This window comes from Lissotriton vulgaris, chromosome 2_1 (genome assembly GCF_964263255.1).
Source record: "Lissotriton vulgaris chromosome 2_1, aLisVul1.2, whole genome shotgun sequence".
Classification (NCBI taxonomy): Eukaryota; Metazoa; Chordata; class Amphibia; order Caudata; family Salamandridae; genus Lissotriton; species Lissotriton vulgaris.
In genome coordinates, this window is record NC_141687.1 from 1,262,876,560 (window position 1) to 1,264,029,992 (window position 1,153,433).

General features: G+C 45.4%; 1 protein-coding gene across 1 annotated transcript; it reads right to left on the reverse strand.

Moving 5' to 3' along the window:
- Positions 1-131,283: 131,283 nt before the first annotated feature.
- ETS1 (ETS proto-oncogene 1, transcription factor) lies at positions 131,284-942,862 on the reverse strand. Its single transcript, XM_086956985.1, has 8 exons — positions 942,454-942,862; positions 459,872-459,991; positions 424,446-424,646; positions 410,627-410,704; positions 409,732-409,980; positions 388,149-388,409; positions 167,414-167,532; positions 131,284-134,893 (listed from the first exon to the last, which is right to left on the reverse strand). The coding sequence occupies exons 1-8, from the start codon at positions 942,536-942,538 to the stop codon at positions 134,678-134,680; spliced, it is 1,329 nt and encodes a 442-aa protein (XP_086813111.1). The 5' UTR covers positions 942,539-942,862; the 3' UTR covers positions 131,284-134,677.
- Positions 942,863-1,153,433: the final 210,571 nt, after the last annotated feature.

Below are 1,153,433 nucleotides of genomic sequence, written 5' to 3' on the forward strand. Positions count from 1 at the left end.
GGTGCGGCCGCCATCTTGTCTGTCGGTAGGATCGAGAGACAAGAGGAGGAGAAAAACGAAGGGGGAATTTAATGAAAGGGGGCTAGGTAGACCTGTCTTGACCCCCTAGGAATGATGTTGGGGTTATTAAAGGGTCCTGTGGGGCAAATAATAAAAATTTGATTTTTCGAGGTAGAAGCGCTTCTCGGTTCGCAAACTGGTAGCGAAACGTGAATTCGCCATTTTGTGTTTCAATTTCATTAAATTACTAGGTATAAGGGGGTATGGGAGACATATCCAGACCCCTTTTGTTTTCTGAGGGTGGCTGAGGAGGCTCATATATGTTGATACATGTCTTCCAGCGGCTGTGCGTGAGCGTTTTTTGTTGTTGTTGCGTGACGTCTGTTAACTTTCGATTCGATGGAAATCAGGAAGTGTTGACCGCCATTTTGTCACTGTGAGTAAATATTTTGTTTAAAATAATTGTTATAAATTAATCCTTATTGATAAACATTGTCTGTGCCATCTTGTCTTTTTTGCAATGCCACACTTTTGTTGAGCACGGCAGCCATTTTAGATGCCTTGACCAGACCCACTCTCTGCACGCCGCCGATCCTCAGCATGGCTCCTCACCCTCGCAAGCATCTCCCCCACGCACTGGTCACCCCCGCTCTCTGTCTCATGCATGGGCCAGAAACCTCCTCCCATGTGCGCTGCTCTTCCTTTAGAATCACACCCTGTGCCCGCCCGACACCACCCTTTCACCCTATTCACTACCGCACCCTCTGACACTCTTCTTCCTCTGTGTCCGATTGTTCAGGCCGGTCCCAGGCTATCACCTAGCCCTGCAGATGTAGTTTATGGCCCCAGCTGTAGAGAATCACCCCTCTTCAAAGGAGTTACAGTAGATCTGTCACACCACACGCGTTCCTACTATCTGATAACCATCCTGTATTGTGCTTGGGGAGGGGATTCTCACTGTCAGGGTGTGTGGGACAGAGCCTGAAGCGGAAGATTCCAGGGATGCCTCTTTGTACATCAAAGTTTTTACAATTATGTGTCACATTATAAATATATAGTACTCCAACAAAGTAGGATTATAACACTTTAATAACTTTTAAATATATAGAACGCAACAAAAACAGTAAATACATTTAAACATTTTTTTGAAAAAAGAAGCAACAATGGTCAGTAGCTGTGTTTTGTACGAATAGTCCCAAGGCAGCACAACGTTCTGGAGGGCACCCAGGTGATGTTACCTGGGTGCCGCACTGGTTTTTGGTATCCTACAATGCAGCTCCGAAAAACGGCGTGGGGCGTCCCGGGGGGTGCGCGGGGAGGCCTCGTCAGTAGCGGTCTGTTGTGCGAATAGTCCCAAGGCAGCAGAACGCGCTGAGATGTGGATGGCATCCAGGTGATGTCCAGTAAGTTGTCGCACTGGTTTTGGCATCCTACAATGCTGCTCCGAAAAACGGTGTGGGGCGCCCCGGGGGGGGGGGGGGGGCTTCGTGAACGGGTCTCGTCGGCTGTACTGGGGCGCCCCTTTACCGTTTCAGTTGCCATTCCGCCCGCTTTTGCTACACTGTGCCTCATCCGCCATTCAGCTGTTTCTCGCCCGCTCTTGCGGCTTCAGCGTCTCGCTCACCATGTAGTTGAGTTGCGCCCACTCTTGCGGTGCAGCGATAGGCGGCTGCCACAGGAGTCTTAAAATGGCGGACGGCTCTTCGGATTTGGGCCTGGTCCACTAACATGGCCCTGGGACACCTTGGAACTCGGACGTCCCCTGAGCCTTGAAGATTTTACAAAAGTCTTGGGGGCTCCCGACTCCTGCAGGCTTCCGGTGGGGAGCGGCTGCCATGATTGCTCGCGGAATGACTACGACGGAGCCACGAGATGGTGGTGCTCTCAGGCTGACGCCAGCTTTAGTCTGAAACATCTAGAAACAAGGTGGGGCTTTCATCGTTTGGGAAAAAAAAATGTTTTAATCCAATGAAAAGTGATATTTTTAGGTCATATGATCAAGCCTTCCATCATCAGGAAACCAAAAGTAAAATGAACCAATGAAAAGTTTTATAAAGAAGTCACATGACCTGCTATGCTTACGTTACGCGCTGCTATAAAAAGCGTAGAAAATCCGTTGGCACGTGAGGCGGCGTCAGTAGCGGACCGATGTGCGAATAGGCCGAAGGCAGCACAACGCGCCGAGATCCGGATGGCACCGAGGTGGTGTCCAGCAAATTGCCGCACTGGTGTGGCCATCCTACAATGCTGCACTGAAAGTCGGCGTGGGTGCCTGGGGGGGGAGGTGGCGCAAACTGGCCTCTCTCGCCTCCCCAGGTGGAGGCACCTGATGTGCAGTGCGGCGCCCCTTATCTTTTCACTCGCCGTCCAGCAGAGTTGCGCCCGCACTTGCTGCTACAGTAGGCCGAAGGCAGCACAACGCGCCAAGATCCGGATGGCACCGAGGTGGTGTCCAGCAAATTGCCGCACTGGTGTGGCCATCCTACAATGCTGCGCCGAAAATTCGGCGTGGGGCGCCCCGTTGGCCTGTGAGGTCGCGTCAGTCAGTGGGGGCTGTTTGAGAAAGGAATGTGATGCTGTGCGTCGCCCCCAAGATGGAGGCTCCTCGGCTGCAGTGGGGCGCCCCTTGGTGTTTCACTCGCTATCCAGCTGAGTTGCGTCCGCACTTGCGGCTACAGTAGGCCGAAGGAAGCACAACGCGCCAAGATAGCACCGAGGTGGTGTCTAGCAAGTTGCCGCACTGGTGTGGCCATCCTACAATGCCGCGCCGAAAGTTCCATGGTCCGGCGGAACTTTTTTCCTTTTCCTTTCTGCATCTTGTCCCACAATCCGTTTAACCTTTAGACACGACCAGGTCCCTGAATGTGTGCAGGGGGACGCTATTGTTTGAATCAAAATGGCGGATTCACACAAAGCTGACTCAAGCATTGCTGGTGATGCTATACAGACAAAAAATGGTTTTCAGTTTGTACATTCTTCAGGATTTTTCCATCCAAGTCTGCTTGAGAGTTTGTAGAACAATGGCTTTAGATCTTGCCCTCCCCTCTTTTGACTGTTGGTCTTGTTGCCTATGTCTTCTGTTGTCATTTAACGGAACCTTTTTTGACTGCCGAAAGGGGTTCTGGTCTGACCGCTGGTTGGTGGAGATATTTTGACTATATCCTGGACCTGCCCGGCCTCGCCCAAAATGGCGCCGGTATAAATGGGACTCGTACCTCCTTGTTGTGTACTGGTTGCACAACCTTGATATCACGAGATACGTATGCAGTTTTGAAGCACATGGCGGGCGGGAATGAGAATTGATTGAATATTTTGACATCCCCCTATTGATATTAAGTTCTGATGTGTTATTGATTACTGTACTATTGAAAGTTCGAATTAACGTCACCCATGGTACTTGCCCGCAAATGTATATCTAGATAATTTTATTTCAAGTGGCCCTGTCGTATTTTAATTACAAAATGTACGTCCACCGATTCCGCAACTGTTAGACACCTTAGTTCCTGCAACCTAATGGCCCGCTCGTTGCGTTCCTCTACAGTGTAAATGTCTCCTCATCATATACGATTCCAGTTTGCTCCGTGGCCGGCCCACGTGGTTATAGGCCCGTATTTGTATACTGACATTTTCACAATAAAGGTTTTTAAAACAAAACATGGTAGTAGTATTTACACTGGTAAAGTTTTTAATTTTAGTCACTGTTTTCGAATCAGTAAAAGGCAAGTGAAATAAAGCAGTCCAATTACATGACGGATAAAAGGTATAATACGCAGGAACGCAGTAAAGATAAATGGTCAAGGGCTGTTGTGTTTTTTACTCCTGCAACATAAAGTGATCGATAAGAATCTGATATTCGGGCGTATCGGCGACTAAGACAGCAGGCCGAGCATCTTTTGCTCAACGGCTCCGTCATGGGACGAAGAAACGCCCTTTTGCTAGAAAAAGGAATATATTTTACTTGCAGGACAGTTGTAAATTTTCCGGGAAAATACATTAGCCTGGAACATTATAACATATATGTTTAAGAAAAAATAATGTTCGAAAGCAATAAAAAGCGTAATTTTTAGGTCATATGACCAAGCCTTCCATCATTAGGAAACCAAAAGTAAAATGAACCAATGAAAAGTTTTATTAACAAGGCATATGACCTGTTATGCTTACGTTAGGCGCTGCGCGCCGCGCCCCGGATCCCTTCCGGGAAGCTGCGTTTCGCGCACTGGAGTACTTCCGGGTGCGCTAACGCGGCGTGTCATATAACGCATTACGCGACAACGTAGGTCCAGAATATAGTCAAAATGTCTCCACCAACCAGCGGTCGGAACACAACCCCTTTCAGCAGTCTAAAAAGTTCTGTTAAATGACAACAGAAGGGACAGGCAACAAGAACCATCAGTCAAAGAGGGGAGGGCAAGTTCTTCCCTACCGGGTCACGTTGGGGCGCTACCGGAACTGATCGAATTGGTAGTCTACAGTGTTTCTGGATGTTTCAGACTGAAGCTGGCGTTAGCATGAGAGCACCACCATCTCGTATCTCAGTCGTGGCCATTCCACGAGCAATCATGGCAGCCGCTCCCCACCAGAAGCCTGCGGGAGTCGGGGGCCCCCAAGACTTTTGTCGAATCTTCAAGGCTCAGTGGACGCTTTCGAGAATGGGGCCCAAGCACTAGCAGACAAGCGTCCGAGTTCGAAGGTGTCCCATGGCCATTTTAGTGGATCACGCCCAAATCTGAAGAGGCGGTCGCCATTTTGAGAGTCCTGTGGCAGCCGCCTATAGTTGCATCGCAAGAGCGGGAGCAACTCAACTACATGGTGAGCGAGACGCTGTAGTCGCAAGAGCGGGCAGTAAACAGCTGAATGGCGGAAGAGGCACAGTGTAGCAAAAGCGGGCGGAATGGCAACTGAAACGGTAAAGGGGCGCCCCACTACAGCGTGTCTTCATGTCAAACGTATTGTGGGATAAGGTCCAGAATGGAAGAGTCATCAAAAGGCAAAAAGTTCCGCCGGACCCCGGGAGCCGGCCGCCTATGTCAGGGGCGATCTTAGGCCACGCCAGGGCAACACGACTTGGGGAGGGGGCAGAAGTCAAGCGCACCCTCCCAGTCCGCGCCACCACACCCTATGTTAAAAATCTGAAGCCATCGTTCTACAAACTCTCAACCAGCCTTGGATGAAAAATCTTGAAGAATGTACAAACTGAAAACCAGTTTTTGTTTGCATAGCATCAGCAGCAACGCTTGCTATCAGAATGCATGAGTTTCCTGCTCGATCGATTGAGCTAGCCGGATCAGGCAACAAAAAGTATAAAATAGTTATGTAAATAGTTATTTAATAAAATGTTTTACCCTGTTACTTTGCTGGTGTGTTGTATATATTTATAATATTTGCATAGAGTTTATCGTTATTTCGGGCGGGGTGGGTGGCGGAGCCGAGCTGTCTTGCAGCCATCATGGTGTGGAGCTCAGTTCATCTCACTAGTTTCGTATTTCTCATGAAGGGTTGTTCCTAACGTTTCTATTTTAGCGAGGTCAAAAAGAGATCCCATTAGTGGCCTACTGATTTTGCTCGATTTTTTTTTTTTTAAACACGATTTTTCACTATCTGCAAAGACTAAACAGAGTATTGCGGCTTTGTGCTTGTTAGTAAATAGAGAATGAACCAAAGAGAATAAATTCTAAAATAGTAAATGCTTGAATAACAATCAATCAAATGGAGAGACAAGCAGGCACGACGGATTACAACGGGGGCAAAGGCCTGCGTTAACTACCCTTCACTATCTGCAAAGAGAGAGTACTTCTAAGAGAAAAGAGGGGGGGGGGCAGCGTTTAAAGCACATCAGCGTGCATAAACACGAAAATGTTTTTACCTATCACGTACTTGACATTTGACAGCTTTTGATATTTGTTATTAAAAAACCATTGAAATTCAATGAAAAAACCATAGGTTTTAGCCCATATATAGTTAGGGATTAGCATTTTCAAAACCTTATTTTACTCGCATAAAACCATTGAAATTCGCATATATAGTTAGATGCGCTAACTATATATCGCGCACCTGCAATCCATTGCTGATGATGTCACATATTACATCATTCATGACATGGTCAGTGACATCACTGATGACTTCACTGATGACATCTCAAATGACATCACTGATGACATCATCCAGTGACTGTATGTTTCTGTAAAGTAAAATGATGTCTTACATATTGAAGAATGAGTGGATGTATAAGTGTCTGGATGAAGGATTTAGTAGGTGCATGACTGACTGTATGAGAGAATGATTAAATGTGTCTCACTGAGTGCATGGGTTAGTGACTAAACTGTCTTAATTTGTGCATTATTATGTCTGTTGTTATGTAAACTGCTGCATGTGTTGATCAGTAGCTATATGAGTAACTATATGGGTTATTGATTGGTTGCCCAGGTATTTGTATGGGAGACTGAGTATGTGTGTGGGTGGCTGGGAGGTGTATGACTCTGTGCATAGATGTCAGAGCAGTTGATTCACTAGATGTATGGGTTCAAAAGTGCAAGTGGAAACAGCTGTATGGGCAGTTGACTGTGTGCATGAGTGTATTGGTGAATGAATGGATATCTCAGTGCTACATGTCAAAGTAAGTACATATGTAAAACACAGTCCATGTGAGAGTTGACATATATAAATAACTGTGCATAAGAGCCAGTGAATGTGTGAGTGGCTGTATGGATCATTGTGAACTTGTATCAGGGATTGTATAAGAGAGTAAATATGTGTTAGTATATGTTTTAATAAGTAAGGTATGTATAACTGTATAGTTGAGGGAATGGAGGTGTGATTGATTCTTTGCATGACTGACTAGGTGTGTGAGTAACTCCATGAATGAGTGACAGTCTGTGAGTGTCTGTTTACACTTATTGTATCTAAGGTTATATTAGAGTCTGAAGAGATTCATCGTTTTATCACATGAATGATATCATCAATGATGTGATGAGTAATGTCAAATGAGGTGTTATCAGTGATGTCATCAATGATGTCATTTGAGATGTCATCAGTGATGTTATCAGTGATGTCATTTGAGTTGTCATCAGTGAAGTCATTTGAGATGACATCAGTGATGACATCAGTGATGTCAACAGTGATGTCATCAGTGATGTCATTTGAGTTGTCATCAGTGATGACATCAGTGATGTCATCAGTGATGTCATCAGTGATGTCATTTGAGTTGTCATCAGTGATGTCATCAGTGATGTCATTTGAGATGTCATCAGTGAAGTCATCAGTGATGTCACTGACCATGTCATGAATGATGTAATATGTGACATCATCAGCAGTGGATTGCGGGTGCGCGATATATAGTTAGCGCATCTAACTATATATGCGAATTTCAATGGTTTTATGCGAGTAAAATAAGGTTTTGAAAATGCTAATCCCTAACTATATATGGGCTAAAACCTATGGTTTTTTCATTGAATATATATATATATATATATATTCAATGAAAAAACCATTGGTTTTAGGCCATATATAGTCAGGGATTTGCATTTAGAAAACCTTATTTTACTCGCATAAAACCATTGAAATTCCATATATAGTTATAAGCGCTAACTATATATCGCGCACCCGCAATCCACTGCTGATGATGTCACATATTACATCATTCATGACATGGTTAGTGACATCACTGATGACATCACTGATGACATCTCAAATGACATCACTGATGACATCACTGATTACAACATACAGTGACTGTATGTTTCTGTAAAGTTAAAATATGTTTTACATATTGAAGAATGAGTGGATATATAAGTGTCTGGATGAAGGATTTACTAGGTGCATGACTGACTGATTGAGTGAGTGATTAAATGTGTCTCACTGAGTGCATGGGTTAGTGACTAAACTGTTTTAATTTGTGCATCATTATATCTGTTGTTCTACAAACTGCTGCATATGTTGATCAGTAGCTATATGAGTAACTGTATGGGTTATTGATTGGTTGTCCAAGTATTTGTATGGGAAACTGAGTGTGTGTGTATGGGTGGCTGGGAGGTGTGTGACTCTGTACATAGATGTGTGAGTAGTTGATTCACTATATGTATAGATTCAAAAGTGCATGTGGAAACAGCTGTATGGGCGGTTGACTGTGCATGAGTGTATTAGTGAGTAAATGGATATCTCAGTGCTACATGTCAAATTAAGTACATATGTAAAACACAGTACATGTGAGAGTTGACATCTATAAATAACTGTGCATAAGAGCCAGTGAATGTGTGAGTGGCTGTATGGATCATTGTGAACATGTATCAGAGATTGTATAAGAGAGTAAAGTAAATATGTGTTAGTATATGTTTGAATAAGTAAAGTTTGTATACCTGTATAGTTGAGGAAATGGAGGTGTGATTGATTTTTGGCATAACTGACTAGGTGTGTGAGTAACTCCATGGATGAGTGACTGTCTGTTTACACTGATTGTATCTAAGGTTATATTAGAGTCTGAAGAGGTTCATGGTATTATCACATGAATGATATCATCAGTGATGTGATCAGTCATGTCAAATGAGATGTTATCAGTGATGTCATCAGTGATGTCATTTGAGATGTCATCAGTGATGTCATCAGTGATGTCACTAACCATGTCATGAATGATGTAATATGTGACATCATCAGCAGTGGATTGCGGGTGCGCGATATATAGTTAGCGCTTATAACTATATATGGAATTTCAATGGTTTTATGCGAGTAAAATAAGGTTTTCTAAATGCAAATCCCTAACTATATATGGCCTAAAACCAATGGTTTTTTCATTGAATTTTCAAGGTTTTGTAAATGCAAATTCCTAACTATATATGGACTATAACCTATGGTTTTTTCTGTGAATTTCAATGGTTTTTTAATAGCAAATATCAAAAGCTGTCAAATGTCAAGTACGTGATAGGTAAAAACGTTTTCGTGTTTATGCACGCTGATGTGCTTTGAACGCTGCCCCCACCCCACTCCCCTCTTTTCTCTTAGTAGTACTCTCTCTTTGCAGATAGTGAACGGTAGTTAACGCAGACCTTTACCCCTGTTGTAATCCGTCGTACCTGCTTGTCTCTCCATTTGATTGATTATTATCCAAGCATTTACTGTTTTACAATTGGTTTTCTTTGGATCATTCTCTATTTACAAACAAGCACAAATTCGCAATACTCTGTTTAGTCTTTGCAGATAGTGAAAAATCGTGTAAAAAAATAAAAGTAATCGAGCAAAATCAGTAGACCACTAATTCGATCTCTTTTTGACCTCGGTAAAATACAAACATTAGGAATAACCCTTCATGAGAAATACGAAAATAGTGAAATGAACTGAGCTCCACACCATGAGGGCTGCAAAACAGCTCGACTCCGCCACCCACACCGCCCAAAATAACGACAAACCCTATGCAAATATTATAAATATACACAACACACCAGCAAAGAAACAGAGTAAAACATTTTATTAAATAACTATTTACATAACTATTTTATACTTTTTATTGCCCGATCCGGCTAGCTCAATCGATCGAGCATGAAACTCATGCACTGATAACAAGCGTTGAGAGTTTGTAGAATGATGGCTTCAGATTTTCCACATACGGTGTAGTGGCGCGAACTGGCAGGGGGCGTTTGGATTCTACCCCTTCTCCAAATAAGATTTTCATACGTGAATGTTCGTTCATGCTTTTTGTCCCTGAGTTGCTTCCATGTCACTGCCTTACATAAATGGCATAAGTCCTGGTTGTTGAGTGCCATACTTCAGAGTTCAAAGCAGCTCTTGTAACACTGTTTAAACCTTATTTGCACCTGCTGCAGCTTCACTATTCAAAGTAAGTGGAGTCCATTTGTGGACCTGACTGCATTAGAAAACAATGTGATACAGTGCCTCCCTAAACCGCTTGTTGGAGGCCCCCGAGGGGCGGTGAGATGGCGCGGACTGAGAGGGGGCGCTTGGCTCCTGCCCCCTCCCCAAGTCGTGTTGCCCTGGTGAGGCCTGAGATCGCCCCTGGCATAGGCGGCCGGCTCCCGGGGTCCGGCGGAATTTTTTCCCTTTTGAAGAATCTTCCATTCTGGACCTTGTCCCACAATCCGTTTGACCTGAAGACACGCTGTCGTGGGACGCCCCTTTACCGTTTTAGTTGCCATTCCGCCCGCTTTTGGTACTCTGTGCCTCTTCCGCCATTCAGCTGTTTACCGCCCGCTCTTGCGACTACAACGTCTCGCTCACCATGTAGTTGAGTTGCTCCCGCTCTTAAGATTTAACCGAACTTTTTGGACTGCTGAAAGCGGTTGTATTCCGACCGCTGGTTGGTGGAGACATTTTGACTATATTCTGGACCTGCATTGTCGCGTAATGCGTCATATGACGCGACGCGTTAGCGCACCCGGAAGTGCTCCGCTGCGCAAGGTGCAGCTTCCCGGAAACGATCCAGAGCGCGCCGCGCAGCGCGTAACGTAAGCATAACAGGTCATGTGACTTGTTAATAAAACTTTTCATTGGTTCATTTTACTTTTCTTTTCCTAATTATGTAAGACTAGGTCATGTGACCTAAAAATAACACTTTTCATTGGATTAAAACATTTTTTTCCCAAACGATGAAAGCCCCACCTTGTTTCTGGATGTTTCAGACTGAAGCTGGCGTCACCATGAGAGCACCACCATCTCGTAGCTCCGTCGTGGCCATTCCGCAAGCAATCATGGCAGCCGCTCCCCACCGGAAGCCTGCGGGAGTCGACGGCCCCCAAGACTTTTGTACAATCTTCAAGGCTGAGGGGACGCTTTCGAGAATGGAACCCAAGCCCTGGCAGACAAGCGTCCGAGTTCCAAGGTGTCCCAGGGCCATTTTACTGGACCAGGCCCAAATCCGAAGAGCCGACCGCCATTTTAAGAGTCCTGTGGAAGCCGCCTATCGCTGCACCGCAAGAGTGGGAGCAACTCAACTACATGGTGAGCGAGACGCTGTAGCCGTAAGAGCGGGCGCTAAACAGCTGAATGGCGGAAAAGGCACAGTGTAGCAAAAGCGGGCGGAATGGCGACTGAAACGATAAAGGGGCGCCCCACTACAGCAGACAAGCCTCCGCCATGTGCTTCAAAACTGCATATGTATCTCGTGATATCAAGGTTGGGCAACCAGTACACAACAAGCAGTTACGAGTCCCATTTACACCGGCGCCATTTTGGGCGCGGCCTGGCAGGTCCAGGATCTACTGAAACATAACAAATGAGGCTGACGTCTCTGAAGCAGTTGACGAACAGCAGGACATAGCAAATAAACATGAACTCTCTAAAGCTGTTAACTCACTGCAGAACAAAACAAGTGAACCTGAAACCTCTGGAATAATTGTCGCTGAAAAGAACAACACACAAAACTCTGTAGAGCCTGAAGAAAAAAAAACAGAAGGACACTGTAGTTTCAGACACACTTAACACTAATGACTAAACAAAGATATCGTCTGTTTATGAAGCAGTTATCATCTTGACAGAATTGACAAAGAAGTGTACAGACACCAATGCTATTAAGAAACACAAGGAAATCCTAACGCATCAGCATTCTCGGAAGAAGTTGACACAGATAACATCTTAAGGAACAAAGAAAGACCTGTTCACTCTTGACACCCCAGGTGCTGTGTATGTTGCACTATAGTGCTGCATCGAGAAAACGGGCAACCCTATTGATGTGGATTTTTCATTATTGATTATTGTAAAGAAATGGCGACTCCCCCCTTTAGCAGATTAGCTAAATGTTTGCGTAATTTAGGCATAAAAGTTATATTATTGTTGTTGTTGTTGTTATCGTTATAGTTCTGGTTAATTTCAAAAAATGGTTAAATATATTTTCAGTTTTTGTTGCGTTCGTTATATTTAAATGTTAATAAAGTTTTAAAATCTAACTTTGTTGGAGTGCTATATATGTTTAAAAAATCGGGTGAATGGGGCCTTGAATCGGGTTATTGTCATGTGTGGGCTTTGCAAGTGTACTGCTACAAGATCGGACATTTCAAACTCAAATGCACGTTCTTTTTCTTACCTTTCCGAAGCATGGAGCGCAATAGCAGGCAGAGAAAGGGTGATGCACGTGTTGAACACTGCCTGGCCTGCAAATTGCTGGCAGTGCCCCCCCGCCCGCTCCTGAAAGAGGGCACGCACACACACCGCCGCCCCGAGTACTTCACAAATCTTTAAAAGACCATGCGCTTGTTCATGAGGCTTAAATGGTTTATCACCCCTTCTAGAACCCCTGCATCGACCCTCTGACGTTTCCTGGAAGAATTAGCACGTAACACAATACCAAGCCCTGTCAGCTGAAACCCCCGAGAAATCATGGGGCATATTATCAAGGGGGTTTATTTCCGCTTTTTTGGCTTTAAAAGCCAAAAAGAAAGAGAGAAAATTATCTCCCTATTACCAAGCTGTCGCTAACACCAGTTAGTGACAGCTAAAAGGAGATAGCGACCATCTTGGGCCCCGCTTTGCATATCAGTGATATTTATCACTAATGACATGCAAAGTGGGCGTGCCAAGATTTTAGCGACTGGAAACAGTCCCTAACCATCGCTATCTCCTATTACCAACTTTTGGAGATATTCGCGCTAAGCGCGAATATCTCCAAAACCTAACACCTGCCCTGAGCAGTTTTAGCCATGTTATCCAATGGGAAGTGGATAACATGGCTAAAAGCATTTGCTGGGTAATGCATGAATATCGCTGACTTTTCAACGATATTCATGCATTGCGGCCGTTTTTTATCGCATTTGCGATAAACCTTGCTAATAGCAAGGTTTATGTGCGATTAAATTCGCCGAAGTGCGGCGATAATTTTTGTCTCTAAATCAGTTAGAGACAAAAATTACCGCTAGTTGTTGGTAATATGCCCCCGGGTTTTTCCTTGCAGGAATCGGGAAGCGAAAGACTAGCACTGAAATGAGTAGTCTCACGCCTGAATCGGGAGGGTTGGCATGTCTGGATACTCTACAGCTGGGGCCATAAACTACATCCGCAGGGCTAGGTGATAGCCTAGGTCCGGCCTGGACAATCGGACACAGAGGAAGAGGAGTGTCAGAGGGTGCGGTAGTGAATAGGGTGAAAGGGAGGTGTCGGGCGGGCACAGGGTGTGATTCTCAGAGAAGAGCAGCGCAGATGGGGGGAAGTATATGTCCCATGCATGAGAGAGAGAGCGGGGGTGACCAGTGCGTGGGGGAGATGCTTGCGAGGGTTAGGAGCCATGCTGAGGATCGGCGGCGTGCAGGGAGTGGCCCTGGTCAAGGCATCTAAAATGGCTGCCGTGCACGACAAAATTGTGGCATTGGACAAAAACGCAAGATGGCGCAGACAATGTTTATCAATAAGGATTCATTTATAACAAAATATTTACTCGCAGTGACAAAATGGTGGTCAACACTTCCTGATTTCCATCGAATCGAACGTTAACAAACGTCACGCAGCAAAAAAAAAAAAAAAAAGCTCACGCACAGAGCAGTTTTTAGCCATGTTATCCAATGGAAGGTGGATAACATGGCTAAGAGCATTTGCTGGATAATGCATGAATATCGCTGACTTTTCAGCGATATTCATGCATTGTGGCCGATGTGCGGCGATAATTTTTGTCTCTAAACAATTAAAACGAAGCACAAAATGGCGAATTCCCGTTTCGCTACCAGTTTGCGGCCCAGTTCGCGGCCCGTGAAGCGCTTCTACCGTGAAAAATCATTTTTTTTTATTTTCCCCACGGGACCCTTTAATAACCCCAACAACATTCCTAGGGGGTCAAGAGGGGTATACCTTGCCCCCTTTCAATAAATTCCCCCTTCGTTTTTCACCTCTTCTTCTCTCTCGATCCTACCGAGAGATAAGATGGCGGCCGCTCCGGACTGTTTAGAATGTTGACAGACACCGGAGAGCCAATCAGCTTTCTGCGCGCAAAGTTCCGTTTCGCGAAAAGTAAGCGGACCGGATCGCTGCCCGGAGCGCTGTTACAGATATATATCTTGTTTTGAACGTTAATTTCTCAAAAACTACTGGAGCACATATATTGAGACCTAGCAAAGGCACATCGGGCTAACAGTCCCTACAATTTTGCCAAGTTTCGTGCAAATCCATTCAGCCGTTCGAGCTAAAAGTGAGTCCAACCGCCCTATGGAAAAATGAATGGGAAAAACGCGTTTTGGGACCCCCCTTTTTTCTCAGCCCCCCCCTTGACAAAACCCCACCAAATTTTCAGGGGCTGCTCAGAAACAAAACGTGCCATTTTCCTGAAACTTTCAGCCGATTCCGTCCTCAAACGCCAAAGTTATTAGACATAGAATTTTCAAAAATCCCATAGGGAATTAATCCTAACTATATATACCTACTGGCGATAGCCAGTAGGTAATATATATATATATATATATTCACTGAAAAAACCATAGGTTATAGACCATATATAGTTAGGAATTCGCATTTACAAAACCTTATTTTACTCACACAAAACCATTGAAATTCCATATATAGTTAGTTGCACTAACTATATATCGCGCACCCGCAATCCACTGCTGATGATGTCACATATTACATCATTCATGACATGGTCAGTGACATCACTGATGACATCACTGATGACATCTCAAATGACATCACTGATGACATCTCAAATGACATCACTGATGACATCACTGATGACATCTCATTTGACATTACTGATCACATCACTGATGATATCATTCATGTGATAATACGATGAACCTCTTCAGACTCTAATATAACCTTAGATACAATCAGTGTAAACAGACACTTACAGACTGTCACTCATCCATGGAGTTACTCACACACCTAGTCAGTCATGCAAAGAATCAATCACACCTCCATTTCCTCAACTATACAGGTATACAAACTTTACTTATTCAAACATATACTAACACATATTTACTCTCTTATACAATCCCTGATACAAGTTCACAATGATCCATACAGCCACTCACACATTCACTGGCTCTTATGCACAGTTATTTATATATGTCAACTCTCACATGTACTGTGTTTTACATATGTACTTACTTTGACATGTAGCACTGAGATATCCATTCACTCACCAATACACTCATGCACACAGTCAACCGCCCATACAGCTGTTTCCACATGCACTTTTGAAACCATACATCTAGTGAATCAACTGCTCACACATCTATGCACAGAGTCATACACCTCCCAGCCACCCACACACACACTCAGTCTCCCATACAAATACTTGGGCAACCAATCAATAACCCATATAGTTACTCATATAGCTACTTATCAACACATGCAACAGTTTACAGAACAACAGACATAATGATGCACAAATTAAGACAGTTTAGTCACTAACCCATGCACTCAGTGAGACACATTTAATCACTCACTCATACAGTCAGTCATGCACCTACTAAATCCTTCATTCAGACACTTATACATCCACTCATTCTTCAATATGTAAGACATATTTTAACTTTACAGAAACATACAGTCACTGGATGTTGTCATCAGTGATGTCATCAGTGATGTCATTTGAGATGTCATCAGTGATGTCATCAGTGATGTCACTGACCATGTCATGAATGATGTAATATGTGACATCATCAGCAGTGGATTGCGGGTGCGCGATATATAGTTAGTGCAACTAACTATATATGGAATTTCAATGGTTTTGTGTGAGTAAAATAAGGTTTTGTAAATGCGAATTCCTAACTATATATGGTCTATAACCTATGGTTTTTTCAGTGAATTTTCAAGGTTTTGTAAATGCTAATTCCTAACTATATATGGTCTATAACCTATGGTTTTTTCAGTGAATTTTCAAGGTTTTGTAAATGCTAATTCCTAACTATATATGGTCTATAGCCTACGGTTTTTTCAGTGAATATATATATATACATACATATATAAACATATATCATCTGTATATCTATATAAATACAAACATAAATGCATGCATACATATACTTATATGCATACAGATGCATGTTATTTACATGAAAGTTGAAAAAACACTAATAAAAGCAAAGCTAAAAAGCCACCTCATTACAAACAGAATGGCTTTAACTTAAACGAGGGCGAGATCTATTGCATTTTCAATGCTTGTTTACTTTGGTTCCATCAAGAAGGCATTCAGATGTATCACACATTTGCCATAAATTCTGAATGTTAGCACTCTAGTTGCACATTAGATCACTGTAGTAAAGCTACTTCTCACCAGGGACGTCTGCTGCTGGTATTCAAAGTGCATGTTTCAGTCTGCATGTCAGAATTTTTTTAATGAAATACAAGAGGATTTGAGAAGTCACTCAAAATGATCCCTAATTTTTCTTTCTGAAGCACTAATCATACTTTCTATGGCAAAATTAACCCCCTCATGTTGTTCCTTTTTAAATTGAGTGTTTTCAGACTTACCACTTCATTCCAATCAAGATGGCTTCTGGTGTGCCATACTTTTGTCATAAGTAAGACTGTTAGCGCTCTAGTTGTTCTTTAGAACACTCTGGGACATTCTGTCATTGGGCTATACTTGGGGTACATCTGGGTGATATTTGGGCTACATTTAGGCTCTTTTGTCTCTGGTGGCCATCTTGAGAGACTGTATGTCAGAATTTTTTAATGAAATTGAAGAGGGTTTGAGAAGTCACTCAAAATGTGCCCTAATTTTTCTTTCTGCAGCACTAATCATAATTCATATGGCAAAATATACCCCCTCATTTTGTTCCTTTTTAAATTAAATTTTTTAAGAGTTACCACTTTATTCCAATCAAGATGGCTTCAGGTGTGCCATACCTTTGTAATAAGTAGGACTGTTAGCGCTCTAGTTGTTCTTTAGAACACTCTGGGACATTCTGTCATTGGGCTATACTTGGGCTACATCTGGGTGATATTTGGGCTACATTTGGGCTCTTTTGTCTCTGGTGGCCATTTTGGGAGACTGCATGTCAGAATTTTTTAATGAAATAGAAAAGGATTTGAGAAGTCACTCAAAATGTGCCCTAATTTTTCATTCTGCAGCACTAATCATACTTTCTATGGCAAAATATACCCCCTCATGTTGTTTCTTTTTAAATTAAATGTTTTAAGAGTTACCACTTTATTCCAATCAAGATGGCTTCAGGTGTGCCATACCTTTGTAATAAGTAGGACTGTTAGCGCTCTAGTTGTTCTTTAGAACACTCTAGGAGGCTGCAGTAGAACACAAAGGAATCAACTGACAGTCTCTGTCCTTGTTGGATGTACATGTTTTACTGAGAATGTCAGACTTCATTTTCACATGACTGAGAAAGATAATGTGAATTTACAGAAAATATGCTTTCAGTTTAGCTTATAGATCCCCTTCCAAACCACTGTGGGAAAATCATGAGATATTAGTTTTCTTTCAAACAATATTCATGATATCACAGCAGAAGGTTTTTCCACATGGTAAAATCACCTTAGAACCCACCACAATTCCTAAAACGAGTATGGTACCATCAACAAATGATTTATAATGTAACTAAAGTCCTAAAACCCTCTATTAACTACAATGCTTTTTAATGAAGTGCTATCATGTATATTGGTCCCAAGATGGCTGCCAACACTTCTTGGATGAAGTGCTGAAAGCCAATCAGATCAGATGTGTGGTTAGGCTCCGCCCAGATATATATCTTTTTTTGAACCTAAATTACTCAAAATCCACTGGAGCACATATATTGAGACCTAGCAAAGGCACATCGGGCTAACAGTCCCTACAATTTTGCCAAGTTTCGTGCAAATCCATTCAGCCGTTTGAGCTAAAAGTGAGGCCAACCGTCCTATGGAAATTAACATGGGAAAAACGCGTTTTGGGACCCCCCTTTTTTTCTCGGCCCCCCCTTGATGAAACCCCCCCAAATTGTCAGGGGCTGCTCAGAAACAAAATGTTCCATTTTCCTGAAAATTTCAGCCAATTCCGTCCACAAACGCCAAAGTTATTAGACATAGAATTTTCAAAAATCCCATAGAGAAAAAATCCTAACTATATATACCTACTGGCGACCGCCAGTAGGTTATATATATATATATATATATATATATATATATATATATTCAATGAAAAAACCATAGGTTATAGACCATATATAGTTAGGAATTCGCATTTACAAAACCTTATTTTACTCGCACAAAACCATTGAAATTCCATATATAGTTAGTTGCACTAACTATATATCGCGCACCCGCAATCCACTGCTGATGATGTCACATATTACATCATTCATGACATGGTCAGTGACATCACTGATGACATCACTGATGACATCTCAAATGACATCACTGATGACATCTCAAATGACATCACTGATGACATCACTGATGACATCTCATTTGACATTACTGATCACATCACTGATGATATCATTCATGTGATAATACGATGAACCTCTTCAGACTCTAATATAACATTAGATACAATCAGTGTAAACAGACACTCACAGACTGTCACTCATCCATGGAGTTACTCACACACCTAGTCAGTCATGCAAAGAATCAATCACACCTCCATTTCCTCAACTATACAGTTATACAAACTTTACTTATTCAAACATATACTAACACATATTTACTCTCTTATACAATCCCTGGTACAAGTTCACAATGATCCATACAGCCACTCACACATTCACTGGCTCTTATGCACAGTTATTTATATATGTCAACTCTCACATGTACTGTGTTTTACATATGTACTTACTTTGACATGTAGCACTGAGATATCCATTCACTCACCAATACGCTCATGCACACAGTCAACCGCCCATACATCTGTTTCCACATGCACTTTTGAAACCATACATCTAGTGAATCACTGCTCACACATCTATGCACAGAGTCATACACCTCCCAGCCACCCACACACACACACACTCAGTCTCCCATACAAATACTTGGGCAACCGATCAATAACCCATATAGTTACTCATATAGCTACTTATCAACACATACAACAGTTTACAGAACAACAGACATAATGATGCACAAATTAAGACAGTTTAGTCACTAACCCATGCACTCAGTGAGACACATTTAATCACTCACTCGTACAGTCAGTCATACACCTAATAAATCCTTCATCCAGACACTTATACATCCACTCATTCTTCAATATGTAAGACATATTTTAACTTTACAGAAACATACAGTCACTGGATGTTGTCATCAGTGATGTCATCAGTGATGTCATTTGAGATGTCATCAGTGATGTCATCAGTGATGTCACTGACCATGTCATGAATGATGTAATATGTGACATCATCAGCAGTGGATTGCGGGTGCGCGATATATAGTTAGTGCAACTAACTATATATGGAATTTCAATGGTTTTGTGCGAGTAAAATAAGGTTTTGTAAATGCGAATTCCTAACTATATATGGTCTATAACCTATGGTTTTTTCATTGAATTTCAATGGTTTTTTAAAAGCAAATTTCTAACTATATATGGTCTATAACCTATGGTTTTTTCAGTGAATTTCATTGGTTTTTTAAAAGCTAACATCTGTAGCTGTAAAATGTATTATTCTTTAAATCCCAAAATATATATAGATATTTATTGATAATTTTTTTTAAATATTTTTTTCTTCGCTTCTAGTTCGCGAACCGGGAAGCTTTCCGTTAGCTCATGTTGATGCCGCGATCTAGTCCGCGAACCGGTCAACGTTACGTTAGCGGAACAGTGACGCGTCGCGGAAGCGCGACATATCACGTTATCGCGTAATGCGTCTAATGACGCGTCGCGTTAACGCAACCGGAAGTGCTCCGGACCGCGAACCGGAAGCGATGTGGGACGCGGCGCGCGCCGCGTAACGTAAGCGGAACAGGTCATGTGACTTGTTTATCAAACTTCTCATTGGTTCATTTCACTTTTGGTTTCCAAATGATGTATGACTAGGTCATGTGACCTAAAAATAACACTTTTCATTGGCTCAGAACTTTTGTTTTCCCCAAATCATGTAAACCCCTCCTTATTTCCTCACTCTGACTTTCATCTTGGTGAGAGAAAGACCATTTATCTGAAGATCCACAATGGCTTCCATTCTTGCTGCAGCTGGTGGACCCCCACCACCACCTCCACCTCCTCATAAGAAGAGAGGACCACCTAGTCAAATTCTGACTAACAGAGAGGAGGAAGATGAGGAAGAAGAAGAAGAGGAGAGAGAGGGACAACAATTTGTTGATGAGTTGCCCCGGGTTTCTAAACGAAAATCCAGTTTTATCTGGCAGTTTTTCACCATCCCTCCTGGAACCAAGAAAGTGAATGCAAAATATGCCACCTGCCTCATCTGTGACTACAGATTGTCGAGAGGCACAGAAAAGAAGTACAGTATGGGGAACTATACAATGCATCGTCACATGAGCAGGTGGCATCCCAATAACTACAGCCGGGCTGAATTAAGGGATCTTGTAGACAATCCGACGGCAACTCCTGTGGCAAGATCTACATCCACATTGTCTTTGACGGGAAGAGAGGCACAAGAGACTGTGCCAAACATCCAACCTAACTTTCAGCACATAAAGTTAACTTGTGTTTACTGTGGTGAAATGCTGTCCTATGGCAACATGAGCATCAACCTCATGAACATTGCATATGAAAATCATGACTGCCCTAATGCACCCAAAAAGTAATTTTCGTTTTTTTGCTCCAGTTGAGCCGTTTTGAAAGCCTGTTTTTTGTTGTCTCCCCTCCATAAAAAAAACAAAAAAAACATAAAACAGTTCTAAAAATACAAAAAAATCAAAAAATGTTCAAAAAATAAAAAAAAAATATAAAACAACAAAAACAAAAAAAAACAGTTCTTTTCAGAACTACCCCCCCTTTCAAACAAAATTGCTAGAATGTTTATCACTCTGGCAAGCTCTATTTCTTTTGGTTCGCTTCAAGTTCGCTGACCGGTTCGCGAACTTTAAGCGAACTAAAAAAATATTTTTTTAAAAAAAAGAAGAGTTAGTATAAGGGAAGTAAACAGAGAATAATGTAAAAAGAAAGACAGCTAGAGAGAGTAAATGAGAGATAGTGTCAATGACATCATCAGCAGTGCATTGCGGGTAAAAAGAGTGGAAAACATTTACCTTATAATTCTTGTTACCTTTTTAAAATATTTTTTCATACTTTCAATCTGTAAAACAAAGAACAAACATTTCAAAAAATATTAAAACATGTATTTAAAAATTAGAAAAGACAAGGGAAAAGGTTCAAAAACAAACAGTTTTTCAACAACTTTAACATTTACAGAAGTCTCTGCTTTTCTACGTCCCCTACACAATCCTAAAGATATATATTCGAAAGAAACTGTATCTTGATGTTGCTGAACTGAGGCCTATTTTGCAACATGATGTTTTTCTTGCACTGCTAATGTCTCACAATAGTGATCCAATAGCAGCGCAAAAAAGGTGTAAAGCCATCATAAAATTGTGTCTAACATTGTAAATGATTGTTTTAGGATGCAAATAAGATGTGTGCTTTCAAGAGCTTTCTTTGTGGTGAGGCCTCTTTTTTTTAAAAAAAAAAAAACACTACCCAGAAGTACAGCACTCTAAGCATTAAAATTGATATTTACAGAACTCAGCTTACCCATATGTACCACACATTTCTAAATGTATATCATAAGGACAAAAAGCATAACATTAATTATACATGTTAAATGGTTTATTTTTGCTGTTCTCAGAATGTATCAAATTTCACTTAAATCAGTGACTTGAAGGTATTCATCATGTAACAGCGGGGAAAAAAAAACACAATCAAAATGACTGTGTTTAAAAAACCCATACAACCTAATAAATCTGATTTCAAAACTTCTTAAAATTAACTTACTTTCAATGACGTCAAACGATCTCCTATAAACAGCATCCACTCTGTTGTGCTTTAAATATTTTCAGCCCACCACTTTCTGAAAGAAAACCTCCATCGATACGTGAAATATGTTACATAGAAAAAAAACTTCTCTCATTATATCACATGTTTCCACTAGGCCAAATCATGTTGCCGCGATTCGCAAGTCTTGTAATTTTTCCAATGAAATCCCGACATTTTCTATTTTCGCAACTTTCAAAAATAAAATATTTGAGATTATTTTCACAATCCTGGACTACTAATATCTTACTCTTCTTTGTCACTCATGTTCTTCTTTTCCTATGACACTGATACTGCTTACTATGAAGCAGACTTACTTGCATCAGGTTTATATAGTTGGATTTTTAATCGAGACAGCATTGCAGACTTACATTCCCTCTACTTAAAATTTTGGTTTTAAAAACACCAGGTAAGAATTTTTAAGGTCAAACGGCAATTTTTTTTTGAAAGTTACAACAGAATCATTACAGAATGACCAGCCGTTTCCAGACTTTAAGTAAGCTGTATAATGTCCTGATGTTGTTGATGGACCATCGTGATAGATAATTGCTACAGTAACAAAAGTCCTCCCTGATATTGACAGCTGAGAAGCCACAAAATGTTTTATTAAAGTTGACAATTTTGATCCATCAGGCCTACATCGTTGCATCATTAAAATGACATACTGGCCATATCTACGTATAAATAATGTTGACATCATATCACATTTACATTGGCTACACTCCATGTTGTGATCCGCTGCATTTACTAGCTTATTAAAGGACACTGATTTACTGTCTGGCAAAGTTAAATATATAAATCTTTCTGAGTCTACACTAGTAGTACTTGATACCATACAGTTCTCGCAGTCATGCTGCCATTGATAAGAAAGCCCAAACAGGTGATCTACATCTACACCCTCATCTTGCAATATATCAAGCATATACATTAAAAACTCCTGACAATCTTGCTGATTATTTTCAGAGAAGTCTGTTTGACCTGAACATTCATCTAACAGATAACGTACTTCAGACACACTTTCTACTTTTGTTCGATCAGTGCTACATTTCTCTAACACAGAATTCAACAAGCAGCATAAACTTTGTTCTGAATTGAACACAATCTGTTCTTTTAAACTCTCTAGTGAAAAGAGAACATTAACAACGACATTTGCATAGCAGTTGACACCAGAACTGTTTTCAAATTGAAAACCAACAATCTCTTCAACAGTATCCACTTTCTTTCTGCTAACAACTTTCGGTTCATTGACTTTTAGTCTTTTTGCAACAACCTCCCTACTATTACTGCTATTTCTACGTTTCCGGCCTACCACACGTTTCTCAAACAAAGGATATTGAGGCAAATGTGGCGCATACTCTCTTCTTAACCTATTGTATTCCTTAACACAATCTAGATCCGCACAAATGTTTGTGACATCACAGTCAATCAAGTACAATCCCGATAAAGTTCTAACTCGAGACAATGCCACATATGCCATACCCTCCTTGAACACTGAACTGCCAATATTCACCAATGCACAGTCTACACTTAAACCTTGCGATTTATGGATTGTCACCGCATATGCCAAGCAAACAGGAAACTGTTTACGGCGAACATATAAGTCTTTAACAAGCAAAAACCTAGCAGAACAACGAGCAATTACCTGTACTTCCTCAATGCCATCAAATTTAATTCTTAAAAATTCAATTCCATCTCTATTTCTGTATTTCTCAAAATCAACAACATTACCCATTGATCCATTTACCAGACCTCTTTCTACATGTAAATTCCGTCTCAAAATGATTCGGCAATTTAAACACACATTCAGAGTCTTTTCAAAACCCGCTGTCTTAGATATAGTCTTCTCTAATGAATCCAATTTTGATTTCAAATTGTCTGACAAAATAATTGTTGATCCCATATGCTCTAATTTGTCGATAGCTTCCAGTTTCACAATCTCTTGCTTTTCTAAATACAACATTTTGTTGTTGAAGATGGCACATTCTGCAAGAGTTGGCATGAGACATATCCCGGATTTCTTCTCAGTAATTTTCTGAAAAATATTCTCAGGCACAATCTCTTGTTTGGGATATAAATTTGACAGTAATCGTGCATTTAAAGCTTCTTTCCCATGCTCGGTCACTTTTCCAATTCTAATATCTTGTAGAATATTCTTGTAATCTTCATCCTTTGCCTGACGCATATTTTGATGCAGTTCTGCATAATTGAAGTTTAACCATATATTGACGTTGCCAATGCTCCCTAGGCACTTCCTGGTATCTTCATGCGTGAGTATTTTGAACACAGGTTGACCTTTTACTGGTGTCAGCTGTAGAAGATCTCCGAAAACAATGATGTGTTTCCCACCAAATAAGACATCATATTCAGTTTTAAGTACTTCTTGCATTCTCAAATGCACAAAGGCAAGCATGACATTGGAAACCATGCTTACTTCGTCAATGATAAGTAGTTTCATTTTCCTCAAAACTCTTGAAACTTCACAGCAAGCATCTCCAGATAACTTGTTGTATTGTAATTTGTTGTCATGCTCCACCGGCAGCATCAGTAGACGATGCAAAGTAATACCTTTAATATTATGTGCTGCCAGTCCAGTAGGAGCGGTGACAACACAAGACAGCGATGACTCAGTCCTTTCCTTCAAATAACAAGAGATTGCTTTAATGAGGAAACTTTTTCCAGTTCCCGCTTCTCCACTCACGTACAGTCGGACAGGCTTCAACGACGTACATGAGCACTCTTTCTTCTCATGACTTAATCCGTGCTCAATTTCCTTGGTAACTTCATCATATATTTTCCTCTGCTCAACGTTGAGTTGTTTTTCCAAGTCTTGTAAGTTAACTGAATCCTCCTGAGCATGTGCCATGGCTCTTTCTACTTCATTCATAGCAGTGGCAGCTTCATTTTCGATAATAGGTCCTCCAAGTGGATCTTGACTCAATGAAACAGAACTCTGACTGTCCTGAGAACTGTCTCTGGCAATCTCGGCTGCAATCGTTGCTTCCTGCTCAATTTCCAAAGTTAGCATTTCTTGATATTTAGAAAAAGCAGGACATTCTATGGACTCCTTGGCTGCATTGAAAGAGTCTTCGTAACAGAGGAAATCTCCAAGCAGTTCCTCTTCTGCACGCCAAGGCTTGAAAAGTTGCAAAAGTGCTAAATAGAAAAACTCCTTTTTTTCTGGAGATTCGCCACTCAATTTTCGATGGTTTACTAATTGGCATTTTCTTTGCTTGACCAGGCATCCCTCACTTCCAATTACAGCATACACTCCTTTCTCAATATCTTCTTTGATGTTCCTCTTGAATATATAATTTTGGAGAACCTCATATAGACAAACATTCTCAAGGTGACTGCTTCGATTTGGATAATATGTATCCAACATGTTGGTCTTCAAAATGTCGGTACTGTTTGGTTCCTTTTCTGCCAAATACTCAATTTCCCGAACAGGTTTTAGAACTCGATTTCGCGTTGCAGCAAGACCAAGACTCGCCCAAACGAGACACCTGGATTTGGCATAGAGACTTGCTGAAGACAATCGATCAGAACATTCGTAAGCTCCGATTTCTCGATGCGACAACATCTTCAGACTGAAACTGTACAACTTCTTGCTGAGGCTCTTTTCATGGGAAATGTCCTCCCACATATCCTTCAGTTCGGTCTTTTCTTTTTTGGTGATGTAAGATGTCACATACCGAGCCACAGCCATACAGTTGTCAGCCACAAACTGTATATCCATGTTGGCATTCCACATGGACAAAATCACTGGGTTGTAGTCATTGATGTACTTGGACTCTTCGTTCCTTTTCAAATTGTATGTATTCTTGGGTGATTTCCTCGTCACATTATGTCGCAGCGAAGACATCAAACTGTTCACTCTTCCTTTAGAAATCACCGGTCGTGGAAAGTTGAAACGACATTTGGTGTAGAACTTGTCCTTGTTTCTGAATTTACGACGACAGTACTTTCCACAACGATGGCTTTGGAAACGTAGAACTTGTTCTCTTAGACTTTTCTTCTCCGTTGCGTTTGGAACAGCACACGTAGAATACTGTTCGATGAAATTCATCACTAAGTCATCCGGATCTGTTCCAAATTTAGGTGCATCCTTGATCCACAGCAACATATGTATATGAGGGGCACCTCTTGCTTGATACTCCTTTCTCCAGAAGAAATCCAACACCTCTCCAAGAGGTGGATTCTTTTTATTTGTGATGAAAGACATCATAGCTTCAAATCTATGATTGAAGTACCTGCATACATTCACAGGATCCAAAGAACACAGTTCTCCAGGTGTCTTGAATTCAATGTTTTCAATATTTCCATTTGCCTCTCGTAGAAATTCAAGTAAGTCATCCCAGCCATACTCAGCACAGCTCAGAGTGAGGAACCATGTCGGAGTTCCTAAGTTCCTCAGCATACATTTTAAATCACCATGACGACGGTACCAGTACTCATTAGTACCACGCTGACACGCCATGAGATTAATTAAGTGAGAATCCAAAATACTGTCTTGGACATTGACTTTATGCATAAAGTCACTTGCCGAGATGTTTCGCATCTGTATACCACTTTTTAAGATGTGGTTCACTGCATATGAAAGTCCAGACAGATCGCTTTCAAACAGGAGATGAAACAAATAGGGAATGCATTGCCGAAACCTAGGATCTTCTGCATACAATCGTAAAGTCCGGTATTCAGACGCAGGAATTTCACGAGGTCGCTCATCATATCTTCCTCCTTGACCTGTGGGAAATAGCTGTGGGAAACACCGAGCTTCCAAACTTTCCTCCCAAACACTAATGGGACTCCCTTTGGCTTGTTTCATTTGAAACAACTCAATAGCATTCCCCATGACTTCCTTGGAATGCAAAGGATGAACACTATAATGTTCATATATTTCTTCACTTTTAGAGGCCTCTACTTTCTCAATTTGGCCAGCACACAAATCGCTATCCTCTTCATCACTTACTTCCTCTTCTGCAACATATACATTCTTATAGTACTTATTATTTTTCTTCAAATACACTGTTGCCTTTTTGACTTTCCTAACATCCACTAAATCTTGCCATATTTTCTTATTCTTTGTCGGAACCCCATTAACCAAGATAACCAGAGGTTCCTCTTCCACTTTTTCTATTCCAATTGTGTTAATGTTTTTATTCAAATCTAGAGGCAAATAAACAACTCTTCCCTTTAATCCTCTCTGTAAATCTGCTGGAGGCAACTTCCCTGTCTTTGGCTCCATTCTTACAATAGCCTGAAAGGGATGGATACTTTGAATCAAAATAGATTCATAAGTATTTAAATCCTTCAATTCAGAAGGAATCTCAACCAATTCCAGATTATTATGAACTGCCCTAGCAGGCATCTGGTTTTGGTTTAATTTATTACAACAATAAGTACACACACGTTGATCCGATCCCAAATCAAAATAATTTTCTACCATCAAGTATGTGGCTAAATCCTTCCATTCACTATTATTTTCCCTTTCACTTTTTGCATATAAATCCACTACCTTAGTCTGATTCTTATAATAAGTGCGTCGACAACATACACAAGTGAAATTAGGCCTCTCACTTGATTTCATCTGAAACGTGGCAATTTCCTTCTGAAAATTATCTGTACTGGAAACCTGTACATTATCTTCCACATTACCCTCTACTTCAGGGTCAATTTGAACATTCTCATCTTTACTACCAAAGTAACAAAACTCAATTTCTTCACAAAGATTCTTCACATCTATTTCAGAACCATGCAAAAGAGCAGCACATAACTGTTTAAGCATAATTGCTGGACTCTTAGCATAATACAACATTCTCACTAATTTTCTCACTTTATTATGATGCACTGCTAGCATCCTGAAATGATGAAAAACACTCTGGCATACTCTCCTGGAAAGACAAGCCAGTGAATGACCACGCAAACCTGTCATTTGTCTCACTCTGCAAGGATCTAAATCTTGCAACAACTTCATTTTCTGCTTCAAACTTTTCTTATTAAATGTCCGTATAAAATCACAAAGCAAATTGATGGAAACCTGTCGCACACTGCAAATAGAACTACACTTCCAAATGTACACAGGACCCTTAGGACGTCTTCCTAAAACCTCATCACTTAGCGCCTCTTCTGTCTCTGTTGTCACAAGTTGTTCTTTTTCAACTGGACAACCATCCTTCACTTCATAAGCTCGACCACTGATGTCAACTGCATGCACCAAATCATTATCCTGAAAATAACTCTCCTCATTAAAAAATGCCTCAGAGCTTGAACTATGCATCCATTCTCCGGAAAAAACTTCACAAAAGTTAGTACGATTTACTACTCTCTTCCATCTACTTTTTGTTTTGAAATCAGAAATTACCTTGCTTAGTTTCCTAATTCTATTGATTACCAAAATAAACAACTTTCGCTTGATTTCAAAAGCATGATCAATAATTTTCTCTACATTTTTCTTCTTCCTATAAAATGCGGCTTTCTGTTGGCCTTTCTTTTTAATATTTTTCAATAAATTAACTAATATCCTATTACGGAACATTCGTTGTCGAATGTCCCTAAACTGCTGTTTCCTTCTACTATCATGCACAGAGTTATCTCTTCCTCTACCAGTAACATTTGTGATGTGTCTCTCCTTTCCATTTAAATAACTTTTGTTTTTGTGAACAGACACATTTTTTTGAGCAAAATTTTTTTTACTACAAATATTTCTTAAGAATGATTTCGTGCTCTTACCCGGACCTTTCTTGGTGTTTTGACAAGTATTTGGGGAAGAGGACTGCTGCAATAAAACATCATCCTGCTGTCTTTGACGTTTTCTAGCCTTTCGTATTCGACTTCTGGAAGGCATTTTCCAAACTATGAAAGAATCTGCAGTTGAATCTGTGAAAAAATATAATATAAAATGTTATTAACCACTATTACCAAACAGTAAATAAATAACAGTCATCTAAAACTTAATGCCGTACTAATTATTTAACATAGCAAATATTTTCCACCAGCACTGCATCACAAAAATGACACTCAATGGTACAAAACAGGCATACAACACTCATAAATCACTCCCAAATATTTTAAATCATTAATTCAGGATGACGATAAGATGTAGCCTATCTAAAGGTTTGTTTAGGCCCAGATCTTTGGACTGTGGTAAATGTGTGTCATTGATCCACATTCAGTCCATCACCTGTTTTGTTTATTTGAGGTGAGGCCAACACATCGTTGCAGATAAGATTTTCACTGAAAAAAAACCAAGGTAAAAAAACATGTGAAGGCCTACCAATGAAGTAAATCATTAAATGAAAACCAATACATTTCTGGAAATATGCACTACTAATGCTTCATAAGATGTTTTGGGTCATATTTATAAGTTATTTGAGTATCTAGTATGCTATTTTACATTCTTCATGGTGCAAATTTATTGTAAATACGCTCCCACCTACGGTTGGCAAATTTAGATTTTGATTATGGGAGTTAGATAGGCATGTGAATAATTTCCCAAAAATGGTATATAACCCCAAACAACCTTTGTAGCAAATGCTCTTAGCCATGTTATCCACCTCCCATTGGATAACATGGCTAAGAAGTGCTTGCAAATGTGATAAAAAAAGGCCTGCAATGCATGAATATCGCAGAAAAATCAGCGATATTCATGCATTTTCCAGCAAATGCTCTTAGCCATGTTATCCACTTCCTATTAAATAACATGGCTAAGAACTGCTCAGGGCCCCATGAGGAACGCTTTCCATTTAAAAAGGGAAAAATAACATCAAAGACACTAAAATGCCTTCTAAATATGAACCCAAACAACCTATGAAGCAATGTGAAAAAAAACGGCCACAATGCATGAATATAGCAGAAAAATCAGCGATATTCATGCATTTTCCAGCAAATGCTCTTAGCCATGTTATCCACTTCCTATTAAATAACATGGCTAAGAACTACTCAGGGCCCCATGAGGAACGCTTTCCATTTAAAAAGGGAAAAATAACATCAAAGACACTAAAATGCCTTCTAAATATGAACCCAAACAACCTATGAAGCAATGTGAAAAAAAACGGCCACAATCCATGAATATAGCAGAAAAATCAGCGATATTCATGCATTTTCCAGCAAATGCTCTTAGCCATGTTATCCACTTCCTATTAAATAACATGGCTAAGAACTGCTCAGGGCCCCATGAGGAACGCTTTCCATTTAAAAAGGGAAAAATAACATCAAAGACACTAAAATGCCTTCTAAATATGAACCCAAACAACCTATGAAGCAATGTGAAAAAAAACGGCCACAATGCATGAATATAGCAGAAAAATCAGCGATATTCATGCATTTTCCAGCAAATGCTCTTAGCCATGTTATCCACTTCCTATTAAATAACATGGCTAAGAACTGCTCAGGGCCCCATGAGGAACGCTTTCCATTTAAAAAGGGAAAAATAACATCAAAGACACTAAAATGCCTTCTAAATATGAACCCAAACAACCTATGAAGCAATGTGAAAAAAAACGGCCACAATCCATGAATATAGCAGAAAAATCAGCGATATTCATGCATTTTCCAGCAAATGCTCTTAGCCATGTTATCCACTTCCTATTAAATAACATGGCTAAGAACTGCTCAGGGCCCCATGAGGAACGCTTTCCATTTAAAAAGGGAAAAATAACATCAAAGACACTAAAATGCCTTCTAAATATGAACCCAAACAACCTATGAAGCAATGTGAAAAAAAACGGCCACAATCCATGAATATAGCAGAAAAATCAGCGATATTCATGCATTTTCCAGCAAATGCTCTTAGCCATGTTATCCACTTCCTATTAAATAACATGGCTAAGAACTGCTCAGGGCCCCATGAGGAACGCTTTCCATTTAAAAAGGGAAAAATAACATCAAAGACACTAAAATGCCTTCTAAATATGACCCCAAACAACCTATGAAGCTCTAACAGTACATATCCTGAAATTTAATTCATTTCAAAATTCGTTTTTAAACACAGCATATAAATCAATTGTATACCTGCATTCATGAAGAAATAACTAAAAATGTCCTTGAGACACATGAAAGTGTTTTCTGGAATGCCCTAGCACCATTTTTGGGACACTATTAACATGGCTAGGTAACTCCCATAATCAAAATCTAAATTTGCCAAGCACAAGTGGGAGCGTATTTACAAGACACTTGCCCCATGAGGAACACTTTACATTTTAAAAGGCGAACATAACATCTTAGACACTCAAATAACTTATAAATATGGCCCAAAACAACCTATGAAGCTCTAGCAGTAAATATCCAGAAATGTAATTGATTTCTGAAATCGTTTTTAAAAGCAACATATCTGTTTCAGCTTACATAACAGACCATGAAATGGCCTCCATGTATTACAATATCTTGTGTTACTGCATGCCAGAATGTTACACCAAATATGCCATTATAATTTCTCTATGAAACTAATTCTATTAGTATATAACTAGAGACAAAACCACATTTTAAAAACACAGCTTTCTTCATCATTTTCTCCTTAAATCATACTATTCTCTATCTAAATTAAATAAATCTTTTCTCACCTTAGCAAATATTTTTTGAGTTTTGAAAACAGTCTCAGAAATACACCAAATTGTCTTCAGCAGAAGAAAAAGGATGCACTCCAAAGGCTGCAGCTATTGAAAGCACAGAAATACAGATATTCTTTTCACATATCTATCATATTAGCCAATCATACCTCTTCCCTCACTTTTTTCAAATCAAAACCCTTCCCCCCTCTGCCCTGTCTGCCTTGTTTCCATAGCAACCACCTCCTGGAAGACCTCTCATGTTTGCAAATTCACACAACAATGTTTCAATTGAACTCTGAACTCTCAGTGCACCTGCGTATCCAGTGCAATCTTTCATTAATTGTTTCTTCCTTGACCATTCAAATTACATCTTTCAAAGAACACATCCATGCACCCTAACTTTCTGTTTTCAGAAATGGAAATGCACCAATCACTGCTAATGAATCATTAGCATTGTAAATCCGCAGTTTTTTTTCTTTAGAAACTCCTACTGTTTCAACTGCCCTTTCATTACCACACTTCATCTGACTGCAGAACAACCTTCTTCCACCATGTTTAACGTCTGGATTGTTGGACATAGTTACATCCACTGGGCTCAAAGGTATGCTGAGAGCAGAAATTTACACAACCTCAATTTACAAGATGTGGAAATTAAGTGGTTGGGCCAAAGAGGATTAAAATGTCACCAATTGATACCATTGGTGAAAACCTTTATGCATTTGCCAAAACCTGACCTGTTAATAGTGCACTGTGGAGGTAATGATTTGGGTACTTTGACAGGGGTAGGTCTGGAAATGCTTTTAAAGGACACCTTTGAGCAATTAATGGCACTTTTTCCTCAAACTGCCTTGGTATATTCCAATATATGCCAAAGACAGAAATGGAGGTGGTCCAACCAATTTTGTCCACAAATTGAGAAAGCGAGGAAGCATGTAAACAAATCTGTTTCAGCTTTCATGAGAGACCATGGAATGGGCTCTCTGTACAACAATAACTTGCGTTACTACATGCAAGATATCTACAGAGGAGATGGAGTTCACTTCTCAGATGAGGGCAACAGAATTTTCATTCTGAATTTAAGACTGTGCATTGGTACCTACTTATAAGTACCTAAATGTACCATAAACCCAAAAGCTCTTCTCAGAGCTACCCTACATCTGATCACTCACAATTATTATTTTTCTCTAACTTTTTTCACTAATTTTCCACAAAATTCGCTCCCCGGAGCGCTACCCGGTTCGCTAACCGAAAGCTAACCTCGCGGAATTTTTTTAAAAAAAGTTTTTTTTTCCGCACATATAAGCCTCCTCAGCCACGCTCAGAAAACCTAGGGGGTCAATATAAGTCTAACATGACCCCTTCTACCCATTCTAAACATTATTTGCCCTCCATCTTGTATCTTAATGCGAACGAAACACAAAATGGTGGACTCCCGTAACGCTTAAGGTTCGCTAACCGGGCAGCTTCCCGGAAAGCGGTCCTAAAAAAAGGCGGGAAAGTAATTTACAGAAAAACGACTAGAGACACTCTCACCAAATATAAATTAGCTCATACTACATAACATTCCCTTCCATTCTCACAAATTTCATTGAAATTCCATTTAGCCATTTAGCCTGTAGACCTCTCCAAATACCGTGAGGTAAATTACTTCACAAAACACATCTGAATTGTTGGAATTGACAACCAATGAAAATGTTACTTTCATTTTCTACTTTTATTACCTGACATTTGATTGGTTATATACCTGTATATATATAAAGGGAGAGAAGGAAACACAGCCATTTTGACTACTACTTGTTGTTGTACATTACAATTGAATTATCACTAAACTCTTCAACTTGTTTGTAAAGGTAAGTTAATATATTAGACTTTTTCTGCTAGATATACACTATCCCTCTGTAGTAGTAATGTATTTAGATAGACTTCTCTGTTATAGTTATCAATGGAGTAAGGCTTGTCTTGGTTAAATCACATACACTTTTTTATAGTCCTATTTCCACTCTCATACTATACACTGCCAAAAGATAAATCCACTGATAAAAAATGCCTATCTAAAATTAATCCCAACAGTGCCCTATCTCTACTAATATATATTTTTTTAATCCAAATTTCAGGCAAAATGGAAGGCGAGCAGCAAGTTTCTTTTGAGATGGACCTGGAAGAGAGCAGCCAGGAATTAATAGAACCAATTGACATGGAATTTATGGATGAAAGCTTGGATAACGAACTGCTGCAATGTGTCCAAGCAGTAGATGCCCTCCTTGCAAATGAGGACATTTTACAACCTCACAGATTGCAAAGAATATTTCAAGAAAATAATGACATTTCAGACACTGAAATGTTAGAAAGTTTAATAAATTATGAAAAAGAATCAAAATAAAAAAAACACTTTAAAAAAAAGAAAACAAAAAAAAACAAGAAAAACAACAAACAATTAACATACAGTACTAGAAAAGTCTTTCATTCTTTTATCCATAAAGTTCGCTGCCCAGAAAGCTATCCGGTTCGCGAACTTGGCGCTTACCACGCAAAAAAAAATTTTTTTTTTGGGACCCTCCTAGGCCCTTTTAAAACCTCCACATAAAACCTAGGGGGTCAACGAGGATCTACTATGCCCCCTTATGGTAATTTCCCCCTTTGTTTTGGCCTCCTCTTGTCTCTCGATCCTACCGAGAGACAAGATGGCGGCCGCTCCGGACTGTTTAGAATGTTGACAGACACCGGAGGGCCAATCAGCTTCTCATCGCAAAGTTCCGTTACGCGAAAGGTTCGCTAACCGGATAGCTGCCCGGAGCGCTGTTACAGATATATATCTTGATTTAAACGTTAATTTCTCAAAATCCACTGAAGCACATATATTGAGACCTAGCAAAGGCACATCGGGCTAACAGTCCCTACAATTTTGCCAAGTTTCGTGAAAATCCATTCAGCCGTTCGGGCTAAAAGTGAGTCCAACCGCCCTATGGAAATTAACATGGGAAAAAGGTGTTTTGGGACCCCCCTTTTTTCTCGGCCCCCCCTCCACAAACCCCCCCCAAATTTTCAAGGGCTGCTCAGAAACAAAATGTGCCATTTTCCTGAAAATTTCAGCCAATTCCGTCCACAAACGCCAAAGTTATTAGGCATAGAATTTTCAGAAATCCCATAGGGAAAAAATCCTAACTATATATACCTACTGGCGACCGCCAGTAGGTAATATTCACTGAAAAAAACCATAGGTTTCACACCAGTTATAGTTAGGAATTAGCATTAAAAAACCTATTAAATTCACTGAAAAAACCATAGGTTTCACACCAGTTATAGTTAGCTGGAAATTTTACTGATATAAAACCATTGAAATTCCCACGTTATAGTTAGTCGGACTCACTATAACTTGCGCGTGCAATGCACTGCTGATGACATCACATATTACATCACTCATGACATGGTCAGTGACATCACTCATGACATCACTGATGACACCATCCTTGTGACACAGTCACAGACCTCCTCTCAGTGTAAAGTAACCCTTAAGACACATATTCAAAAATAGAAACTGAAATTTTTAAAAAATGGACATACCTATATCAGTTACAACAAGCAATTCTGTACTTACACTATCTATATACACATCCACTCATTCACCAACAGTTCTATATAGTCACTCATACATATACTCACTCATCATATGAAGAGATACACCTATACATCCTGTTACACACCGACATTCATCCAAAAGTTACTCACACACATATTCACACGTGCAAATAAACTATTGAACAACCATTTATTTGAATATAGAGTTATACACACACTTCCACCTTACTTCTACTGAAAATTACACATATTTATTCTCTTAAACAATCACTTATAGAAACACATACTTATTTAAACAGGAAATCTTACAATCTCTTACTCTCACATATACTCACTTATATACATCAATATTCATATATACTAGATTAAAACATATGTAGTTACTGATAAAGACACTAGTGAGACAGTCATTCACTCACTAACAAACACATATAGACACTCATCCACCCATACAGTCCTGTACATATGCTGTCTTCAAAACACATACAAACAAAGAGTCAGTCACTCATGCATCTATGTGCTAAGTAATACCTCCACCAAACCATATAGACACTCATACTGATACTACTAAAAATATCAAATAACCCATATACATACGCATGTAGCTACTTATCAACACATGTAGCCACTTATACACAAAGTGAAACACTAATATATGTATTTAAATATTTAAACATAACTCACTAATATTTATTTTTCAGAAAGACACATATTCACTGGATGGTGTCATCAGTGATGTCATGAGTGATGTCACTGACCATGTCATGAGTGATGTAATATGTGATGTCATCAGCAGTGCATTGCACGCGCAAGTTATAGTGAGTCCGACTAACTATAACGTGGGAATTTCAATGGTTTTATATCAGTAAAATTTCCAGCTAACTATAACTGGTGTGAAACCTATGGTTTTTTCAGTAAATTTAATAGGTTTTTTAAATGCTAATTCCTAACTATAACTGGTGTGAAACCTATGGTTTTTTTCAGTGAATTTCAAAGGTTTTTTTAATGCTAATTCCTAACTATAAGTTTCACTTTATAAATGAGACTGTTAGCACTCTAGTTGTTCTTTTTAACACTCTGGTACATTCTGTCAATGGGCTACAGTTGGGCTACATCTAGTTGAATTTTGGGCTACATTTACAATTTTTGATCTCTGGTGGCCATCTTTGGGCTACATTGGGCTACTTTGGGCTACATTTGGGCTACATTTTGGCTCTAACATATATTAAGCCCAATGTAGCACAATACATATTTTTATAAAGTTAATTTTTTTACAAACCACTTCAGAAAAGGGCTACCTGTCTCTACAATTATCCCATTTTTTTTTTTAATTTTTGGGGGGAGCGCTCCCAGAGCGCGCCCCGGAGTGCGCCCCGAAAAGTGTATTTCTGAAAAGCGCCCCCGGGCGCGCTCCGGGGAGCGTCCCGTGAGCGCCAATATCGCAAACGAAAACATGATCGTGACGTATCGCGTAGCCGCGACCGCGTGATACGCACGGCGTAAGCGCACCCGGAAGTACTCGAGCGAATACGATCGCACAACGTAAACTTCCGACGCGCTTACGCTGTGCGCCCCCGGGCGCGCCCCGGGCGCGTAGCGTAAGCGCGTTGGGTCATGTGAGCAGAAAATAACACTTTTCATTGGTTCATAACAGTTTTAGTTTCATAATGATTGAGCCCCTGGTCTTGTGACCTGAAAATAACACTTCTCATTGGTTCAGGACAGTTTTTTTTTCTAAATGATGAAAGACCCCACCTTTTTTCCTTATTCTGACTTTGTCCTTTGACTGAGGAAGACCTGTTTGTTGCTCTCTCTACTTTTTTGCTCCAAATAATGGCTTCAGTAGTAGCATCAGCTGGTGCATCTGCCCCACCACCACCACCACCACCACCAAGAGGACCAGCTCCAAATTATATTGGTGGTCAAGAACAGGAGGAGGAGGAAGAGGAAGAGGAGGAGGGGAGAAGAAGATGGCTGCCAGAAGAAAATACACCTTACAAACCCAAACCACACATTGTTTGGCAGTTTTTTTCAATTCCAGAGGGGAAAAAAAAGGTGAATGCTCCCAAGGTGACTTGCCTCATCTGCAATGATGAACTTTCACGGGGCAACCCAAACAAGAAATATTCTTTTGGTAACTATACCATGATTCGGCACATGACAAGAAAGCATCCAAACAACTACTCTCGCGCAGAGTTCCGGGAACTGGCCAGTAACCTCCCCCAGTCATCAAGGACCCCCTCCCAAAGAAACCAACCCACTTCCTCGCAACCAGAAACATCTGAGGTGATGCCTTGCATTCAGCCGAGATTTGCTGATTTTAAAATTACTTGCACTGCTTGTGGCAAGCTTATCTCCTATGGGGAACAAAGTATTAAGCTCATCGTCCTTGCAGGTGATAATCACAAGTGCCCCAAAAAGAAATAATTTTTGGGGTTTTTTGTTTTTTTGCTCCAGTTGAGCCAGTTTCAATTCCCTTTTTTTGTTTCTCCCCCTAAAAAATACAAAAAAAATATAAAACTGTTTTGAAAAGCCAAAAAAAGTTCAAAAAGTTCCAAAAACACAAAAAAAATATAAAACAACAAAAAGAAGAAAAAAAAAGTTCTTTTAAGAACTACCTCCAATTTCTAAATGAAAACTTCATTTTTTTAAAACTCTGTCATCTTTTTCCCTCATTTTACGCTCCCCGGTGCGCTACCTGGTGCGCGCACCAGGCGCTTCCCCCGCGCAAAACGAAAAAAAAAAATTTTTTTTTGAGGCCCCGCGGGGCCCTTTAATGGCCCCCATATCAAACCTAGGGGGTCAGGGGGGGTCTACCCTGCCCCCTTATGGTCAATTCCACCCTTTGTTTTTGCCACCTCTTATGACTAGATTTTACCGATAGACAAGATGGCGGCCGCTCCGGACTGTTTAGAATGTTTACAGACAACTGAGAGCCAATCAGCTTTCTGCGCGCAAGTCGCGTGTCGCGCCTGGAGCGCTCACTGGTGCGCGTACCGGAGCGCGGCTACAGATATATATATTTTTTGGGACGTTAATTTCTCAAAATCCACTGAAGCACATATCTTGAGACATAGCAAAGGCACATCGGGCTACCAGTCCCTACAATTTTGCCAAGTTTGGTGGAAATCCATTCAGCCGTTCGGGCTATATGGCTGAGATACCCGCCACCCCCTCTCAACACAATCCCCAAAGGAGGGAAACCGGAAACAGTTCTTGAAGTTTTTGGAAGAGGGAAGGAGTGACCCTCCCGGCCGTATTTATTAAAACAAAATTAAAACATTATATTAATGTACAATTTCATTACCACATTGCGATGTTTGGCTAACCTTAACAGATTCTCTAATACAGAGGTTCTCCTAGCCGAACTAACATCCTACAAAACATTGACTTGAAATTTTGAAATTGTACATCCTAACGTTTAAGGGCCAACGGCAAGGTCGTAACCGGTGTCAAGATCCCTAACCAGAAATACCCCCCCCCACTTGGGAGGGGCGACAGGACTGAGGCGTACCTCAAGTGCAACTACCAATTTCCCTTGACTTGACGGGGGCACCAATAAACTCGACGCCATTTAAAGGTCGTTCGAGGACTCGTGTGAGGTATCTAGAAGGTAGCGTAGACCTCCCCCCAACCCCACACAACTTACCACATCTGCCGTCGCAGACGTCACTGGCCCCGGGAAATTCCCCAGGAGGGGGCTGTAACCCCTCCTACACAGGAAGGGGCCTTGACCGCCTTTCCTTTTCTTTCGGCGACCCATCCTTAGAAGGGACCGCCTCCCCGTTGAGGGGCCAATGGCCACCTCTCCCGAGCGCTCCCATCCGTGTTGGGTGACGCCCACTCATAGGGATCTTCTAATTAGTGCTCACCGATCATGACCTTACCGCCCGACCAAAATAAATACGACAATGCTAACTAAATTATTAATTGACTAACTATAAAAGACAGTAGCAACAACCACTTTATTAAACGCATGCTTACTGATAAACACTAAAGCAGAAATACTTTATTTGCAAAACATAACACAAATTGACCAGACTTTATTGCATACTCAAAGTCATCACGATAATCACCATAACCTGTAAACGAAAAATCAGAGTTATCCATCAAACTTTTATTCAGACATTATTAAAAACCACTTGCTGTCTTCAGGGGCTGGTGGGTGGGTCAAAATTGGCTCTTCGTTCCGTCTCGAGCTCACGTGCAGCGAGGAGGTGCAGCTTCAGAGCACAGGAACAAGAGGATGCCTTCGGGTCTTGCGTCCCCTTTTATCCGTCTTCAGGGTGGGCGTAAACCCGCCCCTGCCTGCCCCGAGGGCGTGGCCAGCCGCGTCAGTGTCTAGGCCAGCCCACTCTAGGGCGGGAAAAAGCGCGCCCCGGCTACGCCGCTTCGGGCATACCAGCCGAGACACGCCTCCCGCCCAAGATGGCTTCCCGGGGGGATCGTGGTACTCCGCCATACGTGCGGGGGGACCGACTGGTCGCCCCTTTCCATATGGCTGAGATACCCGCCACCCCCTCTCAACACAATCCCCAAAGGAGGGAAACCGGAAACAGTTCTTGAAGTTTTTGGAAGAGGGAGGGAGTGACCCCCCCGGCCGTATTTATTAAAACAAAATTAAAACATTATATTAATGTACAATTTCATTACCACATTGCGATGTTTGGCTAACCTTAACAGATTCTCTAATACAGAGGTTCTCCTAGCCGAACTAACATCCTACAAAACATTGACTTGAAATTTTGAAATTGTACATCCTAACGTTTAAGGGCCAACGGCAAGGTCGTAACCGGTGTCAAGATCCCTAACCAGAAATACCCCCCCCCACTTGGGAGGGGCGACAGGACTGAGGCGTACCTCAAGTGCAACTACCAATTTCCCTTGACTTGACGGGGGCACCAATAAACTCGACGCCATTTAAAGGTCGTTCGAGGACTCGTGTGAGGTATCTAGAAGGTAGCGTAGACCTCCCCCCAACCCCACACAACTTACCACATCTGCCGTCGCAGACGTCACTGGCCCCGGGAAATACCCCAGGAGGGGGCTGTAACCCCTCCTACACAGGAAGGGGCCTTGACCGCCTTTCCTTTTCTTTCGGCGACCCATCCTTAGAAGGGACCGCCTCCCCGTTGAGGGGCCAATGGCCACCTCTCCCGAGCGCTCCCATCCGTGTTGGGTGACGCCCACTCATAGGGATCTTCTAATTAGTGCTCACCGATCATGACCTTACCGCCCGACCAAAATAAATACGACAATGCTAACTAAATTATTAATTGACTAACTATAAAAGACAGTAGCAACAACCACTTTATTAAACGCATGCTTACTGATAAACACTAAAGCAGAAATACTTTATTTGCAAAACATAACACAAATTGACCAGACTTTATTGCATACTCAAAGTCATCACGATAATCACCATAACCTGTAAACGAAAAATCAGAGTTATCCATCAAACTTTTATTCAGACATTATTAAAAACCACTTGCTGTCTTCAGGGGCTGGTGGGTGGGTCAAAATTGGCTCTTCGTTCCGTCTCGAGCTCACGTGCAGCGAGGAGGTGCAGCTTCAGAGCACAGGAACAAGAGGATGCCTTCGGGTCTTGCGTCCCCTTTTATCCGTCTTCAGGGCGGGCGTAAACCCGCCCCTGCCTGCCCCGAGGGCGTGGCCAGCCGCGTCAGTGTCTAGGCCAGCCCACTCTAGGGCGGGAAAAGGCGCGCCCCGGCTACGCCGCTTCGGGCATACCAGCCGAGACACGCCTCCCGCCCAAGATGGCTTCCCGGGGGGATCGTGGTACTCCGCCATACGTGCGGGGGGACCGAGTGGTCGCCCCTTTCCATATGGCTGAGATACCCGCCACCCCCTCTCAACACAATCCCCAAAGGAGGGAAACCGGAAACAGTTCTTGAAGTTTTTGGAAGAGGGAGGGAGTGACCCTCCCGGCCGTATTTATTAAAACAAAATTAAAACATTATATTAATGTACAATTTCATTACCACATTGCGATGTTTGGCTAACCTTAACAGATTCTCTAATACAGAGGTTCTCCTAGCCGAACTAACATCCTACAAAACATTGACTTGAAATTTTGAAATTGTACATCCTAACGTTTAAGGGCCAACGGCAAGGTCGTAACCGGTGTCAAGATCCCTAACCAGAAATACCCCCCCCACTTGGGAGGGGCGACAGGACTGAGGCGTACCTCAAGTGCAACTACCAATTTCCCTTGACTTGACGGGGGCACCAATAAACTCGACGCCATTTAAAGGTCGTTCGAGGACTCGTGTGAGGTATCTAGAAGGTAGCGTAGACCTCCCCCCAACCCCACACAACTTACCACATCTGCCGTCGCAGACGTCACTGGCCCCGGGAAATTCCCCAGGAGGGGGCTGTAACCCCTCCTACACAGGAAGGGGCCTTGACCGCCTTTCCTTTTCTTTCGGCGACCCATCCTTAGAAGGGACCGCCTCCCCGTTGAGGGGCCAATGGCCACCTCTCCCGAGCGCTCCCATCCGTGTTGGGTGACGCCCACTCATAGGGATCTTCTAATTAGTGCTCACCGATCATGACCTTACCGCCACAGGCCGGATAGTTGACCGGCTATCCGGACCCCCCACAAAGCTCCTACCTAAAGGTCATGTTTTAACGTTTTTAACCATGCTAAGAAGTCTCCTATGAGTAACTCATTCCCCACCCGAGACAAATGCACACCATCCCCCAAATACATACTGTCATCACTAATACAGCCATGCGAAATAGAATGCAATGTCCTGGAACGGAACAACCTACTCACTTTGTTATTAAGCTTTCTAACAGAATGATTCAAAGCAGGAATAGAAATAGCCCCCCGCCACACTTTTCGTGGGATCATATGGGACCACGCAATTATGCACCCCGGAACTCTCCTCGCCAACCAACTTACAGTGGAAAGCATTGCCTCCAGGAGAAGTCGTCTACCGGTGGTGACCAAATCATTGCCCCCTAGATGTACTATGACTATAGACGGCGGTGACCTCGTCCGCCCTAACAAACCCTCGAAAAATGCTTGAAACTGGTCAATACAGAGACCGCCTCTTCCGTAGAAGGACACCCTGTACCCGTATTCCCCAGCTACGTGAATCATGTCACCTGCTTTGAATACGTCCGCGGCACGCCTCACGTGTGAGTGGCCCACGACCCACACCTCCTTTTTCACAGCCGGTGATGTCTGACCGCTGGCCTGGTGTTGGGTCGACTGCATAGTCCGCCCCGCCTCGTAGGCTTGCGCAACTGAAAACCAAACAAAAACAAGAGGCGTGAGTACATCATTACAGCTTCACAACATGTGCAACCGCACGTACCTCTTATAACAATTGGAGGACCAACGCCCCACTCGTTTCACTTGTTCAACATTAAGACCCCTAGCTGTAGCTTCTGTAGCAGCCCCTATCCGAAAGGAATGGGTCCCAAACTCGCCCGGGTTCAAGCCCGCAGCGGCAATTGACATCGCAAGCACCCGCTGAAACTGAAATTTCGTCAGTGGGGTGGCGTCCGCGTGTCTCAACAAGGTCCCCCCCCATGATGCCACCCTTCGTGCTAGGTATTCTTCTAAACACTTTACCGGACACATGGAGGACCCGGGAATCCTGCGTATGATTATGCAGTCACCCATCCCACCTTGATCGGTCTTGGACCTGACAAAGGAGACAATCATTGTCTCACCTCTGATCTGAATATGTTCCTGGCACAAACCCCCTGTCACATCCTGTTTGTTCCTTGCCACCAGTTCGCTTACCCGCATCGCCCCATGAAATGCCAGCGTAAAAGCGGCTCGGAACAACACTGTCTCAAACTGAGATGAACATGTGGCAGAGAGTGTGGCCAACAACTGGGCCAACCTATCCAAACCTATCTGGCGCCTCTCATCTACTCTGCGACCTTCAAGGCGTTGCCACCCACGCAGCGCTTTCTGTACAGCGAAAGACGCTGTCGGGTCCTGGATACCATGAGCCCTGGCAACAAAGGATATGGCAGCACGATGCCTCTGGGCCGTAGCCACCGATTTCCCAGCCCTACGTAAGGACATCAGAAAATTCACTACCCATTCCTCGTGGCCCCACAGCCCCTCTCTATCGGGCCCCAGAAAGGCTAAATAGGACCGAAACGCCCCTTCATATGCCTTCCTCGTCCTTGGTGCTAGACTCTCTCCCACGAGGTGACGAAGTTCGGGGCACCGAGAGACCAGAGAGCTTCGGGAAAGGGTGCCGGCTCTGGGTCCGCTGTGGGAAGGAAACCCGAGAAAGCCTGCATATGAAAACAAGACAGTGCATCAGCCGCCTGATTCATCACCCCCGGGACATGTTTTGCTCTGAATAGCACATTCAGTTGCATACACAGTAAAACAATTTCTTTGAGCAATCTTAAAATCAGTTTACATCGTGCAGCCTGGCTATTGATGCACTCGACCACGGTCATGTTGTCAGACCAAAAGATCACAGAGTGATCTTTGAACCCTTCGGGCCAGGTTCTCAGGGCCACCAAAATGGGGACAAGTTCAAGGAAAGCAATATTACTTGTCAGACCATTGTCATGCCACCATGTCGGCCACCTTTGTGCCGACCATTTTGTGCCGAAGATGGCACCAAAGCCTATGCTACCTGCTGAATCGGTCCATAGCCCCAGCTCTTCCGAGGACACGGCTGGTTTGTTCCAGACGACTCGACCATTAAAGTCCGCCAGGAATGCTAACCAAATGCGCATGTCCTGGCGGACCTCAGCCGATAGTCTCGTGCGATGATGGCCCTCCTTTAGGCCGACCATAGCTTGGGCAATTGAACGGGAGAAGGGGCGGGCCATTGGTATAACTCTCAGGGCAAAATTCAACTGTCCCACCAACTGCTGTAATTGATGCAGCATAACTTTAGATCCATTTATACACACTCGCAGAGCTGCCCTGAACCTCAACACTTTGTCAGCTGGCAAACGAAAACAGCCCTCACTGGAGTCTAACTCGATCCCCAGAAACTCGAGGCAAGTCGTAGGACCCACCGTCTTACCTGGTGCCAATGGCACACCAAACTGCTTCATTAACATACAAAATTCGGCCAAGGCCCGGCCACATTCGGGATCCCCGGCTGCCCCAAGTAAAAGAAAATCATCAAGGTAATGCATTACATGGTGGAAACCCGTCTTCTTTGTGAAGACCCATTGTAGAAAACTACTGAATTTCTCGAAATAGGCACAAGATATAGAGCACCCCATCGGCATACACTTATCCATGTAATAACAACCCTGAAACATGAAACCCAGGAGACGCTGGTCGTCTGGGTGTACCGGGAGCAATCGGAACGCTGACTCGATATCTGACTTCGCCATCAGCGCCCCGGGCCCCAGGCGATTCAAAATGGCTACGGCCTCATCGAAGGATGCGTACCGCACCGAACATACTTCCGGATCTATTGCATCGTTAACAGAAAGACCACGTGGAGCTGATAAATTATGAATCAATCGGAACTCACCCGGGTCCTTCTTGGGGACCACCCCTAAAGGAGAACAAACAAAATCCTGCACCGGGGGTACACTAAACGGGCCGGCGACCCGACCTCGGGTAACCTCTTTCCGGATCTTATCCTGTACCACGGTCGTATGTTGCAGGACCGAAAGTTGATTTTTACACTTCTCCACACCCTGAAAGTCCCCTACCGGGATGCGGAAACCATACGAAAATCCGTTCCGCAGCACCCCAGCAGAAGTACGATCCGGGTATTCACTGAGCCAGGGAATCATCGCCAAGGTATCAATCGGGGTAGGTAAAGGCGCCCCTCGGACTATGTTAGACCTGTTTGGCGCCTCCTCTCCCCCCGTTATCACCCGTTTTGGCTCTGCACATGGACTCAGGATGGGGCGACCCGCACCCACTACATTCATGTTTAAATTTACACGATCCCTGGGGCCTAGTACATTTACCTCTGTTGAAATTAAAGCACAACCCCCTTTTACCTGTATTGCCGGCAGGTCTCGACTGATCGTCGGTACCCGTACCTGAACGAAAGGGCGTCCCCCCATATTGGCGGGAGGATTCGCCAACATTACTTCCAACCAATGGCATTTTCAACATACCTGTCTCCTTCATTTTATCCCATGTCAAAGAATCATAACAATCACAGGTTAAGCTTTTATTATGCTCTTTAGCTTTTCTAAAAAGATTATCGTAGCAAAACCAATGGTTACCCTGGTATGATGTCGAGTACCCCATGATTCGCGACTGATAGGTCGGCAACTCGGAAAGCAACTCGGGCCTACGTTCCCCCAATATCGACGTAAAGATTCCCCATGCATTGCCCCAATTGCCAATATTTTCATTCACTTTAAAGGCGGCCATTTTTGCGCGCCAAACACTCGGATGCATGAGGTCTTTCTGACCCTTAACATGCTCCACTTCATAATGATCAACAAGCAACGAGAAGATGTTCACATATTCCCCCGCCCAAATCTTCTCCTTAATTGCCAAAGGCACATGTTGACCCAACCTTTCTCTACGAGAGGGTGCTGACTCATCCCTCGCAATCGGCAATGGCCGCTTACCTGCACCGGAAGCTGCCTCTGCGGTCGCAATCGTCCCTTGTGGCTTGTCAACTACTGCAACCGGCGCGGACACCTTGGCTGCTTCCCGTTTCTCGCGCAATTGCTTCATCAGCGCCTGCGCCTCGGCAGCCGTGGCACCCTCACTACTTTCGCCCAACCACGCTGCAAGTTGTGCTGCCAGCTCGGGCGGCATATCTTCATTGGACACCGGGGTGACCACCACGGGAATCGGATTCCCCTCCGCCGGTACTGGGGTTGGCGCTTCGAGCGGGGTACAGGGAACCGGGACGTCTCCCCCAGCTGGTCCCCTCCTCGGCCTCTTGGCTCTCCCTCCTGGAGCTGCTCCAGCCGACGGACGTTCCGGCCCCCCTTCCCCGTCTCTCTCCGCCACCCGCTTCTTTAGTTCGGTCATCTCCTTCATGAGGACCCGAACCATCTGTTCGGTCGTCATTCTCTTCCCGCCTTTTTTGGGCATTTCTCCGACAGAGTATCTGTAAGACAAAAGAAAGATTACAACGCTCAAAATTGGCTCTTCGTTCCGTCTCGAGCTCACGTGCAGCGAGGAGGTGCAGCTTCAGAGCACAGGAACAAGAGGATGCCTTCGGGTCTTGCGTCCCCTTTTATCCATCTTCAGGGCGGGCGTAAACCCGCCCCTGCCTGCCCCGAGGGCGTGGCCAGCCGCGTCAGTGTCTAGGCCAGCCCACTCTAGGGCGGGAAAAAGCGCGCCCCGGCTACGCCGCTTCGGGCATACCAGCCGAGACACGCCTCCCGCCCAAGATGGCTTCCCGGGGGGATCGTGGTACTCCGCCATACGTGCGGGGGGACCGAGTGGTCGCCCCTTTCCAAAAGTGAAATCGACCGCCCTATGGAAATTAACATAGGGAAAACGCGTTTTGGGACCCCCCTTTTATCTCGGCCCCCGCTTAACGTATCCCCCCCAAACTTTCAGGGAAGGACCAGAACCCCGCGAGGCCATTTTCAGGAAATTTTCAGGCAGATTCGTCAACCGGCGCCAAAGTTATTCCAAATAGAATTTTCAGATTTAACATTGAAAAAAATCCTAACTATAACTACCTACTGGCGACCGCCAGTAGGTAATATATATATATATATATATATATATATATATATATATATATATATATATATTACCTACTGGCGGTCGCCAATAGGTAGTTATAGTTAGGATTTTTTTCAATGTTAAATCTCAAAATTCTATTTGGAATAACTTTGGCACCGGTTGACGAATCTGCCTGAAAATTTCCTGAAAATGGCCTCGTCGAGCTCCGGCCCTTCCTTGAAAGTTTGGGGGGGGATACGTCAAGCGGGGGCCGAGATAAAAGGGGGGTCCCAAAACGCGTTTTCCCCATGTTAATTTCCATAGGGCGGTCGATTTCACTTTTAGCCCGAACGGCTGAATGGATTTCCACCAAACTTGGCAAAATTGTAGGGACTGGTAGCCCGATGTGCCTTTGCTATGTCTCAAGATATGTGCTGCAGTGGATTTTGAGTAATTTAGGTTCCAAAAAATATATATATCTATAGGCGCTTTCCGGTGCGCGCACTGGAGTGCGCTCCCGGCGCGACACGCGACTTGCGCGCAGAAAGCGGATTGGCTTTCGGGTGTCTGTAAACATTCGAAACAGTCTGGAGCGGCCGCCATCTTGTGTCTCGGTAGGATCGAGACACGAGAGGTGGCCAAAACAAAGAGGGAAATGACCATAAAGGGGCAGAGTAGACCCCCCCTTGACCCCCTAGGTTTGATGTGGGAGCTATAAAAGGGCCCCGCGGGGCATTTAAAATGTTTTTTTTTTTTCGTTTTGCGCGGGGGAAGCGCCCGGTACGCGCACCAGGTAGCGCACCGCAGAGCGTAAAATGAGGGAAAAAGATGACAGAGTTTTTAAAAAATGAAGTTTTTATTTAGAAATTGGAGGTAGTTCTAAAAAGAACTTTTTTTTTTCTTCTTTTTGTTGTTTTATATTTTTTTGTGTTTTTTGAACTTTTTGAACTTTTTTTGGCTTTTCTAAACAGTTTTATATTTTCTTTGTATTTTTTTAGGGGGAGAAACAAAAAAAGGGAATTGAAACTGGCTCAACTGGAGCAAAAAAACAAAAAACCCAAAAAATTACTTCTTTTTGGGGCACTTGTGATTATCACCTGCAAGGACGATGAGCTTAACGCTTTTTTCACCATAGGCGATAAGCTTGCCACATGCAGAACAAGTGATTTTAAAATCAGCAAATCTTGGCTGAATGCAAGGCATCATCTCTGATGTTTCTGGTGTTGATGAAGTGGGTTGGGTTCTTTGGGAGGTGGTCCTTGACGACTGGGGGAGGTTACTGGCCAGTTCCCTGAACTCTGCACGAGAGTAGTTGTTTGGGTGCTTTCGGGTCATATGACGAATCATGGTATGGTTACCAAATGAATATTTTTTGTTTGGGTTGCCCCGTGAAAGTTCTTCATTGCAGATTAGGCAAGTTACCTTGGCCGCATTCACTTTTTTTTTGCCCTCTGGGATTGAAAAAAACTCCCATACAATGTGTGGCTTGGGTTTGTATGGGGTATTTTCTTCAGGCAGCCATCTTCTCCTCCCCTCCTCCTCTTCCTCTTCCTCCTCCTCCTGTTCTTGACCACCAATATAATTTGGAGCTGGTCCTCTTGGTGGTTGTGGTGGTGGTGGTGGGGCAGATGCACCAGCTGCTGCTGCTACTGAAGCCATTATTAAGATCAAAAAGGTACAGAGATGTACAAACAGGTCTTCCTCAGTCAAAGGACAAAGTCAGAATAAGGAAAAAAGGTGGGGTCTTTCATCATTTTGAAAAAAAACTGTCCTGAACCAATGAGAAGTGTTATTTTCAGGTCACAAGACCAGGGGCTTCATCATTATGAAACTAAAACTGTTATGAACCAATGAAAAGTGTTATTTTCAGGTCACATGACCCGACGCGCTTATGCTACGCGCCCCCGGGCGCGCCGGGGGCACTTCGGGTCGCGCAGCGTAAGCGCGTCGGATGTTTACGTTGCGCGATCGTATTCGCTCGAGTACTTCCGGGTGCGCTTACGCCGTGCGTATCACGCGGACGCGGCTACGCGATACGTCATGATCATGTTTTCGTTCGCGATATCGGCGCTTACGAGACGCTCCCCGGAGCGCGCCCGGGGGCGCTTTATAAAAGTACGCTTTTCGGGGCGCTCCCCGGAAAGCGCACCGGAAGCGCTCCAAAGCAAAAAATAAAAAAAAAATTGGGAAAAATTGTAGGGAGTGGTAGCCCTATTCTAAAGTGGTTTTTACGAAAATTAACTTTGATAAAATATATATTGTGCTACATTGGGCTATATATATGCCAAAATGTAGCCCAAATGTAGCCCAATGTAGCCCAATGTAGCCCAAAGATGGCCACCAGAGACCAAAAAATCCAAATGTAGCCCAAATATCAGCTAGATGTAGCCCAACTGTAGCCCAATGACAGAATGTACCAGAGTGTTCTAAAGAACAACTAGAGTGCTAACAGTCTTACATATAAACTGAGACTTATAGTTAGGAATTAGCATTTAAAAAACCTATGAAATTCACTGAAAAAACCATAGGTTTCACACCAGTTATAGTTAGGAATTAGCATTTAAAAAACCTATTAAATTCACTGAAAAAACCATAGGTTTCACACCAGTTATAGTTAGCTGGAAATTTTACTGATATAAAACCATTGAAATTCCCACGTTATAGTTAGTCGGACTCACTATAACTTGCGCGTGCAATGCACTGCTGATGACATCACATATTACATCACTCATGACATGGTCAGTGACATCACTCATGACATCACTGATGACACCATCCTTGTAACACAGTGACAGACCTCCTTTCACTGTAAAGTAACCTTTGAAACACATATTCAAAAATAGAAACTAACATTAACAAAAAAGTGGATATACCCATACCAGTTACAACAACCAATTCAGTAATTTCACCTTCTATATACAAATTCACACATTCACCAACAGTTTTATGTATTCACTCATACATATACTCACTCATCATATGTAGTGATACTCCTATTCATTCTGTTACACACCTACAGTCATCAAAAACTTACTCATACATATACTCACACATGCAAATAAACTAAAAAACATCCATTTATTTGCATATACAACTATACACACATTAGCACATTACTTCTAAGGAAACTTACACATACTTACTCTCTTAAACAATCACTTATTGAAACACATACTTATTTAAACAGGAACTCTTTCAATGTCTCACTCTCACATATACTTACTTATATACATCAATTCTCATATATACAAGATTAAAACATATGTAGTTACTCATAAAGACACTAGTGAGAGAGGCATTCACTCTCTAACACACACATATACACACTCATCCACCCATACAATCCTACATAAATGCTGTCTTCAAAACACATACAAACAGTGAGTCAGTCATTGATGCATCTATGTGCTAAGTAACAGCCCCACCAAACCATACAGACACTCATACTGATACTAAAAAAACATCTAATAACCCATATACACACACATGTAGCTACTCACCAACCCATGCAGCCACTTATACATAAAATAAAACACTGATACATATATTTAAATATTTAATCATTACTCGCTAATATATGTATTCACTAAGATACACTTAATAAGCCAGTTAAACAATTAATTTTTTTTAAAAAACAAACAATTAGACACTTATTTAAACATTTATTCTTCCATCGACCTTAACATATACATGTATAAAACATATTTATTTTTCAGAAAGGCACATATTCATTGGATGGTGTCATCAGTGATGTCATGAGTGATGTCACTGACCATGTCATGAGTGATGTAATATGTGATGTCATCAGCAGTGCATTGCACGCGCAAGTTATAGTGAGTCCGACTAACTATAACGTGGGAATATCAATGGTTTTATATCAGTAACATTTCCAGCTAACTATAACTGGTGTGAAACCTATGGTTTTTTCAGTGAATTTAATAGGTTTTTTAAATGCTAATTCCTAACTATAACTGGTGTGAAACCTATGGTTTTTTCAGTGAATATATATATATATATATATATATATATATTACCTACTGGCAATAGCCAGTAGGTATATATAGTTAGGATTAATTCCCTATGGGATTTCTGAAAATTCTATGCCTAATAACTTTGGCGTTTGAGGACGAAATTTGGTGGAGTTTCGTCAAGGGGGGGCTGAGAAAAAAGGGGGGTCCCAAAACGCGTTTTTTCCATTCATTTTTCCATAGGGCGGTTGGACTCACTTTTAGCTCGAACGGCTGAATGGATTTGCACGAAACTTGGCAAAATTGTAGGGACTGTTAGCCCGATGTGCCTTTGCTAGGTCTCAATATATGTGCTCCAGTAGTTTTTGAGAAATTAACGTTCAAACCAAGATATATATCTGTAACAGCGCTCCGGGCAGCGATCCGGTCCGCTTACTTTTCGCGAAACGGAACTTTGCGCGCAGAAAGCTGATTGGCTCTCCGGTGTCTGTCAACATTCTAAACAGTCCGGAGCGGCCGCCATCTTATCTCTCGGTAGGATCGAGAGAGAAGAGGTGAAAAACGAAGGGGGAATTTATTGAAAGGGTGCAAGGTATACCCCTCTTGACCCCCTAGGATTGTTGTTGGGGTTATTAAAGGGTCCCGTGGGGAAAATAAAAAAGAATGATTTTTCACGGTAGAAGCGTTTCCCGGGCCGCGAACTGGGCCGCAAACTGGTAGCGAAACGGGAATTCGCCATTTTGTGCTTCGTTTTAATTGTTTAGAGACAAAAATTATCGCCGCACATCGGCCACAATGCATGAATATCGTTGAAAAGTCAGCGATATTCATGCATTATCGAGCAAATGCTCTTAGCCATGTTATCCACCTTCCATTGGATAACAGAAAGCTGATTGGCTCTCCGGTGTCTGTCAACATTCTAAATAGTCCGGAGCGGCCGCCATCTTATCTCTCGGTAGGATCGAGAGAGAAGAAGAGGTGAAAAACGAAGGGGGAATTTATTGAAAGGGGGCAAGGTATACCCCTCTTGACCCCCTAGGAATGTTGTTGAGGTTATTAAAGGGTCCCGTGGGGAAAATAAAAAAAAAATTATTTTTCACGGTAGAAGCGCTTCTCGGGCCGCGAACTGGGCCGCAAACTAGTAGCGAAACGGGAATTCGCCATTTTGTGCTTCGTTTTAATTGTTTAGAGTCAAAAATTATCGCCGCACATCGGCCACAATGCATGAATATCGCTGAAAAGTCAGCGATATTCATGCATTATCCAGCAAATGCTCTTAGCCATGTTATCCACCTTCCATTGGATAACATGGCTAAAAACCGCTCTGTGCGTGTTTTTTTTTTTTTTTTTTTTTTTTTTTGCTGCGTGACGTTTGTTAACGTTCGATTCGATGGAAATCAGGAAGTGTTGAACACCATTTTGTCACTGCGAGTAAATATTTTGTTATAAATGAATCCTTATTGATAAACATTGTCTGCGCCATCTTGCGTTTTTGTCCAATGCCACAATTTTGTCGTGCACGGCAGCTATTTTAGATGCCTTGACCAGACCCACTCTCTGCACGCCGTCGATTCTCAGCATGGCTCCCCACCCTCGCACGCATCTCCCCCACGCAATGGTCACCCCCGCTCTCTCTCTCTCATGCATGGGCCATATACTTCCCCCATCTGCGCTGCTCTTCTCTGAGAATCACACCCTGTGCCCGTTCGACACCTCCCTTTCACCCTATTCACTACCGCACCCTCTGACACTTCTCTTCCTCTGTGTCCGATTGTCCAGGCCGGACCTAGGCTATCACCTAGCCCTGCGGATGTAGTGTATGGCTCCAGCTGTAGAGTATCCAGACATGCCAACCCTCCCGATTCAGGTGTGAGACTACTGATTTCAGTGCTAGTCTTTCGCTTCTCGATTCCTGCAAGGAAAAATGCGGGGGCATATTACCAACAACTAGCGGTAATTTTTGTCTCTAACTTGTTTAGAGACAATAATTATCGCCGCACTTCGGCGAATTTTATCGCACATAAACCTTGCTATTAGCAAGGTTTATCGCAAATGCGATAAAAAACGGCCGCAATGCATGAATATCGCTGAGAAGTCAGCGATATTCATGCATTAGACAGCAAATGCTCTTAGCCATGTTATCCACTTCCCATTGAAGAAGCGCATGGTCTTTTAAAGATTTGTGAAGTACTCGGGGCGGGGGGGGCACTGGCACAATTTGCAGGCCAGGCAGTGTTCAACACGTGCATCACCCTTTCTCTGCCTGCTATTGCGCTCCATGTTTCGGAAAGGTAAGAAAATGAACGTGCATTTGAGTTTGAAATGTCCGATCTTGTAGCAGTACACTTGCAAAGCCCACACATGACAATAACCCGATTCAAGGCCCCATTCACCCGATTTTTTAAAAAAATATAGTACTCCAAGACAGTTACATTTTAAAACTTTATTAATATTTAAATATAACGAACGCAACAAAAACTGTAAATATATTTAACCATTTTTTTAAATTAACCAGAACTATAACGATAACAACAACAACAACAATAATATAACTTTTATGTCTAAATTACGCAAACATTTAGCTAATCTGCTAAAGGGGGGAGTCGCCATTTCTTTACAATAATCAATAATGAAAAATCCACATCAATAGGGTTGCCCGTTTTGTCGATGCAGCACTATAGTGCAATATACACAGCACCTGGGGTGTCAAGAGTGAACAGGTCTTTCTTTGTTCCTTAAGATGTTATCTCCGAGAATGCTGATGCATTGGTGTCTGTACACTTCTTTGTCAATTCTGTCAAGATGATAACTGCTTTATAAACAGACGATATCTTTGTTTCGTCATTAGTGTTAAGTGTGTCTGAAACTACAGTGCCCTTCTGGTTTTTTTTCTTCAGGCTCTACAGAGTTTTGTGTGTTGTTCTTTTGAGCGACAATTATTCCAGAGGTTTCAGGTTCACTTGTTTTGTTCTGCAGTGAGTTAACAGCTTTAGAGAGTTCATGTTTATTTGCTATGTCCTGCTGTTCGTGAACTGCTTCAGAGACGTCAGCCTTATTTTTTATGTTTCAGTAGATCCTGGACCTGCCCGGCCGCGCCCAAAATGGCGCCGGTGTAAATGGGACTCGTAACTGCTTGTTCTGTACTGGTTGCCCAACCTTGATATCACGAGATACATATGCAGTTTTGAAGCACATGGCGGAGGCTTGTCTGCTGTAGTGGGGCGCCCCTTTATCGTTTCAGTCGCCATTCCGCCCGCTTTTGCTACACTGTGCCTCATCCGCCATTCAGCTGTTTACCGCCCGCTCTTACGGCTACAGCGTCTCGCTCACCATGTAGTTGAGTTGCTCCCACTCTTGCGGTGCAGCGGTAGGCGGCTTCCACAGGACTCTTAAAATGGCGGCCGGCTCTTCGGATTTGGGCCTGGTCCAGTAAAATGGCCCTGGGACACCTTGGAACTCGGACGCTTGTCTGCCAGGGCTTGGGTTCCATTCTCGAAAGCGTCCCCTCAGCCTTGAAGATTGTACAAAAGTCTTGGGGGCCCTCGACTCCCGCAGGCTTCCGGTGGGGAGCGGCTGCCATGATTGCTTGCGGAATGGCCACGACGGAGCTACGAGATGGTGGTGCTCTCATGGTGACGCCAGCTTCAGTCTGAAACATCCAGAAACAAGGTGGGGCTTTTATCGTTTGGGGAAAAAAAATGTTTTAATCCAATGAAAAGTGTTATTTTTAGGTCACATGACCTAGTCTTACATAATTAGGAAAAGAAAAGTAAAATGAACCAATGAAAAGTTTTATTAACAAGTCACATGACCTGTTATGCTTACGTTACGCGCTGCGCGGCGCGCTCTGGATCGTTTCCGGGAAGCTGCGCCTTGCGCACCGGAGCACATCCGGGTGCGCTAACGCGTCGCGTCATATGACGCATTACGCGACAATGCAGGTGCAGAATATAGTCAAAATGTCTCCACCAACCAGCGGTCGGAATTCCACCGCTTTCAGCAGTCCAAAAAGTTCGGTCAAATCTTAAGAGCGGGAGCACCTCAACTACATGGTGAGCGAGACGTTGTAGTCGCAAGAGCGAGCGGTAAAGAGCTGAATGGCGGAAGAGGCACAGAGTACCAAAAGCGGGCGGAATGGCAACTAAAACGGTAAAGGGGCGCCCTGCGACAGCGTGTCTTCAGGTGAAACGGATTGTGGGACAAGGTCCAGAATGAAAGATTCTTCAAAAGGGAAAAAATTCCGCCGGACCCCGGGAGCCGGCCACCTATGCCGGGGGCGATCTCAGGCCTCACCAGGGCAACACGACTTGGGGAGGGGGCAGGAGCCAAGCGCCCCCTCTCAGTCCGCGCCATCTCACCGCCCCTCGGGAGCCTCCGTCAAGCGGTTTAGGGAGGCACCGTATCACATTGTTTTCCAATGCAGTCAGGTCCACAAATGGACCCCACTACTTTGAATAGTGAAGCTGCAGCAGGTGCAAATAAGGTTTAAACAGTGTTACAAGAACTGCTTAGAACTCTGAAGTATGGCACTCAATAACCAGGACTTATGCCATTTATGTAAGGCAGTGACATGGAAGCAACTCTGGGACAAAAAGCATGAACGAACATTCACGTATGAAAATCTTATTTGGAGAAGGGGTAGAATCCAAACGCCCCCTGCCAGTTCGCGCCACTACACTGTATGTGGAAAATCTGAAGACATCATTCTACAAACTCTCAACGCTTGTTATCAGTGCATGACTTTCATGCTCGATCGATTGAGCTAGCCGGATCGGGCAATAAAAAGTATAAAATAGTTATGTAAATAGTTATTTAATAAAATGTTTTATTCTGTTTCTTTGGTGGTGTGTTGTGTATATTTATAATATTTGCATAGGGTTTGCCGTTATTTTTGGCGGTGTGGGTGGCGGAGTCGAGCTGTTTTGCAGCCCTCATGGTGTGGAGCTCAATTCATTTCACTATTTTCGTATTTCTCATGAAGGGTTATTCCTAATGTTTGTATTTTACCGAGGTTAAAAAGAGATCGAATTAGTGGTCTACTGATTTTGCTCGATTACTTTTATTTTTTTACACGATTTTTCACTATCTGCAAAGACTAAACAGAGTATTGCGACTTTGTGCTTGTTTGTAAATAGAGAATGATCCAAAGAGAACCAATTGTAAAACAGTAAATGCTTGGATAATAATCAATCAAATGGAGAGACAAGCAGGTACGACGGATTACAACAGGGGTAAAGGTCTGCGTTAACTACCGTTCACTATCTGCAAAGAGAGAGTACTACTAAGAGAAAAGAGGGGAGTGGGGGGGGGGCAGCGTTCAAAGCACATCAGCGTGCATAAACACGAAAACGTTTTTACCTATCACGTACTTGACATTTGACAGCTTTTGATGTTTGCTATTAAAAAACCATTGAAATTCACAGAAAAAACCATAGGTTATACTCGATATATAGTTAGGAATTTGCATTTACAAAACCTTGAATATTCAATGAAAAAACCATTGGTTTTAGGCCATATATAGTTAGGGATTTGCATTTAGAAAACCTTATTTTACTCGCATAAAACCATTGAAATTCCATATATAGTTATAAGCGCTAACTATATATCGCGCACCCGCAATCCACTGCTGATGATGTCACATATTACATCATTCATGACATGGTTAGTGACATCACTGATGACATCACTGATGACATCTCAAATGACATCACTGATGACATCACTGATAACATCTCATTTGACATGACTGATCACATCACTGATGATATCATTCATGTGATAATACCATGAACCTCTTCAGACTCTAATATAACCTTAGATACAATCAGTGTAAACAGACAGTCACTCATCCATGGAGTTACTCACACACCTAGTCAGTTATGCCAAAAATCAATCACACCTCCATTTTCTCAACTATACAGTTATACACACCTTACTTATTCAAACATATACTAACACATATTTACTTTACTCTCTTATACAATCTCTGATACATGTTCACAATGATCCATACAGCCACTCACACATTCACTAGCTCTTATGCACAGTTATTTATAGATGTCAACTCTCACATGTACTGTGTTTTACATATGTACTTAATTTGACATGTAGCACTGAGATATCCATTCACTCACTAATACACTCATGCACAGTCAACCGCCCATACAGCTGTTTCCACATGCAGTTTTGAATCTATACATATAGTGAATCAACTACTCACACATCTATGTACAGAGTCACACACCTTCCAGCCACCCATACACACACACTCAGTTTCCCATACAAATACTTGGGCAACCAATCAACCCATACAGTTACTCATATAGCTACTGATCAACATATGCAGCAGTTTGTAGAACAACAGATATAATGATGCACAAATTAAAACAGTTTAGTCACTAACCCATGCACTCAGTGAGACACATTTAATCACTCACTCAATCAGTCAGTCATGCACCTAGTAAATCCTTCATCCAGACACTTATATATCCACACATTCATCAATATGTAAAACATATTTTAACTTTACAGAAACATACAGTCACTGGATGTTGTAATCAGTGATGTCATCAGTGATGTCATTTGAGATGTCATCAGTGATGTCATCAGTGATGTCACTAACCATGTCATGAATGATGTAATATGTGACATCATCAGCAGTGGATTGCGGGTGCGCGATATATAGTTAGCGCTTATAACTATATATGGAATTTCAATGGTTTATGCGAGTAAAATAAGGTTTTCTAAATGCAAATCCCTAACTATATATGGCCTAAAACCAATGGTTTTTTCATTGAATATTCAAGGTTTTGTAAATGCAAATTCCTAACTATATATCGAGTCTAACCTATGGTTTTTTCTGTGAATATATATATATTTACATATTATTAACAAAACATATACAATATTTTTTCCGTAGGACAGTGAGAGGGTTAAATTTACTATTCCCACTCCAGAGAGTGCAACAGTAGGGAAAGCGTCGGATAGCGTAGGGGTAAAAATTACTATTCCCACTCCAGAGAGCCCAACAGTAGGGAAAGCATTGGATAGCGTAGGGGTAAAAATTAGTATTCCCACTCCAGTGAGTGCAACAGTAGGTAAAGCGTTGGATAGCGTAGGGGTAAAAATAACTATTCCTACTCCAGAGAGTGCAACAGTAGAGAAAGAGTTGGATAGAGTAGGGGTAAAAATTACTATTCCCACTCCAGTGAGTGCAACAGTAGGGAAAGCGTTGGATAGCGTAGGGATAAAAATTACTATTCCTTCTCCAGAGAGTGCAACAGTAGGCAAAGTGTTGGATAGCGTAGGGATTAAAGTTACTAGTCCCACTCCAGTGAGTGCAATAGTAGGGAAAGCATTGGATAGCGTACAAGGGTAAAAATTACCATTCCAACTCCAGAGAGTGCAACAGTAGGGAAAGCGTTGGATAGCGTAGGGATAACAATTACTATTCCCACTCCAGAGAGTGCAACAGTAGGGAACGCGTTGGATAGCGTAGGTGTAAAAATTACTATTCCCACTCCAGTGAGTGCAACAGTAGGAAAAGCGTTGGATAGCGTAGGGGTAAAAATGACTATTCCTACTCCAGAGAGTGCAACAGTAGGGAAAGCGTTGGATAGCGTACGGTTAAAAATTACTATTCCCACTCCAGTGAGTGCAATAGTAGGGAAAGTAAATACTTCATATATAAATATAAATAACAAATATTAATACCAGTTACAAATTAATTAAAATATTTTACAATTTTATAAAATATATTAATTAATCAATTAAAATTACAAATAAAAATTTACTAATAATAAAAATTACCTATTAATACTAATTATTTACCAATTACCAATAAATATTTTACAATATAAATATAATAAAAGATTAGACACAAATAAAAATATTTAAAAAATGTAATTACTTACAATTAAATTACTTCCCAAGCTATTCCCCTATAAACACACAGCCCACTACAGAAAATAATGTAATAAAAAAAACATATTTATCAATTAATCAATTACAATAAATTACTAATTATATTTTACTTAATTACCAATTATTAATTAACAATTAATTCTAAATAAATACCAATGAATAAAATAACATATTTAATTAATTATAATTAAATTACTTCCCACCCTATTCCCCTATAAACCCACAACCCGCTACAGAAAACAAATTACTACAATTAACTTATTTATCAATTAATCAATTAAAATTAATTACTAATTATATTTTAATTATTTACAAAGTAATAATTAATTCACAATTATTTCCAAAAAATACCAATAAATAAAATAACATATTTAATTAAATATAATTAAATTACTTCCCACCCTATTCCCCTATAAACCCACAACCCGCTACAGAAAATGAATTACTAAAATTAACATATGTATCAATTAATCAATTAAAATTCATTACCAATTATATTTTAATTAATTACCAATTATGAATTAATTGACAATTAATTTTAAATAAATACCAATAAAAAATTAACATATTTAATTAATTATAATTAAATTACTTCCCACCCTATTCCCCTATAAACCCACAACCTGCTACAGAATTATATTACAAAAAAATGTTAAATTAATATTAACTTACCTTAAATTCGATATTTTTGTTTTCTATATTCTGTCTAGTCGATATTATGTCCATTCTATATTTTTGATTTGATATTATGTCCATTTTATTCGATATTAAAATGTTCTAATCAATATTTTGGTGGTCTACATTCTGTCTAGTCGATATTACGTCTATTCTATATTTTTTACTCGCTATTATGTCTAGTCGATAAAAAAAACTCAATATTTTGACTCTATACCGTATGCATTAATACTATTTAGAGCATTGTAAAACTGTAAAGATATATAGTTTAGCTGTGGAGTGGAGTTTGATTCTACTTTGGGCTGGCTGTAGTTTTGACGAACCACATTGTATGTAGCGCCCATTATTGCGCTGAGTGGTCGACGGCGTTTCGATCCTCATTAATCGGGATCTTCATCAGGACTGGGTCGGGTTGATGACAGTGCTGTACATGGGGGGTAAAAGAAAGAGGTGAGGGGGGCAAGGTGTGGAGTAAGTGGATGCTGGGCGGTGTGAGTGGGACCTGGTGACTGGGAGCTAGCATTGCAGAGAAAGTAGTGTAGTGTTCACGTTAATCAGTGAAAGGAAGGTTACATGACTATAGTACTGGGAAGGTACTAAGGATCTAAAGCAGTGGTTCCCAAACTTTTGATTCCTGAGGACCCCTATTGAGTCACTATTGGAAGTCAAGGACCCCCAAACAATTTGTACGATTTAAATTTCAAACATTAAAACAGAAGTTTGAAAAAAGTAAACACACTTGTGCACACCAAACAAATACTCGAATCACTAAATATTTTATATAGAAAGAATTATCAAAATCAAAATCTTTTAATGGGATGGTTAGTGCTGCATCTCGGCAACTAACTTTTCAATATTTGGCTCTAATTCGCAGTATGAGGCTCCTGTCAGGGCCAGACTGGAAACCCAAAGCCACCCTGGCAAATGTTGTCAGACCAGTACAGGTACTAAGTGCAGTGAGTGAGCCGGGCCACTTCAAAGCAAAGTTTGGGGGTCTCTCCCATCTAGGAAATTTGGTAAAAAATGGTGCATTCTGCAACACATTTGTCATTATATATTGAATTGAATTTGCTTTTCAAGCATAGTAAATGATGACCTTACTATGCACCAATACAACAATCTTTTTGGGGCTCTTTTGTGAATATCACTCTCCAACAGTGCCTCTATTCTCTCAATAACCCCTCTGTCACATGTATTTCATTTGTTTTATAGCATCTCTCATAGTCAAGTCAAGTCAGAGAATGTATATAGCGCACTACATACCCAGAGGGTCTCAAGGCGCTAAGGAAGGGGAGGAGGATTACTTGTCAAATATCCACGTTTTAAGTTGCTTTCTGAATGCTAGGTGGTTCTGGGTAAGGCAAAGGTAAGTGGGGAGTGAGTTCCATGTTTTAGCAGCCAGGTATGAGAAGGATCTGCCTCCCATGGTGGTCTTGTTGATGCGAGGTACAGTGGCGAGGGCTTGGCTGGAAGAACGTAGTTGGCGGGAGGGGGTGTAGAAGGACAGTCGTGAGTTGAGGCATTCTGGTCCGATGTCGTAGAGTGATTTGTGTGCGTGGGTTAGCAGTCGGAAAGTGATTCTCTTGTTGACGGGTAGCCAGTGGATGTCTTTCAGGTGGCCAGAGATGTGTTCGTTGCGTGGGATGTCTAATATGATTCTGGCTGAGGCGTTTTGGATTCGTTGGAGTTTCTTCTGGAGTTTAGCGGTAGTACCTGCGTAGAGGGTGTTTCCGTAGTCCAGTCGGCTCGTGACCAGAGCATGGGTGACTGTTTTCCTGGTTTCGGTGGGGATCCAGCGAAATGTTTTTTTGAGCATGCGAAGAATGTTGAAGCAGGATGAGGAAACGGCGCTGACTTGTCTGTTCATTGAAAGTGAAGAATCCAGGATAACGCCTAGGTTCCGTGCGTGGTCTGTCGGGATGGGTGCTTTTCCAAGGGCTTCCGGCCACCAGGAGTCGTCCCATGCAGAGGGGGATGTACCTAGGATGAGGACTTCTGTTTTATCTGAGTTCAGTTTCAGACGGCTGTGTTTCATCCATTCAGCAACTTCTTTCATTCCTTCGTGTAGGTTAGTTTTGGCGGTGCTGGGGTCCTTGGTGAGAGAAAGGATTAGTTGAGCATCATCCGCGTAAGAGATGATGTTGAGGTTGTGTTGGCGGGCGATGGCCGCGAGGGGGCTCATGTATACGTTGAAGAGGGTGGGGCTGAGTGAGGATCCTTGTGGTACGCCACAGATGACTTCGGTGGCCTCGGACTTGAATGGTGGAAGGCGGACTCTCTGTCTCTGTATGTATCACACACATACAGAGACAATGAATCGTATGTGTGTAAATCGGTGTATAGAAAAAGGCAAAGGGGACTTCAAGATGTAGGATTCACATGTCATCCATACTGGTGAGCATTTTTAAGAGTGATTGGTCTGGAGAAGCACAAAATCTTGACACAGGATGTAATATACGGATTAGCTTTGACTTTAATTATAACAGTTCAATTCTACTTAAAACAAACCTTTTTGGCAAAATTAGGATTATGAAAGACTGGGAAAAAAGATAGCATACTAACTTGTACCATGCAGTTTGCATGCAGCTGTTTGATAGCAGGTCATATCTTCAGGTGCTATATTATGATTGTAACTCATAAACTGCACAATAACAAATCAATCTCTTTGACAAAAGCAGTAACCCTCTGAGCTATGCATTTAAAGTAGTTTTTTTTTTAATGCATGGTACACATTCTTTGCAGCAGGCATATTAACCCTTTGTGCTAACTTAGATGAGTCAAACCTGCTGCTGAACAAAACACGCATCCCTCTCCAGCAGGTACATTAATCACTGGATGTTATCTTGACACTTTTATAATTGCCAGAAAACTACAGATTATCCAAGGAACTTTGAAGTGCTTTTAAAACTGTTGCTTGCGGACCCCCTGGGAATGTGTCACGGACCCCTGGGGGTCCGCGGACCACAGTTTGGGAAACACTGATCTAAAGGATTGATAGATTCAATGCGCTGGTAAAAGGAGGAAACTAGCTGGTGGCACGGATGGGGTGCGGCGCGGGGTGCTAATCCGTCTGGTGGCGCGTAATAAAGGCGATGAGTTAGCACTTAAAACTGTGGTATAAGGGAAGTACTGGGAGTCTCTTCGAAGGAATATTTCCTATGTACTGAATGGGAGGGCAATTGGCGATGGTCGAGAGTGGCGCCTAGTGGGAGGCTACGAGGGGACTGCCAGAAACATCTGAAGCAGCCGGTAATGCGGTGTGGACAGGTGTGAGTGATCGAGGCGCTATGGTCGCAGGGTCATTGGACAGAAGGGTCCCTAGGGAAGGTGGGAAGGTATGAATGATCTGTGTGCTAGAAGCACGGGTATAGGAGGAGGACAGAATTAATACCTGGCAGAGACCTCAGACGTGCTAAAGTCGTGAATCCATTAATTCCTTATGGTCGCGTGTGGCCTGGGGAGGGGAAAGGAGGCATAAGTACTGTTTGCGAAAGGGGGCAGAGTAGCGGCAAGAATGAACTGGAGACTCACCTGAGGTACGGGTGAATCTGGATGGCAAGGAAAGCCCCGGTAGGAAGGATCCGTCATAAGATCCAACAGTGATCGGTGCAGGGAGAATTAATCTGGAAAAACAACAATTGAGCAGAAATTACAAAAAGGCGACCATCGCTAGGGGCGGTGTAATTCGGATAGATGGGGGCAGGGGGGGAGAGGGAAGGCTAGCACTGGGAGCTGGAGTGAGGGTGATGAACATACCTCTAGCATTCGAAGTTGGCAGAGCAGTGTTCAAGCGAATCGAGCGTTGCCTGGGAACCGCTGGAGAAACAGGAAGACTAAGGCGGATTGGACGGGGGAGTAGCAGGGTCACGTGTCGACATGGAGAGGAGTTGAAACAAGAGAGGGTGCATGCTATTGGGCAGCGTGAATCTGGGGAGTGGCCAGTGACAGTGATACGCGGCTCTCATGTAGTAGCCTACGGATGGATGCGCGTGGTTATGTGATAACCAGCGGGCCGAAGGGGGGAAAAAATGGAAAACTAACTGGCAGAATAAACAAAGTGTTGTAATGGCCTTACTTGTACAGTACAAAAATAGGAACAATGAGCGGACTGCTTATACAGCAAATGCACATCGATTAAAATAGACTTGTGATAATTTATGGCAAATAGAATTATGTACTGTTATCATAAACTGTCCGGTATAGGAGAGGACCTGGTACGGTATGAGGCTGCATGATTGTGGTTGGAATCATGAAGGGTGAATTGGTTGAATTGGTGACAGATCAAGATGTGACATAGCGTAATACCATCTACATATGGACACAGACGTGCAGTCTGGCAGTATACATTTAGGACTGATGCAACATGTTTAGTCAGAATAGGAAACAATAGGTGACCTAGTTCTAGGACACCCCCGTGCCGCAAGGCCACCAGCTGCTGCGTGTGCCTCCCCGCCTTACTGCCTCGCTGCCCGGCTGCCGCCGCGTGACCACGCCCCCTCCTTCGAGCGGCGTGGTCCGCTTCTCCCCCTGTGCCCCTGTTGTCACTATTGTTTAGAATTGTGTGAATTGTTGTGTTTTTGACTTCTGTATTTCCTGTTTTTGCTGCCTGTTACTGCCCTTCGCCTTCCCTCCCCGCTCCCCGCTTCCCGCCACCGCCGCTAACCCCGCCCCTTTTTTCATTCTGTACCCTCCCCGCTCCCGCCTCCCAGCTGCTCCGACCCCCCCGTGCACTTGGCCATATATGGCGACCGTGCGACGCAGGTGAGTGTGACCTAGTTCTAGGACACCCCCGCGCCGCACGGCCACCAGCTGCTGCGTGTGCCTCCCCGCCTTACTGCCTCGCTGCCCGGCTGCCGCCGCGTGACCACGCCCCCTCCTTCGAGCGGCGTGGTCCGCTTCTCCTCCTGTGCCCCTGTTGTCACTATTGTTTAGAATTGTGTGAATTGTTGTGTTTTTGACTTCTGTATTTCCTGTTTTTGCTGCCTGTTACTGCCCTTTGCCTTTCCTCCCCGCTCCCCGCTTCCTGCCACCGACGCTAACCCCGCCCCTTTTTTCATTTTGTACCCTCCCCGCTCCCGCCTCCCAGCTGCTCCGCCCCCGCGCACTTAGCCATATATGGCGACCGTGCGAACACGCAGCGGTCACGCGTAGTGGGCGCGCCGATTGTGCGCCGAAGGCGCGCCAAAGGTAAGCCCATCTGCGCCCGTCCGCGCCTGGACCGCGCCCAGTGCCACGACCCCTGGCCCACAAGGACCCCGGTCGATCCGCCTGACGTACACCGCCGCCACCCTCATCGCACTCAACACCGGCCGAACCCCAGGATGCTACCGAGCTACCCCACGACACTCCCACGGACCCTTCAGCTGCCACGCCTGCAAGTTCACCTGCATCCGGACCTGCCAGCCACCAGCACCTGCCAAGCCGAACACCAGCAGCAACCACCTCATGTGCATCCTCCTCAACACCTGCTCCGTCCACAGACACGCCATCGAACTCTGGAACCTCATCGACACCACAGCTCCTGACGTTGCCTTCCTCACGGAGACCTGGCTGAACGCCTCTTCAGCGCCCGACATCGCCATCGCCATCCCTGAGGGCTACAAGATCACCCAGAGGGACCGCACCGCCAACCAGATGGGAGGAGGCATCGCCATCATCCACAGGAACACCATCCGTATCACGACCTGCACCGACAACACCCTTACCACCGCCGAACACCTGCATTTCCAGATCCACACTGACCCGAAGACCACCCTCAGAGGCACCCTGATCTACCGACCTCCCTGACCACGCACTCAATTCAGCTAGGACATCGCCGACTTCGTCAGCCCGCATGCCCTCCCCTCCGCTGACTACATCCTCCTGGGGGACCTCAACTTCCACCTGGAGAACAACAACGACCGCAACACCAGCACCCTGCTCGACAACCTCGCCAATCTTGGACTCAAGCAGCTGGTGTCCACCCCCACCCATCTCGCCAGACACACACTCGACGCCGTCTTCTCTTCCAGCACAGACATCGCCTTCAGCCACGCCACAGAACTTCAATGGACGGACCACAGCTGTGTCCACTTCACCTTCAAAAGAACAACGATCCACCACCACAAGCAACAGGTTGCCCGCAGAAGCTGGAACAAGATCACAGCCGACCAGCTCGCCACCTCCCTGAGCCAGCACCCTCCTGCCAGCTCAGCGAACCCCAGCCAGGCCGCCGACAACCTCACGAAGTGTCAGCAACTGCGCGGATGAACTCGCCCCGCTGAGGACCCCGCCCAGCAGACCCGGCAGCAAGAAAGCCCCATGGTTCACCGACGAACTCAAGAGCTCCAAGAAGAACTGTCGAGCCCTCGAGAAAGTTCGGAGAAGGGAACCAACACCGGACAACATGACCACCCTCAAGCTTGCCACCCGGAAGCACCACCAGCTGATCCGTGCCGCCAAGAAAACTGCATTCAAGGACCGGCTGGACAACAACGCACACAACTGCAAGGAACTCTTCAACATCGTGAAAGAGCTATCCAACCCCAGCGCAGGAAACAACGACATCACCCCATCGCAAGACCTCTGCAACTCCCTCGCCTCCTACTTCCACAACAAGATCGCGGACATACACAACAGCTTCAGCACCCAACCAACGCACACCACGACCGAACCACCGCCCCCCACCACCACCCTCCGCGCCTGGACTCCGATCAGCACCGAAGACACCGTCCGCATGATGAACTCCGTCCACTCCGGATCCCCGACCGACCCCTGCCCCCACCACGTCTTCAACAAGGCCGACGCTGTCATCGCACCCCACCTGCGGGACATTATCAACACCTCCTTCGACACCGCCACCTTCCCTGAGAGCTGGAAGCACGCCGAACTCAGCGCTCTACTCAAGAAACCCACAGCGACCCCACCGAACTCAAAAATTACCGCCCCATCTCGCTCCTCCCGTTTCCAGCCAAAGTCATCGAGAAGACCGTCAACAAGCAGCTGGCCGCCTTCCTCGAGATGAATGGATCCCTCGACCCCTCACAGTCTGGCTTCCGAGCCAACCACAGCACCGAGACCGCCCTCATCGCTGCCACCGACGACATCCGAGCCCCGATGGACAACGGAGACACAGCGGCCCTCATCCTCCTAGACCTCTCCGCGGCATACGACACTGTCTGCCACCGCACCCTAGTACAGCGCCTCAGCAACATCGGAATCCAGGAGAAGGCTCTGGAATGGATCATCTGCTTCCTCGACGGAAGAACACAGAGAGTCCGCCTACCACCGTACAAGTCAGAGGCCACCGAAGTCACCTGCGGCGTCCCTCAAGGATCCTCGCTGAGCCCCACCCTCTGCAACGTCTACATGAGCCCCCTCGCGGCCATCGCACGCCAACACAACCTCAACATAATCTCCTACGCCGACGACACCCAGCTGATCCTCTCCCTGACCAACGACCCCGCCGCCGCCAGAGCCAATCTGCACGAAGGGTTGAAAGATGTAGCCGAGTGGATGACGACCAGCCGCCTGAAACTGAACTCAGACAAGATGGAGGTCCTCATCCTGGGCTCTTCGCCCTCCGCCTGGGACGACTCCTGGTGGCCTCCCGCCCTGGGCACCGCACCCAAACCGACAGACCACGCACGCAACCTGGGCTTCATCCTGGACTCCTCCCTCTCCATGACCAGGCAAGTCAACGCCGTCTCCTCGGCGTGCTTCAACATCCTACGCATGCTACGGAAGATCTTCTGGTGGATCCCCACCGAGACCAGGAGACCGTCACCCAGGCCCTCGTCACCAGCCGACTGGACTACGGCAACGCCCTCTACGCCGGTACCACCGCCAAGCTACAGAAGAGACTCCAGCGGATCCAGAACACCTCAGCCAGACTCATCCTCGACATCCCACGAGCCAGCCACATCTCCGGACATCTGAGAGACCTCCATTGGCTCCCCGTCAACAAAAGAATCACCTTCCGCCTCCTCACCCACGCACACAAAGCACTACACGGCCAAGGCCCGAGCTACCTCAACAACCGAATCAACTTCTACGCTCCCAAACGCCACCTCCGATCAGCCAACCACGCCCTCGCCGCCGTCCCCCGCATCCGAAGAGCGACAACAGGAGGAAGGTCCTTCTTCTACCTGGCCGCCAAGACCTGGAACTCCCTCCCGACCGACCTGCGCATGACCCAAGACCACCTCTACTTCAGGAAGAAGCTGAAGACCTGGCTGTTCGAGCAGTAACGGCACCCCCCTCCCCCCAGCGCCTTGAGACCCTACGGGTAAGTAGTGCGCTCTATAAATGTCTTTGATTGATTGATGGAACAATTTAACACCAACATATTTACATGTATGGCAACAGAGGTGCAGTTAGGCGGTATACATTTAAGACAGTGTGTCAATCACGAAGGGTGAAATGGTTGTATTGGTGACAGATCAAGAAGTATATTTAGTGTCAAGGTAACAATAAACATGGGTATATGTGTGTAATCAGACCAGGAAACAATTGTGACGTAACGTAATACCACCTACATATGCACATAGATGTGCAGTCAGGCAGTCTACATTTAGGACTGATGCAGCATGTTTAGTCAGAATGGGAAACAGTTGTGACGAGACAACTTAGCACCAACATATTTACACGTATAGCAACAGAGGTACAGCCTGACAGTATACATTTAATCAGTGTATCAATGCAGAAGGGGAGAACAGTGTTAGGAGGGGTAGAAGAGAAATCATCTATGGAAGTAAGGGAGAATGACAGGAAAGGGAGAGCAATGTTAGAAGGAGTATAAGAGAAATCTTCTCGGGAAGTGAGGGAGAACGGCAGGACTGAGTTTAGATGACAATGGTACTATTCCATTCATCTATGGTACTTAGTCCATTGTTGACCGAGTCACATAATGTCATCCATTTGCACTCACATCTGTTCAGGAGAGTTTTAATATCACCACCTCTCGGGGGTAACGTTACCTTTTCTATCACCTGCCAAGTAATGTCAGTGTCTAGATGGTTCTTCTCCAGGTAGTGAGAGACCAAAGGGGCAGTGGTAACTTTGCAGTTAATTCGGCTCTTGTGTTGGATGATTCTGTTTTTTATTGTCTGGGTCGTCTGGCCGACGTAGAGGAGGGCACAGGGACATTGGATAGCGTAAACAACATGTTGAGATCTACAGTTCGTGTGATTTTCCAATTTGTGAGTTCTGTTTTTGTAGAGAAAGACTATGGTGCTGGTTGTCAGGTCGCAAACGGAGCAGTTCTGGCATTTAAAATGTCCAACTACTGGTGGGAGCCCCCAAGCAGCAGTGTTAGTATGCTTATCCGTAGCTTTTTCGGGCCATGTGATGGAATGCACAAGGTGCGATGCTAAGTTATCTTCACGGTGGTAGGAAAAAAGTGGTTCCTATTTGAATGGTTCGAAGGGGCTAAAATCGTTATTCTTGAGGGCAATTCATAAAAGATCCATGATAAAATCGGTAGGATCCTGGTTGGCATGGGTCTAGCAAGGAGAAGGGATTTGATCACCTGTAATCCTTCAGAATGCGGAATGTTCGTGTACAGGGATTCGATGTCCAACCCGACCATTAGGTCGGTCTCAATGTTGAAAGGTCGGTCTTCAACTGTGTTGATTAAGTCTGTAGTGTCCCGGATGAAGGTATCAGTTATGGGTACATACTCCTTAAGGATGGCATCAATTTATTTGCCAATGGGTTCCAAAATGGAACCACATCCTGACAAGATGGGGCGGCCAGGAGGGTTGATGACATCCTTATAGATCTTTGGGAGGACATAAAGAACTGGTGTCTGGGGATGTGAATTGTTCAAGAAAAGTAATTCCTTGTGTGTTATGATATCTCTGGCTCTTGCTTGTTCTGTGACATTTTGTATTTTTACACGACTTTGCCCCAGCTGAGTGATCAGCCATTTGTGTCAATGTGCATGGCCAGCCAGGGGTGGCATAATACATGCTGCAGCCCCTGGTAGGACTTGGATGCACCTATTGTACATGGTATGAATTTAGAGATAAAACAGCTGGGCTGTGGGTCTGATTAGCAGGCCCACAGCCACACTAAAGTCGAGAAACGAGTATATCAGAGCAAAAAGTGGGGGTTACCATAGGAAGCAAACCCTACTCTCCTACACCCCCCCCCCCCCCAAACGCAGGGACATTAAACTAACCTTGACCAGTTGAGTCTTCATGTTTTAAGTGGAAATATCTGGAGAGTCCATCTGCATTGCCATGGTCAGTTCCAGGTCTATGTTCCACTGTAAAGTCCATACCCTGTATGGAAACGGACCACCTGAGTAGTTTGGGATTTTCACCATTCATCTGATTTAGCCACAGGAGGGGCATATGGTCTGTCTGAATCTTGAAGTGAGTACCAAACAAGTATGGCCTCAGCTTCTTCAGGGCCCAAACCACAGCAAAAGCCTCCCTCTCAATAGCTGACCAACGTTTCTCTCTAGGGGTCAACCTTCTGCTGATAAAAGCAATGGGCTGGTCTTGACCATCTTTATTCAATTGTGAAAGAACAGCTCCAACACCCAACTCAGAAGCATCTGTTTGGACAATGAATTCCTTGGAGTAATCTGGACTTTTCAGGATAGGTGCAGAGCACATGGCCTGCTTCAGGTCATCAAATGCCTTTTGAGAGCTTACTGTCCACTGAACCTTTTTTGGCATATTCTTTGAGGTTAAGTCATTAAGTGGTGTCACAATGGACCCATAGTTCTTACCAAACTTTCTGTAATAACCAGACAGTCCCAAGAAAGCTCTGACCTGTGTCTGGGTGGTTGGAGGAGCCCAGTCCTTGATGGTCTGGATCTTGCTCTCCAGTGGTTGAACCTGACCCCCACCTACAAGGTGGCCCAGGTACACAACCTTACTCTGCTCTATCTGGCACTTAGTAGCCTTGATAGTTAGGCCTGCCTTTTACAGGGCCTCCAAATCCTTCTTCAGGTGGATCAGGTGATCCTCCCAGGTGGAGCTAAAGACAGCAATATCATCTAGATAAGCTGCACAAAAGTCATCCAGCCCAGAAAGGACTTGGTTCACCAACCTTTGGAAAGTAGCAGGTGCATTTTTCTAGCCAAAGGGCATCACCACCAATGGGTAATGACCTCCTGGGGTTGAAAAGGCTGTTTTTGCTTTTGCATCATCAGCTAGTCTGATTTGCCAGTAGCCTGCTGTCAGGTCAAATGTGCTCAAAACTTGGCAGAAGCCAATCTGTCAATGAGTTCATCTGCCCTGGGTAGTTGATGGGCATCCGTCCTAGTGATAGCATTGAGACCTCTGTAGTCCACACAAAACATCATCTCTCTCTTACCATCTTGGGTGTGAGGCTTTGGCATCAGGATTACTGGACTGGCCCAGGGGCTCTCTGAGGGCTCAATAACTCCCAGTTCCAACATCTTTTGGACCTCTGTCCTTATACAGTCCCTGACATGGTCAGGTTGCCTGTAGATTTTACTCTTTACAGGCAGACTGTCACCAGTGTCCACCTCATGGGTGCACCAATTTGTCTGACTTGGGGTCAGGGAAAACATATATCTAAAGGGCTGTAGAACTTGTCTGCAGTCCTGTTGCTGCTGATCAGTGAGGCTCCCTGCCAAGGCCACTCCATCAACTGAACCATCATCAGGGTTCTGAGAAAGCAGGTCTGGGAGAGGGTCACTCTCCTCCTCCTATCCATCATCTGTAGCCATGAGCAAGCCCATGTCTGCCCTGTCAACATATGCTCTCAGTCTGTTGACATGAAGCCACCTGTGGGGGCTTCTGGGAGTCCCAAGATCAAGCAAGTAGGTTACCTCTCCCTTTTGCTCAACAATAATGTGGGGTCCAGACCATTTGTCTTGGAGTACTGCTGGGGCCACTGGCTCTCACACCCACACTTTCTGTCCTGGCTGGTACACAGTCAGCACAGTCTGTTGGTCATGCCGGGCTTTTTAAAGTTCCTGGCTAGCCTCAAGGATTTTAGTAGCCTTCTTCATGTATTCGGCCATCCTGGAGCGGAGACCAAGTACATAGTCCACTATGTCTTGTTTAGGCTTTTTGAGAGGTAACTCCCATCCTTCCTTCACCAGACATAGGGGTCCCCTTACAGGATGCCCAAACAAAAGTTCAAAAGGGTTGTAGCCAACCCCCTTTTGTGGGACCTCTCTGTAAGCAAACAGAAGGCAGGGCAGAAAGATGTCCCATCTTCGCCTAAGCTTTTCAGCTAAACCCTTGATCATGCCCCTCAAGGTCTTGTTGAATCTTTCCACAAGTCCATTGCACTGTGGATGATAGGGAGTGGTGAACTTGTAGTTCCAATATCATGGGCTAAGGTAAGAAGGAAGCACCTGAATGCCAAAGGTATGACCAGCCTCCTTGAAGCACCAGGCTTGGGGTCTCTAGCCTCTGAATAAAGGAGTCCTTCATCCCACTACACTCTGTGGGTACCTGTAGCATTCCCAGAAGCCTCAGCAGCAGCTTGCTGTCTGAAGGGTTCAAGAGAGGAGCAAACCAATTGTGCATGCCCCAGGTCTGCCCTTGAGGGTCCCCCTGCCCCAAGAAACTCAACCTGATCAGGCTCAAGTTCTTCTAGGACAGTTCCCTCTTGGGTCTCACACTCAGCTTCCTGTGAAGTCTGATTCTCATCCTGAGGCAAGGGGGAAGACACTGCCTTAACCCTTTTGCTCTTTCTCTTGGAAGGCAACTGGTCCATAGTTTCGGGATCCAGTGCCTGTTCAGTTTGGTACTTTTTGGCCTGTGACCTGGTCACAGCAAGGACATGTGCTGATATGCGCAGCATATCTGCATGAGTCCTATACTCCACTTCAGACCAGACTGAAGTCTCTAAATCATTGCCCAACAAACATTCTACAGGGAGGTCTGAACCTAGAACAACTCTTTTGAGGCAAGTTACCCCTCCCCAGGAGAAGTTAACAATTGCCATACTATGGGTGATAGTGGCATTGCTCGCATTGGTCACTAGGTAATTCTCACCTAGTATGATCTGTCCAGGGTTCACAAAGTTAGGCGTCACCATGGTGACACTGGCACATGTGTCCCTGTAGACCTGAGCCACTTTATTGTTAATTAAAGGTGTCTGTCTGTACTTGCCCAAGTTCTTGGGACTCACAGTAGAGGACATAGCCATGTCCACATCACAGACAAGAACAGCTTGAGTTGGTACTCTGACTAGGCCAGAGTCCATCTCAGTTCCCAGGGTTAACCTTACTACACCCTTCAGTTGAGAACCCCAACTATTAGCTGCACTAGGGGGAACAGTTGCCTTAGGGGCAATGGTGGTTGGAGCTGTCTCCTTTTTGGTGCAATCACTGCTCCAGTGAGTATTACTTTTACAGATATTGCACCAGAGTTTTCTTTGGCCATCTTTCTTTTTGGATTTCTTGTAACCCCCTTCTGTAGAAGCTTTTTGGGGACCTGTTGAAGACTTCTGGTCTTTTACTTTCTGTTCCCCACCCTTTTGGTATGGCTTCTTCTGATCACCACCTTGGTTCTGGTTTTCTCTGCTTCACCCTGGTTCTGACCCATTTGTCTGCCTTCTTTCCCAATTCTTGGGGAGTCTATCAGGTGCTGATGTAGTAACTGGTTCTGACAATTACTAAGTATTTGTTCTCTCATGATAACATTATACAATCCTGTATAGTCCTTAACTTTACTGCCCAGCAACTAGCCTTCCAGAGCCTTAGTGGCACAATCTACAAGATCAATCCAGTCCTGAGTCTGTGTCTTCCGGGTATCTCTTAACAGCAACCTATACTGTTCAGTGCTTAGGCCAAACCCATCAATCAGAGCACTCTTCAGGACTGTGTAGTTGTTAGCATCCTCATCACTGACTGTGAAGAGTTTATCTCTACCTTTTTCTGAAAAGGAGAGGCATAAGATTGCTGCCCACTGACTTTGGGGTACCTGCTGTACTTTGCAAGCCCTCTCGAAAGCAGTTATCCATTTGTGGATGTCATCCCCAACTTTGTAGGGTGGGACAATCTTGCTTAGGTTTCTATTACCATAGGACCTATCCTTATCCTTAGGGATATTGCTGCCACCAGTGGGTTCTAACCCACTTAATTTCTGCTCTCTTGCAAGAGCAAGTCTCTCTTTGGCTAGGGCAAGTTCTTGCCTCTCAATCCTCAGATTGACTTCTCTCATTCTGGCCAGATGTTCCCTTCCCTCAGGGGAAGACATTCTCCTAACAACACCTGACCCTAATGAGGCACCAGAGTGGTGAGAGTCCCTGGATAGGAATCTCCTCCTTCTGGGCTCAGTGTTTAACCTGCTTGGGGGTCTAGAAGGTACTAGGCCCTCTCCAATCCCATGTAGGATTAGGTTGGTCTGGCTAAGTACTCCTACTTGGACCAGGCTATTAGCATCATCCTCAGAATCCTCCTCGTCTACCTCATCTTCATCAATTAGATTCTGATCAGGGGAATCTTCTGTTGAGCGCTGTCCCTCTTCTGCACTACCTGACAGACCTGTATTAGAGGCTTTCTGAGCATCATATTCTTCCATGAGCTCAATCAGGTGCTTGAGGGTAGGGTTGGAACCCTGTTTTAACTTTCTTGAAGTGCACAAGTGCCTTAAATCATGGAAAGTTAGGGTATCATATCTGGACGGTATCCTTAAAGGATCTACCTCCACTGGGAGAGAACTACTGGGTTCTGCTCTCAGAGACATCATCTAGTGAGGTGTGGTGTGTGCACCTACCTACACTAAGTTTTACCTACTAAACCTCTCTAGGAGTTGAAAGCAGGGTGTGCTAGGCCCTTTGCTCCACAACAACTAAGTTCAGTTGAACTTAAGTATTTTAAGACTTGTATTATATGTACCTCAAGGTACCTTAATGTGATCTTTCAAATGATATCTCAAGATATTATGGTAAACCAATCAGCAAGCTCCTATCCCAACAGCTGCACACCAATGTGAGAAGTTGGCTTGAGTGGGCACCCTGTATCAGTCCAAACAACCCTTATGGTGATGGTTGTAAAGTCAACCTTATAGACCAGCTATCCTAGTGGTAGCATGGACAAAGCAGTCTTAGGCTAATACTTCAGAGAGCACGTGAAGCCAAGTGTTTTACCAATAATAACCCCTTGAATATCAAATGAAAGGACACCACACAAGGTATATATCAAATATATATGTATTTATTACTAACACAGCCCCTCTGCACTCTTTATGAGGTCAGAGTTTGAGATACAGCACAAGTGACTCAATAAGCATACTATAAGTTGCGCAAATACAATTCTGCCCTAGGGGCCTCACGAACCATATACTAAGTAAGTGGTATAAGAACCACTTCAGAACAGGTGAATAGGCCTAGGGAATCGCTGGAACTACACTGAACAACCACAGGTTAGGAAGTAGGAGTCTCACAGGATGCGTGTGCAATGTCTACACACACACGCGGGTTCTCATAGACTTTCAATGGGAACTTAAAGTTAACAAAGTAGTTGATTTCGAACACTTCCGGATGGACTACAGGAAAACCAAGTTAAAGTAGGACACTTGGATAGTTATTACCCACAGGAGCACCGAAGCACTCGAGTTACCTCACCCAGGGAAGCCGGGTGCATAGATGGTCTTTCGTGTCGGGTTTCGTCGTCGAATCCTATGGAGAACTGCACAAAGATGCTGCAGGCGACAAGGAGGAAGATGTCCGGGTGGATCCAAGGGTGGATCGAAGCAGTGAAGAACCTGAAAGCAGAGGGGACAGAGTCTGGGTCACTAGCCAGTGACCAGTAAGGAACCAGGCGATGTCGAGCTGCAAACAGGTGAAGAAGTGAAGCTTGTCTCTGCAGCCACGTGGACCAGGAGGCGTCGACGATGACCAGAAGCTGGATAGGACTGTCCCAAGAAGGATCTCGCTGTTGGCGGTGCCGGCTTTCGGATTGGAGTCAACAAACCTTGGCAAAGGCAACCCACGCAGGAAGATCGGCTTCTGTTCAGACCAGCAAGGTCTGGGGAGCTTCCCTTTTACAAGAAAGCAGGAGCAAGCCTGGAGCAACCAGGCAAGTGGTGTTGTTTCATAAAGATGTCTTCAGGAGGGCTACTAGCCAGCGGGCTAGCACCCGCGAAGACGCATCAAGAAGAAATGCAAGAGCAGGCCCCGCACGGCACTCGTGGATTGTGGAGGGTTGAGCTTCAGTGCACTTACGGCTCGGGGTTTGGACTTCTCAGGGTCCAATGCACAACTTCGAGGACACCTCAGAAGCTGCACAGTTAGCAAAAAACAGGTACTGCAGGTTGTCTGGTTCCACATCTCTTGAGTCCGCCACGGGTCTCAGCTTTGCTGTGGATGTGGGTCGGGGTCAGAGAAGTCTGGAAGTCCAAAGGCTGCATCGCTAAGTCTTCGGGCTCCGTCAGGAGCGTCGACAAATCAAACCAGCAAGTCACTGATGGTGCCTGTTTGCACAGGGTGGTCACTCCTTGACCACAAGGGAGATTCTTCAGGCTTCTAGTTGCAGTAGAATGTCGAAGGTCCAGAGTTTCGTTTCAGAGTTTCAGTTCGGGATAATCTAAAGTCTCTAGACTCAGCTCCTAGCTTTATACCAGCTCCTAGCTTTATACCAATCTAAGGGGCTGCATTACCTGCTAGGTCCCTCCTATGGGTGGAACCTGGGGAGGGGGTGGTTACACCCATTTCCCTTTGTCCAGTTTCGCGCCAGAGCTAGGGCTGGAGTGCCCCAGCAACTGGTTTGAACCGGGCTATGCATGGAGCACCTTGTGTGCCCCAGGCAGTGTCTCATTTCATTCAACCCACCCTGCCCCAATACACTATAGCCTGTCTGGGGAGGTGCTAGCACCTCCCAAGGCAGGAAACCTATTGTCCAGGCCTCCCTCGCTGGAAGGGCTCCCAGCTGCAGGAGGTCAGACTTGTGTCTGTGACAGCAGCATCCATTTTGTGATGCTGAGGCTCTGTTTAACTTTAACCGGGTAAAGCTACAACTACATGTCTTCTCCCTCTAGAAGGGTGGAATGCTACCCCCATCGCCAGAACTGGCGAGGGGGTAGCATTCCAAAGTGTATGACACCTTACACGACATGTTTTGATAAAGCCAATCCAAAGTTAGCATTAACCCTGAGGATTATAATGCACTTAAGAGTATATGGTATGGCTATATATTAGAACAGCTATAAGGACATGGTTCCGAAAGCTGCAGACAGGCTCAGCTCATGCTAGAGCATCATTGTGAGAAGTTGGCCTGATATATGATGCTCACTAGTTCTAGTGATCACCTTGTACCATGCCAAGCAACCCTTATGATGATTGGTTGTAAGTCAACCTTATAGACCAGCTATCCTAGTAGCGTGGACAAAGCAGTCTTAGGCTAAACTCTGTAAAGGCATGTGAAGCAAGTTCTTTTACCATACACAATCCCCTTGAATACCAAATGAAAGGACACCACACAGATATATATTGAAAATATATATATATATTTATTTACTACAATTATCCCCTATACTCTTTATGAGCACAGAAGCAAATGCACAAGTTGCACAATATGGATAAGCCCTAGGGGTCACCTAAATCATATAATAAAATAGTGGTATAAGAACCACCTATCGGAAAGGAAGTAGGCCTAGGGCCTAGGGCCTGGGGAATCGCTGGAGCTGTTCGGGACTAACAGTGAAGAAGTCGGGAAAGGCCCGCGGGACTCGGGTGCGGCGCTTAAAGCACACGCATGCACCAATGCAATGTCAATGGTGCGTAAAAGTTATAAAGTTACTGTTTAAGGAACCTTCCGACTGACCTAGAAGGATGAAACTTTAGATATATACTCTAGAGGTGTGTACCAGTGCAGGAGCACCGGCGTTGCTGAGTTACCTCACCCACAGGAAGCGGGTGCACTAGTGCAAAGTAGTGTCGGGTTTCGTCACGCAGGTCGATGGTGCCTGAGGATGAAGATGCTGCAGGCGGGTCGTCGAGGAGAGTTCCGGTGGATCCAAGGGTGGATCTGAAGAGGTGAAGACCTGATAGCAGAGGGGACAATGTTCAAAGTCACTAGCCAGTGACTACCGTGGAACCAGGATGGAACCAGGCGATGTCGGGTGCAAACAGGCGAAGAGGTGAAGATTGTCTCTGCAGCCACGTGGACACGAAGAGGTCAAGGATGTCCAGGCGTTGGTCACGAGCTGTCCCACAAAGGCTCTAGCTGATGACGGTGTCGGCTTCTTGATCGGAGCAAACAGGCCTTGACTAATGCAAGCCACGCAGGAATCGATGCAAGCTTCTCACTCGGACCAGCAAGGTCAGAGTGGGTGCTCCTTTACAGGGGAGCAAGGGCCAGTCTGGAGCAACCAGACCAGCGGTGTTGTTTGTAGGTTTTGTTGCCAAGATGGCCGCTAGCCACGTGGCAAGTGGCCGGGAAGGCGCATCAAGTGGCAAAGAGCTAAAGGGCCCCACGCAGATCGTGGAGATGCTGGGGGGCTGATCTTCGATGCAAATGCTGCTCGGTGGTGAGGCTTCTCAAACCCCAAAGCACAGCATCGAGGGTGCCTCGGGTGCTGCACAGTCAGCTTCTCAGGGGTCTTTCGAGATGGCCCGTCCTACGTCTCTCGGTGCCTCCACGGGTCTCTTCTTTTCAGGGACTGTGGATCGGGCTCTGAGATAGGTGGGAGTCTGGGTCTCATTGGGCTCTGGGCTTGGGCTCTGGCAGGAGGCAGCGACAAAGCAGACATCGAGTTGCTGGATGGTGCCTGTATTCACAGAGTGGTCACTCCTTGGCCACAAGGGAGATGCTCTTCAGTCTTCTGTGCAGCAGAATGTTGAAGTCCAGTTTTCTTCTTAGTTTCAAGTCGAGTTCAGGATGATCTGAAGTCTTGGGACACAGCTCCTACTCTTATTCCAAATCTGGGGGCCGGATCACCTGCTAGGTCCCTCCTCTGGGTGGGACCAGGAACGGGGGCGGTTACGCCCCCTTTCCTTTGTCCAGCTCCGCGCCAGGACTGGGGCTGGCAAGCCCCAGCACCGGTTTGGACTGGCTTATGCACGGGGACACCTTGTGTGCCCCAGGCATGTCTCATTCTATTCAGCCCTGTCCTACCCAATACACAAAATCCTGTCTGGGGTGGTGCTCACACCTCCCAAGGCAGGAAATCCTTTGTCCAAGCCTCCCTCCCTGGAAGGACTCCCAGGAGCAGGAGGTCAGACTTGTGTCTGTGGTGGCAGCATCCATTTTGTGATGCTGAGGCTCGAGTTTAACTTTAACCGGGGTTCAGATTATGTGCATGTCGTGTCCCTCTAGAAGGGTGGAATGCTACCCCCGTCACCAGAATTGGCGAGGGGGTAGTGTCCCAATTCGTATGACACCTTACTCGACATGTTTTGATAAAGCAAAACCAAAGTTAGCAAGTAACCGTGAGGATTATAATGCACTTAAGAGTATATGGAATGGCAATATCCCGGAACAGCTAAGGGAGTTGTTCCCGACAGCTGCAGACGGGCTCAGCTCGTGCCAGAGCACCATCTCACATGAAAGCACGCACTCTGCCTCCAGGATTGTCGAGGCCTTCCATAGGAGTGGCTTATAGCTTAACATGTGTCCAGTTAGGTTAGATATAGGTATACTATATCTAAGTAAGAGGTGATTACACCATTTTACCCCAGCTGATTGATCAGCCAGTTGTGTCAAATGTGGAGGCCAGGCCAGGGGTGGCACAATACATGCTGCAGCCCCTGGTAGGCCTTGGATACACCTATGCCCTGGGTACCTGGAGTACACTGTTACAGGGGCCTATAAGGTGAACCAGTTCCAATTGTGTATGTACCTAAGGTAGATGGAGTCCATTTTAAGGAGAGAGCAATTAGCCTGGGCCCTGAATAGGAGGATCCCAGGCGAAATAAGTCAAAAACCAGCTAAACACCAGGCAAAAAGTTTGGGGGTAACCATAGTCAGATATCCACCTTCCTACACAACCCCCCCCCCAAACGAAAGGAGATAAGGCTATCCTTGACCAGGTAAGCCTATATTGCCTAAGTGGCCATATAAGGAAGTACCAGCTCTGGCTTGGCTACCCCCTGTTTCATGGTCCACTAAGCAATCCCTCGCCCTAAGGGTATCTGAGGGTCTCCACCATAGGGAATCTCTACCTGTGGTGTGTCTTGGCAAAGTTAAAGGCTGATGTTGAGATGGAGTACTGAAGTGAGATTCCTCTGTAGGACTCAGCTCCCTCCAATCACTCGCCACCATGTAGGCCTTTCTTTCTTTGACTGAGTTGCACTGTGCTCTCAGGGTCAACCTCTGGCTACCTAAAGCTGGAGGCTGGGTCCCTTCTGTTGGCTTACTGGAGGGACAGTTCAGGTTTGGGCCCTTTGGGTCCCAGGTTTGGCTGTGCCCAACAGCATTCATCCGTGGGAGGTCCCTAACTACTTTTAAGGGGGATCCCTCAGGAGTTTTTAAAGTTTTCACCTGGCTAGGGCTGCTAGTTTCGGTGCTCCTAATCTGCTGATGGGGGTGCTTTATTTGACAGGGGGCCCTTTGGGGCTCACTGTCCTTCTTGTCCTCTGCAGCCCTGGGCTGACTAAGGCAAGGTAGAGAGGGGCAGGTTACCTGCTCCAGACTGGGTCCCACCTGAGAAGGGTCCACTGCCAAAAGGGGCTCTGTCAGGCTAGGCCTAACAACCTCTGGGACAGTTCCTTCATCAGGGGTAAGATCAGTTCTGTGAGGAGGCTGATCCTTTCCTAAAGTCTGGTGGGAGGGAGATTTCTCTTCCTCCTCAGTGCTCTCTGTTTGTGTGGAGTGATCCATCATTTCAGGCTTCACAACACATGAATCAGTTTGAGTTTGGGCTGTGGCCTTCACAGCCCCACCAACCTTTTCAGGAGGAGATTCAGTTTGGGTATGGGCTGTTATCATAACAGCTCTGCTAACTTGTTCAGGAAAAGAATCTGTTGAAGATGGGTCTGAGACTTGCACAGCCCTACCAACCTTTTCAGGAAGGACATCTTGAATTGGGGCTGTGGCCAACACAGCCCCACTAACCTTTCCATGGGCATTTACCATTCTAGAATGGGTTTTCTCTTAAACCTCAGCCCAGGCTAAGATTTCCAAATCATTCCCCAGTAGACAATCTACAGGCAAGTTTGGGGACACTGCCACTCTCTTTGGGCCAGTGACTCCTCCCCAGCTGAGATTTACCACTGCTATGGGATGATTTTTCTGAACTCCATCAATGTTTATCACCTGGTATGTGTCACCAGGTACAAGTTGCCTTGAGGGGACTAGGCTCTCAGACACCATGGTGATGCTAGCCCCTTTGTCTCTAAAGGCCTCAACTTTTAAACCATTGATGAGGGGTTCCTGTCTATACTTGCTCAAAGTGTTTGGGCAATCAGTGAAGGTTATATACATGTCGTGTCCCTCTAGAAAGGTGGAATGATACCCCTGTCGCAAGAATTGGCGAGGGGGTAGTATCCCAATTCGTATGACACCTTACTCGACATGTTTTGATAAAGCCAAACCAAAGTTAGCAAGTATCCGCGAGGATTATAATGCACTTAAGAGTATATGGTATGGCAATATCCCGGAACAGCTAAGGGAGTTGTTCCCGACAGCTGCAGACGGGCTCAGCTCGTGCCAGAGCACCATCTCACATGAAACCACGCACTCTGCCTCCAGGATTGTCGAGGCCTTCCATAGGAGTGGCTTATAGGTTAACATGTGTCCAGTTAGGTTAGATATAGGTATACTGTATCTAAGTAAGAGGTGATTACACCAACTTACCCCAGCTGATTGATCAGCCAGTTGTGTCAAATATGGAGGCCTGGTCAGGGGTGGCACAATATATGCTGCACCCCCTGGTAGGCCTTGGATACACCTATGTCCTGGGTACCTGGAGTACACTGTTACAGGGGCCTATAAGGTGAACCAGTTCCAATTGTGTATGTACCTAAGGTACATGGAGTCCATTTTAAGGAGAGAGCAATTAGCCTGGGACCCTGAAGAGCAGGATCCTATGCCAACTAAGTCAAAAACCAGCTAAACACCAGGCAAAAAGTTTGGGGATAACCATAGTCAGATATCAACCTTCCTACAATCATCTCACATAAAACCAAGCACTCTGCCTTCAGGATTTTCAAGGCCTGCCATAGGAGTGACTTATAGGTATATATGTGTCTGTATGTAATGGTAGGTATCGGGATACTATACCTAAGCAAGGGGTGATTACACAACCTTGCCCCAGCTGAGTGATCAGCCAGTTGTGTCAATGTGGATGGCCAGCCAGGGGTGGCATAATACATGCTGCTGCCCCTGGTAGGCCTTAGATGCACCTATGCCCTGGGTACCTATGGTACACTATACAAGAGCTTACAAAAGGTGACCCAATACCCAATTAGGTATGTACCTAAAGTACATGGTATGAATTTAGAGAGAGAACAGCTGGGCTGTGGGTCTGATTAGCAGGCCCAAAGCCACACTAATGTCGAGAAACCAGTATATCAGAGCAAAAAGTGGGGGTGACCATAGGAAGCAAACCCTACTCTCCTACAGGAGTCAATGAATGTGATTTCAGTAACACCTGACAATTACAGCAAATAGAACGGCCAGATGTGCTGTTGAAAACATAAAGTATTATTTGTACTACAAATTAAAATAGCGCACGGAGAATTTCAGAATTCAAAAATGCAACTTTGACAATTACGTGTTTAAAAGTGAAACTTGCCGCGATCCCCCGTTTCCTTCTGTTGCTGTAAATAATAAAAATAATACACTTTCCCTATCTCGCCTCCTTACAAACCCATCTTCCCCCAGACACACAGCCCTTCCAATATATGACGCCTTAATTAATCCATCTTTCCTTGTACACATTTTATACTGACCCAGCCCACCTTCACTGATGCCTAACTTTGGCCCCGAGTTGGAGCTTTAGGGTTTAATTGAGCAGCCACCACTCCACTTCACAGGGCCTCACTCAGAGGTGTGGCAGGCTTCTCTGGGTGGGAAAGGTGTCACGTTCTCTCTCTCACCTGTACACAATCTCTAGCGGAATCATTCCTTCAAAATTACTTCCTCTTGTGAAAACTGTTTGCTGCTCTAGGTTAGCGTGACTGCCTGCTCCCTTGGGTAAATGTGCCGCCCCCCTTCCCTCTTATGACAGCTCAAGGCACACAAGCCCGGGAGCAGAGACTCAGGTCCCGTGACATATTCAGCAACATTATATCTTCAACAAAGTAAAATACGTCCAAGTAGGCAGACATTTTCGAGTCCGGCACTACTCATTTAGGCATAAAAAGAACGAATGTGAGCTTCTTTAGTATGGCGCGCACAACGCATCTCTCTAACACCTTGCACATTTAGCCAACCAAAAACAGTGCTGTGCGCTCAATGGCCTTTAAAAGACCTGTGAAGCACTTGGGGGCACAACAAAGGAAGTGATGTTCCGTAGGTCCTGCTGCCCCAACCCTCTCAGTCACTCAGCTCTCAGGGAAAAGGCACTCAACGTACACGCAGCGCTCCAGGCCCGACCTCCGGTCTACAGAGTCATTCTTCTTGCTCAGGCAGGGACAGCAGCAGAGCAGTGCGGCCAGGATGCAGAGGAGGCGCCGGCGGCAGAATCTTTACGAAGAAACGAAGGGGAGCGCATACAGATGGGGAGCCGGGAAGGACAGAGCATACGGGGAGCACATACAGACGGGGAGCTGGGAAGGACAGAGCATGCAGAGAGCCGGGAAGGACAGAACACCGGCTGAACCATATATGTGTGGCTGGAGCAGGAAGACAGCATACGTGCCGAGGGGCAGACAAGTCAGCAGGACACAGCAGAGCCTGAATTAAATATCTGATGCGACCGTTTGTTTGCAAGTGTCACAGCAGCATTGAAAGTGAATGCGTGAATAGCGCGTCGAATATAAACAAAGCACGTTGCACGTAAAAAAAAAGCACGTCACAATTCACCATTTGTGCGATGCCGTACATAGTACGCAAGCATGTTAAAAGTCGGGACAAACAGGAAGTGTTGTGTTTATCGTGAGCGCACTTTCGCTTTCAATGCTGCCAGGCAGCTGCAGTAAAATGTATATTTAAACAAACGTATGGGCTCCCGGGAGGCTCGAGCACGACCACTATAGTGTATACTGCATGCCTCGCAAAGCGAAGGCAGTGCTTTCTCACTGCAGCGCTAGGCGAGACCTAAAAAACGGGGGGAAGCGAGTGACACAGAGGGACAAAGGTCACAGGAAAGGGCAGAAAGTCCGAAAAGAAACGGGGGTAAACTAGTGGCACAGAGGGCAGAAAGGTCCCAAGAGAGGGCAGAAAGGTCAGAAAAAACGGGGGGAAACAAGTGGCACAGAGGCACAAAGGTCACGATAAAGGGCAGAAAGTTCAGAAAAAACGGGGGAAATGAGTGGCACAGAGGGCAGTAAGGTCCCAAGAAAGGGCAGGAAGTTAAAAAAAAACAGGGGGAAACGAGTGGCGCAGAGGCACAGAGTTCCCAAGAAAGGGCACAAAGGTCACAAAAAACGGGGGGAAACGAGTGGCACAGAGGCACAAAGGTCACAAGAAAGGGCAGAAAGGTCACAAAAAACGGAGGGAAACGAGTGGCCAATGCCATCCTGGATTAATAAAGACTCTGACTTCTCATGGCTAAACTTGTGTCCACCATTAACTGAAAAAGAAGACCGAATCAACAGTAACTCCAAGGTAAATTCGGAGGGGGAGTCAAATGAGGGGTCCATAAGGGAATACAAGGATGACCTGCATTGTAATCAAAATCAAAATAAACTGTAAAGCACAAAAACAACGCTGTATCAAAAAGTTGACACCAGCTCTACCCTCACTCTGGGACTACTGAAATCTGTCCATAAAGCAAATATCTCGTTAAAAACGAACAAAAAGGACGGGTTTACTGGTCCACAAGCCAACAGGCTTGAGGTACAGGAAAAGGACAGATTTACTAGTCCATGAGGGAATTTTACAGTTGAAAAGACCTTGCCCAAACTTAAGGAAAGGGTGAGGACCCTCGGTCCAGCAGTTAATGGGGCTAGCGACAGTACCATGCCTCAGGCGGAACTTATTGCCCCTTTGCTAACTGCATTTCAAAGAATCAACAAATACGCTGAATCTGCAGTCATGTATCTGCATGTGCTTGTGGCCCTATATTAGACAAACTAAGGGGCATATGTATAAAAGTTTGGTTTTGCGATTCTCAAATAGCGAATTTTAGAGAATCGCTATTTGAGTATCACAAAACGAGATGTATATATGCTTATGCTTATGTTTATGTTTTTGGAAATTTTTATAGCGCACAACTACCCGGGGGTGTCTCGGCGCTCAGTAAACAGAACAATAGCAATGGCAGATTTTAATGTGGGAAAAGCCAGGTTTTCAATTTCTTCCTGAAGCTAATAGGCGTTGGGGCAGTTTTAATGTGGAGGGGGAGTGTGTTCCAAAGTTTGGCTGTGGAAATCACGAAGCATCTGTCTCCCCAGTTGGCCTTTTTAGTTTGTTGGACTTTAAGCAGATGAGCTGAGGAGGAACGAAGCATTCTTAGATTTTCTAGTGGTCAGAGGGCGTTTTTGAGAAATTGTGGGCCTAAGTTGTTGATGGCTTTATAGGCGATGCACAATGCCTTAAATTTTGTCCGGCTCCTTACGGGGAGCCAATAAAGCTGCTGAATATACGGGGAGCTGGAGGTGAACTTAGGAATGCCCAGTAGGATTCTGGCTGAGGCATTCTGCACTAACTGAAGCCTGTTAAGAACTTTTTCCTGGGCGTTAAGAAGGAGGGCGTTACAGTAGTCTGTTTTGGAGAAAACCAAAGTGCTGATTAGGGTTTTACCAGCTGAAATGGGAAGGTAGGGAAGAAGTTTTTTTATTTTTTTCAGGGTGAGGAAGGAAGTGGAAACTACGGAGTTGACATGATGGTGGAAGGTCAGTCTATTGTCAAAAATAACTCCAAGGTTACGAACCTTGGTGACAGGTTCTGGTGGAGGTCCCATCTCAGTTGGCCACCATCGAGGGCACCAGGTAGGTTCCAGTTTCCCGAATGTCATCACCTCTGTCTTGTCAGAGTTTAATTTGAGACAGTTTGATGACATCCAGGAACTAATTGCAAGCATTCCTTTTTGAAAGTTTGCAGCAACTGTCATTCCGTCATTATGTACGGATAGGACCAATTGGGTATCGTCGGCATAGGTCGTGAGGGCAATGCCGTAGGACTTAATCAACATCGCGAAGTCCGAAACATATATATTAAATAGGGTCGGACTTAGCGAGGAGCCCGGTAGTACTCCGCAAGGAAGGGAGAAGGTATGGGAAGTTTACTGCATGTGAGCGGTTGGCAAAAAAGGAGGCGAGGAGTTCTTTGGCCTTGTTCTGAATGCCTATTGCTGAGACACGGTCAATCAGGGTGGCATGAGCGACCGTGTCGAAGGCTGCAGAAAGATCTAGCAGTATTAATACTGCCGCTCCTCCTTTGTCCAGTGTCATTCTTATTTCATCTGCCGCTTTTATTAAAGCAGTTTCGGTTCCATGTCCCTGCCTAAACCCAAATTGGGTTTCGTCCAGTAAATTGTTTTCATCTATGAATTTAGAAAGTTGTATATTCATAGCTTTTTCAAATAGTTTTGCTGGGAAGGGGAGACATGCAATAGGTCTGTAACTAGATGGAAAAAAGGGATCAAGGGTAGTTTTTTTCAGAAGTGGCTTGATGATAGTCTCTTTCCACACTGAGGGATATGAGCCAGTAGTGAACATAGCGTTGCAAATGTTCGTCAAAGCGGGGGAAATGGCTTCTGGAATAAGGTTGAGAATAGCCGGAGGGCAAGGATCTAGGGGGATCCTGATTTAGTGCTGGAAATTAAGCGGAGGACTTGTTCCTCAGTGACTGCTTTAAAGACAGAGAAGGAAGGAGCGTTTGTAGGTGGTGGTTGATTCGTTGTGGTAGTGGAGGAAGATTTATGGGTGAAGGCTGAAAAGATTAAGGTGACTTTGTCTTTAAAGAAATTTGCAAGGGAGTTACAGAGGGATTGAGATAGATCAGAGCGGGGGCAGGGGGGTTTGAGAGTTGATTAACCACTTGAAACAATTTTCCTGCGGAATTTTTTGCATGATTAATTTGGGAGGTGTAATATGTGGTTTTTTCAGAAGTGATGAGGTCTTTATATTTGGAGAGGGCGCTTTTGTATGAGATTTTGTCAGTGGGATTGTAATAACGGCGCCAGTGTCTTTCCAAATTTCTGCAATGTTGTCTCTGAAGACGTAGGGATTCCGAAAACCAAGGGGCAGAAGGAGACTTTCTATTACGTTGGGAAGTTTTTAAAGGTGCTAATTTAGAACAAGCCATATGTAAGCTGTTGAGGTAGTTACTGGAGGCTAGTGACGGATTAGGTTCAGTGGGGATGATGCTCTCGATCAGCATAGAGGCAAGATGAGAGGTATTGATGTTTTTCCAATCTCTAAAGGAGATAGGAGGAGATAATCCGATTGAAGGTAGAGGAGATTTGATTTTTATGGAGAAGCAGACTGCTGAGTGGTCAGTCCAGATAAGGGGGATCATATCTGAAATCAGAATGTAAGGGTTATTGGTGAATATCTCATCTAGGGTATGGCCTGCCTCGTGTGTGGGCTGATGAACAGTTTGCTGAAATCCAGCTGCTGCTAGATCGTTAATTAGAGCGATGGTATCTGTATCGCATGGGGATTAAAGGTGGAAATTGAAGTCTCCTAATATGGTGTATTGTGGAGCTCCAGCTGTGACCTCGATTAAGTTGTTAGGATTGTTGAGGAATTTAGATCTGGACCCAGGCGGGTGGTAGAGTAGCATGCCTGCAAATGACTGGTTGCCAGAGAGGCTGATGGAAAAGGAAAAGGCCTCACAATCTTTGTATTTAAGATCGATAATTTTGACTGTGAAGCAATTCCTATAAATGATGGCTAGACCGCCACCCTTTCTTTTAACTCTGTCTAGTCTGTGCACGCAATAGTCTTCGGGGGTGGCTGCCTTAAAATCCGGACCGGAGGAGTCGTCACCCCAAGTCTCGGTGATGAATTAGAGATCAAGATAATGTGACACAATGAACTCTAAGATTTCAGTTTTATGTTTAGGGAGGGAACGTACATTGATGAGTGCTACTAAGACCTGTGAAGGGGTGTTAGCAGGGGGGGTATGAGAGGTGCATGTAGGACATTTGTGAGGACCTACCATGGGGTCCATATATAACAGATGTGGTACATGATGTGAAAGGTTCGCCGGAGGATTAAGATTTCGGAGTTGATAGGAAGTGTATTTGATCAATGTGGGGGTTGAAGGAGTTCGTGGTGAAGTAGGGCTAGGGAGGGTGGCCCTAGGCCCGGTCTCGGCGCGGACGAGCGCAGACGAGCTTGCCTTAAGCGCGCCTTTGGCGCGCATTAGTCGCGCCCACTGCGCTCGTCCGCTGCGCTTCCGGTAGGTGTACATACTTTATGGAAGTGGGGAGGGTGTTGGATGGGGGCGTGGCCAGCACAAGTGGGCGTGTCCTTTGGGACCAGGAAATGGCGGCAAGCAAGAAAAACAAACACTCACCCATCCGCTGTACGGGGATGCCTGTAACTGACTAGTCAAGTGCCCAGGGAATCAGTGAGTTAAAAACACAATATTTCACACTAGATTAAAAAAATTGTCAAGCTATTGTTGTTCCCGGCTTACGCCTCAGGAGGTTGCTGTTAGAGTGCAGCGCTAGAACTCAGCGCGCGTTTATATAGCCTGGTGATGGGGGCGTGGCCAGCACAAGTGGGCGTGTCCTTTGGGCCAAGGAGATGGCGGCAAGCAAGAAAAACAAACACTCACCCGCGGCAGCGATAGATCCTCTGTACGGGGATGCCTGTAACTGACGAGTCAAGTGTCCAGGGAATCAGTGAGTTAAAAACACAATATTTCACACTAGATTAAAAAAATTGTCAAGCTATCGTTGCTCCTGGCTTCCGCCTCAGGAGGTTGCTGTTAGAGTGCAGCGCTAGAACTCAGCGCGCGTTTATATAGCCTGGTGATGGGGGCGTGGCCAGCACAAGTGGGCGTGTCCTTTGGGACCCGGAAATGGCGGCAAGCAAGAAAAACAAACACTCACCCGCGGCAGCGATAGATCCGCTGTACGGCGATGCCTGTAACTGACGAGTCAAGTGCCCAGGGAATCAGTGAGTTAAAAACACAATATTTCACACTAGATAAAAAAAATTGTCAAGCTATTGTTGCTCCCGGCTTCCGCCTCAGGAGGTTGCTGTTAGAGTGCAGCGCTAGAACTCAGCGCGCGTTTATATAGCCTGGTGATGGGGGCTATAGTGTTAGATGGTGCTCTAGCATGAGCTGAGCCTCTCTGCAGCTTTCGGAACCATGTCCTTATAGCTGTTCTATGATATAGCCATACCATATACTCTTAAGTGCATTATCATCCTCGCGGTTGAATGCTAACTTTGGTTTGGCTTTATCAAAACATGTTGTGTAAGGTGTCATACGCTTTGGAATACTACCCCCTCACCTGTTCTGGTGACGGGGGTAGCATTCCACCCTTCTAGAGGGAGAAGACATGTTGTTCCTGTTAATCCCGGTTAGTTAACCAGAGCCTCAGCATCACAAAATGGATGCTGCTGCCACAGACACAAGTCTGACCTCCTGCTGTTGGGAGTCCTTCGAGCGAGGGAGGCTTGGACAATAGGTTTCCTGTCTTGGGAGGTGCTAGCACCACCCCAGACAGACCATAGTGTATTGGGGCAGGGAGGGCTGAATGAAATGAGACAATTCCTGGGGCACACAAGGTGTCCCATGCATAGTCCGGTTGAAACCAGTTGCTGGGGCACTCCAGCCCTAGCTCTGGCGTAAAACTGGACAAAGGGAAAGGGGTGTAACCACCCCCTTCCCTGGTCCCACCCATAGGAGGGACCTAGCAGGTAATCCAGCCCCTCAGATTGGTATATAGGTAGGAGCTGAGTCAAGAGACTTTAGATTTATCCTGAACTGAAACTTGAAACGAAACTCTGGACCTTCGACATTCTACTGAACATAGAAGACTGAAGAATCTCCCTTGTGGTCAAGGAGTGACCACCCTGTGCAAGCAGGCACCATACAGCGATCTGCGGTTTCCTTTGTCGATGCTCCCGCTGGAGCCTGACCACAGAGCCTGACAAGAATCAGACTTACAGACTTCGCTGAGCCTGATGCACAGCCACAGCAAAGCTGAGACCCGTGGAGGCGATGAGAGACGTGGGACTGGCCATCTTGGAAAATCTGCACTTGGCTACCTGTGCAGCTCCTGAGGCACCCTCGAAGCTGTGCATTGGGGATTCAAAAGCCCCAGCCCCCAGCACCTTCTGTACCAACGCACAGCCCTCCACACTCCACGAGTGCTACATGGGGCCTGCTAGTGTTTTTGTGCTCAACATTTCTGTCCGGTCACTTGCCGGTTGGCTAGTGGCCTCTGTGACGACATACCTACAAATTTCCACTGCTGGCCTGGTTCCTCCAGGCTGGCCCTTACTTCCCTGAAAGGAAGAAGCCCATCAGACCTTGCTGGTCTGATCAAGAAGCCATCTTTGATTCCTGCATGGGTTGCCTTTGCCAAGGCTTGTTGACTCCAATCTGGAAGCCGACACCGCCGACAGCGAGATCCTTTGTGGGACAGTCCGTGCCTAGCTCTTGGTTGTCGTTGACACCTCCTGGTTCATGTGGCTGCAGAGACAAGCCCCATAACTTCACCTGATTGCTTCACAACATCGCCTTGTTCCTTCCTGGTTCCTTCCTGGTCACTGGCTAGTGGCCCAGACTCTATCCCTTCTGCTTTCAGGTACTCTTCATCCTTGATCCGCCCTTTGATTCACCCGGACACTACTCTCCTGGTCGCCTGCAGCATCTTTCTTCAAGGCTCCACAGGATTCAGCGATGAAAGCCGACACACTTTGACACCTATGCACCCGCTTCCTGTGGATGAGGTAACGCAAGTACTCAGGTGCTCCTGTGGGTATTAACTATTCTAGTGTCCTAGTTTTCAGTAGCTTTCTCCTAGTCAATCCGGAAGTGCACTAAAAGAACTAGTTTCCATTTATTTTGTTCTCATTCTAACTCTATGGTAACTTGCGTGTCTGTAGAGACACTGCACACGCCTCCTGTGGGCCTCCTGCTTCCTATCCTGTGGTAGTACAGCGTAGTCCCAGCGATTCCCTAGGCCCTAGGCCTATCCCTTGTTCGTGACGTGGTTCTTATACCACTATTTTAGTATATGGTTTTACGTGCCCCTAGGGCTCTACTGTATATTGTGCAACTTATTGTATGATAATTGAGTATCTGGTTATGTGCTTGTGCCTCTGACCTCAAATAGTTCAGAGGGGTTGTGTTAGTAATAAATACATATATATTTTATATATAACCTGTGTGGTGTCCTTTCATTTGGTATTAAAGGGGTTACATAAGGTAAACCAGCTGGCTTCACATGCCCTCTTGAGTTTAGCCTAAGACTGCTTTGTCCATGCTACCACTAGGATATCTGGCCTATAAGGTTGACTTTACAACCATAAGGGTTGTTTGGACTGATACAGGGTGCCCACTAGAATAGTGGACATCACATATCAGGCCAACTTGTCACATTGGTGTGCAGCGGTTGGGATAAGAGCTTGCTGTTGTTTTACCAATTGTAATCTTTAAGATATCATTTGAAAGATCACATTAGGTACCTATAGGTACATATACCAAGACTTATAATACTTAAGTTCTACTGAACATAGTTGTTGCAGACCAAAGGGCCTAGCACACCCTGACTACCACTTCTAGAGAGGTTTAGTAGGAAACACTTAGTGTAGGTAGGTGCACACACCACACCTCACTAGATCATGTATGCCACAGGAGAGACCACTGTGCCTCTCCCTGTGGGAACTGACCCGCCAAGGGCAGCTTATAGATATGATGCACTCAACTTCCATGAGCTGAGACACTTGTGTACCACAAGGAGGTTGAAACATGGTTCCAACCCTACCCTTCAGCACCTGATAGAACTCCTATAAGGATTTGATGTTCAGAAGACCTCTAACCCAGGCCCTTCAGGTAATGCAGATGAGGTCCTACCCTCTACAGATGATGCCCCTGACCCGACTGTCATAGAAGAGGAAGTAGAGGAAGATTCTGAGGAAGAGGTAGACAGCCAGGTGCTAGTTAGAAGACTTAGCCAGGCTAACCTAAGCCTACATTGGGCTGCAGATGGGCTAGCCCCATCCAGACCTATAAGTAGACTTAACCAGAGGTATAGGAGGGACAGATCCCACTCAGGGGAATCTCTCCACTCCAATGCTTCAAGGGTTTCTCAGAGGGGAATGACTTCTCCTCAGAGAAGAGAGCACCAGGCTAGGATGAGGGAAGTCAATCTCAGGATTGGGGGAGAGGAACTTGCCCTAGCCAAAGAGAAACTTGCTCTTGCAAGAGAGCAAACGCTAAGTGGATTAGATTCCACTGGTGGCAGCAATATCCCTAAGGATAAAGATAGGTCCTATGATAATAGAAACCCAAGTAAGATTGTGCCCCCCTACAAAAATGGGGATGACATCCAAAAATGGATAACTGCTTTGGAGAGGGCCTGCAAAGTACAGCAGGTACCCTAAAGTCAGTGGGCAGCAATCTTGTGGCTCTCCTTTTCAGAAAAAGGTAGAGATAAGCTCCTCACAGTTAGTGATGAGGATGCTAAAAACTACTCAGCCCTGAAGAGTGCTCTAATTGATGGGTTTGGCTTAACCACTGAGCAATATAGGTTGTTGTTCAGAGATACCCAAAAGACACAGACTCAGGACTGGACTGATTTTGTAGATTGTGCTACTAAGGTTCTGGAGGGCTGGTTATTGGGCAGCAAAGTACAGGACTTTACAGGATTGTATACTTTGATTATGAGGGAGCAGATCCTTAATAATTGTCAAAACCAGCTTCTACACCAGCACCTGGTGGACTCAGATCTGACCTCTCCACAAGAATTGGGTAAGAGGGCAGACAAATGGGTCAGAACCAGGATTAGGCCTAAAAATCAGGGAGGTGACCAGAAGAAAGATTCTACCAAGCCTCAAGAGAAATGTGGGAATAAATCAAAAGACAAGTCCTCTACAGGGCCCCAAAACTCCAATGGTGGGGGTGGGTCCCAAAACACTTCCTCTAACCAAAATAAACCTTATTGCCATGTATGTAAACAGCCTGGCCACTGGAAGACTGACAGCAGTTGCACAAGGGCCAACAATAAGGAAAACATTCCCCCATGTAATACTCCCAGACCTCCTGTTACTATTAGTAGTAATCACCCAGGTGGTGGGGGTGCCCCCAAGAATTTGGCTGGGTTTACTTTGGGTACTCATGTGGATTCTGGCCTAACCAGGTCCCCTACCATAGCTACTCTTGTCTGTGAAAATGGCATGGGGTTTGCCAACTTCACTGCTTGTCCCAACACTTTGGGCAAGTACAAACAGTAGCCTCTCATCAATGGCCAGAACGTTGAAGCCTATAGAGACACAGGGGCTAGCATCACTATGGTGACTAACAGTCTAGTCCCCTCAGGACAACTTTTACCTGTGTTCACCTATCAGGTGACCAACATTGATGGAGTGCAGAAAGATCATCCCATGGCAGTAGTAAATCTCAGCTGAGGAGTTGTCACTGGCCCCAAGAGAGTGGCAGTGTCTACAAACTTGCCTGTAGATTGTCTACTGGGAAATGATCTAGAGATCTCAGCCTGGCTGGGGTAGAACAAGAAACCCATTCCAAAATGGTAGGCCTTCCAGAAAAGGTTTGTGGGGCTGTGATGGTCACAGCCCACACCCAAACAGAGTTCCTACCTGAAAAGGTTGGTGGGGCTGTGATGGTCACAGCCCAAACTCAAACAGATTTTAGTGTTGTGAAGCCTGAAACTATGGATCACTCCACTCAGACAGAGAGTATTGGGGAGGAAGAAAAGTCTCCCTCCCACCAGACATTAGGTGAGAGTCAGCCTCCTCAGGGAACTGACCCTACCCTTGTGAAGGAACTGCCCCAGAGATAGTCAGGCCTAGCCTGTAAGCATGGGTGGAAAATCTGTTCCGCTCGCGGATTTTCGGTAAATTCGAAATCCGCGAACTCTCGCGAATTTACCGAAAATCCGCAAATTTGCACGCAGCTGATTTTTTTTTTTGGTGATACAATATTGCGGCGTGCGGTGTTGACTTACCGTCATTCAGCGTTTGCCGAGTTGTTTTTCTCTATATTTTGCGAGTGCTGCGCCATTTTGGATCTTGCTGCAGGATCCCGCGGGAGTTTGGCGACCGCGATTACGTAATCGCGGCTTGCCACCTTGCACAGCACGCATCGCGAGAGTTCGCAATTGCGAACACGTAGATGCGGCGGGCAGCAATAATCTCACACTCGCGAAATGCAGAATTTGCAATTCTGCACAAGAAATCCACCAGCAAGCAGCATAACCCTTCTGAAAATGATGATTATTATCAGAATAACTCCTCAGGTTGACATTTGCCTGCACTTTTTTTTGCAAGGAGTCCATTTTGGGGGGGGGGGGCGGTGGGAGGAAGGAAGTGCCCCACAGTCTCCAACTTCCTGTTCCTGCCCAGCAGGCTCCTCCCAGTGCTTTCTTCATGTGCTGATCACTTTCATTCGGATCTTGACCTGGAAGGATTACTTTTTGTGGATGCTGCTGGATATTTGGATTTGAGGCCTTTTTGACTTTCTTTGGATCACTTTTGGATTAGAAATTTCACAAGTAAGTTTGTTTGGGGCATTACAGTTGCTGCAACTACAATTTTGGAATTTTCGATTTGTGGGCTGTTGTTGGGACCTTTTGACCAGGGGTAGTGAGTGGTGCATGGGCCTAGTCTTTCTGTGGGGTGTCTTGAATTTAAACATCATGGAGGGCATGGATGGCATGGGATTGTGCTGATTTTTCTGTGTTTTTCGATTTTTGGCCTGTTGTTGGGGCCTTTTGACCAGGGGTAGTGAGTGGTGCATGGGCCTAGTCTTTCTGTGGGGTGTCTTGAATTTAAACATCATGGAGGGCATGGATGGTATGGGATTGTGCTGATTTTTCAGTGTTTTTCGATTTTTGGGCTGTTGGGGCCTTTTGACCAGGGGTAGTGAGTGGTGCATGGGCCTAGTCTTTCTGTGGGGTGTCTTGAATTTAAACATCATGGAGGGCATGGATGGCATGGGATTGTGCAGATTTTTCAGTGTTTTTCGATTTTTGGGCTGTTGTTGGGGCCTTTTGACCAGGGGTAGTGAGTGGTGCATGGGCCTAGTCTTTCTGTGGGGTGTCTTGAATTTAAACATCATGGAGGGCATGGATGGTATGGGATTGTGCTGATTTTTCTGTGTTTTTCGATTTTTGGGCTGTTGGGACCTTTTGACCAGGGGTAGTGAGTGGTGCATGGGCCTAGTCTTTCTGTGGGGTGTCTTGAATTTAAACATCATGGAGGGCATGGATGGCATGGGATTGTGCTGATTTTTCAGTGTTTTTCGATTTTTTGGGATGTTCATGGGGACAGGCCATGTTGGTGGGGGCCATTTTGAGTGCTGGTACAGGCAGGCCCTGGGCATGTGCTGGGAGGCAAGGGGCCATTTTGAATGCAGGCAGTGTTCTCAGGCCTGCACCCATTTTGCCTAGCTTTCATACATTAGGCCCAGGGGTAGTGAGTGGTGCATGGGCCTAGTCTTTCTGTGGGGTGTCTTGAATTTAAACATCAAGGAGGGCTTGGATGGCATGGGATTGTGCTGATTTTTATGTGGTTTTTTGGGGTGTATAACTGAACTGATGTTCCTCTGTCTTCCATTGCTTTTAGGTGCACAAGACTCAAGAGAACCACCAGTGCCAGGAAGAAGTCCTGCAGCGGTGTGTGTGTGCAGCATAACGTCACGCGACGTCACGTCTGGCCACAGACAACTCTACAACTCGTGCAACTGCGGCCTGCTGTTCTGACCTCTGAAGAAGATGGCCCCCAAAAAAGTTCCCCGGAGCTCCTCTAGCAAGAAAGTTGCCAGTAAGGAGCAGAAGAAGCAAGTTACCAAGGAGACTGGTGTGCCGCCCGCCACATTTTTTTGGAGTAAAAAAATAAGTACGCCTGCAGCAGCAGCGGGATCTGCTGGGGACCAAGCTAGGAGCAGTACCCCCGCACCATTGGGCTCAGTGCCACCACCACCACGCCAACTTAAGTCCAAGCCCTTGAGTGCTGCAGAGGCACTTACTCTAGTTGTTCAATCACCATCGACCAGTGATGTTGGCTCATCGCAAGAAAGTAGCAATAATGTCCCTCAATCAACACAGGTTGTTGTAACTCATCTGACGAGTGTTGAACAACCACAGCCGCAACAACAACCACATGTGCAAGTACAAGCCCAAGTACATGTGGAAGGAGAGGCAGCGCAAGGAGATGCGCAAGCAGAGGTGCATGGAGGGTCACAAGTGCCCACAATAGTTGTTCCTGCCGAAGTAGGGGCACATCAGGAAATCGACAATCAAGCCGAGGTATCATTTGAGGAAGCCACTCCTCCTGATGATCATTCATTGTCTTCCACATCCCTAGCAAGGAAAAGATCAAGGGTGGTGTCCACATCTTCTTCAAGCCCACCTCCTTCTGATGATATGGATCAAAATTGGCAACCACCAGCACTGCCGTCTGAGAGTGAGGCACACCATGATCTGACAAAAGTAGCTAAGCGTAAAAGGAAGGTCCCCGAAAGTCTTGTACTTATGGAGTGTGATGATGACGCTCAACAAGAAGTGGCGTATACTCCTGCTGATGAAGACTCTCACGACGACGACGCAGTCATCATACACATCACTCCAGGCTCAGCGGGCATGCAGCAAACAGACATTTTGACCCTAGCCCGAAAAGCTGCTGAGCGTTATGATGTTGTCGACGAGGAGGCAATGGCAACAGCACAATCATTGGAGTTAACTAGTACACCACCACCTACCGCTTCCATATTTCTTCCTCGCCAGAAGGGACCTCCATCCACCTCGACCTCAATTAGTGGTGGTGAAAGTGCACAACGTGGTAAAGTTCGGCAATACACATCCTCCACTTCATCTGGCATTAGCAGCATGACCACCACCAGTATCGCCTCCTCCGGCCCCTACAGACATTTCAAGTCTGCAGTTTGGGACTTCTTTAGTGTTTGCCCAAAAAAGGAAAACTTCGCCATTTGTAGCATTTGTAAGCTTGCAGTTAGTCATGGTAAGTTTGGGACCAACTATGCTACCGGAGGCCAGAGAGGTCATCTTAAGAGACAGCACGCTGTCCAATGGTTTGCGCACCTAAAGGAGATCAAGGAAACCAGAATCGCAAGTAAAGAAAACGTTGATGTTTCATCTGATGATGACGAGGAGGAAGAAGTGTCAAACACTTCACTTACACCCAGTACCCCTGTCAGCAGCACACCCCCTGTGAGCCCCACTAAGAGTGTGGGAGAGAGTGAGACACCAATGGGAAAAAGTTCATCAGCGAGCGTAACTGGGTCGAAGAAGTCATCATCATCATCATCCCGAAAAAGCATGGTCCAGGCCAACATTAGAACCATGTTGTTTTCAGAAGCGCCATATGATCGCAACCACCCACTGACGCGTCTGTATAACACTAAGCTGGCTAAAATGCTAGCTCTGGACTTTCTCCCTTTTTCTTTTGTAGAAGGGGTTGGTTTTCTAGAATTAGTGGCAGCGCTCAACCCTAAATGGAAGGTTCGTAGCCGGTTCTATTTTGCCAGAGTTGCGGTTCCAGCACTACATGAAGATGTGCTGGAGGTGATTGGGGCAGCTTTGCAGAAGAGTGCTGTTCACACTATACATCTGACAACAGACATGTGGACCAGTGGCGCAGGCGCTGATTACATGTGCATCACTGCACACTGGGTCTCTTTTTCAGGGGTTAAAGCAAAGCTAAACGCAGGTGTTGACCCGGACCAAGGTTTTAAAGCTGCTCGGAAACATACAACACTAGCCATGTTTGGCTTGGAGAAACGTCATACAGCAGAAAACATTTTGAATGAGTTTAACACAAAGGTCTTTCACTGGCTGTCCCCAAAAAAACGCCAGATTGGTTATGTTCCATGGACAATGGCGCCAATGTAGTTAAGGCCATGGATCTGGGTCACTATTTCAGAGTGCCGTGTTTGGCGCACTGTATAAACCTGGTTGTTAAAAAACTCTTGAGTGAAGACAGTCCAGCGTGCGAGTTAGTGGCCACCTGCCGAAGAATATGCAACCATTTCAGCCATTCTTTTAAGGCCCGGAAGCATCTGAGGAGCCTGCTACATGAACGTTGAATGCCAGTGAAAGCACTCATCCAGGAGGTGCCAACACGTTGGAACTCAACCTTCTACATGCTTGAGCGTCTGTATTAGCAGTATACGGTACTCGATTACTATTTCTTAACACTGGGTACAGCTCAGAAGGACCTGAGGCTAGATGCGGCGCAATGGAAGCTAGTTAAAAGCCTGACAGACATGCTTCGTCCTTTTGAGGTCTTCAAGCGTGCAGTCGGCAGGGAGGACTGGCATTTGGGAAAAGCTATCCCATTGTTGCGCATGCTGGAGCACCAACTGAAGGCGTTGCCTTCTATGTTTCAAAAAGATAAAGAAAAGAATGACGCTTTTGTTTTGGCGGAGAAATTATTAGAGCGTCTACTTGGCGATGAACGTCTTTAAATGATCCACTCAGAACAGCATTACATTTGTGCTACTATTCTAGATCCACGCTACAAAAAGGCGCTGGCAGGCCGAGCATTCTTTCCTTTTGATGATGAAGATGTTACAAAGTACAAACGTTGGCTAGCCTTGTCAGCCATGAGGTTTGAAAGAAAACGGCAGAAAATTGAAGGAAAAGGCAGTACATCAGCATCAGCAGGCCATCCCCAGTCAAAAGAATCCACTTTTGCACCTGTAGCTGTGGCAGAAGTGACCTCTCAGCCGTTAAAAACACCGGCAACCGGATCATCTGCACCAGACACAACAGTAACATTGGGTGAAGAAGAGGATTGGCTAACTCGGCTTGGGTTTGGTTCTCAAAAGTCCCAGCAAGAAGTAAGCAAAGCGGAGGAACCTTGGAGAACCTTGAGTCGATGGTGCAGGACTATCTGAATGACTCAACAGAGGTCTATGTTAACGCTGACCCATTGGCGAATTGGCATGGGAACAAAGAATTGTGGGCACAGATCTCCAACCTGGCTATAAACTAGTTGTCTTGCCCACTCGCAAACGTGTCTTCTGAATGTGTTTTCAGTGCTGCTGGTGGAATTGTAACTTCCAAACGGACCCGCCTCTCGCCCAAAAATGTGGAGAGGTTAACAATGATCAAGATGAATCAGCACCTCATACCACCAGATTACAAAGTACGAGAACACATGCCGGATGAAGATGAGGAGGACAGCAACTTAGATGAGGGAATTTCTTCTCTGTTAGGTGACACTGACCTACTCCTGCCTGAATTCGCAGAGTATGAGGACGAACTCTTATTCTTATTCCCTGACACCGAGCCCTGAAAATGAGCCAATGAATCAATAACTTTCTTTTTCATCCTTATTCACTTTTATTCCTGTGTGTCTGTCTTTCTTTGTTTAGCACAGTTAATATAATTAAAACTTTAATCACCTAATCACAAAAACAAGCCCATCAGCAGAACTGTCTTCACTTGTTTGCTTATTGATTTGAAGGTGCCGCAGTCTGCATTCCTCAGGTTCACAAGTTCACAAGAACATGCTCCTCTATCCTCCTCCTCCAGACTCCTATTTCCTCAAAGCAGAGGGCTGGATTACGCCCAATGAAGAAAGACTCTGCACTTGTGGGGGTGTTCTACTTCTTTGCGGGTGAGTTGGCGGGGCTTGGGGCATTACTGGGAAGCTCTAATACCAGATAAAAGTGGTTTGGACCAAATCGGAGGCGAAATTTTCTTTGCGTTTTTGCTGACTTGCTTGCCTTTGAGGTGCTCTTTGGGGAGGTTCCGGGTGTTTGTGGGTGGGTTTTGGGGTCTGGAGCACTGCTGGGACAGTCTAATTTTGATTGCATTTGTTTTTCAGGAAATCCGTGGTGGAAAACGGGAGTTATGACCTAGCTACACAGCGCGTTTGGACCGAAGGCCGATAAATATTGTAAGTATGAGATTTTCCTTTTTGGCTGTTTGGTGGTGTTGTGCTTTTTTGCGGGTGGGTTGGCGGGTCTTGGGGCATTGCTGGGAAGGTCTAATACTGGATAGAAGTGGTTTGGACAAAATCCATGAGGAAAAAGTTTTTGCTATTTCTGACATTTCACTCAATGTAGCGTTTTCGGGGGCCTGTTTGGGGGGCTTCCTGGTGTTTGTGGGTGGGTTTCGGGGTCTGGGAGCACTGCTGGCTATTGATACTTTTGATTGCAAGAGGTTTGAAGCAAATCCATGGTGGCAGAGGGGGGTTAGGGCCTAGCTGCAGAGCGCGTGCGGAGTGATTTTGGAAATTGCCATGAAAATGACTAAGTCCCCATTTTTGTACTTTTGCTTTTTGGCTGTTTGGGGGTCTTCTACTAGTTTTTGCCTGGGTTGACAGCTCTGGGGCCATTGCTGGGAAGTTCTAATACCGGATAAAAGTGGTTTGGACCAAATCGGAGGCAAACATTTTTTTGCGTTTTTGCTGACTTGCTTGCCTTTGAGGTGCTCTTTGGGGGTTTCCGGGTGTTTGTGGGTGGGTTTTGGGGTCTGGGAGCACTGCTGGGACAGTCTAATTTTGATTGCATTTGCTTTTCAGGAAATCCGTGGTGGAAAACGGGAGTTATGACCTAGCTGCACAGCGCGTTTGGACCGAAGGCCGATAAATATTGTAAGTATGAGATTTTCCTTTTTGGCTGTTTGGGGGTGTTGTGCTTTTTTGCGGGTGGGTTGGCGGGTCTTGGGTCATTGCTGGGAAGGTCTAATACTGGATAGAAGTGGTATGGACAAAATCCATGAGGAAAAAGTTTTTGCTATTTCTGACATTTCGCTCAATGTAGTGTTTTCGGGGGCCTGTTTGGGGGGCTTCCTGGTGTTTGTGGGTGGGTTTCGGGGTCTGGGAGCACTGCTGGCTATTGATACTTTTGATTGCAAGAGGTTTGAAGCAAATCCATGGTGGCAGAGGGGAGATAGGGCCTAGCTGCAGAGCGCATGTGGAGTGATTTTGGAAATTGCCATGAAAATGACAAAGTCCCCATTTTTGTACTTTTGCTTTTTGGCTGTTTGGGGGTCTTCTACTAGTTTTTGCCTGGGTTGACGGCTCTGGGGCCATTGCTGGGAAGTTCTAATACCGGATAAAAGTGGTTTGGACCAAATCGGAAGCAAACATTTTTTTGCGTTTTTGCTGACTAGCTTGCCTTTGAGGTGCTCTTTGGGGAGGTTCCAGGTGTTTGTGGGTGGGTTTTGGGGTCTGGGAGCACTGCTGGGACAGTCTAATTTTGATTGCATTTGCTTTTCAGGAAATCCGTGGTGGAAAACGGGAGTTATGACCTAGCTGCACAGCGCGTTTGGACCGAAGGCCAATACATATTGTAAGTATGAGATTTTCCTTTTTGGCTGTTTGGGGGTGTTGTGCTTTTTTGCGGGTGGGTTGGCAGGTCTTGTGGCATTGCTGGGAAGATCTAATACCGGATAAAACTGGTTTGGAGAAAATCCATGCGGAAAAGCCTTTTGGCACTTTTTGTAACTTAGGGTTCGTTAGGGTTAGCCCCAGCAGCAGGATTGCATGTGATTCGGGGTGTTCTAGATTTTTGCACATGAGTTCTGCGGTCTTAGAGCACTCGTGGGAATGTGTAATTTTGGTTGCAAGTGATTTGAAGAAAATCCATGGTGGGAAAGGGGGGATTTGGCATAGTTAAAGAAAGCGTTTGCCACTATTCTTAACTTAGGGCTCGTTAGGGTTAGCAGTATTTGTATTGCATGTGTTTGGGTGGGGGGCTGTTTGTGGGGGGGTTTGAGAGTCTTGGAGCGATGCTGGGTATGGATACTTTTGCTTGCTTGCAAGTGGTTTGAATACAATCCACGGTGGGTAAGGGGGGATTTGGGCCTACTTTTACTTTCAAAGTACGTTTTGTCACCAGTTTTCTACTAGGCCTCGTTTTATGAGATCTGATTGAGGGTCTTATATATTTTTGCGACTGGCTTTAGTAAGGGTCTGGGTGGGATCACTGCTGGGAAGGTCTAATTTTGTTCTAAAACACAGTTTACAGTACACCTAGCTTGAGGGGAAAGATCAGCTAAATTAATTTGCCCATACTTATTTATCCTTCAAAAGGAGACTCAGACAGAGTACGCACTTTCAAAAATATTGTACTGTCTATTAGGAAACTCAAAGTGTGACTTTTTGCACTACACAGCGTACATACCTTATATTTATTTATCAGTGGTGTTCTAATATCACTTCCTGTTTTTCCATCAATAATTACAGGCCGGGTTTCAGTCTGTGCAATGGGAAAAAAAGGATGAAGTCAGGCTTCACATTAGCGAGCCGCAATTCAGCATCCGCCAGGCAGGCAGTGGACAGGGTGTCTTCTGGTCACCAACATTGATGGAAGAAGCGTCAGCTGGAATGGAGGAGTGCCGCTAATAAGAGGAATGGTTTGATGCGTGCAACTTACTTACCAAATTCAACAGGATCCATTCTTTTCAAATTATTTTTTAAGTAATGTTATTGCTGTGAACTTCTATGAGTGTGACTCTGCATTTCTTGGATCTCTCTAAGCTTCTAAATTGATCCCTATAGCCATTCTATAGGTTTTACTTCGGCTATTTTTTAAACCTAATTTAATGTAAGAAGTGTTTCTCTGAGTGCAGAGATAGGCAAGTGAAAACGCTGCAGCCCTGTACTGTCGCATTCTGTCATTCACGGTTGTCGAAAGTACTACTTACTTTTCAGTAACAATGCATGCAGTAGTGCATGCACTTCCTTTATGTCACTTAAAAGATTTATGGTTAGCTTTGTACCCAAAGATTTGTTTATCTTCAATTATTGTTTGTCCATGCTGTGCTTTTTTTTTCTTCTCTCAACAAAACTTACCCAAAAAAAAAAAACATTCCCATCCATTTTCCAAACCCTAACCCTCTTACCCCGGGCAGTGTGGTTTTGATTGATGTGTGACTAAATGACAGCAATAATTCCACACACTTGCTGGGGAGGATAAGGTCATAGCAACAGGCTGGTGAAGGAATCCGAGGATATATTCTAGACTTACTCAGCTTCAGTACTATTTCTTGTAGTAGTAGCCAATGTCAAAGAAATTCAACGCAAGTACTAGTTATACTTTCAATACTTTACCATTTGTTAGGCTACATTGTGGCACTGTTCTAGTGTACTGTCACCTGCTATATTCTCTATCGTACCGTTCTAATGCTACGGTAAGGACAAACAAGGTTTAATTTTCTTTTTTTTCAGATGCTGCAACTGCCACTGTGTAACACCACTAGTACCAACGCAATGATGACATTTCATCCGCCCAGGATTGCCATATCGCCATTTGACGTGCAGCCAGCCCTGTGCCTAGCCCTATTTCCAAACAAAAATTACAGGTAAGATAAGCGTTTGGGGAGAGGAAGTATAATGGAGTATTAGGAGAGACGAGAGACTGACGCTAGTACTAGTAAAGTCTGAGGATTATTGAATTCACTTACTCTGTGAGAGGCACTTAGTTTTGAAAACATTTGGGCAATTAATTACACAACTTGAATCAAGATGCCACTTAAGTGTCACCAAAACAAAGTTACTGTTAAACCCCCACCCACCAGCCTCAAAAGCAGTAAAAAAGACACGTATGCTAAGATAAAGTTTAAAGTCTATTTATATCCCTGACAAAAATAATCTCCCACAAGACCCAACCCACCCCCACTCCCTAACCCCAAGGAATGTCCGTGAAAAGTCCAAAAAAGTGAAAAAACCCAACTCCCAATTCCCACCCCTCAGAAGTCTTTAAAAAAGGGGCAAGGGACAGTCTCCTCCTACTGCTGGCTGCTGCTGTTGAATTTCCGGGCCAGGTCGGAATGCTCCTTACAGAGGGTCTCGAGCAGGGTTTTGGTGTTGAGCAGCTCCTGCTCGAGCTAGGAAACCCTCAGGGAAAGGCGGTGCATATGTTTCTTGCAACTGCTGTGGGGGGCAGCTGATTTCTTTGCTCGGCGGTAGCGGGTGGCTGCGGTACCCCGGCTTCGTATCGCTGGAGACCTGCGCAGTCTGGGTGACCCAGGGAGCGCGGAGGAGGATGCAGCTGTCCCAGTAGATGTTGTGGTAGACTGCATGTCCCCCTCCTCCTAGGCCACCAGCCGCCGATATTCAGCGACAGTGGCCACCAGCCTCCGTTGCCGGGCCCGTCTAGCCAGCTCCTTCCGGGTTGGTTTGGAAGGAGCATCTATATGAAGAAAGAAAGACATAGTCTGTAACCAATGCTCTTTAAGATTAACAAAAAATTATTCAGCAGAACGTTGTGTCACAGTAGAACTAGCAACTTGCAAGTGCAGTCCATAACTATTGTGGCCAGTATCTATCTAACCTCCCACTTCTTCACCCTTGCTCTAACATTAGTGGGAGTTTAAGGAGCCAATTCTACGAGCATTATGGACTCACTCCATTAGAGTCGACTATGACAGTACACCAGTCTTATTCTTCTTCTTCTCTCTTGTTTAGAAAAATTGGTACGTTAACTTCTACAAGCCGGCATAATGCCAGCGCAGTCAACTTGCACCCGAGGAAAGAAGACGCCCGCCATGATGAGTGAGACAGACTTGCGTTACTGTACCAGTCCAGTACATACAGGTGGTGATGCTCTTACTTTTCTATTACCGGTGGCACTGAGAATACACTGTTACAAGGGCTACTGCTTAATTAATTTAAGTTTCACCCTACAGTGCCAATGAATACTAGAAAAGGAAAATGAAGAAGATAAATAATCTGCTTATCTATCACTGCACATGGTATGTATTTACTTACATATGGGATGACTTTAGGTGCTTTGCTTTTTATTGAGTGAACAGCGATACATCCACACATGAATGACCGAGTTCTACTAAACTTATTAACAGAGGTAGTGAGTGGCCATCGTAATAGCCGGATATATGCTGTGCTTGCAATAAAAACTACTGCTACTATGCATGGTAGTATTCAGACAAAATTACAACTTCTTTTCCTTGCCTTTCCTACACTGGGATGGACGTGCGGGTGCGGTGTTACATGCTCTTCAAAGTAACACTTAGTTCATCCAGTGACCGTCTACTCTCTCTAGATACACATATGCTACCTAAGAGTCAGATAGTACCATGACCCAGGCATCCATCCATTCAAACTATGGGGCAGATTAGGATTGCGGATTTCCCGCATCCTCCGGGCCGGCGGAATCCACCGCCGGCCCAGAGGATGCGGGAAATCCGCAGCGGACTGAAAAAGACCCCCCGCCAGATTAGGATGGCTGGGGGATCGTTTTTCAGTCTGCAGCTTTTCCGCTGCGGTCGCCTCCCGTCCGCGGCGGAAAAGCACTAACATGGCTGGCGGTGTCTATCAGACATCGCCAGCCATATTAGGATTTCTGGAGGAACACATGCCTTTACATGGCGGCATTTCCGACGTGCAAAGGGATATGGATTTTTGTTTGGGGGCCCGTTGTGGGCCCCCAGAGGTGAAGGGGGGGTGGGGGGTGCACATGGGGGGTACCTATGGTACCCCCCTGCATTTGCCTGCACAAAGCGGCAGGCACCACGCGGTGCCTGCCGCTTTGTTCATGCAAATGCACAACTTACATTTTTATCATTGCGGTGGGTGCTGCTTCAAGCAGCACCCGCCGCAATGATAACAATACAGGATGTGACCGCCAGGGTGGCGGTCACATCCTAATTACCACGGAGGGACCGCCACTGCCCCTGCGGACGGTCCCTCCTACTCTATGGTGGCGGACGGACTCAGGTCCGTCCGCCATCATAATAGGCCCCTAAATGTCAATCATTCTTCTTCATGTCTCTCATCAGGACAAACCTTACGTTTTCTCACGGGGAGCAGCACACTATGCAGTCTGCAATCTCAATAAGTAAGGAATATAAGAGCTTACCACTGCCCGCCACTACCGTGGAACCCGAACAGCAGTTTGGTCCGGCACTTGCACCGCCTCCTCCCCAGAGCATTCCTCCTCCAACTCCGCGCTGGGCCCAGCACCAGATGTTCCACCTACAAAGTACATTTAAGAATGTTAGATTTCATAGACATACACCACTCACTAGAATTTTGTCTAGGAATGAATAAATGTGAATACAGAAACCAATCTAATAATTTGTGACTGTCTACTCTAAAGTAAAATTTTCCAGTGAAGGGTCTTGTCTTGCTGCACTTTTTGGCACAACTGATGAATGCTTGCTTTTTAACACGCACCATTTTTCTCATAATAGACAGAAGCTTCACTTCTAAGAAAAAATCATCATCATCACCACTAGGACAGAGGGACCAACGATTCATCACTAAAAAGAAAAATTAAAGTTCAAACCAGGTGAGGGCTCGGCTCGCCCACAATAAATGTGTGAAATAAATCACTATTAGCACTTTTCGATTTTTAATCAACCGTTTCTGTTTTATGACAAGCTTGATTTTAATAAATATTTTTACTTTTAATAAAGCTTTAAAACTTAAATAGACTCTGTGGTTTTTGGTCATGAGTGAATGAGCAAAAGGTTTTGCAATTTGCAAGCATGAGCCCGTGCCTCTGACACTTCTGGACTCTGACTCCGTACTCTTGTCCTGCGTTGGATAATCATCATTGGGGATCAATCATCGATGAATTTGGGAGCTAAATGACTCTGCCACACTATCTAGTCAGTAAGGAGATTGGGGGTTCTTCAAAGTCTGATATCACTGAGGTATGTGGAAAGTCTACCTACGCCTATTATAATTGATAAACAATGCACTATTTAGTGTCCATAGTTCTGTTTGTGCAGATCTGTCCCTGCAACAGTAGTAGAATGGATTGTCCTCCTATCCAAACCAAAAGTAAAGTAGTATCTTATTCTTTATTGGTGGTCATTCACCTTTTTATTGTTGGCAATTGTCAAAGCATAAACATTAAGAAGACTTGAAAAGACATTATGGACAATCCCAGAGGACTGCACTCAGTGCATAGAGCTATTGCTGACTAGAATGGGAGTTTCGTTTTACACCTTTTGCCAAATGTGCAATCTTAGTTAGCTACACAGACAGACTAATAAGAATAGTAATACCACAGGGAGTCATAGTCGAGGCAGGATAAGAATTTAGATACAGTCTACAAGAAAATCAAGGACGATTTAGAAAAAATCGAATGAGGAACGCTAGGAAAAAATAGGTACTCTATATTAAAATTAAAACTTACCGGGCCAGCAAAGGAGCCCTCGCCTGACCGATCCTGTTCAGCAGCAGCAGCAGCCTCCTCCAATGGCCTCTTGCCCCTGGGGGGAGCTGATGTACAACATGAAAGAAAGAAAGACCAGAAAACATGGATGATATTTGTCAATCAAATCAAACATTTCAAAAGAACAATAACAAAATATTTTGGCGAAATAGCAAATAGACAACTATTCCACGGGATATATTGACTGATCTCATGTGGTCTACTGCGTTATTAGTATTGCTTGATTTGCGGACCGTCGACTTGGAAAGTTCTTATGTAACTCACTAAACAAACTCCTAAAAAGGTTCTCCTAGGACTGGCAGGCAGCAGTCCGCAGCACGGGAAGTGACAGACAAAGTCCATCGTGATTGCAGATTAGTGACAACACTAAAAAGTTTCCTACTACATTAACCAGTCATTAAAATACTCAAACTATCAATCCACCACCACTATTTCTTCTTATCGCCATGTGTACAAAGGAAGGACTGGACTTGAGTCTGTAGGGGCTGATTTAGAAGCCCCTTGCGGCTCTTTTGCTCCATTGCTGCGTGACTTTTGTGACGCAGCGGCAGAACAAAAGAGGCGCCATGGTGCGGCGTATATTAACAACGTGACGCATATGGGATATGCATCATGTTGTAAAGCCCTGCGCCATCAGGGGGCGTTCCGACGCAAGGAACGCATCCTAAAAGTGGCTGAGGGAAATCTACAAGATTTCAATCAGTCACTTTGAGGACAATGATGCGTGACTCAAGCCCTGCGCCTGCTTGAAGCAGACGTAGGGCTTGACGCAGCATTGGGGAGATAGGGCACCCCAGAGCATTGCTGGAACTGCGCCATCGTTGCGACGCAACTCCAGCATTGCGCCGCCTTTACGGCACAGATGCGTAACGCTTTGGTGACGTTTTGGGCCCATGGTGCGCCGCGTTGTAAATACGGCGCACCATGGGTGGTGGTGGCATGGCGCAAAAAAACTGGAGCATCCCTGCTACTTTGCAGGGATGCGCCGGTAATTAAAAATCTGACCCTTAGTGTCAAGAATTACGCAGTTCTTTAAACTACACTCATACATAATTTCACAGGCCAATGAAATGAACACAAAATCGAAAACAAATAAGCATAGTAGCAACGCTACTGAGAAGGAGAGCAGTGCACCTGAAATGCACAGAAGATTTTGAAATATAATTTACCTACAATGTAATCAGCAGCATTAATGCTCTTGGTAAAAAACAAAAATTTGCAATATAATAACACACAGAGCAGGAGAAAACAAAGTAGTAAAGAAATAGCTACTACTACTCACCAAGCCCGGGGATCTCAAGGCCGAGCAGGTCGAGCAGATCGCGTTCCCGGTCCAGGAGATCCGCCCAACGGTGGGTGGCCTGGTTGTAGGTGCACCGGACCCGAGAGTGTTGGTACATGGCCCGGCACACCTTCTCCCACCGCTTCAGGCGCTCCTGGATCCCGTACCCGCTAGCGATCTTGCCGCCTGTCATTATGGTCCTGGGGAGGCGGCGCTGAACATAAAAAATTAGTGCGGCCACCTCCTCCGCGCTGAAGATCTCCCGGGCTGCGACCTGCTCCCCCCTCAAACGCCTGCACGGGAGCCGGGCACGGGGTGCAGGACCCTTCCCCTTCTCAGGATGCTTCCTGGCTCCCTTTACCATGGTCTGGGCAGAAAGGAAGCTAAATAATAAAGAAGAAATAGAATAGGGAAGAAGAAAAGAAAAGAGTTTAAAAAAGTAGTTTAAAATTAGCCAAAAGTAGCAGAAAACACAAAAATATAGAGCTAGAAAAATAGTGGGATAGATAATAAGTAAAATAGATAAAAAAAACTTCAAACAAGCAAAGGATGCCCAGAACCATAGCAATGAATGAGAAACAAGATGGCCGCGCCCGTTCACGACCGCGTGGGTAAATTTGCGCAAGATTTTCCTTGCGATCACACGCGAAATTGTACCAGCGAGCCACACACTTTGCGAGATTACACATCGCGCCCGGAAACGGAAATAGGTCATGTAAACAAGATGGCCGCGCCCGTGAACGACCGTGAGGGTAACTTCACGCTGTTGCGCTACAAGCGGCTCGCTAAAATGCACAAAACCTTGCGAACTAACACGCCGCAAAAAAACAAATCACATATTCGCACAAATTCGCGGCTTCCGAATTCGATCTCGCGCAAGTTCGCGCCCCGCGAATCCTGCGAAATTGCAGAAAAACAAGTTTTGCAAAACTGAAAGCACTCAGCAGGTGCAAAAGTTCAAACTCATCATTAGTAACCATTCCCTGTAGTGCTTCCTGAGGGGCCCCTCCAGAGTTCAGTTGCCTACTTGCAACTATTCTATGACCCTGCTCTGACCCTCACAGCAGGCTCATAGAATAGCTACAAGTAGGCCACAAAGGTCCTGGAAAAAAAATTGCACTGCAACAGAAAGCAAATTACAGATAAGGAAGCAGGTGCCAGACTGGAATTTTAAAACAGTGACACATTAATAAATCAACCCCAAATTAATTCATGTCAGTTGAAGCAGGGCAGGTGTGCTTGCTTTTCCCCCCCATAATCTACAGTGATGAACCAGAGGGTGGCATTGATGTACCAGAGGGTGGCATGGGTGAAACAGAGGGTGGCAGTGGTGAAACAGAGGGTGCTGTGAACCTGTGATGATGAACCAGACGTAGAAACAACATAGTCGCGACCGTTGCGAGCCGACAAGTAAGTTCGCTATTGCGAACTGGTTCAAAACACTCGCAAACTGGCAGAAACCCTTGCAAACACAAAAAAAAAGAAAAATCTGCAAATTCGCGAGAATTCGCAGATTTTGTGGATTGCCAGTTCGCAAATATGCAAATTCGCGAACGCCAGATTCGCAAAATTCGCCCATGCTTACTAGCCTGGCAGAACCTCTGATGTCAGTGGACCCTTCCAAGGTGGGACTAAGTCTGGAGCAGGTAACCTGCCCCTCTCTACCCAGACTCAGTCAGCCCAGGGCTGTAGAGGTAAGGGAGCCCAGTGGACCCCAAAGTGCCCCCAGTCCACAAGTACCCCCCCATCAGCTGATTAGAGGCACCAAAGCTAGCAGCCCTAGCAAGGGGAACATTTCAAAAACTCCTGAGGGATCTCCCTTACACTTAGTTAGGAACCTTCCCCAGATGGACTCTGTTGGGCACAGCCAAACCTGGGACCTAAGGGCCCCAAACCTGACCTGTTCCTCCAGTGAACCAAAACAAGGGACCCAGCCTCCAGCTGTAGGTAACCAGAGGTTGACCCTGGGAGCACAGTGCAACTCAGTCAAGGAAAGACAGGCCTACATGGTGGAAGATGATTGGAGGAAGCTGAGCCCTACATTAGAGGAGCCTCACTTTAGTACTCCATCTCAACACCAGCCTTTTACTTTTCCAAAACACACCACAGGTAGAGATTCCCTATGGTGGAGACCCTTTGATACCCTTAGGGTAAGGGATTGCTTAGTGGACCATCAGACAGGGTGTAACCATGCTAGTGCAGGTACTTCCTTATATGGCCACTTAGGCAATATAGGCTTATCTGGTCAAGGATAGCCTTATCTCCTTTCATTTGGGGGGGGGGGGTTGTGTAGGAAGGTAGATACTTGACTATGGTTACCCCAGATTATTTGCCTAGTTTTTAGCTGGTTTTCAAATTAGTTGGCCTGGGATCCTGCTAATCAGGGCCCCAGGCTATCTGCTCTCACTGTAAAATAGACTCCATGTACTTTAGGTACATCTCCAATTGGATGTTGGGTCACCTTATGAGCCCCTGTACAGTGTACTATAGGTACCCAGGGCATAGGTGCATCCAAGGCCTACCAGGGGCTGCAGCATGTATTATGCCACCCCTGGCTGGCCATCCAAATTGACCCAACTGGCGGATCACTCAGCTGGGGCAAGGTCGTGTCATCACCCCTCGCTTAGATATAGTATTCCTATATCTAACATTATACATGGACACATATGCACCTATAAGTCACTCCTATGGCAGGCCTTAACATTCCTAGAGGTAGAGTGCTTGGTTTTATGTGAGATGGTGCTTTGCCTGATGCCTTGGAGTGGATATTTGGTGAGGGGGCGGTAGTGGTCAGTGTTGTTAAGTTGCCGTTCCATTTCCTGATCGTACTTATCTGATCCCATCACCACTATTCCGCCACCCTTGTCCTCTGGTTTTATTATGATGTCTGCGTTGTTTTTTAGAGTTACAGTGCTTGTTTTTCCATGCGGGAGATGTTGTAGGGAATGTACTGGAATTGGGTTTGTAGTTCAGCAATGTCTTGTAGTACCAAGCGCTCAAAGAACAGGATTTTCCGAGGCATGGTGGAAGAAGAAGGGTTGAAGGTCGAGGCCGGGTGAAATCGTTTTCTGACAGGTTCGCTGGATTCGGGTTCATTTATAAAAAATTGTTTCACTCGTATTCTGCAGAAAAACCTCACTATACTTGATTGTAGTTCCAGGAAGTTAGTCAATTCTGTGGGAACAAAACTGAGACCACGGGAGAGAATACGTGTTTCATCGTGGGTCAGAATTTGATCTGAAAGGTTGAAGATGGGTATAATGTCTGTATCGAGAGTGGCGCGCATCATGGTGTTTGGGGGTGTAGGATCAATCTCTTCCACATTTATTGTTGCGGACCCCACTGGTAAAATTGGTTGCGTGTCTGCCTTTAAGCCGCAAATTGAGGTTGGTATTGGCGATTTCTGGTTGGGCGTGTAGGTGGTTGACCGCGTCGGCGGCCTCATCCTAAAAAACCTTGTGGAAGTAGAGGTGTTGGTCTGTTGGTCAATCGTGAGGAACTGGGGCCTTCACATAGGTCCAAATCTTCAACCGAGGTGTTTGATGAGTCTGAGAAGGTAATTCTCTGGTTATTGCGGTATCTGCCCCAATTTCTTGATCTGGGTGAAACATATGGGGTGTTGTAGAACTCGTCGTTGAGGTACGGGTAAGTCTGTTCAACTTTGTAGAATCAAATGTCTTTTTGTATTTTGGTTGCTTTCTTATTTAGTTCAAAGGTGTTGAATATGGAGATGGTGGCGTCGACTTTTTCTTAAAGGTTTTTTGCATCTGGAATGGTTGAATCAGCCAAAATAAGTTTCTCTAGTTCTGCAATTTCTTTTAGTTCTTGGCGGTTGTGTTCTATAGCCGTATTGATGCCGAGCACCATCCAATGGCGGGAGCTGGTTGTGGCTAGGTGACTGAAACTGGTTCGGAATTTCAGATCCTGAGTGAAGATGGCTGGGGTGTTGCGGATTTGAAGGCCAACAGGGATGACGCCAGATCTTAAATAGTCCGTCAGCATGCAGGCGTGTAGTTCTGTGCAAATTTGCTTTTTATTCAATTTCTCAAGTTTATCTAGAAGTACACAGGAATTATTGGGAGTGGGAGTGGTGGCAGGAGTAATGGGTGGTCTGGAAGGAAGAGAAGGACCACCCATAAGGTTTTGAATATATTCCTCAGAATAGGATAGAGTCTCCTTAGACATTCTAGGTGACCAGAGAGTGTCACTCAGAGAAAGGGATCACAAAGTTGATCTGAAAGTGAAGTCCAGAAGGACTGACTCTCGCAGCCCAACAGCTGCTTACAATCTTGTATAAACCACAGGAGCAAAAACCCATCAACCGTGTTGAGATTGGGGTAGAGAATATGGTACAAACATATGATATCCCAACTGGTCTTATTTCAAGGCAATTAGAGAGGATATGTATACAACATTATCAGAAAGGAAACAAGGAGACCGTCAAATTATTACATATGCTCATGGCATCATTTATATATAGAAATAAGAACGGGCAAATGGTAGTTGTAGCAGCACTGCAGTAAACAAATAAAACAACCCTAATTGTACGTGGTGCTCAGATTGCGTGAGTGAAATACACGGTGGCGACGCAAGTGAAAATGTGATCAGCATAAACGGCGCATGGTGACTAGTGCATATATATATATATACAGTGAATAGACGAAAAAATATGGTTGCAGCTGAATTGTGGAGTTTGATTCTACTTTGGGCTGGCTGTAGTTTTGCCAAACCACATTGTATGTAGCGCCTATGATTGCGCTGTGTGGTTGATGGCGTTTCGATTCTCATTAATTGGGATCTTCTTCAGGACTGGGTTGGGTTGACGACAGTGCTGTACATGGGGGGTAAAAGAAAGGTGAGGGGGGGCAAGGTGTGGAATAAGTGGAGGCTGGGCCGAGTGAGTGGGACCTGGGGACTGGGAGCTAGCATTGCAGAGAAAGTACTGTAGTGTTCACGTTAATCAGTGAAAGGAAGGTAACATGACTATAGTACTGGGAAGGTACTAAGGATCTAAAGGATTGATAGATTCAATGCACTGGGAAAAGGAGGAAACTAGCAGTGGCACTGTTGGGGTGCGGCGCGTGGTGCTAGGCCATCTGGTGGCGCGTAATAAAGGTGATGAGTTAGCACTTAAAACTGTGGTATAAGGGAAGTACCGCCCAGATCAAGACATTGGGGCAGATACCGCAATAACCAGAGAATTACCTTCTCAGTCTCATCAAACACCTCGGTTGAAGATTCGGACCCTGGTGAAGGCTCCAGTTCCTCACGATTGACCAACAAACCACCACATCTACTTCTACAAGTTATTTTAGGATGAGGCTGCCGACGCGGCCAACCACCTACACGCCTAACCAGAAATCGCCAATACCAGCCTCAATTTGCGGGCGAAAGGCAAACACACAACCAAATTTACCAGTTGGGTCCTCAACAAAAATGTGGAAGAGATTGATCCTACACCCCCAAACACCATGATGCGCGCCACTGTCGATGCAGACACTATACCCATTCAACCTTTCAGATCAAATTCTGACCCACAATGAAGCACGTATTCTCTCCCGTGGTCTCAGTTTTGTTCCCACAGAACATACTAACTTCCTGGAACTACAATCAAGTATACTGAGGTTTTTCCGCAGAATACGACTGAAACAAATTTTTATAAATGAACCCGAAGCCAGCGAACCTGTCACACAACGATTTCACCCGGCCTCGACGCTCAACCCTCCTTCTTCCACCATGCCGCCGGAAATCCTGGCCTTTGAGCGCTTGGTACTACGAGACATTGCTGAACTACAAACCCAATTCTAGTACATTCCCTACAACATCTCCCGCATGGAAAAACAAGCACTGTTAACTCTAAAAAACAACGCAGACATCATAAAAAAACCAGCGGACAAGGATGGCGGAATAGTGGTGATGGGGTCAGATAAGTACGATCAGGAAATCAAACGGCAACTTAACAACACTGACCACTACCACCCCCACACTAAAGAACCACTCCAAGGCATCAGGCAAAAAATAAAAATGTCACAGAACAAGCAAGAGCCAGAGATATAATAACAAACAAGGAATTCCTTTTCTTGAACAATCCACATCCACGGACACCAGTTCTTTATGTCCTCCCAAAGATCCGTAAGGATGACATCAACCCTCCTGGCCGCCCCATCGTGTCAGGGTGTGGCTCCATTTTGGAACCCATTGGCAAATATATTGATGCCCTCCTTAAGGAGTTTGTACCCATAGCTGATACCTTCATCCGAGACACTACAGACTTAATCAACTCCATTGAAGACCGACCTTTCAATATTGAGACCGACCTAATGGTCGGGGTTGGACATCGAATCCCTGTACACGAACATTCTGCATTCTGAAGGATTACATGTGATCAAATCCCTTCTCCTTGCTAGACCCATGCCAACCAGGATCCCTACGGATTTCATCATGGATCTTCTACGAATTGCCCTCCAGAATAACTATTTTCTATACCGAGACACTTTTTATTTAAAGGGTCAAAGGAGTCTCTATGGGCGCTTGCTTTGCCCCAAATTTTGCGATTCTCTTTGTACATCACATGGAGAAAATACACATTTTGCATACTAACAAACCGTTCTTCAACAACATCAATTTATGGAGTCGCTACACAGACAAAATCCTTGTTCTTTGGAACGGAACAAGAGAGTCTTTAACCTCCTTTTTTGATTGGCTCAATCTTTCCCAACAACATCTACGCTTCACCTGTGATTGCAGAAACAATTACTTAACCTTCTTAGATGTCACCATACACGCAGAGGAAAGCAAATTGGGTACTTACCTCTTCCGGAGATGAACATGCTCTTGCAATATTCAAGCTACAATCCACGAGGACTAAGGGATGGACTCCCATATGGCCAATTTCTCCGGATTAGAAGAAATTGTAAGTGGTGTAAGGACTACTTTCGAGAATCAGATGTTTGGCCAAAAAACTGACCACGAGAGGGCACCCCAAACGCCTCATATCAAGAGCCCGAAAAAGAACCTGATACTGCCACAGAGAACACCTTCTGACTACCCAAACTAAGAAAGCCATGAAAAGAATTTCCTTTGTATCTAGATTTAGCCCGAGCAGCAACCAAGTGGCGAAAATCATAAAGAAGAATTGGTCGATACTTCAAAACATTCAAAGAGGAACCACTTTCTTTCAACCAACGTGGAGATAACTTAGCATCGCACCTTGTGCATGCCATCACATGGCCCGAAAAAACTACGGATAAGCATATACCATCACTGCTGCATGGGGGCTCCCACCAATAGTTGGACATTTTAAATTGAAGAACTGCTCCGTTTGCAACCTGACAACCAACACCAAAGTCTTTCTTTACAAAAACAGAACTCACAAATTGAAAAATCACACGAACTTTAGATCTCAGAATGGTGTTTACGCTATCCAATGCCCCTGTGCCCTGCTCTACGTCGGCCAGACGACCCAGACAATAAAAAACAGAATTATCCAACACAAGAGCCGTATTAACTGCAAAGTTACCACTGCCCCCTTGGTCTCTCACTACCTAGAGTAGAACCATGTAGACACTGACATAACTTGGCAGGTGATAGAACAGGCAACGCTATCCCCGAGAGGTGGTGATATTAAAACTCTCCTGAATAGATTGAGTTCAAATGGATGACATTTTGTGACTCGGTCAACAATGGACTAAATACCATAGATGAATGGAATAGTACCATTGCCATCTAAACCCAGCCCTGCCGTTCTCCCTCACTTCCCAAGATGATTTCTCTTATACTCCTTCTAATATTGCTCTCCCTTTCCTGTCGTTCTCCCTTACTTCCATAGATGATTTCTCTTCTACCCCTCCTAACACTGTTCTCCCCTTCTGCATTGACACACTGTCTTAAATGTATACTGCCAGGATGTACCTCTGTTGCCATACGTGTAAATATGTTGGTGCTAAATTGTCTCGTCACAACTGTTTCCCATTCTGATTTAAAATGCTGCATCAGTCCTGTGTATACTGCCAGACTGCACATCTATGTCCATATGTAGGTGGTATTACGTTATGTCACAATTGTTTCCTGGTCTGATTACACACATATACCCATGTTCAATGTTACCTTTACACTAAATATACTTCTTGATCTGTCACCAATATAACCATTTTACCCTTCGTGATTGACACACTGTCTTAAATGTATACCACCTAACTGCACCTCTGTTGCCATACGTGTAAATATGTTGGTGTTAAATTGTTCCGTCACAATTGTTTCCTATTCTGACTAAACATGTTGCATCAGTCCTAAATGTATACTGCCACACTGCACTTCTGTGTCCATATGTAGGTGGTATTACGTTATGTCACATCTTGATCTGTCACCAATTCAACCAATTCACCCTTCGTGATTCCAACCCCAATCATGCAGCCTCGTACCCAACTAGGTCCTCTCCTATACTGGACAGTTTATGATAACAGTACATAATTCTATTTGCCATAAATTATCACAAGTCTATTTTAACCGATGTGCATTTGCTGTATAAGCAGTCCGCTCACTGTTCCTATTTTTGTATCGTACAAGTAAGACCATTTACAACACTTTGTTTATTCCGTAAGGCACTGCCAGTTAGTTTTCCTTTTTTTTCCCCCTTCGGCCCCCTGGTTATCACATAACCACGTGCCTCCACCCGTAGGCTACTATATGAGAGCCGCGTATAACTGACAATGGCCACTCCCCGGATTCACGCCGCCCAATAGCATGCACCCTCTCTTGTCTCGACTACTCTCCATGTCGACACGTGACCCTGCCACTCCCCCGTCCAATCCGCCTTAGTCTTCCTGTTTCTCTGGCGGTTCCCAGGCAACGCTCGATTTGCTCGAACACTGCTCTGCCAACTTCAAACGCTAGAGGTATGTTCATCGCCCTCTCTCTGGCTCCCAGTGCTAGCCTTCCCTCTCCCCCCCGCCCCCATCTCTCCCGATTACACCGCCCGTAGCAATGGTGGCATTTTCGTAATTTCGGCCCAATTGTTTTTCCAGATTAATTCTCCCTGCACCGATCACTGTTGGATCGGATGACGGATCCTTCCTACCGGGGCCCCCCTTGCCATCCAGATTTACCCGTGCCCTCAGGTAAGTCTCTGGTTCATTCTTGCCGCTACTCTGCCCCCTTTCGCAAACAGTACTTATGCCTCCTTTCTCCTCCCCAGGCCACATGTGACCATAAGGAATTACTGTATTCATGACTTTAGCATGTCTGAAGTCTCTGCTAGGTATTAATTCTGTCCTCCTCCTATACCCGTGCTCCTAGCACACATACCATTCATACCTTCCCAACTTCCCTAGGGACCCTTCTGTCCAATGACCCTGCAATCATAGCACCTCAATCACGCACACTTGTCCACACCGCGTTATCGGCTGCCTCAGATGTTTCAGGCAGTCCCTGCGCGGCCTCCCACTAGGCGCCACTCTCGACCATCGCTAACGGCCCACCCAATCGGTACATAAGAACTTTTCCTTTGAAGAGACCCCCAGTACTTCCCTTATACCACAGTTTTAAGTGATAACTCATCGCCTTTATTACGCGCCACCAGACGGCCTAGAACCCTGCGTCACACCCCAACCGTGCCACCAGCTAGTTTCCTCCTTTTACCAGCGCATTGAATCTATCAATCCTTTAGATCCTTAGTACCTTCCCAGTACTATAGGCATGTTACATTCCTTTCACTGATTAACGTGGACACTACAGTGCTTTCTCTGAAATGCTAGCTCTCAGTCCCCAGGTCCCACTCACGCCGCCTAGCCTCCACTTACTCCACACATTGCCCCCTCTCACCTCTTTCTTTTACCCCCATGTACAGCACTGTCGCCAACCCGACCCAGTCCTGATGAAGATCCCGATAAATGAGGATCGATATTTTGAGAGAAAACAACTTCAAATAAGTATTTGAAAATGATTATGCTCTGGCTACGTGATAGTACTCCTACTAACCTTTTTAAATTCACATATATTTACAGTAGTAGTCCAGGAATGGTGTGCCACTTGCTGGCTTTTCATTGTGCTACAACCAATGTAATTTAAAAAAAATCTTCATTTTTTCTCAATTCAGAATTTATTTCAGCATACAGTTATGCATTAGGGAAAGGCACATTTTTCAATTGTTCTTGCAACAGGGAAAACATCCCAGTAATGAAAGTAATTTCCATACCCCCAGTGTTTTCTATTTCTCTGTCTACTATGAAAGAAAATCTATAACTATTTCCAGGATGAGAAAGGGCTTTTGAAAAGGTTATTTCAACTCCCAAAGAAAAAGCTGCCTTTGATCCACCCACTTACCTGCCTTGATCTCCATCGCTTGAGTGGGGTTTACTACTGTGCAACGGTATGCAATTCTCTTGTGCATTAACACTGTAGTAAATTCATTTACACTCACTAGGTATTCTTTTATGGATACAGGATAGGTTTAAATTGAGGCATTTACTCTTAAAAGTACAAGATTACGACCAAAATGGCTATGTTAATCTGAACCCAAAAGTTTAACATATGTTTCTCATTTTTCATTTAACCTGGATATTTTATTAAAGCATAGTAAGCGACTTCTGTCTGCCAAGAATGTTACTCCCTTCTCAAAGATCCTTAGGAACTTCATTTTAAAAATAGTACATTTCTCCACCAAATGTCACACAGCTAAAAAAGAAGGTCAGCATTTGTGACATTGTCCTTTTTAGAATAACATACTGTATGACCCTCGCACTATAGCTTATCCTGGTTTCACTTAGAAATCAAGTCAAGCATTTAGATTAACTAGAACTTCTGAGAGCTCTACTCCAAAGTGCATTTCCATTCACCATGTATGTTAATCTTGGAAGTTACAGAAAGTATTTATATTGTCATGTTTCGAGGGATGGCAAGGAATCCTGAGTTCCACACACCTACTCCACTACTGATACAACCTGCATCTTTCCTTGAGCCCCAGGACAGACACAGGCTGCCACATAGACCCTCTATCTGACCTAGATGACCTTTCCTTCATTCTCTAATCATCTGTCTCCAACAGTAACTCTCCCCATGAACCTTTAAAATCGATAACTTGCCTTCACCACATGGGATTCTAGAAAACTCCTTCCCCATCTTCATTTCTAATGCTATTGTAATGACAAGTAAGATATTGGCTGGCTATCTCCATTCCCTTGTTATATCTCTACTTCTACGAGGAATATACAGGGCCCATTCATAGGATTGCTGTTCACTATCAGACTACTATAAAGTGCACAACTCAGAATATTTCAATTACTTTCCAATTATTTTGACGCAATCACTCACTATGTTTGTCTTCACCTAAAATCACTTCTCAAACACAGGAAACGTTTCCATCTTGCTCAATTGCAAATGGTTTTATTGTTTTTTACCAAGGAGATGAAAATTACTTTTCCAAGGTGCCATGTGTCATGTCCAAATTGCAAATGCAGATGCTGGATGCAGGGCAAGTGCCTCAAACTTAACACTCACAAAACTGAGGTACTTAGCTTTTGAAACCCCGCCTCCCAAGGAACAACACCTGGTGGCCTGCCGAACTTGGCCCTCCACCTGAGCCCACGGAACATACTAAAAACCTCGGCATTCTTGATAGCAAAGTATCAATGAAAAAACATGTAAACACCATTTCCTCACCATGCTTCCACATCTTCCACATGCTGATGAAAATCTTATGTTTATGTTTATGTTTATGTCTATGCGATTTTTATAGCGCGCAACTACCCGGGGGTGTCTCGGCGCTCAGGATACAGAACCATCACTGTGGCAGAAAATTATACTGAAAAAAAACAAGTTTTTAGTTTTTTTCTGAAGCTGATGAGAGTGGGGGCGGTTTTGATGTGAAGGGGTAATGAGTTCCAAAGTTTGGCTGTGGAAATAGTGAAGTATCTGTCACCCCAAGTGGCCCTTTTTGTACGCTGGACTTTCAGCAGATGAGCTGAGGATGAGCATAGTGTTCTTGAATGTTCAAGCGGGCAGAGTGCATTTTTAAGAAACTGCGGGCCTGAGTTATTAATGGCTTTGTATGCAATGCACAGTGCCTTAAATTTTGTCCGGCTCCTAATTGGGAGCCAATGCAGCTGTCGAATGTAAGGGGAGATGGAGGTGAACTTAGGAATGCTCAGTAAGATTCTGGCTGAGGCATTCTGGACTAGCTGCAATCTGTTAAGGACTTTTTCCTGGGTAATCAGAAGAAGGGCATTGCAATAATCTGTTTTTGAAAAAACCAAAGTGCTGATTAGGGTTTTGCCAGCTGACGAGGAAAGGTATGGCATCAGTTTCTTTATTTTTCTCAGGATGTAGAAAGATGAGGAGACCACGGAATTGACATGTTGATTGAAAGTCATTTTATTATCGAATATGACTCCAAGGTTACGAACCTTGGTGACAGGTTGAGGTGGGGCTCCCATCTCGGGTGGCCACCATAGGGGGGACCCGATTGGTTCCAGTTTCCCGAATGTCATCACCTCTGTTTTGTCAGAGTTTAATTTGAGACAGTTTGATGACATCCAGGAACTGATTGCCCGCATTCCCTCTTGGAAATTTGCCGCAACTGATGTACCATTGTTGTGTACAGATAACACCAGTTGAGTGTCATCAGCGTATGTTGTAAGGGCAATTCCATGAGATTTTATTACCCTCGCTAAGTCCGAAACATAAATGTTAAACAGTGTCGGACTTAGCGAGGAGCCCTGTGGAACTCCACAGGGAAGGGTAAAGGTGTGGGAGGTGTACTGATCCATTTTTACTGTTTGTGGGCGGTCAGCCAGGAATGAAGCGAGAAGTTCTTTAGCCTTATTCTGGATTCCTATTGATGAGACACGGTCGATCAAGGTGACATGATCGACCGTGTCAAAAGCTGCAGAGAGATCTAGCAGTATTAATACTGCCGCTCCTCCCCTGTCCAATGTCATCCTTATTTCGTCTGCTGCTTTTAGTAACGCAGTCTCGGTCCCGTGACCCTGTCTGAACCCAAATTGGGTGTCGTCCAGTAGGTTGTTATTGTCTATAAATTTAGATAGCTGTGTGTTCATTATTTTTTCGAAGATTTTTGCTGGAAATGGAAGACATGCAATGGGTCGATAACTGGCGGGTAGAAGGGGATCGAGAGTAGGTTTTTTTAGAAGGGGTTTGATGATAGCTTCCTTCCAAACTGATGGATATATGCCCGTTGTGAAGATAGCATTGCAGATGGTAGTGAGAGCAGGGGAAATAGCTTCTGGAATGAGGTTAAGGATGGTGGGAGGACAGGGGTCTAGAGGTGATCCTGATTTTGTGCCGGAGACAAGTCGCTGGGCTTGTTCCTCCGTGGCAGTTTCGAAGGCTGAAAAGCTAGGTGCATTATTAGGAGGTGGTGGAATGGTGGTAGCAGCAGAGTGAGAGTGGGTGAAGGCTGAGAAGATAGTGGTAACTTTGTCTTCAAAGAACTTGGCAAGAGAGTTGCAGAGGTCCTGTGATCCGTCAGAGCGAGGGATGGGAGGGTTGGAAAGATGGGTAACCACCTGAAACAATTCTGTTGCGGAATTCTTTGCCTGATTGATTTGGGCGGTGTAGTAACGTGTCTTTTCCAAGGTGATGAGTATTTTATACTTAGAAAGGGCACTTTTATAAGTGATTTTGTCTGTGGAATTGTAGTAGCGGCGCCAGTGCCTTTCCAAATTCCTGCAGTGTTGTCTCTGCAGTCATAAGGATTCTGTAAACCACGGGGCCGAGGGAAGTTTTCTGGTGCGATGGGAGATTTTAAGAGGAGCTAGGTTGTGACAAGCTCTGTCTAAACAGTTGAGGTAGTTAGTGGATGCTAAAGAAGGATCCTGTTCATTAGTGGTCAAGCTGTCGAGCAGTTTAGCCGCTAATTGAGGGGGGTTGATATTTTTCCAGTCTCTGAAGGAGATAGGAGAAGATAATGTGGAGGAGAGTGGAAGGGGGTTACGATTTATTGAGAAACAAACGGCAGAGTGATCAGTCCAGATAAGAGGGATTACAGTCGTAACCAAGATACGAGGATTGCTGGTAAATAACCCATCTAATGTGTGTCCCGCTTTGTGGGTAGGCTGTTTGACGATTTGCTGGAGACCGGCAGCTGCTAGGTCGTTTATAAACGCCGAGGTATCGGGATCGTGAGTTGCTTCGAGATGGAAATTGAAGTCTCCTAGAATGGTGAAATGTGGCGTTCCTGCTGATACCTCGATTAGATTGTTAAGGTTGTTAAGGAATTTCAATCTGGACCCGGGGGGGCGATAGAGCAACATGCCTGTAACTGATTGATTACCAGAGAGGCTGATGGTAAAGGAGAAAGCCTCACAGTCACTGTATTTGGAGTCCATAATTTTGACTTTGAGCTGGTCCTTATATATAATGGCTAACCCTCCTCCCTTTCTCTTTATTCTGTCCAGTCTGCAAACGCAGTAGTTAGGCGGAGTTGCTATTTTGAAATCTGGGCCAGAGGAGTCATCACCCCAGGTTTCAGTGATGAATAGTAAATCTAGATTATGTGATTCTATGAATTCTGAGATTTCAATTTTATGTTTGGGGACAGAGCGCACATTGATAAGTGCTGCTAGGGTCTGGTGAGTAGAGATATTAGGGGGGATAGGGGTCATGCACAATGCGCATTTATGAGGACCTATGGTGGGATTGGTATACAGCAGATGTGGTAAGGAATGTGGTAAGTCCGCTGAGGTCTTGATTTCTCGGAGTTGCTCGGAGGTGTATTTGAATGTGCTCGCTTTGGGAGAGGTGTGTGGCAATGCAGGATCAGGGGGGGTAGCCCTAGGCCCGGCCTCGGCGCAGACGAGCTTGCCTTAAGCATGCCTTCGCTCCCCACGGACATAAGAAGCACTCATCACCCAAGCACTCATCACCAGCTGCCTTGACTACAGCAACACCCTCTATGTAGGATCACTACCCATCTGCTAAACAGGCTCCAAACCATACAGACAGCAGCATCTGGGCTTGTCCTCAAACTCCTGTGACGGACCCACATGATCCCTCCTCAAAGCACTGCACGGGCTCCCCATGAACAAATACTGCCATTTCAAACTCCTTATCCACACCTACAAAGCCCTTCACAACGTGCGCCCAGCGTACCTCAACCAGAGATTACATTTCCACCAGCCCACCAGACATCTATGCTCCTTCTTCCTCACCCTTGCCTGCATCCCTTCCACCCTCAGAAGCAGCAGCCGTGCTTTCTCCCACCCAGCCCCCAAACACTGCAACAAACTACCTCTGCGATTATCACCAACCCACCAGGAGTCCAAAAAGAAACTGTAAACTTGGCTGTTCAACAAGCAGTGGAGCAGCAGCCCCCCTCCCCCCCCATGCCGAGCTCTCATAAAGATATATGAAGCCACGCAAAGCAACCGTGCATGGCCTTGAGTGACCTCATAAATCATGAGTAAGTTGACACAGCACAAATCGCTGCTTCGCATCACTTTGCTCCTGCAAGGCGTTGCATTGGGTTTTCCCATGCAATACCCATTAACTTTGATGCTACCTCAGATTTACAAAAACATGTAAACCTGGAGAAGCGCCAAATCTGTACACCTCCCGGGGAGAGGCATAAGGTGGAGAAATAACTTAATTTCTCTGTATTTTTTCCACTTTCCATATGTCATGCATTCTACAGCACACATAGAAAGAGCAAAACGCCTCTTAGGATTGTGTTTGCTCTTTCCTGCACAAAAACAATCCTGCCTGCAACTGAGGCACCCATGCACCATGGAGCAGGGGGCCTAAATTGGCGCTAGGCTGCCGAAATGGCACCAGTGCAGGCAGAAAGGACAGGAATACACCATATTGCTTAAATAAGTGGCATTCTTGCCCTTTCACTTTGGCGGGCAGCACAGCAGACTGCCTTGCTGAACTGCCCTACGCCAAAATGCCATAAATAAGGCCCTTAGTTTCCAGCGTAAAACTTGTTTTGCACTGGAAAGTTGCTTAAAAGTGATGCACAGCAGCAAGAAGCACTGCTTTGCATTGCTTAGCATCAAGAGGGTGTTACATAGGCATTCCCATGCAGTCACCCCTGCTTTGTGATGCATAACCCTGTCTACTAACAATAGTGGACTGGGTTTCATGTAAAAAATGAATGCCTCTTGAAAGTAGGTTTTAAAAGGAGAAATGTTTCATTTTTCCTTTCTTTCTTGAGTTTGCGTGTGTGCTGCACTGTACCTTACACTTCAAAGTTGGAAAAGTTTTAACAGTTGTCTAGGCATGGTATTTTGTACTGGAAGGAAACCCTTCCAGTACAAAACCTATTATATGGTCGCGCACACACTCTGGCACTGTTGTGCTAAGATGTGTGCAGTGCGCTTGGCAGGAAAACTCTGCGCTGACACTAGGAAGAGGGGATTAGAGTGCCATATCTCTGTATATACAGGGCTCTTCTGCTCCCTCCCTGTCACACAACGCAGCACAAACATTTTGGCTGCTGCGCTGAGTTAGGTGACACTTTCGTAATTCTGGTCCCAAGTTGGGCATTTTACCACCCAAGTAAAATGTGTTTGCCACTTGCGAATACGTAACTTTTATTGTCTCTTTGATCCCCCATATGACTGCCTACAATTCCTGAATCCTAAAGCTGGCCTTCAGGACAACAAGCTCTGTGCTAAGACACATTTCTGGAAAGTTTTCATAAAGCAAAACGAAAATAGGGGTGTGCTTTTAGGTTCCTAGAGTATTAACACAGGTGTGGAAAGGACAGTATAACTTATTTGCACAGGTCCACTTAATATTTTCTGTCATCACATGCAACACATTGTATTGGAGGGACAAGACAAAAAAATCAAAATCTTCGTACAGGCCAAACTATTACTTTTGTAAATCAATCAGCATCCTGATCTACTTTCCACCACTTCTTTTCTTCTTCGGATGAGTTTGAGAACCTCTTTTTAGTGTACATGCATTGCTATTAGTCATTTGGCTTGGTAAATATTGATGATGAGAAGGAGTCTTACACTTTGATTTATATGTATCTCTTCAGGACCTAATTTTCATCCTGTAGATTCCAGACATTAATAATAGGTTTGAGGATATTGACAGCCAGGTACATTTTTCTCCGGTGTCTGCATCTGTGTAAGTTCTGCCAAGACCTACATAGAATCTTGGTGTCTGATTTTTCTTGTGTGGTGTTTTCCCTTTATTACTGTTTGAAGTGCTGCATAAATACTTTACACATTGCCTCTAAGATAATCCAGGCTTCTTTTTGCGAAGCTACCTGAGGGTTAAGCACAGTTTAATCTGTGGTTTGCTTGTGATTTCACCCTGACAGAAACTGGGGTTGTTGCTAGAGTAGGGTTTCACACCACTCAACCAGTAACCCAACTTCCTACAACACTCCTCTTTCAAGGGCTCATAGTTACGCCTCTTTGGTCCTATCAGATCCCCAACCATTTGGGCCCCCTTAAAACACTGAATATAACATAAAATACTGAGATAATCAATAAGAAAGTCTCACCATAAACAACACACATTAATGATAAATGTATAATTTTTTTAATTGAGTAAAAAATACAGTAAAAAATAAGGATACAGTATTTAAAGACATTTATATATAAAAACTCTCCTAAAAAATGATGTGCCAGCATCAGCTATGAAATTAACCGAAAAAAGAAAATATTTGCAAACCATTGCTTTTTGTTTCATTTGTTTACAACTTACAAACATGCAAATGAATGTCGCTACATCTCAAGCTACCACTGTCTTGAAGCACCAGCTTGTTTAAAGACTTCTCTCATTGTTTTAGACTTTTATTACTTTGACCTCTTTACAAATATAGATTTATATATATATATATATATATATATATATATATATATACATACATTATTTTAATGTGGATGTCCAAACAGAAAACCATTTGACTAAGAATAGATCGTCGGCATTTCATTTTAAACAGTATTAACTGCATACAAATCTAACATAGTATCTAACTGAGGCATTGTTGTAATCGAAAACATAAAATTATCCGATATTTCTTTGCTTTTAATACTCTATTGAAATATCTTTGGAATGTTTAAAGTATTTTCCACACTTACTGGTCATGCAATTAGGCAGCCATGGTACCTGAAGGAAAGGCTAATCTCTAGTAATTGAATGCTAATTTCAACAGTCTTACTACATTCATTATATCCTATGCTAGGAAAGGAAGTATAATTACACTTTATTGACATATGATGCATGTCTTTAGGACCAACATTTGAGGAGCAATTCCTGAGATGGTGATACAATTATATATTTTGGTATATTATAGAAATTGTCTCTAATTTCTAATGACCAAAATAGAGTTGTTATTGTAACTTAGAAAGCTAACTTTAATTGTTATTGAGTCGAGAGCTTATGTGGCTCAAGGATATAAATCTGGTACTGGTGCCGGCAGCTAGTATTCTGGTGAAGTAATAGAATAGCAAGCTCAGTCTTGTGAGATGGTTACATTTCATTGGAAAGGAACAAGGGAAATGTACATAGCAAGAACTGTAGTCTCTATTAGCTAAAAATGTCTAAAGAATTCCCATACAAATGCTCTCTAGGACACATTAACACTTCAATATATGTAGGATTGAAAGGGAAAGCAGGTTCTTTTTATCCAATATTTATCTCTCGTCAGGCTTGTGTGCCTATACCATAAAATAAGACCTATTCATTTCAGTAGATAGTTGAAAACTATTCATCAGTAGGGTATGCACAAATACTATTCAGGGCATTTGAAAGCTGTAAAGGTTTATAGTTTAGTTGGGTTCATGAAAGTCCTAAATTATCCAGTGCTACATCTTTTGCATTGACTATAAAATACCATTTCCAAACATGACAATTTAAGCAATTTTTTTTAGCATATTGTGTCTGCCAACTCCTAAATTTTATCTTGGCCTTGGTGCAATGTAACTTTATTTCCTTTTCTAAAATTCCTATGGGTGGACGCTGTTTAATGAACTATCATTTATCTTTCAGATACTCGGAAATTAGTAAATGCACATACCTATATGTTTAAAAAAATGCCACTGATGCGAGTAGAAGAATTTAGACATTTTCACTATGGGATCTTTTATTTTAGTGAATTGAAATATCCTTCCTACAAAATGTCTTGAACACTGAATTCCTACTTTTCTTTAATCTAGACCTGAACTCATTAGGGTAGCCCCGGTTTTACATTGTGTTTTACATTGTGTGTCACATAAGATTTCACATTGGAATAGAGTGTCGATCTGGAAACTAAGGGCCATATGCATCAACACGTTTTCCCATAGTCACAGAATGGGCAAAACCCTTTGATGCATAAGGCCCTAAGGGCCTTATTCATTGTTTTCCAGACAAGAGATTCTGTTACATAAGTAGCGGATGTCCCGTCCACCATATTTCACGTGCTGTACAGTGTAGGGCACTTGTAGTACAACGGAAAGGATATCCACTGCATTTTGATGGATTATCTTATCCACCAAACTGCAGCCCTAACTCTGCTGATCAATCAGGAGTTTCAGACCAAGGACTAAATATTAGAGAGTGCTACGTAACCTACCTTGTCTCCACTTCGCAAATTATTCTGAGGCTAATACATTGCTTGAGGTCGGGACTCATCACTTATATCTCTGAAATGCTCTTTCCTTCCATGTTCCCTTTATCTACCTTTTCCCCCATAGCACTCAAACTGTTATTTAAAATTGCCTTGCCCTTGGTTTTACATATGAGTAATTGAAAAAGTTTCAAACAAGACTGCACAGAAAATGTTTGTACATGTTGCTATGGTTTCGTCTGCAGTATATTCAGTGAACTACAAATAGATGATTTATTGAATATCTATCATTTTAGATGTATACTTGTAGAGAAACAACTTCAAATAAGTATTTAAAAATATTTATAGTCTGGAAACAGTATCAATTAATATATTCTTTAATTTAAAGCTATATCATGCATGTAGATATTTCTTTCCTGAGCATGATATCTTTAAATGATGTAAGTTACATTTCTGCTCTTACCAGTTGTCCAGAATTTATATTTTCTTTTACAGCATACCTGTGATAATCTGGCCAAAAACTACAACCTAAAACGTATTTTCACTTCTTAAAATTCGAGCAAGTCCATCAACCATGCTTTTCTGTTGTATTACTCAACAACATCTGTTTGCCCGGTTCCCAATCTGTATAGCGTTTTATATGTTAAGAATTGTAGCTATTTTAAACCACTTGTGCATTGCATAGAGACCTTCCTGTACAAAATCTCAACAGAAACTATACCATGGTATCAGGCAGACTTTAGGTAAATTGAATTTAGTTGGACTAATTTGCATACGTCTTGTGGATGCAAGCAATGTGAAACTGTAATGCTGTCATATGAATAGTTTAGAAGTTAATATTCATTTTATACACCATGGGCTAATTCACATACAAGGCAGTAAATATTCATCAGTAAAAGTAGTCCTACTCACTTTTTGAAATTCACAAATATTGGCAGTAGTATTCCAGGAATGGTGTGCCAGTTGTTTGCTTTTCAGTGTGCTACTGGCAATGTCATTTGATATTTGTCCTCAACACAGATCTGCTGTTACCATACAGTAGTGCATTGGGGAAAGGCAGATTTTCCACACAAAAAAATCACCACAGGGAAACATTCCGGTGGTGAAGACTATTTCCCTACACCCAAAAAAATGTGGGAGTGTTCCATTTCCCTGCAATCACGGAAGCAAATCTACAACTACTTCCCGGATGAGAGAGGGCTTGGGAACAGATTATTTCAACTCCCAAAGCAAAAAGTGCCTTGATCCACCCACTTGCCTGCCTTGATCTCCATCTATTGAGTGGGTTTACTACAGTGCAAAGGTATGCAGTTCTCTTGTACAATTGCAAGGTAGTAAATTCATTTACACTTTCTAGGTATTTTTTTAAGGATATGTGATAGGTTTAAATTGAGCTGTTTACATCTGGACCCAATAGTTTACTGAGTGTTTCAAAATTTTCATTTAACCTGGATATTTTTATGAAAGTATAGTGGGAGGCTTCTGTCTAACAAGCATTCTGCTCCCTTCTTAATAATCCTTAGGAACTTCATTTTGATAATAGTCAATTTCTCCACCAAACATCACACAGCTAGAAAATAGGGTCAACATTTGCAACATTGTCTTTTCAGAATCATTGAAGTCTATGACTGCATGTTCATACTGTATGATTTGTATGTGTTGGTTTTGGTACAGTTGTGGGCGGAGGGGGAATAGTCTATATTTGTATGGTGGTGTATCTGGGCTCAAAGTAGTTTAAAATAGTTTTTCATTGTTGCACGTAAGGTCCTCACATTGTAGCTTATCCTGGTTCACTTTGGAAATTAATTCATAAGTCAAGATTTTGATTGACTAGAATTTCTTGGGGCTCTACACCAAGGTGTATTACCATGCACTGTGTGTGTTAATTTTGGATGTTACAGAAACTGTCAAAATAATCATGTTGCGAGGGGTGGCAAAGATTCCTGAGATCCACACCTCTACTCCACTACTGATACAACCTGCATCTTTTCCTGAGCCCCAGGACAGTCACAGGCTGTCACAAAGACCCTCTATCTGACCTAGATTAACTTTCCTCCATTCTCTAAACATCTGTCTGCAACACTAACTCTACCCATGAACTTTTAAAGTCAATGAACTTACCTTTACCACGTGGGATTCGAGAAAACCCCTTCCCCTTCTTCTTCTCTAATCTATTGTGATGACAAGTAAGAGATTGGCTGGCTATCTCTATTCCCTTTTTATGTTGCTACTTCTACGAGGCACATTCAAGGCCAATTCATAGGATTGCTGATCAGTGTCAGACTACTATAAAGTGCACAACTCAGAACTTTTACATTACTTTCTGATCATTCTGACCCAATCACTCACTATTCGTTTGTCGTCACCTAAAAACACTTCTCAAACGAAGGAAACATTTCCATCTTGCTCAATTGCAAATATTTTTATTGTTTCTTACCATGGACATGAAAACTACTTTTCTAATGTGCCACCTGTCATGTCCAAGGAACACATATTCCCTGTGTACAACAGAGAACTGGAGTTCTCCATATGATTTCTGTATGTTTGAATTCAAACCCACATCAAGGCACCCCTTAGATGAAATGGGAAATTGTACGATGATGTTGTCATGTGTTCAGTGACTTTACAATGAAATTTCAATAGAAGCCTTGGGAACAGACAGCAATGTCTGTCCATCACTTTCAGGCTCAAATCACAGCACTACCTGCCTCAGTCTCATTCAATTATATGAAACTGAGTTATTTTTGTTTAATTTGATTGTATTAAAGCAATCGCTACCACTATCTCACATCCTTTTTGACAGAATTAAATACATTATACACACCATCTTCCTGCACTCTCTGCCTTTCTGTCCTCACGAAACAGAGGGCATGGGGACTGAGCATCATGACACTCTGTGTGAGTTTCTATTCTGCCGGGGAATGCTCTAATTATCCACTAGCTGTATATAAACAAGCATGCTTCTTGTTTGATAATCGATTTTAAACTATGTAAGGCAAGGGAGGCAGATGTGCTAACTGTCAGTGCACCCCAATGAGAGAACCCGAATGTACAGGGATCATAAAATACTTCACTTAAAAAAACTGTTGCATAGCAGTAATACCAAGGGCCAGATTTACAAACATTTTGTGCAGTGTTTTTGTCACAAAAGTGATGCAAACCTGCACAAAATGCTTTATTGTTATTTACGAGCTTCTGTTTGAGAGCCCTACATCACATTTACACAGTGTAAAGTGGTACATGCGTGATTCAGGGTTTTCAAAAAGAAGATTTGTGAAGCCACACAAAGCCACCCCACTACCTTGAGCTGCATCATAAATCATTAAATCCCTGCGTCACCTTCCTCTGCCCAAGGGAGGCGTTCCATGGGTGTTGTGGTGGGTTATCCCTTGCAACACCCATGGAATCTGATGCTGCCCAGATTTACAAAACCATGTTAACCTTTGGAAGCACCAAATCTGTACACCTCCGGAGGTAAGGTGTAACAAGGAGAAATAACTTCCTTTCTCCTAGTTTTTCCTCTTTGAAGAATGAGGAAAACACCTCTTAGGATTGTGTTTGTGCAGGAAGGTGCCTTTTCCTGCAAAAAACACAATCTGCATTGGAGGCATCCTTGAACTATGATGCCAGGGTGCCTACATTGGCACTAGGCTGCCAAACCTGAGAAAGCGCAGGAAGAGAGGACAGGTTGCACTGTATTGTTTAAATACGGTGCATTCTCTCCCTTTCACTTTGGCGTAGGGCAGCACAGCAAGCTGCCTTGCTGCGGTGCCCTATGCCAAAATGGCATAAATTAGGTCCTGTGTTTCCAGTGCAGATCTTGTTTTGCACTAAAAAGTTGCCTAAAAATGACACAAAGCAGTGGGAAGCACTGGTTTGCATTACTTAGCATCAAGAGGGCAGCACATAGACGTTCCATGCAGCCAACCATGCTTTTTTACGCATAACCCTATCTACTAACAATAGTAGACAGGGCATTTTGTCAAAAAATAACACCAGTTGAAAGTATGCGTTAAAAGGAGATTTTTTTTTATTTTTCCTTTCTTTTGAAACTTTGCATGTGTGCTGCAAATGCAAAGTAGGAAAAGTTTTAAAAGTTGTCTAGGTTTAGTTTTTGGTACTGGAAGGGAAACCTTCCAGTACAAAACCTAATATAGAATCACACACACACCCTGCATTGTTGCACAAAGATGTGTGAGGGGCGCTTGCCAGCAAAATTCTGCGCTGCCGCTGGTAGAGAGCAGTGGAGTGTCATATATCTGTAGTTAAGGAGCTCTCCTGCTCCCTCCCTGTCACATAACAGAGCACAGCACAGTTAGGCGACACTTTAGTAAATCTAGCCCCAGGTCTGGCACCCTAAGTAAAATGTGTTTGTTGCTTGTGAATATGTGACCTTTGTTGTCTCCTTGGTCCCCTAGGTGCCTGCCTACAATCCCTGTATCCTAAAACTGGCCTTCAGGACGACACAATTTGTGCCAAGAAACATTTCTAGGTGGCTTCATAAACCAAATAGTAATGTCGCACTAAGCCTTTAGGTTGCTAGAGTATTAGAACAGGGGTGGAAAGGACAGTATATCTTATATGAATAGGTCCACTTAATATTTTCTGTATCATATGCTCCAAATTGTATTGGAGAAACAAGGCAAAAAAACACATCCTCACGTAACAGTGTGTCAAAAGGATATCCAAATGTTGTGACAGGGCAAACTATTAATTTTGAAAATTGATCAGCAGTGCTTTCTGATCTATTTTCCACCCCCATTTTTCTTCTTCGCATGAGCTAGAGAATACATTTTTAGTGTACATGCACTGCTGTTAGTCATTTGGCTTGGTCATTATTGATGCAGGATAGATGAGCAGGGGTCTGACATCTGGATTTATATGTGTCTCTTTAAGACCTAATCCTGTAGATTGCAGGAGATTGACAACCAGATAACGTTTTTCTCTGGTGTCTACATCTGTGTCATTTCTTCCAAGACCTACATTCTATCACAGAGACATATCCATATTTCCAACTCACTCCACCTTACACCAATATTTTTACCCATCCATATTAAAGAAATGTTATTACAAATGTCAGTTTCTTAAATGTATATGTCCTTCCTAACCTGAGGTAGTGATAAAGATGTGGGGAGATTTGTATGTGAACTTGGACAAAACACCCACATTTAAACCGTATGTTCTACTTAAGGAAATTTCCACCTATCTCATTTGTTATCATGGAGTAACCCACAAAACAGAACCTTAGATTCATCCAGTCAATTAATTTGTTTGTATTGTAACTTCGGAAACATTTTTCCAACTTTAGTTTGGAAGTGAACACCTGGTGCAATCATCCTTCGTCCTTGCTTTTCTATGATTCATTTAAAGTGGAAAACAGGCCGATGTTGCATTGCTACTTTATGTAGGTGCTCCGGGATAGGTGATCCAAATATAGAATAAAGTATCATGTGCCTGTTTTGTACTCCTATGTTTTAGGAAATAAGAAAGACTGATTAGGATGGAAACTGCCAAGTGTTGGCTTGAAACTGGAAAAATCAATGGATGATTCAGCGATTTCTTATTGTAGGCCAATCGATGCACTAAAATAAATTGGGTGCAACATCCCCTTTAAGCCTAGAGAAAACAACACAAATGAAAACCTAACATTCTTTTAAACCAAAAATATACAGATGTAGGTAGCTGTGGTTTTGTAAAATGCACTGTTCGAAGCGAAAAACAGAGGTAACAAGTCTGATATGTTATTTACACCAATCCATTGATGGCTGCCAATATTTCAACATATAATATTCAAAATGATCAAGTTTAAAAAATGTTCGATGAGAACTAAGTTAATTATTCAAAGTTAAGGTCCAGTTTATGATTCAGGTTTCGTGAGCTCAAAAACAGCATTGCTGCTCTAAATTAGGACAATTCAGTTTTTTTTCCTTTTCGGTTATTAAACCAACAAAACACTTTACTCAATTTTCGTTTATGAAAAAATATCTATGATAAGCAGCAGTACAAACAATGATGTTTGAGAAGAAAGCAGCCAGTCTACCTAGATCAAGGCAATACGTTTAAAAAAGTGTTGCTAGTTTTCTTTTACTCTGATCACATTTCTAACAGCAATATTACTACTTGGATTTGGATTTTTTTTAACATCTGTTGCATTCACCCTAGAGAAACTCTTAATATTCTTACACACGTTACAATTTATTTGCAGTTATTGTAATAGTATCTAATGGAGCTAGCCACGTTTGTTGAGAACAGACGTTTTTGGGGCAAGTGGTCATGATCCTACAATTGAGTGTCTGCAGCCACTGGTCTTGCAACCGTTTACTCTTGCCACTGACTACTTATCTAGAGCCCTCGGTGGGTCACTTAGACTACTGCCCTTTAAAAATGATCTCAGAGTTCTAAAATTGTGTGGGTCAAAACCAGATGCTGCTGTAGCAGTGACTCTTAAAATATCAAAAAAATTATAAGAAACTTTACACCGGCAGCTGAATGTACCAAACATCGTATTTCCTTGCAAAATAGATGGATGCTTCCGGAAAAAGTATTTATTCAAAACAGAAAGATGAACTCGAGTACCATCTCTATTAGATGGAGTGTTTTTTCAAATGAAATGCAACAATCCACCAGTACCACAAAAGCACATGTTTCCATGATGGTTGTAATACTGTTTTACGTTGTTTAAATATAGATGTTTACTTTAAAAAAATACAAAAAACGTCAAGTATATCCACAAAAAAGTGAGGAATTTAGGAAATATTATGTTGGTGCAATCCTAGCGATTTTGATGCAGCCCATAAATATTCGGAACCAATAATTTCACATTTTTTCACTGTTTTTTTTTTTCTTTGACCATTTAAGCATTTAACCACATGCTCTATGGCCAGGACTCCAAAAGGCCCTTTTCATTTTTGGTATAACATTTTACAGGGATTTACGGTACAAGGAATAGGTAAGAAAAATATTGCTGTTCTCCCTGGCGGTAACAAATATTAGAGAACAGGCAAATACAATAAGCCACTTCTGGGACCTTCCTGTAGCACAAGATAAATAAACCAAGAAATACTGGCAACAAAATGTATAAAATAACACACCCCAATAATTCATTTGGTCGCGCAATCTGTGTCTTTCCTTTTGCTTGCTTTTATGTAATTCAAAGGCAGGGTCAAAGCATCAGGAACCACAGATTGATTTTGCAACATCTCTTTCCTGTCCCAAATTGGGTGGCAGGGGTGGGGGCGGAGTTGGCACCTTTCTGCACTTTAAACAGTGTCATCATTGCAATTGCATCCTCTGCTGTCAGCACAATGTGCTAAAGTAAGGCCATTTTAAAAGTGCAGGATACTTTAAAAAAACATTTTCATGGTAAAAAAATGATTGTAGGCACTCATGTTTCTTTTGAAGCTTTCATCTTGTGGGTTTACTCATCATTGTCAGGCTTGACGTCCAGCATGGCATGCAACTCCTCTGCTGTATATCCCAGCAGGCTTTGCAGGTCACATACAAAACGGTACACGTAACGCTTGCCAGCTGTCTTGTGGATGATATTTTTGTCATAGTAGTAACGTAGGCCGCGGCTCAATTTCTCATAGTTCATTTTCGGCTTATTTTTCCTTTTACCCCACCTTCTTGCAACCTAGGAAATGAGACACCAGCATTACAATTTGTAAGAAGTTTCAAGAGATGGTGACACACAAACACTAACACACACACACACACACACACACACACACTGAGAGTTAATTGTCAAACATGCTAGGATGAACTGTGTGAAACAATTAAACATTGTTTTCAATTCATTGAGGATATCAAAGTCATTTTTGTGCAAAGTTGTTATATCCTCATGCTTGCACTTATTATGTAAGTACCTCCATGTTGCATCTTTCAATTCTAATAATTGCCTAGCACTGAAGAATGTTCATAGAAGCTCCAGTGATCAGTTAACTTGCTGGAGGCTGGAGGCTGATGATGGGAGACGCTTTGTGAGGGTCCTTGGTGCTGTGCTCTTTAACTGGAATAAATCTACCTTTAACCCTACCATTGAACTGGACTACCTCATTCAAGAACATAACATAAATTGGTGACAAGCGGGCAGAGTCAGCACCCAATAACCCATGTATGTGTGCATTTCTTCTGAAGTCTTCAACTACTAGACCTTAACTTCAGGACCTCACAAAAATATCAGCGATTCCTCTCCTACTCATTTCACTATTAACTGATCCCTTTATCTTCCATTTGGCATGGGGCTCCACTATACCATACTTTGAACTTAACTGGCATATCGTTTTACGACTTGGCTGGCTCATCTATTTTTATACCTGGAACCGACCCTGCCTTTTATACTTGGAATGGACCTAGAGTTCAACTGGATATTTACTTTCATCGTGGAGGGGTCCTCATTCTTTGTTTTACTTCAATTTCATTGCTATTATCGAGGACTTTGGTCAAGCTGCAACTTATTTGTGAGCATTTGACTGCATTTGCTGTCACGTTTGTGCTCCTTCACACTGTCTTTGTAGTATTTTTCCAAAAACAATTTGACTCGACGATTTTCAGTCCCGATTCATTTCGTAGTTGTATTGCGAATCTTCACGAACGCATTCAGCATTTTTTTGAATCTACTCTGCATTCGACATTTCCTTACTATGATTTCCTGGAACTTTGAGGACCAGATCTTCGACTTTCTCTTCTCTTGGATTCTTGATTCGAATATTCTACGCTACTTGTTTGTGCACGTCAGTAAAGCTACACGTCATGCATTCCGCAAGGTCATGTTGCATAGGTGCTGCGATTTTTAGCAACGCCACACTCTCATATGTCCATTCCAATTCCATGTTTTGTGCAGTGATGCGCACACCCTTCAAAGCTTCCTAGCAACACTACATTTTAAAATAAAGGAAAAACTTTTCGTTTCTTTTCTGCATTTTGCCCAATGATGCACACACCTCTTCAAGATTGGTTTTCTTCTGCCTTTCATTGATCCTGCATGTGAGGAGACTTCTTGTGTTGAACAACTTCATTTTGTGAGTACTTTCAGCGCGTTGACAAACACACCTCATTTTACTTTTTAGACTTCATCCACAAGTACAAGTACTTTAAGCGCGGTGATGCGCACACCCTATCTTTAGTGCAATATTTTTATCAGAAATTATTATTTTCATTGCAGCACTATTATTTTTCATAATTATAGTGTGTTCATATGTATTTTTAAGAACAACTCATTCATTTGCAAATCTGTGCATTATCATTACCTTACACTATTTTACTATACTGTGTGTTTCACCATTCTTTTTCAGATATGGCTCTTCAAACGGCTATTCTTCCGGCTCCCTTCCTTTCTGAGCATGGAATTCGAAAAATTAAATGGAGTCAGTGGTAACAGTACTTTAATAGTTACTTAACAGCTGTTGATGGAGTAAAATTCCCAGCTGTCAGAAAAAATGCTATGTTATACCATTGCTTAGGAACTGAATGTCAAAGAATTTTTGATCATCAACCCCCCCATTGTTCGTCCTCCTTCAGATGATTTGAATGAATTTACTGAAGCTGTTAGTAGTTTAGAAAAACATTTCATGGACGAACCCAGCAGTATTGTAGAAGGACATTCATTTTAAACTCGTAAACAACATGAACACAAGAACATTGACAATTTTGTAGCTGTACTAAGAGTACTAGCTTTTTCTTGTGAATTTGAAGGTCCCTTAGAACAATACCTAAGGGATCAAATTGTTGTAAACTGTTTCAACTCCAAAGTTCAAGAAAGAATTCTGAGTGGCAGAAATATATCCTTAGCAGGAACTTTAGAAATAGCCAGAAGGATTGAATGTTCAGTGTTAGCTTCTAAGGAACTAGGTAAAACTAAAAATATTGTCACTAAAGCAGTAACCAAAATCTCAAAAACCTACCATAAATTATTTTCAGTATAACAAACCTTCTTTTTATAAGTCTGATATAAAGAAATCAGACAGAATCACTCAGTGTTTTAGATGTGGTTCTAAATCTCATTTAGCCAATCCGCCTAATTGTCCAGTCATTGGGAAAATGTGTACTAATTGTAAAAGTCTGGACATTTTGCGAAGGTTTGCAAAAATAAATCCAAGGTAATAAGTTTAGACACTCAAGATTTGAATATCTCTTCAGCTATACATACTAACAATTTTCAGGTTAACAAAATGCTGTTGTCTGTTGAGATGTTACACTCTTCTACACATTCTGAGAAAGGTGATCCTGTTTGTGATATTAAAATTGCAATGTTCTCACCAAAGTCACAGTTGATTCTGGTTCCCCAGTAACCATCCTTTCAGATACATTCTTTTTAAAAGAATGGAAAGACATTAAATTACTTCCTCCTGACATTCACACAGTAGCCTTTGGAGGTCAGGAAATTGACATGAAGGGTTATTTTACTGATGATCTCATGTTCAAGGATAGGTTAATTCATTCTAAAATGTATATAGCAAAGAAGGGATACAATATCCTTGGTTGGTGAGATCATGGCAAATTTGGAATGGTTTTGAGACCTGGTACGGATTTCTATTTCTTTCTTCGATGCCATACATGTTGAAGCTACTTTTTTAGATCAAATTATTAATAATCATCAAACTGTTTTTGAAGATAATCTTGGTTCAGTCAAAGGATTTTAACATAAAATAATTCTCCTACCTGATGCTATTCCAGTAATACACAAAGTAAGACATGTTCCCTTAAGCATCAGAAAAAAGGTTGAAAGACCACCTGCAAAAATTGTGTTCTGATGGAGTTATAGAACACAAATGTATATAGCAAAGAAGGGATACAATATCCTTGGTTGGTGAGATCATGGCAAATTTAGAATGGTTTTGAGACCTGGTACGGATATTTCTATTTCTTTCTTCGATGCCATACATGTTGAAGCTACTTTTTTAGATCAAGTTATTAATAATCATCAAACTGTTTTTGAAGATAATCTTGGTTCAGTCAAAGGATTTTAACATAAAATAATTCTCCTACCTGATGCTATTCCAGTAATACACAAAGTAAGACATGTTCCCTTAAGCCTCAGAAAAAAGGTTGAAAGACCACCTGCAAAAATTGTGTTCTGATGGAGTTATAGAACACATTGATTCTTCATTATGGAGTTCTCCCATTGTTGTAGCCTTAAAAAAACATATATTGTGATGAACTTAGGCTCTGCATTGATTTGAGATCCTTAAATAAGAATATTCAAGTTGATTGCTTTCCATTTCAACATATTCAAGACACGTTAGATCAATTAAAGGGCACTAACATTTTCTCTACTATTAATTTAAGGGTGGCGTATCATCAAATAGAATTACACAAGGATTCTAGAGATTTGACTGCTTTTAATACTCCATTTGGTGGTTTTCGTTTCCATAGAATGCCCTTTGGACTGGCCAGTCGTGGTGAGGCAAGATGGCCGCTGACTGACTGCAGTGAGAGGTCGCAGTTCTCTCTCACTCTTCCCAAGCCCTGAATATGCTATAAGGAATATTGGCATGCTGGATTGCTGGTGAACCCTTATCAAAAAAATTACTGGATAGCTGCCTAGGTTTGGGATTTTTGTTCACCCCGGTGGTTGCCGCAGATAACAGCAACTTTGGTGTACTATCAGCCTGATCGGCTTTCTAAGTGGTTGCAGCGGCTTAGAGTCAAGTTCAGCATTGCACCTAGGGGGTGGTGGATCCGCGGTGACCAGCGGCGGGAAAGATCTTAACGGAGCTACCCGTAGATCAGCATTGGTAAAGGCTGGCATGGATGGGGTAAATCTAAGGACCCCAAGGAACTGGTACTACGGCAGCCTACCTTGCAGGAGTCTTTTTTTACGAAGGCAGCAGAGACAGCAGAGAACGAGGCTGGAGCTGTGTCATCGGAGGATGCTGGAGGTGCGGTTGCTGGGCAACAAGCGGAAACAGTGTTGCAGGTACTTTCCGGCGAAATGCAAGGCAATTCGAGCGCCCTCTCTGCGGGGCCATTTTCCGATGTTCAGGACATGCAGATCGCGGAAGAAGGCAAGTCTGCCGGTGGGGGCACGAGTTTGACTGAAATTGGGGTGAATGATGGTATTTGTTTTAAAACCGACCAAGCCGCAAGCGCTGCCGGGGGGGAGAGAATTTATTGAGCAATCAATTAAGTAGACTGGAAAAATCTCCCTTGTGGTCTCTGCTGCATCTGGCGATATGGGGGCTGCGGGACAGGTTTACGCGCTAATACAAGATAAGGGGACTCCAGGCACCCCGGGCGGGGAATGTTTTTTCTCCCTCAACGATGAAACAGACTCCCTTTTATCCAGCGAAGGAATTCTGATTAGCAGCTCCGACTCAGACCCAGCAGTAAGCTCATCAGTGCAGAAGGCACCTGCGACTCATAAGGGCTTTCAGCAGAAGAGAAGGACAAAGTGAAAACCGAAACCCCCTCTCAGCCCATTAGATGCTGGGGCGAACAGGAAACTTTGCTGGGACTACTCTGCCACTTCGCATCTTTACCAGGAGGGGGCTGCAGTTGATTCACAGCTGGTCCAGGACAATCGAAGAAGCCTGCCTCAAGCCCCCTCACTTGATCTTCTGTACACTACCCTGAAGCAAATGCAAAGCGAGGCCAGATCAGAGAGCTAAGCAGGCGGAGAAGAAAATCCAGAGCTCTATGAGGAAGATGAATAAATTGTATGATGATATGGCAGAGAGGGATAATCATGTTGAGGAAAGAATGGGAAGGCTGGAAGACGATGTCAGTAGATGGCACTCATTCAAGGAGGCACAGGAGAAGGTGGCAGAGAATGTCCAATGGAAATTGGAGGATTTTGAGAATCGCCAGAGGCGAAATAACATAAGACTTTTGGGAGTTGCGGAGGGGGCTGAAGGGCAGGATGTAGTTTGTTTGTTATTAATCTGTTTAAGGGGGCCTTTCCCGTCCTGGAGGTGGGAGAGTGAAGACAGAGAGCGCACCGCTTCCCATTGACTCAAACAAAATCTTATGGGGCATCTCAAGTTGCAAGACACCGGGCAATCCTTGTTTATGTTGGCAATTTTCTCTTTAGGCAGGAGATTATTGATAAGGCAAAATCAGAGGCTAGACATATGTTTGACCGGGCTACTTTTTTTGCTTGTCCGTACATCTGCCACACCACTGTGGAAAGAGGGTGGAGGCTGAGGCACTTGATTGCTCCCCTCCAGAGCCTCGGACATGAGGCTTATCTATTGTATCCGCAAGGCTCAAAATTATTGTTAAAGGGCATGTTAGAATGTTTTTCTCTGAAATCAAGGCCCAACAGTACCTGGAAGAATTAAAGGAGCCGAAGGGAGGATAGGGGGGGGGGCTTTGTCTTATCAGGAGATACGTTTCAGATAGAGGGGATCTCCTCTAGGAATAAGTGGTATTAAGGGACACAAAGTGGGGTGGGGGTTCACACGGTATAGCACGACGCCTGAGATGGTTGAGCAGTCACATGAAGTGTATTAGTAAAACAAATATTATTTTTTTTCAAGAGATGAGGAAATCATGTAGTGACGTACTGGTTATCTGGATCGGACAGGTGTACGATGTGTTTTAACGAGTATAAGGATTGCTTCTCTCAATGTGTGTGGGCTGAATGACCATCTGAAATGGCAGAGCGTCGCGGCTGCCCTGAGAATAATGCGGCCGGATTTTGTTTGTCTCTAGGAGACACATGTAGATGGGACAAGGGGTTACTTAATGGAACAGCTGTTTTTTTCTTACTTGCACACTTGAAACAGGGGACAAAGACCAGAGGGGTGGCTATTCTGTCTAAAAGAAGGGATGTTAATGTCAAAAGAAAAAAGGAAGATCAATGGGGTAGATGGGTTTTGGTGGCATGTATAATAAACGATCAAGTAGTTACTATAGGGTCGGTATACAGATATACCGAGGAAAACCTGGATGTTTTTGAATTTTTAGACTCAGATTTGGCTTCCTGGCCCAGACCGGTCAGCTTGGGCAGCACTATAGTGGTCGGAAGAAAAAAAGAAGAAAACAAATGTCAAGCGATACTTAATCTGGCACGTCATAATTCCTTAATCGAATCCATTAGATGATGGAATTACCTATTATTCTGCTCCACATAAGGTCTGTGTCAGATTGGATTATTTTTTTATATCAAACTCTTTATTGTCAAAAAGTCAGATAGAGAAGTTACCTCGTATGGTCTCTCACCATAATCAACTAGTCTTAATATTAAAATTGACAGGTGGGGATATGCGGGTGCGAACATGGACTTTTGAAAGGAGGTTGCTCAAGGATGATGGTTATCTCAAGCATATGAATTATTGGATAGCAACTTTCTGGGAGAATATTTGCGGTAGCACTTCCTCAGGAGTAATTTGGGACACTTTCAGAGTTGGCATTCGTGGCAAGACATTAAATTATAGTCTGCATAGACAAAAACAAGAGAAGACCAGAGTTAATAAGCTAGTTAAAGCAGTTTCGGTTGCAGAGGAAGAATTTACTCTGGCAATCCGGTCCGGTGCCTCTCCGGATCAGGCACTTCTTAAAATTATATGTACTAATCAGAGGTGACCGAAGGTATTGCTATCAATTCAGCTGTGACCTACTTAACAAAAAGGGAGCAATGTCATGAATTGAGCGAGCATGTGGGACATATACTTGCGGTCCGCACAAGACAGAGATCGGCTTCGGGAGAAATTAAAGAAATATCAGATGGCAAAGTAGGTACAGTGGTTGACTCTGAGGGGGTTAGGGAGATTTTCAGACAGTTTTATGCCAAACTATATAGCGCGGATCAGCCAGGGGACCCCTTAGATTTTCAACAGTATGTCAGGGATGTTTTTGCTCCTCTGCTCTGGGAAGGAGACAGGGAGGCACTAGACGTACCTATGAACTCTGAGGAAATTTCTGCGGCTCTTAATAGTCTCCCTTCGGGCAAGGCTGCGGGACCTGATCAGATCCTCACTGAATTTTATAAAACATTCCAAGCTTTAATCCACCTCGACCTGTTTGATACAATCTTACAGGCCCAGCTAGGAAACTCTGTGCCAGATTCTTGGGCAGGTGCGGATATTGTTGTGATACCAAAAAAAGGTAAATCGCCCTTGGAACCAGGGTCATATAGACCTATAACCCTTATGAACTTGGATGCCAAGATCTTTTCTGAAGGCAATAGCTCTTAGGTTGTGTAAGATTATAGGGCAATTGGTTAGTCCTACCCAACATGGTTTTATCCCAGGAAGGGGTACTGCACAGCACGTCCACAAGGTTATCACCCTCTTCGATGCCATGGAAGTCTCGGGAGACCCTATAGTGGTTATGTTTCTGGATGCAGAAAAAGCATTCAACCGGGATTCCTGGGACTTTCTCTGGACAGCTCTAACTTGGTGTGGCATTGGGGAGGGACTCATCAAGGTGATTCAGGCACTTTATCATTCCCCTACAGCTCGGGTTAAAATCAATGGAGGGTATACCTCGGTAGTGCAGATTAATCGGGGTACTCGCCAAGGGTGTCCATGCTCGCCTTTGTTGTTTGCGGTATATATGGACCCGTTGATCCGCAAGCTGGAAGCAAATGACCAGAGCCTTTCGATTAGGGTGCAGGGCCAAGTTTTTAAAACCCTGGTCTATACGGACGATGTCGCGATAGTGACTCCCTCCCCTACTAGCGCTATCCTGGAAGTGGAAAAGGAGGCTGCGATATTCGTCCGGATCTCAGGCTATGCATTAAATGGTCCTAAGACAAAGATTATTAAGAATAATCAGGTGGTCTGTGACGATGTACGTGTGGTTAACTCTGCTGTGTATTTGGGGATTAACATTTCAGCAGACTTGGATAAGATCGTGGATCAAAACATTGAACCTATATTGGCAAAAAGTAAGAAAGATCTTGATAGAATACACAACCTTCATCTTTCCTTGGTAAGGCGCTCCAATGTTGTGAAAATGATAATTCTGAACCAATTCCTTTATTTATTTAGGACAATCCCATTGATTTTTAAAGAAAATGGTTTGTTGCAATTGAGCACTTAATTAACAGATTTATTTGGGCGCAAGGGAAGACCAGGAGAGCCCTTCATTTTATGACTCTCCCTAGGGACATGGGAGGAAGGGCGGTTCCCGATTTTAAGTTGTATTATTGTGCAGCAGCCATCCAATACATGTGGGGGCTGCTGCAGGGAGACATCTTAGATCCACAGGTCAAGTTAGGCTTGACTGATATGTACGCAATACTTATTGGCGAGAACGCAGAAAATTGTTTTCTGAAATATACTGATCCCAGCTATTTTAAAAGAACTAGATTTAAGACACTGATGACAGCTTATAAAATCTGGGCGTCATTTTGTAGAAAACTGGGGCTGGGCAGGTTCAATGCCTATACTCGGATTGAAAGGCATGTTTCTCTCCCGGGAGAAATATTTGCAGACTCTGTTATATCTGACCGGGGGCGACACTGGATTCGGAAATTGGGTGATCTGATGGGGGCTAACAGAGTCCTTCAGTTCACTGATATCCAGGGGAGGTATGGTATTGACAGTAATACTTTTTTGAAGTTTCTACAAGTCCAGAGTTATCTAGCAAACAAACACGGTGGCTCTGCCGGATTCTGTAAGAATAGGTTATTGGATGTAATTGAGGTTGGGGCGGAGTGCTCTATTAGAAGGTTCTACTCAGAGCTGTCTGCCTTTAAAAGTGATGACTTGGGAAAATATGGGAGGAAATGGGCAGATAAGCTTCAGGTGGACCAGGATTGTTTTCAAGACTCTCTCGAGTTGGGGTGGACCATACTATAAAATGAGTTACTCTTTGTACCACACAACTGCTTGGATAGCTCAGTGGGGGGGGGACGACAGGAATTACGTGTCCCTGGTAGGATAGCGTAGAGGCTGATATTATTCACGTCTATGCATCCTGTTCTCAACTTTACTCACTACACAGGGCCATTGCATCCTTTCTGTGTAAAACTTTAGGAATTAACGTTACCCTTAAGCCAGCATGGATCATTCTTGGGATATGTGGGGGCACTGAGCAACGCACTCTACATTATTTTTTATTTATGGCCATGTCAGTTTTACGAATTTGTGTGGCAACAGCAGGCTGGATACGGCAGCCCCAACCTTTTATCAATGGTTGGCTAGATTGCTCTCGGTGTAAAATCTGGAAAAAGGGATATATGATAGGAAGGGGAAAAAAGGTAGAATTCTCGGGGAAAGCATTTGGGAACCTATTATGAGGTGGAAGGAGAATGTTTGAAAAATTTCTTTTGAATTTATGTTAATCCCTTCTTATGGTTTCTATTGACTGTTCTTCTTTCTTTTTTTCTTTTGTGCATCTCGGACAACTGACTGTGCTATATTTAAATTTATTTGATTTATTGTTGGCAGGAAACAGAAAAACGTAATAAAAATATATTCTTTTAAAAGAATGCCCTTTGGACTTGCAGCCGCAGAATCAGTTTTTCAAAAACGTTTGTTCCAATTTCTAGGTAACATCAAAGATATACATGCCTTTCAAGATGACATTTTAATATCTACCAACAATGTTCAAGAGCATCTTGTTAAATTAAATAAAGAAATGGAGATTTTTGAAAAACATGGGATGGTAGCCAAAAAACAAAAATGCGAATTTTTCTTGAATGAATTTGAATATTTAGGTCATGTAATTTCTGCTACTGGCATAAGACCCAAACAAGATCTACTTAAAGCGATTTGTAACTGTGCCCAGTAATCTGGTAAAGATCAATTAAGATCTTTCTCAGGTCTAAGTGAATACTAATTTCTTTTTGTTCTGAATTTTACATTTGCTAGTGAACCCTTTAGGAAAACAGTCAAAAGTAATATGAAATTCATTTTGGGAGATGAACAACAAGATTCTTTTAAAAATGTAACAGATTTAATTATAAATGCTGAGAATGTTATTTCTTATGTCACAGTAGATGCAAGCAATTTAGGTCTTGGTGCTTTTCTTAGTCAAATGGTTGACGGTGTTGGGAATACAGTTGCATTTGCTTCTGGAAGAAACTCTACAGCGGAGAAAAATTATAGCACCATTGAAAAGGAAGCACTTGCTTGTGTATGGGGTGTGAAACATTTTGCTACATATTTGTGGGGAAGAGAGTTTGTTCTTGTTTCTGATAACAAACCTTTAGTTTTCATTTGGAATGACAAAGAATTAAGAAATACTAGTCCTAGGTTGATACGTTTATTTTCCAAACTGTATGATTACAATTTCTCTATGAGACATGTTCCAGGAGTGAAAGATTTTAAAGCAGATTTTCTTTCCAGATGCCCTACTAACACTAGTAATGATGATTTACTTGCTGATGAAAAGGAAGATGTTGTAGGTTTATTTAATGGTCTCATTTTGGCCAAAGAGGTTATTTCTCACTTTGACTGGGAACAAGCATCTACTTCTAACATATGCCAAGTCACTCTTAAAATATGTATTTGAGTGGTTGGCCCAGAGAAGATCAAATTGGAAAGGAGTTCATTTCTTACTTTAAGGTTAAAGATGAATTAAGTGTAGAAGTCAATTTCATCATGAGAGGTGCTTCACTTGTTTTCCCTGCTAATTTGAGAAATAAACCCATTACTTTGGCACATAAAGGACATGTAGGCATCAGAGGAACAAAAAAAAGATTAAGTCTATTTTGTTGGTGTTTTGGAATGGATATTTTGGTTGAAATCATTTTAAGTAATTGCAGTGAGTGCGGACATACAGAGAAAACCCTTCGTACTCATATCTCTCCTTTATGCCCGGTCAATCTTCCCCAGAGACCCCGGGAGTAACTAGGACTTGACTTTGTTAGTGCAATTAGAGGACTGAATTATGATTTAGATATATTTTGACACTTGTAGATTATTTTTCAAAGTGGGGCTCATATAAGTTTCTGAAATAACCCAACACTGAAAATGTGATTACATTTTTGAGACAGCTATTTCGTTCTGAAGGTATACCTGCATTTTTAGTGTCAGATTACGGGGTACAATTTGTTTCACACAATATGAAAAGTTTTTTAAACAACCTCGGGTTTAAACTTTTCACTACTGCACTCTATAATCCACAAGAAAATGGTTTAGTGGAGAGGGTAAACCGTATTTTTAAAGATTCTAATCAACTTGCTTCTTCTTCTAGACTACATGTACAAGATGTGGTCAGTGATTGAGTTTAGTCCTACAACAATACCCCGCACACCACTACAGGCGTTACTCCCTTTGCTATGTTGAGGAGTAGACAATCCTTCAATGAACTTTCTCCTGAATGGGTCAATGCTAATGCTGGTATTCATGACCACATTCCTGATCATGATCATGTAAGATTAAGAGTGAAAGAGAGTCACGCCAAATCTAAAATCAGGTATGACAAAGCCAAACGTGTTAAGGAGGAATGTTTCACAGTGGATGAACCTGTCCGGGTAAAGAGACCATTCAAAAAAAGGGGTTCAAAATTTTATCCTGAGACTGAAATTGTTCAAATTAGTAAACATGTAGTCATGATCTCGGGTGGAAAGTGGTGGAGTAAAAGGAGCATTGCTAATGTAAAATACAGCCTTTTCAAATCTACTGAATCTCTCTGTAGGAAGGTGGATGCCTGACTATGGTTACCCCAGATTTTTTGCGTTGTGTTTAGCTGCTTTTTGACTTAGTTGGCCTGGTTCCCTGCTAATCAGGGCCCCAGGCTATCTGCTCTCTCTTAAAATGGACTCCATGTACTATAGGTACATAACCAATTTGGTACTGGACCCCTTGTCAGCCCCTATACAGTGCACTATAGGTGCCTAGGGCATAGGTCCATTCAAGGCCTACCAGGGGCTGCAGCATATCTTTTGCCACCCCTGGCTGGTCCTTAAATTGACACAACTGGCTGATCACTCAGTTGGGGCAAGGTGGTGTAATTACCCCTTGCTTGGATATAGTATACCTATATCTAAACCTATAACTGGACACATATATACCTATAAGTCACTCCTATGGCAGGCCTTAACAATCCTGGAGGCAGAGTGCTTGGTTTTATGTGAGATGGTGCTCTAGCATGAGCTGAGCCTGTCTGCAGCGGTCGGGACCAACTCCCTTAGCTGTTCCATGATATTGCCATACCATAAACTCTTAAGTGCATTATAATCCATCACGGTTAGGTGCTAACTTTGGTTTGGCTTTATCAAAACATGTTGTGTAAGGTGTCATACAATTTGGAATACTACCCCCTCGCCAGTCCTGGCGGAAGACATGTTACTTTACTGAAACGCGGTTAATTCTAACCAGAGCCTCAGCATCACAAAATGGATGCTGCTGCCACCGACACAAGTCTGACCTCCTGCTGCTGACAGAAACTTGGCAGAGGAGGCCTGGACAAAGGGTTTCCTGTCGCAGGGAGGTGCTAGTCCTCCCCAGGCAGGAGATAGTGTATTGGGGCAGGGAGGGCTGAAAGAAACTAGACACTTCCTGGGGAGCACAAGGCTTCCCCTTGCATAATCCGGTCAAATCGGTCCTGGGGCACTCCAGCCACAGTCCCAGCGCGACCCTGGACAAAGAGAAAGGGGTGTAACCACCCCCTTCCTGGGTCCCACCCATAGGAGGGACCAAGCAGGTAATCCAGCCCACTAGTTTGGAATAAATGTGGGAGCAGTGCCAGCGCACCTCAGATTATCCTGACTGAAACTTATGAAATGAAACTCTGGACCCTTCGACATCCTACTCGATGTAGTCGACTGAAGAATCTCCCTTGTGGTCAAGGAGTGACCACTCTGTGCAAACAGGCACCATCCAGCGCCTTTTGCTTTGTTGCAGGTCTCGCCAGAACTCAAGCAACAGATATCGACAAGACCCAGTGTTCCTGCCTTCCAACAGGCTGATCCACAGTCCCAGCGAATCTGAGACCCGTGGAGGTGACCTGAAGCGTGGGGCCGGCCATCTTGGAAAAACCACAAAGTGCTGACCTTGCAGCTCCCGAGGCTCCCTCGATGCTGTGCATTGGGGTCTGAGAAGCCCCAGCCCTGAGCAGCTTTTGCACCAACGCTACCCCCTCAACACTCTCCGAGTGCTGCGTGGGCCATTCTGCATTTTGCTGCTCAACGCGTTGGTCCAGTCGCTTTCCCGTTAGCTAGCGGCCCCAGTACCGACGAACCTTTGAATTTGCTCTGCCAGTCTGGTTGCTCTGGACTGGCCCTCGCTCCCGCGAAAAGGAGCACCCGCTCTGACCCTCCTGGTCCGAGTAAGAAGCGATCTTCGAATCCTGCGTGGGTTGCGCTTGCCAAGGTTTGTTTGCTCCAATCCGGAAGCCGACACCGCCGACAGAATATTCGTGGGACAGCTCGTGGTCCACTCTTGGGCATCCTCGGTTCCCCAGAGTCCACGTGGCATCAGAGACAAGCTTCTCGACAACCACCTGATTGCGCCCGACATTGCCTGGTTCCTTCCTGGTTCCACCCTGGTCACTGCTGAGTGACCCAGACTCTGTCCCCTCTGCTTTCAGGTACCCTTCAGCCTCGATCCGCCCTTGGATCGCACTGGACACTTCTCTTCTGGCCGCCTGCGTCATCATCATCTCCAGGCTCCATAGATCCACACAACGAAAGCCGACACGACTTTGCACCTGTGCACCTGCTTCCTGTGGGTGAGGTAACTCTTGAACGCCGGTGCTCCTGTAAAGGTGTACACCTCTAGTGTCTAGGTCTAAAGTTTTGTCCTTCTTGGTCAGTCAGAAGACTCTTAAAACAGTAACTCGATAACTTTTACGCACCATTGACTTTGCATTGGTGCATGTGTGTGCTTTCAGCGCTGTACCCGAATCCCGCAGGCTTTTCCCGACTTCAGTATTGCTAGTCCCGATTGCTCCCAGCGATTCTCCGGGCCCTAGGCCTGACCACTGTTCGATTAGGGATACTTATACCATTTTTTTAATATATGGTTTGAGTGGCCCCTGGGCCTCATCCATAATTGTGCAACTTTTATATGGTTAACTGTGCTTTTGTTTAAACGCTTGTGCCTCTGCACTCATAAAGAGTACAGAGGATTATTCTAGTAATAAATACATATATTTTTATAATATATAACTTGTATGGTGTCCTTTCATTTGATATTACAGGATTGTGATTGGTAAAACAGCTGGCTTCACATGGCCTCTTGAGTTAAGCCTTTTAGGCTGCTTAGTCCATGCTACCCTTAGGATAGCTTGTCTATAAGGTTGACTTACAACCATCACCATAAGCGATTGTTTGGACTGATACAAGGTGCCCCCAGAATTGGAGACATCATATATCAGGCCAACTTCTCACATAGGTGTGCAGCGGTGCGGATTTGAGCTTGCTGTTCTTTTACCATTGCAATCTTTTTATCAAATTGAAAGATCACATCAAGTACCTTAGGTACTCATAAACACAGCTTACATATTTAGGTTCTACTGAACTTAGTTGTAGATCAAGGGGCTTAGCACACCCTGCCTACAACTCACTAGCAAGGTACAGTAGGAAAACACTTAGTGTAGGTAAGTGCACCACTTACACCTCACTAGCAGTCATGTCTGGCACAGGTGAAGCTTCCAGCTCTCTCCCTGTGAGGTTTGACCTTACCAAGGCACCCTCCAGCTATGACAACCTCAGCCATAGAGACTTGAGTGCCTTGTGGACTTCAAGGGGGCTGAAAGAGGGTCAAACCCCTACCATTCCCATCCTGATAGCCATCCTGGAGATGGATGATCTTGAGAAAGCTAGTGTAGCTCCCTTAGGGTCAGGAGATGGAGTGAATCCCCCAGAGAATGAGAACACCCCCACAGATGTAGAAGATGTGGAGGTGGAGCCTGAATCAAATGGCGAAGATTCAGATCAAGATCAAGGGGATATCCATGTACAAGTGGGGAGGCTTAGCAAAGCCAACTTGGACCTATATGGAAATGGAGAGGGCCAGCACCTCCCCAGAGTACATACCAGAATAGTTCTAGGCAATAGAAGATTGAGATCTTCCACAAGGGATTCTCACATTTCTAGTGCCCCAAGAGAATCTCAAAGGGGAATGACTTCCCCCCAGAGAAGAAAGCATAGGGCCAGAATGAGGGCTGTCCAACTCCAGATAGAGAGGGAAGAGGTACCTTGGCCCAAGCTAAACTTGCTTTAGCAAGGGAACAAAAATTAAGTGGATTAGATTCCACTGGTGGCAGCAACATATATCCTAGAGAGAAAGACAGGTCCTATGATACTAGAAACCTGACAAATATTGTGCCCCCCTACAAGGAAGGGGATGACATCTACAAATGGATGACTGCTCTGGAGAGAGCCTGCATGGCACAGCAGGTTCCTGAAGAACAGTGGGCAGCAATCTTATGGTACTCCTTTTCTGAGAAAGGGAGAGATTAGCTCCTCACAGTTAGACCTGAGGATGCTAAAAATTACACTGTCCTGAAGAGTGAGCTGATAGATGGGTTTGGCCTAACCACTGAACAATACAGGTTAAAGTTCAGAGATACCCAGAAGACACAGACACAGGACTGGACTGATGTTGTAGATTGTGCTACTAAGGCTCTGGAAGGTTGGCTACATGGCAACAAAGTAGATGACTATACAGGATTGTATTATTTGATTATGAGGGAGCAGATCCTAGGTAATTTTCAGAACCAGCTTTTACACCAGTACCTGGTGGACTCAGATCTGACCTCTCCACAAGAATTGGGTAAGAGGGCAGACAAATGGGTCAGAGCCAGGATTAGGCCTAGAAATCAGGGTAATGACCAGAAGAAGGAGTCTACCAAACCTCAAGAAAAGGGTGGGGATAAATCAAAAGAGAAGACTTCCCCAGGGCCCGAAAACTCCAAGGATGGGGGTGGGTCCCAAGACACTTCCTCTACACAGAAAAAGCCTTACTGCCATGCCTGTAAACAGGTTGGCCATTGGAAAACAGACAGCTGTTGTCCAAAGAATAGTAATAAGGAACATATACCTCCAAGTAAAGCTTCAACACCTCCTGCTACTGTCAGCAGTAGTCCCCGGGTGGTGGAAGCACCCCCAAGAATTTGGCTGGGTTTACTTTTGGAACACAGGTAGACTCTGGCCTAACCAGGTCCCCTAACTTAGATACTCTTGTCTGTGATAATGGCATGGGGTTTGCCAATTTCACTGCTTGCCTAAACACTTTGAGCAAGTACAGACAGGAGCCCATCATCAATGGTCTAAAAGTTGAGGCCTTTAGAGACACAGGGGCAAGCATCACCATGGTGGCTGAATGTCTAGTCCCCTCAAGGCAACTTACACCTGGTGCCACATACCAGGTGACCAATATTGATGGAATAGAAAGCAATCATCCCATGGTAGTTGTAAACCTCAGCTGGGGAGGTGTCATTGGCCCAAAGAGAGTGTCCGAGTCACCAAACTTGCCTGTAGATTGCCTACTGGGGAATGATTTGGAAATCTCAGCCTGGGCTGAGGTTGAACAGGAAATTCATTCTAGAATGGTAAACGCCCATGGAAAGGTTAGTGGGGCTGTGTTGGCCACAGCCCCAATCCAAGATGTCCTTCCTGAAAAGGTTGGTAGGGCTGTACAAAGCTCAGCCCCATCTTTAGCAGAAGCCCTTCCTGAACAAGTTAGCAGAGCTGTTATGATAACAGCCCATACCCAAACTGAGTCTCCTCCTGAAAAGGTTGGGGGGGCTGTGATGGCCACAGCCCAAACTCAAACTGATTCATGTGTTGTGAAGCCTGAAACTATGGATCACTCCACACAAACAGAGAGCATTGAGGAGGAAGAAAAATCTCCCTCCCACCAGACATTAGGACAGGATCAGCCTCCTCAGGGAACTGATCTTACCCCTGATGAAGGAACTGTCCCAGAGGTTGTAGGCCTAGCCTGACAGAGAACCTGATGGCAGTGGACCCTTCTCAGGTAGGATCCAGTCTGAAGCAGGTAACCTGCCCCTCTCTACCTTGCCTTAGTCAGCCCAGGGCTGCAGAGGACAAGAAGGATAGTGAGACCCAGAGGGCCCCCTGTCAACAAAAGCACCCCCATCAGCAGATTAGGGGTACCAAAGCTATCAGCCCTAGCCAGGTGAAAACTTTAAAAACTCCTGAGGGATCCCCCTTAAAAATTAGTTAGGGACCTCCCACAGATGGATTCTGTTGAGCACAGCCAAACCTGGGACCCAAAGGGCCCAAACCTGAACTGCCCATCCAGTAAGCCAACGAAAGGGACCCAGCCTCCAGCTTTAGGTAGCCAGAGGTTGACCCTGAGAGCACAGTGCAACTCAGTTGATGAAAGAAAGGCACACATGGTGGAAGATAATTGGATGAAGCTGAGCCCTACATTAGTGGAGTCTCACTTCAGTACTCCATATCAACACCAGCCTTTTACTTTGCAAAAACACACCCAAGGTAGTGATTCCCTATGGTGGAGACCCTCTAATACCCCAAGGGTGAAGGAATGCTTAGTGGACCATGAGACAAGTGCAGGTACTTCCTTATATGGCCACTCAGGCAATATAGGCTTACCTGGTCAAGGGTAGCCTTGTCTCCTTTCGTTTGGGGTGGGGGTTGTGTAGGAAGATGGATACCTGACTATGGTTACCCCAGATTTTTTGCCTTGTGCTTAGCTGGTTTTCGACTTAGTTGGCCTGGTTCTCTGCTAACCAGGGCCCCAGGCTATCTGCTCTCTCTTACAATGGACTCCATGTACTATAGGTACATAACCAATTTGGTACTGGACACCTTGTCAGCCCCTATACAGTGCACTATAGGTGCCTAGGGCATAGGTGCGTCCAAGGCCTACCATGGGCTGCAGCATATCTTTTGCCACCCCTGGCTGGTCCTTAAATTGACACAACTGGCTGATCACTCAGCGCAAGGTGGTGTAATCACCCCTTGCTTGGATATAGTTAGGCTGTCCGGTTTTAGGTTTAAACCTATAATAACTGATAAAACCCCACCAAAAGGGAAATTTGCCCTCACCAGTGTAAACATATAAACACTGAAAAAACACCTGCACAACCACAACCTAAATACCATTCAAAGAAAGGAAAAGGAGAGAGAAAGAGTCCATTTTTTTCTTCCTGAAAGGGCCAATACAATGCAACTTTGTTATACCAACTAGCAGCAAGAAAGACTGGGCTAACATTATTCGGATTGAGTTTTTTTTGTTTATGGATGTCACTAAAATATTGTTATTTCTTCCTTTTGCGTTTTACAGTTTTAGGGTCTTTGGTATAAAGATGCAGGGTTTAGAAGCATTTTTGGGTCTTGTTTAATTATTTTATAAACTGTAAAATAAAGTTGAAGAAATGTAAAAAATTCCAAACTGAAGAGAAATCTGAGCAGAGCTCAGTGGAGACTCCCTTAGCACAACGTGCGGTAGAAAATCTGAGGCTCTGAGGCTCTTTCAGGAGGGTTCTATGGGGTGAGGCTATTCTGCCTGGTTGTTGCAAAAATGTTGGTCTCTTTTACAAAAAGAGGCAGATAGGCTACAAAATGAGATGAGGCCTAGGCCTATCTTTTCTCTTTTGTGCTTACTGCTATGGTATTTTTCTATTACCGAGGCTCCCATTCCTACGACGGGGGAATGATACAAAGCATGGGAATCTATGAAAGTCCAATACTGGGGCAATCAGGAAATATCAAAATCATATTTGATAATTTGGCTGTGTTTGATTCTTTCACTGATAGGTAAAATGGCTGGTTTCATGTTCAATGTCAGAGTGCCTGCCACTTCGTAAGCAAAGTAATGTTGGAGAGCAATTCGGGAACTTTTATTTTACAATGTATGAGAAATGGCTTGCAATGATGCATAGAAATGTCCCTTTACCAACCATCATATTTGAAGTCAATAAAACCTCACTGGTACTCTGTACAAGTACTAGATCCCTTCCATAAAGGCTAATTTTCTCTTTAGTTTCAAAAGTGCTGCTTCACTTTTGACCGCTTCAATAACTCTGAGGGCATAAACGCCTAGTTCAATGCAAGTGGTGCAGAACCTGCCCAGAGAATCGCATTCTTCAAGTTCACCAGTATTGTCAGTGGCCAAAGTTAGCAAATTGTGTACTGGCTGTTTTGGCAATGCCCATCCCAAGTGCCAATGTTGAGTGGGCCTTTTCACAGGAAAAAAATTGCATGGGAAGGATGGGACGAGCTCACATGACCAAAGACTCACTGAAGAAGTATTTTATGGAATACTAAAATAAGTTTGATTTTCAAAAAAGTATTTGGACCTCATATACACTGTACGTACACTGGCTATATACCATGTACTATCAGTGCAGAAAGCAACCAATTATAAAAGAAAAATTATCCATAAACACTGAAAAACAGTGTTTCTGTTGTTTCAAATGGCGCGAAAATGTGTAACCAGTGATAACCACTGTTTTTTTAAGGTATTGAAACCATTTCAAAACACTGAAAAAACCCCACCAGAATTTACCAAAAATAGAAACTGAAAACAGGAAAGCCTAGATATAGTATACCTATATCTAAACATATATCTGGACACATATACACCTATAAGTCACTCCAATGGCAGGCCTTAACAATCCTGGAGGCAGAGTGCTTGGTTTTATGTGAGATGGTGCTCTAGCATGAGCTGAGCCTGTCTGCAGCAGTCGGGACCAACTCCCTTAGCTGTCCCGGGATATTGCCATACCATATACTCTTAAGTGCATTATAATCCATCACGGTTAGGTGCTAACTTTGGTTTGGCTTTATCAAAACATGTCGTGTAAGGTGTCATACGATTTGGAATACTACCCCCTCGCCAGTCCTGGCGAGGGGGTAGCATTCCACCCTTCTAGAGGGAGAAGACATGTTACTTTACTGAAATGCGGTTAATTCTAACCAGAGCCTCAGCATCACAAAACGGATGCTGCTGCCACCGACACGAGTCTGACCTCCTGCTGCTGACCGAAACTTGGCAGAGGAGGCCTGGACAAACGGTTTCCTGTTGCAGGGAGGTGCTACACCTCCCCAGACAGGAGATAGTGTATTGGGGCAGGGAGGGCTGAAAAAAACTAGACACTGCCTGGGGAGCACAAGGCTTCCCCTTGCATAATCCGGTCAAACCGGTTCTGGGGCACTCCAGACACAGTCCCAGCGTGACCCTGAACAAAGGGAAAGGGGTGTAACCACCCCCTTCCTGGGTCCCACCCATAGGAGGGACCTAGCAGGTAATCCAGCCCACTAGTTTGGAATAAATGTGGGAGCAGTGCCAGCGCACATCAGAATATCCTGACTGAAACTTATGAAATGAAACTCTGGACCCTTCGACATCCTACTCGACGTAGAAGACTGAAGAATCTCCCTTGTGGTCAAGGAGTTACCACCCTGTGCAAATAGGCACCATCCAGCGCTTCACCAGTTGCTTTGTTGTAGTTCCCGCCAGGACTCAAGCAACAGAGATCGACAAGATCCAGCGTTCCTGCCTTCCAAGAGCCCGATCCACAGTCCCAGGGAATCTGAGACCCATGGAGGCAACCTGAAGCGTGGGGCCGGCCATCTTGGAAAAACCACGAAGTGCTGACCGGGCAGCTCCCAAGGCTCCCTCGATGCTGTGCATTGGGGTCTGAGAAGCCCCAGCCCTGAGCAGCTTTTTCACCAAAGCTACCCCCTCCACACTCTCCGAGTGCTGCATGGAGCCCTTCTGCATTTTGCTGCTCAACGCATTGGTCTGGTCGCTTGCCCGTTGGCTAGCGGCCCCAGTACCGACGAACCTTTGAATTTGCTCTGCCAGTCCGGTTGCTCTGGGCTGGCCCTCGCTCCACCAAAAAGGAGCACCCGCTCTGACCCTCCTGGTCCGAGTAAGAAGCGATCTTTGAATCCTGCGTGGGTTGCGCTTGCCAAGGTTTGTTTGCTCCAATCCAGAAGCCGACACCGCCGACAGCGAGAGCCTACGTGGGACAGCTCATGGTCCACTCCTGGACATCCTCGGTGCCCCAGAGTCCACGTGGCAGCGGAGACAAGCTTCTGAACAACCACCTGATTGCGCCCAACATTGCCTGGTTCCTTCCTCGTTCCACCTTGGTCACTGCTGAGTGACCCAGACTCTGTCCCCTTTGTTTTCAGGCACCCTTCAGCCTCGATCCACCCTTGGATCGCACCGGACACTTCTCTTCTGGCCGCTTGCAGCATCATCATCTCCAGGCTCCATAGATCCACACAACGAAAGCCGACACGACTTTGCACCTGTGCACCCGCTTCCTGTGGGTGAGGTAACTCTTGAACGCCGGTGCTCCTGTAAAGGTATACACCTCTAGTGTCTAGGTCTAAAGTTTTGTCCTTCTAGGTCATTCGGAAGACTCTTAAAACAGTAACTCAATAACTTTTACGCACCTTTGACTTTGCATTGGTGCATGTGTGTGCTTTCAGCGCTGCACCCGAATCCCGCGGGCTTTTCCCCGACTTCAGCATTGCTAGTCCCGATTGCTCCCAGCGATTCCCCAGGCCCTAGGTCTGACCACTGTTCGATTAGTGATACTTATACCATTTTTTTTAAATATGGTTTGAGTGGCCCCTGGGCCTCATCCATAATTGTGCAACTTTTATATGGTTAACTGTACTTTTGTTTAAACACTTGTGCCTCTGCACTCATAAAGAGTACAGAGGATTATTCTAGTAATAAATACATATATTTTTATAATATACTGGCAGCCCGCCCCAGCGTTGCCTGGGGCAGAAAGGGGCTGGGGGGCAGTACACCCGCTCCCGCCCCGACCCCCTCCCGCACTGACTCCCTCCCGCCCCGACTCACTCGCGCCCCACTCCCGCCCCGACTCACTCGCGCCCCCCTCCCGTTCCGACTCACTCACGCCCCCCTCCCACCCCGACTCACTCGGGCTCCGACATTTTCATTTACTGCTGCCTCCTTCTTGCCTCCTCCTGTATCACACAGTCTCACTTTCCCTTTCCTTACCTGTGCCGCCGCTCCTCACTGCACAGCTGCTCATCACTGCACCGCCCTCCTCCTTCGTCATCACACACATCGCGTAGCGGCCAGCGCTAGGTCCCGGCAGGCGCTACTTTCAGGGGACCACTTTGTTTACAAACTTAATTTTTTGTATTTACTTTTTTTTTTATTTATATAGCCTATGTCCATCTACACACCCTGACATTTTCATAGATGTATCGGGTGTGTAGATTGGCACTGTGGTTCCCGAGTTTACCTGGCCAAAAGGTGCAAGTCCTCTCTTTATAATAGTAGTATAGATAACTTGTGTGGTGTCCTTTCATTTGATATTACAGGATTGTGATTGGTAAAACAGCTGGCTTCACATGCCCTCTTGAGTTAAGCCTTTAAGGCTGCTTAGTCCATGCTACCCTTAGGATAGCTTGTCTATAAGGTTGACTTACAACCATCACCATAAGGGATTGTTTGGACTGATACAAGGTGCCCCCAGAATTGGAGACATCATATATCAGGCCAACTTCTCACACTCTCCATAATGAGAATTCCACATACGGTGTCAAAGGAAAGACGAATTTTCCTTTTAATGTGAATGTAACAGTAGATTCTGAGTTTGAACAAAACAATGATTGTTCACAAATGGATGTTCAGAATAACTACGATTTTTCTAAGTCTATGGACGAATTGTCTGCTGTCTCTGAGCAGGTGAATGTGCAAGGAAATGTTTTGCAAGAAAGATTTTCAAAGTCAGGATTAACTAAAGAAACATTAACTGAAGAAACTACAAGTAGGTTTGAAGATTCTTCTGTACCTGGTTGTTCAAATATTACGGCAATGCCACGCGCAAGACAAAAGTTCAAGACCAAGTATCTTCAAGTTTATATCACTTAATTTTCCTCTGTATTGCAATTGTTATATTTTAATTTTAGGTTATGTTTTTTCTCCACAGTCCTTTTGTTTTTTGTTTGACGGGGAAGGTGTGTTATCTCCTTATGCTGCACTTATTATGTAAGTACCTCCATGTTGCATCTTTCAATTTTAATAGTTGCCTATCACTGTAAAATGTTACTCTCTTGGAAGCTCGAGGGATCAGTTAACCTCCTGGAGGCTGATGATGAGAGACGCTTTGTGAGGCTCCTTGGTGCTGCACTCCTTTACTGGAATACATCTACCTTTAACACTACCATTGGACTGGACTACCTTATTCAAGAAAGGTTGTGGGGGGTGCACAACTGGATTGAGTTAGAAGTTGATACAAAGTTGTTGGAGTTTAGGGTGCTCTCATAGGGTGGTGTTGTCCGTCTTACACCACTGGATAATGCTATAGAGTTGTGTTTGCGGGAACCGCAGGTACATCCCCAATGAGGCACACCAAGAATGATCATCAAAAGTGCTTCATAAAGTTTTCGAAAGTATAACGTTTATTTTCTTTAAAGTTATTCCATTTGTAATTTGTTTGTAAATTTGCTGATATTCAAAGCATATCAGAGGACAACATCGTTGGACACCTGAACGGTTAAATCCAATGCATTTCGGGCTGTATAGCCCTTGATCACGGATAGGCTGAGGAGGAAGAATACATAAAAAAAATGTAAGGGGTACTACAGTGACATGGCATGGGTTCATTCTACAAGGTGCTCATGGTGCAGATTAAAAAACTACCAACTATTAGTGGCGTGAGGGGATTGTGGCGAAATTAATAAATTTTTACAAAACTGTACAAGCAGGGTCGACTAGCGAGGTCGGGTAATAGGACACAGGTTACTCAGTAGCGTACATGTTTAAGCCGGCGAGGGCGTGCTCCGAAGAAAAGTCGGTTGCGTGATTGTTAGAGCGAACCAAACGCGTGTTTGCATGCACTTACTTCTAGGTGAATAACATAGCGGCGTGAAGACGCGTGCTCATTCAGGTAACAGCCGGTTGTCTGTCGTGCAAGGAGAAACACGAGAAAATAAACTAAAAGAAAAGTGAAGATGGACTAACACATGTGGGATATGGTAAAAAAGTGTGGCGGCCATATTGGAATGGTCAAGTAGTGACGGATATAGAAACAAGGTGAAACGAATGTGTGATCCATACCAGTTATGTACATTTCAGAATTATACAAAACATTTCAGAATTATAAAAAACAACTGAATTCAGTACGGTCATTAAGCCCATTCGGCTTGAGAGTCTATAACATATAAATCCATTCTAGTTCTCTTTTTAATAGGAACTTAGTGTTGTCTGTTCCTTCTTTTTTGGAGACAGTTTCTAGAATGATAAATTTCATTTGGGCGATGGTGTGGCAAGCGTCAATAAAGTGCATGGCAATATTTGATTTCTCTGATCTCAGTCTGATATTGGACTTATGCTCGTTGAGGCGTACTTTCATTTTCCGTTCTGTCTTTCCTATGTAAAGTTTGCCACAAGGGCATTTTAATGCATAGATCACATTGGCTGTATCACATGTTGCGTCCACCTTAAGTTTCACATTATGACCTTTCATAGGGTGCTGTATGGTGTTCCCTTTTATTACACTGTTGCAATGACTGCAATTCTGGCACGGTTGGGTTCCCCGATGGTGTTTTGGTGGCTCTGTAGATTTTGCCAAAATTTCTTTCAAGTTGTTGCTTCTTGTATGTGCGAATATTGGCGGTTTCTCGAAAATTCCCTGGAAATCGGGTTCATTTTTTAGTACAGGCCAATGTTTGCAGATGATTTTTTTGTATTTATGGCTGACAGTTGAATACTTGGAAACAAGCACCATACGCTGATCTGAGTTGTTTTGAGTTTTAGTCATGCTTTCTGCTCTTGATATGGTTGTGATACGGTCACGTGCTTGTTGCAGAACAATGTCTGGGTAACCTCGTTCAAGGAACCTGTTTTGCATTTCTGTGATGCGGTCTTCTACCAACAGTTCATCAGACACTATGCGTTTGACGCGTAGCATCTGAGAAAATGGGAGATGTTTTTTAAGGGAACCTTGATGAAAACTCGCATAATGTAAAGAGTTATTGCGATCAGTACTTTTTCTATAGAGGTCGGTGACCAGTCCTTGTGGAGTGTTTTTTATATGTACATCCAAAAATGCAATATCTGTATCGCTGATTAGCCATGTCAATTTGATGCGTGGGTCTTTCTCATTAATTTCAGTCATGAGGTCATGTAGAGTTTCCTTCGTATCTGACCACAGGAAGAAAAGGTCATCAATGTACCGTGTGTACAATTTGGCATAATTCTGAAAGTTCGTGTTGGTGTATATGTAATTCTTTTCGAAATTTTCCATGTATGTGTTTGCGTATGACGGGGCAGCACAATTCCCCATGGCCATTCCTGAGAGTTGTAGAAACCAACGATCATCAACTGTGAAATAAGAATGGTATAGTGTGAAAATCATTAATTCGATTAAAAATTTTTGCATTTTCACATCGATTCCTCTGTTCAATAGGACTTGTTCAATTGCTTCGATCCCTCCTAGGTGCGGTATGGAGGTGTATAGTGCACTCACATCTGCTGTACATAATATATAGGATTCATTGTTGAGATTTGGTATTTTGGAAAGTTTGAGCAAAAACTCAGTGGTGTCTTTGATGTAACTGTGAGATTGGATCACTAAGGGTTGCAAATATTTGTCAATGAATTTGCCAGTCCTCTCGTGTATAGACTTCTTGGTAGATACTATGGACCTGAATGGCGGATCCATCAAATTTTTGTGGATTTTTGGGCTCATGTGTATCGTTGGACTTTTTGGACAGTCAATAAGCAAGTATTTTTTGGTGCGTTCTTCGATGACCCCGTCTTGGAAGGCTTTAAGAATGATGACTTTCAGCAAATCATGGTATTCATTAGTGGGGTTACAGTTCAGTACCATATAGGTTGAGGTGTCTTCAATGTGTTCTTTAAGTTTGTTTTTGTACATCTCACTGTCGAGTATAACTAACGCACCTCCTTTGTCGGCTTTGGTGATTTTGATGGCAGGATTGTTGGCCAACGATTTGAGTGTGTCTCGATCTTTGGTGGTTAAGTTCTGGATCTTCCTGGGTGTTTTGAAGTTGATATTGCAGAGATCCTGGCGAACTAGAGTCTCAAACAAATCTATACATTTGTGACTGGTTGGTGGTAGGTATGTACTTGGTGGTCTTAATCCTTTAAGTTCATCTTCTTTGGTGATAGTAACAGGAGGTAACACGTTGTCGAAGAAGTGTCTAAGTCTGAGTTTGCGAGTAAATTTAAAGGTGCTTACTTCAAGTTCCAACAAGTTAGTCGAAGTGGTTGGGATGAATGAAGTACCCTTCTCCAATAGTTTCATTTGATAATCACTGATTTCTGTTTTCGAGATGTTAATTACGAGACTTGTTTCTTTTTGGCGATCGTGCTTCTCGTGGCTGGTGGACTTTTTTCTCTGTCTTTTGTTTTTGCTCCGCCTGGGTCGTCGGGTGGAGTTTGGCTTACCTCTAAAAAAGACTGCGAGGATGCAGGTACGTCTGGTGGTTGGTTAGCACTTGATGTGCTGGCTTGTTCTTTGTTGGTTGGTTGCCTGAAAGGTTGAGGACGTTTGGATGGAATTCTGGTTGAATCTGAGTCAGATGATGACGTATCCGTGTTCATGGTAGGTGGTTTATTACGACGTCTTTGGGCGTAGACATCAGCCCATCTACGCATTAAAATGCCCTTGTGGCAAACTTTACATAGGAAAGACAGAACGGAAAATGAAAGTACGCCTCAACGAGCATAAGTCCAATATCAGACTGAGATCAGAGAAATCAAATATTGCCATGCACTTTATTGACGCTTGCCACACCATCGCCCAAATGAAATTTATCATTCTAGAAACTGTCTCCAAAAAAGAAGGAACAGACAACACTAAGTTCCTATTAAAAAGAGAACTAGAATGGATTTATATGTTACAGACTCTCAAGCCGAATGGGCTTAATGACCGTACTGAATTCAGTTGTTTTTTATAATTCTGAAATGTTTTGTATAATTCTGAAATGTACATAACTGGTATGGATCACACATTCGTTTCACCTTGTTTCTATATCCGTCACTACTTGACCATTCCAATATGGCCGCCACACTTTTTCACCATATCCCACATGTGTTAGTCCATCTTCACTTTTCTTTTAGTTTATTTTCTCGTGTTTCTCCTTGCACGACAGACAACCGGCTGTTACCTGAATGAGCACGCGTCTTCACGCCGCTATGTTATTCACCTAGAAGTAAGTGCATGCAAACACGCGTTTGGTTCGCTCTAACAATCACGCAACCGACTTTTCTTCGGAGCACGCCCTCGCCGGCTTAAACATGTACGCTACTGAGTAACCTGTGTCCTATTACCCGACCTCGCTAGTCGACCCTGCTTGTACAGTTTTGTAAAAATTTATTAATTTCGCCACAATCCCCCCACGCCACTAATAGTTGGTAGTTTTTTAATCTGCACCATGAGCACCTTGTAGAATGAACCCATGCCATGTCACTGTAGTACCCCTTACATTTTTTTTATGTATTCTTCCTCCTCAGCCTATCCGTGATCAAGGGCTATACAGCCCGAAATGCATTGGATTTAACCGTTCAGGTGTCCAACGATGTTGTCCTCTGATATGCTTTCAATATCAGCAAATTTACAAACAAATTACAAATGGAATAACTTTAAAGAAAATAAACGTTATACTTTCGAAAACTTTATGAAGCACTTTTGATGATCATTCTTGGTGTGCCTCATTAGGGATGTACCTGCGGTTCCCGCAAACACAACTCTATAGCATTATCCAGTGGTGTAAGACGGACAACACCACCCTATGAGAGCACCCTAAACTCCAACAACTTTGTATCAACTTCTAACTCAATCCAGTTGTGCACCCCCCACAACCTTTCTTGATATATCTCACTATCCGCCCACGGCGGGGTAGCACACTTTCAAAATGCAATTTGAAGATATTAGCAGAAGCACGGAAGCCAGAGCACACACATTGGCATTCGACGAAACAGAAAAAGATAGAATCTACGCGCTGATTGAGGAAGATATAAGTCCAACCACTAACATTAGAAACAAGGAACAATGTGTGAAGCAATTAATCTATTTATCAAAAAGACACATCAATCAGAAGCTCCATGCGAGCACATTACTGCGGTATCACCGGGCACTCAGGATCCCACGCGGCCTACGCATCGCATTAAAACCTTCACTATGCAAAAATTCCAAAAGCTTTCTCGAAAAATGGAATGGAATACTGAATAAATGTAGCCTTGACCTGATATTATTGATTGTTGAGGAGTTGGCAGGCATCCTCAAAGAATTGGAGACGGAAATGAAAGAAATACAGGAAGAAGTCAAAAATCTACTAACACCTGAGGAACTAACATCCATACTTGAAGATACTAAAACCATCCTGGACAAATACCAGAAAGAAATACTTGAACGCAAAGTCAGAAAATTTCGTCGGGATACGCTTGACTACAAGCTGGATGAAGTTTACTCATGGGCTGATGTCTACGCCCAAAGACGTCGTAATAAACCACCTACCATGAACACGGATACGTCATCATCTGACTCAGATTCAACCAGAATTCCATCCAAACGTCCTCAACCTTTCAGGCAACCAACCAACAAAGAACAAGCCAGCACATCAAGTGCTAACCAACCACCAGACGTACCTGCATCCTCGCAGTCTTTTTTAGAGGTAAGCCAAACTCCACCCGACGACCCAGGCGGAGCAAAAACAAAAGACAGAGAAAAAAGTCCACCAGCCACGAGAAGCACGATCGCCAAAAAGAAACAAGTCTCGTAATTAACATCTCGAAAACAGAAATCAGTGATTATCAAATGAAACTATTGGAGAAGGGTACTTCATTCATCCCAACCACTTCGACTAACTTGTTGGAACTTGAAGTAAGCACCTTTAAATTTACTCGCAAACTCAGACTTAGACACTTCTTCGACAACGTGTTACCTCCTGTTACTATCACCAAAGAAGATGAACTTAAAGGATTAAGACCACCAAGTACATACCTACCACCAACCAGTCACAAATGTATAGATTTGTTTGAGACTCTAGTTCGCCAGGATCTCTGCAATATCAACTTCAAAACACCCAGGAAGATCCAGAACTTAACCACCAAAGATCGAGACACACTCAAATCGTTGGCCAACAATCCTGCCATCAAAATCACCAAAGCCGACAAAGGAGGTGCGTTAGTTATACTCGACAGTGAGATGTACAAAAACAAACTTAAAGAACACATTGAAGACACCTCAACCTATATGGTACTGAACTGTAACCCCACTAATGAATACCATGATTTGCTGAAAGTCATCATTCTTAAAGCCTTCCAAGACGGGGTCATCGAAGAACGCACCAAAAAATACTTGCTTATTGACTGTCCAAAAAGTCCAACGATACACATGAGCCCAAAAATCCACAAAAATTTGATGGATCCGCCATTCAGGCCCATAGTATCTACCAAGAAGTCTATACACGAGAGGACTGGCAAATTCATTGACAAATATTTGCAACCCTTAGTGATCCAATCTCACAGTTACATCAAAGACACCACTGAGTTTTTGCTCAAACTTTCCAAAATACCAAATCTCAACAATGAATCCTATATATTATGTACAGCAGATGTGAGTGCACTATACACCTCCATACCGCACCTAGGAGGGATCGAAGCAATTGAACAAGTCCTATTGAACAGCGGAATCGATGTGAAAATGCAAACATTTTTAATCGAATTAATGATTTTCACACTATACCTTTCTTATTTCACAGTTGATGATCGTTGGTTTCTACAACTCTCAGGGATGGCCATGGGGAATTGTGCTGCCCCGTCATACGCAAACACATACATGGAAAATTTCGAAAAGAATTACATATACACCAACACGAACTTTCAGAATTATGCCAAATTGTACACACGGTACATTGATGACCTTTTCTTCCTGTGGTCAGATACGAAGGAAACTCTACATGACCTCATGACTGAAATTAATGAGAAAGACCCACGCATCAAATTGACATGGCTAATCAGCGATACAGATATTGCATTTTTGGATGTACATATAAAAAACACTCCACAAGGACTGGTCACCGACCTCTATAGAAAAAGTACTGATCGCAATAACTCTTTACATTATGCGAGTTTTCATCAAGGTTCCCTTAAAAAACATCTCCCATTTTCTCAGATGCTACGCGTCAAACGCATAGTGTCTGATGAACTGTTGGTAGAAGACCGCATCACAGAAATGCAAAACAGGTTCCTTGAACGAGGTTACCCAGACATTGTTCTGCTACAAGCACGTGACCGTATCACAACCATATCAAGAGCAGAAAGCATGACTAAAACTCAAAACAACTCAGATCAGCGTATGGTGCTTGTTTCCAAGTATTCAACTGTCAGCCATAAATACAAAAAAATCATCTGCAAACATTGGCCTGTACTAAAAAATGAACCCGATTTCCAGGGAATTTTCGAGAAACCGCCAATATTCGCACATACAAGAAGCAACAACTTGAAAGAAATTTTGGCAAAATCTACAGAGCCACCAAAACACCATCGGGGAACCCAACCGTGCCAGAATTGCAGTCATTGCAACAGTGTAATAAAAGGGAACACCATACAGCACCCTATGAAAGGTCATAATGTGAAACTTAAGGTGGACGCAACATGTGATACAGCCAATGTGATCTATGCATTAAAATGCCCTTGTGGCAAACTTTACATAGGAAAGACAGAACGGAAAATGAAAGTACGCCTCAACGAGCATAAGTCCAATATCAGACTGAGATCAGAGAAATCAAATATTGCCATGCACTTTATTGACGCTTGCCACACCATCGCCCAAATGAAATTTATCATTCTAGAAACTGTCTCCAAAAAAGAAGGAACAGACAACACTAAGTTCCTATTAAAAAGAGAACTAGAATGGATTTATATGTTACAGACTCTCAAGCCGAATGGGCTTAATGACCGTACTGAATTCAGTTGTTTTTTATAATTCTGAAATGTTTTGTATAATTCTGAAATGTACATAACTGGTATGGATCACACATTCGTTTCACCTTGTTTCTATATCCGTCACTACTTGACCATTCCAATATGGCCGCCACACTTTTTCACCATATCCCACATGTGTTAGTCCATCTTCACTTTTCTTTTAGTTTATTTTCTCGTGTTTCTCCTTGCACGACAGACAACCGGCTGTTACCTGAATGAGCACGCGTCTTCACGCCGCTATGTTATTCACCTAGAAGTAAGTGCATGCAAACACGCGTTTGGTTCGCTCTAACAATCACGCAACCGACTTTTCTTCGGAGCACGCCCTCGCCGGCTTAAACATGTACGCTACTGAGTAACCTGTGTCCTATTACCCGACCTCGCTAGTCGACCCTGCTTGTACAGTTTTGTAAAAATTTATTAATTTCGCCACAATCCCCTCACGCCACTAATAGTTGGTAGTTTTTTAATCTGCACCATGAGCACCTTGTAGAATGAACCCATGCCATGTCACTGTAGTACCCCTTAAATTTTTTTTATGTATTCTTCCTCCTCAGCCTATCCGTGATCAAGGGCTATACAGCCCGAAATGCATTGGATTTAACCGTTCAGGTGTCCAACGATGTTGTCCTCTGATATGCTTTGAATATCAGCAAATTTACAAACAAATTACAAATGGAATAACTTTAAAGAAAATAAACGTTATACTTTCGAAAACTTTATGAAGCACTTTTGATGATCATTCTTGGTGTGCCTCATTGGGGATGTACCTGCGGTTCCCGCAAACTACCTTATTCAAGAACATAACAAAAGTCTTGACTGATCTGAACCTTTCTTACATCTTTTAAGTAGCCTTAGCCAGGGTAATCATGTGTTGGGTCTTACAAACGAGACAGTATTGAAACTCACATTAGATGTGACTGAGGTTCACATAAATGCATCTGGGAGTCCCAACATTTGCTTTGAGACTCACTTAACATAGTGTAATCCCCAAAATCTATAAGATTAGAGAAAAAAAGATCCCTACCCTTTTTTAATTATAAAGCTCATCGTATCTGGTATTGTGACATTAAGTCGAAGTACAACTATAGCTTACATCGCTGTTTGATATTCCAGCATATTCTTCTATCCAGGACTACTGTATGCCACTTGTGAGACTGAGGACTTCAGGCTGTCATTATATATATAAGATGGGCGACATTGTGGCCCAATATAAATCAATCATAACCTCTACGTAAAATATTTGACTGTCACTGCAGCAATTTTTCATGTATTCCTATTATGTCAAGATCTCTCTCATCACAATGATATTTGAAGTTCACACAATTAAACGAGAATAACGTGTAAGGTTTAGTCTCACTTACCTCATCAGGGTCTGAGAGCTTGAATTCCCAGCCATCACCTGTCCAGCTGATGAAGGACTGGCATGATTTGTCAGTGAGCAACTCGAGCAGAAATTGCCACAGCTGGATAGGGCCACTACCTGTGAACACATACACCAACACAATTCTTAATAAATGGTCACCTGAGGATCCTTTATCCCAAACAAAACAAGTGCAGGACCCCAATATCTTACAGGTCACCCTCAAAGACCACATCTCACTTGCTTATTAATGGGATCATTCCACCATAAGCAATCCCATCCCTATGTCACCGAACTCACTGATGAGTCTGCTTTCATCCGAAGAATAAGTACCACCACTGCTACACATAGTGATATTGATTGTCCAATTACCATAGACTCTCAAAATCATGCAACAAATCAGTTAGTGTTAACTTTTTTTACCCGCTCTGTCAATTTACCATAATAGAAACGCCCCTGTAAATCCAGTGACAAAAGAAGAATGTTGGGTAGGACAGAGTGATATGATGTAGAGAAGTGAGACAGTACTCATATAGTCCATACCTTTTACTACTATATATAACTCTAGAAATGATTTTGGTCTGTGCTGTTCACTTTTCCTATACTCCTTTTCTAACGGAGATAGGTGTGAAGAAGCTTAATGGTTGCATTGACTTTCCTGAATTATCCCTTCCAGCAGACCACAGGCGGTCTGTCCACTAGGTCTCATGATGCAGAAAGATTGCACACACACTTTCCTTAAAAAAATGCTAACTGTTGTTAAATGCAGTACTAGCCAATTACTCAATACCAGTGTTGTGGGAAAATGCTGCTAGAAGTAGATGGTTGTATGCCATTATGTTGTGAGCTACAACATGGGAAAGGTGCTCCATCATTACCTGCCATTACATCGCAGGAATTCTATCTTTGCAGATACACTCTTAATAGTCATTTTGTATGTGGGGATAAACAACGAAACCAAACACCCCCTGCCTCTTTATATTTTTCCATGTCATTTATGAAGTTTATGTATGAAGGTATATATACATATATTGCAGTCACCGGTAGGTAGTTGTAGTTAGGACCATGTTTACATAGAAAAAGCGATTTTTGACTTGCCTATGTCTCTGGTGCTGTTTGACGAATCTTCGCAAAAGTTCCCCGAAAAAGTGTGCTGCTGATTCTTGTTACACATGGAAAGTTCCAGGGTGATCTGTCAAATGGGGACCGAGAAAAAGGTGCTAATAAAAACTGTGTTATCCCATGTTAATTCCCATGGGACCTGTCAACAAGCCTACAAGTTGAACTGCTGGATGGAATTACACAAAATTTTGCAGAAAGGAAGATTTGGTTACGCAGATTACACTTTTTCTTATTTGGTGTAAATCCGTTCAGTAGTTGTTGAGAAATTTAATAAAATACAATAAGTGATATCTGTGACTGTGTGGACTTTGCGAATAATAACAAGTTCGTGCAGGGAAATGCTGAGTTCTGATTGGCTGTCAACACTTCACCCAGGAAATGTTGGCAGCCATCTTGGGACTCAGCTTGTGCAAAGTCCCCCATAAAAGTTTTAAAAAATAAAGAAATTGGGGCAGGGTAGGAATACCCAGACCACATTAAATTGGACAGGCCAAAAAAGCATTAAAAAAAGATAATGAAATTGTGATATTCGCGGTAAAAAAAAACAAGGGTGTCCCGCATTTGTTTTAAATCAACTGGTCCACAGCCCTGGTGATCCCACCTACCTGTGGCTATGTAATGCAATTGAGGGGGCCACATGCCTCCCCCTCATGGAGCCATAGGTGGTCCTGTAGACTGCCACCCCCCAGGGACAGTTCCTGCTATGTCCTAGGCTACCCACCCCAGGAACATAGCTGTTTGCGGTGGCTTGGCAGGAGTTTTAACCACTCCCTTGAAGCCACAGCAAACACTCCATTTCAGCAAGTAAGATCAGTGAAAATGTTCTTGCTTACTGACAGCGGAGCATTTGTCTGTCTCACTGCCTCCTGTCAAGCGAGCAGGGAAACAGATAAATTGCTTTCATAGACAAGGAGCTGCATGTTCAGAAGCTCCCTATGCGTGAAAGCAAAGCCAGCTCCAGCAAGAGCGGGGAGGCAGCAGGGACCATGGGGGCCTTGAGGCTCTCCCTGTGGTCCCATTGCAAACTGAATGCCCTGGGGGCACCCAAAGAACCATGGTCTGTCCCGGGGGATGGGGTCCCCGTGGGCCAAAATTGGCCCAAGCGAAGGGGTCCTAGGGCTGAAATCCAATTGGTGAATGTATCAGAGACAACATTAATGTTTTGAACTAAACAAAAGACAGAAAATCTCCAGTTATAGTTAGCACAGCTAACTATGACTTTCCCCTGGCCATGCACTGCTTATGACCTCACATATTACGTTATTCATGACATGTTCTATGATATCATTTATGACACCACTCCTGAAATTTCAAATAACATAATTGATGACATCACTCATGACATTATATGAGATTCTTCTGTACACATTGCTCCACAATTGAGTAAGTACAAAATAGCACAGAATAACAAGAAGCATCATTAATGCCATCACACATACAACCCCCTAAGGTGAACCAATCCTGTGATATGTGTAACAGTCAGCCTACACCATACAGTTTATGGGTAGCCAAGTTCATATTAACAATCAACCACAGATAGATGGGTAACCCCAACTGCAGACCTTGTTCAATCTGTATGCAGCTGTTCAGAGAAAACTAATTTCCTTCAGATACTCAACTTCTGTTACATGACTAATGCCCTACTTCGAATATTTGATACAGGCCTTTTGCTGTATCAAACCCTTCACAGTCAATGAACCTATAGTGAGAAATGAAGTGACTATAAGTAGAAAAGTGGGTACTGTAAACAGAGCTTACTCCATGGAGAGAGTTTTCTCTGTAGCACACTGCTAGCAGTCATGAAAAATACATCACAGAGCATTAGAAAGAATCTACTAAGAAAAGTATTCCCTCTATGCTAAACTAGTCCAAGGAGACACTCTTCAATAACAATACCCAAGGTATGAAGTTGCAAAAGGTCATACTACTGCAGCCTTCATTCTGTGGTGCACACTTTACAGGTAACCCATTTTCTGAAGCTAAACAAGCACATGCACATAGGTTAGCACTTGGCGCACACAGTCTTCTATATTATCTTGAAACTGTCATGCTGTAATGATTCTGTCTAAAGACTCCAAACCTGCTTACAATACTGAGTGTCGACTAAGTATAATATTTTCCCTGTTGGATCTTTTTCTGCAGAACCAAAAAAAGTGTGTGGAACATACTGTACACAAGTCGTCAACAGTAGGCCTGGGCGGAGTTCACAGAGTTCAGAACTCCACGAAGTGACCCAAAAACTCTGCCACGTTAAGCGGAGTTCCACGCTAGGTCAGTTCGTTTGCGCTGGTTTTTAAAGCCTGGTGTTAGTAGCACGCTGGAAAATCAGTGGAAACTGCACCATATGCAGCACAAAAGGGCGCTGCTTCTTTCTGCCACTCGAGTAGATGTTCTACTCGAGCGGCAGCTTCTTCAATGCGGACAGATGGTTTCTCAATGTGAGTGGTAGTGGCCATCTGTGACCATAAGCATAGAGAAATCTCACCAGAAGGTGGTCTGGAGTAAGATTTGCCTCAAGAGCGAGGAAAAAACTCCAGTTCGATGACTATAATTCCACAAAGCTTGGAGCCATATTTATTTATGCTGCCAGAATTACCGCATTTTTAGTAAATGGCTCTTAAGACACTGACTTGAATAGTCCCGGATTATGAAATTTGAGGAATTATGGTCATCGGACCAGACTCCCGTGCTTATGGGCCAAAGTAATTACTATATGATGTCAATGATGGCAGGCGAGGGGCAATTGTCATGCTTTCAAATCCATTGTGTGAGGAGGTACATCATTTGAATAAAAGCGTGCAGGCTTGTAGTTGCAACTGTATAATAACCCAAACCTGCTCCCATGAGAATGTAAGGCAACCCTTACAGGGTGAGATTGCATGAGGGGGACAGATTGCTGAAATTGAGCGTGCATAAGATATGATTATAGACATTGTTATTTCACTGGTAAATGTCAACAAAAGGAAAGACAACTTATAAAGCATAAACTATGACCATTACCCCGGGAATACAACGTTTGCCATTTGGGACTTACGTACATGAATTTGAAATTATGCGGAGATGCACTCCCTTTAGTAAATAGATTAAATTCTAATTTAAAATTTTTAATTCGAATATTAGCCTTTTAATCCGCGTGCTGCAGAGGTAGCACGGTTGCCTTTCCTGTGCCTCTTAAGTTAACCTTCCTATCTTGAGTCCTGAGGACTCGACCTCTACGCACAATGGCTTTTAGTAATTCAACCCAAATAAACACACTTTAGCAAATATTAGACTGTAACTTGTCATATTCATTTTGATTTAATTCGACACCAAAATGTAAACTTTTGTTGAGATCTTCATGAAAATTCATAAACATACGTTGTTTACTTGCGAACAAAATGAAAAAAGTTTCACAATATATAAACATAAAAAGTTTTTTCAACAACTTCTTCTGTGCTTCTTCTTTAGCTCAATGCATTTCGGGCCATACTTGACCCTTCATCAGGAGCGTGCTAATCTATAACAACAATATACACACAGTCAACAGTAACTTATTTCAGCTGAGGAGTAAATTGCTTAATACAAAATCTGGAAGAAGTTCTTCATTAAACATCAATAACTCTCATTTCGGGGTAAATGCGTGTTTGTTACTCAAACCACCGGCACCACACCCACGTGTGAATCGTGAAGCGAAAAAAGAAAAAACCAAAGTAAAACATGCTTACATGTTCAGGCTTCCAGCAGGACAACATAAACCTAAAAATATAACACCTCGGTCATTATGATATCTACGCTCTGAGTTCTGAAGACAAATGAATTCCATAAGTGAAGAGCTCTCGTGCCACTCAAATAAACAAAAATATCAAATGTAATGGACAAAATATCGAATGGACAGAATATAGACTACAAAAGTATCGATTTTGAGGTAAGTAAGTTAATATCGATTTACATAAATTTAGAAATTCAACATATAATATAGATGTTAAATATATCGATGTTTTAATAATATCGAATTTTTTACTCTATATTTTGAGTGTATACCCTTCCAAGCTTTCAGAATGGTTGTGTGTGACATTTTCAATATTTCAGTGTACTTATAAGGGACATTCAACAATTATGAGTGACACATTTTTTGCAAGCAAAATCCAGCAATAAAGGTGAGGGAAACCTTATAAATATTAGAAATTATACCCATTTAAGCAACATGCATCTGATGTCTTTGAAAACTGTTTTTAGGTCACTTTGTAGATTAGGATCTCTGTGACAAAAGCAGTATCCCCTGAGCTACCCACATAAAATACTGTTCTGTGATATACAGAATACACTTGCTTTGCTACAGCCATGTGTTAACCATCTGAGCTACTGGTGAGTCAAAAGTAATTTCTCTACAGCAGGAACATGATTGATCATTATATTATCTTTCACTTACGGACGGAGTCACTGAGTGCTGGATAAATTCTGTCTGCTCAGCCTGGTCGCTGCAGCTGGGGTCAGTGGAGTCACTCACTGCAGACAGGTGCTCTGACAGTGTGATGTGCTGGAGACGGGAGTCAGTCACCATTGTGGTATGGGTTGGCTGGCACAGTGACAGAGATGTTGCTGACCAGTCTGCAGCTGTAGATTGTGGTTAGGGTGAGAAGGCATGGCATGGCATGGCACGCTGTGTTCAGAACGCCTTTAGAGACACAGCGCCTGTTGTCAGTGTCACCGTGACTGGCACAGGCACTAGCAATAGGAGGTCGAATAATTATGGCTTCTGACAGTGGCAGAAGCAATTTCTGGCAGTGGCATGCATTTGAAATGAAAAGGTCCTGCTGCTGCACAGCCTGCACTGACCTGAAGCCTTTCGTTAAGTGTTTAGAGATGAAGCAGCTGCCGAAGATCATTGATGGCTGAGGGAGTTGACAGGAGTAGCCGTCCTGTTGAGTGCACTTCATTCTCGCACAAGCTGCCAGCTGACAGGAGAGCCCCTGCATAAACCTGGGGCTGGTGCCATGCTTAACAAACTCTGCTCAGCACGCGCTGGACTCAGGGCACTGAGTTTCAGAGGCTGAGGCGGACCCTTGCCACAGCAGACAACTAGTTGGTGTTAGCCAGCAGAGCGGGTCCGACGTCCGGCCAGCCCACCCCTACACAACCACTGCCCCTCAAGCTGTGGCCGGTGAATGGAAGTCACATTTTATATTATTATTTAGGCATTTTTATTTAAGGCAAACTTTATATGGACACGCATAGCAGACAGGTATGATTACACTGTCAGAAGAGACCGGACCAAATCTTAAATGATGGTTTGGAGAAATGAACACAGAACCAGGAGGCCAGAAAGCCGGCTACAATCCCAACCTCGAAGCGCTTGGGAAACGTGTGTGCACCCACCGGAGAAGTGAGGCCTTAGAGCCTAAGCAAGTGAGAGAACGGTTGTCACTGGGTGTCTTGTGTGACCTCTTTTGGCCATGTGAGGTACTAAGCCCTACTACAAGTCTAGGAAAAGTATATGGCAATGATGAGAGCTGCCGACTTGTAAACTGGGGATCCCGGTTCGAGTCCGGTGTCCGCTCAACATCTTATGATAAATGAAAGCTATTAATTTAAAATAAGGGCAAAGAATCAAAATCAGCACTGACACAACTTTTGCATTAAGAGAAAATGGGAGGGAGGAATGCTTTAGTATAATCTAAGCAGCTATGGCACCAAAGCTGAACACAGGCAGACAGTAACAGAGCCGGAAACCAAGAATGTTATAGTCCCCCAAAGCACGGATGAAGAACCATAGTGTAATGAGACAGTACTTACTTAGTCCCTGTTGCCTGGAAGGAACAAACCCGAAATGGAGGGACAAAGAGGCAAGTCTGACAACTAGCCATCAAGGATTTTTAAAGGATAGTGAAACAAACAAAATCAAAAGCAGGGGGATGACTTTCAGCCCACAAGAGAAGTTACAACAGGTCTTGAATGCGCAACTTAAAAATGGGGTTCCCGATTGAGTGTTTTTCGAAGTACGCAATAAACATACAGGTTTTCACAGTGAGCATTACTCTTCTGTCTCCCTTCCATCCCTCGTTCCCCTGTGCTGTGCATTGCATGAGCATGTGCATTGCATGAGCATGCACATAGCATCCACACCTAACTTCCATAAAAAATATAAGTAACTCTTTACACCACACATTCTAGGGATACAGATATGATAATTATCAGTCCAGTCCTAGAATTTTAGATGAAACCTAATCATTCTACATTTCGCATTAGTATGCCTTCAGAAGATCGTGCCACCCAATAATGAAAGTCTTGAACAGGAAACTGAAATGGTTGAATCATCGGCAGAGACGGAATCTTCAATCTCTGATCAGCAACACTCTGAGGAGGACCACGAGTTTCCTGCGCATTTTTCCTACTTGCCTCAAGGACTGCCATTGAGCACCAAGCATCCATCCCAGCAGTTTATTTGATGTTATTTCTATGGTGTTGGAGGCACCACAGCAGAGCACATTTTAAGTTAGCCTCTTAAGTCACAATGGGCTTCACTCGATGGCCTGGAATTTGATGGACTGTATGCTCAATTGGCGCTGACCGTTAACCTAAACAACACAAACAGCAATGGGTAAAAGATGGTGTCATGTCCTCCTTCTCTTCTGCTTTATGTCATCAACCAGTTCTGTCATGAATGTTAACATGAGTTAACTCTCTTAGACAAGGGCTACTTGAAGCATGTATATTGTGAGAGTTGCCTGAAATAGGCTTTCCTCAGCCCTACTAGCAGAGACACTATACTTCATCATAAGAGGCTTAGTCATTTGGATGATGTTGGCCACTGTTGGAAAGGTGCTTTCTCAAATCAGTAATAGAACATTTGGTTGACTGCACATGAAATGTCAGTGGAGTTTTTGATGTTGTTAATGAGTCCTCTTGTTTAGCTGTGATACATATGTTCTTAGTAGTGGAGATCTCTGTAAGGAGCCTGTTGAAAAACGGCACGAAGGTGCTAATTCCTCTACTTTGCCACTGATTTTAAGAAGATTATCAATGAGCATTTCTGTTTTTATTACTGATTTGTAAAGCTTTTTGTCCAATAAAATGGAGGAGTACTGAGAGCAGGGGAAAAAATATCTACTTATTTGTGATTTTGTAAATTGCTGCATTAACCTTGCCACAGGTTCTTAGCACTTTGAGGAGCGGAGGCAGACAGTGAGACAACACACAGAGCAGTTGAGCCTAGGGTTCATAGATGTCTGAGCTGTATGCCAGGCAGGTGTAGTAAGCAGGCAGCTAATAGCCTGAAAGGCCATCCTTGTGCGGGCTAGTTTGACGTGGTAGCATTGGTGTAAGTGAATCCATAGAATGATGGTACTTACAGGGTAAATGTAGACCTTTCATGGACGAGCTATGGTTCTTACTTAAGAGTTTATGTGTTCACCTGCTCTCTAGTAAATGTCTCAACCTAGGGGTTACTGATTATTATCAGCGCCCAATATTAAAGGGAGCTACTTCACCGCCTCTATGGTATAGGTCATAGTCGACTCTTAAAACAGAGATTAGTTCCTCTTGAATACAGCTGAGCTCTTTTACAGAGAAAATGTTCCAGGCCTTCCTACCTTGGAACAATTTCCACCATGCGGAGAGATTGGGATCTTTGAGAAGGCACAGCCCAGAACAGAGTGGCAGAACTTAAGAGTATGAGCACTGGTTGAACAGCCACTCCTACATTCCCCAAAAACATAGCCACATCTTAGGTTGCTGCACACCTTTGGGAAGCTGCAAAACCAGTAGGGGGCTCAAGCGCTGTTGCAACTCCACAAAAGAGCAGGAGATCTCACTGCATAAGAGTTTTCAGCTCAACTTAGTTCTCATCTCTTGATAACGTCACCTCACTAGGACGCTATGTTAAGAGTGCAACAATTCAATTTTGCAGGTTAAATACTGTGGAGTTGGAAATAGCATGAATTCCTCACCCTTTTTATGCTACGTCAAAATTATGTTGAGCATCACCCTATCAGTTCCCCTTATCCTGAAATTGGCCAGACCACTGCACCCAGTTTGACAGATTGAAAAATCCCCTGGGATCCAATTACACTCCAGCCTTCGCTATAATCGAGCGGCTCACAGTGGACGTCCTTGCACATCAAATCTATTACTACTATTGCTGCCAGACATGGGCTCGCCAGGATGAACTGACATCTGGATACTGGAAGTACACTAACTGATTACATTGGATGCCTTATAGTGCCATTTGTTTTACTTCTTCACCTTTTGGAGGCAACAGAGCTTGAAATTGGACCAAGGGTTTAAGGGTACACGCTACTGGCATAAGGCCTTCATTCCTGGAGACATTGTCCATCAATAAGGACGCTTCACATGTACGTGTACAGCTGGATTCATAATATTGAGATCCGCATTTTCATTAGCAAATTTTTGCCCTGAAGACGGGTGAAAAGTGTTGGCTGGTTCCACATTTTTGCAAAGGATTTCGAAAAATAAAAAGACTTGCAACAGAAATCAACAATAAATGAACTTTCCTTTTTGTGTACTATACTATTGATTATCTTGTGTAGTTCCTCTCATCAGCTTTTTCTTCTGTATTCATTTGCGGTCATGTGGCAGCTAGCCATATGAGAGGGGCAATACGAGTCTAAATCACTCTTGTGACAAGCCTAGGTAGTGCAGTTGCCGTTTACACTGCCGCCTTTTGCTTTTGTTGATGCACATCAAAAATCCAACAAAATCGTTTCTTCCATTACCCAGCAGTGCAATCAATTCTCCTTCTGCTCACAGAATAAAAACCTTCTTTTTTCCCAGAGCACATAGCAGATCCAAGAGCAGACGACACGGACTGTATAACGTGCTCCTTTTGAAATATTCACGGAAGCTACAATTTCACCTCTTGCAGCCTTTATTATATCTCCAGCTTAGAAGCACCTCACTGTGACCTATTGTGGGGCGTCTTGTGCAAAAATTGTCTTTGATCCTCTATCATTCGTAGTGTAGAATGCTTATAATTGCTTCCAGTTAGTCATTGGTTACAAACAATAGCGAGAGTTCGGTTTCACTTACTCAGTTCCATCACTTTAAATGTAAATGTGTGTATACTTGTAAAGCGCACTGTCGCCCCATCTCGGGGCATCCTGGCGCTGTATACCGCTGTGGAACCCTTCCTGGCTTTCCCTGTGAGATGCCCCCTCCTGGGCACCCCCAAGGTGAAGCCAGGAATCCCAGCGATGTTGGGGCCATTGTGGAGATTAAGCAAGCTATTGCCCAGAGTTGTACCTATGATTAGAGTAGGCACGAGGCGAGAATTATCGAGTCCGTGGACATTGAGCCCAACACTTCTCCACTTTAGAAGCAGTGAACATACTAATTTCTCCGTGAGTGACACTGTGTTTTCTGGCCAATACGGATTCATTTTTAATAAGGTACAACTAACAGTGTATGAACCTTGAACCAGTGCACAGTATTTTCATTCACAGTATGCCCGCAGACTCTGAGACACGTGTTAATGCACTGCAGAAAGAAAGCGGGACAGGAAACAGAGGAAGTAGGACTCTACAATAAATGTGCTGCAAGGGGTGATTACATAGATTGCATTGGTATTGGAAATGTGCTTAAATGTGCCAGTTTCGTTTGGTTATGTGTAACAATTGCAAATGTAATAATCTCTTCACTGATTAGTTCGTGTAAATACGTTTTTTGTTTTCTTCCCCTCTGTTCGTTGCTACAAATGCGCCGTGCCAACTTTATTTCAGATTTTTGGAAGGTTTGTGAAGTTCGAGAAGAAGGACTGAAAAAAAAACTGTAGGAAACTTCCTGTCCCCCTGAAAAAAAAAAACCTAAAGCTTTGCTGGTCAATTCATAATCTTACACACCCCTGTGCAAATAATGCTGCTAAACCGTTCTGGCACCAAGTTGGCACACACTACAATGGACGCTCCTCTGTGGAACTTTGATCTGCACCCGTACTCGAGAAAGCAACGCATCATCAGATGACACTGTAAAAACTAGCCAGCGAAAATCAATTTCAAGCTGCCTGAAATGCATTTCGCCCCCCTGAAGAGTCCATTGAATCCATATTGAGATGTTTTCCCTGAAAGACCAGCCACCGTGTCCTCCGTAACGTGTGACGCACTGGCACAACCACATGAAAGAAACATGCTATTTTACTGGCACATACCTCCAGAAGTAGAAAATGCAGCTCAAATTCCCCTTTTACCCAGCAACCCTGTAACCTCAATTGAGACTTTGCAGCTAGCTGCCAGCCCCATTGTAGAAGTAGCAGCTCTTTATCGAGCTGGCAAGATCTCTGTTTACGAGGGTGATAAGGAAGGACAACAAGCATTGGCATAGCCAATAGGTCTCGCCTTTGGGATCTTATAAGTATTTAGTTATCCAGCACAATATCCTTAATGCAACAACTTCAAGTGTTGCATGGCTAAACACTTATAAGGTTCCAAAGGCGAGACATATTGGCTATGCCAATGCTTGTTGTAAGTAACCCTGGCCCAACAACCAGTGCCACCTTTGCAAACATACCAAAGGAATCCTGCTCCACATACTATGTGTGTGTCTGGCCTTGCTAAATTACAGTCAAAAACTCTTACGACCAACTTTTAGATCTCTGAAAGTTAGTTCATGTCGCCCAGCAGTAATAGCCCTACTAATCGGGAATCCAGGTCAATCATCATGCAAAGCTGTGATAATTATTAACTATGCTTCCAAGATGCTGGAAAAACACAGTATCTGAATCGCAGGGTTTCTCAAAACTGACCTGTTATCAGAGGGATTCCTTTCATTAGCGTTTCAACATTGCTTTGGCAGAAATTCCGATCAGTTTCTCTCTGATCCTGAGATGGTGCTGTTAGATTAACTCATTAAGCACTTTATCTCTAGACGTTATCTCTTAACGTTTTGAGGAAACTGGCTATATTAAATGTGGATTATTAGGAAACATGAATTTTGTCATATTTAACAAAGAAAAGAATAGGCTTCCCATTGATGGAAAACGTGCATATTAAAAGAATAACGTCACACTGGTGAATTACCAATTGTAAATAATCAGTATTATAGATTTTGGTGAAAAAAACACTGCTGTGGGGGTAAGAAGAAACTATTCCAGCTAACCAACACCTACATTAACCCCAAAAATAAGAGACAGGAGGGAAAACTCCTAACGGACCACTTACATTGTGTTATGACTACTCGAACGGCACCAAATCTAATTCTATCTGGAGGGTAAACAGTCAAAATATCGAGTTTTTAATTTCGACCTACACTTATATCGAGTTGCTAATATCGATGGGACAGAATATCGATGTCCAGAATATCGATGGCCAGAATATCGACCCTAAGGTAAGTAATATCGAAATTACTAATATCGATAGCATATATATCGATGTAAGTAATTTCGATTTACTAATATGTGTTAGAAATATAAGTTAAGTATTTAAATTAATAGTTATAATATGTGTTTAATATGTTTTTATAATTTAAAAATATATAAGAGTAAATAATATGTTTTACTACCACAGCGGGTTGTGGGTTTATAGGGGAATAGGGTGGGAAGTAATTTATTTGTAATTAAATAATTAATTTTTCAATGATTAATTTATTTTGCAATTAAATATTAATTGGCAATTATTTATTTAAATTGATTAATTGAATAATTAATTGATAATTTATGTATATTTTTAACTAAATTATGTTTTACTACCACAGCGGGTTGTGGGTTTATAGGGGAATAGGGTGGGAAGTAATTTATTTGTAATTAAATAATTATTTTTCAATTATTAATTTATTTTGCAATTAAATATTAATTGGCAATGATTTATTTTAATTGATTAATTGATTAATTAATTGATAATTTATGTGTATTTTTAACTAAATTATATGTTTTACTACTGGAGCGGGTTGTGGGTTTATAGGGGAATAGGGTGGGAAGTAATTTATTTGTAATATTAATTAATTTTGGGTAAAGGGGTATTTTTAGGGTTCAGGGTCAGTTTTCAGTTTTTGGGTAAAGGGGTATTTTTTGGGTTCAGGGTCAGTTTTCAGTTTTTGTGTAAAGGGGAATTTTTAGGGTTCAGGGTCAGTTTTCAGTTTTTGTGTAAAGGGGTATTTTTTGGGTTCAGGGTCAGTTTTCAGTTCTTTGGTAAAGGGGTATTTTTAGGGTTCAGGGTCAGTTTTCAGTTCTTTGGTAAAGGGGTATTTTTAGGGTTCAGGGTCAGTTTTCAGTTTATGGGTAAAGGGGTATTTTTAGGGTTCAGGGTCAGTTTTCAGTTTTTGGGTAAAGGGGTATTTTTAGGGTTCAGGGTCAGTTTTCAGTTTTTGGGTAAAGGGGTATTTTTAGGGTTCAGGGTCAGTTTTCAGTTTTTGGGTAAAGGGGTTTTTTTAGGGTTCAGGGTCAGTTTTCAGTTTTTGGGTAAAGGGGTATTTTTTGGGTTCAGGGTCAGTTTTCAGTTCTTTGGTAAAGGGGTATTTTTAGGGTTCAGGGTCAGTTTTCAGTTTATGGGTAAAGGGGTATTTTTAGGGTTCAGGGTCAGTTTTAGGTTTTTGGGTAAAGGGGTATTTTTAGTGTTCAGGGTCAGTTTTCCCTACTGTTGCACCCACTGGAGTGGGAATAGTAATTATTGTTAAGTAATTATATATTATATATGATTTATTATTTTTTTTTATTAAATATGTATTATTATTTTTTTAACAAATATTACATATATTTAAATATGTTTAAGTAATTATTATGTATTATTTACAGTTTTTTTATGTTATTTTAAATTTAAAAAAAATCGATATATTTAACAACGATATTTTTTACATCGATATTAAATTTTCGATATTTTGGTACTTACCATGTTGTACATAGGGCGTCGATATTTTTGCTATCGATATAATTACGCCGATATTTGTGTAGGTCGAAATTCTGTCTGTCGAAATTTTGTCATAGATCCTATCTGGAGACCTCAATCAATGCATCTTAGGCTCTTCCACCAACAGTGACATTCAGGCCCAGTCGTACCACTTGAACATACCAACCCAATTATTCAGCAGTCAATACAAGGCTTCTAAGTCTGCAAATGCACTACTGGAAGATCTGGAACACATGGGCCTGTGGGTCTTAAACAGAAGATTCCCAGACGACTCACCATCTGTGGCCTCATTTACCTCAGGTGCGTCCACTTCTTCAATTGACTATACGTTGGTCTCCCTCACGTTATTTCATCACGTTCTGGGTTTCAACTTAGGAGATAAGGGTGACAGCGATCATCGCCCTCAAGAAATCAGACTGGGAGCTCTTCCGGATGATGTTCCTTTAAATGCAATAGGGCCGCAGGACAGTTACACCATCAATCTTAAGCGTATTAAAACTTAACTAGCAAATACCGTGGAGGTACTTCAAGCTGCAAAAACTCAATTGAACTCCTTAAATTATCCTTCTGGCAACATAGTAGCAGGCTGGGAAAAATTTACAATGGAGTTTGTAAATAACTATTCAACAACTGTACGGCATTTTCCACCACGAGCTCCCGCTAGCACAAGGAAGATCTCGGGCACTCAGAAATCAGCCATGAGTTCCCATAAAAAAGCGATTAATAAATCTTTAAGACTGCTGAAGAAAAGCCCGGGGGAGGGGAATCTCCTAGCACAACTTCACAATCATCGTGTGGATCTTAAAAAGTTGAAATGGGCAATCGAGTTTGAAAAATCTTTATTTCGATCACATGATCATAAAAGATATACATAACATCATAACATAATTCATTTACAATTTAAGAACGTATTAAATAACAGTAGTGATCAAAGTTAATTAATATTGATTGAGGTATGCCGGAAATCAAATCTATACTAAATCACCAAGTCTCTTAATGTAGCGGTTACGGGCATACCACATTGAAGTTAAAAATTTAGATAGTGCAAATACGGTAGTTGGGGCCAAGACTGTCTTTAAAACTCTATAGGCGGGTAAAAAAGTTCTGAATCCCATGTTTTTGAGTAAAGGAACGAGCCAGTATTTCCTACTCCTCTCATAGGCTCGGCAGAAAAAAATCACATGTACATCATTCTCCTTTATGTGGGCACATGCGGGACAATTTTCTGTAGGGGAGCGGGAAGACCATGCTGCTGTAAAAGATGCCAGGGGGAGGGTCCCATATCTCAATTGAAGGAATAGTTTCCTTGTTATTACCGGAGTCATGGCATCTAGGACACTTTCCAATTGGTAGGAGTCTTTGATTTTTATGAACTGGTTGGTTAGAGATCCATCTCGGATGCCATCAACAGATTGTAAGAGCATTTGGTCGTAATAGGCTCTCGATAGTGCCTTTCTGGAGGTCCTATTACTTGTATTTACTGAATCTAACCAAAGTTCAGGAAGTCCAATTACCTCAGAAGTTCTCTTAATGTAGTTTAGCCAAGGTGTTCTTGTGGCATTCGGCAACGTTAGGAATTCCTGTAGCTCCGCTCTGTAAGTACAGAGATCTGGGCTGCTCCATAGGCGTCTCCAGAATGCTAGGGGTTTGAGCCCCAGCTCCTCCGTTATGGGCCGGAGGCCCAAATCCAACCTTAAAGGGAGAGTTAAAGGGAGAAACCCAACGGAAGAGCGGTAATCTGCCTCAGGAACTTATTCTCAGTTGTCAGTAGTTTTGGTGATGGGATATGACCCCAAAGTTCGCCCCCATAAATGACACCCCCTGGGCCTGTGCCTTGTAGATTTGGATAACTGGGGTGAGTGGCCGGTAGGGTGATTTATTCGCTACTCTCATAATACCACCCGCCAACTGTGCCAGTTTGATATTTGCTTTTAACTGGTGGGCTGACCACGTTAGATTTTCGTTAAGCGTAATCCCCAGGTATTCGATTGTGTGGACCCGTTCCAGTTGGACTGTACCTAGGGTGGGGGTTGAGGGGTTTGGGGTTGAGAATCATGAATTTGGTTTTCTGAGGGTTGATTTCGAGTCCCCTATCTGTGCAGAACTCCAGAAAACCGTTCAAGACTCGTTGTATGCCCATCGGGGATTTAGACAGCAGCAGGGTGTCGTCTGCAAACATAATTGCAGGCACCCTGCTGCCAGTCAATTTTGGGGCATCAATGTTGGGAATCTTGTCCAGATGAGTGATTACCCTGTTCACAAAGAGGCAGAACAGGGTGGGTGCAAGCACACAACCCTGTCTTACCCCTCTGCGAACGGGGAACCTTCCGGTTAATTTGCCACCTCTACCGCACCTGACGCACGCGTAGTTGTTGTGGTGTAGTCTCATAAGGATTGCCAAAATATCTCCTGGGACATTCATCTCCTCCATAACCTGCCATAATTTTGCTCTTGGAACCAAATCGAAGGCGGCACGCAAGTCCACAAACACTGTGTACAAGGTGCCGCCCTCGATTAATGCTGTTTTTTCAGTATAATAGGTTCAGCCTAAAGATTTGGTCAGTTGTGGACACCCCTTGCCTAAATCCCGCCTGGTAGGGAGTCAAGATATCCATCTCCTCCATCCTGTTCTGTAACCTATCCAAGATCAGTCTCCCAAAAAGCTTTTGGGATACGTCAATAAGACTGATCGGGCGATAATTGGATGGTAGCAGAGGGGATCCCTTTTTAAAGATAGGAACCACCTCTGCCCCCAGCCAAGTATCTGGGACCTCCATTCCCCCCCAAGACAGCATTAAATATCAGCCTGAGATAGGGTGCCCATATCCCTGGTTCTTGCTTAAATAGGTCACCGGGTACCCCATCAAGGCCTGGGGCTTTCCCTGTTGACAACCCAGCTATGGCTACCCTCACCTCTTTTTCTGTAAATGGTTCTCCTTTGGAGTCTGGTACTATCTATCATGTTCGGTGATATATTCAGAGCCCCCTCCTCTATTGAGTACAGCGACTGGAAGTGGTTCTGCCATATGCTAGGAGCTATGTTAGGCTCGATAGCCGTGGATAGATCCTCCGTTCCATTGGCCACTATATGCCAGAATTTACTAGAATCTCTGATGGCAAGTGATCTTGCTAGTTCCTCCCAATATTGTTGGTCCCACTCAGCCCTGGCATTCACCAGGAGTTTCCTATAGGCCCTTCTCCAGGATTGAATTTCTTCCCTGCCTTTACGCGCCTTTATTGCAAATAGCAATTTAGTTTTGGCGGCCCTACATATAGCATTGTACCACGTTCTCTTAGTTGTTGGGCCGGTTTTTCCCCCTTGTTTTGAAAAAAGGTCCAGCTCCAAGGTACTAATTAAATCTACATGAATCTGGCCCAGCTTTTCTCTGTTATCCTCTTCTCCTGTTTTCACCCCAATGGAGAATGCGCTCTCTAAAAGTGGGGTAATTCTGGCATACAATTTTGGTAGCTTATCGCTACTAGTAGCCAGTTTCTCCCACCTTACTCTTCTCCGATTATTTTCCAAGAGCAGGCCTGACTTATTATTACTAGGACCGGCGGCTATATCCTCTTTGCCTGGTAGAACATATTCAAGCTCTAGGGCATTGTGGTCACTATGCCATCTCTCAGTAACCTTAAAGTCAATGATTTGTGACCACAGCGGTAATTTAACAAGAATATAGTCGAGTCGCGATTCGCTGCCAGATTTGTTATAGGTGTGTTTACTGGGCATGTCTGATTTATGGCGCCCATTGCAGGCCCTTAAACCTTGGTTTAAAGTAAGGGCAGTTATCTGCAGGGCGAGGGGAGTCCAAGCTCTAGGTGGGGGCGCCACCGTGACCGGGACTAGCCATCGTGAATCTTCTTCAAAGGAGGATCCATCACGAAGGCCTGGTAATGGCTCAAAGTGTGAGTTTAAATCAGCACCCACTATGTAGTGGAGTTCCCCTGGGATACCAACTAGGAAAGCCGAGAGCTGGTCTATAGTGGTGGATTCTTGTGACGTGGGTACAGGTCTCGAATACACATTTACTACCACCAATTTCGTAGAGTTTGGCCACTCTAGGATGACAGCTAAGATATCATCAGAATCTGTCGCCATACAACTGGCCTGGCAGCCCAGATCTGAAGCTACCCAAGTTGCCAACCCTCCTGATGGTCTGCCCCGTCCCCCCCACTTAGCTGGTTTAGAGAATACTGCATAACCTTGAGGTATGAGTTCTTCTCAAGCCCAGGTCTCCTGGAAGAGGCATACGCTCTTTGAATTAATAAAGGAAACCCACTCCAGATTATCAATTTTATTGGCCAACCCAGCAACATTCCATGAAATCATGGTCATAGATGGTGGTTTGATAGGAGGTGACCCTGTATTTGGGGCATTGGAACCGTTGGTCTCATGGTTGACCATCGGGAGAGGGGACAATTGCCCCTGGACCGAGCCATTATTGGGATTAGTCTCGGATATGTCCACTGGGGAAGGCTCTGGTACATGGTGAGATGTTAGTTCACTTTGTGCCCCTGTGGGTTGCGGTCGTTCTAGGGATGTGCTATTCCCTGTCCAAGTAGATGGAAATGACTCTCTCCCCTGTGGGTTAAATTGTCAGTCAACCATTTCGAGACTGCTATATCTTGAAATGGGCAATCAAAAGAACTAATGAAGAAGACTTCTGGGCAAAACTTCACCACGCTTCCAAGGACAGCAACAGCGCCCAATTCTGGTCGATTATAAATAAACTGTTAAATCCGAAAAATACTGGAATAACATCTTACATAACAAAATTGTCTTGGGAATCATTTCTCGAAGAACATTTCAATCATCAGGTTGGCAAAACAAGCGAGCCCCATACTCTTTTGGAGAGTCGAATTCCTCTAACAAGCTTACAAAGTGAAGACAAAACTATGGTACCCTCTGCGGCCCAAATCAGGAAATTAATTTCCAAAGGTAGGAAAGATGGCGCAGCTGGACCTAACGGTATTCCGCTGGCACTTTTCAATGCGAACCAGAATACTGGGCCGACATGTTGATCCCACTCTACTCATCCGTCAACAACTCTGGGCGCCTCCCTGCCTCACGGAGGGGCTCAACCATCTCACCAATTTACAAGGCAGGGGACAGACTCCTTCCAAAAAACTATCGCCTGATTGCACTCCTTGATATTGAGGCCAAATACTTCGCCGGCCTCCTATTGACTCAGTTGCGAGAATGGGCTACAAATCAAAGCTTAATACCATGTAGCCAAATGGGTTTTTGCAAATACATGGGAACAACAACTAACCTGGTAGCCATCTCGTTACTCATTGATAAGGCTAGGGCGACCAAGCAGGCTCTCCACCTCTGCTTTGTGGACTTCAAGGCGGCCTTTGACAATGTCAACCGGGAAATTCTGTGGCGAAAACTGGCTGCCTGGGGGATTCCCTCACCTTTATTAAGCCTCTTGATTGAATTGCACACAAACACGTGGGTTCAGGTAAAGCTTGGGGACGGCTCGCACCTCTCTAGGCGTATTCCAACCACAAAGGGCCTAAAACAGGGGTGCGTGCTAGCTCCAACTCTTTTTAATCTATTCACAGCTGACCTGCCACCCGCCTTAGAGGCTTGTAACTCCCACGCCCCCCGGTTAGGGGGCAAAGGGCTGCCCAGCATTTCATATGCAGATGACGTGGTCCTGGTCAGCCACACAAAAGTTGGCCTACAAAACCTTACTAACACGCTTTATGGTTACGCCACTGAAAACCTACTAGAAGTGAACATCAGTAAGACAAAAGTTCTGTCTATAACAGGGAACAAAAAGTCGCACACCTGGTCCCTTGGCACAAAAGAAATATCAAATTGTTCCGAATACAAATACCTGGAGAACCTAGTCGACAAAGGTGGCCACTATCTAAACCAACTAGCGACCATCAAGAGGAAAGGCATGTTAATAGCCACGACGCTGAAACAGCTAAAGCCCAACTTGAGATGCGAAACTCTATTGCCACTACTTCGAGTAGCCAAAATCAAAATAGAGTCTTCAATTACGTATGCAGAGAGGCCTTAAGAGGAACTGACGCAAAACTTCTGGATACAACCATTTCCAAGGCCAATAGACTTCTCTTTAACCTGCCATCGTATACTTCGCAAACCCAGATTCGGTTGGAATTTGGGCTGACGAGCCAAACTTTTGCACGAAGAGGGTCTTACATCAAATGCTGGCACAAATGAAAGAACTCTCCAGAAAATACCCTGAATCGACAGCTCTGGCAAGACATTAACAGCTCATCCAGAATGCCAGCAAAAAAATACTTAGAGGAGTCCTTGACCGTAACAGAACTGAAAGAGTTATGGGAGTCTCCTCTATCACATGCACAATTCAAGCTCACAGTGAACAAGAGCTTAAAGAGACACTCGCATGTGGAGGATAAAGCCACGTTTTCTCACAGACACCATGCCTGGATGACCCTGTTTACTTATAAAACACCGGGCCTCCAAGCATATTTTGGTCTGGGGTATGGCTGGAAAACTAAGGAAGCCTTTTTAAAACACGGGCTAGGGATCCTACCCGCCATTCCTCACTTACCACCGTGGCTGAGACAGAACTATGGGACTAAATGCCGGCTTTGCGGAATGGGGACTGAAGACCTAGAACATCTACTATGCACATGCTCGAGGCTGAACAAGGAAAGGGCAGCTCTGTTGAAAACAGCCTTTAACGAACTAGGAGTCCGCTCACGCAGACAAGCCGTCCTCGCCTGCTTCGACCCTGGTCTCTTGCCACTGAACGGGAAGCTGGTGAAATTTTTGAAACTAGCGGAATGGAAAAAAACAACCCAGGCAGTTGGCTAAGAGGGAATCTTGGGCCAGGGTCAGGTGGCCATGAACAATATATCCTACCTGCACTTTTTACTGTCTTTTATCTTGCCTTTTATTCAAAACCCTTGCTTTTAAAGGTCTCTTTTAATTTCTCTCGTGAGACTTGTTTTTTAATGTATTCTTCTTTTTTGTAATGGTTTTTATTAACCTAAAAACAATAAATTACTTACACTGCTGTTTGTGAAAGTAAAATCAATCGAATGTAAAATATACTGAAAATATATTCTAGCTAATCATAAAGATATGACCAATAGGCAGCCGTTCTACTACTTGTGCCCAATTTAGAGATCAGTGAGTGAGTTACAGAGGGAGGAAGTACATTTCTAGAGGACAGACTGTGCCATGACTTGAAGGTACAACCTCTGATTCAAAGTCCAGATCTTAAGCACTTGAAAATGCCTGATCCCACCCCTGGAATGCAAAGAACATGTGCTAACCATTTGCTTAAAACAATACTGTCAACAGTCTTCGAAGTATGCATTTACAGACCTTTCAAAAAACTTCTCTAAGCAGGGAAGAGAGAGAGGGTGGATGACAACACAAAGGTGAGGACAAGACATGTAACGAAAGACAAAAACAGTGGAATGATTTTGCAACTATAAGCAAAGTGACTTTTCGCTGTTCCCCCAACCTTGCATTTTCTCTGTGTAAAGCAGCAAGGGCCAGAAGCTGTGTAGAATCTCAGGACTGCCACCAAAAATAAATTTACACATAATGACTGTATATGATACCCATTTACCAAGTCTACAGTTATGCTGAAAGTCTGGCACTACTGGGCCTAAGCTGGACATTTCCATTTTAGAGGGTAAATGCTGGAGGAACACAATATGGCAACATAAATATTTTAAACGATAGGACTGGTCCTGGAGCAAAAAATAAATATGGCATATCCAAGCAAGAATCTTAACAGAGAGAAAAATGACAAACTAGCACAGAGGAGAGACAAATGAGGAAATACAGGTGAAAGGATGGAGAAAGAAAGGCAAGGGAGGTGGTGGGGGGTGTAAGGAGGGGCAGTCAAATCCCAGGAATGAATGAAGATGTCGGGCACAAAAGTCTTTGGGCAGACAGAGACAGAGACAGAGTTTCCTGTGCTCGCAAAGATAAACCACTCGAACGATAGATAGGTAGCACGCAGCGAAGAAAGAAAATATCACCCCTCTGAGCGGGGGAAGAGCGAGAAATCCGTAATGGTTACCAGTGGGGGAAATTCCAGCGAAGGGAAGGGAGTCCCTGTGGCGGCAGAGCTGCGCTTCCAGTCTCTTGGAAGGTTCTCGAAGGACAGGTGAATCGGTGACTGGGAGCGCCCTTTCCGTTCGTTGGTCGCGTCCCATATAGTTCACCCATGCAGGCCTTGCACAGGTCCAGGATCACACGAGAGCTCAGCAGTGGGAAAAGACATACTGCATTGGTAAGTGAACCGACAACCAGTACAAGGAGGTGTACGTTTGCGCGAGGGCCGCAGATGCTGCACTGAGCTCTCAGGAGACTACCGGCCGCATCCTCAGATTTCACGAACCTCCGGCTGGGAAGGGTGGAAAAGAGATGAGCTCAGGTCGTGCGGGCGCATTACAGCCTATGTAATATTTATGTCCATCAGGACTGTGATGCAAGATTTCTCAACAACGTCTCTTCCACTCCTCCAAATCAGTGCGCTCTCTCTCCCAGGTGGACTGTAATTGTACTTAGAATAATTGTCTGCCTGCAGGAAACCCTCTTGGAAAGAGTTACTTACGAGGAATGAAAAATTGATTCCTCAGCAGTGCGAGGGGCACTTCCTGCTCCATGACTGGAAAGGTGCTGCACCCCGGGACAGGGAGGGCAAACTGGGAGGGAGCCATGAGGTACAAATGCAGCGCAGACAATTGTGACTCCCCACGACCCCTCCTCCTTCGACAATTCAAAAGTGGCTTCATGCAAAGGGATCCTGCGCGTCTGAGAACAAGCCAGAGGGAGAAGCCGAGGGTGGGAGGAGAGGAGGACTGCACTGAACAGCCAATAGGGATAGTTATGGGGGAAATGCTCAGAAAACAAGAACAAGCATTGGCGGCCGCAAGTGCTACCGTGCCGGCGATCAGCTTGCTATAACGCGCATGTGCGTGCGCGCTCTTTTGCGCGTTCCTGCAAGCTGATTGCCGGCAAAGTAGCATTCCCCAGAGTCCTACTAAAGTCTCGACCAAGACCAGCGCATGCGCTGGATAATGCTGAGACCTAAAAAACGGAACAGATGGAGGAGGAGGTTCAGGTTGGCCTCAGAGCTAGTAGCTGCTACCAGACCTGGGTGGTTAGGTGGGGGCGGGGGGTTGTTGGCTGTGGGATGAAAAAAGTAAGAAGAAAAAAAAAAACTACCTGTGACGGCCGGCCGCCGCCTCTCCTCTGTCCGTCTATTGCAGACTCAGGTCCCGCAGCACATGCTACATGGGTGGAAACAGTAGGAAGCACCCGGCTCCCAGCCTCCCAATAGCCAATCACAACCCTGCAATGCAGTGTTGTGATTGGTCTGAGCGCAGTGGATTGCCGCTCAGCAAGGCAATCAGGGCCTGGGCATTTTCTCCCTGCTGGCTGAATGTAGCCTGAATGGAGAAGATGCGAAGGGGCTGGCAAAACAGTAATGTGCAATCAGAGGTGGGCAAACCACTCCTTCCCTGCTCCTCAGTCATCAGAGCAGCCCCGCCCCAAATGCAAAGCTGCAGGAGAAGGAAATATAAAATCATAATAACTCAAGTTATTATCATTTTATATTTCCTTTACTTCACTGCTACGAAGCAGTGTGGCAACACTCTTCTGCCTTAGCAGAGGAGCAGCCACTGCTCAGACCTACTTCATCCCAGAAAGGGAAGGGATATGCTAAGCCGGTGCCTTAACAGACTATGAATAAATTATTTAAATGCAAATGCAAAATCTCAAACAGATTTCCTGAGGGCAGTATGTTTTGGTGGAGATCTAGAATCAAAGTGGGAAGGGCCAATAGGTGCTACAGAAGAATGTGCAAGCTAGAGTAGTCGAAGAGTCTTTTTAGGTCAGACAGCACATATTCTATCTGTTGCGAGGCATTTTCTTAGCATTCACTGGGCTGGCTGCCTGTACATTTCTTACCATTGGTTGACTTTATTGTCACTCTCATTTGCTAGGTTCTTATTCATCAGCTTCTGTAGTCTTTCCTTCCTCTTCTTGTATGTGTCCCTTCCCTGCAGCATGAACTCATTACTTGTGTCCTTCGACAACTTATCTTTCAGGCGCAACTTTCTTCTTTTTTTTAAGCACCCTATGAGAGTTCATGTGTTTTCCAGCGGTCTCACTTGAGTACTTCTTCAATCTCCATGTTCCTCTTTCTCACCCTCTTTCAGTTGCTGTTTTTGATTCCTCCCCACCTACCTTCCATGTCGTTCTTGCTTCTCCGCCATCCTCATGAACGTGAACGTTTGCTCCTCCAGTTCCGCCTGCCCACCCTCCACTGTCAACCTGCTTTCCCAGCCTCTCCAGTCAGCCCTGTTGCCTAATTGCTGCCCCAGACCCTCCCATCAATCCTCTGTTGTCAGCTTGCAGCAACAGCCCCTCCTGCCCTGTTTTACCAACCTGCTACCCCATCCCTTCCTGCCCACTCTCCATTGTCAGTTTGCTGGCCCAGACCCTTCAGTCCACCGCCTGTTGTCAGCTTGCTTCCCCAGCCCCTACTGCCTTTTATTGTCAGCCTGCTTCCCTAGTCCATCCGCCTGCTCTACAATGTCAGCTTGCTGACACAGCCCCTCACACCCACTATCTCTTATCAACTTGCTCCCCTGGCCTCTCTTGGCTGTGTTAGCTTGTTGTACGCATTCTGCATATTGAAAAGAAATAACTGGTTTTACATCTACGATTTTCATCAACTTCCAAAGAGTTAACCTTAAATCTTGTTGTGTTCAGGGGAGGATGTTTAGATGAAACTGCATGAATGTTTCGTTTTTAGTTACCTGCCTGCCAGTCTTTACCTAACTTTACAGACTTTGAGCCCTCTGAGTTAAATTATTTCTTTGGAGTTACCTTGCTGGTTGCCATCCTCTGCTGGCCAGGCGTACCCCAAAGTATTTCCCACTGAAGAACAGGATATCCCTGCCCCCTTGACTTGCCAGGGGTTCTTAGCAGTTGAATCAAATTCTTCAAGACCATTTGTTTAGTTCTAACAATGTTTGGTAATTGGCCTACTACCCTTTTGCACTGCAGTCACATTTTCTCAGTTCTCCATAGATGCATTTATTAACTCTGCATGCATATATATATATATAATGAATGGTACGCGAAGTAACTTAATTCTGTGCAACTTCTTTAGGCTCATATGTGGTGTGTAGTGATACAGGATGTAGTGTATTGTATGATTGGGGCCCCCCATGGAGACATATTGCACACAGCATTGAGTGCTGATCCCATGCACAGGGAAAGGTAATTTTGACTCCTCTTTCTAGGGACAGACTGACCAACACCTGTTTAGCTGCTTAGCAGATCTGCTTGTAGATGTTTAGGAAGAGAAGCTGACCTCCTGCTCAGGGTTTCTGGTCAGTTAGGTCACAGTCTTCCTCGTGTCTATTTTTGGCCTTTCTTGTAACATCTCTGCAAATGACTAACTGGAAAACTGAGACAATCTATAAGAGCCTGTCTCGCTTTCATGAAAAACCACCTTTTCATAACCTGCCATCCCAGCTTTCGTGCAGGTCTAGAGGAAAGCCAGTGAATATGCCTATACTTTGGTTGGCTAGAGTTATAGCTTTTATTAAATGCAACACGATTGACCCTTGCTTCTTGCCAGAGACTTGTTTGCTATTCATTTATTGGCTCACTCGAGCCAGTAGGATGCACTTTTCTCAGTGTTACCCTCTGAAGAAGAGAGCTACTCAAACAGGACAAAGCTGCTGCAAGTTATTTAATCCCAGCCGAGAACCAAGCAGGGGGTTCTGTAGGAAATCATGGTGCTATGACCTGCTAACAAAAACAAGCATTGACAAAGCCATTGTGTTTCGCCGTTGACAATTATTGGCTTTGACAATGTTTTGCAGCCATTCAGTATAGCAGTGTGGATCCTTTGCAATGTGGCAAACATGAATTTTAAAAAGTACTATGACGCAGCCAGGGCTAATGCACTTAAAGAAAAAAAAGAAATATATTAGCGCTGGATGCATCAGAGTCTTTTTTGATTACTATGTGCAGACATGCTGCCCAGCAACCCCACTGCTATAAATAATTGTGAAAGTCAGCAATGTCCATGCTGTAGAGAATGAGCAAAAGGTGGGGGGGTGGATTCTGTGCCATGCAAGATGGTGGCGGTCCCCTGAGGTCCGTCATGTTACGAAGATAAAAGCTTATTTGTTGCTGTCATTTACCTACGCCTTCCCTGTCGCAACCTTTCTTTTAGCTCCCGGATGGCTCCGCTGCAGTTTAAATTGGTGTGGTATCTTTTGTATGCCCGGGAGCCGCAACGGTGAGTTCCTGTCAAACGCAAGTGCCCGCCATTTTGTGACAGCGCCGCTCAAGTTATAAGCCTTCCTCATATACCTGCTACATTTGCCTTTATTACAGATGTGCTTTCATAAATCATTTCATTGATGGCCTAAGAAGTACTACTCCTCCCTTTGAGTGTGCTTCTCCATTATTTAGTCATATTACTCTATTTTGTAATCTCTTTTGAATTGCCACAACGTTTTGGCATTTTTTTTTGCTCATGCCTGTTGTACACTGTATGGGCAGAGCTAGCCTTTATCAGAGATCTCCTCATTATTCTACGCACTATGCCAAAACGGCCAGTGACCAGCTGGCCATGTCAAAGTCTTCTCCCCAGGCATTAAACCTAAAATGACTCTCCCTCGCGTGTCATGTCCTTGCATACCACAGTTCTGGACACTATTCTTGAAAAGATATGAGGTCTAAAGCCTTTTATGTGTGCCCCCAATGATAAACTCCAACAAATTTAAGACCGGTGGATTGCGATGGAAAATAAATAGCAGCATGTTAATGCTTTCCAAGAGGTAGCCGCTAAGGTTCATTTTCTTGAGCATGAAATTCTCAAACTTAAACTTCACTTTGAAGACCTTGAAAACAGGAACAGACATATTAATCTCCACTTACACGGTCTGCCAGGGAACTTTGAGGGTCCTGACCTTCTTCTCTTCCTGAAAAAGTTTCTACTTGATCTTCTTGGTCTTGCCAATACTCCACATCTTAATATAGAGCGAGCTCATCATCTTCATCGACCTCAACCTCATTCGTCTTGTCCAAGAGGTATTATTATGCTGTTTTTGGAATTTACAGATCTTTTAAGAGTCCTCAAAGCTGCCAACGGGAAGCATAGCCTCACTTGGTCTGGTCACAACATTTACATTTTGCAGAATCTTTCAACCACTGCCAATGCCAGAAAGAAAGAATGTCTTGCCCTGCGCCCTCAACTAAGACTATTGAATATTCATTATGGTGATCCTTGTATTGAAGCTACGCTCAATGTCCTGCAGCGAACACAAAATGCCGCTGCACGGATACTCACTGGCACCCCCCGCAGAGTTTCAGCCAAACCTGCCCTTAAGATATTGCACTGGTTGCCGATCCGCGAAAGGGTCAAATTCAAGTCTCTATGTACCACTCATAGAGCCATGCAAAACCAAGGAACCCCAATGCTGAAATCTATGCTCTACCCATACACACCGAACAGACCCTTACGATCAGGGCAAGGCAACCTGGCCAAGGTCCACAGAACTAAAAGAGCTCGCACTGGTGGACGCCGTTTCTCCGTGGTCGCCGCAACCCTCTGGAACTCTCTCCCAACCCAACTCCGGTTTGAACCTAATCACATGAAATTCCGAAAGCTTCTCAAAACTCACCTCTTTCCACAATAACCTTTTCCCTTCCCCCGCAACCCCTATCCTCAGTTGTTTGTCTGCAATCAAAGCGCTCGGACGCTTCCGGGCAGCCATGCGCTATACAAATCCCAAATTCATTCATTTATTCATTCATTCATTCATTCATTCATTCATTCTGTAAAACCACCTACAAAGGCACTACAAGCTCTTTCAATGACCTTGTTAACTAAAAAATATTTCTTCAGAATATTTCCACTACTAACATGGACACTAATGTTCAGTGTTCTTAAATATTAGATTTTTGTGCATTACTGATTAGTTTCTTCTACATTTCTTAATTGTATGGCTTCTTTTTTATATCTTATTTCTCTCTTTATGCCTCTGTTGTTCTTGCTTTGGTGCTAACTCATTTTATGCTCATTTTCAATGCTCTTTCTTCCAGATCTGGATTCCTATTCTTCATCCGTCTCTTTACTCCTCTATCCATATTCACGGCAAGAACTTGGCATTTTCCGGGCAGAGCACCAACCTTGATGAAAGTTTGACCACAGGGGGTCTCACCCATTTACTTGCCAGTTTTAGCATTATCTTGATGAAACTCGATTATTGAGTATGTGTTACTTAGGGGCACACTTGGAAATAACAGATTCCAAGGAAACCTAACCCAGGTACAGAGGGTAACACGTTTATGGGATCAGAAGGGTCCTGAGGAATGCCAGTGTGACCCAACACAGTGGGCACTTGAAACACGGCAGAAACATGTTGACACTTTGGCAGTAAGGAGGGGTGAAGGAACTTTTACATTTCTCCTATCACCACTAACCCTCACGTTTTTAGACCTAGCCGGTGGGTCCAGAAATAAATTGTTGAGCAGAGACACCACCAAGCTAGTTTTAACCTTCACTGCACTTTTCTTTCGGTGATCCCAATGTATATTTGTATATATATTTTTCATGTTTGTATTGTCTTCCCCTCCCTTTGCTCCACCCCAGGCATTGGTCTGTGCAGGGGTATATTGAAGAAAGCCCAATGATGACGCATGTCACCATTTTGTGAGTGAGGGCAGTATTTTTTTCCAGAGCATGTGCCACCTTTGGATTACTATTCACTACTCTTCTCAGTGTGTTACAGTTATGTGATTGGGGAGGTCGGAGTGCACAAATGTTGCCTCTCCCACCTTCTGAGTGTGAAAGCAAAATTATTTCTACGTCACATTATTATTATATATGACGTCTCTCTGTTTCCCTCTTATTTTTTGCAGCTCATCATCCATGATCCTGTATCCCTATTTCTACCCACCAACATGTTCAATGTAATCTAGTGGAACATTCGTGGTATGGGACATCCTGTCAGGCATCAAAAGCTACTTTCTTATTTGTTGAAACTTAACTCACATATTGCTTTTTTACAGAAAAACCATTATAATGATGTTGAATCACAAAATTTGAAGCGTCAATGGGGTGTCCAAGTTGTTATTTCACCTACTATTAATCACAATGGTGGTATTGTCATTCTGTGTCATAAGTCATTAAATATACAAATTCTATCAACTGAATGAATGTGACACTAGTGGGCAATGGTTATTGCTTAATACCATTATATACAAAAACACAAATTATTTTTTCAATATTTATGGTCCTGTATAATCTGACCCTGAATTCTGGCATTGTATTAAAACTGGCTTCCATTGATAATGCCAATATTATTGTTGCTGGTGATTTTAATGAATAGTTAGACCCCTTAACAAATAAGACATCCAAGTGTAAATTTAAACCTAATATATCCCATGAGCATTACAATCTGCTATTACCAGTTGTCCATTTTTCAATTTTTTGAAAACTTGTAACCCTGATATTTATGACTTTACGTTCTATTCTAATGTTCACCATACTATGCCCAGAATGTAATATATTTTAGTTTCTAAATCCATACTCACTCCAATTCAATCATTAGAAATTGGTCTATTTTTATTTCTGACCATACCCCTGTTTTATCCTCTTTTGATCTATCTTTCAATAACTCCAAACATGAACGTTGGAGTTTTAATAACTCGCTGTTGTTAGATTAAAAATGTTCTTATGTTCTTATGGAAGCTACTTCATTTATTAAAGATGATTTCATTTTAACCATTCTACTGACACTTTCATTCATAACAAGTGTTATGAATGGTGGTTTGTAACTCTAGAGCACACTAACTTCACTTTTAAATTTTTCTCTTATTGCAGGAATTGATTGAAGCCAAGTCTACCCCAATAAACTTGCTACTAATGATTCATGTATTATCCTTCTCAAAATCAAATCTAAATTTCATGGAGGACAAAATAAAGCAGGTAAAATGTTGGCCAATTATTTGAAAATTACATCGGAATGGAAAAATATTGGTTCTATCCAAAATGAACTTCCTGATAATACTATAACCTCTAACCTAGATATTACCAATGCCTTTCAGACTTATTATATTATGAATCATTATATACAGATAACCACTCCTTAAGAACATGACAAAATCTTTTTTCGATGGGGTCCCCAACCTCTCCCCCTCTATTCCTGATACTTTGAATGCTCTTTAGAGGTTATTGACACTATAAGGTTTCTAAAGAAAGCTGAAGCTCTGGGTCCAGATGGTTCCTCTATTGAACTAATAACTTACTTTTCCTCTTTTTTTGCCCCTAAGTTATAAAAGCGTTTTAACTCCTTTTTTATTAAACTCTAAGGCCAATGGTTCCCTTTTAGAAGCCCTTATTGTGCTTATCCCTAAACCTGACAAGGATCATACCCTTTGCAAAAATGATCATCCAATTTCATGAATTAAGTATGATGGTAAAATATTTGCTAAACTTCTAGCATCCCGATTGGAAGATGTGATTCCACTTCTTGTTATACCTGACCAATCTAGTTTTGTTATGGGCAGACTTGCTGCGGATAATGCCACAGTGTTCTCAAAAATTCTTGCATTCGGAAATAAATACCACACTCCCCTTGCAGCCTTATCCATTGATGCCGAAATTTGTATTTGACCGTATTAATTGGCAATTTATGTTCACTACTCTCAACTGGTTTTGCTTTTGGCTCTAAATTTATTTAATTCATAAAACTATTATACTCTTAACCTTGTACAAGTGTTTTCATTAATGGACATGTTTCCCTTTTTCTTAATTTACAGGGAGGTACTAGACAAGTTTCTCCTCTTTCTCCCTTGCTCTTAATTCTTTGTTTACTACCTTGATTACATGTTCTGTAACCCCCCTTTTATGTGGTTTTAAACACGACTTTCTTGAAATTAAACTTTAGGCTTATATTTTGATTTAAATGTCTAATCCCCTCACCTCTTTTGATCCCTTGTTGTTAGAGATCAATTTATTCTCCAGTATTTCTGGTTATAAATTAAATTTCTCCAAAATTGAGATTATACCATTATATTCTGGATGCTATCACTACATGTTTGCTAATACTAATTTTGCATGGTAGCCTTCCAAAATTAAATACCTAGGTATTAAGAATTTACTTTCTTCCTGGTCTCATCTTCACTTACCCTGTTGGGGCAAATTGGATACCATCAAAATGATGAATGTACCACATTTTCTTTTACTTTCTATGTTACCTTTTGAAATTCCCAATTATTATTTTTCTGAACTTAATTCCATTTACATTTTTGGGGAATAATAAATGTGCCTGCACTGCCTTATCTAAATTGATTCATCCTGAGAATGAAGGTGGTGTACAACCTTCAGACAGTCTAGTAATATATGTAAAATGTCACAAGTTGTTCCAAAAAAACAGCGATGCATACCCTTATTATCACTCATCAATATTTTTACTCCACTATTAGCATAGCAGGGGTTAACCCCAATTCTTAATTTTCGTTATTCCCTTCTTAGCCAGCAGCAGGGTAACCTATCAATGTAGGGGAACTGTTGTTCATTTTGCAACACAGTGGCCATAAAACATACAGAACTTTCCTGTAAGAGATAATCCTGGTCCTGTGCTCTGGAAATCTAATTTCCCTGAGCCCTAAATACTTTCTTATCTACCTCAATTTGGAGGGTCTGGAGACACAGCTTAACCCTCAACATGCAACACGCTTTACTAATGATAGCTCCTATGCCTTTTGCCCATGTTAACTCACTCTTTAAGATATTGTTTCTGCACCATTGTGAGATTTTAAACTCTTCTCCCATTCCTTGGCGCTTCCAGAAACATACTAAGGTCATACAGGCTAATATGCTCCATGAGGTGGTTCCCGAATCCAATCTCACCGCCTGGACCATTGAAGACTTGGGCAATAAGAATACATTTTTTTAAGGTTTTACCTTCCTGACTGTCCCAACAGTTTTTACCACTCAAATAGATCAGTTCAGCACCATATAGGAATTGTGGTGGAACAATTGCTATGTAGGCTTTTAGGACCGTTCTATCCGACATTTCACCATAACACCAATTCATTTTTTTCAATCCACTAACCGATGCTGATGTCCTGAGCTTTAAAGTGTCAAGGTGGGTGTGCCAATGCAGACTTTTCTTGAACCACATTGCCAGGTACCTCTATTCCACTACCTTTTCGAACTTTTCAGAACCCAAAAACCGTGTAAATCCTATTTTCCTCCTACCAAAGCATAGAATCCTTGTCTTGTCCATATTGACCACAAGTATTTTTACACCACAATATTGATTAAACCTATTTAGTTTTCTTTGTAAGCAAATCTCTGTTTGGTCAATTATAACAAGATTGTCCGCATATAACAGACATGAGATATGTTTCCCATCCAGCTTCAGGTTTGCCCCCTTTCATTACCTAGGAAACGGGGGTAGGTCTGCAGGGGGGCCAATACGCACCCCTGCCTCAACCCATTGCCAATCTGAATTTCTGGGATAAACTCCCCTCTACATCTGAAATTATCTGGGCCCAGTTATCAGCATGAAGAACTTGGATCATCCCCAACAGATCCATAGGGATGATGTTCCCGATCAAAGTCTCCCACAGCAACTCACGGTCCACTAGGTCAAATGCTGCGCGGAAGTCCACGAAGCAGCAGAACAAGCTTCCCCTCTGCTCTATCGACTTCCGCGCGATGGACCAGAGTGCAAAAAAGTGGTCAACCGTTGAATGACAATCTTTAAACTCCCCTTGTTCCAGGGGTACAATTTGATTTATTTCAGCCCAGTCCTTAAGCCTTTCCAAAATTACTTTGGCAAAGACCTTTTCACCTATATCAAGCAGGTTTATTATTTATAATTTTTCCGGGCTTTTAAATCACCTTTTTTTATGGATTGGACTTATTATTGCTCCTCTTTAATTACCTGGAATAATGCCGGTATTAAGAATCTCCAAGAACATTTTTGGAAAAAACTCAGCCCACCACTCAGGCTTAGATTTTATAATCACTGCAGGCAAATTGTCAGGGCCTGCTGCACGGGTTAGCTTTTAGCTTGATATGACTTTTCTAACAGAACAGGGGGTAAAAAAACTCCTTTATTTTGTCCCTCACTCCTGGCCAAGATATTTTCCTCCCTGTTAGAATCGGGGTAGTTTGGCACGATATTCTGGCCGCCATTCCTAATGGTTACTATATTATGCAAGCTAACCGCCCAGGGGGACAAGCTGGTGGTGGGGTTGCAGCCATCATTCGCAAAGAGCATATCTTTTCCACCTTGGCTTGCACTCCTATCCCCAACACCCAAACCCTTGTCAATAAACTTTGTTCCACCAGGTCCTCCCTTATTTGCGTTCTTATGTATAGACCCCCTACTTACATGCCCTCCTTCCCACAACAAGTCGGGGATCTTATCTCTCAAATAATTATTAATCATGCTAAAGTCATCGTCATAGGTGACTTTAATTATTGGCCCTCTGACCCTCGGGAAAGGCGACTTTCCGAGCAGTTCTCAGAAATCTTAATCAGCATGAACTGTCGACAATTGATCTCTACGCCTACTCACTGTAAGGGCCACATATTAGACCAGGTCTGGACGGCAAATCTAGACATTTTGCCCCCACTGGTAACCCCCTGTTCATGGTCAGACCATTATTTTATTTCCTTTTCAGTAGACCTTTCCATCCCCTACCGCCCCCCTCTCCCTACCAACATCTCAGCCCGTAATTGGAAGAAAGCCAATTTAACTGAACTACACTCTCTTTTGGCAGCTTCAGTCCCTCCGCCCTCCGGCTCAGCTACCCATCAAGCCTCCATCCTCGAACAATGGCTGACGGCGGCCTCTAATTCAGTAGCCCCTCTAAAAACCATAAAAGCTGTGCGCCCCCATGACGCCCAGCGGTGGTTCACTGACCAGCTAAAACTGGATAAACTGGCTCTCCGCCAAGCTGAACGCCGATGGCGCCACAACTATGATCCCCTTCTCAAAATCGAATTCACGACCCTCTTAAAAAATTATAAATCCTCTATCCTAGAGGCTAAAACATCTTACTTCTCCCGTAAAATCTTGGAGTCGGCCTCCAAAGCAAAAGACATCTTCTCGATTGTCAATGATCTCTCCCTCCCCGATCGTGTCACTCTTCCCTCCATGCCTACTCAGGCTCTGTGTGATGAGCTTAATGCTTTCTTTCAGGATAAAATCTCCACTATTAAAAATAATATTTCTCCACCCACTTCGTCCCATTCATTTTCATTACCCCCCAAAAATTCCCAGCAACTCGACGAATTTCCTCCTATCTCCATTACTGAGTTCCAGAGCCTCCTGCACAAAGTCAGTTCTGGGTCTCCCAACGATTGCTGCCCCCCCACATCCTCAAAGAAATTTTTTGGGCCTGCCCTGACCCTGCTTTGGCTCTTCTTAACACCTCTTTAGCCACAGGAGTAGTCCCAGACTCCTTCAAACAGGCAGTGGTGCTACCAATTCTAAAAAAAAGCCAACGCAGACCCCTTAGTTCTGAGTAACTATAGACCCATTTCTCTTCTTCCCTACCTGGGAAAGATCTTAGAGACCTATGTGACTCGGTGTCTGAGTACCTTCATCGAGAGCTCATCTTTTTTGGACCCTCAACAAGCTGGCTTCCGCCCCCTCCATTCCATTGAGGCGGTCATTGCGGCCGTCATGGATACTTTAAGAACGGGGGCGGACAATAACATCTCTCAAGCCCTTGTTCTGTTAGACCTGTTGGCGGCTTTTGACACGGCCGATCACTCTATATTGATCGACCGTGTCACTAATGCCGGCATTCAGGGCGTTGCCCTTGATTGGGTCCGATCTTTCCTCGACGGGCGCTCTCAAGCAGTTCACCTCTCCACCTTTTCTGCTCCCCTTTCTTCCCTCTCCTGCGGAGTCCCTCAGGGCTCGGCTCTATCCCCCCTTCTTTTTAATTTATATATGCAACCCCTTATGGTCTCTCTTCGCCATTCCCCTGCTACGATCTATAATTATGCAGATGATCTGCAGTTGATTTTCCCTCTTGATACCTCTTCCTCTTCTCGCACCAATTTTCAAACCACCATGCTTTACATTTCTGATTGGATGGCCCACAGCCAGCTCAAGTTAAATCCTTCTAAGACGGAACTTGTCCTGGTGGGCGGACCTGCCAATCCGTGGAATGACAACTACTGGCCCCTCTCTCTCGGCGCCCCCCCCTGTCCTGTCAGCTCTGTGAAAAGCCTTGAAGTAGTCATCTCTGGTGATCTGATGAAATCGCAGATCTCAGCAGTTACATCATCCTGCTTCTTCCATCTGCGCAGGATTCGCAAGATCTGTCGATTCCTCACCAGAGAGGCACTCATTTTAGTCATCCTGGCTCTAGTCATCTCCAGGGTTGACTTTGCAAACATCCTATACCTGGGGATTCCCGCTTACCAGCTCCAGAGGCTCCAACTGATACAAAATCAGGCCGCCCGCTTGGTGTTCCACCAGCCCAAACACCCGCACGTCTCCCCACTGCTGAAGAGCCTCCACAGGCTTCCAGTGGCCAAACGGTGCACCTTTAAACTCGGATGCACTATTTTTAAGGCACTTTACAATTTGGCACCCGCTTTTATCTCCTCCAATTTAAAGCGGTATCTATCAACACGTAACTTACGCTCCTCCGCCGACAATCTTTTGTGCATCCCCCAAATCCACCGCAAGAAACATGGTGGTCTACGTTTCTCCTTTTTAGGCCCTTCCTTTTGGAATTCCCTTCCCCCCTCCTTTCGTTACTGCCCTTCCTATGAGACTTTTCGCAAGACATTAAAGACGTTTCTTTTTAAAGCTGCCTTCTAGTAACCATTGACCTTGTCCGCTGTGTTTGTTATGAGCGCCAAGAAACCGTATCGGTGAGCGTGCGCGGTATAAGAATTTTTAACATAACATAACATAACATAACATAACATAACGGAGCGGGTAGGCTAAACTCAGAAGTAATGTGTAAAGCATCTGCGCAGTCCACACTCACAGGCGACACATTAGGCACACTACAGAAGAGACAAAACAATTCACCTATGCACACTCATATATACATTGGTTGTGTCAAGTGGACTCAGAAAGGAGCAAAGGACACAAAGCCTATTAAACAAATGATAAGAAAAGCAAAATCATGTCATTGGAGTGGGTTCCTCCAATCATCGTATCTTTAATGTTCAAACGAAGCCAGCCGACACGTGTTTCGTCGCACAAGGGAAGTATCCCGTGACTCCTCAGGGCTCAAAAACACACGGGTGTTATAGCTGAAGTCGCTCTGTCGGTGATAATTCCATCCAGACAGGGCCCAGGACTTGTAGGTAGGTTAAAACAACGTTTTGAAAATCTCAATCCTCCAGGATCGGAAATGTAGAAGACAGGATGATGGATGGATAATCCAGGATGTTCAGGGATGAAGTATGGCAAATCGGAATGTTCAAAGATACAAAAGTTTTCGAAGTCCGTATTGTACAAGTGCTATTAGATTACAGCGCGAGATCTAGTAGATCTTGCAGAAGCAGACGGGTCCATCTGCAGCCGTAAATTCGTGTGTGACTAAACACGTGTCGGCTGGCTTCGTTTGAACATTAAAGATACGATAATTGGAGGAACCCACTCCAATGACACGATTTAGCTTTTCTTATCATTTTTTTATTAGGCTTTGTGTCCTTTGCTCCTTTCTGTGTCCACTTGACACAACCAATGTATATATGAGTGTGCATAGATGAATTGTTTTGTTTGTACTTTACAGTGGTGGCTGCTGCTATTACTGGACCTGGGGGGTTATAGGGCTTACCCCCTCCACCTCTTTTCACCTCACACTACCTTTGAATTCAATCACACTTAGCGCAAATTATTAGCTGTGCGCCCTTTCTTTGCCTGACTTAAAAACCCTTTCTAGACTCACAAAAAACAAAAAAAACAATACAGAAGAGACTCCACACCAGGTTATATAAAAATAACTTGTGTATTAGGTAAAACACATTATAGAACCATCACAGATACATATACACTATGTCAACAGCAATTTACAGGAGTCAGTTCGCTGCCAGAACTAACACGACATATCACCACTAAATGCAAAACAGCCAGTACTTACTGGCAAGAACAGAAACTGAGCATCATCATATTAGCATAAGGTATAAACACATCAGATTAGGCATAAACCTCTTAATCAGGCGTTAGACCTATACAAAGCAACCAGTGACTACTGGCAAAATAATGAGGTCAGCAATATTGTCGTAAGCATAAACCACATTAGCTCAGGCATAAAATGCAAGCATCAAAACATGACAGTTATGGGAAATCACATGAGCATGAATACAACATCTTTAGACATACCTTACATTACGGATACCCTTATTAGAAGGGGGCATAACATATCAACATGAAGGCCTCCTCAGCAGGCAGAAAGCACATTATGTAACAAATATGGGGCATAAAACACATTTGGAAAGCATCAGCCTAAATACATTAAGCATCCTTACTGAGGCCTCAAATTATAGCATTAGCAGGTCCCAATAACCCATGTAAACTCTATAACTGCATTGGGCATAACCCTATAATGACATTAGGCATAACACAGGACATCTCAGTGGAGGACATTAGGCCCACTCCTAAGTGTAACTACATCATGCCACAATAAACAGCGTAAGCTTTGGAGGAAAAAGCGTTAGGCATCATCATTAGCGGCCATCAAAATACTTTATACCACAATCATGGGGCATGGAATTCAAGCATCATAGCAGGACCTTTAGGAGAGATCACAGGGGCATGAATGGTAACAGCTTTGAGCATAAAAGTATACCAAGCAAACCCCTATTTTAGCTTGGGGCATAACATAATCAGCATTGCTCACAGTTTATTGTCATTTTACGGTAGGGTCCTCCTTGGCAGTGACGCAACCATGCCCCTCGTTGGAGCTGCCCGTGCTCTTGTGGTGCAGCTTTGGACACAGACTCAGGAGGTACTGGCACCTCTGAACCCTCTTGAGCCAACACTGGGGCCCTACGACAAATGTGTGCCACGTTGCAGCTGCCAGCTCTTTCCCGCGGTGCAGCTGGGGACTTAGGGCCTACAAAGCACCGGTCCGTTGAAGCCGCCCCTTACGGGGCTCAGGATTCAAAGAGGCCCCACGTTGCAGCAGCCCACACTTGCAGCACCGCTGGTGGCCCACCAGAACACTGGCCAAGTTAGAGCCACTCTCTAGGACTTTGGAGTTAAAAGGAATGCCCCAAATGTCCTCCTTCCCAAAAAGATTGCGGCTGCCCTCCACCACGCGGTGGTATCGCGAGTCAGGGAGGACAGGCGAGCTGATCCGGCCTTCAAGGAAATGGACCCTGGCACCCTCGACACTTCCGAGAGCCCCTCACTCACCGGGACTTCTCTGGTTGTAGTTGTCGGGGTCCGCGAGGTTCCAGTTTTCTCCCTGGGTCTCCCGGCAGCAGGCTCAGCACCCGGGGCTCCCCTCAGCTCATGGGAGCTCCACCAACGGCAGGACCTCTCCTGGGTTCACCCAGGCCCTGTCCTGGGACCCGGGACTTGGATGGGGAGGGCGCGAGGCTTCGGATGGCTTCTTGACGACGCTCCCGGCGGCGCCAATCCTAGCGCGGCTTCCCTGATATCACGGGGTAAGCCCTTGTTGTCCTAATTACGGATCTTCTCTCCCTCGTCCCCGGGCCTGCAGCGTTGCAATTGAGCCACACAATGCTTCCCTCTGGACATGGGTAGGTGGTGGTGACTTTGGGTGATTCCTTCGTGCGGGGACAATACGGTGTAGGCTCCCGTTTTTGAATAAATACAAAAGTGGGGTGGGCACCCGCTGGTTAAGGTCACAAGCGGGGTGGGCTCCTGCTCTTCCAGCAAAACATGGGGTAGGCTCCCGCTGCTGAATGAAATATAAAGACGGGGTGGCCTTCCGCTTTCAGGCAAGCAGGCAGGGGAATCCCCCATGCCGGAATTCCCTCGTAGCGCTTTGGCAACACAGCGCTGCAGGCGTCAGCTCCTCTTCTCCTGCGCAGGTGCTAGATGCAGCACTCACACGGCGCTAGGTAGCTGGCAAAGATTCAGGGTCCCACACAATGAATTTAGCGCCCATGAGGTGCTAGGGGGCCAGGGGGAGCAGACAGGCAATGTTGGGCAAGATCAGCCGGAAGTGGCCAGCTCATCAGGACAGCAGTTCCTTGGAACAGTCAACCCCCATAATGTGGCACTCCTCCTGGCACAGCAGTCTTCACTCCAGCAAAGTTCTCTCACTGGCCCTGTAGACAGCAGAGGGGTACAGATGGGAACAGGGGACACCACGCCGGCCCTTGCAGTGGTACCTCCTGGCAGAGTGTCCCCTCCAAATCAGAGTCCAAGTACACCCACATGGAGTCCCAGCTGCTCTATATATATACCCCTCACCTACCAAAAAGGGATAGAAGCTTCTGGATGGGTCTATGGGGAAACCTGTCCCAACTGGTTTTGGGGGAGGTGTAGTGCACCCTGTCTGCCAGACTTCCCTCCTCTCTTCATGAGCTGGGGTCTGGGAGACAGACACATCCCAGGGGGCAGAGCCAGCATTCCACAAGGCAGGCACACAGCACACCGAAATGCCAAGGTTTAAAAGTGACATTTCCACAATGGTAAAAATAAATATGTGCACACCATTTAACATTTCCATCTCACACATACCAAACATGGCCTACATATTTTCTACCATTGGGGAGATATCCCATAAGGGGGGGAGGGGGGCGTTCCTAATGTAAGCCTATGGAAGGCAGAAAGCACACGCACTTTGCACTGCTATCCAGCGCTAAAGCGCCCAGAGTCCTGAAACCACCAACCTTATGTCAAGAAAAAGACTAGGGGGAAGGGCAAAAAGTTTAGGGATGACCCTGCAAGCAGGGCCAAGTCCAAAACTCCATCCCTCTACCAACGGCCACTTTCCATAGATTTCACCAGATAGCTCACCCAATCGTCCTCAGGGACAGCACAAAGCAAAGGTTTTGCCGGAGCTTTCTTGGACCAATTTCCAAAAGCCTTTCACATCTTTGTACTCAATGACAGTTAACATGTTTGCCCAGTAACTATCTCTCTACTTTCTTTTTTTATCCCTAATGATCAATTTTATATTTTCTCATTAATTTCAGGAGAGTACGAGCCAAATCAGTATTATATTTCACTCTTAGTCTTCTTTCCCTTTGCCTAATACTTGCTTTTACTTTGCGACATTCATCGTCAAACCAGGGTCGTTCTTTGCTATGGGTTTTGTTTTTACTACCTACCCCAGGTTTACCAAATTTCATTTCCACCCTTAAACATTCCACAAGTTGTCTTATAGTCCACCCTTAAACATTCCACCAGTTGTCTTATTGTGTATTCAAACCAGTCAATTCCATTATTAGTCTGGATGTTTTCTAGTGGAAGGGTCTCCTGAACGGCTATTAATTTTCCAATAAATCCCTCCGATATACGCGTTGTAAGCTGCCTTGGATAGTCCACATGTACCTGACAAGCGGTATCTCTTTGTTTACCCCTTGCTTTGTATAATTCCATTTTAAGAGGATAGTGGTCACTGCTTTCTGCACTTACCACCTCAAAGCACTTAATTAATCTGAAATTCCAGGCATGTGTTAACACATAATCAATTGGGCAGGCTTGCTGGCCTATCATAAATGTGCACTTTGCCGGTTGATCAGTCACCATTCTTCCATTCATGCAAACCAAACCTATAGAGCCCAATAGTTGACCAAAAGCCTTATCTTGGGCCAAAATATCTCCCCCAGGAAAAATGGCATCCTCTATGTTATATGAAGATAACAGCCCCTGACACCAAGGATCAATTCCATGGGGATCTACTTTGTGATTAAAGCCACCCAGCACAAAGTGAACATCAAACCTTCTTTAAAATTTTCCATTTCTACTTTATATTCATCCTCCTTCCCCTTCTGTATGTATACATTTACAATGACTATACCTTCGTAGCGAGGAACAGGGACCGAAAATAACACTCTACACCCTAATGCCCATTTACATTTTAATTCCAAAAAAACAACCTTCCTGGCAATTTTAGTAGAAGTCAATTGCCCCACAGAGGTTCTACCAAGGGGTTTCTTCTTTGCCACTGTTGACTGTTGAGCAAACCCTGCGGTTGCAGGGGTTTTGTCGCACAGCCAAGTCTCCTGTAAGCACACAATATTGTTACTCTCAATGATCTTTTTAAAATTTTCCTGATTTGATATCCTCTTATAACCATTTATATTCCAGGATAGTATAGACAGGCTGTGCGACGACCCTTGTTCCTAATCATTCTCGTTCAAGCACCCTTCTTCCTCGTAATCATGAGATGCTGGAGATGCTAGGGCTCTGTTTCTATTTCCAGCCAATATATCTATTTCACTGCCCCTTATGGTGATTTCAAGTTCTTCCTTGTTGTTCCAGCAGGTATCCTTCAATCTTACCTGACGATCTCCCAACTCCGAATGATTCATGAGGAATGGCTTCCCCTGCATGTTATAATCCCACATATTTTGATCCAGGAGTTCTTCCCTTTTTACTAATCTAAAGCCTTCCTTTTGTAACTCATATTCCGCATTTACTAGCGCTGTTTTTTTCAAGGGCTGAGTAGAGGAGGACAATAATTACTTCACCCCTTTTACTATTTTCCAAACCCCCCACTTCCCTAAAATCCTCTGTGCGGATATTTCATAAACTTGCACGTTTAGATAGGGAGAAAAGGAGTTCAGATGTATTTAGTGGGGTTAATTTCCTCACTTTTTTCCCACCTTTACCCTGGCTTATTGGCTCTAAAAAAACACTGATCCTGTCTGCATTCTGCAGCTAACCCCTAATATCTTATTGTTCAACATCGAAACCTCTAACAGGCCTTGCAATTTTCTTTTGAAGAATAGGCATTACTTCCAGCATTGAGACACTTGATGTTCCCGTAACTTTCAGACTATGCATGGATGGGCCCTAATGTTCATTTCATGGGCCTTGGGGGCTTTCAGCACCTTCCTTCCTTGAGAATACCTCTTCATCCTCCCCCTCAAATTCCTGATCGTATGAGGGTGGAAAAAGTCATGGTTATGAGGACAACCTTGGTTCCAGGAGAGTCCCTGAGATATTAAAATTGGTAACGTTTTGGGAGTCTAAATCCTGGACTGTCATATTAAGCGGGGTTGGATGAATCTCGACCAGACTCAATTCATTATCTACCAGATTTCTCCCCTTAAAATGTTGCCCCAGAAAGTGTTTTATTGAAGTTGAAACAGATGGAACAGATGCTCCTCCCTTTGCCGCCCCTTGTTTGCCTATCTGCGGGGTTCATTGAATGACTAATCCTCTGTATGGTTTTATTTACATCATGTGGGGCCTCCTTGGTCTCCTTCACCATTTCCTTTTTCTTTCTGATTTGCATTCATAACCTCAATTCCCAATTCGCTATTGTCAGTCTTTTAGCATTTTTGGGGCTTTCCGGACTTATGCTTTTCCCAGTGCCATCCTTTTTAAAAATCCTTTCCTTCCCTTGGCCCCAGGTAGTCTTCTACTTTATACTTCAACTATCCTTTCTACAGTATTAAAAAAAGAATTATTTTGCTCCTTAAATTACTTTAAGAAAACTTAACATCCAACTTCCACTTACCTCTGCTGTACCTTTGCCTACGTGCCTGTGCGCCTGAAAGTTTTTGTCCTCTCGTCTCCTGTCGCTGCCTCCACCCAATTCTCTTCAATCTTCTTGGTCTCCTCCAGACCTTTACTACAGTATTTGGGTGTTGATTTTTATAAACACACTCACCATGCTTTCGCTGACTTTACTTGCTTTTACTGACAGTACTAGTTCTCATTAGAGTCCAGGACTCTAATACGTGCCGTTAATGCAGCTCTACATGCTGACCTCCCCCTATGGGGGAGCCGGGGACTGCCCTACCCAGCTACAGCATTTACCTCGTCCCTTTTCTAGGCCTTAGCCTTTACCACTGGGTCAGGAGGTGTGCTGAGCTGGTAATCGTGGCCCTAGTTGCAGCTGAGTAATGCGGGGTTTCCTGCAAGTTTTCCTGCTTTTATAATAACTCTGAGTAACTCCGGTACCTCTTCCCAAGTATTTCAGGGCCTTTCCGCGTCTTCCGCATCTTCCTCCTAGGGGTCTTCCTCCCGAAGTTATGTGAGCATTTGGGTGGGCTGGCACGAGCATGACAGGATGTTGAAAGATTTTTCAATGTAATATTCCATTATCAATTCAGGATAATTTTGACACTCTCTCACCCAAGTCTGTATTATTTTATCTTTTTATTGCACTTACTTTTAAGGTTATACTTCCTTGTTGGAAATATATTTCTAAACTATGTATGTAAACTTGGTGGAATCTTATTTGTAATGGGCATAGACTATCTACTTTGTTAACTCAAAAAATAAAATCTTATTTATATTGGCTACTTTTCACTACTTTTCTGTCTTCATACTCACCTATGTCCTAACTCTCATATTTCCGCTTAAAAGTTTGTTTCCTTCTCCTTTCTTCCCTATTTTCTATTCCTATTTCTTTTCCCCATTTCTTCTTCTTTTACGCTTCATTTTCCCTCTTTTATTTTTCCTCCCCTTTACCTTTATTATATTAAAACACAAATGTAAGCTGTTAATTCCTTATATTTTAATATTACATTGAAATTAATAATTTTTATTTTAATGTTATGGCTTGACTAACAGCTATACTGCTGTGTAATATATACCATTGTCTTATAGTTTTTGCCAAGTATACTACTACTGCTCTCTAAAGCTTAATAAAAAATATTTAACAAAAAAAAACAATAAACGAAAGGCAATGGCAGAGCCAATATTCTCAAAGGCGAAACCTATTGACTTTGCCAATGCTTGTTCGGTCTCGGCACAACACCCCTGTGATTCTAAGTAAATTAGTTACCCTGCAGATGTATGGAAAAGATAAAAATATGACACTTGACAAAAAATTCTAGGACATAAAGAGGGAAATTGCAGTCATGTCTTAGTGAAACTACATTCTAAAGCAAATAATTTCGGATGTCACAATAAACATCTATTTCAAAGGAGAAAACAGCTTCTTTGATCTGCATTTGGTTTTGTAACACATAGCTACATATTGCAGGAGGTCAGGAAAGAGGAAAATATCAAAGAAATACCTCATCACTGCGCAATCAGCAGAAGGAAAGCAGTCAAGCAATCAGTACTTGGTCCAACTTTCAACCAAAAGAAGAGAAGTGAAACCTGCTCGTGCTAGCCAATTAGAAGGCAGCAAATAGTAGTGGCTAAGAAGCCAATGAATGGTATGCAATGGGCAGGCTCAAGACCCTTGTTGTTTACATTATCTCTTGCAGGTGAAACCTAAAGGGTAAGCTATACTTTCTGGTTCACCCAGATGAGTGGGCTCATTGATAAGGGAACAAGGATGAAGGCCCAGCTGACTGAAACCGATGCAGGCATTTTTTCCAGTATACATTTACTTTCCAAAGTTTTAATGTATCCAGAAGACACATTCTAGGACATCAAGTGTGGAGAGTTTACATAGTAATTACCTGCCCTTTTCCATTCTCTGATTTTGTAGGAATATTTTCACCTCCCAAGCACAAAACGTACACAACAGAATTTGCCTTTCACCATTTGTGAGAAGTTGGCTTGATATATGATGTTTCCAATTCTGGTACCACCTTGTATCAGTCCAAACAATCCTTTATGTTGTCTGGTTGTAAGTCAACCTTATAGACAAGCTAACCTAGTGGTAGCATGCACTAAGCAGCCTTAAAGGCTAAACTCAAGAGGTCGTGTTAAGCGAGCTGTTTTACCAATCACAATCCTGTAATATCAAATGAAAGGAAACCACACAAGTATATAGTATAAAAATATATGTATTTATTACTAAAATAATCCCCAGTACTCTTTATGAGCAAAGGGGCACAAGCGTTAAATCAAAAGCACAGTATAACATATGAAAGTTGCACAATTATGGATGACGGCGGGTGGCCACTCAAACCATATATTAAGAAAGTGGTATAAGAGATACCAATCGAAGAGTGGTTAGGCCTAGGGCCTAGAGAATCGCTGGGAGCAGTCGGGACTAGCAATGCTGAAGTCGGGAAAAGCCCGCAGGATTCGGGTGCAGCGCTTGAAGCACACGCATGCACCAATGCAAAGTCAATGGTGCGTAAAAGTTACACAAATAGAGTTTAAGGATCATTCCGCTGAACCTAGAAGGACAACACTTTAGACCCAGACCCTAGAGGTGCCTACCAGTGTGGGAACACCGGCGTTGCTGAGTTACCTCACCCACAGGAAGCGGGTGCATAGGGTCGAAGTGGCTTCGGGTTTCGTCACGCAGGTTGTTGGTGCTTGAAGCTGAAGATGCTGCAGGCGATGTGAAGGAGAAATGTCTGGTGTGATCCAAGGGTGGATCAGAGTCGTAAAGTACCTGAAAGCAGAGGGGACAGAGTCTGGGTCGCTCAGCAGTGACCAGGGTGGAACCAGGACGGAACCAGGCAATGTCGGGTGCAATCAGGTGGTTGTCGAGGAGCTTCTCTCCGCTGCCACGTGGGCTCTGGGGCATCTGCGACATCCAGGAGCGGGCCACGACCTGTCTAACGCAGGCTCTCACCGTCGGCGCTGTCGGCTTCAAGATTGGAGCAAACAACACTTGGCAAGAGCAATCCACGCGGGATTAGAAGATTGCTTCTCACTCAGACCAGGAGGGTCAGAGCGGGTGCTCCTTTTCAGAGGAGCGGGTGCAAATCTGGAGCAACCAGTATCACAAGTCGTATTTTGGTTTTCATCGGCACAGGGGCCACAAGCCAGCTGGCAAGTGGCCGGTCCAACGCGTTGAGCCAAAGAAAGCAGAAGGGCCCCACGCAGCACTTGTCGAGTGTAGAGGGGTGAGTTTCGGTGCAAAAGTGGCTCAGGGCTGGGGCTTCTCAAACCCCGGTGTACAGCTTTGAGGGTCACTCGTGGGCTGCACGGTCAGTGTCTTGTGGCCTTTTCAAGATGGCGTGACCCACGCTTCCGGTCGCCTCCACGGGTCTCAGCTCTGCAGGGACTGTGGATCGGGCTGTAAGAAAGCAGGCAAGCTTGATCTCGTCGATCTCTGTTGCTCAAGTTCTGGCAGGTTGCTGGATGGTGCCTGTTTGCACAGGGTGGTCACTCCTTGACCACAAGGGAGATTCTTCAGTCTTCTACGCCAAGTAGGATGTCGAAGGGTCCAGAGTTTCGTTTCAAATGTTTCACCAGGATAATCTGAGTGCGTTGGCACTGCTCCCATTCTAATACCAATCTAGGGGGCTGGATTACCTGCTAGGTCCCCTCCAATGGGTGGGACCCAGGAAGGGGTGGATACACCCCTTTCCCTTTGATCCAGGCCGCGCTGGGACTGGGGCTGGTGTGCCCCAGAACCGGTTTGGCTGGATTATGCAAGGGGCAGCCTTGTGCTCATTAGGCAGTGTCTGGTTTCTTTAAAACCTCCCTGCTACAATCCACTATCTACTGTCTGGGGTGGTGTAACACCTCCCTGCGACAGGAAAGCCTTTGTCCAGGCCTCCTCTGCTAAGTTTCGGTCAGCAGCAGGAGGTCAGACTTGTGTCTGAGGCAGAAGCATCCATTTTGTGGATCTGAGGCTCTTTTAAAATCAACCGCTTTTTTGCAAAAGAGGGGTGGAATGCTACCCCCGTCGCCAGGACTGGCGAGGGGGTAGTATTCCAAATTGTATGACACCTTACACGACATGTTTTGATAAAGCTAAACCAAAGTTAACATATAACCGCGAGGATAATGCACTTAATAGTGTATGGTATGGCATTATCCCGGAACAGCTTAGGGAATTTGTCCCAACAGCTGTAGACAGGCTCAGCTCATGCTAGAGCACCATCTCACATAAAACCAAGCACTCTGCCTCTAGGATTGTTAAGGCCTGCCATAGGAGTGACTGATAGTTATATATGTGTCCAGATAGGTTTAGATATAGGCATACTATATCTAAGCAAGGGGTGATTACACCACCTTGCCCCAGCTGAGTGATCAGCCAGTTGTGTCAATTTTAGATAGCCAGCCAGGGGTGGCAAAAGTTATGCTGCAGCCCTGGTAGACCTTGGAGGCATCTATGCCCTGGGCACCTATAGTGCTCTGTACCGGGGCTGATAAGGTGACCCAAGCCAATCTAGTTATGCACCTAGGGTACATGGAATCCATTTTACAGAGAGAGCAGATATCCTGGGGCCCCGATTAGCAGGGAACCAGGCCAACTAAGTCGAAAACCAGCTAAACACAAGGCAAAAAATCTGGGGTAACCATAGTCAGGTAGCCACCTCCCTACACAACCCCCCCCCCAAACGAAAGGAGATAAGTCTATCCTTGTCCAGGTAAGCCTATATTGCCTGATTGGCCATATAAGGAAGTACCTGCACTAGCATGGGTACCCCCTGTCTCATGGTCCACTAAGCAGTTTCCTAGCGCTTGGACGCCTCCGGGCAGCAATTTGCGCTCTATAAATTCACATCCTATCACCCTTGGGGTATTAGAGGGTCTCCACCATAGGGAATCACTACCTTGGGTGTGTTTATACGGGGAAAAAGGCTGGTTTTGATATGGAGTATTGAAGTGAGGCTCCACTAATTTAGGGCTCAGCTTCCTCCAATTATCTTCCACCATGAATGCCTTTCTTTCTTCAACTGAGTTGCACTGTGCTCTCAGGGTCAGCCTCTGGCTACCTAAAGCTGGAGGCTGGGTCCCTTGTTTTGGCTTACTGGAGGGACAGTTCAGGTTTGGGCCCTTTGGGTCCCAGGTTTCGCTGTGCCCAACAGAATCCATCTGTGGGAGGTCCCTAACTACTTTTAAGGGGGCTCCCTCAGGAGTTTTTAAAGTTTTCACCTTACTAGGGCTACTAGTTTCGGTGCCCCTAATCTGTTGATGGGGGTGCTTTATTTGACAGGGGGCCCTCTGGGTCTCACTGTCCTTCTTGTCCTCTGCAGCCCTGGGCTGACTAAGGCAAGGTAGAGAGGGGCAGATTACCTGCTCCAGACTGGGTCCTACCTGAGAAGGGTCCACTGCCATCAGAGGCTCTGTCAGGCCAGGCCTAACAACCTCTGGGGCAGTTCCTTCATCAGGGGTAAGAACAGTTCCCTGAGGAGGCTGATCCTGTCCTAATGCCTGGCGAGGGGGATATTTCTCTTCCTCCTCCATGCTCTCAGTTTGGGTGGGGTGATTCATCATTTCAGGCTTCACAACACACATATCTGTTTGAGTTTGGGCTGTGGCCATCACAGCCCCACCAACCTTTTCAGGAGGAGACTCAGTTTGGGTATCTGCTGTTATCATAACAGCTTTGCTATTCTGTTTAGGAAGAGCTTCTGCTAAAGATGTGGCTGAGTCCTGCACAGCCCTACCAACCTTTTCAGAAAGGGCATCTTGGGTTGGGGCTGTAGCCATTACAGCCCCACTAACCTTTCCATTGGCATTTACCATTCTAGAATGGATATTCTGTTCAACCTCAGCCCAGGCTGAGATTTCCAAATCCTTACCTAGTAGACAGTCTACAGGCAAGTTTGGTGACACTGCCACTCTCTTTGGGCCAGTGACACCTCCCCAGCTGAGACTTACTACTGCCATGAGATGATTGGTTTGTATTCCATCAATGATTGTCACCTGGTATGTGGCACCAGGTAAAAGTTGCTTAGAGGGGACTATACAGTCAGCCACCATGGTGATGCTAGCCCCTGTGTCTCTAAAGGCCTCAACTTTCAAACCGTTGATGATGGGTTCCTGTCTATATTTGCTCAAGGTATTTGGGCAATCAGAGAAGTTGGCAAACCCCATGCCAGTCTCATAGACAAGATTATTTGGTGATTGGGACCTGGATAGTCCAGGGTCTACATGTGCTCCAAAAGTAAACCCACCCAGATTCCTGGGTGTGCTCCCACTTCCTGGGGGATTACTGCTGACAGTAACAGGAGGTGTTGGAGCTGGCTTTGTAGGTATATTTTCTTTATTGCCATTTTTTGGACAGCAGCTGTCTGATTTCCAATGGCCAGTCGGTTTACAGACATGACAGTATGGCTTTATCTGGGTAGATGAAGTGTCTTGGGACCCACCCCCATCCTTGGAGTTTTGGGGCCCTGGGGAAGTCTTTTCTTTACTTTTATCCCCACTCTTATCTTGAGGCTTGGTAGACTCCTTCTTCTGGTTATTGTCCTGATTCTTAGGCCTAATCCTGGTTCTGACCCATTTATCTGCCATCTTTCCCAATTCTTGAGAGAGGTCAAATCTGAGTCCACCAGGTGCTGGTGTAAGAGCTGGTTCTGGCAATTACTTAGGATCCGCTCCCTCATAATCAAATTATACAATCCTGTGAAGTCATGTACTTTGCTGCCATGTAGCCAACCCTTCAGAGCCTTAGTAGCACAATCTACAAAATCAGTCCAGTCCTGGGTCTGTGTCTTCTGGGTATCTCTGCACCTTAACCTGTATTGTTCAGTGGTTAAGCCAAACCCATCTATTAGAGCACTCTTCAGGACTTTGTAGTTTTTAGCATCCTCATGTCTGACAGTTAGGAACTTATCTCTCCCTTTCTCTGAAAAAGAGTACCATAAGATTGCTGCCCACTGTTCCTCAGGAACCTGCTGTACCATGCAGGCTCTCACAAGAGCAGTTATCCACTTGTGGATGTCATCCCCTTCTGTGTAGGGGGGCACAATCTTTGTCAGGTTTCTAGTATTATAGGACCTGTCTTTCTCTCTAGGAATATTGTTGCTGCCACCAGTGGCATCTAAGCCACACATTTTCTGTTCCCCTGCTAAAGCAAGTTTAGCTTGGGCCAGGGCTAACTCTATCCCTCTCTATCTGGAGTTCTACAGCTCTCATCCTGGCCTTATGCTCTCTTCTCTGGGGGGAAGTCATTCCCCTTAGAGAGTTTCTGGAGACACTAGAAATGTGAGAATCCCCTGAGGGAGATCTCACCCTTCTATTGCCTGGAACAGTTCTGCTTTGTACTTTGGGGAGGTGCTGGCCCTCTCCATTTCCAAGTAGGTCCAAGTTGCTTTGGCTAAGCCTCCCTACATGTACCTGGATATCCCCTTGATCTGAATCTTCATCATTATGTGGGTCAGGGTCCACCTCATTCTCTGGGGTGCTATTCTCATTCTCTTGGGGTTTCACTCTATCTCCTGATCTTAAGGGACCTATGCCAGCTTGCTCAAGGTGATCCTTCTCCAGGATGGCTATCAGGATATGAATGGTAGGGTTGTGACCCTTTTTCAGCCCCCTTACAGTACACAAGGTACTCAGGTCTCTGTGGCTGAGGGTGTCATATCTGGAAGTTTCCTTGGTCTGGTCAACTGTCACAGGCTGAGAGCCAGAGGCTACACCTGTGTCAGACATGATTGCTAGTGAGGTGCAAGTGGTGCACTTACCTACACTAAGTGTTTTCCTATCGGACCTTGCTAGTGAGTTGTAGGCAGGGTGTGCTAATCCCTTTGATCTACAACTACTAAGTTAAGTAGAACTTAAATATGGTAAGCTTTTGTTTATATGTACCTAAGGTACTTTATGTGATCTTTCAATTTGATAAAAAGATTGCAATGGTAAAACAACAGCAAGCTCAAATCCGCACTGCTGCACACCAATGTGAGAAGTTGGCCTGATATATGATGTTTCCAATTCTGGAACCACCTTGTATCAGTCCAAACAATCCCTTATGGTGTCTGGTTGTAAGTCAACCTTATAGACAAGCTATCCTAGTGGTAGCATGGACTAAGCAGCCTTAAAGGCTAAACGCAAGAGGTTGTGTTAAGCGAGCTGTTTTACCAATCACAATCCTGTAATATCAAATTAAAGGACACCACACAAGTATATATTATAAAAAACATATGTATTTATTACTAAAATAATCCCCAGTACTCTTTATGAGCAAAGGGGCACAAGCGTTAAATCAAAAGCACAGTATAACATATGAAAGTTGCACAATTATGGATGAGGGCGGGTGGCCACTCAAACCATATATTAAGAAAGTGGTATAAGAGATACCAATCGAACAGTGGTTAGGCCTAGGGCCTAGGGAATGGCTGGGAGCAGTCGGGACTAGCAATGCTGAAGTCGGGAAAAGCCCGCGGGATTCGGGTGCAGCGCTTGAAGCACACGCATGCACCAATGCAAAGTCAATGGTGCGTAAAAGTTACACAAATAGAGTTTAAGGATACTTCCCCTGAACCTAGAAGGACAAAACTTTAGACACAGACCCTAGAGGTGTTTACCAGTGTGGGAACACCGGCGTTGCTGAGTTACCTCACCCACAGGAAGCGGGTGCATAGGGTCGAAGTGGCGTCAGGTTTTGTCACGCAGGTTGTTGGTTCTTGAAGCTGGAGATGCTGCAGGCGATGTGAAGGAGAAGTGTCCGGTGTGATCCAAGGGTGGATTAGAGTCGTAAAGTACCTGAAAGCAGAGGGGACCGAGTCTGGGTCACTCAGCAGTGACCAGTGTGGAACCAGGACGGAACCAGGCAATGTTGGGCGCAATCAGGTGGTTGTCGAGGAGCTTCTCTCCGCTGCCACGTGGGCTCTGGGGCAACTGCGACGTCCAGGAGTGGGTCACAAGCTGTCCCACAAAGGTTCTCACCATCGGTGCTGTCAGCTTCAAGATCAGAGCAAACAACACTTGGCAAGAGCAATCCATGCAGGACTGGAAGATTGCTCCTTACTCGAACCAGGAGGGTCAGAGCGGGTGCTCCTTTTCAGAGGAGTGGGTGCAAGTCTGGAGCAACCAGAATCACAAGTCATATTTCAAGTTTCGTCGCCACAGGGGCCACAAGCCAGCTGGCAAGTGACCGGGCCAACACGTTGAGCCAAAGGAAGCAGAAGGGCCCCACGCAGCACTCGTCGAGTGTAGAGGGGTGAGCTTCAGTGCAAAAGGGGCTCAGGACTAGGGCTTCTCAAACCCCGGTGTACAGCTTCGAGGGTCACTCGTGGGCTGCACGGTCAGCGTCTCGTGGTCTTTTCAAGATGGCGTGCCCCATGCTTCCGGTCGCCTCCACGGGTCTCAGCTCTGCAGGGACTGTGGATCGGGCTGTAAGAAGGCAGGCAAGCTTGATCTCGTCAATCTCTGTCGCTCGAGTTCTGGCGGGAACTGCAACAAAGCAGACATCGAGGTGCTGGATGGTGCCGGTTTGCACAGGGTGGTCACTCCTTGACCACAAGGGAGATTCTTCAGTCTTCTACGTTGAGTAGGATGTCGAAGGGTCCAGAGTTTCATTTCAAATGTTTCATCAGCATAATCTGAGTGCGTTGGCACTGCTCTCATTCTTATACCAATCTGGGGGGCTGGATTACCTGCTAGGTCCCCTCCTATGGGTGGGACCCAGGAAGGGGGTGGTTACACCCCTTTCCCTTTGATCCAGGCTGCGCTGGGACTGGGGCTGGTGTGCCCCAGAACCAGTTTGGCCGGATTATGCAAGGGGCAGCCTTGTGCTCCCCAGGCAGTGTCTGGTTTCTTTCAAACCTCCCTGCTACAATCCACCATCTCCTGTCTGGGGTGGTGTAACACCTCCCTGTGACAGGAAAGCCTTTGTCCAGGCCTCCTCTACTGAGTTTCGGTCAGCAGCAGGAGGTCAGACTTGTGTCTGTGGCAGAAGCATCCATTTTGTGGATCTGAGGCTCTTTTAAAAATCAACCGCGTTTCAGTAAAGTAACATGTCTTCTCCCTCTAGAGGGGTGGAATGCTATCCCCGTCGACAGGACTGTTGAGGGGATAGTATTCCAAATCGTATGACACCTTACACGACATGTTTTGATAAAGCCAAACCAAAGTTGCTATATAACCGCGAGGATTATAATGCACTTAATAGTATATGGTTTGGCATTATCCTGGAACAGCTTAGGGAGTTTTTTTCTGGTTGAAAGCTTTTATTCGATATGCAAGATATCTTGAAAGCATACATACAAGTAAAACACATTTTTAAAACAGTGATATGTAAGTCAACATTTAAGTACTAAGACAGATAAAATGGGAATGACCAAAAATAAATTAACTAAAAGTGAATTAAATTGAAACTGACAGTCTCTTGCAGCGAATCAACCATGAATGTTTTAAAAATTTAGAAACACCACAAACTACTAAAGGAGCGGTATCAGTCAATAAGATACGTAGTGCATTATCCCGGAACAGCTTAGGGAGTTGTTCCCGACAGCTGCAGACAGGCTCAGCTCATGCTAGAGCTCCATCTCACATTAAACCACACACTCTGCCTTCAGGATTGATAAGGCCTTCCATAGGAGTGGCTCACAGGTTTTTATGTGTCCAGATATAGGTTTAGATATAGGTATACAATATCTAAGCAAGGGGTGATTACACCCACTTGCCCCAGCTGAGTGATCAGCCAGTTGTGTCAATTTAAGAACCAGCCAGGGGTGGCAAAAGCTATGCTGCAGCCCCTGGTAGGCCTTGGTGGCCCCTATGCCCTGAGCACCTATAGTGCATGGTACAGGGGCTGACAAGGAGTCCATTTCCAATTGGGTTATGTACCTATAGTACATGTATGTGAATTTAGAGAGAGAACAGCAGGCTGGGGGTCTGATTAGCAGGTCCACAGCCTCAGTAAGTCGAAAACCAGTGAAGCAAAAAGCAAAAATTTGGGGTGACCATAGGATAGCAGACCCTACTCTCCTAGAGCGAGGGTAAAGTCTGCCCCTCTTCTCGATTGGCTGGCCTCCTAAACGGCAGCCAGCCATTGGAGAAGAGGGCTCCATGATGTCATTTTGTTGCTCTAAGCCCCGTCTTTTTCGGATTGAGGGGCGTGTTTTTTTCGTTTCTTTCTTCCTCTTTCTATTGGCTGGAATGTAAACAACAAGTCTAAAACATGCCCGTTGTTTGCCAATCGCAAAACGACTGGGCTTACAGACACGGCAAGCGCTTGTTTCTCTTTCTTGTCTCCTGTTCCCTCAACCTTTTGAGCGTCTTCATTTCCCCACCACCTCCCGTCTAGGCATGAGCGGGAAATCCGTTACGCCCGCGGATTTTGCGGATTTTTGGGAAATCCGCAATCCGCGAATTTTGCGGATTTCCCGCAAAATCCGCAAAAAAAAATCCGCGGACGTAACGGGTTCAAAAGTTGAACCCCCACTCATGTAACTATTTTACAATGGTGCCAGCAAGCTGCCAGCGCCGTTGTAAAATAGTTACAAAGTTAGCTTGCACATGAACCACTAGATAAAACGAAGCAGGTGCTGCTTTATTTTATCTAAGTGCTTCCTGTGCAAGCTAACTTTGTAACTATTTTACAAAGGCGCTGGCAGCTTGCTGGCGCCATTGTAAAATAGTTACAGGAGTAGGCTGGCACAGGTCTGCTTTCTTCCCAAATCTACAGTGGAAAATCAGCTGTGATGCTGGATAGAGACCTTTGCATCCTTGACTTTCACGAGCGCAGTACCCGTGCTGTTCCTGTGACCAGGAGCTTCTTTCTCTTCATCTGCTGCACTGATCTTTCTCTGACCTTTTATACACACAAGAGGCATGTGAACTCGCATGGAAGCCCCCCCCCACCACAAAATCCGCGAATCCGCGGATTCGCAAAATCGGCGGATTTTGTGAATTCGCAAATCCGCAAATTCGCAAATCCGCGGATTGCGAATCCGCAAAATCCGCCCATGCCTACTCCCGTCTCCCTCCTTAAACCGCATACACATCCTTACCGAGCTCTCCATATTCTAAAACATTCCCAAGTTGCAATACTCATCCCGATGTTTTTGATCCATAATGTTGTACGTGCGCACGTTTTTTGATCGCACATAGCACATGCCAACTGTAGAAAGCATTGTTTGACTTATTAAAGGTTCCCGCTTACATCAGGCTGTTTGTAGTGCTTGCTGTAGCGCCCCACGCATAGTCTAGTCGCTATTTAAAATGCGCCTTGCAGTCCAGAACTCACACTCGTGTAACTGCAATTCAATTCAATTTTATTAAATATGTTTTGGAACTCCGTGGAGATCCACATATTATACAATTACAAAAACACAGTATAACATTTTGACCATATAAAACAACTCATACTGACAGTAAATTATACAAAAGCAATTTACCATTCTACTAATAGAGTTCTAAGAAACATTTTAAAAAATTAAAAATTTTGTTGCAAAAAATTCCATTTGGGGGACTAAGAATAGCATCCAACAAAGCTGTTGCAGAAGAGATACCGAACTGAATACAAGCCGGTTTTATCCAGAGGCGCCGGTAAGTCAATAATGCAGGGCAAACTAGCAGGGCATGTTTGGAGTCTTGAATTGCAAGATTACAGTAATTACATACATTGGATATTCCGTACCATTTGGCTAACAACTTGTTCAGGGGGAGCAAGTCCTGCCTGAGAAGTAGCCAAAAACGGCGTAAGCCGTGCGGGATGTTCCATGACAGGTAGGGTTGTATTTGTCTGATTGAATAGGAATCAACAACTTGTATGGCCCCTTTTTTTTGTATTATTAAATTCCTATCCCTCTCGTAACTTAGCTTCCATGTAGCTTGTTTTAGTTTTAATTTCAATTGGTACATGGAAAGCTCTAAGATGGATGCTTCCTCTAACTCCAAGAGAGTGATAGCTCTCCTATAGTTCTTTATTAGGATAGAGTATACATTTAGGGGGCCCATCAACTCTTTTGTAATAAGGGATCTGAGGGTAGATGGCTTTCCTTTAATCAGACTAATGACCCAGCGAATCACTCCTGCAAGTCCCTGAGCCCAGCTACTCCTAAGACCGAGTTCTAAACGCAGGGTTGCAGCACTACAACTATTATTAACCGAGGTTAAATTTCTCAGTAGGGAGCCCTCCACTGTATCTAAAAAGCCCCATTCCGCTAGGTCAATTAATTCTACCCCGTAAAGCCCATCAACTCTTTTGTAATAAGGGATCTGAGGGTAGATGGCTTTCCTTTAATCAGACTAATGACCCAGCGAATCACTCCTGCAAGTCCCTGAGCCCAGCTACTCCTAAGACCGAGTTCTAAACGCAGGGTTGCAGCACTACAACTATTATTAACCGAGGTTAAATTTCTCAGTAGGGAGCCCTCCACTGTATCTAAAAAGCCCCATTCCGCTAGGTCAATTAATTCTACCCCGTAAAGCAAAGTCGGGGGAACTTTTGCCCGAAAGGCCTCCAACAAATGAACAAAGTGTCTCTGGCCTGTTGATTTATACAGTGTTCTTAGGCCTTTACCCTGTGACTTTGCTTTTCGAGAACTGCTTTCAATGTGTAATTTATTACCTAAATTACTAGAGACTACCATACCTAGAAAGACATACGATTTTACTCTTTCTAATTTCTGACCTCCCAATTCCCAACTAATGTGGTCCAGTTTTAGTTTGTTTCGTCCCTCAAAAGCACATTATCTTACTTTTAGAAATGTTTATTTTCAAAAAGTGCTCTTCAGAGAAGGTGTGTAGTGCATGTAGACGGTTATTAAGACCCTTAGGGGAGAGGTCTAATATTAAAATGTTGTCCGCATACATTAGGCAGGGGATATGTCTTTCGCCTAAGCGTGGGGCAATTCATACACATGTTGATAAGGTGAGGGGAAGATCACTAACATAAAGGGAAAATAGGAGGGGAGCTAGTAGGCAGCCCTGTTTGAGGCCATTTGCAGATGGAATGAGCCGGGAGAGACCTTTCTCCTCCCAACAGAAGCTTACACCATGTATCATCATGCAGATCCTGGACCAGGCGTAAGAGGCTATGTGGCATTCCTAAAATGTGTAGCTTTCTCCACAATACCTGACGGTCAACCTTATCAAAGGCCGTGGAGAAATCTATGAAAGCCACATAGACTCTCCCCTTCCTTGCTCTTATGTACTTATCAACTATTACCTGGAGGGCGGTTAGATTATCCAAGGTCCCGTGGTTTTTTCTAAAGCCTGTCTGTTCAAGTGGAAGGATATTTGCAGAATCAACCCATGCATTTATCCGTTTGAGCAGGCATCTAGTAAAAACTTTGCCGATTGCATCCAACAATGCAATCTGGCGATAGTTCTGGGGGAGGAGACGATCACCCTTTTTGTACAGTGGGACCAGGATGCTACCCTTCCAGGAAGGTAGGACCTTTCCGCTTAATATGCAGCAATTAAAGATAGGGCATAAGAGCTTGCTCCATTTGACCCTGTTCTGCTTTAACACATTAATTGGGACTTCATCGGGGCCCATAGCCCCTGAACGTCTCATTTCCCCAATGGCGAGTTCTATGTCTTTTTCTGAAAAAGACTCTATCGGCGGGCTTGTGTCTGTAAACCGTACCTGGGGTAAAACTGAGTGGTTGCTGGCATAGAGGTTTGAGACAAAATCCCTCCATATATGTTCCTCGATAGGGATGGGAAGCGGACTGGTTCCCGTTCCGCACCCTTCACCTATAAGGGACCAAAATTGTCTCAATTCTCCATTAGTTGCTGCTTCCCTTATTTTTACCCAGATGGTATCCTCTTTTTCTTTTCGAAGAGCATATAAGAGTCGCCTCCTTCTCCTTTTTAGTGTTGTTATTTGTCGGGATTTATCCTCAGTTCTATTTAAATATTGGGCCCTTATAAGTTTATTCAGGTCTACGTTAAGCGATTTCAGGGGACAATGGATTGTTTTGGTGGGTTTTTTCTTTGTTCTGTTTTTGAGCCCCTGATATTATCGAATTCAGAAATAGGGAAAAAAGCTCGTTTTCGCGGCCATACCAAGAGGGGAGCTCAGAGATTGCTATATCTAGCATATCCTCCAGGTAACGATGAGCCCTTGCATTCCAATAACATCTTCCAGAACTGTTACCAAAATTTATTTGGTTACTGTTCAAGGACCATTGGTCACATTTAGGGGGATGTACGTTCATTGAGATGGAAATGATTTTATGATCGCTGAATATGGTATCAATTACAGCGATATCCTTTAGTAACTCAAATGAATGAGACCCTATTATAACATAGTCAAGAATCGATACCCCTTGATACGATCTGTGGGTAAAGTTTGCTGGAGAGTCCGAGGGGAGACGCCCGTTTGCAATTATCCCATCGATTTCTGCCAACTCATTTAATAATAGTTTACCCCGTTTATTTGTTAATATACTTTCAGGGAACACTGCCCGAGGAATATGGAGTGTTTCTTCTCTTATTTTGTCAGAAAATAGATTTAGGCTAAAGTTGGAGATTTTACAGTTCAAGTCCCCGGTTAGGATGATAGCCGTTCCGGGTTCTTTCTCCTTAATGCTCTGTATATGGAGGAAGATTTTATTTAAAATTGTATTAAAACCCGTTTCAGGAGGGATGTAAGCATTTATCAAGGCCAGACGGGTTCCAGCTAATAGGTTGCCTGACCCAAACAAGGTTACTACCTGGAAAAGTTTACTCGGGTCCAGGAAGTGGTCGTAGTCCCAGTTTATACGGTTGGATAGTAGGCAGGCTATACCCCCACTGGCGTGGCCTTTTTTATTCGCATTGGCGCTGCCTTCTAGTACAATATAGTCCTTCCCTATTTGGATATTTCCATTGCACCATGTCTCCTGGAGGCATATGATATTTGCCTCTAGGGACAAGAGAAATTGTATTTTCTCCGTATTGTTTTTTAGGCCTGCTGAATTCCACGATAATATGGATAGATCCGTGCTAAAGGAACTGATTAGATAACGGTTTTCCCGAAGATTTGTCAGCTAATACTTTGGGAAGCCAATTCCAATGATCCTTTTCCTCTCTGGGGGAAGTTTGGTAAGTTAAAATAGGAGATTGAGCATAGGATACCACACGAGAGTTATTAGACTTGCTTATTTTTAATTCTTTGATTTCACCCAAATTATTTATATTGCCTGTTGCGGCTAGCAGCAGGGAAGAGGGTGGATTCTGTTGGTTTAGCGTTTTAACAGCATTATTCCGACTGGAGGGCATTAATACAGGAATTACATCTATTCCCCTACTCTGGAGGTCTTCAGCCCGTTGTAGGATGAGGTTAGCTACTAGTTTAGAGTGAAACTTCACCCTCGTAACCGTCCCCACTTCAGACTTTTGTTGCAGAACTATGTCTAGGTCGGCTGATTGGATAAGTTTCAGATTGGCAGATTCTTGAAAGTATTTCAACAAGAGGGATCTGTTCAAAATACAGTCAGCTTCAAAAAGGGGAAAGAAATCTACCCATACAGTATCTATATTATTTTCCATGTATTCTTTACCCGTGGTAACCTTTGCGGGAGCTTCCATGGGTGCAATTACAAAGGGATTAAATGAAGAGATTTTTTGGGCGGGATGATTATGCTCTTGCCCTAATGGAGTTGGTTTATCTGCTTCTTGGTTCATAGAGCCTTGGGGAGGAGCACCCTGAGCTGTTACTCCCTGGAAGACAGATGCGAAGGGATTAAGTACCGTTGTTGCTTGGGTAAGTGGCTTTTGAACCTGACCTGGGGAGGTCGATTTGTGTTCCATTTTTATATCCCTAGTATTATTGTTTTGTTGGCCAAAGGTGAATATGTTAGTAATTGCAGACAAGGGGGATGTGTGGGTAGGTAAAAAGGATGATATTGCCTTGGATGTTAAGGGAATGTTTTCTTTGGCTGACATATTGACAGGGTTTTTGTTATTTCCCACTGCCATCTGTACTTGGGGTGTCGCTTCCAGTAGGGGAGAGTTTAAGTGTTTCTTGAATAAAATTTTCCTCCGCCTATTTTTATCTATCCGTCTTAACAGTTTCCTCTTGTGCTTTCCGTTCTTTTTTATTGACACAATTTTCCCTCTATTTTCAGTTTCCCCCTGAATAGCTTCCTCCTCTGTGTCCCCGTCCCCCTTCTGTTTCTTAAAAATTGGGAATAAATCATTTCCAGTTTTTAGCGGGGTTTCCCCATCAGGTTTTATTACAAAATCGTGATTTGCTGAGCCATTTAAATTGGATAATGGCTGGGGAGCACCTGTTTTCTCTTGTGCTATTTTTGAAGTAATTATGACTACTGGGGGATGACCATTTATATATCTGATCTAAGGCCGTGGGAGGGGAGGGGGGCCCCTTCCCGTCCACTTCCTTCTCTTTTTGGGTCCTCAGCAGGACTTTTAGAATTTGGGTCACTGTATCAAGCACACAATCAGATCCCCCCACAAATGTTTCCAATAGATGTAAGATAGAAGCCAATAAATGTTCTAAGATGTGGAGGGAGTCAGAAAGCGGTTTGTCGAGCCCCTTACATTGGAAGGAATTTATTCCGGTCAAATTTAAATTAGGGCTAGAGGAAAAGTGAGAGTGTGAGGTTTTGGAAGGGGTACTGCTGTAAAGTTGTAGGCCGGCAGGGTTTGACATTAGCAGGGTGTTCTGGGGTAACTCAGCTTTTGTGGGATCAGATTCTAAATACCGTTGACATAGGACTTCATCTAGAATCATTGGGGACAAACCGTTGTGAAATGACGTTTTGATTAGTGAACTGTTTGCTGGCTGAGTAGCTTCATCGAGGGGAATTGCCATGATATTTAAATTATCTTGCTCTATGTCTTTTTTTGTTTTTATGATTACCTCTGGTGCTAGGTCAATATTATTTTTCAAAGTGGAAAACAAGGGGGGTGAGAACTCGCTCTTGGGGGGAGATTGTAGCGTCCTAGCTGGACTTGAGACTGCCATTACTTTTTTAATTTCAGGGCTCTCTCGAACGTCATTTGGGGCAGAATCTAAGTGGAGAACTCTGGGGTCTTTTGGGTCCGTTGCTTTATTGTCTACCCCTGAGGCTTTGTTTTTACCCTTTTCCCAGAAGTTGAAAAGCTGACACGTGCTTTTCATGTTGGTAGATTGGCTATGTTTGTTTCGAAGGGGATTTGATTTTGTTTTAGTGCTAGATCTTCCTACTATTATTTTACCAGATCTTAGTTTCTTAGTCATCGTGACTGGGGGACACTATTGTAGATGCGCTGTAAAGGAACGTGGTCTAAGTCGATAGGGGACTCTGAGATTACACTGCAGGTAAATGTTTCTAGAGAAGGGAGCTTAAACGCCTACCCGGCTGCAGACTAGCTTTAGATGCTGTCTCACGGGTAGTTTAAGGTAAGGTATGGTTTACCAGGCCTCAGGGGGTGGGCCTAGCCTGGCCTTCTCGTGCCTCTGAGGGCCTCAGAGGGCCCGCCCTTGTCCCGGGCTTCTCCCGGGCGCTACCCGCGCGCTCCCGCGTAGCGGGGTACAAAGACTCTATTTATTGACTGACCTTAGGAGGGGGCGTGGCCTTGAGGGAGAGCGTCACCAGGTGGGATTGGTGAGGCAGCTGCTGGGACTCTTGGGAGTTGGAGTCCAGCAGTCTGCTCGCTCGCAGCCCTGAGTGCCTCAAGCCCTTAATGCAGAGATGACAATTTCAGCAAGGAGCTGCTCCAGTGAAGCGGGACCCGCGGAGCGGGTCCGGCGAAAAGTAGCGCTTTCAAGTGCGCTTCGTCAGGAACACAGAGCGCTATGTCAGTCCTCTAGCGCTTGGCACAGGTACAGTTCGGCAGGCAAAAGGATGCAGAAAGGTATCCGCTGTTGTTGGAAATACGGCGCCTTTTGCAGGAAAGAAGGGGGCGTGGCCTTGAGGGAGAGCGTCACCAGGTGGGATCAGTGAGGCAGCTGCTGGGACTCTTGGGAGTTGGAGTCCAGCAGTCTGCTCGCTCGCAGCCCTGAGTGCCTCAAGCCCTTAATGCAGAGATGACAATTTCAGCAAGGAGCTGCTCCAGTGAAGCGGGACCCGCGGAGCGGGTCCGGCGAAAAGTAGCGCTTTCAAGTGCGCTTCGTCAGGAACACAGAGCGCTATGTCAGTCCTCTAGCGCTTGGCACAGGTACAGTTCGGCAGGCAAAAGGATGCAGAAAGGTATCTGCAATGCAATAGGCAAAGAATAAAAGTGAAGTCAATTACAGCTGGGGGCTGAGATCATCAGAATTTGAAGCTCCATAAACAAGCAAGCCAAAGCATGGTTGAGCTCCCTAAATCCCGTGCAGAGGCTGCGCTCATAAATTGCTTCCATTGCTCTGATTGCAAAAGATGAGGTGACGCTGGACCCCTGAGGACGCCGGCACCTGCTGCTTCCTCCCCAGGCTTGACAAAGCCTTCGGCAGCAGCTGCCCGCAGCCTGGCGCCTTCCTGCAAGGGGTAGATTGATCCTCCGTGCTTGCCAGGCAGGGCTCCAACAACTGAACTCCATCCTCTCTCGCCCTCACCCGCTGTGGTCAAGGAGGCTGCGCCCCCCTCGCCCAGGCAGCTCTCCGGCCCCTCTTTGCAGCCCACAGGTGGCTCTCAGGACATCATGCGAGAAAGCTTCCACTGTGCCACCTGCTTCCCGTCCTCTTTTCCCCAGAATACATGGTGGGTGCTGGTGGGAGTCATGCGTCTGAGCCTGCTGGCAGCAGGAGGGCGGCGATGCACACAGAGGTGACCCTGTCTGTCAGACCAGAAACACTCCCATGCAGGCTCTTACACACACCCCGGGGAGGAGAGCGCTCCAGACAGTACATTGCATTCTGGGGCATGTAGTTCCGCTTTAAACACTGTAAGTGCGGACTCAAAGCTACCACTATGCATTGTGTTGTCTAAAAAGTCATAAATGTCTGAAGGTTTCTGACATCACAGGGATCATTTGCTACCAGCAGTCGAGGTGCATAAAGGAAAGTATGGGAGCTGTGGGGTCGTGGCCTGAGAGAGTGTGGGCGGGGTGAGAGAACTGGCTAAAAGAAGACAATATTCTGTAAAGATTTTATTAGCCTTTGACCTACAGGTAAGCACGCATAAGATACAATGTGCACACCACAAATGAAAAATACTAGGAACTTTTAAAGAATTTGTGGAAATTTCATTTTTCTGGTAAGAAAGGTCAGTGGGTTAATGCATCACTTCTGATATATATGGGTGTCCCAAACACAGTCACTGATTTGAATCCTGTGGGTGCCCTGGCTAACTATTGATGTGCATTTATAGTGCAAAGGTATCCAAACGGGTGACGGAAAGCACAGCGAAGTATGTAAGGTAGTAGTTTGAACATGTATAACACATAGTAAGAAAAGTTGCACAAAGGTTGTCGCAATAAGTGAAAAAGATTTTGTTTAAATGTTTAGAGTGCATTCAAGTATTTTTAGTGATGCACTGAGTGTATGTATTGCAAATGTTTTTATAGGTTTCATATAAAAAGGCGAATTCTAGTTTCTATCAAACAATTAAAATCTGTACTGACTCCTAAGCAGTCTTCAGGTTTGCCAATAAACCAACTGCACACATTTACATTTCTTTTAGGTACCCTACAGCAAAGGCTTGTTTCATCTTTAGCTGGCTTTCCCTCACCTTTAGCGGTCTCTCCCCATCTATAGCTGTCTCTCCTCCACCTTTAGTTGTCCCTCTTCTCTCTCACTTCATGGGAGAGGAGACCCTTCTCCCTTTTTATCTTGCAGCAACAATCTACAGGCCCTAAAATGCAAAAAAGTGGACTGAATGAGCTCCTCGAAACAAGGGCAGTGGAAAGTTTAGCCTAACGCTTAGGGGGGGCTCGACCTGGAGAACTGGGCTCGAGTCTCAGGAAGGACTCTGCGAAAGTGGATAGCGCTGTATCTACAATAGTCTTAATACAAGGAGCAGAGTTACTAGAACACTTGTGTCACCGTTTTTTAATTCCTAGGCTTTCGCTGGGTTGGTTCGTCTAAATTAAGACTACAACTCCCAGAACATAGCCCACAACTGGAAATATGGTGTCCCGGAGACATGGGTTCAGAAACTCTGTCCATCACCTTTTCCAAAATTGATTTTTATCCACACTATGTGTGGGAGGGTATACTCAAAATCAGAAACTCTGTCCATCACCTTTTCCAAAATTGATTTTTATCCACACTATGTGTGGGAGGGTATACTCAGACTCCCAGTATAAGAATTGGCTTGGTAGTTTGGTTTGCCCTGTTCCCATCATGCACTGGGACAGGAACAGACTAATTTGCATATGGCCAGGTTCTGAAGCTGGGATGGTGCAGTGAGCTAAAAAACGGTGATGGATCAAGCCCTGATCTCTTGACTGGGTAGGAGTATTCTGCATCATTCAGAAACTCTGTCCATCACCTTTTCCAAAATTGTCCCGGAGACATGGGGTCATGTGGTGCTTCCTTTGCACCACTAGTTAAATAGGTAACTAACAACATCCCTGCCGCACAAGTAACCCATCACCAACCAGAAAGGGGCAGTAACATTTCGCTTTAACTGAGGCGCCAAACCCCATTTAGGCAGCTTTTCTACCTTTAGTTATATACATTATTTTTAAGAGTTTTGATACTTTCGTTTTCAAACATAACTGGAACATGACCCAATAATGATTCTTTTAGCCCAGTTCTATATTTATAAACAGCCTTTATCATCTTCACAGATGCGTCACCTGCCATTTGTGAGCACCAGCGTTGGGCCCTTTAAAAGATTGAGGCTGTTACCTTCCCGCTGTTACAAAAAAAAGGGCTATTGATTTTTTTTCCTATACATTAGTTACTAACTATCACAGGTTTGCAAGTTCTGCAAATACTGTGTGTTCCTAATTCGCAAATTAAAGAAAGCTCAGTTTATCGACTTTAGAAGGTTGAATGGGTTAGTTGGCTCTGCTGACCTTTGTGTGTTTTCCAGATGACGCAAATGTCCACCGCAGCAAGTATGAACCTTGTCCTGTTTTCACAGAGGTCTTCCATTGAAGAACGGGACCACCGGGACTGAATTAACTAACTACATGTCCGAGGGGTCCTAGCGGCTGCACGTTGACTTCTGCGGAAAACGGAAGAGAGATAAAATCACTTCCGCTCCCCTCGATGTGGCCATTTGTTCCTTGTGTCTTCTTTGGAGCCGCCGGACTGCGCTGTTTAGGTCCGGGAAGGGTGCGGTTGCACCGCCTGTTAGTTCTTGTGTCGGATAAACTATTTGGGAGCCGACATATTGGGAAGGTCACGCATCGGCTTTCTCTCTGCTGTGGTGGAGAGATATTTGGCAAGCCCCACAACTTGGAGTTCCATTTGGTGATATCTTCGCGGTAAGCAGAGGGTAGGAGAGTGTGTAGTGTTGACCAGGAGAGGAGATGGAAGGAGGGACTAAACTATGGACCCCTTAAAAGACAATGCTTAGGAAAGAGAATTAGAGATGTCAAAAGCTAGAAAGTGAGAAGAGTATATATATATACATAATTTTTATAAACAAACTGTATTGCATTTCAACCCAACCGGGCTCATGAGATAAAACATTAAACACACACAGTTACAGAATTGAAGGAGGAAAGCAGTATGCACTTGGTAAGGCATAATGGGGAAAGCGATCGCGTTCACGTCTTGTCATCCAGGGCTTAATTTGTGCCGGTGGTAGGCACCGCACTCATTTTTAGAGAATGTGACTTATTTATCATCATCATGCTTTTGGTGTTTAAAGAAAAAGGCATGAGTGAGAATCAAGATGGGAGCCAGACCCCTGGTGTTTGGCAACCTTGGCATTTGCGTCTGTGACACTGTGTCTGTGAGACTGTGTGAGACACTGTGTTCTGTGTGACTGTGTGTGAGTGAGACACTATGTGTGAGTGAGACACTGTGTGTGAGAGACACTGTGTGTGTGTGAGACACTGTGTGCGTGTGTGAGAAACACTGTGTGTGTGACACTGTGTGTGTGTGTGAGACTTTGTGTGTGAGAATGTGTGTGTGTGAGAGAGACTGTGTGTGAGAGAGAGAGACTTTGTGTGTGTAAGAGAGAGACTGTGTGTGTGTGAGAGACTGTGTGTGAGAGACGGTGTGTGTGTGTGAGAGACTGTGTGTGTGTCTGAGAGGCTGTGTGTGTGAGACTGTCACTCTCTACTACTCTCTACTACTCGCTATCCTACACACCATCTCCTACTCACTCTATACTACTCTCTACTACTCTATACTACTCACTCTCTATTACTGCCTACAACTCACTACTACTCTACTCTCAACAACTCTACTCTCTATTAGTCTACTACTCACTCTCTACTAACTACTTCTCCCTACTACTACTCTCTACTACACTCTGCTGCTCACTTTCTACTACTCACTCTACTAACCACACTCCTAACTCTCTAGTCGGTTCAGACGCCGGCTTCGAAGTACCCGCGGACAGAGCGGTGCTTCACTCTACTCCTGAGCCACTGCCAGGTGGGGTGAGGTCGTCACTTCTTACAAGTTGTGTGAATTACATGACCTGTAAGAAACAAGACAAGACTCTTCACCTAGAGACTGCAGGTGACCTCAGTACTTGTCTTTGAATTTGGTTTCTTATTGTCACTTATTATTTCTTTTATAACTTCAGTAGCATATATTTGTTGTAAGGTCCTGAAGAAAGCAAGGACAATCTTGTCCACAAATTGCTGAAACATGTCGACTGGTTCCACCTCTAGACAGCTAATTCCTTAAACTGTCTTAACACATTTTTTTAATGTTGTCAGAGTGAGTACCACCCGAATAAAATTTGTTCTGTACTCCCTCATCCAATTTTAAACACACTCTTCTATTTTGTTATTTTGTCACGTAGTTTTTTGCACTGCACTCCACCAGTCATCTTACACTTTACCACTCATTAATCTAGAGAAGTGGTGTGCCATACTACCTGTTGTTTCAGTCGAAGGGATCTATTAATATTCTGGTCTCCTTCTTTCTGAGAATAACACATCTAAGTAGATGGTTTTGGAGGAATCCCAAATGATGAAGGGCGGTTCCGAATGGTGACTGATGGGTATCTCTGACCATCTGCCAGGGTTTCATTGATTACCATCCTCTATAGTTCAGGTGGAAAGGTTTTGTTGAATGGCTTCACACACTGTTAACCCACTTTCTTCTTTGTAGACCCTCTGGTACTCTTTTGTTGTTACGTATCTGTTGGGAATGTTCCCAGAGCTTGGTCTTTAAATATTCCCTTGGGTCCCACTTTATCGTTGTGTTGTTGTTATATATGTATATATACATACATATATAAACATATGCATATCTATATCAATACCAATATTAATGCATACCTACTTATACATAGACGCACACATATGTACATGGGACTTTAAAAAACACTATTAAAAGCAAAACTAAAGAGCCACCTAATTACAAACAGAATTGCTTAAACTTTACTAAAGACGAGACCAAATGCAATAAGTCTCACATTTGCGAGAGATTAAGCTATTGGCATCGTAAATGACAATGCCATTTATTTATCTGTTTTCAACACCAACACATAAATGAAAAGTTTGTCATTTACAATGCCAATAGCTCTAACTTTTGCAAAGGCGAGACCGTTGCATTGTAAATGCTTGTTGTGTGTTTCTCCTGAGTTTAGATTCCCAGCTCTATCCTAGCATCCTGCTCATTCTTAGTGACTGAGCCTGTGACCAGACCAGTCTGAGTGGAATATGCAAAAGGGGAAGAACTCTCCAGAACCTAACTCAAAAGTGACAATTGAAATACACAATTGGCCAGAGTACTTTGGTAGAAAGATGAGACAGAAACTTTCCTTCAGGGTACCAAGAATACTCTACCATATTCTGGGATCTCTGCACCAGTTGAGATGAGAAAACCTTTGTAGTCCAGGGTTGGGGTGTCTACCTCCAGCTCCCCTTCCCAGGTTTAGCTTTACAAACCTAGGAAGATTGCTTGGATCTACCAAGAAAGTATGCATAAACTTTACTTTGATAGAAAGAGCTGAGTAAGTCTCAAACTCTCGAGGTGTCTGTACATGAGGCAGTTGCCGCACAGAAGTTGAAATCATGAAGGAGCCGAGAGTACCAAAGAAGGATCTGCACTAGTTTCTGAGGGTGAGGTCAAGTGTTCCCCGAAGTGCCGTAGCTATGTGACCAGAGTCTTTATTCAAGTGGACGAAGGTGGCAGTGGAACTGAAGCCTGTCTGAGTTTAAATGTTACAGTCATGCCCCAAGAAGCTTCAGGGCACACAAAAAACAGTATTGCTTCCTCAAACATTTTGCCAAAGCATAGACACTAGAGGCCATATTTATTATCCGGTGTGTTCTGCTCTCACACCACGCAATGTGGTGCAAGAGTGACACAAACCTTGTCACATTTTTTAAGCCACGCAAAGTGTGGCTCCAAATATATGGAGTAACACAATGCAGTGCAAATCGCTGTGTTATGTTACTCTGCCCTGTTTAGAAGTTCTTTGTGCATTGCATTGGTGTTCCCACGAAACTTCCATGATATTTGACGCATTTACAGATTTTCAAGGCCTTACGAATCTGGGAAAGTGCTAAAAATATAACTAGGAGAAATATGTTATTTCTCCTAGTTTTTACCTCTTTCTATGTGTGCTGCATTCTACAGCACAAACGGAAAGAGCAAAAAGCCTCCCAAGGTTATTTTTATGCGGGAAGGTCCCCTTTCCTGCACAAAAACAATACTGCCCACAGCACAGGCACCCTTGCACCATGGTGCAAGGTTGCCTGCATTGGTGCTAGGCTGTCAAAACAGAGCCAGAGCAAGGTGAAAGGACTGTTATGTACATGCCTGCCCTTTCCCCGTGACGCAGGGCAGTGCAGTAAAGTGACTTGCTGCACTGTCCCGTGCCACAAAATTCATGAATATGCCCCTAGTGCCATGTGTGCCCTACAGTGGTTGCACATTGCCTGACTACCACACGCAGGTCGCAGACATTCTTTCCTTTTTAAAGCTGTTCAACAGAGCTTAATTCTTGTCCATGGTTGAAGGTGGCGCTTACCAACGCTCATTTTTTGGATTAGAACATATTTTTCATCATCAGATTTTGACCAAGAGAAAAACGAAGATTGAGGGGAGAGAAAGATAGAAAAATTGTGAAAATGTAGATAGTATGGATGAAGAAGAACCTGCTAGTGTGAAATCAAAAGACAGGAAGTGTAGGGTGAGGAAGAACAAGGCATGAGTTGAAATCGAGGAACAGTACTACCTTAAGTATTTACAACTCAGGATTTCAGAAGTTCCAGCATTAGGCATTTAATACAAACTTTGCACTGAAACTAAAATAAACAAAAATACTAAAATAAAAACTGTGCTTAATTTTTTATTTTATTTAAATTTTTACAAATTAAGCACTGCTTTGTGCGAAAATCTACTCAGACCACTATGTCAGTTGTAAGGATCAATAATGTTAGTTCACCAAGCATCACATTGCCAGGGATTGTCATCCGATACCTACTTGGCAAGAGGCAAAGGGCATGAAGTTCTGGGTCATATGAAATACTTTTCATATGCACTGTAATGGTAATGCAAAGTTCGCCATTTCCATGAGCTCTTGGGCCCTCATTATAGGTGGTCCGGAAAACGGACCCGATTTTCTGTTCCCCGGAGTTACTGATACCAGGGGTTCCGTTAATTCCAGAGGAGGGAAAAATCTAGCCCGTTGGATGCTGAGGGGCCCACTAAAAAATAAGGAATTAATTGGGAACACTGCCAATTTTGAGTCGATCCCCCTGTGATTCCTCATTTACCCCTACATTTTTACACGGAGAGTTTTGGCAGTTTTCACCAGTCGAAAAATGTTTCCTTAGCTCGTAACATCGTTCCATCTAATAAACAAATATGAACAAAACCGATTCCACATAGGTTATCGATGCGTTGGCAGACCTGTGAAAGAATAGAACACCTATGCATAGGTTAAACTTAAGTATAGCAAAACAGTGACCCATAGGAAGATCCAAAAACACACGGCCTGTCCAGAATGGAATATGATTGAAACAAAGTGATCGTTGCGCACCTATTACAAAGTGGAGCCAAGCAAAGTGCTGGGAAGTTTTGTTGCGGAACTTAGCAGTATGTGGCTCTATGGACTAGCGCAGCCTGCGCGTCACGTCACGCGGCGGGAGCATCTGTTGCTTCAGGGACCGTGCCTGGGATAATAAAGGGCACTCTTGTTAAACTTACTCACCCCATTCCTCCCTCGGTCCCAGACGGTGACCTCACTCACATTAAGGCGCCCAGATAGTAACACCCTTTCGGGCTAATATTGGGAGTCACAAGTTGCCTTGGTGTAACGCCGGCATCTGACAGATTTTTTTCTTAGATACAGAGAGGCAACATAACAGTTATTAAAGGCATGAATGCACAATGTGGTAATTAAATCCAAATTCTTTCTTCGTTTTTAATACTGAATCTTTTAATCTTGTCTTCTCGTCACATAGAATGCCAAAAGGTATTTCAAAACCAGCATCACAGCCAGCATCCCTTACTGCCATTCTCTTCTGTTGATCTGCCAGATTTTATAGTGTGGCGAATGTCTTTAGGAGAGATTGGGCAGCGTAAAACGCTGAAAGTTGGGAGTCTGAGCTCCAGAAACGTCAGGAAGCACGGTTAGGCGAATGCCGTCACCATGACAGTGCTCAAGCCACTGCCCATAGGGCATAAAGAACAAGGGACAAGGGGCAGCCGGGTCGGGGATGGGGCGGAATGAAGCTAAGAACTGGGATAGTCAGAGACGATCACATGCTGATTCTGATTCACAATCCCAACTCTGTTTGGTCTGTAGCAGCCCTGTGATTCTTCGGCGATGACATAATACACGGCGCATGATAGGAATGCAGCAGCATCCGTGGAATTAAATGCTTTATTGTCACATTCTTCACGCATTGAACGAAGGCCGCCAATCAGAATAAGCAGAGTCCGTCGCCCAATCCACAACATAAACTGCACGTTGCTCACAATTTGCGACACAGAAGTTTTTGTCAATAATTCGATAACAAGAGTGCATTTGGCCATTTTGAATGTAATAATTTCAAATGTCTACTTGACTTCCACAAGATAGTGACAATGTCCACAACTACGGATCCAATACTGCAAGCAGTGGCCCGGGATTCTCCTCTTACAATCTCCCATGCTAGCTACCAAGCATGCACTTAAGTATGAAGGCTGATGGAGAGCGTGAGGATGAATGGTCCCTGAAGATGATGGACTCTTGCTAAGAATATCACAGGGTCTTGTTTATGGCTTGTGCTTCGTTCTGCCGCCTATACTAGGATTAGGAGCTGGCGCCTACCTTCTTTTTCTAAATCTATACTTTCCTTCAACACCTGTGTCTTCCACAACACTGCTAGGTGCACAAGCTGCATTTTTCGATAAACGTTTGTCCAAAGTGATTTGATATAGGTGATTTGAATCATTTTCAGTTGAACAGCCCTTCTAGTGCCTTAAAACGTATATTCAAAATCTTACATTTAGTGCAGAACGGGAAATCAGGGGGGAAAACTTGTTTTACTCACCATAAAACTATACATCTGTTTAGTTGAATGGTCCATGCAAGAGCGAGTTCGTCCTTAACCCAACGTTGTCCTGGTCCTTAATAGAGGGAGTTTTTGAGAGGGTAAGTTATGGCCACATTCTATTGCTAAATTCCAAGTTGAGAGAAATAATTTCAAGTATTTTCATTAAAATAAAGCATGTTTCTTCTTGTAGTCACGAAGTGGCATAGATGTAGTACTGTCATATTTCGTTTTGCATTATGAGACATAAGCTGTATTAGGATATCAAGATCCAGCATTTGCTAACTATGGGGGACAGCGATGTGTTTCTTATTTCCTTTCCTGGACTGAAATGAGTGGCTATCCAGATCTCAGACGCCTGGCTCTAATGGAGCTTAAAGTTTGAAAATTGCACCTATGCCACTTTTCAAAGTCAGGATTTGAAGAACTAAACCTGGACCTGCCAGACGTCTGCTACAATGTTCATGAAATAGACTTTTCCAAATCTGTGATGAATGTCTCTGTCAATGGCTTTAACACACACAAAGGGGCAGATTTACGAGTTCTGGCGCATCTCTGCAAATCAGCAGGGATGCGCCAGAAAAGATGTGAAATGCAATTCCCTCCCTGCGTCACCATGAATGCGGCGCACCGTGGCGCAAGGATAGGGTGATGCGTGTCGCATCCTGTGGCGTAAGGGCGGCGCATTGCTGGAGTCGTGTCGCCAGCACGACGCGGCTCCAGCAATGCTCAGGGGAGGCCTAATCCTAACATGCTGCGTCACTCCTTACGCCTGCTTCAAGCAGGCGCAGGGTTTTGATGTGGCATGGACATAAAAGTGACTCAGTGAAATCTGCAAGATTTCACTGCCTCACTTTTACAAGGCGTTCCTGCAACGGTACTCCTGTGGTACTGTAAATCCGGACCCTGCTGTTCCACAGATATCGAGGTCCAACACCCTTACACAAAATATTGTCGTACCATGACGAATTTGGTATCTACGGACCGGTAATGATTAGGACATTATCCCTATGCATTTGCGTCATGATTGAGTGATGCTAACACCCTTAAATCGTGGTTTCCATCCCTTAATCCTCAGACTCCATTTTGTAAATGGCATCCATCTTATGACTTGCCCTCATATAGTCAATTGATTAAGACCGAGTTTGATCTGAAAGGACACGTCCACCGTAGCTGACTTCCCCATGACCTGGCAGAGCTGACTCCATTGCCTCCAGCCAAGCTTGTTTGGGCAGCTCCTCGCCCAGTGGCAGAGCAAGATATCATCAAGGCACAACATGTCATAAACCATTCACTACATACAGACCCTGTTTTCCATACACATACACCTGTCCACGATTCTTGTTTATGACCCGTTTTATGATGGGAGGGTGCCCAACCTTATTGGTGTTTCATCAATATCTGATGGGAATTCTGGATCTGGCGGGGTAATCCATCACAAACTGGACATCTAAAATATGTGCTGACCAGCATGACTTCGCTCTTTGTATTATTGTAGAAATATGTGTATAGCCATATCATAAACTCAAGAATTCTTGCCTGCAGCTGTTATTTATGTATATAAGGAGAAGGCTGGTTCTGTAAAAACGAACAGTCTCCTGAGAACTTACGGCCCGTGCTGTCGTACTTCTAGGACACATGTTACTTGGTTGCAGCCAATAAAACTCGATCTCTGACTTCACCTAGAAGACTTCGTGTTTCTGTAAGTCCAGAACAGGGAGAACTCAGAGGTCTTCGGGTGTGGTTCCCTGGCACCACCGGGTCCCTAAAAACCCGGCACCTCAGTTGGCGCCCAACTCGAGGCGATATCAAGCGGTGACGGTCCAAGCCAGATGTTCGTGAGGAGCTTTGTGTGAAAATTCCAGAGGACGGCCAGCCACTTCAGCAACCCCTGTATGTCGACGAGGTTCCGAAGGTCTTTGCTGCGAGGTTCCCCGCGTCCCGACGGCTACGAAGGACTGCTGCCCTGACTATCGCCCTGTTTTGGACCCAGTGATCCTTGGTAGAGCGAAACGATAGACGAGTCTTCTAGTGACGTCACCGATCTTCAATATTCAGTTAAGTATGAGTGGAGCGTCTCCCAGTCCTTAGTTTGGTTCTTAGTTTTGGTATCCCAGAGATACGGTTTGTATTGGTTCTTGCAAGCACCAAAACCAAGGGATTCGTGTATTCACGATAATATCGTAATTAGATAATCCCTTGAAGTTTGAAGCTAGACTAGTGAGCGAAGATGCCTGGTCTTAGCAGACTTGGAAACTTGTTTTGTCTTGGTTGTAGTAAGGACTCCCGATTAGAGGATTCGTGTCCAGTTCCTCCGATTGGAACTCCAACATATGAGTTATATATAAAGCACGGAGTAGGTCCTATCACGTATAATGAAGTGTGGATAAAATACACCCGCAAGGATGGTGTTTTAAAATGGCCCCAATATGGTAGTTTTGACGCAGAAATATTAGACAACCTCGAGGTCAAATTGTTCAAGAAGAAAGCCCGGCCGGCGATGTTTGACTCTTTTCGCTTATGGCGCAAAGAAGCCAAACAGAAAGAAATAAAATTAGCAAAGAAAAATAAAAGAGGTATGTCGATGGTGCAAGCCGCCATCGCATACAGGGATGATGAGGAAGAGCAAGAAAGTGAACTAATGCTCAGAAGCAAGAAACTAGCGATAGATAAATGCTACCCGATGTTGCCCCATGAAGGACGAGATTCAAAGGGAACATCCGAGAAAGATCCATTAATGTCCCATTTATTGAACTCACCACCCCCATATACATAGAGTATTGTTGGACCACCGAGGCGTATTGTTATACCGCGCCCCGGCGCACGAAAAGCAGCTCTTGCACAAACACCAGCTCCTCTTCAGCTAGTTCCTACTTCTCCGGCGCAGCCTTCTCAAGGGCCGCCGCCTTTGCTACATACTCCATCTACTTCTACAACTTTGCCTACTGCTCCAACTATTCACTATGACACTACGTCTGCTACTGCCTCGACTTCCTCTGCTGTTGCTTCGACTTCATCTTTACATCAGCCTGTCTTTTCTGGCGCATCTGCCTCGCCGCAAGCTTCTCCTTCTGTCAGACAGAGAGTGGCAAGTACTGTCAATGGTCTATTCTCACCCTTCTTTGGGTCCCCTAAAACGACCCCTAAAACAGAACGTACACAGTTGCGTAGTCAACTACCCGACTACGAGGAAAGAGAAGTGCTGAATGAGTTAGCGCGCAAATGGGTTACCGATACTGTAAGATATGATGTTCAGTCTGTTATGGAAGTCTTCCATCAGTGGGATTCATCCACTCAAAGATATGTATTTGAAGAGATGTGTGTGTACCTCTGGGAAGATTTACAAGACAATGACCCAAAACGCAGAATGCAGGAACTAGCCCGCATGCGATTCAAATTTCACGAAGGCATGATTATAGGTGCAGATGTTTAACGAGCAATGGATCTGTCGTTATCTTATAGGAGTAAGGGAAACAGCTCTAGATCGTTTAATGAGGATGATGTGTCTGGTAGAAAAAAGGTGCGACAGTACCCCATGAGAGAGGTTCCTCCAGTATGGAGGGAAGGTGATGCGAATGCACAACCACCTGTTCCACCACATTTCCAGCGTGTATGGGTACATGTCCCCTGGAAAAGATCTGAAGTTTTAGCACTCAAACAGACACTGCCTGATCCACGTAAAAACCCAGGAGGATATTACAAGGAATTATCACAGACTGCCAGCTCATGTGTAATGAATTTAGCAGATGTAGACATGTTGTTTGGGAATGTTGTTCCGCATCCTCTATGGAGTAAAATTCGTCATGCAGATCATGATCAAGAACTAGGTGACTCATGGGCTAATATTACTGCTACTGATGCTAGACAAATTGGTGGTTCTAAACCCGAGCCTTTAATAGCAGACCTTCCCGGTAGGATTATCGCGTACATGAAAACTTTAATGCCTGAATTGCGCGTAAATTGGGACAAGCTATCTGCATGCAAGCAGAAGAAAGATGAGAATGTGTCTGGCTTTTTCACGAGATTTGAGGAGACTTTCACTGATCATAGTGGTCAGGACATGGCTACCGAGGGTGGCCAAAGATTATTTGTAGACAAATTTGTACATAATCTGCTTCCTGAACTGTGCAATAAATTGAAAGATTCAGAGAGTGCTTGGGCTGTTTCCAAGTCAGCTCAGATTTTAGCCACAGCCCAGTACTATGAAAATAGACGCAAAGACGAGCTAGACAAGACAGACAAGAAGACTAAAGAACTAAAAACTAAAGTTCTTCTCCAGCAAGCCTATCCGCCTCGCACTCCTAGTCAGCCCAATTATCAGCAACCACAGCAGTATTCGAGAAACGCGCAAGGAAACGAGTTTTCCCATCAGCGTTCTCCGTATGGCCCGAATCAATGTTCATATTGCAAAGTAGAGGGTCATTTCAAAAGTAATTGTCAAGCTCTTGCGCGACGCTTAAACGGTGTTTACGGCGCAAGAGGTAGAGGTGTTCAACAGGCTCCTAGAGGGAGGGGCCGTGGAAATTTCTCCCAGAATACCATTTCTTTTCCGCCTCAGAATTCCATGAATAGCTTTGACCAACAGAACAATACGTCTTCCAGGTCAGCTCAGTACTATGCAGATGACTATTACGCAGAAAACGAGAATGAGGGTAATAATTGCTAGGACAGCCATGGACAAAGAGAGGGAGTTGTTTCAGTTCCAGTAGATCAAAATGGACCTTATGTCGAGGTGATTACATCCGGAGTGTCGGAGCCATTTCTGCTGGAAACTGGTGCTACAAAAAGTTCTATTTTGCACTCAAAACTTCCTGGCACACCTTTGTCCGGCGAAATGAATGTTTCAGTAGGTTTTTCTGGCGCCCCTGTTAGAAACCCGATCTCCAGTCCCATGCCCCTTTCTGTTGGCCCATGCGAATTAGAAGCACCCCTCATTCTTACAACAGGTTGTGGCGAAAATCTGTTAGGTTTGGATTTGTTGAAGAGATTATATGCGACTTTGTACTGTTCTCCTTCAGGAGTACAACTCACCCTTGGTAAGAAAGTGATTTCCCAGATGTATTTGTCAAAGGAAAGAATTCCAACTGAGTTGTCATCTCTTCCAGATGTACTTTGGGCGAATGGTTCTAATGATGTGGGTCATTTGGAGATAGCACCGTATGTCATAACATTAAAAACTAATGTTAGGTTGCCACGTATTCCCCAATATAGAATATCAAACGAATGTGAAAAGGCTTTGTTAGCGATCGTCTACGATCTGATTACGAAAGATGTCATCGAAGAGACTTCAGGCAACATTTGTAACAGTCCTGTTTTGGCTGTGTTAAAGCGTACCGATCCTTCACAGCCCCCTGTGTACCGATTTGTGATCGATCTAAGGGTAGTGAATAAGATCGTTGTACCACAGTTTCCAGTCGTCCCCGACATTACTGCCTTGTTGACAATGGTTCCAGCCTCAGCAAATTGGTTTTCAGTGATTGACCTGAAGAATGCCTTCTTCAGCATCCCGATTGCCGAGGAGAGCAGAGATGTCTTTGGCTTCAATTTAGGAGGACGAAGCTTCCACTTTAAACGAGCTCCTCAGGGCTACTGTGAGAGTCCATCAATATTCAGTCAGGCTCTGAAAACACAACTCGATACGATTGTTCTACCTGGTGGCGCGACTCTGACTCAGTATGTAGACGATCCACTGATCGCTGCAGATACTGAAGAGATTTGCAAGCGAGCCACATTGTCATTGCTGCGTCATTTATGCGACATGAAGCACAAAGTCTCGCTTTCCAAACTGCACTTTTGCCGACAAGAAGTAACCTACTTAGGTCACATCTTATCGAAGGAGGGAAGGAGACTGACCCCAGAAAGAATACAGGCAATTGCAGAATTGAATGTCCCGAGGACACAAAGAGAAGTGCGTGCCTTCTTGGGCATTACATCGTACTGTAGACAATGGATACCGAACTTCTCACTGTTGGCCAAACCCTTGCTGGCATTAATGCGTAAAGACACACCCAATCCTTTGCCTTGGTCTGAAGATTGTCAGGCCAGTTTCCATGAGTTGCGTGAGGCATTATGTTCGGCTCCTGTGTTGGGCAACCCCGACTACAGCAAGCCGTTTACATTATATGTCCATGAGAAGGAAGGTTGCGCATTATCAGTCTTGACACAACACTTTGGGGACAAACAACGCCCATGTGCATATTTCTACGCGACTCTAGATCCTGTAGCCAAGGCATTACCAAGTTGCTTGAGGGCCACTGCCGCAGCGGCTGTCTGTATTCGACAGTCTGCTGGGTTAGTCATGAATAATACTCTGACCGTTATGGTCCCACATGCAGTAGATATCCTAACAGGACGAAAACGCAACATCTAACTAGTGCTCGACTATCCAGCTATGAATTGGCCCTGTTAGCAAGTCACATTCACATAAAGAGGTGTGATACACTCAACCCTGCTACATTATTACCCATTCCAGCAGAGACAGATGAGGTCGACAAACATGATTGCTGTTTTAGGACAGAGGAAGAGACAAAAGGGAGAGTAGATTTACAGGACACTCCCCTCTCTGAATGTAATGATAACTTATGGGTTGATGGTTCATGTTTCAAGTTGCCGAATGGTGATACGACTGCAGCATATGCCGTGACAACATTACACACGATTGTAGAGACAGCTCGCATCCCCCAGAATTCTGCACAAGCAGCAGAGTTAGTCGCACTCACAAGAGCATGTGTTTTGGCGAAAGGAAAACGAGTGAATGTGTACACTGATAGTCAGTACGCATTTGGCATAGCCCACAGTTTTGGAAGATTGTGGCGTGAACGTGGGTTCCTGACGTCACATGGTGCGAAAATTCAACACGGCCAGCTAGTACACGACCTTCTCGAGTCACTGACCTTGCCCCTACAGGTTGCGATTGTGAAGTGCAGCGCGCATAGAAAGATCCGAGATGATGTTGGTCGAGGGAATGCATTTGCCGATGAGGTCGCGAAAGAGACTGCAAGGAACACAATGAGTCGGATGTATGTCGTAGGTCCTGCTAGATGGACCCCTGATGTGGGTATGTGTGAGGACACCATCGAAAGCGTGAAGTCTATACAAGCTGATGCTACTGAGAAAGAGGTGAATGAATGGAGAGAAAGCAAGGGTAGGTTAGACGCGAATGGGTGTTGGGTCGAACTGTCAGAACATCAGCGATGGTTGTTACCTAACGCCTATGTGCTCGCAGTGGTGACGATGGCCCATGGAATGGCACACATCAGTGTGAAAGGAATATGTAAACTGTTGGCCCCAGTATGGCAGAATGGTGGTATCCCAAAATGTGCAGAGAATCTGGTCAGAAATTGTATGGTGTGTTTGAAGCACAATCCCGGTAGGGGAACCCCAACCCCAGCTGGTCATTTTGCGCCTCCAACGTACCCGTTCGAGGTCTTGCAGCTCGATTTCATCCACATGGAGAGGTGCAATAACCTGAAATATGTCCTCGTTGTCGTTTGCGCCTTCTCCAGGTGGGTAGAAGCGTACCCCCTTAAGAACAACACTGCATTGTCAACTGCCAAAGCCCTTGTCAAGGAATTCTTCGCTAGATTTGGCATGCCTAGAATTGTCTGGAGTGATAATGGAAGTGAATTCGTGGGACGAGTGATGAAGAGAGTGTGTGAGTGTCTAGGCATCCACCAGAAGTTTCATGCTGCGAATCATCCCCAATCGGCAGGATTGGTAGAGTGCTATAATGGCACGCTGAAATTGAAACTGGCCAAGATCCAAGCCAGCACAGGTCTCAAGTGGCCAGACGCCCTGCCTTTAGCACTCCTGTCTACCAGGATGATTGTCCATTCCAGATTAGGACTTAGCCCACACGAGATCGTGTTTGGGAGCCCAGCAAATATATGGGGAGTACCAAGGCCCAGAAAGCTCAAGGAGATAGAGTACCCTGCACTGTTTGACTATTTGCACGAACTGACAACTAAATGCATGCTTTACATCAACAGGTCCACAGCTCCTCTCCACCGGTGTCTGACGATCCAGGCCACGCCATCGAACCTGGCTCCTGGATCCAGGTTCGGAACTTCAGACGAACAAAGAACGAGGAGCCTCGCTGGACCGGACCTTTCCAGGTTTTGCTGTCCACCCGCTCTGCAGTACGTGTCCACGGGAAGAAACACTGGGTGCACGGCGCCCATTGCAAAAGGGTCCCGCTCCCCCTTCCATATGACCGATGGGTGTAGCAAGGAGTCGCTGACTCCGAAACTGAGTTTATACCTCGTTTTGTCCCCTTCAGCGATGCACGACTAAAAGGAACTGGTACCGACAAAGAGAGCGATTGTATTTTGCAAGGATCTGTTCCACCGTCGATACAGTTGGACACTACAGAGCCTGAAACGTTGTTTGAAGATCACACCATGCCTGGAAAGGAACGATATAATCTGAGGTCAAGACCAAGGAACTGACATAATCGAATTAGTACGATTTTCCCTTTTTCCCCATGAACTATTTTTGAATTCACAGCTCTCTCGCCCAGGGAACTAGCTCATTTTTGAATTTTCGAACCGCCATCCGGTTCTGCTGCTAAGGCCGCGGTTGAAGTCTGAGGAGTGCAGCCGGGGACGCTTAGGTCAACGGTTCTGGTCAGTCTGAGGGAATTACCCCGGACTGGACAGAGCGCACATCTTGGCAGAAGCAACCTCCCACCGCGGACAGCAACCAGAGGATGGAGTTTCCGAGGGTAGAGAGACCTGCTAGACGCATGAACTTTAAAACAAGAATATGCACTGTGATGGACAGGAAGAAATTCCTGATAATATGTATTTTGATGATATGTAGCATAATGATGTTCTTGATTGGTTACACCTTATCCACGTTTCAAATCACCTTTGTAAACAACACCCAGCCCACGCCTTCTCCGACTGCTTCTTTACACTCCTTTCACCCTCTTCCTGAACACGAGTCTGCCAGAAGACTAGAGTTCGTAAATAACTCCTTTATCCAGCTCCTACACCAGCACCAGTCCATAATGAACACATCGAATTGTTGGATCTGCGGACTCATGCCGCACACGACAGATAAGGGCATTCCATACTTCATCCTACCATTCAGTTATTACGGTTCTCTGTGGGCTTTCCAGACCATGTTCCTGTTCGCCCTAGAACCATACCCGCCCCGCTCCACAGAGAGCGATTCCAGCAACAAGGCACTAGTGGTAGGAATAAGAAATATGAGTAGGGATGTTGACACGTATCAAACGATTCCTAAAGACGAACTCACTCCCTACAGTCGTTGGAATGTAACTAAATACGGGATCTCTTTGAATAAAAGCCAGAAAACGAAGAAATCCTCCCCAGTCTGGATTGTGCCCCACCGAGGTCACTTGTGTCTGCAAGGTATTGGCAGGGATCCCAAAGCACAGTTGGGGAAGAGCGTATGCACGGAAACCTACGTGTTTTCCTCCCGAACTTCCCCTCCATTCTTGGCGGCTAAAGGCACCTACTTCGTCTGCCATGACAAAGCCTATACATGGTTGCCCCCTGACTTCTCGGGCACATGCTTTATCTCATTTCTGCTGCCACCCACCTACACGGCCGGGGCAGATTACCATCGGATAAGGACAGTTAGGGGTGTCGTGAGTCAAGACGACACTGCGGGTCAGGAGTTTGGAGACTTCGCAAAGGGTTTTCTGCCATTTTGGGGGCCCATGGTGAACAGCAGGAACATTCGACAATTGACGAGGATAGTTGAGTCCGCCGTGACGGAAACGGCCGGTACCCTTAGCAATTTGACAGCTGAGCTTCAGTCGGATCGACTTATGACCCTTCAGAACAGGGTTGCCCTAGATGTCATACTTGCAGACCGTGGTGGTGTATGTAGAGTGATCCAATCTAGTTGCTGCATTTTCATCCCCGATAATGCTCCGACAGTGTACCAGGCCATCTACAAATTACACAAAATCTCTGATTCCCTTCACATGGAGAAAGGGGATTGGTCTCTGCTAGGGTGGGTCTGGGAACTGATCTCTGCTTGGGGATGGAAAACTCTGATCTTCATCGGGATGATCTTAGCCGTTCTGTTTATGTTCTGCCTGTTTGTGCAGTGCGCTCCTGCAATATGTGGCCTCTGCGCTACTTCATGTGTAAGGAAGCCTGTATCAAGGGACGAATTGAGCAACAGAATGATGCTACAGCAGCATCTCCATGAATTCATCAATACAGATTTGGACTCAGATTAGCGTGAGTTATTGCCTAATATGAGGGCAAAAGGAGGGTCTGTGGTACTGTAAATCCGGACCCTGCTGTTCCACAGATATCGAGGTCCAACACCCTTACACAAAATATCGTCGTACCATGACGAATTTGGTATCTACGGACCGGTAATGATTAGGACATTATCCCTATGCATTTGCGTCATGATTGAGTGATGCTAACACCCTTAAATCGTGGTTTCCGTCCAGAACCCTCAGACTCCATTTTGTAAATGGCATCCATCTTATGACTTGCCCTCATTATAGTCAATTGATTAAGACCGAGTTTGATCTGAAAGGACACGTCCACCGTAGCTGACTTCCCCATGACCTGGCCGAGCTGACTCCATTGCCTCCAGCCAAGCTTGTTTGGGCAGCTCCTCGCCCAGTAGCCGAGCAAGATATCATCAAGGCACAACATGTCATAAACCATTCACTACATACAGACCCTGTTTTTCATACACATACACCTGTCCACGATTCTTGTTTATGACCCGTTTTATGATGGGAGGGTGCCCGACCTTATTGGTGTTTCATCAATATCTGATGGGAATTCTGGATCTGGCGGGGTAATCCATCACAAACTGGACATCTAAAATATGTGCTGACCAGCATGACTTCGCTCTTTGTATTATTGTAGAAATATGTGTATAGCCATATCATAAACTCAAGAATTCTTGCCTGCAGCTGGTATTTATGTATATAAGGAGAAGGCTGGTTCTGTAAAAACGAACAGTCTCCTGAGAACTTACGGCCCGTGCTGTCGTACTTCTAGGACACATGTTACTTGGTTGCAGCCAATAAAACTCGATCTCTGACTTCACCTAGAAGACTCCGTGTTTCTGTAAGTCCAGAACAGGGAGAACTCAGAGGTCTTCAGGTGTGGTCCCCTGGCACCACCGGGTCCCTAAAAACCCGGCACCTCACTCCCACCCTGCGCCGGAACGCCCACATGACACCTAACGCTGGTTTCATGTGGCGCAGGGCTTTTCAACATGACGCATCTCCCTAGATGCGTCACGTTGTAAATAAGGTGCAACGTGGCACATGGTTTATGCCGCACCTGCGTCACAGAAGTGACGCAATGGCGGCGTAAATGCAGAACAATGTCATACATTCACCCCAGTACAGAGATCTGGGCCTAAATCCATCGTTTTTTTGCACTCCACACCACCCCAGTTCAGACATGGCCATATGCAAATCAGCCTTGACCCTGTGCCTCATGCGAACAGTCCAGCCCGAACTGCCAAGCTATGTCTTTACTTGACCAGAATCAAGCATCCTAGGACCGGTTTCTGGCTATCAGCCGTCTTCAGCCAGGATAGCTTGACTCCAGTGGTCTGGAGAGCATGGGACTCACGTCTGAGCATACATGTAGTGTAGTTCCTATATTCCCAATAGGCTCTGCGCATTGGAATAACATAAACAGCAGTGTAGACGTAGGACTGAGGTCATCTAGACCTATACTGACTATGTTAGACTTAATTTGTTTTGCCAGCTAGCTCAGAGGTCACTAGAAACTTTCTCGAGTGAATAGGGAGGGGTTAACTTCCCTGATTCGGACAAGAAGGGATTAGCTTCTGACAACCATATAACATGACAACTTTGCTCCCTCAGAATAAAGAGTGTATCTCTGGAGTCGTGTGAAAACAATAGACAACTATTTCACTCAGTCAATCGTGCATGCTTAATTTCACTAGAGTGCAGAGAAATAGAGAGACTGGCTTTTTCAATAAAAGGTGGTTTTTATTGAGCAGTCTTCTTTCTCATGCAAGAGAAATGAATTGCCACAATTGCAATACTTATCATAAAGTAAAGTGCGTACAGTAAAAGTAGTATTATGAAATAATACTGCAAAAGCATTGATATGATTTCTTAGCCATATGATACTTTAAAATGGATAAAATATATACATACATAAAAACATTGACTAACAAACTCAACTGGTGCTTCTAAGATACGCCAACCCCGGTGTACCTGACCTAAGCCTAATACGTGGGAAGGAGTAAGTAAGTTGCAGTTCTAAGTTAAGTTAGGTTTTTGCCAAGTATTGGAATCATGAATTCTCTCTAAGGTTTTAATCAGCTCCGTACCATGGTTATAGAATGAAGGAGGTCTTGTATCTCGTTTCTCAGGACTCGATCTCCCAGTAACCCGTGAGGGTGACTTGGGAACACCGGAGCTAGATTTTCTCAGATGGAGAAAAAGAAAGCGTCTCTCTCAGTGCGTCAAACCGAGGGGCGGTTTCCTTCGGCTCTCCGCAACAGCTGGGCTCTCGGGCAAGTAGAACGTCGCTCTGCTCCCAACCACCGTGTGTTTGTTTAAGGCAACATTGGTATATTTATACCTGAAAGGTGCCGGGTTTGACGTAAGGTTGGACATAAGATGTCACTGATGAAGCGGGCTTCAGAAAATATTTTATTCTGACTCGTGGATTTAATTCCCCAAAACATGAATTAATCAATTAATGAGCTGTTTCATGATTTGTTTAATTAACACAACCTAGATTAAGTTTGCACCACACATAAATACGCGGGAAACTAATAATATGTGCTCTTGTTGCATTTGCAAGTCTGTTTTGTAACATGTGATTAATATTGTTTTGTTTGTCATGTCTGTCCTATTGTCTTTGTCACTATTAATATGCGGCTGATCATTCATGGCATGTGCTTTTATATGTGCTTACATGTTTGTCCTATGTTGTGTTTGTCTGTCTGTGTATCATTTAATCATCTTTTTACTCTTTCAGAAACATAAAGCTGGATTACATGAAGAAAGGTAGATATTTTATGTGCTGCTTATTTGTTTGCTTTTGCTAAATGTCTTTTATTAGTGGGTTAATTAATGATTAGCAAGGGATTGGGTGGTACAGAAGGGTTTGCTTTACCTGAATTAATCACTCTTTTTGTATTTGTTTAAACATTAGCTCAAGAGTGGTTTGAGGCCTAGCCTCTGTTTCTGAAGAAAAGTTGGTCGGACTGAACTGAGCAGAGTTGGAGCCAAGTGTACACGTCTTGGAAATCTTCCATGGAGAGTTTTGTTTTACCTTCTTCTTGAAAGGACTGTGGCTCTGACATTTGAAAAAAAACTGTGGCTCTGACAATGGAGCTTGTTTTCACGGACTGCTCTGGATGTTCTTTTCTCAAGGCCGAGGAAATGACAAGGCTGTCTTTTGCCGAGCTTGGGTGGAAGTTAGAGATGTAACTTTTTAAACTGTTTCCAAAGACGCTCGGAAGCTGATGTCACTCTATGTCAATGAACAATGGCATGGTGACGCTCATTCCCTGGACGTGGTAGTTGTGGTGGTCTGACAGCCATCAACCAATCACAGTGCTGAACTTTTAGAAAATATTACATTTAGTTAAATTTGAGAGCAAAAATGATATAAAATTGGCTCTCTTGAAGGGTTTGGGGCTGTCTGTTCCTGAGGGAGACGTGCTGTCCGATTTCCTATGGATTGTAAGCATTCTACTGTTTATTATTTGTTTCCCTTTCAGGTCAGAAAGCTAACTTAGAGAATAAGATTTATGTTTTCTTTAATTCATTATTTTGAACAATGCTGAATTGACAGTTAACTTTGTGCCAATGTTTAATGCATTTAATTGAATTAATAAAACTAAATGTTTGATTTTAATAAAGAGAGTTAATAAAGATTATTCAATTATGAATTTTAAAATAAACTTTTAAAATGACAAGCTGGTCTTGTTTATTTTAGCTAATATCATAACAACATAATTGATCCATTCACCTCATGATTCCGCTGCTCTATTGTTTCCTATGGGCCTGGTATTGATTGGTAAGTGTGATAGTGGATTATGACATCATTTATAAAGTATTTTAGTTGCAGCGCTTGATCAATTTTGGTAGCTTCAGACGGTTATATGTTGTTTTTGACATGCATGTTACATATATGTTGGTATAGTCATAGGATTGATGTTTAACAAATGTTAAGTTTTTTGATTTTGTCAGATTGTTATATGTAGTCTTAAGGATTTTTTCCAGCAGAGTGAAAAATTCCTAGTTAATTGCCGGCAAGGTAGTGTGACCAGAAGAGTTTCACAGTGCATTTGTCTGTTTCAAAATTGTGGTATAGAATATATCACGTGTTGTGGACGTACAACACATGTTTAGGGACCTTAGATGTGCATGGTTGAATGTATAGTGAGGATTGCCTATAAAATTGTAGCATTAAGCAGAGGGACCTGGTGAGCCTGTTTTAAAACTTTCTGTGAAGAGAGTAGTAGGATTTATCCAAGCTTGAGAGAAGGGTGAGATAGTGTTGTCTATTCTTATCAACGCCTGACGTTTTCTGTGGTTGGTTCAAGTCCTGCCAAAAATTCCTGTGTGTATGATCAGGGTTTTCTTGTTTGAAAGTGTGTGAATGTTTTGGTAACCTGAAGGGTAGGGTAAGAATTACTCTATTGGTAATTGAAACTATTCTGTGAGAATAGCGTCGTCTATTCCACGCTGAGAATACTTGAATGAATGTGTAAAACTATCTCTTTGTTAGAGAAACAGGCAAATGGTTTGTTTTCATGTAGTTATTAATTGCGTTATTATAAGATAATTGGAAAGCGTTTTTGAGCCTTCATGGTAAAGAATATGCTATTTTAGAGTATTGCAAAGTGTTGCGCGTTATTTTAATCATCCTAAAGGCATTGCGCGCTATTTAAATCCATTGAAAAGTGCCCCGATCGAAAATTGTAAGGGAGGGGCTGATTTAGGAGTGAGAGCGTGTGGGGAGAGCCTGCAGCTGCAGCTGCTGTATAGGTCAGAGCCCGCCGCGCTCTGATTGGTTGATGTGCCTGGAGTGTTAGAGCAAAGCAGCGCACTCATTGGCTAAGGTGTGATTAATAGTTTAAGGTGATTCCTGGCTTTTGCGGATGTTCCCCTGTTCTGGGTTCTGTTTTTGTCACAGATTGTGCTAGCTGATTATTTGCATATTGTGCGTGGCGAGCGTTGTGTTGCTTGGAGCGCGAGGAGAGATTACAGCAGCAGCAGTGATAAAATAGCTACAGCCGTGTTGTGATTGGCTGAGCTTACAGGGACAGCGCGCTGATTGGCTGAAGCGCTGTGCAGTGCACTGGTTTGGACACGTTGTTGGTATTCTGTATTCTATGAGCAGAATATAATGAGCAGTGGATCAGTTTCCGTTGAAATTGCGCTGTCCTATGCGAGTGTCCCGAGTATTTTGTGAAGGAGGGGGGCTGTGGGAGCGAGTGGGAGAGCTGTCAGCTGCAGCGACTGACTACGTCAGCCGCCGCGCTCCCATTTGTGGAAAGGCTGTCGCGCCATAAGAAGAGCCGCGCTCTGATTGGGCGAGGCTCCGTGAGCCACGCTCTGGTTGGGCGAGGCTCCGTGACTACTGTGTGTTGGTTCTGAGAAGGAGCTGCGCACTGATTGGCTGTGACGTGTGCTGTCACGAGAGGAGCCGCGACCTGATTGGTCAGAGCTTCGTGTTGTTGGACTTCTTCTTTTTCTTTAAAGGAGTGCTGAGCGCTGGCTTTGGAGAGCGATAGTGGAATCGCGCTATACTTGCTGAATACTATTTCTAATTAGGGGTCTTAGTTGAGGTTGATTTGTTTGTTGCTCGAGAAGAGCTGTGTCCTGATTGGCTGAGGACGCTGCAGCATCATAGAAAGGCCGCGACCGGATTGGTTAAGGCTCGGGTGCACTGTGGTTGGCTGAAGCGTTGTGGCAAATGCACGCTGATTGGCTCAGACACTCGTTGTGCTGATGCACATTGTTTACTTTTAACGAGTGTTTATTTTTACGCTAGTAGTGCCCAGAGCTTTGTGTTTGATATTTAATTTGTTTTAATATTTAGCCACAACATTGGGAAGGTGGAATTTCCTGTAAAGTATTAAACATCACAGCAAGCGGCTATCCTGATTAGACAACAATAGCAAAGGTGACTAGAGCAAGGACACTAATTATTATAATATTAAATAAAAAGCAGATAACTAACAGCTGTCATTAGAATTGCAAATAAAATAAAAGTTATAGCAGCAACATAGTTAGAACATCCTCAACAGTATAGCATTGTGTTACAAACATGAGTTATTGGGATGATTATAAGAAAAAGCCTTCATGGTTTCAAAAGGTGAAAAATTATTTTAAACCTGACAAGAAAATTGAAACGCGTGGTGGTAAATTACTTCATAAGTACAAAACACCTGCAGCCTATATGGAAGGCGAATATCGCTATCATACTGTAATTTGGTTTGATAACTGGATGCATTATACCAGAAATGATGGTGTACTAGCCTGGCCAGAAGATGGGTCATTTAATTTAAAAGTTTTACAAAATCTGAGAGGAAAATGATGGATCTTGTGCCAAAGCCAAGACCTACACAATTTGAAGCTTTAGTTGAATGGGAGGTTGAGATGATGGAAATTGAACGCGAAAGTAAGTGTTCAGCACCTAAATATTCAAAATATGTTGTAAATAAGGAAACACATGAGGATAAAGTGAGACGCTGGAGAAAGGCAGACATGTATGATGGTCTGTATCCAGTAAGAATAATGATTACTGAAGATTTAGAACAAAAGACAGCTGGAAGAAGAATTGATGAGGAATTAGATGATGCGGTTTTAGAAGACATTTATGCTACTAAACCTAAACCGCCACCTTATCAAGCAGGTTCTCAATCTACCCCGAGAGTTTCTACAGAAACTTCTCCAAGTGCACCTCCTAGAGAAGTTGAGGAAGGTTCTCCCAGATTTTTAAAATTACCTGAAAGGGTAGGCTCAGTAAATAATTGTAGTACACCTAGAGAAAGCAGAGTTCCTCAACAAGAAAATAATTTTGTGAGAAATCAAGAAAGATTACCTGCTGATCAAGAAATTTCTAGTTACAATAAAGCAAAGCAAGATTTAATTCAACAATTGACAAAAGGCATGGAAGCAGTTACAGTACCAGTAACTATTGGTCCTGTTGTACCAGTTTTTGATCAAGGAGATAATAGACAAACAGCCTTAACAGCTCCATTAAATGCAGAAATTCAAAAGGTTGCTGAAAATTTTTATTCAGAACTTTCAGAGATTCATAGAGAAAAATCTATGATGCCAAATTTAACATTACATGGAAGTTTGTCAAGTTCGCAAACACCAACTGTGGCAGATTCAGATTCAGGTTTGTCAGAGAAAAGCTTAAACAGAACAGAATTATCTCAAAATGGTATGTCCCTAGAAGCTCCTGATTATAAAAAGCTTGATGTAGCTAAATTAAAAGCTGACCTGGAGGAATTAATCATTGGCACAATTGGTACTGATAATTTGAAATTGTATCAGGATGATGAACTATTGTTTATTTGTAAAAGTATTCAGTGGAAAACTAAAAACAGGTATGAACAACTGGAAGAAATGGCTGCTGAGTTAGAAATTGATTTGAGCAAATAGAAACATTTACAGAAACATTACAGGGTGGATTTCTCTGAGAGAGACATTGACAATTTAAATGCTGCTGGAAGAATAACTCACATAAGAGAATTAATACGTTTTCTCAGAAAATTTGGTGAATTAGGTAAATGGAGAATAAAATGGTCAAAGAAAGAACAAGATAAAAGACTAAGAAATTATGAAATTTCTGAATTTCCAATGAGAGAAATAGCTGGAGGAGGGTATGTGCATATTCCTTGGTCCAGACAGGATATTCTCCTGTTTACCAATGATTTTCCACGTTTGAGGGAAAAACCAGTTGAGTGGTATCGACAGGTAGACAGATTTATAAAGGTGTCAAAAGTTCTGTGGATTGATCTGGATGGATTCTTTGACATTGTTCTCCCATCAGATCTTTGGACAGAATGCAAGATTTCTGTGGATTGGCCAAAAGAAGAACCTGCCAGAGACAAAATTACTGGTGCCCCATCACAAGATGTCATGGATCTTTATAATAAAGTAATTTATTGGCTGAAAGGAAAAATTCCCCCAAAAGAAGTGGATTGGGTTAAAATAGACAGAACAAATCAGGAACCAAAAGAATCAGTTCATTCATTTTATGAAAGGTTACTGTTAGTCTTTAAACAGTACAGTGGCTATGAAAAATTAAGTGAAAAGGACATGAGCCATTTTATCTACAGATTTGTATATGGCCTGAGACCTGAAATTGGTGACATGATTAGAAATGGAATTGTTTGTTGGCAAGCACTTTCAGTTGATGACATCCTGAGAAAAGCAAAATATTGCAGTGATGAGATAGATGCAAGGCAAAAGAATCTTAAGGAGAAGGCGATGTGGGCACAAGTGAAGGTAGCTGAGCAGCAACAACAACAACAGTTAGGCTCTATGCAACAGGGAAAATTCAAGGGTAATTTTAATAATAATAAGCCAAAATTTAATGTAAATGTTGAAGAGCTGAAACAAAAGCTCCCATGTTTTAATTGTGGCGAAATTGGACACTGGAAACAAGAGTGTAAAAACCCGTCCAGAAATTTAAAAAATAATAATTGAATCCACAGGTGCAGTGTGAGTTAAATCCGCAGCAACAGCAACAGCTACAACAGCAGCTGAATGAGTTAAGTCAGCAGCGACAGCTACAGCGACAAATAGTGAATCAGCAGAGCCAGACTCAGCAAAGCCAGTTTCAACAGCAGAATCAGGTACAGCAGAATCAAATTCAGCAGAGTCAGTTACCTCAAGCACCATTCCCTGGTAGTGCTAACACACAGAGATTTTCTCCTGAAACAGGTTTCTGTGGAAGTAATTCGGTTAAAAATGTGTCAAAAGTTAACATGTCAAGGGCTTCTCAATTTTGGTTAAAAGACAAAGAGGGGAGTGATTCATCAGAGGATTACTCATGACGGTGCCTGAGAGAGGAAGAAGAGTGTGTGCTTGGACCCACTCTTGAGGATGATCAGTCTGGTCCATTTGTTAATGGTAAAGTGAATGATAAAGATATCACTTTTCTTGTGGACACAGGTGCTACCCGTTCTACTGTTAGATCAGCAGAAATAGAAAACCTTCCACTCTCGGGTGAGTCCATTCAAGTTGTAGGTGTAGCTAATCAGCAAATAAAAACAAGTTTGACAGATCCAGTAAAGGTAGAAATTGGCAACTACAAAGATAAACACAGATTTCTAGTTTGTGACAGCAGTCCTGTGAATCTGTTGGGTCGTGGTATATTATGCAAAATGAATTGCAGAATATATTGCTCACCAGATGGCATTGAAATGAAAACAGCAGAAGAAGATGGGCTTTATAAATGGACTATGCTAATGGTTGAAGAGGAGAAAACACCAATATTTCCTGTATTTGATAAAAATGATTTGCCAGAAGAGCTCAAAAAGCCAGTTAATCCAGCAATTTGGGACCTAACAGGAAATGATATGGGTCTTATGAAAAATATTGATCCAGTAAAAATCACTGTTAAACAGGGAATTGATTTTCCAAACGTTCCTCAATACAAAATGAAAGCAGAGACAATTGAGGGTGTCATTCCTGTGATTGAAAAATTCATAAGTCAAGGTGTGTTAAAAGAAATTGAAAGCAGCCCATGTAATTCACCAATTATGGGTATTAAAAAGCCAAATGGAACATAGAGAATTGTTCAAGATTTAAGAAAAATTAACCAGATTGTTGTTCCATGTTGTCCCATTGTTCCAAACCCTGCAGTAATTCTTTACCAGATTCCACATGATGCAGAATGGTACATGGTCATTGACCTGTGTAATGCCTTCTTTACAGTTCCATTACATCCAGAAAGCCAGCAAATTTTTGCTTTTAGGTTCCAAAATAGGATCCTAGCATGGTGTCGTATCCCTCAAGGGTATACTGAGAGTCAATCTATCTTTAATCAATTGTTAAAGAAATCCCTGGAAGATCTAGTGTTGCCTGGTAATTCCACATTGGTGCAGTACATTGATGATTTGCTTGTGGCAGCCAAAACACGAGAAAATTGTGTTACTGATACCATTACCCTGTTAAATCGTTTGGCAGATGAGGGACATAAAGTGTCACCAGCAAAATTGCAGTTTTGTAAACAAGAAGTGAAATATCTTGGTCACAGAATTGCAAAGGGAACCAGAAAAGTGACAGTTGAGAGAATCAAAATGATTCGAGCAATACAACCACCGACAACACAAAGACAGGTGAGAATGTTTCTGGGAATGGTTGGTTACTGTCGACAATGGATTAGTGGATTTTCAGTAATTGCAAAACCACTTCAGAGACTAACAAAAGAAGATATAAAAGATCCAATTAATCTGTCAAAAATTGAACTGGAAGCTTTTGAGCAGTTAAAAAAGAGCTTATGTGAAGCTCCTGCTCTGGGAATGCCAGATTATGAAAAATAATTTGAACTCTACTGTAGTGAAAGAGAAGGTTGTGCATTGTCAGTGCTAATTCAGAGGCATGGAAAGTTGAGAAAACCAATTGCATATTTCTCAGCTGTTCTGGATCCTGTTGCAAAAGCTTTGCCAGGTTGCTTAAAAGCAGTGGCCGCAACAAGTGTAAGTCTTGAGCAAAGTGAGGGTATCATTATGGGATTTCCTGTAAAAGTATATGTACCTCATTCAGTTGAGATTCTCCTTACCAGAAGTAGGGCTCAACATTTGACAAGTAGCAGACTGACAAAATATGAAAAAACAATTTTGGGTTCAGACAACGTATCAATTGTAAGGTGTGTGAACCTAAACCCTTCCACATCATTACCTGATGGAGTTATTACTGAGGTAAGTAACGAAGATGACATTGATCATGAATGCCTGGATGTTGTAGATTACTGCACAAAACCAAGACAGGACATAAAAGATGTTCCATTACCTGAATCAGACATAATATATTTTGTAGATGGATCTTGTTTGAGAAATGATGAAGGGATTCTGAGAGCAGCATACTCAGTGTGCACAGTCTCAGATGTTGTTGAAGGTTCACCTTTGGATGGAATTCGTTCCGCGCAAGTTGCAGAATTAATTGGTTTAATTCAAGCTTGTGAAAATGCAGTTGGCAAAAGAGTAACCATAGTGACTGATAGTCAATATGGTTATGGTGTTGTACATGATTATGGACAAACTGTGGTCCAATAGAGGTTATTTAACTTCTGCAGGAACACCGATAAGAAATGCGAAATTGATTAAGAGATTGATTGATGGCATTCAGTTACCAGAACAAATTGCTGTAGTAAAATGTTCAGCTCATAAAAAGGGTGATGATTACATCACCAAAGGAAACGCTTTCGCGGATGAGATGGCAAAATACTGTGCTAGAAACAATTATGCAATCAATCGGGAAAAAGATGAAAGTCAAACAATGAATTCTCTTATGCTAATTTCTGTAGTTGAAACATGGCAGGAAGTAAAAGACTTGCAAGATGAGGCAAGTGAGGAAGAGAAAAACACATGGTTAACAAGTGATTGCAGACCAAGAGAGGAAGATGGAATTTGGGTGCACAAAGATGGAAGGCCTGTAATGCCGGACAGCATGATTGCTGATATGGCACGGATGTGTCATGGTCCAGGACATGTAGGAAGAGATTCTATGGTCAGATTATTTAGAGAAACATGGTTCAATACCAAGTTTAGAACAATTGCAGTCACTTTGTCAGAGATGCTTGACCTGCCAACAGATGAATCCCAACAGAAAAATTGTTGTAAGCATGGGAATCATAGGACGGGTGGGTGGTCCTTTTACTAGATTACAAATGGATTTCATTGAGATGCCGAGGCATAATGTTCTAAGTTATGTTTTGGTATTTGTTTGTCTGTTTTCAAGATGGGTGGAAGCTTTCCCAACTCGTCACTCTGACTCAGTTACTGTGGCAAAATTACTTCTTAGGGAGATCATACCTAGGTATGGATTTCCAGTCACTATTGTAAGTGATCGTGGAACTCATTTTGGAGACAGATTGATGAAATTGGTTTGTGAAGCCTTGAATATTAACAGAAATTGCATTGTGCTTACAGACCAGAAGCATCAGGTGTTATTGAACAGATTAACGGAACAATAAAGAATAGGATTTTAAAAATGTGTGATGCTACAGGAGTAAAGTGGACAGATGCACTTCCACGTGTTCTAATGTCAATGAGAAGCATCCCAGATAAAAAGACAGGTCTTAGCCCACACGACATAGTGATGGGTAGAGTAATGAGACAAGCATTTGTTCCAGTTGGCAAACTAATGAGTATTAATGATAGTGCAATCATTGAATATTGCCAAAACCTGTCTGATGTAGTACATTCTGTGTTTCATCAGGTGGGAACTGATATAATATCAAAAGAAAAGATACAAGCTCATGATTTACTACCTGGTGATTGGGTGAGGACAAAGGTTCATCGAAGAAGGAACTGTTTAACCCCAAGATGGCAGAAACCACAACAGGTTATCTTAGTAACAACAAATGCAATTAAATGCAGAGGACTAAAAAGGTGGATTCATCCAAGTCACACAATTCGTGTGCCACCTCCTGAAAATTCTGATGAAGAAAGTGATACAACAGCTGATTCAGATTCAGAAAGAGACCCAGAAGATCCTGATTCTGATGATCAACAAGAAAATCAACATCAAGAGAATCTAGATGACAGTCAGAAATTGAATAAAGATGAGAATATCAAAACTGGAATTCGAGGTGTTGATAATGATGGTCTGCTTGAAGAAGAGTCTCTAAAGGAAAAGAGAGATTCAGAAGAAGCAGAAAATTCTGAGCGAGACGGAAATCTGAGCCATAGTATTGAAAGGCAAAAAAGTAACTCTGTGAACAAGAAGCTTGAAGCTGGGAAGCTGAAGGTGATTCCTGAAGAAGAAGAAGAATTACCAAGTACCAGTAAAGGTATTGTTTCAAATGGAGTGAAGCTGCTGAGTAAAGAAGTTCCTAGGTGCAGATTTGAAGTCTCTGATACAGACACTGACGAAAGTGATGAAGAATCTGAAATAAGAAAATACAGAAAAAGAGCTTGGAAATCTGAATGTAATGAATGTGTGCCAAAGAAAAAAGTCTTGAGAAAAGGAGACATTTGGCCTGAAGACAATTTGAAATTCAAACTAGTGAAGAAATCAAAAGAACAAATCAACGAGATTTCTAGTCAGGGAAGTGAACTTGAAAAGAAAAACGAGAACGAAAACAAGAAAATAGAGGTTATCTCTCGTAAGACAAAAAGAGTAATTAGGCCAAATCAGAAATATAAGTCCCCAGAATGGACCTATATTATTATTCCACCAATTGTTGAGGTGGGAAGTAGCAATCAAGAATTTTTAGAAAATGACAAGGATTGAAATATTTAGAAATTAGTTGAGGATTTATTTCCTGGCATAAGGCTGAAGAAAACATGTTAGGTGACTTTAGGTCGAAGAAATTCTGTTTAGTTGAAGAGCACATATTTATGTGACACAAGGTCGAAAAAAAGCTGTTTAGGGTTGTATTCTAAAAAAAAAAAAAAAAAATTAAAAGGGGGGATATAATTTTTGTTAGTTAGTTACTTACATTCATTTGAATTTAAAATTGTTGTTTTTGAATTTAGAAATGCCTAGATCAGATACTTCTAGGTGTTCAATTTTTAAGAGATGCTGTAAAATGACTTCAATTTGTGTGATATTATTAATTTTACTTTGGTTAATTTTAGCTGTGGTCTATCCTTTTGATGTTAATAAGCAAAAATTCAAGACTAATATAACAAGTAAAGTAGAGTCTAAACATGAGAAACATGCTGGCAAGTCCAGCAGAGCTATTAATCATGATCCAGAGTCTCATCAAGATATATCTATTGGAGATTTTTCAAGTAATTCATTTTCAAGGCTTTTGTCTGAATATGTCAAAGTAATGAATGTTAAGGATTGCTAAGTGTGTGTAAAATTACCTGCTTCTCTTTCAGAGGGGGTGACTTATAATATGTTACCTCTCACTTATGGCATTACCTGTAGTGTGATTGCTAGCCGGTTTTATCAAACTGGTCGTCTGGAGTATTATTACTCAGACTTTGATGAGGTTTTTGCAAATCTCAAAGTTGTAAATAGCTTAAATAAAGTTAGGCCTGCGAAGCAGATGAGGGAATTCTTTTTAGTTAGTAATGAACTCAATTACGAATATGCCTATAGAAATAATTTAACATGCAAAATGAGAGCTGAAGAAAAGACTTTCCTAAACATGGTTGAGGAAAGAAGGGCTGTTTATAAAAGAAATGAAATGCTAAAACATGCTAAATCTAAATACTGGCAGTTAGAGGACGCAAAATTAAATGGTGTTAATACTAATGCAGCTATACATATAGACGAACCAGTTAGTGGTAAATTTTGCATTAGAAGAGATAATACTCTTTATGATAATCTTTTTGTGGGTGCTAGTCAATGTGAAGATACTTATCATATTGTAGGGGAATGGGGATTTAAAGGTGGGAAAGATCCAATTTTCCCTGGAATTTATTTTATCTGTGGTAATAAAGCATATTTTAGCCTTCCAGACCACTGGTACGGGACATGTTATCTTGGCCTGGTCTTTCCAAAAATATTTCATGTTGACAGAAATGAAAGGGGTACCTTTGAATTTGGTGAACACTTGAATCTGAATAGGTACAAAAGAAAAAGTTTTACAGAAATCCTGGGAGACATCTTTGGTGCTGTTATTCCTATGGTGGGGATTACTATGAATTCAATTAAAATCAGAAAAGTTTCCACAATTGTAGATAGGTTGTCAACTGATACTGCAAGTGGTTTTCAATTGGTTAGCACAGAACTTGTTGCTACCAGAAGTATGGTTATGCAGAAACGTCTTGCCTTAGACACTCAGCTTGCAAAAGAAGGTGGAGTCTTGCATGTCCAACATTGCTGTACTTATATACCTGACAAAAGTCGGGATATAGAGTTACTTGTTAAAATATAACACGTTTCCATGAAGAAATAGAACCTATGGAGGAAGAGACATTTACAGAAAAAATTGGGAAGGGAATGGAGGCTATTAAAGATTGGTTTTCTGAACTTGGCAATTCAATCATAGGCAAAGTGCTCTATCCAGTAATTGTCATTATTATAGTGATAATGCTACTAAAAATTAGTTGTTTGATCCACAAGAGGAGGAAGCATCAGAAAGAAAAGAGAAGGATTTATAACTCAGAAAGGAACAAGAAAAGGAATAGGAGTTAGAAGAAATGCGAAGGGTTCCGTTTGAAAGAGATGATCAGACAGCTGAAACAGGGGTTTAGGGAAACTAATATCGAGAGAATCCAATGTGTGTTGTCTCCAAAATGGGTGAACATTTTCTAAAATTTTTGGGTGTTGTTTGGTGATTTTAAAATCACCAGATGAGGGAGTTGATGAAGCGGGCTTCAGAAAATATTTTATTCTGACTTGTGGATTTAATTCCCCATAACATGAATTAATCAATTAATGAGCTGTTGCATGATTTGTTTAATTAACACAACCTAGATTAAGTTTGCACCACACATAAACATGCGGGAAACTAATAATATGTGCTCTTGTTGCATTTGCAAGTCTGTTTTGTAACATGTGATTAATATTGTTTTGTTTGTCATGTCTGTCCTATTGTCTTTGTCACTATTAATATGCGGCTGATCATTCATGGCATGTGCTTTTATATGTGCTTACATGTTTGTCCTATGTTGTGTTTGTCTGTCTGTGTATCATTTAATCATCTTTTTACTCTTTCAGAAACATAAAGCTGGATTACATGAAGAATGGTAGATATTTTATGAGCTGCTTATTTGTTTGCTTTTTGCTAAATGTCTTTTATTAGTGGGTTAATTAATAATTAGCAAGGGATTGGGTGGTACAGAAGGGTTTGCTTTACCTGAATTAATCACTCTTTTTGTATTTGTTTAAATATTAGCTCAAGAGTGGTTTGAGGCCTAGCCTCTGTTTCTGAAGATAAGTTGGTTGGCCTGAACTGAGCAGAGTTGGAGCCAAGTGTACACGTCTTGGAAATCTTCCATGGAGAGTTTTGTTTTACCTTCTTCTTGAAAAGACTGTGGCTCTGACATTTGAAAAAAAAAACGGTGGCTCTGACAATGGAGCTTGTTTTCACGGACTGCTCTGGATGTTCTTTTCTCAAGGCCAAGGAAATGACAAGGCTGACTTTTGCCGAGCTTGGGTGGAAGTTAGAGATGTAACTTTTTAAACTGTTTCCAAAGACGCTTGGAAGCTGATGTCACTCTATGTCAATGAACAATGGCATGGTGACGCTCATTCCCTGGACGTGGTAGTTGTGGTGGTCTGACAACCATCAACCAATCACAGTGCTGAACTTTTAGAAAATATTACATTTAGTTAAATTTGAGAGCAAAAATGATATAAAATTGGCTCTCTTGAAGGGTTTGGTGCTGTCTGTTCCTGAGGGCGAAGTGCTGTCCGATTTCCTTTGGATTGTAAGCATTCTACTGTTTATTATTTGTTTCCTTTTCAGGTCAGAAAGCTAACTAGAGAATAAGATTTATGTTTTCTTTAATTCATTATTTTGAACAATGCTGAATTGACAGTTAACTTTGTGCCAATGTTTAATGCATTTAATTCAATTAATAAAACTAAATGTTTGATTTTAATAAAGAGAGTTAATAAAGATTATTCAATTATGAATTTTAAAATAAACTTTTAAAATGACAAGCTGGTCTTGTTTATTTTAGCTAATATCATAACAACATAATTGATCCATTTACCTCATGATTCAGCTGCTCTATTGTTTCTTATGGGCCTGGTATTGATTGGTAAGTGTGATAGTGGATTGTGACATCATTTATAAAGTATTTTAGTTGCAGCGCTGGATCATCACTAAGAACTAACAGTTCTTTCTGGACTACCGGAGTTCTTGTGCAAATCAAAACAAAAGCAGGGGGTTTTCCCGGGCTGCTGGTGGCTTGGTTTGTTTAAAGAACACGTTGTGCTTTCTAGGAGTCTATGGGAGTAGCCTTGCCGTATTTGGACTGCATGGGCTGTTACTAAATATGGATATGATTCCTATGCCTTTATAAGGATATTATTTGTTATAACCACATAAAGGCATGAATCGTGAATATCGAATTAGGGTCCTAGATAGAAATACAACACCCACTCCACGTATTAATGTCCCTCATTACTAAAAACTAAGCAATTTTAAACATATAATGATGCATGTGTGTTTTCCAACCCACCCCAAAATATATAAATTGCATTTGAAATGGTGTGTGGTGTATACACGAAAAATGAGTATTGGTACTGTACGTTTTTCAAGCAGTGCTATCATTCAGTTAAATGCACATATATATCAGCTGAATGGATTGCGAAAATTACACATGAACTGGCTCTATATACAGAAAAGAAGGTCAAGACCATTTCATCACATATTTTAAAAAAATGCTGTACATCTACTAGAGGCTGAGGTAAAAGATTGTCTCAAGTGTCTCTAAAAATAGAAGTTCTGTTCTCTAGGAATAGTTCTACTTTAAGCAGAGTACCATGTGCCAGAAAAAAGGTAAATATTTTTGAATTGAAAGGAAAATAATTTCGCTTTCAGGGGAAGAAAAAAATAGTTCCAAATGTTTTCAGTAGTTTTGTTTAACAAAATTGAAGGCCAAATTTCGAGTTCAGGGAACGCTGTGTGATGTTTTTAAAAGTTATTCTCGTTGTTCAGGGGAGAACATCATATCAGACAGACTCGCAAAACATTGGTCTACAACATCAGGTGAAAGTTCAACCAAGTTTGAAAATGCTGTAACTATGCAGTTCTGTGCGTGATTGCTATCATCGATGTTCGGATCAGCAATGCTCACAGAAGGTTGTACCTGATTGGTGCTGCTTTCCTCTTGTACTTCACCACCACCTACTCGTAATGGTGAAGTCTCAATGAATGCCATCATCAGAATAGGTAGCCGCTGGGGACAACACGTTGCATGAGTCGTTACCGGACAAAGCAAAGCCTCGATATCCATTGGTACTGTTGATGGTAGTGTAAGACAGATGTCCAACACGCATTTTTCTCCGCATAGCAGACATCGAAGCACAGGTAAGACACAATCCTGCCAGTTTGGTCTGAATGAAAGAAACCAAGTTGCACTCAGATCTCTTAGCCGGGCCAATCCGAGGACCTTAGTGATACGGTCTCGGTATCGTATTGCTAGGATCGTTTCTTCCATCGTTGCTTGAGTCTTGTCTGTGGATTGGCTTGCCATATCGGAGCAGAAGGAACAAAAATAAAATTCCTGCTACAAGTCCCAAAATTAAAGGTAGGCCGCCAAAGACAGAATGGACAAAATTCGGGAAGATGCCCAGAACTGTTTCAAAGGGTGCTAACAGTCCCGAAAAAATTGTCCTAAATACATGTGCGCCTTGCAACTTGCAGATCATACGTTTCTTTGGACGAGGTCAAAGGCACAGTAGTCTGTAAAAGAATAGACTTCATTCTGCTTAAAGTATCAATTCGAATGGAAGAGATATTCACATGAGGCCATATTGCCGCCTACATGTCTGGATTGCTGTTTGGATACAACACTTGCATACAGCAAACGACCCTGGAAGTAACGGTTACGAGATAGCATTCTCCTGGCACCATTCCACAACAGCTGTGGTCATTTATTAGAACGTAGCTGCCGTTGGATAGCTGTATGAAAAATGGTTCTATCTGTGTTGCAGGAGTGCCTTGCAGATGACATGAAAGGTTATTTGAAGACCCTTCGCAGGCTCCATGCAAGTTAATACCTTGACACAGAAGTGTACCGCTTAGTGATTTTTTACAGTTATTACCACTAAGGAATACCTCCTTCTTCCCTTCACTATAACATTTGTGTGTATAAGGTAAATCCCAGGTTGATTTGATGTATCCTTTACCCAACCTTTCATACCAGCCTGCTGGTATATATTTTTGGCAATATTTAAACTAGAAAGTTGTTATCGGTATTGTAATTGTTCTGTGTATTATCCATTCAATGACAGGTCTCTCTGACATTGTCAATGGTAATCTCTCAAGTTTTTCAATGCTCAGAATCGTATAGTCTGCTCCTTTTTGTGCCAAACTGATTTGTTTATCAGTAAGGTTAAAGATAGAAAATAATGACGTTATTTTGATTAGACGCCATGGTACGTAGCCTGAACGCAGGTTTTGCAACGTCCAGCCAAGCTGTACAATGGAACGCAATTGGGACTGACCATGTTGTAACATCAGCAAGTCTTGCTCTATTATATCAAAGGCAGATGATAGAATACTGTCCAGTGAATATATTCTGGAGGACAGAGTCGTTAACCCATTGTCCACTACGTAAAGTGATTTTTCCAAATTTATACGATCAATTTCTCGTATTTTTTCCCCTGTTTCAATTTGCATTACTTTCCATGCTTCGTTGTATGCAGCGTATATACCGGTCACTATGAAACGTTTTTGACGCTGTTTGCGAGGTCCCAGTATGAAATCTCGCAAGTCAGCACCTTCTTTAAGTAAAGTCAAGTGTTGCTTAATTTCAGCCAGTGTGGATTTCTGTAGCCACTCAAGGCATAGTTTCCCTACACTGTATGTTGTAACTATCCCTGGATGTTGTCTCTGAGAATATCTTGGGTCTGGCCTGGTCAGTTTGAACCCCTGTCTTTTGTTCAGGAATCTATCTTGACAGTTATTTGTGTCTGTGGGCCAGGTCAACCATTTTTTCCAATCAGGATTTGTTCTGTTTTGGTGAAAAATATGGGATACGTCTATTTCCACATCCGTAGTGCTGTTACTATCAGGTATGGGCTTCGGAATAGACGGTTAGTTTAAGTCTTTTATCTTAGCTAAGCCAAGACAAGTGGTTTGTTGAATGGTATCATTCAGGAATATTATTTGTTCTGGGATCATGCAGGCTCTAAATAATGATTCTAGACCTTGTACCTGCCAGTCTTTTGTATCCCAGGTGGTTTTTGTTTCAATGTTATTTTTCCAAAATTCGAAACCCAATGTAGACATTTTGTCATAACATTTTTCAGAATAAATCAGTTTAGCATTTGTCAACATTATTTTCATTCCTGTCTTATTTAACATTTTAAAATAAAACGTTTCACTATTGTTAAACCCTGAGAAGTATGGACATTTCTCATAAAATGTCTTCGAGCTGCCTTTGGCGGAGTTGGACAATGTTCCCATTGATTATAAGTAAAAACATTTCTAGGTTGAGCAGATTTATGCAAATAGTGATGACCACAGTGATTGTAACAGTATAATTCTTCATAATTTGATGAACCCTGTAAATAATCATGTTCTGTAAATTTAGCTGACATTACTAAATCTGACATCATATTATTAATATTTTCAAGTCCCAATCATCAGAAAAAGAACTTGGTATCACAAAGTCACTTAAGGAAACCTTTAACTGGTGTGGATACTTCAAGAGTTCAATCGGGCCATAGATTTCATAATCAGTTCTCTCCCATGCTATACCACCAGGTATAGGCTCTGCTGTGATTTTACTGATGATAGTTCTCTTTTGTCGATGTGAGAGGATCTGTGAGACTTTAGGACCAAGTTGATGTTCTGACTTGCTGTGTCCATTGTACTGTATTTTCCCTCAATGAATATACCCAAGCATAAAACCATGATGAGCCAAAGCAGGAGAAAAAGTACACCTAACACAATCCATAGTTCAATCCATGGTGAAATCAGATATGTTTCTTTTAGTTGGTGAAAAAGTTTGGTTATTTTTTCTTTGAAAGTTTTTGTTGCTGGCTTGTCTCCATGTTCACTTGGATCGTCGGAAAAATCATCGAAGTTGATAAAATAGCCAGATGCTGTTCTGTCAATTGGTCCAGGGAAGACATGGCTTGGCAGTTCGGGCTGGACTGTTCCCATGAGGCACAGGGTCAGACTGATTTGCATATAGCCATGTCTGAACTGGGGTGGCAGAGTGGGCTAAAGAACGGTGATGGATTAAACCCAGATCTTTTGACTGGGTGTGAGTGTTTGATTGATTCATATCTCCGTCCATCACCACCCCATTTTGTACCGCTTTTGGCCGCCATAAGTGTGGCAGGGTATGCTCAGACGTGAGTCCCTTGCTCACTTTGCCACTGGATTCGAGCAAGCCGGGCTGAAGAAGGCTGGAATTCCAGAAACCGGTCCTCGGAAGCTTGTTTCCGGTCCAGGGAAGACATGGCTTGGCAGTTCGGGCTGGACTGTTCCCATGAGGCACAGGGTCAGACTGATTTGCATATAGCCATGTCTGAACTGGGGTGGCAGAGTGGGCTAAAGAACGGTGATGGATTAAACCCAGATCTTTTGACTGGGTGTGAGTGTTTGATTGATTCATATCTCCGTCCATCACCACCCCCTTTTGTACCGGTTATGTCAATTGGTGTGATTGCTTCCGGGTTTGCATTGATTTTTGCATTTTCTTTTGTTACATTTGTACATTCTGAGGCTACAACATTGTAAATTGGTGTATCTTCATGAACTGTTGCAATTTGGGTTCCAAGAGGCACAAGTTCCATGGTTTTGTTGCATAGTCCCTTGTTATTTACTGCAGGTTTATCGAATGTGATTAGTCTCTCAGTTTGAACCTCTTGGATTGTAGCAAAGTTTGGTCTTCTGCTTATTCTTGGTAGTCCACTGGGCCTGCTATTTATTATCGGCCACATGGTTGTGGTTTCACCAGGTCGATGGAAACAATTCTGTTTTCCTTTTTACCAGCAAGTGGCGGTAGTACTACTTATCTTGTTCCGCTGACAGCTAAGACAGGTACTGCTTTTTCGTAAGAAGGCCCAAATTCCTTCTTCACCGCGATCTTTTCTCTGACCAGATCCCTAATCTTTGGAATCAAGACAGGTCTTGCTGGGACAGGTGGTTCTTCAGTGGTTGTTGGCTTAATATTTATGGTACTTGGACTCTTTCTTGTTTCATTGAAGTCCTGTAAAACAGCCAAACGATCTTTGATATCAAAAGTTTTTTCTTCAACCACTGAAGTTTGACGATCAAGATCCTGGATAATCATTCTAGTACCAAAAAAAAGTTCATACGGACTGATACCTCCTAGAGAATTTCTTGGCATGTTATTAAGACTACGTTGGACACTTATTACATGTTTGACCCTCCCATCACCCGAACCTAATACCCTCGCCGTTATAGATTGCTTTATGTCACGGTTTTTTCTTTCCACTACTGCATTTCCCTCAGGATGGAAGGGAGAAGAGTACCGCAATGCAATGCCCATGCTGGCAATGGCCTCCTTGTAAGCCCTAGAGCTAAACGCAGGACCCTGGTCAGAATGTAGCATGCCACTTGCGTATGTGCCGATAAAGACTCGCAAATCTTTTAGAACAGTTCTGGCGTCAGTCGAGCGCTGGGGCCACATCCAAATGAATCTCGTGCAGGAATCCACTGCGACCATGACATATTTATAGTTGCCGTCCCTTTGTAAGGGACCGCAGTGGTCCAGGTAAACACACGCTAATGGTTTATCAGAGATTAGAAGGGGCGTCTGCGCTGGTCGTTTCACTGTTGATACTTTCATTCTTTGGCATATTTCACATTCTAGAACATAGTTCCTAGTTTGTTTTCTCATGCGTGGGCACCAATATCTCTGTTTTAATAATGATGCTGTGGCGGAAACACCAGCATGTGCAGAATGGAGTCCTTCGTGCGCCACTAAAATTAGACCTAACCTGTGTTCCATGTTTAGAATTGCCCTATCCCCCACTCCAGGGATTAGAGCAAATTGAACATTATTTGCATCAGTTATGTATAAATATTTCACCGGAAAGCCTTTCGGGAGTGTTTTTCTATAATTTTTTACTGAAGCACTGACAGCTTGCATTGTATCGTTGTCTATTTTTGTTTTTGACCGGGTGATAGCAGCTACGGAAGCCGTTTGCACAGCTGCCTTCGCGGCTTCATCAGCCAATGAATTCCCCGCAACATGAACGCCATCACGTTGATGACTCAGTGTATGTATCACGTGAGTCTTTCGTAGTTCTTTCTGTAAAAGAATTACTTGTTCCCAAAGTGTTTTATGCTTGATTGTGCCACCCTTTGCATCTTTGAAGCCGTTTTCAACCCAGTTCTGCAAGTATTCATTGTAAGACTGAACGCAGTAATATGAATCGCACACTATTAGTGTGGGGAATTCGGGATCAGTATTTTCAAGCGCCATCTTAAAAGCCAGTAGTTCAGCTCGCCGAGCTGTACAATCTCCTAGAGATTGAGTTTTAGTGACCAGTGGTCTAAATTTTCCTTCCTGCCAACGACCTTTAACAATCGCGCACGCAGCACTATATGCTTGTTTACCCCCAACTGCGGGTTGTGCTGATCCGTCCGTATATATTATACAGCCGTAATGTTCCAGAGGCAGAATCTCGGTCGGTAGAGGACATTCATATTCATATTGGAGAAATTCTTGTGTCTTTAAATTAGGATCAAATTTGTATACTACGTCTGGTGCAGCAAGAGAATTAACCCACTGTATCCATCTTGGATGTAGTGCCTTAGCATTTGGAATGCTTGCTCTTGTTACTGCTCCTAAAGCAGGTACAGGTGTAACAATTATTATACGTTTACCTCGTGCGAGGGCTCTTTCTTTTGCTTCAGCAGTTTGAACCTCAGTTAGAATTTTTTCTGTAGAGCTGAACTTCATTTCAGCTTGTGCGTACAAATGTGATTTGTAAGCTATAGGTACCGTTTCTCCCTCATTAGAGGTCAGGTATGTGAATCCGCATCTTCCTGGGATGACTCGGATTACAAGGTTGCGTACGTTCTCGTGAGTTTGTAATTTCATTTTAGCTAGCATGTCTGTTTGTAATAATCTTAAAATTTCTGTGTGTTTCTGAGTCCAATTTATTGGTTTGAAATCAAGTTTTATCAATTCATAGTTAGATTTAACCCTCTCTACATAATTTAGAATGTATGTTCTACCGAAATTCAGGAAGCCTAGTATTGATTGTAAATTTTTCAGCATCTTTGGTGCTTGGAGTACTGCACACTTCTCTAAGAAGTTGTCTGCCAGGCTTTTGCCTTCACTTGATAATTCATATCCTAAAAATAGGACGGTTAGATGGGCAATTCTTGACTTTTTAATGTTGAATTTGTAACCCTCTGATGCGAACCCAAGTATTATGGTGTTCACTCTTTTTAAGTGAGTCTCTAGGTCATCGTCTGTAAGATAGATGTCATCGACATAGGATAATGCCTCATCATCATATATTTGTAGTAACTCTGTTACCCTTGCTGAAAATAATCCTGGGCTATTCTTGAATCCCTGTGGGAGTCGACAGATGTGTTTTTGTGACCCCATTATTGAGAAAGTGGTCTAATACCTGCTTTCAGGTGCAATGTTTTGACAGAAGAATCCATTACAGATATCTAATGTTGTTTTATATTTTTTGCACACGATGTTGTTCATTAGTACTGCACTGTGTGAGTTTTGAACTACAAAAGTTTTGCAGCAGGAGTTTAAATGTCTGTAGTCCAAAACTAGGCAATATGAATCGTCTGGCTTGGAGACAGGAAATAAAGGATTTTTCATTTGTGAGGTGGATGTTTCAATCTCCCCTTGATATTCAAGTTGATCTAAGATTTCCCTGACTTGCTTTTTAGCTTCTTGTTTAACTGGGTACTGCCTTTGTGCAGTGGGTTGATTTTTTAACTGGATTTTGTGGGGAGGAGAATCCTCATCCCATCCTACATGATTTTTGTATAATGCAGGGGCTTGGGCCACTGCCCATTTTCTTGCAAATGTGTATTTTTTATGAATAGGGATATGATTTGAGAAGGCAGGCATAATCATTTCTTCGCCATGAGGGCACTCCCTGACAAACTCTGGTGGCCAGTCTTTTTCAGCTAACAGGATGTCATAGCCTTTAGAAAGTTTCTCCCAAAAGAGACCTTTTATTTTCCTAGTTTTATCTCCCTCTATACGTAATGTTATTTCATATAGTTTATGGGGCACGCTCACTCGGGTGTCTGCAGTTTCCACTTGAATGTATTAATTCGTGTCCACTGTCTCCAGAAGATTCATCAGGATCTTGCGAGCTATGGTCACTTCTGCTGCGCTGTCTAGCATTGTCTGGGCCCACTCTCCGTTTTTCAGCTGTGTCCTCAAAATCCTTGGCATGTTTAATTTTAATACTTGCTACCTTCTTTCTGGGAAATTGTGATTTTTTACTTTGATGAGCAGGTTCTTTGTCTTTGTACTTGACATGCTCTTCCTTGTGTTCAGACCGTCCTCTTCTTTCCGATTTCTGTGAGGAAGTCTGAAAAGATCGAGAGGGACGTGTATCAATATCTTGATATCTGTCAGGTTTTCTCAATTTATCCCTATCTCTAAGGTTGTATCTTTTCTCAGAGGCTTCCCTTTGGGGAGACTTGCCTCCTCGGCCAGGAGATCTTTCTCTCCACTGAGGTGACCGTCCTATGGACTGGAATCGTTTTTCCTTGGGAGTGGATTGCTTATTACCATCCCAACTCTTTTTTGGAGTGTTTATATTATTTTTAATAAATGTTTTTTCAGGATTTTCAGTTAATTAGGGTTTTACTGGTTTCCCACCCAAACTATCTCTTCCTAGCTCTTCATAGGATTTTTCTATGATTCTGGCAAGTTCAAATGGTTGGTCTGTTATATCTGTCTCCTTCAATTTCTGGAGGTTCTCTATATCGTCTCTTGCCAATTGAACTAATTCTCTATATGCCTTTGTTAATTCTTTTAGTTTAACTAGGAGTTCTTCGCTTGACATTGTTTCAATGTCTGGGTGTGTTGTGTAGCTGGCTAGAACCGGCCGCGTGGCTCCTGGTCTACCTAGTGGACCGTGCCTGGTGATGTGATTTTGATGTTTTAGGGCGCCATTAAACCAGAGCACGTGCTCTTGATAAGTTAGTGGGATTTCAACGTCCTCGAAAGGAGTGTATGTATCCGACGTTCCTCTATTTTGTAATAGTGGAAATCTTTTGTCACAGCGTGTGCTGCTGGAAAATGTATCCATGAATAGAATACCTCTGTCTGCATACACCCATGTGCCTCTATCACGAATATGACCATACCACCCCTTGGTGATAGTCCATTCTCTATAAGTTTAAGAGTTATAGTTCTTCTTATATTGACCGGAATGAGTATAACAGTCGGGTCATTTTCTTGGATGGTTGTGTCATCCGCTAGGAGTTGAGCTGCTAATGCTTCTCTATCTTTTTCTTCTTCACTTTCCCCCATTTTACTGAAAGAAAGTTCTTTTGTTGCAGATCAAGTTTCTAGGAAACAAAGATTAGGTGTACAATATTTTGGAACACTGTATCCTTCAACGTTGACTATACCGTAAACTAATACATAGGATTCTCATCCTACTAAGTTTCGGCGGATATTAACCTTTCACCCACTCCAGACGTCTATTGGAGTTTTTTACGGGAGAAAGGGGTCTGTGTGAAAAGCACGACTGAGTTACTCTAGTGTCTTGCGTTAGATTATCGCCTTACCAAAAGTTGGGCGCCATGTAGTGTAGTTCCTATATTCCCAATAGGCTCTGCGCATTGGAATAACATAAACAGAAGTGTAGACATAGGACTGAGGTCATCTAGGTCTCTACTGACTATGTTAGACTTAATTAGTTTTGCCAGCTAGCTCAGAGGTCACTAGAAACTTTCTCGAGTGAATAGGGAGGGGTTAACTTCCCTGATTTGGATAAGAAGGGATTAGCTTCTGACAACCATATAACATGACAACTTTGCTCCCTCAGAATAAAGAGTGTATGTCTAGAGTTGTGTGAAAACAATAGACCACTATTTCACTCAGTCAATCGTGCATGCTTAATTTCACTAGAGTGCAGAGAAATAGAGAGACGGGCGTTTTCAATAAAAGGTGTGTTTTTTTATTGAGCAGTCTTCTTTCTCATGCAAGAGAAATGAATTGCCACAATTGCAATACTTATCATAAAGTAAAGTGCGTACAGTAAAAGTAGTATTATGAAATAATACTGTAAAAGTATTGATATGGTTTCTTAGCTATATGATACTTTAAAATGGATAAAATATATACATACATAAAAACATTGACTAACGAACTCAACTGGTGCTTCTAAGATGCGCCTACCCCGGTGTACCTGACCTAAGCCTAATACGTGGGAAGCAGTAAGTAAGTTGCAGTTCTAAGTTAAGTTAGGTTTTTGCCAAGTATCGGAATCAAGAATTCTCTCTAAGGTTTTAATCAGCTCCGTACCTTGGTTATAGAATGAAGGAGGTCTTGTATCTCGTTTCTCAGGACTCGATTTCACAGTAACCCGCGAGGGTGACTTGGGAACACCGGAGCTGGATTTTCTCAGCTGGAGAAAAAGACAGCGTCTCTCTCAGTGTGTCAAAGGGAGAGGCGGTTTCCTTCGGCTCTCCGCAACAGCTGGGCTCTCAGACAAGTAGAACGTCGCTCTGCTCCCAACCACAGTGTGTTTGTTTAAGGCAACGTTGGTATATTTATACCTGAAAGGTGCCGGATTTGACGTAAGGTTGGACATAAGACGTCACTAAGAACTAACAGTTCTTTCTGGACTACAGGAGTTCTTGTGCAAATCAAAACAAAAGCAGGGGGTTTTCCCGGGCGGCTGGTGGCTTGGTTTGTTTAAAGAACGCGTTGTGCTTTCTAGGAGTCTATGGGAGTAGCCTTGCTGTATTTGGACTTCATGGGCTATTACTAAATATGGATATGATTCCTATGCCTTTATAAGGTTATTATTTGTTATAACCACATAAGGACATGAATCGGGAATATCGAATTAGGGTCCTAGATAGAAATACAACATACCCATCCTACTCTGGGTGACAGATGTAAAAACGACAGTTGATGGACAGAATGCAGAACAATGTCATACATTCACCCCATTACAGAGATCTGGGCCTACATCCATCGTTTTTTTGCACTCCACACCACCCCAGTTCAGACATGGCCAAATGCAAATCAGTCTTGACCCTGTGCCTCATGGGAACAGTCCAGCTCGAACTGCCAAGCCATGTCTTTACTGGACCGGAATAAAGCATCCTAGGACCGGTTTCTGGCTATCAGCCGTCTTCAGCCAGGATAACTTGACTCCAGTGGTGTGGAGAGCATGGGACTCACGTCTGAGCATACCCATCCCACTCGGGCTAACAAATGCAAAAACAACAGATGATGGACAGACATGGCTTTGCAGTTCGGGCTGGACTGTTCCCATGAGGCACAGGGTCAGACTGATTTGCATATAGCCATGTCTGAACTGAGGTGGCAGATTGGGCTAAAGAATGGTGATGGATTAAACCCAGATCTTTTGACTGGGTGTGATTGTTTGATTTATTCAGATGCTCCGTCCATCACCATCCCCTTTTGTACCGCTTTTGGCCGCTGTAAGTGTGGCAGGGTATGCTCAGACGTGAGTCCCTTGCTCACTTTGCCACTGGATTCAAGCAAGCCGGGCTGAAGACGGCTGGAATGCCAGAAACCGGTCCTCGGAAGCTTGTTTCCGGTCCAGAGAAGTCATGGCTTGGCAGTTCGGGCTGGACTGTTCCCATGAGGCACATGGTCAGACTGATTTGCATACAGCCATGTCTTAACTGGGGAGGCAGAGTGGGCTAAAGAACGGTGATGGATTAAACCCAGATCTTTTGACTGGGTGTGAGTGTTTGATTGATTCAGATGCTCCGTCCATCCCTTTTGTACCACTTTTAGAAGTTGGCATTTCTGTGTGCTATGTGCCTGCCGGCCTGATGTGAATTGTATGTCTGGCTTGTGAGTGACAGGGTCTGGGAGGTGTGTGTGTGGCTCCAGGAGGACAGGGTGAGTCAACGCTGGGCTGAATATGACATCTGTACTGGGAGTAGTGGGAGGAGTAATCCCCTGACCCTGACTAGGAGTGTGCCTGCCCTGTACAATGCTGGCTCCGCCCCCTGTGGTGTGTCTGATCAACTAGCCCCCACCTGACTAGGGGAAGAGGAGTTTGAAAAACAAAGTGCTCCAAATCCCCCCTAAACCAGTTGCATCTGGTTCCCCAAGCCCTGCACTGCAGACAAAGAGATTATGGGATATAAATATAGGGGCTGGGACCCCATGTGTGTGCTATGCTGGTGCTATTCCTGACTCCCGGGGGGCTTGCTGCTGCTGGGGCCAAGGAGGAACGGCCATGGAGGCTGGCCTCCCTGCTGGAGGGCCCTGTGTGCTGGCCTCCCTGCGCCCAGCTATGCCCCTGGCCCCTGGGAGATTTCTGCGCCCTGTGAGCGATTTTCTTTCATAGTCAGATTCTCCAGGACTTTTGCTGCCTCTGACGCCCTGAGAGCACTGAAATTTGGCTCCTGGAGGAGCACTGGAGCTTCTCAGCGCCGAGTTGCACATTGCCCTGAGTGAATCCCCAGCGTAGGGATTCCCCCGAAATTGCTGGGATCGCGCGGGTGCCCATCCTGCATTCACCTGCTGCTTCGCAGGTGCCCACCCTGCTTTTATGCTGCAAAATAATCTTTACAGTAATAGAGGGTGCCCACCCCATGTCTGGAGTTGGTAGCAGGTGCCCACCCGCATGGCCGTTTTATGTATTTTGATTACACCGTTGGTGCCCACCCCGTACTCAGTGAATTATATGACGAGCGGGGGCCCACCTCGACTCGCTGCAAAGAACGAGCCAGCCAGCGCGACCCGGAAGACAGGCAGAGTCCGCCTGACTCTCGGCAGGCCAAACCTGGAAGAGGCTGTCGGGTCGCAGATGGCAGCACGGAAGGCCGGAACAATGGGTGACGAGGGAGACGCTGTAGGCAGACGGGAGCCCACCCCACCTGTGTGGATGCTGCCAGATGCAGCACGGGGCTCCCCTGAGAACGAGGGAGCCCTGCGTACTGCAAACAGTGGAGCCAGCGGTCTGGAGCCTTGTGGGCACCACATCAAAGCCCCGGGTCCCAGGAAGGGGCCTGGGTGAAGCGAGGAGACCAGAGGAGGCCAAGAATCCAGCCTCCAAAGAGAGCCCAGTGAGTAGGGGCTATCTCCAGTGTGGTGGTGCTGTTCGAGGCACATTACCGGTGCTTGGGGGATTCAGAGCGGCCTGCCTCCAATGCAGGCTACAGGGGTTTAGAGGGCCCAGGGCTGCCCGTGCCTCCCCACATGGATATTTTTGTACAGCTGCCCCGCTTACTAGAGGGCAGCTGCATAAAGGGGGCACTTTCATTTTCTAAGAGTCCCCGAGCGGGGCTCAGAGGGCACGTGTAGTGCCAGTGCAATGTCTGCAACATTTTGGGGGCAATTTGATTTAGAGAAGCCCAGTGGGGCTGAAGAGGCACAGATGTGCCAGGGCCCCTTCATGTTGTTTATTCCCAGCTGCGCCGCAGCAGCGCGGGTGGCTTCAAATTTCTGTGCATAATGTTCAGAGGGCACAGTGAGTGCCTTATTGGATTCACAGCTGCACGGCAATTAGCATCAGCTGCATTGTTTAGGCCACAGTTCTTTGGGAGCATTTTGAAGGAGACATGGGTGAGATATACTACTACGCCCCAGCGCAATGGCGCACTTTGGATTCTGCTGCATTGGCAGCCACCCTGACGTTCTGGGACATAGGGCATTTGAGCCCCTTTGAGAAGGCCAGTTGGCCAGGAGGACTGTGAATTATGTAGGGCGCCAGGCCCTAATGTGATTTATGTGGTGCTAGGAAATGTGATTCATGTACTGTGTTTTAAGCACAGTGATGTATGCCTCTAAAGTGATTTATGTTATGACGTTTTGCATATTATGGTTTATGCTTGTGAGGTTATCCTCTACTGCGAGTTATGCCCCTAATGTGAGTTTTACTTAGGAGGTTATGATCTAATATGTTTAGGCTTATGAGGTTGGCGCAGAATATATTTCATGCCTAATGTGATACTGTGCATAATATGGGTTGTGTTACGGAACAATGCTGAGTACAGTGTTTACCAGTGCTGACTGGTTGTGTTCTACATTTATGATATGTCCTACAGTTACTATGTTCACTGAATGATGGTTCTGACAGTGGTCCAAGTGGCCCTGTTAGGTGTACATAATCCCTTGTAGATATTACCTAGTGCCAGGTGGCACCATATATATCATGTGATTACTATTCTAATGTGTTATGAGAATTCAAAGGCTATTTTTGATATAACCTTGTGTTCAGTTCCTTTTGTGGTGTGCATGGTATGTTGTTTCTGTGTCTGTGTTTCGCTAACGCTTTACACATTGCATCCGGGATAGGCCTGACTGCGTGTGCCAAGCTACCAAGGGGGTGAGCCTGGATTGTCTTTTGCGTGTAATTCCCTTGCCCTGACTAGAGTGGTGGTCTCTGACTGGCTTTGGCGCAAACCTTAGCTAACTAGAGGTCCCATTTCTAACAGAATACCATACAGCACAAAAGGAATCACACGGGGAAGTAAAGGAATTGCATCACATTGAAAGAATCACTTCCGTCGGTGATGTGCAACCGCAGTAGGAAATGGTGAAAACACACACAGTACTGTTGAAACCATGTCCAGCAATGCTTGGATCACACCAAGTCTTTGTAGGAACACACCCAGCACTGGTGCAGTAGACTAAAATCCAGCACTGCTGGATTCATATACAGAACAGGTAGCAATAGATTCAAACACAATATGAATAGTCTCATACCTAGCACAGAGGAAACATAGCAAAGACTGAAACATATCCTGCATTGCCACTAATGGAATTAGATAGTTAGCTTGTGAAGCCTGCACTGCACAGCCCAATTGCTTCCAGGTGCTCTTTAATAGGGCACATTGTAGAATGCAAATTAGCTGACTGCCATTGGCCTAGGTTACAAGGCAATGGCAAGCAGATAGCGTAGTCACAAATAAAATAAGAGTCACACTGCATCTTAGTGTATTCAAGTTGGTTCCTTTAGAAGGGGGGCATGTATTTTTGTCTGCAAGTCAACTGAGTGTCAGTTTACTGGCAATGCCTGTGATCTAGGATGGGTCTTAATTCATTGAGAGATGGTTCATTGCTCATTCCCAGAAATATTTTGGGCTTTAACTTGTGTTCTGGGCATCTGGCTGATGCCAGTAAAAATTGGTGTTTTTCGATTCCTTTACATCTTCAAGGGATGGCTGGGATGGACTGAAGAGGTCAATTTTTAGCTTTGATATGGAGCTCATGAGGTTGAGGGCATTGCAGATGCTGCGAGAAGATTGTTTTATTGTCAGGCCTCCTAGGTTGGGAACTGTCTGTTTTTTACCCTCTATTTACTTTTGGGTTGGACAATGTTTACGAGGCGGTCAGAATGATTGGTTTATGGTTGGCTGGTGGAACAATTTTCTTTCTAGCTGATGGGTGGGCACTGAGGTGCCCAGACATTTTTAAAGTGGGGAAAAGTAGTTTGAAATTAATTCTGGAAGGCCAGCCAACACATTTCAAAGAGGCAATGTGACTAAATAGAGTTTTTTTTTTGTGTCCTCATTTTGCTCTTGGAAAACCACATAGGAACACTAGGAGAGGGAGATGAACTATACTGTCACAGGTAAACTGGTAGTGCCATCAACCAACCGGAATTGACACTCAGTGTTGTTCAAGCGCTCCAAAAAGTGCGCCGCGGGATGTTAACCGTGAGGGAGAAATATTGCTACTACTCAGTACCCATTGCGAGCCGGGGAAGGCCATGACTTTGGGTAAGTCGAGGAGAGTAGACCAAGCAGCGTTAATCATCGGACAGTGTGAAAAAAAAAAAAAAAAACACAGGCCAAATAAACAATTACTTAAGCCCAATTCAAAAGGTGCCAAAAACCACGTTTTTCTGGGTTACCTGATCTCAATAGATCGATTTTAGAAGTTTGCAGGACTGATATACGCCAATCTAACAGAGTGGGAGGCAGTGGTTCTTTCCATTTCCTGCATAGTTCTCTCATTGCCAACAGGATACAATAAAACCAAAGTTTTTTAACAGGACCGTGGATTTCAAATGAGGTTCCATAAATTGCAAGCATTGCGTTAATTGAGATTTGATACCCCAGAGATGTTGACAACAGAGTGCTGATAGAGTCCCAGTAGGATGACAACAATGGCCATTCGAAAAACATATGTAATTCTGAGGCTGCTGGCACCCCACACTTAGGGCACACCACAGTGGAGTCTGTAGAAAACTTTGATAACCTCTGTGGAGAATAGTACGCCCTATGTAGCGTGAATAGATGGTTCCTACGCAATGACGCTGGCTTAACTGTATCCCAAAGGATCTTAAAGGAGGAATACCAGATATTCTCCAGATCTTTTCCAATAAATGAGGAACTCCACAATGTTTCGGGTAGAATGAAATCTCCGTCGACCTCTTCTAGTAACAGGTTGTACCAAAATGAGATCTCTTTAGTTACAGGAGGTTTGTCCATCATCAGGAAAAGTATTCTGCTCTCCCCTCCCATTTGTAATCTGCCCCTGACAGTACTTTGTGCCTGGGTCCAGCTCACTATCTGTAGATATTTGAATCTAGAGAGACCCATCCCCACTCTATCTGATAGATAGCCCCAAGATAGCAAGACACCGTCTTGGTAAAGGTTCCCCTCAGACTTCTATGCCAGCCTCTCTCATAGGTGTTGCCAGGCTGTCAAGAAGCCACGCTGGACAACCTGGAGAGTCCAACAGTGGAGACCTACTAGCAAAGTATCCCACTTTTATGGCTCCTCTTAATTTAACCCATGTCCGTGTAAAGCCCAACAAAATCTTCAACTTAACTTTTTTTTAAAACTTAGGATCCCCAAATTTAAGCAAAAAACCCTGCTGGCCTACTCCCTCTCCTCTAAGTAGTGCGGCAAACATACTGCCTACTCCCTCGTTATTCGGCATTTTAAGCAGCATCCTGGCATGGGAAAATTGAAAAGCCCAGCCGTAGAGTTGTAGATCAGGTGCTGCCAGTCCCCCTTTCTCTCTTCGGCGCCTGATCTTTTTCCATGCTATCCGTGGTATGTGGTCATTCCAAATAAAAGAACTAATAAGGCCTTGAAATTTTGTTAAAATGGAGGGTTCAAAATGTAACGGAACAGTATTAAACAAAAAAGTGATTTTGGGTAAAATAGACATTTTAACCAGGTTAGCTCTACCCAAGATTGAAAGAGGGAGCGAAGACCAAGATCTCATAAGCTTTCTACGAACGTCTGACTAAATATCGAAATCAAAAATATCGAAATACAAAAATATTGGGACAAAAATATCGAAGTCAAAAATATAGGAATCCTATCCCTAACAAGGTAAGTACAAAAATATCGAAAAAATAATATTGTAGTACAAAAATATCGTAATTAAAAATATCGTTTTTTTAAATGTATTATTAATAATGTAAAAATAATTATAAAATACATATAATATTACAAATATTAAATCAAAATATTAAAACATAATTAAAAAATTAAAACTAATACATATACATTTAAAATAAATTAAAATCTTAATAATTAAATGTAATTTTATATTTTTTTATTTCATTTAATTGATTTAATTTAAATTTATTTTATTTTTACCCTGTACGACTGTACCCCAAAAACACAAAACTGACCCTGAACCCTAAAAATACCCCTTTACCCAAAAACCCAAAACTGACCCTGAACCCAAAAAATATCCCTGTACCCCAAAAACCCAAAACTGACCCTAAACCCTAAAAATACCCCTTTACCCAAAAACTGAAAACTGACCCTGACCCCTAAAAATACCCCTTTACCCAAAAACTGAAAACTGACCCTGAACCCTAAAAATACCCCTTTACCCATGAACTGAAAACTGACCCTGAACACTAAAAATATCCCTTTACCCAAAAACTGAAAACTGACCCTGAACCCTAAAAATACCCCTTTACCCATGAACTGAAAACTGACCCTGAACCCTAAAAATACCCCTGTACCCATGAACTGAAAACTGACCCTGAACCCTAAAAATACCTCCTACCCATGAACTGAAAACTGACCCTGAACCCTAAAAATACCCCTGTACCCATGAACTGAAAACTGACCCTGAACCCTAAAAATACCCCTTTACCCAAAAACTGAAAACTGACCCTGAACCCTAAAAATACCCCGGTACCCATGAACTGAAAACTGACCCTGAACCTTAAAAATACCCCTGTACCCAAAATTAATTAATATTATTTAATTACCAATTAATTATTAATTAACAATAACAATAAAGTAAATATATTAGCACATTTGCTGTAATTAATTTAATTTAATAATTATTATTTTGCACAATTAATTAATTAAGAATAACAATAAATTATATATATAAAAAATTACTATAATTAATGTAATTAAATAATTAATAATACTTAATTACAAACTAATTAATAATTATAAATATGTTAAAAAATTATAATAATTAATTAACTAATTAATAGAAATTAATTACCAATTAATTATTAATTAAAATATGTACAAACATATCAATTAATTAATTATTATTAAATTACTTCCCACCCTATTCCCCTATAAACCCATAACCCGCTACAGAACATATTATCAATTAATAAATTAATTAAAAATAATTAAAAATTAATTCTCAATTAATTAATTAATAATTCCTACTAATTAATAATTAATTTAACATAATTAAATTACTTCCCACCCTATTCCCCTATAAACCCACAACCCGCTACAGTAGTAAAAGACAATATTTAATAAAATAACATTAAAAATAAATAATAAAACATAATAAATACAATATAATATACACTAAATTTATTTAAAAATTGATATTAGTAACATCAAAGTTATTAATTTTGATATTATTAACATCGATATTTACAACTTCGATATTACTGATATCATACCAATATCGATATTTAGACTGTCGATATTACTTACCTTCGATATTTTTGTATTTCGATATTTAAACTTCGATATTTTTGCATATCGATATCTAAAAATCGATATTTTGTCTGTGTACCCTTTCTACAGTCCCTCGCACCAATGTCACAATTCAGCGGTACAATCTTATCAATGTCCTTTACAATGGTGAGTCCCAGATAACGCATGGAATGGCTTAACTGAGCCCCTGCCACTGGCTCAGCCTCATTCCACAGCATCATCTCCGTTTTGGGTGCATTGATTTGATATCCAGATATCTCACCATAGTTATGTGCCAGTGCAATGACTGCGGGTAGACACGGTTACCTCGCTGGAAACCAAATTGGCTAGGGTGCAGGAAAATATCCTGTCTCATCCAACAGCTGAAAAGTATAAAGACTGGCAGAATGAGCTAACATTAAAAGGGGAACTGGGTTCAACCTTGAATGCACGAGTTCTCCAGAGATGGGAGGCCAGTAAGATGGCCCACTTTGAATATGGATAATGTGCAGGCAAGCTCCTGGCGTGGAAGGTAAAAACAGATCATGCTAGAAACAACATAGACCATATTAAAGTTGAAGGAGTGGTCCATTCGGTAGACAGCGACATCAGAAATGTCTTTCATGATTTCTTTAAAGATATCTATCACGAAGATAAAACTATCGAGGTGAGACAAGTGGAGGATTGGCTGACTGGAATATCTCTCCCTTCTCTTACGCCCGACCAGAAAACTACCTTAGATAGACCCATTACAAATGAAGAGGTCAATACTGCTATCACAGATAGTAAGAAGGGCAAGGCTTCAGGTCCTGATGGCCTCCCCTCTGAGGTCTATCTCGCTTTATTACCAACAATAGTCCCCTCTTTAACACAGTTGTTCAACCAGATCCTCCAGGAGGGGTTGTCCCCACCTGATCCTGGAATGAAGCTTCAATCACTTTGATCTTGAAGCCTCGTAAACCAGCTGATAGCTGCGGTTCATATAGACCGATCTCCATTCTAAATTCAGATTACAAACTTTTCACATCTGTTCTTGCCAGAAGACTGGGGGAGGTGGCACCCTGTATTCTACATCGGGACCAACGAGGCTTTGTGAAGGGTCGTCAGCTCTTTGAGCTGACTTACGATCTACTGGGAGCCATTGATATGCTGTGATCACGTTGGATGCTACCAAGGCCTTCGACAGGGTGAATTGGGCATTCCTGTCGGGGGTCTTGGTGAAGCTCAACATTGGGGAGGGTTTCCGCAGAGCAGTGAGTCTACTGTATCGGAACCCCATAGCTTCTGTATTGGTGAACGGGGAATTGTCAGCCCCTTTTAACATCTCTCGGGGAACCAGGCAGGGCTGCCCCCTCTCCTATTTGATTTATATATCGAACCCTTTGCCCAACGGCTGAGGGACGAGGTTAACATCAAGCCTTTTATCTATGGGGGATGGGAGAGGAAAGTAGCCCTGTACGCAGACGATATCCTTATTTTTTCCTCAGATCTGCGTACAGCACTACCCCCAGTCATTGCACTGGCACATAACTATGGTGAGATATCTGGATATCAAATCAATGTGACTAAATAGTGTTTTTGTTGCCCTCAATAAAAGCTTTCTAATGTGTTTTGCTCTTTTTTAGTCTTCCTTTTCTACGTAGATGCCAATGTGCATGCTGAGTCATAGTAGTCTAGGTGTGATTTGACTAACATGCCTATTTCCATGAGGTGATGATATGTTGGAAATGAAGGACAGGGTTCTTTTGGCCATGGCTGCTCTCTCATGCTGAAATGCAATTCAAAAACTCAAACGCAGAGTTGATACATTTTTTTGGCTGAGGATCCCAGGCTTTCTTAAAAAGTCCATATATGTCCAATTGTAGAAATATAATTATCACTAAATAAAGCAGCTTGCAACAGTGTACGCACATGCACATCTCAGTTACATGTTACATTTTGATTTGTCATTCTCCAGGAATCTTATGTTTGACCTGATAAATATATGTACAATTTTGTAGGAAATGTAGAAAATATGAAACATAAAAATGTAGCGCAACATCAACCCAAGCAGAAACCACACAGCTGTTCGTGGTTAAAAAACAGTTTAGGCCCAAATCCTGCACTGACATAAACAAGGTGAAGCATTTACTTGAGGATTTAGTGGAATAGGAAACTTAAAAGGGTTTTAATTACTCTCCTCATGTCACCGTCATCTTTCATAATAACTTATTGATATGGAATTTCAAACCTGTATACCCCTGTAGCCCAAAACCCAAACCTAGCCCTGAACCCTAAAAATACCCCTGTACCCCATAACCCAAACCTAGCCCTGAACCCTAAAAATACCCCTCTACCCCATAATCCAAACCTAGCCCTGAACCCTAAAAATACCCCTGTACCCCATAATCCAAACCTAGCACTGAACCCTAAAAATACCCCTGTACCCCAAAACACAAACCTAGCCCTGAACCCTAAAAATACCCCTGTACCCCAAAACCCAAACCTACCCCTGTACCCCAAAACCCAAACCTAGCCCTGAACCCTAAAAATACCCCTGTACCCCAAAACCCAAACCTAGCCCTGAACCCTAAAAATACCCCTGTACCCCATAACCCAAACCTAGCCCTGAAACCTAAAAATACCCCTGTACCCCATAACCCAAACCTAGCCATGAACCCTAAAAATACCCAAACACCCCAAAACATATACCTCAGTACCCCAAAACATATACTCCTATACTCATACTTATTTTTAAAAATTACTTAAATTAATATATTTAAATTAATTTAAAAAAAACATAAATTAATATACTTATTTATTTTTAATATTAATAAAATTAAATAAATAATGTTAAATAAAATAAAAAAAATTATATACTTACCTATACTTACGTTGTAATGGCATGCGTTGTAATAGCATCTGCTATGTAATGACATGCGTTGTAAAGGCATGCATTGTAACGGATCCTGCGTTGTAAAAGTTGCGATGTAATGGTAGTGCGTTGTAAAGGTTGCGTTGTAACGGGTGTTTCCCGCTTGCGTGGCTTTACTCTACTTGATCCATTGTCTGAGTTTTCCTATTGAAGACTCTGATTGCTGACACCTTTCTTCTTTCCTTATTTGATTATGTCCTTACTCAAATGCTTTAGTTAGGGTTGCCCTGATTAAAGTAATGTAGGGAAAGTAAGTTTCCTCATGCTCATTAAGGAGAATCATCTGATAAAGATTAACATAAGTATCTTCTTTCTGATTACCGTAGTAACTATTTCAGAGTCAGTTATTTGCTGTGTACTATATATGGTACATCTCTTGAGGAGATTTGGACTTACTTTGATCTTTTTTAGGTCGAGCCTACGGCAGCGTGCATGTGCTGCCTAGGAAATCGACCTCTTGGAATCACTTCAGCTTCAGGAGAAGCTCGTGCATGCGGTGCAAACAAAGCTCAGGTTTTCCTCCCTCTGTTTTCAACTAGTAAAACAAGCACTGGCATAGCTAATAGGTCTTGCCTTTGGAACCTTATAAGTGTTTAGCCATGCAACTGTTAATGTTTTTGCACCAAGCATATTGTGCTGGATGACTAAACATTTATAAGGTCCCAAAGGCGAGACCTATTGGCTATGCCAATGCTTGTGTATTGTTATATGATTAATCTGAAACTAATCTCTATTGATTAGTTTCTGAACTTATAATGAAACCTACTAAACTCAGATCAAGAAGTCGGTTGTATTAACGTGTAGCCACATTGGTTACACTGGTTTGAAAGGATAACCAGTGATTTGATTCCTTTCACCCCTCACTCGATTAGAAAGGCCTGTCCCCTTTAGAGAGAATAGTGTAAATGGGCCTAAACTTTAACACTTGGTAGTATTATTGGATGGTTAGTTAGTGAAGTGCAGGGAATTAGAACTTGTCATAGAAAATCTGGATTCCAACATTAATGTCTCTAGTTCAGAATCCAGGATCAAAGCGTGGAGAACAGACGGAGTTGCAGTAGTGTGAACTGAAACGGCAGCGAAGGACGAGAGAGTATTAGTAGAGATGCATGTGTGAAATTTATGCATAACTTGCAGTGCAGTATGGATTGAATATTGTCTGGCGGAGATGTTGTGCGAATTGTGTGAATGTGGTACTAAGCTGAAGTTTTTATCGGGTCGGAAGTGACCTAAGATCGCAGGATATATATTAAAGGTGCAGATCATCCCATGTTGTGATTGTTTGCCACGGTTTTGTGGTTATTTTTCATGAGGCGTCATCCACGGCCCAATTGAGATAGGGAACTTTCATATGCAAGACAGAGTTGTAATTGGTGTAGTCGACCTTTTGTGCGCAGGAGGGAAACAATACTGATTTGGGTGATTCTCTGTGTGTCGAGGTTTCAATTGTGGATTTGTGTTCTTTGGGAGAGTGATTCTATCAATTCTTTTAGAGGAGCAAACAATTGTTGCTGTTTGAGAAATCAAAGTGAATGAGCAGGAGTGTGGGAAAGACTGTGAAAGAGGGTTTACCGCTACAAGGAGTGAAAGTGAAGTCAAGGTGTGACTCGCTGGGATAGGTCGGTTAGTGAAACGCCACACTGGGATTGGTTAAAAAATTTCAGTTGATGCTGTGCTGTTATTAGTGATTGTATTGTTGTGGAACTTACATTTAATTTAATTTGGAATCAAGCTAAAATTGTTAAAATAAAAGTTTGGAAAATGAGATGTTTTAAAGCAACGAGATCTGATACGAGGAGGTGTAGGGGTTCCTACTACAATTGGTGAGGAATTGCCACCAGTGGATAGGCCAGCGCATTATATGGCGACAAAAGTCGGGCTACATAGTACTGTTTGGCTTAAACATTGGCACAAGATCACAGAGAAAGAAGGTACATTGATGTTTCCCAGCTACGGTACTTTCAATTTGAGAATAATTGATCATTTGAGGGGATATTATTTGCAATTAAACTATTACCTCAACCCACACAATTTGAAGCTCTTAAGGCATGGGAACAAGAGGAACATGTAAAGCAGAGAGACAAATATCAAGTGAGGATGATAAAAGTGATGCATGCATATGCAGATGCGAAATGAAATGACCAGCAAAAGAGAAGGAGAGTAGACGTGATTGAGAGAGCGACATTGTACCCTGCTATTGTAAGTGAAGAAAATGAGGTTGAGAGAAAGAGAAAGGAAAGGAAGAAGGAGGGAAATGCAGACAGTGATAGTAAAGCAAGTGTTCGCTTACTCAATGGATTGCTAGTCCACCTCCATATAATCAGACGTAAATGGAAAGTGGGGGAAATGTGAATCTTACTAATAGCTCTGGAGGGGCTTCAGCACCAGCTGCTCCTGATGTTGTAGGGTCATATTGACTGGGGGACGCAAACATTAACCTTGGAAATTTGGTTTCACAGCTTCTGGATGCTCTTACAGTACTAGTAACATTTGCCCAATTGTTCCTGTATATCATCCTAACTCTCCTGGAAATGGAGTTCATGGAATGCCTGCTCCTACAGAAGTATAGGCAGTAGCGAGTCAGAGAATGCAATTTGTACCATTCGTTCCGATGAATGCGAGTACACCTTGCGCAACAAGTGCAGATCCATCTGCATTGCTTAATGGATGTGGACCCATAAGGTCCTTTCTGGGATAAGTAGGTTTTGAATCGCCTGTATGGGAAACACTCTCAAATGTGCGTAACAGCACGCCTTGAAAGAATGCTACTCCAGAGAAGGGGATGTCAGAGGGTCAACTTGTATTTGATGTCCTAGATTTAGAGAAGTGGTTGAAAGACCATAATGATAAATCACTGGAAGGCCAAAGTACGGAAACTAATTCTGGAACTAATAAATCAGCTGGAAAGGAAGATTTGATTGATGTGCTCAAACTAAAGACTGAATTGGATGCAATGATAAATGGAAGCTTGGAACTCCATTGAATGGATACTTATCAACCAGATGAATTATTGTTCATGAGTAAAGATGCCACTAGGAGAGCAAGACAGGCACATGAAAAACGTTCTGAATTGGCTGATAGAAATGAGGTTGATATGGAACGAACTAAGGCATTGCAGAAAAACCACAGACTTGAATTTGGTGATCAGGATATAGATAATCTGAGTATACCAGGATTAAAAACAGAAATTTGAGAGCTCATGCTGTGCATTCGAGTTTGGAGTACAATGGATAGATGGGAAGAGAGATGGGCTAAGAGGAAGGCTTCTAAAATAATAATGGGAGAACCTCATCCTGGGGGAGGAAAGGGAGTGGGTGTTCAAGCTTTCACTTTCTGAGACGTACTGTTTGGAGGGTATGTTCATGTACCTTGGAGTAGAGGTGTTCTTGCAGCATTCACCAACGATTTTCTGAGATTGAGAGTGAAACTTGTAGAGTGGTACAAGTAGGTTGATCAGTTTGAGAATATTTTGAAGGTGCTGTGGATTGACCTAAATAAGTTTTTGAAATTGTGGTCCCTAGTGATGTATGGTCAGCTTGTAAGATAGCTATATATTGGCCTGTAGATTAGCCTGACGGGTGACACATGGTCAGGCACCGGTAGTAATGAAGAAGTGTGAACAGGTGATTACTTGACTGAAGGCCACAACAGGATATTGATTGGGTAAAAACTGACAGGACGACTCAGGATTCTGAGAGACGATTCATGCTTTTTATGAAAGATTATTGCAGGCTTCTAAGCAATACAGTGGAATGGATACTCTGGAGCCCAGGGATATGTTACAATTTGTTGCTAGATTTGTGACTAGATTGAGACCTGAGATTAGTATGATGACACAGCAGCAGCTAATCTGTTGGCAGAACATGTCCGTCAACGAGATTCTGTGATATGCAAAGTATTGCTGTGATGAAATTGAAATGAAGCACAAAAGGTTGAAAGAGAAACTGACAGTAGCAGAGATGAAGGCAGCTTATAGTGTAGTAACTGGCTTCTACGTTTTTTAGCAGACAGCCACGAGCCTCGACCCCTAATGCAAACTCATATATAGAAGGAGCATGTGATTCTAAAATTTGGGCCTTAGCCCCTATTATTAAGGGGGTAATAAACTGCAGTACAGACGCAAGATAATAAAACATGAAGTGTGGAATACCCCAGCCCCCCCTTGCCTTTTTGAAGAATCATCTTTTTATATGCTCTGCGCTGCCGTTTATATCCCCACAAAAATCTCGCAGCCATCCTTCCCAATTGTTAAAAAAATATAGGAGGGAATTTGAGGGGTATAGTTCTGAATAGATATAATAGTTTCGGCAGTATCAACATTTTAAGCACATTATTCCTCCCATATAAAGACAAATGCAGGTGGTCGATATGTTCCAGTGTGGAATCAGCTTTTTTAAGAACTGGATTGACGTTAAGTTCTAGAATAGCAGACACTGGAGTTGTAATCTTAATGCCCAGGTATGTCGCAACAGATACTGTGTTAAAATGTGCAGGGGGGTTCTGGCCAACAAATAATGTTTGGGTCTTAGACACGTTCAATTTATACCCTGAAAAAGCACCGAACTGAGTTGGAAGGTCTACGATCTTTGGCATTGCCTTTGCTATGTCTGAGGAGGTGGCCACCGCATCATCCGCATAGGCAAGTGCTCTATATCTTTTACCCGCAACGTCTACTGGAGTTATATCATCCGCTTGATTCAATTCATTAAGAAAGATATCGATACAGATGGCAAAAAGGAGCGGTGAAGACGGGCAACCTTGTCTTGTGCCTCTATAGACAGGAAGCACAGCAGATTTATTTACTCCAAATTTAATAGTAGACATTGGTGAGTCATGCAGAGCTTTCAATGCCACAATCATGCAAGGTCCAAACCCTTTCAAAGAGAGCAGATCCCAAAGGTAGGGTCAGGCCACCGTGTCGAATGCCTTCTCGGCATCCAACAGGGTGACCGCTATGGCTGTATTAGTGCACTGTGCCCAGTCCATTAGGGCAATAATCCTCCGGACATGATCCATGGTATCCTGATTGGGAATAAACCCGTGTTGCCAGCGTGACACTATACCAGAGATTGCCCCTGAAATTCGGGGAGGCTAGGATTTTTGAAAAGACTTTGCTGTCGGCGTTTATTAACGAAATCGGCCTGTAAGAGGCCGGATTGAGGGGAGTTTTATCTTTTTTAAGAAACGCCATTATTATTGAGTGTCTCCAAGAAGCTGGAGCCGCCCCTTTCTGTGCTTCCAAAAAAGAAGCCAATTGATCTTGATTTAATATATGTCTAAATAATCTAAAAAACTCCAAAGGGATACCATCAGGTCCCATGGCTTTGCAAACGACAAGAGAGAGCAAAGCCGTCTCAATTTCCTCCCATGTTATATCGGCATCCATGATCTGTGCCTGGGCAGTGGTTAGTTTCGAGATGTTATCTAGAGTAGTAAAATTCAACATAGAATCACTGGAATACATTAAGGTATCCTGCTCATAAAGCTTAGAACAGAACTGCCGCAATACCTCAAGGATTTCCTCAGGTTTATTGTGGATCTGGCCCGCCTCATCCTGTATTTCAATAATGATATTAAGGACCTTTTTTTGACTTATTTTTTTCGCCAAGATCCTACCCGAGTTTTCCCCCATTTAGTAGATCTGTGATCTAAACATAGCCACCTGCTCTGCCAATTTAGTCGCATATACATCATATAGCCTTGCTTTGTGTATGGCTAGGGTGGTTTTAATATGCTCTGCGTCTTGTGATAGACTAATGGCAGTAACTAGCTATTCCTCCAATTCCTGTACCGCCTTATAGAGAGTATCAAGTTTATTCCGAATATTTTTTTGCTTCTTGATCGAATAAGCTAATGTCTCCCCGCACACCCCAGCTTTAAAAGCTTCCCAGACATTTTGAACAGAAGCACTTCCTCTAAACTTAAAAAAATTGCTAATCCAGTTCCCCATATATTCTATATACAATGGGTCTGCCAGCAGTTTCCGCTCAAATGACCAAGGTCTTATCTCTGCTGAGCATCTAGCCACTGTTTTGATCTCTATCAGCACCGGATTATGGTCTGAGATTATTCGGGGAAATATCTCAAATGCAATATTATTAACAAGCCCAGCAGTAGCAAAAAAATAATCCAGCCGAACAAGCTTCTGGTGCGGGGCAGAAAACAATGTAAAACCCGGTGTCAAAAGATTTTTTACATACTCCACCTCACACAGACCAAAATCCATTACTAGACCTCTTAATGCCTTGTATGTCTTTTTTTTTAAGCCTGAATATATTGAGTCACCCCGGATATCCAACCCGTTTTCCAAATGAATATTTAAATCTCCACAGAATATTAGAGGAGCTGGCCAGTCAGCTAGTTCTAAGCTTAAAAAGTTTAACATATCGGGATCATCCAAGTTTGGGGCATAGATTGAACAAATCGTCCATACTTTGCTGTCAATACTGATCTCAAGAATTATCCATCTACCTTACTGATCTACTTTGGTACGTTAGAGACAACCCAGTCCTTTTCTCATAAGGATCGCCACCCCTTTTGTGGTGGTACCTTGGCGGGTACATCCCAATAAATGTAGACCCAGATTGTTAAATAGATGCCTGTCATTCCAGGTGAGATGCGTTTCCTGAAGACAAAATAAGTCTATCCTCATACTCTGAATTATTTGTGCGCAAACCCCCCTTTTTTTCTTATTGTTGAGACCACATATATTCCAGGAACAGATCCTCAACTTTCCCATCTTGATAATTTATTCAACCAAAACAAAATTATTCTCCCTAATATATCTATATTAGGTTTTGCCTTAAGAAAAACAAAGTTTTTGTAGTTCATGGTCATATTCATATTCAGATCCGAATTCATCTTCATATTCACATTACTCAACAGATTGCTCTCGGTTCCAGCATTACTGAACATGCTTGCCCCCTCCTCATCCCTCCCCCCAACCACCCAGTGCCTTCCCCTAAACCCTCCCTCTCCCCCCCTTGACCCCAACCCAAAGAGGGCAAAGGGACTGAGAAGTCCCTGACATTGATGATGTGAGAAGCATCTTGTGCATCGTGACTCGCTTCCCATCATGTTTACACTTTTAGGTTATCACACTGTAAAATAATTTATAAGAAACAAGAGAAGAAAGAATATAAGTTTGGTTAATTTTTACTACAGGAAAAAGAAACCGCACAGAGCACACAGCTACTACCCCACCAGAGATAACATGAAAAAAAATCAGAATGAGGCTAGTAGCTCTTTGGCCGCCCCCTCAGATGTTAGAAAATATGCTCTCTCTTTTTAGATTATTTTCAGTTTTGAGGGGTTAAGGAGAAAGGCCTGGGCGCCCTTGGCCTGAAAAGATGGAATTAATTGGCAAAATTGCCAGCGCTGTTGGACAGTGGCGTGGCAATAATCCGGGTGAACAAAAAACTCCAGGCCTTTCCCCATACGTTTACAATCTTGTCTGGCCAGGCCATAAAGAGCTTCTCTAGCCAAAAAATTGTTCAAACATATCAATATAGCTCTTGGTTTGGCATTTGTATCCGGTCTTATATTTTTTTGAAAGGGAAATCTATGAGCCCTTTGGAGTTCCACGTCCCATTTCCAGTGGGATAATACCGGAAAGGCCTCCAAGAAAAGCTCACTGACAAATTGCCTTACATTCCCCCCCCTCACTCCCCTCCGGTATGCCCAAAATTCGTAAGTTATTACATCTAGATCTGTTTTCCAGATCGACTAGCTTCCAGTTAATTTTATACCTTAGACCTTCCAAATATGATATCTGTGATTTTTGCTGGATCATAGTGAATTTGATCGCCGAAATCCTGCCTTCAGCCTCCACAACTGTAGCAGTCATTTCATTGTAAGACTTGGCCACGCGCCTTAGGTTGTTTTGCGGACTGCACCTTGAGTATGCAGATTCTCTGCTCTTGTCTCCTCTCGAAGCTGAAGCATCAGCTGATATAATGTGCCCAAAAGCGGTACAAAAGGGGGTGGTGATGGACGGAGCATCTGAATCAATCAAACACTCACACCCAGTCAAAAGATCTGGGTTTAATCCATCCCCGTTCTTTAGCCCACTCTGCCACCCCAGTTCAGACATGGCTATATGCAAATCAGTCTGACCCTGTGCCTCATGGCAACAGTCCACCGTGAGCTGCCAAGCCATGTCTTCTCTGGACCGGAAACAAGCTTCCGAGGACTGGTTTCTGGCATTCCAGCCGTCTTCAGCCCGGCTTACTTGAATCCAGTGGCAAAGTGAGCAAGGGACTCATGTCTGAGCATACCCTGCCACACTTATAGCAGCCAAAAGCGGTACAAAAGGGGGTGGTGATGGACGGAGCATCTGAATCAATCAAACACTCACACCCAGTGAAAAGATCTGGGTTTAATCCATCACCGTTCTTTAGCCCACTCTGCCACCCCAGTTCAGACATGGCTATATGCAAATCAGTCTGACGATGTGCCTCATGGGAACAGTCCAGCCCGAACTGCCAAGCCATGTCTTCTCTGGACCGGAAACAAGCTTTGAGGACCGGTTTCTGGCATTCCAGCCGTCTTCATCCCGGCCTGCTTGAATCCAGTGGCAAAGTGAGCAAGGGTCTGACGTCTGGGCATACCCTGCCACACTTATGGCGGCCAAAAGCGGTACAAAAGGGGGGTGGTGATGGACGGAGCATCTGAATCAATCAAACACTCACACCCAGTCAAAAGATCTGGGTTTAATCGATCACCGTTCTTTAGCCCACTCTGCCACCCCAGTTTAGACATGGATATATGCAAATCAGTCTGACCCTGTGCCTCATGGGAACAGTCCAGCCCGAACTGCCAAGCCATGTCTTCTCTGGACCGGAAACAAGCTTCCGAGGACCGGTTTCTGGCATTCCAGCCGTCTTCAGCCCGGCTTGCTTGAATCCAGAGGCAAAGTGAGCAAGGGACTCACGTCTGAGCATACCCTGCCACACTTATGGCGGCCAAAAGCGGTACAAAAGGGGGTGCTGATGGACGGAGCATCTGAATCAATCAAACACTCACACCCAGTCAAAGGATCTTGGTTTAATCCATCACCGTTCTTTAGCCCACTCTGCCACCCGAGTTCAGACATGCCTATATGCAAATCAGTCTGACCCTGTGCCTCATGGGAACAGTCCAGCCCAAACTGCCAAGCCATGTCTTCTCTGGACCGGAAACAAGCTTCCGAGGACCAGTTTCTGGCATTCGAGCCATCTTCAGCCTGGCTTGCTTGAATCCAGTGGCAAAGTGAGCAAGGGACTCACGTCTGAGCATACCCTGCCACACTTATGGCGGCCAAAAGCGGTACAAAAGGGGGTGGTGATGGACGGAGCATCTGAATCAATCAAACACTCACACCCAGTCAAACGATCTGGGTTTAATCCATCACTGTTCTTTATCCCACTCTGCTACCCCAGTTCAGACATGGCTATATGCAAATCAGTCTGACCCTGTGCCTCATGGGAACAGTCCAGCCCGAACTGCCAAGCCATGTCTTCTCTGGACCGGAAACAAGCTTCAGAGGAATGGTTTCTGGCATTCCAGCCGTCTTCAGCCCGGCTTGCTTGAATCCAGTGGCAAAGTGAGCAAGGGACTCACGTCTGAGCATACCCTGCCACACTTATGGCGGCCAAAAGCGGTACAAAAGGGGGTGGTGATGGACGGAGCATCTGAATCAATCAAACACTCACACTCAGTCAGAAGATCTGGGTTTAATCCATCACCGTTCTTTAGACCACTCTGCCACCCCACTTCACACATGGCTATATGCAAATCAGTCTGACCCTGTGCCTCATGGGAACAGTCTAGCCCGAACTGCCAAGCCATGTCTTCTCTGCACCGGAAACAAGCTTCCGAGGACCGGTTTCTGGCATTCCAGCCGTCTTCAGCCCGGCTTGCTTGAATCCAGCGGTAAAGTGAGCAAGGGACTCACGTCTGAGCATACCCTGCCACACTTATGGCGGCCAAAAGCGGTACAAAAGGGGGTGGTGATGGGCGGAGCATGTGAATCAATCAAACACTCACACCCAGTCAAATAGCCATGTCTGAACTGGGGTAGCAGACTGGGCTAAAAAACGGTGATGGATTTAACCCAGATCTTTTGACTTGGTGTGAGTGTTTGATTGATTCAGATGCTCCGTCCATCACCACCCCCTTTTGTAACGCTTTTGGCTGCCATAAGTGTGGCAGGGTATGCTCAGACGTGAGTCCCTTGCTCACTTTGCCACTGGATTCAAGCAAGCCGGGCTGAAGACGGCTGGAATGCCAGAAACCGGTGCTCAGAAGCTTGTTTCCGGTCCAGGGAAGACATGGCTTGGCAGTTCGGGCTAGACTGTTCCCATGAGGCACAGGGTCAGACTGATTTGCATATAGCCATGTCTGAACTGGGGTGGCAGAGTGGGCTAAAGAACGGTGATGGATTTACCCAGATCTTTTGACTGGGAGTGAGTGTTTGATTCAGATGCTCCGTCCATCACCACCCCCTTTTTTACCGATATAATGTGCCCAGCGTGACTTCAGGAATCTGAGGGCCATCTATAATGACTATAGGCGTGAGTAGTGGAGAGCCATCATTATCACCTTGTGCTGTGATAACTGTGTTTTCCTCTGCCCCCCACTCTGGTCTACCGGAGGGTGATCTCTCCAAATCGCCAACCTCCTCCTCTTCCATTGAACTCCGTACTTCATGTGTTGAGCTATTCATACTGTTTGCACTTGCATCGTCCTTCCATTCCCCATCTAGACTCTCTGACTCCAAGGCATTGGATAAGTCAGACATGGAATAGAAGTTCCCAGCCGAATCAATAGAATCAGTATCCCCCAAGGGGATTGGTGCCTCATGTGTGTTAGTTCCAGCAAGTAATTTCTCTGGATGCACTTGCGCGGTGGTGGAAGGAGAGATAAGAGCAGTTGAAGATAAAGCCGGTTCTAATATAACACTTCCTAGAACCGGGTTTGATTTTTCTTTTGATAAAGCTACATTACCCCGCTTGCCAGCAATGTCTGCTTTCAGAGAGTGAGAGAGCTGAGTGGATGCAATAATCTGGGGGGTATTTACAACATCATCATCATTTATTAGATTATCACCAGTCGCTTGGCTACCTTTCCCTGAAATTGTTTTTTTTTCTTAAACATCCCTGGTATTTTGGGGATTGCACCAGACCTACAAATCCCAGAATCCACCATTGTTGCCTGTGCAGGAGCAGATTCAATCACGGATTTGTTAGCTTTGACTGAGATAGGATTTACGCTTGGGTGTACAGCTGAATTTTGCATTTGATAGCTCGGAATGTCACCTGTATTAGGATTGATAGTGCCTCCATTCTGCTCAGCTCCCACCGCTGCCGCTGTGACCGCTCTGGTTTTCGGCTTCTTGGTCTTAGAGACTAGACCAGAGGTAGGATTCTTCGGAGCCATCCTATCTTGAGCACTCCTTCCCTGATGAGGCCGAGGCCGAGACCGCCAGCCCCTGGAAGCCGCTTGGAAAGAATCTGCAGACCGTGTTTCGCCGCCCCGTTCCGCTGTATGTCGTTCCGCACTCCAGGTCCGGGTCGAATCAGCGGCTGGGAAACGCCACGCTAACTGGAGTGTTCACCGAAAACTACACCATAAATCCAGCCGCATCCCAAGTTAGGAAAAATACACCAAAATAAAAGTATTAACGGGTTAAAGATTGCTCCAGAAGTGCTCTGAGAAAACTCTGCATGCCCCCAGGTAACTCCGCTTTGGAACTCCTCATCTAGGCTGTAGTGGGAAGCGAGCACAACAAGAGCACCTCAGCTGCTGCTCACTCCGACGCCGCTGCGTCCGCCATCTTGCCCTCCTTCTATATTCAATCAGATCCTGAAAAGTAATCTGGAGTCTCAGGTCATGCCCTGTAATTCTGTACTAGTCCAGTATATTGATTTTTTTTTTTTTAACATCATTTTTATTGCATCACAAATATAAATGTACAGACATTAGATCCAAAATCATAAATCCACCTAAAACAAGAAATGACATTGTCTATTGTTCTCCATTCCGGGGGGCCCGCTCCCTCTTTAGGCGCGGCTCGGCCTCCGTCCATTATTAGTCCTTGTAATACCTTACATTGTCTGACACTAGTAGTACCAAGAAAAATGCTGGGTTGCTTTTGTGATTTTCACCCCTCCCCCACCCCACAATTTCGATCCCCAACAGCCCGCCAATTCCAGCTTCCCTCCCCCCCCCCGTGGTCGCGCTGTGCTAAATCACTGCCGAAAGAACGTCTGTTGTGGCGTAGGAAGTACATACTTTCACTAAGGTGTGTCCCCCGGTAAGGTGACAGGGTTAGCCGTATCCAGTTCCTCGACGTCCTCCCGCTCCTCGTCAGCTGTTTCTCGGAGCGCCTGCACCATCATTTCCCACGCAGTCGCCCTCTCCATAGCCTTCTCATCATCGTTGTCCAGGCCACCTGGTACCTCAAGGTGCTCTCACACGCCGCCCACCGCAGGCATTCCCCATACCATCTTTTATAAGTGGGCCCTGTTCTCGATTTCCAATTTCTTGTTATCTCCCTCTTAGCCAGAATTAGCCCTAAGTCTATAAATTTGCTGGTAGTCTTATTTCTAGGCGTGTGTGGAAACCAATGGAGGACCCCCACTGCTTTCGTGTACTGAATGTCCCTGTCTGTTGCACTGTTGAGGGTTCTCCCAATGTCCTGCCAGTAGTCCCCCAGGGATGGGCAGTCCCACAACATGTGACCCAAGTCTGCCCCAACCGTATTGCACCTGGGGCAAGCAGCTTGTTCCACCCCAAAATATTGTCGTATTTTCCCCGGCGTGAGGTATGCCCTGTGAATGATGTAAAAATGGATTAACTGAAACCTGGCGTTTCTCGAGCTTTTCCGTACTCGCCTCAGCAACTGGCTCCAGGTCGTATCAGGGATCTCCAATTGGAGGTCCAGCTCCCATTTGGCCTTCAGAGCCGCTAGAGGATGCAGGGTCTCCCGCAGCATCCTGGAGTACAAGCAGGTGACGGCCTTAAAGGTCCCTGCTGCCATCATCGTGTATTGACATGCCATAGAGGCGCCCGGTTCCTGCAGTCCTTCCCCCCAGTGAGCCTGCATGGCGCCCGTGACTGCCGCGTGCAACAAGTAGTCGCCCCTCGGTAGGTCGAACCGCTCCTGCAATTCCTGAAACGGCAGCAGTACCCCATCCTCATATAAGTCGCCCAGTATGTGTATCCCCGCCTCCTCCCACCCCAGTAAGCGCGACCAGTCCCCTCCGTGAGGGAGGGCCGTAACCATCCCCAACGGGATTTCAGGAGCGTACATAAGGCGGACCCCCGCTCGCTTGCGTGCCCGGTTCCAGCAGAGTCGGAACGTCTGCTCCTCAACCGTCAGGTCCCCAACCAGGAGCTTCTGGTGCAGTGTGATGTATGCCAGCACGTGTCGTGGGGTACCTTCTGCTCTCGCTTCCTCAGGGCCCCTATACACTCTCGCGACCTCCTGGGTGAAGATCTGCAGCTGCACCGACAGATAATACCCTTCAAAATCAGGCACCGTCAAACCTCCTTCATCCTTGGGGCGTAGCAGAGTGTCTAGCGCTATGCGCCTCCTCCCCGTGCCCCATAAGAACGCTATGACCAGAGATCTCAGGCGCCGAAAAATAGAGCTCGGGATCCACACCGGGAGCGTCCTAAAATAATACAACAGCCTGGGCAGGGCCACCATCTTAAGCAGGGAGATCCGACCAGCCAGGGATAGCGGCAGTGTAGACCTGAAATCCATGCTCCCACGCAGAGCATTAATACAACGGGTGATGTTACCTTCCAGCAGATCCGCCGGAGTGTGATAGATATAAACTCCCAGATAATGCAGACAGTGCGGTTCCCAACGGAGTTCCTGCGCCGTGAGTGGGCACGGTTCTCCTGATCGCAGGGGGAATAAGCAGGACTTAGGCCAGTTGACCCTCAGGCCTGATAACCGGCCGAACCGCACCAACAGCCGTCTTGCCCCCGAAAGCTCTGGGCCCGTGTTAGCCAAAAACATCAGCAGATCATCTGCGTATAAAGAAATGAGATGTGGCCTGCCCCTATACGATAATCCGGCATAGTGGCGGCCCGACCTGGCCTCCACAGCGAAGGGTTCCATCGCCAGGGCAAACAAGAGAGGAGACAGGGAGCACCCCTGCCTAGTGCCTCGCCGGACAGGGTATTGCCTCGAGATCAGAGTGCCCACCCGGACTCTCGCAACCGCGTCAGTGTACAGGACCTTGGTCTAGTTTATGTATCCGTCCCCCAGCCCGAAGCGCCGCATCACCTCATACAAGTACCCCCATTCAAGACTGTCGAAGGCCTTCTCTATGTCAATAGAGAGAACAAATGGAGAGACGGCGCCCGGCCAGTCGGCCCCCATCAATCTCGTAAGCCTTCGGATATTGTGGGCAGTGTTGCGCGTCGGGATAAAACCGCACTGGTCCTTATTAACAAGGCCAGTCATGTGCACTAGCAGCCTGTTGGCAAGAATTTTACTCAGGATCTTGTAGTCCGTTGTCAGCATGGACAACGGACGGTAGGAGGATAGAGCCGCCCCCTCTCTGCCCGGTTTTAAGAGCGGGATCATGATGGCTTCACACATGGAGCCCGGGAGCCGACCCCTCGATTGTGCCTCGTTGTAGACCTCTCGCAGCCGGGGAGCAAGGTACTCCAGGTATTTACTATAAAACTCGATCGGGAGTCCGTCGAGACCCGGGGTCTTATTTCTGGCCATTTGTTTTACTTCACACCCTATCTCCCCGATCGTAATGGGCCGTCCCAGCTCCTCTGCCTCTGTGTCTTCCACCCTCGGCAGTTGTAGACCGTCCAAGAAATCGCCCAGCTCATCCATCCCCCCTGTTTCTCCACTCTCATAGAGACTCTCATAATACGCCCGAAACTTATTCAGTATCCCGGGTTGGGTATGGCAGGGCTCCTCCCCTGCCTCCTGGATCATCATGTACGGCATACCCCTCCTGACTGGGTTGGCAAGCCACGCCAGCATAGACCCCGCCTTATCGCCTTCCGCATGCGCCCTCGTCATGTATGCTTTATGATCAAAGCTGCGCAGCCGTTCCAGTTCCACTGCCAGCCCCTCCCTGGCTCCACTAAGCCACTCCTGCAACTCAGGGTGATGCGGGCGACCCTTCTCCAGTTCCCTCAACCGCGTCTCAGCCTTATCCAAATCATCCAACAAAGTCTTGCGAGCCCCAGCCGTGTGTCCAATACAGTGTCCTCGCACCACCACCTTAAACGCATCCCACTCCACCGCCCTCGTGGAGGCCGAGCCACTGTTCTCCTCAAAATAACACTCTATACAGTCTCCAAGGGCCTCCCTGAACACCAAGTCATCCAGGGTATCGGGTTGCAGGCGCCATGTTGGTACGCAATTAACGGCCACCATCCAGTTCAGGGTTAACAACAAAGGGTTGTGGTCCGACATCGTCCGGGCCAAATATTCCGCCCCCCCCACCGCAGAAAGTACATATGATGAACACAAAAACGCGTCCAGTCGAACATGTAGATCATGCAACTGCGAGTGAAAGGAGTAGTCCCTAGTAGTGGGGTGGAACGCCCTCCATGCATCCGTGAGGGCCCAACTCTCCTGCCACTCCCGCCTGCGCTTGGCCACCCTATGCACTGGGGACGCGCGCAGTGGGGGATGGGACCTATCCAAAACTACATCCTCCACCGAATTGAAATCCCCCCCAGGAGCACCGGCCCCGCCAAATAGCCCGCCAGTTTACCCGACAGTACGGACAAAAATGCGGGCAGATCCACATTGGGAGCGTACACACTGCAGAGAGACACTACCCTGCCTCTTAGCCTCCCCTCCACCGCCACATATCTGCCCTCAGGGTCCACCAATGTTTTAGTAACCTGGAAGGGAACCCCTGCTCATATCCAAATTAGCGCCCCCCTTGCAAAAGCTGAGAACGTCGTATTGAACAACTGCCCCCTCCATCGCCTCTGTAGCGCAATCCCTTCCTGCTTGTTAAGATGTGTTTCTTGCAGGAACGCAATGTGCACCCCCCTACGCTTGAGGTATGCCTGAACTTTATGCCTACGTGTCATGGACTGCATACTCCGCACATTCCAGGACACACATTTCAATGCCCCGGTACTAGCCATTCCCCTTCGCCCATTCAGACCGAACAATAGAAATCATTGACCTTGCACGCTCCTCGACCACGGACTGACCCCCCCACCCTCTCCAAACAGGAAACCAAACCCCCCCTCCAACAACAACACCCAGAGCAACCCCAACTGCTCTCAATTCCCACCCCCCCAGGACAGGCCCCCCCGCAATTGGAAGTACCCCCATCCAAACCAACACTCCCAACCACCCCTCAAAGAAAGGCAGTAATGTTCGCAGTCTCCACTGCGATGACCTTAAGGGCCAGTAGGGCGCGGCTCGATGCGAAAGGTTCGTGAAAGCAAATCAGTCCCGCATACTCCACCCCACAATCCCCACATCATAGCGCCCCGAAGCCTCATGTAACAGTGTTCCGCTGCCTCGGGCCCAACGCCCCGGTGTCCAACCAGCGAGTCCGCTCCACTAGTCCAAGTTAACACGCCTCAAGGATCTCCTCCGAAGTCTGCGGCGTCACGATAGGGCCTCGGGCTCCACCAAATTCCGAAAGTCCCGTCTCCGAGCCCGTGCCCGGGTCCTCCGATTCCGTACCCTTTCCGGACTGGCTCCTGGTATTTTTGGATAAGTTCGCCACTGCCTGTAGGGCCGCCAGCCTCTCCGTCTCCGTCTGCGACACCGAAGGCCTGCCGGTCCTCCTGCGGTTCTTCCTGATCCGTTGAGATTTCCTGATCGGTTGTGCCACCTTAGCCTCCTCCTCCCTGGCCTTGGCGCCATCTGTTCCCGCTTTGTAAGTGTCCCACCAGGCCCAGGCGTCCGCCGAGGACGCAAAGAAGAGTGTCTGTTCATCCACCACCACTCTCAGCTTCGCCGGGAAGAGCAGGGAGTACTTGATGCCTTCATCACGGAGCTCCCGCTTAAGGGACAAGAAATTAGCCCTGAGCCTCTGCGTCTCAAACGTATAGTCTGGGAACATAGTGACCCTGTTGTTGTCCACTTGAAAGGGTCCTGCCTCCCTGGCTCGCTGCAATAACCAGTCTCTGTCCCTATAATGGAGCAACTTGAACACCACTGGGCGAGGCGGGAGGCCCGGGGCCGGCGGACGCGCCGGAACCCTATGTGCTCGCTCAAGGGAGAAGAAGGGGGACAATCCCTCTGGTGCCACCTCAGTTCGTAACCAGTTGTCGAGATAGCCCACCATATCGTCTCCTTCGATTTTTTCCGGCAGGCCTACGAGGCGTACGTTGTTGCGCCTATTCCGGTTTTCCGCGTCCTCGGCCCTCCGTTCCAGCACCTTCAATCGATCCATCACATCCGCCATCTGCGCCTTCACCGCTGCATGGGCCGGGGCCAATTCCTGAACCGTGATTTCCACGGATTTCACCCTGTCCTTGAGCTTATCGTGGTCAGCTTTCAGGAGTCCCAAGCCCGTCGCCACCTGGGCTATATCCTGCTGCAAGGCGTCCTTTGTGGTGGCGATGGCCTCCAGGATACGTTCCTGCATACGCTGCAGCGCCGACTGGTCTCGATCCGCTCCTTCTGTGGCTTCGGTGTCGGTCGCTCCATCCCCCTTCCCTTTCGGCTTCCCCATCTGGGCTGGCACGAGTGGTGGCCTCCAAAGCTGCCTCTGCACCCGCTCCGCACTTCGCAGGGCCTCGCCCCTAGGAAAGTCCCCCTGTAACAGTAGTGGGAAAGGCCCGCTGTGTTCCACTCCTTGAGCACCACTCTAGACTCTGGTGCCAAAGCCGCCAGTCGGGATCAGGGTTTCCGACAGACCGTCGAGCCGTCTGGCGCCAGTCGTACTCAAAGAGCCGGGGTCATCGTCACTGGGTTGTCGCCACGTTGTCGCCGCCACTACCAAGGGTCCGGATCTCATCCACAGCCGGCGGCGCGCGAAAGGTCCGCCCCAGAACCCCGAGAGGGATCAGATGCGTCCGCCTACACCTCTTATCGGAGAAGAGTAGCAGCCTTTAAAGTGGCTCCGGGCCTGCGACTCCGTCGTCTCCGTGCCTCATGCCACCGCCGCCATCTTAGCTCGATGACTTCACGCCTGAGTCCAACTTTCAGAATCGAATACCGGGCTGGGAACGGTCCCGAGTCGACCGCCGTCGGCGCCGGACCCTCTGTGGCACCTTCCAGTATCGGATTATATCATTTTCGTCGGGGTCCGACCAGATATTCAGGATATTTTTCAGGATCGGGCACGGAGCTCCGAGCTCACGCTGCCTACCTCCTCGGCATCCAAGCCACGCCCCCACCCTAGTCCAGTATATTGATGACCTGCTGGTTGTATAAAATGCTGAAGAGGCCCGTAAGACTGATAGAATAGCCCTGATGAACCATCTGGCTAAGAATGGACATAAAGTAACCCCAAGTAAGTTGTAATGTTGCATGACGGAAGTTCTTTATTCTGGACATCATATTGTGAAGGGTGCAAGAAAGGTGTCACAGGAAAGAATTTCAGTGATCATGCAAATAAATCTGCTTTGTATGCATAAGAAAGTCAGAATGCTTCTGGGAATGGCTGGCTACTGTCGCCAGTGGATACTCAACTTTTCCTTGATGGCCATGCCTTTGCAAAGGCTAACACACAAAGACTGTGTCTGATCCAGTTTCTGAAAATGGTGGGGTACAGTCACCAATGGATACCTAACTTTTTCTTGATGGCCAAGCCTTTGCAGGGCTAACACAAAAAAGGCCATTCCTTATCCAGTCCCTTAGGATTGGGACGACGATTGCATGAACGCCTTCATAGAGATGAGAGAAAGCCTCTGTCATGCCCCTGTACTAGGAAGCCAGTTTTAGCTCTTTTGCAATGAACATGAAGGTTGTGCACTCTCATTATTGACACAGACTCATTGAAGTGCCGTAGAATGGAGGCTTATTTTTGCACTACTTTAGATCAAGTAGCATCAGTTGTAGTGTGGGCTAGGCCTGGTTTGCACGCATTGCTATGTTAGCATGGCTTATTAGAAGTCCAAATGCCATTTTACCTTTTGCTGCTTTTGCACACAACACTGCATATAGCTGATTTTGTAAGTTAGGCTGCGTGAATATCTTCACATGAGATAGGCTTGTTTTCGGCATCCCTAGATTTACATCGCGACCCTAGTCTGCACAGTGAGTGCTAAAGCCTCCAAGGTTATCATAACAAGGTAGCTGTTGTTCGGACTGATCGGCTCACGTTTTCAGACACAACACGGAGGCAGCTTCAAGCCAACTGAGATTCTGGCGCCTTTAATATTGCACCATGGATATGATATGATTGCACAGACTTGGAAGATATTTCCAGAGAGACAGAGAGCTTTCGCAGATCCTAATGTGATTCACTCCTGCTGATCTTAGAGGTATGGGGTCCCCTGCACAAGCCTAAGAGACCTTCTATATTTTATAACACATAGGGCCAGATGTAGGTAATTTCCATTTACCGATTCATAAATACTGACTCATACCGAATCGGTATTCCTGAATCGGTAAATGGTATGTAGGTAAAAATTCGGTAAAAGTTACCGAATCGGTGTGACTGTAACCCAAATCGGTAATTACTGAATCAGAAAATTCTGAGTCGGTAAATTCCGAGTCGGTGAAACCCAAGCATCCCTATGGGTCTCCTGGCCCATAGGAATGAATGGGATTCACCGAATCGGATAAATCCGAATTGGAATTTACCGATTCGGTAAATACCGAATCGGGAGTTTGAAAAACGCCATGTGAGCCTGCCAACCAATCAGGGACAGCCTACACACCCCACAACCAAGGTCCTGTGAATCCAACCAATCAGATTGAAGCACCCACACCCACCCCAGTACCTGGGAGTGGCCACACCCATGCAGGTGCAAACCAACAGAACAAACAATTTAGCAGAGGTGAGAGGAACAGAGCATCCACAAGCAAGCAGTGCGACAGAATGGAGACACATGAAGGTCAAAAGGATGGTGGGGAGAGAAAAAGGAAGATCAAGTTTAGCCCAGAGGAACTACAGGTGGCTGTAGATGAAATTGTAAGCCACTACAGCCACTTTTTCAGGAGACCGTCTCTGCATGTTGCAGAGACTGTGAAGCGGAACATTTGGATTTCAATACAGGCCAAAGTGAATGCCATTGGTGTGACCCACCGGTAGATTGAGGACATAAAAAAGAGGTGGTATGACCTGCGCATCATGACAAAAAAAAGATTGCTGCCCAGAAAAAGGATGCTGGTGTGACTGGTGGTGGCAGGAGCAAAGCACCAAAGCTTACTGCGATTGAGGAGCAATTGGAAACCACCATGGAGCCAGAATGCATCCATGGGATAGGAGACCTGGATAGCACAGCAAAAGCTACAAAGAAACAAGGTAAGAGTCATGTACCCTTATCCACACCCATCAACCTGACCCCTTACCCCACTGTGTAGAAACATCACACTGCATAACAGCTCATACTTGGTGGCAGCAATGCATCATGGTAGACGTAGTCATGAATACATAGATGCAAAGTATACAACACATGACTCTGCAAGGCATGCCACACACATCACCAAACACACAATGTGCACTGTGCAAAGGTGTGTAGACTATTTATTTAAGAACTACACACACATGAACAACAACATTGACCCTATGTCAATTTCATCCCACAGGAGAGTCGTCAAGCAGTTCAGCACCACCAAGGGAGGAGAGGGCACCAGCAACTAAGAGAGGGGAGAAAGAGAAGAGAAAATCTGGTCACGGTGCGGTAGAAGGAGGCAACGACACCATCCAGGAAGCCTCATCTCCAGACCGACCCACAACACCTGTCCCACTTTCCCCTCTGTTGTTTGGATCTCCTGACCTGTCAAACACACCCATTGCAATGTCCAGGGTGTCCATGCCGGGAGGGGCAGGTAGGCATGCAGAGCCCCCTCAGAGGATCCTGCAAACCTCTGATTCTGAGGATGAGGATGAAGTCCCCCAAAAGAGTGCACCTGTGGCTGACATGCCAAGACCACCGATTGCAGCAGGCGCTGCGCGCACCAGTGTTCTTGGCAGGAGGGCACCTGAGGGTGGGGAGGGGCAGGAAGGGGAGAGCGTCTTCTGTGGCCTGGAGGGCACAATGGTAAAGGTACAGCACCAGCAGGCCAAAGCACTGTTAGCCATGCATAGGTGGTTAGCTGCATGAACAACAAAATGTCCAACATGGACAAGGGCATAGGCCACATTGCATCGAGTCTGGAGCAAATTTCAAAGGGGATTACAGACATCTCCACATACATGGGAGTACTGTCGGATAAGTTGGACAGGGATCATCTACAGCGTGGCAGGGAACGACAGTATATGCGCCAACAAACAAAGGCTACGAATAGGTTTGCAACTAATATATTACTACTGTGCAGACGCTCTATTTCCATGCAGGATGCAATAGTGCACTGCTGCACATACTTGACACGGGGCATGGGAAGAGTGACTGACCTCCGCGATGGAGCAGATACTAAACACCAACACAGGCAATGCTGGTGACACGGGTGTGGAGGAGACAGAGGGGTCAACCAGCAGGAGTGGCTCCAGCACACCTGTACCGGAGGAGCGCTGGAGCGGCAGGCGCAGCCATGCTGAGTCAGGCACCAGCAGGGAATGTGAAGGCCAGGCACAACAATCCCGCGATGTAGTGCGTGGACGCAAGCACTGACCTATGCAGCAGATTGACTCAACTGCACACAGGGACGGCAACTGAGCAGGAGCAGCCAGAGACATTGACTTAGATTAATGGATCGTCTTTAGATGTGACAATGATGATGTAGTGAAGATTAAACTACACTTGTCAAACACTACACCTGTCTATGTGGCATACATGACCTAGAAATATCGTCGTGTAATTTCTGTCCGTCTCAATCTACTATCTAGTGCTGCTGGTCCAGTTGCCTGGGGCTCCTCATGTTCTTGGTCATCATCGATGTTCTCGTGATGTGTCAACTCCACCTCTGTGCCTTCCTTGGTAGCAAGATTGTGCAAAATGGCACAGGTCACTATTATCTTGCAACACAGGATGGGGGTGTACTGTCGGGCACCTCCACCTCCACTCTTGTGTAGGCTGCGGAACCTGCTCTTGAGGAGTCCAAATGTTTGCTCTACTACCTGCGAGTAAACCTGTGTGCCACATTGTATTGCCTTTCTGCTCTGTTGGTTGGGTTGAGGTACGGTGTGAGCACAAAGGAACGCAGGGCATATGCACTATCACCTGGGAGGGAATGACGGGTACATGAGTTACATTCACATTGCACATTCAGCTGAAATTCATTTCAGGGTGTGTTACACTTATTTACCTAGCAGATATCCATCTACAAAATCTCCAGCAACAAGCCGTATGTATATTCCGCTGTTCTGGAAAATGTAGGAGTTGTGCGTGCTCCCAGGAAATTTGGCAACTATGTCGGTGATGATGTTCCCTGCATTGCATATCACCTGCACATTGATGGATTGCGTAGACTTACGGTTTCTGTATATGTGTTCGGTGGCTGCAGGTGGGCATAGGGGAATGTGGGTGCCATCAATGCAGCCTATCACATGCAGGAAGTGTGCCAGTCCATAAAAGTCAGTTTTTGTTTTTGCAAGTTCCGCAGGTGTGTCAGGGAACTGGATGTAATGTCCCATTCTCTGCGTCATGGCATCCAGGAACTTCCTGAAAAAACGGGACAGACAGCTCTGGGATACACCTCCTACTGCAGCTATCACACTCTGGTAGCTCCCAGAGGCCAGCAGGTGTAAGCTACACAGCACCTGGACATGGGGTGGGATGGCGTGGGCCCTGGGTGTTGGGTGATCCAGGTATGGGTGGAGGTCCCTTATTAGGTCCAAAATGGTTGTGGGGTGAAGCCTGTACCTCTGGAGTATCTCAGGCTCAGTCAATTGGAACAGAGTGATCCTCTGCCTGTACACCTGCTCCTCCCTTTGCCATACCCTCAGACCTGCAGCCTGTAGCCTTCGCCTCCTCGCAATCACATAGAGTGCCGCCATTTTTCCAACACTGTTGCGTTTTGGGCCCTTTTTTTATAGCATGCACATGGGTACCACCTGCTTTCAGTCCATGGTAAATACCGACTCTTAAATACCAAATTTCATTGAATTCGGTATTTTTGGGCTTTCCTACATCTCGATGGGCATTTTTTCCGATTTCTTATTTACCGATTCGGTGAATAAGGACTCGGTAAATAAGGTATCGGTAAATAACGATTCGGTAAATATGTATTCGGAAAATACAGAATCTGTATTTTTCCAATTCATATTTACCTATTCGGTATATTTTTGATACCTACATCTCTTTTTCTCAATACCGGTCGGTAACAGCAGATTTTACCGATTTTGGGCCATTACCGACCGGAATTTGGCTACCTACATCTGGCCCATAGTTCCTAGGTAGGGAGGGTGATATAACTAGGCGCTATAAGACCTGCTTTCAGCATCATTATAATATGATTTCTCCTTTTGTGTTTTATGGAATTGTAACAATGTGATCATATTATTTCTAATCATATGTCTGCTTATGTTAGCAAAAATACTGCATCTGAGAGCACGTTGTTAAAATAAATATTTTAACCTTTCTCGTGTCTGCCGCATCAGGAGCAGTGCCATGACTCTGGTCCGGGAGACTGGGTCGTAGTGAAGAAACACGTGAGGAAGAGTAGCCTTCAGCCTCGTTGGTGTGGTCCGTACCAGGTGATTTGGGCACTACGACAGCCGTGAAGTGTGGTGGTCCTCCAATCTGGATGCATGCATCCCACACTTGTCTAATCCACTGTACCCTGGAACGAGAAGGATCACCTCTCCCAGACAAGACACCAGCTCTGGTTAAAAGGTCACAGAAAGAGGTCAAACATGATGTCCGGGAGCAGACAGAACCTGAGACAGCAATTGAGCAATCCGAGAGAGGTCACGACGAATCTGAAGTTAAGCCTGAGTTTGATGAAGCTGATTCAATGCTGGTGAACAAAGCAGATCCAGACCCTAAAAAAAGAAACTAGTGCTGTGGAATCACGAGTGGCGGAAGAAAGCTAGCTTATTTACAAGAAGAGGAGAAGAATGAAGTTTTCCTCTGAGAGAACTCTTGCACCCATATTAAAAGCCTCTGGTGAGTCGGAGTAGAGTGAAGATGAAGGTGAAGGAGCCTTTGAAAATCTAAAAGACTGAAGGTGCCTTGTCGAAGGTACTCTTCTCCTGAGTTCCAACACTGTTGCGTTTTGGGCCCTTTTTTATAGCATGCACATGGGTACCACCTGCTTTCAGTCCATGGTAAATACCGACTCTTAAATACCAAATTTCATTGAATTCGGTATTTTTGGGCTTTCCTACATCTCGATGGGCATTTTTTCCGATTTCTTATTTACCGATTCGGTGAATAAGGACTCGGTAAATAAGGTATCGGTAAATAACGATTCGGTAAATATGTATTCGGAAAATACAGAATCTGTATTTTTCCAATTCATATTTACCTATTCGGTATATTTTTGATACCTACATCTCTTTTTCTCAATACCGGTCGGTAACAGCAGATTTTACCGATTTTGGGCCATTACCGACCGGAATTTGGCTACCTACATCTGGCCCATAGTTCCTAGGTAGGGAGGGTGATATAACTAGGCGCTATAAGACCTGCTTTCAGCATCATTATAATATGATTTCTCCTTTTGTGTTTTATGGAATTGTAACAATGTGATCATATTATTTCTAATCATATGTCTGCTTATGTTAGCAAAAATACTGCATCTGAGAGCACGTTGTTAAAATAAATATTTTAACCTTTCTCGTGTCTGCCGCATCAGGAGCAGTGCCATGACTCTGGTCCGGGAGACTGGGTCGTAGTGAAGAAACACGTGAGGAAGAGTAGCCTTCAGCCTCGTTGGTGTGGTCCGTACCAGGTGATTTGGGCACTACGACAGCCGTGAAGTGTGGTGGTCCTCCAATCTGGATGCATGCATCCCACACTTGTCTAATCCACTGTACCCTGGAACGAGAAGGATCACCTCTCCCAGACAAGACACCAGCTCTGGTTAAAAGGTCACAGAAAGAGGTCAAACATGATGTCCGGGAGCAGACAGAACCTGAGACAGCAATTGAGCAATCCGAGAGAGGTCACGACGAATCTGAAGTTAAGCCTGAATTTGATGAAGCTGATTCAATGCTGGTGAACAAAGCAGATCCAGACCCTAAAAAAAGAAACTAGTGCTGTGGAATCACGAGTGGCGGAAGAAAGCTAGCTTATTTACAAGAAGAGGAGAAGAATGAAGTTTTCCTCTGAGAGAACTCTTGCACCCATATTAAAAGCCTCTGGTGAGTCGGAGTAGAGTGAAGATGAAGGTGAAGGAGCCTTTGAAAATCTAAAAGACTGAAGGTGCCTTGTCGAAGGTACTCTTCTCCTGAGTGGACCTATATGATTACTAATGACAGTGTGGGAAAAGAATAGGAGTTCTGGACTAATAGTAGAAGTTCAGCTGAGACTTCCGGAGACTAGTCTGAACATTTTTCTTGCATTTGCCCTTCCGTACCCAGCAAGACTGAGTGGTTTAAGGAGCCTGATGTTGAATGAAAATGAATTTCCTTATTTGAATTCGCAGGAGTTTCCTGAGAGGGTTGATGAGCTTAGAATTTGTTTATTGGAAATGCTCATGAGTTGGTCCTCACCTTATTAGAGATCATAAAGAGTTTCTTATTGTTGCTCAAAGAAGAATGAATAAGTCTGAATGGAAGTAGAAAAAAAATAGGGATTACAACTAGAAGAACACAGAGTAGGGTTTGGGAAGCTTCACGAAGATTACACATAGTGTGAATGAAATTGAAATAAAAAGGACTGTTTCACAAAGAAAATAAAGACTGTTTGCACAGGTGGAGATCAACAGAGAACAATCTGTTTCTACAGTTTTTCTACCCACTTGGTCTGAATCTAAATAGCATGGAACACAATAATAAAAGTCATAGATGTAGGTACATCATAGTTGCATTACTGACCATATTTGTTATAGGCCTAATAGAACTAATTGTACAGTTGAGCTTGAGTTCAACTAAGGTTGAAGAAGAAAAACATACAGTTGCACAGAAACCAAAACATAAACAAGGTGGAGAATTATACTCACGAGAGAAGGCGAAAATTACATACTGATTTGTAAAGAGAATGTTATATATCTAATGCATACACTCTTAATATGAAAGCCAGAGATTGTTATGTTTGCATGCAATTGCCTTCTTCAGTGGCTAAGGGAATTACCTACCATCACCTGCTGCTGACATATGGCATCACAAGTAGTATGATGTTGAGCATGTTTTATGGTCAGGAGTTTTCCAGTATTATTTTTGAAATTATGATCTAATTTTTTCAGAAGTACTGCTGTTTAAATACATGAACAAACATTCTTATGGTCAGAACGCAGAAACAGTTAGCAGATATTTTGCACTGACTGAAACACTAGATACAGCTTATGTAGACAGATATAATTTGACCTGCAATCTTCCTGATATAGAAAAAAAAATTCTGGAACAAGTAGAAGATGGATATAGAGCAGTAGAGGCAAAGGAAGCTATAGAAATTAAGATAGTCTGTTGGTCACAAGAAGAAGTGAAACACAAGACAGCGGGAAATACAGGAGCTTTGACATTAGACTGGCAACATCAAGGGAAATTAGGCATAAATAATGAGAAAATTACACAACGTCATTACTGTAGGAGAGAGTGAATGTGATCATACCTTTGAGGTTAATATTGGAGGTTATCTTTGGATTGTCAGGCGCGGCCGGCTTAGGCGCCTACCTCATTTACCTCGGACCAAGAAATACTACAATTCCCATGATGCCCGGCCGGGCACATGGGTATTTCTGCCGGAGTGAGCATGCAACCGGCATGCGTAATTCCTTCCGGTTCAGGATTCCGGTATCAGACTCAGCAGCGACGGAGGTTATGGTCATTCTTGCGGGTTGCTGAGAGTGCGATCTTACGCTAACCCCCTCCAGGTATTCCATCTGCTGTTCAGCGTGTGTATAGGGCTCTACACACACGAACTGTGAGAAGACAATAGTCTTCAAGTCTGTGCTTCGTTATGATTACCTCTTAGAATTGGAGTCGAGGTAATCGTTTTTTGGTTCTCAGTGACTGTTCTGCAGACTGCTTACTGCAGATGTTTAATGAATTACTTTCTGGTGCATTTAGTATTTGGAACTCATGAAAGAAGGATTCTTGTTTATGATTTTTCCATAGGGTGACGTAACCTTATTGGGGAAGAGTTATTATTTCCGATTGGGATTTGTGGTTTTCATTCTTTCCCTTTGACATTTCATTTGTACTACCCAAGTTGGATTAGCGTTCAGGTGAACGCGAAGAGTTCTTGGTTCACCTGGGATTAATGTTCAGTGGCTCGAGACTTGAGAATTATGAGTACTAACCTCCCTAGAATCTTGTTCTTTCCAGTTGATTCCATTGATGTTGGTGCCTAGCCAGCTACCGAAAAGTGTGTAGTGTTACCCACAAACACAATCTTATTTGCTTTTCCTTCTGAAAGAATTGTACGGAAGGATACAGTTCCTCTTTTTGCCGTCTCTGATTGCTAACAGTGGCATCAGAGGACTGTTTGGGACCCCAGATGATGACACTGGGCACATGATTGTGTATTGATCGGATACCAACTATACTGGGACAATTCTGTGTGGTTGTCTCTTTGCAGCCTTCCCTGTCATTTCTCAGTACACATTATATGTTATAGAGAGTAGTGATAACCTCTATTCCTGTAGCTATATTTTTGAATGTCTACAGTTTTGGTCCTTAAGATTCTATTTGTTTTGAGTATTATGGTAAGGGGGATTGAATCTTTTAAGGACTATAAACTTCCTTTGGACCTCCCTTTTGGTGTATATATTTTTTTTACAAACTCTGTTTGCCAAACAGGTTGAGGATCCATCCAGTGTTCCACTGCAGCCTTCTAAAACCAGTGAAAGGGGCTTGTAGAAAGGCGGTTCCCCCTGTGTTGCGTGATGGACATTTGGAGTACAAGGTGCGTCGCATCCTTGACTCCAAATATCAGAACGGCAGGCTATGGTATCTGGTCTCATGGAAAGGCTATTCCTCAGAGGATGGTTCATGGGAGCCGGTACAGAACATACCCACCCCTACTGCTGTTCGTGCTTTTCATGCTGCACATCTGACTAAGCCAGGTGCAAAGAGGCGCCCGGGAGGGGGGCGGGGGTGTACTGTCAGGTGTGGCGGGCTTAGGTGCCTGCCCGCATTTCCCACAGACGAAGAAATACTACAATTCCCATAATGCCCGGCCGGGCGCATGGGTATTTCTGCCGGAGTGAGCACGCAACCGGTGTGTGTAATTCCTTCCGGTTCAGGATTCAGGCACCGGACTCTGCAGCGACAGAGGTTATGGTCATTCTTGCGGGTTGCTGAGAGTGCGATCCTACGCTACCCCCTCCAGGTATTACATCTGCTGTTCAGCGTGTGTTTGGGACTCTACACACACGCAGTGTGAGAAGACAGGAGTCTTTAAGTCTGTGCTCCGTTAAGACTACCTCTTAGAATTGGAGTCGAGGTAATCGGTTTTTAGTTCTCAGTGACTGTTCTGCAGACTGCCTACTGCGGATGTTTAATTAATGACTTTCTGGTGCATTTAGTATTTGGAACTCACGAAAGAAGGATTCTTGTTATGAATTTTCCATAGGGTGACGTAACCTTATTGGGGAAGAGTTATTATTTCCGATTGGAACTTGTGGTTTTGATTCTTTCCTTCCGACATTGCATTTGTACTACCAAAGTTGGATTAGCGTTCAGGTGAAAGCAAAGAGTTCTTGTTTTCACCTAGGATTGAGGTTCAGTGGCTCGAGACTTGAGAATTATCAGTACTAACTCCCTAGGATCTTGTTCTTTCCAGGTGATTCCATTGATGTTTGTGATATGTTAAGAGGTGATTTACAATTGATGTATTTGGGACACGAATGCATGAAACAGACTATTGAAGTATCCTTTTGTGTTTTGTTTCAGCAGTAAAAAACAAGGAAGATAACGTTTGGATGGTTTTTAGTCAAGATGGAAGTACGTTTATATAGATGGTGTTTATGCATTTGAAGGTAAACTGCATTCCTGGCGTTTAGCGAGATTAATGAGGATAGAAAGCTCGATATTGAAGTACTAATGTGTTGTTTTCTTTCACTGCTTCCTAACCCCTGCAGTTCCCTTCCCTATTCCCTATCCCTCGCTTGACCACTTCACTACTCTCTACGTATATATATACAAATCCATAGAGTTGGAGATGTCAGCAGGAGGACCATTTTGAGCAGCATTCCTGGTCTGAGGTGTTCACATTTGCTGGAACTGACATGGATGGCACAAACCCTGTGATCCTGGTGTTCATTTTGTCTGTGGAAAGAATGCTTATTTTAAATTGCTGAGTAAATGGTATGGCACATGTTATGTAGGCGTTGTTTTCCTGAAGATTCATCATGTTGAGAATTTTATTGACCATGGGTGGGAGGAAAGATCCAGATCTAAAGGTAATTTGGCTGGAAAAGTAATAGGAGACATTTTTGGAGCTATAATCCTAAGTGTAGGAGTGATGTTGAATGATATTATGATTAGAAAACATTCTACTGAAGTTGATAGATTGCCGAATAATACTGCTGGGTCCTTGTTACTTGTAAATACTGGGATGATGCAATCAGAGCTATGTTTTTACAAAATATGCTTGCATTAAACATATTGCTTGCAAAAGAGGGTGGAGTCTGCGAATGTTGAAGGTCCAACAGTGTTGCACTTATATCCCAGATAAGAGTAAGGATTTGCCCACGTTTATAAAGAATCTTACGGACTTGCATGATGAAGGGAGTAGATTGATAGAAGAGGGTGTTTAGGAAAATTTTGGACATGAATTTAATTTGTTAGCAAGATGGTTCGCAAATTTGGGAAGTGGTACAGTGGGCACGGATTTGAGACCACTATTCATTATTGCTCTTTGCGCAGTATTCTTGGTTGTGGAAGTGAAGGCGTACCAGATGAGCATGAAGCAGAAATCGATTTGCCGAAAAAGAGAGGATTTGTGGCTGGAAAGGAAACAGGATGATTACTATAATGAAATTAAACAATTGGAGTAGTCCAAAAGATCAGTAATTGCCACAATGCGGGTTTAACTTGGTGTAGGAGAGTAGGGTCTGCTTTCCTATGGTCACCCCACTTTTTGCTTTGTGCTTCACTGGTTTTTGACTTAATGTGGCTGTGGGCCTGCTAATCAGACCCACAGCCCAACTGCTCTCTCTCTAAATTCACTACAATGTACTTTAGGTACATTACCAATTGGATACTGGGTCACCTTATGAGCCCCTGTACAGTGTACTATAGGTACCCAGGGCATTGCTGCATCCAAGGCCTACCAGGGGTTGCAACATGTATTATGCCACCCCTGGCTGGCCACTCACATTGACACAACTGGCTGATCACTCAGCTGGGGCCAGGTCATGTAATCACCCCTTGCTTAGATATAGTATACCTATATCTAACCTTATAGCTAGACACATATACACCTATAAGTCACTCCTATGGCAGGCCTTAACAATCCTGGAGGCAGAGTGTTTGGTTTTATGTGAGATGGTGCTCTAGCATGAGCTTAGCCTGTCTGCAGCTTTCGGAACCATGTCCTTATAGCTGTTCTAGGATATTGCCATACCATATACTCTTAAGTGCATTATGAACCTTGCAGTTAAATGCTAACTCTGGTTTGGCTTTATCAAAACATTTGGAGTAAGGTGTCATACGTTTTGGAATACTACCCCCTCGCCAGTTATGGTGACGGGGGTCGCATTCCACCCTTCTAGAGGGAGACGACATGTTGTTCCTACTAATCCCGGTTAAAATTAACCAGAGCCTCAGCATCACAAAATGGATGCTGCTGCCACAGACACAAGTCTGACCTCCTGCTGCTGGGAGTCCTTCCAGCGAGTGAGGCTTGGACAATAGGTTTCCTGTCTTGGGAGGCGCTATCACCACCCAAGACAGGCTCTTGTGTATTAGGGCAGAGAGGGCTGAAAGAAATGAGACACTGCCTGGGGCACACAAGCTGTCCTATGCATAGTCCAGTTCAAACCGGTGCTGGGGCTTTCCAGCCCCAGCTCTGGTGCGAAACTACACAAAGGGAAAGGGGTGTAAGCACCCCCTTCCCTGGTCCCACCCATAGGAGGGACCTAGCAGGTAATCCAGCCCCTAGATTTGGTATATAGGCAGGAGCTGAGTCCCAAGATATTAGATTTATCCTGACTGAAACTTGAAATGAAACTCTGGACCTTCGACATTCTACCTGAAGATAGAAGACTGAAGAATCTCCCTTGTGGTCAAGGAGTGACCACCCTGCACAAGCAGGCACCATCCAGCGATCAACGGCTTGCTTTGTCGATTCTCCCGCCAGAGCCCGAGCACAGAGCCTGACAAGAACCGGACTTCCAGACTTCCAACAGCCAGATCTACAGTCCCAGCAAAGCTGAGACCCGTGGAGGCGACGCAAGACGTTGGACCGGTCATCTTGAAAAGTCAGCGACTTGCTTTCCGTGCAGCTTCTGAGGCATCCTCGAAGCTGTGCATTGGGGATTGAGAAGCCTCAGCCCGAGCATCATCTTCACCGAAGATCAGCCCTGCACACTCCACGAGTTCTGCGTGGGGCCCGTCTGCAATTTCCCCCTTGACGTGTCTGCCCGGTCAATTGCCCGTTGGCTAGTGGCCATCTTGGCAACGAAACCTTGATTTTACAACACTGGTCTGGTTGCTCCGTAGGCCTCCTGCTTCCTATCCCTTGGTAGTACAGCGCAGCCCCAGCGATTCCCTAGGCCCTAGGCCAATTCATTTTCCGAGCAGTGGTACTTATACCACTATTTTAGTATATCGTTTAGCATGCCCTCAGGGCCCTAATGTATTTTGTGCAACTTATTGTATTTTAATTAAGTATCTTGATATGTGCTTGTGCCTCTGACCTCATAAAGAGTTCAGAGGGTTTGTCTAGAAATAAATACATATATATTTGATATATATCCTGTGTGGTGTCCTTTCATTTGGTATTAAAGGGGTTACATATGGTAAAACAGCTGGCTTCACATGCCCTCTTGGGTTTACCCTAAGACTGCTTTGTCCATGCTACCACTAGGATAGCTGGTCTTTAAGGTTGACTTTACAACCATCACCATGAGGGTTGTTTGGACTGATGCAAGGTGCTCACTAGAATAGTTAACATCATATACCAGGCCAACCTCTCACATTGGTGTGCAGGGGTTGGGATTTGAGCTTGCTGTTGTTTTACCAATTGTAATCTTTGCAATATAATTTGCAAAGGGCCTAGCACACCCTGAATACAACTCCTAGAGAGGTTTAGTAAGAAAACATTTAGTGTAGGTAGGTGCACACACCCACACCTCACTAGAGCAATGTCTGGCACAGGTGAGTCCAGTGGACCTCTACCTGTTTTGGGTGACCCTCCCAGGGCACCCTCCAAATTTGCTGTCCTCAGTTTTAAGGAACTGAGTCACTTGTGTACCACAAGAAAGCTGAAACAAGGGGCTAACCCTACCCTTCAGCAACTCCTAGAGCTCTTAGATGAATCTGAAGCTCTAAAAGCCCCTGGCTCAGGCCCTACAGGGAATGCAGATGAGGTCCTACCATCTTCAGATGTTACAACTGACCTCCTTGTCATAGATGATGAGGAGGATGAGGTGGAGGAAGAATCTGGGGATGAGGCAGGTAGCCAGGTCCAAGTTATGAGACTTAGCCAGGCTAACCTAAGCCTGAATGGAGCTGCCGATGGGCTAGCCCCATACAGACCTATTAGTAGACTTAACCAGAGGTATAGGAGGGATAGATCTCTCTCAGGAGACTCTATTCACTCCAATGCTTCTAAGGGTTCTCAGAGGGGAATGACTTCTCCTAAGAGAAGAGAACACCATGCCAGGATGAGGGAAGTCAATCTCAGAATTGAGAGAGAAGAACTTGCCCTAGCCAAGGAAGACTTGCTTTTGATAGAAAAAGGAAGTTAGGTGGGCAAGAGCCCACTGGAGGCAGCAATATTCCTAAGGATAAAGACAGGTCCTATGACAATAGACACCTGAGTAAGATGGTGCCCCCCCCCACCCTACATAGTTGGATATGACATCCACAAATGGATATCTGCTTTGGAGAGGGCCTACAAAGTACAGCAGGTACCCCAGAGTCAGTGGGCAGCAATCTTGTGGCTCTCCTTTTCAGAAAAAGGTAGAGATAAGCTCCTCACAGTTAGTGATGAGGATGCTAACAACTACACTGTCCTGAAGAGTGCTCTGATTGATGGGGTTGGCTTAACCACTTAACAGTACAGGTTGATGTTCAGAGATACCCAAAAGACACAGACTCAGGACTGATTTTGTTGATTGTGCCACTTAGACTCTGGCAGGATGGTTGTTGGGAAGTAAGGTTAAGGACTATACAGGATTGTATAATTTGATCATGACAGAGCAAATACTTAACAATTTTCAGAACCAGCTTTTCCATCAACACCTGATTGACTCAGATCTGACCTCTCCCCAAGAATTGGGAAAGAGGGCAGATATGTGGGTCAGAACCAGGGTTAAGCAGAAAACCCAGAACCAAGGTGGTGATCAGAAAAAGGCAGACCAGAAGGGTGGAGATCAGAAACAAAAAGACCAGAAGTCTTCTACAGGGCCCTAAAAGTCCAATGGGGGGGGGGGGGGTCCCAAACTTCCAAGAAGAAAGATGGCCATAGAAAACCTTGGTGTAATTTGTGTAAATCCACAAGTCACTGGACCAGTGACTGCACCAAGAAAGATTCAGCCCCTACCACTGCTGCCCCTAAGGCAACTGCACCCCCTAGTTCAGCTGGCAGTGGTAGTTCTCAACCCAAGGCTATAGTAGGGTTAACCCTGGGAACTGAGATGGATTCTGGCCTAGTCAGAATACCAACTCAGGCTGTTCTTGTCTGTGATGGGACATGTCCTCTACTGTGAGTCCCAGTACTCTGGGCAAGTACAGGCAAACACCTTTGATAAATGACAAAGGGGCTCAAGCATACAGGGACACATGTGCCAGTGTCACAATAGCGGTACAAAAGGGGGTGGTGATGGACGGAGCATCTGAATCAATCAAACACTCACACACAGTCAAAAGATCTGGGCTTAATCCATCACCGTTCTTTAGCCCACTCTGCCACCCCAGTTCAGACATGGGTATATGCAAATCAGTCTGCCCCTGTGCCTCATGGGAACAGTCCAGCCCGAACAGCCAAGCCATGTCTTCCCTGGACCGGAAACAAGCTTCCGAGGACCGGTTTCTGGCATTCCAGCCGTCTTCAGCCCGGCTTGCTTTAATCTGGTGGCAAAGTGAGCAAGGGACTCATGTCTGAGCATACCCTGCCACACTTATGGCGGCCAAAAGCGGTACAAAAGGGGGTGGTGATGGACGGAGCATCTGAATCAATCAAACACTCACACCCAGTGAAAAGATCTGGGCTTAATCCATCACCGTTCTTCAGCCCACTCTGCCACCCCAGTTCAGACATGGGTATATGCAAATCAGTCTGACCCTGTGCCTCATGGGAACAGTCCAGCCCGAACTGCCAAGCCATGTCTTCCCTGGACCGGAAACAAGCTTCTGAGGACCGGTTTCTGGCATTCCAGCCATCTTCAGCCCAGCTTGCTTGAATCCAGTGGCAAAGTGAGCAAGGGACTCATGTCTGAGCATACCCTGCCACACTTATGGCGGCCAAAAGCGGTACAAAAGGGGGTGGTGATGGACGGCGGTGGAGAAGTGTGGCTCAGGGGTTAGAGGCGGCAGACCTGGAGCTTGAGTTCGGCCCTGGACCAGGGTTCAATTCCCCGCCTCGGCAGGTCTTGGGCTCAAAATTCCACGGACTCGTTAATTCTCGCTCCGGTGCCTTCTCGACTCACAGGTTCACACTCTGCGACTCTGGGCAATAGCTTGCTTAATCTCCACAACGGCCCCTCACGGTGGGATGCCTGGCTTTCACCTTGTGGCTACCCTGCCAGGGTTATCTCACAGGGGAATACCAGGACGGGTTCCCTAAGCAAGCGCTGAGATGCCCCAGGGTAAGTCGTGCGCTATAGAAGTTTCATTCATTTCATTTCATTTCATCTTTTGACTGGGTACGAGTGTTCTGTTTAATTCAGATACTTGGCCATCACCACCCCCTTTTCTAAATCGTTTTGTCCACCATAAGCGTGGAAGGGTATACTCAGATGTGAGTCCCTTGCTCACTGCACCACCAGGATTCAAGCAAGCCGGGCCGAAGACGGCTGTAACGCCAGAAACCGGTCCCCGGAAGCTTGTTTCCTTTCCAGTATAAGAATTGGCTTGGGAGTTTGGCCTGCCCTGTTCCCATGATGCACTGGGCCAGGGACAGACTAATTTGCATATAGCCAGGTTCTGAGCTGGGATGGTGCAGTGAGCTAAAAAACGGTGATGGATCAAGCCCTGATCTGTTGATTGGGTACGAGTGTTCTGTTTAATTCAGATACCCTGTCCATCACCACCCCCTTTTCTGAATCATTTTGTCCACCATAAGCGTGGAAGGGTATACTCAGATGTGAGTCCCTTGCTCACTGCACCATCAGGATTCATGCAAGCCGGGCCGAAGACGGCTGTAATGCCAGAAACCGGTCCCCGGAAGCTTGTTTCCTTTCCAGTATAAGAATTGGCTTGGTAGTTTGGTCTGCCCTGTTCCCATGATGCACTGGGCCAGGGACAGACTCATTTGCATGTAGCCAGGTCTGAGCTGGGATGGTGCAGTGAGCTAAAAAACGGTGATGGATCAAGCCCTGATCTGTTGACTGGGTACGAGTGTTCTGTTTAATTCAGATACTCTGTCCATCACCACCCCCTTTTCTGAATCGTTTTCTCCACCATAAGCGTGGAAGGGTATACTCAGATGTGAGTCCCTTGCTCACTGCACCATCAAAATTCAAGCAAGCCGGCCGAAGACGGCTGTAATGCCAGAAACCGGTCCCCGGAAGCTTGTTTCCTTTCCAGTATAAGAATTGGCTTGGTAGTTTGGTCTGCCCTGTTCCCATGATGCACTGGGCCAGGGACAGACTAATTTGCATGTAGCCAGGTTCTGAGCTGGGATGGTGCAGTGAGCTAAAAAACGGTGATGGATCAAGCCCTGATCTGTTGACTGGGTACGAGTGTTCTGTTTAATTCAGATACTCTGTCCATCACCACCCCTTTTCTGAATCGTTTTGTCCACCATAAGCGTGGAAGGGTATACTTAGATGTGAGTCCCTTGCTCACTGCACCATCAAAATTCAAGCAAGCCGGCCGAAGACGGCTGTAATGCCAGAAACCGGTCCCCGGAAGCTTGTTTCCTTTCCAGTATAAGAATTGGCTTGGTAGTTTGGTCTGCCCTGTTCCCATGATGCACTGGGCCAGGGACAGACTAATTTGCATGTAGCCAGGTTCTGAGCTGGGATGGTGCAGTGAGCTAAAAAACGGTGATGGATCAAGCCCTGATCTGTTGACTGGGTACGAGTGTTCTGTTTATTTCAGATACTCTGTCCATCACCACCCTCTTTTCAGAATCGTTTTGTCCACCATAAGCGTGGAAGGGTATACTCAGATGTGAGTCCCTTGCTCACTGCACCATCAAGATTCAAGCAAGCCGGGCCGAAGACGGCTGTAATGCCAGAAATTGGTCCCCGGAAGGTTGTTTCCTTTCCAGTATAAGAATTGGCTTGGTAGTTTGGTCTGCCCTGTTCCCATGATGCACTGGGCCAGGGACAGACTAATTTGCATGTAGCCAGGTTCTGAGCTGGGATGGTGCAGTGAGCTAAAAAACAGTGATGGATCAAGCCCTGATCTGTAGACTGGATACGAGTGTTCTGTTTAATTCAGATACTCTGTCCATCACCACCCCCTTTTCTGAATCGTTTTGTCCACCATAAGCGTGGAAGGGTATACTCAGATGTGAGTCCCTTGCTCACTGCACCATCAGGATTCAAGCAAGCCGGGTCGAAGACGGCTGTAAAGCCAGAAACCGGTCCCCGGAAGCTTGTTTCCTTTCCAGTATAAGAATTGGCTTGGTAGTTTGGTCTGCCCTGTTCTCATGATACACTGGGCCAGGGACAGACTAATTTGCATGTAGCCAGGTTCTGAGCTGGGATGGTGCAGTGAGCTAAAAAACGGTGATGGATCAAGCCCTGATCTGTTGACTGGGTACGAGTGTTCTGTTTAATTCAGATACTCTGTCCATCACCACCCCCTTTTCTGAAGTGTCACAATGGTGACACCTAACTTTCTGAACCCTGGACAGATTGTACTGGGTGATAATTACCTGGTGACCAATGCTAGCAATGTCACTACTACACATAGTGTGGCAATTGTTAATTTCTCCTGGGGAGGGAAAACTGGCCTCAAAAGAGTTGTGGTAAGTGCAGATCTCCCCGTTGAATGTCTGTTGGGCAATGACCTTGAATCCTCACTATGGTCAGAAGTGGAGTATAGGACTCATGCTGAGATGTTAGGTATATCATCAAATGTCCTTGCTGTGACCAGGTCACAGGCCAAAAAGTGCCTCACTGAACAGGCCTTGGATCCTGAAACTATGGACCAAGTGCCACCCAAGAGAAAGAGCAGTAGGGTAAAGGCAGTGCATTTCCCCCTGCCTACAAGTGAAGATCAGCCTTCAAATGAAGCTGATTTTGAGACCTCTGAGGGAACTGTCCCAGAAGAGCTTTAACCTGACCAGGTTGAGTTTCTTGGGACATGGGGACCTTCAAGGGCAGACTTGAGGCAGGCACAGTTAGACTGTTCCTCTCTTGAACCCCTCAGACAGCAAGCTGCTTCTGAGGCTGCTGGGAATGTTACAGGTACCCACAAAGGGTACTGGGATGAAGGACTCCTTTATTCTGAGGCTGGAGACCCCAAGCCTGGTGCTTCCAGGAGGTTGGTCATACCTCAGGCCTTTAGGGGTTTCCTTCTTACCTTAGCCCATGATATTCCTTTAGCAGGACACTTGGGCCAGAACAAGACTTGGGACAGGGTTGTCCCTCGCTTTCACTGGCCCCATATGTCAGAAGATACCAAGGAGGTTTGTGAATCCTGTGTAACCTGCCAAACCAGTGGCAAAGCAGGTGGCACCACAAAGGCCCCACTGATACCACTACCTGTGGTGGGGGTACCCTTTGAAAGAGTTGGAATAGACATTGTGGGTCCCATGGATCCACAAATAGCATCTTGGCACAGATTTATACTGGTGGTAGTCGATCATGCCACCAGGTATTCAGAAGCTATTCCCCTAAGGACCACAACAGCTCCTGTTGTGGCAAGAGCCCTCATGGGAGTTTTCTCAAGAGTGGGCTTTCCGAAAGAGGTAGTATCAGACAGAGGTGCAAACTTTATGTCCGGGTACTTGACTGCAATGTGGAAAGAGTGTGGTGTAAATTATAAATTCACCACTCCCTACCATCCACAGTGCAATGGACTTGTTGAAAGATTCAACAAGACCTTGAAGGGTATGATCAAGGGTTTATCTGAAAAGCTTAGGCGAAGATGGGACATCCTTCTACCCTGCCTTCTGTTTGCTTACAGAGAGGTCCCACAGAAGGGGGTTGACTACAGCCCTTTTGAGCATTTGTTTGGACATCCTGTAAGAGGACCCCTATGTATGGTGAAGGAAGGATGGGAGTTACCTCTCAAAAAGCCTAAACAAGACATAGTTGTAGGAGAGTAGGGTCTGCTATCCTATGGTCACCCCAAATTTTGCTTTTTGCTTCACTGGTTTTCGACTTAATGAGGCTGTGGGCCTGCTAATCAGACCCCCAGCCTGCTGCTCTCTCTCTAAATTCACATACATGTACTATAGGTACATAACCCAATTGGAACTGGACTCCTTGTCAACCCCTGTACCATGCACTATAGGTGCTCAGGGCATAGGTGCCACCAAGGCCTACCAGGGGCTGCAGCATAGCTTTTGCCACCCCTGGCTGGTTCTTAAATTGACACAACTGGCTGATCCCTCAGCTGGGGCAAGTTGGTGTAATCACCTATTGCTTAGATATAGTATACCTATATCTAAACCTATATCTGGACACATATAAACCTGTGAGTCACTCCTATGGAAGGCCTTATCAATCCTGGAGGCAGAGTGCGTGGTTTAACATAAGATGGTGCTCTAGCATGAGCTGAGCATGTCTGCAGCTGTCGGGAACAACTCCCTACGCTGTTCCGGGATAATGCCATGCCATATACTATTAAGTGCTTTATAATCCATTGCGGTTATATGTTAACTTTGGTTTGGCTTTATCAAAACATGTTGTGTAAGGTGTCATACGATTTGGAATACTATCCCCTCGACAGCCCTGTCGACAGGGATAACATTCCACCCCTCTAGAGGGAGAAGACATGTTACTTTACTGAAACACGGTTGATTTTAAAAGAGCTTCAGCATCACAAAATGGACGCTTCTGCCACAGAAACGAGTCTGACCTCCTGCTGCTGACCGAAACTCAGCCAAGGAGGCCTGGACAGAGGCTTTCCTGTCGCGGGGAGGTGTCACACCACCCCAGACAGGAGATAGTGGATTGTAGCAGGGAGGTTTGAAAGAAACTAGACAGTGCCTGGGGCGCACAAGTCTTCCCCTAGCATAATCTGGTCAAACCGGTTCTGGGGCACACCAGCCCCAGTCCCAGCGCGACCCTGGACAAAGGGAAAGGAGTGTAACCAGCCCCTTCCTGGGTCCCACCCATAGGAGGGACCTAGCAGGTAATCCAGCCCCCAAGATTGGTATAAGAATGGGAGCAGTGCCAAAGCACTCAGATTATCCTGACTGAAACTTATGAAACAAAACTCTGGACCCTTCGACATCCTACTCGACGTAGAAGACTTAAAAATCTCCCTTGTGATCAAGGAGTGACCACCCTGTGCAAACAGGCACCATCCAGCACCTCAATGTTTGCTTTGTTGCAGTTCCCGCCGGAACTCGAGCGACAGAGTTCGACAAGACCAAGCGTGCCTTCCTTCTAACAGCCCGATCCACAGCCCCTGCAGAGCTGAGACCCGTGGAGGCGACCTGAAGCGTGGGGCCCGCCATCTTGGAAAGCCCATGAGACGCTGACCGTGCAGACCCCGAGTGATCCTCGAAGCTGTGCATTGGGGTTTGAGAAGCCCAAGCCCTGAGCCTCTTTTGCACCGAAGTTCACCCCTCCACACTCACCGAGTGCTGCGTGGGGCCCTTCTGCATCTTTTGGCTCAACGCGTTGGCCCGGTCACTTGCCCGTTGGCTTGTGGCCCCTGTGCCAATGAACCTTGAAAACGAACTTATGATTCTGGTTCCTCCAGACTTGCCCTCGCTCCCCTGAAAAGGAGCACTCGCTCTGACCCTCCTGGTCCGAGTGCAATGCCATCTTTGAATCCTGAGCGGGTTGCCCTTGCCAAGGGTTGTTTGCTCCAATCCGGAAGCCGACACGGCCGACAGCGAGAGCCTGCATGGGTCAGCTCGTGATCCACTCCTGGACATCCCCGGTGACCCAGAGTCCACGTGGCAGCGGAGAGAAGCGACCTGTCAGCAACCTAAAAGCGCCCAACATTTTATGGTTCCTTCCTGGTTCCACCCTGGTCACTGCTGAGTGAACCAGACTCTGTCCCCTCTGCTTTCAGATCATCTCTAACTTCGATCCACCCTTGGATCACGCCGGACACTTCTCGTCTCGACGCCTGCAGCATCTTCAGCTCCAAGCATCAGCAACCTGCGTGACAAAACCCAACACTACTTCGCACCTGTGCACCCGCTTCCTGTGGGTGAGGTAACTCAGCAACGCCAGTGTTCTCACACTGGTACACACCTCTAGTGTATGTGTCTTAAGTTTCGTCCTTCTAGGTTGAGCGGAAGTATCGTTAAACTATAACTTTATAACTTTTACGCACCATTGACTTTACATTGGTGCATGCCTGTGCTTTAAGCGCTGCACCCGAATCCCGCTGGCTTTTCCCGACTTCAGCATTGCTAGTCCCGACTGCTCCCAGCGATTCCCTAGGCCCTAGGCCTAACCACTGTTCGATTGGTATCTCTTATACCACTTTCTTAATATATGGTTTGAGTAGCCACCCGCCCTAATCTATAATTGTGCAACTTTCATATGTTTTACTCTGCTTTTGTTTAAACGCTTGTGCCTCTGCACTCATACAGAGTACAGAGGATTATTCTAGGAATAAATACATATATTTTTATAATATATAACTTGTGTGGTGTCCTTTCATTTGATATTACAGGATTGTGATTGGTAAAACAGCTCGCTTAACACGACCTCTTAAGTTAAGCCTTTAAGGCTGCTTAGTCCATGCTACCCTTAGGATAGCTTGTCTATAAGGTTGACTTACAACCAGACACCATAAGGGTTGTTTGGACTGATACAAGGTGCCCCCAGAATTGGAGACATCATATATCAGGCCAACTTCTCACATTGGTGTGCAGCGGTGCGGATTTGAGCTTGCTGTTATTTTACCATTGCAATCTTTTTATCAAATTGAAAGATCACATTAAGTACCTTAGGTACATATAAACAAAAGCTTAGCATATTTAAGTTCTACTGAACTTAGTAGTTGTAGATCAAAGGGATTAGCACACCCTGCCTACCACTCACTAGCAAGGTACAGTAGGAAAACACTTAGTGTAGGTAAGTGCACCACTTGCACCTCATTAGCAGTCATGTCTGGCACAGGTGAAGCTTCCAGCTCTCTACCTGTGGTGGTTGACCTTACCAGGACACCCTCCAGCTATGACAAACTTAGCCATAAAGACTTGAGTGCCTTATGCATTGCAAGAGGGCTAAAAAGGGGTCACAACCCCACCATTCCTTCCCTGATAGCCATCCTGGACAAGGATGACTTAGCTAAGGCGAGTGCAGTTCCCTTAGATGCAGGAGATGGAGTGAACTCCTCTGATAATGAGGACACCCCAGAGGTGGACGAGGAGGAAGAAGAGGAAGAAGCTGACTCAGAAGAGGATGAGTCAGATCAGAATCAGAGGGGTAACCAGGTACTAGTTGGCAGGCTTAACCAGACCAACTTGGACCTACATGGGAATGGAGAGGGCCAGCACCTCCCCAGACCCTATACCATCATTCCCTTGGGTAATAGAAGAGTGAGGTCACCTTCCAGGGAATCTCACCTTGCTAGTGCCTCCAGGGAATCTCAAAGGGGAATGACTTCCCCCCCCAGAGGAAAGAGCATAGGGCCAGAATGAGGGCTGTCCAACTCCAGATAGAGAGGGAAGAGATAGCCTTGGCTCAAGCTAAACTTGCTTTAGCAAGAGAACAAAAGTTGTGTGGATCAGATTCCACTGGTGGCAGCAATATTCCTAAAGAGAAAGACAGGGCCTATGATAATAGAAACCTGACAAAAATTGTGCCCCCCCCCCCCTACAAGGAAGGGGATGACATCCACAAATGGATGACTGCTCTAGAGAGAGCCTGCATGGTACAGCAGGTTCCTCAGGAACAGTGGGCTGCAATTTTATGGTACTCCTTTTCTGAGAAAGGGAGGGGTAGGCTCCTCACAGTTAGACCTGAGGATGCCAAAAACTACTATGTCCTGAAGAGTGCTCTTATTGAAGGGTTTGGCCTAACCACTGAGCAATACAGGTTGTTGTTCAGAGATACCCAAAAAGTTCAGACTCAGGACTGGACTGATTTTGTTGATTGTGCCACTAAGGCTCTGGAGGGTTGGCTGCAGTGAAGTAAAGCCTCAGACTATACAGGATTGTACAATCTTATAATGAGAGAGCAGATCCTTAATAACTGTCAGAACCAGCTGTTGCATGAACACCTTATTGACTCTGATCTGACCTCTCCCCAAGAATTGGGAAAGAAGGCGGACAAATGGGTCAGAACAAGGATTAAGCAGAAACCCCTGGACCAAGGTAGTGACCAGAAGAAAACAGACCAGAAGGGTGGGGATAAGAAAGATAAAGAAAAAGACCAGAAGTCTTCTTCAGGCCCACAAAATTCTAATAAGGAGGGTGGTTCCCAAAATGGTAACAAGAACAAGAAGAAGAAGAATGATGGCCCAAAGAAACTTTGGTGCAATACCTGTAAGTCCATTTCCCATTGGGGGAGTGAATGCACCAAGAAAAATCCAGTCCCTACCACTGCAGCTCCTAAAGCACCTGCACCCCCTAGTACAGTCAGCAGTGGTAGTACACAACCTAAGGGTCTAGTAGGGTTAACCCTGGGTACTGAGATGGAGTCTGGCCTAATCAGAATCCCAACTCAGGCAGTTCTGCTCTATGATGTGGACATATGCATGCCCACTATTGTGAGTCCCAGTAACTTGGGCAAGTATAGGCAGACACCTTTGATTAATGAGAAACTGGCTCAGGCCTACAGGGACACTTGTGCCAGTGTCACTATGGTGACACCTAACTTTGTGGACCCTGGACTGATTGTACTAGGTGAAAGTTACCTAGTGACCAATGCAAGCAATGCCACTACTACACATAGTGTGGCTGTTGTGAACTTCTCCTGGGGAGGGGTAAATGGCCTAAAGAATGTTGTTGTGAGTACAGACGTCCCAGAAGACTGTCTGTTAGGAAATGATCTGGAAAACTCAGTTTGGTCAGAAGTGGAGTACAGGACTAATGCAGAAATGCTAGGGATTTCAGCACAAGTCCTTGCAGTGACAAGGACTCAGGCTAAGAAGTGCCTCCTGAACCTGTGGTGGATATTGGAACAATAGACCAACCACAACCCAAGAAGAAGAGCAAGAGGGTTAAGGCTGTGCCTTCCCACTTGCCCCCGGTTGAGGATCAGACTTCACAGGAGGCTGATTCTGCAGTCCAAGAGGAGACTGTCTCTGAGGAACTTGAACCTGATCAGGTTGAGTTTCTGGGGACAGGGGGACCCTCAAGGGGAGACCTGGGGCAGGCCCAATTAGATTGCCCTTCCCTTGAACCCCTCAGACAGCAAGCTGCTGCTGAGGCTGCAGGGAATGCTCAAGGTACCCATAGAGTGTATTGGGATGATGGGTTTCTTTATTCAGAAGCTAGAGACCCCAAGCCTGGTGCTACCAGGAGGTTGGTCATACCTTTGAAATTTAGGGGCTTCCTTCTTACCTTGCCCCATGATATTCCCCTTGCAGGACACTTAGGCCAGAATAAGACTTGGGACAGGCTTGTTCCTCACTTTCACTGGCCTCATATGTCAGAAAATGTCAAGGAGTTTTGTCGCTCCTGTGTCACTTGCCAAGCCAGTGGTAAGTCAGGTGGCACAACAAAGGCCCTCCTGATACCACTACCTGTGGTGGGGGTACCCTTTGAAAGAGTTGGAATAGATATTGTGGGTCCCATGGATCCTCAAACAGCATCTGGGCACAGATTTATACTGGTGGTAGTGGATCATGTCACCAAGTATCCAGAGGCAATTCCCCTGAGGACCACAGCAGCACCTGTTGTGGCAAAGGCCCTTCTTGCAGTTTTCTCAACAGTGGGTTTTCCAAAGGAGGTTCTTTCAGACAGAGGTACCAACTTCATGTCTGAATACTTAAAGGCAATGTGGAAGGAGTGTGGACTAAACTACAAGTTTACCACACCCTATCACCCACAGTGCAATGGGCTTGTTGAAAGGTTCAACAAGACCCTCAAGGGAATGATAGGAGGATTACCAGAGAAGCTTAGGCGGAAATGGTACACCCTCTTACTCTGCTTGCTCTTTTCTTACAGAGAGGTCCCGCAGAAGGGGGTTGGCTACAGCCCTTTTGAACTTTTGTTTTGCCACCCTGTGAGGGGTACACTATGTTTGGCGAAGGAAGGATGGGAGTTACCTCTCAAAAAGCCTAAGCTAGATGTTGTGGACTATGTACTTGGTCTCCGCTCCAGGATGGCTGAATACATGGAGAAAGCATCCAAAAACCTGGGGGCCAGTCAAGAATTACAGAAAGCTTGGCATGACCAAAAGGCTGTTCTGGTTGAGTTCCAGCCAGGGCAGAAGGTGTGGGTTTTGGAGCCAGTGGCCCCAGCAGCACTCCAGGACAAATGGACTGGACCCTACCCTATTGTTAAGAAAAAGGGAGAAGTCACCTATGTGGTTGACTTTGGAACCCCTAGGAGCCCCCACAGGGTGCTCCATGTAAATCGTTTGAAAGCATTTGTTGACAGGGAGGACATGAGCCTACTCATGGCCACAGATGGGGAACAGGAGGAAGAGAGTGACCCTCTGCCAGACCTGCTTTCCCAGAGCAGATGAGCTCATTGATAAATTGGCTTCTGCCAAGTTTCTGAGCACATTTGATTTGACAGCTGGCTATTGGCAGATCAGGTTAGCTGAAGAGTCAATAGCCAAAACAGCATTCTCTACCCTTATCAGTTTGTGGTAATGCTCTTTGGCTTGAAGAAAGCACCTGCCACTTTCCAAAGGTTGGTGAACCAAGTCCTCACTGGGTTGGATGACTTTTGTGCAGCTTATCTAGATGATATTGCTGTCTTCAGCTCTACCTGGGAGGATCACCTGATCCACCTGAAAAAGGTTTTGGAGGCCCTGCAAAAGGCAGGCCTAACTATCAAGGCAACAAAGTGCCAGATAGGGCAGAGTAAGGTTGTGTGCCTGGGCCACCTTGTAGGTGGGGGTCAGTTTCAACCACTGGAGAGTAAGATCCAGACCATCAAGGACTGGGCTCCTCCAACCACCCAGACACAGGTCAGAGCTTTCTTGGGCCTGTCTGGTTATTACAGAAATGTTGTTAAGAATTATGGGTCCATTGTGACACCACTTAATAACTTGACTTCTAAGAAGATGCCAAAGAAGGTTCAGTGGACAGTAAGCTCTCAAAAGGCATTTGATGACCTGAAGAAGGCCATGTGCTCTGCACCTATCTTAAAGAGCCCTGACTACTCCAAAGAGTTCATTGTCCAAACAGATGCTTCTGAGTTGGGGGTGGGAGCTGTGCTTTCACAACTTAATGTAGATGGTCAAGACCAGCCCATTGCTTTTATTAGCAGAAGGCTGACCTCTAGAGAGAAACGTTGGTCGGCCATTGGGAGGGAGGCCTTTGCTGTGGTTTGGGCCCTGAAGAAGTTGAGACCACACTTGTTTGGCACTCACTTTAAGATTCTGACCGACCATAAGCCCCTCTTGTGGCTAAATCAGATGAGGGGTGAAAACCCCAAACTGCTTATGTGGTCCATTTCCCTACAGGGGGTGTACTTTACAGTGGAACGCAGACCAGGGACTGACCATGGCAATGCAGATGGTCTCTCCAGGTATTTCCACTTAGAACATGTAGACACAACTGGTCAAGGTTAGTCTAATGTCCCTACGTTGGGGGGGGGGGTTGTGTAGGAGAGTAGGGTCTGCTTTCCTATGGTCACCCCACATTTTGCTTTTTGCTTCACTGGTTTTCGACTTAATGTGGCTGTGGGCCTGCTAATCAGACCCACAGCCCAATGGCTCTCTCTCTAAATTCACTACAATGTACTTTAGGTACATTACCAATTGGATACTGGGTCACCTTATGAGCTCCTGTACAGTGTACTATAGGTACCCAGGGCATAGGTGCATCCGAGGCCTACCAGGGGCTGCAGCATGTATTATGCCACCCCTGGCTGGCCACTCACATTGACACAACTGGCTGATCACACAGCTGGGGCCAGGACGTGTAATCACCCCTTGCTTAGATATAGTATACCTATATCCAACCTTATATCTAGACACATATACACCTATAAGTCACTCCAATGGCAAGCCTTAACAATCCTGGAGGCAGAGTGCTTGGTTTTATGTGAGATGGTGCTCTAGCATGAGCTGAGCCTGTCTTCAGCTTTCGGAACCATGTCCATATAGCTATTCTAGGATATTGCCATACCATATACTCTTAAGTGCATTATGAACCTCGCGGTTAAATGCTAACTCTGGTTTGGCTTTATCAAACCATGTGGAGTAAGGTGTCATATGGTTTGGAATACTACCCCCTCGCCAGTTCTGGCGACGGGGGTAGAATTCCACCCTTCTAGAGGGAGAAGACATATTTTTCCTACTAATCCCGGTTAAAGTTAACCAGAGCCTCAGCATCACAAAATGAATGCTGCTGCCACAGACACAAGTCTGACCTCCTGCTGCTGGGAGTCCTTCCAGCGAGGGAGGCTTGGACAATAGGTTTCCTATCTTGGGAGGTGCTAGCACCACCCCAGACAGGCTCTTGTGTATTGGGGCAGGGAGGCTGAAAGAAATGAGACACTGCCTGGGGCACACAAGGTGTCCCATGCATAGTCCAGTTCAAACCGGTGCAGGGGCTTCCCAGCCCCAGCTCTGGCAAAAAAAACTGGACAAGGGGAAAGGGGTGTAAGCACCCCCTTCCCTGGTCCCACTCATAGGAGGGACCTAGCAGGTAATCCAGCCCCTAGATTTGGTATATAGGTAGGAGCTGAGTCCCAAGACTTTAGATTTATCCTGACTGAAACTTGAAACAAAACTCTTGTCCTTCGACATTCTACCTGAAGATAGAAGAGTGAAGAATTTCCCTTATGGTCAAGGAGAGACCACCCTGCACAAGCAGGCACCATCCAGCGATCAACGGCTTGCTTTGTCGACACTCCCACCGGAGCCTGAGCACAGAGCCTGACAAGAACCGGACTTCCAGACTTCCAACAGACTGATCCACAGTCCGAGCAAAGCTGAGACCCGTGGAGGCGACGCGAGACGTGTGACCGGCCATCTTGAAAAGTCAGCTACTTGCTTTCTGTGCAGCTTCTGAGGCATCCTCGAAGCTGTGCATTGGGAATTGAGAAGCCCCAGCCCCTAGCATCATCGGCACTGAAGATCAGCCCTGCACACTCCACAAGTTCTGCGTGGGGCCCTTCTGCATTTTCCTGCTCGATGTGTCTGCCCGGTCACTTGCCCGTTGGCTAGTGGCCATCTTGGCGACGAAACCTTGAATTTACACTGCTGGTCTGGTTGCTCCAGACTGACCCTTGCTTCTCTGAAAAGAAGCAGCCCATCAGACCTTGCTGGTCTGATTCAGAAGCCAACTTCAATTCCTTGCTGGGTTGCCTTTGCCAAGGCTTGTTGACTCAAATCCGGAGGCCGACACTGCCGACAGGGAGAGCCTTTGTGGGACAGTCTGTGCCTGACTCCTGGTTGTCGTCGACGCCTCCTGGTCCACGTTGCTGCAGAGACAAGCTTCACGACATCACCTGATTGCTTCGTGACATCGCCTGGTTCCTTCCTGGTCACTGGCTAGTGACCCAGACTCTGTCCCCTCTGCTTTCAGGTACTCTTCATCCTCGAACTGCCCTTGGATCCAACCATACACTTCTCTCCTGGTCGCCTGCAGCATCTTTCTTCACGGCTCGATAGGATTCAGCGACGAAACCCGACACACTTTGACACCTATGCACCCGCTTCCTGTGGGTGAGGTAACGCGAGTACTGCGGTGCTCCTGTGGGTATTGACTATCCAGCCGTCTAGGTTTCAAGTAACTTTCATCAAGTCCAGTCAGAAGTGCCCTAAAAGAACTAGTTTCTAACTCTTTCGTTCCCATTCATTCTCTATGGTAACTTGCGTGTGAGTAAAGACTCTGCACACGCCTCCCGTGGGCTTCCTGCTTCCTATCCCTTGGTAGTACAGCACAGCCCCAGCGATTCCCTAGGCCCTAGGCTTATTCATTTTCCGAGCAGTGGTACTTATACCACAATTTTAGTATATGATTTAGCGTGCCCCTAGGGCCATACTGTATTTTGTGCAACTTATTGTATTTTTTATTAAGTATCTTGATATGTGATTGTGCCTCTGACCTCATAAAGAGTGCAGAGGGTTTGTCTAGAAATAAATAAATATATATTTTATATATATCCTGTGTGGTGTCCTTTCATTTGGTTTTAAAGGGGTTACATATGGTAAAACAGCTGGCTTCACATGCCCTCTTGAGTTTAGCATAAGACTGCTTTGTCCATGCTATCACTAGGATAGCTTGTCTATAAGGTTGACTTTACAACCATCACCATAAGGGTTGTTTGAACTGGTGCAAGGTGCTCACTAGAATAGTGAACATCATATACCAGGCCAACTTCTCACACTTGGCTAATCTGATAAGATCAGGAGATACGAGATTTGTGATGGCTTAATTCACCCATCATAGGGGGTATTGAAGAAGTGTAATCATGATCCCATCTGAAGACAATGTAGAAGTGCATCATATTCACACACAGTCAGCACTTAATTTTACTCTTTTGTGACTAATGTGCGAAATGGAGGAGAGTATTACATGCTAAAAGCTGTTTTGTTTGAAATACTTGTATTTAGAATGAAATTAGTAATGTTGTGTGACAAGTTATGTATTAACACGACAGGAGAAAATAACATGAAATGTCGAATTGTGTGATACTTCATTAGGATGCATGCAACTAATGTTGTTTATATGCATAATTTGTATAAATCAAGTACAGATGCATTTACACTGGACATTTATAATTCACTGCAATTATTCATGCTTTTAGCAGTATAATTAATGTTTTTGTAGGAAGATGCACATATTCTGTACCCCAGGTGAAAAATGTTAATTTAGCAAAACTAGGCCTTGAGAAGAATTTAGTTCAGTTGCTGCTCTCATTAAGCTTTGAAATGTAATTCAAGTTTAGCCTTAATTATGGAATGTATGTTACTGAGTTGTTTCTATTGCAGGTGTGGATAAGCCTCATAATTTACACCAAAGGGGTTTTGTGCAAAGAGATAGTTAAACATAAGAAGGAGGAGTCGGACGAGGAATCACAATAATGAGCGAGAAGAGTAGCTCTCATGGGAGAGGAATGGCCATCGATGAGAAGAGATAATGGCTATCTGGCTAGGAAAGGTACTGAAAGTATTCAATTGTGTCGGAGCTGTGGAAATTTCCCAAGGAGGAGCCACATGAGAAAGTTACATTGAGAACAAACTATATTATGTGCTGTGTTTAGTTAGGGAGAGAGTCCATCGTGGGTGTCCTTAGGGAGCAGACCTATGCTACTATTTGCGTGGCTTTAAGCTACTTGACCCGTTGTAGGTGTTTTCCCATTGAAGACTCTGATGGCTGACACCTTTCTTCTTCCCTTATTTGATTATGTCCTTCCTCAAATGCTTTAGTTAGGGTTGCCTTTATTAAAGTAGTGTACGGAAAGTTAGATTACTCATGCTTGTTAAAGAGAATGATCTGGAAGGGGCAATCTCTCACCACGCCTCTACCTGCAGCTGAAAGCTGTACTAGTCAGCTACGAATTTCACCTGCAGCGACACGCCTCAGCGCTGCCGCTGAAACGAGACGGGGCGGCCAACAAATGACCTTTACCCGAGCTGAACCATGATCATATTTGGCAAATAAATCGTGCAGCAAACATCATATGAAACTGGGACATTAAAATACTGATGGTGCCAGTAGAAGACTGGTCTCACTATTTTGTTTGGGGATTCGCACTGGATCCTCGCCCCTTGCTCTTTGCCCTCTGACTGCTGATACAGCCACCGCCTGTCTCCCTCCTGCCGCCGCAGCATCCATCACATCGCGGCCGCAGTGCGGAGGGGGACTACAGTTCCCAGCTTCCCCAGCAGTGGAAGACGACACCGGCATCTACGCGCCTGGAGGTGTATTTAAACAAGCCCAGCCCCGCGTCGCGGGACCGCGCGCGGGTCAGGCCAGTCTAAGCCCGGGACAAGGGCGGGACCGTCCTAGGCCGTCAAGGGCCGGGTCGGGCTACCCCCGAACATTTGTTGTTTCAGTGCCTACTTTGATGTAGGTGAGCGGGACTGTCCTTTTAACTGTTATTTTTCCTGTTTGTATAAGACTTCTGTGGTATCTGACGTAATCAGCAAAGGATCTCATTAAGAAATCATGGTGTTTCAACCCAGGAAAGGGGGGAAGCTAGCGCAAAGTATTACAGGAGGTAGTGTGACAGGGACAGTAGACAACTTTATCGAAAGAGCTGCAATAGTACTAGAGCGGGAGATAGCCATTACGGAAAAACGCGTATCCCTGGAACTCCTGGACCCAAAGCGGTCTTTGGGTAACATTAAACATGCCATAACACCTGAAAGAGTAAATTCTAATAGAAACTTTGGGCCGGGTCCGAGGAGCATTAACAGTGAGTCAGATGAGTGTAGTCTCATCAATTTTGAAAACAAGACACTTGATAGTGAATCCTCCGTTGATGAATATCGACCCATCATAATAACCTCTAAGAAGGCTGCAGTTGATGATAGCTCAATAATATCTCATCAAAGCCCCGCACAAGCAGGGAAAAGGAAAAGGAAAAGGGGAGGAGGTTGTCAAGCGGGTAGAAAATCTAAAGTTCCTAAGGAGTCAAATAAATCAACCAAATCTCTTCCCTTGCAAGACAAAATGATTAACGACACATTACCCACCGTCAGGAAAGAGTCAGCACACAACCCCGCGAAATTAACATTCCATCCACCGGTTTGCGCCACACCTGGTCCTAGCGATGTAGCAAGTCTTATTCCCCAATTGGAGCAGTTGTTTAAGTCCTTTATGTTGCCTATTGTAGAGAGATTGAAGATAATTAATCAGAACCTAGGTATGTTACAAGAGGTAACGTTGGCAAATACTCAAACTTGGTAGCCTCTCAATCAGCCCCCAAATGGGAGGCCCAATGCCGCACCCTGTTCTCAGTCCATAAATCCAATCCTACCAGCCCTTAATGCTCTTGAACTCGAGCGACAAATTATACCCATTAAGGAGCATGTGGTAACTGAAGGGAGATCCAAATCATCGGGGGCCACCGGTAAACCGGGTGTAACAGGCAAGATAGCCGAACACCTTATGGATAAAATGACCTTTGCCTCTGTGGGAACGGGTAAACCAGAAGAAAGGCCCAGTTACATGGATAAACTTCAGGTTATCGATCTACCGCCAGAATCGACTCCGCTAGTACTGGTCTTAGAAAAAAGTAGGAACAAAAGAGGACTTTAACCAATTAAAAAACAAGGTAACCCATTGGTTGCACTTTAACACTAGGGAGGGCCACTTGATAAAACACAATATCCTTATGGTTCGACGTGTGTCCTGGATAGGCAGCTCACAAAAATCATGGAAAGGTGACTGCATAGTGGTGAATTTTAACAATCCATACATAGCTGAAAGCATACTTCGGGACGTGGAGTTAAGGGGGGGCCCAAGGGAGCAGGGAGTGGAGAAATTGCCCCTAGGCTTTTTCTACAGAGTTAGCACCCAACCCCAACTCGAAATTAGGAATGGGGGATATCATGATAGGACACCCTATTTTAGACGGCAACAGAGAGTAGGCCTGCATCAATTAAGACCATTAAGGGTGCCCAACTGGGGTGCTTATGGACCTTCGCCATCATTCGAGAGCCCGAATCATTTCACAGCTCTCTCTGGCCTAAATGAGTGTGACTGACTGTGTGGGGAACGTCAACCCCAGAAACTCTATCCCTCTGATTCCTTAACTTTAAACAGCAGCCCATGGGTTGATTCAGTGCTTGATCCTGTATTCTCTGTGACCATACAGGATAAATGCATAAATACTTTATCTGAGGAGGTAAGGGAGGATAACCTTCCGAAACATTTCAGCGCGGCCAACCAGGCGAGGTCATGCAGGGAACTATTGCGTACTCCCAACCCCACAATGTTATATCATGGATCATTGCGGGGTTGGCAGGCAAAGTTACAGACCCCCTATGGATACAGTTTATTAGCAAGTTCACGATAATCTGTCTTCAGGAAACATGGCTGGTGAACTGTGATATGGCGCTGCCAGGTTATAGGGCGTTCTTTGTCCCCGCAACCAGAGTAGCCAGTGGCAGAGCCAAGGGAGGGCTCGCAATTTTTGTATCACAGGCCCTCATCTGTCAAATTAAGGTTATCTCTATGGCCAACAAAAATATCCAGGCGATCTCTTTAGGGCAGAAGGGCAGGCCCTTACTGGTGATACATTTTTACAATGCAACCAATAAAGGTAAAGGTTGGGGGATTGCTGAGTTAAATAGATTTGTCAAGCACGAAGGTGGTTCTCATAAAAATAATCTTCTTATACTTGGAGATTTCAATGTGCACCCATGAGGGGACCCTATACTGAGTCCCCGGGGGACACTGGGGTGTCCACAGATATTGGACCTTCACTTTGAACATACAGTTGAGGGTGACGCATTGAATGATATGCTCAATGAGCAGGATCTATCCTCTGCAATGGGGTTTGCCTCTCCACAAAGTAAACAAAGGAACCTCACATCAAGGGTAGAGGCTGCGACACCTTTATTGATTATATATTATTATCAACATCTATCCAACACCTTCTCCAGGGTTTTTCTATTGTCCCCAGCTTATATAGCGACCATAATCCTGTATGTGTTACTATGGGTGGGAGCTTAATGAGGACAAAAGATATAGCACAGGGCAGTAACAACTTGCAACCCACTAACGGAGGACGGCGGATCAAATGAAGTAAGATAATTCCGACCACCTTCCATGATGCCCTTACAGCGCCCTGTGAGGCCGAGTTTTCATGTAGTCGTAATTATAATTCCTCTTATTCTGGCATCTTAAATTCCTTTGAGGTAATTGCATCCAAAGTAGGTGGTATGTTACTTGCCCATGGAAAAATCAGTATCACAAGCGTACCGAAATGGTTCTGCCGTGAATGTTGTAAAGCAGCGAGAGAACTTAAGGCGGGGCTGAAAATAACACCTAGGAATAAAGTGTTGATTGCAACCCTAAGGAAAAATTATAAAAAGGTTGTGGCCAATCGCAAGGCAGAGGTAAAAGAAGCACTATGGAGAGAACTTTTAGACCCTGTTACCCTCTCAAGTAGCTCTAGATTTTGGAGTACCATCAATCGATCACCTTTTATGCGGGAGGGGTCAGAGAAGTGGGCTCCAAAATCACTGAGGATGAATGGGTGTCCCACTTTGAAGGTATGTTTAAAAACACGTGCCATCAACCAGACTCACTGGTAAGGGTAGCAAATAAAGAGGTAGTGGTGTTTACAGAGCACGAAATTAACTAGGGTATTGCCAATTTGACTAACAAAAAAGCACCAGGTCCGGATGGTATCCCTCCGGACCTTTTTAAATCAAACCCAACATTCTGGGTCGAAATTTTGACCGCTGTGGGTAATGCTACGGCCATTGGTGGATGCCCAGCATCCTGGGGCATTTCTACGGTAGTCCCAGTTTATAAAAAGGGAGATCGAAATTGCACATTGAACTATAGGCCAATTTCCTTAATCAACTCTGTTGTTAAGGTCATTCGGTAGTGTCATATTAAAAAGATTGTGTACCTGGGCAGAGGAAAATAAAATCTTGGCGGATGCTCAGTATGGGTTCCGTCCAGGTCACTCAACCATGACACAGTGTCTAAACCTTTATGTGATCATAGGGAAGTACACCATGGCCCGATCCGGAACCATCTACATGGCCTTCATGGACCTCTCGTCCGACTTCAATTGTGTTAATCGTGGGGGGTTGAGGAGGTCCATGGAGGACATGGGAGTGGATCGTAGCCTGGTTGACTTCCTGAGGGACCTACACAGGGATACTAAGGCCAACGTCAGATACTCTAGGGATCTGAAGGTGTCGAGGAACTTTCACATCGAGAGGGGTGTAAGGCAGGGGTGCATATTGGCCGCCTTCCTATTCAACCTATACATTAACGACCTAGAAGGTTACCTGTTAGAAACAAAGGCAGATTATCCGTATGTGGGCAGGAGAGGACTGCCCGTCCTGCTTTATGCGGATGACGAAGTACTCCTGGCACAAACTCCAAAGGGGCTACAAACTCTACTTGATTCCTTTCACAGTTTTATGGACAAACGAGATTTGTCCATAAATAATACAAAATCATATGTGATGCAGGTGGGGTTGTGCCCTAGAACTCCATACAATTTTACGGTCAACGGTGTGAGGGTCCCAAAATGCACAACGTTCTCTTAACTAGGTGTCTTGATGGACCATCGACTTAACCGGGCTGCACTTTTACAGAAATAAAGGGGTGAGGTCAAGAGGGCAATCGCGGCCCTTCTTGGCTTTGCATCTAAAATGGGCAATCGTCCAGTGGCAGCAATGGTAAAAATCTATCAGGCCAAGTGTATAGCCATAGCCAGCTATGGAAGCGACCTGTGGGGATATTGGGACCTATAGGGCCTACAGGTAATAGAGAACAACTTTCTAAAGTGGCTATTGAGCGTACCAAAGGGGACCGCAAATCTGTCTGTCCGTGAAGAAATGGGCATGCCATTTATATGTGACACTTTAGCCCTACGTCCCCTTACCTTTTGGCTGCATCCTGGTTTAAGTACTTAAAAACTTGTTTTAGGATGTTGGGGCGACCTGATTTGTTTTTAAAGCCCGAAGGAATAACAAGAATGGACATTAAGCACATAAAGTACTCCTTCTCACAAAGAAAACAAATGGAAAGAGAGGAGAGAGAATTGTTGAAATCCAGTATGAGGACACATTTGCTGCTTAAAACTTCCTTGAATATGGAGCCGTACTTGTCTTGGCCGCTTCCAGCCTACGAGCGATTTCTTTTAATTAGGTTTAGGTTTAACCTTTTTCATTTTTTATTAGGAGTTCCTAGGGGTAGTCATAGGGGAACGGTGTTAGCATCCTGTGGCTGCGACAATAAGTCTCCACAGGATTTGCTTCACTTTGTCTTCTTTTGTAAATATTATAAATTTCCAAGGATGTTTTATCTTAAATCGCTCTTAAGACAGTTAAATTTTGTGCAAGTACGCCCAGCACTATTGTTTCTGCAACTTCTTAAACCAGATTGTATCCCTTTTGTGGCCGGTTTTTTGAAATGTGCAATGAACCTCAGGAAAAGGTGGGACTTTTAACAAGTTATTGTATTTTATTGCTTTTACTTGTGGCTTTTATTTATTCCCTCTCTTAAGTGCTAATGATGTTGGTATTAACCTACCATTGCTTTTATACATTTCATTTTTAAACATGTAACTAGCTGTACTGTAACTTTTATTGTTTCTACAATTGAATACCGATTAAAGTATTATGAATGAATGTATGAATGATCTGATACAGTTTAACCTTCATTTCTTCCTTATGATTACCTGTGTTATTATTTTAGAGTTAGTTATTTTCTTTGTACTGTATAGGGTACATCTCTTTAGGAGATTTGGACTTACTCTGATCTTTTTGTATTGTTATGCAATTACACAGAAACTAATTTATATTGATTTGTTTCTGAACTTATATTTAAACCTACTAAACTCAAGGAGCGAGTGGATTAATGTGTAGTCACATAGGTTGCACTATGTTAAAATGATAGCAAGTGATTTGTTTCCTTTCACCGCTCACTTTACTAGAAAGGTCTGCCAACACTGGAGAGTATAGTGTTAATGGGTTTAGACTTATACACACTTCACCGACATATTGATGCCCCTTATAAGTGTTTTGGAACCAATATGGTTTGAGTGAAAAGAAGTAGAAGTTGTGTGCTTGTTTTAACTAGAAAAGAGGAGAGTCGCATCAACATACCGCTGAAGAAAAAAAAGTTTTGTTTTTAGTCATCTCAACACAGTCCATTCCCTTTTGTTGCTTGTTTCAGTTTCACGTGTGTAGGAGGCTGAGAAGAGGAGGAAACAATCGCACCCCAAATGGCTTTGTTGATAGTGCGCCGAAGCTCGGGCAACTGATTGGACTTCTGTGAAAACTCCATTCATATTTCCTTAAAATGCCTCCAATATGCTCCAGTGAATTAAACATTATTGTTAAAATAAAATGTTTAAAGGGCACTCTAAATATCAAGAGATACATGAAATCAAAGCCCTTTTTAAGCATTCACAGCATCACAATCTACTAAAAGGAAGTATACATCAGAATCAGGAAGCTGAGACCCAGAGAAAAACAAAGGGTGCTTTTGCTTACTTTAGTGTTCCAAATGGCCCACATAAGTATAAGGGCCAACACAAAGAACAGCCCGAGATGGTAGCACTTTGCAGCTGCCGAACCTTAAAAACAAAGCAATACTGAGTATTAGCAAAGCCAATAGTCAGAACTTGCTGGTACTGGCAAGGCTGTATGGCTTTTCCAGTGATTTGTTTTTTAATACCGTTCATATAATGTTACACTCATTGCCACATCCACTTTCAGGTGTCCTCCAGTTTGGAATCACTTACTTGTGTGGTAGATCATAAAACTATTTGGCTGATGGAAGAGACCTTTATTAAAGATGGTGGAGGGCATAAAAGAAAGAATCCTGAACTCTTAATATGTGTTTCATTTTTAAAATATTCAAAAGTGACTTACCCACTTCCTACTGTTAAATACAAGTTATCAATGACCTATTGACGACTGCTTCCACTGACTTGCCGGCATGGAGGGGAGTAACAACTCATGGCTGGGCAGGATTGCTGCTGTTAAAATGGCCCTCCTTCTCCAAGATCCATTATGGGTTCTGGGAAAGGTACAGAATGTGCTAGAAGCCTGCATCTGGGACAGCAGGAAGCCGCGAACGGCTAAGAAGAGATCCTCCACATCGCTAGCGGATGGTGGGCTGGGGATCCCACACATACAACACTACTAACTCAACTTCGCTACATGGTGGAATGGAATAGTCCTGTTACAGAAAAAACACTGGTGCTTTATCAATCAAACAAAAGCTGGAAGATCCCCTGGCTATCAAAGAAACACCACTCCCCATGAGCCTGCATTTCCTCATCACCCAAACCACACTGTGTGAATGGGACGGGGTCAAGCTTCCTCGATGACTGTCCACCCACATTCACGCATACAAGCCCATTATAGGCAATCCTACCGCAACCCCCTGCCATGCAGTTCAACACATTCCTCTCCTGGCACTAGGCAAACTGTAATGGGTTGGTGATCTCTTCGACCACTTAGGTCTCTTGGATTTCCCACAACTCCAGGCTAGCTTTGGTATGATATTATTATTAGTCATTTGTAAAACGCAATGTTCACCTGACAGGTATCATGGCGCTATAATACCACCTGAAACGCAAAAGAAACCTTTCATAGTATTGCAACAGAAGTCACGGTCGGCTACATCCTCTATATGGGGAAGAGCCAAGTGTTTAGGTTCTTCCCAAAACTCATCAGATTGCCATTAGTTTGGAAGACTGTTCCATCACTAAGCTGCCTAGACTTAGAAAGATTTCCTGCCCATTCTTGTTTTCCTAAAGTTTGGCACCCAAACAAGGTTAGCTGATGAAGATCGTAAGAGCCTTAAAGGTCTATAATAGCAGAATGTTCTTTGTAGTGGACACGGTCACGTTCCATTTATAGCTTTATGAACTATGCACATGGCATTAAAAATACTTCTTTTTGTGGCTGGTACCCATTGAAGCTCCTTCAGGGTACCTGAAGCAGAGTCGTATCTGGATTTGTTCAGTGCCAATTTGGCAGCCGTCACTCATTTAACCTTTCAATTAAATAATCTGGAGCTTCTAACAGAAGTGCATTACAGTAAACGATTCTACTTAACAAGGTACACTGCACAACCAGCTTACTTACTACCCTTGGAAATAGTTTTTTCTTATATTTATCATTAGTTCATGGCAAGTAGCTCCTGTTTTATTGGAGTGGATTTCCATTGGAGAGCTTTTCATCAATGTGGACCCCTATATTTTGGACTGACTGGGCTGTTATCAGATCTTCATCACTAGTCCAGGGCCAAAAATTGCTCGGGTGAGGATACAGCATTCTAGAAGGGGAGCAGCACAAAATCTCTGTCTTAATTCCATTAAATTGTAATGTATTACTCCTGAGCCAGTTTGTGTAATTTTTCTATTTGAGTCAGTCAGTTATTGTCACGGGACAGTATTAATTGGGTGTCATCTTCATAGTTTATAAATGACAACCCAAATGATTTAATCAGGGTAAGCAGTGTGCGTAAATAGACATTAAAAAGGATAGGGCATAAGGTTGATCCCTAAGGTACCCCATGTGTAATTTCTCAATACTCTGAACAAAAGGGGAAAGAGAAATTGCTTGATATCTGTACAACAGGTATGATGTGACAGAGTTCCGGAAAGTCCCTTCCACCCATATCTCTTTTAGTCTGCTAAGTAGGATCTGATGGTTGACAGTGTCAAATGCAGGTGATAGGTCTAGTAGTATCAGAACTGCAACCTGCCCTCTGTCAGCCATCATTCTTAGCTACTCCATTGCTTGGATTAATGCTGTTTCCGTAACAAGGGCTGGTCTTAAGCCCATTTTCTCTGCTTCTAGCAGTGCAATGTGTTCTAAAAGCCTGCTAGTATTTTACTGACATATTTTTCAACAAGGCAGCTGTGAGATTGGGCGATAGTTACTAGGGTCCCTACTATCCATCAGTGGCTTTTTCAATTAAGGGTGACTAACGCTTACTTCCACGCGAATGGTACCTTGCTCGTAGACAGGGATTGGTAACAAATCTTTAATAGGTCTGAGTATGAATGAATGAAATAAAATGTATAATGCGCAACTAAAACCCAAAGGCATCAAGGCGCCTAACAAAAACAAATCAAAACAAAAAAGGCAGAACACAACTACAAGTATGACTTCGCGAAAAGCCGAGTTTTCAGAGCCTTTCTAAATGACTGCATGGTGGGAAGGGACTTAAGTTCCACCGGAAGAATATTACACCACTTAGGTGCCAGAGTGGAGAAGGCTTTGCCACCCCATTTAGCTCTACGGGTGCGGGGGACTGATAACAAAAATTTGTTGGCAGAGCGCAAGCTCCTGGAGGGGCTATAGGGAGACAAGATGGATCCGGTCCCAGTAGAACTGCCTCTGGCCAGGGCCCCGTAGGTCATGCACATAGTTTTAAAGAGGATCCGATCTTCGATGGGGAGCCAGTGTAGCGATTTTCTGGCGGAGGTGGCCGAGGCACATCTGGGCAGATCTAATACAAATTTGGCCGCTGCGTTCTGGACCATTTGCAAGCGCTGCAGCAGACCCTTGTTTAGTCCCGCATACAGCGCATTGCAATAGTCCAGACGGGAGCCAATGAGTGCAACCACATCTTGTTTTCTTGCCTGCTGAGAGAGATAGTGTCTAATCTTCCTCAGTACATATATTGTGCCCCAGCAGGTTGAAACTGTTCTATTGACCTGTTGACGCATGCTGAGAGTAGGATCAATCAGGACTCCTAGGTTTTTAGCTAATGTAGCAGGGACAGGACAAGCTCCCAGTGAGTCCGGCCACCAGTTCGCCGACCATATCTCTTCTTTTCCTCCGAACACCATGACCTCCGTCTTCTCCCCATTTAATTTCAATGAATTGTGGATCATCCATTGAGCGACTGCCTCCATGCAAGATCTAAAATTGGAGGCAGCCGAGCTGGCCGGCTGGGAGAGAGAGACGAGGATCTGGGTGTCGTCGGCGTAGGAGACTTCCTCCATCCCGAAAGATCTAATCAGTCTGGCAAGAGGGGTCACATAGATGTTGAAAAGGGTCGGACTTAATGCCGACCCCTGAGGGACCCCACAATGCACAGACAGGGATGGAGATAGAAAATCCCCCAGCTTCACCCTCTGCTCTCTCTGGTCGAGGAAAGAGGTCAGCAAACACAGGGCAGACCCCTCAACCCCAATCTCCCTCAGGCGAGATGTTAAGACCGAGGGAGAAAGGGTGTCGAAGGCAGCCGTGAGGTCTAGCAGGATCAGCAGGGTGGTCTGGGCCCCATCAACTCGTGTGCGGATTTTATCCAGCACTATGGTGAGGGCCGACTCGGTGCTATGTTCCCTCCTGAAGCCATGCTGCGAGTAATCCAGCTGAACAGAGCTTTCCACGAAGGCTGCGAGATGCTTATTCATATGGATTTCCAGCATCTTCGCAGGAGCAGGGAGCAGTGAAATAGGGCGGAAGTTCTTTAATACCCCAGGGTCGAGAGATGGTTTCTTGAGCAACAGCTTTACCACTGCCCTCTTCCATTGCTGAGGAAAGATGCCGTCCCTCATAGCCCTGTTCATGATCTCAACAAGAGGGGTCAGGAGAGATTCCCTGCACTGCTTGAGGATCTTAAGCGGACAGGCATCTAATGGGGAGCCAGACCTAGTTGTATTCAGGAGGTTCTCTAATTCCTGAAGAGAGAGAGGAGGAAAGGAGGCCAGGTGCCCCAAGGAGGGTAGAGTTTGGTCGCTCAATCTTTCCAAAGCCTTGGGGTATCCCCGCCGATGTGCGAAGGCATTACATAGCTCTCAAGCACTAGGTCACCCGCCCCTCAATCCACCTGCACACAGCTCGGACCCCTCACCCCATTTAAAAAGTGGTTCATCACATGCCAAAATGATTAGGGTATCCTCTTGGACATCTATGCCTTTTTGAATGCTACACTTGACCCCGGCAAGTCACCTGCTCAGAGGTGTTTTGGAGAACAAGCTTGAACGTCCCTACACTCTGAGAGAATGATCTGACCTTTTACACAGGGACCTCTCTTCCAGTTAAGTTCAAGTTCAAGATAAGCTTTATTCGATTTTAGTCGTATAAAATCACAAAAGCAGACAATTTAAAAAACAATTCATATATACATTAAGTTTAAAAAGCACATTGACTCTGCAGCTTACTCAAAATAGGTTATTCCAAACAGCATAATCTCTGTAAGGTACATTTAAGAAAAGCAAGTTGACCTGCAGGATTAATACATTCTATTCTGGTTTCAGAATGAGTTTAACAATTTTAAGCCAGATGTAGGTGGCTAAATACCGGTCTGTAACGCCGAAATTCTGTAAATTTCAGTGGTACCGACCGGTATTTAGCCATTCCTAATGTAGGTCAGGTATCGGCAAATAAGGAATTGGTAAATACTGATTCCTTAATACCGATTCCTTATTACTCTTACATTTAAGGAATCAGTAATACCGATTCCATAAATGCAATGTAGGAAGCACATTAAAGAGTGCTTTTGGGCCTTAAGAAATTGGTAATTACCACCAACTTCAAGTTGGTGGTAATTACCGATTTACTTTAAAAAAGCAAATTTTTGCTTTTTTTAAAGTGCAATGTGGCACACATCCATGCCCTTAGGGCATGTATGTGCGCCACATGTGCACACATGCACATTTCAGGGGTGCAACAGGGTGTCCTTTGGACACTCTGGCACCCTTGAAATACCTCCCGGAATTACAGATTCAGTATATTCTGAATGTCTTCACATTCATTCCTATGGGCCTCCAAGCCCATAGAAATGAACGGGTAGGTATTCCTTATTACCAAATCTCAATTACCGATTTGGTAATAAGGAATATTAAGGATTCAGTATTTTTTACCGAATCTTTACCTACATAGGAAATACCGATTTCTTAATAGCGAATCGGTAAAATTTGCTATTAAGAAATCGGTATTTCCAATTTACCTACATCTGGCCCTTAAACTTTTCCTTACTCTCAATATGTTTTTCAAAAAAACAGTCATGGCACAACAGATAAGGCACTATCTAAAAATTGTAAATATAAAAAAGCAGATCTACATTGCCACCATCCCCCCAGCTTTAACAATGGTAGGATCCATCTAGCTCTTTCCTTTGCATAAAATTTACAAAATAAGATCACATGAATAGTAGATTGTGGTGACACGTTGTCGCATGGGCTAAGGCAGAGTTCTTAAAACCAGTCATTAAGCTCTGGATAACTAACCAATTGATGGAGGCTACCAAACCTCAACTGTGTTAAAACATATCTGTTGTACCCCTCTGTACAGCATAAAAGATATGGTTGAATGTCATTAGTTATTAGGGTCAATTGATGCTGGGCTACAGTCCCTTTGCTCATCTCCAGGGCAGCTCTTAGGGACTCTAAGTGGGTCATGCAGATTAATTTAAACTCCACCTAGAGATGGAATTCATTTTCTCCGGAGAAGTATAATAATCTAAATGCCCAAGATATATCAAACATTTTTTGACATAATTCAGCCATGTGATCTTACTTGCGTGGTCCAGGTTAATCGAGTCCTTAATTATCTCTCTATTTAGGCCTGTACTATTAGAGTTCCAAATTCTGTGCCAAGGTAGTACATGTTGCACATTAATACCATCGGAGCTGTAGGGAGTACCTAACTTGCTGTGACAATTAAAAACTGGGGAACTGGCTGGTACTGCTAAAATAAACCTTAAAAATGCGTTTTCCATGCGTTGAATTGGGGATACATCATAAAAAACCCAAACTCCTGCCCCAAATATTGCAATACTTATACATTTTGCTTGGTATATCTTAAGGAGAATACCCATTTTTCTGGAAAAATTAACAACAGCTGCAGTTGACTTCATAAAAAGTAGGCTCCTACTCTTAACCGCTGGACCCCATGAACCTGTATGTGCAAATAAAACGCCCAGATAAGTAAACATATTTGTAGAATCTACCCTACTATCCCCTAATGGGAAGCTACTACATTTGTTTCTCCCCCTCCCGCAGGTCATGACAAATGTTTTTCTCGCATTTAGTTTCAATCCTAAATTATCCATGAAACTAGTGTATGTGGCAAGGGCTTTCTGCAGGCCCAACTGCGTTCAGGCCATAAGTACTGCGTCGTCTGCGTAGAGAAGGGAGACTATTGGCCGTTTGTTAACATATGGTGGATCTCTCGCCTTTCCTTCAAGTTCCTGTTCCAAAGCGTTGGTGTATAAAGTGAACAGGAACGACGCCAAGACGCGCCTTTGTCTCAAACCCCTCTCCACGCTAAGCGGCATGGTTCATTCCCCCATTGGATCTATACTTAGCATTAGCCCCGGAATATAGTTGTGTTAAAAACTGAGCCAATACCGGATTGATCTCAGATTTGTCAAGATATTCCACAGTTTGTTGTGTATAACACAATCACATGCGGGTGTAAGATCTATGAATGCCACATAAAATTTCCCAGCCTTTGCCTGAGTGTACTTTCCGATTAAAATACTAAGATTTAAAACCTGCTCATTTGTCCCTAACCCCTGTCTTAAACGATGCACATCACTTATAATGTTATTCTTCTCTACCCAATCGTGCAATTTATCCAGAACAACCCTTCCCCTTACCTTCGTCAGGGAGTCTTTTAGGGATATTGGGCGATAACATGCCGGATTTTCCAGTTCACCTTTTTAGGGCTCGCTGCAAAAAGCGCGTGAAAGCGCGCTCTCGCTGAGAGAACTATAGCTGTCGGCTCAGCCAACAACGAGGGGAGACAAGAGCTGGCCACGCGCGCAGCATTGTCTTTGGCAGAGTCGGATTCCGACGCGCACCTTGGAAATGGGTCGCGCGCGTCGGAATGCGACTCTGCCATGCGCCGTAAATTTTAGTTTTGTTAGGGCTCGCTGGATTCCTGTTCAGCGAGTGTGTCTCATCGCCGGAGCTGGGAGGTGTGCGGGGGATTTCAGGAGCCACGGCCATGGGCTGGGAGCTGCGGTGTGAGGAGTGCCACAAACACCCAGAGCTTCACCGGAGACCGTTGGCTGCGCACCTGGGACTCGGCGGAGGCAAGGGTGAGTGAGTGCGGGGCCGGACGGCGGGGGAAGAGAGGTGGGACAGCGCATGTGGAAGAGACGGGTTGAGGAACGGGAAGTGAGTGGGATCTGTTGTTTTCTTTCCGTTTCACGATGGGGCTCTGGTGCACTGTCCGCCCTTCCTTCTCTCTTGTAATGCTTGTTAAAAGATGCCTTCCCCTTCGCTGATTCTCGAATGGACCATAAAAGCGATTGCCTGGAATTTTAACTCCAGGGCTCTTTACACCGCCCTAAAGTGTCTTGTTTTCTTTGAATACACTGAGGAATCACATTTTGAAAACAACTACTTTTCTTGCCGGTAGCTGCAGCCTTGCAGCGGCCGCAGTCAGTCCTGATTTATTTTTCAGTTGATGAACATATATTTCACAGGCAGCGTTCCCTTAAAAATAGCATTCCATTATTTATGTCAGAACTCTCTGAGCAACGTTTTACACTTTGCAAAACAAAGTTTGTGTGAGAATTGAGCTTCCACTCCAATATCCTTCCGACTGAATATGTCTGCAGGGCACCTCGGCAGACTGACCAAGGATCTAAGCGAATGTGGGCAGCTCGAAATGTGCACAGGGAACAAACGAGCAGCCGCGCTGACTTCTTTTCCCCCATGGAGACAAAGTGTATCTTGATTCGATTTTCAAACATTGCAATGCTGTTGCTTGTTCAATGTGTGGCTGCTACCTGGGCATAAATGAATTTGTTTGTTTATGTTTAGAGCTAAATAGATTAGTTGTCAGAGAACGTGCGTGGGTTGTTATTTTGCCTGTTTTACATAGGTTATCTGTGTATGTATGTGGGCATTTTCACTAGTCGGCAGGGCTTTGTTTTCTGAGGCATATTGGCCAGTAGAGCCCTTTGTCCCTATTAGGGGCTATTATCAGATCTCCAACACAGTTTATGATAGCTGCATGTTCACATGCCTGGCAGGCAATTTTATTTTCTAATACAATCTCCTGTGGTACCACAGTCATTTGTTTTGACACCCTTCTCCAGTGTCTTCTTGCGCATTTCATTCAAGCCACTGTGGTACTGAAAATTCTGGACCCTGCTATTGTGTGGTACCGAAGCCCTACACTTGTGTCAGAAATATAATCGTATCATGACGATTTTGGTATCGGCAGACCGGTAATGATTGGGATACTATACATATCCATTTGCGTCATGATCGAGTGACGAAATCACCCTTAAATATAGGTTTTTGTCTTGAACCCTCGGGTTCCATTTTGTGAGCGGCATCCATTTTGTGATTGCCCTTACATAGTTCAAATGACCAAGGCCGAATTCGATCTAAAAGGACACGTACACCTTTGCTGACTCCTCTGTGACCTGGGCGAGCTGACTCCACTGCCTCAAGCCAAACCTGTTCGGGCAGTCCCTCTCCCAGTGGCCGAATGAGATTAGCATCAAGGCACAACATGTCATAAACCGTTCATCGCATACAAGCCATGTTTTATCACACACACACCTGTCCCTGTTTCTTCTTTATGGTCTGTTTTACAAGGAGGAGGTGCCCGATTTTATTGGGGGTTCGTCGATATCTGATGGAAGTTCTGGGCCTTGCTGGGTAATCTATCACGAACTGGACAAGCTGAAATGTGGGATTGTCATCATGACTCTGCTTTTTCTTTGTAATAGAAATATTTATATGACCGAACTGTAAAGCAAGGAATGTTTTTCCTGAAGCCCAAAATTCAGTATAAAGAGAAGGGGCTGGTTCTGTAAAAACGAGCCGTCTCCTGAGAACATACATGCGCTATATGCTGTTGTACTTCTAGGATACCTGTTACTGGTTGCAGCCAATAAACTCGATCCTTGACATCACCTAGAAGACTCTGTGTTTCTGTGGTCCAGAACAGGAAGGACTCAAGAGGTCTTTGGGTGTTCCCCTGGCACCGCCGGGTCCATAAAACCCTGGTACCTCACCAGCTGAAGGCTGTGTGGGACTTTCACACAGGGAACTACTCTATTTCAAAACACCTGTCCCACACTCTTTGAAATCTGTATGTGAACATTGGCTCATCATGCAATAAATACTGCTCTCTAGTGAACATTCTTGCCAATGAGACTGCTGCTTTTGCAGTAAAAGGGGCCCATGTTGTAGAAATGCATAATTTAGAAAACTACAGCAGAGTTACTTGTACTTCCTGCAGTTTGTAAACATTTTTCAAAGTGCTAACATATCTGTATTATTTCATTTACCTGCTAAAAAAAACCTAAAAATTGTGATTTGGCAGTTATAATTGACATAAGGTAGCGCAGAGGGTTAATATACCTTCAGCTAACAAAGTGTACTATGCATTTCACAGAAAATGACCAAACATAAGAAACTGGGAAAAACAGTAATAAATGAACCATACAGAAAAGTAATTATTGCCCTTTTTCTGTAGTTTTGTCTCTGCTCACCGTGGTAATTCCTCATTCTTAGCCTTCTAGGCAGTACTGCTACCTGCTTCTCTGGTCCCAGTGGTAAATCTTCATTCCAAGTCCTCTAGCCAGTGCTGCGGTTGCTTCTTTGGTCCAGTCAGTAATTTCTCATTTTAAGTCCTTTGGAGCCTAGCTACTTCTCCGGTCCCGTTAATAATTCCTCCTTCTAAGTCTCCTAAACAGCGCCGCTACCTTCTTCTCTGGTCTCATCTGTTATTCCTCATTCTAAGTCCTATGGACAGTGCTGCAGCTGCTTCTCTGGTCCCAGTGGTATTTCTTCATTCTAGGTCCTCTAGGCAGTGCTGCAGCTGTGTCTCTGTTCAAGTGGTAATTCCTCATTTGAAGTCCTCTAGACAATGCTGCTCTCTGTTCTCATTGGAAATTCCCCCATTGCAAGTCCTTTAGGCAGTGTTGTTGCTGTCTCTGTTCCCAGTGGCAGTTCTTCATTCTTAGTCCTCTAGACAGTGCTGCTAGCTGCTTCTGTGGTCCCGTCACTTACTCCCCCACTCAAAGTCCTCTAGGCAGTGCTGCAGCTGTGTCTCTGGTCCCAGTGGTAATTCCCCATTATTTGTCCTCCAGACGACGCTGCAGCTGTGTCTCTCCTCCCAGTGGTAATACCTCATTCTTAGTCCTCTAGATAGTGTTGCAGCTGTTTCTCTGTTCATACATCCATTACACTGCAAACCAAACACATATGTAATAGGCATTGTCATTTACAATGCCAATAGCTCTAACTCTAAAAGATGCGAGACCTGTTGCATTGCAAATGCTTGTTTAAGGATTGGTATTATTACCAACTCTGAACAGGTCTTAATAAAGCCTTTCGCACAACAGACTTGGAGGACCTGTGTTATCAGCGGTGACCATAATAATGGGATTGACTTGAACAGATCAATTGGTAGACTGTCGGGACCTGGGGCCTTACCGCCCTTGCTTGCGTTTATTGCCCCGATTACTTCGTCATGAGTAATTTGAAGATCAATGGGTGAAAAAATAATAGGACTCCCCCCTGTTAGTTTGAAGAATCTGAAATGTTTTCCATGTTCCCCTGCGTACTATAGACCCTCGAGAAAAAGTCTACCCAAGTTTTCTCGTCTATTGCAAACACTTTTGTCGCAACATCCTTTTTACTAAAAAAGATGCATTCACTGCCATCCAAAATAAGGAACAATCCTCACTCAGTGATGCTTCATGGAGAGAAACCCATGCTTGATCTTTTAACTCTTTCTTTTGGGTTTTTCTGGCCAGATTATAAGACTTTCTGCATTCTCTAATCTCTCCCTAATCTCTCTCTGTCCTATGAAGGGCCCCTTTTAATCGGGTATATGTTTTTGTGCACTTTGAGTCAACCACCCATTATTGCAATCACGAATACCCTTGTTTTCTACTCTCAACAGGTTTTGAATGGTCTGAGTGATCTGGGAAAATGCACTCAAAATCTTTTCGTGAGAAGTACTTTCCTGCAAACACACTAGGATTGATTTGTTAGCCTTAGATATAATTTGCTTATTCAACTAGACTGGGTTATGACTAGCCCATCGCAGAGTATATCCATTTTGGCGGTACAGAGATATGCTTTGGGTCCAGACCAACCTATTACTTATTTGCTGATCAATAGCATTTGGCACGGCTATGTCAATGCTTAGAGGCAGATGATCACTCATAACATTTGAGTGGATTTTATAATTTGCAATCTAAACAGCATAGAAGTTTGGGACGATTATAAAATCTATTATAGATTGAAGTCCCCTGCCTATAAAGGTATAATCAAAATCCACTCTGGGGGAACACAACTGGTTAGCAAAACCATAATCATGAGAAAACAAAATTTCATTAAACTTCTCTCCCCTTTCCGAAAGCTAAAAATGAGTCAGAGGATCATCCTCTTCCGTTTTTAAGCCACAGACATCGAGCCCGGCTAATGGGCACAAACTAACATTAAAATCACCTCCCCCATTAGTTATATCTGTACCTTTAAGCGCCCTTAGCTTACCAAGCTCATCGCTAAGCTGTTTTAAGATATCCCTCATCCGTCCCTTTTCTATGTTATTATAAAAATGAATTACAATCAAGATACAATTTGGGTACAAGTAAATTGATACTATTTGGTAATATATTGCAGATTTTATCAATTCAATCGTTTTATCCCCAACACATTTTAACTATAGACACAAATCCCCCCTTGTGTCTCCCATGTGTTGACTGTATTGCTGGCATATGATAAGTTTTCTATCCATCTATATTGACTTCGTCTAGCAACCAAGTCTCCTGGAAACACAGAATGTCAAAATTATCAATAAAATTAAACCAAACAAAATCATTCACTTTGTTTCGGAGGCAGCTATATTCCAAAAGAGCACGCTAAAAAGTATCCCAGCAATAGCAAAAACAACTAAGGTTGGGCCTACATTAAGATTTCTTGGCTGAACACCCTGCCCGCCCCTGACAGTAAATGATTTATAAACAGATCAGTGGTGTTACGCAAAATGACGAGGCCCTTCTACAAGACGTTGTAAGAGGCCTCGAAAAGCGTCATATCTCACAGATTCTATTAGGCCTTCTGTAGGGGGGAGGGGGGCTGGAGACTGCCTCCCTCAGTCCAACCACAGGGGCTGTACGGTTTGGTGCGTTTAACAGTGGTCCCACAACCCATTGTTTTAATTTGCTAAGGCACAAAAGCCTATTTTTTTGCGGAAGGGTGTGCGGAGGGGAACAAAATTAACTCCTTTCCATATTGCTCAAACAGTATAATGGGTTGTCCAGGTGTGCACCGGTACAAAGGTTCGGTGATGCTTTCTATATGTTTGTGTTTTTATTTTTGCTATTTACGTGTGTGAGGGGTGGGTGGGGTGATTGGTTAAGAAATCTTAGTGCGTGCCCAATCTGCATTGTCTTTGCTGTTTATTTAGTAAAAACTGGACATTCTGAGAATGCATCAAACAGAGACTCATCGCAAAAATTTAAATCAGTTTGTCACTGGCTCACCTGGTAAGTCTAGCCAGACAATAATCTAGAACAAACTAAATCAAGTGGATGTGTAGACTACTGGTTTGGGATGTGGTCAGGAGATTTGAGTCTGGTTCAAATCCAGTCTTCCCGACCTCACTGAAGTTTGCTTTACTGAGCAAGTCTCTACCCCCAAACACACACAAAAAATGTCTCTGTTCACGTTATATCAAATATTTAAAGCACTTAAGATGTGGTACAGATTGCAGTTCGTGGTGCGGAAAAAAAGAATTTCATTAGCCCATATGAAAGAGACACACATACAAACTTTTTTATACTACAATTTTACATATTGTCTTAAAAAATTCATCAGGAGGCACGTTAGTGGGCACAGGGTCCGGTGCGCCAATTCATTATTACTGCTCCAATAAGATAAAGTACCTACAACAGTGCTCAGTGATTGGGCTTTGGAGGTCCGAGAAGAAAAAAAAAGCTTCCACGGCTTCATGGTGGACTTTGAAGGAGCAGGAAAGGAAAAACAGATGGCAACCAGCGCCTAAACAATGCCACAACACACAAAACCACAGAATGTATACATGCACTGTGCAGATGAAGTGAAGAGCGGTTTAACGCTGTTTAAGTCTGTTTGAAGCACATCAAGTACTATTTAGTGCTGAAAGGGAAATGTGTATGCCTTAGAACCACCCCAGGTAAGCTATTGAGACTACAAAGTATGTGTAAAGCAGCATCACAGAATACATACATTTCAAGGATTGTCCAATAAGAGGCCTGAAGAAAGGCTAGCGTCGGGCCCATGTAGCTAAACCAGCTCTAAGGGTGAGCTTTGCTTGTATGAGTTGTAAAAAGTTAGAAATAGAGACTGCTCAGGTTTGTGTGTTACAGACAATCTCAAGACAAGGTGGTCAGTCACACTGCATTGTGTTTGTTTGTTATTTGTAAAAAAAAAATTGTATCATGGGAACAAGAGTGGGCTGCTAGTTCCTGATCTTCGAAAGATGTGATCACCCGAGCAGACCCACGTGCACTTAGGCGTAGTGTGTAACTTCCTACAGCTGGCTTCAATAGGCAAGTCATACCACGCACCCCTATTGCGTAAATGAAAGCCACCCTGCTCATGAGGCAGAAATAAATATCAACATGCAGCTATATACAGGTACCGGAATTGCAAATCACTTATGAATTTTGCCAGGAAAAAAACCGAAGGAACAGAATCGTAGGAATTTTGAAGCAAAAAGTAAGTCCCCCTGGAGTACTTTCACGTGCTCTTACATGCCTTTGTGAATTGGCCTAAAAACATCTAAAATGGAAAAAATTGTATATTCATATACGCCAATTGCAAATCGAAAGGAGTCTGTCCTCGTTGCACTTTTGACAGTAGGGAGTTGGACATTCTGGCGTGGGTGTAAGAGTATGTAATCGAGTACTGCTGAAAGACTAGTTTATGTATTTATAAATGTGTGTGTCAGTCTTAAAGCGCCCAAAAACAGCAAAAGCAGAAATCAGGAGCAAACGCGGACTACAGGACAATGAAGGGGAAAAAACAGAGAGTGCACTCGAGTGCCCCTTCTCCTTGGTTGAGAAAAGGGGGAGACAACGTCCCCTCCACTCTGCCAGCAAGCTGTCTGACATTTTTCACTGTCAACGGTGCTTTTTCAGTGTGCCCTGAAACCTTCCAAAGAAGCAGATTATGAACTTACAAAGATAAAGAAAATAATTGGCAAGATAGCCTTCCAGAAGTGAGCCTGCAGGCTGCAGCACACCAACGGAAGGGGAGCTTGGAGCAAGAGGCACGGAGAAGGAAGAAAGAAAAGGGAACTTGCTCTCCAGGTATGGAGCACTGCCAAGAGCGTGCATCTTCGAAGCGCTGTGAATTAAAAGCGCCTTTGTTTCCCCAAGAGAAGTAATCTGATCGACTCCTGAAGGATGAACAGGTACGTAGGCCAGCTTTTAGCAGGACCCAGTTACTCATGCATGACAGGGGCATACTTAGATAGCTGCCTAGAATTGGGGTGCAATATGCAGGGTACGGCTCCACTTTCTTTTAGCTTACATTCTATTTCTTACAGTGCTGGGAAAAGGGAAATACTTCAAGTATATCAATAAAACCTTGAATGGATGCAGGACCGGATAAGTACTCAATCCATGCATTGGAAATCTTGAGGCTCCTGTCCTTACCCACCAAGCTTACCATACCTTTTTTAATTTTTTCAGCAACTCCTGCAAGCTGAAGTTCATGCCAATCATTATGACGCATCCATTGCCAGCTACATCTTTCTTGTGGAGGTGCAGCAAACCAACTCCTGCAGCAAAGCGTCGCACCCCCAGCTATAGGAGGCTCTTTAAAATCCGAGGCATCTCCTGGGCTCACAGGTCCCACGTAATGCAGACCATCTTCAGGAGTGCACAATTCAGCATGGCAGTGGCCCTCCCTACCGGCTTTTCCAAGGCGCTGCATGCGGATGCCCGGACAGTGTGCTCAGGATCACAGGTGCGCTCTCGGCGGGCCGGATCCCTTCTGTTCACCTCACCAATGACCTGCAGGGCCCAGCCCTTCTCTCTTGGTGCCCAAGGCCCAGCGTTTGGTCTCAATTACACACAGGAAGAAAAGTCTACTCGCTGGGGAGGGGCAAAGTGCCCCGGACGAGCTCAATTCACAGCAACTTTAGTCTGAAAAAGAAGAAACGTTCTCGGCATAAAAAAGGCCAGTCCATAAAAGTTGACAGAAATGCTGGTGCACAAAATTCAGAGTTAACCAAAACTAGGAGGTAGGGAGTCCACGCCCCTGCTTCCATCACAGCCTTAACTCGTCCCTAAGCCCTGAAACATGCCCAGCGTTGTGTCACCACACTGACATCCCCACACACACCCATCTCCCTCCCTCACCAGCACTTGTTTATTATTTTAAATAACGCGCCCCGCCCCCGGCCCCCTCCCAACCAACCCTGCTCCGAAAGCAAGCACACTCCCACTTCCTGAGGCCCCTCGCCCTGCAGAACTTTAGTACCTTTAAAAAAACAGTCTGGATAGCATATTTCCCCCTCTCGCAGCCCCCTCCCCAAGCACATCATGGCGCCCGAAAAGCACTGTTAGGAACAGCGTGTTGAGACGGCCTGCCGGAGCGCGGGTTCCCCAGGCTGTGCCAGGTTTGCTCTGCCAGGGAAGGCTGATGTTTTACTCGACACGAGCATCACTCGCGGTACGACATTAGAAGTTTCCACTTAAACACAGATGCCAAAAAGGAAAATGCAGACTCATACCACGTTGTTTCGAAAATTTAACAAGCGATCGCTTTCGCGATTCTCTTGTAAAAAAAAAAAAGCTCGCGAGTGGCGTGCGCCACTGCGAGCATATGTCTTGAATTACCGCGGGCGTCACAGCGCGATAATTCAAGATATATGGCCTTGAGTGCGCGTAACAGAAAGCAATAGGCCATGGGCGGAGCTATGCGTCCGCCCATGGCCTATTGCGTGTTCTGTTTTAAAACTAAACGCACGCAAAGGCCAATGAGAATGGACCTTGGGAATCCACACGCACGAGCGTTGTGGAATCCAAGGTCCATTTTCAAAAGCCCTGAGAAAAGGACTCTAGCTATGCCCACACTGCTTACGTAGTGTAGGCTATACCTGAGACCTAAAAAGGGGCTTAGTGCTGCCTGATAAATATCACGCAGGCTTCTGCGCCACGGAACGTCACAAAAAGTGACGTTCCGATGGCGCAAGGGTCCTCATAAATGAGGCCCTTAGTTTCACCTACTTTGGTCTACCTAATTTCAGGAAAACTATTAAATATCATTAAAAGCATGTATCGTTAAAGCCAATGGGACTGGCTTGTATTGTGAGTTCATAATAAAATATTAAAGCATGTTAAAATGAAAGAAAAATGAACACCATTGCTGTCTGTAATCGTGCATCTATGAAATAAAGAATTTAAAGTGTCATGATTCGGTGTACTTCGAGATGCAAAATATTGCCTCGTGTTTTGCATGCTGGAACTCAATTGGAGACAGAACGATAAACCATTCAGCCAATAGCATGAAGGATGACAGAAATACTCGTCAGCCCAGTCTAGGTATATTTAAAAAAACAATTACACATATCTTTCAGACACATGTGCTGTCAAGTCAGACCTGTAAATTGCAGCGAAAATTATTCTTGCCATTTAGTTGAAATTTCCCTTCTGCAACATATGGCCCTGCTGTAGGCACCCAACTTTTTTGTCGTTGGCACTGCCCTTTGTCTCTTTACCTCAGAAGTTCACAAGGAGAGCTTGAAAGGAGCTGATACAGCTAGTGGCTGTCATTACATGTTGCACTTCCATCAAGAGGACACAAATGCTAAAGTAGGTGCAATAGTAGGATGTATACTTTGATGAATGTGCGACTAAAATGCTACTTTCGCTGTATACCTCCATGACGCCATCCCTACCTAGTTCAGTTTAGGGACCATTTAAAGGAATGTGAAGAAGCATTTTTTTTCAGCAGGATGAAGAAATATAGAATTGGGTATAATATGTATATATATCATGTTTGTAATAATAGTATGTGGAAATAGGATCCCTTGTCCTGACCAAAGCCACGGACCACGAATGGGGCCGTCGGCTGCAACATGCTGACCTGATGCAAGAGCAATAATTTCTCGAAGGCCCTGTTTTTAATCATCCCATTTCCTCCTATCCTATATAGAATATAGGTTGGTTCCCTAGGAGGTCACCTAGATTTTTATTATTCCCTAATTCTTAGATCCCATCCCTCATCCTCAAGTGCTTTCTGTGAGTTCATGGGAAGCCTGCCAGGCAGGCATTAGAATATTATTTGGCGCACAAGGATGGTCGATGATGAAGCATGACACCATTCCTTTAAGTTTTTTTAATTGCCGCCTAAAGCTTGGTAGATGCTCAGATGCAATGTGCTCCTATGCAGAGTACAAAAACAGCCTGGGATTTTAGGGTTGCCAGGATCTTAAAACGTTTCTCTAGTGCTGGCCCTAGTCTACCTACAATGTCTCATTTGCTCATTGTGATGCGTGTTGTTGTATTACAATTTTGCCACTCACGTGACAGCAGCAAAAAAACTCAGCTGTTAACCAGGCAGAATTACAGAACAGTGTGTCCATGTGCAGTATATTAGCTGAGAAAGCACGCGGCCTAGCCAAACCCACTTCTACCTGTCTAGTTACGGGGGCTTGATGGAGGAGAGGTCTTACCAGTGGCAGCCCACGAACAAACAGATGAAACGCTCTTTCTCGGCGGAAACCGAGGGCGGTGGCTCATGTCTCGGTGGCTTCATCTTCACAGGCACCTATTTGATCTTGTTATCATCCCCTCAGATCTTGACCTCGATCTGTTGGTTGCCATGGGAGTCGTGCGAGACTGAGGCATTCGGGTTACCTCTGCAGGCGTTGGCAAGCACGAGTCCGTAAAAGTAAAAAATGATGTCTTCTGCATTCTTTGCTCTACTTTATGAACTGTAAATGCACACTGAAACGTCAGCCATTGGCACTAGAATGGTGCATCATCGGAAAACAAATTCTCATTCTGCCCCAAGCCTGTGATGCATTTAATTTACCCCCTCCCCCTTTTCTTAAATCAGGAGAAAGTCCATTTTATTGAAGGAGATCCCACAGAGCCTTGTTCGTGATGAATTGCAGTGAATCAACCTTTGCCATTTAAAACAAAGGCAATTTCACTCATGGTGGCTGGTATACCTAAATCCAGTCTAGAAGGACCCCATAACATGCATTGGCAAAGCCAATAGGTCTGGCCTTGCCAAGCCTGTTTGTTAACCTTTTTTCCCAAACACTTGCATTATGCAAAATGGTAAAGGTTGGTCCAGCAGCCCGGACAGACCAGCCCTAGCACGGAAATGTTCTTCTTTCAGAGGCTCTGCACATGGGATCAGGCAAAATGCCGCCACTCACAGTTCAAGATAGCCAATGGATGAAGTGGGTTCAACAACTACCCCAATGCTCTAGGCTGCAGTAGGGGGGAAAAAGGGAGTCATACCTCAACAGTTAAATGGATGAAGAGTGTAGGAGAGTAGGGCCTGCTTCCTATGGCCAACCCCACTTTTTGCTGTGATACTCTGGTTTTTCGACTTTAGTGTGGCTGTGGGCCTGCTAATCATACCCACAGCCCAGCTGATCTCTCTCAAAATTCATACCATGTACTTTAGGTACATACCTAATTGTGTACTGGGTCACCTTTGTGAGTACCTGTATAGTGTACCATAGGTACCCAGGGCATAGGTGCATCCAAGGCCTACCAGGGACTGCAGTATGAATTATGCCACCCCTGGCTGGCCATCCAAACTGACACCACAGGCTGAACACTCAGCTTGGGCAAGGTGGTGTAATCACCCTTTGCTTGGATATAGTATTCATATATCTACCCTTATATATAGACACATATATACCTATAAGTCACTCCTATGGCAGGACTGACAATCCTGAAGGCAGAGTGCAGGGTTTTATGTGAGATGGTGCTCTAGCATGAGCTGAGCCTGTCTGCAGCTTTCGGAACCATGTCCTTATAGCTTTTCTATGATATAGCCATACCATATACTCTTAAGTGCATTATAATCCTTGCGGTTAATGCTAACTTTGGTTTGGCTTTATCAAAACTTGTTGTGTAAGGTGTCAAACACTTTGGAATACTACCCCCGCCAGTCCTGGCGGCGGGGGTAGCATTCCACCCTTCTAGAGGGAGAAGACATGTAGTTACTGCCTTACCCGGTTAAAGTTAAACAGAGCCTCAGCATCACAAAATGGATGCTGCTGCCACAGACACGAGTCTGACCTCCTGTTGCTGGAGGTTCTGGCACCTTCCCAGACAGCCTGTAGTGGATTGGGGCAGGGTGGGTTCAATGGAAAGATACTTTTCCAGACACTGCCTGGGGCACACAAGGTGCTCCATGCATAGCCCGGTTCAAACTAGTTGCTGGGTCACTCCAGCCCCAGCTCTGGCGTGAAACTGGACAAAGAGAAAGGGGTGTAACCACCACCTTCTCAGGTTCCACCCACAGGAAGGACCTAGCAGGTAATCCAGCCCCTTAGTTTGGTATAAAGTTAGGAGCTATGTCTAGAGACATAAGATTATCCTGGAAAGAAACTCTGAAACAAAACTCTTGGACCGTCGACGTTCCATATCGACTGGAAGACTGAAGACATCTCCCTTGTGGTCAAGGAGTGGCCACCCTGTGCAAGCAGGCACCAACAGTAACTTGCCAGTTTGCTTTGTCGATGCTCCCGCCGGAATCTGAAAACTCAGCGACTCAGGAACTGGACTTTCAGACTTCTCGGACTCCGATCCACATCCACAGCAAAGCTGAGACCCGTGGCGGACACGAGAGATGTGGGACCGGACACCCTGAACTACTTGCTCTTTGCTAACCGTGCAGCTTCAGAGGTACCCTCGAAATTGTGCATTGGGGTTTGAAAAGCCCCCAACCCGAGCAGCATTTGCACTGAAGCTCAGCCCTCCACTCTACGAGTGCCGCGTGGGGCCCGCTCCTGCATTTCAGCTCGACAAGTCTTCCCGGTTGCTAGCCCGTAGGTTAGTGAGTCCTACGGAGATGAATCTTTGAATCAACACCACTTTCCTGGTTGCTCCAGTCTTGCTCCAGCTTCCCTGCAAAGGAGAAGCTCCCCAGACCTTGCTGGTCTGAACAGAAGCCAATCTTCCAATCCTGTGTGGATTGCATTTGCCAAGGTTTGTTGGGTCCAATCCGTAGACCGACACCGCCAACAGCTAGATCTGTCATGGGACAGCTAGACTCCAGCTCCTGGTCATCGTTGACACCTCCTGGACCTCGTGGCTGCGGAGACAAGCTTCACCTCTTACCTGATTGTTTCTCGACATCGCCTGGTTCCTTCCTGGTTCTTTCCTGGTTCCTTCCTGGTCACTGGCTAGTGACCTAGACTCTGTCCACTCTGCTTTCAGGTTCTTCTCGGCTCCGATCCACCCTTGGATCCATCCGGACACATTCCTCCTGGTCGCCTGGAGCTTTTTCTTGCAGCTCTTCATAGAATTCAGCGACGAAACCCGACACGAAAAGACACCTATGCACCCGGCTTCCCTGGGTGAGGTAACTCGAGTACTCCGGTGCTCCCGTGGGTATTAACTATCCAAGTGTCCTAGTTTAACAGGGTTTTCCCGTAATCCACCCGGAAGTGTCTGAAATCTACTACTTTGAAACTTTTACGTTCCCATTCAATCTCTATGGTAAATCGCGTGTGTGTTTAGACACTGCACACACATCCTGTTGGACTCCTACTTCCTAACCTTTGGTTGTCCAGTGTAGCCCCAGCGATTCTCTAGGCCCCAGGCCTATTCACCTTTCCTGAAGTGGTTCTTATACCACTTACTTACGGTAAGGAGGAAACTCTTCTCGCTTGGGAGCCTTACACTGAGGCTGCATTTAGCGCGCTGCGCTTTTTAAAAACAGCATTTCACTGTATTTTACTCGTGTCTGTATTTTTAGCATAATTTTCTTTTCTTACTTGTTTCGTTTGCTGCGCGGTAGTGCCCTCATTCTTGCACCATAATTGGGCCCCCCACCGCTTGCAGAAGCGGAGCGCTGTCACCTGGTAGGATTGTTTGGGGCAAGAAGTTTGGCCGCCATATTGGGGCTGCTGCCTTGCAGCGCGCCACCTTACTCAGCGCTCTAGTTCTCCGGTGGGGAGAATGAGGAGGCTGTATTTAAGGCGAGCTGGTGGGAGCTGCTCGTCCTTACGGTAAGGAGGAAACTCTTCTCGCTTGGGAGCCTTACACTGAGGCTGCATTTAGCGCGCTGCGCTTTTTAAAAACAGCATTTCACTGTATTTTACTCGTGTCTGTATTTTTAGCATAATTTTCTTTTCCTACTTGTTTCGTTTGCTGCGCGGTAGTGCCCTCATTCTTGCACCATAATTGGGCCCCCCATCGCTTGCAGAAGCGGAGCGCTGTCACCTGGTAGGATTGTTTGGGGCAGGAAGTTTGGCCGCCATATTGGGGCTGCTGCCTTGCAGCGCGCCACCTTACTCAGCGCTCTAGTTCTCCGGTGGGGAGAACGAGGAGGCTGTATTTAAGGCGAGCTGGTGGGAGCTGCTCGTCCTTACGGTAAGGAGGAAACTCTTCTCGCTTGGGAGCCTTACACTGAGGCTGCATTTAGCGCGCTGCGCTTTTTAAAAACAGCATTTCACTGTATTTTACTTGTGTCTGTATTTTTAGCATAATTTTCTTTTCTTACTTGTTTCGTTTGCTGCGCGGTAGTGCCCTCATTCTTGCACCATAATTGGGCCCCCCACCGCTTGCAGAAGCGGAGCGCTGTCACCTGGTAGGATTGTTTGGGGCAGGAAGTTTGGCCGCCATATTGGGGCTGCTGCCTTGCAGCGCGCCACCTTACTCAGCGCTCTAGTTCTCCGGTGGGGAGAACGAGGAGGCTGTATTTAAAGCTCGCTCCTCCCGCGCAGCGGTGACGCGCAGCGGAGGCGCCTGACTTCTCGCCTGAGTCAAGCCAGAGTCCTTCCCGTCTGCGCCCGTCAGCGTCCCGGAGGCGTCTTGGCGGCGGGCGGGGCTCTGTTCACCGAGAATGAGTAATCTGGGCGCTCATTTGGTGCGGTACTCTTCTACGGAGTTGCGCTCTTTGAATCATAGGGAGAGCTGCTGTTGTACTGTCTTTCCGGGCCGCCATAGGGGTAAGTCGCGATGTCCGGGTTGTGGCTGGCATCCTACCCGGGTTCTGTCTTCAGCCCCGCCTATTGACATAGCTGGTGCAGAGTATGCCTGCATGCTGTTAAACACCAGATCAGCTCGCAGCCATGCGCAACACATCTTTGAGCTCCTCGAGACAGAGAAGCCACTCTGTCTAATATTGACGGAGACTTGGTGGGGTGAAGCTTCTAATCCCGATGTGGCTATGGCCATTCCGCCGGATTTTGACATCTTCAGGAAGGACAGAGCAAAGGGCAGGGGTGGCGGGGTCGCATTGGTGGTAAAGAAGGGCACGCCCTGCACCATCTTGCCTACTGAGGACATCCGCGGCTCGGAATCGCTGGCTTTTTCAATCGTGCTAGCGCCGCATCAATCAGTAAAGGGACTGTTAGTCTACCGCCCCCCTGGTCCGCTTGGGACGTTTTTTGCTGACCTTGATTCGGTGCTGGTGGGTCTAGCCCTGAGAGCAGAACACTGCTTAGTGACGGGGGACTTTAACATCCGGATGGATGATCCGTCGGACCCCGCTGCTATTAAGCTTTTGGAGGCTATGACTCCGCTGGGTCTCACCCCGCATTTGCAGGGCCCGACCCACGACAAGGGGCACACTCTAGACCAGGTCTTCTCGACCTCTCCTTTGGTGGTGAAAGAGATTCTCCCGGTCTTGTGGTCGGATCAGTGGCTTGCCAAATTTGTAATCAGCGGCAATGTCAGGGCGCCTAACCCTGTCTCACAGCAGCGGGGACGAGCCTTTAGAGCATTTAGCAGGGTGACCCCGGAGATGCTGGCTCAGGCTGCTGCGACTCACCCTTGCCCTCTGTCTGGCGAGCTAGAGAGAGACTTGGAGTCCCTGCAAAAATGGCTGACGGAGAGGCTGAATGATCTGGCCCCAGTTCTGCCCCCCCGCCCGACATCTAAGCGGGTCTCGGCCCCTTGGTTTACCCCTGCTCTGTGGGCTACGCGGCAGCAGTGCAAGGTAGCCGAAAGGGCCTGGCGGGCACATTATGACAGCAAGGACAGGTCTGCCTACAAGGCTGTGGTTAAAGCTTACCACCGAGACATCCGCCTCGAAAAGAAAGCTTATCTTGCGGGGAGAATCGAAGCAGCTTCGAACTCCAGTAAGGAGATCTTTACCATTGTTCGAGAATTCATCTCACCTCGGACTACCGCTTCGGAAGAGGGGCCCGTAGAATCCTGGGCGGCGGATCTTGCGTGTTTTTTTACAGGCAAGATCAAACTCATCCAGGACTCCTTTCTATCGAGTGGACCGGCTACATTGCCGATGCCCGAGGCGGGCACGCCTCCCCCAGTTATGCAGGGCGCCATATTGGCTGAGTTTCCATCTCTGCCAGCCTCCGCTTCCCTAGCGCTTATGGGCAATTTAAAATCTGGGTCTCCGCTTGACCCCTGCCCTGCTAAGCTCCTGGGTAAATTGGCGGAGGTGGTTGATCCGCTGGCGCACCCTCTTCTCAACCTTTCGTTGAGTCTGGGAGAGGTGCCGCCAGTGTGGAAGCAGGCAATGGTCATCCCGTTGCTTAAAAAGCCGGGACTTGACCCGAAAGCCCCAGCCAATTACAGGCCAATTTCGTTGCTGCCGGCTCTTGTAAAAATTCTGGAGAAGCACGTTCAGTCGGTGCTCTCCAATTTTCTGGAGTCCCATGAGATCTTACATGACTCCCAGTCGGGCTTCCGTTCAAATCGCAGCACCGAGACCGCGCTCCTTGAGGTTTCTGAAACCATTAAAGGGGTGTTGGATACCGGGGGCAAAGTCATGCTGGTGTTGTTGGACTTGTCGGCGGCTTTTGACACCGTCCCCCATGAGGGCCTGCTCGCAAGACTCTTTGAGATTGGTCTGCGGGGGACGGTGCTCAAATGGTTTTCTTCCTTTTTGGCCGGCCGCCGGCAAACGATCTGGAAATCATCTGACACCGCTGTAATGCCGCCTTTGGGAGTCGGGGTCCCTCAGGGCTCTATATTGAGCCCGACCCTTTTTAACATCTTTATGACCCCTTTGGCGGCGGTGGCGGAGTCATTTGGTGCCCGGATCGTGTCGTATGCCGACGACACCCAGCTCCTCTTCTCTTGCGAGAGAGGGGCTGACTTTGACGGGGAGAGTATCCAGAATTGCCTTGGGGCTGTGTTCGCATGGTTCCAACTGAACAGCCTCAAGTGCAATTCCGACAAATCGGAGGTACTCTTCTTCGGGTGCGATACGGAGCCTAGCTGGCAGGCCTGGTGGCCCATCGACATGATCCCTCCGTCCGGCTCTTCTCCCATGGCTAAAAACTTGGGGGTTAAGATGGACAAGGGGCTGACGATGAAAGCCCAGATCCTGGGGGTAACCGGCACCTGCTTCGGCCTGTTAAAAATGTTGCAGAGGTTTCTGCCTCTCTTGTCCGAGGAGCACAGGAGGCTGACGGTGCAGGCTCTGATAGGCTCCAGGTTGGATTATGCCAACATTCTTTACCTGGGCCTGCCAGAGTATCTGCTGCAGAGGCTTCAAGTTGCACAGAACGCGGCGGCCAGGGCCATCTTTGGCCTAAGTAGACGCACCAGCGCCTCTGGGTTGTTGGTGACGTTACACTGGCTACCCATCCGCAAACGGATCGCCTTTAAGGCTCTGACCTTGGCCTACAAAGCGCTCCATGCTGTGGGAGCTAAACATCTCCAAAAGAGACTGACCTTTTACCACCCGACTCGCTCGTTGAGGTCGGAATCTCTACTTTTGGCGGCTGTTCCGCGTGTGAAGAGGGCTCGCCTCGGGGGCCGCTCTTTCAGTCTGTTGGCCCCACAGATGTGGAATTCATTACTGCTCCCTTTGCGGGGGGCGTCTACTCTCCTTGATTTTAGAAGAGGTCTCAAAACCTGGCTGTTTTCCCAATAGGTCTGCCAGTAGTTCCGCTTTTTTTCTGTTTGCTTTTTAACCTCTTTTATCTGTGTTGTGTTATTCTGAAATCTGTTCTCCTTACCTAAAGCGCCGGGACACTCTTTTTGAGTAACCGTTGCGCTATACAAAAGAATAAATAACATAACATAACATAACATAACATATGGTTTGTGAGGCCCCTAGGGAAGAGTTGTATTTGTGTAACTTATGGTATGCTTATTGAGTAACTTGTGCTGTATCTCGAACTCTGACCTCATAAAGAGTGCAGAGGGGTTGTGTTAGTAATAAATACATTTATATTTGATATATACCTTGTGTGGTGTCCTTTCATTTGATATTCAAGGGACTATTATTGGTAAAACAGCTGGCTTCACATGCTCTCTGAAGTTTTAGCCTAAGACTGCTTTGTCCATGCTACCACTAGGATAGCTGGTCTATAAGGTTGACTTTACAACCATCACCATAAGGGTTGTTCGGACTGGTGCAAGGTGCCCACTAGAATAGTGGACATCATATACCAGGCCAACTTCTCACATTGGCGTGCAGCAGTTGGGATAAGAGCTTGCTGATTGTTTTTACAATAATATCTTGAGATATCATTTGAAAGATCACATTAAGGTACCTAGAGGTACATATAAATCCAGTCAAATACTTAAGTTCTACTGAACTTAGTAGTTGTAGAGCAAAGGGCCTAGCACACCCTGACTGCAACTCCTAGAGAGGTTTAGTAGGTAACACTTAGTGTAGGTAGGTGCACACACCACACCCCACTAGATCATGCTCTGAGAGCAGAACCTAGTGGATCTCTCCCAGTAGCACCTTCTAGATATGATACCTTTACCTTCCATGAGCTGAGACGCTTATGAAGGACTAGAAAGTTGAACCAAGGCTCAAACCCTACCCTTAAGCACCTGAAAGAAATCCTAGAGGAGTATGATGCTAAGAGGGCAGCTAACCCAGGTAATACAGGTGGTACAGGGGAGGGCCATCCTTCAACAGAAGATCTCCCTGATGAAAATCAAGGGGATGATGATGATGATGATGATGATGATGATGACACTGATCAGGTCCAAGTAGCAGAACTTAGCCAGGTCAACCTAAGCCTTCATGGGGCTGGAGGGGGCATAGCCCCATACGGACCCCCAAGCAGGCTTAACTCTGAGCACAGAAGAGGAGATCCCTTTCCAGGGAATCTCACCACTCTGGTGACTCAATGGGGTCAGATACCTCTGTTCTCAGGAGAATGACTTCCCCTCAGAGAAGAGAGCATGAAGCAAGGATGAGAGAAGTCAAGCTTAGGATCCAGAGGCAAGAACTTGCCCTGTCCAAAGAGACCCTGGCTTTCGCAACAGAGCAAAAGTTAAGTGGGTTAGAACCCACTGGTGGCAGCAGCACCCCGAGAAATAGGGAAGGGTCATATGACCATAGAAACCTAAGTAAGTTTGTCCCTCCTTACAAGAGTGGAGATGACATCCACAAGCGGATAACTGCTTTGGAGAGGGCCTGCAAAGTACAGCAGGTACCCCAAAGTCAGTGGGCAGCAATCTTATGGCTCTCCTTTTCAGAAAAATGAAGAGACAAACTCCTCACAGTTAGTGATGAGGATGCTAACAACTACAAAAGCCCTTAAGAGTGCTCTGATAGATGGGTTTGGCTTAAGCACTGAGCAATATAGGTTGTTGTTCAGAGACACCCAGAAGGCACAGACTCAGGACTGGACTGACTTTGTTGATTGTGCCACTAAGGCTCTGGAAGGCTGGTTGCTGGGCATTAAAGTTAATGACTATACAGGATTGTATAATTTCATCATGAGAGAGCAAATACTTAACAACTGTCAGAACCAGTTATTGCATCAGCAACTGGTTGACTCTGATCTGACCACTCCCCAAGAATTGAGAAAGAAGGCAGACAAATGGGTCAGAACCAGGGTGAGGCAGAAGGTCCAGAACCAAGGTGGTGATCAGAAGAAGCAAGACCAAAAAGGTGGGGATCAGAAAGCAAAAGACCAGAAGTCTTCGCCAGGTCCCCAAAAAGCTTCTAATGAGGGGGGTTCCAAGAAATCCAAGATGAAAGAAGGTCAAAGAAAACCATGGTGCAATTTTTGTAAAAGTAATACTCACTGGACCAGTGATTGCACCAAAAAGGAGACGGCTCCAGCCACCATTGCCCCTAAGGCAACTGTTCCCCCTAGTGCAGCTAATAGTGGTGGTTCTCAACAGAAGGGTGTAGTAGGGTTAACCCTGGGAACTGAGATCGACTCTGGCCTAGCCAGAGTGCCAACTCAAGCTGTCCTTGTCTGTGATGTGGACATGGCTATGTCCTCTACTGTGAGCCCCAGTAACCTGGGCAAGTACAGACAGACACCTTTGATTAATAATAAAGTGGCTCAGGCCTACAGGGACTCATGTGCCAGTGTCACCATGGTGACGCCTAACTTTGTGGACCCTGGACAGATCATACTAGGTGATAATTACCTAGTGACCAATGCTAGCAATGTCACTACCACCCATAGTATGGCAATTGTTAATTTCTCCTGGCGAGGGGTAACTGGCCTCCAAAGAGTTGTTATAAGTTCGGACCTCTCTGTAGAATGTCTGTTGGGCAATGATCTAGAAACTTCAGTCTGGTCTGAAGTGGAGTATAGGACTCATGCAGAGATGCTAGGCATATCAGCATATGTCCTTGCTGTGACCATGTCACAAGCCAAAAAGTGCCAAACTGAACAGGCCCTGGATCCTGAAACTATGGACCAGTTGCCTCCCAAGAAAAAGAGCAGAAGGGTTAAGGCAGTGCCTTCCCCCTTGCCACAGGTTTAGGATCAGACTTCCCAGGAAGCTGAGTGTGATACCCAAGAGGGAACTGTCCGAGAAGAACTTGAGCCTGATCAGGTTGAGTTTCTTGGGACAGGGGGACCTTCAAGGGCAGACCTGAGTCAGGCGCAATTGGACTGCTCCTCTCTTGAACCCCTCAGATAGCAAGTTGCTGCAGAGGCTGCTGGGAATGCTACAGGTACCCATAGAGTGTATTGGGATGAAGAGCTCCTTTATTCAGAGGCTAGAGACCACACGCCTTGTGCTTCCAGGAGGTTGGTCATACCTTTGGCATTCAGGGGCTTCCTTCTTACCTTAGCCCATGATATTCCCTTAGCAGGACATCTTGGCCAGAATAAGACTTGGGACAGGCTTGTCCCTCACTTTCACTAGCCCCACATGTCAGAAGATACCAAGGAGTTTTGTCGCTCCTGTGTCACCTGGAAAGCCAGTGGCAAATCAGGTGGTACCACAAAGGCCCCCCTTATACCACTACCTGTGGCGGAGGTTTCTTTGAAGGAGTTGGGATAGACATTGTTGGACCAATAGATACCCAAACAGCACCTGGGCACAGGTTTATTGTGGTGGTAGTGGATCATGCCACCAGATACCCAGAAGCTATTCCCCTAAGGACCACAACAACACCTGTTGTGGTAAGAGACCTATTGGGAGTTTTCTCAAGAGTGGGTTTTCCGAAGGAGGTTGGCTCAGATAGAGGTGCAAACCTCATGTTTGGGGACCTAACTGCTATGTGGAAAGAGTGTGGAGTGAACTATAAGTTCACCACACCCTACCATCCACAGTGCAATGGTCTGGTTGAAAGATCTAACAAGACCTTAAAGGGCATGATCAAGGATTTACCTGAAAAGCTTAGGCGAAGATGGGACATCCTTCTGCCCTACCTTCTGTTTGCTTACAGAGAGGTCCCACAGAAGGGGGTTGGCTACAGCCCTTTTGAACTTCTGTTTGGACATCCCGTAGGAGGACCCCTCCGTCTGGTGAAGGAAGGATGGGAGTTACCTCTCAAAAAGCCTAAACAAGACGTAGTGGACTATGTACTTGGTCTCCGCTCCAGGATGGCCGAATATATGAGGAAGGCTTCTAAAAACCTTGACGCTTGCCAGGAACTTCAAAAAGCCTGGCATGACCAAAAGGCTGTGCTGACTGTGTACCAGCCAGGACAGAAAGTGTGGGTGTTGGAGCCAGTGGCCCCAGCAGCACATATAATATTCCTGCGATAGAAAGAGAAAAGGTGGTAAAGTGCACAGTTGATGTCAGCCAATTATTTAGAATTACAATGGGCTACAGTCTGAGAGCATGTAACGGACGCTTGCCATCTGATAGACCAAATGCATACACTTTTGGGAGAGGCAAATCCCGCTCAAACATAGATTACATACTAGTGACGCTTAGACTTTGGAGCCATTTGGTTGACCTAGTAATCGACTCTAGGACAGAGAGTGACCATCAACCTTTGAGGCTCATGATATGTTTGGGCGCTTTCCTTCCCGCCCAAACTGGCGCTAAGGAAATTGGTATATTGGAAGATGGCATCATTTTAAAGAATAACAACCGAGCTGTCAAATGGGCCTATATATTAGCGAATACTAAAGCAATCACTAGCATTTATTCTACCTTTTTAGATATCATGACTCCATTTGTAGAGCAAGTAACTGATCCAATTAGGATGACAGGCCTACATGGTAGGCTGGTAAATGCCTTAGGTCCAGTGTTAAGCAAAATACCTAAAGTGAGAAAAGCTGGAATATCAGAGGGGTTAAATTGTGGCATCTCCTGGTATAACAAGAATTGTTGAGATGCCAAGACTGACTTAGTGCAGGCACATTCACTCCGCCCTCACCTCTTTTTCTGAAGACAACAATCTTCTTCACCCCTCCCAGTCAGGCTTCAGAGCAGGCTACTCCACGGAGACCGCTCTACTAGGTGTGACAGAAAAAATTCGCCAACTCCTGGATGGAGGTCAAACAGTCGCACTCATTCTTCTGGACTTGAGTGCGGTGTTTGACACCATATCACACAAAACCCTTTTATCTACCCTAGAGGAAAATGGCATTCGTAACAATGCCCTCAAATGGATCAAGTCCTTTCTATCCGGAAGAACTTTCCAGATCAAATCCAACATCGCTAGTTCAGACATCTTCCCCCTGCCACATGGAGTTCCACAAGGCTCCATCCTAAGCCCACTGTTTTTCAATCTTTACCTCAGACCACTGGCAGACCTGGCCGACCGCGTAGGCCTGACCTTGATGACCTACGCTGACGACTCACAAATTATCTTTTCTCTTTCTGAAGCAAACACGTTAACCCCTTCCCTGCTGAAATATGGCCTCCAAGAGATTTTCAACTGGATGACCACCAACCAGTTGAAACTAAATGGAGACAAAACGGAGGTTCTTCTACTGGGAATAAATAAGGAGCTCTGGACCCCTCTCCACTGGCCGCATGAGCTGGGCAACATTCCCCCGCCAGCCTCCCAGGTAAGAAACCTAGGGGTCATCTTGGACAATACCCTGTCTATGAAACAGCAGGCAAGCAAAGTCACTGGACTCTGTTTCACCATAATCAAGTGGCTAAAAAAAATCATCTGGATGCTGCCCCTAGACACGCAAAAAACCGTGGTCAACGCTTTAATAACTTCACGTATTGACTACGGAAATGTCCTCTACCTTGGTTCCAACTTAGCTGTAATCAAGCGACTCCAACTAATTCAAAACGCTGCTGCAAGACTCCTGTGTAGGATTAAAAAGTCCGAAAGCGTTTCAAAACATCTGAACGAATTGCACTGGCTCAGGGTTGAACATCGGATAAACTTCAAAACATTGAGTTACATGTTTAAAATAAAAAACAAAACAGCACCCTCCTACCTACAAGCCTTAGCCTCTCCCTACCTGCCACAAAGAAGTCTTCGCTCTCGAATTTTGTCGTCCCCCGTTTCAAACTACAAAGATCCGGTGGAAAATCCTTTTCTGTTAGAGGACCGGTATTATGGAACTCACTCCCCCTTCATATCCGGAAAGAGGACAGCTACACAAAATTCCGGAAACACGTAAAAACCTGTTGTTTCAGAAACAACTGTGTTAAACTATTAATACAGTATTTTCCTTGACCATCCATATGTCATAGGCGCCGGGAAACCCTTGTTGGGTAGCTGAGCGCCATACAAATACATAAAATAAATAAATAAAATAAATCAAAAGTGGAGACATAGCTACAATAAGGACGAAGAGAAAAAACTACAAACAGTCCTTAGCAGATGCAAAGAGATTGTGGGATGAAGAGATTTGGTCAGGTTTAATTAGTGCGGCCAAAGCCAAGGACCAGGCCGGGTTTTGGAACTTGATAGCCAAAGGGAACAGGTCGGGAAGAACGCAAAGAGACTTATTTCTCGATGAGGATACATGGGTGAAACATTTCTCTGATCTCTACTCCGAAACTGATGGTGCTGCCTTTGTGGTAACAGAAGAGATGATGAATAACGCCAAGGCAGCTAAATTATGTTTCAGTATTAAGGAAACATTATTAGTCTTGGAGTCAGTTAAATCTGGCAAGGCTCCAGGGCCGATTAAAATAACGGTAACCTTTTAAAACACAATATGAATATATGGGCACCTTATATTAATTGTCTCTGTAATGCGATAGCTGACTTTGAGCCAATACTTAACACATGGAAGGGTGCGGAAATAGTGACAATTTTGAAAAAGGGTGAGCGGCATGACCCGGCCAATTACCGCCCCATTAGTTTAATCGATATACCACAGAAGATATTTGCAAGACATATTTTATTCAGGTTAACAGCATGGCTTGAGGAGGTTGGCCTACTCTTAAAGTACCAAGCTGGGTTCAGGAAAAAGATTAGTACTATAGACCAAGTTTTTAGGTGTATGTGCATCTCCTGGAAATATATAAATCTAAGGAAAGGCAGTCTATATACAACCTTTGTAGACTTAAAAGCTGCGTTCAATTTGGTACCCAGGAACTTACTATGGGGATGTTTGAAGGACCTGGGGGTGCCAACCGAACAGCTTGTACAAATAGTTAGGCTTCATGAGGGAAATGATGCTAAGGTTAGATGGGGACCGGGAGGCGAGCTCACCAAAGAAATATTGGTGAGTCGGGGGTACGCCAAGGTTGCGTACTAGCGCCCACCCTTTTTAGCCTTTACGTAAACGATATCCCTCAATATCTGGAAGGTTGCAAAAATGATTGACCCAGATTGGGTGGCGAAGTAATACCTGCATTACTTTTTGCAGATTATACTATCTTAATTTCGCAAACCCCAAGTGGACTTCAAAACCTGATGAATTCCTTTCAGTTGTATTGTACTGACAAAGGCCTCCAGATAAATTCCAGTTAGACCAAATACATGTCAATTAATCCACATAGATCATTAAAAAAAAAACTTGAGTTAAATCATCAAAAGCTAGAGTATGTAAATCATTTTAATTATCTTGGTATCACATTGGACAAAAAATTGTCTTGGAAGCACCATCTTAATAAAAATAAAGTAATCTTGCTTCAAAATTGCACCCCTATTATCAAACAACACGGGGGGAGTACCTCTATGGCAGTATCGCTTGTTATTGAGGTTTTTAAATTTAAGGCACAGGCAGCTGCTTTGTACGGAGCAGAGATATGGGGCCCTCAATGTAAACAAAACGTTGAAATTGGAAAAAAACAAGTTTGTTTGGAAACTGCTTGCTCTCCCAATTAGGACCCCTTTGATCCCAGTAATAATTAATTTACATCTGAAGCGCACTGACAATTATACTGCATTACGCCCCCTTCTATTCTGGGTAAGAATTTGGTCTACATAGGGCCTACAAGAGATAATGACCATTGGACCCTTTAAAGCCATAACTTGCTTTCAACATTTGCCATCTTGGTTTGAGAAAATAGGGTTATCGCATTATTGGGCGGAGCCCATGGAATTAACCATGGCATGTAGCAAGATAGTAAAGACAGCTTTTTGGGCTTATGTTAATGACAAATTGCTACATGATTCTAATCAAAGCTCGCTAACAGCTTCATTTCTCATATTCAAAGACATAGCCCGCTTTGAACCATTTTTATATGAAGTCTGCCCACAAATTGTGAAATCCCTATACCTGAAATATAGATATGGGGTATTACAGAAGAATAAAAACAAATCCAAATGGGGCAATAACAGTGCTGAAAAAGATTACAAGTGTACGTTTTGTATAGATGCGACCAAGGCTAAAGAAGATGATGCTCATATTTTATTCTTTTGTCCCTTATACGTTACCTCAAGGAAAAAATAAATCAAACCTCTCTGCAATAACTTGAATATTAGGCATTGCAGAGAGGCGGAGCATATACTGAGGACTGATACAACACCACTTGTGGTTTTTTGTGTAGCTAAATTTTTGTTCAATGTGATGATTATTAGAAATAAAATAGGGTTGAAATTGTGACAGTGGTTTTAATAGCTTTGCACATTATGAATATATTCCTGCACCAGCACTTTAAAATTGAAAGTATCGTCTAACGAACCCTCTCCGATGCTGCATTTAATAATGGTGGCGATGCTAGATACTTACCTTTTTCATTTCTTTTTAAAATGTATATAGGTTGAGGGTTATCGAGATCCTTTTTAACGATTGTTAACCCGTTTAACTGTCTTTTATATATTCTATATTTTAACATTCATTTATTGTATAATCTCCTTTTTTAAATTTATACTAGGACTATGGAATTGTTACTAGAAACACCCGATTCATGTGTTAAAGTCGACTGTTGATTACGTGTAATTGGTATGTTTTTATATATGTGCTTTTTGGGTCTAAAAGACCCAAATAAAGTAAGTAAATTGATATTTGATATATACCTTGTGTGGTGTCCTTTCATTTGATATTCAAGGGACTAATATTGGTAAAACAGCTGGCTTCACATGCTCTCTGAAGTTTTAGCCTAAGACTGCTTTGCCCATGCTACCACTAGGATAGCTGGTCTATAAGGTTGACTTTACAACCATCACAGTAGAATAGTGGACATCATATACCAGGCCAACTTCTCACAAAGAGGATAAAAACCCCATTTATCCTTGTATGTATGTATGTATATTTATCATGATGTTTTTATCATGATTTAAAAAAACAAAAAAACACGAAGCTTGCGAAACAGCTTAAACTACCACTAGGCCAGACCCAAAAATGAGACTAGAAACACAGTGCTGCGAATACACTTCAATTCATACCTGAAGCACCACCTAATTTACAAAAATTAGGAACCAACACACATCTTATTCTAAATTTGAAGGGACTTCCTATTCCTATACTGGGGCATTAGACGTAGGTCCGGAAGTGCACTCCCATTAAGACCTTACTTACCACTCTTTAGCACAAAACTACTACCTAGGACATTGTAATGCGAGCCTACCTTAACCAGTACTTGAGGATTTCGGCTACTTTTCATGAGAGAGTTTGCAGTCGTACTACGTATACCTGGAAACTGCTTACTAGTCGGAAAATATGATGTAACACACAGTTCCGACGATCTTCTTCAATCCAAACATAAACGATCCCCTTCTGTTACTAAGCTGGGATCTCAGAGAAAATTTAACTTATGGGAATTAATCCAACCTAGAAAAATCTACGTATTTGAATTAAAAAAACTTGATCTGCAGCACTGCCTTCCCATATGATAACTAAACAATATTCAACTCTTCCGATGCAGCTCAACTATAATCTGTTCCATGGACTGTGTTAAAAAAATATGAATTCTATGGCAGGACAGGAGGCTTCAGATTATGCTTTCTCTATTTCTTTACTACCAACAGCAGCCAATAGGAACATAGTAAAGAAAACAAAAAACTACAACTCCCATGAGCCCTTAGGCAACCATAGAGAGTATATGCTATATAAGTCACCATAGAGGACAACACTTCCTCTTTCTTTGCTGCTTCGCAGCCAGTTAAGTGCTTTTCTATGTTACATGCTTTATTGACTGTTTCATTGCACTGTTACCTTATTGTCCTGTTGTATTGCCTGTGCGCCGCCTTCGCTTTGTGATTTGCTTGCAGCCGCTTTGCGCGTTGTGTTGCCGCTGGCGTTTTTTCTCCTAGTTTACACAGGACGTTGTGGTGTGATTGTGAGAGCGCGTGTTCGCCTCTCTGGCCTTGCGGGCGCCTTGTCCCCGCGTTGGTGTCTCTGTGGAGTGGGTCCGGAGCTCGGGGACTTGTGCGCGCGTGTCGCGCGTCGCTCTCCTCCTGGGAAACAGACTAGTCACCGCGCATGCGCATTGGTGGCTTTTGACGCTCCGTGTGACAGGAGCTTGGAAACGCTACGAGGCGGCGTGTTTTCCTCATTGCCTCTGCCCACTTTGTCTGCCGGAGAGCTCCTCTGACGCCCTTTACCTCTCGGAAGGTTTTGGGCTGCATAATTTTTAGAGGCGGTGCCTAGGGTGTCTTTTACACGCAAGCTGGTCCCTCCACCTTTAATTCTGTTTATTTTGGTCAAGTTATTGCTCTGCCTTCTTGGCTTGCGTGGGGCTGTCACCCCCCCTGTCAGTGTCGCTTGATTGTGACCTATTGTTTACAATTTAATTTGTTGTGGGCTTATAAATTTACTTCGGTATATTTATATTTATACTACTATTCCATTTTTTCTGCCTGTTTTCCTCAGTGGTGTGCAGTGTTTTTTCTGACACCATGGCAGACTACGTCGACGCTGAGGAATATTTTTATGAGGAGGAGCAGGAGGAATCATTTGAGTATGATTTGGTCGATGCCCTTGACCAGGGCGTTCAACATTCCGTCAATACTGCATTGGTCCGTGCCATTGGGCCACTGAAACGTCATTTGACTGACTATGCCCAGCAACAGGGTTGGATTCCATCCTCTGCTTCCAGGTCTTCCTCTAAGTCGCCCAGTAACCCTCACAGGTCTGATTTTGTACGTTTGGCCAGGTCTTTGTCTGCTCCTGCGCCGGACACTGAGGATACCTCTTCTTCATCTTCTTCTGGTCCCTCTGGTCCCCCTCCGGCAAAAAAGTCCCGAAAAGAACATTTTGTTGACGCTTCTCCACATCCCCCAGTTTTGACCTTTGAGCCTACGGATATCATACACCCTAATTCCAAGGTTTGGTCCCCTGCTCAAGAAGTTGCAGACTATATCCAAGACCATATACGTGATTCTTTTGATCAGGAGGTGCGTGCTCGATTACGTTCCGAGTGCCCTCGTCCGGAGTTGGCGAACAAATTGGCTGACACTCCAGAGGTCGACCCAACAATTTTGACTTATCTTAAAAAATTTAATAAGGATCCCAAGAAGGGTATTGACCGCTCTTGGCGCCTGTGCCAAGACAAGTTACTAGATCTACTTGGTCCACTGACAAAAATCTTGGATCTGGGGTATCAAGCCCAAGGGGAGGCATCTGGCATTGACCCAGATGTCCTGATTGGCTGGGCCCAAAGGGCTATCTGTCTCCTGGGGAACGCAAACTGTGCCCTTTCAACGGAACGTAGGCGTTCCATCTTGCTGAAAATGGATCCGCGCTTGTCGGAGCTGGCTACATCCGAATCGGGTGCTCTGGCTCAAGGTCTGTTATTCGGTCAGCCATTTTTGAAAGAGCTGGCTAAATTTGTGGCGACCTTTAGTGGCCTGGACAAGGCGCAATCCTCCTTGCGCAGGGCGTTCCTCCCGGTTTTTGCCAAGGCCGGACGTTCTGGGGGACGTTCGTTCGGCCGAGGTTCTGGTCAACAACGTGGCCAACAGTCCCACCAGGGTGGAGGCGGACAGCGTCAGCAGCAGCAACAGTCCTATTCCGGATCAAAAACCACCTTCTACCCCTCCCGAAAAGGTCGAGGCCAAGGCAACAAGGGAGGCTACGGTGGTAACCAAGGAGGACGACAGGATTACTCCTCTGCAGGTGAGCCTGATTCCTTTCGACAGTGTTGTTTTGGGGGGCAGGATTCAGTATATTCTAGAGAATTGGCGCTCGATCTCCAGCGATGCTTGGATATTGCAAACAGTGCAGGGGTACCACATCGAGTTCTACCATCCTCCTCTTCAGGGTCCCGTCCCTTCTCCCCTTGTTTTTTCCCAACGAGATCGCGAGGTGATTTCCAAGGAAATCGGTTCTCTTCTTCTCAAAGGGGCCATTGTGCGAACGACCCTCCATCCACAGGGGTTCGTCAGCAATGTGTTTCTGGTGGAGAAGAAAGGGGGAGGGTCTCGCCTTGTACTCAACCTCATAGAATTCAACAACGGGGTGATTTATCGTCACTTCAAGATGGAGGGCATCCATCTTCTCAGGGATCTTCTTCGCAAGGGCGACTGGATGGTTCGCCTGGATTTGAAGGACGCATACTTGTCCATTCCCATCTTTCCGCCTCATCGCCGTTTTCTGTAGTTCCAATGGCTGGGGGACTGGTTCGAATACACGGTTCTCCCGTTCGGTCTCTCGTCCGCCCCATGGTGCTTCACGAAGCTCCTGCGTCCAGTCATGGAATCACTACGTGCACGGGGGGTGCGACTTATAGTGTATCTGGACGACATTCTTTTGATGGCTCAGTGCCCTCTACAACTGCACTCCCATTTATCTTGGACAATCGATCTACTTCAGTCTCTCGGATTTCTAGTGAATCCGCAGGAGTCTCATTTACTGCCCACTCGATCGATAGAGTTTCTGGGTTTCCTTGTGGATTCGGTCTCTTGCCAACTTCTTTTACCTGCCCAGAAAGTCAGGTCTATCAAGAGGGAGTTGAAGTCACTGTTGTCTGCACCGAACGTATCGTTGCGGTCGATCGCTCGGATTGTCGGGCTGTTGGCTTCTTCCATTCAAGCGATATTTCCGGGTCCCCTGCATTATCGGGCCTTGCAACGCCTCAAAATCAGGCACTTGCAGAAGGGTCTTCGGTATTCCGACCTGGTTCCTCTGTCCCAGGATGCGAGATCGGAAATGATGTGGTGGCTCCATCACATGGAGGCTTGGAACGGGAAAGCTCTGTTCGGCTCGACTCCGGACTTGGTTTTGGAATCGGATGCGAGTCTCTGGGGCTGGGGAGCCCGTTGCGGAGACTTGTCGACGGGCGGCCGTTGGTCTCAGGACGAATTAGCCCTTCATATCAACTGCCTGGAACTTCTGGCGGGATCGTTTGCGATCCGCAGTCTTGCTCCACAAGCCACCAGCTGTTGCATTTTGCTCCGCATGGACAACATCTCAGCGGTGCGATATGTGAACAAATTGGGGGGAACTCGGTTGAAGTTGCTAGCGGAGATTGCGAAGGATTTTTGGCACTTCTGCCTACAAAGGAAGATCACTCTTATTGCAGAATATCTCCCAGGTCGCCAGAATCAAGTGGCCGACTGGAATTCTCGCCATCTGCTGGACTTCAGCGACTAGCGTCTTCACCCTCGGGTCTTTCGATCCCTGTCTCGCCTTTGGGGTCGGCCCTGGATCGATCTCTTCGCCTCTCGCCTCAATGCTCAACTGCCCAGGTTTTACAGCTGGCGTCCGGATCCGGAGGCCATCGCCACGGATGCCTTTCTCCAGACTTGGCCTCCTCAGCTTTGCTATGCCTTTCCCCCATTCGCGATGATTCCGCGAGTCTTGGCCAGGACGAAGCAGTTTCTATCGGAGATCGTTCTGATCACTCCTCTTTGGAGAGCTCAAGCGTGGTTTCCGGACCTTCTGGAAATGAGTTGCTCGACTCCATTTCTGCTTCCAACGAGGTGGAACTTGCTGTTGGATCCTCTGCTCCAACCGCATCCTCTAGTTCTGTCGGGCCAGCTCCGTCTGGTGGCGTGGCGTCTCTCGGGGAACACTGGAAAGTCCCTGGCTTATCTGGAGACGCTGAAAGATTTATCAGTGAGGCTTGGGCCCCCAACACGCGCAAACGTTATGCGTCAGCTTGGCGTCGGTGGTGTGATTGGTGTTCTGAACGGAATCTGGATCCCGCTTCTGCAGATATCTCTCTAGTGGTTCATTTTCTTGCTTCCATCGCTTCTGCTGGTTCTGCTTACAGGACCGTCAATTCTTTCCGCTCCGCTCTCTCTGCGGGCCATGATCTGGTCGATGGAAAGCCTGTTGGGGAACATCCTCTCATCTCTGCATTGTTACGTGGTGTGCGAATGGCTAAACCACCATGTCCGAAGTATGTTGCTCTATGGGATGTCTCCATTGTGTTGCGTTTTCTAGAGTCTTGGCCTCCCAACGCTTCTCTGTCTCGTAAGCAGTTGTCTGCGAAATTGACAATGCTTTTGTGCTTAGTCTCTTGTAAGCGTGTTTCGGATGTACGCGCGTTGGACCTCGCGGGTCGTTCCTTTTCCCCAGAGGGTGTTACTTTTACGGTTTCCAGACGTACCAAGACTAATCTGTCTACTGTCACTTATCCAGCGTTTCCCCACAATCCACAATTGTGTGTGGTACGCTGCATTAAGGATTATGAGGTGAGTACTGCTCCTTTTCGTCAGGATATGTCTGGACAGTTATTGATTGCTTTGTTAAAACCTTTTAAACCTGTGGCGTCAGCTACTCTAGCTCGGTGGGTACGCTGGCTTATGTCTGAGGCAGGAATTGATACCTCCATCTTTGGGGCACACTCCGCGAGGGGTGCCATGGCCTCTAAGGCTTTTCGTGTTGGTGTGAGTTTGCATGACATTGTGAAGACGGCTGATTGGTCTTCTGATACTGTGTTTAAGACATTTTATTTCAAACCCATTGTAGATATTGCCTCTGTTGTGGTGGAACAGCTTTGAACAAGCATAATCTGAAGCCTCCTGTCCTGCCATAGAATTAAAAATTTGCAAACATTCGTGACAAGAATTTTCAATTCTATTAAGGACACGGAGGCGAGGATTATCCCACCCATTGGTATTCTACTGCATTGTTTATGTTGCATCTTGGCTTTGCTATGATCTGCATTGTTTTGCATTGACTTTTTTCCCCACCCTTTGTGATGCGACCTTCAAAGGTTTTGGGGATATATGTTACGGCTCTGTTTTTCTTGCAGGTTCGGACCAGAAGTAAGCTATCATCTTGGTCTTTCCGGCCCCGTTTTCCACGCCTGGGAGCTTGGATTTGCTGTGTTTCCTGATGCCCCTTCGGCGCTTTTGGAGTGGTTGCCTGGTTTTCCTGTTGGATTTTCTTTGCGGTTCTGCCTTCGGATTTTCCTTTCTGGATGATTTGGCGGTACTTTTCTTCAAATGACTTTAGACTGTTTATGGTTCCTGGACAAAGAAAGAGGAAGTGTTGTCCTCTATGGTGACTTATATAGCATATACTCTCTATGGTTGCCTAAGGGCTCATGGGAGTTGTAGTTTTTTGTTTTCTTTACTATGTTCCTATTGGCTGCTGTTGGTAGTAAAGAAATAGAGAAAGCATAATCCTCGCCTCCGTGTCCTTAATAGAATTGAAAATTCTTGTCACGAATGTTTGCAAATTTTTAATTATCGTGTAACAGTTGTAGCAATGGTATTGGCTACAGAACTATGACCGCCCCTTAGTGGACACTCTTTCACTGAACAGTTCCTGTACTTTGGCATACCAACACTTGCAAAAGTATTTACTGTCTTTTTCAAAGAGTCTCAACGTACACTAAACTTAGACAAAGTTATCATCGCTCATAATGTTTTCTAGTGATTAAATCGAGGTCTCAACGTAAGAGATATATTTGAGATAGGATGGGATGAGGTATCTTTTGAGAATGATGAATTGTAACGTTGTCTACGCATTTAGATTGTTTTATGCTCGTTGTGTTTACTGTCATTTTTACAATTTTGCAGTATATTGTTAGTTATTAGGGTCACTGGAATTATGCAAAGTTGTGGATGCAGGTTTTTTTGAAAAGTTATGGATCTTCTGCATTTGGTACATATTATACCATCTGCTGCATATTCCGCAGATTTAAAAAACTGTTTCTAGCTCATAAAGATCAAAAGTTGTAAAAACTTTGCGACATATGTTCGCAATCTGTCGAAGGCCTATGCAAAGGCTAACTGGTGATGTTACGGTTGCCTATTTCTGCAATTGGTTATTAAACTGGTACTAAAGAGGTGGCATTTTTGTCCCAGACAGTATTACTTTGTGTAAAATGTACAAAATAATAATGTAATACTATTCCAATAGGTGCCACATTACACTGTACAATATGGCTTTTCATTCAGCATAATTTAATCAAGTCTGCTGCATAATTTGATGTTCTGTTGCAGCATAATTCCAGTGGCTCTGCTTAATATAACTGTTTAGTTGGTTCAATGCCTTCAAGGTGTTTTAATGATATAGCTGATCGTAACAAACAAATAAATAAATAAACTAAAGTCTAATGGTCTGTGCCAAATAGACCAGTGCTGCCGACAGTGTATGCCTTTACCCCAGATCATGAGGTTGTAGGGACACCTAAAGGCAAACGTGAGAGCTCCTAAGGGTTTATATTTATCAGGAATACTAATACTTGGCAAATTGTCCGAGATGGAAAGACTCCAAAGTAACCTGCATCAATCAAACGTAGTCCCATCTTAAATAATCCACTGTGACAAAAATCTTTTCACATTTCAGACAGAGATAACAGCCTTCTCTGTTATTTATAATATAAGTACCAAAACCTGAAGCAACAGCTTTCTATAGGTATTTACTGGGTACAGTTTGCATACACGGCATAGCTGTAACATCTGTAAATGCTTTTTTTCTGAAAGTTTGCTTGAATGTGGTTCAGCAGATGTGTTTTGCTCTTTGGTCTCGCCTTTGTTGGTGTGACCTTATCTGCCGTACTAGAGAGATATGCTCGGGTGCACAGTTGAGACACACCTTCTCCTTCTTCCTCTGCAAACCACAGGACATGAAAAGGTGAAGAGAAACCATCCGCAGACGGGTTACCACCCTAATGTTATTGCGCTGTTCTGGGCTTGCTTGTGCTTAGCTCAACCCCTACAGAATATGTAAGTCACACATATAGTGAATGGGGTCATTACATGCCCTCATCACAGTTGACAAAATTAGTTTAGAGACAGTTTCTGTATTGGGCCTAAAACATTTTTGGCACTCCCTGCTAATCACCTTCATTACTTCAGAAGCAAATACATTCCTCTTCATTAAAAACAAATACACTCCTCTCCAGTCTTCCATTTTTCTGTAGTGGTTTCTCACACCTGTGTTCAATAAATAAATGCTTTGTATGTCAATCATTGACCACTCCATCCGACTACTTGTCTTCCCATTACCTTCCTTCCCACACCTCTGAAACAAGCACCTCATGCGCAAATGCACTTCTTCAGCCAATCCACCGCTTTGATCATGCTATGATATTGATACTCCCACAGCCTCCATCCTAGTCGCCGTTCTACAGCTCCTACCATGAACCGCTTATCTGACACTAACCTGTCCCAGGTACTGCATACACCTGAAAGCTAGTGTGCTCACTCTGCCCTCATCGCCACAAATTCTACCCTTCCCCATTGGTCTTGGTTTTACCTACTCCAAGGCTCCAGTTTACTCTTGTTCTACAGCTCCCGCACCTCACTTTTTGGTGACTCCCATTGCCTCAACCCCTAAGTCTCCAACTGTGCAGCAATATTTACATCTCTCACATCATATCTCACTAATTCCATCACATCCCTACTTGTACAGTTGTCATGATGCCCTTGCTTAATATGTAAAAACGTGTTGCAGCCAGGTGATACTTCAAGAATGTCTAAGCATTTGGTGGAATAGATCTTGACTGTCCCCACCGTGCTTCTTCTCTGGGTCTTTCTAATGAGCTGTGTGAGTTGTTATGTTATGTTGCTACTTTGGTGCACTTGATCTAGACAATTCTAACAGTTGTTTTGGAGTGACACACATACTACCCAGAATCTGGAGTAAAACGGCTTCAAATCTGCATTGTGCATCACCAGCATCCTGGAGAAGCAGTTACAACTCCCCACTGGAGCAGTAACTCATCATTCCTGTGTATCTGTCCGACTAGGTAGAAGGAAGTGGGGGCATGGTAACCAAAATCTGTAATAGGATCTTTGTGATGGGAAGTATACAAAGCAGTGCTGCATAAACTACCAAACATGGAGGAAAGTGCCTCATTGATTACTATGAAGTCAAAGTTGAAGTGTAGTGTCACAGATTGTACGGTAACTTCAGAGGAAGAACCACAGCATTGCAGGGTGAAATGTAGTGCTGGACTGTGCTGGGTTAACCCCGGAGTCAAAGGGGGAAACATATTGTTCTGTGTTAGCCAAGCTGCACCATAGCGATGTATGATGTCATTTTTGAATAATGGTGTAACTGAGTCAAGTACTGTGTTTCAAGAATCACCATGGCCTAGGAGAGTTATACATTGCATGATCTAAGGAAAAACAGATTTTCTTGATAAGCAGTTTAACTATTGTTTTGAACATTGAATATATGTCAATCAGGAGTCCAAATTTTACAAAATAACCAACTTCTAAGGCAAAATCCGAGAGTTCTTAATAGAAACCTGTACTACCATGAATCACTTTCCTAAGTAGACCCAGCATGGTAAAGCAGCTTTCAGGACTCCGATCTAAGACATTAGCTATCTATGAGCACCAGTAGCCATTATCTTCAGAATGTAATTGATTTAGTTAAGTGACCCTTACCCGTGTATCCAGCAAGGACTGCGGCGGGGATGACTGGCTTGTCCTTGTTGAGGTCTGCTCGGTCTCGTACATAGTCTTTAAAGGTACCTTTGGGCTTGTGGCTGGGAAGGGTTACAGGGTAGTCTTCAGAGTCAAAGCTGTCGTAGGAGGGGACACGCTGGAGGCTGTGGAAGGATGACTGACTGCCCCAGGACTGGGTAAGACGGTCACAGCTGTCGTAACTCTCAGTGCTTTCGAACGAGTCCTGTCCAACCAGCATACCTAAAGTCGAAAAGAGAAGATTAATGAATAACTCACTTCACTCCAACTCCCTCTCTATATAAGACCAGTGCTGGCCTGAGATCAGCGAAAACAAACTCCATAACACAATAACGTTGCCAGTAATTTACAAAATTCTCTATACTCCGATCTCTTGAAATGCATAATAGTGTCACTCATTCCACTCTCATTTACTATTTATCCTTACACTTTATTCAAACAAATTTACTCTACGACACTTCCTAATCCATCAGTACATATGTAATCTCACAAGTTGATGGGGGCCCTTCTCTTTAGTCTCATTCTGTGGTAACCCTATGTTTTTTCATGGTTTCCTGCTATCTTTGAACCCCACTTTAGCGCTTACATAATTTTTCCTGATATTTTACTTTCACATGTATAGCCATGTCAACGACACACTTTTTTGCAATTGCAAAGCCTGGGATTTTTTAAATTAGGCTTAACAGCCACAAAACTGTGTTGTACATCATCTCCACACCGACCCCAAGACCACCCTCAGGGGCACCCTGATCTACCGACCCCCGGGACCACGCACTCAATTCAGCAAAGACATCGCTGACTTCATCAGCCCACACGCCCTCCCCTCCACTGACTACATCCTCCTCGGGGACATCAACTTCCACCTGGAGAACAACAACGACCGCAACACCACCACCCTGCTTGACAACCTTGTCACCCTCGGACTCAAGCAGCTGGTGACCACCCCCACCCACCTCGCCGGACACACACTCAACGCCGTCTTCTCGTCCAGCAAAGACATCGCCTTCAGCCACGCCACTGGACGGACCACAGCTGCATCCACTTCACCTTCAGAAGGACCACGGTCCACCACCACCAGCAAACAGGCTGCACGAAGAAGCTGGAACAAGATCACAGCCGACCAACTAGCCGCATCCCTAAGCCAGCACCCTCCCGCCAGCTCAGCGAACCCCAGCCAAGCCGCCGACAACCTCACGAAATGGATCTGCACCTGCGCGGACGAACTCGCCCCTCTGAGGACCCCGCCCAGCAGACCCGGAAGCAAGAAGGCCCCGTGGTTCACCGACGAACTCAAGAGCTCCAAGAAGAACTGCCGTGCCCTCGAGAAAGCCTGGAGAAAAGACCCTACACCGGACAACATGACTACCCTCAAGCTCGCCACCCGAAAGCACCACCAACTGATCCACGCCACCAAGAAAACAGCATTCAAGGACCGGCCGAACAACAACGCACACAACAGCAAGGAACTCTTCAACATCGTGAGAGAGCTCTCCAACCCCAACGCCGGAACCAACGACATCACCCCATCGCAAGACCTCTGCAACTCCCTTGCCTCCTACTTCCACAACAAGATCGCTGACATACACAACAGCTTCAGCACACAAACAACGCTCCCCACGACCACACCAACGCCCCCCACCACCACCCTCAACGCCTGGACACCGATCAACCTCGAAGACACCATCAGCACGATGAACTCCATCCACTCCGGATCTCCAACCGACCCCTGCCCTCACCACGTCTTCAACAAGGCCGACGCTGTCATTGCACCCCACCTGCGGGACATCATCAACACCTCCTTCGACACCGCCACCTTCCCTGAGAGCTGGAAGCATGCCGAACTCAGACTCTACTAAAGAAACCAACGGCGGACCCCACCGAACTCAAGAACTACCGCCCCATCTCGCTCCTCCCGTTTCCAGCCAAAGTCATATAGAAGACCGTCAACAAGCAACTGGCAGCCTTCCTCGAGACGACTGGATCCCTCGACCCATCTCAGTCAGGCTTCCGGCCAACCACAGCACGAGACCGCCCTCATCGCTGCCACTGACGACATCCGAACCCTGCTGGACAATGGAGAAACAGCGGCCCTCATCCTCCTGGACCTCTCCGCGGCATTCGACACTGTCTGCCACCGCACCCTAGTGCAGCGCCTCAGCAACGTCGGAATCAAGGAGAAGGCACTGGAATGGATCATCTCCTTCCTCGCCGGAAGGACACGGAGAGTCCGCCTCCCCCGTTCAGATCAGAAGCCACGAAAGTCATCTGCGGCGTCCCTCAGGGCTCCTCGCTCAGCCCCACCCTCTTCAATGTCTACATGAGCCCCCTTGCGGCCATCGCACGCCAACACAACCTGAACATCATCTCCTACGCCGATGACACCCAGCTGATCCTCTCCCTGACCAACGACCCCACCACCGCCAGAGCCAACCTACACGAAGGGATGAAAGACGTGGCCGAGTGGATGACGACCAGCCGCCTGAAACTGAACACAGACAAGACGGAAGTCCTCATCCTGGGCTCCTCACCCTCCGCCTGGGACGACTCCTGGTGGCCCCCCGCCCTGGGCAACGCACCCAAACCGACAGACCACGCACGCAACCTGGGCTTCATCCTGGACTCCTCCCTCTCCATGACCAGACAAGTCAACGCTGTCTCCTCGTCCTGTTTTAACATCCTGCGCATGCTACGTAAGATCTTCCGGTGGATCCCCACCGAGACCAGGAAGACGGTCACCCAGGCCCTCGTCACCAGCCGTCTGGACTACGGCAACGCCCTCTACGCCGGAACCACCGCCAAGCTCCAGAAGAGACTCCAGCGTATCCCGAACGCCTCGGCGAGACTCATCCTCTACGTCCCCAGACGAAACCACACCTCCAGACACCTGAGAGACCTGCACTGGCTCCCAATCAACAAAAGAATCACCTTCCGGCTCCTCACCCACGCACACAAAGCCCTACACAACCAAGGCCCGACCTACCTCAACAGCCGCCTCAACTTCTACGCTCCCAAACGCCATCTCCGCTCGACCAGTCACGCCCTCGCCGCCGTCCCCCGCATCCGCAGAGCGACAACAGGAGGAAGGTCCTTCTCCCACCTGGCCGCCAAGACTTGGAACTCCCTCCCGACCGACCTACGCCTGACCCAAGACCACCTCTCCTTCAGGAAGAAGCTCAAGACCTGGCTGTTCGAGCAGTGCGGACCCCCCCCACCCCCCAAGCGCCTTGAGACCCTCCGGGTGAGTAGTGCGCGGTATAAATGCCCATGATTGATTGATTGATTGAGTGAGTTATCCAGATGTGGTTAAAATAGGCAGTTTTGGCACGGCTACAAATGTAAAGTACATGAGAATCATTGTGCAGGATAGAAACACTTGTTCACTCCTTTTTTTAAACTTTAAATGGTAAAACTTGTTTGCAGGTTAATTTAATGCCCACCATACCTTCTCAAAATATACTTGATTCATGCACTCATAACAAAGATTCCCAAGATAATTTTCAAACTGTAGACCTTCAGAGCTGATAGTTTTATTTTTAGCATTTTAAGTATGTTCCAAACTATTACCAAACTCCACATACAATAGTAGTAGTATCGAGGGAGCTATTCTGCTTGTGGTCCTGCACATTGTGCACATGTCTGGGGCCGTAGTTGATTGCTGATATCCACATGTGATCAGTGCTTTAAATGGAAAAAAATTAATGCAGGTACTCATCAAATTGAGATGTGGGCGGGGCTAGGGGCGGGCAGGGCTATGGGGGTGGAGCCATGGTGTCGGGGCTAAGGATTGTGCTAAGGGGCCATTAATTAAAATCATTGCTAAAACCTCACGACCATATGCAATCTTCATGTAAGATTTCGTTTAATTGGCGCTTTATGTTAGAAATTGTTTCAAAGGCACGAAGAAAAAAGTTCACTAACAATTATTTTCTATAGTAGCTCCGGTCTCGATCTCACTCAGACTCATTGAATCAAATCAGTGTCGGTCCAAGATGGCGGATTGACACCGCCAGAGCGGAGGAACGCTGAACGGGTCTGGGCTGCGAGCATGATTCACTGTGTGTGTTACATCTAACCTTGTACTCTACTCCTAAATGAAAAGCGGACATTTCTTGGATTTCTGTCTGCCTACCTTATACCGACATCGCGGTCATGCTGCTGGCGTTTGTGACTTCTTGTGAGGTTTGAGCAGGAGACCCCGTCTCATCGTATAGCGGATTGTGCGGCTTTGCTGCGGCTCGCTGCGGCTTGTTACGGACCAAACCCCAGACGGATGCTGCAACTTTGGCTGATTGGGAGCCGAGTGCGGAGCTTGCTTCGCTTCGCTCGATTACCACGTCTGACCCCTGAGGCTACGAGGGGTTGGTCGGCGGTTAGCTGGTTTGGCCTGAAGGTCTATCGGCGGTTTTCCCCATCTACAACAACAGCAGGTCACTTCGAGATGGCGCCGAAACTTCAAGCGTGAAACACCCGGACTACGGCTACAACGGTAAAGCAAACGTCGACGCTGTTATTGACTGGCACTCTTATCGACCCGGCTCCTGTGGGAAAGGCTGCCAGCACTACATCGGGATCGGTTTTGGACACAAACAAACAACTCACGGGTAGGCAAGTAGAACTGGGGGAAAGAGTGGGCGGCTTTAAGACTAATGTTGGTGATACTTTGTTACAAAATATGGGAGCTCATTCAATATTGCCCGAGACAATGAGCAACATTTTAACTTTAGAGAGCCAGAGCATTGCTGCAGCTACAGCTACAGGGGATAAAGTGGCCAACGATATAACTAATGTTGAGATTACATTAAACAGCTGTCCCTCTTCAAATGTAAATGAAATTGAACTTGAGGTCAATATTGGTTCAGCTACAGGTTATCTTGCCCTGATTAACCAAGCTGCAATTTCGGTAATTAATCTCAGTATAACCCCATCTCAATCTGAGACTCATCTTGCGGAAAATACATCAACTAACCAAGTGCTATCTGTTATCTCAGCCGAAAACGCAGCTGAAGCGGGAGTGGTAGGGGCTGAGGGATTTGATAATGTTGACGGTGATGAGACAGATGAGGAGTATTGTGACATTAATGATCTGGGTAATAACACACCATCAGGATTAATCAAAGACAATGATAAAACTATCAGCATTAAAAAGCTCAAAGGCAAATCTAAGAATAAAGCCAAGAAGACTATAAGCAAACCTAAGCCTAGTACTATGTAAGCAATAGCAGAAAATAGTCCTATCAGACAATGGGTGCAAGCCAAGGGAGGCGTTAAATCAATGGCTATGAGACTTTCAGGAAACAGTCCTACTGAACTGGGCGTTCCAGCAGGCAATGCAAGTGCTTCTAATAATGTGATGGATGCACCTGGAATAGTGGCGTCCAACCAACGGTCACTTGAAGTACTTATTGTAGCTCAGAATGCTCTTAGCGCTGGGATACTCACGGGTGACTACGCGCTTTATAAAATTTAATAATAATAATAATAATAATGCAGAATCTACTTTGGCTTTAATGGAAGGACAAGATTTATCTGGCTCTGGTATGGAATCTTTAGTGGAAACCTCCTCTTCTTCATTAACAACTCTGCAATCGTCTACTCTATTACCAATAACATCTGCGGGTGACTCCCCTACACTCTCTTCTAATATTACTACTACGGTACAAAGTACAGTCAGTAATGTAAAATTAGCAATGGGTGGTACTGAGCTGGCTTCAAACGCAGTGCCAACAAAAGAAGTTGCTTCAGAGGGGCTGAAGCATTCCTCTCTCTTATCAGCGGATTGGACCCTTCAAGGGGAGGTGTCTGCATCATTTCAGACGATATTACAGCTACTAAATGAACAGAAACAAGAAGCCAAGATTCATTATCAGCAGATGAGGGAAGACAGTAGTAAGACTCAAGCTTCTCTGCAAGAGATGTCGTGCAAACTGGGGGCTGTCTCCCAAGATATGGAGGAACTACAGCAAAGAGTAGTTTTAACAGAGGAAAAGTCACATCGCTCTGAAATTGCTGTGGATAAACATGCTGCTCAATTACTGCAGATGCAAGCTAAACTTGAAGACTTAGAAAACAGACAACGTAGACAGAATCTACGTGTTTTTGGCATTTCGGAGGGAGCCGAGGGAGCTGACCCTAGGGCATTTATTGCCCAATTGTTTCAAAAGGCTTTTCCTGACTTATCAGATTGGGATTGGGACTCGCAGCTACAACGTGCCCATCGGCTACCCCTATTTCAAAGAAATAAGGGTGGTAAATATCCTCGTCCAATCTTGATATGTATAGGTAACTATCTGCTCCGCCAAGCTATTTCAATAAAAGCACGGCCAAATACTCCAGTTACCATTGATTCAGTTATATTTTTCGTTAGATCTGATTTAAGTAAACTTTCTCTGGAATGGCGCTGGAAATTGAAACAATTTATTGATCCAATTAAGGAATTGGGTTGTCAAGCTTTCTTACAAGAACCAGCTAAACTAAAAGTAATTAAAAATGGCGGGTCTTATTTTTTCTTGGAAGAGAATGAGGTGGAATCTGCTATGGCTACTTGGAGAATGGAAAAATGAACTGGATATTAACTAATGATTTGTTTGCATACTCCATTTTTTGGATCATGAGACTTTCATTTATGGATCTATTGCTATTTCCTTCTATCTTTCTCTAGATTGACTTGTTTTTGTTTCTCGTGGGTGGTAATATGTCACATTAGATATTGACGACGGTTTAGCACGTTTTTTTTTTTGATAATTCTGAATGCCCGGATCCTATAAGCGGCTAACTCCGATTGTTGGCTGCCAGTATAGCGGCAGCCGGTCTAAGGGGGGGACCAGCAGGCAACTATTGGGAAGGGAGGGGGTGGGATAGTGTGTGGGGTGGGGAAGAGAGAGATATGCTTTGGGGTAAAAAATGCATCAGAGGACGTAAAATCTATAAAAATGAGAGGAATTATAAAGCTGATATGATTTATTACAGAGGTCATAGAGATAGGGATGTTTATTTTATTAAATGTATCAAATAAAATGCTTAGTTTGGAACGTGGCGGGCTTAAATAATAGAACAAAGAGGAGTCTTGTATATGAGGAGCTCAAGATGTATAACCCTCAAATCGCGGTCATTACTGAAACTCACATAGCTTATAAAGATAAACACTTGCTTAAACAATTAGGATACGATATTATGGTTTGTACTGAGTTTAATGCTTCAATTCGGGGGGTGGCGATTCTAAAGCATAAAAACATAAAAGTTGAAATACTTAAGACATTAACTGATAAAGCGGGCAGATGGGCTATTGCACAGATAAAGCTGGAAGGTCGAAAATACACAATATGTGGGGTTTACGCGTCAAATCAAGATGAGCCAACAATTATTGATCAGATCAATATGGAACTGCTTGCATGGGATGGGGAATATATTGTGTTGGGTGATTTTAATTGTATTATGAATTATAATTTAGACACTACTAGGAAAAATTCCTTTCAGAGAATGAGGAAAACTAGAGCTGCAATTTTGGATCTGGCAGCTATTCATTTCCTTAAAGATGCCTGGAGATGTCTATACCCTAAATTGGCCGGCTATACATATTATTCTGCAGCACATAAACTATGCTCACGCATAGATATGGTTTGGGTCTCAGACCTTATCCTTGGAACTTGCTCAATGGCTATATACACGAGGGTAACCTCGGACCACAACCCGATCTCTTTAACTTTTGAGGTTACAACTGAGGAGTCGTCTCCTCGCCCTTTCTTATTTCCAAGATATTTGTACATCGATCTCGGGTTTGTAAATCAACTTAAAGAACACATAAAAGAATTCATTGACATAAACATACATTCTACTCAACCTTTGATAGTTTGGGATGCTTGCAAAGCTAGCATACGTGGATTCACACAACAATATATTTGGCGACAAAATAAAGAACGTTGATGTTTAAATGAGAAAAGGCTCGGAGAAATTCTCGATATTGAGCATCAAATGGCAGAAGCTCTTTCTAGTGGTGTAACGAACTTGGATGTATTAAGCTTTAAACTAATTTAACTCAAAGCTGCATTAAAAGATCTTCTTAGGGCTAAGAGTATTAGTGAATTAAAGAAATATCAACTTGATCATTATGAAAGTGGTGATAAGATCGGTAAACTTCTGGCCTATAAAGTTGCTGAAGATCGTTCACAGAATATGGTTAAAGAAATTAAAGGGGATAATAACCAACTATTCTGTGACTCTAAATCAATTTTACAACAATTTGCATCATTTTATCAAGCTCTCTATACACCAGAAACTGCAACCTCGGATGACAATATTAAAAATTATATAGAGTTAAACATGGTCAAAATTTTAGAGCCGGAACAATCTGAACAACTAGCGGTAGACATTACAGCAATAGAAATTAGGGGTGCCATCAACTCCCTAGCAACGGGCAAAGCTGTAGGGGAGGATTCTATTCCTTTGGAACTATTTAAATGCTGCACAGAGGAATTGATAAGATTATTAACAGATGTGATCCGCGCTATAGGCAATGGGCAACAAGCGCCCAAATCTTGGAATCTAACCCAAATTATTTTCTTTTAAAAAAAGGGTAAAATACCTCAAGAGAGAGGTTCGTACAGACCAATTTCACTTATTAATAGTGATGCCAATTTTTTTGCTAAAATATTAGCTACTAGGCTCGCAGCAGTAATGTCTCAGCTCGTTTCTTCCCAGCAACACGCATTTATTCCAAAGCGAGACACTACAGCGCATATTAACATGGCCATCTCTGCTTTTGATGCCGCTCGGACCCAGTCCGACCCACTCGGTATGATCTTATTAGATGCAGAATGCAGAAAAAGCATTCGACCGAGTGGGGTGGGGCTTTTTATGGGCGGCTCTACAGGCATTTGGCGTTAAAGGCCAGCTCTTGAGATGGATTCAATCGCTTTATGATAACCCTATGGGCAAGGTATCGTATATGGGGAAATGCTCTTCTATGTTCCCAATTAAGAGAGGGACAAGGCAGGGGTGTCCTTTATCACCCCTGCTTTTCGCTTTAGGTATGGAACCTTTCTTAGTTGCACTTCAACGTCAGGCTTTAATTAATCCTTTTTTTAATGGCTCAAATAAACTTGACATCACTGTGTATGCGGATGACGTTGCAGTTTTTTCTTCTGATGTGCCCCAAGCGTTGAAGGGTATTATAACAGAAGCGGGTATATATGGCTCAGTTTCTGGCTATAGACTTAAAACCACTAAAACCCAAATTGTTATGAATTATCAATCGTCTGCCCCCGTTCCAGGAATTTGTAGTGTTGCAACTTATTTGGGGGTTAAAATCTCTTCGGATATTGATTTAATTGTGGCATTAAATTATGAATCATCACTAAAAGAGACTGCTATGCAATTTAAGAAATGGCATAAATTGCCGCTTAGTATTATTGGCCGAATAAACTTAGTTAAAATGAAAATTTTACCCAAATATTTATATCTATTTCAAGCAATTCCCCTATGGGTAAATAATTCGTACTTTCTCAGATTAGAGGGAAATATTAGTAGCTTTATATGGGGATATAAAAAAGCCCGGTGGGCTGTCTCCTCACTTAAACTTCCTTTCAATCAAGGCGGACTGGCCTTCCCGGATTTTAAACTCTATTATTGGTCGGCTTTTTTGACTCGTTTTCGTAGCCTAATGGTCTCCGATAAATGTTTGTACTTCCATAAATTCTTACTTGGACAGGATGCTAATATGTTCCTTTACAGGCTAAACGACCCTAACTACTTCAAAAGGGTTAAATTTAAGACGGTAAGAGATACAGTTAATATGGCTAAGTGTAACGTTTCTCTTCTACATTGTAAAACACCTTTGTGGGGTAATCCGGGCTTTCCTGTAATTTTTCATGATTCAGCTTGCCGCTTACTTTTAGATTCCGGTATTAGATTTTTGGGTGATTTTTATGATCACAAGGGATTTATGGCATATGAACAACTGAAGCTGTGCTATAATTTACCGGAATTGGCTAGGTTCAAATGCTATCAGGGATGTACCATGTTACAACGCATACTATTACAACTACCTACCGTTACAACGCGACCATTACAACGCATACCATTACAACGCATAGCGCTTTGAGGTGCTGGATAGTGGTAAGTATAATTTACTATTCTAACTCCAGTCCCCGTGGACCCTAGGGAAGGTGTTGGATAGTAAATTATACTTAGTCCCTATCCTAGAGCGCCCCCCAGCGCAATGCGTTGTAATGGTATGCGTTGTAAAAGTCGCGTTGTAATGGTAGTGCGGAGTAAAAGATGCGTTGTAACGGGTGTATACCGCTATCAGATCAAAGATTATCTAGTGAGGAAATTACAGCTTACCATGGTATTAGATTCTGAGGTCTGGGATTACATCTATAGAGAAGCAGATAAAGCCATGATTAGCATAGGATATAAGATCTTTTCTGGCTTTAACACTAGTGAGATTACAAAATTGACTGAGAAATGGAATAGAAAATTGGCATTGAATGTACCATCTGATTTAATTACTCTATCTCTGGAAGTCTAAATGTATCAGCTCAATCTTCTAGTCTTAAATTGCAAATGTTTAAAACTGTATGTGAATTATATCATACCCTCGAGAGAATTCTTAAATGGGCAACGAATAATAATTATAGTGAACCTACGAAATGCCCAAAATGCGATCTAATTGGTGGTGATATTGTCCACATGTTTTTTTCTTGCCCTCATCTTAGTGAATTATGGGATGGAATAACTAAGGTTGTTTCTGATAGACTTGCTCATCCTATTTCATTTTCATCAATTGATGTTGTGGTGGGTATATGCGAGGGTACTAGTGTATTTAGTGATTTGTTGAATATTTTAGTTACTTGTGCAAGACTTGTTATCGCTAGAGCTTGGATTAAAAAAAACCCACCAACGGTTATGGAATGGTGGAGCCTGGTTAAAGAAACATACAATATGGAGTTTGCCCTTGCTGCTACAAGGGGCCTGCAGGCTAAACAAAAAATTGACAGAATCTGGGGGTTAATCATGTCTCAATAACAGTATATTTTCCTTTCTTGTTTTTTTTTCACTCTGTATGACCTCTACATTGTCTATGATTTACAGAATATACAATGTTAATTTACTGCTCTTGCTGAAACCTCTGCAGACTAATCTTGTTTACTATGGTTTTCTCTAGTTTGTCCTCCTTGATGCAAATAAAAAAAAATTAAATAAAAAAAAAGTAGCTCCGGTCTCACTCTCCCGGTAGACGCCGCGTCACTGCACTCTTCTTAACTCCGGCCGCAATCGGAGATCCAAATTTGCATTTTTTGCCCTTTGGGAGCCTCTTCCCCGTCCAAGAGTCAGCCCTCCCTATGAGCCATGGTTACGATCTTTGGATCCGTCGTCAGGTTCAAAATTGAACTGGTGCAAGGGTTTCCAAATCCGCATACAGTTTGTCACCACGGGAGGAGAGACGCTCTACGCCGCCATTTCTCCCAGCGTCCAAATCACGCCCCCAATATTTTACTTTTAATTGATTGTAAACCCCTTCCTAAATTGTTTCCAGTGTAATAGCGCCTTGGGTCTCACAAGCACTTGGAAAGTGCTATAGAAATCAAACATCCATAACACAATATCACAAACTTTCTTGTTCAATTACATTTTAAAGGAAAGGCATGTATATTATTTCTCCTTTTTATAAGTTAAGCTCTGACAAGCTACGGCTGCAGTGTGTCAGTAGGGAGAGGGGTGAGATGCAAATTGGGCCTTTCATCTGTCCCGCACCAAGTCCTTTACGTCTTGCAAATGGGTTGAAGGGAGCTGGACTGCAGGGGGCACGTGAAGAAATGAGCTGGACTGCAGGGGGCACATGAAGAAATGAGCTGGACTGCAGGGGGCACATGAAGAAATGTTAAAAAAAAACAGAGCTTCCTCCACTTTTCGAAGGTGTTTGGATGGCCAACAGAGCACAATGGACCAGCGTGCAGGTCTGCTGAAAGAATCTCGTGTGTCCAGGAGGCTTCAGCAGCCCCGGCTAGAGAGCACAACAGGAGGAGGGGCATTGCTCAATTAGGAGATGTTAAGGGAAGATTAGCACTCGAGTGCTTCAAAAAAGCGGAAAGACTTGTTAGCAGTGTGTCGTGCTTCTTTTTTTAGATTCCAAATTAAGTTGGGCTGCTGCCCCATGAGTACCGGTACTCTCGTTGGATAAGAAGAAGTTCCGGTACTCAAGTACAGAAAATTTAGAAGTGTCGGTACTCAGTACTGGTGAGTACCGGCCCATTTAAAGCACTGCATGTGATCATGCCGGAGATTAGGCGTGCAACGACCATTGGGCTAAAAAGAGCTTCAGCCCTCTCCATCATGTGTCTTAGCGCAGGCTGCTGCAGCTTCCAGGCCACACACATTTCTTTAGCTGATGCGTGCTTGGCTGCACTGGAGATGGGGCCTCAGTGACAGCCTTGTACAAAGTATGTTGCAGTTCATCCACAGGCTGAAGTGAGAATTATTGGAAGTGTATTAAAGTAATGAATGGGAAATGCATGTTTTATGTTATTCACGCTCAGTTGGTTAAATGAGATCATTGCAGACGTCTGTTTGTGTAACCAGTGACGGAAATTATTCGGGCTGGAACACTGGGCCCAATCCTGTAAAGCGTAAAAACAGTGAATATTACAGTCATTATTTAAAACTGGTATTACAGTATACGATAGGCTGCTGTGAAATGCACAAAGAGATATGGAGGCCAACATTTTCTAAAAATGTGTGCAGGAGTTGCATCACAAAAGTGACATACACTCAAAAAGTGTTCTAGTGGTATTTACTAGCTCGCTTATTCAATCAGAGAAGGTGATAAAACTGCCTACTGATTGGCATTCACGCTCACGTATTCAATCTCAGGAGGTATGGAAGATGCATTAGGAATCACGCCCATGACTTGCCAGCCAGACATCCCGAAATCATTTGTGATAACCCACTAACCTGACTTTTCTAGGACATGTACATGTGTGCAGCTTCAAACAAGAATATCTTGCAATATCCTGATGAAAAGACTTAAGGGCATATTAGCAATAACCTCGTTAAAATTATCGTTGCTTTAGCGGCAGGAAACTGCCGCTAAAACGGCGATAATGGGCTTGCCAATATGCGTTATAGAATTCCAATAGAAGCGCAGGCTAGATGTGCAGGACATCTAACCTGAGCTTCTATTGGAATTCTATAACGCATATTAGCAAGCCCATTATCACCGTTTTAGCGGCAGTTTCCTGCCGCTAAAACAACGATAATTTTAACGAGGCGTTGCTAATATGCCCCTTAGACCGTACATTTGGTCAACAGTCAGGCACCAGTGTCTTTCTGAAGAAGGAATAAAAAATATTTGATGACCTTATTATCATTTATCAGAAGCAATTTTTGGAGCATTGGCAAAAATTATGCTGGTGTCTTGAAAAAATTTTGCGTAAACAAGTTCTAAAGTCCATTGTTTTAAAATCTGTAGAATCTGCTTATTAGTCATTAAATCACACCTTTGCCTTTTTAAAGATGTCTGTCAGTAGCCCATTAAATATTGTCAAATCCACTAAAACATATCAGTAGCCTATAAACATTGCCAAGTTTGACCTATATTCTTTTTTTTTTAACACTTTATTTATAACATTTTCAGTATAAGAAAACAGTCATAATGGGGCATTACATCAGCTGCTTCATCAAAGATCACAAAGAATACATAGCAAGGCGAGATATTTTCTCAAGTACATGCAGGTATCAAAGTGTACGGAAAGAAACATAACGTGCCCTGGCCTATAGCAGACCTGCCAGAGAGACATATATCTTATGACTAAGCACATAGCATGCCCCGGACTCACCAAAGGGGCCAGACGTACACCCCGTATACAGTCACAACGGGGGCAGGGGGGTATCCAAAATATAGATAAAGGTGATGTAAGACAACAGCACAACAACAAAAATCAATAACCGTAATGTATTAGTGCAGTCAGGTTTCCAAAACCCCATTACCAGTGCTACGTACCTCCTCTCAAGCTGATTCTCCATCCTCACCCCCCGGTGAGAGCAAATAGGTGGTCAATGGTCCCCATGTGTCCCTAGGCCTACTAGACATTGGCTGCGTCTCAGCAAAAATCGCAGACTGTTCCTGATAGTAAATCACATCAGTAAGCCAGTCCTTAAATTTCCGGGCTCTGGCACGTCCCCAGCGGCACGCCACCCTACGTTTGGCAAGCAGGAGGGCGAAATCAAGGAATTTCCTATAAGTCTAAGGAGCAGGCAATATGTACCCAATCAGCATCAATAGAGGGTTAGAATCTACAGTCTCCCCAACCATGGCCTCAAGGGCCTCATGTACTTGCTGCCAGTATCCCTGAACAACGGGGCATTCCCAGGACAAGTGAAGGAAACCAGCACGCTCTGCGTGACAGCGCTCACATTTATCATCATCAGATAAATGAAATCTATATTTTTTCACAGGAGTGTAGTATAAGCGCTGTAAGAACTTATAATGAATCATCTTGAGTCTGCAGCTGGCTGAGATTCTAGCCGTAATGTTACAGCAGTAGAACCACTGCTCATCAGTGATCTCCAGCGCCAAGTCATCACTCCAATGTGAACGGGCAGACCCCACATTGCCCTGTCGTGCCGCCCTAACTTGGCCATACATGCCTGATACCAGGTGCGAGCCATCTTGTGAGCATAGCATACATTGTAGGGGAGTCAAGACTTCAGGTTCCTTGGGGAATTCCGGCAAAATCTCTTTCATCCCCTGGCGTAGCCGTATATAATAAAAAAAATGTCAAGTGGAGTGGGCCTATGAGCTTTAAAAAACAAATCCATGGCATTAAATTGACCATCAGTAAACAGATCGCCCCATGTATTCACTTTCAGTCGTTGACACAACAGCTGAAAACCCTTTTCCTGTAAGAGCGCCAATCTGGGGTGATAGGTCAGAGGCATACGAGCCGAATATAACAGGTCACAGCACAGCATATTGGCTATGTGCCGCCACGCGTCAATCGTACACATGACCGTCATGAATGGCGTCTCTATGTCCGCCACAGGGCAGTGTATAAGGCCACTCAGAGGAAGAGGATTTGCCACCCAGTCCTTGGCCGCTAGCTGAGGCATAAAGGGCTTGGGTATCATCCAGTGATAAGCATAGTGGCGCCTGGGCACACACGTAGTAAACTTCAAAATTCAGGAGGTCGAAACCTCATTTGTCATATGGCTGCACCAGTATAGACCATCAAAGCCTCGGTTGTTTACCCCCCAGAACAAGCGACACAACTCGGTTCTCAATGGTTTGGGAAAAAAAAGCACCCGGACAATAGGGGATATATAAAAACAGATATAAGAACCGGGGCAGCACCACTTTTTTGATAAGTGAGGCTCTGCCCGCCATAGACAAAGGAAGGGAGAGCCAACGATCAACAGAGGTGGTCAATTTGGTGATAGCCACACCATAGTTAAGCCGAATTGTCTCATCCTTGTCTCTATAGATCTGTATACCCAAATATTGTAGATCTGAGCAACACTATTCTAAAGGGAAATCTAAAGAAAACTCGGTAACTGCATCAGTGAGGGGACAGAATTGCTATTTGGTCCAATTAATCTGCACCCCAGACAGTCTACCAAATACCACAAACTCCCGCAGCAAGGGATTTAAGTTGTTTATTGGGTCTGTGACAAAGAGCGTTATGTCATCTGCATAGAGTGACACATCGATCTGACGCTGGAAGCATCGAAATGCCCCTTCTGGGTGCAGTTGACGCAGATGGCAGGCAAGCGGCTCCAAGGCTATAGCGAAGAGGAGGGGGGACAGTGGACACCCCTGTCTAGTACCTCGCGTAATAGCTATCGAGGGGGACAGACGACCATTAATAAGCACTTTCGCAGTCGGCTGTGTATAGAGCAGCTGAACCCAGGATATGAACAACTTAGGGAATCCCATGCGGTTCAACACATTAAAGAGGTAATTCCATTCGACCGAGTCGAACGCTTTAGAGGCGTCTAAAAATACAGCTGCGACGGGGAAATCAGGAGCCACCGTCCGAACCAAGGAGAACAGCGTTCGGAGATTGTGAGAAGTGGAGCGACCAGGGACAAATCCAGACTGATCAGGCAATATGATTTTAGTCATCAATAGGGACAATCTAGTGGCCAGTACTTTGGCGAGTATTTTCGCATCACAATTTATCAGTGAAAGTGGGCGATATGAATCACAGGATCTGGGGTTTTTACCAGGCTTTAATAGAGATGTTATCATGACCTCCCGCATAGAGCAGGGGAGAATCCCGTCGCCCAAGGATTCTTTGAAGACTTTACGCAGAACGGGGGACATTGTGTCTATACATGCCTTGAAGAACTCGGCAGGGAGCCGATCCAGGCCCGGAGCTTTACCGTTTTTTAATGACATCATGGCTTCCCTTATTTTGTCCAGCTCGAAGGGAGCGCCCGGGAAGGTCCTATGAACGTTGCTAAGCCAACAGAGAGCTACATCCCCAAGGAAGTCATCATACTGCATATCACCTGAAGTGGCAGTGGTATATAAGGTAATATAATGTTATGTAAATACTTTTAAGATGCCCTCAGCGCCCCTGACGACATAACCTTCCCCATCAGTAATTTCGAGAATCATATAATTAAGATGTGGATTACGAGTTAAAAACGCTAGGGCTTTTCCAGGCCTGTCACCCTCACAGTACTTCCTCGCCGTCCAGTATTTCTCCTTGAATTTTGCTTCTTTCACAGCCTCTTCATCATATTTAATCAATTTGTCCCTAAACTCAGCATGCGCTTGTGTCATTCGCCCACCACCATCCGATTCTCGAGTCCCTTCATTTCACGGTCATGGGTGCGCAATGTTCTTTGTATATCACGTAAGATGCCAAAACTCTTTGATATGCAATATCCCCTGATCGTGACCTTGAAAGCCCCGAAGATAGCCTCAACAGTGTTCACTGTACCCTTATTTTGAGGAAAAAAGTCAGCAATTTGCTCCCCAAGTTCCGTACGGAATACTTCATCTAACAGGGCCGTGGGTTGCAGTCGCCATTGTGGCCTGGGGTTGTCCCATCCTGGCACACACAAGTGGACCAGGACCGGGCTGTGGTCAGAGTATGTTCTGGGTAAATGTGCTGCACTCGCCAGCCCAGCAACCAGACCCCTGGTCAACAAAAAGTAATCCAGTTGAGCCCATGTGCCTGTCAAAGATGTAAAGTGGGTGCCTTCCTGTCGGTGAGGGTAGTGATGTCGCCAACTATCCATTATATCCCCTTCCTCCATTATCCCCATCAAGGCCTCCCTAGATATAGGCTTGTATAGCGCAACCCCATCCGCCCTATCTTGTGCAGGTATCAGTGCTACATTGAAGTCACCTCCCCATATAATGTGCTGGGAACCTATATCCATAATCCTGCCCCATAACATTGTGAAGAAGGTTGGTGTATCAACATTGGGGGCATAACAATTCACCAATGTAACAGTGTCCCTCCCAAGGCGACCCCATATTATGACATATCGACCAGCTGTATCAAGGATCTCGCCGATCACCTAGAATGGCACAGTACGCTTAAACAAAATGGCAACCCCCCTAGCACATGTGGAATAAGAAGAGAAGAATCGAGCATTAGCCCATTTGCTGCCAAATTTCGCGCGTGATTGTGGTGCCAAGTGCGTTTCTTGCAGCATAGCAATATGTACCTGATGGCGCTCTAAATATGCCAGTACATTTCGACCCTTCCGTGCATCATTAAGTCCTCTGATATTCCAGGACATACATCTCAGTTGTGAATCCGTCACTATCCCTTTCATATCCCGAAGAACAATGTATAATTGTAATGTGCCATGGATGCGTTCTCAGCACTGTCTCTCCTCCAATGAAGCAGATCCCCATATGGAACAAGCAGCTGCCCGCCCCCCTGTGAAGATAATACCCCCAACAGAATTACATCTCCCCCCTCCCACTACTGCATCCCAATCATGCCAGCAGCAACTCATCCCTCCCCCCACCCTTCCCATCCACTGAAGCAACCCAAACATGCCAGAAGAAACCACCCGCCCCCCTCCCTCCTGCCCTCCCTTAAGGTTCAACAGTCCCTGAAGTGCAAGTTCCATGGTAGGGGTACACCCATCTGGGAAATCACATAAAGAGCGCACAACCACTTCTCCCTCCCCTAGCCGTAGTACCTGTACCGCCCTCGTATTCGGCTGAGGTAGGATAGTGGTCCCTGGAATACATTACCACTGGAATGGGCTTAAGAATCCCAACTCTTTAAGTGCATCATGTTCGCAGATCTTAGTCCCTCTCAGAGTCTATGAGCAGAGTGCACCACCGGTGCTCAATGTATTGCAGCCTTAGATGAGTTCAAGCGTCCTCATCAATATCCGACTGATTATTTCCGTGCTCAGCGCCTCGACCATGGTCTCCCCTCTGCGCTTTCTTGACAGCTTTAAAATATTCCTCCACCTTTTGCGGGTTTGTAAAGAAGCGTTGCTTTCCCTGGTGTGTTACCCGAAGCTTCGCCGAGTATAGCAATGCATAGTCTATCAAGGAACTTGCGCCTTTCCTCCTGCACAAGTGGGATGAAATCTGGGTAAATTGAAAAGGTAATGCCATTGTATGTCAAATTTTGCTTAGTGCGGGCTGCCCTCAGGGCCACATCGCGATCGCGATAGTTTAACCGGCGTGCTATAATGGGCTGCGGCGGAGTACCAGGCCTGGGCTTGGGACCCAGGGATCTGTGCGCCCTTTCTACAATGAACTGCGTTGAGAAGGCGTCCTCACCAATAGAAGTCTGGAGGACTGGAGGACACGGGCTCCATCCTGCCCGTGTCTGTGGACTCCGAAATTCCCGTGACACAAATGTTATTACGTCTGCTGTGGGCCTCCAAATCCTCATTCTTCGCCGCTATGACCCGCAGCAGGTTGTCCATCCGGGCAAGCTGGGTCGTGTGGGAGGCAGTAGCATCATCATTGTCTGATATGCGTTGTTTGGTTGCCTTTATCCGCTCCTCGTGTTGGTCCACCTTGTGTACCAGGGCATCCATCCTGTCAACTTTGTCCACCACCGTGGCAAACCCCTGACGCATCTCCTGTAAAATTTGTTGTATGTATGATCCTGCAGTGGGGGAATAACTACTCGCTGTGCTTGCTCCACTCATGTTTGGTCCCACCACAGATGTCTTTGGCCCTTTCTTGGCAGTATCAAAGTTGAGTTTTGGTTGACGACTATCTTGTCTCACCATTATGTCTCTTTACAGCTAGTGCTGCACTACCCTCTGAATTACTGCGCACCTCTCACACCACTGATGTCGTGCAGTGTAGCCAAGGCCTGTGGTGCAGACTCGTCTCTCCGCAGTCAACCGATAGTGCTGCAATGCCCACTTTCTCCTAGCCTCAGGCAAGATCTCCAGGAAAAGTAGTCTAGTGCACAGGTCAGACTTAAATCTTCGCTCAAGTCGATTGTGTCCCACTCTCATTGCGCAGTACTCAATAAAGCAGCTATGCCACTTTGCGCAGCGGCATCCAGCGTCTGCATACACCGTATTGTCGTCCTGCAGCACAATTTCAAGAACATGGAGCACTGCGCTCTTGGATAGTCTGCCACGCCTCGCCCTCTGGGACAGCAAGCCGTGGCTTTATTTCATTCGCCTCACCATGCAGCACGATGTAACGCGCTTAGCAGGGAACACAATAAATCACACGTTCCATTCGGATGAGTCCGCAATGCACCTCAGGTGATAGTGCAAACCGGCGCAAGTGTCCTTCTAGTGCATGGGATGCCGCAGATTAGTGCCTCCGCTGCCAGGTAGCAGATGCCGCTATTCCCGACTTCGCTGCGTGGGGCCACAGAAAGGATGTATTACCTCCTCCAGTGCCTCACGGTATTTATGCAGGCCCGTCCTCGCCACCTGCTCTATTCTGTTGCATCGCAGACCGCTATGCCTGGACACCCGCAGCGCAGTGCTCGATAAACGCTGGTTATGCAATGGCGCCCACCGTTCCTCTGGCGCGCTGCGGGTCTCCCGCCAACCTTTCTCGGGCCTCCGCAGCTGCTGGCACAGCGATAGTAGTGGCAACCCCGGTCTTTAGCTGTCTGCACACAGCAGGGGTTCTTAGTACTGTGTATTGCGGCCGAGGGGGGGGGATGCGGCGATCTCCTCAGGTCCGCAGGGTCGGGCTTCCCAGCATCGGTGGCTTAGGCCGGCAGCTTGGGCCTACCGCCTCGTGGTGTTCCCCGGGCTATCCCAGCATCAGCGGCCGCACTCCCTCACCTCTGCAGCTCCGATGCCAGCCTCGGGGAAATCTATCTCAGTCTCTCACTCGGGCACCGAGTGTTGCAGCCTTACCAAAGTCGGACCGAGTCTGAGGGGTCACATAAGCTACACAAAGAATAGCGTTTGGGTCCGATAGCCCTCCAATTAGCAAGGATTATGGCAGGATAATTGCTCCAGGGTACAAGAGCCTCACCGTAAGGCGGCCATTCTGTTTGCGCGCCCTCTAGTACCCCCCTTGACCTATATTCTTAAAATGCTAAATGTATCACTGTTTTCTTGTATATTTTCTAAGGATCGCTCCGACCTATTGTTTAAAATGTCAGCCTGGCCACCATTGGTTGACCTGTAAGCCTTAACCGACCCCCCCACTTTGGGCCTAATTGCACCCCTGCCCAAAAAGGAGGTGTCTGCATGGGGCCCTTGATTCCATTTATAGAAACTAGTTTAATGCCCAATGAAAGTGCGACATTGTGTTCCTCAGGTATATTTGGTGGTGTGGAAGAGACAATTGGGCACTGTTCAGTCTTTTTAGCTGCATGAGAGAATGTTTGTAAGTATCTGATTGGAGCACAGCTTGCTTACATCACCCAATTACCTCCATATGTAAAGATAATGGTGCTCGATTGGGCAGGCAGGGGAACAGCTTGCATTGTTGAGTGTTTTTATAAGCATAAACTGATTTGTTGCCTTTTCCATTTATTGTCCCCTCTGTTTGATTGATATTCTAGAAAAGAAAAAGCTGGTTAATATTCTCTACTGCGAAATTTAAATAGTTGCGTAAGGACTTGGGATTTAGACGCGTAAAGTGGCTGTTTATTTTGTCTCTCTTTGACATTAACATTAGGAATCCACATTGTATCTCTTCGTCTTATTTTGGTTGCAGCCCCTATCCTACCTGTTTCACTTTTCTGAATACTCCCATGCTGATTGGAGGTTGGTGGACACCCCCCCTCATTTTTGGGACCCACAACTTAATTTTCTTGATAGGACTTTGAAATAGAGCGAGAGAGAAAAATGCGGAAATCGAGAAAGATAGGAAAACAGTAACAAAGGAGGAAGGGTAGAAAAAGAACTTTCGAGGGAGAGATAAATGGACAGGAGGTTTTGAGTGGTGGAAGAAAGTGGCCTGGGGTGGAATCAAGAAGAGGCAACCTTGGTATTGGTGGTCGGCTCCTAAAAACGTGGGGCCCCTGCACATATTTGCTTCACAAATTAAGCGCTGCATATCCCCAAATACAAAGAAACATTGAAAACTGGTTCTACTAGTTAGATATAAAACTTGACAAACCTCTGCTGATACGCCCTACACACATGCTGTCCTGTGACACCACTTCTTGCTTGATTGTAAAGTAGTTAGTCTGGAGAGAGTCTGTCTGCAGAGGGTCGCGCTGGAGAACAGAAGGGTAATCGGTCTCATACTTCAGGGTGAGGAGTTCTTCCGAGCTGATTGGGTGGAGAGTCTGATAGGACTCCGTGATGAAGCTCGGCTCCGAGAACTCAGAAGGGGGTACACACTGTGCATGCTCGATGCCATAACCTACAGACATGAAGGTTTTGGATACAGTTAGGCAGTTTTACAAGATTAGTGTCACAATCTGATTTGAACACAGGTGTGATCCATGCAAGATGGTGATGATGGATAGACAGATCCGAGGACGTTTGAGAGCTAATGTCCTCTTTGAACGGTGTGTGAATGTGTGCCTACATGTAAGGATAGAATGATTCCAGATGGAAGGATCAATTATGTATTTAGAATATTGTTTGTGGATGGACAGATGGATATTGGAAATAGCAATGGATGCATAAATGGATAAAACCAGGATGAATGTATGGAGCACGATTTTGATGTTGAGCGAATTGGTGCACGTTTGACATTAAAAGAACGTGGGATGAAGTAGATTTCTATACAGTAGGAAAGATGATGAAGTGATGGAGAGATGTATGGGGTGGAAGACAGATACAAGAATAAACAGAATTGAGGGATGTTCGAAACTGATGGCTGAATGGCTATAGGTATAGTTTAGATGTGACAGATAAAGGGAATGCATGGATGGGATAACACACAAATGGACACGGTTTATAGATGGAAAACGAGAACATAAGGAGGCTGGGAAGACACAGTAAAGAATACCAATAAAATAAATGAACAGCAGAAGGTTAAACCAGTAATGACTCGAACTTACTTATGAAGTAGTCGGAGGTATATCGGGATTCAGGGTAAGAAGCATTTGCACTGTTGATCAAGTATGGTTTTACATCTTCTGTGTACGGGAGAGATAAAAAAAGTTCCGAACATCTGAATCTTATTTTCTTTACTTAGATGACGGTTAATAAACATGTTATTTGTATCAAAGTGGTTGACATTTGTAGACAAAGTGAAGGCAGGAAATGCGCTCTATGAGGTTTGTGACAATAATACTGAAGGGCTTGTAATTTTACTATCAGTACTGAGTGGTAGGCGTCGCAGTTCAGAGACACAAGCAGAGACCCAAAGACTCATTTGTAAAACAATACTGCTTTAGCTATGATATTGCAAGGCTGTGGAAGTACTTTTAAGCCATAAGGACCAGCCAACAAATCATTATTGAACATTACTAAAGAACGGTGTGGGTGCTCACAGGGATACTCATATGGAACTTTAAGAGTTCAGACACATATGTATAGGAGTGAGCCAGAGTGGTCTTCGGACTAAGAAAGGGCACAAAGTGTTGGTGCACGCAGACCATCTTTGTTAATAACCTTAAGAGAAGAAATACTATTTTAAACTAAGCCACAAATTCTGTAAACTGTGGAATCAAATCAAAACAAGGGCTCGCCCTTTTTTACTCCCACATCTTAGTGCACTTCTAATAAATAACCATTTGCAATAAAATAGATCTCGCATGTACAAGAGTTTGAGCTACTGGCCTGTAAAGGCCAATACCTTTTATTTATGTGTTGTTTTTAAAACAGATAAATAAAAGCATTGTCATTTACAATGCCAATAGCTTAAAGTCTAGATAATGCGAGACCTATTGCATTGCAAATGTGTTCTCATTGGCCTGTGCTATAATGTTTTTTTAAAGCATTAGGAGAGAGCGTGCCTTGCCTGCAACAGCAGGGAGAACAAAGCTATTTGATGAAATTGCACTCTGAGTCTGTAATTAAAGCCTACCGAGTAACAACACAGGTAACTGGGGTTGTCCACACGAGAGGTTACAAAATGAGAAAAGGCGATACTAAGGAGGGACTACTAAGCCTATTGACCAATAAACAGCTGTAGGAAGGTGGATACCTGACTGTGGTTACCCCAGATTTTTTGCCTAGTGTTTAGCTGGTTTTCGACTTAGTTGACCGGGGATCCTGCTAATCAGGGCCCCAGGCTATCTGCTCTCTCTTTAAAATGGACTCCATGAACCCTAGGTACATTACCAATTGGATACTGGATCACCCTGTGAGGCCCTGTACAGTGTACCATAGTGTCGTGTCCTACAATAATGACACACGGACACGACGGGTATATCTCTAAGTTCTTTATTCTTACATCTGCACAGGTCCCCGTCCCTACTCTAACTGGTCCCTTCCTGTACTGTCCCCACCTCTTCCCCTCTGCCCACCTAGCTCCGCCCACCCCAACTACTGGACTGTCAACCCCATTACATCTCCCCCTTTCTTAACAAAATAGCAGTGAAAGTGGACATTAATCCATTTCTTCAATTAGTCTCTTTGGAGGCTGCACTTGACGTCTGGGTCGAGCAGGTGTAGACACAATGTTCTCCACTACTGGTTCCCGCACCATGGAGGGTGCAGAGTCGGGTGCGCCAGCCTCCGGGTCATCGTGATCCTCAAGTGTGGAAGCTGCTGGTATGCGGTCATGTTTTCCAGGAGGGCATTTCTTAAAGTGGGATGCATTGCGGGTGACTCGCCGATTTTCTGATTCTGCCGTCACCATGGTGCCCTTTTGTTGCACAATTGTGAGAGGCTCGTCCTTGAAACGACAGTCGGTCTTCTGGCGCTGTTCTTGCTTGACGAAGACCTTGTCGCCTTCCTTGAGGGAGGGTGACCTCGCCCTCCGTTTGTGGTCAGCATGTCCCTTCATCTTCTCTTTGCGATACTGATCCGTTGCAGCCATGTCTTTGAGCTGCTGATCTGAGAGGGGTTTCTTCAGTGCTCCTTCCCATGTTGGGATCCGGTTTCTCATTGTCCTCCCAAGCATGAGAGTGGCAGGGCATAGTCCCATCGTGGAGTGAGGAGTGGTCCTGTAGGCACAGAGGACTTCGTTCAGTGCCGACTGTAGATCCTTCTTCTCGGCCGTGGCCTGTTGGAAAGTTCTCTTGATGGTCGACATGAACCTTTCAACGGTGCCGTTGGCTTGCGGCCAAAGTGGGGTGACTTTGCGGTGCTGGAAATCCATTTGTTTCGCGAAGTCGCTGAATTCGTGCCCGTTGAATGGGGGCCCATTGTCCGTTTTGATGATTTTGGGGACACCCCAGGTTGCGAAGACTTCTTTAAGTACCTTGAGGGTGCAGGTGGCACTAGTGGAAGAGATAAACTGGGCTACCGGGAACCGGGAGTACTCATCCATGATGACAACTATGTATTTCCCTGATTGTAGGGGCCCATAAAAGTCCATTGCAACTTCTTGCCACACCCCGTCGGGTAATGGGGTCATCTGTAGTGGTGCAGGCGGATTGTTGTGGCTGGTCAGTTGACAGGGGTGACAGTCTTTCAAAGTGTCCTCGACCATCTGGTCTAGAGCTGGAAACCAAACACGCTCTCTCAGTGCTCTCTTAGTGGACACGACCCCTCGATGACCCTCATGCGCTAGGTCGACTACTCCTTGTCTCAGGGTGGCTGGGATGACTATTCTGTGATCTCTTAGAAGGAGGCCGTCTTCAGTTATTGAGAGTTCGTCAGAGACGTGTCGGAAGGCCTGGAGTTCTTTCTTGGTGTCAGGATTCTCTTCTTCGTCTTGTGGGTGATATCTCCACCTGTTGGATTGTATGCGCTTCAGTACAATCTGTAGAGTGGTGTCTTGGTTGGTTGCTTCCCTGATGGTGTGCATGGGTATGGCTGGTGGGCGAGCGTGACTGGTCACGAAATGAATGTATTCCTCCGCAATGGAAGGTGTTGTCTCTGCGGAATCCCGGGGGTGGCGGGACATGTAATCAGCTGGGTTCTCCCCCTTCCCCGGTTGGTGGACAATGGTAAACGTGTACTCCTTCAGACGGAGGCCCCACCGCTCGATCCTGGGGGGCATCTTGCACTTCGGATTGCCATAGATCGTGACGAGCGCTTGGTGGTCAGTTATGAGTGTGAAGTGTTTCCCATAGATGAAGATGTGGAAGTGCTCGCACGCCCACACGACGGCCAGGCTCTCTTTCTCGGGCTGGGAATACTTCCTTTCTGGATCAGTGAGGCTTCGACTGGCGTAGGCGATGATTCTCCGTTGTTCCGAGTCATCGTCATACTGAGCCAGGATTGCCCCCAAACCCACTGGGCTGGCGTCTACAGTGATCTCAGTTTTTCTCCTGGGATTGAAGTACGAAAGGCAATCAGACGATTCCACAGCATGCTTGATCTCTCTGAAGGCGCGCTCGCATTCCGGGGTCCAGTCGAAAGGCTGGCTAGTCTTCGTGAGGAGTCTCAGTGGGTGGCTTATCGTGGCATAGTCACAAATGTAACGAGCGCAATAACTCGCCATTCCGAGAAAGGAGCGCAGATCGTTCACGTCGGCCGGGCTCTTAGTGTTGTTAAGCACAGCTACCTTGTCGGGGTCTGGTTTCATGCCACTCGATGAGAAGATGTGACCGAAGAATTTCAGTGATGACTGATGAAATTCGCATTTGTTTTTGTTGAGAGTTAAGTTTGCGTCCATTAGAGCATGGCAAACACGGTCAAGGGCGATGTCGTGCTCCCGGAGGTCCGTACCATATACCAGGATGTCATCACTGTAGTTAAGGGAATTCGGTATGTGGTGGATGATCAAACGTATCGCCTCTTGGAAGATTTCGGCGGCTGAGGAGACGCCAAAACTGAGCCGTTTGTAGCGGAAGAGACTAAGGTGCGTGGCAAAGGTGGTGATGGAACGAGAGCTGTCAGCCAGTTCGAGCTGATGGTAGCCCTTGTTGAGGTCCAGTTTGGAAAATACCGTAGCTCCATTGAGTGCCGTAATCATGTTGCTCAGGTGTGGACCGGGGTGTCTCTCCCTTTCGATAGCCGTGTTCGGCAGGCGCATGTCCATACAGAGACGGACCTTGTCGGGAGTCCCTTTTTTGGGGACAATAACCACCGGGGACACCCAGGGAGTGGGCCCTTCGGTGCGTTCGATGATGTCAGCGTCCAAGAGGTCCTGCAGTTCTTGGGCCACAGCGGATTGCAGATGAAAAGGCACTCGTCGCGGATGTTGAGCAACCGGCTTGACTCGTTCATTGATGTGCAGATGCACTTGCCGGCCTTTCAGTTTGCCCAGGCCCTGGAACAGTGATGGAAATTTCAAGGCATAGTTGGAACTGTCATTCACGTTGAATAGGATATGCACCAGGCGCAGGCGTTCAGCAGTGGGGAGGCTCAGTAGGCAGTCAGCATCAGGCCCTTTGATGACATGGATGACTGCAGGGACAGTGATGCCGCCATGCGTGAGGGTGGTGTCGAACTTGCCCAGGCACGGGAGTGGTTTTCTTGACATCCAGGTATACACCCGGACGGGTGCAAAGCGCAAGTGAGGCTTGGGAACCATTCGATCGTGTTCGGCAACGGAGATGTAGTTGAGTGATGCGCCACTGTCCATTACGAATTTTGCTGCATGGTTACCCACCATGATATCGAGCCGTGGGTAGCGTTTGAGCTGATCGTTGTCAGCGATATTGATGTATTCCGTAGTGTAGGAAGATCGCCTGGATGATGAAGATCTGGAGTCTCTTGAGGGAGAGCGACGATCCCATTTGGAGCGTCTAGATTCGTGACTGGAGTGAGAAGACGCAGGGGACCGAGCAGGTTCATCCTGAACGGCTCTGACATGGTGCCGTTTGGTTTCAGGTCTCGAGGATCTCTGTTGGCTGACACGCCGGTCATTGCTGCCGCGTTTCTCTCTGTAGTAATCACTGCACATAGCCTCAAAATCATTGGATCGTCCACATTTTCGGCAGCGTTGGCCCATAGCAGGGCAAGAGTCAATGTGAGGGTAGTCGTACCCGCATCTGAAGCACCGCCTCGTGCGTTCAGGCCGTCGATCTCTCCTCTCCGAATCCTTTGGTCTGTGGTCCGGTCGACGTCTGGGTGAGAATCTGGATCTGCGTGACCTGTCACGCGGGTTGCCTCTATATTCCTGTCTTCCATGTCGTCGGTCAGAGACATGGTTGGCATGTTCGCGGCTAGTGCTGGGCTTGACCTCGATGTCCGCCGCATTTTCTTCGGCCTGGTCATACAGCCGGGAATTCTCTTCAATTTCCGCGAGCTCTTGCAGTTTCCTCAACAGTCGTCGTCTCAGCGACTCCGAGTGACACCCAGAGATTATTTGGGACTTGATGGCTGCATCCGGTGAGAAATTTGTAAAGTCACAGTATTGGGACTGACGTCGCAGTCGATGTATAAAGGAGGTTAGTGGCTCATCTTTGTCCTGGCGCTGTTGGTGGAACTTGTGTCGCTCGTAATCAACATTTCTTTTGTGCAAGAAACGGTTGTTCAATACTTCTCTCACTTTGGCATAGGTGTCGCCGTCATCAGTTGGGATTTCTCGCACTATCTTGCTGATCTCACGCCCTCCTAGATTGCGAAGGGTTATTATCTTGTCTTTGTCTGTCTCGATTCTGGATCCTTCAATATAGTCCTCAAAGTCCTCTAGCCATTCTTGCCATTTTAGGCCCATGCTACTTCCTGTTGTGATCGTTAAGGGTTCCGGCGCTCGCAGGTGTGTGCCTCCTTTGACTTCCTTTTGCGCGGGAGGGTTTTGTGCGTTTTGCGCGGGAGGGTTGGACATCTTGGCGGTGGGCCTTCAGGGCTTGCGCTTGACTCTGGCCGTCGTTACTGACGTTTACTTCTACCGCTGTTCACTGCAGCCACCAATGCTTGTTTGTTTCCTGTTGCTAGCGCTCACTTGACAAGGTTTGCTTGGTTATCAGGTCACAGTACATCAGTTTTTTGTGTTTCCAGTGCTTGTTTTGGGTTTTCGCCTGACCCAAAGATGGCCGCCTTTCAATCAGATAGGACTTGTCTTTCGGGCTGCCTGACCTTAAGATGGCCGCCCCCTCCACAGCACACGAGGTTTGCTCTATCCCCAGGCATACACACACTCAGTGCTGCTGGACTCACAGTTGTGCCGTGGCGGGTCTCCACTCTTCCGGCGGGGTTTGGGTGAGTTTAGTCCGCTATGTGTGGCTTGCTGGCCTCGCGCGCCGCGTATCAGGCAGTTGGGCTTCACTTCGGCCGGCAGTTGCAGCGCTGGCTCCGGACACTCTGCCACGCGCACTTGGGGCACTTCTCCCGCCCTCGTGGCACTGCAGGCGTGCTGGGGCAGTGTCGGAGTGAGCTTCCGACCCTCACTCGGGCCCGATGCACTCCTGGTTCTCGCGCGTCCAGCGCGACCGGCGCTTTCACTTGGCGCCTTTTCCTGTGGCTCTCCAGCGCTCTCACTCAGCGCTCCTTCATGTGGCGCTTCGGCGCTTGCACACTTCGCTGCCTTCTTTTCTCGACCCTCTTCCGCTGTCGAGGGGAGATCAGGCCACTCCTGGGGGGGCTCGCTATCAGCGCAGCAGGGTCTCGGTTGCAGCGGAGCACTGGACGCTCCACGCTGCGGGACGGGGCACTCTCGGGTGGGTTTCTGCTTCCTATCCCACCCTCGTCGCCAGCTGTCGTGTCCTACAATAATGACACACGGACACGACGGGTATATCTCTAAGCTCTTTATTCTTACATCTGCACAGGTCCCCGTCCCTACTCTAACTGGTCCCTTCCTGTCCTGTCCCCACCTCTTCCCCTCTGCCCACCTAGCTCCGCCCACCCCAACTACTGGACTGTCAACCCCAATACACATAGGTACCCTCGACACAGGTGCATCCAAGGCCTTCCAGGGGCTGCAGCATATCTTTTGCCACCCCTGGGTGGCCATTCAAATTGACACAACTGGCTGATCACTCAGCTGGGGCAAGGTGGTATAATCACCCCTTGCTTAGATATAGTATACCTATATCTAAACTTATATCTAGACACATATACGCCTATAAGTCAGTCCTATTGCAGGCCTTAACAATCCTGGAGGCAAAGTGCTTGGTTTTATGTAAGATGGTGCTCTAGCATGAGCTGAGCCTGTCTGCAGCTTTCGGAACCATGTCCTTTAGCTGTTCTGGGATATTGCCATACGATATACTCTGAAGTGCATTATAATCCTTGCGGTTACATGCTAACTATGGTTTGGCTTTATCAAAACATGTCGAGTAAGGTGCCATACGATTTGGAATACTACCCCCTCGCTAGTCCTGGTGACGGGGGTAGCATTCCACCCTTGTGGAGGGAGAAGACATGTTGTTCTTACTATTCCCGGTTAAAGTTAACCAGTGCCTCAGCATCACAAAATGGATGCTGCTGCCACAGACACAAGTCTGACCTCCTGCTGCGGGGAGTTCTTCCAGCGAAGGAGGCTTGGACAATAGGTTTCCTACCTTGGGAGGTGCTAGCACCACCCCAGACAGGATTTTGTGTATGGGGACAGGGAGGGCTGAAAGGATTGAGACACTCCCTGGGGCACACAAGGTGTCCCATGCATAGGCCAGTTCAAAACGGTGCTGGGGCTTCCCTGCCCCAGCTCTGGCACAAAACTGGACAAAGGGAAAGGGAAAGGGGTGTAACCACCCCATTCCCTTGTCCCACCCATAGGAAGGACCTAGCAGGTAATCCAGCCCCTAAGATTAGTATATAGGTAGGAGCTAAGTCAATAGGACTTTAGATTATCCTGACTGAAACTCTGAAATGAAACTCTGGACCTTCATCACTCTACTTTGGAAGAAGACGACTGAAGAATCTCCCTTGTGGTTAAGGAGTGACCACCCTGCACAAGTAGGCACCATCCAGAGATCGACGACTTGCTTTGCTGCAGCCTCTCGCTGGAGCCCGAGCCCAAAGCCTGACGAGAACTAGATTCCCAGACATCCAACAGCCCGATCCACAGTCCTACAAAGCTGAGACCCGTGGAGGCGACGTGAGATGCGGGACCGGCTATCTTGAAAAGTCTGTGACCTGCTAACTGTGCAGCCCTCGAGGTCCCCTTGAAGCTGTGCATTGTGGATTGAGCAGCCCCAGCTGAGAGCAGCATCTGCACCAAAGATCAGCCCTACACACTCCACGAGTTCTGCGTGGGGCCCTTTTGCATTTTCCTGCTCGACGCGCCTTCCCGGTCACTTGCCCGTTGGCTAGTGGCCATCTTGGCGAGGAATCTTTGAATCTCCACCACTGGTCTGGTTGCTCCAGACTGGCCCTTGCTTCCCTCAAAAGAAGCAGCCCCTCAGACCTTGCTGGTCTGAGTAAGAAGCCGACATCGTATCCTACGTGGGTTGCCCTTGCCAAGGCTTGTTGCCTTCAATCTTGAAGCCGACACCGCCAACAGCGAGAGCCTTTGTGGGACAGTCCGTGCCTGACTCCTGGTCATCGTCGATGACTCCAGGTCTACGTGGCTGAAGAGACAAGCTTCCCATCAGCACCTGATCGCATCCCGACATCGCCTGTTTCCATCCTGGTTCCATCCTGGTCACTGGCTAGTGACCCAGACTCTGTCCCCTCTGCTTTCAGGTCTTCTACATCTTCGATCCACCCTTGGATCCAGCCGGACTCTTCTCTTCTGGCCACCTGCAGCATCTTCACTCCAAGGCTCCATAGATCTCTACGACGAAACCCGGCACTCTGCAAGATCTTCCGTTGGATCCCCATTGACACCAGGAAGACAGTCACCCAGGCCCTGGTCACCAGCCGACTGGACTACGGAAACACCCTCTACGCTGGCACCACTGCCAAACTACAAAAAAACCTCCAGCGCATATAGAACGCCTCAGCACGACTTATCCTAGACCCCCCCAGCTTCAGCCACATCTCCCCCAGCTGAGAGACCTGCACTGGCTCCCCATCAGCAAGAGGATAACGTTAAGACTCCTCACCCACGCACACAAGGCTCTCCACGACATGGGACCCACATACCTCAACAACCGCCTCACATTCTATATGCCCACCCACCAGCTCCGCTCCGCAAGCCTCGCCCTCGCCGCCGTCCCACACATCCGCAAGACTACCGCTGGAGGCAGATCCTTCTCCTACATAGGGGCCAAGACATGGAACTCCCTCCCCACCCACCTACGACTGACTCAGAACCATCTCTCCTTCAGGAAACAGCTCAAGACCTGGCTCTTCGAGCAGTAGGGGTCCCCCCCGGCCCCCCCCCCCAGAACCTTGAGACCCTACGGGTGAGTGGCGCGCTTTACAGATTCCGTGACTGATTGATTGATTGACCTATCCACCCGCTTCCTGTGGGTTAGGTAACGCGAGTACTATGGTGCTCCTGTAGAGGTTTACACCCCTAGTGTCCTAGTTTCCAGTGGTTAAGTTCTAGTCCAGTCGGAAGACTCCTAAACCTTTAACTTTGAAACTTTTACGCACCCATTGACTTCAATGTATGCACACGTGTGACTTTAGACTCTGCACACGCATCCCATGGGCCTCCAGCTCCCTAACTGTTGTTAGTCCAGTGTAGCCCCAGCGATTCCCAAGGCCCTCGGCCTCACCATTGTTTGTGACGTGGTACTTATACCACTTTCCTAGTATATGGTTTAGCGGTCCACCTGGCCTATCCATATTTGTGCAACTTTTGTCTATTCTATTAAGTAACTTGTTTTGTGCTTGTGCTTCTGTGCTCATAAAGAGTTCATCGGTTTGTTTAGAAATAAAATACATATATATTTTCAATATATATCCTGTGTGGTGTCCTTCCATTGGGTATTAAAGGGATTGCATATGGTAAAACAGCTGGCTTCACATGCCCTCTTGAGTTTAGCCTAAGACTGCTTTGTCCATGCTACCTCTAGGATAGCTGGTCTATAAGTTTGACTTTACAACCATCACCATAAGGCTTGTTTGGACTGGTGCAAGGTGCTCACTAGAATAGTGAACATCGTATACCAGGCCAACTTCTCACGGAAAACACAAGCATTCTGATCCAATGCTTAAACAAAAAGAACAAGTAGTTCCCTAAATGTGAGCAGAGAAAACATACAAGCCAGCCAATCAAACCGATTTTAAAGAGGCCATGCTGCATTGGCATGGAAAAATTAAAGATTGACAAAAAAGTAATCGGTTAAGAAGCAGCCACATGAGAGTGACAGGAAAACTAACCAATGGTACGCGATGGGTGGGATTCAAGCCCTTATATGTTCTTGGTACACACACAATATGTCTTGTGCAACCATCCAGCTTGTGCTGTCATTTACACTCGACTTAAAAAGCGATTGCAATGTATTCCATGTATATGTACATAACATACATACAGATCCATGTGGCAAATAAAGAAGAAATGGGCAGACACCTGCCAAGTACTGCAAGTTACAAAACATATACTATTTCATTATTGTTCTTTGACAAGTAATGCTGCTTTGACTGATCAAAAAATGCAGACATTTTGTTGAGGGCAAAAAAAGAAAATTCATACTTGCTTGCTGTTGGACCTGTTAGCGTTAGAGCAGTCTCCCCCTACCTTTTTGCCCTTTTGCCTCCCTCTTCAACTGTATATTTTTGTTGAACTTACGACTCTAGGCACTTTATCACTGCTGGTCAGTGCTAAGGTGCGGCTGCTCACCCCTAAAAACATGGTGACATTGGCATACCTGCCGCAGGTCTTTGCCATCGCAGTGAGGCCTAACCCCTCCAAAGGCCAGCATTGGGAATTTCCTTATATCTCTTTAAGTGATAACTCCTGAATGGGAAGTAGTGGATATATCATGTTTAGTATGGTTGGAATAGTAGTGAGGAACCCTCTCTAGTGGTGAATTTTGACATTGCTGTCTCAGAAATGCCACTTTTAGAAAGTGGTTGAACTAAGGGTTATTATTTTTTCGTTTCTTTAGGTATTGGGCAGGATACATTTTAGAGTGGTTGTCTAAATGCATCTTTCTAAATCTGTTACAGCAACCTCTCATGAAGAACCAGACAGGTTCAAAATGCATTGGGTTATATTGAAAGTCCTGTACTGAAATATGATTGACTGCACACTCTCATGTTAAAGCTTGGATTGGCTACAGAAAGCGTTTTAAAAAATGCATGAATAAAGTATTCAGTGCTATCTATCTGTCTCCAGATTCATTCTACAAAAATACAGAGATTATGATAATTAACATGACAAGTTGACTGGTTTAACATGGGTTACTTGTTTACAGCGAAGGCTTGGTTTACTTGGAAAATGTTCTCTTTAAAGCAGTGCAGCAGATGGGGCCGCTAAACGTGCAACCTTTTTGTAGTGACTTTTAGAAAGTGAACATTTCTATGCCCTTCGATTAGCTCTGTGTACCTGTAGCTTGCCCAATCCACGTCTGGCCCAGGGTAGCAGCCTCACACTTGCAGACTCCTCCAAACACAGGAAGAGCTGCCTTCATCTGCATACTGAGGTCCTTTCTGGAGGGAGTGGTGATTCACACTTAAATTTTAATAGGCTGGGCCTTGCTGCCACACAATAGGCTTAACAACCCTGCTTTGTCACTTCAGATAGCCAGGAGCCAGGTCAGATGAGACAAGGAACACCCCAATCCCCCAAAAACCCTTCCAGAAGCTTCTGCCCCTTTCTAGTAGCCAGGCACCAGTGTATATAAATAGTGCCCTGGCCACACATCTTTGTTATACTACTGGACCAAGAAGAAACTCTGCATGAGTAAATACTGCTGCGCCAGGAATATTGCCACTGCTCTGAGTTTGACTGTCCCCAGGAACTGATACCCTGCCGTGCTGAGCTGCCTTACTGGCTGCTGATCTTTGCCCTGCCAGGGAGAACTGAAGAACATCTCCAGAATGACCCAGGGTGGCTGGCTTTCCCCCTGCCCTACCCTTCCCTGAGGTCCTAGATCGTAGAAGACCTCTGCACGATCCCTCCTAACAGTGTGCGGTGACAGGGAGTCATCACCCGCCCGTGTTCTGCCAGTTCTATGACCAGAGCGCTTCATGACTGTAAGCGGAACTGTGCCTCAGTGCGTGGTTACATGCTTTAAAGGACCGGCAGCTGTGTCTCACAGTAGGAGGTGGGGATTGCACCTCACAAGTCACGCTCAAGTTGATTCATCATCCTGCTTCACCCCAGGCAGCAATACTCCATCAGTGCCACAACATCGGACATCGCCTGGCGGGACCACAACACCCTCAATGGAGGGGACCAACTCGCAAGTGAGTCTCTGCAGTCCCGGTGTGACAGCTGGTGGTATCTTCGCTGTCCTCCTAGATAGAGGGAGGATACCTCCCCGTGTGGTTCCAGAAGCTATTCACTACTCTCCCGGCAGGTAAAAGGCCTGCGCTCTGGCTACAACTGTCCCCGAGCAGGCCGGCGTTGGCCCCTTTCCCGAATGACACAATAATACGGTAAAGGCCCTAAAGCGGACCCTCCGAGATTCTAGACATTGCCAGACTCTGTCTCCTCTAACTGAATAGTACTTTAGCTAAAACTGCTTATAAGAATTATTTAAGCCAAGGATTGGATCTGTATTGCTTTAAGCATACTCTCCCTAGATAAAGGTGACTTATTTTTCTAAACCTGTGTAGAGCCTTTTTTATTGTGGTGTTTTTACTGTGTTGCTGGGGGTGTGTGGTACACAACTACTTTACACATTGCCTCTCAGGATAAGCCATTCTGCTCTGCGGCAAGTTACCAGAGGGCGAGTACAGGGCCCATGAGGACGGTCTACGCCTCACCCTAAATAGAGTGGTGGTCCCTGCTTGGTCAAGGGTGCATACCCCTCCAATCAGAGACTCCCATGTCTAACACTTAAACAAAAAGAAGATCTTTCATGCCAATAAAAAGGATTCTGTGGCTACATGAATTGATGCATATTGTGTTAAGAAACCGACTTATATGTTACGAGCATGCCTTAAATTTCAGTGAGGAGAATCTAAGAAGCTGTGGTAGCCCAAAATGATTGCAGAAAATGGGCCTCTTAACTAGATCAACTCAGTCTCCCTACAAAGGCTTAGTCCAGGTCTCATTCCTGCTTGGGTATTTCCTAAATACAAATGTTAATTGAAAAATGGTGTGCACCTTATATTCCACAACAAACCTACTTCTGATGAACTTCCTGGGGCATTACAGAGGTGTTCTTGCATTGCAAATGTACTTCGGAGATGAATTACATTTGGAAGGAATACTAAAAGATATTGTAAAATAAAAGCGAATATAATACGTGTTCCTCTTATGATTTTAATGACCAGTGTATGATAGCATAGCTCAAATCTGCCCTAAACAGCAGCAGGATCTGTTAGGATTATAAATGGTCTTCTGCAATATACTAACTTATGTTTCAACCAGGTACTCAACTTCCTGAACTATCTCACTTGCTCAATGAGTCTTGTAATGGAGGTGAGATAAAATCGGAGAACCACTTTTGAAACACGTTTAAAACTTCTCTGAAAAGGATGATGTGGCTTTTATTTGGCGAATAAACTTTGATTTTTGAGAAATAGTTTGTTTCCACTCGGTTTGCCTGTACTGCCCAGATTAGCCAAGAGTTAGAACTTCTGATAACTTTCAACATAACAAACTTCATTTCGCTAGACATATCCGAAGAACTTACTATAAGTTCACTGAAAAAAATAAAAATCTTTCTGTTTAATGTGAATATAATGACCAGGGAAGATGCATTTTTTAGGATGGATAGTGTGTTGGTGCCTGTTAGGATGTTAGAACACTGAAAACAATACAAATACAAACATACATAATTCTGAGCCCATTTCCTTATTTACAACACATTGTCTGAGGTCTTTCATTTAGTGGACAGCAGGAGAGCATAGCATCATTACCTTTCTGCAAGATTTCCAAGTGCTCCCATAGAATGTCCCCGACGAAATCTGGAGCAAGCTCCAAAAAGCATTCTTTGCCCAGGGCACAGAGCGATGCACCATTCATGCGGAACTTCTGGAAATCCACACCTTTTAGGGTAAACTCATTGACAGCCCACATGACCCAGTCCCTGACGTGGGCGTCTGTCCACTCACGTGGGTCTGAGAATGGAAGAGGAAAGGTTCAAATGGTTATTACAGATTTCACGTGAAACTGATCTCTGCACAAATTCGGAAGGTGGGGAACTGCCTTCTAAAGTGGTTGATCCACTTCTGCAATCACCCACAGGGTATGGTACTAGAATATTGTTCTACATAAATATTGTGTCCTAAATATTGTTTTAAAAAATCTACGTCCATTGGAGTTAAAGAAAGAGGATCTAAATCCTTTCAGATTATATTTTTGTAAACAATATATAGGACACAATATGTCAGTGGATATTTTTGACAGCGATATTCTGACATACAATACCAGAAAAACCAAGGGACTGATTTAAATGTTGGTGGAGAGGAAGCTCCGTCACAACAACAATGGAGTTCCCTCTCGGCCAAAATTATGATCCGCACGCCCTATTTAGATTCAGGTGAACCATAGTTTGCGCCGTCTGGTCAAAATTGTCTGATGGACCGACGGAGTAAGGGCCGATGGAATTTGGGCTGCATGTCCACCACCCTAATTTAGATGGACAGAAATACAGCTGAAATTCAATGCCCATAACTGCCAGGAAAAGCCTGGAGTTAATAGGTAAGGAACAGAGCTCAATGCCCCCCTCGTCATGGGAGCAAAACTCCCACAGCGAGGGGGGCATTGGTTTTGCTTCTTTTCAAAAGAAAATTCTACTTTGGGATTTTGTTTGAAAATTAAAAAAATGTAGGTTTGATGTGTGGCTCTGGCATGTCGACAGAGGTATCCGTTGAACTTACAGTTCATTGACAGCAACCGCTGTGATGGTCACTGCCAATACTAAGAATGTCTGCTGGGACTACATACATTTCTCAGTTTGGCAGGTGAGGACTCCATCAGAGCGATGGAGTAATTTACTCCGTCACCCTGACGGAGTTACTAGGTCTGACAAAATATAAATTAGGCTCCAAATTTGGTCACTGATGTAGGCGATGGTAGAGAAATGGTTGGATCGTCTCATTTTTAAACGTAAGGTGTCGGCACTGGCCCCACTGTTATTTAACATCTAACTCCAACCTTTAGTGGAGGAACTTACGCAGAGGAACTGCCAAATTTGTAACTACGCGGACGACACTCAACTGCTACTCCAGCTCGAGAACACCAGCCAGGCACAAGACTCTGTAAAGAATCTGCTTAGATTCACCGTTAACTGGATGACAAATAATCTTCTGAAAGTTAACGCAGAGAAAACAGAGGTGCTGGTCATCATCAAACACGAAAGTCCCTGGTGCAAGCTTTTCTGGCCCCCATAATTAGGGGAGGTGCCAAACCCAGGAAGAGTGGTCAAAAGCTTATGATTAAAAATTGACGTAGACCTATCTCTGGCCCCTCAAGTTTCGGCGGTGGTAGGTTCCTGCATAGGCCTGCTCAGGCAACTCCGGAAATTGGTGCCCATCCTCTCTGTCCCGACATTGCAATCTATAGTGTCCGCCACACTTATCTCTCGGCTGGACTACGGCTATGCTTTGTATTTAGGTCTCCCGCAGAAACTCTTGAAGAAACTGCAGGTGGTGCCGAATGATGCGTCCAGGCTGATTTTTTCCCTACCAAGGAGAACTCGTGCGACCCCCCTTCTCTTGAAGCTGCACTGGCTGCCTATCGAATATGGAGTGCAATTTAAATGTCTTTGTATAGCCCATAAAGCCATCTATGGAGAGGCCCCCAAGTACATTAAAGATTGTTTGAGAAAGTACATCCCGGGTAGAGCTCTGCGTTCTGGCAAAGCCTGTAAATTAACTCAAGGGTGGCAGAGCTTTGTCGGTACTCCTTCCGCAAATCTGGAACGAGCTACATGCAACTTTGCAAGGGGACTCAGCGCTATTCTCTTTCAGAAAGAAGTTAAAGACCTACCTATTTAAAAAGAGAACATCAACACCCAATTGTCTGTTTGATGGCGGAGGGCATTCAGGTTGGCAGTGTGGTGTGTACTTTTTTCTGTGAAAGCGCTTAGAGACCAGTGGTGATTTGCGCTATACAAAAACATAGTAACATAACTGTCATATGGTTACTACGTTTCTATATATTGTGTTAAGTTAGCATGAGCTTATTAAATGTTTAAACGCAATATTTTCTTTCAGCTTGAGTTTGCACACGACACCTAATTGTTATTGTAGCTTTCAACCTAGACGAAAGATGTGATTTATTTGAGAATAATATGTTATTGCTCTAGTATCAGTCGTGCTTGGTACACTTGGTACAACTGTCTGCACACCGAGAACTGCACACTCTAAGAATAACCTAACACAAGGTTGCTGAAGGCCTGATCCTCGCACCACGTTAGACATAACACAAATAATGTTGCTGCCAACATTGGGCTCTACGCGGGTTTAAGATAGAGTTACAGGGAATGAATTGACACACTTGATGCTTCGCATGCAGAGAGCTGGTAGCTGTTGATGTGATCTACTCCTACTGAGAATTAGAGGTATGAGCCCGCCCAGCTAGAACCCAAACGAGACCTTCTTAGATATAATATAATATACTGAATATGGTGCGCGAAATATAGGTGATACAGAATTCTATAGATTTTTGCATCATAACATGCTATCACCTTTTGCTTATTATGGATTAGTGACTATGCTGCTAACTCTGATTTTTATAATATGTATGTTGGTATTATACAAGATACTGCGTTTGAGAACTTTGCATTGAAAAATAAACATTTCAAACTTGCACGTGTGTTCTTTGCCTCCCAGTTTCGGTTTGTAATGATTATATAACGAAAGAGTGTTCATGTGTTCCACGATACCTGAGGTACCCTACGTTCATGTTCTGGATTGTCTAAGTCATTGGGAAGTAATTACTACCGATGAGACACTGTAGCTAGCTTGGTAAGGTGATTTCTGAAACAAAGATGAGTTTTGGGTCACCCTAACTCACCCAGGTTCTAGATCTCTGTGCACAGTTCTGTGGGAGAACGGAAACCCTGCTACATGGCACCCAACGTTGTTGGCCTTATATCATGACACTCGAGAAGTATATCATTCAAACCTTAACCCCTTCATTCCCGTTTCCGGAAAACGGCAGTGTCGGAAAAACCTAGCTATTTTTGAAATAGGTCTTTTTTCAAGCTTGAATCTATCTAAAAACGGTTTCATTGAATTACTACCCAGTTGTGCTACAAAGTAATCTTTGTTTTTTCACTTTCCAGTGCTGACATGGCACAAGCCGTGGACATCCCGCAGCATAGTCGCATTGCGGTGCGTGACCATTTGCGGGCTTATAATGTCCCTATGGAAGGCTTGGCTGTTGTTCTAGTAGTGAGTGCGTAACATGCTTACCCGTATGAACTATTTTATTCGTGGGTGACGTTTCCGGCGGTAAACGCTAATTCTGGTGTTTTCCACACCTACACTGCTACGGCTGTACCGGCTGCATATGCTCCGTACAGGGCACTGGAGGTTCCTATTGACGCTTGGCAGCATGGAGTTTGGTTTGGTGGCGCCCTACCACACGCTTTAACCGCTCCGAGGTTGGGTCCTTTATCCATACCGGGCACACCTTGGCCCGCTTTGGCTGGATTCACTCCTCACCCTAATCGCGCCACTTGTGGCATAGCTGATCTGCGGCAACTTCATGAAGTCGCAGTGGAAGTGATTAGAGCGCTTGTTCATTACACTAGCCGTAATGTTCAAGACGTAGCCCCTAGGGGTGCGCAGCTTCATGCAGAACAGGCTGGTTTGAAAATCAATCCTGTCATGGTGAATTCCGTGATGGGCAAAAAGCCGCAGGACAAGGATGATTTTCCGTTCTGGCTTGCAGAGAAATTCGGCCAGCTGGAAGCTGTGTTTCCTAATACGAATCCCGGTGATAAGCACCGGATTCTTACACTTAGTTTACCGAAAGATTTGGCACCTGAGCTTGTTGACTGTGAGACCTGGGGTAAGACTTTTGCAGCGGTCTATTCGAGGTGCTACGGCACCCCGCCTGTGACCAATCTGGGTGCGGTCCTTAAACGTGTTCAGGATGAACACGGACCGGAGTCGGCGGTCGAATTGGGTATGCGCCTGTGTGGCTCCTTTGATGTAGTTTGCAATCTAATCCTTGCAAATGTCAAGGGAGATGCAGTGAACTTTCAGGTTGCTAACGCTTTAGCGTTAATTCCCGAGGCCGAGAGACCCCGTCAGTTGGCAAGGATCATTGTGGCTGCTTATAAAACGGTTGGCCGCAATGCGAAGGGGCTTAAGGCTTTTCCTGATAAAGAGAAAAAGCAGCCCCAGGGTCAGACATCGGAAACTGGTGGTCAACAAAAGTCCAAGAAACAAAATTGGCCTAAAAAGCAGAATCAGGGTAAGCAACAACAACAACAAACACAGGTTTCTGCTCCTGCGTCTCCGTTGCCTGCGCAGTCGGATCGTGTTTATGATTTGCGCGACCGCGCGATGATTAAATCGCCTGAAAGGTTTCAGGCTTCTGACCAACGCTCTCCTCGTTTCTTTCAGGACTCATCGGCTCCGTCAACCGGTGGTGGAGGGGGCGGCAGGGGCCGGGGTTGCCAGCAAGGACGTGGTCAGCCCCGCCCGCGTACCGGTGGAGATCAGCAGGAAGGCTCTACGCCCAAGAGACCACAGTTTGCTATGAAGAAAGTTGCCGCCCTGACAGCGCATCGTTATGCCCCAGATAGTGAGAACGCGGCTTCGGAATCTCGTGGGCTCTGACCTTGCTGGACAGCGCGGCGGAGATTACCATAGTGAGAGAGGCCCTCCGTCCACTGTTGAAGGTGACAGCGACTGACACTTATGTTGTGATTGAAACTGCTGATACGCATGTTGCTCCCCCTGAACGTCTTTTTGAAATTGTCCTGTTAATTGAAGGTGACATGCAGCGAACTGTAAAAGGGGTATTTTGGGAAAATCTCTCGTCTACGTATGACATTTTGCTTTCGGAGGCTGACTGGCCCCCACCTTTTGTTCTCGCAGCTCCGCGAGGGGAGGAGGTAATCCTGCCCAGTTTCGCGCACACTGTACCGAGAGTGGAAGCGCTGCATTTTGCAGAAGAGTGGGCTCTGGCGCTTGCGCCGGCTGTGTACCGCAATCAGTGTGGCTGGGATAAATTGTCACCAAGCCACGAGATTCCTTTACGGTCTCAACCGCAGCCTCAACCTCAATATCCCATACGGCGTGAAGCCAAAGCTTCAGTCGCGGCTATCCTTGAACAATTGGAATATCAAGGTGTAATTGAAACGTGTGTGTCACCGATGAATAACCCTCTTTTTACTGTAAACAAGCCGGACGGCTCATATCGTTTGGTTTTGGATTATAGGCATTTAAACTCGCATTGCCGTAACTGCGCAGTACAGAATACTCATGGCTCTGCTTTAGTGAATAGTCTTGAGCGTAAACGGTTCAAAACCACGCTCGACATTTCAAATGGTTTTTATGCACATAGATTAGACGATCTAAGTTCCCAATGGACCAGTTTTACATGCGGCGGTGTGCAAAAAATGTTTCGGCGTCTCCCAATGGGCTATAAGAACAGTCCAGGAGTATTCTCCGCCCGCATTGTCTCTCTTCTAGAGGGCATCGACCCGGTTGCTTGTTCGTATGTGGATGACATTTATCTCACAGACGACGATCTTTGGGAGCATCTGTGTCAAGTAAATAGCATAATTTGTAACTTTGCTGACATTGGTTACAAATTTAACTTTGCAAAGTCGCACATTGCAGAGTACACAGTGTTGTTCCTCGGTTACGAGCTTAACAATGAGGGAAAAGGGTTAGCCCCTCACTTCCTGGAGAAATGCGCACAATTGCGCTCTCCGACAACACTGAAAAAATTACAGTCTTTGCTGGGATTTTTGAATTTCGGGAGAACTTACATTCCGGAATATGCCCAGAGTATCAAGCCTTTGTATGCTTTGATACAACCATCTTTCTCCAAATCATGCTGGCTGCCTGAGCATTCAGCCATTCTGCAGTCTTTGCAGGCTGATTTGCTCGCTTCTGAATACTTACAGACTCGTGATAACCAGACCAACCTGGTGATAAGATTTATCCCTGGGGCGGTGGGTTTCACGTACCTGACCTTTAATGAAGGAGACACAGTACCTATTGCTTACAAGTCACACTTGTACACTTCGGCTGAATTGCGTTTTTCCACTGTGGAGAAAGTTTTAACGGCTGTACAGATGGCAATTCTTAAGGAACGTGCCCTGTCACAAAGAAAACGCATGCTGGTTGTTACCCCGTGTCCTGCATTGGAGGCGGTTATGAAGGCCAGTGTACCTAATTCCAAAGCTTTGCACCCTCGGTGGATTCAATGGGCTGCATCCTTGACGTCACAAGATGTCACGTTTATTTTTGACGCCACTTTAGGGTCGCAGGAGTATTTACAGTATGAATTTGTTCATCCTGCTCCTTTATCAATGCGGCCATTGGAGGATTTCCATTGCATCATTTACACTGATGGTTCGGCGCAGGTTGCGCATGGCTCTAAACATGCCTACGTTTCCGCTTGCGCCATTGTGGTCGGTGCCTTGGTGAACGATGAGTTCAAGTCCAGTGTCGTGCACACGCAGACGCTTGGGGACTGCAACGCACAATTAGCAGAGCTTCGTGCTCTGATGCTTGCATTGGAGTACGCTGATCCTAGTGTGACGACTTTGATCGTAAGTGACTCTTACTACTGTGTCCAGTCTTACAATGAAAACTTGTTCTTTTGGATTCAGAATGAATTTTGTGATTCCAAAGGTAGCACAATAAAACATAAAATGATCTGGGTCCGAGTGGCGGAACTTAAAGAGAAGTTGCCACTCGTGTTTGTGATTCATACTCTCGGTCATCAGCGCGTGGCGGTCCACGGTGTTGGCAATTCGCTTGCTGATGAAGCAGCGAAGTCAGCGGTATCAAAATACTTAGTTGCAGCGGTCACGAGGTCCAAAAGCAAGATAGATGATGACATCTTGGCAGCAGTTGCTGCAACAGAGAAGGGAAGTAAATATCCTGCGGGGTTCCCTTCTAAATACACATACCACTTAAGTCCCGATAAGATTCCTTATGTGAAAATCCCTGATGTTGGCGAACGTCTAGTTCCCAACTCGGATCGCAGGGCTACTTTGATTACAGCGGCTCATGAAGGTGTGGCGTCTGCGCATGCGGGCGTCTCAGCCACTGTAACTCAGCTACAACAAAGGTTCTGGTGGCGGGGACTGTACAAACATACGCGCGATTATGTCCTTCAATGTGACATTTGCCAGCAGATTAAGCCTTCAACTGCTGCGCGTCCGCCTCAGACACAGTTGTACATCTCGAATAAACCGCTTGGATGCGTTTATTTAGATCACTGCGTTCCCTTTTCTTCTGATACTGCGTACAAGTACATCTTAGTAGCAGTTGATTCATGCACACGCTTTGTGTGGGTATGGCCACATCGGAGCGCTGATTCACGTACTGTCATTAAGGATTTGCGAGTCTTTGTGGGAATTTTTGCCTGTGGTACCTTCCATTCGGATCAGGGTCCGGCTTTCGCCTCTAAGGCGTATAAGGATGCTATGGTTTCGTTGGGGGTCCAAGTCAAGTTTTTGAGTCCCTACAGGCTCGAGGGCAATAGTGTAGTTGAACGAATGAACCGCGACTTAAAGCAATCTTTGACAGCTTGAGTTATAGGCACTGGCAGAAGCTGGTTAGCCCACCTCATAGGCATGCAGCGTGCGCTTAATAATCTCCCTAGAAGGTCTCTGGGTGGGCGGACCCCGAACGAAATGCTCTTTGGTATCAAGATATATGTCCCTGACCTCGATGGGCTAGACTGCAAGGCCCAGGCCACGGCCTTTGACGTAGATGAACATTGCAATGTTTTACAGAATATACAAAAGACCAGAGACAGTCTTGCAAAGGAAGATTTGCCCTCCACATTGGATGATGCGCTGCAGATCCCGGTAGTTGGCTGGCTACCCCAAGTTGGAGAACTGGTTCGAGAGAAGATCGATAACAAGAAAGAGTTCGGTCCCTCATATCGAGCACCGGTTTGAGTTCTTGGAGTGAAGGGCACAAGAACAGTCATTTTACCACCACTTCCAGGTCGTAAGGAAAACAGATTTATTTCTATTGACAATGTCAAGACACACAGGGTGGCCGATTCTTCATAGCATGACACCGGCTGTCTCCTGTCTTTCCATGGTGAGGCACTCTGTGCTGGCTATTACATCTGGTGCAGAACAGGAGGTGTCCCTCGAGATGCCTGCCATATCCAGTCCTTTATTAAATACTGTTCCTGTTACTTACATTGATGAGCTGACCTACACCTATCCTGCTGATTTATCAATGCCTGATTTACAGACTCGTTTGGCCGACCAGTCCAGATTCTCTTTTGACTCTGTTTCGGAACCTTCAAAGAAACCCTCAACTATTGCAAGATATGCCACGTTGTTTAAAAAACATTTTTTAATTCCCCCTTGGACATACATTTGGTTGATCCTATTTTCATTTTATCTTTTTATGTCAATTGGTTTTGTGTTTTATTTTTTCCGCCTGATCGATGGTCACTACGTTAAAGAAAGAACAGGAATTCGGTACCTTAATGGAACATTGGCCCCTCTTTCCTCTTCACATTCAGCGCACAGACTGAAACAAAACTTAAATACAGTTAACATTACTGCTTGGCCTGTCCTTGATGGGATTGTGTGGGATGCGGTTAGGTTTCAGATACATGGGCCCACTGAAGTGATTAATGTTCCAAATGTGCTTAGAGTAAACATGGGAGATGTGATTAAACAAAATATACGTTCTGATGATTGGGATATTCAGGCCGTAGAAGCATTATTCTCTGATTTGAAGTATTATGCTGCCTTCGATGCTGAGGATCTGTATTTAGATTCTATTAATTATGGTGATTTGTTTTGTTTTCAACACTATGGTAATCATTTTTTGCATAAGACAAATTCAAGGAGGGTTGCTGTAAATTATACACAATGGGAACATTGCCCTGCTCCATTAGGAGGCAGCTCCAATACATTTCTGAAAAAATACACTTATTTCACAGACTTTAATCAATCGAATCCTGAGTCATTTTATTTTAAAATGGCACAAAAGTCCATGTCCAAAGTTAGACTTACCAATACAAAATTACTGTATTCGAAGTCCTTTCTAGACAGGTTGGCTGTAGATGGCTACGAGTTTTGGAAAGGAACAATTGACCTTAAATCGGTTTGGGGTACCAAGGATTGGCAGGTACAAGGCACTGAGGCTTTGCACCGTGCATGTCTCATCCCGAATCACATGTTGTTTTTAAATTCATCCATTTTCCAAACAACATGCTTTGGATTGGCTACTTCTAAAAAATTAAATACACCGACCATCCCCGATTTAGAGGAATATTCAGGTTGGGGTAACTTTACTGAATTGTCCATTCATGAGTTGCAAGCTCAATTGCACAATTCATCCTTTAACGTTTCCAGTTTGGATTCCAAGGGTTGGCTGATGTGGCATAGGAGTGCTGATTCTTGCCAACGTCGTTTTCTGGGTTTGGCTGAAGGGTTCACAGAAGTCAGACCCGATCCCTGTTTTGAAGAAGATTATACTGTCACAACTTATTCTGTGGGGAAGCTGTGTCAGAATTGGTTGCAACATTCCACATTAGCTGCAGTTAAACTACATCTGTCTCAATTAAATGATAATGTGGATTTGAACGATTTTATAAAAGGCCCAGCTAAAGGTAGATCTAAACGGTGGCTTTATGCGATTTACAATGAAATTTGGAAAGTTTCCCAAATTGAGGCTGCTAAGCGCCTGAGAGCTATTGATCAAGCAAATTTAGAAAAAGTGCTTGCAGTTGTCGATAACAGTATTAACACGCTTTTCTTCCCGAATTTACACGTTGAACAATATTGTGTCTTCTGTTGTTGACATTGTACATGATGAAGTGTCCGTGTTATATCATGGTCAAAATCAATTGCGTTCTGTGATGCAGTTTGCTTGGACACTACAGACTCTGAAGTCTGGTCGAGTGCCTTGGAATTTTATGAACGTCTCATCACTATTTGCCCCATTTAATTTGACTGAAAAACAGCGCATGCTTTCAATGAGAGATGCATCATTTTCTATGTTACACATTGAAAAATTAGAATCCTTGCCCTTTTCTGTGGCTGAGGTGACTGCTGCTACATGGCTTATCCATGGTGTTATTACCTTACCTTTTGCTCTGTATAAATTTACAAATTGTATGAAATATATGGCAATAGGGCGATATGAACCATTAGGTAGTGCTTTTCTCCATGAGACATGGTCTTTACCATACACTTACAGATGCCTAAAGGAGCGGAATGAAGTGAATCTGAATGGTTAAGAATGTACACAGTCGCCTGACCGCTCACTAATATGCAGACACATCCAGTTGCATGGTTCTTGTAATCAGGACAAGCCTAATTTGGCCTGTGTTTTGAAGGGAACACCGGTTCCTGCAATAGTTCCCACGTTCACTTTATTGTCCAACAGTAGTTATTTGCTTTTGAATAACGAACTGTGTTGTGGGTTACAGGTCGGTATCGCTTATGTGGTAACTGTTTCAGAGAGGGTGGTTTGTTGCAAGAATGTGTTATATCCACCCACGCATGGGAATTCAGATGTTTCAATTTGGCCACGAATACCAACCTTGAAAGCCGAGTTCAATGGTTTAAGCCATATAAGAGCCCTATTGTCTCAGAAGCAAGTGGCCCTGAGCTCTGCCCGCGAAACTTATGTCCTTCACATAGCTAACACAAGCACAGAGGTGCAGGCACTTTTAAATACTGATTTGCCGTTTCATTTCTCCGAGCTGGTTCATCAAATCTTCAATGCCTCCTCCACAACAGGCCTGGCACATTTTTTTAAATTGGTTAGCAGTGGTCTCGTGACTACATTTGAAAAAGTATTTGGTATTATCCCTGCGTTCTTTCATTCTATATTCGCAAGCCTGTTTGGCGGATTTCCTGTTTTGCTGGCTTTGGCTGCAGGCGTTCTGGTGATATTTTGCTTTCTAAAACATGGAGGCCCATCCTGTGCAAGGAAACGCGCAGCCCCTACTGATGCAGTTTCGCAACCGGATGCTTGATTACTATGGCTCCTTGCCGCTTGCGACTTTAAGCACGGCTTTTGGATTATCGTTCAGATTTTCCTATTTCACATGTGTCCAGCCCGTGTTTCATTGCCTGAGCCGTGATTTCGACTGGGCCATTGATTTGTGTCTCTGCTTACCGACTTCTCCTGACGTCAGTTTTGATTAGCTGATGAGCCCCGTAGTTGCTCACGAGTTGGTTTGTTCTGGCGAAGGGGTTATGGCTGTGGCAGCGATGCATGGACTAATGGGTCAGTGGGACATATTCGCAGCGGCGCATGACTTTCTGGTAAAATAGCGTTCTCGAGAACCCACTGAGTTGTTCTCTGATGTTGCTAGAGGAATCGGTGTTGGAGGAGCACGTATGTTCTTTCCCATTGCTTAATTGGATGGCTGAACTGTTTTCGGATGATGACAGTGATTTCGTGTTGGAAGCTGTAGCTACCTATTTTGCATATTCATTCAACCCATGAGTGACTTTGAAGACTTTCATTATTATGGCACGTGACTTTTTAGTAATTCTGAATGGTGCCTTTTTTAATACGAACATTGGACTTTCATATGTTCTGGGCCTATGAACTGGGAGTAGGCCTTAAGTTCGACTTTTATATTTTGTGTGGCCACTATAGGCATTCATACATATTTTTGTTTTTAATTTTTTATATACATTTGCATACATTTAGCTTGGCTCAATATCATTGAACTCTGCTTTCATGTTTTACCTCTCATATGGTATTAGCTTATGTTTTCTCTTTTTTAACCGTCCTCGGATCATTGGGGGGTGTCATATGGTTACTGCGTTTCTATATATTGTGTTAAGTTAGCATGAGCTTATTAAATGTTTAAACGCAATATTTTCTTTCAGCTTGAGTTTGCACACGACACCTAATTGTTATTGTAGCTTTCAACCTAGACGAAAGATGTGATTTATTTGAGAATAATATGTTATTGCTCTAGTATCAGTCGTGCTTGGTACACTTGGTACAACTGTCTGCACACCGAGAACTGCACACTCTAAGAATAACCTAACACAAGGTTGCTGAAGGCCTGATCCTCGCACCACGTTAGACATAACACAAATAATGTTGCTGCCAACATTGGGCTCTACGCGGGTTTAAGATAGAGTTACAGGGAATGAATTGACACACTTGATGCTTCGCATGCAGAGAGCTGGTAGCTGTTGATGTGATCTACTCCTACTGAGAATTAGAGGTATGAGCCCGCCCAGCTAGAACCCAAACGAGACCTTCTTAGATATAATATAATATACTGAATATGGTGCGCGAAATATAGGTGATACAGAATTCTATAGATTTTTGCATCATAACATGCTATCACCTTTTGCTTATTATGGATTAGTGACTATGCTGCTAACTCTGATTTTTATAATATGTATGTTGGTATTATACAAGATACTGCGTTTGAGAACCTTGCATTGAAAAATAAACATTTCAAACTTGCATGTGTGTTCTTTGCCTCCCAGTTTCGGTTTGTAATGATTATATAACGAAAGAGTGTTCATGTGTTCCACGATACCTGAGGTACCCTAAGTTCATGTTCTGGATTGTCTAAGTCATTGGGAAGTAATTACTACCGATGAGACACTGTAGCTAGCTTGGTAAGGGGATTTCTGAAACAAAGATGAGTTTTGGGTCACCCTAACTCACCCAGGTTCTAGATCTCTGTGCACAGTTCTGTGGGAGAACGGAAACCCTGCTACATAACATAACATAACATGAGTACCCAGGCACCTTTCTGGCTCTCTAACCAAAGCTAAACATTCAGGTTGTGTTCATAGAAGCATGCAAATCTAAAAATAAAATGAAAACCGCACCCATCTCCAGGTCGTATGACCTGGTACCTGTAATTTTTCAAGGAAAATATTTGGCTTTGATGGGCCAGTGGGCTTTGAAGTACCAGTGAGCAATGCAGTGTTCCTTCTGAAGACCTTTCACCTGTAGCTAGAGGTGATATGTTTGCAGTCAAGCAGCAAGCTCCATGAACTCAGGGATGAGGGTTTATTAGCGAAAACCTGAAATAAACTCATACTATGCTGCTCCCATATAAAACCAATATTTCATAACCATGAACCTTGGTGTTGACAGCCATGGGCAGCTCAATACTAAACAGTAGTAATAAGCTGTTAAGCAGTGGCATTTGACCACCATTTTCAACTGCACATTTCTCAGAGCCCTAGAAAATGGAAAGTAGTTTCATAGAATTTGGCGGGATGGATAGAAATGCTGTCTCACCATTTGGAGACCCTCTTTATAGGTCTTGTTTGTCAGTGAGCTATGAGGTGGAACCTGGGTTGACAATATATAACCAGTTTGGAATCTGGGCAAACACCCACCACCACTCATGATCCGTCAATCCCACCCATTCCAGTTTGGATTGTACCTAACCCTCAGTTCTTTGATCACACGCCCTTTACAAATGCTCCAACCTCACCATTAAAAGGACATGGAACCCCCCTAGTCCCAAATTATCAACTTCCTCCCCAAGAACTAGTCACCTCCAAAGCGGACCCCGCAGGCTTACACCGAGATCTCCCTTCTCCACTCGCTTTTCCCTCACTCCATCCACCCCTTGCCCAACACTCAGGCTTGGCTACACGCCTGGATGATAGATCTCTCGAGTTGCACCTTCTCACTTCTGAGCTACATGACCTGAAAGCCCTCTATAATTATCTTTTCCCTGTAATCAGCTCTCTCCTCACCTCTGCGAATGTTCCCAGAGCTTCCACTAATGATAGTGATTGCAAGGGTTAGCCTTTAACCCCCTCCATCCCGAAATCCATTCTCCTACCTAACCCTCTCACCTGCCCCAGAAGACACGAGATCCACCTGCCGTCCATTGACCTCCATGACCTTCACAACTCTTATTCTACCTGGTCCAACCCCAGCATGATCCAGCCAAGACAGATGCAATCCATCCATTCAAACCCGTACAGAGAACCTCCTCGCAATCTTAGAGGCAGCAATAATGACATCCTCACTCATGTGACAGTCACCCAGACCCCTTCCCCCACTAATCCGTTATGACTTAAATGTGTATTACTTAATTGGCGATCAGCCAATAAACATGCCTCAGACATCTTTGACCTCATCCAGCACAATGACTTAGACATTATCATTCTCACTGAAACTTGGTTAAATCCCTCTCCCACTTCGATCTTAGACCTCCTAGTACCTCCCACTCACCACATAACTAGGCTAGACTGAGCTCTGAAGTTGGGTGGTGGCGTACTCTGTATTTATAGAAACACACTCTTGATCTCTCACTTGGAGCCCTCTAAGCCTTCCTCCTGTTAATACCTCTGTCTCAGCATCTCAAGTATGAACCTACCGGTTTGTAAACTTCACATCTTCTACGAACCCCCGGGAGACAATCTCCCCTTCATTGAGCAACTAGTGGAAATCATCTCTGTCAATGTTGATTCAACCGTGTCCCAAATCTTCCTTGCTGATTTCAACCTTCACTGGTCTAACCCCAAAGACCTCTCTGTATCTTGCCTTAAATCATTCTTAAATGATCAAGAACTGACTCAACACTTTGACCAACCAACTCATATCAAAGGAGAAACTCTAGACCTCATCTCGAAAGGGCAGTCCATATCCTTAGACTCCATTACCCTGTGTGACTGGTCCGACCACCACTGCATCCTTTTTTATATTAACAGGGAGGTGTCGATGACGAAAGCTCAACCAACAAAATCAAAGATATGGAAAAGGGACCTCAGATCAATAAACTGATGAATTAGCTGCCCACTGTAAATCAGCCCTCACCTCCCAAGCTGACTTGGTTGAGGTTCAGTCACTCACCGACTCGTTCAATTCAACCATCTCCAACATCATGGATGCCATTGTTCCAATCCAACAAAAAAATGCCTCAACAAAAATATCCAAACCCTGGTATAATGACAACTTAAACACAGAACACCGCAACCTTAGGGCAGTTGAACGGTCCTGGCGATCCAATCCCTCGTCGAACCAACTAAAACTCCTTAGAGAGGTTAGGAACCTCTACAACAAACCAATTAAGTTCGCTAAGGCTGACTACTTCGGACACCAACTGGATCAAGCAAAAAACTACCACAAGAAACTTTTTCAATTGATCAAACAGCAATCAGGTGTAGGTCCAAACCACTCTGACCCATGTGGCAGCCCACCGTCCTGCGACAAGCTTCCTGCTTTCTTCACCAAGAAAGCAAGCCTCATCTCCATTGTCCGCGACTCCAAGTAGGCTCTACTACCTTCCTCCTGGGCCGTATAATCCCTTGACCTCTTAGAAAAGTGCAGTACTACCAGACTGAACACCAAGAACAATGAGTCATGGGGCACCTTTACCACATTCAGTGAAAAAGACATCAACAAGATGCTTCAGATTATCAACCAATCCAACCACTTCAGTGGCCCGTTGTGAGAAGTTGGTCTGATATGTGATGTCCACTGTTCTAGTGGGCACCCTGTATTAGTCCAAACAACCCTTATGGAGATGGTTGTAAAGTCAACCTTATAGACCAGCTATCCTAGTGGTAGCATGGGCAAAGCAGTCTTAGGCTAATACTTCAGAGAGCATGTGAAGCCAATTGTTTTACCAATAATAACCCCTTGAAACCAAATGAAAGGACACCACACAAGGTATATATCAAATATATATGTATTTATTACTAACACAACCCCTTTGCACTCTTTATGAGGTCAGAGTTCGAGAAACAGCACAAGTGACTCAATAAGCATACTATAAGTTGCACAAATACAATTCTGCCCTAGGGGCCTCACGAACAATATACTAAGTAAGTGGTATAAGAACCACTTCAGGAAAAGTGAATAGGCCTAGGGCCTAGGGAATCGCTGGGGCTACACTAAGTAACCCAAGGTTAGGAAGCAGGAGCCCCACAGGATGCGTGTGAAGTGTCTAAACACAAACGAGGGTTCTCATAGACTTTCAATGGGAATGTAAAGTTAACAAAGTAGTTGATTTCGGACACTTCCGGGTGGACTACGGGAAAACCCAGTTAAAGTAGGACACTTGGATAGTTATTACCCACGGGAGCACCGGAGTACTCGAGTTACCTCACCCAGGGAAGCCGGGTGCATAGGTGTTCTTTAGTGTCGGGTTTCGTCGTCTAATCCTATGGAGAGCTGCACAAAGATGCTGCAGGCGATCAGGAGGAATATGTACGGTTGGATCCAAGGGTGGATCGGAGCAGTGAAGAAGTCTGGATCACTAGCCAGTGACCAGGAAGGAACCAGGCGATGTCGAGCTGCAAACAGGTGAAGAAGTGAAGCTTGTCTCTACAGCCACGTGGACCAGGAGCTGTTGACGACAACCAGGAGCTGGATACGGACTGTCTCATGAAGGATCTCACTGTTGGCGTGTCAGCTGCTGGATTGGAGTCAACAAGCCCTGGCAAAGGCAACCCATGCAGGAAGGGAAGATCGGCTTCTGTTCAGACCAGCAAGGTCTGGTGAGCTTCTCCTTTACAGGAAAGCAGGAGCGAGCCCGGAGCAACCAGGCAAATGGTGTTGATTCACAAGCATGTCTTCAGGAGGGTCACTAGCCAGCGGGCTAGCAACCGCGAAGACGCGTCGAGGAGAAATGCAGGTGCAGGCCCCACGCGGCACTTGTAGAGTGTGAAGTGCTGACCTTCGGTGCACTTATGGATCGGGGTTGGGGGTCTTAAGTCCCAAAGCAAGTTTGAGGATGCCTCAGAAGCTGCACAGTTAGCAAAAAGCAGGTACTGAAGGTAGTCCAGTCCCACGTCTCTTGTGTCCGCCACGGGTCTCAGCTTTGCTGTGGATGTGGGTCGGAGTCAGAGAAGTATGGAAGTCTAGAGGCTGCGTCGCTAAGTCTTCGGGTTCCGGCGGGAGCATCGACAAAGCAAACCGGCAAGTCACTGATGGTGCCTGTTTGCACAGGGTGGTCCCTCCTTAACCACAAGGGAGATTCTTCAGTCTTCTAGTTGCTGTAGAATGTCGAAGGTCCCGAATTTCGTTTCAGAGTTTCAGTTCAGGATAATCTAATGTCTCTAGACACAGCTCCTAGCTTTATACCAATCTAAGGGGCTGGATTACCTGCTAGGTCCCTCCTATGGGTGGAACCTGGGAAGGGGGTGGTTACATCCCTTTCCCTTTGTCCAGTTTCGCGCCAGAGCTGGGGCTGGAGTGCCCCAGCAACTGGTTTGAACCGGGCTATGCATGGAGCACCTTGTGTGCCCCAGGCAGTGTCTCGTTTCATTCAACCTACCCTGCCCCAATACACTATAGCCTGTCTGGGGAGGTGCTAGCACCTCACAAGGCAGGAAACCTATTGTACAGGCCTCCCCTGCCGGAGTTTCGTCCAGCAGCAGGAGGTCAGACTCGTGTCTGTGGCAGCAGCATCCATTTTGTAATGCTGAGTCTCTGTTTAACTTTAACCGGGTAAAGCTACAACTACATGTCTTCTCCCTCTAGAAGGGTGGAATGCTACCCCCGCTGCCAGGACTGGCAGGCGGGGGAGGTAGTATTCCAAAGTGTAGGATACCTTACACAACATGTTTTGGTAAAGCCAAACCAAAGTTAGCATTAACCGCGAGGATTATAATACACATAAGAGTATATGGCATGGCTATATCATAGAACAGCTATAAGGACATGGTTCCAAAAGCTGCAGACAGGCTCAGCTCATGCTAGAGCACCATCTCACATAAAACCAAGCACTCTGCCTTCAGGATTGTCAAGGCCTGCCATAGGAGTGACTTATAGGTATATATGTGTCTATATGTAATGGTAGGTATAGGGATAATATACCTAAGCAAGGGGTGATTACACGACCTTGTCCCAGCTGAGTGATCAGCCAGTTGTGTCAATGTGGATGGCCATCCAGGGGTGGCATAATACATGCTGCAGCCCCTGGTAGGCCTTGGATGCACCGATGCCCTGGTTACCTATGGTACACTATACAGGGGCTCACAAAGGTGACCCAATACCCAATTAGGTATGTACCTAAAGTATATGATATGTATTTAGAGAGAGAACAGCTGGGCTGTGGGCCCTTGTACACATTGAATTGACAAGACTGCAAGAATCCTAATTTTTAAAAAAGGATTTATCTTTGAACGTAGTAGTTCAATCCAGGGAGAGAATAAGCTCAACTGGAATAACAAGGTACGCACCTTATTATAGGAGGTACTTCCTCTCTTTTTTTTAGTGAGGGAACTAAGGGGGGTCTCTGCAACATATGGAGCATATACATCCATGAGAAAGGCAAACAGTGGGGTAGACTTATACAAGGTTTTTTTAAAAAATGTAATTGAATATATAGTACAGGGGTAAGAATGTCAAGTACAGCTGCAAAGTCGATAAAATAAAAGAAATCTCCAATAAAGGGTTTAGACTACAACAATGGACAGAAAAATGATGTAAAAAGATGATATTGATGTGTCTGGTAACTATGTGTTTTATTATTTTAATTGTCTAGAATCAGTCCTGATGAAGGCATACTAGAAAAAAAGCCGAAACGCCGCGTCGACCTTTTTGATTCTGTGACCTTTTATTGTATATTTTTTAAAAAAGTTATTCTGATGAAGATGTATATTTGCATAATGGTTTTAATGAATTGTTTTTTATAACATTGTATTGTGGAATAAAACTTGTATTCTTTACCAGACTGAAGTAGTGATATGTTCTTAATCAAATGTTGACTTACCTAATCTATTGTGTCAAAGATGTTGTCCATTTGTTGATTATTGTTGGTTGTATGAAACAAAAATCTTAGTATAGATAATCAAACCGACTCCCTGTTTTTCATGTCTTCCCAACCAATAACTCTGTGTTGATAGTATCAAAAAATATTTTATATTTTTTATTTTTTATTCTTTACATGATCTCTGCCTTTATGATTATATGGTTAGTACTTTTGCCTTTTTCATGAGAAACATGCCCCTCTAAGATAGAGTATAATAATCTAAGAGGGTGGGTAAGTGAGACACCCGTTAGTCCCACACTAAAACAAGACACTACTTGATCTGTCCAACGAACTGGGACGTTTGTTTTCTTTTTACCTAATGTTTCCCCACCGTCCTCTAAAAAGTTAGAGTGGGGTCCTCCTAATTTCTTTACACCTGATTAGCAGGCCCACAGCCATACTAAAGTCGAGAAACCAGTATATCAGAGCAAAAAGTCGGGGTGACCATAGGAAGCAGACCCTGCTCTCCTACACAACCATCCCCCCCAAACGTAGGGACATTAAACTAACCTTGACCAGTTGAGTCTTCATGTTCTAAGTGGAAATATCTGGAGAGTCCATCTGCATTGCCATGGTCATGTCCAGGTCAATGTTCCACTGTAAAGTCCATACCCTTTGGGAAATGGACCACCTGAGTAGTTTGGGATTTTCACCCTTCATCTGATTGAGCCACAAGAGGGGCTTATGGTCTGTCTGAATCTTGAAGTGAGTACCAAACAAGTATGGCCTGAGCTTCTTCAGGGCCCAAACCACAGCAAAGGCCTCCCTCTCAATAGCTGACCAACGTTTCTCTCTAGGGGTCAGCCTTCTGCTAATAAAAGCAATGGGCTGGTCTTGACCATCTTTATTCAATTGTGAAAGAACAGCTCCCACGCCCAACTCAGAAGCATCTGTTTGGACAATGAATTCCTTGGAGTAATCTGGACTTTTCAGAATAGGTGCAGAGCACTTGGCCTGCTTCATGTCATCAAATGCCTTTTGACAGCTTACTGTCCACTGAACATTTTTTGGCATTTTCTTTGAAGTTAAACCATTAAGTGGTATCACAATGGACCCATAGTCCTTAACAAACTTTCTGTAATAAGCAGACAATCCCAAGAAAGCTCTGACCTGTGTCTGGGTGGTTGGAGGAGCCCAGTCTGTGATGGTCTTAATCTTGCTCTCCAGTGGTTGAACCTGACCCACACCTACAAAGTGGCCCAGGTACACAACCTTACTCTGCCCTATCTGGCACTTAGTAGACTTGTAGTTAGGCCTGCCTTTTGCAGGGCCTCCAAAACCTTCTTCAGGTGGATCAGGTGACCCACCCAGGTGGAGCTAAACACAGCAATATCATCTAGATAAGTTGCACAAAAGTCATCCAGCCCAGAGAGGACTTGGTTCACCAACCTTTGGAAAGTGGCAGGTGCATTCTTCAAGCCAAAGGGCATCACCACAAATTGGTAATGACCTCCTGGGGTTGAAAATGCGATTTTGGATTTTGCATCATCAGTTAGTCTGATTTGCCAGTAGCCTGCTGTCAGGTCAAATGTGCTCAAAAACTTGGCAGAAGCCAATCTGTCAATGAGCTCATCTGCCCAGGGTATTGGATGATTATTAATAACAGGGGGTACCCGGTAAACCAAAAGGCATCTGGGTGAAAATAATGAATTACGAAAAAAGTGATGCCAAGGTGTTTTCTTCAAGAAAATTAATTATGAGAACAACAAATATTAATTATCTGTCTGGTCACAACATCAGTTGTATGATATATATCTGTCATCTATTATAACGTTCATCCGATGGTTATTACCAACAATTAAAAAAATACAAATAACTAAGAAAAAAAACACAACAAAACAGTAATTCGGTTTGTGAATTATTTTAAAGATCCTTTTTCATTTTATACATTCTTAATATAAATCAGTCAACTAAACAATATTCAATCTTGTAAGGAATTACATGTTCGAGTCCAAAAACCAAATATTTAATTGTAAATCCAGGTGGTCCAAGTGTCCTATTATTGTGGACCCTTAATCCAAGGTTTGTGTAAGAAGCCCGATGATTTATTCACAAGGAAAACATGGCAATGTGTTTTCTTAGCCTTATTTCCGTTTCGAACACCAAACTAGCAAGAAGCAAAAGAAGCCAAACAGAATTTTTATGGCTTCAGAACCAAATGATGCTCCTGGGGAATATATCCACACAGTTTCCAAATCAAAACAGGTGCCAAAATTAATGATAACTGTCGACACGTTTCGGCCTTTCAAATAGTTTTAGGCCTCATCAGGACAAAGGGCAACAATTCATTTAAATGATCCAAAATGTTATTATCCAAATAACATAACCAATTAGGGGTAAGGTCGTCCAATGTTGCGGATAAAGTTCAAAAATGTCACTCAAATCAGGGCGAACTTCCTATATTAGGCACACCTGTGCTTATCCAGGTTTCATTAGAGTCTCATACATATGATGCAATCACCGGCATCTGCACGGCATCCAAACCTACATCACATACGGGAAACGAGCCAGAGTATCCTATCACTCGGCGTATATCTCAGCCGGGTATTGGATGGGCATCTGTCCTAGTGACAGCATTGAGACCTATGTAGTCCACACAAAACCTCATCTCTCTCTTACCGTCTTGGGTGTGAGGCTTTGTCACCAGGACTACTGGACTGGCCCAGGGGCTCTCGAGGGCTCCTTAACTCCCAGTTCCAACATCTTTTGGACCTCTGTCCTTATACAGTCCCTGACATGATCAGGTTGCCTGTGGATTTTACTCTTCACAGGCAGACTGCCACCAGTGTCCACCTCATGGGTGCACCAGTTTGTCTGACTTGGGGTCAGGGAAAACATATGTCTATAGGCCTGTAGAACTTGTCAGCAGTCCTGTTGCTGCTGGTCAATGAGGCTGACTGCCAAGGCCACTCCATCAACTGAACCATCATCAGGGTTCTGAGAAAGCAGGTCTGGGAGAGGGTCACTCTCCTACTCCTGTCCCTCATCTGTAGCCATGAGCAAGCCCATGTCTGCCCTGTCAACAAATGCCTTCAGGCTGTTGACCTGAAGCACCATGTGGGGGCTTCTGGGAGTCCCAAGATCAACCAAGTAGGTTACCTCTCCCTTTTGCTCAACAATAGTGTGGGGTCCAGACCATTTATCTTGGAGTGCTGCTGGGGCCACTGGCTCCAACACCCACACTTTCTGTCCTGGCTGGTACACAGTCAGCACAGCCTTTTGGTCATGCCAGGCTTTTTAAATTCCTGGCTAGCCTCAAGGTTTTAGAAGCCTTCTTCAGGTATTCGGCCATCCTTGAGCGGAGACCACGTACATAGTCCACTATGTCTTGTTTAGGCTTTTTGAGAGGTAACTCTCATCCTTTCTTCACCAGACATAGGGGTCCTCTTACAGGATGCCCAAACACAAGTTCAAAAGGGCTGTAGTCAACCCCCTTTTGTGGGACCTCTCTGTAAGCAAACAGAAGGCAGGGCAGAAGGATGACCCATCTTCACCTAAGCTTTTCAGGTAAACCCTTGATCGTGCCCTTCAAGGTCTTGTTGAATGTTTCCACAAGACCATTGCATTATGGATGATAGGGTGTGGTGAACTTGTAGTTCACATTACATACCTTCCACATGGCAGTTAGGAACCCAGACATGAAGTTTGCACCTCTATCTGAGACAACCTCCTTCGGAAAGCCCACTCTTGAGAAAACTCCCAGGAGGGCTCTTGCCACAACAGGTGCTGTTGTGGTCCTTAGCGGAATAGCTTCTGGCTATCTGGTGGAATGATCCACTACCACCAGAATAAATCTGTGCCCAGAGGCTGTTTGGGGATCCATTGGTCCAAAAATGTCTATCCCAACTCTCTCAAAGGGAACCCCCACCACAGGTAGTGGTATAAGGGGGGCCTTTGTTGTTCCACCTGATTTGCCACTGGCTTGGCAGGTTTCACAGGAGCGTCAAAACTCCTTGGTATCTTCTGACATATGGGGCCAGTAAAAGTGAGGGACAAGCCTGTCCCAAGTCTTGTTCTGGCCAAGATATCCTGCTAAGGGAATATCATGGGCTAAGGTACGAAGGAAGCCCCTGAATGCCAAAGGTATGACCAACCTCCTGGAAGCACCAGGCTTGGGGTGTCTAGCCTCTGAAGAAAGGAGCCTTCATCCCAATACACTCTGTGGGTACCTGTAGTATTCCCAGCAGCCTCAGCAGCAGCTTGATGTCTGAGGGGTTCAAGAGAGGAGCAATTCAATTGTGCCTGCCTCAGATCTGCCCTTGAGGGTCCCCCTGGCCCAAGAAACTCAACCTGATCAGGCTCAAGTTCTTCTAGGACAGTTCCCTCTTGGGTCTCACACTCAGCTTCCTGTGAAGTCTGATCCTCATCCTGAGGCAAGGGGGAAGACACTGCCTTAACCCTTTTGCTATTTCTCTTGGAAGGCAACTGGTTCATAGTTTCAGGTTCCAGTGCCTGTTCAGTTTAGTACTTTTTGGCTTGTGACCTGGTCACAGCAAGGACATGTGCTGATATGCCCAGCATGTCTGCATGAGCCCTATACTCCATTTCAGACCAGACTGAAGTCTCTAAATCATTGCCCAACAAACACTCTACAGGGAGGTCTGAACTTACCACAACTCTTTTGAGGCCAGTTACCCCTCTCAAGGAGAAGTTAACAATTGCCATACTATTGGTGGTAGTGGCATTGCTAGCATTGGTCACTAGGTAATTCTCACCTAGTATGATCTGTCCAGGGTCCACAAACTTAGGAGTCACCATGATGACACTGGCACATGTGTCCCTGTAGGCCTGAGCCACTTTATTGTTAATTAAAGGTGTCTGTCTGTACTTGCCCAAGTTATTGGGACTCACAGTAGAGGACATAGCCATGTCTACATCACAGACAAAAACAGCTTGAGTTGGTACTCTGACTAGCCCAGAGTCCATCTCAGTTCCCTGGGTTAACCCTAATGTTATGTTATGTTATGTTATGTTATGTTATGTTATGTTATGTTATGTTATGTTATGTTATGTTATGTTATGTTATGTTATGTTATGTTATGTTATGTTATGTTATGTTATGTTATGTTATGTTATTAAACATTTATTTAGTGCACGGATACTCAAGAGTGTCTCGGCGCGGAGGTGAACCATAACAACAAGCAGCATATTTAGATGGATTGATTAAAAAGGAAGGTTTTCAGCTTTTTCTTAAATAGCATAGTGTCCTGGATATTGCGCAGCTCCAGTGGAAGGGAATTCCATGCCACTGCAGCCTTAAAAGAGAGGAAGCTACCCCCTAACCGAACCCTGCGGAAGCGGGGAACAGTGGTCAGGCGCAGAGTGGTAGAGCGAAGGTTTCTAGAAGACGTGTAGAAGGAAAAGCGCCTCTGGAGATAGACCGGGCCAAGACCATGCAAGGCTCTATGAGCCAGCGTAAGGGCCTGGAACTGAATGCGGTGGACAGCATGCAGCCAATGCAAGTCGCGTAAATGCTGTTTCATGCTTGTGCGCCCAGGGATTTGCAGCAGAACCCTGGCCGTCGCATTCTGAATCACTTGCAATTTCTTTGACTGGTATCCCGGGAGTCTGACGTATAAGCCATTGGCGTAGTCAATACGGGATAAGATCAATGCCCGAGTGACCATTTCCTTAGCAGAACGAGGTAGCAAAGGGAAGAACTTCTTAAGAGATTTTAGGATACCAAAACATACCCCTGCCAATCGCTTTATTTGAGTGGAAAAACGAAGATCCTCCTCAAACCAGATCCCTAGGTTTTTTGCAGGATTGCCAGATGACAACAGCTGGGGATACTCAGGGGGCCACAAAGTCTCCTTAAAGGACGATGGAAAAGGGCGATAGAGGAGAACCTCTGATTTACCCTCATTACATTTCAGCTGAGCCCGGGCCAGCCAACCAAAGACCGCCCCAAGGCAGCGCTGGGCAGCTGAAGGAGCTGTATCCCCCTCCTTCCAGGTAAAAAGGAGCTGAGTGTCATCCGCATATGCGATGACTTTAGCACCCAGCTACTCCGCTAGATAGATCAGGGGGGTAACGTAAATGTTAAAAAGCAGGGGGCTCAAAGTCGAGCCCTGAGGGACTCCGGTGGCCACAGTGCAGGGGGTGGAAGAGAAAGGGGGCATCCAGACCTCCTGTGTGCGATCTGCAAGAAAAGATTCAAGCCATTTCCAGGCCTGCCCAGACACGCCAATGTTGGAGAGCCTAGAGAGGAGTAGTTGATGGGGGACCGTATCGAAGGTGGCAGAGAGGTCCAATAAAATCAGCGCCGCTCTGCCGCCCCCGTCTAAACACTCCCTTATGGCTTCCGATATTTCCACAAGAGCTGTCTCGGTGCTATAGGAGGCTCTGAATCCGGATTGAGCAGGATGGAGGGCACCTGATGACTCAACAAAAGTGGATAGTTGCCTAAAAACTGCTTTCTCACAAATCTTAGCCACCGCCGGAAGTAAAGAAATAGGGCGATAGCTGGCAGGGATGTTAGGATCTAAGGAGGGCTTTTTCAAGAGTGGTATAAGTTTGGCCTCCTTCCACATCTTGGGAACAACGCCGGTCTGAAGTGATAGGTTTATGATTGAATTCACCTCCGGATTAACTACCTCAGCCACCTCAGGAAGCAGTCTAGCAAAGAACGGATCGGAGGGAGATCCGGATTTGAGAGATGAAAGAATAGATAGAGAGTCTTTCGGAGTAATCGGCTGAAAAACCGTTAGTGAGGAGGCAGGCAGAGAGGGAACTGGTGAACTTGAGGTATGGGCGTCAGTCTGCTCAATGCAGGCTGACCCTAGAGAATCCTGTATGGCCTGGATTTTGTCAATAAAATAATCAGACAGTTCCTCACACCATTCTGCCGAAACAGGTAGATCAATCCGCTCTGCAACAGGATTGAGAAAGCTCTGTACAATGGAAAATATTTCCTTTGAGTTATTTCTAGAGCTGGCAATGCGCTCAGTAAAGAAAAGGCTTTTAGCCTCCTTAATAGCTCCATAATACTCCCTCTGGGCTTTTCTGAGTATAGTTTTTGCCAAAGGACAATAATTTAGTCTCCAGCCACATTCAAGTTTTTTACAAGAGTGCTTTAATGCTCTAAGATTGCTGGAGTACCAGGGTTTAGATGGTGCATTTCTAACGCGCTTATCGGGGAGGAGAGGAGTGACAGACTCCACCGCCTGGGTAATCCAGTTAGTAAAATTCATTATAGCACCCTCCAGTGTCACATTGGCAGAAGGCCGGGAGTTAGACAGAACCCTGCCGAAGACGGAAGCATCAATCCTCTGAGAAGGTTTACTTAAAGGGGACTTTAAAAGAACCACAGGCTTAGCAATAGACCAGGAAAATTGAATCAGGGAGTGATCGGACCAGGGTATTTGAAGAGGATGGATACCAGACAGGGGAAAGTTAGAGCACACCAAATCAAGGATATGTCCTCCGATGTGTGTGGGGGAGTTAGTCCATTGAGTAAGTTGTGCCAATTTCAGGGAGTCCGAGAGTTCAATCGTATCGGCCCCGGACGGGCAGTCGAAATGTATGTTAAAGTCTCCCAGTAGTAGAAAGCTGGAGAAGCGTAAAGCCCTCGGGACAATGATCTCATCAAGGGCTTTCAAGAACGCTCCAGAAGAACCCGGGGGCCTATAGACAAGTGTCCCCCGAGCGTAAAGTGAGGGGTGAGGGGGATAGAAAAGTACAAAAATTCACCCCCGTCAATTCCTAGGAAGACTTCATGGACCAGAGTCCAGGAATCTCTATACACCACTGCTAAACCTCCACCCCTGCCCACCTTCCTATCTACCCTGATAATCTTAAACCCCCTGGGGATAGCCAACTCAACGATAGGGGCAGAGGATTCGTTAACCAAGTCTCAGTCAAAAACAAGAGATCATATTGGTCCTCCGAAAGGAGTTCATAAACCTCTAGGGCGTGCTTAACCAGGGAGCGAGAGTTGACAAGAGCCGCCCGAATACGAGCTCCCTCCCCAGCTGTAACCGGGGGAGTAGTTTGAAAAACCGAGGCTACTGAGGAGGTGTTAAAATTAAATTGGCACTCACTACACTTCCGGGTCAAACTATCAAGGACTTTCCTCCTTGAGTTTATTAAGGCCTAATAGAACGTCCCGATTATAGCGTCTAGGTGCTTTGAGGGTCTCTGGGGGGTGGGGACGAGCATAGTGTCTGGCGCTGGTCGCGTACTTGTCGCGGACGGGCGCAGACGGGCTAGCCTTGGGCGCGCCTTCGGCCCTCGTAGGAATGCGTTTTAAATAGGCAGTCCCCTCCCCCAGCTAGAGCGCCAACTCCAGCCTAGGACCAGTAACCGAAAGTGAGGAAAAGGGGCCCTGCCCTCTGCACAAACGGCACAACAAAGCCGCGGCAGAACGGGGCAAGCAGGTGAGCACACAGATAAAACAGAACAGGATTACAATATTTAAAACACGATTTTCCTTTTTAAAATAAACTGGCTGACCAGAGCACCAAATGGACAGCAAGAGCTGCCACTATCCTGCTATGTCCGCCCTGCGCCCTCGTAGGAATGCGTCTTAAATAGGCAGTCCCCTCCCCCAGCTAGAGCGCCAACTCCAGTCTAGGACCGGTAACCGGAAGTGAGGAAAAGGGGCCCTGCCCTCTGCACAAACGGCACAACAAAGCCGCGGCAGAACGGGGCAAGCAGGTGAGCACACAGATAAAACAGAACCGAATTACAATATTTAAAACATGATTTTCTTTTTTTAAATAAACTGGCTGACCGGAGCACCAAACGGACAGCAGGAGCTGCCACTATCCTGCTATGTCCGCCCTGCGCCCTCGTAGGAATGCGTCTTAAATAGGCAGTCCCCTCCCCCAGCTAGAGCGCCAACTCCCGTCTAGGACCGGTAACCGGAAGTGAGGAAAAGGTGCACTGCCCTCTGTACAAACGGCACAACAAAGCCGCGGCAGAACGGGGCAAGCAGGTGAGCACACAGATAAAACAGAACAGGATTATAATATTTAAAACACGATTTTCCTTTTTAAAATAAACTGGCTGACCGGAGCACCAAACGGACAGCAGGAGCTGACACTATCCTGCTACACCCTTCTGCTGGGAACCACCACTATTAGCTGCACTAGGGGGAACAGTTGCCTTAGGGGCAATGGTGGTTGGAGCTGTCTCCTTTTTGGTGCAATCACTCGTCCAGTGAGTATTACTTTTACAGATATTGCACCAGGGTTTTCTTTGGCCATCTTTCTTTTTGGATTTCTTGGAACCCCCTCAGTAGAAGCTTTTTGGGGGCCTGTTGAAGACTTCTGGTCTTTTACTTTCTGATCACCACCTTGGTCCTGGTTTTTTTGCTTCACCCTGGTTCTGACCCATTTGTCTGCCTTCTTTCCCAATTCTTGGGGAGAGGTCAGATCAGAGTCAATCAGGTGCTGATGTAGTAACTGGTTCTGACAATTATTAAGTATTTTTTCTCTTGTGATCAAATTATACAATCATGTATAGTCCTTAACTTTACTGCCCAGCAACCAGCCTTCCAGAGCCTTAGTGGCACAATCTACAAAATCAGTCCAGTCCTGAATCTGTGTCTTCTGGGTATCCCTGAACAGCAACCTATACTGTTCAGTGGTTAGGCCAAACCCATCAATCAGAGCACTCTTCAGGACTGTGTAGTTGTTAGCATCCTCATCACTGACTGTGAGGCGCTTATCTCTACCTTTTTCTGAAAAGGAGAGCCATACAATTGCTGCCCACTGACTTTGGGGTACCTGTTGTACTTTGCAAGCCCTCTCCAAAGCAGTTATCCATTTGTGGATGTCATCCCCAACTTTGTAGGGTGGGACAATCTTGCTTAGGTTTCTAGTATCATAGAACCTATCTTTATCCTTAGGGATATTGCTGCCACCAGTGGGTTCTAACCCACTTAACATTTTCTCTCTTGCAAGATCAAGTCTCTCTTTGGCTAGGGCAAGTGAGACACCAGAGTGCTGAGATTCCCTGGACAGGGATCTCCTCCTCCTGTGCTCAGTGTTAAGCCTGCTTGGGGGTCTGTAAGGTACTAGGCCCTCTCCAGTCCCATGTGGGTTTAGGTTGGCCTGGCTAAGTACTCCCACTTGGACCTGGCCATTGTCATCCTCCTCTTCTTCCTCACTCTCATTTCATAGATTGTGATCAGGGGAGTCTTCTGTGGAGGGCTGTCCCTCTTCTGCACCTCCTGCAGGACCTGTGCTAGAGGCCTTCTTAGCATCATATTCTTCCATGAGCTCTATCAGGTGCTTGAGGGTAGGGTTGGAACCCTGTTTTAACCTCCTAGATGTGCACAAGTGACTCAAATCATGGAAGGTTAGGGTATCATATCTGGAAGGTATCCTTAAAGGATCTACCTCTACTGGGAGAGATCCAGTTGGTTCTGCTCAGAAGACATGATCTAGTGAGGTGTGGTGTGTGCACCTACCTACACGAAGTGTTACCTACTAAATCTCTCTAGGAGTTGTAGTCAGGGTGTGCTAGGCCATTTACTCTACAATAACTAAGTTCAGTAGAACGTAAGTCCTTAAGACTTGAATTATATGTACCTCTAGGTACCTTAATGTGATCTTTCAAATGATGTCTCAAGATGTTATGGTAAAACAATCAGCAAGCTCTTATCCCAACCGCTGCACACCAATGTGAGAAGTTGCCCTGATATGTGATGTCCACTATTCAAGTGGGCACCCTGTATCAGTCCAAACAACCCTTATGGGGATGGTTGTAAAGTCAACCTTATAGACCAGCTATCCTAGTGGTAGCATGGACAATGCAGTCCAATGCTAATACTTCAGAGAGCATGTGAAGCCAATTGTTTTACCAATAATAACCCCTTGAATACCAAATGAAAGGACACCACACAAGGTATATATCAAATATATATGTATTTATTACTAACACAACCCCTCTGCACTCTTCATGAGGTCAGAGTTTGAGACACAGCACAAGTGACTCAATAAGTATACTATAAGTTGCACAAATACAATTCTGTCCTAGGGGCCTCACAAACCATATACTAAGTAAGTGGTATAAGAACCACTTCAGGAAAAGTGAATAGGCCTGGGGCCTAGGGAATCACTGGGGCTACACTGAGTAACCAAAGGTTAGGAAGCAGGTGCCCAACAGGATGCGTGTGCAGTGTCTAAACACATACGCGGGTTCTCAAACTTTCAATGGGAACGTAAAGTTAACAAAGTAGTTGATTTCAAACACTTCCGGGTGGACTACGGGAAAACCCTGTTAGAGTAGGACACTTGGATAGTTATTACCCACGGGAGCACCAGAGTACTCGAGTTACCTCACCCAGGGAACCCGGGTGCATAGGTGTTCTTTCGTGTCGGGTTTCGTCGTCAAATCCTATGGAGAGCTGCTCAAAGATGCTGCAGGCGACCAGGAGGAACATGTCCGGTTGGATCCAAGGGTGGATCGGAGCAGTGAAGAACCTAAAACCAGAAGGGACAGAGTCTGGGTCACTAGCTAGTGACCAGGAAGACACCAGGAAGGAACCAGGCGATGCCGAGCTGCAAACAGGTGAAGAAGTGAAGCTTGTCTCTGCAGCCATGTGGACCAGGAGGTGTCGACGACAACCAGGAGCTGGATACAGACTGTCCCACAAAGGATCTCGCTGTTGGTAGTGTCGGCTTCCAGATTGGAGTCAACAAGCATTGGCAAAGGCAACCCATGCAGGAAGGGAAGATCGGCTTCTGTTCAGACCAGCAAGGTCTGGAGAGCTTCCCCTTTACAGGAAAGCAGCAGCAAGCCATGAGCAACCAGGCAAGCAGTGTTGATTCCCAAGGATGTCTTCAGGAGGGCCCCTAGCTAGCGGGCTAGCAACCGCAAAGACACATCAAGGAGAAATGCAGGCGCAGACCCCACGCGGCACTCGTGGAGTGTGGTGGGCTGAGCTTCGGTGCACTTACGGCTCGAGGTTGGGGACTCTCAAGTCACAATGCACAACTTCAAGGACGCCTCAGAAGCTGCACAGTTAGCAAAAAGCAGGTACTGCAGGTAGTCCGGTCCCACGTTTCTCGTGTCCGCCGCGGGTCTCAGCTTTGCTGTGAATATGGGTCGGAGTCAGAGAAGTCTAGAAGTCCAGAGGTTGCTTCTCTAAGTCTTCAGGTTCCGGCGGGAGCGTCGACAAAGCAAACCAGCAAGTCACTGATGGGGCCTGTTTGCACATGGTGGTCACTCCTTGACCACAAGGGAGATTCTTCAGTCTTCTAGTTGCAGTAGAATGTCGAAGGTCCAGAGTTTCATTTCAGTTCAGGATAATCTAATATCTCCAGACACAGCTCCTAGCTTTATACCAATCTAAGGGGTTGGATTACCTGCTAGGTCCCTCCTATGGGTGGAACCTGGGAAGGGGGTGGTTACACCCCTTTCCCTCTGTCCAGTTTCGCAAAAGAGCTGAGGCTGGAGTGCCCCTGAGGCAGGAAACCTATTTTCCAGGCCTCCCCTGCCGGAGTTTCGTCCAGCAGCAGGAGGTTAGACTCGTGTCTGTGGCAGCAGCATCCATTTTGTGATGCTGAGGCTCAGTTTAACTTTAACCGGGTAAAGCTACAACGACATGCCTTCTCCCTCTAGAAGGGTGGAATGCTACCCCCACCACCATGACTGTCGGGGGGGGGGGTAGTATTCCAAAGCGTATGACACCTTACACAACATGTTTTGATAGTGCCAAGTTAGCATTAACCCCGAGGATTATAATGCACTTAAGAGTATATGGTATAGCTATATGGTTCCGAAAGCTGCAGACAGCTCAGCTCATGCTAGAGCACCATCCCACATAAAACCAAGCACTCTGCCTTCAGGATTGTCAAGGCCTGCCATAGGAGTGACTTATAGGTATATATGTGTCTATATGTAATGGAAGGTATAGGGATACTATACCTAAGCAAGGGGTGATTACACAACCTTGCCCCAGCTGAGTGATCAGCCAGTTGTGTCAATGTGGATGGCCAGCCAGGGGTGGCATAATACACCATCTCACATGAAACCACGCACTCTGCGCCCAGTATTGCAGGGGCCTTCCATAGGAATGGCTTATAGGTTAACATGTGTCCAGTTAAGGTTAGATATAGGGATCCTAGATTTAAGCAAGAGGTGATTACACCAACTTACCCCAGCTGAGTGATCAGCCAGTTGTGTCAAAATATGGAGGCCAGGCCAGGGGTGGCACAATACATGCTGCAGCCCCTGGTAGGCATTGGATGCACCTATGCCCTGGGTACCTATGGTACAGTATACAGGGGCTCACAAAGGTGACCCAATACCCAATTAGTTATGTCCCTAAAGTATATGGTATGAATTTAGAGAGACAACAGCTTGGATGTAGGTCTAATTAGCAGGCCCACAGCCATACTAAGGTCGGGAAACCAGTATTTCAGAGCAAAAAGTGGGGGTGACCATAGGAAGCAGACCCTACTCTCCTACACCCGTTGCCCCCAGCCATCTTCAAAAAAATCAAGAATGTGCTCATCCCCTCCTGGACAAGGATTGTAAACGCTTCTCTTTCACTAGGCATGATCGGCAATTGCCCAAAACCAGCCCAGGTTTTGCCTATAATTTAAAAAACAAACGCAGACAAAGCTGATCTAAATAATTTCCACCCTATATCCAACATCCCCACCCTAGCGAAACTCATAGAAAAAATGCATACAATCTCAACTTTGTGATCACATAGAGAATTACCAACTCCTTGACCAGCATCAATCTGGCTTTCGGAAGGGGAACAGCACTGTATCAGCGCTCACTCACGTTATGGACAACATTTTAAAAATGCTTGACCAAAACAAATCCTGCCTTTTGATCCTCCTTGCCCTTTCCTCCGCTTTCGACACAGTTAATCATGACAATTTCCTTGCCATTTTGAAAAACAGGATGGGCTTCTCTGGTCAGGTGCTTCAATGGTACTTGTCCTTCCTTCACCACAGATCTCAAACAGTCAAGGCAAATCACTCTCTCTCCTAGCCCTCTCCAGTTCTCATGGCGGTTCGCCAAGGGTCCGCCCTCTCTGATATCCTCTTCAATCTGTTCTTGGTGCCCTTAGCTTACTCATTAAAGCCCACTAACATTCTCTTCCATATTTACGCGAATGATGCGCAACTCTATTTGAAAATCTCTTCCCCAGATAACATAATCTTACTCAACACTACCCTAACGTCGACTCAAGACTGGTTAACTGAGAACCATCTCCTGCTCAACACCGCCAAAACGGAATTTCTGCTCATCTCCCCTCCCAACCACATCCCCAAGCTAGACCTGTGGCTGAGTCACCTCATGCCTTTAACTGCACTCCTCTCATCATAGACTCAGCCAAATCACCCGGAGTCACCATGGACAAGCACCTAAATATGAAAAATCATATCAGTAAGGTGTGTACGGGAGCAAACCACTTGACACTCAGAAATATCAAAGCTTTCCTTCCAAAAAATGATTTCAAGCAGGTGGTCCAAGTGATTGTCTTGCCGAGGCTTGACTACAAAAGCGCGACCCTATGTGGCCTTCACAAATACACCCTGGCTCCACTAAGGGCATGAAGGAACACAGCGGCTAGACTGGTTACTGGCACCAAACGAAATGAGCACATATCCCCAGTCCTAAAATCTCTTAAATGGTTGCCCTACGAAGCACAAATTCAGTTAAAGATTGCTGTTCTGGCGCACAAAGCCCTTCACTTCAATATTCCCAGGTACCTTGCGCAATAAACTTGAGCTATCTTGTGGTGCAAGAGCTTCAAGAAGCGCCAATTCTTTTCTCTTGAAACCACTCATCCTTAGCAAAAAGAGAACTTCTCACAGAGCCTTCTCCGGCGCTGCCCCAAAGATATGAAACTCTCTTCAACCGGAAGTATGCAGAATCTTCTCAACTACGGCGTTCAAATTGGAAGCCAAAAGATTCCTTATGAATAAATTCTTACCCTAATTGAGATAGGCTCATCTGGTCGAAGACACCGTTTCCTACGTCCATTGTACTATCATTTGTTATGCTCCTCTTTACCGCATACTGTGACCCCCTTCATGGCCCGCTTATACCTGTTTTACTGTATTACCCTCCATGGTGCAATTGTCCTGGATTCTGCTATTAATCCTGTTTTAAAAATTTTTTTTTGCTTCTACTTGATGGCAATTTTGCATTTATGTCCTTCCTTCCATCCTATTGTAAAGTGCTCTGATATCCTACAGGATCTTGTTCGCGCTATATGAAACTTTATAAATAAATATACCAAAAAGCGACGACTGGAAGTGAATAAAGGGCTAGAAATCATGATTACTTGGGCCATAGGTAGGAAGCAAATCTAGGGTACTGTAAATGTCATATCAGTTCTATGTTTGTAAACTCTTTAGCAATAGTATCAGGAGGAGCTACCAGCTGATTGTGTTTTTGTAAGGCACCTAAAAGCACAATGTTCTTTACACAATCAGGATTGTTTTAATTGGTGAATAACAACTGTGCAAACATAAATGTGTGTTGCATGTGCTGCACTCATTAGTGCTGTTCTGATTTATCACCATGACACCATCCTATGACACTGATGCTGCTGCTCTCCAAGGGCTAGATGTAGGTAGGAACGATTTACCGATTTTAAATTACCGAATTTTACCGATTCGGTAATTTAAAATCGGTAAATCAATGGGTCCGACATGTAGGTATTCCAGATGTGGTGGAATACCGAATCAGATGAATTCGGTATTTACCGATTCGGTAAATACCGAATCGGTAATGCCAATTCATTCCTATGGGCTTTGAAGCCCATAGGAATGAATGGGCATTACCGATTCGGTATTTACCGAATCAGTAAATACCGATTTTCACAAGGGTGCAGAGGGTGTCACTTTGACACCCTCTGGCACCCCCAAAACAGGCAAGGGTGCCATGTGGCAGGCATACCTGCCCTAAGGGCAGGTCTGCCTGTCACATGGCATAGGTGTGCATGCACACATGTGCATGCACACCGGAATCGGTATTTTACCATCAAATTGGATTTGATGGTAAAATACCGATTCGTTAAGGCTCCTGGGACTCTGAAGAGTCCCACCTACATATGGGTGGTTCCGAATCGGTAAATTTACTGATTTTTTATTTGACCGAATCGGTAAAATTACCGAATCGGTAAATTTACCGATTTTTTATTTTACCGAATCGGTAAAATTACCGAATCGGTAATTTCACCGATTCGGTAAAATAATGCCCCCTACATGCCATTCACCTGTTTACCGATCGGTAACGGCCGAAAATACCGATTTTCGGCCGTTACCGACCGACCTACTTCGGGCCCATAATGCCGTACTGATTTTTCTCCAGCTCATAATACGAAATCAATGCACAGCGAGGCCGTGTTGATCTATCTTTGTCCTGATGACACTGAACGAATACAAAGACCATAAATAATGTTGCTGTTACCATTCCTGGAGTTGTTTTGGAACATGGGGTCCCTCATGGTGCTGCTGCTTACCTATGGGTATTCCGAGCCGCTCCTGCTCTTTTGTGAACCCACTGAAGGTGGCTTTCAATGCCTGAGACATCATCTCTTTGCTACTTGGTGTCAGAAGAGGCACATCTGCACATTCCATGTCTGAAATGAGAAATAATTAAAAATGTAAAAGACTCAAAATTGAACAGCACAACTCAGACCATTTTTATTGTCACAGTTGAAGAAAATCTGTTTGAACGTCCTGACACTATCGGATTCTTGGCTTCTCAGACTGTTGTGTAGTATGCAAAGAGAGAACAACATACAATTGACAAGGAGTGTGCACAAAGCCCTGGATTCTCATGAATCTTCCATCTTTTTGTTTTCTAAGGTGACAAAAAACAAAAGGAGATACCCTCAAATCCAATTGGGACAGAGTGCGATATAACAAAGCAATAATGGTCCCTACTACAAATATACAATATCACTCTGACCACCTATGTGGATGTGTAATCAAAACTTTACTAACCCCACAACGTGCCAAACGATTTCCAAAAAAGACCTTAAAGCTCGCTGTTTAGGCTTACTTACAGACAGACGTTCCTATCTTGAAGGTAACAAACAATCGATTGCTAACCACAACCTCTTACTACATGATGACGGCATCCCATCCTATCTTTCTCCCTTCATTACCCCCTATACGAGAATGCTGCTGACAAGGATGAGGACAGACTGCTTCTTCCGCCTACTAACATTTCCCACTGTAAACGATTGGTCGGTTACACCGGCGGTCTGTCCTTGTGACAATGTCTCTAAACAATCCAACATTCACGTTATTTTATTCTGTAAATTCTATGACTGGGGTAGAAGGAAACATCTTCTTCCGCTCCTCAAATTGTGGGGCTTAAGACAGTGCCGGCCAGCCTTACTTAAGCTATATATGCTTGAAGATGAACTTACAATCAATGCAGCTAGTAGCTTTTTGAAATTTGCAGTAAGGTGCAGAGCATCAATGAATTAACTGTCTTGTGTTCCCCACCAGTCAAAAAAAAAAAAAAAAACTTTACATGATTCTATATAAACCTAAACTTTTAACTTGTTTTTAATACGTAGCATGTCTTTTGATCGCATTTCATAGTCATTTTATATTGTATTATATGTGCTTTTATGGTTTTCTCTGTAAAAATCGAATAAAGCTTTATTTGACTTGACTTGACTTGTGTAATCAAAACAAGATATATATCAAAGCAAAGACACAATTCAAAGTACGTCAGGAGAGCACTGTATTATATATCAACAAGACAAAACATTACTTTAAAAACATCAAATTTTATTATAAAAAGGAGGGATTAGCCTCCATAGTTATTTTTAAAAACACAATGTACATTTCAGAAACAGAAAAGAACCAAACAGTCGACCCGACGTTTCGGTGCTTTAGTGATGACATCTTCTTCAGAACTGTTTTCTATAGAAATACATACATTATTTACAGGCTCCATAAAATAGTGACGTACATATCCATACACTTACAATTTGTAAATAATATTACATTAAAAACAAATCGGCAGTTAATTACGCTAAACACCTACCCTATACATATCTCTATGTTAGAGAGTTGTGTACTATAACAAAAGGCCAGAGTTACATGCATATTCTCAAATCCTGCAATCTTTTATCAAAGAAGGATCATTGTTCATGTTTTCTAAGGTGAACAGGGTGTGCTTAGAACTTGAAACTAAACTGTTTGATTTTTGCACGCTAACGAGAGGTAAGTGGTGGTGGGTGGGTTGGTTGGTTATGGAGAAAGGGTGAGGCTGGAAGAGAAAAAGTGGTTGAGAAAGAGAAAGAATGTATCCGAATAAAGGAATCAATATTGCAGTTCACATATTATTTAGTCCTTTGTACAGGGGGCATATTTATGTGATTTGCAATAGTAGTGAGGAAGGCTTTTCTGTTGAATGTAAGCAAGCACCATGCATCGAAATCAATTTCCTCGTCCACATAATTTCCATTGTAGGCTGATCCTATGATGTGTTGCCTTTGAATCATGAAAACAAGACGTCCTGCTTCAGCAACATGGCCTCACCTAGTGGGCAGAATAAGTTACGTTCCACCAATGCATTCTCTCTTCAAAATCCTCACACAAAATGCAAAGGACCTGAAGATGCACCAAGAGGGGGAAGAGATGGTTGGATGGAGTGTTAATTCACTGCAGTGAGCTTTCAACAGAACAACTCTGAGTGCCTTGGGTTAGCAGCGTAGATGTCTGATAGGTCGTAGCTAGGGATAGCAGTGCTTGCCTTTTGATACCTCACCTACAACACTGCTCTTGCTACCTCTGATTTCAGGGCACAGTGATCAGCAATGCCTCAAGAGCACTCTTTACTTTTTAGGTCTCGCCTACAGCATTGCTTTAGCAATGCTTGTTTCGCGAGATTATAGTAAGGCTTCAAAAGTCTACCCAAACTGCGGATTAGGTACTGTGCAAGTGAGCCAGGCGTGTGCACATCTCCAGCCACATCGCACATCGCACACCATTTGTCTGAGCATCGGCATCAGACTTCAAAGGAAGCCGCTCCCCCGCCACGCGATGCTGCTCCCCGCCCCCACCACGCAATGCCAAGAGCTTGTTGTAGAACATATGGCTTACTTTTGAGAGCTTATTACACAATTGTATCGACTAAACATTTAGCCCCGAGTTTCTCCGAGTAAACACTACTGGTAAACAGTGGGTAGGAGTTGGCTCTCTGTTTTCAAGTTGTGCTGTCAGCAACTCATTTCTCTGTGAGTCGCGTGAGCGTGCTTTAGAGAGCAATCACTAAAGCACAACTGTGTCCGATACTACCCTGACTTCAAAGGAAGCCGTTCCTTCGCCCCCACCACGCAATGCCGAGAGCTTGTTGTTAGTAACGCTCTTCCTTCCATGGAAGTTGCTTTGTTTTTCCCACGGAAGGTACAAGGACTCTGTAATGTTTCCCGCCCATTTCTCCTGTACTGAGCAGTGCCCAGTCCGTCCAGACCAGCATTGCCCGCCTGCGGAACACGCTGCCCATTGCTGAGCACATCCTGGCCTTCAAAGGTAAACGGGAAAGCCACAGCCCTCTCTCACCCTGGCTTACCTCATGAGGCCAATCAATCCCCACAGCGGGAAACGAGCTCTAGCACAGCAGAACTGAACTGCATTTAGCATTCATGGTCCAACAGCTTCCGATATGTTTTTCGTCAACTGAACTCAAACACGAGCTTAGAAAAGTCACCGTCCTTTGTTTGGCCAATTTGTTTAGTGTCAGTTCAGATAGCTGCTGTGCCCGTTACGTTACGGGTTGCTGGGCATCTTGAAACAGTTAGTTTCGACTGGATAGCCCCAGACTACTCACCGTTCGAAGAAAGAATAATTTAGTAAAAGTCGCCTTCACTTTTGCTCCGCATCCAGTGAAGTGGATCTTACGGTTTCTTCTGCCTATTATGGCTGGCACAACCAGCTTGTGGCCCCGTAAAATAATGTGTTTTATGTATGCGGGGTTCCAAAAGTAAAAAAAACTGTTGTTTTTTTTGTTTTGTTTTTTAAAATAATGTTGTGATCCTTGAACTGACACTCGTTGAAAACTGCTTGCTGGCACTAAGAACTTAACAGCGAACATGGCGACAGAGCACAACCTTTAAATTTCCAGAGGCTGAGTTTATTTAATTTGTACCTTAACAGAAGGAATGGCAAACTGGTCATTCCTCCTCCCACCCTGTTATCCTTATCCAAAACATTCCTTCCCATGGACGGCCTCCTCCCCCCAACCCAGCCCCTCCCTCCTTTGCCCTACCATCCGCCCCGTTGCTGCCTCTTCCATAGCTATCTAATTGGTGCCCCTGGCATGCTTTTGGCGCCTTCTCCCTCTAGTCAGTGTGTCTGTGTTTGTGCTCGAAATATCCAGCCCTGCCCCCAAGGCTCTTTCCCCCCCTGAGGAACCGCCCACCGTAAATCCCTTCCCTCACTACGCACTCCCGACCCCCCCAGCCTTCCTTCACTTCCATTGAACCCCCCGTAGCCCGGGATACAATCCCCCTCACTTTTGCCTCCTGCAACTTTTTCTTCATGTAATGCACCGTTTGCTACCTCTTGAATTTTGTTGCTCACCATTGTCACTTTTGCCTCTTGTAACTTAACGTTATAGTGGTCTATAACTTAACGTTATAGACCACCGGGAGATAAATCAAAATTCGTCAATACCCTTTTAGATCTGTTAGCACCGCATGTACTGGCGACTGATAATTTTATTCTGCTTGGTGATTTTAATCATCACGCAGAACAATTGCATAACACAGATTCCTGTAACCTCATAGCTTCTCTGGACACATTGGGTCTTACACAAAGGGTAACCAACCCAACTCACCAAGCTGGCCACTCCTTAGATTTAATTTTTACTAACTTTGCCAATTTTACTTGTGAATTACCCATGCCTATGACCTGGACCGATCACTTTTTAATAAACTTTAAATTTCCTATACCTCTAGGGTCAAGGACAACCATTCAGAAAGAAATAGTAGTTATCCGTCCTTGGCATAAACTAACTCCTGAGGCATTTTCGTCTCACTTCATACCTCCCAGCAACAACCATGAGAATATCGAACTTATGGTAACCCAAATGGAAACATCTATAAAAAACACTCTAGATGAAATCATCCCAGAAACCTCTGTTAAGGCTAAGAGCACTGCTTCACCTTGGTTTACTGAGGACCTGAAGTGTGAGAAAGCGACCTGTAGAACAGCTGAAAGACGCTGGCGGAAGAACCGAACGCAAGAAGACCGCGATAAATACAAACTCCTTCATTCTAAATATCTAAAAAACATAAAGAAAGCAAAAACACACTACCTTTCTCAAAGAATAAATAAAGCGACCAAGTCAAACAAAGAACTGTATAAAATCTTGAAAGAGTTCACTTCCCCCCTAGTGGAGCGCTCCACCTTTAGTCCCACCTCAGAGTGGGTAAACTCACTTTTTGTTATTTTGACAACAAAATCAAGTCAATCTACTCCTCTTTCCCAGTAGATAATCAGGATAGGCCCATATTAGGCACAGTATCTCAAGAGAATATGGCTTTCACTGACATTACTCACTCTCCGTCCCTAACTGAACTTGAGCCTACCACTTCGGACGAAGTATTAGAAGCCCTAAAAAGAATTAAATCAGGTTCTCCTACCGATTTATTGCCTCCTCTTAGATGTAGTGGGATATTCCCGGTTTTGGCCGGCACGTTGTCTGACATCTATAACCGCTCCTTTGAAAGTGCCTCAATTCCTAGTAGATGGAAGTTAGCCCAGGTCAAGCCTATTCTCAAGAAGTCCAACAGTGACCCTTCCACCCTATCCAATTATAGGCCTATATCCCTGTTACCTTTCTTTGGGAAAGTACTGGAACATCTGGTGAATAAACAACTTACCACCTATATTGAGACACATGCTCTGTTTGATCCTTCACAGTCAGGGTTTCGCGCCGCACATGGTACAGAGACCGCAGTCATTGAGATAGTTGACAACATTCGGCTCTCCCTGGATAGAGGTGAGTCAGCAATTCTGATCCTGTTGGATCTTTCGGCAGCCTTTGACACCATCTCCCACAGCATTCTGAAACATCGTCTGTGGGAGATTGGTGTCAGGGGCAATGCCTTAGCCTGGTTCGAAGACTATCTCACCGGCCGCTATACCTATCTCAAAATGGACACCCATGTGTCTGGAAATAGGCCTCTCACTGTGGGGGTACCGCAGGGGTCGATTCTTAACCCCCTTCTGTTCAACCTATATGTGACCCCACTGGCCAATATCATAAAATCCTATGGCTTCTCCACAGTTTCCTACGCCGAAGATACGCAGGTATTAATTACCTGCAATTCTCGGTGTCCGGACACATGTCTAAGGTTCAAGCAGTGCATGGTCCATATTACCAGATGGATGAGTGATAACAAGCTCCAGCTTAATTATAGCAAAACCGAAACCCTGCTATTTGGCTCAGCCAAAACCATTTGGTCCCAGGAGTGGTGGCCTCACGAACTTGGTCCTTGCCCAGAGCCAAAAGAAGTGGTACGTGACTTGGGCATTATGCTAGACAGCACTCTTTCAATGAAAGCACATGTGAACCAAATATCAGGCATGTGTTATGGTATAATTAAACAACTGCGTAAAATCTTTAAATGGCTACCTCTAGAGGCAAGAAAACCTCTGGTTCAGGGGCTTATTATCAGCCGTCTAGATTACGGTAACGCCATGTTTATGTCAATCAATGAAGGTGTGCTTACTAAACTCCAAATATTACAGAATGCGGCAGCCCAGTTGGTACTGGGATTACCTCCAAGGTCTGCCTCTGTACTTAGCCTAAAAAAACTACACTGGCTCCCAGTGCGGCAAAGATGTCAGTTTAAAATCCTAAGTCTCACCCACAAACTCCTCTATGGTATAGGCCCCTCCTATCTGGCAAAGAAATTAGCGTGGTATAAACCGTCTAGAACTTTACGTTCAAGTACGAAATCCTTTCTTGTTCAACCTAAGGCGCGTACCTCCAGAAACGGGTGTAGGGCTTTCTCCTATCTGGCTCCGCAGCTATGGAACAAACTGCCTTCCCATTTGCTGTCTCTCTCTAACCATCTAGATTTTCGTAGGAGCCTGAAAACTTGGCTCTTTCCCAAGTAATCTCCCTCTCACCCACTTTTTGTCCCCTGCAACGGTTAATTGCCGTTCCCTGCCAAGCGCCCTGAGACCTTTTTGGTGAATTGTTGCGCTATATAAAAGCTTTTGACATTTGACATTTGACAACGTTTTGCTTTTGTAATTTGTTCACTTGTAATTGTCTCCTGTGTATCATTACTGTTCCTATTGCGAAGCGCTATGACACCTTTGGGTAAAGTCTGCGCTACATAAACACGCATTAATAAGTAAATAAACAAATTCAATCTTACCACTCACACAACCAGCCCCCGCCCGCACTCTGGCATATTGCAGGGCATCTAGTAGGGTACCGTGCAACACATAGCAGGCAATCCCATGCAATGAAGCTGGGCGCCCGTGGAACCCCCAGCTGACCCTCTCATCGGCCATGCCTAATAGCCGTCCTAGAACCAGACATGCTGCTCAACTGCCGCCCTTCGCTTCCAGTCCCGGCCTGCCTCACCCAAAGGCGGCTATCCACAAGCCCGCTGTGCAATGCCGAACCAGTTTCCCAAGCGGCCTCTATTGCCATAAATGACAATCCCCACCCTCCACTCCAGGCCACCTGGCCACCCCCCTCCGTGCCTCCCCCGAGGGCACTTCTCCGCGCGGCACCCCAGGACCCATCCCCGAATCCTCCACTGCAATCTCCCTTCCAAATAGTGCCCGACGTCCGCCATGTCTCCCCAGCGCCAGCAGAACTAAACCCCAGTCCAAACTGGCCCCAGAAGGATGAAAGGCCCCTGCCTGCCCCCCACCCAATCCTGTACAGACCCCCTCCCACTACCACTGCTCCTGCGCACCGCCACCTGCCAACCATGTTGGCAGCTACCCACATAAGCCCTCCCCACCCTGCCCCCACACTGACCGGCCAGGCCACAGCCTGTGTTCTGAAGTATTGGGTTTTAAGAACCCAGCGGTGCCAGGGTACACACCCGAAGACTTCGAGTTCTTCCTGTTTCAGACTACAGAAACACAGAGTCTTCTAGGTGAAGTCAAAGATCGTATTTATTGGCTGCAGCCAGTAACAGAAATCCTAGAAGTACAACACAGTGTATATTCTCAGGAGACTGCTCAATCTTACAAAGCCAGCCTTCTCTTTTATACAAAATATTATGCTTTAGGCAAACATTCCTTATTTTACAGTTGACCATTCACATATTTCCACTACAAAGAAAAAGCAGAGTCATGATGACAAGCCCATATTTCAGTTTGTTCAGCCCACAATCAACTATCCGGCAAGACCCAGTATTTCCATCAGATATCGACGGACCCCTAATAAAAACGGGCACCTCCTCATCGTAAAGCAAGTCATAAAGAAAGAAACAGAGACAGGTGTGTGAGATTAGACACAGTTTGTATGCGATGAAATGGTTTACGACATGTGCACCTGGATGCTAATCTCATTCGGCCACTGGGAAAGGTACTGGCCGAACAGGTTTTGCTTCAGGCAGTGGACTCAGCTCGCCCAGGTCACAGAGGAGTCAGAAAAGGTATACGTGTCCTTCTGACTTGATCTCGGCTTCAGTCATATAGCCTAAATGAGGGCAATCACAAAATGGCTGCCGCTCACAAAATGGAACCCGAGGGTTCAAGACGGAAACTCCGATTTCAGGGTGATTTCGTCACTCGAACATGACGGAAATGCTTGTACATAGTATCTCAATCATTACCGGTCTGCTGATACCAAAATCGTCATGATACGATGATGTGTATAACACGGGTCCAGAATCTTCAGTACTACACACCCTCCTTTTGCCCTTACATAGGCAATAACCTATACTCACGCTAATCTGAGTCCAGGTCTATATTCATAAAGTCATTGAGATGCTGCTGTAGCATCATCCTATTACTTAGCTCATTTCTTGATACAGGCTTCCTTACACACGATGTAGCACAGAGGCCACATATTGCAGGAGCACATTGTACACACAGACAAAACAGAAAAAGAATGGCTAAGATCATCCCAATGACTATCAGAATCTTCCATCCCCAGGCGGATATCAGTTCCCAGAACCACCCCATCAATGACCAATCCCTTTTATCCATGTGGATAGATTCGGAGATTTTATGCAGTTTGGAAATGGCCTGGTAAACTGTCGGAGCGTTATCGGGGATGAAAATACAGCAACTTGATTGGATCACTTTACATACCCCACCTCGGTCTGCAAGTATGACGTCTAACGCGACCCTATTCTGAAGAGTCATAAGGCGATCCGACTGGAGCTCAGCCGTCAAATTACTAAGGGCACCGGCAGTTTCAACTATAGTGGATTCAACCACCCTTGTCAATTGCCTTATGTTCCTACTGTTAAGCACAAACAATACACAGTGTCCAAGCAAGACAGCTGGTATACCCATGAGTTGAGGGTAGCTAAGCAGAATTGTAGACGGGCTGAGAAAGCTTGGAGGAAAGGGAAGACCGAGAGCAGTAGAGTAGCCTTCCAAGATACTCAATCTAAGTACTACAAAAATATAAAGCAAGCCAGGAAGCAACACCTAACACAGCAGATTGCACAGGCCGGCAACTACTCTAAGGAGCTTTTCAACATCCTGCAGAATTTCATTAAGCCAACTGCCTGTGACAGCTCAGAGGAATTTTCACAAGACCTATGTGATGAAGTCTCGAGATACTTTGAGGATAAAATAAATAACATCTACGAAAAAATAGTGGTTGCCAATGCTGCTATAAAATCCTCCAACACTGGCCACCCTTATCCTCAAACATCTGTATCTGGTAACAAATCCACCCTTTCATCCTTTCCACCGATCACTAACACAGAGCTCCTCTCACTCTGCAGCCACATTAAATCCGGGTCGCCTAATGACCTTATTCCAACCAAAATGGTCGGCCCCATGATCCCTATTTTGGGTCCGCACATGTTGGATGTGATTAACATCTCCCTAACTAAAGGCCAGGTCCCTGCAGATTGGAAAAGGGCAGTGGTGAACCCGATCAGAAAAAAGGCATCCTCTCCTTGGACTGACCTCTCCAATTTACGACGGATCTCCCTCCTGCCTCACCTGGGTAAGGTTACAGAGAGACATGTGAACACCTTTCTTTCTCAACATCTGGAAGCGACGGAAGGCCTGGACCACTCACAATCTGGTTTCAGGCCTAACCACAGCACAGAATCAGCCCTTCAGACAGTGACCAACAACATCAGAATGGCACTGGATGAGGGCAGCTCCCTGATTCTGGTGCTGTTGGATCTTTCCGCCGCTTTCGATACGGTGTCTCACACGGTGCTCCTTGACCGCCTAGGTGAGGTGGGTGTGGAGGGAGAGGCTCTGACCTGGATGAAGAGCTTTCTGACTGGTCGTGTCCAAGAAGTTAGGCTGGGCTCCCACAAATCCACACTAAGGGAGCTCAATAAGGGAGTGCCACAAGGCTCATGCCTTAGTCCTACACTCTTCAACGTGTATGTGGCACCCCTAGCCAACTTGGCTAGATCTTTCGGGTTCACCCCGGTGTCGTACGCTGACGACACCCAACTCCTTTTCCCGTTTAAAACTCTCACAGCTGCAATAAAAAGAACTTTTGCAGATGGTATGAGAGCCATTGCAGACTGGATGTCAACTAACTGTCTGCAGTGCAACGTGGGGAAAACGGAGGTAATGTGTTTCGGGCAAGCAGCGACATATTGGTCATCTGACTGGTGGCCCGCGGAGCTTGGCCCTGTCCCCACCCCCAAGAGTTCCGTCAGGAACCTGGGAGTACTTTTTGACCAGCAACTTACCTTCAAGGGACATGTCAATCAGGTGGCTGGTACCTGTTTCCGGGCTATCGGGATGCTGAGACGAGTCTTCCCCTATATACCAGACCATCATAGAAAAACGCTCGTGCAGGCTCTGGTTATCAGCAGGGTGGATTACTGCAATGGGCTGCTCCTCGGAGCAAACGAGGAGCAGCTCAGTAAATTGCAAGTAATCCAAAACACAGCAGCAAGGATTGTCCTGAATGTTCCAGCTAGGACTCCTTCAAACCCCCTGCTGAAGAGACTCCACTGGCTTCCAGTGAGGAAGCGAGTCCAATTTAAGACTCTATGCACAATCCATAAGAGCAGGATAGGAGAGGGCCCGAAGTACATGACAAAGATCTTTCAGCCCTACATCCCGGGGCGTTCTTTGCGCTCTACTCATCAGCAGCTCTTACAGACACCAAGAATAAAAAAAACCAGACAAGGTGGCCGTGCATTAGCTTATGCCGGCCCAATACTCTGGAATTCTTTGCCCCCAGAACTCAGATCAATCTCCAGTCATCTGTGTTTCCGGAAGAATTTAAAGACTTACCTATATCCCGATAAATAAATTACCTTCAGTTTCGGCACTCCTTAACTATCATGCTCTCGTAACCTGCACAATCTCGTGGCACAGCAATAGCGCAGAGATACCCCTTCGGGAGTCTAGTCTGGCGCTTTATAAGAATATAAAATAAATAAATAAATTAACCATAGGTCCCCAAAACGGCAGAAAACCCTTCACGAAATCTCCAAATTCTTGTCCTGCAGTGTCTTCTTCACTCACGACACATCTAACTATCCTTGTCCTGTGGTAATCTGCTGTAGACGTGTAGGTGGGAAGCAACCAGAACGAAACAAAACATGTGCCCGAGAAGTCAGGGGGCAACCATGTATAGGCTCTATCATGGCAGATGAAATAGGTACCCTTAGCTGCTAGAAACAGAGGGGGAAGTCTGGGACGCAAAAACATACGTTTCCGTGCAGATACTTCTCCCTAACTGAGCTCCGGGATTCTTGCCATTACCTTGCAGACATAGGTGACCCTGATGGGGTATGATCCAAATCGAGGAGGATTTCTTTGCTCGCTGGTTCTCACTCAAAGCAACTCCATATTTTGTTACATTCCATCTAACAAAAGCTTGCAACTCATCTCTAGGAATCATTCTATACGAGTCAATTGTTCTGCTCATATTTGCAATTCCTACTACTAATGCTTTGTTGCTCGAGTTACTTCTCGTGGAACGCGGAGGATATGGTTCAATAGCATATATGAACATCGTCTGAAACGCCCACAAAGAACCATTGTAGCTAAATGGTAATACCAAGTATAGGATACCTTTATCTGTTGTATGTGGCATAAGACCGCACACCCAACAATTAGTTGTGTTCACTACTAATTGGTGTTGGTGCAAAAGCTGGATGAAAGAGTTATTGATAAACTCTAATCTTCTAGTGGACTCATGCTCAGGCAGAGGGTGAAAAGAATGCGAAGAAACAGTAGGAGGAGGTATGGGCTGTGTAGTGGGTGCAAAGGTCACTTGAAAAGAGAATAAAACATAACCTATTAAAAACATCATTACACTAAGCAACATAAAAATGCATAATATCAAAAATCGTTTTCTTGTCATTAATATACACATTCTGGCTTTAAAGTTCATCTGTTTGACAGGTCTCTCCATCTTGAAAAACTCCATCCTCTCTAAGTAGCTGTCCGCGGCGGTAGGGTGTTTCTGATAAGGAATGCTTCTGTCAGTCCAGGGCAACTCCCTTAGACCAACCAGAACTGTTGACCTAACGTCTTCAGCTGCACTCCAAAGACTTAAGCAACCGCGACCCTAGCAGCTGAACCAGATGGCAGTTCAAAAAACAAAAATAAGCAAGTTTCTAAGATGAGAGAGCTGCACATTCAAAAATAGAAAAAGAATTTTTATTTGTCCATAGTTCTCAGCCTCAGATTATAACGGCTTCTTCGATGTACTGTCTGGTTCTGAAACAAGAAATCAGGCTCTGTAGTGTTCAATCGACTTGACGGTGGCACAGCTTCTTGCAAGATATTGTCGCTCTCTTGTTCAGAAATTGTTCCTTTTACACGTGCATCGCTAAAAGGCAGAAAACGAGGCACAGTCTCAGTTTCAGAGTCAGCGATACTCTCCTAGATCCTACAGTCGTACAGGAGAGGCAGTGGGACCCTCTTACAGTGTACGCCGTGGATCCAGTGCTTTTTGCCTTCTACTCGAACAGCTGATCTCGTTGAGAGAAGAACAAGGTGAGGTCCGGTCCAACGGGGCTGGTTATTCTTTGTCCTCTGGAAGTTCCGGATCAGCACCCACGATCCAGGATCAATAGGATGTCCTGGAGCTTCAGAGACCGGAGGCAGAGTTTTATGCACCTGTTGGTGTAAAACACGCAATTTAGCCATCAATTCGTACAGATAATCAAGCAGTACAGGATGTTCGAGTTCACTGTATTTTTTTGGCCTTGGCACTCCCCATATATTGGCCGGACGGCCAAACACAATCTCGTAGGGACTAAGTCCCGCTCGCAAGTGAATAGTCATTCTCGTTGATAGGAGTGCTAAAGGCAGAGCGTCAGGCCATTTAAGACCAGAACTCGCTTGAATCTTTGCTAGTTTCAACTTCAATGTGCCATTATAGCATTCTACTAAACCAGCTGATTGGGGGTGATTTGCAGCGTGGAACTTCTGTTAGATGCCTAGCCCCTCACATACTTTCCTCATCACTCGACCCACAAACTCACTTCCATTGTCACTCCAGAACATTCTCGGCATTCCAAATCTAGGGAAGAATTCCTTGACAAGGACTTTAGCTGTGGATATGGCAGTATTGTCCTTTAGGGGGTATGTTCTACCCATCTCGAAAAGGCACAAACAACAATGAGTACGTATTTCAAATTGTTGCACCTTTCCATGTGAATGAAATCTAGCTGCAAAACCTCGAACGGATACGTAGGAGGCGCAAAATGACCAGCTGGAGTTGGAGTTTCCCTACCAGGATTGTATCTCAGACACACCATGCAATTCTTCACCAAGTTCTCTGCACATTTTGGAATTCTCGCATTTTGCCAAACCAAAGCCAACAACTTACAAATCCCTTTCACACTAATATGTGCCATTCCATGAGCCATTGTCACCACTGCAAGCACATATGCATCGGGTAACAACCATCTCTGATGTTCTGACAAATCAATCCAACAACCATTCGAATCCAATCTACCCTTACTTTCTCTCCATTCATTCAACTCTTTCTCTGTAGCTTCAGCTTGAATGGATTTCACACTCTCAATCGTATCTTCACACATTCCAACATCACCAACCCATCTTGCAGGACCTGCTACATACAATCGATTAATTACATCTTTTGCTGTTTCTTTTGCGATTTCATCAGCAAATACATTACCACGACAAACATCATCAGTAACCTTTTTGTGTGCACTGCATTTCACAATCGCAACTTGTAACGGTAAGGTCAGTGACTCAAGAAGTTCATTCACCAACTGTCCATGCTGGATCTTTGTCCCATGCGAAGTTAAGAACCCACGTTCACGCCACAAACGTCCAAAGCTATGAGCCACGCCAAAAGCGTATTGGCTGTCAGTATATATGGTCACTCTCATACCTTTCGACAACACACACGCTCTCGTAAGTGCAATCAATTCTGCTGCTTGTGCTGAATTATGTGGAATACGTGCAGTTTCAACAATCGTATGCAAAGTCGTAACAGCATAAGCTGCAGTCGTATCACCATTTGACAACTTAAAGCACGAACCATCAACCCATAAAGTACCATCACATTCAGAAAGAGGAGTATCCCTCAAATCTATTCTCCCTTTCGTTTCTTCTTCAGTTCTAAGAAAACAGTCATGCTGTTCTTCATTATCATCATCTGTCTCAACTGAAATCGGCAACAATGTGGCTGGATGCAACGTGTTGCATCGTTTAATGTGCACATGACTCGCTAACAACGTTAACTCATAACCCGACAACTGAGCACTAGTTAAATGCTGTGTCTTCGTACGGTTCAACAAGGTATCCACTGCATGTGGAACCATAACAACTAACGTGTTATCCATAACCAAACCAGCAGACTGTCGAATTGAAACAGCCGCTGCCGCCGTAGCTCTCAAGCAACTCGGCAATGCTCTAGCTACCGGATCTAAAGTCGATGAAAAATACGCACATGGACGTTGCTTATCGCCAAACTGCTGAGTCAAGACTGACAATGCACATCCCTCTCTCTCATGAACATACAATGTGAAAGGCTTACTGTAGTCGGGAGTACCCAACACAGGAGCCGAACACAACGCATTGCGTAATTCTGAAAAGCTCGTTTGACATTCGTCAGTCCAAGGAATAGGATTTGGAGTATCCTTAAAAGTAAGGGCTATCAAAGGCTTCGCTAACAAAGAAAAATTAGGAATCCACTGTCTACAATACGACGTAATACCCAAAAACGCACGTACTTCTCTCTGTGTCGTAGGCACACTCATTTTCGCAATAGCTTGAATTCTTTCTGTGATCAGTTTCCTTCCCTCCTTCGATAAGAGGTGACCTAAGTAGGTTACTTCTTGTCGACAAAATTGCAACTTCAAGAGAGAAACTTTGTGATGACAATCAGACAAGTGACATAGTAACGACAAAGTAGCTTCCCTGCAAATCTCCTCAGTGTCAGCAGCGACTAGTAAATCATCTACGTATTGAATAAGGGCTGCCCATCACGTAAGATCAACAGATCAAGTTGTGTCTTCAAAGCTTGACTATAGATCGATGGACTCTCGCAATAGCCTTGAGGAGCGCGTTTAAAGCGAAAACTGCGACCTCCTAAATAGAATCCAAAAATGTCCCTACTCTCCATGGCAATCTGGATGCTGAAGAAAGCATTCTTCAAGTCAATCACCGAAAACCATGTGGCAGAAGCTGGAATCAGAGTCAAAAAGGCTGTAATGTCGGGCACAACTGGAAATTGTGGAAAGACAATTTTGTTCACTTCGCGAAGATCGATGACAAACCTATATACAGGAGGCTGTGAAGGATCAGTTCTCTTCAGAACAGGCTAAACAGGACTATTGCACACATTACCTCTCGTTTCCTCAATGACACCCTTTTCGTTCACACCATAAATAATCGCTAAAAGTGCGCGCTTACCATCACTCGAGATGCGATATTGTGGAATGCGCGGTAACTTAGCATTCGCCTTCAGTGTCACGACATATGGAGGAATGTCCAATAGACCCACATCATTTGGACCCATAGCCCACAATGAATCTGGTAAGAGAGACAATTCAGATGGAAGACAATCTTTCGACATGTACATCGGAGAGATCACTCTCTTACCTAAAGTAAGATGTACTCCTGATGGAGAACAATACAATGTCGCATACAATCTCTTTAACAAATCGAATCCCAACAAATTCTCATTACAACCTGTAGTCAAAAGAAGGGGTGCTTCGATCTTACGCGGACCAACAGAAAGAGACAATGGAGCAGAAATCGGATTCGTAACGGGGGCGCCAGAAAAACCTACAGAAACATTATCGAAGCCAGACAAAGGTGCACCAGGGAGTTTAGAATGCATAATAGAACTCTTTGTAGCACCAGTATCCAACAGAAAAGGCTCTGACACACCTGATGTAATCACGTCAACATAAGGTCCACTCTGATCTACTGGAACTGAAACAACTCCCTCTCTTTGTCCATGGCTGTCCTAACAATCATTACCATTTGCTTCTTCATCTTCAACATAGTAATCATCCACATAGTACTGTGTTGTCCTACCAGACGAACTTTGCTGTTGATCAAAACTATTCATCGAGTTCTGCGGAGGCAAAGGACGTACATTCTGTCCGCGACCTCTACCTCTAGGCACTTATTGAGCACCTCTACCTCTCACACCAGAAGCACCATTCGTGCTTTGTAACAGAACCGGACAACTATTCTTGTAATGGCCCTCTTCTTTACAATATGCACACTGATTAGGCCCATACGGAAAACGCTGCTGAGAAAACTCGTTTCTTTGCGAGTTTCTCAAATACTGCTGAGGCTGCTGTTAATCGCGCTGACTAGTAATACGGGGTGGATAAGCTTGCTGTAGAAGAACTTTAGTCTTCAATTCCTTAGTCTTCTTATCCACTTTCTCTAACTCATCTTTGCGCCTATTTTCATAGTACTGGGCAGTAGCCAAAATTTGGGCTGACGTGGAAACAGCCCAAGCGCTTTCAGAATCCTTCAACTTATTGCACAATTCAGGAGGCAAATTATGTACAAACTTGTCAACAAACAATCTCTGACCACCCTCGGTAGCCATATCCTGACCACTATGATCTACGAAGGTCTCTTCGTAGATCATAGTCAGACACGTTTCGTCTTTCTTCTGCTTACATGCAGACAACTTGTCCCAATTGACACGCAATTCGGGCATTAGGTCTTCATATACGTAATCATTTTCTCAGGAAGTTCAGTAATCAAATCCTCAGGCTTAGCACCGCCTACTTGTCTATTGTCGGCGTCTCTAAGATTAACCCATGTATCACCTGATTCATCCGCATGATCCGTATGACGAATCTTACTCCAAATCTGTTGTGGAACAACATTGCCAAACAACATGTCGATGTCCGCCAAATTCATAATACATAAACTCACAGTTTGAGTCAACTCTTTATAGTACCCTGCTGGATTTTTGCGTGGATCAGGCAAAGACTGCTTAGTAGCTAAAACTTCAGCACGTTTCCACGGAACATGTACCCAACACTCTGAAAATGAGCCGGTACAGCTGGCGGACTATTACCTGGACCAGCAGCCACTTCCTCCTTCCACACCGGAGGAACTTCTCTCATCGGATATTGTCGTGCCATTCTCCCAACTGAAGAATCAGACTCAAACAATTGTCGAGAAGGAGACGCTTTCCTAAATGACAACAACGTCGCAACCGCTTTCTCAACATCAGATGGACTCACAATCGTTCCCTTCGCAAACTCGGAACGTATGCTATACAACTTGTCAGGAGCTTGTCCTACTTCCTCTTCCCATTTCTCAACAAGAAAAGCACACATCGTATCAAAAATGTACCGCTGCTTCGGTGCTTCCCATTGAAGGAGGACATGCATAACACCCTCAAGATCATACCTCATATCGTACGTAATCCATTTACGCGCCATATGGTCCAAAATCGCACACTCATCCATATTCGGCAACTGACTACGTGACTGTCTACGCTCAATAACAGGGGACATCTGTCCCAACAAAGGAGAAAAGAAACCAGTAACTGCAGTAGTCATTCGTTGTCTAACAGAAGGAGAAGGTGAAAGAATAAGAGATGACGGAACAGTAGCAGAAGAAGAAGTCAAAGTCGGAATGGAGGAAACATTAAGAACAGGCGTAGAAGTAGCAGACGAAGAAGGAGACAAAGGTGGCAGCCCCTGAGGAGGCTGCGCCAAAGGAAGAGTAGCCAACGGAAAAGGAGTTGGCTGTGGTGGAATCACAGGTGGCACAACAACTGGGGGTTGTGCAATCACAACTGGTGGCGGTGGTGCCGTAGCATTCTGTGCATAAGGGGGTGGTGAACTCAAGAGATGTGACATTAAAGGATCTTTCTCAAGATGTTCCCTTCCTTCCTGTTCTTTATGCGGCAAAACTGGGTAGCATCTGTCTACCGCTAACTTCTTCACCCTAAGCATTTGTTCGTTTTCTTGCTTTTCCTCATTATCCCTAAACGCAACCGCTGCTTGTACCATAGACATACCTCGTTCTCGTTTATTTTTCTTTGCTAACTTCATTTCTCTCTGTTTGGCTTCTTTGCGCCACATGCGAAAAGAGTCAAACATTGCCGGCCGGGCTTCCTTCTTAAAAAGTTTAACCTCTAAATTATCCAAAATCTCTGTGTCAAAACTACCATATTGAGGCCATTTTAAAACACCATCTTTTCTGGTGTATCGGATCCATACTTCATTATATGCGATAGGGCCTACGCCATGCTTCACATAGAGTTCATAGGTTGGGGTCCCAATCGGAGGAACCGGACACGAGTCCTCCAATCAGGAATCCTTACTACAGCCAAAACAAAACATATTTCCAAATCTGCTAAGACCAGGCATCTACGCTCTCTAGTCTAGCTTCAAACTTCAAAGGATTATCGAATACGATAGTCTCGTGAATACACGAGTCCTTCGGCTTTGGGATTTGCAAATTCCAAATCAAAGCGATCCAAAAAGGATACCAAAACTAAGAACCAAACTAAGGACTGGGAGACGCTCCACTCATACTTAACTGAAGATATCGATGACATCACCAGAAGACTCGTCTATCGTTTCGCTCTACCAATCATCAAGGGTCCAAAACAGGGCGATAGTCAGGGCAGCAGACCTTCGTAGCCGTCGGGAAGCGGGGAACCTCGCAGCAAAGACTTTCGGACCACATCGACATACAGGGGTCGATGAAGTGGCGGCCCTCCTCCAGAATTTTCACACGAAGCTCCTCACGAACCTCTGGCTTGGACCGGTTCCGCTGAAATCGCCCAACGTTGGGCGCCAACTGAAGTACTGGGTTTTAAGAACCCAGCGGTGCCAGGGTACACACCCGAAGACTTCGAGTTCTTCCTGTTTCAGACTACAGAACCACAGAGTCTTCTAGGTGAAGTCAACGATCGTATATATTGGCTGCAGCCAGTAGCAGAAATCCTAGAAGTACAACACAGTGTATATTCTCAGGAGACTGCTCAATCTTACAAAGCCAGACTTCTCTTTTATACAAAATATTATGCTTTAGAAAAACATTCCTTATTTTACAGTTGACCATTCACATATTTCCACTACAAAGAAAAAGCAGAGTCATGATGACAAGCCCATATTTTAGTTTGTTCAGCTCACAATCAACTATCCGGCAAGACCCAGTAGTTCCATCAGATATCGACGGACCCTTAATAAAAACGGGCACCTCCTCATCGTAAAGCAAGTCATAAAGAAAGAAACAGAGACAGGTGTGTGTGAGATTAGACACAGTTTGTATGCGATGAAAAGTGTTGGACTTGGCCTTTTTTCCCCCAAAATTTTTCGCTTTTGACCCCCTTATCTGGATTGTCTCCCCCATGGGATTAAACCTGTATAGGCCATGAGTGGTGTGAGACACCTTGTGAAAATGTAATTACCTGACATAATGTGAGCACTTGTAAATATCCCCCATTTTGAAAACGCACCTGACTGAAATGTATTGCTTTTAAAATGGATGCCATGGCCATGGGTTTTGCCACTGGACTGACATAGGTCAGCTGTCTAGATAACATTACCCAGCTACCCCTAGTTTTGGAGGGAAAGCCTGGCACCCAGGGTGCTCACCCCCTCCCCTAGAACCAGTTTAGGCTAGATGTGCCAACATTCTAGAAGGTCCTGGCACTGCCTGGGAGGAGGATATAAATAGGGGGAAGTGTCACCAGAGGGTCAGTCAGCGCTGGGACAAGGAAGGGAGGGGGACCTGCTGTGAGGTGCGACCGCCACATGGGCCTGTGAGCTGGGCCCTGCACCCCTATAAACCCCCCCCGCTGCTGTCCCCATGGGCCTCTGACAAGGGAGGGCCCTACCCAGGTCCCTGTCACAGTTGGGATCTTGAACCATGCCAGCGCCGCGCTGAAAGAGCACTGGGAAGGGAAGGAGTTAATTGGATTCCCCCCAGGAGGTGAGGAGTTTGCCCCTGAGGAACTGCAGTGGGACTGTCTACCCCCTCTGGAGGAGCTGTGGCCCCCCTTGGAAGTGCTGGGCCGGGTGGAGCCGCCTGGGGAGGATTGAGCCCCTGTGAGGTGTGCCTACCGGACGCTGTGTTGTGGAAGCGCTGTTTTGGGGAGGTTGGTGCCCCCAAGGAAGCTGTGGCCCCTTTGCCAGCTGTGTGAGGAGAACTGCGACCACGGTGAAGCGCCGAAGTACTGTGTAGCCTGACTGAACTGTCTCTATTCTGGCTGCGTGCAGAGGGAGGAGCAGTGCGCTGTAAATAGCGCCATCTGCTGAGGAGAATCGCGCTGTGCGAGCGCTGAGGAAACTGTGAGGAGGACTAGCGCTGAGGAGCCTACCCTCGGTTCGGCGCGCTGTCCGCTATATAATTAATTAATTACAAGGGAGCCTACCCCTTATCGCCGCTGGGATTCACCGCTGCGGTCCGGCGTGTGTGGGACCCCCCCACTGCTGAGGGCCTCGTTGCGGCGGCCCCCGGTGCCAGGAGAGGGCCGCCGAAGTGGAGTGAGGGCCGCGCTGGGCCCTGAAGCCGCCGTCTACCTCGTCACGTGACGGGGGCCTGACCGCGTCATCGGCCCGCCCCCGCCACGCACTGATTGGCCTGCGCGGCCGTGACCCCGGAAGGCCGCGCAGGGATTGGTTATCGGCCGAGAAGGCCGGGAGAAGGGAAATCGAAGCCCCGGGTCCCCGTGAGGTAGGAGGGGGACCCGGGTGAAGCTCCGTTGCGGGGCCCCCGTGACGAGGAGGGAACCCCGAGTGAAGCGACCGTCGCGGGAGGCCACCCCGCCGGTCTGTGCCCCACGCGAGGGGCCGGGAAGGTAGGCGGGGCCGGGGTACACTGCCGGTACCAGGCCGCCCCCCGATCTGGAAGGGACCAGAAAAGGAAGCCCCGTTAGGGCCGCACAGACGTTCAGTGACCCCCCCCCCTGGGCCCCGGAGAGGAGATGCCCGAGTGATGCCACAGGGAGGGAGGGGCCTCGAGGCGCATTGCCGGTGCCTGCCCCCCCCCCCCGGGAAAGGAGCCCTGCGTCTTGGTGAGCAGAGCCCTGGGTCCCTGAGTGGGGAGTGGAGCCTCGAGTAGGCCCGAAGCCCGGCTGACATTGTGAGAGAGAGGAGGGGGCATCGAGGCACATTGCCGGTGCCTGCCCCCCTCCCTGGAAAAGAGCGCCAGAGCTGCGCAGGCCTCCCCCTGATCGCCCCCCAGGGCATTGCATATAGTGGCCCCCCAGGCCCCCGAGAGGAGGAGGGGCCCGAGTGACCGGCGCAGAACACCGGGGAGTCCTGCAACTCGAGGCACATTGTCGGTGCCTGGTTTTCCCCCCTGCAGAGGGAACCCCGCAGGAGCCATCGAGGAGAGCCCGGTGAGTGGGGACTTGGTTAACCTGTGTGGAAGTCGGGGCACAGGGTCGGTGCTCACCCCAGGACTAGTGCTCGCCCCTGGGAACTGTTTCTGAGCCTCGCTGGCTCTATGGGGCCCCGTTTAGGCCCCTAAACCAGACCGGGACATTACTGAAACCCCCCCTTTTGGGATTGGTACAGGGACAAGTTAACCCCTGGCTAGGTGTAGGCCCTGTGGAGTGAAGGGTTGGGGTAATTTAGCCTGGTTGTTAGTGGCTTGTTTATCCCTGGGTCCTGCAAGGGTTAATTGCCATGGTTAATCCTAGTTAGGATATTGGTTGCCCTAAAGTAATGCAGCATGTCCATGTTACCTGCCAAAGTGTGGTGCGCTTCCGTGCCTAGTTTGAATTGTAGGCTGATTACCTTGCTGATGTGGTTATGCTAATGTTATGCCTACACTAATGTTATTGAGGCCCAGGTATACTGTGATTTCACACTTGATGGGTGTTGGTATGCTTTTGTGCCTTTTATTACAGGTGTGCCCCTATGCTGGCCTGACGAGTTATTCCAGGCCCCTGGCTGCGCCCCAAGTTTGTGAGCTGTAGTACTGATTTCTTACAGGTGCTCCTGTCTAATATGTACTATGATGCCCTGATGTTTTCTTTTACAGGGGTTGGGTTGGCGTGATTGTGCATGATATATATATCTATGCTAATGTGGTATTTTACAATTACAGCCTACCCCTAAGGATGAGACCCTGAGTTGGCCCCGCCAGGTTGGCCCCAGGTCTAATGTTCATTTAACCAACCATTTTTATTACAGCATGGACTTTGGACTCAACCCTTTTTGTCCCATGTAAATAATTCCCCAGGATGTACTTGGCTCTGGCGCCAGTTGGCGCCTTGTTGTGATTACCAGTGTATTCTTCCTTTTTGCCTTGCAGGTTGGAGATACTAAACTGCTTAATTTTCCAACTCAAATTGGTGTCCTGCCTCTTTTGTAGTGTGCCTGGTGTGTTGACTGAGGGTACTGCGTGAGTGCTTCACATGTCCTCCAAGTTTGGCCTGCCCGCTTGATGCCATGCTACCCCCTTTGAGTCTTGGGCAACCCCCAATTCCAACATTTGGTGGCAGAGCGGTGGGATAGGACTTGTGTTTGCGCAGTACCACAGCGGCCACAGGTTACACTGCAAATAGAGCTTTGGATGTAATCCGAGCCTTGTTGTGGGGATTATTGTGTCCTTTATTGCTTCCTCCTGAAGAGTGTTGTGAATTGTCCCCTTGTTCCACTGGGAGGGTGTGTCCCGGGTGTACCTCGCCACGATGGGGTTGATTTACCAGGAAGTGGAACTGATGGAATACACCGAACAGGAGGTGATAGACTTCCTCCTGGAGAGAGGGATACCCCCAGTAGGGAACATTAGGAGGAACCTGTTTCTCTATGAGGCCCTCAAGAGGGGAGAGCCCTTAGAGATTGATGGGGACTTATCTGACTACCCCCCCGAGGTGTTGAAGGGTCAGTGGGTTAGAGACCAGAAAGAGGGATCCCCATCCAGAACCCTGGGAGGTAGTTATTCCGAGGAGGAGGAAGAATTGGAGAGGGCAGAGATGCCAGTAGCTGTGGAGGACACCGAAGATAGGGAGTCTCGCACTGGGTCCAGTCCCGGGGGCACTGCCCCATCCCTTTCCCTGTCCCCAGAAGAGTGGGTAGATAGGCGAGAAGAGAGGGAGTATCAGCTGGCGCTGGCAAAGCTCAGGCATGCCGAGGGCTTAGCGCAGCTGAGGGTAGAAGAGCAGCGACTAGAGACTGAAAGAGTCCTAGCGCTGGAGAGGATGGCGGAGGCGGAGAGGGCCTTCGCCAGAGAGAGATCAGCTCAGGTGGGTAGTTTGACCCCTGAGAGTGGTTTCAGGAGTCTGGATTCACCGAGGTGGGTGGGATCCAGTGGTGGCAGCGAGTGTAGGTCCAGTGCAAGGTGTCCCACTCCCGAAGCCCAGGAGACTGTGCCTGATTCCCTGGAAGAGGAGGACGGGTTAGTGTTTAGGGGCAGGGGAAAGCTGTCCCATCAGTCCTGGGGAGAGTTTGAGGAGGAGTGTTGGACTGTACTGGAGGATTGGGTGGTGAGGAGAGCAGTGGAGGATTGGGAAGGGCTGTGCCATGCCGTTATCCGGGAGCACATGCTAAGGAGTTGTTTCCCAACACTGCGTCACCATCTGTTGCAGTGCGGGTTCTCAGACCCCAGGGAACTTGCACGGGAGGCAGACCTCTGGGTAAGTGCCAGAGCGTCTGGGAAGGCTGAGGGGAGTGATCCTGAAGGGAGTGAGGCGGGGAGGTGTCCCAAGGTACCCCAGCTGCGGCCACCAGGCCTGGAGTGTTCTTTAAGAGAACCCCAGCTTGGGAGGCTAGGCTGCCCCGATGTGTCATCCCGAGGGAGGGATCCCCTTATGTCAGGAGAACCCGGAGCATCATTAATCAGAGCTCCAGTGGTTCGGGGGACTGACCAGTCACAGGGTCTAGATCTTGGACTGGGGTTCCGGGTTCAGGAGTTGCCTGGCCTGGAGGGTGGGGTTCCTGTAAAGCAGGTCCCTACCAAATTGACTCCCAGGGGTACCACTTCCAGTGGGAGGGTGCGGAACTCTGGGAGGGGGTGCAGAGGGAGGAAGGTCTCTTCTCTGTCACCGGCTCAGCCACAGGGCATAGATCCCGGGTTGGGTGGCCAGGGACAGGAGTTGCCTGCCCTGGTGGGAGGGACATCTGAAACCAGAGTCCCCCCGGAAGTGACTCCCAGGGGTACTTCTCCGGGTAGGAGGGTGCAGAATTCTGGGAGGGGGCGCAGGGAGAGGGAGGACTCGCCCCTGTCACCGGTTCAGCCTGTGAGTTTCGACTCCAGGTTGGGGAGAGAGTTGTGTGAGGGTGTCCCCAGGCGTAGGAGATGGAGGAACCCAAGGAGGAGAAGTAGGGGGAGGGGAGCCTCGCCCCTAAGGGCTGGTCATTCTGAGGGTGTAGACCCCAGGTGGGTGGACCAGTGGAAATTTGGAGAGAAGAGAGTGGTTCCAGAGTATCACAAGCCTGAGGCTAGAGCCTCCCACTCTAGGAAGGAGAGACATCCCACTAGGGAACACCAGTGGGGTGGTTCTGTTGGTGAAGGGAGGGTTGCGAAAGAGAACCATTGGGTTCCAGAGTGGAGGAGAGACTGCAGGTGCTCCTGTAGTTGCAGGCCTGCGTCCACCTTTTTCCGCCCCAAGCAGGGAAGCCCATCAAGGCATTGATCGGTCTACCCTGGCTTTTGGCTGGGGGGGAGTCGTGTTGGACTTGGCCTTTTTTCCCCCAAAATTTTTCGCTTTTGACCCCCTTATCTGGATTGTCTCCCCCATGGGATTAAACCTGTATAGGCCATGAGTGGTGTGAGACACCTTGTGAAAATGTAATTACCTGACATAATGTGAGCACTTGTAAATATCCCCCATTTTGAAAACGCACCTGACTGAAATGTATTGCTTTTAAAATGGATGCCATGGCCATGGGTTTTGCCACTGGACTGACATAGGTCAGCTGTCTAGATAACATTACCCAGCTACCCCTAGTTTTGGAGGGAAAGCCTGGCACCCAGGGTGCTCACCCCCTCCCCTAGAACCAGTTTAGGCTAGATGTGCCAACATTCTAGAAGGTCCTGGCACTGCCTGGGAGGAGGATATAAATAGGGGGAAGTGTCACCAGAGGGTCAGTCAGCGCTGGGACAAGGAAGGGAGGGGGACCTGCTGTGAGGTGCGACCGCCACATGGGCCTGTGAGCTGGGCCCTGCACCCCTATAAACCCCCCCCGCTGCTGTCCCCATGGGCCTCTGACAAGGGAGGGCCCTACCCAGGTCCCTGTCACAGTTGGGATCTTGAACCATGCCAGCGCCGCGCTGAAAGAGCACTGGGAAGGGAAGGAGTTAATTGGATTCCCCCCAGGAGGTGAGGAGTTTGCCCCTGAGGAACTGCAGTGGGACTGTCTACCCCCTCTGGAGGAGCTGTGGCCCCCCTTGGAAGTGCTGGGCCGGGTGGAGCCGCCTGGGGAGGATTGAGCCCCTGTGAGGTGTGCCTACCGGACGCTGTGTTGTGGAAGCGCTGTTTTGGGGAGGTTGGTGCCCCCAAGGAAGCTGTGGCCCCTTTGCCAGCTGTGTGAGGAGAACTGCGACCACGGTGAAGCGCCGAAGTACTGTGTAGCCTGACTGAACTGTCTCTATTCTGGCTGCGTGCAGAGGGAGGAGCAGTGCGCTGTAAATAGCGCCATCTGCTGAGGAGAATCGCGCTGTGCGAGCGCTGAGGAAACTGTGAGGAGGACTAGCGCTGAGGAGCCTACCCTCGGTTCGGCGCGCTGTCCGCTATATAATTAATTAATTACAAGGGAGCCTACCCCTTATCGCCGCTGGGATTCACCGCTGCGGTCCGGCGTGTGTGGGACCCCCCCACTGCTGAGGGCCTCGTTGCGGCGGCCCCCGGTGCCAGGAGAGGGCCGCCGAAGTGGAGTGAGGGCCGCGCTGGGCCCTGAAGCCGCCGTCTACCTCGTCACGTGACGGGGGCCTGACCGCGTCATCGGCCCGCCCCCGCCACGCACTGATTGGCCTGCGCGGCCGTGACCCCGGAAGGCCGCGCAGGGATTGGTTATCGGCCGAGAAGGCCGGGAGAAGGGAAATCGAAGCCCCGGGTCCCCGTGAGGTAGGAGGGGGACCCGGGTGAAGCTCCGTTGCGGGGCCCCCGTGACGAGGAGGGAACCCCGAGTGAAGCGACCGTCGCGGGAGGCCACCCCGCCGGTCTGTGCCCCACGCGAGGGGCCGGGAAGGTAGGCGGGGCCGGGGTACACTGCCGGTACCAGGCCGCCCCCCGATCTGGAAGGGACCAGAAAAGGAAGCCCCGTTAGGGCCGCACAGACGTTCAGTGACCCCCCCCCCTGGGCCCCGGAGAGGAGATGCCCGAGTGATGCCACAGGGAGGGAGGGGCCTCGAGGCGCATTGCCGGTGCCTGCCCCCCCCCCCCGGGAAAGGAGCCCTGCGTCTTGGTGAGCAGAGCCCTGGGTCCCTGAGTGGGGAGTGGAGCCTCGAGTAGGCCCGAAGCCCGGCTGACATTGTGAGAGAGAGGAGGGGGCATCGAGGCACATTGCCGATGCCTGCCCCCCTCCCTGGAAAAGAGCGCCAGAGCTGCGCAGGCCTCCCCCTGATCGCCCCCCAGGGCATTGCATATAGTGGCCCCCCAGGCCCCCGAGAGGAGGAGGGGCCCGAGTGACCGGCGCAGAACACCGGGGAGTCCTGCAACTCGAGGCACATTGTCGGTGCCTGGTTTTCCCCCCTGCAGAGGGAACCCCGCAGGAGCCATCGAGGAGAGCCCGGTGAGTGGGGACTTGGTTAACCTGTGTGGAAGTCGGGGCACAGGGTCGGTGCTCACCCCAGGACTAGTGCTCGCCCCTGGGAACTGTTTCTGAGCCTCGCTGGCTCTATGGGGCCCCGTTTAGGCCCCTAAACCAGACCGGGACATTACTGAAACCCCCCCTTTTGGGATTGGTACAGGGACAAGTTAACCCCTGGCTAGGTGTAGGCCCTGTGGAGTGAAGGGTTGGGGTAATTTAGCCTGGTTGTTAGTGGCTTGTTTATCCCTGGGTCCTGCAAGGGTTAATTGCCATGGTTAATCCTAGTTAGGATATTGGTTGCCCTAAAGTAATGCAGCATGTCCATGTTACCTGCCAAAGTGTGGTGCGCTTCCGTGCCTAGTTTGAATTGTAGGCTGATTACCTTGCTGATGTGGTTATGCTAATGTTATGCCTACACTAATGTTATTGAGGCCCAGGTATACTGTGATTTCACACTTGATGGGTGTTGGTATGCTTTTGTGCCTTTTATTACAGGTGTGCCCCTATGCTGGCCTGACGAGTTATTCCAGGCCCCTGGCTGCGCCCCAAGTTTGTGAGCTGTAGTACTGATTTCTTACAGGTGCTCCTGTCTAATATGTACTATGATGCCCTGATGTTTTCTTTTACAGGGGTTGGGTTGGCGTGATTGTGCATGATATATATATCTATGCTAATGTGGTATTTTACAATTACAGCCTACCCCTAAGGATGAGACCCTGAGTTGGCCCCGCCAGGTTGGCCCCAGGTCTAATGTTCATTTAACCAACCATTTTTATTACAGCATGGACTTTGGACTCAACCCTTTTTGTCCCATGTAAATAATTCCCCAGGATGTACTTGGCTCTGGCGCCAGTTGGCGCCTTGTTGTGATTACCAGTGTATTCTTCCTTTTTGCCTTGCAGGTTGGAGATACTAAACTGCTTAATTTTCCAACTCAAATTGGTGTCCTGCCTCTTTTGTAGTGTGCCTGGTGTGTTGACTGAGGGTACTGCGTGAGTGCTTCACATGTCCTCCAAGTTTGGCCTGCCCGCTTGATGCCATGCTACCCCCTTTGAGTCTTGGGCAACCCCCAATTCCAACAAAAAGGTTTACGACATGTGCACCTGGATGCTAATCTCATTCGGCCACTGGGAAAGGAACTGGCCGAACAGGTTTGGCTTCAGGCAGTTGACTCAGCTTGCCCAGGTCACAGAGGAATCAGCAAAGGTATACATGTCCTTCTGACTCAATCTCGGCTTCAGTCATATAGCCTAGGTGAGGGCAATCACAAAATGGCTGCCGCTCACAAAATGGAACCCGAGGGTTCAAGACGGAAACTCCGATTTCAGGGTGATCTCGTCACTCGAACATGACGGAAATGCTTGTACATAGTATCTCAATCATTACCGGTCTGCTGATACCAAAATCGTCATGATACGACGATGTGTATAACACGGGTCCAGAATCTTCAGTACTACAGTTCCCGAGCCTCCCATCCGCAACCCTCCACTGGCCCACCAACCACTCGAAACCGACCCCCCTCCCCAAGTGCCCTTCCCCGCATCCAAGTCTTCCCGTGTACCCAACCATCCAAAACTTCGCACCCACCCTCCCTGTTATCGCTCTCATCCCCTCCGCCGCTATTTATGCTGCGCTAAGTACCCTGGCAGCCCTGATCCATCTCGCAAGACGCCGCCTGCACCAGTCACTCTTTTACGAAAACCTTTGTCACCATCCACTGCAAGCCCACCCGGTGGCATCCGGGGGGAAGCTTTGGGCCGAGCACCATTCTGCATTTTGCGATGCCCGACAGCTCTTACCCCTGGTCCCCGGTCCTTGCCTGTGTGCGACCGAGACCCCCTGCACCTCCGACTGCATCGCGACCCATGGTGTGTCCTCCCTGTCCGCCTGGTCCAACCATTTGCCCTGCAGCTGCCCGCATATCCCCAACCCCCCATCACCTCGACCACCCCCAGTAATGCCATGCCTGACCCCCACGTCCGGCTCAAGCCCAGGCACTCCAAGACCACGCCACACCTCCATCAACCACCCGCAAATAGGCAGTGCCCCGCAACCACCTCTATCATCTATAAACAGCACCTAAGACGCCATCTCTTAGCACTCCTGCATGGCCATGCCCGACCAGCCTAGACAATCCCCAACCCAGCCAACTCTGCCCATCCGAGGTCCCGCAGGCACCACGCCCGACCCTGCACTGCCCCTGATACCCCCTGGCTTCAGTCGGCCGAAAGCCCGAGGGCACGAAACTGGGCCTCCAACCGCAACCTAGTACCGAGATGGCGTGACAGCGCCCAAGGGCAACATGAAAGAGTAGGGAAAATGTGTGTGGGAGGGGGGGGTTAAGTGGGCACGAGGCACATTGCGAGACTTGCTTATGCGCACTGCACCAGGTACTTCCAGGTGCACTTTCAAGTGACAGGTGTTTAGTGTGGGCATTCAGGAGCCTGACACTATGTCAGTGCCCACTCAGGGCGCGGGGGCACAGCCCCACACGTTCAGCAGGTGACAGCGGGGTACCTCTCCCGGGGCTTTGCAGAGCTGTCCCTTCCTGCCTATCTGTCCTCTGCTTCTCTTCTATGCCTCCTGTCTCTGACACCTGCTGCTCTTCTCTCTCTGCCCTGCAGATGGCGCCCCTCTGAGTGAGCTCTCTTGGTCCTACTCCTTAGCCGTGGTGGCGATTTCCTTCTCTGGCCTCTCCACCTTTTTTTTTGCGGAGTTTTATATAGCGCGAACTTGACCCAAATCGGGTATCAGAGCGCTTTACATAGCACCATTACGTTACATGAGAACACATTCATTTTTGTTAGGCAGGGGGAGATTAAGTGATTTGGCCAGAATCACAGGAGGTTTAGCGTCATTACCGAAACTCGAACCCAGTTCCCCAGGTCCGAGGTCCGAGGTAAAGCACCCTAGCCGTTATCTTCCTCATGTTGGCCTGCCTGTGCTGCAAGAAGGGCAACGGCGGATTCAAGGTAAGACAGACCTGTGGATAATCACCCCCTGCCAGGGCCCATCTGTGTGGGATTATAGGCAGAGCCACTGGGATAATGCGGCAGGGAAGAGACAAACTCTGCAGTAGGGTTAACTAAACTATACGCCAAGAGATGGCAAATTAAGTGCTACTTTGTTTGGCAGTGTTTTGTCACCATTTTGTCATTTTAACACATGTAGATAGGAAAAAAAAGATTCCAAACAGCTTGGAGAATGCAACAGCTTTTTAGAAAAGAGAAATATACGCATTCCCCAGGCCCTATTTAACTGTTATAACCAACAAGGAATATTAATGTGGTAAAATAGTGTGTTTTCTGAAAACAAACCTACGGAGGCATACTTCTAGAAATAAAAGGGGAGCCTCCTCGTGTACCAATTTTCCTTAAGATTTTTTCAGTTTTGGGTTTAGTCTGTTTCCACACTAGGGCTTTACAAGCACCACTTTCTATTAAGAGGCCAATAGAACAGTGTTGTACATTACTAGGTACAATGTCAGCGTCTTCCTAGATGGCACTCTCACATCAAGGCATCAAACCTTAAAAAGAGAAGTCAAATGTTTGGCATCTTGCTGTACTCCGAGCCTCCTCTTGAAGTACCGGATGACGTGTCTCCGGTGTAACATGACTTTGCACGAATAACGAAGTACATTTAACCAGTGAGGCTCCAAAGTATAATTTTCTTCCCTCACTCTGCTGTCACTCTCACTCTGCTGTCATTCTCACTCTGCAGTCACTCTCACTCTGCAGTCACTCTCACTCTGCAGTCACTCTCACTCTGCTGTCACTCATGCTGTCACTCTCACTCTGCAATCACTCTCACTCCGCAGTTACTCTCACTCTACAGTCACTCATGCTGTCACTCTCACTCAGTCAGTCAGTCATTAAAACTTTATTTGAGTTATTACAACCATAAAAGTATACACTATACATTTATAAAACTTTATAAAAACACAAATTAAAATGTATAAAATTGCGATTCAGTCTTTTCCCGGAGGATAACCCCGACAACATTATTTCTAACAGTATCCTCCTGAGATGTTAAAAGCACATGAGAAAACATATCTGACTAGGCCTTCCAAACACAATACATACATTAAAGTACAATCTCGATAATATACGCCTATACCTCTGTATTCTGGAGGAACCCCCTAACTCGAATCATGTATTTCCCCAAAGCGCAGGCTACATCCAGGTTTCCCATCCCCACCAGGAGCTCTGCAGCTTACTTCCTATTCGTAATCCTGTATTTTTGAATAACGGGCCTAAGATCTCCTTACGTATATCAAGGGTCCTCCTACAGTCTAATAAAACATGAGTAATGTCACAGGTGGAGCCTAACGTACATGTGCAATTGCCATTACTATTAATCATGAGGTTTTTAACCCTGGTATTTACATAACAGGGGTTTACACCCATTCTCAGTTTTAAAACCTCTCTTCTTAGTTTCTGATTCGGCAACCTATCCAAGTACGGGTAGGGATGATCTTCTGAAGTCCATACTTGGATCATATGGGACACTGATATTTTTTGCCGAAGGTACTCGTGATCACATGTACGGGACACATCCGCTCCCATGACCGTAGTTCTTTTTTGCCTATATTGGTGTGTCCTAACTGGGCATCTAGTTCTATTCCTAACTTCCCATAAGCTTCCTTCAATGAGAGTCTAACTTCTTTAGCCCATGACAACTCACTGGAGGTAATTTCCTCTCTACAACACTGTGATATTTTTCTGGGCGCCTCTCCTATCTCCAGACGCTGCCAAAACCGTATTAGTGCCATCCTGGTTGTAATTGCCCAGGAAGTGACTCCCATCTCCAATCTTGCTGCCTGTACCACAGCTGATTTAGGTAACGAGAATAAGCTTTTCAGGATCATACCCTCCTCTTTATCCCAACCTCTGATCCATATAGGAATTGCGCGGGGACCATTGCCAGATAGGCCTTAATAACCGACCCGTCTGACAAGTCTCCGTAAAAGCTATTAAACCTTTTTAAACCCTTTCACTCTCACTCTGCAGTCACTCTCACTCTCACTCTGCAGTCACTCTCACTCTGCAGTCACTCTAACTCTGCTGTCACTCTCACTCTGCGGTCCCTCATGCTGTCACTCTCACTCTGCTTTCACTCATGCTGTCACTCTCACTCTGCTGTCACTCTCACTCTGCAGTCACTCTCACTCTGCTGTCACTCTCATTCTGCTGTCACTCATGCTGTCACTCTCACTCTGCTGTCACTCATGCTGTCACTCTCACTCTGCTGGTGAATTACTGCAGACCCTGTATCCAGTATCCCAGGTGGGGCTGGTGAATTACTGTGGACCGTGTATCCTGTATTCCCGTGCTATTCCGATTCTGGCATTGCTGGGTGTTTTAACCATCTGATCTGGTTAAAAAATAAATGAAAAAAAACCCCCAACAGAATATATGGAAACCATAGCATGTGTAAAGAACACACAGCGAGTTCTACAGAGGAGACGGCTTGTGATGTACCAGGGGCGAGGGTACAGAGGCATTCATCGAGCACGACTCTTAGTGAGTACTACAAGAGGCCCTGGGTGAAGAGAGAGTTCTGAAGTAAGAAACAACAGGTGAAACGGCCCTAAACGCTCTCCGCTCCTGTGCCATCTCTGCCACCCCTCTCCGCCTCACCCCGACGCAGCCGATAACGGGACGGGCGAGAGGGGAGGGAGTCGGTCCCTGTGCGTGGAGATAAGAGACCGCCGGTGTGAGGAGCTCTTTATATGCGGAAATCAGAGCACGAAACAAAGGGTGGAAAGGGTGGGCTGGGCAGAGGAGCAGAGGAGGGCGGAGAGGAGCAGAGGAGGGCGGTCGCCGGGAGGGCAGGGAGTGCAGAGAGCGTAGAGTAGAGTCCGGCCGCACAGAGGAAGAGTGGGGGAGAGTGTGGAGAAAGATAAGACGAGGTGGAGAAAACAAAGGGGGAAGAGAGAGTGAGTGTGTGTGTGTGTGTGTGTGTGGGTGTGTGTGTGTGTGTGGGTGTGTGTGTGTGCGTGTGTGTGTGTGTGTGTGCAGTCGAAGTGCAAGTGAGGCAAAGGGAATACGAAGGCACAGGATGTTTAGGGCAATTTGGGACACAAACCCAGATCTGCGAGGGGCACAGAGACAAAAGCAACACACCAGATAAACACAATTGCTTATCCTGCTTATCCAAATCAGTGATCGTTGCTGCCCGCCAAGCAAAGGTCTTCAAAAGGACAATCTTCAAGTTCAGTATGCCAAAGCCTGTCATCAGGTTTAACAGCCCAGCCACGCCCCTGCTCCCATCAGGACTCCTGCAACAGCGCCTTGAGTACGGCACAGACCGCAGAGGCTAGAGCCGCCAGCAATCTCCAGAACCAACGAGTGAGGTTTCCAGCTTAAGTAACTCTCCTAAAAAAAAAAAAAATGCCGGCATATGGCCTATGGTGCGCGTAACAGACACCAATAGGCCATGGAGAGAGCTACGCGACCGCCCATGGCCTATTGCGTGTTCTGTTTTAAAACTACACGCACGCAAAGGCCAATGAAAATGGGCCTAGGAAATAACAAGCACGAGCTACGTGAAATTTCCAGGTACATTTTCAAAACCCCAGGAAAATGACTCTGGCTGCGGGACACTGCTTGCGCAGTGTACGCTAGGCCCGAGACCTCAAAAGGAGATCCGTGAGGAGGCCTGGGAGAAATTAAACCAGGCAGTAGAGCTGGAAAATTCAGCCCTCTTTTGGAAGATAATAAATCATTCATATTTTAAATATATTAATGTGGTGAGGATCCATACTGTAGTACCACCAGGAGACTGGTGCAACACTTTAAGAGTATTTTTTTTACCCAGAAGGAACAGATATGATTGATTTGAAAAAAGAAAAATGTATAGAGGTAAACCCAGTGAAAACATCACCAATCACACCAGAGGAAATAAAATCAGCACTCTAAAAAAGTGCAAATGGGAAAGCAGCAGGCTCAGATGGGGTGCCAATAGATATTTTTAAGTATGATTTGGAATTCTGGATACCAATATTAATGAAAGTTTTTAATGCTGCTTTGGGAGGAGTATTACCAGCCACATGGGTTGAAAGTATTATTGTACCCATATTTAAAAAAGGGGACAGGGAAAAGGCAAATTGCTACCGCCCAATATCCCTTCTTGATTCCTCTTCCAAGATTATGGGCCGAATTATGCTGGAGAGGCTTGAAGCTTGGGCCAGTGAAAAAAATATACTAACAGAGGCGCAGTATGGTTTCAGAAGGGGTATTGGGACAGTAGAGCAATGTTTAAAACTAGAGTTGTCAATTGGGAAGTACACAATTGCTAAGGAGTAGATACTTCAATTATGTTTTGTAGACCTCACCAGTGCCTTCGACTTAGTCAATCATCAAAAATTATGGCAGATTTTAAAAGGGCTTGGTGCTCCCACAGAAATAATCTTATTTTTATCACAAATGTATGCATATTTAAACTCAAGGGTACGCTATGGAAAATCAGGGAAATGTACGCCTGACTTTAAGTATAGTGTGGTATCAGATAGGGATGCGTATTAGCTACCCTTTTATTTTCATTGTACATAAATAACGTGGACTCGTTTTTACAAAAATTGGTTGTAGACTCCCTGAAAGTTGGAACACACCCACCCCAGTTTTATTATATGCAGACGAAGCTGCCCTAATGTCTAGAACTGCAAATGACCTGCAATGTCTAATAGAAAATGTTGCTGAATATATAAATGACATAGACTTGCAGCTGAATCTAAAGAAAACATTTGTAATGTCGTGCAGGGGGAAGAGACAAAAGTGTAGAAAACATCATGTGGGAGGTTTTTTTTTAAATAGAGTCCCAACGTTTCACACTTGGGGATGTTATTTTGTAATAACGGTACATGGAAATCACATATTAAATTATGCAAAATGAAATTCTTAAAAACAACTGAGGATATATTTAGATTTGCGGCTAAATTAGGGAACAAACCAAAACGAGAAATGTTAACCTTGTATAGTAGTAAGTGTATCCCAGCAGTTCATTATGGAGCCGCAATATGGGGGAGAGCAAATACGGCAATCCTACAAACTAATGAAAACAAGTTTTTAAAAAGATTATTGGCTGTTCCCAGTGCAACTACAAACATCATTGTTCATAAAGAACTGTCCGTCCTATATATAAATGATGCTATTAATATGGCTAGTCTTACCCTCTGGCATGGCATATGGACGAAGGAAGAAACACAATTTTCTAAGGATTTAATTATTGACTGTCTAGCTTTAGAACATAGTATGAAAATACCATGGCTAGGGCACATTTTTTATCTCTTGGTGAAATGCAAAGTAAAAACAGATAACGTCCTATGTATACAGGAATACGGTAAAAGCAAACTGAAATGTATATAACCACTGCAGACTACGAAAGGGAAAGGGTGGCTAACAAAAAACAGACTGTGGTACCTTATTGTGAACATCCATACATGAGCGGATGTTTCTACTGGAATTGCTATGATACTTGAACTTGTAGTCAATGAATTTTGATCTTGATGAAAATGATCTCTGAGGCAGGTTGCCTGAACTTCTTCCGACATGTTAGATGATATTCCCTCATTTGTGGGGCGAGTAAGTCGGTTTATTGTTCCCCAGAATCTTGCCCTGTTGTTCTGTTTGATGTTGTTGTGCAGTTTTGCCCAGGCAACTCCCTCCGAGGCTCTCTTGGCCGCCCATGTTTCTCCCTTTAGTTTGACTTTCGGCTGCAATAGTGGGGCTGAGTGCGTTATGACTGTTGGGTTATGGCAAAGGTATCTCAGCGTGCGGTGATTTTTTGTGAGCTTTATCTGATTTTCATGCGCTGAAATATTGTTCACGCTACTGTGATTGAGGTGTGCTCTTGGTTTGATCGGGGAGGCGAAGGTCTCTGCCATTGTGGTTGTCAAGTTCACCCATTTCTCCATTTCGTTCCTCCCTACCCATGCTTCAAAAATGAATTTTGCAGTTTGCAGAAAGCTCCCCCTTGATGCTTGTACAAATTTGATTTTCCTGTAGTTAATTGTGAGATTCACTACCTGTAGTGACTGAGCCTGATCGAACTTGGGCATGTTCGTTCGGAGTGTGATTTCCTGTGGGTGATGATCGCTGTCCACTTTGTCATCCATATAAAATGAAACAATTTGATTAAACAAAGCTAGAGAGTATAGTCCAGTATAACATTTTTGGTTGAAGAATAATGGATAAATGAAGGACTGTTGTCACCCGCAGTTCTGCCACTAACTACTCTAAAATTAAGATGTTCAAGGTCCTCTAAAAAACACTGGCCAGTTTTTATTGGGCGACCCAAAGGACTGTTCCCCTGCAATGGGATGTTCCAAACCGAGTTTGGAGAAGTCACTTCATTGGCAGTCGAGGAGCCTATTAGATGTAAGTTGAGATCCCCGGTGAGGATCATGTCTGTTGTGTTTACCTCGCTTATGCAGGACTCCAAGAAGTCTGTCAGCTGTTTTGCATCCTTGGTTTTCCTTGTATCCGTTTCTTGGTGATGCGGTTGGTGCAGCTATTTTTATTACAATAGTTTTTTTTTGTTTTTTTTTATTGAGATTTTTTCCCCAATTTTTTCAGGGTAAAGGGCACAGCAATAGCAAAGAAGACATTACTTATTCATACATCACCAGGAAAAAAAGAACAAATACAGTGACATTTACATCCAGGAAAAAAAAATTTAAACAATACATGGCAGATTTTGATATATATTCTGCTTCACTTATTATAGTACAAACACTGCTACCTTCTCCTCAAAAAAAAGAAAGAAAAAAGATAAAAGGGAGAAAAAGGATAAAAAACGAAATAACATTATCATCATTATCATCATTCTCATCCTTCCACCTGGTTATTGGCTCCCAAATTTGTAATCCAAGCCTCCTCCCCCTCCTTCCCTTTCTAGCGTAAATTGCTTTTTCCACACTATATATTCTAAGTATCCTGGCTAACCACTGCTGATACGTCGGTGGCGCTGGGTCGAGCCACGCTGTAGCTATACACAATCTTAGTACTGCCATACCCACAAAGACAAAGTACCCATCTTCACTCAGGGTACCGTCAGAATTCACGCCCAACATAATTATTGAAGGCGTTAAGTTAAGTGGTATGGCTAGTGCCCTCTGCAAGAATGTCTCAATCCCTTTCAAGATCGTACAGAGATGTGGACATGTTGAAAACATATGGATAATATCCGCCTGCAAGCTTCCACATCTAGGGCAGTTAATCCCCAATACTCCCCCCCCATTGCGCTATCTTCGCTGGAGTGTAGTATAGCCGATACAGTGTTTTGTAATGCTGCGCCTGAAGGGCTGCAGAGCACAAAACATGCATAGCCGTTTCTAATGAGGCCTTAAAATATTCCTTTTCTACCTCCAGCTTGCACGCGCAGCTATCTGCCCATTTCTCCAAATAATCCTTCTTAGTTTCAATTAACTCATAATAAAAACGCTTAATAGTACAGCTTATTCCACCCTGTGCCACCTCCATTACAGCATTTTTTGCAAACCCCATAGACCCCCCTATTTTATTGGCCAAAAAACTTCTTACTTGCAGATACTTAAAGAACTGCCTTGTGTCCACCCCATAATTTAGCTGGATCTCAGAGAACTGAAAAAAACCCTGTGTCCCCATAACATCCCCAATCTTTGTAATTCCTTTTCTAGCCCATTCTTTAAATATTGCATTTGAAAAAATATCTTGAGGGAATGCTGGATTATCAATCATTCTAGTATATCTATTATATCTGCCTAAGCCATAATTCTTGCTAAAAGCCTTCCAGACACTATACGCAGCCATTATCGTCTTGAAACGCGTCACCTTAAAGTAGCTTGAGTCAAATTGTCTCAACATTACATTTTCGCCTCTCCTCCCATCAGCAGGGCATAAATTGCCACAGTTCCTAGATCATCCTCCCCTTCTGCCTCCGCCCCACCTATCAGACCAACCATATACTGCAGAGCAGCTGCCCAAAAATAAAGTTTCAGATCTGGTACTGCCCAGCCCCCTCGTTCTCTTGGTAGTGCCATATATCGCATTGCCCTCCTAGTTTTCCCTTTGGACCATATAAATCTATTAATCATACCCTCTATATTCTTAAACCAGATATTTTTAAATAACAATGGGATTGCCCTAAATATATACAAAAACTTTGGTAGAACCAACATCTTTATTATATTTGTTCGCTCAAATAATGATAAGTGCAGATTATGGAGCCTATCCAGATCTCTTCTTACTTTGTTTATAATAGGGGTGATGTTCAATTCTACTATCTTATCTAACTCTGATGTAACTATAATCCCTAAGTACGTACCTTCCCGGACCACCTGATGATCCTGACACACCATATTCTTATTCTTAATCATTTGCGTTTTGGAGGTATTTAAGGTGTATCCTGACACTTTGCCAAATCTTTTTGCCTCCAATTCAACCTGTACGATAGCCTCCGTGGGGTTTGATGTTAGAACCGCCACATCATCGGCATATGCAAGTATCTTGCACTCCCCTCTATATGTTCTTAACAGAGGTATGCTTACATTCATTGCCATCCTACGAATAAATGGATCCAAATACATTGCGAAAAGCAAAGGGGAGCATGGGCACCCCTGCCTTGTTTCCCTTTTAACCTGGACTGGTGAAGTCAAACCTACATTTACCCTACCGGCTGCAACCGGGTCCCTATATAGTGCTCTTATTGCCTTAACAAAACGCTCACCAAACCCTGCCCTAGTTAAAACACACCATAGATAATCCCAGGAAACCCGATCGAACACTTTCTCGGCGTCTAGAAACATTGCCGCCATCGGGTCCCCTGTTACTTCCATGGTGTCAAGTAACGTAATAAGCTTTCGGGTGTGGTGAGTAGTTCCACGCCCTGGAATAAAGCCATGCTGCTTACCGCTAACTAACGCTCCTATAACACTTGCAAATCTTATTGCAAAAGCCTTTGAATAAATCTTTGTGTCGGCATTCATGAGGGTTATGGGCCTATAGGCTTCCTGTCTGGGCCCGTGTCCAGTTTAAGCTTGCATCTATCACCTTTCAGGCACGACTGGGCACGGCGCCAGCTTTCATCTCCTCGGAGATCATTCCCTATGTTCCATCTAGGGAACTGAGGTCATCTTCCCAATCCCTTCTTACTGTCCCACGGTTTCGAAGAAAGAAATGGGGAGGCTCGAAGTTTGCGACCCTCGCCCCGACTTTTTGGAACTCTTTGCCTGCAGAGCTCAGAGCTTCAACCTCATACCTGCTATTCCGGAAACAACTCAAGGCATACCTTTTCGCCAAATCCTTTAATTAAAATTTGAGTGTCTCATTCTTCTCCTACCCCGGGTTTTCTGCTCTGACCTCTTTCAGTTTTTTAGCGCCAAGAAACCGCTGGTGTACGTGCGCTGTATAAATAATTTTAAATAGAAATAGAAATATAGGAGCCCGGTTCATTAGATGGCTTCCCCTTCTTTAAGATAATGACAATTTCTTCCCCGGCCCTGGAACTTGGCACAGCCTCCCCCAGCTGTGCTTTTCGTACTGCATTTATCAAATCTTCGCCCAAAACTCTCCAAAAAACCTTGTAAAACTCCAGTGGTATCTGGTCCGGACCCGCTGCCTTCCCAGATGGGAGACTCATCATTGCCACTTTTATCTCCTCTGAATCTAGTGGGGTATCCAGCCTCTGCCGTTCATGCTCTTCCAAGCCCACCACAAGTATATTATTCAAGTAGACTGCAATTTCCCCAGGGTCCTTCGCTTGCTGTTCATCATATAGCTCTATATAGAATTGTCTAAACACTTCCCTAACCCCATGTACATCCGTGATTAAATTCCCTGCCCTATCCTTGATCTCCCTTACCTCTCCGGCCTTTTGTCTTGCCCAAACCGCTAGAGTACGGCCCACCGTTTCGCTAACCTCATGACACTTTTCTCTATTTGCTGTGTAGATTTTAGCTGCTCTAATTGCTAAGTCCTCTTCTATTTCCATTCTTAGCTTAGCTAATCTAATAAGTGCAGACTCCACTGATCTACCTGGCGCTGCGGCATCACTTAGCTCACCCTCAGCCAGAATGATCTCCCTTTGTAATGCCAAATTTCTCTGATGTTCTGTCTTCCATCTGTTTGCGCTATAACTCAAAGTTTCCCCCCGTACCCCTGCCTTAAAGCTGTCCCATACAATCCCTACTGCTGCGGTACCCCTATTAATCTCCAAGAATCCCTCAATCCACTGGGTCACGTGTTGTATATATTTCTCATCCTCCATATGTCCTCTCTCAAAATTCCATACTCTACTCTCGCCATTGGTGGGTGATATATCCAAGGTTAAGACTAGGGGATTGTGATCCGATAGCAAGCGTGGTAGTCTCTCTATATGATGCTGCAGGCAGGGAACGCATTAGTAACCAAAAAGTAATCTAGTCTTACACTCACCCTATGGGGTGCAGAGAAATATGTCTATCCCTTTTCTCCTGGCTTAAATCTATCCCAGACATCTATTAGGGCATTATTCCTGACTAGATTATCCAGTGCTCGAAAACCCTCCTTTTCCTCCCTTGATAAAAAGAATGAGCTCCTGGCCCTAATCCCAACCCCCCTGCTCCATCAATATTGAAATCCCCTGCAAGCACTATTCGAGGGGCCCAAGTAGCCAGCTCAACATCAAGGAACTCAAAAATCTCTGGGTCATCCCCGTAGATCCATACACTGATCCAAAAGTTATCCATTCTTCCCCAACCAAACATTCTACCAAAGCCCACCTCCCCATATATCTTCCATTTTTTTCCTTATCTGAATATCCCTACGTCTTGATAGTATGGCCACCCCCTATTTCTCGAGCCCTGCTAAGAAAAGGCTAAGACTGAAAACCATAGCTGCTCTAGCAAATATATTTCAGTTATCATAATGTGCGTTTCCTGTAACAGTAGAAAATCCACCCTCATTTTTTTTAATAAGATGGAGACTTTTTGTCTTTTCTGCCTGTCATTTAGCCCGCATACATTCCAAGATAATATCCGGGTACCCATTAAAAAACGTCCAGTGGCTGTTCTAACCACTTACACCTGCAAGTTTCATTCATAGAAGATTCATTCTGAGGCTGTTTAGTGCAAACATCCACTTCCCCCTTTATTCTTTTTGATTTTATGTATTGTATTGTATTGTATTGTATTGTATTGTGTATTGTATTGTGTCTCTGTTCTGTGCCCTGTGCCCACCCCTAATCCCCTCCCCCTCCCCTGAAAGCCCTCCCTGATGTGCCCTCCCCCCCTACAGGCAAGTAGGTCCATGAGACCTATGCGTGACAGCTGTGCCCCCAGATTACTCGCCCCCCCTCTCTCTCCCACATAATATTACTGGCACACCATGTGTCCTTATCAACTTTACTTAGATCAACATCTAACCATATCTTACATCTAGTGCTAAGACTTTCGAGTACCTTGAACCACTAAATCCATCGTGTCTGGCCGTACTCCATTTTCTTTTAACCACGCAAGATATTCTCGAGCCTTGATCTCGGAATAAAATATCTTAAACTGCCCATTCCTGATAATTTTAAGTCGGCTGGGGAACATTAGGTATGCCTCACACCCTAGATTACGAAATGGAGCTATGAACTCCCTCATCCGCCATCTCCTTTCCACTGTGGTGTGTCAGAAATCGGGTCTTGCGAAGAATTCTACACCCTTATAGTGACATTTGGCCTGTGGTTTTGCTTTTGCCATAATTTCCTCTCTCAAAAGATAATTACCTACATAAATCAGTATTGCTCTTGGTTTGCCTGAGGTATTACCCTTGGTCTGAGCAAACGGAAATCTGTGTGCCCGCTGAACTTACACTTCCCAATTCCACTCTGTTATGTCGGGTAATGCCCCTCTCAGTAATTCAATTACAAAGGCCCTCACATCCTGCCCTTCCTTCCCCTCTGCCACGCCAAGGAGTCTTATATTGTTCCTTTGTTGTCTGTTGTCGAAATCCTCGAGTTTCCATAGTACATCTGATGTTGTCTTCTCCTGATCCTTATTAAACTCTTGCCATTTTCCAACCTCGTCCTCCAGATTCCCAGTTCTTTCTTCCACCTCTGTGACCCTGCCCAACAAGTCCGAATACAACTTATTCATCTTCCGCAGGGATCCCTGTATCTTCTTGCTCTCCTGCCTTGCTCTTCGACTCTCCGATCTGGCCTCCCCCTGCATCTGTTTTAATGTAGAAAAGAGCAAGTCAAACCTCGAGGCCTGACTTTGAGCTTGATCTTCACCGTGTGAGCGCTCTTGGGGTGGAATAGACCCCCTCCCTTCCTGGTATAGCTGAGAGGTAGCAGAGTAATCCCAATCTAACCTCTTTACCACTTCCGCCTGCGGGGGACTTATGGCCACTTTTGATCTACGCCTACGTATTAGAACCTTTGACTTACAGCGGGGGGAGGGTTTATGAACTGTATCCCATTCAAACTCTGAAGTATCCGAGTCCCGTCTGGAAGATGCCAGTTCACTTTCGACATCTGTAGATATTAAGCCTGTTCCTGAATTGGTCTCAGAACCCGTGTCGGACCCCTCCTCTTCCCCCTCACCCTCGTTCAAGGAGTAGAAGCAGTCATCGCTGGGTGACCCAGGAGGCAAAGCAATATCTCCGATTTGTGTGCTAAAGTCTGGCAAAGTCCCATTGATCTGAAAGTCCTTAATCAAATCCACCTCCTCTCCCCCTACAGCTTGCTCCTCTAAATGCAGGGTATTAACTGGGTCCCCAATATTTTCCTGGGTTGGCATTTCTGCCCCCGACCCCCTCCGGAGCTATCTGGTCAACCCCCACATCAGTTACTGGCTTACTTGATACAGCCTTCTCCATGTTTACCATGTTCCCCACGTTCCACACGTTCCCTCTTTCTGGAAGGTGTGTTCCACTACAACTAGGCTGCCCTTGCGTTGCCTGAAGTGAAAGCTGTAGGTGCGGGGGTTCAATAATGTCAAATAAATCAACCTGTTGATTTCCCTTTGGTGACTGCGCATTGCTTGCCTCAGTACTTGCCTCGGCAGCCGCCAAACTTTCCACGGCGTTTCCTCTGTGTTCTCCGTAAGAGCCTGCTCACTCCGTTGCTCCCGGCCCGATTCATTCCCCTGTGTTTCCGAAGTCCGTACAGTATCACCTCGTGGATCAGGTGATTCCGGTGTCAAGGGGGCGGCAGACGGGGGAAGAGAGCTCACATTCGCGCTAGCCTTCGCTGCGTTCACAGGTGAGAACACCTCCAGCAAGGTAGGCTGCCTCAAAGCTGACTGCTCACCATTCTTTGCAATCATGTGGGTTTTCCTGGCGGTCGCCCCTTTTTCCTTTTGTTTATCTTTCTTTTCCTTTTCTTCCGTCTTAGCGATGCTGCTCGTAACTTTAGCAGCCTCAGTATCCCGCAAAACGTCTTTCAAGGCTGTTCTCTCCTCCAGCCTCCGGGAATGTATTTTCGTCCGCAAATTAGCTGCTGGAGCCCCTATATCACTTAATGCCGCTTTCACCATTTCTTTTCTCTGATTTTTAATTTCTTTAGTCACTTTCTGAGCTTACGGGGCCATCGGGGCCATCACACTCCTCGACCCGTTCAGCTTGCACCAGCAGACTCTGCCCCTGTCAGCAATTAATCCGAGGAGCTGTGAGATGTGAATCAGTCTTTTTTTAGCTGTAGTGGAGACCCAAGCAATAGCTGATGTAGAGCCCACAGCGTTTTCGAAGAGTAGATACGGTTCGAAGCTCCAGAGCATACTTCTCGTGTCACGATGATATCTCGGCTCTCAGATCTTCATTCTTACTTTATTCAATAATTTGTTACTCTGTCTCCTTAGACAAGCATGTCTTTAAGCCACAGTGTGCCACAGTTGCGCGTTGTAAAAAAAAACGCCAGTATCCTCGAGGGAGAGAAGGGAGTGTGACTTCTCCTTACGGGCTGTCAGCGGCCATCTTGCCTCCCTGTCTCCAACCTTATTACAATAGTTTCTGATGTTGTCGGGCCAACTGTGCAAGCTGAGGTGATACTTGTGTTGGAGACATAGATTGCAAGGCCTCCTTTCAAATGCCTGTATCTTGCCCCCCTAACGGCTGAGGTGAAGGAGCACAGGAATCCTTGGAAGTGCGATGAATCAATCAGCCAAGTTTCCTGCAATGTGATGATGTGAAATGACCTTTGATAGTTGATGAAGTCCGGATCTGACATCTTGCTGGACAGTCAGTTGATGTTCCAAGACAATATCCGCAATAGACTGATTTCTCCTGTTTGCAGGGGTTGATGACTGCATTGTCAATTATCCCTTTTTAGGTCTCGCCTGTCAATGCGCATGCGCATTGAGCTTGCGAGACTACGGGGGCTTAAACAGACTTTAACCAACTTGCGATTCCATGGCGATTCCTTGCAGTGCCAGTCAAATTGAAGCTTAATGCGCATGCGCATTGACATTAAAAGCGCGTGCACATGAAAGCAACAAGGCTCCCTCCCACGGCAATCCCCAACCCCATCAGCCAGCACCTCCCCTCTCTCTCGCACATGAAAGCTACAAGGCTCCCTCCCACGGCAATCCCCACCCCCAGCCGCCAGCACCTCCCCTCTCTCTCCCCGCACACAGACAGGCTCGCATTCCTCCACAGCCAGGCTGGCATTTCTCCTCCCCCTCCCCAGCCACCAGCTCCTCCCCTCTCTCTCCCTGCAGTTTCACGGCCGTGTCTCATCTTAAACCCTTAAACATGCACAACTCACACACTGAAACACACTATTTTTTAAACAAAATTTGGCAGCCTTCGACATCTGTTCCCCAGCCCCCAGCGGCCAGAACCTCCCCTCTCTCTCCCCGGACACAGCCAGGCTCACAATTCTCCTCCCCCTCCCCAGACGCCAGCACCTCCCCTCTCTCTCCCTGCACACAGCCAGGCTCGCATTTCTCCTCCCCCTCCCCATCCGCCAGCACCTCCCCTCTCTCTCCCTGCAGTATCTCGTCTTAAACCCACATTTCACATCTTCGCATTGAATACTAAAACATGTTGGAGCATCATGTTCTTAAAAGAATTTGAATTAACTAACACACATTAATTTGCCTTGTACCGAAAACAAAAAATACACTATCTAGATGTGTGGTAGTGAACGGCAGCGTTCAAATGCTGGTTGCAAGTTGCAGCCCGTTCCTTTCTGCTGCTACTCCGTTTGTATCGAGTGCCGAGGCTGCATACTTAAGGCCAGGGCTTCAAATTGAGCCTGCAAAGGGAAGCCGCATTGAAAGCCCCCTCAGCCCCCCCACCCCATCAAGCCACACGAAACAGATAGAGGGCTGCCATTGTATTTTGATTTTGTTGGGCTCACCAGCATTTGAACGCTGGCTATTGGCATTGTAATTAATTGTTAATTATCTAAACAGATAAATGAAAGGCATTGTCATTTACAATGGCAATAGCTTTAACTCTTTCCAATACAAGACCTATTACCCCCATCCGCCAGCACCTCCCCTCTATCTCCCTGCAGTATCACGGCTTTCTCTCGTCTTAAACCCTTAAACCTTGTCTCGTCTTAAACCCTTAAACCTGCACAACTCATTTTTTGACCACTGAAACAGACTATTTTTGAAAAAAAAATTCACCAGCCTTCGACATCTGTTCCCCAGCCCCCAAACGCCAGCACCTCCCCTCTTTCTCCCCAGACACAGCCAGGCTCGCAATTCTCCTCCCCCTACCCATACGCCAGCACCTCCCCTCTCTCTCCCTGCACACAGCCAGGCTCGCACAACACAATAAACAAAAGACTTGAAACTGAAATCGCCGCCAAAAAACAAACGACTTCACAGACGAATTACAAATGAAATCGCCGCAGGGCCGTCTATACCCTCATGGCCACCTCTCAGCATCCATTTTATACATTCATACTCTAGGCTCGCATCACAACTTCGAGTCACTCTAGGGGGGTATAACTTTCAGTACAAAAAACTTGTGTACAAACAGGCAATGCAATACAGCCGTGCTCACATTCAGCTGCATACCGTCCAAGTCCACCCTCACAACCCTCACTCATACTCACACCGTCACCCTCACTCACCCTCACACACCATCACACACCCTCACACCCCCTGACCCTCACATCCACTCACCCTCACACTCACACCGTCCAAGTCCACCCTCAAAATCCACCCTACAACACCACCCTACAACTCCACCCTCCAAAATGACTGCGCATCTATGGTAATGCAAGCAAAGCTTTTGCAGTGCGGCTTGATGTGTACATTACAAAATAAATGAAAACATTTCACATGTATAATATTAAAATAATTACTGATGTCTTTGATTTTGGATTCAGCGCTAACAACAGCATCAATCAACATTACATAGGTCTCTTAGCTTCAGAAACAACGCTTCACAACATTAATACATTTGAAGTGTACAATATTCACGGAGAAAAAAAAACACTTATTGGCATCATCACAACAACTCTCACTCACACCCACTCACACCCTCACACACCCTCACCCTCAGCCTCACACACCCTCACTCATCCTCAAACTCCCTCCCACCCTCACACACCATCAATCACCAACACACCCTCACCCTCAACACACTCACCCTCACCCACTCACCCTCACACACCATCACTCAACATCACCCACTCACCCTCACACCCCCTCACACCCCCTCACCCACCCTCACCCACAGTCACACACTCAACCTTAAAACTTGCACACCCTCACTCACCTTCACACACTCACACCCTCACAACACTCGCCCTCACTCACCCACACCTAGCATCACACACACTCACACCCCATTACCCTCAACCCCTCATCTTCAGACACCCTCACCCCCTCACCCTCACAAACCTCACACCCTCACTCATACTCACACAGTCACCGTCACTCGCCCTTACACAACATCACACACCCTCACACCCCCTGACCCTCACATCCACTCACCCTCACACTCACACCGTCCAAGTCCACCCTCCAACTCCACCCTACAACACCACCCTACAACTCCACCCTACAACTACTACTCCACCCTCCAACTACTAATGCACCCTCCAAATACTAATCCACCCTCCAACTCCAAATGTAAATAGCATTAGGCAACATTTAATTCAATAACAAAACATCGGATTACACACTTGTAGGTATTCAAAAATGAAAACTTAAGGCATCGCGAGGACAGTGCACCAATTAATACATTAAAACGCAGAAAAGGATTGTTAAATATAAAAAAATTTACAGAAAAAAATAAATCCAAAGAAAAAAGGGAAACATCTGAATACACAGCGAGTAATACACCAATTTAAAAGGGGACAAAGACATCTAAAGGACACAAATTCACAACATAAAGCAGTTACTAAAGTAAGGGAAACTAAATAAACCATTAAACAATGGTGGAAAAAATCTACAAAACAAAGAAAGTTCGTAATCACAAGAGCACGAGACCTCACATCCTAATTGCAATTCTTCCATAAGTACAATAAAGTATTGCACTCAAACTACACAACTAAAACAATACAATTTTTAAAGGTGGCTTCATACTTATACTTTACCACAATTAATGCGCATCTGTAGTCGGAAATTTAAAAGGAGGTAAACATTGTCTCTAATGAGCAAACACAGACAAAATCACTGCGCATCTATGTTAATGCAAGCCAAGCTTTTGCAGTGCGAATTGATGTGTACCTTACAAAAAAAATATAACTTTTTACATGCATTATATAAAATACGTTACTCATGTGTTTGTTTTTTGATTCAGCGTTAACAACAGCATCAATCAACATTACATAGGTCTTGATTAGCTTCTAAAACAACGCTTCACAACATTAATACATTTGAAGTGTACAATATTCACGGAGAAAAAATGATCACTTATAGGCATCATCACAACCACTCACACCCTCACCCACCCTCACCCTCAGCCTCACACACCCTCACTCATCCTCACCCTACATCACACCCTCACACTCTCCCAACCTCACACCCTCAATCACACTCATACCCTCACACACCATCACTCACCAACACACGCTCAGCCTCACTCACAACATCAATCGCCCAGACACTCACATCCACTCACACTCACACCGTCCAAGTCCACCCTCCAACTACATCCTAAAACACATAAATAGCGTTAGGCAACATTTACCCTCACCCCCTCATCCTCACACACACACTCACAACACTCACAACACTCACGCCCTCACTCATACTAAAACAGTCACCCTCAATCACTCTCACACACCATCACACACCCTCAAACACCCAAACACTCACATCCACTCACCCTCACACTCACACCGTCCAAGTCCACCCTCCAGCTACACCCTATAACTACTATACCACCCTACAACTCTACCCGCCAACTACAACTCCACCCTCCAACTCCACACATAAATAACGTTAGGCAGCATTTATTTTAATACGTAAAAATCGGATGACACACTTGTAGCTATTCAAAAATTAAAACTTAATGCAACGCAAGGACAGTGCAGCAATTAATACACAAAAATGAATAAAGGGATTGTAAAATAAAACATTTCTTTCAGAAAGATCATAAATGCACACGAAAAAGGCAAACATCTGAATACACAGCAAATAATACAACAATTTAAAAGTGGACAAAGCGAGCTAAAGGAAACAAATTCACAACATAAAGCACTTACTAAAGTAAGGGAAAATAAACCATTAAACAATGCCAGAAAAAATCAAAAACGCAAACAAAGTGCGTAATCACAAAAGCACGAGACTCTGGTGTTGCTCTAACTCATGCTGCTGTTGCACGAAGTGTTTTGGTGGTGCTAAGTGCACAACAACAGGAACACCGTACACCAAAACAGCATCAAACAGCATCAAAAGAGCACAACTCAACAACACAACAACACTACTAACAACCACCCCACACCACGAATCAACACAACATTATCACTCAGCAACAACACATTAACACAATGCACCAACACAAAAACACTCAGCACATTAACATTGTCACACTGCAGCACTACCACATCGCTCAGCAACACCAGAACAACACCCAATAACACCACAACATCACTCTCAAGGACCACATCATCACTCGCAAACACCACATTAACACTACACAGCACCACACCAACACTCCAAAATACAACAGTACTCAGCACCATCACAACACCACTCTGCATCACCACATGGACAAAACAACAACACCACAATGATACTATTGTTTAATAATTAATGCGGCTGTGTTGGTAAGTGTTGCTAGGCTGCTGGAAAGTGATGCTGCATGTGTTGTTAGCTATCGCCCTCAATATACCTATCTAACTATCTATGTAGATCACAAATTAACAACAACATCTATACAATAATAGTATTACACCACATTTAAATAAATAATAAACAATACAATGTATTCATGTAATGATGGACTAAATAACACGCCAGAAAAAACACCTACACAATAAGATCTTGCTAACACATAAAAAACTCTTGTAAATTACAATTAAAAGACCATTCACGTACATACGCCAAAAAACCAAATCAATTTACACCAGAAAAATGCACATCGAAAAAGGGACGGAAGTAATACACTCATATTATTAAAAATACAAGACCAATACTGTACATACGATACCTGAAATAATAACCCAACACCTACTTAATATATACCGATTCTATCGAAGCATGACAATACTTTAATACATTACATTATTAATAATTAACAACTCGGAAACAAAGGGAAATACTATTAGCAGAAACAGAAAAGTACACAAAATCAATAAATGCATACAATACACACTTTGACTATACCTTAAAATCAATACATTGCTATACATTACATAAAATTACATTACAACATTTCACATTCACAATTTAGAAAGTTCAATACATATTTAATAATATACTAAGTACATACGATAACGTAAAAAAAGTTGTGATACACAAAAGTCTAAAATTAATATTAAACTGTAAAAATTAATCAAATACATCTCTACATAGTCTATAATACATTCACATCATACATTAAATAGTTGTAAAAAAAAACCTACATGTCAAACGACGCCGGAAGAAGACAGGAACAACAGCACGCCTTTCCCCCACGAAAGTTCCCGAACATCTGGGGATTTCCCAATTAACGCACGTCAAACGCAACGCTACGTCACCAAACGTAGCGCTGCGATTGGCTAAGGATTACGTCATACATCAAACACATTCAGAAAACACAAAAAGACTAGAACGCTAAACACTTAACGTAAATCACGCAAAGGAAACACATAGCGCCCGCCATTTTTATTTCAATAAAACTTTATACACAACGTTAAAACAAAAAACATTACTACACATAACACATACTTAAAAATAAATACATACAAGGACATGTTAGAATAAAATACATACATGCAACACAATAACACTCACACATCACATCTGACAATTGCTATAAAACAACAAACACAAAGCATAACGCAACAACATATAATACACTACATAACAAACATATACAAAACTATTAATACACACCATCACAAGAACACAACAACTCAACTATGCAAAACTCAAACAACACTCAGCACCAACACATCAACATGTCAGCAACAGGACAGCACCACTCACAAATAATCCAGCATTACTCCCCATCTAAAACACATAAGTCAGCACAACGACACCAACACTCAGTTACAACAGAAAAAGACTCAGCAAAAAACATGCATCCTTTAACAAAACACCAACATCACTGTACAACACCACAGCAACACTCAGCACCAGCCCAGCATCACTCAGGGGCACCACACATAACTATGCGCAACAACAGCATATTTCAAACACCACAGCATCACTTGTACACAAAACAACATCACTCAGAGCAACAACATCATCAATCTGTCCAAAAATATATATATCTATATATTCAAATATATACTACCATTGTTTCAAACTTTATTACAAATGTCAAAATAATATGTTAAATGTTTTCACTTTAAAAAATGTTAACACTTTAAAATTTGTGAAGGCAACACATGTAAGACAGGGGGGAAATAGATATTGTAACTTTACAAATGCTATACATGTCACATGTGCAAAAAAAAAAAAAATTGGCATTTCAAATATATTAAATAAGAGTTTTATTTTTAGCAAATAATAAACAAAAATGTTCAACACTAAAAACTCAAACTTTCCTATTGCGAGACCTATTGCATTTCCAATGCTTGTTGATTTTCTGGTTGTCCTTAAGAGCCATCTCAGGTTCCATGCCTGTCTGCTCGGTGTACAGATTCCGGGTGAATTCTGTTTGTTTCCCAAGAATGCTCCTTTGTGGTTGGTGAGTGACCTCTTGCTCCTATTAATACTGATCTTGCTGTGTGTTTTAGGACCATCAGTGCGCCATAAGTGTGCTCCCAAGTCAGCGGAATAGGATAGCCAGGTTCGATAACAGAGATGATGTTTATCATCCAGCTCTTGAATAAGGGGCTTTCTGAGAATATTTTTTGTGCAACAGGCGGCTTTCTCCACATGGTCTTTGTGTCCTCTCCCCCTGGGGGTCTTTGCGGTGAATGAATTCTACTGTGTCCAAATCTATGGTGGTTAGGTCTGTCAGAGTTGGTGTGTGTGACATCAGGCGAAGTATGTTTCCTTGACTCAATATATCAAGTGGGCCTCTAGAATTATATTCTGGTATAGACATATGGATGTTTTCACCCCTACTTCAGTTGCCAGCTGGTGGGGTCGAGTGCTTTTTTAGAATCGAGTGGTGATCTTTGTTGCCTAGTATGTCCAGGGTTATCAGGGGCCTGGTGACAGCCTCATGCCCTCCCCTGTGATTTTTGTTTTCATTGAGACAATGTTGATTAATTGATCCTTTTTTTCCATTGGGAGTGACTTGTGACTTTGCTGGCTTAGCCTTGGTGGAATAACGTCTTCCATCCTCTCATCCGTACTTGATAATGTCAGTAAGTCAGCTGAGAGTTTGGTTGCCGTTGTGGGATGTAACTCCCTATGATCTGAGTGGAGAGTAGAGTGGTTGATAGATGCGGCCGTAGAGGTTTGGGTGGCCCTAACTGCTTGGTGGTCTGATGATGCTATTGTTTGAGTAAATGGTGGACAGCGCAATGAGTTTATTGCAACCAGTGTTCTGTTGAAGGATTGGCCTGAGGATTCTGCATGTGTTGAAAATTATTATGGTTGGGTGGGTTTTTGTCTTCGTACTCAGTTTGCCTTAGTTTGTGCAGCGTCCCTGGAGTGATGGTTTGTTTCTTGCAGTTTTGATATATTGCCTTTATCGGCAGCATGGGATATTTGGTCCTCACGTCCACTGTAGGGGTGGTTTGTTGTTTAGTGTGTGCTTGCGTCTCGAGTGGTGTCAGCCTAAATAGGCATGAGAAGTCTTTCTGAATTCTGCTGTGCTTTTGGTTTCAACCTTTCATCCTTCGAGCTCGTCTTTGTTTTGCATTTGTTTTTGTTCACTGAGAGTCAGGTTCTGTCCCAGGACTTAGTGGTGGCCCCAGGTCATTGTTTTACCACATCCGTCTTTAGTAAGTTCAGGTTTAAGTCCTGTTTTAGAAGGGGTGAGGTTTTGTGCCCAGCTCTGTGCATGATATGTTCTCATGCTTTCTTGTGTTACTGTAAGGAATTGCTCCTCTGGCTGAGACGTGGTTGATCTCTGGGGTGCACTTTTAAGTTGCGTGCACAAGTTGCACAAGTTGCTCAGCATTGAGGGAAGGGAGGCTAATTTGTCGATGATTGGGCTGCACCTGCAGCTTGATTTGTTATCTTGAGGGGTTTTCCTTTGTGTTTTGAAGGTATGTGTTTAGAGCTCCTAGCTTCCCGTTGATTGCTACCACAAAGACTGGCAGGGTGTTCAATAAAGTAAGCTGAGTGTCCATTTTATCTGATTGGTACTGGAGGGCTTCCACCAGTAGTTGCACTGTTAAGAGCAAGCTTGCCCAGGCACTTTCTGAATTTGATTTTTGCACGTCCTCAGTGAGACTTCTGGGCCTTGTCCCTAATGTTGGATTTGCCGTCTCCTGGTTCCCTCTTGCTTCATGGTACTCCTGTGCTTTGGATTTTGGCCGAGAGTCGCTCGAGGGCTTTGCTGGCGAGCCCTGTGTGTAGGTTCCCAGCACTTCCTCCCATTCCTTTGTGTAGAGGTTTGAGAGCTGTTCTGGGACTCCAGACTCATGTCAGGATGCTCGTTTTGATCTTATCAGTGTTGGTGGTATTTAGGGTTCTATGTTGGGTCCGTTTGGCATTACGATGGATTTGAACCTTGCTTCATTACAGGAAGTCTGGGTTTGCTTGTGCGGCTCTGGGCTTTCCAGCTGTTATTATTAAGTCCTTGTTTCCGATGCAATTTCTCCTCCGTCTGCTGTCATGGGGCGCCCTTCCGGAAGCTCCCTTTCCCTACCATGACCCTCTCTGGGGGTGAAGTCCTTCCCAGTTCTGGTCCTTGTTCTCGAAATGCTATTACTTCTGCCATGACCAGTTGAACAGGGTGCTGGGGATTTTGCAGCTAGGGTGTGGCTGTTAGGGGTGGTCGGATCTGACCACATAAATGAGTGTTCAACGTAGATTCCCCAGGGCTAAATCGGAGTTATCCTTTCCGCATTATCTATTGAACTCCATGAGGTCTTTTGTGACATTCCCTAAGTAACATGCTGCATTGTGTTTCCGAATTTTTAGACGCTCCCTAACTAACTGAAAAGGGAGTCTCACCCGCGAATCATTGCTTGGCTTACTGCTTGGTTAGTGACCACGCCCCCTTTACTCAGCGTCCTGCTTTGTGAGGTTCCCGTAGCGTTCTCGGTTCCTGTCTGCCTTCGTGTTCCCGTTTGTTCCTCTGATTCGTGAGCCCGTGGTACTTGTCCTTGATTCCCCGTAGGATTCCCGGTATCCCTTCCCTTTACCCGACTTTCCCGATCTATCCTGTTCTCGATACTCAGTCTCCCTACTCCCGTCCCGCTTCTCCTTTTGCCCCGGTGCCTTACACTCTTTTCCGCATTTTCGACTTCCTGTCCCTCATGCCCCGTTTTTGTTGTTTGGTTCGTATTCGAGCCATTCTTTCCGCTCCGTTCCACTCGGGCTTTTGTTATTGAGTGGACGGAGACTTTCCTTGTGCATTAGAGTTGTTGTGTTTGTAATTGTCTATGCGCTCCACTCCGTCTTCAGCTTACGAGTTGGACGCGGTGTACGTAAGCCGTGGATTGTCTCGTTGTGTGTACACCCGCTCCGCTCCGTCATAAGTTTCAAGAGTCGGCTGTGGTGTGTGTATTCGTGTGTGTTGTGTGTTCTATGTTACTCACTCCGCTCTGTCTTTAGTTTATGAGTCGGAAGTGGGAGTTATTGCCGTGTCACTTTGTCCTTAGCTCCATAAGTGATACGAGCTTGTCATCTGCTACTCTGGTGGCCCAGTCTTGCTCTGTCTTCAGTTTAAGAGCAGGGCTGGAATTGTGTACCTTCTTACTTGGAGGTATCCTTTGCTGAGTAGTCATCCAGGTTCCCTTCATTACCTCCTGGTTCATGACTTGACTGCTCGCTTAAAGCCCTGACGTTCACCTGGTGAGGTAAGTGGAATTCTATGTTGAACACTTGTGTATTAGTCCTGTAAACTACTAGTGAGTTTAGTACTGTTGTATGTTTGATTCCAGCCATCTCCTGCCATCAAGACTGCAGCTACATCGTCCCTGCTGGGGGAGAGTGGTATACTCCCTGGGAAATTCCCCCCACATTTTTTAGGAGCAACTGACTTTGAGTGAGTTATCTCTTCTCACTTGGGTCGTTGCTGTTTGGAAGTGTGTGGGACATTCATCTTTGCTCCTGTGGACATCCATCCTCCTCTACAGGGGAGGACCCTTGACAGAAAGCCAAGCCCACGTATATATTCCACCTGAGCAAAGATGAATACAGACCCGAGTACGGGTATCTCTGAACACACCCCTTCAATGGAAGAGATCAGTGCAGTAGTAACAGGATTACAACAGGAAGTGGCCATGTTAGGAACAGAAAATATGAAGTTACAGGCAGAAGTAACCCACTTACAAGCACAAGAGACAGGGGCTGTGGGTGGGACAGGTGCAGTTCCCAAGAGAAATTATATTCAACCAGCTTGTTTTTTCGCCCAAACAACCATGGTCAATCCCCCTGTTGATGCATCAAACATAGTCCCTCCTGTCCAAGTCACCGTCCATACACCTAGTCCCGTTCCCTTGGCTATGCCAGAAAGATTCACAGAAGACAGTGCAAAGTTCAATAGTTTTATGACCCAGTGTCATCTCCAGTTTAAGTGTAAGCTGGCTGCCTTCCCAGACGATGCCTCAAAAGTAGCATTTATTATTTCTTATCTAGGAGGAAACACTTCAGAATGGGCAGTCCCTCTGGTGGAAACTGACGATCCCTTGTTATACAATTACAATGATTTTCAGCTCAAGTTTAGAAGTCTTTTTTCCAAACACGCATATATGCAAGCCAGTGACAATGCCCTGCTTACTCTAAAACAGGGGTCCAAAGATCTCCTCACATATATAACACAGTTTAACCGGTTATTGCCTGAAAGATATTGGCCTGAAGAAAAAAGAACATCGTTATTTTACAGAGGATTATCTGATGAATTGAAAGACATACTGGCGCAAATAGTAAATCCGCCTGAAGATTGTCCCTCATTTATTGAGCTTACGGTGAAGCTGAATTATAGAGTACAAGAGAGAAGAGGAGAAAAAACTCGTATCGGATTTCCCAAGTTGGTGATACAGAGACGAGACAAGAAGGAGATTAAGGACATGCCTGAACCCATGCAATTTGGTGGGGTGAGAGGTCCTATCTCAGAGGAAGAAAAATCCAGAAGAAGGAAGAACAACTTGTGTTGATACTGTGGCAAGAGTGGCCATTACGCTAGAGACTGTCCCAATCGTCCTTCTATTACTTCCAAGAAGATAGCCAGAGTTCAGGAAAACTACCAAGCTTGAAGAATGAGGGGATCGATTCTTCAAGTACATCCCTTTTTCAGATCTCTCAAAACCAAAAGACATTGATTAGACCAGTGAAACATTTCTTATTGATTATTACCCTTGTGATCAGCAATCAAGATAGACATAACATGTCTATACTCCTAGACTCAGGAGCGACTGGAAATTTCCTCGACATACAGCTAGCCCATAAGATGAACATACCCTTTGTGACAAAAAATAGGCCCGAACCCGTTAAGTCAGTGGTTGGTTCTGAACTATCATCGGGGTTGATCAGTCACCAGACACCTCCCCTTCTCTTGGTATGTGGTAATGGGCATTCAGAAAAGATAACCTTTGACTTGATAGACACTCGTAATTTTGGAGCGATATTAGGAGTGCCGTGGTTGCAAACCCATAATCCCAAGATTGATTGGATAGAAAGAATAGTGACGCTGAAGTCGCCCTACTTCTTGACTCATTGCTATCAAGAAGCCAGTGACAGTTTACACCCTTTGTGTTGCACCGTCCAGTCCTTAGCGGTGGCATCGGTGATACCAGAAATCTATGCAGAATTCAATGCAGTGTTCAATGAGGAAGAAGCCACTAAATTACCCCCACATCGTACGTACGATTGTCGTATTGACTTGATACCTGGGGCAGAACTTCCTAACAGTAGGATAAACGCTCTGACCCCACCCGAAACTGAATACTTGAAAAACTATCTGGATGACATGTTACAAAAAGGGTTCATCAGACATTCAACATCCCCGGTGTCCTCGCCTTTGTTTTTCATCCCGAAAAGGGAGGGCGGCTTGAGAGCATGCCTTGATTACCGGGCTTTAAACCATAAAGAATAAATATCCATTGCCACTCATCCCTGTCCTGTTGGACCAAGTGCGAGGAGCAAAAATTTTCACAAAGATAGACTTAAGAGGAGCCTATCATTTAATTCGGAATAAATTGGGCGACGAATGGAAAACTGCGTTTCGCACTAAATTTGGATTATATGAGTACTGTGTCATGCCCTTCGGATTATGTAACGCGCCAGCAGGGTTCAATACTTCATCAACGAAGTACTACGAGAATGTCTTGATGTCTTCATCATCGTGTACATTGATGATATTTTAATATATTCACAAACTGAAGAAGAACATGTGGTACACGTCAAAAGAGTGCTGAGAAAACTGCAAGAGAATTCCTTGTTCGCCAAGTTGGACAAAACCACTTTTCACACTGATACCTATAGATTTTTTGGGTTATGTAATATCGCCCCAAGGGATTCATATGGATCCTAAGAAGACGAAGGTGTTGATGGATTGGCCCAGTCCAACCACAATCAAGGAAGTGCAGTCCTTTCTTGGATTCTACAACTTCTATAGAAGATTCATAGATCACTTCTCGGACACCATCGTCCCTATAACTAAATTACTCAGGAAGGGTACCAAGTTCTCTTGGAATGAAGAAGCGGAACAGGCATTTCGCAACCTCAAAACTAAATTCATGTCTTCCCAGCTATCCGCCCATTTCTCCAAATCATCCTGCTTAGTTTCAATTAACTCATAATAAAAGCGCTTAATAGTACAGCTTATTCCACCCTGTGCCACCTCCACTACAGCATTTTTTGAGAACCCCATAGGCCCCCCTATTTTATTGGCCAAAAAACTTCTTACTTGCAGATACTTAAAGAACTGCCTTGTGTCCACCCCATACTTTAGTTGGATCTCAGAGAACTGAAAAAAACCCTGTGTCCCCATAACATCCCCAATCTTTGTAATTCCTTTTCTAGCCCATTCTTTAAATATTGCATCTGAAAAAATATCTCAAGGGAATGCTGGATTATCAATCATTCTAGTATATCTATTATATCTGCCTAGGCCATATTTCTTGCTAAAAGCCTTCCAGACACTATACGCAGCCATTATCGACTTGAAACGCGTCCTCTTAAAGTAGCTTGAGTCAAATTGTCTCAACATCACATTTTCGCCTCTCCTCCCATCAGCAGGGCATAAATTGCTACAGTTCCTAGATCATCCTCCCGTTCTGCCTCCGCCCCACCTATCAGACCAACCATATACTGCAGAGCAGCTGCCCAATAATAAAGTTTCAGATCTGGTACTGCCCAGCCCCCTCGTTCTCTTGGTAGTGCCATATATCGCATTGCCCTCCTAGTTTTCCCTTTGGACCATATAAATCTATTAATCATACCTTCTATATTCTTAAACCAGATATTTTTAAATAACAATGGGATTGCCCTAAATATATACAAAAACTTTGGTAGAACCAACATCTTTATTATATTTGTTCGCTCAAATAATGATAAGTGCAGATTATGGAGCCTATCCAGATCTCTTCTTACTTTGTTTATAATAGGGGTGATGTTCAATTCTACTATCTTATCTAACTCTGATGTAACTATAATCCCTAAGTACGTACCTTCCCGAACCACCCAATGATCCTGACACTCCATATTCTTATTCTTAATTATTTGCGTTTTGGAGGTATTTAAGGAGTATCCTGACACTTTGCCAAATCTTTTTGCCTCAGTTCAACCTGTACGATAGCCTCCGTGGGGTTTGATGTTAGAACCGCCACATCATCGGCATATGCAAGTATCTTGCACTCCCCTCTATATGTTCTTAACGGAGGTATGCTTACATTCATTGCCATCCTACAAATAAATGGATCCAAATACATTGCGAAAAGCAAAGGGGAGCATGGGCACCCCTGCCTTGTTTCCCTTTTAACCTGGACTGGTGAAGTCAAACCTGCATTTACCCTAACAGCTGCAACCGGGTCCCTATATAGTGCTCTTATTGCCTTAACAAAATCCTCACCAAACCCTGCCCTAGTTAAAACACACCATAGATAATCCCAGGAGACCCGATCGAACGCTTTCTCAGCGTCTAAAAACATTGCCGCCATGGGGTCCCCTGTTACTTCCATGGTGTCAAGTAACGTAATAAGCTTTCGGGTGTGGTGAGTAGTTCCACGCCCTGGAATAAAGCCATGATGATTACCGCTAACTAACGCTCCTATAACACTTGCAAATCTTATTGCAAAAGCCTTTGAATAAATCTTTGTGTCGGCATTCAAGAGGGTTATGGGCCTATAGGAGCCCGGTTCATTAGATGGCTTCCCCTTCTTTAAGATAATCACAATTTCCTCCCCGGCCCAGGAACTTGGCACAGCCTCCCCCAGCTGTGCTTTTCGTACTACATTTATCAAATCTTCGCCCAAAACTCTCCAAAAAACCTTGTAAAACTCCAGTGGTATCTGGTCCAGACCCGCTGCCTTCCCAGATGGGAGACTCATCATTGCCACTTTTATCTCCTCTGAATCTAGTGGGGTATCCAGCCTCTGCCGTTCATGCTCTTCCAAGCCCACCACAGGTATATTATTCAAGTAGACTGCCATTTCCCCAGGGTCCTTCGCTTGCTGTTCATCATATAGCTCTATATAGAATTGTCTAAACACTTCCCTAACCCCATGTACATCCGTGATTAAATTCCCTGCACTATCCTTGATCTCCCTTACCTCTCCTGCCGCGGCCCTTTGTCTTGCCCGAACCGCTAGAGTACGGCCCACCGTTTCGCTGACCTCATGACACTTTTCTCTATTTGCTGTGTAGATTTTAGCTGCTCTAATTGCTAAGTCCTCTTCTATTTCCATTCTTAGCTTAGCTAATCTAATAAGTGCCGACTCCACTGATCTACCTGCCGCTGCAGCATCACTTAGCTCACCCTCAGCCAGAATGATCTCCCTTTGTAATGCCAAATTTCTCTGATGTTCTGTCTTCCATCTGTTTGCGCTATAACTCAAAGTTTCCCCCCGTACCCCTGCCTTAAAGCTGCCCCATACAATCCATACTGCTGCGGTACCCCTATTAATCTCCAAGAATCCCTCAATCCACTGGGTCATGTGTTGTATATATTTCTCATCCTCCATAAGTCCTCTCTCAAAAGTCCATACTCTACTCTCGCCATTGGTGGGTGATATATCCAAGGTTAAGACTAGGGGATTGTGATCCGATAGCAAGCGTGGTAGTCTCTCTATATGATGCTGCAGGCAGGGACGCGTTAGTAACCAAAAAGTAATCTAGTCTTACACTCACCCTATGGGGTGCAGAGAAATACGTATATCCCTTTTCTCCTGGCTTAAATCTATCCCAGACATCTATTAGGGCATTATTCCTGACTAGAATATCCAGTGCTCAAAAGACCCTCCTTTTCCTCCCTTGATAAAAAGAATGAGCTCCTGACCCCAATCCCAACCCCCCCCGCTCCATCAATATTGAAATCCCCTGCAAGCACTATTCGAGGGGCCCAAGTAGCCAGCTCAACATCAAGGAACTCAAAAATCTCTGGGTCATCCCCGTAGATCCATACACTGATCCAAAAGTTATCCATTCTCCCCCAACCAAACATTCTACCAAAGCCCACCTCCCCCATATATCTTCCATTTTTTTCCTTATCTGAATATCCCTATGTCTTGATAGTATGGCCACCCCCCTATTCCTCGAGCCCTGCTTTGAAAAGGCTAAGACTGAAAACCCTAGCTGCTCTAGCAAATATATTTCAGTTATCATAATGTGCGTTTCCTGTAACAGTAGAAAATCCACCCTCATTTTTTAAAATAAAATTGAGACTTTTTGTCTTTCTGCCTGTCATTTAGCCTGCATACATTCCAAGATAATATCCGGGTACCCATTAAAAAACGTCCGGTGGCTGTCCTAACCACTTACACCTGCAAGTTTCATTCATAGAAGATTCATTCTGAGGCTGTTTAGTGCGCACATCCACTTCCCCCTTTATTCTTTTTGATTTTATGCATTGTATTGTATTGTGTATTGTATTGTGTCTCTGTGCTGTGCCCTGTGCCCACCCCTAATCCCCTCCCCCTCCCCTGAAAGCCCTCCCTGATGTACCCTCCCCCCCTACAGGCAAGTAGGTCCATGAGACCTATGCGTGACAGCTGTGCCCCCAGATTACTCGCCCCCCCTCTCTCGCCCACATGATATTACTGCCACACCATGTGTCCTTATCAACTTTACTTAGATCAACATCTAACCCTATCTTACATCTAGTGCTGAGACTTTCGAGTACCTTGAACCACTAAATCCATCGTGTCTGGCTGTACTCCATTTTCTTTTAACCACGCAAGATATTCTCGAGCCTTGATCTCGGAATAAAATATCTTAAACTGCCCATTCCTGATAATTTTAAGTCGGCTGGGGAAAATTAGGTATGCCTCACACCCTAGATTACGAAATGGAGCTTTCAACTCCCTCATCCGCCATCTCCTTTCCACTGTGGTGTGGCAGAAATCGGGTCTTGCGAAGAATTCTACACCCTTATAGTGACATTTGGCCTGTGGTTTTGCTTTTGCCATAATTTCCTCTCTCAAAAGATTATTACCTACATAAATCAGTATTGCTCTTGGTTTGCCTGAGGTATTACCCTTGGTCTGAGCAAATGGAAATCTGTGTGCCCGCTGAACTTACACTTCCCAATTCCACCCTGTTATGTCGGGTAATGCCCCTCTCAGTAATTCAATTACAAAGGCCCTCACATCCTGCCCTTCCTTCCCCTCTGCCATGCCAAGGAGTCTTATATTGTTCCTTTGTTGTCTGTTCTCGAAATCCTCGAGTTTCCATAGTACATCTGATGTTGTCTTCTCCTGATCCTGCTTAAACTCTTGCCATTTGCCAACCTTCTCCTCCGGATTCCCAGTTCTTTCTTCCACCTCTGTGACCCTGCCCAACAAGTCCGAATACAACTTATTCATCTTCCGCAGGGATCCCTGTATCTTCTTGCTCTCCTGACTTGCTCTTCGACTCACCGATCTGGCCTCCCCCTGCATCTGTTTTAATGTAGAAAAGAGCAAGTCAAACCCCGAGGCCTGACTTTGAGCTTGATCTTCACCGTGTGAGCGCTCTTGGGGTGGTATAGACCCCCTCCCTTCCTGGTATAGCTGAGAGGTAGCAGAGTAATCCCAATCTAACCTCTTTACCACTTCCGCCTGCGAGGTACTTATGGCCACTTTTGATCTACTCCTACGTACTAGAACCTTTGACTTACGGCGGGGGGAGGGTTTATGAACTGTATCCCCTTCAAACTCTGAAGTATCCGAGTCCCGTCTGGAAGATGCCAGTTCACTTTCGACATCTGTAGATATTAAGCCTGTTCCTGAATTGGTCTCAGAACCCGTGTCGGACCCCTCCTCTTCCCCCTCGCCCAAGGAGTAGAAGCAGTCATCGCTGGGTGACCCAGGAGGCAAAGCAATATCTCTGATTTGTGTGCTAAAGTCTGGCAAAGTCCCATTGATCTGAAAGTCCTTAAACAAATCCACCTCCTCTCCCCCTACAGCTTGCTCCTCTAAATGCAGGGTATTAACTGGGTCCCCAATATTTTCCTGGGTTGGCATTTCTGCCCCCGACCCCCTCCGGAGCTATCTGGTCAACCCCCACATCAGTTACTGGCTTACTTGATACAGCCTTCACCATGTTTTCCATGTTCCCCACGTTCCCCACGTTCCCTCTTTCTGGAAGCTGTGTTCCGCTACAACTAGGCTGCCCTTGCGTTGCCTGAAGTGAAAGCTGGAGGTGCGGGGGTTCAATAATGTCAAATAAATCAACCTGTTGATTTCCCTTTGGTGACTGCGCATTGCTTGCCTCAGTACTTGCCTCGGCAGCCGCCAAACTTTCCACGGTGTTCTCCGGGGTTTCCTCTGTGTTCTCCGTAAGAGCCTGCTCACTCCGTTGCTCCCTGCGCGATTCATTCCCCTGTGTTTCCGAAGTCCGTACAGTATCACCTCGTGGATCAGCTGATTCCGGTGTTAAGGGGGCGGCAGACGGGGGAAGAGAGCTCACATTCGCGCTAGCCTTCGCTGCGTTCACAGGTGAGAACGCTTCCAGCAAGGTAGGCTGCCTCAAAGCTGACTGCTCACCATTCTTTGCAATCATGTGGGTTTTCCTGGCGGTCGCCCCTTTTTTCTTTTGTTTATCTTTCTTTTCCTTTTCTTTCGTCTTAGCGATACTGCTCGTAACTTTAGCAGCCTCAGTATCCCACAAAACGTCTTTCAAGGCTGTTCTCTCCTCCAGCCTCCGGGAATGTATTTTTGTCCGCAAATTAGCTGCTGGAGCCCCTATATCACTTAATGCCGCTTTCACCATTTCTTTTCTCTGATTTTTAATTTCTTTAGTCACTTTCTGAGCTTTCGGGGCCATCACACTCCTCGACCCGTTCAGCTTGCACCAGCAGACTCTGCCCCTGTCAGCAATTAATCCGAGGAGCTGTGAGATGTGAATCAGTCTTTTTTTAGCTGTAGTGGAGACCCAAGCAATAGGTGATGTAGAGCCCACAGTGTGTTGGAAGAGTAGATACGGTTCGAAGCTCCAGAGCATACTTCTCAGGGCACGATGATATCTCGGCTCTCAGACCTTCATTCTTACTTTATTCAATAATTTGTTACTCTGTCTCCTTAGACAAGCATGTCTTTAAGCCACAGTGTGCCACAGTTACGCGTTGTAAAAAAAAAACGCCAGTATCCTCGAGGGAGAGAAGGGAGTGTGACTTCTCCTTACGGGCTGTCAGCGGCCATCTTGCCTCCCTGTCTCCAACCTTATTACAATAGTTTCTGATGTTGTCGGGCCAACTGTGCAAGCTGAGGTGATACTTGTGTTGGAGACATAAATTGCAAGGCCTCCTTTCAAACGCCTGTATCTTGCCCCCCTAACGGCTGAGGTGAAGGAGCACAGGAATCCTTGGAAGTGTGATGAATCAATCAGCCAAGTTTCCTGCAATGTGATGATGTGATGATGTGAAATGACCTTTCATAGTCGATGAAGTCCGGATCTGACATCTTGCTGGACAGTCCGTTGATGTTGCAAGAGCATATCCGCAATAGTCTGATTTCTCCTGTTTGCAGGGGTTGATGACTGCATTGTCAATGATCCCTTTTTGATTTTCTGATTGTCCTTAAAAGCCATCTCAGGTTCCATGCCTGTCTGCTCGGTGTACAGATTCCGGGTGAATTCTGTTTGTTTCCCAAGAATGCTCCTTTGTGGTTGGTGAGTGACCTCTTGCTCCTATTAATACTGATCTTGCTGTGTGTTTTAGGACCATCAGTGCGCCATAAGTGTGCTCCCAAGTCAGCGGAATAGGATAGCCAGGTTCGATAACAGAGATGATGTTTATCATCCAGCTCTTGAATAAGGGGCTTTCTGAGAATATTTTTTGTGCAACAGGCGGCTTTCTCCACATGGTCTTTGTGTCCTCTCCCCCTGGGGTCTTTGCAGTGAATGAATTCTACTGTGTCCAAATCTATGGTGGTTAGGTCTGTCAGAGTTGGTGTGTGTGACATCAGGCGAAGTATGTTTCCTTGACTCAATATATCAAGTGGGCCTCTAGAATTATATTCTGGTATAGACATATGGATTTTTTCACCCCTACTTGAGTTGCCAGCTGGTGGGGTTGAGGGCTTTTTTAGAATAGAGTGGTGATCTTTGTTGCCTAGTATGTCCAGGGTTATCGGCGGCCTGGTGACAGCCTCATGCCCTCCCCTGTGATTTTTGTTTTCATTGAGTACGATGTTGATCAATTGCTCCTTTTTTCCATTGGGAGTGACTTGTGACTTTGCTGGCTTAGCCTTGGTGGAATAAGGTCTTCCATCCTCTCATCCGTACTTGATAATGGCAGTAAGTCAGCTGAGAGTTTGGTTGCCGTTGTGGGATGTAACTCCCTATGATCTGAGTGGAGAGTAGAGTGGTTGATAGATGCGGCCGTAGAGGTTTGGGTGGCCCTAACTGCTTGGTGGTCTGATGATGCTATTGTTTGAGTAAATGGTGGACAGCGCAATGAGTTTATTGCAACCAGTGTTCTGTTGAAGGATTGGCCTGAGGATTCTGCATGTGTTGAAAATTATTATGGTTGGGTGGGTTTTTGTCTTCGTACTCAGTTTGCCTTAGTTTGTGCAGCGTCCCTGGAGTGATGGTTTGTTTCTTGCAGTTTTGATATATTGCCTTTATCGGCAGCATGGGATATTTGGTCCTCACGTCCACTGTAGGGGTGGTTTGTTGTTTAGTGTGTGCTTGCGTCTCGAGTGGTGTCAGCCTAAATAGGCATGAGAAGTCTTTCTGAATTCTGCTGTGCTTTTGGTTTCAACCTTTCATCCTTCGAGCTCGTCTTTGTTTTGCATTTGTTTTTGTTCACTGAGAGTCAGGTTCTGTCCCAGGACTTAGTGGTGGCCCCAGGTCATTGTTTTACCACATCCGTCTTTAGTAAGTTCAGGTTTAAGTCCTGTTTTAGAAGGGGTGAAGTTTTGTGCCCAGCTCTGTGCATGATATGTTCTCATGCTTTCTTGTGTTACTGTAAGGAATTGCTCCTCTGGCTGAGACGTGGTTGATCTCTGGGGTGCACTTTTAAGTTGCGTGCACAAGTTGCTCAGCATTGAGGGAAGGGAGGCTAATTTGTCGATGATTGGGCCGCACCTGCAGCTTGATTTGTTATCTTGAGGGTTTTCCTTTGTGTTTTGAAGGTATGTGTTTAGAACTCCTAGCTTACCGTTGATTGCTACCACAAAGACTGCCAGGGTGATCAATAAAGTAAGCTGAGTGTCCATTTTATCTGATTGGTACTGGAGGGTTTCCACCAGTAGTTGCACTGTTATGAACAAGCTTGCCCAGGCACTTTCTGAATTTGATTTTTGCGCCTCCTCAGTGAGACTTCTGGGCCTTGTCCCTAATGTTGGATTTGCCGTCTCCTGGTTCCCCCTTGCTTCCTGGTACTCCTGTGCTTTGGACTTTGGCCGAGAGTCGCTCGAAGGCTTTGCTGGCGAGCCCTGTGTGTAGGTTCCCAGCAATTCCTCCCATTCCTTTGTGTAGAGGTTTGAGAGCTGTTCTGGGTCTCCAGACTCATGTCAGGATGCTCTTTTTGATCTGATCAGTGTTGGTGGTATTTGGTGTTCTATGTTGGGTCCGTTTGGCATTAAGATGGATTTGAACCTTGCTTCATTACAGGAAGTCTGGGTTTGCTTGCGCGGCTCTGGGCTTTCCAGCTGTTATTATTAAGTCTTTGTTTCCGATGCAATTTCTCCTCCGTCTGCTGTCATGGGGCACCCTTCCGGAAGCTCCCTTTCCCTACCACCGACCCCCTCTGGGGGTGAAGTCCTTCCCAGTTCCGGTCCTTGTTCTCGAGATGCTATTACTTCTGCCATGACCAGTTGAACAGGGTGCTGGGGGTTTTGCAGCTAGGGTCTGGCTGTTAGGGGTGGTCGGATCTGACCACATAAATGAGTGTTCAACGTAGATTCCCTAGGGCTAAATCAGAGTTCTCCTTTCCGCATTATCTATTGAACTCCATGAGGTCTTTTGTGACATTCCCTAAGTAGCATGCTGCATTGTGTTTCCGAATTTTGAGACGCTCCCTAACTAACTGAAAAGGGAGTCTCACCCGAGAATCATTGCTTGGCTTACTGCTTGGTTAGTGACCACGCCCCCTTTACTCAGCGTCCTGCTTTGTGAGGCTCCCGTAGCGTTCTTGGTTCCTGTCTGCCTTCGTGTTCCCGTTTGTTCCTCTGATTCGTGAGCCCGTGGTACTTGTCCTTGATTCCCCGTAGGATTCCCGGTATGCCTTCCCTTTACCCGACTTTCCCGATCTATGCTGTTCTCGATACTCAGTCTCCCTACTCCCGTCCCGCTTCTCCTTTTGCCCCGGTGCCTTACACTCTTTTCTGCATTTTCGACTTCCTGTCCCTCACGCCCTGTTTTCGTTGTTTGGTTCGTATTCGAGCCATTCTTTCCGCTCCGTTCCACTCGGGCTTTTGTTATTGAGTGGACGGAGACTTTCCTTGTGCATTAGAGTTGTTGTGTTTGTAATTGTCTATGCGCTCCACTCCGTCTTCAGCTTATGAGTTGGACGCGGTGCGCGTAAGCCATGGATTGTCTCGTTGTGTGTACACCCGCTCCGTTCCGTCATAAGTTTTAAGAGTCGGACGTGGTGTGTGTATTCGTGTGTGTTGTGTGTTCTATGTTACTCACTCGCTCTGTCTTTAGTTTATGAGTCGGAAGTGGGAGTTATTGCTGTGTCACTTTGTCCTTAGCTCCATAAGTGATACGAGCTTGTCATCTGCTGCTCTGGTGGCCCAGTCTTGCTCTGTCTTCAGTTTAGGAGCAGGACTGGAATTGTGTACCTTCTTACTTGGAGGTATCCTTTGCTGAGTAGTCATCCAGGTTACCTTCATTACCTCCTGGTTCATGACTTGACTGCTCGCTTAAAGCCCTGACGCTCACCTGGTGAGGTAAGTGGAATTCTATGTTGAACACTTGTGTATTAGTCCTGTAAACTACTAGTGAGTTTAGTACTGTTGTATGTTTGATTCCAGCCATCTCCTGCCATCAAGACTGCAGCTACATCGTCCCTGCTGGGGGAGAGTGATATACTCCCTGGGAAATTCCCCCCACATTTTTTAGGAGCAACTGACTTTGAGTGAGTTATCTCTTCTCACTTGGGTCGTTGCTGTTTGAAGTGTGTGGGACATTCATCTTTGCTCCTGTGGACATCCATCCTCCTCTACAGGGGAGGACCCTTGACAGAAAGCCAAGCCCACGTATATATTCCACCTGAGCAAAGATGAATACAGACCAGAGTACGGGTATCTCTGAACACACCCCTTCAATGGAAGAGATCAGTGCAGTAGTAACAGGATTACAACAGGAAGTGGCCATGTTAGGAACAGAAAATATGAAGTTACAGGCAGAAGTAACCCACTTACAAGCACAAGAGACAGGGGCTGTGGGTGGGACAGGTGCAGTTCCCAAGAGAAATTATATTCAACCAGCCTGTTTTTCTGCGCAAACAACCATGGTCAGTCCCCCTGTTGATGCATCAAACATAGTCCCTCCTGTCCAAGTCACCGTCCATACACCTAGTCCCGTTCCCTTGGCTATGCCAGAAAGATTCACAGGAGACAGTGCAAAGTTCAATAGTTTTATGACCCAGTGTCATCTCCAGTTTAAGTGTAAGCCGGCTGCCTTCCCAGACGATGCCTCAAAAGAAGCATTTATTATTTCTTATCTAGGAAGAAACGCTTCAGAATGGGCAGTCCCTCTGGTGGAAACTGACGATCCTTTGTTATACAATTACAATGATTTTCAGCTCAAGTTTAGAAGTCTTTTTTCCAAACACGCATATATGCAAGCCAGTGACAATGCCCTGCTTACTCTAAAACAGGGGTCCAAAGATCTCCTCACATATATAACACAGTTTAACCGGTTATTGGCCGAAACATATTGGCCTGAAGAAAAAAGAACATCGTTATTTTACAGAGGATTATCTGATGAATTGAAAGACATACTGGCGCAAATAGTAAATCCGCCTGAAGATTGTCCCTCATTTATTGTGCTTACGGTGAAGCTGAATTATAGACTACAAGAGAGAAGAGGAGAAAAAACTTGTATCGGATTTCCCAAGTTGGTGATACAGAGACCCGACAAGAAGGAGATTAAGGACATGCCTGAACCCATGCAATTTGGTTGGGTGAGAGGTCCTATCTCAGAGGAAGAAAAATCCAGAAGAAGGAAGAACAACTTGTGTTGATACTGTGGCAAGAGTGGCCATTACGCTAGAGACTGTCCCAATCGTCCTTCTATTACTTCCAAGAAGATAGCCAGTGTTCAGGAAAACTACCAAGCTTGAAGAATGAGGGGATCAATTCTTCAAGTACATCCCTTTTTCAGATCTCTCAAAACCAAAAGACATTGATTAGACCAGTGAAACATTTCTTATTGAATATTACCCTTGTGATCAGCAATCAAGACAGACATAACATGTCTATACTCCTAGACTCAGGAGCGACTGGAAATTTCCTCGACATACAGCTAGCCCATAAGATGAACATACCCTTTGTGACAAAAAATAGGCCCGAACCCGTTAAGTCAGTGGATGGTTCTGAACTATCATCAGGGTTGATCAGTCACCAGACACCTCCCCTTCTCTTGGTATGTGGTAATGGGCATTCAGAACAGATAACCTTTGACTTGATAGACACTCCTAATTTTGGAGCGATATTAGGAGTGCCGTGGTTGCAAACCCATAATCCCACGATTGATTGGATAGAAAGAATAGTGACGCTGAAGTCGCCCTACTGTTTGACTCATTGCTATCAAGAAGCCAGTGACAGTTTACACCCTTTGTGTTGCACCGTCCAGTCCTTAGCGGTGGCATCGGTGATACCAAAAATCTATGCAGAATTCAATGCAGTGTTCAATGAGGAAGAAGCCACTAAATTACCCCCACATCGTACGCACGATTGTCGTATTGACTTGATACCTGGGGCAGAACTTCCTGACAGTAGGATATACGCTCTGATCTCAGCCGAAACTGAATACTTGAAAAACTATCTGGATGACATGTTACAAAAAGGGTTCATCAGACATTCAATATCCCCGGTGTCCTCGCCTTTGTTTTTCATCCCGAAACGGGAGGGCGGCTTGAGAGCATGCCTTGATTACCGGGCTTTAAACAAGATTACCATAAAGAATACATATCCATTGCCACTCATTCCTGTCCTGTTGGGCCAAGTGCGAGGAGCAAAAATTTTCACAAAGATAGACTTAAGAGGAGTCTATCATTTAATTCGGATTAAATCGGGCGACGAATGGAAAACTGTGTTTCGCACTAAATTTAGATTATATGAGTACTGTGTCATGCCCTTCGGATTATGTAACGCACCAGCAGCGTTTCAAAACTTCATCAACGAAGTACTACGAGAATGTCTTGATGTCTTCGTCATCGTGTACATTGATGATATTTTGATATATTCACACACTGAAGAAGAACATGTGGTACACGTCAAAAGAGTGCTGAGAAAACTGCAAGAGAATTTCTTGTTCGCCTAGTTGGACAAAACCACTTTTCACACTGATACCATCGATTTTTTGGGTTATGTAATATCGCCCCAAGGGATTCATATGGATCCTAAGAAGACGAAGGCGTTGATGGATTGGCCCAGTCCAACCACAATCAAGGAAGTGCAGTCCTTTCTTGGATTCTCCAACTTCTATAGAAGATCCATAGATCACTTCTCGACACTACCGTCCCTATAACTAAATTACTCAGGAAGGGTACCAAGTTCTCTTGGAATGAAGAAGCGGAACAGGCATTTCGCAACCTCAAAACTAAATTCATGTCTGCCCCCATTATTCGACATGCCGACAACACTTTACCGTTTTTCCTGGAAGCTGATGCTTCACAATCAGCCGTTGGAGCTGTCTTATCACAAAGAGACCCGGGAACTGGGCAACTACATCCTGTGGCGTACTTCTCTAAGACTCTGCTTCCTGCCGAGCAAAATTATACCATAGGCGAAAGAGAACTCCTTGCCATCAAGCTATCCTTTCAGGAATGGAGACATTACCTGTTTGGATCTCCACACGTCATCACTATTTTTTCTGACCATCGGAATTTACAGTTCTTCAAATCTGCCAAAGCCCTTACACCAAGACAGATGCGTTGGGTGTCCTTCTTTAGTGAATATGATTTATAATCACTTATAGACCTGCAGCCCAACATGGCAAGGCCGATGCTCTCTCAAGAATAAACAGCCCTAGCATAGAGCACACAAACAATGCACCTCCTAATATTTTAGAACATAAAATCATTGGAGCAGAAGAACATCATTCCAAGTCCTTTTTGGACATCATAAGAGAACAATACGCATTGATCAATGAACAAGACTGGATGAAGAATTCACTGAATACCGTCAAAGAAGGATTATATTTCCATGACAACCGATTGTACATACCCTTTCCCCCCTTACAAGCACAAGTCCTAGAATGGTGTCACAACAGTGTGCTTGCAGGACATCCAGGAACAGCCAAGACGGTTAGTTTATGTCAGAGATGGTTCTGGTGGGATCACATAATCAAAGACACAACGGCTTATGTTAAAGCTTGTTCAGTGTGTGCTAGGCAAAAGGCTTCCCATTGCGCCCCCACAGGACTGCTAAAGGTCATACCAGCTCCTCCTAAACCTTGGCATACAATAAGTATGGATTTCATAACCGAACTGCCCAGTAGTAAGGGATACAATACCATACTGGTAGTAGTTGGCATGTTGTCCAAGATGGCCCATTTCGTCCCTTTAAAAAAGATACCATCGTCACAAAAATTGGTACATATCTTCCTAGCTCAGGTAATCCGCTTCCATGGTACTCCAGCAGTTATTTTTTCGGACAGGGGCCCTCAATTTGTTTCTAAATTCTGGAGAGGAGTGTGTTCAGTGTTGCAAATGGATCACAGATTGTCCACAGCCTATCATCCCCAGACTGATGGACAAACTGAGAGGACCAATCAGACACTGGAGCAATATTTACGTTGCCTCCTGACCAGTTTACCTTCCACTTGGTTGGAAGCCCTACCATTGGCAGAATTTGCGTACAACTACGCAACACCTTCATCTATAGGAGTGTCCCCTTTTTATTTCAACAAAGGACAACATCCAGGGTTCCTCCCTATCCCTTTCCCAAATGTTCTTGACAAGATCCCTGCATTAAAAGAACATCATCAACACATAAAAATGGATTGGGAAAACGCCATTCAAGAATTGAACAAGGCCAAAGAAAACATGAAACATCAGGCAGACAAACATTGTAGAGAGTAACCACACTATGATGTAGGTGAAAAAGTATGGTTATCCACCAAAAACCTCAGACTTCCTGGATCAAAGAAATTACAGCCTCGCTTCATAGGTCCCTATCCAATTAACAAAGTCATAACCCCAGTTACTCTCAAATTGCAGTTGCCCTCACACATTAAGATTCATCCTGTTTTCCATTGTTCCCTATTTAAGAAATACATTCCCCCGCTGAAACCCGAACAACCCCCTCCTCCTGTAGTGATAGAAGGTGAGGAAGAATTTGAAGTACAACAGATCCTAGATTCTAGAAGACAGAGCGGAAAACTCCAATATCTGGTAGACTGGGTTGGGTATCCCCCAGAAGACAGAACTTGGGAACCTGCTGAGGATGTACATGCCCCTAGATTGATAAGGAGGTTCCACAGATCGCATCCTCTGAAACCCGGCCCGGGGGGCGGGGGGTTTTGAGGGGGAGAACTGTTAGGGGTGGTCAGATCTGACCACATAAATGAGTGTTCAACGTAGATTCCCCAGGGCTAAATCGGAGTTCTCCTTTCCGCATTATCTATTGAACTCCATGAGGTCTTTTGTGACATTCCCTAAGTAGCATGCTGCATTGTGTTTCCGAATTTTGAGACGCTCCCTAACTAACTGACTGAAAAGGGAGTCTCACCCGCGAATCATTGCTTGGCTTTCTGCTTGGTTAGTGACCATGCCCCCTTTACTCAGCGTCCTGCTTTGTGAGGTTCCCGTAGCGTTCTTGGTTCCTGTCTGCCTTCGTGTTCCCGTTTGTTTGTCCTGAGCCCGTGGTACTTGTCCTTGATTCCCCATAGGATTCCCGGTCTCCCTTCCCTTTACCCGACTTTCCCGATCTATCCTGTTCTCGATACTCAGTCGATACTCAGTCTCCCTACTCCCGTCCCGCTTCTCCTTTTGCCCCGGTGCCTTAAGCTCTTTTCCGCATTTTCGACTTCCTGTCCCTCAGGCCCCGTTTTGGTTGTTTGGTTCGTATTCGAGCCATTCTTTCCGCTCCGTTCCACTCGGGCTTTTGTTATTGAGTGGACGGAGACTTTCCTTGTGCATTAGAGTTGTTGTGTTTGTAATTGTCTATGCGCTCCACTCCGTCTTCAGCTTACGAGTTGGACGTGTTGTGCGTAAGCCGTGGATTGTCTCGTTGTGTGTACACCCGCTCCGCTCCGTCATAAGTTTCAAGAGTCGGACGTGGTGTGTGTATTCGTGTGTGTTGTGTGTTCTATGTTACTCACTCGCTCTGTCTTTAGTTTATGAGTCGGAAGTGGGAGTTATTGCTGTGTCACTTTGTCCTTAGCTCCATAAGTGATACGAGCTTGTCATCTGCTGCTCTGGTGGCCCAGTCTTGCTCTGTCTTCAGTTTAGGAGCAGGACTGGAATTGTGTACCTTCTTACTTGGAGGTATCCTTTGCTGAGTAGTCATCCAGGTTCCCTTCATTACCTCCTGGTTCATGACTTGACTGCTCACTTAAAGCCCTGACGCTCACCTGGTGAGGTAAGTGGAATTCTATGTTGAACACTTGTGTATTAGTCCTGTAAACTACTAGTGAGTTTAGTACTGTTGTATGTTTGATTCCAGCCATCTCCTGCCATCGAGACTGCAGCTACATCGTCCTGCTGGGGGAGAGTGGTATACTCCCTGGGAAATTCCCCCCACACTTTTTGGGAGCAACTGACTTTGAGTGAGTTATCTCTTCTCACTTAGGTCGTTGCTGTTTGGAAGTGTGTGGGACATTCATCTTTGCTCCTGTGGACATCCATCCTCCTCTACAGGGGAGGACCCTTGACAGTGGCTTGAAGCTGTGGGCTTGATCCTGAAACTATTGGAGCAAGTTGATTGTCGCACGCCCGCTGCTGCCATCACCTTACAACTGGAGTGGTTTGAGCGCTGTTTGAAGAACCTAGACTGCAGTTGTACTTGAGAGGAGAGTACTTCCTGTATTTTTCAGAAACCGCAATTTGGTGTAGATCTTTGGTTGTGTGAATGTGGGATGGCTATTGAAAGCATTTTCCCCCTTTTGTAGATCCCCGGTGGCAGAGCCTATTTCTATTATAGAGCAGTCTGACTCAGGGGCCGGTCTGATTTTGGGCTGAAATTCTGCCATTTTGCCCTGGGGTGACTGAGATTTCATTTTACGGTTGTTTGTTTTTTGTTCTGAGCAAGGGTCCTCCTCTTGCCCTGCCCGATCTCATAATTTTGGGCTTCCCCTTGGTTCTTGGTTCCTTGGCCTCTTGGCCCCTGCACTTCCTGCGCCGATCTCTGCTTTGGCTGCGGGGTTAGTAATTCTGGCCTTGTGTGGTATGTGAAAGCTAGCTAGGCGAGATAGTGACCAGGTGGATGACTAGCTATGAGCCACCTGCATATCCTCCCCGTCTCTCTTTGCTGTCCGGGCTTCCTTTTCCCTTCTGCCTGGTCTACCAATCTATCAGTCCCAAGCCTCGGGACCCCTCACGATCTCTCTCTCCGTTGGGTGCTGACTAGTGGCTGCTAAATCAGAGGCCAATGCATCCGTCAGCTCCTTAGAATAGAAGTCGGAGCAGCAGCTGTTAAGACGGGCTGAAACTGGTTATGGCAGGTTGGAGCAGCAGACCAGGGCTTGTCGTCTGGGGTTTGTAGTTTGGCTTGAGGTTAGGCCCCCTGGCTCTTCTGGCTCACGCTCACAGGGGTACCAGCGCTGGATATGAGCCTCCTGGTGCGGTTACTAGTGTTGCATCCAAACAGGCTGGGGATGTGGTTCTGCTCCAGACACTCAGGCTCCTTGGCCAATTTTTGTCAGACCTGGTTGCTCACAGGCAGTGAGGGGGGCTGTCTGTGGGGTTGTTGGTAACCCAGCATTCTGATTAGATGGAGGCAGATGGGGCACGGAGGGGAGGTGCCGCAGCTCTGGGGCAGAGGTAACGGTGTAGATAGGGGTAGAGCTGCCCTGCTTTCTCTATGGAACCCATACTTCCTCTCCCCCTCTGTAGCACCCACTATTCACACAGCAATGCACTGCACCCACTATTGATGTAACTGATATTGCTGCTACCCAAGCTGATTTCTGCGCTGCTGTCTCAACACAGCCCTGAGGGGACTGGACGTGAGGGTCAGGCCAGCGGGACACTCAGGTGGCTCCGCAAGCTTCACCCAACCTAGTTGGGCACCTTTCGCGGATGCGCCCTGGCTCACACTCAGCAGCCACCCACTAATGTCGGCTGCGCTTGCCGCCCTCCAAACCCTCCAAGCAGCCGACCTAGCCTAGTCGCGTGGTCACGAAATCTGTCTCAAAATCGCGGGCTGGTTGCGGCAGAGGCTGTCGTGTTTTGCGGAGATCATGGTGGTGCTGGGAGAATCCATTGCAGTACCCCCCCTTGGTGGAGGCGCGGATCTGCAGGGAGCAGCGGCAGCCTCTTCTCCTCCTTAAGGATTGCAGAACAGTGCTTGACAAGTGGAGGTGCATCGGGTGCTGGGGCATTGATCCACTCATATTTAGGCCCCCTGCCCCCCATAAATAAAGGTGAGTACTATTGCAAAAACAAAGTCTTTGCCAAGGAAGAGCGCTAGAGGCAGGTCCCCGAGAAACCAGTGCGGCCAGGGCATAGGGGGTGGGGGTTATATTGACACAGACTAGACAGACAGTATTACTGATGTACAGCGATAGCGCGTTGTGCTCACCTGGCCCCAACTGCTCATGTCATGTTGGTTGTCTGCCTTTCTCTGGCCAACCCAACAAGCGTACTAGAGGCATCTTCACCTGTGCAATAGTGAGTCGGGGTGAATCGAAGTCACTTCCCCCGGTCTCAGTAATAAGTGGTGAGGCCACCTGCCCGAGTCAATCCTGGTGCTGCTGTAACAGCAGGAACAGTGCCTGGTTTGGCTCAGAGAGAGATGCAGTGGCTTGATTAGGGGCCTCCTGGAAGTGTGTGCTCGTCAGCGTCACTTAAGGCAGCATGGGGGAAAAGGAGGGGCTGTCTCTCTCTCTCTCTCTCTCCTCTCTCCCATTTTGCTGTGACATGATTACGACTGCGCTGAGTCAGCTGAGCTTAGGGTGACCAACTGGCATGGGTGCAAATCCAGGACAGTGAGTGTAAAAATTCAGGAAAAAGGGTCAAAATTCAGGAGAAAAATTCAGGACAGGTCAGAATTCAGGACACAAATTTGGGACAAAAGGTACATTTTACAGACACATCAAAGGAGATCGCACAATATTACATAAGTAAACAGACAACCAACACAAGCACAAGTCAAAATAAGTTTATATTAGGTTCAGAGAACCTTGCACTGCATCTGCAGTGTGCCGGAGTGAAACTTAAATACCTGCGTTTGCATATTGGAGGCACCTGGGTAACATTATCCAAAATGAATCCTCCACCCCCCCAGAGCTTTGCCCCTGGTGAGGTGACAGGAGCTTGTAAACTAAAACAGTTTGCCATGCAGTGGGCTCCGCAGGAGCAGTGGCCGCTGGTGATATTTTAAAGTAGTGGGTGTAAAAGTTTGTGATGAGTGCCCAGTGGCGAGTGCAGCGAGCGAGCCTGAACCTCATTAGGTGGGGTGTGTGTGTGTGGGGGGGGGGGGGGGGGTTCTTCCCTGAAAAAAGTTTGAAAAAAGAGTGGGCAAATAGTGCCTTTCCAAGAATATTTGAGAAAGCAAGAAGGTTAATAAAGCAATTGTGAAAGTGTATAGTTATTACATCTATAAAGAAATTTCATATGATAATGACGTAAGAAACTGCTTATTCAGTATAACCACATAGCTGTTAGTCTGTCTGACATGGCTGCCCATCTCTCTCTGCCCCGGCTCCATCTAGAGCCCCAGCCTCTATCTTCGGACCTGCCAGGCCCTGCTGTTTTTGTGCTCTCCCTTATCTCCACCTAGTTCCCGGACAGTCAACGCCTTGTGCTGCCTGTGTTCTCTCGGTTCCAGCACATTGTTTGTGTGCTAGACGTTTTCTGTCCTATCATTCAACACCTTTGCATTGCTCGTATGCTCCCTCGCCTCCTGATGCTCTCGGTCTCTGGACCATTCAATCTCCTGTGGTATCCTTCAACTCCAATGCTTTAGTCCTGCAATCCCTCCTCCCTTTGCTCTCTCCTTCACTGCACCCCCGGCGTCCTGAAATCTCAAATCTCAGGTCCAGAACATTATGGTTAAGTGAATTCTCCAGTTCATTCTAAAATACTCTGTTCACAACAAACGCACACTAACTCTTGTACATGCAAAGAACTATCCAGAGAACTGTCAATCCAAGAAACCTACAGAACCATTCCTACAGCGACATCATTGAGCCACATTATCTTTAAAATTCTCTGTTCACATCTCCCTTACTCCACAAATGCATTCAATTTTGGGATTGGCAGGGTTTGCCATCGCAAATATTCTGCCTACGTGAGGCCTTTACACACCTTTTGCAAGTGGAATATGCAAGTGGAACATCGTGGGATAGAGTACCATACATCATTCCTTATGTTAGTCTGTCTTTATATAGCCACACAAAAGAAGGCAAGAGAATGATAGACAACAACAACATCAAAATATAACGAAGAGTAAAATAAGTAAAAGCAATATAACTAAGGAAACCGGGAAGTGAGTACTCAGGCTTCTCATTACGCATGCCAACTTAAGCATTCTACAGTGTTACTTCTATTCGGTAAGATAGCTGAGTACATGCTGCAGTGATTTACATAATAACCTGCAAGAAATACTTCAGACACTTTGCTGGTGCCTTTCAGTGTTTCACCCTTTCATGGATCATAAAATGATGATCAGTGGGGTAATATAAGCTATATTGCGCAAAGCTCATGACACAGTTCCATATGTGGTGCAAGCTATATAACACCAGGGCGCATGTCTGGGGTACATGGCTTCCACCTACTATTTTAACAGGGTGGACTCCAACCCCCCTGCTGGTGTGTTGGTCTGTCTCAGTGCTATTGAAATTGTTTGTGTAAATACTATTTTATTTATTTTATAGCGCTATGCAACACAATGCAGGGTGTCAGAGCTCTTTACTTAACATACACATTATACATGGACAATAAATCATGTGCATGTGTAAATCAATGTACACGCTGAGTTACATGAGACAGGGTTACAAGGTGTAGGAGTCACATGTCCTTCATAGCTCACTGTGCGATATATCAAGGATAACAATGTATGAGCTGCAGGTAACAAAAGGATCTCTGCGTTAAACGTTGTAACCCAATTTACTATCTACATAAAATAAAAATCAGTCTCCTGCTAGAAAATATGTGTTTGGACCTCGGAGATTGAGAGGGTAAGGTTGCATTGGAAGGAGCCTCTTCCAGAATAGCATCAGATTGCTCTTTTCATATCTCCTTGCTCCTCAGATATTCTACTTTACCTCCACGGCAGATGTCATCTCTGTCGTTAAGAGTTTCCTTTAATATTTTCAGGCAAAATTCTCAGTCCTCATGGTGCTTGAGTGGCAGACACATGGCAATACAAATGTAATTTGCAGATTTTCCACAGTAGACATGGCATGGCACTTCAAAAATATTGAAGGAATTATGAAATTATTGTCATGTAATAAGTAGCCAAAAGTGGGACAAAAATAATGCGCTGAAATGTTCTAACACAGAATACATTTAGAATACAGGCAAACAGCGTATAAAAATTTACAAAATAGGGTGGCAAAAACCCTACAGCATTCTGGGAAGCCTTCTCATGCAAGCAGCAACAAAGAACTGAGGTTGTGCAGCAATAACCAATACAGGAGATAATGGCATATGGAAGCTGCTGATCGTTCATTAAAAAGCTAGTCTATGCTGTTCAGCTTAAAATGATCACTGCATATCTGGCTTCAATTTATTTCATTTTCTTCATGTTTTTCACCCCCACCCCCCGCAGTAAAGTTAAAAGTAAAAGTTAACCTTTGTGCTGCAAGGTTGGTCAAGTATTGCTCTTTTTAATTGGAATAAACAACATTTTTAAAAAGAGAATCAGTCAATGTAGCCTTCAGGTAGACTATTCAGAAAAGAGGGTGGTGATGAACAGAGTGTCTGAATTAGGCAGACCACTCTTACCCAGTCCAAAGATCAGGGTTGATCCATCACCTTTATTTAGCTCACTGCACCATCCCAGCTCAGAACCTGGCTATATGCAAATTAGTCTGTCCCTGGCCCAGTGCATCATGGGAACAGAGCAGACCAAACTACCAAGCCAATTCTTCACCGGAAAGGAGACAAGCTTCCGGGGTCCGGTTCCTGGCATTTCAGGTGTCGTCGGCCCGGCTTGCTTGAAGCAAGGGACTCATGTCTGAGTATACCCTGCCACACCTATAGTGGCCAAAAACGATTCAGAAAAGGGGGTGGTGATGAACAGAGTGTCTGAAATAAGCAGACCACTCTTACCCAGTCCAAAGATCAGGGCTTGATCCATCACCGTTATTTAGCTCACTGCACCATCCCAGCTCAGAACCTGGCTATATGCAAATTAGTCTGTCCCTGACCCAGTGCATCATGGGAACAGGGCAGACCAAACTACCAAGCCAATTCTTCACCGGAAAGGAGACAAGCTCATTTTCTTCATGTTTTTCACCCCCCCCCCCCCCGCAGTAAAGTTAAAAGTAAAAGTTAACCTTTGTGCTGCAAGGTTGGTTAAGTATTGCTCTTTTTAATTGGAATAAACAACATTTTTAAAAAGAGCATCAGTCAATGTAGCCTTCAGGTAGACTAGCCTGTGTAGATTTCCATTTACAAATGTCAAATTGTTACGATCGATTTGGCGCAATAGCAATTACCATGAACAAAAAGATAATTTAAACTGTTGGGTAAAATAGTTTATCACTCACGTTTGAGAACTGAGCATTTAAGTACCTCCGCACATAAAAATCCTCCGATCCAAAAGATGATGGGGAAATCTCGGTTTCCAACGTGTTTCCAAAGTGAGTGCAAGAGGAGGCGCAGCAAATGCTGTCACTGACCCATTATCATTCTGTATGCGATAATTAGGCCGACATACAGAATGATAATGGGCCTGATAGCAGTCTGCGCCAGGGAGGGGAGGGGCTGCTGCAGGCCACAGATCACAGCAGGAGCGTGAGCTGGCCCTGCAGTGAGAGTTACAGGACTCTCAGACTGCTTGCAGGGGGCAGCAGAAATTACGGACAAAAGGCGTCCGTGAAAGAAGTCTTCACGGACAACGGACAAGAGGCCCAAATTACGGGCAGTCCGTGAAATTTACGGATGGTTGGTCACCCTAGCTGAGCTACCTTAAGTTCCACAGGACACAGGTAAGTAAAAAGAAGTTTAATTACTAATTAGTGAGCTTGTTGTTAGTGACTATGGATTCATCCAGCTATACGTTTTTTTAATTACCGCATTGTTGTTGGAGTGAGTTGCTGGGGGGCGGGGCAGCCTGTGGATGCCTTCCACAGGATGGAGTCTACTTAAGTTACACACGTAGATGGTGGATACAATGAACATGTTGCTTGAGAAGAGTTGCAAGAACTTGGCAAATAGGTCGATATAAAACATTGCAGGACCAGAATCTACTTAGAATGCGTTTTGCTGCCTGTTTGGGACTCATAGCGACAGGGGGTTGCAGAGAGAAAGAGTTCAAGTGTCCCCACTACATACACAAACACACATTTCTCCTAGTGTCAGGGAGGAGGCTGGGCCTGTGAGGGCACATAACAGAGAGATTGTCATCCGGTTATGCCTGACTTTCTGGCCGTCACAGTAACTTTGAGGGAAATTGGAGGGGGTGGGGCTTTAAGTCATCATAAATGGAATGGGACCTTGAGAAGCGATGGCTACTTCTACCCAGGTCAAAAAACACAAGTGCTACCTAAAACCACCTCCCACAGATGGCCCGGCAGGGTTGTGAAACCTGTAATGCATTTTGATCATGCCAATAATGCTGAGGCTTCACACGTGCTGGAAATGTCCACCTCATCTGTTACTGACTGTGATCTTGGCTTGTCAAGAGTTGACGCGTGAAATTTCTGGATTTCGTGTGACACAGCAAGTCTGCAGCTTAACGAAAGCAACGTCAGCATTGGAGGAGGAAATGGAAACTTGACTGTGGTACTGTGCTTGTTGGGGGGCATCAATGACCACACGTTGGAGCACACATCAACAACTATAGAAACTGACACAAAGGACAGCCATGCAATGTACTTAAAGAACACTTGTCTTCCTCAAGGCAACCAGAATATCCACGTAGCAATTACAGCGTTTCCTTCTCGAGATAAAATTAATTTATTTAAGGATTGGTTTAATTATTTACAGATTTGTCATAAAATAAAAAATAAATAAGCAGCCATAGTCCCTGACTTGGGCTGTAGTGTGCTTTCAATAACTCATGAGAAGGCCAGTATCAGGAGCGTGCTGGCTGCCATGTTTTCAGTTATCCTGCTACCCAAGACAATTGTCAATTTTAGAAATTCTTAGTTTTTGTACAAGGTAGAAAGATATTTCAATACGTTGTATGGTGACTACAATGGTAGTTTTTATGGCAAGGAATGGACCATGGTACATTGAATAACTAATTCAGTTCGCCTTTTCATGTTGTCTCTTAAGCTGGCCCGTTGTCTTGAGAGGGAAGAGCTTTTCGCTCTAGTACTGGTTATATTGCACTTCTCAGGGAAGTCTCCACTACGAAGTACTGCACACTGTTGTAAGTCTGCTCTAATCACTCGCTCACAAGATAGTTGGCATAATGAACCCCCATATAGCAAATCTGCCCTTAATTAAAGTCTTTCTTATAACGTATGTTCACGTAGGGTTGCCATGATGGCAGTAGAATTGCCATTTTCCCTCATATGTCGCAAGCAGCACAATTCACTAATTAACTGTGAGCATACTGGTTCAAAATTAGCTGCTTTGTTATTTTGAATGCGTTTTACTTTTGCCCTCTAATATTTGTGTACTAATTGGTGCTATTGAGCGCCTCTCTTTTGATTACTTTGCTAGGTAATATTTCATGTTGACCCCCACGAGGGCACTACAACACAATGAAATAATGCACTCAGGACACTTGCAAGAGGACACGCATACTTCTCTAGTGCTCTATACTCAGGACCAGAGACAAGCACGTTCCAATCTGACAATCATGATTGTGCACTAGACCAGCACCAGGGAATCCAGACACGAATTAGCGCCAAGGCCATGACTGGCCGTACCTGGCATCAGGTGTTTCCCCAGGAGGCAGGAAGGCTGGGAGACCACTTTTGTTACTGAAGGTGGGGGGTGCTTTTGCAGCAGTGCAGCAGTTTTGAAAGCACAGCAGAGTTCCTTGTATATCCAAAAGTGCACAAATAACTCTGGTGATTAATGTACTGGCTGGCGATAGATCAGAGTTTTGCCTAGTGACAGTTTTGACTCATCTAAGGTAGTGCAGAGGGTTAATATTCCTGCTACAAAGAATGTGTACGATGCAGATAACAGAACAGTATTTTATTGCACAGCTCTGTGGGATACTGCTTTTGTCAACCAATCAATCAATCAGAGATTCTTGTAGAGTGCATCTTGTCACCCTGGGGTCTAAAGGCACTGGGTTGTTGTAAATAAAACAGCGATAATGTTAAGCATTAGCTAAATACATGATATCGTGATTTATTTGTGCGTTTTCCCACTCAAACTCTTGATACGGCCAGACTCCATTTTGTTTTCTGTCCTCCATTTTGTCTGCTACATATTGCCATGTGCCCGTCATGTGGCGAGTCCTACCTCTCCACTAGTCACCCTTGAAGTTTGCCCAGCAACAAGCTATAAATAGCCCTTTGTGCGTCTAGCGCATGCTCAGTAGAAGTCACATCTGTCTTTGATTAGCGTAGATAGGAATGTGCATTTCCGCGGGCCTCAAGAACCGTTAACTCCACCCATGTATTGATCAAGTTCAGAAATGTCCATATATGGTTGTAAATCATATCTTGAGTTGTACCCGCCTACTTATGAGCCCCTTCTTTGTGTATAAAAGGGGACTGTGTACACGAGTTCTTTGTGCTACCTTGTACAATACTATAGAGTGTTGTGTGGGCTGTAGTACCACCTTCAAAAGTTTATTAAACTATGTTTTTTGTATTTTCAGTTTCCATGCCAAATTCTTTGTATAGTCTGAGGACTTCGTGCACAGAAGGGCGAACCCTTTGCACTTGCAGGCCTTGCTGAGGCCTATACTCATCAGGGTGGAGGTGCTGGATGTGGTGGTCGAAGAGCCAAGTCTTGCGCTGTTTCCTGTAGTACTTAAGGGATATGCGATGCGGAGGTTAAGGGGGAGGCCGTTCCAGGATTTTGCGGTGAGGTAGGAAAAGGAACGACCTCCGCAGCGGCTGCGACAGATTTAGGTGATACGAGGGTGGAGGAGCGGAGCTCTCTGATCAGTTGGTGGAAAGTTAGGCGGCTGTTGATATAGGCAGGTCCTGTTCTGTGGAGGACTTTGTAGGCATGTGGGAGGAGCTTGAACAGACATCTCTTTTAGACTGGGAGCCAGTGGAGGGCTCTGAGGTGCGGGGTGATGCTGGATCTTTTGGGGAGGTTGAGGATCAGTCTAGCTACTGAGTTCTGGGTGGTTTGGAGGCAGTTCAGGAGCTGTTTGCTGGTTTCTGCGTACAGTGCATTGCAGTCGAGTCTGCTGGAGATGAGAGCTTGGGTGGCTATCTTGCTGGTTGAGATGTGTGTTCATTGGAGGACCTTGTGGAGCAAGCAGAGGGTGTGGAAGCAGGCAGAGATGACAGCACTGATCTGTTTCTTCATGGTGAGATGGGAGTCTAGTGGTGTGTGTGCTCAGTAGGGGTGTGTGCGGGCAGAATACAGAGGACCAACATGTGTTGTCCCAGGGGGAGTGCTTGTTTCCGATGATGATGATGACCTGTGTTTTGTCCTAGTAGAGTTTCAGGCAGTTGGTCTTCATCCAGGTGCCGTTGTCACTCATGGTGGTTTGGAACTTATTTTTTGTGGTATCTGCATCTTCTGTGAGGGATACGGCAAGCTGGGTGTTGGCATAGGAGAAAATGTAGGTGTCATGTCGGGTTTAAGAGAGTGAAGCTGAGGGAGAAGCATTGGGGACGCTGCATATGATGTCCTTGGGTGTGGAGGAGAAAGTTGAAAGGCGGATCCTCTGAGTTCGGCTGAGAGGAAGTAGGAGATCCAGTCGAGAGCCTTGCCCTGGAGTGGTGGAGTCTGTTGATGAGGATGTGGTAGGAGATCGCGTCAAAGCTGCCAAAAGGTCAAGGAGGATGAGGGAGGCAGATCCGCCTCATTCGAGGAGGTGTCCTATGTCGTCCATTGCTGCGATTAGGGTGGTCTCTGTGCTGTAGGTGGGCGAGAAGTCTGATTGGGAGGGGTCGAGCTGGTGGTTTCCTTTGAGCTATTCTATTAGCTGGTGGTTGATGGCTTTCTTCAGGTCCTTGGTGGGGAAGGGGAGGAGAGAGATGGGTCAATAATTTTTGAGGAACGTTGGAGTTGGCTGAGAGTTTCTTCAGTAGAGGTTTACTCCCAACGTGCTTCAAGCATCTGGAATGGTGGCTGTGGTGATGGAGGTGTCGAGGAGTACTGTGAGGGGGCATCCTATCACTTCTATTCCTAGGTTGTAGATGTGGTAGGGGCAAGGGCTCGAGGGAGGTCCGGAGTGAATGGAGTTCAGAATGGAGGCGGTGTGTTTGACTGAGAACTGCTTCCAGTCGATGTTTCTGTGGGAGTGGGAGGCGTTTGTACAGTGTGGAGGTGGTTGACGGCTGTTGGTTGGGGTAGAAGTTGCTGCAGATGTCAGAGATGTTGTGGAGAAAGTAGTGTGCTAGAGTGTCGCAGAGGGCTTGGGAGGGGCGGATTTTGTTCTCAGTAGCAAAGGAGCAGGAGAATTCTCAGACGATGATGAAAAGTTCCTTAGTTTGGTTGGCGCTCGCTTTAATGCGAGTGTTAAGAGCTTCTTTCTTGGTTTCTCTTAGCCGGAGGTGGTAGCTGTTGAGGGCGCCTCTGTAGGAGTCAAGGTGGATGGAGGTCTTGTTAGAGCATCAGTGTCTCTCCAGTTTCTTACAGCGGCATTTGAGGGTCAGACGTTCTAGGGTGTTCCAGCTTGCTTGAATGCTGGGTCTTCTGCTGGTGTTGGTTTTCCAGGGGACGATGGTGACGGCATCTGAAGAGATCCAATTAGAGAATTCAAGTTCAAGGGAATCCATCAGGGTTGGTCTCGCTTTCTTGAGGGAGGCTGTCCAGGGGGGTTCAGTGACTTTTCTCCAGTTGCGTTGGGGGTTGTATCTTCAGGGCTTCCAGCGGGCCGTTGATGGAGAAGTGAATGATACAGTGGTCTGTCCAGGTAAGCTCTGTGGATTTAGGAAAAGTTGGAGTGGTTGCAGGTGGAGAATATGGGGTCCAGCGTGTGTCTTGGATTGTGCAAAGGGGGTGGTGACCAGTTAAGAGAAGCCGTTGAATCTCATATTTTCGAGTAGCATGGAGTAGTTGATGTTGTTGGGGTCCTCAAGGTGGAGGTTCAGGTCTACCAGGAAGATATAGTGGGTAGAGTCTATAACTAGGGGGAGTATGGTACTACAAAAGCTGAAGAGGGGGCCTGGCAGTCTCTAGGCAAGGGTACCTCTGATGGTTGTTTTGGCATTAGGTTTGTCACAGAGATCCTTTTGTTACTGTGCAATTCATAAGTTACAATCATAATCTAGCACTGTGAGCTATGAACTCCCAGCAAAGTGCTGCATGCAAACCTTTTTATTGATGTCTTGGCTACACTTTCACAATTGCTTTATTCACCTTGTTGCGTTCTCAAATATGCTTGAAAATGCACAATGTACTTACTCTTTATTTAAAATTTTCTTTGGGGGAGAACCCCCTGATCCCCTCTTATGACAGTTGGGCTCACAAGCTATGCTTGATCGCCACAGGACATTCATCCCAAACTTTAAGGCGCACCATTTTCAAATATCACCAGCCGCCACTGCGCTTGGGGATTGAAGAACCGGGCCTAGAAGGGCCTGGCGGCATAGGGCACGCCTGAAATCTCCGAGTTCACCTGCCTTGTTGTACAGAGACACAGAATACTCTGTTCGTGTAGAAAACCAAATTTATTAGCTGCAGCTATGCACAGTTGTCCCAGAAGTACACCAATAGTAGGTTCTCAGGAGACTGCCCCTCCACTCCGTGGCTCACAGTCTTTTATAACCATATACACCCACAAAAAATACTCCCCATGCACCAAATATTAGCCAATAGGAAAACATTTAAAACAAGGCACCATGTAACCAGAACGTCCCCCTTGAGTCGTGTTCTTGCCCAACCCCATAAGTCAATTAATGACAGCACCTATAGGTCAATCAGTAATGGCTGGACGTGTTTGTGTGCTTCAAAGGACCACTTGAGAAATAGGATAATGTAGGGAAAGAATACCGAAGGCCAACAAATAAGATAAGGCAGGGAAATAATACTGAAGGCCAACAGATAGTTGGGACAAGGATTAGTCAGTCTAGACAAGGATTAGTTACTTTGGCTAGTTCCTGGAATTGGCTTCACAACAAGGTTATTTGACACGTAGCAGTACAAAGGGAAAAAACACTGGGTTTGCCAAGCTGCCTGAGTGAGGGCAACACAAAAAGGCGACCGAATACAAAATGGAGTAGAAACTGAATTACCTCAGACCCTCCTTTTGCCATTACGCAGGCAAAACACAGACTCACGTTAATCTGAGTCAATGTCAATAGCCATGAGGTCGTCAAGCTGTTGCTGCAACATCATTTTCATATATTCTGCTTTCTGTGAGACAGGTCTTGGGACACACATGGTGGCACAAAGGCCGCAGATAGCGGGACCACATTGTAGACAGAGACAACATGAAAAGATAATGGCCAAAGTCACTCCAATGAAAGTCAGTACCTTCCATCCCCATGTGGACAGTAATCCCCAGAACCATCCTGTCAAAGACCAGTTTCCTTCCTCCTGGTGGATGGACTTAGCGATCAGGTGCAATTTAGAGATGGCCTGGTATACTGTAGGGGCGTTGTCAGGTATGTAAATACAACAGCTGGATACAATCAATTTACATACTCCTCCACGGTCCGCAAGAATGATATCCAAAACCATCCTGTTTTGTAATGTCATAAGGCGGTCCGCCTGAAGCTCGGCTGTGAGGTTGCTCAGTGCCCCTACAGTTTCATCTATTGTTGCCTCAACAACTCAAATGAGGTGCCTTATGTTTCTGCTATTGGCCATAGGGCCCCAGAATGGGAGGAATCCTTTGAAAAAGTCGCCTTCCTCCTGTCCTGCTGTATTTTCTGAATCAATGACGCCTCTACTGTACCTATTTCTGTGATGTCCCGAAGGAGAGGTATATATCAGAGGAAGTAGAAAAGCCATGTAACATGACCCTGAGAAATTAGTTGGTAACCATGTAAACAAAATATTTTCCCTGAGATGGCACTAACGGTGGAGAAGTCTGAGATGCATAGGTATATGTATGTGCACAAGAGCTCGTTCCCAATTGGGCCTTAGCATTCTGACCATTTCCTTGGAGACACAGGTGGCCTCGGTGGGGTACAGTCCATATGGGCGGGGATCTCTTTCGTCTGGCCCTATCTGTAAGGCTAGTAACATAACGGGTCACGTTCCAGCCAATGTATGCCCGTCGTTCGTCGGCGGGAAACTCATTAATTTTACTATAATATTTGGATATAGCCCATATTCCCTTCACCAGAGGGTCATGATTGACATCAACCCCACCCCCATATGGACCAATAGGGCGCCGGGGTTAGTTCTCGTAAGCATTAGAGAACATAGATGTATAAGCCAAAGCAGACCCCTTCAGGGAAAAAGGGAAAACTAAATATGGCATCCCTTTATCCGAACTATGGGGCAAGAGTCCACAAACCTAACAATCGGTGGTGTTGACCACCAATTGATGTTGGTGCAACAATTGAATGTATGAATTATTGAAATATTCCATTCTCCTACTTTGCTCATGTTCTGGTAGTGTATGTAACTGGTGCGGGGAGGCAGTGGTGCGAAAAGGCACGTGATGGGAGGAAGGTGTAGGTGTCTGCTGCATAGTATAAGTAACCCAACCCACACAGGCTAATATAATACATAAAAAGATTAAAATACACAATGTTATACCACATCTATTATGCAATAATTTGCAATATTTCTTCTTCATTTTATCCTTCTTATCATTTCTCTTTAGTATAGCAGAATCCATCCTCTAAATGTTGCTTGTGGCAGTCTTCCTTCTACACTCAGCTGTGATGATCAGCCGTCCTATGACACTGCAAGTCCCGCAGGCCTATTGGCACTACTCGGGTCACAAACTAAGACTCTTACCACGACCCTGCAACCTAATTGGATGGTCAGTGTCACTGAAAAGTGCAATCAAAAGAAAAAGTATCAATTGTCTCTAGCCACTCTAGGCCTCAAATTGTATCTCGTCTTATTTGGCACAGTCTGGTCCTGAAAAAGTGTCTCTGGATTGGTCGTGTTCAACCTGAGATGTGGTGACGAATTCGGTGACAAATTCGGATTTGAAGTGCCGCAGCCGCGATCACTTGAGGAGCATGACAGCAGACGTCTGTATCTCTCTCGCGTTCACCCATTTGACTCGTGAACGGGAGAGAGATACAGACGTCTGCTGTCATGCTCCTCAAGTGATCGCGGCTGCGGCACTTCAAACCCGAATTCGTCACCGGACGGTGATAAATTCTTTTACGAAGATACCACGCTTCGATAAAAGAGAGAGCAATCATCCCACAGAGGTTATGAATAAGACACCTCAGTCTCCTTCTTTAAGGTTGTCCCCCCCTTTGTCCTGATGAAGACCCGAAACGGTTGCTAATAAACCGGCACCATACCACTGGGTCGAAACGTCGACGCTAATCCACCAATTGATCCTCACTACATCTCAACAGAAAAATATGATTTACACTACTGTTTGAGTAAATTGAAGTTATTGCTGGACCAGTGTATCTAATTGCATTTTTCACGAAACTGTATCACTATAACAGTCACCATTAGTCACAGATCACGTTTATTCACTGCAGCACTTATTTATTGTCATTATATTTTCAATGTATATGGACAACCGGTTTTTAAATATCTAAAAAAAACAAATCTTTTGCAAAGTGATTGAATAATTACAACTTTGCGTACAAGAAAAATAATGTTTGGTGTGTGCATTTTTCTTTAAAGTATTTCTATGTTTTTCATGAAAAAGTACATATGAGAAAATAGTGAGCCAAGTAATTGTTTAAATCAAAGAGATTGAGTACAATCCGACAGAACCACTATTTGCATATTAGGTCAACCATTTAACAACTCCCTCAACCCCGCAGAACCCAAGCCATCCAGAACTTAGAATAAATTGGATTTAAACAAATTCAACACCTGCCTCGAAAATACTAGACCTCTCATGGAAGATACTAGCACGCAACGTCTGCTGCCATAAACATCTGGCTTACACAGGCTGCCGATACATGCCTACCTCTACGCACGCTATCGCACAATTATCATAATCCACCTGCACCCTGGTTCACTGAAGCTTTAAAAAAAGAAAAAACTATTTGCAAAAATCTCGAGCGCAAATGGCGCATAAAATATGACTCCTGTTCTAAACAAAACTACAAAGCCGCTCTAAAAAAATACCACTCCCTATGCAAAGATGCCAAAGCTGAACATGTTAACTACACTATCCTTGAAGCAAAAAATCGCCCTAAGACACTCTTCAAGGTAGTGCAAAAACTCTCGGGAGCACTCTGCCAGCCCAAAGCTCCCTGTCTTAATACATCTCAATGCAATTTATTAGCTGAATTCTTCATTGCCAAAATTGACACAATCTACTTTAATTTTGGCATCTTATCCCACCGTCCTACTTTACCTAACTCACTGGCCCCAACTCCATCCCTCGAGCAAGAGATACCAGATGACAATAGTCCCAGTCACTCCTCGCCAACTCCCTCCTCTCCACTTATGCCTTCCCGTGACCCTATGCTCACATCTGTTACCTGTCCTCCGATCGCTCCGTTGATCGACACATGGGATCCACTGAACATTGAGACCCTCTCTGATATCATAAATAAAATTAAATCCGGCTCCCCACTAGACCATATTCCTCCTCAAATCCTAAAAAAACTGGACAACGCCTCCCTTGAACTCATCATGGAGCTTCGAAACTCCTCTCTAAAAGAAGCTACGGTACCCCCCGCATGGAAACATGCGATGATAATGCCTCTATTAAAAAAGGCTAATGCTGATCCCAGCATTCTAGCCAACTTCCGCCCCATCTCACTTATCCCAGTATTTTCTAAAATTTTAGAAAAACATATTAACTCTCAACTTTCCACCCATGTTGAGCTAAACAGAATCCTACATCCATCACAGTCAGGCTTCAGAGCCGGCTTCCCAACGGAATCTACCTTGTTGGGAGTCTCAGAAAACATCCGCTACCGAGTCGACAGGGGGGAAACCGTGGCACTCATCCTGCTGGATTTGAGTGCCGCATTTGATACGGTTTCCCATCCCTTCCTCGTTAACGCCCTTCGATCATCGGACATCACTGGCTCTGCTATCAACTGGCTTATTAGCTTCTTATCTAACCGCACTTTCCAAGTTTTCTCTTCCTCTGCTGCTTCCCAAACCTTCACATCTGCGTATGGAGTACCACAGGGTTCCATCCTGAGCCCCTTGCTCTTCAACTTATACGTCAGACCTCTGGCGTCTATTGCGGAGCAAGCTGGGCTCACAATTTACTCCTACGCAGATGACACTCAGATCATCTACTCCCTCTCCTCAGACCCTTATGCCCCCTCATCTGCCCTCTGTTCAGGACTGAGTAATATTGCAGCCTGGATGTTGGACAACAAAACTCCAACTGAATGGAGGAAAAACAGAACTTCTTCTGTTTGGACATAATACCACTCTATGGGGACCCCAACACTGGCCCGCCCAAATGGGCACTCCACCCGCTCCCTCTCAATCAGCTCGAAACCTAGGAGTGCTCTTTGATGATCAGCTATCCATGAAAAGCCATGTGATCAAAACTTCTTCCACCTGCATCACAATCATTAAATGGCTGCGCAAAATCATATGGATGCTGCCTGTGGATACCCAGAAAACTGTTGTCCAAGCCCTAATTACTTCCAGACTGGACTACAGTAACATCCTTCTTTTGGGCGCCAGCAAAGAGATAACCCGAAAACTTCAAACCATTCAGAACATGGCAGCACGACTACTCTGCAAACTACCCAATACCGCCCCCACCTCTAACTCTCTCCGCACACTTCACTGGCTACGCATTGAAAATCGCTCAAAATTCAAAGCACTCTGCATTATGCACAAAATAAACAACGGTTTAGCCCCACCATATCTCACATCTTTGGTCCATCAACACTGTCCCCCCCGCACTTTGCGTTCATCCAACCAACACCTTTTCTCAGTGCCTAGAATCAGAAAAAACAGAATGGGAGGTCGTTCCTTTGCCTGGCTTGCCCCTTCACTCTGGAACTCTCTCCCCCTTCAATCAAGAAAAGAACCCAATTATCTTGAATTTCGCAAACAAGTGAAACAATGGCTATTCAACATGTAAGCTTCCTCCCCTCTACCCTTCCCTCTTGCTTGCTGAGTTAGCGCCGGGAAACCTACGGGTAGCTGAGCGCTTTACAAATTTAAATATAATAATTATAATAATAGTGTGGCTGAAAAATAGGCACATGGGCGTTGCTTGTTCCCAAATTGTTGCGTTAAAACTGACAATGCGCAACCTTCTCTCTCATGAATATAGAGTGTGAAAGGCTTACTGTAATCAGGAGTACCTAAAACAGGAGTAGAGCACAAGGAAGTACGTAAATCAGTAAAACTTTTCTGACATTCCGCAGTCCAAGGAAGAGGTTGGGGTGTATCTTTAAGAGTGAGTGCCAACAGAGGTTTCGCTAGCAAAGAAACATTTGGAATCCACTGCCTACAATAAGAGGTAATGCCCAAAAAGGCACGCACCTCCCTTTGTGTAGATGGTACAGACATTTGAGCAATTGCTTGGATACGCTCTGGGGTCAATCACCGTCCCTCCTGCAACAAGAGATGACCTAGATAGGTAACCTCTTGGCGACAATATTGCAATTTAGAGGGTGAAACCTTGTGATGAAGGTCAGACAAGTGACGTAACAGTGAAATAGTAACCTGTTTACAAATGTCCTCAGAATCAGCAGCAACCAACAGGTAATCTACGTATTGAATAAGGGTGGCACCTGGGGGCAAAGAGAAAGCATCAAGCTGAGTTTTCAAAGCTTGACTATAAATGGAGGGACTCTCGCAATAGCCTTGAGGAGCACGTTTGAACAGGAAGCTTCGGCCTCCTAAAGAGAAGCCGAAAATATCCCTACTTTCCTCAGCAATGGGAATGCTGAAGAAAGCATTTTTGAGGTCAATAACAGAAAACCAAGCAGACGAAGCAGGTATAATTGTCAATAGGGCAGTGATATCTGGGACGACAGGGAATTGGGGTACAACAAACTTGTTGACCTCCCGGAGGTCAATCACAAAACGATAAACGGGTGGCTGAGAAGAGTCAGTACGTTTAAGAACAGGTAAAGCAGGACTATTGCATACATTTCCCCTTGTCTCTTCAACCACGTCTTTCTGAACCAAATCATAAATAATAGCCAAGAGAGCTCTTTCACCATCACTGGAAATATTGTACTGGGGAATGCAGGGTAACTTAACATTAGATTTGAGGGTGACGATGTAGGGCGGGATCTGCAGAAGACCAACATCATTGGGGCCTGTAGCCGAGAGGAAGAGAGCGCAATTCAGGGGGAAGTTGGTCTTTAGACAAATACGCCAGGGAAATCAATTTCTTACCCAAAGTGAGGTGTACACCAGAAGGGGAACAATGCAACGTTGCGTACAGTCTTTTTAATAAGTCCAAACCTAACAAATTTTCACCACAACCAGTTGTTAAAATAAGCGGAGCCTCCAAATCATAAGGACCTATTGAGATGGGCAGAGGACAAGAAACTGGGTTATGAACTGGGGTGCCAGAAAATCCTATAGAAACATTTGTTAAGCCAGACAAAGGTGCCCCAGGGAGTTTAGAGTGGATGATAGAACTCTTCGTTGCACCAGTGTCCAATAGAAATGGTTCTGAAACACCTGGGGCAACAACTTCAATATAAGGCCCATTTTGGTCCACTGGAACTGATATGACTCCCTCACTTTGTCTATGGCTGTCCTAGCTAGTATAAAAACCTTGACTCTCATCCTCGGTATAATAATCATCATTGTAATAATGGGCAGACTGAGCATTCTGCTGATCAAAATAATTCATGGAGTTTTGAGAGGGAAAGGAACGCTGGTCTTGAGATGATGTACCTCGCCCCCTACCCCTGGGTGTTGACTGGTAGCCACCTCGGCCTCGCGGCCCAGGCATACCACCAGCACGCTGCAATAAAACCGGGCAACTATTCTTGAAGTGACCTTCCTCCTTACAATAAGCACATTGATTTGGACCTAGTGGGGGCCGGGGAACAAAGGGCTCATGTTTTTGCAACAGCTTCTGGAATTGGGGAGGCGACTGAAACTGGCGCTGAGCAGGGCCAGGGGGATAAGCCTGTTGCAAAAGAACTTTCATTTTTAATTCTTTAGTCTTCTTATCAAGTTAGTCCTTTTCCTCTTTATCCCTATTTTCATAATACTGAGCAGTAGCCAATATCTGAGCAGAAGAAGAAACGGCCCATGAACTTTCGGAATCCTTCAGTTTATTAGAAAGTTCGGGGAGCAAATTAAATACAAATGTATCTACAAACCATCGTTGGCCACCTTCCGTGCTCATATCCTGACCACTGTGATCAAGAAACGTCTCCTCAAATCGAATAAAAAAGTCATAAACGCTTTCATCTTTCTTTTGCTTACAGGCAGCTAGCTTATCCCAATTAACTCGCAAAGTGGCCATCATAGTTTTCATCAAGGCAATGATCCTAGCCGGAAGGTCTGCAATTAAAGCATCAGGTTTAGCACCACCCACTTGGAGTCCATCTGCGGCAAGGATAGCAGCCCAATCACCCCCCAATTCTTGAGCATGGTCTACTTTCCGAATCCTAGCCCATAATGGTTGTGGCACCACATTTCCCATCAACATGTCTATATTGGCTAAATTCATAATGCATGCATCAACAGTCTGAGACAGCTCTTTATAATAACCAGCAGAATTTTTACGGGGGTTTGGTAAGGATTGTTTGAGGGCCAGAACCTCAGATCTTTTCCAAGGAACATGTATGTATGTATGTATATGTATGTATAAACTATTTTGTAGCGCGCTCCGTTACTTGGGAGTATCCTGGCGCGAAGGGGAAAGGCGGGAAACAGAACCACAGAGAAAACAACTTAAATTAAACTCTTGAATAAGTGTGTTTTTAGATTTTTCTTGAAGAGCGCCACAGTTTGGGAGGAACGCAGATGAAGAGGTAGGGCGTTCCAAGCCCTGGCCACAATCACAGAGATTGACTGGCCACCATGTCTGGCACGTTTGAAACGGGGAAGGGACAGTTTCAGCAACGTGGATGATCTAAGAGAGCGTGCTGGCACATAACAAATAAATCTCTTTCTCAGATAGACGGGGCCTTGGTCGTGAATGGCTCTGAACGCCAGCACCAGAGATTTAAACAGGATGCGCTGCGCAACCGGGAGCCAATGAATGGTGCTCATCTCAGCACGTACGCTCTTCCATCTGGGGATGTTAAAGATCAGACGGACGGCCGCGTACTGGATAATTTGCAGGCGTTTCACCAGGTAGGCCGGAATACCGCTGAACAAAGCATTCGCGTAGTCCAGCCTTGCCAGTATAAGAGCTCGGGCAACCGTCTCCTTGGCCTCTTTAGGGAGCAGAGGAAAAAACTTGCGGAGCATTTTCAGCGTTGCAAAGCAGGTGCCTGTCAGCTTTTTTATATGCTCCTCAAATCTGAGATCCTCTGCAAACCAGATGCCCAGGTTTTTTGCCGGTCTTCCCATCTCTTTCGGGCTAGGAATGTTAGGGGGCCACAATGTGTTCTTAAAGAGGGGGGGGAAGGAACCATAAAAAAGCACCTCCGACTTGTCCTCATTGCACTTCAGCTGGGCCTGAGTTAGCCAGCGAAATACAGAGGACAGACACCGATGAACTACTGATGGATCCAAATTGTCGTCTGGCCAGGTAAACAGCAGTTGGGTATCATCCGCATACCCTATTATCTTAGCCCCAAACTGTTCCGCTAGATAAACCAGGGGGGTGATGTAAACATTGAACAGTAAGGGACTAAGAGTGGAGCCCTGGGGGACCCCCGTGAGAAGTGGTTTAGGATTCGAGGCGTGGGGGGGCATCCAGACCTGCTGGGACCTGTCGGAAAGAAACGAAGACAACCAAGACAGCACCATTCCCCCAATGCCAATAGTGGACAGCCTAGCGAGAAGGAGTTCGTAGGGGACGGTATCGAACGCGGCAGAGAGGTCCAATAAAATTAGGACCGCTCTACCGCCTCCGTCCAAACAGTCCCGAATCGCCTCAGTCATCTCCACTAGCGCTGTCTCAGTGCTATAGGTAGCTCTAAAACCCGATTGGGCAGGATGGAGGGCATTGGAAGATTCAACAAAATTCTCCAATTGTTGAAGCACCACCTTCTCACAAACTTTCGTAAGAGCTGGCAAAAGAGATATTGGACGATAGTTCCCAGGAACCGTCGCGTCCAATCCTGTTTTTTTCAAAAGCGGCAGAAGTTTGGCTTGTTTCCACCCTAGCGGCACCTCCCCTGAGGCCAAGGAGAGGTTCACTATCTGTGTGATCTCAGAACAGACCAAATCCGCCACCTCTGAAAGCACCCGAGCCGGGCACGGATCAGCGGGAGAACCCGATTTCAGAGATTGCAGGAGGGGCAAGATAGCACCCTCAGCAACTTGGCCAAAGTTCAGAAGCTGTTGTCCAGAGCAAGGACATAGTATGGGACACATGTCAGTCACTACGCAGTCTGCAGACATAGCCGCCATAAGGTCCTGCTGGATCCTCGCTATTTTACTAATAAAGAAGGTGGACAAATCCTCGCACCATTGCGCAGAGGACGGAAGAGCAACTGCGTCAGCTACAGGCGCAACAAAGCTCTTGACAATAGCGAAGATCTCTCTGCTATTATTATCTGCTTTTGCAATACGCCCTGCGTAGTAGTTCCCTTTTGCTCCCTTGATGGCTGCATAGTAACTTTTTTGTGCTAGGCGTAGAGCGGCTTTAGCCTCTGGGCTATAGCTGCATCTCCACGCACGTTCTAATTTTTTCCAGCCAAGTTTCATCACCCTCAGTTCAGGAGAGAACCAGGGTTGGGAGGGAGAGTGTCGTACCCTAGACACAGTTGTACGTTTGATGGAAGCAGAAGCCGCCTGCCGCACCCACTCGTTGAACTCGCCGACCGCCTCGTCCAGAAGCATCGTAGTTTTCGGGCGAGCTCTGGACAGGGCCTGTCTAAACGCGGGCAGGTTGATCTTTTGGGTGTGACAGATGGTGGGCGTGGGACCAGGTTCCTCAGATAACCACTCAAACCTGACCAGGTCATGGTCAGACCAAGTTGTTTTTTCCACTGTCACAGATTGAATCGGGAAATTGGAGCAGACCAGATCAAGCAGATGACCTCCCTCATGAGTTGGGACAGTAACCCATTGATTGAGCTGTGCCAGGGTAAGAATTTCGCCAAGCCTACGGGCTTCCGGTGAGTCAGGGGTGTCTACATGAATATTAAGGTCGCTGACCAGAAGGAACCTAGGGAAGCTTAAGGCCCGCGGCACTATATATTCTTCTAAGGAGTCAAGGAAGTGATTGGCCTGGCCAGGGGGCCTATAAATCACGGAACCACCTAAGGTGAAGTGCGGGGATATTTTTATAGCAAAGTGAAGAACCTCGCCATCAACACCCGCAATCGGTGGCTCCGCAGCAAAGGACCACCCCTCCCTGTAAATAACGGCCAATCCGCCTCCTCTCCCCAAGGGTCTGTCTACCCTCGCAATTTTAAAGCCTCTGGGGACAGCCAGTTCCACACTCGGAGCGGAAGTGTTGGTCATCCACGTCTCCGTGACGAACAGCACATCCAGCTGGCCATCCACCAGTAGCTCGAAAATATCTGCAGCATGTTTAACCATCGATCTAGCGTTAATCAGTCCCGCCCTAATGGTTGCAACACCGGCGTTCCTGACCAAACGTGGGGGTAGGACAGGTTGGGGGAGGAAGCCACAGCTGGGGCACTCAGCCCAAGTTCCACCAAGATCTACACGTGGACATGGCAATCCTACACAGGGGGGGCAAGCTTCACAAGATCATGGCGAGAATACTTACGTTGCTCTAGGCTGGCCACCCCTGCAGGGAGTCGGGCAGAGTGGCTGGCCCTGGGCCCGTCCGGGGCACGGACGGGCACAGACGGGCCCTCCTTTGGCGCTCTTTCGGCGCGCCCCCTGGGCGCGCGGCCGCTGCGCGCCCAGGGGGCGCGCCGAAAGAGCGCCAAAGGAGGGCCCGTCTGTGCCCGTCCGTGCCTCCACATCAATCGGCACAGAGCAGCCGCGGTGGAACGGGGCACAGGGGAACCGGGAAAACAGCACAAATGTTAAAAACGGGTCCAATTATTTAAAATACATACATCACAATGTTCAAATCAATTGAATGTAAAAGTGCAGATTAGGTTTTTAAAAAGCGCTAAAACTAGAGTACAGGAGAGCGAGTACCCATACTCGTTGAAAGTGAGCGGGTATACCAGGATTATTGCCCTGGGGTGCAACCGATTTTCTCCACACCGGGGGAACCTCTCTCATAGGATAGTGTTTCAGTTTCCTTTTAACAGAAGGATCAGGTTCAGGCAGACACCGGTAGGTGAACATTGTTCTAAAGGTGACAAGTGTCCTTACAGCATCCTCAACCTCAGCACCCACAATTATCCCTTTGTTAAAGTCAGCCTGAACATCTAGCAGACCCTGGGGAGCAAATCCTAATCCCATGTCCTCACACTCTTGTCCAAGAATGACACACATGGTATCAAAAACATGTCTTTGCGTTGGCGCATCCCACTGCTGGAAAGTGTCCATGATATCTTGTATACTATACTGGAGACCATTCATGATCCACTTGCGGGCAAGGAGATCTAACGCATCTCGCTCTTCGGGACCTGGGAGCTGACTACGGGTCTGCCTACGAGGAAGAACAGGAGTCATGTTTAACGACCCAAAGAAAGGGGACAAAAGGCCAGAAACTGTGTCAACCATTTGTTTACGAACTGAGGGGGAATTCGACATAAGGACAGGGGACAAGGTATTAGGCAGGGTAGAAGAGGGGGTAACTGGTATAAAGGGAGTCTGAGGCAAAGGAGTCTGAGGCAAAGGAGGTGGCGGGATTGGCATTACCGGAAGGGGCTGTGGCAGAGGTGCAGGGGCCGGTTGGGGAACAACAGGTGGCTGAGCGGGTGGCAATAGTAGGGGTGCATAGGCACCCTGTGCATAAGGCGGGGGCAATCTCAACAGGTGGGACATTAAAGGATCCTTTTCGGGGTCAACATCCTGGTTTGCAGGGGGAGTTGGCAACACCGGATAACACTTATCTACTGCCATACGATGCTGTCTATCTGAAACCTCAATCGCATAATCAGTTTCGTTGTCTTTGAACTGCTGGGCAGCCTGTATAAAAGTCATGCCCTTTTCCTTCGTATCTATTTTCATTTGTTTAATTTCTTTTTGTTTGGCTTCCTTGCGCCAAAGGCGAAAGGAGTCAAACATAGCCGGCCGGGCTTTTCTCTTAAACAATGTAGTTTCTATATTATCTGATATATCAGGCTCAAAACTACCATTTTGTGGCCACTGCAAAACACCATCTTTTCTCGTATAGTGGACCCACACTTCATTAAAAGTGATGGGGCCTACACCATGTTTAGAATAGAGCTCATAGGTGGGAGTTTTAGCCGGAGGAATTGGACAAGAGTCCTCCAGTCGGGAATCCCTATCACAACAACAACACCATTTTCTGAACTTACTGAAACCAGGTATTGTTATTTCACTGGCCTCTTTACAAACATCAAGGGGTTAATTAATCAACACAGCACAAATGTACTCACCCCTCGGCTTCGGCTTCTGCAGGAGCCGAATCAAAAATCAAAAACAAAGAAGTGGGAGCTACCCACTATTACTTAACCAAATGTTCTCTTATGCCAACAGAGGTCCGTCTAACGTCTCGCAATACCAGTCATCACCAAAGGGATAAAGGCAGGGCGGCAGTCAGGGCAGCAGTCACCATCAGCCGTTGGAAAGGAGAAGCGGCGCTGCAAAGACCTTCAGTCCACTTTCGACATGCAGGGGTCAATCATGAGGTGCGCTTCCTCCAGAATTTCCTTGCGGGGCTCCTCACGACCCTCGGGCTCGACCGCTACCGCTGAAGCCGCCCCACGTTGGGCTGCCAGTTGAAGAACCGGGACTAGAAGGGCCTGGCGGTGCAGGGCACGCCTGAAATCTCTGAGTTCACCTGCCTTGTTGTACAGAGACACAGAATACTCTGTTAGCGTAGAAAACCACATTTATTAGCTGCAGCTATGCACAGTAGTCCCAGAAGTACACCAATAGTAGGCTCTCGGGTGACTGCCCCGTCACTCTGTGGCTCACAGTCTTTTATAACCATATACACCCACAAAAAAAATACTCCCCATGCACCAAATATTAGCCAATATGAAAACATTCAAAACAAGGCAACATGTAAGCAGAACGTCCCCCTTGAGTCGTGTTCTTGCCCAACCCCATAAGTCAATCAATGACAGCACCTATAGGTCAATCAGTAATGGCAGGACGTGTTTATGTGCTTCAAAGGACAACTTGAGAAATAGGATAATGCAGGGAAAGAATACCGAAGGCCAACAAATAAGATAAGGCAGGGAAATAATACTTAAGGCCAACAGATAGTTGGGACAAGGATTAGTCAGTCTAGACAAGGTTAAGTTAGTTTGGCAAGTTCCTGGAATTGGCTTCACAACAAGAAAGGGGGGTGGGGGGGGTTATTTTACACGTAGCAGTACAAAGAGCAAACACACTGGGTTTGCCAAGCTGCCTGAGTGAGGGCAACACAAAATGGCGACGGAATACAAAATGGAGTCGAAACTGAATTACCTCCGGATGCCTGGTGAATTCCTAGACTTAAGGTGGTATACTTTATTGGATATCCTCTTTACATATTATGATTAAAGGTCCAAGAAAGTAGAGCTCTCAAGTTTCACAATTTGTTTTTGTGAGTAGATCACCTAGTCCAAGTTTGCCCATTTGTGTTTTGGTACTTTTAGTACCAAATTGGTAATGGGACAATATAGATTACACGGGCCGGAATACAATGACAAGACCTGGATTTATGGACTGGGTGAGCTACTCATACATAGAATTATTTTGAGAGTGAAAGGATTATCAATTATAACTGGAACTTTGCCAGATTTTGCAGACAAATAACTATGTAAATTATTCGAATTTAAATTCATTTTATGTACATTTATTTAAGTTAGGTATCCTAAAAAGTTGAAGTGGCTCCAGCCAATGTAGACCAATACTGGGAACCTCTGGCGTATGAAAAGAAATTGAATCCAGTTGGGTTATTTGAATAAAGACAAATAGACATTTCAAAGAATTAGACAGTGACCACTAACCATATACCCAGCTTTTGGAGTGGGAGGTAGGAATTAGGAAACCAAAGATAAGGCACTATACATTTCTATTAGGCTTAGGCCATCCTGATTTTTTTTTTTACAAGTGGGTATTGTACAAGTAACTTGAACAGACTACCTGTTCCAAAGGATATATCCTTATGCTATCAGCTTGTACCTATCAGTTGAAATGGGAAAATGGGAGAATAAGGAGGAGTAAACCAAGAGACGGACAATGGAACTATTTGCCCTATAGTGTGAAGCAACCGTAATAGTGTCTCTTTAGTGCCTTGCAGATATGTAGTATAATTTAAATAGCTTCAACAAACAGACCTAAAAGGATGCTGCCTTGAGCTGTCACTGGGCACCAGCCAGCTAAAATCAGCTGGTGAGCAGTGGAGAACCAAGTGTAGGGCACAAAAGGAATTCTTGCAGGGTAGCATGAAGCTACCCCAAATAGGTTGCCATCAAATTCCTTCTAGATAAGCACATACAATTCAGTTGGCTTGAACAAAGATTGGTAGTTTTTTCAAAGATAACCCTATGAGCTGTCAATGTGCATGCAGAACTTTTCTGTGTATGGAAAGTTTCAATTGATGATGATGTGAGTCTGGTTCAGCCTTTAGTTCAGTCTATAGGTAGCTTTACTTGTCTGCCTGACATACCTATTGGGACCAGAACTTATAGTGAGCTATGGACTGCCCATTGCTCATGATTCAATGAATTCTCTTTTTATTTCTCTGTTTGTCCTACCCAGAGGAGTATTTAGCATGGTTGAGTTGCACCTTTATATTGCTAATTTCAGGGAGCAGGTTTTCCTTTTCTATGCCATTCAACTTTTACATTTGGATGGAAGTGCATAGTTGGTCATTTTACAATTGTTTTTGTATTCCTTCCCCTCGTGTGTCAACATCTCTCTGTTCACAATAATCCCTCTCTCCTCCCTGTATATTTGGTTGTCATTCCTCCCTTGTAGGTGTGTAGGGTCTGCTTCCTATGGTCACCCCTATTTTTTGCTGTGATACTCTGGTTTTTCGGCATTAGTGTGGCTGTGGGCCTGCTAACCAGACCCACTCTCTCTAAATTCATACCATGTACGTTAGGTACATACCTAATTGGGTATTGGGTCACCCTTGTGAGCCCCTGTATAGTGTACCCTAGGTACCCAGGGCATAGGTGCATCCAAGGCCTACCAGGGGCTTCAGCATGTATTATGCCACCCCTGGCTGGCCATCCAAAATGACACCACAGGCTGATCACTCAGCTGGGGCAAGGTTGTGTAATCACCCCTTGCAATCCTGAAGGCAGAGTGCTTGGTTTTATGTGAGATGGTGCTCTAGCATGAGCTGAGCCTGTCTGAAGCTTTCGGAACCATGTCCTTATAGCTGTTCAATGATATAGCCATACCATATACTCTTAAGTGCATTATAATCCTTGCGGTTAATGCTAACTTTGGTTTGGCTTTATCAAAACATGTTGTGTACGGTGCCATACGCTTTGGAATACCACCATCCCCCCCCCGCCAGTCCTGGCGGCGGGGGTAGCAGTCCACCCTTCTAGAGGGAGAAGACATGTAGTTGTAGCTTTAACCGGTTAAAGTTAAACAGAGCCTCAGCATCACAAAATGGATGCTGCTGCCACAGACACGAGTCTGACCTCCTGCTGCTGGATGAATCTCCGACACAGGAGGCCTGGACAATAGGTTTCCTGCCTTGGGAGGTGCGAGCATCTCCCCAGGCAGGCTATAGTGTATTGGGGCAGGGTGGGTTGAAAGAAATGAGACACTGCCTGGGGCACACAAGGTGCTCCATGCATAGCCCGGTTCAAACCAGTTGCTGGGGCACTCCAGCCCCAGCTCTGGCACAAAACTGGACAAAGGGAAAGGGGAGTAACCACCCCCTTCCCAAGTTCCATCCATAGGAGGGACCTAGCAGGTAAGCCAGCCCCTTTGATCAGTATAAGGTTAGGAGCTGTGTCTAGAGACATTAGATTATCCTGGAAAGAAACTCTGAAACAAACTCTTGGACCTTCAACATTCCATTTCGACTGGAAGACTGAAGATATCTCCCTTGTGGTCAAGGAATGACCACCCAGTGCAAACAGGCACCACCAGCAACTTGCCAGTTTGCTTTGTCGACGCTCCTGCCAAAACCCAAAGACTTAGTGATGCAGCCTCTGGACTTCCAGATTTCTCTGACTCCGACCCACTTCCACAGCAAAGCTGAGACCCGTGGCGGACACGAGACATGTGGGACCGGACAACCTGCAGTACCTGCTTTTTGCTAACTGTGCAGCTTCTGAGGCATCCTTGAAGATGTGCATTGGGGGTTTGAGAAGCCCCAACCCCGAGCATTGAGTGCACCGAAGCTCATCCCTCCACACTCCACGAGTGCCGCATGGGGCCTGCGCCGCATTTCTCCTGGACACGTATTTGCGGTTGCTAGCCTGTTGGCTAGTGGCCCTCTTGAAGCCATTCTATTGAAACAATGCTGCTTGCCTGGTTGCTCTGGGCTTGCTCCTGCTTTCCTGTAAAGGGGAAGCTCCCCAGACCTTGCTGGTCTGAAAAGAAGCCGATCTTCCTTTCCTGCGTGGATTGCCTTTGCCAAGGTTTGTTGACTCCGATCCGGAAGCCGACACCGCCAAAAGCGAGATCGTTTGTGGGACAGTCCGTATCCCTCTCCTGGTCATTGTCGATGTCTCCTGGTCCAGGTGGCTGCAGAGACAAGCTTCACTTCTTCACCTGATTGCATCTCGACATCGCTTGGTTCCTTCCTGGTTCCTTCCTGGTCACTGGCTAGTGACCCAGACTCTGTCCCCTCTGCTTTCAGGTTCTTCACTGCTCCGATCCACCCGTGGATCCATCGGGACATCTTACTCCTGGTCGCCTGCAGCATTTTCTTGCAGCTCTCCATAGGATTGATCGACAAAACCCGACACGAAAGAACACCTATGCACCTGGCTTCCCTGGGTGAGGTAACTCGAGTACTCCGGTGTTCCCGTGGGTAACAACTATACAAGTGTCCTAGTTTAACTGGGATTTCCCGTAGTCCACCCGGAGTGTCGGAAATCAACTACTTTGTAACTTTTAAGTTGCCATTGAAAGTCTATAGTAACTTGTGCGTGTGTTTAGACACTGCACACGCATCCTGTGTGACTCCTACTTCCTAACCTTTGGTAGTTCAGTGCAGCCCCAGCGATTTCCTAGGCCCTAGGCCTAATTATCTTTCCTGAAGTGGTTCTTATACCACTTATTTAGTATATGGTTCGTGAGGCCCCTAGGGCAGAATTGTATTTGTGCAACTTATAGTATGCTTATTGAAGTAACTTGTGCTGTATCTCGAACTCTGACCTCATAAAGATTGCAGAGGGGTTGTGTTAGTAATAAATACATATATATTTGATATATACCTTGTGTGGTGTCCTTTCATTTGGTATTCAAGGGATTATAATTGGTAAAACAATTGGCTTCACATGCTCTCTGAAGTATTAGCCTAAGACTGCTTTGTCCATGCTACCACTAGGATAGCTGGTCTCTAAGGTTGACTTTACAACCATCACCATAAGGGTTGTTTGGACTGATACAGGGTGCCCACTAGATTAGTGGACATCACATATCAGACCAACTTCTCACATTGGTGTGCAGCGGTTGGGATAAGAGCTTGCTGATTGTTTTACCATATAATCTTGAAATATCATTTGAAAGATCACATTAAGGTACCTTGAGGTACATATAAAACAAGTCTTAAAATACTTAAGTTCTACTGAACTTAGTTGTTGTAGAGCAAAGGGCCTAGCACACCCTGACTAGAACTCCTAGAGAGGTTTAGTAGATAACACTTAGTGTAGGTAGGTGCACACACTACACCTCACTAGATCAATTCTTCTGAGCAGAACCAACTGGATCTCTCTCAGTGGAGGTAGATCCTTTAAGGATATCTTCCAGATATGATACCCTAACCTTCCATGAGTTGAGGCACTTGTCCACAACTAGGAGGTTAAAACAGCGTTCAAACCTGACCCAAAAAGCACCTGATAGAACTCATAGAGGAGTATGATGCTAAGAATGCATCTAACACAGGTCCTACAGGCAATGCAGAAGAGGGTCAGCCCTCAGCAGAAGATTCCCCTGATCACAATCTAATTGAAGATAGTGAAGTGGAGGAAGCGGATGAGGATGATGATGGCCAGGTCCAAGTGGGAATACTTAGCCAGGCCAACCTAAGCCAATATGGGGCTGGAGGGGGCATACAGATCCCCAAGCAGGCTTAACACTGAGCACAGACAGAAGGAGGAGATCCCTTTCCAGGGAGTCTCAGCACTCTGGTGCCTCAATTAGGTCAGAAGCCCCTCAGAGAATGGCTTCCCCTGAGAGACTAGAGCATCAAGCAAGGATGAGAGAGGTCAAGCTTAGGATCCAGAGGCATGAACTTGCCCTGGCCAAAGAGACCCTGGCTTTCGCAAGACAGCAACAGTTAAGTGGTTTGGAACCCACTGGTGGCAACAATACCCCTAGACCCAGGGAAGGGTCATTTGACCATAGAAACCTAAGTAAGATTGTCCCTCCCTACAAGAGTGGGGATGACATCCACAAATGGATAACTGCTTTGGAGAGGGCCTGCAAAGTACAGCAGGTACCCCGAAGTCAGTGGGCTGCAATCTTAAGGCTCTCCTTTTCAGATAAAGAGAGAGACAAGCTCCTTACAGTTAGTGATAAGGATGCTAACAATTGCACAGCCCTGAAGAGTGCTCTGATTGAGGGGTTTGGCTTAACCACTGAGCAGTATAGGTTGCAGTTCAGGGATACCCAGAAGGCACAGACTCAGGACTGGACTGACTTTGTTGATTTTGCCACTACGGCTCTGGAAGGCTGGTTGCTGGGCAGTAAATTTAATGACCATACAGGATTGTATAATTTGATCATGAGAGAGCAAATACTTAACAACTGTCAAAACCAGTTATTGCATCAGCACCTGGTTCACGCTGATCTAACCTCTCCCAAAGAATTGGGAAAGAAGGCAGACAAATGGGTCAGAACCAGGGTGAGGCAGAAGGTCCAAAACCAAGGTGGTGATCAGAAGAAGCAACACCAAAAGGGTGGGATCAGAAAGTTAAAGACCAGATGTCTTCAGCAGGTCCCCAAAAAGCTTCTAATGAGGGGGGGTTACAGGAAATCCAAGAAGAAAGAAGGTCAAAGAAAACCCTGGTGCAATGTCTGTAAAAGTAATACTCACTGGACTAGTGATTGCACCAAAAAGGAGACTGCTCCAGCCACCATTGCCCCCAAGGCAACTGTTCCCCCTAGCGCAGTAATAGTGGTGGTTCTCAACAGAAGGGTATAGTATGGTTAACCCAGGGACCTGAGATGGACTCTGGCCTAGTTAGAGTACCGAATTAAGCTGTCATTGTCTGTGATGTGGACATGGCTATGTCCTCTACTGTGAGTCCCAATACCTTGGGCAAGTACAGACAGACAGCTTTAATTAATAATAAAGTAGCTCAGGCCTACAGGGACACATGTGCCATTGTCACCATGGTGACGCCTAACTTTGTGGACCCTGGACAGATCATTCTAGGTAAGAATTACCTAGTAACCAATGCTAGCAATGCCACTACCACCCATAGTATGGCAATTATTAATTTCTCATGGGGAAGGGTAACTGGCCTCAAAATAGTTGTTGTAGGTTCAGACCTCCCTGTAGAATGTTTGTTGGGCAATGATCTAGAATCTTCAGTCTGGTCTGAAGTGGAGTATAGGACTCATGCAGAGATGCTGGGCATATCAGCACATGTCCTTGCTGTGACTAGGTCACAGGCCAAAAAGTCCCAAACTGAACAGGCCCTGGATCCTGAAACTTTGGACCAGTTGCCTTCCCAGAAAAAGAGCAGAACGGTTAAGGGAGTGCCTTTCCCTTTGCCTCAGGATGAGGATTAGACTTCCAAGGAAGCTGAGTGTGAGACCCTAGAGGGAACTGTCCTAGAAGAACTTGAGACTGATCAGGTTGAGTTTCTTGGGACAGGGGGACCCTCAAGGGCAGATCTGGGGCAGGCGCAATTGGATTGCTCCTCTCTTGAACCCCTCAGACAGCAAGCTGCTGCTGAGGCTGCTGGGAATGCTACAGGTACCCACAGAGTGTATTTGGGATGAAGGGCTCCTTTATTCAGAGGCTAGGGACCCCAAGCCTGGTGCTTCCAGGAGGTTGGTCATACCTTTGGCAGTCAGGGGCTTCCTTCTCACCTTAGCGCATGAAATTCCCTTAGCACGACTTCTTGGCCAGATCAAGACTTGGGACAGGCTTGTCCCTCACTTTCACTGGCCATACATGTCAGAAGATACCAAGGAGTTTTGTCGCTCCTGTGTCACCTGCCAAGCCAGTGGAAATTCAGGTGGCACTACAAAGGCCCCCCTTATACCACTACCTGTAGTGGGGGTTCCCTTTGAGAGAGTTGGGGTAGACATTGTTGGACCAATGGATCCCCAAACAGCATCTGGGCACAGGTTTATTCTGGTGGTAGTGGATCATGCCACCAGATACCCAGACGCTATTCCCCTAAGGACCACAACAGCACCTGTTGTGGCAAGAGCCCTCCTGGGAGTTTTCTCAAGAGTGGGTTTTCCGAAGGAGGTTGTGTCAGATAGAGGTGCAAACTTCATGTCTGGGTACTTAACTGCTATGTGGAAAGAGTGTGGAGTGAACTATAAGCTCACCACACCCTACCATCCACAGTGCAATGGTCTGGTTGAAAGATTTAACAAACCTTAAAGGGCATGATCAAGGGTTTACCTGAAAAGCTTAGGCGAAGATGGGACATCCTTCAGCCCTGCCTTCTGTTTGCTTACAGAGAGGTCCCACAAAAGGGGGTTGGCTACAGCCCTTTTGAACTTTTGTTTGGGCATAATGTAAGAGGACCTCTATGTCTGGTGAAAGAAGGATGGGAGTTACCTCTCAAAAACCCTAAACAAGACATAGTGGACTATGTACTTGGTCTCCGCTCCAGGATAGCCGAATACATGAAGAAGGCTTCTAAAAACCTTGAGGCTAGCCAGGAACTTCAAAAAGCCTGGAATGACCAAAAGGCTGTGCTGACTGTATACCAGCCAGGACTGAAAGTGTGGGTGTTAGAGCCAGTGGCCCCAGCAGCACTCAAAGATAAATGGTCTGGGCCCCACACTATTGTTGAGCAAAAGGGAGAGGTAACCTACTTGGTTGATCTTGGGACTCCCAGAAGCCCCCACAGGGTGCTTCATGTCAACAGACTGAAGGCATATGTTGCCAGGGCAGACATGGGCTTGCTCATGGCTACAGATGAGGGACAGGAGGAGAGTGACCCTCTCCCAGACCTGCTTTCTCAGAACCCTGATGATGGTTCAGTTGATGGAGTGGCCTTGGCAGGCAGCCTCACTGACCAGCAGCAACAGGACTGCAGACAAGTTCTACAGGCCTGTAGGAGAGTAGGGTCTGCTTTCCTATGGTCACCCCACTTTTTGCTTTTTGCTTCACTGGTTTTCGACTTAATGTGGCTGTGGGCCTGCTAATCAGACCCACAGCCCTGCTGTTCTCTCTCTAAATTCACAACCATGTACTTTAGGTACATCACTAATTGGGATTGGATCACCTTATGTGCCCCTGTACAGTGTACTATAGGTACCCAGGGCATAGGTGTATCCAAGGCATACCAGGGGCTGCAGCATATCTTTTGCCACCCCTGGCCGGCCATCTAAACTGACACAACTGGCTGATCACTCAGATGGGGAAAGGTGGTGTAATCACCCCTTGCTTAAATATAATATACCCATGTCTAAACCTATATCTAGACACATATATACCTATAAGTCACTCCTATGGCAGGCCTTACCAATCCTGGAGGCAGAGTGCTTGGTATTATGTGAGATGGTGCTCTAGCATGAGCTGAGCCTGTCTGCAGCTTTCGGAACCAAGTCCTTATAGCTGTTCCGGGATATTGCCATACCATATACTCTTAAGTGCATTATGAACCTCGCGGTTAAATGCTATATATGGTTTGGCTTTATCAAAACATGTTGTGTAAGGTGTCATCCGCTTTGGAATACTACCCCCTCGCCTGGTCTGGTGACGGGGGTAGCATTCCACGCTTCTAGAGGGAGAAGACATGTTACTTTCCTTAAACGCAGTTAAATCTAACCAGAGCCTCAGCATCACAAAATGGATGCTGCTGCCACAGACACAATTCTGGCCTCCTGCTGCTGACCGAAACTCCGGCAGGGGAGGCCTAGACAAAAGGTTTTCTGTCACAGGGAGTTGTTACACCACCCCAGACAGGAGATAGTGGATTGGGGCAGGGAGGGCTGAATGAAACTAGACACTGCCTGGGGCGCACATCGAGTCCCAGGCAAAGCCCAGTTCAAACCGGTGCTGGGGCACTCCAGCCCCAGCTCCGGCGCAAAACTGGACAGAGGGAAAGGGGTGTAACCACCCCCTTCCTGGGTCCCACCCATAGGAGGGACCTAGCAGGAGATCCAGCCGCTTGATTTGGAATAAAAGTAGGAGCTGTGCCATGCAGCATTAGATCATCCTGACTGAAACTTTGAAACTTTGATACGAAACGCTGGACCCTTCGACATCCTACTCGACGTAGAAGACTGAAGAATCTCCCTTGTGGTCAAGGAGTTACCACCCTCTGCAAGCAGACACCATCAGCGCTCAAAGGTTTTCTTTGCCGTTGCTCCCGCCGGAGCTCGAACGACAGAGACCGACAAGACCTGGACTCCAGGACTTCCAACTGCCCGATCCACAGTCCCAGCAAAGCTGAGACCCGTGGATGCGATGTGAAACGTGGGACCAGCCATCTTGGAAAGCCAGCGAAGTGCTTCCCGTGCAGCTCCCGAGGCACTCTCAAAGCTGTGCATTGGGGATTGAGAAGCGCCAGCCCCGAGCAGCTTTGCACCAAAGATCACCTCTCCACACTCACTGAGTGCCGCATAGGGCCCTTTTGTATTTTCCTGCTTGATGTGTTGTCCGGTCACTTGCCCATTGACTAGTGTCCTCTGAGATGACGAACCTTCAAATTTAAACTACTGGTCTGGTTGATCCAGACTGGCCCTCGCACCCCTGAAAAGGAGCCACCGATCTGACCTTGCTGGTCCGATCCAAAAGCCATCTTCGATTCCTGCCTGAGTTGCATTTGCCAAGGCCTGTTTACTCCAATTCAAGAACCGAAACCGCTGACAGCGAGAACCTTTGTGGGACACCCTGTGTTCAACTCCTGGTCATCCTCAATACTTCCTGGTCCACGTGGCAGCGGACACAAACTACTCAACATCACCTGATTGCAACCCAACATTGCCTGGTTCCTTCCTGGTTCCACGCTGGTCACTGGCTAGTGACCTATACTCTGTCCCCTCTGCTTTCAGGTACTCTACATCTTCGATCCACCCTTGGATCCAATCGGACTTTTCTCTCCTGGTCGCCTGCAGCATCTTCATCTCCAGGCTCCATAGAACTCCACGGAGAAACCTGATGCACTTTGACACCTATGCTCCTGCTTCCTGTGGGTGAGGTAACAAGAGTACTCCAGTGCTCCTGTAGTGGATTACACCTCTAGAGTCCTAGTTTTCAGTGGCTAAGTTCTAGTCCAGTCGGAAGGCTCCCAAACCTATAACTTTCTGATTTTTACGCACCATTGACATGTATGGTAAACGCGGTTGCCTATAGACACTGCACCCGCATCCTGTGGGCCTCCTATGTCCTAACCTTCATTAGTCCAGTGTAGGCCCAGCGATTCCCAAGGCCCTAGGCCTTACCATTGTTCGTGACGTGGTTCTTATACCACTAATTTAGTATATGGTTTTAGGGGCCACCCGGCCTATCCATAATTGTGCAGCTTATTGTATGTTATATGAAGTTCTTTGTTTAGCGCTTGTGCTTCTGTGCTCATAAAGAGTATAGGGGATTATTCTAGTAATAAATACATATATTTTATAATATATAACTTGTGTGGTGCTACCCCTAGGATAGCTGGTCTATAAGGTTGACTTACAACCAATCACCATAAGGGTAGTTTGGACTGGTGCAGGTGCTCACTAGAATTAGTAATCATCATATACCAGGCCAACTTCTCACAAGGCCTATAGACATATGTTTTACCTGACCCCAAGTCAGACAAACTGGTGCACCCATGACGTGGACACTAGTGACAGTCTACATGTGAAGAGTAAAATCTACAGGCAACCTGACCATGTCAGCGTATAAGGACAGAGGTCCAAAATATGTTGGAGTTGGGAGTTATTGAGCCCTCAGAGAGCCCTCGGGCCAGTCCAGTAGTCCTTGTGCCAAAGCCTCACAGCCAAGATGGTAAGAGAGAGATGAGGTTTTGTGTGGACCACAGAGGTCTCAATGCTGTCATTAGGGCAGGTGCCCACCCAATACCCAGGGCAGATGAACTCATTGACAGAATGGCTTCCGACAAGCTTTTGAGTACATTTGACCTGACAGCAGGCTACTGGCAAATCAGACTAGCTGATGATGTAAAAGTCAAAACGGCATTTTCAACCCCAGGAGGTCATTACCAATTTGTGTTGATGCCCTTTGGCTTGAAGAATGCACCTGCCACTTTCCAAAGGTTGGTGAACCAAGTTCTCTCTGGGTTGGATGACATTTGTGCAGCTTATCTTGATGATATTGCTGTCATCAGCTCCACCTGGGAGGATCACCTGATCCACCTGAAGAAAGTTTTGGAGGCCCTGCAGAAGGCAGGCCTAACAATCAAGGCTACAAAGTGCCAGATAGGGCAGAGTAAGGTTGTGTACCTGGGCCACCTTGTAGGTGAGGGTCAGGTTCAACCACTGGAGAGCAAGATCCAGATCATCAAGGACTGGACTCCTCCATCCCCCCAGACACAGGTCAGAGCTTTCTTGGGCCTGTCTGGTTACTACAGAAAGTTTGTTAAGAAATATGGGTCCATTGTGACATCACTTAATGACTTAACCTCAAAGAAAATGCCAAAAAGGGTTCAGTGGACAGTAAGCTGTCAAAAGGCATTTGATGACCTGACGCAGGACATGTGCTCTGCACCTATTCTGAAAAGTCCAGAGTACTCCAAAGAATTAATTGTCCAAACAGATGCTTCTCAGTTGGGTGTGGGAGCTGTTCTTTCACAATTGAATAAAGATGGCTAAGACCAGCCCATTGCTTTTATTAGCAGAAGGCTGACCCCTAGAGAGAAATGTTGGTCAGCTTTTGAGAGGGAGGCCTTTGCTGTGGTTTGGGCCCTGAAGAAGCTGAGGCCATACTTGTTTGGTACTCACTTCAAGATTTAGACAGACCATAAGCCCCTCTTGTGGCTAAATCAGATGAAGGGTGAGAACCCCAAACTACTCTGGTGGTCCATTTACCTACAGGGTATGGACTTTACAGTGTAACATAGACCTGGAGCTGACCAGTGCAATGCAGATGGACTCTCCAGATATTTCCCCTTAGAACATGAAGACTCAACTGGTCAAGGTTAGTTTAATGTACCTGTGTTTGGAGGAGGGGGTTGTGTAGGAGAGTAGGGTCTGCTTCCTATGGTCACCCCCACTTTCTGCTGTGATACTATGGTTTTTCGACTTTAGTGTGGCTGTGGGCCTGCTAATCAGACCCACAGCCCAGCTGTTCTCTCTCTAAATTAATACCATGTACTTTAGGTACATACCTAATTGGGTTTTGGGTCACCCTTGTGAGCCCCTGAATAGTGTACCATAGGTACCCAGGGCATAGATGCATCCAAGGCCTACCAGGGGCTGCAGCATGTATTATGCCAACCCTGGCTGGCCATCCAAACTGACACCACAGGCTGATCACTCAGCTGGGGCAAGGTTGTGTAATCACCCCTTTGTTCGATATAGTATTCCAATATCTACCCTTATATATAGACACATATATACCTATAAGTCACTCCTATGGCAGGCCTTGACAATCCTGAAGCCAGAGTGCTTGGTTTTAGGTGAGATTGTGCTCTAGCATGAGCTGAGCCTGTCTGCAGCTTTCGGAACCATGTCCTTATAGCTGTTCTATGATATAGCCATACCATATACTCTTAAGTGCATTATAATCCTCGCGGTTAATGCTAACTTTGGTTTGGCATACCTTTACAACGCATTTTTTACACCACAACATCCATTACAACGCATTCCATTACAACGAATGCCATTAGAACCAATTCTTTGAAACTACCTTTACAACTCATTCCACTACAACGCATACTACATTTACAACGCATACCATTACAACGCATACCATTACATTGCATGTATGGTAAGTATTGGATAGTGTACGGGTAAAAATTACTATTCTAACTCCAGGGGGTGCAACAGTAGGGTAAGTGTTGGATAGTGTAGGGGTAAAAATTACTATTCTAACTCCAAGGGGTGCAACAGTAGGGTAAGTATTGGATAGTGTAGGGGTAAAAATTACTATTCTAACTCCAGGGGGTGCAACAGTAGGGTAAGTGTTGGATAGTATAGGTATGCGTTGTAATGGTATGCGTTGTAATGACTGCGTTGTAATGACATGCGTTGTAGTGGTATGCGTTGTAGTGACATGCGTTGTAATGGTTGCGTTGTAATGGCATGCATTGTAATGGATGTTGCGTTGTAAAAGTTTCGTTGTAAAGGTAGTGCAGTGTAAAAGCTGCGTTGTAAGTGTGGTTTCCCAAGGGAAAGGGGTGAAACCACCCCCTTCCCAGGTTCCACCCATAGGAGGGACCTAGCAGGTAATCCAGCCCCTTAGATTGGTATAAAGTTAGGAGCTGTGTCTAGAGACATATTATCCTGGAAAGAAACTCTGAAATGAAATTTGGACCTTCGACGTTCCGTTTTGACTGGAAGACTGAAGACATCTCCCTTGTGGTCAAGGAGTGACCACCCTGTGCAAAAAGGCACCACCAGTAACTTGCCAGTTTGCCTTGTCGACGCTCCCGCCAGAACCCAAAGACTTAGCAATGTAGCCTCTAGACTTCCAGACTTCGCTGTCTCCGACCCACTTCCACAGCAAAGCTGAGACCCGTGGCGGACACGAGAGACGTGGGACCAGACAACCTACAGTACCTGCTTTTTGCTAACTGTGCAGCTTCTGAGGCGTCTTGAAGATGTGCATTGGGGTTTGAGAAGCCCCAACCCGGAGCAGAAAGTGCACCGAAGCTCAGCCCTCCACACTCCACGAGTGCCGCTTGTGGCCTGCACCTGCATTTCTCCTCGACGTGTCTTCGCGGTTGCTATCTCATTGGCTAGTTGCCCTCCTGAAGACATCCTATTGAGACAATGCTGATTTCCTGTTTGCTCTGGGCTTTCTCCTGCTTTCCTGTAAAAGGGAAGCTCCCCAGACCTTGCTGGTCTGAACAGAAGCCGATCTTCCCTTCCTGCATGGATTGCCTTTGCCAAGGCTTGTTGACTCCAATCCAGAAGCCGACAACGCAAACAGCGAGATCCTTTGTGGGACAGTCATTATCCAGCTCCTGGTCATCGTCAACGCCTCCTGGTCCACGTGGCTGCAGAGACAAGCTTCACTTCTTCACCTGATTGCATCTCAAAATCGCCTGGTTCCTTCCTGGTTCCTTCCTGGTCACTGGCTAGTGACCCAGAATCTGTCCCCTCTGCTTTCAGGTTTTTCACTGCTCCGATCCACCTTTGGATTCATCCGGACATCTTCCTTCTGGTCGCCTGCAGCATTTTCTTGCAGCTTTCCATAGGATTGATCGACGAAACCCGACACAAAAGAACACCTATGCAACCAGCTTCCCTGGGTGAGGTAACTCAAGAACTCCGGTGCTCCCGTGGGTAACAACTATCCAAGTGACCTAGTTTAACTGGGTTTTCCTGTAATCCACCCAGAAGTGTCCGAAATCAACTACTTTGTAACTTTTAAGTTCCCATTCAAAGTCTATGGTAACTTGCGTGTGTGTTTAGACACTGCACACGCATCCTGTGGGACTCCTACTTCCTAACCTTTGGTTGTTCAGTGTAGCCCCAGCGATTTCCTAGGCCCTAGGCCTACTCACCTTTCCTGAAGTGGTTCTTATACCACTTATTTAGTATATGGTTCTTGAGGCCCCCAGGGCAGAATTGTATTTGTGCAACTTATAGTATGCTTATTGAGTAACTTGTGCTGTATCTCGAACTCTGACCTCATAAAGAGTGCAGAGGGGTTGTGTTAGTAATAAATACATATATATATATATATATATATATATTTGATATATACCTTGTGTGGTGTCCTTTCTTCTGGTTTTCATGGGATTATAATTGGTAAAACGATTGGCTTCACATGCTCTCTGAAGTATTAGCCTAAGACTGCTTTGTCCATGCTACCACTAGGATAGCTGGTCTATAAGGTTGACTTTACAACCATCACCATAAGGGTTGTTTGGACTGATACAGGGTGCCCACTAGAATAGTGGACATCACATATCAGGCCAACTTCTCACATCCCTATCGCCTCCTTTTTTTTTCTCGAGTCTTATATCGCATGAACTCGACCCGAAGGTATCAGATTGCTTTAAATGACCAGCAGTTGTGTTACAGACAGACACATTCATTTTGTTAGGAATGGAGATTAAGTGATTTTCCCAGAATCACAGGATGTTGAGCGTCCCTGCCGACACTCGAACTAGGTTCCACAGCTTTAAGGTTGACCACTCTAGCTTTTAGACCACATCCTCTCCCCTTCTTTTCCATTGTTGTGTCCTGTTGCTCCCACTCTGCCCTCTCCTCCTCACTCACCTGTGTTAACATCATTTGCTCCCACTCAGTCACCCCTGGCGTCTGAAGACCTCCTTGTAGGAGAGTAGGGTCTGCTTCCTATGGTCACCCCCACTTTTTGTTCTGATATACTGATTTCTCGACTTTAGTGTGGCTGTGGGCCTGCTAATCAGACCCACAGCTCAGCTGTTCTCTCTCTAAATTCATACCATGTACTTTAGGTACATACCTAATTGGGTATTGGGTCACCTTTGTGAGCCCCTGTATAGTGTACCATAGGTACCCAGGGCATATGTGCATCCAAGGCCTAACGGGGGCTGCAGCATGTATTATGACACCCCTGGCTGGCCATCCACATTGACACAACTGGCTGATCACTCAGCTGGGGCAAGGTTGTGTAATCAACCCTTGATTAGATATTGTATCCCTATACCTACCATTACATATAGACACATACATACCTATAAGTCACTCCCATGGCAGGCCTTGACAATCCTGAAGGCAGAGTGCTTGGTTTTAGGTGAGATTGTGCTCTAGCATGAGCTGAGCCTGTCTGCAGCTTTCGGAACCATGTCCTTATAGCTGTTCTATGATATAGCCATACCATATACTCTTAAGTGCATTATAATCCTCGCGGTTAATGCTAACTTTGGTTTGGCTTTATCAAAACATGTCGTGTAAGGTGTCATACGCTTTGGAATAATACCCCTTCACCAGTCCTGGGGGCGGGGGTAGTATTCCACCCTTCTAGAGGGAGAAGACATGAAGTTGTAGCTTTACCCGGTTAAAGTTAAACAGAGCCTCAGCATCGCAAAATGGATGCTGCTGCCACAGACACAAGTCTGACCTCCTGCAGCTGGAAGCCCTTCCAGCGAGGAAGGCCTGGACAATTGATTTCCTGCCTTGGGAGGTGCTAGTACCTCCCCAGACAGGTTATAGTGTATTGGGGCAGGGTGGGTTGAATGAAATGAGACACTGCCTGGGGCACACAAGGTGCGCCATGCATAGCCCGGTTCAAACCAGTTGCTGGGGCACTCCAGCCCTAGCTCTGGTGCGAAACTGGACCAGGGGAAAGGGGTGTAACCACCCCCTTCCCAGGTTCCACCCATAGGAGGGACCTAGCCGGTAATCCAGCCCCTTAGATTGGTGTAAAACTAGGAGCTGAGTCTAGAGACTTTAGATTATCCTGAACTGAAACTCTGAAATGAAACTCTGGATCTTCGACATTCTACTGCAACTAGAAGTCTGAAGAATCTTCCTTGTGGTCAAGGAGTGACCACCCTGTGCAAACAGGCACCATCAGTGACTTGCCGGTTTGCTTTGTTGATGCTCCCGCCGGAGCATGAAGACTTAGCGATGCAGCCTCTGGACTTCCAGACTTCTCTGACCCTGACCCACATCCACAGCAAAGCTGAGACCCATGGTGGACACGAGAGAAGTGGGACCAGACTACCTGCAATACCTGCTTTTTGCTAACCGTGCAGCTTTTGAGGTGTCCTCCAAATTGTGCATTGGGACTTAAGAAGCCCCAACACCAGGCCATAAGTGCATCGAAGCTCAGCCCTCCACACTCCACAAGTGCCGCATGGGGCCTGCTCTTGCATTTCTCCTTGACGCTTCAGAAAAGGGGGTGGTGATGAAGAGAGTGTATGAATTAAGCAGACCACTCTTACCCAGTCCAAAGATCAGGGCTTGATCCATCACCGTTATTTAGCTCACTGCACCATCCCAGCTCAGAACCTGGCTATATGCAAATTAGTCTGTCCCTGGCCCAGTGCATCATGGGAACAGGGCAGACCAAACTACCAAGCCAATTCTTCACCAGAAAGGAGACAAGCTTCCGGGGACCGGTTTCTGGCATTTCAGCCGTCGTCGGCCCGGTTTGCTTGAATCCTGATGGTGCAGTGAGCAAGGGACTCACGTCTGAGTATACCCTGCCACACCTATAGTGGCCAAAAACGATTCAGAAAAGGAGTGGTGATGAACAGAGTGTCTGAATTAAGCAGACCACTCTTACCCAGTCCAAAGATCAGGGCTTGATCCATCACCGTTATTTAGCTCACTGCACCATCCCAGCTCAGAACCTGGCTATATGCAAATTAGTCTGTCCCTGGCCCAGTGCATCATGGGAACAGGGCAGACCAAACTACCAAGCCAATTCTTCACCAGAAAGGAGACAAGCTTCCGGGGACCAGTTTCTGGCATTTCAGCTGTCGTCGGCCCGGCTTGCTTGAATCCTGATGGTGCAGTGAGCAAGGGACTCACGTCTGAGTATACCCTGCCACACCTATAGTGGCCAGAAACGATTCAGAAAAGGGGGTGGTGATGAACAGAGTGTCTGAATTAAGCAGACCACTCTTACCCAGTCCAAAGATCAGGGCTTGATCCATCACCGTTATTTAGCTCGATTGGGCTAAAGAATGGTGCTGGATTAAACCCAGATCTTTTGACTGGGTGTGATTGTTTGATTGATTCAGATGCTCCGTCCATCACCACCCCCTTTTGTACAGCTTTTGGCCACCATAAGTGTGGCAGGGTATGCTCAGACGTGAGTCCCTTGCTCACTTTGCCAATGCATTCAAGCAAGCCAGGCTGAAGACGGCTGGAATGCCAGAAACCGGTCCTCGGAAGCTTGTTTCCGGTCCAGGGAAGACATGGCTTGCCAGTTCGGGCTGGACTGTTCCCATGAGGCACAGGGTCAGACTGATTTGCATATAGCCATGTCTGAACTGGGGTGGCAGAGTGGGTTAAAGAACGGTGATGGATTAAACCCAGATCTTTTAACTGGGTGTGAGTGTTTGATTGATTCAGATGCTCCGTCCATCACCACCCCCTTTTGTACTGCTTTTGGCCACCATAAGTGTGGGGGTGGCAGGGTATGCTCAGACGTGAGTCCCTTGCTCACTTTGCCACGGGATTCAAGCAAGCCGGGCTGAAGACGGCTGGAATGCCAGAAACCGGTCCTCGGAAGCTTGTTTCCGGTCCAGGGAAGATATGGCTTGGCAGTTCGGGCTGGACTGTTCCCATGAGGCACAGGGTCAGACTGATTTGCATATAGCCATGTATGAACTGGGGTGGCAGAGTGGGCTAAAGAACGGTGATGGATTTAACCCAGATCTTTTGACTGGGTGTGAGTGTTTGATTGATTCAGATGATCCGTCCATCACCACCCCCTTTTGTACCGCTTTTGGCCACTATAAGTGTGGCAGGGTATGCTCAGACGTGAGTCCTTTGCTCACTTTGCCACTGGATTCAAGCAAGCCGGGCTGAAGACGGCTGGAATGCCAGAAACCGGTCCTCGGAAGCTTGTTTCCGGTCCAGGGAAGACATGGCTTGGCAATTCGGGCTGGACTGTTCCCATGAGGCACAGGGTCAGACTGATTTGCATATAGCCATGTCTGAACTGGGGTGGCAGAGTGGGCTAAAGAACGGTGATGGATTAAACCCAGATCTTTTGACTGGGTGTGAGTGTTTGATTGATTCAGATGCTCCGTCCATCACCACCCTCTTTTCTCCTTGACGCATCCTCACAGTTGCTAGCCTGCTGGCTAGTGGCCCTCTTGAAGAAATCTTTACAAAACAACACTGCTTGCCTGGTTGCTCCGGGCTTGCTCCTGCTTTTCTGTTAAGGGGAAGCTCCCAAGACATTGCTGGTTTGAACAGAAGCCGATCTTCCCTTCCTGCGTGGGTTGCCTTTGCCAAGGCTTGTTGACTCCAATCCGGAAGCCGACCCCGCCAACAGCGAGATCCTTTGTGGGACAGTCCGAATCGAGGTCCTGGTCACCGTCGATGCCTCCTGGTCCACGTGGCTGCAGAGACAAGCTTCACTTCATTACCTGTTTGCAGCTCGAAATCACCTGGTTCCTTCCTGGTTCTTTCCTGGTCACTGGCTAGTGACCCAGACTCTGTCCCCTCTGCTTTCAGGTTCTTCACTGCTTCGATCCACCCTTGGATCCAACCGGACATCTTCCTCCTGGTCGTCTGCAGCATCTTTGAGCTGTTCTCCATAGGATTCGACGACGAAACCCGACACAAAAGAACACCTATGCACCTCGCTTCCCTGGGTGAGGTAACTCGAGTACTCCGGTGCTCCCGTGGGTAATAACTATCCAAGTGTCCTACTTTAACTGGGTTTTCCCGTAGTCCACCCGGAAGTGTCCGAAATCAACTAATTTGTTAACTTTAAGTTCCCATTGAAAGTCCATAAGAACCCGCGTGTGTGTTTAGACACTACACACGCATCCTGTGAGACTCCTACTTCCTATCCTGTGGTTCTTCAGTGTAGTCCCAATGATTCCCTAGGCCCTAGGCCTATTCACCTGTTCTGAAGTGGTTCTTATACCATTTACTTAGTATATGGTTCGTGAGGCCCCTAGGGCAGAATTGTATTTGTGCAACTTATAGTATGCTTATTGAGTAACTTGTGCTGTATCTCGAACTCTGACCTCGAGTGCAGAGGGGTTTTGTTAGTAATAAATACATATATATTTGATATATACCTTGTGTGGTGTACTTTTATTTGGTATTCAAGGGTTTATTATTGGTAAAACAATTGGCTTCACATGCTCTCGGAAGTATTAGCCTAAGACTGCTTTGTCCATGCTATCACTAGGATAGCTGGTCTATAAGGTTGACTTTAGAACCATCACCATAAGGGTTGTTTGGACTGATACAGGATGCCCACTAGAATAGTGGACATCACATATCAGGCCAACTTCTCACATTGGTGTGTAGTGGTTGGGATAAAAGCTTGCTGATTGTTTTACCATAATATCTTGAGATGTCATTTGAAAGATCACATTAAGGTACCTTGAGGTACATATAAAACAAGTCTTAAAATACTTAAGTTCTACTGAACTTAGTTGTTATAGAGCAAAGGGCCTAGCACACCCTGACTACAACTCCTAGAGAGAGGTTCTAGTAGGTAACACTTAGTGTAGGTATGTGCACACACCACACCTCACTAGATCATGTCTCTGAGAGCAGAACCAAGTAGTTCTCTCCCAGTGGAGGTAGATCCTACAAGGATACCTTCTAGATATGATACCCTAACCTTCCATGATTTAAGGCATGTGTGCACATCTAGGTGGTTAAAACACGGTTCTAACCCTACCCTCAAGCACCTGATTGAGCTCATGGAAGAATATGATGCTCAGAAAGCCTCTATTACAGGTCTGTCAGTTAATGCAGAAGAGGGACAGCCCTCAGCAGAAGATTCCCCTGATCAGAATCTAATTGATGAAGATGAGGTAGAAGAAGAGGACTCTGAGGATGATGCTGATAGCCAGGTCCAAGTGAGAGTACTTAGCCAGGCCAACTTAAGGCTACATGGGACTGGAGAGGGCCTAGTACCTTCCAGACCCCCAAGCAGGTTTAACACTGAGCCCAGGAGGAGGAGGTCCCTATCCAGGGAATCTCACCACTCTGGTGCCTCATTAGGGTCAGGTGTTGTTAGGAGAATGTCTTCCCATGAGAGAAGGGAACATCAGGCCAGAATGAGAGAAGTCAATCTGAGGATTGAGAGGCAAGAACTTGCCCTAGCCAAAGAGAGACTTTCTCTTGCAAGAGAGCAAAAGTTAAGTGGGGTAGAACCCACTGGTGGCAGCAGTATCCTTAAGGATAAGGATAGGTCCTATGATAATAGAAACCTAAGCAACATTGTCCCACCCTACAAAGTTGGGGATGACATCCACAATGGATAACTACTTTGGAGAGGGCCTGCAAAGTATAGCAGGTACCCCAATGTCAGTGGGCAGCAATCTTATGGCTCTCCTTTTCAGAAAAAGGTAGAGACAAACTCCTCACAGTCATTGATGAGGATGCTAACAACTACACAGTCCTGAAGAGTGCTCTGGTTGATGGTTTTGGCCTAACCACTGAACAGTATAGGTTGCTGTTCAAAGATACCCAGAAGACACAGACTCAGGACTGGACTGATTTTGTAGATTGTGCCACTAAGGCTCTGGAAGGCTGGTGCTGGGCAGTTAAGTTAAAGACTATACAGGATTGTATAATTCGATCACGAGAGAACAAATACTTAATAATTGTCAGAACCAGTTACTACCACAGCACCTGATTGACTCCGATCTGACCTCTCCCCAAGAATTGGGAAAGAAGGCAGACAAATGGGTCAGAACCAGGGTGGTGATCAGAAGAAGCCAGACCAAAAGGGTGGGGAGCAGAAAGTAAAAGACCTGGGGTCCGATGTAGGTGGCCATTTAACGGCCGGTAACGGACGATTTCGGCCATTACCGACCGGTAAATGGGTTTTTTGGATGTAGGGGGCCAATTTTACCGATTCGGTAAATTTACCGAATCGGTAAAATACCGAATCAGTATTTTTACCGATTCGGTAACTTCCAGATGTAAGTGGGACTCTTCTGAGTCCCAAAGGCCTTTCAGATTCGGTATTTTACCACCCAATCCAATTGGGTGCTAAAATACCGAATCCAGGTGTGCATGTACATGTGTGCATGCACACCTATGCCATGTGACAGACAGACATGCCCTTAGGGCATGTCTGTGTGCCACATGGCCCACATGCCTGTATTTGGGGTGCTAGAGGATGTCAAAGTGACACCCCCTGCACCCTTGCTGGAATCGGTATTTACCGAATCGATAAATACCGATTCGGTAATGCCCATTGATTCCTATGGCCTTCAATGCCCATAGGAATCAATGGGCATTACCGACTCGGTATTTACAGAATCGGTAAATACCGAATCTTAACGATTCGGTATTTACCAATTCTCGAATCTTAACGATTCAGTATTTACCGATTCTGTAATACCTACATCCCCCCCTCTATTTTACCACTTCTTAAATACCGAATCGGTAAAATTCGGTATTGAAGAAGTGGTAAAATAAAATTACCTACATCTAGCCCCTGAAGTCTTCAACAGGGCCCCAAAAAGCTTCTACTGAGGGTGGTTCCAAGAAATCCAAAAAGAAAGATGGCAAAAGAAAACCCTGGTGCAATATCTGTGAAAGTAATACTCACTGGACCAGTGATTGAACCAAAAAGGAGACAGCTCCAACCACCATTGCCCCTAAGGTAACTGTTCCCCCTAGTGCAGCTAATAGTGATGGTTCTCAACAGAAGGGTGTAGTAGGGTTAACCTGGGAACTGAGATGGACTCTGGGCTAGTCAGAGTACCAACTCAAGCTGTTCTTGTCTGTGATGTGGACATGGCTATGTTCTCTACTGTGAGTCCCAATAACTTCGGCAAGTACAGACAGACACCTTTAATTAACAATAAAGTGGCTCAGGTCTACAGGGACACATGTGCCAGTGTCACCATGGCGACGCCTAACTTCGTGGACCCTGGACAGATCATACTAGGTGAGAATTACCTAGTGACCAATGCTAGCAATGCCACTACCACCCATAGTATGGCAATTATTAACTTCTCATGGGGAGGGGTAACTGGCCTCAAAAGAGTTGGTGTAAGTTCAGACCTCCCTGTAGAATGTTTGTTGGGCAATGATCTAGAATCTTCAGTCTGGGCTGAAGTGGAGTATAGGATTCATGCAGAGATGCTGGGCATATCAGCACATGTCAGTGCTATGACCAGGTCTAAGGCCAAAAAGTGCCAAACTGAACAGGCCCTGGATCCTGAAACTATAGACCAGTTGCCTTCCAAGAAAAAGAGCAGAAAGGTTAAGGGAGTGCCTCCCCCCTTGCCTCAGGATGAGGATCAGACTTCCCAGGAAGCTGAGTGGGATACCCAAGACGGAACTGTCCTAGAAGAACTTGAGCCTGATCTGGTTGAGTTTCTTGGGACAGGGGGACCCTCAAGGGCAGACCTGGGGCAGGCACAATTAGATTGCTCCTCTCTTGAACCTCTCAGACAGCAAGCTGCTGCTGAGGCTGCTGGGAATTCTACAGGTACCCACAGAGTGTATTGGGATGAAGGACTCCTTTACTCAGAGGCTAGAGACCGCAAGCCTGGTGCTTCCAGGAGGTTGGTCATACCTTTGGCATTCAGGGGATTCCTTCTCACCTTAGCGCATGAAATTCCCTTAGCACGACTTCTTGGCCAGAACAAGACTTGGGACAGGCTTGTCCCTCACTTTCACTGGCCATACATGTCAGAAGATACCAAGGAGTTTTGTCGCTCCTGTGTCACCTGCCAAGCCAGTGGCAAATCAGGTGGAACAACAAAGGCCCCCCTTATACCACTACCTGTGGTGGGGGTTCCCTTTGAGAGAGTTGGGATGGACATTGTTGGACCAATGGACCCCCAAACAGCCTCTGGGAACAGATTTATTCCGGTGTGTAGGAGAGTAGGGTCTGCTTTCCTATGGTCACCCCAGATTTTTGCTTTTTGCTTCACTGGTTTTCGACATAATATGGCTGTGGGCCTGCTAATCAGACCCACAGCCTTCTGTTCTCTCTCTAAATTCACATCCATGTACTTTAGGTACATAACCAATTGGACATTGGTTCACCTTATCAGCCCCTGTATAGTGTACTGTAGGTACCCAGGGCATAGGTGTATCCAAGGCCTACCAGGGGCTGCAGCATATCTTTTGCTACCCCTGGCTGGCTACCCAAACTGTCACAACTGGCTGATCACTCAGCTGGGGCAAGGTCGTGTAATCACCCCTTGCTTAGATATAGTGTAGCTATATCGAAACCCATATCTGGACACATATATACTTATAAGTCACTCCTATGGAAGGCCTTAACAATCCTGGAGGCAGAGTGCTTGGTTTTATGTGAGATAGTGCTCTAGCATGAGCTGAGCCTGTCTGCAGCTGTTGAGACCAACTCCCTTAGCTGTTCTGGGATATTGCCATACCATATACTCCTAAGTGCATTATCATCCTCGCAGTTATTTGCTAACTTTGGTTTGGCTTTATCAAAACATGTCGTGTAAGGTGTCATACGCTTTGGAATACTACCCCCTCGCCAGTCCTGGTGATGGGGGTAGCATTCCACCCTTCTAGAGGGAGAAGACATGTTACTTTGCTTAAACGGGGTTAAATCTAACCAAAGCCCCAGCATCACAAAATGGATGCTGCTGCCACAGACACGAGTCTGGCCTCCTGCTGCTGACCAAACCTCCAGCAGGGGAGGCCTGGGCAATAGATATCCTGTCACAGGGAGGTGTTACACCACCCAAGACAGGAGATAGTGGATTGTAGCAGGGAGTGTTGAATGAAACTAGACACTGCCTGTGGGGCACAAGGCTTCCCATACAAAGTCCAGTTCAAACCGGTGCTGAGATACTCCAGTTCCAGCTCTGGCGCGAAACTGGACAAAGGGAAAGGGGTGTAACCACCCCCTTCCTGGGTTCCACCCATAGGAGGGACCTAGCAGGTAATCCAGCCCCTTGATTTGGAATAAAGGTAGGAGCTGTGCCCAGGAGCATTAGATTATCCTGAATGAAACTTTGATACAGAACTCTGGACCCTTCGACATCCCACTCGACGTGGAAGACTGAAGAATCTCCCTTGTGGTCAAGGAGGGACCACCCTGTGCAAACAGGCACCATCCAGTGCCCAACAGTTTGCTTTGTTGCAGTTTCTGTCGGAACTCGAGCGACAGAGATCGACAAAACCCAGCTTTCCTGACTTTTAACAGCCCGATCCACAGTCCCAGTGAATCTGAGACCCGTGGAGGCGACGTGAAGCGTGGAGTCGGCCATCTTGGAAAGACTGCGAAGTGCTGACCATGCAGCTTCCGAGGCCCCCTCGAAGCTGTGCATTGGGGTTTGAGAAGCTCCAGCCCTGAGCAGCTTGTGCACCGAAGATCTCCCCTCCACACTCATCGAGTGCTGCGTGGGTCCCTGTTGCATTTTCCTGCTTGACGTGTTGGTCTGGTCACTTGCCCATTGGCTAGTGGCCCCAGAACCGACAAACCTTTGAATTTACACTGCTAGTCTGGTTGCTCCAGACTGGCCCTCGCACCCCTGAAAAGGAGCCACCGCTCTGACCTTGCTGGTCCGAGTAAGAAGCGATCTTCAAATCCTGTATGGGTTGCATTTGCCTAGGCCTGTTAACTCCGATCCGGAAGCCGACACCGCCGACAGCGAGAGCCTTTGTGGGACAGCTCGTGCTTCACTCCTGGTTGTCCTCCATGACCCAGAGTCCACGTGGCAGCAGAGACAAGCTTCACAACAACCACCTGATTGCGCCCGACATCGCCTGGATCCTTCCTGGTTCCATCCTGCTCACTGGCTAGTGAACCAGACTCTGTCCCCTCTGCTTTCAGGTACTCATCCACCCAGACTCTTCTCTCCTGGCCGCCTGCAGCATCTTCATCTCCAGGCTCCATAGATCGCCACGACGAAACCCGACAAACTTTGGCACCTATGCACCCGCTTCGTGTGGGTGAGGTAACAAACTAACACCTGTGCTCCTGTAGTGGTTTACACCTCTAGTGTCCTAGTTTAAAGTGTGGTAATTCTATTCCAGTCGGAAGACTTCCAAAACAGTAACTCTTTAACTTTTACGTGCCATTGACTTTGCATTGGCATATGCTTGTGCTTTAGGCACTGCGCCCGTGTCCCACGGGCCTCTCCCGACTTCATCACTGCTAGTCTCGAGTAGTCCCAGCGATTCACAACACCCTAGGCCTTACCATTGTTCGAGAGGTGGTACTTATACCACTATTTTAGTATATGGTTTGAGTGGCCACCGGGTCTATCCAAAATTGTGCAACTTTTGAATGTTTAACTGTGCTTTTGTTTAAACGCTTGTGCCTCTGCACTCATAAAGAGTACAGAGGATTATTCTAGTGATAAATACATACATTTTTATAATATATAACTTGTGTGGGGTCTTCATTTGATATTACAGGATTGCATATGGTAAAACAGCTGGCTTCACATGCCCTCTTGAGTTTAGCCTAAGACTGCTTGTTCATGCTACCCCTAGGATAGCTTGTCTATAAGGTTGACTTTACAACCACCACCATAAGGGATTGTTTGGACTGATACAGGGTGCCCACAGAATTGTGGACATCATATATTAGGCCAACTTCTCACATGGTGGTAGTGGATCATGCCACCAGATACCCAGAAGCTATTCCCCTAAGGACCACAACAGCACCTGTTGTGGCAAGAGCCCTCCTGGGAGTTTTCTCAAGAGTGGTTTTTCCGAAGGAGATTGTCTCAGATAGAGGTGCAAACGTCATGTCAGGGTACCTAACTGCTATGTGGAAGGAATGTGGTGTGAACTACAAGTTCACCACACCCTATCATCCACAATGCAATGGTCTTGTGGAAAGATTCAACAAGCCCTTGGAGGGCATGATCAAGGGTTTACCTGAAAAGCTTAGGCGAAGATGGGACATCCTTCTGCCCTGCCTTCTGTTTGCTTACAGAGAGGTCCCACAAAAGGGGGTTGGCTACAACCCTTTTGAACTTTTGTTTGGGCATCCTGTAAGAGGACCCCTATGTCTGGTGAAGGAAGGATGGGAGTTACCTCTCAAAAACCCTAAACAAGACATAGTGGACTATGTACTTGGTCTCCGCTCCAGGATGGCCGAATACATGCAGAAGGCTTCTAAAAACATTGAGGCTAGCCAGGAACGTCAAAAAGCCTGGCATGACCAAAAGGCTGTGCTGACTGTGTACCAGCCAGGACAGCAAGTGTGGGTGTTGGAGCCAGTGGCCCCAGCAGCACTCCAAGATAAATGGTCTGGACCCCACACTATTGTTGAGCAAAAGGGAGAGGTAAACTAATTGGTTGATCTTGGGACTCCCAGAAGCCCCCACAGGGTGCTTCATGTCAACAGACTGAAGGCATTTGTTGACAGGGCAGACATGGGCTTGCTCATAGCTACAGACGAGGGACAGGAGGAGGAGAGTGACCCTCTCCCAGACCTGCTTTCTCAGAACCCTGATGATGGTTCAGTTGATAGAGTGGCCTTGGCAGGCAGCCTCACTGACCGCCAGCAACAGGGCTGCAGACAAGTTCTACAGGCCTATAGAGATATGTTTTCCCTGACCCCAAGTCAGACAAACGGGTGCACCCATGAGGTGGACACTGGTGGCAGTCTGCCTGTGAAGAGTAAAATCTACAGGTAACCTGACCATGTCAGGGACTGTATAAGGACAGAGGTCCAAAAGATGTTGGAACTGGGAGTTATTGAACCCTCATAGAGCCCCTGGGCCAGTCCAGTAGTCCTGGTGCCAAAGCCTCACACCCAAGATGGTAAGAGAGAGATGAGGTTTTGTGTGGACTATGGAGGTCTCAATGCTGTCACTAGGACAGATGCCCACCCAATACCCAGGGCAGATGAGCTCATTGATAGATTGGCTTCTGCCAAGTTTTTTAGCACATTTGACCTGAGAGCAGGCTACTGGCAAATCACACTAGCTGATGATGCAAAAGCCAAAACAGCATTTTCAACCCCAGGAGGTCATTACCAATTTGTGGTGATGCCCTTTGGCTTGAAGAATGCACCTGCCACTTTCCAAAGGTTGGTGAACCAGTCCTCTCTGGGCTGGATGACTTTTGTGCAGCTTATCTAGATGATATATCTGTCTTTACCTCCACCTGGGAGGATCATCTGATCCACCTGTTTTGGAGGCCCTGCAAAAGGCAGGCCTAACTATCAAGGCTACTAAGTGCCAGATAGGGCAGAGTAAGGTTGTGTATCTGGGCCACCTTGTAGGTGGGGGTCAGGTTCAACCACTGGAGAGTAAGATCCAGACCATCAAGGACTGGGCTCCTCCAACCACCCAGACACAGGTCAGAGCATTCTTGGGCCTGCCTGGTTATTACAGAAAGTTTGTTAAGAACTATGGGTCCATTTTGACATCACTTAATAACTTAACCTAAAAGAAAATGCCAAAAAAGGTTCAGTGGACAGTAAGCTGTCAAAAGGCATTTAATGACCTGAAGCCGGCCATGTGCTCTGCATTTATTCGGAAAAGTCCAGATTACTCCAAGGAATACATTGTCCAAACAGATGCTTTGTTGTAAATGAATCTAGGACCCTAGTGTAAATTTTCCCGATTCATGCCCTTATATAGGTGTACTTTATCATATCCTTATATAGGCATAGAAATCACTACCATATTTGGCCTAGGCCTTGCAGCCCAAATACGGCATGGCTACTTCAACTAAGTTCTGAGAATCAACAACGATTTCTTGGAAAAACCCGCCTTCAGCAGCTGGGGACTTCCCCCTGCTTGAATATTGAGTTCTCTGAGAAATCCTGGAATTTTCAAAGAATCTAGCCTTTGAGTTACGTTATTAAGTCCAATCATGCGTCAAACTCGGCACCTTCAAAGTATAAATATGCCTAGGTTTGCCCAGACAAACACACGGTGGTATGGAGCAGATCGACTATCTACTTGACCAACGCCCTGAAGCAGCAAGTGCCGAAGGAAGCCGACCTGCCGAGAAATCCAGCTTCAGTGTTACCGGCTCACCCTTGCGGGTATCCGGGAAATCGAGTCCTGAGAGAGAGATACAAGAGCTCCTTCATTCTAAAACCAAGGTACGGAGCAGATTAGACCTCTTAGAGAATTCTTGGAATAGATTCCTGGCAGAGAACTACTAAACTTAGGCTACTCCTCACTTACTTCTTCCCTCGTACTAGACTTAGGTTAGGTACACCGGGGTATTTTAGAAGCACCAGTTTAGTACTTTCAGTCATTATTTATTACTGTATGTATTTTATACATTTTATGCACTTTTATGGCTTAGAAACCATCTCATGCTTTTACAGTACTACTTTATAATACTGTTCGTATTATATGCATTGCACTTTACAACAAGTATTACAATTGTAGGAGTACATTTCTTATGCTTGAGAAAGAAGACTGTTCAATAAATACTTTTATTGAAAACACCAGTCTCTCTATTTTCTCAGCACCTCTGGTGAAACGAAGCATGCACGGTTGACTGAGTAAAATAGCTATCTATTTTTTCCGCGACTCTAGAGATTGATTTCTTATTCTTGGGAAACAAAGTTGTCATGTTTATGCGGTTGTCAGAAACTAATCCCTTCTTGTTTATTCGAGAAAGTTTCTAGTGACCTCTGAGCTAGCTGCCACTCACAATTAAGTTTAATATATTCAGTAGAGACCTAGTAGACCTCAGTCCTACGTCTAAACTACAGTATATATTATTCCAATGTGCACAGCCTATTGGGAATATAGGAACTACACTACATGGCACCCCACGTTTGGTAAGGCGATAATTTAACGCTAGATACTAGAGTAACTCAGTCGTGCTTTTCACATAGACCCCTTTTTCCCGTAAAATACTCCAATAGACATTTGGAGTGGGTAAAAGGTTAATATCCGCCAAAACTGAGTAGGATGAAAATCCTATGTATTAGTTTTTGGTTTATTCAATGTTGAAGGATACAGTGTTCCAAAATATTGTGCACTTAATCTTTGTTTCCTTGAAACTTGTTCTGCAAACTTTCAGTCAACAGAATGACAGAGAGTGACGACGAAAGGGAGAGAGCTGCAGCTGCAGCTCAAGCAGTCCTAGATGACACGAATCTCCAACAAAACGACGCAGATGCAATAATCATCCCAGTAAATGTAAGAAAAACCATAACTATAAAACTTATAGAAAATGGGGAATCATCGAGAGGTGGTAAAGTAATCTTTGTTATAGAGGCACATGAATATCGGCAGGCAGAGGTATTCTATTCATGTATTCTGCTTTCTATGTTCACCCCCACTTTTTGCTTTTGCTTTCCTGGTTTTCGACTTTAATGTGGCTGTGGGCCTGCTAATCAGACCCACAGCCCAGCTGTTCTCTCTCTAAATTCATACCATGTACTTTAGGTACATATCCAATTGGGAATTGGGTCATCTTTGTGAGCCCCTGTATAGTGTACCTTAGGTACCCAGGGCATAGGTGCATCCAAGGCCTACCAGGGGCTGCAGCATGTATTATGCCACCCCTGGCTGGCCATCCACATGGACACAACTGGCTGATCACTCACCAGGGGCAAGGTCGTATAATCACCCCTTGCTTAGATATAGTATTCCTATATCTAACCTTATTTATAGACACATATGCACCTATAAGTCGCTCCTATGGCAGGCCTTAACAATCCTGAAGGCAGAGTGCTTGGTTTTATTTGAGATGAAGCTCTAGCATGAGCTGAGCCTGTCTACAGCTTTCAGAACCATGTCCTTATAGCTGTTCTATGATATAGCCATACCATATACTCTTAAGTGCATTATCATCCTCGCGGTTGAATGCTAACTTTGGTTTGGCTTTATCAAAACATGTTTGGTAAGGTGTCATACTCTTTGGAATACTACCCCCTCGCCAGTTTTGGTGACGGGGGTAGTATTCCACCCTTCTAGAGGGAGAAGACATGTTTTTCCTGTTAATCCCGGTTAAAGTTAACCAGAACCTCAGCATCACAAAATGGATGCTGCTGCCACAGACACAAGTCTGACCTCCTGCTACTGGGAGTCCTTCCAGCAAGGGAGGCTTGGACAATAGGTTTCCTGTCTTGGGAGGTGCTATCACCACCCCAGACAGGCCATAGTGTATTGGGGCAGGGAGGGCTGAATGAAATGAGACACTGCCTGGGGCACACAAGGTGCTTCCTGCATAGTCCGGTTAAAACTAGTTGCTGGGGCACTCCAGCCCCAGCTCTGGCGCGACACTGGACAAAGGGAAAGGGGTGTAACCACCCCCTTCCCTGGTCCCACCTATGGGAGACACCTAGCAGGTAATCCAGCCCCTTTGATTTGTATAACACTAGGAGCTGAGTCTAGAGACTTTAGATTTATCCTGAACTGAAACTTGAAACGAAACTCTGGACCTTCGACATTCTATTGCAATTAGACGACTGAAGAATCTACCTTGTGGTCAAGGAGTGACCACCCTGTGCAAACAGGCACCATCAATTCTAGGTTTCCTGAATTTTGGAAGAACTTATGTTCTGAATTACGCAGAAAGGGTTAAACCTCTCTACTAATTAATCAAACCTGATTTCAAACCAAATAATTGGACTCAAACACACACAGAAATTCTGCGTTCAGTCCAAACAGACATGTTAGCAAAAGCACAATTACAGAAATGCGAAAACGTGCGCAACCTTGTGATCTGAATCATCTAAGGGAGATGCGGATTCACGTACCTGACTTTTAATGAAGGAGAAACGGTACCAATTGCTTACAAATCACACTTGTACACACAAGCAGAAATTAAATTCACTTCTACTGTGAAAATTCTGACAGCGGTTCAAACTGCAGTAGCAAAGGAGAGAGCCCTAGCACAAGTTAAACGCATAATGATCGTTACACCTGTACCTGCCTTAGAGGCAGTGACAAAAGCAAGCATTCAAATGCAAAAGCTTTACATCCAAGATGGATACAATGGGTTAACTCTCTTGCTGCAACAGACTTACGTGTTTGACCCATACTTGAAAACACAAGAATTTCTCCAAAACGAACATCTATGTCCTCTGCCGTCCGATATTCTGCCTCTAGAACATTACGGCTGTATAATATATACAGATGGATCAGCACAACCCGCAATTGGGGGTAAACAAGCCTATAGTGCTGCGTGCACTATTGTTAAAGGTTGCTGGCGCGAAGGCAAATTTAGACCTATGGTCACAAAAACTCAATCACTCGGAGACTGTACAGCTCAGCGAGCTGAACTACAGGCTTTCAAGATGGAGCTTGAAAATGCTGATCGCGAATTTCCCACACTAATAGTGTGCGATTTGTATTTCTGCGTTGAATCTTACAACAAAAATTTGCAGAACTGGGTTAAAAACGGCTTTAAAATTTCAAAAGGTGGCACAATTAAGCATATAAAGCTTTGGGAACAAGTAGTTCTTTTGCAGAAAGAACTACAAAAGACTCACTTGATTTATACACTGAGTCATCAGTGTGATGGTGTTAACGTTGCAGGGAATTCATTGGCTGATGAAGGAGCAAAGGCAGCTGTGCAAACGGCTTCCATAGCTACAATCGCTCGCTCAAAAAGAGTAATAGATGGTGAAACGTTACTAGCAGTAAAAGCCTCTATGGAAGGCAATCATGCAGCGTTACCTCTAAACTATCCACTCACGTATACATAGATAATTAATGCAAACTCTGTTCCTTTTGCTCGAATCCCTGGAGTGGGGGACAGAGTAATTCCAAACAGGAAACAAAAGGACCAAAGGCAGCAGACCAGGTCAAGCACTACGGATCATTTAGTTCTTAAGTTAGAGTGGTGCAATCTCTTCCAACATCCGCTGCCGTGGGATGTGTAAATTATTGAAATACAAAGAACAAAATGGAAGGTGCACTCGAATAAAGTCAATAGAAGTAGTAATTTTTAGTAAATTCTTCTTTATTCAGAAAAGTGTTCGTAAAGCATAGGCACAGCCAACGCGTTTCGTTCCTCTTTTTTTGCCTTTTTAGGAACTTTGTCAGGGCGAGTTCTTACGACGGAAAGGGGCTGGACTCAAAAGCCAAGTAGGATTAGGCCGGAAGTGGTGGTCTGTTCAGTGAACCAGAAATAGTATTCTTAATTTGGATGAAGTGCACCTCACTAGGCGTAGCCTTGAGTCGTTCCTGTTGATATAGTACAGTTCAGATTGTTCCAGAAGCTAATGACAGCCCCAAGGCAAGAGTAACATTGAGTTTATCAGGGTCGTAACGTCCCTACAGACAGATGCGATCCCACAACTACTAGGACAAGATTTATTTGGATGTGGCCCCAGCGCTCGGCTGACGACAGAACTGTTATAAAGGCTTTGCGAGTCTTTATCGGCACATATGCAATCGGCACACTACATTCTGACCAGGGTCCTGTGTTTAGCTCTCGAGCTTACAAGGAGGCTATGGTTAGCTTGGGTGTTGCATTGCGGTATTCTAGTCCCTTCCATCCTGAGGGTAATGCGGTAGTGGAAAGAAAAAAACGTGACATAAAGCAATCCTTAACAGCTAAGGTATTAGGTTCAGGTGATGGGTGGGTCAAACATCTAATAAGTGTCCAATGTAGTCTTAACAATCTGCCAAGAAATTCTCTGGGGGGAATCACTCCATATGAATTACTGTTTGGTACTAGAATGATAATCAAAGACCTCGATTGTCAAACTTCAGTGGTATAACAAAAACCCTTTGATGTCAAAGATCGTTTGGCTGTTTTACAGGACTTAAATGAAAACAGAAGAAGTCTGAGTAACACGATACAAAAAGCCACAAGCCACTAAAGAAAAACCACCTGTCCCAGCAAGACCTGTCTGGATTCCAAAGATTGGGGATCTAGTCAGGGAAAAGATAGCGGTAAAAAAGGAATTTGGGCCTTCTTACAGAAAAGCAGTACCTGACTTGGCAATCCAAGGAACAAGATCAGTAGTACTACCGCCCTTTGCTGGTAAAAGGGAGAACAGAGTTGTGTCCATCGACCTGGTCAAACCACAACATGTGGTCAATAATAAGTAGTAGGCCAAGTGGACTCCCAAGATGTAGCAGAAACCAAATCTTGCTACTATCCAAGAGGTTCAAACTGAAAGACTTTTCACGTTTGATAAACCTGCAGTAAGAAAAGAAGGACTATACAACAAAGCCATGGAACTCGTGCCTCTTGAGACCCAAATAACAGTTTGTAAGAAACACCTGTCTACAATGATGTAGCCTCTCACTACACCAATATGACAAAGGAAGATCAACTCCAAAGATTAATAACAATCCTGATGCAATTCCAACAATTGACATAACTGCCTCTGGCTTTTTCATCAACTTTGATACATTTTCTAAGGATCCCAGTGAACCTGAAGAAATGCCAGCAAATAAAACTCTTTAAAAAAAACAACAGAACTCTTTCATCAACTTGAGAAAATATATCTGGTTTCACCATGGATTGAATTTTGGATTGGTTCAGGTGTATTTCTTCTCCTGCTCTGGCTAATTTTAGTTTTAAGCTTGGGACAAATGATAGATGGGAAATACAGTACAATGGACACAGCAAGTCAGAAAATCAACTTTGTCCTAAAACCTCACAAATCATCCCATCGTGAAAAGAGAGACCTGTCATCAGTAAACATCACAGCAGTTCCTATACCTGGTGGTATAGCATGGGATAGAACTGATTATGACATCTATGGCCCGGTAGAAATGCTGAAAATTGCACACCAGTTCAAGGTTTCTTTAAGTGACTTTGTATCACCCAGCACATTTTCTGATGATTGGTACTTTGAGACTAATAATAATATGATGCCAGATTTAGAAATGTCTGCAAAATTTACTGAACATGACTATTTAGAAGGGTCTTACAACAAAAGAAGAGAGGTCTAGTCAGTCACAGGACTGCTAGGAATATGGAGCAAATGATAGGAGGATTTTAACACAATCACTCTAATTGAGTAGGAAGGCCCTCACACACCGACCTGGTCAGTGTCATGCTTCATCATCGGGCCCCACCGAAGAGACCGAGTGCCTCTTCGGTGTGCTACGACGCCAGAAAGACTGCGGAGCTGGTCGTGTGGGGAGGACGTGTTGTGAAGGAATAATAATTAAAAGTGCCTAAAAGGGTATCAAAAAAATCTTTTAATGAGTGATCCCTAAGACACGGTTATGTGGTATATGTGTCTGAATTTACGTGCCAAGGTTATTAGGATTTGGTTAAATTCAGCTAAATACCACGTGGTTATATTAATCAGTCAACATGTTTCTGCCGTACTAGTGGTATAGATTCACCAAGGCATTCTTCAGGACTATACCCCGGCGGTATGGACACTCTAATAGTCCACCCTAACCTGGGGGCGTGAAAGTGAAAAAAGAAAAGTGAAAAAAGTGCTTAAAAATCAGAAGAGCAATTTGCTCATTCTAAAAAAAAACCAAAATCAGGGGTGTCTCAGCACTTTAAAATAGGGCGCTACTAGCACCATGGGTCTCGGGAGGAGGATTGGAGCGCGCCTGGCACATCGCCCTCAGCGCTCTCAACCCGCTTCTTAACCCGCAAGAATCCTCAAGACTGGACCCCGACGAGGTCCGATCTTTGGCACAAAGAGGAGGCATATTGCCAGGAAAACTTTATCTTGTTAGTGTGTCGTCCATGGTCACTTGTTGTATGCAAGTATTGTATTCAACGCACAAGACAGACAGTGGGCGGCATTATGGCCCTCACTGAATATCTCTTCTATACCAATTGATACTTTAAGCAGAATAAAAGTCATTCTTTTGCAAAAATCTGTGCCATTGACCTTGTCTAAATAAAAGTATGATCTGCAAGTTGCGAGGACATCTGCAGAGATACATGCATTATTATCAACAAACTGACCAGTACATTTAGCAGAAATATTAAGACAAATCTTAAACATGTCTAATACCAGTGGCATCGCACATGTATTTAAGACTATTTTTTCGGGACTGTTAACACCATTTGAAGCAGTCCTCTGCATTTTTCCAAACTTCGTGCACTCTGTGTTCAGCGGCCTGCCTCTCATCTTGGGACTCGTAGCAGGAATTCTATTTTTATTCCTTCTGCTCCGATATGGCAAAGTCCGGTAACCGACGATACCCAGCCCACCATGGAAGGGACCCTCCTTGACATGAGGTATCGTGAGAGAATTACACAGATTCTTGGCTTGGCTCGTTTAAGAGATCTGAACACAACCTGGTTTCTTCTCTTTCAGACCAATCTGGCAAGATTGCATCTTACCTGTTCTACGATTCCTGCTTTGCGGAGAGGAATGCGTGTTGGACATCTGTCTTATACTTCCATCAGTCCGGCCATCGGATGTCGACGCCTTGCTAGGTCTGGTAACGACTCATGCATCGTGTTGTCCCCAATGGCTACCAATCCTGATGACGGAATTCATTGAGGTCTCACCAGTAAGTCTAACTGAGGGTGAGATATGGAGATCAACTGGCACACAGGTACCATCTGATTTGAACACTGCTAATGCGGCACCTGGCGCTGACGGCAACGCTTCTCATCAGTGCACATTTGATCTGCTTGATCAAGTAGTTCCACTTTCACCTACTGTGGTAGACGATTTCTTTGCCAGCCTAGATGATCTGATGTTTTCTCCTGACACCGAGAATAACTTTTGATTCATGCACACAGCGTTCCCTGAACTCTGAAATTCGGCCTTCATTTTTTCAAAACAAAGACTTCTAACTTTGGAACAAACAATTGATTTTTTCTCTTCAAAACATTTGAGCTTTTTGGCACAGACTAATCTGCTGAAAGTAGAACTATTCTAAGAGACCAAGAAATTCTTTTGCTTTTTGAACACTGCCTAGAGAAAATATTTGGCCTTGTCCCCATATAACAATTGACATGATATGTTATGTTATGAAATGGTCTCGACCTTTCTTTTTGTATTTAAGAGCCATTTTCATAAATGTAATTTCATGATTCATTCAGTTTGCATATTTAGATACTATACTCTATGCTTAGAATGACATCACTTCCTTAAAATGCGTACTGTAGAACTGCTCAATATTTTTTTCTTTTGTACAACCATTTCATGTGCATGTTATGTATTTTGGGGTGGGATTGTAAACACTAGCTTTAGATATGTTCAGTGCTTATACGTTTAGCTTTATTGAACTTAAGATTGTGGAGTGGGTGTTGTAAATGAATCTAGGACCCTAGTATAAATTTTCCTGATTCATGCCCTTATATAGGTATACTTTATCATATCCTTATATAGGCATAGAAATAACTACCATATTTGGCCTACGCCTTGCAGCCCAAATACAGCATGGCTACTTCCACCAAGTTGCGAGAATCAACAACAATTTCTTGGAAAAACCCGTCTTCAGCAGCTAGGGACTTCCCCCTCCTTGAATATTGAGTTCTCCAAGAAATCCTGGAGTTTTCAAAGAATCTAGCCTTTGAGTGATGTTATTAAGTCGAATCATGCGTCAAACTCAGCACCTTCAAAGTATAAATATGCCTAGGTTTGCCTAGACAAACACACAGCGGTTTGGAGCAGATCGACTATCTACTTGTCCGACGCCCTGCAGCAGCAAGCGCTGTAGGAAGCCGACCCTCCAGCTGACGCACTGAGAGACGCTGTCTTTTCTCCTGCCGAGAAATCCAGCTCCCGTGTTTCCAGCTTACCCTTGCGGGTATCCGGGAAATCGAGTCCTGAGAGAGAGATACAGGACCTCCTCCATTCTAAAACCAAGGTACGGAGCTGATTAGACCTCTTAGAGAATTCTTGGAATAGATTCCTGGCAGAGAACTACTAAACTTAGGCTACTCCTCACTTACTTCTTCCCTCGTACTAGACTTAGGTTAGGTACACCGGGGTAGGAATATTTTAGAAGCACCAGTTGAGTACTTTTAGTCATTATTTATTACTGTATGTATTTATACATTTTATGCACTTTTATGGCTTAAAAACCATATCATGCTTTTACAGTACTACTTTATAATACTGTTCGTATTATATGCATTGTACTTTATAACAAGTATTACGATTGTAGCAGTACATTTCTTATGCTTGAGAAAGAAGACTGTTCAATGAATACTTTTATTGAAAACGCCTGTCTCTCTATTATCTCAGCACCTCTTGTGAAACGAAGCATGCACGATTGACTGAGTAAAATAGCTATCTATTGTTTCTGCGACTCTAGAGATTGATTTCTTATTCTTGGGAAACAAAGTTGTCATGTTTATGCGGTTGTCAGAAACTAATCCCTTCTTGTTTATTTGAGAAAGTTTCTAGTAACCTCTGAGCGAGCTGGCACTCACAATTAAGTTTAATATATTCGGTAGAGACCTAGTAGACCTCAGTCCGACGTCTACACTACAGTATATATTATTCCAATGCGCACAGCCTATTGGGAATATAGGAACTACACTACAGCTTTTGAGTTGGTTGTGGGAGCTGTTCTTTCACAATTGAATAAAGATGGTCAAGACTAGCCCATTGCTTTTATTAGCAGAAGGCTGCCCCTATAGAGAAATGTTGGTCAGCTATTGAGAGGGAGACCTTTGCTGTGGTTTGGGCCCTGAAGAAGCTGAGGCCATACTTGTTTGGTACTCACTTCAAGATTCAGACAGACCATAAGCCCCTCTTGTGGCTAAATCGGATAGAGGGTGACAATCCCAAACTACTCAGGTGGTCCATTTCCCTACAGGGTATGTACTTTACAGTGGAACATAGATCTGGAACTGACCATGGCAATGCAGATGGACTCTCCAGATATTTCCACTTAGAACATGAAGACTCAACTGGTCAAGGTTAGTTTAATGTCCTGCGTTTGGGGGGGGGGGTTGTGTAAGAGAGTAGGGTCTGCTTCTTATGGTCACCCCCACTTTTTGCTCTGATATACTGGTTTCTCGACTTTAGTGTGGCTGTCGGCATGCTTATCAGACCCACAGCCCAGCTGTTCTCTCTCTAAATTCATACCATGTACTTTAGGTACATACCTAATTGGGTATTGGGTCACCTTTGTGAGCCCCTGTATAGTGTACCATAGGTACCCAGGGCATAGGTGCATCCAAGGCCTACCATGGGCTGCAGCATGTATTATGCCACCCCTGGCTGGCCATCCACATTGACACAACTGGCTGATAACTCAGCTGGGGCAAGAACCTGTAATCACCCCTTGCTTAGGTATAGTATACCTATACCTACCATTACATATAGACATATATATATACCCATAAGTCACTCCTATAGCAGGCCTTGACAATCCTGATGGCAGAGTGCTTGGTTTTAGGTGAGATGGTGCTCTAGCATGAGCTGAGCATGTCTGCAGCTTTCGGAACCATGTCCTTATAGCTGTGCTATGATATAGCCATACCATATACTCTTAAGTGCATAATAATCCTCGCGGTTAATGCTAACTTTGGTTTAGCTTTATCAAAACATGTCGTGTAAGGTGTCATACGCTTTGCTACTACCCCCCCCCCCCCCCGCCGGTCCTGCGGGGGTAGCATTCCACCCTTCTAGAGGGAGAAGACATGTAGTTGTAGCTTCACCCGGTTAAAGTTAAACAGAGCCTCAGCATCACAAAATGGATGCTGCTGCACACAAGTCTGACCTCCTGCAGCTGGGAGCCCTTCCAGCGAGGGAGGCCTGGACAATAGATTTCCTGCCTTGGGAGGTCCCCAGACAGGCTATAGTGTATTGGGGCAGGGTGGGTTGAATGAAATGAGACACTGCCTGGGGCACACAAGGTGCTCCATGCATAGCCCGGTTGAAACCAGTTGCTGGGGCACTCCAGCCCCAGCTCTGGTGGGAAACTGGACAAAGGGAAAGGGTTGTAACCACCCCCTTCCCAGGTTCCACCCATAGGAGGGACCTAGAAAGTAATCCAGCCCCTTAGATTGGTGTAAAGCTAGGAGCTGAGTCTAGAGACTTTAGATTATCCTGAACTGAAACTCTGAAACGAAACTCTGGACCTTCGACATTCTACTGCAACTAGAAGACTGAAGAATCTCCCTTGTGGTCAAGGAGTGACCACCCTGTGCCACCAGGCACCATCAATGACTTGCCAGTTTGCTTTGTCAAAGCTCCCGCCGGAGCCCGAAGACTTAGCGATGCAGCCTCTGGACTTCCAGACTTCTCTGACCCCGACCCACATCCACAGCAAAGCTGAGACCCGTGGCGGAGACGTGGGACCGGACTACCTGCAGTACCTGCTTTTTGCTAATTGTGCAGCTTCTGAGGTGTCCTCGAAGTTGTGCATTGGGACTTGAGAAGCCCCAACCCCGAGCCGTAAGTGCACCGAAGCTCAGCCCTCCACACTCCACGAGTGCCGGGTGGGGCCTGCTCTTGCATTTCTCCTTGACGCGTCTTCGCGTTTGCTAGCCTGCTGGCTAGTGGCCCTCCTGAAGACATCTTTACAAACCAACACCGCTTGCCTGGTTGCTCCGGGCTTGCTCCTGCTTTCCTTTCCTGTAAAGAGGAAGCTCCCCAGACCTTGCTGGTCTGAACAGAAGCCGATCTTCCCTTCCTGCATGGGTTGCCTTTGCCAAGGTTTGTTAACTCCAATCCGGAAGCCGACACCGCTAACAGCGAGATCCTTCGGGGGACAGTCCGTATCCAGCTCCTGGTTGTCGTCGACGCCTCCTGGTCCACGTGGCTGCAGAGACAAGCTTCACTTCTTCACCTGTTTGCAGCTCGACATCGCCTGGTTCCTTCCTGGTCACTGGCTAGTGACCCAGACTCTGTCCCCTCTGCTTTCAGGTTCTTCACTGCTAGGATCCACCCTTGGATCCAACCGGACATCTTCCTCCTGGTCGCCTGCAGCATCTCTTTGCAGTTCTCTGTTGGATTCTACGACGAAACCCGACACGAAAGAACACCTATGCACCCGGGTTCCCTGGGTGAGGTAACTTGAGTACTCCGGTGCTCCCGTGGTTAATAACTATCCAAGTGTCCTACTTTCACTGGGTTTTCCCGTAGTCCACCCGGAAGTGTCCGAAATCAACTACTTTGTTAAGTTTAAGTTCCAATTGAAAGTCTATGAGAACCCGCGTGTGTGTTTAGACACTGCACACGCATCCGTGAGACTCCTTCTTCCTAACCTGTGGTTGTTCAGTGTAGTCCCAGTGATTCCCTAGGCCCTAGGCCTAGTCACCTGTTCTGAAGTGGTTCTTGTACCACTTACTTAGTTTATGGTTTGTGAGGCCCCTAGAGCAGAATTGTATTTGTGCAACTTATAGTATGCTTATTGAGTAACTTGTGCTGTATCTCTAACTCTGACCTCATGAAGAGTGCAGAGGGCTTGTGTTAGTAATAAATACATATATATTAGATATATATTTGTGTGTTGTCCTTTCATTTGGTATTCAAGGGGTTAATATTCGTAAAACAATTGGCTTCACATGCTCTCTGAAGTATTACCCTATGACTGCTTTGTCCATGCTACCACTAGGATAGCTGGTCTATAAGGTTGACTTTACAACCATCACCATAAGGGCAGTTTTGACTGATACAGGGTGCCCACTAGAATAGTGGACATCACATATCAGGCCAACTTCTCACACTCTTCAGACCCCTTCCTACTAGCATTGTCATCGCCACCCTGCCTCCCCTCACCTCGTCATGGCCATCTTCGTCCACCTCCTCACTCATCCTTGCACCATTGTCTCCAGTGGGACAAGTCTCTTTTTCCCCACTTGCCTCACACTATAAATTCTTCTTACACCAGCTCCCATTTGCCCCTTCACATGGATAGCTGCTGCCTTCGCATCTCCACCCCACTGACATCATCATCTGACTCTCACCTTCATCATCAGTTCCAACACGCCTCCGCTCTCATCTCTCTTCCATTATTCCTGCCAGCCTCCTTCTTTCTTTGCATCCACCATATCTACACCATTGCAGCGCTCATCTTTCCCCCTGTCATTTCTGCTAACCTCTTCCACCTCATAAAGCTTCATTAGCCTCTCCATCTTCACCCTTTCCTCCTTTCTATCACCTTGGCTGCTGCTGCCTTGTGCATTGTAGCGTCTCCTCCTCTGCACTCCCACCAGTCTTGTCAGCTCCTTAATCCTATTCCCACCTTCATTATCATATTTGCCCTCCCTCCTTTGCTCATCCCTTCTTTCCCCTGTCAGTTCCAGCCCACATCCACTTGCCTCGTCTTATGAAATCTTCTTTAAAACAAGCATTTGCAATGCAATAGGTCTTGCATTCACGCATATTTGAGCTATTGGCATTGTAAATAACAATTCCTTTTATTCATTTTTGGGGTTTTAAAACATAAAAAGAAGGCATCTTCATTTACAATACTAATAGCTTAAACTCTTGCAAATGCGAGACCTATTGCATTGCCATAAAGAGCCTTCTTGACCACTTGTTAGATTGTAAATATCAGAGGGAGAAACCGGCCTGCGATGTAGTGATAAAAAGTGCAGTAAAGATAATGTGTATGTGTTGTAAATTACACAGACACAAAGTGTGAAGTGAGAGTTACGTATGATCTGAGCTATAAACACTAACAAAGCGCTGCAACACCTTTCGCTCTGTGATTACATTGTCACTGCTCAGGAGGAAGAGCAGGAGGGGGGGCTATTTCCTACCCTCTCGGTGATTTGAGTGTGCAGTGTGGCATTCCGTGATGTCATTGCTATCTTTGGCCTAATAAAAAACACTCCAGCTGTAGTAGGACCCTGGCTTCACCTCCTGGTGCAGGGCGGGCTGAGCTTTATGGCAGGCATGGAGAGAGGGAGGGATGGTTTCGGCTGCAGCTCTGGCCTCGTACAGTGCCCCTGCTATTACTAGTGAGCGAGAGGCACTGAGGTGGTTTCATGGTCGTATTATATTGGGTGGTGGTAATGGTAGTAGTGGTGGTATTGGTGGTGATGGTATTTGTGGTGTTTGTGACATTGGTGGTGGTACTGGTGAAATTGGTATTTGTGGTGGGGTACAGGTATTGGCGGTGGTGGTTCTGGTATTGGCAGTGGTGGTATTGGTGGTGGTGGTGGTATTGGTATTAGTGGTATTGGTGGTGGTATCGGTGATATTGGTGGTGGTATTGGTGGTGGTGGTGGTATTAGTTGTGGTGGTATTGGTAGAGGTGGTATTGGTGGTGGTGGTATTGGTATTGGTGGTATTGGTGCTAGTAGTATTGGTTGTGGTGGTGGTGTTGTTAATAAAACAGGCTTTTGAAAAGAACCTGTCAGGTGGGTTTAGTACAGATGACATGTAACACAGATTTGCTGTTGTCAGCTTCAGCCCATTAGCACACAATTATGAGCTAACTGGAATTCACAAGACTTAATTTGCTATTCATTTCTAAATCCATTTTACTTGGAGGGTTGAACCAGACTTGAGATAATGCTGGGTTAAAGTGATTGAAAGGGGGCGCCTGTGCTTACGGGAGCGGCTGTGCTGCTCAAAAAACACACAAGCAGTTTCAGCTGAAGCAGAGCATGTCCGGCCTGCAGTAAGATAAACTAAATAAAGTAAATAGTGCTTACAGGCTAAATAACAGGTCCTGTGTAACAACTGAAGTGAAAGGGCCAGCAGCTATGGGCGATTCCAAATGAATACAAGGCCATACTAAGGAGGGTCTAACAAGCCTATTAACTAATTCAAAGGCAATGACACAAGCTAATGAAAAATATGGGAGGCGAGTGGGCGCAGCTTCTCTCCTATACTCTACTACAGCAGTCTCGCAGACTGAGCAGCGCATGAACGCTGCCGCTGGGTTCGACCTAAAAATGGTTTTATTTGGAAAATATATTTAAAGCAGTAACCCCAGTGATAAATTGTGCATCTTTGAAAGGCCAGTCAGTCAGTTAAGAATCTTTATTCGATTTAGTTAAAAATCCTACAAAGAGATAAAACATTTATGTACAAATAAAAAGCTATTTACAATATCATACAAATCAGTGCATATAATAAGATTCTTGTTCCGGGCATTGTATTAAAAGCGCGGCTTAATTCATTTTATACAAGGTTAAAAGATAAAAGATAAAACTCATTTGGGCAGGCCCATTACTATGTTACATTTTTTAATTCTAGCTGCCGCCACCAAGAAATTAGCCATGCAAAATGTAATGCGAATGTTATATAGTGATTGAAGATAGAGCAGGGCTGGTCTCACCTGCGTGAAACCAGCCTCCTTTAAGACAGGCAACAGATGTTTTTTCCTAGGCTCCAAAAAAAGACCACAAAACGTAACAAAATGCATGGTATCTTGGACAGAAAAGTTATCACAGCAACAGGGGGGGCTAAATCTGGATTTTCCCAATTTTTGAAGTTACTCAAATAAAAATGTATCAGGTTAAACCTAAACTTGGTCAGGAGAAACCTATGAAATGGCTTTGTAACAAAACTAAGGTAAGGTGCTAGTGCCATGGAATTTACAAGCAAATAGTGTTTCCTCACCGACGGTTTAAGCAATTCCCTTTCCTCCCACCCCACTCTTGCCCTGCTCATGAACTGCTTCTTGATTGTATCTACATCCTGTTTCTTGATGTCCAGAGGTGATGTAAGGAGTTCTGGGCGTCCCAGATCTGTAAAGGACTTCATCAGGTAGGCCAACCATGGCACCCTTTTAAAGTGGTCTAGAGACATGACATCAGTCATGATCTTATGGTTAAGGGACAGTTCCTCATTGAGCCACGTCTTCAGCCAAAAGATCAAAGGTGCCATGTTCAGTCTATCAATGACAAAATCCAGGCCCACCTCCATATGTATGGAGAAAGTCGGTGTGGACTGTGGGACGGACAACAGGGAACGTAAAAATCTATTTTCCGCCTTCTGTATCGGTTCCAGATTTACATGCCCCCAAAGGGGTGAACCGTATAGAGCCAATGCAACAGATTTGCTGTTATAAATCTTTAAAAGGGCTTCCATCGGCCTAGCGCCCAACCTATTTGCAAAGCCAATGAGGGCTGCTGAGGATCTAATCACCGCCAGGCTCTTAACCCTGACCTGGGGTCCCCAAGAGCCCCTTTCATCAAAAAGGACCCCCAGGTAGGGAAAAGTCGGGACTCTGGTGACAACCTTGCCTTTGCATTTAAAGGTTATAGATCTCCCCTTATTTCTTTGGCGCCCAACGACCATTGTATGTGATTTTTTCATATCAATTTGTAGATCCAGATGGCCCATGAATGTACAAAAGGCATCCAGAAGACGTTGAAGGCAGACATCAGTGCGAGCTATCAGCACTGTGTCGTCTGCATACAGGAGCGCAGGGATCTTAGCTACTCCTGCACGCGGAATGTCTCCCTCCACGTCTTCCAGATAGGAGCCCAGGCCATTAATGTAAATAGTGAAGAGCATGGGGGCCAATATACACCCCTGCCTGACCCCGGGCATAGAATTAAAATGAGGCGTGCACATTCCCTCGTTGGTGACCCGCACCGCTGCAAATAGTTCTTGGTGAAGTGAAGCCATATACCTAACCAGTGCCTCATCTATCCCCATCCTCAGAAGAGTGGCCCACAACTTAGACCTGTTCACCAGGTCGAAGGCCGAGGAGAGGTCCATAAACGCTAGGAATAAGGACCCCTCCTTGGCCACCGTATATTTCGAGATCAACAGATGTAAGTTGGAGCATTGCTCCACCGTTCCTCTCCTCTACCTAAACCCATATTGAATATCGGCCAGCCCCCCCCAGCTCTCAACACTATCCCTCAGCTTGACCAAAAGGACTCTGCCTAGGATCTTAACTGCGGAGTCCAAGAGGGATATGGGCCTGTAGCACCTAGGGCCATTACACTGGCCTTTCTTGAAAATGGGGACAATGGTAGAAGTTGCCCAAGTGGTTGGTAGAGGGTTGCCATTAGCGGCGGTGAAAACATTGGCCAGAACTCCCGCCCATAACTTGGGTGAGTGTATATAAAAATCAGCAGGCACCCCATCAGGGCCAGGTGCCTTGTTCTTGGTGGTGGCCAGGATCGCTTTCTCGACCTCTACACTGTTGAAACATATTGGGGGTGCATCCGGGACCGCCAGGAGACAAGCTTGACAATCCGTCTCATTGTCTCCATACACTGTTCTAAAATGAGCCAACCATTTGTCGTCAGGGATAACACAATCCGTGATGGATTTGGCTGAATCAGAGAAGAAGGACTGGTTGTTTATGGCCCAAAATTGCCTACTGTCCCGCAGGACGGCAGTTGAAAGAAGATTCTCCCAGGCTTCGTTCTTAATATTATCCTGTCTAGTCTTGACTGCTCGCTTGTATTCCTTCCTCAATATGGCAATGTCTGCTCTCGGTGTAGGTTTTATCTTTAAGGCTGTCATTAGGGATTTATGTGCTTTTGAACAAGTGGCGTCAAACCAGCGCTGCTTGTTAAAGACTCCCTTCCTAATTTTAGCCGTTACGTCCCGCGAGACCTGTCCACAGATTGCTTGGAAGGCCCCTATAATTTCGATATCTAAAGCATTTGGATTTTGGCATATTGCCACGTGGGCCTCAATTTTTGGGAAAACATCCGCATAAGAATTTTCCAGGACCACCTTCGCCCATTTAAGCCTTCTTCCCTGGTCAACTGGACGTAGTATATGTCCTGGTTTTGCTAGCCCCGGCATAGGCCCCATAAAATCTCCCCAAGCAACCTCAAGTAGGACAGGGTTATGATCACTGTAGGGAGAGGAAACTGTGCAATAGGAGCTAACCCTATTTAAGACACCTGGGGTTACAAATATATAATCGATGATTGTTCCAGGGTCGGTCCTTTTAAAGGTAGGTGTTCTAGATCCCACCTCAGTGGACAGTGGTTCAAAGAGGTTCAAATTAGCCAAGAGGTCTTCCAGCTCCTCGCCTGATGTGGTGTGCTCAAAGTGAGGTTCCTCAGGTCCTACACCCCCCTCTATATTACTTGAACCACACATGAGCTTGCAGGGGTGGATATTAAAATCGCCCAGTAATATGCACTCAAAGTTGATATGTATGTTACGACTGACTAAAGTTAAAACCGAGTCTAAACTGGCGATATTATTATCACCAGTATCCCTATTCCAAGAATTATAGAAGTTAACGTTTAATGTCCGCTTAGTGGGGCTAATTTCCCTTTCGACGATAAGAATATTAGGGGAAGCGTATTTAATTTGTCTTAGGGACCCTTTAAGTTCTAGGGAGAATAAAGTTAAAAGGCCTCCCCTGGCTCTGCCAGCATTGCTAGGTATGGCAGCCACGACAAAGCTGGTAAACCCACCCAACCAGAAGCTAGAGGAGGTGTCCCATGTTTCTTGTAGGGCGATGACATTATGCCCAGAGACAAATCTGATCCACTCTCTATCATTTCATTTGGAACTAATTGCTGCATCGTTCCAACTAAGCGTTTTACACTTCCCTACCTCATCGTTTATATCACCTCCCTCCTCCGTCGGGAGGGGTGGATCAACTGGTAGTCAGTCTATGTCCTCCAGACCCGACAGGGAGGCAAAACGGTTATTCATGGCCAGCCCACAACCCTCGATGGCACTCTGGGAATGGCGAATTGGCAGAATAGTTTGTCGCCTTGAGGGGTTGTAAGGATGTGTGCCCATGGGGGCTGCCCTCTCCTTGAGGTGACCTCCCACCCAGCCTACTCCCCAAGAAGCGTTCCGTTTGAATAGTGCGGACTGGGGGTGGGTAGAAAAAACCCAGGGGGACAGGTCTCAGGTGGTCCCTTAATGAAATAGCAGAGCCATCCCAGAAGAGTCTATCCACCAGGTCAGCCCTGCTAAAAATTAATGACCATGCAGTCCCCCTGAGTGGTTTTCTGCTGTTTACCAATCCAACCCACCCTCCTTGCGTAAATGATCATATCCGCGATATTCTCCCCGCAACATGTGTCCAAGCACCACCTGCTGGTCTTAGCCATGAGGTCCAGGGTGGATTCCTCCTCGCCTTCCATGAGCGGGGGAACCCCTATAAAGACAGCAACTAATGGGGGTGCTTCGGGTGGTAGGTTAAGTTTATATTTGCTAGGAGTTTCCTTCCTAAGAACAGGTAAACATGACTGGTACTGAGGGCATAGCTGAGCGTCCATGTTTGAGGAAATTGCCTCCTTAGCAAGAAGTGGCGTCTTGGTGGCCCCTGCACTAATCCCTCTAAGCTCAATTTGCGACACCCCACAGGGTGCCTGTACCGTTGCCCCCTTACAGGACATCTCCATGCTCCCCTCTCCCTCAGTAGACAGCCCTCTATCGCGTGTGTCTAAGCAAGGGGAATGGATGTTAACAAGTCTATCAATTAGGGCGCATTTCTTTAGGAGTCCTTCTAAACAGGTATTTAGTGTGTCCACAATGTCCTTCGCAATCCCAACAAGTAAGGGTTCAATCCTGTCGACGAAGAGTGCCTTCAGTTTATCTCCCAGGGGGTCAGTTGGTATGCAACTGTTGACGTTATTCTCCTTCGTTCGTCTTGCTGGTTGGGTGGTCAGCTGGTGGCTCTGCTTAGTGTGTCTAGCTGGCGAGTTAGGGGTGATTGCCTTAGGAGTAGGGCGTGGGGGGGAGGATTTACAATTGTCACCACTGGGTCCAGGGATAACGGTGGGTTTTCAATAGGCACAATGTCCACCAAGACCGTAGGGGTAGATGGAATGCTGTCTGTTGGTGAAGGAGTTGACAGGCCCAGTTCGTACTCGGCGTTGGCAATCTCCTTCGTGAGGGCCCCCACTGCCGAGGATAGGTAAGTCATGATGGACTTAGAATGTCTTGGGACCTTGGCATTTTTCCCACCCTCCTCCAAGGTCGAGGCTTTCTTGCACTTACCCATTAGTAGTTGAAGATGTTAGGGATATGGCCCAGCCCGGCCTCCTCTGGCCCTCTGACACGCCGCCCGAGCGCGTCCGCGACGCGGAGGGAGCAGCTGATGTTTAAGCGCCTCCGGGCGCGCTCCGCCAGGAAGTGGGCGGTTCTGGCCCCTAAGCACGCTGGGAGCTGTAGTCTTCCCCCACAGCGGCCGTGCGGTATTACAGGCAACGGTGGCGGGGAAGAACACACAGCGTCAGGGCCCCAGCGATGATGGTGGGAGCATGCTTGGCAGGTTAGTCTGGCCCCCAATCCGTTTTGCGATGTCCCCTCTTTGAAAGGCTTACTGCAGCTTCATCTGCTAAGTATTTTCCATGTAGAGTTATTACACATTTATAAAGCCTTTAGCTGGCAAAGGCAATTTGATTTGCTGCAACAAACTGCGTTAAACTCACATGTGCAGCAAAAGCAGAGTTAGTGCAATACTGTATTGGTACACAAAATTAGATGTAGAGACGTTTGGAAAAATGTCGTACTACAGTGAAAGGATTCACATTTCGGAAGCAGGACAATGCATGGAAAACACGAAACAGGAGCACATCCGTTCAAGAAATGTACATACATTTATCTGCATTGGGTGGTAATATTTGCGGTACATCTAAGCCTGCCAAACTAAACATTTTAACTGATAAGGGTCAGAGAATTTAATTTTTAACTAATGTCATAGTTGAAATTGAAACTGACAAGAAGCAACCGTACTGCAATTTACCTTTCAGGCCTCCCAACACGAGATCCACGTGTGGTTGTAAAAAGGGTAGTTGAAATTAAAAATACCAAAAGCCCTGAAAACGCTCTGACCAACCTGGTTTCAGTTGTCATGAGATTAGCTACTTTATGATTGAACGTACCCCAGAAGAAATAATTTTTATTTTCCCAGCTACGTTCTACCTTCCTGGAATTTGCCAGCAATTTGTCTTCAAATTAAGGTCGCCACACCTAGCAAGCACCAGCCTAGAAAGCTGATGCAACAGTTTCAACAGCTTCCAATAAACACAGCCGATTATAATGCACCACAAATTTCTCCCCACAAAAATCACACACTAAATGGTTAAACCCACACTAAGGCAGTTGTTGCTGTGGCCATTAATTATATAATTCGAATAAAGTGCATCAAGAAGTTACAAGCAAAGGCAGGTCCGCAGGGTTTATTGTTAAAGGTTCATCTACGGATCTTTACAGGACAAGGAAAGGCTCCGTAGTCACAGGCCATTTCATGTGCCACTCATTCATGAATTTGGGGTACCTCAGCTCTGGCAAGTTCTAGACCAAAACTGTCAGATAAACTTACCAGAAGATTAAAAAAAAACAGATCCCCCTTCTTGGTTTACTTGGTATCATCCAAACAGACCTAGCCGAAGAAGGGAAGGGTTGAAAGGTCCGCATTACAGACTATAGCTCAAAGCTATGATAAAGCACCACAGCTTGTAGCAATCTAAGTATATTTTGTTACAATTTTGGAAAGGCTGCTTAACTACTCTTTACAACTCAGCACTGCAGCAAACTTATCTTGGGATTTGCAAACGGCAATAAACCATTACAGCAGTTTTAGAAAGAAAACAGAGCATTTAGCCCTACAAAAAATAAAATAAAAAGTACTTAAGAGTTTGGGAACAAAGCCTGGTAATGGCAATTAGAATAGGTGAGGTGTAGGGCTAAGAACGGAATTTGTGGGGGAAAAAAGTCTAATGTGGACATCGTATAAAAGGAGATTCACTCTTTGCGAAATATATAGGCGAACATGTACCATGTGGACGCAACATGAAGCACCAACTTGTAGAGGTTAATTGACGTTCCACGGGGACTCTGTTGGCATGGAATTGCAAAACCTAGAATAGAGATTTTAAGCTGCTCATTATAAAATAGCATTACTTCGCCAGCTGGTCCATCATTATTCCTGGCATCAGAGGCATATCAATTTAGTAAAAAAAATAGACCCCTGCCTCGATTGTAAAAGGAGACCAAATAAACCATTTGAATACTACTATGATGGGATCTGCTAACATGACTTGTCACGACGAAGCACTAACTATTCGAAAATAAAAGTGGCCTTCTTAACCTTTAATGCACCCACCTTACCAAGTAACCTAAATAGGAGTTAACTCTCAAAACTCTAGGTACCATTGTCATCAGCGCACAACAAAATCCCGTTGTAAGGTAATTGTAAATATATTTAGACAAACCTATTGAGATCAAAGAGTCAAAGGCTTCCACGTGATGAAGAGAATGGTCTATGGGTGACCAATTAATGTCAGTTACAAGTTAAACACAGTATCATTCATTCATTGTATCTTTATTTCGACAAATGTTGTCATAAAAGAATTCACAAAATTGAGCATTTAAAAGAAATAATACAGTATAAACAAATAATCAATGTTGCAAAAGCGAGAAAATGCAACTGCCCGTAAGACCTGTTAATACTTGGCAGACCACAGTTAATTAAAAGTGTCCGTAAGTTCATCCATTACATACCTAAAATTTCAATACATCCATCTATACATCTGTACAACTATAAAAAACGGATATAAAAATCTTGCAAAGAAGAGACTAACCTATTGAGATCAAAGAGTCAAAGGCTTCCACGTGATGAAGAGAATGGTCTATGGGTGACCAATTAATGTCAGTTACAAGTTAAACACAGTATCATAACTTACCAGTCACAGTCAACAAACACGGCTACATAATGACCCCGACGGTGTAAAAAAGTGGAAAGACACCATCAGCTTACGTGTATGCTAGGGAAACGACGTAGTAAGAACTTAATTATCAAAACCTGCGTTTCTATGACATTGGAAAACTGCGCAAAAGTTACCATCTACTTTAAATGTCACTATAATGGTATGACTTGGTCCCTACTTAAGAGCGGTTGTGCAGGCGCCAACCACAACTTTCCAATGTTATGGATTGCTCGCGCCAAAACATGTTTAAGACGAGCATTTAAAAACCTCTTGGGCAGGCAACTTCGCTGGCGAAGCTAATTAAATTGTACCAATTACAGTATTTCCACAATTCGATCGCAATTATTGGGGACGATGAACACATGGTTAAAGAAAATTACTTGTGATCGTGCGGAGGCTGAGGTGTTTCAGAGGAGTTTGGTGCACTTTAGCGCCTGGGAAGTCACATCCCCGCCTCTCCCTCCTCCCTTTCCAACTTGGTTCCGGAGAAGATTGCATTCCTTCCACATTGGGGGCCTCATTTATGAGGCTGTGCGTCACTTTTACGCCGCCGGTGCGTCACTTTTTGTGACCACCAGTAGCGTAAAAAATGTGCCTTGTTGCACCCTATTTACAAAGTGATGCATCTAGGTAGATGCGTCACTTTGTAAACACCTACGCTACATTATACCTACGCCAGGTATAATGTATGCAGGGGGGGTGTTCTGACGCAAGAAAGGGTCATAGAAGTGACGCAGTGAAATCTATAAGATTTCACTGCGCCACTTCTAGGACACTAATGCGTCAATTTCTTATGCCTGCTGCACAGCAGACGTAATACTGACGCAGGCCCTTTCACATGGGGCTTGCCCCATGTGAAAGGACACATTGCTGGAGTTGCGTCACTTTTGTGACACACTCCTTGCACCATGATGCATCATAGTATAAATCTGACGCATCATTGGTGTCGCAAGGAGGGCACAGTGAAAAGTGACGTATCGCTGCTTTCACGCTGCGATGCGTCACTTCTCATAAATGAGGTCCCTAGTCCTCAGCTAGCGAGACACATGTTGGCTATGGAATAAGTGTTTCACTTGCGCTGTTCACTATACCTCCACGAGCCCTATGGGGCAGATTTACAAGCCCCTTGCGCCACTTTACATAACTTTTAACGTAGGAAAAGTGACGCAAAAGTGGTGCAAGGGGCTTGTAAATCTTCCCCTATGTGTGTTCACTGTGCACTTTGTTGATGCTGCTTCTAAGCTCTTTGTAGCGCATCTCTGAAAACATAACCAAAATCGTTGGTGCTATTGTTGTTTTCCTTACAGTTTGGTTATATTTTAAAAATGAACTGTGCAACTGTTAACCTGGTGAGACATCGTTACATGTTACTAACAATCAAAGAATACAAGCACATTCGAATTGCTGTGTCAAGTGACCGCATTAGGAAGCCTCCAGCACTAGGTATCAAAGTAAAGTGAAGGAAGTGTTACATGGCTCCACAACCAGTCCGGAGACGACCTACCCCTATAGAATCGCTGGTGGCGAAGTCAGGGCCGGCTCTAGGGCGGTGCGATTGGTGCCACCGCACAGGGCGCTGACTTGGGGCGCCATGTTTATTGTTTTAAAAGCTCCAGATACCACGTTCCTTTCCCAGAAATTTTCAAGCATCATTAAAAATGTCACGATAACTCCGGTGATTAATGTTGTTCCTGGAGAGAGACCGGAGCTTTGTCTGGTGAAAGTTTTAACTCATCATAGCAAGAAGGTTAATATTCCTGCTGCAAAGAGCGTGTCCCATTCTGATCACAAAGTGCATACACAGGTCAGGGGGCTGTTGCTTTTGACAGAGAGATCCTATTGTTACTTGTAGTTTAAAAGTTAACATCCTAATATAGAGCTGTGAGCTTTTAACTGTCACCAAAGAGCTGCATGCAAACTGCAAGGAATATTGTGGTGTTTTGATGTCATGTTTGTAATAAGGAACGCGGCACGCTCGTGATTCCAGAGATGACAGTTAAGACCCAGGCTTAATGTACGGACGTATTTTCTTATCCTCTTCAATAAACTTGGATTAATTTACTCACTACTCGTGTGCCTCGTTGAGAATTTTATATTGGCGACGATCGGAGGTGAACTTCCAAGCCTGGAGTCCTGCTTGATGCAGATCAGAGTCCTGAAGGGCAAGTGCAGTGGAGTATTTATTTTCATCTTTATGCACTCTACCGGATGATGTGTCGTGACTCACATTGACAGTTAGTGAAAACCCCGTTTGTCTTGAGGGTCCGGTGAGTCTTTTACAGATTTTCAAGCATTTTGTCCACTCGGAGCATCGCAAGCTTTGCGCAGACTCAAAAGGTGTCCCATGACGTATGAGCATCAAAACGTAAGGCGGCCATATTTTGGGAGCCAGCTTCTTATTAAGCATACGCAAATGATGTTGCATGACGTATGAACGTCAAAACGTAAGGCGGCCATACTTTGGGAACCGATTTGCAATTACTGATTGCTTTTAACACCAAAGCCATTCTCGCAAGCATACAAGGTTCAACTGCCATATTTGAGATGCAAGACATCGTTTAAACCATCTATAACATATTTTACAGGTGAAAATTTGCGGATACATTCATTGTTTCTTCAAGTTAGGCTATTCTAACAATTTTAATGTAAATTATAGAGAATAATAAGTTTTAAAAAAACAAACAAAAAAAATGTATTTATTATTTCATCAAATATTCTTAATTTGGAAAGTTTTTCTGCACCAGCATCTTTTCTAGCTTCTCCTGGTGAACCAGTTTTAGAATGGGAAAGATGGAAAGAAGGTTTTCAAGCATATATTGAAGCAATAGGTGGTGATGACTACACTGAAAAAAGAAAATTGGCTATTTTGAAACATTGTTTGGGTGCAGAAAGTAGACACGTTTTGAGACATCTACCTCCAAGTGGAAATGCAACTTCCACCACTGAAGGAGAAGTGGATGTTTATGAAGAAGCTATTTGTCAATTGGACAAACGGTATATTAAAAAAAATAATGAAGTGGTCTCACGACACAAATTCCTCAGTTGAGGCCAAATGCCCAATGAATCAATTGACTCTTTCATGAACGATTTAAGGATTTTAGTGTCGAAGTGCAACTATTCAACTTTCCAAGACCAAATGCTGAGTGATCAAATGGTGCACAAGGTTGCAGATGTTAAACTTCAAGGAAAGTTATTGGATACTGAAGACTTAACCTTAGACAAAGCTTTAGACATTGCTCATCACTTTGAGGATATGAAATTAGGTCTGAAGGAACTCGCTGAGCAAAAAGTTTCTGAAGTAAATCTAGTCAAGAAAACCTACTGTGATGACAACAAACTGAAAAATAAGAGTCTACAATTTCAAGAAAAAAGAATATATTTGTTTTGAGTATGGTATTTCTGGTCATTTAGCAAATGACAGGAAGTGTCCAGCTATAGGTCAAATATGCAGATACTGTAAACTAAAAGGTCATTTCACAAAAATGTGTAGAAATAAGAATAAGTTCAAAAGCAAAAATTTTCATCGTAAAGGTCAAACTGAAGAGAATGTTAATGAAGTAATGAGTGACATGGAAGACTATGAGTCTCTTCTAGCGATATATGAAATTGATACATCAGTAAAAGATTCTCCTAATTGCACTGTTGTCATAGGAGGAAAAGAGGTAAATAATATGGCCGATTCTGGTGCAAGGCACACTCTTATTGGTGAAGAATAGATAAAAGAATTTCCTAATCTTAGTCTATCTCCTCCTGACATAAGGTTGTTTGGGTATGCTAGAAAACCCATTGATGTGTTAGGATTTTACGAAACAACTTTAAGTTTTAAAGGAAAGACAATTTGTAGAAAGGTTTATGTGGCAAAAGAGGGTTCTTGTCTTTTGGGGTTGCCACAACAAAGGGATTTGATGATAACTCTAGATCCTAATCATCCGGAACAGGTACTGGGGTATTCTGATTTAATAGCTAGTGTAGAATCAGACCCAGGTTTCGAATGGGAAAGGAGATTTCCTAATGTTTTCTCCTCAGAGAAGTTGGGTCTTTAAAACAAATTTGTTCATAAAATTGTTCTAAAACGAAATGCCATACCAAAAGTGCACAAAGTGAGAAATGTCCCTTTACATTTAAGACAAGCAGTTAAGTGAGAACTACAAAGGTAGTATAAATTGGATGTAATTGAAGAAATAGAATCTTCCGGCTATCTCCAGTGGTCGTCGCACTTAAGCCTAATGGCAAGCTGAGATTATGCGTTGATTTGAGGGATCTAAATGATAATGTATGGGTTGATAGACATCCCTTGCCAAATATAAATGATATGTTCACAAAATTGAAAGGGGCATCAATATTTACTACCCTGGATTTATCCAACGCTTACCATCAGATAGCTTTACACGATGACAGTAAACATCTCACGTCATTTATCACTTCAGAAGGGGCATTCAGATACAAGAGGATGCCATTTTGGCTTGATATCTGCCTCCTCTGTGTTTCAGAGGGTAATGCATAATTTATTTAAAGACATTGCAAATGTCTTATATTTTCAGGACAACATTTTGATTTTTGCATCCAATTCCTTCGAACACACAGGCATTTTACGCAAGGTTTTATGCATCTTACAAGACAATGGTCTTACTCTCACAAAAGACAAATGTAAATTTGGTGTGTCATCAGTTGATTATTTAGGTCACTCAATTAGTAAGGATGGCATTACTCCTAAACAAAACTTGATGAGAGCCATTGATCTAGCCCCAGAACCTGAAAATAAAGATCAACTCAGATCTTTCTTAGGGCTTGCTGAATATTATGCGAAGTTTGTTCCTTTATTCGCTGATAAGACTTTCAATATGAGATGCTTAATGAAGAAAAATGTGTCATTTATGTGGGATGATAAGTGTTAGGAAGAATTTTAAATGTTAAAGAAAAGTATTATTTCAGCATCTGCATTAGCAACCTTTGACACTGCATGTAGTTCGGTCATCGTTACTGATGTCAGCAATGCAGGGATTGGAGCGGTATTGATGCAAAACCAGAAAGGTCAGTTAGTCACTATTGGTTTTGCATCCAGACCATTAAGAGGCGCTGAATGTAAGTATTCCACATTGGAAAAGGAAACTCTAGCTTGTTGGTGGGGAATTGAGTATTTCCGTAAATATGTTTATGGTACCAATTTCAAAGTCAGGAGTGATCATAGACCCTTAGTTGATTTGTTCACCACAAAGGGTTGTGGAAAAGCAACTTCGAGAATTGCAAGATGGCAAAACAAATTAAAAAACTTTCCCTATAAGGTGGAGTATATTCCTGGCGTAAGAAACATATTGGCAGATTGCTTATCGAGGTTACCTGCACCTGATGACCATATTGTAGAAGATGATACTGATTTAGAATGTGTTATTTCTATTTGTGAAATATTTAAAGGTTGTCTTCAAGAACATGATTGGAGATCTGCATGTGATAATGATACAACATTGAGAGATGTTAAATTATATGTTAAGTCGTCATGGCCACGAAAAACTGATTTGTCAGAAAAATTAATTCCTTTCTTTCTGATTGCTCATGAATTATCCCTGAATGATGATATTTTGTTTAGAGGTTTGCAATTGGTGGTTCCTAGTGAATTACAACAAGTTATTTTAAATATGGCTCATGAAGGTCATCCAGGCATGAAAAGCATGAAAAACAGAATCAGAAGCGATTTTTGGTGGCCAGCAATGGACAAAGCCATTGAGCATAAAGTTAGAGATTGCATGGAATGCTGTTTGAGTGACAAATCTCAAAAGCATATTTCTTATGAGCATTTACCACTCTCTAGACCAAGTCGTGTTTGGGAGTGTGTTTCAGTAGATATAGCAGGACCTTTAACTTATAATAAATGTGTTGTTTATGCCATTATTGTAATAGATCAATTTTCTCAAAGGCCAGAGGTTAAAATTGTTTCAAACATTACCTCGAGTGTAGTTATAACATTCTTAAACGAGATATTTGAGAGAGAAAGCTTTCCTGATTCTATTACAACTGATAATGGTATGCAATTTATATCTACTAAAATGAAAGATTTTATGAGGAGTCATGGAATCAGTCATAAAAGATCGTCTGTATACTATCCACAGAGCAATGGAATCGTTGAAAGGTGGATAAGACTATTTAAGGAAGCGTTACAGTTAGCACTACAAAATGGAAGAGATTGTAAGCAAGCGTTAAGTGAGATTTTGTGGTGTTATAGAAATACTCCTAGGAGTATGGGAGAGCTGTCTCCTTTTGAAAAAATGAGGGGAAGGAAGAGTTGTTCTAATATGTCTCAATCATGGATGTCAAATTTGACCCATAAGGATAATACTAATATCTCGAAAGATGTTTCTTGTCAAATTGATGTTATGATTGGGTCCGTGTAAAAAAAAGCAAACTAATCAAATCTGGAGAGTCACAGTATTCTGATCCATTGAAAGTCATACGCATTGGCAGGCAGGTAGTTGAACTATCAGATGGAAATGTGTGGAGTTTATCTAAAGTTGTTAAAGTTCCTCGTTGGTTGTGGCCGAATGGAAATGTCAATGATTCTTATGTACCTTCTTGTTCGAATTCTGCCAATGTCACAAAAAATTGGAGAAAATTTACTACTTCATCTCGTGGTGTTCCTTGTAATCGACGTCCACAAAGAAACCATCAAAGACCTATGTGGCATAAAGATTACTCTTTTGACAAGTAAAGAGTTTGGTATAGGTTGTAAAGTTTTCATCCATCTTTTGTATAAAAATATCTAGTTTCATTTGTCATATGTTCACAAGTATGTATTCTTCAAGATGTAGTTTTTCTCTCTAATGCTGCTTGCATTACATTTTTGCATTTTATGTTCTATTACTAATTGTATATCTATATGTTTCTGTTCATGCAATTCTTTTTCTTTTATGAAGGGAAATGTGTAGTGTTTTGATATCATGTCTGGAATCAGGAACGCTGCGCGCTCGTGATTCTATGTCAGGACCGGAGGCTTCAGATTATGCTATATCTTCCTTCGCTTTATTAACATAAAGAAACCACAGCAGCTTAGGAAAAGATATAATAAGAACAAAAAATGCTTTAAACATAAAGCATTGACGTAATGTTCAACAAAAAATCAACAACAACTCCCAAGAGTCTCTTTGTTATAATCATAGTCCACAGTCCTTTGTCACTGTTCATCATCCCTATATAACCGGACTTCCCATCATCTTCCTCCTCTTTCTTCGCTGCTCCCGCAGCCAGATAAGTGCTTTTCTATTTGTCTTCTTGTATTGTACTTGTGTCTTGCGGTCTTTGGGGACTCCTTGCATGGTTTATTTCCTTTCAGAGTCCCCTAGTTGCGGGAACGTTCTGCCGTTCCTACGCGACTTTTTTCCCACTTGTGTGCGGTGTGTACATAGACCGCAAGGGGGCGGCCTGTCGCCTCGCCGACCCTCCGGCGCGCCTCCGCGGTGCGAGGAGCCGCGCCGTGGGGTCTGCTTGCGCAGGGGCCGACCCTCGCGTACCCCTCTGACACCTGGTGCTCCGGGTCTGTACTTCACAAATTGACGCCCTTTGGGGTCTGTATGGCGGTTTGACCGCGTGAATCGCCTTCGAGCGAGATCTGTGCACCTCTTTATTCGTGTGTGGCCTAGCGCGCTTGAGGGGTACGTAGACCCGGTCCCGGCGAGGAGGGTCTGCGCGCTTGGGGGTTGGTGCAGCCCACCTGCCACGTCAGCTGGCCCAAAACGTGATCGCAGCCGCTGGGCCTGCCCACATTCGAGAACTTTCTCGGTTGCCGCCCTCTTGGGTGCCCCGCATTTGCCCTTGGTTCCGACATGGAAGGGGAGTATGATGAGGAGGCCTGCCCCTATCTGCAGGATGATGAGTTTTATCAGGCAGTGGACAGCTCCATCTATCGTTGTGTGACGGAGGTGGTAGGGCCCATGGAGGACCGCCTTTCGGCCCGCATCGTAGAGGAGTGTGCCAAGCTGGCAGCGGCGCAGGTGCCGCCGCCCCCCGAGCACCCGGGTACGTCCGGCGGGTTGCCGCCCGCTCCGAAGAGACCCCGGGGTGAGGGGCCTTCATCGGAGGCCCAAGGCGTGGATAAGGGCGCCTTCGAGCGTCTTCGTGACGCCTTCCTGGCCAAGGCGACGGCGGTGCCTCCGACGCCCTTGGTGGACCCTGGCATTTCGGGCGGTCTGTCAACGGCGCCCGCTTCCCCGATCTACGACTCTCCGGACACGGATGACGACGGGGAGTCGACCCGGTCTTGGCTCCCGGCGCCTTCGGGAAAGGAGATGCCCCGAGATGAGTCGGGCATGCTGGACCCGGACGAGATCGTCCACCCCCGTTCCGCGGCCTGGGCCCCGGGGGAGACGGTGGCGAAGTTTGTCGCGGGCCGGCTGCGCAAGCCCCTGGAGAAGGAGGCGAGGGGTTGCCTGCGCGGGGAATGCCCTCGGCCTACTTTGGAGGGGAAGGTGGCTATGACCCCAGAATTGGACCCCAAGATGGCCACCTTCCTGGCGAAATTCATGAAGGACCCCAGGAAGGGGATCGATCGGTCCTGGCGGGCCTGCCAGGACAAGCTGTTGGATGCGGTCGGGCCCGCCACGAAAATCCTCGATATGGCGGAGGAGGCTCGAGCGAATGGCACCGCCATTTCACCGGAGGTGCTCTCCAACTGGGCCCAGAGGGTGATCGTCTTCTTGGGCAACGCCAACTGTGCCCTGTCCACGGAGCGGCGGCGGTCGCTCCTTATTAAACTGGACCCGAAGCTGGGGGACCTGGCCTCGTCGGAGGCAGGTGCAGTGGCCCAGGGTGGCCTCTTCGGTGAACCTTTCATCCGCGAGCTTGGAAAGTTCGTGAACACGTTCACGTCGCTGGACAAGGCCCAGTCCAGCATCAAGAGGGTGTTTCACCAGCATTTTTCTGGAGGGGCCGGTCGCGGCAGGGGCCGCGCGATCGGCCTTGGTCAGCAGACCAACAACCGTGGACAAGGCTCCGGAAGAGGTCAGTACCAGACCTCGGCCAACTACACCAATTTCTACCCCACAAGGGGACAGCGCTATAGTGGAAGAGGATTCCAAAAGAAGTCCGGACAAGGAAATGCCCCCGGTAAGTGTACTTTGCTTGGATCAAGTTCCGATTGGGGGGCGGCTGGCAAGCTTTTACGGGGAGTGGGAGTTGCTCACTGCCGATGCTTGGGTTTTGCAAACTGTGAGAGGTTTCCATATAGAGTTTCACGACCAGCCAACTCAGGTGAGGCCCCCGCGCCCAATGGTTTTCTCAGATTCCGACGCGCGATTGATAGACGGGGAGGTCTCGGACTTGCTGCGCAAGGGAGCCATCCGCCTATCAACGCGGCACCCGCATGGGTTCCTCAGCAACGTCTTCTTGGTAGACAAGACGGATGGGGGCAAGAGGCCTGTGATCAACCTCAAGGAATTCAATGGGTGGTTGGTCTACCGTCACTTCAAGATGGAGGGGATCCACCTCCTTCGGGACGTGCTCCTCCCTCGGGATTGGATGGTGCGACTGGATCTCAAGGATGCCTACTTGGTCGTTCCCATCCACCCCCCTCATCGTCGCTTCCTACAATTCCTGTGGGACGGCCAGGTGTTCGAATTCACCGCCCTGCTGTTCGGCCTTTCTTCGGCCCCGTGGTGCTTCACGAAGGTCCTTCACCCGGTGGTGGAGTTTCTCAGAAGCCAGGGGGTCCGTATGATAGTTTACTTAGACGACATCCTCCTCATGGGGCAGTGCCCGGAGGTGCTGGCAGGACAACTGCGTCAAGCGGTCGGCCTGCTTCAGAGACTGGGGTTCGTCGTCAACGGCTCCAAGTCAGTCTTGGTTCCCACTCAGCAGATCACCTTTTTAGGTTTCGTGGTGGACTCGGTGCAGGCGGTCTTGAGCCTACCGAGCCGGAAGGTCGCAAAGATACGGCACCTGCTTCGGCAGACGATCGCGAGGGATCGGACGTCACTGCGCCATGTCGCCAAGGTGGTGGGTCTTCTGTCGTCCTCCATCCAGGCGATTTTCCTGGGCCCGCTGCACTACAGGGCTCTTCAGCGCCTGAAAGCGCAGCATTTGCGCCGTGGGATGTGTTACGATCAGTGGGTTCCCCTCACGGACGAAGTGAAGGAGGAGATGTCATGGTGGCTGTCTCACATGGAGGCATGGAATGGGCGAGCGATCTTCGGGTCGGCTCCGGACTTAATTATAGAGTCCGACGCCAGCAGGTCGGGCTGGGGCGCCCGGTGCGGGGATTTTTCCACCGGCGGCGCCTGGTCGTCAGAAGAACAACAATTGCATATCAATTGTTTGGAGCTCCTTGCGGGCTCCTTCGCGGTTCGCTGTTGGACCAAGGATTCGGTCAAGGCTTGTGTCCTGCTCCGGATGGACAATGTTTCGGCGGTCCGATATGTGAACCACCTGGGAGGTCCTCGGTCCCGCGCCTTGGCGGATTTAGCGAAGGACTTCTGGGATTATTGCCTGTCTCGTCACATTGCGGTGACGGCGGAGTATCTGCCAGGCCAGTCCAATCAGGTAGCGGATTGGCACTCTCGACATCTCAGGGATGCCAGCCAGTGGAAACTGGATCCGGGAGTCTTCCGGTGGCTACACTCCCTTTGGGGCCCCTTCTCGGTGGACCTCTTCGCGTCCCGTCTCGACCACCAGCTGCCGCGGTTTTACAGCTGGAGGCCGGACCCTCTGGCGGAGGCCACGGACGCGTTCTTGCAGGATTGGAGTCGGGAACAGCCGTTTGCGTTTCCCCCGTTCTCCATGATCATGCGAACGGCGGCTCAAATACGCCGCCAGGGTGCGGACCTGGTGTTGGTTACACCACTGTGGAGGTCTCAAGTGTGGTTTCCGGTTCTTCTGGAACTTTCCTGGGATTTTCCAATCCTACTCCCCCTGTTTCCTCTGCTCCTGACGAGCCCGGATCGGGAACCTCACCCTCTCGTCATGCAGAACACTCTCCGCCTCGTGGCGTGGAGGCTCTCAGGAGACGCTGGACGCTCCCGGGCCTTTCGGGGTCGGCTGAGCACTTGCTCTCCAAAGCATGGGCCGATAGTACGACGAAGCGTTACAGATCCGCATGGCTTAAGTGGATGCGTTGGTGTTTACGAAGGGATTTGGATCCCATGGTCGCCGGCCTTGTTCCCGTGCTGAATTTCCTGGCTCATTTGGCCGACAAGGGTTTGGCGTATAGAACGATCAATGCTATCCGGTCGGCGATTTCTGCGGGCCACGATAACATCGATGGCCATCCGGTTGGGGAACACCCTTTTGTGTGCCGGCTTCTGCGAGCGGTTCGCCTCGCGCTGCCGCCAGAGCCCAGGTACTCCGTCCTTTGGGACGTCAATTTGGTCCTGAACCTGTTCCTATCGTGGCCAGCGAATTCTTATCTGTCTCTGAAGGAGCTTTCGGCGAAATTAGCCATGTTGTTATGTCTGGTCTCTTGTAGGCGCGTCTCGGACGTGCGCGCGCTGGATGTTTCTGCACGCATTTTTTCCCCGGAGGGGGTTACTTTTACGGTGGGTCGACGCACTAAGACGTCGTCGCGTTCCATTTCTTATCCAGCCTTTACTGACACTCCTAAGTTGTGTGTTGTGCAATGCCTCAAAGCATATGAGGACCTGACATTAGATCTTCGCCCTCCGGGCGAGCGTCAGTTGTTGATTGCCCTGCGGAAGCCACGCAAAGCTGTCTCCTCCCCCACTATCGCTAGGTGGGTGCGTTGGGTCATGCAAGAAGCGGGCATCAATACTTCTCTCTTTGGAGCACACTCCGCCAGGGGGGCCATGGCCTCTAAGGCATTCTCGGTGGGTGCTCGTCTGGAGGACCTTATGCGAGCGGCGGACTGGTCCTCGGATTCCACCTTCAAGAGGTTTTATTTTAAGCCGGTGGTGGATTTAGCTCAGTTGGTGGTAAGTAAGCTTTAAACTAGCATAATCTGAAGCCTCCGGTCCTGACATAGAATCGAAATTTGCCTAGCTTACGTAACGGTAAGTTTCAATTCTATTAAGGACACGGAGGCGAGGATTATCCCACCCGGACTACGGTGGTGTCTCTACCCACCCGTATGGCAGTAAGTAAAGCGTTTTCCTTTACGTTGTCTGTACTGTGTTGTTCACTGAATGCTCCTCGCCTTGTTGTAACCTTTTCCTGGGCCACCTCGCTGATGCTGTTCCTTTTTTGGCAGGCAACGACGGTGCTAAACAGGACCAATGAGGCTTAGCGTGATCTGCGCGAAGAAAGAGGAGGAAGATGATGGGAAGTCCGGTTATATAGGGATGATGAACAGTGACAAAGGACTGTGGACTATGATTATAACAAAGAGACTCTTGGGAGTTGTTGTTGATTTTTTGTTGAACATTACGTCAATGCTTTATGTTTAAAGCATTTTTTGTTCTTATTATATCTTTTCCTAAGCTGCTGTGGTTTCTTTATGTTAATAAAGCGAAGGAAGATATAGCATAATCCTCGCCTCCGTGTCCTTAATAGAATTGAAACTTACCGTTACGTAAGCTAGGCAAATTTCGATTCCAGAGATGACAGTTAAGACCCAGGCTTAATGTACGGACGTATTTTCTTATCCTCTTCAATAAACTTGGATTAATTTACTCACTACTTGTGTACCTCGTTGAGAATTTTATAAATATATTACAGCTACATGTGTTTTTTGCCCAGTCTTTCCTTATCCTAATATTGCAAAAAGGGTTAATTTGGATAGAAATCAAATTCTTATTATTAAAGAAAACCCCTAACAGTGATGTTACATTTAAAATTCTGAATTTGTGCTTTTCCAGACCAAGGCTTTGAAACGATACTGCCTACCAGTATGGATGACATGTGACTCCTACACATTGTAGTCCTCTGTCTTAGGTAACATTTCCTATACACTGATTTACACACGCATGATTGTCTCTGTGCAAGGTGTATGTGATGTAAAGTGTTCTGAGACCTTAAACTGGTATGAGTGGTGCCTTAAAAACTAAATGAATCTAAGAGACCCTGGTTATGGAGAGTTGGGGGCATTGTCAAATTGTGACAGTGAGGTAATCTGTGGCAAGGTGGTCATGGGCGGGGGGGGGTGCCAACAAACTTTGTTGCACAGGGCACCACCATTACTAAAGCCGGCTCTGGGCGCTGTCTACAGCATCAAAGCGATGCCGCATCTCGTTTTCACCTCCACCTGTGCTTACCACCCTGGGGGAGGGAGGGCAATCAGTGGTGTACGAGGCCTTCGTAAAAAAACAAGTCTGGCACTTGCTCACCAGAGACACGTGAGGTTGTATAATACAAGCATTTGAAATGTAATAGGTCTCGCATTTGCGAGTGTTTAAGCTTTTGGCACTGTAAATGACAATGCCTTTTATTTAGGTTTTAAAAACCGACACGTAAATAAAAGGCATTGACATTTACAATGCCAATAGCTCAAATCCTTGCAAATGTGAGACCTATTGCATTGCAAATGCTTGTTTTCATTGGCAGGGGCAGTCGAAGGGTGATGGGGGTAGAAGGGAGAAAGAGCTTTTTACATCCGAGGGGGAAGGTTTTTTCTGCTCCTTACATGGTGCTGTATGCAGGAGGACGTTGAATAAAAACAATTGGTTCTGTCGCATATGTGTCAATTTCTTTGCTATATTGTGGACAAGAATAACTACAGGTTCAGTATCCTCTCTTTCTACACCAACAGTTTCAAAATGTATCTTAAAATCTAAAGGTAAATACACATCTCTTCCTTTTAAACCTCTATGGGTCTACCTGTTTTAGGATCCATACGAATTATTGCCTGAAAAGGGTGCGCAGATTGTATAAGGATGGCCTCATATGTATTTAAACCTTTAAGTTCAGGAGGAATAGCTACTAATTCTTAGTCATTATGGATAGCTCTAGCTGGCATTTTGTTTTCTTTTAATTTATTATAGCAAAATTTACAAATACATTGTACAGTACCTAACTCAAAACGACCTTCCACACACAGATAAGCAGCACATTCTTTCCATTTCTCATTGTTTTCCTTTTCACTTTTTAAAAACACATCTACATTCCTAGTTTGAATTATATAATGAGTACATGGACAACAAATACAAACCTAGGGACCCATTATGATTGCGGACGCGACCATAGAGGAGGAGGGAACCTCCGCATGGCCTGCGGAGTTCCATCCTGTCCAATTAGGATGTGACCGCCACCCTGTGGGTCACATCCTCTATTTTTACCATTGCGGCGGGTGCGGCTTCAAGCTGCACCCGCCACAATGGTAAAAATGCATACATTGCATTTGTATGCAGAAAGCGGCAGGCACAGTGCGGTGCCTGCCGATTTCTGCATACAAATGCAGGGGGGTACCATAGGTACCCCCCATGTGCACCCCCACCCCCCCTTCACCCAGGGGGCCCGCAACGGACCCGCAGTGAAGTTCCACATGCTTTTCCACAGCGGAAAACCCGCAGCGGAAAAGCACTTTTTAAAGCCCTTCCTAATATGGCTGGTGGTGTCTGAGAGACACCGCCACCATATTAGAGCTTTTCCGCCGCGGTTGTAAGCCAACCGCGGCGGAAAAGCTGTGGACGGAAACCAGGACCCACCAGCCATCCTAATGTGGCAGTGGGTCTTTGGTGGGTCCGCTGCGGTCTTTCCGCATCCTCCGGGCGGGCGGTGGCTTCCGCCGGCCCGGAGGATGCGGAAAGACCGCAATCGTAATAGGTCCCATAATTTGGTTTTTCACCAGAAACTACTTTAAACTTTGTTATTTATTTTTCAAACTTCACATCAGTACTATTTTCCATCTCTTGTTCAACACCTACACTTATCAAAATCCCACTTTCTCTACACTCCTTTGACAGGCACAGAAAGGTACGTCTATATCATCACATATTTTTTTTACATCCAACACTGAAACATGCAAAAGAGCTGTATTCAGTTAATTTAGACATAATGCCGGACTTTTGACATAGTATATTCTTCTAACTAACTTCTGCATTTCCGAATGATGTACTGCTAACATTCTTAAATGATGAAAATTACTTGGACACACTTTCCTAGAAAGACAAGCCAGAGAATGACCTTGCAACCTTGTATTTTTTCTCACTTTGCAAGGATCCAGTCCTTGTAATATCTTAATCTTCTGTTTCATAGTTATTCTTTCATATTCTCATTATAAATGTAGTAAAATATCAATAGATTGTTGACGTACACTACAAATATTACTACAATCCCATGTAAACACTGGAGCCTGGGTACGTCTCCCTTGAATTTCCACAGCCATTACTTGTTCAACATTTCTAGGAACTATCTTTTCTTGTACAGTTGGAGAGCCATAAGCCAGAAATATCAACTGCATGCAGTAATCTATTTTGTTGAAAATAACTTTCTTCATTAAAAAAAAGGTTCCATTGGCAGAGTGCGGTGTCCTCCCCTAAGGAGGTTGCTATCTCCTCCCGCCTTCGGCTGGTGCAGCTCAAAATCCTGCACAGAGTCTATGTCACTGGCCCCAGACTTGTGCACATGGGCTACTCCGTTGATGGCCTTTGTAGGCGCGGCTGTGGCTCCCTCGCCACCTTCTTGCACATTTTATGGGAGTGTCCTGTGATAGCTTCCTACTGGCGGCGTGTGCACTCGATTATGAGCGAGGTGACTGGGGTGGTAGTGCATGCGGAAGCTAGGAGATGCCTTCTAAACGTCTGGGGTCCGACAGATCATAGCGTGGCCCAGACCCAATGGGTGACCCTTGGTAACATGGTGGCTAAACGGGACATCGCACAGAAGTGGGGGGCCGCAGCGGCTCCGAAGGTTGTACAGTGGAAGGCCAATATGGACTGGTGCATGTTCAGGGAAAAGACCGTGTATGTTGCCAGGGGTAAACCCAAAAAGTGGCAGAAAATGTGGGGAGCTTGGAATGAATACAGAGGGGACATCTGCGTGCCTCCGGAACCCGCACCGCAAGAGGAGCATTTATCACCTTAGCCTTTGGCTCCAACTGCTGAATTTTGTGTTGTTATCCTGTGTTTCCCTCCCTCCCCATTTCCAGTATTCTATTCCGCTGGACACATCAGTGCTCACTGTACCTTCTCGACCCCCTTACTACGCCTCACTGTACCTTACATCCTATTGCCTCTTACTTTGCGCCAGTTTCGGCGCTTCCTTTCCTTTCTTTACCTTCTTTTGTAATAGTTACATAAAACTTGAAAATCAACCTTCATTTGTCCTGATGTACTGATCTTTGCACTTTGTTTCTTTGGTTCCAATTTGCTGCCTCGCCTCCGGGATGTAAGGCTGAATAGCTGTGTGCACTGTTTTTAAATAAAGGTTTTAAAAATTAAGAAAAAAAAAAAAAGTTCCATTCCCCGGAAAATATTTTACAACCATTAGTTCTATTTACAATTATTTTACATTTGTCCTTCATGCGCTGCATTGTTGTATTTAAAGTCTTCAATCTTTTTATAATTAAGACTAGCAGCCCGCCCCGACGTTGTCCGGGGGCAATCAGGCTTACAGCGTAGTGCTCCTCCCTGCGCTCCAAAGTTTAACTTTCCTCCCCGCGCTCCACAATCCAAGGGCCCCTAAGCACCTCCTCAGCCCACCGCGGGCGTCCGGTGGCAATGAGACTTACAGCCCGCTCCAGTCACCGCTGTTCACCTCTCCTCCCCGCTATCCTGTCCACCGCTCAAGTTTACCGCTCCTCCCAGCCCGCTTGAGTCTGCAAAGGCAATGAGGCTTACAGTCTGACAAACTTTACCGGGGGCAATCAGGCTTACAGCGTAGCGCTCCTCCCTGCGCTCCAAAGTTTAACTTTCCTCCCCGCACTCCACAATCCAAGGGCCCCTAAGCACCTCCTCAGCCCACCGCAGGCGTTCGGTGGCAATAAGGCTTACAGCCTGCTCCAGTCACCACTGTTCACCTCCCCTCCCCGCTATCCTGTCCACCGCTCCAGTTTACCGCTCCTCCCAGCCCGCTCCAGTCTGCAAAGGCAATGAGGCTTACAGTCCGACAACTTTACCGGTCCTCCCCCAAAGTTTACCACTCTTCCGTTTGACGTACCTCAGCCCGCTCCAGTCACGGCTGTTCACCGCTCCTCCCCACTATCCTCCATTTTACTGCTCCTCCCAGCCCGCTCCAGTCTGCAAAACTTCACGCTGTTCACCACTCCTCCCTGCGCTCCTGATGATGTCAGCACGTTAGCACACACGGCCGGCGCTACTTCGAAGGGACTACTTTTTTTTGTAAGGTATATTTTTTAAAGAAGGTATATTTTTTGGGGGTATATAGCCTATGTCACTCTGCACAGCCTGCCAATTCTGAGGAAATATACATTTTATGGTCAAGTTGTGTTCCCTAGCGTGTGCCCCACCGTCTCCATGTACCAGCTTAAAGTGCATGTAACTTCCCTCCTGTGCCAGCTATGAAGACGCAAATACATTTGCGTCCAACGTCAACAAGTCCTCTTTCAGACCCACCCTGAATGGGTTGAAGAGTCCGTTCCTAAGTATGCTATGCCAACGTCTTTTTGTAGTGTACTTTACACGTTTTTCAGCTCTGGCAAAGTAGGCCCTGAATTCTGCCATCGAGCCTCTTTTTCTGTTTTCTGACTCTGAAAGCCTCAGCCCAGGCAGCCTCTGTACCCGTGAACTCTGACTTACTTCCAGCGCGGCCCACCGCGCTTAGCTCAGCCTGCTGCCTGCCAAGACTGACTTCAACCTTCGAATTATCTGTTCCACTCCTCGAAAATGCATTCCTACCTACTAGTTTAAGTAAACATCCCCCCAGCTGCAGAGCAGAAGGCCCGGCCTCACTGTCTCCGTGCAAGTAATTCATAGCCTCTGTTACCATGCTCCCATGGAAGGCCCATGCCCCCACGCTTTTCATGCAGACACTTAGGCGCTTATACACGCATTCACAGTCAGTATAGAATAGCTTCTGCCCCAGAGACCTTTTCCGTTCAGATAATATGGTTCCCAAACATCAGATATCAGATATGATAGAAGCACAAGTTGATCTGACATGCCAGACTTCTGTCTCTTTCCGTCAGTGTAAATGTCAAGTCCCCTGCACCCTCCAGTTTCCACGTCAATCACACGTCATGCAGCTGCGCGCGCATCTAGGCCTCAGATTTCTGCTGACATTACAAGATTCTGCTTTGTTGCCACCCCTTTGTGACACCTATCTGTGACGTTTCTAGCACACACCTCTATGTTCACGCCTAGTTCACGCCTTCTAATTACGTATCACTACCACGTGGATGCTGTTATCTTGTTTCTCTCAGCTGTTACGCCTACTGTATTGGTTTCTATTGTACGATTTAAGTATATAAGCTATGTATTGTCAATAAAATAATGCTCTATCCCTTCCTGAACCCCTTGTGGTTGCAGGAACATGATATCCAGTTCCGGAACGATTCCTTTTTAAGGAATAAAACCCCTAAGAACTCTAACACCACGGACTCTGTTTTTTTCTTTCCGATTGAGTTATTATTGATTAAGTACTTACCTGCATAGAAATTAAGACGGTAAATTAATATTTACGACAATTCCAATGATGTATTGGGTGTTTGGATTGGCGCTGTGGTTCCCAAGTTTACCGGCCTCAAAGGTTCCCAGTTCTTACTTTATAATAGTAGTATAGATATACTAATTCGTAATATACTTCACTCAGTCTGCATTTGCGGTATTATGCGTAAGGACACACACAACAATTTTCACTTTTAAAAAAGTTCTTCTTATTATGGAAATTTTACACGTATAAATCAATTTATGAACAGTGGCTGTCAAGGACAATTAAAAGCAAAGAATCACATACAGAGTGAAATATTTAGTGACTAATAGTGACAGGTAGTGGTCGTGCTATACATAAATTAGTGGAGATTCAGCGCAGGTTCTGAAGGTTCAAATTAAGGCGTGCTCTCAGCGGCAGCAGCTCTCTCTTAGCTGCAGTGGCCCACACAGATTCAGCGAAGGTTCTGAGGGTTCAAATTAAGGTGGGCTCTCAGCGGCGGCAGCTCTCTCTTAGCTGCAGCACCCCACACAGATTCAGCTAAGGTTCCGAGGGTTCAAACTAATGCAGGCTCTCAGTGGCGGCAGCTCTCTCTTAGCTGCAGCGGCCCATACAGATTCAGTGAAGGATTACCAGGGCGCGTTCTTTACAGTAGAACTAGAGGCTCCGGAGTACTGGACAAAGGCCTCACCTGCAAATAGGGTTCCTCGCACAGGAACTTCGACGGCTGAAGGGGTGAAGTCTAATGTCCCTGAGACTTCAGCAGGAGGCGCTCTCAATTCAGGCACTCTGGTAGTTTCTTCAGCAAGCTTGGTGAAAGTTTTTTTTTTTTTTTTTTTTTTTTCTTTAAGATCCTCATTTCACCATTGGCGTCTGCAAATGAACATTTTGAAACCCGATCCAACCTGGGCGCCCAGGGCTGATGTTCTTGCATTCACCTGGAGCCAACCCGGCCTGCTTCTTTGTTCGAGGCATGGTGTAATCATAGAACCTTTGAGGCCTTAGACCAGCCTCATTTCTCTGCCTCACAAAAGAAAAGGTTCCCAATTATTACTATTTACATTATGTTCCATGCCCAATTCTAAACGCGCCATACCTAACGCTGCATGCAACCAGTTTTCGTACAGAGGCGGACTAGCATCCTTCCATAGTTTGCAGATCTCTTTACGGGCAATCAAAATTAGACTAAATAACAGGGCCACATGTGACACCATTAGCCCCCTTAAGAAATCAGCATCTAAACCAAACAGTACTCTAGCTGTGTTAATGCACAATTTAACTTTAAAAATACCCTCCATAGCCCTCTCCACATTAGCCCAAAAGAGGCCACGAATAGGACAATCATAAAAAATGTGAATATCATCGGCCTCAACAAGTCCGCATCTGGGGCACATTGGGGACGGACTCACAAACTTTGCTATTTTTTTTCAGCATATAATAAAGCCTACTGATGACATAGAAGTGGTTTTTCTTGAGAGAGGCTGGCCTAACAAACTTATATAACATTTGGAGGGATGTCCCATATAGAATAGCTGAAGCTTCCTCCAGCCTGGGAGAATTCCAGACTAGGAGGATTGGTGGGAGCTGTAGTTCCTCTGCGTCCAGCAGATTTCTAAACCAAAATCCCACTTCTTTCTTTCTGGGGTTAGGTGATTGAAGGGCATGCTTGATATCCTTGGTGAAAGTCCTTTCCTCTGTTCACTCGGACAGAGGTTCGTCTTGACATCCAGAAGGCACACACCAGAAAAAGGTTTCAGTGCAGCGTTTTATACCCAAAAAGTCTATGTTCTTATAAATTCGCAAATCACTGTATCCAGCCAGAACCAGTTTGATGGGGTCGGGGAGCACTTGGTTTATGAGGTGACATCCTGACTTTCAGAAGGAGGGGGCCTGCTATCAGACGCCCCGTGGGAGGTGGAGCCATCATTCACCTTCCCAGGTACTGCCCTGCTCCACATGCCGATCTCTCTCTCCAGCCAGGTCTGACCCAGCTGGCCCTGCTGCTCCAAAACCAGACGGCCAATACACATACTAGCAAAGCCTACAGAAACGCTTAGGCATGAAAATACCTCATTTCCAGAAGAGGCATTTTCGAACATGGGATATATAAATAGTCCTTACTAAAAGGTGTGCCTCCCTGTCCTGAGCTTAAACATATCAAATTGAGGTAATCCTCAGCCTGCCCATTCCGGCCTATGAGAACAGATAGCTTCACAATAGTAAACAGTGAAATGAAGGGTAACTCGCTATTAGAACATGCTACACAGACCTAGGCATGATGGTGATCCCAATTCATACAGTCATATTTACACAGGGAGCATTTGTGCTGTGGCACTGATTAACAGTGGCACAGCGCCCAGAGCATCTAAATCCAGCCAACATGAAAGACAGGAAGAGAAAAGAGGAAGGGAGACCCACGCCAAGGATGCCAGGTCTAACACGAGTCCCCTCCAGCTGAAATGTGAGGAGAACTAACCATCCCCTTGGGAGTTCTCATCACTAAGGCAGAAAAATCTGGACAGACCATCAGCATTGGCCTGTTCTGTACCAGGGCGGTGTTCCACCATGAAATCCATAACCTGTAGGGAAATGTACCACCTCAACAACTTGGGATTCTCACCCCTCATCTGCATCAACCATCTAAGGGGCCTGTGGATTGTCTGAACTCGGAAGTGAGACCCAAACAGGTATGGTCTCAGCTTCTTCAGCGCCCAGACCACAGCAAATGCCTCACTCTCAATTGCACTCCACCTCTGTTCGTGGGGAAGTAACCTCCTGCTTAGGAAGGCTACCAGTTGGTCTAGTCCCTCCTCATTGATCTGTTTCAGAACAGCCCCTATACCATGCCCTGAGGCGTCTGTCTGGACAACAAATTCCTTTGAAAAGTTGGGCGCCTGAAGTACGGGTGCGCTCACAGTCTTCAGGGCGTCAAAAGCTTTCTGACAGGTGTCAGTCCTGTTTACCTTCTTTGGCTGCTTCTTAGAAGTCAGCTCAGGCAAGGGTACAACAATGTTGCCATATCCCTTGACTAACCTCTTGTAGTACCCCATGAGTCCTAAGAAGGCTCTCATCTGCGTCTGAGTCTTGGGGGGGTTCCCACACCAGGATATTTTCAACTTTGGGCTGTAGGGGTGCCACCTGGCCGCTCCCCACCTGGTGCCCCAAATACACTATGGAACCCTACCCAATCTGGCACTTACTGGCTTTGATTGTGAGGCCTGCCTTCCGCAGTACCATCAATACCACCCAGAGGTGGCACTGATGGTCCTCCCAAGAGGAGCTAAACACCGCAATGTCAACCAGGTAGGCGGCACTGAAGTCTTGCAGCCCAACCAACACCCTGTTGACCAACCTCTGAAAGGTGGCAGGGGCATTCTTCATTCCAAAGGGCATCACCCGGTAGTGCCCATCTGGTGTGGAGAATGCTGCACTCTCCTTTGCTCCCTTGGTCAAGGCGATCAGCCAATACCCAGACGTCAAATCAAATGTGCTGAGGTATTTTGCAGCCCTCAGCCGATCTACGAGCTCATCAGCTCTGGAGATGGGGTGCACGTCAGTCTTTGTGACTGAATTGAGGCCCCGATAGTCCATGCAGAACCAACGTTCTGGGGTGGCACCAGGCGTTGCAGCTTTAGGGACCAGGTCCACTGGGCTGGACCAAGGGCTGCTAGAGGACTCAATCACCCCAAGGGCAAACATTTTGGTAAACTCATCCTTAATGTAGACCCTTACCCAGTCAGTCACTCGGTAAGCCTTGTGCTTAATGGGAGGACTTTCCTCAGTGTTCACGTCATGGACACACCAATCAGTGACATTAGGCACCAGGGAGAATAGATCACTGAATTGTCCCAACAGTTGGCGACAATCTCCCTGCTGCACGTAGGTATGATTGGTATGCTCTTAGTTTACATACACGCTACATCAGGAATTCAGGTTGTCATAGGTTAGGCCTTGATGTTATGCGGTTGTCGCTGCTACGCTTTGGAGTAAGGCTTGCATTGGAAGGGGATTCGTAGAATAATATTGATAGTAACGGTGTGACAAAAGTTAGCTCTGCTACTTGCTGGAAAAATTGATAAAAAATGGAGAGGAATAGCATTACATAGTAGCAACACTATTGAATTGCATGGTTGTGTTTTTTCCGCTGTGACGCGTAGGAGCAAGAAAAGGTTCACTGAACTTTTGAGTTAAAAACATAGGGGTAGACATTTCGAAATCAACAAAAACTGGTGGAAGGAGATTGGCTAATATAGTGTTTCCGGTTCTTCCGGATTTGAAATAATAAAAACTGGTGAAAGGGGATTGGATAACATAGTGTTTCCAGTTTTTCGGCATGAGGAAACACTAGAAATGAGGCAGCGGACCACATGGGAAACAGACATTCTATCCAATCGGAGCTCAGGATTGGATGACTTCAGTCATGTGATCCTCTGTGATGGGGGAAGGATGTGATTGGGTATTTGGACAGGAACAGCTGTAGCGGACCTTAATGAAAACAGGTTAAGAAGCACAAAAATAAGATGGGACTAGAAATACCCTGACCGGATTGGTGGTTAGTATATTTAAATAGCGGCAGTGGCGGGAGTTTCAATTCACAGCAGATTTATCAGGTCCGGCTGTCGACGAGATGGTACTTGGGAAGCAGAATTACCAGGACATACAAGAGGAAGGCTAGAGTGAGGTGGATTAGACAACAAATTTAATGGAAGGTTAATAGGAGGGGATGTGAGTGACGTAACTAGGAGACATCACATTGATTGGCTGTCTTTTAATTTTGGTAGATTTGGAAGCAATGACTTTGATACGAAGATAGGAGCGCGCTGTAAGTAAACGGTGAGATAAACAACTACTATTTTTAAATTTTGCGTGCTGTAGAACCGGGGACACTAATAATTGGATTGGGGCATGCATCCTGGATAGCAATGGGTTGTTAATCTTATATACTGATTACGTCTAGTATTTTGGAGATAAAGGCGAAATTTACCATGTAAATAAATTACTGTTAGTAATGGTAAATCATCTCTATATACAGATTCCGCTTTAAAACTTCGGTGAAGAAGGCAAAATTGCACCACAGGAATAAGGAGGAACTAGTGACAACTTTAAGCTTTACAATATATGAGGTATGTTTATTAAGGCAAAAATGTTTCAAAGTTAATGGGTCTGGAGTAACACAGGGGTACCAGGCATGAATTTGGAGGTATGATGGAAAATCTATGTCAGATGGAGGGTCCAGGCAGAAAATTGTAGGCAAAATGGACAACAAAGGGTGAATGGAGGTTTTAGTCATTATTGTGGGTGGATCAAGCATAATGATTTCGGAATAATTTATGAAACAATTCAAGTGTAGGGTAAGAACATACAGTTAATAGATTAATGAATATAGGTGTGGTGTTCTAGAATGAGGAAACATGACATTACGTAGATTGTGAAAATACTGTATATAGGTATTTCTTTCCTTATACTGTAGATGTAGGAGAGTAGGGTCTGCTTTCCTATGGTCACCCCACTTTTTGCTTTTTGCTTCACTGGTTTTCGACTTAATGTGGCTGTGGGCCTGCTAATCAGACCCACAGCCCAGCTGTTCTCTCTCTAAATTCACTACAATGCACGTTAGGAGCATTACCAATTGGATACTTGGTCACCTTATGAGCCCCTGTACAGTGTACTATAGGTACCCAGGGCATAGGTGCATCCAAGGCCTACCAGGGGCTGCAGCATGTATTATGCCACCCCTCGCTGGCCACTCACATTGACACAACTGGCTGATCACTCAGCTGGTGCAAGGTCGTGTAATCACCCCTTGCTTAGATATAGTATTCGTATATCTAACCTTATAACTAGACACATATACACCTCTAAGTCACTCCTATGGCAGGCCTTAACAATCCTGGAGGCAGAGTGCTTGGTTTTATGTGAGATGGTGCTCTAGCATGAGCTGAGCCTGTCTGCAGCTTTCGGAACCATGTCCTTATATCTGTTCTAGGATATTGCCATACCATACACTCTTAAGTGCATTATGAACCTCGCGGTTAAATGCTAACTCTGGTTTGGCTTTATCAAAACATGTCGAGTAAGGTGTCATAGGTTTTGGAATACTACCCCCTCACCAGTACTGGTAATGGGGGTAGCATTCAACCCTTCTTTAGGGAGAAGACATGTTGTTCCTACTAATCATGGTTAAAGTTAACCAGAGCCTCAGCATCACAAAATGGATGCTGCTGCCAGAGACACAAGTCTGACCTCCTGCTGCTGGGAGTCCTTCCAGCGAGGGATCCTTGGACAACAGGTTTCCTGCCTTGGTAGGTGCTAGCATCACCCCATACAGGCTTTTGTGTATTGGGGCTGGGAGGGCTGAAAGAAATGAGACACTGCCTGGGGCACACAAGTTGTCCCATGCATAGTCCAGTTCAAAACGGTGCTGGGGCACTCCAGCCCCAGCTTTGGCACGAAACTGGAGACAGGGAAAGGGGTGTAACTACCCCCTTCCCTGGTCCCACCCATAGGAGGGACCTAGCAGGTAATCCAGCCCCTAGAGCCCCTAGACTTGGTATATAGGTAGGAGCTGAGTCCCAAGACTTTAGATTTATCCTGACTGAAACTCTGAAATGAAACTCTGGACCTTCGACGATCTACTTTGCAAGAAGACGACTGAAGAATCTCCCTTGTGGTCAAGGAGTGACCACCTTGCACAAGCAGGCACCATCCAGCGATCAATGGCTTGCTTTGTTGATGCTCCCACCGGAGCCCGAGCACAGAGCCTGACAAGAACTGGACTTCCAGACATCCAACAGCCTGATCCACAGTCCCAGCAGAGCTGAGACCGGTGGAGGCGACAAGAGACGGTGGACCGGCCATCTTGAAAAGTCAGCTACTTCCTAATTGTGCAGCACCCGAGGCACCCTCGAAGCTGTGCATTGGGGATTGAGAAGCCCTAGCCCCTAGCCCCGAGTATCATCTGCACCGAAGATCAGCCCTGCACTCTCCACGAGTTCTGCGTGGGGCCCTTCTGCATTTTCCTGCTCGATGCGTCTGCCCGGTCACTTGCCTGTTGGCTAGTGGCCATCTTGGCGACGATCCTTTGAATTTACACTGCTGGTCTGGTTGCTCCAGAGTGGCCCTTGCTTCCCTCAAAAGAAGCAGCCCCTCAGACCTTGCTGGTCTGAGTAAGAAGCCAACTTTGTTTCCTGCGTGGGTTGCCTTTGCCAAGGCTTGTTGACTCCAATCCTGAAGCCGACACAGCCGACAGTAGGAGCCTTTGTGGGACAGTCCATGCCTGACTCCTGGTCATCGTCGACGCCTCCTGGTCTACATGGCTGCAGAGACAAGCTTCACAACAGCACCTGATTGCTTTGCGACATCGCCTGGTTCCTTCCTGGTCACTGGCTAGTGACCCAGACTCTGTCCCCTCTGCTTTCAAGTCCTCTTCATCTGTGATCCACCCTTGGATCCACCCGGACACTTCTCTCCAGGTCACCTGCAGCATCTTTCTTCCAGGCTCCATAGGATTCGACGATGAAATCTGACACACTTTGACACCTATGCACCCACTTCCTGTGGATGAGGTAACACGAGTACTTCGGTGCTCCTGGGGGTATTGACTATCCAACTGCCAAGGTTTCAAGTAACTTTCACCAAGTGCAGTCAGAACTGTCCTAAAAGAACTAGTTTCCATCTTTTACGTTCCCATTCATTCTCTATGGTAACCTGCGTGTGTGTTTAGACACTGCACACGCATCCCATGGGTCTCCTGCTTCCTAACTCTTGGTAGCTCAGCGTAGCCCCAGCGATTCCCTAGGCCCTAGGCCTATTCATTTTTCGTGTGGTGGTTCTTAAACCACTATTTTAGTATATGGTTTAACATGCCCCTAGGGCTCTTCTATATTTTGTGCAACTTATTGTATTTTAATTGATAATCTTGTATTGTGCTTGTGCCTCTGACCTCATAAAGAGTTCAGAGGGATAGTCTAGAAATAAATAACATATATATTTTATATCCTGTGTGGAGCCCTTTCATTTGGTATTAAAGGGGTTACATATGGTAAAACAGCTGGCTTCACATGCCCTCTTGAGTTTAGCCTAAGACTGCTTTGTCCATGCTACAACTAGGATAGCTGGTCTATAAGGTTGACTTTACAACCATCACAATAAGGGTTGTTTGAACTGGTGCAGGGTGCTCACTAGAATAGTGAACATCATATACCAGGCCAACTTCTCACAGTAGAATTTTAAAAAGGCAGGTTCTTTATGTGGGATTGGTAGCTTGATGAATGTTAATATGATAACAATCATTGTATGTAGAATGACAATTTTGTTTTTCATTATGGTTTGGATTGTGATATTGTGTTTTTTCTACTTTACAGCCCTGATGATGTCCCAAGGGGGGCGAAACACGTAGGCTGTTTTGAATCAATAGGTTGCATGGATCAATAATTGTTTGATTGGACTTATGAATTAATGATTACTTTGTTGGATTTTGGACTTCAGAAATTCTTTTGAACTGTGGAGAAAAAATTCTGGTCAATAAAGAAACGGAAAAGAAAGAAGAAAACGGACTGCAATATTTGATGGTCTATTATCGTAAAGCATACGCTCCTTTTATCACTCTTTAAAATTGGAACGTTAGTGGTCTGGACGGTGGGCCGCAGGAAGTTGAGCGTCTAAATTTAGATAAATATCATTGGACTGTTAAATAATATCTTACCAGTGCATACCAAATCGTGATCCTCATCGTTGTTTTCTTATCAAACATTTTGGTAACCTCATCCTTAATGTAGGCCCTTACCCGGTCACTCGGTAAGCCTTGTGCTTAATGGGAGAACTTTCCCCAGTGTCCACGTCATGGACACACCAATCAGTGACACTAGGCACCAGGGAAAATAGATCACTGAATTTTCCCAACAGTTGGCGACAATCAACCTGCTGCTCAGGAGTCAGTGTGGTGGAGAGGACCACACCCTCCACTGACACATCTCGCTCCCCTGCACACAGGAGGTCAGGAAGGGGCTTGCTCTCCTCTTCCATCCCAGCATCTGTCGCCAGAAGCATGCCCACTTCAGACCTCTTAAAGTGGGGCTTTAGCCGGTTAACATGTAGGACCCGCAAGCGATTCCTGGGAGACTGCAAGTCCACCACATAGGTAACCGGACTCTTGTGCTCCACCACCTCAAAGGGGCCGGTCCACTTATCCTGGAGCACGTAGGGCTCCACTGGGGCCATGACCCAAACCGTTTGTCCAAGCTGAAACTCGATCAGAGTGGCATTCTGATTGTGCCAGCGTTTCATCTCTTCCTGGCTGGCTTCCAGGTTTGCCTCAGCAAGTTTCATAAAAGGCTGAGTCTGGTTTCTGAAGGCCAGCATGCAACTAAACACATCTTGGGGAGGTTTCCTGGGAGAATGCTCCCAGCCTTCCTTGTCCAGACTAAGAGACCCTCTTACCGGGTGACCATAGAGCCGCTCAAATGGACCGAACCCTAAGGACTTCTGTGGCACCTCACGGTAAGCAAACAACAGGCATGGCAGGAGGATATCCCACTTACGCCTCATGGGCTCACCTAGGCCCATAATCATGTCCTTAAGGGTTCGGTTGAATCTCTCAACCAGCCCATTACCCTGGGGGATGTTAAGGAGTGGTGAACTTATACGTTCCCCACACTTCTGCCACAGAGACTTTATGTACTTGGAGATTAAATTAGTCCACCTATCGGACACCACCTCTCTGGGGAATCCCACACGGGAGAAAATCCCCAACAGTGCCCGTTCCACCGCGGGGGCCTTCACTGTCCTGAACGGGATGGCCTCAGGGTACCTGGTGGCATGGTCCACCAAAGCCAGGATGAACCTGCTGCCCATGGCAGTCTTGGGATCCAGAGGCCCCACAACATCAATGCCCACTCTCTCAAATGGGGTACTCACAATAGAAAATGGCTGTAGTGGGGCCTTCATCTTCCCCCCACTCTTCCCACTTGCCTGGCAAGTCTCACATGTCCGGCAGGGAGCATCTGAGCTCCTGCGCATCTGGGGTCAACAGAAGTGGGTGACCAGCCTCTCAAAGGTCTTGGTCTGCCCCAGATGTCCGGCTAATGGCATATCATGAGCCAACCCCAGTAGGAAGGCCCTGAGGCGGTGGGGTACCACCAGCACACCGGCTGACCCAAGCCCAGCAACCTTAGGATCGCTGTAAAGGAGGTAATTCTCCCAATAGATCCAATGTGACCCTGCCTGGTCAACTATTGCCTGGGCAGTGGACTGTCGCTGCTTCCCCTCAAGAGAAGGGCAGGTTCTCTGTGGCTCGCAAAATTCCGCCCTGGAGGGCACCCCTTCCTGCTGCCAATGGGTCAGCTCTGGTAGGTCCCCAGTTCAGCCACTTGTTCCCTTGAAGTTTCCAGGGCAGCCCCCTCAGGGTCCGCTCCCTCTGTGACTGTGGGAACTGAGGGGGCCGGTTCCCCACTACCCCTACCCCTAAGGCAGGGGCTTGGGCCATAGGTTTAGGCTCCAGGCTCTCCTGAACACCCTTTTGAGCTAATGCAAAAAAAGGGAGGGAGAAGGAGGAACTTAAAGACTAGGTCGGCCTCCAGGGACGTAACATGACAGTAGGAACCAAATATACTGGGTTCAGAGACCTAGCTTGTGTTGTGGTCACTAATCAAATTTTGTCAGAATACATCAGTGAGAAAGAAAAATTTCTTTCTAGTGTCCCCTCACTCACCGGGGATTCCCCACGGTGACATGCTTCATCATTGGGGCCATCCCAGTTCTCTACAAAAAGGGGCGTGCTACGACTTACGAATTACGTAGGAGCACTTGATTATGAAGGACTATGTGTGGTGTAAGTGAGAATATGGTAGAGTGGGTGCGAGTGATTAAAAATACCGTGCTAGTGGGCCTCAACACATTTATTTTGCTCCTAGGTTGGTGTTGGACCCGGCCCTTTAGGCAGGTTCACCCCGAGACTTTTTGCTTTTTCCTAGCCTGTTTCTGTGACCTGGTGGTGGTGATTTTAGGCCTCTGCGCACTTTTTCACTGTGGTACAGTGTAAAGTGCTTGAGCTCTCTGTGTATGTGTGGTGAGTGACCTGCCCTCCCATAGGAATGAATAGGGAATATGTATGCCCATGGTAGTTCCTGATGTGTGAGGAGTGCAGGGGCGAGTTTGATATGTGCGAACTTGTGAGATTGAATGCTGCGTAATGGTATATGCGGCATGATTGTATCTAGTCTAGAAGTGCCACTTTTAGAGGTTGGCATATTTGTGTAATTTGTGTCTGGCGTGTGATTGGCTGGTGAGCCTGGTCCAGCAGTGCCTGGGCCTGCTTGTGGATTGACTGTCTGGTTTGAGGGTGACAGGAGGTTGTCTGAGTCAGCCCGTGGATGAAAGGCTGCATCTGCTGCCAGGGAAGTAGGAGGAGATGGCACCTGGGAGTGACTAGGGCTGTGCCTGCCTGACCTCAATGCTGGCTCCACCTCCCGCTGGGTGACTGTCACCTCTGTCCCTGAGACTGAAGAGACTTCTCTAAAACCAGTTCTAGCTGGTTCTCACACTGCCTGACAAAGACTTCAAAGACTTTTCTCTGTATAAGAAGGGGCTGTGTCCCCTTCCAAAATGTTCTTGTTTTCAACTTGAATCTGCCAGGGGCGTGCTGCTGCTTGGGCCCAGGGGAATCCCTGGGCCCTGCCCAGCCCATGGACACCTGATGGACTTTCCTGGATACCTGGAGGACTCCTGGGGGACCCCTCTGCCTTGCGCTTGGGCTGATGGGGGGGACTTGGCTTTGCCCCCTGGGAATCTCTGGGACCTTTGCAGCATGGAGAAGCTGCATTTTCCTGCAGGGAGCACTTGATTTGTATTTCTAGCGTCTGGAAGCGCTGTGCTTCCCCCTGAGCGCCTGGGAGCGCTCTGCCTGCCTTCTAGCGCTGGGAGCGCTGAGTTTCCTCTCTTTAGCGCCTGTGAGCGCTTCACTGGGACAATAGCGCTTAGGAGCGTTTTATTTCTGATTATAGCGCTGGTAGCGCTCTGCTCATTGTCCTTAGCGCTTGGAAGTGCTTTATTTTCCTGGCCGGTGCCCACCTGGCGTTTTCCCCCGTAAATTGTGGCGAGATCGTCCCTGCCGCCGCCCGGCGCCCGAACCGGAAGTCATGCAGGCCGGGGGCGGGACGACTGAGACAACCAGAAGTGGGAGGGAAGCTTCCAGGGAGCCGAGAGAGGAGGAGGGAACATGGTGGCTGGGCGGCAGGGATCCCGTGAGCTGAGGGAGCCCTGCAGCATCTGAAGGAGAACCCACCGGAGGAACTGGAGATGCGCCGGTCTGTGCGGGGCTCCTGTGAGAGAGGGAGAGCCCCGCAGGCGTCACCGAGTGCTGGGGAAGGCTGGCGTCCCGCGTCGGAGTCCCGGTGAGTGGGGGCTTCTTGTTGTTGGGTGCCTCGAGGCACCGTGCCCGGTCCTAGTCTTGAGCGGCCCCAGTCTGGCAGCGGGCCGCTCCCACCTTGCCCGCATTCTGTTTCGAGCCCCCGAGGCCCCGGGGCATAATGGTGCCGAGTCCCCCAGAGGAAGGGGGGTCTCCAACGTACGGGCGCACTATTCTTTAGAGCCTAAAAGGGGCAGATTGGCTATGTCGAGTCAAGAGGCCCATGTGTGAAGGAGCCCACGAGAGGCTCCCTGGGGGCATATTTGTTGTAGAGCCCCGAGAAGGCTCCGGGGGTCATATTACTTAGAGGGGGCATTGGGGCACATTGCCGGTGCCCGCCCCCTCCTGCCTGCGAGGGTTCTGTTCAGAGCCTCGAGGGCTCCATCAGCCATAATTGTTTAAGAGCCTGTGTGGCTCCAACGCTTGGCTATGTGTATTGTCAGAGCCTGGGTGGCTCCACCAGTTGGCGCAGTTTGCGCCTAAGGGTCAGTGAGGACCCCGTCGCAGTTTGCACTCTCAGCTGCCCAGCAATTAGTGGGCAGCTGCACCGTTTAGGTCTTGTGAGTGTCCCAGGTGCCCAGCAAGTAGTGGGCACCTGCTACGTTTAGGTTTTACGCCAGTGGCGCACCCTGACTGGCGCTGCATGGCAGCGCGCCCTGACATTTGGACACAGGGCGTCTTAGCCCCAACAAGGCCAGTTGGTCTAGGGACTGCCACAGGTGTTGGCTTATGTAAGTTTTGTGCAATTGTATGGTTATTGCACCTCTGAATGTGTTTTCTTGCATCATGTGTTATTCCTGCACCTCTGAATGTTTTTAGGCATCATGTGATTTTTGCGCTATTGTATTGTTCTGGCACCTCTGAATGTTTTTAGGCATCATGTGTCTTCCTTTTCCCTGCGCTGCACCTCTGAATGTTTTAGGCATCATGTGTCTTCTTGCGCTGCACCTCTGAATGTATTTTATTGCATCATGTGCTTTATTCTGAACGCCGCTGAATGTGTAGGTTTATGCATCATGTGTTTCCCTTGTCTGTACACCTCTGAATGTTTTTAGGCATCATGTGTTTCCCTTTATTACTCCTCTGAATGTGTTTCATGCATCATGGGTAATGTGTTCTTGTTTATACCCCTAAATGTATTGTATTCTTAGGTGGTTGTTCTTTTTAGTACAGGTGGTCCTAGTGAGGTCTGGTACCTGTTCCCAGTAGTTACTGGATGTGGTTTATAACTGTTATTTTGTGCTATACTTATTCTAAGTTCTAGAAGTGATTTTATATCCTATATTCTAATTTCTACTAAGTGCCGATTCTGACAGTGGCCCTGTCCTGTAAATAATCCCTTGTGAATATTGCCCGTGCCAGTTGGCTCCATGTATTTTGTGTGATACTATCTGATTTGTTTTTACAATACAAAAGTAATTTTATAATAATCTTGTGTGGAGTTCCTTTTGTGGTGTGCCTAGTATGTTGTTGCTGTTGTGTGCTGGCGCAAATGCTTTACATATTGCCTCCGAGTTTAGCCTTACTGCTCGTGCCAAGATACCAAGGGGGTGAGCAGGGGTTATCTTGGCCTGTGACTCCCTTGCCCTGACTAGAATGGTGGTTTCTGCCTAGCTTTGGCATCAGCCTTAGCCAACCAGAACTAGCCAGTTCTAACAGTTGGTATATTAAAATGGGGTGTGACACTGCAATTTAACCTATAAAGAGGATTAAATCAGTGTTCGGTTGACATGTTTCAAGCTCCCCCTAGCTTTTCATCAGGACCATACAGGGACCAGCCCTATATTTGCCACTCCTATGAGCCCCTATTTGGGGTGTGCGTATTAAATAAAATAAACAACATGTAACGCTGCTAATTCTAGAACATGCGTATCATACATACGTTTGTACTGTGTTTGCTGTTTCTGTAAAGTGAATGACACATGGTTAGTGCCAAAAAAACCCTTCTAAAAGAGAAAGGGTGTTACACGTTATTCCTTCATGCCGCATTTCAGAGTATATGGTGTTTGGTTTGCCCCATATTGGTGCGTGCAGGCTTTCAGGTCCAGAGCGTAATTCATGAAATATTAAAGGTGTAAAAAGTGATTGTGAATTCACACATATAAACAACACAGGACTTAATGTGACTGAGGACAATTGACACATAAAACATAGATCTTGTTATGGCAAAACTGCATATTTACATGTTTTGTGCCTAGTAGCACTTCATGGTCTCTGGTAGGGGGCAGGATCACCTTATGGAAACATTGCTGCCGATTGAGAAATGAAAATGGGAACCGATTAATCAGCGTCTGCTTTGTTCCCATGAAAAATGTCAAGGTCCGTTAGAAGATCGGGACCTTCTCGTGGTTCAAGAAAGAAAGGTACTTACTTCCTTCACGGTGAAACCGCATCAAAATACCTAATCGTTACCCCTCCGGATTGCATCTTCACGCAGGTTTGGCGGGGAATGTTTTTAAATTATTGCATTTCTGGGTCCGTGATACAGATGCTAGACTGCGTGTCGTTCGCGGCCATCTTGGAAGGATGTAATCGGGGTGTACAATAAAGTTGTTGAAACAACACAATCGTGTTTTGTACTCTTTGCTTTTCAATTATTTCTGAGGGTTATCCAATCATCTAAACATAGTTTGGACTTTGTTTACACCAAATTATCATTTTGTGCGTTCAATGACGCAAAAGAGTGTTTTATAAACTCGTTTCCCGTTGATGTTGAGAGAGTTGACAGTTTTATGTCTAGTATGTGCAGAGTAAAGGGAAACCTCTTGGAAATGATTCATAGATGGGTTTTGTTGATATTCCAAACGGGTTATATGAACACGGACAAAAAGGCAGCTGGGCATATTTTGAATTTGCAACAGATTGGAGGAGTCACCGTTTTGTGCGGCCTTCTCGGTGTGTTGTTGGCGCTTACTGAGAGGTGCGAACAATAATTGGGGGGTACCTTGTAGCTTACAGTTTAAAATGTTGGCATTGTGTTCACTGCATATTAACGCGGGATCTGTTCTGCTCTTGCACACAAAATTATTGCAAAACCTTGTTTATTCCATATGACTAATGCATAAATTCATTCGTCCTGTTCTGTTTAGGGCAAAGAAGAATTTTGTTAGGAACCTAACTTTCTGTTATTAAAATGAGAATAAGCCTTTCAGATCCAAAATGTTAGATACTTACATGAGATCCAAATGAGGTCCTGGATCTCTTGTACCACACCACTCTTGTTAGTTGCTAAATGCACAGTATTATCACATGAATGATCTCATCAGTGATGTGATAAGTAATGTCAAATGAGATGTCATCAGTGATGTCATTTGAGATGTCTTCAGTGATGTCATCAGTGATGTCATTTGAGATGTCATCAGTGATGTCATCAGTGATGTCACTGACCATGTCATGAATGATGTAATATGTGACATCATCAGCAGTGGATTGCGGGTGCGCCATATATAGTTTTCTCGGCCCCCCCTTGACGAAACCCCCCCAGATTTTCAGGGACTGCTCAGAAACAAAATGTGCAATTTTCCTGGGAATTTCAGCCGATTCCGTCCACAAACGCCAAAGTTATTAGACATAGAATTTTCAAAAGTCCAATAGAGAAAAAATCCTAACTATATATACCTACTGGCTATCGCCAGTAGGTAATATATATATATATTCACTGAAAAAACCATAGGTTATAGACCATATATAGTTAGGAATTAGCATTTACAAAACCATATTTTACTCACACAAAACCATTGAAATTTCATATATAGTTAGTTGCCCTAACTATATATCGCGCACCCGCAATCCACTGCTGATGATGTCACATATTACATCATTCATGACATGGTCAGTGACATCACTGATGACATCACTGATGACATCTCAAATGACATCACTGATGACATCACTGATGACATCTCAAATGACATCACTGATGACATCTCATTTGACATTACTGATCACATCACTGATGACATCATTCATGTGATAATAAGATGAACCTCTTCAGACTCTAATATAACCTTAGATACACTCAGTGTAAACAGACACTCACAGACTGTCACTCATCCATGGAGTTATTCACACGCCTAGTCAATCATTCAAAGAATCAATCACACCTCCATTTCCTCAACTATACAGTTATACACACCTTACTTATTCAAACATATACTAACACATATTTACTCTCTTATACAATCCCTGATACAAGCTCACAATGATATATACATTATGCACAGTTATTTATATATGTCAACTCTCACATGTACTGTGTTTTACATATGTACTTACTTTGACATGTAGCACTGAGATATCCATTCACTCACCAATACACTCATGCACACAGTCAACCGCCCATACAGCTGTTTCCACATGCACTTTTGAACCCATACATCTAGTGAATCAACTGCTCACACATCTATGCACAGAGTCATACTCTTCCAAGCCACCCACACACACATCCAGTCTCCCATACAAATACTTGGGCAACCAACCAATAACCCATATAGTTACTCAAATAGCTCCTGATCAACACATGCAGCAGTTTACAGAACAACAGACATAATGATGTACAAATTAAGACAGTTTAGTCACTAACTCATGCCCTCAGTGAGATGCATTTAATCACTCACTCATACAGTCAGTCATGCACATACTAAATCCTTCATCCAGACACTTATACATCCACTCATTCTTCAATATGTAAGACATATTTTAACTTTACAGAAACACACAGTCACTGGATGTTGTCATCAGTGATGTCTTCAGTGATGTCATTTGAGATGTCATCAGTGATGTCATCAGTGATGTCACTGACCATGTCATGAATGATGTAATATGTGACATCATCAGCAGTGGATTGCGGGTGCGCGATATATAGTTAGGGCAACTAACTATATATGAAATTTCAATGGTTTTGTGTGAGTAAAATATGGTTTTGTAAATGCTAATTTCTAACTATATATGGTCTATAACCTATGGTTTTTTCAGTGAATTTCAATGGTTTTTTAAAAGCTAATATCTGTAGCTGTAAAATGTCTTTTTCTTTATATCCCAAATTATATTTTATATGTTTATGATTAATTTTTAAAAAAATATTTTTTTGGTTCGCTCCTGGTTCGCGAACCGGGAAGCTTTCCGTTAGCTCAATTTGATGCCGCGAACCGGTCCGCTAACCGGTAAATGTTCCGTTTGCGCAACTACCGCATCAGAAATCAACATAGTGACGCGTCGCGGAAACGCGACATATCACGTTGTCGAGTAATGCGTCTTATGACGCGCCGCGTTAGCGCTCCCGGAAGTGCTCCGGACCGCGAACCGGAAGCGATCCGGGGCGCGGCGCGCACCGCGTAACGTGAGCGGAACAGGTCATGTGACTTGTTTATAAAAGTTTTCATTGGTTCATTTCACTTTTGGTTTCCTAATGATGTAAGACTAGGTCATGTGACCTAAAAATAACACTTTCATTGGTTTAGAACTATTTTTTTTCCCAAATGATGAAACCCCCACCTTTTTTCTCACTCTGACTTTCAACTTTGAGAAAGGAAGACCTGATCATTTGCTCTGATTAAAAAATGGCTTCAATAGTAGCTTCAGCTGGTGCACCCCCACCACCACCACCACCATCTCCTCATAGGAAGAGAGGACCACCTGCACAGTTTCTTGGAAATCCAGAGGAGGAAGAGGATCCAGAAGAGGGAGAGGAAGAAGAGGCACCACGATTTGTCAAAGAGTTACCCCGGGTATCTCATCACAAAAATAGTTTTATCTGGCAATTTTTTTCCATTCCACCAGGAGAGAAAAAAGTCAATGCACGCTATGCTACGTGCCTTATATGCCAAGATAAATTATCCAGGGGCACTGATAAAAAGTACAGCTATGGAAACTACACGATGCACCGACATATGCAGAGGTGGCATCCATTAAATTATAGTCGGGCAGAGATGCGTGAACTACAAGAGAACCCCCCAACTTCGGTGGCCAGAACATCTACTGATATTTCTCTCACAGTTGCAGAGGCAAGCGAAACAGTGCCAAATATTCAAAAAAAAATTGTCCATATGAAGCTTACTTGCTTATATTGTGGCACTTTAATTTCATGCGCAAATATGAGTGTGAAATTAATTAATTTAGCATTTGAGAAACACCGATGCTCTAAACGCCCCAAATTTAAATTTTTTCTTGCTCCTGTTGAGCCCTTTTCAATGCCTCTTTTTGTTCTTTCCCTTTGAAAAAAAACAAAAAAAACAAAAGTGTTCAAAAAATACAAAAAAAACAAATAATGTTCAAAAAAGAAAAAAATATATAAAACAACAAAAACATTAAAAAAAAGTTCTTTTCAGAACTACCTCCCCTTTTTACAAAAATTGCTAGAAAGTGTAACACTCTGGCAAGCTGTTTTTTTTTTTAGTTCGCTTTCCGGTTCGCTCGCCGGTTCGCGAACCGGGAGCTAACCCCAATTTAAAAAAAAAATAAAATAAAGGAGTAAGTACAAGTGAAGAAAACAGAGAGTAATGTTAAAAGAAAGACAGCTATAGGGACTAAACCAGAAATGGTGTTTAATAGATTTATTTACCTAAGAAAAGAAGGAAGAGGATATAATTGTGGAAAACAAAATACATAAGGAAGTGAAAGAATCAAGCATTGAAAATGCAATAGGTTTCACAATAGAAGAGTTTGTTCTTTTGGTTTTGCAAATGGATGAGTGGCGTTGTGTGGATGAGAGGCATTGCGTGGATAATTGGCGTTGTGTGGATTATTGGTGTTGCGTGGATGAGTGGTATTGCGTGGATTAGTGGCATTGCGTGGATGAATTGCGTGTGTGAATGGCGTAGTGTGTGTGAGTGACGTTGTGTGTGTGAGTGGCGTTGTGTGTGTGAGTGGCGTTGCGTGTGTGAATGGCGTTGCGTGTGTGAATGGCGTTGCGTGTGTGAATGGCGTTGCGTGTGTGAGTGACGTTACTGTGAGGGGGGAGAGGAGAAATGCACACGGCAGACAGGGGAGGGGACGAAGCGGGGACAGTAGAATGAGAAGGTAAAGCAGCCGGGGCGTTTATAGTGAAGCTAAACTTCACTTCAAAGGTGTGGGAGGAGTAAGCCTGAGGAAACAGACAGCGATTTGGTAATGTGCACACGCATTTTAGGTCAATGCACTTGTGTATTGAACCAAAACCCACGGGCACAGCTCCAAATTTGCACATTTAAATAATCTTTGTTTAAAGCTCTATAGTCTGAAGCCCTATAGTAGGTGAATGTGATTGAAATGTAACGAAAAGAGTAGAAAACATTTACCTTATAATTCTTGTTAACTTTTTCAATTCTTTTTTCATACTTTCAATCTGTGAAAGAGAGAACAAACATTTCAAAAATATTAAAACATGTATTTAAAAATTAGAAAAGACAAGGGAAAAGGTTCAAGAACAAACAGTTTTTCAACAACTTTGACATTTACAGAAGCCTCTGCTTCTCTACGTCCCCTACACAGTCCTAAAGATATATATTTTAAACAAACAGTATCTTGATGCTGATGAAGTGAGGCCTATTTTGGAACATGGTGCATCTTTTGCACTGCTGATGTCTCACAATAGTAATGCAATGGCAGCGCAAAAGAGATGTAAAGCCATCATAAAATTGTCTCTAAAATTTTAAATGATTGTTTCAGGATGCAAATAAGATGTGTCCTTTCAAGAGGTTTGTTTGAGGTGAGGCCTATTCAGGTTTAAAAAAACAGTACCCAGAAGTGCAGCACTGTAAGCATTAACTTTGACACTTACAGAAGCCTCAGTTTCTCCATATCTACCTCACATTTCTAAATGTATATCATAAGTACAAAAAGTAGAGAATTAATTATACATGTTAAATGGTTTATTTTTGCTGTTCTCAGAATGTATCAAATTTCACTAAAACAGTGACTTGAAGGTATTCATCATGTAACAGCGGGGAAAAAAAACACAATCAAAATGATTGTGTTTAAAAAACCCATACAACATAAGAAATCTGAATTCAAAACTCCTTAAAATTAACTTACTTTCCATGACGTCGAAGGATGTCCTATGAATAGCTTACACTCCTTTGTGCTATTAATATTTTCAGCCCGCCACTTTCTGAAAGAAAACCTCCATCGTTTTGAAAAATATGTTACATACAATAAAAGACTTCTCACATTCTACCACATGTTTCCACATGGCCAAATCATGTTAGAGCGATTTACAACTCTTGGAATTCTTGTAAGCAAATCCCGTCATTTTCTATTTTCGCAACTTTCAGAAAGAAAACGTATAAGATTACTTTAACAATCCTGGACTACTAATATCTTACTCTTCTTGCTCACTCATGTTCTACTTTTCCTATCACACTGATACTGCTTACTATGAAGCAGACTTACTTGCATCAGGTTTATATAGTTGGATTTTTAAAATGACATTATAATCAAAATTTTGGACCAATAATCTAGACAGCATTGCAGACTTACATTCTCTCTACTCCATGAACCTCTTGAAATTCCTCAGAGCACATCCCGAGATTCTTTCCCTAAAATTTTGGTTTTAAAAACACCAGGTAAGAATTTTTAAGGTCATACGGCAATTTTTTTTGAAAGTTATAACAGAATCGTTGCAGAATGACCAGCCGTTTCTAGACTTTAAATAAGCTGTGTAATGTCCTGATGTTGTTTTATTTATTTATTTTCTAAATTTCTGAAGCGCGAACAAATACCACAAATGGTGTCTCGGCGCTGGAAGGACCGTCATGATAGATTATTGCTACAGTTACAAAAGTCCTTCCTGATATTGACAACTGCGAAGCAACAACATTTTTTATTAAAGTTGTCAATTTTGTTCCATCAGGCCTACATCGTTGGAACATTAAAATGACATACTGGCCATATCTTCGTATAAATAATGTTGACATCATTTCAGATTTACATTGGCTACACTCCATGTTGTGATCAGCTGCTTTTACTAGCTTATTAAAGGACACTGATTTACTGTCTGGCAAAGTTAAATATATAAATCTTTCTGAGTCTACACTAGATGTACTTGATACCCTACAGTTCTCGCAGTCATGCTGCCATTGATAAGAAAGCCCAAACAGGTGATCTACATCTACACCCTCATCTTGCAATACATCAAGCATATACATTAAAAACTCCTGACAATCCTGCTGAATATTTTCAGAGAAGTCTGTTTGACCTGAACATTCGTCTAACAGATAACGAACTTCAGACACACTTTCTACTTTTGTTCGATCAGTGCTACATTTCTCTAACACAGAATTCAACAAACAGCATAAACTTTGTTCCGAATTGAACACAATCTGTTCTTTTAAAGTCTCTAGTGAAAAGAGAACATTAACCACTACATTTGCTTAGCAGTTGACACCAGAACTGTTTTCAAATTGAAAACCGACAACATCTTCAACAGAATCCGTTTTCTTTCTGCTTACAATTTTCGGTTCATCGACTTTTGGGCTTTTTGCTACAACCTCCCTACTATTACTGATATTTCTTCGTTTCCGGCCTACCACACGTTTCTCAAACAAAGGATATTGAGACAAATGTGGCGCATACTCTCTTCTTAACCTATTGTATTCCTTAACACAATCTAGATCCGCACAAATGTTTGTGACATCACAGTCAATCAAGTACAATCCCGATAAAGTTCTAACTCGTGACAATGCCACATATGCCATACCCTCCTTGAACACAGAACTGCCAATATTCACCAATGCACTATCTACACTTAAACCTTGCGATTTATGGATTGTCACCGCATATGCCAAGCAAACAGGAAACTGCTTACGGCGAACATATAAGTCTTTAACAAGCAAAAACCTAGCAGAACAACGACCAATTAGCTGTACTTCCTCAATGCCATCAAATTTAATTTTTTAAAATTCAATTCCATCTCTACTTCTGTATTTCTCAAAATCAACAACATTACCCATTGATCCATTTACCAGACCTCTTTCAACATGTAAATTCCTTCTCAAAATGATTCGGCAATTTAAACACACATTCAAAGTCTTTTCAAAACCCACTGTTTTAGATATTGTCTTCTCTAATGCATCCAATTTTGATTTCAAATTCTCAGACAAAATAATTGTTGATCCCATATGCTCTATTCTGTCAATAGCTTCCAGTTTCACAATCTCTTGCTTTTCTAAATGCAACATTTTGTTGTTGAAGATGGCACATTCTGCAAGAGTTGGCATCAAACATATTCCGGATTTCTTCTCAGTAATTTTCTGAAAAATATTCTCAGGCACAACGTCTTGTTCTGGATATAAATTTGACAGTAATCGTGCATTTAAAGCTTCTTTCCCATGCTCGGTCACTTTTCCGATTCTAATATCTTGTAGAATATTCTTGTAATCTTCATCCTTTGCCTGACGCATATTTTCATGCAGTTCAGCATAATTGAAGTTTAACCATATATTGACGTTGCCAATGCTCCCTAGGCACTTCCTGGTATCTTCATGCGTGAGTATTTTGAACACAGGTTGTCCTTTTACTGGTGTCAGCTGCAGAAGATCTCCGAAAACAATGATGTGTTTGCCACCAAATAACACATCATACTCAGTTTTAAGAACTTCTTGCATTCTCAAATGCACAAAGGCAAGCATGACATTGGAAACCATGCTTACTTCGTCAATGATAAGAAGTTTCATTTTCCTCAAGACTCTTGAAACTTCACAACAAGCATCTCCAGATAACTTGTGGTATTGTATTTTGTTGTCATGCTCCACTGGCAGCATCAGTAGACGATGCAAAGTAATACCTTTAATATTATGTGCTGCCAGTCCAGTTGGAGCAGTAACAACACAAGACAGCGATGACTCAGTCCTTTCCTGCAAATAACAGGAAATTGCTTTAATGAGGAAACTTTTTCCAGTTCCTGCTTCTCCACTCACGTACAGTCGGACAGGCTTCAACGACGTACATGAGCACTCTTTCTTCTCATGACTTAATCCATGATCAATTTGCTTGGTAACTTCGTCATATATTTTCCTCTGCTCAACGTTGAGTTGTTTTTCCAAGTCTTCTAAGTTAACCGCATCCTCCTGAGCATGTGCCATGGCTCTTTCCACTTCATTCATAGCAGTGGCAGCTTCATTTTCGATAATAGGTCCTCCTAGTGGATCCTGACTCAATGAAACAGAACTCTGACTGTCCTGAGAACGGTCTCTGGCAATCTCGGCTGCAATCGTTGCTTCCTGCTCAATTTCCAAAGTCAACATTTCTTGATATTTGGGAAAAGCAGGACATTCTATGGTCTCCTTGGCGGCAGTGAAAGAGTCTTCGTAACAGAGGAAATCTCCAAGCAGTTCCTATTCTGCACGCCAAGGCTTGAAAAGTTGCAAAAGTGCTAAATAGAAAAACTCCTTTTTTTCTGGAGATTCGCCACTCAATTTTCGATGGTTTACTAATTGGCATTTTCTTTGCTTGACCAGACATCCCTCACTTCCAATTACAGCATACACTCCTTTCTCAATATCTTCTTTGATGTTCCTCTTGAATATTTAATTTTGTAGAACCTCATATAGACAAACATTCTCAAGGTGACTGCTTCGATTTGGATAATATGTATCCAACATGTTGGTCTTCAAAATGTCGGTACTGTTTGGCTCCTTTTCCGCCAAATACTCAATTTCCCGCACAGGTTTCAGAACTCGATTACGCGTTGCAGCAAGACCAAGACTCGCCCAAACGATACTCCTGGATTTGGCATAAAGACTTGCTGAAGACAACCGGTCAGAACATTCGTAAGCTCCAATTTCTCGATGCGACAACATCTTCAGACTGAAACTGTACAACTTCTTAGTGAGGCTCTTTTCATGGGAAATGTCCTCCCACATATCCTTCAATTCTGTCTTTTCTTTTTTGGTGATGTAAGATGTCACATACCGAGCCACAGCCATACAGTTGTCAGCCACGAACTGTATATCCATGTTAGCATTCCACATGGACAAAATCACTGGGTTGTAGTCGTTGATGTACTTGGACTCTTCGTTCCTTTTCAAATTGTATGTATTTTTGGGTGATTTCCTCGTCACATTATGTCGCAGAGAAGACATCAAACTGTTCACTCTTCCTTTAGAAATCACCGGTCGTGGAAAGTTGAAACGGCATTTGGTGTAGAACTTGTCCTTGTTTCTGAATTTACGACGACAGTACTTTCCACAACGATGGCTTTGGAAACGTAGAACTTGTTCTCTTAGGCTTTTCTTCTCCATTGCGTTTGGAACAGCACACGTAGAATACTGTTCTATGAAACTCATCACTAAGTCATCCGGATCTGTTCCAAATTTAGGTGCATCCTTGATCTACAGCAGCATATGTATATGAGGAGCACCTCTTGCTTGGTACTCCTTTCTCCAGAAGAAATCCAACACCTCTCCAAGAGGTGGATTATTCTTATTCATGATGAAAGACATCATAGCTTCAAATCTATGATTGAAGTACCTGCATACATTCACTGGATCCAAAGAACACAGTTCTCCGGGTGTCTTGAATTCAATGTTTTCAATGTTTCCATTTGCCTCTCGTAGAAATTCAAGTAAGTCTTCCCAGCCATACTCGGCACAGCTCAGAGTGAGGAACCATGTCGGAGTTCCTAAGTTCCTCAGCATACATTTTAAATCACCATGACGACGGTACCAGTACTCATTAGTACCACGCTGACACGCCATGAGATTAATTAGGTGAGAATCCAAAATACTGTCTTGGACATTGACTTTATGCATAAAGTCACTTGCCGAGATGTTTCACATCTGTATACCACTTTTCAAGATGTGGTTCACTGCATATGACAGTCCAGACAGATCGCTTTCAAACAGGAGATGAAACAAATAGGGAATGCATTGACGAAACCTAGGATCTTCTGCATACAAACATAAAGTCCGGTATTCAGAAGCAGGAATTTGATGTGATCGCTCATCGTATCTTCCTCCTTGACCTGTTGGAAATAGCTGTGGGAAACACCGAGCTTCCAAACTTTCCTCACAAACACTGATTGGACTCCCTTTGGCTTGATTCATTTGAAACAACTCAATAGCATTCCCCATGACTTCCTTGGAATGCAAAGGATGAACACTATAATGTTCATATATTTCTTCACTTTTAGAGGCTTCTACTTTATCAATTTGGCCAGCACACAAATCGCTATCGTCTTCATCACTTACTTCCTCTTCTGCAACATATACATTCTTATAGTTCTTATTATTTTTTTTCAAATACAATGTTGCCTTTTTGACTTTCCTAACATCCACTAAATCTTGCCATATTTTCTTATTCTTTGTCGGAACCCCATTAACTAAGATAACCCGAGGTTCCTCTTCCACTTTTTCTACTCCAATTGTGTTAATGTTTTTGTTCAAATCTAGAGGCAAATAAACAACTCTTCCCTTTAATCCTCTCTGTAAATCTGTTGGAGGCAACTTCCCTGTCTTTGGCTCCATTCTTACAATAGCCTGAAAGGGATGGATACTTTGAATCAAAATAGATTCATAAGTATTTAAATCCTTCAATTCAGAAGGAATCTCAACCAATTCCAGATTATTATGAACCGCCCTAGCAGGCATCTGGTTTTGGTTTAATTTGTTACAACAATAGGTACACACACGTTGATCCGATCCCAAATCAAAACAATTTTCTACCATCAAGTATGTTGCGAAATCCTTCCATTCACTATTATTTTTCCTTTCACTTTTTGCATATAAATCCACTAACTTAATCTGATTCTTATAATAAGTGCGTCGACAACACACACAAGTGAAATTAGGCCTCTCACTTGATTTCACCTGAAACGTGGCAATTTCCTTCTGAAAATTATCTGTACTGGAAACCTGTACATTATCTTCAACATTACCCTCTACTTCTGGGTCAATTTGAACATTCTCATCTTTACTTCCAAAGTAACAAAACTCAATTTCTTCACAAATATTCTTGACATCTATTTCAGAACCATGCAAAAGAGCAGCACATAATTGTTTAAGCATAATTGCTGGACTCTTAGCATAATACAACATTCTGACTAATTTCCTCACTTTATTATGATGCACTGCTAGCATCCTGAAATGATGAAAAACACTCTGGCATATTCTCCTGGAAAGACAAGCCAGTGAATGACCAGGCAAACCTGTCACTTCTCTCACTCTGCAAGGATCTAATTCTTGCAACAACTTCATTTTCTGCTTCAAACTTTTCTTATTAAATGTCCGTACAAAATCACAAAGCAAATTGATGGAATCCTGTCGCACACTGCAAATAGAACTACACTTCCAAATGTACACAGGACCTTTAGGACGTCTTTCTAAAACCTCATTACCTAACACCTCTTCTATCTCTGTTGTCACAAGTTTTTCTTTTTCAACTGGACAACCATCCTTCACTTCATAACCTCGACCACTGGTGTCAACTGCAAGCACCAAATCATTATCCTGAAAATAACTCTCCTCATTAAAAAATGCCTCACAACTTGAACTATGCATCCGTTCTCCGGAAAAAACTTCACAAAAATTACTTCGATTAACTACTCTCTTCCATCTACTATTTGATTTGAAATCAGAAATTACCTTGTTTAGTTTCCTAATTCTATTGATTACCAAAATAAACAACTTTCACTTAATTTCGAAAGCATGATCAATAATTTTCTCTACATTTTTCTTTTTCTTATAAAATGCCACTTTCTGTTGGCCTTTCTTAATATTTTTTAATAAATTAACTATTATCCTGTTGCGGAACATTCGTTTTCGAATGTCCCTAAACTGTTGTTTCCTTCTACTATCATGCACAGAGTGATCTCTTGCTCTAGCAGTAACATTTTTGATTGGTCTTTCCTTTCCGTTTAAATTGCTTCTCTTTTTCTGGACTGAAACATTTTCTGTAGAAATACTTTTTTTACTACAAATATTTCTTATGAATGATTTCGTGGTCTTACCCGGAGCTTTCTTGGTGATTTGACAAGTTTTTTGGGGAGAGGACTGCTGCAGTAATAGCTGAACTTGCTGTCTTTGACGTTTTCTAGCCTTTCTAATTCGATTCTTAGTTGGCATTTTCAAATTTTGAAATGATCTGCAGTTGAATCTGTGATAAAATATAAAAAAAAATGTTATTAACCACTATTACCAAACAGTAAATGAATAACAGTCATCAAAAACTTTACAACCTACTTATTATTTAACATAGCAAATCTTTTGCACCACCACTGCATCACAAAAGTGACGCACAGTGGTACAAAACAGGCATACACCTATCATAAATCTCTCCCTAACATTTTAAATGATTGATTCAGGATGACGATAAGGTGTGGCCTATCCAGAGGTTTGTTTGGGCCCAGATCTTTGGACTGGGGTGAATGTGTGACATTGATCCACATTCGGTCCATCACCTGTTTTGTTTGTTTGAGGTGAGGCCAACTCAAGGTTGCAGATGAGATTTTCGCTTGTTGAAGAATACAAAGGAGATAATACATGTGAAGGCCTACCAATGAAGTAAGTCATGTCCACTTCACTCTTGAACAAAGGGCAGACCTCTTTTGAATCTGTGGTCAGAACTAAACTTCATCTGCACAATTTCATTCATAAACCTTGGAAACACTAGTGATGTAATTGAAAAATGTGGAGTTTCTTTTCCTCATTTCAGAATTACATCACCTGTGTTTCCTCATTGACTTAAAATGTCCTTAAGACACATGAAAGCGTTTTTTGATTGCCCTTGCACCATTTTTGGGTCATTTTTAACATGGCTATGTAACTCCCATAATCAAAATCTAAATTTGCCAAGCACAGGTGGGAGCATATTTACAAGAAACTTGCCCCATGGAGAAAGCTCTTCAATTAAAATGGGAAAAATAACATCATAGACACTCAAATGCCTTATAAATATGCCCCAAACAACCTATGAAGCTCTAGCAGTACATATCCAGAAATGTAATCGATTTCAAAAAACGTTTTTAAACACAACATATAAATCAATTGTATACCTACATTCAAGAGGAAATGACTAAAAACGTCCTTAAGACACATGAAAGCGTTTTTTTGATTGCCCTTGCACCATTTTTGGGTCATTTTTAACATGGCTATGTAACTCCCATAATCAAAATCAAAATTTGCCAAGCACAGATGGGAGCATATTTACAAGAAACTTGCCCCATGGAGAAAGCTCTTCAATTAAAATGGGAAAAATAACATCATAGACACTCAAATGCCTTATAAATATGGCCCAAACATCCTATGAAGCTCTAGCAGTACATATCCAGAAATGTATTTGTTTTCAAAAGTCGTTTTTAAACACAACATATCTGTTTCAGCTAACATGAGAGACCATGGAATGGGCTCCATGTACAACAATAACTTGCGTTACTGCATGCAAGATTTCTACACAGAATATGCAATTACAATTTCTCAAAGAAACAAAATCTATTTGTATATCACTTGAGACAAAGCATCATTTTAAAAACACAGCTTTCTTCATCATTTTCTCCTTAAATCATACTATTCTCTATCTAAATTAAATAAATCTTTTCTCACCTTAGCAAATACTTTTTGAGTTTCAAAACAGTCTCAGAAATACACCAAATTGTCTTCAGCAGAACAAAGAGTATGCACTCCAGAGGCTGCAGCTATAGAAAGCACAGAAATGCTGATATTCATTACACATATCTCTCATATTAGCCAATCATAAGTCTTCCCTCACTTTTTTCAAATCAAAACCCTTCCCCCCTCTGCCCTCTCTGTCTTTTTTGCTTAGCAACCACCTCCTGAAAGACCTCTGATGTTTGCAAGTTCACACAACAATGTTTCAATTGAACTCTGAACTCTCAGTGCACCTGCGTATCCAGTGCAATCTTTCATGAAATGTTTTTTCCTTGACCATTCAAATTACATCTTTCAAAGAACACATCCATGCACCCTAACTTTCTGTTTTCAGAAATGGAAATCCACCAATCACTGCTAATGAATCATTAGCACTGAAACTCCACAGTTTTTTTTCTTTACAAACTCCTACTGTTTCAACTGCCCTTTAATTACCACACTTCATCTGACTGCAGCACAACCTTCTCTAACCATGTTTTATGTCTGGATTGTTGGACATAGTTACATCTACTGGGCTCAAAGGTATGCCGAGAACAGAAATGTACCTAACCTCAATTTACAAGATGTGGAAATTAAGTGGTTGGGCCAAAGAGGATTAAAATGTCACCAATTGATACCATTGGTGAAAACCTTTATGCATTTGCCAAAACCTGACCTGTTAATTGTGCACTGTGGAGGTAATGATTTGGGCACTTTGACTGGGGTAGGTCTGGAAATGCTTTTAAAGGACACCTTTGAGCAATTAATGGCACTTTTTCCTCAAACTGCCTTGGTATATTCAAATATATGCCAAAGACAGAAATGGAGGTGGTCCAACCAATTTTGTCCACAAATTAAGAAGTCGAGGAAGCATGTAAACAAATCTGTTTCAGCTTACATGAGAGACCATGGAATGGGCTCCATGTACAACAATAACTTGCGTTACTGCATGCAAGATATCTACAGAGGAGATGGAGTTCACTTCTCAGATGAGGGCAACAGAATTTTCATTTTGAATTTAAGACTGTGCATTGGTACCTACTTATAAGTACCAAAATGTACCATAAACCCGAAAGCTCTTCTCAGAGCTACCCTACATCTGATCACTCACAATTATTATTTTACTCTAACTTTTTTCTCTAAATTTCAACAAACTACGCTCCCCGGAGCGCTACCCGGTACGCGAACCGGAAGCTAACTGCGCAAAAGTTCTAAAAAAAATGTTTTTTTCCCGCACATATGGGCCTCCTCAGCCACCCTCAGAAAACCTAGGGGGTCAAGATACTTGTACCGTGCCCCCTTCTACCCATTCTGAACATTATTTGCCCTCCATCTTGTATCTTAATTCGACCGAAACACAAAATGGTGGACTCCCGTAACGCTGCAGGTTCGCGAACCGGGCCGCTTCCCGGGAAGCGGTCCAAAAAAAAAGGTGGGAAAGTAATTTACAGAAAAACGACTAGAGACACTCTCACCAAATATAGATAAGCTCATACTACATAACAATCCCTTTCATTTTCACAAATTTGATTGAAATTCCATTTAGCCATTTAGCCTGTAGACCTCTCTAAATACCGTGAGGTAAATTACTTCACAAAACACATCTGAAGTGTTGGAAATGGCAACCAATGAAAATGTTACTTTCATTTTCTACTTTTATTACCTGACATTTGATTGGTTATATACCTGAATATATATAAAGGAAGAGAAGGAAACACAGCCATTTTGACTACTACTTCTTGTTGTACATTTCAATTGAATTTTCACTAAACACTTCAACTTCTTTGTAAAGGTAAGTTGTTATTTTTAAAACTGAAGTATATTGTGCACTATAAATTAATATGGTAAACTTTTTCTGATAGTTATATACTATCCCTCTGTAGTAGTTATAGATTTAGATAGACTTCTCTGTTATAGTTATGGATGGAGTTAGGCTTCTTTTGTATAATTATTTATTTACTTACGTTAAATCACATACACTTTTTTATATTCCTACTTCCACTCTGATACTAAACACTCCCCAAAGATAAATTCACTGATAAAAACTGCCTATCTAAAATTAATCCCAACAGTGCCCTATCTCTACTAATATATATTTTTTTATCCAAATTTCAGGCAAAATGGAAGGCGAACACAAAGTTGAATTCCAAATTGTCCTGCAAGAGAGCAGCCAAGAAATAATTGATCCAAATGACATTGAATTTATGGATGAAACTTGGGACCAAGAACTACTGCAATGTGTGCAAGCAGTAGATGACCTCCTTCAAAATGAGGACATTTTACACCCTCAGAGACTACAAACTATGTTCAATGAAAATAATGACATTTCAGACAGTGAAATGTTAGAAAGTTTATTAAATTATGAAACACAATCACAATAATAAATAATTGCTTAAAAAATAAAGAAATTAAAAAAATAATCAACAAAACCAACAATCAATTAACATACAGTTTTTGAAAAGTCTATCATTCTTTTTTCCTTATAGTACGCTCCCCAGAACGCTTCCCGGTTCGCGAACCGGGAGCTTCCCACGCAAATGTTGAATAACTTTAGCGTTGAAGGACGGAATTGGCTGAAATTTTCAGGAAAATGGCACATTTTGTTTCTGACCGCTCCCTGAAAGTTTGGGGGGGTTTCGTGAAGTGGGGGCCGAGAAAAAAGGGGGGTCCCAAAACGTGTTTTTAACATTGAGTTTTCCATAGGGCGGTTGGACTCACTTTTAGCTCGAACGGCTGAATGGATTTCCACCAAACTTGGCAAAATTGTAGGGACTGGTAGCCCGATGTGCCTTTGCTAGGTCTCAAGATATGTGCTCCAGTGGATTTTGAGAAATTAACGTTCAAAAAAATATATATATCTGTGACATCGTCCCGGTTAGTGCCCCGGTTCGCGTACCTGACGCGTAACGGAACTTCGCGAGAAGAAGCGGATTGGTTCCCCGGTGACTGTGAACATTCTACACAGTTCGGAGCGGCCGCCATCTTGTCTCTCGGTAGGATCGAGAGACAAGAGGTGGAAATAAACGAAGGGGGAAATGAATGAAAGGGGGCAAGGTAGACCCCTCCTGACCCCCTACGATTGATGTGGGGGCTATTAAAGGGCCCCGCGTGCAAAAATATTAAATGAAAAAAAAAATCAATTTTTCGCTGTGGAAGCGCTACCCGGTACGCGAACCGGGTAGCTTACCGGTAGCGTAACGGGAGTCCGCCATCTTGCGTTAAGGTCTAATTTGTACACAAGATGGATGATAAACAATGCTGGGATTGTGTAAAATGGGGCAAGGGAGACATATCCTGACCCCCTAGGTTTTGTGAGGGTGGATGACGAGGCCCATATATGCCCAAAAAAGAAAAAAAAAATCAAATTTTCGCGCGGTTAGCGCCCAGTGCACGAACCGGGTAGCGCTCCGGAAAGCGTAAATTGTGAAAATTAGTTAAAAAAAAAGTTACATTTAAAATTTATTTAGAGTGATCATAGTTAGGGTAGCTCTGAAAAGAGCTTTTGGGTCTGTGGAAGATTTAGGTACTTATAAGTAGGTACCAATACACAGTCTTAAATTCTGGATGAAAACTCTGTTCCCCTCATCTGAGAAGTGCACACCATCTCCTCTGTAGATATCTTGCATGTAGTAACGCAAGTTATTGTTGTAGATGGAGCCCATTCCATGGTCTCTCATGTAAGCTGAAACAGACTTATTTACATGCTTCCTCGCTTTCTCAATTTGTGGACAAAATTGATTGGACCACCTCCATTTCTGTCTTTGGCATATATTGGAATATACCAAGGCAGTTTGAGGAAAAAGTGCCATCAATTGCTGAAAGGTGTCCTTTAGAAGCATTTTCAGACCTACCCCAGTCAAAGTGCCCAAATCATTTCCTCCACAGTGCACTATTATGAGGTCAGGGTTTGGCAAATGCAAAAAGGTTTTCACCAATGGTATCAATTGGTGACATCTCAATCCTCTCTGGCCAATCCATTTGATTTCCACATTTTTGCTGCAGTCACACGAAGTGTGGGAATGAAATGGCAGTTGGAATAGTAGGAGTTTGTAATGAAAAAACTGTGGAGTTTCAGTGTTAATGATTCAGTAGCAGTGATTGGTGGATTTTGATTGCTGAAAACAGAAAGTTAGGGTGCATGGATGTGTTCTTTGAAAGATGTAATTCGAATGGTTAAGAAAAATTCATTTTAAGAAACATTGCACTGGATAAGCAGGTGTACTGAGAGTTCAGAGTTCATTTGAAACATTGTTGTATGAACTTGTAAACATACGAGGTCTTTCAGGAGGTAGTTGCTATGGAAAAAAGTCAGAAAGGGCAGAGGGGGGAAGGGTGTTGATTTGAAAAAAGTGAGGGAAGAGTTTTGATTGGGTGACATGAGAGATATGTGTGATGAATTACAGCATTTCTGTGCCATTGTTGGTTGCAGCCTCTGGAGTGCATACCCTTTGCTCTGCTAAAGAAAAGTTGGTGTGTGTGTCTGAGACTGTTTTGAAATTCAAAAAGCATTTGCTAAGGTGAGTAAAGATTCATTTAATTCAGATAGAGACTAGTATGCTTTCGGGAGAAAATTAGGAAGAAAGTTGTGTATTTAAAATGTTGCTTTGTGTCAAATGTTTTACAAAAATATTTTGTTTCTTTGAGAAATTGTAATTGGAGATAATGTGAAGTATTAGTACTGACAGAGTGTTCTTGTACATAGGAGCTGTGCTGTGTTTTCAAATTATGACTTGAAACTCGTTTTTAAGGAAAAGGAATGCTTTTTAAATTTATGAGAAGGAAAAAATGGTGTCTGCTTCTTTAAACAAATATTTCACTTGCCCCATGATTCAGGGAGAATAATTTGTTTACTTGATGTGTTTAAAAACTTTTCTTGAAGTCATTTAGGTTTCTTGATATGTACTACTAGAGTTTCATAGCCAGCATGGGGCATATTTATAAGGACTTTGAGCCATTTTCACGCTATCTTCCCCATGCTAAAAGTGACGCAAAAGTGGTGCAAGGGCCTTGTAAATACGCCCTCATGTATGTTAGGGCATTTTAAGTCACTTCTCCATGAATCTGGGAGAATAATCTGGTTGCAGCCTCTGGAGTGTATACCCTTTGCTCTGCAAAAGAAAAATTGGTGTGTGTCTGAGACTGTTTTGAAATTCAAAAAGCATTTGCTAAGGAGAGAAAAGAGTCATTTAATTTAGATAGAGACTAGTATGCTTTAGGGAGAAAATTAGGAAGAAAGTTGTGTATTTAAAATGTTGCTTTGTGTCAAATGTTTTACAAAAAGATTTTGTTTCTTTGAGAAATTGTAATTGGAGATAATGTGAAGTATTAGTACTGACAGGGTGTGCTTGTACATAGGAGCTGTGCTGTGTTTTCATATTATGACTTGAAAATCGTTTTTAAGGAAAAGGAATGCTTTTTAAAGTTATGAGAAGGAAAAAATGGTGTCTGCTTCTTTAAACAAATATTTCACTTGCCCCATGATTCAGGGAGAATAATTTGTTTACTTGATGTGTTTAAAAACGTTTCTTGAAGTCATTTAGGTTTCTTGATATGTACTGCTAGAGTTTCATAGCCAGCATGGGGCATATTTATAAGGACTTTGAGCCACTTTCACGTTATTTTCCCCATGCTAAAAGTGACGCAAAAGTGGTGCAAGGGCCTTGTAAATACGCCCTCATGTATGTTAGGGCATTTTAAGTCACTTCTCCATGAATCTGGGAGAATAATCTGGTTGCAGCCTCTGGAGTGTATACCCTTTGCTCTGCTAAAGAAAAATCGGTGTGTGTCTGAGACTGTTTTGAAATTCAAAAAGCATTTGCTAAGGAGAGAAAAGATTCATTTAATTTTGATAGAGACTAGTATGCTTTAGGGAGAAAATTAGGAAGAAAGTTGTGTTTTTAAAACGTTGCTTTGTGTCAAATGTTTTACAAAAAGATGTTGTTTCTTTGAGAAATTGTAATTGGAGATAATGTGAAGTATTAGTACTGACAGGGTGTGCTTGTACATAGGAACTGTGCTGTGTTTTCAAATTATGACTTGAAAATCGTTTTTGAGGAAAAGGAATGCTTTTTAAATTTATGAGAAGGAAAAAATGATGTCTGCTTCTTTAAACAAATATTTCACTTGCCCCATGATTCAGGGAGAATAATGTGTTTACTTGATGTGTTTAAAAACGTTTCTTGAAGTCATTTAGGTTTCTTGATATGTACTGCTAGAGTTTCATAGCCAGCATGGGGCATATTTATAAGGACTTTGAGCCACTTTCACGTTATTTTCCCCATGTTAAAAGTGACGCAAAAGTGGTGCAAGAGCCTTGTAAATACGCCCTCATGTGTGTTAGGGCATTTTAAGTCACTTCTCCATGAATCTGGGAGAATAATCTGGTTGCAGCCTCTGGAGTGTATACCCTTTGCTCTGATAAAGAAAAATTTATGTGTGTCTGAGACTGTTTTTAAATTCAAAAAGCATTTGCTAAGGAGAAAAAAGATTCATTTAATTTAGATAGAGACTAGTATACTTTAGGGAGAAAATTAGGAAGAAAGTTGGGTTTTTAAAATGTTGCTTTGTGTCAAGTGTTTTACAAAAAGATTTTGTTTCTTTGAGAAATTGTAATTGGAGATAATGTGAAGTATTAGTATTGACAGGGTGTGCTTGTACATAGGAGCTGTGCTATGCTTTCAAATTATGACTTGAAAATCGTTTTTAGGGAAAAGGAATGCTTTTTAAATTTAAGAGAGGAAAAAATGGTGTCTACTTCTTTAGACAAATATTTCACTTGCCTCATGATTCAGGGAAAATAACTTGTTTACTTGATGTGTTTAAAAACGTTTCTGGAAGTCATTTAGGTTTCTTGATATGTACTGCTAGAGTTTCATAGTCAGCATGGGGCATATTTACAAGGCCTTTGATCCACTTTCACGTTATTTTCCCCATGTTAAAAGTGACGCAAAAGTTGTGCAAGGGCCTTGTAAATACGCCCCCATGTGTGTTAGGGCATTTTAAGTCACTTGCCCCATGAATCAGGGAGAATAATTTGCTTACTTGATGTGTTTAAAAACGTTTCTTAAAGTCATTTAGGTTTCTTGATATGTACTGCTAGAGTTTCATAGCCAGCATGGGGCATATTTACAAGGACTTTGAGCCACTTTCACGTTATTTTCCCCATGTTAATAGTGACGCAAAAGGGGTGAAAGGGCCTTGTAAATACGCCCCCATGTGTGTTAGGCCATTTTAAGTCACTTGCCCCGTGAATCAGGGAGAATAATTTGTTTACTTGATGTGTTTAAAAAAGTTTCTTGAAGTCATTTAGGTTTCTTGATATGTAATGCTAGAGTTTTATAGCCAGCATGGGGCATATTTACAAGGACTTTGAGCCACTTTCACGTCATTTTCCCCATGATAAAAGTGACGCAAAAGTGGTGCAAGGACCTTGTAAATACGCCCTCATGTGTGTTAGGGCATTTTAAGTCACTTCCTCATGAATCTGGGAGAATAATTTGCTTACTTGATGTGTTTAAAAACGTTTCTTGAAGTCATTTAGGTTTCTTGATATGTACTGCTAGAGTTTCATAGCCAGCATGGGGCATATTTACAAGGACTTTGAGCCACTTTCACGTTATTTTCCCCATGTTAAAAGTGACCCAAAAGTGGTGCAAGGGCCTTATAAATATGCTCTCATGTGTGTTAGGGCATTTTAAGTCACTTCCCCATGAATCTGGGAGAATAATTTGCTTACTTGATGTCTTTAAAAACGTTTCTTGAAGTCATTTGGGTTTCTTGATATGTACTGCTAGAGTTTCATAGCCAGCATGGGCCTTATTTACAAGGCCTTTGAGTCATTTTCATGTCATTTTTCCCATGTTAATAGTGACGCAAAAGTGGTGCAAGGGCCTTGTAAATACGCCCCCATGTGTGTTAGGCCATTTTAAGTCACTTCTCCCATGAATCTGGGAGAATAATTTACTTACTTGATGTGTTTTAAAAATGTGTTTTTTGACTTAAAATGGCTCAAAGGCTTTGTAAATATGCCCCATACTGGCTATGAAACTCTAGCAGTACATATTCTGTCTATGCTGCTAAATTACCATAGGTAGAATTGACAACTAGTGTGTTAATTGTTTGCTTACTGTTATTGGTTTACTGTTTGGTAATAGTGGTTAATAATATATTTTTTTAAATTTACCACAGATTCAACTCAAGATCTTTTGAAATATTCAAACATGCCCTCAAGGCAAAGGAAAAGAAAAGAAGCAAAGCGACTTACACCCCACCTTGGTAAACCTTTGCAGCAGTCCTCTACAATAAAAACTTGTCGAGTCACCAAAAAAACTCCGGGTAAGACAACAGAATCTTTTTTAAGAAACATTTGCAGATGAAAAAGTATCACTACAGAACATGTTTTAGTCCAGAAAAAGAGAGCCAATTTAAACGGGAAGGAAAGGCCCCTCAAAAATGTTACTGCTAGAGCAGGAGATAACTCTGTGCATGGTAGTAGAAGGAAAAATCTGTTTAGAGACATTCGTAGACGAATGTTCCGCAACAGGATAATTGGAAAGGGGCGACCACTCGGTCCCCCCGAACGTATGGCGGAGTGCCTCGATCCCCCCGGGAAGCCATTTTTGGGCGGGAGGCGCGTCTCGGCTGGTATGCCCGAAGCGGCGTAGCCGGGGCGCGCTTTTTCCCGCCCTAGAGTGGGCTGGCCTAGACACCGACGTAGTCAGCCCCGCCCTAGGGGCAGGCAGGGGCGGGTTTACGCCCGCCCTGAAGACGGATAAAAAGAGACGCAAGACCAGAAGACGTCCTCTTGTTCTTGTGCTCCGAAGCTGCACCTCCTCGCTACACGTGAGCTCGGGACAGAACGAAGAGCCAATTTTGAGCGTTTTGATCTTTTTCTTTGTCTTCCAGATACTTCGTCGGAGAGATGCCCAAGAAAGGCGCAAAGAGAATGACGACTGAGCAGATGGTTCGGGCCCTTTTTAAGGATATGTCCGACATAAAGAAGCGGCTGGCGGAGCGAGACGGGGAGGAGGGATCGGGCCAACCACCGGCTGGAGGGAGACCTAAGAGGCCGAGAAGGGTTCCAGCCGGGGGAGATGTCCCGGCTCCCTCTGCCCCGCTCGAGGTGCCGACCCCGCTACCGATGGAGGGGAATCCAATCCCCGTTGTCATCACCCCGACATCCAATGAGGATATGCCCCCCGAGCTGGCAGCACAGCTAGCAGCGTGGTTGGGCGATAGTACTGAGGGCGCCACGGCTGCCGAGGCACAGGCGCTGATAAGAAAGCTGCGTAAGGAAAAAGAAGCAGCCAAGGTGACCGCGCCGGTGGCGGTGATAGAAAAGCCACAAGTGGCAGAAGCAGCATCCGGTTCAGGTAAGCGGCCATTGCCGATCGCAAGGGACGAGTCAGCACCCTCTCGTAGAGAAAGATTGGGGCAGCATGTTCCTTTAGCAATAAAAGAAAAGATTTGGGCGGGGGAATACGTGAATATATTATCCTTGCTTGTTGATCATTATGAGGTAGAGCATGTCAAGAGTCAGAAGGACCTAATGCATCCAAGTGTTTGGCGCGCAAAAATGGCCGCCTTTAAGGTAAATGAGAATATTGGCAACTGGGGCAATGCGTGGGGTATTTTTACATCGATTTTGGGGGAACGTAGGCCCGAGTTGCTTCCTGAGTTTCCCATTTATCAATCACGAATTATGGGTTACTCGACAGCGTATCAAGGCAACCATTGGTTCTGTTATGACAATCTGTTCAGGAAAGAAAAGGAGCATAACAAGAGTTTGACTTGGGATTGTTACGATTCTGTGACATGGGATAAAATGAAAGAATCAGGAATGTTAAAAATGCCATTGGTTGGGAGCAATGTGGTTGAGTACTCCCGCCAAAATGTGGGGACGCCCTTTCGACCAAGTACGAGCACCGACGATTATTCGAGACCCGCAGGCAATACGGGGAAAAGGGGTTTCTGCTTTAATTTCAACAAAGGGAAATGTACCAGGCCTCCGGGATCGTGTAAATTCAAACATGAATGCAGTACTTGTGGGTCGTCCCATCCTGAGTCATCGTGCAGAGCCAGAACGAGTGAGAATGGGGGTAAGGGAGGCGCCAAACAGGTCTAAGATAGTCCGAGGGGCGCCTTTACCAACCCCGATTGATACCTTGGCAATGATTCCCTGGCTCAGCGAATACCCGGATCGTACTTCTGCTGGGGTGCTGCGGAACGGTTTTACACATGGTTTCCGCATCCCGGTAGGGGACTTTCAGGGTGTAGGGACGTGCAAAAATCAACTTTCCGTTTTACAGCATACATCTGTAGTGCAAGAGAAGATTCAGAAAGAGGTTAGCCGGGGACGGGTCGCCGGCCCGTTTAGTGTACCCCCGGTACCGTATTTTGTCTGTTCTCCGTTAGGGGTGGTCCCCAAGAAGGACCCAGGTGAGTTTCGTTTGATCCATAATCTGTCTGCTCCACATGGTCTTTCGGTGAACGATGCAATTGATCCAGAGGTTTGTTCGGTGCGATACGCATCGTTTGATGAGGCAGTAGCCATCTTGAAACGCCTGGGGCCCGGGACGTTGATGGCGAAATCAGATATCGAGTCAGCGTTCCGGTTGCTCCCGGTACACCCAGACGACCAGCGTCTTCTGGGATTCGGGTTTCAGGGGTCATTTTACATGGATAGGTGTATGCCAATGGGATGCTCTATATCATGTGCTTATTTTGAGAAATTCAGTACTTTCCTGCAATGGGTGTTCACTAAGAAAACGGGTTTCCGAAATGTAATGCACTACCTTGACGACTTTCTGTTCCTTGGCCCCGCCGGAAATCCCGAATGTGCCCAGGCCTTAGCTGAATTCTGTGTGTTGATGGGTCATTTTGGCGTGCCATTGGCACCAGGTAAAACTATGGGTCCCACGACTTGCCTCGAGTTTTTGGGGATCGAGTTGGACTCTAGGGAGGGGTGTTTCCGTTTACCAGCTAGCAAAGTGTTGAAATTCAGGGCAGCCCTCCAAGTATGTTTAACTGCATCTAAGGTTACACTGCATCAGTTGCAACAATTGGTGGGGAAGTTGAACTTTGCCTTGAGGGTGATCCCAATGGCCCGCCCCTTTTCCCGCTCAATCGCCCAAGCGATGGTTGGCCTAAAGGAGGGTCATCATCGCACGAGGTTATCGGCCGAGGTCCGCCAGGACATGCGTATTTGGTTAGCATTTTTGGCGGACTTCAATGGTCGAGTCGTCTGGAACAAGCCAGCCGTGTCCTCCGAAGAGCTTGGGCTATGGACAGATTCAGCGGGAAGCATTGGCTTTGGCGCCATCTTCGGCACAAAATGGTCGGCACAAAGGTGGCCCCCATGGTGGCATGAGAAGGGGCTGACGAGTAATATTGCTTTCCTTGAACTATTTCCCATTCTGGTGGCCCTGAGAACCTGGCCTGAAGGGTTCAGAGATCATTCTGTCGTGTTCTGGTCTGACAATATGACCGTTGTAGAATGCATCAATAGTCAGGCAGCCCGTTGTAAACTGATTTTGAGGCTGCTCAAAGAAATTGTCTTACTGTGTATGCAACTGAACGTGATATTCAGAGCAAAACATGTCCCTGGGGTGATGAATCAGGCGGCTGATGCACTGTCTCGTTTTCACATGCAGGCTTTCTCGGGTTTCCTTCCTTCAGCGGACCCAGAGCCGGCACCCTTCCCCGAAGCTCTCTGGTCTCTCGGTGCCCCGAACTTCGTCACCTCGTGGGAGAGAGTCTAGCACCCAGGACAAGGAAGGCATATGAAGGGGCGTTTCAGGCCTATTTAGCCTTTTTGGGGACTGAGAGAGGGGGACTTTGGGGTCAGGAAGAGTGGGTAGTACATCTTCTGATGTCTTTACGTAGGGCTGGGAAGTCGGTGGCTACGGCCCAAAGGCATCGTGCCGCCATTTCCTTTGTTGCCAGGGCCCATAACATCCAGGACCCGACAGCGTCTTTTGCAGTACAAAAGGCGCTGCGTGGGTGGCAACGCCTTGAGGGTCGCAGAGTAGATGTGAGACGACCGATAGGTCTGGATAGACTGTCCCAGTTGCTGGCCACACTCCCTACCACATGCTCGTCTCCTTTCGAGACGTGTTTGTTCCGGACTGCATTTACGCTGGCATTTCACGGGGCTATGAGGATAAGTGAGCTGGTTGCAAGGAACAAACAGGATGTGGTGGGGGGGTTGTGCCGGGAACACGTTCAGATCAGGGGCGATGCGATGATTGTCTCCTTTCTCAGGTCCAAGACCGACCAAGATGGGAGGGGGGACTGCACGATCATTCGCAGGAGCCCCGGGTCCTCCATGTGTCCGGTACAGTGTTTAGAAGACTACCTAGCACGAAGGGTGGCATCATGGGGGGGGACATTGTTGAGGCATGCAGACGCCACCCCGCTGACGAGGTTTCAGTTTCAGCGGGTGCTTGCAATGGCCATTGCCGCAGCGGGCTTGGACCCGGGCGAATTCGGGACCCATTCCTTTCGAATAGGGGCTGCCACTGAAGCTACAGCCAGGGGTCTTAATGTAGAACAAGTGAAACGAGTGGGGCGTTGGTCCTCCAATTGTTATAAGAGATATGTGCGATTGCACATGTTGTGAAGCTGTAATCATGTACTCACGCTTCTTGTCTTTTGTTTGTTTTCAGTTGCGCAAGCCTACGCGGCAGGGCGGACTATGCAGTCGACCCAACACCAGGCCAGCGGTCAGACATCACCGGCTGTGAGAAAGGAGGTGTGGGTCGTGGGCCACTCATACGTGAGACGGGCCGCAGACGTATTCAAAGCAGGTGACATGATTCACGTACCTGGGGAATACGGGTACAGAGTGTCCTTCTACGGAAGAGGCGGTCTCTGTATTGACCAGTTTCAAGCATTCTTTGAGGGTTTGTTAGGGCGGATGAGGTCACCGCCGTCCATAGTCATAGTGCATTTAGGGGGCAATGATTTGGTCACCACCGGTAGACGACTTCTCCTGGAGGCTATGCTTTCCACGGTAAGTTGGTTAGCGAGGAGAGTTCCGGGGTGCATAATTGCGTGGTCTCATATGATCCCACGAAAGGTGTGGCGGGGGGCTATCTCGATCCCTGCTTTGAATCATTCTGTTAGAAAACTGAATAACAAAGTGAGTAGGTTGTTCCGTTCCAAGACATTGCATTCGATCTCGCATAGTTGTATTAACGATGACAGTATGTATTTGGGGGATGGTGTGCATTTGTCAAGGGTGGGGAATGAGTTACTCATAGGAGACTTCTTAGCTTGGTTAAAAACGTTAAAACATGACCTTTAGGTAGGAGTTTTGTGGGGGGTCCGGATAGCCGGTCAACTATCCGGACCTGTGGCGGTAAGGTCATGATCGGTGAGCACTAATTAGAAGATCCCTATGAGTGGGCGTCACCCAACACGGATGGGAGCGCTCGGGAGAGGTGGCCATTGGCCCCTCAGTGGGGAGGCGGTCCCGTCTAAGGGTGGGTCGCCGGAAGTAAAGGAAAGGCGGTCAAGGCCCCTTCCTTTGTAGGAGGGGTTACAGCCCCCTCCTGGGGAATTTCCCGGGGCCAGTGTCATCTGCGACGGCAGATGCGGTAAGTTGTGTGGGGTGGGGGGAGGTCCACGATACCTTCTAGATACCTCACACGAGTCTTCGAACGACCTTTAAATGGCGTCGAGTCTTAAGTGCCCCCGTCAAGTCAAGGGAAATTGTTAGTAGTTGCACTTGAGGTAAGCCTCTGTGCTGTCGCCCCTCCCAAGTGGGAGGGGTAAGTCTGGTTAGGGATCTTGACACCGGTTATGACCTTGCCGTTGGCCCTTAAACGTTAGGATGTACAATTTCAGTATTTATAGAGAATGTTTTTGTAGGATGCTAGTTCGGCTAGGAGAACCTCTGTATTAGAGAATATGTTAAGGTTAGCCAACATCGCAATGTGATAATGAAATTGTACATAACATGAAACGTTTAATGTTTTTAATTTTGTTTTAATAAATACGGCCGGGAGGGTCACTCCCTCCCACTTCCAAAAACTTTAAGAACTGTTTCCGGTTTCCCTCCTTTTGGGGATTGTGTTGAGAGGGGGTGGCGGGTATCTCAGCCATATGGAAAGGGGCGACCACTCGGTCCCCCCGAACGTATGGCGGAGTGCCTCGATCCCCCCGGGAAGCCATTTTTGGGCGGGAGGCGCGTCTCGGCTGGTATGCCCGAAGCGGCGTAGCCGGGGCGCGCTTTTTCCCGCCCTAGAGTGGGCTGGCCTAGACACCGACGTAGTCAGCCCCGCCCTAGGGGCAGGCAGGGGCGGGTTTACGCCCGCCCTGAAGACGGATAAAAAGAGACGCAAGACCAGAAGACGTCCTCTTGTTCTTGTGCTCCGAAGCTGCACCTCCTCGCTACACGTGAGCTCGGGACAGAACGAAGAGCCAATTTTGACCCACCCACCAGCCCCTGAGAACAGCCAGTTGTTTTGTAATAAAGTGAATTTATAAGTATGTTTTCCGTTTCGTTTACAGGCTGTGAAGGTATCAGTTTGATGTTGATCATAATAAAGAATGGTGAATGTCGTGTAGGTTTTTACGATTAAAATGATTTGATATAGTGTTGCATTTTAAGCATGCTCTTTCGGTCGTAGCGACCAATGTTTACATAGGTTTGAGTAAGAATTGTCGTATTTATTTTTGGTAGGCGGTAAGGTCATGATCGGTGAGCACTAATTAGAAGATCCCTATGAGTGGGCGTCACCCAACACGGATGGGAGCGCTCGGGAGAGGTGGCCATTGGCCCCTCAGTGGGGAGGCGGTCCCGTCTAAGGGTGGGTCGCCGGAAGTAAAGGAAAGGCGGTCAAGGCCCCTTCCTTTGTAGGAGGGGTTACAGCCCCCTCCTGGGGAATTTCCCGGGGCCAGTGTCATCTGCGACGGCAGATGCGGTAAGTTGTGTGGGGTGGGGGGAGGTCCACGATACCTTCTAGATACCTCACACGAGTCTTCGAACGACCTTTAAATGGCGTCGAGTCTTAAGTGCCCCCGTCAAGTCAAGGGAAATTGTTAGTAGTTGCACTTGAGGTAAGCCTCTGTGCTGTCGCCCCTCCCAAGTGGGAGGGGTAAGTCTGGTTAGGGATCTTGACACCGGTTATGACCTTGCCGTTGGCCCTTAAACGTTAGGATGTACAATTTCAGTATTTATAGAGAATGTTTTTGTAGGATGCTAGTTCGGCTAGGAGAACCTCTGTATTAGAGAATATGTTAAGGTTAGCCAACATCGCAATGTGATAATGAAATTGTACATAACATGAAACGTTTAATGTTTTTAATTTTGTTTTAATAAATACGGCCGGGAGGGTCACTCCCTCCCACTTCCAAAAACTTTAAGAACTGTTTCCGGTTTCCCTCCTTTTGGGGATTGTGTTGAGAGGGGGTGGCGGGTATCTCAGCCATATGGCAATTTGTTAAAAAATATTAAGAAAGGTCAACAGAAAGTGGCTTTTATAAGAGAAAGAAAAATGTAGAGAAAATTATTGATCAGGCTTTCGAAATTAAGCAAAAGTTATTTATTTTGATAATCAATAGAATTAGGAAACTAAACAAGGCAATTTATGTTTTCAAATCAAATAGTAGATGGAAGAGAACAGTTGATCGTAGTAATTTTTGTGAAGTTTTTTCAGGAGAATGGATGCATAGTTCAAGTTGTGAGGCATTTTTTAATGAGGAGAGTTATCTCCAGGACAATGATTTGGTGCATGCAGTTGACACCAGTGGTCGAGCTTATGAGGTGAAAGACGGTTGTCCGGTTGAAAAAGAAAAACTTGTGTCAACAGAGGCAGAAGAGGTGTTAGGTAATGAAGTTTTAGGAAGACGTCCTAAGGGACCAGTATACACCTGAAAGTGTAGTAGTATATGCAGTGTGCGACAGGATTCCATCAATTTGCTTTGTGATTTTGTACGGACATTTAATAAGAAAAGTTTGAAGCAGAAAATGAAGTTGTTGCAAGAATTAGATCCTTGCAGAGTGAGAGAAGTGACAGGTTTGCATGGTCATTCACTGGCTTGTCTTTCCAGGAGAGTATGCCAGAGTGTTTTCATCATTTCAGGATGCTAGCAGTGCATCATAATAAAGTGAGGAAATTAGTTAGAATGTTGTATTATGCTAAGAGTCCTGCAATTATGCTTAAACAATTAAGCACTGCTCTTTTGCATGGTTCTGAAGTAGATGTGAAGAATATTTGTGAAGAAATTGAGTTTTGTTACTTTGCTAGTAAAGAGAACAATGTTAAAATTGACCCAGTAGAAGAAGGTAATGTGGAAGAGCGTGTACAGATTTCCAGTACAGATAAGTTTCACAAGGAAATTTCCACGTTGATGGTGAAATCAAGTGAGAGGCCTAATTTCACTTGTGTGTGTTGTCGACGGACTTATTATAAGAATCAGACTAAGTTCGTGGATTTATATACAAAAAGTGAAATGGTAAACAATAGTGAATGGAAGGATTTTGCTACATACTAGATGGTAGAAAATCGTTTTGATTTGGGATCAGATCAACGTATGTGTACTTATTGTTTTAAGAAATTAAAACAAAACCGGATGCCTGCTAGAGCGGTTCATAATAATCTGGAATTGGTTGACATTCCTTCTGAACTGAAGGATTTAAATACTTATGAATCTATTTTGATTCAAAGTGTCCATCCTTTTCAGGCTATTGTTCGAATGGAGCCTAAGACAGGGAAATTGCCTCCTTCAGATTTACAGAGAGGATTAAAGGGAAGAGTTGTTTATTTGCCTCTGGATTTGAAGAAAAATATTGATACAATTGGTGTAGACAAAGTGGAAGAGGAACCTCTGGTTATCCTAGTTAATGGGGTTCCGACAAAGAGTAAGAAAATCTGGCAAGATTTAGTGGATGTTTGGAAAGTCAAAAAGGCAACGTTGTATTTGATGAAAAACAATGAGTACTACAAGAATGTATGTATTGCAGAAGACGAACTAAGTGAAGAAAAGGACAACGATTTGTGTACTGGACAAATAGAGAAAGTAGATGCCTCTAAAAATGAAGAAATATATGAACATTATAGTGTTCATCCTTTGCATTCTAAAGAAGTCATGGGGAATGCTATTGAGTTATTTCAAATGAAACAAGCCAAAGGGAGTCCCAGTAGTGTTTGGGAGGAAAGTTTGGAAGCTCGGTGTTTCCCACAGTTATTTCCAACAGGTCGAGGAGGAAGATATGATGAGCGACCTGATCAAATTCCTGCTTCTGAATACCGGACTTTACGATTGTATGCAGAAGATCCTAGGTTTCGTCAATGCATTCCCTATTTGTTTCATCTACTGTATGAAAGTGATCTGTCTGGACTGTCTTATGCAGTGAACCACATCCTGAAAAGTGGTGTACAGCTGCAAAATATCTCGGCAAGGGAGTTTATGGATAAAGTCAATGTGCAAGACAGTATTTTGGATTCTCACCTGATTAATCTCATGGCATGTCAGCGTGGTACTAATGAGTATTGGTACCATCGTCATGGTGACTTAAAATGTATGCTGAGGAACTTAGGAACTCCCACATGGTTCCTCAATCTCAGCTGTGCCGAGTATGGCTGGGAAGACTTACTTGAATTTCTACGAGAGGCAAATGGAAACATTGAAAATATCGAATTCAAGACACCCGCAGAACTGTGCCCTTTGGATCCAGTGAATGTATGCAGGTACTTCAATCATAGATTTGAGGCTATGATGTCTTTCATTACGAACAAGAAAAATCCACCTCTTGGAGAGGTGTTGGATTTCTTCTGGAGAAAGGAGTATCAAGAAAGAGGTGCTCCTCATATACATATGCTGCTATGGATCAAAGATGCACCCAAATTTGGAACAGATCCGGATGACTTAGTGATGAGTTTCATAGAACAGTATTCTACATGTGCTGTTCCAAAGACAAAGGAAGACAAAAGTTTAAGAGAACAAGTTTTACGCTTTCAAAACCATCGTTGTGGAAAGTACTGTCGTCGTAAATTCAGAAACAAGAATAAGTTCTATACAAAATGTCGTTTTGGGTTTCCACGATCAGTGATATCTGAAGGAAGAGTGAACAATTTGATGTCTTCGCTGCGACATAATGTGACGAGGAAATCACCCAAAAATACATACAATTTAGAAAGAAATGAAGAGTCCAAGTACATCAACGACTACAACCCAGTGATTTTGTCCAAGCGAAAATGCTAACATGGATATACAGTTTGTGGCTGACAACTGTATGGCTGTGGCTCGGTATGTGATTTTTTATATCACAAAAAAAGAAAAGACAGAACTGAAGGATATGTGGGATGACATTTCACATGAAAAGAGCCTCAGTAAGAAGTTGTACAGTTTCAGTCTAAAGATGTTGTCGCATCGAGAAATCGGAGCATATGAATGTTCTGATCGGTTATCTTCAGCAAGTCTCTATGCCAAATCTAGGAGTATAATTTAGGTGAGTCTTGGTCTTGCTGCAACACGTAATCGAGTTCTGAAACCTGTACGGGAAATTGAGTATTTGGCAGAGAAGGAGCCAAACAGTACAGATATTTTGAAGACCAACATGTTGGATACATATTATCCAAATAGAAGCAGTCACCTTGAGAATGTTTGTCTGTATGAGGTTCTACAAAATTACATATTCAAGAGGAACATCAAAGAAGATATTGATAAAGGAGTGTATGCTGTAATTGGAAGTGAGGGATGTCTAGTCAAGCAAAGAAAATGCCAATTGGTAAATCATCGAAAATTGAATTGCAAATCTCCTGAAAGAAAAGAGTTTTTCTATTTAGTTCTTTTGCAACTTTTCAAGCCTTGGCATGCAGAAGAGGAACTGCTTGGAGATTTCCTCTGCTATGAAGATTCTTTCAATGCAGCCAAGGAGTCCATAGAATGTCCTGTTTTTCCAAAATATCTAAAAATGTTGAATGCAGAAATTGAGCAGGAAGCAAGAATTGCAGCTGAGATTGCTAGAGACAGTTCTCAGGACAGTCAGAGTTCCACATTGAGTCAGGATCCACTAGGAGGACCAGTTATCGAAAATGAAGCTGCCACTGCCATGATTGAAGTGGAAAGAGCCATGGCACATGCTCAGGAAGATGCGGTTAACTTGGAAAGACAACTCAACGTTGAGCAGAGGAAAATATATGACGAAGTTACCAACCAAATTGATCATGGATTAAGTCATGAGAAGAAAGAGTGCTCATCTACGTCGGTGTACCCTGTCAACCTATGTACGTGAGTGGAGAAGCAGGAACTGGAAAAAGTTTCCTCATTAAAGCAATTTCATTTTATTTGCAGAAAAGGACTGAGTCATCGCTGTCTTGTGTTGTCACCGCTCCAACTGGTCTGGCAGCACATAACATTAAAGGTATTACTTTGCATCGTCTACTGATGCTGCCAGTGGAGCATGATAACAAATTACAATACCACAAGTTATCTGGAGATGCTTGTTGTGAAGTTTCAAGAGTCCTAAAGAAGATGAAACTTCTTATCATTGACGAAGTAAGCATGGTTTCCAATGTCATGCTTGCCTTTGTGCATTTGAGAATGCAAGAAGTTCTTAAAACAGAGTATGATGTGTTATTTGGTGGCAAACATATCATTGTTTTCGGTGATCTTCTGCAGCTGACACCAGTGAAAGGACAACCAGTGTTTAAACTACTTACGCATGAAGATACCAGGAAGTGCCTAGGGAGCATTGGCAACGTCAATATATGGTTAAACTTCAATTATGCTGAACTGCGTGAAAATATGCGTCAGGCGAAGGATGAAGATTATAAGAATATTCTACAAGATGTTAGAATTGGAAAAGTGACTGAGCATGGGAAGGAAGCTTTACATGCACGATTATTGTCAAATTTGTATCCAGATGAAGACGTTCTGCCAGAGAATATTTTTCAGAAAATTACTGAGAAGAAATCTGGGATATGTTTGATGCCAACTCTGCAAGAATGTTCCATCTTCAACAACAAAATGTTGATTTTAGAAAACCAAGACATAGTGAAACTGGAAGCTATTGACAGAATTGAGCATATGGGAGCAACAATTATTTTGTCTGAAAATTTGAAATCTAAATTGGATTCATTAGAGAAGACTATATCTAAAACTGCGGGTTTTGAAAAGACTCTGAATGTGTGCTTAAATTGCCGTATCATTTTGAGAAGGAATTTAAATGTTGAAAGAGGTCTGGTAAATGGATCAACGGGTAATGTTGTTGATTTTGAGAAATACAGAAACAGAGATGGAATTGAATTTATAAAAATTAAATTTGATGGCATTGAGGATGTACAGCAAATTGGTCATTGCTCTGCTAGGGTTTTGCTTGTTAAAGACTTATATGTTCGCCGTAAGCAGTTTCCGGTTTGTTTGGCATATGCAGTGACAATCCATAAATCGCAAGGTTTAAGTGTAGACAGTGCTTTGGTGAATATTGACAGTTCTGTGTTCAAGGAGGGTGTGGCTTATGTAGCATTGTCACGAGTCAGAACTTTATCTGGATTGTACTTGATTGAGTGTGATGAAACAAATATTTGTGCGGAAATAGATTGTGTTAAGGAATACAATAGGTTAAGAAGAGAGTATGCGCCACATTTGCCTCAATATCGTTTGTTTGAAAAACGTGTGGTAGGCCAGAAACGAAGAAATGTGACCAACAGTAGGGAGGTTGTAGCCAAAACACGAAAAGTCGATGAACCCGAAATTGTAAGCAGAAAGAAAATGGATGCTGTTCAAGATGTTGTTGGTTTTCAATTTGAAAATAGTTCTGGTGTCAACTGCTATGCTAATGTAGTGGTTAATGTTGTCTTTTCTCTAGAAACATTAAAAGAACAGATTGTGGTCGATTCGGATCAAAGATTTTGCTGTTTGTTACATTCTGTGTTAGAGAAATGTAGCACTGATAGAAGAAAAATAGAAAGTGTATCTGAAATTCGAAATCTCAGACAAATGTTCAGGTCAAACGCAATTCTCTCAAAATATTCAGCAGGATTGTCAGGAGTTTTTAATGTATATGCTTGATGTTTTGCAAGATGAAGGTGTAGATATAGATTATCTGTTTGGCCTTTCTTATCAATGGCAGCATGACTGCGAGAACTGTAGGCTATCAAGTACTACTAGTGTAGATTCAGAAAGATTTATATATTTAACTTTGCCTGACAGTAAATCAGTATCCTTTAATAAGCTAGTAAAAGCAGCCGATCAAAACATGGAGTGTACCCAATGTAAGTCTGCAATGCTGTCCACATTATTTATACAAAGTTATGGCCAGTATGTCATTTTAATGTTCCAATGATGTAGGTCTGATGGAACTAAATTGACAACTTTAATTAAAAATGTTGTGGCTTCACAGTTGTCAATATCAGAAAGGACTTTTGTAACTGCAGCAATTATATATCATGGCGGTCCTTCAACAACTTCAGGACATTACACAGCTTATTTAAAATCTGGAAACGGCTGGTCATTCTGCAATGATTCTGTTTTAACTTTCAAAAAACGTTTACCGTTTCACTTAAAAAATTCTTACCTAGTGTTTTTACAACCAAAAGTTTAGGGAAGTTAAGTGGCCTACGAAGATTGGAGCAGTTGATAAATTTTAGTGTGCTGTTTTAAATTGCTTTGTGAATTAGAGTGATCATAATAAATAAAAATGTAAAGTAGTCATAGAGATACATAACTGGTCTATAATGATTCAAAGAGTTGATATGATTTACTCTGTTGTTTTAAATTGCTTTGTTAGTAACTGAGATCAAGAGAATGAATTGGAAAAGTCATAGAGGTAGTGTAAGTGTTCCTCATAGTAAGTGGTATCAATGTTATAGGAAATGTGAAACATAAGTAAACTAGAAGGAGAGATATTATTAGTACAAGATTGTGAAAGTGATTTTGGATGGTTTTTTTCTGAAAGTCGGGGAAAAAAAATGATGGGATTTGCTTTGAGGAATTCGAAGAGATTAAAATGGCTCTTACACGATTTGGCCTTGAGGAGAAGTGTGGTAGAGAGCAAAAAGTCATTTATTGTTTCTAACATATAACTCAAAAAGAAAGAGCTTTTCTTTCAGAAAGTGGCGGGCACGGATTTTTTAGAGCACAACAGAGTATAAGCTGTTCATCGCATATCATTCGACGTCATGGAAAGTAAGTGTACTTTTGATGAGTTCTGATTTCTGATTTGGTATATTATATGGGTTTTTTAAACACAATCATTTTGATTGTGGTTTTTTTCCCCGCTGTTATATGATGAATACCTTCAACTCACTGTTTTTAGTGAAATTTGATATATTCTGAGAACAGCAAAAATAAACCATTTAACATGTATAATTAATTTTATATTTTGTATAGGGATTTTAAATTTGTACTCATCTTGTCTCATGCTCACTTGTCTTTTACTACCTTATATCAATTCTCTTTACATACTCACATTGCCTTTTGTTTTATTCTCTTTCACCCTTGTTCTCTAACTCCACTTATCTTTCAACCTTTGTTTCCTTTGTTTTTATTCCAACTCTGCTTTTTTCTTTTCTCTCATGCACCATTTTCTAGCTTTTAGAGCCTCTGCTTTGCTTCTCTTTTCCATCTTTTCTCCCTTTTGTTTTAAAAATTAAATAATTTTAGGTTCTCCTTTTTTGTTGCAATCAGTTAGTATAACTCACCTTCGCTCATTTATCTTTCTTTGTTGCTTCACTCAGTCTGTATCTGACACTCTTTCCTTCACTTTTTCTGTTCCCTCTCTCCTTCACTCTCTTTTCCTTATTCACCCTTTCTTTATTTAGTTTACCTTACTTACATTCTTTTAGTATCTTACACATCTTTAGTTTATTTTTCTCTTTTATCCTTCTTTTCTGTCACTGAATCTATCCTCCTTTTTATTCACTTAGTAATTTACTCTATTTCTATTTCTTTTTGACTCTTTATTTTACTTTATTTTCCTTTCTGAATGTTTATCTCTAACTTTATTTCTTTGTAAAATAGAATGATTTTCAACCTTATGCGTTGTCTTTTCTATTTTTTAAATACATGTTTTAATATTTTTCAAATTTTTTTCTTTCTTTCACAGATTGAAAGTAAAAAAATTATAAGTGATGGAGTTAACAACAACTATAAAGTAAGTATTTAGTACTTTTTCCCTTACGTCTCTATCACATTCAACTTCTATTACTTCCACTGCTTTATTTCCTTAACCCTCAGTTTCCTTCCTTTGCTTTTTCCCTCATTCCTTTTCAATTACTTACTTACTCCACTCCTTCCACTCCTTTTGTCAGTCTCTCTGTTCTCACAGTTCCTCACTCCTTTTCACTCAGTCCGTCTCTCTTACTCTCACTGTCTCCGTCTCTTCACTCTTTTACTAGTTGTTCTTTATGCTTTCTCTCTGTAGTTCAAGCACACTATCTTATTTACATTTTTTTGCTGCTTCAATTATTCTTTTTCTATCACTTCTTCTTTTCTTCTTTCTGTTCAGCTGCAGCTACTATTGAAGCCATCACTTAATAATGAAAAACAGGTCTTCCTCCCACAAAGTTGAAAGTCAGAGTGAGAAAAAAGGTGGGGGCTTTCATCATTTGGGAAAAAAAAAATTCTAAACCAATGAAAAGTGTTATTTGTAGGTCACATGACCTAGCCTTACATCATTAGGAAACCAAAAGTGAAATGAACCAATAAAAAGTTTTATTTTAAGGTCACATGACCTGTTACGCTTACCTTGCGCGTCCCACTACGCACCCGGAGCGCTTCCGGGGTGCTGCGCTTCGCGCCTCGGTTAGCAGGCCGGACCACTTCTGGGTGCGCTAACGCGGCGCGTCATAAGAAGCATTACGCGGCAACGCGATACGTCGCGCTTACGCGACGCGTCACGATGTTGTTTTCTAACACGGCAGTTGCGCTAACGGAACGTTTCCCGGTTCGCGGACCGGGTCGCGGCACCTAATTGAGCTAACGGGAAGCTATCCGGTGCGCGGACCGGTAGCGAAACAAAAAAAAATAATAAAAAAAATATATATACATAAAAAAATTATATTAACATATAAAATATATTTTTCCATTAAAAGAAGAATACATTTTACAGCTTTTGATATTTGCTAATAAAAAACCATTGAAATTCACTGAAAAAACCATAGGTTATAGACCATATATAGTTAGGAATTAGCATTTACAAAGCCTTATTTTACTCACACAAAACCATTGAAATTCGCATATATAGTTAGTTGCACTAACTATATATCGCGCACCCGCAATCCACTGCTGATGATGTCACATATTACATCATTCATGACATGGTCAGTGACATCACTGATCCCCAGGCGATGATAGCAAAAGGGATATGCCAGAATACAGGACGGCATGTGACCTTGACCCTGATTCCCTCAGTTGTAGATCCAGCAATCTCCTTATTTCCTATACCGCATCAACCACTCCGCCCAGGATTTTCGTCTGTGGGGGCATGTGGCAGTCCAACTTGCACAAGGTAAGGCACAATGTCCTAAGCACTGTTTCTCTCCATCCCGGACATCGTGGTGGGCCAAACCAAGTCAATAACTTAACTGAAACAAAAATGCCGAAGCGTTGTCAGGAATAGTAAGACCACTTGGAAATGCGGGGGCCTCTGAACACGTCTCCTGCAGGCGTAAAAATGTGCACCAGAATCTTTCCCAAAGAAAAGGCAGAGGCCGCATCGGGGACAAACGGAAATTCTTTTATAACCAACAAACACAGAGGGCGAATGCATTTTGGTATCTTGCCTTCGTCAGCGCCATGTGAATATGAAGGAAAGAGAAATGTCCACATCTTTGAATGTCCTGCTGCTTTTAAATAGGCTGCGGCTGTTCCTCCCTCATTAGGCTACGTCTCATGTAGATCACACAGCCGGTACCAAAACTACAGGACCCAGAATGCACCAATTCGAGTCGGGATCCCCAGGCGATGATAGCAAAAGGGATATGCCAGAATACAGGACGGCATGTGACCTTGACCCTGATTCCCTCAGCTGTAGATCCAGCAATCTCCTTATGTCCCCTACCGCATCAACCACTCCGCCCAGGATTTCCGTCTGCGGGGGGATGTGGCAGTCCACCTTGCCCAAGGTAAGGTACAATGTCCTCAGCACCGTCTCTCTCCATCCCGGACATCGTGGTGGGCCAAACCAAGTCAATAACTTGACTGAAACTGACAGAATATCGAGGAGAAAAATATCGACCTGCCAAAATATTGTAGACAAAATATAGAATGCAAAAAAATATTCAATTTCTATCTACAAACAGGTAAGTACAAAAATATTGAATCCAAAATACCGTTTTAAATAATCTAGTTTGTTAAAATATCGAATATTTTAAATGTGTTAAAAGTATTGTAAAAATAATGAAATAATATATATAATTAACTAAAACATACTTAAAAATACGTAAATAACCTTACAATTTATAAATAATGTAAGTAAAAAAAGAGAACATGCATTTTTATTTTTTGTAACATATATATTAACTTAATATTAATAAAAAATATTCAATATTTTTAGCGTAGGATAGCGGGAGGGTAAAATTTACTATTCCCACTCCAGTGAGTGCAACAGTAAGGAAAGCGTTGGCTAGCATAGGGGTAAAAAATTGTATTCCCACTCAAGTGAGTGCAACCGTAGGGAAAGTGTTGGATAGCATAGGGGTAAAAATTACTATTCCCACTCCAGAGAGTGCAATAGTAAGAAAAGCGTAAAATAGCGTAGGGGAAAAAATTACTATTCCCACTCCAGTGAGTGCAACAGTAGGGAAAGAGTTGAATTGCGTAGGGGTAAAAATTACTATTCCCACTCCAGAGAGTGCAATAGTAGGGAAAGCGTTGGATAGCGATTGGGGGGTAAAAATTACTATTCCCAGTCAGTGAGTGCAGCAGTAAGGAAAGTGTTGGATAGCGGGAGGGTACAAATTACTATTCCCACTCCAGTGAGTGCAACAGTAGGGAAAGCGTTGGATAGCGTAGGGGTAAAAATTACTATTCCCACTCGAGAGTGTGCAACAGTAGGGAAGGCGTTGGATAGTGTAGGGGTAAAAATTACTATTACCACTCCAGTGAGTGCAACAGTGGGGAAAGCGTTGGATAGCGTAGATGTAAACATTACTGTTCCCACTCTATAGAGTGCAACAGTAGGGAAAGCGTTGGATAGCGATAGGCTAAAAATACTATACCCAGTTCAATGAGTGCAACAGTAGGGAAAGTGTTGGATAGCGTAGGGGTAAAAATTACTAGTCCCACTCCAGCGAGTGCAACAATAGGGAAAGTCATGATTTAATATTTAAATAACAATAAATAATTATCAATACCAATTATAAATTAATTAAAAATAATTACCAATTACAAAATAATGAATACATTAATTATAAATACCAATAAATAGTATTTAATAAAAATTAATTACCTATAATAATTAAGTGACACACAATTATCAATGTCAAAAATATAGTAAGTAATTGCCAATAATAATTAATTAAAAAGAAATTAATTATCAATACCAATAAATAAAAATAAATATTTACTTAATTATAATTGAATTACTTCCCACCCTATTCCCCTATAAACCCACAGCACGCAACAGAACTAAAACGCAAAATTAAATTAAAAATAATTAATAATTCCTAAAAATTCATATTTAATTTACTATAATTAAATTATTTCCCACCCTATTCCCCTATAAACGCACAACCCGCTACGGAATTAAACTACGCAAACATTAATTAACATAAAATTCATTACTTTGAAAAAATTAAACATACATTACAAAAATAATATACACTTTTAACACAAATACTAACATACAAAACACTTTAAAAAAATGATATTAAAAATTCGATATATTTTAATGCCTATATTATGTACTTCGATATTTTTGGGCAGTCGATATTACTTACCTGCATGTCGATATAAATAACCTCTATATTATGTCCATTCGATATGGAGTCCATTCTATATTTTGAATTTGATATTATGCCCATTCTATATTTTATATCGATATTGTGTATATTACCTACTGGCAGTCGCCAGTAGGTATATATAGTTAAGATTTTTTTAAATAGGGATTTCTGAAAATTCTATGTTGAATAACTTTGGCGTTGATGGACGGAATTGGCTGAAAGTTTCAGGAAAATGGCACATTTTGTTTCTGAGCGTCCCCTAAAAGTTTGGGGGGGTTTTGTCAAGCGGGGGCCGAGAAAAAAGGGGGGTCCCAAAACATGTTTTTAACATTGAGTTTTCCATAGGGCGGTTGGACTCACTTTTAGCTCGAACGGCTGAATGGATTTCCACAAAACTTGGCAAAATTGTAGGGACTGGTAGACCAATGTGCCTTTGCTATGTCTCAAGATATATGCTCCAGTGGTTTTTACAAAAATTAACTTTGAAAAATATATATCGGGCTACATTGGGCTATATATATGTTAGAGCCCAAATGTAGCCCAATATAGCCCAATGTAGCCCAAAGATGGCCACCGGAGACAAAAAAAAACCAAATGTAGCCCAAATATCAGCCAGATGTAGCCCAACTATAGCCCAGTGACAGAATGTCCCAGAGTGTTCTAAAGAACAACTAGAGCGCTAACAGTCTTACTTATGACAAAAGTATGGCACACCTGAAATCATCTTGATTGGAATAAAGTTTTAACACTTAAAACATTTAATTTGCAAAGGAACAAAATGAGGGGTTTCATTTTGCCATAGAAATGTTATATATTACTTACTGGCGGTCGCCAGTAGGTATATATAGTTAGGATTTTTTTGAATAGAGATTTCTGAAAATTCTATGTTGAATAACTTTGTGGTTGATGGACGGAATTGGCTGAAAGTTTCAGGAAAATGGCACATTTTGTTTCTGAGTGTCCCCTGAAAGTTAGGGGGGGTTTCGTCAAGCGGGGGCCGAGAAAAAAGGGGGGTCCCAAAACGTGTTTTTAACATTGAGTTTTCCATAGGGCGGTTGGACTCACTTTTAGCTCGAACGGCTGAATGGATTTCCACAAAACTTGGCAAAATTGTAGGGACTGTTAGCCCGATGTGCCTTTGCTATGTCTCAAGATATATGCTCCAGTGGTTTTTACGAAAATTAACTTTGAAAAATATATATTGGGCTACATTGGGCTATATATATGTTAGAGCCCAAATGTAGCCCAATGTAGCCCAAAGATGGCCACCAGAGACAAAAAAAACAAACATAGCCCAAATATCAGCCAGATGTAGCCCAACTATAGCCCAGTGACAGAATGTCCCAGAGTGTTCTAAAGAACAACTAGAGCGCTAACAGTCTTACTTATGACAAAAGTATGGCACACCTGAAGTCATCTTGATTGGAATAAAGTGTTAACACTTAAAACATTTAATTTGCAAAGGAACAAAATGAGGGGTTTCATTTTGCCATAGAAATTTTATATATATATATATATATTCACTGAAAAAACCATAGGTTATAGACCATGTATAGTTAGGGATTAGCATTTAAAAAACCTTATTTTACTCGCACAAAACCATTGAAATTCCATATATAGTTAGATGCACTAACTATATATCGCGGACCCGCAATCCACTGCTAATGATGTCACATATTACATCATTCATGACATGGTCAGTGACATCACTGATGACATCACTGATGACATCTCAAATGACATCACTGATGACATCACTGATGACAACACCCAGTGACTGTATGTTTCTGTAAAGTTAAAATATGTCTTACATATTGAAGAATGAGTGGATGTATAAGTGTCTGGATGAAGGATTTAGTAGGTGCATGACTGACTGTATGAGAGAATGATTAAATGTGTCTCACTGAGTGCATGGGTTAGTGATTAAAGTGTCTTAATTTGGCAATCATTATTTATGTTCTTCTGTAAACTGCTGCATGTTTAAATCAGTAGGTATATCATTAACTATATGGGTTATTGAATGGTTGCCCAAGTATTTGTATGGGAGACTGAGTATGTGTGTGGGTGGCTGGGAGGTGTATAACTCTGTGCATAGATGTGTGAGCAGTTGATTCCCTAGGTGTATGGGTTCAAAAGTGCATGTAGAAACAGCTGTATGGACAGTTGACTGTGTGCATGAGTATATTGGTGAGTGAATGGATATCTCAGTTCTACATGTTAAAGTAAGTACATATGTAAAACACACTCCATGTGAGAGTTGACATATATAAATAACTGAACATAAGAGCCAGTGAATGTGAGAGTGGCTGTATGAATCATTGTGAACTTGTATCAAGGATTGTATAAGAGAGTAAATATGTGTTAGTATATGTTTGAATAAGTAAGGTGTGTATAACTGTATAGTTGAGGAAATGGAGGTGGGATTGATTCTTTGCATGACTGACTAGGTGTGTGGGTAACTCCATGGATGTGTGACAGTCTGTGAGTGCCTGTTTACACTGAGTGTATCTAAGGTTATATTAGAGTCTGAAGATGTATTATCACATAAATGATATCATCAGTGATGTAATCAGTAATGTCAAATGAGATGTCAGTGATGTCATCAGTGATGTCATTTGAGATGTCATCAGTGATGTCATCAGTGATGTCATTTGAGATGTCATCAGTGATGTCATCAGTGATGTCACTGACCATGTCATGAATGATGTAATATGTGACATCATTAGCAGTGGATTGCGGGTCCGCGATATATAGTTAGTGCATCTAACTATATATGGAATTTCAATGGTTTTGTGCGAGTAAAATAAGGTTTTTTAAATGCTAATCCCTAACTATATATGGTCTATAACCTATGGTTTTTTCAGTGAATTTTCAAGGTTTTGTAAATGCAAATTCCTAACTATATATGGTCTATAACCTATGGTTTTTTCTGTGAATTTCATTGGTTTTTTAAAAGCTAATAACTATAGCTGTAAAATATATTCTTTATTAAGTGACGTATCACGTAGCCCGTGAGACGCCTCATGATGCATCGCATAACCGTGACGTATCGTCTCTGCAGCGCAAACCAAACCCAAAACGTAAGCGCGCCAGAAAACGCTTAAAGATATATATATATTTTTTTAACCTTAATTAGACAAAATCCACACGTGCACATATCATAAACGTTCAAAAAACACAATATGTCGGACTCCCGTTACGCTGCCGGTTAGCTGCCCGGTTAACGTACCAGGAAGCACCTTTACCGCGAAAAATCGCAATTTTTTTTTCCACCCCCCAGGGAACTTTAATAGCCCCCTCATCAATCCTAGGGGTTCAGGAGGGGTTTGCCTTACCCCTTTCATTCATTTACACCTTTTTTTTTCCACCTCTTGTCTCTCGATCCCACAGAGAGACAAGATGGCGGCCCCTCCAGACTGTTTACAATGATAACAGCCAATCAGCTTCTCCTCAGACTCCCGTTACACTGCCGGTTAGCTGCCCGGTTCGCGTACCAAGACGCGTCTCTACGGCGAAAAAAACAGAATTTATTATTTTTTTTTTTTTGGGCCCAGCGTGGCTCTATAATATCCCCTCATCAATCCTAGGGGATCAGAAGGGGTCTACCTTGCCCCCTTTCCTTCATTTCCCCCTTTGTTTTGGCCTCCTCTTGTCTCTCGATCCTACCGAGAGACAAGATGGCGGCCGCGCAGGACTGTTTAGAATGTTGACAGACACCGGAGAGCCAATCAGCTTCGCTTTGCAAAGTTCCGATACGCGAAAAGTAAGCGGACCGGAGCGCAGCCCGGAGCGCTGTTACAGATATATATCTTGTTTTAAACGTTAATTTCTCAAAATTCACTGAAGCACATATATTGAGACCTAGCAAAGGCACATCGGGCTAACAGTCCCTACAATTTTGCCAAGTTTCGTGGAAATCCATTCAGCCGTTCGGGCTAAAAGTGAGTCCAACCGCCCTATGGAAATTAACATGGGAAAAACGCGTTTTGGGACCCCCCTTTTTTCTCGGCCCCCCCTTGACGAACCCCCCCCAAATTTCCAGGAGCTGTTCAGAAACAAAATGTGCCATTTTCCTGAAAATTTCAGCCAATTCCGTCCACAAACGCCAAAGTTATTAGACATAGAATTTTCAGAAATCCCATAGGGAAAAAATCCTAACTATATATACCTACTGGCTATCGCCAGTAGGTAATATATATATATATATATATATATATATATAAAAATATATATATATATATATATATAGTTTTCTCCGACAAGCTGGATTTGCATATATATATATATATATATATATATATATATAATTTTTTTTTTATTTTCCCCACGGGACCCTTTAATAACCCCAACAACAATCCTAGGGGGTCAAGAGGGGTATACCTTGCACCCTTTCAATAAATTCCCCCTTCGTTTTTCACCTCTTCTCTCTCGATCCTACCGAGAGACAAGATGGCGGCCGCTCCGGACTGTTTAGAATGTTGACAGACACCGGAGAGCCAATCAGCTTTCTGCGCGCAAAGTTCCGAAACGCGAAAAGTAAGCGGACCGGATCGCTGCCCGGAGCGCTGTTACAGATATATATCTTGATTTAAACGTTAATTTCTCAAAATCCACTGAAGCACATATATTGAGACCTAGCAAAGGCACATCGGGCTACCAGTCCCTACAATTTTGCCAAGTTTCGTGCAAATCCATTCAGCCGTTCGAGCTAAAAGTGAGGCCAACCGCCCTATGGAAAACTCAATGTAAAAAACGCGTTTTGGGACCCCCCTTTTTTCTCAGCCCCCCTTGACGAAACCCCACCAAATTTTCAGGGGCTGCTCAGAAACAAAATGTGCCATTTTCCTGAAAATTTCAGCCGATTCCGTCCACAAACGCCAAAGTTATTAGACATAGAATTTTCAGAAATCCCATAGGGAATTAATCCTAACTATATATACCTACTGGCGATAGCCAGTAGGTAATATATATATATATATATATATATATATATATATATATATATATATTACCTACTGGCGGTCGCCAGTAGGTATATATAGTTAGGATTTTTTCTCTATGGGATTTTTGAAAATTCTATGTCTAATAACTTTGGCGTTTGTGGACGGAATTGGCTGAAATTTTCAGGAAAATGGAACATTTTGTTTCTGAGCAGCCCCTGACAATTTGGGGGGGTTTCATCAAGGGGGGGCTGAGAAAAAAGGGGGGTCCCAAAACGCATTTTTCCCATGTTAATTTCCATAGGGCGGTTGGCCTCACTTTTAGCTCGAACGGCTGAATGGATTTGCACGAAACTTGGCAAAATTGTAGGGACTGTTAGCCTGATGTGCCTTTGCTAGGTCTCAATATATGTGCTCCAGGGGATTTTGAGTAATTTAGGTTCAAAAAAATATATATATCTGGGCGGAGCCTAACCACACATCTGATCTGATTGGCTGTCAGCACTTCATCCAAGAAGTGTTGGCAGCCATCTTGGGACCAATATACATGATAGCACCTCATTAAAAAGCATTGTAGTTAATAGAGGGTTTTAGGACTTTAGTTACATTATCAATCATTTGTTGATGGTACCATACTCGTTTTAGGAATTGTGGTGGGTTCTAAGGTGATTTTACCATGTGAAAAAACCTTCTGCTGTGATATCATGAATATTGTTTGAAAGAAAACTAATATCTCATGATTTTCCCACAGTGGTTTGGAAGGGGATTTATAAGCTAAACTGAAAGCATATTTTCTGTAAATTCACATTATCTTTCTCAGTCATGTGAAAATGAAGTCTGACATTCTCAGTAAAACATGTACATCCAACAAGGACAGAGACTGTCAGTTGATTCCTTTGTGTTCTACTGCAGCCTCCTAGAGTGTTCTAAAGAACAACTAGAGCGCTAACAGTCCTACTTATTACAAAGGTATGGCACACCTGAAGCCATCTTGATTGGAATAAAGTGGTAACTCTTAAAACATTTAATTTAAAAAGAAACAACATGAAGGGGTATATTTTGCCATAGAAAGTATGATTAGTGCTGCAGAATGAAAAATTAGGGCACATTTTGAGTGACTTCTCAAATCCTTTTCTATTTCATTAAAACATTCTGACATGCAGTCTCCCAAAATGGCCACCAGAGACAAAAGAGCCCAAATGTAGCCCAAATATCACCCAGATGTAGCCCAAGTATAGCCCAATGACAGAATGTCCCAGAGTGTTCTAAAGAACAACTAGAGCGCTAACAGTCCTACTTATTACAAAGGTATGGCACACCTGAAGCCATCTTGATTGGAATAAAGTGGTAACTCTTAAAACATTTAATTTAAAAAGAAACAACATGAGGGGGTATATTTTGCCATAGAAAGTATGATTAGTGCTGCAGAATGAAAAATTAGGGCACATTTTGAGTGACTTCTCAAATCCTTTTCTATTTCATTAAAACATTCTGACATGCAGTCTCCCAAAATGGCCACCAGAGACAAAAGAGCCCAAATATAGCCCAAATATCACCCAGATGTAGCCCAAGTATAGCCCAATGACAGAATGTCCCAGAGTGTTCTAAAGAACAACTAGAGCGCTAACAGTCCTACTTATTACAAAGGTATAGCACACCTGGAGCCATCGTGATGGGAATAAAGTGGTAACTCTTAAGACATTTAATTTAAAAAGGAACAAAATTAGGGGGTATATTATGCAATAGAAGGTATTATTAGTGCTGCAGAAAGAAAAATTAGGGCACATTTTGAGTGACTTTTCAAATCCTCTTCTATTTCATTAAAAAATTCTGACATGCAGTCTCCCAAAATGGCCACCAGAGACAAAAGAGCCCAAATGTAGCCCAAATATCACCCAGATGTAGCCCAAGTATAGCCCAATGACAGAATGTCCCAGAGTGTTCTAAAGAACAACTAGAGCGCTAACAGTCCTACTTATTACAAAGGTATGGCATACCTGAAGCCATCTTGATTGGAATAAAGTGGTAACTCTTAAAACATTTAATTTAAAAAGGAACAAAATGAGGGGGTATATTTTGCCATATGAATTATGATTAGTGCTGCAGAAAGAAAAATTAGGGCACATTTTGAGTGACTTCTCAAACCCTCTTCAATTTCATTAAAAAATTCTGACATAGTCTCGCAAGATGGCCACCAGAGACAAAAGAGCCTAAATGTAGCCCAAATATCACCCAGATGTACCCCAAGTATAGCCCAATGACAGAATGTCCCAGAGTGTTCTAAAGAACAACTAGAGCGCTAACAGTCTTACTTATGACAAAAGTATGGCACACCAGAAGCCATCTTGATTGGAATGAAGTGGTAAGTCTGAAAACACTCAATTTAAAAAGGAACAACATGAGGGGGTTAATTTTGCCATAGAAAGTATGATTAGTGCTTCAGAAAGAAAAATTAGGGATCATTTTGAGTGACTTCTCAAATCCTCTTCTATTTCATTAAAAAAATTCTGACATGCAGACTGAAACATGCACTTTGAATACCAGCAGCAGACGTCCCTGGTGAGCAGTAGCTTTACTACAGTGATCTAATGTGCAACTAGAGTGCTAACATTCAGAATTTATGGCAAATGTGTGACACATCTGAATGCCTTCTTGATGGAACCAAAGTAAACAAGCATTGAAAATGCAATAGATCTCGCCCTCATTTAAGTTAAAGCCATTCTGTTTGTAATGAGGTGGCTTTTTAGCTTTGCTTTTATTAGTGTTTTTTCAACTTTCATGTAAATAACGCACCGTTTTCACCAAATCGACTTTGCCCAAGCACACCCTTCCGCCAACAAATCCCAAAAATTCGGCACACCTGCCGATCCACTCTCCCTACAGCTCACCCAAGCCCCGTCCCTCTAGCGCAACTGGAACACCCCAAATTCACCTTCTCCATGCGCACCAAAAACTCCCATTGAATAACATGACAATTCGCTACTCTGCACAAAAATTGCTCTTTAAAGCACTTCCACTGCTCCGATCCGCTTCAAACTTGGCTGGACACTAGTTCCAGCGATTCCCTAACATCTCACCAAAAATCAGCCCAATCCATCCACTGGAACGGGGACGAATTTCAACCCGAATACGCGCCCCCCGGCAAACACAAAAAAAAGCCATAAAACGGCCAAATCTCGACCAAAAACCGCCAAAATCCCTCAAAACCTTGCCAACACCAATACGCACGAAACTGAACCGGCCCCTCAGCCCTAGGCTCCGGGAACCCTACTTAATTGACCCAAAAGCCCTAAAAAAGCAACATAATACACACGAAAACGCCCTAACAACCCTAAAATGCATATAAGTATATGTATGCATGCATTTATGTTTGTATTTATATGTAGATATACAGATGATATATGTTTATATATGTATGTATATATATATATTCACTGAAAAAACCATAGGCTATAGACCATATATAGTTAGGAATTAGCATTTACAAAACCTTGAAAATTCACTGAAAAAACCGTAGGTTATAGACCATATATAGTTAGGAATTAGCATTTACAAAACCTTGAAAATTTACTGAAAAAACCATAGGTTATAGACCATATATAGTTAGGAATTCGCATTTACAAAACCTTATTTTACTCACACAAAACCATTGAAATTCCATATATAGTTAGTTGCACTAACTATATATCGCGCACCCGCAATCCACTGCTGATGATGTCACATATTACATCATTCATGACATGGTCAGTGACATCACTGATGACATCACTGATGACATCTCAAATGACATCACTGATGACATCACTGATGACAACATCCAGTGACTGTATGTTTCTGTAAAGTTAAAATATGTCTTACATATTGAAGAATGAGTGGATGTATAAGTGTCTGGATGAAGGATTTAGTAGGTGCATGACTGACTGTATGAGTGAGTGATTAAATGTGTCTCACTGAGTGCATGGGTTAGTGACTTAACTGTCTTAATTTGTGCATCATTATGTCTGTTGTTCTGTAAACTGTTGCATGTGTTGATAAGTAGCTATATGAGTAACTATATGGGTTATTGATTGGTTGCCCAAGTATTTGTATGGGATACTGAGTGTGTGTGTGGGTGGCTGGGAGGTGTATGACTCTGTGCATAGATGTGTGAGCAGTTGATTCACTAGATGTATGGTTTCAAAAGTGCATGTGGAAACAGCTGTATGGGCGGTTGACTGTGTGCATGAGTGTATTGGTGAGTGAATGGATATCTCAGTGCTACATGTCAAAGTAAGTACATATGTAAAACACAGTACATGTGAGAGTTGACATATATAAATAACTGTGCATAAGAGCCAGTGAATGTGTGAGTGGCTGTATGGATCATTGTGAACTTGTATCAGGGATTGTATAAGAGAGTTAATATGTGTTAGTATATGTTTGAATAAGTAAAGTTTGTATAACTGTATAGTTGAGGAAATGGAGGTGTGATTGATTCTTTGATTGACTGACTAGGTGTGTGAGTAACTCCATGGATGAGTGACAGTCTGTGAGTGTCTGTTTACACTGATTGTATCTAAGGTTATATTAGAGTCTGAAGAGGTTCATCGTATTATCACATGAATGATATCATCAGTGATGTGATCAGTAATGTCAAATGAGATGTCATCAGTGATGTCATCAGTGATGTCATTTGAGATGTCATCAGTGATGTCATTTGAGATGTCATCAGTGATGTCATCAGTGATGTCACTGACCATGTCATGAATGATGTAATATGTGACATCATCAGCAGTGGATTGCGGGTGCGCGATATATAGTTAGTGCAACTAACTATATATGGAATTTCAATGGTTTTGTGTGAGTAAAATAAGGTTTTGTAAATGCGAATTCCTAACTATATATGGTCTATAACCTATGGTTTTTTCAGTAAATTTTCAAGGTTTTGTAAATGCTAATTCCTAACTATATATGGTCTATAACCTACGGTTTTTTCAGTGAATATATATATATATATATATATATATTCACTGAAAAAACCATAGGTTATAGACCATATATAGTTAGGAATTAGCATTTACAAAACCTTGAAAATTCACTGAAAAAACCATAGGTTATAGACCATATATAGTTAGGAATCAGCATTTACAAAACCTTATTTTACTCACACAAACCATTAAAATTCGCATATATAGTTAGTTGCACTAACTATATATCGCGCACCCGCAAACCACTGCTGATCATGTCACATATTACATCATTCATGACATGGTCAGTGACATCACTGATGACATCACTGATGACACCTCAAATGACATCACTGATGACATCACTGATGACATCTCAAATGACATCTTTGATGACATCACTGATGTAAATGTAAATGTAAATGTAAATGTAAGGTGTTTTGTAGCGCGCTCAATTACTACCGGAGTATCCTGGCGCGAATGACCGCTGGGGAACCCGTCCTGGCTTTCCCTGTGAGATGGTCCCATGCTGGGTATCTCCAAGGTGAAGCCAGGCATCCCCGGCGTCTGTGGGGGGCCGTTGTAGAGATGAGGCAAGCTTAATGCCCAGAGTTACCGAGTGTGATCACTGCCCAAAGTGGGCACCGAGGCGAGAATTATCAGTCCGCTGACCCTGGTCCTCGACCCTGCCGCGTCGGGAATCGAACCCTGGTCCCGGGCCGTTCTCAGCCTCCGGGTCTGCCGCCTCTAACCAGTGAGCCACACCTCTCTCAAATGACATCTCAAATGACATCACTGATGACATCACTGATGACATCTCATTTGACATTACTGATCACATCACTGATGACATCATTCATGTGATAATACGATGAACCTCTTCAGACTCTCATATAACCTTAGATACACTCAGTGTAAACAGACACTCACAGACTGTCACTCATCCATGGAGTTACTCACACACCTAGTCAGTCATGCAAAGAAGCAATCACACCTCCATTTCCTCAACTATACAGTTATACACACCTTACTTATTCAAACATATACTAACACATATTTACTCTCTTATACAATCCCTGATACAAGTTCATAATGATCCATACAGCCACTCACACATTCACTGGCTCTTATTCACAGTTATTTATATATGTCAACTCTCACATGTACTGTGTTTTACATATGTACTTACTTTGACATGTAGCACTGAGATATCCATTCACTCACCAATACACTCATGCACACAGTCAACCGCCCATACAGCTGTTTCCACATGCACTTTTGAACCCATACATCTAGTGAATCAACTGCTCACACATCTATGCACAGAGTCATGCACCTCCCAGCCACCCACACACACACTCAGTCTCCCATACAAATACTTGGGCAACCAATCAATAACCCATATAGTTACTCATATAGCTACTGATCAACACATGCAGCAGTTTACAGAACAACAGACATAATGATGCACACATTAAGACAGTTTAGTCACTAACCCATGCACTCAGTGAGACACATTTAATCACTCACTCATACAGTCAGTCATGCACCTACTAAATCCTTCATCCAGACACTTATACATCCACTCATTCTTCAATATGTAAGACATATTTTAACTTTACAGAAACATACAGTCACTGGATGTTGTCATCAGTGATGTCATCAGTGATGTCATTTGAGATGTCATCAGTGATGTCATCAGTGATGTCACTGACCATGTTATGAATGATGTAATATGTGACATGATCAGCAGTTGATTGCGGGTGCGCGATATATAGTTAGTGCAACTAACTATATATGCGAATTTTAATGGTTTTGTGTGAGTAAAATAAGGTTTTGTAAATGCTAATTCCTAACTATATATGGTCTATAACCTATGGTTTTTTCAGTGAATATATATATATATATATATATATATATATATATATATATATATATATATATATCCATACACAAATTGTGCCTGTAGAAAGAGAACACCTCACAGAATTGTTCTTAAACTCGCTTTAATGATTCAGCAAAGACTATCGCAGGGTACCAGCTCCACGGCATAATCCAATCCCTCCTCCGACGCGTTTCGTGCTCTCAAAGCACTTTATCATGAAATGTTCGGGTCGTGATGATTAAGACCAGCAATGTCCGCTCACTACATATAAGCAATTTCACACTGCCCCACTGGGCGTGGCCACTGCTGTGGCCTGATGGTTAATGTAGTGCTTGCGCTTTTCCTCCAGTGACTTGCTTGGTTTCAAACAGCAAATAAACATTAAAATCCCAAGTGGGGCTGCACACTGCATGTTGGGCTCTGTGTTGCCGCTCAGTTCGCTGAACCGCACTCTTCTGACCTAGCACTGTCATCCCAGGTGGCAGATAAGCAGGACTGCGCCGAGCGCAGCGGGGTCACTCTCGCGGCTCAGGCAGGCCGCTTAAATCCATACACTAATTGTGCCTGTAGAAGGAGGACACCTCACAGAAGAGTTCTTAATCTCGCTTTAATGATTCAGCGAAGACAATCGCAGGGAACCAGCTATTTTGAAGGCGCACACGACAGGAGAAGTAAGTACATCAGGCAGCCAGCATTCATTCCAGTGTAGGAATTGTAATTCATCTTCGCCGACACATTTCAAGGCATCAAGCCTTTTTGTCATAGGCAGCTTAGGATGTGCACAGAAAGCTCCCCTTTTACTTTTTATTGCCATGCTACCCTCATTGGGTTCACGTGTAGTACGGAAGTTCTTTCAGGCATGCTGAGACATGATGTCCAATAACGGAGCATTTATGTATACCTTAGTATGTTCTGATGCATCCTTCATTAAAAGCATATTGTTCTCCTTTAGTAGGCCTCCAGAATGCTTAATGGCCCATTTCGCCGCATCTCCTGTGCTGCTGGGCGGGCGTAGATACAGTTCCTGCCACGCAGCCTCGCTTCCAATTCACACGATGGTGCAGCCTTCCACGGTCAGGAAGGCCATGTTAACATTTTTCTTCCAAGTGCCCAAAGCTATTTTGAAGGCGCACACGACAGAAGTAAGTGCATTGCGGGGGCGCTAGTTATAGTTAGGTCTACTAACAATAACAGTTGAATTTCTATGGTTTTATACAAGTGAAATCTCCAACGATTTATAACGTTCCTGAAACCTATGTTTTTCAGTGAATTTCTAATGTTTTTTAAATGCTATTTTCTAACTATAACATCCCTGAAACCTATGGTTGTTTCAGTGAATTTCTATGGTTTTTTAAATACTAATTTCTAACTATGCCTACAAAGGTTTGACGTGAGGAAAGAGGAAGAAAAGCGCAGAAAGAAGCAAGACAAATGCAGAAAGAGGCAACAGAAGTCCAGAAAGACGAAGAAAAGTGCAGGAAGAAGAGATGTGCCGAAAGAACCAACAGAGGAGCAGAAAATCCTCCTGTGCCCCAAACGTTTTGCTGAAGGGTACTGGTGGTAACTGACACTGGCTAACCAGTCCTAGAGCCAGTGCTATGCTCAAAGACACTTAGAATACAGCGAAAACACCGATATATACTAGGGAACAGTATGCGTTGGGGTACCCCTGTGATTAGCATGACCTCCTCTGTATTTGCCATGAGTTAATGCCTGGGTCATTGCATGAGTACATGATTAGTGACTGGATGATTAGAGTGCTACAAGGAGAGTGCATGGTGATTTTATTATAAGTGCTTGGGTTTTGGTGCAGTGATTGGATACGGAGATAGGATTAGCTGGGTGATTGGAGGACTGCATAGATAGTACCAGGGAGATTACTAGACTGCATAGGTAGTCCTCAAGGTATTGCAGGAGTGCATGCGCTAATGACTGGATCATTGCATGAGTACATGGGTACTGAGTGGATTATTAGAGTACTGCAAGGAGAGTGTATGGTGAATTTATAAGTGATTGGGTATTGGGGGAGGGTTTGGATTCCTACATGGTAGTGGCTTGGTGACCGGAGAAGTGCACAGGGAGTGACAGTGTGATTGCTGGACTGCATGGGTACTACCCGGGGAATTGAAGGCACAAATGAGAAGTGTGTAGGTGGTTAGAGAACTGCATGGGTAGTACACAGGGATTGTAGCAGTGCGTGTGTTAATGCCTGGATCATTGCATGACTACAGGGGTAGTGACTGGATGATTAGAGTACTGTGAGGAAAGTGCATGGTGACTTTATAAGGGCTTGGGTTTTGGCGCAGTGATTGGATAAGGACATAGGACTGGCTGTGAGATTGGAGGACTGCATAGGTAGTACCTGGGAGATTTCTGGACTGCATAGGTAGTCCTCAATGGATTGCAGCAGTGCATGTGTTAGTGACTGGGTCATTGCATGAGTACATGAGTAGTGACTGGATGATTAGAGTGCTGCAAGAACAGTGCATGGTAATTTTATAACTTCTTGGGTTTTGGCAAAGTGATTGGATAAGTACATAGTGAAGGCTGGATGATTGGAGGAGTGCATGGGTGGTGACAGAGGGATTTCTGGAGTGCATGGGTACTACCTAGGTATTGGAGGAGTGAATCAGTAGTGTGCAGGTGGGTAGAGGTCTGCATGGGAAGTGTTTAGGGGATTGTAGCAGTGCATGTGTTAATGCCTGGCCCATTCCATGAGTACATGGGTACTGACTGGAAGATTAGAGTACTGCCAGGAGAGTGCATGGTGAGTTTATAATTGCTTGGGTTTTGGTGGAGTGATTGGATAAGTACATGGTGCTGGCTGAGTGATTGAAGGAGTGCATGGGTACTGACAGGGCAATGGCTGGACTGCATGGGTAGTGCTCAGGGTATTGTAGCAGTGCATGAGTTAGTGCATGGGTCATTGCATGAGTACTTGGGTACTGACTGGATTATTAGAGTACTGCAAGGAGAGTGCCTGGTGAATTTATAACCTATCTTTTGGACCCCAAATAGACCGAGTAGCAGGTGTCTGTTTTAGCGTCTTAAAAACTATAAGGAAGGTCCTTGACCTCCTTCCTATGTCCGCACGGAGAACACTGGTACACGCCCTTTTGACATCACGCCTAGACTACGGCAACCTACTTTACCTGGGTACCACCTGTAAAGCTATGAATCGCCTTCAGGTAATACAGAACGCGGCAGCCCGTCTCATCCTAAAAATCCCTAAACGATCAGACACCAAAGCCGCTCTCAAAAACCTCCCCTGGCTGCCAGTAAAAAGCAGAGTGGAATTTAAAGTCCTCTGTACCTGTCACCGCATCCTGGCTAAGAAATCACCTATCCCACTCCAGAACTTAGTGACAAGGTATATACCAGCACGCGATATGCATCCTCATATGGGGGCCTACTTCAGGTTCCTAGGGTCAAAAGGGCCCATATGGGCGGACGCTCCTTCCGCCATCTGGCAGCGAAAAGCTGGAATTCCCTCCCTCTCCATCTCCGCCTTGATCCATCCGAATCCAGCTTCCGTAAGAATCTAAAAACATACCTGTTCTCCAGATAACTGATCTCTCGTCTCCAAACCTCGCCCAGAGTTATTCAGTTGTAGCGCGGGGACACGCTTCTGCGTAACCAAGCGCTTTATAAGCTACCCTTATTATTATTATTATTATAAGTCCTTGGGTTTTGACGGAGTGATTGGATGAGTACACACATGTCACATCAGTCACGCCCCCTCCCTTCACTACTGTCCAAACACGCCCCCTGGAAGGTTTTAAGTTGGGGGATTAATTCCCCTTGAATCCTGAGGGTCCCTGGTGCCCAACTAGCCAGCAGGTACCTACAGTAAGCACCACAGAGTTGTGTTGCAGAGAGGTGGTCTGATGCCACGCACTTTTTTCACCTCTCTTCAACGCAACTCTGTTGTGCTTTCTGAAGTTACTGGTGGGCTAGTTGGCCCCCTGGGACCCTCAAGATACAAGGGGACTTAATACCCCAACTTAAAACGTGCCAAGTACTGTGTTTGCACACTTGTCACATCAGGCTCGCCCCTGCCTTCACCACTGTGCAAACGTGTCCCGTGGCTTGTCTTAAGTTGGGAAATTAAGGCCCCTTAAATCCTGAAGGTCCCTGGGGTCCAACTAGCCCGCCAGGTATGTCCAGTAAGCACCACAGAGCTGCGTTGCAGAGAGGTGCAAAAAGGGGCGTGGCCTCAGACCACCTCTCGTCAATGCAGCCCTGCGGTGCTTACTGGAGGTACCTGGTGGGATAGTTGGCCCCCAGGGACTCTCAGAATTCAAGGGGACTTAATCCCCCACTTAAAACACGCCACAGGACGTGTTTGCACACATGTCACATCAGGCCCTGCCCCCTCCTCCACTGTGCAAATGTACCTGTGGCGCCTTTTAAGTTGGGGGATTAAGTCTCCTTGAATCCTGAGGGTCCCTGGGGTTCAACTAGCCCACCAGGTACCTCCAGTAAGCGCAACAGAGCTGCGTTGCAGAGAGGTGTAGAAAGGGGCGTGACTTCAGACCACCTCTCTACAACGCAGCCCTGTGGTGCTTACTGGAGGTACCTGGTGGGCTAGTTGGCCCCCAGGGACTCTCAGGATTGAAGGGTAATTAATTTCCCAACTTAAAACGCACCACAGGGCGTATTTGAACACATGTCACATCAGGCCCCGCCCCCTCCCTTCACCACTGTGCAAACGTGCCCCGTGGCGCATTTTAAGTTGGGGGATTAAGTCCCCTTGAATCCTAAGGGTCCTTGGGGACCAACTAGCCCCCAAGGTACCTCCCGTAAGCGCCACAGAGCTGTGTCGCAGAGTGGTGTTCAGAGGGGCGTGGCCTCGGACCACCTTTCTGCAAGGTAGCCCTGTGGCGAATACTAGAGGTACCTGGTGGGCTAGTTGGCCCCCAGGGACCCCCAATATTGAAGAGGAATTAACTCCCCAACTTAAAACGCGCCACAGGGCAAGTTTGCAGAGTGTTGGTTGGAGGGAGCGGGGCCTCCGGCACAATGCCGGTCTTTTTTTTATTTCTTTTTTTCAGAAGGGGGTGTGTGGACCCCTTTCTTTTTCCTTTTTTGGGCCCTGGAGACACCATCCCCCAGGGACTGACCCCTTTTAAAAAAAAGATATATCTGAACAGGAAGGGGGCCGGGTGGGCCCCCCTACCATGGCCAATTCCAATAAATTTTTTAAGGAGGGGGGCTGCGTGGCCCCCCTCTTGAGGCCTCTATTGGCACCAGGGACCCCATTCCCTGGGGTCGTCGTTTATTTTTTTTTAACATTTTTGGGAGAGGGGGGCCACGTGTTCTCCGTCCCGGGCCACTTCTAGCCCCCAGGACCCCATCCCCGGGGCATGGCCACATATATTTCTTTTTTTATGGAGGGGGGATGCCTGGCCCCCGTCCTGAGGCCTCTATTGGCCCGAGGACCCCATCCCCGGGCAGGCCTTTTTTTATTTTTTATTTTTTTCTGGAAGGGGGGCCGTGTGGCCCCCCCTCCTGGGCCACTTCTAGCCCCAGGGACCTATCACCCGGGGCTAGCCCTATCCATTGGGGACCATGGGATACCCCAATTTCCCCACGGTACCCCCGGCTCCCCATGTCCTGCAGGAGCCACCATTGCTTTTCCACAAGGGGAGCTGCTAACATGCAGCTCCCCGTGTGGAAAAGCAATCTGCTTAGGATTGTGAAAGAGAGAGCAGGTTTCCTTGCTCTCACTTCCAAAATCCAAAGCAAGTTTGCTATGACAGGACGGGAGCTGTACGGCTCCGCCCTGCCATAGCAAACAGCAGTGTCCCGGGGTGGGCCCGTGGATAGCTGCAGGAGCCAGCCCTGGGGGGTGGCCGTCCCCAGGGCCACCAAGTGCTCCAGGAGGGGGGCCACTCGGCCCCCTCCCAATGTGATTGAAGCCATAACGGACCCTGCATCTGCATTATTAGTGCCCCGGGGAGGTGGCGGTTCCAGGGGCGGGTTGGGGAGTATCGAGCCCCCCACACAGGTTTTTTATTTTTTTAAATAGAAGTCCCGGGGTGGTGGTCCCAGGGCTAGGGGGGGCTGTGTGCCGCTGCCAATATTTGGCAAAACCCCCGGGGGCTTGGGTGGGCCTTGGAGGCCCCCCACAAATTAAATAAGCCCCGGGGTGGCAGACCCCAGGGCTGCGGGAGGGCCACATGCCCTCCCGCATATTGAAAAGAGAGCCCTGGGGGGTGGCGGTCCCCAGGGTTGCGGGGGCCCCTGCTAATATATTTTTGGAATGCCCCAGGGACCTGGCCCACCCGGGGGGCCTCCAATAAATGTAGCGCGGGGGCCTGCGGTTCACTTTGTTTTTAAATTTCAGCAGGATTTGCAACACCAGTGCGAATTTCACCTACATTTTTTTAAAAAAATGCTTTTTTGGGCCTTGGGGTACTTGTGGGACCCCCTAAGCAGGCCTAGGAGGTATGGGTGTTTCTACCCTGCCCCTTTTTCTTGTTTTTAATGTTTTTTCGCTGTTTTCTTGTGACTCGATTCCACAAGATGGCTGGCAACACTTCCTGGTTTGGAATGTTGGCAGCCAATCACAGTGAAGCTCATGCTCGGGATGGGTTGCAACTCCACTGCGTCCCTATATATCAAAACTTTTTATTTTGCAAATTTCTCAGGAACTACTGAACGGATTTACACAATTTAAAATAAAAGGCTCTTTCTGAACCAAGGGCTACATTTTTGCCATATTTGGTGAAATTCCGTTTAGATGTTCGGGCTGTAGCTGTGTTTAAAGTTTACTATGGACGATTACATGGGGAAAACACAATTTTGGGACCCCCTTTTTTCTCAGCCCCCACTTGTCGAATCACCCCGACACTTTCAAGACAGGAGCTGACGGGTACGGGCCAATCAGCGGCAAATTGAGAAAACAAAAATCGCTTTTCCTATGGAAAATAGGTCCTAACCATACCTACCTACTGGCAACCGCCAGTAGGTAATGTATATATATACATATATATATATATTCACTGAAAAAACCATAGGTTATAGACCATATATAGTTAGGGATTAGCATTTACAAAACCTTGAAAATTCACTGAAAAAACCATAGGTTATAGACCATATATAGTTAGGGATTAGCATTTACAAAACCTTATTTTACTCGCACAAAACCATTGAAATTCGCATACATAGTTAGTTGCAATAACTATATATCGCGCACCCGCAATCCACTGCTGATTATGTCACATATTACATCATTTATGACATGGTCAGTGACATCACTGATGACATCATCCAGTGACTGTATGTTTCTGTAAAGTTAAAATATGTCTTACATTTTGAAGAATGATTGGATGTATAAGTGTCTGGATGAAGGATTTAGTAGGTGCATGACTGACTGTATGAGAGAGTGATTAAATGTGTCTCACTGAGTGCATGGGTTAGTGACTAAACTGTCTTAATGTGTGCATCATTAAGTCTGTTGTTCCGTAAACTGCTGCATGTGTTAATCGTTAGCTATATGAGTAACTATATGGGTTATTGATTGCTTGCCCAAGTATTTGTATGGGAGACTGAGTATGTGTGTGGGTGGCTGGGAGGTGTATGACTCTGTCAATAGATGTGTGAGCAGTTGATTCACTAGATGTATGGGTTCAAAAGTGCATGTGGAAACAGCTGTATGGGCAGTTGACTGTGTGCATGAGTGTATTGGGGAGTGAATGGATATCTCAGTGCTACATGTCAAAGTAAGTACATATGTAAAACACAGTACATGTGAGAGTTGACATGTATAAAAATCTGTGCATAAGAGCCAGTGAATGTGTGAGTGGCTGTATGGATCATTGTGAACTTGTATCAGGGATTGTATAAGAGAGTAAATATGTGTTAGTATATGTTTGAATAAGTAAGGTGTGTATAACTGTATAGTTGAGGAAATTGAGGTGTGATTGATTCTTTGCATGACTAACTAGGTGTGTGAGTAACTCCATGGATGAGTGACAGTCTGTGAGTGTCTGTTTACACTGAGTGAGTGTATCTAAGGTTATATTAGAGTCTGAAGAGGTTCATCGTATTATCACATGAATGATGTCATCAATGATGTGATCAGTAATGTCAAATGAGATGTCATCAGTGATGTCATTTGAGATGTCATCAGTGATGTCATCAGTGATGTCATCAGTGATGTCACTGACCATGTCATGAATGATGTAATATGTGACATGATTAGCAGTGGATTGCGGGTGCGCGATATATAGTTAGTGCAACTAACTATATATGCGAATTTCAATGGTTTTGTGCGAGTAAAATAAGTTCTTGTAAATGCTAATCCCTAACTATATATGGTCTATAACCTATGGTTTTTTCAGTGAATTTTCAAGGTTTTGTAAATGCTAATCCCTAACTATATATGGTCTATAACCTATAGTTTTTTCAGTGAATTTCAATGGTTTTTTAATAGCAAATATCAAAAGCTGTAAAATGTATTCTTATTCTAATTCAAAAATATATTTTATATTTTATTTTTTAAGCAGAGGACCCAGATGCATTTACAGTTTATCACTAACAATGTTCCAGGCTAATGTATTTTTTTTTTTCGAAAACCTTTATTATACCTTCACATCTTTACACAGCATGTCGCCTACAACCCGAGAGGGCCGGCCGCTAATCTGGAGGGTCACATTGGAACGACAGTCATAAGTACCGACAGTGCAGGTTGTTGCAAAAGTCACATCAGCAAAGGCAGCCGGCGAAAATAGTGAAGGACAAAAGCAAATGTTCCATGCAGGGTGAATGAGGTTCTCATTTTCTATTTTCTGAAACTAACTAAAAGAACAGTCGAACATCGGGAAATCACAGTGCGATCATTGACTATGTATATTGCTAGATAGATGTGAGAGTACACCTGGATTAAAACTATGTCATTTGCGTCCACGAGTTAACATAGGGTGTAAAGGAAACATCGCCCCCCCAATCCCTCCTGAAGGACCCCACCCCGCAGCCAACCACCCTCACTCCAACCCGTCATTCTCATCCGAGTCCATTGGGTCATCTTCTGGCAGTGGGTCGCAGATGTCACCCCGGTAAGTGTTCCACGGGGACCATACCTTGTTCCACTTGCCAGGACAAGCTCGGTTTAAGTATACCGCCCTTTCTGTAACCATCGTTCTGTCCATGTTAATGCACCACTGTGATGTTGTCCGGAGGTCCGCCACCCTCAACGCTGCGCAATGTCTCGCTTTGCTACCATCATACCCCGTGTCACCCAAAGGCGGCCGTGCCGGGACAAATCTGTTGGTTCCCATACATTGAGGAGGCACCGTCGTGGCTCCGGTAGTACCGAGACCTCCAGCACCTGTGATACAGTGCGTAGGACCTGACGCCAGTAGTTGTGTATGCGTGGACAATCGCAGAATGTATGGAAGAAGGTGCCCTCCTCCCCGCAGCCTCGCAAGCAAAAGGGATCAGGGGTCCGTTGTATGCGGTGTAGTAGTGTTCTAGTGTAATATGTTCTATGGAGGACTTTGAGCTGGATTAGCCTCATCCTGGCCGATATGCCTGCTTCCTTGGGGGAAGCCAATGCCTCATTCCACTCATGTTCGTCAAGCGCGCCCACCTCTCGCTCCCATTTCCCCTTAAGGGATATCAGCGGATCCGGAGAGTTATTAAGGAGCTTCCGGTATGTGAGGGAGGTCGCCTTCTCTACCATATAGTCCGTCAGGAGGCGATCCTCCAGCGGGGAGGACTCAGGAAGAGTCGAGCCAGCCGGGATGGCCGATAGTAGTGCATGGCGGATTTGTACATACCGGTATGTTTCGTGTGGTCCCAGATCATAAATCTCTTTCAAACGGGCGAAGGTGATGACATCCCCTCGCTCCCACATATCCCCCACCGTGGAGATTCCGATGTCATCCCATCGGGAGAACTCCTTACTGACCCGAAGATTGCCCAAGGCACGCGCATCCCAGAGCGGAGTGAGTTTAGTGAGCGTGTCTTTCCACCCTAGCGCAGCGGTGGCTGCATGCCAAGTGGCCACCGTGAGCCTAGTGGGGCCCACCAGTGGTCTAAGTTTCCTCCGATCATAAAGCGGTGTCAGTATGTTACTAGCGCCTAACTGAGCCCTGTCCGCTTGGAACGCCGGGTCGGATTGCGATGCGTGCAGCCACTGGTTAATGGGCCTGAGTTGTGCAGCCCAATAATATAGATGCAAGTTCGGGAGTGCAATGCCGCCCTCGTACCAGCTCCTGCAGAGTTTGGCTTGGGCTATACGCGCAGGGCGGTTGCCCCACAACAATCCGGAGACTACTGCTGCAACCTTCCTGAAGTATCCCGTTGACACTGGGAATGGAGTGTTGTCTAGGATGTATAGGAAACGGGGTAAGGACTTCATTTTAAACAAGGCAGCTCTCCCCAGCATCGTCAACGGCAATCCTGCCCAGAAGCCTGCGTCTTGTTTGAGACGATCCAGTGGTGGCAAGAGGTTCAGCCTCTCGTGTTCGGTAGGGTCACTCGTAATGTGGATGCCTAGATATTTGAATGAGGAACCGGCCAGCCGTAGAGGGCAGTCCGGGCCAAGCGTTGGGTGGTCCCCTGTCAGGACATACAACTCTGACTTGTTCCAGTTGATGGTGTAGCCTGAAACTTCGCCGTGGTCATTACAGAGATGCAAAAGAGCTGGTACGCCATGCTCGGGATCTGTTAGGTATACCAGCATGTCGTCTGCATACAGAGAGATGCGGTCTTCCCACCCCTCCCTCCATTTAATCCCCTTGAGTAAGGGGGTAGTTCTGATGCGGATAGCCAGAGGTTCTAGGGAGAGGGCAAAGAGAGGGGGGAAAGAGGGCAGCCCTGCCGGGTGCCACGTCCAAGCGGAAAAGTGCGTGATGTGTGGCCGTTCGCCACCACGTGCGTCACTGGTGCTGTGTAAAGTAATTTTATCCATGAGATGAAGTTTGGGCCAAAACCCATGCACAAAAGGACTTCAAAGAGGTAGGCCCACTCCACCAGATCATGGCCATTTTCGCGTCTAGCGCCAGTATAGCCGCAGTCTCGCCAACGCAGTCCGCCCTCGCCAGCACCCCGTGCACCCTTCTGAGATTCTGAGATTGAGCGCGGTGTTTCTGTGGGGCATGAATCCCGACTGGTCCGGGTGGATAAGGTCGGGCAGGTGAGGCATTAGACGGTTAGCCAGGAGTTTTGCTAGGATTTTACTCTCCGCATTAAGCAGAGAGATAGGGCGGTAGGATGAGCATTCCTCGGGGGGTTTCCGGGCTTAGGTATAGCCACAATTGTGGCCGTCCGTTGGTCCAATGGGAGCATCCCCTTATCTCGACATTCCATATACATTTTAAGCAAGTGCGGGCAAAGAGCGTCAGTACGTGCTTGGAACCACTCGACTGGAATGCCATTTGGCCCCAGTGCCTTGCCGGTTCGGAGGGCTCCGATGGCCACCCGTAGTTCATCTGTGGTAAACGGTGCCTCCAGATCAGCTATGGCCTCCGGCTGCAGCGTTGGGATGTCTATACTGCTTAGTGCGCATTGGGCCGCAATCGTGGTAACTTCCCGTTCAGGGGTGTATACTTTTTCAAAGTAGGACGCCAACGCCTCTACCACTCGATCGGGGTCGGTCAGAATCCTGCCCTCGTCATCCCTCACCTGCTGAATCCCTCTGGAGCTACCCCTCTTTTGTCGAGCCAGGCCAACATCTTCCCTGCCTTGTCTCCCACATCGTACACCCGGTTCTGTGTGTCGGTGATATGTCCCTGTGTTATGAGTCGTGCATGGTCTGCGTACAGTCGCTGTTCAAGTGCGAGGGTATGTGCTGTTTCTTCCGTGGGATCGGCTTCATGGGCAGTAGTGGCTGCGCGTAGTCGGAGCTCGAGGGCAGAGTGTTCAGCTGTCTGTTCCCTTCTATGTGCCGTTATAGAGCCTATCGCCTGCCCCCGTAACACTGTTTTATAGGCCTCCCAGAGAACCTCAGCAGAGGCCGCGGTTGGTTCATTTTCAGTGAAATAGTGTTCCGTTGCCTTCTGCAGGGCCTTCCTGACCTTCGGGACTTTAAGATAGGAGGCATGAATGGGGTATATGCGGCGGCGGGATCATGTCTGTGAGGTGACAGTGAGAGTCAGTGGCGAATGGTCTGAGATGCCCCGAGGGTGTATATCCACTTCATCTACGCGCTGTAGTCCATCCCCTAAAGCCAGGAAGTAGTCAATACGGGATAGACTATTGTGAACGGTGGAGTGGAACGTGTATTGTCGAACCATCGGGTGAACATGGCGCCAAACATCCACCAGCCCCAGTGCCTCTAGAAACCGCCGAAACCGGGAGGGACCCCCCGGAGGGGCGGTCGCCGGGAACTTGTCGAGCTGCGGATCTGCAGCTGCGTTGAAGTCCCCACCTATGAGCATGTCCCCCTCCGGGAGGGACAGTAAGAAGTCACCCAGGGCCGGTAGCATCACCGAGTGCAGCGAAGGCGGGATGTATACTGAAACTACTGTTAAGGGGCGTCCGTCCCACTGTCCCGCCACCGCTGCAAAGCAACCCTGTGTGTCGGTTCTAGTGCTAAGGGTAATGAAGTGGGAGGATTTTCTGATCAGTATGCCCGTGCCCCGTGAACCAGTAGAAAATTCGGAGTGAACTAACATTCTATATCCCCTTCTGTCCAAGGCCTTGGTAGCACTACCCACCAAGTGGGTCTCTTGCAGGAGTATCAGGTCTGGTTTGTAGCGTTTCACCTCGGACAGAACGAGGCCGCGTTTCACCTTATCACCCAGGCCCCGCACATTCCAGGCGAGAAGTCGGAGATTGGAGCCGCTTACTTGCGTCTCATCCGCCCTCGCTGTATTTAGCTGCTCAACCGCCATCAATAGAGATTAGAAACAAATACAACCAGTATAGACTCCATCGCACCAGCAACATTACAATAGCAGTCAAAGTACATTGTACAATTCGAGATCGACTCTGTGAATTTCCCATAAAGAAGAACCAACCCCCCCCCAACCCGCCCCACCCTGCCTCCCTGCCAAACGGACTTAAAACTGCCCGCCACCCCAACTCAGCAGAGCACTTATCCCATGCCAAAAACAGAGTACTTGCACGTCAGGGGAGAGTGTCCCCCAAAGCAGGCGGTCCCTCTGCCGCCCTCGGGATGTCCAGGCCAGCGCCCAAGAACGACGTGAAAAGCAATCCTCATGGGAGTAAATCAGAGTCCATTCAGTCCATCACGTGCGGGTTTCATTCACCCCCAGCGGCCCCAGCGTGTTCCTGTGACGGCGATTCGCTCGCGCTTCCCCTGGCTGAAGATTGTGAGCCCGGTCGGCCGTCGTCTTCTGGCCTGTTGCGTCGACGATTAGAAGTGCGTTCCACCGTGCGCCATCCCTCCAGCCATTCTCTTGCCGACTCAGCCGAGTCGAAAAACCAGACCTTCTTGTCGGCCACCACTCTCAAACGGGCCGGGAACAGCATGGAGTATGGCAATTCCTGTTCGCGAAGCGTTTTCTTTACCTCCAGGAAAGTTCTCCTTCTGCGGGTGACCTCCGCCGTGTAGTCCGGGAAGAAGGATATCCGAGAGTTCTGGATGTGGATAGGTGGTGCCACTCTGGCCGCTTGGAGAACAGTGTTGCGGTCTCTAAAGTTGAAAAGTCTCGCCAGGATGGGACGTGGGGCAGCCCCCGGCGTATGTGTCCCGCCGGGTACCCGGTGGGCACGCTCCACCGTAAAGAATTTGGAGAGCCCCTTCGGGGCCAGGCGGGTCTTTATGAGCTCCTCCACGTACAAGTCCATGGCCCCTTTCGTTTCCGATTCCGGGACCCCCAAAATGCGGACGTTGTTGCGTCTGGAGCGTCCCTCATGGTCATCCAACTTGCTTTTTAAAAGTTTATTGTCTGCTTGTAGTCTTTCCACAGCCACCTGCAGGTCGGAGACATCCTCTATCAGTGATTTAGTCACCACTTCCACTTGTTCCACCCTTTCGCCCATCTTCTGGAGGTCGGCTCTTATGAGGGTCACCTCGGTAGCAGTCGAGCCCACTGTGGCCTGAACCTGTTCCAGAGCACCTAGGACATCATCCAGTGTGGCCTTTTTCGTCCCATTGTTGTCCGCGCCTTGCCAAGGGATTTGCGCTGCTCAGGCTGAGAGAGCGTCTGGTTATCGTAGGCAAATTTGCCGAGTTTCGCCTGAGCGGCGGTCTGTCGTGGCCCTTTCCCCGCCATTTTGGCTCTGCGGCGAGACACTGTCTATGGTGAAGTGGGCCGATCGCCCGTAGCCGATCGTGCCGAGGCGTCTGTTCAGGAGGTTCAGTTCGGGAGTAGGCCAGTGGTCGCTGTCGATGTTAAGGTGCGGCCGGCAGCCGCGGAACCGATGCAGCCTCGGCAATTCAGGGCAAGATGGCGGTTGTCACGTAGCAAGTTACGGGTCTTGGCCGAGTGTCGTGATGAGGCACTACTTTGCAGCGCCACTGGGTAGGCCCGTTGAGGAATAAGTGTTTGTAGGGGAGGACCGCCGGTCCGGCGATTCGCTGGTGTCGAGTGCTGTCTTCAGCGGGTACTTCCGGTCGATCGTGCCGAGGAGGGTTGACTTCCACTCGGCCAAGGGCTCCACTCGACACCGCGGCTGCCCTCGTGTCACTAGGCCCCTCGCCAGTGAAGGACTAAAATGAAGTTTCGTCCTGTTTCCGAGGTCTGAGTGCTCCCAATTTTCTCCTGCGGACGCCGTTCGGTCGCCGCACCCAGGACACCCCTTCTGGAGCGATCAGTGAACGGATAGGCATGCGGATTGTTGCGGGAAGCCGCCTTGCTACGGGAGCCTCTCTAGGTTGCTGCTGCCATCATCGGCTGCTAGCCACGCCCCCAGGCTAATGTATTTTCACAGGAAATTTACAACTGTACTGCAAGTAAAATATTCCTATTTCGAGAAAAAGGGCGTTTCTTCGTCCCATGAGGGAGCCGTTGAGCAAAAGAGGCTCGGCCTACTGTCTTAGTCGCTGATAGGCCTGAATATCGGATTCTTATTGATCACTTTATGTTGCAGGAGTGGAAAACACAACAGCCCTTGCCCATTTATCTTTACAGCATTCCTGCGTATTATACCTTTTAACCGTCATGTAATCGGGCTGCTTTATTTCACTTGCCTTTTACTGATTCGAAAACAGTGGCTATTATTCAAAACTTTACCAATCTAGGTACTACTACAATGTTTTGTTTTAAAAACCTTTATTGTGAAAATGTCAGTATACAAATACGGGCCTATAACCACGTGGGTCGGCCACGGAGCAAACTGGAATCGTATATGATGAGGGGACATTTACACTGTAGAAGAACGTAACGGGCGGGCCATTAGATTGCAAGAACTAAGGTGTCTAACAGTTGCAGAATCGGTGGACGTAAATTTTATAATTAAAGTACGACAGGGCCAGTTACAATAAAATTATCTAGATATACATTTGCGGGCAAGTACCATGGGTGACGTTAATTCGAACTTTCAATAGTACAGTAATCAATAACACATCAGAACTTAATATCAATAGGGTTGTCCAAATGTTCAATCAGTACTCGTCCCCGCCCGCCATGTGCTTCAAAACTGCATACGTATCTCGTGCTATCAAGGCTGGGCAACCAGTACACAACAAGGAGTTGCGAGTCCCATTTATACCGGCGCCATTTTGGGCGAGGCCGGGCAGGTCCAGGATATAGTCAAAATGTCTCCACCAACCAGCGGTCGAACCAGAACCCCTTTCGGCAGTCAAAAAAGGTTCCGTTAAATGACAACAGAAGAGATGGGCAACAAGAACCATCAGTCAAAAGAGGGGAGGGCAAGTTCTTCCCTACCGGGTCACGTTGGGGCTCCACCGGAACTGATCGAATTGGTAGTCTACAGTGTTTCTGGATGTTTCAGACTGAAGCTGGCGTCAGCATGAGAGCACCACCATCTCGTGGCTCCGTCGTGGCCATTCCGCAAGCAATCATGGCAGCCGCTCCCCACCGGAAGCCTGCGTGAGTCGGAGGCCCCGGTGACTTTTGTAGAATCTTCAAGGCTGAGGGGACGCTTTCGGGAATGGGACCCATGCCCTAGCAGGCAAGCGTCCGAGTTCCAAGGTGTCCCAGGGCCATTTTAGTGGACCAGGCCCAAATCCGAAGAGCCGGCTGCCATTTTGAGAGTCCTGTGGCAGCCGCCTATTGTTGCACCGCAAGAGTGGGCGCAATTCAGCTGGATGGTGGGCGAGACACTGTAGCCGCAAGAGCGGGCGCAACTCAGCTGGATGGTGGGTGAGGCACTGTGCCGCAAGAGTGGGCGCAACTCAGCTGGATGGCGGGTGAGGCACTGTGCCGCAAGAGCGGGCGCAATTCAGCTGGATGGTGGGCGAGACGCTGTAGCCGAAGAGCGGGCGCAACTCAGCTGGATGGCGGGTGAGGCATTGTGCCGCAAGAGCGGGCGCAACTCAGCTGGATGGCGGGTGAGGCACTGTGCCGCAAGAGCGGGCGCAACTCAGTTGGATGCCAAGGGGCGCCCCACTGCAGCTGAGAAGCCTCCACCTGGGGAGGCGGGGGAGGCCCGTTCGCGCCGACCCCCCCCGGGCGCCCCACGCCGTCTTTCGGCGCAGCATTGTAGGATGGCCAGACCAGTGCGGCAACTTGCTGGACACCACCTCGGTGCCGTCCGGATCTCGGCGCGTTGTGCTGCCTTCGGCCTATTCGCACAACGGTCCGCTACTGACGCCGCCTCACAGGCCGACGGATTTTGTAGGCTTTTTATAGCCAAAAGCCGACTAAAAGACAGCCCAAAGCAGCCCATTGTTGCTATTCCGGGGAGGGAGGGGCAGGGACAGTGTCAAGCGGACGGTGAATGCTTTGAGATGGATGTTGCAGCAGGCTGCCATGTAAATAGTTGTTTAAAATGTTTTTTTTTAACGTGTTTACTTTGTTGGAGCGTTGTATATATTTATAAGTTATTAAAGTGTTATAATCCTACTACTTTGTTTGAGTGCTATATATTTGTAATGTGGCAACGAGCACAAAGATGTTACTGTATAACCAGAAAAAGACATAGTCCAATTGTGCGTGATCTAGTCCAATCTGGTGACGCCGATAGTGGGTATCAGCAGACTTTCATTTGTATAGGGTTTGTCGGTTATTGGGCGGGGTGGGTGGTAGGGCAGGCATGCTTAGGCAGCGAGGGCGGCGGAGCCGAACTACCTCGTGACCATCCCGACCCGGAGCTTGGCTCCTCCCCCTGGTTTCATACTTTTGCGGAGGGCTATTTCCTGGTGTTTCTTGCTTTAGCAGGGTCAGAAAGGATCCTTTTAGTGGCCTACTGATTTTGTTTGATTCCTTTCGTTTTGCCATAATTTGCTAGGAAGGTACCGTGGCTAATCCGTATTTTATATATATGTCCTCTTTATTAGGAGTGCCCTCCGGTGGGGCCGGATGAGCTACCTCTAATAAATGGTCCGGGTAGAACCAATTACCAATCAGTGGGGAGAAGATAGGCATGACAGATTACAAAAGGGGGGACAAGGGTCCGCACTACCTATCTTACAGTGAGAAACACCATTGCTCCCCCCCCCGACTGACACCCTCCTTTGCCTTAGCTTGGATCATCATTTGCTAAAGTGTTCGAAGACCCCATCGTGAGTATAAGCACTACAGGGGCCTTACTACACACCCTGAGAAAAACTACGCAGCAAGACAATCTCTACCTTCTCCCTTTTCAATGTTCCAACGCTTTGAAATGAACAACATATTTACTCGCAGTGACAAAATGGTGGTCAATACTTCCAGATTTCCTTCGAATCGAACGTTAACAGACGTCACGCAGCAAAAAAAAAATTCTGCTCACGCGCAGCCGCTGGAAGACATGTATCAACATTTATGAACCTCCTCTCCCACCCTCAGAAAACCTAGGGGGTCAGGATACGTCTCCCATGCCCCCTTATACCCATTTCCCACATTGTTTTTCATCCATCTTGTGATTTAATTAAAACGAAACACAAAATGGCGAACTCCCGTTACGCTACCGGTGAGCGACCCGGTTCGCGTACCGGGATGCGCTTCTACCGCGAAAAATCGATTTTTTTTTTTTGCCCCACGGGACCCTTAAATAACCCCAACATCATTCCTAGTGGGTCAAGAGGGGTCTACCATGCCCCCTTTCATTAAATTCCCCCTTCGTTTTTCTCCTCCTCTTGTCTCTCGATCCTACCGAGAGACAAGATGGCGGCCGGTCCGGACTGTTTAGAATGTTGACAGACACCGGAGAGCCAATCAGCTTCGCTTCACGAAGTTCCGTTACGCGTCAGGTACGCGAACCGGGGCGCTAACCGGAGCGCTGTCACAGATATATCTGTTTTTTAAAACGTTAATTTCTCAAAATCCACTGGAGCACATATATTGAGACATAGCAAAGGCACGTCGGGCAAACCATATCTACAATTTTGCCAAGTTTCGTGTAAATCCATTCAGCCGTTCGAGCTAAAAGTGAGTCCAACCGCCCTATGGCAAACTCAATGTTAAAAACGTGTTTTGGGACCCCCCTTTTTTCTCGGCCCCCCCTTGACGAAATCCCTCCTAACTTTCAGGGGCTGCTCAGAAACAAAATGTGCCATTTTCCTGAAAATTTCAGCCAATTCCGTCCACAAACGCCAAAGTTATTCCACATAGAATTTTCAAAAATCCCATAGGAAAAAAATCCTAACTATATATACCTACTGGCGACCGCCAGTAGGTAATATATATATTTATTTATTTTTTTCACTGAAAAAACCATAGGTTTTAGGGGTGTTGTAGTTAGCTAGACATTTCACTCGTACAAAACCATTGAAATTAGTGTAGTAAACAGTCAATCACACTGCTACTAAATCCTCCATCCAGATTATATATCCACTCATTCTTCAATGCAGATTGCTATATATATAATACATATTTAAATACCGAACCAAACCACATTCACTGGATGATGTCATCAGTGATGTCATCAGTGATGTCATTTGAGATGTCATCAGTGATGTCATCAGTGATGTCACTGACCATGTCATGAATGATGTAATATGTGACATCATCAGCAGTGGATTTCGGGCGCTCGAGTTACGGTTAGTACAACTAACTATAACAGAGGAATTTCAATGGTTTTGTACGAGTGAAATGTCCAGCTAACTATATCACCCCTGAAAAATATGGTTTCTTCTGTGAATTTCTAAGGTTTTTAAAATGCTAATTCCTAACTATAACATGTCTGAAACCTATGATTTTTTCAGTGAATTTCAAAGGTTTTTTAAATGCTAGTTCCTAACTTTAACCCATGTGAAATCTATGTTTTTTTCAGTGAATTTCAAAGGTTTTTACAAAGACAATTTTTAAATGTATTAATTGTTATATTTATTTCTTTGGTACTGATTTACTACATTTTTTAATCTATTTATTTTTAGATATCCTTTTTAGATTACATTACACATTTTTAATATATTTCAAACATATATATATTTATTATTTTTTTTAATATATTTATATTTTCTTTTTTTGTTTTTTTTCCCAATTTTTTGAGGAGTCAGTAAGTATGGGCGAATTTTGCGAATCTCGCGTTCGCGAATTTTGCGGATTTGCGAACTCGCAATCCGCAAAATCCGCGAATTCTCGCGAATTTGCGGATTTTTTTTTTTTGTGTTTGCGCGGGTTTCTGCCAGTTCGCGAGGGTTTTGTACAATTTCGCAAACGCGAACTTACCTGTCGGGTCGCAAGTTTTGCGAACTTGTTGTTTCTACGTGTCCAGCCTGTTTGGGACACTCTTCTTCATCACTGCCACTCTCTGTCACCACTGCCACTCTCTGACTACTCATGCCACCCTCTGGCCCACCCATGCCACCCTCTGTTTCATCACAGCACCCTCTGGTTGTCCAGTCAGTGTACATTATTGTGGCAAAGCAAAGCACACCTTCCCTGCCTCAAGTGACCTGAATTAATTTGGGGCTGATTAATGTGTCACAGAATATTTTTTTAGCTGGCACCTGCTTCCTTAGTGCTTCCTGATTAGTGATCTTTTGCACTTGCTAAGTGCTTTCATTGTTGCAAAATTAGTTACAACACCTGCCCTGCCCCAACTGACAATAATGAATTAGGGGCTGGTTAATGGATTTGAACTTCCAGCCTGGCTCCTGCTTGTCTCCCTTAGCTGTAATTCAGGACCTTTGTGGCATATGTGAAACTATTCTGAGGTTCAGAGCAGGGTCACATAATAGTTGCAACTGGCAACTGAACTCTGGAGGGGCCGCTCAGGAAGCACTACAGGAAATGGCTACTAATGATGAGCCTGAACTTTTGAACCTGGTAAGTAGTTTCAGTTTTGCTAAGATCGTATTTCTGCAATTTAGCGCTTATTCGCGGGGCGCAAAGTTGTACTGGGAAGCCGCGAACTCACGCGAACAGTGCGAGCAAGCCATAAAATCCGCTGCTCGCGGATTTTGCGGGAGATTCGCGAATCTCGCGGATTGCAAATTTACCGAAAATCCGCAAAATCCGCGAGCGAAACGGATTTTCCGCCCATGCTTAGGAGTCGGGCACCCAAAGAGCACCTTTCTCGATTACTGCGCGGAATGTAGCCACCATTTTAGAATTGTTCTGTAGGATCCGCGTAGGGTGTGCGATGGGTGCGTATGTTCATGCGCGATCGCTATGCGACCCGTACGCAACTTCAAGCACATACGTAACATATACGTATCACGCCATGCCATGCTCGCGTGTTTCCAAATGATGTCATCTACATGTTCTACGCGGTTGGCGCGCGACTTTCGTGAAATTTTTCGATGTACAAAAAGATTTATATATGTATTTAATATAAATATTAAGGCAAAACAATAATATTTCTTTATAATGTAACCTGTGTTGCAAACACTGGCTAATCTTACCTTTCTTATTGTAAGGATTTTTATTAATTCAACAATAAACACATATTGTATTGTAAAATAATACTCTTTTAGTGTTAATAAACATATTACTTTTAAATGCAATTTCGCGAAGTCGCGCTAGGTGCGTGTTGCGTGTACGCACCGAACGCGGGGCCCAAGTGACCAAAGAGAAGAGATTTGATTGGTTTATAACACTTACTGTTCCAACTATTGAAGAATCCCACCCATTTCAATTGCTCTTCTTAGCCTTCCTTAGGAGAAGACCTGTCCTGAGAAGAACCTCACTTTTTCTTTATTGGAAACCTGAATTTCTTTTTTTGAGACAAAAATGGCTACACCACTAGAAGAATCATCTGATTCTGATCATTTTGTTGCTGAACAATTTCTACCAGAACTTCCCCTACCCGAAAGATACACATCCATTGTATGGAAATGTTTTACTTTTCCGGAAGGGCAAAAGAAATGTAATGCTAAGAAGGTGACATGAAATATTTGCCAGGCAGAGCTGTCCAGAGGAGATCCAAACAAGAAATACTCCTGTGGCACTGATAGTATGCACAAGCACCTCCAATCCCTGCATCCTGTGAACCTCCCCCACCGGCAATACCAAGTACCTCTGGGGCATCACCTTCAACATCATCACCAGACATACGTCCCCAATTTGTGAAAGTTAGAATGCACTGCGTGAAGTGCAATCCTTTAATTTGTTGTGGGGAGCAATCAGTAGACCTAGTTTGCAGAGCAATTGATAACCATTGATGCTAGTTTTTTTTATTCCCTCAAAGCTCATGGTTTTGTTCGTCCTGTTGACTTTTTTTTATTTAAAAAAAACGAAAAAAATAAAAAAATGGAAAAAAAATAAAAAGTACAAAAAAAGTTATTTTCAGAACTAGCTACGCTGGTTAAAGAAGGAGCTAAATATGTATGCTAATGTGTGAAAGTTTATGTGAATGTATACGTACTGCATAATTGCGTGAAAGAATGCATTTGTGGTGTATGGTGAATGTATAACTGCAGAACTATAAGGAAGTGTTGCAGCATGACACTGTAAGCTCTTTACCTACAGCATGCTAAGATACTTCCGAACCACAGGGATGCAACATATATACATAAATATGTTGCAACTCTGTCCTTCCCTCTGCACTGCTGCTTAAACTACATCCATGTGGTGACATAGGCACCCTTGCACCATGGTGCAAGAATATCTGTGTCATGTGTAGTTTATTTTTCTAAAAAAGGCTCACCTTCCTGCACAAAAACAATCAATGAACACATTTTTCTCCTTCAATGTATGGTGTGCATTTTAGCATATATTGAAAGAGAAAAAATTAGAAATAAAAAGAATTCTCCTTGTTGTGCATCGCTACATCAATTGCAGGATGGAGAAACAAATACAGGTATAATACATAGTACTATACTTTTTACAGTACAGAATCATTTTTAAATTTCACAAATTATTTTCTTTGCCTTTTTTGCTGTTCTCAGAATATATTCAATTTCACTAGAAATAGCGATTTCAATCGTACACATCACATAACAGCGGGCAAAGAAAAAAACAATCAATAAGATTGCTTAAAAAAAAATCTACCCTCAATAAAATACCATAAAATACAAATCACACATATATAAAATGCATACTGGTAAGAAAATGTTGTAACTTAAATTCATAAATACTGTAAATGTTGTTGCTTACAACTATATTCTGAGACAATGTGCAAGAAAAAGTCCGTAATTCAAACAAACACCTTTCCTCAAGGCCAAATGGTATTCTTGAAATCTGTTATATTGAAATTTTGCACAGTAATCGTAATAATACATAATAATAAATTCCTCAGAGGTCGAATTTTGTTCCTAAAACTTTGGCTTGAAAAATATTAGGTAGGAATTAGGTAATTCGCTTGGCAAACGTTGTTTAAAAACTAACTGACCATCATTACAAAGTGTCCAGCCTTTTACACATTTTAGATAGGTAGTGTAATGTCCAGATGGTGTGGAGGGACCATCATGGAAAATAATTGCTACTGCTACAAAAGTCTTCCTGACATTGGACTTGCTACAAAATGTTTTATTAAAGTTTCTAATTTTCTACCATCAGCTGCACAACATTGCATCATTAAAAATGATATATTGTCCATATCTTTGTATAAATAATGTTGATAACATTTCTGATTTGCATTGGCTGCACTCCATGTTCTGATTTGCTGCTTTAACTAGTTTATTGAAAGGCACTGATTTACAGTCTGGTAATGTCAAATATATAAATCTTTCAGTGTCTATGTTAGTGCTACATGTATACATACAATTTTCACAATGATGTTCCCATTTATAACAAAGGCCGAAAAGATTTTCAATTACCTTCATTTTCCAATATGGTAAGCACAACCATTAGAAATTCCTGAGCATCTTGTTGGATATTCTGCGTAAATTGTGTAGAACCAGAACATACATCCAAAAGATTACGAATATCACAAACACTTTGTATTTTATTTTTATCAGTTCTCAATTTTTCCTAAAAGCAATGCAACAATGAACAAAATCTTTCTTCCTGATTCTCTATAATTTGCTGTTGCAAACATTCAAGAAAAAAACAACATTGACCACTACATTAGCATAGCAGTTGACACCTGAACTATTTTCAAACTGATAACCAACAATCTCTTCAACTGTATCTTTTTTCTTTTTGCTTCCAATCACAATATTCCTTTGTGCTCAATTTTATCAATGGCTTACATTTTTATTATCGCTTCATTTTCCATTTTCGAGCTTCAAAAGTTGTTAATTGAATAAAAAACACTCACGCAGTGTTGGCATTAAGCAGATTACAGATTTGTTTTCTGCAATTTTTATATATATATTCTCAGGAACTACATTTTCTTTTGGAAACGAATTGGAAAGTAATCGACTCTGCAAAGCTTCTCTGCCATGTTCTGTCAGTACGCCTTGTATTCAAAATATGACCAAATGTTTACATTTCCAACACTACCCAGAGACTTTCTGGTGCCTTCATGCACAAGTGTTTTAACCACTTGGATGCTATGCTTCTTCTCGCACTTCAATGTAATTTCCATTGAAATCAATGGAAACTCCATGACGAGTTACCCTTGTCATTAGCACTGAAGGGGTTAAATACTGGTTGTCCTTTGACGGGAGTAAGTTGCAGTAGATCTCCAAAAACTAGGACATGTTTTCCTCCAAATAACACGTCATACTATGTTTTAAGAATTTCCTGCATTCTTAAATGCACAAAAGCAAGCCTTAAGTGAGACCATGCTTACCTCATCAATAATCAGAAATTTAATTTTCTTCAGCACTCTTGAAACTTCACAACAAGCATTTCCAGATAGCTTGTGATATTCCAATTTGTTTTCATGCTCCACAGGTAGCATCAGTAAACAATGTAATGTAATTCCTTTAACGTTGTGTGATACGAACCCAGTTGGAGCAGTTACAACACAAGATAAATGTGACTCAGTTGTTTTCTGAAGATAAGTGGTGATTACTTTAATTAAGAAACTTATTTTCTGTTCCAGCTTGTCCACTCACATATTTTCGGATAGGTTGAAAACATGTGCATCTATATTTTTTCTTTCATGAAGAAATCCATGATCAATCTGTTGTCTCACTTGCTCACATATTTCTTTCTGTTCACCATTTAGTTGTTCTTCCAATTTTGCTAAGTCTGTTACACCTTCTTGAGCTTGATGCACAACTGCTTCCACCTCATTCATGGCGATTGCTGCTTCATTTTCAACAATTGGTTGTCCTAGTAGATCTTGACTCAGCGCAGCAGAACTTTGACTGTCTTGAGAACTGTCTCTAGCAATCTTAGCTGCAATAGTTGCTTCTTGATCAATTTCATTGTTCAACATTTTCATATAATTTGCAAAAACAGTGCATTGTATGGTATTTTTACAAGCATTGACGGAATCTTCATAGCTCTGAAATCCTCCAAGTAATTCCAATTCTGAATGCCATGGTTTGAACAGTTGCAAAAGGGCTAAACAGTAAAATTCCCTTTTATCAGCAGTGTCACAACTTAGCTTCCTGTGATTAATCAAATTTCCTTTTGTATGTTTCGCCAAACATCCTTCGGAACCAATCACTGCATACTGTCCATCATTGATGTTTTCTGTAGTAGTCCGTTTCAAAGTGCAGTTTTGCAGCCCTTCATAGAGACACATGTTCTCAAGATGATGACTTCTGTTTGGGTAATATGTGTCCAACATATTCGTTTTCAAAATATCTGTACTTTCAAGATCTTTTTCTGCTAAATATTCAATTTCTTGAACAGATTTAAGTACCCGATTTCGCATTGCAGCAAGACCTAGACTCACCCAAATTATTCTTCTAGATTTGGAGTATAGACTTGCCGATGATAACCGATCTGAGCATTCATATGCTCCAATTTATCAATGGGATAACATCTTCAAACTGAAAATGTATAATTTCTTACTTAGAGTCTTCTCGTGAGAAATCTCTTCCCACATTTCGTTCAATTCCGTCTTTTCTGATTTTGTAATGCAGAACATTACATATCGAGCGACAGCAATGGAATTGTCAGCAACGTACTGAATACCCATGTTAGCATTTCACATGGACAGAATAACCGGATTGTAGTCATTTATGTATTTTGACTCTTCGCTTCTTCTTAAATTGTAGGTATTTTTTGGAGACTTTCTTGTGATGGTATGTCGCATAGCTGACATAAAACTGTTCACTCTTCCTTTGGATCTTTTGGATATTACAGGACGTGGAAAACCAAACCGACATTTGGTATAGAACTTATCCTTAGACTTGTACTTTTGTCAGCAGTATTTTCCACATCTATAGCTTTGGAATCGTAAGACTTGTCTTAAGTTTTTTTCTTCAGTGCTTTTCAGTACAGCACATGTGGCATATTCTTCAATAAAAGACAAAACAGTATCATCTGAATCTGGTCCGAATTTTGGGGCATCCTTGATCCAGAATAACATAGGTATACGAGGAGCACCTCTTGCTTGATACTCCTTTCTCCAAAAGAAATCCATAACTTCTCCAAGAGGAGGATTTTTTTTATTGCAGATAAAAGACATCATAGCTTCAAATCTATGATTAAAATATCTGCATACATTAACAGGATCCAAAGAGCACAATTCTCCAGGTGTCTTCAATTCAATATTTTTTATATTGGAATTTGCTTCTCGAAGAAATTCAAGTAAATCATCCCAAGCGTACTCAGCACACCTTAGGGTAAGGAACCATGTAGGAGTTCCTAAGTTCCGTAGCATACATTTCAGTTCTCCATGACAACGGTACCTATATTTGTTAGTGCCAGGCTGACATGGCATCAGATTAATCAGCTGAGATTCTAAATGATCATCTATCTGGTGCACTTTATCCATAAAATCCTTTGCAGAAACATTTTGCAGATGTACTCCTGTTTTCAATATGTGATTGACTGCATATGAAAGTCGAGACAAGTCACTCTCAAACAAAAGATGAAATATACAAGGGATACACTGTTTAAATCTTGGATCTTCTGCATATAATCTTGTTGTCCGATATTCAGATGCAGGAATTTGCACAGGTCGTTCATCATATCGTCCTCCTTTTCCTGTTGGAAACAACTGGGGAAAACAACGAGCTTCCAAGCTCTCTTCCCATACACTCATGGTTCTTCCCTTTGCTTTTTTCATTTGTATTAACCCAATAGTATTCCCCATCACTTCTTTTGAATTAAGTAGATGTACATTGTAATGTTCATAGATTTCTTCACTTCTTGAAATATCCACTTTTTGAATTTGTCCACTTGACGTTTCAGTATCTTCTGCTAAAAGTATTTCTTTTTCTCCGATATACACATTTTATAGTACTCATTGTTTTTTTTATTAAATACAAAGTCGTCTTCTGCACTTTCCTAACATCCACTAACTCCTGCCAGATTTTCTTACTCTTAGTAGGAACACCATTAACTAAAATGACTAGTGGTTCATTTTCTACACACTCTACACAAATAGTTTCAATATTTTTCTCTAAATCTAATGGTAAATATACAACTCTTCCTTTTAATCCTTTCTGTAAATCTGAAGGAGGCAATTTACCTGTTTTAGGCTCCATACGAACAATAGCCTGAAATGGGTGCACACATTGAATGAGAATAGACTCATAGCTATTCAAATCTATCAGTTTTGGAAGAAAAGCAACCAACTCTAGATTATTATGAACAGCTCTAAGGGGCATTTTATTCTCATCTAATTTGTTATAACAATATTTACAAATACGCTGATCAGAACCCAAATCAAAACAATCCTCTACCAACAAATAAGTTGCAAATTTCTTCCACTTATCATTATTTTCTCTTTCACTTTTTAAATACAGCTCAACACTCCTAGTCTGATTTTTATAGTGAGTTCGCTGGCAACAAATACAAGAATAATTTGGCCTTTCACCTGAAATCGACTTAAACTTTGTAATTTCACCTTCAAAATTTTTTGTACAACTATGTTCAACATTCTCTTCAACATTTTCTTCTATTAATGTCTGAGTTTCTGCACTCTCCTGTTCAGCACCAAAGTAACAAAACTCAATGTCATCACAAATCTTCTTCACATCTGAAACTGACCCACGCAAAAGTGCACTGTTCAACTCATTTAATTTTAGTGCTGGACTTTTTGCATAATACAATCTTCTAACTTCCGGATTTGAGTATGATGTACTGCCAACATCCTGAAATGATGAAAAACATTTTTTCATACTTTTCTAGAAAGACAAGCCAGATAATAAACTTGAAACCAGTATTTGTTCTAACTCTGCAAGGGTCTAGTCCTTGCAAGATCTTAATCTTTTGTTTAACACTTTGTTTACTATATTCTTGTTAGAAATTACATAAAAGATCAATAGATTCTTGTTGTACACTACAAATACTACTGCAATCCCAAGTGTACACTGGAGCTTTGGGACGTCTGCCTAGAACTTCATCAGCGATCACTTCTTCTGCATTTCTGAGAACCATTTTTTCTTTGTCAATTGGACAACCATTTCTAACCTCATAAGCTCGACCACTGGTGTCAACTGCATGCAACAAATCATTGGTCTGAAAATAACTCTCTTCATTAAAGAAAGGTTCTGAACTTGAACTGTGTTTCCATTCACCCAAAAAAATCACAAAAATTAGTTCTGTTAATTACTATTTTCCTCTCACTTTTAGCCTTCATTGAATGGATTAGTTTTTCTAGTGATCGAATTCTGTTTAAAACTAAATAAATCGTTTTCTTTTTACTTCAAAAGCCTTTTCAACAATGGATTCAATATGCTTCTTCTTTTTATAAAATAGTGATCTCTTTTTATATTTCTTCAAATCTTTCAGCAAATTATGTACTACTCTATTGTAAAATATATTTTTTCGTATCTCTTTATACTGATTTTCTCTTCTTTTACCATAAGTCGAATTTTTTGATTCTACATTTGCTTTTTTTCCCTTTCCTATTATTTCGATTTTTTTTGTCGTTGAAGCGTTGTCACTGGTTTCAATATATTGAACCTTCTTTTTTGGTCTAGAAACATTTTTAATAAACTTCTTAGTAATCTTACCAGAAGATTTTCTCTTTTTGGCCACATTATGTTGCTCATCCAATACTTGTTGTTGAGTTTAATTCAAGTAAATGCTCTTTTTCTTGTTCTACATTTTTCAGGCATGATAACATTATTTTAATGATGATAAACAATATCTGTAAAAAATACACATAAATAAAAGTATATTACTAATCTTATAAATTATAGTTTTCGATTACTATACAAACACATTATATATAGATACTGACAGAGGAATTGTATACCTTAAATACAAGTGTGAAAGTGGTTACACTACACCACATGCATAGTGCATAGGAGTTTGAAGCACTCCGTGCCCTAAAGCCTGGCTCACTGTATGAGTACATGCATACTAACTGAATAATTGGAATAGTACAAGAAAAGACACTGAGTGAATTCATAAATGGTTGAGATTTACTTTACTGAATGGATTAAAACATAGCCCTGGGTTGCAAAGGCACAGAACGAATGGGTGTAGAGCTTTGGTTATTGATGCAGAGTGAGTTTCTTAGTGAGAGGTTGGTGAAGGTTGGAAATGAAGCGTGTGAGAAGCTTTGATGAGTTAAAAAAGTTAGTCTCCATTGCTATTGTTTCTGATAAGGGAAATGCTTGCTAGACTCTTCAAACCAGGGACATTATGAAGTGTAAATGAGAGTGCAGCAGTTTACATAAAAGGCGTATGAAGGGTGAATAGTAGAATTGATTGGTGTTGTTTTAAAATAGTAATTGAGTTGTGCCATGGTTGTTAACCGTGCACTGTTCAGGCTTTGGTCAACAGGAACAGTTTTTCTTTTTGTTTTTTGTTTTATTTTTCTACATAACTTGATAAACTGCTGCATACTGCTTGTTACCTCCTCAGCATATGGATCTCAGTGGCCTACCTCGACTAAATGCACTGTGGCTTTTTCACTCGCTGAGTGTAGCCCACTTCCTCAGATAGCTTGTTAGATTGTGCAGCCCACGAACCACAAACTGAGCTCTAGGATGTTGCTTCTAGTCTGTTGAATATGAAGCTGGCACTCAAATCGTATTCAAAATTTGTTTTGAATGAGATCTAGTGAGCCCTCGTGCGGGCGCCGTTCTTGGGGCCTGCACTTGTCTGATAAAACATTATCTTGCTATGGTAGGATTGACGCTGGCCTCTCCCAACGCAAAGATGGACAGCGACCACCGCACCCGCCTGTAAACTGCTGAAGTCCACTGTTTTCATAGGTTCCCTTCTTGACTACATTTGGCACCCAGACTGCCCCTTCTGAAACTAGTGGTGCGTGCGCACCACAGAGGAGCGAGGGGAGGGAGCGCAGCAGCAGCAGCGAGGCGAACGGGCGAGGTGAGGCGAATGGGCGTAGCAAAGGCGGGACATGCGCCCACCTTTAACCCAATCGCGTGCTTTTTTTTTATAAAAAAAACCACGCGAAAGCCCATGCATGCCGGTGAAAGCCTGATCACACGCACAAGTGTGTGGTCAGCTTTCGAAAACCCCTTACAAGAGGTCTCGCGCTGCGCGAGTAGTGCTGTGCACTGCAACGCTAGGCACAAGACCTCAAAAGGAATGCTGAGCACAATCTGTGGACAGTGAGAGAGGGGACACGTAACATAATCACCACTGTCTTGCTGAACAGCACTGTATTATGTGCGTATGAACCTGCATTAGTCCCTTGGAGTGGGACTGTGCAACGTTTTGTAAATTTGAAAATGTTTATAATTTATATCATAGCTGTATTTGGTAAACAAATTAATGTTAAGATACCTTTTCTGTACCTTGTTCAATTTTTGCAGTGTGTGTTCGATTGCAAGTTCACAAAAGATCACACAGTGTTTAACACACACAGCAGGGGGTGCTGGCATTTGGCGTTTTGGCCTTGAGGTAGTCTACAACTTTACTCTGTATGGCTATTTTTGATTTTATCAATGTGCATGCTTTTCTGTAAATTTACGCCTTTATTGGCAGTAAACAGAAAAAATACGAGAGCAATACGACAGAAGGCCAATTAGAATCATGTGGCGGAAAAAACACATAACACAACTAAAGTCATGGAAACTAAAGCGAGATGACAGATACTAGGAGATCAAGAAAGAGAAAAGAGACTGCCATCCCTGACCAGTTCTACCAAGAAAAGTGCCCTCTATGTAAAAAGTGGCAGCCATTTTGGTGATAATAATGTAAAGTACCTGCACTTCTCTGCTAGGGTGCAATACTTTTAAGAGTAGAGTACTTGCACCTTTCAACAGGAAGCAGGCAGTGTCATGGTGCTTGCCTGCAGTTTTAGAATTCAATTTCAAACACTGGGTGTAGAATTCCCAATCAGTAATCGATTTCAGAGAGCCCTGCACAGAAGTAAAAGACACAAATACAGTTTTGTTTTGAGTGTCTTTCCACTTCTAGTTGTTGAATATTTGCATTGACGTTCCATTGTCTTTAGCTCTGTCCAAAACTCCTCTCCCTTAATTTCAATTTGCTCACAGCATTACTCAGAGCACAGTTACAGGATAAAGCATTATTTGTCATTGTTGGAGCTTACTATTCACAAACTTATTGGAGCACTGTGGTGACGCATTCTCAGAGACGAGGCATGGTGTTGGGCATTGCTATGGGGAAGGCTCGAGTTTGTTGACGAGGTGCTACCCTGACAGACATGCTGTAGGAAGCAATTGGACTCTGCAAGTATTCCCTCATGTAGCCCTTTTCATCAAGTCAATAAATGTGCACATGGTGGGGCTCCAACTGGAGCCTGAATTTCAATCCACCATGAGCGTTGTGCAGGTAAAAGCGGAGAATGCTCAAGAGACAGCTGAAGCTCTACACCTTGAAGTTCTGTGCCTCTCCTCTGCCTAGCATCACCAAATGGAGCCTGAAGCAATGTCTCTCCTCTGACCAAATATGCATTACTGTATCACCAGCTCCTTAGTAAGATATGCCAAGCTGCCACACATAGATGTAAAACACAAGCATACTGGTTAACATGAAACAGGGATGAGCCTCAAAAAATGAAAGAACAATGGATGTCTCCCTAGCAGCGCTGTCGCATGCAAAACCCTGGGGTGGGGCTCAAGGCTGAAAGCGAGGATTAGAGAATGATGTGTTCCAAGCCTCATGGACAATATGTAAGGTACAGAGCGGAGTGAAACAGAAAGAAAAGAAACAAATGAAAGACACAGGATCAGACGGCGAGAGGAAAACTTTAAGCCTCCTAACAGCAGTTGAAAAACAAGCACAACGCAAGCGCTGTGCAGGCAGAAGCTTAAACAAAAGTCCCATAAAATGGATGAGAACAATACTTGGGCCATGGGAGACAGATAAGAGAAACACACATACAGAAACAACAGGAAATAGTATGCTACAGCCAATTGAAACGGAGGAAACATAAGTGGCAAGAACACCAACCAATGAAAAGTGAGGTCGGGATGTAAGTCCCTTTTAAGATTTATATTAAATACAATAGATTTCATAGTAACCTAAAACGGATTGCACTGCCAGTGGAAAGAAGTAATTATTGTACTACCAAGTGACTCTGCTCCTGTGGCATGCAGATGAATAGGACCATGTGTTCTGGACACATGCTGTATCGTCATGGCTTTTACACAGGGCCTCTGTCGTTCAGTGTGCCTACGTAGGACTGAATGTTGCATGTGATAACATTGCTTCCGAAACATGCTTTGCGAAAATTGCTTTTCAAAAACATATTTTACAATATTATAATTTTACCAAAACATTTTACATGAAATGTCAGCATTGTACTGCATAAAAGATATCATTTAACTAAAAAATGTTCATTTGCAATTTGGCAACACAGTTTCAAATGTAAGAGTTGTAGAATTTTGCTGAAATATATTTTGTGAACAATTTAAAACCAACTGTTAGTATTTTGGAATGTTAAAATGACATTTTATGGAATGATAGACATACAAAAGGGGTAAGAATTCATATCAAATAGCAATAAGTATATTGGAGTGAGATATTAACTTATATATAAATAAGCATACTGAAAGAGGGTTTGGCGGGAATACCAATAGCGGGGGTGATCCTGACAAGCAACAACACGGTGAAGGAGTCCTTTACAAAACAGCCTGTACCACACAGGATCTTTACCACGCAAGAGAGTATCACACAGCTAATTGTAACTTTACCACGTAGGATTTTTTTTAATAACATACTTTTTATGATTTAAGGGATTCTGGATGGGTAGATGTAAAGTGAGGTACGAGTGATTTTATGGTTCGATGGCTAGAGTTTAATGGAGGTCAATGGGATTTTAGTGTTCGGGCGGGTAGAAGTGAGGGTGATTTTAGGTTTCAGGGTTGGTAGAGGTCAGCAAAGACAAGGTTGATTTTAGGATTCTGGGGTGGGTAGAGGTAAAGAAAGGTATGGGTGATTTTAGAGTTTCAGTGGGTAGAGGTAAAGGGAGGTAGGAGTGACTTTAGAGTTCAAAGTGGTTCGAGGTAAAGGGAGGTAGGCTTGAGTTAAGGATTCGGGTGGGTAGATGTAAAGGGAGGTAAGTATGACTTTAGCATTCAGGGTGGTTAAAGGTAAGGAGAGGTAAGGGTGATTTTAGGGTTCAGTGGTGGTTAGAGGTAAAAGAAGATAATGGTGATTTTAAGTTTCGGTGGGTGGATGTAAAGAGAGATAAGGGTGATTTAGAGTTCGGGCGTCGGTGGAGATAAAGAGAAGTATGTATGATTTTAGGATTCTGGGGTGGGAAGAGGTAAAGGGAGGTAATGGTGATTTGTGGGTTTAGGGTGTGTGGAGGGAAAAGGCGGTAAGAGTGATTTTAGGGTTCACAGAGGTAAAAGGAAGTAACAAGAAATTTAGGGTACAGAAAATGAGGAGTGGTAAAGGAAAGTAATGGTGATTTTAGGGTTATGGGGTGGGTAAAGGTAAAGGGGGGGTAAGGGTGAAACATAAACCTTTTGAAAACACAGTATGATTGATTATAAATAAAATATCCTCTAAATTAAAAGCAGGTACCCAACAAATAGGTATATGTGACACAGCAATAATAGTCTTAAAGGTAGAAAGTATCCCTATAACTTCAGATCATTAAATGCGGTAGGTGGCAAAAATGTATGTTTGTGGGTTACCTGTTTCCTAATCTAGAGGATGCTTTATTCATCATCAAACACAAAGTGTTTTCAGAAGTTTTATGTTTCCCCCTTATGGCTTAGAGACAACATTGTAGAGGTGAAAATAACTTTATATCATGAAGCGATATATTACTTGTTTGCACGCTTTGCAAAAATAGCTTTAGGATATATAGTACATTGGATGCTACAAAGTTCTCACTAATCCGTAATCAAGTTGTTTGCAAACAACCAAAAAAACACCAGAACCGCAGCGTGGAAGAACACAATGAAGATGTAACTCAGTACTTGCTTCATGCTCTAGGTAAGAGACAAACACACGAACACAAACTGAAGTCGACAAACACTCACATGTGTGTGTCAATGAGAAGCAAAAAATTGAGAGTGACAATGACGCCAACCAATGGTGAGCAGTGGCTGAGTCTAAAGTAACAAAAGGCCAGATGTAGGAAGGCAAATACCGGTCGGTAACGGCCGATTTCGGCCGTTACCGACCGGTATTTGGAGTTTGGGATGTAGGCGCATGTCAAGATACAGAATCGGTAATTTTACCAATGCAGTAAAATGCTGATTCTGTAAAATTACAGAATCTGTATCTTGACATGTAGGTAGCACTGTAATCAGTGCTACAGGGGTTTAAGAATTTGTTATTTACCACCAACTAGAAGTTGGTGGTAAATAATGAAAACCCTTTAATAAGCATTTTTTTGCTTTTAAAACAGTGCCATGTTGCAGACATACATGCCCTAAGGGCATGTATGTCTGCAACATATGCACCCATGCACAATTGAGGGGTGCAACAGGGTGTCAAAGTGACACCCTGCCACCCTTCTATGTTTCCCCCAATTAACGAATCGGTAAATACTGGTTTGGTAATTACCGTAAGTCGGTAAAATTACCTACATCCCGATTGCCAGTTCTTAAATACCGAATCAGTATGATTCGGTATTTATGAATCGGTAATCTGGGATTACCTACATCGGGCCCAAAAGCTCTCCAGCGGGCCCTAAAAACACATAGAAAACACAGTACTATTTTAAAAAGTGTTTATGAAAAGTAATTTTTGCAAAATAAAATTTTGACATGTAAAAACACTGAGCACCAACAGATATAAAGATCAATGATAATAACACATGGTTCAGTGCAGAGGTGGCTGACATTCATAAGCTATAAATCCTACTGTTACATTTTTGTGTGATCAACAAAACACAATAGCGCTAGATCAGCTTGTACGATACACATAAAAACATGCTGCTGTGTCAGACACTAAGGGGCCCATTAGGATTTCGGGTGGATCGCCACCAGCCGCATGGCGGTGGCGATCCGCCCGAGATCTGACCCGCCCGCCCCTCATTTCCCCCCGCCATATTACTATGGCGAGGAGGACCGCAGCAGACGGATAGACCGTCCACCTCTTTTCCGCCCGGTCAACAAGTCCACCAGGCGGAAAAGTGTTTAATATGGTGGCGGTGTCTGTTAGACACTGCCAGCCATATTACCATGGGGGCGCAAACATGCCTTTCCGTGGCGGCATTGCCACCCCAGAAAGGCATGTGGGAATTGCTTGCAGGGCCCTGTTGCGGGCCCCCACTGACTCTGGGGGGTGGGCGGTGCACATTGGGGGTACCTATGGTACCCCCTGCAGTTCCATGCACAACATGGCAGGCACCGCCCGGTGCCTGCCATGTTGTTATATGCCTTCCTAGCATTGCAGCAGGTGGTGCTGAGTGCACCGCCCGCCACAATGTCAGGAATCCAGGATCCGCCCCCACTGTGGCGGGCGCAACCTAATGGGCCCCACGGGACCCCCGGCCTTATGGCGGCGGTCCCCTTTCACATTAGCTTAGAATTTTGGGCGTGCACTACCTCTGCTTTTCCAAGTTTTTATAGTGTTTCCGTGCTGCCTAGGAATCACTACCCTCCTGGAGTGTAGTCATTGAATCTGGTAGGTAGCAGTCCTATCGGATGTAGGACTGTCTCCCAAGGCACTGGGTATATGCTGTGATATCCAGCTATAGTAAATCAAATAATATTCAATGTTTGCTGCGAAATTTCATTTATTCGTTCGGTATCTTCTTTGTTAAATGTTCAAATCACATTAACTTTTCTTGTATATCATCCTGACAAAACTTTCTTGTTCTGCATCACAAACATTCTTCTTTCCAATGCATTTCGGCCTCATTTACCCCTTCATCAGGGAAATGTTCTAAAATATAAACATACCGTTTATGCCACTTAATATCAAGCAGTGTCCATGGTTCACTTTTATTACATTTTCTGCTTTCTAATTATATGCTACACTATAAGTCCTGACTTCATTCATTCATAGCTGTGCTCGTGATTACTAGTGAGTTGACTCCACGCCATATTTTTACCTATCCTTACATATGGCTGTGTTTCCTGTTGTTAAACTGCATTATGATCATTAATGCCGATTGTTATCAAGCTGTGGCTGCGCCCATATTTGATCTACGCTCCATGCCTTATGTTTTCTTTACATGTGGCTCATTATGGAATATCCCTATATCGGTATTTATTGATTGTTTATCTACACGCCGTGCCTTATGCTCTCATTACGTGTAACTCGTTACATTGGTAATATGAAAACGGTTACCGTATGTATTAACTGCTAAGTTTCCCTCCTGCCTTTAGTATAAAACGCTGTAATGCGCTTCTATGTTTCTTGGCTCACCTTTGCTGCATGCGTCATCTCTGGGCACTCCTCTCTGTCTCTCCGATGCGGCGTTTGTAAAACGTGAGCTTCCCACGACTATTTCCACTTCTACTCTACGTTACGTGACTATGCGTGCATGCACGGTTTCTAAATGAGGGATCTAAACTTTTTTGCATTGAATGAGCTTAATTGATGTATGACGCGCTGTTGACAATCTAACATGGCTACTCTTTCTGAATATGAGCTTGTGTTGTATACCATTAGCTACACGGCTTCTGTGATGTGAATGCATTGAATTAAATCAGTTCTATATGGCTACTCTTTCAAGCTATGGATTTATGTTTAAATACCTGAGGCTACATGACTCCTATGAAATAAATACGTTGAGCTAAATCATTTCTGTATGAAAATAGGTATTTCGAGATGAATCACATTTCTCATTTCATGTGTTACATGTAATACAAATAACAAGTGAATTCGACCCTTTCATTTAAACCATTCGGCTTCAACGAGTTTAAAAAATAGATCCAATGATTTTCTCTCTTTAATACATTTTTCTTATTGTCCATTCCTTCTTTTCCAGAACTTCCTCCAAGATGCAGGCTCTTAGTTGGCTTATGTGATGTTTGGCTTCATGAAAATGAACCGCTAAAGTTGATTTTAAGGCCTTTATTCGTATGTTACTCTTATGTTCATTTAGTCGTATTTTCAATTTTCTTTCTGTGTGTCCAACATATACTGAGCCACACGGGCATTTCAACATATAAACGACAATTGTTGTGTCACATGTTGCATTTACTTTTAAGTTGATGTTGTGACCTTTCATGGGGTGTGTAATCTGGTTACCTCTAATGATATTGTTGGAATTATTGCAATTTAGACACGGTGTGGTGCCCCGGTATGTAGATTTTGTGATGCCTTCCTTTGGTTGCTTTAAAAGTTCACCCAAGTTTTTAGCTCTGGTATAAGCAAACAAAGGGTCAGTGGTGAATATGCCCTTGAATTCCTGTTCCAATTTTAATATGGACCAATGTTTTTTGATGATGGACTTAAATTGGGTGCTCATGTTAGAATATTTGCTAACACATGTTATTCGTTGTTCCGTTTGACGAGTTCTGGCACTCAATAATTCTTCTTGTGTTTTGGTGTTGGTCCTGTTTAGTGCCTGCTCTATGATATTGTCTGGGTATCCTCTCTCATGAAACTGTCTTGTCATACTTGTCATTTGATGATACTGTTGGTCTGGTTCCGAGACTACTCTTTTCACCCTAAGAAATTGAGAGTAGGGGAGGTGTTTCTTTAACGATGGAGGATGATAACTTTCATATCTTAAAAGATTGTTCCTATCTGTTTGTTTTCTGTAGAGGTTAGTTGCAAATTCTTCATTGTTTTGGTGATCTCTACATCGAGAAATTGAATACTGTCTTCCTTGATTTGCCACGTAAATTGGATCTTGCCATCTTTTGTGTTTAACGTTTCCACTTCATTTAATAGAGATTCTTTGGTGCCACTCCAACTTACGCATCTCTGTGTGTCTTTTCCATATGTCATTTCCATCTATGTGTTCCTCTTCAAATGCTGTCATGTAGAAATTCGCATATGCTGGTGCGGCGCAATTTCCCATAGAAGTTCCGCTTTTTTATAAGAACCATCTATTGTCGTAGGTGAAATAACTGTTCATCAATGTGAACTCCATGAGTTCCATTAAGAACACTTTCAACTCCTCTATGTAATCGCTTTGTAACAGTGCTTTTTCAACTGCTTCTAAGCCTTGTCTGAGTGGGATTGACGTGTAAAGTGCTTTTACATCTATGGTGGCTAGTATTATCAGCTGATCTTTCTTTCTCTTGAGTGACTTCAATTTGTTGAGGAAGTCCGTGGTTCCTTTTATATGTGACTTGGTTATGATAACTGTGAGAAGTTGGCCTGATATATGATGTTTCCAATTCTGGAACCACCTTGTATCAGTCCAAACAATCCCTTATGGTGTCTGGTTGTAAGTCAACCTTAAAGACAAGCTATCCTAGGGGTAGCATGGACTAAGCAGCCTGAAAGGCTAAACTCAAGAGGTCGTGTTAAGCGAGCTGTTTTACCAATCACAATCCTGTAATATCAAATGAAAGGACACCACACAAGTATATATTATAAAAATATATGTATTTATTACTAGAATAATCCCCAGTACTGTTTATGAGCAAAGGGGCACAAGCGTTTAAACAAAAGCACAGTATAACATAGGAAAGTTTCACAATTATGGATGAGGGCGGGTGGCCACTCAAACCATATATTAAGAAAGTGGTATAAGAGATACCAATTGAACAGTGGTTAGGCCTAGGGCCTAGGGAATCGCTTGGAGCAGTCGGGACTAGCAATGCTGAAGTCGGGAAAAGCCCGCGGGATTCGGGTGCAGCGCTTAAAGCACACGCATGCACCAATGCAAAGTCAATGGTGCGTAAAAGTTACAAAGTTATAGTTTAAGGATACTTCCGCTCAACCTAGAAGGATAAAACTTTAGAAACAGACCCTAGAGGTGTGTACCAGTGTGGGAACACCGGCGTTGCTGAGTTACCTCACCCACAGGAAGCGGGTGCATAGGGTCGAATTGGCATCGGGTTTCGTCACGCAGGTTGATGGTGCTTGAAGCTGAAGATGCTGCAGGCGATGTGAAGGAGAAGTGTCCGGTGTGATCCAAGGGTGGATCAGAGTTGTAGAGTACCTGAAAGCAGAGGGGACAGAGTCTGGGTCACTCAGCAGTGACCAGGGTGGAACCAGGAAGGAACCAGGCAATGTTGAGCGCAATCAGGTGGTTGTCGAGGAGCTTCTCTCTGCTGCCACGTGGGCTCTAGGGCATCTGCGAGGTCCAGGAGCGGGTCACAAGCTGTCCCACAAAGGCTCTCTCTGTCGGCGCTGTCGGCTTCAAGATTGGATCAAACAACACTTGGCAAAAGCAATCCATGCAGGACTGGAAGATTGCTTCTCACTCGGACCAGGAGGGTCAGAGCGGGTGCTCCTTTTCAGAGGAGCGGGTGTGAGTCTGGAGCAACCAGAATCACAAGTCGGATTTCAAGTTTCGTCGGCACATGGGCCAAAAGCCAGCGGGCAAGTGACCGGGCCAACATGTTGAGCCAAAAGAAGCAGAAGGGCCCCACGCAGCTCTCGTTGAGTGTAGAAGGGTGAGCTTCGGTGCAAAGGTGGCTCAGGGCCGGGGCTTCTCAAACCTTGATGTACAGCTTCGAGGGTCACTGAAAACAACTGAAAACCTGGATTTACAACCTTCCAGACTCAATGGCCAGAGCACTGGTATGACTCCGGTCTCAGTCTCCTTAAGCAGTAAGGCAACTTTTTTCACCTGGTTGACCCTTTATTGGCGCCGAGATGCTCCCTGGAGCGATTGCTAGCGCGGTATAAATGGACCTTACATTTACATTTACATTTACAGCGTCTCGTGGTCTTTTCAAGATGGCAGGCCCCACGCTTCCGGTCACCTCCACGGGTCTCAGCTCTGCAGGGACTGTGGATCGGGCTAGTAGAAGGCAGGCAAGCTTAATCTTGTTGATCTCTGTCACTTGAGTTCCGGCGGGAACTGCAACAAAGCAGACATCGAGGTGCTGGATGGTGCCTGTTTGCACAGGGTGGTCACTCCTTGACCACAAGGGAGATTCTTCAGTCTTCTACGTCGAGTAGGATGTCAAAGGGTCCAGAGTTTCATTTCAAATGTTTCATCAGGATAATCTGAGTGCGTTGGCACTGCTCCCATTCTTATACCAATCTAGGGGGCTGGATTACCTGCTAGGTCCCCTCCTATGGGTGGGACCCACGAAGGGGGTGGATACACCCCTTTCCCTTTGTCCAGGCCGCGCTGGGACTGGGACTGGTCTGCCCCAGAACCGGTTTGGCCGGATTATGCAAGGGGAAGCCTTGTGCTCCCCAGGCAGTGTCTGGTTTCTTTCAAACCTCCCTGCTACAATCCACTATCTCCTGTCTGGGGTGGTGTGACACCTCCCTGCGACAGGAAAGCCTTTGTCCAGGCCTCCTTGGCTGAGTTTCGGTCAGCTGCAGGAGGTCAGACTCGTGTCTGTGGCAGAAACATCCATTTTGTGGTGCTGAGGCTCCTTTTAAAATCAACCGCGTTTTAGCAAAGTAGCATGTCGTCTCCCTCTAGAGGATTGGAATGCTATCCCCGTCGACAGGACTGTCGAGGGGATAGTATTCCAAATCGTATGACACCTTACACGACATGTTTTGATAAAGCCAAACCAAAGTTGACATATAACCGCGAGGATTATAATGCACTTAATAGTATATGGTATGGCATTATCCCGGAACAGCTAAGGGAATAGGTCCCGACAGCTGCAGACAGGCTCAGCTCATGCTAGAGCACCATCTCACATAAAACCACGCACTCTGCCTCCAGGATTGTTAAGGCCTGCCATAGGAGTGACTTATAGGTTTATATGTGTCCAGATAGGTTTAGATATAGGTATACTATATCTAAGCAAGGGGTGATTACACCAACTTGCCCCAGCTGAGTGATCAGCCAGTTGTGTCAATTTTGGATAGCCAGCCAGGGGTGGCAAAAGTTATGCTGCAGCCCCTGGTAGGCCTTGGATGCACCTATGCCCTGGGCACCTATAGTGCACTGTACAGGGGCTGATAAGGTGACCCAAGCCAATTCAGTTATGCACATAAGGTACATGGAATCCATTTTACAGAGAGAGCAGATAGCCTGGGGCCCTGATTAGCAGGGAACCAGGCCAACTAAGTCGAAAACCAGCTAAACACAAGGCAAAAATCTGGGGTAGTTCACTTGTCCTGCCAACCTGGCTTCCTCAGGTGTTCGGTATGTCCCTTGGTAAAAAACCCTCATGCACTCGAGATGGAGTCGAGAATAGCGGTATATCTTGATTCTCCGCTATGGTGCTCGAGTGTCTGCTTAATCACAGGGTTGTTTTGTATGCAGCCTCCACCAGGAGGTAGTCATCCAAGGTTATGTGCAGTAGTGTCCAGTGATTAGTGGAGAGTGGTGAATTCTAAAATAACTCGGCCAGCCAGAGGATGAATTTGAATAGTCTGGATTCGAGTTAAAAAGGAGAAAATATTCTTGGTATGCGTTTCGAGAGTTACTAGGGTTCTCTACGCTACCTATTTTCGTGATTGAAAAGGTCGACATGTTTCAGCCCTTGATTGTCAAAATGATCAGTGGGCTTTCTTCAGGACCGGGGTGCAAAGGTGAGAAGGCGATGTATTATTCCCTTCTTTGTTGGAGTCAATTATGCCTATGAAAAAGAAAAAGTGTCACCTTGGGAGAAGGTTCGGGGACATATTTTACATACATATCAAAACTACCAGCTATGTGCTGGGGGTGAGTTAACTGCATAGCCATACAGTGCTTCGCCATCATCCTGTCTGGAGTAACCACATACCCAAACTCATTCCTTTCATTCTCTAGATATCAAAGATTCATCTACTTGTTGCTAGTATTTCAAATGCGAGATTTGTTTGAAACCATCAACCCTCATTCATTTGGTGTGTTTCCTCATGAATTGCCAAGATTTTGACGTTGTATTTTAAAAGGAGAACATTTCTTATACCCATATTCGACATTATATTCTCAAAACCTTTGCGTATTTATTTCTTAATGTACTTTCATATATGTGCCCTTTGATAGCGACTATTCATCCATATGCGGAGTGATGTATTATGGGTATTGCCCAAAGAAGCCTTCAATCAATTTTGTCTATGGTATTAGCCTGGGTGATATTTAAAGAGAACCCATTTTTGTGCCCAAACGTTTTTAACGCACTTAACCTAGCATGCAGTTCACGTACCTCTGCACGTGTTATTACGTGCTTCCGCGGGTACCCAGGGACCCTGTGGGGAGGTCTTTTCTAGAATTTAAAGGGAGGCAGGGGTTGGTAAAAATTCGAGAGAAGTCGGTACTTATCTGTTTTCGTAGGAAGCGTCCCCCTTGTGCTACCTGTAGATCCTCCTATGGCGCCTTGTGCTGACTCTGCCGTCCTGGACCCGGTTGAGTTTCCTGGTTACCGGATGGTCTTTATATTTTCCTATTCTCCCGGGTAAACAGGGAAGAAAGACTATTGTAGGTGTTTGTTCTTTCCCGAAGGTGCCTTTATAAAATACATTTTATTTAGTTTCTGAAAAATATTTACTTATATTTCTATATATTAAGAAATTTGCGGGTACTTTGTACTTTTTATGTTATTATTTGTCAAGATCGGGCGCAATATCTTTCTCTTGACTATGTGGGTGTTTTTTGTACTTTTAAGTTAAATATATCGTTTTACGATATGTTTGTTGTTTTTTGCACATTAAGAAGCTAGTTTAGCGATGCAGAGGGAATAGCGTGTTTTCTTCTACGCGTTTTCTATGTTTTTATTCTGATCTTGATCAATGTCGGGCGCAAAGGCTTCTCTTGACTCTGTGGGTGTATTTTTTGTACCTTTCAGCTAAACATATAGTTTTGCGATATGTTTGTTGTGTTTTGTACATTTAGAAGCTAGTTAGTGATTCAGGGGGAGTAGCGTGTTTTCTATAAGGTTTTTTATGCTGATCTTTATCAGTGTTACCAGTTTGTTTATATGGGAGAGATGTTCATGGTCTACTCATACTTGCCCATGGAACGCTGTCATTCAAGCCTCGTACATCCGTGCCCAGTCGATGTACCCATCTCTGTTCTTTTTCGAACAGGATGCGTTCTGCATTGTGGTCCTTGATCTGTAGTGTCTCTAGGATCACCCACTTCAAATCGTCTACTGTGTGGCCTTTTTCCAAGTAATGTGCTGCCATTTTTGTTGTCGCCTTCCTACATTTGACGTTGCTGCGGTGTTTGCTGATTCTTATTTTTGCCCTCCGGCACGTCATCCCGATGTAAATCGTACTGCAGGGGCATGTGATCATATAAATTATATGACTCGTATTGCAGTTCGTATGGCTCCGCATGGTCCATTTCAAATTTGGTAAAAGTTGTAGTTCTTTTGTTGGTCTCGTCAATGGACAAACCGAACAGGAGCCACAGGGGTAATGTCCCACAATGGGTGGTAAATTCCACAAAGTGGTATCTCTTGGTGGGGCAATGGCTCTCGGTCTCGTGTGGACCAATTGATCTTTCCAATTCTCAGTTCGCTTGTTGGCAAAGTGTGGTTTTGGCCATGATATGTTTGCAGACGTAAGAATTCGCCAGTGTTTATTTATGATCTTTTTCACTTGGTTTGCTACTGGGCTGTATGTGGTTACACATGTAAGATCTTCCTGTGGAGATTGTTCTATATTTTCCAGGAGTCCCTCACGGTTCTGATTTCTCGCTCTCTTTTTGCACTTGTTTATAACCCTTTCCGGATAGTCGCGTGCTCTCAATTTTGTACAGAGGTCTTTTGACTGTGACTTATAGTCTTCTATTTTGCTACAATTCCTCTGAAGCCATAAAAATTGGCTATAGGGAAGGTTTTCCCTTAATGGACGGGGGTGGTAGCTATTAAAAGATAGAAGACTTTTTTTGAGGTTGGTTTGAAAAAGGTTTTGGTGTAAAGATGATCATTCTCTACGAATATGGTGATGTCCAAAAAGTCTATGCTCTTCTTGTCAGCTGACATTATAATTAGGGTTATAAACAAGTGCAACTGGTAACATTGATAAAGATCAGCATAAAAAACCTTATAGAAAACACTCTACTCCCCCTGAATCACTAACTAGCTTCTAAATGTACAAAAAACAACAAACATATCGCAAAACTATATGTTTAACTGAAAGGTACAAAAAATACACCCACAGAGTCAAGAGAAGCCTTTGCGCCCGACATTGATCAAGATCAGAATTCTTACGTCTGCAAACATATCATGGCCAAAACCACGCTTTGCCAACAAGCGAACTGGGAATTTGAAAGATCAATTGGTCCACAAGAGACCGAGAGCCATTGCCCCACCAAGAGATACTACTTTGTGGAATTTACCATCCATTGTGGGACATTACCCCTGTGGCTCCTGTTCGGTTTGTCCATTGACGAGACCAACAAAAGAACTACAACTTTTACCAAATTTGAAATGGACCATGCGGAGCCATACGAACTGCAATACGAGTCATATAATTTATATGATCACATGCCCCTGCAGTATGATTTACATCGGGATGACGTGCCGGAGGGCAAAAATAAGAATCAGCGAACACCGCAGCAACGTCAAATGTAGGAAGGAGACAACAAAAATGGCAGCACATTACTTGGAAAAAGGCCACCCAATAGACGATTTGAAGTGGGTGATCCTAGAGACACTACAGATCAAGGACCACAATGCAGAACGCATCCTGTTCGAAAAAGAACAGAGATGGGTACATCGACTGGGCACGGATGTATGAGGCTTGAATGACAGCGTTCCATGGGCAAGTATGAGTAGACCATGAACATCTCTCCCATATAAACAAACTGGTAACATTGATAAAGATCAGCATAAAAAACCTTATAGAAAACACGCTACTCCCCCTGAATCACTAACTAGCTTCTAAATGTACGAAAAACTACAAACATATCGCAAAACTATATGTTTAACTGAAAGGTACAAAAAATACACCCACAGAGTCAAGAGAAGCCTTTGCGCCCGACATTGATCAAGATCAGAATAAAAACATAGAAAACGCGTAGAAGAAAACACGCTATTCCCTCTGCATCGCTAAACTAGCTTCTTAATGTGCAAAAAACAACAAACATATCGTAAAACGATATATTTAACTTAAAAGTACAAAAAACACCAACATAGTCAAAAGAAAGATATTGCGCCCGATCTTGACAAATAATAACATAAAAAAAACAGAGTACCCGCAAATTTCTTAATATATAGAAATATAAGTAAATATTTTTCAGAAACTAAATAAAATTTAATTTATAAAGGCACCTTCGTGAAAGAACAAACACCTACAATAGACTTTCTTCCCTGTTTACCCGGGAGAATAGGAAAATATAAAGACCATCTGGGAACGAGGAAACTCAACCGGGTCCAGGACGGCAGAGTCAGCACAAGGCGCCATAGGAGGATCTACAGGTAGCACAAGGGGGACGCTTCCTACGAAAACAGATAAGTACCGACTTCTCTCGAATTTTTACCAACCCCTGCCTCCCTTTAAATTCTAGAAAAGACCTCCTCACAGACTCCCTGGGTACCCGCGGAAGCACGTAATAACACGTGCAGAGGTACGTGAACTGCATGCTAGGTTAAGCGCGTTAAAAACGTTTGGGAACAAAAATGGGTTCTCTTTAAATATCACCCAGGCTAATACCATAGACAAAATTGATTGAAGGCTTCTTTGGGAAATACCCATAATACATCACTCCGCATATGGATGAATAGTCGCTATCAAAGGGCACATATATGAAAGTGCATTAACAAATAAATACGCAAAGGTTTTGAGAATATAATGTCGAATATGGGTATAAGAAATGGTCTCCTTTTGAAATACAACGTCAAAATCTTGGTGATTCATGAGGAATCACACCAAATGAATGAGGGTTGATGGTTTCAAACAAATCTCGCATTTGAAATACTAGAAACAAGTAGATGAATCTTTGATATCTAGAGAATGAAAGAAATGAGTTTGGGTATGTGGTTACTCCAGACAGGATGATGGCAAAGCACTGTATGGCTATGCAGTTAACTCACCCCCAGCACATAGCTGGTAGTTTTGATATGTATGTAAAATATGTCCCTGAACCTTCTCCCAAGGTGACACTTTTTCTTTTTCATAGGCATAATTGACTCCAACAAAGAAGGGAATAATTTGACGCCTTCTCACCTTTGCACCCCGGTCCTTAAGAAAGCCCACTGATCATTTTGACAAACAAGGGCTGAAACATGTCGACCTTTTAATCATGAAAATAGGTAGCGTAGAGAACCCTAGTAACTCTCGAAACGCATACCAAGAATATTTTCTCCTTTTTAACTCGAATCCAGAATATTAAAATTCATCCTCTGGCTGGCCGAGTTATTTTAGAATTCACCACTCTCCACTAATCACTGGACACTACTGCACTTAACCTTGGATGACTACCTCCTGGTGGAGGCTGCATACAAAACAACCCTCTGATTATGCAGACACTCAAGCACCATAGCGGAGAATCAAGATATACCGCTATTCTCGACTCCATCTCGAGTGCATGAGGGTTTTTTTACCAAGGGACGTACCGAACACCTGAGGAATCCAGGTTGGCAGGACAAGTGATCCACCCCTCCACTGATTTACAGATTGAGATAAAGGAAACTGGATGGATCAATAATTTCCTTCTCCCCACCGACATTGATTGAAATAAAAATCTGGGGTAACCATAGTCAGGCAGCCACCTTCCTACAATACCCAAAGGTTGTAAATATTTATCCAAGAATTTCCCAACAGGTTCATGTAGACTTTTTTTTGTGGATACGATCCGACAAAATGGTTGTTTTTTGAATCCTTATGCACCTTGGGTACCAAACCCCACGTTGTACATGGTACCCAAGGTGCATAAGGATTTTAAAAAACCACCATGTCGGCCGATCGTATCCACAAAAAAAAAGTCTACATGAACCGGTAAGGAAATTCTTGGATAAATATTTACAACCTTTGGTTATCCAAACCAAGTCACATATAAAAGACACCACGGACTTCCTCAACAAATTAAAGTCACTCAAGAGAAAGAAAGATCAGCTGATAATACTAGCCACCATAGATGTAAAAGCACTTTACACGTCAATTCCACACAGACAAGGCTTAGAAGCGGTTGAAAAAGCACTGTTACAAAGCGATTACACAGAGGAGTTGCAAGTGTTCTTAATGGAAGTCATGGAGTTCACATTGATGCACAGATATTTCACCTCCGACAATAGATGGTTCATACAAAAAAGCAGAACTTCTATGGGAAATTGCGCCGCACCAGCAAATGTGAATCTCCACATGACAGCATTTGAAGAGGAACACTTATATGAAAATGACATATGGAAAAGACACACAGAGATGTATGTTCGATTCATTGATGATATGTTCGTAATTTGGAGTGGCACCAAAGAATCTCTATTAAATGAAGTGGAAACGTTAAACACAAAAGATGACAGGATCCAATTTACTTGGCAAATCAAGGAAGACAGTATTCAATTTCTGGATGTAGAGATCACCAAAACCAATGAAGAATTTGCAACTAACCTCTACAGAAAACAAACAGATAGGAACAATCTTTTAAGATATGAAAGTTATCATCCTCCATCGTTGAAGAAACACCTCCCCTACTCTCAATTTCTTAGGGTGAAAAGAGTAGTCTCGGAACCAGACCAACAGTATCATCAAATTACAAGTATGGCAAGACGGTTTCATGAGAGAGGATACCCAGACAATATCATAGAGCAGGCACTAAACAGGACCAACACCAAAACACGAGAAGAATTATTGAGTGCCAGAACTCGTCAAACGGAATACCAAATTACATGTGTTAGCAAATATTCTAACATGAGCACCCAATTTAAGTCCATCATCAAAAAACATCGGTCCATATTAAAATTGGAACAGGAATTCAAGGGCATATTCACCACTGAACCTTTGTTTGCTTATACCAGAGCTAAAAACTTGGGTGAACTTTTAAAGCAACCAAAGGAAGGCATCGCAAAATCTACATACCGGGGCACCACACCGTGTCTAAATTGCAATAATTGCAACAATATCGTTAGAGGTAACCAGATTACACACCCCATGAAAGGTCACAACATCAACTTAAAAGTTAATGCAACATGTGACACAACAAATGTAGTTTATATGTTGAAATGCCCGTGTGGCTCAGTATATGTTGGACACACAGAAAGAAAATTGAAAATACGACTAAATGAACATAAGAGTAACATACAAACAAAGGCCTTAAAATCAACTGTAGCGGTTCATTTTCATGAAGCCAAACATCACATAAGCCAACTAAGAGCCTGCATCTTGGAGGAAGTTCTGAAAAAAGAAGGAATGGACAATAAGAAAAATGTATTAAAGAGAAAAAATCATTGGATCTATTTTTTAAACTCGTTAAAGCCGAATGGTTTAAATGAAAGGGTCGAATTCACTTGTTATTTGTAATACATGTAACACATGAAATGAGAAATGTGATTCATCTCGAAATACCTATTTTCATGCAGAAATGATGTAGCTCAACGTATTTATTTCATAGGAGTCATGTAGCCTGAGGTATTTAAACCTAAATCCATAGTTCGAAAGAGTAGCCATATAGAACTGATTTAATTCAATGCATTCACATCACAGAAGCTGTGTAGCTAATGGTATATAACACAAGCTCATATCCAGAGAGAGCAGCCATGTTAGATTGTCAACAGCGCGTCATACATCAATAAAGCTCATTCATTGCAAAAAAAGTTTAGATCCCTCATTTAGAAACCGCGTATGCACGCGTAGTCACGTAACGTAAAGTAGAAGTGGAAATAGTCGTGGGAAGCTCACGTTTTACAAACGCCGCATCGGAGACAGAGAGGAGTGCCCAGAGATAACGCATGCAGCAAAGGTGAGCCAAGAAACATAGAAGCGCATTACAGCGTTTTATACTAAAGGCGGGAGGGAAACTTAGCGGTTAATACATAAGGTAACCGTTTTCACATTACCAATGTAACGAGTTACACGTAATGAGAGCATAAGGCATGGCGTGTAGATAAACAATCAATAAACACCGGTGTAGGGATATTCCATAATGAGCCACATGTAAAGAAAACATAAGGCATGGAGCGTAGATCAAATATGTGCGCAGCCACAGCTTGATAACAATCGGCAATAATGATCATAATGCAGTTTAACAACAGCAAACACAGCCATATGTAAGGATAGGTAAAAATATGGCGTGGAGTCAACTCACTAGTAATCACGAGCACAGCTATGAACGAATGAAGTCAGGACTTATAGTGTAGCATATAATTAGAAAGCAGAAAATGTAATAAAAGTGAACAATGGACACTGCTTGATATTAAGTAGCATAAACGGTATGTTTATATTTTAGAACATTTCCCTGATGAAGGCGTAAATGACGCCGAAATGCATTGGAAAGAAGAATGTTTGTGATGCAGAAAAAGAAAGTTTTGTCAGATGATATATAAGAAAAGTTAATGTGATTTGAACATTTAACAAAGAAGATACCTACGAATAAATGAAATTTCGCAGCAAACCTTGAATATTATTTGATTTACTGAAACATAGCTGGATATCACAGCATATACCCAGTGCCCTGGGAGACAGTCCTACATCCGATAGGACTGCTACATACCATTTCACATTAGGAAATAATAACCTCCTAAATATTCACTGTCACATTCTTGCAGTCAGAGGGAAAAACTGGTTCATGTGGTGCAAGAGAGCATCTCTGAAAGGCCCAGTCTAGGTGTGATTATTAGCAATTCTTGCTATGTTTTAGGTCTGGCATTTAGCCAAGACCTTTTAATTTTACTAATATTAAATGTATAATATGCATATTTATAAGGGTCTTCAGCCAGGTCTCTTCATCCATTGGTCTGTTATGGAGTATTTTTTTTTCTCCCCCTCTCCGCCGTCCACTACAGCATGCTGCATGGGTAAGTAGCAACTTCAGCCTTTGGTTAACTTCACTAGGAGTGACAGTACTCTGCCCTTTCACAAGAAATACTTCCACACACAAAAGATTTCCGATAAATTCCAAAGACTACCACAGCAATGTGTACTTTTTGAGACCAAATAAATTAATTTTACTTTTCAGTAATTCTGTTTTTGTTTACAATTTACAAATATACATAAGCTGTTGGAATTACTTTGTGACCTTGCATGACATTCTCACCCCTCCTGCAGGGGAGGGGGTGGGTTCTAGTACCATCACTCCCATGTATGCACATAATCTTGCCCCCTCATGCAGTGGCTTGAACATAACCTGGAGCTAAGGCCTTTGCCACTGGCACCATCCTAGGGGTGACCCACCTCCTTTATCTCAACAAGCATTTAAAATGGGCACCCCTGCCATGGTGACACATAACCCTGTCTGACCATCTCATACTGACCATACAGTATACACCTCTACATCTTAGTGGCTAACAGTTTGGGTTGTTCTTCACCTAACGCAGTAGCAAATTACATGTTTGGGCATCACTTAGGATGAGAGTACTTATCATGGCTGATAACCATTATAATGCATTGTAATAAAAGCCCCTAAATGGCATCACAGTTATAATCACAGAGCTAAGCATATACAGCCAGACACCCTGGCAGGAATGACCAGCAACATCACCCCACTTTGCTTATGACTTCACATTACTCATGTGGATTACAGTCGCAGCAAGAAACAATATCACGTAGATGCACCATTGTGCAAGTTCCCCCTTCCACCTCTAGGGAGAGTCACCTCAATGAACATCCAGGTTTAACCTTTCACTCCTAGTGAAGTCTCAAGCATCAACTTTCAGCTGTTGAACTAAAGTGCCAGTGTTGATGAAGCTTTAAAACCATAGCTAACCCTTAAGGGGTTCTTTCTTATAGGTCGCCCAGAAACTGAGGGTGGGACTTTTCATCTTCCTGCTGGGGGAGTCTGCACTGCTCCTGCAGCTTCCCCAGCACCTCTTTCAACTGAGGGGGGGTTACCCCCTCCTCCAGGGGCCACCTTGCACCTATACACAACGCAATCCCCATGCCTTGCAAGGCATTATGGGGCACTTTGTGGACCGAGCGTGCATATTAGAACAGCAACTCTCCAACTATGTCGGGGTGAGCCGCACAGCCTTTTCTGCTGCCTTTTCCTGCATCCTGGCGCCGCATCACCCTTCGTTGGGGGTCCGGTCCCACCCGACCTCTGCTGCCAACTGGTGAGTCCTTGCAGCTTGGGGAGCCGACCCTAGGCTGCTCCTGCCTCTTCTTGGGGCCCAGTCCTACCCGGGCAACCCGCTTGTTAGGTAAGGCAGGGGGCAGCTCAAGGAGACCACCCCCAGCTGCCGGCTCCTCGACTGGCCATCACCCTCGCGTGCTTCACAGGAGCCGGCGCCTCTCTTAGTCTGCCCGCTCCTGCGGGCAGACACAGAGACTCCCGCCGGTCCAGTGTGGCCCAGAGTTGGGGTCCCGAACCCCTGGAGAATCTTCACGGATAGAACGATGGTGCTCCCCGGCTTATCTTCAGCTGCAAGGGGGGGATGCCCGAAGGCACACACCCCTCTTCTTCACCACCATCGCCGGGGCCCGGAGTTGGGGGTCCCAGACCAGAGCTCTCTCCGAGGGGAAGCGTGACGGTGTTCCCCCTCCCTCGATGTCCTCGGTGGGCAGAGTGGGCTCCTGGCATTCCTCAAGGGCCATTTCATGGGGAGCGCGATTGCGCTCCCCAACTATGTTTCTTCTGGGGGCAGCCCCCAGGACCTGACCTACTCCAGAGCATATTTGAGACCGGCAGCAGAGCCCCACGTGCTTCGTCATTGGTTGAATTAGAGGTCAAAGGTCGCCTACCTTCTGGGGTGTGTATCTCAGCCCCCAGGGGGGCGATTTTCGCCATCTTGGCCTCTTCTTCCTCCTGGTGGCGCGCCCCAGCCACTAGCAGCATTTTCTTTCATGCTCCATGTCTCAATCAGGGTGAACTTAGCAGGGAGCTGTCTTCACTGGCTCCCTGCACCAGCCTTTCACCTGGCTCGCCTCCTGGGCCTCTTCTCCTTGCGCAGAGGCCCAGGCTTCTACTCACTGGTCCTGGACTCCCCTCCTGATGCAATTCTAGATCATGGGATGGTCAGGAGGTTCTTCCTTCCAACTGCCCATGGGGCCAGGCTCCAACCCCAGTCTTCCTCAACAGACAAAACCCCAGAGAGAGCTCCTCTTCCTGTGCAAGCTCTTTTAAAAGAATTTGGAGGGGGCTGGCAGGGGCTGCACTTGCCCTATCAGGCAGAGACACGTCACCTCTCAGGCCTCGGGATACGTAAAAATGGCGTCGTCCAGGGGGCTAATGCCACATGGAATCTGAAAAGCCCCTTCCCCCCTTGCTGCCTTCTCTTCAGAGCAGCTTGGTGCCTGGCATCAGGTGACAGCTGCTGATGGATAACCTGTAGCTCCACCCACCTTCTCTTCCTCTTGGAGAGGAGACCATTGCCCTTGGAATGCTTGCTGTGAAGGGCCAGGTCTCTGATGCTACAGCTTGTGGAGGAAGTTCTTTAATCCAGCCTGGCGGGGTCAGCCCAAGCCAGGCTAAGGTTATGAGCTGAGTCTGAGGAATATGACATTTCTGGATGACCCGTAAGCAGTACATATATGGTTTTGGACTCAGCGGAATACTTCTCACATAAGTCACAGTGGACTTTAGTGCTTGTCTGGAATTATTAGGCCCTAGGGAAGTGAAAATACCCCATGTGATCCCCATTCTCATAGGAGAATAATGGAGTGGTCCTTTAATAAATACAGTAAAGCACAGTAACTTTCCTTTACGTGTTTCTTCCCATAGTATTAAGCCTATTCCATGACAAAGCCCAGCTCTGCATGATCCCTGACACACCATTCAATCTGTACCTGCTCATGGGCTGCACATGCCAGGAATCTCCCCTGCGCAGCCCGTACACATGTGTACACCCATTTACACACGTATCTGCATGTAACTGGCCCGGTGCCCCTTATTCCGGCTGCAGCGCAGTGGCCTACTCTCGCCAGGGGTACACCAGTAAAATCCATATGTAGTCTCTTTCATCACAAGTTCACTGTGAGTGAGTCCCAACTTATGAGGCACTCCCACAGTAAAAGCTCAACAATTAGGTGTTCAAAGAGCGAAAAATCTGGGAGGCTCAGATGGTCAGAACCACCTTCTAATACTGTTAGATATGCTTGCTGTAGAATACAATAATCAGGAATACCACACTATAAGTTATACAGGCCCTGTAACGTTAAATTGAGGCTGCTGTAGTGTTAGATATACAGCCTGAGTAACTATAAGACAGAGCTGGCCTGTGTTAGGACATCCTCCTTGCTATCTCGATTGGCTGTGTAGCAGTACAACTGAGAGTGCTATGATGCCAGACTGTTAATGATCACAGAGGTGTGCGAGTGTCCTTTTGGAAAGCGTTTCTTTTCCAAATGTTGTACCGTAAATACAATACGGTCTCTGTATTATTGAGAGTGATGTTGGGCTGCATATATTGGCTGTGTATGGGCAAGAGCTTATTTATCTTGCAAAAAAGTGAGACACTGGGGGATCCCAATGTCTAAATTGTAACGTTCTGCACACTTTCACATGAACCACTTGGTTCTCTTCAGGTATACATGTATCCCAAAATAAAAATAATCCATGCAAATTTTCCTTGTATTCAAAGATCTGTTTATTGCTTCTTTATCATTCATTTAAATTCTTTCATTTCCAGGACAGTTTTAGTTATCATATCCCATTTGCCCAATGCATTTCGGGTCTATGGTGACCCTTCTTCGGGGGTCTCTAAAAAATCAATCAAGAAAAAAGTTGCTATCAGCCCTTAGAATTAAGTACATTTATACATTAACATTTATACATGATCCACTGAGTTTATAACTGAAAACAAAACATTTATAATTCACGATTTGACCTTCTATAACGGTCGATATCACTATTTACACCAGAAGTCCTTGTTTACATTAGCGCCAATGAGTATGCCAGAACACCAAAAACCATATTTAAAACGTCATGAAAGAAAAGCTTAATAGCCCCCGTTTTAACTTTAAACTGGTTCTAAACTAAACGAGGTTTAATCCTAACAAACATTCTGCCCCTCTCTCACGCTGTACTTACTGGGAAATGAAAAACGTCCCTCGCTTGCGTGCTCTCGGCGAATCCGCTGCTACCTAACAGTCTCTGTGTCGCTATTTAAAGCTACCTGTTCCCTGATTGGCTCAATTAGCGATCACATGATCGAGACTTCGGACTGTTTTACAGTCCTTCTATTTTTTATTAAAACATTTGTTTGAATATCCCACAGCTATAAGAATTATCTCCTATAAGAAAACTATGTTAACGAACAGGAGTTAAACCAAAAATAAAAAATAATAATTTCGAGACATTTTCATTCGATGTTTTGAACAGTACCATATCCTTCAACATTTACTGTTTGTTATTTTAACCAAGTTATCACATTAAAAAAGGACTCTCATGCCATATATTAATACAAATAATAAAGAAAACGATGAAGGAAAATAAATCAACTTTGGTGTCGGCCATTTTAGATAGGGGAGTTCTCATTGTCATTGTCATGCAGGCAAATAAAGTCGGCTTTATACAGTCTCTTTATAAAAAGCAGGATAATTCTATCCTGTCATTCAATCCATTTGGTTGTAGGCTGCCCATTTTCTTTATCCAGAAGTATTCTGATCGTAGTCTTGTTTTATGTGTGTCTTTTTCAGGGTGATATTTGATGACTTCCAGTATTGTGAAGCGTAATTGAGCTACGTTATGTCCTGCTTCTAGCCAATGTGTTGCCAATGTGGATTTCGTGTTTTTCAGGCGGATATTACTTTTGTGCTCAGTTATTCTTACTTTGATTTTTCTCTCTGTCTGCCCTATATACAATTTTCCACATGGACACTTGATTCCATAGATGACATTCTTTGTATCACAGGTTCCTGAATGTAACAAGGTCACTTTCTTGCCTGTCATTGGGTGTGTAAACAGATTTCCTGTCATTACATTGTTGCAATGAATGCAATTTTCGCATCTCTGCATGCCTTTGTGATTAGTTTCTTTTGGTTCATTCTTCTTTTTTAACAGTTCTTTCAAATTCTTAGATCTATTGTAGGCAAACGTTATCCTGTCAGCAAAAAGTGGTTTTAGATCCGGTTCACTTGCTATCAGTACCCAATGTTTTTTCATGATGTTGACTATTTTGGCTGATTGTAAAGAATGTTTTAGGACACATACTGTTTTCTTTGTATCACTTTTTTCTTTTGTGACTAATAGTGATTCTCTCTGCATGTACAAAACTTTGATTTTAGATTCTTCCAATAGTGGTATAGGATAGCCTCTTAGTTTATATTTTTGGATCTGTTTGTCGATGGTGGAGAGCAGATCTTGTGGGTCAGATGTGATCCTTTTCTGGCGAATGAATTGGGATATTGGAAGATGTTTCTTTAGAGAAAAATGGTGGAAGCTTTCGTAGTGTAAGCCACTGTTTCTATCCGTTTCTTTTGTGTGTACACTGGTTCTTAGCTTGTTCTGTTCAAGATGAATTTTTACATCTAGGAACGCCAGTTCTTTCTGGTCCATTTGATGAGTAAATTTGATCCGGTCGTGTACACCGTTCAATCTCTGGATGTTACTGATCAATGTTTCTTTTTCACCCTTCCATATAAGGAAGATATCATCGATGTATCTTTTAAAGACCATAAGTCCCGTTGTCCAGTTTGTGTCTTGAATTATATGGTCATGCTCAAATTTAGCCATAAAGGTATTTGCGTAGGACGGTGCTCCCGCAAAACCCATAGATGTTCCACTGCATTGTTCATAGAAGTCGCCTTCCCAATTAAAGTAACTGTGTAGTAGAGCAAACTGTAATAGTTCCAGCATTAGAGTTTTTTCTCCTCCACGTATTTCATTGTTGAGTAGACACCATTCCATAGCTTCAATTCCCTCCCTGTGTGGGATTGAAGTGTACAGTGCTGTCACATCTATAGAACATAACCATATCTCTTCATCATTTGGGATGTTTATTGTGGATAACATGTTCAAAAATGCGGTGGTGTCCTTTATGTGTGTGCTCCATTTTTGGACTAAAGGTTGTAGGAACCAATCTAGAACGTTACAATTTAGACATTGGGATCCCCCAGTGTCTCACTTTTTTGCAAGATACATAGGCAGTGTTTTTAGACTAAAACACTAAAGGCAACGGTGCACAACAACGAAAGAGAGTAAACACATAGAAAGTAAACGAAAAACGAGAGTGCTAGATGGACCCTATCACGATACATTTATAAACCAAGTCTACCCTCCATCCAAGCACCGCAAAGATGAATTTAGAAGAGATAGCTCAAATTACAGCAAACAAAGCGGAAACCTTGGTATATACCGCAGAAGAAGCAGAAGGTATTTATAGTTTGATCAAGGAGACTAGAGCCTTCAGCCCACAACCAAGTACAGTAATGCAATTGATAAGACAACTTGAAAATATAAGCAAACGCGAGATAAACCAAAGACTTCACGCGACAACCTTGATACACTACCACAGGAACCAACGAATCCCTAGGGGTCTTAGAATAGCGCTTAAACCTATGTTATGCAGGAATAATAAGGCTTTCCTAACAAAATGGTATCAAATCTTGAACAAATGCAGTCTGGACCTCATTTTGCTGATAGTGGAAGAGCTGGCAAAGGAACTCAGAACACTGGAAGAGGAATTAGCTAAAGTAAAAACTGAATTGAATCAATTTGAAGAACTTGATGCTACACTGGAAGAAGTCAATAAGAAACTTGAAAGATATGCGAAAGAGATAGAGGAAAGGAAAGTGAAAAAATATCGAAGAGATACAATAGATTATAAACTGGAAGAAGTGTACAGTTGGGCCGAGGTTTATAATCAGAGGAAGTGGCAACAACCACAGACTAACGTTAGTTCGTCACAAGAAAGCATGGTATCAGATTCAGATACAGCGCAAAGCAGGAGACCTATATCTAAGGATAGACGCAAGGATCAACAAGATAAAGTTTCTTTTTTAGATATCAGCCCGGCAGCAAACAATGCACCCTCAACAAGCACAACAGAGCTCCAAAAACAAGGAGGGGAAAAGGAAAAAGAAAAGACACAAGTCAAAGAAACAGTAGCAGAGAGAGAACTGAGATCAAAAAAACCAAAACCGACCTAGTCATCAATATATCGGATAAACAACTTACGGATGATCAAACAAAAGTATTGAACAAAGGTCTCACGTTTGTTCCAAGATATAAATCGAATGCCCAAGAAACAGAAATATCAATTTACAAATTCCTACGGAATTTAAGACTAAAAAACTTCTTCAATAATTTACCACCAAATGAAAGACCAGACATGGAGTTAAAGGAATTCAAACCCAAAAGCACATTCTGTGCTCCCATTTCACACAAAACCATTGATGCATATGAACGGATAGTAACAACTGAAATTCAAAAGATCAAGTATTCTGGTGGTACCATCAATAACTTCTCGAGAAAAGAATGGCAAGTTTTACAAACTTTGAGAGACGCCAATGACATCACCATAATGAAGGCGGATAAAGGGGGAGCGATAGTAGTGATGAACACCACCTACTATAAGGAAAGTGTACAAGCTCATCTACAAGATGAAAATATTTACCATAAGTTGGCACAAGACCCGACAGAGACTTTTGGTAAAACACTCAAAACCATTCTAGATAAAGCTTTAGAGATGAAGTGGATTACGGTGAAGACATACCAATTCTTACAGATTAAACATCCCAGAAGACCTCAATTCTACATGCTCCCGAAGGTGCATAAGGACCCTAAAAGACCTCCTTTTAGACCCATAGTTTCAGCCTGTGGATCACTATCAGAACCACTGGGTCAATACCTAGATTGGTTCCTACAACCTTTAGTCCAAAAATGGAGCACACACATAAAGGACACCACCGCATTTTTGAACATGTTATCCACAATAAACATCCCAAATGATGAAGAGATATGGTTATGTTCTATAGATGTGACAGCACTGTACACTTCAATCCCACACAGGGAGGGAATTGAAGCTATGGAATGGTGTCTACTCAACAATGAAATACGTGGAGGAGAAAAAACTCTAATGCTGGAACTATTACAGTTTGCTCTACTACACAGTTACTTTAATTGGGAAGGCGACTTCTATGAACAATGCAGTGGAACATCTATGGGTTTTGCGGGAGCACCGTCCTACGCAAATACCTTTATGGCTAAATTTGAGCATGACCATATAATTCAAGACACAAACTGGACAACGGGACTTATGGTCTTTAAAAGATACATCGATGATATCTTCCTTATATGGAAGGGTGAAAAAGAAACATTGATCAGTAACATCCAGAGATTGAACGGTGTACACGACCGGATCAAATTTACTCATCAAATGGACCAGAAAGAACTGGCGTTCCTAGATGTAAAAATTCATCTTGAACAGAACAAGCTGAGAACCAGTGTACACACAAAAGAAACGGATAGAAACAGTGGCTTACACTACGAAAGCTTCCACCATTTTTCTCTAAAGAAACATCTTCCAATATCCCAATTCATTCGCCAGAAAAGGATCACATCTGACCCACAAGATCTGCTCTCCACCATCGACAAACAGATCCAAAAATATAAACTAAGAGGCTATCCTATACCACTATTGGAAGAATCTAAAATCAAAGTTTTGTACATGCAGAGAGAATCACTATTAGTCACAAAAGAAAAAAGTGATACAAAGAAAACAGTATGTGTCCTAAAACATTCTTTACAATCAGCCAAAATAGTCAACATCATGAAAAAACATTGGGTACTGATAGCAAGTGAACCGGATCTAAAACCACTTTTTGCTGACAGGATAACGTTTGCCTACAATAGATCTAAGAATTTGAAAGAACTGTTAAAAAAGAAGAATGAACCAAAAGAAACTAATCACAAAGGCATGCAGAGATGCGAAAATTGCATTCATTGCAACAATGTAATGACAGGAAATCTGTTTACACACCCAATGACAGGCAAGAAAGTGACCTTGTTACATTCAGGAACCTGTGATACAAAGAATGTCATCTATGGAATCAAGTGTCCATGTGGAAAATTGTATATAGGGCAGACAGAGAGAAAAATCAAAGTAAGAATAACTGAGCACAAAAGTAATATCCGCCTGAAAAACACGAAATCCACATTGGCAACACATTGGCTAGAAGCAGGACATAACGTAGCTCAATTACGCTTCACAATACTGGAAGTCATCAAATATCACCCTGAAAAAGACACACATAAAACAAGACTACGATCAGAATACTTCTGGATAAAGAAAATGGGCAGCCTACAACCAAATGGATTGAATGACAGGATAGAATTATCCTGCTTTTTATAAAGAGACTGTATAAAGCCGACTTTATTTGCCTGCATGACAATGACAATGAGAACTCCCCTATCTAAAATGGCCGACACCAAAGTTGATTTATTTTCCTTCATCGTTTTCTTTATTATTTGTATTAATATATGGCATGAGAGTCCTTTTTTAATGTGATAACTTGGTTAAAATAACAAACAGTAAATGTTGAAGGATATGGTACTGTTCAAAACATCGAATGAAAATGTCTCGAAATTATTATTTTTTATTTTTGGTTTAACTCCTGTTCGTTAACATAGTTTTCTTATAGGAGATAATTCTTATAGCTGTGGGATATTCAAACAAATGTTTTAATAAAAAATAGAAGGACTGTAAAACAGTCCGAAGTCTCGATCATGTGATCGCTAATTGAGCCAATCAGGGAACAGGTAGCTTTAAATAGCGACACAGAGACTGTTAGGTAGCAGCGGATTCGCCGAGAGCACGCAAGCGAGGGACGTTTTTCATTTCCCAGTAAGTACAGCGTGAGAGAGGGGCAGAATGTTTGTTAGGATTAAACCTCGTTTAGTTTAGAACCAGTTTAAAGTTAAAACGGGGGCTATTAAGCTTTTCTTTCATGACGTTTTAAACATGGTTTTTGGTGTTCTGGCATACTCATTGGCGCTAATGTAAACAAGGACTTCTGGTGTAAATAGTGATATCGACCGTTATAGAAGGTCAAATCGTGAATTATAAATGTTTTGTTTTCAGTTATAAACTCAGTGGATCATGTATAAATGTTAATGTATAAATGTACTTAATTCTAAGGGCTGATAGCAACTTTTTTCTTGATTGATTTTTTAGAGACCCCCGAAGAAGGGTCACCATAGACCCGAAATGCATTGGGCAAATGGGATATGATAACTAAAACTGTCCTGGAAATGAAAGAATTTAAATGAATGATAAAGAAGCAATAAACAGATCTTTGAATACAAGGAAAATTTGCATGGATTATTTTTATTTTGGGATACATGTATACCTGAAGAGAACCAAGTGGTTCATGTGAAAGTGTGCAGAACGTTACAATTTAGACATTGGGATCCCCCAGTGTCTCACTTTTTTGCAAGATACATAGGCAGTGTTTTTAGACTAAAACACTAAAGGCAACGGTGCACAACAACGAAAGAGAGTAAACACATAGAAAGTAAACGAAAAACGAGAGTGCTAGATGGACCCTATCACGATACAAGAGCTTATTTAGGCACACATCATTATACATAAGTGAGTCAATTAGAATTCAGCTTGTAGCAGGATCAAACATTTGTAGTGAGCAGAGTCAGGTGTGGATGTGAGGCCCTGACACACTCGGTCAAGGGAACACAGGCACACATGCAGTACTCTTCAGTCTTCAGTTACGAGCAACCCCAGACCCTTTTATTTATACCCTTGTGGCCAATCCCGGGAACGCGGGGGAAGTGGATACATTGAGGAGGGAGAGGACGGATGGCGCCCTACAGAAAAGAAAAGAAAACAAAACAAACACATGACCATATCAACACATAAAGTCTCTCAACTTCTTACGGGGTGCCGGATGTGGGCACCGTTGGATTGCTGACTTCATGACCCCACCCCTGGCTCTTGTCTGCTGCGAGGGTCTTCACCTGAAGCACCAATTGGAGATGCTAATGGGACTGGTCAACTGGTGTCCCCCTTCCATTCCCCTCCCTTTCAGTTGGCTGGGGGACACAGCACGCTTCCACCGTCAGCCAGACTAGGTGTGCATTCATCATCCTCATAACTGCTTTCCCCACCAGTCCGAGGGCTAGCAGGAGCAGTGCCTTGCAATATCTCCTTGTACCAAGATATGTTCCTCATGACTGTGCACTGGCCGCACTGAGCGGTTATCATGGTTCCTTTGACCTGTATGACAGTCCATACATCTGCCTCGTAGGGTGTCTGGAACTTCAACACAGGGTGGGGATCCTTTAGTACCACTTGTGCTCTGACCTGCAGAGCGGGGGCCTGGAGTGTCGATCACTACTCACCTTGTCATTGGTTGCCTGCTACACCAATACAGAATCCTCTGGGATGACATCACGTGGTGATCGTTTGACCAGTAGGGTCGCCGAGGTGCATCTAGTGGTGGAATGCGGGTTCTGCCGGTACACCTGGAACCCATCTCCATGGCCTTTACTTGAGTCGGTGCAGGGGCTCTGTTATGGCTGTCTTTTTGCTAGCTCTTTGGAGAAGGAGAATGATGGAGAGTGACTCCAGCCTATCACCCCCATAGTATAGGGATTAGGCCGATAGACAGGGACCCTATCTTATATATATTAGGGCATTTTCGTACTATTTTCCTTAAAGTAAGGCTCATGAATTTAAGTTAGGGGATAGATATATAAGTATTAGTCATGATTCGCTCATTTGCTAACATGCTGGGCTATTTTTCATGGAGCTATGCATATTGTGGGCTCCGTAGGCCTTAAACGAGACAGACTCCATTTTGCTTTCTGCCCGGTAGCTCGAGAAGGCTTTCTAGGTGAAGTGTAGTGTTTTAGTTTCAAGCTGTTGTTCGCTTGGAGAGAACCGGTTCAGGCTGACCCTTATCGAAGGAATGTATTTTTCTCCACTCCGAAGACACAACTTCAGGCCGGCCGGCTGGGAAAGTGTCCTTGGTACGGGGAGGTACAAGAATTTGGTGGGCGGCAGGTTACTGGCCGTGAATTTCCATGAAGGAACGGGCTTTGATATTAGCGAAGGTGTTAGTCAGTTTGTCAGTTAGTCCGTAGGCGGCATCTAGCCGTTAGCATCTCTGCCATTATTCATTTTCATGGTGGACAAGTCGCCATCTTTGAAGTCGGAGAAAGATTTAAGACCGAAACTCTCTGAGAAAGACTGAACGAGAAGTAGCGCGGAGCGCACTGATACAGAGAGAGAGAGAGACGGTAGCTAATAATCAGCAAGGTTCCGGTGTCCTGAGGGGAAGCAGACGAGGTTGAGCCTAGCGGTGCAGACGTGTACTTGTGACGGCTGAGGGTGACTGCAAGGCGAGCCAGGATACAGAGACGAGAAGGGAACCTAGATGACTGCCGAGTCCAGACTTCCCACTAACAAGGTGATACCTGTCTAACTTACTTAGGATGTGCACTCTAATCTTTACCTTTTTCTTGCAAAAGTTATGCTGCATAGTAATGTGATTTGTATCTATTGTTAATAAATACCCTAATTCATATAGAATTATCGTGTACCTGGTGCTTATGTTCAATCTTGGTAAACCGCACTTCTAGTTGAGAGCTGTTTAGGTGAACGGATGAGAAATCCCGATCAGGTAAATGGTGATTGAATAAAGAGGGAGTGAGTGGACCTTCGATGTCAAGAGCAGGGAGTACACTATACAATCTGGAACCCTATTCAAAGTTATTATTGTAGTTTTATTCCGAGTAGACCACTGAGATATTATCCCAATAATGGTTCATAGGAATGTGGTCGTCGTTGATATGCGGCGTTAGTGAGAACGTTGGGTGGGAGACCAACGCTTATACCCACTGGATTGTGGCTTGAATAAGTGAGAACGCCAGGGAGGATACTGGCGTGTAGTTTCGCAGGATTGCGAACAGTTTGGAAAAGGGAGCATTGGGTTCTGCAGGCCCATGTGTAGACACACCGGATTGTGTGTCAGATCTGCCCTAGGGTAGAACGGTCTGGGTCGGGGTGGCCGCGAGACCAACTGATGTGAATAAGATATTGTAGAAAATCCGTACATACATATATATATTGTCATTCCCCATCCTTAGGTGCGACCTGTATATTTATCTGTATATCTACTCATTGTGAATACGATCTGAGGAGGGAAGGTGAGTACGTTTTGGCTGGGTCACAGGGGCCCCTGGGGGCTGATCCCATCTAAACAGAAAATCCAGCCATTACAGGCTCCGATAGAGTGGCTAAGCCAGGTATGAACCTCCCACAGTATGTCGCCATCTCCAGGAAACTGCATATCTCTTTCGGGTTTTGTGGTTTAGGTGTATTGATGATGGCCTCCCCCTTACTGTGGTCAACTTGGAGTCCATCTCGAGTGAACACGTATCCAAAGAAGTCTATGGAGCTCTGATAGAACAAGCATTTTTTTCAGTGAAGGGTGAGGCCACTGCCTGCCAGGCGTTGGAGGGTGGCTCGCAGCTAGACATGGTGCTCCTCAAGGATCAGAGAATAACTGAGTATATTATTGCTCAGGTTTAGCACCCCAACCAGCCAGGAGAGTGTTTCTTTGATGGTGTTCTGAAACACCTCTGCTGCGGAAGAGATGCTGAAGCTTAGCTGAGTGTACTGCAACGTGTGTGGAAAATGTCATAATGTAGCGACTTCCTGGTGCTGACTCCAGCAGGTAGTATCCTAGTTTTAGATCCAGCTTCAAGAACCAATGCGCACCATTTAAGTTCGTTATGATGTTATCAATGGTTGTAGTCACATGTCTTTCCTTCCGGAAGACTTGGTTCGGTAATCTCATGTCCACACAGAGCCATATGGCTCTGTGCTGCTTGGGTTTTGGCACGATGACCAGTAGAGATACCCACGGGGTGGGTCCCAACACCTTCTCAATCACTCCTTGGTTTTCCAGCTCCAGCTGCTCTTTCTCTACTTGTGTGTGAGATGGGACGGGACGCGTCAGTGTCTGAGTGGTGTGGGCTTAATGGCTTTGTCAATGTGCAGGGTGACCTGGTGATCCTTGAGCTTTGTAGATTAATCAAAAAGAGACTAGCTATGGGTTGGGATGGTATGATGTTTACAATGTAAAAATCATGGTGACTCAGATAAGTTTTGTCGGTCAGGGGTGGCACCCATTGGGTGTCTTTAGAAAGCCCTCACCCACCAACCTAGTTGGTGGCATGCTTCATCATCGGGCCCACCCAGTGACACCTAGCGTGTCCCGGGTGTGCTACGACGCCTGAATACAAGATCACCTGTACACATAACATAAAAGACATGGACAAAACATACAGTGGAGAAAGAGTCACTTGGAGATATGAACCACATATCATGGCAGCCGGCTTAATAGCGATGAGGTGCAGGCTATAAGTGGCTCAAGTGTATTGGTGGTACCATTATGGTGGTTCATATCTCCAAGTGACTATACAGAAAAGAAGGGCGAGATTATTTCATCACATATAAATGCAATTGCTGTAACATGTGCTAGAGGCTGATGTAAAGTTATTATGTCTCTAGATCTACCTAAAAATAGAAGTTCTGTTCTTTATGAATAGTTCTTCTTTAAGCAAAAGTTTCTGTGCCAGAAAAAAGGTAAATATTTTGAAAAAATGTTCAAACCAAAAAAAAAAACTTTTCATGGTGAACGGGGGAATAGAATTCCAGCGCTTATCAATAGTTTTTGTTGATCAAAACTGAAGGCCGAATTCAGAGTTCATGGGAACGCTGTGTGTCGGAATGCTTTTCAAAAATTATTGTTTCTGTTCAGGGGAGAACATCATATCAGACAGGCTCTCAAAGAATTGGTCTACAAAATCAGGTGACAGTTCGACCAAGTTCGATAATGCTGTAACTTGGTAGGTGTGAGAATGATTGCTATCATAGGTGTCTGGATCAGCAATGCTCACAGAAGGTCGTACCTGGGTGATGTTGCTTTTATTTCTCGCTCCACCTGTCACCACCTAGTCGTAGCACAGGAGTCTCAACGAATGCCGTCATCAGGATTGGTAACCGCTGGGGACAACACAATGCGTGAGCCGTTACAGGACTTAGCAAAGTATCGATATCCATTGGTACTGCTGATGGAAGTGCAAGACAGGTGTCTAACACGCATTCATCTCCGCATAGCATACATCGAAGCACAGGTAAGATGCAGGTCTGCCATATAGGTCTGAATGAAAGAAACCAGGTCATGTTCAGATCTCTCAGCCTGGCCAATCCAAGGACTCTAGTTATTCGGTCCCGGTAGCGTATTGCTAGGATCGTTTCTTCCATCCCTGCCGGTGTCATGTCTGTATTTTGGCTTGCCATATCGGAGCAGGAGGGTCAAAAATAAAATGCCTGCTACAAGTCCCAAAATCAGGGGTATGCCGCCAAAGACTGAATGGACAAAATTGGGAACGATTCCCAGAATTGCTTTGAATGGTGTTAACAGTCCCGAAAAAATGGTCTTAAATACGCCTGGGATGCCTATGGCATTTGACATATTTAGAATTTGGGTAAGCATTTCTGTGAAATGCACGGGGCAATTTGTTGATAAAAGGTCATGAATCTCCGATGCTGTCCTTGCAACTTGGAGATCATACGTCTCTTTTGATGACGTGATGGGCACTGTTGTCTGCAAAAGCACAGACTTCATTCTGCTTAAAGTATCAATTCGTATAGAAGAGACATTCAAACAAGGCCATATGGGAGTCTCAGAGTCTCCAGGGCCGTTTGGAAACAATGCTTGCATACAGCATTTGACCATGGAAGTTACTTGTACGAGATATGCTTTCCCTGGCAAAAGGCCAAAACAGCTGTGATCCGTTATTAGAATGTAACTCCCGTTAGAGAGCTGCTTAAAGAAAGGCTCTATCTGCGTTGCAGGTGTGACATGTTGGTAGCATGAAAGGTTGTTTGAATTTCCTTTCGAGGCCCTGTGTAAATTAATACCTTGGCACAAAAGTATACCGCTTAGTGAATGTTTGCAGTTTTCACCACTAAGAAATACATTTTTGTTGCTGTCACTATAGCAGGTGTGTGTGTATGGTAATTTCCATGCTGACTTAATGTACCCTTTACCCAAACGTTCATACTGGCCAGTTGGTATGTATTCAAGGCAATTTTTAAATCGGAAAGTTGTTATCGGAATTGTGATAATCCCGTGTATTATCCATTCAATGACCGGACTTTCTGACATTGTCAATGGTAATCTCTCAAGTTTTTTGATGCTCAGGATTGTATAGTCTGCTCCTTTCTGTGCAAAGCTGATTTGTTTATCAGTAAGGTTAAAGATGGAAAACAATGACGTTGTGTTGATTAAACGCCATGGCACATAGCCTGAACGAAGATTTTGCAGCGTCCAGCCTAACTGTACAATAGAACGCAATTGTGACTGGCCATGCTGTAACATTAGCAAGTCTTTGTCTATTATATCTATGGCAGATGATACAATACTGTCCAGTGAATATATTCTGGAGGACAGAGTCATTAACCAATTAATACATTCAATTTCTCGTATTTTTTCAGCTGTTTCAATTTGTGTTACTTTCCAAGCCTCGTTGTAAGCCGCATATATACTGGTCGCTATGAAACGTTTTTGGCGCTGTTTGCGTGGTCCCAGAATGAAATTGCGCAAATCAGCACCATCTTTAAGTAAAGATAAGTGTTGCTTAATTTCTGCCAGTGTGGATGATTCTAGCCCTTCAAGGCACAGATTCCCTACACTGTATGTTGTTACTATCCCTGGATGTTGTCTCTGGGAGCATCTAGGGTCTGGTCTGGTCATTGTTAACCCCTGTGTTTTGTTCAGGAATCTATCATGACAGTTATGCGTGTCAGTAGGCCAGATTAACCACTTTTTCCAATCAGGATGTGTTCTGTTTAGATGTAAAATTTGAGATACGTCTATTTCAATATCTGTGGTTACATTATCAGGTATTGGCTTTGGAATAGACGGTTTATTAAGGTCTTTAATCTTAGCTAGACCAAGACAGGTTGTTTGGTGAATTGTGTCATTTAAGAACATTATTTGTTCTGGGATCATGCAGGCTCGAAATAATGCTTCTAGGCCTTGTACCTGTCAATCTTTTGTACCCCAGATGGTTTTTGTTTCAATATTATTTTTCCAAAAATCAAACCCAAATGTCATCATTTTTTCATAAAATGCTTCTGAATATATCAATTTAGTATTTGTCAGCATTGTTTTCAATCCTGTTTTATCCAACAGTTTATAATAAAACGTTTCTGCATCACTTGTGTTAAACCCTGAGAAGTACTGGAATTTCTCATAGAGTGTTTTCAAACTACTTTTAGGTGGAGTAGCACAATGTTCCCATTGGTTATATTTAAAAACATTTCTAGGTTGTGCAGATTTAAGTGAATAATGGTCACCGTAATGTGAGAAGCAGTACATCTGTTCATAATTAGAGGAACCTTGTAAATAATCATGTTCTGTAAATCTTGCTGACAACACTAAATCAGACATCATATTATTAATACTTTCAAAATCCCAATCATCAGAAAATGTACTTGGTTTTACAAAGTCACTTATGGAAACCTTGAACTGGTGAGGATATTTCAGGATTTCGACCGGACCATATATTTCATCGTCAGTTTTGTCCCATACTACCCCCCCGGGTATTGGAATGGCTGTGACATTTACTGTTGATAGTTCTCTTTTCTTCACGTGGGATGATCTGTGTGGTTTGAGGACTACGTTGATGTTCTGATTTGCTGGGTCCATTGAACTGTAATAAACTTTCCTAAAATTAAAACTAAAATTAGGCATAGTAGGAGTATAAGTACCCCTGAGATTATCCAATGCTCAACCAATGGTGCATCCAGATATACTTCTTTAATTTGATGAAAGAGTTCTGTTGCTTTTTCTTTAAAAGTCTTTGTTTCTGGCGTCACTTCAGGGTCTCTTTGATCTTCAGAAAAGTTATTGAAGTTGAGGAAGTAGCCAGAGGCAGTTCTGTCAATTGTTGGAATTGTTTTTTCAATTTGTCTTTCGGTAGCACATTCTGATGCCACATCATTGTAGACTGGTGTTTCTTGACGAACTGATTCAATCTGTGTTTCAAGTGGCACCAGTTCCATGGCATTATTGCATAGTCCCTCTCTGTGCACTGCAGGTTTATCAAATGTGATTAGTCTTTCAGTTTGAACCTCTTGGATTGTTGCAAATTTGGGTATTCTGTTGTTTCTCGGGAGTCCACTGGGCCTACTGTTGATTATATGCCACATGCTTGTCGTTTTACCAGGTCGATTGATACAACTCTGTTATCCTTTTTACCAGCAAGGGGCGGTAGTACTACTGATCTTGTTCCGTTGATTGCCAAGACAGGTACAGCTTTTCTGTAAGAAGGCCCAAATTCCTTCTTCACCGCTATTTTTTCTCTGATTAGATACCCAATCTTTGGAATCCAGACAGGTCTTGCTGGGGCTGGTGGTGCCTCTTCAGTGGTAGTTGGCTGTTGCTTTAACTTTATGTTGCTTAAGGATTTTTTGTTTCATTCAAGTCCTGTAAAACAGCCAAACGATCTTTGATGTCAAAGTCTTTATTCTTATCTTCTACCACTGATACCTGACTATCTAAGTCCTGAATGTGCATTCTAGTTCCGAACCATAGTTCGTATAGGCTGAAACCTTTTAGAGAATTTCTTGGCAAATTGTTTAGACTAAGTTGGACACTTATTAAATGTTTGACCCACCCATCACCCGAACCTAATACCTTCGCTGTTATAGATTGTTTTATGTCCCGTTTTTTTCTTTCCACTACACTGTTCCCTTCGGGGTGTGATGGACAAGAGTATCGCAACCCAACGCCTATACTGGCCATGGCCTCCTAATAAGCTCGAGAGCTGAAAGCAGGACCCTGGTCAGAATGGAACATGGCAATTGCGTATGTGCTGATAAAGGCTCGCAGATCTTTTATAACAGTTTTAGCGTCAGCCGAGCGCTGGGGCCACATTTTTTAAGTGTATAGTCTTAAATAACATACATTGGGACGCATTTCTCTTTTTTGATTATGCGTATAGCGCGCCTTATGCTTTCTATTAGGGTTCCTGACACTACGCTTGGCGTTTCTCCACTGCAATCTCTGTTGCAGTCTTCACAATTTTTTGCAAAATAATGAATATCTACGCTCATTCCTGGCCCCCAGTACTCTGATTGTAATTCTTTCAGAAAGTCCCTGGTTGTTTGGTGTCTCAGACCCAACCCCATATGTGCTTCCTGTATGAGGAAACTTCTCCTGTTCATGTTTGGAATTACCCTATCCCCCACTCCAGGGATTCGAGCAAAAGGAACGGAGTTTGCATCAATTACGTATGCATAATTGAGTGGATAGTTCACGGGTAGTGCTGCACAGCTGCCCTTTGAGGACGTTTTTACTGCCAGCATGGTTTCCCCGTCTATGTATTTTTCTGAACGCTTTTTTGTGGCTACGGAAGACGGTTTAGTTGCTTCCGCTGTGGCTGTATTAGCCAATGAATTCCCTGCAACGTGAACGCCATCACGTTGATGACTCAGAGTGTGTATCACGTGAGTCTTTTGTATTTCTTTCTGTAAAAGAACTACCTGTTTCCAAAGCATTTTATGCTTGATTGTGGCACCTGTGTCATCTTTGTAATCATTTTGAACCCAGCTCTGTAACTTGCTGTTGTAAGAGTTGACGCAAAAATGCGAATCGCACACGATTAGTGTCCGGAATTCACGTTCGGCATTTTCAAGCTCCATCTTTAAAGATCTGATTTCAGCTCGCTGAGCCGAACAGTTTCTCACTGATTCAGTTTTTGTTATTTTTGGTCTGAATTTACCACACAGCCAGCGACCTTTAATAATCGCGCAGGCTGTATCATAGGATTTGTTTTCTACATTGTAGTGCTGTACAAATCTGTCTGTATAGATTACACAAGAGTATTGTTGGAGAGGCAGAATTTCAATTGGCAGAGAATATTCTTGTTCATATTTTAAATCATTCAGTTTTTCGAATTGCGGAGCAAAATAGTACTTCACATCGTCCGCAGCAAGAGAATTTTCCCACTGTATCCATTTCGGATCCAGTGACACTGTAGGCAGGTTTACTGGGCTGAATAGCGCCTCAAAGGCAGATTCCGCTGTGAGGATATTGATCCTTTTGCCGTGTGCTAGTTCTCGTTCATTAGCTATTGCAGTTAGTACTGCTTTCACAGTATTTTCTGTGAGACTGAATGTTTTTTCTGCTTGTGTGTACTAGTGAGATTTGTAAGCTATTGGTACCTTTTCTCCCTCATTAGAGGTCAGGTACGTGAATCCGCATCTTCCTGGGATGACTCAGATTACAAGGTTGCGTGTTTTGTCACGTGTATCTAATTTTGTTTTTGCTAACATGTCTGTTTGCAGTGATCTCAAAATCTCTGTGTGTTTTTGAGTCCAGTTGATTGGTTTAAAATCAGGTTTAATTAGTTCATAGAGAGGTTTAACCCTCTCCGCATAATTTAGAATGTAAGTTCTACCGAAATTCAGGAAGCCTAGAATTGATTGTAAGTTCTTCAGCGTTTTAGGTGCTTGGAGTACAGCGTACTTCTCTAAGAAGTTGTCCGCTAGGCTTTTTCCTTCACTTGATAATTCGTATCCTAAAAATAATACTGTCAGATGGGCAATTCGAGACTTTTTAAAGTTGAATTTGTAACCCTCTGCTGCGAACCCAAGTATTATGGTGTTCACTCTTTTCAAGTGAGTCTCCAAGTCGTTGTCTGTGAGATAGATATCATCTACATAAGATAATGCCTCATCATCATACATTTGTAGCAACTCTGTTACTCTGGCTGAGAATAGTCCTGGGCTGTTCTTGAATCCCTGTGGGAGCCTCCAGAAATTTTTCTGAGACCCCATTACTGAGAAAGCGGTCAAGTATCTGCTTTCTGGTGCAATGTTTTGGCAAAAGAAACCATTAGATATGTCTAATGTCGTTTTATATTTTTAACGAACTATGTTATTCATTAGTGCAGCACTATGCGAATTTTGTACTGCAAATGTTTTGCAACATGAGTTTAGGTGTCTGTAGTCCAAGACTAGACGATATGAATCGTCCGGTTTGGAGATAGGAAACAAAGGATTGTTCATTTGAGAGGTGCTTGTTTCAATCACCCCCTGGAATTCAAGTTGATCTAAAATCTCCCTGACTTGTTTGTTAGCTTCTTGCTTAATTGGATACCGCCTTTGTGCAGTTGGTTGACTTTTTAACTGGATTTTGTGAGGAGGAGAGTCCTCATCCCATCCTACATGGTTTTTATATAGTGCTGGTGCCTGGGCTACTGCCCATTTCCTCGCATATATATATTTAGTATAATCGGAATGTGATTCGAGAAGGCAGGCATAATCATTTCTTCGCCACAAGGGCACTCCCTGACAAACTCTGGGGGCCAATCTTTTTCAGCTAACAGGATGTCATAGCCTTTTGAAAGTTTATCCCAAAACAGACCCCTTATTTTCCTAGTCTTATCTCCCTCTATACGCAGTGTTATTTCGTATACATCTTATGAGGTTCGCTAACTCTGGTGTCGGCAGTTTCTACTTGAATATATTAATTCGTGTCCACTGTCTCCAGATGACTCATCAGGATCTTGCGAGCTATGCTGATTTCTGCTGCACTGTCTAGCATTGTCTGTGCCCACTCCCCGTTTTTCAACTGTGTCCTCAGTATTCTCGGCATGTTCGATTACTCTAATACTGGCTACCTTCTTTCTTGGAAATTGTGATTTTTTACTTTGAGCAGGTTCCTTGTCTTTGGACTTGGTGTGCTCTCCTGGGTCTCACCGTCCTCTTCTTTCCGATTTCAGCGAAAAGATCGAGAGGGATGTGTATCAATACTTTGATATCTATCAGGCTTCTTCAAATTATCCCTATTTCTAAGGTTATATCTTTTCTCAGAGGGCTCCCTCTGGGGAGACTGGTGTTCTCGTGTCGGAGTTCTTTCCCTCCGTCGAGGAGACCTTTCTCTGAACTGGAAAACTTTTTCCTTGGGAGTGGATTGTTTATTTCCATCCCAGTTCTTTTTTGGAGTGTTTGAATTATTTTTAATAAATAATGTTTCAGGATTTTCGAGTAGTTGGGGTTTTACTGGTTTCCCACCCAAGCTGTCTCTACCTAATTCTTCATAACATTTTTCTATAATTCTGGCAAGCTCAATTGGTTGATCTGTTATATCTGTTTCCTTCAATTTCTGGCGGATCGCCACAGATGCTGCTTCTCCTTTTATATTGGCTAGTAATATAGCCGAGGCCTGTTTGAAGTCTTTCAGTAATTTCATACCAAGAGTTAAAGCAGGTTCTGGACCGTATTCATTCAGAATCTTTAGCACATCTGGTATTACCACCATTGATGGAACACCATGCGTTTTTGTGTAAATGGAAGCAAAGACTGTACCCCAAGTGTCAAAGTCCTCCATGTGTGATGCGATCCCCATTGGAAGGCAGATTTTCAGGATTCTGTGTTTCTCAATAGGGGTAGTATTCGGAAATACTGCCTCTATTTGAGTAATTTTCTGCGCTAACCAGGAAGGAATTTGTTACGGTTTTATGGGTGTTTTACCAAGACATGATTGTATGTTCTGTGGTGTAATTTTATTTGTGTTCCCCTGATGAGGGGTCAGCTGTGGAACATTAACAGCTGATTGGACTGTTGCAGTCCTCATTACATATTGGACTAATTGTCTATGTATTTTAATTAATGTTTTTAGCTGTGCTAACAGCTCTTCTTTTGACATTTTTGCAATGTCCGGATGTGGTGTGTAGCTGGCTAGAACCGGTCACGTTGCTCCTGGTCTATAGTGGACCGAGCCTGGTAATATGATCATTATGTTTTAGGGCGCCTTTAAACCAGAGCAGGTGCTCTTGGTATTTTAATGGGATTTCAATCTCCTCGAAAGGAGCGTACTCTTCCGGTGGTTCCCCTATTTTGTAAAAGTGGAACTCACTTGTTGCAGCGTTTGCCGCTGGATATTTTATCCATGAATAGAATACCTCTGTCTGCCGATATTCGTGTGCCTCTATCACGAAGACGACTGTGCCACCTTGTGTGGTCAGTCCATTGTCTATAAGTTTTAACGTTATAGATTTTCTTAAATGTACCGGAATGATTATTGCATCCGGTGGGTAAATTCCTGTTTCGTCGGAAGCCTGCTGGGTCGCATTTACTGCGGCTCCAGTGGTTCCGTTGTTACCGCCTTCTCCTGGCATTTTACTGTCAGGAAGGTCTTTTGTTGCAGATCAGGTTTCAAGGAGGACAAAGATTAGGTGCACAATATTTTGGAACACTGTATCCTTCAACGTTGAATAAACCAGAGCTTTACATAGGAATCTCTTCCTACTAAGTTCGGGCGGATTTTAACCTTTCACCCACTCCAGACGTCTATTGGAGTATTTACGGGAGAAAGGGTCTGTGTGAAAAAGCATGACTGAGTTACTCTAACGTCTTGCGTTAGTTTTATCGCCTTACCAAACGTTGGGCGCCATGTAGTGTAGTTCCTATTTTCCCTATAGGCCCTGCGCATTGGAATAACATAAACAGAAGTTTAGACGTAGAAGTGCGGTCTTCCAGGTCTCTACTGACTATGCTAAACTTAATTGGGTTTGTTGCCAACTAGCTCAGAGGTCACTGGAAACTTTTTTGACTGAATAGGAAGTGATCAGCTTCCCTGGCTCAGACAAGAAGGGATTCAGTTTTCCAACAACCGCATAAACATGACAACTTTGCTCCTTAGAATAAGAGACAATCTCTAGAGTCGTGTGAAACAATAGACCGTTATTTTACTCAGTCAGTTGTGCAGATTACTATCACCAAGATGCAGAGAATAGAGAGACGGGCGTTTTCAATAAAAGGTATTATTTATTGAACAGTCTTTCTTCTCATGCAAGAGAAATTAATTGCCACAATTGCAAGACTTGTTATTATAAAAAGTGCGTACATTAAAATGAGTATTGCGAAATAAAACTGTAAAACCATTGATAGGGATTCTTAGCCATGCAATTGTTAAAATGAATAAAATATATACATTCATATATACATTTAGCTAATGTACTCAACTGGTGCTTCTAACTACGCCTACCCCAGTGTACCTGACCTAAGCCTAATAATTGGGAGGGAGTAAGTAAGTAGCAGTTTAAGTTAAGTTGGTTTTGCCAAGGTTTGCTTCAAGAATTCTCATTAAGGGTTTAGTCAACTCCATACCTCTGGAATAGAATGTTGGAGGTCTTGTATATCCTTTCAGGACTCGATATCCCAGTCCCCCGCAAGGGTAGGCTGGAAACGCCGGAGCTGGATTTTCTCGGCAAGAGAAAAGACAGCGTCTTTCTCAGCGCATCAAGGAGGAGGAGGGGCAGCGTCTGTGGGCTGCTTGCATCTGCTGGGCTCTGCAAGGGACAGCTGTTCTGCTCCTGTTTTCACCACACCATCGCTGTCGTCGCGATTGCTTAAGGCAACGTTGGTAATATTTATACCTGAAAGGTGCCTTGTTTGACGTACGTTTTTGGACATAAGACGTCAATAAAGATGTCACTAGGAAGTGATTGTCCTTTCAGTGCTCATTAGAGTTCTATTACTAATCAAAACATAGCAAGCGGGGCTTTCCCAGGTTGCTGGGTTTTATCTTGTTGAAGAACTCGGAGTGTAATCTAGGAATCTAAGATAGTGGCTTCTGCTGTGTCATGTACTGTAATGAGCTGCAGAGGCGAGTTTCTGAAATATGGCTGAAATATGTCTCTGATCGTTTATGCCATTATAGGGGTATGAATGGATTATAGCCGTATAGGGGCATAAGGTCACAGTATTGATCGGGGTCCTAGATTAGAACACGACAACTGACTCTGTGTCCATCTGCTTAACTTGCCGCATTTTGAAATGCTAATAGTCAGGGTTCATCTGTGGGTCAAAATACCTGTTGAGTGCAGCTATAGGCACTTCATAGTCATCATCCTCCCCTGTGTTTGGCAAGGTCTTGAAGAGTTCATTGAGTTCATCTCCCCAAAAATGCATCAGCAGCGAGCCTTTTACAGTTCCATCAGCTTCTCTCGTGCCATGAAAGTAGTCGTTTAACCACCCGAGCCACAGTCTCTACCAAGGAGATGCCGTTGCAGGGTCGGCAAGTTGGCTGCATGGGGGAAGAGGGTGACAGAGGCATGCGAGTACTGCATGGGTGGCACTTGTTCTTGTGGAGGTGGTGGATCACCCATTGGTATGGTAGTCAGGAATGTAGATTCTTTTGAGAAAAACCCTTCAAGGTACAGCCAAGTTCACAGTTGTGGCACTATGCTGATGGTTACACTTCACAATCGTGACAGCAGAGCACTGTGAATACACTGGAACAGTGTATTTTCTGATAAGTGTCCTTGCACCGCTGTGCAGATCTGCACTGCTGGGGTGAAGCTGCTGATTCCATGCTTGCACAGTTCAGCAGACACAAGACTACTACCCCAAGGCAACAGAAGAGCACACACCAGTGAGCAGGGAGTCAAAATGGGGGCAGTGCTAGGCATGTGCAACAGGGTGTTCGTGGGGCTGTCCTTCAGCCGACGTCCTCTCACCTGGCGTTTCAGGCGAGGTAGACGTGAGCCAGCTTGCAGCATGCAGGAGCGCTGGCTGGCACTGGGGCAAGCCGACAGGTCCGGGACTGCTAGGCCGCTTCAGGCGGAGGCCACACCTCCAAGGCAGCATGCACAAGGTTCGGTCCGTGAATGGAGCTGGCTATGGTGACAAGCTGGAACGATCTCACAGGAGTGGAAGGCACACTCTCTCCACTGGGTGCTGATGTACAGCAAGCAGGATGCGGAGACCACTCGAATCCCTGCGTTGGATGGAGCGCCTCATCAGAAATAGGAGGTAGGATGGTCGGGGGCACCAAAATACAGGCCAGCAGCAGTAGCGTGAGCGTCTGTCACTCCCCACTGCTGGCTCTGTACAACAATAATGCTGTGATATTGAGAGTGCAGTTGTGGTAGATACACGCTCAACTGCATAACTGTTACATTGATATGGTTGCAGTTTTGCATAGATTGGGCTGGTTTCATACCAAAAAAATAGTAAACCTGCATGAATAGTAATACCCTTAGGACTGGGTGCAAATGTACTATTTTTGGCAATTAACAGACAAGGCTAGCAGTGTGCATGGCAAAATGTGCAAGACGCCAATTTTCCAGAAGCACTATGGGGAATGTCATGTGATATTTCTTCTCATTGCTAATTCTCCAATGTGTAATTGCACATTGTATCTGCATGTTTTTCTTTACAGGGAAAAGATGGAAACATTTCCCTACATTTGCCTCATCGAAGCAAGACTTTAGATGGGATGAAAATGGTGGGTGTCTTTAAAATGGGCAGGTGAAGGAAGCATAACATTGAATTCTTTCTAAGAGTCACCGCGTATGTAATTACGAAGATCATGTGCTTCACACAGCATGCCCCTAATTAGAATTTGAGTGCCTCTCTAAGAGCTGTCTGTTTTTGCTTCTAGGCACATCGCACAATAATGGATATGCGCCTAAGTAGATATGTTTGACTTGCTAATGCTTATTAACAATATCAGATGGAGGAGTAACAATAGTGATAGGGATATAATGATATTGTGTTTGTGTATACTTCTGTTAAAGTCTCACAGCTGTCTTTCATTGGATGAAAGTAAACCACTTAAAATGCAACTCAGAAAAAACAGAATTCATGCAATAGAGAAAGTGAACACCTTCTCCCCTAGTCTATGGTGGCCCTCTGACATTCCTCCTCCCCCCAAAACAGTAACAGAAGCTAGGAACCTGGGTGTCAAATTTGACAGCAGTTTCCTTTAACCAGCAATCCCTAGCAGTGGTTGGGACCTACTTCCATCTGATAAAATCTCCTAAAATGTTCTTCTACCTACTCCCCTGCACGGCTAAACAGGCAGTCACAGTGCCCCTAACCACCTTCAGATTGTATTACTGCAACAGCCTCTATGCAGGAGCTAATAAGTCGGTCCTAGACAAACTACAGATGGTACAACATGCAGCAGCCAGACTAGTACTAAAATGGCCTATGAGCTCATCAGCATCCACTGCACTAGAAGCACTGCATTGGCTACCCTTCCAAAAAAGAATCCTGTTTATGATCTTGATAATTACCTTTAGAATTTTTCATTTCTCAGGTCCCCATTATCTGCAGCCCAGGTTTGCACGCTATGTGCCACACTGTACTCTCAGATAGTCTAACGCAAATTTATTAAAACACCCTGCTTTCAGATGTGTCTCAAAAGGGGGGAAACAAATTGCAGTTCTGGGGACCAAGGCCTGGAACCGACTCCCCAACCACCTATGCTTCATCCAATCAGAAACCCTTTTTAGGAAAGCTCTGAAAACTTGGATCTTTATTGCACCTGATGCTCTATGCAGATCACCCACCTAAATCATGTCTCAGTCATTGTGTTCTTTAAGGATCCACTCAGGGCCATTATGCTCCTCACAGTAAAAGTTTGTACTTTACAAATTCCTTATAACATAACATAACCATATGTGGAAATTATGAAAATATGAGGCTGTGAATTAAACATTACTGAGAGTGAGGGGGATGGTGGTCTGCAAAGTGTCATAATTACTTCTGTTTTCCCCTTCATAACACCTTCCGCAGCCTCTCTGTGAGACATGCACATAATTTAGTTTTCTCTCTAAATCTTTTCAAAGTCATCCATGTGCATATTGCACACCTTTCTTTCCTCTTTTGCACCCTCTTTTCACTCACTACTTCCTTGCATGTCCTTCTCTTCACCATTTATATGTCCAGCACTCTGATATCCTGTCAAGTCATGTTCACGCTTTATAAAACCTTTCAAATAACTAAATAATTCCCCCTACACACAACATGCAAACGCACTATATTTTCTTTTACTTTTGCCCAGTCAATCACAGCTTTGTTCCTCCTGGAGGGTCTTTTACATATAATTACAATTGGTAAATGTCACTATTGCTCTGTGGACTCTGCAGAGGGGCCAAGGATTTGATGAGCACGTAATAAGACAGACACTGTGAGAAACTGGCACTGCCTTCAGCCTCTACTCCAGAGCTCTCAATCATGGCGTTTCTAAACCAGCACCCAAAACCTACATTAACAGACCCAGAGTAGAATACTCAGTACGTACAATATAAAAGTAATATGCTGCATGGAAAAAATGCAACCGAAAAGCAAAATCCTGAAAATAATTCTCTTAAGGAAGTAAATTAAGGAAAACAAATAAAAGGTGAACAGGAAGGACCTCACTGACATATGATGTCGAAATCAATTGGTGCTTCTACTTGTAAAGTCAGGTATGTGATTCTAGAGCCCAATAGGGATCTGCTACAAAGTAAGTATTTAGGTCAAGACTAGCGCGGAGATGACCTCTTGGAATCGGTCCGCACTTTTCTGAAACTCGTGCGTGTGGCTTTTTTTTCAGTAATTGTATCGGCCTTTGCGTTTGTGTTTCAGAAAAGAAAGCAGGCAACTGGCCAAGAGCTGGTACATGTCCCACCTTTTTCTCAAAATGTTGACTCCCACGGCATCCACCTTGCGGAAGCGAGCAGCAGCGCGCAGGGGCCATCTGTTTCTAATTAGCGGGGCAGCGCTTGTTTACATTTGCCTGTCTTGTGGTCGCTTTCACTTTGGTGCCGTGCTTGTTTCTTTCAGTCACTCCACTTTGAGCTCCGTTGCGGTATGTTATTTGTCTTTGCATGTTGTGTAAACCTTTACCAAGCCACACCGATGCTTTTCTTTAACCTCTTCAGTGCGGTGCGAATTTTTGCGCTGTGCTGAAGATTCGAAAAACAGGTGTGGTCATGACGGAACGGTTCCGTCATCAGCACAGCCCAACTGACGCTGATGACGGAATCGTTCCGTCATAAGCATCGAAGGGGTTAAAGCCAAGCTGTAAAGGAGGTAGGTTACACTGGTGCAGTGGCACATCATTCAGCTCCCACTTTTATTATGCTCAAAAGAGTGAATTTGGACAACAAAGGACAAAATAAAATACAAGCCATCGCAGACCAAAGTCCTGTCTACAACCATCAATGTAGTATCATTTGAACATCCTTGTCTGCTGTGCGTGCATTCTTTGTGTCAGCTCCGGGGCAGCCCTTTCTTATTTTGCAGAAGAATATCAAATCTTTTGCAATTGACCAGACACTGCTAAAATCAGACGAGTTCTGCGTAGACTGCTAAGCACCGTGTGTTGCGGACTGCAATCACTCAGCGCCAGGTATGTGATTCCTTAGGTGAGCCTACAATGACTGCTACATCATTGTGCGCGTAATGAGATTCTCCACATGAGTGTAGAAATGCGGGGTATCCTTGATTAAAATATGTTTTCAGCAATCATGTATTCACAGGCCCTGAAAGGGATCCTGAGCAATGAAAAGTTGAGTGATTGTCAAGATCAAATTCGTACTTTGGGATATTATTATTTATGTCTTTTACCTCTGCTGATTATTACTAGTTCTTGAAAATTCTAGAATTCTCTATGGAAGCATACTCCAGTTTTTCTCTCCCTCTCTTTCAAAGGGATGTCCCTTCCTCTTTCTATCTCTTCCTCATTCAGAAAGCAAGTTCAAAATCTGGTGGGCCATCTCCACCTTTCATCTTTCTCAGGTTAATACATTGTGTACTGTTAAACAGGGTAATAATCACACTTGTTTTTATATATATTTGATTGGTGCAGCAGGTGCAATTGCACCGGGCCAAAAAGTTATTTGAACTCCTCTAAACACCTAATATTGCTATATTTTACTACTAAACGGGCAGACAAATTGCAGTTTCCTTGCAGTTGAAAGAGGCTTTATTTTGATGGTGCAGCAGGTGTAGTGACACTGGGGCCCAAAGCTCTAGGAGCCCCTCTAACCACCGACTATTGCAATATTTTACTACTAAACAGGCAGTCACAAGTGCTCTACAACATAACTTAAACACATTAACAAAGCCAATAGCTCTGGCAAAATACTTATAAGGTCCCAAAGGCGAGACCTATTGGTTATGTCGATACTTGTTAAATACTACCAGGTCTGAGACACAGAGGAACCTACCCCAATTAAAGCCCTTTGCCAATAGAAATATTTGACCATTTCCAGGTAGAGAAGTGGTCGGCAAGGAGTTTATCAGTAGCCACAAATTCATGAGTTTCTGGGCTTTCACGAACTGTCACGGCAAACAAAGGTTGGTCTGCCCACTTCTCACTCCTTGGGTTGGGTTTTTTCTTGTGTACAAAAAGATAGGCATAGTCTACATTACACAGAAGTAAACACCTTTACGCCTTCTCAGTACACACAAAACGCATGTATATAACTGAAAATGGCTTTGTGATTAAGTCCATTAATATATTGACAGTATTGCTGTGTTAGATGTTCTTACCAAGAGAGGACTGAGGCCAAGATAGTTTTTTCTATGTCCGCAGGCACTGCCCTTGTTCTTGATATAACATGAGTACTGTGAAGGATCTGGGGGCTGAAATAGTCCAATTTCCTCCGAACCTCTGAGGTGCACGTCAGTGACGGAAGAAATGCTCTCAGCGCTGGTTTTAAGGTCTTGCGTGCGTTGCAGCGCAAAGCGCTGCTTCGCGAGAGATTTTGTGAGAGAGGACTTTGAGAAGAGGCTTGAAGCCCCGCCCCCTCATTTCCATTGACTGGCATCACCGTTTATGCTAAACTGTGGCCTGCCATTGTAAATGAGTGTTTTGGGTTCACGCCCTTTTACCTGCGTGCCGAACTGGCTCGCCTGCTTTGCGTTTGTTGGGAAGACATTTCTTATCAGCTTGTTTATTTAACAAACTGATAAGAAATGTCTTCTTGAGAGCCGTGAAAGAGCATGCACCAGGCGTCCTGCAACCACGCTGGCTTCACGCCTGGAGCATGTGCCAGTCAGCTCTCTCATTGGTCTGTCAGTGTCCAGCTGCCAGAGGGCCCCACACAAGGAAGTGGCTACATGTCTCAAGGAGGATGTTCTGAGAAGGCGGGGCAGAGAACGCCGTGGAGTGGAGCTACGGGTCTGTGCTGAGAGACCCACTTTGTGAGACCAAGCTGCTCTGCAGGCAAAGACGGAAAACACTGGCTTGTTTAACTCGTTAACCCCTTCGATGCTCATGACGAGCTCAGCTCGTCATGCAGCACAGTGCTCCTGTGCTCATCACGAGCTGAGCTCGTCATGACCACACCCGTTTTTATTGCTGTCCAGCACAGCAGAGGAATAGGTGCAGCATTGATATGGTTAATTTGGACACAGGACATGAAATGGGCAGTTCTGTAATTAACAAACGCTGATGCATGCGCCAAACTTTTCAGATGGCCACCCCTACTCATGCGTGCTTTCTTTCCTTGCCACAGGCTGAAGGGTTCCCGGCTGATTAATTTCCAATATTTTTTTTGTCTCACTGTGCAGTGCTTATGTACCTCAGCATGGCGCCCACTTCATAGATGTTGTGCTTTCACTTTTACGTCTCTGCTCCACATGCATCATAGATGCTGGACGCTGCGTTTCAAGCACAGTTAGTAAAATTTGATTAACTCTGTCACCACTGTCAGCAGTCAGCTTGGTGTCAGTAATGTGGATGGCAGACCAAGCTGCACAAATGCCTACAGTGAGGGTGGCAGCTACCTGTAAGTACAGGCCACGTCTCTGTCGTCCGTTCAGCTATGTACTTTTAGGTGCTTTGCGACATAAATGCAGCTGAGCCCAGAGTGGGGGCAACAATTTAAAGCATAAAAGCTCAGCCCTGGGGCGTTTAGAGCAGGCAGCATGCAAAGCCAGGGGCACCGTGCACATCACCACTTCCGAGCAGCCAGCAGGCATACGTTAAGCATTTCACATAACCTAGCCTAGCCTAATACAACATAACATAGCCTAGCCTAACACAACATAACAGCATAACACAACAAAGCAAAACATAGCATAGCACAACAAAGCATGGCATAGCATAACAAAACACAACAAAACATAGCATAGCATAACAAAGCATAGCATAGCATAACAAAAAATAGCATAGCATAACAAAACATAGCATAGCATAGCATAACAAAACAATGCATAGCATAACAAAACAAAACTTAGCATAGCATAACAAAACAAAATATAGCATAACAAAACACAACAAAACATAGCATAACAAAACATAGCATAGCATAACAAAACAAAACATAGCACAGTGCAACAAAAACAGAGCATAACACAACAAAACAAAACACAGCATAGCATAGCAAAGCACAACAAAACATAGCATACAAAACACAATAACACATAACATAGCATAACAAAGCATAGGACAGCATAGCATAGCATAAAAACATAGCATAGCAAAACACAACAAAACATAGCATAGCATAACAAAACAAAAGATATCATAGCATAATAAAATTAAGCATAACATAGCATAACTAAACAAAGCATAGCCTAGCAAAACACAACAAAACATAGCATTGCATAACAAAACAAAGCATAGCACAGCAAAACACAATAAAACATAGCATAGCATAACAAAACAAAGCATAGCATAGCAAAACACAACAACGCATAGCATAGCATAACAAAACATAGCCTAGCATAACAAAACACAACAAAACATAGCATAACAAAACATAGCATAGCATAACAAAACAAAACATGGCTTAGTATAACAAAGCATAGCATAACAAAACTAAAATACATAGCATAGCATAACAAAACATAGCATATCATAACAAAACACAGCAAAACATAGCATAGCATAATAAACATAGCATAGCATAACAAAACATCGCATAGCATAACAAAAAAAACATAGCATAGCATAGTAAAACTCAACAAAACATAGCATAGCCTAACAAAATACAACAAAACAGCCCATAGCATAACAATACACAACAAAACATAGCATAGCATAACAAAACACAACAAAACATAGCATAGCATACCAAAGCATAGCATATCAAAACAAAACATAGCATATCATAACAAAACACAGCAAAACATAGCATAGCATAATAAACATAGCATAGCATAACAAAACATTGCATAGCATAACAAAAAAACATAGCATAGCATAGTAAAACTCAACAAAACATAGCATAGCCTAACAAAATACAGCAAAACAGCCCATAGCATAACAATACACAACAAAACATAGCATAGCAAAACAAAACACAACAAAACATAGCATAGCATACGAAAACAAAACATAGCATAACAAAACAAAGCATAGCATAACAAAAGACAACAAAACATAGCATAGCATAACAAAACATAACATAGCATAACAAAACATAACATAACATAGCATAACAAAACAAAGCATAGCATAGGAAAACAACAAAATATAGCATAGCATAACAAAACAGCATAGCATAACAAAACACAACAAACCATAGCATACCATAACAAAACATAGCATAACAAAACAAAACATAGCATAGCATAACAAAGCATAGCATAACAAAACATAGCAGAGCATACCAAAACATAGCATAGCATAACAAAACACAACAAAACATAGCATAGCATAACAAAACAAGCATAGCATAGCATAACACAACTCAGCATAGCATAACAAAAGAAAACATAGCATAGCATAACAAAGCACAACAAAGCATAGCATTGCATAGCATAACAAAGCATAACATAACATAAGAAAACATAGCATTAAGTTTGATAAACTCATAGTAGTGGGCCAGCTAGCTTTAACGAGCAGTGACTGTAAGCAACTCAGTCAACCCAGAAGCAGTCACTCGGTCACCTTTGCTCTTGTAGTGCAGTGGCTTTGTTTATTAAACAGTGTCCATATTTATACTGTTAGCACTTGTGCAAATTTCAGGGCTCACAAAACTTTGTTGGATCAAAATTCACAACTGCGGCTGTTAAATTTGCGTTATATAAAACCCCAAGGATAAATAAAAAATATTGCCATTTACAATGTGAATAGCACCAACAAATACAAGACCAATTGCAAAGTACAAAACATTGCCATTTACAATGCCAAAAGCTCCAGCTACAAAAATTGTGAGATCGATTGCATTTCCAAAGCTTGTTTGAACAGCAGGCATCCTTCCCAACGTGCTGGCATGTTACACAGCTGTGCTACAAACAGATGTTTTCGGAAATCTAAATGGGAAACCCTTCACACGGAGCATCTACAAGAAGTGACCTCATTCCCTCTACTCCACCGGCCTCCTGCTGTCATTCGTGGCCAGCAAACATGCACTAATTCCTGAATGGCGTCGGGATGTCCCAGGACAGGGTGATTCACAGAGCTTTAGAACTCGCCTAGGAGTCCAGCAGCTTAAGTCACAAGTTGGAGAGAAAAGGAATCTTGAAGGAAGAAGCCACGTGTATAGCCAGTAAAGAAAACAGAACAGCAAGCTCAGCCAAAAATTATACACACAGCAGCAATTACCAAAGGCAAGAAGCATAACCTGTGTAGCACCACACTGAGCACCAAGAATACACCCAACAAGAATCACAACCAGCAGCAGCAACAACATTTAGCACGCACAACCAGCTACAACTAAAATCACTAGCAAGTACACCCAGAGTTAAAAACAAGAACATCAGCAAGACAAATTTAAACACGTGGACCCAGCAACAGCAGGCATAACCAGTAGCAAGAAAACAAGCAGAAGGATAGAACTACCTGCAGACCCGGAGTAAAGTTCCCGACACACACCCGGTCATCCATACAATCTTACATATGGGGGTGGGTCGACACCTAACCACATGGCTTTATAAAGCCGTAAGGGAACTTACGAACAAACGCTTAGAGAACCAAGAGGCCACTTGGGAGGACAAAATAGGGCATCCCTTACACGAGAAACAATGGGAGAGGGCTCTTGAATTCCCTAAGAAGGTGTCTAGAAAAGCATGTTTTAAAAATATACAGTTCTACATTCTACATAGAGCATATCTGACACCAACCCACCTCCAAAGATTTTATCTTGACACCCAATTCCTCTTCCCTAGATGTCACTCACAGGACACTGATTTTTACCATATGTTCTGGAGCTGCCCTACTATACTAGCATACTGGCACAATATATTCACAAATCACTCGGAGAGCTCACCGGGCTCACACACCTGACCACCCGGGAGTCCTGTGCACTGGGTATCTTCCGGAAACGCAAGCAACACAAAGTGCCCCCTAGGTTTGTCTTACTGGCCATTTTACTAGCTAAACGGAACATAGGCATTTACTGGCGATCCCCCACTGGTCCCCCGATTGAGGCATGGGTGGGAGCATTACACAAATGGGCAGCAGCAGAGGAAGAAACACTATGATAGGAGAAGGTGAAAGGGATATGCAAGCTTCCCATCTCCTTGGAATGGGCTCTTTTATTGCACCAATTCAAACAGTCATCGCCCCGCCCCGCGATAACCCAGATTGCGACCCACATGTATCGATGACCCCACAACTGCCAGCCCCGTCTGCAAGTACACACCCCGGACCCTTCCCGCGGCGCGCACTTAGAACCACTAGCGCATTGCAACCATACATCACTCCACGTCTGAAGGTCAGAAGTCAGAACGCGTCCGACTCTATGTCGCCCATTATCCCTAGTAGTGCACAACTGTACGGACCAATGTGTATACAACGCCCCTATCCTTCACCTGACAATAGTACCCAGAATTCCATGAACACCCCCAAAATGTCGTACCCCAGTTCTACATGGCAATCATTTGACTTGGCACCTCACTGTTGCCAGAACTCCGAACCAATTATAGAATGTATAGCACTGTACCACATGGTTAACAGATAGTATTGCAATTCAACCTACTATAGCCAAATATACTTTGTTATTGTAAACTGTAAATGCCAATAAAAATATGCTAAAAAAAAACGAGTAGCTGATGAAGCCGATGGTTTTACTTTGTATTCTGGGACTTCTAGTACTGATATTATAAAGGGATATGAGGGCTGCATGTTCCAGAATCCAAATCAAACATTTGGACTGGCTGAGTTACTCTGGCACTGAGCTAGCTGAGTACGGTTCTTACCTCTTCTTCTCCACTTTCTTAATTTGTTATGGTTCAGGGCAAACACATCTTTCTTCCCATGCCTAGGTTTTCTTATCGTACATTCTGGGAGTGCTTAGAAACGGGCTTTAAACAAAAGCACTATTTAAACAAAACTGGACTTTTTAACTGTAGTTAATCTTTCTTTGAGTGCTGAAAATGGAGGAAGTTGATTGGGGTGTGCCAAAAAATAAGAAACTGTTGTCCGTATTTTCATAAGTCAACTAACTGCATTGCTCTGAAGCAAAGCGTGAGCATTTTATACTCTCTAGGTTTTTGCTTACCCATTTCGGCAGAAAACTGGACTTGGTGACATAAGCAACGACCTTTGGAACTTGAGTGCTCTGCAACTGCACAGCCACAATGCTGCACCTGCACTGCAGAGGTTCTGGAATGGCATATTTTGGTGCTACCAGTGTTGTAGGATGAGGAATAACGAGGCGCTCCACAGTGCCTGTTTTCATAAAGCTTCCAAAATGTGGATTAATTAGTTTATTGATTGTAGTGTATATTTGTTTTCCCTGTTTAATAAATATGACGCAATAAATGATTATTCTCAAATGCTATATTTGGAGGCAGGTCTGGTCCTAGAACTTCTGGGGCCCCGGGCGAGAAGGAAGATGTGATGTGGAACTCGCAGAAATTACCATTAGATAAGCTGAAGCCATTTTGTTTGTAGCATCCATTTTAGTTAGCCATGTGTTAGACATGTGCTTCTTCTGTCTTCACTGTTGCCTACTTTTCTATTCTGCTTGAGTCATCAACTCTAGTGAACTCTTTCAGAACTGAGCCAGACCACTGCACAGGCTCAGAAAGGCCTGTAGCTGCAAGAATGTACCTGTCTTAGACTGTAACTGTCAGGCTGTTTTAACTGATGTAAGCAGAAATGTCTCCCCTCCCACTTTGTTGACCAAGCAATATTTGTATGCCCATGTTAGTCAATATATATATTCTTGTATATGCCTGTACCTCCTCTACATTCTCCATGTGTACTCAGCTGTAAACTGAGTATATAAGGCCCATGGCCTCAGTATTCTATGGACTACCTCCTACAGTAGCCTGAGGGTACTGTATTGACGTAGTCCTACTCATGAGAGGTTAATACCATCTATTCTTTGATATTATAGCCTCCGTGCCAATCAGACAGATATGGGTGAACCCCTGCACCAGTGAGCCCCTGAAAAGGCTCATTTCCACAGTGAAGCTCCTCTAATTTGCACGTGACATCACAGAAAGTGACATCGCAGGCCTATTGATCTTATTTAGCATCACTGAAGAGACCTAATGTGTATATCAGTAACCTAATCAAATAAAAAATATGCAAATGAAAGAAGTCCATATATTTTAAAACAGTGAAAATGGATTACGTTTGTCACATTGGATGGAAAAGCTAGGTGCAGATCTCACAAAGATGGATATTTTTTACTCCATTTCAACTGATTGTTTCCAGATTATTGTGTTTTTATCTAGGAACCTGAATCAATATTACCATTTTATGCCCTTACACGGCTATAATTAATAAATATCCCTATAATGGCATAAGAAACAGATCCATATTTCAGTAAATCGCCCTTGCAGCCCAAGGCTTGGCAAAAGCTACTTCCTTAGATTCCTAGGAAGCGCAACGAGTTCTTTCAACACACCAAACCTCCAGCAACCTGGGAAATCCCCGCTTCCTTTGTTTTGATTTGTAATAGAATCCTGCGAGCACTGTAAGAACGGCCAGTTCTTAGTGATATCTTTATTGACGTCTTATGTCTAAACCTTACGTCAAACTCGGCACCTTTCAGGTATAAATATACCAACGTTGCCTGAAGCAAACACACGGTGGTGGTTTTGGAGCAGAGCAGCTAATCTACTTGCCGAGAGCCCAGCAGACGCGGAGAGCCCACGGACGCTGCCCCTCCTCTTTGACGCGCTGAGAAAGACGCTGTCTTTTCTCCTGCCGAGAAAATCCAGCTCCGGCGTTTCCAGCCTACCCTTGCCGGTGACTGGGATATCGAGTCCTGAGAGAGAGATACCAGACCTCCTACATTCTATTCCCAAGGTACAGTGCTGACTAAACCCTTAGAGAGAATTCTTGAGTCAGATTCTTGGCAAAAACCTACTTAACTTAAACTACTACTTACTTACTCCTTCCCACGTATTAGGCTTAGGTCAGGTACACCGGGGTAGGCGTATTTTAGAAGCACCAGTTGAGCACATTAGCCTATGTATTTATGTGTATATATTTTATCCATTTTAAAGTGTCTTATGGCTAAGAAACCATATCAATGCTTTTACAGTATTATTTCATAATACTCCTTTTACTGTACGTACTTTACTTTACATTAAGTATTGCGATTGTGGCAATTCATTTCTCTTGCATGAGAAGGAAGACTGCTCAATAAATAATACCTTTTATTGAAAACGCCTGTCTCTCTATTCTCTGCACTCTGGTGAAACTAAGAAGGCACATCTGACTGAGTGAAATAGCGGTCTATTGTTTTCACACGACTCTAGAGATTTACTCTTATTCTGAGGGAGCAAAGTTGTCATGTTTATGCGGTTGTCGGAAGCTGAATCCCTTCTTGTCTGAGCCAGGGAAGCTGATCCCTTACTATTCAGTCAAGAAAGTTTCCAGTGACCTCTGAGCTAGCTGGCGCAAACCTAAATTAAGTCTAACATAGTCAGTAGAGACCTAGATGACCTCAGTCCTACGTCTACACTGCTGTGTATGTTATTCCAATGCTCAGGGCCTATAGGGAAAATAGGAACTACACTACATGGCGCCCAACGTTTCGTAAGGCGATAAAACTAACGCAAGACGTTGGAGTAACTCAGTCGTGCTTTTTCACGCAGACCCTTTTTCCCGTAAATACTCCAATAGACGTCTGGAGTGGGTGAAAGGTTAAAATCCGCCGGAACTTAGTAGGAAGAGATTCCTATGTAGAGTTTTGGGTTTAGTGAACGTTGAAGGATACAGTGTTCCAAAATATTGTGCACCTAATCTTTTGTTTCCTTTGAAACCTGCTCTGCAAACTTTCATTAAAACAATGTCAAATAACGGCGACAACAACAAAACCGATGAAGCCGCAGTAGATGCGAATCAACGGGGTTTTGATGTTACAGGGTTTAATGAAAATGAACCAGGTGCAATTATCATCCCGGCAAACATAAGAGAAACTATAACTCTAAAACTTATAGAAAACGGACTGTCATCATGAGGTGGTACAGTCATTTTCGTGATAGAGGCACACGAATATCGGCAGACAGGTATTCTATTCATGGATAAACTTTCCAGCGGCAAACACTACAACACACAAATTCCACTATTACAAAATAGAGGAACCTCCGGATGAATACACTCCTTTCGAGGATGTGGAAATTCCACTAAATTACCAAGAGCACCTGCTCTGGTTTAAAGGCGCCCTAAAAGATAATGATCACATCACCAGGCTCGTCCACTAGGTAGACCAGGAGCAACGTGGCCGGTTCTAGCCAGCTACACACCACATCCTGACATTGATAAAATGTCAGACAAGGAACTTTTAGCCCAGCTAAAATTACTAATTAAAATTCACGGACAGTTAGTCCAATATGTAATGCGGACTGCAACAGTCCAACCAGCTGTTAACATTCCACAGCTGACCCCTCATCAGGGGAACACAAATAAAATTACACCACAGAACATACAATCATGTCTTGGTAAAACACCCGCAAAACGGGAACAAATTCCATTCTGGCTAGCACAAAAAATAACTCAAATAGAGGCAGTATTCCCGAATACTACCCCTAGTGAGAAACACAGAATTCTGACTATCTGCCTTCCAAAGGGGGTCGCACCACATGTGAAGGATTGTGACACTTGGGGCACAGTCTTTGCTTCCATTTCCACAAAAACACATGGTGTTCCGTCTCAGGCGGTAATACCAGATGTACTAAGACAGATTCAAAATGAATACGGTCCAGAACCTGCTTTAACTCTTGGTATGAAATTACTGAAAGACTTCAAGCAGGTCTCAGCTACATTATTAGCCAACATAAAAGGAGAAGCAACATCAGTGGCGATCCGCCAAAAATTGAAAGAAACAGATATTTCAGACCAACCAATTGAACTTGCCAGAATCATAGAAAAATCCTATGAAGAACTAGGTAGAGATAGTTTGGGTGGGAAATCGGTAAAACCCCAACTACTTGAAAATCCTGAAAAGATATTTATTAAAAATAATCTAAATACTCCAAAAAAGAGTTGGGATAGAAATAAACAATCCACTCCCAAAGAAAAAAGATTCCAGCCCAGAGGAAGGTCTCCTCAGTGGAGAGAAAGAGCTCCGAGCCGAGAACACCAGTCTCCCCAAAGGGAGCCCTCTGAAAAAAGATACAACCTTAGAAAAAGGGATAATTTGAAAAACCTGATAGATATCAAGATATTGATACACGTCCCTCTCGATCTTTTTCGCAGAAATCGGAAAGAAGAGGACAGTCAGAACACAGGGAAGAGCATGTCAAGTCCAAAGACAAGGAACCTGCTCAAAGTAAAAAATTACAATTTCCAAGAAAGAAGGTAGCCAGTAATAAAATAATCGAACATGCCGAGGATACTGAGGACACAGCTGAAAAACGGAGAGTGGGCACAAACAATGCTAGACAGCGCAGCAGAAATCACCATAGCTCGCAAGATCCTGATGAATCATCTGGAGACAGTGGACACGAATGAATACATTCAGGTGGAAACTGCAGACACCAGAGTTAGCGAACCTCATAAAATATACGAAATAACATTGCGTATAGAGGGAGATAAGACTAGGAAGGTAAGGGGTCTGTTTTGGTATAACCTCTCAAAAGGCTATGACATCCTGTTAGCTGAAAAAGACTGGCCACCAGAGTTTGTCAGGGAGTGCCCTCATGGCAAAGAAATGATTATGCCTGCCTTCTCAAATCATATTCCAATACATAGAAAATATATATATGCCAGAAAATGGGCAGTGTCTCAAGCACCTGCATTATATTAGAATCATGTAGGATGGGATGAGGACTCACCTCCTCACAAAATCCAGTTAAAAAGTCAACCAACTGCACAAAGACAGTACCCAATTAAGCAAGAAGCTAAAAAACAGGTCAGGGAGATCTTAGATCAACTGGAATACCAAGGGGTGATTGAAACATGCACCTCTCAAATGAATAATCCTTTGTTTCCTGTCTCCAAAGCAGACGATTCATATCGTCTAGTCTTGGACTACAGACACCTTAACTCATGTTGCAAGACATTTGCGGTACAAAATTCGCACAGTGCGGCACAAATGAGTAACATAGTTCGCAAAAAATACAAAACAACATTAGACATTTCTAATGGATTCTTTTGTCAAAACATTGCACCGGAAAGCAGGTATTTAACCGCTTTCTCAATAATGGGGTCACAGAAAAATTTCTGTTGACTCCCACAGGGATTCAAGAATAGCCCAGGATTATTCTCAGCAAGAGTAACAGAGTTACTATAAATGTATGATGATGAGGCATTATCTTATGTCGATGACTTCTATCTCACAGATGACGACTTGGATACTCACTTGAAAAGAGTGAACACCATAATACTTGGGTTTGCAGCAGAGGGTTACCAATTCAACTTTAAAAAGTCACAAATTGCCCATCTAACTGTCCTATTTTTAGGATATGAATTATCAAGTGAAGGCAAAAGCCTAGCAGACAACTTCCTTAGAGAAGTGCGCTGTACTCCAAGCACCAAAAATGCTGAAGAACTTACAATCGATACTAGGCTTCCTGAATTTCAGAAGAACTTACATTCTAAATTATGCGGAGAGGGTTAAACCTCTCTACGAATTAATAAAACCTCATTTTAAACCAATAAATTGGACTCAAAAACACACAGAAATTTTGAGATCACTACAAACATACATGTTAGCTAAAACAAAATTAGAAACACGTGACAATACACGCAACCTTGTAATCCGAGTCATCCCAGGAAGATGCGGATTCACATACCTGACCTCTATTGAGGGAGAAACGGTACCAATAGCTTACAAATCACATTTGTACACAAAAGCAGAAAAAACATTCAGTCTTACAAAAAATACTGTGAAGGCGGTTCAGACGGCTGTAGCAAAAGAAAGAGCCCTAGCCAAGGCAAAAGAATAACTGCTTTTACAGCAGAATCAGCCTTTGAGGCATTATTCAGCACAGTTAATCTAAAAACGGTGGCACTAGATCCAAAATGGATACAGTGGAGAAATTCTCTTGCTGCAGAAGACGTGACATACTCAGAGTCAGAGTCAAGAGTCAAAAATACTTTATTCGATTAGTTAAAATCATAAAAGTATACTACATAGACACATATAAGTGCATATGGGGTATATAAAACAATATGGAAACATGTACAGAAATATAACGTTGGGGGTGACATTTCATTCATATTTCAATAACACGGTTCAGTGATGTAGTGTACGTTTTAAAAAAATGTTTAAAAGGCAGTAAAAAACATTAAAAGAGCAATTACGGAAGGAAAAACGGGGGCGGATGTTACATTTAGAATTTCCTATTTACTTTTTACTTGTGCTTTTTGAGGTAAATCTAACGCCTCGATACATTCTCACAATATATTCTATAAATAATTCATTCATTGGCAATTTCAAAAAATATTTAAAAAGCTATATGGTGCAAAATATTTATACAAATCTACAAACATAGGCTATGTAATACTACACCTATATTTACGTGATTCAGTCAATATTTAAGGGATTTATTGATCTGAGACGTTTGGCTCTCATAGCTGCCACCAAAAAACTTGCGACCCCATACATTACAATAGAAGTCTCCATAGTTTGCAAAAACAGTAAAGCAGGTTTTACTTGCATGAATCCCCTATTTCTCAGCAGCGGTAGTATATATCTTTTTCTCCCCTCCGCAAAAAAGGGACAAAAAAACATAAAATGGGTCAGGTCTTGATCGGAGAAGGAGTCACATTCACATGGGATATTATCCCTTGGTTTATTCCATTTCTGGTATTCCCCCAGAAGAAGGTGCATCTGGTTGAAACGGAATTTGGTGAGAAGCCACCGATGATACGGCCTATTCACTACCCTTAAATATGGCTGAATGGACATAGTAGATACAACAATATAATGAGCCCTCACAGTAATTTTCTCTAATTCTAGTGCTTCGCGCCGCATATTCTTGGACTCAAAAAATTGTGTTTTGATCCAATTAACATCTTCCTTACACAGCCTCTCGGGGTTACTATACAAGTCAACTCGACCCAAGTGGGTAGCAGCAGACTTAATATAGCTCAGCCATTTAATATCATTAACTCTGTCTCTACCCATGCAGTCAGTGATAATTTGACGGTTTAGCTTCAAATTTGGATTCACCCACATTTTCACCCAAAGCAGTAATGGGGCAAGGTTAAGGGTATCTTCAATGTACCCTTGCCCCAATTCTGTTAAGACAGAAAAAATGGGTGTGGACTGTGGTAAGCCCAATAATGACCGCATAGCCCTATTCTCCTCCTTCTGTATCAGTGCCAGATCCCTGAAACCCCAGATCCCAGCCCCGTATCTTGCCAGGGCCAATGTTTTGGCTTTGTACAGCTTAAGGATGGCTTCCGTTGGTTTACCCCCCAGTCTTTTAGCGAAACTCTGTATCGCTCCAAACGACCGCCTGATCGCCATTGCTTTATTAACCACCTGTGGAGTCCAAGTGCCCGTGTCGTCAAAAATGATTCCTAGGTATGTAAATGTTTTAACCTTGGTTAAAATCACTCCGTTACATCGCAGGGTTTTGGTGTTGTTCTTTCCTTTCCCTATGGACATAACGTGTGATTTTTCCATATTTACAACCAGGTCTAGTTTTTTCATAAAAGCTCCGAACGAATCAAGGAGCTGCTGTAGACCATTAGGGGTTCTGGCGATGAGGACCGTGTCGTCGGCGTACATCAGTACTGGCAACGGTGATCCTCCCATCATGGGTAGGTCTGGGGTAGCAGTTTTTAAAACGGAGTACAAGGAATTAATATACAGTGAAAATAACATGGGTGCCAAAATGCACCCCTGTCTCACCCCTCTAACTGACCTAAATCCCTTAGTGCACTTGCCACCTGTAGTCATCCGAATCGATGCCGTCAGGTCGCAGTGCAAAAAAGCTAAGAAATTTATCAGAGCAGGGTCTAAACCCAACTTAGATAAAATTGTCCACAGTTTCGATCTGTTTACTAAGTCGAACGCTGTGGACAGGTCCATAAAAGCAAGATGGATTGACCCGCTGGCGGCATCAGTATATTTAGACACAATCATGTACAAGTTAAGACACTGCTCTTCAGTGCCCCTCCCTGTTCTAAATCCATATTGCGTATCACAAAGAATTGCATTTTCCTGTTCCCATAAATTAATTTTGTTTAAAATGACTTTGCCAAGAATCTTAAATGAAGAATCGAGTAACGATATAGGTCTATAACATCTGGGGTCACCCCTTTGCCCCTTCTTAAAAATTGGTATAATGACCGAGTGTGACCAAGTGGTGGGAGTATCGGACATATTCATGCATGCTAAATTAAAAACATTCGCGAGTATTACTGCCCATATGTGGGGGTGTGCTTTATACATATCTGCGGGTACCCCATCTGGGCCTGGGGCTTTCCCGCCGGCAGTATTTTCAATCGCATTTAATACTTCTTTTACCGAGACCCTTAGTGGCATATCTGTAGGTACAGAATCTATAGGACTAAAAGGAGTAGTAAGGGACTTGCTTCCATAGATGTTTTCAAAGTGATCTAGCCATTGTTTCTCGGTAATGTTAGCCTCTAGTATCTCGTTCTCCTTACCGCTAAACAAAGGAGAGTTCACTATTTTCCAAAATTTTGCACTGTCCCTTAGCGTGAGGTTGTCGTAAAGTGCTTCCCAGGCCTTATGTTTTAATTCTTTTTTACGAGCCTCAATCGTACTCTTATAATCTTTCCTCAGTTTGGATTCTTTCCTCAGTTTTGACGTGACATACTATTTTGTCCCGAACATGAAAAAACTGAATGATTTGAAATATTAAGAAGAATATCCTCTGCCAATCGAAATTCTGCCTCTCCAACAGTACTCTTGTATAATCTATACGGACAGATTTGTACAGCATTACAATGTAGATGATAAATCCTACAATGCAGCCTGCGTGATTGTTAAAGGTCGCTGGCTCTGCGGTAAATTCAGACCGAAAATAACAAAAACTGAATCACTGAGAAACTGTGCGGCTCAGCGAGCTGAAATCAGATCTTTAAAGATGGAGCTTGAAAATGCCGATCGTGAATTCCCGACACTAATAGTGTGCGATTCGCATTTCTGCGTCAAATCTTAGAATAATGATTTGCAGAACTGGGTTCAAAACGAATACAAAGATGACACAGGTACCACAATCAAGCATAAAATGCTTTGGATACAGGTAGTTCTTTTACATAAAGAACTACAAAAGACTCACGTGATACATACTCTGAGTCATCAACGTGATGGCGTTCACGTTGCAGGGAATTCATTGGCTAATACTGCCACAGCGAAAGCAAATAAACCGGCTTCCTTAGCCACAAAAAAGCGCTCAGAAAAATACATAGACGGGGAAACCATGCTGGCGGTAAAAACGTCTTCAAAAGGCAACTGGGCAGCACTACCCGTGAACTATCCACTCAATTATACATACGTAATTGACGCAAACTCCGTTCCTTTTGCTCAAATCCCTGGAGTGGGGGATAGAGTAATTCCAAACATCAACCGGAGAGTCTTATTAATAGCAGACGCACACATGGGTTAAGGTCCGAGGCACAAACAGATGAAGGAATCTCTGACAGAATTACAATCAGAATACAGGTGGCCGGGGATGAGCCTGCAACATTATAAATTTGCAAAAAGCTGCCCAGACTGCAACAGAGATCGCAGTAACGAACCAACCAGAGTATTGCCATGGCCATTTCTCTAGTTAGCATAAGGCTATCTATACATAAAATCCAGCGTCCCATTAATTTCTTTTAAGACTAGATTCACTTAAAAATGTGGCCCCAGCGCTCGGCTGACGCCAGAACTGTTATAAATGATTTGCGAGTCTTTATCGGCACATACGCAATTGCCATGCTTCATTCTGACCAGGGTCCTGCTTTTAGCTCTCGAGCTTATAAGGAGGCCATGACCAGCATGGGAATTGGGTTGCGGTACTCTTGTCCCTTCCATCCTGAGGGAAACGGGATTGTGGAAAGAAAAAACCGAGACATAAAGCAATCTATAACGGCAAAGGTACTAGGTTCGGGTAGTGGGTGGGTCCAACATTTAATAAATGTCCAACGTAGTCTTAATAATCGGCCAAGAAATTCTCTAAAAGGTTTCTGCCCGTACGAACTATTGTTCGGAACTGGAATGTATATTCAGGATTTAGATATTCAGACTTCAGTGGTAGAAGATAAGAAAAAATGCTTTGACATCAAAGATCGTTTGGCTGTTTTACAGGACTTAAATGAAACAAGAAAAGCCCTGAGCAACATAAAGTTAAAACAACAGCCAACAACCACTGAAGATACACCACCTGTCCCAGCAAGACCTGTCTGGATTCCGAAGATTGGGGATCTGGTCAGAGAGAAAATAGAGGTCAAGAAGGAATTTGGGCCTTCTTACAGAAAAGCAGTACCTGTCTTATCTGTCAACGGAACGAGATCAGTTGTACTACCGCCCCTTGCTGGTAAAAAGGAGAACCGAGTTGTATCCATCGACCTGGTAAAACCACAATCATGTGGCCAATAATAAGTAGTAGGCCCAATGGACTCCCAAGAAATAGCAGAATACCAAAATTTGCTACAATCCAAGAGGTTCAAACTGAGAGACTAATCACATTTGATAAACCTGCAGTGAATACAAAAAGACTATGCAACAATGCCATGGAACTTGTGCCTCTGGAAACCCAAATTGAAACAGTTCGTCAGGAAACACCAGTCTACAACGATGTAGCCTCAGACTGTGCTAATGAAAGACAAATTGAAAAAACAATCCCAACAATTGACAGAACTGCATCTGGCTACTTCATCAATTTCGATAACTTTTCTGAAGATCAAAGCGACCCTGAAGTAACGCCAGCAACAAAAAGTTTTAAAGACAAAGCAACAGAACTCTTTCATCAAGTCAAAGAAACTTATCTTATTTCTCCTTGGTTAGAATTTTGGATTGTGTTAGGTGTACTTTTCCTCCTGCTTTGGCTCATCATGGTACTTTGTTTGGGAAAATTCATTGAGGGAAAATACAGTACAATGGACACAGCAAGTCATAACATCAGTTTGATCCTAAAGCCACACAAGTCATCTCACATCGAGAAAAGAGAACTGTCATCAGTGAATGTCACAGCCATTCCAATACCCGGCAGGGTAGTTTGGGACAAAACGGATTACGAAATCTATGGACCGGTCGAACTCTTGAAATATCCTCATCAGTTTAAGGTTTCATTAAGTGACTTTGTAAAACCAAGTACATTCTCTGATGATTGGGACTTTGAAAGCATAAATAATATGATGTCAGATTTAGTAATGTCAGCAAAATTGATTAATGATTATTTACAGGGTTCATCGAACTATGATCAGATGTATTGCTATAAGTACATTCTCTGATGATTGGGACTTTGAAAGCATAAATAATATGATGTCAGATTTAGTAATGTCAGCAAAATTGATTAATGATTATTTACAGGGTTCATCGAACTATGATCAGATGTATTGCTATAAGTACATTCTCTGATGATTGGGACTTTGAAAGCATAAATAATATGATGTCAGATTTAGTAATGTCAGCAAAATTGATTAATGATTATTTACAGGGTTCATCGAACTATGATCAGATGTATTGCTATAACCACTATGCACACCACTACTTGCATAAATCTGCTCAACCTAGAAATGTTTTTAAATATAATCAATGGGAACATTGTGCTACTCCACCTAAAAGCAGTTTGAAAACATTCTATGAGAAATTCCCATACTTCTCAGGGTTTAACACAAGTGATGCAGAAACATTTTATTACAAACGGTTAGATAAAACAGGGACAAAAACCATGCTGACAAATACTAAATTGATTTATTCAGAAACATTTTTATGAAAAAATGATTAAATTTGGTTTTGATTTCTGGAAAAACAACATTGAAACAAAAACCATCTGGGGTACAAAAGAATGGCAAGTACAAGGCCTAGAAGCATTATTTCGAGCCTGCATGATCCCAGAACAAATAATGTTCTTGAATGACACCATTCAACAGACTACCTGTCTTGGCCTAGCCAAGATCATAGACTTAAACAAACCGTCTATTCCAAAGCCAATACCTGATAATACAACCACAGATATTGAGATAGACGTATCCCAAATTTTACATCAAAACAGAACACATCCTGATTGGAAAAAGTGGTTAATCTGGCCAACAGACACAAATAAATGTCAAGATAGATTCCTGAACAAAATACAGGGGTTAAAAATGACCAGACCAGACCCTAGATACTCCCAGAGACAACATCCAGGGATAGTAACAACATACAGTGTAGGGAAACTATGCCTTGAATGGCTACAAACATTCACACTGGCAGAAATTAAGCAACACTTGACTTTACTTAAAGACGCGATTTCATAGTGGGACCACGCAAACAGCGTCAAAAACGTTTCATAGTGGCCAGTATATACGCTGCATACAACGAAGCATAGAAAGTGACTCAAATTGAGACAGCAGAGAAAATACGAGAAATTGATCGTATTAATTTGGAAAAATCACTTTCTGTTGTGGACAATGGGTTAATGACTCTGTCCTCCAGAATATATTCACTGGACAGTATTGTATCATCTGCTATCGATATAATAGATCAGGACTTGCTAATGTTACAACATGGTCAGTCCCAATTAAGTTCTATTGTACAGCTAGGCTGGACGTTGCAAAATCTGCGTTCAGGCTATGTGCCTTGGCGTTTAATCAACACAACGTCATTGTTCTCTATCTTTAACCTTACTGATAAACAAATCAGTTTGGCACAAAAAAGGAGCAGACTATACGATTCTGAGCATTGAAAAACTTGAGAGATTACCATTGCAAATGTCAGAAAGACCTGTCATTGAGTGGATAATACACCAAATAATCACAATTCCGATAACAACTTTCCAATTTAAAAAATGCCAAGAGTATATACCAGCAGGCCAGTATGAAAGGTTGGGTAAAGGCTACATAAAGTCATCATGGAAATTACCTTATACACATACATGTTATAGTGACAAAAACCAGAATGTATTTCTTGGTGGTAATAATTGTAAACGATCACTAAGCGGTATACTTCTGTGCCAAGGTATTAATTTACATGGGGCCTGTGAGGGAACTTCAAATAACCTTTCATGCCACCAGCACGGCACACCTGCAACACAAAAAGAGCCATTCTTTAGACAACTTTCAACCGGGAGTTACGTTCTAATACGGATCACAGCTGTTGTGGCATGGTGCCAGGGAAAGCATATCTTGTAAGCGTTAGTTCCATGGTCAATTGCTGTATGCAAGCATTGTATCCAAACGTCCCTACTGATACCGAGGCGACGATTTGGCCTCTGTTGAATATCTCTTCTATACGAATTGATGCTTTAAGCAGAATAAAGTCTGTGCTTTTACAGACAACAGTGCCTATTACGTCATCAAAAGAAACTTATGATCTTCAAGTTGCAAGGACAACGGCAGAGATACATACACTTTCATCAACTAATTGCCCCGTGCATTTCGTAGAAATGCTAAGCCAAATCCTAAATATGTCAGATGCCATTGGTATCGCACATGTATTTAAGACAATTTTTTCGGGACTGTTAACACCCTTCGAAGCAGTCCTAGGCATCTTTCCCAATTTTGTCCATTCGGTCTTTGGCGGCCTACCACTACTTTTGGGACTCGTAGCAGGAATTTTATTTTTGACCCTTCTCCTCCGATATGGCAAGCCAAAACGCAGACATGACTCCAGCAACAATGGAAGAAACGATCCTAGCAATACGCTACCGGGACCGCATAACTAAAGTCCTTGGATTAGCCCGGCTAAGAGATCTGAATATGACCTGGTTTCTTTCATTCAGACCTATATGGCAGAACTGCATCTTAACTGTGCTTCGATGTATGCTATGTGGAGAAGAATGCGTGTTGGACACCTGTCTTACACTACAATCAGCAGTACCAATGGATATCGATACTTTGCTAAGTCCTGTAACGGCTCATGCTTCGTGTTGTCCGCAGCGGTTACCAATCCTGATGACGGCATTCGTTGAAACTTCACCACTACGATTAGGTGGGAGTGAAGCAAGAAATGAGAGCAACATCACCCAGGTACGACCTTCTGTGAGCATTGCTGATCCAGAAACCGATGATAGCAATCATTCTCACGACTGCCCGGTTATAGCATTATCATCCTTGGTCGAACTTTCACCTGAAGCTGTAGACTGTTTTTTTGCACATCTGTCTGAAGTAATGTTCTCCCCTGAACCGAAAGAATAACTTCTAAGAAAACCGGCACACAGCGTTCCCCTGAACTCTGAATTCGGCCTTCAGCTTTGATAAACAAAAGCTACTGAAAACATTTGGAACTATTTTTTCCACTGAAAACTAAATTATTTTTTCCAAATTCCAAAACATTTACCTTTTTTTGGCACATGTACTCTGCTTACAGTAGAACTATTCATAAAGAACAAAGCTTCTATTTTTAGTAATTCTAGAGACAAAATATTACCTCAGCCTCTAGCACATTTACAAGTAATTTCATTTATATGTGATGAAATAGTCTCGACCTTCTTTTCTGTAATTAAGAGACATTTCATGTGTAATTTTCGCAAATCGTTCAGCTAAAATATATATGCATTTTTTTGAATGATTACACTGCTTAAAAACGTACAATACCTATAATCTTTAGTGTATTTCGCATACACCATTTCGAATGCAAAATGTATTTTGGGGTGGGTTGGAATACACATGCACCTTTATTGCTTAGTTTTTAGTAATTGATGGACATTAGATCGTGGACTGGGTATTGTGTTTTTATCTAGGAACCTGAATCAATATTACCATTTTATGCCCTTACACGGCTATAAACAATAAATATCCCTATAATGGCATAAAAAACAGATCCATATTTCAGTAAATAGCCCTTGCAGCCCAAGGCATGGCAAAAGCTACTTCCTTAGATTCCTAGAAAGCACAACGAGTTCTTTCAACACACCAAACCTCCAGCAACCTGGGAAATCCCTGCTTGCTTTGTTTTGATTTGTAATAGAACTCCTGCGAGCACTGTAAGAATGGCCAGTTCTTAGTGACATCTTTATTGACCTCTTAGGTCCAAATCTTACGTCAAACTCGGCACCTTTCAGGTATAAATATACCAACGTTGCCTTAAGCAAACACACAGTGGTGGTTTTGGAGCAGAGCAGCTAATCTACTTGCTCGAACGCGAGTGGGATTCAGTGCCTGATTTACTCGGCGCCGGATTCACCATCTACGAGTGTCCGGTTGAACCTCCTCACTCCCCGATCTCTGACAGGTGATCGTGTGCTAAACTCGTTTTATGGACGCAGCATTCCCTCCTATCAAGTCATTCCATGAAGTCACGCTATTAAGGTTGCCCGCCCCGTGCCTTGTCCTGATGAAGACCCCACTGCAAGGACAGCAATAATACCTGCGTAATTTCGAGGGTCGAAACGTCGACAACCGCCTGCTTTCCATTATCAACTTCACGTCCAATGTTTCATTGATTGTACCGTGTGAAGTACGATATGTTTTGACTAATTTGAACCCAGCGTCCTTTTGTTTTGTACATAGTATGTAACCCGTGAACCAAAAGGTTTCACTTTGTTGATTAAATTGTAACTAATTCCCTCCCATCACTTCATCCTCACATGATCACACACTCCCTTCCCTTCCTGGGGCACTGCACAACCGCTTATTTTATTAAAGTGTCCAGTATATCCAGTATACACCCTGATTGTGAATAAAACAATGTGCATGGATTAACTCTCTTTGTGATTATTCTATTGTTGTTATCATTTATATTACTAGTTACTCTTGCTGGGACCCCTTCCTTTGAGTACTTAGTCAGCCCAGGTCCCAGTGACTATGTTTGGGTAAACCCCCCCATTTATACACCCCTTGCCGATTGCCCAGCAGACGCGGAGAGCCCACGGACGCTGCCCCTCCACTTTGACGCGCTGAGAAATACGCTGTCTTTTCTCCTGCCGAGAAAATCCAGCTCCAGCGTCTCCAGTCTACCCTTGCGGGTGACTAGGATATTGAGTCCTGAGAGAAAGATACCAGACCTCCTACATTCTATTCCCAAGGTACAGTGCTGACTAAACCCTTGGAGAGAATTCTTGAGTCAGATTCTTGGCAAAAACCTACTTAACTTAAACTACTACTTACTTACTCCTTCCACGTATTAGGCTTAGGTCAGGTACACCGTGGTAGGTGTATTTTAGAAGAACCAGTTGAGCACGTTAGCCTATGTATATATGTGTATATATTCTATCCATTTTAAAGTGTCTTATGGCTAAGAAACCATATCAATGCTTTTACAGTATTATTTCATGATACTCCTTTTACTGTACGTACTTTACTTTACATTAAGTATTGCGATTGTGGCAATTCATTTCTCTTGCATGAGAAGGAAGACTGCTCAATAAATAATACCTTTTATTGAAAACGCCCGTCTCTCTATTCTCTGCACTCTGGTGAAACTAAGAATGCACATCTGACTGAGTGAAATAGCGGTCTATTGTTTTCACACGACTCTAGAGATTGACTCTTATTCTGAGGGAGCAAAATTGTCATGTTTATGCGGTTGTCGGAAGCTGAATCCCTTCTTGTCTGAGCCAGGGAAGCTGATCCCTTCCTATTCAGTCAAGAAAGTTTCCAGTGACCTCTGAGCTAGCTGGCGCAAACCTAAATTAAGTCTAACATAGTCAGTAGAGACCTAGATGACCTCAGTCCTACGTCTACACTGCTGTTTATGTTATTCCAATGCGCAGGGCCTATAGGGAAAATAGGAACTACACTACAAGAAGAGTGCATGATAAAAACTCCAATTCTCTCTCATAGACTTAGTCAGCCCGCACGCCCTCACCTCCCCTGACTACATCCTCCTGGGGGACCTCAACTTCCACCTGGAGAACAACAATGACAGCAATACCGCCGCCCTGCTGGACAACCTCGCCAACCTCGGACTCAAGCAACTGGTGAACACCCCCACCCACTATGCCGGCCACAAGCTTGACCCCATCTTCTCCTCCAGCAAGCACATCTCTTTCAGCCACTCCACCGGACTACATTGGATAGATCACAGCTGCGTCCACTTCAACTTCAGGAGAACCACGACCCTCCACCACCCGCAACAGGTTCCCCGCAGAAGCTGGAGCAAGATCACCGCCGACCATCACCACCTCCCTCAGCAAGAACCCTCCCACCAACACGACGGACCCCAACGAAGCAGCCCGCAACCTCACACAGTGGCTCACCAACTGCTCCAATGACCTTGCACCACTGAAGAACCCTCCCAGCAGACCCGGCTGCAAGAAAACCTTGTGGTTCACCAACTACCTCAAAAACTCCAATAAAACCTGCCGCACCCTCGAGAAAGCCTGGCGACGCGACCAGACAGCAGAAAACATGACAGCCCTCAAGTACGCCACCCGCCAACACCACCAGCTGATCCGCACCACCAAAAGGACAACATTCAAATAACAACTGGACAACAACACCCACAACAGCAAGGAACTCTTATGCATCGTTAAAGTGCTCTCCAACCCCAGCGCCTGCAACAACGACATCACACCCTCGCAAGTCCTCTGCGACTCACTCTCCTCGTTCTTTCACCGCAAGATCGCCAACATACACAACAGCTTCGGCGAACAGACCACGCACCCTACCACCGAACCAGCGCCCCTTACCACCACCCTCTGCACCTGTACCCCGGTCAGCACCGAAGACACCACCCGCATGATGAACGCCATCCACTCCGGCTCCCCAACCGACCCCTGTCCACACCACATTTCAATAAAGCCGACTCCATCATCACACACCAACTTCAGGACATCATCAACAGCTCCTTCGCATCCACCACCTTCCCGGAGAGCTGGAAACATGCCGAGCTCAGCGCCCTCCTGAAGAAACCCACCGCGGACCCCACGGACCTCAAGAACTTCAGCCCCATCTTGCTCCTCCCCTTTCCTGCCAAAGTCATCGAGAAGACCATCAACAAACAACTCTCCGCCTTCCTCGAGACTAACGGATCCCTCGACCCCTCGCAGTCCGGCTTCCGAGCAAACCACAGCACCAAAACCGCCCTCATCGCAGCTACCGACGACATCAGGTCCCTGCTCGACAACGGGGATACAGCTGCCCTCATCCTCCTGGACCTCTCAGCAGCCTTCTACACCGTGTGCCACCGCACCCTGATACGGCGCCTCAGCAACACTGGAATCCAAGGAACAACCTTGGAATGGATCATCTCCTTCCTCGCCGGAAGAACCCAGAGAGTCCACCTCCCCCACTTCCAATCAGCGGCCACCAAAGTCATCTGCGGCGTTCCTCAAGGATCCTTGCTTAGCCCCACTCTCTTCAACGTCTACATGAGCCCTCTCGCAGCCATCGCACGCCAACACAACCTTAACATCATCTCTACGCTGACAACACCCAGCTGATCCTCTCCCTCACCAACGACCCCGCCACCACCAGAGCCAGCCTCCCGGAAGGAATGAAAGACGCCGCGGAATGGATGAAGCTCAGCCATCTGAAACTGAACTCAGACAAGACGGATGTCCTCATCCTGGGACCATCCCCCTCTGCCTGGGGCGACTCCTGGTGGCCCTCTGCGCTGGGCACTGCCCCCAAGTCCACGGACCATGCACGCAACCTGGGCTTCATACTGGACTCATCCCTCACGATGACCAAGCCCGCCATGGTCACCCAGGCCCTCATCACTGACCGACTGGAGTACAGGAACACCCTCTACGCTGGAACCACAGCCAAACTCCAGAAAAGACTCCAGCGCATACAGAACGCCTCTGCACGACTCATCCTGGACATCCCCTGTCACAGCCACATCTCTGCCCATCTGAAAGACCTGCACTGGCTCCCTGTCAGCAAGAGGATCACGTTCAGACTCCTCACCCACGCACACAAGGCTCTCTACGACATGGGCCCCAAATACCTCAACAGCCGCCTCACATTCTACACACCCACCCGCCAGCTCCGATCCGCCAGCCTCGCTCTCGCCGCCGTCCCACGAATTCACAAAGCCACCGCCGGAGGAAGATCCTTCTTCTACTAGGCGGCCAAGACATGGAACTCCCTCCCCACCAACCTACGGCTGACCCAGGACCATCTCTCCTTCAGGAAACAACTCAAGACCTGGCTGTTCAAGCAGTAGCAACTCCCCTCCCTCCCAGCGCCTTGAGACCCTAACGGGTGAGTAGCGCCCTCTACAAATTAGTTGATTGATTAATTGATTGGAGAGATCCTGTTGATATAATGAGGGGCGGGATCATTCAAAATATAAAATTTAACAGGAGAAAACCCCTCACACCATGGATATAATCGCAAATTTCAAAAGGCTCCATTATCTTTTCATGCCATTATTGTGCCAGCTTAGGAAGACATTAAGTCCAAAAACATAACACATATAATACAAAAATACAAGACACCATTGCAATTAAATAAAGATTGTACATAAATGAAAAAAGACTTAGAACAACTGAGACCACTACTAAATCATACATTTACTTGAAGGTGTGCTTAAGATTCAGGGGGGTTTCAAATTGACGTTATTGATTTGGTGTTAGAACTGTAGGAAGTGGTATTGGCCAACTTTAGTACTGGTCTAGTCATGTGCAACAATGTTTGTTGGTGTCCTGCAATGACTCCCTCTGCCACAGATTCCCTCACTACCACCTGTTAACAGTGCCCCTCAAGTCTCCATAACCACATTCTTGCTCAGATGCATTTAATTTGATTTAAAAGCGCCACAGATACCAGTGTATTGTGCCAGAGCACTTTATATCACACACATTACACAGAGACAATCAATCATATGTGTGTAAATCACTGTATAGCAAATGTTACATAAGACAAAGGACTACAATGTGTAGGAGTCACATGACAATCATACTAGTAGGCAGTATAGTGTAATAGTGATTTGTCTGGAGAAACACAAACTGAATTTAGAAAGTAACACCATTATTGGGTGTTCTCTTTAATAACCAGAATCGATTTCTATCTAAAAGAACCTCTTTTTGAAACATTAGGATAATCGAAGACTGGGGAAAAAAACATAATGCTCTAATTTATATCTTGCAGTTTGCATGCAGCTCTAAGATGACAATTAATAGCTCACTGCTCTATATTAGGATTTTGACTTATACATTGCAAGTAACAGAAGGATCTCACTGACAAAATCAGTAACCCACTGACCTATTTACATCACGTACACTTTGTGATCTGCATAGTACATGTCCTTTGCAGTAGGCACATCATCCCTCTGCTCTACCTTTTCATGAGTCAAAACTTCCACTTGACAACACTCCATCTCTCTCTAGGAAGAAAAGTAATCACTGGAGTTATGTTAAATGTTAAATGTCGTATACTTGTAAAGCGCACAGCTGCCCCAGCAAAGGGGCGTCCTGGCGCTGTATACCGCTGGGGAACCCATCCTGGCTTTCCCTGTGAGATGGTCCCTCCTGGGCATCTCCAAGGTGAAGACAAGCATCCCTGGTGCTGGTGGGGCCGTTAGTAGAGAATAAGCAAGCTATTGCCCAGAGTTGCTGAGTGGGACCCATGGTTGGAAGGGGCACCGAGGCGAGAATTATCGAGTCCGCTGACCATGGCCCAAGACCCTGCCGCGACAGAAATCGAACCCTGGTCCCAGGCCGACCTCTGCTTCCGGGTCTGCCGCCTCTAACCAGTGAGCCACACCACTCATGACATTTTTATTGTTGCCGAAAATTGGTGATGGCCAGGAAGGAGGCACAAGTGCTTTTAAAAACATAATATACTTGCAAACATGGCGCCCTCACCCGAAGTCAGTGCTCTGTGTGATCTCACTGGTCGCATCGCCCTAGAGCAGGCCCTTCTCAAGGGTCCTGTGACCTCAGTGACAGAGTCACCGTTGCTCTAAGGTTTGCTGCTTCGTAGGCCTGCCATCAAGACTGGAGGTGAGCTTTAGTATGGATTGTAGTGGACAGGCCTTCAAGGTTAACCCACACTTGCAACCGCTAAGGTCCACCTGCTGGTGCTAGGACACTGGGGCTTCTAATGTCTTGCGGGGCATTCTAAGGTCTAGCATGGGAATGCACTCCCTCAAGGGAGCGGTCTGGGGAACTGCTCATAAGGCTGATCCTTGTTCCCCAGTACCAAATTTGTCAGCTCTGGTGTTAGTGCCACATCCTACTGAGAGAAACTCGCATTGTCTTCAACTACAACCCAATTGTGCCCTGCTATAAACACCTAGATGCTGCTCACTTCAAAATACGCACTAGAAAAGAGTAATAGGCTGCCTCAAAAAAAATAACAACATCCTGGAAAAAGCAAAAACTCCAGGGAAGGCAAGATTAAGTAACACATGTGAAATGTAGGAAGGAATAATATGGTTACCTTAACGCTTTTGCACTTATTATTCTGAAGTCAGTGAGTGCTTTTGCCTGAAAGGTTAAGGATATTACTACAGGAACAGGAAGCGACCTGTTTCAATGTCCATTACTTATATTCTTACAAAATGTAAGCAGTATGGGTAAAAAAGACCACATCCTTGAACACAGACCCGCGGTACACATTTTATTTTCCAATCTACCCATCAATCAGGTATTGCAGTACATCCAGGAATGGTGCACTTCCCCACCTGGGGAAAACAATGTTGTTCAAAGAAAGACGAGAAAACAAAAGTAGCGCTTCACTGGCAAACTCCGTAAAGTGGCGCTAATGTGTTTTGGTTGTGAATAAAATCAATCTGGCCGCTTTGCGACCCACTCTTGCTTTATTTCATTATTTTTCCCATTTAAAACCATTTATTTCTCTATTCTGAGGATGCACTTTGAAATAGAAACATTTTCAAAAAAGAAATGTCCAGCAAAAGTGTTTTTCTTTTTTGGATACATTTCGAGGAACAAATAAACGAAAGGAGAGGAAAGAGGGAGTAATGACTACAAGGCTCAAGGAAGGGGACCACACACTTGGACCTTGCAGCTTGATCCAATGATTCGAGGCCAAGGGAAGGGGGGCCTCCCATAGGCCTCAAAGCACTAAGGAGGCCTTTTCCAAAACACTGCCCTATTTACATTTTAAATGCACATTCACATAAAAAAAATCTTTGCTATGGTTGATGTAAAGGTTAACAATAGCAAATTGCTCCCTCCATCCCTCACCCACCTCTCCTTACCTGTGTCCAGCTGGTCCTGGAAACAAAGGGACCTTCTGTCACCTAGCAACAAAATGCAGAAAGGGCGCCTAGAATGGCAGGTACTTAACAGAGGGGCTGCCCCACCCCTGAGTTTGCCGGCCCCATTCTGTTTGTTTCTTCACCCCACCCCTGCACCCCCAGGAATGCCACCACACCCTGAAAAGCAAGGTCAAGAGATCTCGCATTTGTAATGCGATTGTATGGGGCAGGGGGCCCTAGAGGAGCAGGTGGGCTAACAGTGGCCTTTCACAGTGAAGTGGGCCCCCTGTTTTTTATCTGAGCGCGAGGCCCTGGCAGCTGCCCACACTGCCCATGCCTAGCGCTGGCCATGTTTAGAGGTTTATCTTTGCTACTGTTCCAAGTGAGCGTATAAACATCTGACTGACTTACAGAGGAATGCTGTGGACGGTGGCTCGAGAGATGTGAGTGGCAGGGCCTGGGTGCAACGTGGTCAGCGCTCGGACTATTGGACCACCTCCCCTATTCCCGATACTGGCTGATTTACGGCTGCTGGCTTCCCCACCACTACCTCAAGCCGACCTTAACAGGGGGGCTAGCGGGGTCAACAGACACCGGGGCTTCATTACAGAAGCGATCTAACCAGGTTCGGGTGCAGCTTGTGGAACGGACTATCTCCTTCACCTCTTTTGAGGCCTCAATGAGCACAGCATAGCCCACGCCTGAGCCCCACATAGCATAAGCATATGTGGTCTACAAGTCATCTAATTTGGCGAGCTCGTCTCCCCGCACCTGAGAGGAGGATACTAAGATGTTAGCAGCGTGTTTGTGCCCCCTCTACTGTTTTAAGAGAGTTGGGGTGGCCAAGCTAGGAACAGACGGTATGATAACCTCCTGGTAGAATACTCATTGCAGCTCAGAGAAAGCAAGGGACCTCCCAACACCAGATTTACTGGGCTTGCCCCTCCCCCGGAGCACAGGAGGAAGGCGGCACAGACTGCAGTTTACTGTGAAACAACTGGCTTTGTGATCTGCAAAAACCAACAAGAGGTGGGTCCTCTGGATGCTCATTTGGAACAACCTGTGATCAAAGACCACAACATGTGATCAGGAAAACCCTGGGGCCAAGTTGTGACCCAAAAGAGGAAAAGGAGGATACTAAGCAGCCAAGCCAGACATCAGTACCTACACTTATCCCAGTACCTTCACAGCAATTAGCAATAGCTCCATCCTTGGATGCACCCTGCCCCCTTTTGGAGGTCAACAAGGGGCTGCTCCAGCAAAGGATCACAGCTAAGTTTACCTTTTTGAAAGACGAAGAGGGAGCTTTATTTTCAAGTAATACAAACATTAAAGGGCTTCCTTTACCACTAAGCGCCATAGTTCTGGTTCAAAACCCACAAAGAGGACCAATCACCTCCAGGCACGCAGAGGACACCTCACTAAGCAATTCCCTTGCAAACCCAAATAAGCCTACAATACTCCCAGTATTCAGTACAACTCAGACAATCTGGGCATAGCATTTACATGTGGAGCCAGCCTGGAAGGTAAAATTAAGCCTCACATGCTTAGACCTTCAGAACATTCTGAGATGTACGAGGAAGTACCGAGGAAAAATGATACTCCTCGGAATGCTGAGACATCCTGGCCCGGGGGGGAAGACCTGCTCCAGCTAATAAAGCAGCTAGAGGAGCAAGAAACCAAACCCCAAACACCTGGGTCTGACTCACCGTCAGAATAGGAATGCGCCCCCACAATAATTGCTCAAACATGATAGCAAAAACTCCCTCAATATCACCACTTCCTCAGAATACAGCCGACAATCTGGCTGGAATCGACAATGAGGACACACTACCAGCTGAGTACGAGACCTCCTATCTACTCGAAGGAATGGGAATGGATGCTTGTCTCATACGACTGCAAAGTATCAACAGTCTCTGTCCTTATACAGTCCCTGAAATGATCAGTTTGCCTGTAGATTTTACTCTTGACAGGCAGACTGTCCCCAGTGTCCACTTCAGGAGTGCACCAGGTAGTCTGACTTGGAGTCAGTGAAAACATATGTCTGTAGGCCTGCAGAACTTGTCTGCAGTCCCTCTGCTGCTGATCAGTGAGGCTGTCTGCCAAGACTACACCATCAACTGATCCATAATCGGGGTTCTGAGAGAGCAGGTCTGGGAGAGGGTCACTCTCTTCCTCCTGTCCTTCATCAGTAGCCATGAGAAAGCCCATGTCAGCCCTGTCAACATATGGTTTCAGTCTGTTGACATGAAGCACCCTGTGGGGGCTCCTGGGAGTTCCAAGATCAACCAAATAGGTTACCTCTCCCTTCTGTTCAACAATAGTGTGGGGTCCAGACCATTTGTCTTAGAGTGCTGCTGGGGCCACTGGCTCCAACACCCACACTTTCTGTCCTGGCTGATAAACAGTCAGTACAGCCTTATGGTCATGCCAGGCTTTTTGAAGTTCCTGGCTAGCCTCCAGGTTTTTAGATGCCTTTTTAATATACTCAGCCATCCTGGAGCGGAAACCAAGTACATAATCCACTATGTCTTGCTTTGGAGCTTTGAGAGGTAACTCCCATCCTTCCTTCACCAGACAAAGGGGTCTTCTTACAGGGTGCCCAAACAGAAGTTCAAAAGGGCTGTAGCCAACCCCCTTCTGTGGGACCTCTCTGTAAGCAAACAAAAGGCAGGGCAGAAGGATGTCCCATCTTCGCCTAAGCTTATCAGGTAAACCCTTGATCATCCCCTTTAAGGTTTTGTTGAATCTTTCCACCAGACCATTGCACTGTGGATGGTAGGGTGTGGTGAACTTGTAGTTCACTCCACACTCTTTCCACATAGCAGTCAAATATCCAGACATGAAGTTTGCACATCTGTCTTAGACAACCTCCTTCGGAAAACCCACTCTTGAGAAAACTCCCAGGTGCTATTCTGGTCCTTAGGGGAATAGCTTCTGGGTATCTGGTGGCATGATCCACTACCACCAGAATAAACCTGTGCCCAGATGCTGTTTGGGGATCCATTGGTCCAACAATGTCTATCCCAACTCTCTCAAAGGGAACCCCCACCACAGGTAGTGGTATTAGGGGGGCCTTTGTGGTGCCACCTGGTTTGCCACTGGCTTGGTAGGTGACACAGGAGTGACAAAACTCCTTGGTATCTTCTGACATGTGAGGCCAGTGAAAGTTAGGGACAAGCCTGTCCCAAGTCTTGTTTTGGCCAAGATGTCCTGCTAGGGGGATATCATGGGCTAAGGTGAGAAGGAAGCCCCTGAATGCCAAAGGTATGACCAACCTCCTGGAAGCACCAGGCTTGGGTTCTCTAGCCTCTGAATACAGGAGCCCTTCATCCCAATACACTCTATGGGTACCTGTAGCATTACCAGCAGCCTCAGCAGCAGCTTGCGGTCTGAGGGGTTCAAGAGAAGGGCAGTCCAACTGCGCCTGCCTCAGATCTGCCCTTGAAGGTCCCCCTGTCCCAAGAAACTGAACCTGATCAGGTTCAAGCTCATCTAGGACAGATCCATCTTGGGTCTCACAATCAGCTTCCTGGGAAGGCTGATCCTCATTCTGAGGCAAGGAGGAAGGCACTGCCATAACCCTACTGCTTCTTTTCCTGGTAGGCAACTGGTCTATAATTTCAGGATCCAGGGCCTGTTCAGTGTTGCAATTTTTGACCTGTGACCTGGTCACAGCAAGGACATGTGCTGATATACCCAACATCTCTGCATGAGTCCTATACTCCAGTTCAGACCAGACTGAAGCTTCTAGGTCATTGCCAAGCAAACATTCTACGGGGAGGTCTGAACTAACAACAACTCTTTTGAGGCCAGTTACCCCTCCCCAGGAGAAATTAACAATTTCCATACTATGGGTGGTAGTGACATTGCTTGCATTGGTCACTAGGTAAATGTCACCTAGTATGATCTGTCCAGGGTTCACAAAGTTGGGCGTCAGCATTGTGACACCGGCACATTTGTCCCTGTAGGCCTGAGCCACTTTGTTATTAATTAAAGGTGTCTGTCTGTACTTACCCAGATTACTGGGGCTCACAGTAGAGGACATAGCCATGTCCACATCACAGACAAGAACAGCTTGAGTTGGTATTCTGACTAGGCCAGAATCCATCTCAGTTCCCAGGGTTAGCCCTACTACACCCTTCTGTTGAGAACCACCACTATTAGCTGTGTTAGGGGGAACAGTTGCCTTAGGGGCAATGGTGGCTGGAGCTGTCTCCTTTTTGGTGCATTCACTGGTCCAGTGAGTATTAACCTTACAAAAGTTAGACCATGATTTCTTTGGACCTTCTTTCTTTTTAGGTTGCTGGGGACCCCCACCAGTAGAAGCTTTTTGGGGACCTTGAGAATACTTCTGGTCTTTTGCTTTCTCTTAAACAAAGAGAGGAACACGGTTCCCCAGGGAGAAAGGAGGAGGAAGAGGGGAAATTCAGGCAAGGGAGGAAGAGGGGAAATTCCCCTTTCGGAACTAAAAGCCTCACACACCCAGCAAGCTAGGTGTCATGCTTCACCATTTGGGTTTTGCTCCTCGTCAGACTGGCGCTGCAATGTCTGACGGGCACCCATGAAGGGGCTCTTTATCAGAGATCTTTTGTTCCTGCCAGTTGTTGCATGTGGGTGTGAGGGTACTAGAAGTGGTGTAGACGTGAGAAGTGTGTGAAAGTTAAAAAAGGTTAGGTAATCCATGAATCGTTTTAATGATGTGGTTAACTACCTTAGTAAAAACAGTGAGGGAGAAATACACACTGGTGCTATGGTCCAGTAGCGTATCTACTACCCGGTGGTCGACATGTTTCATGCATTACTTGCAATTCGTCAGGATCTAAATGAAAAACTGTGCTACATAAGAAAGGGGCTATACTACCTTCTACTGGAAGTTAATAAGCAGGCCGCACGGTCCTGCCCTCTTTGGTGCGACCTAGAGAAGTATGACAGAAAACATGAGGAGGTATAGTACTAATCAGAATCCACATATTCTAGGTCACAGGTGCTTGGTTAATTAAACAGAGCGCACATCCGAGTATGGCGTGAAAAGAGCATACTAAGATGGTGCAGTGTGATTAAAAACCCACAATTGGGTAAACAGTAAAAATACAAAAGAAGAAGCTATAGTTACTAAGAACCAGGTCAGAGTGGTAAATGAAAAAGGTACTGCTGCTCACCCAAATGAGGTCGCAAGTATGCTTCAACGGTCTGCTCCCTTGTAATGGCACCTTAATATAGGTACCTTGGAAAAATGGGAGAAGACGGGAGGTCATGAAGCCCAACCTGGAATGCAAAGACTGGTAACAGTTGCTCCCAAGCTTCGTAGAAGCTAAAGTATAAAAGCAACCAGAAAGGCGCTGATGTCCTGAGAAAACACCAAAAGAGCACCGGGTATACAATAATGGTGCCCGCCACGGATCAAAGGTCATGCATGTGGAAAAATGCGAGAGGCGTAATTCAAGCGTGCCCACTACCAAGTTTAGGCAGGGACACCCTGGCGGCCTCACATCACTTATTTTCTCAAAGTGCACAGCATTCAGATGCCGGATTACAACACCTAACTGCACCCCAATAGGACTCACGCGACTGGGGCGAAAATCTCCTGGTTGTCAATACACCCAGCCCAACAGCGCCACAGTAACACTCATTACTGTCATAGATCCTTGGGCGAGCGAGGCACACAGTATGGTCATGCCGCCACCAATCATGCTTACCTGTCCGAAAACCGGACTAAACCATCCACACCTGTTTGAAAAAAAATGGGTTTGAGTTGAGAGAACAGGAAGCAGTGGCGCTCTATGCAATGTGATCACTGGGCTGAACTGATTCGTGCAGTAGGCAAGCAGTGCAAAGCAGGACAGGGATACACAAACCCAAAAGGAAAAACAACCCCTGCATTGGTGTAGGAAGGCCTAAACCAAAATGGAAGAAGAACAGATCCTGTGCACAAGCTAATGAAGTAGGTGGTCCTGGTGTCAGGACTCGAAAATACGTTGTTGGAGAATAGGGTCTGCTATCCTATGGTCACCCCAATTTTTGCTTTTTGATTCACTGGTTTTCGACCTAATGTGGCTGTGGGCCTGCTAATCAGACCCACAGCCTGCTGTTATCTCTCTAAATTCACAGACATGTACTATAGGTACATAACCAAATTGGTAATGGACACCTTGTCAGCCCCTATACAGTGCACCATAGGTGCCATGGGCATAGGTGCATCCAAGGCCTACCAGGGGCAACAGCATAGCTTTTGCCACCCCTGGCTGGTTCTTAAATTGACACAACTGGCTGATCACTCAGCTGGGGCAAGATGGTGTAATTACCTCTTGCTTAGATATAGTATACCTATATCTAAACCTATATCTGGACACATATAAACCTATGAGTCACTCCTATGGCAGGCCTTATCAATCCTGGAGGCAGAGTGCGTGGTTTAACGTGAGAGGTGCTCGAGCATGAGCTGAGCCTGTCTGCAGCTGTCGGGAACAACTCCCTAAGCTGTTCCGGGATAATGCCATACCATATACTCTTAAGTGCATTATAATCCATCGCGGTTATGTGCTAACTTTGATATGGTTTCATCAAAAGGTGTCGTGTAAGGTGTGATACGATTTGGAATACTATCCCCTCGACAGTCCTGTCGACGGGGATAGCAACCCACCCTTCTAGAGGGAGAAGACATGTTACTTTACTGAAACGCGGTTAATCCTAACCAGAGCCTCAGCATCACAAAATGGATGCTGCTGCCACCGACACAAGTCTGACCTCCTGCTGCTGACCAAAACTGGACAGAGGAGGCCTGGACAAAGGGTTTCCTGTCGCGGGGAGGTGCTACACCACCCCAGACAGGAGATAGTGTATTGGGGCAGGGAGGGCCGAATTAAATCAGACAGTGCCTGGGGCGCACAAGGCTTCCCCTTGCATAATCCGGTCAAACCGGTTCTGGGCCACACCAGCCCCAGTCCCAGCGCGACCCTGGACAAAGGGAAAGGGGTGTAACCACCCCCTTCCTGGGTCCCACCCATAGGAGGGACCTAGCAGGTAATCCAGCCCCCTAGATTGGTATAAGAATGGGAGCAGTGCCAACGCACTCAGAAACTCTGGACCCTTCGACATCCTACTTGACGTAGAAGACTGAAGAATCTCCCTTGTGGTCAAGGAGTGACCACCCTGTGCAAACAGGCACCATCCAGCACCTCAACGTTTGCTTTGTTGCAGCTCCCGCTGGAAATCGAGCGACAGAGTTCAACAAGACCCAGCGTGCCTGCCTTCTAACAGCCCGATCCACAGTCCCTGTAGAGCTGAGACCCGTGGAGGTGACCTGAAGAGTGGGGCCCGCCATCTTGGAAAGACCACGAGACGCTGACCGAGCAGCCCACGAGTGACCCTCGAAGCTGTGCATTGGGGTTTGAGAAGCCCCAGCCCTGAGACTCTCTTGCACCGAAGCTCACCCCTCTACACTCACCTAGTGCTGTGTGGGGCCGTTCTGCATCTTTTGGCTCAACGCGTTGGCCCGGTCACTTGCCCGTTGGCTTGTGGCCCCAGTGCCGGCGAACCTTGAAAACTGACTCATGAGTCTGGTTGCTCCAGAATTGCACTCGCTCCCCTGAAAAGGAGCACCCGCTCTGACCCTCCTGGTCCGAGTGATAAGCCATCTTCGAATCCTGCGTGGGTTGCGCTTGCCAAGGGTTGTTTGCTCCAATCCGGAAGCCGACACAGCCGACAGTGAGAGCCTGCGTGGGACAGCTCGTTATCCACTCCTGGACATCCTCGGTGCCCCAGAGTCCACGTGGCAGCAGAGAGAAGCGACTCGTCAGCGACCTGATTGCGCCCGACATTGCCTGGTTCCTTCCTGGTTCCACCCTGGTCACTGCTGAGTGACCCAGACACTGTCACCTCTGCTTTCAGATAATCTTTAACTTTTATCCACCCTTGGATCACAACGGACACTTCTCGTCTCGACGCCTGCAGCATCTTCAGCTCCAAGCACCAGCAACCTGCGTGACAAAACCTGACACTACTTCACACCTGTGCACCCGCTTCCTGTGGGTGAGGTAACTCAACGACGCAGGTGTTCCTACACTGATACACACCTCTAGTGTATGTGTCTAAAGTTTCATCCTTCTAGGTTGAGCGGACGTCTTCTTTAACAGTAACTTTATAACTTTTACGCACTATTGACTTTGCATTGGTGCATGTGTGTGCTTTAAGCGCTGCACCCGAATCCCGCGGGCTTTTCCCGACTTCAGCATTGCTAGTCCCGACTGCTCCCAGCGATTCCCTAGGCCCTAGGCCTAACCACTGTTCGATTGGTATCGCTTATACCACTTTTTTGATATATGCTTTGCGTGGCCCCTGGGCCTCATCCATAATTGTGCAACTTTTATATGTTTAACTGTGCTTTTGTTTAAACGCTTGTGCCTCTGCACTCATACAGAGTACAGAGGATTATTCTAGGAATAGATACTTATATTTTTTATAATATATAACTTGTGTGGTGTCCTTTCATTTGATATTACAGGATTGTGATTGGTAAAACAGCTTGCTTAACACGACCTCTTGAGTTAAGCCTTTAAGGCTGCTTAGTCCATGCTAACCTTAGGATAACTTGTCTATAAGGTTGACTTACAACCATCACCATAATGGATTGTTTGGACAGATACAAGGTGCCCCCAGAATTGGAGACATCATATATCAGGCCAACTTCTCACATTGGTGAGCAGCGGTGCGGATTTGAGTTGCTGTTGTTTTACGATTGCAATCTTTTTATCAAATTAAAAGATCACATCAAGTACCTTAGGTACATATAAACAAAGCTTAGCATATTTAAGTTCTACTGAACTTAGTAGTTGTAGATCAAAGGGATTAGCACACCCTGCCTACAACTCACTAGCAAGTTACAGTAGGAAAACACTTTGTGTAGGTAAGTGCACCACTTACACCTCACTAGCAGTCATGGCTGGCACAGAGGGAGCTACAGGCTCTTCACCTGTGTTGGTTGACCTTACCAAGGCACCTTCCAGCTATGACACCCTCAGCCATAAGGACCTGAGTGCCTTGTGCACTTCAAAGGGGCTGAGAAAGGGTCACAACCCTACCATTCCCATCCTGATAGCCATCCTGGAGAAGGATGACTTAGCTAAGGCGAGTGCAGTTCCCTTAGATGCAGGAGATGGAGTGAACCCCCCTGAGATTGAGAACCCCCCAGACATAGGGGAGGAACCTGAATCAGAAGAGGATGATTCAGATCAAGATCAGAGGACCAACCAGGTACTAGTGGGGAGGCTCAACCAAACCAACTTGGACCTGCATAGGAATGGAGAGGGCGAGCACCTCCCCAGATCCTATAACATAGTTCCCTCAGGTAACAGAAGGTTGAGATCCTCCTCAAGGGATTCTCATATTTCTAGTGTCTCAAGGGAATCTCAAAGGGGAATGACTTCCCCCCAGAGAAAAGAGCATAGGGCCAGAATGAGGGCTGTCCAACTCCAGATAGAGAGGGAAGAGGTAGCCCTGGCTCAAGCTAAACTTGTTTTAGCAAGAGAACAAAAGTTGAGTAGATTAGATTCCACTGGTGGCAGCATAATTCCTAGAGAGAAATACAGGTCCTATGACAATAGAAACCTGACAAAAATTGTGCCCCCCTACAAGGAAGGGGATGACATCCACAAATGGATGACTGCTCTGGCGAGAGCCTGCATGGTACAGCAGGTTCCTCAAGATCAGTGGGCTGCAATTTTATGGTACTCCTTTTCTGATAAAGGGAGGGATAGGCTCCTCACAGTTAGACCTGAGGATGCCAAAAACTACTCTGTCCTGAAGAGTGCTCTTATTGAAGGGGTTATATTTACAACAAGGGGTGGTGAGGGACAGAGTCTCTGAATTAAGCAGAAAGCTCTCACCCAGTCAAGAGATCAGGGCTAGATCCAACACCGTTTTTTAGCTCACTGCACCATCCCAGTTTCAGAACCTGGCTGTATGCAAATTAGTCTGTTCCTGTCCCAGTGCATGATGGGAACAGGGCAAACCAAACTACAAAAGCCAATTCTTACACTGGGAAGGAAACAAGCTCCCGGGGACCGGTTTCTGGCATTACAGCCGTCTTCGGCCCGGTTGAAGGGGTTGGCCTAACCACTGAGCAATACAGGTTGTTGTTCAGAGATACCCAAAAAGCTCAGACTCAGGACTGGACTGATGTTGTTGATTGTGCCACTAAGGCTCTGGAGGATTGGCTGCAGGGAAGTAAAGTCTCAGACTATACAGGATTGTACAATCTTATAATGAGAGAGCAGATCCTTAATAACTGTCAAAACCAGCTGTTGCATCAATACCTTATTGACTCTAATCTGACCTCTCCCCAAGAATTGGGAAAGAAGGCAGACAAATGGGTCAGAACAAGGATTAAGCAGAAACCCCAGAACCATGGTGGTGACCAGAAGAAAACAGACCAGAAGGGTGGGGATAAGAAAGATAAAGAAAAAGACCAGAAGTCTTCTTCAGGCCCACGAAATTCTATTAAGGAGGGTGGTTCCCAAAATGGTAACAAGAAGAAGAAGAATGATGGCCCAAAGAAACCTTGGTGTAATACTTGTAAGTCCACTTCCCACTGGGGGAGTGAATGCACCAAGAAAAATCCAGTTCCAACCACTGCAGCTCCTAAAGCACCTGCACCCCCTAGTACAGTCAGCAGTGGTGGTACACAACCTAAGGGTATAGTAGGGGTGACCATGGGTACTGAGATAAAGTCTGGCCTAGTCAGAATCCCTACTCAGGCAATTCTGCTCTATGATGTGGACATGGCCATGCCCACTACTGTGAGTCCCAGTAACTTGGGCAAGTATAGACAGACACCTTTAATTAATGAGAAACTGGCTCAGGCCTACAGGGACACATGGGCCAGTGTCACTATGGTGACACCTGACTTTGTGGACCCTGAACAAATTGTACTAGGTGAGAATTACCTAGTGACCAATGCAAGCAATGCCACTACTACACATAGTGTGGCTGTTGTTATCTTCTCCTAGGGAGGGGTAACTGGCCTCAAGAAAGTTGTTGTGAGTGCAGACCTGCCAGTAGACTGTCTGTTGGGCAATGATCTAGAGAACTCAGGGGCATATTATCAAGGGGGTTTATCTCCGCTTTTTTGGCTTTAAAAGCCAAGAAAGCGGAGATAAAATTATCTCCCTAATACCAAGCTGTCGCTAACACCAGTTAGTGACAGCTAAAAGGAGATAGCGACCATCTTGGGCCCCGCTTTGCATGTCAGTGATATTTATCACTAATGACATGCAAAGTGGGCGTGCCAAGATGTTAGCGACTGGAAACAGTCCCTAACATCGCTATCTCCTATTACCAACTTTTGGAGATATTCGCGCTAAGCGCGAATATCTCCAAAAGCTAACACCTGCCCTGAGCAGTTCTTAGCCATGTTATCCAATGGGAGGTGGATAACATGGTTAAGAGCATTTGCTCGATAATGCATGAATATCGCTGACTTTTCAGCGATATTCATGCATTACGGCCGTTTTTTATCGCATTTGCGATAAACCTTGCTAATAGCAAGGTTTATCTGCGATAAAAATCGCCGATGTGCGGCGATAATTTTTGTCTCTAAACAAGTTAGAGACAAAAATTATCGCTAGTTGTTGGTAATATGCCCCTCAGTTTGGTCAGAGGTGGAGTACAGGACTCATGCAAAAATGCTAGGGATATCAGCACATGTCCTTGCTATAACCAGATCTCAGGCAAGGAAGTGCCTACCTGAACCTGTGGTGGATCTTGAAACTATAGACCAACCACAATCCAAGAGAAGGAGCCAGAGGGTTATGGCTGTGCCTTCCCACTTGCCCAGGTTGAGGATCAGACTTCACAGAGAGCTGATTTTGCAGTCCAAGAGGAGACTGTCTCTGAGGAGCTTGAACCTGATCAGGTTGAGTTTCTGGGGACAGGGGGACCCTCAAGGGCAGACCTGGGGCAGGCCCAATTGGATTCCCTTGAACCCCTCAGACAGCAAGCTGCTGCTGAGGCTGCTGGGAATGCTCAAGGTACCCATAGAGTGTATTGGGATGGGCTCCTTTATTCAGATGCTAGAGACCCCAAGCCTGGTGCCACCAGGAGGTTGGTCATACCTTAAAATTTAGGGGCTTCCTTCTTACCTTGGCCCATGATATTCCCCTTGCAGGACACTTAGGCCAGAACAAGACTTGGGACAGGCTTGTCCCTCACATTCACTGGCCTCATATGTCAGAAAATGTCAAGGAGTTTTGTCGCTCCTGTGTCACTTGCCAAGCCAGTGGTAAGTCAGGTTGCACAAAAAAGGCCCCCCTGATACCATTTCCTGTGGTGGGGGTACCCTTTGAAAGAGTTGGAAGAGATATTGTGGGTCCCATGGATCCCCAAACAGCAGCTGGGCACAGATTTATACTGGTGGTAGTGGATCATGCCACCAGGTACCCAGAGGCAATTCCCCTGAGGACCACAACAGCTCCTGTTGTGGCAAGGGCCCTTCTTGCAGTTTTCGCAAGAGTGGGCTTTCCAAAGGAGGTTCTTTCAGACAGAGGTACCAACTTCATGTCTGGATACTTGAAAGCAATGTGGAAAGAGTGTGGAGTAAACTATATGTTTACCACACCCTAGCATCCTCAGTGCAATGGGCTTGTTGAAAGGTTCAACAAGACCCTAAAGGGAATGATAAAAGGTTACCTGAGAAGCTTAGGCGACGATGGGACATCCTTTTACCCTGCTTGCTCTTTGCTTACAGAGAGGTCCCACCGAAGAGGGTTGACTACAGCCCTTTTGAACTTTTGTTTGGCCACCCTGTGGGGGGTCCATTGTGTCTGGTGAAGGAAGGATGGGAGTTACCTCTCAAAAAGCCTTAGCTAGATGTTGTGGACTATGTACTTAGTCTCCGCTCCAGGATGGCTGAGTATATGGAAAGAGCATCCAAAAACCTGGAGGCCAGTCAAGAATTACAGAAAGCTTGGCATGACCAAAAGGCTGTTCTGGTTGAGTTTGAGCCAGGGCAGAAGGTGTGGGTTTTGGAGCCAGTGGCCCCAGCAGCTCTCCAGGACAAATGGTCTGGTCCCTACACCATACTTGAAAAGAAGGGAGAGGTCACCTATTTGGTGGACCATGGAACCCCTAGGAGCCCCCACAGGGTGCTCCATGTGAACAGATTGAAAGCATTTGTTGACATGGAGGACATGAGCCTGCTCATGGCCACATATGGGGAACAGGAGGAAGAGAGTGCCCCTCTCCCAGACTTGTTGTCCCAGAACCCTGAAGATGGGTCAGTTGATGGAGTAGCCTTGGCAGGCAGCCTCACTGACCAGCAACAGTTGGACTGCAGGCAGGTGTTGCAGGCCCATAGACATATGTTTTCTCTCACACCCAGTCAAACTAACTGGTGCACCCATGAGGTGGACACTGGTGACAGTCTGCCTGTGAAGAATAAAATCTACAGGCAACCTGACCACGTCAGGGGTTGTATAAAGGCTGAGGTGCAAAAGATGCTTGAGCTTGGAGTGATTGAGTCATCAGAGAGCCCATGGGCCAGCCCTGTAGTCCTTGAGCCAAAACCCCATAACTAAGATGGAAAGAGGGAAATTAGGTTTTATGTGGACTACAGAGGTCTCAATGCTGTCACTAGGACAGATGCACATCCAATTCCAAGAGCAGATGAGCTCATTGATAAATTGGCTTCTGCCATGTTTCTGAGCACATTTGATTTGACAGCTGGCTATTGGCAGATCAGGTTAGCTGAAGAGTCTAAAGCCAAAACAGCATTCTCTACCCTTAGTGGACATTATCAGTTTGTGGTAATGCCCTTTGATTCGAAGAATGCACCTGCCACCTTCCAAAGGTTCGTGAATCAAGTCCTTGCTGGGTTGGATGACTTTTGTGCAGCATATCTAGATGATATTGCTGTATTTAGCTCCACCTGGGAGGATCACCTGATCCACCTGAAGAAGGTCCTGGAGGCCCTGCAAAAGGCAGGCCTGACTATCAAGGCTACCAAGTGCCAGATAGGGCAGAGCAAGGTTGTGTACCTGGGCCACCTAGTAAGTGGGGGTCAGGTTCAACCACTGGAGAGTAAGATCCAGACCATAAAGGACTGGGCTCCTCCAACTACCCAGACACAAGTCTTAGCTTTCTTGGGCCTGACTGGGTATTACAGGAAGTTTGTAAAGAACTATGTGTCCATTGTTACACCATTAAATGACTTGACATCCAAGAAGATGCCCAAAAAGGTTCAGTGGACAGTTAGCTGTCAAAAGGCATTTGATGACCTGAAGAAGGTCATGTGCTCTGCACCTATCCTGAAGAGTCCTGACTACTCCAAACAGTTCATTGTTCAAACAGATGCTTCTGAGTTGGGGGTGGGAGCTGTGCTTTCACAACTTAATGTAGATGGTCAAGACCAACCCATTGCTTTTATTAGCAGAAGGCTGACCCCCAGGGAGAAACGTTGGTCAGCTATTGAGAGGGAGGCCTTTGCTGTGGTTTGGGCCCTGAAGAAGTTGAGGCCATACTTGTTTGGAACTCACTTCCTAATTCAGACAGACCATAAGCCCCTCTTGTGGCTAAATCAGATGAAGGGTGAAAACCCCAAACTACTCAGGTGGTCCATTTCCCTACAGGGGTTGGACTTTACAGTGGAGCACCGCCCAGGGACTGACCATGGTAAGGCAGATGGTCTCTCCAGGTACTTCCACTTACAACATGAAGACTTATCAGGTCAAGGTTAAGTTTAATGTCCCTGCGTTTGGGTGGGGAGTTGTGTAGGAGAGTAGGGTCTGCTATCCTATGGTCACCCCAATTTTTGCTTTTTGCTTCACTGGTTTTCGACCTAATGTGGCTGTGGGCCTGCTAATCAGACCCACAGCCTGCTGTTCTCTCTCTAAATTCACAGACATGTACTATAGGTGCATAACCAAATTGGTAATGGACACCTTGTCAGCTCCTATACAGTGCACCATAGGTGCCATGGGCATAGGTGCATCCAAGGCCTACCAGGGGCTGCAGCATAGCTTTTGCCACCCCTGGCTGGTTCTTAAATTGACACAACTGGCTGATCACTCAGCTAGGGCAAGTTGGTGCAATCACCTCTTGCTTAGATATAGTATACCTATATCTAAACCTATATCTGGACACATATAAACCTATGAGTCACTCCTACGGCAGGCCTTATCAATCCTGGAGGCAAAGTGCGTGGTTTAACGTGAGATGGTGCTCGAGCATGAGCTGAGCCTGTCTGCGGCTGTCAGGAACAACTCCCTAAGCTGTTCCGGGATAATGCCATACCATATACTATTAGGTGCAATATAATCCATTGCGGTTATGTGCTAACTTTGGTTTGGCTTTATCAAAACATGTCGTGTAAGGTGTCATACGATTTGGAATACTATCCCCTCAACAGTCCTGTTGACGGGGATAGCATCCCACCCTTCTAGAGGGAGAAGACATGTTACTTTACTGAAACGTGGTTAATCCTAACCAGAGCCTCAGTATCACAAAATAGATGCTGCTGCCAGCGACACAAGTCTGACCTCCTGCTGCTCCCCGAAACTCGACAGAGGAGGCCTGGACAAAGGGTTTCCTGTCACGGGGAGGTGCTACACCACCCCAGACAGGAGATAGTGTATTGGGGCAGGGAGGGCTGAATGAAATCAGACAGTGCCTGGGGCGCACAAGGCTTCCCCTTGCATAATCCGGTCAAACCGGTTCTGGGCCACACCAGCCCCAGTCCCAGTGCGACCCTGGACAAAGGGAAAGGGGTGTAACCACCCCCTTCCTGGGTCCCACCCATAGGAGGGACCTAGCAGATAATCCAGCCCCCTAGATTGGTATAAGAATGGGAGCAGTGCCAACGCACTCAGATTATTCTGACTGAAACTTATGAAATTAAACTCTGGACCCTTCGACATCCTACTCGATGTAGAAGACTTAAGAATCTCCCTTGTGGTCAAGGAGTGACCACCCTGTGCAAACAGGCACCATCCAGCACCTCGACGTTTGATTTGTTGCAGTTCCCGCCAGAACTCGAGCGACAGAGTTCGACAAGACCCAGCGTGCCTGCCTTGTCACAGCCCGATGCAGAGTCCCTGCAGAGCTGAGACCCGTGGAGGCGACATGAAGCGTGGGGCCCGCCATCTTGGAAAGACCACGAGACGCTGACCGTGCAGCCCACGAGTGACCCTCGAAGCTGTGCATTGGGGTTTGAGAGTCCCCAGCCCTGAGTCTCTCTTGCACCGAAGCTCACCCCTCTACACTCACCGAGTGCTGCGTGGGGCCCTTCTGCATCTTTTGGCTCAACGCGTTGGCCCGGTCACTTGCCCGTTGGCTTGTGGCCCCTGTGCCGACGAACCTTGAAAACTGACTCATGAGTCTGGTTGCTCCAGAATTGCACTCGCTCCCCTGAAAAGGAGCACCCGCTCTGACCCTCCTGGTCTGAGTGATAAGCCATCTTCGAATCCTGCGTGGGTTGCGCTTGCCAAGGGTTGTTTTCTCCAATCCGGAAGCCGACACCGCCGACAGCGAGAGCCTTCATGGGAAGGCTCGTAATCCACTCCTGGACATCCTCGGTGCCCCAGACTCCACGTGGCAGCGGATAGAAGCGACTCGTCAACGACCTGATTGCGCCCGACATTGCCTGGTTCCTTCCTGGTTCCACCCTGGTCACTGCTGAGTGACCCAGACTCTGTCCCACTGCATCTTCAGCTCCAAGCACCAGCAGCCTGCGTGACAAAACCCGACACTAACAGGCACCTGTGCACCCGCTTCCTGTGGGTGGGGTAACTCAACAACGCCGGTGTTCCTACACTGGTACACACCTCTAGTGTATGTGTCTAAAGTTTCGTCTTTCTAGGTTGAGCGGAAGTCTTCTTTAACAGTAACTTTATAACTTTTACGCACTATTGACTTTGCATTGGTGCATGTGTGTGCTTTAAGCGCTGCACTCGAATCTTGCGGGCTTTTCCCGACTTCAGCATTGCTAGTCCCGACTGCTCCCAGCGATTCCCTAGGCCCTAGGCCTAACCACTGTTCGATTGGTATCTCTTATACCACTTTTTTAATATATGGTTTGCGTGGCCCCTGGGAATCATCCATAATTGTGCAACTTTTATATGTTTAACTGTGCTTTTGTTTAAACGCTTGTGCCTCTGCACTCATAAAGAGTACAGAGGATTATTCTAGGAATAAATACATATATTTTTATAATATATAACTTGTGTGGTGTCCTTTCATTTGATATTACAGGATTGTGATTGGTAAAACAGCTTGCTTAACACGACCTCTTGAGTTAAGCCTTTAAGGCTGCTTAGTCCATGCTACCCTTAGGATAGCTTGTCTATAAGGTTGACTTACAACCATCACCATAAGGGATTGTTTGGACTGATACAAGGTGCCCCCAGAATTGGAGACATCATATATCAGGCCAACTTCTCACATACGTGCAAAATGAAATATACGTGAAAGTTCAAATAAACGTCAAGCACAAAGGTTCAAGTAGGTGAAGAATGTTTATAGGTCAATTGTTGGTCAGTACAGAAAATAATAGCCAGCCGACACGTGTTTCGTCACACCGTGAAGGAGATGCGACTCATCAGGGCTATGACAGAGAAAAAGACACCAGGTCCGTGCTTTCGAGCGGTGTGCGAGGTCCGGATAGTGGATCCCACACCTACTCACACGTGGTCCAGATGCGGACGAAGAGCGACCGGAGCGGTGAGGCAGCCGGAGTACCGGTATTTTGGCCGGTCAGCGTCATCGTTAACGCACCCCCATCACGTGCTGGGGGTGAACCGCGGAGCTGCGCATGCGCAGTATGGCTCGCAGGGTGGAGGTAGCTCCCCATTGCTGTGGCTGCAGTAACCGTTCAAGAGGGGCGGCCATCTTGTAGTGTAGGTGGATTGGAAACGGGCAATACCCGGATATAGGAAAGCCATGTTTATAATATTGGCAGGCCACTGGCTCGCATGTGAACAGTATCAAGACTGCTGTTTGGATGTTGGTATACGGTTAATGTGCCTAGATACTCAAATAACATGCCCTTATGAATATTGGTAATGGTCACATTGCAAAAAGTGGAAGCGTTACCAGTATGTGTGATATGGCCGATATAAATGTACCGTGGCAACTTCAGGTAAGACTGGAGTAGCGTTACCGGTGCATGTATAATGTGGATGCGCAGGGTTGATGTAGAGGTCAAAAAGCCAATGGTGAAATTCTGACAGGTGTAGGAGAGTAGGGTCTGCTATCCTATGGTCACCCCAATTTTTGCTTTTTGCTTCAATGGTTTTCGACTTAATGTGGATGTGGGCCTGCTAATCAGACCCCCAGCCTGCTGTTCTCTCTCTAAATTCACATACATGTACTATAGGTACATAACCCAGTTGGAACTGGACACCTTGTCAGCCCCTGTACCATGCACTAAAGGTGCTCAGGGCATAGATGCATCTAAAGCCTACCAGGGGCTGCAGCAAATCTTTTGCAACCCCTGGCTGGTACTTAAATCGAGACAACTGGCTGATCACTCAGCTGGGGCAAGATGGTGTAATCACCCCTTGCTAAGATATGGTATACCTATATCTAAAACCTATATCTGGGCACATATATACCTATAAGTCACTCCTATGGCAGGCCTTAACAATCCTGGAGGCAGAGTTCTTGGTTTTATGTGAAATGGTGCTCTAGCATGAGCTGAGCCTGTCTGCAGCTGTCAGGACCAACTCCCTTAGCTGTTCCGGGATAATGCCATACCATATACTCTTAAGTGCATTATAATCCTCACAGTTATGTGTTAACTTTGGTTTGGCTTTACAAAACATGTTGTGTTTGGTGTCATACGCTTTGGAATACTACCCCCTCGCCAGTCCTGGCGACGGGGGTAGCATTCCACCCTTCTAGAGGGAGAAGACATGTTACTTTACTGAAAATGCGGTTAATCCTAACCAGAGCCTCAGCATCACAAAATGGATGCTGCTGCCCCGACACAAGTCTGACCTCCTGCTGCTGACTGAAACTTGGCAGAGGAGGCCTGTGCAGGAGAGTAGGGTCTGCTATCCTATTGTCACCCAAAATTATTGCTTTTTGCTTCACTGGTTTATGACTTAATGTGGCTGTGGGCCTGCTAATCAGACCCACAGCCTGCTGTTCTCTCTCTAAATTACTGCCAATGCACTCTAGGTGCATTACGAATTGGAACTGGTTCACCTTATTGGCCCCTGTAACAGTGTACCCTAGGTACCCAGGGCATAGGTGTTTCCAAGGCCGACCAGGGGCTGCAGCATGTATTGTGCCACCCCTGGGCTGGCCTCCATATTTGACACAACTGGCTGATCACTCAGCTGGGGCAAGTTGGCGTAATAATCTCTTGCTTAGGTGTAGTATATTTATACCTAACCTAAACTGGACACATATGTTCCTATCAGCCACTCCTATGGAAGGCCTCATCAATCCTGGAGGCAGAGTGCTTGGAAATATGTGAGATGATGCTCTGGCATGAGCTGAGCCTGTCTGCAGCTGTCGGGAACAACTCCCTTAGCTGTTCCGGGATATTGCCATACCATATACTCTAAAGTGCATTATAATCCTCGCGGTTATATGCTAACTTTGGTTTGGCTTTATCAAAACATGTCGAGTAAGGTGTCATACGATTTGGAATACTATCCCCTCGACAGTTCTGTCGACGGGGATAGCATTCCACCCTTCTAGAGGGGCACGACATGTACATAGCCTTAACCCCGGTTAAAGTTAACCAGAGCCTCAGCATCACAAAATGGATGCTGCCACCAAAGACACAAGTCTGACCTCCTGCTGCTGGGAGTCCTTCCAGCAAGGGAGGCTTGGACAAGGGGTTTCCTGCCTTGGGAGGTGCGAGCACCACCCCAGACAGGATTTTGTGTATTGGGTAGGACAGGGCTGAATAGAATCAGACATGCCCGGGGCACACAAGGTGTCCCCGTGCATAAGCCAGTCCAAACCGGTCCTGGGACTTTCCAGACCCAGGCCTGGCGAGGAGCTGGACAAAGGAAATGGGGTGTAACCGCCCCCCTTTCTGGTCCCACCCAGAGGAGGGACCTAGCAGGTGATCCACCCCTCAGATTGGGAATAAGAGTGGGAGCAGTGCCATAGCACCTCAGATCATCCTGAATCAACTTGAAACTAAGAAGACGACTGGACTTCGACATTCTGCTGCACAGAAGACTGAAGAGCATCTCCCTTGTGGCCTAGGAGTGGCCACCCTGTGAACACAGGCACCATCCAGTAACTCGACGTCTGCTTTGCCGCCGCCTCCCACCGGAGCCCAGAGCTTGACGAGACCCAGACTCCCAGACTTCTCACAGCCCGATCCACAGTCCCTGCAAATAAGGGACCCGTGGAGGCACCGAAAGACGTGGGACCGGACATCTCGAAAGACCCCCGAGAAGCTGACTGCGCTGCACCCGAGGCACCCTTGATGCTGTGATTTGGGGATTGAGAAGCCCCACAACCGAGCAGCCCTTGCACCGAAGATCAGCCCCCCAGCATGTCCACGATCTGCGTGGGGCCCTTTTGCATCGTGCCACTCGACGCGCCATCCCGGCCACTTACCACGTGGTCAGCAGCCATCTTGGTGACGAAACCTACAATTTACACTGCGGGTGTGGTTGCTCCAGACTTCCCCTCGATCCTGTAAAAAGGAGCACCCGCTCTGACCATGCTGGTCCGAGTGAGAAGCTTGCATTGATTCCTGAGTGGCTTGCATTAGCCAAGGCCTGTTTGCTAAAATCAAGAAGCCGACACCGCCATCAGCAAGATCCTTCATGGGCCAGCTCGTGACCAACGCCTGGATGTCCTCGACCTCTTCGTGTCCACGTGGCTGCAGAGACAATCTTCACCTCATCGCCTGTTTGCACCCGACATCGCCTGGTTCCATCCTGGTTCCACGGTAGTCACTGGCTAGTGACTTTGAACATTGTCCCCTCTGCTTTCAGGTCTTCACCACTTCAGATCCACCCTTGGATCCACCGGAACTCTTCACATCGAGCCGCCTGCAGCATCTTCAGCTCCAAGCACCATCGACCTGCGTGACGAAACCCGACACTACTTCGCACCTGTGCACCCGCTACCTGTGGGTGAGGTAACTCATCAACTCCGGTGTTCCCATACTGGCACACACCTCTAGTGCCTGTGTTTTAAGTTTCATTCTTCCTTAATAACTAACTTTGTAACTTTTACGCACCATTGACTTAACATTGGTATATGCGTGCACTTTCCGCACTGCACCCGAGTCCCGCGGGCCTTTCCCGACTTCATCACTGTTAGTCCCGAACAGCTCCAGCGATTACCCAGGCCCTAGGCCTACTTCCTTTCAGCTACGTGGTTCTTATACCACTATTTTAGTATATGGTTTAGGTGGCCCCTAGGGCTCATCCATATTGTGCAACTTTTGTCTATTTAAACTGTGTTTTGTTTTAACACTTATGCTTCTGTGCTCATAAAGAGTATAGGGGATATTTGTAGTAAATAAATATATATATTTTCAATATATATCTGTGTGGTGTCCTTTCATTTGGTATTCAAGGGGATTGTGTATGGTAAAACAGCTTGCTTCACATGCCTTTTCAGAGTTTGGCCTAAAACTGCTTTGTCCACACTACCACTAGGATAGCTGGTCTATATGGTTGACTTACAACCAATCATCATAAGGGTTGCTTGCCATGGTACAAGGTGATCACTAGAACTAGTGAGCATCATATACCAGGCCAACTTCTCACATTGGTGAACAGCGGATTGGGATTTGAGCTTGCTGTTGTTTTACCATTACAATCTTTGAGATTATCATTTGAAAGATCATACAGGTACCTGCTAGGTACATATAAAACAAGACTAGTATACTTAAGTTCTACTGAACTTAGTTTTGTAGAGGATAGGGAGTAGCACACCCTGACTACAACTACTAGATAGGTTTAGTAGGTAAACAACAGTGTAGGTAGATTGCAACATATCCACCCACACTAGAGCAATGTCTGGAGCAGAGGGTTCCACTGGGAATGTCTCTGTTGAGAGTAACCCTCCAAGGGCACCATCCAAATTTGCTATATTCTCCTTTAAGGAACTAAGGCAGCTTTGTGCCTTAAGAGGTCTTAGGACAGGGCCTACCCCTACTACAGACCACCTTAGAGAGCTCTTAGACCAGTCTGAGACTCTAAAGACCTCTAAAGCAAACCCCACAGGGAATGCTGAGGGAGGCGCTCCCACTGAAGATGACAATACTGATACCCCTGTCCCTGTAGACCAGTTAGATGAGGATGACCAAGTCACTGGAGATACTCAGCCTGAGGAGGAGGAGGAAGAAGAGGAGACAGAAGGGGAGAACAGTGATTCTGATGATGGCAGAAATAGTCAGGTGCTAGTCAGGAGGCTTAACCAGGCTAACTTAAGTGTATTTGGGACTGAGTCAGGAGTAAACCCACTCAGACACCCAAGTGGACTTAACCAGGAGCATAGGAGGAGGAGGAATCACTCAGGTGAATTCAATACCTCCCAGGCTTCTAGAGGTTCTCATGGTCACTCCAGAAGGGGGTTGACTAGCCCTCAGAGAAGGGAACATGAGGCCAAAATGAGAGAGGCTGAACTTAGGATCCAGAAGCAAGAGTTAGAGGTTGCCCTGGCCCAAGAGAAACTTGCTAAAGCAAGGCAGTCTAGAGAGAGTGGGTTAGCACCCACTGGTGGTAGCATTATCCCTAAGGATAAAGACAGGTCTTTTGATAACAGGAACCTGAGTAAGATTGTGCCCCCCTACAAAGCTGGGGATGATATCCACAAATGGATGACTGCACTTGAGAGAGCCTGCAAGGTACAGCAGATCCCTCGGGAGCAGTGGGTAGCAATCTTGTGGCTCTCCTTTGAAGGTAGAGGCCGAGACAGTTAGTGATGGGGATTCTAGAAACTACCTGGTCCTGAAGAGTGCTCTGATTGATGGGTTAGGCTTAAGCACTGAACAGTACAAGCACTGAACAGTACAGGTTAATGTTTAGAGACACCCAGAAGACACAGACTCAGAACTGGTCTGAATTTGTTGAATGTGCCACTAAGGCTCTGGAGGGATGGTTGCTGGGAAGTAAGGTTACAGATTATAAAGGATTGTACAATTTGCTTATGAGAGAACACATTTTAAATAATTGTCAGAACCAGCAGTTGCATCAACATTTGGTTGACTCAGATTTGACCTCTCCCCAAGAATTGGGAAGGAGGGCAGATAAATGGGTTAGAATCAAGAGCTAAGCAAAAGAACCAGAACCAGAACCAGGGTGGTGACCAGAAGAAAACAGACCAGAAGGGTGGGGAGCAGAAAGCTAACGACCAGAAGTCTTCAACAGGGCCCCAAACTAATACAGAGGGTGGGTCCCAAACTTCCAAGAAGAAGAAGAATGAAGGTCAAAGAAAACCCTGGTGTAGTACTTGTAAAAACACCTCTCACTGGACAAGTGAGTGTAAAAAGGGTGGAGCCCCCAACACTGCAGCCCCTAAGGCACCTGCACCCACTAGTACAGCTAGCAGTGTTGGTACACAAACTAAGGGGGTAGTGGGTATCACCTTGCGAACTGAGGGAGATTCTGACCTAGTCAGAACCTTTACACAGGCTGTTCTGATTTGTGAGGGGTACATAGATTTGACCCCTACCATCAGCCCCAGTAATCTGGGCAAATACAGACAGACGCCTTTGATTAATGACAAAGTGGCTCAAGCATACAGGGACACATGTGCCAGTGTCACTATGGTGACACTTAGCTTTGTGGACCCTGGACAATACATGCCAGGTGATAATTACCTGGTGACCAATGCCGGCAATGTCACTACTACACATAGTGTGGCAATTGTTAACTTTTCCTGGGGAGGGATAACTGGCCTAAAAAGAGTTGTGGTTAGTGCTGATCTCCCAGTTGAATGTTTGTTGAGCAATGACCTGGAGAGCTCTTTATGGTCAGAAGTTGAGTACAGGACTCATGCAGAGATGTTAGGGATATCATCACATGTCCTTGCTGTGACCAGGTCACATGCCCAAAAGTGCCTCTCTGAACCTCAGGTCTTGGATCCAGGAACAATGGACCAAGCGCCTTCCAAGAAGAAAAACAGGAGGGTAAAGGCTGTGCCTTCCCAACTGCCTACAAGTGAGGATCAGCCTTCACAGGAAGCTGATCTTGAGACCCCTGAAGGAACTGTCTCTGAAGAACTTGAACCTGATCAGGTTGAGTTTCTGGGGACAGGGGGACATTTTAGGGCAGACTTGGGGCAGGCTCAGTTAACCTGTCCTTCCCTTGAACCCCTCAGACAGCAAGCTGCTGCTGAGGCTGCTGGGAATGCTCAAGGTGCCCATAAACGTATATTGGGATGATGGGCTCCTTTATTCAGAGGGTAGAGACCCCAAGCCTGGTACAACCAGGATGTTGGTTATACCTCTGCAATTTAGGGGCTTCCTTCTTACCTTGGCCCGTGATATTCCTTTAGCAGGACACCTAGGCCAGAATAAGACTTGGGACAGGCTTGTCCCTCACTTTCACTGGCCTCACATGTCTGAAGACACCAAGGGGTTTTGTCGCTCCTGTGTAACCTGTCAAGCCAGTGGTAAAGCAGGTGGCACCACAAAGGCCCCCCTGATACCACTACCTGTGGTGGGGGTTCCCTTTGAAAGAGTGGGGATTGATATTGTAAGTCTAATGGATCCCCCTACAGCATCTGGGCACAGATTCATACTGGTGGTGGTGGACCATGCCACCAGGTACCCAGAGGCAATTCCACTTAGAACCACAACAGCTCCTGTTGTGGCCAGGGCCTTACTTGGAGTTTTCTCCAGAGTGGGGTTTCCTAAGGAGGTAGTATCTGACAGAGGTACCAACTTCATGTCAGGATACTTGACAGCTATGTGGAAGAAATGTGGTGTCAACTACAAGTTCACCACTCCTTATCATCCACAGTGTAATGGGCTTGTTGAAAGATTTAACAAGACCCTAAAGGGTATGATCAAAGGATTACCAGAAAAGCTCAGGCGGAGATGGGACATCCTTCTACCCTGCCTTTTGTTTGCTTACAGAGAGGTCCCTCAAAAGGGGGTTGGCTTCAGCCCCTTTGAATTGTTGTTTGGGCACCCTGTAAGAGGACCCCTATGTCTGGTGAAGGAAGGATGGGAGTTACCTCTCAAAAAGCCTAAACAAGACATAGTGGACTATGTACTTGGTCTCCGCTCCAGGATGGCTGAGTATATGGAAAAGGCATCCAAAAACCTTGAGGCTAGCCAAGAATTGCAGAAAGCTTGGCATGACCAAAAGGCTGTCTTGATTGAGTATCAGCCAGGACAGAAGGTATGGGTGTTGGAGCCAGTGGCCCCAGCAGCACTCCAAGACAAATGGTCTGAACCCCATACAATTGTTGAGAAAAAGGGAGAGGTTACCTACTTGGTGGACCTAGGAACTCCCAGGAACCCCCACAGGGTGCTCCATGTCAACAGATTGAAGGCATATGTTAACAGGGAAGACATGGGCTTGCTCATGGCTACAGATGAGGGACAGGAGGAAGAGAGTGACCTTCTCCCAGACCTGCTCACTCAAAACCCTGAGGATGGCTCAGTTGATGGTGTGGCCTTAGATGGCAACCTCACTGAACATCAGCAACATGACTGTAGACAAGTTTTGCAGTCATACAGACATATGTTCTCCTTGACACCCAGTCAGACTAACTGGTGTACCCATGTGGTGGACACTGGTGACAGTCTTCCTGTAAAAAGCAAGATTTACAGGCAACCTGACCACGTCAGGGACTGTATAAAGACTGAGGTGCAGAAGATGCTGGAATTAGGTATTATTGAGCCTTCAGAGAGCCCCTGGGCTAGCCCAGTGGTTCTGGTCCCCAAACCTCACACCAAAGATGGAAAGAGAGAGATGAAGTTCTGCGTGGATTACAGAGGACTCAATGCTGTCACCAGGACAGATGCACACCCTATTCCAAGGGCAGATGAGCTCATTGACAAGTTGGCTTCTGCCAAATATTTGAGCACATTTGACTTGACAGCTGGCTACTGGCAAATAAGGTTAGCTGAGGAGTCTAAAGCCAAGACTGCATTTTCTACCCAAGGTGATCATTATCAATTTGTGGTGATGCCCTTTGGTTTGAAAAATGCACCTGCCACCTTCCAAAGGTTGGTGAATCAAGTCCTTACTGGGTTGGATGACTTTTGCGCAGCATATCTGGATGATATTGCTGTCTTCAGCTCCACCTGGGAGGATCACCTGGTCCACCTGAAGGAAGTGCTTGAGGCTCTGCAAAAGGCAGGCCTCACTATCAAGGCAACAAAGTGCCAGATAGGGCAGAGTAAAGTTGTATACTTGGGTCACATTGTAGGTGGAGGCCAAGTTCAACCCCTGGAGAGTAAAATCCAGACCATCAAGGACTGGTCCCCTCCAACTACCCAGACTCAGGTCAGAGCTTTCTTGGGCCTGACTGGGTACTACAGGAAGTTTGTTAAGAACTATGGGTCCATTGTGACTCCTCTTAATGACCTGACATCCAAGAAGATGCCCAAAAAGGTTCAGTGGGCAGTAAACTGTCAAAAGGCATTTGATGACCTGGAAAAGGCCATGTGCTCTGCCCCTATCCTGAAGAGTCCTGACTACTCAAGAGAGTTCATTGTCCAAACAGATGCTTCTGAGTTGGGAGTGGGAGCAGTGCTTTCACAGCTTAATGTAGATGGTCAAGACCAGCCCATTGCTTTTATTAGCAGAAGGCTGACCTCCAGAGAGAAACGTTGGTCAGCTATTGAGAGGGAGGCCTTTGATGTGGTGTGGGCCCTGAAAAAGTTGAGACCATACTTATTTGGCACTCACTTCAAGATTCAGACCGACCATAAGCCCCTCTTATGGCTTAATCAGATGAAGGGTGAAAACCCCAAACTACTCAGGTGGTCCATTTCCCTACAGGGGATGGACTTTACAGTGGAGCACCGCCCAGGGACTGACCATGGCAACGCAGATGGTGTCTCCAGGTACATCCACTTAGAACATGAAGACAACTGGTCAAGGTTAGTCTAATGTCCCTGCGTTTGGGGGAGGTTGTGTAGGAGAGTAGGGCCTGCTATCCTATGGTCACCCCAAATTGTTGCTTTTTGCTTCACTGGTTTATGACTTAATGTGGCTGTGGGCCTGCTAATCAGACCCACAGCCTGCTGTTCTCTCTCTAAATTACTGCCAATGCACTCTAGGTGCATTACGAATTGGAACTGGTTCACCTTATTGGCCCCTGTAACAGTGTACCCTAGGTACCCAGGGCATAGGTGTTTCCAAGACCGACCAGGGGCTGCAGCATGTATTGTGCCACCCCTGGGCTGGCCTCCATATTTGACACAACTGGCTGATCACTCAGCTGGGGCAAGTTGGCATAATCATCTCTTGCTTAGGTGTAGTATATTTATACCTAACCTAAACTGGACACATATGTTCCTATCAGCCACTCCTATGGAAGGCCTCATCAATCCTGGAGGCAGAGTGCTTGGAAATATGTGAGATGATGCTCTGGCATGAGCTGAGCCTGTCTGCAGCTGTCGGGAACAACTCCCTTAGCTGTTCCGGGATATTGCCATACCATATACTCTAAAGTGCATTATAATCCTTGCGGTTATATGCTAACGTTGGTTTGGCTTTATCAAAACATGTCGAGTAAGGTGTCATACGATTTGGAATACTATCCCCTCGACAGTTCTGTCGACGGGGATAGCATTCCACCCTTCTAGAGGGGCACGACATGTACATAGCCTTAACCCCGGTTAAAGTTAACCAGAGCCTCAGCATCACAAAATGGATGCTGCCACCAAAGACACAAGTCTGACCTCCTGCTGCTGGGAGTCCTTCCAGCAAGGGAGGCTTGGACAAGGGGTTTCCTGCCTTGGGAGGTGCGAGCACCACCCCAGACAGGATTTTGTGTATTGGGTAGGACAGGGCTGAATAGAATCAGACATGCCCGGGGCACACAAGGTGTCCCCGTGCATAAGCCAGTCCAAACCGGTCCTGGGACTTTCCAGACCCAGGCCTGGCGAGGAGCTGGACAAAGGAAATGGGGTGTAACCGCCCCCCTTTCTGGTCCCACCCAGAGGAGGGACCTAGCAGGTGATCCACCCCTCAGATTGGGAATAAGAGTGGGAGCAGTGCCATAGCACCTCAGATCATCCTGAATCAACTTGAAACTAAGAAGACGACTGGACTTCGACATTCTGCTGCACAGAAGACTGAAGAGCATCTCCCTTGTGGCCTAGGAGTGGCCACCCTGTGAACACAGGCACCATCCAGTAACTCGACGTCTGCTTTGCCGCCGCCTCCCGCCGGAGCCCAGAGCTTGACGAGACCCAGACTCCCAGACTTCTCACAGCCCGATCCACAGTCCCTGCAAATAAGGGACCCGTGGAGGCACCGAAAGACGTGGGACCGGACATCTCGAAAGACCCCCGAGAAGCTGACTGCGCTGCACCCGAGGCACCCTTGATGCTGTGCTTTGGGGATTGAGAAGCCCCACAACCGAGCAGCCCTTGCACCGAAGATCAGCCCCCCAGCATGTCCACGATCTGCGTGGGGCCCTTTTGCATCGTGCCACTCGACTCGCCATCCCGGCCACTTACCACGTGGTCAGCAGCCATCTTGGTGACGAAACCTACAATTTACACTGTGGGTGTGGTTGCTCCAGACTTCCCCTCGATCCTGTAAAAAGGAGCACCCGCTCTGACCATGCTGGTCCGAGTGAGAAGCTTGCATTGATTCCTGAGTGGCTTGCATTAGCCAAGGCCTGTTTGCTAAAATCAAGAAGCCGACACCGCCATCAGCAAGATTTTTCATGGGCCAGCTCGTGACCAACGCCTGGATGTCCTCGACCTCTTCGTGTCCACGTGGCTGCAGAGACAATCTTCACCTCATCGCCTGTTTGCACCCGACATCGCCTGGTTCCATCCTGGTTCCACGGTAGTCACTGGCTAGTGACTTTGAACATTGTCCCCTCTGCTTTCAGGTCTTCACCACTTCAGATCCACCCTTGGATCCACCGGAACTCTTCACATCGAGCCGCCTGCAGCATCTTCAGCTCCAAGCACCATCGACCTGCGTGACGAAACCCGACACTACTTCACACCTGTGCACCCGCTACCTGTGGGTGAGGTAACTCATCAACGCCGGTGTTCCCATACTGGTACACACCTCTAGTGCCTGTGTTTTAAGTTTCATTCTTCCTTAATAACTAACTTTGTAACTTTTACGCACCATTGACTTAACATTGGTATATGCGTGCACTTTCCGCACTGCACCCGAGTCCCGCGGGCCTTTCCCGACTTCATCACTGTTAGTCCCGAACAGCTCCAGCGATTCCCCAGGCCCTAGGCCTACTTCCTTTCAGCTACGTGGTTCTTATACCACTATTTTAGTATATGGTTTAGGTGGCCCCTAGGGCTCATCCATATTGTGCAACTTTTGTCTATTTAAACTGTGTTTTGTTTTAACACTTATGCTTCTGTGCTCATAAAGAGTATAGGGGATATTTGTAGTAAATAAATATATATATTTTCAATATATATCTGTGTGGTGTCCTTTCATTTGGTATTCAAGGGGATTGTGTATGGTAAAACAGCTTGCTTCACATGCCTTTTCAGAGTTTAGCCTAAGACTGCTTTGTCCACACTACCACTAGGATAGCTGGTCTATAAGGTTGACTTACAACCAATCATCATAAGGGTTGCTTGCCATTGGTACAAGGTGATCACTAGAACTAGTGAGCATCATATACCAGGCCAACTTCTCACATTGGTGAGCAGCGGATTGGGATTTGAGCTTGCTGTTGTTTTACCATTACAATCTTTGAGATTATCATTTGAAAGATCATACAGGTACCTGCTAGGTACATATAAAACAAGACTAGTATACTTAAGTTCTACTGAACTTAGTTTTGTAGAGGATAGGGAGTAGCACACCCTGACTACAACTACTAGATAGGTTTAGTAGGTAAACAACAGTGTAGGTAGATTGCAACATATCCACCCACACTAGAGCAATGTCTGGAGCAGAGGGTTCCACTGGGAATGTCTCTGTTGAGAGTAACCCTCCAAGGGCACCATCCAAATTTGCTATATTCTCCTTTAAGGAACTAAGGCAGCTTTGTGCCTTAAGAGGTCTTAGGACAGGGCCTACCCCTACTACAGACCACCTTAGAGAGCTCTTAGACCAGTCTGAGACTCTAAAGACCTCTGAAGCAAACCCCACAGGGAATGCTGAGGGAGGCGCTCCCACTGAAGATGACAATACTGATACCCCTGTCCCTGTAGACCAGTTAGATGAGGATGACCAAGTCACTGGAGATACTCAGCCTGGGGAGGAGGAGGAAGAAGAGGAGACAGAAGGGGAGAACAGTGATTCTGATGATGGCAGAAATAGTCAGGTGCTAGTCAGGAGGCTTAACCAGGCTAACTTAAGTGTATTTGGGACTGAGTCAGGAGTAAACCCACTCAGACACCCAAGTGGACTTAACCAGGAGCATAGGAGGAGGAGGAATCACTCAGGTGAATTCAATACCTCCCAGGCTTCTAGAGGTTCTCATGGTCACTCCAGAAGGGGGTTGACTAGCCCTCAGAGAAGGGAACATGAGGCCAAAATGAGAGAGGCTGAACTTAGGATCCAGAAGCAAGAGTTAGAGGTGTCCCTGGCCCAAGAGAAACTTGCTAAAGCAATGCAGTCTAGAGAGAGTGGGTTAGTACCCACTGGTGGCAGCATTATCCCTAAGGATAAAGACAGGTCTTTTGATAACAGGAACCTGAGTAAGATTGTGCCCCCTACAAAGCTGGGGATGATATCCACAAATGGATGACTGCACTTGAGAGAGCCTGCAAGGTACAGCAGATCCCTCAGGAGCAGTGGGTAGCAATCTTGTGGCTCTCCTTTGAAGGTAGAGGCCGAGACAGTTAGTGATGGGGATTCTAGAAACTACCTGGTCCTGAAGAGTGCTCTGATTGATGGGTTAGGCTTAAGCACTGAACAGTACAAGCACTGAACAGTACAGGTTAATGTTTAGAGACACCCAGAAGACACAGACTCAGAACTGGTCTGAATTTGTTGAATGTGCCACTAAGGCTCTGGAGGGATGGTTGCTGGGAAGTAAGGTTACAGATTATAAAGGATTGTACAATTTGCTTATGAGAGAACACATTTTAAATAATTGTCAGAACCAGCAGTTGCATCAACATTTGGTTGACTCAGATTTGACCTCTCCCCAAGAAGTAGGAAGGAGGGCAGATAAATGGGTTAAAATCAGAGTTAAGCAAAAGAACCAGAACCAGAACCAGGGTGGTGACCAGAAGAAAACAGACCAGAAGGGTGGGGAGCAGAAAGCTAACGACCAGAAGTCTTCAACAGGGCCCCAAACTAATACAGAGGGTGGGTCCCAAACTTCCAAGAAGAAGAAGAATGAAGGTCAAAGAAAACCCTGGTGTAGTACTTGTAAAAACACCTCTCACTGGACAAGTGAGTGTAAAAAGGGTGGAGCCCCCAACACTGCAGCCCCTAAGGCACCTGCACCCACTAGTACAGCTAGCAGTGTTGGTCCACAAACTAAGGGGGTAGTGGGTATCACCTTGCGAACTGAGGGAGATTCTGACCTAGTCAGAACCTTTACACAGGCTGTTCTGATTTGTGAGGGGTACATAGATTTGACCCCTACCATCAGCCCCAGTAATCTGGGCAAATACAGACAGACGCCTTTGATTAATGACAAAGTGGCTCAAGCATACAGGGACACATGTGCCAGTGTCACTATGGTGACACTTAGCTTTGTGGACCCTGGACAATACATGCCAGGTGATAATTACCTGGTGACCAATGCCGGCAATGTCACTACTACACATAGTGTGGCAATTGTTAACTTTTCCTGGGGAGGGATAACTGGCCTAAAAAGAGTTGTGGTTAGTGCTGATCTCCCAGTTGAATGTTTGTTGAGCAATGACCTGGAGAGCTCTCTATGGTCAGAAGTTGAGTACAGGACTCATGCAGAGATGTTAGGGATATCATCACATGTCCTTGCTGTGACCAGGTCACATGCCCAAAAGTGCCTCTCTGAACCTCAGGTCTTGGATCCAGGAACAATGGACCAAGCGCCTTCCAAGAAGAAAAACAGGAGGGTAAAGGCTGTGCCTTCCCAACTGCCTACAAGTGAGGATCAGCCTTCACAGGAAGCTGATCTTGAGACCCCTGAAGGAACTGTCTCTGAAGAACTTGAACCTGATCAGGTTGAGTTTCTGGGGACAGGGGGACATTTTAGGGCAGACTTGGGGCAGGCTCAGTTAACCTGTCCTTCCCTTGAACCCCTCAGACAGCAAGCTGCTGCTGAGGCTGCTGGGAATGCTCAAGGTGCCCATAAAAGTATATTGGGATGATGGGCTCCTTTATTCAGAGGGTAGAGACCCCAAGCCTGGTACAACCAGGATGTTGGTTATACCTCTGCAATTTAGGGGCTTCCTTCTTACCTTGGCCCGTGATATTCCTTTAGCAGGACACCTAGGCCAGAATAAGACTTGGGACAGGCTTGTCCCTCACTTTCACTGGCCTCACATGTCTGAAGACACCAAGGGGTTTTGTCGCTCCTGTGTAACCTGTCAAGCCAGTGGTAAAGCAGGTGGCACCACAAAGGCCCCCCTGATACCACTACCTGTGGTGGGGGTTCCCTTTGAAAGAGTGGGGATGGATATTGTAGGTCTAATGGATCCCCCTACAGCATCTGGGCACAGATTCATACTGGTGGTGGTGGACCATGCCACCAGGTACCCAGAGGCAATTCCACTTAGAATCACAACAGCTCCTGTTGTGGCCAGGGCCTTACTTGGAGTTTTCTCCAGAGTGGGGTTTCCTAAGGAGGTAGTATCTGACAGAGGTACCAACTTCATGTCAGGATACTTGACAGCTATGTGGAAGAAATGTGGTGTCAACTACAAGTTCACCACTCCTTATCATCCACAGTGTAATGGGCTTGTTGAAAGATTTAACAAGACCCTAAAGGGTATGATCAAAGGATTACCAGAAAAGCTCAGGCGGAGATGGGACATCCTTCTACCCTGCCTTTTGTTTGCTTACAGAGAGGTCCCTCAAAAGGGGGTTGGCTTCAGCCCCTTTGAATTGTTGTTTGGGCACCCTGTAAGAGGACCCCTATGTCTGGTGAAGGAAGGATGGGAGTTACCTCTCAAAAAGCCTAAACAAGACATAGTGGACTATGTACTTGGTCTCCGCTCCAGGATGGCTGAGTATATGGAAAAGGCATCCAAAAACCTTGAGGCTAGCCAAGAATTGCAGAAAGCTTGGCATGACCAAAAGGCTGTCTTGATTGAGTATCAGCCAGAACAGAAGGTATGGGTGTTGGAGCCAGTGGCCCCAGCAGCACTCCAAGACAAATGGTCTGGACCCCATACAATTGTTGAGAAAAAGGGAGAGGTTACCTACTTGGTGGACCTAGGAACTCCCAGGAACCCCCACAGGGTGCTCCATGTCAACAGATTGAAGGTATATGTTAACAGGGAAGACATGGTGTGGCTCACTGGGTAGAGAGGTGTGGCTCACTGGTTAGAGGCGGCAGACCCGAGTGCAGAGAACGGCCCGGGACCAGGGTTCGATTCCCGACGCGGCAGGGTCTTGGACCAGGATCAGCGGACTGATAATTCTCGCATCGGTGCCCACTCCGACCAGGGAGCACACTCGGCAACTCTGGGCATTAGCTTGCCTCATCTCTACAACGGCCCCCACAGACGCCAGGGATGCCTGGTTTCACCCTGGAGATACCCAAAAGGGACCATCTCACAGGGAAAACCAGGACGGGTTCCCCAGCAGTCTACAGCGCCGGGACACTCGGGTAGAGTAACTGTGCGCTATACAAGTATCCCACATTTACATTTACATATGGGCTTGCTCATGGCTACAGATGAGGGACAGGAGGAAGAGAGTGACCTTCTCCCAGACCTGCTCACTCAAAACCCTGAGGATGGCTCAGTTGATGGTGTGGCCTTAGATGGCAACCTCACTGAACATCAGCAACATGACTGTAGACAAGTTTTGCAGTCATACAGACATATGTTCTCCTTGACACCCAGTCAGGCTAACTGGTGTACCCATGTGGTGGACACTGGTGACAGTCTTCCTGTAAAAAGCAAGATTTACAGGCAACCTGACCACGTCAGGGACTGTATAAAGACTGAGGTGCAGAAGATGCTGGAATTAGGTATTATTGAGCCTTCAGAGAGCCCCTGGGCTAGCCCAGTGGTTCTGGTCCCCAAACCTCACACCAAAGATGGAAAGAGAGAGATGAAGTTCTGCGTGGATTACAGAGGACTCAATGCTGTCACCAGGACAGATGCACACCCTATTCCAAGGGCAGATGAGCTCATTGACAAGTTGGCTTCTGCCAAATATTTGAGCACATTTGACTTGACAGCTGGCTACTGGCAAATAAGGTTAGCTGAGGAGTCTAAAGCCAAGACTGCATTTTCTACCCCAGGTGATCATTATCAATTTGTGGTGATGCCCTTTGGTTTGGAAAATGCACCTGCCACCTTCCAAAGGTTGGTGAATCAAGTCCTTACTGGGTTGGATGACTTTTGCGCAGCATATCTGGATGATATTGCTGTCTTCAGCTCCACCTGGGAGGATCACCTGGTCCACCTGAAGGAAGTGCTTGAGGCTCTGCAAAAGGCAGGCCTCACTATCAAGGCAACAAAGTGCCAGATAGGGCAGAGTAAAGTTGTATACTTGGGCCACATTGTAGGTGGAGGCCAAGTTCAACCCCTGGAGAGTAAAATCCAGACCATCAAGGACTGGTCCCCTCCAACTACCCAGACTCAGGTCAGAGCTTTCTTGGGCCTGACTGGGTACTACAGGAAGTTTGTTAAGAACTATGGGTCCATTGTGACTCCTCTTAATGACCTGACATCCAAGAAGATGCCCAAAAAGGTTCAGTGGGCAGTAAACTGTCAAAAGGCATTTGATGACCTGGAAAAGGCCATGTGCTCTGCCCCTATCCTGAAGAGTCCTGACTACTCAAGAGAGTTCATTGTCCAAACAGATGCTTCTGAGTTGGGAGTGGGAGCAGTGCTTTCACAGCTTAATGTAGATGGTCAAGACCAGCCCATTGCTTTTATTAGCAGAAGGCTGACCTCCAGAGAGAAACGTTGGTCAGCTATTGAGAGGGAGGCCTTTGATGTGGTGTGGGCCCTGAAAAAGTTGAGACCATACTTATTTGGCACTCATTTCAAGATTCAGACCGACCATAAGCCCCTCTTATGGCTTTATCAGATGAAGGGTGAAAACCCCAAACTACTCAGGTGGTCCATTTCCCTACAGGGGATGGACTTTACAGTGGAGCACCGCCCAGGGACTGACCATGGCAACGCAGATGGTGTCTCCAGGTACATCCACTTAGAACATGAAGACAACTGGTCAAGGTTAGTCTAATGTCCCTGCGTTTGGGGGAGGTTGTGTAGGAGAGTAGGGCCTGCTATCCTATGGTCACCCCAAATTTTTGCTTTTTGCTTCACTGGTTTATGACTTAATGTGGCTGTGGGCCTGCTAATCAGACCAACAGCCTGCTGTTCTCTCTCTAAATTACTGCCAATGCACTCTAGGTGCATTACGAATTGGAACTGGTTCACCTTATTGGCCCCTGTAACAGTGTAACCTAGGTACCCAGGGCATAGGTGTTTCCAAGGCCTACCAGGGGCTGCAGCATGTATTGTGCCACCCCTGGCCTGGCCTCCATATTTGACACAACTGGCTGATCACTCAGCTGGGGCAAGTTGGTGTAATCACCTCTTGCTTAGGTGTAGTATATCTATACCTAACCTAAACTGGACACATATGTTCCTATCAGCCACTCCTATGGAAGGCCTCATCAATCCTGAAGGCAGAGTGCTTGGAAATATGTGAGATGGTGCTCTGGCATGAGCTGAGCCTGTCTGCAGCTGTCGGGAACAACTCCCTTAGCTGTTCCGGGATATTGCCATACCCTATACTCTAAAGTGCATTATAATCCTCTCGGTTATATGCTAACTTTGGTTTGGCTTTATCAAAACATGTCGAGTAAGGTGTCATACGATTTGGAATACTATCCCCTCGACAGTTCAGTAGACAGGGATAGCATTCCACCCTTCTAGAGGGGCACGACATGTACATAGCCTTAACCCCGGTTAAAGTTAACCAGAGCCTCAGCATCACAAAATGGATGCTGCCACCACAGACACAAGTCTGACCTCCTGCTGCTGGGAGTCCTTCCAACGAGGGAGGCTTGGACAAAGGATTTCCTGCCTTGGGAGGTGCGAGCACCACCCCAGACAGGATTTTGTGTATTGGGTAGGACAGGGCTGAATAGAATCGGACATGCCCGGCGCACACAAGGTGTCCCCGTGCATAAGCCAGTCCAAACCGGTCCTGGGACTTTCCAGACCCAGGCCTGGCGAGGAGCTGGACAAAGGAAATGGGGTGTAACTGCCCCCCTTTCTGGTCCCACCCAGAGGAGGGACCTAGCTGGCACTCCACCCCTCAGATTGGGAATAAGAGTGGGAGCAGTGCCATAGCACCTAAGATCATCCTGAATCAACTTGATACTAAGAAGACGACTGGACTTTGACATTCTGCTGCCCAGAAGACTGAGAGCATCTCCCTTGTGGCCTAGGAGTGGCCACCCTGTGAACACAGGCACCATCCAGCAACTCAACGTCTGCTTTGCCGCCGCCTCCCGCCGGAGCCCGAGTCCAGAGCCTGACGAGACCCAGACTCCCAGACTTCTCACAGCCCGATCCACAGTCCCTGCAAAGAAGGGACCCGTGGAGGCACCGAGAGACGTGGGACCAGACATTTCAAAAGACCCCCGAGAAGCTGACTGCGCAGCACCCGAGGCACCCTCGATGCTGTGCTTTGGGGATTGGGAGGCCCCACAACCGAGCAGCCATTGCACTGTAGATCAGCCCCCCAGCATCTCCACGATCTGCGTGGGGCCCTTTTGCATCGTGCCACTTGACGCGCCATCCTGGCCACTTGCCACGCGGACAGCGGCCATCTTGGCGACAAAACCTACAATTTACACTGGGGGTCAGGTTGCTACAGACTTGCCCTCGCTCCTGTAAAAAGGAGCACCCGCTCTGACCTTGCTGGTCTGAGTGAGAAGCTTGCATCGATTCCTGCGTGGCTTGCATTAGCCAAGGCCTGTTTGCTCCGATGAAGAAGCTGAAACCGCCATCAGCTAGAGCCTTTGTGGGACAGCTCGTGACCAACGCCTGGACATCCTTGACCTCTTCGTGTCCACGTGGCTGCAGAGACAATCTTCACCTCATCGCCTGTTTGCACCCAACATCGCCTGGTTCCATCCTGGTTCCACGGGAGTCACTGGCTAGTGACTTTGAACATTGTCCCCTCTGCTTTCAGGTCTTCACCACTTCAGATCCACCCTTGGATCCACCGGAATTCTTCACATCGAGCCGCCTGCAGCATCTTCAGCTCCAAGCACCATCGACCTGCGTGACGAAACCCGACACTACTTCGCACCTGTGCACCCGCTTCCTGTGGGTGAGGTAACTCATCAACGCTGGTGTTCCCACACTGGTACACACCTCTAGTGCCTGTGTCTTAAGTTTCATTCTTCTAGGTCACTCGGAAGTTTCCTTAATAACTAACTTTGTAACGTTTACGCACCATTGACTTAACATTGGTATATGCGTGCACTTTCCGCACAGCACCCGAGTCCCGCGGGCCTTTCCCAACTTCATCACTGTTAGTCCCGAACAGCTCCAGCAATTTCCCAGGCCCTAGGCCTACTTCCTTTCAGCTAGGTGGTTCTTATACCACTATTTTAGTATATGGTTTAGGAGGCTCCTAGGGCTCATCCATATTGTGCAACTTTTGTATATTTGAACTGTGTTTTGTTTTAACGCGTATGCTTCTGTGCTCATAAAGAGTATAGGGGATATTTGTAGTAAATAAATATATATATATTTACAATATATATCTGTGTGGTGTCCTTTCATTTGGTATTCAAGGGGATTGTGTATGGTAAAACAGATTGCCTCACATGCCTTTTCAGAGTTTAGCCTAAGACTGCTTTGTCCACGCTACCACTAGGATAGCTGGTCTATAAGGTTGACTTACAACCAATCATCATAAGGGTTGCTTGGCATGGTACAAGGTGATAACTAGAACTAGTGAGCATCATATACCAGGCCAATTTCTCACAGCCTGGACAAAGGGTTTCCTGTCGCGGGGAGGTGCTACACCACCGCAGACAGGATATAGTGCATTGGAGCAGGGAGGGCTGAAAGAAACTAGACACTGCCTGGGGCGCACAAGGTGTACCTGGGCAAATTCCAGTCAAACCGGTTCTGGGGCACTCCAGCCCCAGTCCCAGCGCGACCCTGGACAAAGGGAAAGGGGTGTAACCACCCCCTTCCTGGGTCCCACCCATAGGAGGGACCTAGCAGGTAATCCAGCCCCCCAGTTTGGAATAAAGGTGGGAGCAGTGCCAACGCACATCAGATTATCCTGACTGAAACTTGTGAAATGAAACTCTGGACCCTTCGACATCCTACTTGACGTAGAAGACTGAAGAATCTCCCTTGTGGTCAAGGAGTGACCACCCTGTGCAAACAGGCACCATCCAGCACATCACCATTTGCTTTGTTGCAGTTCCCGCCAGAACTCGAGTGACAGAGATCAACAAGACCCAGCTATCCTACCTTCCATCAGCCCGATGCACAGTCCCAGCAAACCTGAGACCCATGGAGGCGACCTGAAGCGTGGGACCGGCCATCTTAGAAAAACCACAAAGTGCTGACCGTGCAGCTCCTGAGGCTCCCTGGTCGCTGTGCATTAGGGTTTGAGAAGCCCCAGCCATGAGCAGCTTTTGCACCGAAGCTCACCCCTCCACACTTGACGAGTGCTGCATGGGGCCCTTTTGCATTTTCCTGCTCAATGCGTTGGTCCGGTCGCTTGCCTGTTGGCTAGCGACCCCAGTACTGATGAACTGTTGAATTTGCTCTGCCAGTCCGGTTGCTCTGGACTGGCCCTCGCTCCCCTGAAAAGGAGAACCCGCACTGACCTTCCTGGTCCGAGTAAGAAGCGATCCTTGAATCCTGCATGGGTTGCGCTTGCCAAGGTGTGTTTGCTCCAATCTGGAAGCCGACACCGCGGACAGCGAGAGCCTTTGTAGGACAGCTCATGGTCCACTCCTGAACATCCTCTGTGCCCCAGAGTCCATGTGGCAGCGGAGACAAGTTTCTGGACAACCATCTGATTGCGCCCGACATTGCCTGGTTCCTTCCTGGTTCCACCCTGGTCACTGCTGAGTGACCCAGACTCTGTCCCCTCTGCTTTCAGGTACTCCACATCTTCGATCCACCCTTGGATCCAACCGGTCTCTTCTCTTCAGGACGCCAGCAGCATCATCATCTCCAGGCACCATCAGACTGCGTGACGAAACCCGACACTCTTTGGCACCTATGCACCGGCTTCCTGTGGGTGAGGTAATTCGTGAACGCCGGTGCTGCTGCACTGGTACTCACCTCTAGTGTCTAAGTCTAAAGTTTGGTAATTCTAGTCTAGTCGGAAGACTCCCTTAACAGTAACTTTGTAACTTTTACGCACTATTGACTTTGCATTGGTGCATGCGTGTGCTTTAAGCGCTGCACCTGAATCCCGCGGGCTTTTCCCAACTTCACCACTGCTAGTCCCGAATAGCCCCAGTGATTCCCAAGGCCTCAGGCCTTACCACTGTTCGATTAGTGATACTTATACCACTATTTTCGTATATGGTTTGAGTGGCCCCTGGGCCTCATCCATAATTGTGCAACTTTCATATGTTTTACTGTGCTTTTGTTTAAACGCTTTTGCTTCTAGACTCAAAGAGTATAGAGGATTATTCTGAGAATAAATACATATATTTTTATAATATATAACTTGTGTGGTGTCCTTTCATTTGATATTACAGGATTGTGATTGGTAAAACAGCTGGCTTCACATGCCCTCTTGAGTTAAGCCTTTAAGGCTGCTTAGTCCATGCTACCCTTAGGAGAGCTTGTCTATAAGGTTGACTTACAACCATAAGGGATTGTTATCCAGTATTAGGGGTGTCTTTCATAGATTCACATGCCTGAATCATTCCCCGTCGTCGAGACGGGAGCCTCCGGTACATAGAAAAGTAATGTCCTACAGACATACATAGAGAAAATAGGCCTAAGGGCCTTACCTTAGTAGCCTATCCTTGTCCTTATGTAAAAAGGACCAAACTCTTAGAGCCAGCCAATCAGCTATGACCTCCCTCTAGAACCTTCCTGGCAGGAGCCTCAGTCCCTCAGATTTTCTACCGCACGTTGCGCTAGGGAGTCTCCAGCCTGAGTTCTCCTCAGGATCTCTTCAAAAAACAACTTGTTCACTTTTAAAAGTGATTTCTTTCTACTACATCTCGACAAGGATTACTTCAAACCACTTATCACTGCAGTAAGTGATTTATTTCCTCTAAATTCCGACATGTCTGAGTCCCAGAAGAAAGCCCTTTTTAGGGCCTGCTCTTCATGTGGGAAGAAAAGGCTACATGTGGAGGATAAGCATTCCCTATGCTTATATTGCCTTTATCCAGACCACGTCCCTAAAGACTGTAAAATATGTAGGTCTTTCCCCAACAAGACCTTGAGGGACAGAGAAGGTCGCCTGCTCATCTGGCTTGACAGGCTCAAGGAGAGGGAGAATGTGGAATCTTTAGAGGGAAGCATTTCAATGACCTCAGAAGTCTCCCTGAAAAGGCCAAGGGTAACTTCCCCTGGCCCCTCAGACACTCCTCCTATGAAGGCACAAAAGAAGTCTTCAGAGGCAAGATCAACGACATCTTCAGTGTCTGCTAAGGACTCTCAGACTTTTAAGAAGCCTACACAGTCGTCCAGCAAGCATGCGACATCCTCCTCAGCGCAAAAAAGAGTTACCACAGCGACGACGACTGTGTCGACGACGACAGCGTCGTCGGTTTGCCCATCGACGACGACAACTCCTTCATCGTCGTCAGCAGGTAAACCTATTCCATCTATAATTCTTCTGAAACCGTCGTCGACGTCGAAAACCTCGTCGACGATGAAGATTACACCGTCGACGACAGCGTCGTCGATGAAGAGCCCACCGTCGACGATCATGTTGACGATGAAGGCGTCGACTAGGACGTCGACGACGAAGACGTCGACGACGAGACCACCGTCGACGGCGAGCTCACCGTCGATGAGGAATGAAGCGTCAACGAGCGCATCGTCGACGAGCTCATCGTCGACGAAGGCGTCGTCAACTATGAAAATATAGTCTACGGAGGCACTGTCGACGAAGGCCTTACCGTCGACGAGAACACCGTCAACGGGGGATTCGTCGTCAACTTTGGCCATTTCTGAGCCGTGGAAGAAATCCAAGCTGGTAGAAATGTCGTCTCTGACCCTGCCACCGTCGACGACACCAGCAACGACGGCAGGGGCTCCTGCAACAGGTTCTGCGCCTGGCAAGCTAGCCAAGCAGCAGATTACACCGGAAACAATGTCTCCAAGTAAAGTGCAAACTCATTTGCCTTCAGAAATTTTCCAGAGTGAAGAATCTGAAGAAGAAGAACTCCTAGATCAAGCTACTTCCATTTCAGACCTTCATGTGAAATGTCAGAGCACGGACGAGGAACAGGAGGAAATGAGCTACCATGAACACTCGGTCCAAGCTCATGTTCGCACGGAGGTCACTCCGATGGTATGCCTTCCCGCTTCTATTGTCAATGACCTCAAATACCTTATCCAGGACTACAAACGTTTCCTGGAAACACCGGCAACTGAGACAGGTAGCCCGACGCCTGCTACAAATACTCCAGCGGCAGCCCCAAAACAGACTCGGCCTGTTACTCAGGTCCGCCATGAGAAAGTCCTACCTCAGGTGGTAGTGTCATCAGATGAGAAAGAAGATGAGGAACTGGAAGAGGGAGAAGTCCAGGAAATCCAGTCCGACCACGAAGAGGAGGAAGATTATGTAGCATCTTCCCCAGCTTCACCCCAACCACGCCAGGCAGATTCACTACCAGTGGATATTGGCGGTTACCATAAAATAGTGGAAAGGGCGGCGAAGCGATTTCATATGGTGATGGAATCGACTGAGACTGAGTGCTTCTTACATGACTTCAAGGAGCAAACACAGAAAATACTGATGCTGACGCCAGCCTCTGTACCTGCGGTTGTTCCGCGCCTGGATAAAAAATACAAGGCACCAAATACAGCGGCAGCTTGCCTAAATGGGCACCCGAAACCAGATTCGGTCGTAACCCAGGCGGCCCAAAAGAACTCTCGCAACCCTTCCTCTCCTCTGTCAGCCCCTCCGGACAAGGAAGGCAGGAAGTTGGACACAATCGGTAAACGGTTTACAACAACATCGGCCATGACCATCAAAGTGGCCAACTCCATAGCTCTGTTGGGGCGTTATAACCGCCAGCTCTGGGAGGATATAGTCCCATATTTAACGGAACTGCCTGACACAGTTCAGGGGGAAGTCAAGGCACTGCTTACGGAGGGTCAAACCTCGGCAGCTGAAATCATTGATTGTGCCATAGATGCAGCCATGACTGGCTTTCGACAACTTGCTGGGGCAGCAGTCCTGCGCCGTCAAGAATGGCTTAAGGCAACGTCGTTCAGACAAGAGGTGCAGACGAAAGTGCTGGACATGCCCTTCGACGGCCAACACCTTTTTGGTGACAAGATTGACGAAGCGCTCCAAACGATAAAGAAAGACAATGATACTGCTAGAGCACTTGGTACTTTACAGGCACGGAACCAGTCCTTATCCAGTATTAGGAGTGTCTTTCATAGATTCACATGCCTGAATCATTCCCCGTCGTCGAGACGGGAGCCTCCGGTAAATAAAAAAGTAATGTCCATAGACATACATAGAGAGAAAGGGTCCAAGGGTCTCCCCTTAGTAGCCTTTCCTTGTCCTTATGTAAAAAGGACCACACTGTCATAGTCAGCCAATCAGCTCCGACCTGCCTCTAGAACCTTCCTGGGAGGAGCCTCAGTCCCTCAGATTTTCTACCGCACGTTGTGCTAGGGAGTCTCCAGCCTGAGCTCTCCTCAGGATTACTCTACAATCATCAAACTTTCTTTGAAAGTGTTCTCTGAAACCTAAAAACTCTTCAAGGACTTCTTCACCACACTATTCCTGAAGTAAGTGTGTATTTCTACTGCTTCTTCGATGTCTGACTCGAAGAAGAAAGCCCTGTTCAGGGCCTGCTCTTCCTGCAGCAAGAAAAGAATACATGTGGATGATCAGCACGACCTGTGCTTGTATTGCCTTTACCCGGACCATAATTCGGACAAATGCAAAATCTGTAGGTCTTTTCCAAAAAAGACCGTGAGAGACAGGGAAGGTCGCCTTCTGATCTGGTTGGACAGGCTTAAGAACAGAGACAATCTGGACTCCTCTGTGAGCAGCGTTTCCAGGACCTCTGCTGTCGCTAACAAGAGGCCAAGGGAAGCTTCCCCGGGCCCCTCAGACACTCCTCCTACGAAGACCCATAAAAAGTCTTCAGAGGCGAGATCTGCGTCATCTTCAGTGTCTGCTAAGGAGGATAAAACCTTTAAAAGGCCTGCTCCGTCCTCTAGACAAAGCCAGAGGACTACTTCAGTCACAACCACGGTGTCTACCACATCAGCGTCGTCACCCTCAGCGTCGACGACGGCGACTACGTCCTCCTCATCTTCAGGTAGACCTGTTTCTTCAATTATTCTCCTAAAATCGTCGTCGACGACAAAGACCATGTCGACAACGAAGACTACACCGTCGACGACGCCGTCACCAGTGACGAGCCCATCGTCGTCGAAACCGTCGACGGCGAGAGTATCGACGAGAGACTCGTCGACGAGGACATCGTCTAAGAAGGCACCGTCGATGAAGACGACGACTTCGCAGTCGTCGACGACCAAGATCCCTTCGTCCACTCCACCGTCGACGAAGACATCGTCGACGACCCCGTCGACGACAGGCTCGTCGTCGAGGGCACCATCGACGAAGACCCCGTCGACGAAGGACTCGTCGTCGACGACCCCGTCGACGAAGACCCCGTCGACGAAGGGCTCGACGACGACACCGAAGGCTCCGTCGGCGACGGACTCGACGACGACACCGTCGACGGACGACTCGTCATCGAAGGAACCATGGAAAAAATCGAAACTGCTGGAGGCGCCAACCCTGATGCTGCCACCGTCAACGGTCCCCTCGACGACGACAAGCTCTGCCATGCAGTCTGGCAAACCATGCAAACCACTGATTACCCCGGAAACGACGTCTCCAAGCAAGGTGGAAAAGCAACCACCTCAAGAAATTTTCCAAAGCGAAGAATCCGAAGAGGATGACCATCTGGATCCCGCTACTTCGGTCTCAGACCTTCATATAAAATGCCAAAGCACTAATGAGGAACAGGAAGGATTCACCTATCAGGAACACTCCGTCCATACCAGTGTCCGCACTGAAGTCACCCCCATAATATGCTTACCAGCGACCCTGGTTGATGACTTACGACTTCTTGTGCAAGACTACAAGCAACGCTTCCCGGAGGCGGACAGAGGCGGTCAAGCGCCTAGAAGTCCCGCGCCAGAGGACAAGGGGAATCAGACACCCTCAGTCCAAGTACAGGTGTCCGCACCAAAACAAACTCAGCTTCACCATCAAACCCACCATGAGGTCCAGCCTCAAGTGGTGGTCTCTTCGGACGAAGAGGAGGAGGAGGAAGAACTGGAGGAAGGAGAGGTCCAGGAGGTTCACTCGGACCACTCAGACCAGGATGAAGAGGATGAATATATAGCATCATCCCCGGCTTCACCTCAACCACGTCAAGCGGACTCCCCCCCGGTGGACATTGCTGGCTTCCACAAGCTGGTGGAGAGAGCAGCGAAGAGATTCCACATGGTGGTGGAATCCACAGAAACTGACTGTTTCCTGCACGACTTTAAGGAACAGACTCAGAAATCCGCAAAAGCTGTTCCGATCATAGAATTTTTGTGGGAACAAGGAAAGAAGTTAATGCTAACTCCTGCTTCTGTGCCGGCGGTGGTCCCACGCCTAGATAAGAAATACAGAGCACCACTCACTGCGGCGGCTTGCCTTAACGGTCACCCTAAACCGGACTCGGTAGTGACGCAGGCGGCCCAGAAACACTCCCGCAACCCTTCCTCACCACTGTCCGCTCCCCCGGACAAAGAGGGCAGAAAACTTGACACGATTGGTAAACGTTTCACATCCACATCGGCCATGTCCATCAAGGTGGCAAACTCCATTGCCTTGCTGGGGTGTTACAATCGCCAGCTGTGGGAGGACATTGCCCCTTACGTGAAGGAGCTGCCTGACGAAGTCCAGGGTGAGGTGAAAGCGCTCCTAGTGGAAGGTCAATCTTCTGCAGCGGAACTCATAGACTGTGCTATCGACGCAGCCATGACAGGCTTCCATCAACTTGCGGGAGCTGCTGTACTGAGACGCCAAGGATGGCTAAGAGCGACTTCATTCCGCCAAGAAGTACAGGCAAAGGTTCTGGACATGCCCTTCGACGGCCAGCACCTGTTTGGAGAAAAGATCGACGAGGCTCTACAGGCCATTAAGAAGGACACAGACACAGCTAGGGCACTGGGCTCTCTGCAGTCTAGAAACCAGTCCTTTCGGGGCAGTAGGCCCAGAGGTCAGTCCTCCTATCGAGGCTCATATCAAAACAGGTCCTCGTTCTCATACAATCACAAAGGCCAGTACCAAAACAAACAACAGCAAAGCCGACAATCTTCATTCGGAAGATCAACCTACAGAGGTAAAAATACCAAGAGGGGCGCTGGCGGCCGCCAGTGACCGACTACTCCAGCCAGTCCAAACACCCTCTCCATCCTTTCAAATTGGAGGAAAGCTGACCCACTTCCTTCACAATTGGCAGTACCTCACCACAGACCGGTGGGTGCTTCAAATTATTCGATTCGGCCACTCTCTCGAATTCACCTCCATCCCTCCCAATACCCCTCCACGCAGACGGACACACAAACATCCACGCCTACTTCTGAAGGAGCTTTCGACAATGCTACAAAAAGGAGCAATCGAAAGGGTTCCGGCATCCTCAAAGGGGAAAGGATTTTACTCCCACTTCTTTCTTGTACAACAAAAAGAAAACAAGTGGAGGCCCATCCTGGATCTCCGGGCACTCAACACCTTCCTGCGGAGCCAATCGTTCAGGATGGTGACGATTCAAGAAATCCTGGGCATTCTAGAGAAAGGAGATTTCATGGTGTCACTGGATCTCCAGGATGCATACTACCACATCCCCATCCTCAGAAATCACCGGAAATTCCTAAGATTCGAGGTGGCGGGCCGTCACTATCAGTTCAAAGTCCTGCCGTTCGGCCTCAAGTCCGCGCCGCGCATTTTCACGAAATGCCTTGCGCCAGTGGCAGCCTTCCTGCGTCAACTGGGCCACCAGGTCTTCCCCTACCTAGACGACTGGCTGGTGAAAGCACCCTCTCCTGGAGACGCAATCACATCCTCCAACGCCTGCACCAATCTCTTTCAAAATCTGGGATTGACGCTCAATCTCAAAAAATCATGCATGGTCCCCGCAACAAAGATTACCTTCCTAGGGGCCATGTTGGACACAGGGTGCACAAAAGCCTTCCCATCGAAAGAGAGGACAGACAAGATCTTATCTCTGGCCACGGCTGTGGCAAAGACAAAGCACCTGAAAGTTCGGACTTACACCTCCCTTCTGGGGATGATGTCTTCCTGCATACTCCTCATCCCGCACTGCAGGCTCAGAATGCGGCCCTTGCAGGAGGCACTCGCGAGCCAATGGACTCAAAGCACTGGCTCCTTCGAAGACATCCTTCGGATCACACCGAAAATTTCCAAAGCTCTACAATGGTGGACACGTCGCCGAAATCTAACTGTGGGCTTACCGTTTCTCCTTCCTGCATCACCGCTGGTGATAACAACAGACGCCTCCCTGGAGGGATGGGGCGCGGTGCTCCAGGACCTACAAATCAGCGGCAAATGGGACCCTCAAGAGCAATCGCTCCATATAAACCTCTTGGAGCTAAGAGCCGTGTATCTGGCTCTCCAGGCATTCTTGCCCCGCATCCAGAAAGCCCCAGTGCTCGTCAGGACAGACAACACCACGACGATGCACTATTTAAACAAACAAGGGGGAACGCGTTCGCTCTCGCTCTCACGCGAATCGCAGAGGATCTGGAACTGGCTAGTGCTGCACGAAATCCAACTCAAAGCGGAATATGTCCCGGGAAAGGACAATACCATCGCGGACGCCCTGAGCAGGCAAAAGTCCCTCTCACACGAGTGGGAACTATCAGACAGCGCCCTCACTCACATCTTTTCTCTTTGGGGAGTCCCAAACATCGACCTCTTTGCCACCAAGAGGAACGCCAAATGCCCAAGCTTCGCAAGTTGGCATCCCCAACCAGGATCACTAGGAAATGCATTTTCCATCGGATGGTACAGCGTCTTTGCATATGCCTTTCCTCCATTCCCGATGATCCCACGGCTCCTCAGGAAGATGAAGGTGGAACCATGCACCCTGATCCTGATTGCCCCGTCCTGGCCGAGGCAACACTGGTTCTCGGATCTGCTTCGACTCTCCATCAGATCACCGATTCGCCTGAACCAACACCCGACCCTTCTGACGATGTCCAACGGGCAGGTACAGCACCCGAACCTCCAATCGCTCAAATTATCAGCCTAGCTCCTGAGCACAGAGAGTTCGGTGGCCTGAATATCCCACAAGACTGCAGGGATGTACTAGCCAAAGCAAGGGCAGACAGTACGAACAAGACCTACTGTCTCAAATGGAAAAGGTTCTGCATATGGTGTTCAGACCAGGGCCTACGGCCCCTCGCCATCACACCTGAACAGATATTACCTTACCTCCTGCATTTGGCCCAGTCGGGACTGGCACATGCGTCCATCAAAGTTCACCTGGCAGCAATCTCGAGGTTCACCAGAACGGTCACAGGACCTTCTCTGTGGTCTAGTCGGCTAGTCAAGCAATTCCTCAAAGGGCTATACAGATCCTTTCCGAGGCCTCGGAAAGTACCTCCCACATGGCAGCTTAACCTGGTACTCAACCAGCTCATGCGTCACCCGTTTGAACCCATTCACAGGGCATCTCTTCAACACCTCTCATGGAAAACAGCGCTCTTGCTCGCTCTAACTTCGGCCAGAAGAGTTAGCGAGCTGCAAGCCTTGTCCATTCAGGAACCATATCTTCAATTCAGACATGATAGGGTGATACTGCGACCAAACCCTAAGTTCATTCCAAAAGTACCTTCGGACTTCCATCTCAACGAACCATTGGTCCTTAGGTCCTTCTTTGCCAACCCTTCCACAGCAGCGGAAAGGTCGCTGCATTCTTTGGACCTTATGAGGTGCCTCAAGTTCTACCTGGACAAGACTAAGGCTCTCAGGAAATCCTCACAGCTGTTCGTGGCATACAGCAGACCACGAATGGGCCTGCCCCTCACGAAGCAAAGCATCTCCAGATGGATCTCCTCAGCGATTTCATTCTGCCACGAAAAGGCCGGCCGGCCTTTGAATGACCGTGTTCTGGCTCACTCAACCAGAGCGATGTCTACGTCAGCGGCACTGTTTGCTGGAGTGCCGATCCTGGACATCTGCAGAGCGGCGACCTGGAAGTCACCGCATACTTTCTCCAGACACTACTGCCTGGATATCGAACTCCAGAAGGATGCGGCAGTGGGCCAGGCGGTGCTTCGCCACCTCTTTCAGTAAGGTGAGCCTTCCTACATCCCGCCTTCCAGGTATGCACATTATTGCTCTGATGATATGCTGTCTCTTTATTGTATGATATTATATGCATTATCTACTATGACGGCAGAGCAACTCTGTTTCACAAATGTGCTGCTATAATTGCTAGCTACTCTGATTCAGGCATGTGAATCTATGAAAGACACCCCTAATACTGGATAAGAAATGCGTTACTTACCTGTAACAGCAGTTATCCAGTATTGGTGTCTTTCATAGATTCACATGCAACCCTCCCGCCTCCCCTGGAAGGACTCACTTCCCTCTCGGACTATATTACGCCAAACCTAGCTGGGTGCGTACGAAAATCTGAGGGACTGAGGCTCCTCCCAGGAAGGTTCTAGAGGGAGGTCGGAGCTGATTGGCTGACTATGACAGTTTGGTCCTTTTTACATAAGGACAAGGAAAGGCTACTAAGGTTAGACCCTTGGACCCTTTCTCTCTATGTATGTCTATGGACATTACTTTTTTATTTACCGGAGGCTCCCGTCTCGACGACGGGGAATGATTCAGGCATGTGAATCTATGAAAGACACCAATACTGGATAACTGCTGTTACAGGTAAGTAACGCATTTCTTTCGAGGCAACAAATCTAGGGGACAGTCCTCCTACAGAGGATCCTATCAAAATAGGTCCTCGTATTCCTACCAGAATAAATCCCAGTACCAACCGAAGCAGCAAAAAGGCCGTCAGACTTCTTACGGAAGGTCAAACTTCAGGGGCAAAAACCAGAAGAGGGGCACTGGCGGCCGCCAGTGACCAATTACTCCAGCCAGTCCAGCAACTATATCCCTCATTAAAGATTGGAGGAAAATTGACCCATTTCCTAAACAATTGACATCTCATCACCACAGATCGGTGGGTACTTCAATTAATAAGATTCGGCCATTCCCTGGAATTCACCACCATCCCTCCTGCAACACCTTCTCGCAGACTGCCACACAAACATCTACGCCTGCTACTCCAGGAAATATCTGCGATGCTGAAGAAAGGAGCAATCGAGCGAGTTCCATTGTCCCTAAGAGGGAAGGGATTCTATTCCTGCTTCTTTCTTATACGCAAGAAGGAGAAAAAATGGAGGCCCATTCTAGACCTCAGGGCGCTCAACTCTTTCCTGAAAAGTCAGTCGTTCAGGATGGTGACGATCCGAGGAAATTCTAGGCATACTGGAGAAAGGAGATTTTATGACATCTTTGGATCTCCAAGATGCCTACTACCACATCCGGATCCTCAAGTGTCACAGAAAATTCCTGAGATTCGAAGTGGCAGGACAGCATTACCAATTCAAGGTCCTGCCGTTTGGTCTCAAATCCGCTCCGCGGATTTTCACCAAGTGCCTTGCACCTGTGGCAGTTTTCCTGCGTCAAATGGGTCACCAAGTCTTCCCCTACCTCGACGACTGGCTGGTAAAGGCACCTTCAGCTGCAGGCGTGACCGAATCCTCCAACGCCTGCACCAATCTTTTTCAGCAGCTAGGATTAACTCTCAATCTCAAGAAATCCTGCATGACCCCTACAAGAAACATCACCTTCCTCGGGGCAACCTTGAACACGGAATGCGCAAGGACATTTCCTTCAAAGGAGAGGACAAACAAAATAATATCTCTGGCCACGACTGTGGCATCAAGGAAGTCCCTAAAAGTCCGAACCTACAAATCACTCCTAGGAATTATGTCTTCTTGTATACTCCTCATCCCTCACTGCAGACTCAGGATGCGCCCATTGCAAGAAGCCCTCACGAACCAATGGACACAGAGCACAGGTTCCTTCGAGGACATTGTGAAGATAACACCACAAATATCCAAGAGTCTGGATTGGTGGAGGAATCACAAGAATCTGTCTATTGGACTACCATTCCTACTTCCAGCAACACCTCTGGTGATCGCCACGGATGCCTCCCTGGAAGGCTGGGGAGCTGTCCTCCAGGACCTTCGAATAAGCGGCAAATGGACAAATCAGGAGAGGCAACTCCATATAAATCTTCTGGAACTGAGGGCTGTGTATCTGGCACTACAAGCCTTTTTACCACGCATCCAGAACTTCCAGGTGCTCGTCAGAACGGACAACACCACGACGATGCACTATCTCAACAAACAGGGAGCAACGCGTTCGCTCACTCTATCACGCGAATCGTAAAAGGTCTGGAACTGGCTTGTACTCCATGGGATCACGCTAAGGGCGGACTATGTTCCGGGCAAGGACAACACCATTGCGGATGCCCTCAGCAGACAAAAATCCCTCTCCCACGAATGGGAGCTCGACAAGAGTACACTGGATCACATATTCTCAGAATGGGGAGTCCCAGGAATCGACCGGTTTGCCACCAAGGGGAACGCCAAATGCCTAAACTACGCAAGCTGGCGTCCCCAACCAGGATCACTCGGAAATGCTTTTTCCATCGGTTGGTTCAGCGTATTTGCGTACGCTTTTCCACCATTTCCGATGATTCCCAGGGTCCTCAGGAAGATGAAGGCGGAGCCTTGTACCCTGATCCTAATTTCCCCGTTCTGGCCGAGGCAGCACTGGTTCTCGGATCTTCATCGCCTCTCCATCAGGACACCGATTCGGCTGAAGCAGCACCCGAACCTGCTGACAATGTCCAACAGGCAGGTACAACACCCGAACCTGCAATCACTCAGGTTATCGGCCTGGCTCCTGAGCACAGAGAGTTCTGTAGTTTGAACATCCCGCAGGAATGCAGGGACGTGCTGGCAAAAGCAAGAGCGGACAGTACCAACAAAACATACTCTCTAAAATGGAAACGATTCTGCATATGGTGTTCAGAGAAAGGCCTGAGACCACTACATATCACACCCGAACAGATGTTGCCATATCTACTGCATTTGGCACAGTCAGGACTGGCGCATGCATGCATAAAGGTGCATCTGGCGGCCATCTCTCGATTCACCAGGACTTTCAAAGGACCATCTCTTTGGTCCAATAGGCTTATCAAGCAGTTCCTAAAGGGACTATATAGATCCTTCCCAAGACCTAGAAGGGTCCCTCCGACATGGCACCTCAATTTAGTCCTCAACCAACTCATGAAGCACCCTTTTGAGCCCATTCATCGAGCATCCATCAAGTACATCTCATGGAAGACGGCTCTGCTACTCGCTCTAACATCTGCCTGGAGAGTAAGCGAGCTACAGGCTCTATCCATTCAGGAACCCTTCATGCAGTGCAAACAGGACAGGGTGGTACTGAGACCAATCCTAAGTTCATACCGAAAGTGCCTTCAGACTTTCACCTCAATGAACCGATGGTTCTACGTTCTTTCTTTGCAAACCCTATCACCGCAGCAGAAAGGACGCTACACTCCTTAGACCTCAAAAGGTGTCTAAAGTTTTACATAGACAAAACAAAGACTTTCAGGAAGTCATCACAGCTATTTGTGGCCTACAGTAGGCCAAGGATGGGTATGCCTCTAACGAAACAGAGCATATCATGGTGGATCTCCTCAGCGATAGCATTCTGCCATGACAGGGCCGGACGGCCTTTGAGTGCTAATGTTAAAGCGCATTACACCAGAGCGATGTCCACATCAGCAGCGCTGTTCGCTGGAGTGCCGATTTTGGACATTTGCAGAGCGGCGACGTGGAAGTCACCGTACACCTTCTCCAGACACTACTGCCTGGATGCTGAACTTCTAAAGGATGCAGCAGTGGGCCAGGCGGTGCTTCGCCATCTATTCCAGTGAGGTGAGCCTTCCAACATCCCGCCATCCTGGTATGCACATCTCTTGGCTTTATGATATGTTGATATAGGCTATTGTTTCAAAGTTGTATGGTAATATGTGTATTATCTTAAATGACTGTGTAGCATGATTACATCAGAAATGTGCATAATGTATTGCTGACTACTCTGATTCAGGCATGTGAATCTATGAAAGACACCCCTATTACTGGATAAGAAACGCGTTACTTACCTGTAACAGCAGTTATCCAGTATTGGTGTCTTTCATAGATTCACATGCAACCCTCGCGCCTCCCCTGGAAGGACTCACATCTCTCTCTAACTGTATTATGCCTACATAGCTGGGTGCGTACGAAAATCTGAGGGACTGAGGCTCCTGCCAGGAAGGTTCTAGAGGGAGGTCATAGCTGATTGGTTGGCTCTAAGATTTTGGTCCTTTTTACATAAGGACAAGGATAGGCTACTAAGGTAAGGCCCTTAGGCCTATTCTCTCTATGTATGTCTATAGGACATTACTTTTCTATGTACCGGAGGCTCCCGTCTCGACGACGGGGAATGATTCAGGCATGTGAATCTATGAAAGACAGCAATACTGGATAACTGCTGTTACAGGTAAGTAACGCGTTTCTTTGGACTGATACAAGGTGCCCCCAGAACTGGAGACATCATATATCAGGCCAACTTCTCACAATAGGGCACCCCAGGGAATAAGGTCATTCAGGCCCTCGCTATCGGTGTTCAAGCAATGAACCCACCTTTGCTCAATTCTAAAGAGTGCCTGCTGTGTTATGTAATGATGTGACTCAAGAATAAGCCACTTGAGGCTGTTTGCTGTATGATTCTCTTCCTTACAATGATCATACAGTTTGGTGTGTGTTTTAAGGCACCTGATGTTGCTTTTATGTTCAGTAATTCCTAACTTGGCCTTTCTCATGGTCATGCCCACGTATCTTTTGCCGCACGGGCAGGTCAAAAGGTAGATACATTTGGACGTGTTACAGTTGGTATGGCATTTTATGTGCCAAGTGAATGTTTCTGTGAGCTTGACCTCCTTGCAAGGGTTAGTTTGTGGGCAGACTGAGCAGCCTCCACATGGATGGTGGCCCACCACTGGGGGAAGATCCCAGAGTGTCCTTTGGGTATTGCCATCCCTCACCTTAGGCCTAGTGTGTACCAGCTCGTCTTTAAGATTGGCCTGCGTTTAAATGCAAACCTCGGGCGGGGGATGTTGAGGTCGCCGGAGTTATTGACACCCCAGTGTTTGTGAATGGTTTTCTTTATGTGTGAGGAGTTTCTTGTAAAGGATGTCACACAGGTTATGGTGTCTAAAGGCTCCTTAGCTCTAACATCCAACAAAGCCTCCCGTGGGTTGCTCATTGCCCTTTTGTAAGAATTTCGAATCTGTCTTGTAGGGTATCCCCTATCCTGTAGTTTATGTTGTAGTATTTTAGCTTCCTTCTTATAGTCTGCCATACTCGAGCAATTCCTTCGGACTTTTAGGAACTGCCCGAACAGGAGGTTGTCCCTCAGTGCTTTTGGGTGATGGCTTTCATAAAGTAGGAGGCTATTCCTATCTGTTTCTTTAGGGTGGAGGTTAGTACTCAACCCAGTCCCAGTGAGCCAAAATCTTAGGTCAAGGAAAGGGATATTAGTCTCAGAGATAGTACTCGTGAATTTCAAAAAAGGGTTCTCGGCATTGATCCATTTACAAAAGGCCTGACAGGTGATGAGGTCGCCTTTCTAGAAGACAAGAATATCGTCAATGTACCTGCGCCACAAGATGAGGTTGTCTCTATAAGGGTTAGTGGCACCCCTGTTAGTGCTTTCTCCCCACCCTTTTGGTCTTGCTTCTTCTGATCACCACCTTGGTTCTGTACCTTCTGCTTCACCCTGGTTCTGACCCATCTGTCTGCCTTCTTTCCCAATTCTTGGGGAGAGGTCAAATCAGAGTCAATCAGGTGTTGATGCAATAACTGGTTCTGACAATTATTAAGAATCTGTTCTCTCATCATAAGGTTATACAATCCTGTATAGTCACTTACTTTACTGCCCAGTAACCAGACTTCCAGAGCCTTAGTGGTACAATCTACAAAGTCAGTCCAGTCCTGAGTCTGTGTCTTCTGGGTGTCTCTGAACAGTAACCTATACTGTTCAGTGGTTAGGCCAAACCCATTTATCAGAGCACTCTTCAGGACAGTGTAGTTGTCAGCATCCTGTTCAACAACTGTTAGGAGCTTTTCTCTACCTTTGTCTGCAAAGGAGAGCCATAAAATTGCTTCCCACTGACTCTGGGGTACCTGCTGTACTTTGCAGGCCCTCTCCAAAGCAGTTATCCACTTGTGGATGTCATCCCCACTCTTGTAGGGAGGGATAATTTTACTTAGGTTTTTATGGTCATAGTACCTTTCCCTATCTTTGGGAATTATGCTGCCACCAGTGGACTCTAGTCCACACAATTGTCTCTCTCTCTCAAGAGCCTGGGTCTCTTTTGCAAGGGCAATTTCTTGACTCTTGTTTCTAAGCTTGGATTCCCTCATCCTACCCTTATGCTCTCTTCTCTCAGGGGAAGTCATTCTCCCTAGAGCTGAGTCATCAGATTGGTTGGATTCACTGGAAACTGATCTTCTCCTTCTGTGCCCATTGTTAGGCCTATGTGGGGGTCTGGTTTGGATTCTTCCATTCTCAGTCCCAAGAAGTCCTAGGTTAACCTGGTTCAGTTCCCTGACTTGCACCTGGTTAGTATCCACTGCAACATCAGCATCCCCTTGGTTCTCATCAGTGAGATCTTATGTTGAGGGATGGTCCTTCTCTGTATGCCTGATGGATCTGGGTTAGATGCTTTTTCCTCATCATACTCCACTAGTATATCTATCAGGTGCCTAGAGGTGGGGTTTTGTCCTTGTCTCAATCTTCTGACTGAACATAGACTTCTCAACTCATGAAAAGTAAATGTGTCATACTTAGAAGGTGCCCTGGGAGGGTCATCTTCTGTGGGGAGAGGCACACTGGGCTCTCCTCCTAAGGACATTTTCTAGTGAGGTGTGGTGTGTGCACCTACCTACACTAAATGTTATCTACAAGAACCTCTCTAGAGTTGTAGTCAGGGTGTGCTAAGCCCTTTTCTCTACAACAACTAAGTTCAGTAGAACTTAAAGTATTAAAAGACTTGATTTATATGTACCTACTGGTACCTTAATGTGATCTTTCAAATTATATTACAAGAATATATGGTAAAACAAATTCAAGCTCTTATCCCATCCGCTGCATACCAATGTGAGAAATTAGCCTGGCATATGATGTCCACTATTCTAGTGGGCACCTTGCACCAGTCTAAACGACCCTTATTGATGGTGGTTGTTAAGTCAACCTTATAGACAAGCTATCCTAGTGGTAGCATGGACCAGCAGTCTTAGGCTTAACGCCAAAGAGCATGTGAAGCTGTTTGTTTTACCAATTATAATCCTGTGAATACCAAATGAAAGGACACCACACAAGGTATATATCAAATATATAGGTATTTATTTCTAACACAACCCGTCTGCACTCTTTATGAGGTCAGAGATAGAAGTACATTACAAGTTACTCATTAAGCATACTATAAGTTGCACAAAATACAATTCTGCCCTAGGAACCTCACAAACCATGTACTAAGTAAGTGGTATAAGGACCACTTCAGAAATAGTGAATAGGCCTAGGGAATCACTGGGGCTACACTAGACAACCAAAGGTTAGGAAGTAGGAGACCCACAGGAGACGCGTGCAGTGTCTAAACACAGTCGCCAGTTACCATTGACGTATAATGGAGAATGAAGAAGTTACAAAGTTACTGAATAAGGACTCTTCCAGGTGGACTACGGTGAAACCCCTTTTAACTAGGACACTTGAAGAGTCAATACCCACGGGAGCACCGGAGTACTCGAGTTACCTCACCCAGGGAAGCCGGATGCATAGGTGTCTTTTCGTGTCGGGTTTCGTCGATGCTTTCAATGGAGATCTGCAAAAGAAGTGCTGCAGGCTTCCAGTGGAAGAGTGTCCGGGTGGATCCAAGGGTGGATCGAAAAAGTGAAGAACCTGAAAGCAGAGGGGACAGAGTCTGGGTCACTAGCCAGTGACCAGGAAGGAACCAGGCGATGTCGAGTGATTTCAGGTGAAGATGCAAAGCTTGTCTCTGCAGCCACAAGGACCAGGAGGCGTCGATGACAACCAGGAGCTGGATTCGAGCTGTCAAACAAAGGATCTAGTTGACTGCGGGGTCGGTATCCGGTTTGGGCCCAAAAAACCTTGGCAAACGCAATCCACGCAGAAAGTGAAGATTGGCTTTAAGTCAGACCAGCAAGGTCTGGGGAACTTCTCCTTTGCAGGAAAGCTGGAACAAGCCTGGAGCAACCAGGAAAACGGTGTAGTTTCAAAAGAAGTCTTCAGAGGGCTAACTAGCTAGTGAGCTAGAAACCGGGAAGACGCGATGAGCTGAAATGCAAGAGCAGGCCCCACGCGGCACTCGTGGAGTGTGGAGGGCTGAGCTTCAGTGCAAATGGTGCTCTGGTCTAGGGCTTCTCATACCCTAATGCACAACTGCGAGGGTACCTCGGGAGTTGAGCAGTTAGCAAAATGCAGGACGTCCAGGGTGTCCGGTCCCACGTCTCTCATGTCCGCCATGGGTCTCAACTTTGCTGTGGATGTGGATCAGAGTAGGAGAAGTCTGGAAGTCCAGTTCCTGAGTCGCTGAGTCTTCTGGTTCCGGCAGGAGCATCGACAAAGCAAACTGGCAAGTTACTGGTGGGGCCTGTTTGCACAGGGTGGTCACTCCTTGACCACAAGGGAGATGTCTTCAGTCTTCTAGTCGAAATAGAATGTTGAAGGTCCAAGGGTTTCATATCAGAGTTTAATTCCAGGATAATATAAAGTCTGTAGACACAGCTCCTATCTTTATAGTGATTCTAGGGGCTGGATTACCTGCTAGGTCCCTCCTATGGGTGGACCTGAGAAGGGGGTGGTTACACCCCTTTCCCTTTGTCCAGTTTCACGCCAGAGTGGGGCTGGAGTGCCCCAGCAACTGGTTTGAACCGGGCTAAGCATGGAGCACCTGGTGTGCCCCAGGCAGTGTCTGGAAAAGCATCTTTCCATTCAACCCACCCTGCCCCAATACACTACAGGCGGTCTGGGGAGGTGCTAGCACCTCCCTCGACAGGAAACCTATTGTCCAGGCCTCCCTTGATGGAGTTTCCCCCAGCAGCAGGAGGTCAGACTCTTGTCTGGGGCAGCAGCATCCATTTTGTGATGCTGAGGCTCTGTTTACCTTTACCCGGGTAAAGCAGTAGGTACATGTCTTCTCCCTGTAGAAGGGGGGAATGCTACCCCCGTCGCCAGCACTGGCGGGGGGTGGTAGTATTCCAAAATGTTTGACACCTTACACAACATGTTTTGATCAAGCCAAGTTAGCATTAACTGCGAGGATTATAATGCACTTAAGAGTATATGGTATGGCTATATCATAGAACAGCTATAAGGAGATGGTTTCGAAAGCTGCAGAGGGACTCAGCTCATGCTAGGGCACCCTCTCTCATAACACCAAGCACTCTGCCACCAGGATTGTTAAGGCCTGCCATATGAGTGACTTATAGGTTACTATGTGTCTATAGATAAGGTAGATATAGATATACTATATGTAAGTAAGGGGTGATTACACCACCGCACCCAAGCTGAGTGAACAGCCTGTGGTGTCAGTTTAGATGGCCAGCAGGGGTGGCATTATACATGGTGAAGCCCCTGGTAGGCCTTGGATGCACCTATGCCCTGGGTACCTATGGTACACTATACAGGGGCTCACAAAGGTGACCCAATACCCAATCAGGTATGTACCCAAAGTACATGGTATCAATTTAGAGAGAGAACAGCTGGGCTGTGGGTCTGATTAGCAGGCCCACAGCCACACTAAAGTCATCTGCGGCGTCCCTCAAGGATCCTCGCTGAGCCCTACTCTCTTCAACGCCTACATGAGCCCCCTCGGGCCATCGCACGCCAACACAACCTCAACATAATCTCCTACGCCGACGACACCCAGCTGATCCTCTCCCTGACCAACGACCCCGCCGCCGCCAGAGCCAACCTGCACGAAGGGATGAAAGAGGTAGCCGAGTGGATGACGACGAGCCGCCTGAAACTGAACTCAGATAAGACGGAGGTCCTCATCCTGGGCTCCTCGCCCTCCGCCTGGGACGACTCCTGGTGGCCCCCCGCCCTGGGCACCGCACCCAAACCGACGAACCACGCACGCAACCTGGGCTTCATCCTGGACTCCTCCCTCTCCATGACCAGGCAAGTCAACGCCGTCTCCTCGTCGTGCTTCAACATCCTGCGCATGCTTCGGAAGATCTTCTGGTGGATCCCCACGGAGACCAGGAAGACCGTCACCCAGGCCCGCGTCACCAGCCGACTGGACTACGGCAACGCACTCTACGCCGGAACCACCGCCAAGATCCAGAAGAGACTCCAGCGCATCCAGAACGCCTCAGCCAGACTCATCCTCGACGTCCCACGACACAGCCACATCTCCGGACACCTAAGAGACCTGCACTGGCTCCCGGTCAACAAGAGAATCACCTTCCGCCTCCTTACCCACGCTCACAAAGCTCTCCACGATCAAGGCCCGAGCTACCTCAACAACCGCATCAACTTCTACGCTCCCAAACGCCACCTCCGATCTGCCAGCCACGCCCTCGCCGCCGTCCCACGCATCCGTAGAGCCACTACAGGAGGGCCGCCAAGACCTGGAACTCCCTCCCGGCCGACCTGCGCCTGACCCAAGACCACCTCTCCTTCAGGAAGAAGCTCAAGACCTGGCTGTTCGAGCAGTAGCGGCACCCCCTCCCCCCCCCTCCCCCCAAGCGCCTTGAGACCCTACGGGTAGGTAGTGCGCTCTACAAATGTCTTGATTGATTGATTGATTGAAAACCCAGAGAATCACAGCAAAAAGTGGGGGTGGCCATAGGAAGCAGACCCTGCTCTCCTACATCTAGTATTCCTAATTGGTGGAGTCAAGAGCAGCCCCCAGGACCCTGATGGTATCATCCTGGGGAATGCTCGTGTATAGACTTTCAATGTCAAGGGTTACTAGTATGATAGACCTTTCTTCAAAGGTTAGGTCCTATAAGAGTTGTAGTAAACTCTTAGTATCCTTCAGATACGTAGGGGTACCTTGGATGATATGTTTCAAAAAATAGTCACAAAAACGTGACAGTGGTTCCAGCAATGAACCAATCCCTGACGTGATAGGTATTCCTGGTGGGGGGATTTTGTTTTTGTGAGTTTTTGGTAGTGTGTAAAAGTATGGTATCACACTATCCCCTCTGGTCAAGAATTCCGCTTCATGTCTGGAGATATGTCCATTCTCTTCACCTTCCTTGACTAGGTTGCTGATACGTGTCTTGAGCTCAGGTGATGGGTCTTTACTGAGTGGGGTGTAGTTCTTCCTATCATCCAGGAGGTTGAGACAAATTTTGTCATAATCCTTAGTATTCTGGATGACTATACCACCCCCTTTATCAGCTGGCTTTAGAGTTATATCTTTGTTATATTGGAGGTCTTGAAGGACTTGGTATTCCAGGGCACTGAAGTTTTTGAAAGTGGTGGGTTCTTGGTAAGCTTCCATGTCATGGAAAACCGCTTGTTCAAAGCAGGCACTGTGTAGGGTGGTGGTGTGAACCCAGTTTTTAATCTTAGGCCGGTATCACCTTTGTGAGTTTCAGAGGTAGTGTCTTCTTTTCTTTCAAAGAAAGCTTTTAATTTTAATTTTCTGAAAAAGTCAGATAGCTCACAATGCAACTTGAATTTGTCTGGTCTAGCTGTTGGAACGAAGCCAATGCCTTTTTCCAGGACTTGGGTTTTACAGGGGTTAGTGATCAGACTCCCTGTGCACTTGTGCTTTGTAGTGGTTCCTTGCTGCGGGTGTGGCTGCCCACTGAGTCCTCAGTCTCCCAAGTGACATGATTGGGTCTCTTGCCTCTTCCTCTCCGGCATCTCTCTAAAAAAGGCAGTTGATATTGATTTTGATGGAAGTGTGGGAGTTGCATATATGCTGGATTCCAGCCCATCAATGTAAAAGGTGGTTGATGGAAATGCATTGGTTGGGGTCCACCCCCAGATTTGGAAAAAGGGGGCTACCTTGGCTGTTGGTTGTTTTGTCCATACATGAAAGTCTATACACGAGCATTCCCCAGGATGCCACCATCAGGGTCCTGGGTGCTGCTCTTGACTCCACCAATTGAGAATACCAGACGTAAAAGGAATTTATCTTGAAATGTGCCACCCTGGCCGTTAAAGAAAACTTTTTTGAATACAAAGGCAATTTGTTTTTCCAATGTCCGGGCACTTCAATGGGCAGTACTTTTGCCCCAAGCGTGGCTGGGCTCTACGTTCAGGATTTTGAAGCCAAACATATTCTACCCACGAACAGCCGATTTGCCTCCTCCATAGGGTTATGGAGGAGGTATATAGATGACGTACTCCTGATTTGGAAGGGCGGAGAATATCTTCTTGAAGACTTTCTGGTATGGATAAACACCTTAGATGTGAATTTAAAATTCACTCATTCCAGTAGTCAACATGAAGTGGTCTTCTTGGATGTGGTAATCACAGTTAAAGACATGACCCTGACCACCAGAACACAGTATAAACCTACTGCCAAAAACAATCTCCTTGAATTTTAAAGTTTCCACCCACGGTCACTCAGGGAAAATCTACCGTATGGCCAATACCTTAGAATCAGGATAAATTGCAGTAACCTCAAAGATTTCCGTGAACAAGCCTCTGATATAACATCCAGACTCCAAGCGAGAGTCTAACCTGCTAATATTCTGGACAAAGGTTACAAAAGGGCTCGCAATCAACCCCGTGAAGTTCTGCTGGAAGACAATGTGAGGGAACTCCAGGATACCCCTCTCATTTGTGTAACCACATATAGCAGCTTATCCAATACTATGAAGAAATCCATCAATAAAAACTGGAGGATAGTCACAAGCAATAACAAGAATTGGAAGAAACCCCTGTTCTCTTTTAAAAAAGGACGGAACCTAAAAGACTCGTTAGTACACACACATCCGAGGGAGAACTTACCGATGGCAGTGAGATCAGTCACAGACACTTGAAGTCTCCCAAGAGTAACAGGCCATTTCTCTTGCTCAAACTGAAGTGTGTGCTATCTAACAGCACAGACCAAACATCTGAATCTGGAACCTGGGAAAATATGGACGCAACGTGTTCTCATGAACTCTAACTCTATGAATGTAGTCTATCTAATCACATGCCCGTGCCAACTGAGGTACGTAGGAATGACTACAAGCAAAATAAAACAGAGAGTATGTGAACATAGAAGTAACATCAGGTGCCGCAAAGTTACCACCAAGATGAGCGAACACTTCCTCCAGAGGAACCACACTACTAATGACCTCAAATGGACCATCATTGAGCAAGTGTCTACTGGTAAAAACATCCCCCAACATTGTTCGAAAAAGAACAAAGATGGGTCTACCGTCTGGGGACTCATAAACATGGTCTAAAGGACGACATTCCTTGGGCCACAGTATTATGACACTAGTACGGAAAGGGCTTAATCTTAACTTTCCTTCCTCCATCCCCTCCCTTCGCTGGCGCCCCCACTGGGTAAGACAACAGCATCTTGATACTAACATACCATGGTCCTATCCATCTTGGTCCCCTAATCCAACTCTCACACCAGTGCCCGAACCGACTGATCTCCCATATTGGGCGAGTTCTTTATCAAGTCAGCCACACGCCCTTGAACCAGTAATTGATTGTCGTCCTCACATGTTCTGATTTATCTAGTCTTGGGATCTTAGATTACAGCTAAGGAGAACTCTTCTACCTTTAAAATACAGGCGTCGAGCTATGCCTTAATAGAAATTTAAGATCATTCATCTTACTGATAACCTTTAGCGTTAACTCCAGTTCAGTAATTCAATCTTCAGTCTTTGTCCTCTTCCTGCCTCCCTCATTGATAAGTTTTTTCTACAAAGTTTTTTCTACTTTCTTTAAGTCTGTGTGAGACAGTGGTCTAGTGCCTGCATGTCACTAGCACTTTCCCTCACCATAACGCGCCCCGTGATTGGCGGGCGAGGCGCGCCCATACGTCACGACGTGCATGGCTGCGCTCCCCGCTTTCACGAAGACATGCCTGTCTGCTTGAATTCTACCAGCTTTAAATACCGCAGTACCACTGGACCTCGCATCCACGGAGTCTGGTTTCAGAGGGATTAACACAGGTACCAAGCGGGTGCCTGGCGACGCGGGCGTGAGTTTCCTTCTCTGTACCTCGGATAAGTAAACCACGCTACTAGCTTAGCTCTATTCTCACCGCGAGATCCCTCCTTGTTTTCCCCTTGCAGGGTGTCCCATTTTTGCCATCACCCACCTCCCGAGACCCATGATGTGAGGATCTCTCACACTACAAGTGAGATTTTGAATTATGTATATTTTTCTGATAATGTGCATGTGTTTGTGAGGTTGGAGTCACGCCACTATGGCTCACTGGCCGTTTTTGTGGCCTTTTGATCTTCCACTCTACACAACATTTACCGCTAAACGCCCTAGCTGGCATGCAGATGTTTTTATACTCTATGGAAACTGTTTCCCTCAAATCATGCACACTAGCTAGCTGGACCATTCCAGCTTTGCCATCACTCATAAGATAAGGAGTACAGGTTAATCGCCAGCTGATGATCTCAGCCTGAGCATAAAAAGCATTTTTATTGAGAGCATGGTATACCTGTAACAAACTTACTGCGCAAGATAGTAATTCATTGTTTGTCTTGTCTTTTCTTTTTATGTTTTTTACTGTCTTTCTTCTTTACAGGTGCAACAGTTTCCTCTAATCTGGAGGTTAACCACCCACAATTTTTTTTTTTAACTTGCACTTTTTACACGTATTTTTCACTTTCACGCCCTCAGGTTAGGGTGGGCCTTAGCACACCCATACCGCCGAGTTTCAATCTTTATGGTCCTACGATTTGCCAGGTATTTTACACCACAGTGGCAGAAACATGTTGACTCCACCTAAAAGGAAGCAGCTGAACAATTTATTTGACTCCCTTCCGACACCTTGTTTTTGATATGTCTGATTTGCCACCTAATAAAAAAGATTTGTGACACAATCTAGACATTTTTAAGTAAATCACACTGTCACGCTTTCACCTGTCACAACACACAAAAAACCTGTAGTAACTCTGGCGTCGAAGCACACCGGGGAGGCACTCGGCCTCTCCCGGTGTGGCCCAATGATGAAGCATGTCACCAACCAGGTTGGTGAGTGAGGGCCTTCTATATAAATCCAAACAGATTTATATATCTATTCCCATGCTCCTTCTTTTGAGGTTATAGTAAACACACTCTTTTGTTGTTCAAACTATTTTATTGGGTTACCCATGGCTTGTAAATCTGTAGTAACTAATAATTGTTTTACCTCTAGAAAAATTAATTTTATGTAATGACACCTGCATTTTAACTCCTCACAGGGGATTCTCTGTACTTACCAGACTGTTGCTGTTGTCGCCGTTAGGCTTTCCAGACTTTCTACCCTCGCCTTTTGCTGACACCCGGCCTCCCTGTGTCCCAGGAGGGATTGACCGCCCTCCCGCAACGCTACAACTTGCAGCACCCGCTTCGCGGGCGCTGCTGCGCGGTGAGTGGCGTGGGGTCGAGGCTGGGAGAGCACACGCGCTGTTGGGTCTGTCCCAGGAGGAGGAGCACCGAGATAACATCGAGGGAGCGCGCCGCAGGGACTCAAAAGACCAGGAGTCCCTGCGCTGCACAGGTGTGCATGGGCGCGCCCCCAGGAAGACACGCCCCCTGCTTGTCCAGCCTACTTAAGCGGGAAACTGTGTAGCCTCCAGCGGGATTCTATGTACTTACCAGACTGTTGCTGTTGTCGCCGTTAGGCTTTCCAGACTTTCTACCCTCGCCTTTTGCTGACACCCGGCCTCCCTGTGTCCCAGGAGGGATTGACCGCCCTCCCGCAACGCTACAACTTGCAGCACCCGCTTCGCGGGCGCTGCTGCGCGGTGAGTGGCGTGGGGTCGAGGCTGGGAGAGCACTCGCACTGTTGGGTCTGTCCCAGGAGGAGGAGCACCGAGATAACATCGAGGGAGCGCGCCGCAGGGACTCAAAAGACCAGGAGTCCCTGCGCTGCACAGGTGTGCACGGGCGCGCCCCCAGGAAGACACGCCCCCTGCTTGCAAAACCTCCTTATATTTAGCAGTTTACCGCTTAGCGGGACGCGAGCGGGACGCCGAGCGAAGCCCGGGCAAAGGGCGGGCCCTCTGTGGCCCTCAGGGGCCAGAAGAGGCTGGGCTGGGCCACCCCCTTGAAAAATCGTACTTTACAACTCTTGAACCAGGCTTCTAGTCGGTTATATCTGCTCTAGTAAAATCTACCATCTGTATTTAGCACTACAGATTATGAGGAAGACCACCAAGAAGCTCCCTGCAGCATTGAGAAAAATCTGCACAAGGAAGGCCCTAAACGTGGGGGGAAAAAAGGATCCTCAAAAGGATCCTCTAAAACTAGAAATCACAACCTGGTTACACCAATAAACCCACCTGCCTCGGGAATACCGTGTTGGATCACCAATATGGTGGCTGACCTTAAAACGGACCTCGAACACTCCATTACTGTGCTGCTAAAACCCCTCATAGCTAAAATAGACAGACTAACCTCAATTGTAAACAACAGAGGGAATGGCACAAAAACCCAACCAGGGCAAGAAGGCGGTTTAAGAAAACAGACCGACGTTACATCCCATAGCCAAACTAAGGACAAGGTCCCTACGATCCCTGATGCGCCCACAAAAACCCCAAACAGAGCCAGTCAAAAAAGTATTAAAGATAAGCAAAAGGTTTCCTCCACACCAGACAGAGGGAAAAGCAGTAAAAAAACAACTACTGAAAACAACAAATCAAACCCAGGACCTCCCCAAACGTTGGAAGTAAACAACGTCCAAACTCCCAACGTGAACCCAAAGCCTCCGCTCACTGCACCAACTAAAGAAAACAAAACATCTACTTGCTTTAGGTCAATTAACCTCCCGCCTGAAGCACTGCCCTATGTAGTGGTGTTAACAGGAGTTCCACCTCTAAGGGAAGGCCAACGGGAAACACAAATAGAACTGAAAAATAAATGCGCACAGTGGCTACAAATACACAGACCCTTGCCCCCCAATGTTTTTGGGGAAATCTTGTCTGTAAGAAGAGGGGAGTGGATCGGCAAAGGCACCAAGACCATAGCAGGGGATATAATTACGATAAACTTTAGAGATATGGATGCAGTTAATTTTATCTGTAATGCCCCCCCCTAGCTATACCCGATCACAGATCCACCCGGTACACTTGTCTTATTTCTATCCCTTTGCACCCCAAAGAATCAGGCAGAACAACAGAACCTTCCCTAATAACTTACCATATCCTGGTACCTACTATGGTCTACCACAATGGCAAAGACCAAACTTTGCCATGCCAAACTACGACTCCTCCCTAATGCAATATGCACACTGGAACAGATTCGGTGCGCTGGAAGAGGTCGATTGACAGGGATGGGACAATCAGTCCCCCAAGACTGAGAGGTTGAAGGTGGAAAATCCACCACTAACAGGAAGGGAAAAAGGGATGGACAATGAAATAGTTGACGTGCCCGACAGAGGAGGATACACCAAAATTCCGAATACCAGCCTTGGAAGAGAAAAAGAGACAAACCCACCAAATATTCTTAGCGACACTCATTCCAACAATGCCACCCTAACAAGCAAACAGGTTATGCCCCTACCAGATGAACCAAAAAGAACCACTAAAGAAATGACGCCAGCAAATCTACTAATAGCATCCTGGAACATTGCAGGACTAGCGGCCAAGTTCGAATCACAGGAATGGCTGAGCTACATCAAAAAATTCCAAATCATTTGCCTGCAGGAAACTTGGGCTCTCGAATTAAATGACTACAGCCTGGAAGGATACAAAAGCTTTTGTGTCCCAGCCAAAAAAGTAACCTCTGGGAGAGCAAGTGGGGGTCTGGCCATATATGTCAATCTAGACATTAAGGGCACCTGGAGTAACATCAAATGGGCCTCACACAACCTACAAGTTCTAAGGTTCACCTCAGCAAGAATAACCCTTTTCCTAGTTAATTGGTACAACTCCCCAGCACTGATGGAGAGGGGAAAAGCCATTTCTGAATTAGAGGAATGCTTAAGAAACTTAAACCTTTTACACAAGACACCAAATGAACTGAGCGTAATACTAACGGGAGATTTTAACTGTCATTTATGCGACAAACTAAAACCTTTTAATAAAGACTGGTCAAGATGCACTTTAATGAAAGGCCCGCATTTTGCACATACAAAAGCGGGATGGGATTTGGAGAGATTAACGAAAAGGAACAACTTAACCCAAACGCTAGACCTTGTGGCATTGGGCGAACTAGGAGAACTGACACCAACGTACAAAGGAAGAGGGTGCCACTCCTACATTGATTTTATTCTAGTCTCGCCCATCCTAAAAAGAAACATTACCAACACTAAAATAGAGGCCAGCAGTTTTAGTGATCATAACCCGGTCTTTATTGCAACCGAAGGTTTTGATTTTAACACATGCCCAAAGAAACCTGACACCGTGGAAAAAGCTGTGAATCAGGGAAGAAGAATTAAATGGGCAAAAATTGATGGGGTCAGTTTTTATAAAAAATTACTAATAGATGCTTCAGATGCAATTGACAAATGCTTAGACCCAAGTGTATGCGGGGACCGGGTGGTCAAGGCTTTCGAAGAAATCGCACAACACGTAAATAATTCACTAACGACCACGGGATCTAATAAAATGAACTCAAATCCCCGCTGGTTCGATGCGAACTGCACCAAGGCGCTTAAAGAACTGAAGGATAGCCTCCACTGTAAACCAAGGGATAAGATCAGGGTGACAAAGAGCAGAGCGGAGTATAAAAAGGCCTTGAAAATCCGCAAGCAAAACCTACAAAACCAGGCCTGGGAGGACTTAAGGGACGCCGCCGAAAGAAAAGACATTGTTAGCTTCTGGAAAGTGATTAATTCCCCTTGCTTTCAGGACCAAGGGGCTCAAAAAATCACAAACATCATCTTACCGGAGCAATTGCAGACCCACTTCCAGAGCCTATATAACCACTCAAATCACCTAGCCTGGAGGATACATCGAGGAAACATCAGCCGGCAAAGCTAGACTTCTCTTTGAAAGAAGTCAAAAGGGGAATAATTGGACTAAGTAAAAATAAGGCCCCGGGCCCGGACGGAATTCCACCAGACCTGTACCTGAGTCAACCTGACTTGTGGGCACCGTTACTCACCAGGGTTTTAAATGAGGCGGTGGTGGCAGGTCTACCCCAGTCCTGGTCAACGGCGACCATAGTCCCAATTTATAAGAAAGGGAACCGCGATGACCCCCAATGCTACCGACCCATATCGCTTATAGACGTGACCGCAAAAGTTCTAGGGCGAGTCATCCTACAGCGATTGCAAGATTGGGCCGAGGAACACCAAATCCTCTCAGAAATGCAATACGGCTTCAGGAAAGGCAGATCCACTACTGACCAATGTTTAAATCTTTACCTTCTGATAGCCAAATATACCATCGCTGGAAAGGGGTCCATTCACATGGGGTTTATGGACCTTTCAGCGGCTTTCGACCGTGTAAATAGGAAAAAGCTCTGGAGCATGTTAGTAGAACTAGGAGTGGACCAACCGCTAGTGGACACCTTGCAAAATCTCCACCGGAACACCACTGCAAGTGTAAGGTACAGCCAAGAGGGTAAGAAGACCGACCCCTTCACTTGCACAAGTGGAGTAAGGCAAGGATGTATCCTTGCGCCCTTTTTGTTCTCCATTTACATTAATTCGCTGGAAAAAGACCTGCTTAATCTCAAGGTGGACTCACCCCAAATCGGTCATCGTGCGGTACCTGTGTTATTATACGCCGATGACGCGGTTTAGCTTGCTAGAACCCCCCTAGGCCTGCAAAAACTGATTGATGGGTTTGTCAGATTTATGGACAAACTAGACCTGGCAACTAATCTGGAAAAATCCTACATCATGTCCGTCGGAAAACCTACAAAAGGATCTTTTTCCTTTTACATTGGGTCACACAAAATCGACAAAGTCCAGACCTTTTCGTATTTGGGGGTACTATTTGATCATCACCTCACTTTTAAACCCTTGGTCGAAAAACATTCTACGAAACTTGCAGCTTCAGTAGGAGCTATCATGGGATACGGGCAAAGACTGGGAAAATGGTCCCCGGAACAAATCTTGAACCTTTACAGGGCAATTTGTTGCGCGAAAGTCTCCTATGGCGCAGAAGTGTGGGGCTTCTTGGATAGTAAAGCCCAGCAGATACAGACTGAAGAAAACAAATTCATGAGGAGAATTTTGAAGGTCCCTCAGAGTGTATCGGCCCACATAATCCATGAAGAACTAGGAGAACTCTTCATAGAAGATAAAATCAAAATTAAACCCCTCCTGGCATGGGTCAAAATATGGACTAACCCAGAGGCCGCCCTCACAAGACAAATCATCGAGGACTGCCTCAAAAAAGATAAAGGTGACATCATCCCTTGGCTGAACTATGTAAAGAAATCCCTAGCCGAAATCGATTGCACAAACTTTTTCACATCCCCAGACTCCATAACACCTAAGAGTAAATCATTGGTAAAGAACCTCTTCTTGGCACAGCTCAAGCTATTAAGAGCAGAAAAAGAAAATTGTAAACCCACAAATTCCACCTATAATGAACTCACAGCAAAGCATGGAATGGAACCTTATTTAAGAGTCATGTTTAACGCCCAGGACCGCTTTGTCATGACACGGTTCAGACTAAACATGCTACATCATATTCTTGCGGTCCCGGCAGGGTTTACTCACACACTGGCGGAGAAGGGTACCTGCGGCTGCGACCACAGGTCTCCGCAGGATACCCTTCATTTTGTCCTATTGTGTCCATTTTATACTATGCCTAGACGTAAGTTCCTGGTGGGGATTCTGAAAGACATAAAACCTAAACATGCAAGAACGGCTCTGAGATTCCTACAGGAAGCAGAGGACGCATATACCCTCTTTTGCACCATAAATTTTATTCGTGTAGCAATAAGACTAAGAAATACTAGAGAAAATTGACCATTGACATTTGCCTGTTCCCATGATGAGTTAAATTGCACGAACATTTTAATCAAGGACTCCCGTATTTAGTGATTTATTTATGTGTTACACTAAAAGCTTTTTATGTGTGTATTTTGTATCTGTGCTTTTATGGTGTCTTTTTAAGAACCGAATAAAGATTATAAATTGAAAATTGAACTCCTCACAGCCTATTATTGCCTGCATTGGTACGGATCCTATTTTTTAAATTTTTATTTTTTTTATAAATAAAGTAGCACAAATAGTTTTGGCATGGGTCAACTGACCCCACTGCTATGAAATGGATCGAGTTATGTGTTTAACAAATGTTTAATCATGCAATACATTGTAAAGGTTTTTATTAATCATGCACTAAAGATTTACTTGAGGGTCTCGGACATTTTTTCCTTGAGCAGGCTAAAAGGATGAAAGTATTTGGTTGTTGGGTAAATTCAGCCTTGGGCTTCCCCCTCCCCTCAGCCGCCAACCCCACCTAAGGTGAGAATTTACAGATGTCACTTGGTTCTCGGGAATGTGCTTGCCTGAAGGATAACAGCAGGGCTCCACAGTGCCAGAGAAATCCAAATAAAATTGCGTACGCAAGGTGCTCTGTATATCGGGATGGTGGGTCTAAGAAGCGTATGTACCACTTGGCAAGAACAAATAACTCTCCTAAGTACCTGGTAATCCATCTAAGAGTTATTGGCACTCTTTATAAATATTTAGGGCCTTCTGAGCAATACTGCTTTGGTGGATTTACACATGGCCCTGCGCCATGGCAAGGCAGCCTTCTTGCATCTTTTCTGGAAGGAAATTGCTTAGGAAGGCATTGGGGGAACAGGAAGAAGAACTCGCTAGTTGTGCCAGGGCAGGAGATATTCCACGAGCAGCTCGTGTAAGAGGAGCCATTTTAGGAAAAATTATGAATTAATTGACTTTGGGAGTTAAAATGGAAAAAAACAGGAGCCAAGCTCTGCCAAAACCATATATAGAAACTCAGATCTATTCCTGGCAACTCCTTGACGGTCAGAACTCAGACGAGTTCCTGGCTAGGATTGGTGGCGAGGAATAGTTCAGCTCAGAGCCCAAAGTTGGGAACAATGTACTACAAGTGAGATTATGAGACAAAGTAAAATAGTTACCACAATCCAACATGGAAAACCCTAGAACGGGGATATTCAGTGTGGACCCTGGAAGGCTAGATCCATGCCTGATTTTGAGGATAAAACAATAATGGGTCTTGGCTCCAATCAGTAAGGTTGAGCCCTTATAACAAAACCAACCAACAATGCCAATACTGATCATCAATAGTTATTATTTATTGGCAAACCAAAGTAATTTGTCAAAGATAGCCTGAAATACTCGTTAGATTCTCGAATTTATTTTGAAACTATTTTCTCTTTTTATCTTTTTTTCATTTAAAGAGACTTTTTTCTTTTCTTAGGACAAACTTTTACATACATACACCATCTAAAGTAGCTTTCTATCTACAGACACCAAACTCTCACTTTGTCATTGACTTTACACATTCAAACATCTGCATTCAAACTCATTTAAAACCCATACTGAAATACAACCATACAACACTAACCCTTCCTGATTAATCTTCCCTATTTAATGCATTTACAAACCAGAGGGAACTACCAAACAACGGCGTGCATCCTACATCAGTCTTTTTAGTGCACTAAACAACAAAATGTACAAAAAGATTCACAAAGTGAAACCAAACGCTAAATTATTACAACAGGTTTGTTTGGCAAACAATGCAAGGTCGATGCATTTCAAACCCCCCTTCCTTTTGAGGGTTCATTCAGGACCAAAATGCCTGAAAAAACAAACAGAGATAACATCTCTTACTATTTAGTCCAACACTGTGCTTGAAAAGACATTACATCAACACCCCCCCCCCCCACGAGTGAGCAACGGCTTACCTTTACTTATTGTAGAATGGCCTAATGCTCTTAATGTCCTTAGGCGCAAATAGTCTGTGAAAAAGTGTAAAAAATGAATAAATAAAAATGTCAAGAGGTGAAAAAAAAAACAAAAAAAAACACTGTAGCTATCGTAAGTCAAATGTCATAATAAACTTACAAGCAATATGGTGTCCGAATCTTATAGCTGCCCAGCGCGAAATCTATTTCTTTTAGCACGCAGGAGCTGTGGGGAAAAGAACACGACATCAAATCTCTAATCACTTTTGTATCTCTAACGGGTGTCATACCTAAGTGGGAAATGCGTACCTAATTGACGTTCCGACAAGGAGGCGTCGCGTACTTCTTTTCGGCTGGGTTCGCTGTAATAATTCTGTTGAAAATAGAACTATGTGTGAGTATAGGGCCAGACTCTACTGGCAGAACATGTCTTCCCAAATTGTTCAAATGTACCTTTATGACAATGTATCGATGTTCATTTTTTTCCCAAAAATTGATTGTCTCTCTGTGAGCACCGGCTTTCTGTTGGGACAAAAGAAGATATCAATCAAACTTCCTGGCTCCGACACTAGACCTTTATCATTAAAAGGCAAAGTTTGTGAAGGAAGTTAGCTCTTGTTTGCGATGTTTAGCTGTTAACCGCTACATCCTTGTTCGAACATGCCATGCTCCATTCTGCTATGAGTTCCCCACTTCCAATACATCACCCGCATACCTCAGGTAGATGGTGTCCACTTACAGGTACTAGGCCCATAGAATCTCTCAGAGTAGGTTTTAATGTCTTAGGTCTGCGCGGACAATATGATTAGCAATGCTTTTGTCTTTCTTAAAAGCGAAAAGCGGGGCATTTGAAATAGTTTGGTCCAGATCCTTCATCAAATGCCAATTTTGCGTATTACTTTCTTCAATTGGTTGGAGTTAGAGCAGAATGTGGTAACACATACCATTCTATCCATGGGTGATCGTTCATGCTTTTGTAAAAGTGACTCGCGTGGTGTCCACCATGCCCTCTTCATTGCATTCTTCAAAAGTCTTTTTGGGTACCCACGGTCAAGTAACCTACTTACCAAATTATTTGCATGCACAAAGTACTCATCTTTGAAAAGACAGTTGCGTCGAATCCTTAGAAATTGCCCCTAACGCAGATTTTGTTTTAGACTGTTAGTAGAATCCTCTGAAAAAAGAGGGTGCATCACCCGCTGACGCAAAATGTCCAGTGACCATTTGAGTACGGGATCCTCCAATAGGGACACAAACTACCAATCCCAGGTACACGTCTCCTGGGTTGTTATGTTGCACCATCTGAGTAAGTTTTAATGGAGGCAGGTACATGCCACTGCCTTAGCGAGCAAAAAGCGGATGACGGATTGAGACGCTATACAGTCGGCTGGAGACCATCTACGTGAGGTAGGAGGGTGATATATTGGAAGTGGAGAACGCATAGCAGAACGGAGCATGGCATGTTCGAACAAGGATGTAGCGGTTGACAGCTAAACATCACAAACAAGAGCTAACTTCCTTCACAAACTTTGTATTTAATGAAAAAGGTCTAGTGTTGGAGACATGAAGGTTGATTGATATCTTCTTTTGTCCCAACCGAAAGACGATGCTCACTAAGAGACAATCAATTTTGGGGAAAAAAAGTGAACATCAATACCTTGTCATTAAGGTACATTTAAACAGTTTGGGAAGACATGTTCTGCCAGTAGAGTCTGGCCCTATACTCACACGTAGTTCTATTTTTAACAGAATTATTACAGCGAACCCAGATGAAAAGAAGGGAGCCACGCCTCCTTGTCGGAACGTCAATTAGGTACACATTTCCCACATAGATATGACACCCGTTAGAGATACAAAAGTGGTTAGAGATTTGATGTTGTGTTCTTTTCCCTGCAGCTCCTGCGTGCTAAAAGATATAGATTTCGCACTGGACAGCTATAAGATTCGGACACCATATTGCTTGTAAGTTTATTATGACATTTGACTGACAACAGCTACAGTGTTCTATTTTTGTTTGGGACACTGCTTGATATTTTTATTTATTCTTTTTTTACACTTTTTCACAGACTATTTGCGCCTAAGGACATTGAGAGCATTAGGCCATTCTACAACAAGTAAAGGTAAGCCGTTGCTCACTCGGGCGTTGATGTAATGTATTTTCAAGCACAGTGTTGGTTGTGTTGGACTAAATGGTAAGAGATGGTATCTCTGTTTGTTTTTTCAGCCATTTTGGTCCTGAAGAGAACCCTCAAAAGGAAGGAGTTCAAAACGCGTCAACCTTGTGTTGTTTGCCAAACAAACATCTTGTAATAATTTAGCTTTTGGTTGCACTGTAAATATCTTTTCACTTTGTGAATCCTTTTGTAAATTTTGTACTTTAGTGCTCTAGAAAGACTGATGTAGGATGCGCGATGTTGTTTCGTAGTTCCCTCTGGTTTGTAAAAAAATTAAATAGGATAGATTAACCGGGAAGGGTTAGTGTTGTATGGTGGTATTTTAGTATGGATTATAAATGAGTTTGAATGCAGATGTTTGAATGTGTGAAGTCAATGACAAAGTGAGAGTTTAGTGTCTGTAGATATAAAGCTACTTTAGATGTTGTATTTATGTAAAAGTTTGTCCTAAGATAAGAAAAAAGTCTCTTTAAATGAAAAAAAGAGAAAAGGAGAAAATAATTTCAAAATAAATTGGAGAATCTAACGAGTGTTTTAGGCTATCTTTGATTCATTACTTTGGTTTGCCAATAAATATTAACTAATTAATGATCAGTATTGGCATTGTTGGTTGGTTTTGATTTTGAGGATAGCACATAAAAACATTGAATAATCAGTAACTCACAAAATAATTCATTTACATAGTACGTTCTTATTCTCAATATTTGGCATATATCTAGCTGTTCTGGAACAAGGGTGAACACCCTTCATCAAGAGATGAAGACTGAAGCCTAAGTATAGTATCAAGGGTTTTCAGAAGATATGGTTGCATTTGGGATGGACTAAGAACCCTCCTCTTAAGAAGAAGAGGTGCGTAGTTGGAAAAAGAATATACAGACCCATCTCCAACTACTCGTGGATTAGCCTAGAAGATGCAATTTTTTTATACGAACGAGGAGTTAAGTAGGAAACTTGGAAATACACGAGAGGGGTGGCTTATGGCTTGCTTAAGAAAATGAGGAGTAGAAAAATCAGTCTTAGAACTGCACTGGAGTTGGCGTGTGTCAAGGTCCCAACACCGTATGTAAGCATAACTAATGCGTTTTTTTTAACTTTTGTAAGGTTTTTAGGGCAGTTCTTGATTTTAGCATTTCATGAACTTTGTCAAATTTGCCAGCTTACAGTTGCTTTCATCTATGCAGAGTTTTTCTGTAAATTGAGAAAATGTTGAATATAATCAAGCGTAGCCAAAATGGAAACCGAATGTAGGTATTTTCTGTACAAGTCTGGGACATAAACCTCTGCAAAATTCAATTTTTTTAAAAAAATGTGGGAAAGAGGACTTTTTTTCAGAACTTTGAGGCATTTCTGAGTTGTTCATAGAAATCTCAAAAGTGCTTTTGTTGGAGATGCAGTTCAGCATCGGCAAAAAACTAATTTTTCCTTTACCATTGGCAAAACCAATAGGCCTACATAGGCAAGGCTAAAAGGCACAAAGTACTGTCTTTGGCAATTCTTTTTTAAGTCGTTCAGTGGTTACTGTGTGTTACTTTTATCAAACTCACTTTTTTGGAACTTATTGACCTTGGAAGGTATGGGAGGCTGTTTTTTGCTACCGGTCTCAAACCAGTGACTAGAAGGTTACAATCAGATTTCTGGACAGATGCATTAACCCACTGAGCTATCAGGCAGGATGATAGCACGACCGGTCTAGTGATATAAAAGTAGATGCAGGAATTGGCAGATACTCTCTATGGTCCACGTACTTGGATACGATCATACAAGGATGGGAACAATGAAGAGTTAACCAACGGAAATGCCCGACACTCTGAACAAGAAGTCTCATTGAAAAGTATAAATAGCTCAGTTAGACCGTCAAACACAGAACCTACTGACAAAGGAGTTCACAGTGTTAGTGCCTCCTCCCTCTTAGCCCAAACAGGAGACTCTGTGCCCCCTCAAATTTCAGCTTTGACACCCATCAATGAATCTTCACTCTTCTAGGTTTTTGACTCAACTGGAACGAACTTTAGCCTCGAGGAAATGTACCTAATTTAGAACTGCCTTCACAAATTGACTTTTTAGGTTTAAAGTATTTTATTACATCATTGACAAAGAGAAACAACATAGGTCAACAATTACGATTGTCTCGGTTAGAATAGTGCAATCAGTTCGCCATAGAAGTGCGGCCTGTAGCTACAGTGATAGAAGACTAGCAGTTCTCAGGGTTATGTATCAGGCGCACATGCGTGTGAGACAAGTCCATAAACCAACTCCCCCATACCCAACTCCCCCCCTCGATTCCCCGTACCTAACCCCACCCCCCACCCTCCGTACTGTGCTAAGAGTGCCCTACTTCTCCAATTCAGCAGCTTGTTCATTCCCCCCGTCCTTTCTGTTCTCAGGAGTGATTCATGTGGGCAGGGCGCCGGGGATGTCAGTCGCAGCAGCCTAAGGTACCTGGGACAAGTAATTTCCCTGAATGCTGACTGTAGCAAGGTATGAAAGGGCAACCACAACTCCTCGAATGTATCCACCTCTCCTGTCGCCATAAGGGACATCTTCTCCATTCCCAAGACATGCCACAACCTGTGCAGCCAGCCAACAGCAGCGGGAAGCGTGGTGGTGCGCCAATGAATGAGTATGTTCTGGATCGCCGAGCCCAATGCGATTGCTATTTGCCTGCCTTTCTTAGATTTCAGAGGATACATCAGGCCATTGGGCAGACCCAGCAGAACGTAGACAGGGAAGCGCGGTAGTTCAATTTCAAAGCACCGGTCTATCTCCTCCAACACCTCCTCCCAATAGGGGCTTAGTAAAGGGTATTCCCATAGGACATGAGTAAGTGTTCCGACCTGCCCACATTCTTGCCAACAGGTCTGTGGGATGTTGTGATTCATTTCGTGTAGTCTTGCGGGAGTGTAGTACCAGTAGGTGGAGATTTTTGTGAGCGTTTCGGTGAGCCCCGTGTGATAGGCGGAGTGTCGTGCCCGGTAGGAGATGTGATCCCAGTCAGTGTGGCTCAGTGATCTTCCAAGCTCCCGTTCCCAGCGCTCTCGACCGGGATTGTAGATGTGGGACGAAGGGGGTTGCAGGAGCTTATATAGATCTGAGATGAGCTTGGCATCTGAAGAACACGTCACCAGCCAACGTTCGTAAGGCGTGATTTTCCGATCAGCCAGTTCTCGCACCTGCGGTTGAAGCGCCCAGTGACGCACCTGCATATATCTCAAGCGTTCCGTTTCAGGCAGATCGAATTCCCGTCGAAGGTCCTGGAAGGGCACGGCTCCCTCCGGGCCGTACACGTGGAACAATGCAGAGCATCGAGTCACACGCCAGCGCGCAAAAGCTCCGGGTTCCATGCCGGGGCCGAAATCCGGGTTGTCTATTATCGGTGTGAACGGCGACGGAAAGGTGGTGAGCTCGTGTTTGCAGTACACAGCATCCCATACCTGCAGTGGGACCCTTGAGACAAACGATGCATAAAGGTTGGGGGGGCGGTGGGGTCTACGCAAGAAAGGCACCTCTTGCAGCGGTCGACCCGCCACCGCCTGATCCTGAAACAACCAATGTTTGTCGGATTCCCACCTGCTCCACTCCACTAGGTATCGAAGTTGCGCCGCTTGAAAATATTTGGTCAGATCCGGTATGCCGAGGCCACCGGATTCAGGTGACAGTGTGGAGAGAGTTCTTTTAAGTCTGGGTTTGCGGCCTTGCCATACAAAGCGTGCGATATCCGCCTGGGCCTGTCTAATCCACCCCTTAGGAGGCTGAAGCGGCAGGGCCCGGAAGAGATATAGGACTTGCGGTAGGAGGGTCATTTTCACCGCGGCTATCCTGCCAAGCAGTGATAGCATCCCCTTGTCCCATTGGGCTAGTTCTTCCTTGATTTTCTTGCCCAAGGCCGTGTAGTTGGCCAACACCATAGCAGGAAGGGAGGGCGCCAGAAGGATGCCCAGGTAAGGCACCAAATCCCTCGACCAGCTCAAGGGGAAGAGCCTCTGTAATTCGGCTCTCGTGGTGGGAGATAGCGAGATATCAAGGGCCGCCGACTTCCTGAAGTTCATTTTGAAGCTCGCCACCCTGGCGAAGCTATCCAGTTCAGCGATGCACGCAGGGAGGGACTGTCCAAGATCATCTAGTGTTAAAATTACATCGTCTGCATAAAGACTAAGAGTGTGCACGAACTCCCCCATTCGGATGCCTGTCACTGCAGGGTTACTACGAATCCTCTGAGCGAACGGCTCCATATAAAGGGCGAAGAGAAGTGGCCATAATGGGCACCCTTGCCTGGTGCCCCTCTCTATCATGAACTTCCGAGAACTGCAACCGTTTACTCTCACCACTGCAGACGGGAATCTGTAGCAATTGAATATCAGGTTGCGAAACTTCTCTCCCACACCCAGCTTACACAGCACCTTCTCAAGGTATGGCCAGTGCACCCGGTCGAACGCTTTCTCCGCGTCGATGGAAAGCAGCATACGTTCACCGGGGATTCGGGAGGCCTTCTACAGTAAATGGACCACCCGTTTGGTGTTATCTACCGTCTGCCTACCGGGAATAAACCCTGCCTGGTCCGGGTCAATGAGCCCCGGCATGTGTAGTGCCAAACGCGCCGCGAGAATCCCTGTGTACAATTTGAGGTCCGCGTTTAGAAGCGAGATCGGCCGGTAGGATCCGCATTCGGCCCGGTTTTTACCAGGCTTGGGGATCACCGACACTGTCGCCTGGAGTAAGTCCGGAGGGATAGCCCCGGGCTCCGAGAACGAATTGAAGAGGCGCGTCAATATCGGCGCCAATTCCTGGCAGAATGTCTTGTAGAAAAAGGGGGATTACCGGTCGGGTCCCGGGGCCTTTCCCAGTTTAAGGCGAGAAATCGCAGTGATTACCTCCTCGGGCCTGATTTCTCGCTCTAAGTGCTGGGCCTGTTCCGAGGTAAGGGAAGGAAGGTCGACTGATTCCAGATAGTCATCCTCAACCTGCGCCGAGGGGGGCATTCCCGCGTAAAGATCGGCGTAATATTGACGGAAACCGTCCGCAATCTGGTTGTCCTCTGTGGCCATCCCCCCGTCAGGAACCGACAGCTCTTTCACCCGGTGCTTCTGGTGTTGCATGCGAAGCTTATTCGCAAGGAGTCGGCCGCATCTGTCCCCGCCGGTGTAGTACTTATGTTTCAGGCGTAGTGCCGCGTATTCTGCTCTATCCATGTCTAGCGCGGACAAGAGTTTCCTGGCAGCTTTAAGTTGCCGCCTGACTCTGGGTGCCCCCGTTCTCTGGTGTACCTGTTCCAATTCCCTCACTTTACTCGTAAGCTCATCCCGTTTTAGTTGACGCTCCTTATTCTCAGCTGAGGAGATCGCAATTAACTCGCCGCGAAGCACCGCCTTCAGGGCAGCCCATTGTGTCGCGCGGGTGGTGTCATTGTTATCGTTATTGTGCTGGTATTCAGCCATGGAGTCACGTATACGTTTGATCACTGATTGTCTGTGAAGTAGGGTGTCTCTGAGGCGCCAGACCCCGCGCGAGGGGGAGACAGGGGGCAGTTGAAATATGCCCACCACCGGTGCATGATCCGACAAGGAAAGCACCCCTACGTCAGAGGCCGTGGCCAGCTCGCAGACCGGGCCCGTCACCAGTAGATGATCCAGCCTCGCGTAGGACTTATGGGCGTGTGAGTAGTAGGAATATGTCCGGGTCGTAGGGTGGAGGCGTCGCCACAGATCGTGCAGATCAAGGTCTTCCATACATAATTGTGAGAATTCTCCCGTCTGTGAACGTCTCTGTGTCGACCTATCTAAGGACGCATTGAAGACCATATTCAGGTCTCCCCCCAGGATGATATGTCTATCAGGAGTGGTCGCCACCTCCTCTAGGGCCCTAAGCAGAAACTGCTCCTGACGGTCGTTGGGGCTGTAGATCGAGCCTATAGTGAACACCAGGCCTCTCATTTTGACCCTGTAAGCCAATAGCCTCCCCCTCTGTTCAGCCACTTTGTGAAGGATCTCCCCCTTGATCGTCCCAGACACTAGAATTGCGAGCCCTGCCGTTTTGGATGTGTCGGAGGAGAAGAGCTGTGTGGGGAATTTCGGTGTACGCAATCTGTGGCAATCTTTGGCTATGAGGTGAGTTTCCTGTAAGAGACAGATGTCTGCCTGGGCATTATCTAGGAGGGACAGTACAGCCTTACGTTTAACTGGGTTATTCAGTCCTTTCACATTCAAGGTTAAAATCTTAAGGGCCATCAATAAGGTGGATACAGGTAATGCATAGCGAGGCTGGCTAGACCTTGCAGGGAAGGTCCCATTTGTCAACAATACATGAAAGTGGCACTAGGTGAAAGCAAATGATACTATAGCACAGTACGGTCCCCCAATCCCACCCCTTCCCGCTCTTAGAGCTTCCCCCCCAAACTCAGCCCCTTCCCACCCCCTCTCCGTCACCCAACTCCTCGAACCCCAAACCTCCAACAACAACTCCCACACCCGCCCCCTGCAGTCGCTCAAACTTCAAGCCTTCCCCTCCCGTGTCTGATGTGTCCACGAGCCAATGGCCCCCCGTCCCCTCCTCCCCTCCTCTCTCCCTCCTACCACACAACCCTACATTCAACTCCATTGTCCCAGTCCGGTCCCTACTGGACAAGGCCGTGGAAAGTTTGCAAAGGGAACGTCCAGCCACAACCCACTCCCCTTCGCCCCCCCCGTCCCCGGAACCCTCGCACCTGCATTAATGACAAGGCTATGTCGATCTCCCCCCGGAGTTAGTTCAGGCCGTTAAAGCCACTTCCTCGGCTGATGTTTCTCTGGACACTTTCTGAAGCGCACTGTCCATCCCCGCCCGGATCGTGGGCGAGTCGGGTCTCAAAGGCTGAGAGGAAGAGCGCCGTCTCCGGATCGGCTGCCAGCCATCCCTAGTGTCTGCGGTTGGGCGTGGGAGTATCTCCTTCTGTTGCCGTGAGGCCCAGCACCTCGCAGACATCTTGCAGAGATCTCAACTGGTGCAGAGTCCCGTTCCATTGGAAAATGAGTCTGAAGGGGTGGCCCCAGGAGTACTGCGTGTCAAGTTCCCGCAGGAAGTCCGTAGCTATTTTAAATGATTTGCGTTTTTGTAATGTGATTGCTGATAAGTCTTGAAAGAGGGCTACCTGTTGCCCCCGGAATGTTAGAGGTTGCTGTCGTCGAGCTTCTCGAAGAATCCGCTCCTTCAGGGGGAAGTCCGGGAGGAAGGCCAGAATGTCTGGCGGCGATGCCGAAGCTCTTCGCGGCGGGCCTACTCTATGCGCTCTGTCGATCCTCACCGGGAAGTCTCCGGATTCCCCCAATATGTCTCGGAACAGGTCTATCAGATAGGCGGTCACGTCCTCCCCTTCTTCTTTAGATGGAACACCGCGCACACGAATGTTACTGCGCCTGGACCTGTTCTCAAGGTCCTCATTGTGTGTCTGGAGGTCGATGTGCTGTTCCCTGAGCCGCAGAACCTCCTGTTGCAGGTGTGCAATCTCCTCGTCTCGGGAATGGCCCGCTTCCTCCACGGAGGACACCCTGTCTCCAAGCGAGTCGACTTCTCTTCGCACCTCGCGGACTTCCCCAGCTACCTCCTGCTTTAGCGCCTGGAAGTCCTCCCTGAGGGTGCCGAACAACGACTCCAGAATGGATCTGGTCACTGGGGGCTCCACCCCCTCCGCGCCCCGGGAGCTTGTCGGGGGTCCTGTGGCTGTCTGACCCCTATCCTGGCGAGGGGTCCCTCTGTTCAACATCTCGGGCAAGGTGCGGTCCCCCTTCTTACCCCCTCTGGAGCCCGACATTTGTAGTGGGTGGGCGTGCTGTAGCTTGCAAGGCGCCCCCTGAAATCTGAGCGATAGGGCAGTGCAGAGGTCCGAATGTCCCGTGCGTGTGTAGCACCAAGACCTCTCCGCAGGCGCTGCTCCTTTGGCCAGTGTCCGCCGACGGGTCTCTCGGGCAAGCCAGAGGTCTGTGTAGTGAGGCGCGCTGCAAAATCCAGGGTTACCCCCAGCCGTCCAGGGGAGCAGGAGAGGGGGCCCCTCGGTGGTGGTTGCCGGGCGTCTGCTTTCGCTGCACTAGCGGTCAACTATGTCCTCGGGGCACCGACCTCCGTTCCGGGCCCGTGCCCGGGTCGTGCCACACTCGTCTTCACCTCCGTCATCCTGTGGGCCGCGTTACACAGCGGGGCGGCCAGAGATGTCCAGGGCCGCACTCTTGTTTGACCCCACCAGCTGCGCGATCAATGCCCCACCGTGCGCCAAGATCGAGGAGTCTCAGGGAAGCAGAGGCCCAAGTCCTGCCCGGGCACCAAGCACGTGCAGTCGACCTCCACAACAGGTCCGTCGGGAGGGACTGGTCGGGGCCAAAACCAAGCCCGTGCTGCGGGGGCCCTCCGATGCACCATCCGACTCGTCGCAGGTCTCGTGTTCCCCCCGGGTTGCAGGGAGGGCGTGTCTGGGGGTCCGCGCGGTGTTCCGGCCTAACTAGGCCCCTGAATCCCCGGGCTGCCAGAGTACTTCCTCGTCGGCTCCTCCCCACGTTGCGCCGGCTGGGCCGCCGGCCTCTCCCGCCCGTCCCGCCTCCTTCAGCGCCCAGCAGCGTCTCTCACCCGGGCCCGATTTCTGCCCTAGGCCTCCTGTTGCTGTTCCGGCACTATGCTCGGAGTCCTCAGTAGACGCCTGACGCTGGGTTCACGGGCCTCCGTCCGCCCTCCGGCCTTCCTTCGCTTCGCGGATCCCGACCGCTGCTCAGCAAGGGCTACAGGTCCAACGGCAGGTCCGGAGCGCACTGCGGGGTCCTCGGCTTTGGCAGGCTTCTTTTCCGCTCGATCTGGGGGAGATCAGCGGCGTGGAGGCAGTGCAGGATCACGGGTACACGGGAGCTCACGGAGAGTGCGTCCTCCTAGCCCGGCATCTTGGCCACGCCCCCCACAAATTGACTTTTTAAAATAATGTTTAGCTCTACTGGAGTTTGGGTCCTGGTGAAAATGTACCGTGATGTCAGAGAAAGAAGGCATATGTTAATGAGATTTTGTGAAATGATATGAAATGAAAGCTACACAGTAGTAGATAAAAAGAAGAAAACTTGGAAAAGTAAAAATGTGATACTGGACTTCTTTGCTAGTTATTCAATGCCATGAAGACAGGGTACGATTCAAGAAAAGGGGTGGTGATGAACAGAGTGTCTGAATTAAGCAGACCACTCTTACCCAGTCCAAAGATCAGGGCTTGATCCATCACCGTTATTTAGCTCACTGCACCATCCCAGCTCAAAACCTGGCTATATGCAAATTAGTCTGTCCCTGGCCCAGTGCATCATGGGAACAGGGCAGACCAAACTACCAAGCCAATTCTTCATCGGAAAGGAGATAAGCTTCCGGGGACCGGTTTCTGGCATTTCAGCCGTTGTCGGCCCGGCTTGCTTGAATCCTGATGGTGCAGTGAGCAAGGGACTCATGTCTGAGTATACCCTGCCACACCTATAGTGGCCAAAAACGATTCAAGAAAGGGGGTGGTGATGAACAGAGTGACTGAATTAAGCAGACCACTCTTACCCAGTCCAAAGATCAGGGCTTGATCCATCACCGTTATTTAGCTCACTCCACCATCCCAGCTCAGAACCTGGCTATATGCAAATTAGTCTGTCCCTGGCCGTGAGCATCATGGGAACAGGGCAGACCAAACTACCAAGCCAATTCTTCACCGGAAAGGAGACATGCTTCCGGGGACCGGTTTCTGGCATTTCAGCCGTCGTTGTCCCGGCTTGCTTGAATCCTGATGGTGCAGTGAATAAGGGACTCATGTCTGAGTATACCCTGCCACACCTATAGTGGCCAAAAACGATTCAAGAAAGGGGGTGGTGATGAACAGAGTGTCTGAATTAAGCAGACCACTCTTACCCAGTCTAAAGATCATGGCTTGATCCATCACCGTTTTTTAGCTCACTGCACCATCCCAGCTCAGAACCGGGCTATATGCAAATTAGTCTGTCCCTGGCCCAGTGCATCATGGGAACAGGGCAGACCAAACTACCAAGCCAATTCTTCACCGGAAAGGAGACAAGCTTCCAGGGACCGGTTTCTGGCATTTCAGCCGTCGTCGGCCCGGCTTGCTTGAATCCTGATGGTGCAGTGAGCAAGGGACTCATGTCGGAGTATACCCTGCCACACCTATAGTGGCCAAACACGATTCAAGAAAGGGGGTGGTGATGAACAGAGTGTCTGAATTAAGCAGACCACTCTTACCCAGTCTAAAGATCAGGGCTTGATCCATCACCGTTATTTAGCTCACTGCACCATCCCAGCTCAGAACCGGGCTATATGCAAATTAGCCTGTCCCTGGCCCAGTGCATCATGGGAACAGCGCAGACCAAACTACCAAGCCAATTCTTCACCGGAAAGGAGACAAGCTTCCGGGGACCGGTTTCTGGCATTTCAGCCGTCGTCGGCCCAGCTTGCTTGAATCCTGATGGTGCAGTGAGCAAGGGACTCATGTCTGAGTATACCCTGCCACACCTATAGTGGCCAAAAACGATTCAAGAACGGGGGTGGTGATAAACAGAGTGTCTGAATAAAGCAGACCACTCTTACCCAGTCCAAAGATCAGGGCTTGATCCATCACCGTTATTTAGCTCACTGCACCATCCCAGCTCAGAACCTGGCTATATGCAAATTAGTCTGTCCCTGGCCGTGAGCATCATGGGAACAGGGCAGACCAAACTACCAAGCCAATTCTTCACCGGAAAGGAGACATGCTTCCGGGGACCGGTTTCTGGCATTTCAGCCGTCGTTGTCCCGGCTTGCTTGAATCCTGATGGTGCAGTGAATAAGGGACTCATGTCTGAGTATACCCTGCCACACCTATAGTGGCCAAAAACGATTCAAGAAAGGGGGTGGTGATGAACAGAGTGTCTGAATTAAGCAGACCACTCTTACCCAGTCTAAAGATCATGGCTTGATCCATCACCGTTTTTTAGCTCACTGCACCATCCCAGCTCAGAACCGGGCTATATGCAAATTAGTCTGTCCCTGGCCCAGTGCATCATGGGAACAGGGCAGACCAAACTACCAAGCCAATTCTTCACCGGAAAGGAGACAAGCTTCCAGGGACCGGTTTCTGGCATTTCAGCCGTCGTCGGCCCGGCTTGCTTGAATCCTGATGGTGCAGTGAGCAAGGGACTCATGTCGGAGTATACCCTGCCACACCTATAGTGGCCAAACACGATTCAAGAAAGGGGGTGGTGATGAACAGAGTGTCTGAATTAAGCAGACCACTCTTACCCAGTCTAAAGATCAGGGCTTGATCCATCACCGTTATTTAGCTCACTGCACCATCCCAGCTCAGAACCAGGCTATATGCAAATTAGCCTGTCCCTGGCCCAGTGCATCATGGGAACAGCGCAGACCAAACTACCAAGCCAATTCTTCACCGGAAAGGAGACAAGCTTCCGGGGACCGGTTTCTGGCATTTCAGCCGTCGTCGGCCCAGCTTGCTTGAATCCTGATGGTGCAGTGAGCAAGGGACTCATGTCTGAGTATACCCTGCCACACCTATAGTGGCCAAAAACGATTCAAGAACGGGGGTGGTGATAAACAGAGTGTCTGAATAAAGCAGACCACTCTTACCCAGTCCAAAGATCAGGGCTTGATCCATCACCGTTATTTAGCTCACTGCACCATCCCAGCTCAGAACCTGGCTATATGCAAATTAGTCCGTCCCTGGCCCAGTGCATCATGGGAACAGGGCAGACCAAACTACCAAGCCAATTCTTCACCGGAAAGGAGACAAGCTTCCAGGGACCGGTTTCTGGCATTTCAGCCGTCGTCGGCCCGGCTTGCTTGAATCCTGATGGTGCAGTGAGCAAGGGACTCATGTCGGAGTATACCCTGCCACACCTATAGTGGCCAAACACGATTCAAGAAAGGGGGTGGTGATGAACAGAGTGTCTGAATTATGCAGACCACTCTTACCCAGTCCAAAGATCAGGGCTTGATCCATCACCGTTATTTAGCTCACTGCACCATCCCAGCTCAGAACCTGGCTATATGCAAATTAGTCTGTTCCTGTCCCAGTGCATGATGGGAACAGGGCAAACCAAACTACCAAGCCAATTCTTACACTGGGAAGGAAACAAGCTTCCGGGAACCGGTTTCTGGCATTTCAGCCGTCGTCGGCCCGGCTTGCTTGAATCCTTATGGTACAATGAGCAAGGGACTCACATCTGAGTATACCCTTCCACGCTTATGGTGGACACTCTGTTCATCACCACCCCCTTTTTATAAATCGTTTTTGGCCACTATAGGTGTGGCAGGGTATACTCAGACATGAGTCCCTTTCTCACTGCTCCATCAGGATTCAAGCAAGCCGGGCCGAAGAAGGCTGAAATGCCAGAAACCGGTCCCCGGTAGCTTGTCTCCTTTCTGGTGAAGAATTGGCTTGGTAGTTTAGTCTGCCCTGTTCCCATGATGCACTGGGCCAGGGACAGACTGATTTGCATATAGCCAGGTTCTGAGCTGGGATGGGGCAGTGAGATAAATAACGGTGATGGATCAAGCCCTGATCTTTGGACTGGGTAAGAGTGGTCTGTTTAACTCAGACACTCTGTTCATCACCACCCCCTTTTTATAAATCGTTTTTGGCCACTATAGGTGTGGCAGGGTATACTCAGACATGAGTCCCTTTCTCACTGCTCCATCAGGATTCAAGCAAGCCGGGCCGAAGAAGGCTGAAATGCCAGAAACCGGTCCCCGGTAGCTTGTCTCCTTTCTGGTGAAGAATTGGCTTGGTAGTTTAGTCTGCCCTGTTCCCATGATGCACTGGGCCAGGGACAGACTGATTTGCATATAGCCAGGTTCTGAGCTGGGATGGGGCAGTGAGATAAATAACGGTGATGGATCAAGCCCTGATCTTTGGACTGGGTAAGAGTGGTCTGTTTAACTCAGACACTCTGTTCATCACCACCCCCTTTTTATAAATCGTTTTTGGCCACTATAGGTGTGGCAGGGTATACTCAGACATGAGTCCCTTTCTCACTGCTCCATCAGGATTCAAGCAAGCCGGGCCGAAGAAGGCTGAAATGCCAGAAACCGGTCCCCGGTAGCTTGTCTCCTTTCTGGTGAAGAATTGGCTTGGTAGTTTAGTCTGCCCTGTTCCCATGATGCACTGGGCCAGGGACAGACTGATTTGCATATAGCCAGGTTCTGAGCTGGGATGGGGCAGTGAGATAAATAACGGTGATGGATCAAGCCCTGATCTTTGGACTGGGTAAGAGTGGTCTGTTTAACTCAGACACTCTGTTCATCACCACCCCCTTTTTATAAATCGTTTTTGGCCACTATAGGTGTGGCAGGGTATACTCAGACATGAGTCCCTTTCTCACTGCTCCATCAGGATTCAAGCAAGCCGGGCCGAAGAAGGCTGAAATGCCAGAAACCGGTCCCCGGTAGCTTGTCTCCTTTCTGGTGAAGAATTGGCTTGGTAGTTTAGTCTGCCCTGTTCCCATGATGCACTGGGCCAGGGACAGACTGATTTGCATATAGCCAGGTTCTGAGCTGGGATGGGGCAGTGAGATAAATAACGGTGATGGATCAAGCCCTGATCTTTGGACTGGGTAAGAGTGGTCTGTTTAACTCAGACACTCTGTTCATCACCACCCCCTTTTTATAAATCGTTTTTGGCCACTATAGGTGTGGCAGGGTATACTCAGACATGAGTCCCTTTCTCACTGCTCCATCAGGATTCAAGCAAGCCGGGCCGAAGAAGGCTGAAATGCCAGAAACCGGTCCCCGGTAGCTTGTCTCCTTTCTGGTGAAGAATTGGCTTGGTAGTTTAGTCTGCCCTGTTCCCATGATGCACTGGGCCAGGGACAGACTGATTTGCATATAGCCAGGTTCTGAGCTGGGATGGGGCAGTGAGATAAATGACGGTGATGGATCAAGCCCTGATCTTTGGACTGGGTAAGAGTGGTCTGTTTAACTCAGACACTCTGTTCATCACCACCCCCTTTTTATAAATCGTTTTTGGCCACTATAGGTGTGGCAGGGTATACTCAGACATGAGTCCCTTTCTCACTGCTCCATCAGGATTCAAGCAAGCCGGGCCGAAGAAGGCTGAAATGCCAGAAACCGGTCCCCGGTAGCTTGTCTCCTTTCTGGTGAAGAATTGGCTTGGTAGTTTAGTCTGCCCTGTTCCCATGATGCACTGGGCCAGGGACACACTGATTTGCATATAGCCAGGTTCTGAGCTGGGATGGGGCAGTGAGATAAATAACGGTGATGGATCAAGCCCTGATCTTTGGACTGGGTAAGAGTGGTCTGTTTAACTCAGACACTCTGTTCATCACCACCCCCTTTTTATAAATCGTTTTTGGCCACTATAGGTGTGGCAGGGTATACTCAGACATGAGTCCCTTTCTCACTGCTCCATCAGGATTCAAGCAAGCCGGGCCGAAGAAGGCTGAAATGCCAGAAACCGGTCCCCGGTAGCTTGTCTCCTTTCTGGTGAAGAATTGGCTCGGTAGTTTAGTCTGCCCTGTTCCCATGATGCACTGGGCCAGGGACAGACTGATTTGCATATAGCCAGGTTCTGAGCTGGGATGGGGCAGTGAGATAAATAACGGTGATGGATCAAGCCCTGATCTTTGGACTGGGTAAGAGTGGTCTGTTTAACTCAGACACTCTGTTCATCACCACCCCCTTTTTATAAATCGTTTTTGGCCACTATAGGTGTGGCAGGGTATACTCAGACATGAGTCCCTTTCTCACTGCTCCATCAGGATTCAAGCAAGCCGGGCCGAAGAAGGCTGAAATGCCAGAAACCGGTCCCCGGTAGCTTGTCTCCTTTCTGGTGAAGAATTGGCTTGGTAGTTTAGTCTGCCCTGTTCCCATGATGCACTGGGCCAGGGACAGACTGATTTGCATATAGCCAGGTTCTGAGCTGGGATGGGGCAGTGAGATAAATAACGGTGATGGATCAAGCCCTGATCTTTGGACTGGGTAAGAGTGGTCTGTTTAACTCAGACACTCTGTTCATCACCACCCCCTTTTTATAAATCGTTTTTGGCCACTATAGGTGTGGCAGGGTATACTCAGACATGAGTCCCTTTCTCACTGCTCCATCAGGATTCAAGCAAGCCGGGCCGAAGAAGGCTGAAATGCCAGAAACCGGTCCCCGGTAGCTTGTCTCCTTTCTGGTGAAGAATTGGCTTGGTAGTTTAGTCTGCCCTGTTCCCATGATGCACTGGGCCAGGGACAGACTGATTTGCATATAGCCAGGTTCTGAGCTGGGATGGGGCAGTGAGATAAATAACGGTGATGGATCAAGCCCTGATCTTTGGACTGGGTAAGAGTGGTCTGTTTAACTCAGACACTCTGTTCATCACCACCCCCTTTTTATAAATCGTTTTTGGCCACTATAGGTGTGGCAGGGTATACTCAGACATGAGTCCCTTTCTCACTGCTCCATCAGGATTCAAGCAAGCCGGGCCGAAGAAGGCTGAAATGCCAGAAACCGGTCCCCGGTAGCTTGTCTCCTTTCTGGTGAAGAATTGGCTTGGTAGTTTAGTCTGCCCTGTTCCCATGATGCACTGGGCCAGGGACAGACTGATTTGCATATAGCCAGGTTCTGAGCTGGGATGGGGCAGTGAGATAAATAACGGTGATGGATCAAGCCCTGATCTTTGGACTGGGTAAGAGTGGTCTGTTTAACTCAGACACTCTGTTCATCACCACCCCCTTTTTATAAATCGTTTTTGGCCACTATAGGTGTGGCAGGGTATACTCAGACATGAGTCCCTTTCTCACTGCTCCATCAGGATTCAAGCAAGCCGGGCCGAAGAAGGCTGAAATGCCAGAAACCGGTCCCCGGTAGCTTGTCTCCTTTCTGGTGAAGAATTGGCTTGGTAGTTTAGTCTGCCCTGTTCCCATGATGCACTGGGCCAGGGACAGACTGATTTGCATATAGCCAGGTTCTCAGCTGGGATGGGGCAGTGAGATAAATAACGGTGATGGATCAAGCCCTGATCTTTGGACTGGGTAAGAGTGGTCTGTTTAACTCAGACACTCTGTTCATCACCACCCCCTTTTTATAAATCGTTTTTGGCCACTATAGGTGTGGCAGGGTATACTCAGACATGAGTCCCTTTCTCACTGCTCCATCAGGATTCAAGCAAGCCGGGCCGAAGAAGGCTGAAATGCCAGAAACCGGTCCCCGGTAGCTTGTCTCCTTTCTGGTGAAGAATTGGCTTGGTAGTTTAGTCTGCCCTGTTCCCATGATGCACTGGGCCAGGGACACACTGATTTGCATATAGCCAGGTTCTGAGCTGGGATGGGGCAGTGAGATAAATAACGGTGATGGATCAAGCCCTGATCTTTGGACTGGGTAAGAGTGGTCTGTTTAACTCAGACACTCTGTTCATCACCACCCCCTTTTTATAAATCGTTTTTGGCCACTATAGGTGTGGCAGGGTATACTCAGACATGAGTCCCTTTCTCACTGCTCCATCAGGATTCAAGCAAGCCGGGCCGAAGAAGGCTGAAATGCCAGAAACCGGTCCCCGGTAGCTTGTCTCCTTTCTGGTGAAGAATTGGCTTGGTAGTTTAGTCTGCCCTGTTCCCATGATGCACTGGGCCAGGGACAGACTGATTTGCATATAGCCAGGTTCTGAGCTGGGATGGGGCAGTGAGATAAATAACGGTGATGGATCAAGCCCTGATCTTTGGACTGGGTAAGAGTGGTCTGTTTAACTCAGACACTCTGTTCATCACCACCCCCCTTTTATAAATCGTTTTTGGCCACTATAGGTGTGGCAGGGTATACTCAGACATGAGTCCCTTTCTCACTGCTCCATCAGGATTCAAGCAAGCCGGGCCGAAGAAGGCTGAAATGCCAGAAACCGGTCCCCGGTAGCTTGTCTCCTTTCTGGTGAAGAATTGGCTTGGTAGTTTAGTCTGCCCTGTTCCCATGATGCACTGGGCCAGGGACAGACTGATTTGCATATAGCCAGGTTCTGAGCTGGGATGGGGCAGTGAGATAAATAACGGTGATGGATCAAGCCCTGATCTTTGGACTGGGTAAGAGTGGTCTGTTTAACTCAGACACTCTGTTCATCACCACCCCCTTTTTATAAATCGTTTTTGGCCACTATAGGTGTGGCAGGGTATACTCAGACATGAGTCCCTTTCTCACTGCTCCATCAGGATTCAAGCAAGCCGAGCCGAAGAAGGCTGAAATGCCAGAAACCGGTCCCCGGTAGCTTGTCTCCTTTCTGGTGAAGAATTGGCTTGGTAGTTTAGTCTGCCCTGTTCCCATGATGCACTGGGCCAGGGACAGACTGATTTGCATATAGCCAGGTTCTGAGCTGTAATGGGGCAGTGAGATAAATAACGGTGATGGATCAAGCCCTGATCTTTGGACTGGGTAAGAGTGGTCTGTTTAACTCAGACACTCTGTTCATCACCACCCCCTTTTTATAAATCGTTTTTGGCCACTATAGGTGTGGCAGGGTATACTCAGACATGAGTCCCTTTCTCACTGCTCCATCAGGATTCAAGCAAGCCGGGCCGAAGAAGGCTGAAATGCCAGAAACCGGTCCCCGGTAGCTTGTCTCCTTTCTGGTGAAGAATTGGCTTGGTAGTTTAGTCTGCCCTGTTCCCATGATGCACTGGGCCAGGGACAGACTGATTTGCATATAGCCAGGTTCTGAGCTGGGATGGGGCAGTGAGATAAATAACGGTGATGGATCAAGCCCTGATCTTTGGACTGGGTAAGAGTGGTCTGTTTAACTCAGACACTCTGTTCATCACCATCCCCTTTTTATAAATCGTTTTTGGCCACTAAAGGTGTGGCAGGGTATACTCAGACATGAGTCCCTTTCTCACTGCTCCATCAGGATTCAAGCAAGCCGGGCCGAAGAAGGCTGAAATGCCAGAAACCGGTCCCCGGTAGCTTGTCTCCTTTCTGGTGAAGAATTGGCTTGGTAGTTTAGTCTGCCCTGTTCCCATGATGCACTGGGCCAGGGACAGACTGATTTGCATATAGCCAGGTTCTGAGCTGGGATGGGGCAGTGAGATAAATAACGGTGATGGATCAAGCCCTGATCTTTGGACTGGGTAAGAGTGGTCTGTTTAACTCAGACACTCTGTTCATCACCACCCCCTTTTTATAAATCGTTTTTGGCCACTATAGGTGTGGCAGGGTATACTCAGACATGAGTCCCTTTCTCACTGCTCCATCAGGATTCAAGCAAGCCGGGCCGAAGAAGGCTGAAATGCCAGAAACCGGTCCCCGGTAGCTTGTCTCCTTTCTGGTGAAGAATTGGCTTGGTAGTTTAGTCTGCCCTGTTCCCATGATGCACTGGGCCAGGGACAGACTGATTTGCATATAGCCAGGTTCTGAGCTGGGATGGGGCAGTGAGATAAATAACGGTGATGGATCAAGCCCTGATCTTTGGACTGGGTAAGAGTGGTCTGTTTAACTCAGACACTCTGTTCATCACCACCCCCCTTTTTATAAATAGGTCACATAGGGTAGCCTGGCCTAGGGCAAGACAGTCAGTTATCAGAGGCACATGTGTAAAGATTGCACACCACCCAGCAGTAACTCCCTGCAATTCCACTCAAAAATGACGCTACACCAATCTTTTTGTAGGAAAATACGTGCTGCTTTATAAAAATAATACTTTGTTCTCTTTTCTATTGTATATCCCTAGTCAGTACAGAAAAATTGCATCCAACAGTGACTTTATCAATTACTAAAAGTCTGCAAAGAGATCTCACAATTTAATTTATCAGCATTAAAGTACTATACATGGGCTTTCAAGAAGCAGTGTCTGGCCACCTTACAAGCTCAGGTAGACTTTGGTCCTCCAAGATGGGTTAATTCCAGTTATCCCCCTGACTACAACCACAAGGTGGAATGGTTAATAACCCCCATTCTACTATTCCGTGTAAACTCTTCTCTAGCCCTGCCACAAGGAGGATATTAGAACCACTTAACCAACATTCCAGATCAGCTTTAATCCGATCGGGTTCCTTGTGAAAGTCTTGTAGGCATCTGACGGATGTAGTTCACTCTAGTGAGGCCGACCATAAGGTATCGCTCCTCTGCCCTTCGATCACAAGGTCTCCAAGCTTCATTCTTCCCCCTTCACCCACTCCTTACTTTGCAACGCTGGGCCCAATGGGCCAAAGTTCCGGTTCGCCAGGGGAGGGAAGTTCGGTGTGTCACAGCCTGCCGCTCGACCCTCCTCACCCGCTAGTCCAGCCCCTTATGGTTTGAGCTGACGCGGAGAAAAAGGGCCACACAAGCTGAAGGGAGCCGGCGCTCGCCTCACACCTGGTTCCCCCTCAGACGCTGTTTCCGCCTTCGTTGAGGGAGGCGGCCTGACCGGGCATGCACGAGAGAATAGCGGCTCTAAGACAGAGCCTGCTCAGCTCCGGGGATCCGCCCTAAGCATGGGCAAATTTTGCGAATCTGGCGTTCGCGAATTTTGCGAATTTGCGAACTCGCAATCCGCAAAATCCGCAAATTCTCGCGAATTTGCGGATTTTTTTTTGTGTTTGCAAGGATTTCTGCCAGTTTGCGAGGGTTTTGTACCAGTTCGCAATAATTGCAAACTTACATGTCGGCTCGCAACGGTCGCGATTATGTTGTTTCTACGTCTGGTTCATCATCACAGGTTCCCAGCACCCTCTGTTTCACCCCTGCCACCCTCTGTTTCACCCATGCCACCCTCTGGTACATCAATGCCACCCTCTGGTTCATCATCATTGTAGATTATGGGGGGAAAAGCAAGCACACCTGCCCTGCTTCAACTGACATGAATTAATTTGGGGTTGATTTATTAATGTGTCACTGTTTTAAAATTCCAGTCTGGCACCTGCTTCCTTATCTGTAATTTGCTTTCTGTTGCAGTGCAATTTTTTTCCCAGGACCTTTGTGGCCTACTTGTAGCTATTCTATGAGCCTGCTGTGAGGGTCAGAGCAGGGTCATACAATTGTTGCAATGAGCAACTGAACTCTGGAGGGGCCCCAGTCAGGAAGCACTACAGGGAATGGTTACTAATGATGAGTTTGAACTTTTGCACCTGCTGAATGCTTTCACTTTTGCAAAACTCGTTTTTCTGCAGAACTGCATTACAGCAACTGTAATTCCCCAAACAAGCTTACTTGTGAAAGTTGATTTCTAATCCAAAAGTGATCCAAAGAAAGTCAAAAGGCCTCAAATCCAAAAAAGTGCAGGCAAATGTCAACCTGAGGAGTTATTCTGATAAAAATCATCATTTTCAGAAGGTCTATGCTGCTTGCTACAAGAATTGAAGCACTCCACATGTGATAGCCCAAATTCAGCTTAGTCCATATAAAAAGACTTCCAGAGAATCTCCCATGCAGATTATCTTCTTTTATTCTTAAAGTTCAGATCCAATCCCAACCAACGCGTTTCGCCGAGGTTATTTAATACCTCTCGGCTTCATCAGGGCTTATCTTCAGTTCAGAACTGCCTTAAATTAGCGGAGGGGACAGTATCCTTGAATTTGTGAACTCTGCGCTTGCATCTATATGCTCCAAAAACGAACTCCACTCGTCTTGTATCCAAATATCCAAACCACCTTATCTTTCAACTTCTTTATCCACTGCTGAATAACACACTGTTCACTCCGCTGCCCTCATTGATCCGCACCCCTCTTCTTGCTCGACTCGGCGTCCCGTGTACAGGCTGCCTGTACACGGGACGCCGAGTCAAGCAAGAAGAGGGGTGCGGATCAATGAGGGCAGCGGAGTGAACAGTGTGTTATTTGGAGCATATAGATGCAAGCGCAGAGTTCACAAATTCAAGGATACTGTCCCCTCCGCTAAGCTAAAGTGCAGAGATTAATGCGTTCAAGCACCCCAGTAAGAAATTTAAGGCAGTTCTGAACTGAAGATAAGCCCTGACGAAGCCGAGAGGTATTAAATAACCTCGGCAAAACGCGTTGGTTGGGATTGGATCTGAACTTTAAGAATAAAAGAAGATAATCTGCATGGGAGATTCTCTGGATGTCTTTTTATATGGACTAAGCTGAATTTGGGCTATCACATGTGGAGTGCTTCAATTCTTGTGGAATCCGATTGTGCCTAATCATTTGATTACGCAGCGAGGAGTTGGGTGTTTTCCTCCTATAACTTTGAAGCACCCTTAGAGTCTGTTGTTGTGTTTGGAATAGAGGGTGTGATACTTCTTTAGCGCTTGCATAACTCCAATTAGCACCCGAAGTTTAGTATGCTGCTTGCTAGTGGATTTCTTGTGCAGAATTGCAATTTTTGTAGTTTCGCGAGTGCGAGATTGTTGCTGCCCGCCGGACCTACATGTTCGCAATTGCGAATTTACACCGCACGCCGCAAAATTGTATCACCAAGAAAAAAAAATCTGCTGCGTGCAAATTTGTGGATTTTCGGTAAATTAGCGAGCGTTCGCAGATTGCGAATTTACCGAAAATCCTCAAAATCCGCGAGCGGAACGGATTTTCCGCCCATGCTTAATCCTCCCTTGCTTCAGGACCGGTGTTCACTCGGCGGGGCCTGCGCAGTTCGGGGAAAGGATTCCTAGTGTGAACTTTCAATCACAGTCACCAGCCTCAGCCCGAATGGAGTCGCCTTCACTACACGGCCAAACCACTCGGCGTTTCTGCCCCAGGCACTTGGCTTTAGCCTCTGTCTAGGATGAACCCACTACCCCTATCGTGGCAGTTCGTTTCCACAGGTATAAAGGGGGGGGATTCTGTTGAAATGCCAGCTGAAGCCTTATTTACTCTCAGTTCTTGTGACGACTGATAAGGGCACTCAGGATTCCCTCTCCTCCGCTACAATTCCTTCTTTTGTCCGGTCTTCACTCCTTAAGTCTAAACCAGGACCTTTCCTACTGGGCAGTGGTCGGAGCTTCAATCCAATTCAACCTCCCTCACCCACTCTTTCTTCTGGGGGCTGGATGGGGACAGGTTCCCAGGGTCTCCAGGATTTCCTCTAGCAGGGTCAGGTCAGTAACTATGAGGAGAGAAGGGTGGTGAAACAGTAAGGAAGCGTCCCTACACTGGGAGATCAACCCTCTGATTATCCTACCCCCACCTTATGCTACAGCCTTTACTCCAGCTAGCCTTCTCTGGAAAGACAAAATGGCTGCACTGCAGCTGACCTTTTATAGGGTGGCCTCAGAAGGTCCAGAAGGGACCAGAAGGTTCTGGAAGGCCCCTATTCTAGTCTATGGGTCCTTCCCAGGGATGACCGTTATGGCAGTTAGTATCCACCATTTTGTAGATCTGGGTGAATTCCAGTCAGAAAAGGCACCTAGGCCTGAGGTAAAAAACTATGAGGGCAAAAGAGCATCTATCCCCCAGGCCAACACCATAAAAATCGAGTGGACACAAAAAGATAGAAAGGGTATGAGGGGCAAAAAGGGGACAACATAAATAATACATTGGAGAGACTACCCAAAGGCAGACAGGTCTAACAGCCAGGTCCTGAGCTGGGATGGTGCAGACAGGTCTAACACGCGTCCCCCCCAGCTGAAAGTGGGGAGAGCTACCCAACCCCTTGGGAGTCCTCATCACTAAGGCGGAAATACCTGGAGAGACCGTCTGCATTGGCGTGGTCCACTCCAGGCCGATGTTCCAGTCTATTCCCTGTAGGGAGATGGACCATCTCAACAACTTAGGGTTTTCCCCCTTCATCTGCATCAGCCAACGAAGGGGGCGGTGGTCAGTCTGAACCAGGAAGTGCGAGCCAAACAGGTATGGCCGCAACTTCTTCAGAGCCCACACCACCGCAAAAGCCTCCCGCTCAATTACACTCCACTTCTGTTCCCGGGGAAGCAGTCTCCTGGATAGGAAAACTACAGTCTGATCCAGACCCTCTTTATTTAGTTGCGATAACACTGCACCAATGCCATGTTCTGATGCATCTGTCTGGACAATGAACTCCTTGGAGAAGTCTGGGGCCCTCAGGACCGGTGCTGCACACATTGCCTGCTTCGATTTTTCAAAGGCTTGCTGACAAGCCTCTGTCCAAATTACCCCTCGAGGTTGTTTCTTTGAGGTAAGCTCCGTGAGAGGCGCCACAATAGTGCCATACCCCTTCACAAAGCGACTGTAGTATCCTGTGAGGCCCAGGAAAGCTCGGACCTCAGTCTGGGTCTTGGGGGGTTCCCAGGCCATGATTGCCTCCATCTTTGCCTGGAGGGGCTGCACTGTTCCCCTACCCACCAAGTGACCTAGGTACACAACCGACCCCTGCCCAATCTGACATTTGCTGGCCTTGATTGTCAAGCCAGCTTGTTTCAGGGCCTGGAGAACTGCTTGCAAATGTCGCAAATGGTCCTCCCAACTGCTGCTGAAGACAGATGTCATCCAGGTAAGCAGCGGATAAACCCTCCAATCCGAAGAGGACCGGATTCACCAGCCGCTGAAAAGTGGCAGGGGCATTCTTGAGCCAAAAGGGCATCACACAAAATTGGAAGTGTCCCTCAGGCATGGAGAAGGCTGACCTTTCCTTTGCTCCATCTGTCAGGGAGATCTGCCAGTACCCTGAAGTGAGGTCAAAGGTACTCAAGTATTGGGCAGCTCCCAGCCGGTCAATTAATTCATCCGCCCTATGGATCGGATGAGCATCAGTTTTGGTAACTGAGTTCAGTCCCCGGTAATCCACACAGAACCTCAGTTCTGGAGTGGTGCCTGGTGGAGCTGCTTTTGGCACTAGAACCACCGGACTGGACCAGGGGCTGCTGGATGGTTCTATAACTCCTAGCTCCAGCATCTTGGTAACCTCACCATGGAGGCTAGCCTTCACCTTGTCTGACAGCCGGTAGGTCTTTGACTTCACTGGTGGGCTGTCCCCTGTGTCCACATCATGGGTACACAGGTGAGTCCTTCCCGGGACAAGGGAGAACAACGTAGAGTACTGCTCCAGTATCTGGCGGCAGTCCTCTCGCTGTTCAGGAGTTAGGGATGGGGAGAGAATCACTCCCTCCACCGACCCATCCTTTTCGTGAGACGAGAACAAGTCTGGGAGAGGTTCGCTTTCCGCTTCCTCTCCCCCATCAGTCACCATCATCAAGATGACCTCGGGCCTCTCATGGTGGGGTTTGAGGCGGTTAGCATGTCGCACTCGTAGGGGCTGTCGAGGGGTCTTAAGGTCCACCAGGTATGTTGCATTCCCCTTCTTTTCTAACACCTCAAAGGGGCCTGTCCAGCGATCCTGGAGGGCACTTAGCTCTCCAGGCTCCATCACCCACACTTTCTGGCCAGGCTAAAACTCCACCGGGTGAGAGTTGTGGTCATACCACTCCTTCATTACTGCTTGGCTGGCCTCCAAGTTGTCAGAAGCTTGCTTCCACAACTTTGCCATTTGGCTCCTGAAGGCCAGCATGTAGCTCACCACATCCTGGGGAGGCTTCCTGGGAGACTTTTCCCATCCATCCTTCACCAGGCTGAGAGGACCGCGCACAGGGTGCCCATACAGAAGCTCGAAGGGGCTGAATCCCACTCCCTTCTGTGGCACTTCCCTGTAGGAGAATAGCAAACAGGGTAGGAGGACGTCCCACTTCCTCCGCAGGCTTTCAGGCAGACTTCTGATCATGCCCTTCAAGGTCTTGTTGAACCTTTCTACCAGTCCATTTGACTGGGGGTGATAAGGAGTGGTGAACCGGTAGGTCACTCCACACTCCTTCCACATTGCCCGCATGTACGCTGACATAAAGTTGGTCCCCCTGTCGGACACAACTTCTTTGGGGAAACCCACTCGGGTAAAGATCCCCATCAGGGCCTTAGCCACCAGAGGTGCAGTGACAGTCCTCAGAGGAATTGCCTCTGGGTACCGTGTGGCATGAGCCACCAGAACCAGGATAAACCTGTGACCAGACGTTGTTGGTGAATCCAATGGCCCCACAATGTCGATGCCCACCCTTTCAAAGGGGGTGCTAACTACAGGAAGTGGTTCCAGGGGAGCCTTCAGCTTCACCCCGGTTTTCCCACTGGCTTGGCAGGAAACACATGTCCGACAGTAGGTGTCAGACGCCACTTTCATCTGAGGCCAGTAAAAGTGGGGGACAAGCCGAGCAAAGGTCTTGTCCTGACCTAAGTGTCCTGCCAAGTGTATTTCGTGAGCCAATTCCAGCAGAAAGGCGCTGTACCGTTGCGGGACTACCAAGGCCCTTGATGAACCAGGTAAGGGTACCTTGGGTTCACTGTAGAGGAGTCCATCCTCCCAGTAAATGTGGTAGTGTCCCGCAGCGTTCCCTGCTACCTGGGCTTCAGCCTGTCGCCTCAGTCCCTCAAGGGTAAGGCACTCCTTCTGGCCCTTACAGAACTCCTCCCTGGTAGGCCCTCCGTCCACGTGCCACTCAGCAGGGATGGGTAGGTCCTCCAGAGAGACTACTTCCCCTTCCACGGACTCCTGGTCCACCACCGCAGGTGGCCGATCTGTCACATGGGGTGTGGAAGCCGAAGCAGGCTTCTCCTGTCTTCGGGTCTGTCCCTTTTTGGTGTCATGGACAGGCAGCAGCGCAGGCTCACACACGCCACTAACCTTTGTGCAGGGTGTCCGGCAGAAACGACTTCGGATGCTAAGCTCTCCTCCCCCAGCCAACCACGAAACCCACAGTGGAAGCAAAACTCACTGTGTGCACTCGTACATAGCCGGGAAAGGGGAAGTGGATAAAATAATAAATGGGTAGCGATGATTCGTTTGGATCCCCCGAGAGTCTGGTCACCAAGATGCGGAAAACAGCAAGGAAGGGCCCATCTAATAGGGAAGAGTAATGAACACCATTAATACGGGATTTCCTGTGTCTCGGGTCGTAGACTAAACAATTCTTAGGTACCACACTCACCGGAATCATACACAACCCAGACCGTGAAAGAAAAACCCCACAGCAATCCTGCTTAACCATGAATAGTTCTGCCAAGTGTTCAGGACTGCCACAGGCAGTAGTCACAAGGAAAGAAATTAAGTGCGGTTGTTAGAAGCACAAACCGCCCTTCAAGGTTTGCCACGAAAATGAAGACAAGAAACCAGTTAATCGAACCTCACAGGAATTATGGCTCAGTCTCTATGGCAATGTTGTCCGTTGAAGCAAAATCAAAAACAACTTGGAATACATCTCCCAGAATCCTTCTCCTGGGGAGAACAAACACGGAATATCAGCGCAGCGCGTCTTCACACAGAACGCTCACTGATCATTGAATTACAAAACAAACGAAATGTCTCTGAATCGCCCTAAACTATCTGACTAGAAACGATCACGAAGGAAGATGAAAAGAGACGAAAGCGAGCCCGCTTTCGTTTACATGAGTACTTAGCCGCTATGCGTTGTCATCAGCCAAGCGCTGGGGAAATCACGGGTTTTCTCTTGGAAACTTCTGTCTTCTAGCTGAGATCCGGCGGGGAACACCATCCGCCACTCCGATAGACTTGAGAATCACATTGACAAGCACCGTCCTTCAGGATGGGAGGTGCTAATATGCTATCGGTCTCGTGGTTCTTCCTGCTTGCCCCTTGGAATGCTGGTCACTGTAGTTCGCTCTACTCCTCCTACACACATCCCCGCAGGCATACCATCTCCTAGATCTTGAAAGTAGAATCATTCCTCGTCCCCCGGGCACCACAATCGCTACATTTGGCAGCGGGTTGGGCCATTATTCCAGGCTCCAACCCGGGCGAACTCCCTCTCCGGGCAGTCGCAGACCTTGTGCTTGCACGGGCCCAGTCAGGTGTACCCAGCATCTCCGAGTGCGTTCGGTATTCCACCTCTCTCCAAGCATTGTGCTCCATGTCATTCCCCAGCAGACAATCAACTGGCACGGCAGGGCTTACGGCAACTCGAAGTGAACCTGCAACCCCTTACCACTCAAAGGGAACCTCTGCCACAGGGTAGTGGCCCATTCTGCCATCAGCCATCGCGGCGGGGTGGAGTACATTGGGAATCACCTGCTCTGGAGACACCAGTTGACTTCTCACCATAGTCATACTGGCTCCTTTATCTCTCAGAGCCTCCCCTCTCTGGCCATTGGTGGTGATCCATTGCCCATACTTAGTAGTATTTGGGGGCATCTGGATCTTAGGAACCATCTCCCGTTCTCCCAGGGACACTAAGGTGACACCCGCCCACTCACCCCCCTTTTCTAAGGGCAACTCCTCCCCAAGCACTACACTAGCTACTCCCGGGGCTTTTCCTCCGGTGGGAGGGGGTGGTCTCTTTGGGCATTTGACATCTCCTTTATAATGTCCCACACCACCACACTCGAAGCAGTGGACAACCCTTGGCTGCTGGCTCTGGCCAGGATGAGGGTTTTTGGGCGGGTTAGCCTTAGGGGTGAAACCTGTTCCCTTTCCCTGGAAACTGTTTTGGGGACCTTTAGAGAACTCCCGCTTTTTATCTCCCCCCTCCTTCTTCTGAGGGGCGCCCTGTCCGGCCCTTTGGGAATCCCCTCCAGTTCCCTTTGAGGACACCCGGGTACTTGCCCAGATGTCCGCCTCCTCTGCAAGCTTCCGGGGGTTGGTCAGCTTGCTGTCCACCAGGTATTGGCGCAGCTCGGGAAAGCATTTCTCGAGTAGATGCTTTTTAAGAAAAAGGTCTTACAACCCCTCATAGTCCTTCACCTCACTGCCCTGTACCCAGTCCTCCAATGCCTTCCTTGCATAGTGCAGGAAATCCACCCAGTTCTGGGTGCTTAACTTGTGGCTCCCCCCTGAACTTTAGGCGATACTTTTCCGGGGTTAGCCCAAACTTTCTGATCAATGCTAACTTCATGGTGGGGTAGTTGGCCTGCTCCTCTGGTTCTAAGGCTAACAAGGTGTCCCGACCAGTAGGAGGCATATATTTGTACAACCCACCCCCCAGTGTTTCTCCTGGATCCCATGGGCTCTTAGGGAGACCGCATAGGCATCCAGCCATTTGGCTATATCGTCCCCCTGACTATAGCTGGCAACTATGTCTTTGGGCAGGTAGGGTCTGGACTCCCTGGTTGGTTCTCTGGTTTCGCTGCCACCATTCAGAGTAGGAGAGGGTCCTAATTGCAGGGCCTGGAGTTCTAGCTCTTTTAGCTTAAATTCATGAGCCATCCTCCGCTCTTCCCTCTCCTGTTCTAGCCTGGCCAACTTCCATTTCAGTTGCCTTTTTTCCCTCCTGTCTGTGAGTTCCGCTTCGGTCAAGCTTCCTCCGGAGACACTACTGCCCCTCCTAGAGTAGGTCATTGGTCCTGGGAGTAGGTTTCCCACCTCGGGATGGAACAATCCCTCTACCTCTATGACCGTGTCCCTGTCTGTCCCCTCATCCTCCTCTTTCCCTTCTCTATGCGCTTCCACCCAAGCCCTCAAACTGGTCTGGAGTTCCCTCTTCTTGGCACCACGCTTGAAGAACACTCCCATTTGTTGACAATAGTCCTTAAGCTGGGCCACAGAATAAGTGTCCAGTTCTTCCAGCGCAAATTCCATTTTGCTAAAGGAAATTCAAGGACAAGCACACAAAAAGAATAGAGTTACAAGGGCAACCAGAAGCTACCTCCACCCCACCACCAGGAATACATTTGGAAAAAGCAAAAGTAAAAATTAGGAAGTCCGCCAGGAGAAAACTCCTGGTGTAGGTTAGTGGAATACACTTAGTTACTGCAGAGTAGTCACAACCACAGCTCTCATCCCACCGCTAGACACCAATATGTTGGACCTAGAGATGCCAGGTCACATAGGGTAGCCTGGCCTAGGGCAAGACAGTCAGTTATCAGAGGCACATGTGTAAAGATTGCACACCACCCAGCAGTAACTCCCTGCAATTCCACTCAAAAATGACGCTACACCAATCTTTTTGTAGGAAAATACGTGCTGCTTTATAAAAATAATACTTTGTTCTCTTTTCTATTGTCTATCCCTAGTCAGTACAGAAAAATTGCATCCAACAGTGACTTTAGCAATTACTAAAAGTCTGCAAAGAGATCTCACAATTCAATTTATCAGCATTAAAGTACTATACATGGGCTTTCAAGAAGCAGTGTCTGGCCACCTTACAAGCTCAGGTAGACTTTGGTCCTCCAAGATAGGTTAATTCCAGTTATCCCCCTGACTACAACCACAAGGTGGAATGGTTAATAACCCCCATTCTACTATTCTGTGTAAACTCTTCTCTAGCCCTGCCACAAGGAGGTTTATATATTAGCACCACTTAACCAACATTCCAGATCAGCTTTAATCCAATCGGGTTCCTTGTGAAAGTCTTGTAGGCATCTGACGGATGTAGTTCACTCTAGTGAGGCCGACCATAAGGTATCGCTCCTCTGCCCTTCGATCACAAGGTCTCCAACCTTCACTCTTCCCCCTTCACCCACTCCTTACTTTGCAACGCTGGGCCCACTGGGCCAAAGTTCCGGTTCGCCAGGGGAGGGAAGTTCGGTGTGTCACAGCCTGCCTCTCGACCCTCCTCACCCGCTAGTCCAGCCCCTTGTGGTTAGAGCTGACGCGGGGAAAAAGGGCCACACAAGCTGAAGGGAGCCGGCGCTCGCCTCACGCCCGGTTCCCCCTCAGACGCTGTCTCCGCCTTTGTTGAGGGAGGCGGCCTGACCGGGCATGCGCGAGAGAATAGCGGCTCTAAGACAGAGCCTGCTCAGCTCCGGGGATCCGCCCTCGCTTCATGACCCGTGTTCACTCGGCGGGGCCTGCGCAGTTCGGGGAAAGGATTCCTAGCGCGAACTTTCAATCACAGTCATAGGCCTCAGCCCGAATGGAGTCGCCTTCACTACATGGCCAAACCACTCGGCGTTTCTGCCCCAGGCACTTGGCTTTAGCCTCTGTCCAGGATGAACCCACTACCCCTATAGTGGCAGTTCGTTTCCACAGGTACAAAGGGGGGGGATTCTGTTGAAATGCCAGCTGAAGCCTTATTTACTCTCAGTTCTTGTGACGACTGATAAGGGCACTCAGGATTCCCTCTCCTCCGCTACAATTCCTTCTTTTGTCCGGTCTTCACTCCTTAAGTCTAAACCAGGACCTTTCCTACTGGGCAGTGGTCGGAGCTTCAATCCAATTCAACCTCCCTCACCCACTCTTTCTTCTGGGGGCTGGATGGGGACAGGTGCCCAGGGTCTCCAGAATTTCCTCTAGCAGGGTCAGGTCAGTAACTATGAGGAGAGAAGGATGGTGAAACAGTAAGGAAGCGTCCCTACACTGGGAGATCAACCCTCTGATTATCCTACCCCCACCTTAATGCTACAGCCTTTACTCCAGCTAGCCTTCTCTGGAAAGACAAAATGGCTGCACTGCAGCGGACCTTTTATAGGGTGGCCTCAGAAGGTCCAGAAGGGACCAGAAGGTTCTGGAAGGCCCCTATTCTAGTCTATGGGTCCTTCCCAGGGATGACCGTTATGGCAGTTAGTATCCACCATTTTGTAGATCTGGGTGAATTCCAGTCAGAAAAGGCACCTAGGCCTGAGGTAAAAAACTATGAGGGCAAAAGAGCATCTATCCCCCAGGCCAACACCATAAAAATCGAGTGGACACAAAAAGATAGAAAGGGTATGAGGGGCAAAAAGGGGACAACATAAATAATACATTGGAGAGACTACCCAAAGGCAGACAGGTCTAACAGCCAGGTCCTGAGCTGGGATGGTGCAGTGAGCTAAAAAACAGTGTTAGATCTAGCCCTGATCTCTTGACTGGGTGAGAGTATTCCGCTTAATTTAGAAACTCTGTCCATCACCACCCCTTGTTGTTAAATATGAAGACAGGGTAGGCACAAAGGTGTTACACAACACTGGTTTGTCACTCATCCACATATCCGACTGTTAAAATGGACATGGCAGACTTCTCCCAAAGAGCTTGGGGCCAGATGTACATAGCATTTTTCTGGTCCCAAAAGGACCAAATCTCAGAATCGGACCATTTGCGACCCGATAAAAAACGATTTCAAATGTACAAAATGCAAATGATTCTGTAACTTGATATGGAAGTGCATTTTGCATTTGCGATTCAGTACGGGAAAGAGACGTTTACGGGGTCCTTTCCAAATATCGAATCAGTACGGTATGTATTACTGTTTTGAAACTGAAGTCCAGTCGCAAAACAGTAATGTAATAGTAATGGTAACCCATTCGCAGAGGGGAAGGGGTCCCCAAGGGGTACCTTCACCTTTACGAATGTAAATAATAATTTTTCAGAAAAGGCTGTGGTCCCCCGGACAACAACCTACCCTCAAAAAAGTAAACTTCAAGGTTTCATTTTTTTCTTTTTAAACGCATCCCGTTTTCCTTTATGGAAAAAGGGCTTATTTTCTTTTTATAAAGATTGCTGTATTAAAAAGCAATCGCAGACATGGTGGTCTGCTGACCTTAGCAGGTCACCATCCCTGTGATGGCTATGATTCCTAATGGGTCGCAAACTGCATCCTACCTCATTGATGAGATAGGTAGATTTGCAACCCACAAGGAATCACTAAATAAAACTCAATGAATTACATACATTAGGAATACCGATTTACAAATTGCAATTCGTAGATTCCCTATATTAACCCCTTCAGTGTTCATGACGAGGTCAGCTCCACATGAGGCACAGTGCTCGTGTGCTGATGACGAGCTGAGCTCGTCATGACCACACCCATTTCTATTATGGTCCAGCCCAGCATGGAAATACCTCAAGCAGCCAAGGTTTTAACTCCCCACCACCTCCCCTCTACTCATCCCAAACCCCTGCCTACGGTTATATAAACAAATAAAATTCTAGAGCCTTCCTTCTTTTATCCCTCCAATATTCTTTTTCAATCCAAATCACATACTAACATGCCCACCGCTCAAATGAATTGAATATTTTCCAAAACTAATTCTCACTAATCCTGTTTGGGTTCCAGAGTAGCATGCTACTCACCAAAAAGCGCTTGAACTCCTCATCAGGGGTATCAAGCGCTATTTGAATGCAAACCTTTCTCCTTTTCTATCCTTCCACTATACTTTTCAATCCAAATAACTGATTAACATATCCACCAATCAGATTACTTTCATATTTCACTATACTAATTTACAACTAATTCTTTATGGGTTCCAGAGTAGCGTGCTACTCGCCAAAAAAGTGCCTCACCACCTCATCAGGGGTAGCAAGCACTATATAAATGAAGTCCTTTTCCCTCTATTATACCTCCACTATCCTTCCCAATCCAGATAACTGACTAGCTTATCCACCCCTCAAATGACTTTCATATTTCATAGTACTAATTCACCACTAACCCTTTATGGGTTCAGGAGTATTGTGCTACTCACCGAAAAAGCGACTCGGCGCCTCATCAGGGGTAGTAAGCTATGTTCCCTCTAGGCTGTGTGCCTGGGCGGCCGCGCACAGTTGATTTTTCGCAGCGCAGGAAGTCTTAATGAGCGCGCAAAACAAATGGATATGCTGCTTACAGGAGAAGAGCTCTCAGAGCTGCTAATGAAGGCAAAAAGAGGCCTATTATGTTTCCTCTGTCCTCCTGATTTAAGGTGTGACTGCCAAGCCCCTCCACAATTCTTAGATTAACTGTTTTTTAAATAGTTAGCAGCCAATAGGATTTACACACTTTACAGATTTGAAAAGGAGGAACGATAGTGCGGTGTAAGAAAGATGCTCTATAGATACTGGACCAAAGTAAGGTACAGTGTGTATAGAGTCCCCAGTCTCCAGAGGTATAACAGAGGCTAAAGTCAGATATTACCTTACTCTCCAAAGTGGTAGCTTGGTCGAGCAATAAGGCAGTATCAGCGGACAGTGTGAAGCATTTGTTCTACACACTCAGTCAGCAAAAGGTTTCACACACTCAAGAACTGAACTCTAGGCCAATTGTTTTTATATCAAAATATATATTTGTTTTATTTTAGAACCAACAGGTATCAAAATATACTTTTCTCAATATGAGTGACTTTAGGTAATTACTTTGCAGAAAGGCAATAGACTTTGTAAATACAATAGCAACAGTGGTTGCAATAGGCAACACAATTCTAAACACAATAGAACATTGAGCTCAATGGGTTTTTCTACATAAATGCAGCTGATTACTTTAAGGATTTCTTTTCTAACCACAGGGTTGGATCCTGGATTCAATACTGGGACCTAAGCTGTAAACAGTTAAGTAAAAGCGTATTTGTTACAGTTGTGATTTTTAAAGAATATAAATGTATTTTCAAAGTTGACACTTAGAAACTTTTCAGTGAAAAACTAGCAATGTTATCCTATGGAAGGAAATTCAAGTCACAGGTAAAGTAGGTTCTCGTTACTTATTTAATACAATACTGGACTCCTAGGTTCAGCACTGAGACCTCTACCTAAGACAGGTAAGTAATTACGTTTTAGTATTGGTACGATTTTTAAGGAATATATCTAGTTTGCAAAAATCAACACTTAGAAGAAATTTCAGGGAAAAACAGTCAATGGTTTTCTATGGAAGAAAATTCAATTTACTGGTACGTACAGTTAGGATTACTTTTACATTTCAGTACTGGGCTAAGAGGTACAGTACTAGCTTCTCTCCTGATCACAGGTGAGTATTTCGGAATTTGTTATTCAGCTGAGTTTAGATGAATATTTTAAAGTTTCAAAACTCCACACGTAGAAGAAATTTCTGTGAAAACCAGTCAATGTTAGCCGAAGGAAGGAAAGTGAGTCATCGGCTTTCAGGTGAGTACTCGACTGGCGAAGATAAGGTTTTGGGCATACACTCAGGGGTCTCCCAGGGTCGGAAAGGTACAGTTGTTACACCCTCAGCGGCACAGGGGCAGCCGGGTGCAGAGAGAGTAGGCCCAATGCAATCCAATGGAGGGTAGGGGGCCTTTGGTTGGTGGCTGCAAGCAGGCAGGCCACGTGGTTGTGGGATCTGAGCTCCTGGTCACTTACCCAGGGCAAGTGGGAAGTAGAGTAGGGTTCACATTTGCACTTCCAGCGGCACTCGGGCGGCTGGGTGCAGGGTGCTTTTAAGCCGTCGGGTACTCAATGTTATCCAATGGGAGAGTAAAAAAGTGAACAAAGGCTGCAGACTCGGGGACGGAGATTCTTCAGGTGCGGCCACCACTTCGAGAGGTAAGTTGGGAACTTGGAGAAGAGGTAGGTACCCCAAAGGAGGGCACAGGGGGCTGTGGGGCAGTGGGGCACCGGGTGCAGGGCTATCTTTTGGTGTTGGGAAATCTTACCCTCGACTGGTCGCGGTTGGAGGGGTCCCTGGTTCTGAGGCTGCAGGTGTCGTCTGGGTCGTCGAGGAGGGTCTTTGGGCACTGGACTTCGGGTCTCAGTCATCGGGGGGAGTTCCTCATGGTCTTGAGTCACTCAGGCATGGGCTGGGCTTGGCGGGTGCAGAGTGGGCTGGATTCGCGGTTTCTGGCTGGCACCAGGGGTATTGCTGTTGGAGCAGAACCACTGCTCATGGGAGTCCCAGTCTTTTGGAAGGTTCAAGGCAGGCAGGTCCTCCGGGGTTGTCGAGGTTGCTGTCCGCTGGAGACGCCGGAGTTTTGCAGGAGCAGGTACAAGGATCAACAGGCCTGTAGAGTTCTGGGGCCAAGTCAGGGGGTGTTGTCCTTTTGTTACCAGCTGCACGGCAGGTCTTCATGTTTCTTGGTCTTCTTGTTCTTGGAAATTCGGGATCTGTTGATGAAAGGTTTAGGGTGCCCATAAATACTAAGTTTAGGGGCATTACAGGTAGGGTAAGGGCAGGTAACCAATGGGTCCCTGTCCTGGGGTGAGTACACCCCTATCCTGCTCCTCTACCGTGGGAGGGGGCAGTAGCCTAGTCCTGATTGGGCAGGGCTCCCCATCTTCAAGATGGCGAGAGCCGGGAAAGGTGCTTCACCTCGCCTCCCCCACCTGAGGGGTGCGGCTGGCAGAGAATGGCACACACCCGTCCCTCACTTAAGGTTACCCGCCAATCTTCCCACTAGAGTGGGGGTCAGAACCGGTGTGGGCCAGTTGCTGAGTACAGCAAATGGCCTGGAGAAGCTCACAAAGGCAGCATGCCTTTGAAGCTTCCCCATGCCCATCCTGGGGGAGGAGACCAAGCACCTCACCCAGGATGTGCCAAAGACAAGCCTGTCTGCTCCCGTCCCGCCAGTCCGAGCCGGGAGGTGGGAAAGGCTGCCCAAATTATTCCAGAGGCTCCATCTTCCACTTGTTACACTTATACGGGAACTACCCATACGGGAGATAAGATTAACTACTTCCAACAAGCATGGTTCAGTGAGTAGCTGCTGCCTCTCATTTCCTGCTACCTTAGAGGGCCCGGTGGCCTGCAAGAAATGTAGATTTCAAAGCACCCCGGTTGGCTCCCCTGCTAATGAGTCCTCAAAGACCCTACTCAAATGCACAACACCCTAAACTCCATCCTATGTAATGTCAGATCCCTGGTAAAACACCCCTTGGAGATCTGGAACTTGATCTCTATCTACTCCCCAGATCTATGTTTCCTAACCAAAACTTGGTTTACTCCCACAAATCATCCCGTCATTAATCTCGCAATCCCAGCTGACTATAAATTCATCCATTTAGACAGAACGGGGAAATCAGGAGGTGGCATAGGGATTGCCTTCAAGGGCCATTTAAAAGTACAATGGCTCTCCACTTTGTGTAACACCGCAATGGAACTGGGAATTTTTAGAGTTGCCATGTCCCCATCTATATCCTGGGACGGGGCACTGCTCTACCGGCCTCCCGGACCTAAAACAAACTTTACTAACCTCTTGACAGAATATATTGCAAGGCAGGTGTTGACCTCCAGCAATTTTATTCTATTGGAGGATTTCAACTTCCATGAGAGGACGCAACAAATCCGGATGTCTCGAAGCTCATTTCCACCCTGAGCGATATCGGCCTATCACATAGGGTGTGTGGTCCCACCCACTGTGCTGGCCACACATTAGATCTCATTTTCACTAACTCCGAAGGAGTAAGAGTACTTCCCCCTGACCTGGACGGATCACTGAATGATCCAATCCTCCCTCCAGTTCTATTCCAAGACAACCCACCCGACCCCCCAGAAGCCACTGAATCACAGTAGGACTAGGCCCTGGAAAAAACTTTCCTTGGAAGCCTTTAATAAAACATTCTCCCAACTATGGGTAGATCCTGATCTACTCCATCAGGACCCCTCAGACATGTTGGCCACATTTAATTCCATCCTGGAAAAAATGTTTGATGCAATTATACCGCTGAAATATAGCAACTCTGATACCCGGCGGCCTTCTGCCCCCTGGTATTCAGGCGATCTCAAAAATAAAAAGTCTCTATGCAAAGCGTTAGAAAGACACTGGAGGAGTACAAAAAATACTGCAGACAAACTAGCTTATAAATCATCTTTATTCCACTACCATCAACTAATCTAATCTAATCTCTTTTCGACCCCATATTATGGGGCAATCAGGGAAATGCTTCGGCATCCTCAAGATGCTTAGAAAATTTCTTCCACTGCTCTCCCTGCAATATCGAAAGACTGTAGTCCAGGCGCTAGTAGGGTCTCGGTTAGACTACGCAAATGCGCTTTTTGCAGGTCTGCCCAAGTACCTTCTGGCTAGACTGCAAATTGTTCAAAACTCGGCGGCCAGAGCCATATTTGGCCTGCCAAGGAGAGCCAGTGCCTCATTGCTTCTAAATAGGTTGCATTGGCTACCTATTTCTAGAAGAATCAGGTTTAAAATTCTCACGCTGGCGTTCAAAGCCCTTCACTCTGTTGGTCCTAACTACATCAGAAAGCGTACCGCTTTCTATGTGCCGCGGAGGATGTTGCGGTCAGCCGATTTGGCTAAAATGGAGGTGCCTGCTGTCAAACGAGTTCGGATGGGAGGACGGTCTTTCCAATATGTGGCAGCTCGCCTTTGGAATGAGCTCCCTCTCTCCCTCCGCAAAGCTAATAGCCTCCTAGCTTTCAGGAAGGAGCTGAAGACCACGCTCTTTTCCATGTAATCGCTGTGACTGTAGCGTTTCTGCCTTTGTATTTCTGGGTTTTCAGGCCTCTTTGTCAAAGCGCCGGGACACCCCCTGGGGTAGCCGTGCGCTCTAAAAGTATGGCTGTAACATAACATAACAACATAATCGGCTAGATGTTCTTACCTCCGCACCCAAATTGAACAAGCTGAAAATTCTGTCAAAGCACTTTTTAACATAGTTAAGGATTTTTCCTCTCCCCCAGCATGTCAACAGTCACCACTACAATCTCAACCGCTATGTGACTCTATAGCGATCTTCTTCCATGATAAAATCTCCACGATCTATGCTAATTTCTCTACCGCGAGCCCGGACATCTCGGGTTCCACGACGACCAGGGGCAACCCTCTGACATCTATCACCGGTCACCTCAATCAGTTCGAACACATCTCGATTGAGGATACAAACAACTTACTCCTGGCTGCGAAATCAGGCTCTCCAGCTGATCTATGCCCCCCGAGTACCATGGCTTTTCTTCTCCCCACTTGTGCTCCTGTAATACAAAAAATGTTTAATTCCTCCATTCACACCGCTGTATTCCTTCCATCTGGAAAGAAGCTTATGTGCGCCCCATTCTAAAAAAAACATCTGCAGATCCCCAGGTGCTAGGTAACTACAGACCAATATATTTGTTGCCGCTGTTGGGTAAAATGCTAGAATCAGCTATAAATAAACAACTTAGACAGTATTTGGAACGTAATAACATTCTCGACCCTTCCCAGTCGGGCTTTCGCCCCAGCTTCAGCACAGACACAGCCATTCTGGCTGTTACTGACTATTTGTGGCTCTCCCTCGATGCCGGAGGATCTAGGATACCTGTCCTGTTAGACCTCTCCGCAGCTTTTGACACCATATCTCATCAACTGCTGGCGGAGAGACTACAGGAGTATGGCATCGGGGTGTGGCCTTGCAATGTTTAAGGAATTTACTATCGTATAGATGCCAAATCACTATCCTTGGTTCCTTTACATCTCAAAAGTTCCTGCTGGACAAGGGTGTGCCTCAGGACTCGTGTCTGAGCCCCACGCTCTTTAATGTATATATGGCTCCTCTAGTGAAAATTGTGCAACCTTTCGGCTTCGAGATAGTCTCATATGCCGATGACACACAACTGATATTTCCGATCGGCTCCAATCCCACTGACGAGAAAACTTGTTTCTCTGGTGGAATGCTAGCTATCTGATGAGGAAATGTTGTCTCCAGCTCAACCCGTGAAAAACTGAGCTTTTGCTCCTGGGCAGAGCCGCCCAATCCTGGTCAGCCGACTGGTGGCCAGCAGAGCTGGGCGAAGCCCCCACCCCTTCTCCCTCAGTAAAACGTTTGGGAATCCAATTGGACCCCAAACTTACCATGACAGATAATATCAAGTCCATTTCAGGGTCATGCTATTACAGCCTCCGTCTGTTATGCAAAATACTCCCCTATCTACCATTAGAACACCGCAGAACCGTAGTCCAGGCTTTGGTCATTAGTCGGCTCGACTACGGGAACGCTTTGTTGGCCGAAGTAGGGAACACAACGCTAACCAAACTGCAGGTGAACCAAAATACTGCAGCAAGGATGGTTCTGAACCGCCTCCGAGGATCTCTATCTATTCCCCTACTTAGAGAACTGCACTGGCTCCCAGTGAAAAAGAGATATTTTTTCTAGATCTGCCGCCTTTCCTTTAAAGCCCTTAAAGGGGAAGGCCCCCGTTACTTGCAAAGCAAGCTGTATAAGCAAACGTCCGAATGTAATTTAAGATCGAACTCATTAGCCCTCCTGAAGGTCCCACGCATCCGCTTGAGCCGCACAGGTGGTAGAGCTTTTTCATACATCGCCCCCATATATTGGAACTCGCTACCTGAGGCTCTGCGTAAGTCAACATCTCTCCTGACCTTCAGAAAACAACTAAAAACCTTCCTGTTCTAACTTGACGTGTTACTTGATAAATTACTTTCCTGACCCGCCCTATGTTATCTCCCAGGTTAAGCGCCGAGATGTCCCCAAGTGATTCACGCGCTATACAAGAAACCACTAACATAACTAACATATCAGACACGCTGTCTGCGGCTAGTTGGAACATAAAGTTAACAAATTATATTCTTAATGTAAACTGAATAGACCAAACTATTCTTCTCTATATGCAATTTGAAAGCTGCAATCTCTCTGTCACTGTCTGGGGCTTTGCAGGGGTTTCTAAAAGTACTTTGTGAAAACAACTCATGTAAAATTACAGATGGGCGAGTCAACAGATTAACAGGGAGAGCAGAGCCAGAACCTTGCCAAGAGTCTGGCTATGATCTTAGAGCATGTGCACGAGCCGGGCCCTGTAAATGATTGCTATATAAATCATACAACAAACAACATGTAAAATATAATAAAGCCTACTCAACATTCAAAAATGTGTACTTCTTTAACACGTGGAACCTTTGACATAATAGTCACATTATAGCACTGCTCTGAGAAATACATGTTGAAAGTGATAGCTTGAAAAACAAGAACAATTGGTGAACTAAGAGGCAAGAAGTTGTCTTGTAATCCCAGTAAGTGGGTAGGATTATTATTAAAAAAACATAGCCAATTAAACCAAACAGAATAGATTACTGTACAACTGGCAGTCTGAACTCACATATTTGAAAGTGTTTGCATATGCAGTAATGAACAAAAAAAGTTTGGGTAAAATAAAACATTTGCCAAAGATCACACAATTTAGGAGGAGAAACTACGATCTATCCACGTTTTCTTGTTCACTTTGTAAAAATCAGCCAATAAACGGTTATCTAGTTGTCTTTTCTTATGGTAAGGCTTTGTTTTCACCTCTTTGTGCAGATTTCTGCAGTTCTTACACAGTGTGAACTCAACCTAAATGTATGGGCGCGCTTTATATAAGCACCAGTTTACATTCGTTTTTTATAAGCACAGGGAAATTAAGTGACATACACAGAATCAAAGAATGTTGGGCCAGCACCGAGATTCGAACCTGGTTCCCCAGTTCCAAAGTCAGCAGCTCTGGCCATAATGGCACATATTGGTTAGAGGGAAAGAGGGATGGGTAGAGGGATAGAGGGAGGCCTGCAGAAGCCGCATGAAGGCTTGGCTCATTATGGGCTTGAGGTTGCAATAGGAACTTCAGGTAGACCAGGCCTCAGACTCGAGCCGAGCTTGAGCTCTCAGTGGCTCGCCCACCTCTATATAAAATAATGACTTGAAAGACAGTTATCAAGACCAAGATTGCTGAATAAGAGCAGAAGCCAATCGAAGTAGTAGTTAAAAATAAGGCCCCTAAGGAAAATAAATAAAGTGAGAAGAGTCATGTACCATTGCATAGGGAAAGCAGCATCTGTAGTATAGCACCAACAAACTCTTGGATAAACTCTGGTGCACATTTTCTCTTGTGTGCAACCGAAAAACAGTGGCATACTTGGCTGATGTGCTATGGAATCTGCGTTCTGCGTATACCTTCTTCCTACTAGTCTCTCTATTTCCCCAGCTTCATAGAGGATCCCATGCTTGCTGCAGACAGTATTTTAAGGTGGCTGGGTTGCAGATTGTTGTTGGTCTAGGAATGGGTTTTGCCACTGAACTAGAGTGACAGTGTTGAGGAGTGGTGGCTCCCCGTTGCACAAGTCATGATGCAAGGTAGGAAGGATTCCAAGTGTACTAGAAGTCAAAGTATGAGAAGTGGAAGGACTAGCTCCAGCTTGGCGAAAACAGGCAACTTATCCACAACACCGCACTAAATATTTACTTAGTGTTGTGTGGTGCACATGGGTATCTGAGAGGGCCACTGCAGTTAAACACCTGAAGGAGCTCAAACCAAAAATAAACAAAATAATATCGTCTTTAAGACGTTTAAGCCATGGCCTGGCCAGTCCTTCTGCAGATCCAATGTTGACAGTACTCGGGGCTAAACTGATTCCCGCCATCACGTACGGACATATAGCCTACCCAGGGGCCTTTGAGAAAGTGGTCCAAGCAGCCCAGGTGAAAGCATACAAGATGGTGCTTCGGGTCCCTAGACAGGCACGGAACAATAGGCTTAGACTAGAAATAGGCCTGAAACGACCAGAGCTGGTACTACTGGGGGACTTGCTAAAATACTATATAAGAGTACTGAAATCGCCCGAAAACACCTTAAAGCAATCCCTAAAAATCGTCTTTGGCGACACAGGCTCCCCATGGCATACCAAGGTGGAACTAGCCATTAAAGTTCTGAAAATTGAGGGAAGGAGCCTGCATCTTCACGAAATTCCATATACCGCCTGGGCCCAAGCCGGTAAGCGCCAAGTCCAGTCCCTTTCTTTTGAGCTTGATCTTTCTTCACTCCGGCACAACCCACTAACTCTGGCCCTGGACAAGACCTATATCTCTGGCAAACCCCAACCTTATCTGCATGATTCATTAACAACCCAGGCAAGACAGAAAATTCTGTTTATGCGCCTTTTGGCACTCAGGATCGCGGACTTCAACCCAACTTGGGCACGTATGGACGGTGCCATTGCTTGCCGTCTCTGAAATTATCGCAGAGAATCCTGGCTACACCTGCTATGTTGCTGTACAAAGTTGGCCAGCGACCGACAGCGACTGATGCGCCCGGCATTACGGAATCTGGGCCATAGAACATGTAGAGAGGCCTCGGACTGGTGTTTCTTAGAAACTACGACCTGCTTATTAGCTAGGGTCGGCAAGTTTATCCACCAAGTTAAAATGGCACTCGATTCCCAACTAAAGGCTACAGTTCAAACGTGCCCCAACAGTGGGCCTATGCTCCCCCCGTCGCCCCAAACTAAAGACTAAAGACTAAAGACTAAAGGCTACAGTTCCGACGTGCCCCGACAGTGGGCCTAGTGCTCCCCCCGTCGCCCCAAAGTTGTCAGCCTACAGTTAACCCAGGGAGTCGTCAACAAGTAATTGGAACCATCGGACTTAGGTACTTAATCTGGGTCGGCTAAGGGTCTGATGCAGAACCCAACAGTTGTCATCTGGCTCCGCAGCATGAGTGTGGATGTTGAACTTCTATACGTCTCTCAGACTTTAGTAGGCGTGGTCTCATGGTGTTATCATAACTCTTATTCTTTTAAAAGTGCCCTGACTGGACAATAGTAGTTAATACGGTCACTCTTGTAACTTTATAGTTGCACTAATGGTTTTACTTGGTTTTGGCCGAGAATGGGGGGATGGGCATTTTACTGCATTTTATTGTATTTCATTGTATTTTACACTGTAAAGATTTTAAGTAATCGCACAGTTTACCAATAAACAAACAAGTGTGGTGCACTGCAAATAAGTTGTAGTGAAGTGGGTAGTTACTAAATTGCTGGATTAGGAAGACACTTTTTTCTTCCGCTCAGCACTCTCTCCCAACAAAAACTCTCTCAGTCCCAATACCTTTCTGTCTACTGCTGTCTTTCCTGGTCAACACCCGGTTGCAGTATTTTCTTCTTTGTGCAGCTGTGTTTTATAGTTACAGTTGTTTCAGCTCTCGTTCGCTCTCTGTCACTGCTACTTCCCTGGCAAGAGTCCTTTCCTTGCGGTTTCATTTTTTTTGTGCAACAGCCTCTCACAAGTAAAGCTCTCTTATCTTCAGTTCCCTCATCACTACAGACTACTGTGACCATTATACACTTAAGAAAGTCTCTTGATTCTCTGCCTGGCTCTCAGACCCAATGTCCTCTGTCACCGGTGTACCTCCAGGCAGTCTCCCTCCTAGCATGATCTCTTTTTTTTGTAATGTTATTTTGCCAAAATTTGGTAGGCTTGCTTCAAACTACCTGCTTGCCTCACATACCTGTCCTTCCTTACTGCCTGTAATATCAAAGCTGCCTAATATTTTCATTTCTTCATTATGTGTATTAATTCCTTTTTTTCTCCTGCATCCATTTAAGCCTAAGAAGGATGGGGGAAGGGATGAGAATGCATTCTCATTGGCAACACTCCTACTCCTACAGGTTGGGCTTTACAGGTCCTATTCTGTGTATAGTTCTCCCCAAAGACTCTGCCTGAGAGTAAGGTGAGATCTGTGCCGCTGAATAAAGGGGGTGGGGGATATCTATGTTAGTGTAGGGTGAGAGCTGTTTCTGTGTGAGTGCACATGAGCAGTGTGCATGTTTAAGGGCAGGGTACGTAGTGTACCTGTTTGAGTATAGCATGAGGGATGCATTTTTGGGTGGAGGGTGAGGGGTATGCCTTTGTTAATTTACAGTGAGTGCAGGGTTAGTGGTGTGAATAGTGAATGCCCGAGGATGTGAGTCCGTACAACTACATAGTGAAGGGATTTTCGACATGGATGTCATTTTTGGCTAGTCAGGGGTCACAGAGGAAGTGCCAGGAATAGCAGAGAGCAAGCTAGTGGTAACAGCTGCGACCCCTGACTTTCCCAAATGACGTCCATGATTTTCGATTGTCTGTATACTTGCAGGGTAAGCAGTCTGCCTGTGTGAGAATAAGAAGTGTTCAGTCTGTAAGCAAAGTGTATTTTGAGTGCAGGTTGAATGGTGTGTATTGTGGGGTTGATGTCTACCTTTGTGGGTATCAAATCAGAAGTCTGCTTGCATGAGTGCAGTGAGAGCAATGTGAGTCCAGGGTGAGTTTTGTGCATTGGGAGTTCAGGGTGAGGAATTGCTTGCGGGGTATCGGATAAGTGGTGTGCATGTTTGAGTGGGGTGACTCTGATCTGTGAGAGTAGAATGAATGGTGTGTGTGTGTGTGCAGGGAATAATGTGCCAGAATGCAGAGTTTTATTGTGTTTATAAGTGCATCTGTGCGGGGTAACCAACGTGCTTGACTGTGGGGTATGCAATGTGTCTGTGTGAATGTAGGGTAGGTGGGGTATCTTTGTAAGTGTAAGGTGAGTGATGTGCTTTGTGATTGCAGGGTGAGTAATGTGCCTCAGTGCACTTTTTCAGTGTATAATGAGAGTGCTGGATGAGTGGTGTGCCTGCTTAAGTACAGGGTGTAGTACATTAAAGCCGGGCCTATTGGGATTGCCAATACTTGTTAAACAATTTAGCAGGGAAATGTGCTTTCAATTCACTGTTTAATTTTTAAATATTTGGGTAGGTGTCTTTTTGAATATGTACTGCTACTTTGCATGCTTTACATCGCTTGCTTTTACAACGAAGTTGTTACAACAACCGCGCAGTTACAACGCGAGCCATTACATCGCAAGAAGTTTCAACAACTTGCTCTAGGGGGCGCGCTGGACTTAGGAATAGTATAATTTACTATTCCTACTCCAGTTTGTGCAACAGCAAAGAAGGTGTTGGATTGTACATCCAACACCAGTGAGCCCCTACAGCAAGTCGTTGAAACGACTTGTGGCGTAATGGCTCGTGTTGTAAACAAGTTGTTGTAAAGCATGCGATTTAAAAGCATGTGATGTTATGGCTGCTTGCTGTCCTTTCTAGTCTCCATAGAAAGTAGTATCATTTTTGCTAGTATCACTCAGTTGCGCCCACAAACACGAACTGTGTGCACATAAACAAGTCACTGCTGCACAAATATAAAAATAATTAGAGGGAACACTGGTAGTAAGTGCTATATAAATGCAATTAGATACAATACAAACTGGCCCTAGGTTTCTTGCCATTTATTCACCACAACAAGACCATGGTTTGTCATAAAGAGGTTATGTCCAGTAATGCATGGCAGTCAGCCATTTATTCCGTAGCCCTAGAGACAGCCAAGGTCCAAAAAGACAAAGACGTTGCTCACTGGCACTTTTACACCCGGGGAAGTAACCCACTTTGCTAAAGTATTGGTGAAATTCCAGGAATACAGGGGCATATTATCAAGGGGGTTTATCTCCGCTTTTTTGGCTTTAAAAGCCAAGAAAGCGGAGATAAAATTATCTCCCTACTACCTAGCTGTCGCTAACACCAGTTAGCGACAGGTAGTAGGAGATAGCGACCATCTTGGGCCCCACTTTGCATGTCAGTGATTTTTTATCACTAATGACATGCAAAGTGGGCGTGCCACGATGTTAGCGACTGGAAACAGTCGCTAACATCGCTATCTCTGTTGACCAACTTTTGGAGATATTCGCGCTAAGCGCGAATATCTCCAAAAGCTAACACCTGCCCTGAGCAGTTCTTAGCCATGTTATCCAATTGGAGGTGGATACCATGGCTAAGAGCATTAGCTCGGTAATGCATGAATATCGCGGACTTTTCAGCGATATTCATGCATTGCGGCCGATTTTTATTTCATTTGCGATAAACCATGGTAATACCAAGGTTCATCTGTGATAAAAATCGCCGCAGCTCAGCGGTAAATTTTTGTCTCTAACCAAGCAATAGCGATAATTATCGGTATTGCTTGGTAATATACCCCCAAATTCCCTCCACTGAAGTGGTGCTCATTAGCGAGAGATCACATATCTCAAGAGGTTGAGAAAACTGAAAGACACAAGACACAAAGACCCCACCACACTGTCCTGACCACCGAGTGGTTTTCCCCTAACCTTAGCCATGCACAATCCACAAAGGCACAAGACATAACATCAGAATCTCCCAAAGAAAGTTTCTCACAACTGAAAGACACACAGCACACTGTTTTCAGATACCTATTGATTTATCTCCTGACCTTAGCCATGCACACACCATGAAGGCACAAAAGCATCATTTTACAACCGTGAGGGAGATATTTCCCATCCATGTAGATCAACAGAGCAGAGAGACACAAAGACTTTATTGATTTATCCCCAACTACAACCAAGTGCAGACCACAAAGATAAAGGTCCATGTGCTATCACACTGCATTTTACCTTATCGCATGATCTAGCCAACCTACTAAAACGCATACCTTACATTGCAGTGGTCTGTCGCTCAGCCACATACTAGATTACTAGGCTACCATAACACAAAAAGTGCCACTCAGTGGTCTGTCATTTATTCTCAATCCTAAAAGATGAAACATTTCTGAAGGTGCTTTGTCCTTGCATTACAGAGCCTGCCAGTCAACCACACATTCCCTAGTTCTAGGCAATGACCGACAACAAAGAGCCTTTACAGTGGTGTTTAACTATAATGTTTCTCCAATCTCTAGAGATGGAGTCAACTTGTTAGACACAAACCGCACAAACTACAGAGTTTAGTGATACAGTAATATAATATAACCCCGAACCCTACAAAGATATAAAAATCCATTAAGTACACAACTTTAATTCGATAGACAGAGACAAAGAAACTGTACTGCCACAGAGCCAAGTACTCCATCACTTGATCTCGACAGTCTTCCAAAATACAAAAACTTTGCAATGAGTGTTTATTATATACTAGTGGTAGCATCTGGTGGGCCCCAGTACTCATTATTGGGCACCAGCGCTTATTTTTCAGCATCAACTCTGATCCGGCAAAAGCCACAACATGAGAGAAAGAAGAGGAAGAGAAAGATGGCAAATAAATAACAAAACGAGAAAGAATGGATGAAAAAACAACTGCAAGCGAAAGCAATAAGAAGTATTGAGCAGTGCAAGAAAGAGGAGTTAAGTGGAATCTAGACGAAGCAACCTTGTCATTCGCCAAGCCTGTCATTCAATTGCACTGCAAAAGCTTTCTATACCAAGCATTTGTAATACAATCGCTCTCGCCTTTGGGCAGTTATATGTATTTAGCTATGCAGCACATTAGCCTGGGTGCTGAAACATCTACTGTTCTTTAACATGGAGGGAAAGTAAGCACCAAACTGCGTGACATGCCAGGTATGGGAACACATGGAGAGAAATATTGACTTTCACCTGGAAATGTTATAGTCCAAAGCTCTGTTTTTAATATAAAAGCAGGGCCCTCAGTGGTCACAGCACTGAAAATACAAGATTTGAGAAAAATATTATTGTCTATCGGTGCTTGTGGAATACAATTTTTATGGACTGGAATCTAGAGAATGCTAAAGTGATTCTGGTATTTTACTGACCTCTGCTGGTCGTTCTCTATCAAGAAGGTTAAATAGAGGCAGTTGAACGGAAGAAAAAGTCCCTAAGCGGAAGCAGATAAGTCTTAGGGCTGATCTCCAGAGCCCACAAAGTACATACACATATAAGTATAGACTAAAGTATATACTAAATTATTTAATTGTTATAATATCTTTATTCGGCAAATTGATCACCATAAAAGAATACATATACAATATACATTTCCAATTCCCAGTAAAATTATTAAAATACGAATAAAAGAAAGAGGTGCACCACAGTCACTAGTTTGCTACCAGCGGATATAGCATCAGACCGTAGGTCCCCCCAAATGCAATTTCAATAAACAGGAGCGCGTCATCCACGCACTACCCAAGAATTTTGCCACCCCGCAAATCATGATGGAAGATGAAGAGTCCGTAGAGAGTACACGTAGTGCCTGGCTATGGCACCTCAACCCGAGTTCCCTGCAAGCAGGTTTCAGCCAAAATTTCCGCGCCCCTTTGTAAGCTGGGCAGGCAAAAAATAGATGGGCCACAGACTCTGTTGGTGCTACACAGCCAGGGCATGAACGCAGGGGGGCACCAGAGTTTGACCACCTCACCGTGAAGTCATGCACCGGAAGCGTCCCATATCGCAGTTTTAGATATAGCGCTCGATCTAAGGGTTTGGTTATCAGGTCGAGGAAGGGCTCCAATTTTCTCACACATTTAAATAACAAAAATTGGTCCGTGAGTGAGCCCCCATCCGTAACCCTCAGTGCATTACTCTGTACCCAGTCCCAATATAGCTTTTTGATCACTTCCTTGGGTGGCGGCGATTGTGACTCCCAAGCATCCCTTAGCCCCAAGTTAAGAGCCAGGTCTTTCAATTTATTCAACCATCCTATTTTTTTTACCCGTGTCCAGTAGAAGAAGATCGTCCAACCCTTCAGCATATTTTGCAAGCTCCTCAGTTCTTCTTAAACGAGTCCAAAAGAGCAACGGGCGTAGCCTTACCAAGTCCTTTAGTGCTCTTCTGCCCAGATCTAGTCTCAGGGGGATCAGTGGGGTGGAAGCAGGAAGAGCTACCACCTTCCTTAGAAAATTGTTTTCCGCTGTCGATAGATCTGAAACATTTTCGAACCCCCAGAGTTCGGAGCCATATAATGCCGCCGGAAGAATCTGACCCTCATAGATGGCCATGGCCGGGGAGACAGGTTTACTACATGATTCACGGAGCCCCCTCAAAATCACCCCCAATACTCTTTGGTGGCTGAGTAACATTTTGGCCAAGTGGTCCTTCCAGGTCATGCGACTGTTTATCCGGACACCGAGATAGTCAAAAGACTCGACCAACTCCAAAGGAACACCATTGAGCAAGAAGTTATTTTTGAATCTTTTAGAGGGGGAGAGTGCCATCAATTTAGTTTTCGAGGTATTGATGGTTAAGCCTCGGATGGTACAGAAGGAGCTAAACCGGTTCAAGAGTTTTTGCAGACCCACTGGGGATTTGGAGATTAATAAGGTGTCGTCGGCGAAGAGTAAAGTGGGGATTCTTCCCCCGCCAGTGATGGGGCATCCGCCTCCTCCCCCTTCAGATGGTCCATCACTCCATTCACGAATAGGGAGAAAAGGGTCGGGGCCATAACACAGCCCTGGCGTACTCCTCTCCTCACAGGGACCCTATCTGTTAACTGTCCCTGGGATCCCCATCTGACCCTCGCGTAATTCCCCTTGTGGAGCTTTACGATTAGGTTCAGGAGACCACTGGGAAATCTCATCTCTCCTAGGATCTCCCATAATTTTGCGCGGGGGACCAGGTCGAAAGCCGTTTTGAGATCTATGAAGGCCATGTATAAACTGCCTTTCTTGATGGTAACTGCCTTCCAATAGATAACAAAAAAGCGAAAGACCTGGTCCATCGTGCCTACCTTTCTTCTAAAACCCGCTTGTAGGTGGGAGAGAATACTGGCCTCCTCCATCCAATCTCCTACTCTTGAAATGATGACCCTGCCAACCACTTTCTGAATTATATCTATCAGACTGATAGGTCTGTAGTTCGCAGGGTCATCTCTTGCCCCCTTCTTGAACACGGTTACTACCTCTGCCCCCTTCCAAGAGTCTGGCACCTGGTGACCCCTGGTAATCAAATTCATTATTGTGGCGATTAATTTGGCCCAAGCCTGCGGCTCCGCTATCAACAGGTCTCCAGGAATCCCATCCTGCCCGGCTGCTTTCATTGGGGTTAGATGTCTGATCGCCATCACTACTTCTGTGGTCATAAATGGAAGGTCGTCCACCCCTAAGGAATCCCCATCACCCAAACTATCTGCCCCAGGGCTGGCTGTTTCCTCAATACCTCCATATAGGGATGAGAAACGATCAAACCATTGCTGACTGGTTATGTGTGCAGCCAATGGTTGCGATTTCCTCTGCCTAGTTCTATTAATCAGATCCCAAAAAAGGTTCGGGTTCCTACTACTCACAGCATTGGATAGGTCCTGCCAATGCTGTTCCTCCCACTCGCGTTTGGCCAGTGATAATGCTTTTAGGTATTCCTTCCTGGCCGCTCTAACCAGCAAAGGATCCCCAGAAATCAGGGCTTTTGTCAGGTTTTTTCTTTTGCCCTTACACTGATCTGTATACCAAGGTTTATTAGAAGAGGGGGGTGTAACAGTATCCCTATTGCTTTTCCCTTTCGAGGTAAAAAATTGACCAACATGATCTATTGTGGCTTTATAAGCTGAGTCAAGGGAGGGGTATGGGAACCTGCTAATCTGATATTCACCGACCCAGACCTCCAAATCAGAAGACAAGCCCTCTACCAGAGATTTTATGGCCCCTAGATCATCCTCCTTGAGTTTAGCCTTATCCCATTTCAATCTACGTTTGTTGTTATATGGGATAATCTCTTTAGATGTTTTTAAGGTGACATTCACCCTCCTATCTTTAAGGGTACCCCAATTAAACTTGCAACACAGGGGATTGTGGTCGCTATCCTGACTTGGGAGGACCTCCATGTCAATAAGGTCTGCCCAAAAACTAACATCCATTAGGATGTAGTCAATTCGGGACGGCCCAGTAAGTCTGTTGAAGGTCAGTGCCCCTGCCTGATCGGATATAGTCCTGCCATTGAGGGCTCTTAACTTGTCGTCTCTAGTCAGTGCATTGATTTGGATTGCCCTAGCTGACCATTTCCTAATGGGGGGCAAGGATAAGGTTGGGATGGACCATTTTGAATCCTCCTCTTCAATACCCAAGGGGTCATCTCCGAGGAGGGGTTCAAACGTGCAGTTAAAATCACCCCCCACGATGATTTTTGCTGATGAAGGGCAATTAGCTAAGGCGGAGTCCAGAGCTGTTAAAGTCAAAGAGGCAGAGTCCCCAGGTGCCCCTCTAGCGTAGACATTGAAAAGGTCAAACCTACTACCCTCCACCTTTCCTCTAGAGGAGAGGTGGAGCATATCATTACACTCCAAGTTGTGGCGTGTAACCACCCAATCCAGCTCTATTTTAATCCAGACCATGAGGCCACCCGCTGGTCTACCCTTTCCCTTGCTTACTGCTGGCAAAAAGTGGGTGGTATACCCCGATTTGTGTAACGGTAATAGGCTCCAAGTTTCCTGAAACAGGCAAATATCAAACCTCTCAATGAACGTGTGCCACTCTGGAATTTCTAACTTCCTTTTTAACCCCGCAATGTTCCAAGAAAGGAGGTTTATTACCCGCCGTCCTTTAGGCACTATGGTGTACCCCCCCCTATTCACACCCTCATTATCCGCCATGGTCATGCAGCTCCCCCCCCTCCTGTGCCAGAAGAATAGGGGTTGCAGGGCAACCAACCATGCTAGTCATAGGCCCAGCTGACATAGAAGCCTCAGTAATGTTGTTAGTAATAACAGTTTGAGCTGAAAGAGGACTAACTTTCCCTGTATCTATACTACCACAGAGTCGTCTTGGGGCCTCCTCCCCCAGGAGTTCACTTATCTCCCCCCCCCCCGGGCACTGAACTTCAATCGCAATCTTCCAGCCCGGAGAGCTGAGAAAACCGATTGTAAGTGTCCAGCGGGGTAAAAGGTCTCAGATGATTCATCCTGGTGCCATGGTTCATCGTGTGTCTATAAGGGACCGTAGACCAGGCAGGGTGCTGGTCAGGCACCAAGGCAAAATGTTGCCCATACTGGGGATAATTGTTGTTGTAGGGCAAGGTAAGAGATGGCCTATAGGATTGAAATTTATTTGGATATTTAAAGGGGGTAGCCTCTGTCCTGGGATAGAAGTATGTTAGGGCCCGAGGGATGATGCAAGTTTCCCCGTTTCCTGGTGGCCAGTTTAAGATATAATCAACAGCCCGAGGATCTCTAAAATTGACCACCACTAGATCCCCCTCTATATTTTTAGTTCTACTCCCCAGCCAGTTAATCCGTCTAACATGGACTATATCCCCATCTATATTGGGCGCTATCAGCCTATACGTCCTCAACCAATGAATGATTTTATTCTTGAGGTCAACATATCCCTCCTTCTTATTTTCTGCTAACTGAGGGACCCCAGTCAAGACCACCACAAAGGGCACTGCTTCAGGGGGAATCTCCACTTGTGGCACCTTTTTATGTGGTATTCTATTATTTCTACCTTCCCCTTGGACGTCCTGGTTGTTACTTGTCGGGCCTTTAAGATTGGTTTATTTGGGGCATCACCCGATTCAATTACTGGTGTCTTTACTTGTTTTGGAGGCGGTGGGTTTTGGGAGGGAAGGTCAACTCTACCCTGGGACTGTAAAGTTTGCTTGGCCGTCTGAGCTGGGGCAGATGGGTTTTTTGAACAGAGGTGGGAGGGGGCCTTATCGAGGGTGTAGGATGCGCCACCCCACTCCCCTGGGTTTTAGTCAGAGTGGCCATACTAGTTATGGCAGCTTCCAATATGGTCAGTCTGATGTCCACCTTTTTAATGGACTCATTAATAGGTAAAAGGAGAGATCTCAACAAAAACTCCAAGTTCCCTATCAATGTGGGGGGAGGTGAAGTAACAGCTGCTGTAGCTCTAGTATTGCTGTCAGGAACCACCGCCTGTATAGCTACTTCAGATGAACTATGAACCAATGGTGGTACTACTGCTGGTGTAGAATCCTGTACCTCTGCTGGGGTAATCTCAGTTAGAATGGGGTTGTTTGCCCCTTTACCAAACTCAGTATGCGGGGTTTTAGCTTTACCTGGTGCCACCCTTGATTTCCTCCTTTTTTTACTAGGTGGTGGGCGGTGGATCTGGGCAGCAAGTAAAAGCTTAGATTTCTGTTTCCTAGGTTTAGATGTGACAATAATGCGACTTGGACTAGGGGTAGGAGAAACGATTATAATGTTATCCAAAGGCAAACAGGGTGTGGATACAAAATCACGGAACAATAGGGGAACGCCTTCTTGACTAGCGTTATCCTCACTCAAGTCAACAGAACCTCCCTCCCGGGTCAAAACAAGCAGGGAACTATCAGTGAGGGGTCTCTGTTTCATGCTCTCAACTGAGCGACGCCGCTCTGCCCTACGCTCTGCTAGGATAGAATCCTTTTCACCCTCACTCTTCTTGGGAAAATAGTTCTCCAATGACCCATTGCGTAATCTTCCTTTTTTTCCAGGGGTTTCCTCTTCTGTCGCCATATCCAACGTGTGGCAGGACAAGGGCCACTGAACTACAGGTGTTAAGGGGTTGGCCCAGCCCGGCCTCCTCTGGCCTACGAGGGCCTTAGAGGGCCCGCCCTTTGCCCGGGCTTAGCCCCGGGCGTCCCGCACGCGTCCCACTTAACGGGGGTCAACTGTTTATATGAAGGTGATGAGGTGGTCGGGGCGGGGCAAGCAGGGAGAGCGTCCAGGTGCAGGTGATGGCAACACTGGGACTCCTGGGAAATGGAGTCCCTGTCCCTCACCTGGCGCTCGCAGCCCTGAAGGAGTGTTCCTCTCCCGCCCTCTGTTGAAGCAAGTCTCGGCAGTGATTATCCTCCTCCTCTGATAGCCACCCAGCAAGGACAGGCGATGCGGGACCCGCGCAGCGGGTACCGCGAGGTGCAGCGTTGACAAGGGAAGGTTTTGCAGCGAGCACGTTGCAGGGATTGAAGGTGAGCTCCCTGGTCAGCAAATTAGCACGTTAGGCGTCTCCCAAAGCGTCCTGGCCAGACGGCACCTTTGACTCAGCGGTCGGGGGCGGGGCAAGCAGAGAGAGCGTCCAGGTGCAGGTGATGGCAACACAGGGACTCCTGGGAAATGGAGTCCCTGTCCCTCACCTGGCGCTCGCAGCCCTGAAGGAGTGTTCCTCTCCTGCCCTCTGTTGAAGCAAGTCTCGGCAGTGATTATCCTCCTCCTCTGATAGCCACCCAGCAAGGACAGGCGATGCGGGACCCGCGCAGCGGGTACCGCGAGGTGCAGCGTTGATAAGGGAAGGTTTTACAGCAAGCACGTTGCAGGGATTGAAGGTGAGCTCCCTGGTCAGCAAATTAGCACGTTAGGCGTCTCCCAAAGCGTCCTGGCCAGACGGCACCTTTGACTCAGCGGTCGGGGGCGGGGCAAGCAGGGAGAGCGTCCAGGTGCAGGTGATGGCAACACAGGGACTCCTGGGAAATGGAGTCCCTGTCCCTCACCTGGTGCTCGCAGCCCTGAAGGAGTGTTCCTCTCCCGCCCTCTGTTGAAGCAAGTCTCGGCAGTGATTATCCTCCTCCTCTGATAGCCACCCAGCAAGGACAGGCGATGCGGGACCCGCGCAGCGGGTACCGCGAGGTGCAGCGTTGACAAGGGAAGGTTTTACAGCGAGCACGTTGCAGGGATTGAAGGTGAGCTCCCTGGTCAGCAAATTAGCACGTTAGGAGTCTCCCACAGCATCCTGGCCAGACGGCACCTTTGACTCAGCGGTCGGGGGCGGGGCAAGCAGGGAGAGCGTCCAGGTGCAGGTGATGGCAACACAGGGACTCCTGGGAAATGGAGTCCCTGTCCCTCACCTGGCGCTCGCAGCCCTGAAGGAGTGTTCCTCTCCCGCCCTCTGTTGAAGCAAGTCTCGGCAGTGATTATCCTCCTCCTCTGATAGCCACCCAGCAAGGACAGGCGATGCGGGACCCGCGCAGCGGGTACCGCCAGGTGCAGCGTTGACAAGGGAAGGTTTTACAGCGAGCACGTTGCAGGGATTGAAGGTGAGCTCCCTGGTCAGCAAATTAGTACGTTAGGTTAAAGTATATACAAGAGGTCTTGAATGCTCAACCTAAAAATGGAGGACGCTAATGAGTATCATCAGAGGAGGGTTTCCACTGTTGTTCGCTCATAGCAATAAATAATTAAATTCAGAATCCTGTGTTCATGCTTCTGACCTCTGAGAGGCATATGTATATATGCATATGTATCTTTGTTTGAAGCAAACACATAATACCTGATTTTAGCAGATATTTTTCTCTTAAGAGGTCTTTTAATTTTCCTTTTTTCAACAATAGAATTCTTTTAAGGCCGCTTCCTAGACACCATTCAAGAACATTTTGTTTAAGGATTACCTTCCATTTCTCATATACTAAGGTGTCTGGGGTAGTGGTAGTCGGTGGGAGAGGGCATAGCCATTTCTATGAGTTTCTTTAAGTAAATTATCTCAACTCTTCCCATTTGACTTTTGATATCCAGTGGGAACAATTACAAAAAAGCATTACCAGTGTTGTCATGGAATCATGTTATTCACTTTTGGGTGTAGTTGTAATGCACTGGTAAATGTCAGAATTCTAAAATACCAAGAGCAAGAATATAACCGGTGTCATTTGAATATGAAGGTGATAAAGACTTATGCTTTTCCTCTCCATGTACATATAGGTGATTTCTTCATCTATTTATTCCAACCCACATTTTCAATCTGGTACTAGTAGGTGGCGCCACGGCCAGGGCGACTGACGCTGGATGCTGGAGATCACGGTTCGATCCCTGGCTCCGGCGGCAGGGGTCTGCCCAGCACCATGCGACTTTGGGCAATAGCTCGCTTAATCTTCCCAACGGCCCCCAGCGCCTTGAGACCCATCCGGGGGTGATTTGTGCGCTATACAAGTACTGGATTTACATTTACATTTACCATTTAGTGAACCTTTGAGCACAACACGATTATTTCTAGCATAAGTTCGAATAAGCTTTCAACATTAATGAACATTTGTGTGAAAGCTGAGATGGAATGGGTGCCATATAGATTTTCTTGGATGCGTTTAAGTTATTATAATTTTTGCAGTCAGAGAAAAATCTTTGTTTGATTATCTGATTTGCGGCACATGCACACCCGAAAAACAGAATCTTTCTATCTGCATGCTACAAATAGTACACAGGGCTATCTTTCTGGTTCCATTGTTCAGTCTTTTTGCCGCATCATCATAGCCTGATTTGCGGGGAGCACCTAAGCCTAGACAAACAATCAGTTAGTGAAAGCGGACCAAGAACCTCACAATCTACAGTTCCTTTTGCAGGGGGTCTGTTCATATGTTATCATGTGGTGTTAAATAAGTTTTAAAAAAACAAAATCATATCTGCATTTATTTTTCTCAATTTGTTGTTCGTTGTTTCGTATTTTATTTTTTATGTTCAGTAATAAACTGAGGTAATCGGTTACTTACCGGTCTCGGATAGACCATATACATGTACTTTAAGATATTCATGAAATTTCATTCTTTTAGTTTGTTGAGGCTTCACTTCCTCTTCATGTGTTTGCCCCTCCTCTGGAACATGGCTCCAGGGACTGTTTCCTTGTCAAGTGCAGTGTCATTCCATTGCTTGCGCTTTTTACAGCAGTATGGTTTTGTCCTTTTTCACTTGCAACATTCCATAAGAGTGTATGTGTTTGCAGGTCATTTGCCGTCGTCTCGCAGTCCTGCTCTGTGTCATTGCTTTCCTCGTCTCCTTCCCCTATCCTTCCTTGTTGCTTGCCTAATTTCCCCCTCACCTGCCACCCTTCCATCATTGCTTTCCCTGTCCCCTGCAACGAATTACATTGCACACGCTATATCGCCATTTGACAATGCAGCGTGCACATTATAATTATTTATTTATTTATTCGCTTATATAGCGCAGGAATTCGACCCCCGAAGGAGTATCTCCGCGCTTGTGTTCTTACCATAAGCCAGAAGCCAGAGACCAATAAACAAATAAGAGGGATGCGGGGTTTAGATAGTCAGGAACAGATGTGTTTTTAAGAATTTCCTGAAAGCTCCTAAAATTTTTTTTTTTGTTTTGTTTATTTATGTACTTACCTCCGTTCGGCCATATTCTATGGTTTACTACCCCCACCCTGCCCTCCCCTGCCTTTCCTCACCACCCAGCAGCACTCCCTCCAGGAGCCCCTACTGCCCCTCTTGCCACTTACAGAGTTCTCCTGCATTGTTGCTTTGTTTTCGCTGCTTAACCCTTACCCCTTCGCTGTGTGCTTGGCCCTCTCCTCTAAAACCACTGTTGTGCTTCTCTGCCTCTTCCCTCGTCGTTGCTTGACCTGTTTACCTCCGTCTGTCATTGTTTGTCCTGTACCCCCGATCCCCTTTTCACCCACCCCCCTTCCAGAAAAAAGGCGCTACCTGTGTCATCCACACTGGTCGAGTCATAGAGCTATTTTCCTAACTTTTAGCTACTCTGCACATCAGCTGCGTTTCTGTACAACATGGGTAAAAAACATTGACAAAGCAAAGCTAATAGCTGTCGCATAGGTGAGAGCTATTGGCTTTGCCAATGTTTGTTTGTGAAGCGGTCCATCAATGTCAACAGTGCATGCAACCTAAAACATGAGCTAACCCAAAAACTATAATGATTCCCATGGCGTGGTACGACAGACCTTGGAGAATCGAATGTTATTTTAATTTTCACACAAAAACAGGTGATCTAAAATGGGGTACAGTAACATGAAAATGATCTGCTGGTAAAGAAAAATACGGTACAAAAGGGGGTGGTGATGGATGGAGCATCTGAATCAATCAAACACTCAAACCCAGTCAAAAGATCTGGGTTTAATCCATCACCGTTCTTTAGCCCACTCTGCCACCCCAGTTCAGGCATGGCTATATGCAAATCAGTCTGACCCTGTGCCTCATGGAAACAGTCCAGCCCGAACTGCCAAGCCATGTCTTCCCTGGACCGGAAACAAGCTTCCGAGGACCGGTTTCTGGCATTCCAGCCGTCTTCAGCCCAGCTTGCTTGAATCCAGTGGCAAAGTGAGCAAGGGACTCACGTCTGAGCATACCCTGCCACACTTATGGCGGCCAAAAGCGGTACAAAAGGGGGTGGTGATGGACGGAGCATATAAATCAATCAAACACTCATACCCAGTCAAAAGATCTGGGTTTAATCCATCACCGTTCTTTAGCCCACTCTGCCACCCCAGTTCAGACATGGCTATATGCAAATCAGTCTGACCCTGTGCCTCATGGGAACAGTCCAGCCCGAACTGCCAAGCCATGTCTTCCCTGGACCGGAAACAAGCTTCCGAGGACCGGTTTCTGGCATTCCAGCCGTCTTCAGCCCGGCTTGCTTGAATCCAGTGGCAAAGTGAGCAAGGGACTCACGTCTGAGCCTACCCTGCCACACTTATGGCGGGCAAAAGCGGTACAAAAGGGGGAGGTGATGGACGGAGCATCTGAATCAAAAAAGCACTCACACCCAGTCAAAAGATCTGGATTTAATCCATCACCGTTCTTTTGCCCACTCTGCCACCCAAATGATCAGCTGATCTGGGTTTAATCCATCATCATTCTTTAGCTCAGTCCACCACCCCAGTTCAGACATGGCCATATGCAAATCAGTCTGACTCTGTGTCTCATCATAACAGAACCATTTAAAATCATCTCTATCCCATGCCTTCTGGGACAAAGCCTTGCTCCACTTGCGAATTTGAGTCTTGGCGCAGTTTCTCAATGTATGAGCGATACAGAAACCATATATCTTTGGGGCGGGATGTGCTGGGCATCACACTTGCGTGTACTTCACTATTGACATTACAGTACGCTAGGCTATGCAGCCAGCTCTGGGCGGTTGGGGCTGACTTGCGCCCCCAATGGATGGCCACCTCTTGCTTTTCCAAAAAAAGGACTAGTGATGCAAATCGCCGAATCTTTTTAGGGAAGTTTACTGTATAACCCAGCAGGGCTACTTCCGGGGTTGGGATCAAAGAAAGATTAGTCATTTTCCCTAGCGTGTAATGTATGTATTCACAGTAGCGCTGCAGTTTCGGACACGTCCAAGTAAGATGTGCAAAATCGGCATGTGGCGGCGAGCATTTACGACAGTGTTGTGGCTTGGAGGGGTCTATCTTATGTGCCAATGTCGGAGTGAAATACATACGGCACAGGAATTTAAAGTGTAGGAGTTTGTGTCTGCTGTTGAGTGAGATGTCACGTGTAACCAAGCAACAATCAGCCCATTGCTTATCCATAATTTTCGTCCCCAAGTCCACTTCACATGCCCTACGGATCTTACTGTCATCAACCGATTTCAGTGCCACACATGCTTTGTACAGTTTTGAAGTGAGATGTATGTTGTCTGTGTTTTCTATCACTGTAGTAAGAGGGGGGCTCAACTGGGAAAGTAGAGCGTAGGGCGGAGCGGATGCGGCCCATGACCAACCTATCCATTTTGGTACCTGCTTGGAACACGGCGTCTTCCATTAGGGAAAAGATGTGGCCATCTGGATGGAGGTCTCCTATCCGTGAGATTTCAAATTTGGCAAGAGTGTGCTGGACCAATTTTTCCTCGGTGATTGGAATCAAGCGGGGGTTCACGATGGGCAAGGCTGACGAGTAAAGTACGGCTGTGCCTGTGACCCAGCAGAGTTTCTTCCATGCCCAGCTCGTGGAGGAAGCAGTTTGTATATCCACTGGGTCTCTAGAGAAGCCTACGGGTAGAATGGCCGAAAGCTATCCCCGCAGAACGAGAACGGACTCTGGCCGTAAATATGGGGTTCAAGCGTCAGGGTGATACCATGAATAGGCATAACTAAACTGGGCAACTACATAGTACAACTGGAAATCTGAAACATTATATCCCCCTCTCTCATAGGGTAGCGTGAGGACAGCCCATCGGACTCACGCGTGTTTCCCACCTCAAATCAATATACAAGAACATGGGGAGCACTACCATTTTTAGAATCAACACCCGACCCGCAAGTGATAAGGAGAGTCTCGGCCATCTTTATATTTGGGTTGTGAGTGCGTCAACTGCTCATCCATAATTCAGACGTAGGATTTGGGTGGTGTCTAAGTGAATATGGATTCCTAAATATTTTACTAAGCCTGTGCACCAAGGGAATTCGCAAGCCCATATTTGAGTAGTGGCTGTCAGCGGAAATTTAATGGATTTGTGCCAATTTATGCACAATCCTGAGAAGCGACGGAAGCAGATGATTTCTCCGATTAGTTCATGTTAATTAGTGTAAGGGTGTCTAACATAAAGGATCGTGTTGTCAGCATACAAGAAAACCAGGAGGGGGCCAGTGTTGAATTGTAGACCTCTGTGTAGGTGACGCGCCTGAAAGTGACGTACCAAGGGGTCCATAGCCAGAATGAATAATAATGGGGACAGTGGCCAGCCCTGTCTGGTTTCACAGGATAAAGGAAAGGGACTCGAGAGTGTACCGTTTAGACGCAGCCAAGCGGTTGGTTAATTATATAATAGTGTGGTTGTAGCAATGAACCCAAAGGGCATACCCATGCATCTCATCACAGATAGAAAGAAAGGCCATTCTAAAGAATCAAAGGCCTTCTCCATGTCGAAAAGAATAGCGGCCGCGGGAGTGCCTGGATTTATCCAATGGATGACCCAAAAGAGTGTTCTAAAGTTCAGCGAGGTGGAGCGATGTGGTACCAAACCGGATTGAGCCGGTGAGATGATGAATTTCAAGAGTTGGAACAACCGATTGGAGATGACTTTAGCAAGGATTTTGTAATCTAAGTTGAGGAGGGACAGCGGTCAGTATGAACCGCAGAGTGCGGGGTCCTTACCAGGTTCGGGAAGGAGAATTATGACTGCCTCTCTAAAGGTGAGGGGTAAAATGTGTGGCTCCAAAGCCTTAGCATATACCTCATTGAGCTTCAGAGCTAATAGCTCTTTGTATTCTTTGTAAAAATTGCCAGTAAATCCGTCGAGCCCAGGTGCCGATGAGCCACAAATGGTCTCAATGGCCAACAATACATCAGCAACCGGGATGGGTTCTGCCAAAAAATCCTGCATGTATTTCTCAAAGTACACTAAGGCTATCTCATCTAGATAACCTTTTTGGGTTGAATAATCGCTCCCTATAGTAGTGGAATATAGAGCAGATAAATATTCCAAAAATGCGTTCTGAATGTCCACTGTGGAGGTGCATGTGCGCCCGTTCGGAGAATGTATTTCAGTGATGTAGGTTTTGATTCACAAAAGAATTTATATCACACTTTTGAAATATCCTTGAACAGTGACAAAACACCCAGAGTACTTAATCCCAACAAAGAAGCACCTAAAATGATACCACACACCCGAATCATCAAGTCAGAATACACAACACTCCTGGACTTTATACTTTGATGAGGCCACAAACCTGCAACTCGTTCATCTCATAGATGAATCATATACTACTGCTAGATCCCCAAATTTCCTCTCAGAGAACATAAACATGCAATACAAGCTCAGAAAACACTTGCCATCAAAATCACCCCACCTTAAAACAGTGAAAGGTTGAGCAACGACCTATCACAACTGATAAGCAATCTTATAAGATAGCACATGTAACAAACACCCTCAGAGGCATTTACAAACATAATGACAATCTAAATAGGTTTACATACCTCAGCGCCTTTAAAAATAAACCAACATACTTGAAAAGGCATCTCCGAGGAACTTGCAGACCTAACTATGAATCTCACAGGCTATACACATCCATAGGAAAACTTCAATACAACATCACAAAACGGAAGTGCCATCTTAAATGAGATGTTGCATCTGACTCAGTACTCCAGTAGACATCAAACCCATACAACACCTGAGAAACATAACACACTTGAAGAAACATTTGGGATGACATCACAAATTTGAAAAAGCACTCCATAAACCTTACACGCCTAAAGACGTATCTTGCAGGACACAATAGATTAAAAAACACACCCACACAACTCCAAAAAAGAGCATATCGCACAATTAAAAATCCCATCTGAGGCGAGGAAATTAATAAAAAGCATACTCGCATGGCACTGTATGGGACCAGACTGGACTAACACTGTTGCTCAAGGCCAGTTCTCCCAGCTATCGTCTTGCCTTTTGTGTGGAGATTTAAAATGCAAGTGTTGTTTCCGAAAGGGGACAATAATGCAAGCACAATAAATATCTGGACCTCAAACCGCAGAAAAACCTCTCTCGAAGCAAACTAGATGTCAGAAGAGAGCTGTTAGAGCAAAGAAATAATGACATGGGAAAAATAAAGAAAGAAACCAATGATTGCCATCTCTCGCCAGGCTTTTCTCAGCTGGACTTGAGCCTTCTTTTGAAAACAAAGTGGAACTGAGTCTCGTAGCTGAGTGATGTGATTCAGCGTTGCCACATCAGATAGTCCGATGTTTGTGAAATCTTAAGGCCCCACCAAAATGCTCTTTCCCTAAACCACAAGAGCCAGCTCTGCACAACCTGCAGCTGCAAAAATATGAGGCAAGAGTGAAAAATGCAGGGAAGAGCGAAAATCAAAGGTAAGCCGGAGGCGGAGGGGGTGTGATGAAACCCCGTAACGGCTCCCAGCTCCAACCCCACCCCCCACCTCACCCCTCCCCGGCTAGCGTCAGATCAGAAGCAGGTCCAGGGACCTGAGAGAGGCCATCGGAGTCTGCAACTAGCTTGGCAGCCTGAAAGGATGCAGATCTGGAAGTGATCGTTAGAACCTTGAAGTGGCAACTGTTGTTATTGGTCCCAGAGGCTGCAAGAGACCATTGGAGCCAGCCTACCAGACCAAGAGCAACAAAGAATGTTAAATGACGAGAGACTCAAAGCTGGGAAGGAATGATAAAGAGTCTGAATGCAACTACACCCATCAGAACTTAATAGTGTCCAACTGAGTTCGAAAGTAGTTGTGCAGCCTAGGAAACATACAGATTGCAACTAACCACGCGGAAACATGTGCCAGGTACTGCAACTTGTTGCAGAACCTGAAACTGATCAAATGTGCCAGTTATTGACATAATAGCCAGGAAGAGGACACCAGTGTTCGTCACAGTCCTGTGAACATGACAGCACCCGTCACACCCGTCGCTGGTCTTGCTTTCAAGTGATGTGCAGTTCTCCCTACTGACCATTAGTGCTCGAAACTGACAAGCAAAACATGCCTCTAGCTCACATGCTGAAAATTACAACCAGATCTGAGCCTGGCCCTGCCCATAGGAGGCTGTTGTTATCCCTAGAGCCTGGCAGTGCCCATTATAGATTGCCAGTAACCCCCTCCCCATCTGATCCGAGCCTGTCTGTGACTTAAAACACTGACAATGTCTATTATATTCTGTGTAAGCCTAAGGGGAAATCCCTAGAAGCAGACCCTATAGATTCTCACACTCTTCTCTCATTCTTTCATACCACTCTCATTAAACCAGCTTTTTTTTCCAATGTATTTTCCGACTAGAATATAGCGCTCACAGTGTTTTTATTAGTATGAAAAAGTTCTTAACATTTAAAATTTCAGAAATATTTCCGAAAAAACATACATAAAATGTGATTTAATTATAAAAGGTTATTTAAAAAAAGACAGTTTGAACATTTCATTTCATATCATCAAAAAAGATTGTTACATATACATTTCACAGAAAAGCATCATAACATGAAATCATAAACCACTCTAGTTACCCCTTTACCCCAAACAAATCTAATGCTCCTATTTAACTTTCGAGAAGGAGCAGCGCTGTGAGGAGGTCGCTATTTTATTTGATCCTTTGCTCCATAATATCATCCCCGAAAATACAAGCCTTATAATATGAGACATACGGGGTGAAGAAAAAAAGGATCCAGGAAGATAGGAACAGCCACTTTTGGTTAAAAGAAGAAACCTTACCTGCATCATTGCCACATAAAAGAAAATTTACTTTGGGAATATCATCCCTACCACAAGATTCACATGGAAGTTTCGTCATATAACACATCAATAGATCTGGAAAAGAATTAATCATATCAATATAAAGAAGTAACCCGATAAGAAAAAGTCCTGAAGAAGGTGGCACCACATCTAATGGTTTAAACCACTGAAACGCGTTGAGGCCTATGCCAAAGAAAGAATCCAAACAAAGTCGGGGAACCTGCAGATACAAGTAAATTCCTGTACTGAGTGTCCTATACATAACATATAGGGCTTTTGGGTCCAACTAAAGTTAAATAAGAGCATTAGATTTGTTTGGGGTAAAGGGGTAACTACAGTGGTTTATGATTTCATGTTATGATGCTTTTCTGTGAAATGTATATGTAACAATCTTTTTTGATGATATGAAATTAAATGTTCAAACTGTCTTTTTTTAAATAACCTTTTATAATTAAATCACATTTAATGCATGTTTTTTCGTAAATATTTCAGAAATTTTAAATATTAAGAACTTTTTTATACTAATAAAAACACTGTGAGCGCTATATTCTAGTCTGAAAATACATTGGAAAAAAAGCTGGTTTAATAAGAGTGGTATGAAAGAATGAGAAGAGTGTGAGAATATATAGGGTCTGCTTCCAGGGATTTCCCCTTGGGCTTATATTGTCTCGAGTACTCTGTTCCCTGGAACTAGTGGGGTCGTCTCTCTTTCCTTTACTATTATATTCTGTGCCCTGACACTGACTCCCCCCAGCACATTACAGAGCCAATCAGGCCCTACCAGTGACAAAAGGGCCCGACACAGCACATTACATATTGACCTTAAAGCGTGACAATGGCAATCAAAGACTACCGCCGACATCAGCACCTTACTGTGCACATCAGATCTCCTACTGGCTACAGAACATAAAGGTGCCAATTGGTTAGAGTCTTGTATTAACAGAGTCTTGTATTAACAGAGCCTTACACTCCAGATTGGCAATGCCATTCAGAACCTGTGATGCCAATCGGAGCCTGCCATTGCCCACAAACCCTGGGACTGTCTGTCAAATCCTGCTTCTGGCATGATACCGTTAAAGTGGTCGAGTCCAAAGTACTTACCGGGAGAGCATGGGCATGGCTCGAGATCAAGTCTCTCTGTCTTGATGATGGTTAACGTTGGTTTAATGTCCACAGCTGCCTTCATGGTGTCTGCCGCTGTCTTTTAGACAGGGGGTAGGGTTGCGGAAGTCCCTCTGCGCAACCTGTCCCGGCCGGGGGTTCTCTGTAAAGCCTGTAGATGGCACGTTAATGAGCTGCCAGGCTGTTTCTGGCGGACTGGGGTCCCCGTAGAGCCCGTCGATGGCAGTGTAAGCTCGGCGACAGGAGGGCTGTTCCGGATAGAGGTACCCTACAGATACAGCTGGTCCTCCTGTGCGTGATGCAGTGCCCTCCTCCGCCGTGATGCCCACTGCCCTCCTGGCCTCTCTCGCTCCTTGCTTGGCTTCTCAGGGCGTAGCTCCGTTCCTCTGGTCAGTGTGAGTATGAGGAGCTCATCGGCATGGTGGGCTCGGCCAGGCCAGTGACAGCCTCGGGGGCGGGCTACTGAGAGCCAGCCCCTTCTTGGTGAGTAGGAGGAGATTCAGGGGCGGAGATCTGTCCACGGGTAGCACAGAGAAGAGAGAAGTTTGTCTGCCTGTCTAAAGAAGCGTTGTCGTGAAGGGTGGGGGTGGGTATCTGTCTGGAAACGAGCTGAACAGAGAGACCTTGCTCGGCCTGCTGCGGGGCTGAGCCTACACTGATGGGAGTGAGAGTGGGAATTGAACTCACGAGAATTATCTCGGGGTAGAGATGCCTGACTGATGAATGGAATTTCGGGTGGTGGAGGGACTAGCGTGCAATCCACCGTAAAGCTCGTCAACGCCTAGTCAGGGATTTGTAAACGCTATAAAATCAAAATAATAATATATTGACGAGATGGATTGATTGAAGTATACCCAGGACTTTAAGTGGAATGACAACAGGAGGGGAGGGGTCTCTCCAAGGGGCGTAGCCGATGTAATTGGATTGGCTCCGTATTTAATTTCGAGTTTATCGGTTTGTTTCTTTTATGTAATTCGTGTACTCTACTAGTCCTTATTTGTGGCTGGTTCTATTGTAAAGTGCTCTTTCACCTTTGGGTTAAGCTCGTGCTATATAAAAATACATAAAAAAATAAGGGTGTGGCTCAAAACCCATAAATTAAAAATCTGTGCTTATCATAGTCTACCGCTCAGCAGGTATTTTGATGCTTCTGTCATTGCATCCAGATATATAACAAAACAAGTAACATTACACCTACAACAAACCTCAACTATTGGCTTCGTCAATGGTTATTAGTTGCCTAAGATAAATAAGCAACCACTATGGCTTTGTATAGAACATTGATAATGTTCAAGGTTTTGAAATGATGAGACTGAAAGAACTAGAAATGAGTCTCTTTGAATTTACCTCAAATGCATTGAAGGGTGGTACTGCTGCACAATAGAGATATTTTTTTGATCTTGAGGGAGAGGGCAAACATGTAGAGCCCGATAGGAACCCTTTTCAGCACCTGCTTTTTAGAACTGCCGGTGTTGAGCACCGGCAGGACCCAGCCCACTTAACGCCCTGAGTATACTCAAAGAGTTGCACCAAGAAGGAGGTCCGCCTAACACAGAGAAGCAGGCACTAAAGAGGACAACATGCAATTCGATGCTATGAGAAGGAAGAGGTTTGCCCATGGAGGAGCTCAGGTCTTTGGCGCAGCCAGATGCCACGGACGTAGGGGCTAATTTATAAGCCCCTTTTGACGCCAGTATGTCACTTTTTCCGACGCTCCTGTGACGCAGGAGCCTGCTCCATAGTTACTAGGCAGCACTAAGCCACTTTTTTTGGCTTAATGCTGCCTTGTATTTTTCTCTTTAACATATTTTCTGCATTAAAGGGGTGTGCAATGGGTGTTGACTGGGCGTTTCCAGCAACATTCAGCTTTTTGACACTGCCCTAGATTTACAAGAAATTGCAATTGTTAGGAATGGGATCTCTGGTTGGCTAAGGCTTGCGCCAAAGCCAGGCAGAGTCCACCACTCTAGTCAGGGCAAGAAAGTTACACGCCAAAGATAACCCCTGCTCACCCCCTTGGTAGCTTGTCACGAGCAGTCAGGCCTATCCCGGAAGCAATGTGTAAAGCATTTGCGCAACACACGCAGCAACAACATACTAGGCACACCACAAAAGGAACTCCACACAAGGTTATATCAAAAATGGACTTTGTATTATCATAAAACACATTAGAATAGTAATCACACAATATACACTGTGCCAACTGGCACTGGGCAATATTTACGGGGGATTATATACACATGACAGGGTCACATGGACCACTGTCAGAATCAACACTTAGTAAAAATAGTAAATGTGGAACATAGAAGAAACATAGAACACCACCAGTAATTACTGGCAAACACTGTACTCAGCATTATCCTATAACACAAATCATATTATGCACAGTATCACATTTAAGCGTGAAATACATTCTGTGCCAACCTCATAAGCCCAAACATATTAGACCATAACCTCATAAGCATAACTTACATTAGGGGCATAACTCACAGTAGACAAATAACCTCATACCTAAACACAGTATGCAAAACCTCATAATCCTAAAACCACATTTAGAGGCATAAATCAGGGTGCGTATTCATAGCATTTAAATCACATTTCCTAGCACCACATAAATCACATTAGGGCTTGGTGCCCTATAAACCTAACAGTCTCCCTGGCCAACTAGCCTTTTTTTAAAAGGGGCTCAATGCCCAGTGTCCAAAATGTCAGGGCGCGCTGCCAAAGGAGCAGGATCCATGTGCGCAATTGCGCTGGGGCAAAGGAGTGTGTCTCACTCCTCTCTCCTAAAGCATTCCCCCAAAGAACTAACAGGCTAAACTTTGCAGATGGCACTACTTGCTGCGCAGCTGTGAATCTCACTGTAGGCATGGGTCTTCACTGGGATTCGTACCATAAAAAGGCTGCCAACCGTTACAGCTGCCCGCGCTGATGCGGCGCAGCTGTGAGCTGAGTCAAGAGCAGGCACGGGCACCTCAGTGCCCTCTGGACCCCCCCTGGGGCCCTAAAACAAATATGGCAAAACGTTGCAGCTGCCCGCTACAGCGGTACAGCTGTGAGGCAAGTGAAGGGGCCCTGGTACATCTGTGCCCTCGGGGCCCTACTGGGCTTTTAAATTAAATTAGCCCCCATTGTTGGAGCAGCCCCCTATCAGGCGGGTGCCGCTCAGGACTAAGGAATGGCTCTGTGCCTCACTCAGCACCAACACGGGAGAGGCCACGTTGGAGCGGCCCACTGTAAAGCGGGGCCGCTCAGCAGATCTCCACCGGCACTGGTGCCTCTATCTCGCCTCCCCCCGGCATCTCAACTCACCGGCTCTCCTGGCTTCACCCGGGCCCCCTCCAGGGACCCGGGACTTTGTTGTGGAGCCTCCAAGGCTCCAGGCTTGAGGAGGCAGGGTAGGCTCCTGTCCTCTTCTTGTCACATGCGGTGGGGGCAGGCACCGACAATGTGCCTCGTGCCCCCTCTGCCACCGTCACTCAACGCGGCACCTCCTCTGACTTAACCCAGGCTCCCTCCTGGGACCCGGAACTTCGGTGGGCATATGCGGGGCTTCCCTTAGCTCACTGACACCCCGCGAGGACTGGGCGATCTTCCCGGTCACCTTCTCCCGGTCGGGGGAAGGCAGAAGTGGCCCAGGCGGGGCCCTGCCCACAACCAGGCAGCGCGCCAGACTTCCCTTCACGGCTCAGGCTGCAGCGGTGATTTCTTCACTCGGCAGGCAATGAGGGGTAGGTTCCCTCGTAATTTAACATATAAAGCAGGGTGGTCACCCGCAATTAAGATCAATAAGCGGGGTGGGCTCCCGCTCCCAGCAGCATCACAGGGGAATCCCTCGGGTCGGGAATCCCTCTACAACGACAGCAGCTCAGCGCTGCGCAGCCCACGCTCCTCATTCCCCTCTCGGGCAATGGAAATACAGCGCTCACGAGGCGCTAAAGGCATCAAAAAGTCCTGCATCAAAATAATAAGTCCCAGCAAAAGGTCCTTAGAGATGACGGGGCAATGCAGGGCCCAGGGAGGCAAGCCCTCATGGCAGCCCCCCCTGGGCCCCAGCAGCAGCACGCCCCGGCAGGAATCAGGAAGCAAGATTGAACATTTTCATGGGGTCACAACCCCTATATTTATACTACATAATCCTTTTGTCTGCAGTGCAGGGCATGGGGGAACCAGATGCAACTGGTTCAGGGGGGATTTGGAGCACTTTGTTTTGCAAGCTCCTCTTCCACTTTGTCAGGCGGGGGCTAGGTGATCAGACACACCACAGGTGGCCTAGCCAGCATTCACCAGGGCAGGCACCATCCTATTCATAGTCAGGGGATTACCACTCCTACCACTCTCAGCCCAGATGTCCTATTCAGCCCATCGCTGACTCATCCTGCCCCTCCTGGAGCCACACACACCTCCCAACTCCTGTCACTCACAAGCCAGGAATCCAATGCAGACATTGGACAGTAACACAGCAGAATACTTGTACTGTTCTTAGTGGCGGAGATTAATGTGGAAAATAATCGCTGTGTTATTCAATAACAGTGTCTTTAGGTCGGATACATAGTCTTACACCGCTGTTTACTATAGCGAGTGACGGCTTAGATAAGCGACTGTACTTACACGAGTCGGCTGGCTTGTCAGACGCTGGCTAACTTAGATTCGGACTTTGAACGCTGCATACGGTAAGCGTCCTCTTTATGTAGACGCCCTGCTTTTTCCTAGGTAGAATCTTTACACATGACCTTATGGTGATTATATCGCCTGTTATATCATTGCAGCCTCGTGTTGGGCACCTACGCTTCGTGTGGCTATAAATGAAAAAGACTATGTTTAACCTAGATTTGAGCTGAGGATTTAACATACGGTAAGCGTCCTCCTGATGTAGGCGCCTCGTTTATACATTTAGAATTTTTTATATATGGCCATATTGGGATTATATTTGCTGTTATATCATTACAGCCTCCCGAAAATAAAAACTGTTGTGTTGGGCACCTATGCTCCTGGTGGATATCTAATTGAAAAAGGATCATTTAAGGAAGAAGAATTGCATTACAAATTAGGTAATGGGGTTCAAATAACATTTTGTTTCCTGAATTGGAACAGCTTAGTGTTGGGGACTCTCATATTGGCTGTTTTATCTTTTACAGCGTGATGATTTTCCCATACTAATCCAGGACTGTGGTGTTGAATTATCATACGGTGAGCCCTTAATACATACAGGTGCTTATTTCATTACCTTTGACACGGCCAGTTAGGTATTACATCTGCTGTTTATTGTTACAGCTTCCTGGTGACACGACATGGGAAACTAAGGTGCACATTTACCAATGACACGAGAATTCTAGACCATTGAGGAGGTAACTTTTGCTCATTCAATCTTGGTTGGTATGAGCTTATGACCCATGGGTATAGAGTCTTATATAGGCTCCTTATTGTTTTTACAGAACTCTGGTTTAACCACCATACCAGCACGTATAACAGGAAGTTTTTAGGATTGAATTGATCGATGCGATTGATGTGGGAATTATAACCACGTTGTTCCCGAGAAGGGTAAGCAAGTTAACTCTTGGGCATATACCTTTGATTCATATACTCGGCAATAGCTCCAATTGACGGTCATCTATCTTCCTTACAGGGTCATCATATAGATCCCTGCTTTGCCCCGTTACAGTATGTCCTGAAGAAGACTAGCATGGCACAGGCATAATTAACCGTATGGCCGCAAGACGAGTCAAAACGTCGACAATATATTGAAACCTGGACCACTACTAATAATCTCTCCCCACGATTATGTGCAGATATTAATGACATATAATTCTGTTTGAAGTCAATAATAGAGAGAGTGTGGATTAATCAATTTAAGTGGCTAGGTTATACAGATCCGGCATTTATAGGCCTGATACTGTTCGTTAACATTTAAAATTATTGGAACTGTATTTCACCTTTTTTTGATTTTCATTTTCCTTCTTCTTTAATCACTTTCACAATTCTTGACACCCTTTGCTATGCTGCACGTTTTATACGGGGCAATGTACATATTTCTGTGTTGATTTGCAAATTGAAGTTTTGAATTTCATATTCTTAGTTGAAATTGATACAATAGATTAAAATATTGTACCTGTGTTTGGAATTGGATGCTATTGCCTTATTTATGTGTTTTTCATTTATGGAGTGGAGCTGACCAAAAGGGACATGCTCCTAATTTGAGAATCTTGATTGTTCAATTTGATTGTTAATATAGAGGTCTCGGACCATTGTTGTTTAATATCAATGTAATACCCAGGTCCAGTACCTTTTGGGTTACCCCATTTCTTTAATGGTTGCAATTCACATCAGGCAGGCAGATACATAGCACACAGAAATGCCAGCTTCTAAAAGTGGCATTTTTAAAAAAGCCACAATAAATGTGCGCACACCATTGCGCAGCATTCATTCACACAATTTCATACAAAGCAGACTTGACCATACTGCTCCTCTCATAACAGGATTTACCACAGACACACACTGATCAGTGTACCCCCATGCATTCCTATGGAAGGGCAGGCCAACCTTACAAATGTAACACAGATAGTGCCTGCACTTTACACTGGACCACAGTTCTAAAGTGCCCAGAGTCCTAAATCCACCAATACTAGGTCAGAGAAAAGGCAAAACGTTTAGGGGTGAACCTGCCAAAAAGGGCCAAGTCCAACACAACCTCCTTCCAGCCAAAACGCAGGGTAGACCAATCATTCCTTTGATGGGCTTCCCTGCTTCGGGCGAGAAAACACGGACGCAGGCCCGCAACCGCAGGGACACCCCCCGGTTCAACGCCGCCCTGAACCCATGTGGTTCCCTCTGGGAAAAAAAACTCTCAGGCCCAACTAGGCTACCCCACTGGTACTCCCTAGGCCATCCAGATACCACTAGTCCTTGCCAATACACAGAGTGGGGGGACAGTAACCCCAGGCACATAATAGCCATTCTCCACTCTCCTTCTGAGTATAGTTCCAAACTACCACTGATTCTCCAACCTAGGGTCCGCACCCTCAGGTTAAACAGAGGTCACAGGCGAAGCATCTCCTTACCCTACCTCTCTTTTGGGGTTCTGTACTCTCCCAGGAGAAGCACCACAGGACACAACTCTCCCACCAGTTCAGGACTGAAGAACCATTTATACACACTTACTGGGTCTCGGTGGCGGGGGAAATGCCCAAGTCTTCCATACCCTCCTTATATCGAAAAAAGGAGACACAGGAGCCTTCGTCTGCAGGAGGAACCAAGTTTTATTCGAATAGCTCGGGCTATGGCACTGAGTCCCAAGCTTGTTGTAGACAAGACAGGGGAGTCTGCTGCTTCACTCCACAGCTTACAGGCCTTATATACACATTTCCCACCTTAAGAAAGCAGTTCGGATGGGGGCCTGGAGCCCCCGAGTTAGAATGCAGTTACGCCATTCTTTGTTCAGGCAGGATGGTGCTGCAAAAGATGGTGCAAAAGATTACGGACAGGTCTTGCAAAACAGGATATGTACGTGAGAGAGGAGACAGATCTTGAACAGCAGGATATGTGAAAGAAACAAGTTCTGGGACGGTGGTGTGACCAAGTCTTGCGAAATAGGGTGGGTGTGTGCTGGAGTTCAGTCCGAGGGTGGTGAGGCCAATTCTTTGTTCCCTTTTTCGAAAATGGCTCAGCCACAAGGAGCAGGAAGGTCAGGGTGGTCTTGACAGTTAGAGTTTCATCAGACATCAGCAGAAACAACCAGGAGGGTTGTGAAGAGGTGTTTGACATGAAATGGCAATGCAAGAATAATGGAGTCCTGATACAAAATAAATGCCGACAAGAAGAACACTTTTCCTCAGACCCTCCTTTTGCCATTGAGTGGCAAATACTCTAGGAAACGTCAATATTCATGAGATCATCTGTTTCTTGTTGGAGCATCATCTTCATATTGTTGTCGTGAATGTTACAAGGTTAAGGCTTGAGAGCTTGACCACACATTGCACAGAGCATTGGCAGGCACTGAATGCACAAACAGCAGGAGACTAGAACAGCTACTCCCAAGGCAAGGACGATGAGGACCCTCCATCCCCATTGGGAAAGGGAGCCCCAGATGCAGCATGTGAGAGACCAGTTGCCTTCATCCTGATGAATTTCAGAGGAAAGGTGATGCAGACGTTGGATGGCATCATATACTGTGGGTGCGTGATCTGGAATGTACACACAGCAGCTGGAGCCAATCAATTTACACACACCACCACGGTCAGCGAGGATGATGTCAAGGACCATACGATTTTGAAGTGTTACAAGGCGGTTTGCCTGTAACTCTGCAGTGATGTTGGAGAGGGCACCATCTGTTTCTGGGATGGTGGCCTCAAGGACCCTGGTCAGTCCTCGTATAACCCGACTGTTTGCCATGGGGCCCCAGAATGGGAGGAAACCCTTCAAGAAGTCCCCGGCTTCCTGGCCTACTGAATCCTCAGCTGATATGACACCCCTACGTGAGCAGCGCAAAGCGCCCTTCATCAGCAGGTGGTAATCTCCATGGGTAGAATACATTGGTAGAAGGAGAAATGCCAGGTAGCAGGTACCAGACCAGTTAAGGGGGAGCCAAGTGTAGGCTCCTGTGCCACAGATAAAATAAGTGTTGGGGGACGCCACCAACTTTGGAGGAGACGTAGAGTTTAAAGTTTTAATGATGTCACAGATACTAGTACCAACTTTCTTAGTTCCTAAGCCATGGATGCAGACACGGCCCGCACATTTATAACATTCAGAGTGTTTCATACATCAGGTAGTAGCCTTCTGGCGCGATATTTGGTAAATGTTTGTTGAGAAGTTGAGTTAAATACCACCATCTCACCGAGTTCATCCGTGGGCAATAGCAATGTTGATGAACTGGTCGGGCAAAAAGGGGTATTGGTATTGCCAGACCTCTTTCGCCAGAAGTCATCTCGAAACGTTCCAAGGGCAGAATTGGTGGTACCATTGATAGTTTAGGCCTCCTGCATCAACATCCACCATGCAAGACAGGACCCAGAAATGGAAAAAGGATAAGGAAAGAATGGGACAGGTTGTGTCATAGCATGCGGCATCAGTCCACATACCCAACAGTTGGAAGTATTTATGATCAGCTGATGATGATGTAACATCTGGACAAAGGTGTTATTGAAAAATTCTGCGCGGAGGGGTAATTCGTGGGCGGGTACCGTGAAATACTGATACTCAGCAGTAGTCGGGGTAGGAGTTGGTGGGGTAACAGGATAGTAGATCAGTAGCATCCAACCGATGATAGACAAGATGATTGAGACAAACAGTGTCACCACAGGGGCCATGAAGTACTTGCTATGTAGGAGACTGACATATCGTTTCAGGACTTGAGTGTATTGGACGGCTGCCATTTTACTAAGCCTAGGACCACTAGCGGCTGTCTGTGATTGGTGGTTGCTTCACTGGATGCAGGTGCCAAGAACCCTAGGGGCGTACCTTAGTCTGACACACCAGCATCGTTCTTAGCCGGGAGATCACCGCCTTAGAGCCTATAGGTACCTGAGCGAAGTCAAGGGCAAGCCTTCCTTCTGGAACGCAAGTTATATGGGTAGAAGTAGGAACAATATGGTCAGGGAATATTTGTTCCTGATGCTGAGCAGAGTGAGGGGAGTGTTCCACCTTTCCCTTCAGTATACTGTCACTCTCTGCTTCCGTAGATGTGAAATGTAATCTTGCGTCGCTGAATGGAACAAACATCAGGACTATTTTGGTCTCTGAGTATCATCGTCCTTCTCTCACCCACTGATCATAGGGGAGAGGCAGAGGCACTCGTCTACAGTGGGTTGCGTGGGTCAAGTTCTTCCGACCTTCAACTTTCACGGCAGTACGGGTGGTCAGTAACACCTGGCGGGGCTGTGTCCAGCGAGGCTCGAGGCTTTTAGTACGTTGATGGTTGCGAATCAGAACCCAGTCGCCAGGTTGGATACGTGTCCTGGACCCTCGCTTTTATCAGGTATGGCCTCATGCACCTGATGGTAAAGAGTACGAACGGTGTTAGTCAAACTGTACAGATAATCAGTCAACACAGTGTATTCAACATCAGACAGTTTCTGGGGCCGTGGAACACCCCACACATTGGCAGGCTTCCCAAACACAATCTCATGGGGAGATAGTCCTATCCTGGTATGGGCCGTTGTCCTGACAGAAAGTACAGCCGGGGGCAGAGCCTCAACCCAAGTGACACCTGTCTCTGTTACAATCTTGGCCATTTTAGTCTTTAGGATGCCAATACACCTCCACTAGACCTGCTGATTGGAGGTGGTTAGCTGTATGAAATGTTTGTTTCATACCTAGTGCTGAACAGACATACTCCATTATTTGAGCCGTAAAGAGTGTCCCGTTGTCACTCCAGACCAAAAGGGGCAAACCACATCGTGGGAAGTATACTTTCAATAGTATTTTGGCGGTAGTGATAGTGGTGCAGTCTTTGACAGGGTAGGCCTCCACCCATCGGCTTAAGGTACAGACCACCAACAGGACGAATTTTAAATTGTTACATCTGTCCATCTGGATATAATCCATCTGGAGGGCTTCGAAAGGAAAGGTAGGGGGAGAGAATCCTCCTCCAGGGGTTACTGTACCTTTTCCCGGGTTGTACATAAGCAAATCATGCATGTTTTGACCATCCTCTCAGCATATGCTGGTATCTTTGAGTTATACCAGGTGGGTTCCAGCAACTTACATATCCCTTTCGCACTAATGTGAGCAGGGCTATGGGCCATCATTACTACTGGTAGCACATGACTGTTGGGCAACATCCATTCTCTCTTCATAGTGATACGGGCCCAACAACCATCTATTTCCTTTACCACCAAATTCTCCGTCCACATCCTCAGCTCTTCAGGGGTAGCATGGAACTGAAAATCGATCACACTCTGTTCGGTATCTTCAACGATGCCCCCCTCTGCCACCCACCTGGCGGGACGCCCCACATACATTCCTTCCTTTTTCTTAAGAGCTATCTGTCTGGCTGTCTGGTCAGCCAGGGCATTGCCTTTTCCAACATCATCTGTCACTTTCTTATGCGCTTTACATTCTATAATAGCTACCTCTCTGGGAAATGTCAGGGAGTCTAATAATCGGTGAATTATGGGGCTATGTTGAATTTTCGTCCCATGTGAAGTAACGAAATTCCCTTCTTTCCATAGTCTCCCAAAGTTGTGAGCCACCCCAAAGGCATACTGACTGTCAGTGTAGATATTAACCGTTATTCCTTTGCTTAACTCACAGGCTCTAGTGAGGGCCACTAATTCTGCAGCCTGAGCAGAGCACTGCGGAATCTGAGCTGTTTCTACTACTTGCTCCAATGTCGTGAGGGTGTAGGCGGCTGATGTGTTACCATCTGGCCCTCTGAGACATGATCCGTCCAAATACAGTGTACCTTCTGGGTCTGCTATTGGGGTATCCTGTAAGTCAACCGTCCCTTCGTCTCCTCCTCTGTCCTTAATATACAGTCATGTGGATCTAAACAGGCATCCTGAGTATCCAGTGGGAGTAAGGTGGTGGATTCAGTACAGTGCATCTCTTGATGGTAATGTGGCTGGAAAAAAGTGTCAATTCATATCCTGTGAGTCGTGCGCTAGTGAGGTACTGTGTCTTGGTGTTATTAAGGAGGGTATCCACAGAATGAGGAGCCATCAGAGTCAAGGGGGAGTTCATGACGATCCCTGCACTCTGACGGACCATGAGTGAAGCCGCAGCTGTTGCCCGTAGGCATCCTGGGATAGCCCTATCAAGAGGATCTAAGGTAGCTGAAAAATAGGCCCGTGGCCAATGGTGACCTCTGAATATCTGGGTCAAGACAGCGCATGCACAGCCATCTGTCTCATGTACAAAAAGAAAAAAATGTTTGTTATAATTAGGAGTACTGAGGACTGGAGCAGTACACAGAGCTCTTTTTAAATCCTGGAAGGCCTGCGTTTGCTCTCTAGTCCATGGAAAGGAACTGTTTGAAATGTCTTTAGTGGTGAGGGCAAGAAGAGGTTTGACAATGGCCGTAAAATTGGAAAACCACTGTCTGCAGTATGAGGTTAGACCTATGAAGGCTCGTACCTGCTTTTCTGTCCGTGGGGCCGGCATAGCATTGATAACGGCTACACCATCAGCGGTGAGCTGTCTTCCCTCCTTCGAATGGAGATGACCTAAATAGGTCACCTTCTCTTGACAAAACTGAAGCTTTTTTAAAGAGACCTTGTGGTTATGGAGGGCAAGGTGGCGTAACAAACATAGAGTAGCCTCTTTACATGTCGGGCGGAATTTGCAGTAATGAGGAGGTCATCAACTTACTGCAGCAGTGTGGAATTATCAGGGAGTTCCAAGGAATCCAGTTGACTTTTGAGAGCTTGACTATAGATGCTGGGGCTCTCGGTGTAGCCTTGAGGGGCGTGGCAAAATCTAAAGCTCCGCCCACCAAGGGAGAAACCCAAAAAATGTCGGCTGTCAGGATGTATAGGAATACTGAAAAGGGCATTCTTCAGGTCTATGACAGAAAAGTGCTTGGCGTCAGAAGGGACCATCGTAAAGAGAGCTGTAATGTCAGGGACAACAGGGTATTGGGAGATCGTTATTTTGTTAAGGGCTCTCAGATCAATCACAAATCTGTATATTTTAGGGGAAAGAGCATCTCTATTGGTCTTTTTAAGAACCAGAATAATGGGACTGTTATAAATATTACCACGTGTCTCCTCCACTACGCCTTTGTCCATCAATTCAGATATTATTGTTAAAAGGGCCGCTTTTCCTGCCGCAGGCAGTCAATACTGTCGAAGGTGGGGAAGGATGGTGCCGGGCTAAATACGTACCACATGAGGGGGTATATTGAGACAGCCGACATCAGTGTCTGATGATGCCCAGAAGGAGGAAGGTAAAGACTGCAACTCTGGTGGGAGGGGACCGGACAGATACATATAGGAGGCTGCGGTGGGGAAATTGTTAGGGATACACCTTGGGGACTACATGATATGGTCACCTACAGAGCTTTCAGTAAATCCAGGCCTAATAAGTTTTCACTGCAACCTGAAGTGAGGACCAAGGGGGCATCAACATGTGCGGGGCCAATATCGAGAGGGAGGGGTTCAGAGACAGGTCTGGTCACGGGTGTTCCTGAAAAACCCACAGAGATATTCATGTTGCCAGAAAGGGTTATCTCCGGGACTGACAGATGTGCAATAGAAGACCTGGTGGCCTAAGTATCCAGAAGAAAATTTTGATCGTTCCCCACAACCGACATTTGAACATACGGGCCCCTTTGATCCACTGGAATTTGCACTCTAGTAATACCCCTTTCCTGGCTGTCCTATGCTTGATAGAACCCTGTCTCATCAACTTCATCATAATCATCATTGTAATAAGTGCGTGTTGCTTTGTATCCATCAAACCTATTGGCCGGGCGTTGCCAGACTGGGGCGTCATCCCTGGACCTATGCTCTTTGTCCTGCGGACGAGGCGGGCCATGGTCCCTAGTTGGCCTCCCCTCCCTAGGAGCACCAGGCCGAGTCTTCCCTGTTCGGATGTTTTCAGCTAATAGGGGACACTCATCTATCCAATGGCCGTACCCTTTACAATAAGCACACTGATCTGTTTGGAGGGCTCCCATGCATTGAGGGCCCGAGGGGTAGACTGGTGAGCCCTCAGAGGGGGTTGGGGCTGTGGTCTGAAATTCCCGCGGGCATCGGGACCTCGGGGAGGGTAAGCCTGTTGCAGAAGTACTTTAGCTTTAAGATCCCTAACCTTCTTACCTTCCTTCTCTCTATCTTCCTTCTCCCTGTTCTCGTGAAACTGTGCCATAGCCAAGATACCAGTCATAGTCTGGGCAGACCATGTACTCTCAACTTTCTTGAGCCTGGCGGAAATCTCAGGAAGCAAGTTGCTGACAAACTTATTGCCACTATGTCCCTTGTATTCTGTTCCAAAATGGGTAAAGAAGTCAGCCACACTTTCATCTTTTCGCTGCCTACAGGCATTTTTCTTATCCCAGTCAGTGACTGTTTGTGGCAAAAAAAAATTCATAAGCGTTATTATTTTACTGTTTTACCGGGCAAAGTCAGGATGGTAGCTTCTGGCTTAGTCCCTCCTGCCCTTGCGTCTTCCATAGCTTCCAGATTAGCCCATTTACCTCCCAGCTCTACTTCTTGGTCAGAATGTCGAATTGTATCCTAAATTTCAGTAGCAATGACCGTACCAAAGAGCAAGTCGATGTCTTCAAGAATAAGTGTACCAGCAAATATTATCTGGCCTAATTCTTTGTAAAAGGCAGCTGGATTTTTTCGAGGATCTGGTAACTGCCCTTTCAACTGCATTACCTCTGACCTTTTTCAAGGGACATGAACCCATAGCCTACGCCAATGGGCTTCAACAGGCCCTCGGCCATTATTTTGGGCATCGGTGAGTGCGTTAACAAAGACAGGGGCTGCCGCTCTCATAGGCATAGCTGTCTCTATTGGGGGTTTGGGGAAGATGGTCATATAAGGGTAAGCTATCAAAGCAGACATAGCGCCAAACATCCCCTCTCCCTGCACATTGCCTCTTTTTATTTGTGACCTGAGGTCCACTAATCCGGCGGGTATCTGCATAAATGAATTCTCAAATCTCTGCATAACCAAGGTACACATGTATTCAGCCCAGGTGTACTGTTCCATAATCGTCCACTGGGAAAAGGTGGACCATATTTCTTTAAATGGGTAAATATTCCGGCTATGTATCCAGCATTCACACTGTTGCTTTTACAGGTCATCTTCTCGAAGGGACGAAAAGCTGACTGCAGAGCACAAGGAAGCCAGTCGGGGGGAATTCAATAATCTATATAAATCCTGCTTAACCATAGACCACGGGGAAGAAGGGAAGGGGCGGGCAGGGGTAAAGCTGCAGGGATTGGGCGGATGGGACTCGTCATTCCACTGGCGGGGACAGGGGTAGTGTGCGCAGTCGGTGTCATAGGCGTCAAAATAGAGGGGGTCGTGTGATGGGGGGAACAGCAGGAGGGGCTGTGGGGGCAGGAGTGTGCAGCACGGCTGGTGCAGCTGCATGCGGGGCAGGGTGTGTCAGCGCAGGGTACATCAGGGCATAAGCAGGAGGCATTTCCAACATGTTATCGAGCAGGGAATCGCCCTCTTCTCCCCCTTCCATAAAGCCTTTTCATTTTTTTTCACGGGCCGGGTAGCACTTCTGCACCTGCGCCCTATGTTTCCTATCAGCTACTGTACAGATTTTTCCATTCAGTCCTGTAAGTGCTCCCTAGCATGGTCAGCCATTGACATCGGCTCCCGCTTCCTTTCTAGTGCCTTTTCCCTTTTCGCTCTCTGCTCAATTTCGTTCCTCCACAACCTGACAGATTCAAACATCTTCCGTTTCAATAGCTGTTCCTCTAGATTTGCCAGAACTTGTGGGTCAACAGACCCATAAGGCGGTCATTGTAATTCTGAGTCACTTTGTTTAATGTAGTTGGTCCAAAAAGGGGAAAACATTATAGCAGATGGACCATGTTTAGTAGACATGGTGTGACCAGGGGTTCCCTCTGGAGGAAGCGGACAGGCCGCCTCCAGGTGGGAGTCCTGCGCACAAATACAACAACATAATTTCTTAAACTTACTACTGGCAGGCATGTTTGTAAACAGATAACGACAACAGCGGGTTTAAAAAAACTCACCTCGCTGGCTTCTGCAAAAGTCAATAACAGCAGAATCATACAGACTCGGTGGGTGATCAGCCCACCCTTACCTGACAGGGGTAGTTCTCTTCTGCAGACGTAGGGCTGTGTCCTGTTCCAGAAATCACTTTGTTAGGAGACCCCAGCGAGGACGCGGTCATGGGGCCCCAACCGGGCGGGGAGGACCAGCGGGCGAGTTGTTCGGCTACCGGACTGCAAGAATCCCTCGGGTAGGGTACCTCCGTCGGAGTCTCTCCCTGCACCTCCTCACATCCACTGGGCCTGACCTTCATGATCATGGGGTTCCTATTCGGGCGCCATTTGAAGAACTGTTTATACCCACTTACTGGGTCTCGGTGGCGGGGGAACTGCCTAAGTCTTCCATACTCTCCTTATGTAGAAAAAAGGAGACACAGGAGCCTTCGTCTGCTGGAGGAACCACGTTTTATTCGAATAGCCCTGGCTATGGAACAGAGTCCCAAGCTTGTTGGAGACAAGACAGAGGAGGCTGCTGTTTCACTCCGCAGCTTACAGGCCTTATATGCACATTTCCCACCTTAAGAAACCAGTTTGGATGGGGGCCTGGCGCCCCCGAGTCAGAATGCAGTTATGCCATTCTTTGTTAAGGCAGGATGGTGCTGCAAAAGATTATGGACAGGTCTTGCAAAACAGGATATGTAATGAGGAAATATACATTTTATGGTCAAGTAATGTTCCCTAACGTGTACCCCACCGTCTCCATGTACCAGTGCATGTAACTTCCCTCCTGTGCCAGCTATGAAGACGCAAATACATTTGCGTCCAACGTTAACATGTCCTCTTTCAGACCCACCCTGAATGGGTTGAATATTCCGTTCCTAAGTATGCTATGCCAACGTCTTTTTGTGGTGTACCTTACACGTTTTTCAGCTCTGGCGAAGTAGGCCCTGAATTCTGCCATCAAGCCTTTTTCTGCCTTCTAACTCTGAACGCCTCAGCCTGGGCTGTCTCTGTACCCGTGACCTCTGCCTTACTCCCTGTGCGGCTAACGGCGCTTAGCTCAGCCTGCTGCCTGCCAAGACTGAATTCAACCTTCAAATTATCTGTTCCGCTCCTCGAAAATGCATTCCTACCTACTAGTTTAAGTAAACATCCCCCCAGCTGCAGAGCAAAGGACCCGGCCTCACTGTCTCCGTGCAAGTAATTCATAGCCTCTGTTACCATGGTAGGCCCATGCCCCCTCGCATCTCATGCAGACACTTAGACGCTTATACACGCACTCACAGTCAGTATAGAATAGCTTCTGCCCCAGAGACCTTTTCCTTCTAGATAATATGGTTCCTAAACATCAGATACCAGATATGATAGAGGTACGAGTTGATCTGACATGCCAGACTTCTGTCTCTTTCCGCTAGTGTAAATGTCAAGTCCCCTGCACCCTCCAGTTCCACGTCAATCACACGTCATGCAGCTGCGCGCGCATCCAGGCCTCAGATTTCTGCTGACATTGCCAAATTCTGCTTTGTACCCACCTACTCGTGACACCTACATATGACGTTTCTAGCACACGCCTCTATATTCACGCCTAGTTCACGCCTTCTAATTACGTATCACTACCACGTGTGTGCTCTTATCTTGCTTCTCTCAGCTGTTACGCCTACTGTATTGGTTTCTATTATATGATTTAAGTATATAAGCTATGTATTGTCAATAAAATATTGCTCTATCCCTTCCTGCACCCCAGTGGTGGCAGGAACACGATATCCGATCTGGTACCATGACCATTCCTTTATAAGGAATAAAACCCCTAAGAACTCTAACACCACGGACTCTGCCTCTTTCTTTCCGATTGAGTTATTTTTGTTAAAGTACTTACCTGCATAGAAATTAGGACGGTAAATCAAATATTTACCACATTATTTTGGCGCCCGAATAGGGACCCCTCCCCCACCCCACGCGCCGGTTGGTGCGTTGCAAGCTTTGCCCCCTGCCATCAGTCAAGACGGAACTACGCGTACCCGCAGGATTTCCTGTTTCTCCCCCTGGCCCACGGAGGTGACGGAGACTGCGATCAGCACCCAGACGAGGCGGTGAGGAGTGCGGAGGATCCCGACCAGAGCCTAGCCGAAAGAAGCAAGGTCCGAGGTGTCAAGAGGCCCACCAGTTTCCGAAGTATCCACGTGTCGAGTCGAGTCCAGTCCAGTCCGGTCCAGTCCAGTCGAGTTTTCCGAGGCCTTCCGATTCCGTGCTTCCCGGTGAGTACCATTGCTGGGACGTATCTAGACGGGTGCATTATTATGTATCCGGTAAAGACGGGTTTGGGTACACAAACACGGTCTGCACTGTTTTAGACAGTGTATCTGTACTGTTTAGCAGTATATCAGTTATTCAAGTTCTTGCACTGTCTTCGACAGTGTATCTGTGCTGTTTAGCAGTACATCCAGTATCTAGGGTAGAGATATATGTTCAATATGTTTTTCATGTGACTAATGTCGTGGTATGAGTGATTGTTTAATGTGCATTATTGTGTTTTGTGTAATTAGTTGTGTTCAGAGTTAAGTAGCAAGGTTTGAGTATACAGTATTAAGTAAACAAGAAACCGTTTTTCAATAAGTTAAAGCAGATAGGAACTAGGAAAGGGATACTAGAGGAAGAAATTCCTATCCCCCCTAGGGACACGCCTGGAAATTTCATGTACCATAAGCATGGCATAGACGCCATATTGTATCTAGATTTATGGGCCGATTATACTAAACACCTAGAAGAAAGACACAGATGGCCCGTTACAGGAACGTGGGATGCTGAGTGCATCCTGAAAGTAGAAGAAGCACTATGGAGAAAGAAAGCCAGACCATCACAGAAAGATGCCATAGAATTATGGCGTAAAGAATCACATAAACGAGTCGAGAAAGAACTACGAAAAGAAGACAGACTTAGAGAGGCATCGGATAAAGTCTGAGAAAACGAATTAGTTAATGAAGGAATCAGAGTAAAAGCAGAACAAGTAGACCGCGCACGAAACAATCTTGTAAATGGCATGTACTTAGTGGCCGAGGGTTCGCCTGGAGCCACTTCAGAAATACCGAAAGATCTGCCGTCACCATTGGTTCCAACTAAAGTAAAGCACAGGACTACTAAAGACATATTTCTGAATTCCTATCTAGATGATGTAGCACCCGCTTACACCAATTCACGCGCCCCGCCTACTGACGGGGACGGAGGTGGCAACACGCCTCCAGACCATATCCCGCCATTACCGCAACAAAGTTCCCCCGTCCGACAGCCTGTCGTCCCTCCACCCCCACCACTTCCCACACCTAAGGTTAAGATACCAAATCCGTTCTTGCCTGATCCTATTAAGAGACAAGTTCAAGTACACATACAGACTCCACAGAGGGATAATGCCCAAGCCTCCGCCTCAGGAGGTGCGACCGGGGGTTTCCAGACCCTGCCAGCAACACACAGATTACACCTTAGGGACATGCAGAAGCACCCTCCACACCAGTCACCCCGTCTCGACATACTCAAAGAACAACTTCCAGTTTGCAGATACGATCCAGTACCCGGCAAAGACGATAGAATGTTGATAGCATCACTACGTTTGCGACAAGCTACAGATTACCTAGTGTTATTCTCAGGAATGACAGATCACCTAGATAGAATATATCATTTTGTCCAGACTGGGAAAAATCCTGAAAGTATTAAGGAGGCCCTGGCACATCAGAAAGTTGACACTCAAGCATATATATTACGTTTTTTCATAAATTGCTTAATAAGAGAACGAGACAGGCCTGAGACAGAACAGGATGAAATGGAAGCACTAAACAGGTGGGGTCAAAATATAGCCGAAGGAAAACATGATAAAGTGAATTGTATAGCTAGTATGTACAAGAAAATAAGAAAAGCAGTAATAGAAATACACGAAAAAGAAAAAGAAAATGCTTCCTCCGAGGAGGAGTAAGGACCTGAAGAACAAGAAACAACTACCGATACGATAGCGTATGTAGGTAAGGGAACTTACCTTAGGAAAGGTATTCGTCCAGAAAGCAAGAGAGTTTTTCTCTCTGGCATATCCAAACCGAATTCTCCTGAATATCTGTTTCAAGACACTAATAAAATGCTTCGAGAACGAATGGGGTACCATGTACTCAATTCTATGGATGAATAAGAACTAGCCCGGTCAGCAGTACTATGGGCTGACAATCCTAATATATACAATGATGACACAGTAGCGCAGACATTTCTGAACCTATCCCCAGACGAGCAGAAATTAGCAGGTATATATATGATTCAGCACCTCCTCACGTTATACAGAAATAAACATTCTGATCCAGGTCCCTTACACGATTCATTAGAAGCACTACTCATGGATAGATGGAGAGGCCTAAGTACCAAGGTAATACAAATAATTCTAGAACAACGGCATAGATACAACACTTTCTTAGGCCCACAATATGTTCCCGCTCCGCCCCCAGAAAGAAAAATGTATCATATGGAGCGTCTTGAAAGACAGAACCCTTTACGAGAAGTACATCCAGTTATGGGTACCGACAATACCTTGAAACGTGTGTATGTATACGCACCTCTGACCAAGTTAGAACTATTGGAGATGAAGAAACTATTACCCTGTCACGATAAAGACCCTGCAGGTTTTCATAGAGAACTTAAAGACATGTTACTGATGGGAGATTACACATATGCTGATGTTATGAAATTATTAAAGGTATTGTTGCCCACAGGCATCTACGAGAAACTCAAGGAAAGAGAATGGGAGGTGGGAGACAAAAAGATTATATGGACAGAAATAGAGGACGAGGAAAAACTTCGTACTCCAGGGCTAGGCCTTGGGGAGAAAGCTAAAGCATTACCAGGTTTGATAGTACAGGTTCTGCCAAGATTACTGACCACTAAAAAGGAAGACTGGGACGCAATCTCAGCCTGTAAACAGAAACACGATGAAGATACTAGTGACTTCTATTCAAGATTCGAGAAATGTTTCATTATTAATAGTGGCCTGAAACCAGCTAGCGAGTCGTATCCGCATCTTTTTGTAACGAAATTAGTCGAGAATTCCTTGACATCAGTTAAGAACCGTGTATATAAGGTTGAGAGTACATGGCAAGCAAATACGCCATCCCAGATGTTACAGATGTTACAGTACCACCAGAACAGAATCAGAGAAGAACAGGATCATGAACAGAGATGCATGAAAGACACGAAAATGAAAATGTTAGTGGCCCAGTCGGTTCCAGCCGACGGCCAGAGAAAGGGTACGGCCCAGACAGGAAATGCAGCAGCTCCCGTTAAAGGGACATGCAACTATTGCAAGCAGCCAGGTCACTACGTACATGAATGCCCAGTCCTGAAACACAATATAGCAACAGGTAAAACGAAAGAAAGACCGCATCCGCCTAGACAAGACCAGGGCCAGCAACAGACTTCACAGAACGCACAACCTATGCATGCTCCACCACATACAGGACAAAACGCAGCGGTATCACAGTCACAGCCACAGCCCATTGCCGCGACGCAGCAAGTTTCACGGCAGATGTGCCAGTATGCCAAATCTGATTATCCCGATTATCAACGATACACATGAAACAGCCTAGAGAGGGAGGTTGGCTTGCCTCTTATTGAGGTTCCTGTAGATCAAGAGGGTCCTTATGTACACAGTCAAGTATTGGGAAAAGACAGAAAGTTTTTAATTGACACAGGGGCAAGCCGCACAACAATCAGCCATAATGAAGTCCCAGAGGCACCCCTCTCAGGCTTACAGAATGTTTCCCTTGGTTTTTCAAGACAGCCTATTGTAAATGAGGTATCGAAACCCGTCCCTCTGGCTGTGGGTCCATTATCACGTGTTACAGACTTGTTACTTACGAAATCATGTCCAGAAAATCTGTTAGGTATCAAAACATTGAAGGCTCTAGGAGCTGTGATATGTTGTTCTCCGGAAGGAGTTAGACTTTTCTTGCGTGACTTTAAGGGTCACTATGTATTACGAGAGTTTGATGTCAGATTGAAAAATGTACCAGAACACCTGTGGGCACAAGGCCCAACCGATGTAGGTTGCATGCACATTACACCATACCGTGTTACACTCAAGCCAGGTGTTGTTTTACCACGAATCAGACAATACAAGTTACCACCCGATGCTGTAGTGGCTTTACTGGAAATCATTGAAGAGCTCATTGCCCAAGGAGTGGTCGTAGAGACCGACTCCAATATCTGTAATTCCCCTATCATTCCGATTCTTAAACGTACTGACCCCAATGCACCACCAGTATATCGGCTGGTGATTGATTTACGAGAACTGAATAAATGCATCGTTCCACAGTACCCTGTGGTTCCCGACATCTCTTCCCTATTGACTGCTATGGATTCAGAAGCAACGTTCTTTACTGTAATTGATCTCAAGAACGCCTTCTTCAGTGTGCCCATTGATCCAGAGAGCCAATACCTCTTCGGATTCAGTTTAAATGGACGAAGTTTCAAATTTTCACGCGCACCTCAAGGATTCACAGAAAGCCCCAGCATCTATAGTCAAGCACTGAAAAGACAACTTGATTGTATTCAAATGCCAGTTAACACCGCCTTACTGCAATACGTCGATGATCTGCTGATCACCGTACGAAGTGAGCCCGAATGTGAACAAGCATCACTGACAGTTTTACATTTTCTGGCCGACAAGGGACACAAGGTGTCTCCTTTGAAGCTACAATTCTGTGTTCAGCAAGTTGTGTACTTGGGTCACTTGCTGTCCAAAGTGGGGAGACAGCTCACTCCTGACCGTATCCAGTTAATTGTAAATATGCCACAACCCCTGACACAAAAGGAAGTGCGGGCCTTTATAGGCCTCACCTCGTACTGCAGACAATGGATTCCTCAGTATGCATTTCTAGCTAAACCACTCATTCAGTTGACAACACAGGAGGCAGCGACTTCGACTGTCCTTCCTTGGACTCAGGAACATACACAGGCCTTTGAGGAATTAAAGAAAGCTTTATGCCAAGCACCAGTTTTAGCGACACCGTGTTACAGCAAACCTTTTACACTTTTTGTTACAGAACGTGATGGTACAGCGTTGTCTGTCCTCACTCAAGATCAAGCAGGATCACATAAGCCTTGCGCTTATTTTTCAAGTACATTGGATTCAGTAGCCCAGGCACTCCCTGCGTGCTTAAAGTCAGTAGCAGCAACAGCCCTAGCAATCAGACAGAGCGACTCAATTGTTTTAGGACATCCATTAACAGTACAAGTTCCACATTCTGTAGAGGTTCTTTTAAACAGAACTCAGACTCAACACTTGACTATAGCACGACTGACAGGTTATGAACTGACGTTATTCCAGCCACACATAGAAATCAGACGCTGCAGCATTCTGAATCCCGCAACATTGTTACCTTCGAGTATGACTAATCCAGCCCCGCATGATTGTATAGAGATCATTAATGCAGTAACAAAGCCCCGACGAGACTTAACAGATGTTCCATTGACAAATCCAGACCTGACACTTTACGTGGATGGTTCATGTATGAGAACAAGTACAGGAGAATTAGTGGCCGCGTATGCAGTGACCACTGAAACTGAAGTAAAAGAAACATATCGTATTGATACACTGTCTGCTCAAGCAGCAGAGCTCATCGCTCTGACCCGAGCCTGTATACTAGCCAAGAACAGAAATGTTAACATATACACTGATTCCCGTTATGCTTTCGGAGTCGTACACGACTTCGGAGTGTTATGGCAAGAACGAGGTTTTTTGACCTCTCACGGTGCCAAGATCCAACACGGTCCCCTCATTCAAGCACTATTAGAAGCAATACATCTGCCTTCAGGCATATCCATCATGAAGTGTAAAGCACATACTAAAGTTACAGATTCTGTTTCCCAGGGTAACGACCTGGCAGACCAAACAGCAAAACATACAGCATTGACTCACACCCAGACAACTGACGTGACAAAGATCATAGTACCGACACATTGTATGACAGTTAGGGATCCCACACTAGATGTAATCGATATTCAGACACATGCTACTCCAGATGAAATAAAGAAATGGACTGAACTAGGAGGGATTCAGACAGATCAAGGTTGGATGACGAAGGGAAAATCTACATGGTTTCTCCCCGACTCTATGGTTCAAGTCATAATAAATACAGCACATAGTCCAGCACATCTAGGGGAAAAAGCTATGTTAGACAGTTTACAGAATCTCTGGTACAACAAACACTTACGAGCAGCAGCAAAACAGAAAGTGCGTACTTGCATGATCTGTTGTCAGTTCAATCCAGGTAAAAGCGTCCCTGTAGAGCAAGGTGGATTCCATCCTCCCGATCACCCTTTTGAAGTCCTCCAGATGGATTATATCCAGATGGACCGTTGTCGAGGATTCAAGTACGTCCTCGTAGTTGTTTGTGCACTTTCCCGCTGGACCGAAGCATATCCAGTCCCAGATTACACTGCTCCGACCACTGCCAGGCAGCTGGTTCGAGAATTCTTCCCACGGTACGGCTTGCCTCGTGTCGTGTACTCAGATAATGGACAGCCATTCTCATCCGAGCTCATGAAACAGGTTTCCCTCCTGCTAGGATATCAGTGGAGATTCCATTGTGTCCGACATCCCGAGGCCGCTGGCCTTGTAGAAAGGCATAACCAGACACTGAAAACCCGCCTTGCTAAAATCTGTAAAGAGAAAGGGGTCGACTGGATAGTCGCCCTGCCCGTTGCACTGTTCTATATGAGAATGGTCCCCCATTCGAGATCAGGACTATCCCCGTATGAAGTGGTCTTTGGCAGACCACCGAATATGTGGGGGACGCCCATGCCTAAGAAAATAACCGATGTTGATTGTAACATGCTGACAGATTACCTTGCCTCCTTGATGTCTGCACTCCAATCATGTCGTTCACAGGTTGCTGCAGCCTTTCCTGACAACACTGATGTAAAGCCACACGATGTTCGTCCCGGAGATACGGTGTTAATTCGCAACTTCGACAGGAAAAGCCCGCTGGAGCCCCGCTGGAAGGAGCCGAAGATCGTCCTTCTTACCACGAGGACCGCCATCAAAGTGGAAGGCCGAAAGGGGTGGATCCACACGAGTCATATTAAAAAATGTAATGAACTGTTGCCAGAAACTGACTCGTCCACCCCCTCAAAAGACTGCCTCGATACTAAAGACTTCAAAGTTCCAAAAAGAGAGAAAACTCCCCAAGAGGAGTATCGAACAAAACTTCGATCTAGCAAGTCAGACAGTTTCATTGTTTAAGTCCTCCCCTAGGTGAATCGGTTAAATAGTTTCTGACATGTATCCCCTAGATCGAGATAGAGAGAGAGAGAGACAACTCAAGAAACGTACATATTGTAAATCACTCCGCAGTCACTGTATAGTGACATTATTGATTATGTTTTTTCTAAGTCTTCTGATTATTGTTGCCAGTATATTGCTTCCCATATATTACCCTATCTTCAAGCGTGAACAATCTGCTTACAATGTCACTGCTGAACATTCTTTTAGTGAATTACCTCCTCATGAACTATCTTACAGACTTGCGCTGCGCAACAATACATTCATTAGTATGTTACATCACTCCCATCAGACTAACAATGCTACAAACTGTTGGATATGTGGCCGACTCCCTCCCTATCAGAAATACAAGGGAGTTCTGCCTCTCTTTCCGTACCCGTTCACTCACAATGGCTCCTGTGGTGCATGGTTTAGAATAATTAATTCCTTAGATCCTGATATTGCTGTTTTCAAAGGAAACTGGGTTTGGGGAAACTTGAACTTAGTTCTGCTTAATGCCTGTTACCCTGACAAGAAGGGAGTCCCCATTAGAATAGGAATCTCATAAGATCCTGCTGAGAAGACTGGGAGACCTAGGCATTGGCGGAACGGTTCTTAAGTGGCTCGCTTCTTACCTATGTGACCGCACACAGCAGGTATATACCTCTCCTTACACCTCCTCAGCTAGACCACTCAAATGGGGAGTCCCCCAGGGCTCATCCCTGAGCCCGCTTTTGTTTAATGTCTATTTTACCCCCCTAGCTAAATTGATTGCGCGAACTAGGATTAAATCCACCTCCTATGCTGATGATATTCAGTTACTTTTTACCTTTGAGACTCCCTCCGCTTTTGCCTTTGATCCGCTGAAATCCTGTCTCAGAGACATCTCTAGTTGGATGGACTCTAATTCCCTCCGACTCAATGCTGGAAAGACAGAGATCCTGTTTTTTAACTCACCATCCCCTTTGGATTCCAATCTGTGGTGGCCAGCTGACCTGAGCCAAGCCCCCACGCCCAAAGACTCGGTGAGAAACTTGGGAGTGCGCTGGGACAATCAGCTTAGTTTTAACGCTCAGGTCCAAACAGTAGCAGCATCCTGTTTCGCAAAGATCAAGACGATTAACCGGCTTATCAACTATCTGCCGGCAGGCTGCCGTAAGACTGTGGTACATGCACTTATAACATCTCACCTTGATTACGCCAACGCACTATATCTTAGTATCACAGCAGGCCTTTGCCACAAATTACAGACTGTCTAAAATGCTGCCGCCCGGCTGGTCGAGAGAATCCCAGCCAGACAACACATCTCTCCCCTCCTCCGAAAACTACATTGGCTACCGATAGCCAAGAGATGTGTATTCAAGGCCATGACGCTGGCCTTTCGTGCTTCCAAGGGCAATGGCTCGGCCCACTTGAAAAGCACTCTGAAGCCGTACGTCAAGGCCAGGACATTACGTTCTAACTCCCTTCTTCTCCTGGAAACCCCAAGATTCAAACGTTCTCGTACTGGAGGGAAAACCTTCGAGGTCTGTGCCACTCAGTGCTGGAACAAGCTTCCGATTACTCTACGCGCATGTCAAACTGAAGTGGCATTCCGAAGGTCACTAAAGACCCACCTTTTTTCCTCATAAGGTTATCCTCTTTTTCCTACCCTCACTGTCTCCAAGTTTTACCAGCGCCGGGACGCCCCGTTGGGGCAGCTGTGCGCTTTACAAAACACACAAATAAATAAATAAATAAAACTGATCTAGAAAATGAAGTATATGGATTAGGTAATTATACAATTAACCTTATGATTCTTACTGTTGAATCCGAAGCTGCACCAGTTCTCCCTGCTATGTCAGTATTACCAGTCACTGGCGATTTATGTGTCAGAAAGAAGGGTTCAGTACACTTAGGTCATAGTAAATGTACTACTGTGGTCGAATTCAGTGATCAAGGCAAGTCTTCCTTTAGAGCTACTCGTCATTCCTACTTTGTTTGTGGCCATACCGCATACATACGCTTACCTCCAGATTGGGATGGTACCTGTTACATTGCATTCCTTCTGCCACCTGTTTTTCTAGCCCCTCCTGATTATCACAGAAATACAAATCTAGTAAAGAATAGACTCCGAAGAGATCTCCCGATTGTCGACTATACTGAAACGGCATGGGAGCAATACACAGATTTCAATAAAGGATTCTTTTTCTTCACAGGCCCGTCCAAAATAGTAAACTAATACGCAGATTAACTAGAACACTTGAAGCAGTAGTGAATGAAACTGCCTCCGCTCTAGGCAACTTAACAGAGGAGCAGTCCGCCATGCGGGTTGTTGTTCTTCAGAATCGTCTTGTTATTGACGTCATCTTGGCAGATAGAGGCGGAGCTTGTAAGGTCATCGGGTCAAGTTGCTGTGTTTTCATTCCAGAAAACGCGCCAACGGTATACCAAGCTATTACACGTCTTCATAAAATTGCAAGTTTGATACATCAGAATCCAGGCACCTGGACTTGGTCCGGTTGGTTCTGGACAACGTTGACCGCTTGGGGATGGAAGATCCTATCCTTCCTAGGCATTGCCCTTGTCATAGTATTCAGTTGCTGCCTGTGCCTACAGTGTGGGCCAGCGATTTGTGGTCTGTGCGCCACATCGTGCATTGCACATTCCAGTTTCCACTCAAAACGCGAAAAGAAGAAAGAAGAGCAAATGATGTTACAAGAACAGACTGATCGATTCATGAGGATCGATATATCATGAAGGGTCCATAGGGAACAAGGAGGGAATGAGGAAATATAAATTTTATGGTCAAGTAATGTTCCCTAACGTGTACCCCACCGTCTCCATGTACCAGTGCATGTAACTTCCCTCCTGTGCCAGCTATGAAGACGCAAATACATTTGCGTCCAACGTTAACATGTCCTCTTTCAGACCCACCCTGAATGGGTTGAATATTCCGTTCCTAAGTATGCTATGCCAACGTCTTTTTGTGGTGTACCTTACACGTTTTTCAGCTCTGGCGAAGTAGGCCCTGAATTCTGCCATCGAGCCTTTTTCTGCCTTCTAACTCTGAACGCCTCAGCCTGGGCTGTCTCTGTACCCGTGACCTCTGCCTTACTCCCTGTGCGGCTAACGGCGCTTAGCTCAGCCTGCTGCCTGCCAAGACTGAATTCAACCTTCGAATTATCTGTTCGGCTCCTCGAAAATGCATTCCTACCTCCTAGTTTAAGTAAACATCCCCCCAGCTGCAGAGCAAAGGGCCCGGCCTCACTGTCTCCGTGCAAGTAATTCATAGCCTCTGTTACTATGGTAGGCCCATGCCCCCTCGCATCTCATGCAGACACTTAGACGCTTATACACGCACTCACAGTCAGTATAGAATAGCTTCTGCCCCAGAGACCTTTTCCTTCTAGATAATATGGTTCCTAAACATCAGATACCATATATGATAGAGGTACGAGTTGATCTGACATGCCAGACTTCTGTCTCTTTCCGCTAGTGTAAATGTCAAGTCCCCTGCACCCTCCAGTTCCACGTCAATCACACGTCATGCAGCTGCGCGCGCATCCAGGCCTCAGATTTCTGCTGACATTGCCAAATTCTGCTTTGTACCCACCTACTCGTGACACCTACATATGACGTTTCTAGCACACGCCTCTATATTCACGCCTAGTTCACGCCTTCTAATTACGTATCACTACCACGTGTGTGCTCTTATCTTGCTTCTCTCAGCTGTTACGCCTACTGTATTGGTTTCTATTATATGATTTAAGTATATAAGCTATGTATTGTCAATAAAATATTGCTCTATCCCTTCCTGCACCCCAGTGGTGGCAGGAACACGATATCCGATCTGGTACCATGACCATTCCTTTATAAGGAATAAAACCCCTAAGAACTCTAACACCACAGACTCTGCCTCTTTCTTTCCGATTGAGTTATTTTTGTTAAAGTACTTACCTGCATAGAAATTAGGACGGTAAATCAAATATTTACCACAGTACGTGAGAGAACAGACAGATCTTGAACAGCAGGATATGTGACAGAAACAAGTTCTGGGACGGTGGTTTGACCAAGTCTTGCAAAACAGGGTGTGTGTGTGCAGGAGTTCAGTCCGAGGGTGGTGAGGCCAATTCTTTGTTCCCTTTTTTGAAAATGGCTCAACCATATGGAGCAGGAAGGGCAGGGTGGTCGTGACAGAGTTTCATCATACATCAGCAGAAACGACCAGGAGGGTCGTGCAGAGGTGTCTGACACGAAATGGCAATGCAAAAATAATGGAGTCTTGACACAAAATAAATGCTGACAAGAAGGACACTTTTCCTCAGGACCTCTCTCAATCAATTGGTCTACCACCTGGGATCCAAATTCACCGGCTGCACTGGGGTCAGAGGTGAGGACTCCCTCCCTCTGCACCCCCTACCAGAGCCAAATACCCCCCGAACTGGAGTGGTACCCCTAGAAGGCAAAACCAGTCAGGACATTGATTACAGTTGCACTTCCGTCCAAGACAGGAAACACCTGAACCTGTCTCCCCAACGCAGGGACGGTACCCTTTGGCCAGATGCCCGGTGAACCAGAACTTCATGGGAGTAGATGTACCCTCCCAAGGGTGACACATAACTAATGTGTTGTGTGACAGTCCACCTGGCACAGAGCTCACGACCTCCTGTCCCACTGACAGTGACTGACAGTGCGGGAAGATGACCCAGGACAGAAGTGGCGTTACCATGATCACTCCTTGGTGGCTCAGCCCTTCTGGATGGCCCCGGACCCAATGGTTCTTCCACTGGGGACTCTTTCCCCCTCTCTTACCTCAATCTGGACTTCTGCACACTCCACTTAGGATTGGCACTACCAGACACCAGAACTGATGGAGGTCTGATTACAGACACTCCCAGCTCACCTTACGAGGAAGATCCCCCTCGAAGAATAGTCCAACAGGACAGACGAGGCTCCCTACCTGGTGTTCCCTCTAAAAACCATCCAGTCCTAGAGACTGAGGTGGGGCACTTCGGACACAGCCCAATCTCACTCCTTCAGGATGTGAGTCCCTATAACCTCCTCACTATAAGGTCACCTAGCTGGGCTACTCTGAATCACTTCCACCACTCTGGGTAGGAAGACACTTTCACCATTCTTCTAGTATCACTCCCCAATGCAAGCTCCCTAGAATCAAAGAACTTACACACTCCAACGGACTGGTGAGACAGCATCTTACTGCCCCTGAAACACAACCTGTCCCCCTCTTAACTGGGAACCAGCTACCATACTCTGGGAACTGGGAATGGGACTGCCTGCACTGGACTACACATTGCTGCCACCACTGGATCCCACCCTTACTGGGGATTCCTGAAAACCAACACTGCACTTAGGGAATAATCTAACCTCCGGAGCTAGTTACTCCATGCCAATTAAGTCACCACTGTAGGCCAACCCTAGAAATAGCAGACAGTCCCCCATGGGCAGTACAACACTCTTTTAGCTTGTGCTGCAGGCCAACTCCATAAATAGCAGCCTGCACAAGGGTAGTACAAAACTCCTCCAGATTCTCTGGTTTCTGTCCTTGGCAGTGTAATGATGTGAAGTGTATGTACATGCTGGCATTGTGATATAATGGTTCTATTATGGAAAGTTGGGGGGGTTTCAATGGATTGCAAGGTAGTTAGGATTGGGGATGAACAGTAACAAGAAGCTAATTTATATGCTCTGAATAATAAACCATTTAATAAGTTCCCGGACGTCTGAGGTGAGTTATTATACTGGTGACAAGGAGGAGGTACCTACATCAATGCCTGGGGCCCTGCATGGAGATAATTCCATTGATGCTTCCTGAGGCAAATTCCAGTGACGCTGCCGGAGGCTGGTCTGTGACGAAGTCAGCTGTGGTGTTTTTGCCTGAAAGAAAGCAGTGTTTGCGTCTGACGTTGCTGAGTTGCTCTGGTTGGTGGGTCGCTGAAGGTGGCTGTGCATAAAGGTACCGTTTGGCTGCCCATGTGAAGACGACGTGATGCAGGGACTAACTGAGTCCATCTAGCCGCGCTATATTTTCAAAGTGATTGAATCGGATTTGGAGGCGAATAGAGGTGTTTGGACACATGTTCATATGTCGTGCAACCTGTTGTTCTCCCAAGACGAAGACTCGTCTTTATATTTAAAATCTAATTGAGCATTGTCAAAGCACGTCATGCATGTCAACCATTTTGAGGTCAGGAACTGCGATCGTTTGACTTGTATTGAACAGCTGCGTGTCTACTATTGTTAACTTTAACAATACGCTGATGCGCACAGCTTATTTTTACGAATAAAATATAAACATAATGCTATTTTCTTCAAAAGATTGAGAAATGTGTTATCTAAACGCTATATATATTTTTTTAACATCGTTTTTATTGCAGTACAAAATCTTTGCATATAAATTACAGTGTTAAGTATGCCATCAATGCAGCAAGTAAGTGGAGAGTCTGCCTGAGCAAAGCATTTACACCGCCAATGAGCCCACATCCCGAAGGCCGGGCGGCGCCAGTTACATATTCAGTCTCCGCAATTAACCCATTTTCTCGTCTTCCGTCAAATCAGGATAAAGTGGCCCGCTTTTACATTTTCGCCCCTCCCCCTCCCCCTAACAACCAACCCACCCGAACTCCCAGAACCCCCCCTACCATCTCCCCCCCGTGCCTGCGCCTATGTCTGGATTACTAGATAACATATGTTCTGGTGTTTGCAAGGAGGAATGTACCATTCGCTAAGAGTGTGTACCCGGTGTGCTAGTGGGATCTTCCATATCGGTGTCTGTATGTCCTCCCTCTTCCCCTCCAGAACCATCACGGAGCGCCTGCACTAGTGACTCCCACTCGGTCGCTCTCTCTAACGCCTTTTCGTCTGCTGCGCGTCTAGCCAGTTGGTATCGCAGGGTGCTTTCGCTCGCCGCCCACTTTAGGCATTCATTGTACCCCCTCTTATACGTGGGCCCTATTTTGGATTTCCAATTCCTAGTGATTTCCCTCTTCGCTAGTAACAACCCCATGTCTATAAACTTACTGGTCGTCTTATTCTTGGGCGTGTGAGGAAACCAGTGCAGTACCCCTACCGCTTTGGTGTACTGTAATTCCCTATTCGTAGCATTATTCAGTGCCTCCCTGATCTCCTTCCAGTAGTCCCTCAAATGGGGGCAATCCCACAGCATGTGTCCCAGATCTGCCTCCATTGTATTGCATGTAGGGCAAGCCGCTTGCTCAACTCCAAAGTATTTCTTTAGTTTCCCTGGGGTGAGGTACGCCCTATGTAGGATGTAAAAGTGTATCAGTTGAAATCTGGCGTTTCTCCTGCTCTTCCTCGCCCGCCGCAGCAATTGTTCCCAGGTGGTGTCGGGGATCTCCATCTGGAGATCCAGTTCCCATTTAGCTTTCAGGGCGGTGAGTGGCTGCAGGGTTTCTCGCAGCATCCAGGAATATAGGCAGGTCACAGCCTTATAAGTGCCGGCTGCCATCATCGTATATTGACAGGCCATAGAAATGGCAGGCTCCTGCAACCCCTCCCCCCAGTGTTCCTGCATGGCTCTGGTTACAGCAGCATGCATCAAATAGTCCCATCTAGGCAAGTTGAATCGTTCCTGCAGGGCCTGGAACTGGAGCAGCACCCCGTCCTCATAGAGGTCACCCAGCATCTGTAGACCTGCATCCTCCCAACCCTGCAGTCTCGACCAGTCCCCGCCGTGAGGAAGTACCGTCACCATCCCCAACGGGCTCTCCGGTGCGTACATTCGCCTAGTCCCCGCTCTTCGGCGTGCTCTGTTCCAGCAGAGCCTAAACATCTGCTCCTCCATGGATAAGTCTTTAATGAGAAGTCTTTGGTGGAGGACAATGTACGGAAGCACATGGCGCGGAGTGCCTTCGTCTCTGCCCGGTTCCGGACCCCGGTAGACCCTCGCTATCTCTTGAGTAAAGGACTGCAACTGCGCCGCCAAGTAGTAGCACTCAAAGTCAGGCACTGCCATACCTCCTTCGTCTTTGGGCCGCAGAAGGGTGTCAAGCGCTATCCTGCGTCTGCCTGTACCCCATAGAAATGCTATCACCAGTGATCTTAATCATCGGAAGATGGAGCTCGGTATCCACACCGGTAACGTGCGGAAGTAGTATAGCAGCCTCCGAGGCGCTATCATCTTTAGCAATGACACCCGGCCCGTCATCGAGAGCGGAAGAGTGGCCCAAAAGGCCATGTTCCCCTTCAATGCATTAATGCAGCGGGTAACATTGCCGTCCAGCATGTCTGTTGCCGTATGGTATATATATACACCTAAATAATGCAAACAGTGAGGCTCCCACTTGAGTGCTTGGAGGTTGGTGGGTTGCGCCTCTCCTTTTCGCAGCGGAAATAAACAGGATTTGGCCCAGTTAACCTTTAGGCCCGACAGTCCCCCGAAAATTCCAAGGAGCCGCTTCGCCCCCTCCAATTCCTCCTCCGCTAAAAACAGCAGAAGATCGTCCACGTATAGCGAAATGGCTTGTGGTCTGGCTCTGTAAACGAGGCTCTTATAGTATCGCCCTGAGCGGGCCTAAGCTGCAAAGGGTTCCATCGCCAATGCAAACAACAGGGGGGACAGCGAACATCCCTGTCTAGTTCCGCGGCCCGCCTGATACTGGCTCGAGATGAGAGAGCCCACCCAGACTTTCGCCGTGGCCGCCGTGTACAACACTTTGGTCCAACTGATATAGCGTTCACCCAACCCAAAATGTCTCATCACTCTGTAGAGATATCCCCACTCCAGACTGTCAAACGCTTTCTCAATATCGATCGAGAACACGACGGGCACCGATGCCCCCGACAACTGGTCCCCGAGTAGCCGAGTCAGCCTACGGATGTTGTTCGTAGTATTCCGTGTAGGGATAAATCCCGATTGGTCTTTATGTATCAGGCCCGTCATATGGCTCAGCAGCCTGTTAGCTAGTATTTTGCTCAGGATTTTATAATCCGTCGTCAACATGGACAGCGGGTGATATGAGGACAGGTTACTACTCTCCCTTCCAGGCTTCAACAGCGGGATCATTAAAGCCTCACGCATGGATTGAGGCAGACTCCCTCTCGACTTTGCCTCATTATACACCTCTTGCAATTGCGGGGCTAGGAGCTCCAGGTATTTACTATAAAACTCTATTGGTAACCCATCCAGTCCCGGGGTTTTATTCCGAGCCATCTGTTTCACTGCGCTCCCTATTTCCCCTACCGTGATGTTTCGGCCCAATTCATCCGCTTCTTCTTGTTCCAGCTGTGGCAGTTGCAGTCCTCCAAGAAAGGCATCAAGTTCGACCTCTCTGCTCTCCGATCCGCTCTCATACAATCCTTCGTAGTACGTCCGAAACCTATCTAGGATCTCTGTTTGGGTGTGATAAACAACGCCCCCTTCCTTCGTCCTCAATGGATAAGATCGGGTGGCTCCGCCTAGTCGGATTGGCAAGCCAGGCCAGCATTGTTCCCGCCTTATCGCCCTCTGCATGCGCCTTAGCCAAGTAGACCTTGTGGTCAAAACTCCTTAGTTGTTCCAATTCCACCGTCACTGCTTCCTTGGCCCTACCAACTTCTTCCTGAAGCTCGGGATGATTTGGGCGCTCACGTTCTAATTTCCGCAGCTCTCGTTCAGCTCGTTCGAGGTCATCCAATAACATCCTACGGGCGCCCGCAGTAGCCCCTATGCAATGACCCCGGACCACTACTTTGAAGGCATCCCACTCCATTGCCCTGGAGGACGCGGTACCACTGTTCTCGTCAAAATAGCGAGTCAGTCTCTCGCCCAAAGCTTCCCTTAATAATAAATCGTCCATAGTATCTGGTCGTAGTTGCCAGGTCGGGACTCGTGATATTTCAGTCATCCAATTCAGGGACAACAATAGGGGGTTGTGATCAGACAATGTGCGGGTCAGGTACTCTGCGTTCACTACAGCCGGGAGTATGAGGGAAGAGCACAGAAACACATCTAACCGGACATGTAGGTCATGTATACTGGAGTGTAATGAGTAATCCCTCATTGTGGGGTGCAATGCCCTCCAAGCGTCCTCCAGATCCCATCTCTCCTGCCACTCCAATCTGTGTTTCGCTAGTCTATGCACCGGTGATGTATGCAGTGGTGGGTGAGACTTAGTCAACGTGATGTCTACTACTGAATTAAAGTCCCCTCCCATGAGTATGGGGCCTGTCAAATAGCTTGCCAGCTTGCCTAAGAGCTTCGTCAGAAAGGCGGGCAAATCTACATTAGGAGCGTACACGCTACACAGTGACACGATCCGGCCTCTGAGCCTCCCCTCCACGGCTACAAATCTACCCTCCGGATCTATCACCTGGAAGGGAACCCCAGCCCGGATCCATATCAAAGCGCCCCTTGCAAACACAGAGTACGTCGTGTTGAACAGCTGTCCCCTCCATCTTCTTTGCAGCGCTATGCCCTCCTGCTTAGTAAGGTGTGTTTCTTGGAGCAGCGCTATGTGAGCCCCTCTTCGGACCAAGTAAGTATGTATCTTGTGTCTGCGCACCATGGTGTGTAGTCCCCGCATATTCCAGGTCACACATTTTAAAGCTCCTGTATTAGCCATTTCCCCCTGCATTCTTGAACACGTCAATATCAATCTTCGTCCATGCACATATACTGGCACACCTCGGGTCCCCCCACCCTCTCCCAACAACTAGTCCCCAAACCCCACCAACCCCACCTCGAGTCCCCCAAACTACTCTTGGTATCCGCCCCCCAAGGATAGGTCCTATCTTAACCAAAGTAGTTCCCATCCAAACTTTTATCAACTGGGTGAAACCCCCTCGATTACGCTCACTAAAGTCCGCAGTCTCCACTGCGGTGACCTTAAGGGCCAGTGGGGCATGGCTCGATTCCGAGGGTGTTCGTTACACTGAGATATTCCTGCCTCACCCGCCCCACGATCCCCCCATGAACACTCACGAGTCTCCATAGTCCTGCCTGTTAACTCTTGGCATCTACGGGCATGGCCCCTCGTGTTGAATGTGCCATCCCGCTACACAAAATCTCTTTTCTCAAGCTTCTAGAATCTCTTCCGACGTTTGTGGTGTTACAATGTGTCCTCTGCCGCTACCAAGTTCCGAAAGGTCCGTCTCTGATCCAGTAGCCTGTTCCTCAGAGTCTGAGCCCTTACCGGACTGACTGTGTACTGTTCCTGATAAGTCCACCACCGCTTGAAGAGCGGCCTTCCTTTCTTCCCCCGTCTGCAACGCCATTGGTTTCCCAGTCCTGTGCCGGTGCTTCCGGAGGCGCTGCGATTTCCTAGTCGGTTGTTTCCGTTGTTCTTCCGCAGCCCTGAACCGGGCTCCATCCGTCCCGGCCTTATATGTGTCCCACCATGCCCAGGCATCCGCCGATGTGGGGAAAAAGAGAGTCTTATCATCCACCACTATTCTGAGCTTGGCTGGGAAAAGGAGTGAATACTTGATGCCCTCCACACGCAACTCCCGTTTAATCGGCAGGAAGCTAGCCCGGAGTTTCTGTGTCTCAAACTTGAAGTCCGGGAACAGGGTCACCTTGTTGTTGCCGACCTGAAAGGGGCCTGCCTCCCTGGCTCTCTGCAACAGCCAGTCTCGGTCCTTGTAATGTAAAGGTTTGATCACCACGGGACGGGGAGGCAGGCCAGGGGCGGGCGGCCGGGCCGGGACTCTGTGTACTCGATCCAATGAAAAGAAGGGGGAGAGCCCCTCTGGTGCTACTTCAGTTTGCAGCCATTGATCAAGATAACCCACCATATCATCGCCCTCTGTTTTTTCCGGAAGGCCCACCAGGCGGACGTTGTTGCGCCTACTATGGTTTTCCGCGTCCTCCGCTCTTCGCTCTAGCGCCTGTATTCGGTCCAAAGCATCACCCAACTGCCCTTCCATAGTTTTGTGCGCCGGGGCCAGTTCCTGTAAGGTAACCTCCGTGCTCTTGACCCTATCCTTAAGTTTATCATGTTCTGCTCTCAGGAGCCCCAAGCCTGTCTCCACCTGGGCAATGTCCTGCTGCAGGGCGTCCTTCGTGGCCGAGATAGCTTCCAGAATGCGGTCCTGCATTTGCTGTAGGTCGGTGTGGCCCTGATCTGATCCGTCCAATGTTTCAGAGCTAGCGGACCCGTCCCCTTTTCCCTTCGTCTTCCCCATGTTGGTTTGTTCTATGGGTAATGGGTGGGGGGGTTCCTCGTCAGGTCAGGGCCTAAGACAGATCCGGTCTTCGATAACAGCTAACGGTGCGAGCCGCCGCAGGCCTCGGTAGTCGGGCTGTTCTTCACGCTTGATTTCTTCTCCACTTAGTGCCCAGTTCTCGAGTGGCCTATCTGCGCTTCAGCACCGGCCGTTCCGGATAGTCGTCCAGGTCGGTATAAGCTGTAAATTCAGGTTGCTCTCAGGGCACAGAGCACTGCACGGACCACTCTTCTGGGTAATCAGGAGGATAATTCAGCCCTCTCCAGCCGGAGCAGTGTCGTTGGGGTCTCCGCAACCCCGGTTTGTTCACAAAGGCTTCAGCTTTCGTTTCTCGGGACTGCCGCCATCATGGGTACGCCCTGAAGGAATCTTCCACTCGGCCGTCACTGTCCCCTCAAAGCGGAGAGTAGGATGGCATGATCTACCCCTCAGTTATTGACCCTGAGCATCCTCTCCAACGATCGCTGTTGCTGCTGAGCCTTCGGAGGTGAAGATCATCGAGCCTCCTTTGTTCTCGGCATCACCCTTTCAGGTCTCGAACCGCCATCTTAGATCTAAGCATTTCATTCCGTAGACACTCTTCAAAGTCAGTGTTCACGGTGATTAACAGCAGATAACTGCCAACCCAAGGTGCCGATGCCTCAGCGATGCCTTCAGCCAGTAGATCGATTGATTGCTGTCGGAATTCGTACAATTTAACAGGATTTTATCCGGGATCGGGCGCGGAGCTCCGGGCTCACGCTGCCGACCTCCTCGGCATCCAAGCCACGCCCCCCGTTATCTAAACGCTAATACACACAATTTCAATAACTATTCTGTGTATTTTATCAAGAAAAGAACAAATATACATATCGCAATGAAACAAATAATATTAAACATTGATACACACAATTTTGTCATCATTTGTGTGTTCAATATGGAAAACAACAATAAACAACTAAAAATATTGAACACATTTCTTTTAAAATATAAGTCATGACAAACAGATAGAGAAATAACAATAAATATGAATTCTGATATACATGATGAGGAAAGCGATATAGGAAAAATATCAAATACTGTATTCAGAAGACCATTGCCTTTTGATCTTTCAGAACAGCAAAATGTTGCTCAAAGATGGGTAAAATGGACAAGAAGGTTTGAACACTTTCTTAATGCAACGTGTAAAAATCATACTGATGAACAAGCAAAAGATTTACTGCTCAATCTCGTAGGAGATGAAGTAGAAGACCTAATAATTACATTTCCTCAAAAAGAAAGAAGCACTTACAAGAAACTTATGAAATGTTTAACTGATAAATTTGATCCTCCAAGATTTTGAAAGGTATCATTTTAACATAGCGTGTCAAAAATAGGATGAAACAATGGATGGTTTTGTCACCAGACTCAAGAAGTTGGTAACATTTTGTGAATTTGATTAATGTAATAATGAAGAACCAATAAGGATAAAAGTTACCGTATTTTCCGGCGTATAAGACGACTTTTTAACCCCTTAAAATGTTCTGGAAAGTCGGGGGTCGTCTTATACGCCGGATGCTAAATTTGAAGGAATGTTTTCATGCGTTTTTACATAGCGCGGACTACACCCGAAGGTGTCAGACTGCTTCTGCATTATATAACAATGGGCTGATGTGAGCAACAATAACAATGGACAAATTACAAAAGCAAACGTTAAGTTACATGGTTCAAAAGTGACAATAGCGAGCAACCAAAATACATGAGGTAGCAATCGGTACATTCCTGGAGAAAAAGTGATAAGTGTGCAGGTTACAAAAGCATACAAAACATACAAAGCATACAAAGTTCGAGCCAAAATAAAATAAAATACATTCTCAAAATGGCTATGCAGGACTGCGTTGGACTGCACTGGAAGTGGGGGTAGTCTTATACGGCGAGTATAGCACGAAACCTACATTTTATTAAGCAAAGTAGGGGGTCGTCTTATACGCCGGGTCGTCTTATACGCCGGAAAATACGGTATTCAAGGTTGCAATTCAAAGAAGTTGAGAAAGAAACCTTTAGAGAAAACATACGATTTACAAGAAATTTTGCCATGGCAAGAACAGAAATGCAAGCTGAAAAACATGCAATGAATATGGAAGGAAGAATAAAATCTTGGAGCAAGTGAGACAAATGTTGTCAAAAGTAAACAATGAAAAGAAAATGGAGACGCGCTACTACAAAGAGAAAAGACTATGTTATAGATGTGGATTTCAGTTCCCCCATTAAAAATTCTGTCCAGCTATCAGACAACAATGTAAAGAATGTGGGAGATACAACGGTTTTGCAAGTGTCTGTAAATTTAAGAAAGAAACAAAGGAAAAACGGGCAAAAAAAGAAAGTGGAAACAAACAATTCAGTTATGACGGAAAAAGAAGAAATGAAAATGTAAAACATATAAGAGAAATGGAAGGAATTGAAAAAGAAGAAGAATCTTAAGAAGATTTGGAGCATAGTGAGAGGTTTTACATGATGCAAGAAAAAGAAGAAGTACATCAACTCATTATGATAAGGAAAGAAGATATAAAAAAACAACTTCAGTTGATTTGTTAGTAGGTTCTCAAAAAGTACCCTTTGTCCTGGATAGTGGAGCTACATGTAATATAATGTGTGTAACTGAGTATGCAAACAATTATGAACAGCCTCCTCTTAAACCATCATGTTTAAGTGTTTTTCAATGGGGAGCCAAGTGTCCTGTCTCCTGTCTGGGAAAATTTGATGAAGTTCTAACACAGCAGAAAAAAGTAGCGGAGAAGAAATGCATGTTTTATAAGGAGAGGTTCCAGGGCCATGCTTATTGAGTAATGTAACTGCTCAATATATGGGGCTATTAGCAGTCACCTGTAATTTAACAACAGATCATCTTGTTCTTCGAAAGTATCCAAAACGGTTTGATGGTTTAGGGAATTTGAAGAACAAAGCAATGACCCTACATAATAATGAAACAATATAGCCTGTAGCTCAGACTCACAGAAGAGTCCTTGTTCACATGCAAGCAAAAGTTGAAAAATAAATCAAAGCATTATTAAAAGAAGACATAATTGAAGAAGCAACAGGGCCAACGCCATGGGTATCTCCCATTGTGATTGTTCCCAAAAGACACTGAGGACATCAGAATGTGTGTGGACATGAGAGTTCCAAACTCTGCAACTGAGCAAGAGAGATACCCAGGCCCTCATTTAAACAATAAGATTAGCAATATTAACGGCAAAGTTGTCTTTTCAAAACTTGATTTATGCAAGGGATATCACCAGCTAGAAATTGATAGTCAATCGAGATACATTACAACTTTCTCGAAACACTTGGGTCTCTTCAGATATAAATGCTTGAATTTTGGAATATGCTCTGCTGCTGAAATATTTCAAGAAATTATAAAAATCATCATAAGGTCTGTACAAAATAGCATTAACTATAGAGATGACATCCTGGTCTTTGGAAAAAACCATGAAGAACACGATCAGGCCTTAGATAATGTATGTCAACAACTTCTTAAAGCTGGTTTGACTCTAAATCTTCAAAAATGTGAAATCAACAAAACAGAACTAACATTCTATGGGCATATATTATCCTGTGATGAGATGAAACCAGATCTAAGAAAATAACTGCACTGAATGCAATACAAAGAACCAAGGATATAACACAATTGAGATCATTCCTGGGAATGGCCAGTTATTGTGCAAGATATGTCAATAATTTTGCAACTCTAAGTTCACCTCTCAGAGAGTTAACAAAAAAGGGTCGAAGATTTGAATGAACGAATGCTGTGACCAGCCATTCAGAGAAATAAAGTTACAAATAACTATGGCAGCAAATTTAAAATACTTCGATCCAAATGTATTTACGGAATTGGTAGTCAATGCCAGTCCTGTAGGGCTAAGTGCTATGCTTGTACAACATAAGCCTGGAAGAGAAACTCCAAGATATGTAATATCTCATGCCAGCAAAAGTCTTTCAGAGGTGGAACAAAAATACTCTCAGCCTGAGAAAGAGAGTTTAGCAGTTGTATGGGCATGCAAACATTATCATGACTTCATCTATGGGAAGCCTTTTGTAATAATACCAGATCACCAAGCCCTTATTTCCATTTTTGGGAACCCAAAAACAAAAATGCCTCCAAGGATAGAAAGATGGGGAATGAGATTGATGGATTATGATTTCAAAATTATTCATAAACCTGGAGAAGAATACAACTCTGGGGATGATCTGTCTAGACATCCCTGTGATTCAAAGGAAAGACAACAATTAGAGGCAGAAGAATATATCTGTTTTATAATAAAGTCAGCAATACCTGAAGTTGTCTCATAAAAAGAACTGATTGAAGCCACACATTCACATGATACCATTCAGTCCACATGTGCCCCAGATTGCTTTGAGCAGAGTCCAGGAAGTGGTAAGGAGACAGACTAGTGCTGTCTCTTCCCAAGACAAAAAGTTATTTAAAAAACGATTTTCACTTTCTGTGTTTACTGTCTATGCCTGTGGTTGTTACAGTTACAAATTGTAGTTTCAGCCTGCCTGTACTTGCATATTTTATCACCTGTGTTGTGTTTTAAATGTGTGTTTTTCCCTGCCCATGATTGCCTTCATTTAGTGTGTTGAATTGTGGGATTTGCAGTCCAACTTCTGTAGTTTGTCCATCTCATTCCTTGGTGACAAATCTGTTTTCCCTCCAAATTTCTCCTTTGCTCTGTGCTTAGGCCTGTGTGCTGAAACAGTGCACCCCCAGCCACCATTTTGTGTTCACTAGCCAGTGAGGCCAGCCCCCCTGCCCCCCCCCCCCCAGCAACAGAGATTTTCTACATCAGAGGGTGCTTCTGTGAGCTGTTGAAACTGTATTTACTGAGGCCTGTGCACTTCCATTTTTGGCCAGCAGGGGGAGTGAAGCTTTATTCAAACAGTATTGTTAGATTTCGAGTTAGTGAAGCCTTTACCTGCCGAAGTCCAAAGTTGTGGATTGAGCCTGTCTGTCTCCTAGGAGATTCTGAACAGGAGCAAGCAGCTTCCAACTCCCTGGCCAGCAAACCTTGTCTGAGGTTGCTTGGACCTTATATGGTGTGCTGATGGTTGGCCAATGTGTACACTGATTGGTGGTTGTATCTGGTGTTTCTATTGGGTTAGGGTTAATGTCCTCATTGGCTGGGTATTTGAGGGTTCTGATTGGTTTCTCGGTCTGTGATTCAATCATTGCAGGGTTGGGACTAGGGCTAGGGTTCAGATTTCTATAGGAAGTAGGGACTAGGGCTTCCTATGTTATTGGTTGTTGGGAGTAGGGTGGGACTAGGGCTACGGTTAGACCTTTAACCTTTAATTGGAAGTAGCGATTTAGTGCTTCTGGTGTGACTGGTTGTTGGAGCAGTTGTGGGACTAAGATTAGGGTTAGGCTTTCTATTGGAAGTAGGGACTAAGGCTGCTTGTACCATTGGCTGCTTGGACTTGGGTCGGGACTAGTGGTAGGACTAAGGCCTTTATTGGATGTCGAGATCAGGGTTTTTTTAACTGATTGGGTGCTTGGACTAGGGTTAAGATTGGCTGCAAGGTCCTGATCTCCTATTGGTTCAAGATGTTAGGGCTAGTGTTGTGATTGGATAGTGTTAGGGCTAGGGTTCCCATTGGCTGAAGGGGTCACCTGATTACTAGGGCTACAAAAAGGGCCAGGTTTAGGGCGTCTCAGCCCGGGTGTCGAGGCTAAGGGTGGAGAGGACAAGGGTAGTTGCCTGTTTGGGCCTGTTAAGGGTGGAGAGGACAAAGGTAGTTGCCTGTTTGGGCCTGTTCGAGACTGGTCGGGACTAGGGCCTGAAATGCTGCCCTTCTTCTCTTAAAAAAAATAAAAATCCTTGACTCTTTTATCCCTCCACTATCCTTTTTCTATCAAAATTAACAGACTAACATGTTCACTTCTCAAATTCCATGTTCCATATTCAACTATACTAATATACTGCCCAAATAACTGAATAACATATCTACTACTCAAATTACTTCATATTTTACTATACTAATCTTCAACACTAATCCTTAATGGGTTCCGGAGTGGTGTGCTACTCGCCAAAAAAGCGCTTCAACACCCATCAGGGGTAACAAGTGCTATATGAATGCGAATCTTTCTTCCCCTTTTATCCATCCGCTATCCTTCTCACGCCAAGTAACACACTAATATCCACCACTGAAATTACCTCATATTTCACCATATTAATTCACCACTAATCCTTTATAGGCTCCCTGAATAGCATGCGTCAACAAGCGAGCGATAAATAAATACTAACCTTTGTCCTACTCTATCCTTCTGCTATCATTCCAAATCCAAATAACTGACTAACCTATCCACCACTTAAAATGTACTTGCATGTTTCACTATACTAATTCAAAACTAATCCTCTGTGGGTCCCGGAGTAGCGTGCTACCCGCCGAAAAAGCACTTCGACGCCTCGTCAGGGGTAGTAAGCGCTATATAAATGCAATTACAATACAATACAATACAATATGTGATAATAACTTGAGACTGATAAATACTGGACATCGTTTTAAGCCAAATGTAAAAAAATATATATTTTGGCTTTTAATAATATACAAGTAGAATTATCTGTAGCATCTTCGAGCATATTGCTGAGAGGAAATAAAATAGTTGTCCCAGTTTGCTTACAAAGAAAAGTTATTGATCTAGCTCATGAAATCTTTAGAGGTATATCTGTCACAGATCATTAATAAAACAAAAAGGTGCGCACAAAATATCTTAAGAGATGAACATTATGAAAAACAATAGGAAAACTAAACCCCAGAATAAAGATACTGTAAGATTTATAACTTCTTAAAGTGAAGGAAACAAAAAGGTCTAAAAAATTAGGATATCCTTAGTCTTGATCCAGATATTAAAGAAATGTTGCCTCCTAATCCGGTGGTGGTTTATAGAAAAGCACCTGCTTTAAAAACAATTGTTAGGCCAAGTGATACTGCACTCCAGGGAGGACAGTAGAAAATAAAAAGAAGGGGGACGCTCAAGACTTAGAGTGCTTCCCAGGGGCGCATACAGATGCAGAAAATATGTTTGTTGTAAGTATGTAATAGATCAAAGAAAGACATTTACAGATAGCAGGAGATAAGTGGCATACACATTGTCTCTTATCAACTGCAACACGTGCAACTGCGTGTATGCAATGACATGCAAATGTGGCAAGATATATAGGTTTCACAATGAGAACACCTAAAACTATATGGATATATTTGAGGCAATCAAGCATTGTGACACAAAATACCCCATGGCAATACACTTTCGAGATACTTATAAATTAATGGAATAGGAGGGTATCCGCTTCATGGGGCTATAACATGTCACTTTAGACAGGAGAGGGGTGACCAATACAGGAAAGTAAGAACACAGGAAACCTTTTGGATAAATGTTACAGAGTTTACAATATAAACCCGATGTCGACTGCAAACAGCATACAATAATCTAATGGAAGAAAATGGGCTATAGAGTAGAGGTCTAAATAGGAGCAAGCACATGGGTTTTATTAACCACCCAGCATCTTCTATTGGGAGTAGGATAACAAGTAACACATTTGTAATCAACTGTTTTCTTTTATAAGTTAATAGTTATCATGGGATGGTGATGATGGGGAAGGTGCTTTAATAGCACAAGGACGGCATGAAGTCTGCATAGAATTTTCAGAATACCGATAAATCTAAGCACAGAGTGGTAATTATCAAGTTTATATTTTTTAGTGACCTCTGACATGGAAGTAGCTAGCGAGTGGTACTGAGCATCTGGTGAATGACCATGATCGTGGGCTTTCAAGTTTGATCCTCCCATAGAACAGAGAATAAAGGGGCATATTATCAAGAACAGCGATAATGGGCTTGATAATATGTCCTTGTGAATTCCCATAGCAGCCCTGGTTCTGATGTTAACCTAGGCTGCTATGGGAATTCACATATTTTTATCACCGTTCTTGATAATATGCCCCTCAGTTTCAGTAAAAAAGATAAACTACATATCAAATGTTTTTTTTTCTTTTTGGTGCATACAAGTGGTAGGGGAGTGTATTCAGTTATGATAATTTGGAGGAATATAAACAGGGGTGGTGGCTCCTCAGGGGCAAAGAAGCATTGCCCCCTGGCCCCCTCTGAGCTTTCACATGCCTTTTGAACTGTTTATGTTCCTATTATAAAAAATACCTAATTCACAGCGCTGTTTGGGCAGGGCATAGCTTTTGACTTTCCTTGTGATTGGCAGGCTGAAGGTTTTGTACAGATGGTTGAAAGTAAGGACCACACATAGATAAGTTGATTTTCTTTATTTTAGACGGAGCGCCGGTGAAACACAACTGCTTGCTTTCTAACGGTCGGCGCCAATGCCACAAAATGGCCGCCTTCCGTTTCCATTTACTCCCCTTCCTGTTCCGCCTAGCGGAACACTAGAACGCTATGCTAAAGCGTTACCACATATCTCCCCCCTTTAATCACAGTGAAATGTACCATAAAAGTTCTTACTTCCAGTCAATGTTAAAGTCTTTAAATCTTTCTGGTGTCTTCACCTCTCTTCCAACTCTGGTTCTCACCTTCACCTCTCCCTCATTGCATTCCTGTTCCCTTCTAGCTGCGTGCTCTCCAGCTCTGTCACCATCTTTGCCTGTCACCTCCTCGTTCCTCTCCTCATTGCATCTACTCCTCTGTCCTTCTCTTTCTTCTGCTTCATCTTCAACCTCATCTACTTTCTGCATACCTTCTTCTACGTTCTCACTTCTCCTCCTGCTACTTCCTTCTTCTCCATCTTCCACGACATTCTCTGATCCTTCATCCACTTCACCTTCCCATTTGATGATCTTGCTGCATCTGGCCATCCTGTCCTGTGACCAAACTTTTCCATCGCTAAGTAAGGCTGACCGGGTGTACGGCTCTAAAACTTGTAAAGGCGGTGAGAACTTGCTTTCGCCTTTCTTCTTGAGGACCGCTAGTTTGACTCTCACCCAGTCCCCCTTCTCCAGTTCCGCTCTCTTCACATTATGACTTCTGTTGAAGTGAGTCGTGTAGAATTCTTGTGCTCTCTCTAAGTTTCTCTTCACTACTGCTGGGGACCACTTGCTTTGTATCACCAGCCTCCTCCACGCCAGGTTATCTTTAGTGAACGCTTCTCTTCCCCTCAAGATCTTAAAGGGGCTGTATCCAGTGCTTCCCGGTGTGATCCGGTATGCCCAGATCATCCTTTCCAGTTCCTTCTCCCAGTCTAAACCATTGTTGATGGCAGCTTGGATGGTTCCCATAATGACGCGATTGAACCGCTCCACTTGGCCGTTTCCCGAAGGATGATAGATGGGTGTGTGCTTCACTTCTATTCCATTTCTCTCCGTGAAGGTCATCCACTTTGCCGAGGTGAACTGAGGCCCATTATCGCTGATGATGACCTTTGGAATACCTTCTCTTATGAAGGTGGATTGCAGGAAGTTCACCACTGCCTCAGTGTCCATGTTTTCTCTTATTTCTATTTCAGGCCATTTGGAGAATTTGTCTACGAGTGCCACTACATATTTCTGTGTTCCCGCTTTATTTAGGACTGGTCCCAATATGTCCACTGACAGCATGTCCCAGGGTCTATCCGGTATTGGGAATTTTCCTAAAGGGGGTCTGATTAAGCTTTGTGATTTGTCTGCTTTTGCACATGATTCGCACTGCCTCACATGCCTTTTGATCTGCACGTCGATGGCTGGCCACCAGTAGGTTTGCCTGGCAAGGGCTTTGGTCTTGGTGATGCCCTGGTGCCCTTCGTGTAGCAAAACCATCAGATGTTCCAGTATGCCTTGGGGTGGTACCACTTTGTCCCCTCTCAACAGGAAGATTGGATTCTCGGCTAGTGATAGTTCCTGTCTCACTTCCCAATATCTCCGGAGTTCTTCTTTTAGGTGTCTTTTCTCTGGCCATCCGTGAATGACATAACCCTTGATAGCTTCTAGGTCATCATCCGCTTTGTATGCTTCTTCCCACTCTTGCATGCTGATCACTTTTTCAGCCTCCAGGATCGTGGCAACAACATAACCTTCCCACTTCTGTCCTTCTTGTCCGCTCGCATCCTCCATAGCTACCGCTCTGCTGAGAAAATCAGCCACCTTGTTCTGTGGTCCAGGAATGTGTTCCACATAGTATACGAAGTCCAAAAGGCGCAGAGTCATTTTTGCTATTCTGGGTGTGGCGTGCGCATGTCCACTCGAGGTCAGCACTCGGACCAAGGGTTTGTGGTCTGTCTTTACCAGGAACCTTGCTCCCCATAAGTATTGGCGGAACCTCTCCATGGCCCACACCACAGCCAGCATCTCCTTCTCGATCACGCTGAACTTTTCTTCGTTGGGGGCTAGTGATCTGGATGCGAAGCTGACGGTTTGCATTTCACCCGATTCTGACCGCTGCATTAAGACTGCCCCTAGACCCCGGTCGCTGGCGTCCGTCGTGAGTATCGACTCCGCACTGGGGTCGAATCCTTTTAGGGGAATGGTGACACTCATCTCTTTCTTCAGTGACTCGAATTCCGCTTGTTCCTCCTGACCCCATAGGAATTTGTTCTTCTCCTTGAGCAACTGGCGTAGGTGATGCGTCTTGGAGGCAAAGTGGGGTACAAACTTGCTGTAGTATTCGGCCATTCCCAAGAATGACCGAACGTCTTCTTTCTTGCTTGGGGTGGGGGCATCTTGAATGGCCTTCATGTTTGCAGTTTTGGGTTTGATCCTGGAGTTCTGGACTTTTTGGTTCCGTCCAGAGGTGTCAGGGATAACACCCGAAGACCCCGGAGTTCTACCTGTCTCGGTGCACAAATAAACAGAAACACGGGCTTCTCGATGGTGGCGTCAAAGACCAAAGGTTTATTACTGCAGGGACACAGAAGTCACAGAAACTACACACGGGCAGTATCTAGGAGCCTGTTCGATTTGTACAAAAAGGGTTGCTCCTTATATACTAAAAATTGGGCTTGAGGCAAATTCTTTACATGTTAGTACATTCCCAAACCTTTGTGTCCTAAACAATAAATATTTGGCGTTGCACAGGAATCGTCGACAATATCTGATGTCAAAACATTACGAACGAGGGGTTCCCACTTTTCCATCATAATCTCATGTCAACTTTTCATTCAAGACCCGGACCGCCTCATCGTAAATTTCGTTACCTCCCCCTAATAAAGGCCCAGAAGGAAAGGAGCAGAGCCAGGTGCAGAAGATAGAAAAGTAGGATAAGAGGGATAAGAGATGTTTGTGGGTCGTAAATGGGCAAGGCTACCAGCTTCGGCCGCCTAATCATGATCAGGCCAACGAACACGAGAACCAGTATAGCAGGACTGGCCTCGGGCAGAGGAGGCAGCTTCTGCCGAGTCATGCAGCCATGGCGTGTTCTGTTCTAAGGTGCACGTGTCACTAGCAAGGTGAATCTCCGGCTAAAGCTTACGTGTCCTTAGGTGAAAGGGGTCACTGCGTGTCCATTGTCTACGTGAGGGCAAGAAACACAAAATGGCTTCCGTGATCTAAGATGGATGCCATGGGTAGATCAGAAATGTGCTCGTAACAGGAGTGCTCTTGCTCGTAGCATAGCGAAAACACCAGGATATGCTAAATGGATCATTTGCGGTTCACTGATACCAAGATTATGTATTTACGACAATGTTGAAAACACGGGTTCAAATCGTCACGGAACCTCAGACCCTCCTTTTGCCCTTACGTAGGCAATTACTCTATGTCCGAGTCTATCTCTATGCTCATCAGGTCAGTGACATGTTGCTGCATCATCATTCTTTCTCGCGCATTTTCTCCAAACGCAGGTGGTTTTCTGAAACAGGTTGCAGCACAGAGACTACACAAAGCGGGACCACACTGGATAATCAGGCAGCATGAGAATAGAAATACTAAGATGACACCAATGACCATCAGAACCTTCCATCCCCACGCTGATATCAGAGTCCAAAACCACTCCATGAAGGACCAGTTTCCCTTGTCTACGTGTATAGAGTCGGAAATCTTGTGTAGCTTAGAGATCGCCTCATAGACAGTTGGAGCGTTATTGGGAATAAAAACACAGCAGCTCGATTGACTGGAGTGGAGCTTTTACGCTTGCTTTCTCCCAAACTAAGGCGATACTCTGTAGAATTCCAACTCAAATATACCCGTAATTCGTCTCTAGGGTAAGATGGAGTATTATTGACGTCCTTAATCATGTCAATAATTCCCTGGACTAAAGCTTTGTTTGCAGAGTTGTATTTAGTGGAACGTGGTGGACGCGGAGGATAGGTCTCAAGGGCATAGGCAAAAATGGTCTGAAAGGCCTGAAATGATCCATTATAGCTAAAAGGCAAAACCAGATAGGGAATGCCTTTATCCATAGTGTGGGGTATCAAGCCACACACCCAGCAGTCTGTAGTGTTAACTACCAGTTGGTGTTGGTGCAGAAGCTGTACAAATGTGTTGTTAATGAATTCTGAGCGTCGAGCTTGTTCGTGTTCAGGAAACGAGTTAAAAGAATGCATAGAGGAAACGGTAGAAGTAGCAGGATCAAGGGGAGGTACTGTAGTTACCGGCATAAAAATCAAATGCACACCAAAAACGATTCCACCCACCAATGTTATCAAAACAATTAAAAACGTAACTGCACATTGCATTAGGAAGCATTTGCTGTGAAGAATTCTGTACAGTCTATTTCTGCGAACATAAATTACATTTTCTCGTTGCAGCTCAGGAAGCTCCATCTTCTACAATCCGCTCGCGACCACTGATGATGTGTACGTAGATGAAAATGTCTCTATCAGCCCTGGGAGTTCCCAGAACTAACAGAAAGATCGACCTTGTGTCTGACCCCCGCAAATTCAACTAGGCACACAGCCACGACCCTACGGCTACCCAGACGGCAAGGCAATTTTAAAACAACAAAACAATAGCAAACTTCCTGGCTGGAGGCAATGTACGGTATTCAAATGCATAAAATAGGCAATTTCCTGCTTTATTTGTCCATATTGCGAGATCGTAAATTGTATCTCAGTTTTGCAGGAGCTGTTTGATCTGGAAACAGTGTATTTTCAGCAGACGTTGCAATGTTTAAGTTTGCAGATGGCAAAGTTTCTTCTGATGCAGAGGACAAATGTTCAGAATTCAAAGGAGTAATTTCAGGAGGAGAGCCAGAGTTCGATGTGTCAGTTATTAGTTCGGCATCGCTGAAAGGGATAAACCTATGAATCTGTTCAAACTCAGAGGCACCAATTCCCTTCTTCACCCAGTTATCGTAAGGAAGTGGCAGGGGCACACGTTTGACATGCGTCGTGTGAATCCAGTTCTTCCGTCCGGCTACACGAATAGCAGTTCTCGTCGCTAGCAGCACCTGGAAGGGACCAACGAATCTGGGTTGAAGATTTTTCGTTCTTGCAAAATTCCGTACAACAACGTGGTCCCCTGGTTTCAGCTGATGACCTGGACTCTCCGGTGGCTTTGGCAATGCATCGAAAACCTGTTGGTGAATAAGACTCAATTTAGCAGTCAAGTCGTTAAGGTAATCAATCAACATTGGATATTCCAGAGAACAGAATTCTTTTGGCCTTGGCACTCCCCAAACATTAGCGGGACGACCAAAAACTATTTCATAAGGACTAAGCCCTACTCTAGAATGTACAGTCGCTCTCGTAGATAACAAAGCCAAGGGTAGTGCATCTGGCCAGGACAAACCCGTGGATGCCTGTATTTTAGCAAGTTTTAGTTTGAGGGTGCCATTGTACCCCTCAACTAAACCAGCAGACTGGGGATGGTTCGCACTGTTAAATTTCTGCTTGATCCCTAAACCGGCACACACACTCTGCATAACTTTCCCTACAAACTCACTTCCGTTATCTGACCATACAATCCGTGGCATTCCATACCTAGGGAAGTATTCTTTGAGAAGAATTTTGGCAGTGGACAAAGCAGTATTGTCCTTCAGTGGATAAGCTTCGATCCATCTGGAGAAAGCACAAACTACCACTAGGACGTATTTTAGATTGTTGCAACGATCCATGTGAATGAAGTCTAACTGGATCACTTCAAAGGGGCAAGAAGGAGGAGCGAAGTGACCAGCAGGTGTGGGAATTCCCTTGCCAGGATTATGCATCAGGCATACCATACAATTTTTCACCACTCTCTCTGCACACTTACTAATCCCATCATTCTTCCAGACTGGAGCCAACATCTTACAAAACCCTTTAGAACTGATGTGCGCTGCTCCATGCGCCATCGTAACCAGTGCAAGCACATACGCATCAGGCAACATCCAACGCTGTTGTTCCGACAAATCAATCCAACACCCACTCGAGTCCAATTTACCCGTACTCTCTTTCCATGCAAGCTTTTCCTCCTCAGTCGCTTCCTTCTGGATTTCTTTCACGCTTTCTACTGTGTCCTCACACATTCCAGACTCCGAAATCCATCTTGCAGACGTTGCAACATACATCCTACTCATCATATTTCTAGCTGTCTGTTTAGCGGTCTCATCAGCAAAAGCATTCCCACGACCAACATCATCCGTGATTGCTTTATGAGCGCTGCACTTCACAATCGCAACTTCAGTCGGCAAGGTTAGAGATTCCAACAAGTCGTTAACTAGCTGGCCATGTTGAATCTTAGTCCCATGGGACGTAATGAAACCTCTCTCTTTCCACAAACGGCCAAAACTATGGGCCACGCCGAACGCGTACTGACTATCTGTGAACACATTCACTCTCTTTCCCTTTGCTAAAACACACGCTCTTGTTAGAGCAATTAATTCTGAAGCTTGGGCAGAATTCTGACTCACTCTTCCAGTCTCCACAATCGTACTCAAAGTTGTTACTGCGTAAGCGGCAGTCACATCGCCATTCTCCAATTTAAAGCATGACCCATCAACATACAACGTGCCATCTGGATCTGACAACGGAGTGTCTTTTAAATCAATTCGTCCTTTTGTCTCTTCCTCGGTTCTGAAACAACAATCATGGGGTTCAGAATCACTCGACTCCTGATTAGTCGGCAACAATGTTGCTGGATTCAATACATTGCATCTTTTGATCTGTATATGACTCGCTAACAGTGTCAGCTCATAGCCTGATAATCTAGCACTGGTAAGGTGTTGTGTCTTGGTTCGATTCATGAGTGTGTCCACAGCATGAGGAACCATGACCACTAGCATGTTATTCATCACTAAACCAGCGGATTGTCGAATAGAAGCCGCAGCTGCCGCTGTAGCTCTCAAACAACTAGGCAACGCTTTAGCTACCGGATCTAATGTTGATGAAAAATACGCACAAGGGCGTTGTTTATCACCAAATCTCTGTGTCAGAACACTCAACGCACAACCTTCTCTCTCGTGAACGTAGAGCGTGAATGGCTTACTGTAATCGGGTGTACCTAATACAGGAGCTGAACATAGTGCATTTCGTAACTCAGAAAAACTCTCCTGACATTCAGCAGACCATGGTACTGGACTTGGAACATTTTTCCCAGTCAAAGCTACCAATGGTTTTGCTAAAAGAGAAAAATTTGGGATCCACTGCCTACAGTAAGAGGTAATACCTAAAAAGGCACGTACTTCTCTCTGTGTGCGGGGAACATTCATCTGCGTAATTGCTTTTATTCTCTCTGGGGCCAACTTCCTTCCCTCCTTTGACAAGAGATGACCTAGGTAGGTCACTTCTTGGCAACAATATTGCATTTTCGAAGGTGACACCTTGTGATTCAGATTAGACAAATGATGCAATAACGAAATTGTAGCTGCTTTGCAAGTTTCCTTGTCATCGGCAGCCACTAGAAGATCATCTACATACTGCACTAAAGCAGAACCAGGAGGAAGTACAAAGGAATCTAATTGACTTTTTAATGCCTGGCTGTAAATGGATGGACTCTCACAATAGCCTTGTGGAGCACGTTTAAATCTGAAGCTTCGACCTCCTAGAGAGAAGCCAAAAATATCTCTGCTTTCCTCGGCTATCGGAATGCTGAAAAAGGCATTCTTCAAGTCGATAACTGAAAACCATGTGGCTGTTGCAGGAATCAACGTTAACAATGCAGTGATGTCTGGAACCACAGGAAACTGTGGAATCACAATTTTATTAACCTCTCTGAGATCGATAACAAACCTATATACTGGAGGCTTTGAAGGATCAGTACGTTTCAAAATTGGCAATACAGGACTGTTACAGACATTTCCTCTAGTTTCTTCAACCACACCTTTCTTAATCAAATCTTGCACAATCAATAAAAGTGCACGTTCACCTTCACTAGAGATTTTGTATTGAGGGATTCGTGGAAATTTTAAATTTGCTTTCAAAGTGACTACATATGGTGGAATTTCTAAAAGACCTACATCGTTAGGACCAGTCGCCCAAAGAGTATCAGGGAGAGAACGCAGCTCTGGTGGGAGCGCATCCATCGACAAGTACATTGGAGAGGTGATTCTTCTACCCAATGTAAGCTGTACTCCTTCCGGAGAACAGTACAATGTCGCATATAGTCGTTTTAACAAGTCTAAACCAAGCAGATTTTCATTACAACCTGTCGTCAAAATCAAAGGTGCTTTCAATTGACTGGGTCCAACAGAAATAGACAAAGGACCAGATACAGGGTTGTAAACAGGGGCGCCTGAAAAACCTACAGAAACATTTGTTAAGCCAGACAAAGGTGCGCCAGGGAGTTTCTCATGTATGATAGAACTTTTTGCTGCACCAGTATCCAACAGAAACGGTTCGACTACACCTGATGTTGCTACTGCGACATAAGGCCCACTCTGATCCACTGGAACTGATACTACTCCCTCTCTTTGTCTATGGCTGTCCGAGTACTCCGTTTGCTGAAATCCCTCATCAACTTCACAATAGTCTTCAACGTGGTACTGTTGAGATCTATTCTGTTGGGCAGACTGTCCATTTCGCTGATCAAAATGATTAGAGGGGCGATCATTTGTCTGTGGAGGCATAGCACCTCGTCCTCGACCCCTAGAATTTTGCACAAAACCACCACGACCTCTTTGAGCTGCTGCAGCGTTATTCTGTGCTAAGACTGGACACTCATTTTTATAATGACCTTCTTTCTTACAATACGCACACTGATTCCATTGGTATTGCGGTCTCTGAGAACCATAATCTGTCCTTTGATATGACCCCTGCTGTGTATTGGTCTGATTTGTGCGAGGCGGATATGCTTGCTGCAAAAGAACTTTAGTTGTTAAATCTTTCGTTTTCTTCTCTGACTTTTCCTTCTCCTCTTTATCCCTATTCTCATAGTACTGGGCAGTTGCAAGAATTTGCGCAGTCGTAGAGACAGCCCACGCACTCTCGGAATCTTTCAATTTATTACTAAGTTCTGGCAACAAATTGTGTACAAATTTATCAACGAATAGTCTCTGTCCTCCTTCTGTGCTCATATCCTGACCACTGTGATCTACGAAAGTCTCTTCGAACCTTGTGAAAAAGTCGGAAACACTTTCGTCTTTCTTTTGCCTGCATGCGGACAACTTGTCCCAGTTAACGCGTAATGCTGGCATCAGAGTCTTCATTAAGTCAATTATCCTACCTGGCAAATTAGCAATTAGGGGTTCGAGTTTGGAACCACCTGTTTGCTGACCATCTGCCGCAATTATAGCTGCCCAATCACCACCTAGAGCAACTGGATGATTCTCTTTACGAATTTTAGACCAAATTGGTTGCGGAACTACATTCCCAAATAAAATGTCAATGTCCGCTAGATTCATCACACAAGCCTCAACTGTCTGTGCTAACTCCTTATAATATCCGGCTGCATTTTTACGTGGATCTGGCAAGGCCTGCTTTACTGCTAACACTTCAGCTCGCTTCCACAGGATGTGTATCCACACTCTCTGGAATTGCGCCGGAGCGGCTGCAATACCAAGGTTTGCATTAGCTTGCACAGCTTCACGCCAAATTGGAGGAACCTCCCTCATTGGATATTGGCGATTTTGCTTCGTACTACTCTTCTCTAACTCCCTCGGTGAACGAAGGGATGGATCATTCCTATAACTTAAAATTAGTTCCATCGCTTCTTTTATATTCTGACCAACTATCGTACCAGCAGCAAACTCTTTCTGAACACTAATTAATTCTTCTAAATTTGATTCAGAGTCATCTTCTTCTAATTCATCACGTAAAAGGGAGCACATTTTGTCGAACACATATCTTTGTGTTGGTTCATTCCATTGCATGAATGTATCTAATACATCTCTAGTACTATATCTCCTACTCTTCGAAATCCATCTAAGAGCTGTGGAATCTAATATTCCCCGTTCTTCAGTACTGGGAAGCTGACTACGTCTCTGTACAGAGTCAGAGGTAGGAGTCTTAATCAGAGTTTTATAGAAGGGAGATAGAATATTCGAGACAGAATCAGTGATTCTCCGACGAACGGAAAGTGGAGTCATAATACTAGCAGAAGCAGAAAACACGTAGCAGTTGGAACGGATAGGACAGAAACAGTAGGAGTATCAGGCAAAGTAGCTTGTGAACTAGCAGGTGTAAGTGATACAGGTATAGGCAAAGAAGCCGGCAACCCTGGAAGAGGGGGTGCCGAAGGAACATTAACATTGACCACAGGAGGTACAGGATTCTGGGGAGCAGGAGCAGGAATACCAGGTTGTCCAGCAACCGTTAAAGGTGGAGCCGTAGCACCCTGTGCATACGGTGGAGGTGACCGTAACAAGTGAGATAACAGAGGATCATTTTCAGGGTCCTCTACTATCTTAGCTGTACTCGATGGCAAGGCAGGATAGCACTTGTCTATCGCTAAATTACGCTCTCTGTTGGCCACCTCCACTGCTTTCTCGGATTCGTTGACTTGCAGCTGCTTGACAGACTGCTCTAAGGTCAACTCTTGCTCTTTCTGTTCTTTCTTCAACTTTTTAATTTCTCTCTGTTTAGATTCTTTTCGCCAATAGCGAAGAGAATCAAACATTTCCGGCCGGGCTTTCTTCTTGAACAATTTTGTTTCTAAATTGTCAATAACTTGTGGTTCAAAACTACCATGCAGTGGCCAACTAAGGACACCGTCTTTCTCTGTATAACGGACCCATACCTCATTATACGATATAGGACCCACACCGTGCTTACAATATAGATCATAAAGAGGAGTTCCGATCGGAGGAACCAGACATGAGTCTTCCAACCGGGAATCACTGTTGCAACCAAAACACGACAACATACAATTTTTCCGACTTACCATTTTATAACCCGGAACACAGAACAAACAAAAACACGAACAGAAATGTGCACTCGAACCAAGAACTTAGGCCTATCAAAAGCGAACAAATGTATCGATACCCAAAACTAAACCAAATGATTATCGTAACTAGAACAACCAGTGATAATCTTACGAAACCAAACCAAACCAAGAACTAAAAGGATTTTATCCAAACAGGAACAACCCTTACGAAGTAACCAACTAGCAACCACTTAATACTTAACTGAGGCACTGAAGACGTCACCAAGGAGAAACCCGTCACGTCTCGCCGTACTAAGGACTGCACCTCGGGTCCAAGACAGGGCGACGGTCAAGGCAACGGACCACTGCAGCCGTCCTGAACGGGAACCCTCGTGGAAGAGAACGTCGGGCCACTTTTGCGATATGCCGGGATCGATGAAGTGGGGCGCCTCCCTCAGGAATCTTCACACGAAGCTTCTCAAACTCTTCAGGCTTTTGGACCGGTACCGAATGACGTCGCCCCATGTTGGGGGCCAATTGGAGTTCTGGACTTTTTGGTTCCGTCCAGAGGTGTCAGGGATAACACCCGAAGACCCCGGAGTTCTACCTGTCTCGGTGCACAAATAAACAGAAACACGGGCTTCTCGATGGTGGCGTCAAAGACCAAAGGTTTATTACTGCAGGGACACAGAAGTCACAGAAACTACACACGGGCAGTATCTAGGAGCCTGTTCGATTTGTACAAAAAGGGTTGCTCCTTATATACAAAAAATTGGGCTTGAGGCAAATTCTTTACATGTTAGTACATTCCCAAACCTTTGTGTCCTAAACAATAAATATTTGGCGTTGCACAGGAATCGTCGACAATATCTGATGTCAAAACATTACGAACGAGGGGTTCCCACTTTTCCATCATAATCTCATGTCAACTTTTCATTCAAGACCCGGACCGCCTCATCGTAAATTTCGTTACCTCCCCCTAATAAAGGCCCAGAAGGAAAGGAGCAGAGCCAGGTGCAGAAGATAGAAAAGTAGGATAAGAGGGATAAGAGATGTTTGTGGGTCATAAATGGGCAAGGCTACCAGCTTCGGCCGCCTAATCATGATCAGGCCAACGAACACGAGAACCAGTATAGCAGGACTGGCCTCGGGCAGAGGAGGCAGCTTCTGCCGAGTCATGCAGCCATGGCGTGTTCTGTTCTAAGGTGTACGTGTCACTAGCAAGGTGAATCTCCGGCTAAAGCTTACGTGTCCTTAGGTGAAAGGGGTCACTGCGTGTCCATTGTCTACGTGAGGGCAAGAAACACAAAATGGCTTCCGTGATCTAAGATGGATGCCATGGGTAGATCAGAAATGTGCTCGTAACAGGAGTGCTCTTGCTCGTAGCATAGCGAAAACACCAGGATATGCTAAATGGATCATTTGCGGTTCACTGATACCAAGATTATGTATTTACGACAATGTTGAAAACACGGGTTCAAATCGTCACGGAACCTCAATCCCTTCTTCACTCACTTCATGGCCCAGATACGTGACCGACTGTACACCCAATTTGCACTTCGCCCATTCCGCTGTCAATCCGTTGTCCTGTAAGATCTTGAGTACTTTGTGAAGTTTTTCATTGTGGTCGTGCATGGACTTTCCCATCACCAAAATATCATCCTGAAAGAACTGGACGTCATTCACTCCTTTCAGTAACTTGTGCATCATCTTCTGGAAGACGGCGGCCGCGGATGCTAGGCCAAACGGCATTCGTACGAATTCATAACAGCCAAACGGTGTGATGAACGACGTGAGGTGAGTGCACGAGGGGTGTAACTTTACTTGGTGATAGGCCGATGATAGGTCCACGGTTGAGAACCACTTGATGTTCTTTGTCTTTGCCAGCATTTCGTTAATGCGCGGTAGGGGAAACTTGTCGATGATTATATTCTTGTTTAACTCCCTCAGGTCCACGCACAAACGGACCTTGCCGTTCGGTTTCTGAGCCACCACTAACGGAGAAAGCCACTCCGCACTTTCTATGGCTCTGATTACTCCTTCCTTTTTGAGTCTGTCCAGCTCCTGTTGTACCGCTTCTCTGCTCCGGAATGGGATATTTCTCACTTTGTGCACCACCGGAATCGCTCCATCCTTTAACTTGATAAGGTGCTTGTACCTTGTCAGCTCCCCTATTTGGCCATTGAATACTCTTGGGTACGCCCGTTTCCACAAGTCGATGTCTTCCCTTCTATCCATGTCCATGAGGAGGATTTTTTCGATTCCTCCCGGGTTGAGTTGGATCCCTAAGGCACCCTGGTCTCTCCAACTTAACACCGAGGGACCCTTCTCTGCTATGTATAGTTTGCATGTGGCTCCGTGGCCTCTGAACTCAAACGATAGAGGGCAATACCCCAACATTGGGATTTTCTGTCCAGTATATGTGACAGGACGCAAGTCCATGGGATGTAGGTTCTCTCCGTGTGTGGACACGAACTTGTCCTCCCACACCTTCCTTTGAATTATGGAGATGGGAGCACCACTGTCTGCTATCATTTCCAACGGTACTCCTCCGATGTGCATGTCCAACCGGGGCTTGTCGGTTCCTGACCCTTCCATCTCCAGTACCTGGACGTCTATATACAGGATTTCCTCCAATTCTTCTGTTTCTTCCGATTCGGTGGTCTCGCCCTGCTGTTCTTGGTCCACATACTTGACGGCTGTTCCTTTTGGTTTTCGGCGGCACACTTTTTCATAGTGGCCAAATATACCACAAAATGAACATTTCGCCCGGAACGCTGGTCAGATCTTATCATTCCCAAGGTGCCTGGTACTCCCACACCTGTAGCAGCCTTGACGTCCTCCTTTGTTTGCTCTCTGATCTGCATAATTGTTGGATTTCGGGCGTCTGCTGTCCTGATTCCTCTGCGGCTCTCTTTGCTTGGGACGCTCTCCTCTTGTTTGCGTCGTTATTTTGCACACCGTCTGCGTACTTCCTGTTTCCTTTTTGGCGGCTTGGACGCAGCGTTTGGATAGTTCGACTTTCTTTACCATCGCCCAAATTTCTTTGAGAGGGGCATCTCCATTTACCCATAGCTTCTCCTGGACATGGGTGCTCGAGGTGTGCATGATAATCTGGTCCCGGATTAGGTCATCGTGTAGTGTCCCAAACTTGCATGTGAGTGCCAGCTTTTGCAGGGCTACTACGTATTCGTCTACAGTCTCATTGCTATTCTGTTTCCTTTGGAAGAAGTTGTAACGATGTATGGCAACACATACAACAGGCCTGAAGTGTGCGTCTAGGTCGGCAATGGCGTGGCCGAATACATCATTGTCCGCAGCATCTCTTTCTATTTTCACGATGGTGTCGTAGACTCTAATCCCTTCCGGGCCCAGATTGTGTAGCAAGATCTTTTTTCTTCTTTTGCTGGAGTATGGCGCGCCTGCTTCCTCCTCTAATGCGTCGAGGTAGTTGAGGAAATATCTCTTCCAGTCCTCCCACAGTCTCTCCGGTTCCCCTGAATTGGTTAGGAAAGGCACGAGCTGTGTGAGGGACGAAGACTGGACCGCCATGTTGTCCGCTCTACGTCTGGTGGGCTGGATGGGGGCCGTCCTCCCCGGGGGGCTACCTGGTGCGTTGTGCCCAGCCGGGTCCCTTGCCTCAAGGTCACTGTCACTGTCTTCTCCTTGCAGTGCGTGTCCTGGAGTGGGTAGTGTCTGTGTGTCTTCCTCCCCTTCTGCCTGCGTGTCCGCTACCTCTTCAGGGCGAGTGTTGGATGGTTCCCTTCTGCCCTCTTTCAGGTCCGCCAGCTTGCCTAGCCAGGTTACCCCTCGCCGAGGTTGGTGCTCCCCTTTGCCCTCAGCTCGCCTCCTGCTGCACGGGCACTATCGCTATGCTCGCATGTGTGGTGGCCAGTGGGCTTGTGATTAGGGTTATTGGCTCCGTAATGCGGCGGTGACTGGGGCGCCAGCAGGCCTTCCTCCACTGTCTGTGTTCCGTAGACTGTAGAGCACGTTGTGTACTGCTCGTTGTGGCCCTCTGCCACGCCCCGTCGCGTTCCTTTTCACTTTCCCTTTCTGTTCGGTCGAGCATACAGCTTCATTAGATCTTGCACTCCCAGCGCAGCACGCTTCGAGTGGGCTGGCTTCAAATCCGAATCCTCGTCGCCATTGTACAGATGGTTGAAAGTAAGGACCACGCATAGATAAGTTGATTTTCTTTATTTTAGACGGAGCGCCGGGGAAACACAACTGCTTGCTTTCTAACGGTCGGCGCCAATGCCACAAGATGGCCGCCTTCCGTTTCCGTTTACACCCCTTCCTGTTCCGCCTAGCGGAACACTAGAACGCTATGCTAAAGCGTTACCACAGGTTTAGTATAAAATCAAGTGTGCATGTCAGTTTAGACAAGGCTCTTACAGTGTCCAGCCCAGCATGCATACTTCAGCTCCTTGAACCTTCGCTGTCTTAGGCAGCCAGGGGAAAGGCTGTACTGCCACCTAGTCTCCCTCGGAGCGCTGCATTTACCTGCTCCAACCAATACTTGTGTGATTCTCATGCTGTTTACTACTGTAAATAGCATGGTAGCAATGCAAGGATTGCCTGTGATCACGGAGAAGTTTTGACTGTCGTCATGGCCCCACGTTTAAAGGCAGTGCAGACGTGGCTATATTGAAGACAAAGGCCAATTGTTTGGCTTTATTTGAAGCCATAAAGTAATTGGTCATATTTTTGGCTTTTGCACATGATGAGGGACTCTTGCACATACTGCTACGTACAAATTAACTGATCGGCCGTAACCTGCACTAAAGTTTATCATATATTTTCTACCTAATTTCTCGTAGCACTGGGGAAGGGCTTTTCCCAATATTTGATATCGGAGGTAGCAGAAGGATGCAGGCTCTAGCAAGAGCAAAGGGAAGACAGCGTCTGCAACAGGTAAGAGCATCCTGCCTAAAAGTGCACAAAATGTAGCGCTCTGGGGTGGTCTTTTATCGATCTAACCATGGTGATTGTTGTATTGTTGGGGCCGTGGTGGCACACAACCTCGTTAAAGGAGGGAGGCTGCTGGTGGGGAGCTTATGGGGCCAATAAGAACTAGGGGCCAGATGTAGGTAAAAAACATTTACCGATTTTAAAATACCGAATTGTACTGATTCGGTATTTCAAAATCGGTAAATGGTATGTAGGTTCGTTACCGAATCCTTAACAATTCTTTAATTACCGATTCGGTAAATACCGAATCGGTAATGCCCATTCATTCCTATGGGCTTTGAAGCCCATAGGAATGAATAGGCGTTACCGATTCGGTATTTACCGAATCGGTAATTAAAGAATTCACAAGGGTGCAGGGGTGTCACTTTGACACCCTCTGGCACCCCCAAAACAGGCACAGGTGCCATGTGGCAGGCACTGTCACATGACATAGGTGTGTATGCACACATGTGCATGCACACCGGAATCGGTATTTTACCATGAAGTTGGATTTCATGGTAAAATACCGATTCGTTAAGGCCTTTGGGACTCAGAAGAGTCCCACCTACATATGGAATTTACAGAATCGGTAAAATTACTGATTCGGTATTTTACCGAATCGGTAATTTTACCGATTCTGTAAATGTAGATTTACCTACATGTGGCCTTGGATTTAGGCCCCTACATACCGATTGGCCATTTACCGGTCGGAAACGGCCGAAATCGGCCGTAACCGGTCGGTAAATGGCCTGAAACGGCCACCTACATCGGGCCCTTGGAGCCAGAAATGCGCTTGTGTGGCTAGCGCGGCCGTACGCCTAATTGGCCTTACATACGCGTGCCACCATTTATTTTTACACTGGTCACATGACCCTACGCAGCGTAACCCGTTACGTCAAGTGTAAGACACAACATTCCTGCCCAACAAACGTAAAACAACAATCAACTTCTAACTTTAGAGCTACGCCGTCCTTGGCAGTCCCCGGAACTCACTGGTGCGCTCTAGAAAACATTGACTAATGTAAATATGAACAGTCTTACGTGAAACAGTCCCGCAATCGGCGGGCTGGCTCAGGATTCTCTCGAAGTTGATACTGGGAACAGCTCCTCCCGCTGGGCCCTCTCTCCTAAGGTCCAACCTGAGAGTTACCTCGATCTTCAGACAGTCCACCTGGTCTGTCACCAGATGCTTCCTTCTCTGACCTGGCCTCGGGAGTGAAGACTCTGTCAGAAACCTCATCATGCACCACCCCTTGGGGCAGATCTGCTCCCAGGTCTCCATTCATCTCTGGTTGTCTCCAGAGCCCCGGAGAATTAGCCTTGGTGTGAGACCCATCCGATGTCTGGGGGCGCTTGAATTTCTTAAAGTAGGACACGTTTCAGGTCACTGTCTCTCAGCCTCTGGTTGCAATGATTCTGGTGTCCTTCACATTAACAACAGTCCATGGATCTTTCTCATAGGGCAGTCGGATCTTGCCACTGGTCAGTCTGTTCTTGAGTAGCAAAAGATCGCCTCTGGCTAGCCGCACGGGCTGGGCACATCGCCGCTGACTGACTTGAGCATGGGCCTTCAGGAGTTGAGCTTCTATGTGAGCATTATCAGGTGCCTCTGGACGCCACTGGGGATGATGGGGAATAGAGTGAGTGACTACTCGCCCCATGAGTAAATGGGCAAGGGCCACCCCCGTAGTGCTGTGGGGTGTCTGGCGGTAACTCCATAGGAAGGTAAACATGGCCAACTCACCTGACTGACCTTTGTCATTGGCAATGCGTATTACCTTATTCATAGTTCATAAATCTTTCTACTTCGCCATTAGCCTGCGGCCACCATGGTGGGATTCTCCAGTGCCAAACACCCAGCACTGTGAGATAGCTGCCAGCTCCTGTCCCTGGAAAGGGGGTCCGCTGTCTGTACTCAGCTCCTGAATAAGACCGTGAGTCGATATGATCTTTTCCCGCTTTGGAATTAATTCTGCAGCACTTGGTGACACTATGACCTCAACCTCGGGTATTTGGAGTGATCATCAGTTGCTACAAAAAGGTGTCGGCTGTCCTGCAAGCTGCCGAAATCTAAACTGACGCACGATCAGGGTTTCTGTGTTCTCGGCTCAGCAATTATCAGGGCAGGGCGAGGGGTCTACCCCGTAGCCTGGCACCACTGACAGGAGCGGACGGTGGCTTCCACCAGCTTGTCCATGAGAGGAAACCATACTTTGGTCCGCAACCAAGACTTTGTCTTGACCACCCTTGGTGACTGATGTGGGCTAGCTGGACGACCCGGGCAGTTAACGCCGACGGGATGACTAGTCGATGTCCTTTCATTAGGCATCCCGTGTTGTCTTCAGTGAGTTCTTCCTGAATGTTGTACAGACTGTCCATAGTATGCTGAGCTTCTGCAGTTAATATTTCCCACTCCTTCTTGGCTCTATGCCAGTTGCCTTGTCTTAGGGCCAGTTTTGCCCGTTGTAAGCAATCATCCTTGTTTGTTTCCTCTTGGAGATCTTCCATCAGAGTGGTATAGGGCAGGACCATGCCGTGACACACCTGATATATTCCTCAGTATCAACGGCAACCTCCTTTTCCTGTTCAGTGGCTGCTTGTGGGTGATGTGACAGATAGTCGCTGGGTTTCTGGATCTCTGCTGATATTCTAACCGGCAATTCAAGTTTTGTAATTGGAGCATCCACTGTTCAATCCTAGGCGGTGGCTTGGTGGAAGTCCCAGAGAATAGAGCTACTACAGGTTTGTGATCTGTTGCTACAACAAATAGTTTGCTGTATACATAGAGGTGAAAATGACGGCACCCCCAGTGTATTGCAAAAGCCTCTTTCTCTATCTGGGAATATCACTGTTCTGTGTCCATGAGAAACCGGCTGGCGAAGGCCAGCGGAGCCCAGTCATCTTCTGTGTGTCCCCATTGCAGCAGTACGGCTCCTAGCCCTGTCGGACCAGTATCTACACCAATCAGGGTCATTTTCCGCGATCGAAAAATGCTAGGGTAATCGCGTCAGAGAGAGCATCCTTGATGTCCTGAAATGCTTTAGCTTGTTCCATGTACCATTTCCAGGGGTTGAGTCTTTCGTGAGTTCTCTCAGTGGTTGTGTGAGTGTGAGAAGTTGGTCTGATATATGATGTCTCCAATTCTGGGGGCACCTTGTATCAGTCCAAACAATCTGTTATGGTGTCTGGTTGTAAGTCAACCTTATAGACAAGCTATCCTAAAGGTAGCATGGACTAAGCAGCCTTAAAGGCTTAACTCAAGAGGTCGTGTTAAGCAAGCTGTTTTACCAATCACAATCCTGTTATTTCAAATGAAAGGACACCACACAAGTTATATATTATAAAAATATATGTATTTATTACCAGAATAATCCTCTGTACTCTTTATGAGTGCAGAGGCACAAGCGTTTAAACAAAAGCTCAGTTAAACATATAAAAGTTTCACAATTATGGATGAGGCCCAGGGGCCACGCAAACCATATATTAAAAACAATGGTATAAGTATTACCAATCGAACAGTGGTCAGGCCTAGGGCCTGATGAATCGCTGGGAGCAGTCGGGACTAGCAATGCTGAAGTCGGGAAAAGCCTGCGGGATTCGGGTGCAGCGCCTAAAGCACACACATGCACCAATGCAAAGTCAATGGTGCGTAAAAGTTACAAAGTTACTGTTAAAGGAACCTTCTGACTGACCTAGAAGGACGAAACTTTAGACATATACCCTAGAGGTGTGTACCAGTACAGGAGCACCGGCGTTGCTGAGTTACCTCACCCACAGGAAGCGGGTGCACAGGTGCAAAGTAGTGTTGGGTTTCGTCACGCAGGTCGATGGTGCCTGAAGATGAAGATGCTGCAGGCATCGAGAAGAGAAGTGTCCGGTGTGATCCAAGGTTGGATCGAAGATGTAGATGGCCTGAAAGTAGAGGGGACAGAGTCTGGGTCACTCAGCAGTGACCAGGGTGGAACCAGGCAATGTCGGGCGCAATCAGGTCGATGTCGTGAAGCTTGTCTCCGCTGCCACGTCGAATCTGGGGCACCGAGGATGTCCAGGAGTGGATCACGAGCTGTCCCACGAAGGCTCTCGCTGTCGGCGGTGACAGTTTCCGGATTGGAGCAAACAAACGTTAACAAGCGCAACCCACGCAGGATTCGAAGATCACTTAATACTCGGACCAGCAAGGTCAGAGTGGGTGCTCCTTTTCAGGGGAGCGAGGGCAAGTCTGGAGCAACCAGACTCATAAGTCAGATTCAAAGGTTCATCGATACTGGGGCCGCTAGCCAACAGGCAAGCGACCGGACCAACGCGTTGAGCCAAGAGATGCAGAAGGGCCCCATGCAGCACTCGGTGAGTGTAGAGGGGTGAGCTTCGGTGCAAGAGTGGCTCAGGGCTGGGGCTTCTCAAACCCCAATGCACAGCTTCAAGGGAGCCTCGGAAGCTGCACGGTCAGCGGCTCGTGGTCTTTCCAAGATGGCCAGCCCCACGCTTCAGGTCGCCTCCACGGGTCTCAGCTCTGCAGGGACTGTGGATCGGGCTGTTAGAAGGCAGGCACGCTGGGTCTTGTCGATCTCTGTCGCTCGAGTTCCGGCGGGAACTGCAACAAAGAAAACGTCGAGGTGCTGGATGGTGCCTGTTTACACAGGGCGATCACTCCTTGACCACAAGGGAGATTCTTCAGTCTTCTACTTCGAGTAGGATGTCGAAGGGTCAGAGTTTCATTTCATAAGTTTCAGTCAGGATAAGCTGAGTGCGTTGGCATTGCTCCCATTCTTATACCATTCTAGGGGGCTGGATTACCTGCTAGGTCCCTACTATGGGTGGGACCCAGGAAGGGGGTGGTTGCACCCCTTTGCCTTTGTCCAGGGTCGCGCTGGGACTGGGGCTGGTGTCCCCCAGAACCGGTTTGACCGGATAATGCAAGGGGAAGCCTTGTGCTCCCCAGGCAGTGTCTGGTTTCATTAAACCCACACTATCTTCTGTCTGGGGAGGTGTAGCACCTCCCTGCAACCGGAAACCCTTTGTCCAGGCCTCCTCTGCCAAGTTTCGGTCAGCAGCAGGAGGTCAGACTCGTGTCGGTGGCAGCAGCATTCATTTTGTGATGATGAGGCTCTTTTAGAAATCAACCGCGTTTTAGTAAAGTAACATGTCTTCTCCCTCTAGAAGGGTGGAATGCTATCCCCGTCGACAGGACTGTCGAGGGTATAGTATTCCAAATCGTATGACACCTTACACGACATGTTTTGATAAAGCCAAACCAAAGTTAGCACATAACCGCGATGGATTATAATGCACTTAAGAGTGTATGGTATGGCATTATCCCGGAACAGCTAAGGGAGTTGGTCACGACAGCTGCAGACAGGCTCAGCTCATGCTAGAGCACCATCTAACATAAAACCAAGCACTCTGCCTCCATGATTGTTAAGGCCTGCCATAGGAGTGACTTATAGGTATATATGTGTCCAGATATAGGTTTAGATATAGGTATACTATATCTAAGCAAGCGGTGATTACACCACCTTACCCCAGCTGAGTGATCAGCCAGTTGTGTCAATTTAAGAACCAGCCAGGGGTGGCAAAAGCTATGCTGCAGCCCCTGGTAGGCCTTGGATGCACCTATGCCCTTGGCACCTACAGTGCACTATATAGGCGATGACAAGGTGTCCAGTACCAATTTGGTTATGCACCTAGGGTGCATGGAGTCCATTTTAAGGAGAGGGCAGATAGCCTGGGGCCCTGATTAGCAGGGAACCAGGCCAACTAAGTCGAAAACCAGCAAAACACAAGGCAAAAATCTGGGGTAACCATAGTCAGGTGTCCACCTTCCTACACAACCTCCCCCCCCCGCCCAAACGAAAGGAGATAAGGCTATCCTTGACCAGGTAAGCCTATATTGCCTGAGTGGCCATATAAGGAAGTACCTGCACTAGCATGGTTACCCCCTGTCTCATGGTCCACTGAGCAATCCCTCACCTTTGGGGTATTAGAGGGTCTCCACCATAGGGAATCATTGCCTTGGGTGTGTCTTTGCAAAGTAAAAGACTGGTGTTGATATGGAGTATTGAAGTGAGGCTCCACTAATTTAGGGCTCAGCTTCCTCCAATTATCTTTCACCATGTGTGCCTTTCTTTCTTCAACTGAGTAGCACTGTGCTCTCAGGGTCAACCTCTGGCTACCTAAAGCTGGAGGCTGGGTCCCTTTTGTTGGCTTACTGGAGGGACAGTTCAGGTTTGGGCCCTTTGGGTCCCAGGTTTGACTGTGCCCAACAGAATCAATCTATGCGAGGTCCCTAACTACTTTTAAGGGGGATCCCTCAGGAGTTTTAAAAGTTTTCACCTGGCTAGGACTGCTAGCTTCGGTGCCCCTAATCTGTTGATGGTGTTACTTTATTTGACAGGGGGCCCTTTGGGGTTCACTGTCCTTCTTGTCCTCTTCAGCCCTGGGCTGACTAAGGCAAGGTAGAGAGGGGCAGATTACCTGCTCCAGACCGGGTCCCACCTGAGAAGGGTCCACTGCCATCAGGGGCTCTGTCAGGCTAGGCCTAACAACCTCTGGGACAGTTCCTACATCAGGGGTAAGATCAGTTCCCTGAGGAGGCTGATCATGTCCTAATGTCTGGTGGGAGGGAGATTTTTCTTCCTCCTCAATGCTCTCTGTTTGTGTGGAGTGATCCATCATTTCAGGCTTCACAACACATGAATCAGTTTGAGTTTGGGCTGTGGCCATGACAGCCCCACCAACCTTTTCAGGAGGGGGCTCAGTTTGGGTATGGGTTGTTATCATAACAGCTCTGCTAACTTGTTCAGGAAAGGCTTCTGCTAAATATGGGGCTGAGCTTTGTACAGCCCTACCAACCTTTTCAGGAAGGACATATTGGATTGGGGCTGTGGCTAACACAGCCCCACTAACCTTTCCATGGACATTTACCATTCTAGAATGGATTTCCTGTTCAACCTCAGCCCAGGCTGAGATTTCCAAATCATTACCAAGTAGGCAAGTTTGCTGACACTGCCACTCTCTTTGGGCCAGTGATACCTCCCCAGCTAAGATTGACTACTGCCATGGGATGATTGGTTTCTATTCCATCAATGTTTGTCAACTGGTATGTGGCACCAGGTAAAAGTTGCCTTGAGGGGACTAGACATTCAGCCACCATGGTGATGCTAGCCCCTGTGTCTCTAAAGGCCTCAACTTTCAAACCATTGATGAGGGGCTCCTGTCTGTACTTGCTCAAAGTGTTTGGGCAAGCAGTGACGTTGCAAACCCCATGCCATTATCACAAACAAGAGTAGCTAAGTTAGGGGACCTGGTTAGGCCAGAATCCACCTGTGTTCCAAAAGTAAACCCAGCCAAATTCTTGGGGGTGCTCCCACCACCTGGGGGACCACTGCTAACAGTGACGGGAGGTGTTGGAGCTTTACTTGGAGGTATATTTTCCTTATTACTATTCTTTGGACAACAGCTGTCTGTTTTCCAATGGCCAACCTGTTTACAGGCATGGAAATAAGGCTTTTTCTGTGTAGAGGAAGTGTCTTGGGACCCACCAAATCTTTGGAGTTTTGGGGCCCTGGGGAAGTCTTCTCTTTAGATTTATCCCCACCCTTATCTTGATGTTTGGTAGACTCCTTCTTCTGGTCATTTCCCTGATTCGTAGCCCTAATCCTGGTTCTGACCCATTTATCTGCCCTCTTTCCCAATCCTTGGGGAGAGGTCACATCTGAGTCCACCAGGTGCTGGTGTAAAAGCTGGCTCTGACAATTACTTAGGATCTGCTCCCTCATAATCAAATTATACAATCTTGTAAAGTCATGTACTTTGCTGCCATGTAGCCAACCTTCCAGAGCCTCAGTAGCAGAATCTACAAAATCAGTCCAGTCCTGTGTCTGTGTCTTCTGGGTATCTCTGAACTTTAAACTGTATTGTTCAGTGGTTAGGCCAAACCCATCTATCAGAGCACTCTTCAGGATAGTGTAATTTTTAGCATCTTCAGGTCTAACTGCGAGGAGCTTATCTCTCCCTTTCTCAGAAAAGGAGTACCATAAAATTGCAGCCCACTGATCTTAGGGAACCTGCTGTACCATGCAGGCTCTCTCCAGAGCAGTCATCCATTTGTGGATGTCATCCCCTTCCTTGTAGGGGGGCACAATCAGGTTTCTAGTATCATAGGACCTGTCTTTCTCTCTAGGAATTATGTTGCCGCCACCAGTGGAATCTAATCCACTCAATTTTTGTTCCCTTGCTAAAGCAAGTTTAGCTTGGGCCAAGGCTACCTCTTCCCTCTCTATCTGAAGTTGGACAGCCCTCAATCTGGCCTTATGCTCTCTACTCTGGGGGGAAGTCATTCCCCTTTGAGATTCCCTTGAGGCACTAGACATGTAAGAATCCCTTGAGGGAGATCTCAATCTTCTATTACCTGAGGGAATTATGTTATAGGGTCTGGGGAGGTGCTCGCCCTCTCCATTCCTATGTAGGCCCAAGTTGGTTTGGTTAAGCCTCCCAACTAGTACCTGGTTGTTCCCTTGATCCTGATCTGAATCTTCATTTGTATCTGATTCAGGTTCCTCCTCTACATCTGGGGGCTATTCTCAGTCTCTGGGGGGTTCACTCCATCTCCTGACCCTAAGGGAGCTGTACTAGCCTTCTCAAGATCATCCTTCTCCAGGATGGCTACCAGGATGGGAATGGTAGGGTTGTGACCCTTTTCAGCCCACTTGAAGTGCACAAGGAACTCAAGTCTCTGTGGCTGAGGTTGTCATAGCTGGAAGGTGCCTTGGTAAGGTCAACCATCACAGGCTAAGGTCCGGACGCTCCCTCTGTGCCAGCCATGACTGCTAGTGAGGTGTAAGTGGTGCACATACCTACACTAAGTGTTTTCCTATTGTACCTTGCTAGTGAGTTGTAGGCAGGGTGGGCTAAGCCCTTTGATCTACAACTAGTAAGTTCAGTAGAACTTAAATATGCTAAGCTTTGTTTATATGTACTTAAGGTACTTGATGTGATCTTTCAATTTGATAAAAAGATTGCAATGGTAAAACAACAGTAAGCTCAAATTCGCACCGCTGCGCACCAATGTGAGAGGTTGGCCTGATATATGATGTCTCCAATTTTGGGGGCACCTTGTATCAGTCCAAACAATCCCTTATGGTGTCTGGTTGTAAATCAACCTTATAGACAAGCTATCCTAAGGGTAGCATGGACTAAGCAGCCTTAAAGGCTTAACTCAAGGGGTTGTGTTAAGCAAGCTGTTTTACCAATCATAATCCTGCAATATCAAATGAAAGGACACCACACAAGTTATATATTATAAAAATATATGTATTTATTACTGGAAAAATCCTCTGTACTCTTTATGAGTGCAGAGGCACAAGCGTTTAAACAAAAGCACAGTTAAACATATAAAAGTTGCACAATTATGGATGAGGCCCCGGGGCCACGCAAACCATATATTAAAAAAATTGTATAAGTATTACCAATTGAACACTGGTCAAGCCTAGGGCCTGGGGAATCGCTGGGAGCAGTCGGGACTAGCAATGATGAAGTCGGGAAAAGCCCGCGGGATTCGGGTGCAGCGCTTAAAGTACACACATGCACCAATGCAAAGTCACTGGTGCGTAAAAGTTACAAAGTTACTGTTAAAGGAACCTGCCGACTGACCTAGAAGGACGAAACTTTAGACATATACCCTAGAGGTGTGGACCAGTGCAGGAGCACCAGCATTGCTGAGTTACCTCTCCCACAGGAAGCGGGTGCACAGGTGCAAAGTAGTGTCGGATTTCGTCACACAGGTCGATGGTGCCTGAAGATGAAGATGCTGCAGACGTCGAGAAGAGAAGTGATCCAAGGGTGGATCGAAGATGTAGATGACCTGAAAGCAGAGGGGACAGAGTCTGGGTCACTCAGCAGTGACCAGTTTGGAACCAGGAAGGAACCAGGCAATGTCGGGCGCAATCAGGTCGATGTCATGAAGCTTGTCTCCGCTGCCACGTGGACTCTGGGGCACTGAGGATGTCCAGGAGTGGATCATGAGCTGTCCCACAAAGGCTCTCGCTGTCGGCGGTGTCGGCTTCCGGATTGGAGCAAACAAACCTTGGCAAGCACAAACCACGCAGGATTCGAAGATCCCGTAATACTCGGACCAGCAAGGTCAGAGTGGGTGCTCCTTTTCAGGGGAGCCAGGGCAAGTCTGGAGCAACCAGACTCACAAGTCAGATTCAAAGGTTCGTCGGTACTGGGGCCACTAGCCAACGGGCAAGCGACTGGACCAATGCGTTGAGCCAAAAGATGCAGAAGGGCCCCACCCATGCAGCACTCGGTGAGTGTAGAGGGGAGAGCTTTGGTGCAAGAGTGGCTCAGGGCTGGGGCTTCCCAAACACCAATGCACAGCTTTGAGGGAGCCTCGGAAGCTGCACGGTCAGCACCTCGTGGTCTTTCCAAGATGGCCAGCCCCACGCTTCAGGTCGCCTCCACGGGTCTCAGTTCTGCAGGAACTGTGGATCGGGCTGTTAGAAGGCAGGCACGCTGGGTCTTGTTGATCTCTGTTGCTCGAGTTCTGGCGGGAACTGCAACAAAGCAAACGTTGAGGTGCTGGATGGTGCCTGTTTGCACAGGGTGGTCACTCCTTGACCACAAGGGAGATTCTTCAGTCTTCTACGTCGAGTAGGATGTTGAAGGGTCCAGAGTTTCATTTAATAAGTTTCAGTCAGGATAATCTGAGTGCGTTGGCACTGCTCCCATTCTTCGACCAATCTAGGGGGCTGGATTGCCTGCTAGGTCCCTCCTATGGGTGGAACCCAGGAAGGGGATGGTTACACCCCTTTCCCTTTGTCCAGGGTCGTGCTGGGACTGGGGCTGGTGTGCCCCAGAACCGGTTTGACCGGATTATGTAAGGGGAAGCCTTGTGCTCCCCAGGCAGTGTCTGGTTTCATTCAACCCACCCTGCCCCTATACACTATCTCCTGTCTGGGGAGGTGTAGCACCTCCCTGCGACAGGAAACCCTTTGTCCAGGCCTCCTCTGCCAAGTTTCGGTCAGCAGCAGGAGGTCAGACTCGTGTCGGTGGCAGCAGCATCCATTTTGTGATGCTGAGGCTCTTTTAGAAAACAACCGCGTTTTAGCAAAGTAACATGTCTTCTCCCTCTAGAAGGGTGGACTGCTATCCCCGTCAACAGGACTGTCGAGGGGATAGTATTCCAAATCGTATGACACCTTACACAACATGTTTTGATAAAGCCAAACCAAAGTTAGCACATAACCGCGATGAATTATAATGCACTTAAGAGTATATGGTATGGCATTATCCCGGAACAGCTAAGGGAGTTGGTCCCGACAGCTGCAGACAGGCTCAGCTCATGCTAGAGCACCATCTCACATAAAACCAAGCACTCTGCCTCCAGGATTGTTAAGGCCTGCCATAGGAGTGACTTATGGGTATATATGTATCCAGATATAGGTTTAGATATAGGTATACTATATCTAAGCAAGGGGTGATTACACCACCTTGCCCCAGCTGAGTGATCAGCCAGTTGTGTCAATTTAAGAACCAGCCAGGGGTGGCAAAAGCTATGTTGCAGCCCCTGGTAGGCCTTGGATGCACCAATGCCCTTGGCACCTATAGTGGACTATATAGGGGCTGACCAGGTGTCCAGTACCACTTTGGTTATGCACCTAGGGTGCATGGAGTCCATTTTAAGGAGAGAGCAGATAGCCTGGGGCTCTGATTAGCGGGGAACCAGGCCAACTATGTCGAAAACCAGCTAAACACAAGGCAAAAATCTGGGGTAACCATAGTCAGGTGTCCACCTTCCTACAGTGAGCGTTGTGAGGTCGCGGATAAACCGCCCACAATAGTTTACCATGCCAATTAAACTGTGGACTTCATTGGTAGGAGCAGCCCGCATCTTTAATGTCACAAACTTTGTAGGGATCAGGATTGATTCCCTCCGCCAAGAAAGTGTAGCCAAAAAATTGTAGTTTCCTCTTGAGGAACTCACATTTCTCTCGGTGGAGAGGGAACCCAGCTTTCTGTATTCGGCGGAGCACCTGAGTCAGATGGAGTTATGTTCTGAGATGGTCTTGGCGTGAACCATGATGTCATCGCTGACATTGATGACTCGAGGTATGTCTACGATCAGTTTGTGGATCACATTTTTAAAGACTTCACCCGCACTTGACACTCCGAAGCTCAACCGAGTGTATAGTCGAAGCCCAACATGAGTTGAAAAGTTAGTTATATTACGGGAGGCCTCATCCAGTACAAGTTAATGGTACCCGGATCTCAAGTCCAGCTTCGAGAACCAGCATTCTCCAGCCATCTCCCTGATCAGGTCGTCTATGTTATGTTATGTTATGTTATGTTAATTGAATTTTTGAGCGCGCAGCTGCCCCAGCGAAGGGGCGTCCCTTGGGAGTGACATGTCGTTCTCCCTTAATTGCAGCATTCAGGAGTCTCATGTCCACCCAGTTCCTAAAGGCGCCGGGCTGCTTCGGCTTCCGGCGCCTTCATCATAAACATTCCTCCTATAGTAGTTGATTCCCCTCATGTCACACCCCTAAACTCTCCGACCACTCATTCAGCTATGTTGTTTCTTGATCATTTCCAAGTCTATCGACCGAACTGCACAGCATTTCCCGATATTTGTTTCATTTCCCACAAATCTTCATCCACTTTTGCAGGCAGTCTCTACTCTCATAGACCGCCCTTTCTGCAAGCGTACACCGGTCCAAATCAGCCTTCCATTTGTTCAAAGTCGGGGCAACTCTTGCTCTCCACCTTCGTGCAATATTACGCTTTGCAACCATAAAACCCAATGTTACCCATAGATGCTGGGTGAGGTCTGAATCTCCCCATATATTTAGCAAACACCATCTCTGTGATTTAACCTCCTCCACCTTATAAACTTCTCTCATGGCCGTCAATATTGCTGTCCAGTACTCCTCAAGTGGTGGGCAATCCCACATCCTTTCGTCCACATCTCATGGGACAGAGTGGTGAGGTCAGCACCGATATTTTCACCTTGGTAGTACATGCATAATAGGCTCTACACAGAATCTTGAGCTGTACTAACGTAAAGGATAAGTGTATGACTACCTCCTTGGGAGAGGCCTTAGCTTCTAATGAGTCTTCGTCCTCTAGTGCGCTCAGCTCTCCCTCCCACCGATCCCTTAGCATTGACAGGGGGTCCGGGAAGTTGTTATAAGTTTGTGGTACACCTGGGAAGTCGCTTTTTTGTCTAAATAGTCATCAAGTTGTCTATCTACGAGCGGAGAAGCTTCGGTCAGCACTGTCCCCTTAAGTATCCCTGCTCTCAATGCATGAGTAATCTGGAGATACCTAATGTAGTGCTATAGGCACTCCTATGGTTTGAAAGCATGTGATGACCTTGACTACCATGATTTTAATTGACTTTTGGTGTTTTTTTTTACCTTAGCCTGAATTTACATCATTTCCCTGCATGTGCATGTTTCCCTTGAAGATTTATTTTGTATCTCTTTGTAGTTTTAGCAGAGTGGGAGCTGTCACAGTGTATAGCAGCTTGCCAAGAACAGAACGTGTGGGAGGTGCATTTGAACGTACAAGAGAGAGAGATGTGGAATGTACTTCTTGGTCTCGAAGTGCAGTGTTATAAGCAATGGTGCCCAAATGTGCATATGTTGTACATTGGGAGATGGAGTGTGTGATGCAATAGGCAGTGGTGCACAAATGTGCATTGTGTTGTACATTGGGAAGTCTTATGAAGTTCTTACTATTGGCTTTGACATACCCTCATGTCATCTTGAATTGAATTTTTTGTAACTTTGTGAAGTTCCGCATAGCACAACTTCCTGCACTAAGCCAAGGGAGAGAAAAGCATTACAGTGCTATCTAATCTAATACTACTTCGCATTGACCCTTATTATGAATCCCCGCTGGCCATATTTAACATTTCAAACCCTCCTTACGGTGGCAACATTGGAAGGCGAAAAGCAATAAAGTGCAAGTGCAAAACGAATGCATGAGACCTGAAGTGCCAGCCAGAAAGCCCTGCAACAACCATGCACGATCTTCATACCACAGGGTGCTGCAGAGTTCCTGACAGGTTCTTCTGTCTGACGAGCCATGTGCCCAGCTGCTAGCAAATCTGTTTCAACCATTTCAGCCTCAGCTTGGTGTATGCTTGACAAACAAACAACATGGGCAACTCTTCCTACTGGGGCACTGCAGCAAGGACAGTCTTTCGGTGAAGGATTGCTTGAGTGCCATTTGGCTGACGTCTCGTAGACAGGAAGTGTACCAAACCTAAAGTGGCTGTATAACATCATGTCCCAAGGGACCTGGATTGTGTCTAGAAAGGGTTCTAGATGTCTAGATTGCTTGTGTAGATGAAAGTCTGCAGTTAGTCTCCCCAGAGTTGGTTTGCAAGATTCTTGTTGATCCACCCATTCCCAATAGAGGTGTTTAATCTCATATTTCCTAGGTTGGTCCTGCTTATCCCACTGGGCTTGGAGCCCCAGCGTAGACATCCATTTCCTGCCATTGGAGATCCAGCCTACTTTATTGCATGTATCTATCCAGATGATCTCAGATAGTGCTTCGCCACAGGGGAAAAGTTCTGTGGTCCGCCTAATGCATGCCCAAAAAAACAAAGGGCGTAACCTTGATATGTTGTCAATGGATTGCCTGCCCATGTCTAGCTTTAGAGGAGTGAGGGGGATGTTACGTGGTAGCATCACCAGATCTCTTAGGACCTTATATTCAGACCTACAGAGATCGTGGGCCTTGTCAAATCCCTACAGCTCCGAACCATACAGTGCTGTGCTTACAGGTTTTGCATCATAGACCTGAAGGCCTGGAGCTATTGGCCTGCTAAATGAAGAGTGATGTTCTTTCCCAAGTGATCCTGCTACTCACTTATGGCCCATCAGCATCTTGGTTGGGTGGGGTTTCCAAGACATCTAGTCTGAGAGCCGGACACCAAGATAGTCAAAAGTACTGAACCTTTCCAAGGGGGTCTCACCCAACCAAGGGCTGCCTCTATAGGACTTGTGGGGGGTTGAAGGCCTTACATTTAGTTTTTAATGTATTAATGACCAACCTTTTACTGCTGCAAAAGAGTTGGAATTTGTTAAGCAATCACTGCAACCCCGCTGGAGTCTATGACATCAGCAGGGTGTTGTCTGCGAACAAAAGGGTTGATACCTTCTCTCCCCCCAGGGTTGGTGCATCTACGGGAACCTTCTTGCTGGCAGCTAACCACTCCATTCATATAAAGAAAGAATAGAGTGGGAACCAGTACACAACCCTGTCGATCTCTCCTGCTGACAGGAATGTGATCGGTCAGTTGCCCTTGGGCTGCCCACCTAATCTGTGCGAAGTTCTCTTCATGCAACCAAATGACCAGCTTGAGAATAAGTGGGGGGGATATCCATCTCTTTTACTGCCTGACACAGTTTATTCCTTGGGACTAAATCAAAGACAGTCTTCAAATTGATGAAAGCTAGGAAAAGACTGTCTTTGCCAATCACCACCACCTTCCAGTAAATAAATAGGAGTCGGAATGCCTGGTCAATGGTTTCTGTCCTAGCCCTAAAGCCCGCCTGATGTTGTAATGATATGGCATTGTCATCTGCCCATGACTGAATCCTCTGCAGACGGACTCTGCCAAAGACCTTCTGCAGGGCATCAATCAAGCTTATGGGCCTGTAATTTGAGGGATGGTCTCTGGCGTCTCTTTTATAGATCGGCAACACCTCTGCACCTTTCCAGGATCCAGGGACTGGGGCACCTTTTGGTAATTGCGTTTGCCAAGAGAAGAATACAGCTCGAGATGTCCGCTAGGAATAAGACACCCGGAATTCAATCTGATCCTGCCACTTTAGATGGCACTGTCCTGCCTATTGTGGCTTCTATTTCTCCCAGGGTAAAGAGTTCATCTTCTGAGTAATGACTCTGACGCTTGACTATCTCCGCTGAGGGCTTATCCTCAGAAACTGAATAAAGCTTCCGGAAGTGGTCGTACTATTCTTGACCAGTAATATGATTGGGTGGCGAGTGTGCTCCTGCTTTGCCCCAAGAGTCTATGGCCCAGAAGGAATTAGAGTCCTTTGCTTCGCCTGCTTACTTGAGCTGCAGCCAGTGCGAATCATTCATCCTAGTTTTGCTGAGCGCACTGCAGCTTTATAGCACTTCCTGGAAATTTTAATCAAGGGGCAGTTCTTTTCTTTAATAGCTGTGGTTAGAAGGGATTAAGTCTGCAATTTTTGGTGTACCATGAATTAACCCCCTTAACAACTTAATAGTCTTGATGTCCGACCTAGGGGCTAGAAAATAAGCATGAAGTTGGTCAAAATTACGGGAATGGACCAGAGCAGCATTTACCAGCCCATTTTTTCAACCCACCACAGACTGTAGCTCAAGAGTAGCTACTGCCAGATCATGCATATGCCTAAGATCTTACTTTCTTGCAGGGCCACCTTTCGCCATTTTAGAGATCTGTTATTGTTCGAGGGGACAACCTCTCTGGTGTGGATCAGAGGTGAGTTGCTATTCAGGTTAGTGGGGGCTTCCCAAAAATAATTCATACTTAAAAGCAGAGGATTGTGATCACTCTCTGCAGTGGTACCAATCAGGTTTCCCCAAAGCCTCACATCGAGAATGACAAAGTCAATTTGAGACGGGCAACTGACTCTATTGTATATGTTCGCACCCTGCCTATCGGAGGGAGTTCTACCATTGACCTCCCTCAGGCCAAACTGTACATTAAAGGCATTAAGTTGTAGTGCCATCTGTGTCCATCTTTTAATGGGGGTACATTTAAAGTTGGAACAGCCCATTTGATGTCATCATCATCAGTACCTAGCAGATCTTCACTATTTAGTGGCTCAAATATACCATTAAAATCACCTGCTCCCATTACTCTAGAATGTGATGAGAAACTAGCTAGGCTATCTTCCAATAGAGTGATGGTGGGTGAAGGTCTGTCCCCTTTAGTCTCCCTAACGTAAACATTGAACAGGCCAATGGAGTCTCCCCCCTAGGGCCATTAATGCTAACCCACAGGATATCCGGGCTAGAGCTAGAGTGGTGGGTGATCGGGCACCCCAAGGCTATGTTCACCCAGATGATCAAATCCCCTGCCGGGAGCCCTCTCCCAGTTGCCATTGCAGGTAAACAGAAACTCGTAAAACCTGATTTAAAGAAGGGAACCAGGCTCCAAGTCTCCTGGAAAATGCAAATGTCATATCCCTCAATTAGATTGTTCCAGTGAGGGAGTGACAATTTTCTACTCAACCAAGCCACATTCCATGAAATGATATTTAGCTGTTGGTGGGGGTCTGAGCTAAGGATAGCTTCTAAGTTAAGAGGAGGGAGGTTAATGGGGTCTTTACTAGGTCTTGGGGATTACTGCTTATGCAGGGATCCACACCCACTGTGTCCCTGGGGTTTCACAGGGGTCCTTCTAATAGCTACCTTACCAGAGGTACAATTTCCCCACAGTAGAACACCTTCTGTTGGACCTCTGGATTTTGGGGGCAATATACAAGGTTAGGGTGGATAGAACATAACCCAGGATGCTGGTAATCTTCCTTAGGGAGTCAATCGATAGCTTCCAGATTGGAGCCAATAGCTAAACGGCCACATAGGTGAGGTACAGACAGATTAGACTGGTGTAGGAATGTAATGCGCTTAAACTGGATTGAAGAAGCGTCAGGGGAGCAAGTTTGATATTTCAGGGCAAGGAGGCTTTTAGCCAGATCTGACCCTTTTAGAGTAAGTTTGATACAGTTGGGAAGAGAAGGTACATCTCTGCACACTGATAATATCTTCTTGTATTACTGAGCGGCAGCCTCTGATGTGACAAATCCAGTGTATCACTTTTTTTGTATCAGAGAATCTTCTTCCTCAAGCCCATTCCTTTTGTCCAATTTCGGGACATTCACCATATAGATTTTTTGGGCAGATAACAAGGGAGGGATAGCCTGTTGGGTCAATTGATTTCTGCCTTGTGGGGCAATGTTAATCCCTGGGGATGGGAAAGGTTACTAGGCCCAGAATGGTGCAAAGGGCAATGCGTAGCCACTGAGTGGGTAGGGGGATTGACTCAATTGGAAATGGGTTTGGGGGAAGCTTGGGTGCAGAGAGTATTAAAAGGTTGATGCTGAATGGACTCGGGAGGGGCAATGTTCCTACGATGGGTGCCTATCTGGTAGAACATGGGATGATTGCCAGTTGGTTGCATGTAAGCTCCTAACACGGACTTGGCAAGCTCTTGGAGAGATGAGCTATTCTGCACTAGTGGTTTGACCAGACTGGTGAGGTCCTCAACCATAGATTTTAAAGTCCCAATTTTGGCCCTGAGCATAATGATAAGTTGATGCCTGATATGGCGATCAGAATTTGGTGCTAGAGCGGGCACTTGATTGATGTTGATAGACTGCTGGTTAATGTCTTCCTTAGGATCATCAGACAGGTCCAGTAGTGGAGTAAACCTGTTTGCACATGGGTTAATTAGGTCAGGCTGAGGCTCAATATCACTAGTAGTAACATGGGAATTACTTAGGGGAGAATGAAACCCTCGCAGTGTGGGATGGTGCCTCCAGATTGTGGATGGGCGTCCCCTTTGAGAATGTTCTCTTGAACATAGATGGAATAGCGGGGAAGCGGCTGGGGCTAGTATTTCTGGGGGACTTGCCTGGAGAGCTTACTACTTCAGTTGCTAGCATACCTTCACACTCGCTGATCAAGCAATCAATGCGATATAATACACAGTTGCTACCTGGGTGCTTGAATGATTTTTTAAGCTTTTTCCCTTTCCCTGGTTGTCCATCTGCCAGAGCCCTCCATTGTTTTTCTCTTCCCCATCAAATAAAACTCGAACCTCACAGGACATGGGCCACACAGAATGGTCACTAGCTACAACCTACCACCTTTCCAGAAATGTATAACAAAATATCAAACAGGAAATTGGTGGTGCGGACATACAGCTCAACCAGTAATCTACACAGTCCCACAATCAGTGGGCTGTAGCTAAGTGATGGGGGATTAAAACGTAACAAGGAGATTTGCTCTACAGGCTGTACAAACAGAGCGGGCAGTACCTCAATAACTTTACACCCTTGACCCTCAACTCTGTCTACTTTTGAACAGAGAAAGAATGCTGCCACAATGGGGAAGCTAACTTGTCGGGAGCTGGAGCGACACCCTGAATATAGAAGTATAAAGGAAATCCCTACGAACAATACTAAGCAATGAGCGCCAAAAGTTTGTAACAAAGTTTGTAAAATAATGTAAAGCGTGGGTCAGCAGACAGTCCCAATTTGCTTGTAGACAGCAAAGAACTTTTCTAGATCTTGTTCAGGGCCATAAATAGAAAGTGAAATCATAAAACAGCACCTCAGATGTCAAATATAAGCTACCAGGCGACTGTGGGTTGAGAGCGGCCAGGCGAAAGAGGGGTGGGCCGGCCCTGCCCTGCCTCTTCCTTGCAATGGTGGGCCCGCCCTTGGCTTGGGCTTCACCCACATGCGTCCCATGCAGGCGGGAGCTCTCGTTTTGGTTTTAAGTGCCTTCGGACGCAAAGCAATCTAGTGCAATGCGGTGGAGCCTAGGAAATTAAGTTTAGAGGCAGGCTAACTCAGGTGTCTCACCCCCGTAAGGACAAGCATGTCCCTCGCAGCAGGAGCTCCCATTTTGTCTTTAAGAGCCTCCGGGCACAAGGAAATCCAGTGCAATGGAGCCTGGGAAATGAAGTTTAGAGGCAGACTGGCCCAGGCGTCTCACCCCGGTAAGTACAAGCATGTCCCATGAAGCGGGAGCTCTTGTTTTAGCTTTAAGCGCCTCCGGGCGCAGAGAAATCCAGTGCCGTGCGGGGGAGCCTGGGAAATGAAGCTTAGAGGCAGGCTGGCCCAGGTGTCTCACCGGCAAGTACGAGCATGTCCCATGCAGCGGGAGCTCTCGTTTTGGCTTTATGCGCCTCCAGGCGCAAGAAAATCCTGGGCTGTGCGGGGGAGCCTGGGAAATAGGTTTAGAGGCAGACTGGGCTAGGCACCTCACCCCGGTAAGTATCAGCGCGCCTCATGCTGCGGGAGCTCTCGTTTTGGCTTTAAGGGCCTCAAGGCGCAAGGAAATATGGTGCGGGGGAGCCTGGGAAATGAAGTTTAGAGGCAGGCTGGCCCAGGCGTCTCATTTGAATGTTGTTCATTTGACATCTGGGAAAGCCTTTCTTTTGAGAGATTATTGTATACATAATAATAATAATAAAAATTTTATGGAGTGAAGTCCCTTTCCAGGTGGTGTTGTGTTGTGTTTATTGCTTCATTGTGTTTGAGCCTCTGTGTGGGAGAGTGGTATTCTCTAATATGTGGCAGTGCAAAAATACACCTAAACATTTCTGATTGCAACATCTAGTACTCCTTCCGCAGGTCTGAGAAGGTCTTAATGCCCCCTCCTTCCCAGAGGTTGCCAACCCTGAAGATCCTGATCATATCCCATCTGTCAAAACCTGTGTGTTGTGTCATTAAGACCAGCCCTTTAGAATCCCACATTGGAGTCATTATAGTGATTCTGTTATGCCAACCTAGTGTCCAGCTTCCCTCCTGCCAGATATGGAGCGTAATTGAGGTCAGTGTGTGGAAGGAGTCCACTGATCTTCCCCTGTAGAGTGTCCTAAGATAGCTGTCTTAACTTAAAGCTCCCTTGAGCAGCGGGCTGACGAGCCTCGGATCCCGCACCTACGCGCCGGAGTGGTACTATACCTGGCAGATATTGGCAGCCATCGGCGACCCCAGAACACTGCCTATCCCTGCTGACGAGGGTTGAAAACCCGAAACACGTGTCCAGGGATGGCGAAGACAGCGAAGATAGCAAGATCGAAAGATGATGCATCGCGAACACTCTACTACAATGACCAGAGTCCTTAGGGGCAACTTCCGCCGGTGTGTGAGTAGTGTGCGACCCCACCCCTCTTTGTAACTTAAAGCTCCCTTGAGCAGCGGGCTGACGAGCCTGGGATTCCGCACCTACGCGCCGGAGTGGTACTATACCTGGCAGATATTGGCAGCCATCGGCGACCCCAGAACACTGCCTATCCCTGCTGACGAGGGTTGAAAACCCGAAACACGTGTCCAGGGATGGTGAAGACAGCGAAGATAGCAAGATCCAAAGATGATGCATCGCGAACACTCTACTACAATGACCAGAGTCCTTAGGGGCAACTTCCGCCTGTGTGTGAGTAGTGTGCGACCCCACCCCTCTTTGTAACTTAAAGCTCCCTTGAGCAGCGGGCTGACGAGCCTGGGATCCCGCACCTACACGCCGGAGTGGTACTATACCTGGCAGATATTGGCAGCCATCGGCGACCCCAGAACACTGCCTATCCCTGCTGACGAGGGTTGAAAACCCGAAACACGTGTCCAGGGATGGCGAAGACAGCGAAGATAGCAAGATCGAAAGATGATGCATCGCGAACACTCTACTACAATGACCAGAGTCCTTAGGGGCAACTTCCGCCGGTGTGTGCGTAGTGTGCGACCCCACCCCTCTTTGTAACTTAAAGCTCCCTTGAGCAGCGGGCTGACGAGCCTGGGATCCCGCACCTACGCGCCGGAGTGGTACTATACCTGGCAGATATTGGCAGCCATCGGCGACCCCAGAACACTGCCTATCCCTGCTGACGAGGGTTGAAAACCCGAAACACGTGTCCAGGGATGGCGAAGACAGCGAAGATAGCAAGATCGAAAGATGATGCATCGCGAACACTCTACTACAATGACCAGAGTCCTTAGGGGCAACTTCCGCCGGTGTGTGAGTAGTGTGCGACCCCATCCCTCTTTGTAAGGTATAAATATACCTTCACTTGCTATGGCAAAGCACAGTTGTTCGGATCAGTCCGAAAACCTACTTGCCCGACACAACTCGCTACAGCAAGTGGCCAAGGAAGCCGACTCTCCAGCTGACGCACTGATCAGGAAACTGCCTTTCTCCTGCTGAGAATCCAGCTCCAGTGTTTCGGCTCCCCTTTCAGGGTGCTGGGAAATTGAGTCCCCGAGACAGAGATACCAGACCTCCTTCATTCTAAACAAGGTATGGAGCTGATTAGAACCTAGAGAAACATTTGGTATATTCTTGGCAAAAACGAAACCTATGCTAAACAACACTTACTTCTTCTCTCGTACTAGACTTAGGTTAGGTACATTGGGGTAGGCGTATTTTAGAAGCACCAGTTGAGTATTTTTAGTCTGTGTTATTCATGTATGTATTTTATGGCTTAGAAACTATACAATGCTTTTACAGTATTATTTTATAATACTATTCTCACTGTATGCATTATACTTTGCATTCTGAAAAACGATTGTAGCAGTTCACCTCTCTTGCATGAGAAATAAGACTGTTCAATAAACCCTTTTTTTTTAAAAACGCCCGTCTCTCTATTTCTCTGCAACTCTGTTAAAACGGAGAATGCTCTATTGTTTCTACGACTCTGAAGATATTTCCAGTCATAGGGAAACAAAGTTGTCATATTTATGTGGTTGTCAGAAACGAATCCCTTCTTGTGAATTCGAGAAAGTTTCTAGTGACCTCTGAGGTGGCTGGCACTCACAATTAAGTTTAGTATATCCGATAGAGACCTAGTCGACCTAAGTCCTACGTCATTTCTATAGGATATATTATTCCAATGCACAGAGCCTATTGGGAATATAGGAAATACACTACATGGCGCCCAATGGTTGGTAAGGCACTAATTTAACGCTAGATCCTAAAGTAACTCAGTTGTGCTTTTCTCAGAGACCCCTTTTTCCGTAATATTCCAATAGACGTCTGGAGTGGGTTAAAGGATAATATCCGCCATAGCTGAGTAGGACGAAAAATCCTACGTATTAGTTTTTGGTTTGTTCAACGTTGAAGGATACAGTGTTCCAAAATATTGTGCACCTTACCTTTGTTTCCTTGAATCTTGCTCTGCAAACTTTCAGTCAACAAAATTTCCCTAAACGGGGATAACAATCCTGGGGCTAGTGGAGCTGCGACTGATCCAGCAGCTTTTAACATTACAGGTCTCCAAGCGACCGACGAGGATGCTATAAGCATTCCAGAAAATTTAAGGAAAATCATCACTATAAAACTTATAAGAAAAGGCACATCAGCAAGCGGTGGTAAAGTAGATTTTGTGATAGAGGCACATAAATATCGCCAGACAGAGGTATTCTGCTCATGGACACTCTTCCCTGAAGCAGATCCAAGAACAAAAGTGTTTGACTTCTACAAAGAGGATGAACCACCAGAGGAATACATTCCTTTCGAGGATATAGAAATTCCACTAACTTACCAGGAGCATATGCTCTGGTTTAAAGGCACCCTAAAACATTTAAATAACATTATTAGGCTCGGTAGACTAGGAGCAACCTGTCTAGCTTTAGCCAGTTACAGACCTGACCCTGACATTGAAGAAATGTCAGACGATGAATTTCTTAGCAAAATTTAATAGAATTATACAGTTAAACACCAACTGTCTGAAGGTCCTGAAAAGGTCTTTAATAAAAACACTCCTACTACTTCTAAAAAGAAGTGGGAGAAGACCAAGCAACCTCCTAAAGAGAAGCGTTCTCATTCCAGGGCTAGGTCTCCTCAAAAGGAGCCCTCTGAAAGGAGGTATACCCTCAGGAATAGGGATAATTTAAAAAAACATGATAGATATCAAGATACTGATACATGTCCCTCTCCTACCTTTCAGACTTCCTCACAGAAATCCAAAAGAAGAGGACGGTCAGAGCACAAGGAAGAACGCATGAGGTCCAAAGACGATCAACATGTTCAGAGAAATAAGAAAACTCAATTCCCCAAAACGATGGTAGAAGGTCTAAAAATCAGACATGTCGAGGATCTTGAGGACACAACTCAAGAACGGGGAATGGGCTCAAACGATGTGGGACAGCGCAGCAGAAGTCACCTTAGCTCGCAAGAACTTGAAGGATCATCTGGAGTTGAAACTGTAGATACCAGGGTTAGTGTCCCACATAAGTTATATGAAGTAACACTCCGGATGGAGGGGGACATACTAAGAAAAATAAGAGCACTCTTTTGGGGGCAACTTTCAAAGGGTTATGACATTCTTATATCTGAACAAGACTGGCCATTTGAATTTGTCAGGGAGTACCTACATGGCAAAGACATCATTATGCCAGCCTTCTCAAACCACATTCCAATTCACTTAAAATATACTTATGCCAAGAAATGGGCAGTAGTCCAGGCTCCTGCATTATATAAAAATCAAGTAGGTAGGGATGACGACTCGCCTCACCATAGAATCCAGTTAAAAAATCAACCAACTGCACAAAGGCAGTACCCAGTTAAGCAAGAAGCTAAAAAACAAGTCAGGGAGATATTAGATCAACTTGAATACCAGGGGGTGATTGAAACATGCACATCCCCAATGAACACTCCTTCGTTTCTTGTCTCCAAACCAACAGTGGAAGACGGACATTAGGCTGAAGTCATCGACTGTCTGTCAGTCGGAGGCAGGGGCAGCAAAATACTCCCTCCTCATTCTGTGATTCTGTGATTCAGTCCAGACCACGTTTTCCCGGCCACGGCTGCAAGCAGCAGCAGGGTGGTGTAGTGGGGCGAGGTGGAGGAAGTGTGCAAGCGGCGAGCGGTGTGAGGAGAGCGGCTGCATGGTTGTGACCCGGCCGGAGACTCTATCTAGCCGAGCCCGAAATAGAAGCTGCTGAAGCTGCAGAAACTCTCGGAGCAGAGTCTACCTTGCCGAGCCCGAAGTAGAAGCCGCAGATACCTTTGGAGGAGGTGCGTGAGGAGTGAGGTGTGCGAGCGGCGTGGAAGAAGTCTGGAAGCTGCCTGAAGCCACTGACCCCCGCCGCACCCCCTTGCCGCACAGCCACACGCTGCCCGCAACACCAGGAGAACTGCAACTTCGGAGAGCAAGGGACCGGGCCTCCCTTAGCTCCAGACCCAGCAGCAGTGGTAAGCCCTTGGCCCTCCTAGGGCATACACACATGCTTGCCTTTCTTCAAGCAGGGGGAGGGGAGGGGTAGGGAGAGAGGTTTGCTAGTGGCCAGCAACCCAAGGAAAGCAACATTGGGGACTAGCCTGGCTTGGCCCTCAATCTGATCTCTCCCTCTCCCGACTTCCCAGAATATCCCCTGGCCTCTCCTACAGGCATTATTTAGCCACACAACTGAGCTGGTGCATAAAACAGTATAAAGCAGCAGGAGCTGTACAACAGCCTCTCCAATGCCGAGTCGACCCTACCTCCCAGATCACAGCACCCTCCCACCACCTCTGCATTAAGGGACATACAGGGTCCCTACTGCTGCCTACACCCCTCCGCTGACGCGGATTCAACCCACCCCTGTACCCCAGTACCTTACTTAGGTAACACAGGCACGCAACCAACAACTGACAAGCAAGCAGCAGCCAGCAGCCAACAGCCAGTACAATCAATCACTAACTCATCTTCCCACTCTCGTGGCCTCCATCCCCCCGAAGTGAGACAGGAAAGGGGCAAGTGGGATAGCCATGAGGTCCGGAAGAGTAAGAAGACCTATAACAAGGCCATCACCCAAACGAAAAAGAAAGGAAGTCGATGGATGTAAGGTGATCCCAGAAAATGATAACTTGAGTGAAAACAGCATTAAGGACACTAAAAGAACTAACACCAGTAAAGGTAACTCCAAGGACACAAAAACCTGCTCAATTGAACGCCCGATAACCAACAAAGAAAATAGCCCATCATCAATAATAGAGCAAAATAATGCAATTAGCTAAACGATACGCTCAAAAGTGACAAAAGAAAAAAGCCCTATGAACTTATAAACATAGAAGGACAACCTCCAAGGAAGACTACATACTACTACCAGCCAAAAATCTATGCGAAATTGACATTTCTAAAAGACTCCGGCATAGCAATCTACTCAAACAACGATACCATAATCGGTTTACAATCCCCACTGCGACCCATTGGCGCATATAGCTCTTTGCCTCAAAAATCAAGCACAACAGTTGCAGAAATACATACGTTCTCAAATCATATGGAGACCACAGCCCACTCAAGAAGCACAACGGGTGACGGAGCTCAACAGGAGCAAGCTGACGATACCATAGGGCGCCAGAGAAAGAGAATGAGAGCAAACAGGCCACAGACCTAGAAGGACTCCCGGAGCATCAGTGCCCCAATGTCTTAAGAGGTCATTCATCCCTCAACTACACCCCCCCATCCCATCAGTACGTACCGATCAAATGCGATTGAGAGGCCGCATCATTTCATGCAAAAAATAGCCCTTTACATGAGCAATAGACTACACAAGGCGACACTCCAATAGCTGAGAAACAGCAAAGGAAAATCGATCCCGCAAACCTCCCCCCACACTCGCCACATGAGGACTTGTGTACCACAGATAGCGACATGACTTTTTTGGCGTCACTAGAATGGGAAGACCTAGTGGCATCTTATAACGTTAAACCAACCCTTAACAGCGCCACTGAAGAGTGCTCTAATCTGCACACCGAGGGGAGGAGAGGCCCCACTGAAAGATTTTGGGCAACCTTACTTAACACAATCCAGCTGTCATCAACAGCACTGCAGTATCAATCCGACAAACAAGACTTGCCACTGACTGTTCTGCAAACGCTAGCAGAAGCTACCTCCGGGATAGAAAGAAAACTCGCGGACCTTAAGGGCCTCATGAAAAGAGGACAAGAAGCAGCAAAATTATTTCAAATACAAAGAACATACTGCATCCGCTCCCCAATAGTCGATAAGCTATCCACACTACCCATGATGTGGGAACCTCCCTGGGGACCTAAAACTAAATATAATAACACACCCCACAACGGAGGTCAAGCCCGGCAGAACAACGCCCTGCGATAAACATCAGAAACCATCAATGACAACCACACAGCTAACATCTCCAAAATACAAAAGCACATCAGAAGCGTCTCTTCTGAACATCTCCACCAAAGAAAGGGCCGGCCCAGGGACATCTACGAACGCGTGAGCCCGCCGTAAACAAAAAAGAAAGGGTAGGAACAGAAAGCCAACAGGAGCAGGCTGCACTGACGAGAACCAGCAAATGACCACATCTTGAGGAAAGGAGCAAACAGGAGAAATTATGAACGAAATCGATGATACAAAGGCATCACCTCTAGATAAAACATTATTAGACACAAAGACTTTAAAGGCAGCAGAGACCCCCACACTGACACTCTTTAAAGAGAAAACAAGCAAACAGATAGTGCAGAAGCACTTCCCCCAAGCCAAATACAGTCAACCTAGCAACATATCCGAACTGGCAAATGATATACAAGGTAAAGGAAGGACCATCGCAGAAAATATGCCAGTAGTAAAAATACTACCCGGCACTGAGGTCTCAGAGCAGGCCCTTGAGGAGTCCACCCAAATCAACATGGAAGTCACAAACACTGAACCACCTACATACAGTGTCAACCACTGCAAGGAAATCACCACCCATGAACAAAAGATGAAGGCAAGTACACAAAGTACGAAAAAGCAAGCCACTGAACAGGCTAAAGAGGACCTTCAGGGAGTCAGCACAAAAAGCAATGACATAACAAATAAAATCTAGCCTCTACACGGGGTCAAACAATACAAGGTAAAAACATTTCAGTGAATACCGACCCTTGGAAAAAAAGAGTAAGACATTATTCTATTTATTCCAGAATTCAAATCAAGAGGAAGAGTGGACACCTGAAACAGGGGTAATATACTAAGGCTCATCCACTCAATTGAAAAATTAAAACACATTAACACAACAGATTTGATCGCAATTGATTTTCACCCTTCCCTAGATTTACACGGTCAAGAAATGACAACAACAATATGGAAAACAGACAACTTAGTAGATGAAATCCTGGAGGAAATGCTCAGATTCTCTCAATGGGGAATAAAGCTCGAAGCAGGAAAAAGACAACCCTACCCCACCCCGCTCCTAGAAGAAAGAAGAAAGAACGCTTACAAATAGTCAAATGGAGCACGTAGCCACTCCCCAGGACCCAACAGTAACACATCACACTTAAACCATTTAACAACCCAGCAACCTGATTTAAACTGGGTAACCATACGGCGGACAATAATCATAGAAGATACAAAGTGACAAAGGGCATCAGGCCAGTCTTTTATGAAAGCTGACACCTCTAATACTAAAATATGCATTTGGAACATTAATCGTCTTTCTGACAAATTGGAGGACCCAGAAACATCAAACTATTTAAAAACATTTGATCTGATTTTATTTCCATCTCTACTGATTCCCCCCCTCTCTCTGAACCTCCTGTACTTGCTAATAGCATCACTGCAACAACAGAATCAGTCTCCATTCCTGGTTCTGTTTTAGATCCATCTGCATGTCAAACCTTACCAGCCCAGTGCATGCTGGATAACGGAGTCCAGTCTGCTAACAACCTCACATCCATTACACTGGAGCTTCCTACAGCGGCCTCTTATGATACCAGGGGGTCCGAAGTCAGTGACTCTAATGAGAATTTGTATTCAGTTTCCGATCATTCTGCATCTGGGGAGGACGACGCTGACTGTCCAGAGCTGCAGTGGTCAGACTATGACAGTGATTCTGCAGACTGGCGTTCTAATCAGTCACTGAAAGATCTGAACATTAACACAGTTCGCAAAGCCTCCAGTATCATCCATGTCCAATCAGCAACATTTTCAGAAGGGCTTGTCTGCTGAACAATCTGATTTAAATTCGCAGAATCCCGGTGGAGGTACTACTCTGTTCATGCCAGAGGTTCCTGAAGAGGTCTCATTAGTAACAATTTACCAAACTATCCTGATGCATAGGGAGGCAACCAAACAAGAAAATATGCGAACGCAGGGGGCCTGTCGCAAAATGCAGAATTCTCTTCGACGGGTTATCAAAACATGTACCGAGACCACCACCAGGGTTGCCGAAGCTGAAGAAAGGATCTCTGCTCTGGAAGATGCTGCTGCTACTCAGAAAGAGATAGTTATAGAGGTCAAAGAACCACGTAAGGACATTCTCTGGAAGCTTACAGATCTCGAAAACCAGGCGAGAAGGAACAATCTTCGCGTTCTGCGGATAGAGGAAAATAAAGAGGGCTACGACGTATGGCGGTTTATAGTGGAGCTGTTCACTGAGGCCTTTCCGGAGGTTACTCAGTGGGACTGGAATCTTGAGATTCAAAGAGCACATCGCTTTCCATTAAATAGGAGAAAACAATCCGCCGCTGCAAATAACCTCTACCCCCTTGCCGTCTTGGTTTGCTTCAATAATTTCCTTGCCCGTGAACTTATATTTGACCTTGCCAGACCCAATAAGAAACGATCTGCCAAGGGATGTCAATTTTTTGTTCGTCCTGATTTTTGCTCAGAGACGGTTACTCGCTGCTGGCATCTCCGGCAACAGATTCCTCTATTTCAGGCTAAGGGGGCCCAGGTTTTTTTGCTTTTTCCGGCAAAACTAAAAGTTCTTTTTAAAAGCCAGACAAGGTTCTTTATGTCGGAGATCACCGCTAAGGAATTTTTGGACTCAATATAGTTTAAGCTAGGCAATGCTTTTTGACTGTTTAACATACGACAGTAGTCATTTCTTTTTGTGTCTTATTCCGTTTTATTATTTTTCTTTATTCGATGACCCCTTAGATATATATATAAGGATCTAATCTTCTTTACTTTTCCAGGTTGTGTTAGGGTCATCGGATATCTGAAAAGGGGGGAACACTATTGGTTCAGCGGAGTGTGGGTAACGCTTACTCAACCATCACAAGGACTATGGTCCTGATGCCCAGTCTGGGGGGAGAGGGGGTGCGGGGTTCTTTGGGTAGAGGGGTGGGATCTGGTAGGGTGGGTGGTTCAACTGGGGTGGGTTGTGGGGTGGTGGTGTGGTGGTGGTGGTGGTGGTGGTCAGAGATGACCATTCTATTTTTTCATAATTGGTTTCATTTTTCGAATGCCTATGATGTGACATTAACGTGTATATTTTTCATCAAAAAACAGTTTGACTGCAATTATATTTGTTATAAAAGGTTTCATATTCGTTTAGGGCTCTCGGTCTCTCACCAAATTTCATGGCTGCCTCTAGATTGAAGTTCGCAACTTGGAATATATGTGGATTAAATGACCCCAAGAAACGCAGAGTTTTTTATGAGTTGCTGAAGGTGATGCAGGTGGATATTATCTGCCTGCAGGAAACCCATATCCCATGGGGCAACCGGGCATGTCTTAGATTTTTGGGTTACGAGTTAGTGGCCTGTACCCGACAAACCTCTACAATCAGGGGAGTCGCTATTATTTTAAAGACTGCGTTAGGACTTGTTAAAAGAATAAAACAAGACAATTTTGGTAGATGGTTAATAGTAGAATTATCGATTAAGGGCCGTCTTTTTTCTATTTGTTCAATATATGCCTCTAACCTAGATGACCCACAGGTTATAAGGAACCTAAATTTAGAGCTAGCTATGTGGCCTCATCCGTTGTTTTTTGTGGAGACTTTAATATAAATATTCCCAGTCATTTAGATATAATAAACCATAATATATATGTTGGACGAAAGCCTCAAGTTTATACGGCGCTCCGGACTCTCCTGATTGAACACGGGTTGTCGGATACATGGCATTATCATCATCCAAATCAAGAGGGTTATACTTTTTATTCGATACCCCATAACAAAATTATTTGTATTGATTACATTTTCACCTCTCTCCAAATTGTCGGGTCTGTTAAGATCGAAATTAACCCAAGAACAATATCCGACCAGAACTCTATTGTCTTTAGCTCTCCCTGGGATCATCCAATTAACCAAATTAGATCATGGACATTCGACAGGAAACTCTTAACTGACAAACTATATCAAGAACAACTTAATTTATGGATCTCAGAGTTCTTTTTTCAATCAATACTGGTACTGCCCCGGTCGGTATCGTCTGGGATACATTCAAAGCCGCATTGCGCGGCGAAACCAAAAGATTTGCCTCTTATCGTTGGAAGACTGAGCAACAAGCTGTAAAAACTACACTTACAGCTCTCCAACAAGCTGAATTGGATTTAAGCTCTAACATCCGTAAGGGAGAAGACATAGCAGCCAGCATGAAATCAGGAGCTATAGCCAAATCTAACTTATTAGAACCTTTATACAAAGATATAGCAACTAAATACTTTCAATTCCGAACTACCATGTATGAATTGGGTGAAAATTCCGGTAAGGTTTTAGCAAAACGCCTACAACAAAGGGCCATAGCTAATCAGATTATTAAGGTCAAAGATAGTTCTGGTACTATTCAGGACACAATTACCGGTGTTTTAGATGTTTTTGCAGACTTCTATTCAACTTTATATACGGAAGAAACCAATATAACCCTACAGCAACAAACTGGGTTAGATCAATTTTTCCAATCTTTGGATACTCAAAAAATTACAGATGACCAGGATCAAATCCTGGCGGAACCTATCAGCTGGGAAGAAGTTCTGATCGCCATGAAATCTCTTTCCAATGGTAAAGCTGCAGGGCCGGATCTCATTCATCTCGAATTTTATAAAACCTTCTCACACCTATTTAGGCACCAAATGCTAGAAGACTTTCATCTTGCTCAGACTGGATCAATTCCTGATTCATGGCGACACTCGACCATCGTACTTTTCAGAAAGAAAGGTAAGGACGAATTAAACCCAGCTTCATATCGACCGATTGCATTAATTAATACAGACAGTAAAATCTACTCAAGGATACTCGCTTTTCTCTTAAACTAAACAATTCTCCCTCTGGTTTCTATCCGTCAACACGGGTTCATTCCCGGTCGAGATACGACGGATCACATTAGGCGAGTAGTGGCACTCCTGGATTGGGCAAGGATCACAAATTCTGCCCTCGGGGGGATCCTGTTGGACGCCGAGAAGGCGTTTGACAGGGTCTCCTGGGGGTATCTGTGGTCCGTTATGTCCTGGAAGGGCTACACACCCAAATTCATCCAAGCTTTACAAGCTATGTATATATCTCCAATGGCTAAAATCCGTATTTCAGGTAATGAATCACATTATTTTTCTATCAGCAGGGGCACCAGGCAAGGTTGCCCCTGTTCTCCTCTTCTTTTTGCGTTATTCATTGACCCGTTTTTATGTTTAATAGAAAGCTCCCAAATCATTACCCCTGTTACAGTTCATGGAACTAAATATAAGTCATTGGCATATGCTGATGATATCATAGTTTTAACTGACAATGTCCCCCAATCTTTTCCTGCACTGGAGATTCTGGCAGCTCAATTTGGTTTAATCTCTGGTTATAAATTAAATATCGCAAAAACCCAAATTTTACAATCCACGGCCATGCCCATCTCTCAAGTTCCTATTACTTCTGAAGCAACATATCTTGGAGTTCAAATCTCCCTGACGTAGATCAGATTGTAGATCTGAATTACTCCTCCACTGTTGATTCTCCTCATAACAAATTAGAGCGGCTTGATCACCTACATCTCTCGCTGTTCGGCCGGTCCAATATCCTCAAAATGTTTGTTCTCCCTAAATTTTTATATTTTTTATAGATCTATCCCATCATTAATCCCGTCTTTAATTTTGAAGAAAGCAGAAAGAATATGCCAACGATTTTTATGGTCATATCGTAAACCAAGAGGGCAGCTAAGTGGACCTGTCTACCACAGGATCGCGGGGGGTGGACAGTCCCAAATTTAACACTTTGCTACCGGGCAGCCATGGTTCAACATTTCGCTGTCCCTCTTCTAGGAGATGCTGTTGAACTTCCAGTTCATCTTTCACCTTCAATATACTCAATATCATTGGGAGACCCTACAAAAGGAGTACTTACTCGTATACTTGAACCTAGTTATTTAAAAAAAACAAATTTAAGGTATTATGGGCATTATTTTCAATATGGCAAAAAGTGCGACGACATTTTCACATCTCTAAGATCACGTATTATACCCCATTAACTGCCTCTGGACTACTCCCAATGATCTTTCAAGAGGGGGTGGCAAATATTTGGATAGCTCTTGGTTTAAGGGAGATTGGTGACTTAGCCGATTTAGGGCAAATAGCCTCCTTTTCGTTTTTAAAGGAGAAATTTAATTTGCATTCTAATCACTTTTTTAAATATCTTCAACTGAGAAGTGTTTTAGATAAAAAGCTTCCTCAACACCCAACAATGTTTCAAAAACTTGTTATAGTTGAATCTATCAGAAGGAAAATGAAAATTGGTAGCTTATATCAAACTTTTCTATCTCAACTTCCTGATGACCTTGATTATCAGAACAACAAATAGGCGACAACATTTGGAGTACCTATTATTGATCTAAAATATCCACTTGTATTAGCTAGGTCGGTTTTGGTATCAAAGCTATATGTCTATGTTCAATCTGTATTATACACCGGCAAAACTTGTTAAATGGGGGGCGGTCTGTGGGGGTAAAGGGTCATTTTGTGCAAGATGTAAATTTCCTTCTGCAGATTCTGTTCACATGTTTTACAGTTGTCCGGAGTTATCTCTCTTTTTTAACCAAATTGAAGCTTTTCTCATGCAGATTACTCAAATCTCTGTTAAAATATCTGCTGAAATGGTAATTACTGGCTATGAATACTCTACGGCATGGAAAAAACAAGACACTCACAAGCTTTTCTTTTTATATCTATGGCCATGATTAGACTTTGTGTTACGTCGCTCTGGATAAATCCTGAACCTCCTACTTTTTGCCATTGGAAAGCCAGGATGCTGGCTTGGTATAAACTCGAGACTTCAGTTCAGCCCTTCAGAGGAAAGAGAAGCCGCCTAATTGAGTCTAAGAATTGGGTACCATTCGAAAAATGGGTTGTAAACTAATTAATTAATTGTTATTATTTTCTCATTATATTTGTTATGCTTATATAATTTCTTTTTTCTATGTTGTATCCTGTTTGATGTATGCTCTGATGGTCTACCTCTTCCCACCACCACGGGATAAAAGGGGGAAAAAACTTAAAATAAAATAAAATAAAAAAAATCTGATTTTACTTCAAAAAACCTGGGAAGAGAAAGAGATACCCCTGCAAGGATATACAACTCAAACATACCCAGCTACCAGAGGTTCTTCCTAGGGTCACAGCTCAGGTGGCCTGGCGTCACTTACCTCAATACCAACAATTAGAACAATGGAATAAATTAATGTAAAAATCACTCCCCCTAGTGCGATACAGGAACTAGCAATAACAATTGAAAATCATCAGGTGGCTCAACCACTATACATAATAAATACATACATACACCCCAAGCACAGACAAAAGGAGCAAGATAACTTGTTAGCAAATTGCTAAGACTCATGGAGGAAAGGGAAATGAAGAACATACTTCTAGTAGGTAATTTCAACCTTCACCTTTTTGGAGAGAAATTAGAAGATGAAATATCGCTAGAAATGGACATCATGTGGGGAATACCAAACCAATGCACAGCCTCTCCAAATAAGCAAACAAGATGCTCAAATCAACTACTGAAAGACCATGAGCAGTTAAAACTGAGAGTACTAAACGGACGATTTAAAGAGGATACACCGCCAGCATCAACCTATTTTTCCTCAACCACTTCTCATCTCGACTTCACCCTTGCAACACTACCACTGTTTGAAATAATAAGCTCGTTCAAGGTTGGAGAGAACGGCCAAAGTGACCATCTGCCACTAGAAGTGAAACTAGCCATCACCAGCGGGAAGGATATGGAAGCAAGGAAAAGTATTGGCACAGAGTACACCACCAACTATAGATGAATAAGGTGCAGAAGAATTAACAATCAATGCAAAAACAATTGTGCACCAGATAACAAGTTTGACAAAGAACCCATTAGAGGCTTGAGAAGAATTTGTAACGGAACTTGGAACAACAAACAACGCAGAGCAAAAAACCCGCAAAGGGAATACGCCGTGCATCATATTCTGTAAGGTAACTACCCCAGAGATTAAAAATCTAAAATGGAAAATAAACCAGATCCTTAGGCAGCGCCGTAAACAATCAAACAACGAAGCCCTGCAAAAAGAGCTGCAAACCCTAACGGCACAGCAAAAGAAGAAGACTTGGGAAAAGAAAAGGCAAATGAATGAGGAACTCTGATGAAAATCGTGTATGACTCGAAACAGAAGAATAGTGCCAGATTTTGGAAAATAATCCATAGCCTCCATCGGCCAGGCCACAAAGGAATCAACTCACACATATCTGAACCCGAATGGGCACACTACTTTTCAAATGACTTCAATGATAAAAACCCAGAGGGGGATCCACCCAGAGGTAGAACTCGGATAATCGAAATGTATCCAAGTACCAACAAAACTGGAAGACACAAACACAAAGTATATGGTGACTCCATTACGACAGCGCCCCAGCGCAAGACCGCTAATCCGGAGGAGGTAGTTACAACAAGCCTCAAACCCAACCTCAAACAGAAAGGAAAAAAATCATGCAGCAGCAGCGGTTAGGATGAAGCCACACATTTCAAAAGGAAAACTAGAGGGTGCTCCCGGCCCTAATGGAATCCCGGCAATAATGTACAAGCAAGACGCCGACTTTTGGAGCAACACACTGGCGCCAGTCTTCCAGGAAACCAGGTAAACAGCAATTTGTCCATCATCCTGGAGACGTTCAATATTAAGTCTGATCTATAAACAGGGCAAAAGGAGCCATCCAGCAGCCATCAACTTATTGCCCTAATCGATACAGAGGCAAATTACTATGCGGGACTTATCTTGGAGGAACTAACATCTTGGGCAACCCTAAAGCACATCATCCCAGTAAACTAAACCGGATTCTGTAGAGGACCCGGCACAATAACCAATAGTATGGCGCTAACTCTTCTGACAGATGGAGCAAAAACAGCCAAGAGCTCACTATTTCTATGTTTTATAGATTACATCGCTGAGTTTGACCATGTAGACCGCTGCAAACTCTGGCAGAAGCTGGAAAAATGGGGGATTCCTGGGCCACTTCTACAACAGCTGATATTACTACATACCATAACTTGGGTCAAGATCAAATTGGGCTCTGTAACGCACCTTTCAAGGCAAATCAATACCACCAAAGGTTTAAAACAAGGATGCGTCCTAGCCTCCATGCAGATCTCCCTGAAGAATTGGAGAAAACCAAATCACATGCTCCACGGCTGGGAGACATCTTGCTATCAAACCTCTTATATGCAGACGACCTGGTCCTAATTAGCCTGTCCCCCATTGGACTTCAACAACTCCTGGACACCACTAACAAATTCTCAATAAATAACGCACTAAAGATTAACTTAAACAAATCAGAATCAGAAATTCCTTTATTTGGTTTTCAGAATATAGAAAAACCATAAAAGTACAATGCATAAAAAGCAAAATACTCTTTAAAATGGTTAAAATTTCATCATCGTTTAATAAATAGTTATAAAAGATAATCTTTACAAATACAATCAATTACAGTGCGTACCAGCGAAATAAAGTGCTGAATTCAGAGCTCCGTAGGGAGAGAACTCGAATTTTTCATTCAGCTACAAAGAGTAGAAAATCGACTGAATGTTTAGGCAGTGTATACAACACTATTCATGTTCTAGGTTTGACCTATGTCTAAGACTAAGTTTCAAAAATGTAGCTATGTTTTTTGCAAAGCATTCTACGTCCAAAAATTTCATTGCGAGAAAAGCTGGGCGACATTGTCGCAAATCGATGATTTTAAGTATGGGTTTAATCCATTACTTCCTTAATTCCTTATAAAATTTACAAAACAAAACCACATGCATTGATGATTGTGTCGATTCTTCATCGCAGGGGCAGACTGATAACGTTTTGACCAATCATTTGTTTTCGGAAAAGCAACCAAATGATGGAAAATATTCAGCCTAAATCGTGTCAAAACGAATCTGTCACAGCCACTCAAATTAAAAGTTAAATAAGGCTGTATGGACGTGGTCGTTTGAGCTAAAAGGATATGTTGAACAGAAATGTTATTTGCCTCTGAGGCCAGTCTTAATTCTTCCAAATGTGTCATACATAAGATTTTGAGGCGTTTTCTAGAAATCTCTGATATCCATGAGGAGTTATGGTAATACCTTGCCAGACCCAAATCATACAGAATTTTGTTTACATATAACAACCAACCAATCTTATGTGTGTTTTTAAGAGAAAGACAATCTTTCAAAAGCTATTGATTAAAAACTAAATTGGTTGGAGACCCTGTGCGATGCAATAGTAGAATCGGTTGTGATTTCACTAAATCAGTGACATATGGCAAACCCAATTCCAGGTGGCATTTAAAAGTCGGGGTGCCCTTCAGTACTGCCAAAAGAAACCTCAGGAAACTTTTCTCGACCTTTTGAAGGGCGTCTGTTTTTCCATAACCCCACACCCCAGCTCCATACATCACTGTGCTGATGCATTTAGCCTGATTGGTATTTTCCAAAATCGATTATGGAAATGCCCTTTTCTCAACACCCAGAAACTTGTGCTGTCAAAACTACAGTCTATACAGAACGCGGCTGCTAGAATTCTCTTAGACATTCCTCGCTGCCAGCCTACTACCCCTGCCATTCGCCAACTTCATTGGCTTAGAGTAGAGAGCCGAATTAAATTCAAGGCCCTCTGCATTGCCTACAAAGCAGTGCATGGCGTCGGACCCAAGTTTCTGACTGAGGCATTTCAGCTGTACACTCCCAAAAGGCTGCTGAGATCTGCTAACACCTGCCTCCTACCTGTACCTCGCACAAGAACGGCAACTTGGGGAGACAGACGCTTTTTGGTGGCCACACCAAAACTTTGGAACCTTCTACCACTAGGTATCAAAAATGCCCCCAACTTGATGAGCTTTCGGAGGCTCTTAAAGACATGGCTGTTTAATCAGTGAACTTTATTATTGCGATCCTGCTAGCTCACACATGCGCCGAGACACCTCAGGGTAATTGTTTGCGCAATAAAAATTCCAAAAATAAATAAATAAATAAATGATAAATTTGGAGCATCTCCACCGGTGGCCTTTTACCTAGCCAAAGTTAACTAGAGCAGTGGTAGCCCTCATAAACAGTAATTTTCTAGCCTCTTTTGCCTGTCTCCAAGAGCACCTATCATCAATTAAGATTCCTAAGTAAGGATAAGTTCTAGTGCCCTCCAACTTAGTGTTTTCAACGAAGATGTCCCTCACTTTCTTCTGTAGCGTTCTAATCTAGGACCCTGATCGATACTGTGACCTTATGCCCCTATTCGGTTATAAATCCATTTATTCCCTATATTGGCATAACCGTTCAAGTGCAATATTCAGAAACTCGTCTCTGGCCTCACACGAACAGAGCCACATTTCAGAATCGCTTTCTCTGCCACTTCCTTTGCAACCAATTAGTGCAATGACATAGCAGAAGTTACTATCTGAGATTCCTAGATTAACACTCCGAGTTCTTCAACAAGATAAAAACTCAGCAACCTGAAAATCCCCGCTTGCTGTGTTTTGATTAGTAATAGAACTCTAATGAGCACTGATAAACGATCACTTGCTAGTGACATCTTTATGGACGTCTTATGTCCAAAAACTTACGTCAAACAAGGCACCTTTCAGGTATAAATATTACCAACGTTGCCTTAAGCAAACGCTGATGTTGCTGCTGTTTACGATAATGCCATCGCTGCTGAAGTAGCTGTTATGCTGATGATACCATAGCTGCTATCGCTACTGCTATCGCTGCTAACTAGCGAACAATGGTGTGGTGAACTTGGGAGCTGAACAGCCGTCCCCCTGCAAGAGCCCAGCAGATGCAAGCTGCCCGCGGACGCTGCCCCTCCTCCTCCTCCTCGACGCGCTGAGAAGAGACGCTGTCTTTCTCCTGCAGAGAAATCCAGCTCCGGCGTTTCTAGTCTACCCTTGCGGGTGACTGGGATATCGACCCCCTGAAGGAGATACCAGACCTCCATCATTCTATTCCAGAGGTATGGTGTTGACTAAACCCTTAGAGAGAATTCTTGAAGCAAACCTTGGCAAAACCAACTTAACTTAAAGCTACTTACTTACTCCCCTCCCAAGTATTAGGCTTAGGTCAGGTACACTGGGGTAGGCGTAGTTAGAAGCACCAGTTGAGTATTTTAGCCTAATGTATATATGAATGTATATATGTTTTATTCATTTTAAACCATTGTATGGCTAAGAAACCATATCAATGCTTTTACAGTATTATTTCGCAATACTTATCTTACTGTACGTACTTTTTATAATAACAAGTCTTGCAATTGTGGCAATTCATTTCTCTTGTACGAGAAGAAAGACTGTTCAATAAATGTTACCCTTTATTGACAACGCCCGTCTCTCTATTCTCTACATATTGTGAAAGTAAACTGCACAACCACTGACTGAGTAAAATAACTGTCTATTGTTCACACGACCCTAGAGATTGACTCTTGATCTGAGGAGCAAAGTTGTCATGTTGCACGGTTGTTGGAAAACTGAATCCCTTTTTGGCTGTGCCAGGGAAGCCGATCACTTCCTATTCAGTCAAGAAAGTTTCCAGTGACCTCTGAGCTAGTTGGCAACAAACCCAATTAAGTTTAGCATAGTCAGTTGATGCCTGAAAGATCCGCACTTCTACGTCGATACTACTGTTTATGTTATTCCAATGCGCAGGGCCTATTGGGAAAATAGGAACTACACTACATGGCGCCCAACGTTTGGTAAGGCGATAAACTAACGTAAGACGTTAGAGTAACTCAGTCGTGCATATTTCACACAGACCCCTTTCTCCCGTAAATACTCCAATAGACGTCTGGTGTGGGTGAAAGGTTAAAATCCGCCCGAACTCAGTAGGAAGAGATTCCTATGTAAAGCTCTGGTTTATTCAACGTTCAAGGATACAGTGTTCCAAAATATTGTGCACCTAATCTTTGTCTCCTTGGAGACCTACTCTGCAAAGCCTGCATTTATAAAATGTCAGACTTAGAAAACGGAACCACTGGGGCCGCAGCAGATGCGACTCAGCAGGGTCCCGACACTACTACTGAACCGGGTGCAATAATCATCCCGGCACATTTAAGAAAATCTATAACGTTAAAACTTATAGAAAATGGACAGACACCACAAGGTGGTACAGTAATTTTCGTGATAGAGGCACACGAATATCGGCAGACAGAGGTATTCTATTCATGGATAAACTTTCCAGCGGCAAACTCTAGAACATAAGAGTTTCACTATTACAAAATAGAGGAACCACCGGATGAGTACGCTCCTTTCGAGGAGACTGAAATCCCACTAAAATTCCAAGAGCACCTGCTCTGGTTTAATGGCGCCCTAAAACATACTGATCATATTACCAGGCTCGGTCCACGAGGTAGACCAGGAGCAACGTGGCCGGTTCTAGCCAGCTACACACCACACCCGGACATTGCAAAAATGTCTAAAGAAGAGCTGTTAGTACAGCTAAAAACACTTATTAAAATACATAGGCAATTAGTCCAATATGTAATGCGGACTGCAACAGTCCAACCAGCTGTTAATGTATCACAGCTGACCCCCCACCAGGGGAACACTAATAAAATCACACCACAGAACATACAGTCATGTCTTGGTAAAACACCCATAAAACGGGAACAAATTCCTTTCTGGTTGGCACAGAAAATCACTCAAATAGAGGCAGTATTTACGGATACTACCCCTATTGAGAAACACAGAATCTTGACCATCTGCCTTCCTATGGGAATCGCACCACACGTGGAGTACTGTGACACTTGGGGTACAGTCTTTGCTTCCATTTACACAAAAACACGTGGTGTTCTGTCTATGGCGGTAATACCGGATGTACTAAGACAGATTCAAAATGAATACGGTCCCAGAACCTGCTTTAACTCTTGGTATGAAATTACTGAAAGACTTTAAGCAGGTCTCGGTTATATTATTAGCCAACATAAAAGGAGAAGCAGCATCTGTGGCGAAGTTGAAGGAAACAGATATAACAGATCAGCCAGTTGAGCTTGCCAGAATCATAGAGAAATGCTATGAAGAATTAGGTAGAGACAGCTTGGGTGAGAAACCAGTAAAGCCCCAACTGCTCTAAAATCCTGAAAAATTATTTATTAAAAATAATTCAAACACTCCTAAAAAGAGCTGGGATGGAAATAAACAATCCACTCCCAAGGAAAAAGTTTTCCAGTCCAGAGGAAGGTCTCCTCAACGGAGGGAAAGAACTCCGACTCGAGAACACCAGTCTCCCCAGAGGGAGCCCTCTGAAAAAAAATATAACCTTAGAAATAGGGATAATTTGAAAAAACCTGATAGATATCAAAGTATTGATACACATCCCTCTCGATCTTTTTCGCAGAAATCGGAAAGAAGAGGACGGTCAGACCCAGGAGAGCACACCAAGTCCAAAGACAAGGAACCTGCTCAGAGTAAAAAATCTCAATTTCCAAAAAAGAAGGTAGCCAGTATTAGAGTAATCAACCATGCCGAGAATACTGAGGACACAGTTGAAAAACGGGGAGTGGGCACAGACAATGTTGGACAGTGCAGCAGAAATCAGTATAGCCCACAAGATCTTGATGAGTCATCTGGAAACAGTGGACACGAATGAATACATTCAGGTTGAAACTGCCGACACCAGACTTAGCGAACCCCATAAGATATACGAAATAACATTGCATATAGAGGGTGATAAGACTAGGAAAATAAAGGGTCTATTTTGGGATAAACTCTCAAAAGGCTATGATATTCTGTTCGCCGAAAAAGATTGGCCCCCAGAGTTTGTCAGGGAGTGCCCTCATGGCGAAGAAATGATTATGCCTGCCTTCTCGAATAACATTCCGGTTCACAAAAAATATGCTTATGCAAGGAAATGGGCAGTAGCCCAGGCACCGGCATTATATAAAAATCATGTAGGATGGGATGAGGACTCACCTCCTCACAAAATCCAGTTAAAAAGTGAACCAACTGCCCAACGGCAGTATCCCGCCAGTCTTTTGCACGCGGAGGCATCGTTGTAAGGCAGCGTTTTAGAACTCCACCGAGCCCACATCTCGCCGCACCCGCTTCGCGGGTGCCGCTTCGCGGGTGCCGCTTCGCCAGGAGTCCGTGGGGCAGCATCACCTGAAGGAGAGGAGCGGTAAGGCGGTTCCGGGCGTGAGGCTTCAGCGGGGCTGCGAGCGTGCAGGGACTCCAACAACCAGGAGTCGCTGCGAGACCGATATCCAGCATCTGGTCCGCTCTCCCTGCTGGCCCGCCCACCGCCCACCTGAGGATCGTTAAAGCAAGCCCTCACCTTCCTTCGTTGGGACACCATTTTTTTGCACGTGGAGGCATCGTTGTAAGGCAGCGTTTTAGAACTCCACCAAGCCCACATCTCGCGGGTGCCGCTTCGCCAGGAGTGCGTGGGGCAGCATCACCTGAAGGAGAGGAGCGGTAAGGCGGTTCCGGGCGTGAGGCTTCAGCGGGGCTGCGAGTGTGCGGGGACTCCAACAACCAGGAGTCCCTGTGAGACCGATATCCAGCATCCGGTCCGCTCTCCCTGCTGGCCCGCCCCCCGCCCACCTGAGGATCGTTAAAGCAAGCCCTCACCTTCCTTCGTTGGGACACCAGTCTTTTGCACGCGGAGGCATCGTTGTAAGGCAGCGTTTTAGAACTCCACCAAGCCCACATCTCGCCGCACCCTCTTCGCGGGTGCCGCTTCACCAGGAGTGCGTGGGGCAGCATCACCTGAAGGAGAGGAGCGGTAAGGCGGTTCCGGGCGTGAGGCTTCAGCGGGGCTGCGAGCGTGCGGGGACTCCAACAACCAGGAGTCCCTGCGAGACCGATATCCAGCATCCGGTCCGCTCTCCCTGCTGGCCCGCCCCCCGCCCAACACGCCCCCTATTTCATAGCCACAGTCTCCCGCAATGCGGGACGCAGCTCGGGGCGAAGACCGGGCAAAGAGCGGGCCGTTTGAGGCCGTTCGAGTACGGAGAGGACTGGACTGGGCCACCCCCTATCGCCCCTTGCTCTGCCACTTGCTCTGCTGATACAGCTCCATCTTATTGTTTAGGCGGGTCACCTACCTTGATTAGATATGTGCACTCGGGCAAGCCGAAGCAGGGCTACTAAGGGGGGGCCGCAACAAAATGGCCCTATGGATGATTTTATCACACGCACAAATCTTGCTATAGACAAGGAAATCACCAAATTGCAAACGCGTGTATCGTTAGACTTGGCTGCTGCTAGAAGATTGTCGCAGGACATTTCTAATTCCAAAAAATCCTCTTTGGGCCACATAGCATCTGCTATAACTCCGGAGCGTCTGGTCACTCCGCGCTGCGTAATTACGCAGGCGGACGTCCATTACACTCCGGTGTCACTTGCCTCACCTCCAACTTTGTGTCCCACAACCCAGCTTGAAAATCAGATCTCACCCGTGGCTATCCCCGACCAGCAAACGACTAATAAACCCCCTACCTTGGTAACACCCGGTAAATCTGCATGCAATATTTCCAAAGGTAAACTACATAAAAGGAAACGTAATTCAAGGTCTGCATACTCACGTAAGAAGGCTAAAATTGCTTGGGCACATCAACTTAATGTTGGTAGTTTTCCTGTGACTAACGTTTCAGGAGGGTGTGCTTCTTCGCCACAGGCATTCCGAGAGGAAGATAGAGATGGTGCAGTTCCTGCAACCACTATTGTTAACTCAATTGCAGAGGAAGTTGGATTACACCCAGAGGGCCAGGAAGGGAGGGATGGGGAGTTTATAGGTATAGTTTGGGAAACTCTAAAGAAGCTCCTTTCTCCCTTGGACCTAAGACTATCACGCATTGAGAATAACTTGCTAGAGATGGAAAAGAGTATTATAGCTTTGGCCACTCTTGGCTTGCAAAGCCTAGAAAACCAAGGTCTTCTAGAGAAAGACTTAGCTCCACAGACTCTACAACTTCCCCCTCCAGCACCAGTTACAACACAGCCAGTTCCCAAACCTCGTACCATGGGAGTTGTCCGTAAAACTTCTGATCCTCCTCCTAGGGCGTCTAAGCTCCCCACTCCCCAAGCCCCTATACATACCAATGCTGGTGCTCCCTTAAGGCCAAATGCTAGTAAAGTTGTCTACCGAACCACCCAGGGCTCACACAATAAGAGTAACTTTCGAGGGGGTTATATTGATCTTCCTCCAGAGGCCAATGATTATGTGGTGGTGCTGACGGGTGTGCCTGAGATTGAGAATGACCACCACGAAAACCATTGGTCCCTGAAGAATAAGATCATGCACTGGCTTAACGTGAATACACCGATTCCAAATGGTCGGAGAAGTAGAGTTTTAATGGTCCGACGAGTTCCCTGGGTGGGTCCCTCAAGGAAATCTAGTCCTGGTGACTGTATAGTGGTAACATTCGAGGATCCATACACGGCCCACCATATTTGCTCATGGCCCATTGATGGCGAAGGCTCACCTATTGTATCTAGGCCACTGACTTTCTTTTACCCTCCGCGCACTATACATACTCTTGGAGGCGATTGGTCCCTGGTACACCATCAGCCACGGAGGGGGTATTTAAACCAAGAGCAAGATCTAACTAGACGCTGGCTCGGGGCACCAACCTCGAACAGGTTTGGTTGTCTCGAAGAAGTTGATTGACTCCTTAGGCAAGCTGTTTCTCCACCGCATACAAAGGCTTCCTTATTCCCTGGGGTCTCAGACTCCTTATTCCTGACAACCGAACCTGATGGTACTAACTCTGCTTCATTTGCCCAACCAACGGCACATGCCCTGCTAGCACAGGGAGCGTCGAACTCCCCAAATAATTTTAGAACCCATGCAATAGTGCATGAGATAGCTGCACCCCCTATGACTTCCATGTCACCCCACCAGCCGGCCCCGCCTGTTGGGAAACGACCTATCGCAGCCAGGCCAAACAACCGAACCCAGAATGAGGCCTCCCAAATGCTAAATAGAGTTGACGTAGTAGCGTCAGGGTTGGAGCCTGACCCCCTTGTTTCTGCCACTCTGCCCAGGCAGGGAACCACAGGTAACACACATCTGAAGATCTTAAGTTGGAATGTGGCAGGGCTTGCACGCAATTTTGACAATCCAGAGTGGAATTCCTTTGTGGATCCCTTCGGTATTTGTCTTTTGCAAGAAACATGGTGCTTGGAACCTCGCCACAGGGTAGGTTACACAACCTACTTTGTTCCTGCATCCCAACCTCAGGGCAGTATAGGTCGCCCGTCCGGCGGCCTTCTCATTTGGGTTAGTATTGCATTGGGTCCAACCATAAGGCATAAAATTATACAATCTCCTGATCTTCAGAGAATAACAATACAGTGCCATGGGGGTAGGAAGTTAGAAGTGTTCAATCTTTACTTAAGGGGGGCCAGGGGAGGGGCCTCAATGTTATCCTCAACAGGATTAGAAGATGAACTTGGATCCTGTAACATCGATTCCTTTGTTGTCCTAGCAGGAGATTTTAACTGCTGCTTCGAACCTCTGGCTAGTGAGGACATTTTTGACACCTGGGAAGATGATGCTAGGAGAGGCATTCCCATGCTCTCTCTAGATCCGATCCAAAAATGGACCCAGAGTGCCATAGATATTAACTCACTCTGTATGGAACACGACCTTAGAGCAACCAATGGTCGTTCCAAGTCAGACCCCAGGGGAGCGCATACCTATAACAGGGTGGGACATACTTCCAGAATTGATTACATTTTATTGAATCACAAGCTATGGCCATTCCACCAAGATATGGAAGTCCTACCGACTTCCGACAGCGACCATAATCCTTTGGCCCTAACCCTCACCCCCCCGTGGCAAGTCAGGAATCCAATTAAGTCCCCACTTACATGGAAATCATCCCATGAACTTGTTCCTTCGAACTGTGGTAGGTGACTAAAATGGGCTAAAGTTGCAGCGGACGTGGGAAGGATGGCCCAAGCTAAGACCATAATGACAGCTGTGAAGTTGCGTCTAGACACATCGGAAATTACTAAACATGCTGTCCTTGTGGCCTTCACAGAAACCATCTCAGCTCTAAGTGAGCTGTTCATAATCCCACAAAATAGGGCAAGGGCCACAAATAGAGCCGCAATCAAGGCTAGAGACAAATGGTACTCTTCGGAATGTCGGGCTGCCAAAGGGGAACTTACCCTAGCCGTGAAATCAAAAGACCCAGGCAAAATTAGACTTGCAAGGAAAAGCTATAACAAAGCTTTATCCTCGGCAAGGGAAGCACATGAATCAAACTTTTGGAGAGAGTTAATGGATGCGAGTTCTAAAAAGGACTCGAAGAGGTTCTGGGACCTGCTGAGAGCTACGGACAAGCCCATCGATTCACAACTGACCTGCAACGTCACAGGGGAGGCTTGGTTTGCCCACTTTTCTAACCTTTACTCCATCTCAACAGGTGCATCACAATCAAACACGGGTCTCTTGCATAGAGCGCCGGTTGCCATCATAACCAATGATTGCCCCTTCAGTGCTAAGGAAATTGAGGTGGCAATCAGGTGCCTTGTTGCTAACAAGGCTGCAGGCCCAGATGGCATCCCAGGTGATCTGTTACGGGATAACACATATGTTTGGAGCAGACTTTTTGCCTCACTCTTGAATGAGGCTGTGATGGGAGGCTGCCTTCCTGACTCCTGGAGGGGGGCAGAGGTCGTCCCGATTTTTAAGAAAGGCTGTCGGGACGACCCTGCTAACTATCGCCCAATTAGTCTGCTCGATTCCACTCAAAAGGTAGCCGCAAAGCAGTTTTAGGCAGGATCTTGCACTGGGCTGAAGAAAATCAGGTATTGTCAGATTTCCAGGCTGGTTTTAGATGAGGAACTGGTACCATCAAACAGACATTTCGCCTATTAATGCTATATTGGAAAGTGGTCGTATTGGGCAAGGGCAGTTTGTATCTCGCATTCATAGATTTATGGACTGCCTTTGACCTGGTCCCACGTGACCAACTGTGGAATGTCTTAGAGGGTTTGGGTATCCCTCCGTATTTGCTGGCTTTGCTTATTAAGTTTCACGAAAGCAACTTTGCGCAGATCAGGTGGGTAGATCAGGGGCAAAAAACATCTCGCATTCCTGTAGATAGGGGTGTCCGCCAGGGTTGTGTGCTAGCCCCCACTCTGTTCTCACTGTATGTTAACGGAGTGGTGGAGCATCTTCTCCAGCATCCAGCAGATGCACCCTCCCTGGCGGGCAGAAAAATACCTACCCTCCTATTTGCAGATGACACCCTCCTGATCTCAAAAACCCCAATAGGTCTTCAAACGTTGCTTTCTAGCTTCAAGGACTTTTGTGACTCCAAGGGCCTTGTCATTAATATAAGCAAAACCAAATTCCTTGTCCTAAACCCCCCTAGGAAAACTGTCATCGCTCCCAGCCTAGACTCAGTCCCACTTGAAAGGGTAAAGGAGTTTGATTATTTAGGCATCCGACTCTGTGACTCCATGAATTAGAAGGCCCACCACCAAAAAGTCTTTTTGACACATAAGAGGGTTACAGGGGCCCTGCTAAAAGAACAACGTGCCTCGTCCCTTAAACCCATTGGGGCGATATTAAACATCTATAGGGAAAAGGTGGTGAGTGCGACACTGTATGGTTCGGAATTGTGGGGTGTACAGAGAGTCGACACCTTATCACACCTTGAAAATAATTTCCACAAAGATCTTATGAAGTTACCACACAGCACCCCTACACTCCCACTCTTACTTGATGCAGGTACACGCCCAATAAGCGAGCAAGCTAGGCTACGCCCCCTTTTACTGTGGGCTCGAATATGGAATGTACCAGAACTGTCCAGCTATGCTGATGCCCTAAGAGAACTCCTTTCATTACCCGGCTGGCATAAGGTCGGCTGGCTTAGGGAAGTTAAGCGGCTTCTCTGTGAACTGGGCCTTGGAGACTCCTGGGTTAATAGAACAGCTCCACCCAAACAGTTGCTAAAGAAATTATACTGGACATGGGTGGCTAACGGGAGAATGAGTAATTCCAAATTATGCAGATCTGTTGTAGAGTTTCTGACAATTAAGGAGCTCCCCTCTAGAGAACCCTATCTGGACTTGATTCTTAATCCGGGGGATAGATCTCTGTATTTCAAATTTAGGGTGGGAGTTCTACCTTTAGGGCAGTTAAGATCAAGTTGGAAGCCACCGCTGCAAACCACACCGTATTGCCCTTTTTGTGAAACAAGGGTTGAGTCTATTGCCCATCTAATGTTTGAGTGTTCCGCCTATGCAGCCCCTCGGTCCAGATGGCTGAAACCATTATGCAGTAGCCTTGGCACTAGATCACACCTGGAGGCTTTACATATATTACGATCTGATGCTCGCCCTCTGTTCGCCTGTTGCCTAGCAAAATTTTTGGGTTGGGTATGGCGAATAAGATCTGTGAGGAAATTGCTTCTCCAGTAATGCGATCTGCTTGATTCAGTCCTTAGTTTGTTTTCATCCTTCGGGCAAATGAACTTGTTTTTATGATAATTTATTGCTGTTTTTGTGGAATTGACAAAATGTATAATGCTACTAGAGGAATGAACTGTCAAATTGTAATGCATTTTTACCCATTTTCTGTATTGTAATGCTTTTATGATATGACTAATATATCGAAATAAAGCTATTCAATCAGTATCCCATTAAGCAAGAAGCTAAAAAACAAGTCAGGGAGATCTTAGATCAACTTGAATACCAGGGGGTGATTGAAACATGCACCTCTCAAATGAACAATCCTTTGTTTCCTGTCTCCAAGCCAGACAATTCATATCGTCTAGTTTTGGACTACAGACACCTTAATGCATGTTGCAAAACTTTTGCAGTACAAAACTCGCATAGTGCAGCCCTAATGAATAACATAGTTAGGAAAAAGTATAAAACGACATTAGACATATATAATGATTTCTTTTGTCAAAACATTGCACCAGAAAGCAGGTATTTGACCGCTTTCTCCGTAATGGGGTCTCAGGAAAAATTCTGTCGACTCCCACAGGGGTTCAAGAACAGCCCAGGACTATTCTCAGCTAGGGTAACAGAGTTACTACAAATATATGATGATGAGGCATTATCTTACGTAGATGATATCTATCTCACAGACGACGACTTGGATACTCACTTGAAAAGAGTGAACACCATTATACTTGGGTTCGCGGCAGAGGGTTACAAATTCAACTTTAAAAAATCTTGAATTGCCCATCTGACAGTATTATTTTTAGGATACGAATTATCAAGTGAAGGAAAAAGCCTAGCGGACAACTTCTTAGAGAAGTGCGCTGTACTCCAAGCTCCAAAAACGCGGAAGAATTTACAATCCATTCTAGGATTTCTGAATTTCGGAAGAACTTACATTCTAAATTACGCAGAGAGGATTAAACCTCTCTATGAACTAATTAAAACTGATTTTAAACAAATCAATTGGACTCAATAACACACAGAAATTTTGAGATCACTGCAAACAGACATGTTAGCAAAAACAAAATTAGATACACGTGACAACAATCGCAATCTTGTAATCCGAGTCATCCCAGGAGGATGCGGATTCACGTACCTGACCTCTAATGAGGGAGAAAAGGTACCAATTTCAATTAAATCTCACTTGTACACACAAGTAGAAAAAACATTCAGTCCCACAGAAAGAACTGTGAAAGCAGTACAAATTGCATTAGCAAATGAACGAGAACTAGCACACGGCAAACGGATTAATATCCTCACAGCGGAATCCGCCTTCGAGGCGCTATTCAGCCCAGTAAACCTGCCTACAGTGTCACTGGATCCGAAATGGATACATTGTATAGATTCTCTAGGAGCGGATGATGTGAAATACTATTTCGCCCCGCAAAACGAAGAACTGAATGATTTAGAATATGAAGAAGAATATCCTCTGCCAATCAAACTTCTGCCTCTCCCACAGTACGCCTGTATAATCTATACAGATAGATTTGTACAGCATTTCAACGTAGAGAGCAAATCCTACGATGCAGCCTGTGCGATTGTTAAAGGTCATTGGCTGTGCGGTAAATTCAGACCGAAGGTAACAAAAACTGAATCAGTAAGAAACTGTTCGGCTCAGAGAGCTGAAATCAGATGTTTAAAGATGGCGCTCGAAAATGCAGAACGTGAATTCCCGACACTTATCGTGTGCGATTCTCATTTATGCGTCAACTCTTACAATAATAAACTGCAGAGCTGGATTGAAAACGATTACAAAGATGACACAGGTGCCACAATAAAGCATAAATTGCTCTGGAAACAGGTAGCTCTTTTACAGAAAGAACTACAAAAGACTCACGTGATACACGCACAGAGTCTTCAACGTGATGACGTTCACTTTGCAGGGAATTCATTGGCTAACACAGCCATAGCGGAAGCAACTAAACCGGCTTCCGTAGCCACAAAAAAGTGTGCAGAAAAATACATAGACGCGGAAACCATGCTGGCAGTAAAAACGACCGTATAAAGTGACTGTGCAGCACTACCCGTGAACTATCCACTCAATTATGCATACGTAATCGATGCAAACTCCGTTCCTTTTGCTCGAATCCCTGGAGTGGGGGATAGGGTAATTCCAAACACGAACAGGAGAATATTTTTAATAGCAGACGCACACATGGGTTTGGGTCCTAGGCACAGAAAGATCAAGGAATCCCTGACTGAATTACAATCAGTATACTGGTGGCCGGGAATGAGTGTACAACACCAAATATATGCAAACATCTGTGAAAACTGCAACAGGGATCGCAGTAGTGAACTATGCTACCGGCTACCAATCAGAGACAGCTTAACGCTGTCTACACACCATCCTGCGTCCTATTAATCATTAAGGCTAAACACACTTAAAAAATGTGGCCTCCAGCGCTCGGCTGACGCTAGAACGGTTATAAAAGTTCTGCGAGTCTTTATCGGCACATACGCAATTGCCACGTTCCATTCTGACCAGGATCCTGCTTTTAGCTCTAGAGCTTATAAGGAGGCCATGGCCAGCATGGGAATTGGGTTGCGGTATTCTTGTCCGTCGCACCCCGAAGGGAATAGTGTGGTAGAAAGAAAAAAACGAGACATAAAGCGATCTATAACAGCGAAGGTATTAGGTTCAGGCGCTGGGTGGGTCAAACATCTAATAAGTGTCTAGACCAGTCTTAACAATTTGCCAAGAAATTCTCTAAAAGGTTTCAGCCCATACGAACTATTGTTCGGAATTAGAATGAGAATTCAGGACTTAGATAGTCAGGTATCAGTGGTACAAGATAAGAAAACAGACTTTGACATCAAAGATCGTTTGGCTGTTTTACAGGACCTGAATGAAACAAGAAAATCCTTAAGCAACATAAAGTTAAGCAACAGCCAGATACCACTGACGAGGCACCACAAGCAACAGCCCCAGCAAGGCCTGTCTGGATTCCAAAGATTGGGGATCTAGTCAGAGAAAAAATCGCGGTGAAGAAGGAATTTGGGCCTTCTTACAGAAAAGCAGTACCTGTCTTGGCAGTCACCGGAACAAGATCAGTTGTACTACCGCCCCTTGCTGGTAAAAAGGAGAACAGAGTTGTATCAATCGACCTGGTAAAACCACAAGCATGTGGCCTATAATCAACAGTAGGCCCAGTGGACTCCCAAGAAACAACAGAATACCCAAACTTGCAACAATCCAAGAGGTTCAAACTGAAAGACTAATCACATTCGATCAGCCTGCAGTGCACAGAGAAGGACTATGCAATAATGCCATGGAACTTGTGCCTCTTGAGACACAGATTGCAACAGTTCGTCAAGAAACACCAGTCTACAATAATGTGGCATCAGAAAGTGCTACCGAAAGACAGATTGAAAGAACAATCCCAACAATTGACAGAACTGCCTCTGGTTATTTCATCTACTTCAACAACTTTTTCGAGGATCAAAGTAACCCCGAAGTGATGCCAGAAACAAAAAAGACTTCAAAAGAAAATACACAGGAACTCTTTCAACAAATCAAAGAATTATATCTGGATTCACCGTTGATTGAGCATTGGATTATTTCAGGGGTATTCATACTCCTACTATGCCTAATTTTAGTTTTAATTTTAGGAAAGTTTATTACAATTGAATGGACACAGCAAGTCAGAACATCAACTTAGTCCTCAAACCACACAGATCATCCCACGTGAAGAAAAGAGAACTGTCAACAGTAAATGTCACAGCCATTCCAATACCCGGTGGGGTAGTATGGGAGAAAACTGACTATGAGATCTATGGTCCGGTCGAGATCCTGAAGTATCCTCATCAACTGAAGGTTTCCTTAAGCGACTTTGTAAAACCTAGTACATTCTCTGATGATTGGGACTTTAACAGTATTAATGACATGATGTCTGATTTAGTAATGCCAGCTAGATTCACAGAACATGATTATTTACAAGGTTCGTCTAGTTATGAACAGTTATTCTGTTTTACACATTATGGCGCTCATTATTTGCATAAATCTGCACGGCCTAGAAATGTTTTTAAGTATAATCAATGGGAACATTGTGCTACACCACCTAAAAGCAGTTCTAAAACATTCTTTGAGAAATTCAAGTACTTCTCAGGATTTAACACCAGTGATGCAGAAACGTTTTATTACAAACTGTTAGATAAAACAGGAATGAAAACAATGCTGACAAACACTAAATTAATATATTCAGAAGCATTTTATGAAAAAATTATGACATTTGGTTTTGATTATTGGAAAAATAACATTGAAACAAAACCATTTGGGGTACGAAAGATTGGCATGTACGAGGCCTAGAAGCACTATTCAGAACCTGCATGATACCAGAACAAATGATGTTTTTAAATGACACAATTCACCAAACATCCTGTCTTGGCTTAGCTAAGATCAAAGACCTAAACAAACCGCCTATTCCAAAGCCAATACCTGAAAATGCAACAACAGATATTGAGATAGACGTAACTAAAATTTTACATTTTAACAGAACACATCCTGATTGGAAAAAGTGGTTAATCTGGCCTACTGACACAAACAACTGTCAAGATAGATTCCTGAACAAAACACAGGGGTTAAAAATGACCAGACAAGACCCTAGATACTCCCAGAGACAACATCCAGGGATAGTAACAACATACAGTGTAGGGAAACTCTGCCTCGAATGGCTAGGATCATCCACACTGGCTGAAATTAAGCAACACTTATCTTTACTTAAAGAGGGTGCTGATTTGCGCGATTTCATTCTTGGACCACGCAAACAGCGTCAAAAGCGTTTCATAGCGGCAAGCATCTATGCTGCGTACAACGAGGCTTGGGAAGTCACACAAATTGAAACAGCAGAAAAAATACGAGAAATTGATCGTATTAATTTGGAAAATCACTTTCTGTAGTGGACAATGGGTTAATGACTCTGTCCTCCAGAATATATTTGTTGGACAATATTGTATCCTCTGCCTTTGATATAATAGACAGAGACTTGCTAATGTTACAGCATGGCCAGTCACAATTACGTTCTATTGTACAATTAGGCTGGACGCTGCAAAATCTTCGTTCAGGCTATGTGCCTTGGCGTTTAATCAACACAACGTCATTGTTTTCCATTTTTAACCTTACTGATAAACAAATCAGCTTGGCACAGAAAGGAGCAGACTATACAATCCTGAGCATCGAAAAACTTGAGAGATTACCATTGACAATGTCAGAAAGTCCTGTCATTGAATGGATAATACACGGAATTATCACTATTCCGCTAACAACTTTCCGATTTAAAAAGTGCCTTGAATACATACCTACTGGCCAGTATGAACGATTGGGTAAAGGATATGTAAAATCAGCATGGAAATTACCATACACACATTCATGCTATAGTGACAGCGACAAAAATGTATTTCTTAGTGGTGAAAACTGTAAACGTTCACTAAGCGGTATACTTTTGTGCCAGGGTATTAATTTACACGGAGCCTGTGAAGGTAATTCTAACAACCTTTCATGCCACCAGCTTGTCACACCTGCAATGCAGATAGAGCCCTTCTTTATGCAACTCGCGAATGGGAGTTACATTCTAAGAACAGATCACAGATGTTGTGGCCTTGTTCCAGGGAAAAGTTATCTCTTAAGCGTAACTTCCATGGTCAAATGCTGTATGCAAGCATTGTTCCCGAGCGGGCCTGGAGACATAGAGACTCCCATCTGGCCTCGTCTGAATCTCTATTCTATACGAATTGATTTTTTAAGCAAAATGAAGTCTGTGCTTTTGCAGACAACAGTGCCCACAAGGTCATCAAAAGAGACGTATGATCTCCTAGTTGCAAGGACAGCTATGGAGGTTCATGACCTTTTATCAACAAATTGCCCCATGCATTTCGTAGAAATGTTGGGCTAACTCCTTAACATGTATAGTGCCACAGGCATCCCAGGCATATTTAAGACGATTTTTACGGGACTGCTAACACCATTTCAAGCAATTCTGGGAATCGTTCCAAATTTTGTCCACTCTGTTTTTGGCGGCATACCCCTATTTTTGGGACTTGTAGCAGGGATTTTATTTTTTGCGCTCCTGCTTCATTATGGCAAGCCACAGCTCAGACATGACTCCTATGGGAATGGAAGAAACAATCCTAGCAGTTCGCTACCGGGACAGAATAACTAGAGTCCTTGGATTGGCCAGGCTGAGAGATCTAAACATGACCTGGTTCCTTTCATTCAGACCGATATGGCAAAATTGCATCTTACCTGTACTACGATGTATGCTATTCTGAGATGAGTGCGTGTTGGACATCTGTCTTTCACTTCCATCAGCAGTACCAATGGATATCGATGCTTTGCTAAGTCCGATAACGGCTCACGCATTGTGTTGTCCCCAGCGGCTACCAATCCTGATGACGGCATTTGTTGAGACTCCTGTGCTACGACTAGGTGGTAACAGTGGAGCGAGTGACAAAAGCAACATCACCCAGGTACGACCTTCTGTGAGCATTGCTGATCCTGACTTTGATGACAGCAATCATTCTCACACCTGCCAAGTTACAGCACTATCGAATTTGGTCGAACTGTCACCTGATTTTGTAGACCAATTCTTTGAGAGCCTGTCTGATATGATGTTCTCACCCGAACAGAAATAATAACTTTGGAGAAGCATTCCGACACACAGCGTTCCCATGAACTCTAAATTCGGCCTTCAGTTTTGAACAACAAAAACTGCTAAAAGCGTTGGAACTCCATTTTCCCCGTTCAAGCAATAATTCTTTTGAATTGAACACTTTTTAATATTCACCCTTTTTTGGCACGAAAAATTCTTTGCTTAAAGTAGAACTATTCATAGAGAACAGAAGCTTCAACTTCTATTTCTAAATACATCTAGAGACATAATAACTTTACACCAGCCTCTAGCACATTTTACTGCAATGCATTTATATGTGATGAAATTATCTCGCCCTTCTTCTGTTTCAGAGATATTTCATGTGTAATTCTTTTTGCATAATCGTTCATTGATTTCATATGCTATAATTTTTGAATGATTTCTATGCTTCAAAAACGTACAGTACCTAAATTTTCACATATTACAAATACACCTATTTCAAATGCATATATGTATTTTGGGGTGGGCAATGTTACACATGCATCTTATTGCTCTAGTTTTAGTAATTTGATGGACATAAATTCGTGGAGTGGGTGTAGCGTTCTAATCTAGGACCCTGATCGATACTGTGACCTTATGCCCCTATTCAGCTATAAATCCATTTATTCCCTATATTGGCATAACCGTTCAAGTGCAATATTCAGAAACTCGTCTCTGGCCTCACACGAACAGAGCCACATTTCAGAATCGCTTTCTCTGCCACTTCCTTTGCAACCAATTAGTGCAATGACATAGCAGAAGTTACTATCTGAGATTCCTAGATTAACACTCCGAGTTCTTCAACAAGATAAAAACTCAGCAACCTGGAAATCCCCGCTTGCTGTGTTTTGATTAGTAATAGAACTCTAATGAGCACTGATAAACGATCACTTCCTAGTGACATCTTTATTGACGTCTTATGTCCAAAAACTTACGTCAAACAAGGCACCTTTCAGGTATAAATATTACCAACGTTGCCTTAAGCAAACGCTGATGTTGCTGCTGTTTACACTAATGCCATCGCTGCTGAAGTAGCTGTTATGCTGATGATACCATAGCTGCTATCGCTACTGCTATCGCTGCTAACTAGCGAACGATGGTGTGGTGAACTTGGGAGCTGAACAGCCGTCCCCCTGCAAGAGCCCAGCAGATGCAAGCTGCCCGCGGACGCTGCCCTCCTCCTCCTCCTCGATTTGCTGAGAAGAGACGCTGTCTTTCTCCTGCAGAGAAATCCAGCTCCGGCGTTTCTAGTCTACCCTTGCGGGTGACTGGGATATCGACCCCCTGAAGGAGATACCAGACCTCCATCATTCTATTCCAGAGGTATGGTGTTGACTAAACCCTTAGAGAGAATTCTTGAAGCAAACCATGGCAAAACCAACTTAACTTAAAGCTACTTACTTACTCCCCTCCCAAGTATTAGGCTTAGGTCAGGTACACTGGGGTAGGCGTAGTTAGAAGCACCAGTTGAGTATTTTAGCCTAATGTATATATGAATGTCTATATGTTTTATTCATTTTAAACCATTGTATGGCTAAGAAACCATATCAATGCTTTTACAGTATAATTTCGCAATACTTATCTTACTGTACGTACTTTTTATAATAACAAGTCTTGCAATTGTGGCAATTCATTTCTCTTGTACGAGAAGAAAGACTGTTCAATAAATGTTATCCTTTATTGACAATTCCCGTCTCTCTATTCTCTACATATTGTGAAAGTAAACTGCACAACCACTGACTGAGTAAAATAACTGTCTATTGTTCACACAACCCTAGAGATTGACTCTTGATCTGAGGAGCAAAGTTGTCATGTTGCACGGTTGTTGGAAAACTGAATCCCTTCTTGGCTGTGCCAGGGAAGCTGATCACTTCCTATTCAGTCAAGAAAGTTTCCAGTGACTTCTGAGCTAGTTGGTAACAAACCCAATTAAGTTTAGCATAGTCAGTGGAGGCCTGGAAGATCCGCACTTCTACGTCGATACTACTGTTTATGTTATTCCAATGCGCAGGGCCTATTGGGAAAATAGGAACTACACTACACTTCTGTCTAGGTCCACAGGACATAACAAAAGTTTTTTTGATATTAATTATTAGATATAAATTAGCCATGTAACTATGGTACCTATTGAGGGCACGCTGTAATTCTAAGGGGGTTTGTGCTTTGATGACTGCATTGTCCGCGTAGAGTAGGGCGGGTATTGGGTGTTCTTTCAAGTGTGGCAGGTCCTGGGACCCTTCCAACATAGCCTTTTCAAGGCCGTTTGTTTAAAGTATAAAAATTTACCAAAGAGGATGCCACACCCATATCAGTTAGTACTGCCAATAGTTTTGAATGGCTTACGCAGTCAAAAGCTGCAGATAAATCTACGTAAGCCATATTCAGGTTCCCCCTCTTGTTTTCACGTATTTATCCATTAGGAGGGTCAAATTAAGGGCTTGTTCCGTAGTTCCCAAACCCACCCTAAACCCAAATTGGAGGTCTGACAGTATCTTATTGTCAGTTTCCCACTGCTGTAAACGATCCAGGATAATGCGTCCCGCTACTTTACACAAAGAATCTAACAGGGAAATGGGACGGTAGCATGATGGGCTCTGACAATCTGCTTTCCTGAATATAGGGACCAGGATTGACTCTGACCTCGATTCAATGAGCCCTACTGAACAAGAGGCTTTTAAGACCCTGGTCAATAATGAGGTCCACAGGTCCATGTTGTATTTAAAAAAATCTACTGGGACCCCATCAGGGCCTGGCGCCTTTCCCTCTTTATGAGCCATTAAGACGTGTTCCACTTCCAACTGGGTAATGTCAAGGGCAATAGGGAAAACTGTAGAGTTAAGGTTAGGACTTGGCCTCTCTTTTTCAATCGCCCTGCTAACTTCCTTAGTTCCAAATCTGAATATCTGCGAGAAATGTTCAACCCATGATGTTTCATCTATCGCTATTTCAATTTTTGGATTATCCCTGGATTCCACAAGAAATGGGTATTTGATAATTTTCCAGAATGCAATATTATCCTTAATCATACAAGATTTATGTAATTATTCCCATAATTCTTTCTTTATTTCAGCTTTCCTTACTTTTTATAGCCTGGTTATAAGCCTTTCTAAGGAGGGCGATTTCTTGTTTATCTCTTTGTTCTTTATGTAGCGCTGATTTTAGGTTTGAATAAGCTTTCGTACAGGGCTTGTTAAACCATCCTATACGTTTACTGTTTCTATTTTTCTGCTGAGTGAACAGGGCTTCTTTTGCTGCTTTTGTTATTAATGCAAAGCTACTTAAGCTCTCTTGATAAGAAGTGGTAATATCGAGGCATTTCTCTATAGATTTAAGAGAGTTCTTAACTACCTTTTTTGTAATCTCGAGTGGGTCAGCTTTATCCCACTTAAGCGAAAACCCATTCAAACTATCGAGAGTCAAATTTATTGGCCCAAGTGTTCTCGATAAACTTATTCTATCAGATTTATACAGATGGGAAAGTGTAACACTATTTGGTAAGTGGTTGCTGGTAGCGTTATCATGTGTTTTAAAATTCAAGATGCGGGATGCAGCACTACTGGATACAAATATATAATCAATAATGGAAGTCGCTCCTCTACCATTAAAGGTCTGAGTGAGTGATATTGAAGGAACGACAAATTCATTGGCCAAACCGAGTTCCAGGATAAATAATGTCTCATTCAGACAATCTCTATTACAATGCTGCCCCAACAAGGGGGAAGACTCCTCCAAGCACTGGATAGCCCGAAATGCATTGGGATAAGCACATTTTATGATACTTGCATTGGACAATATGTTTTAGATTTTTTCAACCATGGAAGTAATGTGTTGACATTGCAACAACGAACTTGAAAATACACAGTAAATCATTTGTGTTTTAAAAAAACGTTATTAAACCCGTATAAGTGAATAAGACTGGTCCAGTCTTTCCTGCAGTGCTTGTTGGGGCAGCATTTTAACAGACTTTGTCATAATAGACGCTGTAAGGGTCAGACAGCGACACCTCGTCAGCACACCACAGATCATAACATGGATCACCATTCACGAACTGAGCGGTGCAAGCCCCATCTACCTTCTTTGTTCATTCAGACAATCCCCAGATGTGGTATGCGGAAAATGGGTGAGATTGTTACTATTCTCGTCTGTCAAACCACAAGTTTGATTACCGTTATTTCTGGATAGACTTAAATTAAAATCACCCCCCCATATTATAAAAACATTTTTGAGTTCCTATTTTTTAATTCCTGTAAGGTGGAACACATTTTTTTAGAGTTGCAATCAAAAGAAGTTTATGCATATTATTATAAAAATTAACAAGCACGAAGATATCGTGTTTGTTTGTGGCGAGTGTTATCATTTGAAAATTAGGTCCAGATTTGAGAGAGACTATTTCTTTAATCTCTAAGAGATTAGAGATAAATATTGTCAGGCCTCCTTTAGCTCTCCCTGAAGCAGACGGAATTGCGGGTGAAAAATAAGTCTTATACCCCTCAATATGTATGGCAGAAGAGGCCCAAGTCTCTTGAAAGCAGAGCACTTTAAAGTTACCAGCAAACCTAAGCCATACCTCATTAATAATTTTGGAGCGCAGACCTGCTACGTTCCAATAAGCAATATTAAAGATGGATTCCGAGTTGGTATCAATCTGAGCTAGGCCTTGTTCATTAAACTCCTCTTGGGGGTCAGGGTTCATCTCATTCCCCGCTCCTCCCTGTATTAACACCGTATTGCTATACGGCTCTGAACTAATGCTCACTGGTGGGCAAAAATGATGGAGGATCTGAGAATCAAGTTCATGGCTGTTTTCCATGGTGCAAGACCTGGGATTAAGATTTAGGACAAGCTCCGCGGGAAGAGTTTTTTTTTACTTTACTAGGTTCCTCAAGTACCCCTAGATGGTTAAGATTTGTCTTAGCCAGTCAATCTATTTCCTCCAAACCTGATAGCATGTCATACCTATTAAAAATTGGAACATTATAGAAGTGATTTTGATTCTCAATAGTACATCTAGGATTATATACTCTCACGTCCCTACTTCGAGGTGGATAAAAAAATCCAAGTGGTAGAACGTTGATCCCACCTGATAATAGTGAGTAATTTCCTTGCATCCTCAATATTTCATTTACGAGCAAGGGGGGTCTAAATGTTCAAACAATACAGTCACCTGACAGGTTTTTTCACGAGTCCCAACCCACTGGACCCTTCTCACCATCTTAAACTCGCTGAAAAGTTGTTCAGTTAGTCTGGTCCTCCTGCCTAACCAGTGAAGTGATTTATTCTTCAGCAATTCCCAAGTTTCTTTATCTGATGGGCCTTTTTTGGTGCGTTTGCCAAAATGATTATATAAGGGGTTGCATCGAGTGGTAAATCGAGATGTTGGTCTGATCCAAATCTGTTATGGGTTTGAACTAGGAGTGGAGGACCTGAGTGTTTTATTTGTTGGGAAGGGGGATTGGACATATCACCCTCTACTGTCCTCTTGGGGCCCCTTCCTCATACTCTGTACTATTTGTTGAATTACTCACATCCTTTCAAGGGTGAATCACACTTTGCCTGGGATTGGCTGTTCTGGACGTTAGGAACTCGTTGTCTTTAGTATTACATAAAGGTGTTTCTGACACACCTGATTACCTACTTTGCAGGGAGTTTCCCCTATTCACCAATCTTGAATCGACAGATGTAGAATTCATGTCTTTGTCTAGGGTAGCCTAACTGGACATGGATGCCTCGATAAGGCTTATTCTGGCACCCATTTGGTCCAAAGTGACCCTAACATAGAGGTCCAGTCTTTCGACCAAGGTTGTAAGACTGTTTAGGTCATTACTGGGTGCGTCACATTTTTTACTAGCCTCCTCCTTGCCTTTACTAAAACCTTTTCTTGACCCTATCCTTTTTTAGGTCGAAGGCCTAAAAGGCTGCGCTTGCGCAGTCTTAGGCGTGAGATTTAATGAGTCTTAGTAGCGCTGTAGGTCCCGCCTGCCTGCCCCGTCTCTCCTCCATTGGCTGGCTTCCTAAACGTAGGCCAGCCATTGGAGGAGAGATGCGTCACTCCAAACAAGCCCCGTCCTTTTCGGATTTGGGGGCGTGATTTTTTGCATTCTTTAGCCCTGTGACGTCGTCCGTCACTCAGGACAGCAAACCACGCCCCCAATTCCGAAAAATTCTGAGCTGAGCGGCCGCCATTTTTTTGTGTGTTGTTGTGGTGAGGATCAGCGCAGCTGCCACTCCAGGTAAGTTTTCATTTGTTTCTTGCTCACTTTGTGTCATAGTGTTACTTCTGAGTACGGCATTTTGCGTGTGTGCGTCTTAGATAAGTACATCACGTGGACGCAGTATCTGCGGCGAACATGGCGGCTCTTCAAGCGCCTCGGAAGATACGTTCCTAACTTAGGCCAAGGAGGGCTGCGCGCCCGCCGCCGGCAGCGCCTCCAAGACCCCCGCGCCCTGCCAGCTGCCCCGCCAGCACTGCACGCAGCCGGCGGCTGATGAAGGAGCTGCACTGCAGGTTCCATTCTAGGCGTAGGGGATGGTTTCCACCAGCGATGCGCTTCTATGCGGGGATCGGCTCTGGAACATGGTTACGACCGGCGAGTCACGAGCATTCGAGCACCGTCGAAGGCTCACATCGATTTCAGCTAAGTGTGGGGGCAGAGTGAATTTTGGCTGGGGAAGTGCGCATTTTACAACTGAGTGCGGTTGTGTCGCCCGTTTTTATTGATCATAGGGAGCTCGCAGGGTTCGAGTTCCTGGAAATTGCCATTGACAGCATTTGGCCCGCATTTTATATATGCCCAAGGTTTGGCGTGTTGTGGCAATTGAGTGCGAATGTTATCTTAAGCAGGCACTTCAGCAAGCTACAGTTTGGCTTTGAAACGTGTAGCACGTTTTTAGCCGTGGGCATCGCATCGGCGACAGTGTCTCTCTGTGTGGACACTATCCCACCTCTTCGGAGGGCATTAATGGGAGCATATGTGTGTGTGTAACTCTCCAGTCGGTACTTCTATAGGGGTGGAGTAGTCTAAGAACACCTCGTCAGGGGACGTCACTTCCCCTACTGTTCAGCGCGCTTCTGTACTCCGTGAAGCTCCAGTCGGGCCGAGAGGGACGTGCTGCAGTCATGGTGAGTAGGGATACAAGGGTTCTGGGTGGGAGGGCGTGAAGGTGTAGTGGGCCTTTGAATGCCCGACCGTGTGAGCACGTGTAAGTGCGTGAGACTGTTTTCATTAGTATGGCTGTGTTCGTGTGTGGGCTAGCGTGTGAGTGTTGGAGTGCATGTGACCGGTGTTGTAGAAATAACCCCCCTCCCGCAGCTGGGCAACAGGGGCGCCGACCTCCAGGGTCCCCCCTATCGGCACTGTATACGGGCGGGACTGAGGTGGAAGCCCTTACTCCCCCCACCCATGTATCTTGTGTTGTTACCCACCAGTTTCCTGAGCTTCGCTTGTAGTCGGTCCTCTGTCCAGCTCCTAGAAGCATGAAGGCCTTTCTCGGTGCCGCGTTCCTCCTGCTCTGCAGCCTGGCCCTGGGTAAGGACGAGGCTTAATAAAGCGCCTCTGTAGATGTAGCCCTTGTTGTAGGTGGTGTATGCGTAAAGAAAGATGCGCCCTCGACGCCAAAGTAGGTATATGTCATTTGATGCGAACTTAAACCAGAATTCCGCACAACTTGGAACCGCCTGCCTTACCCCCAGATGCGGAATTGTGGCTCCTGCAGACCACCGGGGGGTCCGCATTAACTGCGTTTAATTGCATATCTGACTTAAAGCAATGAGGTGCCCTTTTCTGCCTGGGGTCTCTACTCCTAGGGAGGGGAGACTTTTTTAAATGTTGTTTTGATTGAATATCCCAGCCACTAACGCTGTTCTTCCGAAGCGTCCACTACCCTCGCATGTTATAAAGCGAACTTCTGCGATGTCATGCTGGTTTGAATCCATCAAGCTGTAAAACTGGACTTCAGTGTCGTGCGACCGGTGCTATCGCACCGGGAGCAGACTTTCCGTGCTGGTGCCTGTTTGCTAGTTTATATTGTTTTTAAAGCACCCGCTTTCGCGTTCCTGGCCGCTCCGGCAATTTTTAGACAGTTAACTCCGGTGACTAATATTCTTTCTGGAGAGGGATCGTAGTTTTGTCTCGTGGACGTCTTGAATGGTGGATGTTTTGATTCTTCATAAGGCAGTGCAGAGGGTTAATGTCCCTGCTGCAAAAAATGTGTACCATGCGAATCACAAAATACCTATAACCATAGGTCATTGGGTTCCTGCTTTTGTCAGACTACTTTTTTGTTACTTGCAGTTTACAAATTAAACTTCTATTGACAAACCATGTTCTTTTAACTGTTATCAAAGAACTGAAATGCAGTCTTCAAGTTTAGATTAAAGCGTATATGAATCGCGCCCCCCAGACTTTCATTATTGTGATGTTTAACAAAGGGTTAATTTGGGTAGAAATCCTTTCTGATTATCAAAAAAAAAACCATTGTGTTGGGTTTCAAATTTTGAGTTTGTGCTTCTCCAGGCCAAGCCCCCTTGTAGTCCTCAGTCTAATGTAATGTGTGATTTTCAAGTATATGATTCTCTGTCATGTGTGCGCAATTTAAGGTGCTTGGACGTCCTTCACTTTGTGTGTATCTGTGGCTCTGTGTGAGTGGCTCTGTATTTGTGTGTGGCTGGCTGTGTGTGTGGCTCTGTGTGGGTGTAAATGCAATACGTCATGCATTTGCTAGCAATTAAGCTATTGGCAATGTAAATGACAATGACATTTATTTATGATTTAAAAAAAGTCATTAGCAATACCAATAGCTCTACCTTTAATAATGCCGAGACCATTGCATTGTAAATGCTTGTTTCCCTTGATATACAGGTTTTATCGCTGTATGGACAATTGTTTTGGATGTTATTATGACTCCATCACCAAACATGTTCGGCACTCAATTTCTCCCCAGGTAGAGGATTCTTTTGCTTTTTCTGGGGAGGATTTAGGGAGGAATCGGAATCACTCAGTAAAATCTCCTCGGGGATCTGCTGAATACAACCATTTAAGGCTTTGTTGGACTTTAAACCAAGCCTTGAGGAGTGTGAGGGATCAGATTGTTCAGGTTCAGAGATAACACGTGATGTTCCTGCCTCTAAGGATTCTTCTACAGAAGATATCTGTTTGTCCAAAGCCCCCATTGTGCCTGTGAGGTAACTCAATAAAGTTTGCTGTGTATCAACAGGTGATCTGGGCTCCGCCGTTCTCTGCTGACATGCCTTCGCTGGAGGTGGGGGTGCCTCAAGGTTCCATTCTGAGCCCCACCATCTTTAACATATACATGGCCCCTCTGGCGGAGGTAGCGGAGGCGTTTGGGGCCCGGGTCATCTCATACGCTGATGACACCCAGCTCCTGTTCACCTGCAGGAAGAGAGAGGTCTTCGACGGCGGCAGAATCAAAGACTGTCTGAGCGCAGTCTTTGCGTGGTTTCAGCGGCACAGCCTTAAATGCAACTCAGACAAGTCTGAACTGCTCTTTTTCGGCTGTGCCCCTGATCCTGGTTGGAAGACATGGTGGCCCCAGGATATGTTCCCCCCTGAGAAACCATCTGCTCAAGTAAAAAATCTTGGAGTGGTGTTCGACGATGATCTTTCGTTCCGTCCACACATTCTGGGATTATCAGGGAAATGCTTCGGCATCCTCAAGATGCTTAGGAAATTCCTCCCACTGCTCTCACTGCAGTATCGTAGGAATGTAGTCCAGGCGCTTGTGGGATCTCGTCTGGATTATGCAAATGCGCTTTTTGCAGGCCTACCTAAGTATCTTTTATCCAGACTGCAAATCGTCCAGAATTCGGCGGCCAGAGCCATCTATGGCCTGCCTAGGAGAGCCAGTGCCTCATCGCTATTAGCTAGGCTGCATTGGCTACCGATTTCTGGCAGAATTAGATTCAAACTCCTCACACTGGCGTTTAAAGCCCTTCATTCTGTTGGTCCCAACTATCTCAGGAAGCGTATTGCTTTCTATGTGCCACGGAGGACGCTGCGGTCAGCTGATTTGGCCAAAATGGAGGTGCCTGCGGTCAAACGTGCCCGGATGGGCGGCCGATCTTTCCAACATGTGGCAGCTTGTTTGTGGAACGAGCTCCCACTTTCTCTTCGGAAAGCGAATAACCTTCTGGCTTTTAGGAAGGAGTTGAAGACTTTGCTCTTCACTAAGTAATCATCGTGACTATAGCGTGTCTGCCTTTGGTTTCATGGTTTCTTCAGGCCTCTTTGCTAAAGCGCCGGGACACCCTCTTGGGGTAGCCGTGCGCTCAAAAAGTACGGCTTAACATTAACATTAACATTAACTTTTTTACTACACTGGATTTGGGGCTTAGCATTTTTCTTTTACCCATAGCTAGATATATAATATAAACAGTTCTTCACTAAATATAATATAAACAATCCTCAGGACTCAAAGTGCTTTCGCCCTACAGACTTTTTGCTACCATCCACACCATACTTAAATAATGTAGCAATGATTTAAAAATTATGCTCCACTCAACCTAGCCATAGACAATAACCAGGGAGTATACCATGTTTACTTTAAATTCAATCGCATTTAAAGTCAGTTCAATTCCTTACTGTCAGCCTTTGTCCAATGTATCTGATTGAGACCAAGAGAATGGGCCCAGCCCAGCCTCATCAAGGCACAGACGGGCAAGGACGGGCCCGCCCTTGGCCCGGGCTTCTCCCGGCACGTTCCACAGGGCGGAAGCCCTATTCCGCTTATCAAGTACCTCCTGGCGCTTGCTACTGACGTCGATGGTGAGCGCCGCAGAAGGAGTGCTGGGACTTCGAGTCCTCCGTCCCGCACTGGTGATGGTGGAGGAGCGGGAGCGAGAGCAGCAGGGACCCACAGGTAGGCGTCGGTGTTGCGGTCTCCCTGACCGATTAGTGGCGTGGCTTGTAGTATCCTCAGTTAAGCGGTACCCACAGAACTTCAGCCCCACTCCGCTTATCAAGTGCCTACTGGCCCTTGCTGCTGACATCGATGGTGAGCGCCGCAGAAGGAGTGCTGTGACTTCGAGTCCTTCGTCCCACACTGGTGATGGTGGAGGAACGGGAGCGGGAGTGTGAGCAGCAGGGACCCACAGGTAGGCGTTGGAGTTGCGGTCTCCCAGACCGATTAGTGGCATGGCTTGTAGTATCCTCAGTTAAGCGGTACCCACAGAACTCCAGCCCCTCTCCGTTTATCAAGCGCCTCCTGGCGCTTGCTGCTAATGTCGATGGTGAGCACCGCAGAAGGAGTGCTGGGACTTCGAGTCCTTCGTCCCGCACTGATGAGGGTGGAGGAGCGGGTCGAGAGCAGCAGGGACCCATAGGTAGGCATCAGCGTTGCGGTCTCCCAGACCGATTAGTGGCGTGGCTTGTAGTATCCTCAATTAAGCGATACCCCGCTCATGTCAGTGAATTACAACAAAACAAAGAAACTTGCATGGTTCCTGGACAGACAGAGGCTAGACCACGTAGCCACTTACGAATATCTAGGTGTACTTTTAGGCATTAGAGGTTTGTTTAAACATCAACTAGAGTCTCTCCGTCGGAAGCGCACAACATTCTATCTCTTAATGAAGACCTTGAAGAAAGTTCTCCCCCACCGGTCACTGGATCCCCTTCTACAGGTGATTAGAGCATGCTTAAAGCCTATGCTCACATACGGCAGCGAACCCATGCAAGGGAAAGACACCACGCCTCTAGACAAAACTATCAGTCGAGCATACAGGGCAAACTTCCATCTGCCTAATTACGTCTCCCCTGCCCAAATCCACCTCGAATTTGGTCTCCAGAGACAAATGGTGGAGAGAAGAGGCGCCTATATAAAATGCTGACGAAAAATCAGAGGCGCCGAGCAAGGATCCTTAAACGCCCACCTCTGGACCGAACTCTCTATCAGAGAAAACTCACCCGCCAGGTAGTATCTAAAAGAATCACTGGAGATCCTGGGACTAACAAATCTCTGGGAGTCATCCACAGACATCAAAAGTTTCAAAAAAGTGGTAACAAAAGCAACCAAAATGATATCATCCATAGATGATAAAGAAACTCTGGCCAAGAGGGCTCATGGATGGACAGTGCTAAAATATTATAAAGCTCTTAAGCCGCAGGAATACCTGAAAATGGGCCTCATGCAGACAACAAAAAACAAATCTTTTTATTTGCGCCTCGGCATCCTACCAATACTACCCCACCAGGCACATTGGAAAAGGGGAGCAGAAAAACACCTTTACTGACTTTGCAGAGCAGGGAAAGAGGACCTAATACATATAATCTGCATCTGCCCTAACCTGATGGACATAAGGCGCTCCTTATTTCGAGTTTTATGAAACCAAAAGGGCATAACAAGTTGCAGGCAGGCTGTGATGCTGTGCTTTAATCCTGAGATTCAGTTAAATTGCAGAATAACAAAGTATTTTGATACAGTGGCTAGAAGACTCATGAGATAGCCACATGGTTTATCCAAAGTACAGTAAGCAACAGCACCTCAATCCAACAAAGGACAGTCCGCTTAGTTACAACCACGCCTGGCAAACTGAGGCACATTGACTTTACAAACTTGAATTGGTCTATACCAAAATGCAATTGAGACTCTTATGACTTTATAGCGTGTAAAACACCTTCTTTTCCTATTCTTACAACATAAATGTAAATAAGGCTTACATGTTATTATTAATGGAACTTTTTAATATTGTAAGTTTTTATTAACTGTACAATAAATCTACATTCTGTCTCCTAACCAGACAATACATATCGTCTAGTTTTGGATTACAGACATATAAACTCGTGTTGCAAAACTTTTGCAGTACAAAATGCACACAGTGCAACACTAAGGAATGACATTGTGCGCAAAAAATACAAAAAGCCACATTAGATTGTTCTAACGGTTTCTTCTGTCAAAACATTGCACCAGAAAGTAGGTATTTGACTGCTTTCTCAATTATGGGGACACAGCGTCACTTCTGTCGTCGCCCACAGGGATTCAAGAATAGTCCAGGGTTATTTTTAGCCAGGGTGACAGAGTTACTACAAACCTATGATGATGAGGCATTATCATATGTCAATGACATCTATCTAACAGATGATTACTTTGATAGGCACTTGAACAGGTTGAACACCATCATACTTGGCTTCGCCTCTGAAGGGTACAAATTCAATTTAAAAAAAAATCAAGAATTGCCCATTTAAACGTCCTGTTCCTAGGATATGAATTATCAAGTGTAGGCAAAAGCCTGGCAGCAAACTTTCTAGAGAAATGTGTGCTGCTCCAACTTCCAAAAACGCTGAAAAACTTAGTCGATTCTTGGTTTCCTGAATTTCAGAACAACTTACACTCTAAACTACGCAGAAAGGGTTAAACCGCTCTACGAATTAATCAAACCTGATTTTAAAACAGTAAATTGGACTCAAAAATACACAGAAATTTCTCGTTCACTGCAAACAGACATGTTAGCAACAAAACATTTACAAACACGCATAAACGTACGCAACTTAGTGATCCGAATCATTCCAGGACAATGCGGATTCACATACTTAACCTTTAACGAAGGTGAAAAAGTACTGATAGCTTACAAATCACATTTGTTCACACAAGCAGAAATTAAATTCAGTTCAACAAAGAAATTTTTGACAGCGGTTAAAACTGCATTAGCAAAAGAGAGAGCCCTTGCACAAGGAAAACGCATTATGATCGTTACACCTGTACCTGCCTTGGAGGCAGTGACAAAAGCAAGCATTCCAAATGCTAAAGCTTTACACCTGTGATGGATACAATGGGTTAACTCTCTTGCTGCAACAGACGTTGAATACGTTTTTGACCCATATTTGAAGACACAAGCATTTCTACAATATGAACAAGAACGTCCTCTGCCTACTGAAATTCTGCCTCTAGAGCAGTATGAATGTATAATTTATACTGACGGATCAGCCCAACCCTCTACGGGGGGTAAACAAGCTTATAGTGCTGCGTGCGCGATCGTTAAAGGTCGCTGGCGCGATGGTAAATTCCGACCAATGGTCACTAAAACCCAATTTCTTGGAGAGTGTACAGCTCTGCGAGCTGAACTACAACCATTCAAAATGGCGCTTGAGAATACGGACCGCGAATTCCCCACAATCATAGTGTGCGATTCGTATTATTGTGTTCAATCATAGTGTGCGATTCATATTATTGTATTCAATCTTACAATGAATACTTGCAGAACTGGATTAAAAACGGTTTCAAAGATGCAAAAGGTGGCACAATCAAGCATAAGGTACTTAGGGAACAAGTAGTTCAGTTACGACAAGAACTACAAAACGCTACAAAATGCTCATGTGATACATACACTGAGTCATCGATGTGATGGCGTTCACGTTGCAGGGAATTCATTGGCTGAAGAAGCTGAGAGCAGCTGTGCAAATGGCTTCCGTTGCTGCAATCACTCATTCAAAACTGAAAATAGACAGCGATATAATGCAAGCTGTCAATGCTTCAGGCAAAGAGTGTGGTAAAGCATTACCAAAAGGCTTTCCACTCAAATACTCATATATAATTGATGAAATAATGTTCCTTTTGCTCGAATCCCTGGAGTGGGGGATAGAGTAATTCCAAACATGGAACATAGATTAGGACTAATTTTAGCAGCACATGAAGGGCTTGCCTCTGTACATGCAGGTGTTCCCGCCACAGTGTTGTTATTAAAACAGATGGTGGTCGCGCATGAGGAAACAGACCAGAAACTATGTTTTTGAATGCGAAATCTGCCAAAAGATGAAAGTCTCTACTGTGAAGCATCCTGCACAGACACCCCTGTTAATCTCAGATAAACCATTTGCTTGCGTTTACCTGGACCACTGCGGTCCCTTACAAAGAGATGGGGTAACTATAAATATATCATGGTCGCAGTGGATTCATGTTCAAGATTCATTTGGATGTGGCCTCAGCGCTCGGCTGATGCTGGAACTGTTATAAAAGATTTGCTGGTCTTTATCGGCACCTACGCAGTCCGCACTCTACATTCTGACCAGGGTCTTGCGTTTAGCTCTCGAGCTTACAAAGAGGCCACGGCCAAATTGGGCTTTGCATTGCGGTACTCAAGTTCATTACATCCTAAGGGAATTTTGGTCGTGGAGGGAAAAAAATGGGACATAAATCAATCTATAAAAGCTAGGGTATTAGGCTCGGGTGACGGGTGGGTCAAACATCTAATAAGTGTCCAACATAGTCTTAATAATCTGCCAAGAAGTTCTCTAGGGGGGTATAACTCCATATGAAGTCCATTTTTGAAACCTGAATGATAATTTCGGATCTCGATTGTCAGACTTCAGTGGTAGAACAAAAACCCTTTGATATCGAAGATCGTTTGGCTGTTTTACAGGACTTTAATGAAATAAGAACGAAACAAAGTAACGTGTTCCTGAAGCCAACAACCTCTGAAGAGAAACCAACTGTCCCAGCAAGGCCTGTCTGGATTCCTAAGCTTGGAGATCAAGTCAGAGAAAAGATCGCGGACAAGAAGAAATTTGGGCCTTGTTACAGACAACCAATACCTGTCCTAGCAATCCACAGATCAAGAACAGTATTACTGCAGCCCCTTGCTGGTAAAAAGGAGAACAGGTTCGTGTTCATCGACCTGGTCAAACCACATCATGTGGCGTTCGTAAGCAGTAGGCCAAGTGGACGCCAAAGATGTAGCAGACACCCTAATCTGGCTACTGTCCAAGAGGTTCAAACTGAGAGACTCATCACCTTTGAGGAATCTGCAGTGCGAAAAGAAGGACTATGCAACAAAGCTGTGGAACTTGTACCTCTTGAAACTCAAATAAGTTTATCAAGAAACACCTGCCTACAATGAAATAGCATCTGACTATACAAATGTAACAAGTGATCAAATGGTTCCAGCGATTTCAACGTATCCTGATGCAATCCCTACAATTGACAGAACTGTCTCTGGCTATTTCATCAACTTTGATACTTTTTCCGAGGATCCCAGTGAATCTGACATGATGCCAGTTAAAAGAACTTTCAAAGAACATGCAACAGAACTGTTTCATTGCCTGGAAAAGACTTATCTGGCTTCACCATGGATTGAACTTTGGATTGTGTTGGGTGTACTTTTCCTTCTACTTTGGTTGACTCTGGTAATCTACTTACTACTCAAGCCACACAAATCATCTTATCGTGAACAAAGAAACTTGTCATCAGTGAACATCACAGCCATTCCTGTACTAGGGGGTATAGCTTGGGACAGAACTGATTATGACATTTTTGGCCCGGTAGAGCTGTTGAAGATACTACACCAGTTCAAGATTTCCTTGAATGACTTTGTTTCATCTAGTACCTTTTCTGATGATTGCGACTACGAGACTGTTAATAATATGATGTCAGATTTATAAATGTCTGCAAAGTTACAGATCATGAGCACTTAGAAGGTTCATCAGATTATGAACAAATGTATTGTTATAACCCCTATGGCCATCATTTCTTGCACAAATCTGCAAATCCTAGAAATGTACTGTTGTATAACCAATGGGAACATCGTCCTACTCCATCAAAGGTTAGCTCAAAATATTTTATGGCAAATTTCCATACTTTTCAGGTTTTAATGTTTCAAATCCAGAATCATTTTCCTTTAAAAATGTTAATAAGACAGGAATGAAAAGTATGCTGACAGGGACTAGAAGCTTTATTTAGAGCCTTCATCATCCCTGAGCAAATAATGTTTTTGAATGACACTGTCCAGCAGACATCTTGTCTTTGGTTAGCCAAGATCAAAGAGTTAATCAAACCGTTCATACCTACACCTGATAGTTGTAACACTTCAGAGGGGGAGGTCGACGTACATACTATTTTGCTTCACAAAAGAATAGATCCAGATTGGAAAAATGGTTCATCTGGCCTACAGACACAAACACCTGTCTAGATAGATTCCTGAATAAAACACAAGGGTTTACATTCACTAGGCCAGATCCAAGATATGCTCAGAGACAGCATCGAGGAATAGTAACAACATACAGTGTAGGGAAACTATGCCTTGAGTGGCTGCATAGATCTACACTTAAGGAGGTTAAACAACACTTATCTTTACTTAAAGATGGCGCTGATCTAAGGGAATTATTGCTAGGACAAAGAAAACCGCGTCATAAACATTTTATATATGCCGGTATCAATGCATTGTATAATGAAGCATGGAAGATAACGCAAGCAGAGACTGCAGAAAGAATACGCAAAATTGATTGTATTAACTTAGAGAAATCTCTCTCTGTATTTGACAATGGGTTAATGACTCTGTCGTCCAGGATATATTCTTTGGACAGCATAGTATCATCTGACGTAGACATCATGGAACAGGACTTGGTCATGTTGCAACATGGTCAGTCACAATTACGTTCTATCATGCTATTTGGCTGGATGTTACAAAACCTTTGTTCAGGCTATGTGCCATGGCGTTTAATCAATACTACGTCACTGTTTTCAGAATTTAATCTCACTGATAAATAGATCACACTGGCACAAAGGGGAGCAGACTATATGGTGCTGGGCATTGAAAAACTGGAAAGATTGCCATTAACTGTCGCTGAAAAACCAGCCATAGAATGGATTATACATGGAACAATCACTCTGCCTGTTACTATTTTCCATTTTCTGTATTGCTTAAAACACATACCAGCAGGCATGTATGAAAAGTCGGGTAAAAAATACATCAAGACATCCTGGTATTACTATACACACACAGATGTTGGAGTGGGGTATAAGAAGTGTCTCTTAGTGGTAAAAATTATAAAAACGCACTAAGCGGTTCTCTCCTTTGTCTGGGTATTAATTTACACGGGGCCGGCAATGGTTCCTTACACAACTTATACTGCCACCTGCAAGGTTCACCAGCTGCAGTGATTGATCCAATTTTTGGACAGCATTCTAATGGAAGTTACCTCATGTTGAACGATCACAACTGCTGTGGCATGTTGCCAGCTTTACCCTATCTTGTAACTTTGTCAGCCAGGGTCACTTGCTGTATGCAAGTATTATTTCTAAAAATCAAGACAGACCGGGAGTCGCCGTTATGGCCTTCACTGAACATCTCTTCTATATGAATTGATACTTTAAGCAGAATGAAAGCCATTCTTTTACAGAAAACTGTGCCACTGACCTTGGCCAAAGAGACCTATGATCTGCAGAGATACATGCCCTCTTAACTACAAATTGCCCTATACATTTCTCAGAAATGTTAAGTTGTATCTTAAACATGTCTGATACAAGTGGTATTGTACATGTATTTAAGACAGTTTTTTCAGGACTGTTAGCACCATTTGAAGCAGTCCTAGGAATATTTCCAAACTTCGTGCACTCTGTGTTTGGCAGATTGCCTCTCATTTTGGGACTCGCTGCAGGGATACTATTTTTGCTCCTACTGCTTCGATATGGCAAGCCAATTCACAGCCGACATCCAGATCACAGTGGAGACCAATCAACTGGTAATAAAGTGTCGTGAGCGCTTCGTCCTAATTTTGTGATTTTTTTGTTTAAGAGAATTGAATACCACATGGTTTCTATCATTCAGACCAATCTGGCAAGATTGCATTTTACCTGTTCTACGCTGCCTGCTATGCGGAGAAGAATGCATGCTAGATATCTGTCTAACACTCCCATCAGTCATGCCAACGAATGTTGATACTTTGCTTGAACCGGTAACAGACCATGCGCAGAGTTGTCCCCAGCGGCTACCAATTCTGATGACGGTATTCATTGAGATCTCACAGATGCTAAATGCTGACGGTGAGGTACGAGAGGAAACAGGCACACAGGTATTATCCACTTCGAACATTGCTAATACGACCAATGCTGACAGCGATGCTTCACATCTATGTGCTATTGATCTTCTTAACGAGGCATCCAACTTTCACCTACAATGGTAGACAAATTCTTTACAGACTTAGAAGATTTGATGTTTTCTCCCAGCACTAACACTGACTTTTGATTTTGGCACACAGTGTTCTGAGAGACTCTGAATTCGGCCTTCATTTTTCAAAACAAAGTTCTAACTTTGGGCCTCGTTTTTTCGATGATTAATTTTTTTTTCCAAATTTGTATTTTTCTTTTTTGGCACAAAGTAATCTGCTTAAAGTAGAACTATTCATAGAGAACTAGAATTCTTTGAAAAACTTCCAGAGACAATTTTTGACCTTATCCACATTCAGACAGTTTATATAATCTGCCGTGAAATGGTCTCGACTTTTTTCTTCTGTATTTAAGAGCCATTTCATAAATGTATTTTCATGATTAATTCGGATATCATTTTTGAATGTCAAACTATATGCTTTTCTATGGAACATTGCTTTAAAAGGCTTACAGCACAAAGGCTCTTTTCGTGTACAACCAGTACCAATACATTTTTATGTATTTTGGGTGGGTTTTTAATATATCATGTTTAGATATGTTTTAATGCACAGCTTTCCAAACTTTCCATGTTGGTGATACACTTTCTAGACATGCATCATTTTACGACACGCTAATGCAGTGTAGCGAGCGTAGCGAGCGAGCGTGAACCACCTAAGGGGGTGGGGGGGTCTTAAAGTACAGATGTTAGAGGTGAGGTACAGTCTAGTAAGGACTAAATCAGGTTACCCTTTTAGTTTTCTTTTTTCTAAAGCTAACATTTCAGGTAAAAAGTACCACCCTTTAGGATTAGCACAGACTTTAAGCTGTGCATCTTACTCTTTTTTGTTCGAAATATTTTATTTACATTATATAAATGAGAACCAAAAGTCTAGACAGAAAAGTTTAACACGTACTGCAGAGGTGAATGGCCAGCAAAAATAGCAGAGGTTGCTGAAATGAGACTAACCAGCATACCGACTGGTAAGACCTCAGACAAGCACGTGTGACATCACAGCCAGACAGAGAAGGAGAAAACAAAAGATGGAGGAGCCAGAGATCTGTGGACTTGGAAAACGGGACACGGGCTGCAGAGAAAGCTCTGGGAATTGTCTCCTGCTGTTTAATGACATGTATTTGGAAGCGCAGCAGCTTCAGCCGCACTTCAGAGGCTCCACTGAAGTATTTACTGAATGCAGTGGAATCCTTTGAAGTGCGCGCTGATTGTAGAGGGAACCATGATAGCAATCTGAAACCTTGGCAGCTATGCATCATCGTGCGACACACCCAAACATGGCAGGTGATACCGTACTGTGTCCGGACACAGAGTTTGGAAAGCTCTGTTTTAACGTGTTTAGAACTTAGTAGAAGTCGTACATAAGAAAGTGGAGTGGGTGTTTTGTGGCGTTTTAGGCTCCATTTGAAGTTTCCAGATTCATGCCCTTATATAGGTACAATTCTCGTTGCCCTTATATAGGCATAGAAATCAAGCCCTTATTTAGGCATAGCCCATGCAACCCAAATACAGGCATGGCTACTTCCATCCGTTCACCAAGTGTCACAATGATTTCTTGGAAAACCAGCTTAAGCCATTAGGGACTTCCTCTTGCTTGAATATTGATTTCTCCAAGAACTCAGTTAGTTTTACAATTAACATCTATTCCTTAGGGATTCATTCTTGACGTTCATATGCCCGACTTTACGTCAAATATGGCCTTCCTAAACACCTTTGAGGTATAAATATACCTTCACTTGCTATGGCAAAGCACAGTGGTTCAGAGCAGTTCGACGACCTACTTGCCCGACGCAGCTCACTACAGCAAGTGCCGAAGGAAGCTGACTCCCCAGCTGACGCACTGATCAGGAACCTGCCTTTCCCCTGCTGAGAATCCAGCTCCAGTGTTTCCAGCTCCCATTGCGGGGTGTTGGGAAATTGAGTCCCTGAGACAGAGATACCAGACCTCTTTCATTATAAACAAGGTATGGAGCTGATTAGAACCTAGAGAAACCTTTGGTAGATTCTTGGCAAAAACTAAACCTATGCTAAATAACAAGTACTTCTTCCCTTGTACTAGACTTAGGTTAGGTACATTGGGGTAGGCATATTTTAGAAGCACCAGTTGAATATTTTTAGTCTGTGTTATTTATGTATGTATTTTATGGCTTAGAAACTATACAATGCTTTTACAGTATTATTTTATAATACTATTCTCACTGTGCGCATTATACTTTGCATTCTGCATAACGATTGTAGCAGTTCACCTCTCTTGCATGAAAAAGAAGACTGTTGAATACACCCTTTTTATTGAAAACACCTGTCTCTCTTTTTCTCTGCAACTCTGTTGAAACGAAGCATGCACGATTGACTGAGTGAAAAACCTATCTATTGTTTCTACGACTCTGAAGATACTTCCAGTCCTAGGGAAACAAAGTTGTAATGTTCATGCGGTTGTCAGAAACTATTCCCTTCTTGTGAATTCGAGAAAGCTTCTAGTGACCTCTGAGGTGGCTGGCACTCACAATTAAGTTTAGTATATTCGAAAGAGACCCAGTCGACCTAAGTCCTACCCCATATCTATAGGATATATTATTCCAATGCGCAGAGCTATTGGGAATATAGGAACTACACTACAATGCCACCGTTAAGCCATGCCCTGGTCAACTTTGTTAGGGAGATCTGCAATGCAACTCCATCCCACAATAACTGTCTCACTGCAATATCTATTAGTTGGAAGTAGAGTGGGGGCACAAAATAGGGCGTGTTATGAAGAATGTACAAGAATCCAGACAATGCCATCATTTTGAAAAGTGCTGCTCTTCCCAGAAGGGACAATGGCAGTGAGCACTAGTACTGAATGTCGATTTTCAGGTGGCCCAATGGGGAAGCCAGATTTTGGTCATAATAGCCTGCCGGACCCCAAGTAATATTTAACCCTTAGTACCGGAACCAGTTTGTATCCATATGGATCTGGCACTGTCTGGGGAGTCTGGGTGGGCTTTTTGCCAGAACGTATATCACTGATTTCTCCCTGTTGATTGTATAACCCGAATTCTTGCGGAATAGGTCGAACATATGCAGCATTCTGTAAATCATGACCTTAGGGTTCGCCAGATACATTAGGATATCATCGGCGTGGAAGGAAACTTTATCTTCCCACCATGGCGTCCCCTGAAGTCTACGGATAATAGGATCTCCCCGGATCCACACAGCCAAGGCTCCAATACCAATGCAAACAGCAGGGGTGACAGAGGGCATCCCTGCCTTTCTCCCCTCCATAGAGCAAAAACTCTGGACACATTCCCATTCACTGAGACCTGTGCCAACAGCTCCAAATACAAAAGTTTGATCTATTTAAAAAATGTTGGTCCAAGACCCAGTCTTTACAGTACTGGGTATAGAAATGGCCACTCCACCGTACCAAATGCCAAGCGCGTGTATAGGGATCCCACCAGCGCATCTTCCCTGATGGTCGCAGCTCTACCCATTACCCCATGCAACCATCTAAAATTGAGCATAGTATTTCATCCTGGCATAAAGCCCAACTGATCAGGATGGACCAAAGAATGCATCACCGGGAAGAGGCGGGTTGGCAGCAATTTGGCCAGGATTTTAACTTCTGTGTTCAAAAAGGATTTCGACCTATATGAGCCGCATTCACTAGGGGGTTTACCCAACTACTGAATCACCAAAATGTTAGCTATTCATTGGTCTTTCGGAAGTCTCCCACTGTCACATTTTTCCTTAAACATATGTTGTAGTAGGGGTACTAGTTTAGTGGCCGTTGATTTGTACAATTCAATTGGCAGGCCTTGGCTATTTCAGTTTCTGTCAGGTCCTGTTCACCGGAACACCTCTCAGCATTCCCACTGTGTGGTGTTTACTGGAGGTATCAGGTGGGCTAGTTGGCCACTAAGGACCCTCAGCAGGAAAGGGGACTTCATCCTCCAACCAAGACAGTGTCATGTGGCGCTTATGCAGAGTAATGGAGAAATGGGAAAGGGCCTCCGGCGAGTTTCCAGCTTCGATTGTTTTATATTTTAGGAAGGGGGGCTGTGTGGCCCCTTCTTTCCTTTCATGTTTTAGGCCCTGTGGACCCCATCCCCCGGGCTTGGCCATATCTTTTTTTTTATGTACTCTTTTCTTTTAAGAGAGGGGGGCCCCTCCTGGGCCATTTTTGGCCTACGGGGCCCCATCTCACAGGGCATAGCCAAGTCGTTGAGGCCCACGGGTAAGATTCAAGGCCTTCGCAGTCCCTGCCGGGTCCAAGTGGGAGCTGACATTGCTTTTGAGCAAACATGAAGCTCCCTCTTCATAAAAAGCAATTCTGCTTCACTTCACAGAGCATTTTTCAGTGCTCTTGCTTCCATGAAGTGAAGCAGAGTTTGGTATGGCATGGCAAAAGCAGTATTCCAGCCCTGCTATAGCAAACTGCAATGTCCTGGAGGTGTGCAACCCAGGACATTCTGGAGCCACCCCTGGGAGGTGAAGGTCCCTAGGGCCATGGGGGCTCCTGGCAGGGGCCACATGGCCCCCTCTCATCTACATTGTAGCCTTTACTTAATTTGTGCCCTTGGGAGGAGGCAGTCACAGGGACTGTGGGGCTACCATGTGGCCCCCTGCATTACATTAAATTAGCCTTGGAGAGGTGGCGGTCCCCGGAGCTCTGTGGAGGGGCTAGAGCTGCACACACATCCCTTGAATTTGTGCCACGGGAAGGTGGTGGTCCCTGGGGCTGTGGGGGGGGGCATGGCCCTCTGCATTACATTAAATTAGCATTAGCACCGGGGAGGTAGCAGTCCACGGGGCTCTGTGGGGGGGATGAAGGCCCTATGCATCATTTGAATTTAGCCCCACAGAGGTAGCGGTCCCCCTGCATTTAACATAATTAGCCCCAGGGAGCAGGAGCCACTCAACTCATTCATTTAATAAACATTGCCCAGGAAGGTGGCAGTCCTCAGGGCTGCTATGGCCTGCGCGGCCCGCATCTAATTTTTAAAGCACCCTTGGGCTCTCGCCCACCCGGGATTTAAAGGAAACAAAGCACGGTAAACTTGTGCTTCTTTTATAAAAAAAATATTTGGTCTGTATCAGGCAATTTTTTTGTTTTGAATTGATCATGATATTTGGTTTATTTTAAGATGGATTTTCAATTACAGGCTGTTTGGAAGTCACATACTTGGACTTCCAGGTAAGGATGTATCCAGATATCTTATTATTTTGTAGTACATGCTAATAACTAGTGATGAATTTGTTTGTTTATTATGTTAAAAAATGTCCACCACAGATGCGGTTATGTTCTTGATCATTTGTATTTCTTCTGTGTGTACGTACTTGGTTATGGTGAATTCATAAGGGAATCATTATGGCGCACAATGTCATGCTTAAGCCGGGGAACCCCCAAAATGTGTTTATGTTGTCCAGTTCATATGGAGATGAATAAACAGTGAGCTCCTGCAAGTGCCCATTCTTCCTTTGGAATTAAGGAAGAAGACCAAAAAAAAAAGGTTAAAGTAATGTTATAGTTAGGTGAATGTATCTGTGAAAGCATTAACATTCTAAACAAAAAAAATACAGAAATTCCCCAGTTATAGTTAGCACAGCTAATACTGTTGGCCCTTGGGGGAAGGGGTGCCGGGCCGAATATGGCATGCGGAGGGAGGCCGCGTGCCTCCCTCCCTCCCCTAAATAATGTCATTGGGACCTGGGGGAAGGGGACCCAGGAGACGAATACAGCTCGGTGACGGGGGGCATGCACCACCTACCCTTAATTAAATAATGTGGTCCTGGGCATCCATTTTGTGTCTTTTCCCTGACCCTGCAGGAGTCCCACAGGTTTGCCACAAACAAATGTAATTCTTTTCAATTTTGGCCTGAGAGGGGGCCGTCCGGGTCCATGGTGTGAACAGTGTTCGAATGTCCTCGGCACCGCCATCATATATTGCCTTGTGCACAAGGCATAGGGACTTAAATTTCAGAAGCTGTTTAACAGGAAGCCAGTGTAATGATTTAATTACTGCTGAAGTTGACTGTCCTCTGGGTATACCCAGAAGTAGCTGCACTGCTGCGTTCTATGGATTGCAGTTTTCTGATTTGGGCCTTATCGATTCCTAAAAATAGGGCATTACAGTAGTCTAACTTGGAGAGGAAGAGTGCAAACATGACCGTCTTTTGTAACTCTTGAGAAATGAATGAAAAGATTTTTCTGAAGGTTTTTAGCAGAAAAAAAGCAGGAAGAGGTGAGTCTGTTTACCTGGGCAGCAAAGTTCAATTGGTCATCAAGGATGACCCAAGGTTCATAGCTTTGGTAACCATGCGTGGACATTCTACAGTCTCCATGGGCCACCAGGACTTATTCCATATGGGCTGGCCCGGGCCAAACTCCATCATCTCAGTTTTTTCTGTGTTAATTTTCAGGAAGCTATGGTTCATCCATGTCATAATCTCAGTGAGAAAGACATGAAACCTGGCAGCTGTGTTATCAGGCGTAATAGAGATGACAAGTTGAGAATCATTAGCATAGGAGACCAGAGCAAAACCATGCTTCCCGCGCAGGAGTTGGAAGCTCTCCGATTGCAGTCCATCCCAGAACAGCCTCAGCTCTCTTGCCTCCAAAAAGGAGGAAAGGAGGGCCAGGGTAGTAGCCTCCACCCCAACATCCCTCAGCCGCTGCACCAACACTGCGTGGATCACGGTGTCGACCACGGGCGACAGATCCAGGAGCACGAGGACCGCCCTCCCGCCCCCCATCCACCACCCTGCGGATCTCTTCAGTTGCGATGATAAGGGCTGAATCTTTGGAATGGCAGGCATGGAAATCATGTTGTGAAGTGTCCAGTAGGTTGTTGGCATCTAAATAGTTAGTGAGGGCTGTGTTCAATGATTTTTCCAGAATCTTAGCCACTATTGATAGGCCAGCAATAGGGCGGATTACATTTTTTGGTTCCGTTGGGTCCAGGTTTGGTTTCTTTAATGGTGGTCTAATAGATGCCTTTTTCCAAATTTCTGGATAGTGACCTGTTTCCAGGACTTGGTTAATAAGGGGCGTAAGATTATCAAAGATCTTCTGGGCAGCCAGTTGCATAATGGTAGGGGGACAGGGATCTCTGGGTGAGACAGTTTTTATGGAGAGAAGAGGTTTTTGTACTCATCGTTGGAAACTCTCTGAAAACAAGATAGCCTACAATGAGCTGAAGGCATAGGTTGTTCTTTATAGTCCTTAAACCCTGGAGAGGTCAGGAGGCCATTGTATATTCCTTGCACCTTGTCTTGAAAAAAGACGGCAAGTTTATTACACATAGCTTGGAAAGGCTTAAAAACATTATCCTGTTGTGGTTTAGCCAACAGATTGACTGATTTAAATAGTTCCTTGGTGGAGTTTCCAGCCTCCTTTATTTTTATTGTAAAAAAATACTTTTTTGTGGCAATGATTGCATCTTTATATTTTTGAATAGCTAGATTATAAATTGACTTCTTTCGATTACTATAGCCTTGTCTCCAGAGACAATCAGCATTCCTGCAGCTAACTTTTAAGCATTTATGCTCGGGTGTATACCAAGGTGACAATATCTTAGCTTTCTTTACCGTTGCCAGTTTTTAGGTGCAACACGCTCGGCTGCTGCCAGTAGCCAACTATTGAACTGCAAAGCAGCTTGATTATTATTCCTTTCTAGCTTGGCAGGAAAATGGCTAAGGGCCGATTCAAGGTCGCTGCCCTTAACTTTGTTCCAGCGCCTAATAAGTACCCTAGATGACTTAATCTGTGTGCGAGGGTGTAGCTGTGTGATTTTAATGTCGAAATGAATAGCCTTTTGGTCCGTCCACAGCAGGGCTAATATATTAGCCAGCTCAATATCAGGGTTGCTAGTAAAAATACCATTTAATGTATATACCGCCTGGTGGGTAGATTCAGTTATGAGTTATTTTAAGTTAAAAGCCTTGAGATTGTCTAAAAATCTAATTGTATCCGAGTTACTTCCTAGTTCTAAGTGATAGTTAAAGTCACCTAGGATTGTAAGAGGGTAGGGATCAGTAGAGGACTCCAAGAGCGTCAGAAGTGCTTGGGAGAAAGCTGCTTTGGGTCCGGGTTGAGGGTATAATAATATCCCCTGAAAGATTGAGAGGTTATTTAATTTTAGACTGAAATGAATTGCTTCTGCCGGTAAGTTAGTAATAACTTCAGTGCACACACTTAAGTAGGCACGATAAATAATAGCTATACCCCCCTTTACCTTTCTCATAACTTCAGGACTGGGGACTAAGGGTCTGATTGTGAGTTTGGCTGTGTGTGAGCAGGGGCAGCATGCCACCGCCCATTCCCACAAAACCAAACCTCACCACCAGCCACCTGCCAGATTGCGAGTTTTCTCATGGTCTGGCGGGTTTTCATTTGATGTTCCCACAGCATTGTCTATTTAAAAGGCACTGCAATGGGAACCCTAAAGACCGTTCCTGCACGGCATGGATTGTGCAGTCCATGCTGTGCAGCAAGACAGTCAGGGGGCGCACCATGTGCCCCTCCTGCATACATTCTCAGGCCATGAGGGCCCCTTATATTCTTCACTGCCACAGAAATCTGTGGTGGTGAGGAAACTTGTACTATGGTTTGTGGTGCTGCAGTGGCACAACCAGCATATTGTGGCGCTCAGACTACTGCGCCCCCACAAGGGATCGCAAATCCCTCGTTGTTGCAGCCATCCTATGTCAGTCCGACCGCTGTAGTTGTAATATGGCAGATGAACCATTGGTGTCCCAGCACCTCTACCTTGAGTTTGGCAGTCCTATAACCGCCAACTCATAATTAGGCCCTAAGTCTACGAATCCAGTAATGGCTTCCAGCATCATTGTTCAAATTTTGCTGGGAGACAATCAAAGTCAGACTCCCATGGTAGTGAGCGGAATCAAGGGAAAGACAGCTCCCTGATCCAATCAGAATACACTATCTTTTTATTCGAGCTCGTGGGACTCTCATGAGAGTCCCTCAAATAGAACAGTCCAGGTATACAAATATATTTGGACCTAAATTTCTCCTAAACTACTGAATGAGTTATACCAAATCATGGAAAAACACTTTCTGGACAAAGCTCTAGCTGCCTGCCAAATTTAGTGTAATTCCGTTCAGCCATTTTGGGTGTAGCTATTTTCACAACAGTCTTTGTAAAATGAATGGGGTATTTCGTTTTTTTTCTTTACCCCTGCTTGATAGATCACTCAGAAGCTTTACAGGAAGGAGCTGATTTGGATGAACTATTTCTTTCGGAAACTTTCACAATCATTGGCCAAAGGTATTTGCAAACCAAAACATGATTTTCCTATGGAAACATGGTTCTTACTGCAGCTTCAGAGTGGCAACCGCTAAATATATATCTGTGTTACCCTGCTCCTCACCTTACCCAAGAGTGAGAGGGGAAATTAGTCCTTCACCTGTCCCAAAAGGAATGGGGGACCTAAAAAATGGGTGTGGGAGCAAAAAGAGGAGTATATACAGAGGCACACACAGGAATTGCAGGGGCAGGGTGGCACATAGTGCTGTATTTGGCTGGGGCACACATAGAGTCTGCAAAGGGCCCAGGTACATAGAAGATCTGCTAGGTCAGGGTAGGATGGCACATGAAGGCTGCAGGCCGGCATGATATCCCAACATATCCACTCTCATACACCAACAAACCAGTTATCAAACTCCAGCACACCATTATATAACCATACAACCAACACTAGATGCTAATTCACCGACCATGATATGCAAATAAACCCAAAGTCATACACCAATATAATCATTGTGATACATCCATACAATAGATATCTTATGATGCCACAAAAAAGCATAGAAAAAAAAGCATCCAAATTCCCAAGACCAATTGAAGGTGAAAGTGAGTTAAGGTTGATTAATAATGTTACCCATTGGTTTGTTATGAAGATTAAAAAGACATATAACTGACAACTTAAGGTGCTGTCTTTACAGAGCTTCACCATTGTTGCTGTTCAATTAGTAAGGGAGCCTCAGATATCTCTGAGTATTGCCATAACTTGTTGTTTAATTAGCAGTCTTTTTGTGAAGGTTAAGCAAAACCAAAAAATTCTAAACACAATCAAGGCACATTTTTAGCTTCGCTTTGCATGCAGTAGCTTCAACAGTTTATGGGCATGAGCCCTGAATATTGAATAATTAAGAGCTTATTCAAAAAGGCTTTACATTCTAACCTTAGTCAGGGCCAAGTGGCATCGACATTCACAGTCTTTGAGCATAGTCACTTCCTCATATATAATCAGAATATTGTAATAGCAATTATTAAAACATTACAAAATTTAAGAAAATCTCTATATATGAACAAATAATATATAATTAAACAAATAATATCAATAAATGTATTTCAACAATTTTAAAAATAAATATTTAAACAGAAAATAAAACATACACTATTCCTTCTCCAGCATGTGCAACAGTAGAAAAAGCGTTGTGCTTCGGAGAGTAAGCTTCCTATTCCAACTACAATCTGTGCAACAATAGAGAAAGTGTTGGCTCTCAAAGGGGACACATTTACTATTTCTACTCCATTCTGTGCAACACTAGGGATAGTGTTGGACTTTGGAGGGGTTACATTTATAATTCCGACTCCAGTCTGTGTAACTGTAAGGAAAGTAGTTCACTTCAAACACATAACATATTTTTTTAACCCCATTAGTTGACCAGCTATATAAAACTCTTAATAATTATATATATTAAATTGAAAAACAATTAAACAATGTACATGATTATTAAAAAATGTAATATTACATCTTTAATTCAAAAATATATAAATATAATGAAGTATAACATACTTATAATTTATTAATCAATGGCATAATTTTAATAACTAAGTCATTAGTTATTAATTATTAGTTAAATAACTTCCTCCTCTATGCCCCTACAAAAAAGCACACATCTAATATATATAGTAAAAATAAATAATAATTACAGAATGTAAATAATTAGCATTCAAATCAAATACATAATAATAATGTATTAATTATTAATTATTACTTACTTTACTTTCCACCTTATACCACTTCAAACTGAACAACACACACCTAAAATATAACTTACAAATAAAATAATTACATCATTTACATAATTAATCATCAATTAAATAATGAACAATACATAAATAACGATTAATCAATTATGTTTTAGTTAACTTCCCACCCTATACCCCTACAGACCCAACAACCCGCAACTACAATATTACTTAAAAAATATAATAATTACACAATTTACATAATTAATTACCAATTTAATAATTAATAATACATGTGAAAGTATTTATAATCCTTTATACTTAATTAACTTACCACCCTATAGCCCTACAAACTTTACAACCCACTAAACACTATGGGGCCGATTCCGATTCGGTGAAATCCCCTACAAATAGCTGTACAGAGCATATTTCCCGCACGAATCATGCACCTTCAACGTCCCCGTAAGTACGATGAACTACGATCCGAACTCAAAGCAGATCTCTGTACGAATCGTACCAAACACCGTACGAAAAAATACGGTCGAATTGTATACGGAACAAGCATTACGTGAAGTCCATACGTTATCAAGAAGCAGTTTTCGACCCAGCAAGTACGATTCATCTCTGCGACACTCCGTACAACCCTTTTTCTACGGGATTCAGAAAAGGGGGTGGTGATGAACAGAGTGTCTGAATTAAGCAGACCACTCTTACACAGTCCAAAGATCAGGGCTTGATCCATCACCGTTATTTAGCTCACTGCACCATCCCAGCTCAGAACCTGGCTATGTGCAAATTAGTCTGTCCCTGGCCCAGTGCATCATGGGAACAGGGCAGACCAAACTACCAAGCCAATTCTTCACCAGAAAGGAGACAAGCTTCCGGGGACCGGTTTCTGGCATTTCAGCCGTCGTCGGCCCGGCTTGCTTGAATCCTGATGGTGCAGTGAGCAAGGCACTCATGTCTGAGTATACCCTGCCACACCTATAGTGGCCAAAAACGATTCAGAAAAGGGGGTGGTGATGAACAGAGTGCCTGAATTAAGCAGACCACCCATGATGCACCGGGCCAGGGTCAGACTAATTTGCATATAGCCAGGTTCTGAGCTGGGATGGTGCAGTGAGCTAAAAACGGTGATGGATCAAGCCCTGATCTTTGGACTGGGTAAGAGTGGTCTGCTTCATTCAGACACTCTGTTCATCACCACCCCCTTGTCGGCATTGTTTTGTCCACCATAAGCGTGGAAGGGTATACTCAGATGTGAGTCCCTTGCTCATTGCACCATCAGGATTAAAGCAAGCTGGGCCGAAGACTGCTGAAATGCCAGAGACCGGTCCCCGGAAGCTTGTTTCCTTCCCAGTATAAGAATTGGCTTGGTAGTTTGGTCTGCCCTGTTCCCATGATGCACTGGGCCAGGGTCAGACTAATTTGCATGTAGCCAGGTTCTGAGCTGGGATGGTGCAGTGAGCTAAAAAATGGTGATGGATCAAGCCCTGATCTTTGGACTGGGTAAGAGTGGTCTGCTTAATTCAGACACTCTGTTCATTACCACCCCCTTTTCTGAAGCGTTTTTGTCCACCATAAGCGTGGAAGGGTATACTCAGATGTGACTCCCTTGCTCATTGCACCATCAGGATTCAAGCAAGCCGGGCCGAAGACAGCTGAAATGCCAGAAATCGGTCCCCGGAAGCTTGTTTCCTTTCCAGTATAAGAATTGGCTTGATAGTTTGGTCTGCCCTGTTCCCATGATGCACTGGGCCAGGGTCAGACTAATTTGCATATAGCCAGGTTCTGAGATGGGATGGTGCAGTGAGCTAAAAAATGGTGATGGATCAAGCCCTGATCTTTGGACTGTGTAAGAGTGGTCTGCTTAATTCAGACACTCTGTTCATCACCACCCCCTTTTCTGAATCGTTTTTGTCCACCATAAGCGTGGAAGGGTATACTCAGATGTCAGTCCCTTGCTCATTGCACCATCAGGATTCAAGCAAGCCGGGCCGAAGACGGCTGAAATGCCAGAAACCGGTCCCCGGAAGCTTGTTTCCTTCCCAGTATAAGAATTGGCTTGGTAGTTTGGTCTGCCCTGTTCCCATGATGCACTGGGCCAGGGTCAGACTAATTTGCATATAGCCAGGTTCTGAGCTGGGATGGTGCAGTGAGCTAAAAAATGGTGATGGATCAAGCCCTGATCTTTGGACTAGGTAAGAGTGGTCTGCTTAATTCAGACACTCTGTTCATCACCACCCCCTTTTCTGAATCGTTTTTGTCCACCATAAGCGTGGAAGGGTATACTCAGATGTGAGTCCCTTGCTCATTGCACCATCAGGATTCAAGCAAGCCAGGCCGAAGACGGCTGAAATGCCAGAAACCGGTTCCCGGAAGCTTGTTTCCTTCCAAGTATAAGAATTGGCTTGGTAGTTTGGTCTGCCCTGTTCCCATGATGCACTGGGCCAGGGTCAGACTAATTTGCATATAGCCAGGTTCTGAGCTGGGATGGTGCAGTGAGCTAAAAAACGGTGATGGATCAAGCCCTGACCTTTGGACTGGGTAAGAGTGGTCTGCTTAATTCAGACACTCTGTTCATCACCACCCCCTTTTCTGAATCGTTTTTGTCCACCATAAGCGTGGAAGGGTATACTCAGATGTGAGTCCCTTGCTCATTGCACCATCAGGATTCAAGCAAGCCGGGCTGAAGACGGCTGAAATGCCAGAAACCGGTCTCCGGAAGCTTGTTTCCTTCCCAGTATAAGAATTGGCTTGGTAGTTTGGTCTGCCTGTTCCCATGATGCACTGGGCCAGGGTCAGACTGATTTGCATATAGCCAGGTTCTGAGCTGGGATGGTGCAGTGAGCTAAAAAACGGTGATGGATCAAGCCCTGATCTTTGGACTGGGTAAGAGTGGTCTGCCTAATTCAGACACTCTGTTTATCACCACCCCCTTTTCTGAATCCTTTTTCTACGGGAGCTCAAAATGGCCATAAAAGCAGAGTCCAACCCGAACCGTATCCCCGGTATGCGACATACACGCCATGAACAACATCGTCTGTGTCATCCCAGTCCTGTATGCCTACGACCTGGTGCACAGAAACCGACGACAGCACATACCGTGAGAACAACGTACCGCAACAACAGAAGTGTACTTGTACGGGTCGTCTTATACGCTCACGTTTGGCACCATTGCAATAAAGATAAGATGCCCACACACGCCATGAATGTTGGAGTACGGTGCTTTTCACGCGCTCGCATATGGCACCATTGCAATAGTGATATGAGGCGCACACATGCCATGAATGTTGGTGTACGGTGCGTTTCACTCTCTCGCGTATGGCACCCTCACAATACTCATACGAGGCACAAACACACCATCAACCCCATGTGGCCAACAGTATGAGGGTGGGAGGGTATGACTCCCAGCAGTGGCCAGACATATGAGGGGAGGTTGGATATGACTCCCAGCGGAGGCCAGACATATGAGGGGTGGGTGCAGAGGACTCCCAGCCGTGGCCAGACATATGAGGGGTGGGTGGATATGACTCCCAACAGAGGCCAGACATATGAGGGTGGATGCAGAGTAATCCTAGCAGTGGCGAGACATATGAGGGGTGGGAGGATATGACTCCCAGCGGAGGCCAGACATATGAGGGATGGGTACAGAGGACTCCCAGCCGTGGCCAGACATATGAGGGGTGGGTGGATATGACTCCAAGCAGAGGACAACAGTATGGGGGTGGGTGCAGAGGACTCCCAGCAGAGGCCAACAGTATGGGGGTGGGTGCAGAGGACTCCCAGCAGAGGTCAACAGTATGGTGGTTGGTGCAGGGGACTCTAAGCAGAGGCCAGACATATGAGGGGTGGGTGGATATTACTCCTAGCAGTGGCCAGACATATGAGGAGTGGGTGGATATGACTCCCAGCAGAGGCCAACAGTATGAGGGTGGGTGAAGAGGACTCCCAGCAGTGGCCAGACATATGAGGGGTGAGGGCAGAGGACTCCGAGCAGAGGCCAACAGTATGGGGGTGGGTTCAGAGGACTCCCCAGCAGTGGCCAGACATATGAGGGTGGGTGCTGAGTACTCCCAGCATAGGCCAACAGTATGAGGGTGGGTGCAGAGGACTCCCAGCAGTGGCCAGACATGTGAGAAGTGGGTGTTTATGAGTCCCAGCAGGGGCCAACAGTATGGGGGTGGGAGCAGAGGACTCCCAGCATTGGCCAGACTTATGAGGGGTGGGTGCTGAGGACTCCCAGCTGTGACCAGACATATGAGGGGTGGGTGGAAATGACTCCAAGCAGAGGCCAGACATATGAGGGGTGGGTGCAGAGGACTCCCAGCAGAGGCCAACAGTATGGGGGTGGGTGCAGAGGACTCCAAGCAGCGGCCAGACATATTAGGGGTGGGTGGATATGACTCCCAGCAGTGGCCAGACATATGAGGGGTGGGTGGATATGACTCCCAGCAGGGGCCAGACATATGAGGGGTGGGTGAATATGTCTCCCAACAGAGGCCAACCGTATGAGGATGGGTGCAGAGAACTCCCCAGGAGTGGCCAGACATATGAGGGTGGGTGCAGAGGACTCCCAGCAGTGGCCAGACATATGAGGGGTGGGTGTATATGACTCCCAGCAGAGGCCAACAGTATGGGGGTGGGTGCAGAGGACTCAAAGCAGAGGCCAACAGTATGAGGGTGGGTGCAGAGGACTCCCCAGCAGTGGCCAGACATATGAGGGTGGGTGCAGAGGACTCGCAGCAGTGGCCAACAGTATGGGGGTGGGTGCAGAGGACTCCAAGCAGAGGCCAGACATATGAGGGGTGGGTGGATATGACTCCCAGCAGTGGCCAGACATATGAGGGTGGTTGGATATGACTCCCATCAGTGGCCAGACATATGAGGAGTGGGTGGATATGACTCCCAGCAGAGGCCAACAGTATGAGGGTTTGTGGAGATGACTCCCAGCAGTAGCCAGACATATGAGGGGTGGATGGATATGACTCCCAGCAGAGGCAAACAGTATGGGGTGGGTGCAGAGGACTTCCAGCAGTGGCCAGACATATGAGGGGTGGGTGCAGAGGACTCTCAGCAGTGGCCAGACATATGAGGGGTGGGTGGATATGACTACAAGCAGAGGCCAGACATATGAGGGGTGGGTGCAGAGGACTCCCAGCAGAGACCAACAGTATGGGGGTGGGTGCAGAGGACTCCAAGCAGAGGTCAGCCATGTGAGGGGTGGGTAGATATGACTCCCAGCAGTGGCCAGACATGTGAGGGGTGGGTGGATATGACTCTCAGCAGTGGCCAGAAATATGAGGTATGGGTGGATATGACTTCCAGCAGAGGCCAACAGTATGAGGGTGGGTGGATATGACTCCCAGCAGTGGCCAGACATATGAGGGGTGGATGGATATGACTCCCAGCAGAGGCCAACAGTATGGGGCGGGTGCAGAGGACTTCCAGCAGCGGCCACACATATGAGGGATGGGTGCAGAGGACTACCAGCAGTGGCCAGACAATGAGGGGTGGGTGCAGAGGAATCCCTGCAGTGCTCAGATATAGGGGGGTACATCATCATCAGCATACCACAACTACATGGGGGTATGTGCACATCCCTAACTTGTGACTGTAATGATAGTGCCATAACAACACATCACTTACAGCAGTGTCCCACTCCCTGGAGGATGGATTACTTTCACACACTGCATGACACACCACATGTGGGTGTGATGTCATATTCCACAGGCATACCCACCCATGGAGGTTGCTGGTGAAATACACACCCTACCATCATGACACAATAGGGTATACTGATGTAACAGTCTACCAAACAAAGAGAGCGAAAGGGAACACACACTGTCACGCACATCCCAAGACTGATATGAATGTCCAGGTGGTTGTCAGACCACCAAGATGTAGTCTATCATGGAAGGAATAGGGTTGAATCCCCTTAGATACAATGCACAACATTGTGAGTCATATGCACAATTACCCTGCATAACAATCCCCAACATAGGGGTAGGCTGTGATTATACACATGCATAGTGGTGAAAAGGTTGAATGTGTCCATGAAGGCATTTGTACATACTCAAAACACAAGTACAGTGATTTGCAAGCATGGCACAGACAAATGAGCAGTAGACATCTGGGAGCAGGCATGGCCATTGTTGAAGGGAACCGTCACCAAAAAAGGAAATGCGCACACATGTCAGCACAACAATTGTGCAACTGTCTGCAGTGAAGATGTCAGGTGCCACAGAGGAAGGAACACTGCTTGGGACAATGTCTGTAGCCAAAATGAACAAACACAACAAATGATTAATTGCAGAGACATTGTGATGGCACACAGATACCATGGTCCACCTCATTACCATCAACAAAAAACATCTTTCAGAACCCAAAAACATTACCATGATACCAACTCCATGTCCCTCATCACCAACATCAAGTACCTGAAATGCAATAGTGTTGAACGTAAAATAAAAGGCTTAATTCAGCAGGAACAAAAAAGATGGCAAAAATGAGTCTCCGCTCAAATAGGTCCAATGGCCAGTCCAGAAAAATGTCCTTGTAGGCGGACGTTTGTTAGGCTGTCTACCTCAACTTACCTGCACATTGGGTACTTAATGGGATGTGGACCCTTGGGAGGCATCATCGGGGGCAGGACCAGGCACCGCAGTGACAGGAGTGGTAAGGGTAGGTGTGGTGGGTACAGGGGTGGACGTATCCTCCTCAGTGGTGTGTGCAGCACCAAAGGTAGACTCATACTCTGCGCTGCACACTGCAGCCAGTTTGGCCAGCCCAACCCCTACACCCAAAGACACAATTGGAGTGGAGGGAGAGGGCTGTGAGGGTTGCGCACTGGCTGCGTGTATGCAGTCTAAGCCCAGTCCCTGTGGTGTGCCTGCAGCCCCCTGAGTGTGCGTGCCAGGAGAGCCATTTAGCCATATGTGGGGGTGTGCTGCCTATGTCTGTTGGGGTGCGTGATGGTGTCTTCCTGCGTGTGCGTTGGACAGGTATGGGAGAGGGGAGTGTGGATGGGTCTGAAGGAGGGGGGGATGGACCGCTGCAGGAGGGAAATTGCGCCATCAGTGATGAGTCCATGGACTGCATAATCCGATGTTGGTCAGACATCGTTGCTGACCCCAGGGTCACTCCCCACACCGCTCGACCCCTCTGGGACCCGAGGGCTTATGAGGTTCGCCGCTGGTGTGCCCTGGGTTTCGCATTCCTCTCAGTAACTGTTGTTGCCCCTGTATTTGTCTGTCTTTACTGTTTCTTTTTTTTGGAGTCTTGGCGCTCCCTGTGCGTCCCTGCCCCTCTGTGCCCCCCCGCTCCCTGCTGCCTGCCACTGCTCCCACGCGGCCCGCCCTTTTTTCCTTCTGTACCCTTGCCCGCCCATTGGCCATCCCGCTCCCGCCTCCCAGCTGCCCCTCCCTCCCACTCGGCCTCTTATGGAGGTCCCGCGGCACAGGTGAGCGTGACCTGACCCCAGGTCACTCCCCACGCTGCTTGACCCCTCTGTATTTGTCTATCTTTACTGTTTCTTATTTTTTGGAGTCTTGGCGCTCCCTGTGTGCCCATGCCCCCTGTGCCCCCCCGCTCCCGCTTCCCGCCACTGCTCACCTGTGGCCCGCCCCCTTTTTCCTTCTGTACCCCTGCCCGCCCTTGGCCGCCCTGCTCCCGCCTCCTAGCTGCCCCTCCCTCCCACTTCTCCTCTTATGGAGGCTGCGCAGCGGGCGTGCCGCTGGTGCACCAAAGGCAAGCCCGTCTGCGCCCGTCCGTGCCTGGACCGCGCCCAGCGCTAGAACCCCTGGCCCCAGCCGATGCCAGGGCTCCCAACTGAGATACAACACCGCCATCCTCATCGCACTCAACACCGGACGAACCGCCACCTGCCACCGAGCCACCCCGAGGCGCACCCACGGACCCTTCACCTGCCAAGCCTGCAAATTCACCTGCCTCTGAACCTAAACCCCACGCACAGAACACAGCAACGATAACAACAACCACCTCAAGTGCATCTCCTCAACATCCGCTCCATCCACAAACACGCCGTTGAACTCTGGGAAATCCTTGATACAACAGCACCAGACGTCGCCTTCCTCACGGAAACCTGGATGAACGCCTCCTCGGCCCCCGACATTGCCATAGCCATCCCGGATGGCCACAAAATCACCCGGAAGGACCGCGTCAACAAAACTGGAGGAGGAATCGCCATCATCTACAGGAACACCATCAGCGTCACGACCAACGCCGAAGATACACTCACCGCTGCTGAACATGTACACTTCCAGATCCACACCGACCTCCAAACCACCCTCAGAGGAATGCTCATCTACAGAACCCCCGGGCCCACTGACACAATTCAGCAAAACCATCGTCAACTTCATCAGCCCGCATGGCCTAGCCTCACCAGAGTACATCCTCCTAGGGGACCTGAACTTCCACCTGGAGAAAAACAGCGACAACAACACCTCCACCCTGCTCGACAACCTCGACAACCTCGGACTTAAGCAACTAGAGGACACGCCAACCCACCTCGCTGGCCACACGCTCGACCCCATATTCTCCGCCAGCAACCACGTCTCCTTCAGCCACTCCACCGGACTACACTGGACCGACCACAGCAGCATCCACTTCACCTTCAAGAAAACCACATCCCACCACCACACGCTACAGACCCCCCGCAGATGCTGGAGCAAAGTCACCACAGACCAGCTGACCACATCGCTGAGCCAGAACCCACCTGTCGACACTCCTGACACCAACGACGCAGCACACAATCTCGCACAGTGGATCACCAACTGCGCTGACGACCTCGCTCCCCTGAAGAAACCCCCAGGCAAGACAAGCAAAAGAAAAACCTAATGGTTCACAGACGCCCTCAAAATTGCAAAGAAATCATGCTGAACCCTTGAAAAAGCTTGGCGCCACAAACGGACATCAGAAAACATGACAGCCCTCAAGAGAGCCACCCACGAATACCACCAGATGATCCACACCACCAAAAGGACATCATTCAAAGAGTGACTGAACAACAACACCCACAACAGCAAGGGACTCTTCAGCATCGTCAAAGAGCTCTCCAACCCCAGCGCCAGCAACAACTTCACACCGTCGCAAGACCTCTGCAACTCCCTTGCCACATTCTTCCAAGATTGCAGATATACATGACAGCTTCGGACCCCAGACTTGGCCTCCAGCCACCAAACCGACAACCCCCACCACCAGCCTCAGCGCATGGACCCCCACCAGCACTGAAGACACCACCAACATCATGAACACCATCCACTCTGGCTCCCCCTCCGACCCATGCCCTCATCATTCTTCAACAAAGCGGACACCATCATCGCACCCCACCTCCGGAACGTCATCAACAGCTCCTTCACGTCAGCCACCTTCCCTGAAAGCTGGAAACACGCAGAAATTAATGCCCTTCTGAAGAAACCAACAGCGGACCCTAAAGACCTCAAGAACTTCTGTCCCATCTCTCTTCTCCCCTTCCCGGCCAAAGTCATCGAGAAGACCATCAATAAACAGATGCCTGCATTCCTCGAAGCAAATAAATCGCTCGACCCATCCCAGTCTGGATTTCGAGCCAACCACAGCACAGCTTCTACAACACCGGGATCCAAGAAAGGCCCTAGACTGGATCACATTGTTCCTCTCCGACAGAACCCAGAGAGTCCGCCTCCCTCCCTTCCGCTCCGAGGCCACCAAGATCATCTGCAGCGTACCCCAAGGCTCCTCACTCAGCCCAACCCTCTTCAATATCTACATTAGCCCCCTCACCACCATCGCACGCAAACACAACATCAACATCATCTCCTACACCGACGACACTCAACTGATACTCTCCCTCACCAAAGACCCATTCACTGCCAAAACCAACTTCCAGGACGGAATGAAAGAGGTTGCAGAATGGATGAAGCACAGCCGTCTGAATCTCAACTCGGACAAGACGGAGGTTCTCATCCTCAGACAATCCCCATCCACCTGGCACGACTCCTGGTGGCCCATGACGCTGGGCACCGCACCGACACCCACAGATCACACACGCAACCTAGGATTCATCCTGGACTCCTCCCTCAAGATGACCAAGCAAGTCAATGCAGTCTCCTCGTCATGTTTCAACATCCTGCGCATGCTCCGAAGGATCTTCTGGTGGATCCCCACCGAAACCAGAAAGACGGTCACCCAGGCCCTCGTCACCAGCTGACTGGACTACGGGAACACCCTATACACAGGAACCACAGGCAAACTTCAGAAATGCCTTCAGCGCATACAGAACGCCTCCGCACGACTAATCCTCAACATCCCTGGCCACAGCCACATATCCGCCAACCTGAGAAACCTGCACTGGCTCCCCGTCAGCAAGAGGATCACGTTCAGGCTGCTCACCCATGCACACAAAGCGCTCCACAACATGGGCCCCGAATACCTCAACAACCGCCTCTCGTTCTCACCCCCACCCACCAGCTCCGCTACACCAGCCTCGCCCTCGCCTCCATCCCACGGATTTGCAGAACTAGCACCGGAGGAAGATCGTTCTCCTACTGTTGTGTTCTATCTAGGACCCAGATCAATATTGTGATCCTATGCCCCTAATACGGCTATAATCCATCCATACCCCTATAATGGCATAAACGATCAGAGCCATATTTCAGAAACTCGCCTCTGCAGCTCATTACACAATATGACACAGCAGAAGCCACTAACTTAGATTCCTAGATTACACACCGAGTTCTTTCAACAGATAAAACCCCCAGCAACCTGGGAAAGCCCCGCTTGCTATGTTTTGATTAGTAATAGAACTCTAATGAGCACTGTAAGAACGACCGGTTCTTATTGACATCTTTATTGACGTCTTATGTCCAAAAACTTACGTCAAACAAGGCACCTTCCAGGTATAAATAATACCAACGTTGCCTTAAGCAAACACAGCGATGGTATTGGTGAATACAGGAGCAGAACAGCTGTCCCTTGCAGAGCCCAGCAGATGCGAGAAGCCCACGGACGCTGCCCCTCCTCCTCCTTGACGCACTGAGAAAGAGGCTGTCTTTTCTCCTGCCGAGAAAATCCAGCTCCGGCGTTTCCAGCCTACCCCTGCGGGTAACTGGGATATCGAGTCCTGAGAGGAGATACAAGACCTCCAACATTCTATTCCAGAGGCACAGTGTTGACTAAACCCTTAGAGAGAATTCTTGAAGCAAAACCCTTGGCAAAACCAACTTAACTTAAACTGCTACTTACATACTCCCTCCCATGTATTAGGCTTAGGTCAGGGACACCGGGGTAGGCGTAGTTAGAAGCACCAGTTGAGGACGTTAGCTAAATGTATATATGAATATATATATTTCATTCATTTTAACTATCGTATGGCTAAGAAACCATATCAATGCTTTTACAGTATTATTTCGCAATCCTCCTTTTACTGTACGCACTTTTTATAATAACAAGTCTTGCAATTGTGGCAATTCATTTCTCTTGCATGAGAAGAAAGACTGTTCAATAAATAATACCTTTTATTGAAAACGCCCGTCTCTCTATTCTCTGCATACTGGTGAAAGTAATTCTTGCACAAACTGACTGGGTGAAATAGCTGTCTATTGTTTCACACGACTCTAGAGATTGTCTCTTATTCTAAGGAGCAAAGTTGTCATGTTTATGCGGTTGTTGGAAAACTGAATCCCTTCTTGTCTGAGCCAGGGAAGCTGATCACTTCCTATTCAGTCAAGAAAGTTTCCATTGACCTCTGAGCTAGTTGGTACAAACCCAATTAAGTCTAACATAGTCAGGAGAGACCTGGAAGACCACACTTCTACGTCTACACTGCTGTTTATGTTATTCCAATGCACAGGGCCTATAGGGAAAATAGGAACTACACTACATGGCGCCCAACGTTTGGTAAGGCGATAAAACTAACGCAAGACGTTAGAGTAACTCAGTCATGCTTTTTCACACAGACCCTTTCTCCCGGCAGAGGGGAAGATGGCGGCCGGCTGAAGACGCTGGTCGCGAGCTCCGTGGAAAAATCTCCAGGTAACCGCTATATATGCTTCCCGATCACGGAGCCTCCGCGAAAAGCAATGCGATTAGAATGTGTCCCTGACTAAATGATTAAAGACTTATGAGCAACCTCGTGAAGCTCATCTGGTAGCGTTTGGTGTCCCGCTAACTCCTCTACCCACCACCCGCCACCCGCTACCCGCCACCCGACACCCGACACCCGTCATCCGTTACTGGGAATCCTTGAACAATCCCCGTTACCTGCTCTAAGAGAGTGAAGAGAGCACCGTGGTGTGTGGCCGCGGCCGCAGCCGAGGTGAGGAAGCGCGCTGCTGGGTGTTGCTCTGCGGGTTTACTCTTGGGCGGTGGAGCCGTGTATGCAGAGAGGAGGAGGGGGGAATCTCATGACGGGCTGGTGCTCGGACTTAGCGCGAACCCTTGTCCCGGTCCCGGTAGCGTTTCAGGTTCAGTCGCCCCAGGCAGCTGATCCGCTAGGCGGGCTCTGGAAGAGAGCTCGAGAAGCCGCCGGGGAGAGCAGAAGGAAATTCTTCAAAACAGGCTTCTTCTTCCGGGGCAAGAGTGGAAGAGGCGGCGGCAGCTGTAGAGAGCAGGGTCGCGCTGTTCCAGTTTCAGTTTCAGTGGTGATCGGCTGCACGAACATTACAGAGGGGAGAGGAGCTGGTGTAAAGTTTACTGAGGCAGAACTACGAGAGAATAAACAAGTGTCTTCCTGCGAGGAGGATAGGGTGTTTAACTTGGGAATCCTTACTCAAAGGTCTGCATCTGGCATATTCTGCAACAAAGGATACTGTTGTAGAGAGAATAAAGTAAAGGCAGAAAAGTCAATATATGTTTGCTGGATGAGTAAAAAAGCAAACGAAAGTCTCTGTCCCTTTCTAGCGGAAAAAAAAGGAGAATACAATTGCACGGGCGAAGCTGAACCAGTCATACTAGAACCAGAAATTCAAGAAAATACAGCCCTATTAGTTAAAAACGCTGGAAATATTCACAAATATTACACTACCTCAACACTAGGAGCAAGCGAAAGTAATAAAAGCAAAAAAGAGGAAACCCCTCCTAACATCAATTATTTTACTAGATCCAGAGCAAGGAAGGGAACAGGAACCCTCTCAGGGCCTCTTCTTCCTGTGCAAGAAGGATCGGAAGAGGGAGTAAGAAAATCAGCATACTGTCTCAGAAATCAAAGCTTAAGTAAACAGAGCCTATTACAGCCAATAAAGAAGAAGTGCATGACCCCCAAGAACACCAAAAAATCTGTGAAAATCCCCCCACGACTAGAGGAATTAACGGAGAGTATAAAAAGTAGAGGATCGAAAAAATCCAAAGAGAAGAGAATAAAGATCACTCGTTCATTGAGGTCATATTTTAAAGTACAACAAGTGGTGCAAGTGAGAGGAGGAAACCACGATCAGGTCAATAACACGACCGACACAACGAATACAAAAGGCACATCAGAAATATCTCCTGTACAGTTTTCGAGTATAACAGCAGGTACTCTGAGCACTAATCACAAGTTTGGAAAAGAAGTGGAAGAGCCTGCAGCTAAGGAGGTGTTGATAGGAGGAAATATGCAGTCGGCATCTCCTCCAGATCCTTTTATAAATATGACCTCTTCTCGTTAACTCAACCAAGCACGAGTGCTTCATCACAAATTGAAATCGCAAGTGACAAAGAGTCCCAAGAGACTTACGAAGAGGAGCAAGAAACCACAGACAAAGGTGCGACAGGAAACCTTTTAGAACTGTGTTTGGACAAAATGATGGAAAAAATAATGGGGGAAATGCGAGAAAAATTTGCAATCTCTGAGACGAACCAGAACAGAATACAAGAAGCAGTAGAAAGTCTAGACCAAAAAATAAATGACTTAGGGGTCAGAGTTACAGCAGTAGAGAGCGAGTTAAGCTCCCTAAGTAAAAGAGTAGACAACACCCAAAGAGAGATAAGACACTTGAAGGATAACGATAAAATGGTCAAGGAGAAATTTGAATCTCTGGAAAATCAAGGAAGAAGAAATAATATTCGCGTTTTGAACGTCCCTGAGAACTCAGAGGGAACGGATATTAAGGCTTACGTAATTTCTTTACTAGAAGAATTCCTTCCATGGACAAAAGATTGCAACCTAGCGGAGGACATCCAGAGAGTCCATAGAGACCCTTTTAGGAAGAGCAAAGAGAAGAAAACTCCAAGGAAAATCTTGGTAAACTTCAGAACATATACTCTGAAAGAAAAAATACTGAGCGAGGGTCTAAAAATTGGGAGTTTCAACAAAATGAACTGGTCATTTCGCATCAGATCAGATATCTGCAAAATTACACAAGACCGGCAATGGGAATTGGGGCAATATATGTAGGAGTTAAAAACACTTGGAGCAAGCGTACAGCTAAAATTCCCTGCCTCCCTCAGAATAATGTGGCGAAACAAAATGCATAACCTAAGGGACCCAAAGGAGGTAGAGAATCTTATTCAATTAATAAGAGATCAAATCGAAATTGATAAACTAAACAAGGAATAAACTACCAAATCAAGGGCTGAAGGAACAAAACCTGACACATTTGATATATTATAAACAAGAATGAATCAAAAGTTCTTAAAGGCGCAGAAAAAGACAACTAGACCATATATGGGGAAAAGCAATCACAAATTTAAACCCAAAGAAGAAATTACCTGAAGAAAACGGAGCACGAAACCGGGTGAAATAACACCTGGAATAAGAAAAAAGGAGGCTTCCCCGCGGAGGGAAACCAAAAGACTTCACAAAATGCAGGATTGTAAATACACATGGGTGGGGAGCAAAGTAGGGAAAAAAAACAAAAAAAATATCCTCAAAATTGGAATATAAAAAGATTGGCAAGGGAGTTAAATGCTGCCTCAAATGCAAAATCAACTTAAAATGGCAAAAGAGAAATCTATAAAAATCCTAACATGGAATGTTAATGGGCTTAGAACACCGTCACGAAGAAGAAGAATTATGGAATACCTCAAAGAAATAGAGAGTGAAATTATTATCTTACAAGAAACTCATTTAACAAATGTAGAATGGTCTCAATTAGCAAAAAACCTAAACTGGATTGGGGCAACCATACATACTACGCAAGAGTGTAATACAAAGGGGGTAGTAATTATTATAAAGAGATCTCTCAAAGCCAAAATAGAAGGTGACAAAGCGGACAGCAAAGGCAGATGGGCAATCGCCAAAGTCAGAATTGAAGAACATATTCTCACTATTGTGGGGTATTATGGCCCCAATAGGGACGACGCTGAGCCACTCAAAAAACTTTATTCCGAACTCTTAACATACCCAGTTCCAATCATAATGGGAGGGGATTTCAATCTCATAGGAGATCCTAAAAATGATAGATCCCCACCAACAAAACAATGGAACTTACCGAAGATGAGGGAATGGTTAGGGATCTATAAAAAAGATTTATTGCTAGAAGACATGTGGAAATTAAAAGGAATAAAAAACTACCCACATACTTTTCACAATAAAAAATTAGGGCAAAATCAAGAATAGATTTCTTTCTATTAAACAAAAATTTGCGAGATAAAGTTAAAAGTATCGAACACTTACCCGCACACCTATCGGACCATTCTGCCGTTCAGTTAAATATAACATTCCCGCAACCACAAATGCCTAGCAGGTGGACTGTTGACCGCACAATTTTGAGAGACGACCGATGCGTGGAGGAACTTATAATAACTACCCGACAATATTTTCAAGATAACGCAACTAGCACAACAAAAAGAATGATATGGGATGCTTACAAAGCGGTAATCAGAGGAAAATTGCTTAGTCTGGGTGCTTATAAACACAAATCAAAAAAACAGGAAATCATAAAATTGGAAACGGAAATCAAAGAAGATGAATTACATTTGGAATGTGATGTCCCGCAAGTACAAAAGGAAAAACTGGAAGAAAAACTTCGTAACTCAAAAGAAAATCTGACAATTTATTTAGAGAATATAGTCAAAGAGAAATGGGAGAGCAGTAAATTAGCAAACCATGAGTATGGTGAAGGATGTGGAAAACTCCTAGCTTGGAAAATGAAAACAGATCAATCCAGAAACAATATATTAAACATATATAACCAAGATCAATCATCCACTTTTTCAGATGATGCCGCAATTAGAAAGGAGTTCTTCAACTTCTTTACTTTAATATACAAGGAAGACACAAACCCAACGGAGGAAGAAATTAAAAATTATCTTGAGAAGATCCAACTCCCGCGTCTGACAGAGGAAGAAGCGGAATCTGTGAATTCCGAAATAACAGCAGAAGAAGTAAGGAGCGCCATAAGTCATCTAAAGAGAGGAAAAGCTGCAGGCCCAGATGCTTTGCCCAATGAATTTTATATCGCACTGGAAGAAACACTAATCGAACCTTTAACTGAAACGATGAATAAGACATATATGGAACATGAAAGGCTCCCAGACTCATGGAACGATGCTACGATAAGCATATTATTAAAACCAGGAAAAAACCCAAAGAACTGCGCATCATATAGACCAATATCGCTCCTAAACTGCGATTATAAGATCTTCATGAATATAATAGCGAAAAGAGTATCTAAGGTTATGGTCAAATTAATTGATATGGACCAAAAGGGTTTTATAAAGGGCAGACAGATACAAGAAATCACACATGAACTAATAGCAACAATTGACATAGCTGTACAGGAAAATCTTCCCCTTACACTCCTCACATATGACGCCGCTAAAGCTTTCGACCGTGTTAACTGGGCTTTTCTAACCAAAAGCATAGAGAAAAGTAACTTCGGGATTAACTTTAATCACATGGTAAGTGAAATATATTCGAGCCCAAGAGCAAAGGTAGCTGTTAATGGCAATCTCACGGAAAATATTGAGATCCAAAGAGGTACACGTCAGGGATGTCCCCTATCTCCGCTACTTTTTAATCTATATATTGAACCCTTGGCATGCTCTATCAGAAATAATATTAACATCACACCTTTTAGATACTCACATTGGACAAGGAAAGTAGCGCTCTACGCAGATGACTTAATGGTGTTCACAGACAATTACAATAATTCTAAACTGGCAATCGATGAAGAAATGACCAAATTCGGTAAAGTATCTGGATACCTGGTAAATACTGATAAAACGGAGATAATGAGCTGGAACTCACAATTAATTTCACCACTCTTGAAGGATAAAATAAAATACTTAGGAATCACCATAACGCAAGATCTTGGAAAATTAGCAGAAACAAACCTCAACCTAGTCATGAACGAAACGAAAAAGCTCCTGAAAATCTGGTCAGGTCTACCATTAAGCTTCCTAGGTAAATCCAATATAATTAAAATGTCAATCATTCCAAAATTCACTTATCTTTTTAACAATATTCCATTAGAATTCAAAAAGGAAGCCCTAAAAAAGATACAAGGAGAAATATCTAGCTTTATTTGGTCATCAAAGAGTACAAGAATCTCATGGAATAAACTCAGGAGAAAGAAGGAACAAGGGGGTATTGCAAGTCCGGATATATATGAATATTACAGATCCTTTCAATTCAAAAACATCAGAGTCTTACTAAAAGCACATCAAGCATATCCAACACATCTGCAACACTTGACAAATGGTGAAGATCACTTCCTCTTCAAATTCGGCCATCCGAAATTTTTCAAAAAAGTCAAACTAAAGGTTCTGAACAATGCTGTTAAGATCTGGAACCAAATAAGATCAGTCACACATATTCCATATTATAGTAACTTGGCTCCAATATGGAATTCCCCAGGCACCCCTGACTGTTTAAAAGACTCTTTATCAAAACCAATTAGGCAAGCTGGAATTGAAAAATGGGGACAACTTCTATCTGGGAACTCCTTGTTATCATGGGACCACTTGCAAATAATTACAGATCGTAAAATCTCGTAGTTTAAATATTACCAACTGAGCAGCTGGGTAAGCACCATTCCAAAGGGAGCATTAGACCCGGAGAATCTAGAACTAGAGATGATTAGTGAAACGGTATTAAAGAAAGAAGTATCAAAATGGTATTGGGCACTAATTGAAACAGAAAAAGAAGACCCAACAACTGTTGAAAAAACATGGAAGAAAGACTTACAAAATGAAGTCTCAGATCTCTGCCAAATCTGGAATAAATCAGTAGAAAAATGTTGGTCATGCGTAAAGGCCGCTCCATTAAAAAGGAACCACCTTTTCTCCATACATAGAGCGTACTGGACTCCTAAAAAGTTGTCAAAATTCAAAGGAGCTACAGTAAAATCGTGCAGTAAATGCAGAGAGGAAAAAGCGGATGATATACATATGTTCGGTGGGTGCCCTTCGCTTATACAATATCGGCAAGAAATTGGTAAGACTCTAACTGCAATACTGGCAACTCCAATAACTGTGAGTATTATTTTAATTATTTTTGGGATACACTGCAATACTCAACTCAACCAGATAAAGTTAGACAAACATCAAGAAAACTTACTATTTGTTATGATCCTTTTAGCACGTAGAGAGATATATATTAATTGGATAAAACCATTTCCTCCAACACATGAAAGCTGGTTAAACACTGTAATAAGAATTAGTAGTTTAGATAGAAAAGGGAAACAAAGTAAAAATATGAAATACTGGGAGATCTTGGAAAAGTATATCGAATCTAGACAATAACTTATAATCTCTCTTTGCCAGAGGTCCCTTCGCTGTTTTTTCTTTTTTTTTCTTTTTTCTTTCTTTCTTTTTTCTTTTTCTTTTGATTCCAATGATTAAGCGGACAATAATTCCTGGCATGACTTGAAGTCTGTCAATTATCCAATGGGTCAAAGATCTCCCGAAACGATGGAATTATTGAATAAAATGGAGGTGTGCAGTGGAGAACGGATCAGACCAAGAACGAGGCTTACCCCTTGCACCTCTCGATAGACGATCAGGGGCAGCCTTCGTAAAACACTTTGCTCGTTTGATGTTGGTCTCCCAAACGCCTGTCATTCTTTTTTCTCAACCCGCAATATGAGGATAAAAAAAAGAAAAAAAAAGAAAAAAAACCCCTTGGCAAAACCAACTTAACTTAAACTGCTACTTACATACTCCCTCCCATGTATTAGGCTTAGGTCAGGTACACCGGAGTAGGCGTAGTTAGAAGCACCAGTTGAGGACGTTAGCTAAATGTATATATGAATATATATATTTCATTCATTTTAACTATCGTATGGCTAAGAAACCATATCAATGCTTTTACAGTATTATTTCGCAATCCTCCTTTTACTGTACGCACTTTTTATAATAACAAGTCTTGCAATTGTGGCAATTCATTTCTCTTGCATGAGAAGAAAGACTGTTCAATAAATAATACCTTTTATTGAAAACGCCCTTCTCTCTATTCTCTGCATACTGGTGAAAGTAATTCTTGCACAAACTGACTGAGTGAAATAGCTGTCTATTGTTTCACACAACTCTAGAGATTGTCTCTTATTCTAAGGAGCAAAGTTGTCACGTGTATGCGGTTGTTGGAAAACTGAATCCCTTCTTGTCTGAGCCAGGGAAGCTGATCACTTCCTATTCAGTCAAGAAAGTTTCCAGTGACCTCTGAGCTAGTTGGTACAAACCCAATTAAGTCTAACATAGTCAGGAGAGACCTGGAAGACCACACTTCTACGTCTACACTGCTGTTTATGTTATTCCAATGCACAGGGCCTATAGGGAAAATAGGAACTACACTACATGGCGCCCAACGTTTGGTATGGCGATAAAACTAACGCAAGACGTTAGAGTAACTCAGTCATGCTTTTTCACACAGACCCTTTCTCCCGTAAATACTCCAATAGACGTCCGGAGTGGGTTAAAGGTTAAAATCCGCCCGAACTTAGTAGGACGAGATTCCTATGTAAAGCTCTGGTTTATTCAACGTTGAAGGATACAGTGTTCCAAAATATTGTGCACCTAATCTTTGTCTCCTTGAAACCTGATCTGCAACAAAAGACCTTCCTGACAGTAAAATGCCAGGAGAAGGCAGAAACAATGGAATCACTGAAGCCGCAGTAAATGCGACTAAGCAGGGTCCCGATGTTACAGGAATTAATGAACTGGGGCAAGCAATAATCATCCCGGTCAACATAAGAAAAACTATAGCGTTAAAACTAATAAAAAATGGACTGACCACACAAGGTGGCACAGTCGTCTTCGTGATAGAGGCACAAGAATATCGGCAGACAGAGGTATTCTATTCTTAGACAAAATTTCCAGCGGCAAACGCTGCAACACACGAGTTCCACTATTACAAAATAGAGGAACCTCCGGAAGAGTACGCTCCTTTCGAGGAGATTGAAATCCCTTTAAAATACCAAGAGCATCTGCTCTGGTTTAAAGGCGCCCTAAAACACAATGATTCAGAAAAGGGGGTGGTGATGAACAGAGTGTCTGAATTAAGCAGACCACTCTTACCCAGTCCAAAGATCAGGGCTTGATCCATCACCGTTTTTGAGCTCACTGCACCATCCCAGCTCAGAACCTGGCTACATGCAAATTAGTCTGACCCTGGCCCAGTGCATCATGGGAACAGGGTAGACCAACTTACCAAGCCAATTCTTATCCTGGGAAGGAAACAAGCTTCCGGGGACCGGTTCCTGGCATTTCAGCGTCTTCGGCCCGGCTTGCTTGAATCCTGATGGTGCAATGAGCAAGGGACTCACATCTGAGTATACCCTTCCACGCTTATGGTGGACAAAAACAATTCAGAAAAGGGGGTGGTGATGAACAGAGTGTCTGAATTAAGCAGACCACTCTTACCCAGTCCAAAGATCAGGGCTTGATCCATCACCGTTTTTTAGCTCACTGCACCATCCCAGCTCAGAACCTGGCTACATGCAAATTAGTGTGACCCTGGCCTAGTGCATTATGGGAACATGGCAGACCAAACTACCAAGCCAATTCTTATACTGGGAAGGAAACAAGCTTCCGGGGACCGGTTTCTGGCATTTCAGCCGTCTTCGGCCCAGCTAGCTTGAATCCTGATGGTGCAATGAGCAAGGGAGTCACATCTGAGTATACCCTTCCACGCTTATGGTGGACAAAAACGATTCAGAAAAGGGGGTGGTGATGAACAGAGTGTCTGAATTAAGCAGACCACTCTTACCCAGTCCAAAGATCAGGGCTTGATCCGTCACGGTTGTTTAGCTCACTGCACCATCCCAGCTTCGAACCTGGCTACATGCAAATTAGTCTGACCCTGGCCCAGTGCATCATGGGAACAGGGCAGACCAAACTACCAAGCCAATTCTTATACTGGGAAGGAAACAAATTTCCGGGGACCGGTTTCTGGCATTTCAGCCGTCTTCGGCCCGGCTTGCTTGAATCCTGATGGTGCAATGAGCAAGGGACTCACATCTGAGTATACCCTTCCACGCTTATGGTGGACAAAAACAATTCGGAAAAGGGGGTGGTGATGAACAGAGTGTCTGAATTAAGCAGACCACTCTTACCCAGTCCAAAGATCAGGGCTTGATCCACCACCGTTATTTAGCTCGCTGCACCATCCCAGCTCAGAACCTGGCTACATGCAAATTAGTCTGACCCTGGCCCAGTGCATCATGGGAACAGGGCAGACCAAACTACCAAGCCAATTCTTATACTGGGAAGGAAACAAGCTTTTGGGGACCGGTTTCTGGCATTTCAGCCTTCTTCCGCCCGGCTTGCTTGAATCCTGATGGTGCAATGAGCAAGGGACTCACATCTGAGTATACCCTTCCACGCTTATGGTGGACAAAAACGATTCAGAAAAGGGGGTGGTGATGCACAGAGTGTCCGGATTAAGCAGACCACTCTTACCCAGTCCAAAGATCAGGGCTTGATCCATCACCATTTTTTAGCTCACTGCACCATCCCAGCTCAGAACCTGGCTACATGCAAATTAGTCTGACCCTGGCCCAGTGCATCATGGGAACAGGGCAGACCCAACTACCAAGCCAATTCTTATACTGGGAAGGAAACAAGCTTCCGGGGACCAGTTTCTGGCATTTCAGCCGTCTTCGGCCCGGCTTGCTTGAATCCTGATGGTGCAATGAGCAAGGGACTCACATCTGAGTATACCCTTCCATGCTTATGGTGGACAAAAACGATTCAGAAAAGGGGGTGGTGATGAACAGAGTGCCTGAATTAAGCAGACCACTCTTACCCAGTCCAAAGATCAGGGCTTGATCCATCACCGTTTTTTAGCTCACTGCACCATCCCAGCTCAGAACCTGGCTACATGCAAATTCGTCTGACCCTGGCCCAGTGCATCATGGGAACAGGGCAGACCAAACTACCAAGCCAATTCTTATACTGGGAAGGAAACAAGCTTTCGGGGAAAGGTTTCTGGCATTTCAGCCATCTTCGGCCCGGCTTGCTTGAATCCTGATGGTGCAATGAGCAAGGGACTCACATCTGAGTATACCCTTCCACGCTTATGGTGGACAAAAATGATTCAGAAAAGGGGGTGTTGATGAACAGAGAGTCTGAATTAAGCAGACCACTCTTAACCAGTCCAAAGATCATGGCTTGATCCATCACCGTTTTTTAGCTCACTGCACCATCCCAGCTCAGAACCTGGCTACATGCAAATTAGTCTGACCCTGGCCCAGTGCATCATGGGAACAGGGCAGACCAAACTACCAAGCCAATTCTTATACTGGGAAGGAAACAAGCTTTCGGGGAAAGGTTTCTGGCATTTCAGCCATCTTCGGCCCAGCTTGCTTGAATCCTGATGGTGCAATGAGCAAGGGAGTCACATCTGAGTATACCCTTCCACGCTTATGGTGGACAAAAACGATTCAGAAAAGGGGGTGGTGATGAACAGAGTGTCTGAATTAAGCAGACCACTCTTACCCAGTCCAAAGATCAGGGCTTGATCCATCACGTTTGTTTAGCTCACTGCACCATCCCAGCTTCGAACCTGGCTACATGCAAATTAGTCTGACCCTGGCCCAGTGCATCATGGGAACAGGGCAGACCAAACTACCAAGCCAATTCTTATACTGGGAAGGAAACAAATTTCCGGGGACCGGTTTCTGGCATTTCAGCCGTCTTCGGCCCGGCTTGCTTGAATCCTGATGGTGCAATGAGCAAGGAACTCACATCTGAGTATACCCTTCCACGCTTATGGTGGACAAAAACAATTCGGAAAGGGGGTGGTGATGAACAGAGTGTCTGAATTAAGCAGACCACTCTTACCCAGTCCAAAGATCAGGGCTTGATCCACCACCGTTATTTAGCTCGCTGCACCATCCCAGCTCAGAACCTGGCTACATGCAAATTAGTCTGACCCTGGCCCAGTGCATCATGGGAACAGGGCAGACCAAACTACCAAGCCAATTCTTATACTGGGAAGGAAACAAGCTTTTGGGGACCGGTTTCTGGCATTTCAGCCTTCTTCCGCCCGGCTTGCTTGAATCCTGATGGTGCAATGAGCAAGGGACTCACATCTGAGTATACCCTTCCACGCTTATGGTGGACAAAAACGATTCAGAAAAGGGGGTGGTGATGCACAGAGTGTCCGGATTAAGCAGACCACTCTTACCCAGTCCAAAGATCAGGGCTTGATCCATCACCATTTTTTAGCTCACTGCACCATCCCAGCTCAGAACCTGGCTACATGCAAATTAGTCTGACCCTGGCCCAGTGCATCATGGGAACAGGGCAGACCCAACTACCAAGCCAATTCTTATACTGGGAAGGAAACAAGCTTCCGGGGACCAGTTTCTGGCATTTCAGCCGTCTTCGGCCCGGCTTGCTTGAATCCTGATGGTGCAATGAGCAAGGGACTCATATCTGAGTATACCCTTCCATGCTTATGGTGGACAAAAACGATTCAGAAAAGGGGGTGGTGATGAACAGAGTGCCTGAATTAAGCAGACCACTCTTACCCAGTCCAAAGATCAGGGCTTGATCCACCACCGTTTTTTAGCTCACTGCACCATCCCAGCTCAGAACCTGGCTACATGCAAATTCGTCTGACCCTGGCCCAGTGCATCATGGGAACAGGGCAGACCAAACTACCAAGCCAATTCTTATACTGGGAAGGAAACAAGCTTTCGGGGAAAGGTTTCTGGCATTTCAGCCATCTTCGGCCCGGCTTGCTTGAATCCTGATGGTGCAATGAGCAAGGGACTCACATCTGAGTATACCCTTCCACGCTTATGGTGGACAAAAATGATTCAGAAAAGGGGGTGTTGATGAACAGAGAGTCTGAATTAAGCAGACCACTCTTAACCAGTCCAAAGATCATGGCTTGATCCATCACCGTTTTTTAGCTCACTGCACCATCCCAGCTCAGAACCTGGCTACATGCAAATTAGTCTGACCCTGGCCCAGTGCATCATGGGAACAGGGCAGACCAAACTACCAAGCCAATTCTTATACTGGGAAGGAAACAAGCTTCCGGGGACCGGTTTCTGGCATTTCAGCCATCTTCGGCCCAGCTTGCTTGAATCCTGATGGTGCAATGAGCAAGGGACTCACAACTGAGTATACCCTTCCAAGGTTATGGTGGACAAAAACGATTCAGAAAAGGGGGTGGTGATGAACAGTGTGTCTGAATTAGGCAGACCACTCTTACCCAGTCCAAAGGTCAGGGCTTGATCCATCACTGTTTTTTAGCTCACTGCACCATCCCAGCTCGGAACCTGGCTACATGCAAATTAGTCTGACCCTGGCCCAGTGCATCATGGGATCAGGGCAGACCAAACTACCAAGCCAATTCTTAACTGGGAAGGAAACAAGCTTCCGGGGACCGGTTTCTGGCATTTCAGCCGTCTTCGGCCCGGCTTGCTTGAATCCTGATGGTGCAATGAGTAAGGGACTCACATCTGAGTATACCCTTCCACGCTTATGGTGGACAAAAACGATTCAGAAAAGGGGGTGGTGATGAACTGAGTGTCTGAATTAAGCAGACCACTCTTAACCAGTCCAAAGACCAGGGCTTGATCCATCACTGTTTTTTAGCTCACTGCACCATCCCAGCTCAGAACCTGGCTACATGCAAATTTTTCTGACCCTGGCCCCGTGCATCATGGGAACAGGGCAGACCAAACTACCAAGCCAATTCTTATACTGGGAAGGAAACAAGCTTCCGGGGACCGGTTTCTGGCATTTCAGCCGTCTTCGGCCCGGCTTGCTTGAATCCTGATGGTGCAATGAGCAAGGGACTCACATCTGAGTATACCCTTCCACGCTTATGGTGGACAAAAACGATTCAGAAAAGGGGGTGGTGATGAACAGAGTATCTGAATTAAGCAGACCACTCTTACCCAGTCCAAAGATCAGGGCTTGATCCATCACCATTTTTTAGCTCACTGCACTATCCCAGCTCAGAACCTGGCAACATGCAAATTAGTCTGACCCTGGCCCAGTGCATCATGGGAACAGGGCAGACCAAACTACCAAGCCAATTCTTATACTGGGAAGGAAACAAGCTTCCGGGGACCGGTTTCTGGCATTTCAGCCGTCTTCGGCCCGGCTAGCTTGAATCCTGATGGTGCAATGAGCAAGGGAGTCACATCTGAGTATACCCTTCCACGCTTATGGTGGACAAAAACGATTCAGAAAAGGGGGTGGTGATGAACAGAGTGTCTGAATTAAGCAGACCACTCTTACCCAGTCCAAAGATCAGGGCTTGATCCATCATCGTTGTTTAGCTCACTGCACCATCCCAGCTCAGAACCTGGCTACATGCAAAATTAGTCTGACCCTGGCCCAGTGCATCATGGGAACAGGGCAGACCAAACTACCAAGCCAATTCTTATACTGGGAAGTAAACAAGCTTCCGGGGACCGGTTTCTGGCATTTCAGCCGTCTTCGGCCCGGCTTGCTTGAATCCTGATGGTGCAATGAGCAAGGGACTAACATCTGAGTATACCCTTCCACGCTTATGGTGGACAAAAATGATTCAGAAAAGGGGGTGGTGATGAACAGAGTGTCTGAATTAAGCAGACCACTCTTACCCAGTCCAAAGATCAGGGCTTGATCCATCCCCGTTTTTTAGCTCACTGCACCATCCCAGCTCAGAACCTGGCTACATGCAAATTCGTCTGACCCTGGCCCAGTGCATCATGGGAACAGGGCAGACCAAACTACCAAGCCAATTCTTATACTGGGAAGGAAACAAGCTTTCGGGGAAAGGTTTCCGGCATTTCAGCCATCTTCGGCCCGGCTTGCTTGAATCCTGATGGTGCAATGAGCAAGGGACTCACATCTGAGTATACCCTTCCACGCTTATGGTGGACAAAAATGATTCAGAAAAGGGGGTGTTGATGAACAGAGAGTCTGAATTAAGCAGACCACTCTTAACCAGTCCAAAGATCATGGCTTGATCCATCACCGTTTTTTAGCTCACTGCACCATCCCAGCTCAGAACCTGGCTACATGCAAATTAGTCTGACCCTGGCCCAGTGCATCATGGGAACAGGGCAGACCAAACTACCAAGCCAATTCTTATACTGGGAAGGAAACAAGCTTCCGGGGACCGGTTTCTGGCATTTCAGCCGTCTTCGGCCCAGCTTGCTTGAATCCTGATGGTGCAATGAGCAAGGGACTCACATCTGAGTATACCCTTCCAAGGTTATAGTGGACAAAAACGATTCAGAAAAGGGGGTGGTGATGAACAGAGTGTCTGAATTAGGCAGACCACTCTTACCCAGTCCAAAGGTCAGGGCATGATCCATCACTGTTTTTTAGCTCACTGCACCATCCCAGCTCAGAACCTGGCTACATGCAAATTAGTCTGACCCTGGCCCAGTGCATCATGGGAACAGGGCAGACCAAACTACCAAGCCAATTCTTATACTGGGAAGGAAACAAGCTTCCGGGGACCGGTTTCTGGCATTTCAGCCGTCTTCGGCCCGGCTTGCTTGAATCCTGATGATGCAATGAGCAAGGGACTCACATCTGAGTATACCCTTCCACGCTTATGGTGGACAAAAACGATTCAGAAAAGGGGGTGGTGATGAACAGAGTATCTGAAATAAGCAGACCACTCTTACCCAGTCCAAAGATCAGGGCTTGATCCATCACCATTTTTTAGCTCACTGCACTATCCCAGCTCAGAACCTGGCAACATGCAAATTAGTCTGACCCTGGCCCAGTGCATCATGGGAACAGGGCAGACCAAACTACCAAGCCAATTCTTATACTGGGAAGGAAACAAGCTTCCGGGGACCGGTTTCTGGCATTTCAGCCGTCTTCGGCCCGGCTAGCTTGAATCCTGATGGTGCAATGAGCAAGGGAGTCACATCTGAGTATACCCTTCCACGCTTATGGTGGACAAAAACGATTCAGAAAAGGGGGTGGTGATGAACAGAGTGTCTGAATTAAGCAGACCACTCTTACCCAGTCCAAAGATCAGGGCTTGATCCATCATCGTTGTTTAGCTCACTGCACCATCCCAGCTCAGAACCTGGCTACATGCAAAATTAGTCTGACCCTGGCCCAGTGCATCATGGGAACAGGGCAGACCAAACTACCAAGCCAATTCTTATACTGGGAAGGAAACAAGCTTCCGGGGACTGGTTTCTGGCATTTCAGCCGTCTTCGGCCCGGCTTGCTTGAATCCTGATGGTGCAATGAGCAAGGGACTCACATCTGAGTATACTCTTCCACGCTTATGGTGGACAAAAATGATTCAGAAAAGGGGGTGGTGATGAACAGAGTGTCTGAATTAAGCAGACCACTCTTACCCAGTCCAAAGATCAGGGCTTGATCCATCCCCGTTTTTTAGCTCACTGCACCATCCCAGCTCAGAACCTGGCTACATGCAAATTAGTCTGACCCTGGCCCAGTGCATCATGGGAACAGGGCAGACCAAACTACCAAGCCAATTCTTATACTGGGAAGGAAACAAGCTTCCGGGGACCGGTTTCTGGCATTTCAGCCGTCTTCGGCCCGGCTTGCTTGAATCCTGATGGTGCAATGAGCAAGGGACTCACATCTGAGTATACCCTTCCACGCTTGTGGTGGACAAAAACGATTCAGAAAAGGGGGTGGTGATGAACAGAGTGTCTGAATTAAGCAGACCACTCTTACCCAGTCCAAAGATCAGGGCTTGATCCATCACCATTTTTTAGCTCACTGCACCATCCCAGCTCAGAACCTGGCAACATGCAAATTAGTCTGACCCTGGCCCAGTGCATCATGGGAACAGGGCAGACCAAACTACCAAGCCAATTCTTATACTGGGAAGGAAACAAGCTTCCGGGGACCGGTTTCTGGCATTTCAGCCGTCTTCGACCCGGCTAGCTTGAATCCTGATGGTGCAATGAGCAAGGGAGTCACATCTGAGTATACCCTTCCACGCTTATGGTGGACAAAAACGATTCAGAAAAGGGGGTGGTGATGAACAGAGTGTCTGAATTAAGCAGACCACTCTTACCCATTCCAAAGATCAGGGCTTGATCCATCACCGTTGTTTAGCTCACTGCACCATCCCAGCTCAGAACCTGGCTACATGCAAATTAGTCTGACCCTGGCCCAGTGCAGCATGGGAACAGGGCAGACCAAACTACCAAGCCAATTCTTATACTGGGAAGGAAACAAGCTTCCGGGGACCGGTTTCTGGCATTTCAGCCGTCTTCGGCCCGGCTTGCTTGAATCCTGATGGTGCAATGAGCAAGGGACTCACATCTGAGTATACCCTTCCACGCTTATGGTGGACAAAAACGATTCAGAAAAGGGGGTGGTGATGAACAGAGTGTCTGAATTAAGCAGACCACTCTTACCCAGTCCAAAGATCAGGGCTTGATCCATCACCATTTTTTAGCTCACTGCACCATCCCAGCTCAGAACCTGGCAACATGCAAATTAGTCTGACCCTGGCCCAGTGCATCATGGGAACAGGGCAGACCAAACTACCAAGCCAATTCTTATACTGGGAAGGAAACAAGCTTCCGGGGACCGGTTTCTGGCATTTCAGCCGTCTTCGACCCGGCTAGCTTCAATCCTGATGGTGCAATGAGCAAGGGAGTCACATCTGAGTATACCCTTCCACGCTTATGGTGGACAAAAACGATTCAGAAAAGGGGGTGGTGATGAACAGAGTGTCTGAATTAAGCAGACCACTCTTACCCAGTCCAAAGATCAGGGCTTGATCCATCACCGTTGTTTAGCTCACTGCACCATCCCAGCTCAGAACCTGGCTACATGCAAATTAGTCTGACCCTGGCCCAGTGCATCATGGGAACAGGGCAGACCAAACTACCAAGCCAATTCTTATACTGGGAAGGAAACAAGCTTCCGGGGACCGGTTTCTGGCATTTCAGCCGTCTTCGGCCCGGCTTGCTTGAATCCTGATGGTGCAATGAGGAAGGGACTCACATCTGAGTATACCCTTCCACGCTTATGGTGGACAAAAACGATTCAGAAAAGGGGGTGGTGATGAACAGAGTGTCTGAATTAAGCAGACCACTCTTACCCAGTCCAAAGGTCAGGGCTTGATCCATCACCGTTTTTTAGCTCACTGCACCATCCCAGCTCAGAACCTGGCTACATGCAAATTAGTCTGACCCTGGCCCAGTGCATCATGGGATCAGGGCAGACCAAACTACCAAGCCAATTCTTATACTGGGAAGGAAACAAGCTTCCGGGGACCGGTTTCTGGCATTTCAGCCGTCTTCGGCCCGGCTTTCTTGAATCCTGATGGTGCAATGAGCAAGGGACTCACATCTGAGTATACCCTTCCACGCTTATGGTGGACAAAAACGATTTAGAAAAGGGGGTGGTGATGAACTGAGTGTCTGAATTAAGCAGACCACTCTTAACCAGTCCAAAGATCAGGGCTTGATCCATCACCGTTTTTTAGCTCACTGCACCATCCCAGCTCAGAACCTGGCTACATGCAAATTAGTCTGACCCTGGCCCAGTGCATCATGGGAACAGGGCAGACCAAACTACCAAGCCAATTCTTATACTGGGAAGGAAACAAATTTCCGGGGACCGGTTTCTGGCATTTCAGCCGTCTTCGGCCCGGCTTGCTTGAATCCTGATGGTGCAATGAGCAAGGGACTCACATCTGAGTATACCCTTCCACGCTTATGGTGGACAAAAACAATTCGGAAAAGGGGGTGGTGATGAACAGAGTGTCTGAATTAAGCAGACCACTCTTACCCAGTCCAAAGATCAGGGCTTGATCCACCACCGTTATTTAGCTCACTGCACCATCCCAGCTCAGAACCTGGCTACATGCAAATTAGTCTGACCCTGGCCCAGTGCATCATGGGAACAGGGCAGACCAAACTACCAAGCCAATTCTTATACTGGGAAGGAAACAAGCTTTCGGGGACCGGTTTCTGGCATTTCAGCCTTCTTCGGCCCGGCTTGCTTGAATCCTGATGGTGCAATGAGCAAGGGACTCACATCTGAGTATACCCTTCCACGCTTATGGTGGACAAAAACGATTCAGAAAAGGGGGTGGTGATGAACAGAGTGTCCGAATTAAGCAGACCACTCTTACCCAGTCCAAAGATCAGGGCTTGATCCATCACCATTTTTTAGCTCACTGCACCATCCCAGCTCAGAACCTGGCTACATGCAAATTAGTCTGACCCTGGCCCAGTGCATCATGGGAACAGGGCAGACCCAACTACCAAGCCAATTCTTATACTGGGAAGGAAACAAGCTTCCGGGGACCAGTTTCTGGCATTTCAGCCGTCTTCGGCCCGGCTTGCTTGAATCCTGATGGTGCAATGAGCAAGGGACTCACATCTGAGTATACCCTTCCACGCTTATGGTGGACAAAAACGATTCAGAAAAGGGGGTGGTGATGAACAGAGTGCCTGAATTAAGCAGACCACTCTTACCCAGTCCAAAGATCAGGGCTTGATCCATCACCGTTTTTTAGCTCACTGCACCACCCCAGCTCAGAACCTGGCTACATGCAAATTCGTCTGACCTTGGCCCAGTGCATCATGGGAACAGGGCTGACCAAACTACCAAGCCAATTCTTATACTGGGAAGGAAACAAGCTTCCGGGGAAAGGTATCTGGCATTTCAGCCATCTTCGGCCCGGCTTGCTTGAATCCTGATGGTGCAATGAGCAAGGGACTCACATCTGAGTATACCCTTCCACGCTTATGGTGGACAAAAATGATTCAGAAAAGGGGGTGTTGATGAACAGAGAGTCTGAATTAAGCAGACCACTCTTAACCAGTCCAAAGATCATGGCTTGATACATCACCGTTTTTTAGCTCACTGCACCATCCCAGCTCAGAACTTGGCTACATGCAAATTAGTCTGACCCTGGCCCAGTGCATCATGGGAACAGGGCAGACCAAACTACCAAGCCAATTCTTATACTGGGAAGGAAACAAGCTTCCGGGGACCGGTTTCTGGCATTTCAGCCATCTTCGGCCCGGCTTGCTTGAATCCTGATGGTGCAATGAGCAAGGGACTCACATCTGAGTATATCCTTCCACGCTTATGGTGGACAAAAACGATTCAGAAAAGGGGGTGGTGATGAACAGAGTGTCTGAATTAAGCAGACCACTCTTACCCAGTCCAAAGATCAGGGCTTGATCCATCACCATTTTTTAGCTCACTGCACCATCCCAGCTCAGAACCTGGCAACATGCAAATTAGTCTGACCCTGGCCCAGTGCATCATGGGAACAGGGCAGACCAAACTACCAAGCCAATTCTTATACTGGGAAGGAAACAAGCTTCCGGGGACCGGTTTCTGGCATTTCAGCCGTGTTCGACCCGGCTAGCTTGAATCCTGATGGTGCAATGAGCAAGGGAGTCACATCTGAGTATACCCTTCCACGCTTATGGTGGACAAAAACGATTCAGAAAAGGGGGTGGTGATGAACAGAGTGTCTGAATTAAGCAGACCACTCTTACCCAGTCCAAAGATCAGGGCTTGATACATCACCGTTGTTTAGCTCACTGCACCATCCCAGCTCAGAACCTGGCTACATGCAAATTAGTCTGACCCTGGCCCAGTGCATCATGGGAACAGGGCAGACCAAACTACCAAGCCAATTCTTATGCTGGGAAGGAAACAAGCTTCCGGGAACCGGTTTCTGGCATTTCAGCCGTCTTCGGTCCGGCTTGCTTGAATCCTGATGGTGCAATGAGCAAGGGACTCACATTTGAGTATACCCTTCCACGCTTATGGTGGACAAAAACAATTCAGAAAAGGGGGTGGTGATGAACAGAGTGTCTGAATTAAGCAGACCACTCTTACCCTGTCAAAAGATCAGGGCTTGATCCATCACCGTTTTTTAGCTCACTGCCCCATCCCAGCTCAGAACCTGGCTACATGCAAATTAGTCTGACCCTGGCCCAGTGCATCATGGGAACAGGGCAGACCAACCTACCAAGCCAAATCTCATACTGGGAAGGAAACAAGCTTCCGGGGACCGGTTTCTGGCATTTCAGCCGTCTTCGGCCCGGCTTGCTTGAATCCTGATGGTGCAATGAGCAAGGGACTCACATCTGAGTATACCCTTCCACGCTTATGGTGGACAAAAATGATTCAGAAAAGGGGGTGGTGATGAACAGAGTGTCTGAATTAAGCAGACCACTCTTACCCAGTCCAAAGATCAGGGCTTGATCCATCACCGTTTTTTAGCTCACTGCACCATCCCAGCTCAGAACCTGGCTACATGCAAATTAGTCTGACCCTGGCCCAGTGCATCATGGGAACATGGCAGACCAAACTACCAAGCCAATTCTTATACTGGGAAGGAAACAAGCTTCCGGGGACCGGTTTCTGGCATTTCAGCCGTCTTCGGCCCGGCTTGCTTGAATCCTGATGGTGCAATGAGCAAGGGACTCACATCTGAGTATACCCTTCCACGCTTATGGTGGACAAAAACGATTCAGAAAAGGGGGTGGTGATGAACAGAGTGTCTGAATTAAGCAGACCACTCTTACCCAGTCCAAAGGTCAGGGCTTGATCCATCACCGTTTTTTAGCTCACTGCACCATCCCAGCTCAGAACCTGGCTACATGCAAATTAGTCTGACCCTGGCCCAGTGCATCATGGGATCAGGGCAGACCAAACTACCAAGCCAATTCTTATACTGGGAAGGAAACAAGCTTCCGGGGACCGGTTTCTGGCATTTCAGCCGTCTTCGGCCCGGCTTTCTTGAATCCTGATGGTGCAATGAGCAAGGGACTCACATCTGAGTATACCCTTCCACGCTTATGCTGGACAAAAACGATTTAGAAAAGGGGGTGGTGATGAACTGAGTGTTAGAATTAAGCAGACCACTCTTAACCAGTCCAAAGATCAGGGCTTGATCCATCACCGTTTTTTAGCTCACTGCACCATCCCAGCTCAGAACCTGGCTACATGCAAATTTTTCTGACCCTGGCCCAGTGCATCATGGGAACAGGGCAGACCAAACTACCAAGCCAATTCTCATACTGGGAAGGAATCAAGCTTCCGGGGACCGGTTTCTGGCATTTCAGCCATCTTCGGCCTGGCTTGCTTGAATCCTGATGGTGCAATGAGCAAGGGACTCACATCTGAGTATACCCTTCCACGCTTATGGTGGACAAAAATGATTCAGAAAAGGGGGTGGTGATGAACAGAGTGTCTGAATTAAGCAGACCACTCTTACCCAGTCCAAAGATCAGGGCTTGATCCATCACCGTTTTTTAGCTCACTGCACCATCCCAGCTCAGAACCTGGCTACATGCAAATTAGTCTGACCCTGGCCCAGTGCATCATGGGAACAGGGCAGACCAAACTACCAAGCCAATTCTTATACTGGGAAGGAAACAAGCTTCCGGGGACCGGTTTCTGGCATTTCAGCCGTCTTCGGCCCGGCTTGCTTGAATCCTGATGGTGCAATGAGCAAGGGACTCACATCTGAGTATACCCTTCCACGCTTATGGTGGACAAAAACGATTCAGAAAAGGGGGTGGTGATGAACAGAGTGTCTGAATTAAGCAGACCACTCTTACCCAGTCCAAAGGTCAGGGCTTGATCCATCACCGTTTTTTAGCTCACTGCACCATCCCAGCTCAGAACCTGGCTACATGCAAATTAGTCTGACCCTGGCCCAGTGCATCATGGGATCAGGGCAGACCAAACTACCAAGCCAATTCTTATACTGGGAAGGAAACAAGCTTCCGGGGACCGGTTTCTGGCATTTCAGCCGTCTTCGGCCCGGCTTTCTTGAATCCTGATGGTGCAATGAGCAAGGGACTCACATCTGAGTATACCCTTCCACGCTTATGGTGGACAAAAACGATTTAGAAAAGGGGGTGGTGATGAACTGAGTGTCTGAATTAAGCAGACCACTCTTAACCAGTCCAAAGATCAGGGCTTGATCCATCACCGTTTTTTAGCTCACTGCACCATCCCAGCTCAGAACCTGGCTACATGCAAATTAGTCTGACCCTGGCCCAGTGCATCATGGGAACAGGGCAGACCAAACTACCAAGCCAATTCTTATACTGGGAAGGAAACAAATTTCCGGGGACCGGTTTCTGGCATTTCAGCCGTCTTCGGCCCGGCTTGCTTGAATCCTGATGGTGCAATGAGCAAGGGACTCACATCTGAGTATACCCTTCCAAGCTTATGGTGGACAAAAACGATTCAGAAAAGGGGGTGGTGATGAACAGAGTGTCCGAATTAAGCAGACCACTCTTACCCAGTCCAAAGATCAGGGCTTGATCCATCACCATTTTTTAGCTCACTGCACCATCCCAGCTCAGAACCTGGCTACATGCAAATTAGTCTGACCCTGGCCCAGTGCATCATGGGAACAGGGCAGACCCAACTACCAAGCCAATTCTTATACTGGGAAGGAAACAAGCTTCCGGGGACCAGTTTCTGGCATTTCAGCCGTCTTCGGCCCGGCTTGCTTGAATCCTGATGGTGCAATGAGCAAGGGACTCACATCTGAGTATACCCTTCCACGCTTATGGTGGACAAAAACGATTCAGAAAAGGGGGTGGTGATGAACAGAGTGCCTGAATTAAGCAGACCACTCTTACCCAGTCCAAAGATCAGGGCTTGATCCATCACCGTTTTTTAGCTCACTGCACCACCCCAGCTCAGAACCTGGCTACATGCAAATTCGTCTGACCTTGGCCCAGTGCATCATGGGAACAGGGCAGACCAAACTACCAAGCCAATTCTTATACTGGGAAGGAAACAAGCTTCCGGGGAAAGGTATCTGGCATTTCAGCCATCTTCGGCCCGGCTTGCTTGAATCCTGATGGTGCAATGAGCAAGGGACTCACATCTGAGTATACCCTTCCACGCTTATGGTGGACAAAAATGATTCAGAAAAGGGGGTGTTGATGAACAGAGAGTCTGAATTAAGCAGACCACTCTTAACCAGTCCAAAGATCATGGCCTGATACATCACCGTTTTTTAGCTCACTGCACCATCCCAGCTCAGAACCTGGCTACATGCAAATTAGTCTGACCCTGGCCCAGTGCATCATGGGAACAGGGCAGACCAAACTACCAAGCCAATTCTTATACTGGGAAGGAAACAAGCTTCCGGGGACCGGTTTCTGGCATTTCAGCCGTCTTCGGCCCGGCTTGCTTGAATCCTGATGGTGCAATGAGCAAGGGACTCACATCTGAGTATACCCTTCCACGCTTATGGTGGACAAAAACGATTCAGAAAAGGGGGTGGTGATGAACAGAGTGTCTGAATTAAGCAGACCACTCTTACCCAGTCCAAAGATCAGGGCTTGATCCATCACCATTTTTTAGCTCACTGCACCATCCCAGCTCAGAACCTGGCAACATGCAAATTAGTCTGACCCTGGCCCAGTGCATCATGGGAACAGGGCAGACCAAACTACCAAGCCAATTCTTATACTGGGAAGGAAACAAGCTTCCGGGGACCGGTTTCTGGCATTTCAGCCGTCTTCGACCCGGCTAGCTTGAATCCTGATGGTGCAATGAGCAAGGGAGTCACATCTGAGTATACCCTTCCACGCTTATGGTGGACAAAAACGATTCAGAAAAGGGGGTGGTGATGAACAGAGTGTCTGAATTAAGCAGACCACTCTTACCCAGTCCAAAGATCAGGGCTTGATCCATCACCGTTGTTTAGCTCACTGCACCATCCCAGCTCAGAACCTGGCTACATGCAAATTAGTCTGACCCTGGCCCAGTGCATCATGGGAACAGGGCAGACCAAACTACCAAGCCAATTCTTATGCTGGGAAGGAAACAAGCTTCCGGGGACCGGTTTCTGGCATTTCAGCCGTCTTCGGCCCGGCTTGCTTGAATCCTGATGGTGCAATGAGCAAGGGACTCACATTTGAGTATACCCTTCCACGCTTATGGTGGACAAAAACAATTCAGAAAAGGGGGTGGTGATGAACAGAGTGTCTGAATTAAGCAGACCACTCTTACCCTGTCCAAAGATCAGGGCTTGATCCATCACCGTTTTTTAGCTCACTGCACCATCCCAGCTCAGAACCTGGCTACATGCAAATTAGTCTGACCCTGGCCCAGTGCATCATGGTAACAGGGTAGACCAAACTACCAAGCCAAATCTCATACTGGGAAGGAAACAAGCTTCCGGGGACCGGTTTCTGGCATTTCAGCCGTCTTCGGCCCGGCTTGCTTGAATCCTGATGGTGCAATGAGCAAGGGACTCACATCTGAGTATACCCTTCCACGCTTATGGTGGACAAAAATGATTCAGAAAAGGGGGTGGTGATGAACAGAGTGTCTGAATTAAGCAGACCACTCTTACCCAGTCCAAAGATCAGGGCTTGATCCATCACCGTTTTTTAGCTCACTGCACCATCCCAGCTCAGAACCTGGCTACATGCAAATTAGTCTGACCCTGGCCCAGTGCATCATGGGAACAGGGCAGACCAAACTACCAAGCCAATTCTTATACTGGGAAGGAAACAAGCTTCCGGGGACCGGTTTCTGGCATTTCAGCCGTCTTCGGCCCGGCTTGCTTGAATCCTGATGGTGCAATGAGCAAGGGACTCACATCTGAGTATACCCTTCCACGCTTATGGTGGACAAAAACGATTCAGAAAAGGGGGTGGTGATGAACAGAGTGTCTGAATTAAGCAGACCACTCTTACCCAGTCCAAAGGTCAGGGCTTGATCCATCACCGTTTTTTAGCTCACTGCACCATCCCAGCTCAGAACCTGGCTACATGCAAATTAGTCTGACCCTGGCCCAGTGCATCATGGGATCAGGGCAGACCAAACTACCAAGCCAATTCTTATACTGGGAAGGAAACAAGCTTCCGGGGACCGGTTTCTGGCATTTCAGCCGTCTTCGGCCCGGCTTTCTTGAATCCTGATGGTGCAATGAGCAAGGGACTCACATCTGAGTATACCCTTCCACGCTTATGGTGGACAAAAACGATTTAGAAAAGGGGGTGGTGATGAACTGAGTGTTAGAATTAAGCAGACCACTCTTAACCAGTCCAAAGATCAGGGCTTGATCCATCACCGTTTTTTAGCTCACTGCACCATCCCAGCTCAGAACCTGGCTACATGCAAATTTTTCTGACCCTGGCCCAGTGCATCATGGGAACAGGGCAGACCAAACTACCAAGCCAATTCTCATACTGGGAAGGAATCAAGCTTCCGGGGACCGGTTTCTGGCATTTCAGCCGTCTTCGGCCTGGCTTGCTTGAATCCTGATGGTGCAATGAGCAAGGGACTCACATCTGAGTATACCCTTCCACGCTTATGGTGGACAAAAATGATTCAGAAAAGGGGGTGGTGATGAACAGAGTGTCTGAATTAAGCAGACCACTCTTACCCAGTCCAAAGATCAGGGCTTGATCCATCACCGTTTTTTAGCTCACTGCACCATCCCAGCTCAGAACCTGGCTACATGCAAATTAGTCTGACCCTGGCCCAGTGCATCATGGGAACAGGGCAGACCAAACTACCAAGCCAATTCTTATACTGGGAAGGAAACAAGCTTCCGGGGACCGGTTTCTGGCATTTCAGCCGTCTTCGGCCCGGCTTGCTTGAATCCTGATGGTGCAATGAGCAAGGGACTCACATCTGAGTATACCCTTCCACGCTTATGGTGGACAAAAACGATTTAGAAAAGGGGGTGGTGATGAACTGAGTGTTAGAATTAAGCAGACCACTCTTAACCAGTCCAAAGATCAGGGCTTGATCCATCACCGTTTTTTAGCTCACTGCACCATCCCAGCTCAGAACCTGGCTACATGCAAATTTTTCTGACCCTGGCCCAGTGCATCATGGGAACAGGGCAGACCAAACTACCAAGCCAATTCTCATACTGGGAAGGAATCAAGCTTCCGGGGACCGGTTTCTGGCATTTCAGCCGTCTTCGGCCTGGCTTGCTTGAATCCTGATGGTGCAATGAGCAAGGGACTCACATCTGAGTATACCCTTCCACGCTTATGGTGGACAAAAATGATTCAGAAAAGGGGGTGGTGATGAACAGAGTGTCTGAATTAAGCAGACCACTCTTACCCAGTCCAAAGATCAGGGCTTGATCCATCACCGTTTTTTAGCTCACTGCACCATCCCAGCTCAGAACCTGGCTACATGCAAATTAGTCTGACCCTGGCCCAGTGCATCATGGGAACAGGGCAGACCAAACTACCAAGCCAATTCTTATACTGGGAAGGAAACAAGCTTCCGGGGACCGGTTTCTGGCATTTCAGCCGTCTTCGGCCCGGCTTGCTTGAATCCTGATGGTGCAATGAGCAAGGGACTCACATCTGAGTATACTCTTCCACGCTTATGGTGGACAAAAACGATTCAGAAAAGGGGGTGATGATGAACAGAGTGTCTGAATTAAGCAGACCACTCTTACCCAGTCCAAAGGTCAGGGATTGATCCATCACCGTTTTTTAGCTCACTGCACCATCCCAGCTCAGAACCTGGCTACATGCAAATTAGTCTGACCCTGGCCCAGTGCATCATGGGAACAGGGCAGACCAAACTACCAAGCCAATTCTTATACTGGGAAGGAAACAAGCTTTCAGGGACCGGTATCTGGCATTTCAGCCGTCTTCGGCCCGGATAGCTTGAATCCTGATGGTGCAATGAGCAAGGGAGTCACATCTGAGTATACCCTTCCACGCTTATGGTGGACAAAAACGAATCAGAAAAGGGGATGGTGATGAACAGAGTGTCTGAATTAAGCAGACCACTCTTACCCAGTCCAAAGATCAGGGCTTGATCCATCACCGTTGTTTAGCTCACTGCACCATCCCAGCTCAGAACCTGGCTACATGCAAATTAGTCTGACCCTGGCCCAGTGCATCATGGGAACAGGGCAGACCAAACTACCAAGCCAATTCTTATACTGGGAAGGAAACAAGCTTCCGGGGACCGGTTTCTGGCATTTCAGCCGTCTTCGGCCCGGCTTGCTTGAATCCTGATGGTGCAATGAGCAAGGGACTCACATCTGAGTATACCCTTCCACGCTTATGGTGGACAAAAACGATTCAGAAAAGGGGGTGGTGATGAACAGAGTGTCCGAATTAAGCAGACCACTCTTACCCAGTCCAAAGATCAGGGCTTGATCCATCACCATTTTTTAGCTCACTGCACCATCCCAGCTCAGAACCTGGCTACATGCAAATTAGTCTGACCCTGGCCCAGTGCATCATGGGAACAGGGCAGACCAAACTACCAAGCCAATTCTTATACTGGGAAGGAAACAAGCTTCCGGGGACCAGTTTCTGGCATTTCAGCCGTCTTCAGCCCGGCTTGCTTGAATCCTGATGGTGCAATGAGCAAGGGACTCACATCTGAGTATACCCTTCCATGCTTATGGTGGACAAAAACGATTCAGAAAAGGGGGTGGTGATGAACAGAGTGTCTGAATTAAGCAGACCACTCTTACCCAGTCCAAAGATCAGGGCTTGATCCATCACCGTTTTTTAGCTCACTGCACCATCCCAGCTCAGAACCTGGCTACATGCAAATTCATCTGACCCTGGCCCAGTGCATCATGGGAACAGGGCAGACCAAACTACCAAGCCAATTCTTATACTGGGAAGGAAACAAGCTTCCGGGGACCGGTTTCTAGCATTTCAGCAATCTTCGGCCCGGCTTGCTTGAATCCTGATGGTGCAATGAGCAAGGGACTCACATCTGAGTATACCCTTCCACGCTTATGGTGGACAAAAATGATTCAGAAAAGGGGGTGTTGAGGAACAGAGTGTCTGAATTAAGCAGACCACTCTTACCCAGTCCAAAGATCATGGCTTGATCCATCACTGTTTTTTAGCTCACTGCACCATCCCAGCTCAGAACATGGCTACATGCAAATTAGTCTGACCCTGGCCCAGTGCATCATGGGAACAGGGCAGACCAAACTACCAAGCCAATTCTTATACTGGGAAGGAAACAAGCTTCCGGGGACCGGTTTCTGGCATTTCAGCCGTCTTCGGCCCAGCTTGCTTGAATCCTGATGGTGCAATGAGCAAGGGACTCACATCTCAGTATACCCTTCCACGCTTATGGTGGACAAAAATGATTCAGAAAAGGGGGTGGTGATAAACAGAGTGTCTAAATTAAGCAGACCACTCTTACCCAGTCCAAAGGTCAGGGCTTGATCCATCACCGTTTTTTAGCTCACTGTACCATCCCAGCTCAGAACCTGGCTACATGCAAATTAGTCTGACCCTGGCCCAGTGCATCATGGGAACAGGGCAGACCAAACTACCAAGCCAATTCTTATACTGGGAAGGAAACAAGCTTCCGGGGACCGGTTTCTGGCATTTCAGCCGTCTTCGGCCCGGCTTGCTTGAATCCTGATGGTGCAATGAGCAAGGGACTCACATCTGAATATACCCTTCCACGCTTATGGTGGACAAAAACGATTCAGAAAAGGGGGTGGTGATGAACTGAGTGTCTGAATTAAGCAGACCACTCTTACCCAGTCCAAAGATCAGGGATTGATCCATCACCGTTTTTTAGCTCACTGCATCATCCCAGCTCAGAACCTGGCTACATGCAAATTTTTCTGACCCTGGCCCAGTGCATCATGAGAACAGGGCAGAACAAACTACCAAGCCAATTCTTATACTGGGAAGGAAACAAGCTTCCGGGGACCGGTTTCTGGCATTTCAGCCGTCTTCGGCCCGGCTTGCTTGAATCCTGATGGTGCAATGAGCAAGGGACTCACATCTGAGTATACCCTTCCACGCTTATGGTGGACAAAAACGATTCAGAAAAGGGGGTGGTGATGAACAGAGTGTCTGAATTAAGCAGACCACTCTTACCCAGTCCAAAGATCAGGGCTTGATCCATCACCGTTTTTTAGCTCACTGCACCATCCCAGCTCAGAACCTGGCTACATGCAAATTCGTCTGACCTTGGCCCAGTGCATCATGGGAACAGGGCAGACCAAACTACCAAGCCAATTCTTATACTGGGAAGGAAACAAGCTTCCGGGGAAAGGTTTCTGGCATTTCAGCCATCTTCGGCCCGGCTTGCTTGAATCCTGATGGTGCAATGAGCAAGGGACTCACATCTGAGTATACCCTTCCACGCTTATGGTGGACAAAAATGATTCAGAAAAGGGGGTGTTGATAAACAGAGAGTCTGAATTAAGCAGACCACTCTTAACCAGTCCAAAGATCATGGCTTGATACATCACCGTTTTTTAGCTCACTGCACCATCCCAGCTCAGAACCTGGCTACATGCAAATTAGTCTGACCCTGGCCCAGTGCATCATGGGAACAGGGCAGACCAAACTACCAAGCCAATTCTTATACTGGGAAGGAAACAAGCTTCCGGGGACCGGTTTCTGGCATTTCAGCCGTCTTCGGCCCGGCTTGCTTGAATCCTGATGGTGCAATGAGCAAGGGACTCACATCTGAGTATACCCTTCCACGCTTATGGTGGACAAAAACGATTCAGAAAAGGGGGTGGTGATGAACAGAGTGTCTGAATTAAGCAGACCACTCTTACCCAGTCCAAAGATCAGGGCTTGATCCATCACCATTTTTTAGCTCACTGCAACATCCCAGCTCAGAACCTGGCAACATGCAAATTAGTCTGACCCTGGCCCAGTGCATCATGGGAACAGGGCAGACCAAACTACCAAGCCAATTCTTATACTGGGAAGGAAACAAGCTTCCGGGGACCGGTTTCTGGCATTTCAGCCGTATCCGACCCGGCTAGCTTGAATCCTGATGGTGCAATGAGCAAGGGAGTCACATCTGAGTATACCCTTCCACGCTTATGGTGGACAAAAACGATTCAGAAAAGGGGGTGGTGATGAACAGAGTGTCTGAATTAAGCAGACCACTCTTACCCAGTCCAAAGATCAGGGCTTGATCCATCACCGTTGTTTAGCTCACTGCACCATCCCAGCTCAGAACCTGGCTACATGCAAATTAGTCTGACCCTGGCCCAGTGCATCATGGGAACAGGGCAGACCAAACTACCAAGCCAATTCTTATGCTGGGAAGGAAACAAGCTTCCGGGGACCGGTTTCTGGCATTTCAGCCGTCTTCGGCCCGGCTTGCTTGAATCCTGATGGTGCAATGAGCAAGGGACTCACATTTGAGTATACCCTTCCACGCTTATGGTGGACAAAAACAATTCAGAAAAGGGGGTGGTGATGAACAGAGTGTCTGAATTAAGCAGACCACTCTTACCCTGTCCAAAGATCAGGGCTTGATCCATCACCGTTTTTTAGCTCACTGCACCATCCCAGCTCAGAACCTGGCTACATGCAAATTAGTCTGACCCTGGCCCAGTGCATCATGGGAACAGGGCAGACCAAACTACCAAGCCAAATCTCATACTGGGAAGGAAACAAGCTTCCGGGGACCGGTTTCTGGCATTTCAGCCGTCTTCGGCCCGGCTTGCTTGAATCCTGATGGTGCAATGAGCAAGGGACTCACATCTGAGTATACCCTTCCACGCTTATGGTGGACAAAAATGATTCAGAAAAGGGGGTGGTGATGAACAGAGTGTCTGAATTAAGCAGACCACTCTTACCCAGTCCAAAGATGAGGGCTTGATCCATCACCGTTTTTTAGCTCACTGCACCATCCCAGCTCAGAACCTGGCTACATGCAAATTAGTCTGACCCTGGCCCAGTGCATCATGGGATCAGGGCAGACCAAACTACCAAGCCAATTCTTATACTGGGAAGGAAACAAGCTTCCGGGGACCGGTTTCTGGCATTTCAGCCGTCTTTGGCCCGGCTTTCTTGAATCCTGATGGTGCAATGAGCAAGGGACTCACATCTGAGTATACCCTTCCACGCTTATGGTGGACAAAAACGATTTAGAAAAGGGGGTGGTGATGAACTGAGTGTTAGAATTAAGCAGACCACTCTTAACCAGTCCAAAGATCAGGGCTTGATCCATCACCGTTTTTTAGCTCACTGCACCATCCCAGCTCAGAACCTGGCTACATGCAAATTTTTCTGACCCTTGCCCAGTGCATCATGGGAACAGGGCAGACCAAACTACCAAGCCAATTCTTATACTGGGAAGGAAACAAGCTTCCGGGGACTGGTTTCTGGCATTTCAGCCGTCTTCGGCCCGGCTTGCTTGAATCCTGATGGTGCAATGAGCAAGGGACTCACATCTGAGTATACCCTTCCACGCTTATGGTGGACAAAAATGATTCAGAAAAGGGGGTGGTGATGAACAGAGTGTCTGAATTAAGCAGACCACTCTTACCCAGTCCAAAGATCAGGGCTTGATCCATCACCGTTTTTTAGCTCACTGCACCATCCCAGCTCAGAACCTGGCTACATGCAAATTAGTCTGACCCTGGCCCAGTGCATCATGGGAACAGGGCAGACCAAACTACCAAGCCAATTCTTATACTGGGAAGGAAACAAGCTTCCGGGGACCGGTTTCTGGCATTTCAGCCGTCTTCGGCCCGGCTTGCTTGAATCCTGATGGTGCAATGAGCAAGGGACTCACATCTGAGTATACCCTTCCACGCTTATGGTGGACAAAAACGATTCAGAAAAGGGGGTGATGATGAACAGAGTGTCTGAATTAAGCAGACCACTCTTACCCAGTCCAAAGGTCAGGGATTGATCCATCACTGTTTTTTAGCTCACTGCACCATCCCAGCTCAGAACCTGGCTACATGCAAATTAGTCTGACCCTGGCCCAGTGCATCATGAGAACAGGGCAGACCAAACTACCAAGCCAATTCTTATACTGGGAAGGAAACAAGCTTCCGGGGACCGGTATCTGGCATTTCAGCCGTCTTCGGCCCGGATAGCTTGAATCCTGATGGTGCAATGAGCAAGGGAGTCACATCTGAGTATACCCTTCCACGCTTATGGTGGACAAAAACGAATCAGAAAAGGGGGTGGTGATGAACAGAGTGTCTGAATTAAGCAGACCACTCTTACCCAGTCCAAAGATCAGGGCTTGATCCATCACCGTTGTTTAGCTCACTGCACCATCCCAGCTCAGAACCTGGCTACATGCAAATTAGTCTGACCCTGGCCCAGTGCATCATGGGAACAGGGCAGACCAAACTACCAAGCCAATTCTTATACTGGGAAGGAAACAAGCTTCCGGGGACCGGTTTCTGGCATTTCAGCCGTCTTCGGCCCGGCTTGCTTGAATCCTGATGGTGCAATGAGCAAGGGACTCACATCTGAGTATACCCTTCCACGCTTATGGTGGACAAAAACGATTCAGAAAAGGGGGTGGTGATGAACAGAGTGTCCGAATTGAGCAGACCACTCTTACCCAGTCCAAAGATCAGGGCTTGATCCATCACCATTTTTTAGCTCACTGCACCATCCCAGCTCAGAACCTGGCTACATGCAAATTAGTCTGACCCTGGCCCAGTGCATCATGGGAACAGGGCAGACCAAACTACCAAGCCAATTCTTATACTGGGAAGGAAACAAGCTTCCGGGGACCAGTTTCTGGCATTTCAGCCGTCTTCAGTCCGGCTTGCTTGAATCCTGATGGTGCAATGAGCAAGGGACTCACATCTGAGTATACCCTTCCACGCTTATGGTGGACAAAAACGATTCAGAAAAGGGGGTGGTGATGAACAGAGTGTCTGAATTAAGCAGACCACTCTTACCCAGTCCAAAGATCAGGGCTTGATCCATCACCGTTTTTTAGCTCACTGCACCATCCCAGCTCAGAACCTGGCTACATGCAAATTCATCTGACCCTGGCCCAGTGCATCATGGGAACAGGGCAGACCAAACTACCAAGCCAATTCTTATACTGGGAAGGAAACAAGCTTCCGGGGACCGGTTTCTGGCATTTCAGCCATCTTCGGCCCGGCTTGCTTGAATCCTGATGGTGCAATGAGCAAGGGACTCACATCTGAGTATACCCTTCCACGCTTATGGTGGACAAAAATGATTCAGAAAGGGGGGTGTTGAGGAACAGAGTGTCTGAATTAAGCAGACCACTCTTACCCAGTCCAAAGATCATGGCTTGATCCATCACCGTTTTTTAGCTCACTGCACCATCCCAGCTCAGAACATGGCTACATGCAAATTAGTCTGACCCTGGCCCAGTGCATCATGGGAACAGGGCAGACCAAACTACCAAGCCAATTCTTATACTGGGAAGGAAACAAGCTTCCGGGGACCGGTTTCTGGCATTTCAGCCGTCTTCGGCCCAGCTTGCTTGAATCCTGATGGTGCAATGAGCAAGGGACTCACATCTGAGTATACCCTTCCACGCTTATGGTGGACAAAAATGATTCAGAAAAGGGGGTGGTGATAAACAGAGTGTCTGAATTAAGCAGACCACTCTTACCCAGTCCAAAGGTCAGGGCTTGATCCATCACCGTTTTTTAGCTCACTGCACCATCCCAGCTCAGAACCTGGCTACATGCAAATTAGTCTGACCCTGGCCCAGTGCATCATGGGAACAGGGCAAACCAAACTACCAAGCCAATTCTTATACTGGGAAGGAAACAAGCTTCCGGGGACCGGTTTCTGGCATTTCAGCCGTCTTCGGCCCGGCTTGCTTGAATCCTGATGGTGCAATGAGCAAGGGACTCACATCTGAATATACCCTTCCACGCTTATGGTGGACAAAAACGATTCAGAAAAGGGGGTGGTGATGAACTGAGTGTCTGAATTAAGCAGACCACTCTTACCCAGTCCAAAGATCAGGGATTGATCCATCACCGTTTTTTAGCTCACTGCATCATCCCAGCTCAGAACCTGGCTACATGCAAATTTTTCTGACCCTGGCCCAGTGCATCATGGGAACAGGGCAGAACAAACTACCAAGCCAATTCTTATACTGGGAAGGAAACAAGCTTCCGGGGACCGGTTTCTGGCATTTCAGCCGTCTTCGGCCCGGCTTGCTTGAATCCTGATGGTGCAATGAGCAAGGGACTCACATCTGAGTATACCCTTCCACGCTTATGGTGGACAAAAACGATTCAGAAAAGGGGGTGGTGATGAACAGAGTGTCTGAATTAAGCAGACCACTCTTACCCAGTCCAAAGATCAGGGCTTGATCCATCACCATTTTTTAGCTCACTGCACCATCCCAGCTCAGAACCTGGCTACATGCAAATTCGTCTGACCTTGGCCCAGTGCATCATGGGAACAGGGCAGACCAAACTACCAAGCCAATTCTTATACTGGGAAGGAAACAAGCTTCCGGGGAAAGGTTTCTGGCATTTCAGCCATCTTCGGCCCGGCTTGCTTGAATCCTGATGGTGCAATGAGCAAGGGACTCACATCTGAGTATACCCTTCCACGCTTATGGTGGACAAAAATGATTCAGAAAAGGGGGTGTTGATGAACAGAGAGTCTGAATTAAGCAGACCACTCTTAACCAGTCCAAAGATCATGGCTTGATACATCACCGTTTTTTAGCTCACTGCACCATCCCAGCTCAGAACCTGGCTACATGCAAATTAGTCTGACCCTGGCCCAGTGCATCATGGGAACAGGGCAGACCAAACTACCAAGCCAATTCTTATACTGGGAAGGAAACAAGCTTCCGGGGACCGGTTTCTGGCATTTCAGCCGTCTTCGGCCCGGCTTGCTTGAATCCTGATGGTGCAATGAGCAAGGGACTCACATCTGAGTATACCCTTCCACGCTTATGGTGGACAAAAACGATTCAGAAAAGGGGGTGGTGATGAACAGAGTGTCTGAATTAAGCAGACCACTCTTACCCAGTCCAAAGATCATGGCTTGATCCATCACCGTTTTTTAGCTCACTGCACCATCCCAGCTCAGAACATGGCTACATGCAAATTAGTCTGACCCTGGCCCAGTGCATCATGGGAACAGGGCAGACCAAACTACCAAGCCAATTCTTATACTGGGAAGGAAACAAGCTTCCGGGGACCGGTTTCTGGCATTTCAGCCGTCTTCGGCCCAGCTTGCTTGAATCCTGATGGTGCAATGAGCAAGGGACTCACATCTGAGTATACCCTTCCACGCTTATGGTGGACAAAAATGATTCAGAAAAGGGGGTGGTGATAAACAGAGTGTCTGAATTAAGCAGACCACTCTTACCCAGTCCAAAGGTCAGGGCTTGATCCATCACCGTTTTTTAGCTCACTGCACCATCCCAGCTCAGAACCTGGCTACATGCAAATTAGTCTGACCCTGGCCCAGTGCATCATGGGAACAGGGCAAACCAAACTACCAAGCCAATTCTTATACTGGGAAGGAAACAAGCTTCCGGGGACCGGTTTCTGGCATTTCAGCCGTCTTCGGCCCGGCTTGCTTGAATCCTGATGGTGCAATGAGCAAGGGACTCACATCTGAATATACCCTTCCACGCTTATGGTGGACAAAAACGATTCAGAAAAGGGGGTGGTGATGAACTGAGTGTCTGAATTAAGCAGACCACTCTTACCCAGTCCAAAGATCAGGGATTGATCCATCACCGTTTTTTAGCTCACTGCATCATCCCAGCTCAGAACCTGGCTACATGCAAATTTTTCTGACCCTGGCCCAGTGCATCATGGGAACAGGGCAGAACAAACTACCAAGCCAATTCTTATACTGGGAAGGAAACAAGCTTCCGGGGACCGGTTTCTGGCATTTCAGCCGTCTTCGGCCCGGCTTGCTTGAATCCTGATGGTGCAATGAGCAAGGGACTCACATCTGAGTATACCCTTCCACGCTTATGGTGGACAAAAACGATTCAGAAAAGGGGGTGGTGATGAACAGAGTGTCTGAATTAAGCAGACCACTCTTACCCAGTCCAAAGATCAGGGCTTGATCCATCACCATTTTTTAGCTCACTGCACCATCCCAGCTCAGAACCTGGCTACATGCAAATTCGTCTGACCTTGGCCCAGTGCATCATGGGAACAGGGCAGACCAAACTACCAAGCCAATTCTTATACTGGGAAGGAAACAAGCTTCCGGGGAAAGGTTTCTGGCATTTCAGCCATCTTCGGCCCGGCTTGCTTGAATCCTGATGGTGCAATGAGCAAGGGACTCACATCTGAGTATACCCTTCCACGCTTATGGTGGACAAAAATGATTCAGAAAAGGGGGTGTTGATGAACAGAGAGTCTGAATTAAGCAGACCACTCTTAACCAGTCCAAAGATCATGGCTTGATACATCACCGTTTTTTAGCTCACTGCACCATCCCAGCTCAGAACCTGGCTACATGCAAATTAGTCTGACCCTGGCCCAGTGCATCATGGGAACAGGGCAGACCAAACTACCAAGCCAATTCTTATACTGGGAAGGAAACAAGCTTCCGGGGACCGGTTTCTGGCATTTCAGCCGTCTTCGGCCCGGCTTGCTTGAATCCTGATGGTGCAATGAGCAAGGGACTCACATCTGAGTATACCCTTCCACGCTTATGGTGGACAAAAACGATTCAGAAAAGGGGGTGGTGATGAACAGAGTGTCTGAATTAAGCAGACCACTCTTACCCAGTCCAAAGATCATGGCTTGATCCATCACCGTTTTTTAGCTCACTGCACCATCCCAGCTCAGAACCTGGCAACATGCAAATTAGTCTGACCCTGGCCCAGTGCATCATGGGAACAGGGCAGACCAAAGTACCAAGCCAATTCTTATACTGGGAAGGAAACAAGCTTCCGGGGACCGGTATCTGGCATTTCAGCCGTCTTCGGCCCTGATAGCTTGAATCCTGATGGTGCAATGAGCAAGGGAGTCACATCTGAGTATACCCTTCCACGCTTATGGTGGACAAAAACGAATCAGAAAAGGGGGTGGTGATGAACAGAGTGTCTGAATTAAGCAGACCACTCTTACCCAGTCCAAAGATCAGGGCTTGATCCATCACCGTTGTTTAGCTCACTGCACCATCCCAGCTCAGAACCTGGCTACATGCAAATTAGTCTGACCCTGGCCCAGTGCATCATGGGAACAGGGCAGACCAAACTACCAAGCCAATTTTTATATTCTGGGAAGGAAACAAGCTTCCGGGGACCGGTTTCTGGCATTTCAGCCGTCTTCGGCCCGGCTTGCTTGAATCCTGATGGTGCAATGAGCAAGGGACTCACATCTGAGTATACCCTTCCACGCTTATGGTGGACAAAAACGATTCAGAAAAGGGGGTGGTGATGAACAGAGTGTCCGAATTAAGCAGACCACTCTTACCCAGTCCAAAGATCAGGGCTTGATCCATCACCATTTTTTAGATTACTGCACCATCCCAGCTCAGAACCTGGCTACATGCAAATTCGTCTGACCTTGGCCCAGTGCATCATGGGAACAGGGCAGACCAAACTACCAAGCCAATTCTTATACTGGGAAGGAAACAAGCTTCCGGGGAAAGGTTTCTGGCATTTCAGCCATCTTCGGCCCGGCTTGCTTGAATCCTGATGGTGCAATGAGCAAGGGACTCACATCTGAGTATACCCTTCCACGCTTATGGTGGACAAAAATGATTCAGAAAAGGGGGTGTTGATGAACAGAGAGTCTGAATTAAGCAGACCACTCTTAACCAGTCCAAAGATCATGGCTTGATACATCACCGTTTTTTAGCTCACTGCACCATCCCAGCTCAGAACCTGGCTACATGCAAATTAGTCTGACCCTGGCCCAGTGCATCATGGGAACAGGGCAGACCAAACTACCAAGCCAATTCTTATACTGGGAAGGAAACAAGCTTCCGGGGACCGGTTTCTGGCATTTCAGCCGTCTTCGGCCCGGCTTGCTTGAATCCTGATGGTGCAATGAGCAAGGGACTCACATCTGAGTATACCCTTCCACGCTTATGGTGGACAAAAACGATTCAGAAAAGGGGGTGGTGATGAACAGAGTGTCTGAATTAAGCAGACCACTCTTACCCAGTCCAAAGATCATGGCTTGATCCATCACCGTTTTTTAGCTCACTGCACCATCCCAGCTCAGAACCTGGCAACATGCAAATTAGTCTGACCCTGGCCCAGTGCATCATGGGAACAGGGCAGACCAAAGTACCAAGCCAATTCTTATACTGGGAAGGAAACAAGCTTCCGGGGACCGGTATATGGCATTTCAGCCGTCTTCGGCCCTGATAGCTTGAATCCTGATGGTGCAATGAGCAAGGGAGTCACATCTGAGTATACCCTTCCACGCTTATGGTGGACAAAAACGAATCAGAAAAGGGGGTGGTGATGAACAGAGTGTCTGAATTAAGCAGACCACTCTTACCCAGTCCAAAGATCAGGGCTTGATCCATCACCGTTGTTTAGCTCACTGCACCATCCCAGCTCAGAACCTGGCTACATGCAAATTAGTCTGACCCTGGCCCAGTGCATCATGGGAACAGGGCAGACCAAACTACCAAGCCAATTCTTATACTGGGAAGGAAACAAGCTTCCGGGGACCGGTTTCTGGCATTTCAGCCGTCTTCGGCCCGGCTTGCTTGAATCCTGATGGTGCAATGAGCAAGGGACTCACATCTGAGTATACCCTTCCACGCTTATGGTGGACAAAAACGATTCAGAAAAGGGGGTGGTGATGAACAGAGTGTCCGAATTAAGCAGACCACTCTTACCCAGTCCAAAGATCAGGGCTTGATCCATCACCATTTTTTAGCTCACTGCACCATCCCAGCTCAGAACCTGGCTACATGCAAATTAGTCTGACCCTGGCCCAATGCATCATGGGAACAGGGCAGACCAAACTACCAAGCCAATTCTTATACTGGGAAGGAAACAAGCTTCCGGGGACCAGTTTCTGGCATTTCAGCCGTCTTCAGCCCGGCTTGCCTAAATCCTGATGGTGCAATGAGCAAGGGACTCACATCTGAGTATACCCTTCCACGCTTATGGTGGACAAAAACGATTCAGAAAAGGGGGTGGTGATGAACAGAGTGTCTGAATTAAGCAGACCACTCTTACCCAGTCCAAAGATCAGGGCTTGATCCATCACCGTTTTTTAGCTCACTGCACCATCCCAGCTCAGAACCTGGCTACATGCAAATTCATCTGACCCTGGCCCAGTGCATCATGGGAACAGGGCAGACCAAACTACCAAGCCAATTCTTATACTGGGAAGGAAACAAGCTTCCGGGGACCGGTTTCTGGCATTTCAGCCATCTTCGGCCCGGCTTGCTTGAATCCTGATGGTGCAATGAGCAAGGGACTCACATCTGAGTATACCCTTCCACGCTTATGGTGGACAAAAACGAATCAGAAAAGGGGGTGGTGATGAACAGAGTGTCTGAATTAAGCAGACCACTCTTACCCAGTCCAAAGATCAGGGCTTGATCCATCACCGTTGTTTAGCTCACTGCACCATCCCAGCTCAGAACCTGGCTACATGCAAATTAGTCTGACCCTGGCCCAGTGCATCATGGGAACAGGGCAGACCAAACTACCAAGCCAATTCTTATACTGGGAAGGAAACAAGCTTCCGGGGACCGGTTTCTGGCATTTCAGCCGTCTTCGGCCCGGCTTGCTTGAATCCTGATGGTGCAATGAGCAAGGGACTCACATCTGAGTATACCCTTCCACGCTTATGGTGGACAAAAACGATTCAGAAAAGGGGGTGGTGATGAACAGAGTGTCCGAATTAAGCAGACCACTCTTACCCAGTCCAAAGATCAGGGCTTGATCCATCACCATTTTTTAGCTCACTGCACCATCCCAGCTCAGAACCTGGCTACATGCAAATTAGTCTGACCCTGGCCCAATGCATCATGGGAACAGGGCAGACCAAACTACCAAGCCAATTCTTATACTGGGAAGGAAACAAGCTTCCGGGGACCAGTTTCTGGCATTTCAGCCGTCTTCAGCCCGGCTTGCCTAAATCCTGATGGTGCAATGAGCAAGGGACTCACATCTGAGTATACCCTTCCACGCTTATGGTGGACAAAAACGATTCAGAAAAGGGGGTGGTGATGAACAGAGTGTCTGAATTAAGCAGACCACTCTTACCCAGTCCAAAGATCAGGGCTTGATCCATCACCGTTTTTTAGCTCACTGCACCATCCCAGCTCAGAACCTGGCTACATGCAAATTCATCTGACCCTGGCCCAGTGCATCATGGGAACAGGGCAGACCAAACTACCAAGCCAATTCTTATACTGGGAAGGAAACAAGCTTCCGGGGACCGGTTTCTGGCATTTCAGCCATCTTCGGCCCGGCTTGCTTGAATCCTGATGGTGCAATGAGCAAGGGACTCACATCTGAGTATACCCTTCCACGCTTATGGTGGACAAAAATGATTCAGAAAAGGGGGTGTTGAGGAACAGAGTGTCTGAATTAAGCAGACCACTCTTACCCAGTCCAAAGATCATGGCTTTATCCATCACCGTTTTTTAGCTCACTGCACCATCCCAGCTCAGAACATGGCTACATGCAAATTAGTCTGACCCTGGCCCAGTGCATCATGGGAACAGGGCAGACCAAACTACCAAGCCAATTCTTATACTGGGAAGGAAACAAGCTTCCGGGGACCGGTTTCTGGCATTTCAGCCGTCTTCGGCCCGGCTTGCTTGAATCCTGATGGTGCAATGAGCAAGGGACTCACATCTGAATATACCCTTCCACGCTTATGGTGGACAAAAACGATTCAGAAAAGGGGGTGGTGATGAACTGAGTGTCTGAATTAAGCAGACCACTCTTACCCAGTCCAAAGATCAGGGATTGATCCATCACCGTTTTTTAGCTCACTGCATCATCCCAGCTCAGAACCTGGCTACATGCAAATTTTTCTGACCCTGGCCCAGTGCATCATGGGAACAGGGCAGAACAAACTACCAAGCCAATTCTTATACTGGGAAGGAAACAAGCTTCCGGGGACCGGTTTCTGGCATTTCAGCCGTCTTCGGCCCGGCTTGCTTGAATCCTGATGGTGCAATGAGCAAGGGACTCACATCTGAGTATACCCTTCCACGCTTATGGTGGACAAAAACGATTCAGAAAAGGGGGTGGTGATGAACAGAGTGTCTGAATTAAGCAGACCACTCTTACCCAGTCCAAAGATCAGGGCTTGATCCATCACCATTTTTTAGCTCACTGCACCATCCCAGCTCAGAACCTGGCTACATGCAAATTCGTCTGACCTTGGCCCAGTGCATCATGGGAACAGGGCAGACCAAACTACCAAGCCAATTCTTATACTGGGAAGGAAACAAGCTTCCGGGGAAAGGTTTCTGGCATTTCAGCCATCTTCGGCCCGGCTTGCTTGAATCCTGATGGTGCAATGAGCAAGGGACTCACATCTGAGTATACCCTTCCACGCTTATGGTGGACAAAAATGATTCAGAAAAGGGGGTGTTGATGAACAGAGAGTCTGAATTAAGCAGACCACTCTTAACCAGTCCAAAGATCATGGCTTGATACATCACCGTTTTTTAGCTCACTGCACCATCCCAGCTCAGAACCTGGCTACATGCAAATTAGTCTGACCCTGGCCCAGTGCATCATGGGAACAGGGCAGACCAAACTACCAAGCCAATTCTTATACTGGGAAGGAAACAAGCTTCCGGGGACCGGTTTCTGGCATTTCAGCCGTCTTCGGCCCGGCTTGCTTGAATCCTGATGGTGCAATGAGCAAGGGACTCACATCTGAGTATACCCTTCCACGCTTATGGTGGACAAAAACGATTCAGAAAAGGGGGTGGTGATGAACAGAGTGTCTGAATTAAGCAGACCACTCTTACCCAGTCCAAAGATCATGGCTTGATCCATCACCGTTTTTTAGCTCACTGCACCATCCCAGCTCAGAACATGGCTACATGCAAATTAGTCTGACCCTGGCCCAGTGCATCATGGGAACAGGGCAGACCAAACTACCAAGCCAATTCTTATACTGGGAAGGAAACAAGCTTCCGGGGACCGGTTTCTGGCATTTCAGCCGTCTTCGGCCCAGCTTGCTTGAATCCTGATGGTGCAATGAGCAAGGGACTCACATCTGAGTATACCCTTCCACGCTTATGGTGGACAAAAATGATTCAGAAAAGGGGGTGGTGATAAACAGAGTGTCTGAATTAAGCAGACCACTCTTACCCAGTCCAAAGGTCAGGGCTTGATCCATCACCGTTTTTTAGCTCACTGCACCATCCCAGCTCAGAACCTGGCTACATGCAAATTAGTCTGACCCTGGCCCAGTGCATCATGGGAACAGGGCAAACCAAACTACCAAGCCAATTCTTATACTGGGAAGGAAACAAGCTTCCGGGGACCGGTTTCTGGCATTTCAGCCGTCTTCGGCCCGGCTTGCTTGAATCCTGATGGTGCAATGAGCAAGGGACTCACATCTGAATATACCCTTCCACGCTTATGGTGGACAAAAACGATTCAGAAAAGGGGGTGGTGATGAACTGAGTGTCTGAATTAAGCAGACCACTCTTACCCAGTCCAAAGATCAGGGATTGATCCATCACCGTTTTTTAGCTCACTGCATCATCCCAGCTCAGAACCTGGCTACATGCAAATTTTTCTGACCCTGGCCCAGTGCATCATGGGAACAGGGCAGAACAAACTACCAAGCCAATTCTTATACTGGGAAGGAAACAAGCTTCCGGGGACCGGTTTCTGGCATTTCAGCCGTCTTCGGCCCGGCTTGCTTGAATCCTGATGGTGCAATGAGCAAGGGACTCACATCTGAGTATACCCTTCCACGCTTATGGTGGACAAAAACGATTCAGAAAAGGGGGTGGTGATGAACAGAGTGTCTGAATTAAGCAGACCACTCTTACCCAGTCCAAAGATCAGGGCTTGATCCATCACCATTTTTTAGCTCACTGCACCATCCCAGCTCAGAACCTGGCTACATGCAAATTCGTCTGACCTTGGCCCAGTGCATCATGGGAACAGGGCAGACCAAACTACCAAGCCAATTCTTATACTGGGAAGGAAACAAGCTTCCGGGGAAAGGTTTCTGGCATTTCAGCCATCTTCGGCCCGGCTTGCTTGAATCCTGATGGTGCAATGAGCAAGGGACTCACATCTGAGTATACCCTTCCACGCTTATGGTGGACAAAAATGATTCAGAAAAGGGGGTGTTGATGAACAGAGAGTCTGAATTAAGCAGACCACTCTTAACCAGTCCAAAGATCATGGCTTGATACATCACCGTTTTTTAGCTCACTGCACCATCCCAGCTCAGAACCTGGCTACATGCAAATTAGTCTGACCCTGGCCCAGTGCATCATGGGAACAGGGCAGACCAAACTACCAAGCCAATTCTTATACTGGGAAGGAAACAAGCTTCCGGGGACCGGTTTCTGGCATTTCAGCCGTCTTCGGCCCGGCTTGCTTGAATCCTGATGGTGCAATGAGCAAGGGACTCACATCTGAGTATACCCTTCCACGCTTATGGTGGACAAAAACGATTCAGAAAAGGGGGTGGTGATGAACAGAGTGTCTGAATTAAGCAGACCACTCTTACCCAGTCCAAAGATCATGGCTTGATCCATCACCGTTTTTTAGCTCACTGCACCATCCCAGCTCAGAACCTGGCAACATGCAAATTAGTCTGACCCTGGCCCAGTGCATCATGGGAACAGGGCAGACCAAAGTACCAAGCCAATTCTTATACTGGGAAGGAAACAAGCTTCCGGGGACCGGTATCTGGCATTTCAGCCGTCTTCGGCCCTGATAGCTTGAATCCTGATGGTGCAATGAGCAAGGGAGTCACATCTGAGTATACCCTTCCACGCTTATGGTGGACAAAAACGAATCAGAAAAGGGGGTGGTGATGAACAGAGTGTCTGAATTAAGCAGACCACTCTTACCCAGTCCAAAGATCAGGGCTTGATCCATCACCGTTGTTTAGCTCACTGCACCATCCCAGCTCAGAACCTGGCTACATGCAAATTAGTCTGACCCTGGCCCAGTGCATCATGGGAACAGGGCAGACCAAACTACCAAGCCAATTTTTATATTCTGGGAAGGAAACAAGCTTCCGGGGACCGGTTTCTGGCATTTCAGCCGTCTTCGGCCCGGCTTGCTTGAATCCTGATGGTGCAATGAGCAAGGGACTCACATCTGAGTATACCCTTCCACGCTTATGGTGGACAAAAACGATTCAGAAAAGGGGGTGGTGATGAACAGAGTGTCCGAATTAAGCAGACCACTCTTACCCAGTCCAAAGATCAGGGCTTGATCCATCACCATTTTTTAGATTACTGCACCATCCCAGCTCAGAACCTGGCTACATGCAAATTCGTCTGACCTTGGCCCAGTGCATCATGGGAACAGGGCAGACCAAACTACCAAGCCAATTCTTATACTGGGAAGGAAACAAGCTTCCGGGGAAAGGTTTCTGGCATTTCAGCCATCTTCGGCCCGGCTTGCTTGAATCCTGATGGTGCAATGAGCAAGGGACTCACATCTGAGTATACCCTTCCACGCTTATGGTGGACAAAAATGATTCAGAAAAGGGGGTGTTGATGAACAGAGAGTCTGAATTAAGCAGACCACTCTTAACCAGTCCAAAGATCATGGCTTGATACATCACCGTTTTTTAGCTCACTGCACCATCCCAGCTCAGAACCTGGCTACATGCAAATTAGTCTGACCCTGGCCCAGTGCATCATGGGAACAGGGCAGACCAAACTACCAAGCCAATTCTTATACTGGGAAGGAAACAAGCTTCCGGGGACCGGTTTCTGGCATTTCAGCCGTCTTCGGCCCGGCTTGCTTGAATCCTGATGGTGCAATGAGCAAGGGACTCACATCTGAGTATACCCTTCCACGCTTATGGTGGACAAAAACGATTCAGAAAAGGGGGTGGTGATGAACAGAGTGTCTGAATTAAGCAGACCACTCTTACCCAGTCCAAAGATCATGGCTTGATCCATCACCGTTTTTTAGCTCACTGCACCATCCCAGCTCAGAACCTGGCAACATGCAAATTAGTCTGACCCTGGCCCAGTGCATCATGGGAACAGGGCAGACCAAAGTACCAAGCCAATTCTTATACTGGGAAGGAAACAAGCTTCCGGGGACCGGTATATGGCATTTCAGCCGTCTTCGGCCCTGATAGCTTGAATCCTGATGGTGCAATGAGCAAGGGAGTCACATCTGAGTATACCCTTCCACGCTTATGGTGGACAAAAACGAATCAGAAAAGGGGGTGGTGATGAACAGAGTGTCTGAATTAAGCAGACCACTCTTACCCAGTCCAAAGATCAGGGCTTGATCCATCACCGTTGTTTAGCTCACTGCACCATCCCAGCTCAGAACCTGGCTACATGCAAATTAGTCTGACCCTGGCCCAGTGCATCATGGGAACAGGGCAGACCAAACTACCAAGCCAATTCTTATACTGGGAAGGAAACAAGCTTCCGGGGACCGGTTTCTGGCATTTCAGCCGTCTTCGGCCCGGCTTGCTTGAATCCTGATGGTGCAATGAGCAAGGGACTCACATCTGAGTATACCCTTCCACGCTTATGGTGGACAAAAACGATTCAGAAAAGGGGGTGGTGATGAACAGAGTGTCCGAATTAAGCAGACCACTCTTACCCAGTCCAAAGATCAGGGCTTGATCCATCACCATTTTTTAGCTCACTGCACCATCCCAGCTCAGAACCTGGCTACATGCAAATTAGTCTGACCCTGGCCCAATGCATCATGGGAACAGGGCAGACCAAACTACCAAGCCAATTCTTATACTGGGAAGGAAACAAGCTTCCGGGGACCAGTTTCTGGCATTTCAGCCGTCTTCAGCCCGGCTTGCCTAAATCCTGATGGTGCAATGAGCAAGGGACTCACATCTGAGTATACCCTTCCACGCTTATGGTGGACAAAAACGATTCAGAAAAGGGGGTGGTGATGAACAGAGTGTCTGAATTAAGCAGACCACTCTTACCCAGTCCAAAGATCAGGGCTTGATCCATCACCGTTTTTTAGCTCACTGCACCATCCCAGCTCAGAACCTGGCTACATGCAAATTCATCTGACCCTGGCCCAGTGCATCATGGGAACAGGGCAGACCAAACTACCAAGCCAATTCTTATACTGGGAAGGAAACAAGCTTCCGGGGACCGGTTTCTGGCATTTCAGCCATCTTCGGCCCGGCTTGCTTGAATCCTGATGGTGCAATGAGCAAGGGACTCACATCTGAGTATACCCTTCCACGCTTATGGTGGACAAAAACGAATCAGAAAAGGGGGTGGTGATGAACAGAGTGTCTGAATTAAGCAGACCACTCTTACCCAGTCCAAAGATCAGGGCTTGATCCATCACCGTTGTTTAGCTCACTGCACCATCCCAGCTCAGAACCTGGCTACATGCAAATTAGTCTGACCCTGGCCCAGTGCATCATGGGAACAGGGCAGACCAAACTACCAAGCCAATTCTTATACTGGGAAGGAAACAAGCTTCCGGGGACCGGTTTCTGGCATTTCAGCCGTCTTCGGCCCGGCTTGCTTGAATCCTGATGGTGCAATGAGCAAGGGACTCACATCTGAGTATACCCTTCCACGCTTATGGTGGACAAAAACGATTCAGAAAAGGGGGTGGTGATGAACAGAGTGTCCGAATTAAGCAGACCACTCTTACCCAGTCCAAAGATCAGGGCTTGATCCATCACCATTTTTTAGCTCACTGCACCATCCCAGCTCAGAACCTGGCTACATGCAAATTAGTCTGACCCTGGCCCAATGCATCATGGGAACAGGGCAGACCAAACTACCAAGCCAATTCTTATACTGGGAAGGAAACAAGCTTCCGGGGACCAGTTTCTGGCATTTCAGCCGTCTTCAGCCCGGCTTGCCTAAATCCTGATGGTGCAATGAGCAAGGGACTCACATCTGAGTATACCCTTCCACGCTTATGGTGGACAAAAACGATTCAGAAAAGGGGGTGGTGATGAACAGAGTGTCTGAATTAAGCAGACCACTCTTACCCAGTCCAAAGATCAGGGCTTGATCCATCACCGTTTTTTAGCTCACTGCACCATCCCAGCTCAGAACCTGGCTACATGCAAATTCATCTGACCCTGGCCCAGTGCATCATGGGAACAGGGCAGACCAAACTACCAAGCCAATTCTTATACTGGGAAGGAAACAAGCTTCCGGGGACCGGTTTCTGGCATTTCAGCCATCTTCGGCCCGGCTTGCTTGAATCCTGATGGTGCAATGAGCAAGGGACTCACATCTGAGTATACCCTTCCACGCTTATGGTGGACAAAAATGATTCAGAAAAGGGGGTGTTGAGGAACAGAGTGTCTGAATTAAGCAGACCACTCTTACCCAGTCCAAAGATCATGGCTTTATCCATCACCGTTTTTTAGCTCACTGCACCATCCCAGCTCAGAACATGGCTACATGCAAATTAGTCTGACCCTGGCCCAGTGCATCATGGGAACAGGGCAGACCAAACTACCAAGCCAATTCTTATACTGGTAAGGAAACAAGCTTCCGGGGACCGGTTTCTGGCATTTCAGCCGTCTTCGGCCCAGCTTGCTTGAATCCTGATGGTGCAATGAGCAAGGGACTCACATCTGAGTATACGCTTCCACGCTTATGGTGGACAAAAATGATTCAGAAAAGGGGGTGGTGATAAACAGAGTGTCTGAATTAAGCAGACCACTCTTACCCAGTCCAAAGGTCAGGGCTTGATCCATCACCGTTTTTTAGCTCACTGCACCATCCCAGCTCAGAACCTGGCTACATGCAAATTAGTCTGACCCTGGCCCAGTGCATCATGGGAACAGGGCAGACCAAACTACCAAGCCAATTCTTATACTGGGAAGGAAACAAGCTTCCGGGGACCAGTTTCTGGCATTTCAGCCGTCTTCGGCCCGGCTTGCTTGAATCCTGATGGTGCAATGAGCAAGGGACTCACATCTGAATATAACCTTCCACGCTTATGGTGGACAAAAACGATTCAGAAAAGGGGGTGGTGATGAACTGAGTGTCTGAATTAAGCAGACCACTCTTACCCAGTCCAAAGATCAGGGATTGATCCATCACCGTTTTTTAGCTCACTGCATCATCCCAGCTCAGAACCTGGCTACATGCAAATTTTTCTGACCCTGGCCCAGTGCATCATGGGAACAGGGCAGAACAAACTACCAAGCCAATTCTTATACTGGGAAGGAAACAAGCTTCCGGGGACCGGTTTCTGGCATTTCAGCCGTCTTCGGCCCGGCTTGCTTGAATCCTGATGGTGCAATGAGCAAGGGACTCACATCTGAATATACCCTTCCACGCTTATGGTGGACAAAAACGATTCAGAAAAGGGGGTGGTGATGAACTGAGTGTCTGAATTAAGCAGACCACTCTTACCCAGTCCAAAGATCAGGGATTGATCCATCACCGTTTTTTAGCTCACTGCATCATCCCAGCTCAGAACCTGGCTACATGCAAATTTTTCTGACCCTGGCCCAGTGCATCATGGGAACAGGGCAGAACAAACTACCAAGCCAATTCTTATACTGAGAAGGAAACAAGCTTCCGGGGACCGGTTTCTGGCATTTCAGCCGTCTTCGGCCCGGCTTGCTTGAATCCTGATGGTGCAATGAGCAAGGGACTCACATCTGAGTATACCCTTCCACGCTTATGGTGGACAAAAACGATTCAGAAAAGGGGGTGGTGATGAACAGAGTGTCTGAATTAAGCAGACCACTCTTACCCAGTCCAAAGATCAGGGCTTGATCCATCACCATTTTTTAGCTCACTGCACCATCCCAGCTCAGAACCTGGCTACATGCAAATTCGTCTGACCTTGGCCCAGTGCATCATGGGAACAGGGCAGACCAAACTACCAAGCCAATTCTTATACTGGGAAGGAAACAAGCTTCCGGGGAAAGGTTTCTGGCATTTCAGCCATCTTCGGCCCGGCTTGCTTGAATCCTGATGGTGCAATGAGCAAGGGACTCACATCTGAGTATACCCTTCCACGCTTATGGTGGACAAAAATGATTCAGAAAAGGGGGTGTTGATGAACAGAGAGTCTGAATTAAGCAGACCACTCTTAACCAGTCCAAAGATCATGGCTTGATACATCACCGTTTTTTAGCTCACTGCACCATCCCAGCTCAGAACCTGGCTACATGCAAATTAGTCTGACCCTGGCCCAGTGCATCATGGGAACAGGGCAGACCAAACTACCAAGCCAATTCTTATACTGGGAAGGAAACAAGCTTCCGGGGACCGGTTTCTGGCATTTCAGCCGTCTTCGGCCCGGCTTGCTTGAATCCTGATGGTGCAATGAGCAAGGGACTCACATCTGAGTATACCCTTCCACGCTTATGGTGGACAAAAACGATTCAGAAAAGGGGGTGGTGATGAACAGAGTGTCTGAATTAAGCAGACCACTCTTACCCAGTCCAAAGATCATGGCTTGATCCATCACCGTTTTTTAGCTCACTGCACCATCCCAGCTCAGAACCTGGCAACATGCAAATTAGTCTGACCCTGGCCCAGTGCATCATGGGAACAGGGCAGACCAAAGTACCAAGCCAATTCTTATACTGGGAAGGAAACAAGCTTCCGGGGACCGGTATCTGGCATTTCAGCCGTCTTCGGCCCTGATAGCTTGAATCCTGATGGTGCAATGAGCAAGGGAGTCACATCTGAGTATACCCTTCCACGCTTATGGTGGACAAAAACGAATCAGAAAAGGGGGTGGTGATGAACAGAGTGTCTGAATTAAGCAGACCACTCTTACCCAGTCCAAAGATCAGGGCTTGATCCATCACCGTTGTTTAGCTCACTGCACCATCCCAGCTCAGAACCTGGCTACATGCAAATTAGTCTGACCCTGGCCCAGTGCATCATGGGAACAGGGCAGACCAAACTACCAAGCCAATTTTTATATTCTGGGAAGGAAACAAGCTTCCGGGGACCGGTTTCTGGCATTTCAGCCGTCTTCGGCCCGGCTTGCTTGAATCCTGATGGTGCAATGAGCAAGGGACTCACATCTGAGTATACCCTTCCACGCTTATGGTGGACAAAAACGATTCAGAAAAGGGGGTGGTGATGAACAGAGTGTCCGAATTAAGCAGACCACTCTTACCCAGTCCAAAGATCAGGGCTTGATCCATCACCATTTTTTAGATTACTGCACCATCCCAGCTCAGAACCTGGCTACATGCAAATTCGTCTGACCTTGGCCCAGTGCATCATGGGAACAGGGCAGACCAAACTACCAAGCCAATTCTTATACTGGGAAGGAAACAAGCTTCCGGGGAAAGGTTTCTGGCATTTCAGCCATCTTCGGCCCGGCTTGCTTGAATCCTGATGGTGCAATGAGCAAGGGACTCACATCTGAGTATACCCTTCCACGCTTATGGTGGACAAAAATGATTCAGAAAAGGGGGTGTTGATGAACAGAGAGTCTGAATTAAGCAGACCACTCTTAACCAGTCCAAAGATCATGGCTTGATACATCACCGTTTTTTAGCTCACTGCACCATCCCAGCTCAGAACCTGGCTACATGCAAATTAGTCTGACCCTGGCCCAGTGCATCATGGGAACAGGGCAGACCAAACTACCAAGCCAATTCTTATACTGGGAAGGAAACAAGCTTCCGGGGACCGGTTTCTGGCATTTCAGCCGTCTTCGGCCCGGCTTGCTTGAATCCTGATGGTGCAATGAGCAAGGGACTCACATCTGAGTATACCCTTCCACGCTTATGGTGGACAAAAACGATTCAGAAAAGGGGGTGGTGATGAACAGAGTGTCTGAATTAAGCAGACCACTCTTACCCAGTCCAAAGATCATGGCTTGATCCATCACCGTTTTTTAGCTCACTGCACCATCCCAGCTCAGAACCTGGCAACATGCAAATTAGTCTGACCCTGGCCCAGTGCATCATGGGAACAGGGCAGACCAAAGTACCAAGCCAATTCTTATACTGGGAAGGAAACAAGCTTCCGGGGACCGGTATATGGCATTTCAGCCGTCTTCGGCCCTGATAGCTTGAATCCTGATGGTGCAATGAGCAAGGGAGTCACATCTGAGTATACCCTTCCACGCTTATGGTGGACAAAAACGAATCAGAAAAGGGGGTGGTGATGAACAGAGTGTCTGAATTAAGCAGACCACTCTTACCCAGTCCAAAGATCAGGGCTTGATCCATCACCGTTGTTTAGCTCACTGCACCATCCCAGCTCAGAACCTGGCTACATGCAAATTAGTCTGACCCTGGCCCAGTGCATCATGGGAACAGGGCAGACCAAACTACCAAGCCAATTCTTATACTGGGAAGGAAACAAGCTTCCGGGGACCGGTTTCTGGCATTTCAGCCGTCTTCGGCCCGGCTTGCTTGAATCCTGATGGTGCAATGAGCAAGGGACTCACATCTGAGTATACCCTTCCACGCTTATGGTGGACAAAAACGATTCAGAAAAGGGGGTGGTGATGAACAGAGTGTCCGAATTAAGCAGACCACTCTTACCCAGTCCAAAGATCAGGGCTTGATCCATCACCATTTTTTAGCTCACTGCACCATCCCAGCTCAGAACCTGGCTACATGCAAATTAGTCTGACCCTGGCCCAATGCATCATGGGAACAGGGCAGACCAAACTACCAAGCCAATTCTTATACTGGGAAGGAAACAAGCTTCCGGGGACCAGTTTCTGGCATTTCAGCCGTCTTCAGCCCGGCTTGCCTAAATCCTGATGGTGCAATGAGCAAGGGACTCACATCTGAGTATACCCTTCCACGCTTATGGTGGACAAAAACGATTCAGAAAAGGGGGTGGTGATGAACAGAGTGTCTGAATTAAGCAGACCACTCTTACCCAGTCCAAAGATCAGGGCTTGATCCATCACCGTTTTTTAGCTCACTGCACCATCCCAGCTCAGAACCTGGCTACATGCAAATTCATCTGACCCTGGCCCAGTGCATCATGGGAACAGGGCAGACCAAACTACCAAGCCAATTCTTATACTGGGAAGGAAACAAGCTTCCGGGGACCGGTTTCTGGCATTTCAGCCATCTTCGGCCCGGCTTGCTTGAATCCTGATGGTGCAATGAGCAAGGGACTCACATCTGAGTATACCCTTCCACGCTTATGGTGGACAAAAATGATTCAGAAAAGGGGGTGTTGAGGAACAGAGTGTCTGAATTAAGCAGACCACTCTTACCCAGTCCAAAGATCATGGCTTTATCCATCACCGTTTTTTAGCTCACTGCACCATCCCAGCTCAGAACATGGCTACATGCAAATTAGTCTGACCCTGGCCCAGTGCATCATGGGAACAGGGCAGACCAAACTACCAAGCCAATTCTTATACTGGTAAGGAAACAAGCTTCCGGGGACCGGTTTCTGGCATTTCAGCCGTCTTCGGCCCAGCTTGCTTGAATCCTGATGGTGCAATGAGCAAGGGACTCACATCTGAGTATACGCTTCCACGCTTATGGTGGACAAAAATGATTCAGAAAAGGGGGTGGTGATAAACAGAGTGTCTGAATTAAGCAGACCACTCTTACCCAGTCCAAAGGTCAGGGCTTGATCCATCACCGTTTTTTAGCTCACTGCACCATCCCAGCTCAGAACCTGGCTACATGCAAATTAGTCTGACCCTGGCCCAGTGCATCATGGGAACAGGGCAGACCAAACTACCAAGCCAATTCTTATACTGGGAAGGAAACAAGCTTCCGGGGACCAGTTTCTGGCATTTCAGCCGTCTTCGGCCCGGCTTG

Bases quoted from the DNA above. Each gene is read 5' to 3' on its own strand.
- ETS1 (XM_086956985.1), bottom strand. From the start codon at position 942,538: ATGAAGGCAGCTGTGGACATTAAACCAACGTTAACCATCATCAAGACA. The intron at 388,410-409,731 runs GTTTGTCAAGTT...TTTCGACTTTAG, and splicing joins TGTAGGGCGTATCAGCAGAG to GTATGCTGGTTGGACAGGAC. The intron at 134,894-167,413 runs GTAAGTGAGACT...CTCATTTCCTAG, and splicing joins AGCTCTCAGACCCTGATGAG to GTTGCAAGAAGGTGGGGTAA.